The 1,057,027-nt window shown below is 41.0% G+C and overlaps 12 protein-coding genes, 2 non-coding genes and 3 pseudogenes across 77 annotated transcripts; 7 read left to right on the forward strand and 10 right to left on the reverse strand.

Moving 5' to 3' along the window:
• Positions 1-1,480: 1,480 nt before the first annotated feature.
• On the forward strand, positions 1,481-7,902 carry NR2E3 (nuclear receptor subfamily 2 group E member 3). The gene is made up of 7 exons (XM_067753691.1): positions 1,481-1,502; positions 1,664-1,767; positions 1,856-2,104; positions 2,223-2,398; positions 3,258-3,504; positions 3,756-3,861; positions 6,848-7,902. Exons 2-7 carry the CDS (start codon positions 1,683-1,685, stop codon positions 6,978-6,980), a joined length of 996 nt encoding a protein of 331 aa, XP_067609792.1. The 5' UTR covers positions 1,481-1,502; positions 1,664-1,682; the 3' UTR covers positions 6,981-7,902.
• A 3,641-nt stretch (positions 7,903-11,543) lies between these two features.
• On the reverse strand, positions 11,544-282,844 carry MYO9A (myosin IXA). Of its 11 annotated transcripts, none has more exons than XM_067752245.1 (44): positions 282,799-282,844; positions 235,094-236,007; positions 229,376-229,470; positions 226,795-226,857; positions 217,487-217,586; positions 215,937-215,993; positions 210,086-210,183; positions 207,754-207,880; positions 202,438-202,527; positions 198,544-198,660; positions 196,564-196,698; positions 185,895-186,016; positions 179,652-179,793; positions 174,050-174,245; positions 158,814-158,933; positions 136,888-136,963; positions 124,124-124,267; positions 122,582-122,621; positions 116,226-116,348; positions 108,975-109,055; positions 107,111-107,221; positions 106,134-106,256; positions 103,850-103,999; positions 102,727-103,046; positions 100,839-102,443; positions 97,844-97,943; positions 97,113-97,328; positions 78,637-78,749; positions 74,939-75,081; positions 72,076-72,299; positions 71,465-71,581; positions 69,734-69,922; positions 62,200-62,247; positions 57,603-57,714; positions 55,599-55,660; positions 47,371-47,563; positions 45,782-45,910; positions 44,873-44,978; positions 43,977-44,108; positions 42,936-43,059; positions 41,335-41,388; positions 19,321-19,523; positions 17,140-17,282; positions 11,544-16,466 (listed from the first exon to the last, which is right to left on the reverse strand). In XM_067752245.1, exons 2-44 carry the CDS (start codon positions 235,931-235,933, stop codon positions 16,003-16,005), a joined length of 7,947 nt encoding a protein of 2,648 aa, XP_067608346.1. In that variant the 5' UTR covers positions 235,934-236,007; positions 282,799-282,844; the 3' UTR covers positions 11,544-16,002. The 11 variants fall into 11 exon arrangements, with proteins under 11 accessions (XP_067608346.1, XP_067608364.1, XP_067608355.1 ...); XM_067752263.1 differs by having other exon boundaries at positions 235,094-236,004; positions 282,799-282,822; XM_067752254.1 differs by lacking the exon at positions 282,799-282,844 and adding an exon at positions 282,336-282,718 and having other exon boundaries at positions 235,094-236,004.
• On the forward strand, positions 43,755-43,827 carry TRNAG-UCC (transfer RNA glycine (anticodon UCC)). Its single transcript has one exon. It is a non-coding gene; the product is annotated as a tRNA-Gly (tRNA).
• Positions 282,845-282,948: 104 nt separating the features above from the next.
• SENP8 (SUMO peptidase family member, NEDD8 specific) lies at positions 282,949-349,798 on the forward strand. 8 transcript variants are annotated; one of them, XM_067752385.1, is made up of 7 exons: positions 282,949-283,114; positions 299,947-300,721; positions 323,786-323,974; positions 325,379-325,476; positions 329,134-329,261; positions 330,473-330,651; positions 331,276-332,391. In XM_067752385.1, exon 2 carries the CDS (start codon positions 299,983-299,985, stop codon positions 300,619-300,621), a length of 639 nt encoding a protein of 212 aa, XP_067608486.1. In that variant the 5' UTR covers positions 282,949-283,114; positions 299,947-299,982; the 3' UTR covers positions 300,622-300,721; positions 323,786-323,974; positions 325,379-325,476; positions 329,134-329,261; positions 330,473-330,651; positions 331,276-332,391. The 8 variants fall into 8 exon arrangements, with proteins under 8 accessions (XP_067608486.1, XP_067608475.1, XP_067608465.1 ...); XM_067752374.1 differs by having other exon boundaries at positions 323,786-325,476; positions 329,134-330,302; XM_067752364.1 differs by having other exon boundaries at positions 323,786-325,476.
• Positions 328,081-363,667, reverse strand: GRAMD2A (GRAM domain containing 2A). Its single transcript, XM_067752350.1, is given in 12 exon segments — positions 328,081-330,637; positions 331,485-331,596; positions 331,599-331,620; positions 331,623-331,955; positions 332,926-332,988; positions 333,476-333,547; positions 333,680-333,778; positions 334,384-334,487; positions 335,113-335,188; positions 335,550-335,607; positions 336,385-336,465; positions 363,365-363,667. Coding segments are annotated over 12 exon segments (1,170 nt in total). The 5' UTR covers positions 363,406-363,667; the 3' UTR covers positions 328,081-330,528.
• Positions 363,668-364,572: 905 nt separating this feature from the next.
• On the reverse strand, positions 364,573-390,832 carry PKM (pyruvate kinase M1/2). Of its 2 annotated transcripts, none has more exons than XM_067752327.1 (11): positions 390,674-390,832; positions 379,168-379,349; positions 378,503-378,594; positions 375,275-375,406; positions 374,618-374,804; positions 373,619-373,889; positions 372,198-372,348; positions 371,745-371,897; positions 367,946-368,112; positions 366,034-366,215; positions 364,573-365,323 (listed from the first exon to the last, which is right to left on the reverse strand). In XM_067752327.1, the coding sequence occupies exons 2-11, from the start codon at positions 379,319-379,321 to the stop codon at positions 365,217-365,219; spliced, it is 1,596 nt and encodes a 531-aa protein (XP_067608428.1). In that variant the 5' UTR covers positions 379,322-379,349; positions 390,674-390,832; the 3' UTR covers positions 364,573-365,216. The 2 variants fall into 2 exon arrangements, with proteins under 2 accessions (XP_067608428.1, XP_067608436.1); XM_067752335.1 differs by lacking the exon at positions 367,946-368,112 and adding an exon at positions 368,495-368,661.
• A 6,906-nt stretch (positions 390,833-397,738) lies between these two features.
• PARP6 (poly(ADP-ribose) polymerase family member 6) lies at positions 397,739-426,103 on the reverse strand. Of its 14 annotated transcripts, none has more exons than XM_067752455.1 (25): positions 425,950-426,103; positions 424,461-424,714; positions 422,349-422,550; positions 421,620-421,697; positions 420,544-420,638; positions 420,030-420,090; positions 419,708-419,798; positions 419,207-419,273; positions 416,267-416,416; positions 414,920-415,130; positions 414,302-414,355; positions 412,188-412,283; positions 411,795-411,887; positions 410,405-410,530; positions 409,074-409,139; positions 408,063-408,130; positions 406,719-406,767; positions 406,376-406,488; positions 405,702-405,728; positions 405,537-405,609; positions 404,754-404,823; positions 399,175-399,254; positions 398,718-398,781; positions 398,462-398,546; positions 397,739-398,118 (listed from the first exon to the last, which is right to left on the reverse strand). In XM_067752455.1, the coding sequence occupies exons 3-25, from the start codon at positions 422,349-422,351 to the stop codon at positions 398,016-398,018; spliced, it is 1,923 nt and encodes a 640-aa protein (XP_067608556.1). In that variant the 5' UTR covers positions 422,352-422,550; positions 424,461-424,714; positions 425,950-426,103; the 3' UTR covers positions 397,739-398,015. The 14 variants fall into 14 exon arrangements, 10 of the variants coding, with proteins under 10 accessions (XP_067608556.1, XP_067608565.1, XP_067608547.1 ...); XM_067752464.1 differs by lacking the exon at positions 425,950-426,103 and adding an exon at positions 425,716-425,939; XM_067752446.1 differs by lacking the exon at positions 425,950-426,103 and adding an exon at positions 425,547-425,939.
• Positions 426,104-435,995: 9,892 nt separating this feature from the next.
• Positions 435,996-469,378, reverse strand: CELF6 (CUGBP Elav-like family member 6). Of its 6 annotated transcripts, XM_067752572.1 has the most exons (13): positions 467,842-469,374; positions 464,017-464,099; positions 454,956-455,004; positions 441,104-441,232; positions 440,923-441,002; positions 440,622-440,765; positions 440,378-440,510; positions 440,144-440,290; positions 439,860-439,922; positions 439,525-439,605; positions 439,295-439,438; positions 438,517-438,672; positions 435,996-437,651 (listed from the first exon to the last, which is right to left on the reverse strand). In XM_067752572.1, exons 1-12 carry the CDS (start codon positions 468,101-468,103, stop codon positions 438,545-438,547), a joined length of 1,443 nt encoding a protein of 480 aa, XP_067608673.1. In that variant the 5' UTR covers positions 468,104-469,374; the 3' UTR covers positions 435,996-437,651; positions 438,517-438,544. The 6 variants fall into 6 exon arrangements, with proteins under 6 accessions (XP_067608673.1, XP_067608655.1, XP_067608689.1 ...); XM_067752554.1 differs by having other exon boundaries at positions 440,144-440,510; positions 467,842-469,376; XM_067752588.1 differs by lacking the exon at positions 439,525-439,605 and having other exon boundaries at positions 467,842-469,373.
• Positions 469,379-488,241: 18,863 nt separating this feature from the next.
• On the reverse strand, positions 488,242-527,077 carry HEXA (hexosaminidase subunit alpha). 3 transcript variants are annotated; one of them, XM_067752627.1, is made up of 14 exons: positions 526,775-527,077; positions 499,609-499,701; positions 497,838-497,903; positions 496,179-496,225; positions 495,506-495,616; positions 494,538-494,639; positions 493,919-494,051; positions 492,827-493,007; positions 491,811-491,897; positions 491,480-491,552; positions 490,633-490,816; positions 490,375-490,465; positions 489,574-489,678; positions 488,242-488,487 (listed from the first exon to the last, which is right to left on the reverse strand). In XM_067752627.1, exons 1-14 carry the CDS (start codon positions 527,025-527,027, stop codon positions 488,424-488,426), a joined length of 1,590 nt encoding a protein of 529 aa, XP_067608728.1. In that variant the 5' UTR covers positions 527,028-527,077; the 3' UTR covers positions 488,242-488,423. The 3 variants fall into 3 exon arrangements, with proteins under 3 accessions (XP_067608728.1, XP_067608738.1, XP_067608748.1); XM_067752637.1 differs by having other exon boundaries at positions 526,863-527,075; XM_067752647.1 differs by lacking the exons at positions 499,609-499,701; positions 526,775-527,077 and adding an exon at positions 499,166-499,485.
• Positions 527,078-527,098: 21 nt separating this feature from the next.
• On the forward strand, positions 527,099-583,437 carry TMEM202 (transmembrane protein 202). Of its 22 annotated transcripts, none has more exons than XR_010946780.1 (5): positions 527,099-527,735; positions 529,621-529,691; positions 545,101-545,250; positions 545,858-545,948; positions 546,554-546,596. XR_010946780.1 is itself a non-coding variant. In XM_067752724.1 (5 exons), exons 1-5 carry the CDS (start codon positions 539,195-539,197, stop codon positions 546,748-546,750), a joined length of 816 nt encoding a protein of 271 aa, XP_067608825.1. In that variant the 3' UTR covers positions 546,751-546,898. The 22 variants fall into 22 exon arrangements, 1 of the variants encoding a protein (XP_067608825.1); XR_010946794.1 differs by having other exon boundaries at positions 527,099-527,429; XR_010946782.1 differs by having other exon boundaries at positions 545,101-545,225; positions 546,554-546,571.
• LOC137231885 (NADH dehydrogenase (ubiquinone) complex I, assembly factor 6-like) lies at positions 536,228-537,161 on the reverse strand (annotated as a pseudogene).
• Positions 583,438-588,420: 4,983 nt separating the features above from the next.
• On the forward strand, positions 588,421-709,356 carry ARIH1 (ariadne RBR E3 ubiquitin protein ligase 1). Of its 2 annotated transcripts, XM_067752609.1 has the most exons (14): positions 588,422-589,115; positions 634,604-634,671; positions 656,850-656,994; positions 667,146-667,238; positions 667,737-667,792; positions 687,018-687,084; positions 688,404-688,510; positions 691,147-691,189; positions 691,710-691,781; positions 694,732-694,862; positions 698,265-698,322; positions 703,061-703,321; positions 704,733-704,845; positions 706,004-709,356. In XM_067752609.1, the coding sequence occupies exons 1-14, from the start codon at positions 588,747-588,749 to the stop codon at positions 706,086-706,088; spliced, it is 1,668 nt and encodes a 555-aa protein (XP_067608710.1). In that variant the 5' UTR covers positions 588,422-588,746; the 3' UTR covers positions 706,089-709,356. The 2 variants fall into 2 exon arrangements, with proteins under 2 accessions (XP_067608718.1, XP_067608710.1); XM_067752617.1 differs by lacking the exon at positions 634,604-634,671 and having other exon boundaries at positions 588,421-589,115.
• On the reverse strand, positions 623,348-623,999 carry LOC137232239 (large ribosomal subunit protein uL1 pseudogene; annotated as a pseudogene).
• An 11,739-nt stretch (positions 709,357-721,095) lies between the features above and the next one.
• BBS4 (Bardet-Biedl syndrome 4) lies at positions 721,096-792,082 on the forward strand. 2 transcript variants are annotated; one of them, XM_067752660.1, is made up of 16 exons: positions 721,099-721,893; positions 733,858-733,909; positions 764,682-764,761; positions 766,732-766,795; positions 768,684-768,795; positions 769,773-769,845; positions 774,984-775,037; positions 777,082-777,209; positions 779,966-780,020; positions 780,997-781,065; positions 782,039-782,191; positions 782,284-782,455; positions 784,130-784,199; positions 784,821-784,962; positions 785,514-785,715; positions 786,263-792,082. In XM_067752660.1, the coding sequence occupies exons 1-16, from the start codon at positions 721,870-721,872 to the stop codon at positions 786,370-786,372; spliced, it is 1,560 nt and encodes a 519-aa protein (XP_067608761.1). In that variant the 5' UTR covers positions 721,099-721,869; the 3' UTR covers positions 786,373-792,082. The 2 variants fall into 2 exon arrangements, with proteins under 2 accessions (XP_067608770.1, XP_067608761.1); XM_067752669.1 differs by lacking the exon at positions 785,514-785,715 and having other exon boundaries at positions 721,096-721,893.
• TRNAV-UAC (transfer RNA valine (anticodon UAC)) lies at positions 727,695-727,767 on the reverse strand. The gene has a single exon. It is a non-coding gene; the product is annotated as a tRNA-Val (tRNA).
• Positions 792,083-793,900: 1,818 nt separating the features above from the next.
• Positions 793,901-821,228, reverse strand: ADPGK (ADP dependent glucokinase). 3 transcript variants are annotated; one of them, XM_067752690.1, is made up of 7 exons: positions 820,922-821,228; positions 813,916-814,141; positions 810,013-810,075; positions 803,460-803,580; positions 798,857-799,053; positions 798,136-798,234; positions 793,901-795,495 (listed from the first exon to the last, which is right to left on the reverse strand). In XM_067752690.1, exons 1-7 carry the CDS (start codon positions 821,152-821,154, stop codon positions 794,947-794,949), a joined length of 1,488 nt encoding a protein of 495 aa, XP_067608791.1. In that variant the 5' UTR covers positions 821,155-821,228; the 3' UTR covers positions 793,901-794,946. The 3 variants fall into 3 exon arrangements, with proteins under 3 accessions (XP_067608791.1, XP_067608782.1, XP_067608799.1); XM_067752681.1 differs by having other exon boundaries at positions 793,901-795,498; XM_067752698.1 differs by lacking the exon at positions 820,922-821,228 and adding an exon at positions 820,636-820,777 and having other exon boundaries at positions 793,901-795,498.
• Positions 821,229-925,847: 104,619 nt separating this feature from the next.
• Positions 925,848-926,992, forward strand: LOC137232285 (ADP-ribosylation factor 4 pseudogene; annotated as a pseudogene).
• The last annotated feature ends 130,035 nt before the right edge of the window (positions 926,993-1,057,027 follow it).

Below are 1,057,027 nucleotides of genomic sequence, written 5' to 3' on the forward strand. Positions count from 1 at the left end.
ACCTTGGACCCATTTCCACATGCGATGGGAGCTGCCTCTGTGCTGGGCGTCTGGGGGCTGCTAGCCTTCCAGGAGTGCCCAGACCCTCAAATCCTGGGCCCCAAGCCATCCCTTATGAAGGGATTAGGTGAGAAGCGCCGGGGCAGAGAGCAGTGCCCGCAGTGAGCACCCTGTGTGTGGAGCCACACCCAGACACACACATCTCGGCCACACACTTGTCCCCAGACCCCTACGGTCCTGGGGCCAGTGGAGTCCACACCTCTCTTCACGATTTGATCAGCTTGAGAGCACAGGGACCCGGAGACACTGAGCATCCTGGGAGCCGGTGTGGGCGCAGCAGGCCCGAGCGGCTCCCGGGGGCACCTTGGTAATGCTGCAGGTGTGGCTGGTTGATCCCCTGCGGAGACAGTAAAGATTAAGAGGATCATAAGCTGCCTCCAGTGCTGCCCCGGGAGAAATCCCCCCAAGCCAGAGCTGCTGCTCTGAGGGGAAGTTGGGGCAGCTCCTGAGTTTAGACAGAGGGGTCAGGAGGCAGGAGCACAGAGAGGAGCGACAAGGAGACAGAGACAGAGGGAGAAGTAGAGATAGACAAGAGACGGGGGCACCGACAGAGAGACAGAGGATCAGAGAGGGAGGCAGAGGCTGGGCCCGGCTCAGCGATCCTGAGGCCTCTTAGGCAGGAAGGCGGAGGCTGCCCTGGGACCAGCCAGGACCAGGCCGACAGCACCCATGAGCTCCAACATGGCTGCGGCGGCGCCAACAGCTGTGCCTGCCTCCAGGAAGGAGTCTCCAGGCAGGTGGGGCCTGGGGGAGGAGCTGACAGGTATGGCTTTCCTGGACGTAGGAGGGTCTGGACCCTTGGAGAGTGGAGTGTGGGTCAGAGGTTTGCAGGGACCGTGAAAGGAGACGGAGCGACTCAGACCGAGCCCCAAGGACTGTGGGCAAGTGTGAGGGAACCTGCTGGCAAACCCAGAATCCTAGAAACATGGGGATCAGACAGGACAGCTGAGCGGATGGGGGAGGAAAGGATAGAGAAGGGCCCTCAGGGGGTGGGAGCAGAGGTCCGTAGCAGTGGTGCCAAGATTGCTTTTTTGCATGAAGGAGCCTGAAGCCGCCTGCAGAGAGAGGGAACGGGAGGTGGGGCAGAAAGTGTCCTCTTGTTGAGAACTGGCCATGGAGAGAGAAGGGGGAGGAGGAGGGCTGAGGGGGTGTGATACGCGAGACACTCTTCCAGATGGGAGAGACACAGGCGTGTCTAAAGGCGGGTGGACGCTGAGGACGAGGAAGCAAGGAGGGCGTAGGGGCCCCTGAGGAGGCGGGAGGGGGGATGTGAGCAGCCCTGGGCCAGTCCCCACCCAGCGCGGCTGCCCCTCAGGCGCAGGGCCCTCGCTCCAGTGCCGCGTGTGTGGGGACAGCAGCAGCGGGAAGCACTACGGCATCTACGCCTGCAACGGCTGCAGCGGCTTCTTCAAGAGGAGCGTGAGGCGGCGGCTCATCTACAGGTGAGGCGGGGCAGCGCCCCGCCGCCCTCCAGCCCCTGAAGGGGCCTGGGAGGGACGGAGGACATTCAGGGAAGAAGGAGCTGTGGCAAACATGTCCGAAACCCCCGGCCCAGGGCCTGGGCGGGACCCTGACTCCCTGGGGGGTTCCCCTCCGCCCACAGGTGCCAGGTGGGGGCAGGGATGTGCCCGGTGGACAAGGCCCACCGCAACCAGTGCCAGGCCTGCCGGCTGAAGAAGTGCTTGCAGGCGGGCATGAACCAGGACGGTGAGTCGGGAGACCACCCGGAGAGGCGTGGCGGAAGAGAAGGGGGCGTGCGACCCGTGGGGCGTCCTAACCCTCCCTGTCTCCCCAGCCGTGCAGAATGAGCGCCAGCCACGAAGCACCGCCCAGGTCCGAATGGACCGCGTGGAGTCAGACACGGAGCCCTGGCTGGAGCCCCTGGCGGCTCCCCCGACCCCAGCGGGGCCCAGCCCGCGGGGTCCTACACCTGTGTCTGCAGCCAGAGCCCTGGGGCCCCGGGCCCTCACACCTCCAGGCCACCACCACTTCATGGCCAGCCTGATAACGGCCGAAACCTGCACTAAGCTGGAGCCGGAGGATGGTAAGTGGGAGGAGAGCTGAGCTCCCGGGTCCTGCCTTCATCCCACACCTGGGCCCCTGAGGAGCCCCTGCCGCCTACCTCGGAGCAGGGGCTGATGCACAGCCTCCTCCTCCAACAGCTGATGAGAATATTGATGTCACCAGCAATGACCCCGAGTTCCCCTCGTCCCCATACTCCTCCTCCTCCCCCTGGGGCCTGGACAGCATCCATGAGACGTCAGCTCGCCTCCTCTTCATGGCTGTCAAGTGGGCCAAGAACCTGCCCGTGTTCTCCAACCTGCCCTTCCGGGATCAGGTATACCCGTCAGGGGGCTCACATGTGCTGGGGGCACATACCTCCTTGTGCAGGTGATGATTGGCGGTGCATGTGGCTTGGGGATGGTGACGGCTGGGGACACCCATGCCTCAGAGTCAGTGATGGTCAGGGACACCAGTCTCAGGGATCTGACTCTCTGGGCAGCAATGATGGTCAGGGTCATCACCCAGGGGAAAGTGATGGCCAGGGACACACGGGGACCAGGGATTTGAAGACAGTGTCTGTGCCCCTCTGGGTCTTCTTTCCTCCTAGACAAGCCCTCGGGCCCTACAGATGCTCTGTTTGTCACAGGGTGGTCTGCACACCCTAAACAGCATCAGTGGGCAAACCTGGGCTCCCTTGGAACACAAATGCCCCTGACTTCAGGGCTTGCATTTCAGCCCTGCCTCTTCTCCGCTAGACCAGCCCTCTGGGCTTCTCATGAGCGAGGGGACCTGTCATGACAGATCCAGGAAGAGAGGCACACTGAGAATCTGAGTCCTCAGCCAGTGGCTTGGATGAAGCAGCTCAGAAGCCAGGCTGAGGATGCCTAACTTAGGATGCTGGTGGGGAGTCCCTGAGGCTACCCAGCTTCTCACAGCTCCAGGATTTCCTGTGTGTCCCACTTGCAGCTTTGGATGGAGCCCACAGAGTATCTTGAAGCTGAGGCATCTGGGCCAGATGGTGCCAAGTCCCAGAGCTCTGGAGCCCTGGTTGATGTCAGGCAGAGGTCAGAATGTTCTGGGCACCCGGGACCAGCCCTTCGTTTCCTAGGACACCCGAGAAGGTGGCAGAGGTTCCAGGCTGAGCCAGAGGAGCTGTGTATCAGTCATAACCCTCGCCCTCTCTCTGGGCACAGGTGATCCTGCTGGAAGAGGCATGGAGTGAACTCTTCCTCCTCGGAGCCATCCAGTGGTCTCTGCCCCTGGACAGCTGCCCCCTGCTGGCCCCGCCTGAGGCCTCTGCTGGTGGCAGCTCTCAGGGCCGGCTGGCACTGGCCAGTGCAGAGACTCGAATCCTGCAGGAAACCATTTCAAGGTTCCGGGCACTGGCGGTGGACCCCACGGAGTTCGCCTGCATGAAGGCCCTGGTCCTCTTCAAACCAGGTAGCTGAGTCTTTGCCCAAGCCTTAGAGGAGAGTGGTTGGGGGTGAAGAAAGGGACTTCTGGTGACTTCCTTCTGCCTCTCACTTTCCCTCCATGGCCCCACATAGACGCAGATGTGTGCAGACTTCTTCCCTGGGGGCAGGAGGGGATGGATGGCTGCAGGGCTGGGCTCACGCCTCCTGAGGCCCTGGCTGACTGTGACGGGGGAGGAGGGGCTGAGAGAGAAGCTCACTGCTGCCGCTTCTCTCCAGAAACGCGGGGCCTGAAGGATCCTGAGCATGTGGAGGCCTTGCAGGACCAGTCCCAGGTGATGCTGAGCCAGCACAGCAAGGCCCACCATCCCAGCCAGCCTGTGAGGTGACCCGCGCACGTGCCTCCCTGCCCATCTCTCCCTTCATCTCGCCATCCCCCTGCCCACCTCTCTGACACCATCTCAGGGCTGCACTGTTTAGACGGCACAAGGGTCTCAGTACAACCGGCCCGTGGCTGACACCTACTGAGTGCCAGGCACAGCACCAGGCCCGGGAGTAGGGACCAAAATGTGCATAAGGCAAACTTGCTGTCTCCTAGGGGTGCCCAGCACAGTGACCACGCTGCAGTTGAGGGCTGGTCTTGAGGGCTGCATGTGTCTGCAGGAGACAGAGACCCACTGGGAGATGGGGTGCCAAGCAGAGCTGGAGGCAGGGCTGGACTTGGAGGAAGGATAAGGTCTATAAGGAGAGAAATCATCATTCACCAAGGTGGGGAGAGAGAGAGAGGCGAATATGCATGTGTTCTTAGGTCAGGAGCCCAGTTTGGAAGGTATAAGAGATCGCTGCCCCTGAGAAGGTGGCAGACTAAGCCAGAATGGCTCTCTGGCATCAGCCTGTGCAGGCCAGCCAAAGGCCAAATCTGATCCGCTAGGCAGAGAGGAGCCACTGCAGGCTTTTGAGCGGGAGAGTGTTGTACACAGAGCTGGGCTTCATGCAGGGGCGTGGCAGTGAGTACAGAGCATCCAACCAGGGAGGGAAGCAGACATTGCCATGATCCAGGGGAGCCATGGAGTTTCTGCTCTTTGGGAGTGGAAAGGCAATGACAGATGCGGGAGCCACTGGGAGATGGGATGGGTCAGACTTGGCACTTGAGTGGATATAAGGAACAAGGGGAAGAAGAGCTATTTGGGAGACGAGGTAGTCAAGAAATAAAAAGGAAAGTCAGGAGGAAAAGAGTTTTGAGGGAACATGAGGCCTGTTGGAGGTGCAGCGGGACATCTGACAGGGATGCATTTGCACAAGCCGTGTGCATGGACAATAGCCCTGCCCTGGCTGGGTTTGGAGGACAGTGGCTGCCAGCTGAGACTGTGACTGCAGCGATAGTGGGGCAGGAGCCAGTGCTCTGGGACTGCCCGGCTCGCCCCGGCACCAGCAGATCCAACGGAGCTTCAGCAAGATTGGACCACTTGGACTCCAGGCACCTATTGGCTATTTTAGATCATATTTTCTGCATTCTCTTGGGCCCCCAGCAGTTCTCTCTGAAGAAGTAAGCTAACACGGGCACCCTCGAATCCCCTGTAATCTGAGAAATCATCTAAAGAAGAGGTAATTTTCTTTTAGAAAGAGTCAAAGGTATAAGGACTATACCCATCACACAGAAAGATTTCTGCTATTGGTGAGCATAGGTAGAACGTGTCCCTAAGGCTCAACACAGCACCCTAAGAACAGTCATCACAGACATTCAGGCACCAGCGGCCCTCCTTCACCAGGTTTCTGTTGGGCTCAGCTCCCAGAGATGTCTGGGCATATTGGTTTTGTGTCAAATTTCAAAATTCTGATTAACACTTCCTTTGCCACTCCTACTGGAGTTGGTTCAGTATCAACTACAGGCAGAAACTGAGGGCTGAGCAAGTGATTTGGGGTTCTCTAAGCCAGCGTGTTTCAGTTTTTAAAAACTGCAACACCCAGGAAGAAATGCAATTTCCATCATAACCCAATAACACACAGACCCTGAAACAAAGTTCCCCCAAATAATACCTGCCCTCACTTTGAATGATTTACTCTGATATTTCTGTTTAAATTATTTAAATTGTTTATTGTTTAAAAAGGCTGGTTGTGACCCACTTCTGGCAGTTTGAAAAACAATTTCTCTACTTGGCTTTATAGTTACTCCTTCCTGACACTGATTAGATCAGAAAAGCAGAAGGGAGGGTTGCCCGACTGCTCAGTGCCACCAGCTTGGCTCTTACAAGAGAAAGAAAGCCCTTGGTTTGGAAAAACAGGTTCAGTAGGTCATTGGGAGGTGGAAAGACTTCCTGTAGACCTCCGTGGTAGAAGCTGAGTGTGGAGCTGCCCCAATTTGATGTGGCCTCCTTGACACTGGGCACTGACCCCAGCTGTCAGTCCTCCCACCCAAGGAAGGTCTAATGCCCCTCCCCGTCTCTTGGGGCTTCACCATCCACGTTCTCAGCACTGGGGACCCCTGCCTTGGCAAATGCTTCTTATTTAAAACTACAATTACTCCTTTTCTGGATGAGTATCTCAGCCACAAAAATTAAGTTTCGATTGCAGAACATTTTCACTAATGGCTAGCTACTCTATCATCCTAGGTGGCTTACAGAGGGCAATTTATATATATATATATATATATATGTGTGTGTGTGTATATATATATATATGTTTTGGCCGTGCCACGCGGCTTGTGGGATCTTACTTCCCCAACCAGGGATTGAACCCAGGCCGCATGAGTGAAAGCGCCAAGTCCTAACCACTTGACCCCCAGGAAATTCCCAGGAATTTATATTCTTATTCAAATATATATGGTATTAATCATCATGTAATTATAATCATGATATTCAGTTAATAATATATTCACATGTACTATTAATATAAATAACTTCTCGGGCTTCCCTGGTGGCGCAGTGGTTGAGAGTCCGCCTGCCGATGCAGGGGACACGGGTTCGTGTCCCGGTCTGGGAAGATCCCACATGCCGCGGAACGGCTGGGCCCGTGAACCATGGCTGCTGAGCCTGTGTGTCCGGAGCCTGTGCTCTGCAACGGGCAAAATAAAAAAATAAAAAAATAAAAAAAAATATATATATATATATAACTTCTCACTTTATAATCTTTACACATAATAAACGATATTTATTCACTATTTTCATCACACTCCTCAACTAAAGATTGGAGGAGGGCCACAGTGGGTCAGGGGTAGGTGAATGGGGCCTTTCCTCTAAGCTCCTCCTTACTCGCCCTGGGCGCCAGTCATCTCCCCTCTCCTTCCCCTTCTGCCTCTCCTGGGATGGCACTGTCCCTAGGACTCGGGCTCAGAAGCTGATAACCAAACTGATGGTGTCCTCTATCCTGTTCAGGTTTGGGAAACTGCTCCTGCTCCTACCGGCTTTGAGGTTTATTACTTCTGAACGTGTTGAGCTCCTCTTTTTCCGCAAGACCATAGGAAATACTCCAATGGAGAAGCTCCTTTGTGATATGTTCAAAAACTAGTGGAGGTGGAAATAAAATGGGTGCAACCACTTTGGAAAACAATCTACTGAAGCTAAACATCTGCCTGCCCTTTGATTCAGCAACTGTACCCGTAGGTATGTGTACCTAGCAGAAATGTTCACCAAAAGATAGGACAAGAATGTTCATAGCAGCTTTTTTCATAATAGCTCCAAACTGTACAATGACAATAGGATGGATTAATAAATTGTGGTACATTCATAAAATGGAAAACAGCAATAAAAAGGAATGAACCATCAATATTATGTGGCAACATGGATAAATTTCACAGATGTAAACATTGAACAAAAGCATCCAGGCACCAGTTCTGCTTATACAAAGTTCAAGAACAGGCAAGACTAACCAATGGTGGTAGAAGCTGGAATAGTGGTTACCTCCGCGGCAGGGGTTGGGGTTGATTGGAAAGGGGCCTGAGGGAGCTTTCTGATGTGCTACAAATGTTCTTTATTTTGATCCGGGTGGTGGTTTCGTAAATTTATCCATTCATAAAAATTAATTCAGCCATGCACTTAAGATTTGTGCAATTTACTGTATTGTTAGACCTCAAAAAAAAAAAAAGTGAAAAAACAAAAACAGGAAGACAATGTGGCCAAGGTTCTCCCTTTGAAGACACTGAAAGAGTGGGTACAGGGTCTCGAATTCCATCTGGTTTTGCCACTCCGAGTCATAGTCCAGGTGCCACAAAGCCAAGCCCAGTGAAAAATCTCCCAGAGGATTCAACAACCCAGCTTCTCTCTAGATGGCATCCCACCACCCCATGGCTTCTCCCCATCTTTCTCTTCCTCATCCTTCCTCACCTCTCCGTAAACAAAGGTGAGCTCCATGCAACTCGACTCAAGGCAGCCACAGGCACTTTTTGTGAAGGGGAATCTCCATCACTTCTTTTTTTTTTTTTTTAAATAAATTTATTTATTTAATTTTGGCTGCGTTGGGTCTTCATTGCTGCGCGAGGGCTTTCTCTAGTTGCGGCGAGCGGGGGCTACTATTCATTGCGGTGCGTGGGCATCTCATCGTGGCGGCTTCTCTGGTTATGGAGCAGGGGCTGTAGGTGTGCAGGCTTCAGCTTCAGTAGTTGTGGCACGCAGGCTCAGTAGTTGTGGCACAAGGGCTTAGTTGCTCCACAGCATGTGGGATCTTCCTGAACCAAGGATCGAACCCCTATCCCCTGCATTGGCAGGTGGGTTCTTAACCACTGCGCCACCAGGGAAGTCCCTCCATCACTTTTTTAAAAAATAAATTTATTTCATTTATTTTATTTTTGGCTGTGTTGGGTCTTCACTGCTGCGCTCGGGCTTTCTCTAGGTGCGACGAGTGTGGGCTTCTCATTGCGGTGGCTTCTCTTGTTGCAGAGCACGGGCTCTAGGCGCGCTGGCACGCAGGCCCCGTAGTTGTGGCTCGCGGGCTATAGAGTGCAGGCTCAGCAGTTGTGGCACACGGCCTTAGTTGCTCCGCAGCATGTGGGATCTTCCCGAACCAGGGGTTGAACCCGTGTCCCCTGCATTGGCAGGCGGATCCTTAACCACTGCACCACCAGGGAAGCCCCCCCCCCACCCCCGCTCCGCATGACTTCTTAATTCCTTATGGAAAGATGAAGTTCAGACAAATCTCTTCCTTTTCAAAGACAGATCCAGAAGACCTAGAAAATAATAATTTATAAAATATTAACGTATCTCAGGCACTTGATACACCAGGCAGTGAACTGAGCACTGAATGTGTATTGTTATTTAACCATCAGATTAATCTGACAGGGGGACCAGTCATCCCATTTATAGTTGAAAAAAGCTGAGGCTCAGAGAGGACACAAACCTTGGTATGACTCCGTTTAACCCTGGCACTGTCTCCCCACTTTGTCCCTCCGCCCCTGCAATCAGCAGAACAATTCCGTTGCATTTTCTGCCTTCAAAGAAGAAATGCTTAAAGCCAAGAAGAAAAAGGTCATGTGAGAAATCTGTGAAATCCTAGGGGTTCCCTGCCCTTTGGCCTGTATATGAATTCTCCTAGTTATCCAGAGATGTCTGGCCGTGATGGAGGAAGGATGGTTCAGAACACTCTGCTCTGGAAATGACAATAGCTAGACTGGTGCCCAGAGAAGAAAGAATATGGCAAATACTGCCCAGCTTAAGCCCTTCCCACCTAAGCACTCAAACTAAAGACCCTTGATCTTCTAAAAGCATCAGACTTGCCTCAGTTATTTGGGTCATTTAATGTCTATAATGCCATTATACTCTCCAATTTCTTTGACCAAATAGGCCCTGAACATTATCCTGCAGTCTTGCTTTGGGGAACGTAAGGCTGCAAAGGCAGCCTGCTGAAGTTCACAGGCTAGTCTCTGGGAGGTGTGAGCACAGCAATTCTACATTGAGAAAGAGATTGGGATCTTCAGGAAGAAGTCTTGGAGAATTAGAGGAGGTACATAATCTGAATTATCTGCTGCCAACCTGGCATCCATAGCCCCCCCCCACCCCGCCCCGCCCCTCTTAAGGTCTTGTCTTCATTGCAGAGATGCCAGGAGGTACATTTCCCAGGATCCCCTTCCCCTATGGTTTGCTAATGGAAGGGAGGCACTCACGTGAGATTTGTGAAGTAAATGAGGAGCCATTATTCTCTGGAGGCAGTTGCAGCCGTGTGTGTGGGAACACGGAGATTTCACAGCAGCCTTCTTTAGAGTTGCAGGAGCTTCCAGGCAAACTCTAGAGAACTTCAGAACTTTTGGTTCAGATCTGCTGGCTTTCTGGACCATCTGTGGGAGCTTTCTCTCATCTGTTTCCCCAGTTCTTCCAAAGTTTGTTAAGCCCCTAATACCTATATTAAGTCCTTCACACCTGAAATATACTAAGTGGCCTCTGTTTTCCTCCTAATACAGCTCTCAGTTGATCCCAAGATTTATTCAACCTTTTGCTGTAAATTGGCCCCATGAAACTCAAATGGGTTACAGCTCTGTTTCACTGCACTTAGGGCTCTTGCTAGGGGAGGGGATACTACGGAAACTCCCTTCAGCCCTCAACGCCAGAAATGTCTCTGGCTATGAAACACACAGGGGAAGACCCTGTGGTACTATCTGGGCCTTTCTTCTCAACTGCAGTTTTCAGACTTGTGAGACACTTATCCTCCTCCGCCCTTAAGGGAGTATTTAAAGGTAGGAAGGACAGAGAAAGGCTCAAAGATGCCAAGGAGCACCCATTCAAATTCATAAGTATAATCTGACAGGGGAAGCCAGATATTGCAGATGACTAGTCTGCATCTGGTGGACACCGCTGGTTTTCCCCACTAGGATGCAAGCTCCATGGGGGTGGGAGCTTTGATCACCAACGTACCTCCGCCACCTAGGACAGTGCCCGTGGGTGTGGGTGCTCAGTCAATACTTGTTGAATGAATGGCCACACAGAACTGAGAAGTGACATACTCCTCGGAGTCCGAGATGCCTCACAAGATTCAACAGACGTTACATGTGTCTTATCCATATTCATGGTTATGTCCCTGGCTCTAAGATGCTGTACTGCTATCCAATCTAGGAGACAGAACAAGTTTTTAAAAAGCAAAGCTCTAGTCTGCATCTCCTTACAGCTTTCTGCTCTTATCTTTATGATCAGAAAGGTTTGTTGTGGATCCAGCAATCACAGGGGCAACTTTTAAAAATGGCATTACTAGGTTTTATTTAGCCAATTAAGGAAATCTTAGTCCACTATTTTGTTGTAATGTGAATTTAATGCAAAATGTAAATGTAAACTTGATGTAAAAAGAAATGTGAAGGATGATCTCAGAATTTTAAAAATTGAATAAATTTGACATTAGGGGAAAATTGATCACAATTAATTTTTTTTCAATTCCACCTTAGACTTGGTTTGGCATTTGAGAACCCCTGATCTCATTCGGCCCTCTCATCCAAAATGTTAAGTGTGGGCACCTTTTGTTAGGTGCTGAGGATCTAAGAGTCAGCAAGATAGGCTCTTTTCTTGCCTTGGGAAGCTAACATCAAAGTTTTTTGATGCCACAAATACTGGGAGCTGTTGAGAACACAAGACATCTAAGCCAGTTCAAGGAGGAAGAGGACATTTCCAAGTAGAACTGCTTTTTACACTGAGACCTGAGAGTCAGCAAGAGTTATCCGGAGAAGTAAACCAGGGGGAGAGACCCCATTCCAGACAGAGGGCAAATGACTTTCCCAAAGTCATGCAGTGCAGGGCAGAACAAAAAGGATACACTAGGGCCCCCTATTAGCAGCTATTGCTACTTCTTCATGGCCTTTTTGGTGAGGATCCTCAATATAGATTTATTGCCTTCCCTGCCCGCCTACCTCTAAATCGATTAAATGAAGTCTTGACAGCTTAGCATCCATTACAGAAAACTCACAGCTTGAATATCACCTTCACTTGAACTCTACTGAGTTCCAATAATTACCACCTCTGTACTTTGAAAATTTGGGGGCTCAGCCCTTTCCTTAAAAAAAACATCACTTTAACAAAAATCATTGCTCTTCCTTGGGTTCAGGTTGGAGTGAGTTGGGGTGGGAGCCAGGATGGTCAGAAAACAAACCACACGTATTGCTGCTTCTGGAAGCTTTGTTCTTTAATGAGCCATGGAGTGATCTGTTCATCAAGCTGCTCTTGTGTAGCCATACAGTGCATATTTTGAGTGACACAAACTCTACTTTATACAAATGATGTCCCCCTCCCTCCCGCCAAAAAAAGATGAAAAAGAAAAAAAGGAAATCACAAAGTGCGTGTTGATTGCATCAGGAATGTAATCAGTTCTGTGGGTGAGACAAATCATTCTTCGTATAGAATTATTCTGTTAAACAGTAAAATGATATTATATTTCACAGGATATGTCCTTTTACAATACATAGTCTTTTATAAATTTACACTCAGCATACTTATAAATTACTTTCAATCCATTAAAATAATATAATACTAATCTGTAGTGCACACCTTTCCCTTAGTAAACACAATTACTTGCTCAAAAGGTGCAACTTTTATATGACCTAACAGGGCTGATAAATAGGCATTAAGTATGGATGGAGAGCAAGGTAATAGACCCCTTGGTGGGGCTTTTGAAAACAGTTTCAACCAAGAGACCAACAAGACCTAAAAGACCCACCTCCACAATCACTGTTTTGCCCTTTACAACACCAAATCAAATGTGGGAGTGGTTCCAGAGAAAAGTGGTTAATAGTATTTTAGGGGCACAGACAGAGGACTCCCACAAATACCAAGGAATTTTACTACAAGGCTAGCGTGGTTTTGGGGGACAGTGCCAACTGTCACAAAATTATGGGCAGACAAACACATCTGTCAACACAGAATGATGTTGTCCAGCTCCCCACCAAGGGGGAGAAAATAGGGAGAGAGAAGGATGAGCAAAGCCGTCTGGACTTTGTTTCTTCTTAAAACTCTCTTAGCTTTAAACACATCCTGAGAATACTTTCTTCTCTCTGGTTCACCAAAGTGCTTGTGAAAGGTACACATTCATTATAGTTAAAAAACCATGGCCCACAGGCACTAAAGTGGGCCTGCAGAACCTTGCTGGACCTCCTCTCTTCAGCATGCTTCTGGAACCCTGTCTTTGACAGTGAAAACAATCCTATTGTTGTTGTGATGGAAGACAGAAATCTCCACTAACCCCCCAGCAAGGTAAGAGCTGTAGCTGGTTTCCAAAGCATGAGAAGGTGGGGCTCTTGTATCCCACCCCCTAACCCCAGGTCCCTCTGCCTCTACAAGGCTCATACTGAGCTGTATCTCCTTTGTCTTTCAGAAGCCAAGAGTGGCAAAATAATTAAAATGGCAGGAAGTATAAAGCGCATTACAAACTCAGCATGTCACCTTCCTAAATCCTTCCTGTATTTGCTTCACTTTGTGATACACAATGCACACTTCTCTGCTTCCATTACATTTTCCATGATAAGGGATACGTTGGCTTTAATTGGGAGAATTAAAAATCCAGGCTGTGTTTGGGGCTGGGAACGTGTGATAAGAAGAGAATGCTCTGCATATTAGAGTATGGGCTTCAAATGAGGGGTTGCCCCACTGCTGCTATGCAGGGATTTCCTTTGAGGCATTTGAGATCAAAGAAAATGAGCAGAGAAGCAATAGTAAACACAAATTTGACACATACTAAGGTTAAATATCTCAATCATAAGTGACTGTAATGCAGCAGCGGTCCCCACCCTTTTTGGCACCAGGGACTGGTTTTATGGGAGACAACTTTTCCACAGACAGGGGGCGGGGGGTGGGGGGGGAGGGGAGATGGTTCAGGCGATGATGCGAGCGATGGGGAGCGGCTGTAAATACAGATGAAGCTTCGTTCGCTCACCTGCCACTCACCTCCTGCTGTGCAGCCCAGTTCCTAACAGGCCCCGAGACCGGTACCGGTCTGCAGCCCAGGGATTGGGGACCCCTGGTAATACAGCATCGCCTTGTGGTAACATAACTTTAACCATGGGGAGGACCAGTTAAATCAAAGGGAAGGAGATACAGCACTTGGTTCTGACAGTATTTTAGAGTTATGGCTTCATCTCTTTCCCAGGCCAACAATGCCTGTTATGTTATGAGAACAACGGCTTGCTTTCCTTCAAAGGGAGGGTCCCACATTTGCTCTCCATTCTTATAATTGCATGGATCTCCCTACCCCCACCTTCCATTCTGGCAGCTTGTTAAATGACTAGAAATCCACAAATCTAGCAACTGAAAAACAAATATTTATTTAATTTTATCCAATTTCAGGTTTTAGGTCCCTGAGAAAAATTATAAAGTCTCTTAACATCCATCGCCTGGTTCCTATAAAGTGACCTACATGAGTAGTTTTTTAACTGCCAAAAACTTACTTTGCAAAACAACAGCAACAAAACAAAAACTCCACAAAGATTCAGAGGGGAGGCCACGTGCCAAGATGTGTTTCCCAGGCCATTTCCGTGGGCCAAAGAAAACTATTCAACAGGGCTAATCTCTTTTTTTTTTGTATGGTATTTAAACAATGTTCTGGAGCAAGTGGAGAGTAGTAGTTAGTGCCAGCTGAAAACCACCCTCCCAAGAATAATGGGACAGACTGCGCCGGGCACGGGGACTGGGGCACCCACGCTGACACCCCATGCTGAGGGGTTGGGTTTTACTCTAGGAGACTCTCAAGTTCAGATTTTTAAAGGCTTTACCTTTGTTACTCCTCAGGACAGCATGAACAAGGTGGCAGATGTTTGCAGGATATAAAATCTAACATTTACTTACTAACCATCACCATTCTGGAGATTTAAAAAGACTCCTTTCCCGAGGTCATTTCTGAACCCAAACCAGAGAGAGGTAAGCCTCCTGCTACCTGTAGCTGCCACTCAGAATGATGTTCCATGTCTGGCCTCTGGGGCTCAACGATAACCAAGGAGGCAGTGGCATGAGGTTCAGTGTTGCGTAACAGGAGAGACTCTGCCTTGACAAAAGTCTTAATATTTCTATAACTTCACATCAAATAAGTATGAAAAGGAAGAATAACCAAAATTCAGGTTACAGATGGTAAAGGCTCTTTTTTAGAACAGTGCATGTGGTAGTTAGACAAGATGCATTTAGTAACTTTAAAAAAACATTTTCACATACTTATCTCAAGAAAGGGTATCATGTTTCATTTTCCATATATTATAAATAGGCAAAAACAGATTTCTAATCCCACAAATGCTAAGAAGCTTAAAATGCTTTCATAACTCAGGTATATGGAGACACCCAGTGGTGAGAAAAATGGTCTGACTTTTCCCTCAACCCAGGGATGAGTGGCTCTCACCATCATGTCCAATGGCCCCTAATCTGTGGGAAGAAATTCCATGGGGAGCAAGGTAGCATAAGGTTAAAAAGAAATATGCATACTATACATATATATATTTACAGTAAACTTCAGTAACCAGAATATTAACAAAAATAGCTTCAAGTAGTCCTTGATTTTTTTTTTCTTCTATTTAATACTGATGGTCTGAGGAAAAGAAGATAAAAGTTAGATGGGTCATATTAAAAACTTTTCTCTTTTTTTTTTTGGCAGCTTTCTGTAACACTTATTCATGCAGTGCTGTGTGTGAATGTTTGGGGAGAAGTGATTAAATGGTCACATTATTTGTCTGAGCTCGTGGTGGAAATCCACCAGCAGATAAATAGGTTCATAAACCATCTTCAGTTTAATCTACACAAAGAGAAAAGCCTGGATGGATTAGCATGAAACCCTCACGTTTAGGGTTCACCAGGTCTCTGGGACATTTAAAAAATATTAGAGGAACCTGATCCTAGAATCAGGGGCTATAAGAACAGTATAGCTACTGAAATTTCAGGCCATGCAATATATTTGGCAGGAACTAACCAGGAGTTAAACCAGCATTGATTATTATGACATCAAACATCACCAAAAGCAAAACATGTATTCTCCTCTTCACTGTGTAACCACAGATGTCTGAGACATGCTCTGATGGCTTAATGGAGACAACTGCTTTTTCACTTTCCCCAGAATATAACATGGAGTGTTTTTCAAAAATCTTAAAATAGAGGGCTTAGGCTTTTTGTTTATAAATCCTTGGAAAAAAATTATATTCTACCCCAGCTCCTAACTATCCCAAAATAAACCCAAAGGATTTCACTTTCATGGTTAAGAAAGATTTATATGTTTTCTTCAAATGTCAGAAATCAGTGGGTCCCTCCAGCCCACAATGTCCCCCCAGTTCCACACTCACCTCTGGGAAGGGCAAAGAGGAGGGAGGAGAGGCAACTACAAAGACCTCCACAACTGACCCAAATCCCCAGGCCCTGGTTGCTTTGTTTAGTCAAATCTCTAGTCAAATACAGCAGCCAAGGCACAACTGGCACCATCCCTAGCAGGCTTCAAAGAGGCCTTTCCGCTTCGGCAGGAGGACCAGGAATTCAGCACACAAGGTCTTGGTTGTATGCTTGGGCGAGAGGCAGGACCACAATTAGGATGAATATTGTGGACCAGGTGATGAGGCCCCAAAGATGAGATGTAGCCATGAAGGGACAACACATCTGCCAGTTCAGACCATAAACTCATTATTTCCAAAGAGAGCTAGCTGTTGGGTAGAGCTGCAGTCTGGGTCCACAGTTTTCCTGCGGCCAGACACAACTGTCCCCTCTGGGGTCTCTTTGGTTTTCTGAGGTGAGTTTTTCACATTCTTTAATTTTTGTTTGCCCTTTTCAGGGTTGAAGGTTCCTCTGCTGATGAATTGAGGCTTGTCTTCTAGGGACTTGGTCTGGCCCAATGGCCCTTCCATTCCCAGGGCCTCGCCAGCTGAGGAAGCTCGGTAGAATGGAGATTTGGAATAAATTTGAAATCGTCTTCTGGTCCCATGAGAAGATGCAGTGCTAGACGAACATAAAGAAGAGACTGAAGAGTCCACTGAATCCAGTGAGTCTTGCTGCTTTTTTAGCTGCTTCCGCAACTTGCCTGAAGGTTCAGACTTGCCAGCTGCCTTCAGGGAGATAAGGGCTAAGCTTCTCTCTAATGTAAGAAAGAGACCGAAGCTGTAAATGGCAGTTCCCTCTGAAACAAATCGTCGTGTGATGAAGAGGTGTCACTGTCCACATGTGAAAGTGGGTGGGCTAAGATCTGGAGGGTCCAGGTCGACCTACTTTGTGCACAGACACGACTCGAGAAGAGCTCACCACCCATTTCTACACCACCCATATCGTTTCAGAATCAACCCCAAGGAAGTCTGGAGTTGGACTATGGCATCAGAAGAGGCCTACAACCGTCCCTATCATTTAAAAAACTGCCAGGATATGTAGTCAATTCTACATCTCGCTGAAACACACTAGGCAGTTAAAGACCTTGTTTGGTACAGTCCCATCTCACAGCAGGGCTCAGCTCCTGCTACCCACCCTTAGAAAATGGATCGTGGGTCAGTAAGACACAGAAACTGTGACTGTTGCCTTTTCTCTGTGGTAAATATAGAGAAAACATCAAACTGCAAAAGTAACGCCTTACATTGAAGGCTTGATGAACAATTTGTATAGAAGCTTCACAAAATTGGTATATTTCAACTCTTTAGGACTTTGTCACTTTTTCATGTAAACTCAAGGCCTTCTTGAAAGGGCCTTTGTCTTCACTTGGGAATCCTTATTCCTTCTTTGCAAAACAAATCTGGAGTCTTTGGTCTAACATGTTCATTTACCTGATTTCTCAGCGATGGCACCTTCAGACTCGATATTCAAATTTTCAGAGCTATCAGCAGTCCCTATGGAGGCCTCAGACTCAAGGGTTTCATCATCAGAGGCACGGGGTTCCAGTACAAGCATCTCAAAAGTTAGCTCTTCCCTGTAAGATACAATCAAGAAACGCAATATCATTTGATAAGAAACGGAAGGAAGACAACAGGAAAAAAGACCTTCCGTGAAAATCAGGAATTGAGGTAGCAAAAATAGTCACATTTCTTACTGTTCCTTTCCAGGGTGGTGATAAGGACCTGAAAGCACAGTCACAGTGAAGGCTAAAGACAGCAAAGGCTGGGACCTATAACAGGGCTAAGCATGAGGTAGAGAAAGATGCTGAAGCTACGAGACCTTCTGGTAAAATGAACTCTGGGCTGGTAATCAGGAGATGATTCTAAACTCACTCTAAACTCATTCATAATATATCAGGAAAGTACTTTTCCTCTCTCTGGACCTCAACTTTCTCATACACAAAACAAAGAGATTAAACTAGATAGTCTCTAGGATTCCTTCCAGCGCTTAAACTATTTTCTACAAAATTTTATTCGCTGGTTACAGACTATATCCTCTACCTTGACCAAGGAGAGACCTCTAGGTCTCCTAGATGAAGTAAAACACTGACTGACCTTTTCTGTCCTTTGAAGCCCTTGCCATCTCCACGTAAGAGTATTCTCTACTCCTCCTCATCAGTCACCCACCTACCTCTCAGTCATGCCCCCTCATTCCCTGACGTCTTTGGTACGTGGCTCCTAATCTCGCTTTCTCACTACTGCCTGACACCACCTTGATCTATTTCAATCCACATCTTTGTGAAAGCTCACATTAATACTCTAAAACCAAAGTTCCTTTACGTCTGCAACTCCTAACAACCTCTCCTCCACTTTATATAGGCAATTTTCTCCAATGGGCAGATCCTAGAGTTTGTCAATCCAGTCCTCCACTCTGTCCACAATCTACTTATCCTTCCAACTGCAACTCTGTTTTTCATCGAGTCTCCTCCCTTTCAGAGCCCTTGTAGCTTCCCTTCCACTCTACCTAGCTTTAAATTATTCATCCTTTAATACCTCCAACATCTAGCTTGAGATTCATGGACAATCTTTTCAAGGACAGTCTCACCAGCAACTCATTACTGCATTTACAACTGTCATAAGCAGTGAGCATTCATACCTCTAAGACTAGGCTCATACGTTTTCCTTTCTCTGGAAAGACTTTTCACCTTCCTAGAAAATTCCTATTCACCCTTCAATACTTCCAATACCATTTTCATCAAAACTGAATTAGGTCCTCTCTTCAGATCATTTTTATATCAAATAGCTAGCCCCTGGTCAAAGTAGACCACTTTTGCCTTACCATGTTCAGCACACCTGAGCCCTAGCTGCCTTTTCTAGCTTGCCCAAATTCTAGATTCAATCCTGACAGGCAAAAAAGTACTTTAACAGACTCATAACCTCTCATGAATCAAGCTCTCAGACCTAGGATTCTGGGATCCTGGGAAATCAGGAACAAAAATCCCCTTAAAACGTAAGAGTCATCATTGTCAACCAAAACCACTGCACAGTACCTTCAGGGAGAACCATGGGATGTTCACATTATCCCGAAGATGTAGGGATACCCACTCCTGCTCCAGTGATGGTAGAGGTCACAGAGCGGCTTATGTGTTGCCTAAATTGCAACCAATTTACCTACCTAGTATCCCAGCACCCACTAGAGTTGCTGCCTTACCCTGACCAGCCAGGTGCTGGCCCCATGGCTATGTTGATCTTCAGATAATAACCTTCCTTTATGGAGTGCTGAATAATCTTAGCCTGGGAATCCTTATTCCTTCTTTTTAAGACAAATCTGTTCACCAAGGCTGGTGACCTGTTAGGGATCTTGGCTAAGACTGACACACCCTGTCCCAGTCAACATCTCCAGAATCATCACTGTAGCAGCTACAGTTTGGTCTCCCAGCTCACAGAGCAACCTTCCTTGAGGTGACAACTTTCACATTGCTACCTGAGTACAGGCAACATGTCTTTGTCATCTCCACATCCCCTATATCCCTAACCTAGTGCTTGACTCACAATAAGGAAGAATAAGAAAAGGACAGAAGGAAGGAAATGAAAACAGATAACTAGTCGCTCCCTTTCCCCCTGGAAACTCACTTTTCTTTCTGCAGGTTCTCAATCTGCTCAGTCAGGACTCTCTCCTCCTGCTGCATAGCTGCTTGCTGCTGTTCTGTGATGTCAGCCTCCAGCGCTGCCTCACTAGTCAAGGTCTCTTCTGGGACATCAGACATGGAGGGCAACCGAACTACAACAGGAGACGACGGGCATGGATAGTTTCCTCGACGAAGACGCCCCTTCCCCTGCAAAGAAAAATATATGTTAAAAGGTAAATTGAGTGACTGATCAGTTTTACTTGGCCCAGTTAGGATAACAAGTGTACTACTTCCATCACACCTGGTGAATGGTAGGAATAAGCAGAAACATTCTGTGAGACCTAAGATATTTAGTGAGATACCATCCATCGAACACATTTAGGTTACGCCTTTTCTTGCAAGAGCACTGGAAAATGGGTACGTTGGTGGGTGGGAGTGTAAGAACACACTGTGTACTGAGACAAGATTCTTCTTTTAATCTAAGCTGCATCCCCTCCAAACTAAATATCCACACATGGCTATTTAAATTAATTAATTAAAATAAAATGGGGGCTAACGGGGGGAGGGATAAATTGGGAGATTAGGATTGACACTACTATATGTAAAATAGGTAACTAATAAGGACCTCCTGTATAGCACAGGGAACTCTACTCAATACTCCGTAATGGCCTGCATGGGAAAAGAATCTAAAAAAGTGGATATATGTATAACTGATTCACTTTGCTGTACACCTGAAACTAACACAGTATTGTAAATCAACTATACTCCAATAAAATTTTTTTAAAAATTAAACAGAAGTAAAAATTTAGTTCTGCGTTCACACTAGCCAGATTTCAAAAGCTCAACAGCCACAGGTGGCTAGTGACTACCATATTGAACAGTGCAGATTTAGAACATTTCCATCAACAAAGAAAGTTCTGATGGACAACACTGCTCTATAACTTTAACCTTGGAATACACAGTCTCTCTAGGAAGACTACAGAAACAGGTCTTAAAACTCAGTTTTATTTTTTTAAAAAAGTCATTTATATATTACAGGGTGTTAGTGAGAGATATTCTCTAAGAACAACTCAAGAAACTTCTTTCTTGAGATCAGAGGGGGAAAAAAATCTCATTGTTTTAACTGGTTACCTTGCACAGAACTTTCACTTCTGATAATGGCAGACTAGGTATTTAAAATTAAACCTCCTGCTGAGAACAACTGGACCAAACATAAAAAACCCAACATATTCTTGAAGGCACCAGAGAACTAACAAGGTAGACCAAGATGAGGCTAGCCCAGCATTCAGGGCTAATTTAAATTTAAGAAGAGGTGGATGAGAGTCTGAGCAGAGTTTTGACAGACTACAGCAGGAGTCAGCAAATTATGGCCCCTGGGCCAAATCTGTCCTTGTGCCTGATTTTGTAAATAAAGCTTTACTGAAATGCCTTCATGCTCATTAATTCACGCACTGTCTATGGCTCTTCTGCAGAATAATGGTAGCACTGATGGTTGCAAGAGATTGTATGGTCCACAACGCCTCAAGTATTTACTCTCTGGTCCTTTACAGAAAAAGTTTGCCAACCTCTGGGGTAAAGAATAATAGTCCAGACCCAGGCAAGGGTGTGGGCTGCAGTGGGCTCCATTCCCATCCATGCCTGATACTGGGACCCCTAAGGTTTGCATCCTAGATATAAGTGTAAGTTGAAATTATTATGGTCCTTGCAGATACTGAAGCCTAGCTTCAAGTCTTTTGAATGGTTCAGAAAATTGTAATCCCTAAAACTGGATTAAAGTAACCCCAGTTTGCTAGTACCCTAGGACCTGGCAGAAGAAATGAAAACACTATCTGGAGGAAAGTAACATCATCTCAGGTTTCAAAATATTTTTACAAATAATTTTTAAAAATACTATGTCTCACACACAACAAAAGGCAACCAAGCACAAAAGGAGACAAGACAATGTAAATGAAAACCAATAAAAACAACAGAAACCTTCAATGACACCAGATATTGTTGCTCTCAGAACAGACTTAAAATAGCCATGCTGAAGGAAAGAGATAGAAAGACATAGTTGAATTAGTGGACCAGAAGTTAGGTCAGAAGAAAATACAAAGAATCAAGCAGAGAAAACAAAACAAAACAAAAAATTTTCTAGAAAAATTGAGAAAAGTTGATAGAAGAACACAATAAAAAGATCTACCATATACAAAAAGATTACCAGGAGAGAAGAGAGATCCTGTAGAAGAAATAACAAAAAGATAATGGCAGAACATTTTTCAAAACTAATTAAAGATATCAACCTACTGACTAAAGAAAGCCTTTGACCTCTAGGAAAGATAAATAAAAAGAAGTCCATACCTAGAGACAGCTGCTAAAAATTAAAGGCAAGAGAAAATCGTAAAAGCAGTCAAAAAAAAAAAAAAAGTACCTGCCACAAAGAAGCAACTGTTTGATTCAAAGCTTACTTTTCAACAGAAACAATGTAAGTCAGAAAACAATAAATGGTATTTTCAAAAGAGGAAAGGAAAAAGTAACTGCCAATCTAGAATTCTATACATCACAAAAACAAACTTCAAGAATGAAGTTGAAATAAAGACATTTTCAGACATACTAAGACAGGAAATCTGTCACCAGCTGATCTGCACTAAAGGAAGGGCAGACAGAAAATGACCCAAGAAGAAAAGTCAGGGAGGAAGAAATGAAGAGTACTGAAAACGGTAAATATGTAAGTCTAAAATAATTTGCATAAAACATAAGAATAATGTGTTGAATTTAAAATACACTGGGAATTAAAAACATAACAACAACATCAACTACATCATATAATAGCTAAAGCATATTAAAGACCTTGCATTATCTGGGAAAAAAATAAAAGTACCAATTAACAGACTGTGATAAACCACAAATTTATGTTGTAATCTTTAGGTTGACTACTAAAAGAAGAGTAAAAAAGTATAAAACTTCAAAACTAACGAAGGAAAAAAATGGAATAATAGAAAGTAGCCAAAAGAAAAAGGCAAGAATGAACCAAAAAAGGAAAGAAAGAAAAGAAACATATGTCAGGTAAGAAAAATTAAAAGCACAAAATAAAATAGTAGATTTAAATCCAAATATATCAGTGATTACATTAAATTAAGTAGATTAAATGCTCTAGTTAAAATCTGAAGATTATCAGACTGTATTAAAAAAAGAAAACCCAACTATATTAAGTTTACAAAGCATGCATATAAAACATTCAGAATTCAGAAAGGCTGAAAGTAAAAAGGTTGGCGTAAAAGACTTACCATGTCAGCACAGAGAAAACAAGTGTGTACACACCAATCAGTAAATTCATAGAACTGAACAACTTAATAAACATAAGTGATATAACAGACATACATAGAATTCACGATCTAACTACAGAATATTCATTACTTTAAAGCACATACAGCAAGACAATACATTTCCAAGGGTTCAAATCGTTTATCTGACCTTTAAATTAATTTAAAGTAAGTTTTCTGACAGTGCAGTTACAAAGAGAAAACTAAAAATCCCTATGTATGCAGAATTTAAGAAATAGACTTCTATGAATAAAGAAGATATGGTATATATATGAAATAATGCCATTTGCAGCAACATGGATGGACCTAGAGATTATCATACTAAGTGAAGTAAGTCAGAAAGAGAAAGACAAATACCATATGATATCACTTATATGTGGAATCTAAAATATGACACAAATGAACTTATCTACGAAACAGAAAAAGACTCACAGACATAGAGAACAGACTTGTGGTTGCCAAGGTGGAAGGAGGTAAGGGAGAGATGGATTGGGAGTTTTGGATTAGCAGATGCAAACTATCAATATTATATATAGAATGGATAAACAACAAGGTCCTACTGTATAGCACAGGGAACTATATTCAATATCCTGTATAAACCATAATGGAAAAGAATATGAAAAGAATGTATATATATGTATAAATGAGTCACTCTACTGTACAGCAGAAATTAACACAACATTGTAAATCAAATATACTTGAATAAAAAAAAAATAAGACTTCTAAAACACCCATAGCCCAGCCAAAGAAGAAATCACAATGAAAATTTTAAAATTCTTTGAACAGTAATATCAAAATCTATGGGATACGGTTTAACTCTGCCTATATTAAAGTTATAGCCTTATATGCATATATTAGAAAAAAAGAAAAGTTAAAAATTAAAGAGGTAAGTATCTATTTCAGGAAACTAGATAGAGAACAACAAAATAAACTCAAGGAGAAAAAAGAAAATAAACAGTAAATAAACATTAGAAAAAAGAGGACCAGAGCCAAAATGTAACTCTTTGAAAAGACTAATAAAAGATTTTAAACTCTGGCAAAATTGGTAAGAGAAAAAGAATTTACAAATAACCAAAGGCGGGAATGAAAACGGGACATCACTAAAAATCTAGTAGACATGAAAAGGATAAGAGGCTACTATGAACAACTTTATGTCAATAAATCTGAAATTTTATACAAAGTGGAGAAATTTCTACAAAAATCCAAGTAATACTGTCAAAAATTTACAAATGTGATTAATCTTATAAATTGAATCTATAAATAAAACCTTTACAGAGAGAAAAGTGGAAGCCTACATGATTTCACTAGTAAACAAGAAGAAATAACACACAAATTCTTCCACAGAATTAAAAATAAGGGCTACTCTCCAACTCATTCTTAGAGGCCAGCATAAGCTTGATACCAAAACATAAGGACATTAAAAGGAAAGTCTATTATAGGACAATTTTAGTCATAAACAGGGGTGTAAAATTCTAAACAACATACTGTAAATCAAATCAAGCAATATATAAGGAGAATATTACATCATGACTAAGTTGGATTTATTGCACTAGTATAATGATTTAACATTCAGAAATTCACTCATTGTAAAATGTCATAACAATAAAATTAAAAAGTCTCATGCACACCTCAATACACGCAGTAAAGGAATTTCATAAAATTCAATATTAAATCACAATTACAACTCTTAGAAAACCAGGAATAGAAGGGAACATATTTAATATCATCAAGCATCTATAAAAATTCTATAGCAAACATCATACTTAGTGGTAAAAGGCTGAAAGCTTTCCCTTTGAGACTGGGAACATGCCAAGAATGATCCCTATCACCACTTCCTTTCAACATAGCATTGAAGGTTCTAGCTAGCGTAAGAAAAAGAAATAAAAGGCAGAAGGATTATGAAAGAACAAATGAAACTATCATTATTCATGAACAATATGACTGTAGAGGTAGGAAATCCAAAGGAATGCACAGAAAAATTGTTAGAATAAGTGGAAAAATACCAAAATCAATTGTATTTTTATTTAACAAGCAAAAAAGAGAAAACTAAAAGAGAATACAAAACTAAAAGAGAATACAAAAAATTTAAAATAACATTTATAATTGAATTAAAATTATTAAAATCCTAGTAACAATTCAAATAATTCAAAAGATGTGTAAGATATCTATATACAAAACTATAAAACAATTTTGAGAGGAACTAATGATCTACATGAATGGAGAGATATATCATGTTCACGGATGGGAACACTCAATATTGTAAAAATATCAATTCTCCCTGAAGTGATCTCTAAATTCAATGCAATCTCAATAAAAATCCCAAGACAATTTTTGTGAAGCTGATTCTATAATGTATATGGCAATACTGTATACAGAGCCAAGAAGAGTCAAAACGCTATTGAAGAAGGAGGTAGGATGACTTGTTCTAGCAGATATTTTTAGAAAGCTATAGTAATTAAAGTAGTGGTGTTGGTACAAAGTCAAAACAGAGAGCCTAGAAAGAGAGCCACACATATATAGACTCTTGATTGATCACAAAAGGGGAACTTCAGAGCAGTATGGAAAGGATGCTTTTTTAAATAAACAGTGCTGGAAAAACTGGATACCCATGTGGAAACATAAAGACCACTCCCTACACTATACCACATACAAAAATTTTTTCCAGATGGATTATATATCTAAATATGAAAGGCAAAACAATAAAGTTTTTAGAAGATAATAAAGATTATCTTTATAACTTCAGGTAGTAAAAAACTTCTTAAACATGACCCTAAAAGTACTAGTCTAAAGGAAACGACTGGTAAGGTAGCCTACATTACAATTAAGAACATCCTGTTCATCAAAAGACACCTTTAAGAGTGGAAGAAGAAAGCTTCAACAGAAGTAACCAATAAAGGGTATGTATCCAGAATTCATAAAGAACTCCTACAGATCAGAGAAAGACAGACAACCCAATTAGAAAACTGGGCAAGAGTTCTGAACAGGTCCTTCACAAAAGAGCATATCCAAACTGCCAACATACTTACGAAAAGGTGCTTAAGCACATTAGAGTCACAACACAGAAATTTAAAATAAGGCCCCAATGATACATCCACTAAAATGGTTAAAATTAAGGAATCTGGCAATATAAGTGCTGGGGAGGAAGTGGAGCAATTGGGAACTCTCATACACTGCTAGTAAAGTACAACCATTTTGGAAAAAAAGTTTGGCATTATGTACTCAGGTTGAAGATATATATCCTGTGACTCAGTAATTCCACTCCTACATAACCCCCACAAAAATACATCCATGTGTCCATCCAAACTACATGTAACAGAATGTTCATAGCAACATTATTCATAATTCCCCCAAACACAAGCCAAATGTCCAGCAATACTAGAATGGATAAACTGTGGTATACATATAGACTGGAATACTATACAGTAACATATATGAGCTACAATGAAACACAATAATATGGATAAGTCTTACACACATAAGGTTGATGAAATAAGTCAGATATAAAATAATACCTATTATATGATTCCATTTATATAAAACTCAAAAACAGACCAAACAAAACTATAGTGCTCAGGGATACATACTTTAGTGGGAAAACAACAAAGAAAACAGAGTAACTCAAGTTATTGCTTACCTTTGGGGGAGAGAAAGGATTGCGATTGGAAAGAGAAAGAGAAGAGCTTCTGGGGGTGCTGGCAATGTTCTATTTCTTGACCTGAGGTTGCTATGTGGATGTTTACTTCATAATTCATTAAGATGCAGATGTATGTTTCTGTGCTTTTTTTTTTAATGTGTTGTATTTCTCAACAAGTAAGAGCTCCTCTTCAAAGTTAACTATTTATGCAAATATACTACTATCTTTTGAATAGAATGGGACAATAAACTGACAGATTTCTGAGTTGATTTTGGGAAGAAGAAAGGAAGACATGCCGTCTCAGAAACAGAAACTGCTGAGCTAGCCCAAATGGTAAGGTGAAAGTAGAAGGTAGTTCTAAGGGCATTCAGACTGACTCTTCCAAGCTCACGCCCTCTAAAACATGCAACAGGATGAATAGTAGGAGGATGAAAAGACTGCTATTCCACTTTTAGTTCTGAGAGCAAGAAGTAAAGAATATGCTAAGAAAAAGGCCCTCAAAACAAAAGGTCAGTCTGCAAATTTAATAGAGGATAACTACGGAAAAGATAGCATTGTGGAATGGACGCAGAGAACAGGGTTTGGAGTTGGTATCAACAGTGTTAAAGTCCATTATGACTGGTCAGAATTACATTATAAATTCCAAGACAGCTTCTCATTACATATCACTGTGACTATTTTAATGAAGCCAAATGAACAACTAAAACTTAATGTGATATAAAAGCCTCAGGGAGCTGGAAAAATCTGAGCTTACTCCTAGTATTCACTTCCCAGTATTCAATAAAAGAGCTGCCTTTGTTCGGCATTCATACCATCACCTGGCCGCCTAAAGTACTTCACTACGGGTTAGCTAAGAATTACTTAACAGAGCTGAAGAAAATCAAACTCCACAGGTGTGATCTCTCTTAAGATAGCATTAAATAAAGATTAAGGAAAAGCTGGAACCCCTACAGCCCAGAGTTCTCTTACAAGGTCAGAGAAAGTAAATTTTAAAGTTAATTACATAGAGCTTTTAGAAACATGGGAAAATGCTAATACTGTGTTAAAAACTGGACATAAACTGGTATACCATAGGTTCTTTTAAAATCTGCAAATATATAAAGGTATTTCCTGAGTGGAATAATATCCTTTATTCTCCATACTTTTCCATAGTAAGCATAATTTAGTTTTTTTAAATGGGATTTCTTTTTTTATAGCAACATTCACTATATATTCTCTTTCAGTGGTTTTATCCATAATTGTTTTTCTACCATCACTGCAAAAGTCAACAGAGTAAAAAAGGCAAATATTTTCTTCACATTATGAAAAAAATATTTGACCTTGTGGACTCCCTGGAAAGAGTTAGCAGTTAACACTTTGAGAAGTGGTTTGTAGTATCCTTTGATCATTTTCCACTAGGTCTTTCTCCTATTTATTTGTAGGGGCTTCTCCTCATTAACTAGGGCAAATCAGACTTTGTGATATGAGTTGTAAATATTTTCTTACTGTATATCATTTCCCTTTTGCCTTGCTTATGGTCATTTCTGTCATGCATTAATACTTGATAACTATGCCAATGAACCTATGAACATTTCTTTTAATGGTTTTATATAATAGAAATACCTCCTCTACTCCAAGATCACAGTATATTTTTCTAACATAATAGGGATTTTATTGGTTTTGATTGATCACATAGTTCATGAACAATGTGTACCCAATTGTTAATATAAGTACTGAAAAACCTATAAAGCCATATTGTAATCCTTTTCTGAACAGTTATGCCAGTGACGTTCCAGCTTAAACTCTAGAGACAAATTATTCCGAAAATCAAGATTTCAACTACAATTATTTTCAAATGTTGATGAGTGTTAGGTCTAAAGTCCCACTTATCCACGATTTAATATACACAATATTCAAATTTCCAACCTCTCATTAACAAAGTTACTAGGAAAAGCTGGATTACCACTACCAAAGACATCACAGATAACACAGTTACGACAGAGAGCCAAGATCAAGAAGCAATTTAAGACATTACTATGCTTTTGGAGAGTTAACTATTTTCAGTTTGTAAAGAAAAATAAACTAGCACTGATTTCACCCTTTCAAAATGGGAGAAGGTGGAATTCCCTTCTTCTTAAAAAACATATTTGTAACTGAACTCATAGAAACAGAGAGTAGATCGGTGGTTGCCAGGGGCTGGGGTGTGGGGGAAATGGGTGATAGTGGTCAAAGGGTATAAATTTCCAGTTACAAGATGAATAAATTCTGGGGATGTAATGTACAGCATACTGACTGCAGTTAACAATACTGTATTATATGCTTAAAAGTTGCTAAGAGAGTAGATCTTAAATGTTGTTACCACCAAAAAAAAAAAAAAGAAATAAGTAACTATATGAAGTAATGGATGTGTTAAGTAACCTTACTGTGGTAATCATTTCATTATATATATATAATGATATATGATATAATGATATATGATATATGATATAATGATATATATATAAATATATATACATATATAAAATCATCACATTGTACACCTTAAATTTACACAATATTATATATCAACTATATCTCAATGTATATAATCTCAATATATATACTAGGAGAAAAAGAAAAACCAAAACACATGTTTTTAGAGATCTAAAAAAGTCACATTTAAAAAATTGATTAAAAAAATTCTACTGGATTGTACAAGAAGTACAATACAGGGCCCACTGACTTGATAAATTATATTAATGTAATCACACTTGGCTTCAGTTTCTCTGTTATCTTAAGGTGTTTTTAGTTTCTTTATTAGCTACTTCAGTCTGTTTTCCTTTTGCTCCCCTTTCCCCTTTTGTTCCTATTTTTTTCCCTAAAGATTTATCCTTTTCTGCCTCCTGTTACATATTGGTTTCAACTTTTGTAGGAAAGGTGTATCTGGTAACCTTCTTCATCGCCTCTTGGGCTCTTCCATAACTGCCCTTTCAGCTGAATTAAACTTCTTCTTGGATGTTTTGGCAATGTGAAGTTGAAGAGGTGGAATGCTTTTGTGCCTGCAGGATACAGGGCAGTAAACAGCTCTGCAAAGCTAGGTTGCCTGAGCTGTAAGACATCCCTCTGTATCTGCAGGTTCTGCATTCTTGGATTCAACCAACTGCAGAATGAAAATATTTGAAAAAAATTTCCCTAAAATTCCAAAAAACAAAACTTGAATTTGCCACCATGCACTAACAACTATTTACATAGCATTACATAACAACTATTTACATTTACATTGAATTAGGCATGGTAAGTAATCTAGGGATGATTTAAAGTATGCAGGACACCTATCCTTCTCAAACTATTCCCAAAAACTGAAGAGGAAGAAATGCTTCTGAACTCTTTCTATGAGGTCAGCATCACCCTGATGTCAAAACCAAAGACACCACAAAAAAAAGATAATTACAGGCCAATGTCACTGATGAACACAGACATAAAAGTCCTTAACAAAACACTAGCAAACCAAATTCAACAATACATTATAAGGATCATACCATGATCAAGTAGGATTTATCCCAGGGATGCAGGATGGTTCAACACCCACAAATCAATCAATGTGATACACCACATTAACAAACTGAAGAATAAAAATTATGATCATCTCAACAGATGCAGAAAAAACTTTGACAAAATTCAATATCCATTTATGATAAAAACTCTCAACAAAGTGGGTATAGAGAACAAACCTCAACATAATAAATGCCATATATGACAAACCTAACATCACACTCAATGGTGAAAAGCTGAAAGCATTTCCTCTAAGATCAGAAACAAAGATGCCCACTCTCATCACTTTTATTTAACATAGTATTGAAGTCGTAGCCACAGTAATCAGACAAGAAAAATAAAAGGAATACAAATTGCAAAGGAGGAAGTAAAACTGTCACTGTTTGCAGATGACATGATACCATACATATAAAAAAATCCTAAAGATACCACTGAAAAAATATGAGAATAAATTAATTGACTAAAGTTTCAGGATACAAAATTAATATACAGAAATCTGATGTGTTTCTATACACTAAAAATGAACTATCAGAAAGAGGAATTAAGAAAACAATTCTATTTACAACTGCATCAAAAAGAAGAAAATACCTAGGAATAAATCTAACCAAGGAGATAAAAGACCTGTACTTGGAAAACTAAAAGACACCAATGAAAGAAACTGAAGATGATACAAACAAATAGAAAGATATACCATGTTCATGGATTGGAAGAATTAATACTGTTAAAATCACAAATACTACCCAAGGCAATCTACAGATTAAATGTAATCCCTATCAAAACACCAATGGCATTTTTCACAGAACTAGAACAAATAATTCCAAAATGTGTATGGAAACACAGAAGACTCCAAATAGCCAAACCAATCTTGAGAAAGAACAACAAAACTAGAGGTATCACATGCCCTGATTTCAAAATATACTGAAAAGCTACAGTAATCAAAACAGTATGGTACTGGAACAAAAACAGACACATAGATCACTGGAACAGAAACCCGAGTGTCCAGAAATAAACCCACGCTTATATGGTTAATTAATCTACAACAAAGGAGGCAAGAATATACAAGGGGAAAAGACAGCTTCTTCAACAAATGGTGTTGGGACAACTGAACAGCTACATGCAAAAGAATCAAACTGGATTACTTTCTCATACCATATACAAAAATAAACACAAAATGCATTAAAGACTTAAATGTAAGACCTGAAACCATAAAACTCCTAGAAGAAAACACAGGCAGTATGCTCTTTGACATTGGTGTTAGCAATATTTTTTTGGATATGTCTCCTTAGTCAAGTGAAAAAAAAGCAAAAATAAACAAATGGGACTACATCAAACTAAAAAGCTTCTGCACAGTGAAGGAAGTTATCAACAAAATGAAAAGGCAGCCTACTGAACAGGAAAATATATTTGCAAATGATATATCTAACAAGGGGTTAATATCCAAAAATATACAAAGAACTCATACAACTCAACTTCAAAATGACAAACAACCTAATTAAAAAATGAGCAGAGCACCTCAATAGACATTTTTCCAAAGACAACATACAGATGGCCAACAGACACATGAAAAGATGTTCAACATCACTATCATCAAGGAAATGCAAATCAAAACCACAATGAGATATCAACTCACACCTGTCAGAATGGCTATTATCAAAAAGACAGCAGGTAAGTGTTGGTGAGGATGTGGAGAAAAGGGAACTCCTGTGCACTGTTGGTGGGAATGTGAATTGGTACATGAAAGATTGTATGAAGGATCCTCAAAAAATTAAAAATAGAACTATCATATGATCTAACAATTCCACTCCTGGATATTTATCCAGATAAAACAAAAACACTAATTTGAAAAGATATATACACCCCTATGTTCACTGCAGCATTATCTACAATAGCCCACATATGAAAGCAACTTAAGTATCCAATGATAGATGACTGGATAAAGAAGATGAAGTATATTATATGTATGCATGTATGTGTATACACACATACATACACACATAATGGAATATTAATCATAAAAAAAGAATGAAATCCTGTCATTAGCAACAACATGGATGGACCTCGATTATGCTACGTGAAATACGTCAAACACAGAAAGACAAGTAATGCATGATTTCACTTATATGTGGAATCTAAACAAACAAACAAACATAACAAAACAGAAACAGATTAATAGATACAAAGAACTGGTGGTTGCCAAAGAGAAGGGGGGTAGGGGGATGAGTTAAATAGGTGAGGGAGATTAAAAGGTACAAACTTCCAGTTATAAAGTACATAAGTCATGTGGATGTAACGTACAGCATAGGGAATATAGCCAATAATATTGTAATAACTTTCTATGGTGACAGATGGTAATCAGACTTATTGTGGTGATCATTTTGTAATGTATAAAAATATCAAATCAGTATACTGTACACTTGAATATTGTAAATCAATTATACTTCAAATAAAAAATAAAGTATAATGGGAGGATGTGTGTAGGTTATATGCAAATACTATTCCATTTTTTTTTAAACAGGAACTTTATTTTGTTTGTTTATTTTTGGCTGTGTCGGGTCTTCACTGCTGCGTGGGCTTTCTCTAGTTGAAACAAGCGGGGGCTACTCTTTGTTGTGGTTCACAGGCTTCTCATTGCAGTGGCTTCTCTTGTTGTGGAGCACAGGCTCTAGGCATGTGGGCTTCGGTAGTTGTGGCACATGGGCTCAGTAGCTGTGGCTCATGGGCTCTAGAGCTCAGGCTCAATAGCTGTGGTGCATGGGCTTAGTTGCTCCGCGGCATGTGGGATCTTCCCAGATCAGGGCTCGAACCTGTGTCCCCTGCACTGGCAGGCGCATTCTTAACCACTGCGCCACCAGGGAAGCCCTTTGCCATTTTACATAATGAACTTGAGCATCCTAGAAATTTGGTATCTTTGGGGCGGGGGTTCTGAAACCCCTATCATAGTATTCCCTGTGGATACTGAGAGATGACTATACTCCTAGCACTTTTATTTTTAAATTTTTAGTCTTTGATTAATTTAGATCAACATTTTAGTTTTTCTTGTTTTTTCTCCACATGACTATCCTTTTTTACTTCACCATTTATTGAATAGTATACCTCTGAAATGTCACTCACTTTAATGTTTATGATCCTTTCTTTTTCTTTTTTAAGGATTTTCTTAGTTTTCCTGCTTCCTTATTTTCTTATTATCAATTTTAGTAGCATCTTGTCAAGGTCCCCCCAAATATTCTTTTGTTGTTTTTATTGACATCACATCTTGTTGGTAAAATGTTACAAAACTCTTTCCTTGTCTATGAGAATTTGATCTTTGGTCCATGTTCTAGCTCAGGACCCTGGAAACCTGATAAAGGTAGCATGTAAATGATGTTACTAGACAACATTGTCTCTGGCAAAAATTACCGATTGGCATCTGAAGAAGGAATGATAAATTATAAATATCTAGTTGAAACCTATATATTTAGACTCTTTGAGTGTGGAGTCTGCTGTAATTAGACATATCCCTTGCAGGGACCCAGGAAACCATGTCTGGAATTTTATGAAAGATACTGACTCCTGTGGAGGCATGAAACTTCTAAGGCAGAACAGATCTGCAACCACTAAATGTGGACCTCTTTTTCCTTGCACTTGAGCTGTGACTTGAGAGACTAAAGATATAGCTAACACCCTGATGGTGGCGTGGCAGCATGACTCGCTACAACGACTCTGGCATAAAAGGAAGACCTTATGTTGTCTGCTGGCATGCTGTGCTTCCTGTCCCATATTCTTCTACATGATTCTGATGCCAAGTGTAGCTCACGGTAGTCTTATGAGTCTGAAAGTTTAGGTGAGTCTCAACAGATCCTCTCTCCATCCTACTGGGTGTTAGAACAATAAATGAATAGATGAATTTAGGAAGAACTGACATCTTTATATATTCAGTCTTCCTTTCCAAATGCATTTATTTGTTCAAATCTTCTTTTGTAATTCTTGGGGTTTAAGACTCTGTCTGTATAAATCTTCCACATTTCTTGTTCTACATTTCTTAAGTATATTCTTTGGTATTTTATGTTGCTGTTTTGAGTGCATGCTAATAAAAATGGGCATTTTTCTTCCATTATATCATCCAATGGGTAGTACATATCAAAGTTATCAATGGTACTCAGATACCCTATAATTTTAATTAGTTTTTAAGTTGATTTTCTTGAGTTTTGCATATATACAATCATAATGAAAATAGTGATAATTCTACTTCTTCTTATAAGTTTTATACCTCTGATTCCTTTTTATTACCCAATTGCATTAGATAGTACCTCCAGATCAAGGGCAAATAACAATGAGGATAATGGACATTCTTGCCTTTTCCCAGTTTTAATTAGAAAGCTTCCAATGTTTCTCCATTAAGCAAGATACTGGTTTGGGGGATATAACAGATATATTTTATCATGCTAAGGAATTATAGATATATCCCTATTTTAATAAGAATTTAAAAAATAATACCTGTATAATTATATCAAATGCCCCTTAAATATCTATGAGGATAATATTATATTTTTCCTACAGATCAATTAACATGGTGAATTATGCTAATCGAATCATTCTTGCATTCCTGGGTTAAATCACACTTAGTCAAAGTTTATGTTTATGGGCCACTGAGCTATGCTTGCTAATATTTTAACTTGGGATTTGGGGATTAATATTGACAGATGAGGCAGTTCTGAATTTATATATCAAGTGTTCTATTGATATACACATATGTGTATATATATGTGTGTAAATATATATATATCTCAGTGTATCAAGCCCTGTTCTGTGGCTTTACAAGTATAAACTCATTTAATCCTGTGAGTCTGGTACTATTAACTCCAGTTTATACATGAGAAAACTGAGGCATGGAGATTAAATGACTTGCCCATGTCACAATAGCTAGTAATCTGGTGCTAGGATTTAAACACAAAAGTTTAGTCCAGAGCCCATCCTGTACTCTGCTGCCTTTAATACTTTCATGTAAAATTTTTGTTAGTTTTTCTTTTTCGGGCAGGGTGTTAAAAAGTACCAATGTTACACTCTTTTCATAAAAAAAGACCTTTTCCCTCTCAGCTCTGGAACAGATTAAATTGTATTGTTATGTTTTTAAAGGGTTGGTAAAATTCCTCTGTGAAACTTTATGTCCAGTGTTTTTAAAAGAGGAAAGTCTTAGACAATCTTTGATGGCCTCTCAAGGCCTAAAAAGATCAAATCCAAACTACTAATCCTGGAATTTAAGAACCCAAAAACTTATTTGCTAATTCATTATATCTTATCACTCTTCCCTTCCTTCATTCTTACCAAGAAATCTTACATTCTAGCCATTGAAGTTTATTCAGTGTTCTCAGGTATTAAGTCATCTAGCTCTCTATGCTTCCCTACAGCTTTCTGAACAGACAAGATGAGATTTAGTAAACTGAACTACAACTATTTATACCTTTGCTTACTAGACTGTTAATTTATCTAAAGAAGAGACCTTGTCATTTCTATACCTCCAGCACCTAGCACAAGTGCCTAAAACACAACAGAACTGTTACATTTTTGTTAAAAAAATGAATGAGAATAAATGAAAATGAATCAATAAGTGGGGCTAGGAAGACAGGTCTCATCTGCAGAAGAGAATGGGAAGGAAAAAAAGATGTGTCTAAAGTGTAGTCTAAAATGAGAAGTACCTCTGAAGAAACATAGATGGAACGTAGTCTCATTTTTATTTAGTAAAACTGTAAGTTTAAAAATATCAAATGGATTTACAATACTGAATTGAATTCATGTTTTAACTCTACAAAAATCTTCCTAAAATAATAAAAGAAGGGCTTCCCTGGTGGCGCAGTGGTTGAGAGTCCGCCTGCCAATGCAGGGGACACGGGTTCATGCCCTGGTCTGGGAAGATCCCACATGCCGCGGAGCGGCTGGGCTCGTGAGCCATGGCCACTGAGCCTGCGCGCCCAGAGCCTGTGCTCCGCAACAGGAGAGGCCACAACAGTGAGAGGCCCGCGTACCGCAAAAAAATAAATAAATAAATTAAATAAATAATAATAAAAGAAACATAAAACTATGAATACCATAGGACTGTCATAACTTCACTACATGTACATAAGGAAAAAGTTCAAGGGAAATATAAGTATTCTAAAATATTAATAGAAAATTGTGATTTTCTTCCTGCTTTTTGCACTTTACCCTACTGTTCAAATTTTTCCACAATGAGCATGAAACAAGTATGTAAATGTGTCTTTTATGTAGAAACACAAGATCTTAGATTTATCAAATGCCTAATTTTAAAAGACATTATATACTGTAAGAGAAAGAAGTAATTCCAGTCATTTGAAAATGATAAATATAAAATAGTTTATCTTCCAAGTTCTGTGAGAAAACAGCTTCTTTAAAAGCACTGAGTACATCATTATACAAAAAGAGCTAGTATTAAGTTTCAAATCTGAATTGTTTAAAAAAGGAGATAAAAGAGTGAAATGAAAATATTTAACAATCGATTTTTAGGATACAACTGGTAGATCTAGCAGCAAAAATTGCATAGGGAGCCACCATCATTTATGCTTGTCTAGTATTCTGTACTTTTTACTCTCTAAACTCTCAACCCACCTGGCTCACTCACTCTGCTGTTTGTAAATCTTCACCTTCTCTTCTCTCACATATAATCCTGTCATCCCAAGATCACAGAATCCTTATATTTCCTTACTTCCTAACTTCTGCCTTTTATTCCCCCAAACCTAATTTTCAGGCCTCTTGAAGAGCGTCACGTCCCCTTGCCAGATATTACTGTAGTTCTTCCACTCCTATGGAATTCTATCTACAAGAATTCCCTACATAACTTTTCTTCCCATTTGTCCACATCTGAGAGAGATGATTTCAAGGCTTCAAAAGAGATGCTTCTTTCACAATTCACAAAAAGGAGCACAAATACTGTTCTCCTTTTGCCTACTCTCCCAAAGAGGTCCTGTGCCTAATCCTCCTCATCATTGGCGCTGCATGTTTCCTGCATGTGGATCTTCAAGTAATGCCTCTTGCTTACCATCGTGATCTTTGAAAGAGGGTTCCGGAGGAATAGAAAAAGCAAGGGTCTTCTGTTGTGGTGTTATCAAAGAGAACACTACACGTTCTTATTACAAGAAAAAATTATTAACTGTATGTGGTGATGAATGTTAGCTAAGCTTATTATGATAATCACTTCACAATATATACATATATCAAATCATTGTGCTATACCTAAAACTAAGAATGTTATATGTCAATTATATCTTGAAAAAAAAAAAGATTAATACTACAAAAATACTTTCTGGTCAGTACCAGAAACAGTAAGAACACTTCTATATTCTCAGAAAATCTTCATTCTCTGGGTCTGATTCTTATTATGTCAAGTCACCTGAATGTGAACAGTAGACTTAGACAGCATGCACTAACATAAGGAAATGACAGGACCCTTTGCTAGAATCAAGTCCACACTTGGAATATCTTTTTCTTTTGGAGCTCTTCAAAGCTGCCACATTTCAATTGATTCTTAACTTTCCAATTATTAATACTTAACTTCTGGAAGGGCATTTCTTGCTTCTTTTGGTGTTCTCAGTTGCATAGCTTACCCCCACAGATCCACAATGATACAGAATTGCAGGTATGCAAATTTCTAACAGAGACATGCAGGTAAGTTCTTCAATAAGCCTAGATGACGCAAAATTTATAAGTACTGCCAACCACTATGAGCGCCGCAAGAAAATCCTGAAAAGACTTAGAGCAATTTTAAAATTCCAAACTGAGTACATAAAATAGCAACTGATACTATTTTTAAAAATTAGAATGTTGTTTTTAAAATGCTTTTTTTAGAACCCCTGTTCAACTAGACTCATCATGAAGAAAGCACTCCACATTAAAGTTTTGGAAGTACTGCACATTATATGCTAAACTTTGTTTGGCTATGAAAACCTTTGTGTGTAACATCTTTCAAGAGGATAATTTGTGAGGGTTCTATGGATTAGTAAACTTTATTTCAAATTATATTCTTCATATTATATTATCTTAAATAATACTAAATCAATACTTATGCTTAGAATTATAACAAAAATAAGTTACAAAAAAAACCTATTTGTTATAGAAGAGGCATAACTGGATGGACTGTGAGCATATCATATTCTGAAATCCTACTCTGGGAATAGCCTAGAGTCAAAGATTATGCTCCATAAATCTAATTCTGTGGAAAGTACATGGTAGCAGAAACATATTTTCAAAATGACATGATCAGGATTCAACCTATTATAGTGATGGCAAATATGATTACTTACAAGTCAAGAGTCTCCTAACTGATATATGGCTGCCAGTCTTGCCCATCTCTAATCCATTCTTCTTTAGAATGCTACCAGCTATTTTTCTAAAAGAAATGATGGTGACATTCCCCTACTTCAAAACCTTTCCATAGCTCCCAAGTGCTTCAAAACGGGAAAATTCAAAATTCTTTTTTTTTTTTTTTTTGTGGTACGCGGGCCTCTCACTGTTGTGGCCTCTCCCATTGCGGAGCACAGGCTCCGGACGCGCAGGCTCAGCGGCCATGGCTCACGGGCCCAGCCGCTCCACAGCATGTGGGATCTTCCCAGACCGGGGCACGAACCCGTGTCCCCTGCATCGGCAGGTGGACTCTCAACCACTGCGCCACCAGGGAAGCCCCAAAATTCTTAATGCTGCACATCTGGTTCCAGTCTACCTTCCCAAACTCTTCTGCCACTTCCACACCACCTGACCAGCTCAAGCAACACAAGGCAGTCATTATTCACAGATATCTGTTTCGTGCTTCTTTGCCTCTGGAATTGTCATTCCCCTGTCTTCTCACCATTTGTTAAATTACTACTCATCTTTCAACACCCAACCCAAATGACTTTTCACATTGGCAATAATATAACATACTTTTTGAAAATTCATTTCACTCTTCATTTCAGCAAAGTCACCATTGTATTTAATTATGGAATAGCAATTTTTTCATCTATGAAGACCTGAATACTATTGACTTTGATTAGTTTATTTGTAGTGAATAACCTAAAACTCACTGCTCTCTCCTAGATTCAATTCTTAGATTCAATCCCTTAGATGCTGAATGAATACCAAATACGTCCTAGACACGGTCTTGTTCTTAAGTCTGGGACTAACACCTTTTCTACAGCTAGAGATGCATATGCAATAGGATGTTAAGTGGGATTTTTCCTCTTGTTGCAAACTTGTGGCTAAGATCCAAAGCTGAGGATAATTAAGCAGCCCTTCTTCTAGCTTTAAAGAGCCAAGAGTAGTTGGTACCAGCTTCTCCTCTCAGGGCTTACTGAGAGTTTCATTTTTTTAAATCAATACTGTGATCAATATTCTAACACCTTTCCCTCAATGTAAATCTAAAAAGGCTAAAAAGAAAGAGGGGTTATTGGAATTTCAGGGAAACACAGAGTTTATGAAAAGAGGATATTCCCTCCCCTCTTACAGGAAAACGGCAGTGTCATCACTGAATCCAGAAGGTAAGAATCAAGGTTTGAGTTCATCTAAAAGAAAGGGAAACTGGTATTTCATTCCATTAGGTTGTCTGTATAGGCAAAAGACTTACTGATTTGCAACTCTGTTATATGCACAGGGGAAAAGAGAAGTGGGGAAAGAGTGTGGTGGGAAGAGTCAGATAGAGAGGTAGGCAAGACTTACCCACCTTGAGTTCTTGGGAACCAAGAGGTATGAAAAATGTAACCTTTCCCCCAGTGTGCTTGTAGGCCCTAGAAATGGCCATAGGAGGTAGATCTGATTGGGTAACGTCTTGAGGCAAAAAAAAGACATACATATCAGAGTCGCACAGTATGAATGCCATCCGTCAGGTTTAGCCAGAAGGTGTAACCAAAGCAAGGGACTGCCAATGCCTATAGCCTTCTGCTCACTGTCAGCAGGGTCAATTGGAGATACCACTTATCTTCATTTAGCCTACTGACAATGAATTTGAATAGTAGTGCTGAACAACCAAGAATACTGTCACCTCAATACTGGCATATCACGTAGAATTCTGCCTTTCCTATATCACTCCTCTCAGTTTCAACACCAGAGGAAGAAACAGCACAAGAAAGAGGGTGGGCAGGGACTTCCTTGGTGGTGCAGTGGTTAAGAATCTGCCTGCCAAGGCAGGGGACACAGGTTCGAGCCCTGGTCCGGGAAGATCCCACATGCCATGGAGCAACTGAGCCCGTGCACCACAACTACTGAGCCTGCACTCTAGAGCCCGTGAGCCACAATTACTGAGCCTGTGCTCTGGAGCCTGCGAGCCACAACTACTGAGCCCATGTGCCACAACTACTGAATGAAGCCTGCGTGCCTAGAGCCCGTACTCTGCAACAAAGACAAGCCACCACAATGAGAAGCCTGCGCACCACAACAAAGAGTAGTCCCCACTCGCCACAACTAGAGAAAGCCCACACACAGCAATGAAGACCCAACACAGCCAAAATATAAATAAATAAATAAAAAATTTAAAAGAACAAAAACAAAACAAACAACTCTTGGAGTCAGGTATGTTCTGGAATTTCGAAATTAAAAAAAAAAAAACAAGGAAAAAAGGAGGGAGGGCAGAAGTGTATGACAAAAAGAACCTACTCACTCACCCCCAAAGTTTTCAGCCCCAGATTAAGGTCTAGTCTATCCTGGAAGAAAGTGATGAGTACTGGATCAAGCCTGTGGCTGATGTTATAATATGAAGATATAATATGAAGAGAACTAAGTCTTAAATACCGGACTAAGACTAGAGCATTTAAAAATTACGGAATAGTCAAAAGATGCTGTTAAGGTAGCTGATATCCAGTAGAAAAGGGGATTTTGACATGGTAGAGTTGGAAGGCAGTTACTAGATAAAAAGCAAAACTGACTGACATTTATATCCCAGCAAACTGACATCCTTAATGAACTGGTTACACATAGATGGATAGTCTTTGCAATTAGTTTCCATATATATTGGTGTTCCATCTCTCCATTCTTTTTTTTATATGAAATCCTGGTATGAGATCTATTATACTATTATTATTTAAGTCTAGAACCAGTCCATCAATTTGCTCACTACTACTTGCAGCACTGTCTAAAAAATGCTGAGTAGATAACAGTCATACTTCTACGTCTAGGAAGACACCATCAAAGTCACAGATAGAAATGGGCAAATAAGTATTTCTAATGATGGAGAATGCTAAAAACAGTAATAGGTTTTTATGTAATAAAGGAAGAGACTGATGAGAACAAAGCTCACAGAGCAGAAATTTATTTGATACCTTAATGCTTTCAATGTTCACCTTTCAATGATCCAACCAAAGAAGAAATCCACAAAGAGGAAAAACCAGTATATTATAAATGGACATTGTTCAACTGCATGACACAGAGGAAAGAAAATAAAGGTTCTAAAGAAAGAGAGTAAGAGAAAAGCAAGTGAAGGCTGATCAGGAAGTGGGACCTGAATTGGGGCTGCACATGGAGGGTGGACAGGCATGGATGATAGACAGAGCAGAACAACTCCTGGATGGATGAGAGACAATAATGTAAAGTGGCTGTGACACATTGCAATATTAATACATACCGAGACTGAATTGCGGGTAATGCTCATAAATCTAACTGCAATTAGTACAGGTTTCTGGATTAGGAAGGACATGAAAAGGAAAGCAGAAGGTTAGAATGTACATGTCATTGCCCCATTAAAGAGGTTTAATCTTTCAATGGAATGAATATATCTGTCTTCCGCAGCATCAGCAAAAAAGCACAGCTTGTCTACCTGCTTTGAAAAGTAGCCTTATAGTAAAAGGTCTCTTCCTGTCTTCCCTGGATGGGCACTGCTAACTTGGGCCTCTCAGAACTGAGTTCATAAAAATTCATACTACAGAAAGGGTTTTTTTTTTTTTTTTTTTTTTTTTTTTTGCGATACATGGGCCTCTCACTGTTGTGACCTCTTCCATTGCGGAGCACAGGCTCTGGACACGCAGGCCCAGTGGCCATGGCTCATGGGCCCAGCTGCTCCACAGCATGTGGGATCTTCCTGGACCGGGGCACGAACCCGTGTCCCCTGCATTGGTAGGCGGACTCTCAACCACTGCGCCACCAGGGAAGCCCAGGGTTTCACCTTTAAATGGGGTTTCTGTTTTCATTTCCTGGAGAAAAGATTCAGAACGTGTTCTGTGATGAGCTTTATTTAATACCTTTACTGATTGGAGAAATTCTGTGTTTATGTTTGTTTTTAGAGAACACCCTTCATTAACTTAATCTACAGACATTTGTTGTGCACTTGTCCTGTGCCAGGCAGTTTAATAGTAAAGGAAGAAATGGAGTTACTTTAATGCTAACCTAAGTATAAACTACCAAGTATAGAGGAAGTATTGCTAGGCCTCTGCAAAAACATGGGCACAATGATGGGGAAGCCTGTTTCTCTTTAGAGATTTACTGGGGATCTGATTGGGTGTTCACTAATACAGTTTTGTTTTACAATTCAGGGGAAGGGTAGTAAATGGGCAATAATTAAACTTTAATGCAACAATAGGTTTCCAGTTATCTAGACCCTACTGATTATTGGTCAGTGTGAAATGGAGTTGTTTATATATAGGTCACCAGTTACAAAGGAAGATATTAAACAGACAAATGGGCAAATGGAAGAAATAAATTATCATTTTTGTAAGGCTTTTTTCAAAACCTAGCAATAAACCCTCAAAGAAATCTTTATTTGATAATAGTAGACTCATAGTGGAGTTCTATATCCTATGACTCACATTCTTGCAAGTGAGTAAGTTCTCTACATCCCAGAACTATTGGCCGGACCACCAAAAGTGACATGGTTGAGGTTGGGAACAGACGGTGGAAGAAAGTAGACTCAAAAGTTAGGGTGGGTTACGTTTTCATAGAAAGGACAGGAAAAGAAAACAGGGCAAATTATTAAACCACCAACATTTTACCCAAATACTTGATTTTAAAAATTCTTCATAGTTAACTGTATTCTGTGTATATAACTAAAGACAGCTCAAAGAACAAACATGAGGCATACATAGTACCCTGAGATAAGGTGACTTTTTTTTTTTTCACTTGTTCCATGTGAAAAAGATTCGAAGAATAATCTCTCTCTACATATCATAATATGTACTTAAAATCTGAGGAAGGCTCCCATTTCCCCCTGTGATTCCATGTCCTGCATCTTACCATTGATCTACGAATCAGTGACAGCCTGGTCTTTGCCTTATTCTCAGCAAATTCCAGGCTACTGATGTCTTTGAGACGAGCCTTATATTTATTCATTTGTTCCACAACAATCAGCTCCACACAGCTGAAACAGGAAAAGAGAAAACTGTTAAGTGCTGAAGTCAATCAAATAAATTGTCAAATCAAATAAATTGTAGCACCCACAGACTATTTTTCAGCTAAGTGTGGTAGATAGTTGGAGGATAAAAGAAAAATCAACATCCCTTATTTTATGAGCTCAGAGACAGGGTTTATAATGGTGGTTCACAACTTTGGCTGCACTTTAGTACCCATCTGAGGAGCAGTTGTAAGTCCCAATGCCTAGGCCACACCCCCGACCAATTAAATCACTCTCTGGGAATGGGACGCAAACACTAGGCTTTTTTGGGGAAAGCTCCTTTTGCAGAAAAGGTTAAGAATCACCACTCTAGAAGGAAATCAGAGGTCCATGAAAAAAGGGCAAGGTGAAATACAGGAATATTGAAGTATTAAGACCAAAGGGATTCGGAGCCATAAGACTACAGTTAGACTAGATTACAGGAAAACACAAAGTATATGTAATTTGGTAAAATGGTATTTTAAAATACATTTGGAAACTATAATCATTCCTAAAGAAAAGCCAAATTTAAAAAATAAGGCCCTTCAAAACAAATGATGCTTAGTTGAATAGAACCTAAAGGAATTTTTCATCTTCAGCATAAAAAAGCCCAGTGGCACCTAGCAATCTTATTAAAAACATATGAACTTAAAAAAAAAAAAAAAATCATTTGCTAGGGGAACTCCCTGGTGGTCCAGTGGTTAGGACTCTGTACTTCCACTGCAGGGGGCCCTGGTTCGATCCCTGGTCGGGGAACTAAGATCCCTGCAAGACATGCAGCATGGTCAAAAAAAAGAAAAAGGAAAAAAAAAGAAATCATTCACTATGTTTGATATCTGGATAAAGTGACTACACTGACTCAGAAGTCCCTGGGGTCTTGCAGAGGTGATGGTGACTGGCCTTACGTGGTAGTCTTACTGATGTCCTGCACACTTTGTAGTGGGTCGATGGTGTCAGGGCAGCGGAGAATGCAGGGTGCAAATACAATGGCCAAAGCATTAGCAGACATTCGATTAGTGTCTTCCTGTAGAGCAATCCTAAGAAACAAAAAAAACAAGTGAAACTAGGATGAAAAAGGAAAATTGCAGGGAGGTAGGCAGAAGAGATGAGAGAAAGAAGATCAGTGACATCAACTGCATAGTACTGGAAAGATGTTCCTATCAGTTGAAGGAAGATACTGTAGACTTTTCCCAAATCTGTTCCTTTGCCTCTGGAAAGTGTACTTTTACTCTGTTCCTTGAAGCAATTCAGGCAAGCAGAGAGCTGATCAAGGAAAAATTTGTGACTCACTGCCCCAGGTCACCGTTACTAGATGAACATGTCTACAGAATGTAGACACTTTAAGGCATTTTCAAACAGTCATGTAAGATATGTATCCAAAGAAAAAGGTGGCTTTCTTCCCAACTATTGCTAATATTTACAATCAGAAGAGAGAGACTACCCCTGAATTGTCTTTTGTCAGTCAATTCCTGAGCTCCGTCTGAACCCTCCTCCTATGAATTAGGTTATGTCAACAGACACACAGCCTTTCTAGCTCGGGAGTTAGATAACAGGCTAGGCTACACAGCGCCACCATGAGACTGAGGTGTTACATGGCTCAAACAGGGCAGAGAAGCACCTGCCATGCAATCTAACTCAGCGGAGGATTTCTGCTCCAAGGAATCATAACCACCTGTTTGAGGCATTGACTTTATCAACAGGAAAAAAAAAGATCTGTCAGTTTTTCATACAAAGGAGCTCTTCATTTATTTAAAAGAATCCAAGAGAAACTGTTAAGTGTTCCTTTGTTTCTTGAAGTTACCTGACTAGATGAAAGATGAGGCGTTCCAGTGTATTGAGATGAGTTCGGGAGAGCTGGTCAATCACAGAGTATACACCACGGATTGTCTCTTTCCTCTCCTGAAGGCCTGAAAGCAGTAAGAGCAGCAAATAAGAATGAATATCCTCTCTTATACACTACATATTCCTTCTGGACAGACCCTAGGTAGCAAGGGCGACTGGCTCTAGGGTTGATTTTTAGGAGTTTTAGCTATACCTGTATAGCAGAAGAACAACTCACAGTTACCACTAATCTCCCTTTGCTTGAGTTCTATACTCTCTAAGCAGTCTCATGAGTTTTAATCTATAGCCCAGTAATTCTTGATTACAGCAAGGGGCAAGAGATGCCCTAGTTTTTCAGGCATTTTGTGGCAAACCAATTCCCCATTAAAATTAATAAATTGTTATATAAGTTATAAATCAGTCTTATGGGAATTGAGGAGTCAGGCCTCAGGGCCTAAACACTTGTAGGTAGGCCTTAATCAATATCCTACACATCTGTAGCACTGAAAAACTAAACCAACATGTTAGGCATGGCTTAAAATAGACAGCCAACTTTACACTGAGTTCTTGCCTAGATTCACAATTTAAATGAATATAAATCTCCTATTTAATTTTTAAATTTGTTTATAACCTTAGTCTTTCAATCTCTTTGTAAGAAGCAACTAGGTGACCTGCTCAGAAAGTTTTTAGGACACTGACCTTTTAATGAGTTTCTAAAAAAGTTAACATTTGAAAAGGTGAGAGTTCACTGGCAGTTTTGTACTGACTGTATCATTTTTGGATCTATATGAACTAAACCAACTGAGAGGACGGCTAAATAATCTAATATGAAGATGGCATTCCTTTCCCAAGTGCAGGCCTTCCCTGAACCCAGGAAGCCTGTGCTTACCCATAGCTCGAAGAAATTCCTCATAGAGTTCAAAGGTCATGAGTGGATTGGGCAAATCACGAAGCCATTGTTTGAATACACTTGCAATGACGTGTATGTTATAGTCATCTAGGTTTACATTCTCAGCATCTATTCAGAGACAAGAGTTAGATAAGAAAGCCAAAACATGCAGAGAGTCAAATAATTCACTTTAGAAACTATCATGATTGAAAAATGCCTTCATGTTCTTAATCAGACTATCTTCTACAATCTAATTCCATGCTTTGGAACAGTGCTCCTACTGTGGTAAAGGAACAGTTGTTGTTTGTTGGTTGTTTTTCAAATGTCGCGGACTGATAGGTGTGTAAAATAAAAGATCACAAGTTTTCATGTCAAGGCACTGTTAAATTGCTATGAATGTTTCTAAATGCTTTTTCTCAATTTCTGTACTTCTCTTGTGAATTGGTCTGTGAACGATACTTCTAGTAGTGATGCTTCAGATGACAAACATAAAAAAGGCCCAAAGGACAGTTTCTAAAAGTCAGACTGATTTTAAGTCATTTTCAGAGATGAAATGACAGTGATAATTGAGCTTAGGAAATGTAAAGAAAATCTTTACTCTGCTTCACTTATAAACTCCCTAGGGTTATACATGAGATGACTGGGATGACATAGGATGAATGATGCCTGTGGGTAGATTCTTGGTGACACAGGGACAAACTTTGCACCTATATGTGATTCAAAAAGATCTATTCCTGGGAATTCCCTGGTGGTCCAGTGGTTAGAACTCCGTGCTTTCACTGCCGAGGGCCCAGGCTCAATCCCTGGACGGGGAAGTAAGATCCCACAAGCCATGCAGTCCGACAAAAAAAAAATCTATTCCTTTCTAATAGTGGTGAAGAGTAGAAGTTGAACATAAAGCCAAAGTCAAACCTCTGCATACATTCCAGGACTGAGGCTAGAGCTCTACACAGATACATGTTCAGTTCACTACTTATCCATTTAAATAACTATGTCATCAATGTAGGAAGGCAAGAATATGCATCAGAAAGAGCACCACTTGGAGTCAGAATAACAGAGACTAACAGGCAATAGTTTAGATTATGGGTTAAATGCCAGCTTTGTCACTTATTGGTGGTGAGTCTTTGGGCAAGATCCTGTGTAAGCCTCAGTTTCTTCATCTGTAAACAGGGATAATAATCACTGTTTGGGAAGATTAGTACAAAGATCTGTTGTGAAAATTAATACAAAAACATCAGCACAGTGCCCTGCATCTCATCAACAGCTCATTATTCAATTTCCCTGAACCTAAATTTTCTTCTTTGTAAATTAAAGACATGATCTTACCAGACTGTTAAAAAAAGATTAAATGAGATCTGTCTGAAGTACCTAATAATGCCTGTACAAATGATATGCAATGTATGTTTGCTGAATTGACCACATAAAAACAAAGACTCTTTTGAAAGCTACAAATGATAAAACAAGCACCACAGAAAAGACTGCACTCTTCTGGCTGCAAGAAAATGATCAACATGTGATGAAAGCTAAGAGCATAAGATGACCTATTTAAATAAAATTATTTGGTCTTGATTTAGAGGGCACTATCTTACCTGTATCTAGACCTTGTCGAAGCTCCTTGATTTTATTAGTTGAACCAGACTTTCGGTAAATACCTTCTGTGTATAATCCATGCATTTCAATGTAGTTTATAAGTTTTTCCACCACCAAAGGAACAGTTCGGTCTTCACTGGTCAAACGGGATAATTCAACCCCAAACTGTCGAGATGATAGCTCTGGATCATACTAAATGAAAAATAATTTTTGTTTCCAAATACATTCAAACATTGTTAAATATATTTATCCAATTCTTTAAGAGTAACTACTTTTTATTTTCCTCAAGTTTTACAAGCATAGTTATGAAAGCTGGGAGGAAAAGGAATTATGATAAATGCTGAGAGTAAAAATATATGAGCTGTTAGTTTCAATCCTCTTCCACTAGGAATCCTCCCGACCCGTGCCAAATAATGGGGCAGAATGGAGGCAGTGGCAACTGATTACTGTTTCCCTTTCTATTAAAAAAATCTCTTCATGTAAAGATGGGATGTGGGCAAAGGAGAAAGGGGATAGACTTTGTATGTTAAACATTCACCAAGTACCATTTGAAAATCTGTTGATTTAAAATTAATTAGTTGTCACTAATTTCTGAAGCATAAGAACGCTTCGGTGTTTATGTAAACTTAAGGGAAGTTTAACTGACTATTGATGTCATAGCTAAAGGCAGAGGCATATATTGTCACTATATGAATTAGGTTATTTCATATTTGCAACTAGATTATAGCTGGGAATAGGAATATCACCTTTCTATCTCAGAGGGTTATTGTAAAAATTAAGTTACAGGTGAACATACAAAGCACAGTATCTGGTATATGGCAAATGCTTAATAAATTGTTAAAAGAAATAAAATAATGTTTGCTGCAATAATTAAAACAAAATAACTTTAGCCAATCTTCTTCCTATTACTAGGACACACACATGCACACATATAATCTATTTATTTAAATGTTATGGCTATCCCTAGGGCATTGGGAATATTAATAGTAAGACTTGTGAAAGCAAAAAAATAAAATTCTTGAAGGTATTAAACAAAAACTTCAAAATAGTTTTATTTGAAACCAACTAATCTAAAGCAAACATGCTAAAAATTTCTATTTCTTGAAATTAAGGGAAAAATTAATTTTACTATTCTCAACTGAGAAAAAGTGAACTCTGAGTTCTTATTGTAAAATCAATATATGTTTTTAGTTATTTTCTTTTTTTTCTTCTGCGGGAAGGGGTGGCAGGGTGTCTTTAGTTATTTTCTGTCCAAAGTAATTTCCTTGTATATTTTAAATAAAGTTTTATTGAAGTATGACACATATATTAAAAAGTATATAAATCGTTAAGTGTACAGCTTGACAGACTTAGGCAAAATGAATGCACACTTCTTACCAGAACCCAAATCAAGAAATAGAATATAACCAGCAGTTATCTCCCTCTCAAGACCCTCCCAACTACTATGCATTTCACCTTTCACAAATAACCAGTATCTGTATTTCTATCACTACAAATTAGTCTTAACTGCTTTTGAACATTATATTAATGATAACATATAATATGCATTCCATGAGTTAAGTTTCATTTATTCTTGAACTTTATTTATTTTTGAATAATACAGTATGTATTCTTGTTTCTGGCTTCTTTCACTCAACATTATGTTTGTGAGTACCAACAGTTTAATCTCACTGCCATATTGTATTCCATTATACAAATATACCACAATTTATTTATTCATTCTACTGTTGATGGACATTCAGGTTTCTTTCAGTTTGGGGATACTTCAAATAGTGCTGATATAAATGTTCTTTTGTCTTTTGGCACAGATATCTATGTATATATGTTGGGTATGTATCTTAGAGTGGCACTGCTAAGTCATGAGAAATGCTTATGTTCAGGTTTGATAGGTACTGCCAAATAATTTCAAGAGCTGTTAGGTTAACTCAAACTCCTACCAGTAATGTATGAAAGTTCCAATTGCTTTATATCCTTGTTAAGATGTTCTTCATTTTAGCTATTCTAGTGGGTATATACCTCACTATGATTGCAGCTTGCATTTCCCTGATGATTAGTGAAGCTGGTCACCTTTTCATAGGTTTATTGGTCATTTGGAAATCCTCTCTCGTGAGGTGCTTGCTTAAATTATGTGCTCATTTTTCCACAGAGTTGACCATCTCTTTCTTACTGACTTGTAGATGCTTTTTAGATATTGTAGATCCAAGCTGCAAATATCTTCTTCCACTCCGTGGTTGATTTTTTTTTTCTTTGAATAGTGTTTTTTGAAATTTATCTAAAACTTTTTTTGTATTTATTGAGATGACCATATTTTTTTCTTTATTAGTTTAATGTGGTGAATTACATCAACAGATTTTTGAATGATTTTTTCAAAAAAACTGATTTTTTCCATAAACCAACTTTGCATTTATGGATTAAAAACCAACTTTATCGGGCTTCCCTGGTGGCGCAGTGGTTGAGAGTCTGCCTGCCGATGCAGGGGACACGGGCTCGTGCCCCGGTCCCGGAAGATCCCACATGCCGCGGAGCGGCTGGGCCCGTGAGCCATGGCCGCTGAGCCTGCACATCTGGAGCCTGTGCTCCGCAACGGGAGAGGCCACAACAGTGAGAAGCCCGTGTACCGCAAAAACAAAACAAAACAAACAAAAAAAAACCCAACTTTATCATGAAGTCTTTTTTTTTTCATCTGTCATTAGCACAGATTCAATGTACTAACATTTTGGTTAAGGCTTTTACATCTAAGCTTATGATACAGCCTGAACTGAAATTTTCCTTTATCCTTTTCATGATTGACTTCAAGGTTTCACTATCTTCATTCGTCAATTTGGGAAAAAAGTACTGAAGTATTTACTCTTTACCATTCTCTGGCAGAGTCTGTAAAAGACTGGTGTTGTTTCTTCCTTAAACACTGGGAAATATTCAATGGCAAAACCATCTGGGCCTGAAGATGTCTTTGTGAGAAGCTTTTTCAATTACAGATTCTATTTTAATAGATATAACTCTTTAGATTTTGTATTTTTCCTTGACTTAGTTTAACTTAGTTGTGTTTTTGTGGGAATTTGCCCAATTAATCTAAAATGTCAAATTTATTAGCATCAAGGTGTCCATAATAGCCTTTTATTTTCCTTTTAATGTTTGCAGTATCTGTGGTGTATGTTTTTCTTCTTGTGAATGATTGGTTTTTTAAAAATTCTCTTTATTGATCACTCTTGCTAAGAGTTTATGCATTGTCTTTTCAAAGAACTAAAATTTAGCTTTGTAGCTTTTTATCTTTTGTATAGATGTTTTTCATTTCATTTATTTATCTTTATTATCTTCTTTCTATTGCCTTTGGGTTTAATTTGCTGGGTTTTCTTTTCCTACCTTCGACAGATGGAAGTTTACAAAATTTCTATCCTTGTATCCTTTCTAATGTGTATTATAATGTATTGTACATTAATATATTATTAATTTATATTAATATATACTTAAAGCTATAAATATTCCTCTAATCACAAATTTAGCTATACCCACACTTTTGTTGTGTCATACTTTCCTCATCATTTCGTTCAAAATATTTTTCCATTTTCATTTGAGGATTGTCTAGTTATCTTTATGTTGATTTACAGCTTAATTTTATTCTGGTCAAAGAATATACTCTCAAAATATTCAATCCTCTGAAATCTGTAGGGACTTGCTTAATGGCCCAACATATGATCAATTTTGTCAAATGTTCCATGTGCAGTTGAAAAGACTGTGTATTCAGGCAGTTGTAAGATGCAGGGTTCAATACACATCAAGTAGATAAGATTTTTTTTTTTTTTTTTTTGCAGTACGCGGGCCTCTCACTGTTGTGGCCTCTCCCATTGCGGAGCACAGGCTCCGGACGCGCAGGCTCAGCGGCCATGGCTCACGGGCCCAGCCGCTCCGCGGCATGTGGGATCTTCCCGGACCGGGGCACGAACCCGTGTCCCCTGCAACAGCAGGTGGACTCTCAACCACTGCGCCACCGGAGAAGCCCCAAGTAGATAAGATTTTTAAGTGTGTTTTTTAAATCAGTTGCATCCTTACTGAATTTTTGTCTTCCAGGTATTGAAGCTATAATAATAGACTCTTCTAAAGTTAGAATTTTTATAGCTCCCTAATGGCTTGACCATTTCATCATTATGAAACACCTTTACCTGAAGTAATGTTTGTCGTCCTAAAGTACATTTTAGTATTATTACAGCTACACCACTCTTCTATTGGTTAGTCTCTGCATGCTATATCTATCTATCCTTTTGCTTTCAACCTTCTGTGTTTTTTTTAAACATATTTAAGTATGTTTCTTGTAAATAGCATATCATTGAGATTTCTCAGTTGGTTTTATCATAGTCTTTTTAAAAAATTATTTATTTATTCTGGCTGCACCAGGTCTTAGTTGCAGCACATGGGATCTTCGTTGCGGAATGCAGGATCTTTAGTTGCGCCATGCAGACTTCTTAGTTGTGGCATACGGACTCTTAGTTGCAGCATGTGGGCTTCTTAGTTGTGGCATGCAGACTTCTTAGTTGCGGCATGCATGTGGGATCTAGTTCCCTGACCAGGGATCGAACCCAGGCCCCCTGCATTGGGAGCGCGGAGTGTTACCCACTGGGCATCCAGGGAAGTCCCTATCCTAGTCTCTTTTTGTTTTTAATATATATATATTTTGGCTACATCAGGTCATTGAGGCATGGGGGATCTTACGCTGCAGCATGCGGTCTCTTCGTTGCGGAGCTTGGGTTTCTCTCTAGTTGTGGTGTGTGGGTTTTCTCTCTCTAGTTGTGACGTGTGGGCTTAGTTGCCCCGCAGCCTGTGGGAACTTAGCTCCCTGACCAGGGATCAAACCTGTGTCCCCTGCATTGGAAGGCAGATTCTTTACCACTGGACCACCAGGGAAGTCCCTATCCTAGTCTTTTAATTGGAAGTATTTGGTCTATTAACATTTAATGTAATCACCAATATATTTGGACTTATATCTATCAATCCACTATTTATTTTCTTTGACCTGATTTATGATTCTGTTTCTCTCATTTCTCATCTTCTCTTAGATTAATCAAGTATTTTTTGTTTTTCCATTTTCCCACCTTTATTAGCTTTTTACCTATATATTCATTTGCTATTCTTTTAGTGGCTACTTTAAAGACTACAACAAATACTCATAACATATTTAAGTCAAATATATTTATTTTTGGCTGCGTTGGGTCTTCGTCGCTGTGCGCGGGCTTCTTCTAGTTGCGACGAGCAGGGGCTACTCTTGTGGTGCGCAGGCTTCTCATTGCAGTGGCTTCTCTTGTTGAGGACCACGGGCTCTAGGCACACAGGCTTCAGTAGTTGTGGCACGCGGGCTCAGTAGTTGTGGCTCGTGGGCTCTAGAGCAAGGCTCAGTAGTTGTGGCACACGGGCTTAGTTGCTCTGCGGCATGTGGGGTCTTCCTGGACCAGGGCTTGAACCCGTGTCCCCTGCATTGGCAGGCGGATTCTTAACCACTGTGCCACCACTTCTCAGATAATCCAGGGACCTTGGAATAGTTTAACTTCATTTTCCCAACCACCTTGGTGGTGATGTTGTCACATAATTTAATTCTCTTTATACTTTAAGTCACAAGACATTATTATTGTTTTTAGTCAATATTCATTTATATTTACACATATTATTTACTCTTTCCATAGCTCTTCACTCCTTCCTGTACTTCTGTTTCTATCTGAGATCATTTTCCTTCTGCCTGGAGAATCTTTAGTATTTCTTTTATTGCAGGTCTGCTGATGACAAATTCTGAGTTTTTGTCTGGAGTGTTTTCACGTCATTTTCACTTTGGAAGGCTACTGTCACCAAGTACAGAATTCTGAGTTAGCTTTATTTTCTTAAAACACTTAAAATATGCCAAGCCACTGTCTTTTTGGCTTCCATCATTTCTACTGATAAGTCAGTTGTCAGTCTTTTCACTGCTCCTTTAGCAGCGGTTATTTTTTTCCCTCCTCTGAATGCTTTTAAGAAATCTTCCTTTTCTTCCATTTGGAGGACTGTTCATCTAGTATGATTTTCTTTGCATTTATCCCACTTTAGGTTGAAAGTGGTTGACGTGTTGACCATTAGCTCTTAAAATGCTGCTTCTCCCTTGTTCTCTTTTCTTCCTGGACTCCAACTGCACACATTTAAGAAACTTCCATCCTTTCCCATATGTCTCTATGTTTATTTCTGTATTTCCCCATTCTTTTTACTCTCCATGCTTGGATGTCTCTACTTATCTATTTTTCAGCTCACCAATCTTCTCTTCTCCTATGGCCAATACACTGTTAAACCTATCTTTTGAGTTTACAATTTCATTTTTTATTTTTATAATTTCCATTTGGCTCTTTTTTATATATATATTTCAATTTTATGATAAAAAAGACATTTAAAATCTTTTTTTTTTTTTTTTTCCCGGTACGTGGGCCTCTCACTATTGTGGCCTCTCCCGTTGCGGAGCACAGGCTCCAGATGTGCAGGCTCAGCGGCCATGGCTCATGGGCCCAGCCGCTCCGCTGCATGTGGGATCTTCCTGGACTGGGGCACGAACCCGTGTCCCCTGCATCGGCAGGCGGACTCTCAACCACTGCGCCACCAGGGAAGCCCCATTTTAAATCTTTTTATCGAGCATCTAAACATATTAATTAAAAATTTTTTAAGTACATGTGTGAATTCAGTAATGGGTCATCTATGAGTCTACAGATATTGTCTGTTTATTTCTTAGTCTCATTTCTTAATGTCTAATTTCATATGTGAACAAATTGTAAAGGCTCTCAACAATGTTACCTCTCTTTAGAGAGAATTCATGCTATTCTCTGTAGGTGGGTAGCTAGAAAAAGGAAGAGATCATCTTAATCCAATCAAGGACTGCCTTGCAGTTTTTATAATACTCAGTTGATCAATGCTATCAATGCTTCATCCTCCTTCCTGGGGTATACCTCTTCACAGGTCTCACTGAAGAGTCTAGAGTATTGACTAGGGTCCTTTTTCAAAGGTGGGTCATCCAAGTCCAATTTTTCTCTCTTTGACACTGTGAGACTGCAAAATACTCTTAATTTGCTTTTCTGTTTAGCTTCTTAGCCTCTTGCCCTGTGCAGCTTAAGAATTCAGAAAACGCCTTGAGGGAAAAACCTCTGAGTTTCAGGCTCACTTCTCTATATGTTTGGATCATGGTCCCTCAAGTCCTGGCAATCCCAAACTCCAACTTTTGTCTCTATAACTCTATCAGATTTCTAAGAGCACTGATGGCTTCTCTGACTCTTAAGTGTGGCCCTCTGCCCAGAATCTTGGTTTCCTGCCCTACAACAAAAATTGACAAACTCCCAGTAGGAGAGAAACATCTCATAGATGTAGATTCACCAATCTGTAATTCTCTTCTCTGTAGGATCTAGGCCCCTAAATTCAATTTGCCTAGGCAGCTTTCTAATGCTAGGCAACAGACTTTTTTCAGCTGTTCTCAGCATGAGCATGAATATTAGTCTGCCAGAAGCTACTTCGTCTTAGCTGGAAGCAGATGCCCCACCTTCGTTGTATTTTAAGCCCTTTGTCAAATTTCTCTTTGTACTTTGCCATGTTTGTCTACTAATTTGGAACAGATGCAAACTATATACAAGGGCTGTAAACATGCACACACATTTTATTATAGTTCAGATTTGCATAGTATTGTTAAAATTATATGTGACTAATAAATAAGAAAATGTGATTATACACCAATAAAAGCCTGAAATATTTCCAAAATTGTTGCTTCATTGAAGCATAAAGGTAGCAGAGTACATGTTCAGTATCTTTTAGATCTGTGTATCCAAGTAGAAATATGTAAAAACACCAACTATGCTGGTGAATTTTACTGTTCATGTTAAAATCTTTAATTGTAGCCTACCACTTTCAAGACAATTTCTAGAAACACTTATGAGTGTTTAAAGAAGTAGGAAACCTTTAAAAGAAGTGTTTTAATAAGTTGTCGGTTGTGAAATCAGTTTAGTAGTTCCCATGTAGTAAAGGTAAATATAGTTCCAGGAAAATTGATTCAGTTATATATACACATCCCTCTATATGTGTATGCTGGATTATGATATAAAATGTATTTCTTACTGTGATTTGTGGCCAAAAAGTTTGAAAACTGCTACTCTATAAAATCATCAAAGAGGCCTTGATTTCTTTCTACAAGGCACGAAAAACCAACAGACCTGTTATTTATTACTCATAGATGATAACTTCTTACCTTTTTAGAGCACTTGGCTGTGGTTTTCAGACAGCACCTCTTATGACAAGCATACTTGCATACTGAAAAATAGGTTAAGAATGTAGCATTTTCAGAAGTCTGTACATCAGTGACAAGAATTTAGTAAGTTTACTGCTTTATTCTGAGCATAAATTTTTTCCTTTAAAGCTGAGACTGCTATAGTATCACATACATATACTTTGTATGGTATTAGAATGAAAAATTGTCTTAATTCATTCACTTCAGAAAAATGAAGTTGAAAAACATACCTAAAATTTCTAACCACTGTCTATGAGAAAGCTTTTTATTCTTTCAAGATTGCCCACCCCTCCTCCCATGTCCCCACCATATTCCAGCAGAATATGTATCTCTGTGGTCTGATTCACAAAGTAGTGCTCATGTTCCCCTCTTAAATTTGTTCTACGATCTGCTAAAATGAAAGAAATACCTATTAAGAATCATTCCAATGGGTAAGAAAAGCATTACTGTCAAAGACCTTTACTGAAATAAAAACAAATTTGGTAGCATACTAAGATATAAGAAAGGCCTTATTTACTATCCTAGAAGGTCCAGAATAGAGCTCTGAGGAAACAGAACATAAAGAATATCAGTAGTGATTGGGAAGATGAGATAAGGAAGAAGTTAAGAGCAGAAATAATTTCTCGGAGCAGGAGATAACAGGGTGGCTAGGCAGCAGTAGGTGCGAAGGGCACGCTGAGAGGAGAATATGGAGAAACTACTTGGCCTACACCATTTTGGTACACCAGCTCTGGCTCCTGCACATCAACACCTGAATATCCTTCTTGAGCTTCTAAAGCATGACTTGAGGGGTTTTCAAAGCCAAGATCAAGGAGGGGAGACCATACCACTGTACTGGAGAAATCACCAGTATAAGCACAAAAAAAGTTAGTTAATGCTGTTAAGAAATCAAACCAAACCCACCCAAGTCATTAAAAAAAAAAAGCAGATTCTCTGTATTTTCAGTTTCAGATCACAGAGAAAATCATACCAAACCTACAGGAATCAGACTAACATTAAACAGTCAAGTACATGGCAAACTACTCCCAATTTCACTTTCACTGCAATTTTTTTAGACTACTGATAATAAAACAAAAAGAAAACCACTTTTGAACCATAGAACAAATGAACATATCCAGCAATATCCAAGTGCTGATTTCACTATGGTGAACATGATTTCCATCCTTGTTGTCATACTGGACACAACCCTTCCTAATATTTCTTTTATTCAGTTCTGGCCCACTAGTAAACAAAGACTCACAAAATTATTAAAAGCACCAGGATAGATGTATGGAATGACAGGAGTAGACGCTAAAGACCCTCTGTAAGCCAGAACCAAGCTGACCCACAAAAAATCTCCACTCACATTCTAGGATTTAAAGGTTTTGATAAAGAATTATAGTAGAAAAAAGTACCTTTCTGGTTATAATCTAAGAATTTGTTCATTAATTCATCCAACCATCTATAGGTCCATCTACCCTATAAATATTTACTAAAACTTATAATGTGCCAGAACTGTTCTGTATACTTCTAGGTATACAGAAGAGACAGATAAGTTTCCTGACCTTACAGAGAACACATTCTAGTGGGACAGACAAACAAGAAAACAAATGAATACTTAACATCATCTTGGGTGGTGATAACTACTATAAAGACTAGAAAAGCTGAGTAAAGGGACAGAGAATTGGGGGACAGGGTGGCATTTTAGAAAGGAGGGTGGAGACATGAATCAACTGAAGTAGTATGTCATACTAACATCTGAGAGAAGAGCATTTCAGATGGAGTGAGCTGCAAGTACAGTAACCAAAGAACACCAAAATATCTTATTTGCCAACAAAGAGTAGGTAAAGGGAACTATAATGAGAGATGAAGTTAAAGAATTAGGGAGTGTGAATTATTCCTTAATGTTAAAGAAGATTTAAGAAAACTCATGGAAACAGAAATATCAAGTGGTTAAAAAATTCCTCAAAGAACTCTCATACTTACATTTGCAAACAGAGGCTCGGTCCATTATCCATATCAAAGAAGAACAGTACTCACAGTATGTAGGGATGCTATACTGGGTGGCTTTAAAGATGTGACCATTGTGCTCTTCTACCTGAAGGAAAAAATACAGCTATCTATGTTAAAGCCAACACAGTAAATGCTGCCCTAACATGTCGGGCAGTGGGAAATCCTTCAATTCCCTGTTGTCTTCATTGGGTACTTATTCCAGGAGGAGAATTATGATCTGAGAAATAAAATAAAGGTAAAATATATGATCCCTGCTTTCAAAAAGTGAACAATCTAGTACAGACAAAAACAACTTATGTGAAAATCAGAAAACAATGCTATAAACATTTAAGAGCTGTCTTACGCAACTCTGAATTGGCATGTTAAATTAAAAGCAGCGGTTCTCAAATTTTTATTTTTAATCTCAAGAATCTTTCACACTTCTGAAAATTACTGATGATCTCAAGATACTTCTATTTATATGAGTTAGAAATTAAAACTAAAAAAAATTTAACTATCCAATTCACTTAAAATTATCATTAAACATATTCCATCTTAACATAAGTAACATTTTAATGAAAAACAACTGTATCTTTAAAACACACAGGGCTTCCCTGGTGGCGCAGTGGTTGAGAGTCTGCCTGCCAATGCAGGGGATGCGGGGTCGTGCCCCCGTCCGGGAGGATCCCACATGCCGCAGAGCGGCTGGGCCCGTGAGCCATGGCCGCTGAGCCTGCGCTCCACAATGGGAGAGGCCACAACAGTGAGAGGCCCACGTACCGCAAAAATAAATAAATAAATAAAACACACAAAAAAAGTAATGACAAGAGGGGTACTGTTTTACATTTTTGTAAACCTCTTTGATGTCTGGCTTAATAAAGGACAACTGGATTCTCATATCCACTTCTGTATGCAATCTGGTGGCAGTATGCAATTAAGTTTGAAAAATATGAAGAAAATTCAGCTTCATACAGATATGAAATTCGAAAATGGAAAAATGATTTAATTGTCCTTTCAGAAAATGACACAATATTAAAACTCTGCAAATGGTAACTTAAAGGTTAATTGAAATATGGAATCTAAAACCACACCAATCAACTCTTCATATTCTGTAACATTAAAATCCATTGTTCTGGACTTCACTAAAATTTACAACTTTTACTTCAAAGTACCGTTAAGAAAATAAAAAGATAAACCACAGACTCAGAGAAAATATTTGCAAATCGTATATCTGATAAAGGACTTCTACCTAGAATACAGGAAGAACTGTATTAATAAGAAGACAACTCAATTTTTTAAATGGGCAAAATATTGAATAGCCAGTTCATCAAAGAAGTATAAATGGCCAAGAGGCACATGAAAAGCTGATCAAATCATTAGTTACCAGAGAAATGGAAATCCGAACGATGATGGGAAACCACTTCATACCCTCTAGAATAGCTATAACTATTAGACAAAACCAACTATTGGTGAGGATGTGGAGAGACTGGAACCCTCAGATATTTCAGGTGGGATTATAAAATGGTACTGTTACCATTTTGGTAACTATATGGTATAGTTCAAATACTGAATCATTATGTTGTACACCTGAAAGTAGTATAATGTTATATGTCAATTATATCTCAATTTTTTAAAATAAATAAATACATATATACACACATTTACACATACATACATATATTTAGGGGAGTATTAGTAGTCATTTTTGTCTTAATTAATCAAATAACCAACTAACTAAATGAAAAAGATCTAACTCACAGTTCATCCATCCCACAGCTTTATAATATGACCTTGGCTCTGTGATGTCTCAAATATTTCCAGATATTGACATTTTATCACACAGATATCCTTCTATTTAATGAAACCGTAAATCACACACATGCACATTATTTTCCTCTACTGGAACTCTTAATATTAAGTTAGTTTCATTAAAAAATGACTTTATTCTAAATGGATCAAAAGGTACAAAATAGAATACAATGAAAACCTTTCTTTCACCTCTGAATTCCAACTGTTTAGTTCCTCTTATAGAAATAATCACTGATACCAGTTTCCTGTGCATACTTTCAGATGTTGTGTGTATGTGCGTGTGCGTGTGCGTGTGCGTGTGTGTACAGTTATAAACATATTTTGGTTTTTTAAAAATATACGAATAGTAGCTTTCTATATAGTGTTTGGCTCTTTGCTCTTTTTAATTAATAAAACATCTTAAAGAATGGTTTCTCTTACTTTAATGCCAATCAGTATTATATTATATAGATGTATCTAATTTATTTAACCATTTCCTTACTGATTTAGGTTGTTTTCAAAACGTTTATTTATTACAAATTCCTCTTCAATAAAGAGCCTGTACATGTCAGTGTGAACAAATTGATATATCCACTGGATAAATTCCTGTATGCGGAATTGCTGCGTCAAAGGTTTTTTGGTTTTGTTTTTAATATTTTTAAGGTTTTTAATACACCATTATTAAAGTACCTTCTCCAAGAAGGTTATGCAAATAACCCCATCTGCAGTATTGAAAAAAATCTATATATTCCTTTATCTTTCCAAACTAGGTAACTAATTTAACTTTGCTCATAGATGGACAAAGTAGAAAATCACTGTTGTTTCATTTTAATTTGAATACTATTAAGTATAAACATTTATTCATATATTTCTTAACATTTCTTTCTATGGCCTGCACTTATCACAGGCCCTGAAATATAATAGCAGTTGAATTAATGAATTTTCTTTTTTTTTAATGTCATATGCTTTACTCATTTTTATCTCAAGGTATTGTTCTTTTCCTCATTGATATGAAAAAGATTATTCTTATAAGGCTTAAAATGTATAGAAGGCCTAAACACTACCTGTTAAATAACAGGTGCCTTCCTGTTACTCCTCCACCTTCCCTACGCTTTACTTCATACACAATCTCAAAAATCCTCAGTGGTGGGTGACATTACACCTGTTTTATGTAATTCTATTTTACTCCTATTTTATATAATATATACTCCCATTATATATATGAGGACATTGAGACTCAAAGATTAAGTTGTCTAAAGTTTCTCCATTGGTGAACAAAAGTAAGCCAGGCTAAGGGCTTAAATATCCTACTTTCAGGATTCCTTTTCCTTCCATGTAAAGGAAGAAACTCTTTAACAGGTAAGATCATGCTAAAATAGAGTCAGATCATGCTTCTAACACACACAGTGGAAAAGTGACAAGCAATGATCTAAAAAACCTTAGAATTTGGTTTACAAGTGATAGGGGATGATTTATAATCCTGATTTATTAATAAGGTTAACAATAAATATTCTAGGATTAGAATTTACCATTGGCAGGGGTGAATCCAGGTTCTGTAGGCCCTAAAGCTTAACATTTTCAGGGGAAATGGAGGAAGACAGGACGAGCAGGGGAAACAACTTGGGAAGAAAGAGGAGAAGGTGGTGGAGGCAAATGCAACTGAAGCAGAGGGAACAGGGGGAGAGCGGGAAGAAATGAAGCTTAGAGAGGTCAAGGTCAAGATCATGTCGAGTCTTGTAGGCATGGTAAGAACTCTGAGTTTTATGTTGAGTAACACTGGAAGTCACTAGAGAGTTCTGAGTAGAGGAGGAACATGACCTGATTTTTGTTTTTAAATGTTCATTATGGCTATTATGTAGAAAACTGTAAGGGGAGAAGAATATAAGAAGGCAGATCAATTATGAGACAACACATAGTATTACTGGACTACTGTAATAGCAGTGGAGGTGGTGTGAAATGGTCAGATATTAGATGCATTTTGGAGGTAGAGTGCTGGCCAGAGTTCTACCTACATTTCCAGCCACCCCCACATAAACATGCAATACTTGAGCCTATTAAAGCTACTGGCTCAACATGCCAGGTTTTTCACTCATGTGTCTCTGGACATACTCTTTCCCTCTGGCTAGATACTGCCTGTCTAAACTACTACTCACTTGATAAGAACTAGCAAAAACATCTTCTCTTCTGTAAAGTATTGCTTCATTCTCTCTTTCTGTATTTCCACAGCACTTTGTACTATCTACTATAATACTTATCACATCTAAAAGTAGTAATTTTTTAAATGCCTGCCTTCACTAGCAGATTATGAGCTCCTCTAGGGCTTAACTCATCCTTGCAATTACAGAGATTATGGTAAAGTATGCAATAGAGACATATAATACAAAAGATAAAAACATGAACAATGGTAAAATACGCTCAAATGCCTTTGGGAATGTCTCTTGAATTAGGACTTAACATTTGTAAAATCCTAAGTAGTCCTCATATTCCTCAGAAGGGAGGGAGAGCTCCTTAAAAAACTCCCTCCCTACCTCTACTTCTGAAAAGGGTTCATATTTGTACTTTTCATGAGTAAACATTTCAGTTTTCTACCATTTTAGGAAGGCACCATTAATAACAAGTCGAGCCAAAGAATTCAAGACACATTTGTCTTTCTAAATTTTTGTAAAGACGTAAATGATTACCCCCTAGGCATCTGATAAACTTATTCTTTAAATACTTCCACAGAAATACTGTATGATACAGCTCAGACTAGTGGTCTAAAAATTACTTTTTAGTAACATAAAAAAAATAGATTACGACTTACTAAATCAGTTTCTTTTTTCCTTCTTTTCTTTCTCTCTGTTTTTGGCACCTGGTTGGAAAGAAATACAGAAAATATGAGATAACGAAGACTAACATAGTTTCTTACTTCTTTGCAAATGCTGAGATTTTTGCTCAACAGGTAATAAAATAAGCAGCTCTTTATTCCTCAAGAGGAAACGCACAGTGCTAGTAAGCATATGTGAGAAAAATAATTTATGTTTAGTAAAACACAGTGCTCATAAAAGCAACAGAATGGAAGGATACTTTAGAAATTATCTTTTTAAACCTCAGTTCTGCCCAGAAGCCATACCATTATTAATTTAAATGATTATTTGACTTTAAACATTAATTACCTGATTATTAATTTCAATGATTGCACTTTGCATATTTTGGCTCTAGAAAACTCTCCATCCTAGGGCTAAATATAAAAAGGTATTGGAGATTGGTCCAACATGGCGGAGTACAAGGACGAGCACTCACTCCCTCTTGCGAGAACACCAGAACCACAACTACCTGCTGAACAATCGTCGACAGGAAGACACTGGAACTCACCAAAAAAGATACCCCACATCCAAAGACAAAGGAGAAGCCACAATGAGATGGTAGGAGGGGCACAATCACAATAAAATCAAATCCTATAACTGCTGGGTGGATGACTCACAAACTGGAGAACACCTATACCACAGAAGTCCACCCACTGTAGTGAAGGTTCTGAGCCCCATGTCAGGCTTCCCAACCTGGGGGTCTGGCAATGGGAGGAGGAACTCCTAGAGAATCAGACTTTGAAGGCTAGTGGGATTTGACTGCAGGATTTCGACAGGACTGGGGGAAACAGAGACTCCACTCTTGGAGGGCACATACAAAGTAGTGTATGCATCGGAACTCGGGAAGGAGCAGTGACCCCAGGGGAGACTGAACCAGACCTACCTGCTAGTGTTGGAGGGGCTTCTGCAGAGGCGGGGGTGGGGGCTGTGGCTCACCGTGGGGACAAGGACACTGGCAACAGAAGTTCTGGGAAGTACTCCTTGGTGTGAGCCCTCCCAGAGTCTGTCATTAGCCCCACCAAAGAGCCCAGGTAGGCTCCAGTGATGGGTTGCCTCAGGTCAAACAACCAACAGGGAGGGAACCCAGACCCACCCATCAACAGTCAAGCGGATTAAAGTTTTACTGAGCTCTGCCCAACAGAGCAACAGTCAGCTCTACCCACCACCAGTCCCTCCCATCAAGCCTCTTAGATAGCCTCATCCACCAGAGGGGAGACAGCAGAAGCAAGAAGAACTACAACCCTGCAGCCTGTGGGACAAAAACCACATTCACAGAAAGATAGACAAGATGAAAAGGCAGAGGGCTATGTACCAGAGGAAGGGACAAGATAACACCCCAGAAAAACAACTAAATGAAGTGGAGATGGGCAACCTTCCAGAAAAAGAATTCAGAATAATGATAGTGAAGATGATCCAGGACCTTGGAAAAATAATGGACACAAAGATCGAGAAGATGCAAGAAATGTTTAACAAAGACCTAGAAGAAATAAAGAACAAACAAACAGAGATGAACAATACAATAACTGAAATGAAAACTACACTAGAAGGAATCAGTAGCAGAATAACTGAGGCAGAAGAACGGATAAGTGACCTGAAAGACAGAATGGTGGAATTCACTGCTGTGGAACAGAATAAAAAAAAAAAAGAATGAAAAGAAATGAAGACAGCCTAAGAGACCTCTGGGACAACATTAAACACAACAACATTCGCATTATAGGGGTCCCAGAAGAAGAGAGAGAGAAAGGACCAGAGAAGGTATTTGAAGAGATTATAGTGGAAAACTTCCCTAACATGGGAAAGGAAATAGCCATGCAAGTCTAGGAAGCGCAGAGAGTCCCATACCAGATAAACCCAAGGAGGAACACTCGGAGACACATAGCAATCAATTTGACAAAAATAAAGACAAAGAAAAATTACTGAAAGCAACAAGGGAAAAACAACAAATAATATACAAGGGATCTCCCATAAAGTTAACAGCTCATTTCTCAGCAGAAGCTCTACAAGCCAGAGGGAGTGGCATGATATATTTAAAGTGATGAAAGGGAAGAACCTACAACCAAGATTACTCTACCCAGCAAGGATCTCATTCAGATTCGATGGAGAAATCAAACGCTTTACAGACAAGCAAAAGCTAAGAGAATTCAGCACCACCAAACCAGCTCTACAGCAAGTGATAAAGAACTTCTCTAAGTGGAAAACACAAGAGAAGAAAAGGACCTACAAAAACAAACCCATAACAATTAAGAAAATGGTCATAGGAACATACATATCGATAATTACCTTAAACGTGAACGGATTAAATGCTCCAACCAAAAGACACAGGCTTGCTGAATGGATACAAAAACAAGACCCATGTATATGCTGTCTACAAGAGACCCACTTCAGACCTAGGGACACATACAGACTGAAAGTGAGGGGATGGAAAAGATATTCCATGCAAGTGGAACTCAAAAGAAAGCTGGAGTAGCAATACTCATATCAGATAAAATACACTTTAAAATAAAAAATGTTACAAGAAACAAGGAAGGACACTACACAATGATCAAAAGATCAATCCAAGAAGAAGATATAAAAATTATAAGCATATATGCACCCAACACAGGAGCATGTCAATACATAAGGCAAATGCTAACAGCTATAAAAGAGGAAATCGACAGTAACACAATAATAGTGGGGGACTTTTAACACCTCACTTACACCAATGGACACATCATCCAAACAGAAAATTAATAAGGAAACATAAGCTTTACATGACACAATAGACCAGATAGATTTAATTGATATTTATAGGACATTTTATCCAAAAACAGCAGATTACATTTTCTTCTCAAGTGCACATGGAACATGCTCCAGGATACATCACATCTTGGGTCACAAATCAAGCCTCAGTAAACTTAAGAAGACTGAAATCATATCAAGTATCTTTTCTGACCACAACACTATGAGATTAGAAATCAATTACAGGGAAAAAAATGTAAAAAACACAAACACATGGAGGCTAAACAACACCTTACTAAATAACCAAGTGATCACTGAAGAAATCAAAAAATAACTAGAAACAAATTACAACGAAAACACGATGATTCAAAAGCTATGGGATGCAGCAAAAGCAGTTCTAAGAGGGAATTTTATAGCAATACAATCCTAGTTCAAGAAACAAGAAAAATCTCAAATAAACAATCTAACCCTACACCTAAAGGAACTGAGAAAGAAGAACAAACAAAACCCAAAGTTAGTAGAAGGAAAGAAATCATAAAGATCAGAGAAGAAATAAATGAAGTAGAAACAAAGAAAACAATGGCAAAGATCAATAAAACCAAAAGCTGGTTCTTTGAGAAGATAAACAAAATTGATAAACCATTAACCAGACTCATCAAGAAAAAGAGGGAGAGGACTCAAATCAATAAAATTAGAAATGAAAAAGGAGAAGTCACAACCGACACTGCAGAAATACAAATCATCCTAAGAGACTACTACAAGCAACTCTATGCCAATAAAATGGACAACCTGCAAGAAATGGACAAATTCTTAGAAAGGTATAACCTTCCAAGACTGAACCAGGAAGAAATAGAAAATATGAACAGACCAATCACAAGTAAGAAAATTGAAACTGTGAGTAAAAATCTTCCAAAAAACAAAGTCCAGGACCAGATGGCTTCATAGATGAATTATATCAAACATTTAGGGAAGAGCTAACACCCACCCTTCTCAAACCCTTCCAAAAAACTGCAGAGGAAGGAACATTCCCAAACTCATTCTATGAGGTCACCATCACCCTGATACCAAAACCAGACAAAGATACTACAGAAAAAGAAAATTACACACCAATATCACTGATGATTATAGATGCAAAAATCCTCAACAAAATACTAGCAATCAGAATTCAACAACACATTAAAAAGATCATACACCATGATCAAGTGGGATTTATCCCAGGGATGCAAGGAATCTTCAATATATGCAATTCAACGTGATACTCCATATTAACAAATTGAAGCATAAAAACCATATGATCATCTCAATAGATGCAGAAAAAGCTTTCAACAAAATTCAACACCTGTTTATGATAAAAACTTTCCAGAAAGTGGGTATAGAGGGAACCTACCTCAACATAATAAAGGCCATATACGACAAACCCACAGCAAACATCATTCTCAATGGTGAAAAACTGAAAGCATTTCCTCTAAGATCAGGAACAAGACAAGGGTGTCCATTCTCACCACTATTATCCAACAGTTTTGGAAGTCTTAGCCATGGCAATCAGAGAAGAAAAAGAAATAAAAGGAATCCAAATTGGAAAAGCTTAAGTAAACCTGTCACTGTTTGCAGATGACATGATACTATACATAGAGAATCCTAAAGATGCCACAAGAAAACTAATACAGCTAATCAATGAATTTGGTAAAGTTGCAGGATACAAAATTAATGCACAGAAATCTCTTGCATTCCTATACACTAACAACAAAAGATCAGAAAGAGAAGTTAAGGAAACAATCCCATTCACCACTTCAACAATAACAACAATAAAAAATACCTAGGAATAAACCTACCTAAGGAGGTAAAACACCTGTATTCAGAAAACTGTAAGACACTGATATAAGTAATCAAAGATGACACAAACAGAATGAGAGATATACCATGATCGTGGATTGCAAGAATCAGTATTGTGAAAATGATTATGCGACCCAAAGCAATCTACAGACTCAATGCAATCCATTTCAAACTACCAATGGCATTTTTTTACAGAACTAGAATAAAAAAATCTTAAAATGTGTATGGAGACACAACAGACCCCAAATAGCCAAAGCAAACTTGAGGGAAAAAAACGGAGCTGGAGGAATCAGACTCCTTGACTTCAGACTATACTACAAAGCTATAGTAATCAAGACAATATGGCACTGGCACAAACACAGAAACATAGATCAATGGAACAAGATAGAAAGCCCAGAGATAAACCCACGCACCTATGGTCAACTAATCTATGACAAAGGAGGCAAGGATATATAATGGAGAAAAGACAGTCTCTTCAATAAGTGGTGCTGGGAAAACTGGACAGCTACATGTAAAAGAATGAAAGTAGAATACTCCCTAACACCATCCACAAAAATAAACCTAAAATGGATTAGAGACCTAAATGTAAGACAGGACACTATAAAACTCTTAGAGGAAAACATAGGAAAAACACTCTTTGACATAAATCACAGCAAGATCTTTTTTGATCCACCTCCTAGAGTAATGGAAATAAAAACAAAAATAAACAAATGGGACCTAATGAAACTTCAAAGCTTTTGCACAGCAAAGGAAACCATAAACAAGACGAAAAGAGAACCCTCCGAATGGGAGAAAATATTTGGAAATGAATCAACGGACAAAGGATTAATCTCTAAAATATATAAACAGCTCATGCAGCTCAATATTAAAGAAACAAACAACCCAATCCAAAAATGGGCAGAAGACCTAAATAGACATTTCTCCAAAGAAGACATACAGATAGCCACGAAGCACATGAAAAGCTGCTCAACATCACTAATTATTAGAGAAATGCAAATCAAAACTGTAATGAGGTATCACCTCACACCAGTTAGAATGGGCATCTTCAGAAAATCTACAAACAACAAATGCTGGAGAGGGTGTGAAGAAAAGAGAACCCTCTTACACTGTTAGTGGGAATGTAAATTGATGGAGAAAAGTATGGAGGTTCCTTAAAAAGCTAAAAATAGAATTACCATATGATCCAGCAATCCCACTACTGGGCATATACCCAGAGAAAACCATAATTCAAAAAGACACATGCACCCCAATGTTCATTGCAGCACTATTTACAATAGCCAGGTCATGGAAGCAACCTAAATGCCCATCGACAGATGAATGGATAAAGAAGATGTGGTACATATATACAATGGAATATTACTCAGCCATAAAAAGGAACGAAATTGTGTCATTTGTAGAGACGTGGATGGATCTAGAGACTGTCATACAGAGTGAAGTAAGTCAGAAAAACAAATATTGTATATTAATGCATATATGTGGAACCTAGAAAAATGGTACAGATGAGGCATTTGCAGGGCAGAAATTGAGACACAGATGTAGAGAACAAACGTATGGACACCAAGGGAGGAAAGTGGCGGCGGGGCTGGTGGTGGGATGAACTGGGAGATTGGGATTGACATATATACACTAATATGTATAAAATGGGTAACTAATAAGAACCTGCTGTATAAAAAAATAAATTAAATTAAAAAACAAAAGGTATCATCTGGAGGACTTTCTTGGTGGCGCCGTGGTTAAGAATCCGCCTGCCAACACAGGGGACATGGGTTTGAGCCCTGCTCTGGGAAGATCCACATATGCCGCAGAGCAACTAAGCCCGTGTGCCACAACTCCTGAGCCTGCGCTCTAGAGCCTGCAAGCCACAACTACTGAAGCCCGCGCGCCTAGGGCCCGTGCTCCGCAAGAAGAGAAGCCAGCGCAATGAGAAGCCCATGCACCACAACAAAGAGTAGCCCCGGCTCGCCGCAACTAGAGAAAAGCCCACGCGCAGCAACGAAGACCCAATGCAGCCAAAAATAAATAAAAAGAAATTTTTTTTTTTAAAAGGTATCATCTGGGACATGGAAAAGTTCTTTTACATATGACGTTTCTTGTTAGCCATAGTAGAGAACAATCTCAATCTAACCTTTTAAAATTACAAACAAAGGCAGAATAAGCCTAATAAGAATCTTCTTCTGCATAACATAAGACCCCAACTTAGACGTAGAACAGAAGAATTTTCAAAGATTTATTTATATCTGATTACTTCAAAATGATTTCAAATGTTTTATAAATCTAAATATACACAAATCAGAATAACTGAAAATAAAATGGGAGACAATAAAAAGGATTAACAGTATTCCTGCTACCCAATAATCAGACACCTAATTATTTCAGTTGGGGTACTGAAAGGAAACACACTGACAACCTTCTCTAAGCCTACTATCTCTTCTGTAATAAGAATTTCATAATAATTATTTAATAGGGCTGAAGCAAGAAGTAAATAAAATATCAAACACCTAGTATAATTCCTGGTACTCAATAAATAAAGTTTATTATTACTATTATATAGATATTCAGAAACATACATTTTCCTAAAACCTAATTCAAGGAGAAATATAATTCGTGGGTCCTTACATAAAGGCCACTAGATGATACAACTAATCACATCTTTAACCACTGTTTTTCGAAAGGAAATTTATGTACTGACCTCTATCAAAGCTGAGGGTATAATCTTAATGGCACAACATTACATTTTAACTCAGTGAAGAATATATTAATGGCAGAAGGCTTTGATAATACAGTCTGATGAACTTTTAGGACAGAATGGAGTTTGCTGGATCTAAAGTAGTGCTAAAGTAGTTGACATGTTCACTGTAATGTTTTTCTCAAATACCAGATGTCCCAGACTCTTAAGAAGAATTCATAACTGAATCCTTTTAGAAATCAAAATATATTTACCTTTGTGGGTATATATTCCAGAGTCTTGAATTCATTCATATATTCATCTAAAAACACTTTAAAAGTGTTGACCCAAACTCTGACTGGAGATTCACTCCAATCACGCTGCTCAAGCCTCATGGTCTTTTCCAAAATCTGTTCAAATAGTGCGTAGAGGTCTTTATACCGTATGCTTTTCCCATCATCTATCTAATAAGCAATAAGAGAAGAAATGTAAGGTTTTATGAAGAAATTCTTTATATATAGAAGACTGATTCAATTTTTATTGGGTAATTATTTTGAATAAAAATTAGGATCCTGATATACTTTCTAATGGGCATGTCCACGAGGTCATGTGGTATTTGTAAATTCCCACTCTACTATGGCATGTCTGCAGAATAAAACCTGCTAAATTTTAGTAAAATACCTAACAGTTTAAACAATGTAATAATTGGAGAAAGCCCTGGGAATTTTAAACTATATTTAGCTATAAAGATTATTTGCCTCCCTCTTAATTACCTATCCCCAGAAATGAACCTTGTTTAGATAGTTCCACTCTAAAACTGAAAAAGTGAATACTTGAATTCTTGCCTAGTGAAACATTAGGCAACCTTTACTTTGATTCATTTTTCCAAAGAAGAATGACATGCTTAGAATAACACCGTATTTCTTGCAAAGGAATCTACATGGAATTCCTTTTAACTTATTTAAATGAGGTGTGGAGTCTTCATGAGAAAGAAAAAAACAGGATTTAAGTGACCCAAACGTATTATATACATTTAAAATGTATTTCTCTTTCACCTCCTCAGAATTATAAGTTGAACCTCTTTGATCCAGGGTTAGAAAACCACTATTAAGCTCTATTTCATAACGTTGGCTCTTCCTATGTGATACAAAGTATATTGGTCCCTAACCTAGAAAATAAAGGTATGAAGCATGACAAGCAGTTAGCAGGATTAGAAAAATATGGCCAACATTGTCTCTACCCAAACCTAGTCATTTGCCGTAGCCTGATTACTACTTTATTATGGTCTTGAAATTATTGCTGTCTAAGACTGCATGGTTCCTACTTTTAAAAGGCAAAAAAATCTTATACTGAGTAGAATATACATAGGAAAGTTCTCCTGATTTCTCTTTACACATTAAATTACAGGTTGAACAAAGAAAAACCAATTAAATACAAATTATTTTTTATAGAATAAATATGACAATTCAGAGATATTAATAAAGATTCTATAGATCAAAAGCATTAATTATTATATACTTTAGCACCAATAATAAATTTTCTAAACCATGACCAACATCATATGAAAGTATAGGTAAATCTGAAAGTGATACAAACTCATATATAGAAATTGGTGAACATAAACTGCTCTAATTCTACTGAATAAAAAAGTATAATTCCAACACAAATGAGAATTAGAAGCTGGAGCCAGAGCTAAAAGGATCATGAGAAGTCAAAATAGTAAAGAGCCACTGGGTGAAAAAGAATCATACCTAGAATATCTGAATTCAATACCTTAAGATGAAAATATACCTATAACAGGGGGGAAAAAAAAAACAGCTCAAGGAAATTTGAGAATGCTATTAATCTGAGGTCAGTCAGTATGCTTTTCCCTATCTATCCCTAAAACAAAAAGAAGACACTGGAGAAATCTCTAGTTGAACATGGCCCCTGTATTATTTTTTATGGCATTGTCAAATTTTTCATATGTTGAACTTCTGAATATCTCCTGACACAGTTTAACTTACCGCCAATGCAGATGAATAAAAGCTGAAGATATTCTGCCGAAATTCTTTCAGAGCTTTTTTAAATACAACATCCACTAGTGTGTCTTTCTTGCTGTCTTCATTGTCTAGGTCATTCATCTGGGGACCACAGAAAGAGATTTTGTACACAATCAACTAAATTGAAAAGAAGTGAATGCCACTCTGGACACATACTGTTTCTTCAACAATGACCGTCCTGAAAGGGCAAACTATCATGGGACCCAGAAAAAAGCATGACCAGGTAGCCAAAGTTTTATTACTACTAGATGATTTCTAAAGTCCCTTCTAACATTGCATGATTCCACAGTTCTGCTACCAAAAAGACAACTCAAAGTGTGCAATGACAAGCCTCACCTTCCCATACAGAATGCAACATGACAGTTACGGTAAAACTGAAGTCAACAGTAAAGCCTAAAACTTTAAATCCTGTCTACGCAGTCTAACTCATATGAATCCTATTATTTGTACCTTTCTGGTAAAGAAACAGATGCTCTAACTTACTGAAGCATATATCCTTTAGGGGGCATATCCTGATATACAAGCATTCCACAGTCAAAGCTGCTCAGGGGCCTCACTGAGCAGGCACAGGGTACCTTTTTCAGAAGAAATTCATCCATGCTTTTTAAATCACTGGCACTTGCTATGATCTGGACAGAGTCATTTTGCCAATGCATAGACTCCAAAGCCACGCTGCTGATCTTCACATTTCTCTTGCGCCTTGCCTTTGGAGAAGGCTCTTTGTTCTCTTTGAACTCCTTCCGGCAACTCCCAGGCAATTCTGGACTCAGTGGAGGTGTTGGCTGATTCTGAGATAATTCTATAAATCAAGATAGAGTGTCCAAAAAAAATTTCTTTTAGTAAAAATACTGAAATCTCCACATCCTTCTTTTTAAGTTCCTTTAGTAAGTCACTGAAGGAAACATGTAAATATCCGAAAAGTAAAGTAACATTAATGTTTAAGTTCAGGCAGTTAGGCAGTAAATCCAGATTGTACATTTGTACAGAAAATGTATTTAAGAATTATCACTTTTCAATGGGAAATTCTATTGTGTCTCCCAAAGAGATGAGGTCTGATACTGAAAATCTGGATGGAAGTGTCTTGTAGAACTGAAGCCTGGATCCCAAAGACCTCAGTCCCAAAGAAAAGAAAGAAGAGTACACAATCACACTAGCATGTTAAATGCTGACTATTAACCCAGTCATAGCTTTACTATATCTGTTTGAAAGAACATCCAGTTATATACAAATCCAATAAGCCAGTGAAGTTTGATAATTATTATTATTTGTTTACTAGGGTCTAAAGCCATAAATGCTCCAGTGACAATATCTGGTGTTAGGCTGGCAACCTCTATTTAGGGAACCAGGTAACTCAACTGGTTCACTTCTGCCTGTGTCTGCTTGCTATTTAGGATTTTCACATATATTTCCCAAATAACTGTATGAATTTCTCAGATAATTCCTGGAATTAACTAGCTCTGTATATAATATTGTAAAACACAACAAATCTTCTCTGCAATTGTTTACACCAGAGAAACTGGGTTCCATGTAGTCCATTATAATCTAGAACTACACTGGATTTGCCAACGCCTACCTGGGGCTTGATGAGAAAGTTGGCCCCATTTCACATGTTTTCCCCACATATATTTACCTTACCTTCTGTCCAATGGTATATCCTCATTCCATCTAAAAGCTAATTCTGACAATAAAGGAAAAAAAATAGCCTCCTACTTGCTAAATGCCACCTTAGGCAGGAAGTGAAACAAACTTGAGATATGGCACCAGAATAAAAATTATCAAGATATAGGATATAAGTATATTCAAATTGGTGTCAACTAATATTAATTCCATTATATAACCTAGATATACAAGTATCTAATTATTTCATTTAGCAAAGTCAATATCGTTCTTTATACTAAAAGAAATAATAGTTACTAAAGAAACTGTCTATAATCCAATTTCAGCATTAAAAACAAGGGCTACCTTAATAAATTTCTACCCAAAGATAAATAAAAAGGCTACAATCAATTTTTATACATGTATCCTTATTAAGCAAACACACAATGAAGTCTACTAATAACATATACTTCAACCAAAGAGCTTCCTAATTCCTTCTTGGAAATCAGCAGTGGAGAATATAACTGTGAAATATGAAAAATTTAGAATGACTACTGTAAACCAGATAAGATAAAATGAATTGATCCTCTTAGGAATTCCAAATTTTCCAAACTGAACCTGTAGTATTCACTTAATTTACTACTGGTTTTATCCATATCAGTTTGCAAAGTGATAGGAGCAAAGCCACAAGACAGAAAACAGGGTTCTAATTAAATTTCTACCAGTTTTTCCTTTGACACACAGATGCCTCTGCTCTGGCTGATCCATTCCCATGTGAAACTTGATCTTTCCTCCCTTTATCTTATCCTTTGTCCCTTTATTTTTATCTCATTCTAGATGTGACAAGTTTTGTTTACTTATTTTAACTGGGCCTGTTCTCTCTCTTCTTAGAGATAATAACTTTCTTCCTAGGGCCTCTCTATTTTATTCAATACTGATATTTCATCCACCCACCGGTATTTTACCCACTCATTACTACACATCCACCTCTGATGTATATCCCTGTTTAAGACAGCTGGCATCTTTACATGGTAATTAAAAACGTTCATACATACTTGAGCAAAGGGCTTGGGAAGAATGGGCTAATCTTCTAATACTGGGACTACTGGAATCCTTGGAGAGTTAATAATTCTAGCATTTAGAAAGGCCATATCTCAACAGATGAACTAACTGTTGGGTATTTTCTAATGTGCTATGATTGATGCCCCAAAAGTTAAAATAACAGCTACCACTATAAAGTCCCAGGAACATATAATAGGTACTTCAGCACAATGGTTATGAATACGGACTCTGGAGCTAGACTGCCTGAATTCAAATCTCAGCTCTGCCAATTGCTATATGTGTATAAGCAAATAACTCTCTGTGCCTCAGCTTTCTTATCTATAAACTGGGAATAATAATCATACCAACCTCAAAAAATTGTTGTGAGGATCAATCGAGTTAATACATACAATATGCTTAGTACAGTGCCTTGTATGTAGTAAGCACTCAAAAATTTGCTGCTGTCATTAATTTTTACTAGGAATATACATTTGTTAAGTGAATGAATGATGGTTAGATTTTTACACTTTAGAAAACTGAGGCTAATCAAAGATTCACAGTCATTCTTGAAGTTGTTGTTACTTCACTGTTTTGTACCACATTTCCCTGAAACTTCTATTATAGGTTAAATTTAATTTTATAATTATCTGTTAGTTAAGGAGGGACTTAACAATCTTGGTCCTAACTCATTAGAATATCTCACCAACAGGATTACCATTACAAATACTAGAGGGATAGTAAACTTTCAGAAAGAGTAAACAGAAATTATGAAGACAATCTCCACCCTTTGTCCATTTTTACCATCTGGAAACTGATGAGCTGGAATCACATCTGAGCCAGCAAAGAGTGCCGAAACCTCCGAATGGGTGGCAGGTTTCACTCTGGTAGTCTTCTTCTCCCCTTGTTTCCCTTTGGCCCAGAATCTCATCTTAGCTCTCTGAGGTCTGTTAACAACAACAACAACAAAAAAGTAACAATGGAAATTAGCATGTCCTATTGACAATATCTGTACGTCACTTTAAGTTATATAAACACCTTTCATGTGAATTAATTCATTTAACCTTCATAGTTAAGTTTAGTCATATTTAATCTTCAAGTGTACATTTAAACTTCATCTGGAAGGTAAATGATAGCTTCCTCATTTTGAATACAGAAATAATGAGACTCAGGAATGTTAAAAAAAAACCCACCATTTATTTGAGTTGTTATCATGCTCCAGGTACAAGTGCTTATATAGAATTACCTTAATTAACTATAACAACAAGTTGACATTCAAACCATAACCGTTTTTCAGGTGAAAAACTGGTAGCTTAAACATTAGGTAACTTTCCCAAGGTTACACAGCCAGTGAATAACAAAGTTGAGAATCACACCAACTATGCTCTATATTGCCTCATTAGTGCTTATATACTGTCTCCCATCATATAAATCAAGGAAACATCCTGAGATAATAACAGTTCACATTTACTGACCATAAAGTATGTATCCTAACCTCGTACTAGGAGGCTTACTTGCACATTAATTTGTTGGTTCCTTTATTTTTGAGCATCAACTAGGAGCCAGGCACTATGACTTACTTATGATGCCTTCTTTTCACAACTACCATGATAAATAGGTATTTTTATCCTAACTTTACACATGAGCAACCTGAGGCTCAGAGGGCTGATGGAGATGGAAGTTAAAATCAGGTCTGTCTGCTTTTGAAGCCCATGTTCTTTTATCCATGCTTCCTTCTTTTTCTAATAGCTTATTACTAATCCTATACATCCATATAGTATAAAGGGAAATTGTTCTACAAGACTTATTACAAATGATAGCATCCTCCTGCCATTCTCATTCCTTTTCTGCTCCCTAGAGCAACCCTTTTGAATTTATTTAACTGATTCTTTTAATATTTACCATACTTATATTGCTATCACATTTATGACCACAAATAATAATTAAGCATATTCTAACACTCCAGTTCTATACCCTCCACAAACACAGACATCCCCGCAACAGAATATCATAATTTTAGTTAGATCAATATACAGTAGTTTCTTTTAGTAGTATTCACTATTTTTTTTACTCTGTAAATAATATTCACAACTGAGACATACAGTACCCTCCATAACCAATAGTTTTCTAGAGTTAGTGTTTTGTTTTACATTTGCTCACTTTCCTACGTCCAATTCACCTCCAAGTGTCTCCTCATTTATGAGTATCTCCTCTCAACATGTTGAGACATAGTAGGTACACCATCAGTTCCATGTTCTTGAAGAAATCTTTCCCAGAGCCATCTAACCTGCTCTAATCCGGCACGGTTCCCTCAGTGATTGCTGTACAACCATCACTTAAAAAGCTATTTCACCATCATAATGGAGATGTGTTTTGTCTCTACTGTTTTATGATGACGTGTCTCTTGGTATGGGTCTATTTTCATTCATTATGTTGGGCCCTCAGGTGGTCCTTTCAATCTATAGAAACTCAAGTCCTTCAGTTCCACGAAATTTATTTGAATTACTTTATTTTTACTTTGTCCTATCTTTCCAGAGCTCCTATCAGTGGGTCACTGGATGTCCTGAACTGCTCCTCTAATTTTCCTATCTTTTCTTGTCTCTTCTATCCATTTGTCTTTTGGCTCAACTTTCTGACAGATGTCCTCAACTTTCTTTCTAACTCTTCTGACTTCTTTATGCTATCACACTTTCAATTTTCAAATACTCTTTTTTATTATGAATGTTTCCCTTTAAAGTATTCTGTTTGGTTTCATGAATGTAGTTATATTTATTTATGCAGAAGGTCTACTGATAGTTGTATTTGTCTGTCTTGAAGTTTTCTTTCCCCTGTATAGTTTATTGCTTCCAAGTTGTATTTTATCAATTAGTTTTAGATTCTTTCACTTCTGATGTCTCCTCAAATGTGTGGTGATCAAAAGTAGGGTATAAACAAGCTTCTTGGAAGGTCTAGTGTGCATTGGTGGGGCTTCCAAACTGTGGTTGTCCTTGTAGGGTTATCTGGCTGGTCCAATTCGTAGGGAGAGCCCCTGATAGAAATATCTTTAGGTCTTTCCATGAGGGTTGGATGGAAGTCCCAAAGACTCTTCGAATCATCTGCTTAGAGGGTATGTGAAACGTGGAAGCAGAATACAGAAAAAAATCTGGGGGATCTTAACATTCAGTATGTAAACATTCATTAAATCTCCCTGTTCCAAATATGTACCCCACCTCAACTGTATCTGGTTACCTCCAAGTGCAGCAATCTTCTGTTTTATCCTTTCCAGAAAATAAATCTCCTGTTTTCTGCTAGGATTGGGGAAGACCAGTCAGCCAGATGCTTCTTTCTCAGTTTTACCCAGTTGGTTTAGGATTCAACTTTCTCCTATCTATAAAGACATTTAAAATTTGTCTATCTACTTTTAGGATTCCACGTTTTTATTATTGCTGTCTCCATTTTTATTATTGCTGTCTCCTGTTTTATTATTGCTGTCTCCTGTTGTTTTTGTCCTGTATAGGTTTTGTTATTTTAGGTGGATGTGGAAATTAAATTTATATAGTTAATCTGCTATCTCCACCTGCATGTTTTTTCTATGTTACATTTTGTTTCCCAAAATTTGATCTCCAGCATAATCTGCTCTAGATTTGGGTTACCTTGGATTATGCCTCTACAGTCATTGAGAAACTGATCTTTAATAGGGTTATGAACCAGATAGATTTCAATGAGATATTCAAATGTTCAGTGAGGGCCCAACTGCCTTATATAACACGGTAAGGGACAAAGACATTTTTTTTTTTGAGCCTTCTTTTAATTAATTTATTTTTATTTTTGGCTGTGTTGGGTCTTCATTTCTGTGCAAGGGCTTTCTCTAGTTGTGGCAAGCGGGGGCCACTCTTCATCGTGGCGCACGGGCCTCTCACTGTCATGGCCTCTCCTGTTGCGGAGCACAGGATCCAGACACACAGGCTCAGTAGTTGTGGCTCACGGGCCTAGTTGCTCCACGGCATGTGGGATCTTCCCAGACCAGGGCTGAAACCCATGTCCCCTGCATTAGCAGGCAGACTCTCAACCACTGCACCACCAGGGAAGCCCAAGACATATTCTTGGTAAATAAAAACTTCATGTACTCTCCTAAAGAGAACAGAGTTCTTTCCTGAAAGTCTTTTCCAGTTCCATTTGTAAAACACTTAACTCAGAACAGAATCCAAGTCCAAAACTGGAAAATATTTTCAGTCTAATCTCTTTTCTTTTACAACCAAAAATCCTAAGTCATATAATGATGTAAAGACTTTGCCCAAATCACAGTGCTAAACATATAAAAAGACAAAGCTCATTATATATATCTGAATTATTTATGCTACTGTCACACAGTAGGTACTTTGTTGAAAAATAAATTTCAAAACTTTCAAAATTGATAGCTATTCTATCAATTATGCTTTTAAAAAGATGCTCAGTATTTAACTATGGTCTATTAGTAAATAAAATTATATTACCCCTATTAACAGTCAGTGTATGCTTTATACCTTATATCTGAATCTGAAGCCTTCTGTCTCACTGCCAACTTCGTAATCTCTCCTTGAGACATGGTCTTATGAAGCTTTGCTTCTTCATCAACTGAGGAAAAACGCTGTGATGTCTGTAATAATTACATATGTAAAGACCTTAAAACCAAGTAATTATATCATAGCACTGTAATTAAAACTCAGGTTATAGAATTATTTGAGAATTACACCTATTAAAAACATTCAAAAATACATTCATATTACTCCGAGATGCATTAAAATAAAAAAACCTACTAAAAACTCCATTAACTTCATACAGTAATCTGAAGTAAAGAGAACTTGGGTCAATGAAAATGCTAAACAGGACCTACAAGCTCATGTTTTCCAACAATTTAACAAAGAATATCAAGTAGGGTGAAAGAAAAAAAAGAATATCAAGTGGAAAAGTAAGAAAAAAATCAAAACCATCTAAAGATAGAGACAAAAGATCCAGGACCTGATAAATCTAGAATACTAAGCATAGTTTTTCATACCTTCTTTTATTTGTCCCTAAAAAGATGATAATTATTTTTATGGCTAACTTGCTACTATAGATTCTTATATCCAGTTAAGGATTTAAAAGATCTAGAACACAGGAAGATAAGAAAAACCAAAAGACCAAAGAATAAAATATCATTATACTCACTAATGGTCTAAATTATGAACAACTTACACAGCTATAAAAAGGACCTGAATTTCAATTGATAACTCTTGCTCCATTTGTTTACAATGTGCCCCTTTAAAGACAATACCATTTGGAGGACAGAATTTCTTGTTACCTATTCAAATAATTTTTCTAATATTTCATTTTTACACAGTCATAATCTTTTCTTTAACCTTTTGGTCTGCATGACTATGGCCTTATCAACAGAAATAGTAAATATTCTGAGCTGCTAAATTTAAAGAACAGACTTCTGCTTCTGGCCAAGATGGAGTAACAAGAACCTGTTCTATACTCTTGCCTGAAACAACCAAAAACAAAAACAAAAGAAAACAAAAACTTAGACAAAATAATATGAAACAGGGACTTCACTGGTGGTGCAGTGGTTAAGAATCCACCTGCCGACAACCGGCTGTTGAGGGTCCTGTCTTCATCAGTGGGGTGACTCCGACAAAAGGCTAGAGGTGTGAACCTTAGTACCAGCAGAAGTGGAGACCAGCCGTGTGGCTGACAGGGTCTTCCTGCTCCGGCCAAGTGTCAGGCCTGTGCCTCTGAGGTGGGAAAGCCAAGTTCAGGACATTGATCGACCAGAGACCTCCCAGCTCCACGTAATATCAAATGGCGAAAGCTCTCCCAGAGACTCCATCACAATGCTAAGACCCATCTACACTCAACAACCAGCAATCTACAGTGCTGGACACCCTATGCCAAACAACGAGCAAGACAGGAACACAACTCCACCCATTAGCAGAGAGGCTGCCTAAAATCATACTAAGGTCGCAGACACTCCAGAACACCAGAAAGACAAGATCCAGCCTCATCCAAGAGAACACAGGCACCAGTCCCCTCCACCAGGAAGCCTACACAACCCACTGAACCAACCTTAGCCACTGGGGACAAACACCAAAAACAACAGGAACTATGAACCTGCAGCCAGCGAAAACGAGACCCCAAGCACAGTAAGTTAAGCAAAATGAGAAGACAGAGAAACACACAGCAGATGAAGGAGCAAGGTAAAAACCCACGAGACCAAATAAATGAAGAGGAAATAGGCAGTCTACCTGAAAAAGAATTCAGAGTAAGGATAGTAAAGATGATCCAAAATCTTGGAAACAGAATGGAGAAAATACAAGAAACATTTAACAACAACGTAAAAGGACTAAAGTGCAAACGAACAATGATGAACAACACAATAAATGAAATTAACAATTCTAGAGATGGAATCAATAGCAGAATAACTGAGGCAGAAGAATGGATAAGTGAACTGGAAGATAAAATAGTGGAAATCACTACTGCAGAGCAGAATAAAGAAAAAAGAATGAAAAGGATTGAGCACAGTCTTAGAGATCTCTGGGACAACATTAAATGCACCAACGTTTGAATTATAGGGGTCCCAGAAGAAGAAGAGAAAAAGAAAGGGACTGAGAAAGTATTTGAAGACATTATCGTTGAAAACTTCCCTAATATGGGAAAGGAAATAGTCAATCAAGTTCAGGAAGCACAGAGACTCCCATACAGGATAAATCCAAGGAGAAACACGCCAAGACACATATTAATAAAACTATCAAAAATTAAATACAAACAAAAAATATTAAAAGCAGCAAGGGAAAAACAACAAATAACATACTAGGGAAACCCCATAAGGTTAACAGCTGATCTTTCAACAGAAACTCTGCAAGCCAGAAGGAAGTGACAACACATATTTAAAATGAGGAAAGGGAAAAACCTACAGCCAAGATTACTCTACCCAGCAAGGATCTCATTCAGATTCGACAGAAAAATTAAAACCTTTATAGACAAGCAAAAGTTAAGAGAATTCAGCACTACCAAACCAGCTTTACAACAAATGCTAAAGGAACTTCTAGGCAGGAAACAAAAGAGAAGGAACAGACCTACAATAACAAACCCAAAACAATTAAGAAAATGGTAATAGGAACATACACATTGATAATTACCTTAAATGTAAATGGGTTAAATGCTCCCACCAAAAGACACAGACTGGCTGAATGGATACAAAAACAAGACCCACATATATGCTGTCTACAAGAGACCCACTTCAGACCTAGGGACACATACAGACTGAAAGTGAGGGGATGGAAAAAGACATACCATGCAAATGAAAATCAAAAGAAAGCTGGAGTAGCAATACTCATATCAGACAAAATAGATTTTAAAATAAAGACTTTTACAAGAGACAAAGAAGGACACTACATAATGATCAAGGGATCAATCCAAGAAGAAGATATAACAATTGTAAATATTTTTGCACCCAACATAGCAGCACCTCAATACATAAGGCAAATGCTAACAGCCATAAAAGGGGAAATCGACAGTAACACAAACACAGTAGGGGACTTTAACACCCCACTTTCACCAAAGGACATATCATCCAAAATGAAAATAAGTAAGGAAACACAAACTTTAAATGATAAATTAAACAAGATGGACTTAATGGAATTTATAGGACATTCCATTCAAAACCAACAGAATACACTTGCTTCTCAAGTGCTCATGGAACATTCTCCAGGATAGATGATATTTTGGGTCATAAATCAAGCCTTGGTAAATTTGAGAAAATTGAAATCATATCAAGTACCTTCTGCAACCACAACGCTATGAGACTAGATATCAATTACAGGAAAAAAAATCTGTGAGAAATACAAACACATGGAGGCTAAACAATTCACTACTAAATAACCAAGAGATCACTGAAGAAATCAAAGAGGAAATCAAAAAATACCTAGAAAACAAATGACAATGAAAACACAACGACCCAAAATCTATGGGATGAGGAAAGGAACCAAGATGGCAGAGTAGAAGGACATGCTCTCACTCCCTCTTGCGAGAACACCAGAATCACAACTAGCTGCTGGACAGTCATTGACAGGAAGACACTGGGACTCACCAAAAAAGATACCCCACATCCAAAGACAAAAGAGAAGCCACAATGAGATGGTAGGAGGGGTGCAATCACAGTAAAATCAAATCCCATAACTGCTGGGTGGGTGACTCACAAACTGGAGAACACTTATACCACAGAAGTCCACCCACTGTAGTGAAGGTTCTGAGCCCCATGTCAGGCTTCCCAACCTGGGGGCCCAGCAACGGGAGGAATTCCTAGAGAATCAGACTTTGAAGTCTAGTGAGAATTGACTACAGGACTTCGACAGGACTGGGGGAAACAGAGACTCCACTCATGGAGGGCACACACAAAGTAGTGTGCGCATCGGGACCCAAGGGAAGGAGCAGTGACCCCAGGGAAGACTGAACCAGACCTACCTGCTAGTGTTGGAGGGTCTCCTGCAGAGGCAGGGGTGGGGACAAGAACACTAACAGCAGAAGTTCTGGGAAGTACTCCTTGGCATGAGCCCTCCCAGAGTCTGTCATTAGCCCCACCAAAGAGCCCAGGTAGGCTCCAGTGTTGGGTTGCCTCAGGCCAAACAACCAACAGGGAGGGAACCCAGACCCACCCATCAACAGTCAAGTGGATTAAAGTTTTACTGAGCTCTGCCCAACAGAGCAACAGTCAGCTCTACCCACCACCAGTCCCTCCCATCAAGCCTCTTAGATAGCCTCATCCACCAGAGGGGAGACAGCAGAAGCAAGAAGAACTACAACCCTGCAGCCTGTGGGACAAAAACCACATTCACAGAAAGATAGACAAGATGAAAAGGCAGAGGGCTATGTACCAGAGGAAGGGACAAGATAAAATCCCAGAAAAACAACTAAATGAAGTGGAGATGGGCAACCTTCCAGAAAAAGAATTCAGAATAATGATAGTGAAGATGATCCAGGACCTCGGAAAAATAATGGACGCAAAGATCGAGAAGATGCAAGAAATGTTTAACAAAGACCTAGAAGAATTAAAGAACAAACAAACAGAGATGAACAATACAATAACTGAAATGAAAACTACAGTAGAAGGAATCAATAGCAGAATAACTGAGGCAGAACGGTTAAGTGACCTGGAAGACAAAATGGTGGAATTCACTGCTGTGGAACAGAATAAAGAAAAAAGAATGAAAAGAAATGAAGACAGCCTAAGAGACCTATGGGACAACATGAAACACAACAACATTCGCATTATAGAGGTCCCAGAAGGAGAAGAGAGAGAGAAAGGACCCAAGAAAACATTTGAAGAGATTATAGTGGAAAACTTCCCTAACATGGGAAAGGAAATAGGCACCCAAGTCCAGTAAGCGCAAGTCCCATAAAGGATAAACACAAGGAGAAACATGCCAAGAAACACAGTAATCAAATTGTCAAAAATTAAAGACAAAGAAAAGCAGCAAGGGAAAAAAGACATTGAAAGCAGCAAGGGAAAAACGAAAAATAACTTACAAGGGAACTCCCATAAGGTTAACAGCTGATTTCTCAGCAGAAACTCTACAAGCCAGAAGGGAGTGGCATGATATACTTAAAGTGATGAAAGGGAAGAACCTACAACCAAGATTACTCTACCCTGCAAGGATCTCATAGAGATTCGATGGAGAAATCAAAAGCTTTACAGACAAGAAAAAGCTAAGAGAATTCAGAACCACCAAACCAGCTCTACAACAAATGCTAAAGGAACTTCTTTAAGTGGGAAACACAAGAGAAGAAAAGGATCTACAAAAACAAATCCAAAACAATTAAGAAAATGGTCATAGGAACATACACATTGATAATTACCTTAAACGTGAATGGATTAAATGCTCCAACCAAAAGACACAGGCTTGCTGAATGGATACAAAAACAAGACCCACCTATATGCTGTCTACAAGAGACCCACTTCAGACCTAGGGACACATACAGACTGAAAGTGAGGGGATGGAAAAAGATATTCCATGCAAATGGAACTCAAAAGAAAGCTGGAGTAGCTACACTCATATCAGATAAAATAGACATTAAAATAAAGATTGTTACAAGAGCAAGGAAGGACACTACATAATGATCAAGGGATCAATCCAAGAAGAGGATAGAACAATTATAAATATATATGCACCCAACATAGGAACACCTCAATACTAAGGCAAATGCTAACAGTTATAAAAGAGGAAATCGACAGTAACACAATAATAGTAGGAGACTTTAACACCTCACTTACACCAATGGACAGGTCATCCAAAATGAAAATAAATAAGGAAACACAAGCTTTAAATGATACATTAAACAAGATGGACTTAATAGATATTTGTAGGACATTCCATCCTAAAACAACAGAATACACATACTTCTCAAGTGCTCATGGAACATTCTCCAGGATAGATGATATTTTGGGTCACAAATCAAGCCTTGGTAAATTTAAGAAAATTGAAATCGTATCAAGCATCTTTTCCAACCACAACACTATGAGACTAGATATCAATTACAGGAAAAGATCTGTAAAAAGTACAAACACATGAAGGCTAAACAATACACTACTTAATAACCAAGTGATCACTGAAGAAATCAAAGAGAAAATCAAAAAATACCTAGAAACAAATGACAATGGAGACACGATGACCCAAAATCTATAGGATGCATCAAAAGCAGTTCTAAGAGGGAAGTTTATAGCAATATAACCCTACCTTAAGAAACAGGAAACATCTCAAATAAACAACCTAACCTTGCACCTAAAGCAACTAGAGAAAGAAGAACAAAAAAAAAACCAAAGTTAGCAGAAGGAAAGAAATCATAAAGATCAGATCAGAAATAAATGAAAAAGAAATGAAGGAAATGATAGCAAAGATCAATAAAACTAAGAGCTGGTTCTTTGAGAAGATAAACAAAATTGATAAACCATTAGCCAGACTCATCAAGAAAAAAAGGGAGAAGATTCAATTCAAAAGAATTAGAAATGAAAAAGGAGAAGTAACAACTGACACTGCAGAAATACAAAGAATCATGAGAGATTACTACAAGCAACTCTATGCCAATAAAATGGACAACCTGGAAGAAATGGACAAATTCTTAGAAATGCACAACCTGCCGAGAGTAAACCAGGAAGAAATAGAAAATATGAACAGACCAATCACAAGCAATGAAATTGAAACTGTGATTAAAAATCTTCCAACAGACAAAAGCCCAGGACCATATGGCTTCAGAGGCGAATTCTATCAAACATTTAGAGAAGAACTAACACCTATCCTTCTCAAACTCTTCCAAAATGTAGCAGAGGGAGGACCACTCCTAAACTCATTCTATGAGGCCACCATCACCCTGATACCAAAAGCAGACAAAGATGTCACAAAGAAAGAAAACTACAGGCCAATATCACTGATGAACATGATGCAAAAATCCTCAACAAAATACTATCAAACAGAATCCAACAGCACATTAAAAGGATCATACACCATGATCAAGTGGGGTTTATTCCAGGAATGCAAGGATTCTTCAATATATGCAAATCAATCAATGTGATAAACAATATTAACAAACTGAAGGAGAAAAACCATATGATCATCTCAATAGATGCAGAAAAAGCTTTTGACAAAATTCAACACCCATTTATGATAAAAACTCTCCAGAAAGTGGGCATAGAGGGAAGCTACCTCAACATAATAAAGGCCATATATGACAAACCCACAGCCAACATCATTCTCAATGGTGAAGAACTGAAAACATTTCCACTAAGATCAGGAACAAGACACGGTTGCCCACTCTCACCACTCTTATTCAACATAGTTTTGGAAGTTTTAGCCACAGCAATCAGAGAAGAAAAAGAAATAAAAGGCATCCAAATAGGAAAAGAAGAAGTAAACCTGTCACTGTTTGCAGATGACATGATACTATACATGGAGAAATCTAAAGATGCTACCAGAAAACTACTAGAGCTAATCAATGAATTTGGTAAAGTAGCGGGATACAAAATTAATGCGCAGAAATCTCTTGCACTCCTATACACTAATGATGAAAATTCTAAAAGAGAAATTAAGGAAACACTCCCATTTACCACTGCAACAAAAAGAATGGAATACCTAGGAATAAACCTATGTAAGGAGACACAAGACCTGTATGCAGAAAACTATAAGACACTGATGAAAGAAAATGAAGATGATACAAACAGATGGAGAGATATACCATGTTCTTGGATTGGAAGAATCAACATTGTGAAAATGACTCTACTACCCAAAGCAATCTACAGATTCAATGCAATCCCTATCAAACTGCCACTGGCATTTTTCACAGAACTAGAACAAAAAATTTCACAATTTTTAGGGAAACACAAAAGACCCCGAATAGCCAAAGCAGTCTTGAGAAAGAAAAACAGAGCTGGAGGAATCAGGCTCCCTGACTTCAGACTACACTATAAAGCTACAGTAATCAAGACAGTATGGTACTGGCACAAAAACAGAAATACAGATCAATGGAACAAGATAGAAAGTCCAGAGGTAAACCCATGCACATGTGGTCAGCTTATTTTTGGTAATGGAGGAAGGGATATACAATGGAGAAAAGACAGCCTCTTCTATAAGTGGGGCTGGGAAAACTGGACAGGTACATGTTAAACTATGAAATTAGAACACTTCCTAACACCATACACAAAAATAAACTCAAAATGGATTAAAGACCTAAATGTAAGGCCAGACACTATAAAACTGTTAGAGGAAAACATAAGTGGAACACTGTATGACATAAATCACAGCAAGAACTTTTCTGATCCACCTCCTAGAGTAATGGAAACAAAAATAAAAATAAACAAGTGGGATCTAATAAAATTTAAACGCTTTTGCACAGCAAAGGAAACCATAAACAAGATGAAAAGACAACCCTCAGAATGGGAGAAAATATTTGCAAATGAAGCAATTGACAAAGGATTAATCTCCAAAATTTACAAGCAGCTCATGCAGTTTAATATCAAGAAAACAAACAACCCAATCTGAAAATGGGCCGAAGACCTAAATAGACATTTCTCCAAAGAAGATATACAGTTTGCCAACAAACACATGAAAGGATGCTCAACATCATTAATCATTAGAGAAATGCAAATCAAAAGTACAATGAGGTATCACCCCACACCAGTCAGAATGGCCATCATCAAAAAATCTACAAACAATAAATGCTGGAGAGGGTGTGGAGAAAAGGGAACCCTCTTGCACTGTTGGTGGGAATGTAAATTGGTACAGCCACTATGGAGAACAGTATGGAGATTCTTAAAAAACTAAAAATAGAACTACCATATGATCCAGATATCACATTACTGGGCTTATACCCTGAGAAAACTATAATGCAAAAAGAGTCATGTACCACAGTGTTCACTGCAGCTCTATTTACAATAGCCAGGACATGGAAGCAACCTAAGTGTCTATCGACAGATGAATGGATAAAGAAGATGTGGCACATATATACAATGGAATATTGGAATATTACTCAGCCATAAAAAGAAATGAAATTGAGTTATTTGTAGTGAGGTGGATGGACCTAGAGTTTGTCATACACAGTGAAGTCAGAAAGAGAAAAACAAATAGCATATGCTAACACATATATACGAAATCTAAAAAAAAGAGAAAACGTCATGAAGAACCTAGGGGCAAGACGGGAATAAAGACGCAGACCTACTAGAGAATGGACTTGGAGACATGGGGAGGGGGAAAGGTAAGCTGGGATAAAGTGAGAGACTGGTAGTGTATATATGGGCATATATACACTACCAAATGTAAAATATCGATAGCTAGTGGGAAGCAGTCACATAGCACAGGGAGGTCAGCTCGGTGTTTTGTGACCAGACAGAATGGTGGGATAGGGAGGGTGGGAGAGAGGGAGATGCAAGCGGGAAGAAATATGGGTATATATGTATATGTACAACTGATTCATTTTGTTATAAAGCAGAAACTAACACACCACTGCCAAGCAATTATACTCCAATAAAAATGTTAAAAAAAAAGATGTTACACATATATACAATGGAATATTACTCAGCCATAAAAAGAAATGAAATTCAGTCATTTGTCGTGAGGTGGATGGACCTAGAGACTGTCATACAGAGTGAAGTCAGAAAGAGAAAAACAAATAGCATATGCTAACACATATATACAGAATCTAAAAAAAAACATGGATCTGAAGAACCTAGGGGCAGGACAGGAATAAAGACGCAGACATAGAGAATGGACTTGAGGACACAGGGAGGGGAAGGGTAAGCTGGGACAAAGTGAGAGAGTGGCATGGATATATACACTACCAAACGTAAAATAGCTAGCTAGTGGAAAGGAGCCACATAGCACAGGGAGATCAGCTCAGTGCTCTGTGACCACCTAGAGGGGTGGGATAGGGAGGGTGGTGGGAGATACAAGAGGGAGGAGATATGTGGATATATGTATATGTATAGCTGATTCACTTTGTTATAAAGCAGAAACTAACACACCATTGTAAAGCAATTATACTGCAATAGAAATGTTAAAAAAAACAAAAAAAGAATACACCTGCCAATGCAGGTGACATGGGTTCAATGCCTGGTCCAGGAAGATCCCACATGCCGTGGAGCAACTAAGCTCATGCACCACAACTACCGAGCCTGCGGTCTAGAGCCCGTGAGCTACAACTACTGAGCCCGTGTGCTGCAACTACGGAAGCCCACGAGCTTAGAGCCTGTGCTCTGCAGCAAGAGAAGCCACCATTATGAGAAACCCACACACTGCAACGAGGAGTAGCCCCCACTCGCCAAACTAGAGAAAGCCCAAGTGCAGCAATGAAGACCCAATGCAGCCAAAAAAGAAGAAACAGCAGCTATCAAGATAATGAACAGTTAACCCTGAGAGAGCAAAAACTGGGTAGAAATGAAAGTAGAGTTGAAAGAACTCATGAAAGAAATAAAAAGACAGTAAAGGTCTTTGGTGGCACAGTGGTTGGGAGTCTGCCTGCCAGTGCAGGGGATGTGGGTTCAGTCCCTGGTCCGGGAGGATCCCTCGTGCTGCGGAGCAGCTGTGCCCGGGCAGCACAACTGTTGAGCCTGCGCTCTGGAGCCCGTGAGCCACAGCTGCCGAGCCCACGTGCCACAACTGCTGAGGCCCGTGTGGCTGGAGCCTGTGCTCTGCGGCTGGAGAGGCCACTGTGGTGCGAGGCCCCTACTTGCTGTGACTGGAGAAGGCCTGCGTGCAGCAGCTAGGACACAGCAATCAATCAATCAATAAGAAAGTGAAATGAAGATTAAGTTATGAGACGCCTAAGGGAGAAAAAGCACAAATGGAAAATTTAAAGGGAACAAAAGCAGGAAGATAACAAAAAAATATAAAATGATATAAAGAGACAAGGAAAAATGGTCAGAGAGAAGGTAGTTGAAATGGACGATAGGAAAAGAAAAATACTTGTTTGTAATTGCAATCCCTAAACAAGAAGAACAAAACAACAGAACACAATATTTAAAACTATCATCCAGTAAAACTTTTCAAAAATAAGGCAAGACCAGAATTTACACGTTGACAGAGTCCTGCAGATATACAGGATAATTAATCTGTAATGATCGATTTAAAGACATATCTTAAACTTTAAATATAAAGAAGAAACTCTGAAGGCATGCAAGTATAAACATCAAATAACTTATAAGGGCAAGAGATTTAGACTGGTAATAGACTTACCAACAGTAACAAATAAAGTAAGACAACAATAAAATAGCACTTTCAAAAAACTCAGAGAAAGAAAATATGAATCAAGGACTTTATATGTAGCCAAGATGTCCCTTCAAACATCAAGGCCATAGAAAGATCTGGGGGAATTCCATATTGATGGCCCTTCGTAAGTAATCTACTAAGGGGAAGAGCTTCATCCAACCAAGAGATAAACAGGGAAACTTCTGCAAAATATTTGAAGTGATAATTAATACATTTAATAATAGATCAAAAACAAAGGTAGGGACTACAGTGAAAGAATCATATATAAAATTACATGTTCTGACAAAGTAGAAATAAAAGCCTAAAAAATAGGAGTAGAAGGGAATAGAGACTAGAATAATTCATCAACAGTTGTGTCACAATAGGTGAGAATTAATATTATTTATTTTAAAATGACTAATTAGAGTATAATTGGTTAAATTAAAAAATATTAAAGACATTTTTAAAAGTTATATATAAAGGTAAACAATCAACAGAACAAGAACACAACCTCTCCTAAACATCAAAAGAAATTAAAAAAATAAAAGATCAAAGAAAGGTAACATAAACACAGAAAATTTAACATAATAATAACAAAATTATAAGAAAGAGTGGAGAATTAATCTATCAGTTACATTAATAAACATGGATAGATTTAACTCACCTATTAAGGAAAAATTTTTTAATTTGGCTCACAAAGCAGGGCCCAACTATACTGCACAAAAAAAACACACCTCTAAACAAAAGGATCCAGAAAAGCTAAAACTAAAGGGTGAGCAAAAGTATTCTAGGCAAGTGGAAATAATAAGAAAACAGAGGCTGTGATATTATTATTTATGTAGGATTCAAGCAAAAAACATGGAATCAGACAAAGGACACTTCTTAATACTAAAAGCCACAATTCACAGTGAATAACAGGAGACGTTAACACATTCTGTATAAGACAGATCAAAAATAATAAGGACGTAGAAGGCAAACAACGTAATTAATAAGGCAGACCTTACAGATATATATTGAAATTTTATACTCTGAGTAGAGAATATACCTTCTTATCAAATACACATTCAACAAATAACAAGTGTTGGCAAGGATGTGGATAAGAGGGAACCCTCGTTCACTGTTGGTGGGAATGTAAATTGGTATGGCCACTATGGAAAACAATATGGAGGTTCCTCAAAAAATTAAAAATAGAACTATGATATGATCCAGCAATTCCACTTCTGGGTATTTATCCAAAGGAAAAAACCACACTAACATAAGATATGCACTCCAGTGTCCACTGAAGTATTATTTACAATAGACAAGCTATAGAAGCAACCTAAGTGCCCATCAATAGATGACTGGATAAAAAAGATGTGGTATATATAAACAGTGGAATATTACTAAACCATTAAAAAAATTAATTATTGTCACTTGAGACAACATGTACGGATCTAGAGGGTATTATGCTAACTGAAATAAGTCAGTCAAAGACAAAAACTGCATGATCTCATATGCAGAATCGAAAAAACAAAACAAACAAACTGAACAAAATGAAAACAGACTCATAGATACAGAGAACAAATGGGCGGTTGCCAGAAGGGAGGAGGGTAGGAGAGGTGGGCGAAATATGTGTAGGGGATTAAGAGGTACAAACCTCCAGTTTAATAGTAAGCAAGTCATGGGGATGTATATACAGCATAAGGAATATGGTCAGTAATATTATAATAACTTTGTATGGGGACAGATGGTTACGAGACTTATCATGGTGACCATTTCATAATGTATGCAAATGTCAAGTCATTACATAGTATATCCAAAAGTAACATAATATTGTACGTCAACTATATTTCAATTTAAAAAATGCACATGGTACATTCACAAAAACTGATCATATACTAAGTAATGAAGAAAATACCAGTAAATTTGATCAAACAGAAGCATCATAAAGTCTTTCATCAGAATACAATAAAACTAGAAACTAACAAAAATTAAAAAACAAAAAAGGCTCTTCATCTGAAAACTCAAAAATTTTTATTAAACTAGTTTTGGGTAAAAAAACTAAAATTACAGATTTTCTTAAAAAATAATAAATCCTTTACATATTAGAGTAAACAAGATACATCTGAAGTGTGATCAGAGGAAAAACCATAGCCTTACAAACCTGTATCGATAAAAATATATAAATGACTTAAATTAACCACTCAAAAGCTAGAAAAATAAGAAAGTAAACCAAAAACAGCATAATAAAATAAATAATAAAGGTAAAAGCAGAAATCGGTGGAGAATGAAAAAAAAAGTAGGTATGATAAATAAACCAAATCCTGTTACTCTGGAAAAAATTAACAAAATAGACAAACGACTAGGTAAGGGAAAAAAATCTACAAAATAAGAAATGACAAAAGGGAAATAACGATTGAAACAGAGAATTTTTTAAAATCATGAGACTACTTTCCAGACCTCTAGGCAAATAAATTATGAAAGTTAGCTGAAATGGAAAAAACTAGTTGCCAAAATTGCCCCCATTAGACAGAAAGCTTTAAAGACTAACTTTCCTAGAAGAAATAGAGGAACTTATAATAAAAGAATTATGTCACAAAAAAGTATCAACCCCAGATGGTTTCATAGGGAAATTCTACCAAATCAAACAGTGGAGAGTCGCAATGCTATGAACTGTCCCTGACTTTTGGGGGGAATAAAATACACATATTAATACTAAGTGTATGGAGTTCCCTGGTGACCTAGTGGTTAGGATTCTGGGCTTTCGCTGCTGTGGCCGGGGTTCAATCCCTATTCGGGGAACTGAGATCCTGCAAGCCGTGCAGTGCAGCCAAAAAAAAAAAAAAAAAAAAAAATCAATAAAAAACCGAGAACAAAACTGAAAACCAGAAAGATCTAACAGGCTTGAAGAAATTAAACAAAATCAAATAGAAAACAGTATATTAAAAAATAAGTAAATACCAAGAGTATTCAATAGTGTGGCTGCTGTCCTGGGGCCACCAATCTAAACTTTTTATGTCATAAACTTTGTTCAATTCAGCTGGTTTTCCAACTTGTAAGACCCTCAAAATCACCAGCCTAGGCCCTAAAATACTATAAATATCCTTTCCTGACTTCCCCTTTCTGAGAAATTACTAAGACCTAGTCAAGATGGATTTTCCCTTACTGTAAAATAAGCTAATAAATTTAGCCTTGATAAATGTTTTTTTTCTGGCAGTTTTTTGTGGAGTGGATAGTAAAGAGAAGGAAAATTCAACATATATAAGGATTGAAGAGTACCTCAGAGAAAAACAAACAGAAATAGGAATATAAGAAGTATAGGAGTTTTGGGGGGAAATGAAAAACTTAGTTTTAGCATACTGTAGATAAAGTCAACAAATTCTGGAGAGCTATTTGGGAATCATACCCACGGAGATGATTGCTTTAAGTCTAGCGAACGGTAGAAGAAACTATACAGAGAAAACTGTTACCTATACCAATCCTACAAATAAGTGATAGAAATGATTTTATTAACTCATTCACCATCCAGATGATTCAGAGACTAAAAGATGATATGAAAGCCACCTTAAAAATATTGCTTAGCAGTAATATTCCATTGCATATATGTGCCACATCTTCTTTATCCATTCATCTGTCGATGGACACTTAGGTTGCTTCCATGTCCTGGCTATTGTAAATAGAGCTGCAATGAACATTGTGGTACATGTCTCTTTTTGAATTATGGTTTTCTCAGGGTATATGCCCAGTAATGCGATATCTGGGTCATATGGTAGTTCTATTTTTAGTTTTTTAAGGAACCTCCCTACTGTTCTCCATTGTGGCTATATCAATTTACATTCCCACCAATAGTGCAAGACGGTTCCCTTTTCTCCACACCCTCTCCAGCATTTACTGTTTGTAGATTTTCTGATGATGGCCATTCTAAACAGTGAGGTGATACCTCATTGTGGTTTTGATTTGCATTTGTCTAATTAGTGATGTTGACGTTCTTTTCATGTATTTGTTGGCCATCTGTATGTCTTCTTTGAAGAAATGTCTATTTAGGTCTTCTGCCCATTTTTGGATTGGGTTGTTTGTTTTTGTGATATTGAGCTGAATGAGCTGCTTGTACATTCTGGAGATACATGTACCACAGTGTTCACTGCAGCGCTATTTACAATAGCCAGGACATGGAAGCAACCTAAGTGTCCATCGACTGATGAATGGATAAAGAAAATGTGGCACATATATACAATGGAATATTACTCAGCCATAAAAAGAAACGAAATTGAGTTATTTGTAGTGAGGTGGATGGACCTAGAGTCTGTCATACAGAGTGAAGTAAGTCAGAAAGAGAAAAACAAATACCATATGCTAACACATATATATGGAATCTAAAAAAAAAAAAAAAAAAGGTTCTGAAGAACCTAGGGGCAGGACAGGAATAAAGACGCAGATGTAGAGAATGGACTTGAGGGTATGGGGAGAGGTAAGGGTAAGCTGGGACGAAGTGAGAGAGTGGTGTGAACATATATACACTACCAAATGTAAAACAGATAGCTAGTGGGAAGCAGCCGCATAGCACAGGGAGATCAGCTCAGTGCTTTGTGTCTACCTAGAGGGGTGGGATAGGGAGGGTGGGAGGGAGACACAAGAGGGAGGCGATATGCAGATATATGTATATGTATAGCTGATTCACTTTGTTATACAGCAGAAACTAACACACCATTGTAAAGCAATTATACTCCAATAAAGATGTTAAAAAAATAAAATAAAACATGGGAGGTATAAAAACTAAGTGAAAGCAGCATACAGAGACTAAACAGTTATTCAAATGGCAGAGTTAAAAGTAGGAAGTTTAAAAAAAACACTAAAGTCATAAGGAGGGAAACTACTACTCTCACCTCAACTCCTCCACAGCAGGTAACAACTAATTAACAATTCACCAGCTCAGGAGGTAATGCTTATCAAATCCCCTTCAGGTAATTCATTTCTAACTGTCTTTATTAGATCAGTTATTTCACAACTGGAAAGGTCAGTGGATGGCTTCCTCGAAGACAGACACACTTCTTAGCAAATGTCAGTTATTAAAATCACTTTGTCCAGAGAAAAAACAAAAACTATCCAGTTTTTTAAAAAATCATGTGCCCATAAAATCAAGCCCATTTAAAATCCTGAAGATATGTGGATTTTGAGAATTCAGTAGATTCCATTTAGAAACAATTAGACTTCATTTTTCACAATATCAGATAACATTAGAACATGGCATATTTTCAAGATAAACAAACAGAAACACACTTTAAAACTGTCCCTACCCTTCCCACCCCCAACCCCAGCAAGTATCTATCAGCACATTCTAAAAAGCAAAGCTTCTTCATGCAAGTGTTCACCAGAAACAACCACCACCACCTATTCCTAAAATAGCTAGTGATGAAACAGAAGGACAGTGAGAAAGCTGGCGAGGTGACTAACACACTGTGCAGGAGGGTGCTCTACAACTACTGGCATGCAGTGACCGTCAAGCAGGTGAACAGAATCACAGGCAGAGACTACCAGCTAGAACCCTTAAAGGGGCTGAATGCTCCAAGCAGAAAGCCCAACTTCCTGGTTCATCTCAGTAATTCTCAGTGAGAAAGAATTCTACCACCAAAAGGACTAAGGTTTGTAACAAAGGAAACTCTCAGGAACAAAACAGCAATTATAAATGCTAAATTCTTCAACAAATGAAAAATCTATGTACACTTTGGAGAATAATTTAAGAATGTTCCCTATTTACACTAAAAATATATAGCAGCGCTTTTCATTAAAATTAGTTTGCTCCATTACATAATTTCATCTTTAACAACTAAGCATATGATAGAGTATATTTCATTATTTATAACTCAAAAACAGGGCACCTCCAAAGTGGAGTTATTTTATCCTACACTGAAGAGAACGCTTTGGTTCTAATTATATATATCAATGGATATACAGGCTGCAACTTTTACAGTCCTACAGTTTGGCTCAGGGTAATGACTCATTTGTCTAATTAGAGAACTGGTCATGCATTTTTCTGTTTTTGTTGTTGTTTTTATTTTTCCTTTCTTAGAATATCAATATTATCATTTAAAAACTGGGTCCATCTCCAATAAAAGATAAAGACAATGAGAATATTCTGGAACTTAGCAAAAATTTTAATTAACTAGGTCTTTGGAACAATCAAATAGCTTTTAAAACAGCTCAAAGATAAAATGTTTAATGAGTCAAAAGAAGACCATCCTAAAATGTTTCTCCCATAATGAACAGATACTAAAGAAAAACATTAGAGACCCAACTTAATTAAGGATATGCACGGAAATAAAATGCATATCATTCCACCTCCTCAGTGATAATGTTTTAGTACATAATAGACATACAGGGTACTCATATTGTATTTTCCAGGACAATTCCAAAATCAAACACTTTATACCCATAAACACTTGTACTTATCAAACTATATGTGCCTAATTTGGGCTGAGATATGATAATAGTTATTTTCTTAATGCAGCTTTATTCAAACATAACTCCAATGTTGTAATTTGTGATTAAGACAAATTCACATTATCTATAGCCTTTTAGTTGGCTCGGTTGGCCCAGGAAGACATTTTTGGCATTGCTTATTAAATTTTTAAAAATTCATGTTTATTTTCTATTACTAAAAAATGCAGAGGGGAAGCAAGTTTAAAGCCAAAAAGAAAAGAAAAGAGAATACCATTTCAGTTAAAAGCTATTGGATTATTTTTTATATACCCAATTCACTAGACCATGGAGGGATCAAGAAACTATGACCAGCAGGTCAAATACAGCCCCATTGCCTGTTTTTGTAAATAATTTTATTGGAACATAGCCATGTGCCTTTGTTTACTTATTGCCTATGGCTGTTTCCACTCTACAGTAACAGAGTTAAGCAGTTGCAACAGAGACTATATAACCCATAAAGTCTAAAACATTTACTATCTGGCCCTTTACAAAAAAAAATTTTGAGCCTCCCTGCTCTAGACCTTTTAAGATATAACACAGAAAACTCCTGCATTAGTGCTAAGTTAAATAACTTTAATATTTTTTGCCTAATTTATGATTTGACATATACTGTTAAAGTGTCCTTTATCCAAGTCCTTGTAAATTAAGGTTTAGCTTTAGTTGCTTTATTCACTGAGGTTTCCCATGTACAAACCGTTATACGGAGAAGAAGCTGTGAAGGTTAGCTTTAGATTAGCAAAGACTATTCCCATCAGATTTGCTTGTTGCCTATTTTTCTTATATTGCTGTAAAATTACCATTTCGGAGTCACTGTGAGAGGCCTGACCCAGGCCGGGTGCAGGCCCTAGCTCAGAGTGAGAAGCTTGGTCAAGGGAGAGAAGGGGCTCAATAATGTCATCGTAATCATCTTCCTCTGTATCCCCCTCCCCATCGGCAAAAGTACCTCTAGTCAAGAAATCGGAGCGCGTCCGCGCCATTCGAGCTTTCTTTTTATGGGCCGGTCTGGCAACCTGCTTGACCAAATGATAAAACAAATAACACAAAAATGTTTTGTTTTGGTTTTTGGGAGATGATGCCAATGAAAGACATCAGAGAGCTCATGAATTTCTTGAAACATCCCCTCCACCCCTGTGCCCTTTCCACTAGAAGTGACAGCGATAACCAAAAGCAATCCATATTCATTACTCTGGACAAAGAATAAGAATGGAAGCTAAATCTATACTGTTCTTCTCCATAGCCAAGGAAGTCATCTTTCACTGCCATAATGAGTCACCAAAGTCACTTGCATAAATTGCCTTCTTTTCCTCAGCAACTTCTTCTTTGTAAATATAATCTGGATTTTTAGGCACCCTTCCCTGCCTGAAGTACTCCTCTCTAAGTGTAACAGACTTAACTCATAGCTTCTTTCTCTATAAACACTTGGGAGTAAATGAGTAGATGAGGTGCTCTACCTACAAGAATAATAATTTCCAAAACAGCGTGCACCTATTTTGCATAGAAGATAAATAAAACAAAAGTCAATACTTACCTCTCTTTGGCCCGGCCCAGTTAACTTCACAGGTTTCCAAGCTGGTTCATCTTGTTTATGGAGTTGAGGATTTCCACTGTTTAAGGCTTCCTTGGTGACACTTAGGATAAAACAACAGGATTACATTTCAATTCCTAGCAGATATCTCATGGCAGCAGTCTTAAAAGTACAGCATGAAATATAGTCTAACAAGTCAGGTCAAAGAAATGGATTTGATAATGAGAAAGGGAAAATACCAAATCCCCAAATCTTTAGAATCAGTCTCAGAAGAAGGGGCCTTTACTCTAATCATTATAAAATACCTGATAAGTAGCCACCCAGTGATGAGTACCTCATTACTTTGTTTTATACTGAGAAGGTCCTATTGATAAGCAAATTTTCATTCTGAAATCTCTGTAGCTTTCATCTGTGGTCTTAGTTTAAAATTTTTAGAATAAAATCAACACTGGCAGAATAAGAAATTGTTATCAAGCTAAAAGAAGTATGTCCCAAACCATAAAGATGATACAGTGTTAGTCTGTGAAAATTTAATTCTGCTTGAATAACCACATGATATGACTGCTTTATCATTAAATTCTCTGTAGAAATGAATGTCTGTGTCTGATGAAAATCTGAACAGAACCTGTACTTTTATGGCCCCAATTATCTATATTAACTCAGAACCATGAGTCTTAAAATTTATCAATAACAGGACTGTAAACTCACTGAAAATCATATCTTACCTTCTAGCATACTGCTGGGTTTAAAGTAGACACTAACTTAAAATACCATTTGGCAGAGTAATTGCCCTTGCATTCAAAATCTTCCACTTAATTTTATAAATGAAGGCCTAGGTTATCTTGTCCTTTGCCCTATGCAATAATCCCTAAACAAAGCTAATTAGATGTCAATCTTTCTGATAGCTAAAAGCTTCTCAGAGATCTCCCTCTGACCAGTGTACAATCAAGTCCAGCAATCCTAGGTTGTCCTGAATAACCCTTTTGGTTATTAAAAATCTCTCTTGCCACAGCTGAGCCATTTACCTTTGATTTTTTTCTCCAAAAGAGAAACAATTAATAGGACCTTTGATAGCACCTGACCACCCTAACTAACTTTTAAACTCACAGCATTTTCTCTAAGTTTCTCCATGATTTCTTTTTTGTTCTCCCTTACTAACCAGCTGAAGACTAAGATGTACTTATCACCACTATGGCATAGAAAGGACACTAATCTAATGTTACTTCCTAATCATGACATCCAATGCTCATTTCTAAACAGGAAACTCAAATTCTGGTCTCAGCTGTTTCTCTAAATATGTGACCTTATACAAGTCCTTTCACCTCCACGGGCACCAGTGACCTCATCTATAATATGTGGGAACTGGACTAGATATTATAACTTAGAAACACTAACATTTATGATTCTATAAAATGCTAATGTTTCTAGTATTACTTACAGAACAAGAGAAGATGTGAAGTATGAATTTTACTTAAACTTTCACACAAACAATCTAATATATAACCATTTTGAAGATACATAGATATTAATAAGGTAAAGCAAACTAGGTCAAGTAGCTGTAAGACTTTATCTTGGCAAAATGATAAAAGGAATAATTCACAAGGATGATTGTTTTTGAAATCTGTAAGTCTTCTACAAAACAGATTCATGGATGTAACAACTATGTACATACACACATGCACACCCCTCACATAACTAAAATTAATCAGAATGACAGAAAATAATATGTTTTTAACGTTCTCTGGTGGGCTTATATGCTACACAGAGTCTGAACTTTTGGGCAATCTCTAGGTTAATGCGCAGCACTAGAATCTCAAGTTGTCATGTAGTCCAACTGCATTTCACACTCCTGTATAAAAATTCTCAGTGGAAAAATAAAATATCAATGATCTCTTGCCCATATTTACAAAGAGTTTCTATAAAATCTGTAATTTTAAAGACTGACAGAGTTAAAAGTTAGGTTATGATGAGAAAAGGTTATTTTCAGAGTTAACATGAAATTTAACTTTTTTAGCCCTAAGATATAGCCCTCCTTTCATTTAAACAGTGATATTCTCCCACAAGAACAGAAAGAATTCACTGTATACATAGCCTTAACATAAATATCTTAAATTTTGTCAAATTTGTTTTTATGTACCACTTAAGAAATGCTTTCTCACAGCTACCACTACTTAAGACAACCTAAAAGAGTAAAGAACTTCCACTTATGTGAGGTATTTAAAGTAGTCACAGGGAATTCCCTGGCGGTCCAGTGATTAGGACTCCACGCTTTCACTGACAAGGGCCCAGGTTCAATCTCTGGTTGGGGAACTAAGATCTCACAAGGCGCGCAGACAAAAATAAATACAGTAGTCATATTTTTAGAAACAGAAAGTAGAATGGTGGTTGCCAGGGGCTGGAGGTAAGGGGAAAAGGGGAACTGCTTTCAATGGGTAATTGAGTTTGTTTTGCAAGATGAAAAAGGTCTAGAGATCTGTTGCACAACAATGTGCATACAGTTAACACAAGCGAACTGTACACTTTAAAATGGTTAAGATGGTAAATTTTATGTGGTTTTTATTCCCACCCCCCCAAAAAAAAGGTACAAAGAACTTAATGCAGACCATAAATAGGCCAACAGCTGTGACAAAGCACATTAACTTTAAAGCCTGATACTAACAAGCTTGGACTGCTACACCTAACAGCTCTAGGGCAACCAGCAATTGCTGACTGCCTACTAAGTTTCCAGGCACTGTACAGCCCTTCACAAATGTTTTCTCACTTAATGGGGAGGAACCAAAAACCCTGCTTTCTGTGCTTAGTCAAAGACTCCTAGGGTATAATTATATCCAATTTCAGGTGGCTGGTGGAGTCAACAATTAGGAAATTTTTTTACACACAGAAAATGGCTAATTTGAGTAGCACCCATACAAATTGTTGAGGCAGATCAAGGCACCCTAATGAAAATTTCCAAAAAGTTTCCCACTTATACATAAAAATAAATAAAGACTTCACTTACAGGGAACTACTCATATTTTCCTTTGGCGTGAAGAAAATGGCCCTAGTAGTTCCATCTCTGAAAGGGTCATCAGATTTGTAGCTACAAGGCTGAGTTGGCCTAAGTTGTTCTCTTTTTGAAATGCGATTATTAGAGGGTTTACAGGCTACATTCAGTTGGGTGGACATTTTGTCTGTCTTGGATAATTCCTTAACAGCACTAGCTTGGCATGGGCCTCCTTTTCTTTCAAAGAACAGAGTGACAGGTCGGTCCTTCAAGGGTAAGTGAGCAGAGGGACTGTCTTTTGGGGCAAGAGCAGCATCTTTTACAGTTACTGATGGAGTCCCAGCTACACTGGGTTCGTCCTTATTTGGGGTATTCAGGATGAGAAGAGAGGATGGCCTCTCTATTCTTTGCTTTGACTGATGGAAAGATGGTACCAGAAAAGTCTCCCCAGTTCTTGGCTTTTCAATTGTCTTAAAGGCTTTACGCTCCTTTTCTAAAATATCTGTTTGCTGGCGAATCTGTTCCATCATCTCTTTTTCATTCTGCTGCTGCAATTGCTTTTGCCGTTCCTCCTTCTCAGTGTTTAGCTTTTCTAACTTCTTAAGCACAATATTGGAAGAAGCTGTATTCAACGAAGCAACAACTTGATTTTCCCCTGGGAAGTGGTACTTTCTGGCTTCCCTGTTGATATCCAAAGTAAGAGACGGAAGTGTTTCTTCACTTTCCAATAGTTTGTTTCTCTGGACACTTGTATCTAGCTGAGAACTTGTTTTCAGTGGGTCTTGTTGGGGAATATAAAAAAATGTAGGCAGACTATTTGAAATAAAGGAGTCTCTCAGCTGTGGTTTACAGGTAATAGATTCAGAACTGCAAACCAGTTTTTCCTTCATAGCCCCATTCTTTAAATGCACTGAGTCAGAAGGTGCCCTCTTTTGAATCAATGTATAGTTAGTCTCATTTGAGGTACTGAGGGCATTGTCCTGTGAATCAGAATTTGGACTGCTAGATATCTTGGGTGACAGGAACGGCACATCTCCTTCATCTAGAATTACAGGCTCTAGTTTGCTCTTTTGGCTTTCCTCACAGCTCAAAAGTTCCAAGCTTCCTTGAGAGCTTTCACTATCCGGTGTACCCTGTAAAGACTGAAGGCCCGCAGGCATCAGTTCTGTAGACCACCTACGTTCTTCTGAAGGAGACACACCGCCAAGAGAACGGACTTTCAGCAATTCTAAACTAAATATAGCTTGCTCTAGTTCTCTCATTCTCCGACTTTCTCTTTTGGCCCGACCCACTTTTTTCTGGTGGAGATCTTCCAAGGACTTGGGTCTCTCTCTTACAGTCACATCTGCCTGCAAGTCCATACCACTTTGACTTCTGGCTCTCTCCTGTCGCTTGTTTGGGGACTCGTTCAAGCAGTCCTTTGAACTTTCATGACTAATTCGATTACTCTCTATCACAGATTTACATTCCTCTATGGCTTTTACTCTGTTGTCAAATGAACAATCCTCCCATTCTGAAGGGTCTGAACCGAGAACTTCCAGAGTTCCATATGGCTTGATATTTGCCAATCCAAGTTTTAGTTTTGTTTTTTTTAGTCTTTGTTCTTTTAAAGCTTTAAATCTATATCAAAACAGGAAAAAAAAATAGGCTAGAGATATCTCTTGGTTACCACTGGAGACAATACATTTATTGAGAATATTTTAAAAAGTGGAAAGTCTCAAAAATTTTCTTTTTATAATATTAAGTATTTCTTAAACTAACTTGGATGCACATTTCACAATTCTATTTCTAGTGGAGAAGACAAACTGAGATAACCAATTCTAACTCAAGTTAGGCAAATGTTAGAGCAGACATATAAGTACTTGACAAGTGAGGAGTTAATTATTATAGCAAAAAAGATTACCTTTGTCTTGCTCTGAATCCTCTACATAGTGACTGCAAAAGGATAATTTTGTTCCTTTGTTCTTGATACCTCTTACTTTCCCTGTAGCCTTTCCATCTCGCCTGTATGCAGATAGCAGCCATGTGCCTCCGCCTGTAGTGCTCCCTCCATTTCTGCTGGATGACGATGGCTGCAGTCCGGAGCTCCAAATACCGCTGCCTCTGTAAGTGAGCACGCCAGGAAGCTTGAAGAACAGTGGCTGCACTAGCCATAACTAAAGCATCCTGCTGCACAGCTGCATCTCTGGCTTGCTTCTGATTTAGGTAATTCCTCCAGAATCGCTGTGGGGAAGACAAAGTAATAAAAACTGTTGTCATATCTTATAACACATTCTCACAGAAATTTCTTATGTCATAACTAGAGGTTAAGTGGCTAAACAGCTAAATTGTGGGTGGTTAAAGTAAAAAAAGTTTCCTTTTCCAGATATGCCTGGCTAAAATAACTATTTTAGATAATATAACCTCAATGAAGTTAATTATACAACTTAAAGTAATTTAAAACTTTTTGATGCTTTCATGCCCTACAAATTAATTTTAACAAATTACATTATATTCTCACCTACAATTTGCCAATATTAATGGGTTTAACGTCATCGTGTATACATTGCAAAGATTAAGATATTAAAGATTTTCTTGTACAAACAGTAAAGATCCTGTGGAAAACAGCCAGCATATAAATCAACGAGGGAGAAAATAAAAGATAAATGTAAAATATGATACCTTTCATCCAAAATGAATACGTAACAACAACAATGTACATATAATTCTCAAATATCACTCACAACACTAAAAATAACTTGCCAACAAAAATTAAGGCACATAACTCCTTTGCCCCTAATCATACCTCGCAAGACATTATAACTATAAATTCAATTTAATTTCAATTTAACACCATTAAAGTCTATTATTATATGCCAGGTAATCTGTTGGATGCTGTGAACATTTAACAAATGAGTAGGACACATTCTCACCACTGAAGAAATTTACATTCTTACTTAAATGTTTCACAGTAAAACAGTTCTAGTTACTAAAACACTGGCTAAATAAACTAGCCAATCTCATGCAAAGAATCTTTTGTTTCCTACCTGGATGATAACGGATGCCTGTCTCAGATGGAGGAAATGCTGCCTACACAGCAAGACCCTGAACCATCGCTGCAACAATATGATTCTGCGGAGCACCTCTTGGTGAAGCAGATCTTGTAGGTGTTGTCGTTCCTGCTCCTTTAGGAACACCTACCAGGAGGAAAAAAGATGAAGCATACAGCTTAAGAAGAAATGAGAAATTTATTTCATGCATCATCGCTCCTATGGTAAGCTTTTTTAGAGAAGAACAGACACAGTGGCAAACAGGTACAAGCAGTACTGATAAATATTTCCATCAACTTAGCCAAAGTAGTCATTCTCAAACTGGAAAGGAGGCATTAGAATACAGAAGGGGAACTGGAAAGGTGAACATTACTACAAAGATCCCAGTGCTAGAGACTGTGATACATTATTCCCTTGGGAACTTCACCATTAGGAGCCAATGTAGTACTGGTAATATTAATATGTCATATTTTTCAAGGATGTTGGAGTGGGGAAAAAAAAGATGACAACCACAGATTTTAAAGTTTGATCATAATATGAATAAACCAATAATGATAAGTATTTTTGAAACCCAGCATGCATCAAAGGCTTCTTGCTGCCCAAAGCTATTCGTCAGTTTACTTATTTACTCCTTCATTCTATTATAAATCTTTAGGAATTTAGGGAGATACAAAGATAACTTAGACATAGTCCCTTTGGAAACAGGATTTACACTTCAACATTAAGAGCAGGTAGATATTAAAAACTGTATATATTTAAGGTGTACAATGTGATGTTTTGATGTATGTATAAACATTTTGAAATGATTACCACAATCTAATTAACATATCCATCACTTCCCATTTTTGTCAAAAATTAAAAAATATTCTTAGAAAGTACAGATAGATATTAGATACCCAAAGAGGAAAACAGTAAGCTATTCAGGGCAAGAGACAGAGGACTCCACCTGAGCAAAACAAGGAGTTGGAAATAAGAATAAAGGTACAGGGACTCCCCTGGTGGTCCAGTGGTTAAGAATCCACCTTCCAAGGCAGGGGATGTGGGTTGGATCCCTGGTCGGGGAACTAAGATTCCACATGTCACGGTGCAACTAAGCCCACGTGCCACAGTTACTGAGCCCATGTGCCACAACTAGAGAGAAGCCTGTGTGCCACAACGAAGATCCCGCCTGCCGCAAGTAAGACCCAACGCAGCCAAATAAATAAATTTCTAAAAATGTAAAAAAAAAAATTTATAAAAAAATGAATAGGGGCTTCCCTGGTGGCACAGTGGTTGAGAGTCCGCCTGCCGATGCAGGGGGCACAGGTTCGTGCCCCGGTCCGGGAAGATCCCACATGCCACAGAGCAACTAAGCCTGTGTGCCACAACTACTGAGCCTGCGCTCTAGAGCCCGCGAGCCACAACTACTGAGCCCACATGCCACAACTACTGAAGCCCGCGCACCTAGAGCCCATGCTCCGCAACAAAGAGTAGCCCCTGCTCGCCGCAACTAGAGAAAGCCCACACGCAACACCAAAGACCCACTGCAGCCAAAAGTAAATAAATAAATAAATTTATTAAAAAAAGAAAAAAACAGTGTGAAGTCACAACATGGAGATTCTTGAAAAAGAGAAAGATGTTTAGATTTAATGAGGAAATTATAAGGGGATTATTATTGAGCAGGAGGCTGACATAAAGTATATTAAGATGATGATTTTGATACTATGGGTAGAGTGAGTTAAATGGAATAAAAATAGACTGGCAGTAGATGATGGATCTGTTTACTGTAAGAGAAATGTGTGAGAGCTACAAAACAGAACTAAAATGGAAACAGTAAGAATGGAGAAAAAGGGAGAGATGTGAGAAACATTTATAAGGAAAAAAACAGAAACAGAACTTTGTAAAATGATTAAAGTGAAGGGTAAGCCAAAATATGATTATGGTTTCTAGCCTAAGAAACTAGAAGAAAGGTGACAGAGAAAAAGACTAGTTGATTAGTTAAAGATAGTAGGGGAATCTGGATAAGGTCACTTTAGACAAATTGAGTTGATAATTACAGTGCAATACCTAGGAAGAAATGCTTTTTAAGCAGTTAAAATTATAGGCAGCACTAGAGCATTGGCTATAATCTATTTGATTAATACTGACTATATTATTAAGTAAAAATCTTGGCCTAACTGATTTCCTTATGAAATCTGGTACACTATCTTTCTTATAAACATTCTCCTCGGCAAAGACTGCCATTATTACTTATATACAAAAATGCACTCAATCTGGCAAAAGCTGTATATATTATATTTACCATGGATTTTCCAACTTGATAATTATCTGGATTAAGATTTATTTTCCTGAAGAAATCCTGAATGTTAAATTTGGATGGAATAATATTTCGGGGAAGAAGTACGTGGAAATGGCTCACAAAATCCTGAAAAGCGAAAAGAAAATGTTGTAAAATCACAAAAGAATCATATGTAAACAAAATCCTAAATTAGCTAATTGTCCTTTTATTGATCTTTTTCTCATTATTTTAAACAGTGTGAAACCAAGAATTTACTTGTTAATTTAAAATATTTCAAAAGGTTAATTAGTAAAATGGTGGGGGGAGATAGTGATTCCTACATATTCTGTTATCAAAGGGGAATGAAAGAAGAAAAGAAGGGCAGAAGCTAATTCCCCCTTTGAGAAAGCTGTACTAAAGACCAAAGAAAAGGTTATTTAACAAAAATCTGAATTTTTTAGCAGAAAAATAAGCAAAGGTGACAGCTATTTCAGGGTACAACTGAGAATAAAGCTTTCACTCAACAGTAAAGACCTGCTCAGCTGCTGAAAAGCTTCAAAATAATTTCTATATCCATAGCAGCAGTAGCTGATGAGAACAGTTGTGAGCCTTGCTGGCAGCCTCCTATGTAAGAAAATCCTGCTGAGAAGACTTTAGGAAAAATTAAATGGGATCTTTTCTTTTGAACTAGATAGTTCTGATTGAAGTATTTCAATTACTGGCGTAATCAGTGTGAAGAACTGCCATGTTATGAGTAAACTTATATTAACAAACATTCAGATCAAATGAGAATAACCAAGTAGTGGATTCTATTACAACACAAGCTTAATGAGATTGCTGTCATTCTCTATCCCTCTTCAATTCTGTATACAAAAGACAGAATGTAAAGGAAGAATCAGGAGAAATAAACAACAAGTGAGACCCAAATAAAAAATAAGCAAGGCATAGGAATACTTTACTTGATGTACAAATATATTTAAATATCACTATAAAAGCATAACCTGGAAAGAATATTTGCAGCTGTATCCTGATTGGCGAATTCGAACTGTCTCCAGCATCCCAGTATACCGAAGCTGTCTAAGTACCAAGGCATCACTGAACCTTAACGGCAACTAAAACAAAGCAAATGGAAAAAAGATTAACCCAGGAGAATAGATCTCCAAATTAATGTTTGTCTTACAAGTGTAGTTAAGTTTTGAATATCTAGGAATTGACTGGAGGCTGTCTGGTTAAGATACAGCAGAGGTAATGGGACAATCTTACCTCCCCAGCTGGTAGCTTCAGAAAAGTTCTAACTGCCTGACCAAAAGGAAAAAAGAGACACAAGCTTCCAGGCTTCTCTACTTGCAGAAGAAGAGGGCCTTCAAAGCTCAAAAGGAATGTAGTTGCCCACAGGCCACACAGTCTAGTCACTATAAAATTTGTAACAAGATTAACCTACTTATACATAGTCAAGACTGTCTATATTTTTATTAAGTAAGATTTTATCTACAATCTCACTCAGAAACGACTTACCCCACACTCTTCCAGTTGCCTTGGTTAACTTGAGAGCTGACATATTTCTTCTTGTATGACTAGTACAAGGTTAAAAGAAGTTTACTTCCCTAGTTTTTGCTGATGATACTGGTATGACACATTGAAAAACAAAAAATTCCTATAATCCCTGAGAATTGATCTCTCATTGTATAAGCATCAATAGGGAAGAGGCTAAAGGGAGGCATTCAATCATCACCAGTCATGACACTTTGTCACTCCTAGGTATCTCATAGGCATATTTTTAGACATTCAAAAGAGGCTGTATTTGGAGCTTCTGATATTTCTCCCTATTCTCTAAATACTATTTTCAATGATCCACTAAGGCAATCCTAAATATTTTCCTGCAGAAAGATGGGGCATACCAGCTGTCAAAAAAAAAAAAAAAGTCAAGTGGGCAACTTACGTTAAATAATAATAGCAGTTAATATTTATTTAGTACTTATTCTGTGCCCTTAAATACTTCATTAATTGAACGCTTTGCATAGCAAGAATAACAGGGACTCAAACTTCTATTTAACTGTAAATAAAATGGTTTCCTCTTTTGTCTCTATAAAAGAATGGCTAACATTTACTAAGTGCTTAGTATGGGCCAGGAACATTCTAAGTACTTTATAGGTATTGACTCATATGTATTCACAAAACACTATGAGGTTGGTCCTACAATTCCAGTATATTGTTGCACAGATGAAAATATTTAAGGCATAGAAAGATTAAGTAACTCATCTAAGATCACAAAGCTTATAACTAGCAGAGCTAGAGACTGCTTATTAAGAATTAAGAAAGCTGAAACTAATTCCTATGACATTTTAGCAGTTTGGGCTAGAACTATTTTTTCCTATGATGGACATAAAGATGACAACTGTTCACACTTAACAGATATGTTTTGCAAAGCTCTAATAAGGGGAACTGTCATATAAAACAAGAAGAAATCAAGAATGTTGAGTATCTTCCCTATCTTGAAGAGACAAGAATCTCTAAACATGAAAAATGCCACGCAAGTTCTGTAAGAATAACTGATACCTTATATCTAAACAAGAGAGATTAACCTTGGTACGGGTAACAAAAGTTGCATAAAATTCTTTTATATGATGGAATTTCAAGAGATTTTTGCTTCTGTAGGAGATGCTAAATTCTAGGAGATGCTAAATTGAGTCCATATAAATACTTTTCAGGCAGCTAAGTGAGGAAATAAGGATATTCATAGAAAATATAGAACACTGTTTTCCTTACAAAGATTATAGATAGCTCTTCCCCGCCACTTATTCTTAGAATTTAAAGCTTGGTTTGAAGTAAGCTGAGCTAGAAGCTCTTATTTACAGACATTTTTACCTTTTCGGCATTAGAGCGAATGCATTTTACAAAATATGGTTCTGCCTGACCAAGTGTTTCCATCAGCTTGCTTAATGAGGCCTGCAATACAAAGCAATATAATTAGCACTTACTCTCATTCCAAACTGGCAACGAATGGTTTATAAATATAAACAACAATGTTGGTAAAATATGCAAAAAAAAAGTGGTATACATAGAAATAGGTTTGTTTCTGAAAAGCACATTGTGTACACTGCCATACTGATTAAACTGAGGCCAGTTAAGGACGAGGATGGCAGTTTAACCATTTAACCAGTTTAACCAGCTGACAGACTGGCAATAGCAAATACTGCAGATATATTTTATAGTAATCTAAGTCTATAATAAATTTTTTACCTTTCTTCACATTTCATGAAACAACTTTATTCAAACTCATGCAGTCTCAGAGTAACTTTGGGAAAACATCCAGTAGGGTATCAAGGAAGGTAGTAATCCCCTGCTTCAATTTTAATGTTTGAGTATGTAGTGATGTTCCCTCTTTCATTCCTGATGCTGATAATTTGTGCTTTGCCTCTTTTTTCCAGATTAGTCTGACTGGAGGTTTATAAATTTTCTGATATTTTCAACGAACCAGTTTTTTTATTTCATTGGTTTTTCTCTATTATTTTTCTCTTTTCGATCTCACTGATGATTTCTACTTTAACATTTCACTCCTGCTTGCTTTGGGTTTAATGTTTTTCTTTTTCTAGTTTCTTAGGGTAGAAGCTTAGATTACTGACTTAAGGCCTTTCTCCTTTTCTAATAAGAGCATTTAATGTTATAAATTAACCTTGGAGTACTGATTTAGCTGCACTGCACAAACTGTGATATTTTATTTTCATTCCATTTAAAATATTTTTTAAATTGTCCTTCCTCTTTGACTCATGTTTTATTTAGATGTCTTTTTAATTTGCCAAATATTTGGGGATTGTTATCTTTATTTTATTGATTTCTGGTTTAATTACAGTCAGATAACATATTTTGTTTATTAGTATTCTATTTATCTATTGGCTTTTCAGCTACATCTCTTTGTATTGTTTTTTGTGTGTGTGTCTGCTCAACGGATAACAATATACTAACCTAATCGCACAGTATACTTAGAGTCAATATTTTATGATTTCAAGTAAAATTTAGAAGCCTTACAATCACACAGACTCCTGTTATTGCTGTCATATATATTACATCAACATACACATTTTCTTACTTTTAGGTGTTCTTTTCGTGTGTGTTACTGTAATATAATACACAAAATATAAAATGCTTGAATCATAAATATGCAGTATGATGAATTTTCACAAAGGGAATACACTCTTGAAACCAGAGCCCAAATCAATGAATAAAATATTAGAACCTTAGAAGTCCCTCTGTGCTCCATCCCACTGAACTTAGCAAGATCACTGTACATAGGCTACCTGCCTCCACCCTCCACACCTCAACCAAGGGTAACCATTATCCTTACTTCCAAGATGGTAAGTCAGTTTACCTGCTATTAAACTTTATATAAAGAGAAAGATACACTATGTACTATCTTGTATTTGTTGCATACAATTGTATCTTGTACATTTTCAGCACTATATAGTAGTGATTCATTATATGACTATACCACAGTTAAATTATCTGTTTAGGATGGATATCTGGTTGCTCAAGTTTGGGCTGTTAGGAATAAAGTTGCTATGAACAATCTTCTACATGTCTTTCAACTGTTTTCCAAAATGCCTGCATCAATTTATATTTCAATAGCAGTGTATAAAAATAGCAGTGTATAAAAATTCTGGTTGCTCTACATCCTTGCCAATACTTTGCATAATCAATCTTTTTTATTTCAGCCACACTGGAAAGTGTGTAGTGTTATTGCCTTACAGGCAGTTTTAATTTTCATTTCCCTGATGAATAATAAATAATATTGAGGATGTATTTGATAGGCTTATTGGCCTTTTGGATAACATCTTTTGATATAAGACAGTTTTGCTTGTTCAAGACTTTTGCCCATTTCTATTAGGTTGTCTTTTCAAGAACTGATTTGTGATTTTTCATATTTTCCACATATAAGGTCTTTTTTCAGTTTTATTACAAGTATATGCATATACCCTGTAGCTTGCCCTTTCATTCTCTTAGTAGTGAGTTTGTGTTTAACAGTTTTATTGTATTACAATTTACATACTATAAAAATGTATCCATTGTAGTGCATAGATCAATGATTTTTTTAGTAAATTTATACAATTGTGCAACCATCATTACAATCCAGATTTAGAAATCTTCCACGCATCCCCTCAAAAGGTCCCCTCCTGCCCATCTGCAGTGAAAAACTGCCCCCGCCCAGTGTCCCAGGCAACCACTGGTTCACTTTCTGCTGCTATAAATAAACCACCTTCGAAAAAAATAATCCTCTTTAGACATCTTTTCCTCTCACTATAAAACCAATATGTATCTACTGTAGAAAACAGAATACATAGATACATATTTCGAGAATAAAAATCAGCTTGGTTGAGTTTGTGTAATGACTTAATTCTTAGTTCCAGAGGTAGAACTAGAAGTAGATTATTTTCTTCAAACCGATGGGCTTTTACACAGAGAACTCAGATTTCTGCCAAAAAACCCAAAGTTAGAAAAACCCTTAGCCAAGGAAGAGAAACACTTAGAATTTCCACCACTACAAGCAAAGGACTACACTGACTAATGATGTAGTGGTGGATATATTTCCCAGCAATCTGTGGGTCTCTGAGCAGCTAGGCATGCGTGTCTTGTCAGGCCAAGAGAGGGGCAGTAGTTTTATCCACATGTTTCAGCAGATATAACAGCAACAGCATGTGCATGACCTATTATCCTAAGAGAAAGCCACAAAACTCCTTTCAAAGCATTAATTGAGCAGACACATGGTACCTATGAAGTGGCCTCCTTTCATATACAGCTCTATGCAAAAACAATGCATAGTTTTTGCCTTATGATCAAGTTGTATCATCTCGCTCATAACTTAAGACTTTAGCTACTTAATTTGACAGTCTGGTGGCTAAAAGGATACTAACATTTGCTGGCAGTAGACAAAGTCTCAAAAGAGAATAATCCAGAGTAGGGTGAGGGTGGCTATTTACCTAACCACTGAAATAAGAAAAATATACATATGGTCTACCACCTTGTGATTTGTTTCTATTTGTTTAATCTGCTCTTTCTTTTATCCTGTCTTTTTAAAACTGAGTATACAGTTTACGCTTGAACAACACAGGGGTTAGGGGTACTGACCCTCTGTGCTATTGAAAACCCACATGTAACTTTAAAGTTGGCCCCCGGTATACTTGGTTCCACCCTACCTGGAGTTCGAATCCTCAGATTCAACCAACCACTGATCGTGTAAAACTGTAGTGTAACTATTGAAAAATATTCCATGTGTAAGTGGACCCCTGCAGTTCAATCAAGGATCACCTGTATTTTATGATTCCATTTTAGTTCTGCTATTAGCTCATTACCTATGATAAGCTTTTATTTTTTTAAGGATTTCTGAAGACTTTACATCTTTAACATATCACAGTCTGCCTTCAAATAATGCTACACCATTACCTGTATAGTGTACCGTATACAGGTAATGCTGTAACTTTACAACAGTATAAACTTCACAACAGTATAAACTTACATTTAGCCCCTCCCTTTTGTGCTACTTTTGTCATACATTTTATTTTTACCTCACAATATATTATTATTTTTTTCTTCTATAGTCAATTATCTTTCTAAAAAATTAAAAGAAGAGAAAAAGTATTTATTATAGTTAATTACACTTCTATCATTCTGGCAATCTTAGTGTTTTGTATAGATCCAAAATCTATGGTTTTCTCATCATTTTTATCCCAAACTTAACATTCCTATAATGTAGATTTCCTGGCAATGCATTCTCTCAACTTCTGTTTGTCTGAAAAAGTCTCTATATAACCTTCAATACTCACGTGCACAGAATTTTAGAGTGACGGTTTTTTTTCCCCCTTTCAGTTTTTTAAAAATACTACTCTTGAATTCTGCCTTTCATAGTTTCTGATGAGAAACCTACTGTTATTCTTATCTTCATTTCATGGCACATAAATGTTGTCTTTTTTTCTCTGGCTGTATTTAAAATTTTCTCTTTTTAACTGGCTTTAGCAATTTGATGTGATGTGTATTGGTGTTTTTAGGTTTGTTCTGCTTGGGATTTGGTGAGATTCTTTGATCTTTGAGCTTATATTATTCATAAAAATAAGGAAATATTTTGGTCATTATTTCTTCAAATTTTTTTCTGTATCCCCCTCTCTTGACTTTCCTTCTTAGATGCCAATTACACCTATGTTCAATGATCTAATATTTTCCCACAAGTTACTAATGCTTTTTTTCATTTTTTCCATCTTTGTTATTTCTCTCTGCACTTTATTTTAAAGTAAATGTAACTTCTAATTCACTACTTCGGCAAATAGGTGTTAATCCCATCTAGCTTATTTTTATTTTCAAATATTACATTTTTAATCTCTGAAAGTTCCATTTGAGTCTTTTTCATATCTTCTATTTTCTTCTCATCATTATTCATGTTTTTCTTTGGACATATTTATATGATTTATAATAGCTATTTTGAGATCCTCATCTAAATGCTATTTCCATAATCTCTGTCATTTTTAGATCTGTTTCTTTTTCATTTTTCAATATTTATTTATTTATTTGGTTGCACTGGGTCTTAGTTGCAGCAGGCAGGCTCCTTAGTTGCGGCTCACAGGCTCCTTAGTTGTAGCATGCAAACTTTTAGTTGCAGCATGCATGTGGATCTAGTTCCCTGACCAGGGATAGAACCCCGGCCCCCTGCATTGGGAGCATGGAGTCTTCACCACTGCACCAGGAGGGAAGTCCCTAGATCTGTTTCTAATGATTGATTTTTTTCTCCCTTGCTATGGGTTGTTTTTTCCCTGATTCTTTGCATGCCTAATAATTTCAGATTGGATGCTAGTGTGATTTTACATTGTTGGATTTTGTTATATTTCTTTAAAGAGCAACAGACATTTTCCCCTGGGGCTGTTAAGTTATAAAGGATCACTCTGATTCTTTCAAGACTTGCTTTTATTAAGCTTTGTGAGGGCAGGTCCAGAGCAAAACCTTGGCATTTGTTTGGATTCCCTCTCCCTGGGCTATAGCAAATTGCCTTTATGCAGTAACCTGAGACTTGCCTCAATTTCCCTCTTCTCAGGGATCATAATCCTGCAGTGCTTACTGTCTAATATCTAAAAATATTCTATTCTTATCTTTTGTCCAGTTTTCTAGTTGTTTATAGCAGAAGGGCAATTCCTGTATCGGTTAATCCTTCATGAGTTCTATGATTTCATTTTGATGAAAGTAAATATTCATTCACAAGAAGTGTATGAAGTCAAAGACAGCTGGGTGCCATCTATCTCCATCACTTCTAATTTCCTCACCTGTACAATAAGAATGACAGTATTTATCTCACAGAATTGGAGGAAAAATAATGTATGTATATAAATTTTTAGTAAAGGATCTGGAGAATATAGTACTCATTACTTTTATAATACTTAACAATGTATTAGAAACATTAAAGATGACTCTTTTTGCAAATGTTAAACACAATACATGAATTTAATTTGAAAATATCCATAATTCCTGAATTTGGGGGATTTTAAGGGACATGATAGGATTGTAATTATAACTAAGTTTTCTTGTAGTAGCTATAATGTGTACTCTTCAGATTAAAGTCTGAGTTTGGTATACAGGCACCTGTAAAAGATCCAAGGTAACAAAATAAAGGACACAACAGCTTAATGGTTCTACCCTTCATAATTATGAGATTAATGCTTCCTTTTCAGATACCAAGCTCACCACGTTACCTTTTGATCAGAATTTGGCTTCCCACCTTGATCTGCTAATCAGGAGGAAATGTGATCATGAACTAAAAATTATAACAAGTCTGCCTATGACTCTTATTTCTCATTGTATATTAATAAACTTTGATACTGTTTTACAGCAGTGTTTATAGTTTATCAGTCAGCATGATATTTTTGTTCCCTGTAAATTCATCTTTGCATTTCTAAATCCATGAAGTGAAAACCCAAACTCTGGGATGTGAAGACACCACCGAGGTATAGACAGACCTGTCTGGTCAAGCAACATCTCTCTCTTTTTTTAAATAATCAAATACCATTAACCCATAGGATTGTGGTTTAAGAAGGATTTTTTTTTAATTCATGGCAGAGCTTCCATTATATATTCAATTGTCTTTCCTTTAACTTTATTAGCACCTAATAAGTTATAAGTTGTTTGGCTCTTCGATCTTGTTTTTTTTTGGTTGCTGTTTTTTTTTTAAAGAGCACTTTGACCAAGTAGCTTTTATAGAATCAAATTTTTGTCTAGGCCTACCGTGAAAATTGTCTAAAATAAAATGACATTTCTAGCCTACAGTTTGAAGAACTGTGCTTATAAATCAAACAAGATCATATCCAGTGATATGTTAGTAGATAATTTACATTCAGGTATCCTGGATTAAACAGGAGCATTGAAAAACGTGATAACATAGAAGTATAGCTATCGGCAGATAAAGAAATTTTTAGTTAACAGTGAACGACACTTCTGTGATAAAAGCATGAGGTAGAGTAAAATTATGTAAAGCACTGTTTCCTTTAAAATTTTCAGCTCTTTTTCATAAATATCTAGCAAATGAATAGAATGTTAGAGATGATTTGAGAAGAATGGGAAGAATTCGAAGAGAATTTTGTAAAGTTATTCTGGAGGTTATTTGGTTAATTGATTATGATCATATTTATTCCTAAATGCCCAGTTACAATGAAAGGAACTGGATTCCTATATACACAAAACTAAAATAAACAATCAAGAAAAAACTTACAATCCCATTGAGTTAAATGTTGATGGCAGTAGCATGAGGTTTAAATATATAGGGAGAAATATACATCATTATGTTAACAGTGACCATATCTGGGCAGTCAATTTTCTGATGCTTTTCTCCTCACACTGAAAATAATAAATTACTCTTTGGGATATGCACTATCCAGAGATACAAGGATGAAAAACAAAAGCACTTGACATTTTTTCCCCATCTTTGGTACTTCCATCCAAAATGGCCATTATAGTATAGCTTTTTAGTCACATGAATCATATCCCATTCAGGTATCTTGCAGATCACTTTGACCTTACAATGTCAATCTGAACAAAACAAATTCCTCTTTGTTAAAAATAAAAGGAAAAAAAGGTAAAACAGGAAACAACCTGAAACTGGGCACTGATGCTGGGAGGTTTCTTCTTCTTGTGCAAATGAAGAAGAGACTTGGTAATGCGATCCTGTAGGGTCAGTCTTGTCAGGTGCTTTAAAGACTTTACTTCTAGCAAGTGCTGAAAAGCAGGGGAAAAAAATCAAATTCTTCATATAAATTAATCTAAGAATAGGAAAAACAAAATTGTAAGCCAGTTTTCATTATTCATGCGTATAATGACTGTGGTGAATATGAGCAATTAATATTCAATGTCCATTTTTACCCTCCTTCTGCTTTCTTACAGAAGCTTACCAGCTAAAAAGAAACTACATTTCCCAAACTCTCTTACATCTCAGGTTCTGGATGTGATTTAAGTTCATCAATTCCCACACGTGAAACTGGGAAGGTCTAACTAAGGCAGAGGCTTTGGCTACTAGCTTATTTCTGCTGGCAAACATGTACACAGAAGTACTTAAGTTTTCGGTGGTCCCAGTGCCCAGGCACTACTTTTTAAAGTGTTGTGAGGCAGAGTGCAGGGCATTTGTGTTGTCACTGCAACTCTAGTAAAAGCACCTTAGCCCTGAAGCCAACAGTTGTAGCAGCTTCTTGATTCCTGGATTACATACACCGCAGGTGGTATGAGCCTGGAAGCAGCACCAGCGATAGTGGCTTCCTCATTTCCTAGCTTTCTGAGTACAGCTGAGGTCAGTTCTGCTCCGTTGTTTTAATACTTCTGATGACTTCTGTAAGCACCTCTTTGAATAAAGTCCCTTTCTACTTAACAATATCTATGGTTGTTAGTTATCTGCAACTGAATCCCGACTCACACAGATAATAAATTAAATTCAATCCCTGGGCTATACTGTAGGTAAGCCAGGAACACGTACACAGAAAAAAAGAAAATGTAGTCCCTATCAACCCGCATCCTGAGGTCCTAATTGTTAATCTTAAAAATAAGATATAAGTTACACATAAAGCAACTAAAGAATACAAAACAGGACACTAATAAAGTATTTTGGAGCTTTTTTTAGCTAATCATTAATCAATTTTTAAAATCCTACTAATTTATGGCTGTGAGTTTGTCAATGGAAAAAATGTATCTATACAGTTGTGCAACTGCATATGTTATTTTAAAAGTAGTAAAAGTTTTATTGTATGAGAAGCACAGAATTGAGTTACAAGTATGACAAATTAAAAGACTAAGAAATATTAATTTTGACAAGATAAACATTAAAAAATAAAAACTTCCAAGTGGCATTAAGTATAATATACATTTCAACAATTCCACCTAAGAAAAAATATTTTCAATAATGACAAAGACTTATTATCCGTATATAAGAACTGTAAAAAAAATCCTTTAAAAAATACATCCAGTGATAATAAATGAGCAGAAGACTTCAACAGGCAATTCTCAAAATATAAATGACAAGTAACATAATGACAATCAATCTCACTTTTAATCAAAGAAATACACATTTTCTTTTAAGGAGATTTTCTGCACATCAGATTGGCAAACATAGTAAAGGCTGATAAAACCCAGTATACATGAAATAGGCATATTTATGCACTGTTCTTAGGAATGCAAATCATTATAATCTTTCTGATAAACCATTTCACGTCTACATATTTATCTAAGGAGAGCTTTGAATGTTATTTCTGACAATGTACTTCAAAAAAATAGTGAAAAATTCTAAACAAAAGCAATAAGGAACTATACAGAATTTTTTTCATAAAGTATGCTTCATTCACACAACTGAATACTATACAGCTCCTAAAAATACTGTAACCTATATTTACTGACGTGGAAAAATATCTGCAAATACTCTTGACCAAAAAACCCCACACAAAACAATAATATATATGTAAATATATATAGTACATGTGTATATTGAATTTTGAGAGTTTATACTTAATTTTTATTAGTATTTTTGAATTCTTACAAAAAGATTCATTGTATATTAAGAAAAAAATAATTTCATATACTGGTCAGGACTCAATTAGAAGAGTTGTGTGGTTTACCCATAAGTAAAATGAAATTATCACCGAAGCCTAAAATTATTGCCCCCCCCCCCAACATTTAAGATACTTCTGATAAAAAGACCTCGGAAATGGTTGCATTTTATAAACCATATCTAAAGCAATGGTAAAATTAATTACTAAATGTCACTATGTGAAAAAGGGTCAGATGAACTGTGAAAAATACAAGTAACTATTTTTTTTTTAACTATTAAAAAGTCCTTCCCATCAAGGAATTTAATTAGAAAGGTAAAAACAAAAAAAATCCACATTCATTCTTATCTCAAGGTCTTTCTAACCTTTTCATTTGCTTGGAATACTCTATAGCTAGACCTTTACATTGCTTGATTTTTCTTAGCATTCAACTTATAGCTTAAATACCCAAACTTTCTCATGAAGCTATTTTCTTAAATACCCCAAAGGCAGCCCCCATCTAAATCAATAATATGTCATTTTATTTTCCTCTTTGCACATAATATCATCTAAATCATCTTTTGTTTAGTTATGTATTTTTTTCTCTTTCTCTAAAAGAATCACTATGAGAGAGCAAGGATTCTCTGACTGGACTGTTTATCTCAGCACCTCCAATGCCTAAAACAGTGTCTGGTACTGCAAACTCAATAAATATTAGTTTGGATAAATGAACGAATGGTTAGCAAGTAATGATTTTTGAACAATGTTTCCTCAGCAACTGGAGACCAGTCTCTTGTCCACAAAACTCACCATGATTAGATCTATCAACAAATATTCAGTGATTACTACAGATTCTGTTCTAAGTGCCAGGAATACATTGCATTCAAGTACAGGGAAACAGACTATAAGGAAATTAAAAAATAAATGATAATCTGAGGGTTATTAAGATTTATGAAGATGATAAAACAGGGCAAGGAAGAAAGGAGAGACAAGGCGGAGCAGAACAATGTCGAAGACAGGAGGCTAAGGAGGCAAGAGAGAGATAAATCCAGTCAAGGGAGAGCTTCAATAGTCCAGTATGATGTGACAAAAACCAAGAACTGAACTGTGGGCCCAAGATCTAGCAGAAAACAGATACGGAGTTAATTCCTTTCTTAGGTCTTCTGTTCATTATCTACTTTATTCCTTTCTTAATTCCATCTTCATTGTTTAGCTTATTAAGATTAGTCAGTTCATTCTTTTTTAAACAATTATTTACTGCTTGCTGTGCAAGGTGCTGTAGCCACAAAGATTAAGAAGATATTGCTCATGTTGTTAAAGACAACTAAAATGCACAATAAACTTACCTTCAACGTTTGAGCCTGAGTGACTACAAAAATTCAGTAGGGGAGTGACAAACCAAAATAGCTTTGGGGATCAAGTCTGAGAGATGAGCAGGGTGTCAAAGTAGAAATGTACAACAAGGGAACTGTCAGTAAAAGATTGAAAATTCAAAGGTAGATCATATTAGAAAGGTATATTTAATAGAAGTGATGGTTTCAAGGTATGAGAGGGAAAGTACTCTCTAGGAGAGAAATGGAAAGAACTATCAAAACAGAATTATATTAACAGAAGGCTAAGGGCTGTTGGATTATATGTGTTGAATATTTGCCTGTGTTTATTCAGAACTGTAATAAAAATAAAGCATTCTAAATCCTACCTATATCAATAAAATGAGGTGCCCTTAATACAGGTGACTGAATCTTATTTCCAGTAGCGATAAAAGTTGTAGGGATGCGTACAATAATGATTCATACTCAAGGTAAGAAAGTGGCTGCAGATTTCACAAAAGAGCAAAAGGGAAAAGAAGTTCAGGTTATCTACACTTCTGTTGCTTCCTTCCACATCACATAAATCTAACTTAACGCAACCAAAATATCTTAATCAGCAAATGACCATAGTCAATGAGGATATAGGATCTGTCACTTTAATTTTTTTTTTTTTGCGGTACGCGGGCCTCTTACTGTTGTGGCCTCTCCCGTTGAGGAGCACGGGCTCCGGACGCACAGGCTCAGCGGCCATGGCTCATGGGCCCAGCCGCTCTGCGGCATGTGGGATCTTCCCGGACCAGGGCACGAACCCGTGTCCCCTGCATCGGCAGGCGGACTCTCAACCACTGCGCCACCAGGGAAGCCCGCCACTTTAATTTTATTAATATATACTTGTTTTGCCTTGGTTTGAAATGGACTGAAAGAAACAAGCAAAACACAAACACTCATTAAGCATAATTAGAAAAAATAAGGCATATTTAAAGAAGGGTAGGAAAGTAAGATGAAGAGTGAGGTTACTAAACAAAGCACACATCATGCCTACATGTATGTACACAGATGAGCCACAGCTTCAGCGCTAACATTCTGGCAGCAAATACGAAGAAAATACTTATTATTTATTGAATACTAATCATGCACATACCAAATATATATCTCTCATCCTAACATATATTATCCTCCACATTACAAATGAAGAGACAGAGGTTAAGACAAGTTCGAGAACCAACTCCAAAAATCAAAGAGCAGGGACTTCCCTGGTGGCACAGTGGTTAAGAATCCCCCTGCCAATGCAGGGGACACGGGTTCGTGCTCTGGTCCAGGAAGATCCCACATGCCGCAGAGCAACTAAGCCCATGCGCCATAACTACTTAAGCCCGCGTACCACGACTGCTGAGGCCTGCGCGCCTAGAGCCCATGCTCTGCAACAAGAGGAGCCACCTCAATGAGAAGCCCACGCACCACCGCAGCTAAGAGTAGCCCCCGCTTGCTGCAACTAGAGAAAGCCCACACACAGCAGCAAAGACCCAACGCAGCCAAAAAATAATTAATTTTTTAAAAAATCAAAGAGCAGGTAACAGATCCATCATTTGAATGTAGGTCAGTTTGACTCCAAGGTCTATATTCTCACAGACTATGTTGCCTCTCTAATATTAAATATATGTACTTGAATACACAAGACACACTAAAATAAACAAAAGATTAGCCATATTTAAATTTAAAAGATTGAGAAATAGATGGGATTCCCATGACTGATGATTGAATGGAATCGTTCACTTCAGATGTATCCAACATATTCTTGTTGTCTATCATGTAAAGTTTAAGAAGTTATAAAAGAATGTATATATATATGTATAACTGAGTCACTCTGCTGTACAGCAGAAATTAACACAACATTGTAAACCAACTATACTACAATTAAAAAGAAATAATTTATCCATTTGAGGAGAGGGTAAAGAACAGCACAAACACTAGGTCCAGAGGTGGCATTCAAAATACAAAAAGGCTAGAGAGACAGTGAAGGAAAAAAGAAAGACAAATGAATGATAATGAATATTTGACAATAAATGTAGCCTCCTCTCTTTCTCTCTACATAAAATTGTTTCATGTAAGACCATAATCACAAACCACTTAGGTAACTTTTCTTTGTGGCTTAAAACATATTTGTCACTACCACAAACCACATCAGCAGTACATTAAATTTTCTTTGGAAATATAAGGTGACTTAAGTAGAAGGAAAATTAAAGACAGATTCATTTTCTTCTTTCTTGAACTAGAGAATCATGACAATAAATAGCTCTTTTTCAGTTCTTTTAGAATTTTGAAATTATGCCCATTAACAAAGTTACAAACGACAGGACTCCTTCTTTGGGAGAGCACAAGAGAAAGAAAAACTCAGTAAGATTTTTCTTTCTTTAGTAAATTTAATAAATATTTTGGAATGTAGATTAGAGTAGGCAAATTACAACCCCTGGGTCAAATCCTGCCCACTGTCTTTATAAGATTTATATGGTTGCAAAAAGAATTAAATAATATATGATGGCATGTGAAAATTAAATGAAATTCAAATTTCAGTGTCCATAAATAAAGTTTTATTGGAATACAGTCACTCTCATTCAGTTACATATTGTCTACAGCTGCATTTGTGCTATGATAGCAGAGCTAAGTAATTATAACACAGACCAGAACAGATAAGCCTGCAAGCCTAACTGGACCTTTACAGAAAAACCTGGCTAACTAATGTTAACGATGATGAGAGTTAGGTAAGCATTACTTAGAAATTATTTTTAAATCAGATAAAATTCAGAATTTTATCTTAACCTGACTCAAGGAGAAATGAAAAGATCTTATGCAAAGATGCAATTACTCAACAAAAATTTACATTTATATTCAGAAGCTCTTCAAACACTAGAAAATGGGACATATCACAAATATTTACCTGAACCATTAAATTTGGCCATTTCATAACATCCAGCATTATTTCTAAAATGGTTTCAACTGAATATACACAATTAACCTCTATTTTGGGTACAAATAAGATATTTCTTTTTTTGTTTATGAAGATCATTTGCATGAATAATAAAAAAATAATTATGAAATGGGGCACTAACAGAAAAATTTTTTTCGTAATACTCACCTTTGGAAGGCCAGGCTTGGATTTGAAATTTTTGTTTCTCCTATAGAGATAAATCATACATTAGGAAAAAAAAAAACACGGTAGAGACGAATGATTTCAAGGTCTCTACTAAAACAACAGATTATATACCCATTTCCAAGTTATAGGTCGCCTAAATGAAAACACTGTCTAATTCAACTAAGCAGTCACCTTTGGGAAGGACGGATAAGAGAAGAAAAGAGATGCCTGCTTTGTAATACAGGTACAAACACATTTAAGCCCGATGATAAATAACATAATGTACATTCAAAGCTGAAGTTTCATTTTCTTTTGGATGTTAATAGGGCTCTGCATTCTTAAACCTAAAGAGGCATTGTTTCTGTCATTTTAAACTTAAATAGATGCCTAATTTCATGAATTTTTAAAATGTACTTTTCACTAAGACTCATGATCTTCCATTTTTAGAAATTAAAAATTCTCCTTTGCCCTTTTTTCCCTTATTCATAATTCAGTATCACACTTATATCAAATCTTTTTTATTTTTAATGACTACATACAGGGAATAAAGCCCAATGCTTATGAACATGGGCTGGGGTGTCAGGAAGACCTTGGCTTGAATCTAAGCTCTTTCACCTACTAATTCTGGAGTATAGCAAGACTTATACAAATTGAGCCTATTAACACTGTTAAGCGATGATTTAGGGATTAAGGAATCCAATTCAGTCACACTTCCAGCTAGTGGTCAAAAAATATGCTTTGGAAGTGTTTGAAATATGTTGATATAGGTAGCTAAGAACTTTTTACTTGTCTACCATGCATGGTTATATCTATGTCCTCAAACCAGTTCTAAATCAGGTAAGGAGGAATGGCAGGCTTGGGTTAAGTGTTATATATCACCATACAGGTGCCCCTTGAACAACACAGGTTTTGACTGTGCAGTTCCACTTATAAGTGGAATTTTTTTTCAACAGTTTTTTCAAAACTGTATGCTTCTTCTCTTGTTAATTGTCTTTCAAGTTACTGTACTTGATCTGAGGTTGGTTGAATCTGTGGATGTGGAATCACAGATACCGAGGAGCAGTGGATATGGAGGGCTGACTACAGGAAACACACAAATTTTTGACTGTACAGAGGGTTGGCACCTCTAACCCATGCAGTGTTGAGGGGTAAACTGTATATGGCCCCATTCACCACTTCATAAGGGATTTTCCTGCCCAATTTGTTAGGATTGCTAGAATTAAAGGACAACTGAAGTTAAAGACTAGGAATCCTAAAAAGAGCTATCAGTTTTTGCTCTCTCTGGATGTAGGGTCTGTTAAAGAGCAATAAAGAGTCATCTCCATAATAAGTATATTCAGTCTGATTCTCCTGGTGAGATGAAAACAAACACCAGCTTTATAATACAGGAGACTGTCACAGCTCTAAATTCTGACTACTTTTGAGTCTTGTTTCACTCAAAATTCTACTCATGAAAATAATGCTTCATGATCACCTCTCTTCATTTTTAGCCAGAAATTTTAAATCAGTCATAAAAAGCAATCCACATTATTGATCAATACTAACGTGAGAATTCCATGGGCTCTCTCCAAGAGTTTGCTGCTAGCTGAATTAGCGAATATCCCATCTTTATCAAGCAAGGAGGTGTTACTGGATAGTCTGCTCTGGCGAATCCCAGTTCTGCCATTCCAGGCAAAATCAAATGTTTCACTGTAAAAAGTAAATAGAGTACAATGTGCTTTGTTAATTGAAACATCCCTAAAACTCTATACATTTCTTAAAAAAGTAAAATAAAACTTTAAACACTAAAGTTAAAATTTAGAAAAAATGCTAAACCAGCAGAAAATGGTTTTATCAGAGAGATTACTGATTAATTTGGCTTATCTTTTACTCTTTCAGAACAAAAAATTTCTACGGATTCTAGCACATTCACATTCAAATGTGCATGAAGGTGAGCACATCATATAGCTAATACCTTTAAATATACCACTTAACAAGCAGTAAATAATATAATGTATTAAAATATAATGTCATGGCTTTTGTCTGTGTTTGAAGCCCAAACCCTCTTTCCTTTTGAAAAAGGATATATTAGTCACTGAGTGTAACCGCTTCTTTGAGTTTCACTTCTTTTCGGAGAATACTCATGTACGTAAAACATTAATAAAAACTGTATGCTTCTTCTCCTGTTAATTGTCTTTCATTAGTTTAATTTACAGGCCCGCAGCCACTGAACCTAAGAAGGCAGATGAAAAGTTTTTTCTGCCTGACAGTTTCATACTATATAATTTGATTTATATAACATTCGCAAAATAACAAAACTACAGAAATGAAGAACAGATTAGTGAGTGCTAGAGGATAGGAAAGGGACATGGAAGAAGGATAATACAAATAAGCAGCATGAATAAATTCTTTTATGATGATGAAAGAGCTCGGTATCTTGATTGTGGAGTTGGTTACACAAATCTATACATGGGATAAAACTGCAAAAAACTACCCATACACACACACACACACACACACACACACACAGATTTTTTTAAATGGTGAGAACTGTAGTCTAATTAATATTAATGTAACAATGTAACTTTCCTGGTTTTGATAATATACTACCAGTATATAAGATGTCATTTAAGGAAAACTGAGTGAAGGGTACATAGGACTCTATGAACTATTTTTTTCCTTTGTACTATTTTTGAAACTTCCTGCTTTTGAAAAATGGAATATAACCTTAAAATATTTATTTTCCAATTAGTTCTTTATTTAAACTATACTACTTTTTAGATAGCCAGGACAATATCTTAAAATTCTTGTAATAGCTTTGTTCTGTCCTTCTGGTCAAGCTTCTTACTAAGAACAACAGAAGATAAAATAATAATCAAACATGCAAAACTTTATCTACAAAAATTTTCATCAATATCAAGAAAATTAGAAACAACCTAAATAAACAACAATTGGAAATAAATGAAAGAAGTTATATTATAACCACCCCCATGGAAGTCTATAAGGTCATTAAAAATCATGTGGGAGCAGCAAAGGAAACCATAAACAAGACCAAAAGAATGGGAGAAAACATTTGCAAATGAAGCAACTGACAAAGGATTAATCTCCAAAATTTACAAGCAGCCTATGCAGCTCAATAACAAAAAAACAAACAACCCAATCCAAAAATGGGCCGAAGACCTAAATAAACATTTCTCCAAAGAAGATATACAGATTGCCAACAAACACATGAAAGAATGCTCAACATCATTAATCATTAGAGAAATGCAAATCAAAACTACAATGAGATACCATCTCACACTGGTCAGAATGGCCATCATCAAAAAATCTAGAAACAATAAATGCTGGAGAGGATGTGGACAAAAGGGAACACTCTTGCACTGTTGGTGGGAATGTGAACTGGTACAGCCACTATGAAGAACAGTATGGAGGTTCCTTAAAAAACTAAAAACAGAACTACCATACGACCCAGCAATCCCACTACTGGATATATATTCTGAGAAAATCATAATTCAAAAAGAGTCATGTACCAAAATGTCCACTGCAGCTCTATTTACAATAGCCAGGAGATGGAAGCAACGTAAGTGTCCATCATCGGATGAATGGATAAAGAAGATGTGGCACATATATACAATGGAATATTACTCAGCCATAAAAAGAAACGAAATTGAGTTATTTGTAATGAGGTGGATGGACCTAGAGTCTGTCATACAGAGTGAAGTAAGTCAGAAAGAGAAAGACAAATACCTGTATGCTAACACATATATGGAATCTAAGAAAAAGAAAAAATGTCATGAAGAACCTAGGGGTAAGAGAGGAATAAAGACACAGACCTACTAGAGAAGGGACTTGAGGATACAGGGAGGGGGAAGGGTAAGCTGTGACAAAGTGAGAGAGTGGCAGGGACATATATACACTACCAAATGTAAAATAGATAGCTAGTGGGAAGCAGCCGCATAGCACAGGGAGATCAGCTCGGTGCTTTGTGACCACCTAGAGGGGTGGGATAGGAAGGGTGGGAGGGAGACGCAAGAGGGAAGAGATATGGGAACATATGTATATGTATAACTGATTCACTTTGTTATAAAGCAGAAACTAACACACCATTGTAAAGCAATTATACTCCAATAAAGATGTAAAAAAAAAATTTAAAAAAAAATAAAGTAGAGAGAACTCAGGGACGGTAAAAAAAAAAAAAGGCTCATAATATACAGTTTGAGACACAGAAATGAGAACTACTCCTAAATGGTATTAAAATTTACATTTCCATGTCAATCTGTCTTAGTCCACTTTATAAGAAAATTGTTTCAAGTCTAGGCTTGTTGAGCTTTGCTGAGATCTCAACTAGGCAAGTCAGTTTCCATATCTAATATTTCTTAAAACAATATCTTATTGACTGCTGAGGGGCTTCATATTAAATGTCTTGAAGTTGAAAATGATACTGAACTTTAAGAACCTTAAAACTTTGTATTTGTATGCATGAATGTTGCCAGTCTTTGTCTTATCTTCCCAACCAAATCATAGGGAAAGGTGTTTTGTTTAACTTTATATCCCCACAGTGTCTAACATAGTGTTACCCACACATAGTAGGTGCTGAAGAAATGTTGGTTTTTTAAATTGACCCCACCTGTTTTGAGCAAGGTCTTCATATTACCCATCCCAGTGCTTCATACAAATGCTGCCCCTCTTGTCTCATTTATCCCCTTACTTTGACCTCCCTATGATTTCCATAATCTCTCCTTCATTTTTTTCTTTAATCTCTCTCTGCCACCCCTCTGCCCTGCTCCTTCCAGCCCTAAGTGGGACAAGAGGCCTTATGCAGCATCCTCATCTCAGCACGTGCTGGCCTCTGTGTTTGGTGCTGGGGGAATGAAGAAGACTAAGCCGTGGTCCCACTCACAGACTAGTAGGGGACAGAGATGAGCCTGAGATGAACAGACTAGTAGAATAGGGGACAGAGATTGTCATATATCAACAGTGACAATAAGTGTGACAAATTCTGTAATTGAGACATGTACAAAGTGATATGATAGAAAGGAAGCAACCTAAGTGTCCATCGACAGATGAATGGATAAAGAAGATGTGGCACATACATACAATGGAATATTACTCAGCCATAAAAAGAAATGAAATTGAGTTATTTGTAGTGAGGTGGATGGATCTAGAATCTGTCATACAGAGTGAAGTAAGTCAGAAAGAGAAAAATACCATATGCTAACACATATATATGAAATCTAAAAAAAAAAATGGCTCTGAAGAACCTAGAGGCAGGACAGGAATAAAGAGGCAGATGTAGAGAATGGACTTGAGCACACGGGGAGGGGGAAGGGCAAGCTGGGACAAAGTGAGAGAGTGACATTGACTCTCTATTTTTACATTTGGTATTTTACACTACCAAATGTAAAATAGAGAGCTAGTGGGAAGCAGCCACATAGCACAGGGAGGGCAGCTCGGTGCTTTGTGACCACCTAGAAAGGTGGGATAGGGAGGGTGGGAGGGAGACACAAGAGGGAGGGGATATGGGGATATAAGTATACATATAGCTGATTCACTTTGCTATACAGCAGAAACTAACAATGTAAAGCAACTATACTCCAAAAAAGTTGTTTAAAAAAAAAACCATGTGGGAGAACAGTATTTAATGGCATAAAGAGCTGTCTGCATATATTATCAAATCTAAATATTGTTGCATGATACAGTTTTAAGACAATTATATTTATATACATGGAAAGAATATTTACCAAAAAAAATTTTAATGGACAAAATAGACATTTATTCAAAGAAGATATATGAATCATCAAAAAACATATACAAATCACTAATAAGCACATAAAAAGATACTGAACATCATCATTTAGGGAAATACAAATCAAAACTACAATGAGATACTACTTCATTCCCTCTAAGACAGGCAATAACAAAATGACAAGAATGTGCAGAAACTGGAACCCTTACCCATTACTACTGGGAATGTAAAATGTCCGAGCCACTCTGGAAGACAGTTTGGCAAACTCTCAAAATGTTAAACAAAATAGACAGTAACCATATAACACAGCAATTTCATTCCTAGGCATGTACTCAAAAGCACTGAAAACACGTCCACACAAAAACTTGTATATGAATGTTCACAGCAGCATTATTCATAATAGCCAAAAAGTAGAACTCAAGTGTTCATTAACTGATAAATGTGTAACCAAAATATTCATAACATGAGATGTTACTCAGCCATAAAAATTAATGAAGTACTGGTACATGTTACAACGTAGATTATTGAAAACATTATGCTAAACGAAAGAAGTCTCACATAAAAGGCCACATATTGTAGATTCCATTTATATAAAATTTCCAAAAAATATATATTTTTTCCAGAATAGGCAAATCTACAGAGACAAAAAGTAGATCATGTTTACCTACAGTGAGTGACAGTACGAGAAAAGGAAACATTCTAGTAAGCAGGAAACTTCTTTTTGAACTGACTAAAATGTTCCAAATTAGATTTTGGAATAGTTGGCCAACTCTTAAATGAATTGTATACTTTAAGTGGGTGAAATTTTGTGGTATGTAAATTATATCTCAATAAAGCTATTTAAAACAAGGCCTCAGAAATCAGCAATGCTGTAACTAAAAGGAAATGTGGCGGTGTCTTCAAAATTCTGAAAAGAAGTTATTTCCAACCAAGAGTCTATACGCACTCAAATTTCCGATCAAGTGTGAGGGCAGAATAAATGCATGCTTAGTTATACAAGGAATCAAAACATGTTCCTCCTATATATACTTTCTCATGGAGCTTCTAGAGAATATGCTCTGTAAAAGTTTACAAAGTAGATCTATAAAAGGAAATAATGGTAGAAAAAACTGTTGATACAAAACAGAAGAATAACATAAGGAATGACCAATACAAAGGTAAAGACAGCTGTGTGATAGATCTAGAGAACAAACCCCTCTGATCAAAAAAATGCCAGCAGAGATTTCTACAAGAAGATGAAATTAATTCAAGATGCATCTGTACATGATCAGAGGAAATTAAAACAATTGTCAAAAAAGCTTAGGGTTGAAATGGATATAAGCACCACCAAAGTGTAGAAGAAAATCTGGCTGAATAGGTGACTTTGGACTGAGGAAACAATTATTTAAATAAGTTATTAAAAGGACAAATAATAGAGAAAAAATTAATACATTTAACTACATTTACCATTTTAACCATTTTTTTTTTTTTTTTTTTTTTGCGGTAAGCGGGCCTCTCACTGTTGTGGCCTCTCCCGTTGCGGAGCACAGGCTCCGGACGCACAGGCTCAGCGACCATGGCTCACGGGCCCAGCTGCTCCGCGGCATGTGGGATCTTCCCGGACCGGGGCACGAACCCGTGTCCCCTGCATTGGCAGGCAGACTCTCAACCACTGCGCCACCAGGGAAGCCCCCATTTTAACCATTTTTAAGTGTACAATACAGTGGCACTAAGCACATTTATTGTTGTGCAACCATCACTACTATCTATCTCCAGAACTTTTAGCCAAACGGAAACTTTGTACCCATTCAACAATAACTCCCCATGCCCTCCAATACTATATAATATTATATAGCAACTAAAAAGAACAAATTACATGCCACAAGATGGATGAATCTTAGATAGATATTACTGAGGAGAAAAGTCACAGCAACCACATACTATATATTAGTATTTCTAAAACTCAAAAACTAGCTAAGCCAAATGACTCTTTGCTTAGAAAAACATATGTTTATTGTAAAACTATTTTTTAGAGCATAGTAATGGTATACATAAAATTCTGGATAGCAGTTACCTGTGGGGAGAGAGGGAGAATGATCAGAAAATATATGATAAAAAAGTGGCTGCAGCAATACTAATAATCTTCTGGTTCCGAACTTGGGTGGTATTCATTTTATTGACATGCTTCCTACTGTACATGTGTGTTTTGTATATTCCCTTGTATCAAATGCTACCTTAATGTATAAAGACTGAATCAAAGCTTCCTATTAAACATGTATACTGCACACTTCTTATGTTCCATTTCAAATCCCGTAAGTCTTACCTCTTATTCTAGCTGCTGCTATTGCAAATGGTACTGTAACTAGTCATACACACAAATTTTGTCCAGCGTCAAACAGGTGCTGCTGGCAGCACCTAGTTTCAGACTCCAGACACTTGCCTCTTGTCTGATGTAGGCTTCTGCTCTGCACTTACACAAGCAGAACTCTCTGTGGGGCTAGCAACCCCTGGAGCAATGGATTAGTCCCTCCTCTTTTCTTCCTCAAGGCAAATAGATGGTCCTGAGACACAAATCATTAAGCTTCTCAGTTGGTCCCACAGGGTTGAGCAACCAGTGGCCAACTCATTCATTGATTCTTGTATGGATTCTCCATCTTTCCCTTTTTTATTCCCATATCCCCCCTCCTGCTCCCTAGGATAACATTCTTAAATAAGCTACATTTATAAATAAACTATTTGGTGTTTGCAAAATATTATTATTTGCATAATAAGCTGCCATAGCATACTCCATAGCAATTGTTTATGTCAGCCTCCAGCTGAAATACCACGAATTTGACAAAGTCATAAATTCACAAGGACAAAGAGTGAGAAGGAAGACTATGCAAGGGACAAGGAAGAGTAAAAGTTTAAAGTTGACAGACATGTAATAACAGATGTAGTAGACTAGAAAAAATTAAAACCTAAGTATATGTGTACGTCAGAATCATAGAAAAGGGGAGTCTATAGGGGTAGGCATGATTGAGAATACACATATGCTCGTGTGTGTGTGTGTGTGTGTGTGTGTGTGTGTGTGTGTGTGTGTGTGTAGAGGCTGGGGTTTGGAGTGGGAGAGAGGCTAAAACAACAAAATGTAAGTTGTTCTCATTCAGAACTCTGGAAAGGGTCAGATATTAGAGATAACTGGTACCACTGCAAGGGTGATGCTGAATGGGGCTAAAAATAGGAAGTTAGTTTGAAAGTCTTTAAAAATGACCTAGATCCTTACTCTTACCCTATATAGTGAAGTAACATTCCCTTCCTCAAACCGTTCAAAGATTTTACTTTATAGAAAAGTTGGAAACACAGAATCTCAGGAGAAGTCAGAGACATTAGGCATAGCTAAAGGTAGGGGTGGGTGAGGTACACTGAAAATAGGAGGAATTAAGTGGAAGTATGCGTATGGAATCATGAGAAGCCCAGCTACATAGCTAGAACATCAGTAGCCAGATTTAAAAGCTATAGGCAGGGAAAACTGACTGACCCAAGAGAAACAATCTAGAGATAGCAGACATTTGGAAGTCACCAACTAAACACCGAGATCCCCGATTAATAACAAAATACATCTTCTAGCCCAAGAATCAACTGAGTGCATCTGTATATCCAATGATTTATTCTCTCTCTCTAGATGAAGATCTCTCAGGAATCTCAAAGTAACATGTGCAAGCTGAAACTATCACTCCCTCTTCAAAACTGTTGCCTCTTTTATGTTCCCTACTTAAGTACTAAGCCAGAAATCGAGAAATCATCCTTAATTACTCTGTCTCCTCACCCAATATATTCCACAAGTTTTATATAAGACATAGATTCCCCCCACCCTCTCTTTTCAGGAAACGAAGGCTACAAGAGCCACAATCTCAGAATACGAAGATAAACTGAGCCAAGAACAAATTTTTGGTGACTCCCAAACCCGTGCTCTTTCTCCTATGTGTTATGTAAAGGCTTAAAATACAGCAAAAAGGTTTTACTGGTATTTTACACACTGAGTAACAGGAAGAGTCCCAGCATTAGAATGGCAGGCTCAATGGTGAAGTAGAAGGTTGGAAGTGAAAGAAAGCAAAAATAGGCTGTGCCTATTTTTAAGAGATGACAATCAATGGGATGCTGGGGAGAAAGAAAAAGCTCTGTGGGTACTTAAAAATCTTTGTGCCAGTTGGTTATTTCAGTGAAATGACTTGACGTAGGTATCTGTCTCAGTTTTTCTAGGGGCTTCCCTTAGCTTAGCACATTGTTATTAAGATTGATGGCATACACAACGTCTTTGTTCTCTATATACAACGTACTCCTTATATATACATTAGATCACTGTCATATATTTGTTGCATACATACAAAAATTATTTGCACAAAGCACAGAAAATCCAACACAGACTTCTCATAAACATTGAATCCTCATAAAATCAGATGAGAGACATATAGATTTTCAATTTTCCTCCTTAATACAGGTTCACATCAATGTGTACCCATGACCACCTACTGCAAGCCATCATCTCTTGCCAGAACTGCTATCCAATCCAGGGCCTCTCCAAATCATTCTCCATAAAGCAACCATAGAGATTCTTCTGAAATATCAGTCAGTCCCCTGCTTAAAAGCATTAAATAAATTCTCATTACCCTTAAGATGAAGTACAGCCTCTCCAATACGGCTAACAAAGCCCCACATGAACTAGCCTATGTCTATTTGTCTTTCTAGAGTCGACTCTCATCATTTCTCTCTTCTTACTCACATTCTTTTCATTCTTTATTTGTGCCATGTTCTCTAGAGAGAGCTCTCTTTTTGCTCCTGGACCATCATACAGGTTGCTCCTCTGCCTATAAAACATCACCCTCCTCTTCAAAGGGCTCACCCTTACTCTTCACTCAGATAACAGTTTAAAAGATTCTTTTTCTGAAAAACATTTCTGAGGCATCTGGCCCCATATCCAATTCTTTAAATACAGTACTGGCATACAAAATTTAAAAGTCCTCCTCTATGTTTCCATGGTATCTTATATTTCTCCAATCATATCACTTATCACATCTATCTCACAAAATATTGAATCTCCAGTTTCTGCCACACGACCTGGCACGAAGTACTTGTTAAATAAACAAATGATCTGGCAGAACGAGAAGTTGTCTCTGTCTTAATTTATTGCTTTATTTTTCTCTCAAGAACGATCTGACCTTCAGGAATGGAGTTACATGCAAATAATGCTCCAGTAAAAAAGCCACTAATTTTTAAAACAAAGGACAAACAAAACTATGTAAAAACACACAAATATCATTTAGGATAACCAACATACTATATATTAAAGTGAAAAAATTTGGAAAAGACTTTTGAAACAACTATAGAATACTTTTTTTTTTTTGCGGTACGGGGGCCTCTCACTGTTGTGGCCTCTCCCGTTGCGGAGCACAGGCTCCGGACGCGCAGGCTCAGCGGCCATGGCTCACGGGCCCAGCCGCTCCGCAGCGTGTGGGATCTTCCCGGACCGGGGCACGAACCCGTGTCCCCTGCATCGGCAGGCGGACTCTCAACCACTGCGCCACCAGGGAAGCCCTATAATACTTAATGTTTTAAACTTATACTAAAATATGAGTATTATTTCATACTACTAATTTGCTATTATTATATGAACTGCTAATCACATATAACTGCTTACATTAATAACCAAGTTCTGTATTTTTTCATTAGGGTAAACAAAATACACTCTAAGACATGATCAAATGCCATGAGATTTATCTGGCTGTAACATATGAGAAATTACTCCAAGCTGTTTTATGTGACATCAAGTCATATTGGTTCTAAGAGAACCTTGAAATCCATTCACCTTTATAAATCATGTTAAATATGATAATTACTTAAAAAACCCTAGTAATAAATTATTTGACTTATCCTTCAAAAAAAGTATTTATTTTTGTTCTCATTGTTGCATTTTATAATACAATGTCTCAGATGGTAAGCAGTCATTTACCCAGATCAAGAGGAAAAGTTGAATTTAAACAAAAATAACACTTTAGACAGTGAGTTTTCAGTTGCATTAAGAACAGAAATCAGGATCCACACATGCTACATAGTCAACTCTTAGAGGATAGGTTTATCCCAGTACTTAAATATGTGGTTATCAATATAGCCAAAGTCCTAAAAAATGGTGTCATAACCCATGAGTTTTAATGAGACATTCTAGTTCCTTAATGCCCTGGTATTAGCATGATAGTACAGCAGACCCCATTTAATTATAAAACATACCATATACTTCCACAATGTGCAAATTCATTATGTCCTTGTCTACAATAAATTCTGATAATACTCTTTTTGCCCCTTAAATAACAAGTTTCCAAAGGTATATTTTCCCAATATAGGGTGGTATATTTTATTCTTCACACAATCTTCTCTACAACTATTCAGAAGAGCTTTTTCCATCTAGGAACGAATGTATCTTTGAAACCAGGGCAGTCTTTTTAGTTATTCACATTAAGTGTCACTTCAGCAGCCTCTATTTACCATCTCTGCTTCATGATATGTAATTATAGGCTCTGTACTTTTTTCAAATCATATTTTGATACAAAGACATCTGTTTCCAGTTTATATCCTCTTACCAAAAAGCAACTGCCCACTCAACATTGATGAAAGTTTTCTCTCTCACTTGAGGAATATTTGCACTGGCTAAAAATAGTTTTACATTTGCGTTTCCTTGTTTTTATACAGACTACATCAATTCTTAGTCCTAGATCACCAGCAAATTGGATGTTCCACTCTTTCATTTAAGAGTCACTTATTAGGAGTGTTCCATAGGGAAGGTCCAAAAGACTCCACTTAGTAGATACAAGCTCATGATTTCATGACTGATTTGATTTTCTGAGTATCTATTGTTCTATCCTCTCTATCTTCTCACCAATTTTCTCTAAAATATGTCTAAAATAAACTCACCAATACAACAAACACAAGCGGGGAGGCTCTCTTGTTAAGACTGCTAGCTGGCCTTTTCCTGATAACATTACTTCAATGCCACATATCTTTCTTTATCTTTCTTTATTGTACGCAAAGGAAAAGAATCAAGCTGGTGTGATCAATTTCTCTGTGAGGAAGGGTCTCAAAAATGAGCTTATACACATCTTTACAAAATCAGTTTGTCATTCCATGAGTGCCTAAAATCACCTTAACTGCTTGAGCCCAGACCAATCTTAAACCAATATATCAGACTATTCCAACTGACATATAAAAAACAGAAGCCCATATAGATCACTTCAGGCATCCAAAATTGAAAGCAGTACAAAGAAACATAACTGGGAATTCCCTAGCAGTCCAGTGGGTAGGACATGGCACTTTCACTGCGGTGGCCCAAGTTCAATCCTTGGTCAGGGAACTAAGAGCCTGCAAGCTGCGCGAGTGGCCAAGAAAAAAACAAAAATAAAAACTAGGAATTAGGAAAGTTATAACCATTAAATTGCTTCAGGAAATGCAACAAGGCACAGTTCCTTCTTTTACCCAAATCAAGAAAATGAGTTCCTTAAGTTAGGGATCTCTAATGACCAGGGTGAGAATACTGCCAATAGATTGAAATAAAAAAGGTACACAGGTCACCAGATTAATGATCTAATTTGTTCTTAGGTAAAATCTAACATGCACATATAATGGTGATTTTCATCGTCAGCCAACTGTCACTGTTAAGAAAACAAAATGCATGCACTATTATAAAGACAGCCAGTAGTTCAATTTGCTGGCGTTAAAGATAAGTACAGTTGAGGTTGGATACTTGGGCTGTGATAGCTCTTGCAGGTTAAAATAGTGAACCTAGACTTCTTGTAATAAGCAATAAAGAGTTATAAAAAAAAGTTATGGAGCAGAGAAGTGATAATATATATTAGAAAGACATAGTAACTCAAAATGGAAAACCTGATCAATGAAATTATACTTTAATTTTAAATGACTGATCATCCTAATCTTGTATCTTACCAGGACACTAAGAAGCTCAATTCTCTTGATGTTTAAAATGTACACAGCAGACTCTAGACACTAAACAATGCTCTTTTGCTCATTTAAAGTACAATCTTTATAAAACAGTATGTGTAAAGGAAAAGGAGCTTTATTTACAAACTCAAAAAATTACTTACATTTGTTACTTTCAAATTTTACTTAAGAATTCTTCATTGAAAATGGTAAAAGGTAAGCTTTGGGTATCACACTCATCAAGAAAAGGTATCGGACAGTTTGTTGTAAATCAAACTACTCAATTATTACTTACCAATAAGATTTCTCCATGGAAAGAAGCAGAATACCCATTACTTTTGCAAAAGACATTTAAAACGCAAGAATGGTCTCAGAAATTAAAACATATGCACTCATTTTTAATTATCCTGGGGAAACTTTTTTTACATTGTACAACCACTTTACTAGAGGCAATCTTAGACAATTTACTGTACTGTTAACTCTAACCTTTTTAACTTATTACACCATTTACAAAAGCTTTAAGAAATTAAAAGAAAAAAAGGCCCGATTTACTGCATACTTTTAAAGCCACAGAAGTATTAATAAGAATTCTAGTTATTTCTTCTTTATGTCCTTGAAAACTTAAGCCAAACATACTTACTGTTGGTTTTTTTCATTTAGAGTATTCATTCCCTGAAGATCAGAAAGAGGTGTTCTGGGATTTTTCCGAGTTATACCTAGCATAGAGAAAGCAAAAACTTTCAATCAGTGCTAAGATAAACTAAACATGAAATAATTTTTCTAGGAACAAATGAAATTAATATACTTCAATAGTAAATATTTGCTAAACATATCAGAAATGTCTAAATAATAATAATATGAACCAATCCCATGACTGTTACTTATAAATTTGACTTAGTCAACAATGAAACCAATTCGGGAATTTAATAATAAATTCTTTAATTTCTTCTCTCATTTAAATATTATCAGGAAATACAAGGGTAACTGGGCTGAATGTCTAGAAGTATACAAACTCATTTCTTATTTTAATATTCAAAAAATTCCTAATGATTCCTTTGCACCATTTTTCAGCAACAGGATATTGCTCCTATAAACTACAGATTTTAGAGATCAATTAATCTTACATATAAAGACACTAAGAATCAAAGATGACGAATTGCTTCCTCAAGAATTACCAATATTTTTTAAACAAAAAATCTAATTAAAAAATGGGCAATGAACATTTTGGTACATGACTCTTTTTGAATTATGGTTTTCTCAGGGTATATGCCCAGTAGTGGGATTGCTGGGTCATATGGTAGTTCTATTTGTAGTTTTTCATTGCAGCTCTATTTACAATAGCCCGGAGATGGAAACAATCTAAGTGCCCATCATCGGATGAATGGATAAAGAAGATGTGGCACATATATACAATGGAATATTACTCAGCCATAAAACGAAATGAAATTGAGCTATTTATAATGAGGTGGATAGACCTAGAGTCTGTCATACAGAGTGAAGTAGGTCAGAAAGAGAAAGACAAATACCGTATGCTAACACATATATATGGAATTTAAGAAAAAAAAAATGTCATGAAGAACCTAGGGGTAAGACAGGAATAAAGACACAGACCTCCTGGAGAACAGACTTGAGGATATGGGGAGGGGGAAGGGTGAGCTGTGACAAAGCGAGAGAGAGGCATGGACATATATATATACACTACAAAACGTAAGGTAGATAGCCAGTGGGAAGCAGCCACATAGCACAGGGATATCAGCTCGGTGCTTTGTGACCACCTGGACGGGTAGGACAGGGAGGGTGGGAGGGAGGGAGATGCAAGAGGGAAGAGATATGGGAACATATGTGTATGTATAACTGATTCACTTTGTTATAAAGCAGAAACTAACACACCATTGTAAAGCAATTATACCCCAATAAAGATGTTAAAAAAAAAAATAGGCAGAAGACTTGAATAGACATTTTTCCAAAGGAGACACCCAGGTGGCTAACAGGCACATAAAAAGATGCTCAACATCGCTAATCACTGGGGAAATGCAAATCAAAACCAAAATGAGATATCACCTCACACCGGTCAGAATGGCTATCATCAAAAAACACAAATAATGAATTCTGGCGAGGATGTGGAGAAAAGGTAGTGCTCATACACTATTGGTGGGAATATAAATTGGTACAGCCACTGTGGAAAACAGTACGGAGGTTTCTCAAAAAACTAAAAATGGAACTACCATATGATCCAGCAATTCCACTCCTGGGTATACATCTGGAAAAAATGAAAACACTAATTTGAAAAGATACATGCACTCCAATGTTCATAGCAGCCCTGTTTATAATAGCTAAGACATGGAAGCAACCCACATGCCCATCAACCAACACTTGGCTTAAGAAGATGTGGTATATGTATACAATGGCATATTACTCAGACATTAAAAAAAAAAAAAGAAATACTGCCATTTGCAGCAATGTGGAAGGACCTAGAGAATATTATGCGTAGTGAAGTAAGTCAGACAGAGAAAGACAAATACTTTATATGACTTATATATGGAATCTAAAAAAAATACAAATGAATGTATATGCAAAACAGCAACAGACTCACAGATACAGAAAACCAACATGTGGTTACCAAAGAGGAGAGGGAAGCAGGGAAGAACAAAATAGGGGTATGGGATTAACAGACAGACACAACTATATTTAAAATAGTAAAAGTATCTTTGAGATAACGATCTTGTATGTGGAAAATCCTAAGTAATTCACACAAAAAATTAGGACTATTAAACAAGTTTAGCAAAATTATAAGATATAAGATCAATATTCAAAAATCAACTTAGCAATAAACAATTGGAAAATGAAATTAAGAAAACAATTCCATTAATAATAGCAATAAAATAATATAAAAGGAATAAATTGAACAAAAAATATAAAATATCTACTGAAAAACTACAAAGCATCATAAAAAGCAATTAAAGAAAACCTAAATAAATGGAAAGCCATCCATGCTCATGGACTGGAAAACTTAATATTGTTAAGATGGCAGTGTTCCCCAAATTCATCTACAGATCAATGCAATCTCTATTAAAATTCCAGCTGCCTTTTTTTTTTTTTCTGAAATGAATAAGCTGATCCTAAACTTAATATGGAAATGCAAAGGACCCAGAATAGCCATGTTGAAAAAAGAGAACATGGTTGGAAGACTCATACTTCCTGAATTAAAAACTTACTACAAAGATAAAGTAACTGAGACAGTATGGCACCAGCATAAAGATAGACAAATAGGTCAATGGAAAGGAAGTGAGAGTACAGAAATACATTTATGATCAACTAAATTTTGATAAAGGTGCCAAGACAATTCAATGGGAAAAGAATAATCTTTTCAACAAAAACTGGGAAAACTATATGTCCACATGGAAAAGAATGAAGTTGGATCAAAGACCAAAATACAAATGCTAAAAGTATAAAACTCTTAAAACATAGGAGTAAATATTCCTGACATTGGATTAGGCAATGGTTACTTAGAGATGAAACCAAAAGCACAAGCAACCAGAGAGAAAGACTGAGAAACTAGACATCACCAAAATCTAATACTTTTGTGCTTCAAAGGACACTATATCAAGAAAGTGAAAAGACAACCCACAAAATGGTATCAACAGAAAATGGCCCATCAAATATCTGATAAGAAGCTTGAATCCAGAGTATAAAAAGAACTTTTGCAACTGAATAATACAAAAGATAACCCACTTTTAAAATGAACAGAGTATGAATAGATATTTTTCCAAAGACAACACACAAATGGCTAATAAGCACATAAAAAGATGCTCAACATCATTAGTCATCAGAGAAATGAAATCAAAACTATAATGAGGGCTTCCCTGGTGGCACAGTGGTTGAGAGTCCACCTGCCGATGCAGGGGATACGGGTTCGTGCCCCAGTCCGGGAAGATCCCACATGCCGCGGAGTGGCTGGGCCCGTGAGCCATGGCCGCTGAGCCTGCGCGTCCGGAGCCTGTGCTCCGCAACGGGAGAGGCCACAACAGTGAGAGGCCCACGTACCGCAAAAAAATAAAAATAAAACTACAATGAGATTGCACTTCACACCCCCTAGCATGACTATAATAAAAAAAGGAAGATAGTAAGTGTTGGCAAGGACACGTAAAAATTGGAAACTTGCATACACTGCTGAATGTGAAATGATACAGTCACTTTGCGAAACAGTCTAGCAGTTCAACAAAAAATTAAACAGAGTTACCATATGACCCAGAAATTCCACTACTAAGTATATACCCAACAGAACTGAAGACATACATCTATACCCACATAGAAACTGTTACTGGAAAACATATGTCTTGGGATCAACAAATTCAGTTAGAACTTTGAACAACTTTATTTTCTTACATATTTGAATGCATTGTTTTTGTTTCATTTATTCAGTTCCTAAGTCATGGACACCAAATATCCTTATGACAAATTATCATTTTCTATTCGCCATATGAATTCTTTTCTTCTGCATATTGAAATATAATCACTTCAGGCCTTTCCTTAATATTAGTAATGCAATTTTCAGATATGTTTCCTCTATTGAGATCATATAGGTGTTGATTTATGCCTCTACTTGATTAGGTAGTTCAAAATCTATTTCAACATCATTCTGATATTTCATAGTCTTAAATTTGTGCTACTGCTTTATTGGATTCATGTTCTTAAATTCTTCTTAAACTGTAAAGTGCTCACCGGGAATTTTCTTCTCGTTTTTGGTGTTGCCAACACAATAGGGCGTTTCTTTTATGCATGTTATTTCCCTTTGTGTAATGATTTTTTAAACATTAATTATTAAATACTTTAAAGGAATAATATACTGATCACTTGCAACTGACCACTGAGATTAGAAAATGAAGTCCTGTGCACCTTTCTTCTTGATCCCATTTCAACAGCATCAGATCCCAACACTGCCCACTTGTTGGAATTAGCATAAAAGGACTTTAAAATTGCTATCATAATGTTCAATGACTAAAAGTATAAGACAGTCTTATGACCTAACAAAAAAATCTCAGGAGAGAAATGGAAACTGTAAAAAGAATCCAAATGGATATTCTGGAACTGAAAACTGAAATTTTCTGAAATGAAAATTTCATTCTATGGTTTTACAAGGAGACTTGAAACAGCATAATGAACTTGACATCAGATAAATAGAAATTTTCTGAAATGAAAAATTCATTCTATGGTTTTACAAGGCAACTTGAAACAGCATAATGAACTTGATATCGGATAAATAAAAATTATCCAACATGAAGAACAGGAAGAACAAAGATAGAAGAAAAATCCACAGAATATGAGGAATCTGAGACAATATCAAATATTCTAAGAGCATGTAATTGGGGTCTCAGAAGAAAAAGAGAAATTGCAGCAGAAAAAGATTTCTGAAAAAATACTGACCAAAAATTTCCTAAATTTGATGAAAAATAATGAAGCACAGGTCCAAAAGGTATAGCTAATACCAAACAGCATAAATATAAATATAAATGATATCTAGGGACATCACAGTCAAACTGCTGAAAATGAAAAAATAAAGAGAAAATCTTGAAGCAGCCAGATGAAAAAAGGTATATTAGATATGAAAGACATGAACGATATGAATGACAACAGAATGACATCTGAGTTTAACATCACAAATAATGTAGGACAAAAGAAAATGGAACATCTTTAAAGTGCCAAAAGTTTGATAGTTCCTAATGATGTTAAACATATGTCTACTTTATGACACAGTAAACTCCATCATAACTTTTACCCAAGGAATGAAAAGTTATATACACAAAATGAATTGAACAAGAATGTTTATAGCAGGGTTCCTCACAATAGCTCAAGAGAGTACAAACCTTATATCCATCAAGAAATAAATGATAAACACAAAGTTGTATACACAATTGTATATACATATACAATGGAATACAACTCAGCAACAAATTACTGATATAGGGAACAAGATAAATGAACACATATATAATTATGTTACATAACAGAATCAGAACACAAAAGAATACTGTATGATTCCATTTCTGTTTTAGAAAAGGCAAAATTAATTTATAGTAACAGACATCTTAAGAGGAGTTGTCTAAAGGGGGTGCGAAAATGTACGAGAGTAAGAATAAACTTTCTGATACAACTTTATTCGAGTATTTTATATTTTTGTGGTCATATCTTTTTGTGTTCATATGCTTTAGGTTTGTCTCTTATAAACATCTTACAGCTGAATTTTATTTTAATTGCATAATCTTTTTTTAAACTGTTTAGTTGGGTTTATTTTATTCGTATTACTGATATATCTGGAATGTTTTCTGCCTTATTTTATGTTTTGTATCTACCCTAATTATTGTATGCTTTTACCCAGACTTCTACTGAACTATTTTCTTTATATTCTGCTTTCTTTGTTTTGTTTTGGAAGTTATATACACTCTCCTCTTCGATTATTCTTGAATTTTTTACATATTCATGAATTCTAAACTAAATTAATTCTCTATTCTCTTTTTCTAAAGAGTACGAGAACCTTTAAATCTCTGATACAAGTCATCCCCTTCCTATCACAGCTATTGTTACCCAGTATTTATTTTCACCTTATTTTCTTCCCATTAATCAAGCAAATTAGGCATTAAGTTTTATAAAACAATAACTTGTATTTTACAAGTTTCTCAAAACTTCCTAGTGAATTCAGCTTCTGTCTTTCTCAACTAAATCTTTTTATAAATTCTACTGATGAAGATCTGCTCAAATTACTATCTAGTTTTATTTACTGCTATTGTTCACCTGTGCCTGACATAGCTTTCTCCATCCTTTTATTTTTATCTTTTTAAGAATCTAGATATCATTTAATTAAACTTTTTGAAAAATTCATAGAGATTTTAATTGGTGATATTAATCTATTTTTATTAATTTAAATCATAGTACTTGTTTCTTGTATTTTGTTTCACTTTTATTTCACTCTTCAAATCCATATTCCCCCTTGTTAGTTTTCATTTGATAGATAAAGGTTTCTCGTGCTACTTTAGAAGACAGAGATTCAGGGAATTCCCTGGAAGACAGAGATTCAGGGAATTCCCTGGTGATCTAGTGGTTAGGACTCTGTGCTTTTGCTGCCGAACGCATGGGTTCAATCCCTGGTTGGGGAACTAAAGTCCCACAAGCCACTTGCAGCTGACAAAAAAAAAAAAAAAAAAAAAAGAATCAATTTTTGTTATTGTCTGTAAGGCAGACATTCATGTTTGTTTATCCACATTGATTTCCTAAATTTGATAAATAGCCTTATTCTATCAACTCAATAGAAATAGCTCCCTGACTTTCCTGCAGGCTTCCCCAAAATACATATTGGCATATCCTGTATTTGTTTCCATCTACCATTTTCAAACAAGAATTCTGATCACGTAACATTTTTTTTTTTAGAATATTTTAAATTATTTTAATGCAAATCTCTGCAGTGGATAGCAGACAAGGGCTTTAGCATTCATTATCACATTTGAGCCTCGCGTTGCCCCTGTGCAGTGGGGACTACCTTTCAGAGAAGGAAATTGAGGCTCTGAGAAACAACATCTTCCACACACAGGAATACAGGGGCTAAGTAGCAGAGCCAGAATTTGTACCTGGCACTGCCTGACTCCAAATGCCAGGCTGTTTCTCCTCTCTCTTTTGAGAGTAACGTGGAGGTCCCCACGTCAGAATCTTTGTGCCCTGCCACAGCCCTGGCAAAAAGCAAAAGACGGTCAGGTCTTCCCGGCACTGAAGCCTTCCCCAAGATCAGTCAAGCTGGCTAGTTCCCACTCTGGTCCTGATGAGGCCCTGATGAGTAAGGTGTGGACACTTCCTGGGGTTCCCATAACATATTTTAATTTTTGGTATGCTTAATTCCATGAAAAATAGTCTCTTCTAGATATCTATCTAAGACTTATGTCAGGCTTCATGATATGCAATTAATTTTTAAAATTGTGGTAAAATTTACATATTGTAGAACATACTCATTATAAGCATACAGTTAGTTAAGTTTAGACAAAACTGCCACCAAAAGAAGATATAGAATATTTCCGGGGACTTCCCTGGCGGTCCAGTGGTTAAGACTCTGCACTTCCACTGCAGAGGGCATGGGTTCGATCCCTGGTGGGGGAACTAAGATCCGGCATGCCATGTGGCACGGCCAAAAAAAGAAAAGAAAAATTTCCATCATCTCCCAAAGTTCCCTCAAGCCCTTTCTTCGACAATCCCCCACACACCCTCCTGGACCAAGGCAACCACTAACCTGCTGTCCATATCAACTGGTTTGCATTTTCTGGAATTTGATATAAGTGGAATAAAACAGTATGCTCTCTTTTGTGTAAGGTTTCACTCAACATTACATTTTAGAGTTTGATCTATAAAAAGTCTTCATGTGAACATATGTGTTCATTTCTTACGTGGAGAGAACATATGGAAAGCATATGCTTACCTTTATAAAAAACTGACACTGTTTTCCAAAATAACTGTACTATATTTTACATTGTCAGCAGAGTGGATAAGCATTCCAGCTGCTCCACACACTCACCATCAGTACTGTCAACTTCTTAAACTTTAGCCATGACACAGGGTGTTAATGTGACTTCACTGTGATTATAATTTGCATTCCCTAATGACTTATAAAGCTGGTAATCTTTAATGCGCCTATAGATGATTCATATATCTTCTTTTCTAAGTGTATGCTTAAACCTCTTGATCATTTTTTTTTTTTAACCAGAAAGTAACATTTTTTTTTTGGCTGCACCGCGTGGCATGTGGGGTCTTCCCCAAACAGGGATCAAACCTGCGCCCCCTGCAGTGGAAGCACAGTCTTAACCACTGGACTGCCAGGGAAGTCCCCTCTTGACCATTTTTAACTGAACTGTTTCTCTTATTATTGCAGGAGGTTTTTAAAAAATATTTTGAAGTCCATTATAGGTTATGTATTATAAATTATTATGAATATTGTTTCCCAGGCTGTGATATGCTTTATGTTTTTTTTACAATATCTTTTTTTAAAGTAGAAGTTTTCAATTTTGGTGAACTCTAATTTCTCAATTTTTTCCTTTTATACTTCATGCTCTTATGTCCCATCTAATAAATTTTGTCCCAAGACTGCAAAGATTTTCTCTCAGGTTTTCTTCTATCAATTTGATAGTTTCGTTCTTTGCAAAGAGCTGTATGACCCATTTCAAGTTAATTTTTATGTATAATATAAGGTAAGGGTCAAAGTTCTCTTGAACATATGGATATCCAGGTTGTTCCAGTGCTGTTTATTTTTTTAAAGACTATATATACCCCCACTGAATTATCTGAGGGCCTTTGGGGAAAATCAATGGACAATATATGTATAGATCTTTTCCTGGACTCTGTTTTTTATTTTTTTTCTGCAGAAAAGGATTTTATTCAATTTTTCTAAAATTACTAAAATTTTTTTATTGGAGTATAGTAGCTTTACAATGTTGTGTTAGCTTCTTCTGTACAGCAAAGTGAATCAGCTATACATATACATACTTCCCCTCTTTTTTGGATTTCCTTCCCATTTAGGTCACCATAGAGCATTGAGTACAGTTCCCTGTGCTATACAGTAGGTTTCTATTGCTCTCTTGCTTACACTAAGAGAACAATGTCATGATTATTTTAATCTTAAAATCATATAGTGTAAGACCTCCAGCATCATTATTCTTCTTCACAATTGTTTTGGTCATTCTAGATATTCTACATTTCTATAAAAATCTTAGTTATCAGCATATGAATTGCTACCCCAAAATCTGCTTTGATATTCACTGGGACTTCATTCAATCCACAGATCCATCTGGGGGAGAACTGACATCTCAGAAATACAAAAATATGTATCTCTCTTCATTTATTTAGGCATTTTTCAATTTCTCTCAGTTATATACTCTAACAGTATTTGGTAAATTTATCCCTAAATATTTCATGTTTTGGTATGCTATATTATAATCCATTGCATATCAAATAACTCCAAAGCCTAGCACTTTAAAATAACACGTAATATCACAGACTTTGTAGAGGAACAGGTTTCAAGAGCTGCTTAGCTGGGTGGTTCTGACAGGGTCTCTCATGAGTTGTATTCAAGCTGTCAGCCAAGGCTGTGGTCATTTCAAAACTAGAATGGAACTGAAGGACCTGTCTCTACGGTCACTCATGTGACCTTAGAGGCAAGCCTCAAAGGTCTCCACTGCCTTTGACTAGAGGCTTCAGTGGGATTCTCAGTAGGGCTACTCACAACAGCAGCTTGATCCTCCAAGAGACAGTGATCCGAGAGAGAGCTAGCAAGTGAGAAAGTACCTAAGATGGAAACTGTAGTCTTTTTTAACAATTTTGGAAGTGATGTACTATTACTTCTGCTATGTCCTATAGGTCACATAGACCAACACTGGCAAAATATGGGAGGAGACTACACAAGGTTGTAAATACCAGAAGATGGGGATAAATGGGGAATAGCTACTGTAGCTGGCTGCCACAGATATATAAATGGAATTTATAAGTTTCATTTTCCAAGTGTTCATGGCTAGAATATTACAATTTAATTTTCTATATTTAGCTGGTATACTGTGAGACTGTTAAATTCACTTTTCAGATTAAAGAAGCATTTTTTAAACCCGTTAGTACTTTCTATGTAGATGATCATGCTGTCTACATCTTCCTTTTCAATCTATGTACCTATTTCTTTTTGCTGCCTTGTTGCACAATTACCTTTAGTACAATGTTAAATCTGAGAGGCAAAAGCAGATATCTTTCCCTTGTTCTTAATGTCAGGGAAGAAGTACTCAGTCTTTCACCATAACATATGAAGTCTGCTGTAGAACTGTCATGTGTATTCTTTATAAAGTTGAGGAAGTTGCCTTCTATTCCTAGGCTGCTACAAGTTTTTAAATAGGAATGGGCATAGAATTATGACAAGTTCCTTATACCCATCTACTAAGATGATATGGTTTTTCTTTTTTAGATGATTAATATCTATATTATAAATTATGACTCTCTATATACATATATATAATACATTATATTGATTGATTTTCTATATCAAACTAATCTTTCATTCCTGAATTTCCACTTGCTCTTCATGTATTATTCTTTAAATATATTGCTGAATTCACGCTGCTCTTATTTTGTTAAGGATTTTTACATCTCTCACTGTGAGGAACGTTAGACTGTAATTTTCTTGTAATGCTATCTAATTTTGGATTTAGAGTAATAATACTGGTCTCATGATATGATTTGTATAGTACTACTTGCTCCTCCGTTTTCTGAAAGAGTTGAGGAGAACTGGTATAACTGCTTTCTTAAACATTCCTTAAGGACTTCCCTGGTGGTTCAGTGGTTAAGAATCCACCTGCCAATGCAGGGGACATGGGTTCAATCCCTGATCCTGGAAAATCCCACATGCCATGGAGCAACTAAGGCCATGTACCACAACTACTGAGCCGGCGCTCTAGAGCCCATGAGCCACAACTAATGAGGCCACAAACCACAACTACTGAAGCCCACGCACTCTAGGGCCCACGTGGCACAACTACTGAGCCCGCGTGCTACAGCGACTGAAGCCTGTGCGCCTAGAGCCCAGGCTCTGCAACAAGATAAGCCACCACAATGAGAAGCCCGTGCATCATAACAAAGAGTAGCCCCCGCTCACCGAAACTAGAGAAAGCCTGCGCACAGCAACGAAGACCCAACGCAGCCAAAAATAAAAAAAACGAAAATGAAAACATTTCTTAAATAAAATTGACTACTGAAGCTATATGGGCCTGGACTTTTTTGCTTTCATGTGTGGGAAGATTTTACTTATGAATCCAATCATTGATACAGGACTAAAAAGATAAAGAGATTCTTTATTTTTCCTTGGGTCAATTTTGATAACTGTTGACATTCAAGGAATCTGTCCATTTCATCTAAGTTGTTGAATATATTGGCATAAATGTTCATAATCTTTCCTCAACCTTTTGATGTCTATACCATATGTAACTGTGCCCACTTGTTCATTTCAGATAACAGTATTTGTGTCTTCTCTAATATTTCTTGATCAGAATGGCCAGAACTACACTATCCAATACAGCAGCCACTAGCTACACATGGCCATTCAAATTTAAACTGATTTAATTAAAACTTCAGTTTTAAATTTTTTAAAAATTTCAGGTGTTTAACAACCACATGTGGCTAGTGGCTACAGTTTTGACTAGCATAGTTGGAGAACATTTCCATCCTCACAGAAAGTTCTACTGAATGGTGCTGGACTCAAGCTTTATTAATTTCATTGCTCTTTTCAAAATACCAGCTTTTGGACGCCGCACTCTTCTCAGCTGGCGATGCGCTGCAGCAGCAGCTGCAGGGCAGGCCTGCCAACTGGTGGCAGACACGGCACGTGGCCACCGTGGCGGTGGCCTTCCACACAAACTTCAACTACACATGGCTGCACGTGTGTTGCCAGGGCGCGCGCTGTGTGCCGTCCTGGGCAAGGTGCTGTGCGACCAGGTGCTCAGTGGGCCGGTGTACATCTCTGCCTTCTACTTCAGTATGAGTATTCTCCAGGAAAAGGATGACATAGTTTTTAACCTGACACAGAAATTCTGGAATACATGTAAGAGTAGTCTGAGGTACTGGCCTTTTGTACAGCACCAGAGTGCAGACAGCAGGAGCAAGAAGAATTACAATCCTGTAGCCTGCAGAACAAAACCCACATTCACAGAAAGACACACAAGATGGAAAGGCAGAGGGCTATGTAACAGATGAAGGAACAAGATAAAAATCAAGAAACACAACTAAATGACGTGGAGATACACAACCTCCCAGAAAAAGAATTCAGAATAATGATAGTGAACATGATCCAGGACCTCAGAAAAAAAAAATGGAGGCAAAGATTGAGAAGATGCAAGACATGTTTAACAAAGACCTATAAGAATTAAAGAACAAACAAACAGAGATGAACAATACAATAACTGAAATGAAAACTACACTAGAAGGAATCAATAGCAGAATAACTGAGGCAGAAGAACGGATAAGTGACCTGGAAGACAGAATGGTGGAATTCACTGCTGTGGAACAGAATAAAGAAAAAAGAATGAAAAGAAGTGAAGACAGACTAAGAGACCTCTGGGACAACATCAAATGCAACAACATTCACATTATAGGGGTCCCAGAAGGAGAAGAGGGAGAGAAAGGACCAGAGAAAATATGTGAAGAGATTATAGTCGAAAACTTCCCTAACCTGGGAAAGTAAATAGCCACCCAAGTCCAGGAAGCGCAGAGAGTACCAGACAGGATAAACCCAAGGAGAAACACGCCAAGACACAAAGTAATCAAACTGACAAAAATTAAAGACAAAGAAAAATTACTGAAAGCAACAAGGAAAAAACAACAAATAACATAAAAGGGAACTCCCATAAGGTTAACAGCTGAGTTCTCAGCAGAAACTCTACAAGCCAGAAGGGAGTGGCATGACATATTTAAAGTGATGAAAGGGAAGAATCTACAACCAAGATTACTCTACCCGGCAAGGATCTCATTCAGATTCAGGGAGAAATCAAAAGCTTTACAGACAAGCAAAAGCTAAGAGAATTCAGCACCACCCAACTAGCTCTACAACAAATGCTAAAGTAACTTCTCTAAGTAGGAAACACAAGAGAAGAAAAGGACCTACAAAAATAAACCCCAAAACAATTAAGAAAATGGTCATAGGAACATACATATCAATAATTACCTTAAACGTGAATGGATTAAATGCTCCAACCAAAAGACACAGGCTCGCTGAATGGATACAAAAACAAGACCCATATATATGCTGTCTACAAGAGACCCACTTCAGACCTAGGGACACATACAGACTGAAAGTGAGGGGATGGGAGAAAGATATTCCATGCAAACAGAAATCAAAAGAAAGCTGGAGTAGCAATACTCATATCAGATAAAATAGACTTTAAAATAAAGACTGTTACAAGAGACAAGGAAGGACACTACATAATGATCAAGGGATCAATCCAAGAAGATATAACAATTATAAATATATATGCACCCAACATAGAAGCATCTCAATACATAAGGCAACTGCTAACAGCTATAAAAGAGGAAATCGACAGTAACACAATAATAGTGGGGGCCTTTAACGCCTCACTTACACCAATAGACAGATCATGGAAAATGAAAATAAATAAGGAAACAGAAACTTTAAATGACACAGTAAACCAGATAGATTTAATTGATATTTATAGGATATTCCATCCAAAAACAGCAGATTACACTTTCTTCTCAAGTGCGCACAGAACATTCTCCAGGATAGATCACATCTTGTGTCACAAATCAAGCCTCAGTAAATTTAAGAAAATTGAAATCATATCAAGCGTCTTTTCTGACCACAACACTTTGAGATCAGAAATCAATTAATTACAGGGAAAAAAACGTAAAAAACACAATCACATGGAGGCTAAACAATACGTTACTAAATAACCGAGACATCACTGAAGAAATCAAAGAGGAAATCAAAAAATACCTAGAGACAAATGACAAGGAAAACACGATGATCCAAAACCTATGTGAATTGGCAAAAGCAGTTCGAAGAGGCAAGTTTATAGCTATACAAGCCTACCTCAAGAAACAAGAAAAACCTCAAATAAACAATCTAACCTTACACCTAAAGGAACTAGAGAAAGAAGGACAAACAAAACCCAAAGTTAGCAGAAAGAAAGAAATCATAAAGATCAGAGAAGAAAGAAATGAAATAGAAACAAAGAAAACAATAGCAAAGATCAATAAAACTAAAAGCTGGTTCTTTGAGAAGATAAACAAAATTGATAACCCATTAGCCAGACTCATCAAGAAAAAGAGGGAGAGGACTCAAATCAATAAAATTAGAAATGAAAAAGGAGAAGTTACAACAGACACCGCAGAAATACAAAGCATCCTAAGAGACTACTACAAGCCACTCTATGCCAATAAAATGGACAACCTGGAAGAAATGGACAAATTCTTAGTAAGGTATAACCTTCCACGACTGAACCAGGAAGAAAGAGAAAATATGAACAGACCAATCACAAGTAATGAAATTGAAACTGTGATTAAAAATCTTCCAACAAACAAAAGTCCAGGATGAGATGGCTTCACAGGTGAATTCTATCAAACGTTTACAGAAGAGCTAACACCCATCCTTCTCAAACTGTTCCCAAAAATTGCAGAGGAAGGAACACTCCCAAACTCATTCTATGAGGCCACCATCACCCTGATACCAAAACCAGACAAAGATACTACAAATAAAGAAAATTATAGACCAATATCACTGATGAATATAGAGGTAAAAATCCTCAACAAAATACTAGCAAACAGAATCCAACAACACATTAAAAGGATCGTACACCACGATCAAGTGGGATTTATCCCAGGGATGCAAGGATTCTTCAGTATACACAAATCAATCAATGTGATACACCATATTAACAAACTGAAGAAGAAAAACCACATGATCATCTCAATAGATGCAAAATAGCTTCTGACAAAATTCAACACCCATTTATGATAAAAACTCTCCAGAAAGTGGGCATAGAGGGAACCTACCTCAACATAATAAAGGCCATATACAACAAACCCACAGCGAACATCATTCTCAATGGTGAAAAACTGAAAGCATTTCCTCTAAGATCAGGAAAAAGACAAGGATGTCCACTCTCAGCACTCTTATTCAACATAGTTTTGGAAGTCCTAGCTACAGCAATCAGAGAAGAAAAAGAAATAAAAGGAATACAAATTGGAAAAGAAGAAGTAAAACTGTCACTGTTTGTAGATGACATGATACTATACATAGAGAATCCTACGGATGCTACCAGAAAACTACTAGAGCTAATCAATGAATTCAGTAAAGTAGCAGGATACAAAATTAATGCACAGAAATCTCTTGCATTCCTATATACTAATGAAAAATCTGAAAGAGAAATTAAGGAAACACTGCCATTTACCACTGCAACAAAAAGAATAAAATACCTAGGAATAAACCTACCTGGGGAGACAAAAGACCTGTATGCAGAAAACTATAAGACATGGATGAAAGAAATTAAAGATGATACCAACAGATGGAGAGATATACCATGTTCTTGGATTGGAAGAATCAATATTGTGAAAATGACTATACTACCGAAAGCAATCTACAGATTCAATGCAATCCCTATCAAATTACCAATGGCATTTTTTACAGAACTGGAAAAAAAATCTTAAAATTTATATGCAGACACAAAAGACCCCGAATAGCCAAAGCAGTCTTGAGGGAAACAAGCGGAGATGGACGAATCATACTCCCTGACTTCAGACTATACTACAAAGCTGCAGTAATCAAGACAGTATGGTACTTGTACAAGAACAGAAATATAGATCAATGGAACAAGATAGAAAGCCCAGAGATAAACCCACGCACCTATGGTCAGGTAATCTATGACAAACGAGGCAAGGATATATAATGGAGAAAAGACAGTCTCTTCAATAAGTGGTGCTGGGAAAACTGGACAGCTACATGTAAAAGAATGAAATTAGAACACTCCATAACACCATGCACAAAAATAAACTCAAAATGGATTCAAGACCTAAATGTAAGACCGGATACTATAAAACCCTTAGAGGAAAACATAAGTGGAACACTCTATGACATAAATCACAGCAAGATCTTTTTTGATCCACCTCCTAGAGTAATGGAAATAAAAACAAAAATAAACAAATGGGACCTAATGAAACTTCAAAGCTTTTGCACAGCAAAGGAAACCATAAACAAAACAAAAAGACAACCCTCAGGATGGGAGAAAATATTTGCAAACCAATCAACGGACAAAGGATTAATCTCCAAAATATAAAAACAGCTCATGCAGCTCAATATTAAAAAAAAACAGACAACCCAATCCAAAAATGGGCAGAAGACCTAAATGGACGTTTCTCCAAAGACATACAGATGGCCAAGAAGCACATGAAAAGCTGCTCAACATCACTAATTATTAGAGAAATACAAATCAAAACTACAATGAGGTATCACCTCACACCAGTTAGAATGGGCATCATCAGAAAATCTACAAACAACAAATGCTGGAGTGGGTGTGGAGAAAAGGGAACCTTCTTGCCCTGCTGGTGGGAATGTAAACTGATACAGCCACTATGGAGAATAGTATGGACGTTCCTTAAAAAGCTAAAAATAGAATTACCATATGATCCAGCAATCGCACTACTGGGCATATACCCAGAGAAAACCATAATTCAAAAAGACATGTGCACCCCAATGCTCACTGCAGCACTATTTACAATAGCCAGGTCATGGAAGCAACCTAAATGTCCATCAACAGATGAATGGATAAAGAAGATGTGGTACATATATACAATGGAATATTACTCAGCCATAAAAAGGGACGAAATTGGGTCATTTGTTGAGACGTGGATGGATCCAGAGACTGTCATACAGAGTGAAGTTAAGTCAGAAAGAGAAAAACAAACATCGTATATTAACGCATATATGTGGAACCTAGAAAAATGGTACAGATGAACCGGTCTGCAGGGCAGAAATTGAGACACAGATGTAGAACACAAACATATGGACACCAATGGGGGAAAGTGGCAGGAGGGTGGGAGTGGTGATGTGATGAACTGGGCCATTGGGATTGACATGTATACACTGATGTGTATAAAATTGATGACTAATAAGAGCCTGCTGTATTACAAAAATAAATAAAAGAAAACAAAACAAAAACTAAAACACCCAAAATACCAGCTTTTGGTTTCCACTGATTTTCTCCACTGTTGGTCAGCTTCCTATTCAGTAATTTTAGCTCTAATAGGCCCTTCTTGTTGTAGCTTCATAAAGTAAAAGCTCAGTTCATTGATTTTTTACCTCATTTCTTTTCTCATATAAAGGTTTAAAGCTACTGGTTTTCTTCTAAGCACTTCTTTAGCTGCATTCCACAACCTGTAATATGCTGTGTTTCCATTATCATTCAAACCAAAATATTTTCAAGTTGCCCTTATAAATTTTTCTTTAACTTATAAGTTACTTATACATGTTATTTTCCAAACATGTGAGGATTTCTCAGATGTCTTTCTGTTACTGATTTCTATTTTAATTCCATTTTGGTCAGACAACATCCTTTAAATTTTCAAACATTTGTGTGACCATACTGATGCCTGAGGTCATGGACATTAAGGCAGGCACATCAGGACAGTGACAAGCCCTTCTCTGACAATTGCTTGTCCTTCATCTTGTTCAGGAACATCACAATCTCCATTGTTCCAAGAAGGTCAAAAGTATGGGTTTAAATTCAAGTGACATTCTACTATTCCACCCTCTCTCTCTCTCTTCCCCCAGCTTCTTATTCCTTCCCTTTTCCAGGGCTCCTGACCTTTGTGGAAGTGGGGCTTCAGCTCATGCTCCCAAGAACCCTAATTTCTCCCCACTCTTTTAATTTCCTCCCTGCAAATCTCAGAGAATAATCACTATAGAGAGAAGGTGGCAGCACCAAAAATGACATGGAGGAGGAAAAGCCACAATACCTTTTATGTCTTAATCTCGAAGGTCACACATTGTCAGTTCTGCCACATGACACTTTAGAAGCAAATCACTAAGTACAGCACATGCTTTTTGAAGGGAGGAGTATCAAAAAATTTGTTGACACATTTTAAACCACCAGAACAATGTCATAATTTTTACCCTAAATAATCATATATCTTTTAAAAGAACTAAGAGAGGAAAAGAAAATATGTATAGTCATTCATTTTTATACATATGTATTACCTCTGGTTTCTTTATTCCTTCCAATAACTCATGGATCAGCAAACTAGAGTCCATGGGCCAAATCAAACCCACTGCCTATTTTTGCATGGCCTGAGAGCCAAGAATGGTTTTACATTTTTTTAATGGTTGAGGAAAAAAATCAATGGAAGAATATTTTTGTAACATGTGAAAATTATATGGAATTTAAATTTCAGTGTCTATAAAAAAATTTATTGGAATGTATCCATGCTCATTTATTTATATATTGTCTATATAGCTCCTTTCACAGCAGAACTGAGTTGTTTCAACAGACCATATGACTGACAAAGCCTAAAATATTTACCATCTGATCCTTTGCAGAAAAAGTTTATCAGCCTCTACTATACATCCAAATTACCATCTGGTGTCATTTGCTTTTAACCTAAAGAATTTCCATTATCATTTTTCATAAAACACATTACGGTGACAAATTCCCTCAGATTATCTGTTTATCTGAAAATATCTTTATTCCAGCTTCATTTTTGAAAGATACTTTTCCTAACTGATGATTGGACATTGTGGATAATACATTGTAACAACAATGAATTGTTATGTTTTCCTGCAGCCTTGATTTTTCTTCTAACAGACAATTAACTTGTCTGGACCCAAACTATAAATTAAGCAACTGCCTGAACACTGCTTTTGTTTGGGGGTCTTGAATTGTTTTGTTGGATTTTAATTATGATTTTTGGATATCTTTCAGCCTCCATTGCTTTTAATGAGAAGACAAGTGTTAACCATATCATTATAGGCAAACCTCATTTTATTGTACTTCACTTTATTGTGCTTTGCAGATATTGCATTTTTTACAAATTGAAGATTTTTGGCAACCCTGTGTTGAGCACGTCTATCAGCACCATTTTTCCAACAGCATTTGCTCACATAGTGTCTCTGTGTCACATTTAGATAATGCCTGCAGTATTTCAAAGCTTTCATTATTATAATATTTGTTATGGTGATCTGTGATCAGTGATCTTTGATGTAACTACTACTCCCTGAAGGCTCGGACTATGGTTAGCATTTTTTAGCAATAAAGTTTTGTTATTTTGGTTTTTTTGTTTTTGCGGTATGCGGGCCTCTCACTGTTGGGGCCTCTTCCGTTGCGGAGCACAGGCTCTGGACGCGCAGGCTCAGAGGCCATGGCTCACGGGCCTAGCCGCTCCGCGGCATGTGGGATCTTCCCGGACCAGGGCACGAACCCGTGTTCCCTGCATCGGCAGGCGGACTCTCAACCACTGCGCCACCAGGGAAGCCCAGCAATAAATTATTTTTTAATTAAGGTATGTACATTGTTTTTTTCGACATAATGCTACTGCATACTTAACAGACTACAGAATAGTGTAAACATAACTTTTATATGCACCAGGAAACCAAAAAAATTCATGTGACTCCCTTTATTGTGATATTTGCTTTATTGCAGTGATCTGGAACTGACTCTGAAATTGCTCTGAGGTATGCCTGTATTCCCCTGTATTTAATGTACCATATTTTCTCTGGGCTGCTTTCAAGATTTCCTTTCTATCTTTGGCATTTAGCAATTTGCCTATAATGTGTCTAGTTGTGGTTTTCTTTTGTATTGATTCTAGCTGAAGGTCACAGATTGTCTTGAATCTCCAAGCTAGTTTTTCTCAAAAATGAGAAGTTTTCAAGCCACTATTTCTTCCAATATTTTTCTGCTTCTTTCTCTCTCACCTCTACCTATGGGATTCCAACTAAAGGCAGTAAGAATTCAGCTATCCCCCAAGAGGAGCTATGCAGAGATACAAAAAGCCCTCAGTTAAAAAAAATCAGTAAACTTGCAAATCTCACCTACTGCAGTTGTGTCCTTCCAAGGTTATCTCCTATTTGGTTTGCATTGCTCTTTGACAGAGCTCCTATGGTCTCCCCTGAATACTCACAACAGTCAGCCAGGTATGGATGGCAGAATTCGTACTCTAACTTTGAGTTTTAGCCTTTGGCAGCTCTCTCCATTCCAGGATTTTCCTCCTAAATTTCAAGCTTCTTTGCTACTCCTCAACTTTATCCTCTGACACTTCAAGCCAGTATGGTTGTGGTTTTCTGTCTCTGAAAACCTGTCTGTCTCATCAATTCACCACTACTATTACCTAAGGCTAGTAGTCCCCCGGTTTTTTAAAAACAATCTCCAAAACTTGAATTTATCATTTTATATATTATAAAATTTTAATTATTGGTAGTACTATAATGGAAAATAAACTACCTAAAGTAATGGAAAAGCCCAGCTTCCACAAATGTAGAAATAAATGTGCATGTGTACAATGTACAATATCCTCATGCAGCTGCTGCTGAAATTGGTGCCTTCCTATTCTACACCCATATATACCTAACTGGAATACAATTAGGCCTGGGGTTGTCAGGCTGAGAGTCATGAAAATCAACGAAGCAAATAAACTACTTGCAATTATTTAAAAGTTAAAAAGAATTAATTTAAGTTCCCTCCAAAAGATTTGTAGACTGTTTTCAATCATGTCCCATGGATTAAAAGATTAAGAAAAGGAAGATGGATATTTGGAATAAGTACTTGTACACCTTTCAGAAACAACAGCAATAATTAAGAGCAACATTTGAAGATGTCTTTTTTAAATGAAATACTTACCTTCGTTCTTCTAAAATGAGAAAATATTTTAACAACATTTTTCAAAATGCATTACACATTTTCTTATACCAAGACAGCATAAGTAAGAACTGAAGAAAGAACCCACAACATTTGCTCTTAGGAATTCTACTTATATTCTCCTTTCACTGATAATTAAATACTAATATTCCATGGAATTTCAATCACAGAACTGTGAAGTTAGCAAAGTAAATCTGTGATTTGTAAAAAGCTCAGAACAGACTACATAAGTAATTTAGTCCATTATATGTAAATTGCTGAGTTAGGCTTTGAATATTCTGAAGGATCCTTTATTCTCACTATAGCAATAGCAGTAGCCAAACAACTGTTATCCCACAACAAGCAAAAGAACCATTTTCATGCAGAATGAGTAAAACAAATAGAAAAGGAGAAAATGGAGACCAAGGGCATCTTTTTACACCAATTTTATAAAAAAGCAAACAACAACAAAAAAAAACAAAAACAAAAGAACACCCTCTATGATTCTGTCATTCTTCCTTAGACAAAACATTAAGTGGTGACTTTGCTCTAAATCAGACATGATAAAATCTGATAGGAGAACTATAGTCAAACTAAGTGAATTTGCCAATGAAAACAATATTGCTGATGTTAAAATTCAAGTGTATAAATTAGCATAAAAATCAGCAGGAATTCTCAAGAGACAGGAAACTGTTGGCAGTGTTAGATATGTTAATTATCTTGATTGTGATGACTTCATATATATGTCAAAACTTACCAAACTGTATGCTTTGGCATGCAGTTTATACTACCTCAATTAGATTTCAATAAAGTTTAAAAAAAAAACCAACAGGAAAAAATCATTATTCATTTTTACTCATCACTTGGATATTTTAAAGTCAAAAGCAGAAACCAATTCAAAGTCTGTAACCAAGTATAATTAACAACTCAAGGATCACAAATAGTCATCCAAGTTAAAAGTCATCCAAGTTAAAACAACAGGTATATCAACTTTTTCAAAAAAAAAGAATGAAAGTCTCAATGGAAGTATCCTGAGACTCACTGGTCAAAGGATTATAAAGTCACATTGCCTAAGCTATTTACATCCCACCCAGGTGTAGAATGCTCCTGGTTTCCATTTCCAAATGGATGTGATGACACGGAGTTTATTTATCAGGATTTGCAGCCTTACTGTACTTCTCTTCCTTGCACCTCTGCAGAATCTCTAAGCTCCTCTGGTGGACTGGGTGTTGGAGAAAGCTAATACTATCCATACTTTTCAAAACTGCACATGGCGCTGTATCATCATGTCCTTAGGAAGCAAAAGAAAAACAAAAAATGGAGAAAAGAAAAAGACATTATATAAGCCCAAACCAATAGAGAATCAAGGATAATGCTGCCAACTATCTTAAGAGTAAATAAAAATGTATCAAATAATTGGGGTTAAATGTGAATAATTTTTCCAATTAATTTGAGGAAATTACACAAAAACAATAGGAAAAAATAAAGGTCCTGTTCAGGTATTCAAAAGTATCCTTTATCGGTACTCAAAGTGTTGTGAGTTAACATCATACTAAAAATTTTTAATTTAAAATACCAGGGAAATTTCAAAAACAATTGTATGGTGTCTTTTTTTTAATGGACTCATTTTTATCAGGTCTGAAATATAATTAGCATAGAGGTGGCAACAATGCAAGAAACATTGTTTCTGATGGAACTCCAAAGAGAAATATACCCAAAACAATTTACCAAAAGTTAAACGTTCACAAATCTCGCAATTAATCACACTTGTAGGAATTCCAAGTGTGTCAATGTTGAAAGAGTAGGAAGAAAAGCACTATAGAGCAGGAAAACACAGCAGCACTTCTGTACTTATAAATGTGAAAACAAAGCTGGAAAATCTGTCAGAATCAACTATTGGGAGGAAAGGAACGAGAGCACATTCAAGTAAGGACCAAAGCCCCAGATTAGTGCTACTGAAACAGTGAGACACTCGAGCAGTAAAGAGGGAAGGAAGATTGTACCATAAATATTAGGAATAAATGGATTTAAAAGAGAATTCAGGTTTTCCAGGTTTGGGAGGAGTCAAGTATCATTTACACAAGAACATCTCTAGAGTTAGGACATGAAGTTCAAATGTATGTAGGTTTGCCTTTAAAAAATAAAAGTGAAGGCTTCCCTGGTGGCGCAGTGGTTGAGAGTCCGCCTGCCGATGCAGGGGACACGGGTTCGTGCCCCGGTCCGGGAAGATCCCACATACTGCGGAGCGGCTGGGCCCGTGAGCCATGGCCGCTGAGCCTGCGCGTCCGGAGCCTGTGCTCCGCAACGGGAGAGGCCACAACAGTGAGAGGCCCGCGTACCACAAAAAAAAATAACAACAACAACAACAAAAATGAATAGTTTAACAATAGATGGAGGCAAATTAAGCAACACATAATTATGAACTAAAGTTCCATTAGTACATATTTACTGTATAATTAGGAATAAGATACTATCTATGAATAGTTCTCAAGGCAGAATCATTTTAGAAGTTAAACAGAAGCACAGTAATTCAAGGAGGTTTGCATGGTTTAACCAAGCTATAATTCCTTAAACTGAATATCTACATCCAGAGAATAGGCATCCACGTTTTAGTTAAAGATACAGAATCTCATGATACCGTAACATCAGATTACAGATAGATAGATATAGAAACAGATATCTGATATAAATATAGATAGATATATCAGGCTTTTGTAAAATTAAAAAAAACATTTTGTATCCTATAATTAAGAAGTAAGCTAATAAAACACTATCTCATTTAACCAGTACAGAGAGTCCGTAACTGTACATGTTCAATGTTTCAAGAAGAGACAAGTATTACCAAGTTACCATCATTTCTTAGTCAAAAGATACCTCAATAAAAATATTCTATTCTCAATAATCCCCTCCTTCATAGGACTCTTGGGTGGGGGAAGGAATGCATAGGCTCAGATGAGGCTGCACTTGGTTAGTAACAGGGTGGGGGGCTAGGGGTTAGGGTAAACCATCAGTTGAGGGGGACCATTTGAGGAAAAAACCACCTGGTGAGTTCTACTCATACTCCATCCAAATTGTAATTTTTGAAAGTTATCAACAGACTTTCAGGCCCTTCAATAGCTAATGATATATTGTTAGTCAGAAATAATTTAAGAAGATTATGGTATTAAAGTGTTTTATATAAGAGTTCAGAATATTAAATATAGTAAATTATTATGTAATCTTAAATTAAAACTCACTCAACTTGACTACAGCCTCTGTACTCAATTTTCTATTTTATCTAAATAAATTGTGGCAATGCAATTTGGATATGGGTAATTTTATATCTGTGACTGTTTTGTGTCTCACCGACTGTTTTGTGTCTCATCATCGTACCTACAACTTAGGGTTTGTTTGTTTTTTTTTAACTTCTGTTCTTTCATTCTGCTTTCTATGCCTTCTTTTAACTCTTTAACAATTTTAAACACTGCTTTATGGACTATAATACTATTTCCAAACCTTAAAGTGATACTCCTCTCTGTTGTGTGTACTAACTCCCTGTCAAGGTGGTTTGGTTTCCTAGGATGGTTTTATAAGTACATTTTCAGTGGAGTCTCAAACTCTTAAAAGAGGTTTATTTAGTGTTTGCTTATGCTAAGTTCCTAGCCTAGTTTTGATAATTTCTTAGTTTGAGATTATGCGCCAAACAAACAGTATAAATTCTCTCGCATGGTGAAGAAGATATGGGGCACTAATTTTTTTAGGCAACTGTTTTTTCAAAATTTATCTAAGCCCTAACACATACTGATATGATTCTTGTTCTTCTAGGCAAGGCCAACAGACAGAGTTTTACAATTATCTTTTCAGTGACAGAAGAGTTCAAGCTCTTTGAAGGTCCTACACCATATAAAACAGGGGTTCAATCCCAGCTCCACTGTGTCATTCAAACCTGAAGCCATGTCTCTGATCCTGTAATAGTTTCTATAATGCCAGCTCCCAGGCCTTAGGGCCATTTTTTTAAAGGTATATTTCACATACAGTAAACTCCACTAATCTCAAGTATACAGTTTGATGAGCTTAAACAAATAGTTATATCATATAATCCTCAATCAAGATATAGGACATTTCCATCACCTCAGCAAGTTATTTCATTCCCTTCCTGTAAATACCACCCCTACCCCTCCCAAAGTCAATCAAGTAATGATCCCAGGAGTGGAACTGCTGGATCACATGGTAATTCTATTTTTAGTTTTCTGAGGAACCTCCATACTGTTTTCCATAGTGGCTGTAACAACTTACATCCCCACCAACAGTGTAGGAGGGTTCCCTTTTCTCCACACTCTCTCCTGCACTGTTATTTGTAGACGTTTTAATGATGACCATTCTGACCAGTGTGAGGTGGTACCTCATTGTAGTTTTGATTTGCATTTCTGTAATAATTAGTGATGTTGAACATCTTTTCATGTGCCTACTGGCTATCTGTATGTCTTCTTTGGAGAAATGTCTATTAAGGTCTTCTGCCCATTTTTTTTTTTTTTTTTTTTTTTTTTTGCGGTACGCGGGCCTCTCACTGTTGTGGCCTCTCCTGTTACAGAGCACAGGCTCTGGATGCGCAGGCTCAGCAGCCATGGCTCACGGGCCCAGCCACTCCGTGGCATGTGGGATCTTCCCGGACCGGGGCAAGAACCCATGTCCCCTACATCGGCAGGCGGACTCTCAACCACTGCGCCAGCAGGGAAGCCCTTTTGCCCATATTTCAAGTGGGTTGTTGTTCTGTTGTTGTTGAGCTGTATGAGCTGTTTGTATACTTTGGATATTAAGCCTTTGCCTGTTGCATCATTTGCAAATATTTTCTCCCATTCCATTGGTTGTCTTTTTTTTTTTTTTTTTATGGTTTCCTTTGCTGTGCAAAAGCTTGTAAGTTTGATTAGGTCTCATTTGTTTGTTTTTGTTTTTATTTCTATTGCCTTGGGAGACTGACCTAAGAAAACATTGGTATGATTTATGTCAGAGAATGTTTTGCCTTTGCTCTCTTCTAGGAGTTTTATACTGTCATGTCTTATGTTTAAGTCTTTAAGACATTTTGAGTTTATTTTTGTGCATGGTGTGAGGGTGTGTTCTAACTTTACTGATTTACATGCAGCTGTCCAACTCTCCCAGCATCACTTGCTGAAGAGACTGTCTTTTTCCCATTTTATATTCTTGCCTCCTTTGTTGAAGATTAATTGACCATAGGTGTATGGGTTTATTTCTGGGCTCTCTATTCTGTACCATTGATCCATATGCCTGTTTTTGTACCAATACCACGTTGTTTTGATTACTGTAACTCTGTGGTATTGTCTGAAGTCTGGGAGAGTTATGCCTCTTGCTTTTTTTTTTTTTAATTAATTAATTAATTTATATTTAGTTTTGTCTGCATGTGTCTTCATTGCTGTGCATGGGCTTTCTCTAGTTGCAGTGAATGGGGTCCACCCTTTGCTGAAGTGCATGGGCCTCTCATTGCTGTGCCTTGTCTTTGCTGCAGAGCACAGGCTAGAGGTGCGCGGGCCCCAGTAGTTGTGGCACGTGGGCTCAGCAGCTGTGGCTCATGGGCTCTAGAGTGCAGGATCAGTAGTTGTGGCACACGGGCTTAGTTGCTCTGCAGCATATGGGATCTTCCCAGACCAGGACTTGAACCTGTGTCCCCTGCACTGGCAGATGGATTCTTAATCACTATGCCACCAGGGAAGTCCTCCTGCTTTTTTTTTTTCCTCAGGATTGCTCTAGCAATTCTGGGTCTTTCATGGTTCCATATAAATTTTTGGAATTTGTTCTAGTTCTGTGAAAAATGTCATGCGTAATTTGACAGGATCTCACTGTATCTGTAGATTGCTTTGGGTAGTATTGCCATTTTAACTGTATTAATTCTTCCAATCCAAGAGCATGGGATATCTTTCCATTTCTTTGAATCCTCTTTTACTTCCGTTATTAATGTTTTATAGTTCTCAGTGTGTAAGTCTTTCACCTCCTTGGTCAGGTTTATTCCTAGATACTTTTCTTTTGGTGTAATTTTAAAAGGTTTTTTGGGTTTTTTAAAATAAATTTATTTATTTAGTTAGTTAGTTAGTTTTGGTTGCATTGGGTCTTCGTTGTTGCACACGGGCTTTCTCCAGTTGTGGAGAGTGGAGCTACTCTTTGTTGTGGTGTGCAGGCTTCTCATTGCGGTGGCTTCTCTTGTTGTGGAGCACAGGCTCTAGGTGTGTGGGCTTCAGTAGTTGTGGCACAAGGGCTCAGTAGTTGTGGCTCGCGGGCACTAGAGCACAGGCTCAGTAGTTGTGGCACACGGCCTTAGCTGCTCCGTGGCATGTGGGATCTCCCCAGACCAGGGCTTAAACCCATGTCCCCTGCAATCGCAGGCAGATTCTTAACCACTGCACCACCAGGGAAGTCCCAGTTTTTTTGTTTTTTTTTTTACATTCCCTTTCTGATATTTCATGGTTAGTGTAAAGAAATACAACTGATGGGGCTTCCCTGGTGGTGCAGTGGTTGAGAATCTGCCTGCCAATGCAGGGGACACGGGTTTGAGCCCTGGTCTGGGAAGATCCCACACGCCATGGAGCAACTGGGCCCGTGAGCCACAACTGCTGAGCCTGCGCATCTGGAGCCTGTGCTCTGCAACAAGAGAGGCCACGACAGTGAGAGGCCCGCGCACCACAATGAAGAGTGGCCCCCACTCGCCGCAACTAGAGAAAGCCCTCGCACAGAAACGAAGACCCAACACAGCCATAAATAAATAAATAAATTTATTAAAAAAAAAAAAGAAATACAACTGATTTCTGAATGTTACTCTTGTATCCTGCTACTTTGCTGAATTCATTCATTAAATCTAGTAGTTTTTGTGTGGAGTCCTTAGGGAGAAACTCTGTACTTTTAAACTATCACGCCCCTTGTTATCTCCCTGTCTGCCCTGAGCAAACACTAATCTACATTCTTTCTCAACAGATTTGCCTATTCTAGAAAATTCATATAAATGAAATCATACAGTATGTGGCCTTTTGTGTCTTATGCTTTCATTTCACAAAATGCTTTCAAGGTTCACCCACGTTATAGCATGTACTAGTACCTCATTCATTTACGTGACAGAATAGTATTCCATTGTATGGATATACCACATTTTGTTTATCCAGTCATCTGCTGATAAACACTTGAGTCGTTTCTACCTTTTGGCTATTATGAATATGTTGCTAAGAACATCAAGTACAAGTTTTTGTTTGAACACCTGCTTTCAATTCTTTTAAGTATCTACCTAAGAGTGGAACTGCTGGGTAAAATGTAACTACCAGGCTGTTTTACAAAGTGGCTGCACCATTTTAAGTTTTCACCAGCAGCATGTGAGGTTTCCAATTTCTCCACATCCTTATTACCAACATTTGTTATTACCTGTCTATTTTATTGTAGCCATCCTAGTAGATGTGAAGTTGTACCTTACTGTGGTTTCAATTTGCAATTCCCTAATGACAAATTATATTGACCATCTTTTCATGCTTTTTATTGACCATTTGCATATCTTCTTTGGAGAAATGTCTTTTAACATCCTTTGCCCATTTTTTAATTGGGTTATTAGTTTTTTACTACTGAATTGCAAGAATTGTATATATTCTAGATACCAGTTCCTTATTAGATACGTGATTTATAAATATCTTCTATCATTCTGTGAGTTGTCATTTCACTTTTTTTAAAATATTTATTTATTTGGTTGCACCGGGTCTTAGTTGCAGCAGGCAGCCTCCTTAGTTGCAGCTTGTGGGCTCCTTAGTTGCGGCTCGCCAGCTCCTTAGTTGCAGCACGTGGGCTCCTCAGTTGCGGCTCACAGGCTCCTTAGTTGCGGCTCTCCAGCTCCTTAGTTGTGGCATGCACGTGGGATCTAGTTTACTGAACAGGGATCAAACTCTGGCCCCCTGCATTGGGAGCGTGGTCTTATCCACTGCGCCACCAGGGAAGTCCCTTCACTCTCTTAATAGTATCCTTTGAGGGCTTCCCTGGTGGTGCAGTGGTTGGGAATCCGCCTGCCGGTGCAGGGGACACGGGTTCGAGCCCTGGTCTGGGAAGATCCCACATGCCGTGGAGCAACTAGGCCCATGCGCCACAACTACTGAGCCTGCACTCTGGAGCCCGCAAGCCACAACTACTGAGCCCTTGCACCGCAACTACTGAAGCCCGTGAGCCCTAGAGCCCGTGCTCTGCAACAAAAGAAGCCACCGCATTGAGAGGCCCGCTCACTGCAACAAAGAGTAGCCCCCGCTCGCCGCAACTAGAGAAAGCCCGTGCACAGCAACGAAGACCCAGCGCAGCCAAAAATAAATAAATTAATTAAAAATAATAGTATCCTTTGAGGCACAAAAGTTTTTAATTTTGATGAAGTCTAATTTATCCATTTTTTCTTTGGTCGCTTGTGCTTTATACCTAATCCTGTCATACCTAAGAATTCACTGCCTAATCCAAACTGGGCAGTGTGAATCTTCCAATTTTTGTCCTTCTTGCATTTCTGGATTCCTTTACATATCAATTTTAGGATTAGCTTGTCAATATCTGCATAAAGGTAGCTGTGGTTTTGACAGGACTATGCTGAATCTGTAGATCCAGTATTGCCATCTTAACTATGCCTTCCAATGCATAAACATAGAATATCTATCCATTTACTGCAGTATTCTTTAAGCTTTTTCAACAATATTTTGTAGTTCCAGTGAACAAGTCTTGCAATTCTTTTGTTAAATTTATCAGTAAGAATTTTATACTTGTTGGTGCTCTTGTAACTGAAGCACGAACTTAATTTTGTTTTCACGTCGTTTACTGTTAATGTCTAGAAATACAACCAATTTTGCATGCTGACGTTGTGTCTTGCAACTTGAGCTCATTTTTTATATCTAGTAGACTTTTTTGTAGATTCCTTAAGAAATTTTACATAAAATATGTCATCTACAAACAAAATGGTTTCTTCCTTTCCAATTTGGATGTCTTTTATTTCTTTCTCTTGCCTGATTACTCTTACCAGGATTTCCAGGACAATGTTAAATAGAAGAGGTGAAAACAGATATCCTGTCTTGTTTCTGATCTTAAGGGAAAAGTATTCAGTCATTCACCATCAAGAATGATACAACCTTTGGGTTTTTCATAGGTCCCCTTATCAGACTGAGGAAGTCCCCTTCTATTGCTAATTTGTTCAGCATTTTTATGATGAAAAATATGAAAAGGTATTCACGTCTGTCAAGTGCCTCTTCTGTGTCTATTGAGGTGATGATCTGATCTTTGCTCTTTAGTCTATCAATGTGGTGTATTACATTGATTTGAGTTTTCTAAGGTGAACCAATCTTGCATTCCTGGGTATATTCCACTAGATAATGGTGTAAAATACTTTTTACATATTGCTGGACTCAGTCTGCAAGGATTTTGTTGAGGATTTTTGTTGAGGGATATTGGTTTGTGGTTTTCATTTTTGTGATGTCTTATCTGGTATGCTGGTAATACTGGCCTCACAGATTGAGAATGAAAGTATTCCCTTATTGTCTATGTTTTTGGAAGAGTTTATAAAGGATTGGTGTTAATTCTTCATTAAGTATTTGATGAAACTTATCAGTGAATTCACTGTTCCTTGGTTTGTGGGAAGATTTTTTTCATAACTAATTCAATCTCTTTTCTTGTAGCAGGCCTTTTCAGACTTTCTATTTCTTCTGGAGTCAGTACAGGCTGTTAGCATATTTCTAGGAATTTTTCCATTTCCACTAGGTTCTAATTTGTTGACATACAACTGTTAATAGTATGATAATCCTTTTTATTTCCATCAGTTCAGCAGCAACACCCCCCTTTCTTTCCCCAAATTAGTAATCTGAATCTCCTCTCTCCTCTTCTTGGTCTGTTTACCTCAAGGTTTGTCAATTTCGTTTACCTTTTTAAAGAAGTACCTTTCAGTTTTATTTATTTTCTTTATTGTTTTCTTCTCTATTTTATTTATTTCAGACCTACTTTTTATTATGTCCTTCCTACTGCTTGCTTTGGGTTTAGTTTTGCCTTTTTCCCTAGAATCTTAAGGTGGGGCATTAAGTTATTGATTTGAGATATTCTTTCTTTTTTAATAGAGATAAATTTCTCTAAAGGAGAAATAAATTTCCCTCTAAGCACTGTTTTAGCTGTATCCCATAAGGTATGGGTGTATATTTTCTTCTATTCATTTCAAATTATTTTCTAATTTCCCTTGTGATTTCTTCTTTGTCCCATTGGTTATTAAGAAGTGTGTTATTTAGTTTCCACATATACCGTAAGACATATTATTTTTGTTCCTCTTTTCTTTCATTACTCTCTTCTTTTGTGTTGAATAGATGTTTTCTAGTATACTATTTTAATATTTTGGTCATTTCTTTTACTATATTATTTTTTAGTTATTTTCTTAACAGGTGCCAAGGGAATTAAAATTAGCATCTTAACTTACAACAATCTAATCTAGATTAAAAGCTACTTAATTTCAATAGTATATAAAAACTTTCCTCCTATATAGCTTCATTCCCTTCCTCCTTCTTTATGCTGTTATTGTCATGCAAATTACATCTTTAAAATGGCATGCCCTCCAAGAGAGATTTATAATTATTGCTTTTTCACAGTTGTCTTTTAAATCAGATTGGAGGAAAAAAAAGTTACAAAATGTAAAAAATACATTTTTACTATCTTTTATATTTAACTCTATAGCTGTCTTTAATGGTGCTCTTTATTATTTCATGTGCTTTCATGTGCTTTCAAGCTACTGTCTAGTGTCCTTTCATTTCAGCCAGAAGAACTCCCTTTAATATTTCTTGTGGGGCAGCTAGTAACAGTCACTCAGGATCTGTTTATCTGGGAATGTCATAATTTCATCTTGAAGGATAGTTTTAGTGAATACAGAATTCTTGATTGACAGTGTTTTTTTCTTTCAGCACTTTGAGTATGCCAAGTTGCTGTCCTCTAGCCTCAATGCTTTCTAATGATGAAACAACTTTTAATCTTACTGAGGATACTTGGTGCATGATGAATCACTTTTCTCTTGCTGCTTTCAATATTCTCTCTTTACCTCTAGAGAGTTTAATTACGATATATCTAAGTTTGAATCTCTTTGAATTCACCCACCTTGCAGTTTGCTGAGCTTGCTAGATGTGTATATTAATTTTTTTTGTGTGTGTGTGTGGATGTGTATATTAATTTCTCATCAAATTTGAGGAGGTGTTGGCCATTATTTCTTGAAATATTCTTTCTTTCCCTTTCCCTCCTTTCCTTCTGGACTCTCAGAAGTTTATATACCTCATGGTGTCCCATAAGTCTAGAAGCTCTGTTTATTTTTCTTCATTCTTTATTATTCCTGTTCCTTAGCCAGATCATCTCAACTGATCTGTCTTCATGTTCACCCGATTCTGGCTTCTGCTTATGCAAACCTGCTGCTGAACTCTTCTACTGAATTTCTCATTTCAGTTATTGTACATTTTTTTCCACTTCAAAATTGATGTGTGTGTGTGTGTGTGTATGTATAAAATTGATATTCTCCATTTGGTGAGACATTGTTCTCTTACTTTCCTTTTGTTCTTCAGATATAGTTACCTTTAAGTCTTTAAATATATTTAAAATAGTTTAAAGACTTTGTCTAGTAATATCAATGTCTGGATTTTTTCAGGGGTAGTATATAACATGGCAACTCTGAAAATTCTCTTCCCAGGATTTGCTGTTGTTGCTGTTTCTTACAGTTGCTTCTATTTGTTTAGGACTTTCCTGAACTAATTCTGTAAAGTTTGTCACAGGTGACCATGGAAATCTCTGCTCAGTAAGCTTAAATGTCAGCTACTGATTGAAGGCAGATATCTTTACATGCCTGAAACCACTAATTCTCCCAGTTTTTGTCAAGGGTCACTGAGTGTGTATGTTGGTGCATACCTTCAACACTCAGCTAGGAAGTTTACAACTTTGCCTTGCCCTGCTTGCACAGAATCTGAAGGTTATCCTGAGGTAAGAAATCAGGATATCCTCAGGTCTTTACTGAGCATATGCATAGCCCTGGGCACGTATACAGTCCTATGCATGTGCATAGCTATCTAGATTCCCATGAATATATGGGAACTTTTCATAGCCGTTATGGAAACCTCATTCTCCAGCTTTTCCTTTCAAATGTTTTGGTTAGTCTTTGCCCCAGCTGTTATCTACTGCATCAGAGAGTTGCAATGTTCAACAACTGCTTCTGATTGTTTTGGACAAAAGCCCTAGGTAAAAGGTTATTCATACTGGGCAAGCTCCAAGTCAGGTTAAAAGATAGCCTTGTAAGTGGGGTCTTCCAGGGAACTACCAAATAAGTTGAATATTCTCTGCGAATGGGGCTTTGAAGGAGTGCCAGCCCCCCTCTATTCCCTCCAGGGGTTGTCACACTGCTGATTTTCATTGTGCTTCCAGGCGATTGATTTTCAAGGCTACCGTAGAGCTTGGAAGGGAGGGAGGTGAGTAGTGCGAGTTAAAACACTACAAAGTGCACTGGCATTATCAATATTCAGCCTTTTTTCTTGTATATATACTTCCCAGATTACTGAAGGCCTTTGATGAATTCACGGAGCTCCAGCAAAGTTATTCTGACAATTTTTGCAAGTGTTCTTGTTGCTCTTATGGAAGAGAGAACTTTCAGAGGTCCTTACTCTACTGTTTCATTGACATTTAATCTAAAACCCTTACTCTTAATCACCACACCATAGTGCCTGATACAGAATTGATTTATAAATAATGGTCAGGGTTTTGTTAGTTAACAAAAATGCTCTTAATTGTCTTAAGTACTGGGTAGAATTATGGATAGAGTACTGCATAGAGATCCTAGATCCTGTTTAGGTGATATCTAAATTAGTTTTAGTACCGGGTCATTTCTGGAAATAGATGGTCACTGGAATCCTTCTCCCACTTGCAAAAACAAATGGGAGCACATTAGAGTTACGGAGTCCTTTGTGTGGGATGGGGAAGAGGAAAAGTTTATGTGGGAACCATTAAAGCTCTCTATCTGCAGACACTATATGAATGGCTTCAGCTTTTCTCCCTGTAGATTAAGGAACCGAATGACACTTTGGACTCTTGCTCTTGCCTCTTTTTTTTTTTTAATTTATTTATTTATTTATTTTTGACTGCATTGGGTCTTTGTTGCTTCGCGCAGGCTTTCTCTAGTTGTGGTGAGCGGGGGCTACTCTTCATTGTGGTGCGCAGGCTTCTCATTGCAGTTGCTTCTCTTGTTGCAGAGCACGGGCTCTAGGCGCATGGGGTTCAGTAGTTGCGGCTCGCAGGCTCAGTAGTTGTGGTGCATGGGCTTAGCTGCTCTGCAGTATGTGGGATCTTCCCGGACCAGGGATCAAACCCGTGTCCCCTGCACTGGCAGGTGGATTCTTAACCACTGCACCACCAGGGAAGCCCCTCGTTCTTGCCTCTTATGCCAATGCCACAGCTGAATTCACTGTCTCTGCCTAGTCTTTTTAGATGGATTAAAATTCCTCTTTGGCTATACTTTTATGTAACTCCAAAAGAACAAAATAAGCATCACTGCACTCACATCTGCACACTGTATAATTCATGGTCAAGTTATGATCTCCCCTGTACTTTCTAGTCCAGGCTCTTTCTTATTCAGGAGGAGTAAAACAGAGGCAAGGTGGATGCTACCACTGGAATACGTGTACTCCAATACCTCACTGCTGACCAGAAAAATCATTACCATTTTTAATTCCACCTCCCAGCAGGGCCAACATGTACCTTCACTCAGACTGCCTATTTATATGACTCTACTAAGAACATTTTATGATTTCCTGATAACCTGCCCCAGCTATAACATACCACAGCTATAACAAATTTATTCTTAAAAGGAATAAGTTGAATTAATTTTTATTTAAAGACCTTAAAATGGCACTGTGCCGTCTAATTTGAAAGTCTATAAAAAAGAAAAAATAACAGTCAAAAGTAGATTTAAATTTGATATTCTCATTTGTGCTCAGTTGGCTTGATGAAGAAAAATATTTTTTTGGTTCACCATCAAGGTATTTGTTGACAATCAGCTAAGAGTCCAGTGAAATATCTTATTTCTTAAAGGAAGTGAAAATATATTGCACTTCTGCAGTCTACATCTTCTTTCTTCATTAGAAATATTATCTTTGACCTCTTCTTACTCTCATTCAAGATGTGAACTGGGTTACCTTCTGCCTTTCATATATTCTACTTCTGCTTAAATAATCTCCAATCCCTGTTTCATGTTGATATGTTTACATACTACTTATGGTCATTATAAGAGTTCTGCATCTACTACTTAGTTCATTTTCACAGTTACTCTGTTAGTTTTTGTTTCGCAATACTACAATGTTCTAATTTTATAATATCCGTTTATCCGTTATCACCAGAAAACAGCAGGTGGTAAGTGGTGCAGAGGGAGGAAAAATGCTAAATTTTGGCACTGACACTAATATGCTGTAATACAATTATTCTCTGTAACAAACCTGCTCAGTCACTGCCTCAAAATGCAAATGAACTATCATTTTTCTTTTTCTTGATAAAAAGTGAAATTTTAAAAGTTTATGCAAGGGGGACTTCTAGCATGTTGGTAATATTCTCTTTCCTAACATAGAAGATAGTTCCAGGGGTGTTTTCACTTTGTGATAATTCAGTGAGCTATATGTTTTGTTCTGTGCACTTTTCTGTATACATGTTATATCCTAGTATAAAAGCGTTTTCAAAAAGAGTTTATTATGTGGAAGCTCTATGCTGGCCAGAAAGCAAAACTAGATTAGAAAACAAGAAGAATCTAGAAATTATCAAAGATAATTTCAGTTGTTGATCATTAGTAGCACTGCATGTCTTTGTCCTAATTAATACTAATATACATAGAACCAGCTTTCACAAATAATATTTTAAATGCCAAAGTAACATTCAATGTGAATAACTTTTACAGAATGCAATGTATTCAACAGTAAATATAAGAAAAGTTTCTTATCTTAGTCAGTTACGTCTTAGCAGGATATGTATCAATTTTCAAAATTTTCATAATTGATAAAGACCACTGTAATAAATAAGAATGCATCTTAAAAGAAAAAACTTTTCCTTAAAGCTTTTTGCTGGTAACTGTAGTCAATAATATTGCAGTACTGTACATATGTTAAAGTTGCCAAGAGATTAAATTGTAAAAGTTCTCATCACAAGAAAAAGTTTTGTAATTTTGTATAGTAATGGATGGTACCATTTTGCAGTACACACAAATATTGAATCATTATGTTATATACCTGAAACTAATATAATGTTATATGTCCATTATACCTCAATTTAAATTTTTTTCAAGCTTTTGCAAAGATAGCCTCTTAGAAATAATTTTGGCAAAGGCAAAGCAGTTTTAAGATACTCCTTTTATTTACAAAAAAAACTATAGTTCTCTCCACAAAGGCCAGTTTGCACACGTTATAATCTGAAGTACAGAAATGAAATTCAATTAGTTTTGCCTCTCATTTTAGAAATACAATCTCTCAAGTATTTTATTCAGTTAAAATACATAAAAGCTGAATTTAAAGTTTTACTGCTAGTGCACATGCCCAAAAGCCCTATGAGTAAGTCTAGGAGTTCTGAAAGCACAAAATGTGTCCTCCTGCACTTCTGCTGAAGCTTCTTGGCAAAAAAAATTATTTTAAATAATTACATATGTATTAGAATATCCTCACTATGCAGCAATGGTCTATCTAAGGCTAGAGCTACAGCAAGCAACAGTGTCATTTCAAGTAGGTAGCAAGTGCTTTAGAGATGCTCCTCCCACAGAATGTAAAATGAGAATATTTTATGATTTAAGGAGGAGACACACAAAGTATCCTGTTTTATCCATTCCTAACTTTTAAAGTAAAATCCAGCTAACTGACTTAAGTGTAAGAGGAAAAGAAAATTAACACCTCATAAACAGATACTTTACATGTATTATCTGATTTTACCCTCATAATATTGAAGGCAGTATTACACTCCAAGAAAAACAGCTAACAGTCACAAAATCAGTCAAGAGAAGAGATGACAACTGATTACTGAAGTTGGGTTACCCCACTATACTATACTACCTCCATCCTAATTTTTCTGCCTCCTGACTTACGCTTCCACATTATGTTTCATTTGTAGTAAAAACTATGACTTAAGAAGAAAACAGAGAAAAATATCAATATTAAATTCTATATAATTAAATAATAATTTCACTTTTTGTTTAAAAATCATACCAATGTCTGAATGCCTAAAAAATACTAGGTGCTTTACACTCATTATTCCTATCAGTATTTATTAATAAAAATGTACCAACATATATATACACACACATACACTCACCAGAACTCATTAGATCTGAAACATGATGTTAGGGCAGGGTAAGAAAACAAACAGAAGCATGGTAGAATACTGATGTCTACTGCTTACCAGTTTTTCTCTGAATGTGTCTTTTCCCAGCTTCCCTGAAAGCAATAACAGCTCTGAAAAAAGCCCGGAGAACTGCCCAACGGAAAACAGCTACAGGATCAATTCCAATCATCCCAGAGATAAATGCATTCTTGCTACTTCTCAGAAGAGCGACAATGTCAGGGCGCATATGATCTGTATTTTTTTCCCGGAAATCCTACATGAAAAAAGTACCAGTGTCACTTTTGAAAAAATTATTAAACCAAGAAGATAATGGGTGACATATATGAACAGTGGTTGAATAAGGCTATAGAAGTGACTTCTGTTTAAGGCAGCTAAAGGGACCAGATAGATATCCTCTACAAAGTCCCATCTGACCCTAAAACTATTTAATTCAAAAATTAATTTAAATTAGAATAAGCATTCCACAATCTTATTGCAGCTTGTTAAACACTGGTCAGGGAAAGACTCTCTACAGAACTATCACATAAAATGACAAGAGAGTTGAATAACAAAAAGGAGCCAGAAATGAGAAGACCAGGAACAGCATTTCAAAGGGAACACCTACTACCTATAGGTGGCAAGGAGTTGAACAAGTTCGGAGAAAACCAGTAAGACCAGGGGCTGGAGCATTCTTGGCAAGGGTGAGAGTGGTAGAAGAATAAACAAATAAATAGGCTATGTAGGCTATGTAAGCCTGAACTAGGAGTTTGGGTTTTATTCAAGTGTAAAGAAAAGCCACTGGAAGGATAATGACATGAGCTAACTGGTGTTTTATAAACATCACTGGTTGCTGCAGAGGGAATGAACTGTACAAAGATGGAAAAGGTAGGCCAGCTATTGCAGTATTCCAGAAGAACTGAAAGTGACTTGGACTACATTGATGGTACTAGTTAGTGGAAAAGGAAAATGGTTATCATATATGGGATATGTTTTAGAGGTAAGGACAAAGGACTTGGTGGATTAGGGCATGGTGAGTGAATGAGGAAATTAGGTTAACACCTATATTTTGGGTTTGAGCAACAAAGTGGATAGAGGTACCATATACTGATATGGAGATGACTAGAGAAAGAGAAGGTATAGGGATAGAAAATGAGGATTATGAGGTAAGTTTTGACCAAGTGAAGCTTGAGATGCTGAGAATAACGATAATAGCGAGTAACATTTATTGAGAGGTTTCTAAGTGTATGGCACACTTCTAAGCATTTTACATGTGTTGTCTCATTGATAAGTTCATTTCATCACTTTAACAACTCCTTGAGGTAGATGATATTATTATTCCTATTTTATAGATGAGGAAAGTGAGTCATAGAAAGGTTAACTATCTTGGCTCCTATCACACAGTAACTGGAAGAACAGAGGTTCAAACTCAGCCACTTATAACGAGTATACTATGTCTGCATACAGACATCAAGTAGGCAGATGGATACATTTGTCTAGATTCTTACAGAGATTTCAGAAAATGCATTTGGATATCATCAGCATACAGATTTTTAAAGCTGGATAAGATTACCTAAGGACTGTAAATAGACAGTTAAAACCACCTGTCAATAGGGGTTGGCGATGACAGAACAGAAGAAAAGGCGTTTAAATACCCACAGAAAGATAGGGAGGGCAAGAAGCTTAACACTCCTGGAAGAAGGTCCCAGACTGATATGCATAGTCTAGGCATTTGACTATAACCACACCCAGATGGAAGGATTAAAACTTGGTGAGTAGGGCTTCCCTGGTGGCGCAGTGGTTGACAGTCCGCCTGCCGATGCAGGGGACACAGGCTCGTCCCCCGGTAAAGGAAGATCCCACATGCCGCGGAGCGGCTGGGCCTGTGAGCCATGGACGCTGAGCCTGCGTGTCCGGAGCCTGTGCTCCGCAACGGGAGAGGCCACAACAGTGAGAGGCCCAAGTACCGCAAAAAAAAAAAAAAAAAATTAGAAATGAAAAAGGAGAAATTACAACAGACACCGCAGAAATACAAAGCATCCTAAGAGACTACTACAAGCCACTCTATGCCAATAAAATGGACAACCTGGAAGAAATGGACAAATTCTTAGAAAGGTATAACCTTCCAAGACTGAAAAAGGAAGAAATAGAAAATATGAACAGACCAATCACAAGTAATGAAATTGAAACTGTGATTTAAAATCTTCCAACAAACAAAAGTCCAGGATGAGATGGCTTCACAGGTGAATTCTATCAAACATTTACAGAAGAGCTAACACCCATCCTTCTCAAACTCTTCCCAAAAATTGCAGAGGAATCTGCAAAAAACTGCAAACTCACTCTATGAGGCCACCATCACCCTGATACCAAAACCAGACAAAGATACTACAAAAAAACAAAATTACAGACCAATATCACTGATGAATAGAGATGCAAAAATCCTCAACAAAATACTGGCAAACAGAATCCAACAACACATTAAAAGGATCATACACCATGATCAAGTGGGATTTATCCCAGGGATGCAAGGATTCTTCACTATACGCAAATCAATCAACGTGACACACCATATTAACAAACTGAAGAATAAAAACCATATGATCATCTCAACAGATGCAGAAAAAGCTTCTGACAAAATGAAACACCCATTTATGATAAAAACTCTCCAGAAAGTGGGCACTGAGGGAACATACCTCAACATAATAAAGGCCATATATGACAAACCCACAGCAACCATCATTCTCAATGGTGAAAACTGAAAGCATTTCCTCTAAGATCTGCAACAAGACAAGGATGTCCACTCTCACCACTATTATTCAACATAGTTTTGGAAGTCCTAGCCACGGCAATCAGAGAAGAAACAGAAATAAAAGGAATTCAAATTGGAAAAGAAGAAGTAAAACTGTCACTGTTTGCAGGTGACATGATACCATACATAGAGAATCCTAAAGATGCCACCAGAAAACTGCTACAGCTAATCAATGAATTTGTAAAGTTGCAGGATACGAAATTAATGCACAGAAATCTCTTGCATTCCTATACACTAATGATGAAAAATCTGAAAGAGAAATTAAGGAAACACTCCCATTTACCACTGCAACAGAAAGAATAAAATACCTAGGAATAAACCTACCTAGGGAGACAAAGGACCTGTAGAAAACTATAAGACACTATATATAAGACACTATAAGACAAAGGACCATGTCGAAAACTATAAGACACTGATGAAAGAAATTAAAGATGATACCAACAGATGGAGAGATATACCATGTTCTTGGATTGGAAGAGTCAATATTGTGGAAATAACTATACTACCAAAAGCTATCTACAGATTCAATGCAATCCCTATCAAATTACCAATGGCATTTTTTATGGAACCAGAACAAAAAATCTTAAAATTTGTATGGAGACACAAAAGACCCCAAATAGCCAAAGCAGTCTTGAGGGAAAAAAGCGGAGCTGGAGGAATCAGACTCCCTGACTTCAGAATATACTACAAAGCTACAGTAATCAAGACAATACGGTACTGGCACAAAAACAGAAACATAGATCAATGGAACAAGATAGAAAGCCCAGAGATAAACCCACGCACCTATGGTCAAGTAACCTATGACAAAGGAGGCAAGGATATATAATGGAGAAAAGACAGTCTCTTCAATAAGTGGTGTTGGGAAAACTGGACAGCTACATGTAAAAGAATGAAATTAGAACACTCCCTAACACCATGCACAAAAATAAACTCAAAATGGATTAGAGACCTAAATGAAAGACCGGACACAATAAAACTCTTAGAGGAAAACATAGGAAGAACACTCTTTGACATAAATCACAGCAAGATCTTTTTTGATCCACCTCCTAGAGTAATGGAAATAAAAACAAAAGTAAACAAATGGGATGTAATGAAACTTCAATGCTTTTGCACTGCAAAGGAAACCATAAACAAGACGAAAAGACAACCCTCAGAATGGGAGAAAATATTTGCAAACGGATCAACGGACAAAGGATTAATTTCGAAAATATAAAAACAGCTCATGTAGCTCAATATTAAAAAAACAAACAACCCAATCCAAAAATGGGCAGAAGACCTAAATAGATGTTTCTCCAAAGAAGACATACAGATGGCCAAGAAACACATGAAAAGCTGCTCAACATCACTAATTATTAGAGAAATGCAAATCAAAGCTACAACAAGGTATCACCTCACACCGGTTAGAATGGGCATCATCAGAAAATCTGCAAACAGCAAATGCTAGAGGGGGTGTGGAGAAAAGGGAACCCTCTTGCCCTGTTGGTGGGAATGTAAACTGATACAGCCACTATGGAGAACAGTATGGAGGTTCCTTAAAAAACTAAAAATAGAATTACCATATGATCCAGCAATCCCACTACTGGGCATATACCCAGAGAAAACCATAATTCAAATAGACACATGCAGGCTTCCCGGTGGCGCAGTGGTTGAGAGTCTGCCTGCCGATGCAGGGGACACAGGGTCGTGCCCCAGTCCGGGAGGATCCCACATGCCGTGGAGCAGCTGGGCCCGTGCACCATGGCCGCTGAGCCTGCACGCCCGGAGCCTCTGCTCTGCAGTAGGAGAGGCCACAGTGGTGAGAGGCCCGCGTACCGCAAAAAATAAAAAAATAAAAGACACATGGACCCCAACGTTCACTGCAGCACTATTTACAACAGTCAGGTCATAGAAGCAACCAAAATGCCCATCAAACGACAAATGGATAAAGATGTGGTACATATATACAATGAAATATTACTCAGCCATAAAAAGGAATGAAATTGGGTCAATTTGTTGAGTTGTGGATGGATCTAGAGACTGTCATACAGAGTGAAGTAATTCAGAAAGAGAAAAACAAATATCGTATATTAACGCATGTATGTGGAACCTAGAAAAATGGTACAGATGAACCGGTTTTCAGGGCAGAAACTGAGACACAGATGTAGAGAACAAACGTGTGGACACCAAGGGGGGAAAGCCGTGGAGGTGTGGGGGTGGGGGTGTGATGAATTGGGCAATTGTGATTGACATGTATACACTGATGTGTATAAAATGGATGACTAATAAGAACCTGCTGTATAAAAAAAAAAGAGTTTCAACATAATCATTAGGAGTACAAGCTCACAAATACTCAATGGTACATGATGACATGAACTTTGTCAGGCCTAATGGATGTAGAGAAGAGAAAAATTCAACCAACTACATAGATAAACTAGTGGATTTAAGACTTACTGATGGTAACTATTCTTTCAGATCTAAAAAGGCTATTACAATTATGTAATAACCTATATGGGAACCATTTTGCTGTACACCTGTACACCTGCTGTACAATTGAAACATAACATTGTAAGTCAACTATACCCCAGTATAAAATAGAAATTAAATTTAAAATAAAAATTATATTTTAAAAAATTAGAAAATAAAAAATAGAATATAAATAAATAGACTATTACATACAGAATGGGCTGACATCAATTTTAGCTGCAGGAGGAAACAAACAAAACCATCTTCTAATGACAGCAGAATACTGTAAAGTAGAGTATGAATTTTAGTAGTATCCTTAAACTATCTCCCACTGTACTGACCAACTACAAAGAGGGTAGTGTGACAGGGATGGTGATATAGTTAAGAACACTCCTCTGCCCTAAAGGCATATTCAGTGATAAATTTACTCACCTTTATCCCATATTTCACTTTCCCGGCATAATGCTTTATGATAAAAGCAGGCTCCATCACAGCTGGAAATTCAATGTAAGAATTCTCTTCATGTTGATGCTTAAATTTGTCCAGCAGTGTTTGATTTGTAGCCTGTGGAAAGCTGAATTAAAAATAAAAACAAAAACACTAAAGAAAGATGCAGCAGCTAATACAGTAGTTTTTTTAAAATACATTTTAATTACATTTCCATCTAACACATTTAGCAACTTACTGAGAGTTTTCATTAAATAAGTTCTCATAACAAGCTGAAAAATGAGTAAAACAAGAATTGGTATTCCTGTTTTGCAGTTGAGAGCTCAAAAGTTGTGATTTGCCTAACTCACACTTTGCAAGTGGCAGAAGTGAGAAATTAACTCAAGTCTTTGGATATTTAGCTTACGTCACAGTGTACTGCACTACCATAAAACCCAAAGAATAATAAAAACTAAATCATATGTTGTTTGGGGTCAAGAACTTGCAGTAAGGGAATGATCTCTCAATTTGGACAGGTCCTTTAAATCACTGTCATTTTTTGTTTTTTCTTCATGTATGAATCAAGTAGTAATTTTCTTACCTATACCAGTTAGCGTATAGCTTTATATTATATCTATTATTATTTCAAATATACATCAATGGGTTTATACTCACTGATGAGCATTTCATATCTGGGAATCAGTCAAATAATATTAAGAAGTAACTACATAATGGTACAGGCATATAAAACTTCAGAAGAGAAAGAAATCTCTAGTTGGGAACAATGGAAAAGTTCACAGAGGATAAAGGAGACAATTAATTATGAGCTAGATGTTAAAGGTTGGGTAGGAGTTTCAAATACAGAAAATAATCACTGACAAATAAAAAGGATATGGCAAGTATCTTTCAGAGAATAGTTTTATTTAACAGTAGCTGAAATAATGAAAAATAATGTGACATGAGATTGTAAAGATGCTGAATATGATATCTAATGTGTAAAAATGATTCTAAAATTAAAACAAAAATGGTTAATTACATAGTACGTATTGGAATCAGGAAGGAGAATGATCTTTTTTTTTTTTTTTACATCTTTATTGGAGTATAATTGCTTTACAATGGTGTGTTAGTTTCTGCTTTATAACAAAGTGAATCAGTTATACATATACATACGTTCCCATATCTCTTTCCTCTTGCGTCTCCCTCCCTCCCACCCTCCCCATCCCACCCCTCTAGGTGGTCACAAAGCACCGAGCTGATCTCCCTGTGCTGTGCGGCTGCTTCCCACTAGCTATCTATTTTACGTTTGGTAGTGTACACATGTCAATGCCACTCTCTCACCTGTCACAGCTCACCCCTCCCCCTCCCCATATCCCCAAGTCCATTCTCTAGTAGGTCTGTGTCTTTATTCCCATCTTACCCCTAGGTTCCTCATGACTTTTTTTTTCTTAGATTCCATATATATGTGTTAGCATATAGTATTTGTCTTTCTCTTTCTGACTCACTTCACTCTGTATGACAGACTCTAGGTCCATCCACCTCACTACAAATAACTCAATTTCGTTTCTTTTTATGGCTGAGTAATATTCCATTGTATATATGTGCCACATCTTCTTTATTCATTCATCCGATGATGGACACTTAGGTTGTTTCCATCTCCTGAGAATGATCTTTGATATCAGACAGTCATTGCTTAGATTACCAATTCTGTCCTTGACCTTGGGCAAGCTAGGTACAACCTTCAAGAACTGGTTTGTTAATACATAAAATGAGTAAAATGAGGTAACACAGTGCTAGTAGAATTAAACACTAGTTAAAAACACCTAACACTAGCTGACATCCTATAGGGATGACATAAATGTTACCTACTTTTTTATGTTGCCAACACTGCCATTTTCCTAGACAACTAGGCCTGCTTTTGCATTCAAATACTATCCCATCCTCAAAATATCTCAACTATCTAGGCTCTTCCTCTCCTATCCAGAACTCTCAGCCATTCTAGAATGGGTTACAACTCTTAAACAATTTCAGAGAGTACCGCAACAGCCTCTACAGTAGCCTCAGCGATTCTAATTTTACTTTGTTTCATGTCACCAAATGGAACTATCAAAATAAATTTTCCTACAATAGTGTTAATTGTGTGCCTCTCCTACTCTGGAAAACTGGAATCCAAGCTCCTAAGCCTAGACCAACCCAACCTCTGCAAACTTACCCCTCACTACTCCACAGCAGAATGCTTCTTTTCAGGAAGGATGCTCACCTCATTGTCTCTAGGTAAAGGTTTATTTACCTTCTAATCCTCTGAGTAATCAAAAAGCTTATGATTTGCTTTTCTCTTACTTTTGAATGGAGAAAAGAAATTTTGAAAGGAAGGACAGATATGAGAACAATTTTTATTCCAAACAAGGAAAGATGGAAAGAAAAACTCTCCACATGTCCTGCATTCAACAAACATTTGTGGATACATACTACATAACCAAGCAAAAGGGCTTGGAACAGAGTCAGAGCGGACACTGTGCATTTCAAAGCTCTTCAGCTAGTGTTCCCCAAAGGCTACCTGCAGAGGCAGCCTTAGAGTAGTGTTTCTTTGCATATAAGAAGTACCTCTGGGAGCTTTCAAAAATACCAATGCCTGTACCCCATCTCCTGTGATTCTACTGAACTGATGCTAGACCAGTGTAACTGATGTAATAGTACATCAGTACTATTTAGAAGTTTCCCCAGGTAATTCTTATGAACAGGCAAAATTGATAAAATGCTGTCTTAAATGAATGCTCTGATCTTAACTTCAGTTTGTTAAAATGCAGATTCTGATTCAAGAAATCCGGGGTGTAGGACTTCCCTGGCGGTCCAGTGGTTAACACTCTGCATTTCCAGTGCAGGGGACACGGGTTTGATCCCTGGTCAGGGAACTAAGATCCTGCATGCCGTGCGGACATAAAAACAAAAAAGAAAAAGAAATCTGGGGTGGAAGTATGAGACTCTGTACTTATAACAACCTTCAAGGTGCAGCCAGTGCTGCTGTCAGCAGATCACACTAAGTACTATAGAAAAGACTGATAACACTCTTAACTTTGCTTACACCATTCCTCCTTTCTAAATTCCACACTGCATCCTTTAGAATCTAGTTTATAAAACGTGAACAGCCAGTAGATAGCAAAGACAAGATTAAATAAGACTTCTAACTTCCAACCCATGCATCTAAAGCACTACAAACACACTGAATGAAGCAGGAACACCACTAAGGATATATTTCATGTAATGTATTCCCCACAGAACAAAATATTTTTAGAGGAAAAATACTCAAAGTGATTCCCAAAACAGTTCTTCCTAAATAAGACTAACTTATTTTCAACCTCTCTTTGTAGGTACATGACAGAGGGAAAATATTTCATGCCTTTGCATCTTCTGGAGTGTTAAAGCATAGAGACAAAGCTGGTCCATTTACAAGGGGAGTTAATAATAGGACTGACTGACTGACTTATAAAGAAAGGAAAGTAATACTATGGTTTATTAAAAATTTTTATGGAGAACTAATATAAAAGCATAATTGAAGCGATAATTAAGAGATTGTTCAGTCCAATCTCCTACCTACAATAATACCCTGACAGATGATGCAAAATAATTACTATAATGGGAAATTTTATTATTTTATGAAGCAGTTGCTAATCAGCTCTAATGATTAGAAAGTTCTTCCTTATATTGAGCCAAAGTCTGTCTCCCTGTAATTTCTGGCCATGTGGCTTAACCCCAGAAGCTTTTGGGTAACAGCAAAGAGGTGCCATTCTCTTCTTGGGGTAATACTTACATTTATGTGAGGTACCAACTGACCAGGTAAAGATGGTCTTTATAAAATAAGATGTGCACACAATGAAATTTTGCTTGAAGAATAACAGACCAGACAAAACCCCTTTGCTCTATTCATGTTTTAATTATATATCCACTAGCTCATTTGCTGCTCACAACCACCATAAGATATACAGCACACAGCATTATAATTTATCATCATCATTTCCTTTTGGCATGCAAGAAAACTGAGGACCAAGGATATTAAAAGATTTGCTAAGGGGAGTTGGAATATAACCCTGAACTTCTGACTCTGAAGCCTAAGTATTATGGTGAAGCAATACAGGACAATACTTCAAAGCACATGCTTATTATTCTGCTCTCTGTATCTACGTGTTTGTTTTTGTTTGGTTTAGTCATTTATTTTGTTTTCGTTTGTTCATTAGTTTTTTATATACCAGAGGGGATGGGGCAGGGGGGAAGGCAAAATTGGTAAAAGGGATCAACTGTATGGTGACAGAAAATAAATTTTTGGTGGTGAGCACACTGTAGGGTATACAGAAGTAGAAATATGATGTTGTAAACATGAAACTTATATAGTGTTATAAACCAATGCTACCTCAATAAAAAAGGAAAACAAAAGCTCAGGTTAAAAAAATAAATAAATAAAGCTTAGTTAGAAATACCTGGAGTCCAGGTATTTGAATTTCAATATTTGAGTTTGAATCTCGAGTCCATCATTTACTACATATATGATCTTTTTCTCGATTACTTAAACTTTCTTGTCCTTTTACCATAATATAGCTCAAACAAAAAGAACTGCTTATCATTTCAATATCTACCATAATGGGTCTCAACACTAAATATCAAAAATCACCTATGACGCTTTCCAAAATAAAATACACCAGAAGTAAGGTATGCAAGCTGAGTTAAGAACTAATAACCTTACAATTGTATAAGAGACAGTGTATGTTTCAGGACATACAGAGCAATACAAGAAACTTTCACGACTTTGGACATAAAATTAAAATATTTTTTGTGTTGGCTGCATTTTAATTCATTTAGATTAATGGAAATAAATGTGATAGACTGGTGATAGAGTGGGTAGATGTAACTGTTAGCAGTCTCCTTTCCAATATATTTTGCATTCTGCTATATTACTTTATAATTCTATGTAGCAATTCTGTGTTTATGGCATATTAACAGGGTGACATATAACTTACCATACATACCAGGATATTCTGAGAGTAAAAGTAGGCACCATTAATAACTAAAGTGAACAACAGGCATAAACTTTAGATTGTCCCACACAAACCTGGTATATAGTCATCCTATGATAGTAAATGCTTAATATTTTATATTGTAGTTTAATGAGTATAATATTAAGCGAGGAATCAGGTGAACTAATTCAAGTTCTAAATATTTTACTAAAGAGTCACAGAAAACCAACACATACTTCACCACTTTGGTTTCTCCAATTCTAGATTTGCCATCTCTTAGGATAATTAAACTATAAATAATACTTTATAGAGCACTGAGAACACTCTGGAGGATGCTATAGGAAGCTTTATTTCTGAAGCATACATATAAGTTTAGTATATTGAACAGTGTTATCAGGGGATGGCAAATATCTAGCATATGTTGCCACTTAAAACCTGCACAGCCATGGCAGTTATCACAAATCTATTATTCTCTTCTGCAAAACAGGAAAACTGCAAACACATCTCATATATAAAACTTTTTTTTTAAGAGGACTGAATAGTCAAAGATATTAAATTGAGCTGGTAAGTTAATGGGCTTTATGTAAGTTATACAGTCTTAATTTGGTACTTGTAAATAGCACTAAGTAGGCCTTCTATCTATAATTCTCCAAGAGTTAAGACAGCAGGAGGATTTAGAAAGACCTTTTTTTTTTACAGTCAGTTAATTTACCACGTAAAATTACTGTAAATGATAATGTGTACAGATTTTCTGTTCAAATATTCAATTGTAAACTTCTTGTTAAGACTGTTATCTTTCTATTGCTTTTGTATGGAATGACACTGCAAATAAAAAGGACCTTCTTTAACTGGCAAAAAAAACCCTTTTTTTTAAGTTAATTTTTATTGGCATCTAGTTGGCAACTAGACGCCAATAAAAATTAAAAATAAACCCATTCTTAAAACACACATACACAAACTTAATTCAAGAAGACAGGAACACAAAACAAAAACAAAAAATAAATAGAAACCAACAAATCTAACATCAAAGTGACTCTGTAGAAGAAATCTGGAAAAACTCAAGGAAAAAATGAGTTCTATAGTGAAGTCCATCCAATTTTTTTAGAAACACACAAACACGCACAAAAAAGCCATACATGGGAAACTTTGGCTCTTTACTTAATAATGTTAAGAAGAAAACGTAGGGCTTAAGAAGACATGAAAAGCCCAAATGGCCAATAACAAAACTGAAAAGAATCATACTCACTTGCTTTCTTCATCCAAAAGATGCAGCAGGCCTGTTGGTTTCTTGCTAATAAGATTTATGCAACAGGTATTATCAATATAATCTATATTGTGCCAGCTGATACCTTCAGCTCTATATTCCTCCTAGGAAGTAACATATTAACAATATATTCATCTTGCAGAAAATAACAGGAATGTGAGAATAAGGACTAAAAAGCTTTTACCAGGATTAAAAGAATAGTTTAAACTTTTCTCTTTTAAATCACTAATCCACACAATGGAAGAATGTATAAATTTCACTTGTATAAAATCTCGATATAGGGTATGTCTGTTTTCTTTTAAAAGTGCATGCAACCAAATTTTCTGGTTAGAATCCTATTTGTGATTCCACTCAGATGAGAATTTAGGGCTGGATTTGTTTTAGCCACACTATCTGATGACTGCACTAAGGAAAAATATAAAATGAAAAAGCCTAATTTCTCCCACACAACTCTAAGCCATCAAAAAGAACTGCTGGATCGTCAACAATGAATTTAATGAAACAATGTCTGGGAAAAGTGGAAAACTATCACCGCCAGTGATCACTGATATAAATCATATGGAATTCATACACACTGAACTTCAGCAAAATAAAACTCTTACAACACCTTTCAAAAGGTGGGGGGCAGGGTAGTTTCCCAAATTTCAAGACTAAATAACTCAAAGCTCACATACTAGCAACTATGCAGAACTCTCTTATGAAGCCCCCATTGGTCCTTCCTTAATTTCTATACTAGGAAATCTTCTTTTATTCATCTCTGTGATGCTTTAACTTCTAAACTGTCAGAAAGATGCCCCTGAGCACAAAGAAGTTACGTTTCTACACTGCACTGATATTTAGGCACCAAATAAATATCCTGCTCATCTGATGGTTTTATTATTTACTGATTACACTTGCACACTTCTCTACAAATATGGTGTTTTGTGAAATAGTGATTTTGTAATTTTATCACTCTTTCCGTATTATCATTATCCTGTAAAGAAAAAGTGGACCCTACTATAAACTACAGTCATTCTAATTGGGAAAGGTAAATGCTTAATTCTTTCCTCGTAATTAACAATTTCACAAGTAAGTAATGCTATACAAAGGTCACCCCCAAGCAGTGGTAAGAAAGTCTTTTCCCTATTCTTTTTCAGAGCATGGATAAAAAGCATACTAAATAGTACGAGCATATGGATTTTTATCGACATTACTAGCAGTCCAAAATCCTTTCTCATCCCCTTTTCCCAATGATGATTCAGACCCTCTTGCCCAAAGTTAACTATTATCCTAATTTCTAATACCATTGATAAGATTCACCTGTTTATAAATATTATATAAATAGAATCATATAATACATATTCTTTTCATCTGGCTTTTTTTCTTTTACTCAACATTATGTTGTAGGATGCACCTAAAGTTCATTCATTTTAATTGTTGTAGGGCTGGGGTTGTGGAGTACAACATTTGCTCATTTATGCATTATTGTCCAGGCTGCTTTCTCAATGTAACAGCAGAGCTGAGACCATACGGCCCCCCAAACCTAGAACACTGGTTTGTCTGGTCCCTTTACAGAAAAAGTATGCCAAAATCGGCTACGGAGATTAAGTCTCAAACTTTAATATATAACTTTAATAATAACAACAGAATCATGTGGAGAGCTTGTTAAAAACAGAAGCCACAAACCCAGAATTTGTGAATAAGTAGGTATAGGGTGGGATCCTATATTTGTATTTCTAAGGAGTGCCCAGGTGATGTCAATGGTACCAGTAGGGGTAGGAGAAGAACCACTCTTTGAGAACCAATGCTGTTGAGTATTTATATACAATGTATTCACCTATTTATATACTATTAATAGACATTACACTTATTTCCAATTTCTGGCCATTAAAAATAATGACATTATGAACATTTCTATAAAAAACTCTTGTTGAACATTTACATACATTTTGGTTTTTTTTTTTTTGTTTGTTTATGGCAGTTTTATTCATCATAGCCCCAAACTAGAAAATACCTAAATGTCCTCCAGAGGGTAAATGATTAAATAAACTATGGTGTATATATACCAGGGAATACTACCCAGACCAAAAAAAAAAAAAAAAGAATGAGTGACACATGCAAGAACTTGGATGAACCTCAAGGAAATTATGCTGAGTGAAAAAAAAGTCAACCTCAAAAGGATACACACTGCATAATTCCATTTATGTAACATTTATGAAATAACGTAATTATAGAGATGTACAGAGCTCACTCAGATTTCATCAGGTATACATGAACTCATTTGTGTATGTAGTGTGTATGTGTGTATATGTGTGTGTACTCTACAATTTTATCACATTGTAGTCTTGCACAACCACTGTCACAAATAAAGATACGCGACTGTACCATCACCATAAGGTGATGGTGCTACCCCTTTATAGCCACACAATTCCAATCCCTAACCCCTGGCAACCACTAATATGCTGTACATCTCTATAATTACATACATTTTGAGCGTGAAACCACAGGCTTATAAACTACACATGTATAACCTCAGAAGATACTGCCAAACAGCTTTCTAAAGTGGTTGTACCAATTTATGCACCTACCACCAGTGTAATGGGACTTTTCGGTGCACAGTATTTCTCTAATACTTGTATTGTCAGACTTTTCCATTTTAGTCATTCTGGTGAATGCTTAGGAATATTTAATTATGTTTTTAATTTTATTTTCCCTAATGACTAATAAGTGAAAAATCTTTTCCTATGTTTACTTCCCATTTGGATGTTCTCACATGCCTGTGTTCCTGATAAAAATTCTTAGAAAACAACCTTGCCTTGTTCTCAGTCTTAGGAGGAAATCATTCAGTCTATTTCCATTAAGTTTGACATTAACTGTTGGTTTTTTTGTAAATGCCCTTTATCAGGAAGTTCCCTTCTATATGTATCTAGTTTGCTAAGGGTTTTGTTTTGTTTTTAACAAGAACGAATATGTAAATTTATCAAATGCTTTTTACATTTCTACTGAGAGCACCATGAATTTTTTCTTTTGTTTTGTTAATAGATGAATTAAATTGATAGGTGGTTAGATGTAACATGCAACAGGAAAAACACCATTTGGTTCTGATGTATTATCATTTTATATATCTTGCTGGATATATATTTGTTTAGAATTTTTAAGTCTACATTTATGAGTGAAATTGACAATTTCCACTTCTAATAATATCCTTCACAGATTTAGAAAGCAATGTTATCCTGGCCCCCAAAATGTGTTGAGTAATTGTCCCCTTTTTTTCTATTCCGCATAAGAATTTATGTCAAACTGAAAATAATTCTTTCAAAGTCAGCAGAATTCATCAGTGGTGTCATTTTGGCTTTCGATGTTCTTTATGGAAAGGTTTTTAATTACATATTCAATTTCTTTAATAGTTCTAGAGTTAAACTTTGTATTTCATCTGTGTCAGTTTTGAAAAGTTTTTTCTCATATCATTTAATAAGGCTTACAGACATGAAGTTGTTTAGTATATCCTACTATCGTTTTAACATGTGTAGGATACACAATTATGTGGTCTTTATCATTGGAATTCTGGCTATTTACATCCCTCTCTGTCTCTCTCTCACACCAATTTCTTAAGGGTTATATCAATGTTATTAGTCATTTCAAAGTATTACTTTTCACTCTGTTGATCCTCTCCCATAATATATTTGTTTTCACTTTTATTTAATCTTTTTTTCTTTATTATTTCCCTCTTTCCACTTTCCTTTGGTTTAGTTTGCTGGTCTTTTTCCAATTTGTTAATCGTTGCTCTTCAACCTTAAAATCTTCTAACAACTATAAAATTTTCCTCTAAGTAAATCATTAGTCACACTTCTTTAGTGACTCAAGTGCACCTTTAGTCACAAGTTTTAATATGTAATATATTAAGTTCAATATATTTTCTAATTTTTTTCAACTTCTAGGCTATCTAGAAATTCATTACTTAATTTTTAATCATAAAGTATTTTCCAGTTATCTTCTTGTTATTGGTTTCTGATATAAATTCATTATGGTATTGAGATCTGTGTGATTTCAAAACTGTGAAATTTGACCCTTGTTTTATGGTCCAGTATATAAGCAAATTTTGTAAATTTGCAGTTATCTATATATGTCAGATAAGTATTTGCCTTAAAAATCTTCTATATCCTTATTTGATACAGGCCTCAGACCCAGGGAAATTGGCATTCTGACATCAAGGGCAGGCAGAACTAGGTACCCTCAAAAGCACCCACCCAGGCTTCCCTGGTGGCGCAGTGGTTGAGAGTCCGCCTGCCGATGCAGGGGACACGGGTTCGTGCCCCGGTCTGAGAAGATCCCACATGCTGCGGAGCGGCTGGGCCCGTGAGCCATGGCCGCTGAGCCTGCGCGTCCAGAGCCTGTGCTCCGCAGCGGGAGAGGCCACAACAGTGAGAGGCCCGCGTACCGCAAAACAAACAAACAAACAAAAAAACGCACCCATCCAATTCTCTGGGTGCTTTACATCTTCTGTATCCTTACCAATTTTTTGTCTGCTTGTTCTATCAGCTATTCAGCAAGGTATGTTAAAATATTCCACTAAAATTGCAAATATATATTTGTTTTTAGTTTTATCAATTTCTTGTTTTATATACTTTGAGGCCGTATTATGAGGTACCTATAAATCTGGAATTGTATACTTTCTGATGAACTAATCCTTTTAGTATTATCAAATACTCCTTTTTTTATCTCTGGCAATGCTTAAAGTGTGACACTAATACAGTTATATCAGTTCTTTTGTTTTTGTTAAGGCTTGCTAAATCTTTTTCCATCCTTTTACTTTTAACCTTTCTGTATGCTTATATTTAAAGAGTCTCTCTTAGAAGGAACGATTTAGTCTTATTTTACATTCAGCCTGACAATCTTTGGCTTCTAGTTGGAGTAATTAGTCCATTTATATTTAATGCAATTACTGGTATTTGTGGGATTAAATCACCATCTTACCATTTGTTATTTGTCCTGCTTTCTTGTTATTGCTTTTATACCTCTTTCTTGCTTTCTTTTGTATTACTAGAGTTGTTTTTACTTCACTTGCTTCCTATATTAACTTGAGAGTTTTATATCCTTTTATTACTTGGTGGTTATCATAAAATTATAAGACACATTCTTAACTGATCAATGTCTAACAGAGAAAAAAATCTTCTATCACTTGGCATTTAATACAAAGATATTACAATACCTTAAATTCTGTATCCCTTCCTGAATTAAATGCTATTGTACTCACATGTTTTAGTTCTACACAGACATTAAACCACAAAAGATATTTTTATCTTTGTCTAATTTTGTTAAAATTCATTTAGATTCACCCACTTTTTTACATTGTTCATTGCTTTTCATTCATTCCTGCAACTCAGTGACAACGGGAATAATTTAGTTACTGCCTAAATAACATGCTTCAGTTTTAAGGAAAATACCCCACTGTCTTCTGGCATCCACTGTCTCCCCTGAAAGACTGACTTCCAATCTTATTGTTGCTTTTTTTTTTTTTGCGGTATGCGGGCCTCTCACTGTTGTGGCCTCTCCTGTTGTGGAGCACAGGCTCCGGACGTGCAGGCTCAGCGGCCATGGCTCACGGGCCTAGCTGCTCCACGGCATGTGGGATCTTCCCAGACCGGGGCACGAACCCGTGTCCCCTGCATCAGCAGGCAGACTCTCAACCACTGTGCCACCAGGGAAGCCCTTATTGTTGCTTCTTTAAAGGTACTGTTTCCCCCATCTCTGGCTGCTTCTCAGATATTGTTTTCATTGGGGTTTTTTTTTTTATTTTTTTTTTGGCCACATTGGGTCTTCGTTGCCGTGCGCAGGCTTCTCATTGCAGTGGCCTCTCTTGTTGTGGAGCACGGGCTCTAGGCGTGCGGGCTTCAGTAGTTGTGGCTCACGGGCTCTAGATCACAGGCTTAGTAGTTGTGGCGCATGGGCTTAGTTGCTCCATGGTATGTGGGATCTTCCCAGACCAGGGCTCAAACCCGTGTCCCCTGCACTGGCAGGCAGATTCTTAACCACTGTGCCACCAGGGAAGTCCCTGTCTTTGTCTTACTGTATGGCTGTCTTTATTCTTATCATGTTTTGCATTCTTAGGGCTTCTCAAATGTGTGCTTGATGAATTTTTTTTGTTTTATGTTTTAAGTTTTGGAAAATTCTCAGCCATCACTTTTTTCAAATACAGCTTCTATCCTATTCTCTCTCTTTCACATACATCTTTCCAGAATTCCTGTTACACAGATGTTAGACTTTTTTACTATGCCCTATGTCTCTTACACTGTTTGTATTTTCCTCTTTTAGCTTTATTCATCAGGCTGTTATTTCTTCTGGCCAATCTTCCACATCACTAATTTTCTCTTAAGCTATATCTAACAAACTGTGAAAAACTAATGTTTTTAATTTCACTCTACTTTTTAGTTCTAAATTTTTAAAATTTTCCTTTAGTTCTAAATTAGTTTTAAATTTTCCTAAATTTAGGATTTTTAAAAAATTTTGTAGTTCTTTAATAAAATTATCACTTAAAAAAATTTCTTGTAACCACTGTTACTTTAAAGTTCATGTCTGATAAACTCATTATCTGGATCCCCTATGGTATATAGTCTATTGTCTCACTTGGTTCTTATTCATGTTGGTTTCCTTCCTTGTATGTCTTAAAAAACAAACAAACTTCTCAGTTAAAAACTGAATGCTTGTATAGGAAAAAGTATAGAGATAACTTTAGCACTAGAATGATTTCTTCCTCCACTGGAGACTGAATTTGCTCTTAGCAGGTGGCTAAGAATGCTGGAAATTCTACACTATTTTAACCCAGTGAAGAACTGAGATTATTTTAAACTGGGCTTCAGTCCCTATGATGCCTTCACTATTTCTGCTTTACCTTTACTCTAAGATATAACCCATTGAGGTCTTCAACCTAAAGCCTGTGGGAGTTGCCAGGGGGTTCCTCCTTGTTCTTTAATCTGGAGAAAACCCATTTAGGCTTCTCAGATTCTCAAGCCTGGCTCTTTCAGAATCTGGCAGCCCTCTACCAGAACAGAAATGTCTCTAGGAACAAAGCAGTCCCCGAATGCTGGGCTCAAATCCCGGGTTTCGTGCTTACATATCTAAGTCCTATAAAACTTCACTTATTTGAAGGTACTCCAATGCTTTCAAATATGTTTTGTTCAGTTTTTTTTTAGGTGTTCTGCAAGCAAGTTTCGTCAAAATTTCCTAGTCTGACATCCCCAGAAGTGGGATAGACAAAAGAACAACTCACTAGATTATGAACTCCACAGTAAGATACCTGAACTCTAAAATGTCTATCTTCAGTGCCTAACAGTGCCTGATACATAATTGTTATTCGATTTACTGATGAATCAATGACCTAAGGAATAATTCTGAGCAAGTAAAGGAAATAAGAAAAGAGCCGTATTACAAATTATAACAGGAAACAGATTTTCAAATCACAGAAACCTCTTTTCATCTGTCTCTTATTCCACATTATCTCTATAAATACCTTGATTCAGGACTCAGAGTCACTCTCCCATACTACTTCAACTGGCTCATGGATTATGTCCTTCTCTCCAGTTCACCTCCCTTCAATCCATCTTCCACAGTTCCATTTCAAATCCTCTGCTAAATATACTTCAAATAGCTCCTCATTCTCTAAAAGAAAAATTCTAATCTTCTCTGCACAACTCTCTGACCCCAGGCTATTTCATCAAACTTATCTCCCTTCCTGCCTCCATCCTTATGTCCTATATTTTAGCTATATTGAATCATTTCCAATTCATCAAAACTGCTGTGCTATTCTATGCCTCACAGTTTTAAAGATACTGTTACCTTTGTTTAAAATATCTTTTCCCCACTGACAGTCTGGTGAGCTCAACTTTCTATTCAAAACTCTATTCCAGAATCACCCCTGGGAAATCTTTGCAGACTTTCAGTAAGTTCTAATCAATTTCATCCTTTATATCACTACTTTACCTTATATCTGATTACCTTATACCTATCATCCTGCATGGCACCTATTACATCTCTCTCCCATCCTATGTGCATATGTACTAATTTTGGGCAAAATTTAGAAGTGAACTTCAGTAATCAAGATTTTCAAGATGTTTCCTCCCAAAGCATCTTTGGTACTTTTTTATTTCTGTGTTTTATTTATTCAAAAAATTTAATCTACTTAACTGATTCTCTATTCAACTGAATTTAACAAATAGTTCCTGAGTACCCATCTCATAACAGGTACCAGACCAGTGATACACAAATAAATAAAACACTCAATATTTAAACTGACTTAAATCTCTTATTTCCAGAAAATCCATTTTAAGTAGAAAAACATGAGGAGGGAGAGAAAGGAACAATAAAGTAGATGGGGTGCGGGCTTCCCTGGTGGCGCAGTGGTTGAGAGTCCGCCTGCCGATGCAGGGGACATGGGTTCGTGCCCCGGTCCGGGAAGATCCCACATGCCGCGAAGCGGCTGGGCCCATGAGCCATGGCCGCTGAGCCTGCGCGTCCAGAGCCTGTGCTCCGCAACGGGAGAGGCCACAACAGTGAGAGGTCCGCGTACCGCAAAAAAAAAAATAGATGGGGTGGCAAAAAGTATAAATTTTCTCTAAGCTTTCCAAAATTACATCAAAAGCTTATCCACTACATCACAAATAACAGAAGAAAATACTGAGACTTAAAAGAAAGAAAAAAAAAGCTATACCTTAGTATCTATGTCTTTTGATCCATAATTCCACCACATTGCCCACAACTATGATATGCAGGGTAGCAAATAAATGAGGACCACCCACCCACCAAGTAGTTTTGAACACATTTTCCATCAACTGTAAGGTTTTATTTTTATACATGTTTTTAGGTAAGGCATTTCTCATGGCTCCTCCATGGCTAATCTAGACTTCTAAATAAGGTAAGAATAATTTCAGTTCACAATAAGAGAACACCTTTCTTCTTCAAAAGCAATTTAACCAGTCTTCTGTTTAATGATCCACAGAGCAATTGATGCTTTTCTTTGAAAAATACAAAACGCTTTCAACAAAATGCATTCCTCAACCCCTCCAACACACACAGCCATTTTAGGAGATAAAAATACTGATTTAGCATAATCTAGTAAAAAGAACACTGGATTGAGTAAAGAAACCAATCCCAGCTCAACTTTTGATTAAAAGCAAGAATTATGAAGCCAGAGTGTTTTGAATACAGGCTTTAGGCATCATTTGCAACACCAGAATAAAAAGAGTACCCACTTAAGAGTAAGCACTACATATATGTTAGGTGATATTATAACAAATAATACTATCTTTTAACAGCTCTATAAAAGAGTCTAGCTAAAAGGTCATGTGTTAAAAACTTTAAGGAATTATCAAAATGGCCAAGACTAATGCTGCTTGTGTGAATATTAATCAGTCCTTATAACTCTTGAAGTAAAATAGCAGTGCTTAAAGCCAGGACAGAGGACGGCAAGCCTCAATGACAGGAAAGACCTGTTGTGGTTTTCTGTTCGTTTATTTTCTTCACTATTTCCTTTGAGGTGAATGTGAACCCTGCTTCTTTTTTTTTTTTTTTTTTTTGCAGTACACGGGCCTCTCACTGCTGTGGCCTCTCCCATTGCGGAGCACAGGCTCCGGACGCGCAGGCTTAGCGGCCATGGCTCACGGGCCCAGCCGCTCCGCGGCATGCGGAATCCTCCCAGACCAGGGCACGAACCCGTGTCCCCTGCATCGGCAGGCGGACTCCCAACCACTGCGCCACCAGGGAAGCCCCTTGCTTCTTTTTATACAAACTGAAATTCTGGGCTACAATCTCAACTTGTTACTGAATTCAAACTTGACTTGGAGAAAGAGCCCACATTTCCTTCAACCCTGCATTTACCCTAAGAATTGTCATAGAAACTGATGGCTTGCTCTTTCTATACTAGTTCAGTCAATTTGAACTTCTCACAGGAAATATCTAGTTACTCATTTTGGTCTCTCTACACTGTCCTATTTCTTTGTATCCACATTCTGAGCTCATTTGAGATTCTGTTAATAAGCTCCTCTATCCCATCCTCGAACTAAGAAATCAAAGGAATCCAACAACCACACTTAACATTACACACACAGCGACCAAGCCCATGGCGGCAATTAAAAATCAAAAACATCAACAAAAATGCAAAACAAACCCGTATTTTTTCATTCAAAGGTGCAGTCAAACAAGCACATATTATTGATTCTAATACTTGAGGCCTATTAAACAAAAAAGAAAACCCTGTGTGATAAGGCCCCCAAACTATGCTCTGATCTGTCATTTGCTTACACTAATATGAAGTCAATAATATCTATATTGAAATACAACATTTAAAATACTTATCACGACTATGACTCAAAAATTTATGGAGCTTCCCTGGTGGCGCAGTGGTTGGGAGTCCGCCTGCCGATGCAGGGGACGTGGGTTTGTGCCCCGGTCCGGGAGGATCCCATGTGCCGCGGAGCAGCTGGGCCCGTGAGCCATGGCCGCAGAGCCTGCACGCCCGGAGCCTGTGCTCCGCAGTGGGAGAGGCCACAGCAGTGAGAGGCCCGCGTACCGCAAAAAAAAAAAAAAAAAAAAAAAAAAATTTATGTGTGTGTATGTGAAGGTGGGGGTTAGGGTTTAGGGAGCAGGAAGGGGGCAAGTGTACACACATTCAGGTACTCACCTGCTCCAATTTAAAGATATGCTGATTAAAGTAGTGTTGTAAGCGTTCATTAGCAAAATTAATACAGAACTGTTCAAAGCTGTTATTTTCATAATCTTCAAACCCAAAAATATCAAGAACACCAATGGACAAAGTCTATGAAACAGGAAAAAAAATTATGGTTAAAAAAGGATGCTCAAATTTATTTCATGAATAATATTCACAATGTAAGTAACAAAATGTTCTTCAACAGCAGTAGAGAGGAAAACTTGGGGGACCAGTGTTCAGTCAAAATATTACTATAAATGAAAAGCATGTTAGTTCTCTTTTTCTTCATCTTTTTCTTTTTATCTTAGTTATAAAAATAGATCCAAAGTTTTAACACATGTAATTCATTGATTACTGTACAAAAATGTGCAAAGCAGAGTTAATGACCTGTTACCTCAATATCACAAATCTCTAAAACCCAAGAGACAGGGAAGGGAAAAACAGGCTATTGGAAAGTCAGAAGGTTACTAAAGTAAAGCTAGGTTACTCCTAGCTATGCCTGGTTATGCCAAAAGGATCATGCAATTGTTCCTAGTTTGACTTCTCTATCCCAATAAAATTCTGCATTAAGAATCAAGCTAACAGGTATGTTTAAAATAGTCTTACACAGGCTAGAAATGAAACTGGATATCATAATATGTGGTTTCTTGAAGTTAAAACTTTAAAAATTTTTATCAAAAAAAAGAAACACACAAGATTTATGACATTAAACATTTCTAAAAGGATTATAACAAAAAACAACAATCCCTTCTCCACCCTCAATTTCTGCTCCATAAAGTCAACAACACTCAAATCTTTTTAGTTGTTTGGTAAAGAATAGTATAATATAGTAAAAAATGTTTATTCTTCTATTTCTTGATATTTTACCTCCAGAAATTACCTTCTAACTTCTTACTATGGATGATAAATATTCAGTTCTAATATCCCAAACCACCATTCTTCTCACCACCCCACCTTATTCTTAAAATACAGTTGTATGACAATTTTGATTAAATGAAAATAATTTTTCTCCACTGGTGCTAAGAGAGATACTGGGCAAACTGATGTAATGAGTGATAAATAGTAAGAGACTTTTAAAAGTCTCCATTAAGAGTATTTTGTGTGATTAATACTGCTGACTAATTCTAAGCCCTTACAAAAAACAGTGAAAATAATGATCTTCAAAAATAAGTCAACTTGGGACTTCCCTGGTGGCGCAGTGGTTAAGAATCCACCTGCCAATGCAAGGGACATGGGTTCGAGCCCTGGTCTGGCAACATCCCACATGCCACAGAGCAACTAAGCCCATGCGCCATAACTACTGAGCCTGTGCTCTAGAGCCCGCAAGCCACAACTACTGAGCCCACGTGCCACAACTACTGAAGCCCACACGCCTAGAGCCCGTGCTCCACAACAAGAGAAGCCACTGCAATGAGAAGCCCATGCACTGCAGTGAAGACCCAATGCAGCCAAAAATAAAATTAATTAATTAATTAAAAAAAATAAGTCAACTTGGTATATTAGGTTAGAATTAAAATCAACTTTCTACCTGTGGGCTTACTCAAAGCATGAAAAGGTCATGTAAGAGCAATTTTACATTTAAATATTTACGTTTTACATTTAAATATTAAAAATAATGAGGTCTAGATATATTTCAAGACATAACCAGGTAAAAAAAAATACAAATTAGAAACAATACAGATAGCATGATCCTATTTTTACGTTTAAAAGCAACTCTGTACATGTACATCTATAGGAATGTAAGTACATAGGAAAAAAGCTCTGGAAAGACACACAGAACAGTTTTGCTGAATAGGGTCATAGAAGCAGAAATAAGGAGAGAAATAGCAGGGAATACAGATAAAAGGTGAACTTATTACTCTATATAACTCTATGTTTTTAAATTTTATGCATTACCCATTTTATTAAAACAGTTTTTCAGGAAAAATATATTATAATCCAATATATGTCTACCTTGGTATTTTGCTCCAAATCTTTACTATTCATAAGTGCATGATTAATCCGAAAAACTATCCAGTCAAACAGGGCACTATATAAAGACTTAGCCATGGAGTTCCTCACTGTCACAGCCTGGAAAAAAAAAAAAAGTTAGGAGTCTAAGTGAAATTGGCAACAATCTGACTAAGATACTACAACAAAGTGTTTTGTTCTCATTCAAGAAAGAAAGCTTATTATCCTGAATTAGAAATTAATTTTTCTTTCAATATAAATAACCTACAATTGAAGTTTTTTATATATACTCATTAATTTAATCCAACTCAGGGAATCCAGGCTTAAACTGCCATGAAAGATAAAGGAAACAAAACATGAGTCCACACATTTCAAAACACTTTTACTGAAAACTGGGGTATATATTTCACCTAGTAAAGAAGGTAGAATAGGAACTTTATAAATAAATGAACTTTGCCAACTAAAGTGGGGAAGAGTATTCCAGGCATAGGAATCAATTATCAAAAAGGCATCAGTTATCTGTGGAATCCTAGTCACACCACCACAATTACACTCCTGGCTGTCTTCAGCTTGTCATCCACAGTAACCTTTAGAATTTCTCCATCCCCAAACAGTAACAATTCTTTCATTATGGAGTTATGTGATTTACTTTTTCCCCTCACCTCAAGCCTTCCCTAGTTTATGGAAACTCTCCGTACTATCTGCTCAATTTTTGTGTAAATCTGAAATTAGTCTAAAAAATGAAGTCTATTACTTAAAGAAAATCCAACATTTAGAAAGTACCGCAACCTAAAAAGAGGATTGTGGGGCACGTATCTTAGACAGCTGAGTCCTAGAACTTAAAAGAATACAAATGCTAATAATTTATGTACTTCTCATCTAGGGACTTATTTTGCAGCTTGTATAGTCAGGTACATATTTATATCTATGTTCTTAATTTTAGAGGAAGTAGAGAGTGTTGATTAAGAGCTAGACTATCTTCCAGTCCCGGTTTCTCTACTTATTCCAGCTATTTGACCTTGGTCAAGTTACTTAAACTCTTAGGCTACAGCTTTTTTTACATTTGTAAAATGGAGACAATACTATAACCGACCACACATAGATGATGAATGAATTTCTGAATTTCAGTGGAAAAAAAACCTCCTCAAGTTTCCAGAACAAAAACTACCTACCTAAACTATCACCTACATAGGAAAGAGAAGACAGGTATTAAATTCTCTATCTTCAACACTAGACACTTGAAAATAATTGGAAAACGTTTAGAAGTTCTGAGAGAAAAAAGGATGTGGCCCTAAAAGTCTATTCTTAGGCAAGTTATCAACCAAGTATCTTTAAAATAAAAAGAAAATCAATAGTAGAAAATATAGAGAGAATAACCATTCTATTTTCCCCAGAGGAGAGGAAAAAGAATAAAGACAATCTGATTAAATTCAGCAAAAGCAAAATATTTTAAAACACACAGTAAGAAAACATGTTCGTTATCACAATGAATATAAATGAGTTGAATTTTGTAGTTAAAAGAAAACCTCCATATCAAATTAATAGATTTATAGAGAATCCAAATATACCAAATATACAAATATAATGCCTATTTACACCATAACTCCCAATATTATACTTTTAGCCTCTTTTCTCTGAAATGCAGTCCTGCCTATCACAGCTTAACCTCAATAAGCCCAAATACCAATTAATTATTTTCTCACTCAAATAAGATCTCGTTCAGTGTTTCCTGTCTCACTGAATGGTACCAATATTCTACAGTTGTGTGTACCAGAAAATCAGGATTCATCCTTGACATCTCCTTCTTCCTCCCTGCTTCCCACTAAGCAAATCATTGCCCAATCTTGTTGCTTTTACCATCTAAATTTCTTTCTTTTTAAATACATCCATTTCTCCCTATCAGTAGGTCACCATTCTAGACATAGCAGCAAGCATCTTTCTCCTCAGGAGTACTAACTACTATAGCCTCCAAACTCATCATTCCACATTCACTCTTGCCCTCTGGGTTAGAATGATTCCCATCACCAGGTGTACATGTTCTCTATATCCTCTCCCAGTAAGTGTGAACAGGACTGTAAATGATGGATTTCACTCCCATAACTATCTTTTGTTATATGACAAGGGCGAAGGGATTTTAAAGATATAATTGTGGCCCCAAATCAGCTGAATTTTTTAGTTAACCCAAGAGATACTGTCTTGGGTAGAGCTGACTTACTAGGGACTGAGCCCATCCATCAGAGATTCTCCTGCTGGCCTTGAAGAAGCAAACTGCCATGTTGTGTACAGGACCACATGGCAGGAAATGGCAAGTAGACTCTAGGTGCTGAGAATGGCCCCTAACAGCCAACAAGAAATTATGGATCTCAGTCCTACAACTGCAAGGAAGTGAATCCTGTCAACAACCTGTGAACTTAGAAGAGGATGTTGAGTCTCAGATAAGGTCACAGCCATCATGAATATCTTGACTTCAGCCTGGTGAAACCCTGAGCAGAGGACCCAGCTAACCTGTGCCCAGACTGATGATTCATGGAAACTGTCAGATAATAAATCTGTATTATAGTAAGTCACTAAGTTTGTTACACAGCTATAGAAAACTAACACGCTCTCCTCCAACTAATTTTTTCACACTGCTGCCAGATTGTCCTTTAAAAAATATCTAAGGCAACTTTTTTGCTTAAAACCCTTCTTTCCATTGCTCTTCAGACAAAATACTAGAATCCTCAAGGACTGCTCTTCATTTTACTCATAATGCCTAGCACAATTCCAGGCACAAAAAGTGTTTTCAAATATTTACTAAACAAATAAATATACCAAACAAACATAAACAAAAATAAAGCAGGGGCTACAAAAATAATCTCAAAATGTTGAAGTTAAAGTTAAACATGTAAATAAACATAAAGAAATATTTAATAATGAAAAAAGTTGAGAAAGAAAATATAAAAGCATTGAACTTTTATGTAAAAGATGAACAAAACTCTTAAAACGGTTTGGCTTTTTCTCTTGTCTAGAAAGGAGCTCTCAAAGTTGGCAACTATAAAATACGATATAAGATACCTGACATAATGAAGAAATGTGGACCTGTAGGTACAATCAGGAGAGACCCCAAAAATGGGATAAATGGATCAATGGGATAAATTAATCAATGTCTGCCTAGAAAGCATTCTCTACAGTTAAATCACTGTTTCCCCACCTCTCTGACTTCCAATCTCATATTCCTGTCCTATCTTTATAATTGTCAGTTTGATTTCTCAACACTTTCATAAAACTTCACCATAAAATAGTAGGTTTTTCAATAACTTTCCTACTCCTATACACCTGAGTGGTATAATAGTAATATTGGCACACTGTAGCAATAAAACTTACCTGGAAGCTTTACTATACAGACGATATTTAAAGCCATGGGACTAAGTGAGAAAATCTAGATAAAGAGTATAGAGAAGAAAAGACAAAGACTGTCCTAGGGCACCCAATCTTTAAGAAGTCAGGAAGAAAAGAAAAAACAAACAAAAAGAACTGCAAAGGAGAGGCCAACAACGAAAAAGTAAACCAAAAGAATATGATGTGCTGGAAGATATGATGTGCTCAACAAGGAATAATCAATTGGGTTAAGGACTGCTTATTTATAATTCTACCTACCATCTACTTATCCCACAGTAATACTATGAAACTTAAAAACGGTGATCAGATTGAGATCATTGGAGAAAAATGTAAGCGTATTGCTTAAAATTACATTCAACTTTAAGTTTCCAAGTTGACAGAAAGTTCACGATAAATTTCAAGAGCCCAGAAAATATTTCAATCCATACTGTTATTTTCATTCTGTTAACAGAAAGAATATAAACCTAAACTTCTAAAAATGTTCAGAGTTCCTTGATTTCAAAGAAAATCTATTCATACCTCTGCCAGTTTGTATGGTAAAATAAGCTTTTCTCCCACTGTCACGGTCTTCCTTGTAACTAGTGCTTCAAATAGCATCTCTTCTTTAACCTATACAGCGGAAAAGTAAATTCAATATAAAAGATTTATGACTATGGTTGAATTATTTATTGAAAAGTCAAATAGAGAAAAAAATTACTGAGATTAGTAAATATGCAACAGAGAAAAAACAAAAAGACAATACACTGGGCAATTTAAATATTGGCCAAAGTGGAATTTAAGTGTCCCACTCACCATACTTCACCATAAAAAAGACACAAAGGGTAAATAAGACAGATGGGTCTTTTTATTTTTATTTTATTTATTTATTTATTTTTGCGGTACATGGGCCTCTCACTGTTGTGGCCTCTCCCATTGCGGAGCACAGGCTCCGGACGTGCAGGCTCAGCGGCCATGACTCACGGGCCTAGACACTCCGCGGCATGTGGGATCTTCCCGGACCGGGGCACGAATCTGTGTCCCCTGCATCGGCAGGCGGACTCTCAACCACTGCGCCACCAGGGAAGCCCATGATTCGTCTTTTAAATGCAGAAAAAAAAATTTAAAGAATGAAAAACCACCCAATTCATTTTAAGGAGCTGATTTAATGCTGACACTAAAACCTGACAATGGTCATACACAGATCTACACATATACACAATCACACAAAACACACTAATCTTGCTTGTATTTTGATAAACATCCAAAAAAAATTACTGAATTCATATTTCAATCAGCTACCTCTATAATTTTCTGAATAGTCTTAATCGTGCATATATGACTTTAAATTTTTAAAATAAACTTTCTTGAGGGAATTCCCTGGCAGCCCAGTGGTTAGGACTCGGCACTTTCACTGCCAGGGCCAAGATATGATCCCTGGTCGGGGACTAAGATCCTGCAAGGTGCGTGTTGAGGCCAATAAATAAATACACTTTATTAATACAAAATATTAATAATTAGCAATGGGCTCAATATCCAATCTACAATGTTTCTCATATTCACCTAATTGAGAAACTGATATGTATATTAAAAATTCATTCTTTAATATTGTTTCAATAGATGTTAAATATACTCAAAACACATAAATCTACTAAAAATTGAACAATTTATAGTAATGATGATGGTTCTAATATTTCACAACAAAAACATGCTCCACAATTAAATACAACTAATCTACTGGAGCTTGTTTGCTTTTAATAATTTCACAAGCCTCTACCCCAGATAGGATTTAGTACACAGAAGATGCAAACCATTCACTACTGCCTGAGGTAACTACAAAAAATAATTGGAAAAAATAAATAAAATTAAACCATTATTTGTTCTTAGAAGCTAAATCTATATTTATTATTGAATTGAATCACTTTGGGAAGGAGGGAAATTAAATTAAACCTTTACTAAAGAGTTTACATTTTAATTAAACCAGTTATTGTGCCTATCTTTCAATCTTATTTCAATGAAAGCCTTAAGGTTCCAATTATCATTATCAATGTTAATCAATTAGAGAAAATCATATTTAAAAATAAGATCTAACTATGGGAATTCCCTGGCAGTCCAGTGGTTAGGACTCTGCGCTCTCACTGCCGAGGGCCCAGGTTCGATCCCCCGTCGGGGAACTCATATCCCACAAGCCGCGCGGCCAAAAACAATTTTAAATAAAAAAATAATAATAATAATAAATAAAAATAAGATCTAACCATAGGCAGGATACCCTGGTAGGTCTTCTCAAACCTTCTCTAGCTCGTTGACTTTGAAGATTATCTTCTTTCTACTTAATAAACCTCCATTCCTAGAACCAGTCCAAACTATATGTAACAAGAAGGAATTTGAGAAGCTTGAGTTCAAAAGTGAGATTTGCTATCAAATCACATTTAGTTGTTACTCTAACTTTGACACTGGTAAGTCCAATTCTCAGAACTGGATTTCTCCTTTTTTTACCAATACCTCTTTAAATTGCCTGAATTCCTCTTACTAGTCTCTCACCAAAAAAAGTAATACTGCACTAGGACCAGAAGCCTTGAGTACTTGCTGAATGCCTGAACTTATAAGAAAGACCACTAGCCACAATACCAAATGTCTGACTAAAATATCACCTGAAATGCCTGCCTGAAATACATCTGTTTTCTGACCCTCATGACCTTCAAAATTACAGCTTTCAGATACCACACTCCACACCCTGGAACTTCTTTCCAATGAGTGAATCTAGTTCCAATTCAAGGTACTCCCTCCTGACCCTTCTTCTAGGCTAACTCATTCCATTAAAGTTAATAAGCAACAGCAAGGCATGTACAAAATAATAAACACTGTAAGGTTAGATCAATAAGAGGCATCCATTGCTCTCAAAGAACATTGCCACCACCCTATAATGGACACAAACTGGTAAACAATTAACTTTATGCTACAAAGCCAATACTGAACTACGCTAAGGAGAAGCAAATGTTCTATGCTGATAGAGTCAGTTTAGACCCTTTAATATGGTTAAGTCCCATGAAGTAGTATATGAACCAAGATTTGAAAGATAAGTGATATTTCAACAGAAAATAAGGTTATTCATAATTGCAAAAAACTGGAAATGATCAACATGCTCTTCAACAGATGAATGGATAAACCACATCCACACCATGGAATATTACCCAGCAATAATGAGAAATGAGCTATCAAGCCAGGAAAAGCCACAGATGAATCTTAAATGTATATTGCTAAGTGAAACAAAGCAAAAAACTGGAAATGATCAACATGCTCTTCAACAGATGAATGGATAAACCACATCCACACCATGGAATAGTACCCAGCAATAATGAGAAATGAGCTATCAAGCCAGGAAAAGCCACAGATGAATCTTAAATGTATATTGCTAAGTGAAACAAATCAGTCTGAAAAGGCTACATACTATATGACTCTAATTACGTTATATTCTGGAAAAGGCAAACCTACAGAGCTAGTAAAAAGATCAGTAGTTTGCTGCGATGGATTGAATAGGTGAAGCACAGGGAATTTTGGGGGCTGTGAAACTATTTTGTATGATAATGTAGTGGAGGATACACGACATTATGCATCTGTCACAACCCAAATAGCAAAAAGAGTGAATCTTAATGTATACAAATTTTTAGAAAATTATTTAAGATGTTGTGGGAATCTTAGGAAAAGAATACAGACCATGACATGAAAACTGTATGACAAATATATGGAACAACCTCAGTGAAGGGGGTGGGAGGAAAAAAGGTGCTGACCTAAGTAATTCTGGAAATAAATGGAGTCTGTAAAACTAGGGGTAACATGAGTCCATAAAGTCATTTCCCACAGGGATATGGGTTAAAAATTCTAATACTGCTTTACAGGTATACTAGAATCCAATACCTAAATGAATGGCAGATTGATGGGAGACAGCTTCCTCACTGTTAGAGTGTGAGTTTACAGATAAGCAAGGGGAGAAGGCTAGAACGATACATGTGCTAATGGATTAGTTAGAAACAACAGTATAATCTCATGTTTATCTTTTTTATAATTTTTATTTTTTTTACTGAAGTACAGTTGACTTACAATGTTTCAGGTGTACAGCAAAGTGATTCAGTTTTATTTATATATATATACTATATATATAAATATGTATTCTTTTTCAGATTCTTTTCCATTGCAGGTTATTATAAGATACTGTATACAGTTCCCTGTGCTATGCAGTAAGGTCCTTGTTGTTTATCTATTTTATATATAGCAGTATGTATCGGTTAATCCCAAATTCCTAATTTATCCCTCCCTCCCACTTTCCCTTTTGGTAACCATAAATTTGTTTTCTATGTCTGTGAGTCTATTTCTGTTTGTAAATAAGTTCATTTGTATCGTATTTTTAGATTCCACATATAAGTGATATCATACAATATTTGTCTTTCTCTGTTTGACTTACTTCACTAAGTATGATAATCTCAAGGTACATCCATGTTGCTGCAAATGGCATTATTTCATTCTTATTTATGGCTGAGTAGTATCCCATTGTGTGTGTGTGTGTGTGTGTGTGTGTGTGTGTGTGTGTGTGTGTACACATCACATCTTTACCCATTCAACTGTCAATGGACATTTATGTTGCTTCCATGTCTTGGCTATTGTAAATAGTGCTGCTATGAACATTGGGGTGCATGTGTCTTTTCGAGTTAGAGTTTTCACTGGATACATGCCCAGCAGTGGGATTGCTGGATCATATTATAGCTCTATTTTTATTTTAGTTTTTTAAGAAGCCTCTATACTGTTCTCCATCACAGCTGCACCAATTTACATTCCCACCAACAGTGCAAGAGGGTTCCCTATTCTCCACACCCTCTCCAGCATTTACTATTTGCAGACTTTTTGATGACAGCCATTCTGACGGATATGAGATGATACGTCGTTGTGGTTTTGATTTGCATTTCTCTAATAATTAGCAACGTTGAGCACCTTTTCATGTGCCTGTTGGCCATCTGTATGTCTTCTCTGGAGAAGTATCTATTTAGGTCTTCTGCCCATTTTTTGACTGGGTTGTTTTGTTTTTCTGATATTGAGCTGTATGAACAGTTTGCATATTCTGGAAATTAATCCCTCATCAATTACATTGTTTGGAAATATTTTCTCCCATTCTGTAGGTTGTCTTTTCACTTTGTTTATGGTTTCCCTTGCTGTGCAGATCATGTTTATCTTTATATAGATATAGATGGTTACATAAAAATATTCGTAGATATGTGAATATACTCAGGGGAGTATACACACATATACTTCCTGTCAGAGGAGAGGGCCTACAAAAATCATATCCCTTTTAAGTTGAGTAGATAGCTCAGAAAACATAAGAAATCATCACTCCAGGAAGAAAGAATAAGGTAATAATAAGGACCCTGATGTGGGAAGAAACGTCACAGGAGATGAAGACCTTTGGCTCCCATTCAGCCATGAAGAAAGAAAAAGTAGTACCCTTTTCTCCACCCATCCAGATATCCATCTTCAAATAAAATAATCTAACCAACATCCTACTATGAGAGGAAATCTTAAATATACAAGGAGAAAAATTACAAAGGCCTAGAACATGATACAGTATAGAGTGAAAAACTCATCCTATTCAGCAAATTGAGGAATCAGGGATATCTGGGGCAAAGGGAGGCAGGGAAGAAAACCCAAATCTTCTAAAGATTCTGGCACACACAATAGCAGAAATTCCAACTTTTGGAGTAACACTATTAATAAAAAGTATTAACCCATTTATATCTACAAAATAGTTACACAAAATAAAAACTGAAAAGTTACCCAGTATTTGAAATGACAACTGAGAATGTAATCACTTACTTCTAATAATTCTGAGACAACAGGCAGAACTTCAGGATTACATATATCTATGGAGTCATCCCGGTATGTCTTCTTTTTATAACAGATATTACCCAAATGTAGTATTGCTGAGAGAAGAGAGAAAATCCTGTGAAAATAAAACCATAAATTACAGCTTGCTTATGTGCATTCTCTAAGCTTGTTTCATTCCAAAATTCTAATCAAGCAAATTAACCAGTACAAAGCATTCAGTCTTCAGAAAAATAAGAAATAGGATACTAATGACTAAAATAACTAAAATTTATTGAGTGTTCACTATGTCGGGCACTGTGCAAAGCGCTTTACATAACCCTTTCAGAATTATATCACCTGTCAGATATAGCTATTTGAAGGGGACTTCTTACTATTGTCTGAACCTGCCGTAGTGTTTCAAAAGTCCATGGACTTTATAAACGCTTTTCATCCTGCTTGGAATGTCCTTTCCCTACACTGTCTATTTCAGATCTGCTGCATCAGAATCTTTAAGAGAAAGGTCTTAGAATCTGTATTTTAACCAAGTAATCTAGGTGATTTTTTATTAGTAGTTATATTTTTTAAATGCTTTCCTACATCATATTATACTGCCCATCATATTATAAATGCTTTTTAAAAAACAGTATGAGGCCACTGGGATATATTATCTAATATCAGGCCCTTAATGAGAAACATCTGTATCTGGACTGTCCTTCCCTCCTGTCTCAGAAGAACACATGCCCCTCCTCCAGCCAACAACTAATCCCTACGCTTCTGCTATACATCTCATGAACTCAGTTTACTCTGGAACATTATTATACCAATTTTCTATCTCTAGCCTGAACCTGACAAGAACTTTCTATCAAAATAATCTCACTTCTCTTTTACTTTAAACAACCCATCCTAGATCCTACATCTTCTTCACTTCATAAACAAGCTTATTGAAATGTTAACTTACACTCCTTGCCTTCACTTTGTCATTCACTATTTGCTAACACATTCTGGCATCTGCCTCCCAGTAAAATGTCTCATAGAAGTTACCAAGAACCTCCGTGTAACTTAGAAAAATATATTATGTCCTTAACTTACATGATATCTCAAAGGCGTTTAACACAGTTGAATACTCCACCTAAAAGTCCTTCCTAGAAATCTATATATACACACATCTTTGTGCCTTCTCCAGTTATTTCCTCAGAATAAATCTGTCCTACTTAAGAAATTTTAACTTTGTGTTTTCCTAAAATTAGGAAGCATTTTAAATAAAACAAAGATATTGCGTTAGGAACCTAAGAGCTGTACTTTCGGAGGTCCGAAGCAACATCTAATTCGTAGGTGTAATTTTTCAAATAATTCAAAATTTTTAAATGATTGAGTCATTAACACAACTCAAACAAAATACAAGTCAATTCTAAAGGAATATTTCACAAAAACATTCTGGGTTAGAGAGGAAACTCAGTATCAACTGAAATATAAAAACTACTGAAAGCCAAAAACATAAAAAAACCAAACTTATGAGCCATTTTTTAAAAAACTATTTTTAGTAGTAGTTTATATAGTTGCACATTACACTATTTCAGAATTTTGGATTCAATAATCAGCACAATAATGTTTCTCACACACAAATATGTGATGCATAGTCTCCAGCAACAATAAATGTCTTATAAACAATTGAATATACTATAATTCAATAGTAAAAGATTTATAAAAATGAATTAAGAATCCCTGCTCTCAAAAAGCTTATAAGGTTAAGGTTATTTGCATCTTTAAAGTATTTTGTTTTATTTTAAATATAATTTACTTCTTTATTTTAAGCATAGTTTACTCCATCCTTATCTCAACCTTTTTACAGTTCTACTTTTTTATATTTACAATGAAAAATATACATTTAGCACAATGCTACAGACATAAATTTACAGTTGAAATACATAGAAAATTATGTTATACTGAAATGTATGCATGTCTTAATAAGATTAAAGATCAATGATATAGAAAGCAAGGAGTTATAAAATAGTGTTACAAAGCAACGGTTTTTAGGTAAGGTACATGGAGAGGTTTGGGGGGCACCATGAGCCCTTGCAATAATATGCAAATGTTTATGTATTACATTTTACAGGAAGAAGAGCTCCAACTTTCAACAGACTCTCAAAGATTTATGACAAAAGAAAGCAATTCAAAACAAGTCTTTTAGAAAAATAAATTTTCTAATTCTAAGTAACATTTAAGATGGAACTGGATCAGGAATATCAGAAAATTGTTTCAAAGGATCAAAGAAGAGGAATTTTTGAAACACATCATGATTTATTCTCTATCAAGGCTATAAGAATACAATAAATAAACTCACTGTCTTCGTGTCTTGGGAAGAAATCCTACCATTTCCATGGCTAGTTGTAAGCGTTCAAAGTCATGCCTCAAATCTTCCCCCTCCACTGTGAAGCAATCCTGTTTTTTTAAGAAAAAAGGGGGAGAAAAATCAAGACTACCTATTGAAAAGTAATCTAAGCCACGTGGAAATATAGTAATTTTAGATAAATATACCTATTATAAAAATTAGAGCTGGTGAAATATTTAGACATTGCCAAATTCATTAGCTCTCTTATCTTACCACAAGTATGCACACTAAACACACACCTACCAAAATACCAGTAGGTAATCTTTTCTCCCTCTTTCACAACCACCCAAGCAAGGATCTCAAAAGTAACTTAAGAGCTAGCAATATGTATAAAATGTTCTGATACAAAGTTTGATTTTGAGTGGTTCTGAAGAGTCTTGGAGATCCAAAGCATTTAAGAGAGCTCAATTCCACAAACAAATGTTATTTATTCAACAAATATTTAATGTGTCTACCCATATGCAAGGTGAACTAGATCCTGGGACACAAAAATAAATTTTAGAACAGGCAACAATTTAGTTGAGAAGTGGAGACTAGACTTTTATAATACAAAGAGGTTTATATTATATCAATATTAGAAATAACATAAATATTATATTCCTAATAACATAAACATGGTAATCAGTCAGCAAAATAAAAAAGTATATGTGAAAGTATAAAAACCTGCAAAGAACACACATGATATGAGTCAGTAAAAATAGTTATGGACTACCAAATAAAAAAATACTACTCTTCTAGAGCAACTCTTGCATTTCACTTCCCCCAAAAGTCAAACGGTAACACTGTACACATAATCTAAATCTTTAAAACAATAAATAAGTCTCTAAATCCCTTTACTATATGTTCTCACAGTCCCTTACACTTAACATTTTCAAAAACCTCCTCACATGTATTTACTTTTTTAATGCCTATCTTCCTATGAAATATTGTATTAAATACTCAATGAACACATGAACTATTACTTGTCTCATTTACTGCAGTTCTCCAGTATCAAGTCAGTGCCAAGAAGAAAGTGGGAAATTATTAAAGCAGATATACAATGAATGATTTATTTGACTGAATGAGATATTCTTTTTTGAGAAGTAAACAAAGTGCTCATTTATTTTTTAAAAAGTATTTATCAAGTATCTACCATGTACAACTTGCTTTAGGCACTGTAAGAATGAGTTAATGAATATATATGTAAATAATAAAATTTTAAATTAAATATTAAGTCTTACAATACTATTAAAAATATTTTTATTCTCTATGGAAAGGTATACATGGATAGTTTAAATTTTTAAATTCACTTCAAGAAACGTTCTTTCTGAGAACCCATGTACTTAATTTTCTGACTATAAAATTTTGGTAAGCAATTTTAAGACATACTTCTACAGACATGCCAACATCCTACCTACTAAAAAATTTTAAGTTAACACATTTTTCTTTTACCTATAGTAAAGCTTTTTAAAAGCTCTTGCTTTTCTTCCCCCCAAAACCACAAATAGCTCACTCATTTTATGATTTAGTAAAAAGTTTTCTATAATAAATCAGTGGGGAAAAAGAGAACTATGCTTCCGCTTGTATAAACTCAATGATACAGTAATGATTCTCGTAACTGACGGTTGTTCTTATCTACCCCAAGAATGAATAAAACAATGTGTATAAAATATTGAGAACATAAATTGAATAAAGAACTAAAATATAAATACATTTATACTTGCTGTTATCTATAATCAAATTGTTCTTCGGAAATACAAAATGGTCTCAGTGAAAACCAAAATCATAATTAACTTTTAAATGCTTGTACTTAACGCGTATTTCCCTGATGACAACGGTATTGGAAAAACTAAGGATGGACTAACCTACCAGACCAGAAATATCTTTATCTTAATTTGAGTTCCTATGGAAGCCGACCTTGAGACAAAGATTCAGTACAAGTACTAGCGGAATGTAGGGAAGGCAATGTAGCCTAAATAGGGTACAATATTAAAGTAGCTACCACAGTGGGTAACTGGACTTTAATCCCAAAGTAATCTCTGGGAAACAGTATAAAAAATAGACAGGTGGGGCTTCCCTGGTGGCGCAGTGGTTGAGAGTCCGCCTGCCGATGTAGGGGACATCGGCTCGTGCCCCGGTCCGGGAAGATCCCACATGCTGCTCCGTGGCTAGGCCCGTGAGCCATGGCCACTGAGCCTGTGCTCCGCGGCGGGAGAGGCCACAACAGTGAGAGGCCCCCGTACCGCAAAAAAAAAAAAAAAAAATAGACAGGTGAAGGAGCAGGAACACTTATATACCACCTCCCATGAGTTATTGGTCGAGGACTTCTAGAGATAAGCTGTTAACTCCTAGGAACTTCTAGAGGGTCATGCAAGAGCACAAGGGTTCTGAGAAAAGCCTTCAAGCACCAAGATACAAATACTGGCTGTTGGAGGTCATTTAGAAAACAGTGAAACGGTAAGGGTCAAAGAATAAGACAGGGAACTAACCAACAACTGTTAGGACCCTTTCCACTGAAAGAAAATAGTTGATTCCTCTTGTCAAACTTAGCTCAGGCTCTAGTCTTACTTGATAACATGCCACTGCACACTCCCCACAAACACACCAAAATGTTCTTTCATGCTATCAGCCTTTTTTCCCTTTGTATGAGATGAAGAGACTGCTTTCTCATTTATAAGCACCTACAATAAGCCTGGCATATAGTAAACATTTATGAGGGAGAGAAAGTGAAGAGCAGAGTCAAATTACACATTTTTCTCCTACGCTGTATATATTTCTTAGAATGGTGCTTATAAAAATCATACTTTTTTATAGCTACCAGTTGATAATACAGGACATAAATAGGAATAATTGACTTTGAGAATTAGTAAAGATGCTGAAGATCATTTAAGAAAAAAGAATATAAAGAACATAGCCTGATTTGAATCCCAATTACACTATTAACTTGCTTCATCACCGTGGGGGAAGTCACTTAAATTCTGAGCCACTGTTGCTTCTGGTGTGAAAGGTAATCATACTAACTACAACCAGGGGTTTTATAATGATCAAACAGAATATGGATGTTAAAGTGGTTTTTAAATGGAAAAATATATGCAAAGGAAGTTGGGCAGCATGCAGAGACCTTCATATTGGACTGGCATAAAGCCAAAAAGGCAGTATTTAAGGGAGTGACCACAAATTTATAAACTGTTGGACAGTGAATAGCAGTAAGAGTGCTATGTTGTAGAAATACTTAAAATAGGGAGAATGGAAACATTATGAATTCAAAGATTCCTGCCCAAGTTGCATCAGGATTCCTGCAGAAGGTCTACCTCATGGAAAAATGGGAGGCCAGGTACTATACAAATGGTTGGGTTCCTATAAAGGCAGTAATGACCAGGATGGAAGCATGGCCTCACTGAGATATGAGTTCTAATCCTCTGCAGCATGGTGGAATGTCAATATCCTGAGACTTATTCTGGCAATTCTCACTAAACTCGCCTGATAGTTGGACCCTAAAATCATTCAAAGCTTAGTTCAGAAAAATTTAAAAATTAGGTGACACTAACTGTTTACATTGAAGTTATTCAGAACTGGCTTTAAGGTAAAACTGTTTGAATAGATTATTACCATTTAAAGAAGGGAAATTAGCATTTACTAAATATCTTCTACATATCAGTCATTATGAGAGTCACTTACCATTTATAATCTCTAAATCCTCAAAACACAAGGAGTTAATTATGCATCTGTATATTTAATTGTACGTACATTTATAGGGAAGAAAATAGACTCAGAAGTTAAATAAGTCACCTAAATAACAGGGATGGCCAAACCAAAATCTATCCAGTTCTAAGTCCTCTGCTATCTCCCATGAAACACTAGCTGCTTGAGCTTGTATTAATAGGATAACCCTTAAAACGAATTAAATCACCATACAATGGGCAACAACAGGTCCCTCGTCAAAAGCAATTTTCTCACCATAACTTCTCTTGGGATCATTTATACAATTCCAAATAATGTATGTTAAAAAATACAACACAAATTGCAGAACCCTCCTTAATAAGCTCTCTTCCTATAATGCTAGTCACATAAGTTCTAATAACTCAGAGTGGTACAAGTTTAGTTTGCCCCCAAATATACTGAAAGAGGAGCTAAGAGGAAAGAATAAAACAAAAGATCCTCAAATAGACTGCTTGTTTGCATTAATTACCTTGCAAAAAAAAAGCAACAGAAATTAATCAAAGTTCTAACTATAATATATTTGAAAACGTAATAAATGGGAGGGTAGTGATGGAAGTAATGTTAAGGGAGTAGGATAGTACGGTTACAAAGTTCTTCTAAGAGGAAAAGATGGAGAGTGATGTTTTCAGTGGTGGCAGTGATGGGGGGGAAACATTTACTGTGCACTTACACAGTATTAAGCAATCTATCAAACTCTTTAGATGCACTAATTTAATACTCATGAAAGTTAAAGACCATTATTATTCCCTTAAATAGGTGATGGAAACAAAAGAGTAAGTGACCTGCTTGGGTTCTCAAAACTAGTAAGTAGATGGAGCTAGTATTCAAGTCAGGTCTATCTACTTCAGAGCCCCAAAATTCTTAAGAATTTTGGGGCTTACACTGTCTAAACAATAGCAGACCAGTTCACAATTTCACTATAAGCTCTGTAAAGGCAATCAAGTCTTATATTCACCATATGAGTTTCCCAGTCTCCTACCTACTTCCCAATGAGGCACACACAGTCACCCGGTATACTAGGCGAAAGATGGAAGCTTCTCAAGAGTGACAAAACAGCATAAAATTTTTCTATTAAAAGTTATCAGTATCTATAAATTTAAGTGTCTAAAATTTATTTTCCAAAATATTAAATCTGAAACTGCAAATTACTTGATTTATTATGAAATGGTAATGCAATTAAACTGAAGGAAAAAGTTAATGTCATAATTACTAATCCTTCTCAACTCTGATAGTTTTGCAATTAGAGGAGTTTGTCATCACATGCAGTAAGAATTAAAGTGATGGTTATTTAAAGCAAGGAATAAGACATGTTATGTTTCCAGGAGGAATGGTTAATAAATTAGTTCATTAGTTAATGAATATAGATGAGTGCATGTTTTCAGCCTCTCACATCTGACCTAATTGCAAACTGAAGTAAAGGAAAAAGGCTTTTTGTGTTCTTTTTACAATTACAAACTTGTTCTTACAAAATATAACAATTAAAGCTAAATTTACCTACTCATTTTATATTACATCATATATGCCCTTAAATCATTCTCAATTTAAAACATAAAATAATCTTATTTATAGGAATTTCAATTCTTAATTTTTGGAAAATTACATAAAGGCTATAGCCTCTCTTGCTATTAAAAAAAAAGTATGCATTCATTATGTGAAAAGACTGTTACCTGACATATAAAACAGGAAGGATGTAACTTTTTAAAATAAACAATAAATATTACTCATAATATGTGGGTAACTAAACTATTGAAAAAGAACTGAAACAAACAAATCTCAAGGAAAAAAATCCTATAGTTCATAAGGATCCATAACAATGCTGAAGTCAGGAATGCAATCTATTTATTATTGGTCAAAATAAATATTGAATACAGTCTAAACAGCAAAAACAATCCAAAAATGGTAAATTGACTGGTTTTTAATCAATAAACCATACACATACAAATAAATCAATTCAAATAAATTAAACATTGATTTATCTTCTTTCTTAGAGTCTTTGCTTGTATTTTAGCTGATTTTCTTCCTAAGTCACAAGACAGATGCAAATGAGCAAGGTGAGGGTCCTTTAACAGGAACACAGAATATTTATTTAGGCACGTGTACTGACCGGCTCAGAGTCATAGCAATAATCATCCCAGCTCTGTCTGAGGGGCTTCTTTGTTATCTGAAAGTAAGGCAGATTAGTTAGGTAGAAGTAATAATTATTCCACTTCTCTAATCACCTCTTAGACGTAGTGCTCACATAGCACAGCTGCTACCAAAGAAAGTTATTTTGTATACCAGCACAAAACAAGAAACAACTAAGTAAACATTCAGATTCTGGGAGATCATATATTATCATAACCAATCCATACTTGCTATTATTCAGTTACTCTGAAATATAGTAACTGCTGAGTCCCATAGTCTCTGAATACTGACCTTACGATAAGAATATGTATGGTATGGACACTGATTACAAAAAATATCTGGAAGAGATGCAATAAACTCTGGATTTCTCTAATACTAACAACTATCAGCTCATTTATGGGCAATTACTACTTTTTAAAAAGGAAAATATTTAATCACCCATATATAAGGCAAATAGTTTAAACAGGAAAGGAAAGGAAAATACTCAGAAGCTAAATCAATGATTTTTTTTAATATACTTAAATTCAATACAGTAAAAATGCCTAGTGTCATACTGGGAAGTGATATATAACACAATTTTGAAATTCTCAATATAGTAATACAGAGTTATATTAGCTTATATAAATATGTAGTTTCAAAATTAGGAAATATCAGTTATACAGCATGCTCTATATCTTGCAAAAAGTCTGAGATGTTACTTTCATAACCCTAAATACATACTACAATCTCCGAGCCACATCAAAGTGTCAATTTCCTTACAAAACCCTCATAAGAATTTTTTAAATTACCCAAAAGGAATTTCTTTCCATAGACATTACATCTTGCCTCAAACAAAAAAATGAGGGGAAACAATCTATTATTTAAATGATCTACTGTCAGACCAATTCCATTATTACCAGTTCTAGAATTTCTGTTAATATGAGGAATAAAATTGTAGAAACCAATGCAATGAAAAGTTGTGAGAATTACTACTTATTATGGAAGTTTAGGGGTGAATTCTGAGTTACAAGGTAAGTTACAAATTCTCTAAGTCATTTCCTTTAGTGAATTTTCATACTGAATGTTTAATAGGATAATCACTGAGTTATAAAAATAATCATACTCTAAGTCAGTATCATAATATCATGCAAAGAGGTATATGTATTAGACTTCAAACATGCAAATAAAGTTTCAGTAATCCTTTGACAAGGGCAAGCATGAATCATTAGTAACATTTAACATGCTGTGGTCTGTAAAATGTAAATCACTTTGGAAAGAGTAAAGCATTTTTCTAAGCTGGAAGTATCTATAAACAGTTTATTATTCTCTTAAAGAGTCTCACAAAAAGCAATTTTCCAATTCATATAAGAATAATAATTTTTAAATTTAAGAACTGCATCACATAGATTTTTAGACTGCATACATGAAAATGCTAGTTAATATCCACTACCAACCAGGTTTCAGAAACAAAGTACTAGGAAAAAAAACTTTCCTCAAGAGCTAAAATTTAATAATGCCCTACATTTCAAAACGCTTTTCATGAACTCCCACCTGATTGAGATAATGATATTCTTCCGGTTGTTTAAGATGGAATGCTAATCTCTCTTCTTCACTTGCTCCTGCCAGGAGGTAATAAAATACATGATAGTTCCTGTTGGAAACAAAGAAGTATGGCTTTATAATGAACATGGTCTAATGGTTATTATTCAACAAGAAAAAAGAAAAAGAAAACATTAATTAGTAAACTGTTTCAGCTTTGCTTCATTTTCTTAATACACAGGTGATAAATTCAATATTTAAGTACTACAGGGGAATTCAAGTGGCAGTCAAGTGGTTAGGACTCAGAGCTTTCATCACTGCCGTGGCCCAGGTTCAATCCCTGGTCGGGGAACTAAGATGCAGCAAGCCGCGCAGTGTGGCCCAAAAAAAAATAAGTACTACAAAATAAAATAATGTTTTGTATGCTGGAAACAAAAGAGAAAGGTGAAGGCAGCAATACAGTAAACGTGAGACCTCTAAAAATTCTCTCCACAGAACCAATTAGAAAACTGGCAAATTTGTCAGAATCAACTCTAGAAATTAACCAAAAGAAAACAGCAATCCAGAGAGTGTTTACACAAGAGAAACAGCTGAATCTCAGTAAAAACTGAAGCTTGATGGCCTTTTAAATTGCCCTATTCCACCTCCTGCTTACCAGATACATGGTAGCTTTCAATACCAACAGCTTACAACTGAAGTGGACACCCAAAGCCTGGCAGCCTCCAAAAGAGGGCAGAATGGGGTTGGGGCTCATTCAGAGTCTCATTCCCTGAGAAATATGATTATCTGATCTGTCTGGTTGTTCCTTGGAAGGAGCCATTTTCAAAACTATCCTTATTTGACCTGACTCAGAGTTAGCCCAGTACGAAAATCTTTGCCCCAGAGACATTTGTAGGAAACAATTATAGGCAATTTTTGAACATATCAGCCTCCTGCAGCCATGAACAAATGTTGGGGCACACAGTAGGCTCACCAAAGAACTTAAAGGGAAAAGGTGGGAAATGAGACATCCACAGAGGCTTTGAAAAGCCCCAATACGCTCCTGGGAATCTAAAAGGCCATGTGCATGCATAGCCTGTGCCCATGCCCAGGGTTGCATGTCCACTCAGCAAAGACAAGAGGAGATACTAACCTCTCACCTATCACTAACCCGGAAGGTCTGCACAAGGAGGAAGTAAAGGCTAAGGCAGAATTACAAAATGCCTACCTAGGTGTTAAACGTCATGGCCCAATACCCATAGAGAGCCCTGAGGCAAAGTCTGGGAGACTTATTGTTTCCAACCATTTGAGGAACACTCTGCTCAATCATTAAATCTAACCAAGCAGATACTTCAATAGCTACACTTGAAAAAGACTTTTCAAAGACTTCAAATTAGCTCAGAAAATTCACAAAACAAACACAAGGAACAAAAGTAACAACCACAAAGCCTGGAAGGGGAGGAACTCATTTCTAGAGCTGCCACATGATTATTTTAAATGTCCAATTATTACTTAAAACGTCCAATTTTCAACAAAAATTTACAAGTCACGCAAGGAAATCAGAAAGTATAGCACATACAGGCTTCCCTGGTGACGCAGTGGTTAGGCATCCACCTGCTAATGCAGGGGACACGGGTTCAAACCCTGGGCCGGAAAGATCCCACATGCCGCACAGCAACTAAGCCCATGCGCCACAACTACTGAGCCTGCACTCTAGAGCCTGCGAGCCACAACTACTGAAGCCCGTGTGCCAAAACTACTGAAGCCCGGGCACCTAGAGCTCATGCTCCACAACAAGAGAAGCCACTGCAATGAGAAGCCTGCACGCTGCAACGAAGAGAAGCCCCCGCTGGCCGCAACTAGAAAAAGCCCGCACGCAGCAATGAAGACCCAATGCAGCCAGAAATAAATAAATAAATAAATTTATTTAAAACAAACAAACAAAGAAAGTATACCACATACAAAGGAGAAAAAACATTCAATAATAACTGTTCCTGGGGAGGTTCTGACATTAGACTTACTAGATAAGGCTTTTAATCAGCTGTTTTAAATACAAAGAACTGAAGGAAACCATGTTTAAAGAACTAAAGTATGAGAATGCTGTCTCATCAAATAGAAGCTCTCAATAAGTATACAGAACTTATAAAATAATCAAAAAAGAAATTTTGGAGTTCAAAATTGTAATAACTAAAATGAAAAACTCTCTAGAGGAGCTCAAAAGCAGATTTGCAAGCAGAAGAAGGAATCAGTGGACTTGAAGAAAGGTCAATTAAGGCTAGTTAGTCTGAGGAAGAGAAACAACCATGAATGAAGAAAAATTATCAACCTCAGAGATCTGTGGGACACTATTAAGGAGACACCAACACATGTACAATATAGAACACCAAAATATGCACAATGGGAGCCTCAAAAAGAGAAGAAAGAAAAGAGCAGAAAGAATATTTGAAAAACATGACCAGAAACTCCCCAAATTTGATGAAAAATATCAATCTGTACATCCAAGAAACTCAATGAACTCCAGGAGGGAAAAACTCAAAGAGATCCACACCTAGGCAAAGTAAAACTGTTGAAAGACAACGAAAAAATTTTCAAAGCACCATGAGAGAAATGCCTCATCAAGGGATCATAATATAAGATTACCAAATAATTTCTCATCAGGAACCATGGAAAGGAAACAGATTCAAAGTACTAAAAGAAAAAAAAAAATCAAGAATTATATATTCAGCAAAACTATCCTTCAAAAATAAAGGAGAAATTAGGATATTCCCAGATAAACAAAAATTAATATACTTCAGAGCTAACAGATGGGCCCCATAAAAAATGCTACAGGGAGTTTTTCTCACTGAAATGAAAGGAAACTAGAGGAGATTCAATTAAGCATTAAGAAATAAATAGCAGGGCTTCCCCGGTGGCGCAGTGGTTGAGAGTCTGCCTGCCGATGCAGGGGACATGGGTTCGTGTCCTGGTCCGGGAAGATCCCACATGCTGCGGAGCGGTTGGGCCCGTGAGCCATGGCCACTGAGCCTGCGCGTCTGGAGCCTGTGCTCCGCGGCGGGAGAGGCCACAACAGTGAGAGGCCCACGTACCGCCAAAAAAAAAAAAAAAAAAAAAAGAAAGAAAGAAAGAAATAGCAGAGAGGACCTTCAAGATGGCGGAGCAGTAAGATGTGGAGATCACCTTCCTCCCCACAAATACATCAAAAATACATCTAATGTGGAACAACTCCTACAGACCACCTACTGAATGCTGGAAGAAGAACTCAGACTTCCCAAAAGGCAAGAAACCCCCCACGTACCTGGGTAGGGCAAAAGAAAAAAGAGAAAACAGAGACAAAAGAATAGGGACAGAACCTGTGCCTCTGGGAGGCAGTCGTGAAGGAGGAAAGGTTTCCACGCAATACGAAGCCCCTTCACTAGTGGAACCAGGGGGTGGGGAGGGGGAAGCTTTGGAGCCAAGGAGGAGAGCACAGCAACAGGGGTGCAGAGGGCAAAGAGGAGAGATTCCCGCACAGAGGATCGGTGCCGACCAGCACTCACCAGCCTGAGAGGCTTGTCTGCTCACCCAACGGGGCAGGCGGGGCTGGGAGCTGAGGCTTGGGCTTCGGAGGTCAGATCCCAGGGAGAGGACTGGGGTTGCCTGCGTGAACACAGCGTGAAGGGGGCTAGTGCGCCACAGCTAGCTGGGAGGGAGTCCGGGAAAAACTCTGGACCTGCCTAAGAGGCAAGAGACCATTGTTTCGGGGTGTGAGAGGAGAGGGGATTCAGAGCACCACCTAAACGAGCTTCAGAGACAGGCGCAAGCTGCGGTTATCAGTGCGAACCCCAGAAGACGGGCATAAAACGCTAAGGCTGCTGCTGCAGCCACCAAGAAGCCTGTGTGCAAGTACAGGTCACTATCCACACCTCCCCTCCTGGGAGCCTGTGCAGCCTGCCACTGCCAGGGTCCTGTGATCCAAGGACAACTTATCCAGGAGAACACACAGCATGCCTCAGGCTGTTGCAACGTCACGCCAGCCTCTGCCACCTCAACCTCACCCAACATTCCGTACCCCTCCCTCCCCCTAGTCTGAGTGAGCAACAGTCCCCTAATCAGTCGCTACTTTAACCGCCCCTCATCTGGACGAAGAACAGACGTCAGAGGGGAACCTACACACAGAGGCAGGGCCAAATCCAAAGCTGAACCCCAGGAGGTGTGTGAACAAAGAGAAAGGGAAATTTCTCCATGCAGCCTCAAGAGCAGCAGATTAAATCTCCACAATCAACCTGATGTACCCTGCATCTGTGGAATACCTGAATACACAAAGAATCATCCCAAAATTCAGGAGGTGGACTTTGGGAGCAACTGTAGACCTGGGGTTTGCTGTACACACTGACTAGTTTCTGATGTACATGTTTATCTTAGTTTAGCTTTTAGTGCTTGTTATCATTGGTGGATTTGTTTACTGGTTTGGTTGCTCTCTGCTTTTCTTTTTTTAATTACTTTTTTATTTTAATAATTTAAAAAATTTTTTTTATTTTAATAACTTTATTTTATTTTTTCTTTCTTTCTTTTTTTTTTCTCCCTTTTCTTCTGAGCCATGTGGCTAACAGGGTCTTGGTGCTCCGGCTGGGTGTCAGGCCTGGGCCTCAGAGGTGGGAGAGCCGAGTTCCGAGTTCAGGACATTGGATCACCGGAGACCTCCTGGCCCCACATAATATCAATCAGCGAGAGCTCTCCCAGAGATCTCCGTCTCAATGCTAAGACCCAGCTCCACTCAACGACCAGCAAGCTACAGTGCTGGACACCCCATGCCAAACAACAAGCAAGATAGGAACATAACCCCACTATTAGCAAAAAGGCTGCCTAAAATCATAATGAGTTCACAGACACCCCAAAACACACCACCGGATGTGGCCCTGCCCACCAGAAAGACAAAATTCAGCTCCAGCCACCAGGACACGGGCACCAGTCTCCTCTACCAGGAAGTCTACACAAGCCACTGAACCAACCTTACCCAGTGGGGGAAGACACCAAAAACAATGGGAACTACGAACCTGCAGCCTACGAAAAGGAGACGCCAAATACACTAAGTGAAGCAAAATGAGAAGACAGAGAAATATGCAGCAGATGAAGGAGCAAGGTAAAAACCCACCAGACCAAACAAATGAAGAGGAAATAGGCAGTCTACCAGAAAAAGAATTCAGAGTAATGATAGTAAAGATGACCAAAATCTTGGAAATAGAACAGAGAAAATATAAGAAACATTTAACAAGGACCTAGAAGAACTAAAGAACAAACAAACATTGAAGAACAACACAAAAAATGAAATTAAAAATTCTCTAGAAGGAATCAATAGCAGAACAACTGAGGCAGAAGAAGAGATAAGTGACATGGAAGATAAAATAGTGGAAATAACTACCACAGAGCAGAATAAAGAAAAAAGAATGAAATGAATTGAGGACTGGTTCAGATACCTCTGGAACAACGTTAAACGCACCAACATTCGAATTACAGGGGTCCCAGAAGAAGAAGAGAAAAAGAAAGGGACTGAGAAAATATCTGAAGAGATTATAGTTCAAAACTTCCATAATATGGGAAAGGAAATAATCAAGTCCAGGAAGCACAGGGAGTCCCATACAGGATAAATCCAAGGAGAAAGATGCCAAGAAACATATTAATCACACTATCAAAAATTAAATACAAAGAAAAGTTATTAAAAGCAGCAAGGGAAAAGCAACAAATAACATACAAGGGAATCCCCGTAAGTTTAACAGCTGATCTTTCAGCAGAAGCTCTGCAAGCCAGAAGGGAGTGGCAGGACACATTTAAAGTAATGAAAGGGAAAAACCTACAACCAAGATTACTCTACCCAGCAAGGATCTCATTCAGATTTGATGGAGAAATTTAAACCTTTACAGACAAGCAAAAGCTAAGAGAATTCAGCACCACCAAACCAGCTTTACAACAAATGCTAAAGGAATTTCTCTAGGCAGGAAACACAAGAGAAGGAAAAGACCTACAATAACAAATCCAAAACAATTCAGAAAATGGTAATAGGAACATATATATCGATAACTACCCTAAATGTAAACGGATTAAATGGTCCAACCAAAAGACATACACTGGCTGAATGGATACAAAAACAAGACCCGTATATATGCTGTCTATAAGAGGCCTACTTCAGACCTAGGGACACATACAGACTGAAAGTGAGGGGATGGAAAAAGACATTCCATGCAAATGGAAATCAAAAGAAAGCTGGAGTAGCAATTCTCATATCAGACAAAATAGACTTTAAAGTAAAGACTATTACAAGAGACAAAGAAGGACACTACATAATGATCAATGGAACAATCCAAGAAGAAGATATAAAAATTGTGAATATTTATGCACCCAACATAGGAGAGCCTCAATACTTAAGGCAAATGCTAACAGCCACAAAAGGGGAAATTTACAGTAACACATTCATAGTAGGGGACTTTTAACACCCCACTTTCACCAATGGACAGATCAACCAAAATGAAAATAAATAAGGAAACACAAGCTTTAAATGATACATTAAACAAGATTGACTTAATTGATATTTATAGGACATTCCAACCAAAAACAACAGAATATAGTTTCTTCTCAAGTGCTCATGGAACATTCTCCAGAATACATCATATCTTGGGTCACAAATCAAGCCTTGGTAAATTTAAGAAAATTGAAATCATATCAAGTATCTTCTCCGACCACTATGCTATGAGACTAGATATTAATTACAGGAAAAAAACTGTAAAAAATACAAACACATGGAGGCTAAGCAATATGCTACTAAATAGCCAATGGATTACTGAAGAAATCAAAGAGGAAATCAAAAAATACCTACAAACAAATGACAATGAAAACACGCTGGCCGAAAACCTACGGGATGCAGCAAAAGCAGTTCTAAGAGGGAAGTTTATAGCAATACAATCCTACCTCAAGAAACAAGAAAAATCTCAAATAAACAACCTAACCTTACACCTAAAGTAATTAGAGAAAGAAGAACAAAAACTCCCCAAAGTTAGCAGAAGGAAAGAAATCATAAAGATCAGATCAGAAATATATGAAAAAGAAATGAAGGAAATGATAGCAAAGATCAATAAAACTAAAAGCTGGTTCTTTGAGAAGATAAACAAAATTGATAAACCATTAGCCAGACTCATCAAGAAAAAAGGGAGAAGACTCAAATCAACAGAATTAGAAATGAAAAAGGAGAAGTAACAACTGACACTGCAGAAACACAAACAATCATGAGAGATTACTACAAGCAACTATATGGCAATAAAATGGACAACCTGGAAGAAATGGACAAATTCTTAGAAATGCACAGCCTTCTGAGACTGAACCAGGAAGAAACAGAAAATATAAACAGACCAATCACAAGCACTGAAATTGAAACTGATTAAAAATCTTCCAACAGGGGCTTCCCTGGTGGCACAGTGGTTGAGAGTCCGCCTGCCGATGCAGGGGACACGGGTTCGTGCCCCAGTCTGGGAAGATCCCACATGCCGTGGAGCGGCTGGGCCCGTGAGCCATGGCCGCTGAGCCTGAGCATCCAGAGCCTGTGCTCCACAACAGGAGAGGCCACAACAGTGAGAGGCCCGCGTACCGCAAAAAAAAAAAAAAAATCTTCCAACAAACAAAAGCCCAGGACCAGATGGCTTCACAGGCGTTTTCAAACATTTAGAGAAGAGCTAACACCCATCCTTCTCAAACTCTTCCAAAATATAGCAGAGGAAGGAACACTCCCAAACTCATTCTATGAGGCCACCATCACCCTGATACCAAAACCAGACAAAGATGTCACAAAAAAAGAAAACTACAGACCAATATCACTGATGAACATACATGCAAAAATCCTCAACAAAATACTAGCAAACAGTCCAACAGAATGTTAAAAGGATCATACGCCATGATCAAGTGGGGTTTGTCCCAGGAATGAAAGGATTCTTCAATATATGCAAATCAATCAATGTGATACACCATATTAACAAATTGAAGGAGAAAAATCACATGATTTCATACATGGACATATATACACTACCAAATGTAAAATAGATAGTTAGTGGGAAGCAGTCGCATAGCACAGGGAGATCAGCTCAGTGCTTTGTGACTAGCTAGAAGGGTGGGATAGGGAGGGTGGGAGGGAGGCAGACACAAGAGGGAAGAGATATGGGGATATATGTATATGTATAACTGATTCACTTTGTTATATAGCAGAAGCTAACACACCATTGTAAAGCAATTATACTCCAATAAAAATGTTAAAAGAAAAATACTAGCAAACCAAATCCAGCAACATGTAATAAGTACTATACATACATCTACAAATCAAATCTAGCAAGATAACAGAGAATCAGTTTATATAAGCTCTGGATCTTCTTCTGCCATTGATTCTTCAAAACCAAGGAAACCAGGCTTATATCACTACCACTCTATTAAAATGTGTTAGAAAAAGTTACTAATAACCTTCTAATAGCCGTATCTGTTAGCTCTACAAGTCTTTAGGAGGCTATTCTCTTCCCCAAACTCTCTTCCCTTCATTCTGAAACATCTCTAATTCAGATTTCCTCATCAGCTAGCCACAAAAAAATTAACAGAAAAGTCTGAGTTCTAGTCCTAAGCTTACAGGTAATTAATTATGATAATGTTTAATGAAATTTTATTATATATAAGGACTACACTGAGCATTTTATAAACGTTATTTCATTTAATCCTCTAAACAACTTTAGGATAGTTTTCCATCTGCAAAATGAGAAAAAGTATATAAGAAGCATATAAGTATATAAAGTTAGGTGATATGCCAAAAGCATATCCAATATTTGAATATAGGTTTGTTTAACTTCAAACTCTGGCTCTTCATTTTGTCTCATTATAACATGAAGCAAATCATTTACCTCTCTGGTATTTGGCTTCCTCATCTAAAGAAAGTTACATATATGTCATCTCTGAAATTCCATATACCTCAAAGATTACAATGAAATTAAGAGCTTTATTAAAAACTTTTCTCAAATTAGAGAAAGAACATCAAGACATGACAAAAGGTCCAAAGGCAAAACGCTCACAAAACGATACCACCTGAGATACCACTATTTTCCTGTTCTGATAGTTTGCCTAGAATTTAGAAAGGACAACATTTCTATATACCCATTAAAAAAAAGACCTCCTAGCAGCTTCTTAAAAAGTACAGTATTCTGCCCATGAGAGAAATAGCAATTATATATAAAGTTATACATGGTATAAACTGAGTTAAAGGTCATAATATACAAAGATCTGAAAAGTCAATCTACATGATACAAATGTTAATTCGATCTAATTACACAAATTAAAATATGTACCGTTCATTATGCTCTTGATAAACGAGTCTGGACTTCTCCAGTAGATACTTTTCAACATAGGCACTAGAAGAAAAATAAAATTGATTGATATAAATAATAAAGCTTAATATAAAGTAGACAAATATTTTATCAGAGAAGATGCAAAAGTATAAAGAATACTATCCAGAGTACATGTAGCACTGGTGTTGGTGGTGTAGTGGTGAGCACAGCTGCCTTCCAGAGTACATTTACCACTATAATTGTGTTATGGACACTGTTAGTGTCATCCACATTAAGTTCATAAACTCCTAAGTCTTTTTTTTTTCTTTCAATAAAGCAAAATAAAGTCAGAAGTTCAAAACATGCCACATAAGACCCTCCCGTGACAAAGACCTTACATTCTTTCTAGGCTCAATACCACTGGACATCCTTTCAGATATTATAGGTTGACCAGACTACTAAATAAGGCTCAAAGATATACTTTTTTTATATATCCATGCTGTTGCCACATTCTGGAATAAATTCTGGTAAGTAAGTTTATTATTTACCAATTTACTCAGTAAGTATTAATTAACTGGGCACTGTGCTAAGCACTGTTCAAATACAGAAATAAGTGATATACTACCTGTCCTCAAGGGGCTTACAAACTAGTGGAGAAAACAGGTAAACTAGCAGCTATCATGCTGAGTTGATAGGGTTTATTTTACAGCAATGACCAGAATATTATGGATGTACCAAGAGAGACACATAAGATTCAATCCAAGAAGGAAAAAGGACGTAAGGAAGAACTCACATAGAGGGTGAGTACATAGCACTTATTAATATGGATACAAAAATCATAAATAAAAACTAGCAAGCAGAACACAACAACCAGTTTACATATGTATGTGTATAAACATGTCTGTGTGTGTACGTCTGTGGGTGTTTGTGTCTTTGTATTGACCAAGTCAGATATCTTTTCCCCAGGAATGCAAAATAACAATAAAATTAATAGATCCCAAAATGAAGATCAAGCTAATTTCCATAGATGCCAAAAAGGCCTTTGATAAAATACAATAGCCATTACTGACAAAAACACTCAAAGAAAATTAAAATCAATGTTTAATTCATTAACACAATAAAATGTCCTAAAGCCAGTATTTTACTTAGTGAAGAAAATTAAAGGCATTCACACAAAGGTCTAAAACAATATTATCACAGTATAGGAGTATGTAATCAGACAAGATAGAAAATAATCAGAGATATAAGGAACAGGAAAAAAATTTAAAGTATTTATTTATGCAGATATGATAATACACCTAGAAATGTTAAGAGAAACAACAGTAAAACTAATATAAACAATAAGATAATTCAGTAAGATAACAAGATATAAAAATCAGTAGCCTTCACATATACAAATAATGTGCAATTTTAGAAGATATAATGCAAGAGAAAAATCACACTTTAATAACAACATTAAAAATAAAATAAGATACTTAGGAATAAACTCAACAAGAAACATAAAGAAACTAAAAACACTTCTAAAAAGCATAAAGATGTCAATTACCCAAAAATTTATTAGTCCAATAAAACCAAGCCATGAAAGACATGAAAGATCCTTCAATACCCATTGCTAAGGAGCAAAGAATCCAATCTGTAAAGGCTATATACTATATAATTCCAACCATGTGACATTCTGGAAAATGCAAACCTATTAAGAGTGAAAAGGTCAGTGGTTGCCAAAGGTTAGTGGGTGGGAAGGGATGAACAGGTGGAGCACAGGGATTTTTAGGGCAGTGAAACTATTCCATATAATACTGTCAGGGTGAATACATACCTTTATACATCTGTCAAAGCCCATTCAAGGTACAACACAAATGGAACACACTAATGCAAGATATTATTAAGAGGGGAAACTGGGGGACAGGGTGAAGAGGTATATGGGAACTCTCTGTACTTTCTATTCATTTTTGTCATAAACCTAAAACTGTTCTAAAAATAGTCTATTAATTTTTTAAAAGTTATAAAGAATATTGCTGGCACAACCAGAGGACTCTGATCACAGACTGTATAATAAGAATTATTATTATGACAAAATTAAATATCTTAAGTATAAAATAGTATTAGGGCTCAAGAGGGAGGGGATATGGGGATATATGTATACATATAGCTGATTCAGTCTGTTGTACAGCAGAAACTAACACAACATTGTAAAGCAATTATACTCCAATAAAGATATTTTTAAAAAAATAGTATTAAGTAGGAAAATGTCATTGTGGTTGCTTTAGGAAATACAGTAATTAGGGGGTCAAGTTACCTGCCCAACTTACTCAAAAACAATATTTTAAAAATGAATGTAGAAATAATATAGAAAGATAAAGCAAATGCATATAATTGTTAAAAATTTATAAATCTAAGTTAAGGGTATATGGGGGTTACACTATTCTTAGAACTTTTCTCAGGTTTGAACTTTTCCAAAAGAAAGAAATAATTGAGAAGAAAAAAATTTAATATAAACACTAATGTCACTATTCTCATTAAAAAGCAAATGAACAACCTATGGTTTATGAAGGGGCAATGGCAAAAATATAAACACGCTCCAAAGTCTGCTACTGCTACTTACCCAAGTACAGTGCCTGTTTCTTGGTAATTTACTTGAATAAACTTGCCAAAACGACTTGAATTGTTATTATGAGCTGTCTTTGCATTTCCAAAGGCCTGTCAAAATAAAGAGTTCTCATTAATTTTATTTTTTAAAAATGGAAAATCCTGCTTAAATCAGCTCAAAGATAAAATAATGTTAAAGAGATAGTAGAAAAGCAATTCACTTTCATAGTTCAGGTAAAGTAAAAGAAAGCAACTAACATTTGAAATGAAACCAAGTAGACAGCATTTTACGCTATTCAGTAAAATAAATCTTAATTTTAAAAATTTATTGCTGGGCTTCCCTGGTGGCGCAGTGGTTGAGAGTCCACCTGCCAATGCAGGGGATGCGGGTTTGTGCCCCGGTCTGGGAGGATCCCACATGCCGCGGAGCGGCTGGGCCCGTGAGCCATGGCCGCTGAGCCCGCGCGTCTGGAGCCTGTGCTCCGCAACGGGAGAGGCCACAGCAGTGAGAGGCCCCGCAAAAAAAAAAAAAAAAAAAAAAATGTATTGCTCATTACAAATCAGATTTCATTTTCACATTCCAGAGCCAGCAAATATTCTTGATATATTTATACATATGTATTTTTTAAAACTTGCTTAACTGAAATAGCAATGGGCTAGGAAAAGAATAATTACATCAAAAGAATTAAAATTCTAGAACAGTATAAAGGAAATAAAGTTTCATTACATAATGTACTACGCTTTATTATATCTACTTAAAACAAAATGACAGTACTATTTTAGAAAGAATGAAAAATATATGTTTCCTAAGTTATAACCAAAAGTATACACCATGCAATGAAATATTACCTAGCAATAAAGAAGGAACTACTGGTACAGACATCAACACTGACAAATATTAAACATTATGCTAAGTGGAAGAAACCATACACAAGAGTACATATTGTAATATGAAATTCTAGAAAAGTCAAAACAAGAGTAACAAGAAGCAGATTAGAAGCTGTCTGGGAATGGGGATGGGGGTGGGAAATGTCTACAAAGGGACACAAGGGGTAATGAAAATATTCTATGCTTGATTGTATGATGGTGGTTACAGGGTATATGCATTTATCAAAATTCACTAAACCATACATTTTAAATGGCTATATTTTATTTCATGTTATATCTCAATAAAATTTAAATTTAAAAGAACCCACTGTTGAACTCACATATTCAACAACTTAAATGAAATCTTCAAGACATAATGCTGAATAAAAGAAGCCAGTCTCCAAACACTACATACTGTATGATTCCATTTATATGACACTTTGAAAATAAAAAAACAACAACCAGCAATGAAGAATAAACAAGTAGTTCCCACAAGTTATGGGAGTATGGGAGGGCAGAGGGTATGAAGATAAGGAATAGCATGAGGGAGTTTCATGGGGTAGTGGAACCACTCTGTACCTACACCCATAAATGGTTACACAAATTAATATGTTTACAATTCATAGAATTTTACTGTAAAGTTATTTCTTTTAAGTTTAATATCTACTTTTTAAAGTAAATCATTAAAAAATAAAGGCAAATAAAACACAATTTCAGATACACAAATCTGAAAATATTCATCATTAAGTGAACCCACACTAAAAGAACTAAGGAAGTCCTTCATGCAGAAGGAAAATGCTATCATGTTCAAATATGGATCAACGTAAGGAATAGAGAACAGTAGAAATAGTAACCACATGAGTAACTATATAAAATACATTTTATTACTTAGACCTCTTGAAAACATTACTGAGAATGAGATCAGAGAAAATGGTAAAGATCTCTGAAATTCCTCTCCCCTTCATAAAACAAATAAGACTAACAAAAATTGTTATTTGTCAAAAGTAACATCAACTTTTTGATTATTCTAGAAATTAACAAGGGCTTGGAATAATCCTTTGTAGAAGAACATTTAATCAAGGAAAACAGCTGGATCTCGGTAAGAAAAGCAGGTATTGGTGTCATTTTAACTTACCTGATTACCAATTCCCTCTCCCTAGCTCCACACTGAAGAGAAAACTGACACCCTACGATTACAGGGTTTTTTTAGAAAAAGCAGTCTAGCCTAGAAGCCACTAGAAAGATCAGACTAGGGTTAGAGTTAAAGCCTTGTCCCACAGATAACTCACAATTTGACTTATTTGGCATTTTCCTAGAAAACCTCATTCAAAGGGCTATCTTTCTGTGACCTGACTTGAAGATCACTCACTGAGAACAACCTTTTCCCACAGGTGTGTTTGTTAAAAAAAAAAACCTAAAAAACAGAGTTGCCACGTGATCCACCAATCCCACTCCTGGGCATATGTCTGGAGAAAATAATTCGAAAAGATACATGCACCCTTATATTCATAGTGGCACCACTTAAAATAGCCAAGACATGGAAACAACCTAAATGTCCATGGACAGAAGAATGGATAAAGATGTGGTATATATACACAATGGAATACTACTCAGCCATAAAAAAGAATGAAATAATGCCATCTGCAACAACATGGATGGACCTAGAGATTATCATACTAAGTGAAGTCAGAAAGAGAAAGATAGCAATATCATGTGATACCACTTATATGTAGAATCTAAAATATGACACAAATAAACTTACTTACAAAACAGAAACAGACTCACAGGCACGGAGAACAAATTTGTGGTTACCAAAGAGGAAAGGGGGTGGGAGAGGGATAAATTTGGAATTTGAGATTAGCAGATACACACTACTACATATAAAATAAATAAACAACAAGGACCTATTGTATAGCACAGGGAACTAACTATATACATATCTTGTAATAACCTATGATGGAAAAGAATATGAAAAAGAATATGTATATATATGTATAAGTGAATCACTCTGTTGTACACGAGAAACTAACACAACATTAGAAATCAACTATATTTCAGTACCAAAAAAGAGAGCGAGAAAGAGAAAAAAAGGAAAAAAAAAATGGTGATGCAGTGGTTAAGACTCCATGCTACCAACGAAGGGTGCCCAGGTTCGATCCCTGGTCAGGGAACTAGATCCCACATGCATGTCACAACTAAGAGTTCACATGCCACAACTAAGGAACTGGTGAGCTGCAACTAAGGAGTATTAAGGAGCCCTCCTGCCGCAACTAAGGAGTCCACGTGCCACAACTAAGAAGTCCACATGCCACAACTAAGTAGCCCACATGCCACAACCAAAGAGTCAGAGAGCTACAACTAAGGAGTTGGCGAGCCACAACTAAGGAGCCTGCGAGCGGCAACTAAGACCCAGTGCACCCAAATAAAATAAATATTTAAAAAAAAAAAGAAATGGTGAGAGCAGACATCTGTGTCTTCTTTCTGATCAAAGGGAGAAAGCTTTCAGTCTTTCACCATTAAGTATGTTGTTAACTTATAATTTTTAATAGGTGTTTTTAATCAGATTGAGAAAGTTCCTTCCTATTCCTAGTTTGTTGAGAGTGTAGTTTTGTTTATTTGTTTTGTTTTTTTAATCATGAAAGGGTGTTGTTTTTGTCAAATGCTTTTTCTGTATCTATTCTGATGATGGTGTGGCTTTTGTCCTTTAGTCTATTAATATTGTATAATACATTTATTTTTGTATTGTTTAACCAAACTTTCAGTCCTTAATATAAATCCTACTTTACCATGGTGTATACTTCTTTTTATATTTTGCTGAATTAAGTTTGCCAGTATTTCTTTAAGAATGTTTGTGTTTCAAGGTATATCAGTCTGTAATTTTCTTTTGTTGTGGTGTCTTTGTTTAATTTTGGTATCAGTGAAATATTTTGGGCCTTATAAAATTAGAAAGTGTTCCTCCCTCCTGTTCTATTTCTTGGAAGAATTTTTGAAGGATTTGTGTTAATTCTTCTTTAAATGTTTAGTAGAATTCATCAGTGAAGTCATCTGGTCCTGGGCAATTTTTTTTTTTTTTTTTGGAAGTTTCTGACTGCTAAGAAACAGACTCATAGACATAGAAAACAAATTTATGGTTACCAAAGGGGAAAGGGAGTGGAAGAGGGATAAATTAGGACTCTGGGATTAGCAGATATAAACTATATACTATATATAAAATAGATAAACAACAAGGTCCTACTGTATAGTACAGGAAACTATATTTAACATCCTGTAATAAACCACATAGAAAAGAATGTGAAAAAGAATATGTATGTATATGTATAACTGAATCACTTTGCTGTACATCCGAAACTAACACAACATTGTAAATCAACTATACTTCAGTAAAAAAATTTAAAAATTTAAATTTTAAAAAGGAGAGGGTTAAACCTGGGAAAAATGTATATATATTTTCAAAACATGTCTGATAAAGGATCTGCACCCAGCATACACAAAGAACTCTCAAAACACAACAATAACAAGTTGGGCAATAGATTTTGACAGACACTTCACCAAGGAACATATATAGGTCGCAAGTAAACACATGAAAAGGTGCTCACATCATTAGTTATTATAGAATGCAAATTAAAATCATGAGATACCATTGTATACCTATTTGAATGGCTAAAATTAGAAAGAATGACTATATCAAGGGTTAGCAGAGATATGGAATAACTGAAACTGTATATACTGTTTGGTGGGAATATAAAATAGTATGTAAAATTTATACATAAGTTTGGCAGTTTCTTAAAAAGTTAAACAGATACCTATCATATGACCCAGTCATTCCACTCCTAGCTATTTACCCAAAAGAAAAGACAGCATATGTCCACACAAAAACTTGAATACTTTCTGTGTTATATCCAAAAACCGGAAACAACGTATATGTCCATCAAAAGATGAATGAATAAACAAAGTGTGGTATATCCATACAATGGAATACTGTCTTAGCAAAAGGAATCAATTATTGACACACACACAAAATAATTAAACCAAGTAAGAGAAGTCAAACATAAAACAGTACATACTACATGATTCCATTTATATAAAATTATAGAATGTACAGACTAACCTACAGTGACAGAAAGCACGTAAGTGGTGTCTTATAGATGAGTGGGCTAGAAAAGGTGAGAAAGAGGCATTACAAAGGTATATGAGAACACTTTAGGGATAATGGATATGTTCAGTATCTTGACTGTGGTGGTGGTTTCATGGGTATATATCAATACATATGTCAAATTTATCCAATTGTACACTTTAAATATGTGCAATTATACCTCACAAAAATCTCTTTCAAAAAACAATATTACCTTTCCTTTCAGCTCTAAAACAAAAATAGTGTATTCTCTTTCCTTTCTACCCTTGATGGTATTACTTCTAAAACACAGAACTAAAAAATTTTTCCCATATTCTCTGCATTTTCCAAAATGAACCCTTAGAATTTCAATCTTAGGCACAGATTTTAAGGCTGCAAAGATAAAAATATATTGACAAGACTATATTCCCCAACTACCTATTTCCACAATCCAATACAGACAGGAGTCCTGCCCCTGCTATCTCCCTTTACAGGGGGATATATCTGACTCCAATCAACTTTCCTTTGCATCCTTTGAAATGGCCCAAAGACATCCTTTGAAAAAAATATTGCCACTGTCACACCTTTCAATCTTCCACACTGCCTTTTTTTGGTTTCCTATCTTCCAGTTTTCCTTGGTAACTAAAAATGATGTCTATACTTCTATTTAGTTTCATTTCATTTTCTCACATCTAACAAATTTTAATTTTTTTAAAGATATATTTAAGAGTAAGAAAAGTATTTCTACACACTTACCTCAAGTACTGGTCCAGCTCCAAGAATAATTTGTTCCACTCCACTGGCAAATCCTTTCTGACTGAGGGCAGTAAGGTGATGAATAAGAAAGTTTGTGCTTTGAGTCTTCCCAGAACCACTCTCTCCTGAAATCACGATGCACTGATTCCTTTTGCGCTGAAGCATGGCATGATAAGCTACATCAGCCACAGCATAAATGTGAGGCTCAAGTTTTCCCAACTGGTGGTTATCATACATTTTGACATATTTGGGGTTATAAATAGGAAGAAACTTGAATGGGTTAATAGCTATTAGAATACTGCCAACATAGGTGTAAATTTTTTCATGCTTAAAGCGATTTCGTAGGTTTTCTAAGAGAGTTTTCTCATTCAAATCAGGTAAGCTACATAAATCATCAAAGTCTTTTTGTTGAGGCTGTGGAAGAAAACCCCGTTCCATCATCCTGCGACGTTCTTCTGTTACCCGTAGCCATGACTGAAGACTACCATAATGGATTGATCCATCAAGGTTTTTTTCTCTCAGAAGAAAACGGTAGTCCTCTCCACTCAGGCGATTTTCCAGAGCCATTCGGGGCCACAACATCATTCGCTGAACTGGACAGTCTGTTGGATTGAGTATCCATTCTTCTCCACCAAATTCTTTTACCTCTGCTAGAACGTAACATTTTGTTTTGTCAAGATGAAGTCTGTTTATAAGAGAGTCGATCACCTCAGCAGCTGTGGAGTTTTTTCTGGCAGGAATTGGACAGTAGATTGTCCCTTCTGAAATTGTCCCAGGATATATACGTAATGTATGTTCATTATCCTCAAAGCGTCGTCTTCCTCCATCATTTATATTCATATTGGATCCTGTCCCATCAGCATGGATAGTATGTGTTCAAGACTGCACAAATCATTTTCGTGGCAAAAGAACTGCTGCAACATAAAAGATGTGAAACATTAAGGAGTCACATTACACAGTCACTGCTTTCTGAAGCTCAAAAAAAGGAGGCTTAACAATCAAGTTGATTACACCTTTTAGGACAAAAAATCCTAACTCTTCTCTTAGTATAAGAACCGTTCTTGAAGACAGTCTCGTTGAGATCACATAATATTTCATACTATTGTCCAAATCTGTACACTTCCCAAAACAGCCAAAATTTTTTCAGTCTTTTGTTATATTAATAATTCCAAACCCAAAGAGTAAAAATAAAAATTAATTTGTCCTCTACTATCTTCAATGTTTCTAAGGTACCTGGGAATAGAATCAAGTTCTTTCCTTATATATGAAAAGAGCCTCACTGAAGACTGGCTTAAGATGGACAGAACAGTCACACAAATTTTATCACCCCACACCCAAAAGCTCTTAAGGTTAAAGCAAAACTGAGAAAGAGTGCATCAATAGAGCAAAAATTTGTGAAATTAAAAACAGTAAGAAGATGAGATCAGATAAACAGAAATTAAACTAGATGAAGTTATAACCAAGAAAACAATGAGAGAAACCTGCTATAGAACAGACATATTTTCAAGGACTTCTGGACTCTGCCTCCCTTAAGGTGAAGATGTAAAGGGAGCAACAAAATTGATCCTGCCCCTGGCTTGCTGAACAAAGCTGACAAAATTATACAACTAGGCACCATTACAAATTTTATTCAACCTTCCCTTTTCCTTCAATGCTGTCTTTTTATCTAACTTTATTTCATTTCTTACAAGTATTCTGCATACCCTCCAATTTTCTCAAACCCCACATATATCACACCTCTGAAAGAATGATTTCAACTTTTATACCTAACTGAGAAAACAGTGATTTCTTTTAAATGACTTCTCCAACTCAAAATGTATTCCTATTTTTATCTCATCTCTGTTCTTCCATTTCTGTCTACAGAGAAAATGTTCCAGATCCTTCCCATTTCTTAGCATCTCCATCAGTATCTTGCCCCATCAAAAAACAGCTCCCAGGGCTTCCCTGGTGGCACAGTGGTTGAGAGTCCGCCTGCCGATGCAGGGGACACGGGTTCGTGCCCCGGTCTGGGATGATCCCACATGCCGCGGAGCGGCTGGGCCCGTGAGCCATGGTCACTGAGCCTGCGCATCCGGAGCCTGTGCTCCACAGCGGGAGGGGCCCCAACAGTGAGAGGCCTGCGTACCGAAAAAAAAAAAAACAGCTCCCATATGCTATCCATCTTTCCTTTTTCACTTACTGCATCCTTTAACATATAGATGCTGTTATTTTTTTAAAAAAGAAAAATACCTTCAGTTGCTTCTCTCAGACGACTACACTACTTTTGTCAAAGTCCTCTCTAATGAAGATACTCTGTTTACCTTTTTCCTAGATGATCTTTCAAAAGCAGAGAATACTATAGAACATATAAAAACCAGTCATAAATCTACTACCCAAATTCACCGTTTGAAAACTGATGTAATCACTCCAGATTATTTTATAAACAAACAAAATATTAGAGAGATAATTAACGCTCCTTCCTTTGCTCTGCAGAGGTAACCATTATCCTGAGGTTGGTATTATTCCCATACATGCTTTTATATTTTTACTACATATGTGGGTCCCCATAAATTATAGATAGTATTGTTTCCAATTTTTAAGCTTTAAAAAAATTGCTATACCAAATAGTCTGCATCTCACTGTAACTTAACATTGTCTTTCCTATTTATAAATGCTGATACATGTAACGTTCATTAATTGCCAAGCAATATGACATGGTATGTTGGCTCATTAATTGGAACAAATGTACCACTCTAGTGGGAGATGCTGATAATGGGTGAGGTTATGCATATGTGGGGGCAGGCAGGGGATGTACGGGAAATCTCTCTACTTTCCACTCAATTTTGCTGTAAACCTAACACTGTCCTAAAAAATAAAGTCTATTTTTCAAAAACTCCCATTGTATGCTTATACTACAATTTATCTATCTACTATTAATTAAACCACAATTTATCAACCTACTACACTAAATCCTTCCATTGAACGCTTAAAATGTTTCCAGTATTACACTATTAAAGCAATGCTGCAATTCTCATACATGTCTCTTCATGTACCTTTGCTAGAATTTCTCTGGACTGTAGACCTAAGAGTGAAATTGCTGGGTTTTAAGCAAAACCTTCAACTTTACTAGATATTAACAAAATGCTCTCCAAAGCAGTTGTACCAACTGACTATTTCACAGCCGGTGTAGGAAGAGCTCATGTTTCTCTGACTCCTTACCAAAAGTCAATATTGTCAGACTTGAGTTTGTGCCAATATAAGAAATATAAAAAGGTATTTCATTACTTCAATTTGTATTTCCTTCGTGACTAGTAAGGAGGGGCAACACTTATCCTATCATTTGCCATTGGGGCTATGATTGTTTATTCATTTTCCCCTTTTGACTTGTCTTTTCCTTATTAATTTGAATGATTTTTCATATATCCTGGATATTAATCAATTTCAGCTGAATGAGTGACAAATATCTCCTACCATTCTGTAGCTTATCTTTCTATTTTGTTCATGTTGCCTTTTGTTGTAGAGAAGTTTTATTTTTAATAAATTTATCAATATTTTACAGGTTATTTCTTTTTTAAGAAGCAACATTAACAACAATTGCAGTTAACTCTTATGTGCTTATCTGTACTAGTCATTTTTCTAAGCATTGCACATGGATTATTTAATCCTCACAATTCCTCCCTCAGGGTTGTTTTTATCATCATCATCCTCATTTTACAAATGAGAAAACACAGAAATTTTATAGAACTTGACCAAATGTAATAAAGTTGAGATTTGAAGCAGGCAGTCTGGCTCTAAAACCTACATACTATTATCTCCCGGTATCGTTTTTTAAAATCCTCCTTTATCCTGAGGATATAAAGTTATTATCTTTTCTTCTAAAAGGCCTAAATTTTGCTTTTCTTACGTAGGTCTTTTAACGCATACAGAACTTATTTTCATGTATGCTGTGAGATAGGGCTTGTAATTATTTTCAAGTCAATTCAGATTAGCAAATGAACCAGCATCACAATGAAGAGTCTAATCTTTCCCCACTGACTTATAATGCCACCTCTGTCATGTGGCAAATTCCAGATAAGTATCAATCTGTTCTGGGCTCTGTATTGTTTTCCACTAGTCTATTTATCCATCAATAAGCCTGTCTTACCTATTACTGCTCTATTATAAGTTTTGATATCTGGAGGGCATACCACCTCAATTTGTTCCTCTTTAATGTTACTTCGGTTATGTTCTATAAAAATTTTAAGATCAGCATATCAACTACAATAAAAAACCTTTTGGTGTTTTGATGGACATTGCAATGATTTTACAGATTAATACTGGAAAAGACTGACATCCTGCTGACTTCCCATTCATGAACACCATGTGTTATCTTTAATCACACTGTTTTCACTTCTAAGGTTTCTGTCATTTTCATACAATGTTGGGTTTTTCTTAACATCTTTATTGGCGTATAATTGCTTTACAATGGTGTGTTAGTTTCTGCTTTACAACAAAGTGAATCAGTTATACATATACATATGTTCCCATATCTCTTCCCTCTTGCATCTCCCTCCCACCCTCCCCATCCCACCCCTCTAGGTGGTGACAAACCACCGAGCCGATCTCCCTGTGCTATGCAGCTGCTTCCCACTCGCTACCTATTTTACGTTTGGTAGTGTATATATGTCCATGCCTCTCTCTCACTTTGTCACAGCTTACCCTTCCCCCTCCCCATATCCTCAAGTCCATTCTCTAGCAGGTCTATGTCCTTATTCCTGTCTTACCCCTAGGTTCTTCATGACTTTTTTTTCCCCTTAGATTCCATATATATGTGTTAGCATACGGTATTTGTTTTTCTCTTTCTGACTTACTCCACTCTGTATGTCATATAGTTTTTAGAGATACTACTCACTTACTTACCTCCTTGAAAATCCTAAATAATATATAATCTGATATTTTTCAGACTCATATTTTAATGTCATCAGCGTGAACTGCTCTTCTGATTGTTGATTTTATTTCTTATGTTTCTCAGCATTAGATGACTTAATTTGTTTGAGAACTTAGCTTTAGAGGTGAACTTTTTGATGGAAGACTTTTGTTTTTCATACCAGCATTTACTAAGAACCCACTATTTACTACTTTTTTTAAACAAAGCCACAATACCATTAATCACACCTTTAAAAATTAATATTTTTTAATACGACTGGTCAGTGTGTGATTTCCCCAGTTATCTCATAAATATTTTTCTTACAGTTGGCCTATTCAAATCAGGAGATCTGTCCTGCAGTAACAGTAAGAATATGCTCTAAGCTAGGAGGTTTCTAGCTGTAAAGCTATGTTTGTGTTCCCCTGAATCCGTAGGTATAAAGCCTCGTATAAACTGTGGCTTCTGGCAATAGAAAGCAGCAAAGCTATTCCTTACAGTCATGCAGGCTGTGCTGTGTACTATTTCAGGAGATGCACTGCATAACTGTAGTCTGATCTATAAAGGTGAATAATATGGCAGCCCCAGGGGATTTCTCTGGCAGTCCAGTGGTTAAGAATCCGTGCTCTCAATGCAGGAGACACAGGTTCGATACCTGGTCGGGGAATTAAGATCTTGCATGCTGCACAGCATGGCCAAAAAAAAAAAAAAAAAAGGCAGCCCCAGAGCTAAACTCAGAAATACCTTTTTCAATAGAGAAGCCCTACCTACCCTGGCCCATGGTTACCAACAGTGAGCCCAATTCCAATGACACTTCCACATTATCTCAGAGGCCAAAACCTCAGATGCTTTCCCTGCAAGCTCCCAGACATAAGCCCCAGTCACTGCTTTGTGTTCTATTCTCTTTCCAAAATAGAAATGCTTACCTTTTTGAGCCCCATTTATGTCAATTCAGTTTTCTCTTTTTGTTACTTTATCAGTCTTTGCTTTGTGTTTAGAAAGAAGGGGTTGCCTCAAAATATCACTCGCAGGGAATTCCCTGGCAGTCCAGTGGTTAGGACTCTGAGTTCCCACTGCAGGGGGCCCCAGTTCGATCCCTGATTGGGGAACTAAGATCCCGCAAGCTGCGCAGCATGGCCAAAAAAAATTTTTTTAATTAAAAAAAAAATCACTCTTAAATACATCTTGACAGCAATCCGTGAGTGTTTATCAGAATCATCTAGGGAAATTTTAAAAATATACATTTCTAGGCCCAATAATGGTTCTGAGGTTGGGACAACTAGGCAATTGTTTTGTTGCTGGTCCAGAGAACAGCATTTGGGAATCAGTGGTCTATATATCCACTTTCCACTCCCTTACCACCCTTTCCACATAGCAAGCTACTGCCAATGTTCTTTAAAAACGTCACCAATTACCATAACGTTGCCAAATCCAAAGGTCTTTTCTCAAGCCTCATCTTAACACACCACACTGTAGCGTTTGACTAATGTGGCCATCTTCTCATTCTTAAAACTGCCCTCACATGACAATTCTTTTTCTTGTAATCTTCCTGATAGGTTGATTCTTTTTCTGAATCAATCTTACAGTTCCTCTTCCACTACCTCACTTTAAAGATAAAAATATTCTCCCAGTTTCTGGTCTCAACCCAGTGCTCATCTATCTGGATGATAACATCTAGTCCTCTATAATTTATACTGTTTCCTATTACCTATGGATGCTTTTGCACTACAGTGGCAGAACTGAGCAGTTATGACAGAGACCATATAGTCCACAAAGCCAAAAATGTCTATTATGAGGCCCTTAAAAGAAAACATTTGCCAACCCCTATTCTAGGATAACCACTAAAAAAAAATAGGGAAAAAGTATAACTTCACAACTAGTAGAATGAAAATACGGCATGATAAAAAATAATCAATATAAAGGAGGGCAAGGGGGGCATTTAGAACAGATGGAGCAAATGGAAAGCATACTAAATATATAAGTACCTGTATTAAGTGTGAATGCTCCAGTTAAAAGACAAAGATTGCCAGAGCAGATTTTTAAAATCCACCTCTGTGCTGTTTTCAATAGACACACATGTATAATATGAGGATACAGAACCTGAAAGTTAAAAAAAAATAAAAAAGAAGATATACCATGTAAATTCTAGCCAAAAGAAAGTTGGTATAATCAAAATAACTTCAAGCAAAACGGAAAAAGAAAGTTGAGTTAAATATCTCTAAGGCCCTTTATAGCCCTTACATACTGTAAGACTAGGTTTACACCTGAGACAAAGGTCTCAGGATATCACTGGTGACCCTGAAAAGTAGAAAATAGAAAAGGACTGTAAGAAGTTAAACAGGAAGTGACAGATTGGCAAGTAGACCAGCAGGTGTTGCTCATATCAAAGGAGAAGAAGTATGAGTGAAATGTTTATTAGGGGGCTCGGCAGCACACCTTTATGGTTATAAATAGAATCAAGCAGAGAAAAAGGAACTGAGAACTTAAAAAAATGAAGGTCTGATGAGCCAAGGTTCTTTGGTAAGCAAGACAAAATAAGATTTAGGTCAAAGGCAGACAGGTAACTCTCACAGAAAGAAAAACACTTTTTCTGAAAGAATTAAAAAAACAAAAAAAAAAGGATGGGTTGAGGAACAGCTTTTCAGGTAAGATGTGACAAGAGTGCATGTTAGGGACTTCCCTGGCGCTCCAGTGGTTAAGACTTCACCTTCCAAAGCAGGGGGTGGGGGTTTGATCCCTGGTTGGGGAACTAAGATCCCACATGCCTCGCGGCCAAAATACCAAAACGTAAAACAGAAGCAATATTGTAACAAATTCAATATAAAGACTTAAAAAAAAAAAGTACATGTTAGCTGATATTTATCACTAGATAGGCTATAGGAGCCCAATTTTGTTTAATATTTATTTTTTAATTTTATTTATTTGGTTGTGCTGGGTCTTGGTTGCAGCAGGCGTGCTCCTTAGTTGCAGCTTGCAGGCTCCTTAGTTGCGGCATGCATGTGGGATCTAGTTCCCCGACCAGGGATCGAACCCAGGCTCCCTGCATTGGGAGCGTGGAGTCTTAACCACTGCGCCACCAGAGAAGTCCCAGCCCAATTTTAACCTATAGTATATCAATACCAACTAAAAGCCAAATTTGGTGCTGAAAGAAAAAACATCTTGTAGTATTTCAACTAAAGAAAGGGTGATGGAAAAAATGAGTCATCGTATGACACACTATAGCATAGGTATACGGACATCTATTGGTTTAGTCTGTCCCGTAAGTAATCTATACCTTCTTCTGGTGAAAGTAATGTGTTTTCCTTTGAAGAACTACTCCTCCTCCCTTGTCATATGACACAGTTTGAATGGACTGACCTCACCCCCCACTTAGTTGTGACCCTCACCCCCCACTTAGTTGTGACCCAGGCCTAGCCAATCAGTTTATTCCATTCCCCCTAGTGACAGTGGCTGCTTACTGAGATTCCCTACTGGAAATATGCTGTAACTATTAGGAAAGAAGCATTTTTTTTTCGCTACTAGGGCTGCTAATCTAGAAAAATGTAAATCTAGAGCTATTGGCAGTCGTCTTCTCTGAATGCATAGAAGAAGCCTCTCTGCAGTAAAAGAAATGAACTAACTCAACACACAGCAAAACCTTATCAACACTAAGCCACTGAATCCAGCTGTGCCTCAGATAAACTCAACCACTGAACCTCTTGTTAAGTGTGCCAATCAATTCCTTTTTATTCCCTGAGCCACTCTGAGTGGGGTTTTTCTGTTCTCTGTCAACAAAAGAACCCACTACAACAGGTTTAGTATAATATCCTTTGATAATATAGGCATCCCTTGTTATACAATTCCTCATATCCAAAATCTCACAATCTAAACTCAGGAACCAAATATATTTGAATACACTTCTGGATATTTCCTTCACTATCATGCTATTTGCTATCCACTTGCATAACCAAATAAATTCAAATAAGGCAGTACCCCCCTGGACATCCAAATCCACTATCAAAACTGAAGAATTAAACAGATTTAGATAGTGAAGGATACTTGCAATGCCAACCATGCAGAAATATGGCAAGGGATGTACAATATAACGTCAAATGAAAAAAACATAAACTACAAAATTGTATATAAAAGTATACATATATATAAAATGAACCACAATATTAGGCTTTGGGGAAATCGTCAAATTTTCCTTTTATAGTGTTCACCAAAATTAAGTCTGACATGCATTACTTCATTTGAGTTGAACAGCAATTCTCTGAGACAGGAAACAAACTATTACCTTTCAAAATAGAAAATTAAGGCTTAAAGAGCAAAAAAAAAAAATCTATAAAATTGATAATAAATATTTCAAATCAGCAGAGAAAAAGGGATTACTCAATAATGATATGGGGATAAATGACTAATTTTAAAAATAAAATAAAACTATGCATATTAGGAATTACTGGCACTTATATAGCGTCAGATATTGCTATATTTTTCATAAAGAAAATTATTTAATATTCTTTTTATGCCCTATCCCAAAGTAGTTATTTCAAAAGTACATGCTAACAGAGAAAAACAATGTGGTGAGACAGTTGCTGTGGTCAGTAGGGTGTGGTTCAGAATAGGCTAGCTTATGACATCCACTGGACTGAGTTAGAAGAGACTAATTATAGAGGAAAACTATGGTGAAGGAAACAGAGTTCGGAATACAGTTTCCTTTAAATCAGAAGTTCAGCAAAAAAAAAGATAAAAAGAAATAACTAAAGATTTTTAATGCAGTGTTCTGTCTTTGTGCTAATAAAACTTAATTTTCAAAAAATATGCATTGTTGCTTTTACTTTTTTATCAGTTATTTTTCAAGAATAAAAAAGAAGTGTCCTTTCTCTTTATACTTGCTTTATCATAGGGATCTATTTATGAACGTTAGCAAGCAGGATCATATATTATCACTCAGTGACAAGAGGACTGGAAGGACAGAATCAGGCAAACGTATATCTGAAAAATAAAAATCCAGCTTTGTTACAGCTTCACTCAAAGCAAGAGCCTCACCAGTACATTTTGAAAGAAGAACATTCTACTATCAAGGTAGGGTCCATTTGAGAAAACATTACTGATTTGTGTACTGCTATAAATTTCATGGTGAGAGAACTATTAAACATTTTGAACTTATTTTAGAAAAATGACTCCGGGAAAGCGGTACTCAAGAGCTAATATTCATGTTTCTTCATTTTTTAGTACTTACAACTGAAATGTTCTACAAATAAATATATTTATTACCATACTAACGTATAATCACATACGGACACACCTTGGAGATATTGCAGTTTTCGGTTCCAGACCACCACAATAAAGTGAATATCACAATAAAGCAAGTCACAAAGATTTTTTTGGTTTCCCGTTGCTATAAAAGTTACGTTTACTCTATACTATAGTCTATTAAGTGTGCAACAGCATTATGTCTAAAAAATGTACAGACCTCAATTAAAAACTACTTTATTGCTAAAAAAAAGTGCTAACCATCACTGAAGCTTTCAGCAAGTTGTAATCTTTTTGCTGGTGGAGGGTCTTCCCTCAATGCTGATGGCTGCTGATCGATCACAGTGGTAGTTTCTGAAGGTTGGGGTGACTATGGCAACTTCTTAAAATAAGACAACAATGAGGTCTGCTGCATCGATTGACTTCCTTTCATGAACGATTTCTCTGTAGCATGCAATGCTGTTTGACAGCATTTTACCCACAGAACTTCTTTCAAAATTGGAGTCAATCCTCTCAAATCCTGCCACTGCTCTATCAACTAAGTTTATGTAATGTTCTGAATCCTCTGTTATCATTTCAATAATCTTCACAGTATCTTCACCAGGAGTAGATTCCACCTCAAGAAACCACTTTCTTTCTGTTCATCCATAAGAAACAACTCCTCAGCCAATCAAGCTTCACCATGAAATTGCAGCAATTCAGTCACATCTTCAGATTCCACTTCTAATTCTAATTCTCTTGCTATTTCTACCACATCTGCAATTACTTCCTCTGTTGAAGTGCTGAACCTCTCAAAGTCATCCATGAGGGTTGGAATCTGATTCTTCCAAACTTCTGTGTTGACATCTTCTCATGAATCACAAATGGTCTCAATAGCATCTAGAATGCTGAATCATTTCCAGAAGGTTTTCAAATGACTTTTCCCAGAACCATCAGAGGAAATCACTATGACAGCTAGAGCCTTATGAAATGTTTTTCTTAAATAATAAGACTTGAAAGTCACAATTACACCTTGATCTGCAGAATGGACGTTGTGTAGGGGGCATGAAAACAACATTAATCTCATACATCCCTATCAGAGCCCTTAGATGACCAGGTGCACTGTCAGTGAGCAGTAATATTTTGAAAAGAATCTTTTTTTCTGAGCAGGTCTCAACAGTGGACTTAAAATATTCAGTAACCCATGTTATAAACAGATGTGACAGCATCCAGCCTTTGTTGTTCCATTTTAGAGAACAGGCAGAGTAGATTTACCATAATTCTCAAAGGCCCCAGAATTTCTGGAATGGTAAATAAGCACTGGGCTTCAACTTCAAGTCACCAGCTGCATTAACCCTTAACAAGAGTCAGCCTGTCCTTTGAAAACAGGCATTGACTTCTCCTCTCTAGCTATGAAAGTTCTAGATGGCATCTTCCTCCAATAGAAGGCTATTTCACCTACATTGAAAATCTGTTGTTTAGCATAGCGACCTTCATTAATTACCTTAGCTAGATTTTCTGGATAACTTGGTGCAAATTCTACATGAGCACTTGCTGCTTTGCTTTGCACTTTTATGTTATGGAGACAGCTTCTTTTCTTAAACCTCATGAACCAACCTCTGCTAGCTTCAAACTTTTCTTCTGCTGCTTCCTCACCTCTCTTAGCCTTCACAGAATTGAAGAGAGTTAGGGCCTTGCTCTGGATTGGCCTTTGTTTTAAAGGAATTGTAACTGGTTTGATCTTCTATCCATACCCCTAAAACTTTCTCCATATCAGCAATAATGCTATTTTGCTTTCTTATTTGTGATGTTTACTGTAGTAGCACTTTTAATTTCCTTCAAGAACTTTTCTTTTGCAATCGCAACTTAGCTAACTGGCACAAGAGGCTTAGCTTTCAGCCTATCTCAGCTTTTCGACATGCCTTCCTCGCTTAGCTTAGTCATTTCTAGCTCTTGATTTAAAGTGAGAGACGTGCGACCCTGCCTTTCACTTGAACGCTTAGAAGCTACTGTAGGGTTATTAATTGGCGTAATTTCAATATTTTTATATCTCAGGGAATCGGAAGGCCTGAGGAGAGGAAAAGAGACGGGGGGAACGTCCAATCGGTGAAGCAGCCAGAACACATACAACATATGCCGATTAGTTCATTGTCTTGTGTGGGCGTGGTTGTGGCGCCCCAAAACAATTACAATAGTGACATCAAAGGTCACTGATCACAGAGCACCATAACAAATACAGTAATAATGAAAGTTTGAAATATTGAGAGAATTACCAAAATGTGACTCAGAAACACAAAGTGAGCACATGCTGTTGGAAAAATGGTGCCAATAAACTTGCTTTAATGCAGTGGCCACTTCAATTTGTAAAAAATTCAGTATCTGTGAAGCACAATAAAGCAAAGTGCCATGAAATTAGGTACGTATGGGTTTTCCCTGGTGGCACAGTGGTTGAGAGTCCGCCTGCTGATGCAGGGGACACGGATTCTTGCCCCGGTCCGGGAAGATCCCACATGCCGCGGAGCAGCTGGGCCCGTGAGCCATGGCCGCAGAGCCTGAGCGTCTGGAGCCTGTGCTCCGCAACGGGAGAGGCCACAGCAGTGAGAGGCCCACGTACCGCAAAAAAAAAAAAAAAAAAAAAATTAGGTACTTATGTATATAAACATACATGTAACTTATTTAGATATGCAAATATTTGTAAACTACGCAAACTATGTGTTTTGTAATGATTTTTTCTTGCAAATGTCCCCAAATACTTTTTTGCTGAGTGAAAAAAAAACAGATACAAAAAGATACATACTAAATTATCCAATTTATATGAAGTTCACAAACAGACAAAATAAATCTATGGTTATAAACTTCAGAAGCATGATTCTCTTTAGGGGAGAAGGAGTTTTGGAGGCAGGGCACGAAAGGAAGCCTTATGGAGTTTTATAAACATTCTGTATCTTGATTTAGATGGTACATAAGCAGGTATATACCTAGAATTTTTAAACTGTGATCACTGAATACTTGTGCACTTGCTATATGCTACATCTCAATAAAAAAAGAGGAAAGGGACTTCCCTGGTGGCACAGTGGTTAAGAATCCGCCTGCCAACGCAGGGGACATGGGTTCGAGCCCTGGTCCGTGAAGATCCCAGATACCGCGGAGCAACTGAGCCCATGCGCCACAACTACTGAGCCTGCGCTCTAGAGCTGGCAAGCCACAACTACTAAGCCCACGTGCCACAACTACCGAAGCCTATGTGCCTAGAGCCCATGCTCCACAACAAGAGAAGCCACCAGAATGAGAAGCCCACGCACCGCAATGAAGAGTAGACCCCACTCGCTGCAACTGGAGAAAGCCCACGCGCAGCAATGAAGACCCAACACAGCCAAAAATAAATAAAATTTTTTTAAAAAAAGAGGAAAAACTTTAGCATAAATAATGAGATTGGTTATTTGAAGTTAAAATGGTATTCCATGTAATAAATATCAGTCTGATATTGCAGTTACTACTGCTAAGTTAATAATGTCTCAAAATTACACTTACCATAATCTCTAAATACCTTGAGGAAGTGGAAAATTAGCATCTAAATATTATTCTGAAGATTTATTTTTTTATTGAAGTATAGTTGATTTAAAATATTATATTAGTTTCAGGCATATAATCACATAGTGATTCAACATTTTTATAGTTAAATTATATAATAAGAGCTATATGTCCCTGTGCTATACAATATATCCTTGTCGCTTGTTTATTTTATTTATTTATTTTGCCATACCACACAGCATGCGGGATCTTAGCTCCCCCTGGCCAGGGATCGAACCCGTGCCCCTGCATTGGAAGTGCAGATTCTTAACCACTGGACCACCAGGGAAGTCCCATTGTTTATTTATTTTATACACAGTGGTTTGTATCTCTTAATCCCATACCTCTATCTTCCTCCCATCCACCATGGTAACCGCTAGTAGTTCTCTATATCTGTGAGTCTGTTTCTGTTATATACATCAGTTTGTTTTATTTTTTAGATCCCACATATAAGTGATAATATAAAGTACTGTCTTTCTCTGTCTGACTTATTTCACTAAGCATAATACCCTCTAGGTCCATTCACATTGTTGCTAATGCCAGTATTTCATTCTCTTTCATGACTGAGTAACATTCCATCATATATATAAACCACATCTTCTTTAGCCATTCATCTGTTGATAGACACTTAGGTTGCTTCCACAACTTGGCTATTGTAAATAATACTGCTATGAACATTGGGATGTATGTACCTTTTCAAATTAGTGTTTTCATTTTCTTTGTATATATACCCAGGGGTGAAACTGCTAGATCATAAGGCAGTTTTTTTTTAGTTTTTTGAGAATCCTCCATACTGTTTTCCATAGTGGCTGCACCAATTTACAATCCCACCACAGTGCACTAGGGTTCCCTTTACTCCACATCCTTGCTAACATTTACAGACTTTATTATTTTTTTGGCTGCGTTGGGTCTTCATTGCTGTGTGCAGGCTTTCTCTAGTTGCGGTGAGTGGGGACTACTCTTCCTTGTGGTGTGTGGGCTTCTCATCGCAGTGGCTTCTCTTGTTGTGGAGCACAGGCTCTAAGCATGCAGGCTTCAGTAGTTGTGGCACACAGGCTCAGTAGTTGTGGTGCACGGGCTTAGTTGCGCCACGGCATGTGGGATCTTCCCAGACCAGGGCTCGAACCTGTGCCCCTGCATTGGCAGGTGGATTCATAACCACTGCGCCACCAGGGAAGTCCTATAGACTTTTTGATGATAGTTATTTTCACAGGTAGGAGGTGGCACTTCATTGTCTTTTCTTTAATTTTTAAATTAATTTTTTTTGGACTATAGTTGCTTTACAATGTTGTTAGTTTCTGCTGTACAGTAAAGTGAATCAGTTACACATACCTCATTGTGGTTTTGATTTGCATTTCTCTAATGATTAGCAATGTTGAGCATTTTTTCATTTGCCTCTTGGACATCTGTACATCTTCTTTGGAAAAATGTCTATTCAGGTCTTCTGCCCATTTTTTAATCGAGTTGTATTTTTTTGATATTGAGTTATATGAGCTGTTTATATATTTTGGTTATTAACCCCTTATCAGTCATATCATCTGCAAACATTTTGTCCCATTCAGTAGGTTGTCTTTTCATTTTATCAATGATTTCCTTTGCTATGCAAAAGCTTTTAAGTTTAATTAGGTCCCATTTGTTTGTTTTTGCTTTTGTTTCTTTTGCCTTAGGTGACAAATCCAAAACAATATTGCTATGATTCATGTCAAAGAGTGTTCTGCTTATGTTCTTTTTTAGGAGTTTTATGGTTTCAGGTCTTACATTCAGGTCTTCAACCCATTTTGAGTTCATTTTTGTATATGGTGTAAGGGAATGTTCTAATTTCATTCTTTTACATGTAGCTGCCCTGCCTTCCCAGCACCACTTATTGAAGAGTCTGTCTTTTCTCCATTGTATATTCTTGGCTCCTCTGTCGTAGATTAATTGACCATAGTGTGTGGGTTTATTTCTGGGCTCTCTATTCTGTTCCACTGATCTATGAGTCTGTTTCTGTGCCAGTACCATGTTGTTTTGATTACTGTAGCTTTGTAATATAGTCTGAAGTCTGGGCATGTGATAACTCCAGATTTATTCTTTTTTTTCAAGATTGTTTCAGCAATTGGGCATCTCTTGTGGTTCCCAAAGATTTATTTTTTTTAATGTTACACTTGATGTTGAAAAACACAGGTTTGAACTGTGCGGATCCACTGACGTGCAGACTTTTTTTCAACAGTAAATACTACAGTACTATATGACCCAAAGTTGGTTGAATCCACAGAAATGGAACCACAGATATGGAGCAATCACAGATATGGAGGATGAACTATACCCTAGAACACGAATTTTCAACTGCACAGAGGGTCAGCACCCCTAAGCCCCATGTTATTCAAGGGTCAACTGTATTTTAAGAGTTTCAGAATAATGGACCTTTTGCCATTCTACAGGGACACCATGTGAAGACTAGACTATAACCAAAACATGAATCTTAAACAACTTAAAATCTCTCCCTCTACAAGATAAATTTCGATTCTTTGTAAAATTACATTTTTTTCTTAATACACCAACATAATATGAATGGAGTACTTATGAAGCGCCTGTGCTTTATATATTTAATTAATAAAATTTCAGAAACTTCTAAATGTCTATTTATTCCAATAAAAATCTTTTAAGGCTATAAAAAATGTATATTGTTTTACTCAGCAAATTTTCTACTCTATAGAAACTCCCTCAAATTTACTCATAGTTACAAAACAATGCATAGTTTGACAGAAAAACTAAGAATCCTATAATTTTTTAGAATTCTTAATGAAAACACAAAAATCCTATTTGTATATAGACAAGAAAACTATAAGTGACTTTTTCTAGTCATTTATGTTGAAGTTTCCTTTTACTAGGTCAATGATATTTGCCTACACGATTATCAAATCATCTCTCCATGCTCCTCATGGACAGAAACCTGTATTTCAAACAGCTTTCCCCCTAGGCTCCCATTCTCTAAATAAACGATTAAGTGAACATGCATTTAGTGACTCCTATGAGCTCAGGAATGTGTTCTACATCTCAACAGTACTTCACTTCTCCGAAGTGAAATTCCATAACATTTCCTTTATTTCATTCATAGCTTTAAGAAAAATATCTCCTCTTTATTGAGAACATATAGTTAGACACTGTGCTGTGTGTTTTATATGTATTACCTCATTTAATAAGAAATGTACGCTATTATCCTCATTTACAGATGAAGAAACCAATTCCAGAGAGGTTATATGATGTTCCCAAGATAATATAATCAGTACATGGATGATCTGGAGTTAGAAGCCAGGCCCCAATTTCTCAAACAATTTGCTTAGCAACTTAGCACAAATAAGAAATATGATAATAATTAATAATAATAGCAATAAACACTCATATAGCATTTACTATGTGCTTAAATCACTTAATCCTCATAACAATCCTAATTAAATGTATACTATTATTATCCCTGTTTTACAAATGAAGAATTTGAAGCACATGGAGGTTGCCACTTGTCTAAGGTTATAGGTTAGTAAATGGCAGAGCCAAGATTTGGACCTCAGTGGTCTAGCCATAGAATTTGGGTTCTTAACTACTATGCTACTTTGCCTGTCATAAACTGCCTTACATTATAGTTGATAAGGGACATATCATATTTTCTCTATGAAATCATAAGCTTTTAGAGAACAGAGATCAAGTCTCAGCATTAGGTTTTCTCTGACATAGGGACTAGGGTCCTAAGGAAGGCTTCTTTGCAATAGTAATGTTTGAGCTTAGCCTTGCCAATGAACTCCAAATGGTATACCTAATTGCTCAGTTCATATTTGGTAGTCTCCCCTACTAGTCTATAGGCTTGTTAAGGGCAGAGTATTTCTTTGTCTTTATATCTGCTACACAACGTTTAGTACCTAGTAGAAACTCAAAAAATGTTTGTTGAATAAATACGTGAAACAAAGGGCTGTACCTCATGATGCCCCCATCAACAGAATCAATAATATAATAGAGGTTCATAAGTAATTATATAATTTGTGATAAACCACTATCCGGCTGTTAAAGTAGACAGGAGAGTAGGAAAAGAATGTAATAAAGAGTAGAAACATATATTACTTATAGCCAGCAGTAAATACGGGAATAAGCAAAACAAAGAGAGACTTTGTCTTTTTCTTATTTACATATTTACAAATTTTTATTTCTTTCAAGATATCCTTCATTTGAGCACCTCTCCCTTTGACTTTCAACGATAATCAGATACTAGGGAAGTTCATCTACAGGTTGATCCACTTAGGAGCTCCATAGATGTCTGCATATTTTGGAGATCTTGTTGACAAGATATACTCAATCACTACAAAATGCACATCAAAATACTGAGACTCAGCATCACTTTCCACATGCTTAAGTTTGTGCAACCAAAATTCAGCACTTATTTTGGCCTTGGAATCTTTCAACTCTACTATACTTTGTCTATGGAACACATCCTTTTGTAATATGATATCCTCCAGGTACTTAGTGGCCTTTCAGATGTGCATACTCTCAAGCACTTGAATAGTTTCACAGGTATACTTTAAACTCAGATTTGAGTCCTCCATATTTTGAGGGGCTTTCAGAAGCAGTAGATCCTTTGAACAGACTATCTCTTCTTGTCCACTTTGAAAGAAGTCCACAGACTCTTCAGTCTTTGTCCCTACTACATTTTTTATCTGTCCTACTTTTCTATCCTTTTAACAATGATTCTAATGTTCCTTTTATTAACTATTGTTGCTCGATTCCTTCATTCCAGACAACTTAGCCAACTTGCCAAAACTCTTCAACAATTAAACACTCTGAGAACAAAAAAAAAATTACCAAGGAAACAAATGAACAAAGTAATTTTTTATAGCTAGAAGTTCTTTTCCTGTGAAGGGCCAGATAGTAAATATTTTATGCTTTGTGGATCACATATAGCCTTTGTCACATACTCAGGTTTTTTGTGGTTTTCTTTCGCTCTTTTAAAGGTTCAAAAATGTAAAAACCATTTTTAGCTTTCAGACAATACAAAAACAGGCCACCTGCCGGATTTGGCCTGTGGGCAGTAGTTTGTCTATCATTATACTAGAGGGCTTAAGTGTGTTATTTTAGTTATCAGTAGCATTCAGGGAGCTTCTGGGAGGTGGTAAGAAGCCTATAGGACAATGAAGGAGCCAACTATTCTAACATATGGGAGAAATGCTCGAAGCTAAGAGGAATAGGTAGTGCAAAATCAGAAACAAACTTGGCATGGTTGAGGAACAGAAAAGAGCTTAGTGTGGCTGAAGCAAAGTATTCAAAGAGGAAAATGATCAGAGATGAGGTCAGAGGTAGAAAGGGACTGGATTGTATAGTACCTTGCAGTCTGGGATTTTATTCTAAACGTAATAGAAAGCCTAGGGTATTGTATTGTATTGTTTTGTTTTGTTTTTATATACAGGGAATGATACAACCTGATTTATGTTTTTAAAAGATTATTCCACTTGCTTTAAAGAAAGTGGATTAAAGGACAGAGGGAGGAAGGGGCAGAAGCAGGGAGACCAGTTAGGAGGCTGTCTGTAGTAGCCCGGGCAAAAGATAATGGTTGATGGATAGAGTAGTAGCAATGGTGACAGAAAGACGTAGACAGATTGGGTATGCATTCTGGACTCACTGATGGATTAGATGTGGGAACAAAGACAACACCCTGGTTTATCTGACTGAAAGTAACCAGGTAAACAGTGGTTCTATCTACTAAAATGGGGAAAAGGGAGTATAATAGGTTTGTTTACATTCATTTGTTGATGCTGTTTTGTTGTTGTTTGGGAGGGAGGGGGGAATATGGCTTCGATTGCCTTTGGCCATATTAACTCTAAAATACCTAGAGGATAGGCAAGAGGAAATATCATGTAAGCAAATGGATATACAAGTCTGTAAAAGAAATGAGAATAGGACTAGAGATCTGGTACTTATTAGCATATGGATGGCATCTGAAGCAATCAGACTAGATGAACTCACACACACAGGCTGCAGATAGAGAAAAAAAACTATGACCAAGCCCTTTGGTCACCAATGTTTAGTGGTCCAGCAGAGAAAAAATGAGAGTCAAAAATAGAGCAGCTAATGACTTAAAAACACAGAGTAGTAACAGTAGTAGTAATAATAGTAATAATGGTTAACCCTTAGAATACTTATTATGTGCCAAACTATTCATTTGAGTCATTAAATCTTAGAACAACTTTGTGAAGGTAAGCCCTATTATCTCCATCTTCCAATGAGGAAACTGAAGAACACAGGATAAACAGCCTCCTCTAGATGATACATCTAAGTAGAGGAAAACCACCAGACACATGAAGGGTCATGAAAAGAGAAGTATTTCAAGAAGCAGCACATGAAGTCAGATAAAGATAAGAGAAATGACCTATGGATATGAAACCACAGAAATCATTTGTGAACATTTCTGTGTTTGATTCATGATTGTAGCTAGTTGAGTCTGGGAATGTACCTCAATTTCCTCATAGGGTTAGTGTGACAGATAGTTAACATATGAAAAGAATTTAAAACAATATCTGGCACATAGTAACAGCATATAAGTTTTGGCAGGTATTATTATTATTATTGAGCATCCCATTACATACCCGTTACCTGAAGCAGGCATCTTATCTTTCCTATTATAAATTATTCATGGTTAGTAACCTATTTTTATAGTATCCTCTAATAATATGAATATTTAAGACATTGTGGATATATAGGAACCACTTATTCCCAGAAGTTAAAGCTAAACCACTGCTGACCACCTGTCGGGTATGACCTTGCATTAAGTCAGCATTTACCTCTAAAGACCATAAGACCTATAACAGATCAACAACTTGCAACATTTGCCTCAGATACTTTAAAGTCATTTAAGTGGCTCCTGTAACTAGGATGAATCAGAAAGTGTACCTGACTCAACCAATTGACCATTGCAATTATCAGGGTTTATGGAACATCGAAAAATCATAACCAAGTAATGCATTTGGCAACAGCCATTAGATCTAGGCATAACCCCTGCTCTAGTAAATTTATTCCATAGATCCAGCGTAGTGTTTTGAGATATACATCTCAAGGGAATCTAAATTAAAATATCAATGACAATCTCAGAAGAACTGAAAGAAGAAATTTAGATTAGGAAGAGCCACACTTTGAAATAAACAAATACATAAACTATAGCTGGGATTAACTGTTTAGCAATGGTTCACCATGGCAATGATTTTATAGGAAAAGCCCCCTGGAGAGTTAAAGACAGCTAATGCAAAGTAGCTGTGTGACCTGGGACAAGCTATTTAATTGGCAGTTATTATTGACTGCCATTTAATCATGGCAGGGGTTTGCAAACTTTCTGCATAAACGGATAGACAGTAAATATGTTAAACTTTGCAGGTCATAAGGTCTCTTTCCCAAATACTCAACTCTGCCCTTGTAACACAAAAACAGACATAAACAAAATTTTATCCTCATAACACCTGGCTTTTACTCATAAAAGCTGAAATCCAGGAAAAAAATGAACTGATGAAAAGTTAGATTTGACTAGCCATTCCTGTCCAATTATAATAAAAAATAAACATGCTCCATATCGTTTATATCATCTTCAATGGAAACAAAAAGGAAAGCAAAGCTTAAGGCACTTGGACATGCCAGCAAATTTGTCGATACTGCTAAGGAATTAATAGAACACCACTTTTTCAACTGTGTAAATGAAGAAACTACTAAAATTTCTAACGAATTTTTAACTCAACTAATAAAATAACATCATGTTGAGGCTTCCTCTTCTAATTAGAATATATAAGATCATAAAAGAGAGTCATCCCCACCATAAATTAAAGGAAAAAATCTGGACAAACTACTAAAAGTTAGACAAAATTAATTTTTTAAACCCATCAGAAAGCTGAGAACACAAAGAAGTCTAAAAAAACTCAAATCCATAGAGGGACAAGCCATTTTCAGGTAAAGAAACAAGTGACCAGTTTCAACTCTAATGCCATGGTGAGCAAAGGGGCAAACAACTCTATCAACCAATAAGATGGACTGAAATCCAGAGGAATCCCACAGCAGAACAAATCAACACAACCTAAAAATTCTTCCCCAGGAAGGTTTCAGAGAGTATGGAGCACGCATAAACTTAGGGGTAGACTAGGAGGGCAGAGTGGGATCTTCTGGAGAGTGGTAAGCCAAGTGCAGGGCTATAAAGAGATCTCTAGAATCTAGCCGTACTTAAATTCCAAGCTCTGTTGTAGGGTGGAGATTGAATCCATCCTCAAAACACTGGAAACCAAAATTAACTATAATCCAGCCCATTTATAATTCAATTCTATGTCAGAATGAAGACATTAGCCCTTAACCCTTTTGGTCTATCTGAGGAGTTAGCATGCTTTATTCCAGGAGGAAGCAGTTATAAACTTCATTCTATCTGTTCTTTTTACATATAATATTCACATGCAATAAAAATTAACGGACATTCAAAGAATCATGAAAATGTGACCAACAGGCAAGGGAAAAAATTCAAAACAAACCTACACATGACCCAGATGTGGGAGTTAGCAAAAACTTTAAAATAAATCTTATAAATACATGTTTGAGAAAAATATGGATTTAATATATTTCGGCAGAGAAATGAAAACACTGGGGAAAAAAAAGAGCCAAATGGAAATTCTCAAACTAAAAAAAAAAAAATTCAATATCTGAAACAAAAAGTTCACTGAATAGGCCTGACAATAAACAAGATATAGAAAAGATCACTGAATGCAAGAAATCAATAGAAATTATCCAACTAAAGCATAGAAAAAAAAAAGTACAGGATTAGAGTCAGATATCTGTTAAGTAATATCAAACAGTCTGGAAAGAGATGAAAAAGAGAATAGGGTAGACGACATATTTGAAAAGAAACTGGCAGAATTTTTTCAAAATTGATGTAAAAGTAAGTCCACAGGTCCAAAAAACTCAGCAAACCCCAAGCAAAATAAATACAAAGAAAACTGCACTTAGGTACATCATAGTAAAACTTCTTAAAATCAAAAATAGGGACCTCACTGGTGGTCCAGTGGGTAGGACTCCACACTCCCAATGCAGGGGGCCTGGGTTCAATCCCTAGTTGGGGAACTAGATCCCGCATGCATGCCACAACTAAGAAGGCTGCAGGCCGCAACTAAGAAGTCTGCATGCTGCAACCAGAAGATCACTCGTGCTGCAACTAAGACCCAGCGCAGCCAAAATAAATAAATTAATTAATTAATTAAAATAAATCTTTAAAAAATCAAAAATAAAGAAAAAATCTTTAAAATATCCAAAGAAAGGACAATTTACATTCAGGTTAACAACAAGAATGACAGCTGACTTTTCATCAAAAACAATAAAAGCTAGAAGATAACAGATAATGTATTTCAACCGCTGAAAGAAAAAAAAAAAACTGTCAACCTAGAATTCTAAACCTTGCAAGAAATATCCTTTAAAGATGAATGTTAAAATAAAGATATTTTCAGACAAACAAAAGCTGAAAGAACTCATCACCAGCAGATATACAAGAAATACTAAAGGAATTTCTTCAGACTCAAAAGAAAATAATCTCAAATGGAAGTCTGGATCTGCAGGAAAAAATGAAGAGTATCAGAAAATATTGGGAACAAAAAAGGTATGTCCACTCTCACCACTTCTGTTCAATGCTGTACTGGAGGTAGTAGCCAGTGCCATGAAGCAAGAAAAAGAACTGAAGGCATAAAGATTGAGAAGGAAGTAAAACTATCTTTATCCTCAGATAACAGGACCATACACAGAGAATCCAATTTAATTTACCAAGTTCAAATGACACAAAGTCAATATATACAAATCAAGTAAACTCTAACTACTAATACAACAAAATTGGAAAAATGAAATTTAAAAATACCATTTACAACAGAATCAAAAAACAACAAACACTTAGCAGTGAAGTTAGCAAAAAGGTGTGAAAGACCTCTAAAATGAAAACTATGAAACTTTGCTCAAATAAATTAAAGACAATCTCAATAAACATAGAGCTATACCATGTTCAAGAAAAGGAAGACTCAATATTATTAAGAAACAAACCTTCCCCAGATTAATCTATAGATTCCACACAATCCCAATCAAAATCCCAGCAAGTTATTTTGTGGATATCGACATACTGATTATAAAGTTTAAATGGAAAGCAAAAGACCCAGAAGAGCCAACATAATATTGAAGGAGAAAAACAAGGTTGGAGAATCAAACTACAGGACTTCAAGACTTACTATAAAGCTACAGTAATCAAGACAGTTGGTATTGCTAAAAGAATGGACAAATAGATCAATGGAACACAAAAGAAAGCCCAGATATAGACAAATATAGTCGACAGATCTTTAACAAAGGAGCAAAGGCAATTTGATGGAGAAAGGATAGTCTTTTCAACAAATGGTGCTGGAATACACATAGCCAGGACATGGAAGCAACCTAAATGACCATCAACAGAGGAATGGATAAAGATGTGGTACATATATACAATGGAGTATTGTTCAACCATGAGAAAGAATGAAATAATGCCATTTGCAGCAACATGGATGGACCTAGAGATTGTCATACTGAGTGAATTAAGTCAGACAGAGAAAGACAAATATCATATGACATCGCTTATATGTGGAATCTAAAAAAATGGTACAAATAAACTTATTTACAAAACAAAATAGAGTCACAGATGTAGAAAACAAACTTATGGTTACCAAGGGGGAAAAGGAGGGGAGGGATAAATTGGGAGATCAGGATTGAAATATATACACTACTATATATAAAATTGATAACTAATAAGAACTTACTGTATAGCACAGGGAAGTCTACTCAATATTCTGTAATGAGCTATATGGGAAAAGAATCTAAAACAGAGTGGATATATGTATAGTATAACTGATTCACTCTGCTGCACAGCAGAAACTAACACAACATTGTAAATCAACTATACTTCAATAAAAATCAATTTTTAAAAAATGGTGCTGAAATAAATGGACATCTACATGCAGGAAAAAAAAGAGTGTAGATATAAACCTCATGCCTTGTACAAAAATTAACTCAAAATGGGTCACAGACCTAACTATAAAACAAAAACTATAAAATTCCTAGAAGACAGCATAGGGGGAAACCTAGATAACCTTGAGTTTGGTGATGACTTTTTTTTTTAATTTATTTATTTTTATTTATTTATTTTTGGCTGCATTGGGTCTTTGTTGCTGTGCGCAGGCTTTCTCTAGTTGCAGCGAGCGGGGGCTACTCTTCGTTGTGATGCGCGGGCTTCTCATTGCGGTGGCTTGTCTTGTTGCAGAGCACGGGCTCTAGGCGCGTGGGCTTCGGTAGTTGTGGCATGTGGGCTCAGTAGTTGTGGCGCACAGGCTTAGTTGCTCTGTGGCATGTGGGATCTTCCTGGACCAGGGCTCGAACCCGTGTCACCTGCACTGGCAGGTGGATTCTTAACCACTGCAACACCAGGGAAGTCCTGGTAATGACTTTTTAAATACAATATCAAGTCACAGAAAAAAAAAAAAAGACAGTTGGACTTCATTAAAATCAAATATTGCTCTACAAAAGACACTTAAAAAAATGAAAAGACAAGCCACAGACTGGGGAAAAAAATCTTTGCAAAACACATATCTGATAAAGGACTGGTATTCAAACTACATAAAGTACTCTTAGAAACCTAACAACAAGGAAACAAACAATCCAATTAAGGTGGAAAAACAGGTAAAAGATCTAGACACTCACCAAAGAAGATAAACAGATGGCAAATAGGCATCTAAAAAGATGCTCAACATCATATGTTATTAGAGAATTGAAAATCAAAACAATGAGATAGTATAACACACCTATTAGAATGGCAAAAAAACAAAACAATGTCAACACCAAATGCTAGTGAGAATGTAGAGCAACAGGAATTCTCATTCACTGCTGGTGGAAATGCAAAACAGTATAGTTTTGCAGTTTTCTTACAAACTAAACATACTCTTACCATACAATCCAGCAATCACACTCCTTCGTATTTACCCAAATGAGTTGAAAACTTATGTCCAAACAAAAAACTGGACACCAATGTGCATGGCAGCTTTATTCAAAACTGCCAAAACTTGGAAGTAACCGAGATGTTCTTCAAAAGGTGAATGGGTAAACAAACTATGGTACCTATACAATGTATTACTAGTCAGTAATAAAGAGAAATGAGCTATCAAGCCATGAAAATACACAGAGGAACCTTGAATGTATATTACTAAGTGAAAGAATCCAATCTGAAAAGGCTTCATACTATATGACTTCAATTATATGATATTCTGGAAAAGGCAAAAATATAAAGACAGTAAAAATATCAGTGGTTGCCAGGGGTTCAGAGGAGGGATGGAGGAATGAATAGATGAATGAAGCCCAGGAGATTTTAGGACAGTGAAATTATTTGGTATACTATAATGGTGGGGAAACCCCACAGAATGTACAACAAAAAGAATGAACCTTAATGTAAACTATGGACTCCAATTAATAATAATAATGTACCAATACTGGCTTATCATTTGTAACTAACAGACCACACTAATGCAAGATGTTAATAATAGAGGAAACTGGAGGGATAGGGTGAAGAGATGTATGGGAATTCTGTACTTTCTGCTTAATTTTTCTGTAAACCTAAAAATGCTTTTAAAAAAAAGTCTATTAATTAAAAATAAATTTGTAACAAATTTATATAAAGTCATCAACCTGTAAACTCTAAGATTCAGTCACTTTAATCCATGTAAATCATACCTTAATTTTCAAAAATGAAATAAATGGTTCCTCAGAACTCTTATTTGAAAATGCATATAGAACAAAGGACATATACATTTATGTGTTTTACAACAAGATGATATATGTTCTACAAGTGCATATATATGCATGTAAGTAAATACATAGATAACTATCTGAAAAAACATGTACCAAACTGCAAGAGCAGCGCTAGGGAGCTAATCATATGGGAAAACAGCACTACTGTGAAGGGAAAAGGATGGAAGGATGGGGGTGGGGGCACACCTAAATCTGTGTCTCTTAATCTCTATTCAGAAAATCTACATTAATTTTTTAAACTGGCTATTTCTAGGTTTTAAATGCAGGCTTCAGAATTTGAAGAAAAATTTCAAAATGTTTTCTAAATCTTTAAGAATAAACAGCCTTGGAGTAAATTAACATTGGACATAGATCTTTATTTTAAAAGATTTCCACACCTATAAGGAATTTTAATTCACTCAACTGTGACTGACCACACTAGGAACAAGTACTATTGGCTGATTCCTAGTTTATCAATAATTCCATCCCTACAACGACTACAGTACTTCCACTGCACCTTCCTCTTTCACTACTTAGCTGACTCCTAGACCCCTCCCCCTCAAAAAAAAACCCACAAAAAACTTAATGTACAGTCTGACACCCTGATGGACATTAGTGAAGTTCTAACACAACATTAAACATCATCCATATTTCAGAATGCAAAGGACTGATCTGAGATATGCTATTATAGCATTGATAAACTAACAATATACCAATGCCTCAAGACTATCCCATGCTTGTCTTTCTTATATTCTTTTCCACTATGCCTTTCTCTAGAAAAAATTTAGCTTCTATTCTGTTCTGTGGTCTGGGTACTACTTCTTTGATGGACTAAATTGTGTTCCCCCAAAATTCATATGTTGAAACCCTAACCACCCCCCCCCAACGATGTGACTATATTTGGAGATAAAACCTTTAAAGAGATAACTATGGTTAAATGAGGTCATCAGGGTGGGACCCTAATCCAATAGGACTGGTGTCCTTATAGAAAGAGGAAAAGACAGCAGGGATGCACACACACAGAGAACAGGCCATGTGAGGACACAGCAAAAAGGTGGCCATCTACAAGCCAAGGAGAAGCCTCAGGAGAAACCAAACCTGCCAAAACCTTGACCTTGGACTTTCAACGTTCAGAGATGTGAGAAAATAAATTTCTGTTGAGTAAGCCACAGAAATTTTGTTTATGGTATTTTGTTATGGCAGCCCTAGCAAACTAATACAACCATACAGCAATCTTTGGTACACAATTACTAATAAATCTTAACTTGACATCATATTATAATGAATTCTACAGGATACTAACTCTAGTTTTTTTCCATCGTCTAATAAGTACAATGTTCTCTGTGCCTAGTGTCATATATGTATGGCTTTCTTTTACCAACAGAGCTTCAAATATTATACTCAAGGTCCTTTCTGTTCCATCCCCTCAACTATGATCATCTCTGATCTCTACTCTTAGTATCTACCACTGCCAGAGGTCTATTTGCCAATACACTATCAAATTTGTCATCTGACATATTTGCCGCCTGGCAGGCACTCTTGACACCTTCCCCCCTCCTCCCAACTCACTCCTTTCCCAACTGCTTCATGTATACTTTTCAGCCTTGGTAGTATTGACATTAGGCATTTAGAAGCATCACCAACCAATGAGAGAGTACTTCTGGTCACTGAATAAACCAGTAACATGCTGGTTTCTGTCGATTATTTATCTTACTGCTCACATCAACAGGTTATTTTTTTTCTGACAGTTGCACCTATCCTTGAGTTGAGAAAATTCAAATGTTAACTCTATGTAGCTTATCACAGTGAAAAATGACTGCTCTTCACACACTATCTAAAGAGAGTCCATCTTTGCTGGTTCCCATCAACAAAACATGTGCTAAGAGTTCTTTCTATTTACACTGATATGTCTCTGCTCACTCATCCAGTCATCCAGCCTCCCTTCTCTGACCAGTGATGTGCATTTTTGCAAAAGCAACAGTCTTCCAAAGGTAGAAGTATGATCAGAGAACAGAGTACCCCTTACTCAATAAACTTACTCAATAAAGCCTAAAATTTTGTTCTCGTTAAAATGGTACACTGAACAACTAAGTTAACGCTTCAAAATATTAATCAGATATTGCCTTACTGCCTCGAGACTCAAAACATTATTGAAAAATTGATCATTTTTGTTCCTTCAAGACCTTGACATTATCAACAGCAGAGTTGCCAGACCACTTACAAAAAACTTCAATCTTAAAAGTTTTCTTGGGTTTTGGTCTTTTTAAAAAGGTGCCATCATTATGTGTCAAATAACTGTATTATGTGAATGACTTCAAGTGGGATTCTAAACAATCTTACCTCTCTTTTGTTAAGCTGTGAGATAACAATGCTGAATTAATAACTTATGAAGACTGAATATTTATGAAGAGTTACTAGTTTTATGTAAATTAAAAGTGCAAGTTAATCATTATTTTACTGTAATTAGAATCAGATAGATAGCAAAGACAAATTACTTATTAGCACAAGAGACAATTGTCAGCTATTCTGAACTTTTAGAGAAGTCATTCTAGAGATCCAAGTTTCCCAATAAACTGGAATTTCAGCTCTTTAAGCATCAGAAGTTGCTGTTTTCAAATTCTCTGGATGAAATTATTTCTACAATGTATTTCTCACTTTATTATCCTTTTAAGCAGAATACAGTCGGCCCTCAGTATCCACACATGCAAAACCTACAGATACAGAAGACCAACTGTAAGGAACTTGAGCATCCTCAGCTTTTGGTGTCCACGGTCGAGTGTCTGGAACCAGTCCCCCGTGGATACCAAGGGACAACAGTATACTGAACATAATTTATGTGTTTCTTAAGAATTTGGACTCCTGGGACTTCCCTGGTAGTCCAGTAGTAAAGAATCCACCTTCCAATGCAGGGGACGTGGGTTCAATCCCTGGTCGGGGAACTAAGATCCCACATGCCACAGGGCAACTAAGCCCGCGCGCCACAACTACTGAGCTCGCTCGCCTCAACGAGAGAGGCTGCGTGCCGCAAACTACAGAGCCCACGCGCCCTGGAGCCCCCGCACCGCAATGAAGACCTGACGCAGCCAAAAAAAATAAATTAAATAAATATTAAAAAAAAAAGAATTTGGACTCCTGCAATATATGTTAATTTTTATGATAGTGATATTCATAGAAACTACTGATATATAAAAGTAAGATGTATACATATAGCTGATTCACTTTGTTATACAGCAGAAACTAACAAAACAATGTAAAGCAACTGTACTCCAATAAAGATGTTAAAAAAAAAAAAATGGCCATACCGTAAAAAAAAAAAAGTAAGGCTGTCTGTCCCTATCCTCAGTATCACCAGATTGGCTTTTAGTTTATAGAAAAAATTTCACCCTGTCAGCATAAAAACCTACAAATGCCCCTCTTTTCTCATTGCTGCTTCTAATCCATGTGACCTTAGAAACCAAATACTACTTATTTGAATTGTCTAAAATAAGACTAACCTCTAAATGAAAGCCTGAGGAATTCTCATGTAAGTATAGAAATGTTAACCACATATTTTCATACACTCTCCATTAACCATTTAGAGACTGTTTTTTTTTACAATCTAATTGTATAGAAAAAACATGGGCTTTACAGTCACAGGGGGGTTCATATCCTACTTTTAGCACTTACTAGCTGCATAATCCTGGGTAAATTAATGACAAACTACCTTCCCTAAATGTTTGCATACTTGTTAAATCAACATTATCACCTAACTCACAGTTGCTATGAAGTTAAATGTGATACTATATATAAAAAATGACTGCTACAAAGTAGGTGCAAAATTAAAAGACCTATTTTCTTCTTTGATTCATACAGTTAATATGGCAAATTTACTAAATTTTACTGTCTTTTATATAATCAAAATAATTTTCCATTTCTTTCTCAACATTTTTTATTTCTCTGACTTCTGCATATGGTTGTTTGTTTTCCCTGCCAAAGAGCTTATGAGTATTTTTGCCTTTCTTGTCCTCTGTAACTAAGACATTTCTCCTGCATGGCCAAAGTAGCAGAAATCCTAATTATATTAGGAACATGGGAAATGATGTACAATCCTAACTTCTCACACTCCTAGATGGTAAATAAGCTTCCTAAAGTCAAAGTCTCTGTCGGCTACTTACCAGTAATATAACTTTTGGGCTATTTCTGAGCCTTAATTTCTTTCTTTTTTATTGTTTTTTGGGCCTTAATTTCTTAATATTCAAAAAGAATATCAATCTCCAATAATATGGCCAATTATTTAGAACAAAACACCCACTGAAATTGTTTAAATTAATAAAATAGAAAATATATGTTCTAAAAAGTATCAAAGAGTTAACAAGATGGTAAGGAATTATAAGGACAAAACATAAGAATTATAAGGTCAAAACAGAAAGGTAAGCAGAATGCTGAAGCCAAGTTACCCCTGACTGAAGCCAAGGTTGGGCTTTGGTTTTCACAGTCTCATAAAGACAGAAGCCAAACCCAGGACCCACGCTAGGAAGTGAGTCTGATACGAGACCCTATACAATAAAACTCAAACTCATAAAATAAACCAAAATAAACCTGTCCCATTCTACCCTATCCCCCAAGAACTGCAAGGAAAGTTGTGTTGGCACTGAGCTAGCTGTAAAGGAGAGTTCCTGACAAGTTGTAATTTTTTCTGTAAAGGGCCCGATATAAATACTTTAGGCTCTGGAGGTCATATTGACCTCTGTTGTAACCACTCAATTCTGTGGTTGTAGCATGCAAACAACCACAGACAATATAGAAACAAATAAGCACAACTGTGTTCCAATAAAACTTTATTTATGGACACTGAAATTTGAGTTTCATATAATTTTCACATGTTGCAAAATATTATTCTTTTTTTCCAATCATTTAAAAATGTAGAGGACTTCCCTGGTGGCACAGTGGTTAAGAATACACCTGCCAATGCAGGGGACACGGGCTCGAGCCCTGGTCTGGGAAGATCCCACATGCCATGGAGCAAATAAGTCCATGTGCCCCAACTACTGAGTCTGCACTCTAGAGCCCGTGCGCCACAACTGCTGAAGCTCACGCGCCTAGAGCCCATGATCTGCAACAAGAGAAGCCACTGCAATGAAAAGCCCACGCACCGCAACGAAGAGCAGCTCCCGCTCGCCGCAACTAGAGAATGCTGGCACCCAGCAACAAGGTCCCAAGGCAGCCAAAAATAAAAATAAAGAAATTTTTAAAATAATAATAAATAAAAATAAAAATGTAAAAACTATTCTTAGCTTGTAACCTTACAAAAACAGGTAGCACAGGCTACAGTATGCTTTGAATTGTAACCACTAGACACAAGACCACCTCAGCTACTATTATCCTACACACACACATACATTCAACACTCACACACACAATCTGTTGCCTTAATTCATATTACCTGAATGACGCAAAAAAAAACCCAGGTTACAGGCATCGAGAAGACGCGTGTGCAAGCATCACAAATAATGTCCCAAGAAAAGACATTATTTAAACCAAGCAAGAAGGAAACAAAGCACCATGAATAAGAAGAAGCAAGGAATGGAAACAGATATGCAAAGATTTCAGATATTGGATATGATCACACAGAAAATACAACTGCTTACTAATGTTTCAAGTGATAAATAAGACTGAAAATATCTGAAAGGGACAAGAACCATAAAAAATGACTTTGAAGATTTTAAAAGCTAAAAAGAACTTGTAAAATTTTAAAACACAACTGGAATTTAAAATGGAATAGTTGAAATGAATGAACTAAAAGACCTAACTGAAAAAACTGCCCACAGTGAAAGAAGAAAAACACAGAAAAAAAGTTAAGAAACATGTGAGAGGGACTTCCCTGGTGGAGCAGTGGTTAAGAATCCACCTGCCAAAGCAGGGAACACGGATTCAATCTCTCGTCTGGGAAGATCCCACATGCTACAGAGCAACTAAGCCTGTGCACCATAGCTACTGAGCCTGTGCTGTAGAGCCCAAGAGCCACAACTACTGAGCCCACGTGCCACAACTACTGAAGCCCGAGCACCTACAGCCGGTGCTCCACAACAAGAGAAGCCACTGAAATGAAGAGTAGCCCCAGCTCACTGCAACTAAAGCCTGCGTGCAGCAAAGAAGACCCAATGCAGCCAAAAATAAATAAATAAATTTATTAAAGAAAAAAACTTCAAAAAGAAAAAAGGAACGTGAGACTGAGAGAAAATCTAATATATGTAAATTGGAAATCCAGAAAAAGAAAAGAAATAGCACTGAAATCATAACATGTTCTTTCAAACATATAGAAATCAGTAACAAAAAAATGACTAGGAGTAACAAATAGAATCTTTCACACCAATATCTATCCCATCCCACAGAATGCAGTGAAGTGAGGCTGAGTGACTTCTGAGGCTAGATCATAAACAGCAACATGCTTCTACCTAGCACTTTCTCCCTCAGGAATTCTAGCAGTCATACCTTAACAACTACTTAAAAAGCTCCACGGAAAAACCCATATGGCAAGGAACTGAGTCAGGCAAAACTGCCAAGCTGAACCACTCCTGAATTCCTGACCCACAAAAACTGTAAACAATAATAAGCTACTAAGTTTTGGGCTTAACTTGTTATGCTGCAATAGATAACTAATATAGTAGGAAATCCTCACATAGCTGTAAACTTAAAAATCTAGTCCTAAATAATCCATGGGAAAATAAGTAAACAAAATATTTTGAATAAACCATAACAAAAATATTACATTTCAAAACTTGTGAGATGCAGCTAACGCAATACTTTATAGGGAAATTTATAACTCTAAATAGGTATAATAGAAAAAAGTGAAAATTTGGGAACTGTCTTTTTAAGAAGATAGAAAAAACAGGAAAGTAAAACTAGGACAGGTAAAAGAAAATAATAGAAATGAGAAAGAAAATATAAAATAAAAAGGGCCAACAAAGCTAGAAGTGGGTTTCTGAAAAAACTGTAAATTGGCAAAACTCTCACAAGAGTAAAGTGGAAGGGTTTCCCTGGTGGCGCAGTGGTTGAGAGTCTGCCTGCCGATGCAGGGGACACGGGTTCGTGCCCCGGTCCAGGAGGATGCCACATGCTGCGGAGGTGAGCCATGGCTGCTGGGTCTGCACATCTGGAGCCTGTGCTCCACAATGGGAGAGGCCACAGTGGTGAGAGGCCCACATACCGCAAAAAAAAAAAAAAAAAGTAAAATATATATGAAAGTGTAATGGGCCAAAAACAGCCAAGACTCTCCTGAAAAACAACAGCAAACTGGGGAGACGTGCCTTACCAGGTATCAGAACTTCTAAAGCTATAAGTAGTTAAGATGGTGTGTCACTTGTACAGGAATAGACAAACAGACCAGTAGAACAGAGAAGAAAGTTCAGTAACAGAAGTATGCAAATATGGATACTGGACATATGTGAGATGTGGCACTGCAGATCAGTAAAGATGAATTTTTCAAAATCAATGCTGGAACAATTGAGTGTCCATTTGGGGTGGGAGAGAATAAGGTTGGACCTCGTACTATCCATAAAAATCTATTCCAGGTAAAGACCAAATTTGTGAAAGGTTAAAACTTAAAAGCTCTTAGAAGATGATACAGGAGAACTACTTTACCTCAGACTACAAAAGAGTTTCTTTAAGAGGATTCAAATAGCACTAGCCAAAGCTGATAAATTCAACTACATTAAAACTGAGAACTTTTATTGATCAACAAGCACCATAGAAAGTGAAATAACACACCAAAAACAGGTGTTATTATCCAAAACACATATAGGGAATTCCCTGGCGGTCCAGTGGTTAGGACTGCACGCTTTCACTGCCATGGGCCTGGGTTCAATCCCTGGTCAGGGAACTAAGATCCAGCAAGCCGTGCAACACAGCCAAACACACACACACACACACACACACACACACACACACACACACACACACACACACACACAGAGGATTTCTAAACATCAGTAAGAAAACCACAGACCACGTAACAAAAAAATTGGGCAAACAACTTGAACAGGTACGTCACAGGAAGAAAACTCAAATGACTATGAAAAGATGCTCAACTTCATTAGTAATCATGGAAATGCAAATTCAAACCATGAGACACCATCACACCTTTCAGATTGGTAAAAATTAGAGTCTGACAATACCAAGTACTGAGAATGTAAAACAAAGGGAACTCTCATTATGTTGGAATTATAAACTGAAATAATTTTGAAAAACACTCTGTCATTATCAAAGTTGAATGTGTGCATACCTCGCAACCCAGCAATTCCATTCCTAGGAATTCTACAGAAATATCTGTGCACTTGCATACATGAAACAGGTACAAGAGCACTCACCACTGAATTATTTGTATAACAGCAAGGAAGTGAAATCAACTCAAATGTCTATCAAAACTAGAATGATTAAATTGTAGTATACATTGTAATACATTACCACAATGAAATCTAACGAACGACAGCCAACAACTTGGAATTAATTTCACAAATGCTGAACTAAATTTTTTAAATCACATAAAGTACTCATATGAAGTTGAAAAACAAGGAAAACTACACTACATTGTTTAAGGATATATGACCTGGGATTTAAAATTATGAAGCAAAGCAAGAAAATGACAGTCACAAAAGGTCGGGATAATAGCCACCTCCACAGAGTGGGATATGTTGACAAGGGCAAGGGGAGGGTGAGGTAATGGGGAGGTAATTCTTGTTTGTTGGCCTGGGCAATGACAACACAAATATCTACTTTATAATTTTCTTTAAACTGCATATGTTTTATTCACTCTCCCGTATGTTTGAATAAAAAGGAAAAGTAACAACTGCCTATGACTGCTATAGTAATTTTTTTTAGATGTTTTCTAAAACATCTGCCATGCCACACAGCATGCATTCCCTGACCAGGGATGGAACCTGTGCCCCCTGCAGTGCAAACACGGAGTCTTAACCACTGGACTGCCAGGGAAGTCCCTGCTATAGTAATTTAATATGATAAAGCAATTTATGTAAGCTCGAGAGCTTGAATTCCTCATATCCTAGCAGGTACCCTTCCCTCTGTCTTTAGTATTCCTAGCTCTTACTCTTTACACTCATAGTATACATTTTATCTGCCTTACTAGACTCTTAAGTATCTGTCCAATGAATGCTTCGATAATCTGAAAGATTTAAGGCAAAAAGAGGAAGAAGAAAGGTTAAGGAGAGGGGAAGTTGTGGGAAAAAACAGTAAGGAAAGAAACTGACTTATGCTTACATGAAAACACCCAGGACGTCAGATTTTTAGTTCCAATGCTTCAAGGAGCCAGGAAGCACAGGGAGAGGAAGTAGGTAAATCTTCTCTGTCCCTTCTGACCAGGTGCCATAAAACAAAGCAGATTAACATCATTGATATCAATCACCTAATATTTAGGTGCAAGAAAGTGTACCTAAATATATCTACTTCTCCTGAAATCCTCTTAACAACAACAACAAAACACAATAACAAAGCCCCCTCAGGGACTTCCCTGGTGGTCCAGTGGGTAAGACTCCGCACTCCCAAGGCAGGGGGCCGGGGTTTGATCCCTGGTTGGGGAACTAGATCCCACATGCATGCTGCAACTAAGAAGTCCGCATGCTGCAACGAAGATCCCGTGTGCCGCAACTAAGACCTAGCACAGCATAAATAAATAAATAAATAAATAAATATTAAAACAAAAAACTAAAGCCCCCTCAGACTATAGGGCTCTCTGGAACAAATCAACTCCTTCTTAATTACCTGAGGAAGAAACTTTATTTTTCAGTTAATCTATTCAGTATGTATTACCTATTCATAGTACAAAAGATTAAACACAAATATCTATCAGATACAGACTCGTTAATAAAATTATGGTATATCAACACAATAGAATACTATGCCTCCATAAAAAAGAATAAGATCTGTATGTACCAATATGGAGTATTCTCCCAAATATATTGTTAAATGGAAAAAAAAAAAAAGAAGAAATACAGAACAGTACATATGGTATGAAAGAATACATATACACCTAACTTTGAAAGAAAAAGAAAAAACTGGAATGATTGATCAGAAACTTACAAAAATGATTATCTATAGGAGAGCAAGAAGGAAACAGAAGGGATGAGGATGAAAATAAGATTTCTACATATACCTTTACATTTGGTTTCTCCTTTTGAACTATGTATCTTACATATTCAAAGGATAACAGTAAATTTAAAAAAACAGAGGAAGCAAACCCTAAAATGAAAAACAAATGGACCTAAATACATACCAAACCAGTAACAATCACACTGAGAAAATAATGATTTCAAGTGACTTTTAAACACAGTACTAACAATAAGTATAACCTTGGTGGGATATGTTCTAGGACAAAATGAGATGCAAAGAAATCTTAAAATTTACTAGTAGTTTTATTTATTTTTAAACTATATTAGTTATACTTAGGAAAAAAATCAATGTTAATAAAAATTAAGATTTTCAATATAAAAGAGATTAAAACTAAAGTACTTTTTTAAAAAAAGAAGAAAGAAACATGCAATGTTAAATTTGAATAAGAATTATCAATATGACCTCATGCTTTTTTTTCTCCCCTGAGAAGACCTAGAAGTGATGACAGTTCCATAAAAGGGAGCATACCAACATCCAGATGTTGTTTTCTAAATATCATCCTCCACTAAAAGGAGACAGATCTCCTTGGAGAAACTGCTGATTCCTGTCTAAAGCAAAGTCCTTGGTGAGCCAAGATGTCTTATACTCAAAAGCAAGGAATCACTCAAAGACTAATAATAGGCTTATGCAAAAAGAATCACTCAAAGAATAGGCTTATGCAAAAAGAACTCAGGTGTCTGTTTGAAGGGACTCCCAATATCCTTATTTGAGACAATCTGAGCATCAAAAAAGGACAATGGGAGGGAAGGAATGGGAGTTTGAAATTAGCAGAGGCAAACTGCTAATTACATATAGGATGGATAAACAATAAGGTTCTACTGTATAGCACAGGAAACTATATTCAGTATCCTGTGACAAACCATAATGGAAAAGAATATGAAAAAAAATGTATATATATGTATAACTGAGTCACTTTGCTATACAGAAGAAACTAACACAACATTGTAAGTCAACTCTACTTCAATAAAATCTGAAAAAAAAGAACATCTGTAACTAATTGTAATAAATAAAAATCCAAGAGACCATTAATAAGCTCGTCTGCCACCACTGTACATGACTATTAGACCAACCCCTCACCCAAGGCTCACAAAAGATGGTAAAATCGCTAGATACAGAATATCTTGAAGGATGGAATATTTGTATGATACCAAAGTATTGCCCCCACAGATTACTGTACTTGATGATCGTAAGAGGAAAGAATATACTTTTACAATGGAAAGATAGAGCAAACACCACTTTATTTATTTTTTAAATTTATTTATTTATTTTTGGCTGTGTTGGGTCTTCCTTGCTGCACGTGGGCTTTCTCTAGTTGTGGTGAGCAGGGACTACTCTTTGTTACGGTGCACGTGCTTCTCATTGCGGTGGCTTCTCTTGCTGCGAAGCACAGACCCCAGAGCACAGGGGCTTCAGTAGTTGTGGCGTGCGGGCTCAGTGATTGTGGCCCATGGGCTCTAGAGCACAGGCTCAGTAGTTGTAGTACACGGGCTTAGTTGCTCCACGGCATGTGGGATCTTCCTGGACCAGGGCTCGAACCCATGTCCCCTGCATTGGCAGGCGAATTCTTAACCGCTGCACCACCAGGGAAGTCTGCAAACACCACTTTAAACTTCATAAAACTTAGATCACTAATAGTGATGTCATATATCTCCCACAGTATGCAACATGAAATATAACATCACCTATGAAGTATTCTTGCCAAAACTTTTTAACGTGCATAATCAAGCCTTTAAATTATAACTTCCACCGTGCAAGATATACACGGAACAGAGGAACAAGTTAAGCAAAAGCACAAAGAAATAATTAGATAACTAGAAAACAGGCCATTCTGATAAAGAAGATGTGGCATGTATATATACAATGGAATATTACTCAGCCGTAAAAAGAAATGAAATTGAGTTATTTGTAGAGAGGTGGATGGACCTAGAGTCTGTCATACAGAGTGAAGTAAGTCAGAAAGAGAAAAACAAATACCGTATGCTAACACATATATATGGAATCTTAAAAAAAAAAGGTTCTGAAGAACCTAGGGGCAGGACAGGAATAAAGACACAGACATAGAGAATGGACTTGAGGACATGGGGAGGGTAAGCTGGGACGAAGTGAGAGAGTGGCATGGACATATACACTACCAAACGTAAAATAGACAGCGAGTGGGAAGCAGCCGCATAGCACAGGGAGATCAGCTCGGTGCTTTGTGACCACCTAGAGGGGTGGGATAGGGAGGGTGGGAGGGAGACGCAAGAGGGAGGAAATATAGGGATATATGTATATGTATAGCTGATTCACTTTGTTATAAAGCAGAAACTAACACACCATTGTAAAGCAATTATACTCCAATAAAGATGTTAAAAAAAAAAAACAGGCCATTCTATAAGATAATGATCTAGTCTCGTCAAAGAAATTTCAATATCATAAGAAAAAGGAGTGGTATAAGAAACTTTTCTAGATTAAAAGAAACTAAAAAGATAATCAAATGCATGCAAAAATCTTGACTGAATTCTGGTTTGGAAAATTGAAAATTTTAGTAGTCTGAATACTAAATATTATTAGGAAATTACTGTTATTTTTCTTAGGTGTTGGTAATGGCACTGTGGTGATACAGAGAATATTTTCTTAGGAGATATATGCTCAAGTGTTATGAGGTAAAAGTCAAAATAGTCGCAATTTTCAAAAGGTTCAGTTAAAGTATATACACACACATACACATAGAAAACGATACAGCAAATGTGGATGGCATACTGTTAACTTATTTTTTTAATTTTATTTATTTTTTTATACAGCAGGTTCTTATGGTGGCTGACTTATCAATGCTCTTTGGTATATTCTTTCAACTTTTCAACACTTTTTTTTTTGGCCGCACCGTGCAGCATGCGGGATCTCAGTTCCCCAACCAGCTATCGAACCCATGGGAGAACGGAGTCTTAACCACTGTATGGCCAGTGATGTCCCTCAACATCTTCTAAGTATTTTCATTATTTGAAAAAGTGGGGTGGGGGGGATTTCCCTGGTGGTGCAGTGGATAAGACTCCACGCTCCCAATGCAGGGGGCCCAGGTTTGATCCCTAGTCAGTGAACTAGATCCCACATGCCTACCGCAACTAAGAGTTCGCATGCCACAACTAAGGAGCCCGCCTGCTGCAACTAAAGGAGCCCACATGCCACAACTAAGGAGCTGGTGAGCCTCAACTAAGGAGCCAGTGAGCCGCAACTAAGGAGACCACCTGCCACAACTAAGACCCAGTGCAACCAAATAAATATTTTCTTTTTTTAAAGAAGGAGGGGGAAGGCAGGAAGAGAACTAAAATAAGGTAGAGTTGCAAAAGAAGGTAAGGAAAAAATACGATCTCAAGATCATTTATAAACTCATATCCACACAGTTATCTGAAGAACTTTCTCCCTTATAGTAAAATAAATAAATAAATAAAAATTTCGGGAATTCCCTGGCAGTCCAGTGGTTAAGACTCCACGATTCCACTGCTGGGGACCTAGGTTCAATCCCTGGTCGGAGAACTAACATCCCGCCAGCCACGCGGCAAGGCCAAAAAAATAAAATAAAGTAACTGTCTTTTAAAAAAAAAAAAAATCCAGAGACTACTCAGCCCACTATCATCTAATCAATATAGGTAAACAGATCTCAAATACTTACACACTACAGACAGCAATAGTACTACAATCTGTCAATGATTTAAGGAATGTTTGTCATTGGCAAACAGAACATTTTGTTGTACCTCACACTGAATCAAAATACATTCTAACATCCATTAATCTCATATACTAAGACATCAAGAGAAGCAATTCTTTAGAGCCTTTTTGAATTGAAAACTATGATCACACTTGAAAGACAGCTAGCAGACTATCCTTCTAAGATTGACTTCTACTGGCAACAAACTTTGATGGCCATTTATTTATGCCACACAATGAAATTCTTTAAATTCTTGATCTCATATTTAAACATAACAAGAAATAGACATATTCAAGGAGGAAAATGAAGACTTCTTAAGTATCTACTACGTGCTTGGTGCTTTATTTACATAAACTGTTTTAACTCATGATAATCTTGTGAGATGAACATTCTTGAAGCTCAGAAATGTTAAGTGACTTGCCCACAAATGACAGCTCATAAGGGATGAGGCTGGAAATTGAATCGAGGTCTGTTGAAAATCCAGGTTTAAAAGTCTATAGTATTCTTTGCATTTAATTGGCCTTAACAAATTTAATACTTACAGACAGAAAAGTCCATCTAAGGAAAAAGTATGTTTAAAAGAATTCCTTCATACTCAAAGAGCCACATAATCTTAAAGTTTAAGAAAAATCAAAACTGAGAAAAAGAATAAGCATGCTCTAAAATTATTGCTAGTTGCAAAAAAAACTCAATTCTTAGCAAGCCAGCTGTCTATGACACAGGACAGCTAGTCCTTTCCTCACTGTACATGTAAAATTATACTCCAGTTGCCCGTTGGATGACCCCATTGCCAAAATATGCTAGCAACATAATTCACATTAAAACCCAGAGGCTAAACACCATTTGGAAAGTGCTTTACATGTTTACTATACCCATCTCAAGCATGATCCCCACTCAAAACAGGCTATTTTAAGCAAATATTCTTTGGTCTGTCATATTCTTTTCCACTACTCTAAAATATTAAACTTAAAAACAAGAAAATCTACCTAAATACAAACATCCCATAACTGAAAATTAAAATATGATGTGATTTTGAATTTATCTATTGCACAAAAGTATGCCAAAATTGTACTAATATAAATTACGTATGTTCTTTCCATAGGATCAAAATTCTAATATCTATGTCTCTTGTATGTCTAAAGATACACACAAAATATGTAGAGAAATCTACGTTAAAGAGTTTTCCCACTTAAAATTAAATCCTCTTTGAACTGGACTAGCAACCAGAAGAGGGCATAAGGTGGCCTGTGTGGTTGTATTGATAGTAATATCCTGTATCGTGCTTGATGTAGGTGTTGTTTACATTTGTGTATTCATTCTGTGAAAATTTATTGAGCTGCACATTTATGATCTGTGCACTTTTTTATATATAATTTATAATAAGCATATTCTTTTTAAAAAATCCTCAATCTAAAAACGTGCCTTGGGAGGGAGACGCAAGCGGGAAGAGATATGGGAATATATGTATATATATAACTGATTCTTTTTGTTGTGAAGCTGAAACTAACATACCATTGTAAAGCAATTATACTCCAATAAAGATGTTAAAAAAAAAAAACAAAAACAAAAAATAAAAAAATAAAAACGTGCCTTACTATATTGTACTGATACCAAAGAAGCTACAGCCCAGTGAAGAAAATAGACAAGCTATTAGGAATTTCATTAGAGGGCTGTGACAGAAGCAAGCACTACATACTATAGGAGTGGCACCTAACTTAACCTGGAGGAAGTAAAGGAAGGCTTCCCAAAGATACACCTGGTCTGAGTCCTGAAGATCAGATAGCAGATTGTTAAGCAGAGAAGGTGGAAGGGAAAGGCGGGAAAGGGAACACAGAGTGCAAAGACCTAAGTTCAATGAGTGGATCAAAGAATTTAAGGAAGAGAGCAAGGAAGGAAAGCCTAAAGAAGAGTCAGATCACGAAGGATCTCACACACATGCCAAGCTACCGTTTAAGCTTTATTCTGAAAGCAATGGGAAAGCACTGAAGATCTTTCAACAGGAAAGGATATGATTAGATTTGTATTTGTACTGTGTCAATCATGGTGCCTGCCATGTTTGCAACCCCATTTTGTGGGAAAGTTAGCCTACACACTGCCCCATGTTTTTCACCATTATGATCCTGCCCCATACCCACATGCACAAATAAACACACAGCCAACACTAAATGGCCAGGAGTAGTCACATGACCCAAGTACACAGGCTTGCTAGCAGCCCATGATTACAGAGCTGAGCCAAACAGATTGTTTCTTGGGAATTCAAACCAGAAAATCTTAGGAAAAAGTCAGCAACAGAAGCTCAAGTTAAAAAGACAGTAGCCAATATACATTACCAAATGTAAAACAGATAGCTAGTGGGAAGCAGCCGCATAGCACAGGGAGATCAGCTTGGTGCTGTGTGACTAGCTAGAAGGGTGGGATAGGGTGGGTGGGAGGGAGGGAGACGCAAGAGGGAAGAGATATGGGGATATATGTATATGTATAGCTGATTCACTTTGTTATACAGCAGAAACTAACACACCATTATAAAGCAATTATACTCCAATAAAGATGTTAAAAAAGAAAAAAGACAGTAGTCAGGAGGTAAGATGTTGGCATGGGAGTGACACGGTAGTTATAAGGAGGAAGAAATCAGAAATAAATGGAAGCCATAAGATTGGGTGGGGGAGGAGATTAGAGAGAAAAAATAATACAAAACGAAATAGAAAAAGTAGCTAAGACAAGTTAACAGTAGAGCACTAGAGTAAAATCTGTCTTTTCCCGCTTCTAGTTTTATTTAATTATTTTTAAAATATATTTATTTTTGGCTGTGTTGGGTCTTCAGTGCTGTGCGCAGGCTTTCTCTGGTTGCGGTGAGCGGGGGCTACTCTTCGTTGCGGTGCACGGGCTTTTCACCACGGTGGCTTCTCTTGTTGCAGAGCACAGGCTCTAGGCACGCGGGCTTCAGTAGTTGTGGCACACGGGCTCTGCAGTGCAGGCTCAGTAGTCATGGCGCACGGGCTTAGTTGCTCCACGGCATGTGGGATCTTCCTGGACCAGGGATTGAACCTGTGTCCCCTGCATTGGCAGGCAGATTCTTATCCACTGCCCCACCAGGGAAGCCCTCTAGTTTTATTTTTAAGCTCCTGTTCTTCCTGAGACCAAGCTGTTTAACTTTTCCTGGGTTCCCTTGTGCATGTTTTCTTTCAATAAGCACTCCACTACTTAAGGTAACTTGAGTCTCTTCGTTGCAACAGAAATAGCCTAACTAAAAGAGCATTTTAGAACACTTACTCTGGCAAAAGTGGACAGAATGAACTAGAGGGTACGGCAAAACAAGAGGCAGATGAAGACAAGAAGACCAAAAGACATTCGGGGTTAAAACAGAGACAACATGGGGCTTCCCTGGTGGTGCAGTGATTGAGAATCTGCCTGCTAATGCAGGGGACACGGGTTCGAGCCCTGGTCTGGGAGGATCCCACATGCCACGGAGCAACTAGGCCCGTGAGCCACAACTACTGAGCCTGCGCGTCTGGAGCCTGTGCTCCGCAACAAGAGAGGCCCGCGCACCGCGATGAAGAGTGGCCCCCACTTGCCACAACTAGAGAAAGCCCTCGCACAGAAACAAAGACCCAACACAGCAAAAATAAATAAATAAACTCCTACCCCCAACATTTAAAAAAAAAAAAACAGAGACAACAAAAAAATAGCAATCAGGAATGATCTGAAATATCATGAGGAAGAACGTGCCGGACTTTGTGATGTTGGTAGTTTGGTACAGAGTGCAGTGGAGGATGATTCCCAGATTCTTAAAGGCTTCATGAGGAGGAGAGAGTAGTACCGTTCATCAAGACAATCAAAAGAAAAAATTGTGTTGCAGTTTGTCTCCTTCTACCCCCACCTTTTTGGAGGGAAGAGAGGCAAAGAAGAGTTTTATTTTGTACATGTGTTAAGTGCTTGTGAAATATGAATCCCAGTGGAGATGTCCATTAGAAGTGATTTACAAGGATCCAGAGTAAAGGCAAGAGCTCTACACTGCAGCTCTGGACTTAGGAATAAATACAGTAAGTCATGTAATGTTTTAAAAACGTGACTGAAAAATCTTTGACTAATCTTTATTACTAATATAACTAGAAATCATACAAACCAAAAAACTTAATATTCTTGGCAAACCACATTTTCCAAGCTCCTATACTTCTCTATAAACAGTGAAGATTGAACAAACTTTTACAATAGTATAATCTAAATGATTAGAAAAAAATGGGATTTATGTTGCTAATTTCTACTGAGGTTTTACCTTTTTAATAATCTAAGTTTACTCCATTTCCCTCAGTACTATATACCACTCAGGGAAAACACTGTTAAAAAGTCTTGTCAGACAGTGAACCTATTGATGTTCACTACAACAAGATTTTTTAGAGAACTTAATCACATAATTTACTAGCTTTGACATTCAACTCTACCTATACTGTAAATGTTGGATTTCTATCCTACAATCTCTTCTCCTCTCAGTACACCTTTTGCACCCAAATCTATTACTATCATCACAGAACTTGATAATAAGCTTAAGCCACAAATCCAGTTGCCTCCTGGCCATCTACATCTGATAGAAGTATAATCACCCAAACTCAACATGCCACAAATTGAATTCCCCTTTCTTGACAAAAATAAAAATTCCACTCCTCCCTCATATGGATCCCCACCTCAGTGAAAGGCACAAGCTAGAAACCTAGATCTTATCCTCTATGAACCCTCACCCTAATCCCAAATCCAATGAAATCACCAAATCCTGTCTACTCTCAAAACCCAAATGAAGACTGTACCATCATCATTTACCCTCCTGACACATTTAGTCTACCTTTCAATCCACCCTCCTCAAAGCAGAGTGATCTTTTAAAAATGCAAATCTTATCATTTCAGTCCCCTTCTTTAAATCCTTCAGTAACTTCCTGACAAACATTATGATCTCTATCAAAGCCAGTCACTCCATGGAAGCTTAGAGATTCAATGAGAAATTTACTTTAGTTATATGCTTTTTTGTAGGTTCACAAAACAATCATCATGAAATTTTTCAAATCCTGAAAATTACTTAAAACATACAAAACATATGATACATTTAAAAGAAAAGCATGCAGCACTGTTTATAAAAACAAAGACTGAAAATAACCTCAAGATCACCAGGATGGAATACTATCCACCCAGTAAATGAGGCACTTCCAAATGTACTATTGTTGAATGAACTCTAGGATGTATTATTAAAGGGGGGGTGGTATATCCATAGTATACAGTATGCAAGGATTTGTCTGTGGAGTGTTTTAAAAATATAAATGTATAGACTTGTATGCTAGAAATATCACAGGAAGGACACAAAGATGGAAACAGTGGTTGCGTCTGAGGGAAAATGCGTGGTTAGAGGATAAGAAGGGGGAAAAGAAACTTTTTACTGCATATTCTTTTGAACCTTTTGACTTTTATACTATGTCTAGTTATGACCTATAATTTTAATATGATTTTCTCCCTCCTCAGTTCCACACACACAAAATAAAAATTTTAAAGTACTGACTACAAAAACCTCTCTATACTTCATCCCTATACCAATGTTAAAATTATGCACTGATCATCTGGTGTAAAATTACCTTTCCTTCTTGACAGCTAAGTAGTTCAACAAACTACATTTTATTCAATATTTTACTATTGAGAAGGCTGTTGGTAATGACATCGGTGAACACTGCATGATAATTGTACTTGCTCCTTGGAAAAGCACGACAGTAGCACCAGGTAGAAGAATTTTATTATTAAACTGACATTAAAGTCTTCAGGGATTAAGGAAAGCTACAAATCTTACTTTTCCAGCAAATTCGCAAACAGCAAATCCAAAAAAAAAAAGCACCCTGGTAACCTTCAAAAACAGTGCAAAAGATTTGTAAAAATCTAGGAAAGTGAAGCAAATGATACCACATGGAGACACAGTTATATTCATTAGTGTTATGTGCTTTGATCCTTACAGATGTCGCTAAAATGTCACGATCTGGACTACCTCACAGGTTCTACAGAAGAGACAAGATGAGAAGCAGGCTGTGAGACCTTACAACAGCACACACCCCCTGCCCGGGGTTTCCATGCTCTTCCTTCTTCCTCTATAGCCACCAGACTAAACCCTCCAAACAAGGGTGTCAGTTGGTCCCCTTAAGCCCCACCGGAGGGAACACACTAGGCTACGCAAACACCCCTTCAGGATTTCATGGCAAAGCCCTTCCAACCAAAGAAAGGATCACGAGCGGGGAGAAAGATAATCAGGTCTGCCTAAGGACAAGAGGTCTGGGGGAGAGGCTACAGTAGGAGTTGGGGGGAGAGGCCGCTGTTGATGGTGTCTAAAGAGGGGCTGACTGACACCAGATCTCTTGGGAGGTAAGAGCATCACGAAGCAGACTATCTGAAAGCCGAGTTGGGTAGGGGAAGAGCTAGTCGGCTAGGCGGTGAGCGAGCTGGGCGGGGGAGGAGAGAAGAGAGGTGGGCACGATGGATCTGCCCTGGAACTGGGGGTAGCAAGGGGTTAGGGGGTGGCAGTAACTGGGTCTGAGGAACAGTGACAAACCCGGGTCAGCTCACGGGAGGACGTGACAGAATCTCGAGGCCCCATTAAGCGTCCTAAGAGAGTCTGAAGGAGGTTCCAGTACGGTGTGCTGGGGTGGGGGGCCCGTGACAGAACCCCTAGAAAGGTTGGAGGGCCGGAATGGTGTCTGGTCAATGGAAGATACGATGGGTGGGGTCTACGGGGGACCCGGCGCAGCGATCGGGTGTCAGGGAGGCTGCGGGGCAGACCCGCTCGCGGGGCGTCTCCGCCGGGGCGGGGCGGAGCGGCCCCGCAAAACCTAAAGAGAGACTGAGACGTGGGCCGGGCCGCAGGGCCGCTGAGCGGCTTGGGCGGGTCTTACCTCGGGCTCCGCCGCTGTGGCCACCGCAGCCCCCTCCTCTTCGGCGGAAGCCGCCTGCCAGCCTCAGCCGCAGGGTCAGGCCGGAGGAGACAGCAGAGGCCGAGACCACCGAGGGTCGGAGGGTTTTGGGAGGGTGGGCCCAGCTGCCTTAGGGTCCGGGCGAGCGGCCGCCGCGCATCCCCCGCCCTGTCAGAGAGACTCCGCCCGGCCTGGGCAGGCACATCCCCCGCCGCACCCGCCCAGAGAGCACGCGTTGGACCGCCGCCTCAACCGCTGTCGCCCCCTATGCCGGTGCCGCCGGTGCCTCCTCCGCCGCCTCTCGGCGTCCTGGCTGGACTCCCAGCAGCCACAGCCAACCGCCGCCCCGACCCCGTCCGCTCCGGCCCGCGCGCCCCCGACCCCGCGCACAAGGCCCCGCCCCGCGCGACTCCTCGGCTGCAGACGAGCAGGCGCGCGCACTTACCTCCCACGCCCCCTACCGCCGGCCGAAGCTGGCCCGGCCGCCCGGCCCCGCCCCCGCCCCCGCACGTGACGCCGCCCGAGAGTACCGCATGCGCTTGCGCGGACACGCCCCATTTCATCCGTCCCGGGCGGCCCCGCCCAAACTTTTCTTCCTCACCTTACGGCAGAGCTGGGAACTCTGCCTTAGATTCTCTCTCTACTAAAGAGGAATGTCGCAATGTTGGGGTAGAAAACTCAGGGTTTGCGACCGTAGCTTTCGTTTTCCGGCCAATAGAGAGCCGCCTGAAGGCTGGTTGGGGTGGTGAGGTCCGAGGCAGGTAAGAAGCCTGCTCCCCACTTGGGTTTGCTGGTCGGTGTGTCTGGGCCGGGGACCGCTTTACCGCCCACGCAGATCTAGGGTATCCTTGCCCCCTCCCCAGTTTTGGCGCAGGGTTCTCAGCTTCACCCCGTTAGCCCTCCCCACCCCGTTTCCACACACACGCCCTCCCCCTCATTTCCCCGCCCCAGACCTCCGTTTCCTAGCCTTTCTTTCCATTCATTACTCAGTTTTTTCACTGAGTGGTTTCCAGGAGTTAGACTCCAGAAAGTCAGAAGCAAATGAAACAGGCTCAGCTTTCTGAAGCGCTCTGTTATGTCGAGACGATGAGAGAATCCGCAGTGGTAGTAAATTTATAATAGAAAAAAAAAACAACACAGGATACTCTGAACCTGATTGTATAGAAGGACTTGAGGAAACCCTTTCCAAGGTGACCTTTGGGTCACTCAATTTGTGTTAAAAGGCTAGTGAGCAGAAGCTGGTCAAAGAAATATGAGAGGAGATAGAAGCAGAGGGAATGACGAGTACAAAATCATATGCCAGTACTGGCTGGAAGAGTAAAAAGTCATAGAACATAGCTGGTAAAAACCATACAGGTGTAGGCTACCCTTTAAAGAAACATCGTTGTAAAGTGATGAGATGAGGGGCAAGTGTGTGGGCCGCAACAGTGTGTTCTTTTAAGATGGGAAACTCTTAGGCATAAAAGTGTACCATGGAACCGAGAAGTAGACAATTTATGGATGAGAATAGCTAATTTACAGAACCAAGAACACTAGTGGAACTCAATCTTGTATGCACATTAGAGTCACCTGGGAAGCTTTTTAAAAATAAAACCAATGCAGTTGCTCCATCTGAGGCCAATTAAACAAACTCGGGAATCAGTGTTTCATTTTTAAAAACTCCTGAGGTGACTGATGCTGTGGGTTGAGAACCACTAAACTAGAGCAAAGGAAAGGATGGGAAGTAGGGGAAGGCAGAAGGTTGATAGAGTTGACTCTGTAACATTAAGATGGGAGTCATTTGATGAGAGAGAGTTAGAGATGGAATGGGACGCTTGGTCAGAGTGATGATAGTTTTGAATAACTGCTCTGGGAAATGGGAGAAGTCGTCACTCCTGCCTTTCCCTTCAGCGCATTTCCATCCTTCAGTCTTAATCAGATCCACCTCAGTTACTGCTCTCTTTCCCCTGCCTTTCCCCTCCATCCAAGATTTATCAGCTGGGGATCCAGCGTTAGAGCTCAAGGGCCTCCTCATTTCTATCCCCAAAAAGATCAGAGCTAGGCGAATTTATGAGATTCAGAGGCTAACTTCACTCCCCTAGAGATTATTACTACACACAGTGCCTTGCCAATTTAGAATCTGTCTTTTATATTCATTTCATTGATCATTTACGTTAGGTATGAGAAAGATTAAAGATTCAGCCCTATTAGGACCTCGTAGTATTGGGGAAAACAGACCTTTAAAAGAATTCACCTGGCAGGCAGAGAAGGCCTGGGTAAGGCAAAGCCCAGGCCAGTGCATGGCTACTGTCTATTAACTAGGGTTAATTCAAAAACCTATCTGCCACCAGATAAGAGAGAGTCACTATTGTCTGGTATGACTAGAGTTTAGTATGAAAAGTAGGGGTGGGACAGAGATAAAGATGATAAAGTGGGTGTGAACAGTTAATGAGGAGCCTTGAATTCCATGCTAAAGCGTTTAGATTATATACTATAAGCAATTAATAGATATAAATAACAAAGGTAAAAATAAAATAACCTCTTTTATGTCATGGACCACTTTGGCAGCCTGGCCTGTGGACCTTATCTCAGAATAATGTTTTTAAATGTATAAAGTAAAATACATAGAAATGTAAATGAAATTATTTTTATTGAAAGTTTTAAAAATATTAAAACAAATGTGTGATGTAGTTATATATGTGCTTCCTTACACATTAAATAACATCTGGCAGCAGGTCTAATTATGTAATTTCAAAATAGTGATGAGTATAAATTATATTTTGAGGTAATTGGAACAACTTTAATGTGATATGAAAATATATTTCTAATGGTGACAAAGACATAGGGACTGTTAATACCACTGAGGATTATTGCCTACACTTAGTGAAGAAAATGCTAAATTTCAGCTAGAGTTTATTGAAAAGATGCAATTTTTTTCCCCAATCCAAGTTCATGGAACCCTTAATTCTAGCCACCTCCTGGCCCATGGATTCTAGATTTATAAAAAGCTTACTGTAATGGTTTTAAGCAAGAGCATGACAGATCAAGTCTGTGTTTCGGAAGGGTACTTGAGCAGTGTTCACTTCTTAACCTCTCAGTTGGAGTGGGAGTGGGGAGCTGGCTCTTCTCTTTTTCCTGTACCTTAGTTGCAGTAACCACTACGACTCCACTGTTGCCTAATAATTTGGGCCTGCAGGAGAATTGAGCTTGTGGCTGTGTATGTGGGAGAAGTACAAGGAAATAAATTGGGAAAGGTTGCGGCTATTTTAATGGAAATAATTTAATGCCATGCTGTAGTTTGTACTTAATTTTGGTAGATGATGGAGAAATGTTTAAAAATTTGGAGAATAATGAAACTAGAGTTCTGTTTGAAAAATAATGTAGCAGTAATGTATAGGTTAGATCATCAAAGGATAGGAATGAAGAGACTAGACCAATAAATAATTAAATTTTTTTAAAAATAAATTTTATCATAAAGCGATCTCCAAAGAGTCTGCTGAGTTCCTTTATTTTCCCAGGGTGACCAATCTAAAGAAAAAGATTGGACTGAATTACATACCTTTCAACAAGGACACGCACACCTGTGTAGAGATCAGTTAGCAGTTTACGTTGTCAAGAGGCTAGCCCATTCTTTTATGTTATAATGTTAGAACTTATGATAAGCAATGGCTTTACCACCTATCTACGTTTCTAGATATTGCTAAGGCCTTCCTTGGTTAAATTCCATCTACATCTGTAAGTCCTAAATTTCTGACTGTTTAAGGTCCAGACTCCTCTCCTTGCCAATTCCTTAAACCTCTTGGATGAGTAAAATGCATTAGTAAACAAAAAGGAAGTCCTCAAGGCCCAGGTAACCCATCTCTTTGGAAACTGACCATTGCCAGACTATATAAAACTTACTGCTCAAATCCCAGCTACTCTCCAAATAATGTGCTTTTTTAACCATATTATTCAAAAAATTGAATTTGAGGTCCAAGTATTACTAATCCAAATGAGTAAAGTAACTTAACTTTTCTGAACCAGATTCTCTGAGAGGCTACCTTCTTCAGCATGACTAGCTTATATTCACTTTGTCCATCTACCTACTGGAGACCATTTGGGTAATGATATGGTTCAATACAGATAGAAAGTCAAGTTTATGTAGACTTTGAATTTCATCTGTCTGTCTCCTTTTTTAGGGAAGGGGGGAATAGGTCTATCTTAAAGCAGAGAGAATACTTGACACATATGAGAGATTTTAAGCATTTTTATTACTTACAGAAAATCTCTGGAAGTTCCTTTCTCTGGCTTCCAATTAGATGACTACACTTTTGCACATTCATCTGTTATAAAAGTACTAGAACACAGTCATGATACTGAAAAAAATTGTCCTGGTTACAGTTATTATTTTTGAGCATCTATATTGTAGGTTTAAAAATCGTTCTAGGCCTGCCTTCCCTGAGGGCCAAAAAATAAATAAATGCTCTCTCAGAGTAGTGTGATAGGTTAAATTCCTTCAAAACAATAGGGTGTGGATATCTGGCCTTAGCTGGCCGTAATTTTCCCACTACTGTTTGTTGCAGCAACTTGGCACTTTATATTAGCAGCTAAAATATATAGTTGCTGGAAATGTTTAGTCCTACTTAATAATATATAGTTCAGACCTGGTCAGATGACTCACAAGTATTCATATTAATTAACATTTAAAGACAAATTGCTAAGAGAATTCTATGTCATAATTGGGTCCCATCAGACACTGTTTTCCTGTCAGCACAGTACAGTAAAACAAATTCATTGTTTCTTCCATTTGTTCATTAAATATTTACTGAGCACCTGCTATACACCAAGCACATTTTTGAAATCCATTAAATAGGAGTTTGTAATAACAATTTACCTCTTAACTATCTATGAAAAAAATAACTTACCAGGCTTTGAAATCTAGAAGACAAAAAATAAAAGATGATGGCTTTTTTATACTCTTTCAGACAAAATGCTTGTGTATAGCTACTGTGGGCTAAACACAGTGATTATTTGCGAAACCAGGCAGACTATATAACTTTAGCTTGACCACATCTTATCAGCTAGGATATATTAGCTATATACTAAATAAAATTCTGTCTACTCTTTTGTAAAATATCTTAGACCTCTCATTAAATCTAGTGTCCTCCCCAAACACTATTTACAGCCCTAGTCACTTCAGATTTTGCAATTGTGTTAAGTCATTTCTCAGAAAATTTAAGCAAAACAAAATCATTTTAAGAAAAGGCTGGTGGGGCTTCCCTGGTGGCGCAGTGGTTGAGAGTCCGCCTGCCGATTCAGGGGACACGGGTTCGTGCCCCGGACCGGGAAGATCCCACATGCCGCGGAGCTGCTGGGCCCGTGAGCCATGGCCGCTGAGCCTGTGCGTCCGGAGCCTGTGCTCCACAGCGGGAGAGGCCACAGCAGTGAGAGGCCCGCATACCGCAAAAAAAAAAAAGGCTGGTGTTTACACCAAGTAAAGGAAAAAAATAGTGACACACTTATAGATGGAACCTTTGAAGTAGAAATGGTAGACTAAGAATAAAGTACTTTTTCTGGTCAATGACCCCTTAGCCATTGATAGCCATGCCTAATAAGTAACAGAACAATAAATGCAGAGCCTCAGTGCTAGAAGAAATTCTAAAAGGTTACTTAGTCTATCTCCCTGGCCCAAGGTAGGGCCAAATGGAATTTATGGCTGTAGAGTTACCAGGCATCATCATCATACCAAATGGTTTTTCTGCTTTGAGAGCTGAATTCCTCTATTTGTAAAATATTCATGTTAGAGTAATATTGTTCAAATTTATAAATAATTTATAAAATTGAGAAATCTTCCTATGTTTATAACAATTTTGTGTTTTCACGCACTGAAGATAGCACGGTTGAGTAAAATATAATCTTTGTCTTCAACAGGGATGTAAAATCTTGATGGTAATTTTTAACATGCCACTTTATACAAATCTCTGGATGGTTTAGCCTAGCATTAAAAGGAAACGTTTAATTAGGGGAAATTGAAACCAAAAAATAAGGCTTCAACTTCCTTCCTGAAAATTTTTCTGCTTATGCTGCCATGAAAAGCACATTTGGTCTTGGATGTGATTCTTTTTGTGAAATTGCAAAGGGAATCATTCATTAGAAGTTGGACGTAATCTAATCTTAATGAACATCAGATTATATTTAAATCTTTGTGTTCGAAGTTTTGTAGAAGAGAGATTAGATTTACTGTTTTTTTTCCAGAGGACGAAAGTGAGACCTGTGAGTTGAAGAAACAGACATTTTTAGGTCAGTGTAAGAGTGGGAGGTGGTACATTTTTTTTTTTCTTGAATGAAAATAGCTGTACTTACTGGTATGTGCTCATTATAAAAAGAAAGGGGAAAAAATTAAGCAGTCAATATCAAAAGAAGAAAAAAGTTTAAATGTATTAAAATTCCATTCTTAAAGAAAACTGTATATAACTTTAGATGGCTATCATTCTTGACTATTTTTGTGTATATTTGTGTACAGATTTTTATATAGCCTTTCTTTCCATAACATATTATGAACATATTTCTGTGTCAATAAATTTATTTCTATAACTTCATTTTTTAATGGCTGCAAAGTATTCCATTGAATGGAAATCCTATTATTTAAATTTACCAGTCCTCTTTTAAACTTTCCAATTTTCCTGTTATAAATATTGCTGTGGTAAACATCCCTGTTAAATTTTTGCACATATCCTAATGTTTCCCTTCAGATAAATTTCTGAAAGTGTAATACCTACCTATAGACATTTCTTAAATATTAAAATATAATGGCAAATTATCCTTCAAAAAGCTTGCATTTGTTTACATTTCTGTTAACAATAAGAATGCCCATTTTCCCATAGTTACTCAGCAATGCTGGTTATTATCAGTTTTCTACATGCTTGCTAATTTGACAGGTAAAAAATGAAATGTTACTTCAACTTACATTTCTTTGATTACTAGTAAGGTGTTGAGTATCTTTTCATGTGTTTATTGACCAGTTGTATAAGTGTTTTTAAGCTCTATTTTCTTTTAATATTTTTGTTTCACTTTTTAACATTTAAATTTCACTCCATCTGCAATGTAATTCGATATGAGGTCTGAAGTAGGGATCTAACTTCATTTTTTAATCGAATGATTAACAACTTGTTCCAGTGCCATTTATTAAATTACCCAGTTAGCATATCCCAAACTTCACTGCACAGACAATAAGGTGTTAATAGATAATATACCAAAACAAACACAAAAAGGATTTCATTGGTCAAATGAGTTGGGAAAAAAATCAGACCAAGAAAAGTTAATTTTCTTTATTGCAGAACCTCTCGTAGCCTCTAATATGCTTGTGCAACAAGCAACAATACAGAGTTTTAGGATGCAGCATTTCCCTAACTTACTTAACCATATAATCTTTTTTCTTTCCAGAAATACCTATGAAATCCTATGGAACTATGCTGTCCAAAATAGTAGCCACCACCCACATGTAGCTATTTCAATTTAAGTTTAAATTAATTAAAATAAATAAAATCAGTCCCTCAGTCTCACTAGCCATTTTCAAGTGCTCAATAGCCACATGTGGCTAGTGGCTACTATATTGGACATTGCAGATAAAGAACATTTATTTCCATCATCACGGAAAGTCCTACTGGACAGCACTGCTATAGAACATAGTGTTCATTGAAAATGGAATAATCCATAAATTTCTCCCATTGATTTATAATGTCTTCATCATCATATTTAAAATTTCTAAAATGCATGGATTTGTTTTTGTACTGTTGCATTGATTTATCTGTTTCTGCTCCAGTATTACACAGCTAGTTGTAAGTCAGGCTCCTGCACATTTTTCCCTGAGAGCAGAAATGAAAAATTCCTGCATGGAGTAGGAAGTTAGACTAGAAGGGATAGTAAAGGCCTTTACACTTCTAAGACTCTATAAAGGTAAAAATTTCTCTGCAGAACATGATATATATCATGTGAAGATCCATACTCCATTATTCATTCATTTATTCTTCAATTATTATTTATTGTCTGCCCGACAAGTTTTGTTTTAGGCCCAGGGGGCCAAGGTGGTAAACAAGTTTAGGCAGACAAGGTCCTTTATTCTCTATGCTCATGGAGCTTACATTTTTGGCCTGGGGAGGGGGAGTGTTAATCAAGAAACAAATAAATGAAAAAGAAAACTGTCAGACAGCCACAAGTGCTATGCAAGGAATTGAAATTAGAGGACAAGAGAGTGACTGGGGGCCTCTTATTTTGACTGATCATGGGAGATCTCTGTGAATAAGTGACATTTAAACTGAAATCTACCCAACACATGGAGCCAACCACTAGAAGGTTCAGGCACAGCTAGTACCCCAGACCTCAGGAGAAAAAAAGCATGGTGTGTTTGAAGAATAAAAAGAAAATTGGAGTGGCTTGAGCTTAGTGGGCAAGGGGAAGAGTGATGGAAATGAGATTGGAGCGGTGGCTGGGGCCATGTGATCATGCAGAGTGTTTGTAAGCAGCTAGGGCAGGGCATTCACCTTTTTTTCTGAGTGTAATAGTGTGCTACCAGAGGGTTTTAAACAGGACAGGTGTGACCTGACAAATTTTTAAACAATTACTCTGACAGCTGTATGAACAATTTACTGGAGGGGTCAATAGTAGAAGTAAGGAGACCTGTTAGGCTATATCAAGATAAGAAATGTTGATGGTCTTGACTGTGATGGAAGTAAAGATGAAAACCATTGGACAGGTTCAGAACATTTTGGCTGTAGAATCAATAGGACTTATCAATTGGAGAGGAGGTATGAAGAAAATAGAAAGTTCAGGGATGATGTCTATATTTTCATTATATAATATTAGGTTCAATTTCTAGTCATTATTGTAGGCAAAATTGGCACACAGAAAACACGAGTAAATGTATTTTGACCAAATGAATAAATTTGCTTCAATAATTGTCTTGCTCCTATACACATTTAAGCTGCTAAAGCATAAGGTTTTGCTCATGTCTTTATTAATTTTTAGGGAATCTGGTTCCTAAGAATCCTAAATATTCAAGTAGTATGCATTTTAAGGTTTTTAAGGTTAATATGAAAAATAGTCTCTTCCTTTTGTTAAAATTAAATATTTGGGAAGTGTTCTATACTATGAATTCAGTGTTCACTTCATTTAGCTACAGAAGTTGGAAGATGTAATAAACTAAACCCTGTAACCACAAGGTTAGAAAATCGCCTTTCTCAGGTGCAAAAGTTCTCTGGAAATTTCTTATTTTAAAAATCTGTGCTGATTTTGCATTTTATGCTACATTATGTCCATCTTTATGTTAATTAAGATGTTGTAAGTTACTGATTTAAACGTTTTAAGTATTTAAGATATAAAAATATCAATATTTAAGATTAAATTGCTTAGCTCTTTTCCCAAAAAATTAGTGAAATTGAAGCTCTAGGAAGATGCACTGGGATTATTAGCCTATGTTTGATTTTCGGTGTGTGGGTGTGTTTGTTTGCTTTTGTCTGTCAATACCTGCTGGCACATAGCCATGTATCTAGTTAGAGGAGCACAGACCACATCTGTGAGCGTTTGCAGTTTGATACAATTTAAAACAAAAACTGAAGGGAGTGAGGAGGGGAAAGGGGAACTGCATTTCAAAACTACTAACTGTTATAATCTTCACTTAAAATGAGTAAATAGCTGCACTTTGCCCTTTGTAGTGTTTAAAAACATAACTGAATGAGGCTGTTCCTTTTTTTTTTCTTTTTTAAGGAATGCTTTCTGAATAATTAGGGGGAAAAAATGAATAAAAGTCACAGTTCTGGGATAGTGTTTTCTTTGGGGCTTTACAGTAAAACTTATCTGGCTCACTACTGTGGTTTTAACCACGACAGGCATATTTTCCCAGAAGTTATGAGAATTGATGCATACCTTATGAAATGCTTGTTAATTAAAAACTTCATGTATATTTTTGATCTTATGAATATTTATGCATCTCTAATGTAGGCAATTCTTATATCCACTGTAATTAGTATTTTTAAGTATTTGCTCATCAAAAATTCCAACTGAATCAGCAGTAACACCTCTAGTTAAAGGTTAATCTACTTGGAAACTGCCTTTAAGATATTTTAACAAATAGCTCCAATGCTTTATTAGATCTCTAAAAGCTCTTAAAATTAATTCAGGCTAGACATTTACAGTAGGTTACATTATAGTGGTCTAAAACAGGGATTGGCAAAGTTTTTCTCTAAGAGGGCAAACAGTAAATATATTAGACTTTGCAGGCTACTCAGCTCTTATAGCTCAAAAGCAGCCATAAAGAATATATAAAGAAATGAGCATGACTTTGTTCCAGTAAGACTTTAAATAGGAAGGGAAGATGTTTATTTTATTGTATTGTATTTAACATCTTTATTGGAGTATAATTGCTTTACAATGGTGTGTTAGTTTCTGCTGTATAACAAAGTGAATCAGCTATACATATACATACATCTCCATATCTCCTCCCTCTTGCGGTCTCCCTCCCACCCTCCCTATCCCACCCCTCTAGGTGGACACAAAGCACTGAGCTGATCTCCCTGTACTATGCGGCTACTTCCCACAAGGGAAGATTTTTAAATTTGCAAAGATTAGAGCTTAGAATTGTACAACCCTAGAGCTAGAGGAGTCTTTTAGAAATCATAGAATCACTTGGAAACATCTTAAAAATACAGGTGCCCAGACCCTCCCCCCAGAGATAGATCATGTGTGTTCTTTAAAATCTCCATAGATGATTCAAACGTGCATCCCTGGCTAGAACCGCTATTTATCTAGTTCAAACCTCACTTTACAGATGATGAAGCTGAGACCCAGAAGTTTAAAATGTCTTCTCCAGAGTCAAACAACTGGTTGATTGCAGATCTGAACTGAATCCCAAGTCTACTGACTCCCAGCCTAGTGTTTTTTCTACTGAACCTGCAGCTTCTTGCCTTACTTATATCAGCAGGAAATCAGAATGGTTCCTATTGAATTATAAACTTTCCCTTTAAATTAATTTTTATTTAATTTCCCTGTTTTTATATCAAACAGAAATATTCAAGTAGTATGCATTTTAAGGATTTTAAGATTAATATGAAAAATAGTCTCTTCCTTTTGTTAAAATTAAATATTTGGGAAGTGTTCTATACTATGAATTCAGTGTTCACTTCATTTAGCTACAGAAGTTGGAAGATATAATAAACTAAACCCTGTAACCACAAGGTTTGTGTATGCTGACAACACATTAACAGCACGCTTCACTCAGGTTGAGAGACTGCTTTTCTCTGGAGTTAGCATTCACTCTGCTTATGCCAAAGGTAAAGTACAAGAGTGCAGAGTCATGCCCTGGCTAGATCTATCCTTGGTGACTTTGTGGCTTTATATAAAGAGACAAACAGATGCTTTATTTTCAAGAAATCTTTAAGATCCATTATTACCACCGCAAATATATAGAGAACAGGGCAGGAAACAATTTTTTTTTTGAGAGCTTGCTATCTACCAGACAATGTGCTGAGTCTTTTCACTTGTGTTTTTAATTCACAAAGCAACTCTTGAGAGACAGGTTTTATTATTACCTCCTTTTACAGATGAAGAAAATGAGGCTAGGAAAGAGGATGAATAACTTGTCCAGAGTCACACAGATAGCAAGTGGCAAAGTCAGATCCTGAACTCAAAGCCTCCTGGCTCCAAAATATAAAACTATACTATATATTTTTTTAACATCTTTATTGGAGTATAATTGCTTTACAGTGTTGTGTTAGTTTCTGCTGTATAACAAATTGAATCAGCTGTATGCATACGTATATTGCCATATCCCCTCCCTCTTGTGTCTCCCTCCCACCCTCCCTATCCCACCCCTCTAGGTGGTTGCAGAGCCCCGAGCTGATCTCCCTGTGCCATGCAGCTGCTTCCCACTAGCTATTGGTTTTATATTTGGTAGTGTATATATGTCAGTGCTACTCTCTCACTTCGTCCCAGCTTACCCTTCCCCCTCCCTGTGTCCTCAAGTCCATTCTCTACCTCTGTGTCTTTATTACTGTCCTGCCCCTAGGTTCATCAGAACCATGTTTTTTTTTTTAGATTCCATATATATGTGTTAGCATACGGTATTTGTTTTTCTCTTTCTGACTTACTTCACTCTGTATGACAGGCTCTAGGTCCATCCACCTCACTGCAAATAACTCAATTTCGTTTCTTTTTATGGCTGAGTAATATTCCATTGTATATATGTGCCACATCTTTATCCATTCATCTGTTGATGGACACTTAGGTTGCTTCCATGTCCTGGCTGTTGTAACTAGTGCTGCAATGAACATTGTGGTACATGACTCTTTTTGAATTATGGTTTTCTTAGGGTATATGCCCAGTAGTGGGATTGCTGGGTCGTATGGTAGTTCTATTTTTAGTTTTTTAAGGAACCTCCATACTGTTCTCTATAGTGGCTGTATCAATTTACATTCCCACCAACAGTGCAAGAGGGTTCCCTTTTCTCCACACCCTCTCCAGCATTTATTGTTTCTAGATATTTTGATGATGGCCATGCTGACTGGTGTGAGGTGATACCTCATTGTAGTTATGACTTGCATTTCTCTAATGATTAGTGATGTTGAGCATCTTTTCATTTGTTTGTTGGCAATCTGTATATCTTCTTTGGAGAAATGTCTATTTAGGTCTTCTGCCCATTTTTGGATTGGGTTGTTTGTTTTTTTGATATTGAGCTGCATAGGCTGCTTGTATATTTTGGAGATTAATGCTTTGTCAGTTGCTTCATTTGCAAATATTTTCTCCCATTCTGAGGGTTGTCTTTTTGTTTTGTTTATGGTTTCCTTTGCTGTGCAAAAGCTTCTAAGTTTCATTAGGCCCCATTTGTTTATTTTTGTTTTTATTTCCATTTCTCTAGGAGTTGGGTCAAAAAGGATCTTGCTGTGATTTATGTCATAGAGTGTTCTGCCTATGTTTTCCTCTAAGAGTTTGATCGTGTCTGGCCTTACATTTTGGTCTTTAATCAACCCATTTTGAGTTTATTTTTGTGTATGGTGTTAGGGAGTGTTCTAATTTCATTCAAACAGATGGGGAGATATACTATGTTCTTGGATTGGAAGAATCAACATTGTGAAAATGACTATACTGTATTTTGTAGGATTTTACAAATAGAACTATGAGGAGGTCATTGTCTCCCCAATATTCCTTACCATCCACCAGGACCAGATACATAGGTCTCTTACTTCTGAAGGAATTTACTACTAATCAACAGAGAAAAAACAGACAAGACACAAAGCCAAAGCAAAAATGGGGATGTTACAGACAAAACAAAAATCTTAAAATGCCTTATTTCCCTTTTTTCCTAATCTGTATTTTCTGACTCCCTTTTTAAAAAGGTTCATTCATCTGACAAACATTTATTGTACCTCAGGTATGCTAAGCACAGTGCTCACTATATGGAAAGGATATAACCCTAGGATGGTTCCAAATGGCTCCTGGGTCTTGTGCTAGGTCCCCTTCCATCTCCTTTTCCCTTACTCCATTAATGATGGGATCACTGTTCTTCCAGTCACTCCAACGAAAGCTTCCAGACCGTTTCTTAATTCTTCTCTCTTATCTACCCTCCTCTGATCCCTTATTGATACTCTGTCTATAATATCTTTTCCTCCTTGCCTCTCTCCTACTACCATTTCGCCTGGTTTAGGTCATGTCCTCCTACCTTTACTTTCAATGAAAATCTAGTTGATCTCTACCTCCAATTTCTCTCCCTACCAGTTAATCCTGTATACTATGCCTGAATCATTAATCTTCCTAAAGCACTGACAAAGCCATTAATGGCTCCACATTTTCTCCAGTATAAGTTCTACACTTTACACTTGGAAATCAGTCTATCAACACTTAGCTTCTAATAATCCTCCTCCAGCCTTCACCTACATCCCTACTCCCACTTCATTCCAGACAAACTGGACTACACACTTAAAGGCACTTTCCTTGCCTCTCTGCCTTCTTAATGCCCTTCTACACGTGCAACTCTACCTGCCTTTCAAGAGCCCACTTTTATGCCACTTTCTCCTTGAAGTCTTTCCTGATCCGAGCTCTCCATCCATTTCCCTCTTTTGAATTCCCATTCATTTTATTTGTGGCTTATGGGCTTCTTCTTTGAGTGTAAGCTACCTTACACATCTTTGTATCTCCCATGACACCTAATATTAGGTACTCAATAGGTGTTTATTGACTAAAAGAGATGTGTATATTCATTATGTATTCATTATATAGCATAATAGGCTTAAGCTCAGTGAAGGTAGGAACTATGACTATCTTATCCCCATTCTGATTTTCTAGCCCCTAGCACATAGGAAACACTCAATAAACATTTGTTCAGTGTGAATCACTACAGTTACCAGTTGTCAGGATATAAATTTCCTGATGACCCAGTAGATATCTGGAAATACTACTTTTATATTTTTTTTAAGTATTAGTTACTTACGTTTCTTCATTAAATACTGACAAATACCGGTTGGTAAAGGCCATGTATTAATACTTTCACTTTACAGAAAAGGAAACTGTTTCTTAAAGAAATGAAGTAGTTTGTTTATGATCATATAGCCAATGAGTTAACATAATGGAGTCTAAATTTCAAGTCTTCCGATATGACGTTTAGCATCCATTTTCTTGGCCAAGGTGGTTTGCCCAAAGGCCAGTCTGGTTCCATCTGCTTTAGAATTATTGAGGTTAGGGCTTCCCTGGTGGCGCAGAGGTTAAGAGTCCGCCTGCCGATGCATGGGACACGGGTTCATGCCCTGGTCTGGGAAGATCCCACATGCCACGGAGCAGCTGGGCCCGTGAGCCATGGCCGCTGAGCCTGCGCGTCGGAGCCTGTGCTCCACAACGGGAGAGGCCACAACAGTGAGAGGCCCGCGTACCGCAAAAAAAGGATTGTTGAGGTTAAGCTATTGCAATCATGCTGTATGGAATAGAATTAAGTCCTGATTGACCCAATGTCTGTATGTTGGATGTTTTCAAAATCAAACAAACAAAACACAAAAACTGTTTTCTGAAGAAAATCTTGGCCCTGCCTGTAGACACTCCCTCCAAGGTGAGATGCCTGTCTGTTCAGGCACTCTTCTTGTGGGCTTCTACCCCTAGTTGGGTTTGCTGTTAAGGTGTGGGTCTGATTTCAGCGGGCTGCATAGAGAGCAGGTCTCCAGGTATTTGCGAGGCAGTACAGTCTGGCCCTTACCACTCCTCATAGTCATTGAAGGCATGAGGGGGAGAGTCAGGGAGCCTTGCTCGATGCACATGCAGTCATTCCCTTTTCATACTCATATATTCTTAAATCCAGTCACAGCAGCAGCCAGCTGAGCACCTAGCCTCCCACAGCTGCTTTTACTAGATTGCTGTTTGCTCATTTGCCATCAGGCTGGATATTAAGGATCATTGTAAGAAACAGTCCTCTGAAACGGTTTCATCTTTTATAAGGGTATTATGGGACATTCATTATAATACACCATGTCTTTTATGAAAATTTCTTGAGAGAAATCTGTCTGACCTTAATGCAAAGAATGCTTTTACCTCTCCAGAGCAATTGCTTTGTTTTTACCTTATGGACATTGTGAATGTTTAACTTAACACTCTCTGGTTAGCTGCCAAAAGGCAAGAGCCAAATTTGTGGCCCACCCATAACAAGTGTACTCTATGCCTCGTTAACTTCGTTCCTGGCTCCAGTTTGTGTCTGTGCTCAAGTTATTCTTCTTAAGAAAATCTTAACTCATGCCATCTTATTTTATACAGATTGATATACACACTCATCAACAGCCTTGTATTCTGAAATAGTTCATATTATGATACACTGTATGCACAAAAAAACCGTCTTTGGTGCTTCCTAGCTAACTCATTACTTGAGGTTTTTTCTTCGGGGTATATTTATTTTTCTGTATGGGTTTTTGTAGGGTTTTGATTACATGAAAATGGTAAAATTTTATTGTTTTAATAGTGTAACCAAGTGGTAAAATAACTGGTCTAATGGCCAGAGTTGATTAAATTGATGTCACTATTCTAGCCCAGTCTTTCATAGCAGTGTTATTTTCTTACAATATGCTTTGCTTTGTACTCACAATCTGCATGTGACAGTTTATTGCTTTATGATTTTTAGAAATATTGTTATGCTGCCAAGTGAGTGCATAGCAGTGACCTCTGTTAGGTTCAAATATTATATTACCACACTTATCACATTTCTTGTCTCTGTTAGCACCTTACCTCAGGTGATCATGAGCATATTAATTTACTATATGACTTGTCTTGCTCCCACTCTAAGTTAGTCATGCCTTTGTTTGAACAAGGTAATAAGAATGGATATTTGTTTCCAAGCCTCATTTCCTTTGATTAGTTTGGAGCTCTATCCAGATTGTCCAATCATCTTACTAATATCATCCAATTAATAACATAAATACTATTTGTACAACATTTTATACTTTTTTAATACCTTCGAGTAAAATTATTTGGCCTTTTCTACAACTTTCTGGGGCCTTTTTACAGATGACCAAAAACAAGGACAAAATCAAAATCAATTAAATGACTTAATCAGGATGATACTAGCAAATCAGTGGTAGAGCTAGGGCTAGACCCAGGTCTCATGATTTCTGTGCCACACTACCTTTCAGTGCCCAAAGAATTTCTGTAGTCTCTGTCTTACCCCTTGAGGTTAAAGATGGGAAAGACTGTCACTCATGTTCATAACTGGGCAGAATCAGGAATGAATTTCATTTGTATTACTCATGATTTTCTGTTCTTGAAATTACAGTTCCTTTTAATACTCTAATCACTGTCACTTTCCATTATGGAATGAGGAAGCAATATTTTATCTTATCTCTTGAAAATTAATTTTGAAATGGAAGCTATTTCCCTTAGTAATTAGTAACATTTAAATTGGACTCTGAAAATACATCTTTTTTAAAATTAATTAATTTATTCTTGGCTGAGTTGGGTCTTCGTTGCTGCACGCAGGCTTTCTTAGTTGTGGCAAGCAGGGGCCAGTCTTCGTTGCGGTGTGCGGGCCTCTCATTGTGGAGCACGGGCTCTAGGCACGCAGGCTTCAGCAGTTGTGGCTCACAGGCTTTAGAGCGCAGGCTCAGCAGTAGTGGCACACGGGCCCAGTTGCTCCGCGGCGTGTGGGACCTTCCTGGACTGGGGCTCGAACCCATGTCCCCTGCGTTGGCAGGTGGATTCTTAACCACTGCACCACCAGGGAAGCCCTGAAAATTCATCTTTAATATAAAAACAATTTACCATTCTTATCATGCATATTCATTAAAGGGCCAAATATATGGTTAATGCTATAGAGTTTTGTAAAACATTAGTTATAATTTTAACCAATCTCTGCATTTAAAGAGGAGATTTTAAATCCATGGTTACTATTTCAGATGCAGAATTTCCAAAGTTTTCATTCTAACTAATTGTTAACATAAAGCACATAAGCTAGAGGGTTTTTTTTGAGTGTTTACTCTTAGCCAGACATTGTTGCTAAACACTTTACAGTTATATTTAATCCTTACCCAAAACCTTGTAAGAGTAGTTGATATTTATGATCCCCATTTTACAGCCAAGTGTCATATTCAACAGTAAATATTGTCTTCTGCCTCTCCTTCAGCTTCTGGAATTTCTGAGCAGCCCTGGTCAGTACAAGATGGACCCAGTAGTCTTGAGTTACATGGACAGTCTACTGCGGCAATCAGATGTCTCACTATTGGATCCTCCAAGCTGGCTCAATGACCATATTATTGGGTTTGCCTTTGAGTACTTTGCCAACAGTCAGTTTCATGACTGTTCTGACCATGTCTGCTTCATCAGCCCTGAAGTCACCCAGTTCATCAAGTGCACTGGCAACCCAGCAGAGATCGCCATGTTCCTTGAACCCTTGGACCTCCCTCACAAGAGAGCTGTATTTTTAGCCATCAATGATAATTCCAACCAGGCAGCTGGGGGAACCCATTGGAGTTTGTTGGTTTATCTCCAAGATAAAAATAGCTTTTTTCATTATGATTCTCATAGTAGGAGCAACTCAGTCCATGCAAAGCAGGTAGCAGAGAAACTAGAGGCTTTCTTAGGCAGAAAAGGAGACAAATTGGCCTTTGTGGAAGAGAAAGCCCCTGCTCAACATAACAGCTATGACTGTGGGATGTACGTGATATGTAACACTGAGGCCTTGTGTCAGAACTACTTCAGGCAACAGCCAGAATCACTATTGCAGCTACTCACTCCTACGTACATCACAAAGAAGAGAGGAGAATGGAAAGATCTCATTGCCACACTTGCTAAAAATTAGCTGTTGAAATATATTTGTGACTTTTGAAGTCTCGCCTCTCCCCATGTATTTGGATGGCTACAACCTCAGTGCCTGAAGGAAGATGCCTGGTAGAGGAAAGGTTAGAATTCTTACTTTTTCCTGAGAGAATGTTATCCTCTGTATTATCCTAATGGAAAGTTTCACTTTAACCCTAACTTGAGAGCAACATGTTCTGTGAAAATGTCTTGAAAATATGCACCAAAACCTTAAAACCAAGCTATCTTAACACTTATTAATTCCCTTTTGGTCTCCCTTATCCACATTGGCTTATTCCAAATGAAAAGCAGTGATCGGTAAAATAAATTAAGACTATGTGAAGTCTAGAATGCAAGAAGAAAATTATAGCAGAACCAAAAACTTATTGCACAGCCCACATATTTTTTTTTTGTCAAAAGTGATTTGACATAACATGACCTATAACTAAATAAACAATTTAAAAGCCGTATGCCAACTCACTGTGCTATTCTGTTGATTTTTAGTTAGTGCCTAGTGACATGAAAAAGGATTGTTTTATTTTTTTTGAATTTTATTTTTTTATACAGCAGGTTCTTATTAATCATCAATTTTATACACATCAGTGTATACATTTCAATCCCAATCACCCAATTCATCACCAGCCCCCCGCCGCCGCTTTCCCCCCTTGGTGTCCATACATTTGTTCTCTACATCTGTGTCTCAGTTTCCGACCTGCAAACTGGTTCATCTGTACCATTTTTCTAGGTTCCACATATATGCGTTAATATACAATATTTGTTTTTCTCTTTCTGACTTATTTCACTCTGTATGACAGTCTCTAGGTCCATCTACATCTCAACAAATGACCCAATTTCGTTCCTTTTTATGGCTGAGTAATATTCCATTGTATATATGTAACACATCTTCTTTATCCATTCGTCTGTCGATGGGCATTTAGGTTGCTTCCATGACCTGGCTATTGTAAATAGTGTTGCAATGAACATTGGGGTGCATGTGTCTTTTTGAATTATGGTTTTCTCTGGGTATATGCCCAGTAGTGGGATTGCTGGATTATATGGTAATTCTATTTTTAGCTTTTTCAGGAACCTCCATACTGTTTTCTATAGTGGCTGTATCAATTTACATTTCCACCAACAGTGCAAGAGGGTTCCCTTTCCTCCACACCCTGTCCAGCATTTGTTGTTTGTAGATTTTCTGATGATGCCCATTATAACTGGTGTGAAGTGATACCACATTGTAGTTTTGATTTGCATTTCTCTAATAATTAGTGATGTTGAGCAGCTTTTCATGTGCTTCTTGGCCATCTGTATGTCTTCTTTGGAGAAATGTCTAGGCCTTCTGCCCATTTTTGGATTGGGTTGTTTGTTTTTTTAATATTGAGCTGCATGAGCTGTTTATATAGTTTGGAGATTAATCCTTTGTCCATTGATCCATTTGCAAATATTTTCTCCCATTCTGAGGGTTTTCTTTTCGTCTTATTTATGGTTTCCTTTCCTGTGCAAAAGCTTTGAAGTTTCATTAGGTCCCATTTGTTTATTTTTGTTTTTATTTCCATTACTCTAGGAGGTGGATCAAAAAAGATCTTGCTGTGATTTATGTCAAAGAGTGTTCTTCCTATGTTTTCCTCTAAGAGTTTTATAGTGTCTGGTCTTACATTTAGATCTCTAATCCATTTTGAGTTTATTTTTGTGTATGGTGTTAGGGAGTGCTCTAATTTCATCTTATACATGTAGCTGTCCAGCTTTCCCAGCACCACTTATTGAAGAGACTATCTTTTCTCCATCGTGTATCCTTGCCTCCTTTGTCATACATTAGTTGACCATAGGTGTGTGCGTTTATCTCTGAGCTTTCTATCTTGTTTATTGATCTATATTTCTGTTTTTGTGCCAGTACCATATTGTCTTGATTACTGTAACTTTGTAGTATAGTCTGAAGTCAGGCAGTCTGATTCCTCCAGCTCCGCTTTTTTCCCTCAAGCCTGCTTTGGCTATTCGGGGTCTTCTGTGTCTCCATACAAATTTTAAGACTTTTTGTTCTAGTTCTGTAAAAAATGCCATTGGTAATTTGATAGGGATTTCATTGAATCTGTAGATTGCTTTGGGTATTATAGTCATTTTCACAGTGTTGATCCTTCCAATCCAAGAACATGGTATATCTCTCTATCTGTTGGTATCATCTTTAATTCCTTTCATCAGTGTCTTATAGTTTTCTGCATATAGGTCTTTTGTCTCCCTAGGTAGGTTTATTCCTAGGTATTTTATTCTTTTTGTTACAGTGGTAAATGGGAGTGTTTCCTTAATTTCTCTTTCAGATTTTTCATCATTAGTGTATTGGAATGCAGGAGGTTTCTACGCATTAATTTTGTATCCTGCAACTTTACCAAATTCATTGATTAGCTGTAGTAGTTTTCTGGTGGCATCTTTACGATTCTGTTTGTGTAGTATCATATCACCTGCAAACAGTGACAGTTTTACTTCTTCTTTTCCAATTTGTATTCTTTTATTTCTTTTTCTTCTCTAATTGCCATGGCTATGACTTCCAAAACTGTGTTGAATAATAATGGTGAGAGTGGACATCCTTGTCTTGTTCCTGATCTTAGAGGAAATGCTTTCAGTTTTTCACCATTGAGAATGATGTTTGCTGTGGGTTTGTTGTATATGGCCTTTATTATGTTGAGGTAGGCTCCTCTATGCCCACTTTCTGGAGAGTTTTTATCATAAATGGGTGTTGAATTTTGTCAAAAGCTTTTTCTGCATCTACTGAGATGATCATATGGTTTTTATTCTTTAATTTGTTAATATGGTGTATCACATTGATTGATTTGTATATATTGAATAATCCTTGCATCCCTGGGATGAATCCCACTTGATCATGGTGTATGATCCTTTTAATGTGTTGTTGGATTCTGTTTGCTAGTGTTTTGTTGAGGATTTTTGCATCTATATTCATCAGTGATATTGGTCTGTAATTTTCTTTTTTTGTAGTATCTTTGTCTGGTTTTGGTATCAGGGTGATGGTGGCCTCATAGAGTGAGTGTGGGGAGTGTTCCTTCCTCTGCAACTTTTTGGAAGACTTTGAGAAGGATGGGTGTTAGCTCTTCTCTAAATGTTAGATAGAATTCACCTGTGAAGCCATCTCATCCTGGACTTTTGTTTGTTGGAAGATTTTTAATCACAGTTTCAATTTCATTACTTGTGATTGGTCTGTTCATATTTTCTATTTCTTCCTAGTTCAGTCTTGGCAGGTTATACCTTTCTAATAAGTTGTCCATTTCTTCCAGGTTGTCCATTTTATTGGCATAGAGTGGCTTGTAGTAGTCTCTTAGGATGCTTTGTATTTCTGTGGTGTCTGTTGTAACTTCTCCTTTTTCATTTCTAATTTTATTGATTTGAGTCCTCTCCCTCTTTTCCTTGATGAGTCTGGCTAATGGTTTATCAATTTTGTTTATCTTCTCAAAGAACCAGCTTTTAGTTTTATTGATCTTTGCTATTGTTTTCTTTGTTTCTATTTCATTTCTTTCTTCTCTGATCTTTATGATTTCTTTCCTTCTGCTAACTTTGGGTTTTGTTTGTTCTTCTTTCCTTTAGGTGTAAGGTTAGATTCTTTATTTGAGATTTTTCTTGTTTCTTCAGGTACGCTTGTATAGCTATAAATTTCCCTCTTCGAACTGCTTTTGCCGATTCACATAGGTTTTGGATCATCGTGTTTTCATTGTCATTTGTCTCTATGTATTTTTTGATTTCCTCTTTGATTTCTTCAGTGATGTCTCAGTTATTTAGTAACGTATTGTTCAGCTTCCATGAGTTTGTGTTTTTTACCTTTTTTTTTCCTGTAATTCATTTCTAATCTCATAGCATTGTGGTCAGAAAAGATGCTTGATATGATTTCAGTTTTCTTAAATTTACTGAGGATTGATTTGTGATTTGTGACCCAAGATGTGATCTATCCTGGAGAATGTTCCATGCGCACTTGAGAAGAAAGTGTAATCTGCTGTTTTCGGATGGAATGTCCTATAAATATCAATTAAATCTATCTGGTCTATTGTGTCATTTAAAGCTTCTGTTTCCTTATTTATTTTCACTTTGGATGATCTGTCCATTGGTGTAAGTGAGGTGTTAAAGTCCCCCACTATTATTGTGTTACTGTCGATTTCCTCTTTTAGAGCTGTTAGGAGTTGCCTTATGTATTGAGCTGCTCCTATGTTGGGTGCATATATATTTATAATTGTTATATCTTCTTCTTGGATTGATCCCTTGATCATTATGAAGTGTCTTTCCTTGTCTCTTGTAACATTCTTTATTTTAAAGTCTTATTTGATATGAGTATTGCTACTCCAGCTTTCTTTTGATTTCCATTTGCATGTAATATCTTTTTCTATCCCCTCACTTTCAGTCTGTATGTGTCCCTAGGTCTGAAGTGGGTCTCTTGTAGACAGCATATATATGGGTCTTGTTTTTGTATCCATTCAGCAAGCCTGTGTCATTTGGTTGGAGCATTTAATCCATTCGCGTTTAAGGTAATTATCGATATTTATGTTCCTGTGACCATTTTCTTAATTGTTTTGGGTTTGTTTTTGTAGGTCCTTTTCTTCTCTTGTGTTTCCCACTTAGAGAAGTTCCTTTAGCATTTGTTGTAGAGCTGGTTTGGTGGTGCTGTATTCTCTTAGCTTTTGTTTGTCTGTAAAGCTTTTGATTTCTCCATCGAATCTGAATGAGATCTTTGCTGGGTAGAGTAATCTTGGTTGTAAGTTCTCCCCTTTCATCACTAAGTATATCATGCCACTCCCTTCTGGCTTGTAGAGTTTCTGCTGAGAAATCAGCTCTTAACCTTATGGGAGTTACCTTGTATGTTACATGTCATTTTTCCCTTGCTGCTTTCAGTAATTTTTCTTTGTCTTTAATTTTTGCCAATTTGATTACTGTGTGTCTTGGAGTGTTTCTCCTTGGGTTTATCCTGAATGGGACTCTCTGTGCTTCCTAGCCATGGGTGGCTATTTCCTTTCCCATGTTAGGGAATTTTTCGACTATAATCTCTTTAAATATTTTCTCATGTCCTTTCTCTCTCTCTTCTCCTTCTGGGACCCCTATAATGCAAATGTTGTTGTGTTTAATGTTGTCCCAGAGGTCTCTTAGGCTGTCTTCATTTCTTTTCATTCTTTTTTGTTTATTCTGTTCCACGGCAGTGAATTCCATCATTCTGTCTTCCAGGTCGCTTATCCGTTCTTCTGCCTCAGTTATTCTGCTATTGATTCCTTCTAGTGTAGTTTTCATTTCAGTTATTATTCATCTCTCTCTGTTTGTTCTTTAGTTCTTCTAGGTCTTTGTTAAACATTTCTTTCATCTTCTCAATCTTTGCCTCCATTCTTTTTCCGAGGTCCTGGATCATCTTCACTATCATTATTCTGAATTCTTTTTCTGGAAGGTTGCCTATCTCCACTTCATTTAGTTGTTTTTCTGGGGTTTTATCTTGTTCCTTCATCTGGTAAATAGCCCTCTGCCTTTTCATCTTGTCTATCTTTCTTTGAATGTCAGTTGACATATTTGAAGAGATCAACTGGCTAGAAGCAGATCAAGACCTAACCTAATTCAACATCTAAATATTAAGAGAATCGGTTACTCAGTTCTGTGAGATCTCTTCCATTCACCATGCAAAGACTTTCCCAGCTATAACTTTTGCCAATACTTGATAAAATGGTGTTAGTCCATTTTCCCCCATCTGATTCCCGGAGTGCTTTAAGGAAGGGGGAATATTAAATAACTTCATCAAAATAAATGTCTTGGTGGACATCTTAGTTTGCTCAGTGAGTGGGCTGCCTTGCTACTCTGGACTCATAACAAGCTTTCCTTCACCTCATCTATTAGCCATGCACACACTCTTTCCTTATATCCAAAGTTCTGTGGTTTTAAAACTTATAGCTGATAACTTCCCAAGATTACCTGGTTTTTCAGATAAATATTTCTGCTTTCTGATAGTCATTTTTCCTCTCCTCTCTATCCTTAATCTGACAATTGCTTTCAGTTAGTCATGGTGATTTGAGGACTATTGTATCTGAAACGTACAGACAAAGTTGGTTTATTTTTGAGATATAAAGGAGAAAAAGTGACCTTTCTCAGCCCTTTCACTTAATTCAAAATGCAGACAATGTAACTTTTAAAATGTGGAGCTAAGAGTAAAAAAGAAAAGCTATCCCTCCTAAATCATGGATATGTTTTTTCAGAGTTATTTCAGATAATTAATAATTTAAATGATACGTTAGATGCACATATTCTATTTCTAATGAGAATTAGATTGCAATGTGTATGGGACTTGAAAGCCAAAGATTAGCTTCAGCCATGAAACTTATTTCAGCTACCTCCCCAGCCTAACCCTGCCCCCAGCCCGCATGGCCCAAAATAACCTCACCACTCAGTGACCACAGAGGCAGTAACCCAGTTCCTTTTAGTCGGGAAGGGAAAACCCAGTAAGTGTAAATAAGTACAGGTCACATAGCAGGCCTCAGTGAACACAAGTTGAAACTAAAAGTCAAAGAGAAAGCTACCAAAAAAGTTTCCATTTCAAGTCAGTATATTTGGGATAAAAAAGTGTACCTAATGGAAGCTGAGAGCAGGAAAAAAAGATTAGGAACTGGCAATCAGCCATTGAGGTGAAATAGGGAGGAAGGGACAGCAAAAGGACACAGGTTGCTGAGGCCAGGAGTGTAGATATGATAAGAAAGCAATATTGTTTAAATAACTGTTGACTTAGGCATCTAGTCTAGACTGCGAAAGGGTCAGATTCTCTCTGGGAAAAGTTGTTGTCTTTCTGATAATGAATAGTACAAAGTATGTCTGTTTAAGTGTCAGATTGTCTCCCTCTTAAGATAGTACATATGGGAGCAATCTTTCCTGACTCCCTAAGATTCGTGCCAGAAATAAATTATTTTTTGAACTATACTAGTAAAGCCTAAAAAAAAGAAAAAGGCTAAATCTAAGGTCTCCTTTTCCAGATACATAGCATGATTGGATTGTACCACAGGTTAGTCTACTTCTGTAAAACTTTTGAGTATGCCATTTGTAAGTGTTAGCATTGTAAATGACAGGAGAACTTGAGTCTACTTGTAATACTTCACTAGATACTATAAAAGCCTGTAAGTTATACACCTGCTTGACCATATACCATTGATATTACATGATACACAATAGGGAAAAGATCTTTTGCTGGTATTGTGCTCCCTTCTTTTAGAGTCAAAAGGATCTAGTGTGCAGAATTCAATTTAAAAATATTCAGTGGGTAAGCAGTTTATTCAAAAGTGGATTGAGCAGTTATTACACTGAACCCCTGCTTTCAAATATCCTGTTGTATTGATCCATAAGTAACTCACACTTGTCCAACCTGTGTCTCATATGGAATTGAAAGGTCACATAAACCCAGCTTCAGATGGTAGTCAAAAATATCATTGAGTTTTCTATTTAACACTGTCCAGATCAAAATATTTCTGCCCTTTGGCTAGATAGCTGTTGAAGTTCCTAAGCACTAGTCCTAATTGGATCAGAATAATTTAAAAACAAGTGGATTATATTTCTGATATGTCTTATTATTTTTATCTATAGTTTTTACTATATCCATATTGACTATATGTTTTAATAATAGGTATTCCATTGAAATGGCAAACTCATATGGTTATTTACTGATACTGAAATTTTTTTCTTCCATCACTTAGAAAAAGGGAAAATAGTTACAGAAATTTACATGCTATGGTGTGGGAAAGAGCATGAATGTTGCAAATCCAAGCACTATCAGTTATACACTTATAGTCTTGGGCAAGTTTCAGATTCAGTAGCCTCATCTGCAAAACGAAGTGTTGTAGTCTGTTTAAGCAGGTACAATGAGGATTCAGTATGGTGTGTAAAGCATATAGTACACACAAAAATAAACCTGTTTCTCTGTCCTACTACCAGTCCATTTTAAGACTAGCAGCAAGTTTGAAAACTTAGTTTTATAGTGCACCCATTCAGCTGTGTGAAAAATGGCCTGATAAATACTGTTATGTCAAAAGAGAAAACTTACTCAAGGGTGGTAAATGACAACTAACCTTTGTATCACTCTATAACGTGCAAAGTACTTTATATACGTTATTATATATAATTATAATCTCATTTAATTGTCAAGTTTTTTCCAGGTATTATTTTTGTATTGAATTATGGTTGATTTACAGTGTTTCAGGTGTATAGCAAAGTGATTCAGTTATACATGTATATATTCTTTTTCAGATTTTTTTCCATTTTCTATTATAGGTTATTACAAGATATTAAGTATAGTTCCCTGTGCTATACAGTGGGTCCTTGTTCTTTACCAATCTTATATATAGTAGTGTGTATCTGTTAATCCCAGATTCCTAATTTATCCCTCACCCCCACTTTCCCCTTTGGTGACCATAAGTTTGTTTTCTGTCTTGTGAGTCTTTTTCTGTTTTGTAAATTAGTTCATTGTGTCATGTTTTGAAATTCTGCATATAAGTGATATGTGATATTTGTCTTTGACTTCACTTAATATGATAATCTCTAGGCTCATCTATGTTGCTTCCATATATATATATATGAATATACCATATCTTCTTTATCCATTCATCTGTCGATGGACATTTAGGTTGCTCCAATGTCTAGGCTGTTGTAAATAATGCTGCTGTGAAAATTGGGGTGCATGTATCTTTTCAAATTAGAGTCTCCTCCCTATGTATGCAGGATTGGGATTGCTGTATCATATGGTAACTCTATTTTTAGTTTTATAAGGAACTCCACACTGTTCTCCATAGTGGCTGCACCAGTTTCCATTCCCACCAACAACGTAGGAGGGTTCCCTTTTCTCCACACCCTTTGTTGACTTTTTAATGATGGCCATTCTGACCGGTGACCAGTGAGGTGTAACCTCATTGTAGTTTTGATTTGCATTTCTCTAATAATTAGCGATGATAAGCATCTTTTCATGTGTCTGTTAGTCATCTGTATATCTTCTTTGGGGAAATGTCTCTTTAGGTCTTTTGCCCATTTTTTGATTGGATTGTTTGTTTTGTTGTTGTTTTGACATTGAGCTGTATGACTGTATGAGCTGTTTGTATATTTTGGAAATTAATCTCTTGTCAGTTGCATTATTTGCAAATATTTTCTCCCATTCTGTAGGTTGTCTTTTTGTTTTGTTTATGGTTTCCTTTGCTGTGCAAAAGCTTGTAAGTTTAATTAGGTCCCATTTGTTTATTTTTGCTTTTGTTTCCACTCTAGGAGACAGTTCCAGAAAAATCCTGTTGTGATTTAGGCCTGTGTTTCCCTTTAGGAGGTTTATAGTATCCAGTCTTATGTTTAGGTCTTTAATCCATTTTGAGTTTATTTTTTTATGGTGTTAGAGAATGTTCTAATTTAATTCTTTTATATGTAGCTGTCCAGTTTTCCCAGCACCACTTATTGAAGAGACTGTCTTTTCTACATTGTATATTCTTGCCTCCTTTGTTGTACATTAACTGATCATAAGTTCATGGGTTTATTTCTGGGCTTTCTGTCCTGTTCCATTGATCTATGTGTTTGTTTTTGTGCCAGTGCCATACTGTTTCGATTACTGTAGCTTTGTTGTATAGTCTACAGTCAAGAAGCCTGATTCCTCCAGCTCCATTCTTAAGATTGTTTTAGCTATTCAGGGTCTTCTGTGTTTCTGTACAAGTTTAAAATTTTTTTGTTCTAGTTCTTTGAAAAATGCCATTGGTAATTTGGTAGGGATTGCATTGAATCTGTAGATTGCCTTAGATAATATGGTCATTTTAATATTGATTCTTCCAATCCAAGAACATTGTATATCTTTCCACCTGTTTGTGTCATCTTCAATTCTTTCATCAGCGTCTTATAGTTTTCAGAGTACAGGGTTTTTTTTTGCCTCCTTAGGTAGGTTTATTCCTAGGTATTTTATTCTTTTTGATGTGATGGTAAACGGGGTTGTTGCCTTAATTTCTCTTTCTGATATTTCATCGTTAGTGAATAGGAACTGTTTATTAATTTTGTATCCTGCAACTTTACTGAATTCATTGATTAACTCTAATAGTTTTGTGGTAGCACCTTTAGGATTTTCTATGTATAGTATCATGTGATCTGCAAACAGTGACAGTTTTACTTCTTTTCCAGTTTAGATTCCTTTTATTTCTTTTTCTTCTCTGATTGTTGTGGCTAGGACTTCTAAAACCATGTTGAATAAAAGTGGCAAGAGTGAGCATCCTTGTCTAATTCCTGACCTTAGCGGGAATGCTTTCAGCTTTTCACCATTGAGCATGATGTTAGCTGTGGGTTTGTCATATGTGACCTTTATTATGTTCAGGTAGGTTCCCTCTGTGCCTACTTTCTGGAGAGTTTTTTTCATAACTGAATGTTGAATTTTATCAAAAGCTTTTTCTGCATCTGTTGAGATGATCATATGGTTTTTATTCTTCAGTTTGTTAATGTGGTGTATCACATTGATTGAATTGCAGATATTGAAAAATCTTTGCATCCCTGGGATGAATCCCACTTGATCATGGTGTATGATCCTTTTAATGTATTGTTGGAGTTGGTTTGCTAGTATTTTGTTGAGAATTTTTGCATCTATGTTCATCAGTGATATTGGCCTGTAATTGTCTTTTTTGTGTGATATCTTTGTCTGGTTTTGGTCTCAAGGTGATGATGGTGGCCTCATAGAATGAGTTCAGAAGTGTTTCTTCCTCTGCAATTTTTGGAATAGTTTCAGAAGGATAGGTGTTAACTCTTCTCTAAATGTTTAGTAGAATTCACCCGTGAAGCCATCTGGTCCTGGACATTTGTTTGTTGGGATTTTTAAATTACTGATTCACTTTCAGTACTGCTAATTGGTCTGTTCATATTTTCTATTTCCTCCTAGTTTGGTCTTGTGGATTGTACCTTTCTAAGAATTTGGCTATTTCTTCTAGGTTGTACATTTTATTGGTATATAATTGTTCATAGTAGTCTCTTATCATTCTTTGTACTTCTGTGATGTCTGTTGTAACTTCTTTTTCATTTCTGATTTTATTGATTTGTGCCCTCTCCCTTTTTTTCTTGATGAGTCTGGCTAAATGTTCATCAATTTTGTTTATCTTTTCAAAGAACCAGCTTTTCGACTCATTGATTTTTTTTTCTTTGCCTCTATTTCATTTATTTCTGCTCTGATATTTGTGATTTATTGCCTTCTATTGACTTTGGGTTTTGTTTGTTCTTCTTTCTCTAGTTGCTTTAGGTATAAGATTAGGTTCTTTATTTGAGATTTTTCTCATTTCCTGAGATAAGCATGTATCGCTATAAACTTCCCTCTTAGAACTGCTTCTGCTGAGTCCCATAGGTTTTGGATCATCGTATTTTTGTTTTCATTTGTCTCTAGGTTTTTGGGGGGGTTTTTTTTGCGGTATGCGGGCCTCTCACTGTTGTGGCCTCTCCCGTTGCGGAGCACAGGCTCCGGATGCGCAGGCTCAGCGGCCTTGGCTCACGGGCCCAGCCACTCCGCAGCATGTGGGATCTTCCCAGACCGGGGCACGAACCCGTGTCCCCTGCATCGGCAGGTGGACTCTCAACCACTGCGCCACGAGGGAAGCCCTGTCTTTAGGTATTTTTTGATTTCTTCTTTGATTTCTTCAGTGATCCATTGATTGTTTAGTAGCATATTGTTTAGCCTCCGACATGTTTGTGTCTTTTGCAGTTTTTTTTTTTCTAGTCTCATAGTGTTGTGGTTGGGGGGAAAAAAAGATGCTTCATACGATTTCGATTTTGTGAAATTTACCAAGGTTTGTTTTGTGGCCTAGCATGTGATCTATCCTGGAGAATGTTCCATGTGTACATGAAAAGAATGTGTATTTTGCTGCTTTCGGATATAATGATCTATAAATATCATCTGGCCTAATGTGTTATTTAAGGTCTGTGTTTCTTTATTGATTTTCTGTCTGGATGATCTGTCCATTGATATAAGTGGGGTGTTAAAAAGCCCCCTACTGGGCTTCCCTGGTGCTGCAGTGGTTGAGAGTCCACCTGCCAATGCAGGGGACACGGGTTTGTGCCCCAGTCTGGGAAGATCCTACATGCCGCAGAGCAGCTGGGCCCGTGAGCCATGGCCCCTGAGCCTGCGCGTCCGGAGCCTGTGCTCCTCAATGGGAGAGGCCACAACAGTGAGAGGCCCGCGTACAGCAATAAAAAAAAAAAAAAAAAGCCCCCTACTATTCTGTTACTGTTGATTTCTCCTTTTGTTTCTGTTAATATTTGCCTTATATATTGAGATGTTCCTGCGTTGGGTGCATGTGTGTGTGTATGTGTGTGTATATATATATATATATATATATATATATATATTTACAATTGTTATATCTTCTTCTTCGATTGATCCCTTGATCATTATGTAGTATCCTTCTTTGTCTCTTGTAACAGTCTTTATTTTAAAGTCTATTTTGGGACTTCCCTGGTGGTGTAGTGGTTGAGAGTCTGCCTGCCGATGCAGGGGACACAGGTTTGTGCCCCGTTCCAGGGAGATCCCACATGCCGCGGAGCGGCTGGGCCCGTGGGCCATGGCCACTGAGCCTGCGGTCCAGAGCCTGTGCTCCGCAACGGGAGAGGCCGCGGCAGTGAGAGGCCCACGTACCACCAATAAATAAATAAATAAATATAAAGTCTATTTTGGCTGACATAAGCATTGCTACTCTGGCTTTCTTTTGATTTCCATTTGTGTGGAATACCTTTTTCCTTCTCCTCACTTTCAGTCTGTATGTGTCTCTAGATCTGTGAGTCTTTTGTAGGCAGCATATATACGGGTCTTTTTTTATATCCATTCAGCCAGTCTGTGTTTTGGTTGGAGCATTTAGTCTGTTTATATTTAAGATAATTATCATTTTTTTTTTTTCTGCTATGTTGGGTCTTTTGTTGCTGCACGTAGGCTTTCTCTAGTTGTGGTGAGCAGAGGCTACTTTTTGTTGCAGTGCCTGGGTTTCTCATTGCGGTGGCTTCTCTTGTTGTGGAGCATGGGCTCTAGGTGAATGGGCTTCAGTAGTTGTGGCACACGGGTTCAGTAGTTGTGGCTTGTGGGCTCTAGAGTGCAGGCTCAGTAGTTGTGGCGCACGGGCTTTGTTGCTCCGCGGCATGTGGGATCTTCTCAGACCAGGGCTCAAACCCATGACCCCTGCATTGGCAGGTGGATTCTTTTCTTTTTTTTTTCTTTTGCAGTACGCGGGCCTCTCACTGTTGTGGCCTCTCCCATTGCGGAGCACAGGCTCCAGACGTGCAGGCTCAGCGGCCATGGCTTATGGGCCCAACCGCTCCGCGGCATCTGGGATCTTCCCGGACCGGGGCACGAACCCGCGTCCCCTGCATCAGCAGGCGGACTCTCAACCACTGCGCCACCAGGGAAGCCTGGCAGGTGGATTCTTAACCACTGCGCCGCCAGGGAAATCCTCGATATGTATGTTCTTAATGCCATTTTATTAATTGTTTTGAATTTGTTTTTGTAGGTCTTCCCCCCACCCTTTCTTCTTTTGTTCTCTATTTTGTGACTTGATGGCTATCTTTAGTGTTATATTTGGATTCCTTTTTCTTTTTTGGGGTGTATATCTAGTATAGATTTTTGGTTTGCCATTACCATGAGGTTTTTGTATAGCAGTGTATTATATACATGATTGTTTTAAATTGCTGATCTCTTAATTTCAAGTGCATTTAAAATACCCTGCATTTGTATTCACCCCTCACGATTACTGGTTTTGATATCATGTTTTACATCTAATTGTTTTGTGTATCCCTTAAATGCTTATTGTGGATACAGATGATTTTACTACTTTTGTCTTTTAACCTCCATACTGCCTTTGTGTGTGGATGATTTCCTACCTTTACTATATGTTTGCCTTTACCAGTGAGCTTTTTCATTCCATAATTTTCTTGTTCCTAAACATAGCCTTTTATTTTTCACCTAGATAAGTTCCTTTAACATGTGTTGTAAAGCTGGTTTGGTGGTGCTGAATTCTTTTAGCTTTTGCTTGTCTCTAAAGCTTTTGATTTCTCCATCAAATCTGAATGAGAGCCTTGCTGGGTAGAGTATTTTTGGTTGTAGGTTTTTCCTTTCATCACTTTAAGTATATCGTGCCACTCCCTTCTTGCCTGCAGAATTTTTGCTGAAAAATCAGCGTATAGCCTTACAGGAGTTCCCTCGTATATTGTTTGTTGCTTTTCCCTTGCTGCTTTTGTATTCTCTTTTTATCTTTAATTTTTGTAATGTTGATTAAAATGTGTCTTGGTTGTTCTCTTTGGGTTAATCCTGTGTGGGCCTCTGTGCTTCCTGGACTTAGGTGACTGTTTCCTTTCCCAGGTTAGGGAGGTTCTCCTTCTGGGACCCCTATAATGCAAATATTAGTGTGCCTGATGTTGTCCCAGAGGTCTCTTAAACTGTCCTCATTTCTTTTCATTCTTTTATCTTTTTTCTGTTTAACTGCAGTGATTTCCACCCTTCTGTCTTCCAGCTCACTAATCTGTTCTTCTGAATCCTTTAGTCTACTATTGATTCCTTCTAGTGTATTTTTCATTCCAGTTATTGTATTGTTCATCTCTGTTTGATTGTTCTTTATATTTTCTAACTCTTTGTTAAAAACTTCTAACTTCTCGCTCTGTGCATCCATTCTCCTCCCGAGTTCTTTGATCATCTTTAAGATCATTACTCTGAACTCTTTCTCAGGTAGATTGCCTATCTCCATTTCACTTAGTAGTTGTTCTGCAGTTTTATCTTGTTCCTTCACCTGGGACATATTTTTCTGCCACCTAATGTTGTCTCAGTTGCTGTTTGCATTTTATGTATGTCATAGGTTACCTACGTTTCTCAACCTTGGAGACATGACCCTCTGTAGGAGGCAGCCTGTGCATCCCCGCAGTGCATTCCTCTCTCATCACCCAGGCTATATGCTCTAGAGGTTCCCCCTAAGAGGGCTGCATGGGTCCTTCTGTGTAGCGGGCTGACTGTATGGGCTGTCTGGTAGACTTGGTTAGCCTCTAGTCTGGTTGGTTAACGGGCCCTACTTTGCGTGGATTCTGCTGTATGTTGTTTAGCAGGGCCTGGTCCTGAGGTCGCTGGTTACGGAATCCTAGGGAGCCCCAGGGCTAGTGCTGTCTCGCTGGTAGGTAGAGTCAGGGTCCTGAAGACTCTGGGGCTGTTGCCCACCTACTGGCAGGTGAAACCAGATCCTGGGGTTGGTGCTGGGCTTCTGGCAGGCAGAGCTGGTTCCTGAAGTCTGGCTGCAGGGCCCAGGGATCCCAGATCTCATTTCAGATCATTGGTGGGAGAGGGCCAGTTCCTGACACAGTTGGGTATGGGGTCTGGAGTGTCCTGAAGGTTGCGTTGCCCTGCTGGTGGGCAAAGGCAGGGCCCAGCCGGTCCCAGGGTAGGGTCTGGCCTGTGTTTCAGGATCATAATTTTCTTGCTTCTGATGTCTGCTCCCCAGTGGGTGAAACTGGTCTAGAGGCTTGTGCAAGCTTTCCTGGTGGGAGGTGCTGGTGCCTGTCCACTGGTTTGTGGAGCTGGGTCTTGGCCCTCTGGTGGGCTAGGCCATGACTAGGGGAGTGTCTAGAGGTGGCTGTGATCTCTTTAGTCTTTAGGCCACCTGTCTGCCAATGGGTAGGGCTGTGTCCCCACCCAGTTAGTTGTTTGGCCTGAGTCATCCTAGCACTAGAGCCTACAGGCTATTGAGTGGGGCCAGGGCTTGGCACTAATGAGCCAATATGGCAGCTGCCGGGAGTGTTCTTGAGGTTGAATGTTCCCCAATACGTCTGCCACCAGTGTCTGTGTCCCCAGGGTGAGCCACAGCCACCCTCCCACCTCTCCAGGAGACTCTAAGACCAAGAGGTAGGTCTGGCCCAGGCTCCTATCAAATTACTGCTTTTGCCTTGGGTCCCAGTATGCATGAGATTTTGCGTGCCCCCTTTAAGAGTGAAGTCTCTGTTTCCCCTAGTACTGTGGGGCTCCTGTAATTAAGCCCCACTGGCCTTCAAAGCCAAATGCTCTGGGGGCTCATCTTCCCGGTGCCAGACTCCCAGGCTGAGCAGCCTGATGTGGAGCTCAGAATTCTCACTCCTGTAGCAGAACCTCTGCAGTATAATTATTCTCCAATCTGTGGGTCTTCTACCCAGGGGGTATGGAATTTAATTATATCACGAGTCCACACCTCCTCCCCTACTCATTGTGGTTCCTTCTTTATGCCTTTAGTTGTAGAAAATCTTTTCTGGTAGGTTCCAGTATTTTTTCATCAATGGTTGCTCTGTAGATAGTTGTGATTTTGTTGTGCTTGTGAGAGGAGGTGAGCTCAGGGTCTTTCTACTCCACCATCTTGGTTGTTCCTTATTATTCTGATTTTATAGATAAGAAACAAACTTAGTGGAGCTCAGTCACATGATTTCAAGTGACAGGGCCATGACTCAAGTGCAGGGCCTCCATCTCCCCTTCTCACAGTCTTTCCACTTGTACCTTTCACCCTCTTCCAGAAAATGATAGCAAAAACTCCTTGCTTGAACATTTTAAATGTAATCTTGCCTCACTTTATAAATGTCCTAAATTCAGCAAGTATATTACAGAAACCAATAGTGAGAAACTGTCATCTCAATTAACTGCTAGGTAACAAAATGTATATAATAACTGGCTTTGTTTTATATATTAGATCATATTTGGATCAGCTCCTGACATCAATGTACTGACCTAAAGCATTTTAAAAGCTCTACATTGTACTTCCTTTCAGATTTCATGTATATGAAAGATGGGAAGTAGAACAAGAGCAGCAGCCTGGGGAAAACTCATACAAAAGGAAGGACTTAAAGGAATTGAGTCAAATAAATGGTACTAAGCAAAGGTGGTACACTGTACAAAACTGGGGAAATTGGTCACTAAGTTCCAAAATGAAGCAAGTGAAACTCCACCAAGGAAAAAATCAAGTGCCAGATGCATTTAAATTAAGTCTTCTTGTGTAAGGAAAACATACGTGTCAGAGTGTCAAAGGAGGAGGTAGCCAACTAGAGTGTTAGTACTAGGGAAGAGTTACCATTACTCAGGAAAAAATTCATCTCGGATCCTGCAGTTTGGGATAAAAGCCAGAAGAATTACTGCCTGGCTCTTTTCCCTCCATGTACCAAAACAGAGCAACCTGTATTTAGAAGAAAACCTGTCCCCCACGACGCAGGCTAGGACAAGTTTCTCTGCCCTTGGCCATGCTTCCCTTGCCAGCTCACACTCTAGCTCTCCACAGCTACTGCCTCAGTCTTCGTTCCACAAACCTGTGAAGCCCTCACCTCCTCCCACACTCTCCAACTTCAGAGAGAAAATAGGAACTGTCATGAACTTCAACTTTCCTGACACCAAATCTACAAATCTAACTATATCTATACCCACCTTTGAGCCTTCCTCACGCCTATCGCATTGACCCTCATAGCTATGGCTAATGCCTTCACCTGTGCACAGGGATTTTTATGCAGACAGTTCCTTCACACACAGCAGCAGCAGCAGCAGGACCCTCTCTCTACTGGCTCTTTTCCATCAGCATTTAGATGTACATATGTATTAAATCTCCCCATCTTTAAAAATAAATAAAAGCATGACCTCATGTCTCTCTCTAGATATTGACCTTTTGCTTTCTTCCTCTTTACAGCCAGATCTAAAGTGTCAGTTTCTCACCTCCTGCCCACTTCTCAACCCATGGTAATCTAGACTCTGTGCCCACCACTCTACAAAAAATTCTCAGCAAGAGCACTAATGGTTCTCATTTTACTAGTCCTCCTAGCAACATTAAACCCTCCTTTTCAAACAACTCTTCCTTTAATTGATGTGATACCTAGTTTTTCTAGTACTTCCTTGACCACTCTTTCTTACTTGCCAGTTTCTTGTCTATTTGCTGCAGATTCTCAGGTTTTTGTTCCCAAATCCCTTTTCTCATTCTGTATACACTTCCTAGGCTCTCCCATCCTTTCCCCAGGCCAGTGATAGATTTGGGCATATCAGACCTATACTTCTCTCCTGACCTCTGCCAAACTTCTACCTGAATATCCATTTACCAGCCTACATCTTCCCTTGGATATTTCACAGGCAACTCAAACCCAACAAATCCCAAAGCTCAACTCATCTTTCCCCATCAAATCTGCTCTATCAGTATTTCTACCTCAGGAAATGGCACCACTGCCCCACCCAATTCTAGCCAGAAATCTAGGAGTCATCCTTTACTTGTCTCTCTCTCACACACACTTCACATTTCCCAATCTCCTAGTCGTGTTGATTCTACATCTTGAATATCCTTAACTCCATGGATTTCTCTCACCAATGCCACCACTGTCATCCGGGCAACCATCATCTCTCATCTGGACTGCCACAATATCTTGTAAAGTAGTCCTCCAGTGTTCACACATATTGTCCATCCCCCAGTCAGTTTCATATCCTGCCAATATCTTTAATAAAGCTCTGCACAATCTGGCCTCTTCCTGCTTCTCCTGCCTCTCTATGAGCTAGATCCCTCTTGCCCTATTTTATTGTTCCCCAACTCTGCAGACCTTCTTTTAGTTCCTCCAGCAGAGCACATTCTTTTCTCCCCTTAAAGCCTTCCTACTTGCTGTTCTCTCCCCCTCTAACTCTCCAGCACTCTTCATCAGGGAAATTCCTATGGAATCTCTTCCTCAGGGAAATCTTCCCTGATGCACCAGACTAATTTGCTTTCCTTGTTAAACAATACCCTAGAATCATGAACCCTTCCAGTGTGCCCAAATCACCTATAATTTTTGGTGGTGTAAAATTACAGGTGATTTATAGTGGCAAGATTTTCCAGTCTTGCCACTAAACTAGAAGCCCTGGAGGCCAGGGACGATGTCTCATCACCACTGAATCCATGCTGCTTAGTATAGTGCCTGGCGCATAGACACTGGTTATTATTCGTTGAATAACTAAATACAAATATAGAAGCAATTTATCAAAAAAAAGCCCATCTTTCCATGGTATTAAAGCAGAAATCAAAATGCCCTGTTAATCAGCATAACTTTTCATGCTTGCATAATACCAAGCTATTGTTGGGGGAGGGTTTGGCAAACTTAAGCAACCTGACAAAGAACAAGGAACTCGCTAAACATGTAACTCTAACCATGGACATCTCTTCAACTTATCTGCTGATTTTTTAGAGATTTTCACATTTTACATAGTTATAATCCATGCATAAGCACTATTTTAATTCTGCTTTTTACAAATTTCCTCCCTTAATCATTGTCTACTTGTTATGTTTAATGGTAACCTGGGGTTACAACAGGTTAATAGGTCATAACTTTCATAGTCGTTTCCTCCCCAAAGTTAGGTTTTTTTTTTTTGGTTAGTTCCGATGTTGTTATGAATGGCATTGCTGCAAACACTCTTCATAAACAACTTTTTCATTCCAAATTATCTCCTTGAGGAATACAAAAGTGGAGTTGAGACATCAAAGCATATGAGCAATTTATTTCCCTTCATATAGATATCCAGAGAGTTCTCAAAAGAGAATCAATGTTCAAGTACCATTAATAATGTATAATAAAAACCTATGTTTAGGGCTTCCCTGGTGGCGCAGTGGTTGAGAGTCTGCCTGCCAATGCAGGGGACACGGGTTCGTGCCCCTGTCCGGGAAGATCCTACATGCCGCAGAGCGGCTGGGCCCGTGAGCCATGGCCACTGAGCCTGCGTGTCCGGAGCCTGTGCTCCACAATGGGAGAGGCCACAACAGTGAGAGGCCCGCGTACCGTAAAAAAAAAAAAAAAAAAATCTATGTTTAATTCTGTGTAGCCATACCAACACTGGGTTTTATACTTATTTAAGTTTAAATTTTCTTGAAGTTTAATAGATAATAACTAACATTTATTGAGCTCTTTTTATGTGTCAGGGACTTATAAGGATTTGATGTAAATTTCCAACTTAATAATAACCATAAAGCTCTAAGGTAGATGCTACTACTCTCCCCCTTTTAGAGATGAGAAGACTAAAGCTTAGAGTTGCCCAAGTGAATTAATGAGGTTTAAATGTAGATGTGCTGATTCCAGAACCTCTGCTCTTAACCACTGTGATACACTGCTGTATGGTTTGTTAGTGGTAATGCTTTTTTTTCTGTTTTATTTACCCAAAAGGAAAAACTACTATTAAAAACAAAAACTGAATGTAGCTTTTCTGACTTCAGGAGTGTCGCATAATTTATTGCTAGAGAGCTTGTTGTTTTGTTGAAGTAAATATCCTGATGGACCTTTTTGGTTGAGAAAGGTCAACTCTCTGGGTTTAGCCTAAGTGGGCCAGGAGGATACAAAGAGAGATCAGTTACTCCAAATAATAAGATGAAAGAAATCTGAATTTTCATTGGATGCCCTAGAAAAAGAGAATGAGGCCTAGGAAAGAAAGTAGAGGGAGGTTGGTAAAAAGAACTGAGATGGGATACATGCCAGAAACACGGCAGGAGGCAGGGGCCTACTGGAGGACATGGCTGGTGAGAAGTTTCCTGAGAGAATGGCTGTCACATTGCTATAAGCAGTCATGTGTCACTGAATTTGAAGTTTTCGGCTTTGTGCCATAGCCTTCCATTAACTCTAAATCTTTCATGCAATTTGGATACATCTGATTATCTTGGTGATGGATCATTTGGAGGAATGAAGGATGAGGAGTGGCACATCATGGGCAAGAAGGCAATAGCTAAAGGAACAGGAGACAGTAGACAAGCAGACTGCATCGTGGTCTAACCCAGGAGACACAGAAGCAACCTTGGAAACTCTTGCAGAAATTGAGTCTCAGGACTGACCATAGTGGTTGGAAATGGGGCTCGGGCCATTTTTGTACTGAAAGAATAACCCTAAACATTAAATTGTTTGGAGTTGTCCAGGTTAGAAACTTCTGGGTTATATTCAAGTGGAAAAGAAATTTTGTTGAGCCACAGTAAAAGAAATGTGGTTTATTAGCAGCATTTGTCAGTCTCCTCCTTGCCGTATGGGAATTACCTTCCAGAACACCAGACTCTTCTGGGTTTCCTTGTGCTTTATCAGGCACTCATCAGTTTCCTTTGCTAGTTCCTCCTTTTCTTCCTGATCTCTTGATCACAGTGTGCCACAGGGCTCAGTCATCCATACTTTCCTCTATCAACGGACACTCAGTCCTTGGTGATCTCATCCAGTCTCTTGCTACTACATACCGTCCATCTGTTGACAGTTCCCAGATTTGTATTTCCTAGACTTCTCTCCTGAACTCCAGACACATATATCTATTGCCCACTTGACATCCCCACTGATACGTCTAAAACTCATCTCAAACTTTACATGTTCAATGGTACATTTCTGATCTTCCTCCCAAAAAATACACCACTCATGGCTTTCTTCATCTCAGTTGATGGCAGCTCTGTCCATCCTCTCAAGCCATAAAACATGAGTCATCCTTTATGACTCTTTTTCTGTTATCCTCCATCTCTAATTTGACAGGAAATTCTGTTGTTTCTACCATCAGAATATATCCAGAATCTGCCCATTTCCACCATCTCTGCTTCTACCACCTGAGTCAGAGCCTCTGTCATCTCTCAACACAATCACCCCAAAGTCTGCTAACTGACCTCCCTGCTTCCACCTTTCCCTGCCTCACAGCCAACGAAGATCCTTTTAAAGCCTATATAATTAAAGCGTATTATTCACTCCTTTGTCTCTCATTTCATTCAGAGTAAAAGCCAAAGTTCTTACGGTGGTCTCATCTGATCTTCACTGATTCCTGCTTTAGACAAAGATACATCTTGGTAAATCATAGTTCTTCGTTGCAGGCCAGGCTGTATCCATCCACTCTACCAACTGCCAAAAACAAAATGTTAAAAAGGTGAATGCAAGCCTAGCAAAATTACAGATCAGTAGCTTTTCTGCCTGTGGACAGATTGGACATTCCTTATTCAAAGCAGTGGTTGAGTAAGATGTGACTTGGGGGTGAGCGGGTAGAGAGAGAAATCCTGATATCAGCCACTTTCTTGCTAATGAGCACATTATCTGTAGTTTTGGTGTATCCTCTAGAGGTTTCTAATATGCAGAATGATCTACTTCTGAGCCTCTTTAGGCCATTAAGTTTAGGCCATTAAGTTCTTTGGCATTGATGACGAATTTCCTGTGGCAAGGAAATCATTTTTACTTTTGTCAGCTATTCTAAAAGTCAGTAGATTGATGCAGTTGGTTCTGAAAATACCTGCCAACATTCTGAGGTCCAAGCCCTTACCTCCTGCCTTCTGGACTAATGATTCTCAATCATGGGCCACTGTGTCCCCCAGGGGACATTTGGCAATGTCTGGAGATGTTTTTGGTTGTCACAGCTAAGGGTGGGAGGTGCTGCTGGCATCAGGTGGGCCAAGGATGTGGCCGAGCACCCACCAATGCACAGGACAAACCCCCCATAACAAAGGATTACGCAGCCCAAAATGGCAGTAGTGCTGAGGTTGAGAAACCGCCATCTAGACTATTCTGGCGGACTTTTAATCTACCTTGTGCCCCGTTGCCAAACCAGCATTCCTAAACCATCACGTTTATCCATCACTCCTAAGTTCCAGTAGCCCCCATAGCTCTTCATTGCCTGAAAGATCAAGTCTCTCCTCATCCTGGCGTTTAGATCCTGAGGTGTTTTGCACACTTAACGTATCCATTCCCTAGCAGGGACTCTGCTTCTCCTAAGCTTTCATTGGCACCATCCTTCGCACTACCATCCTTTTACTGACGTTAACCCCCCAAACACACAACCGGTGAGGACCCTCCCCACAGCTCTCCTCTGATCCAACTCTTACCCTCTGAAGTCCACACGTGTGGCACACCCCTTGCCACTGAGTCAGTCTATGCCACTCCCTTCTGTACATATCAGGGCTCACATGTCTACACTGTTATACAGCTATTCCCTCTATCTTGTCTCCTCAATAAACTCTTTGAAGGGGTCCATATTGTATTTCTGGCCTATCGATCTCAGTTTCCACAGCGTAAGGTGTGAAAACCATATTGTCGTATTGAGAGTTCCTTGTTGTGAGAGTCAAATGAGCATAATAAAAAGTACCTTGCATAGGGCCTGGTACCCAGTTTATTGCTCAGAAAATTACAGAATCATAGTATCTATAGAAGCATACATGCAGGAGTCCATAGCAAGTGCTTAATAAATCTTTTAAATGTAATTACAGACTGGAGAGAGCATGCATTCAGACCAGCCTGGTATTTGGAACTAACAGCAAAGAAAAACTTCCATCAGAAATCCTACACCAATTAACACTCCTTCATGCTAGAGTGAATCCAGGAGCAGTGGGTGTCACATTTTCCCAAAGTGGAGCCTAAGCCAACCTTTCTGCATTTAACAAGTTAATGAACAGCTTGTGAGTAACACTTTGCCCACTCTGGCCCAATTTAGAAGGCTGCCAAAAGGATAAGATGTCAATATGCCACTCTCTGCTTTGCCGCGGTGCCAGCTGCATCCTGCCTAAGTGCTTCTGCCCTCAGCCACTGGAGAGCACGATGTCCTTAGAGAAGGCGGCACCAGTAGGATGAGGCTGCAGCGCGGGCCTGGCCTTTCCCCAGGCGGAAGAGAGCCTTGTCTCAGATCCTGTGAGAGAAGTGAGTGGGGCATGGTATTCTGAGCAGCCCAGGTTTGGCTTTGGGCCAGGCACTGAGTGGCAAACAAGAAGGAACACATTCCGGAAAGGCAAGGAGCCCTGCCAACGCGAAGGAGGACCAGCCAGCAGGGCCTGCTGGGCGCCAGGTGCTCCTTGGCTCTGTGGAGGTCAGGCACACAGAGGATAAACTCGGGTTTCTCTGGATTATCGTTTCAGAGGCTTAAACGCCTCCCTCCCCCTCACTTTCATGGGCAAAGCGTATGTAGCCATGTAACCGTTAAATTTGAATCCTCTCTGCTCTGGGGTCCAGCCCCTTATCTCTAAATGAAGGGAGGAGGAGAAAGAGTGAAATCACACCTTGCAGAATCCAGGTTTCTGCAATTCTGTGCCCTGGGTAAGAGAAGATACTACTGACAACAAGGGCAGAGCCGGGGAAAGCCTGGGGTTTCTGTGCCCCTGTTGGAAGCTGAGCTCCCCACTCACCCCCAGAGCCCACACCACACACACACCACACACCACACACACACACCACACACATACCCCCCACACACCACACACACCACGCACGCACCACACACACCACGCACGCACCACACACACCACACACATACCCCACACACACCACACACACACACACCACACACCACACACCACACACCACACACACACCACGCATGCACCACACACACACACACCCCACACCACACACACCCACACCACACACACACCACACTTGTTCTTCACACCAGCCACTTCTGCCTTCTGACTGACCAGACCTCAGGAGATCTTCAGAGTCCTTGGGAATGCTTTCCTCTCATAATCACCTCAGGCCTTTCCCCTGGGGTATGATAGAAGAGGGGAGAGGAGAGAAAGAACCAAAGGGCACCGGGGAGAAATGGCGTTGGGAGCCTGCCCAGCTTCCCTTCTGCCACTGCCAGGGCCTGGGGACAGCGGGCGGGGCCCTTTGAGAAAGAAGAGCGAAGTCTGTCCCTCACTGCCTTGGCTCCAGTTCCTGCTGGACTTTGCTGCCACCTAGTGGCCCAGTGGCATCTCACCTCACCCCCACCCCCACCCCCACCCCCCCAGATTGAGATCTGCCTAGGGATCTGGCCTGTCCCAGCCTGAGGCTGACAGGAGAGCCTTCTCTGAAAAGCTTCTCTGCCCTAGGATGCCCTGATTCTGCAGTGCAGCTGCTAGGAGAGAGGAGCAGCACAGGGTCACCACCTCACCTAGCTCGATAGGTGTCCTAACGGCATGGCCACCAGGTGAGAGGGCCAGGGCTGGCTGGGTGGGCGCCTGGGAGTGGGGGCAGTTTCTTACTCCCAGGATGTCTCTGGTGAGATGCAGTTCTCCCAGAGCCCCCCTCACTCCTGAATGCCTTTTTCACGAGAACTTCTGCCCACTCTCACGACTCTCCCTCATCTGGCTAAAGCCCATGTTGCAAACTGAGGCTCCCACATAAAATATATATACCTCCGTTTCTCCAAGTTTAGGGCTGTTGTTTCTCCCTTATAAAGTTAGCTCAACTTAAAAAATATGATATGCCCTCACTGTGATGCTGCTGCTATGAACCACTCCCTGGGAATAGTGAAAAGGAGGTGTGTGATAGTATGTAGAAATTCAGCCATATTTTTCTGCATATTACATCCACGTGTTTATTTCCTCTAGCAAAAGAAAGCACTTGGTTTCAGTAACCACTGATTCTGCCAGCTCCAAACTTTCAGACCTGAGCTGCAGTACCCAGGGAATGTATAAAATTCAAATTCCCTTCTCCTGCCTACCTCTCCAACCTCTTATTTTTTTTATTGTGGCAAAATACATATAAAATTTATCATCTTAATCTTCTTTTAAATTAATTTATTTTTGGCTGTGTTGGGTCTTTGTTGCTGTGCGCGGGCTTTCTCTAGTTGTGGCGAGTGGGGGCTACTCTTCGTTGCGGTGCGCGGACTTCTCACTGCGGTGGCTTCTCTTGTGGAGCATGGGCTCTAGGTGTGTGGGCTCAGTAGTTGTGGCACGCAGGCTCAGTAGTTGTGGCTCACGGGCTGTAGAGCGCAGGCTCAGTAGTTGTGATGCACCGGCTTAGTTGCTCCGCGGCATGTGGGATCTTCCTGGACCAGGGCTCGAACCCGTGTCCCCTTCATTGGCAGGCAGATTCTTAACCACTGCGCCACCAGGGAAGCCTTATCATCTTAATCATTTTTAAGCGTATAGTTCCAGTGTGAGGTACGTTCACATTATTGTCCAACAATCATCACCATCTCCAGAACTCTGTTTATCTTGCAAAACTGAAACTGTACACATTAAACAACAACTCCCATTTCCCTTCCCCATAGCTCCTGGCAACCACCATTCTGCTTTCTGTTTCTATGAATCTGACTACCATAGGTACCTCATATATGTAGAGTCATACAGCATTTGTCTTTTAGTGACTGGCTTACTTCACTTAGCATAATGTCTTCAAGGTTTATCCATGTTGTAGCATATGTCAAGACTTTCTTTCTTTTGAAGGTTGAATAATATTCCATTGCATGTATACACCAAATTTTGTTTATCCATTCACCTCTCGATAGATACTTGGGTTGCTTCCACCTTTTGGCTGATTGCGACTGACACTGCTATGAACATGGGTGTACAGATAGCTCTTCAAGCCCTTATTTTCCATTCTTGTGGGCGTATACGCAGAATTGGAATTACTGGATCATGTGGTAATCGTTTTTAATTTTTTGAAGAACTGCCGTACTGTTTTCCACAGTGGCTGCACCATTTTACATTCCTACCAATAGTGCATAAGGGTTCCAATTTCTCCACATCCTCAGTAACACTTTTGTTTTCCATTTCTTTGATAGTAGCCATCCTAATGGATATGAAGTGGTATCTAATTGTGGTTTTGATTTGCATTTCCCTAATGACCAGTGATGTTGAAATATCTATTCAAGTCCTTTACCGACTTTTAAACAGGTTGTTTTGTTGTTGCTGAGTTGCCCTTTCCAACCTCTTTTCATGTCACTCTCCCACTGACTAGTATCCTAGATTCGTGCAGATGGTCTCTCTGTTCCACAGAGACATATGTGTTCTTTCCTACCTTTCACAGTTGCCGACCCTTTTCCCAGTTCCTTCCATGACTGGCTCCTCATCCTTTAAGCACCAGCTTAAATCTCACTTCAGAGAACATTTCTTGACCACCCATCCAAAGCCACCTCCCTGTTTACTGTATCTTGTATCACTGTTTCTTTCCTTCATGGAACTTAACCACAATCTGGAATTACCTTGTTTGTTCACGATTTACTTGGAACTTATGTTTACGTGGAATGCAAGTGCCATGGGGGATGCAGAGATATTGCCTGACATGTTCACTGCTCTATCCTCAGTGCCTAGCTTAGTACCAGCTCATAGTCTGGGCTCAGCATTTACTGAACAAACGAATCACTACTAGAGGGGGCCTCCCAGACAGAAAGTAAGGTGACGTGGCCCAAATTGGAATTTAACCTCCATAATCTAGGCTTGATGTCATAGAAAAGGACACAGGGGTTTTCTAGCTCTGAGTTCCAGACTTTAATTCCTGAGTCAGGAGCACAGTACTAGTTGAACCAGGGACACTGCTTTGGAGTTGCCCAGGAGAAACAGGGAAGCATTCTCAGTGTCCATCCAACAGAGGGAGGAGGCTATGGTGGTGTGCTGTGGCCATCCTTACCATTCCCCATATGCCTGAAGTATGAGTCAGCTCAGCTAAAGTCCTGTGAGATGTGCAAAGTACTTGGGATTCTGGGAATGACTTTGGCTCCGTTAGTCTCCTTCGTGCCAAATATGTCAGTAAAGAGCACTTTTAATGAGTAGTCAAAAGATAAAAGTGAACTTCCCATACCACGGGACACTAGAAAAATCGGATTTTTTATTTAAAAATATTTTCAACGCCATAGTGGAACAACTGAAGGATAGTTGAACCAAATTCTCAGGGAATTAGAGGAGCATCCTCCAATGCAAGCAGGTTATATAAATACACATGGTTTATAAATGAGCACAACAGAAGGTACGCTGGCCAGAGGACCAGACTGGGGGACAGAAGGGAGAAACAGAGGGCCCTCCAAGAGGGACAGGCACACACTCCTATCGCTCAAAGCCCTGGACCCCAAGAGGGCCTCCAAAGCCACCTACTCTACTGCACGCCTCTTGCCGTCTCTGAGCCTGGGGCATGCAGACTGGAGACTTGGCACCTCTCATGGCCTCTGGCTCAACCCAGCAAGTCTCAGAGAATGGACCTGTTCTCCCTGCCCTTCAGCAAGGACCAGGGAGGGGAGGTGCTGGGACAAGTAGGATTATTTCCCTGAAAATCTGATGGGAAGGAAGTGATTAAGGGGGCTGGTTCCCAAAAAAGGACGGGCATTCATCTGGTGTGGCAATGTGGGGAGAATGGAGCAGTGAGTTTCACCTGAGACATACAGATTTAGTGCAGGTATCCCACAAGGCCAGGCTCTAAGCCAAATCCTAGAACCTGGGATGGGGAGAGAATGAAGAGACCTCCAGTCTGAGTTTAGGAAGTTGTCACCGCCTGTCAGTCCCTCCAGTCTTCAGTTGGGTTTGTCATAAATAGGACAGTCACAGCTCCACAGTAAATAACTTCCACCTGGATTTCTCCCTAGTTAACCTCTCAGGTGTCTGAAGAGGGAAAAAGTGGCTCTTTCTGACACCACCCACCCCATCGCCACTGACTTTCCCTGATACGTCTGGCCTCCTCACTAAGCCCTTTCCAGAACCTACAAAGGCACTCTCTTAGCATTTCGGAGTCCCAGAGAGGACAGGCCAGAGTTTTAAGGCACAGAGAAGCTTTTAGAATTGAGGAGACCTTGACAGAGAAGGAAGAATATCTAAGGCAAAGCCACTACCATGTCCACTCTTCCTATCCTCTACCTCTCTTGTCCCCAAAGGTATCAGACAGACCCCCTTGGCCTGGTCCCTGCAGTGTCCCAGGCCCACCTTGGACACCTCCATTATACTCATGGAGAACAGAGCCCGTGGAGTGGAGGACCCTCCTGCATGGCCTGCAGGTGACATGGTGAGCTCTGCCCTGTGGTGGCCCAGCACCATCATGCCCAGTGCCCAGCCAAGCCCGACAGGCTGCCATTGGCCACACCCAAAATCCAGGCAGTCAGGCAGAGAGTACAAAGCAAGCCCTCAGATCAAAGCCACTGCCCCTTCCATCCCCCACTTCCCACCTGGGGCACCTTGGAAATGTTTGAGCACACCAGGGAAAGATCCAGTACCTGGTCTGCGACCACAGTGGTCAAAAGGCCCTGCTCCACCTGTCTCACCAGGAAATAGCAGCTGAGGACACAGAAATGCTGGACCTCTATTCTCCTTCACAGCCACTGCCACAGTCCCCGGCTGCAGGTAGTGTCCTCTCAGATTCAGCCAGCCTCCTCATGAGGGGCCAGAACAGAGCCTCTGCACAAAGTGTGAACACTCCTCTTGCTGGAATCCTGGCCACAGGCCCTCCTCTCCTCATTCATAGCTTACCTCACTCCCTCCAGTCTACCCTGCATGGGTCCCTGGCTGACAGCAGAGAAGTCCTTTGGGCCCCATATCAGGGACTCTCAGGCGTCCAAGTGAGAGCACAGTATGCTGGGAGAGAGCGAAGGCCACACTGGTGGTTTGGGTTCTGGCCTCTGTCCCACCACTGGAGTGAGCCAAGTGACAGGTATCAAAGCGTGGCCGTTGTCCCTTGCAGCGGCCCCACGTGCTCTTCCTGTATGTCAGAGCTGTTTCCAAGGAACAAGTTAAAATCTTTTCATTTAAGTGGTTGCTGAGGCTTAGTGTACAGAATTCCTCAGCTAGATCCAAAAATCTGGCTTTTTGTCCGAGTCCCCAAATTGTAGGAGCTTTGTAAACAGGTACTAAAGATCACTCATTAAAGGAGGGAGAAGAGTTGGGGGGAGGAGAAGGGATCCGGAATATTTTCTTTCAGACTCAGTCTCAGCACAGCAGCAGCATAAACCAAGCGGACTGTTGGTGGCACCTTAGCACCCAGAGCATTCTTCTCGGAGGAGTGGGGACAAAGGCCAAGTGGCTGTTACCTGCACACAGGAGAGATGACCAGGTCAGACAAAGGGCCTAGAAGGCAGACAGATGAGTCAGTGAAGACTCTGTCCACCCATGAGAGGGGGTCCAGGTGGGATCTGTGTACCCTGCCCAACCTTGCTGAGGGCCATCAAGCCAGCTCAAGGGCAAGGCCAAGACCAGCCAGGCTAACAAGCAGCCTGGCCATAGGTTTTGGCTGCTGTCCTTAACCCTCAATCCCAGAAGCATGAGAAAGAGAAAAGGCATCACCTGTGCCCAGGGACTGAGCCGCCCCAATTCAGGGAGCATAACTGCTGTTCTAGCCGGGAGATGCGGAACGCCAGGTACGATGAAGACATTACCAAGAAGCAGATCCTGGAGAAAGAGGGGTAAGGAGGAATTGAATCTCTCTTCTAGAAACGGGGCATTTTTACAGAATCCCCAAAAATAGGAGTGGGACTAAGCTAGTTCCTGCAGTTGGAAGAATTAAAGACCCCTCTGCCTGCAGTTACGTTCTAGACCTAGGCATCTTTTTTCCCAGAGGCCACATGGGGGTTCTGAGACTCGTCCCCATGGAGGTGTCCTTGAAGCCCAGCAGGAGTTCTGGATCCTTCAGCTGAGCCCACCTTCCCTCTGACCAGCCACCTTGGTCCTACACCCCCTCTGCAAGGCCACTAAGATTACCCCCTAAGGCGGTAGCCCTTCCCCCAGCAAGTGCTGAGGTTGACAGTCAAAACCCAGCCAGCAGAGCCAGAGGAAGGTGATGAGGTAAGGTGAGGGAATCCAGGGGCTGGCTCTTCATAAAACATCCCACCATGCTCACTGCTCTACTTAGGCAGAATTACAGACAAGCCTGGGCTTCCAGAAAACACCCCAATGGCGGGCAGCAGGAAGGCCATGGCTCTCCCTTAGTCTATCTGATGGGCCTCTCAGATTTTGCCAACCCTCCTCCTCCCCAATCCTGTGCAACTTTTTCTTTCTTCAACAGTTTCATGTCTTGCCCCTCTCCACAGCCTTAACCCTAAATTACAGGGTTGTAAGGATGAAAACTGGAAATACTTTATCTTGCTCTAGAAGAGCCTGCTGCACGGCTGCCAGATGCCACCCGGGAACTTGCAGTTGACTCAGAACCTTCCCCTCGCTCTGGACACTGACCTCCCCACACACCAAGGCCCCGGCTCTAAACACTCAGACACCCACCACCCTCCATACAGCCACCTACAGCACGAGGAAGACCTTCAGGAGCCCGTGATCCCAGAGCCTCTGCTCCCCGTTGCTCTTGGGCTCGTCCTCCAGCCTCTTCTCCTCATAGTCAGCGTTCTCTGCAACAGGACGGCGTTAGGCATCTTCCTGGGCAGAAGGCAGGACCCCAGCCCACTCCCCCGCCCGTGTTCTCTGGAGCCGCTTGGGCTCTTGGCTTTCCCTTATGGATTTGGAGAAAGAAAGAAACAGCTCTCAGAAGCCCTGCTGGCTGTGATGACCTCTTTTTGCAGAAGTGGGAGGCGGGAAAGCCTGGTCTTTGCAAGCAGTTGCCATGGACAAGCACGCTGAACTCACCAGACCCCGGAGGCTTCCTGGAGGGGAAGAAGTCATCCGTGGATGCCCGAGGGATACAAGGGATATTGTCTGGGAGGGACAGGGACCTGGAGGCAGGGCACACTTTTCTCCACTTCATCTCAGGGATGAGGACTTCCTGCAGAGAAGGCAGGAGAAGCTGTCTCCCATGGCCCTTGGGACCTCACTTGCCCTAAGGGGTTCACGCTAGATTTATCAAAGGCTTTCCAGATATTATCAATATGGATGCCTAGCAAGCATGAAAGCGGGTGCCCAGAAGCGGGGAAACCACTGCCATAGCAATCACATGTCTCATCTGCTCCCTTGCTGTGAGCAGCCACTCTTCCAGGGAATGGTGTCTTTGAAGACTGCTAGTGTAGAACCACAGTGGAATCTAAGACATGAGCCATCCCAGGTGCGTGTTCAGACCGGCTGAGTCCAAGACAGCTTGGCACTGTATATCTTAGACGGAACAAGTTGTGACTCCTGCTAATCTGGGCTCTAACCCTGTGTCACTAACCTTGACTTAAGGTCCCCATCAATAAAAAGGGGAACATCGCCTTCCATCCCCTGCATGGCATTGTGCGTATTGTATGCTTGGCTAAACGTTTAATAGTTACTGAAGTAGACTTCAAACACCCTGGGGTCATTTCCACCCCCCACCCCTGCTCTAGAAACTGCTTACCCAGGATCCCAGGAGCAAAAGAAACAGCTGGGACCTTGGCCAATCTAAAAGGATCCTGCCTCGGTTCTGACTGCCTTCAGCACTCTTCCCCAGGGACATCTGCAGCCCCTTGAAGGCCCTCCTGACTGCTAAAGAGGATGGGGTGCTGGCTCTGTACCCGCGAAGGTATAGGGTCCAACCTGGGCAGTGTTCCAGGGGCTGGGCACCTGTTCTGCTCAGGAAGTTAGCACGTCTGCCCAGGACAGCGGCTCTGCATGGTATGGAGCGTGCCGGGTCTAGGGGACCCCTTTACACAGCACGGCCACTGGCTCTTGAGCCTGCTGCCCCAGTTCTGCACTGTGGGCTCCTGCCTGGGAGGCCCTGAAGCCTTAGAACCACAGGCAATCTCAGGCCAGCCACGTTTGCTCCCAGCCTCAGCTCTCACCAGAGACTCGCACTCAGGTTCCTCTAGAGATTCTCTTGCGCTCAGACTCTTCTTGCTGGAAGGCTGAGGAGGGAAGGGAACAGGGATCACTTGTCCATCTGGAACAGCCAAAGTCAGGCATGGGGAGGTATTAACACTCTCCAAGAGAGCTTTACCTCCAAATAAGCCACTTTAGGTCAGATAGAGCCTAAAGCTCCCAGAGTTTGCAGGGGGATCCCTAGTTAATGCTGGAGCAGAGGGCAAAGCCAAGGCAACATACTCCCCCAAGCTGCTGCCCTCCCCCTTCCTCACCATAGGCGAGAGAGAGCTGTAGGCATATTGGGAAGCGGCCACATGCTCCTGCCCGTCTGTGCACCAAGGAAGCACAAGTGAGGGCTATACGTGGGGACACACGAGGGCCCAGTGGCCTCAAAAAGGCTCACAAGCATAGACACATGGTCCAAGGACTGCCTCTGATTCACTGAGCCTGAGCCTGTTACTCCCCGTTTCCTGTGCCGGGGAGATGGGCCAGCCCCCCCCCCCACAACAGCCCTGGCCCCAAGCTTCATACCTGTAGGTGGGTGCAGACCCTCCTCAGCATGTCATATACACTGTCCCGGGAGAGCAGTGACACAAAGACATACTAGAACGTACAAAGAAAACAGAAAGGGGCAAGGTACGTAAAGACTTGGGAGAGTGCCAGGGTCAAGCTGTGGACTCCTAGAGCTGGAATGGGGAGAAGGACAAGGGAGCGCTGGCCCAGAATCTCACTGACCTTCTGGCTGGTGTTGGTGGTGATGGCTAGGCCATTGGGAAGGAGCCGCGCCATCTTGTGTTTTTTGATCATTTGCACAGACACCACGGGAATGACCACCTGACGGGGGAGAGGGATTCTTCTCTCAGGACTCACCCCTAAGGACACAGTCCCTTTGCTTCCTGCGTAGGGCGCCAGCCACCGCTGGCAGTGACCCAAGCACGAGCACCGTGGAGATGTCTGGTCCCACGTGGGAGAGTATCTGAGCCTCCACCGTCTCACGCAGGCTCCCTTCAGTTATCCCCCACCCCTTGGCCGCACGTGCTGCTCCGGCTTCTCACCCCATCATCCAGGAGGCAAGGATGGTTGCCCTGGTGAATCCCATACTGCAGTAAGAGAGTTCCCTGAGCCACCATGCACCATGGCCACTTTCGGGCCCCCCTAAGTGTGACATCCCACTCTGACTCTGAAGGCATTTTGGAGGTACCCGTAGGCAGAATAATTTGGCAGTGAACTGTTCAGGCCGCTCAGGCCATGTGGAGTCTAGATTGGGGCCCCTGTTTGGAAGGGGTGGGGCTGCTGCCCTGGACACCAGGTGGGATGCCCTACAGTGAGAAGCCTCACCAAGTGTCAGCGTGTGGGGGGACAGGCCTGACTTGAGGTGCACCCGCAGGGCAGGGGCGTCTCTTCCCTGGGCTGTGGCAGCCCTTATCACTTATTACTACCTTGATATCCTTGCCAAAGAGGCTGGCATGGAAGCAGAGCCAGTTGGGGGAGATGAAGAGCCGGCCCTGGAGAAGGAGGTCCCTCTGGAGGGCGCAGGAGCACACTGGGAAGTCACAGGAGACTGCCGTGAGCAAGGCCAGCCCGGGAGCCCCGGGGCCTGGGTCCTCCCACTCAGGAGTCCAGAGTCCAGCCTCGGGGACTGTCCTCCTCAGTACCCTTCCCAATCCCAGGCCCCAGCAACCCATTCCCCCAGCACCCTAGCATCCTTTCCTGTGACTCCTGACCGCTCCCACCCCACCAGACTGCTAGATGTTTCCTCTTCCTCCATCCATGCCCCAAAAGGTCTGGCAGGTTTCTGCCCTGGTCCCCTAAGCCTGGATGTTCACCTCCACAGGCAGAACTCCTTGCCCTGCCCTGCCAGGGAGAGAGGGCCTTGATTGTGCAAATGCTCCCACACACTCCCTGGCAGGCCTGAGCAGGAGAGAATAGACACTGATAAGAGCAGAACAGAAATAAGATTTGGAAGCCCCGACATTTCCTCAAGAAAATTTTTGTAAATTCAACTTCATATCTCAAATCAGCCCATCCTTCTCACACTTTTGAAGAAAAAAGAGCACGTTCAAAGGGCAGCCAGTTCCCATATCTGATTTGTGCCTGGAAGCTCTGGGAGAGGACCTGGGCCTTGGGCACTGCAGGTGCCTGTCCAGCCACCCGGGGAGACAGCTCACCTTTGAGAACCACCTCCTCCAAGGGGATGTCCTTAAACAGCTTGTGATATTGCTGGTTGTATTTTCTCAGTAGCGTCTGCAAACACACGAGCTGGGTCTGAGAAGTCCCAGGAGATCGGACCACCAGAGGGCCCTGCTCCAGCCACCAGCAAATAAGGCCACAGGGGTGGGGGTCCTGCGGTGACTTAGCATGAAGTAGTGGGTAAGCAGCCAGTGGGTGTGGAGGGCTGAGCTCCAAGCACAGCTTGTCTCCTGGTGACGCGAGGTCCTGACAGGCAGCCTAGGGCTGGAAGAGGACACAACTCCCACCCAGGAGGGGACACCCACTAGGTTTCCTGGTGACAGGCCTGTGGCCAAGGAGCCAACAGTCACCAAGTTCAGGCAGCCCGGGACCCCTCTCTCAGTGGGCAGTGAGAAGTCGGCTTCCCCACACTTACCCCTTCTCGGCCGCACTTCTTTATGTCTTCACCCTTCAAGCCTTCTGGCCAGTGCAGACTGCAAAGAAGACATGCCATTCCAGGGACAAGGAACCCTCAAAGTCCTACCCATGCATCCTTAGTGCCAACTCTGTCCTGGCCTCAAGCCACAAGCTTGGGGCAGAGATTGGAGGCTGGGGCCCTTCACAGCGGGCACATAGCTCGCCCTGGGGAGGGGCACTCCTGAGGCAGGGAGGGGTCGCTGAGAGCCCTCTTCCCCGACAGCTGTGAGCAGCTGCCCCCAGGAGGTATGCTCGGCCTGAGCCTCGATGTCCCAGAGCTGCCCACCCCTGAGTGTCAAAAGCCCTCTCCCGTTTTTCTGACCTAGGCGCAAGCAGAGGAGCGGACCGCAGAGTGAATGAGCAGGAGGCACAGGGATGGGGAGCAGGTGGGGTGGGGGTGTCAGCCTCACGGCTCCAGGGCCTGGCCATGGGCCATGATCCCAGCAGGACTGCCCTCTCCCCGGGCCTGCAGCTCTGCAGTGAGGGGCTGGGCAGACTCACCTGACCTGACTGAAGCTACCAGGGCTGGCGGAGCTGAAACGCAAACTTTTGCCCCGGCCAGGTTGGCCTGAAGACAGGTGGGCAGGGAGGAGGCTGGTAACCCGAGAAGCCTGGACTCTGCTAGGTCCCAGTGCGCTGGGACAGGCCTGGGAGTGGGAGGAAGAGGCCCCGGGCAGCCTATGCCCAACCTAACCCCCCTGACGCAGCCTTAACGCCCCCTTTCGAACAGGTCACCTCCAGAGGGCTTCCCACCCCCAACCAGTATGTATATCTGATCGGGAGAGGGGCCTCACCTGGAGCCTCGGAGTCTCTGGACCCTGCCTAGTTTCTCCGTGCTCTTCAAAGAAGCCGTCTTTCCGTGCATCTGTTGAATACTGAGGAGAAACAGGCCCTCATCAGGAAGGGGGGCTCTCTGGGGACACCTTTCCCAGCCAGCTCCACCATGTCCAGGGCAGCTGCCTCTGCCCCCTACCCAAGACCGGCCCTGCTATTCAAGGTACGCTGAAGATGTCACTGTCCAGAGGCAGCAGCCCAGGCAGGGCTTCAGGGCAACTGACAGAGAGAGGAGACTCACTCACTGTCTTTCCTGGAAGCGTGAAGTCCAGTTTATGCCTGGGTATGAAGGAAAATCAATCTCCCAGGTAGCTCTTAGGCCTCCAGCCCCACCCTTGAGAAGGCACCTGGGAGGGAGGACCCTGTGACTTGCTCCCGGACCGAAAGCAGAAGTTTCGGAGGAGCCCAGGCAGTACTACCGTAAACCATCAGCTTCTGGGAAAGGATTCTGAGCACAGGAGGCCTTATCAAGGCTGAGCAGTTGATACTGCGCAGATGTGGTTGTGAACTTCAGCCCACAGCTGAGTGTGGGCTTAGGGGGCGGGAATGCCCCACACCAGGAAGTGGCCTCAATGCCGTCAGACCATCAGGGTAGCTCGGACCTGAGAGCCAAACCATCACAAAAATGTCGAATAGAGAGGGCCCGAGAGGGGGGAGACACCCTCTCCATAGGCAGGTGGGGCTCCCCAAAGGCTTTTGAATTCATGCCTCCACTAAACAGCTCCAAAGCCTAGGGTCCTCCCCTTCCTGCTCCTCCAGAGCAGAAAGACTAAAGCTTGAGCAGGCAAACTAGCCGCAGCTGAGTGGGCCCAGGGGTGATGGGAAGAGAGGGTGGCCAAGAAGCAGGGCCACGGCAGGGCAGTGTGGTGGTCGTGAATAGGTAACGGGGTCTGTGCACTGGTCTCTCAGCAGGTAAGGAGCTGGAACCTGGAACCTGCAGATCCCAGCGCTCCGTCCCTCTGGGCAGTGTCACCAGGCAAAGTCAAATTCTCTTCTTCAAGAACAGAGTTACTGGGACTTCCCCGGTGATCCAGTGGGTAAGACTCCACGCTCCCAACGCAGGGGGCCGGGGTTCGATCCCTGGTCAGGGAACTTGATCCCACATGCGTGCAGCAACTAAAAGTGCACGTGCCGCAACTAAAGATCCCGCGTGCCACAACAAAGATCCCGACGCGGTGCAGCCAAAATAAATAAATATTTTTTAAAATAAAATTAAATTAAAAAATAAATTAAATAAATAAATAAAAGAAGAGTTACTGCCTAGCCAAGATCTGCCAAGCCCCTCCAGGATTATTAATCTGACCCTCCTCCCACCCTACCATTGTACAGATAGGAAACTGAGACCTGCCAGGGACAGGCTGTACCCAGTGTCACACAGCAAAGAGCCAGGTGATCTCACCCACCAAATGAGCCCAACCACAGCCATGTGGCCTGATGACCTCTGTCCTCAACCTTACGGTGAGTTTTGGTGCACATATGTATGTCCTGAATCTTTCAAAGTGACAGGTTGTGCTAGCGATGTGACCCTTTGACTCCTGAAGTTAATTTCTGAATTTATTTGGGTCCATCATAACACATTTCACAGAGACTTCTCCCCCTTGATTTTTTAAATGCTCATTATAGAAAATATGAGAAATATAAAATATATAAAGCATTATGATCAAAAATCACCCATAAGAAAAAAATCCCCCCAAAATCACCCAAAGAAAACATTTATGCATAAATATATAATTTACATAAGTGGGATTATATATCATATAATTTGTATGCCCTATTTTTGCTTAACATAATTTCATGAGAAATTCCCCATGTCACTATTCATTCCTTGGATAGATTCTCAGAAGTGAAATTTGTGGATGGAGAATGAGCATTTCTCAGGATCTTTAGACCCACTTCCAAAATGCTTTCCAGGTGCTATACCAACGAGCATGGCCATCAGCACTATATGAGGGTGCCCGTTGCCCTACATCCAGCCCATACACTGGGTATTATCTTTTTCTCACCTTTGCAAATTTGATAGGTGAAAATATATTGTTTTCATTTCTATTTCTGCTTATTGACAGGTTGAACATTTTTGCCAAATACATATTAACCACTGGGATTTCATCTGTGAATTGTCTATAAGGATCTTCATGTCTTTCTTATTGATTTGTATACCTTCTTTGTTGAGAAGATTAATCCTTAGTTTATCATTTTTGCAAATATTTCCCCCATTTGCCTTTCCGTTCTGTGGTATTGTTGCTGTACTTGTGTTTAATTTTTGTGCGGCTCATCCCATCCCTCTCTTTCATCTCTCTGTTTCTTTCTTGCTTTGAGGATAAGAGAGGCCCCTGAAGCAGAGTGTGTACAAGTCAAACCACCGAGCCTTAGAGACCTTGAACCCTGCAGCCCAGGAGCCCACGGGGCCACCAGGGAGGAGATGGGTGTGGGCTCCACTCTAAGGAACACACTCCAGCCCTGGGGACCAAGGATAAAACAAGACCCCAAGAGGAAGAAGGAGGAACTTGATCATGGTTTCAGAGGCAGGGAGCCTGTCACTCAGGCACTGGAAAGTGTGATACGAGTTGTCAGGGCTGCAGGAGCTCAGAGGACACACAGAGTGAAAGAGTTACAGCAGGACTCCCAGAGAAAAGGAAGCTGAGCCTTACCAGCTGGGTGGGACTATAATCCTGCTTGGCTTCCATCATCTAACCCTGCGTGATAATCACGCCTTTGCATAGATTCTAAACCCAACCCATCCTTAGGTTCAAATGTGACCTCAGGGAGGGGCGCCTTCCGTCAATCCTCCCCCAGCCTAGTGATGAGCCCTACTGCAGGCTCTCAGCCCCAAACCCCAGGCTCCCTCTCAGGCACCTGTGTGTGAGCTCTAACTGCCCACCTCCAGGGGCTCCAGGACGCCTCCTGCAACCTCGCAAACCCTGAGCCTAGGGCACCGCCAGCGTGCAGCAGGCACTCGTGACGTGACATGTCTGAGGAAGGACTGTGTGGACAGTGTAAGTGAGATCAAGAACAGAGGTTGGAGGAGAGATGGGCCAAGAGAATAACAAAAAAAGGCTGCCACGATTCTCACAGCATCTCCATGAAAAAAATAACGGTAAGAAAACAGGAGTCCCTTGGGGTAAATGACTCAAATATGTTCAAACTCAAAGCAACCCCTTTTCGTGTGATGAACATGATGGTCACAAGCCAATCCTTCATGTCCATCGATTAAAATCAGCCCCTCCGGGCCATCCTGATAATGCTGTTGATACAGAGACCCTGGCTATGGCCAAAATGCACTGCTTTCAAAATCACCTTCAAGTCAGACTTTCTACTGATTCGTCTTCTTTCCCATAGTATTTGTTTAGATGAGTAAAAATAAAGAGATGGGAGCAAAGTCAGAGGAAAAGCTAGGTCTGGGGTGATAGTCATCGAGAATTCACCAACAGAACCAGGCAGGGGGGGTCCACCCAAGGAGCAACAGGGCCCTGACCCAGACGAAGGAGGTGGCAAGAGCAGGGCGCTGGAGAGTGAGGGGCCAGGCTGGGTCCCCGCCCCCTGCCGGCAGTCTCTGTCCACTCCCACAGAGCCTTCCTCAACCTAGTTGCTCTTGCTATGTGTGTTGTGAACCATACCCGCTGCCCATCCAGCCCCATCACACCTCCATGTGCAGACTATGGAGTTAATATCAAGGGTCTTCAAAACCATATCTATTTTTTTCAATCAAAGCCACAAAAAAATGTCGTTATTGTCATGAGGGTGATGGAGCACGGGAGGCTCAGTATGCTGGACATTAAAGGGGGGAGAAAAAGTTTGAAAATTCCTCAGATGAGGCCCTTTCATTCTGCTGAGCCTAGTCCAAAGGCAAGATGCTGATCCAGAGGACACAACTTGTGCTTGCCCTGCCCTCAGGCCTTGCTGGCCCCAGTGGGAACTCAGGCTAACTGCCCATTCCTTCATGCCTTACTGAGCTTATCACCCCAGGAACCCAGTATGAGCCTGCCCAGCCCAGGGGGCTGCTGAGAGGGAGGGGATGGGCAGCTAGCACTGAGAGACGTCGGGAGAGGAGCAAGGCCCATCAGGAAAGGAGAGACACAGGGAATTCCCTGGTGGTCCAGTGGTAGGACTCCGCACTTTCACAGCCAAGGGCCCGGGTTCAATCCCTGGTCAGAGAACTAAGATCCTGTCAGCCAAGCAGCACAGCCGGAAAAAAAAGAAGGAAAGGGGAGACACAGAGAGGTTAGGAGAGGGAGAGAGAGGCAGTGCAGAGAAGACCCAGAGAGGCTGAGTCTAGCTGCTTCCTAGGGACCTCACAGACGAAGCTTCATGGGACACTTGACACATGCACTCCGCTCTGGATGTCTCCCCCGGGCTCAAAATATCCACACCAGGTAGATACTCCCCCACCTAAATCCCTAACGCGACACCTCGTCCCTCCAGAGCGGCAGAGCCTGCCATCTAGACAAATCCATCAAAGTGAGCTCAGCATCACCCCCCCAAATCTGCTTCCCCTTGAAAGGCCCCGTCCTCCACAGTTACCCAAGCCAGAGTCCTCAACTCACGCTTCTTCTCCACCGCTGCAACCAGTCAACCGCCAAGGCCCCGAGAGCCTGGCACCACCCGACCCACCGTACCATCTACTGTCTCCACTCCTGCTACAGCAGGCAAGCCTAGGCCACCATCATCCTCTTCCTGGATGCTGGCAACAGCTTCCTAACTACACCTGCCCCCAGCCTTGCCCTTCCACACCTGGCACTCTCCCACAGCCACACTGCCAACAGAGCCACCTGGGGCCCAGATCTGAGCCTGCCCCCCTCCTGCTGACTTTCCTCCTGTAGTTCCTTCTTGCCTCCTACCTGGCCTTCCTGACCTTCCTGCTTCCTTTCCAGCCTCACCCCTGCAGCTCAGCGGCGGCCCTTCACCCCTGCATGTTTGCTCTTCCTGGAATTCCTTGCCATGCTTATCTACCTGGGGAATTCCCTGGTTGTCTTTCAAAGCCCAGATCAGGCGTCACCTTCTCTGTGAAGCCTTCCCAGCTTTCCCCCATGCAGAGCTGGTCATCCCTCCTCTATGGTCCCTGGTCCCTTCTTTCACGCTGCTGCTCCAGCCCTTACCACCCCAGACTGTGCTTGTCTGTTTAGACATCTGAGCTCCACCAGGGGTGTGTCTTCTACATCTCTGTACCAGCAGCACACAGCAGGCGCCCAGTGTTTGCTAAATGAATGCGTGAAGGAGAGACAGAGAAAGGGACACGATGACACTTCAAGAGGGAGGAGGGGAGAAAAAAAGCCGGGTAGTAGGGACTTCCCTGGTGGCTCAGGGTTAAGAATCCGCCTGCCAGTGCAGGGGACACGGGTTCAAGCCCTGGTCCAGGAAGATCCCACATGCCGCAGAGGAACTAAGCTCATGCGCCACAACTACCCAGCCTGCGCTCTAGAGCCCTCGATCCACAACTACTGAGCCCACGTGCCACAACTACTGAAGCCTGTGCGACTAGAGCCCGTGCTCGGCAACAAGAGAAGCCACCGCAATAAGAAGCCCGTGCACCGCAACGAAGAGTAGCCCCCGCTCGCCGCAACTAGAGAAAGCCCGTGCGCAGCAACGAAGATCCAATGCAGCCAAAAATAAATAAATAAATAAAAATTTTAAAAGCCAGGCAGTAAGAGTGAAGGAGGCACAGAGAATGATGGATGCCCAGCAGTAAGGGGAGGGGTGGTGGACAGGAGTGGAGGGGGGTCACCCACAGATGGGCCCTCCCCTCCGGGAGCCCCGGCCTGTGGAGCAGGCAGACAGCCCGGCCCGGCAGCGCCAGGCACTCAATCCACGCCGGCTGACTGATCAAAGAGGAGCCTGGGTGGGAGACAGAGGACATACGGAAAAGGGTGAAGTGGCTCGGAAGGGATGGGAGGGGGTGTTTGGGGAAAAGCACAGGCTGGGCCCCTCCCAGCCCCACAGCAGTGCTCACTGGCTGCACCCCGCTGGGCTGTCGCAGCTCCACCCGCTCCCCAGCCCCTCCACCAGAACCCTCCCTAACCACAGGGCAACCCCTCCCCTCGCTCCTCAAGCCTCGGGCAGCAGCAGTGCCCGTGGCTGGGGCTGAAGCAGAAAACTCGGCCAGGCCTGGCAGCCAGAGCCAGCTGGGCCTTTGTGGTCACTGGAGGGTCCCCTCAGGTGTCTCCTCCCCCAGGGGGATGTCCACACTCTCCCAAGTTGTCTTCTAGTGGACACCTGAGATGCTAGAGTGTCCTGTGGGTCCTGTCAGCTCTTCTCAAGGCCAGGGCCAGCTCCCCCCACTCCTGCAGGGCGTGGGTCCCAATCAGCTCCAAGGAGAGACCTTTTCCAAACAGAAAACACATCTTAGGGAATTCCCTGGCGGTCCAGTGGTTAGGACTCCGTGCTGGCACTGCCCAGGCGGGGTTCAATCCCTGCTTGGGGAACTAAGATCCCGCAAGCCACGTGGAGCGGCCAAAAAAAAGAAAGAAAACCCATCTTAGCAGCAGGCCCCTGAGAGTGCAAAGCCAGAGACGGCGAATAGAGCCATCTAGGGACAGGGAGCTGAGGGCGCGTGTCCTGGAAGGAACGTCCACCACTGGGGCTCAGCAGCCTAGACCTTGGGGCGCCTCCAGATTCCCCCAGGCTCCCTCACCCCACCCCACCTCTACATCTCAGCACACAGCTCACCACCTACTTCACAGAGAAAAAAGACCATCCTGTTAACTCGGAAGGGTAGCCTGCCGGGTACACACTAGAATCACCTGTAGAGCTTTTCAAAAAACCAAAGAAAAATGATCCCTGAGCTCTGTTCTCAAACCAGTTAAATCAGAACCTCTGGGGGTGGCATTTAGGTAACTATATATTTTTAACTTGTTACTGATGTGTAATTTACATATTGAAAAGTGCACACAAAGTAAGTGAACCGTGCAACGCATTTCACAAACGGTGCATACCGGAGAAGCTGCCCTCCAGAAGCCCCTTCCACGCCTTCTAGTCTCACTGCCCACTCCCAACCCCCCACCCCCGGTCAAAGAGAACCACCTACGCGACTTGCAACAACACAGATTGTCTTTGGCTCCTCGGGGACTTTCTGTGGATGGAATCACGTGGTACGTGTTCTTTTACTCGGCAACACACTGGTGAGATTCATCCACACTGCTGTGTGGCTGCAAACTCTGCATTTTCCCTAATGTTTAGAGTTCCATTATATGGACATGTTGCAACTGATTTATTAATCTTACCGTTGAGGGGCATTTTACTATTGAGTTTCCAGTTTTTGCCTGTTACAAAACCGTTGCTATAAACATTTCAGCACCTTGTGTCTTGCGCACACAAATATTCGTTTCTATGGGTAAACACTTAGGGCTGGTATTGCTGGGTCATGAGGTTCAGCCTCAGGCTTTTAAAAGCTCTTGGGTGATTTTAAACCCCTCCTTTGTTTGGGGCTCAGAGGGAGACGCATACTTCCTGGTCTCCGAGGCCAGTCCTCCCACCTGGGCTCCGGACCTGGGGCCCTGACCCTCCTGTGCCTTCACCCGGCCCTCTGGAGTTCCAGGAACATCCTTGGCAAAACAGGGAATCACGCTCTTAATAGAGATTTCCTTCATCTGTTAAGGTCGCAGAGTTCATTTCCTGAGTTTTGTCAAGGAAGTAAGGCCAGCCCTCCCGTGTGGCAGCGTCCAGCCCTGAACCACACTGTGTCCTGCCCAAGAGCCCCCCCATCTTTCTCTCAGGGCCACTGGCCCGAAGTACAGCCCAGAAAATGGCTGACAAGACCTCTCCCCAAGGGAAACTGGAATAACGTGAACAGAGTCAGGCTCGTCGTCAATACACTGAAACTTGAAGTGGAAAGGCAATCTCCTTTTGCAAAAAAAAAACTCTATTATTTCTTACATAGAGGCTGCACCTCACTTTTTATTTTTCTAAGCTGATAATCCATATCTAGGACAACAAGGACAAGTTTCACCTTTTCCACCCATCAGGGAAGGGGAGAGAATCCCATAATTGAATTCCATACTGAGTGTAAGGGCGTGTGGCTCTGAGCTGGGGGCCACATGCTGGGCCCCAATCCGTCTGTCCTGCTCAGCAGCCCTGGCAAAGGACTCAGGGTGGGGCAGGTGCTCAGCCTAGTCACAATCCCTACTTCCCAGGAGCTGGTCTGAGAACCCCTGGGCCAGGAATATGCTTCGTTTCCCTTTACTACATGTGGCAGCTTTGAAAGGGAATGTGGAGGCCCAGTTTGTACAGATGACCCGGGCTACAGGATAGAACCACGGGGGTGCTCCAGACCCGAGCAAAGCCACCCGCAAGCTGACCAGCGCCCTCTTTAGAATGAAAAGCTGAGGGACTTCCCTGGCGGTCCAGTGGTTAGGCCTTTGCCTTCCAATGCAGGGGGTGCGGGTTCGATCCCTGGTCGGAGAGCTGAGATCCCACATGTCTTGCGGCCAAAAAAAACCAAAATATATTTTTTGAAAAAGCAATATTATAACAAATTCAATAAAGACTTTAAGATGGTCCACATTAAAATAAAAATTTTTAAAAAAAGAATGAAAAGCTGAGCTGGCCCATCAGGATCCCTTTCTGATGAATCCTAACTGGGAAATACGGGAGGTGGAGGAGGCGGGCCAAAGGCAGTGAACAGGCAGGAGAGAGCCGCAGGTGTGCTGGGCCAGAGTGACTGGGTGCACCTGGAGATTGGGTCGAGAATGAGGAAGAGAGTGAAGAGAGAAGCAGGTGGGCCGTGGGCCGTGGGCCGTAGGCCAAGCCCTGCCCTGGGAGACAGCGAAGAGGGTCCGCTCCCCGCGGCAGCTCCTTGACTTTCCTTCTGCTCCCAATGCCCCGGCCCTTGCAGCCAAGACCAAAAACCCCCATACCTGGTTTGCCCGAAGACCACAAACGAGGGCACACATGTGATGTCCTTTAAGACATGATGGGACTTCCCTGGTGGCGCAGTGGTTAAGAATCCGCCTGCCAATGCATGGGACAGGGGTTCGAGCCCTGGTCCGGGAAGATCCACATGCTGCGGAGCAACTAAGGCCGTGCGCCACAACTACTAAGCCTGCGACCTAGAGCCCGCGAGCCACAACTACTGAGCCCAAGTGCTGCAACTACTGAAGCCCGCCCGCCTAGAGCCCATGCTCTGCAGCAAGAGAAGCCACCGCAATGAGAAGCCCGCGCACCGCAACGAAGAGTAGACCCCGCTCGCCGCAACTAGTGGGGCAGGTAGTACAACTTAACACCTCACGGGTGAAGAAGGGAGGCTCAGCTGGGTTCACTGGCAGGGCCAGGACTCCATAGACGGCTGATACCCACACCTGGGGGTACCATACCTGCAATGCGCCAAGAAAGGGAAGAAGCCTCTGAAGAAAGTTCAGCCCAAGTCTGGCCCCATTAACGATGGAGCCCCCCGGGGGAAGGAGGTGAATGGATCTGGCTCACGATCTCCTCTAATCTCAGTCCAGTTCTAGTCATGCAAGAGAGATGCACCATTCCCATTGCACAGATGAGGAAACTGAGGCCCACAGAGGTAAAGCACTTTGCTCCTGACCACATAACTGGAAAGCAGTGGAGCTCGAATTCAAAATCCAGTCTGGCTGAAAGTGTGCACTCTTTCTACCGTGCCTGGAGCGCTCGAGGGACCCAAATTCTGCCCTTTCCTAGAGCTCTTCCTGCTGCAGGGCCAGGCCCCTTCTCTCCCCACAGGCCCAGTACAGGGGGACTAGGGGAAATGGAGGGGGTGTCTACAGGGCTGAGATGATCATGTGGGAGCCCTTCTGGGAAGTGGGGTTCCCTAGATCAGAACCCCCCAGCCTTTATCTCCCTTACCCCAAGAACCAAACACACTGGATGAGCTAGTTGCTAGGAAGATGTGGGCTGGCCCAGCCCTCTGGGGGCGGCTAGATCCAGCCTGAACAAGGACCCCTTTGAGCGCTGGTGCTAACAAGAACTCCTTCTACCTACAGGGATCTCAGAAACCCTGGGTCCTCCCATCCAATGGGAGCTGGGAGGGCCAGGGGCAAGGCTGGCCCCATCTCCCACTCTCAGGCAGCCAAGCTGCCTGGTTGACTGGACCAGCCCTGGTTAAAGGGCCCCAAGCCCTTTTCCCTTCTCCCTGACCTCCCACGCAGGCCTGGGCTCTCAGCACACCAGAAAGGCCCTGCTCCTCATGCGGACAGAATCTGGGAGCAAAGTGCTCAGGCTGACGCTTCTCCTGCCCTCGGGAGCCGCGCTAAGGAGCCCCCCCTCCCAGGTCTGCCTGGGCCCTGCTCAGCTAAGCTGCTGCTGCCCGAGGTAGGGACCCCTCTTTCTCACCCCCCAGGACCTCTCCTCCCTGAAGCCTGGCCGGCCTGTACCTCCAGGGAGAGCAGAGCCGTCCCTCCCTGTGCCCACTTCTGCTCAGATAGCCTCCTTTGCTGCATCACCTGTTGATGCGGCAGTCTCCCCCCTAGACTGTCATATTCATCTCTTACCCCAGGGCCTCGCACAACCTCAGGCTTACAGTAAGTGCTCCATAACTGTTTACCGAAGAGACAAACGCTCCCTGTGGAAAACCCCTCTGTGTAGTTTGTTTAGCAGTGGTGGGGCCTCAGGATGCCAACATAAGACCTGGAGTAAGGGAATTCCCTGGAGGTCCAGAGGTTGGGACTCTGCGTTCTCACTGCCAAGGGCCTGGGTTCGGTCCCTGGCCGGGGAACTAGAGTCCCACAAAACACACGGCGCGGCCTGGAGTGAGAACAACTCACTCAAGTTTGCCTCTGGCTCCCCTGACCCTCCGGGTGGCCCCCAGGCATCTCCCTCTGAGTCTCCTCCCTCCTCTCTAAAATGGGGAGAATCCTTTCTCTGGCCTGCAGATGGTCAGGGCCGCTGTGAGGATCTGAGACAGGTCACGGCCCAGCCCTGGGGAAGGGGGCCGGTTCTCACAGCCTTGCCCACTGGGCCTCCCACCCCTGCCTGCACCACTGAGAGCTGAGTTGCCCCCCTACCCTCCCATCATGTCCCTTGAAGGATGCCCAGAGGTGAGCTCCCCATGGGAAGTAGAGATGGGAACACCACCGGGCCCCCCACTGCACCCGCAAATCTCCATACATGTCCTGGGACAGTGGCAGCGGGCAGGGCCCTCTTTACACCTGGGTGGCATCCATGGACTGTGTCCTATCCCCTGGGGCCCAGAGGTCCTCCCACAGCTCAGGCCCAACCATACTCAGGATCCCACCCTCTCTTCTCTCTCCACCAGAGGTACGAGGCCAGCAGTTGCTGCCCGCTTCCTGGCCAGAGCTCAAAGACCTGCAGAGTGAGAACAGTCACCAGGGAGACAGATGGACAAATGGCTGAAACCTGGAAGCTTTGCTCCCGGGGATACGCAGGATTTCCTACAAAGCCCCGGCTACGATGGAGCAGGGAATTGGTTCTGCAGAGAGTGACCTGCCTGTTGCTGGCCTCCTCCCACAGTGCCCACCGCTGGAGCAGCATCTGTGAGAGCTGGCACCCCTGGACCTGGTCACAGACCACTTTTTCTTGGCAGGCCACTCGGGGCCTGGCTGTTTCCAGACAAGAAGCTGGTCATTCAGGTCTAAACACAGACTTGCATTCATGAAGAAACAGAGCACCCCTGTGCTCCTGGGGGCCACCCTCTGCCGGGCAGGCTGAGGGGAGGGCCCACAGACACCCTCAGATGCTCACCCCCACTCAAGGCTGCCTGGAGGTGTGGCTACTCCCGGGACAAGCCAGCTCTGTCCATCCATGGGTAGCATCCAGCATACCCAACTCCAACCATCCGGGGACACCCAGCTCAGAATCACTCTGGCTTTGGGGACCCACCTGGCTCTTGTCAGGGCACAGGCAGTCTCGAGCAGGCTCAGTGTCCTGGAAGAGCCTGGGCGTGGGGACAGGAAGACAGGACGCAGGCCTAGAAGTACCTCTCACTGCTGTGGGTCCTTGGAGAAGCCACTCTCCCCTTCTGGGCCTCAGTTACTCCTCTGCAAAGGGGCAAGAAAGTCTCAAGCCAGGAGGGAAAGCAAATGTTGTCTGAGAGAATAACAAAGCCTAGGCAGGAACTGGGTGAGGGGGCAGATGGCCACTGGCTCTCCGTGGTCAGAAAAACCCCAATCCCAGGACAGGCTGGCAGAAGCCCCTCTGCCTCCATCCTACAAATGCCAATTGAACGCCTGTATTTGCTCAGCTCTGTGTAAGTGCTGTGTACACGAAGAGGGATAAGGCATGCTACTATCCCCAAAATGCCCGGTGGGAGAGGCAGACATGAAACAAATATTTATAGAGACGGATACATAATTATAACTGTGTAATGTACATTACGAAGGCAAAGCACAGCGTCCTAGGAGGACCTCTGTCAAGGAGTCCTGAGTCACCCGTGGAGAGTGGGGAAGACCCCCCGAAGCAGCAGGATCTGCACTGATGGCCAGTGGATGCTAATCAGACTGAGGGGCTGGCAGGGTCGGGGTGGGGAGGATTGGAGGGTGTTGGGAAGGGGTCCTTGTAGAGGGTTTATTAGAGGGTTTATGATGTGCAAAAGCCCTGAGGCCAGATGTGTGTGGCACGTATGAGAAATATAAACAGAGCCTTTGTGTCTGGTGGGTAGAGGTGAGTAGTGAAGTGATGAGCAATGAGGCTGGAGAGGTTGGCAGGGCTAGATCATGCAGGGTCTTGTGGGCCCCAGTAAGGGTTTTTGTCATTCTCTTAAAAACTATGGGGTGGGCTTCCCTGGTGGCGCAGTGGTTGAGAGTCCGCCTGCTGATACAGGGGACACGGGTTCGTGCCCCGTTCCTGGAAGATCCCACATGCCGCCGAGCGGCTGGGCCCGTGAGCCATGGCCGCTGAGCCTGCGCGTCGGGAGCCTGTGCTCCGCAACGGGAGTGGCCACAACAGTGAGAGGCCCGCGTACCGCAAAAAAAAAAAAAAAAAAAAAAAAACTATGGGGGGTAGGGCTTCCCTGGTGGCGCAGTGGTTGAGAGTCCGCCTGCCGATGCAGGGGACACGGGTTCGTGCCCCGGTCCGGGAAGATCCCACGTGCCGTGGAGCGGCTGGGCCCGTGGGCCATGGCCGCTGAGCCTGCGCGTCCAGAGCCTGTGCTCCGCAACGGGAGAGGCCACAGCGGAGAGAGGCCCGCGTACCGCAAAAAACAAACAAACAAACAAACAATACAACTATGGGGGGGCCTTTTGCGCTGCAGAAATGGAGTCGGAGACACTAGATATAGCTGCTTACCCCCGCAACTGGTTTCTTCTGGGGACTTTGGGCCCCCAGATTTTGATATCTGATTTCAGTATATACAGGAATTGGCTTTTTCTGGAAAATGTATGTGAAAGTGTGATTTTAATATCCATCACTTTTATACTTATATGAAAGTCCATGAATAAAGTTGTTTATAGTAAAAAAAAAAAAAAAGAAAGAAAAGAAGAAAAGCTATGAGGAGCCAATGAAGGGATTTTAAAGGGAAATACACTGTCAACTTTGTACGTTAAAGAGTACGGAGCAGCGTCTGTTTGAGCTGGCACCCCTGGGCGTGGTCACAGATCACTCTAATACATAGATTTATTTCAAAGTCATCCAAAGGGTGTGGGGCAGGGGGAGCACAGGATGAGTACTGATGAAATAGGGACAACCTGATGTCGGTGGTTATTGTAGTTGGTGGTGATGAATACATGGGGGTCCCTCCTACAACTCTCCTCCTCTTTTGTATATATTTAGAATTTTCCATGGAGACAGACCAGTTAGGAGACTGTATTCCAGCAGAGAGATGAGGTCTCAGACTTGGTGGCAGTGGTGGTGATGGAGGTTGAGGGATAGATTCACAATATATATTTCCAAGCAGAACCAACCTGGACTTGGTGATCAACTGGATGTGGGGCATAAGGTAAGAAGTGTCAAACCTGACTCTAGATTTCTGGATTGCAAGCAGGATACTGCTGTGTTTTGCTGAGACAAAAGAGGGGAAAATATACTGGAAAAAGAACATATTTGAAGGAAACAATCATGAGTTCAGTCTTAAACATGTGTGAGAAACATTTAAGTGGAGATATCCAGTTACATATGAGTAAGGAGCTCAGAAGAAAGGTCCAGGCTGAAGGGATACATTTTGAGTTATTGGCCCATGGTTGGGTACAGGAGCTAGGAAGATCCCCCAGGGAAAGTGGGTACATAAAGAAGAGAAGCTATCGAGAAGGGTGCCAAGACCGATTCAACAGGGGAGAGAATAGTCTTTTCAACGAATGGTGCAGGGACAACTAGACATCCACGTGCAAAAGAATTAAGTTGGATCCCTATCTCACACCATGTACAAAAAATAACTCAAAAGTGTGAGAGCTAAGACTCTTAGAAGAAATCATATGTGTAAATCTTTGTTTGATTAGGCAATGGTCTCCTAAGCTATGACACCAAAAGCACAAGAAACAGAAGAAAAAATAGATAAATCGAACTTCATCAAAATTAGAAGATTTTGTGCTGCTAATGATATTGAGAAGGTGAAAAGGAAACTCATAGAATGAGAGAAAATATTTGTATATCATACATCTGATAAGGGACTAGTATCTAGAATATATGAAAAACTCTTATGACCTTGCAGATGTCATGCTAAGTGAAAAAAGTCAGTCACAAAAATATAAATGCTGTATGACTCCGCCTATGTGAAGTACCTAGAGTAGTCAGATTCATAGAAACAGAAAGTAGAATGGTGGTTGCCAGGGGCTGGAGGAGGGGGGCGGAATGGAGAGTTATTTAACGGGTATAGAGTTTCAGTTTTGCAAGGTGAAAAAGTTCTGGAGATTGGTTGCACAACAATATGAATACGTATATTTAACATTACTGAACTGTACAAATGAACTTAGAAATGGTTACGATGGTAAATTTTATGTTATGTGTTTTTCTTAACCACAATTAAAATCTTTTTAAAGAACTCAACACTGAAAAATAAAAAGACAAATAATCCAACTAAAAATGGGCAAATGTTTAAATAAACATCTTTCCAAAGAAGATATCAGATGACCAATAAGTACACAAAAAGATGCTCAACATCATTAGTCATCAGGGAAATACAAATCAAAACCACAATGTGATACCACTTCACACCCCCGAGAGACTGTAATTCGTATCAGGTGCTGGTGAGGATAAGGAGAAACTGGAGCCCTCACACATTGCTGGTGGGATTGTAAATTGGTGCAACTGCTTTGGAAAACAGTTTGGTGGTTACTCAAATGGTTAAACGTTTACTATATGATGCAGCAATTCTACTCCTAGGTACATATACCCAAGAAAACTGAAAATATATGTGCACACAAAATCTTGTACAAGAATGCTCATAGCAAAGGGAACCCTCCTACACTGTTGATGGGAATGTAAACTGGTACAGCCACTATGGAAAACAGTATGGAGGTTCCTCAGAAAACTAAAAATAGAATTCCCATATGATCCAGCAATCCCACTCCTGGGCATATATTCAGACAAAACTACAATTCAAAAAGACACATGCGCCCCTATGTTCATAGCAGCACTATTTATAATAGCCAAGACATGGAAACAAGCTAAATGTCCAACAGATGAATGGGTAAAGATGTGGTACATATACACAATGGAATATTACTCAGCCATAAAGAAGAATGAAATAATACCACTTGCAGTAACATGGATGGACCTAGAGATTATCATACTATGTGAAATCAGAAGTAGAAAGACAGGTACCGTATGATATCACTCATATGTGCAGTCTAAAATATGACACAAATGAACTTCTCTGTGAGACAGACTCACAGACATAGAGAATAGACCTGTGATTGCTAAGGGGGAAGGGGGTGGAGGAGGGATGGATTGGGAGTTTGGGATTAGCAGGTGCAAACTATTATATATAGAATGGATAAACAACAAGGTCCTACTGTAGAGCACAGGGAACTATATTCAATATCCTGTGACAAAACATAATGGAAAAGAATATTAAAAAGAATGTATATGTATGTATAACTGAACCACTTTGCTGTACAGCAGAAATTAACACAACATTGTAAATCAACTATACTTCAGTTTTTTAAAGTTTTTAAAAAAAGGAATGCTCATAGAATTATGATATTTATTACCATAATAGCCAAAAAATGGAAACAACCCAAATACCCAACTGATGAATGGATAAACAAAATGTGGTATACCCATACAGTGGAACATAATTCAGCCATACAAAGGAATGAAGTACTGATACATATTACAACATGAATGGACCTGAAAAACATTATGCTAAATGAAAAGCCAGTTACAAAAGACCACATATCGTATGATTCCACGTACAGGAAATGTCCAGAATTGGCAAATCCAGAGACAGAAAGTAGATTAGTAGTTGCCAGGGGTTGGAGGGAAGGGGAAATGGGAAGTGACTAATGCACATAGAGTTTCTTTTGGAGGTGATGAAACTGTTCCAGAATTAGACAGTGATGATGGTTGCACAACTTTGTGAATACAGTAAAAGCCACTGAACGGCACACTTTAAAAGGATGAATTTTATGGTGTGTGAATTATATCTCCACTAGGAGGATGGGGAAGAGGGAGGGGAAGGAGAGTAGCCTGGGACCTCAAGAATTACAGCACTTAAAGACTGTGTGGGGCTTCCCTGGTGGCACAGTGGTTGAGAGTCCGCCTGCCGATGCAGGGGACATGGGTTCGTGCCCCGGTCCGGGAGAATCCCACGTGCCGCGGAGCGGCTGGGCCCGTGAGCCATGGCCACTGGGCCTGCGCGTCCGGAGCCTGTGCTCCGCAACGGGAGAGGCCACAGCAGTGAGAGGCCCGCGTACCGCAAAAAAAAAAAAAAAAAAAAAAAAAAAACGAACAACCAGGTGTATAGGTTGTCATGGAAGCCGAAAGAGTACTTCAAAAAGGAGGAATGGGAAAGCAGTGAAGTTTGCTGAGAGGCCAAACAGCGGGAGGACTGGAAGGCAGTCTAAGTAACTTTAGCAACAAGGAGGGGATCTGCAGCCTTAGCCAGGACCGTTTTGGTGCCCTACTGGGGGTCTGAATCCAGACTCGGGTGCTAAAGGCCTGCCCCTCCTTTCTCTCTCCCACGCTGCTGACTGCATCCCAGGGACGGACTGTGAGGAGAGGCGTCTGAGCACAAGTGAGGATGCTGCCGAGCACAGCCGGCAGCCCAGGACACCGGCCAGCTCAGCGCCCCACCAACCTCGGATCCTGCCTTCCTCCCAGTGAAAGACCACGGAGATTCTGGGGGATGGGACTGTACCTCCCTCTCCTGATTCCCTGGGCGGGGTGTCCACAGTCGGGGAGGGAGTGGGTGCTGCCCTTGCCCGCAGCTTCCCCGCCTGGTCCAGCCTTCCCCAGCCATCCTCACCTGACGCTCCTCACCCCTGGCGCATCTCTGCCGCAGCCCGCGAACCACAAGTCCATTTTCTGCGCCAGCCCTTGGAAGGGCTGGAGAGCCCAGCGCCACCCGGCGCCGAGAGCGCAGCCACACCCAGAATTCCAGCACCGCAGGGCCCCGCGCCAGCCCGCCCGGCCCTGCCCTGCCCACCCCTTGGCGGGGGCCGATGCGTCTGTAAGCGGAAGAGCAAAAGCTTGCGTAGACTGGAGGGCTATTGGAAAAACAGCAACCATGCCGACACCTCTGCTCCCTGGAAAGGGAGCCCGCACCCCTTCCGGGACCCAAACCTGGTATTGGCCCGGATTTGGGACGTCCCAGGAGGGTCCAGCTCCGCGCCCTGCCACAGGCTTCTGCTACCGGGCTCTCCCAAGCCGTGCTCGTCTAAGGGTTCGGATTCCCGGGTGATGACCTACTCTTAAAGAGCTTACTGGGTCCTGGTACCTCTCCCTCCAGGGAGAACCCCAGATTGTCCAACTGGTGGAAACCCCCTAGGAATGCCTGCTCTCGCCACTGTTATTCAACATTGTTCTGGAAGTTCTAGCCATTGCACAAAAGCACGAAAAAGAAATCCAAGGTTCATACGTTATTGGGGCTGGCCAAATTGTTGGTTCGGGTTTCCTACCGTCCTACCAAAAACCCGAACTTTTTGGCCACCCCAATAAAAAGCAATGATTATTGTTTGAAAGATGGTAACATAAACTAACTAGGGGATACGTCATCAACTGGAAAAATCATAAGAAAGTGGCCCAGATATTCTTATATTTGGGCCATGGGCTAGGCAGAGCTGTGATAAGGATAGACACACAATACACTCTCATGGAGTTAATTGTTATTCTAGTGGTTACAAGATCAATATAAAAATCAATAGTTTCTCAGTAGACCTGCAATAAACAGTTATAAAATATATTTGGGGAAATGATTCTATTCATATGGCAATACATATAAGTTACCCAAGAATAAACTCTTAAAATGTAGAGCAATTTATGAGAAGAAAATCACAGACATTTTTTAAATGACACGAAAGAAGCCTTGAATAAATGGAGAGATAAACTCTGCTCCTGAGTGGGAAGATTGAAAGTTCTAAAGAAGCGAATTTATCCCAAATGTCATGCAAGGGCTTTGCCCTACCAGATGTCAGAATAAACTACAAAGCTGGAGCAATTAAAATACTTACTAGTTTAAGAAAAGATGAATAGATCAATAGAATATAAGGGGAGTTTAGAAGATGATCTATGGGCATCTGAGAATTTAGTATATAAGAAAGAAGCTGTTTCAAATAAGTAAGGAAAGAACAGATTGACCAATAAATGTTCTTGGGGCAACTGGCTACCTCACACCATTCACAAAAATAAATCCCAGGTAGATTAAACATCCAAATATTTTCTAAGCCAATAAAAAACTAAAATAAAATAGAAGAGAATATTAACATACCGAGAAAGGTCTTCCTAAGCAAGATATAAAACCTAGAACACATAAAAGATTTAATTGCATAAAAATTAAAAACCTTTGTACATCAAAATTCAAACTGGCAGGGGGCTTCCCTGGTGGTCCAGTGGTTAAGACTCTGCACTTCCACTGCAGGGACATGGGTTCCATCCCTGGTCAGGGAACTAAGATCCCACATACCACAATGTGGTCAAAATAAATAAATTAAGTAAAATTTAAAAGGTGATGTAAACAACAAAGGATTGGTGTTTTTAAATGATAATGACTCGTCCAAGTCAGAAAGAAAAAGGTAAACAATCTAATAGAAAAGTGGGTAAAGAATATGAACAGGTAAGTCACAAAAAAAGAAATATCTCTATTACCTATCTTACTGGTAAACACTAAAAAAATTATAGTGCTCAATATTACAGGATGTGGAAAATAAGCATTCTTATTTTCCATGATGAGACTTAAAACTTAGTTAACATTTCTAACATATATCAAATTATTTAAGAAATGTAAATCCTTTGATCCTACAACTCCATTTCATGGAACTTGGTATAAGGAAATAAATGGACAAGTAGGCAAAAATTTATATTCCTTTAGTTAACAAGTATGAAGGAAAAGGTGGAAATACCAAAATAATATTTTATCAATATAACAGAGTCCTATGCAATTGACTAAAAGACTAGAGTATAGCTGCATGTGCTAATATGGAAAAAAGTCCAAAATATGTTGTTTAGTGAAAAGTACATATAAGTAACCAAGATATAACCCATTTATAAAATTAAAAGTTCTATATCAAACAACAGTGATTATATCTCAGGGAAGAATTCATTCTCAATAGTTTCTGTTTTGTTTGAACTTATTATAACAGGGTGTAATACTTTTAAAATCAACAAAAATAATAAAGATATTTAAAAATAAAATAGAAGGGATATTTTTACTTATTAAATTTCAAAGGCTTAAAAGTTTAATAACATCTACTGTTGATCAACATGTTGCTGAATGGGCAGTCTCACACACCCCTGTGTGAGAGGGCAGTGTGTGAAAACGTACATACATTTGTATGTAGATACTCAACAGACCCACAAATTCCACTTCTAACAATTTATTCTTAGGAAATAATTGAACACAAATTTAAATGTATAAGAATGTGCACTGAAGTGTAGTTCACTACACTTGTAGAAGAGGAAAAAAACAATAGGGCATGAACAAATTATGGTTTATTCAAAGAATGAAAGGCTATGTAACTATTAAAATGATATTTATCATTATTTTTTAAAACTTATTCAAAATAAGTCTACCACAAAGGATAGCATTATAGAACATTGGAAAAAACATTATATAGAACAGCATGTATTATAAAATATATTGGGAAGGATGCTCACCAAAATTCTAACATTATTTTCCTCCTTGAGTTGGGATTGCAGGTGTTTCTTTTCTTCTTTATAATTTTCTGTAGTATACTTTGCCTAAATTTTATGATCACAATAAACTATTTTCATTTGGTGAGAGAATGAAAAAAAAGGAGAAAGACACAGAAAGAAAGAAACTTGTTCCAAAGGCACAGCAATGTTAACTAATAGACACTTCTTAAATTCCAAATTTCTAAAACATGCTTCTTACATGAAAACCCTCAGAATCCAACAGAAAAAGAAACCTTGATTTTAAAAATGAACTTTGCCAAATTCCCACATGTGATAAAACTGTACAAAACTAAACACACACACACACACACACACACACACACACACAAATGAATGCATGTGAAACTGGTGAAATCTGAATAAGGTCAAAGGGATTATATCAATGTCAATTTTCTGGTTGTGCTATTGTTGTGCAGGATATTACCACTGGGAAAAACTGGGGGAAATGTACACGAGATCTTTGTATTATTTCACACAATTGCATGTGAATCTACAATTATCTAAAGATTAAAAAGTTTATTTTTAAAAAATGAACTTTGCACCTTGAATAGTAAAAAAAGACCAAGCTTTTCTTACAGCTGGGTCTGAATCATCAGAGAGACCTGGTCTCAGATTCTCAAAACTGGAGGAACTGCAGGGAAACTCATTTTTGGTGAGCATCTACTGTGTACCAGGCCATCACACAGCCTGAGAATCTTTGAAGTAGGCCAGATGTGACTCTGTTTTATAGAGAAGAGAGGGAGGCTCAGAGCCAGTAGTAACTCAGCAGTAACTTGTGGAGCAAGGATTTGAATCCAGGTCTTTCTGAAAGCTCAGGCTCTTCCTATTATTATATCACAGTAACTACGTAACCGAGAATAACTTAAAAGGGGGGAATAAAACAACCTTACTCAGTGTTATCCATAACAAGGAACTTAGTGTAAGGAAGTAAATATTCAAGTGGGTGAAAAAAGGGTAAGGTTGCAATTAGGCACAAGACATTTCAAAACGTGCGCCTACATGTAACTGTGATCTATCAGGTATGTCACTGAAGTTCTGATTATTAGAAAGTTCTTTCCAACACCCAGATGGACCTCTCTCTATCTACTGATCCTTCACCAAAGAACAAACTTTTGACATCATGTTCCTTTCTTGATAAAACCAGATCTTCACTGCTGGTGTGACCAGTGCAGAGTCTCTGCAATGACTACTCCTAATCTCTCTTCTCCTGGATCTGATACTGCAAGACCCATTAGCTTTCCCATCTGCTGCTCTTACATGGGGCCAACTGGTTATTTCCAGTCCTCCCAAGTCTTCCTCCATCATTATGGACCCCAGTTGACAGTCTAATGGACCGTGGAATCCAGGCAAGGGTTGCAGGGAAGGTCTGTGAACTCCTGGAATTTGGGGCAAAACTGTTGTGTCTGAACAAAGGAACATGTCTCCGGAAAGAGAATATTTCACTTTCATTAGATTTTTTTTTTTTTTTAAATGGGCATGACTGTAAGACTCTATTTGCAAAAACAGACAATGGGCAGGATTTGGCCTGCTGACCACAGTTTGCCAGTTCCTGCGGGCTTCAATTCTCATTATGTAAAATAAAAGAGAGAGAGAGAGAGATTATTAAAAGAACTGCCAAGTATAGTTTAAAGTTTCTTCATGGATACATGTATGTGTATGGCTGAGTCACTCTGCTGTGCTATATTTTTAATATAGCCTATGACTCCCAAAATGATAGGAAATACAACTTTAATTTGATCAGCAATCAAATGGGTTTAAAAGATAAACTTCAAAACTGATGACTTTAAAAAAAATAAATACTCAGCTAGCAATGAACACCCCTGGTGCTTAGATTATGGTCATGCAATTTCCCAAAAGGGAACCAGTGTTCCTTAGAGAAATGGCTGATTCCAGATTTGGGGCAGGAAATACACAAATGGGCCTAAAATATCTAATCATACCAGAAAGCAAGGAAGCCATCAAAGACTGTGGTGGGGGCTTCCCTGGTGGCGCAGTGGTTGAGAGTCCGCCTGCCGATGCAGGGGACGTGGGTTCGTGTCCCGGTCCAGGAGGATCCCACATGCCGCGGAGCGGCTAGGCCCGTGAGCCATGGCCGCTGAGCCTGCGCGTCCGGAGCCTGTGCTCCGCAACGGGAGAGGCCACAACATTGAGAGGCCCCCGTACCGCAAAAAAAAAAAAAAAAAAGACTGTGGTGATGGCACAAGTATTCAGGAGCCAACCTGAAGATAGAGCAAGATGGGACAATTTGAGCATCAATAAGAATAATGTCTACAGTGAGCTAAAACACATCAAATATGTTTAAATCCATGAGATCATAATAATACCAAAATGACTCATTGGTCACCTTTGGTGATTACTAGAGACCCATCTCATTATTTTGAAAACCTGTAAATAAAAGGAAAGAGCTGAGGATTTATTCTCCCTTTCTAGTATTGGGGTAACCAAATAGTTGAAGAAGGGACATTTCTCTTATAGAAATATTCAAGCTAATAAATAATGAAAGAGTGATAGAATTGGAGTAATACCATTTTGCAATCCCTAATGAAATAATGGGTTTACATGAAATAATCATCAATGGCTGTTAACATGCCCCAAAGAGAAATAACCAGACCTTATGTGTTTCCTCAAGTGTTCAGTACCTCCTGAATCTGATCAATGTCTAGATCCAGCTGCCAATCTATAGCAAATACAGGAGTCAGAGGAACATTTTTAAACAGCACCAGCAAACTGGGCAATGGTATAGGAAAAAAAAAAAAAAAGATTTTTTCCGACAAATAAGTTGCAAGGAAAAAAGAAGAAATAGAAGGGGAATTTATACATTACAAGAGACTACTAGAGACACAGATATATAGATTCAATGTTTCAGCCAATTGTATAAAACTCATTTGGAGCCTTATAAAAGTTTTTAAAATGGCACAAAAACATTTACTAGATGATGTGGGAACTTTGCCGACTAGCTACCTGATGATTTTAAGAAGTTATTGTTATTTTTCAGGTGTGAAAATGGTATTGTAGTTATATTTTTAAAAGACCTTATCTTTTATAGGTACACACTGAAATAACTGTGGGTGAAATAATATATCTTAGATTTGCTTCAAAATAATCCAGGAGGGAGGGAGAAGGGAGGCCCATGACTTGATAATTGTTGAAGCTGGGTGATGGGCACATGCTGCTTATTATACTACTCTTCTTGTGTATGTGTTTGAAATTCTCCACAACGAAAAGATGTAACAATTAAATATATAAACATTTCCAACTTGTTTGGTAATCAAAGAAGCCCAGTATGAATATGAATATCGATTCTGAGGTATTGTCACTAGGTTATTTCAAAACAAAATTGTTGAATAGTCCTTCAAATTCAAAAATTATTTAAAATATAACATTTTGTGTGGCCCTGGTGATTATGGGCAAGTTTCAAATAATTTGATTAATGTTAACATAAATTAGAAATATTTAATTTTTTTTCTTTACACGAGGGAGTGAGAAAAACATTCTTACAACCAGTCACAGCTGTTTGCTCAGACATCCCACCCATGCTGCTGTTCTGACCCTAAGCCACCAACGATGACCCCAAGACACCAGTGAAATGAAATACCAGGATGATTTTGACAATTATTTAATATACCATGATGTGCCAGGTCAACACGTCAGAAGGAAAAGCAATTTGTATTTGATTTAAACTAATTCTTTATATGCTTTTTAGTTCATATTTTTTTGAGGGTGAAATAGATTAGGATAGCTTTATTACTTTGCCAGGCAAAGGGGGACACGGCAGGCTCCTGCCTCGAAAAACTATGTTTTCCCCTTTAGTTCATAGTTTTAAAAAATAGTCCCAGCCAAAACCAACGTCCTATTTAAAAATTAACAATGTGATTTTCTAGTGGTTTTAAACATCATCTGAGGAAACTCTGACTTAGGACAAGGACTTAAAGATCGGCTCAACCTCCACAGGTTATTAAAACACTCCAGTCCTAAATTATGACCAGCCATTTGTAAACTAATGAAAATGTGTAGTTGTCGTGGGGAGAAGGGAGACACCAGCCTGCCCCGCGGAGGCTTATATTCGTGGGAACAGTGCCTTCCTTCACGCTGTAGCTGGCAGGGACTCCCTGGGGAGGCAGGTACTTCTTAATTACAAAGGAAGCTCCGTTCCCGGGGGGCTTCTGCCCTCCCCCTCCTCCTTCCTTTCCTACGTTAGTAAACAGCAGGGGAATTAATCAAAGCTTCAAAGGTTGGTGATAACATGTGGTGACAGACTGGTGCCCTGTGGCCCAGGTGAATAGCAGCACAGTGGCCAAGATTGACTTCTTGCCAAACTTACCCTTGCATAAGAGATGGCTGCAGAATTGGGGGGAATTATTTTCACTTCTCAGGAAAGGAGAAAAGCAAATTATTTTCTGGTGTCCGGACTCAGACACTCGACACCAAAGTGGAATGCTGCATGGGTCTCGACTTCATGGGCTTTCCATAGGTAGTCATAGCAACGAAGTAATTATGTAAAGAGATAAAATACCTTCAGAAATCAAGGGGAAAACAGGCTAGTTAGCAGAGTCACTGAATGGCTGCATGGAGAAGGCCTTTAAGGAGCCTACAATCCAATCTCCTTACCTTATGACGGCAAAGCAGGCCCAGAGAGGGGACTTGTCCCAGGTCACAGCAAAATAGGAACTTCTTACGGGACAGGCTCTTTATGCTGGTCTGATAAGCATGGTATGTGGCATTCAAGGGCCAAAGCCACGACTTAACCAGGTTAAGGACTAGGGGGGCCCACCCAAGCACAGGCACGTGGAGGAGGTTCAGGGAGGCTGGCTGGCATAGCCCATCTTGAGTACTGCTGACCTCAGCCTCAGGGGGTCACCCTAGGTGGATGGGTTGGCACACAGATCCGTCTGGTCTGCACTAAGGCTTTGAAGACTCGCCTAAGCTCAGAAATTTCAAAGCAACCAGTAACAACAAGGCATGGATAGGACCTGGGCTGTCCCCTCTAGGCTATTCAGAAAATTCTCCCAAAGGCAAGTCAGGAAGGAGAACTTGGATTTGGCCCCAGCAGAAATGCTCCTGGAAACTCAGGAGCAGCTTCTGTCAGCTTCTGCGCTGACATGATGCGCTCTAGATCTGCCCATTTGCCCCAGAGATGTGCACTGCTTAACTGGGCTTGTCAAACCATAACCTCAGACCTGAGAGTGTCTGTCAGCATGGTCAGAGGACTGCGGAAGGAGCATACTGGCCCCCTCACTGCAGGATGGGAAGGACACCCTCTATGCCACCTCTCCCTGCAACCCCATAAGTCTTCGCTCTGAAAGGAACTGGACTTCAGAGCCAGTTAGGGGGTGTACACTGGGGCAAAGCAGTCACGGATTGTCAGGACATTCTCTCATTCCCTAGGAGCCTGATTCCTGCAAGGATGAGTGGGGCAAGCAAAGCAAATAAGGGCAAATGCCAGTGGGGTACGGCCTCACCAGCCTCTTTGAAGACAGGACAGAGGGAGCCCTTAAACATTCCACCAGGGGGCTTCCCTGGTGGTGCAGTAGTTGAGAATCTGCCTGCTAATGCAGGGGACACGGGTTCTAACCCTGGTCTGGGAGGATCCCACATGCCGTGGAGCAACTAGGCCCGTGAGCCACAACTACTGAGCCTGCGCGTCTGGAGCCTGTGCTCTAAAAAGAGAGGCCGCGATAGTGAGAGGCCCGCGCACCGCGATGAAGAGTGGCCCCCGCTTGCCACAGCTAGAGAAAGCCCTCGCACAGAAACGAAGACCCAACACAGCAAAAATAAATAAATAAAAAAACTCCTACCCCCAACATCTTCTTAAAAAAACAAACAAACAAACAAAAACATTCCACCAGTTCCATGTACTTGTGTGGAACTGGGCACTGAGCTCACACCACATTCACCCTATCTGCCCCAGTGCTAGTTGGCCAGCCTTCAGAGCTCAGGCTGTGGGCTTTGGGACTGGGGCAAGGGCAGGAACTTACAGCTTCATCCACTGGCTCTGTCTTCCACAAATAATCCTACCTGCAGGGCCCCAAGACTTCATGGGGCAGAGGCCACAATTCTTGGTGCCACCTGAAATATCACCTCCTGCCTGCCCTGCCTCCCTGCCCCTTGCCCAGCTGCAAGAACTTTCCTTCCTCCGAGGGTTACTGTGGAACAGATCTCGAGGCTGAGGGACTGGCCCCAGCCTGTCGGACGGCGAAGGGCCTGAGGGATGGGTGCGGCCGAGTCGTCCTGGGACAGCTCCACGCTGCCTCCCGGGCAACCGAGCGCCGCTACAGACCCGTTTGGAAGAGAGAGGCTGACCCTTTCGGGGGCCAGAAGGGAAGCGCCAGCCCTCGGGTGGGGGGCAGTCAGGACTGGGGGTCGATATGGCTGGGGAATGAATGAATGAATGCCCAGCGACGGCGGCGGAGGAGAGTGATGGACCACGGGAGGTATCCCGAGGTGGCGGGGGTGCCCTCCACCTCCCAGATACCGCCTGGATGCCCCTCATCCGACAGGTTCGAACCCCTCGCGCGAAGCGCCTACAGCCTGACATCCTGCCCCAGCGCGAACACCTCTTAGCCCGGGAAGCGCCAGGGCCCGCGCAGCGCAGCTCTGGAGTGAAGCCCGCATTCCGGAGGGCCAGGAAGCGCCTGCCCCGCGGGTAGAACGCGCCGAGGCGCAGCGGCCTCCGGGTCCCGCCGGGCAGCGTCCCTTCGAGTTGGCCCCTGGGCCCTGGAGCCCGGTCCGCGGGTCGCAGCACCTTACCTGCCCGCCTGGGCGGCCTCCCCCGGGCTCAGAGCAGTCATCGCGGAGCCTCCAGCGAGCGCCGGGGACCGCGCCGCACGACCGAATGCCCACTCCCGACCGCCTCGGATGACACGCCCCCTACCGCCTATTGGCTGCTCGCACGGGACGGGCGCAGCCCATTGGTTGTTCCTCCCTCTCTCCAGATCCAGGTGGGGCCCCGAGCTCTGCTCGGATCCTATCCCGGAGGACGGCCTGGGTCTGCACGCTCTGCCCTTCCCAGCGAGGGCCTTGGGTGCCTGCTCCAGGTTCTCCCTCTTTAGCTATTTAGTCTCGGAGCCCGAAGCCCTTTGCAGAAACCCATCCCTCCCAAAACCTCCCAACGCTAAGCTCCAAGGCAGTTTCAATTTCTCTCCACACCAGAGAAGTGAGGACATGAGTAGGGAACACCAGTGCGAATTTTGAACAGCTCCGGAGCTGTAATGATTTCATGCGCTTTCCCGAGTTGGGGACTTTTCAGTGCCTCCCCAGGCAAAAATCTTTTGGAGGTGTCTGGAAAGGGACTGCAGACGGCCAGAAATCGAGTAGCAAAGCACAGGCAGAAGAGCTCAGTGTGACAATGAACCTGGCCTCTGGGCTCCTTCCCTCTTATCCCCACCAGGAAAGGCTTGGTCCTTCAGAGTGGTCAGGAGAGAGGAAAGGTGCAAGCCAGATTTAGTTCCATTCCCAACCCTCTCCCCCTTCCTTGACCCTGCTCTATCATGGAGAGAGGACATTGGAAAACAGAAGGGGAACAAAGGGAGCCCAGGGTTCCACAAATATTCTGGAAACTGGGAGCAGAACTTGGTCTCATATCAAGGGCCTCTACTGCAGGAAGACCTAAGGTGGAGGGGCAGGACAAGGGCCACTTCACTCCTGGTTTACCCATGAACAGGAGGGAGGGGGCCTTGCTGCTGCCTTCTCCAATCTTTGGTCCAAATAAGCTGTTAAAATTTCCCCAGCTGCAGGACCTTTTAGACTCCAAGGTGCTGAAAAGGGTAACCTATATTCTCAAGACAGTCAGCGACTGCTTCCCCAGCACCTCTGCACCCCAGGGAACAGGATGGCAGGTGGCCTGAGTTGTTACACAGGAGTACTCACCAGGAGCCACAGGGCTCTTGCCATTTTCACCCTACTTGGAGGGCAGGGTTCAACCACCCGCCCCCCCATCAGAAAAGAGAGGAAACAGGTGCTTCAGCTGTTGTTTATTGACATACAGGTAGGCTCTATAGCAACAGGCCTGGAGGCGGCTGCAGTAGTGAGGGAAATGGAAGGTGGAGGGTGGAGTGTTTGCCTGCAGCAACAGTCGAGTGGAGTGAAGGAACAGAAGTGCACAGTGCACAAGGTGGGAGTGAGGGAGGCTGAGGGGGGCTGGAGAACCAAGTAAGGGCCAGGGCCAGAGTCTGCTTAAACTGGAACCTCTGCCCTATTCCCTAAGGCCCCTACTCTTAGCCGACTATCTCCTGATCCCACGCCAGGGCTGGGAGTTCTCTGGGTATCCATTTTCTACAGGAACTGAATCGAGTACACAAAGGAAGAGAAGCAGGAGCTGTTGCCCTCTATGTGAAGCTCTGGGGCCTCCAGTCCTGCCTGCACCCCTCCTTCATCCCTTGCTCGGATGGGGCCACATGATGGGTGGCCCAGCTCTGAACTACCCCACCCAAGCAGGGTCTTAAAAACAGCTGTGTTTCACAGAGGCATTCATCTTCCCTGGCGTCCCAGCCCACCAGTGCCACACCACAGCCCCAAGTGAGCACTACAAGCATTGCTGGCCTAACGGATGGGTTGGGGAAGGGGGATGGGACAGGGGCTGGAGGAGGGGCTCCGGGGCCCATCACGGCACAGGAACTACACGCATGGTGTTGGTGAAGCCAGAACCAGGGCGCCACCCGGTCAGCACAATGACGACATCTCCCTTCTTGAAGAAGCCTCGGGCCTTGCCTGGAGGAAGAGAAGAGGGGCTGGTGAGTGAAGAATCATGTGAAGAAGGTATGCACCTGGGAGACTGCCCCACAGTCAGAGGAAGCTAAGCAGGGCTGACGGGCCTTTACTCCCTTACACCACAAGGTGGCGCTAGCCTCACAGCCCAGGCAAAGGGGATGAGGGAAGCCTTGATATATCCGTATGGCTCAGATAGCAGAGCTGGCAGGGACCTTTGGACATCATTCATATTCTACTCTAGAGGGTGGACAGCCCAGCCCAAAGTCACAGCTAGCTGCTTCCTCTCATCACATGATATCCTACTCTTATACTGGGACAAAGACCATATGAATACATAATTTGTACATGTGCTGGCCCCAAGTGTAGGAGCTCTGGCTAATTTTATGAAAAACCTCAATGATGAGCAGATGCCAAAGAATGGACAACCCCGATTATCGAGGATCCTTTGCTTTGGATCCTAGACTGGAAGAGAGTGAGGAGAGAACCTGGGGTGCTCAGCCCCACAACTCAAAGGCCCCTCTTCCCTCCTGGGCTCAGCCCAGGACTCCAGGGAATGGGATGAAGGATTCAGAGAACATTCCCAGTGAGGACAGCTAGGGCTCTTGCACCCAAAGGCCAACATGTTCCCCTTTCTATAGGGTCTCAGAGAGACCAGTGCTCAGGCACCTTCTCCACCCCTCCACCTCTAGCCCTTGCTCCCAGCCACGCACCAACATTCATGGCCAAGTTCACCCGGAGGTCCACGTCCTCAGCCCAGGCCTCCTGCACTGGGTCCTTACACACCACAGGGAAGATGCCGCGGTACAGGTGGGCCTGGCGAGCTGTCTGGTGATTCCGGGTCACAGCAATGATGGGGGCCCGGGGGCGATATCTGGACACCTGATGTGCAGACCTGAGATGGGGGACAGGCAGACAAGACTGTTAAACAGTGTCCCAGGAAGCTCCTCAGGGCCTTCAGCAACAACTCACCCTCTAATCCAACTCCCTATGCCAGCCTGAGGCTCTCTGCTGCCAAGACTGGGGCGGCTCATCATCCTGTATCTTCCACAGCACATAATTCTTCTTCATAGCTATGCTACCCATCTGCCCTACCCCGCTCCCAACAGGCCAGGGCCCCAGGATCATGCCGACCCAGCAAGGTCAGTTTCCCCCACTTCCCCCACATGGCCCGTACTTGGCAGCAGCTACAAGCCAAGCAACATGGGAATAGCACCTGACTCTTGACATTTGCAAGAAAACAGGAGCAGAGCCCACCAGTCCCCCTTGGAATCTACAACGCAAGTCTTCCCTATTGCTGTGCCCTCTCCTGACTCCACGTGATCCCCCGGGTCCCTGCAACAGTCCCAGCAACTGGGCTGTAGAGCCCCCCAGTCAAACCTGAGTATCTAAGTGAGGCTTAGAAATACAGGTGGCTACCCAGGAGGCAAGACCAGGGGATGGGAGTGTCAGTGGGGGAGGCTCTGCCTGTGAAGGCTCCTCGGGGCGGGGAGGGGACCCCTGTACAGCCCCAGCACCAGGTGCTTCCTTCAGCACTGACACTGTACACGTGTGGCTGCAGACGTGCCTCGGGAGGTGGAGGGGCCTGCAGGGGGAACTGGGGCCTGGAAGGCAAGCTGTGAGGACTACTCAACAGGTGTCAGGGAAACTTAAGCCATGTCACAGCAGAGGGCGCGCTGCATTAAGGCCTGGCCTCCATACAAGGCTTTCAGAGGGCAGCAAGCGCTAAAGTCAGGACTCGCTGAGAGTGAAATCCCAGAAGCCTGGAGTTAAAAATAGCCAAGGAGCAAAGGCTGGACTTTTTCACAAAGGTCAACCCAAATGGTGAGAGCTTTTCATCCTGAGCCCTCTGCTGAGGGAATCTGCACATCGTGTGTCCTGGTCCTAAAGGCAGTCCCACCTGCTGCTCCTTGGTGCGTGGGGCTGCCTGTCTGCTCCTCTCCACCCGCCTCCTCCAGGAAACCCTAGCTGCCCTGTGGAGGAGGAGCACACCCCAAACCCAGGGAGAGAAGCACGACAGCCTAGTGATCTGGAAGGGACCCCGAGCCTGAGGCCGAGCAGAGGCCTCAGCCTGGATGCACGGCCCAAGTGCCAGCAACACACCACGGTGACCTTTCCTGGGCAGCACCCACTTGCCTTTGGGACTCAAAGACCGATGGGACGGGTGCACCAAACAAACAGCATGTCAGCAAACAGCACTCATTTTCCACACTGAACTTTTTAAGGAGCACATAGCAACCAGAATAAGCAAAACTGGTTATCCTTTACTTTTTGAGAAAAACAGCTTTTAAGTATCAACCATTTGTCATCAGTCTGTCTGTCTATGTAATTACGTCTCTAGTTCGTCGTGAGGGTATAAACTTGCTTTGGACCCAAATGGTCTGACATGCCTATGAACGCTGCCTGGGATCCTGTCCTTCAGGCCCAGGGCAGGGGTTCTGCTCGCTCCCAGAGCCTGGCCACGGGGCCAGGGGAGCTCCGTCCCTGCAGGGTCCCGGGCACAGGCTGTGGGGTCTTACCTTGGCTTGGTGCCATCTGAGCACCGTTTAGTGCACTGCTCCCAGGACCCCCAAGGAAAGGTGCTGCCGAGCTGGGCGTTCCCAGGGAGCCGCTGCCACCTCCTACCTGCCAGACTTGGTGAGGACGATTATGGCCCCACTGCAGCACTTGAAGGACGCCTCCACGGCACCCACGGCGGCGGCTTCGGTGGGGTCACTGGTAATGGGCGACAGGCGGCGGAGTTCCTCAAATAATTGCAAATGGTAGATGGCAGCCTCTGCCTCACGGGCAATCTAGGGAGGGGCAACATCGGTCCAGAGGGACGAGAGGGGGACAGAGCTTTGTCAGAGCCGTGTCACACGGGAGAGGGAGGGGAAGAGTCGCACAGACAGCTGGTGAGGGGCATGTCCCTGGGTGCAGAGGCCAAGAAGAGCCCAATCGCTGGAGGTTCTGAGCTAAGCGAGATCAAGACTCGCAGGAACCAGCCCTTCACCAGGCGCCTGTGACGTCACTGTGCCTGCCGAGCTGAAGGACCCTGCGGTCTTGGCCTGCCCTGACTCCCTGGCTAGCTTCCTGCAGGTGAGAGGAGAGGTCCTGAGTGCGGGCCCCAGGTGCAGGGCTGGGCCCTGGCTGTCTTCTAGAACGGCTGGAAGTTACCTGCCCTCAGGGCCCTACCTGCCAGACTCCGTCAGAACTATCAAAGCTGCCGCTAAACACTTATAAGAAGCCTCCACGCTGCCCATGGCCATGGCTTCCATGAGGTCTGTGGAGCGACTTGAGGCTCGCGCAAGTTCTTCAAACAGCTTGAGGTGGAACATGGCTGCCTCAGCCTCACGAGCTATCTGTAAGGTTTAGGGGGAGGGGAGGCAAGGAAGAGGGGAAGGTACCTTAGGTTAATTGGCTAAGTCTGTCCTTCAGGCAGATGCAAAGAGGCAGGGTGATGAAAGCCCGCTTAGGGATGTGTGGAGGATTTCAAACATCAACCGCTACTGCTTCCCCTCCAACCGAGGGGAAAGTGATTCTTCCGTTCTGGAAGGATCTATTGATCTTGGAAGGACTTTTTGATTGGCGGTGGAGGTGGAGGGAGATAATATGGTGGCAGGCTCTAGTGCCTGGGCACGGAAACATGCAGAGGCTGGGCCCCCGGGGCTCCCGGGCCTACATAGCTCCCTGGCAGGACTTGACCACGCTGCCTCATGAACACAGCTCACAGGAAGGAACAGGCCTCCCTCCTCACATGGCTGTCTGGTGGTTACTACCAGGCTTCATGCCTGGCCTCCATGCACACATGGAGTGCTTGCTTGGCTTCGGACACAGGGATGCTACCAGCCTGTCCAATGGCATGCCGTGCAAGCACACTGAGCAGTGCTGGAAAACTGAGGTCAGACAAAGCCAACGTCACGCGGCTTGACCGCGTTCTAAGCAGGCAGGTAGAAAATTGGCGAGCTTTGCGGTCAGGAGTAGCCATGTGAAGAGAAAGGTGCCTGTGAAAACACGCAGGTAAGTTTAACAAGACATTTAATTAAATCAAATGATTAAAACACCCATGAGAAAGCCACTGAGTTATTTACAGACCACCTGGCTCAGATAACACCAAGAATTAGGAAGAAAATTTAAGCTTTAGAGGGTTATAATGCAATTACCAGCATCTTAGAGAATGATGGGTGAGGGAAGAATCAGTAATACCACCTCATTAATTTGACAGGATAAGAAGATGAGTGGCAGAATTTGCTAGGTTAACGGTTTTCTTCCTGCAAGAATGGAATGCATGCAGCCCAAAAGGACAGGAAACATGAACAGGAAGGAGAACCATACCTGGTACTGCCTAGCCCTTAGTTAAGGGACATCAACTGCATCAGTGAGATAAAGGAGAAAGCAGTGGACAGGTAAGAGGGGAAGCTGTTGGCCAGTGTTAACTGGTGACATGGACAGGAGAGGCCTGTACCAACTGGCCCAGACCCCATAACTTATCTCCTGAGCAGTGCCATGCAATCCCGGTCTTGCAGTTCTAAGGTGTCTGTTCAAAGGAAAGATTGGGGTATGGAAAAACAGACGTGGGTTCAGAGCCCAAAGTCTGGTTCTTAGACTGCGACCCCAGTACAGGCCCCACATGGATACCTGTCTTGATCTCCTGCTAGACGAAGTACCATGTTGCAGGAGAGAACACTGGCTTCAGAGTCAGCAGATCTGGGTCCAAACTCAAGCTGTATTACCATGTACCCTCATCTATAAAATGGGGTGACACCTATCTCACTGAGGTTATGGAGATTACGTCAATCTACACAAGGACTTAACAGACATTTAATAATAGTAGTGAAATTTAACGCTAAGGCTATAATTAAACATATCCCATCTAATTCATTTCATAAATAAGGCCTTGAGAGGTTAAATTTGGTACAGACATTAAAGTCCCTACAGTCTATGTGGTTTCATGGTTCCATAAATCAGGTCAAGGTCACTCTCGCACCTCGGAGGCAATGGGGCCACACAACTAAGCAAGGCAGTTATAGAGAAGGGATGATGTGTGGAGACCCATAAACACAATGGCAGCCACTCTAGAGGGGAGAGGTTCAAGGTCCACTGTCCCCCAGGAGAGAGGAAGCACTCACCACTGGGGCAGTTGTGAGAATGACCATGAGCCCATAGTGCATGAGCATCTGTGACAGCAATCATGTCACACACAGAGGGTGGCATATCAGCCAGGAAACACAGCTGTGCCAGGGACAGGGATTGGTCTCTACCAATTTCATTACGGGCAAATCCACCCAGGGTGCCAAGGACAGACCAGAAGACATCTGTAGTCAAGTTGTCTTGTTTCATGCCTGAAAAAGTATTTAATATAACTCTCATGTCTTCTCTGGAAGTCATCTAAGCCTAATAATCACATAGAAAATGAAGGAGGAAAGGACGATTATCTAGTCCAGAAGTTCTTTTTGGGGGATTGTTTTAAATTTGCGGGAATGCAGGGGAGGGGGTGTCACACAAAGGGCTTGGGGTCCTTTGTTGGCTGGAAAGCGAATAGGAAGGTTAAAGAAACACTGTTTCAGGGTAGGAGGCAAGTTTACTGAGCTATACATTATCAACAGCGACCTAGGGCTGTTGTGAAAGTTCATTTGCAACACTCGTTTTCCCAGGCCTGATGACCCATCCCTGTGTTAACTCTTCAGTAAGCTCTAGAGCAGGAGCAGCCAGGCTGCGGGACATGGCAGAGCGGGAGACCCTTGAAAAGCTAGCTCCCACAGGAGAAAGAGAAGTGGCCTCCAGGGCTCCTCCAGATGCTCTCACCCCAGGGCCAGGCGGGATCAGCCAGCCTTCCACCTGTTTCTATTTGTGGGCCTGTCACCCATCACTTAAACCCCACTTTTTAGTCTAGGGCGAGTGTAACAGCTCAGCAAAGCAGGCGCTGCTGCAGGCACCATGCAAGGCCAGCCTGCAGCCAAGTCAGTGCAGGCAACAGCCTCCAGTGCAGGCCCAGAGGCCCCCGTCGGGGAGGCACCTGGCTGGGGACAGGTGGGGAATCAAAATGGAAGCCAGACAGGACAGCTGCGAGCAGGAGCTCTTGGCCTTTTCCAGAACAGGGCAGAGGTACTCAGGTCCTCTAGGCTGCCCAGAGGAAGAGGTACAGATATCCCAGTACTTGAGCCAAGGGAAGGCTTCACAGTCCTGCAGACAGGAGTGAACTGTGCTATGGCTGATGAAGGTGGCCGCCTCCAGAACAGAACTAGGAGACGGGTGTGGGCATGAAGGCAGAACAGAAAAAAAACAAGACACCTCCACGCCCCCAGCACACACCTCCTCATTCTGCTTGTAACTTGGAGGGTAATAAAAGATCGTGGGCGCAGAAGCCTAAAAGGTGTCGCTCTGTGCCAGAGTTCACCTCCATCCCAGCCTCAGCCAGGGCGATGGGCGGGCCACGAGAACTCACCAGGTGTTGCATGCGCACAGCTTCCAGCGGGTAGTCCCCTTTGGCCGTCTCTCCAGACAGCATGATGCAGTCGGCTCCGTCCAGGACTGCATTGGCCACATCACTGCCCTCAGCCCGAGTGGGGCGAGGCTTCTTGATCATGCTCTCCAGCATCTGGGAGGGGATGGGGTATTCGTGAGACGTGGCCTGGGCTGTCTTCAGACACACACTGACCCCCTGGATCGTGTGTATGTGCACAGAGTACAGCTCCGTGTAGGTGCATGGGGGCAGGGGAGGGGTGGTGGGGTAGGGGGGAGGATACGTGTGTGTTTGTGTGTGTGTGTGTGTGTGTGTGTGTGTGTGTGTGTCTGTCTGTCTGTCTGTCTGTCACATGGGGCAGGGTCCATGCGAAGAGACCGGGTAGCCTCCAAAGCTTTCCTGTGCAAGGATGCAAACTCGGGAAGAGGCACATACCTGCGTGGCACAGATGACAGGCTTCCCAGCTCGGTTGCACCGCCCAATCATCATCTTCTGAGCAAGGAAGACCTTCTCTGCAGGAATCTCAATGCCTAGATCACCACGCGCCACCATGATCCCATCACTGGCTTCCAGGATCTCATCAAACCTGACAGGGAAGTTGGAAAGAGAGAGAGGTTATATGGAACAGGGGCCACAAGTAAGGTGACGCAAAGGAAGTTTTCCTGGGATTTCTCTAACTTAGCCGTCCTTGCACCAGGACAACTACCCACGACATCATGATGGATGCATGGAGGTGGTGGGGTGTTTCAGCTACTCCAGTCCCCCAAAGGGGGCCAACAGTTCTGCTTGTTGGGCTTCTCTGGCACCAGTATGGACACATCACTGGGGGAAAGGGGAGGGGACGAGGTCTCCTCCAAAGTCCCATGGACTCATTTCCTCTCCATCTGCATCTTATGAGGCCCCTCTTAAGGTGTCTCTCTACCATCTTCATTCCAGTTGGCACTTCCAGGGCAGAAAGGGAACCCAAGGCGGCTGACTGCTCCTGACACAAAGGTCCGTGGCCTCTCCCAGCCAAGGACACTTGAGGGCTGCTCCTTCAGGGGGCCCCCTCTAACTTGCTGAAAGCATGAGAATATGGCTTTGCCTGGCCTGGAGCCAAGGTCAGCAAGCACCCATGGCTTATCAGGATGGCACAGGGAGGACCCCAAATTTCCCGGTACAAAGGACATCGACACAAAGCTAAGGATGGAAAGGTCACAACAGGATGACTGCTCCCCCCACTCTTCCCAAGCACACACTTAATCCCCACAAGTAGGTGTGGGGTGTCAGCAGCGCTGGGTTCTAGTAGGGAAACAAAGAGGAACAGATGTCACCCAGCTGGCCTTACTCATACGGCCGTACCTGGTAAGCACTAGGGAGGTGGTGGACCTGCGCTGGGACAATGTGCCCCTGGAAGAGGACGGCATGCTTTCCCCTCAGAAGCAGATACCATGCCAGAGCTGGCCCGATCACCAAGCCGGCTGCTTTCTAAGGCAAGACAAGGAGGCCACATGCTTCAGTGTCAACACCAGGCCCTGAGGCTTCCACAGGGCTCCCAAGGGAGGGAGTCCCTTCCTGAGAGCCTGCCGTCTTCCCCCTTGGTGGTCCCCAATTCCAGCAAACACAGGCAGTGTCAGGAGCGCAGCACAATGGCTCCTGAGCCTGGGAGCAGTGACCCTGTCCTCTCCAACGCTGGTCCCTGGGCTCATGGAACAACGTCAAGATGCTGGCACCCCAATCACCTGGGAAGCTTTTTTTCCCTTGAAATACCAATGCCTTCCACTCCCCCTCGTAGGATATTCTGATTCACAGGATATATCGTGCTCTTCAGAGCTGGGCTGGGGCTGAAGGGGGCAGGGACAGTCGGGTGCACTTACCTCCGAACTCCCTCGTGATTCTCGATTTTGCTGATTATCTTGATGTTCTTTCCTTTCTCTCCCAGGACCTTCCTGACTGCATGGACATCAGACGCCTTGCGGATGAAAGACGCGAACACCATATCCACATCCTGCTCTACCCCAAACTTCAGATCCTGGATGTCCTTTTCTGAGACGGCAGGCAGGTCCACAGCAGCCCCGGGTAGGTTCACACCCTTCTTGCTGCCCAAGGAGCCACCGTTCTCCACCTCCGTCACCAGGAAGTCAGGACCTGTGTGAAATGGAGTAGGTACGAGAGGCAGAGCCACAGGGGCAAAAGCGTCCTCACCAGGAAGCAGGCTCTCCCCAGTACAGAGAACTGGGAAATAGCACATGGTGGGTGCTGGAGCCACACTGCCAGGGTTCACATCCCAACTCCACTAACTGTGTAACCGTGGGCAAGTCAATTAACTGCTCTGTGCCTCAGGTAAATAGGGATAATAATATCTACTCCTAAGATGGTTTTAAAATTCAAACAAATTATCATGTAAGATGCTCAGAATAGTGCCTGGCACTTAAATGTTAGCTCTCATTCCCAGGCACACTGGAGTCCTCTATGTATCCTACTGAGGGGATGGAGGAGGGAAGCAGAAAGCCTACAGTAGTGAGGATGAGTAAAAAAGAAATCTCGGGAATTCTCTGGCAGTCCAGTGGTTAGGACTCCACGCTTTCACGGCAGACAGCCCAGGTTCGATCCCTGGTTGGGGAACTAAGATCCCACAAGCTGCACCGCAAAGCCAAAAAAAAAAAGAAAAAAAGAAACCTTCTCATCTCCTCCCCAAGAGTTCAATTAAGTTGGAGTGAAATCTGTTTTTGAGGCTAGGAGTTTATTATAAAAGGAATTTCTGAGAATACAGAGACCCAATCTCGCTGCCAGCCAAATAAGCTATCTTCTGCCAGAGAAACTTAAGAGACGGGAGCTGGTTTTAGACAATTAGACCCTAACTCCCGCGTACGTACCTTTCTGCTTCACCTGCAGAGAAATAAGGCCGTCATCCACGTAGATCTTGCTGCCCACATCCACCACCTTGCAGATGTTCTTGTAGTCCAGCCACAGGGTGTTCTCGTCACACTTTTCCATGTAGGCGTTATCCAGGGTGATCTTGAGTGTAGCTCCCTTCTTCAGCTCCACCTCGGCGGTGCCGCTCTACAGACAAGACAGTAAACCACAAGTCCAAAGAAGCCGGGCCCTCCTAGCGGGAGAAGACAAGCCCTTTCCTCTAGGGAACAAGGAGCAAATCTCAGCTGCAAATAACAATAAAGCCTCTTCCTTTGGAAAGAAATAATCAGACTGTCTAACTTAGTATATTTCAAGGAAATAACCCAAGAGAAACCTAGAATGTTTTAGTTATACTATTTAATGATAGGGGAAAAGAGACAAAGAAATTGCTCCCCCAAGTTAGAGAGACTTGGAAGTAGGTTTGGAGCGAAAAAGAGGTTCCTTTCTGGTATTGTTTCTTAGCGAAGTAGATGAAATCAAGACTTCTTACAGTGACGGATAAAACTCTCATTTATAGACCTAAACTCTGAGAAACGTGGCTTCTGGCCGGGACAGACTGCTGAGGATGTCTCTGGGGTCCCCTGCGCCTTCCTCCAGCTTCTCCCCAGGATACTCACGCCCTTGATGAGCCCGGTTCGGATCTCAGGTCCTTTAGTGTCCAGGGCCACAGCCACTGGCCGGTAGAGAATGGGGTCGGAAGCAAAGCTTTCCGTGGCTTCACGCACGTTCTTGATGGTCTCTTTGTGGTACTGGGGGAAAGGAGGGGTGATGATAAGCGTCCTCCCGCACACTAGGATCTAGGACCGGCACTGAAGCTGATCACTCAGGAAAGAGCTGTGGGTGTTCTAGACCTCTGCCTCCAGCGTATACCCTCACGCTGCCCACTCCCCGAGCATCCTCTACCGGCTTACGTCAACCTCCTTGGCCTCTACCCACTTGTACCACAGCCCTTACCCACTCTAAGGGCAAATCTTAGGAACTTGGGAATAGTTACGTTTTGGTGGCAAGACATGTCAACATAAAAGAGGCTTGTCTCCTTTCTCCCCCTCTAGGATTCATCAAATACCCTCAGCAAATAAAGCAGACGACTGGGGTAAAAAACCTAGGACTTGTATCTGGATAATACTGATCTGGCCATCAATGTCAGACTCATAGATTTGGTAATTTTGAGCTTTTCCTCTACTGATTACAACTGCAATTCAAACTCAGTTATTTACTTAAGCTAACGGTGGCCCAAGCTAAATAACTCACTGCTAAAGTCATGCAGGCCTGGTTCTGACGATCACTTCCTGCAGTCTGATTAGAAACGGAAGTGGAACAGGGAGAGGTGGGAATACGCCTTTCTCTGAACTAATTGACCTTTGCCATTTCTCACTTGCAACAAATCCTGGCTTCAATCTCGCCTCTGAAGCCCTTTCTCTTTTTCCATTTGCCATTCCTGTTTGACTAAAAAGGGACTCAGAGCCAAGATGTCAAAAGTTCTTCGTGCTATCAATATGGCATTGCTAGTAACAGAGGCTCCCAACTCAGCACTTTGTGGGCCTCGTCCTTCAATCACCTCTGTCCAGGAGAGCAGCACCTGAGAACAGGAGGTGGGACGGGAAGGGTAACGCGTTTCATCCGTCAACGCTGTCCTTGTGGAAGGTTCTAAGTGTATGTTGCTTAAAAGGCAGTATTTCGGGCTTCCCTGGTGGCGCAGTGGTTGAGAGTCCGCCTGCCGATGCAGGGGACACGGGTTCGTGCCCCGGTCCGGGAAGATCCCACATGCCGCGGAGCGGCTGGGCCCATGAGCCATGGCCGCTAAGCCTGTGCTCCGCAACGGGAGAGGCCACAACAGTGAGAGGACTGCGTACCGCAAAAAAAAAATAAAATAAAATAAAGGCAGCATTTCTGGCCGACATGGCATTATAGAACCACACATTCAGTAAGAACACATCTTGCCCAAGAGAACTGCCAAAAGTGGGGGCTAGAGACACTGTGGCAAAGCTGTCAAAAGACCAGATGCAACAACAACAAAACCAAAAGATCAGATGCAGACGTGTGGATGTGGATGTCCCTCTGTCAGAGTGAGGGAGAAAAAGCAATTCCAACGCTCTGCTTAGAAGAGTATTTAAAATTGTCAAGAGCTGGAAAAGCATGTCCCAGCCACTCATCAAACTAAGACTGTTACATTATATAATTAACATTAGAACAATTTCAGATCAGTTTCCAAAACCCTGATCCCAGAGACCACACAGTTTTATCCTGGTCAAAAACCTCAAATTAAACCCACAAGAGGGACTTGGGTGTTTTGTTTTGTTTTCTAATCCCAACTCTAATCTGGGAAAACGAGTTAAAGCACAGATAATCTCCAAATGCCTCTTGTAGTTTAAAAAAACAAAATTTCTGAGTGAGCCCCGCTCCCGCAGGGGCAGATACCACTCGCCCTTGCCATTTCAGAGCTGTGTGGTATTATTTTACTGGATGGAAGAGGCCATAAAGCCTAGTTAAAGGTCAACTTCTTAAAATCTATTTCTGCTACTCCGCCTGCACACAGGAGACCCTGGCACAGGCCAGCAGTAGGGATCAGTTGTGAACTGACGTTCAGTGATGTCTTTAGTTCTCTCTTCGGACTAAGCTAACACTTACAGGAATGCCTAGCGACTCCTGCCGAGGACGCCCTGCCTTTGGAAAATTACAGAATGCCATCCATGGATGTCTTAACCTGCCCAGGGTGCCTGCTGAGCACAGTTCATCTAAACTTGGTCAGGCCCTCATGATATTTGGAGGCCGGATACCTGCCAGGCCATAAACTGTTTATGGAACATGGGTTAGGAAACCTACAATGAAGATTCTCATGTTTCCAGAAAGGAGGAATTCACCTCTTAGACTGCACTTCCTGAGGCTTTATTTTTAGCTGAAACTGAACACCAACTTCCAAATGCCAGAGGGCAACCCCTCACCTCCTGACCTTACAGGGTAGCATTTTCTTTATCCTGAACAGGAAATACAGAGGTCAAGAGGAGGGAAAGTTTGCCTCACCCATTCCTCCTCTGTTAATACCAGGATGAAATCCCATGGCCTGTGGTTGAACCTGAAGGTCAGGCACTGTCCCTCAGGCAGGTCCCACACACCTCAAAATGAGTTTGTTCTGATCTTGGGAACAGAAGCACGAATGGAGCACTTCCCAATAGCTGCCACCTGGTCCCTGGGTAAGGTCCAACGAGTCAGGTCAGCTCATCAACAGCCCCAGCACTAAGACACTCCTACCAGACTGTTGGGGAAGTATGCTGACTTTATTTTATTTTAATGTACCAAAACCCCCGGGAAGGGACAGGCTGGGAACACAATGCTGATTAGGTAGGTATTATATGCCAGATAGTGTTAGTGCATTAGACCCAGTCTTCACTTGCAATAATGGAAACCCTTCTCCTGGACCTGCCCAGTTTATCTTGGGTCTAAACTAGGCCAGAATAACCTGCAGGGTAACTTACTGGTTCGTCACTGCAGTTATGAACTGTTACAGAAACCCTGGGGCAGGAGTGTCAAACTCCATGGGTTAGAGGAGTTTCCAGGACTTTCCAGAACCCTTGCACACTTTCCTTGGTGAGGGCTAATGGAGCACAGGTGTTGGGGAGAACCAGGGCCAATTACAAAGTAGGTCTTCTTTGCTTGAGGAGACCTGGCCACTTGAGATGGCAGGAGACGGGGAAAAGGAAGTAGGGATGGGCTGGTGAAGACAATCTTCCCATTGGCTGTAAAACCCACACTTTCTTGCCCAGTCCACCCTGGCTAAATGAACACGACATCCCCACCCCGTTTCCTACAAGCTGCCCCAGTGGCCAAACTACCCAGCCGAGGCACACCTCATGAGTTCCATGAGAAAAGTTCAAACGAGCCACGTTCATTCCAGACTTAATCATCTCCTTCAGCGTCTCCACTGATCGGGAAGCTGGGCCTAGTTAAAAAAAAAAAAAAAAAAGTTTTAAAGTCATTAAGTGTTAATTATCCAAAGGAGAAATAACACTTTAAGTTTGCTTCAATTTAAAGAACTCTTGATAATTTTTTCCCCCAAGTAACTCAAAATTCTTTAAAAAACATACACATGACTATTACTGTGCTAGCCTACTTTCTTGATTTAGAAGGACATCTCCCATTTCCTTCAAATTCTACAGGCTCCATCTAATTAGGAAAGCCTAGGTAAGTCTCGGCCAGCCCTCTGTGCTCTCCCTGAAACCCAGACAGATGTCCAGCTACAGAATTCTGGTTGTACAGAGCATGTCAAAAAGATCCTTCCCTAGGTCTCTGAGATGCTCTGCTAAGGAAGATACCCTCTAAATTTTACCTTTAGCAGAATGCAGAAAGCATAAGAATTCTTTATTGCAAACTCCTCTGACCAGTTCTCATAAGAATCTCTGTAGCATCTTGCTCAGTACCCAGGTCTGCCACATTTATTTAGTCTTTTCAGGAGAGGAAAGGTCACTGTCTCAGGAAGCCCACGTTTCAGGGGGAGGGGGCACCCCCCACTCACCAATGGTGCAGATGATGCCGGTGTTCCGGGCCGTGATGGGCGGCGAGTCAATGTCCAGGCGGCACATGTGCTCCAGGAATGTGTCAGCCATGGCCGCGTGCAGCTGCTGGGTCTGAATGAAGGCAGTCCCGGCATCACTATGGGGCTTCGACATGGCTTCTGAGGTCTTGGGTCCAGGGGAGCTGAAGAGAGAGTAATCAGTTTGAGAAGCCGGAGGCGGCTATAATATACAGCTTGGCACAGGAAGCTGTTTCCTGCTTACACATTAACTCAACAAGCACACTTTGTTCAGAAGCCACAAGAAGCCCCGCCACGCTCTGGCTGTGTGGGTGCTCCTCAAGTCAGGCCACGGGCTCACGTTATTGTGAGCAAGTGGAAAAGACCTCAAAGAACAAGTTAAAACCACGTACCCAACACGTGTACGTCCCAGGCATCCACTGTAAGCACGCCTGCCTTACACTGGGCTAATATCTACCTCAACAACTTCCCTGCTAATCCTATAAAAATAACATCATTTTACATGCACTGCAGGAGCTTCCTCAAAAGGAAGTTGCAACCAATCTTCCAGGGATATAAAAACTCACCCCTAGTTTAGTACCTTGGTGAATCTAGATCTTTGTATGAAAAGCTGTCTCAAAGCTACAAACATCTGCTATGGGGAGGCGCACCCACACTGCCTCTTAACAATCCCCACCCAAACACAAAGTGACTTTCCTGGTCATAGAGACAACCACTATCCAGGCAGTCCTCCTAGTTCTAACCCACAGGACCACGTAAGTCCATTACTCAATTCATCCTAGGCTGGAGAATAGGTCCCAGCCCATTGACAAGCAATAAAAACCAGTCCCTGGACAGGAAGCAAAGCTCAACCAGAACCCTGAATGCAAAATCTTTCATCCCAGGAATCTGTACCTAAAAATTACATATGGTACTTTTGGTCAGAAGGACTTTAGGACGTGCAAAGCAATTTGCATCAAACCAAGGATAACCATAATGGTACCAGTCTGGCTCTAAAATTATTATAATTACATTAACAGGAGAGTTGCACTATGAAGAAATTAACGCTTGTCAAATCCTTCCCCCAGCTGATCTTCTAATGCACCACCCAATTCCCTAAGACTGACAAGTACACCACCCGCAGTGACAAAGACCATCTGTTCCAGGTAATTAATCAGCCCAGGTCACAATCCTGACCAGGGGCACAACTGCCCCCGACCTTTGCTTTTCTTCATTACTGACTTTACAACTAAACTCACTCAGCCGGTTAGTTAGCTGATTACAGACAGAGACTTGAGAAGCTTCCAAGCAGTGTTTCCAGAACCATCAGGGAAGGATGTGAGCCAGAAGCCTGACATGCCTCATCAGAATGCCATTCCTTTCCTCAAGTTTTCAGACCAAGGGTTACTCCTTCTCAAATCCTTCGCCTAAGTGCTTCAGCCCAGGCTCAGGAACAAGCCCTTCTTTTGCCCTGTCCCACCGCCTCCTAAATCTCAGGGCTCCAAATCAAGGCATTCCATACATGTAACCCTTACTCTGTCTCCTCCTCCATCCCCGACTCTGTGGCCTCTCTGCATGGCTCGAACAAAGCATGCATCTAAACCCATCTCTGCCACCCTCGATAAGTCCAGAAAAAGCCCAAGAAGCTTTGCGACCAGTTGTGAGTGAATTTCCTGTAAGCTATTGAAAACTGATGGCTACAAGTCCCCAGCTACAGAAACTAAATATTTAAAAACGAGATAATAAGATACCAGCTAACTATTCCACATGGCATATATACTGTTCCTTTCAGTATGTGTTTCCTAACTCCCTACAACATACCAGGTACCAAAATGAAAACGTCCTCTCCTCCGTGACCTATTTGGTTTTGTATCCCTTAGCACCAAGTACTTGGGGGTATTCCAGTTGTTTACTGAATGATGTTTCAGAACATCTTAATGCCTCTTTGTCAAAATCAAAGTTATACCTATGTCCCTTTCCCCACAAAATCCGAGGAATTTTTGAATTCCTGACAGCACAGCCTGGGCAGCCAGGGTCCCTTTACCTGCACTCACGGTTGAAGTAGGGTGTATATAGCTCCAGAGCACCTGGGCTTAGGTGAGTCTGGCTGTTAAGGGAAGATTATTGAAGAGATGGTGCCTGGTGGCACACCAAGGCAACTGGAACACACAGGCCTTGCTGTGGCCTCCAGGCAAAGGGAGTCATCCAGTGCGAGGACTGTACTGTGATCTCAATGAGTGGGTTGAAATGACTAACCCGACTCTTCTTAAAAATCATCAGTTGGGGCTTCCCTGGTGGCACAGTGGTTGAGAGTCCGCCTGCCGATGCAAGGGACACGGGTTCGTGCCCTGGTCCGGGAAGATCCCACATGCCGCGGAGCGGCTAGGCCCGTGAGCCATGGACACTGAGCCTGCGCGTCCAGAGCCTGTGCTCCGCAACGGGAGAGGCCACAACAGTGAGAGGCCCGCATACGGAAAGAAAAAATTAAAAAATCATCAGTTGGATCTTCTCTAGACCTCAGACATTAGGGTCTCCTTGCAAAGATCCGGCTGGGGCCACTGATTATCGTGTTCTCTGGGCTTGGGCTTCCAGTGACATAATGCTCTTTTTTTGGCTCAGGGTGGCTCCTTGGTCCCACCTGCAAAGACTGCTCGGAGCTGAGAAAGGCTTGCCCTGCAGAACTGTACAAGGATTAAGGTAAAAGCTGAGTGCACCTAAAGCTCTTTGGGGTAATGGAGAAATTACCTTAAGAACCAGGTATCCAGGTAGTAGTAGGTAGTAGCTGTTCCTAGAGATTCAGCTATGTTATAAATGAAAACACAGAAGCCACCCAAGAAAATACCAAGAAACTGGTAACAGAAAATTCGCAGGTAAGACAGTTCTTAATGGCTCCTTTGCGATGCTTTATCCCCTCCCCTAACACCCCAAAGATTGCCTTCCTTTAAAGTCTCTTTAAACTTTGGTTTACTAACATTTCACTATTCTATACAAGAACCTGGTCCCTCTCCCTTTTCTTTGTGGGGTGGGGGGCAGGAAGGGGCAATAAATTAAACATACATAACAGGACTGGAAGGATATCTAACAAAATATTATCAACATGTTATCTGGGTGGTAGGATTACAGCAAATTGCAAATTTCTTTCTTCTCCTTACTAAAAAATTTACTGACACTAAACACTTTCATAATAAGAAAAATTACAAATGTACCTCTTCTGAACATGATATATTTAAAAGCATCCTGGTAAAAGTGTTGGAATTAAAACAAATGTGAAGCTCCCTGTTATATTATTCAACTGCTGCTCTAGGCACTTCAGGAATATTCTAAACACAGTAGAGGTGGGATAATGCATCTTAGGCCCTAGATCACAAATGCACTGCAGGATAGTTTCACTGACTTAAGAAGGTCAACCTTGGGAATTCCCTGGTGGTCCAGTGGTTACAACTTGGCACTTTCACTTCTGGGCCTGGGTTCAATCCCTGGCTGGGGAACTAAGATCCTGCAAGCTACACAGCACAGCCAAAAAACAAAGTCAACCTTGATCTATTCAGAATCTCAAAGTGCAAAAAAAAAAAAAAAAAAAAACAAGGTTAATATGGTCCATAGGACTACTCTGTGCCAAAAAACCTGTTAGTCACATGCCCAAATCCAACAAAATTCTTTTCCTGTTTAGTCTGTCCTCAAGCATCAGAGCAAAATCTTTGTGACAAGGATATTCTGGTACAGAAGGGCTGCCTCAAGGACAGGAGATGCTATTAGCAGATACAATTATACTGGGCTCAAACACTAACCCTATTTCACCATCTCAAATTAAATCTGAGGGCCTCCCTGGTGGCGCAGTGGTTGAGAATCTGCCTGCCAATGCAGGGGACAAAGGTTCGAGCCTGGTCTGGGAGGATCCCACGTGCCGCGGAGCAACTAGGCCCGTGAGCCACAACTACTGAGCCTACGCGTCTGGAGCCTGTGCTCCGCAACAAGAGAGGCCGCAATAGTGAGAGGCCCGCGCACCGCGATGAAGAGTGGCCCCCGCTTGCCGCAACTGGAGAAAGCCCTCGCACAGAAACGAAGACCCAACACAACCATAAATAAATAAATATTAAAAAAAAAAATCTGAGGTCTGCAAGCTCTGATCTTTTGCTTATCCAAGTTACTAGGTACAAAAATAACAAGTGAAATTTTGTTTGAGTGCATTTGCACACCAGCAATCCAAAAGAGCTGGCTTGTCAGGAAGTCCGTCCATGTTCCTACAAGATCTCACCACGTCCTTAAAGCCCTCTACCAAACTAGGGACTTCATGTCTCATGCCCAGGTCACCAACTGGTTTTCTATCCCCTCAGGCTCTGCCCCGGAGCCTCCCTTGCAGGGAGGGTCAGGGCTCTCCTACCCAATGAGCCTCTTCTCCGGAGCACAAGCTGCCCATCCTACCTAAAACACACTCTGGACTCTCCCCCAGCCCCTGGACAGCAGCCTCAGCGGTGGTTTCTCAGGGCGGACCTCTGGGAAGAGCTGCCCTCCCTCCGGCTGGCTGTCTGCACGGTGCCTGCCAGCAGACGCGGCCAGCTCATGCCAGTCTGACTCACTACAGCATCCTCCTCTGCAGGAGGCACAGACATGCAGAGGCAACCTCCAGCCAGCCGTGGGAGCCCAGCATAGCCACTGATGGCAGCAAATGCTGTGCCCAGGTATGGGAGCCTTATTCTTGAGCCTGAGCTCCTGCTGTAGGACCTTCCTCAGAGCCATTTCTCCTCTGTGAGAAATGAGACAACATCAGAGGCCTTATTGTCGTGTGGGCCGAAAGGACGGGGCAGGCACAGTCACAGCTCAGCTCCAGGGGCCCCTGCTCCCACCCTGCCTTTCTCAAGTGGCTCCTGGCTCTTTAAAGCTATAGTTTTGTTTATGCCAGACACAATTCTTTGGTCACTCTTCAGAAACCTGAGGGTGAAAATCGTAGAAGAAAAAATACCCAGCACCACTTAGTGTCAGTACTGTTGGCAGGTTGTCCTGGGAAAGAATCATGCTTCAGTCCACCAATTCTAGCTTTCACAAAAGCCCACATCATTCTGCCCTAGTAAACCAGCCTGGCCTATGAGCCCGCATCTGCATAAAATCTTTATTTAACCAGCCAGGGCTCCCTGCACCAATTTTTGCTCTGATGCCAATCTCACCATACAGACTAACTCAATAATGATGGCACCTGGTACCTATGATTGTGTTTCTCGCTCTGACATCCATTTGCTACCTACACCTCTTAAGTCTACAAGCCAGCATGAAGGTCTGATTCCCAAATCTTCAGAACACCAACATCCGTTAGAAAGTTTGCATCACAACGTGTTGGACAAGGCATTCAGGCCAGCCTGCTCTCTAGGAGCTCTGTTCCTAGATGATGGAGCAGAAAAATGTAATTCCCAAGACTGGCCCTAATCTGACTATGGTAGCAAGAAGATCAAAATGGGTGCTGGGCCAGCCACAGAACCTAATAAGGTCTGAAGTGAATGGCTGTTCATCCTCATATACAGTTAGAGTAATGACAACAGTGTATTTGCATATGGAGTGGGGGGAGGACAAGCAGTTTTTAGCTAAGAGATGGGAGTTATATTAAGTCCATTCTACCCTCAGCAGGCCCCATAACAGAAAGCAAAGTCTGGTGTCACCAGGTTACACAAAACAAAATGAACCCACCTGTAGGTTCAAGTAAAATTCCCTTCTTTTATTCAGGGCTAGAACTAAGTGACAAACATTATAAGCAGGAGCCCAAGGTCCTATTTCAAATCCGAGTGTGCAATAGGGCAGAAAAGCTGATATTAAATGAGCCTACCCCGCAAAAGGACCACTCAACTCCAGGGCAGGAAGTCCCGACAGAGAAACCTCTACCATCTCAGATGCCGAGGATTTGATTGCAGATGCTCGGAGAATAGAACTGGTTCAGTCGGAAGGAGGAAGTTTAGATGAACCTTTTGCTGCGTTGTGTTCCTTACTAGGCTTAAAATTATGAGGCAATGCTTCAGGGCATGATATTTACACTCTGGAAGCAGCAAGGAACCTGGGACACTGATTTAGGGCCTTTGCAAGCCAGGTACACCACCAGGATGGGTGATGGCCTCAGCAAAGGGAGGCACTGGCTCAGCATTTAAAGGAAGAGCTGCCCTGCATCACAGCTGCAGGGAGAAGAAGGGGGGAGTGAAAGGAGGAACGGCAGTGCCAGCTCTCCCAGAGCACTGACCTAGTTAGTATACCTGGTCTTCCTGCAGTAACCATCATAAGTTTGCTGCTATTTTATTTTGTTTTGAACTAAAGAAATATTAACATCTGAATTTTTACCACCCAGAACTGACCATTAATATTTATCCAGGGAATTCCCTGGCAGTCCAGTGGTTAGCACTCTGCACTTTCACTGCCGAGGGCCTGCGTTCAATCCCTAGTTGGGGAACTAAGACCCCGCAAGCTGTGCAGTGCAGCCAAACAAGCTGTGAAGTGCAGCCAAAAGTTAAAAAAATAAATCCAGATTTTCTTTAGACTTAAAACAAAAATTTATCATTATATACAGGTCATTTTTTCCTCCACTCCCAGGTCCCTCCAACCCTTCCACATCCCATCATGAACTTTGATACCCAACCAGTGTCATGAATTTTGTATCCTTCTAGATCATTTAAGGGTGTCTGTATCTATACTGAACCCTATGATATTGCTGTCTTCTAAAGTACCCTAAGTAATATACTGTAAGGCATCATCAAACAACTTGCTTTTCCAGCACATTTAAGATCTATCTAGTTGGTACACAGATCTAGTTAATTCATTTGAACTGCTATACTAGTCCAGTGCATAACTAGACCATTTATGTATTCCCTTACTGGCTGGTCATTTCCCCATTAAACCCAATTTTTCCTCATTAATCAATACTTATAACAACTCTCCTAGTACATGTCTTCTTGTGCAGGTGTGAGCTTCTATAACCAGAGATCAATTCCTGGGCCACAGGGTATATTTATTTTCTATTTTACTAAATAGTGCTGAATTGCTCTCCAAAGTGGTTATATCCACTTACAACCAACCAGTAAAGTGATTTCTTGCCTTCCCACACCTTTGCCAACACTTGATACTGTCAGACTCTTAAAATGTTTGCCCATCTGATGGGTGACATGTGTTAATCTGCTCTCTAATGTAATAACAAAAGAGGGATATCAGGTATCAGAATAGTTTTGTTTACCAAGTCTTCATTTCCCTGCCTCAACTAGATCAAAACTCCAGCACTCCTCCAAAATGTGTATGACTTTGTCTCATATACCATGACTGACTCAGCTGACAGTAATTATTCTGCACTCATCACCTGAGATAGGACGGATACCAGTTGTCTAAAGTTAAATAAATGCTATCTGTTGGTTGATTAAATGTTTGGAAGGGCTGGGACTCCTTTCAGAGAATGTTTTTTTTTTAAACTGCATCAGCTGAGCTGGTCCATACTCTGAAATGCTATAACCAGCAACCTCTGCCCTGTCATATCTCGTCTTGGCATCTCCCCCACTAAAGCCCTTATCTGACCTCCAAACACAGCTTGCTGGCGTCAGGAAAGAGAGGCTTACAGTTCCCCAGGAGTTTTGCCTATAGAAAGAACTGGGGGAGGTGAGTCGCAGAGGCCACCAGAAGTACTGCAGGCTGGCTCTCCCTCCTACGTGCAGACCAGCACAAACCAATGAAGGAAAAACGGCTGCAAGGGCGGGGCTGCACCACTTGGTGGCCCTGCCAACCTCCCCTCCTAAGCTGAGCAGTAATAGCAGGAGGCCAAAAGGCAGAGCAGAGGCTGCCTGACCACCCAGGCTGGCTCACCTTCCCAAAACAGCTTCTTTAACAAAGCCCCAAATAATCAGCCTATTCATTTATCTAGTCTAAGGCTGGCTTGTGGTTAAAGAAGAAGAAAAAAAAAGAATGGTCTTCATTTTGTTCTATTCCTATCTGTAACAGAATTGATGCTTAAATGATGACTCAAGGTCCTGTAAGACCGTTCACGAAATAAATCACATATTTCACAAGATCCTCAACGAGGTTGCAAAACTCTGCTCCCATGGACAACTCAGTCTTACGGTGTACCAGTTAACTGGGGTTTGACTGTGGATAGTTTGAATGATTCAGAAATAAAGATATTGTCAAATGAGTCATTTCCCCCTACCTTCACCTCAGTCTTAGCTCTTATCCAAAATAACACACCCTGGCGTGCCTTCATGAAAGCTGAAGAAAAATAAAAAACCCTGTAGTGCAAGTTTGTAATCAAGAGCTGCATTTTTTTCTACCTTCCTGCTCTCAACCATTTCCTTATTTCTTCCACTGCCTCAACATTAATAAACAGCTTTAAGAAATAAAATGGCTTTTCCTGTGACCCCACATTAATGTCACAATACTCAAAGCACAGAAGCACCTCCCATAAGGTGCTAGCTCTGTCTGGAGTAACAGCTATCAAACTTGCCAAATCACTGGGGCTGCAATTCTTAAAGACCCAATAATGCTCTTGGCTAAACTGTGAATTCAACACTAAAATTATTTACTTCTAATGCAGTGCTTAAAGTGAGAGCAGCTGCCCTAGACAGAAGACTAATGTCCATATACTTAGGCTCAAGTCCAGTAACTCAGAAATGAGTTCAAGGACATTCTTTAAGTCATCGTTATTCATGTCCACTACAACCCGTATTCCCAAAATGGCTGCCATGCCCACTGCACAAGGCTCAGAAATATAGGTGTGCAGACTGTTATCACCTGGGCATGAGGCTCTGCCATGCTGCACCTAAGCGCAGTACAGAGAGCCTGGGGACCTCCACCAACCATTTGTCACTTAGTTGAGACACTTTTAACTGGGGGAAATGCATGCTTCATTATTTGACTCACTGAAAGGGGAGAGGGGACTTTTTAAGCCAGCAAAGACCACAATGCAGTTTCCCCACTCACCCAATGAAGAGAGTTCTCTTAAAAGCAGATAAATTCAAAGGTTTAGTCATCTTCCCCAAAGCCTCCCCCACCTACACACACAGACCTGGTGATGGGTTACATATTCTTCCCCTCGGAACAGCCCACTGCATTCCCAACAGCATCCTCAGGCAACCTGAGGGCAAATTATTTGCTAACAATGCTGCAGAGTCCTGACCTAGGCCCTCCTCTCTACGCCAGGCAGTGGCCACACCCTCATTACGGCCAACAAGGAGCTACTGTCCTTTGCCTCTAATCCTAACCTCACACTTAACCAGCTGGCTGAGCAAATCCCAGAACCCTACCAAGAGTGGGTGGGAATGGAACAGGTGAAGATTTCAGTCTTGGGGTTCCAAGTTTGTTTCTACTCTTGTAGCCAAACACCAAAGGCTGCAAATTATCCCCCTCCTGCCTTCCTTTGTCTAGAGGACCAAAGAGCCCCTGTAGCAAGTGGAGAGTTGAAGAGTAACATTATTAGTTACTCTGTAAACACTGTACCAGGACCCTGGAGGGGACTGGTTTCCAGATGTCTGCCATTTAGAGAGCCTGATTCCCAAAGATTAACTATGAGTATGTGGTTTGGGGATGGCAGACAGAAGAGGAGCCCTTGCACTCAATTACGATTTAAGTAATTGCGCTCAGTGACCAAAGAATACATTTGGAGGCATCTCACCTGAGATTAGACACTGCACTGAGTATTCAACATATATCCATGTAGGTGTGTATATATCAACCAATCCTTTCAACAATCAAGAGGAAAAATGTTACAAGTTACACATGGGAAACTGAGATCCAGAGGCTGAACTCCCACCGTTACTCATGTCAGTATGTTAATGAGTTAAACCCGACCTAGAAAAAGCCTGTTTCCAACTTCCCAATGCCTCTGTCAATCATGCCCGGACCTCAACTATCAGGCCGATTTGTGCAGAGGAGGATCAGTGTCCTGGGCTTCAAGGACACAGATAAGAAGCCAAGGGATGCCTTTCCATTACTAGGTCTTTAAATAACCTTCAGACTGGAAGGTGCTTTCCTGCTTCTTCAAACCCAGTGTGAGGCCTCCTCCCCTCAACCCCCAGCAGGAAGTGTGTACTTTCCTCACAGCACTTACCACTGATAACTTTCATGTTCTTTCCCTAATTAGACGGCGAGTTCCGTGGGCTATAACCATTTTAGCCATCCTGGTGTCCACGCCGCTCCCCAAAACAGCTCTTTACACACGAGCTTTTATTGAGTGAATGCAGGCACGTGGCACCAAGCTCTTGACGTATTTCTACTCTCCCCATAACCTGCTCCCACCCCAACCCGTGGCCTCTGCGCTCTACAATCAGCCGCATCTGTTAAGTAACATGAAGCAGAGGCGGGGAGCCAGGTGAGTGGCTCGAACGCAAGGAGGCCTCTGAGCAGCATGCGGAGGCTTGTCGGGCCAGAGATGGTGCTTGGCCGGTAACGGGCCCGAAGGTCAGTGGTCCGCGATCCCGCGGGGCAGGGCTCTGCAGGGCGGGTCCCGGGCAGCTACGTGCAGCCCCGCCTTGGCAGGATGGAGCCCAGTAACCTCCTAGGAGCAAGAGCAGCCCTGCGGCCGCCCCATCATATTCAAGGCGGCACAAAACAGGAACGCGCCACCACAGGGCAGCCACTCTTTCTTCCTCTGCAGCGGGGAAAACCAAGAGTTACGTAACCTCTAGCTGCGCCCCGGGCCGCCGCTGCATCTCCCCGCCGCACGCGAGCCAGCCCGCCCAACCGCAGACCACTGCACTTCGGGCGGTGACGCCGGGACGCGGGCCCGGGGCCGCAGGAGAGCCCGAGACTGGGGAACTCTGATGGAGAAGGGGACAGGACTGAGATGGGAGACCGAGGGGCGGGGGGGCGGGAGAGCAGGCGGACGTGACCAGAACGGAGGGGGAGGGGCGAGGACGCGGGTGGCGAGAAGGAGGCTGCAAAGAAGAGGGATGCGGTGGAGCGAACGTGACTAGAGAGGAGGGGGAGGGGCGGGAGCCAAGGCATGAATGGGGGTAGGTACGAGGAGGGGACAGAATCCGAATGGAGGAGGGACGGGGGAGCGGAGCTAAAGAAGGAGTTTCAAGGAGAGGTTACAAAGAAAGCATCAGAATGAGGGGGACACGGACAGGATGAAGACGAGAAGCGAGTATTAAGGGTGAAGGGGAGGAGACGAGCGTGGTGGGGAGGGGGGAGGGAGACTGAGGGAGAAAGGATCAGATTAGGAGAGAATAAGGGGAGGAAGACGAGGATGGGACCAGGCAGAAGAGAGAGATAAAGGGAGGGGAGGATGGGACCAGACTGGGGGTGGGGGAAGGTTAGGGACTGGGACAGAAATGGGGCTGGCTGACCCATCTGCCTTCGGAAGAAGCAGGAGCTGGGGGCTCTGAAGAGGAGGCCCTAGGCGCGAGCACCCTTTCTCGTCTCTTCAGACCCCAACCGCGTTGAATCCAAGATGCCACGGATCCTGCGCCACACTGAGTGCGCAGGCGGGCTAGGATTCCGCACTGGCAGGGGCGACGGAGCCCCGGTGGGGACGGATGGCCCAATCTCTCCCCAAGCTCACCTCCGACGTCGTCCGGTTCGGGATGCGCGGCTACCACAGGGAGGTCCGAAGGCTCGCAGCGCGTCGCTCCAGTGCGGGGATCAGCTACCTCAGCCTCAAGGTTATCCCAGCTAAACGGCCGCCGCAATCCCTCCGCCGCCCCGCCCCCCACCCAATCCTGGCTCCCAGCTCTCGGGGCCCCGCCCCTCTGCGTCCTCGCCGGGCACAGTCACCTTCAGTAGAAGTGCTGAGGGGCGGAACGGGCGGGCAGGTTGCCGTTTAGAGGCGGACTACATTCCGTGGCGGAAGGACATGTTACAAAAAGTCACAGCACTAACGTCCTCAGCGCCCAATGGGGAAGCTTCGAGGCAGCAGGACCCGCCCCCGGAGCTCCGGGTATCTTACCCACCCCCCCTCCGGTCCCCCGGCGCCCGGGCCACCTGTTGCCGCCAATTTGGAAAGCTGGACCAGGGCTCTTCTCTTGACCCTTGGCCCAGGCCGCCCCAGCTGAGCTGCCCTGGCCTATCCAGATGATGCCTAGATTTATGGGTCCCCAGGCAGCATTCCCCCAGCCCTGCCCTGCGACTCCCCGCCTCCCCCCGCCCGGGTGCCCGCTCCACTGCACACCCCGGCGACTGAGCCGAACCCGAGGTTCGCGAGCCTGAGATGGGATCAGAGGTGGGGAAGGATGGAGACTCGTGGGATGGTTGGAGGTTTGGGCCGTCTTCGGAGGGGCTCCGACACTGGAACGGGGTAGGGAGAACCAGGGAGGGCGGAGTGTGCATAGAGCGGGAGCACGAGGCCCTTTTGTTCTTGGGGCTAGAACAAAGAAGGAAGTTGGGACCATGTGAATACTTATGTAGGGGCTGCAGTCCTGCAGAGCGAGTGCCTGAGAGTAGAAAGTGAATAGAAGGTATTAATATTTTTTATATTTCCATCAGGAAATGTCAGAACGTGAGAGCCCATAATCTCTGCCGAAGTAAGCACTTCTGTTTCCAAGCTTGTGTATTTAAATCAATTATTGTTGGAGCTTTTCCTACATTCTTCTCTAAGACATTTTCTGATTTCCCAGTAATTAGCCAATAACAAGTGATGACAGCAGTTATCAACGAAACAGCTGTTAACTCTTGCCATCTTTCAAGAGAGCAAGTTTTGAGAGCAGATACAACGTTGGCTTGTTAAAAATCGTGAATACTATTATCTTAGGTTCTTTCCTTTTCCTGGAAAATGAGACCAAAGGGTGTGACCTGCTCAGGCAGACGCCCTGCCTGCAGCTGAATCACAGGCCTTCATTATGCTTTCCTGTTAGCTCAGATAAGCTGACAAGGAAAAAGTGACCACCTAAATTTGTTTGAGATAAAGTATTTTAATTTCTTCTGTAAGTCCCTTCTGGTCCCCTTAGTTGTAGATAGGAAGTAAACGCTTGGTTATTGAGGTGGTAAGAGCACATGAAGTTGCTGAGAGGAAAAAAAGCCATGCCTCACCAGGGAGAATCAGATTCCTCCCTATTCAGTGAAAGAGGGATGGCATAAACGGCCATCTCTGGCCCCTGAGCTAAACATGAACTAAGTACAGTGGTGAACAACACTGGAGGGGCAATATCTGGCCAATGCTGGACTATGTTGCATTTTAAAGATCTAAATCTATATGTATTCCCATGATTGAAAAGCATGTGTATTAAACTGAAGAGCTGATGGCAAACTACTGCTCTTCAGTTACAGATATTGATCATCCAATAGTTATAAAAATGCTGTCCATGAAACTTTGGCAGAGACTAATCCACCATATTTTTGCTCACATTAGATGTATAGTGAAAATTTGTCACAGAGTTTAAGGTGGTTGTCATTACTTTGCTGAGAAGCAGCAGAGTACAGAAGCAAGCGTAGGTTCCATCATATTTAATTCCAATTCCACTCACTAGCCCTATGACCATATCCTGTAATTTCATGAGTCCAGTTCCTTAAAAGTAAACTGAAGACAATTCTTGTTCCATAGGGTGGGGTTTGATCAGATGATGTTTGTGAATGAGTATAGCACACGGCCCATAGGGGTCCTCTTCGAGAACTGACTAGTCCTGGAGGTGTTTCCTTATGACTAGTGCCAGAACATATTTCTCAATTCAAGTAACTCTGTTTGCCCTTCTCTGAGCCATCCTCCTGAATCAAATCTTCATTCCTTTGACCCAGCAACAAGTAACCCCAGGGCTACAGGAAACGGGAGGCTGAGGGAGGACACAGACTCCCCTGGAAGCTAGCTCCTCCTCCACGAGCCAGTCCTTCCACTGTGCTCATAGACCTGGCAGGATAGGAGAGGGGGCTGCTAGGTTCACTAGAACGAGGTGTGAGTGAGGGTGTAGATTGCTGTGTTACCTGTTTGGATTTTCGACCATGGAATCACAGAATCTGGAGTTTAATGATTTAACTCTTGGTCATTTGGAGTCCCTGGAGAGGTAGGTGTGTCAGCAAATACCCCCAACCAAACCCTGCAGCCTAAAGACAAGCCTTGGCCCTGGTGAACAGGGTAAGGTTACAGGTTTTACCATTACGTGACCTCTTGGCCTCTGTCTGAAATAGTACTGTTACTTCTCTCAGGCCAATACCGTTTCCAGGGCAGCCCATTGGCCTGAATGTCAGATTTAGAAGTGCTTATCACTTTGGACTTCATATGCCCTTTCCAGAGCCAGACCAAGTAGACTGTAATTTCTTCTATGCCTTCCTTCAGATTCCCAAGGTCTCTTCAGGCCCACCAGGGTGGCAGAAAATCTTAATTCCAGAGTATCCCCCAGACAAATCGTGGAAGGAAGAGAAAGTTGGCCTTCTGGAGTTGGGGATAAAGAGAGAACAGGTTGTCTGTGGGGGAAAGGGAAAGATTCATGGAGGGGGAGACTTGGAGGGGTGGTTACCACAGAGATGGGTATGGGAAGCCCATTCCAGGGTAAAGGAACAGTAAAACAATGTTTTCTGAATGCAGCTGTGAGGAAATGCCTCATCAGCACTTAGAAGGAGGGAAGATCTTGAGGAGTCCTTGTTCATTCCAGTGCAGGAAGTACTGCCTCAGCCAACGTGGCCTCCAACAATTTTTCTCTAGCCCAGAATTGCTAGACAAATCACAGGACAAAGCCTCCTTAGGGTGGGTTAGTCCTATCCACCAAGCCACTCCTGTGGAGGCCTGTGCTCTCTCCTTTTTCCCTACAAGTGTAGCCAGAGCTCAGGCTCCCTAAGATGCAAGTGGAACTTGTAAGCAGACCCTATTCCCCCAAAGTAATCCAGATTTAGAAGACCAAGAAAGGCATCAGTGGGAATTCCCTGGCGGTCCAGTGGTTAAGACCGCCCTTCCACTGCAGGGGGCACGGGTTCGATCCCTGGCCGGGGAACTAAAGATCCCGCATGCTGTGGCCAAAAAATAAAATAAAATGAGAAGTTTTACAAAAACAAGAAAGAAAGGCATCAGCAAACAATAGATCAAATGCCCCCTTCCCCAGGAAGTCTTCCTACTGCAGTTCAATCATAATCCGCATTTTCCTTGGCACCATACTTCTAGTCTCCACCTCCATGCTCACTGGCTACAAGTTAACCTGACCCACTTATCCTAGGAAGGACAGCTAGGACAAAGGAGACTTTGGTCTCCTAGATAAAATAATTTTTGTAGGCAACACTTTAACTTAAAGGGTGACATCTTTGGGCCCCTCGCAGGGTGCCTCTGAAATATTTGTGGAAAAATCTATACAGTACTCCAGAGAGACCAATGCCCCTTCAAATGAACTACATTATTCCCCACCACCTTCTGGGGGAGAAGGACCCTGAAGGAATTATGTGACCCCTGAAGCTTCCTCCCCACCATTCCCAAATTGATCCCAGAAGCTGAGACATCATCCACCCAAACCTCCATCTCAGAATCCATTCTGTGAGAAGCTGGTAAGTAACGCAGTTATGACTCAGCATCAGACTCTTCCCTTCCTCTCCCCATTGGCCAGAATGAAAGGCCGAATCTAGCAGAAGGATCCTCCCCTATGGATGGCCACATCCTCACCACAAACAGTCATGGCCACACCCTGCCTGGATGGAAAATTACCATGAGAGGTAAGGGGAAGGTTTAACTCCAGGAGTTCTCAATCCAGAAATCACAGCCGTCTACTCTCCACCTGGAACTAATTGAGGAAAACATTTTCCCGGCCCTAGCCCTAACAAAGCATGTCCAGGTCTAAATGAGTAAGGCTGCTTGAGCCCAGGACTATGTGAAAGGTAGGAGGCCACTGTCAACCACTGTGTGTAGTATTTGTTGTCCTGGCTTCGGTGAAGGATGATGTCTTGCTCAGATCTGGCTTTCACAGGCTCCACCTCCCCACATCCAAGGCAGCCAAGCCTGGGTGGGAGAAAGGGGCAATCCTCCTTCAACTCCCACTGCAGGCTGTAGGAGGATTCCCCTCCAGAAACTCAGGGCCCTGTGCAATTTTCCTTGCAATGAAAGCATTCTTGTTATAGGAATGCTGCGGGTTTTAATTAGATTTGTTTTACACCATACATGTTTTGAATTTTTTCAGATATGGTTATGTATGGCTTTCAGACTTCTCAGATTCGAAAAGTTCTGATGCTGTTATGTAGAACACTATAAAATGGTATATTTGATTTCATTACGATTTTATTAGCATTAAGACTAGTATGCATATGCTATTAAAAAAGTGAGTCCCATGAGGCAAGCTCAAGTTTTTTGAGTTTTTCTGGTAACACACACCATCTGTTCATCACTTCTCATTCCATCATTTGCTAGTACTTGCTATGTCAGATGCCACTGATAAAGAAAAACTGTAAGAAATGGTTACAAATGAGAAAAGTCTATTACCAATTTCAGAAAATTGAGCAAAAACGTCGTTATAACATTTGAGTAGCCAAGCACCTAGGTTCAATTGCTGGAACACCAGTGGGAGCAGTTTGAGAACCCCTGGGAAAGTAAAAGAGTTAAGAGCTCAGGCCCTGGAGTTGAGCAACTCTGGTTAAAAACCCAGGATGGCCACTAACCAGTTGTGAGACCTTACCCACATTATTTAAGATCTCTTAAAAAAAAACACCATCTTTCATCTTTGTTGTCAGGATTAAATGAAAAAATATTTGTAAAGTTTGAAAGGCTATATGGCATAGAACCAGTATGGCAGCTCTGGAGTCGGGTTGCCTGTCAGTCACTAGCTGTGGAATATGGACAAATCACTTATCCTTTGTGCCTGTTTTCTCATCTACAAAATGGGAATAATGGCATCTATTTCATAGGCTTGTTTTGAGAATTATATTAGTCAATACAGGTAGAGAGCGTACAACAATACCAAGCACACAGTAAGTAAGCCAAGGTATTAGCAAATTATTAAGGTGCTTAGCATAATGCCCAGCACCTACCTAATAAGAACTGAAAAATGTTAGCTATCTCTGATACTGTACACGTGAGCTGCAAGGGTCCTCCCATGTGGAAGGAATTTCAGTTAGGGTGGACTCCCTGATGGGGTCATTTACTTAGAGAAATTCCTCCTAGACCTGAAACCAGAATGGGGGAAGAGACTTGTAGAGTCAGAATGTAGCAGTCTTTATCAAGAAGGGGTAAAGAGGGCTTCCCTGGTGGCGCAGTGGTTAAGCATCCGCCTGCCAGTGCAGGGGACGCGGGTTCGAGCCCTGGTCCAGGAAGATCCCACATGCCGCGGAGCAACTAAGCCCGTGTGCCACAACTACCGAGGCTGCGCTCTAGAGCCCGCGTGCCTAGAGCCCGTGCTCCGCAACAAGAGAAGCCACTGCAATGAGAAGCCCACACACCATAATGAAGAGTAGCCCCCGCTCACTGCAATTAGATAAAGCCCACATGCAGCAATGAAGACCCAACACAGCCAAAAATAAAAAATAAGTTAAAAAAAAAAAAAGAAGGGGTAAAGAGGTTTAAGAAACAGCTCCTAGGGTGATGGACCGTTAAGAATGGTACTTCCATGTTAAGTTGAGGCTTTGTAGTCTTAACTACAAAGCTGGTAAGATACCCAGGCAAAGAAGGTTACCTCCAAGGTAGGATGAAGGTAATGAAAGACAACAGGTAGCCTAGCACAGGCTTTATAAATCAAGAAGCTATAACAATTTAAAAAACCCTATACTTGGGCTTCCCTGGTGGCGCAGTGGTTGAGGGTCCGCCTGCCGATGTAGGGGACGTGGGTTCGTGCCCTGGTCTGGGAGGATCCTGTGTGCCGCAGAGCGGCTAGGCCCGTGAGCCATGGCCGCTGAGCCTGCGTGTCCGGAGCCTGTGCTCCACAACGGGAGAGGCCACAACAGTGAGAGGCCTGCGTACAACAACAAAAAAAACCCTATACTTAAAAGCCAGGCTTGTTTAATGCTTTTTGTAGTCTCTGTGCTTATATTCCTGTTTTCTTCATTAATAGCTCATAAAATATTTGGCAATATCCAACCTGTCTCTTAGAACTAACTTAGGGTTTTAGGTACACAGAGCACAGCCTAAAGGCCAGCAGAAGGTTGGCAGTGGGAATTTCAACAGGGAGATGGCTTTCACTGAAACAGGTCTCCTAGAAACAGCTGTCTTCCCTCACACTGCTATCCTTGGAGAATCTGGATTTTGTTTCATTAAGGGAGGCTTTATTTCCTTAGGATCTCTTTATAGATTTCAAGTTAGAGACCAACCTGCTTCCTGCACCTGCCAGCTCTCCCCCCACCTCTCTTATCCCAAAGAAATAGCTGCGAGGAGGAGAGTAGGGCCCAGCCCCCAAGACACAGAGCAAGGGAGAGCGGATAGGTTTTGTGCAGAACGTAGAGGTCCTAAGGATAGGAAGTCTGAGCTGCTTTGGCCTCAGTGGTCCTTTTAAACCTTGAAGAAGAGTCACCAGTGGTATTCTATATCCTTCTCAGTTTGTGTCATCTGCATAAGTTTCCTTTATCTAATCCGTTGATTAAAATGTTGACAGATCTGTAGTATACTATACTAGATGGACTTAGCTTTGACTCCATCCAACATAAATAGTCCCAACCCTCATGATATTCCACTCTCCCCACCCCCACCCGCATTTGGGGGCTTGGGGCAGGTGCTGGGCCAAGGTTAGTCAGACCACAGTGATCATATCCAATCCACAGCACCTTCCATTTTATTGTTTTATTTACAAACAGGGTGAAGTCAACTGGGAAAATCGGGTAGGGAGTCAGTCTGGGCCATCCAAATGTGGAGTGGTTCCTGGGTCAGTCTCCACCATGAAGGCCGCCTCTTCTGTCCTTTTCCTGCCCCTTGGTAATGGCCTCTTGATTCCTCAGGGCAGCCTCGGTTGCTGCTCCTGAGCCCTTTTATGAGGGCAGGTGGATCCTGGGGGAACGGGGGTGGTACGAGGGCTGGGGCCCCCTCAGTTTGTGTAAACCTGAGTTCCGATCACACGCATGATTTCCTTCTGTATCTTGGGGTCCTGAGTATTAATGTTGGCATCGCCCACCTGACCATCCTCATATCTGCCAAAGATAGGGCAAGTGTGAGCATAAGAGAGAGAACAATACCAGAGTAATGTCAACCAATGGAACTGCATTTGGAGGTGTGGCCATCCCATCCAAGAAGTCAAAACCCTTTCTTGAAACTCTTTAGGGTGGAAGAGATTCAGCTTATCTGGTTTCCTCTCAACAGACCTTTATCTATACCCATCCCTATCCTCCAAGGGGAAAGTCCCAGTGCCAGCTCCACTCAGGTAGCCAGAGACAAGTCTCCGATAACAGAAACAGACTTTCCCAGTAGTCACATATCATTATGCTCTCACCCTCACTCCTCCAAGTAATTCCCAAGGAACCCTCCTAGACTTACACAAAGAAGAACCGTGTGCAGACATGGTCGGACACAGGGCACACCCAGATGTTCCCATGCTTCTGGAGGTCCTTAGATGTAATCACTGGGAAGAGAAGGGCCAGAAGTTATACATATAATGCTTGGGTCAGAGAGTCCAGGCAGGGAAGGGAAGATATGATGCTTCAACATCAACCTTGGCTGGATCATGTGCCCAAGTTGCACCAGAAATAAAGGTTGGGGACCCAGAAAAACAGGGACTGGGTGAGATACCTACCTTCACAAAGTGCTATACAGTTTAGATTCCGACTCTGCAGGAACCTTGACTGAATGGATCGGGTCTGGAAAAGGAGAGCAGAGCCAGGTAGATGGTTATAGCTTTCCCTAGAGAGGCTAGTTAGCTGGTAATGGTTGGGGATGGGGATTGGGATATCCAGCCACCCCCCTGAAATTTTTGCTTTCCATAATCAATCTGGATGAGTCCAGGCTTCCCTCTTTACGTTTTCATGTCACTGGATTTAAACTCAGTCTCTGCTTTCATACTTATGACTGAGGCCACAGATGACTCTAGTAATGTGTTCATCTTAGAACATATCTGATTCCTTCAAATGATCTTTAAATCACCCACGACCACCACCTCCACCACCACCATTGTTTCCCCATCCATCTCTGTAGCCTAAACTTATCCCAGGGGAAGGGTCCTGCCTCAGTGGAGCAACGGCAACTAATAATACCTGGGGGATGGTATTCATTCTGTTATATCTCTGGACCAGCTCGTCCTTGGAGGGCATCCTGTGCTGTCCTTTTCCCATTCCTGTCACAGAAAAACAAACCAGTTCATTCACCCATTCCTTAGTCAAATATTTACCGAGTGCCTACTATGTGCCAGGCACTGAGCTAGAGACGCTTGGTGATACAGCAGTGAATAAAGCAAACAGCGTATCTGCCGTCACAGAATTTAGTCTGATGGAGATTACAGGAAAGGAACAAATAATTACAACAGAGCATGGTAAGGGTTATGATGGGGAGAATATAGAGCACTGTGTGAGCCAGAGGAGAACCAACCTAGCCTCGGGGTTTGAAGAAGGCTTCCTGGTGACAGCTATGCTGAGAACTACAGGATTAGGAAGAGTTAGCTAAATGAAGAGGGAAGAAGTATTCTAGGCAGAGATAATAGGATATTAAAAGGCCTGGAGGAAAGACAAAGCAGTGTGCCTTAGTTTGTACCAGCTTAGTTGATGGCAGAGAAGTGGTGAGAGATGATGTGGAAGAGATAAGGTAGGATAAGATCAAGCAGGCCTAATAGGCCATGTTAAAGCAAATGGAGTTTATCCTGAGAACATCTGGGAATCACCGAAGGGTTCTAAGACAGGGAGTAACACAAGAAATGAGTCAGGAATGAGGGGCCTAGGAGAGTGGTGACATCAACACCTCGGGTCAAATGCCAGGCTGAGTGAAATGAGTGGAGAGGAAGCAAGCAGAGCAAGTCAGATCTGCTCTAGTTCAAAGTTACATAAAAAGCTCTGACCAGGGTCATTCAGAGAAAAGGGAGAAAGCAGAGCAGTTAAGTGATGAATAATTTTCCACAGGTAACCACAACGGCAACTACCTTGAAGAGTCCTGCTTCCTTCAGAAAGTCCTCCCAGACTTGAGGGAGAGGTGCCAATTCACTCATTTTCACCCTATCTAAATTCATAAATCCTCCGCCATCTTTACCCCTCACTGAATAGCCCTGTTTATAACATTTATAGATTCATTCTGGATTCTTCCTACTTAGATGTGCAACAGTGCTTGTGTGCCTCTATTCCCAACTCTTTCTGGTCTATGATTAGGACTTCAGTCTCTGTATTCAGCTTTATCACAGGCCCAGCCTTATCACAGTCAGGGATGAGTCTGTGTATGAGACCATGAGACCCAAGAGGGAGACGGATGAAGATGGGAAATGATGCTATCATTGCAGGCCATAAGCAGGGCACTTATCTCACCAGTCCACCCTGGAACTTTCTATTATTACTAACTCCACACTGCTGCAAGTCTTGGTTTTGTGATAGCCACGGTATAGAAGTAGGGATGATAACCACTGGACTGACATTCTTCACTGCTCAGGCTGTCAATTCATCATGCACTCACACTGAAGCCCCATGACAGATTTACTGCCTGAACAAAATTTAGGGCAATGAGAGCCTCAAGACTTGAATTGCCAATTTCTTTCTCCTACAGGACACCCACCACCCCTCTGTTTACAACTTCTCCATTAGCCTTAACTAGGTTTAGCTCTGCATCCAAACATGATGACTTTCTCAGCCTGGGTATTTCAGTGCACGGTTCTGAGTGAAATTCCCATTTAGGTTCTATCCCAGACGTTAAGAGAGAACAATCTGATTTCTATGGCTGGTCTTAGAGATGGCCCTTATGATATAATCCAAATCTTGTCCCATCCCAATCCTGTTGCACACTGTCCTGACCATAATGACCCAATCATCTTCTGTCAGTTTCCCTGAGACCAGACACCCTGAGAACCTGGAGGCCAGAATAATCTGCTTTGTGTCCAGAGTATACACTTGTAAGAAGCTTCTAAACACGACTAAACACAAAGATCGAGTTTACCATCTCCTTTCCCACTGTCCCTCATTTTAACCTGCTCACTATGGCCAAGTCATTAGGGGCTCCGCTAGTCAAATGAATGCTCTCTATTTACAATGACCCCCAGAGGGCACCCAATGTCACTAGGCTACAGATACCCTGAGGAAAAATAGAGAAAACCAGAGCAGAAAGGGGTGGAAGGAAACATACAAAGAAGACAGAGTTGGCCAAATGCTGGAGTTAACTAAAATAACTTGGACATTTACACACATCTCACCCAGTATCAGAGACTCTCACATATCTATGGGGCTCTCAGACTCAGTCATTCAAGCAAAGCCTACCCTGTGAGTCCAATATAATGATAAGAACACTGGCCTAGAAGTTAGGAAAACTGGATTCCAGTCCTAACTCTGCTACTTAGATCTGTGTGACCCTAAGAAAGTCATTTAACTTTTCTGTGTTATCTACTTTCTTACCTGTAAAGTAATAAGAGACTGGACAAGATGACCTGTAATTCCAGTAGTAAAAGCATAAGGTATTTTGTATCTATAATCAAGTCGACCTTTGGAGGGAGAAGGATGGTGCCATATGATGTTTTTACGTTATCAGTACATGAAGAAGAAAGTTAAGAAGTCAATAGAGATTCCTGGCTCCATCTAATAACTAAAGGTATTCAGGCACTCAGTAATAAACAAAGGCCAATGGGAGAGGAGAGAGGGAGAGAACAGGGAGAAAACAGACAAGAAGAAAGAATTTTGTGGGCAGTAAAAGCCAGGAGAATCTCACTACTTAGAATTAGAGCTTAATTAGAGGGAGGCTCAGGCTGGGACAAAGATAAAAATTGTGGAACCTAGACTAAGCCAAAAGAGTACCCTGATCCCACCCTGACTGTGGACCCCAGGCACAAAGAATAAGATTCATTCACACATTCAATAAATATATATTCACTGGGCCCTTACCCTTCTTGGATTAATCATAACCTTTGGTTCACAACACACTATCATTTATTTAATAGGACAATGAATACCTACAGACCTAAGAACGAAATCCAAGAACTAAAACATTAACAGTGACTTACATCTAAGTGCTCCTAACTCTATCCCAACTATCTGCCTCCACTTGGGAGGTATCCACTATCCCAAAATTTGAGTTATTTTTTTCTTTAGTTTTATCATGCACACGCACATAGCTAAATAATTTTAATTTTTTAAATTAATTAATTATCTATTTTTTGCCTGCATTGGGTCTTCATTGTGGTGTGTGGGCTTCTCATTGCGGTGGCTTCCTTGTTGCAGAGCACAAGCTCTAAATGCACAGGCTTCAGTAGTTGTGGCTCATGGGCTCAGTAGTTGTGGCTTGTGGGCTCTAGAGTGCAGGCTCAGTAGCTGTAGTGCACAGGCTTAGCTGCTCCGCGGCATGTGGGATCGTCCCGGACCAGGGCTCGAACCCATGTCCCCTGCATTGGCAGGCGGATTCTTAACCACTGCACCACCAGGTAAGTCCTAATTTTAATTTTTGAGCAACATAAAAAAGGCATCATACAGTAGTCCTCTGGGCTTGCCTTTTTTTTTTTTACTCAACTATTATTTACTCAACATTTTTTCCATGTTGCTGAATGCCACTGTTGGTTCATTTTCATCGATGAATAATAATCCATTGTAAGAATATATTAAAATGTATTTATCCATTCTCCTGATGATGAGCACTTGGGTTGTTTCTAAGATTTGCTGTTGCAAACAATATTACTCTGAACATTCATGTACACACCTTTGGGTGCACATATGCAGAAATGAAAATGCTGGGTCACAGGGATAAAATTTCTCAGCTTTATGAAATTTAACACCAAATGTTTTCCAAAGTGGTCGTACCAATTTATATTCCCGTAAGTGATAAACCAGATCCTGCTTATCTGCAACCTCTGGTACAATCAGAGGTATTATCAGATTTTTTAATTTTTGCCAATCCACGTAGATGGTACATGGTAAGTGATTACGGTCTTGCTTTTACTTCCTTGATTAACAGAGGATGAGCAGCTGCTCATATTTTTTGGTCATTTCTTCAGTGAGATGCCTGTTCATGCTGTTTGCCTTTTTTTTTATTGGGTTGTCTTTTTCTAATTTGTAAGAATTTTTATAATGTATCTTTATTACTAATCTTTTATAGTTGTGTGTGTTACAAATGTCTTCTGGTTTGTAACTTGCGTTTTCACTTTCTTAAGGTGTCTTCTGACGGACAGAAGCTTTTTGTTTTAATAAAGTCAAATTTACCAATCTTTTATGATTTGTAATTCCATCTTTTTCTATTCTCTGGGTGATTTTGTTTAAGACTGGGATAATTTGTTCTTTGAAAGTGTGACTTAAGACTCACTTGTAAAATTATCTGGGTTTAGCAGAAACTAACACACCATTGTAAAGCAATTATACTCCAATAAAGATGTTTAAAAAAAAATTATCTGGGTTTGGTAAGTTCTTTGTTTTGTTTTGTTGTGGCAAATTTGAAACTACTATTTCAATGTATTTTACAATTTTAGAGCTATTCAGGCTTTCTATTTCTTCTTGAATCAGTTTTGTTAAGTTATATTTTTCTAGGAATTTATCAATTTTGACAAAGTCTTCAAATCACTGGCATAAAGTTGACAGAATTTTATTAGCTTTTAAAATTTTGCTCTATCTATAGTTATGTTCCCTTTTTCATTCATAATATTATTTAATTGTGCTCTTTTTCTTCTTAATCAATCTAGCCAGGTTTATCTGTTTTGTTAGTTCTTTAAAAGAATCATCTTTTGGCTTTTTTGAGCCTATCTATTGTACCTGTTTTTATTTCACTGATTTTGGTTCTTACCTATATTAACTCCTTTCTTCTACTTCGTTTGGTTTATTCCGTCGTTAGAGACTTTTCTAGTTCTGTTATTCTGGAACTAAGTGTTATCTTTATAACAGTTACAATTAATGGAGAATACTAAATAGTAATTTATAAAAATCTAGCACTGGCCCCTTCATATGGTAGACATGCAACTATATGGTGGCTCACTTTTATATAGAGACTATACAGAACAAGAACAAAAGAAGACTTAAAAGGAACTCCGACATAAACTTGAAACAATGAGAGAGCTAAGTCAGATTCATTTTCTGAGCTGGATGCAGCTGAACTCATCTCCTGACTAGAATCTGGACATTGTTTATGCCTTATCTTTGGAATAAAATGCTTCCTCTTGCATTCAACGTGACTAATATAATAGTGTATGATTATACATAGTTTAAATTTTAAAAGGTGGTTGACAAGGAGGAGAACAATGTCTTCAGAAATGTAAGCCAGTGGAAGGGGCTCAAGCCTTCAAGTGCATTCATATATAAACTCGCATGCACGTGGTGTGCACACACACAATCTATAATGACAGGCTAATGCCAACACCAAAAATGTGTTCTCCGAAGAGCCTAGTTTCATTTCCCAGTTATTCCTTAACCCACTCCCAGGACCAAGGCCCCACAATGAATAAAACGATCCCTATGGAGAAGAGGATACCTAAGAGAAAGGGAGATAGTTTGCCTCAACTTGCAAAGAATCTAAATTCCTAATGAGAGAAAACAGAGAAAGATTATGTATCCATGATTGGGGAGAGAGCTGACACAGACCAAGTGTCCATGATGGAAGAGGAGACAGCATAGGATTATGTATTCACAAAATGGATGCAATGTAAATAGAGTCAATGTGACCAAAGATTATTTCTTACCTGAGTATCCAAAGGAAATACTGGAGATGGGGCTCAGGTAGATGCCTTTGCCATAGGCTGCTCCATGCAGCTTGCAGGGAAACACCAGGATGAGCAATATGAGCCTGGGCCCACCCATGGCTGTGTATTAGGCAGCCACAAGGCTTATCCAGCCCTCTGTCCCTCCATTTAATCTTCTCACTCGCTCAGATAACTTTAGGCACCTACTCTTGAAAAGCTGATTGGCTGAAAAGTGGATGCAAGTTAACCCCTTTGCCTGTGAAGTAGTAGATATTGATGCCTTGGAGAGTGAGGAGTGGCAGAGCCACTGAGTCAGTTCCTCAGAAGACATGCTCCTGTCCCTAGGCCTTGGTATATATGCAGATCCCCACCCTCCAAAAAGGAATGCAGAACAGGCAGTCAGGAGGAGGAACAATAACTATTCCTTGGAGTCTTGCAGGGCAAAGAAATGTCTCCTATATCAACTATCTGAATGAATAGTCACATATATCGAAAAGCTCTAACAAGTTAATTTATCACAGTGGCTGCAATCAGCAATTTATTATTTCTACCTACAGCTATATGCCCATTCCTAAAAACACCAAAAAACACAGGCTAGGGTCAAAATACAACAGCCACGTTCATTCTATACACATAGTTTCAACTTCCTCCCTAGCGAAGCCTCACGGGAGGCTAGGTTTGAGGACACTGAGGCAAAAACAGTTGAGTACTCTAGAGAAGACTTCAAAACTGAGTGGGGCAGGGAGGGGGGTGGAGAGAAAGGGAAAAGGGGCACAGCCTCACCTGCAGTTTGGTGTAGGATGCATTGACCAGTCCATTGCGCAGGATCGAATGCCAGTTCTCAATGTGGGACCCACTGTAAGGCAGGGTAGAATATATGTCTCCTCATGGAATGAGGTTCCCAGGAGCACTTCCAAGACTGCCACTCCCACCCATTCTCACACTCACAGGACATGAAGATGGACACAAATAAACCTAGCAATGGATATGCACATGGATATAGTCACAGGCATGCAAGATGTGTGTGTGTGTGGCTAACCCTTACATTTTAATATACAGTCTCCTCTTCTCTTCCATGCTTCAAACAGTCCTATCCTAAATCCTCAACTGCTGGTTCAATATTTTCATTTGCCTATTATCCTGATATCTCAAATTAAACAAATTCATCTCAAACTCAACACGATTATCACTGATCCCAAATATGGCTTCCAGTAATGAGTTCACATCTCCTTTAAGGAAAGGGTACCACCAACTCCCTTTAAGTTACCTTTAATCTCTCTTTTTCTCTCTCTCCTCTCACAACTGGGCATAAATTGCTGATTTCCTTCAAAGTAGCTTTCAAATCTATCCCTGCTATAATCTGTTCCTTCAACCACATATTTTTATATGTAAAAGTCATTTCTCCTCAACTACATCACAAGTAGCTTGAGAGTAAAGACCATATCTTATGTATCTTTATCCTCTACAGCACCTACCACAATAGCATGTAGTATCTGTTGACTGACTGGTTGATGGACATAGATAACACAAACTCATATGCCTCAAGTGAACTTGCCTTCCCATCCCTCTACATTATTTCTGCCTTATCCAGCACCCGCCCCCAGCCCCGCCCCACTCCTCACTGGAAGGCAAAGGTGCTGCCATAGAGCTTCTTGGCGGTCCGGAACCGAGCCTCCTTGGCGGGAGGGCTGCTCAGCAGGAGGAACTGGTGTGAGGTGTGCATGAACTTCAGCTGCTGCCCAGGGTGGGGGTGGGGTCAGGAAAACAGAGCAGAAATGGAGATCAGGGAGGGAAGGGAGCAAACTAGGCTTGCACTGACCCCAAAGAAAGGAAATATGTGTAGGCCCAAAGACTACTGAGACAAGCCCAACCAGGCAGGTCTAGGACCAATTCAGTTAGCTGGTTTGGAGCCCCTCCCTGCCCCTCACCAGAAATTTAGTGTTTAGAGGGAGAATGGTCACTTACCCTGCTGAGAGGTAGTTTGACAATGTGTGACCTGTTACTAGAGATGATCCTAGGACAAAACAGAGAAAAAACAAAAAGGTAGAATAAGTGTGTGGTTAGGCCATCCTGAACAAAGCAGCAGCCTTGCTCTGCCCCTGGGAGAACAAGCAAGGATTCCAGGGCTGTTTGAGTCCAGGACACTATCTGGATATTCCTGTGGGTGGTAATGTTTGTGTATAAAAATGTAAAAGCGAAGTTACTGACCAGGGACCAGCAAGTTACTGGGTAAACACAATGGATGAAAGAAAGAGAGAAGTGGGAGGTGGGCTGCTACATCTAGGGAGAGAAAAGGATAGAACAAAAGGTCAGCACAAGAGGTCAGCTACCAAAAAAAGTTAGAAAGGTAGGGTCTGTATTAGAATGGTGACAACTTACACTTGGGATTTAGAAACTGAGAACTGGGGCTCAGGAGCCATCCTGCCTGAGCTCAAAGGAAGGCTGAAGGCTCTCAGAGATGAGGGGAATGGAAAGTTATTGTTTGAGCTGCAGAAAAAAAACAGAAGAAACTAGAACAAACTTCCTGAGGATTTGGGGACAGACTGGGCCATATGTAGGCTGAACTTAGAGGACAGGAGAGAACAAAGGCATAAACTGTTGAGGGCTCAGCAAGGGAGTATTATCTCTTATAGTGGATATGGTTTTTTTCTTTTGTGCTTCACTCATGTACCTGTGATGCCATCCTGGATGGTCTATGCCTGGTCATTCCTCATACTAAGAGGGAGCATGTTGCATTGAGAAAGTACTAATGTCAAAGGCTGACTAGACAGAAGGAAGTAAGCTAGAAGGGGAAAGCTATGTCAGGAAAAGAGAAGAGAAATCAAGAGAACAGGAATCAAGATCAGGGAGGGAGGGCAAGGGGTGGAGGGAAGTAGAGAAAGGTCAGAACCTTTGCTAGGAGAAGGGAGTAATAATAGTGCTTCAAGGCTTTGGACAGTCAACATCAACAAGGAAGGGCTTGAGATATGGAAAGGGCATAGAAGAGGGAGACAGACTTCTCTGCATGCATAGAAACCCTGACTGAAATGAAGTGTTAATTCCGACATGGAAGCAGCACTCAAAAACCTATTGGGAAACAAGAAACACCTGAAGAGAACTTGAGACATCACATTAGAATTTGTGGGCTCTTTGTAGGATCTGAGTTCCTGTCAAGGGCAGGTGTATCAGTAAAACCCAAGAAAGAGCAACCATAATATCTATAACCTTGCGAAGGATGCTGAAACCACCTCTAAGAGAAGGTGTAGGCTCCATGTTTGATACTATGCCCCATTCCCCCACCCGCCAAAGGATGAACCATTCTACTCATACCACTGCAGAAGAGGATGGGCCAGGGGATCCAGCTTGTCCATCTGCTTCTTGATTTCCAGATATGAGCCCTGTAAGACAATGGCCGTAAGGTTATCTCCCAGGAGAGATGGGAGCCCTCCCACTTTCCACAGACTATCAGGGCCCAGGGCAAGGTAGGCACTGAAGACCATACCAAACCAAGAGGAGATGGGCTTCCCACCCTCAAGGACCCCAGTCAGGTTGGGAAGACTCATAAATAAATATGAAAATGACCGAAAATGCTTACAAAACAACATGCAGGTGGGTCTCCCTCATTTTATGCAATTCCTACAGCCCTAAAAAGTTGATTATAAATCAAAATAAATAAATAAATAAAATCAATGTCCCAGAAAGATTAGGCTAAGGAATCCTGTGGTAAAACTTTACATAAAACATAACAGTCCTTCTGACAAGTAAATCATCCCTCCTGGGTGTATGTTATGTGTTAATCTGAACTGTGATATATAGGATTTGCTGAGAAGAGGCCCACCTGTAAATGTGAGTACAAATGAATGTCTATTCATGCAGAGATTGCAGACGAGGGGTGGGGAAGTCTGGTGAGAGACAGCCTTGAGTCAAAGGATGGTCACTGCTCCATGTGGCTGCCCCACCCCTAGAAGGATAGAAGATGTAGGCCCCTGGGTCTAGTTCCTTACCTCCAAGCCCCCCTCCTCACCCTCCCAACCCTGGACAGAGGTCTTTCCCTCACTTCTCTAATGCCCTAAGAATTATGGAAAAAACATTAAATAGGAACAACTTGTGAAGGAACTAGCAGCAAAGGTAAAGGTTGAGAGATACATAAGGAGTGAGAAATAGGAATAATAGAGCTAACAAAACAGAGAACAAAGACTGAGAAGGCTAAAGAGGGAAAACTAAAGAGAATACAGTGAGGGATTTGAGTAGCATCTCTACATCTTCACTCCACTTGCATGAATTTCAAACAGAACAGGGCACTTAAGTGGGCAGGCAGGGGACAGGCAGAGGGTAGAATACCTGGGTCATCTCCCGGATGGACATCACACTATCCAGAGCTTTCTGAAGTCGCTCATAATTCTTCTTCTGTGGAGAATCAATGGGAAGAGAAGAACCAGATGAACAAAAGTGGAGGAGAGTAAGACATGATGAAAAGGATGGGCCAGATGTACAAAATAATTCTAGGCCCCAGGGAAACAGCATAGTATGTCATGGAAAGAACACAGATTTAATGTCAAAAAGTTCTAGAATCACAAGCTAGTTCTTTTTTTACCAGCTGAGAGTAATAGGGTAAGTTACTTAACCTCTTAGAACCTCAGTATCCCTGTATGTAAGTGATGATAAAAATTCCCACTACCCTCAGAGAGATGACCTGAAGATTAAATAACGTATGTAAAGAACCTGGTATAGTGCCTGATACATAGCAATGAGAGTAATAGTGAAGCACTGTGCTGGGTACTTGTGATGGTCAATTTTGTCAATCATCAATTGTGTCAATTTGGGCCATGGGTGTGTCTGGGTGTGGCTGTGAATGGGTTTCTGGAGGAGATTAACCTTTGAATAGCAGATTGAGTAAAGGAGACTGCCATCCCTATTCAGGTGGGACTCATCTAATCAGCTGAAGGCCTGAATAGAACAAAACAGCTGAGTAAGAGTGAACTTCTCCAGCCTGGCTGCCTGGAGCTGGGACATTGGTCTTTTCCTACTTTCAGACTGGAACTGAAAAATCAGCTCTTCTTAGATCTCAAGCCTGCTGGATTTTGGATTGGAACTTACACCATCAGCTCTCCTGAATCTCCAGCTTGCCCACTACAGATCCTGGTACTTCTCAGCCTTCATAATCACATGAGCCAATTTCTTACAATAAATTTCTTTCTCTAAATATCTTCTATTGGTTCTGTTTCTCTAGAGAACCCTAACTTATACAATATTTTATATATATTATCTCCCATTTTTATAACAGTAGATATTATCTTTTTACAGATAAGGAAATTGAGGTTCAGAAAGGTTAAGTGATTTGCCTAACACCATTCAGCTAGGGAGTAGCAGAACCTCAAATGGAATCAACGTCTGTCTGGCTCCAAAGTCTGTATTATTCCCTATCATAACATAACTAATATTAATCGTTCTCCCCTTCTTCTGAGAAACTCAGAAGTTATTATTTATCTTATATTATTACTTATGTTTAGTTATTTATTCACTAAAACGGCTAAAGCAAGAGTTCCCAAGAAACAAGTGCTCCATTTCTTCTGTCCCCTTATTCCAAGCTGTTGGAATGACAGCCCAAAGTCTTCCACTGTCTTTTAACACCTCTGTTCCTGAGTCCTGATTTTCTTCCCAAGCAACTATACCTTAGGATTAAAGGCCAGAGTCTTGGGATCAGTGGGGTCCACCACAGAGGGATAAGGCTCAAAGATGATGCTCTTTCTAGGGGACTCCAAAGCTGCCCTACACATGGCCACCAGCAGATCCACCACCTTAAGAGAAAGGAGAGAAAGGGGGCAAAAGCTAAATGATTTCCCAGTGCTGGGAGTCACACAGTACCCAGCATAGGTCTACCTTCTGGAGGTTCTCAGCATTTCTCTTTTTTTTTTTTTTTTTTTTTTTTTTTGCGGTACGCAGGCCTCTCCCGTTGCGGAGCACAGGCTCCGGACGCGCAGGCCCAGCAGCCATGGCTCACGGGCCTAGGAGCTCCGCGGCACGTGGGATCTTCCCGGACCGGGGCACGAACCCGTGTCCCCTGCATCGGCAGGCAGACTCTCAACCACTGCGCCACCAGGGAAGCCCAGCATTTCTCTTTTTGAAAGCAAATATGGAAAAAAAAAAAAAAAAAAGCAAATATGAAGTGTGGAAGAGGGATGGATTTGGAGCTTGGGATTAGCAGATGCGAACTATTATATATGGAATGAATAAACAACAAGGTCCTACTGTATAGCACAGGAAACTATATTCAATATCCTCTGATAAACCATAATGGAAAAGAATTATGAAAATGGATGTATATATATGTATAACTGAATCACTTTGCTCTAAAGCAGAAATTAACACATTATAAATCAACTATATTTTAATAAAATTAAAAAAAGACAAATGTTTATGATTTTTTCATTAGAAAATATAATCTCATTATAAAAATTCAAGAACAATGTTTAAAAGGGTGATTAAAAAAAGAGGAAAATCATCCCCTTGCCCCCAAATCTCACTCCTCACAGGTAACTACTGCTAAGTTTGATGTATATTCTTCCAGATGTTTTCCCTACAGAAACTGTTACTTTATTATATAGGCAATAAAAAAAAAAGAATTCTTTATACATACTGTTGTGTTTTCTTTTTTATATATGCTATAATTTTCTATCCAAAAATTTCTACTGCAAAGGACATACCATCATTCTTTAACTGGACCCTGTACAGAGGGGCTTGTATCCACTTTTTTTTTAAACTATTATGAACAATACTAGGGAATTCCCTGTAGGTCCAGTGGTTAGGACTCTGCGCTTTCACTGCCCAGGGCACAGGTTCAAATCCTGATCGGGGAACTAAGATCCTGTAAGCCACGTGGCGCAGCCAAAAAGTAAATAAGTAAAATATTTTAAAAACCCACTATAGTGGGGTTTTTTATACTATAGTGAACATCCTTACACAGAAAAGCATTTCTGGAGATTAAATTCCAAGCAGTGAAACTGCTGTGTTCCCCAGCCTTTCTTGATCCCAATTCCCCAGCAGCTTTTCCCTCCCCCATACCTCTGCTCCAGTGGCCACCTCCTCTGCAGCTCCGGACATGACTCCCAAGGTGTAGAAGGAGAAAACGCACAGTTCACGAGTACAGACGGCTGGCTGAATGGACATATTAGAGATGGTGATGGCAGGAGGTGTCCAATAAGAAGGTATCATAGTGCAAGAGGGGTGCCTGACCTCAGACAACTCTAGATTGATATTCACATATCCTCATCTTTCCAAATAGGACTGCTGAGATTTGCTTTCTGAGAAAAACAATTATTTCTAGAGTCTCAAGGAGTGTGGACAGAATTCTACCTTTACCATAGATCCAGGAAGAAAGGAAAAATGGAGAGATGAGGAAGTAAGGGGCCTCAGCTAAGGGTGCAAGAAAGAGGGTTACGAAATAGAGGCATATACCTTGAGCATGGACCCATTCTGGAAGACATGCTGCTCATCACACACCACGCAGTACTCGTTCAATGTTGGAATCCTCTGCTCTGCATATTTCATGATCTGAGGAGAGAGAGATTCTACTTATCTTTTGGAAGCCCGGACCCAGATGTAGGAAATAATCTGAACTTCTTTTCCAGTTACTCTCCTACCTCCCAGCCTTGTGCCTAAGGTAGAATCTGTTCTTGGATCCTGCACTTAAACTGATAGCCTGACTCTAGAGCTAAGACTATATAGTATAATAAAAATAAGATCAGCCATGGTAGAAGACCTGGGTTAACATTCCCCCTCTACTACTTAATACCATATATAACTTTGGGCAAGTCAATTAACCTGAGCCTTGGTTTCATTTACAAAGTGGACATTATTCACCTCACAAAGGTACTGAGAGTAAAAAGATGATTTCTGTGAAAGTATTTTATAAACAAGTACTAATCAAACTATTAACATTAGTTGTAGTAATTACAGATTGCCCCCATGTGACAAGTGAGTATTCAGTCCATGATCAGATGCCTGAGAAGCCATTTTAACTACCTAGAACAATCAGCCTGTAAACTGATCAAGACCATAGCTAAAACTCTGTGCTGGGAAGACAGCACAAATCCAGAGCTCATGCAGCAATATCCTAAAGTGTTTTTTTGGGGGGTTTTTTGGTTTTTTTTGCGGTACGCAGGCCTCTCACTGTTGTGGCCTCTCCCGTTGCGGAGCACAGGCTCCGGACGCGCAGGCTTAGCGGCCATGGCTCACGGGCCCAGCCGCTCTGCAGCATGTGGGATCTTCCCAGACCGGGGAACGAAACCGTGTCCCCTGCATCGGCAGGCAGACTCTCAACCACTGCGCCACCAGGGAAGCCCCTAAAGTATTTTTTATACACTCTGTCTTAGCATGGCTTTTGCAACCATGTACACTTTGTGTATAAATCAAATTGTTCCCATTTCACAAACTTTTGGGATGGTAAATGGACATGCAAGGGCTTTTATTCATTCATTTAATGCAGATTTATTGAATGCCTACTATGCACCTAGCTCAGTGAAAGTTCTCCTTGATTATTCAATAACATAAAAGACTGTCTTCTCAGACCCCATACTCCAACAGAGAAGATGTGGTATGTACACAACTTAATTACAATTCAAGGCAGCATATGGTACCTGACACATCAATGTCATATAAAACAAAAAGCATCAAAAGAGTTCAATGAGAGGAGACACACTTCCAGCTAATACATTTCAAGTAACAGAGAAGATTTTATGGAAAAGCTGGCATCTGAGACTTGACTGCAATAGGCAGATATAGTGAGAAAGGTCAGTGGAGGGAATGACATGAACAAAGATAATGGAGATGCAAAAGTGAAACCATGGGGCATCCCTGGTGGCACAGTGGTTAAGAATCCACCTGCCAATGCAAGGGACACGGGTTTAAGCCCTGCTCCAGGAAGACCCCACATGCCACGAAGCAACTAAGCCCGTGTGCCACAACTACTGAGCCTGTGCTCTAGAGCCCACGAGCCATAACTACTGAGCCCGAGTGCCACAACTACTGAAGCCGGCGCACCGCAACGAAGAGTAGCCCCTGCTTGCTGCAACTAGAGAAAAGCCTGTGCACAGCAACAAAGACCCAAGGCAGCCAAAATTAAAAATAAATAAATTAAAAAAAAAAAAAGTGAAACCATGTCTGGAAAATAAAGAGGGTTTAAAAAGAAGCAAATGACCAGAAGTGGCTAAGCAGTGAAAGTTTGTGAGGAAAAGTGAAGCCCACTTGAGGAAGGATGTCCGGGATCATAAGAAAATCAGTGTCAATCCTTCTCTCATCTTGGCACCAGCGCACTTAACATTTGCGATGTCTCATTTGGCACTTGATCATAAGTGGTCTATAAGCGTTGTCTTCCCAATAATGCTATAAGCTTCTTGATGGTGGAAACTATGCCTTCTTTTCTCCTATCCACACAACACTCAGTATAGTTCTGGAAGCAGAACAGTTCAGGAAATGTTTGCTAACTGACTGAAGAGCTGGGAGATGTTAGGGGATCAGATGGGTCAGAAAACAGGGGAAAGGCTTTGGAATGAACCTTTGGACTTGATTACCTGGACAAGGAATCCATATTCCAGAGTGGGGATGTTTTTGCAGTGACCACTGACCTGATGAGAGGAAAAAGACAGACTCCGTGAACCTCCTATGAAGCTGGTGACTAGAAAGACCTCACTCACGCCCACTACCTAAAATTCTCTTAAAGTAGCTAAGCCCTAACACTGATCAGTCTAAGTAATCCCCAAGCTGCAGAGAAGACTTTCAGACATTTTTGCCAAGGTTCTTAAAAAAGACTCACCTCAAAAAAAACAAAACAAAACAAAAAAGACTCACCTGTCCTTAAACCCCTTCAAGGTAGGTGGAATAGGTCTGTAAAGTAGCTGACTACCAAGTCCTAACCACAACCTAACAAAATCATACATGACATCTCCGTGGGATGCCCAACCCCAGACTCTCTGCTTCATGACATACTATCAGAGAAGCCTGCCAGACTGTTCAGATATAAGTTCACAACTATTAAAAAATGTGTTCCATTCTACTCACTCATGATTCATGCCCAGGTTTGGTTTATGATGCCTGGACAACCAGACCCCCACTCCATTTTGAGAAGCTGTATTCCCACACTTCCCCTCCCACCCTCTGACACCCAAGTCAAACCCTCCTCAGCCATGTACCAAAGGAGAGGTCCATGCTGGGGGAGGGAGGCCCACGTGCTGGGGGCACTGGAGACCTGCCTGGGGGCTGGGAGGGTAGCCAAACACCTCTACTTTGGGGTTCTTCATGGTGCAGGAGATGGAACGGTTCATGAGGCGTCCAACTCGAAGCTCTGGTACACCCAGTTTGCCTTTCAGCATGGAGTCCTGTATGATAGGGAAACTTGGAGACCTGAACACAGAGCAAAGAGAAGTGATGAGACTGAGGATTCAGTATGAGCACTAGAAGAGGCCTGGAGGGACTTCCCTGGGGGTCCAATGGTTAAGACCCCACACTTCCAATGCAGGGGGTGCGGGTTTGATCCCTGGTCAGGGAACTAAGATCTCTCATGTCACGTGGCATGACCGGAAAGAAAAAGAAAAAAAAACGAAAAAAAAGAAGAGGTCTGGAGATAAGAATAGATGAAATGACCTAAGACAAAGAGCAACTCATATCTGAGGAAAGTTCCATTGGATCAAACTGTCAAAGCAAGTAGATCACTACACAATTGGTTTGATTTTTATGTCATTATCTATGTGTTCTTCAGATTGGAACATGAAGGGCAGGCAAAGGCAAAGCCTAGGTCATTCTCTGCAGCACCTAGGCCAGGTAAGGAATGATACCCTGGAGAGGATGCCTGTTTCACTTAGAGAGAGAGAGAGAGAGAGAGAGAGAGAGAGAGAGAGAGAGAGAGAGAGAGAGAGAGAGAGAGAGAGGGAGAGAGAGAGTGTGTGTGTGTGTGTGTGTGTGTGTGTGTGTGTGTGTGATTAAACTACTAGGCAAGAAATAGTTGGACCCCAAAGAGCCTAATGTCTGTCTGTCTGTCAATAATGGCACCTGGAAAACTACAAATCTGGGTTTGTATTTGCCTTTGGGAAGATCAGAAGGCACCAGGGGGGATAAATGTAGGCCTAGGATCAAAGAATTGAGCAATATTTATTTCCAGAACCTAGGTAATAAATCAATGTGCCCTTCCATAAGAGCAAGGACTTGGGGCCTATTAGCTCTGACTCTGCCTCCTTAGGATAGGGAATAAGGATAAGTGTCGAAGAAAGTAAAGATGGAGAGATTAGCATACATTTCTCCAAACATGTACCATGCGCTAGGTACTGTGTTTTACATAAAGGACGAGATCTGACTACTGGGTCAGGAGTAGAAGGGTAAAGACACATAGGGGACAGGACCATGTGGGTGGTATTAGTAGTTAAAGGTACAGAATTTAGAGGACCTAGGAAGAGGATAGAATAATTTACATAATCAAGAAAGTGGAGTGGAGGCTTAGTTGAGATTACAGTGATTAGAGATAATCAGCTCATGGAGAAACTTACTTGGGGATGGGTGAGAAGATGCTGAGGCCAGCTCGGAACTTCTTGATGGTACCACTTGCCTTGAACCAGCTGTGCCTCTTCTCCTGCTGGGTCTTTAAGAAATCGTTGCTGAGATGTTTCCATTGTTGGGATGTAAACATACCCAGGATCCTAAAGAATTAAAGAGCAACAGGCTTAAAGAAGTTCAGGCAGGGGAAGCCCAGGTCAAGAAATAGGACTATGAAAGGCAACTAATCTAAAATTCAGACCCAGGGACTGCAAAGCTAGTTGTTGTAGGGGAAGGTGTGTCTCAAGACCCCACTGATAATAATCTTAGCACATGGAAATGTACTGTCCTAAAGTACCTCTTTACCTTCGTGGGTAAATTCCCACTCCCTTACCTAGTCTAATGGACCAGAAAAATTCTTAGATGCTTTGCCTTTAGAGGGAGATCTCAAAGGTGAGTCTTCAAAGGCTGTGAACCTGGCAATTTACTGCCAAGAAGAGCTATACTGAAAGTGGAACAGAAGTGGTGAGTATCACCCTCTGCCTTATGAATAGTGAAGAAAAGGACAAGGGACACGAAGGGTATGACATTGTTAGGCAAAACATTACATCCCCAAATTTATGGTTTCCAACTTGGGCTGGGCCCTCAGCTAGTCTTGTCAGTCCTTTCACTTGTCCTTGATCAGTTCTCTCTAGTATCACTCTACCTTATTATTCTAAATGCTTATCACCTTCTTTAAGCTCCTAACTTCACCTACAACTGATAATCTCTCTTCTCAATAGAAAAAACTGAAGGCATGAGATATCATCTTCCATAATTTTGCAACCCTACTACAGAATCCATTTCCATTTCTACCCTTACCTGATCCCTCCATTCTCTGGAGACAAGGTAACCTTCCTATTAAGGATCAATTGCTCTGTTTGTCCTCTAGATCTCAGCCCCTCATGGGACCTTGATCTGTCAATCATCCCCCTCTCCTGTCAGTTCCTTTACTGAAGTCTACAAAAAGTTTCAAGTTTCTTTACCTCAGCCTAGCTATCTCTCCCTCTTCCCCTTATATCCTCATCCAAATTTCTTAATCCACACTTATTGTTTCTATTTTGTTGCCAATCACTCACTTCTCCAGAATACTTACTGTATTCTGGTGTCTACCTTCACCACTCCACTACAATTGCTCTCACCTTGATGCTAAATCCAACAGAAACTCCTAAGTTCTCCTCTTACTCATCCTCTCTGGCATCTGGCCCTCCTTGTAGAAATGCTCCTCCTTGCCTTCTCTGACTCTATTGTCTTCCCATTGTTCTCCAATTTCTCTGACCTACCTTCAGTGTTTCTTCTTCCTCTACCTACTCCTGCTATTTTGTCTGGGTTAAAGGGTGTTCTGCCTTTGATTTTATTTTCTTCTCATTCTATCATGCTCTCCTTTAGCAATCTCATATTCTACACTGGGTGCAAGTCTCACCCATACACTGCTATATAACTTCAACCTGAACCTCTCTTGTAAGTATCAAATCTACATATCTAACTCTGTATTGAGCATCTCCACTGGAATATCCTAAAGTTAACTTTAAACAACATGTTTAAAATGGAAATAACTATCTGTCCTCATCCCACAAACGTGCTCTTCTTCCAAATCCCTATATAAATGAGTGGTATTATAATTTACCCAGACATCTAGGCTGGAAACCTAAGAGTAATATTCCACTATTCCTTGGCTCTTATCATATACAACATACCCAAATCATTCTTCAAGTCTTATTGATTTTAAACCCTGCAAATTTCTCTAGTCTATCTCTCATCTCTAATCTTACCTACAGTTGTACTTTGGTTCAGGCTTTCATCATCTCATGTATGGACTTCTACAAATGCCTCCTATTAAAACAGTTCTGGTCTCTTATCTCATCCCTCCTACCTATTTTGCACAGTGCTACCAGAATGGTTTTTTTTTTTTTTTCTTTTTTTTGCGGTACGCGGGCCTCTCACTGTTGTGGCCTCTCCCGTTGCGGAGCACAGGCTCCGGACGCGCAGGCTCAGCGGCCATGGCTCACGGGCCTAGCCGCTCCGCGTCATGTGGGATCTTCCCAGACCGGGCACGAACCCGTGTCCCCTGCATCGGCAGGCGGACTCTCAACCACTGCGCCACCGGGGAAGCCCTAGAATGTTTTTTTAAAAACTAAATCTGACCATGTCCTTTCTCTGCCTAAAACCTTTCAATGCTCCCAAAAGCCCAATATCCTCTCTGATTTGGACTCCTTCCTGCTTCTCTGGCTTTAACTTTAGTTCCTACCATTCTCCCCTTGCATTTTACTAGCAATACATAACTACTTGAAGCTTCCTACACACATGCTGCTTCACATAACTATGGCCTTGCAAATGTTATTTACTCCATTGTCTACATGGGCAACTCTTATCCATCCTTGAAAACCAGTAATCATCTCCCTTTCATCTTTCATTCATCCACCTGCCACCAGACTGAGTTACACCTACATCTTCCTCTGTGTTCTTTCTAAATCTTACATATTCACTTGTATTAGAACATGTATCCACTGGACTCTATTTGAAACTTGACTGAGTTTACTTCTCAGTATTGTATACCAAATACTTAGCAAGGTGCTCAACACATTCAATAAATTAAAACTGTCTGAAATCCTAGAGCCCCCACTCTGAGGAAATGTGATGAGCATGACTCTAATTCCAGGGTTGCACTTTTCCTTAAATGCTAAGTACTGATGAGTTTCACCTCTCACCTCCAGGAAGCCTCAAGGCCAGATACCCCAGAAACACAAGCTCCCTTACCTAACCATAAATTTGGCTCCCCAAATTTATTTTAGTCTTTCTTGGGCATATCTCAGAAATACACTTTTGGAAGGAAACATTCAAGAGTCTGCCTGTCCATCCACATGTCCATTTCTCTTTCCCTCAATGTTCATAACCAGAAAGATCAAAGTTCTTACTTTTTCAACTGAAGACCCAGCCCAAATCCTTCCTTATTTGATGGCTGGAAAACCTCAATTGATGGTTCTGCAAAGAGAAGAGAAAGCTCCTACTATGTATCCATGTCTATCCTCCTGGGAGTCTAAAGCCCCAGTTCAGTGGATTAGCTTCCTCAGATTCTAAGGGTACTCTAAACAATAATGATGGACAAGGGAAATATCTGAGGCAGAGGGTAGATTCTGGGAACTGTCTGACCAATTTCAGATAGCCTCAACTTATACTGGAAGTTGAGGGGAAGGGGAGGAATAAGTAATATCTGGGAACAGAAAGGCCTTTTAAGGCATGACTATCAGGCAATAGGGTATGAAGACACCAATGAGAAGAGACTGAAAAGCTCCTACCAATGGCCTACAGATTACACCAACAGGTCTTGCTCCTAGTTTTTCTCTACCTCAGTTAACTTAGGACTTTGGATGAGACCACACACAGAGCACCCACATGCCCAAAGTCACTGCCTTTACCCGGTCCATCAAGGTACTGGGAGAGTGAAAATCGCAGCCTCAACACAATAGGTTCTGTCCGGAGGACCTTCCAGGCTGTAGAAACTTCCTCCTAAAAGAGTAAGGTCAATAGTTTCTAGTTTAGCAGCAGAGAGGAATGGACTTGAAGTTTTCGCTATATGATACACACATGCACACAGCACTGTCTGCTGATGATCTAGGAAAAACAGGCATGAATAATATGTGCTTCAAATACAGCAGTCAGGAACAAGACTCCAGGCCTACATGGCAAAATCCACAAGCCCAACTAGACATGTTTTTGGCAGGTACCAGCACCACTTACATCGAGGAAGCTGATGTTGATGTGGAGGTCAATGTCCACGTCATCAATAGTTCCATATTCTCTATAGAGATACAGGCAACCACAAGTGAGACTCATTAAGGGAGAAAGAAGGGAACAGAGACTGAGGTGGAGGGAGAACTGAGCCTGGGGATAAGGGAGAGGGAAGGGTGGAAGGCAGCTCTGTATTTAGGTTCTTAGCTACAGCCTGAAGCCACTTTTATGATCTGGGCCTTTGCCAGGCCAGAAGCCCTTCTTACCTCAAAGGTGAAACTATCAGCCTAGAGGAGTCTAGGATACGAGGGAACTTCTAAGAAAAGTGGCTATACTTTCCTACTTACTCCTGTCAGCCAACCTCAAGTATTCCAAATAACTCCCACCATCATTAAGCTCAAAACTTATCAAGGTCCACTAACCACCCGCGCCCCTATCATACCATAAAGAAAAAACCTCTACCCTTTTAACAACTCAGAAAGAAGTGGCTGAGTCCCCTGCCATCCCTGAAGTACAGTCCCACCTGATGGATACAGAGTTTTCACTGTAGATCTCCTTCACTGCTTCAATGTCTGCATCAAGCTGTGGGTGTCGATATAAGTCAGCTGCACAGCTCCCCTAAGTCAGGAGGAAAAATGGTGGAGGGGAAAGACAGAGGGGAAGAGATGAAAAACAGAACATGATGAAACATCCAGAACAGGGATATCAAACTACAGCAATACATACAAGCAAAAGCTGCGTATGTGAAGGGGCTTTTGGTGGTGGCCATAGTTGGGCCACCAGACAAGTCTCATTGACAGACAAGTCTCCCTCCATCACCACTCTAGGAAGTTTTAGGAGACCAACTGCAGGCTTTGCTTAAGGAGTTCACATCCTTAAGCCTCAGCTTCTTCTCTCAACCCTGACCAGGACACTTAGGGATCCCTTCTGTAAGAACTCAGAACAGACTGAAGAGTACAGAATATAACTCAGATTGGTTCTGTCTAGAGTCCAACATTCCTGCTCAGGATCATGCCCTAGGCAGTGATAGCATTAAACAATCATTGGTAGAATAATCTTCTAAAATTTTGACCCTAATGAATGAAACGACCCCTGCTGGCTAGTGAGGGAATAGCCAGAAAATAATGTTTTACAACTAAGAACATATGGGTCAGCGGTCCCCAACCTTTCTGGCACCATGGACCAGTTTCCTGGAAGACAACTTTTCCACAGACCAGGGTGGCAGGGGTGGAGGGTGGGGGTGGGAATGGGGATGGTTCGGGCAGTAAGGCGGGCAATGGGGAGTGATGGGGAGCGGCAGATGAAGCTTTGCTGGCCTGCCGCTCACCTCCTGCTGTGCAGCCCGGTTCCTAACAGGCCACGGACCACGGACCCCTGATATGGGTAACCTCCATGTACAGAGGGTGTAGTTTACACTGGGAAAGATATGAGTTCCAGGCAAGAGCAAAGATATGAAATCAGCATTGACAAGGCAATCCTCAGATGACACTGACGTTGTATCTTCATCTCTACTCCAAAATAATCTTTCATTCTTGATGTATCCAGAGAAAAGCACACATTTAGACCATCCATCACGGGTTTTGGGGGCTGTAATCTCACCTGAACTCCATAGAGAAATTCCTCTGATTCATTATCTCCCTCCGAATCATCATCATTCCAGAACTGGCCTTTGATGTCCTAATGATGAGAAATAAGGATACAACCCTTTGTTGGGTCCCTGTTATCCCACGGAACAGAGTGGGGTTAGGATGGGAAACAGGTTTCCACAAACAATGGGAGGTCCCTTGGGATAGAATAACTGAGGCCCTAATCCCTTTGCTCCCTTCCCCTCACCCTTTGGGAGCGTCTCACTCTCTTCCTGAATCTGGTCATATCCATGGTCTAGCACTGACTTGGTGTCATGGAGGAAAGCAGAAGGGAATTTTAGCCTTCTTAGGTATGGGGTATGATGATTGAGGCTCTGGTGGCCAGTGGGGGAGGCATGAGGAAGATTTCAATGTCAAGGTTGATTCCTAGGCATATCTAAGTTCTAGTACAAGCTGGCCTCTTCTGGATCATTACCCAAGATGGCTCTCAAGCATACCTAGCTCTTTTGTCTCATAACTCCTTTTCTAACCCTTATTTAACTCTTCCCTTCCTTCCCAAGAAAGCTCCCTATACACACACCAAGTAATACTGTTTCCATGCCCCTTCTCCTTCCTTTAACTTCAAATAGCCACTCTATTTACCAAAAGGGTAGGAGGGAAAACACCGGGAAAACGTGAGGTCTGCACTTTGTTCCATCTACCCCTGGATGATCAGTTGGAGAGTTGGGCAGTCAGTTCTCACCATTGGGTCAGTGGGTCACACACACTCCCAGGTCAGTGCTAGGCAGCACCCCTCCATACCACCAGCTGAACCCAGGCCAACGAGATGGGCATTTAGGAGGCCACAAAGGGAGACAAGGGAGGGAGGGGGAGATGTCAGGGGCTGACTGGAGATCTGCTGAGGAAGGCAGGCTCTACTGTTGTGGTGGTAACAAGTCACTGTCCTGTAGAAAGTAGACAACAATTGATCTCATCACCACTTAATAACTGGGTGGCATATACACAAGCACACATTTATGGGTACACTTTTATTATACGTATGTACAGACACTTGCACACAGAGACATACTTGCATGCATGTACACACACTTGTACACACAGTTCTTTAAAAATAATGAACCGTGAAAGCACTATACAAACATAAGACATTATTGTTCTCCAGCTGGAGAGTTGTGATTGAAGCAAGTTCTTGCTCTAGTTCATAATGCTATATCAACCCCGAAGCCAAAAATGATGACGGTGGGACCAGATGCTTATGCTACTCAGTCTAGTCAGTTCATTTTAGAATATTCTTCATAGTGCCAACCACCATCAGAAGCAGACTCTTTTTCTGGATTCTTTACCTCTAGTTACTTCTCCAAATTGAGTCATTATCTCTTTTAACACCAGTATCCATAAAAGCCTTTATATAACAACCATAGCTACGTTTAAAAGTCCTCAACAACACTGATCATTCTCCGGTAGACACAGTCTGAGTTGTCACAGCCAAAATAATGTCCTGGATTCCTCCTGGAACCTACTCCCCAAATAATGTAATAATGATCCTTAGAAATGCTCAGAAAAACACTAACCCCTACCCCTTTCACAAGATTAAAAACCACTGTCCTAGGCCTTCCTGGCTCTGCATTTATCTCAGTTTCATCCACTCCAACCTTACACAGAGGTGTTCTTGGTCTTTAACATGGTTCTATTTAATCTTAGGTTTCTAGACCAGTGGTTCTCCAGTAAGGTCTGTGGATGTGCAGTGTCAATATCACCTGGGAACTTTTTAAAAACTTAAAGTCTCAGACCCCCTACTGAGACCTACTAATTAGAAACTCCAGAGGTCTAGTAATCTGTTTTAACAAGCCCTCCAAGTTATTCTGAGAACCACTGTTCTAAATCCTTGCCTGTTCCAAGGGCCTATGGTCTGTTCCTCAGATAACAACTTAAACTTGGTAACTGACGCAGAATGGAGTTATAAAGCACAATGCCAGGGCAAACAGCACAGCAGTCCTCCAGCTGGCAGTGCTGACTGACCCATCAAAAACAATATGCAGGAAAAAAAATGCAAAAGGAAACTGCAACTGAAGTTTAGAGGTGAAATGGCCTGATATCTGAGATTTGCTTTAAAATACAACTCCAGCACAAAAAGTGGGGGGGGTGGGGGGGCAGATGAAATAAACACGGCAAAATGTTGATTACTGACGAAGCTGAATGATGAGTACATAACAGTTTCTTACACTCTCTACTTCTGTATATAGTTGGAAATTTTCATAAAAAGAAAAAAAAATCAGAGTCTACTCTTGTACTCTTGTAAGGGCTCTCTCTAAAAAGTTAACTCTAAATGTGAACAGGAAGATTATCACTAAGACTCCATAAATGTCTTCTTGCTGTTCTTCAAACATTATCAAGCATATTCCCACCACAGAGCCTTTGCCCCTGCTGGCCACCCTTCTCGGAATGCTTTTCAACCAGATACCCACATGGCTTACTCCTCTACCCTTTCAGATCTCTGCTTGAAGGTCACCTTGACTATCCTATATAAAACAGCAAAACCCCAACACCCAACATACTAGCACTCTCCATCCCCCTTCCTTGCTTTTCTTCCACAGCACCTACCACGCTCTGACGTACAAAATGTTTGTTTATTGCATTTATCTCCCACCAGAATTTAAGCTCTATGGTGGTAGAGGCTTTGACTCTTTTGCCTATAATGTCAGCCCCTCAACACACATTTATTGAACAAGTGAATGAATGAATGAACTGTCTGCTGGAGACGTAAGCCAAAGGGGAGAGACATACAAGAACTTAAACACATCTACGCAGACAAAAATCATACAAAAATGATTTTAAAAAGCAAGACTCCATTCACCTTCAAGAGCAGCCGAGAACCAGAATATGAAGATCTGGCTGTGTTTGTGAGATTTGAAAATAAACAGTCAGGTGCTGATCTGGATGATCACAGAGGAATAAAGAGGGAGGCACTAATGTCCAGCCTGGGCTGTCTCGGGTTGGGTGGTAGGATGATGACAGCGTAGGCCAGAAGTACCAACTTTCACAAGCTCTCTGTCACTGTGGAAGTCAAGAAAACTTAGTCTCTCTCCAAGGGCTGTTGCTGCTTGGTTTCTGTCGTTATCACAAGGAGAAAAAGGTAGTTCAGAGGAAATTTTTCCTGTCCAGGGAAAAGACAATTCAGAAACTACCACCTTTTTCAAACCAGGCTGTTTCAGTGAAAGGGACTCCCACCTTCTAATCTCAAAGCTCATTTCTCTGGAGAGATGGAGAATGGGTTTAAATAGTGAAGAGTGGGAAAAGGGGAATGGTGGGTAGTTATGGAATTCATGGAATCACAGACATTTTAAAGAGGAATAAGCCTGAAACATGGTCTATTTCAAAGCTTTCATGTTATGTATAGAATAATCAGGTGTAGGGAGGTCAAGCTACTTGCTTAGGGTCAGGAGTAAAGTGGAATTGGGACTTATGCACATCTGACAGGTTCTAATTACAGCCACTCCTCCTGTGATTTGGTTACAACCACTTAAGGGTGTTGTTAATGAATTAAGCCAGAGAGACCTATCTAACTTATCCAAATGAGGTAAAGCAGGGAACCTTTCAAGAAAGGCCAGGCCAAATACAGACTGTGTGAAGAATGCCCAGAGAAGGGTGTCTGTTGTTCAGTGCTTTGGATGATGGCAGCTAACGGAGAATTTGCACGGGGACAGGCCAAATGAAAATAAGCCTCAAGTCCGGATGACAAAGGTCCTGGCCTAGGTCCAAGGGCGCTTCCCCGGTGTGACAACTTTACACCTAGTCAAAGCCTCCGATCTCAACGTTTATACTCTGGGTTTGACTCCCAGCTTTGTGGTACTGGGCAAGCAGGTTACTCCGCTCTACAGCGAGTGCTCCTCTCAGAAAGCCTAGGCCACGTAACAAAGAGTGCGGGGGAGAAGCCACAGACCTGCGATTCCCGCTATCCAGGGTACCCGGCGGAGGCAGAGGCCGGCGTGAGCCTCTGAACACTGGCTGCCACCGCGCTCTCAGGACAGGCCCTGAGGCCTCCTTTAGAGGAGCAATTAAAAGCTCTTCTCCGGTTTCTTCCGGAGACCCCAAAGACACCCAACACCTGCCTCCCGGGGAAGAAGCTCTGTGCCCGATCTGTGTCGCCAGCAGCCCAGCAGCCCAGCCTTCAGCGAAGCCTGTCAAGGCCAGGAGGGCCCCTCCGAGCCACCCGGCGCAAGCCCCTCACTTTATCCACCCCGGCCGAGGCGGGGCGGGCCCCGCACCCTTCCCGCGGCCCGGCCGCCCCGCCCCGTCCCGTCCCCGTGGCGGCCGCCTCACAGGCTGGCCTCGTGAGTACTCACGGCGACCCCGGGCCGCGCGCGGCCGCCGCCGAGGGAACTAGCGGCCCGGGACGCCCCGCGGGGGCGGAGCGGCAAGCCAAGGGGCGGGGGACGGGCCGGGCGGACGAGGTCGCGCAACTCCACGCCTCGTCGTTCCGTCACGGCCGCGCTCAGCCACTCTGCGCACGCTCGCGCGGCGGCACCGTGACCACGTGGCCCGCTTCGGACCAACCGCCACGCGACCTACCCCTAGGCCCACCACCTCCCCCGACGCCTGGTTGGGGCGCCTGCGCAGTGATCGCTGGTTGGGAGCGGGGTGCGGAGCGGAGGGTGGCGCCTGCGCCCTGGGGCTGGGCGGGTGCGTGGAGAAACAAGACAGGCCCGGCAGGTGCACGGAGGGCCCTATGAGCAAAGCTGTTGGCGTTTGGCGCCCCTTGTGGTTGGGAGGAAGGAGAGGGGAAGGCAGTTCCGGCTACCTCTCTACTTTAGAACCCGGGTGGTGGATAAAGATTGAGACAGTCCCCCTGAGACCCTGCTGACTCCAAGAATCTCTAGTTTGTAACACCTTAGGGTCTTTTAATTCTTTTGTTTTTAATTTTTTTTTCTTTTTTGGCTGCACCACTCAGCATATGGTATCTTAGTTCCCCTACCAGGGATTGAACCTGAGCCCCCTGCACTGGGAGCACAGAGTCTTAACCATCGGACCGACAGGGAAGTTCCAGCCTTTTTTAATTCTTAAGTTTAACTCTTTTGCTCCCCTGGTAGCTGTGGTGTGCTGGAAAGCACTCTGGCCTTCTATTGGGACAATCTGGGTTCAAAGCTTGGTTTCAGCACTTACTGATTGTGCAGCCTTAAACCAAGACTTTCACTTTCTGAGTCTTAGTTTTCTCATCTGTAAAGTGGGGACAGTGATATCTGTTTAATGGGGCTGTTGTGGTGAGGATGAAATGAGATGGTGTGTCGAACCGTATGAATGTGCAGGTATTTGACTCTTTGTATTTTACAAAACAGAAATTTCATATGGTTCAACCTAACACATATAAAGTAACCAGCAGAATACCTGGGACTAGGAAGTCGTCCATAAATGGAAGCTGTTAACCGTGGTTATTATGGTTATTCCCCTGAGACGTGGCCAGACCTCCCTTCATCCTTATCAGAATTGGGTGTCTTGGAGCTCCCATGTGCCCCTCTTTTCCATCAGCACTAATGGGGAAAAGTTTATCTTATATCTACTTACCTTCCTCATTCCCTCTTTTTAGCTAGACACAGCGTACACAAGGAAGGCTTTGGCTCTGAGTGATGTAAACACGTGACATATCTATCCCTCCGGAGCTGGCCTCAGTCAGAATTTTTGCAGTGAGGGACTTCCCTGGTGGCACAGTGAATAAGACCCCGTGCTCACAATGCAGGGGGCCTGGGTTCGATCCCTGGTCAGGGAACTAGATCTAGATCCCACATGCATGCCACAACTAAGAGTTCACATGACCCGGCACAACCAAATAAATAAGTAAATATATATATATATATATATAATTTCACAGTGATTTTTTTACACTTGGATAACCTCAGCATCTCCCTTCTCACTCTCCCTCCTTTTGATATCCCTGCTCTTCTCACCTGGCCTCTGAGCCTGGGCTTCAACACTGTCTTAATATTAGTTTGTTACACCCATTGTGTATAATAACTGAAAAAAGTGAGGTATATAAAATAACAGGACTTGGAGCCTTAGTGGCAGAATGTAGAAGTTCAGAGTCATTGGGGAAGGAGTTGGCTCTGCTCCCTCAAACAACTCACCAGCAAGGGCCTCATAGCAGCTTTGGAGAGCCAAGCCTGTGTGGAAGTGTTCGAACAGAAGCACTTTGGGTAAGCACGGGAGGTCTGTCCCCATGAGTGAAATGTCAAAGTCCCGTATTCCATAACCTTTCAGGATTTCCCCTCCTCACTTCCCCCCAACTCACACCACCAGCTCTTCTACTCATTATGAATCCCATAAATCTCAACTGCCTCATAGTTGATCAGTATTTTCCTGGCTTCACTTTTTCCATCCGGTCTAGATCCTATGGTCAGTTACTTTAACCACATTTTTGCTAATATGCTTGCCCTTAAAATCATAACCACAGATATTCCAGCCATCTACCTTCTCTATTCTCCTATCCTAAACCAGGATAACGGAAATAACCCAGTCCCGCAGAATTGAGCTTATGAGTGGACACTGTTTTATGTTAGTCCAGCCCACGAGCCCTATTCTTTGGGAATTAAGTTTTCCACACTCTCTCTCCAGATCTATAGGCTCCAGGGCCACGTTTGTCTTGTGACCCCTGGCATTCTGGCTGCAGTTTATCAAACTGTGAGTGGATTCCTAATGTGAGCTGAGCTAAGCAAATGTTCTCTCCTGGGAATCTTGGATTAGGGCTGAGAGATTATGTTTCTAACTGGACTGGTTTCTTGAGCAGAAGACATACATAAACTCAGGAGCTATGGTGCATCCACCTCCCAGATACTATGAGGAATGAGGAATGGAGAAAGTTTATTTGCAGAGAGAGAATGAAGCCTGGACAGGCAGAGACCAGAAATCATGAGACTGCTGTCTGGTTCCTGAAAGTTTCCCAGACCATTTCTGAGGCCCTCTGACCTTAGAATCTATGAGTCACCCTTATCTAGAATAAATCGTTAAGAAAACTTACCCTGGACCCGATATAGAGCTACAACAAATTCACAGTCTCCTCAGCTAGGCCCTGAGTGTACCCAGCAATCCTTCTACACATCAGCTTCCGCCACCATCCCCCCTTCTGCTTCACAGAGAAAATAAAGGCAACGGGGAGGAAACTGCTTTAATGTTCAGCCCCCTCCAAACATTTGAATCTCTCCCTCACTTTCTTTCTCAGAGGTAGTGAGGTCTCCCTTCAAATCCAAGCTTAATCGTTTCACTGCAATTTGTTTTTCACTCCCTTTGTCTCTTCAGGAAATTTGATCCTTTATTTTCATCTCTCTTTCATGGATAGTCAACTTTTTCCTCTCTCCTACTCTTTGATCTCCGCATATAAACTTGATCAACTAGCCCAACCTAAAAAAAAAAATCCAATTTTAATCCCACACATTACTGATTATTACACACTTTTTCTTGCCTTCAACCAAGCTTCTAGAGAGTGGTTTACACTCTCCATCTCTACTTCCTTACCTCCCATGTGTTCCTTAAATCTAGTGCCATCTTACCTCTCCCCCAAATCTCTACTGAAAATACTTTCACCAAACTAACAGATGACTTCCGAGCTGCCAAACCCACTGGAAAATTCCAGGCTCAACTGATTTGACCATTGATGTCAGTTGGCATCGTTGATCAGCAGTCCCTGCATCCCTTTCCTCTGTTGGCTCCTATGGGCGGCTATGTTCTTCCAGCTTCTTCCTAAACCTCACGTGGCTCTTTCACAACTTCCTTAATAGACTCCTTTTCTGTCATTCATCATTTAAATAATACTAATTTTTAAAAAACAGTTCAGTCAACACCCATTTCTCATTTCATCACTCTTTCCAGTGACTTCCCAGAATCTGATTCACCTTCCTGTGTTACAGGTCTTGGAGGTAAGCAGAGCCCACCTTCCATGACAGATATTGAAAAGGTTGGGTCTTTGCTTTCCCAGCTTTTTGGCATCTAAGAGAGAGGTATGTGACCTAAGCTTGGCCAAGTAGCCCCCAGAAAAGTAGATTCTGGAGTAAATGATTCAGAGAAATAGAACCATGGAGAATTCATCCTGATGGCAGTGGCCACAGTGCAATCAGCTCTATCCTGTGCTTGGGGGCTGTAGTGGTGTGGGTACTGGTGGTGGTGACATCCAGTGTCCAATGGTGATGACAGTGGCAATATTCTCACGGTGCTGGTCTGACAGCTGATTTTGGCTTTTGCTCTGGTGGACTGGCCTCCCATTGTTCCTAGTTGTTTTTCAAGCTTGCATGTCCTGCTTGGCAATCCCCTGACCCACCCAGTGCCGTTTCAAGAGACGGCTTTTCTAGAATTTGAAGAAGAATAGACACATGTATATGTTACCAAAAAAACCAAAAACAAAAAATAATAAGCCTGGGAAATCTTTTTCTTAGAATGAGAGAGGGGTAAGTGAGAACATTTACACAGCAAAAGTGTTTATAGTTCTTTGCTAGCACTAAAAGAAAAAAATGGCTTTTCCGTTTAAATCGTCCCGTGTGACACACTGACTGCAGGTGACTGGGACTCCCGAATATACATCTCCATCCTTTACCTCTTGCATTTCAAGTTGCCTTTTAGACAACTCCACTTGTATGTCTCACAGGCAAACTCTTCTTCTTCCTCTCAATCTGCATTTTTTTCATGACCCTAGCTTAGTAAATAGCACCTATGACTTGTTCAGCCGGAACCCTGAGAGGAAAACATCTTAGACTTCTCCCACCCTCGTGTGAACAGAACAAATTTTACCTCTTATTAAATCTTAAATCAATCCCTCTTTTATATTCCTACTCTTCCTCACCAGAACCATTGTACTAGCCTCCTAACTAGCCCAGTATCAACTCTTCTGATCACTTCTCCACTTAGCTGCCTAGGGGAATCTTTCTAAAACCCAAAGCTGATCATGTCATTCCTCTGTTAAAATTCTTCAATGGCTCCTTACCACCTCCAGGATAAAATATGTACCCCTTCTATGGCTGTGGCTCCTAACTGACTCTCAGCCCTCCCTCACCTGCGTCCTACGCTCCAGCCAGGTCAAACTACATGTTTTTACAGACCACCCAGGACATGTCTTTACATTCTATGGCTACTTAGTGGGGCTGACAGTCACAGTGCCACCTCTGCTCCCTTCCGTTTTCCACCACCCAGAGGTGGATACATGACCCATCAGGCCAGGCAGGAGACTCCATCCCCCTGGCCAAAGTGATTAGTTCAGGTAAGGGTTTGTCACCTAAGCAGAGCCAATCATAACCTTCCCCTTAAACTCTCTTGCTTTTGAGGCCATGGTGCCAGGAGCATATGAGATTGAAGCTGCTGGCACCCAGCTCTCTATCACAGGGAGAAAGTATATTTATGGCAGGAAAGAGAAGGGGACAAGGAACGAAGAGAAGCAGAGCCCTGAGAGATGAAGTGAGAGAGGTCTGATGACATTTGTCTGAGCCCTTGAATTCAGCCCTGCCTGGTTGGTAATAGCACTACACTTCTCAGCTCCCTTCTTGCATAAGCTGGTTTGGGTTCGTTCCTGTCGCTTGTAATTAAACCAGACCTGATACACAAATGGAATGGTGTGTGCAATCAACAGACTCTAGAATGTATACCTGGTGGAACTGAAGTGAAGTGGAGGCAGTGTGGGGATCTGCCCATCCTTGAGTGGGAAGTTAGAAATCCCTGTTATGTGGTATCAGGTCAGCTGGTTACATGATCTTCTTTTTTTTTTTTTTTTTTTTTGTGGTACGCGGGCCTCTCACTGTTGCCGCCTCTCCCGTTGAGAGCACAGGCTCTGGACGCGCAGGCTCAGTGGCCATGGCTCACGGGCCTAGCCGCTCCGCGGCATGTGGGATCTTCCCGGACCGGGGCACAAACCCGTGTCCCCTGCATCGGCAGGCGGACTCTCAACCACTGCGCCACCAGGGAAGCCCCATGATCTTCTATTTTATGTGGAGCTTTGGGTCAGGCATCCATCCTAGATGGAGATTCCAGGGACACACTGGACAAATTTCTGGATGTTGGCGTATGCTGGCCTCTCGCAAGATTTCTAGCAAGGAACTGCAGTTCAGCTTGCTTCCATGCTGGCAGAACCAGACCATATGCAGCTTTGTTTAGAGTTGCCTTTATTGCCTTTGGCCTACTAGCTAGACTGCCAAGGGTCAGATAATCATGTGTCTTACAGATTATAAAAGCCAGATCCTCTACCCCAAACTAAAATGAGTGAGAACAAAGGCAGAGAGGTGGGACATCAAGCAGGAGATACTGAAGCTTAGGGCCTGGAAAGTTCTAGAGAAAAAGCCTGATGCTCCGAGCCACACCTGAATGCATCTTTTTTCTCCCAAATTAAATAATGTTTATTTTACTTAAAATTCAGACAGTCCTGGGGGTTCTGGTGCCTGGGGACCCTGGCTGTGAATCCTGTGGGAGAGAGTGAAATGTATTGGTCACAACCCTCATGCACCTTTCTGGGCTTCCTGGGCCACCTCCATCTTTCTTTCTCTTGGTTGGCACCCCACCCGTGCCAAGCAGCCCCTCCACTTCCACATTTGTGGTAGAAACCTCCCAAGCAGCCACCCAGAGGGTGATGCAACTCAGAAATGCAGTGGAGTTAGCTCTCCGTGAAGTGCACCTTGGCCAGTAGAAAACAGGAGATGAGAGGGGAACAGATGGGAAAATTCCCTCTCAATTCTCCTCCTGGTGAACGGTTCTAAGGTGCAGTTTCTCCCTGCAAACACCATGTGCTTTAGCAAACAGTCCTGTCAAGTCACCTGTTCTCTCCTCACAGCTCATGTGAAACAGTGGCCACTGCAGTAATATGTTGTCTTGCATTGCTTCACATCTTTCTCCCCTGCCACACGTCTCTTCTCCCCTCTCATTATCCTGGGCTTCCGTCTCCCCAAAGGGTGTGAGCACTTTAATCCTTGCCTCAGAGTCTGTTTTCTAGAGCACTTGCGTTAAGATATGGAGCTGCTGTCAAAGCCCCCATCCCAACACTGAGTCCCAACAGTGGGGTAGCAAGAAGGTCCTGAGGGCGCAACTGATGTTTCCTGCTCACGTGCAGGAAATCCAGCCCAGGCTGCTGGATTCCTGTCAGACGCCCGGTGGCAAGGGTGCAGGGTCAGCCCATTTCTGGCATACTCCCTAGAAGAAGCTGAGGCTAATTTTCTCAGGCTCTTTCTGTGGTTCCCTGCATTTTCTCCTGGGTACGTAAGACTTACCTTTGGAAGAGTCAAACCCAGGCTTGCAGCTTGCTCTGCCTTCTGGGTCTCTGTGCTCTTAGGCCACTAGAGGGCAGCAGGCTAGAGCATGGAAGTTCAAAGTCCCCTCTACAGACGGCCAATCAAAGGCTCTGATCAGCCCAGGCTGCCATACTGTGATGGCAGTGTCTCAAGCGGGGTTGGGGAGAAAAAGAGTAGCTCTCCACCCTCTCTGAGTTTGCACTTGGCGCAGACTTGGTCAACTCTTTGTGGACCTCACGTGGCTCAAGCTCGAAGGGCAGCTACAGAATCCGCTTTGGCTCTGAGCTTCCTGAGCCCATGAGGTTTATTCCTTCATTGGTTCTCCCAAAGAACACAGGACTGTGTAACATGCTTGAGCAAATATACTGGCTGAGGGAGGCGCACAGGCCCAAGACAGCCTCTGAATCCCTGCTGGATTTGGCTGTGTCACAGTGAAGGCAGGTACAGTGAGGACAGTGGATGCCAAAGATTGCAAACAAAGCTGGAAAAGATAAAGAGAGATTCTGTGACCTCCTTGACCTTAGTATCCTCTTTTGGAGGGTATTACATGCATGTTCTGTTCCACTGAGGCAGAGGTGAGACCCCAGGTCTGGTCAGAGCACACAGTAGATCCAGAGCTGCTCTGAGATCAGAGGTTGTCAGTCCCATCTCAGACCAAAGGTCTTTTCTCTCTGTATCCAAGACACCCAGGTTGCATCCAGAGAGACAGAGAGAAATTCCAGGGGCCCTCCTGAAGGCTGAAGACTCTGCCCACAGTCCCCAAGTTAAACAAGTTCTCAGAGGGCCCCCCAATTCAATGTCCACTGACAGACTCTTCTCAGGAGTGCTTTGGTGACATGGCCTTAGTGTAATAATGGACCATAGCCAGAGGGCGAGGAGTGGAGCAAGCTGCAGATTGTCCAGAATGAGTGCTTGTGTGGTTGCCTCACTCCTGTCCTAAGCATTGCCTTGGGGCTGAGACCTAGGAGCCAGTACCACTTAGGGATTTTGACTATCTAGTCAGGGTCACTGGAGCGTGAGCCAGCCAAGTGTTATATAGGTAATCTCTCTCTGAGGGCACTGAGCAGATTAAGGTTGACTTATTATCACAGACAGGCTATCGTGGAAACCATGAAGCTGAGGGGGAGGGGAATGGGCCCAGTGTGACCTGTTGCTAAGAGACAGAAACCACAAGGGCCAGATCCAGACTCAAGGACAAGAACTCAGCAAGATTCTTGACGATGGTTACTAGCTCACAGAGAGCCCAGGAATCAAATCACTTGGTTTGAAAGGAATTGTCCAGAGAATCCTCACCAGGCGATCGGGGATCTGGGAAGGCATAATCTCTAAGGCAATCTTTAGGTCCAAACCCATGTCTAAAGGGAGGGTGGATGATTCAATTCCAGAAGAGGTATCTTCTCAGGGCTGTCCATAAAGGAGGGAGATATTTCCCAGTGGAAAGGACCAAGAGCGATTAGTTTTGTTGATGAAGAAACTTGCTCCACTGTCCAGAAGGATGTGCTATATGCTATAGATTAGTGACCATTGTTTTCTCTTCTCCCCTATTCCAAATGGAAGGGTTTTTTTTTTTTTTTTTAAATGGTTACCCTATTTCTCTCCATATTGGTTATGTAGGGGTAGCTAAATTTATCTTTAAGCCAGAGATTGCAAAATCACAAGAAATTATATCCAGACCTGATCAAGAATTGCACATCACAAAGGGACCCTGGACTGAGGGCTCAATAAAGCAACTGGGCATGATTCTGTTTTTTCTCCTATTCAGAAGTGGGTGACTGTTTTTTGTTGAGCCTAGGAACATTGCATTGTTAGGCAGGCACATTTTTGAAAGTGTATGTTTGTCAAGAAATGTATAGGTGGAAGGTGAACAATAAAGGGGAGGAATACTGTGGATGCAAATTGCTTATCTGCCCATCATCCCTTCTTTTGAAGACCCAGTTCTCCCCTCCACACAGTCCTTGTGAAGTTGTCAATTACGGTGGCCTACTCTTCCACCCTAGAGGTAGCCACATGTCCATTCTGGCCAAAGTCCTCCCAAGGTCTTTAGAGCTGGAACTAGCGAGGCCACTAAACAGAAGGGAGCAGAGCCGAGAGATGGAGACATCATCATTTGAACCCCTAGATCAAGCCATGCCTAAAGGTAGATACATCCTTTGATTTATCAATTAAGTAAGCCAACTAATTTCCTATTGGCTTAAACATGTTTGAGTTGGGTTTTTGACACTTACAGCTGAAAGGATTTGGACTAACACATGCACACACAACAGAGACACAAACACCATTGTTGCTTAAACTCATTAGACATTATACACGTCTTCCATGAGCTTATAGGGATCAGCAAACATTTTATCTAAAGGACCAGATAAATCTTTTAGGCTTTGTGGGCCACATATGGTCTCTGTCTCATATTCTTTTTTGTTTTATCTTTACAGCCCTTTAAAAATGTAAAAAAAACATTATTTGTAGGCCATACAAAAGCAGGCTGTAGGCCAGATTTGCCCACAGGCCATAGTTTGCCGACCCCCTGATCTAGATCCTGCCAACCTCTGCAACATTTATACATGGTCTGCCAGCCCCTAACCATGAAACAAGATACTTCAAATGCCATTTTGGTTTGTGTCTTGACGTGACTTGATGAGTTAAGGTTCAGGGTAGAGTTAGAAATGGGAAAGGGTCTTATCTTGGTGCCCACTGTCTGCCCCATAATTGGCACTGAATAAACGGTAATCATTATGATTTCTTGCCAATAATTTATCAGCATGATGCGGCTGTCCAAATGGCTTTGTGCATATGTGCCAGTTCATTCTCGAAGACCCTTCCCCTCCTTCATCTTCTTCAGTAAACCTTTCTCTGACCTGCCTTACCAGTCAAGTCTGAATTCGGTACTCTTCTTGCTATCACAGGCTCTCTGGGGCCCTCCATTATCACTACATTATCGGACCGTCCTTCCCCCAGCTCTCAGGGCTTAGCACCTAGCAGTGACGGGTCTCTATGCCTCCATGTGAACAGCTGTTTGAATGTGCAGGTGTTAACATTCCCATCTGTGTCCAGGGTGGTCAGTCTACGTGTCAGCCCTGTGAACTACCACACCTTACCTGGCAATGTTATTTTTCATTCCATTCCCTCCAAAAACGAGTCAAAGACAGAGGAACAGGTGGGAACAAATTTTCTTAGAAACTCTTATTAAGGAGGAACCCGCCGCCCCCGCCCCCACATGCTTTATTGTCTGATGTGATATCAGATCAGAGGCCTCCAGTCTCAGCAACATCTAGGGACCAGAGTGCCCACCACACAGCTGGGGCCCCAGACTAGTTTGATCCAGGTCTGTGGGGTAGAGGGAAAATTATCCTCCTAGGAAAAGTTATGTGCAAGGCCCTGCAGGCCCAGGAAAGGCTGACCAAGGCAAGTGAGTCATGGTGCTCTAAGCTGAATCTTTTGCCCATCTCACAGAAGCAGGCAGGAAGCACCACCATCGATCAGCTTTATATGGTACCCACTGTATACAACAGACAGACAAAGACAGACAGACAGAGCACACACCACTTCTAAGCTGAACACTGCTCACCATCTAGAAGCACCTTGGATAAGCACATTGAGACACTCTTGCATAGGAAAGATGTAGTTTTTAAAGGAATGATGAAGTATTTTGGCAAAACATCTACTTCCCTCCCAGGTCCTGGGTAAAGAGGGACCTCTAAATTCTGAAGCTTCTACATATTGAAAATTATCCCCTTCTCAATGGCAGTATATACAGTAGCGAACCTTCCAAGTCTGTTGTCACAGCCCTCTACATATATCCTGAATCTACTTTACCGGTGGGCAAACTTAGAGACAGAAGGTGGTCTGGAGCAAGGGGACACTGGGGCTGGCTCAAGGTGAGGGGAAACAGGAGGTGTCTCGGCTCAGCCAAAGGCAGGGCCTCTGTCTAACTGGATGGGGAAGGGAAAGGCTGGGGCAGTCCAAACTCCCTTTCTTCCTGCCTGAGGAAGCAGTGGTTCCACGGGAAAGGCTGTCAAGAAGGAAAGGCAGGTTCCCACCCCTGCTGGCTTAAGGGGTTTTTCGGGGTGGCAAAGAGCAGGGCAGGCCAGAGCCCCTCCTTGAGGCCTCTTCGTGGATGCTCTCTGAGTTTGGGAACTGTGGGTTCACTGCTTCAATAACTCTCTTGTTACCTGCATATGAGCCCAGACCTCAAGTCCTTCATTATTTTTAAAAGGTGGTGGGGTGGAGGTGGGGGGCGTTAAGAGGGAATGAGACACAGAACAATCTTTCCACAGCCTTCCTCTGCCTAGGCTGGGGCCTTCAAGGGTCTCCTTCACCCTGCCTCCTAGGGATATTTAAAGGCAGCTTTTATTAGACTCTATACTGTCCTTTTTGTTTCTCTTGTGATTTTTTTGTTTCTTTGTTTTAATTTATATATATATATATATATATATATATATATATATATATATATATATATATATATATATATATAATTCTTTAAAAAGCAATAGTCCTTTGGTCCCTAAACTCTAAGGAATGATATGATTTTGAAAGAAGTAAATCTGGGCTTCCCTTGTGGAGAAGCCCTTGGCACCCCCCAAGGCCCTCTGCTGGTTCCCCTAGACAGTCAGTCCTCAGCCAGCCCCAGCGGCCTTGCCAGCCTGAGCTCTACATCACAGGCACAGAACAACCCACTTGGTGAAAACAATCCTGAAAGTGGCCTGAGCCCAGGCACTGGCCTTGGGTCCACCTCCATCTGTGGCTGCTCCTTCAGGAAGGGCTGCTCAAGCATTTCTGTGCTTTTCTTTTCCTTTCTTCTCACTCTTCAGTTTCCAATGTTGGGTATTAATTGATAAGGAGAGAGAAAGGGAAAAAAAGGAAAAAATCACTCTGGAGGGCAAGACAAGAAGAGCAGCTTGCCCTATCCGTGACAGGTGAGTGGCTGGACCTCAGGCTCAGGTGAGGGGCTGGACCTCAGGCTTCCACTGAAGCCAGACCCTGGGTCCTGGGCAGATGACCTCAGCCCAGCACCCCCTCCAGAGTGCTCCCTGGGGGTAGTTCAAGTGCGGCAGGGTCCTGTGGATCTTCTGAGACAGCAATCTCTAAAAGTCACAGGCAGCCGGCCCTGCCAGAAACCTGAGGGCTTGTCATAGCCCTCCCCATCACCACCACACCCTGTAGATCCTGCATCTTCAGTGTATTTGCTTCTCTCCTCATCTCCATGTTCACTGCCATTATCCCAGCCCTTACATCCTGTCCCTTCTTTGCTTAAACTCCTCAGTGGTCCTCTACCATCTTCAGGATAAAGTCCAAACTCATGGCCTTTAAGACCCTTCACAAGCTAGCACAAACCTACTTTTCTAGTCTCGTTCTCCACCCCCCTGCCCTCCCCACACAGGAATTCTCTACTATGGTCCCCTGTGGCTATCTCTGGAGTGGAACGAACTGGTTGGATCTTACTGTAATTGTCTCTCCCAGACTGTGGGGGCAGGAATTTTGTCTAATTTATCTCAGTCCTTAGACTGAAGGAAAAACACAGCCTCAGACTGAGGATTCCTCCTAACTCCTGGCTCTTCTCTCCCAGACTTTTTCAGGGGTCGGTGCCCCCAGCATCCCAAAAGGAATATCAAAGCTGGGAGCGCCTCCATCACTCAGGCCCCATCTGCCGGGGCTCCACTAAGGACTCACCTTTCTGTGGCTGGTCAGTGAGAGTAGATCAGTAAGGCCGGTTGGCATCCTTGGGCCTCTTTAGCTGGACCTTGAGCCTCTTCATGCCAATCTGAAAGCCATTCATGGCCTGAATAGCTGTCTGGGCACTGGTTGGATTGTCAAAGCTAACAAACCCTGGAGGGTGTGTGCAGAGAGGTTAGCTGGGAACTCTGCGTGGCAGGGCCTCCTTTCTCTATGACCAGCCCCTTCTCCTTGCCCCCTCAGGCCAGTTCCATCAATCAGTACTCCTCCACCCTCCAGTGTTTGCACGTGTGCACACACACGGACACATGCTCGTACTTACACAGGCAAGTGGCCTGAGTTTCCTAAACGTGTGATTCTTGGAAGGACAGGAGGTAATTCTGAGTGTGTGTATTGGGGAGGCAGGTAGTGTGTTGATGGGGTGTTTCCCTGTCTTTCCCTGGCGTGGGAAAACTCTCTCTCTCCACAGCCCCCATTCTGGTCCTCTGAATTGCAGTTGGAGGGGATCTCTGGTCCCAGACCCAGACTCCACCTGCCCTGGCTAGACTCTAAAGTCTAACCTGGTTGAAGATCTACCAGACACCTGACCTTCCCAGGTGAACCTGAAATAGACTTGTCCCTTGTCTGGGCTTAGCCTCATCACTGGTCTGTGACTCTGTTCAGCGCTATACACTCAGTTTCTAGGAGTCACTGACTTCCGGAGGTACAGTCTTAGGGTCTGTAAGGAATCTCGAAGTTGGGAGTGGGAGAGGCCTAGGGATGGGGCTCAGCTCACCGAAACACTTGCTCTGGTTGGTGGCTCGATCCACAAAGACTTTGGCAGAGACAACGGCTCCAAAGGGCAGGAATGTCTGGATGAGTTCTGCATCACCAAACTCCTGAGGCAGGTGATAGATGAAGAGGTTACAGCCTTCGGGGCCTGCAGGAACAGGAGCAGGCTGGTTCAGGGGAGGAATCCTGAGTCCAGCCCCACCAGGCCCTGATCTCCAGACCCCTGTCCCTCACCTTCTCTTTGCTGCTGGGGCAGGCCTGAAGGCTGCTGGGGAAAAGTTGTGCTCACTGGGGCATAGGCCGACGGATAGGCTGCTGGAGACAGAGGTGGGAGTGGGCAGTGACCCCCAGGAGCCACCCCCAATCAGGGCCCCATCTGCCTGGCCACCTTTGACCAACTCAGCCAGTGCACAGTAACCCTCACCCCTAGAAAGGTCGTTCTGGGTCCAAGGGTGGGCGAAAGGAGGGTCGGACTCCTCAGCACAGAGCCTAACCCCCCCACCCCCAAATCTCCCTATTACTTTCTGGGGCCCTTCAAACCCCCCAGGCCGCGTAGCGCCAAGTGAAACCTGCGTAGTGGTGCATCCCAGCGTAGGCCTGCTGCAGGGGGTCAGCCACGCCGGGACTCTGGGCTGGGGAGAGAGGGGCGCAAGGCCCACAGTGAAGGTGGGTTGGTGGGCGGGCAGGGTAAGGTGAGAACGCAGGGAGTGTGGAGGGAGGCTGTGAGAGGTAGCAGGGAAGGAGGAGGAGTCCCTTCTCAAGGAGACCAGACCCTGCCACCCGCCCCCCCCAGACCCCCGCTCCCCACTCCATTTTGGGGGAGATTTGGGCGGAGCGGGTGAGGGGGGCCCACCTGGGTAAGGAGAGAGCCCGTTATTGTAGAGACTGTCCGAGCCAGGTTGCCCGTTGGTCTGGGGGGTCAGAGGGCCGAATCCATTGACCCCGATGGGCGCCGGGAGACCCGGAAGCGTGCTGGGGCCGCCGCCCTGCGGGGAATTGGCTGCAGGTGGCGAGGAAGTGGAAGAGTCAGGCCGCAGCCCCGCCTCGCCCCGCCCCCGCCGCGGGCCCCGCCCCCTGCGCGCAGTACCTGCGGCCGGCAAGAGCGGCGCGGCTACCAGGCTGAAGGCCGCCACGTGCTGCATCTGTGCCGCCACTGCGGCCACCGGGCCGAGGCCCGGGCCCTGCGCCGCCGCCAGTAGGGCCGCCTGGTGCTGCAGGATCTTTGGGAGGGAAGAAGGCCGGGTGTGGAGGGCCCAGCGGCGGGCATCTGCCCCGGCGCCCCACCCCCCGTCACCCGCTGCCCGCCCGCGCCCACCGGGCCAGGCACTTACAGCGGTGGTGTAGGCTCCGCAGGCCCCCAGCGGCAGCGGCGCCGGCTGCAAGGCACTCAGTTGGCCCGCCATCTGCTGCATCCGCCGCAGCGCGCGCTCGCGGTCCGTGTCCGCCAGCTTGACCACGAGGCTGGACGAGGCGCCCTGGGTAAGGCAGGGAAGGCTGCAAGGACGGGTCTAGACCTCAGCCCCGGCCCTGGGCCGAGGGCCTTGCTCCTCAGGCCCTTTCCCCGGCATGTGGGGAAGAGGAGCCAGTCCCCAGACCCCTGGTCTCACCCCGGGCCCTGGCGCCCGCCCTCACCGCCATGGTCCGGCTGCCGTGCAGACTCTGGATGGCCGCCTGAGCTTCCCCTTGACTCCCGAACTTCACAAAGGCACAGCCTGGGGCAGGATAGAGGTGGCTCAGGTCACAGAGGCCAAAGGGTCATGTGGTCCGGAGTGAGGCGGGGTCATCAGGAAATCCAGGGGTCAGCTCAAGTCACCTTTACTGGTGCCATCGGGGCTCCGCAAGACGGTGCACTCCTCGATGTGGCCGAAGGGCTGGAACAGGCGTCTGACGTCCTCCTCACCCTGCTGCTTGCCCAGCATACCCACAAACAGTTTTCGGTCCTCTGGGGACAAATCCAGGAGTCACCTGGGAACCCTAAGACCTCTTGGACTCCCCAGAGTAACAGGAGGAGCCTAGGAAGATAGTTAACCACGGTCTGGCTCTGGGAAGAGGTGAGTGAGCAGGCCCTACTCACTTGGGGCCACAAGGTTGGGTTTCTTTGAGGGGCAGGATGACCTACAGACAGATCTGGAGGAGAGAAACTCCAGATTTCCATCAGGAAAACCTGGGTCCTGGAACTCATTGTTGCTCTTGTGGGAATGATTCAGTCCATATTTTTGGTTGGATAGAGCCCTACATGCATCATTTTATATGTTTGACCTTTCTGTTCTTAGAGTCTGGGAAATGCTATTTTGGACCATTTCAGCCCTATTAAGGGAGGGGAGTCCTCAGAGGAGTCCTTGTATTCATACTGGGTCTGGAGAAGATAAGTACACCCTCCTGATAAGCCTGATGGCAGTGGCTAGAGTCCAGGATTCTGGGTCAAAAAAAACAGCACAGAAAGCAGTTGTCTCATTGCACTGCCTCAACCCCAGACCATGAGCACTGGAATGATGAATCCCCAACTCCAGCACCCAACTCAACCTGCGTGCCCCTCCCAAAGGCCTAAAGAGAACAGGAAGCTTGGGTTCCTGATCCTCTAACATTGGCATTTTGCCCACTATGCTTACTGAACTCATGACCCCTTTCCTTACCTCCCTTATTCCCTCACTGAGCTTCCAGGGCCCTCACTGAGCCCTGCCGCCTCCTCTCTGACTTCCCCTGTTTTCCTGCCTTGATCTCTCCCCAGGTGTTCATGCTATGGGAGAACAGGTTCTGCCTATAGACCTGGATGGCCACCTGAGGATCCTTCCCTGTGTCCACCCTTCCTATGGGAATGGTAGAGATGCCCAGAGAGGGGCCGTAAGCTGGGCCCCGTGACCTTGGAGAAAGCTGGAGAGCTGGGGCTGGAAACCAGGGCTTAGCTGCACATCCAGCAAGTCGGGCCTCAGGAGCACTATCCAGGAGTGTGTGATAGAGGAGCCCAGCCCACAGGTCCTGCTGTCAAAGCCTCTCTCATCTGCACCAAGGTAAGTCTCTGATTTTGAGATGGGGCTTCTTCGGCGTAATACAAGTTGGGAGAGAAAGAGTGGATGGGAATCTGGCTTCAGACTTCACCTCTGAGATCCTGAAGCCCAAGAAAACCCATCCCAAACTCCTTCACTCTTTGACAAGCTTGGCCAGGCTGATGGGGGTCCTTGGATCCTGAGTGCAAAGGAAACAAGGCTGGTGAAGGTCATAGACTGAAGCCTGGGTGACAGTGAAAAGGAAAGTGAAAAGGCCAAAATTAGCAGTGGAGGGAATCTCCAACAAGGCTATGTGTGTGTGTCCATATTTCACCTGGATGGTGTGGGGTTCAGCCTGGGCTGCCCTGGGTACCTTGGTATCTGTCGCCTGCCTGTTAATGCTGTGTCTGTATGGAGAGCAGGAGCTGTGGCTTATATGGGACAGAGTGTGTTTCAGCAGAATCCTGCCCTCTGTCCAGAGGATTACTGCCCAGAAATCCTGATGGGGAAAGGATAGATAATGTACTTGTGGCCAGAATTCCAGTAGAGGTACCAACCTTCTGTGGTGAGAGTACAAACCAGTGGGTATACTTCACTCCTGGGAGGGTTAGCCACAGAATAGTGCCCTTGGAATGGATCACTGGTTTCCTAACCTTTTAAAACAGCTGTGAAATCCATTGTTCTAACAAAAATATTAGGATGAAGCTCAAAATGTAAGAGAAAAGTAGAACTGCTTGGAAAAGGCAGAAAAGTAGGAGGAGGGCTGGAGTTCCTCTTGCTTCATCTTCCCCTCGTACTCCCTAGAGGGGGCTCCAAGGAAAGTCCTTTGTAAACCACTGACCTAAAAGACAGAAAATAGAATTCCACATGGTGTATGAAGAGGCATCTGAGATCATTCTCTTCAGGAACCTGAGAAGTCAGGAAAGGTCTTTCATGATTCTCTTGACTAATCTGATGGTGGCTTTGCCTTGACATTGGAAGACAGGCCCTATTTGGTCAGGGAATCAAACCCTCTGAGATTGTTATTGTTCTGAGCTATGAAACTAAATTATGCCCATGCGTCTACAAGAGGCCCAGGAGGGGCTGGAGAAGATCCTAGGGTCTCCAGAGTCTCAGGGCTTCATGATGCCCTAATTTATAGTGCAGCTGTGACATTGGGTAGGGTCTGCAAGATGATGACAGCACCTAGGTAAGCTGTCATGCCACATGGAACAGCATCCAGGTAGCCCTAGGTAGGAAGAGAGAGGTCATGGCTGAGATGGAGCCCCCAGGACAGTAAAGAGGTTTGTGTGAACAGTGGTCCGATCCTTCATCTGCTCTTCCTCTTTCTGCTCTTTTCTGATGATGGTGGTCAGTCACAGCTCATGTCACAGACCATGAAATTCTCTGATCCTTCTGTTCCAGTGAGAGTCTCCCAAATTAAGAATTTCCATTTCCATGATAGGGCACTGACTCTATGGTTCTAGACTACTGGGCTGTACAGAATTTGAAATTGAAATGAGGTTGGGCTATGGGCTAATCTCTATGCTGCCCATTTCACAGCTGTCACCTTGAATCCTGGTGTCCTCTTTGCCACTTTACAGGGACCTTCATGGTGTTTGACAGGAGGATGATCTGGGTCACAGTGAATATAAGCATCAGATGATCCTGAAATGGTGGGATAAGTTTCTTAAGAGACCTGGTCAAAGAGAATTACAGGCTAGACTCCTGAGAGTAGCCCGCAAATCCACACCCCTGAAGATTTTCAGGGCCGATGCATGCTCCCAGAGAGATGGAGATGATGGGATTTAGCCCAGAAAATGCAATATCCTCTAGGTCAAACTATACCAGTTTGGTAGAAAAGGATTCTGTAAGAGGTAGGTTGGAAATGTCTGAATAAAATCATTCCATGAGTGGTGGGTGGGTCCCTAGAAAGATGGAAATTCAAACTGGGAGGCTCAACTTTCCTGGAGTGGATGGAATTGGAAGATAGCATCAGTGTGGAGTTGAGACATAGTTGGAAAGACACACAGTTGAACGGTGTAACTGCATTTTCATGATGGCCACCTGTGTATACTCCTTGCTCTTCTACCAAATGCTTTTTTGAACCCAAATCAAGTTGTTTGGACCCTAGAGGTTCATCTCCATAAAGCTGTCTTGCACAGCTGATCGTACAGGGATTCTAAGGTAGCAAATGATGGGGTTGGAAGCCCAGAGTCAGAGTCAGTCCACGCCATCTTCCTCAGGAAAGGTATCAAGATGCTGTTCTAGAAAGAAGGCTCTGCCCAAGTTGGCCCAAAGGAGTCCCAAGTTTCTGGCTTCTAAGCCCCCCACAACCACTCACTTCCATGTTGGTGGGATATCATGATTGTAGAAACAGTGCAGGGACAAGAAATCGCATTGGGGTACCAACCATCAGACACATCCTAAAATTACCAGTCCACCTTTCCATCCAAATACCAACCCAGGAGATCCTATTGATGGCAGCATTTGATGCTCTGACATTCTCAGTGATGACTGCAGCATAAGGATCCAAGGAAGACTAGGAAATGAGTGAAGAAAATATCCAGGGGAAACGAAGTCTCCTGATCAGATCTGATGAGTATCAAGTAGGGCTTTTTTTTTTTTTTTTTTTTTTGCAGTACGCGGGCCTCTCACTGTTGTGGCCTTTCCCGTTGCGGAGCACAGACTCCAGACGCGCAGGCTTAGCAGCCATGGCTCACGGGCCCAGCCGCTCTGCGGCATGTGGGATCTTCCCGGACCAGGGCACGAACCCACGTCCCCTGCATCGGCAGGCGGACTCTCAACCACTGCGCCACCAGGGAAGCCCAAGTATGGCTTTAATTCCAAAAGAAAACTATTAGAACTAAGAAACAAATTCAGCAAAGTTCTCCTATTAAAAAAATCAACAGGGACTTCCCTGGTGGCGCAGTGGTTAAGAATCCGCTTGCCAATGCAGGGGACATGGGTTCAAGCCCTGGCCCGGGAAGATTCCATGTGCCGCAGAGCAGCTAAGCCTGTGTGCCACAACTACTGAGCTTGCACTCTAGACCTCACGAGCCACAACTGCTGAAGCCCGTGCATGTAGAGCCCATGCTCCTCAACAAGAGAAGCCACCGCAATGAGAAGCCCGCACACCACAACAAAGAGTAGCCCCCACTCGCCGCAACTAGAAAAGCCTGCGCGCAGCAACAAAGACCCAACGCAGCCAAAAATTAAAAATATAAATAAATAAATAAATTTATTTAAAAAAAAAAGAATCTGCCTGCTAATGCAGGGGACATGGTTTTGAGCCCTGGTCTGGGAAGATCCCACATGCCGTGGAGCAGCTAAGCCTGTGTGCCACAACTACTGAGCCTGCATGCTAGAGCCCATGAGCCACAACTACTGAGCCCGCATGCCAGAACTACTGAAGCCCGCGGGCCTAGAGCCGTGCTCCTCAGCAAGAGAAGCCACCGTAATGAGAAGCCCGCATACCATAACAAAGAGTAGCCCCCGCTCACTGCAACTAGAGAAAGCCCGCACACAGCAACAGAGACCCAACGCAGCCAAAAATAAATAAATAAATAAATAAATTTATTTTTAAAAATCAACAAAAAAATCAGTTGTGTTTCTATAGACTAGCAATGAACAATCTGAAAATGAAATTAAGAAAACTATTTCACTTAGCATCAAAAAGAATAAAATACTTAGGAATAAATTTAAACAAGGCTGCAAAAGACTTGTATCCTGAAAACTACAAAATATTGCTGAAGAAAACTGAAGAAGACGCAAATAAATGGAAGACATCCTATGTTCATGAATTGAAAGACTTAATGTTGTTAGATGTCAGTACTACCCAAAGCAATCTACAGATTTAATGCAATACCTATCAAAATTTCAGTGGCATTTTCTTGAGAAACAGAAAAATCGATCCTAAAATTCATATGGGATCTCGAGATCCTGAATAGCCAAATAATCTTGGGGGGAAAAAGAATTTTGGAGGTCTCAGTCTAACTGATTTCAAAACTTATTACAAAGCTACCGTAATCAAAGTGTGATACTGGCATAAAGAGAGACATTTAGACCAATGGAGTAGAATAGAAAGGCCAGAAATAAGCCCTCACATATATGGTCAATTGATTTTCGACAAGAGTGCCAGTCTTTTAAACAAATGGTGCTAAGAAAGCTGGACATCTACATACAAAAGAATGAAGTTGGACCCTTACATTGTACTGTATACAAAAATTAAATGAAAATGGATCAAATGTAAACATAAATGCTAAAACTATAAAACTCCTAGAAGAAACAGGGGGAAAGCTTCATGACCTTGCATTTGGCAGTGATTCCTTGGATATGACACCAAAAGCACAGGCAACAAAAGTAAGAATAGAAATTTTGGACTACATCAAATTTTAAAACTACTGTGCATCAAAGGACACAACCAGAGTGAAAAGGCAACCTACAGAATGGGAGAAAATATTTGCAAACCATATATCTGATAAAAGTTTAATATCCAGAATATATAAAGAGCTCCTATGACTCAACAACAAAAATAATTCAATTTTTAAAAATGAGCAAAAGATCTGAATAGATAGTTCTCCAAAGAAGATATACAATGACCAACAAATATATGAAAAGATGCTCAAAATCACTAATAATTAAGAAAGTGCAAATCAGAACTATGAGATATCAACTGACACCCATTAGGATGACTGCTATTTTAAAAAAGCGGGGGGGAAATAAGTGCTGGCAAGGATGTGGAGAAATTATGTAGGTATGTGCACTAATGTTGAATGGTACAAGCCGCTATGGAAAACAGTACGGCGGTTCCTCAAAAAATTAAAAATAGAATTACCATATTATCCAGCAATACCAGTTCTGGGTATATATCCAAAAGAATTCAAAGCAGAGTCTCAAAGAGATATTTGTACACTCACGTTCACCTTAGTATTATCCACAATAGTCAAAAGGTAGAAGCAACCTAAATGTCTATCAAGCAATGAACGGATAAACAAAATATGGTATATATGTACAATGGAATATCATTTGGCTTTTAAAAGGAAGGAAAAATCTAAAAAAAAAAAAAAGGGTTCTGAAGAACCTAGGGGTAGGACAGGGATAAAGACGCAGACGTAGAGAATGGACTTGAGGACACGGGGAGGGGGAAGGGTAAGCTGGGACGAAGTGAGAGAGTGGCATGGACATATATACACTACCAAACGTAAAATAGATAGCTAGTGGGAAGCAGCCACATAGCACAGGGAGATCAGCTCGGTGCTTTGTGACGACCTAGAGGAGTGGGATAGGGAGGGTGGGAGGGAGATACAAGAGGGAGGAGATATGGGGATATATGTATATGTATAGCTGATTCACTTTGTTGTAAAGCAGAAACTAACACACCATTGTAAAGCAATTATACTCCAGTAAAGACGTTAAAAAAAAAAAAAAAGGAGATTCTGACACATGCTGCAACATGGATGAAACTTGAGGACATTATGCTAAGTGATATAAGCCAGTCACAAAAAGACGGTTGCTAGGGGCTGGAGGGAGGGAGAAATGGAGAGTTATTGGTTAATGGGTACAGACTTTGAGTTTTGTAAGATGAAAAAGTTCTGGAGGTTGCACAGCAATGTGAGTATTGCTAACAGTATTGAACTGTACTCTTAAAAATGGTAAAGATAGTAAAGATGATGTTATGTCTGTTTTACCCCAATTGAAAAAAAAATACAGTGAAGGAGGAGGCCTGAAAAATAGGGACTTAGATTAAGAAAGAACAGAGACTCCACTGTTCCTTCATCCTGATCCAGGAGAGCCAGGAGGCGAGTAAGAAAGGTAGACCAAGCCTGGGCTTTCAGGTTCCCTTAAGAGAGAAGATCTCAGCCTCCGGAGATGCATTTTTCTTTTGTGGGCTATACACTTGTACCTGAAGGGCTTGTCAGAGGTTCAGACACAGCCATGGCCTAAAAGTGTTACAACAATTAGCTTTGGGTGATCCACTCTGAGTCAGACTGAAGGAAAGCACCACTCTTTTCCTTCGGAGGTAGAATGCATTTCAGGAAGTGAAACATTAACTTGACATTACCAGGTCTTATGCAGTACTGTGAGCCTTATCCAGTCAGGTTTTAGTTGGAAGAATACTTTTTAGAATTAAATCAGTGTGAGGATCAAAGACAGATATGAGTGTCAACTGACTAATAGAACAGTTGTTGGTAAGATCCGTGTCTGATTTAGGCCAGAGAATATGACCCAGTATTAAGAAATTCTGAAAATTCTAGCTCAAAATTTAACTTTAACTTAAAGTCTGGTTGTTAAACACTGAATAGAATAGAATCCTAGAAAAAAAAATTGGAAAAGATGGCTTACTTAGTTAGATAGTAATATATGTTTATTACTCAAAATCCAGGCTGATATTTAAACAAACCCTTGCAAATTCAGGCAGAAATTAAACAATTATAGGATGGTTATAGGAGGGTTGATGTGATGACAGATAATTGGCTTTTGAGTTAAACCAAATGTGAAGATTAAAAAACAGAGGCATTACCTCAGAGAAAGTTTTAAATTTTAAAGTAAAAAAAAAAACCCTTAAAGTGAAAAGATTGCATGGATTTATTACTTAAACTATTTCTGTACCATAGGCATCTTGGATCTGTAAATATTTGCTAAGTAAAAAATACAGCCAAGTTGGGGAAAGAGCAATCACAATTGTGACTTATGAATTTATTGATTTTATGTTATAAAATTTGAAAGATAGGAAAGAAAATACAGGAGTTCAGTGATTTTGAAGATTTTGCCTTTGAACTAAAAAATACTTTCCCTATATGATTGGTACTTACAGTTCAACTTATTTTTAGTGTTTCCATAGTAGAGATAATCTAAGTTAGGAAAAATCAACCACAGTCTCCATGCTGAAGAGCAGATAAAATAGATCTATTTAGTTACCATTGTCTGAGGGATTTAGGGATCCCTAGCTCTGACCTCATGTAATTTGAGGTTAATTTAACATTTTGAAATACATGAACTTTGAATTTTCATTCAGGCAAACATTTTAATGTTCACATTTAATTAAACACAAATGCTGAGGGAAAAGTTTTTGGCACTATGTATATTTAATTAGAAATGGGCGCCTTGGGCTTCCCTGGTGGCGCAGTGGTTAAGGATCCACCTGCCAATGAAGGGGACATGGGTTCAAGCCCTGGTCCAGGAAGATGCCACAAGCCACGGAGCAGCTAAGCCCGTGAGCCACAACTACTGAAGCCCGCGTGTCTAGAGCCCATGCTCCGCAACAAGAGAAGCCACCGCAGTGAAAAGCCCGCGCACCACAACGAAGAGTAGCCCCCGCTCACCACAACCAGAGAAAGCCCGCGCACAGCAACAAAGACCCAATGCAGCCAAAAATAAACAAATAAATAAAATAAACAAATTTATATATAAAAAAAGAAATGGGCGCCTTTAGTATATTATGAGATAATTTCACTTTGGAAAATTAGATTAATTTTCCTTTAAGAGTGTACTGTTCAAAGGACTTCCCTTGGTGGTGCGGTGGTTAAGAATTTGCCTGCCAATGCAGGGGACACGGGTTCGAGCCCTGGTTGGGGAAGATAGCACATGCCACAGAGCAACTAAGCCCATGCGCCACAACTACTGAGCCTGCGCTTTAGAGCCCACATGCCATAATTACTGAGCCCACGTGCCACAACTACTGACGCCTGCGTCCCTAAATCCCACGCTCCGCAACAAGAGAAGCCACCGCAATGAGAAGCCCGTGCACCGCAACGAAGAGTAGCCCCCACTCGCCATGACTAGAGAAAACCCGTGCTCAGCAACGAAGACACAACACAGCCAAAAGTAAATAAATTTATTGAAAAAATAAAAAAGTGTACTGTTCAATGCCACAGGATGTAAAATATAGGCACAGAGCATGGAGTATATGAACAGTGTGGGACTTGACTGCAGAATTTATGGGAACTGGGATACATTAAACATATGTATAAATATATATGTATAAACATACACATAGGGCTGGCATACATTAACAGGCTACTATAATATAGTCCATGAAGACTTGGATGCACTCTGAGTGCCACCAAGGCTGCAGGGGATGACCATGAAAGAAGAGGGCCCCAGACCTTCTATCGGGCAGATCTTGTGTTGCTACTATTATTGCATTGTAAGCATTGAATGTGCAAGTGTTACCAGTAACTTCTAAAAGTAATGCAACATACAGTGTGTTTAAAATATAGGTTATTTCGAAGTGCCTATGAGGGGACTCCAAGTCAGACGGGGAATGTCAGAGATGGCTTTGCCCTCAGAGCCTCTGTTTCCTTATTTGGAAACTTGGAGGAAATAGTTCTTCCTGCCCTACCTATTCTAGAAGCTTGTGGGGGGAATCAAGTTCATGAGACTATCTGTGACCTGTAGAGCATGGTTATACAGAAAGTCTTATGATCTTTCAGATTTAGGAGGAGCCGTTTGGTCTCCTCCTAGGGACAAATGGGTGGTTTTAAGAACAATGATGTTGTAAGTAATGTTATAGCGGGAAGAAGACAGGATGTCTCTGTATCTTTCCAAGGTGTTATGAAAAATATTTTTATAAATTTGCTTTAAACATTTTTTTTCAATGAAAACAATTTTACTTCTATTCAGGCTCTCCCCTGCTGTGCTAACACTTTGATTTCTACAACATTGGCTGGAAGTGAAAATAAAACAGACCTATAATAGAAGTTATAAGAAAATAAAACATAGGTCATTTCAACCACAAACCTCATGTCTAGTGATTAAAAATAAGAGTAATACTACTCTGTTGCACTGGCATGAAAATTCAAGAGATAGAATGTAAAGTAACTATTTTTGTCAAAAAGCTCATGCATGTGTACATAATAGAATACTCCTGTATGGCAGATGGGAAAGAAAATGGCAGTCTTTGGACCGAAGAAGCAAACCTGATAGGTTTAGTTAGGCTGTCACAATGCTGGCCCACTTTTAAAAATTGAATTAGTTGCCAACATTTAATATAATTTAATATAATTAAAACAGAAACTTTCATTATGTCATGACAGTCTCACCCATTTAGGGTTCCTTACCTGGCTCCTATAGCATTTGAGTAGTGATCCCTGTTTTATGGGAAGAAAAATCTAATAATCCCTTCCAGAAAAAAAATGGCAAAATTTTGGAAGATTACGTTTGCCTTGATACCCCCTTGATTATGCCTGCATTGATACCAGTATTTTTGTCAGATGTAAAAATCATTATTAATCAACTGTAAACAAAGGATTTAATTTCAGGAATAATTTTAAAATATGCAAGCTCAAAGGCTTAACTGTATCAGGGCAGGTGTGACCATTAACTCTGAAGGTTTATAGAATGTTTGGGATAACAGAGATAAGACTTGAATGAGACAAGCTGTCCTACATTGGTGTCAAATGTTACATTTCAAAACCAAATTCAATACCATTTTAAAAGTTGAGTTTCTAAAGCATTAATTTGTGTTACAATTCAGCAGAGAGCTGAACTCACTTTTTTTTTTTGTTTGCTGTACACGGGCCTCTCACTGTTGTGGCCTCTCCCATTGCGGAGCACACGCTCTGGACGCGCAGGCTCAGCGGCCATGGCTCACGGGCCCAGCCGCTCTGCGGCATGTGGGATCTTCCCGGACCGGGTCACAAACCCGTGTCCCCTGCACCGGCAGGCGGACTCTCAACCACTGCGCCACCAGGGAAGCCCTGAGCTCACTTTTGAAGAGATATATAATAGCACTGAAGAGAAGAAACACCTTTTGATTAGTATCTAACACAGATCAGTTGGTAGTAAAATACTTGTAAATTGTAAAGACCCAGCTGTTTTGCAAGACTTAGTACATATGCCTCCTGTCTCCCAAATGTGTATCAGGGAACATTTGGTGATTTTGAGTGGGAACACGAAAGAATTGAGAGATCTGGTCATCCAAAACTGCAAGAAGGATTATCCACAGATGCCTTTGGAGTACATGCTCTTTAAAAGCCATCACTTAAGCAATGTAAAGCAATTATACTCCAATAAAGATGTTAAGAAAGAAAAAAGCCATCACTTGTCAAGAAATAGCTATGTTATACATAACTACTAAAATTATGAATTCTACTGCCAGGCAGACCTCTTTTCAGCTAGATTTTCTTTTCCTGCTCTCTTGAGCTGCTCGGAATCTGAACAGGTGTAGAGGTGAAATGCCATATGTACAGAATATGTCAATGATATTACACCTGAAAAACCTGTACAAAAACGGGGAGGCAAATGATAAAACTCATGCTGATGCCACTGCTGGGAGCCCAGATGACCAAGACATCTGGACTAGACTAAGCAGAAGCATAATCAGCGTGGAGGCCTCCTTTGGGCAATGGCCCTCACCCTGGCAAGAGGTGTTGGACTCCAAGCAGCAAGTGTGCCCCCAGCATCCTGGATTTAGTTCCTGAACCAGACTCCAAGTTGCATTATGTTCTTCTGAGCTCTGTACATGCTCTTCCCTCCACCTGAAATACTTGCTCCCTTGCTCCTCCTTTTTCTATTTGACTACTTCTTGTTCATCCTTGAGATCTCAGCTTAAATATTACCACCTCTGGGAGCCCACCTTGACCTCCCGGACTAAGGTGCCCTATGTTTTCCCCAATGCTTTTCAATCCCCCAGGACTTGAAAAGCATTGATCACACTGGATGATAGCTTTGTTTTACTGTTTATATCCCCTTATAGCTCCAGAGCTCCATGAGGCCAGGTGCCAGGTCTGCCTTGCATTCCTAATGTGGAGTAAGTTACTCAAAAGATATTGGTTGGATGGTTGAACAAACTACAGCCCAATCTGTCTACTTCTTAGCTCACTCAAGTACTCTCAGGTGACCTCTCAGCTGTCTAGTATTCATGGGCAGGGCTGAGAAGTTGGCCAACATTGGCCCTGATGCCTAACAGTTTCCCAAGAAGCAGAAATTCTTGGGACAAGTGAACGAGAGGTTTGGTATGCAGCCTGGAACTTCTCAAAAACCAGTCTGGAAAGAATGAGATGGAAAAGGAGGATTTGTGTTTGGAGGAGAGGGAGGAAGCTTGGAAATATCTCCTTAAGACAAAGTGGGATGATAACATCTTGACCAGAAGTGGAGAATCAAAGACCAAAATCAGAAAATCTAAAAGGAGGAAGAATGGATTTCTTGGAGGAAAGAACTCCACAATGGAGCTATGAAGCTACTAGAGTCCCTTGTAGGTGTGGACACTGAGCCTGAAGTCTGAGAGGATGTGCAGAATTATTAGGAGTCAATAAATGTCTGTCAATGAGGTTCCATTCTCTCCCTGATCTTGGGCAGCTTCTTTTACCTAATAAAAAGCCATGGCTGACCTCCCTAAGGTGGGGAGAAAGTCTTTTTTTTTTTTAACATCTTATTGGGGTATAATTGCTTTACAATGGTGTGTTAGTTTCTGCTTTATAACAAAGTGAATCAGTTATACATATACATGTGTTCCCATATCTCTTCCCTCTTGCGTCTCCCTCAGGAGAAAGTCTTATTTAAGAGGGAGTCCGCAAATGTCAGGGAGGGCTCCAGGCAGATTTCTTGGAATGATTTAACACCCAAGGGCAAGAAAGACACCAAGAACTGACACCAGAAGCTAGTATTGCTTTTCCAGTATGGAAGCCGGCCAGAACTCAGCTGGTTGTCAAAAAGCACAGGCTCGGATGGACCTAGAGTCTGTCATACAGAGTGAAGTAAGTCAGAAAGAGAAAAATAAATACCGTATGCTAATGCATATATATGGAATCTAAAAAAATTGTACTGATGAACCTAGTGGCAGGGCAGGAATAAAGACGCAGACATAGAGAATTGACTGAGGACATGGGGAGGGGGAAGGGTAAGCTGGGACAAAGTGGGAGAGTGGCATGGACATATATACACTACCAAACGTAAAACTGATAGCTAGTGGGAAGCAGCTGCATAGCACAGGGAGATCAGCTCGGTGCTTTGTGACCACCTAGAAGGGTGGGATAGGGAGGGTGGGAGGGAGACGCAAGAGGGAGGGGATATGGGGATATAGGTATACATATAACTGATTCACTTTGTTGTACAGCAGAAACTAACACAATATTGTATAGCAATTATACTCTAATAAAGATTAAAAAAAAAAGCACAGGCTCTCAAACCCTCCTGTTCTTAAGGAGCATTAGTCTTTCTGCACTAGGAAACAGTGCAGCTAAAAAAAAAAAACTTTTGAAGACTTTCCATGGTCCTCAGCATAGAGTTCAGTTCCTTAATATGGCCTACAAAATCTGTCTTACGAGCCTCATCTTTTTCCCAAGGCAACTGAAATGAAGGAATGAATGGCTCCAACCCAGACTGGACTGAGTTCTCTGTAATCAGAAGATCTGGAAAAGGAGAATAACTCTAACCTGGTTCTTCAAACAAACCTGGAAGTTCCACCTGTTAAAACAGGAATGAACTCTCTCCAGGGGCAAGGTAGCAAGAACTCCCTTCCTCTATGTCCAGCCTCTGTCTCCTGCCTCTTCTGGGTCTGGGGATGCTGGGACCCCATCCCTCTTCAGTCTGACCTGGGATGGCTGAGCTGTCTGTTGCTAAATAATCTGGTCCCTCCCTAGTTGCCCCCCTTACCCAGGGAGGCTCTAGTAATAAACTCTAGGTAGGCCTGACTCCAGAAGTGGGCCCACCATCCCCGACATGGATGATACCCTGAGATTCGGCAGGCAGGCAAGTTACCTCCTCGGCCCTCACTGGCAGCCGGCTTCACTTGGATGGGACGATTCATCTGAAAGACATCGGACCAACACACCCAGTCAGCGTGACTGCCTGGCCCTGCCCCGGCTTCTCCACCCCTGGACTCCTCAGGATCTAATCCCTCACCCCTTTGAACTCTACACCCCACCACTCTCACACAGGGATTATAGATTTTCTCCAAGATTCATCCCTTAAAGGCAGGAATTTAGAAGGTGCTGAAGCCTGAAGGATTAGGCGATAGGAAGCTCAGGGGCAAGCAGAGGAGGGACTGTGGAGGTCAAAAAGATTCTCCTGCCTTGGCTCTGTGTAGGGACCAAGTGCGGCCTGTCCCTCTGGCTCCTGGACTTCCTTAAAGGCTTTGGGTGCGAGGAATTGGGTAGTAGGGCAGATGTGTGTTCTGTGTCTAAAACTGAGAATATACTTCTATGTGTCACTTAGATTAAACAATCTGGGAATCAGATTTAGGGCCATCTACCCCCAACTCTGCCATTTAATGGTTGTATGACTTCGAGTAAGCCATCCTCTCTCAGATTCAACTTGTCAAATGAGAAAAACCTTCCCCAAGCTTCTATGTCACCATAGTTTCTACCCTCACCCTCTCAGTTCCCTCCCTGGGACCCCTTCCCCTGAGGATGCTGGAGTTCTCCAGGGCACCATCCTTGGTCCTACTCATCCCACTCTTCCTTTTTTCCTGGCTAATCTCATCCACACCCACAGCCTCAGCTCCTGTCCCCACAGTGATGACTCAGAGCTCTGCGTCTCCAGCCTTTACCTCCCTCCTGAGCTTCAGACCCATGTGCCCAGCTTCTTGCTGGACACCCCGCCTAGAAAGTCCACTGGCACCTTCCACTCAACACACCCAAACCAGAGCTCATCTTTTTGCCCAAACCTGATCCAGTCATCCAGGCTATAAACCTGGAAAGCAGCTTGACTCCTCCCTCCATACCCTCCCCCACCAACCAATTTCACCTTCTAATTCAGGGGTTCCCTGATCAGGGGTAGATAAGAATCACCTGGGAACCATATCAGACTCTTAAGTTGGGGGATTGTATAATTTGTAAACACTCCTAGGTGATTTCCATATATACCCCACCCACTCCCATCCCCCAACCACCCTGAGAGAATTCACGATTGAATCCCCATCTCACCTTCCTCTCATGGGTGTTGTGGGGATCACATGACATAATGGGGACGCAAAAGGTCTTTGTAAACAGCCAAGAGCTGGATGCGTAGGATGTGAGGAATTATTGTTGGGGGGGCAGACAGCTGAGTGCCGGAAGGAAAGAAGAGCAGCCTTCCTGTTCATGGAGGAAGGGGTACTGATGGCCATCTGGCCTGAGAAGGTGATGATCTGACCCCCTCCCCTCAGGAAATGCAATGCTTCTGCACCAATCAGGGGCCACTCCATCCCCTACCAGTGTGCTCGTTGCCGAGACAACAGGCAGCTTCCTGTTACCATAGCCACAAGTGCTACCTAGTAACCATAGTAACGCCCTGGCAGTCACAGTTGAGCAATTTCCTTTGGATCAAATTTGGGGGAGGGGTGGGGGGAGGGCTTAAAAAAAAAAAAAGGAAAGGAAAGGAAAACAGGCCGAGCCTGAACCAGAGCAATCCCCCTCCCACCCAGGGCTCAGGTTCTTATGCGCTCTTACACACCCACCCGCTGGTGGTGGAGCACCTGCAGTGTACCAGGCTGTGGGTGAGGGCCGAGACACCGACAGGACTCGGGCTGCAGTCTAGAGGGGTGACAGATCAATCCAAGGAGATCAGGGTGAGCTGGACAGGTCTGGATGGCCTGCACCAGGGACCAGGAGGACAGGACCCGTCCCTGGGCATGGCCACCTGTGACTGTGGAGGAGAGACCAAGAGACAGAGCTGGGCTTCCCTGGTGGCGCAGTGGTTGAGACTGTGCCTGCTGATGCAGGGGACATGGATTCGTGCCCCGGTCCGGGAAGATCCCACATGCCGCCGAGTGGCTGGGCCTGTGAGCCATGGCCGCTGAGCCTGCGCGTCTGGAGCCTGTGCTCCGCAACAGCACAGAGAGGCCACCACAGTGAGAGGCCCACGTACAGCAAAAAAAAAAAAAGAGAGCCATGGAGAGCAGAGACACAGGGAGAGATGAAGAGACATAGGAAGACAGAAATGATGAGAGAATAAGACAGACCTACACAGGGCAAGGAAAGAGAGAAATACTGGGGGAGATGGGAAGGAAATGAGGGGATAAGGGGTCAGGAAGGGGGGGTGCAGGAAAGGTAGGGAGGAGTGTGGCAGAAGGGTAGAAGCCTGGGGTGGGGGGCAGTGAGGGTGAGCAAGACCATCCTTATTTTATTAGTTCTTAAATAGATCCTACGAATTTCTCACTGGAGCCTAGAGTGACGAGCACATGTAACAGCAGTGGTTTCCATGGCGGCTGCCTCCCCGGCTGGGTTTCTGGGGAAGTGGAGCTCATCGGTGCTCTGGAGGATGTCCCTTTTCCCCCTCCCCCTCTCCACCACTGTTTGATGGAGAGTGGGCATTAGGTGGTACATACATGTCCCACGTGGACCTGGCAGAGTCCAGGTCTCGGAGGCTGGGCACCTAGACTTTCCACCACTCGGGCATGTTGCCAGTATGTCCAGAACTCTGTGAAGAGCCCTGGGCTGGGCCCTTCAGGGGAGACAGCGATGACCCTAGGACGCTGTCCTCAAAGGCTTATAAGAGGGGAAGATAATGCCACCATTTCCAGAGAGCCCACTATGTGCCAGGCCCTTCCTGGGGCACTTTACATACATTGTCTCTAAATTCCTTCCAACCACTCTGCAAGATAGTGCCATTGTTCCCATAGTATAGATGAGAAAGCTGAGGCTGAGGGGGGTTAAATCACTTGTCCAAGATCACATGGTGGGTAAGTGGTTGAGCTGGGATTTGCCTCCAGGTCTGCCTGACACTGAAGTCCATGATTTTTGCATTGTGTCACTCAGCTCCGTTCTTAAGACATGAACACAAATAAAGAGGCACAGAGGGACCAGGACCTTGGGAGGCGTGCAAGGCAAAGTGCTGTGGGAGAGGCTGACTCCAGCTGGAGAGGCTGGCTCAGGGAAAGTTTCATGGGGGAGGCAGGGTTTGAGCTGGGTCTTGCAGCACTGGGGTCATTTGGGCCATGTGGAGATCGTGGGAGAGGAGGGGCTGGAGGCTGAACACTCCAGGTGTCTGGGGTACGGAGAGGGAGATGCAAGTCTGAAGAAGCAAGGGTTTTCTGGTGGGCACCTGACACCGAGGGAGCTAGGGTAGTACAGATTGCTGCCAAGTCAGATAGACGTGGGTTTAAATCCTGGCTCCATCACTGACACCTTCCTTAAGGTCTCTGAGCCTCAGTATCCACACTAGTAAAAGGGGACTCCGGATCCCACCTTGAAGGGCTGTGGTGAAAATGACAAAGGCAAGATCTTAGTAGGTGCACCAGATGTAATAAATTTTTCGTTTGTTTGTTTTTGTTTGTGTGGGTTTTAAATGGAAGGATATGAAATTGAAGGGTAGGCAGGGGCCAGATCAGGGCAGGTTGTGAAAACCGTGACAAGGAACTTTGACTTTGTTGTATTTCAAAGGCAATAGGGATCCAGGGAAGGATATTAAGTAGGGGAGGGATCTGTCTTATGAAGGATCCCGTGAGCTGTCATTATGCAGAGAAAGGATTGGAAAGGAAAAGATTAGAGGCAGGAGGATCAGTGATACAGGTGAGGGTGAGGGTGACCTGGACTAGGGCAGAAGGAAATGGACAGATTCAGGGGATGTTCAGGAAGAAGGAACTGGACTAAAGTTCTATTGGATGTGGGGACTGAGGGAGAGGAGGGAATTTTGGCTGACTCTCAGGCTTATGGCTTAGGTGTTGGGGAAGTTGGTAATTTGGGAGTTAGGAGGTGCCGGGGAAGTCCTCAGGGGAGGAGCCCTCAGGGGAGGAGCCAAGATGGTGATGACAGAGTTGAGAAGAGGAATGGTCCCCAGGCTCTGGGCCTTCAGTCTCCACTGGGAAGTGGTTAGGGAGGACACCCGGTTTTTAGGTATGTTCTGTGTGGCTAAAGGAGAAAGAGAGCTGCCCCCATGAGCTACCTGGGCAACCCTACCCTGCCTCGTTCCTGCCACAGCCAGGGGAGGGATGTGGAAGCGGGGTCAAGTAATCACTGTTCCCCTTTGAAGAAAAGAGGGCGTTGCTTCCTTGGCCAAGCACTTGTCATGGGACCTCACGGGAGCTGTTGCCCTTGGCTGGGCACCTATTCCCCTGAGGCTTTCCCAAGTCCAGGCACATTTCTGCTTCAGGGCCCAGCCTTGGAGGGGAAATCAAGGGAGAGTATGTCAGAAAGAGGAGAGGACAACCTACTCCAAGCAGTGGAGTGGAGAAGGTCAGAGGCAGGACAGACACGTACGGGGTCCTAGGCCTTCTGCCCCTGTAAGCAGCAGGGAAGGCAAGATCTTACCCCTTCTCCCTGCTTGACTTGCCAAAAATTCCTGCCTTTGGGGTCCACATTGCCCTCTTCACACTCTTCTGTCCTGATCACAGCTCTTCCCTCCACTCAGCACTCATGCCCTCAGCCCCTTCCCCTCACCATGGGAAGAATGCTTATTGGAACCTCCACAAAGAAGGGACTACTGATGGGTCTAAGAGAGGTGTCATGGGTGCAAGAAAGAGTGGAGCAGATAAAGAGGAAACCACCATTTTCAGTACTTTGTTGTATCTCACCTCCTTCCTCTAATTCAACCCACTGCCAAGTCCCATTCGTTCTAGAATCTATATGGATTTCCTAAATAGTTCTCAAGTCCATCCTCTCCTCTCCGTTCCTACCCTAACCTCAGCTCCAGGCCAGTATCATCACTCACATGCCCTCAGCAAGTGTTTCCAGAGGGTCATCTGCCTCCAGCATTGCATCCTCTCCACCCCAGCATTCACGCTGTAGCCAAAGTGATCTTTCAGTACCAGTCCCTCACTCTTCCCTGCTCAAAATCCACCCACAGTTCCCCATTGCAAGCCGCCCAGTAAAGCCCGAGATCCTAAGACTGGGAGCCAACACCTGTTAGTCCTGCCTCCCGTGCTGCCCAACATGCATGATACTCTCCATTCACTTGGAGCCGCAGACATCTTTGCTGGGCACTTTCCCTGACTGTCCCCAGAATTCCAGAAGACACTTTTGTCTTTTAGGTTTCTAGGCCTTCAAACATGATGAAGTATGATCATGATTCAGCTCAGACAGCATCTCGCCTGTGAAGCATCTCCTCCTTCTCCACCCCTGATGCTTCTTCTACGTGCCCAGAGGTTAAACCCCATTGAAGTGCAACAAGTTACTTCTGGGCTGGAAGCTCCTTGAGGGCAAAGGCGCCACCTCATGCACTGGGCAGCTGCTAGCACATACAGTGCCTTTGTGTGAGTTACGTAGAGGCAACCCTGTGGGCAAATTAGGAAAAATGTCCCCCTTCCTCTGGGCTGACACAGTCCTGTGATAATGTGCATGGCTTGGTCAATAGAGCATGGCTGGATTTCAGGCCCTGTTTGCCTTTTCCCCTCAAGCTGTTTTGTGCAGGGCACGGCCTGCAAAAGCAAATGTACTCAGTTATGTCTGTCTCCTTCATGGTGTTTGAAGGGATGGATGCCCAGGGGAAAGGAGAGCATGAACATGGAGGGAGACAAGTGTGGGGGCAGGAGGGAACCTTCTGAATCCCAGAAGGTGGGACTGAGGTTGGGCCTCACTTTCTTCAGGTGGATTCTGGAGCCTAAGGTGAGGCTGAAAGAAGTAACTCTAGCTTCATGGGGAAGAAGCTGTAGAAGATGGGACAGACCACTGAGGTTTAAAGGAAGTCCTGAGTAGGGAGTCAAGCTTTGATAGGTGACAGAAATTAGCAGGGAGCTCGTGGAGGGGGGCTGAGGGGAGGTCCCAGTCCAGCAGATAACATGACATTTCTCCTAGCGGTTCAGGCTTTCTCTTTAGGTTTGACACAGCCTTTCCTAGTCCCACAGCGACAGTCCTGCCTGCCTCCAGTCAGAGTCCAGATTGAAGTGTTGTCCCTGCTTCTCCAGCAGATGGCAGGTGTGCCCAGGACCCAGTGCCTACAGAGAGCTGGGCACCCTCCTCTCCATGCTGGTGGGCCTGAGGCCAGGTGACTAAAGCTACTGCTGCCCCTGGCAGGCCCAGAGGAAAGATTGATGACTCGGCCATTGCTGGGGCTGGCCAACAGGGCCATTGATTTTCATTTAGGAGAATAATTAAATATTAATTTTCACTTTGTTAAGCTGAGGAGGGTGAACAAGCCAATCCTGGCAGTACAAGAGGAAGTCAGGCCATGTTGGAAGCCTGTAGATGAAAGGGTGAGAGGGGGCAGATGTACCCAGTCACCATCCCCTCCAGAACTTTAGACCCCTATCTGCCACCAGCTTGGCTCAGGTAACAGTGCAGTGGTTAAGTGAATGAGTTCTGGAGCCAGACTACTTGCATTCAAAGCCCACATCTTCCCATTAGTAGCTACATGACCTTGGGCAAGTCACTTGTTTCCTATGACTCAGTTTCCTCACCTGTAAAATGGGAATGCCAATAACAATACCTTCTTCATAGAGGATTAAATGAATTTGAACCTGTAAAGTGCTAGGAACACTGTCTGGTATCAATATATGTTAGTTATTATTATTTCTCTTTTTTCTCCCAGAAATTGTCCCAGTAGTATAGGGCTTCACTGTCCTTATCTCAGGTGCCCTCAGCCTCATAGAGTACCCCAGATACCCCGTCTCTTGTGGAGCCCTGTGGCTGGTTGAGGAGGGGATTTTTTTTTTTTTTTAACGTTTATTGGCTTCATCAGGTCTTAGTTGCGGCACACGGGGTCTTTCGTTGCAGTGCACAGGCTCTTCGTTCTGGTGCACGGGCTTCTCTCTAGCTGTGGCGTGCAGGCTTAGTTGCCCCGCGGCATGTGGGATCTTAGTTCCCCGACCAGGGATTGAACTGGCATCCCCTGCATTACAGACGGATTCTTTACCACTGGACCACCAAGGAAGTCCCTAAGGAGGGGATTTGTTCTCCCAAAGTTCATCTTAATTTTTTCAGTGCCTTTCATTTGCTTTCAGGATAAAGTCCAAACCCCTCAGCCTGGAGTTCAAAGTTTCCTCTTCAGCCACTGCCCTCTGTGGATCTTCTTTCTGGTCTGGCCCCTGCTCACATGAGGGCCCCCTCCTCTACACTCCCAGCCTCATTTCACACCCATCTGTTCCTCTTGTCTCTGCACCTTTACCATGATGTTTCCCACGTGGAGTGTTACTGTTCGTATCATTGACTCAGTTCTAGTGACAGAAGTCATTTACTCCCAAGGTTGGATGAGTAATGACTTCTACTATTACTCCTAGTAATGCTGCTGTTACTACTACTACTACCACCACCAGCTAACCTGTATTGAGTACTGATTGTCTGCCAAGATCTGTGTTAAGCACTTTACATGACTTAGTTCATTTAATTATTATAACAACCCTACAAGTTCAATTTCACAGATGAGGAAGCTTAGGCTTAGAGAGGTAAAGACTTGCTCAAGGTCATAGAGTCAGTGAGTGGTGGGGCCTGGATCGACACCCAGGTCTGTCTGACTCCAGAGCCTGCATACAGAGGATTGGCGAGGGTGATAAGTTAGTGTTAACTTGACACTGAGTCTTCAAGAGCGAGGCTCAAGTTCCTTCAATTACAAGGATTGGTTCTAGGATCTGACACCCCAATGACAGCCTGATCAGCTCTAAGTAAAGCCTGCCTTATGGCTGGAGAGCTCCAATTCAGAGAAATGACTTCTTTACACGGAGCTGAAATTAGCGCATCTGTTCTTTATACCCCACTGCTCTGTGAGGCCACCCATAGGAAACCAAATCCCTCTTCAGGATGTGAAAGCGGTTACCCACCCCAACAGTAATATGTATCAAGATCTTACTCTGTGCCAGGCACTTGCTAAGCCTCGGTTAATCCTCACAATAGCCCAGAGAGCTAAGTGTTAGTATAACCTACTCCTTATAGATGAGGAAATTTTCTAGTAATGTATCTGAAGACACAGAAGTGGTAAATGGCAGAGCTGGGATTCAGATCCAGTCTGTGAGTCTCAAAAAACTAGTATTCTTAATTATTATGTTATGATGCCTCCCTATTGCAGCCCCCACTAAACCCTATTTTCTCCAGCTAAATATCCCCAATTCTTCAAATTATCATTCCGTGATATATTTTATGTTCCCATCCCATCCTAGTCTCTTTATGGTAGGCTAGTGACCCTCTTAAATCTGAGGCCTGGAAGTGGGTATGTGTCCCATGTTTGGCCTGCCTGGGACATTTGAATAGCATTCTTGTTCTAGACATATCACTCCTTGGACAAGAAAGAATGAGGCTGTGTAGTATGACTTGCTCTTGGTGAACCCACACTAGTTCCTAACAATCACCACTTTCTTCCTTCCACAGTAGGTCCCACTTTGCCTTTTGTCCAGTGATTAGCCATTAGCCAAGGCCATATCAAGTGCCACTGATACACAGTAGCCTAGCTGCCTGTGGAATCAGATCTCTCTTAACTTTAGCTGCGTGTTTGGGGTGTGGAGGGAAAGCAATCTTGTTGAGTCAAGACACCCCAAAAAGCATTACAGGAAGAGGACCAGAGGGAAGTGCACCAAGGACCCTAGAACTGGAGGAAGTGGGATTCCAGACCAGCAGGGCCTCTCCTCCATGTATCTGCGTATATGCTCACACCAGTGACAAATGACACCTAAAAATCATGATTTTAGCCAACATGGACAAACTCTAGCATAGCTCACAACAGTAATGCCTTCCCTAGCTATGGGCGTGGTACACTTAGCCCAAGAGTCTTGAGCCCGTTTCTTTGGACCAGAAGACTGAACATAACACATAACCTGTAACTGTTAAGGGTACAGGTAAGTCCTCTCCTGGAAAGATGACTCTTCTTCTAGTTCCTGGTCCCAGCCCAGCCCCTATATGCTGCTTTGGCATGCACATAGGGCCTATGTCCCCAGCCTGAGGTGATTTCCCCCCACCCCAACCAACCCTGGTGGACTTACCCCTGGCAGGGTCTTCTGCTCGTGCAGTGCACTCTGGGCCTTGAGAGCAGAGTCCCGGGCGCAGTAGGTGAGGAAGGCACAGCCTGGGGAGGAAGAGGCTGGCTCAGGGGGTTTCCTGAAACCCCCAGATACTCTTCCTGGAAAGACCCCATTAAGTTGACAAACTCAAGGCCACTCTCCTTTAAACAAGGACACTACTTCTGAGAAGGCTTCTCTGCCTCCCACCTTCTCTGAAGGGAGGGGCTTCGTGTGCCTGTGTCCCAGGCTCTGGCTCCTTCTCAATTGCTCATGGCCTCTTGCCTACGGAACATGTGTACCCACACCCAGTCACATGCTAATACAATCCCACATCTCCCCTCCCCACTCCAGCCATAAATCCTGTTAGGGTTAGACCTCCCTAAGCAGCTTTGCCTTCAGCTTTAACCCCAGCCTCCCCTTTCCTTTTTGGATTCATACTCCCAAAGTCTCTCAGAATCAGCCTCAATTCCTTCCCAACTCAGTTTCAGATGGGAGGAGACAGAAGAGGAGGAGAAAGGTTGGGACCCCAGGACCCCAGAACTCCTTCCTAACACCTCCTCCTAGTTTGAGTCTGAGGAAGGGATAATTTTGAGGCTTGGAAGATGGGACTGGTTTAAGGGTGTCCTATGGGTAGGAGCTTCTAGGGACTTCCAATCCTATCCAAGGAACTTGATCTGTCAGCTCTCCCAGGACTTCAAGATAGGGCCTCTTAAATAGTTATTGTGCCCCAAATTTGACTTCTCTAAAAGAATCAGTAGATGCAGGGGAGAGAAGGAGTCGGGGTTGAGCCAGAGGATCAGTCCTACCCTCTCTTTGTCCAGCCTCAGAACCTGTAGCCTGCTAAGAAGCACAGGGCCAAGATTTCTTCCTTTCCAAAAGTCATTGAGCACTCACTCATTCAGAAAAGATTTATTGAATACTTATTATGGTGGGACATTATGAGGGCTTGAAGGTAAAGTGGCAACAAGACAGATACATTTCCTGCCTTAAGGGGGATCATGTAAAGGATCATGAGGGGGATGTATCTAACTCCACAAGGTTGAGGAATGTCTCAAAGAACACACTGAATTCTCAATAACAAACGGGTGTTAATGAGGTAACAAAAAGTGTGGCGATTATTTCAAGCAGAGAGAATAGTACATATGATGACTGAGTGAAGAATTCAGTGTGTTGGGGAAATGGATGGAAGGCTAGTATGGTTGGAGATTGGTAACTTAGGGGCAGAGTGGCCAGTGGGGTGTGCAGGGATCAGCTCATCTATAACCTCAGTCTGGATTTTGAACTTTTTCCTAAGAACAGTGGAGAGCCACTAAAGGGTTGTGACATTAGGTCTGTGTTTTCAAAAACAGCCTTCTGAGTGTAGGAAGGAGAAAGACTGAAGGAAGAGAAAGTGGATGTGGGAAGCCATTAGGAATGTGGTGCAGTTTTCCACTTAGACCTCAGCAGACTTCAAAGGCAAATGGGAACATTTTCTCCAATGTCTCCTATGTGGTTGCCCTCTTAAGGTGGGTGGATATCTGCCATTCATTGGGTTAAAGTGACCTTAGAGAACTCCTGGGACAAACTCTTATCATATCAATAGGGAAACTGAAGCCCAGAGAGTATACAAGTGGCAGGATAGGGTTTGGAATCTCCAAGCTCCTAGGCTGAGCTTGTTTTAAAAGCACTGTGGCTGCCCCCCGTGGTACTCAGCCATCAAAAAGAAAACGAGTCACTCTGGCTTTTGGACATCACTGTTGCTGGGGAGAAGGTGGAGAATATGTTGACTTGGAGACCCTCCTCAGTGATCTTGCAAGGCAACCCTGCCTTCAAGAGCTGTGGGTTGGTTTGGGGATAAATCACCAAACACCTGATTCCGCTTACATCTCTGTTCCATCTACTGCCACCAAGCCGTATTAGCTGATGTCAGAACTGGGCAGGGCTGGGGGCCTCTCAGAAAGGCTCGAGGGCCTAGCTGATGCCTAAAGGAGCCCTGTGTGACTACCTGGGAAAGGGAGTGGAAGAATGAAGGATAAAAAGACAGAGACGCATGGCTTGAAGGACAGATGAATGAAAAAAAAAAACAGGAAGAATTGGAACTAAGTGTAGAGAGAAAGAGAGAAAGGGTGAGGGAACAGTTCAGAGACTCCGATGGTGTTTGAGTGAGAATTAAAGGTATTCTATACACTTCCCTTACTGTACAGATGGCTCAGAAAGATTAGCTTGTACTTACATACTGAAATAAATGTCTAGAAAATAAGAAAATAAATTGCTATGGATGGATGTACAGCTGGGCAGCTGGACTGTGTTAGAAGGAATCTGGATGGTATGGTCTTGTCATTTCATGCCCCTCTAAAAATGACCCCACCCAGGAGGGTGGAAGATGCACTGCTTCATAGCTGCTCCCAAATCTTCTATGGGCATTTTCCTGGAGCCTCTATGTTAGTGTGCCTAGGAACTCTCCAAAGCCTCTGAGTTGAAAAGGTGGCAGCCTGTTTCCAGCTCTTAGCCCTTAGGAAAGTACATTTAACTGTTACCCAGGACCCACCACTTCTCTCCTGGAAAGATCACGGAGGATAGTTGGGGACCCTCCCCCACTCCCCAAACCCTGAAACTGCAGCATGGTGAAGGTGGGGAGAGAAAAAGGTGTTTCTTCTCAAATAATTTCCTTTCCCTGCCCATGTATGAATGTGTCTCTGGCTCTCTTACTCCAGCCCAGCCTGGACAGACTTTTCTGCATGTAAACAAGCCTCCTCCCTATTCCTACAGGAGGAAAGGGGTGTGGCTGGATAGGACCTGGTGCGTCTCTCTCTAGCTAGGGCAGGGAGAAGACCCCTTTCTGCCTCTTCAACCTGACCCACCCTGAGGCTCTGGTCCACAGGCTCTGGTCCAGGACCACCCTGTGAGGGAGGGAAAGCAGGAGGCCATAAAGAGGATTGGGAGGGGACAAATATGTGTCACAGGAGTGGGAAGATTAGAGGGTAAAAGAAGCATAGGTTCAGCTGAGAAGAAGCCTGAGATGAGGGGGCACAAGGTGGCTAGAGTTCCCAGCTGAGATCAGAGTTCTGGACTCAAATCAGAAAAGGAAGACAGTGGTGGGATTCTGGATGGGAGTAGGAGAGATTGGGGCTATTGTTAAGCATGAAGGCGGAATTTGGTGCTGAGAGCCTCCTGGGAGGGGAATTGGATTTTGTGACTTAGACAGGCATGGGTTCTGAAGAAGCGGAGAGTTTGTGTCTGTGAGATTTTAGGTTGGCAGTGTGAATCAAAAGAAGGTTCTGGGGGTTGACTGGTCTTGGAGGCCAGAATGAGGGGTGCAAGCCGAAAATGTGTGTGAAGGTGGTTAGGCCTGAGTGGGGTGGCCCCAGATGGGGGTGGAGGGATGGTGGTTCAGGAATGATTGGGTCCAGGGTTTGGGAGATTGAAGGTGTCAGAGACCTAGAAGGTGGAATAAGTTTCCAAATTCCAGGATTTGAGATGTCTGATGGGAGAGATAGAGGGAAGTCCAGCTGAAAGGCGAGGAGTGTTGCGATGTGAGGCGTGAAGGGAAGGGAGTTGGAGGTTAGAGTGGAGTACATGTCGGGACCAGAGTGATGATCAGAGGGAGGATGTCAGAGAGAAAATTCTGGGTTGGGGGTTCTGTGATCTGGGAAGAAGACTGGGCTGAAGTGGGCTGGTATTAGACTGGTGTTGGACTGGCTCTAGATAGAGCTAGGGTTGGGGCTGGGGTTGAGGCTGGGATTTGGGCTGGGCCGCACTCTAATAGGAATGGGGCTGGGCAGGGCTGGGCAGGGCTGGGCTGGGCTGGGCTGGGCTGACCCCGCGCACCTTTGTGGAGGCCGGTGAGCCGGTCCTTCAGCACCGTCAGCTCGTAGATGCGGCCGAACTCCTCGAACAGCGGCTTGAGGTCCTGCTCGTCCAAGCCCCTCGGGATCTGCCCCACGAAGAGCTTGATGGCGTCGTGGTCCTTCATCGGCACGGCAGGACCCGGGTTTAGCCCGCTCATGCCGACGCCGCTGTCCGCGGTGCTGAAACCCAGGCGCGGGCCGGGGCCGGCGGGCGGCGCAGACCCTCCGGGCGCCGCGGCCATATCCCCGCCCGGTCCGCCCTCCCGCCGGTCCCGCCTGTCCCGCCGTCCCCTCCCTGGACCGGTGGCGAGGGCCAGGGGGGGAGGGGGCGGGACACGGGCAGCGAGGGCGGGGGGCTGTACCGGGGGCGGGGTCCGGATGGAGGGGCGTAGAAAGGGTGGGGCGGGCTGGAAAAGGGCGGGGCAGGGGGCGGGGCAGGCCCGGGCCGAAGCGGCGGGATGCTGGGGTCTAGCTTCAGGTCCCCGCGCCTCGCTCTCTGGGCTCCCGCCCGAGCTCTCCCGGAGCTGAGCCCCGAGCCCCAGCCCCCGTGTTTGATGACGTAAGGCAGCTGGCCGCCGGGTCTACGCAAATGATTTGCATAATGAGGAAGCAGCGGCCAATCAGAGATGGAGTTGACCGGGCTCGGCCGGGGGCGGGCGGGGCGGCAGGGCTCTCGCGCTCCTGCTCGCCATGGCAACCAGACCCTCGGTTACCCTGTGTGTGTCGAGTGTGTGCAGGCGTGGCCGTGGATCGCGCGTGTGCGCCTTGGACCGCGTGAGGGGAAGTAGCTTCGTCATGCGTGGTGATGTCTGCGGGAGTCAGAGCTAACCCTCTCCTCACACACCGGCACACACAAGCACACACACCTCCAATCACTGGAGCGTTTCCTGCGGGGGCGGATGGGGATTCCTCTTCTCCATTCCCACTACCAAAGCCAGTTACTCGGAGCCGATCCCACCCCGCCCTATCACACAACTCTCCCTTCGGTGTTTTCAACCACTTCCTTACCCACGAGACTCCCGTGCATACCCCAAAAAATAAAAATAAAATTTTAAAGAAAGAAAAACAAAACAAAGACTCCAAAACACTCCTAGAACATGAATTCCTCCTCAGGAGAGTGAGGGAACTTACATTAGCCATATTTGCTCAGGTTCATCCGAATTCGTGAGCTCAGGAGTGTTATTCTCCTTTTCCGGAAAAGGAAGCTGAGGGTCTGAGGGTCAAGGAGGTTAGGATCAGGCCCACCCCTAACATCTGCTGGGCCCAGGGCAAGAGAAGAAATGAAAAACAGACATACTGGGTATCTAAATATTTAAAAGATATAAATCAAGTTACAATTTGTTAAATAAAATATGTTCACTTCTTATTTCCACAAATACACTTTCATAATAAAAATGAAAAATACGTGTAAAGGGCTTCCCTGGTGGCGCAGTGGTTGGGGGTCCGCCTGCCGATGCAGGGGACGCGGGTTCGTGCCCCGGTCCGGGAGGATCCCACGTGCCGCGGAGCGGCTGGGCCCGTGAGCCATGGCTGCTGAGCCTGCGCGTCCGGAGCCTGTGCTCCGAAACGGGAGAGGCCGCAAGGCCCGCGTACCGCAAAAAAAAAAAAAAAAAAAAAATGTGTAAAGCTGTTTTTATATGACTGAAAGTTGGCAAAATATCAGACCTGATAGAATTTTATTACTCTTGCTCATGTCTGAGTATACTCTTGATGGGTCAGTGATGTTCAGAGAAGTAATACAATAAATTATATGTTTATTTCATTAATTTTTTCTTGCCTTCTTTCAGTAAAATTGCTAACCTGTCAATTCCATTGACTATTCTAAGAAACTGCTCAAGAGCAGCAGTAGCAACTGGAATCAATAAAATGTTCTTACAACAATTCAAATTCAGAAATAAACTGTGATTTTTTAAAATTCTTTTTTGACTTTTAATAAAAGTTACTCCTTGTAATTACCTGATTATGGAATGGGTTGCCAGAACATTTCATTTTCACTGAGCTTGATGTATTTTTAAAAATTTCTTTGAAACGTCCTCATTTTATTTATAAGTGTATTGTTTAGTTTCCAAGTGTTTGGAGATTTTCCTGTTATCTTTCTGTTACTGATTTCTAGTTTGAGTCCATTGTGGTCAGAGAACATACTCTGTATGATTTCAATTTTTTTTACATTTGTTGAGGTTTTGTGATCCTCAGAATATGATCTATCTTGGTAAATGTGGGTTTTTTGGTGATTGAAAAGAATGTATATTCTGCTGTTGCTGGGTGCATTGTTCTATAAATGATGATTAGATCCTGTTGGTTGATGGTGCTGTGGAGTTCTGTATCTTTTCTGACTTTATGGCTACTTGTTTTATCACCTGTTGAGAGATGCGTATTGAAGTCTACAACTGTAATTTTAATTTATCTATTTCTCCTTTCAGTTCTATTAGTTTTTGCTTCACATATTTTGCAACTCTGTTGATTGGTGCATACATATTTAAGATTGACTCTTTTATCATTATGTAATATCATTCTCTGTTCTTGACAAATTTCTTGCTCTGAGATCTACTTTATCTGATATTAATATAGCCACTCCTGATTTCTTTTGGTTAATATTTGCCTAGTATATCTTTTTCCATCCTTTTATTTTCAACCTACCTATACTGTTATATTTGAAGTGACAAGATATAGTTGGGTCACTTTTTAAATTCAGGCCATCAATCTTTGTCCTTTAATTGTTGTATTTAGATTTCTTTTGGTTAATGTTTGCCTAGTATATCTTTTTCCATCCTTTTATTTTCAACCTACCTATACTGTTATATTTGAAGTGACAAGATATAGTTGGGTCACTTTTTAAATTCAGGCCATCAATCTTTGTCCTTTAATTGTTGTATTTAGACCATTCACATTTAATGTAATTATAAATAATGTTAGGGCTTAAATCTGCCACTTAATTTTCTGTCTTCTTTTTGTTCCCTCTGTCCTTCATATCTCTGTTTTTTGTTTTTTACTATCTTCCTAAGGATTACTTGTTCCTTATTCTAGGTACATTATACATACACATCAAAGTTTACTGGTGTTGACATTTTACCAGTTCAAGTGAAGTATAGAAAGTGTACCTACCTTAAGTCCCTTTATCTTCTCCATTTATAATATAATTGTCTTAACTATGTTTTCTACATACTTTGAGAACCGCATCAGTATTATTCAAAAACAACTTGGAAAACTCAAGAAGACCCATAAAGCCTATTATATTTACCCATATTTTCATCTTTTTTAAAAATCTCATTTAAAAAAATTTTTTGGCTGCGCTGTGCAGCATGCAGGATCTTAGTTCCCTGATCAGGGACTGAACCCGTGCCCCCTGCACTGGGAGCGTGGAATCTTAACCACTGGACAACCAAGGAAGTCCCCCCATATTTTCATCTTTCCATTGTTTTTTCCTCCTTCCAGATAGTCTAGAATTCCTTCTTTTATCATTTCCTTTATATTTTAATAACTTCTTTAGCCATCCTTTTAACGTAGTTTTTCTGGTGACAAATTCCCTAAGTTTTCCTTCATCTGAAAATATCGATATCTTGATTTCCCCTTCATTCCTGAAGCTTATTTTTGCTGAATACAGGATTACAGCTTTTTTTAAAAAAAATTTACTTATTTGGCTGCGCTGGGTCTTAGTTGCGACACACGGGACCTTTGTTGCAGCATGCAGGATCTTTGCAGCATACGGGCTCTTTTAGTTGTGGTATTCAAACTCTTATTTTTTTACATTTATTTATTTATTTATTTTGGGCTGCATTGTGTCTTTGCTGTTGAATGCGGGCTTTCTCTAGTTGTGGAGAGCAGGGGCCACTCTTCGTTGTGGTGCGCGGGCATCTCACTGTGGTGGCTTCTCTTGTTGAAGACCATGGGCTCTGGCATGCGGGCTGCAGTAGTTGTGGCACACGGGCTCAGTAGTTGTGGCTCATGGGCTCTAGAGCACAGGCTCAGTAGTTGTGGTGCATGGGCTTAGTTGCTCCGTGGCATGTGGGATCTTCCTGGACCAGGGCTTGAGCCCGTGTCCCCTGCATTGGCAGGGAGATTCTTAACCACTGCACCACAAGGGAAGTCCCGCGGGCTCTTTCAATTGCATCATGTGGGCTCTTTTAGTTGCAGCATGTGAACTTTTAGTTGCAGCATGTGGGATCTAGTTCCCTAACCAGGGATCAAAACCGGGCCCCCTGCATTGGGAGAGTGGCATCTTAGCCACTGGACCACCAGGAAAGTCCCAGGATTCTGGCTTGACAGTTATTTTCTTTCAGCACATAAAAAAATGTGCCACTTCTTTATGGCTTCCACAGTTTCTGAGGAGAAATCTATTATCATTCGAATTGTTTTTCTCTGATAGGTAAGGTGTCATTTCTTTCTCACTGCTTTTGCAATTCTACTCTTTGTCTTTAGTTTCAGAAGTTTGACTATGAGGTGTCTTGAAGTGGATTTCTTTGCCTTTATCCTGTTTGGGGTTTGCTAAATTTGGGTAGTGTTCAGCCATTCAAGTACTTTTTCATCTCTTTTACCTTTTTCTCCAGGACTATGATGACAAGAATGTTAGATCTTTTGTTAGAATCCCATAGGTCCCTGAGGCTCTATTAAATTTTTCTTTTTAGATTTTTATTCATTTATTTATTTTTTGGATGAATTGGGTCTTCATTGCTGAGTGCAGGCTTTCTCTAGTTGCAGAGAGTGGGGGCTACTCTTCACTGCAGTGCACAGGCTTCTCATTGCAGTGGCTTCTCTTGTTGTGGAGAATGGGCTCTAGGAACGCGGGCTTCAGTAGTCATGGCATGGGCTCAGTAGTTGTGGCTTGTGGGCTCTAGAGTGCAGGCTCAGTAGTTGTGGCACACGGGCTCAGTTTTTCCACAGTATGTGGGATCTTCCTGGACCAGGGATCGAACCCATGTCCCCTGCATTGACAGGAGGATTCCTAACCACTGCACCACCAGGGAAGCCCCCATTCTAGTTTACTTTTCATTTCAGAAATAACTTTTAGTTTATTCTTTTTCCTGAGTTTTGTAAGCTTACTTTTTAAAATCTTATTTTTTTCCAATTATCACATTTCTGAATTTTTCTAATTCTTATTTATACTGATTTTTTAAGAGCTTCTTTTATTTTCTTAATGGTTTTCTTCTGTTTTTTTATTTTATATAATTTTAAAAAAAATTTTTGTCTCTGCTGGGTCTTCATTGTTGTGCTTAGGCTTTCTTCATGTGTGGAGAGCGGGGGTTACTCTTCATTGTGGTGCGTGGGCTTCTCATTGTGGTGGCTTCTCTTGTTGCGGAGCACGGGCTCTAGGTGTGTGGGCTTCAGTAGTTGTGGCACACAGGCTCAGTAGTTGTGGCTCGCGGGCTCTAGAGCACAGGCTCAGTAGTTGTGGTGCATGGGCTTATTTGCTCCATGGCATGTGGGATCTTCCCGGACCAGGGCTTGAACCCATGTCCCCTGCATTGGCAGGCAGATTCTTAACCACTGCACAACCAGGGAAGTCCCAGAAATTCTTTAGATATTGTAGTTCCAAGTTCTTTGTCAGTTATACTTTGTAAAGATTTTTCTCCCAGTCTGTGGCTTGTATTTTCATTTTCTTAACAGTGACTTTTCAATAGTAGTTTTTAGTTTTAATTTTTATGATGACCAAGTTATCAATTTGTTATTTAATGGGTTTGGTAGCATATCTAAAAACTGTTGCCTAAACCAAGGACACAAGGATTTTTCCCTTATGTTTTCTTCTAGAAGTTTTTATAGTATCAGGTTTTACATTTAGTTTTATGAATCATTTTTAGTTAAATAATTTTTTTGTATGGCATGAGGTATGGATCAAGTTAAATAAGAAAAATTTTTTTACATATGGATATCCATTTGTTCCAGCAGCATTTATTGAGAAAGGCTACCCCTTCTTTACTCAACTGCCTTTGTCAAAAATTAATTGTATGTTTATGTTATGTGATTACTTCCGGACTCTATTTCATTCCATTGACCCATTTCTTTCTTCTTTCTTTCTTTCTAACTTAATTTTATTTATATTTTTATACAGCAGGTTCATATTAGTTATCTATTTTATACATATTAGTGTATATATGTCAATCCCCATCTTGCAATTCATCCCACCACGACCACCACCCGTCCCCCCACCATTTTCCACCATTGGTGTCCATACGTTTGTTTTCTACATCTGTTTCTATTTCTGCCCTGTAAACCAGTTCATCTGTACCATTTTTCTAGGTTCCACATATATGCGTTAATATACAATATTTGTTTTTCTCTTTCTGACTTACTTCACTCTGTATGACAGTCTCTAGGTCCATTCATGTCTCTACAAATGACCCAATTTTGTTCCTTTTTATGGTTGAGTAATATTCCATTGTATATATGTACCACATCTTCTTTATCCATTCGTCTGTCGATGGGCATTTAGGTCGCTTACATGACCTGGCTATTGTAAATAGTGCTGCAATGAATATTGGGGTGCATGTGTCTTTTTTGTTGTTGTTCTTTTTTTGAGTACGCGGGCCTCTCAGTGTTGTGGCCTCTCCCGTTGTGGAGCACAGGCTCCGGACGCACATTTAGGAATCAGGCTCAGCGGCCATGGCTCATGGGCCCAGCCGCTCCGCGGCATGTGGGATCCTCCCAGACCGGGGCACGAACCAGTGTCCCCTGCATCGGCAGGCGGACTCTCTACCACTGCTCCACCAGGGAGGCTCCATGTGTCTTTTTAAATTATGGATTTCTCTGCGTATATGCCCAGTAGTGGGATTCCTGGGTCATATGGTAATTCTATTTTTAGTTTTTTAAGGAACCTCCATACTGTTCTCCATAGTGGCTGTATCAATTTACATTACCACCAACAGTGCAAAAGGGTTCCCTTTTCTCCACACCCTCTCCAGCATTTGTTATTTGTAGATTTTCTGATGATGCCCATTCTAACTGGTGTGAGGTGATACCTCATTGTAGTTTTGATTTGCATTTCTCTAATAATTAGTGATGTTGAGCAGCTTTTCATGTGCTTTTGGCCATCCGTATGTCTTCTTTGGAGAAATGTCTATTTAGGTCTTCTGCCCAGTTTTGGATTGGGCTTTTTTTTTTTTTTTTGCGGTATGCGGGCCTCTCACTGTTGTGGCCTCTCCCGTTGCAGAGCACAGGCTCCGGAAGTGCAGGCTCAGCGGGCATGGCTCACGGGCCTAGCCACTCCGCGGCATGTGGGATCCTCTCGGACCGGGGCACGAACCCGTGTCCCCTGCATCGGCAGGCAGACTCTCAACAAGTGCACCACCAGGGAAGCCCCAGGTTGTTTGTTTTTTTAATATTGAGCTACATGCGCTGTTTATATATTTTGGGGATTAATCCTTTGTCCGATGATTCGTTTGCAAATATTTTCTCCCATTCTAAGGGTTGTCTTTTCATCTTGTTTGTAGTTTCCTTTGCTTTGCAAAAGCTTTTAAGTTTCATTAAGTCCCACTTGTATATTTTTGTTTTTATTTCCATTACTGTAAGAGGTGGATCAAAAAAGATTTTTCTGTGATTTATGTCAAAGAGTGTTCTTCCTATGTCTTCCTCTAAGGGTTTTATAGTGTCTGGTCTTACATTTAGGTCTCTAATCCATTTTTAGTTTATTTTTGTGTATGGCATTAAGGAGTGTTCTAATTTCATTCTTTTTCATGTAGCTGTCCAGTTTTCCCAGCACCACTTATTGAAGAGACTGTCTTTTCTCCATTGTATATCCTTGCCTCCTTTGTTATACGTTAGTCGACCATAGGTGCATGGGTTTATCTCTGGGCTTTCTATCCTGTTCCATTGATCTATATTTCTGTTTTTGTGTCAGTACCATATTGTCCTGATTACTGTAGCTTTGTAGTATAGTCTGAAGTCAGGGAGTCTGATTCCTCCAGCTCCGTTTTTTTTTTCCTTCAAGACTGCTTTGGTTATTCGGGGTCTTTTGTGTGTCCATACAAATTTTAAGATTTTTTGTTCTAGTTCTATAAAAATTGCCACTGGTAATTTGATAGGGATTGCATTGACTCTGTAGATTGCATTGGTTAGTATAGTCATTTTCACAATGTTGATTCTTCCAATCCAAGAACATAGTATATCCCTCCATCTGTTTGTGTCATCATTGATTTCTTTCATCAGTGTCTTATACTTTTCTGAGTACAGGTCTTTTACCTCCTTAGGTAGGTTTATTCCTTGGTATTTTATTCTTTTTGTTGCAACGGTGAATGGGATTATTTCCTTAATTTCTCTTTTTGATCTTTCATTGTTAGTGTATAGGAATGCAAGAGATTTCTGTGCATTAATTTTGTATCCTGCAACTTTACCAGATTCATTGATTAGCTCTAGTAGTTTTCTGGTGGCATCTTTAGGATTCTCCATGTATAGTATCATGTCATCTGCAAACAATGCCAGTTTTACTTCTTCTTTTCCAATTTGTATTCCCTTTATTTCTTTTTCTTCTCTGATTGCCGTGGTTAGGACTTCCAAAACTATGTTGAATAATAGTGGTGAAAGTGGACATCCTTGTCTTGTTCTTGATCTTAGAGGAAATGCTTTCAGTTTTTCACCGTTGAGAATGATGTTTGCTGTGGGTATGTCATATATGGCCTTTATTATGTTGAGGTAGGTTCCCTCTATGCCTACTTTCTGGCAAGTTTTTATCATAAATTGGTGTTGAATTTTGTCAAAAGTTTTTTCTGCATCTATTGAGATTACCATATGGTTTTTATTCTCCAATTTGCTAATATGGTGTGTCACATTGATTGATTTGCATATATTGAAGAATCCTTGCATCCCTGGGATAAATCCCACTTGATCATGGTGTATGATCCTTTTAATGTGTTGTTGGATTCTGTTTGCTAGTATTTTTTGAGGATTTCTACATCTATATTCATCAGTGATATTGATCTGTAATTTTCTTTTTTTGTGGTATCTTTGTCTGGTTTTGGTATCAGGGTGATGGTGGCCTCAAAGAATGAGTTTGGGAGTGTTCCTTCCTCTGCAATTTTTTGGAATAGCTTGAGAAGGATGGGTGTTAGCTCTTCTTTAAATGTTTGATAGAATTCACCTGTGAAGCCATCTTGTCATGGACTTTTCTTTGTTGGAAATTTTTTTTTTATTCTTTTTGGTACGCGGGCCTCTCACTGTTGTGGCCTCTCCCGTTGTGGAGCACAGGCTCCGGACGCGCAGGCTCAGCGGCCATGGCTTACAGGCCCAGCTGCTCCGCGGCATGTGGGATCCTCCCAGACTGGGGCCCGAACCCGTGTTCCCTGCATCGGCAGGTGGACTCTCAACCACTGCACCACCAGGGAAGCCCTCTAACTCTATTGATTTGAGTCTTCTCCCTCTTTTTCTTGATGAGTCTGGCTAAAGGTTTATCAATTTCGTTTATCTTCTCAAAGAACCAGCTTTTAGTTTCATTGATCTTTGCTATTCTTTTCTGTGCTTCTAGTTCGTTTATTTCTGCTCTGATATTTATGATTTCTTTCCTTCTACTAAATTTGGGTTTTGTTTGCTTTTCTTTCTCTAGTTCTTTTAGGTGTAAGCTTACATTGTTTATATGAGATTTTTCTTGTTTCTTGAGGTAGGCTTGTATTGCTATAAACTTCCCTGTTAGAACTGCTTTTGCTGCATCCCATAGGCTTTAGATTGTCGTGTTTTCATTGTCATTTGTCTCTAGGTATTTTCGATTTCCTCTTTGTTTTATTCAATGATCTCTTGGTTATTTAGTAATGTATTGTTTAGCCTCCATGTGTTTGTTTTTTATGTGTTTTTCCCTGTAATCAATTTCTAATCTCATAGCGTTGTGGTCAGAAAAGATGCTTGATATGATTTCAGTTTTCTTGAATTTACTGAGGCTTGATTTGTGACCCAAGATGTGATCTATCCTGGAGAATGTTCTGTGTGCACTTGAGAAGAAAGTGTAATCTGCTGTGTTTGGATGGAATGTCCTATAAATATCAATTAAGTCTATGTGGTCTAGTGTGTCATTTAACGCTTGTGTTTCCTTATTAATTTTCTGTCTGGATGATCTGTCCATTGGTGTGAGGTGTTTAAGTCCCCCACTATTATCATGTTACTGTCAATTTCCTCTTTTAGAGCTGTTAGCCGTTGCCTTATGTATTGAGGAGCTTCTGTGTTGGGTGCATATATATTTATGATTGTTATATCTTCTTCTCAGATTGATCCCTTGATCATTACATAGTGTCGTTCCTTTTCTCTTGTAATATTCTTTATTTTAAAGTCTATTTTATCTGATATGAGTATTGCTACTCCAGCTTTCTTTTGATTTCCATTTGCATGGAATATCTTTTTCCATCCCCTCACTTTCAGTCTGTATGTATCCCTAGGTCTGAAGTAGGTCTCTTGTAGACAGCATATATATGGGTCTTGTTTTTGTATCCATTCAGCGAGCCTGTGTCTTTTGGTTGGAGCATTTAATTCATTCACGTTTAAGGTAATTATCGATATGTTCCTACTACCATTTTCTTAATTGTTTTGGGTTTGTTTTTGTAGGTTGTTTTCTTCTCTTGTGTTTCCCACTTAGAGAAGTCCCTTGCCTTTGTTGTAGAGCTGGTTTGGTGGTGCTGAATTCTCTTAGCTTTTGCTTGTTTGTAAGGCTTTTGATTTCTCCATCGAATGTGAATGGGATCCTTGCCGGGTAATCTTGGTTGTAGCTTCTTCCGTTTCATCACTTTAAAAATATCGTGCCACTCCCTTCTGGCTTGTAGAGTTTCTGCTGAGAAATCACCTGTTAACCTTATGGGAGTTCCTCTGTATGTTATTTGTCATTTTCTACTTGTTGCTTTCAATAATTTTTCTTTGCCTTTAATTTTTGTCAATTTGATTACTATGTGTCTCAGCGTGTTTCTCCTTGAGTTTATCCTGCCTGGGACTGTCTGTGCTTCCTGGAATTGGGTGGCTATTTCCTTTCCTATGTTAGGGAAGTTTTTGACTATAATCTCTTCTTGGGTCCTTTCTCTCTCTCTTCTCCTTCTGGGACCCCTATAATGCGAATGTTGTGTTTAAGGTTGTCCCAGAGGTCTCTTAGGCTGTCTTCATTTCTTTTCATTCTTTTTTCTTTATTCTGTTCTGCTGCAGTGAATTCCACCATTCTGTCTTCCAGGTCACTTATCCGTTCTTCTGCCTCACTTATTCTGCTATTGATTCCTTCCAGTATATTTTTCATTTCAGTTATTGTATTGTTCATCTCTGTTTATTCTTTAATTCTTCTGTTTGTTTTTTAATTTTTCTAGGTCTTTGTTAAACATTTCTTGCATCTTCTCGATCTTTGCCTCCATTGTTTTTCCAAGGTCTTGGACCATCTTCACTATCATTATTCTGAATTCTTTTTCTAGAAGGTTGCCTATCTGCACTTCATTTAATTGTTTTTCTGGGGTTTTATCTTGTTCCTTCATCTGGTACAAAGTCTTCTGACTTTTCATTTTGTCTGTCTTTTTGTGAATGTTGTTTTGCTTCCACAGGCTGCAGAATTGTAGTTCTTCTTGTTTCTGCTGTCTGTCGTCTGGTGGATGAGGCTATCCCATTTCTTTATTTTGATGCCAATATCACACTGCCTTGATTACTATAGCTTTGCCATAATTCTTGAAATTAGTTAGTGTTGGACCTCCAAGTTTTGTTCTTTTTCAGTGTTGTTTTGGCTATCCTAGGACCTCTGCATTTCATATAAATTTTAGAATCAATTCGTCAATTTCTTAAAAAAAAAAAGCCTGCTGAGATTTTTCCTGGGATTGTACTGAATCTGTAGATCAATTTGGAAGAGAACTGACATCTTACAAAACTGAGATTTCTGCCCCTTGAACAAAGTATATTTTGTCAAAGTACAAAATTTTGATATTATTATAAATTGTATTTTTTTTTTTTTTTTTTTTGCCACACAATGCAGCTTGTGGGTTCTTAGTTCCCTGACCAAGGATTGAGCCTGGGCCCTTGGCAGTGAGAATGTGGAGTGTTAACCACTGGACTGCCAGGGAATTCCCAAATTATATCTTTTTTAAAAATTGCAATTTATAGTAGTTTCCTGCTTGTATATAAAAGTATAATTCAGTTGGATTTTCTCCATAAAGAATCATGTCATCTGCAAATTAAGACAGCTTTACTGCTTCCTGTTTGATCTGTACTTTTTTTCCTGCCTGATTGCACTGACTAGAATTTCTAGTACAATATTTTTTTAAAGTGTTTTGATATTTCTTTTTACTTATATTTTTTAAATTATCAAGGAAATAATTACAGTTACAGGGCCCAACAAAGTGTAGCTACATCTAGTCCAGTTTTCTCTTTTTATATATATAAAAAATAAGACATTGATGGAATCCACATTTCTGATCAGAGTTCTTTCCCCTTCATAGTGGCAACACTCATAATGATCATGTATAATATAAAAGCTCTACCTTAGGCACTTTAATTTGTTTTAGCATATGCTGTTTGTTTTTGTTGTTGTTCTTGCTTGTTCTTGTTGTTTTGCCACGCTGCGCAGCTTGTGGGATTTTAGTTTCCCAACCAGGGATTGAACCTGGCTGCTTGGCAGTGAAAGCACGAAGTGCTAACAACTGGACTGCCAGGGAATTCCCACATATGCTGTATTATTAATTTACGCAAATGTCTAAAGTACACAACCTCAGTAAGCAGTACCAAAGTTGAATTCATAAAACTCAGAAAACTAGGAACTGTGATTCTCCTCCAGTATAATCTTGAATATGAGAGGTGAAAATGGCAATCTTTGATTTGTTCCCACTATGGCAACTCTATTTTTAGTTTTTTAAGGGACTTCTGTACTGTTTTCTGTAGTGACTGTACCAATTTACATTCCCACCAACAGTGTAGGAGGGTTCCCTTTTCTCTACACCCTCTCCAGCATTTGCTATTTGTAGACATTTTAATGATGGCTATTCTGACTGGTGTGAGGTGATACCTGATTTTAGTTTTGATTTGCATTTCTCTAATAATTAGTGATGTTGAGCAACTTTTCATGTGCCTATTGGCCATCTGTATGTCTTCTTTAGAGAAATGTCTATTTAGGTCTTTTGCCCATTTTTTGATTGGGTTGTCTTTTTAAAATTTATTTATTTTTGGCTGTGTTGGGTCTTCGTTGCTGTGCGCAGGCTTTCTCTAGTTGTGGAGAGCGGGGGCTACTCTTTGTTGCAGTGCACGGGCTTCTCATTGTCGTGGCTTCTCTTGTTGCGGACCACGGGCTCTAGGTGCGCAGGCTTCAGTAGTTGTGGCACGTGGGCTCAGTAGTTGTGGCTTGTGGGCTCTAGAGCTCAGGCTCAGTAGTTGTGGCACACAGGCTTAGTTGCTCCATAGCAAGTGGGATCTTTCCAGGCCAGGGCTCGAACCCGTGTCCCTTGCATTGGCAGGCAGATTCTTAACCACTGCGCCACCAGGGAAGCCCAGGTTGTTTGTCTTTTTTGTTACTGAGTTGTATGAACTGTTTATACAATATATTTTGAAATAAGCCTTTGCTGGTCACATCTTTTGCAAATATTTTCTCCCATTTCATAGGTTGTCTTTTCATTTTGTTTATGGTTTTCTTTGCTCTGCAAAAGCTTCTGAGTTTGATTAGGTCCCATTTGTTTTTGCTTTTATTTCTATTGCTTTAGGAGACTGACCTAAGGAAACATTGCTACGATTTATGTCAGAGAAAGTTTTGCCTATTTTCTCTTCTAGTTTTATGGTGTCATGCCTTTTATTTACATCTTTAAGCCATTTTGAGTTTATTTTTGTGTATGGTGTGAGGGAGTGTTCTAACTTCATTTATTTACATGTGGCTTTCCAGCTTTCCCAACACCACTTGCTGAAGAGACTGTCTTTTCTGCATTGTATATTCTTGCCTACTCTGTCAAAGATTAATGGACCATAGGTGTGTGGGTTTATTTCTGGGCTCTCTATTCAGTTCCATTGATCTATATGTCTTGTTTTTGTGCCAATACCACATTGTTTTGATTGGTATTGTCTTTGTAGTATTGTCTGAAGTCTGGGAGGGTTATGCCTCCAGCTTTTTCCTTTTCCCTCAGGATTGCTTTGGCAATTCTGGATCTTTTGCGGGCCATATCAATTTTAGGATTATTTGTTCTAGTCATGCATAATTTAATGGGGATCACAGTAAATCTGTACATTGCTTTGGGTAGTATGTGTAATGTCCCTTTTTTTCCCTTGACAATTTTCCTTGAAGTTGGCTCTATCTGAAATATAGCTATGCCAGCTTTCTTTAGATTAGTGTAACATGAAACATCTTTCTCCATCCCTTTACTTGTAATCCCTCTGTGTCTTATTGTTTAAAGTGGGTTTCTTGTAGACATGTAGTTGGGTCTTGCTTTTTTATCCACTCTGACAATCTGTCTTTCAGTTGTTTTATTGAGACCATTCATGTTTAAAGTGATTATTGATAAAGTTGGATTATTATCTGATGTATTTGTTATTCTTTTCTATTTGTTGCCCTTGTTTGTTGTTTCCATTTTTGTCTTCTAGTCTTTTTTTTTTTGCCTTTTATGGTTTTAATTGAGCATTTTTAATGATTCCATCTTCTTTCCTTTCTTATCATATCAGTTATACTTCTTTTTTCACTTTAGTGGTTGCCCTAAGGTTTGTAAAATACATTTACAACTTATCCAAGTCCACTTTCAAATAACACTGTACTGCTTCATGAGTAGTACAAGAACCTTATAATAGAGTATTTCCAATTTCCCCCTCCCATCCTTCACAACATTGCTGTCATTTATTTCACTTATCCATAAGGTATCATAATCAATAACATCGCTGTTATTATTTTGAACTGTTATTCATTACATTAAGAATAAAAATAAAATTTGGTTTTAACTGGGATCCCAATGAATCTATAAATAATTTTAAAATCTTTACAATATTGGGTCATCTCATTTTTGAACATGTTACATATCTATATTTGGGTCTTCTTTCCAAAGACATCTGGGTGTTTTTGAAAATTTTAATAATTTACTCTATAAAGTTCTTACATGTCTTTCATTAGATTTATTCCTAGGATCATATAATTGTTGACTCTTGCTACATGAGGCATGCAGTTACATGAGGCAATGTTATTTTTTATTTGTTCATTATTTTTGCTTAAGCCAATTTGAGTTGTTTCCCTGCAACTAAAGAAGTCTTGACTAATGCAGGTAGTGTCAGGAAATGATGATGGAGAGCTCAAGAGACACATCATCTTGAAGTCGGAGACTAACATACCTTGCTAAGTGAATTAGACGAGGGGGCAATTTGGAAAAATTAAAATCAGGAAATTGACATAACCTGACTTGCAGCTTAAAAAGATGACTTGAGGCAGGTGCATCAGGATCCTCTTCCAAGTTCAGGGTAGATGTTATGTGCTTATAAAAAGATGGTGACAGTGCAGATGGAGGGGAGTAAATGGCTCTAAGATTTATTGATACAGAGTGGGCGTGACTTGGCGACAGATTAGGAGGCAATTTTGACAGATAGGGAGCAATTAAGGATGATTCCCAGATTTTGGCTCAAATGAGTGGCAGAAGAGTGGTATAGGAGTAGAGTAGGGAGCTATGAAGAAAGGTGATGAATTCTGTCTGGCACATGAGCTTCGGGTGATATGAAGTGGATGAGTTTGGGGCTCAGAGGATATAGATATAGATATAGATATATACATATAGTTAAAGATTTGGTTGTATGTAAACGAGATCACTGAGAAGAAAGTATAGAAGAGGAAAGAGGACAGACCCTTAAAAACATGGTTGGTTGTGGGATGTGAGTTTGCTGGAAGAGTCAGTGATGCAGGTTGAGAAACAATCATGAAAGATGTAGGAGATGCAGGTTGAGAATCATGAAAGATGTAGGAGAAAACTCAGGGAAGGATGGTGTCAGAGAATTCTGGGAAGAATGAATATCAAAGGAGTGATCAAAATCTCAAAATACAAGGAAAGGTCAAGTAATGTTTTCATTATTAGTGAGAAATGTCCCTTGACTCGGCAACATGTAGGTTATTGTTGGCTTCAGTGAGAGCAGCCTTCATGAGGACTGAATGAGAAGTGGAGAAATGGAGCCAAACTTGCAGTTGGTTCAGGCAACCTGACTGAGAAAAAGCAGGCCGGAGAGTTTTTGTTTAAAGACAAAGGAGATGGGGCTTCCCTGGTGGCGCAGTGGTTAAGAACCTGCCTGCCAATGCAGGGGGACACGGGTTTGAGCCCTGGTCCGGGAAGATCCCACATGCCGCGGAGCAACTAAGCCCGTGTGCCACAACTACTGAGCCTGTGCTCTAGAGCCCGCAAGCCACAACTACTGAGCCTGTGTGCCGCAACTACTGACGCCCGCGTGCCTAGAGCCTGTGCTCCGCTACAAGAGAAGCCACCACAATGAGAAGCCCGCGCACCGCAACCAAGAGTAGCCCCCTCTCACCACAACTAGAGAAAGCCTGCGTGCAGCAATGAAGACCCAATGCAGCCAAAAAAAAAATTAAAAAAAAAAAAAAGACAAGGGAGATTGTGCACGTGTGTGTGCTGAAAGGAACCATTTGTAAGGAAGAGTTTGAAAAGTGGGAGGAAATTGAGCCCAGACATAGTTGAGTACCCAGCTTTATCTGTGTGTCTGTCTGAACGTGGAGCTCAAGAGCAGGAAGATGTCTGGTTCAGTTTGGGGCTGTGGCTGATGGCAGGCCGCAGGACAGGTTAGAATTAACTAGGCGAGCTTGGATCCATAGTCCCTGAGCACAAATTCTGACTCAGCCTAGCTATCTAACCATGAACAAATCATTTAAACTGTCTATGTCTGTTTCCTTATCTGTCAGGTGAGGATAATATTGATACCTACCTCACTGGTTGGGATGAGGATTAAATAAACTAACATCCAATCGAGTGCTTATAACAGCGCCTGACACAGCAAGCACATAAAAATGACAAAGCAGGGACTTCCCTGGTGGTCCAATGGGTAAGACTCTGCGCTCTCAATGCAGGGGGCCCGGGTTCGATCCCTGGTCTGGGAAGTAGATCCCGCATGCATGCCACGACTAAGAGTTGGCATGCCACAACGAAAAGATCCTGCATGCCGCAACAAAGACCAGGCACAGCCAAAATAAATAAATAAATAATATATATTTTTTTAAAAATGACAAAGCATTTTTGTTCCCCTGGATGGATTTCCCCAAATATCTTCACTCAGATTTCTGACTTATGTGAGTATAGACAAACATTTGCATAGTTTTCTCTGAATATTTTCCTCTTAAATATCTTCTTTTATAATAAATAATTATCCAGATGCCCCCAACATCCTCTCTTAAGTCCAGCAGCACATCAGCACAGCACAGATGTCCCTCTTTCCATGTCTGCCTGCCAGCTGGTCTATCTATACACACACACACACACACACACCCCTTTTCTGAGTGGCTTCCCAAAACATCCCTTCCTAATTTGCTATGAAGTGAGCCATAAAGAATTTATTAACAATGAAGAAAAATCATAGCTAAGTATCAGATATTCCAGAGGAAGTAAGATTTGAAATAAAAGCTAGGAAGTGGTTATTTTGAGAAGCAAGAGAATGGAACCGGGAAGGGGGACATATATAATGTTTCATCTCTTAAAAAGAAAAATCTGAAGCAAATACAACTACTGAGATGTGATAAAGCTGAGTGGTGGTTATACTGTGTGTATTATTTTATTCTCTACAGTATTCTGTTTGAAACATTTGAAATCATTAAATAAAAGTTCTAACTGTGGCAGGGAAGACCTAACATGGATGTGGATAGAATATGGCTATTACTGTGAAAATAAGCAAGGTTCATGGACATTTCCATTTTTAAAAACCTCACTGAAAAATGCAGGAAAATACACACACACACACACACACACACACACACACACACACAGGGCTACTTCAAAAAGGATTTTAAAAAACAACTGTGAAGATTCATATATAGTTAGAGTCAACAGTATTGAAAAAAAATCAACAAGTAAATGTTTCACTGAAGGTAGTTAATATGTATTTATATTATTTATATATTTATTAACAGTATAAAGGGACACTGATTTTCAAACTTTCAGTGTTTATTTATAAAGGAAAAAATACAGAATGATTTTAAGACAAAGACAATTCCTACTTATTTTCTTTCTTAGTGGGAAAAAAAAAGCACATGATACACAATTGTCACAGCCTGTACTGATTAATCTTGCAAGTGATATTGACAAAAACTATAAAAATCTCAACTTTAGAGTGCTAGCAATGTTGCCACTAGGCGTGTACATCTACACTGATATCAGTTAAATTCAATCTATATCATAGAATCCTTTTTTCACCTTTCCCTTGGAAAGCCAAGTATCATTTGGCTTTCCTCACCCCTTGCTGTGTCCCCCATCACTAGTGCTATGGAGCACCTGTGCTCCCAAGTCCTCTGCTATCCTATCCCTATGCTAATCCACGGAGGTGCACCTCAAAACATCAGGTTTCCAAGAAGGGAGGGGTACCTGGCTCACTGCCTCAACTCCTACCAAGGAGGTGAATGTCCTCCCAGCCTCCATTCACTCCTTTACTTATATTCCCGTTAAGGCTGCTTTGCATCCTTAGGAGATTCAGAGGAAAGCAGGGGCGGACCCTTTGTGCCCAAAGATAACTAGAGCCAGGAAATCAGTCCAGGCACTTCCCCGCCCCCTGGTGGTGAACAGAGAACACAAGCAGGCCAGAGGAGCCTGGCCCAGCGCAGGGTGGGACAGGTTACGGGAGATGAGGTGGGGAAGCAGTGATTCTGTGCATCGGAACCGACTGGGCGGTTGCTACGGGCACTGTCTCTGACCTGTCAGCAGTTCAAGGTCTGATGATGACCTTCAGGTAAATGCTGTCATGATCAGTGGGCCCAGAGATGCAGTGGTGGAGGCTGGGGATCAGCACATCCCACCACTTGATCAGGCCACACTGATTTTTTTAATTGTAAAAATAACATTAAAGAAAATGTTTACGAGACGAGTAAGAAATCATAGACCTTTACTGCTTTAATACAAGTGTTTTCATGGTCTCTTCCTTCATTGACTTGAGACTTACAACTTAGTGTCTGATCTTTTTATCCCAAACAATAGCAATATTCCAGTTATGATCAGAAAGGAAGCAGGGGCACTTGAAGTATAGCAGCATTTCTGCAGGTCCTTGCCTGGGACTACCCCAAAGGCTTCTCCAGGTAATAGAGAGTAAGGGTGCTGCTTTGGTGGGTACAGATGGTAGAGCCTTAGCTCATGTCTCTCCAGGCCAGAGCCCTGGGCTCGGCTTATCTGGGCTGTGTGAATACCCCTTCCCTAGAGGATTCTGCAGGTAGAAGGTGCCCAACCTGCCCCTATGGTAACAGTGCAAGAAGGCCAGGCTGGTGTATGTCCAACCAAGTCCCCAAAGGAGCATGATCAAGGGACTGAAGGATGCTATTTAAGGACCACATTTTACTGAGATCCCTTCTCAGGCCTGCCTTCCCCAAGTTTCTGTATCCACTAGATTGGAAACTTTCTGAAAGAAATGCCTGGGACCTCTCCTTTGTCCTTGCAGCCCAGGACCAGGTAGAAGAAAAAAACAATGGTCAAAGAAATCCTCATCTAAAACAGCTGCTGTCCACTACTGCCCAGCCTCTGGGCTGCACTGTCACTGGTGAACATGAAACCACTAGGGGGAAGTCTGGGTCCACGATGAGCCAGTTCCTCCTACGGAAAACTGGTCAACTTGTGCAAAGACACTCTTCCAGAGCCACATGCCCACCTCTTGGTCCCCCAGGGGCTTCCCTGTCATGGTCTCAGCTGCGCCATCAATTCTCTGAGAAGATGCTACTGGACTGAAAATGGGCGGGAGGAGGGGTGGAAGTTGCTGCCATTTTGGGGAGTTGAACAGGGCCTCTGGGGACTAAGTTCTTCAAATTCTTGGCACCTACCACAGTGCCAAGACCATAGTATGTGTTCAATCTTTAATAATGGTTGCATGCAGTTGAAGTAACAAGAAACGCAAAGCAGAAGAGAAGCTCTAGGGGAGGGAAGTTTGTGAGTATGCATTGGGGAGGGGCTATTCTGTGACCAGGTTGGGGCTGGAGCCCCTGCTGCTTCCCAGAACTTCTTTGGTCCCCTATGGTGTCTTCTGTCTACAGAAGCCTTGGAGGTCTAAGTGATGAGTCTAAGGATGGGGTATGTGTCTGGACTATGTGTGGGGTTGGAGAGGCATCATAACTCAGGTGGAGCAGGACAGCATAAAGGCTACAGGTTTCATTCCCAGCCCTCAACTTATAAGATCCCTCCAGGGGCAGATACTGAGCCCAACCTGGCTGGGGCCCTGCTGAGCCCTATCACCCTCAGGGGCAGAAGGCCAGTTCTGGCAGCTCCCTTACCCGAGGGCCACTCACATTTTTTTTCACACAGGTAATCCACATTCATTATAGAAAAACGCCACATCACTCTTTATTGGACACCAGCACCAACACCAGCCCCCTTGTCTCCAGGCACACAGGCACGTAGGCAAGGGGCCCCGTCCCCTGGGGGGGGCGGTACAGTGGAAGCCTGGCCCCGCTACCGCTCTCCTAGGGCCAGCACCCTCCTCGGTGCCTGGGGTACTTGCTCAGGTTTGTTCAAACTCCACGTCACAGTAGCCTACGCTGAGGGGCTGGGCCTGGACACCCCGCCTGCGAGAGGACGTAAAGAAACAGGGCGAGATGAGCCCCTCGGAAGGGGGTCGGTCTTGGGCCCCAGCAACACCTTCTCTACCACAACCAATGGTCTCCCCTTCCCCCAGTTCAGTGGATTTCAATCTGCCACTAGACACCAACATTCCTTGCGGGGGGGGTCTCACTTCCAGAGATTCTTGCTTGGGGTGGGGCCGTGTGTTGGCAAGAATCTGCAATCTGAACAGGTGCCCCAGGTGATTCTGATACAGGGACACCCCGGAACCTTGAGGAACACCTCTGTATTTCTAACTTGCCTGTTTCTGTGCCCCAGCTCCAAATAACTCAGTCTCTTTAGAAAAAAGCTGGATGCCTAAGGGGTGCCCAGTGCTCCTGGCCCACGGAGGCCCCATTAATGGCTCTAAAACTCTGTAAATGTGGTGAGGGGGGGAACCGAGGCACTGTCCAGCCCACGCACTGGGTGTGGACATGAAATCCCATCCTTAGGTCTCAGCCTCACAAGTTCCAGGACCTGACCAATCTCCTTAGGGTACCTCTAGGCATGCCTCCTTTATTACCCAAATAAGTTATGTGCTCAGAGATGGTAAGGAACTAGCTCAAAGTCGCCCAGTAAATTACAGACAGTTGAGGTTTAGACCCCACCATGCTTGGCTCTCAGCCTGGGACTCCCCTCTCTACTAGGCTGTTTCCCCTAGGGCCTCAAGACCTAGTAAGTGAATGAATCAGGGAAATGACCATCTTACGCAGGCCCATCCTAACAGGGGCACAGGTGTCATGAGAACCCATAAAATCATGGCCATGGCTACGAGCGCAGACTCTGAAGTCAGCCTGGTTCATATCGTGGTTCTGAGCAACTTTGGGCAAGTTACTTAACTGCTCTGTGCGTCAGCTGCCTACCTCTGAAATGGGGATAAAACTACATCCCCCTCATAGGGTTATGGTAAAGATTCAATGAAGCAATGCTGGCAGAGGGCTGAGCGCACGGCTTGCCCCACACAGTATGCCCCTGCAAGTGTTAGCTATTATCAGTATTCTTTTCCTGTCAGTAGGGGTCCTCAGCCCCCAACCTGCCCATGGCCTGCGTACCTCAGCAGCTCACAGCGGAAGTGTGCCAAACGTTGATAGGCAAAGTCCAGGTTGGTCAGCATCTTGTTGCTCCACAGCCTCTCGGCAACAGCCCCTGCTCTAGGCCTGCAGGAAAGGGGACATGCACCAGGTTGGGCCCTGGATCCCTGGCAAGGGTGCTGGACACCCACAGCCTCTTGTTTAGGTACCCTGGACTAGCTCGGGGCCAAGGGACGTGATCAACACCTTAATCAGAGTGACAGCCGGCTGGAGGGCTCACAGGGACTTCTAGGGCCCAGCTCCATCTTCAGCAAAATGGGGATCGTGATCCCATCTCCTCCTCTCCCAAACACATGGGAAGCAGAGTACGTCTTAAAGGCGTCGTGAACACGGATACAACAGTGGCCGAGCAGCTGTTCTCAAAATGTAAACTCTATACACCCAACCAGACTTGGTGAGGGGCTGCAGCCTCTGAGGAGACAGCATAGAGGAGTCTTATCACAGGGCCATGCACTTCAGGGTTGGATCCTGGGCAAGCCATCCCGAAAGCAACATTCTTTCAACATGTTCTCCAGGACTCCTTATCTCTATCTGTGAAATGGGGACAACAGTCTCCATCCGACACATCTATGGGCTGGAGAAGTAAATACGCAAGTCAGGCGGGAGGTGACTTACATACAAACAGGGGCAACACTGCGATGCCCCTTCTCTCCCAGGCCTGAAAGGAGGGTGCTCAGCTGGGCGAGGCTGGACGGGATTGAGCCTGTGAGGGAGAACCCACGCCCACAGGCCCAACCCTCCACGTCCCCAGGTAGCCCTTACCAGAGCCTGGGGACCAGGTTTGTGCTGTCCACATACTCTCCCCACATACAGGCCTCTCCGCCGATCACCAGAGCCTTCTGCTCAGGGCTACCTGAGGGAAAACAAGCAACCACAGGCCTCTACCGCCTTCCCAACATGGCCCACTCCTCAGATAGGTCATTTCGTCTCTTGACCTGCAATGTCCAGCCCAGAATCTCCTGCCTCCCGCCCTGTACCCCATTCAACCGCCTTTGGCAGCAAGGAGAGCTCCCTGTTTACCTTCAAATGCCAGTGGCTCCACCATGTAGATATTCTTCCAGTCAGGGCCATAAGTTATGTGGTTCAGGTACCAGGGGGCAGAGAGCAGGGCCCGGAAGCCGGCACTGGTGACCAGTTCCATCTCCTTCGTGTACCTTACAGGCATCTTTTCTCGCCATACCTGGATGACTGTGTCTGGCTGAACCTGTCAGGAAAGGTCAAAGGGCAGTAGGAGATTCCCAGGCCACAGTGTTATGCAAGCAACCCAGGCCAAGGGGTGTGTATTCCCTCTGCTCCCCAGCAGCAAAGCATTTCTCTGTGACTCCTAACAACTGAGTTTCTAGCCCAGTGCAGAGGCCGAGGGTCCCACAGGCCCTAGGAGAGCTCCCTGCTGCCTCTCCCCCAGTCCTTCTGCAGCTTCCCTGTCTACACTGAGATAGTAACACCAGCTGTGAGCTAAGGGAGAAAAGCAGTGGGGCCCAGGAGACTCAACAGATCAGGAGCTACCATGTCCAAGCATCTCCAGATGCTTCTGAGGACGGGACGAGGTTCCTGCAGAGCCCCTGACGTGGCAGGAAGCTGGGATCTTAGTGCTCAACAATGAAGGAGAAGGTAGCCCCGCTCGCAGACCTGGAAGATCCTAGTCTATGACACAGGCAGGAAAACCCAACCCATCATGCCAGTCTCAGGAATCCCAAGTAACCTAGCAGCAGAAATAACTCGTTCAGTTCACAGTGAGGGAAGACAGATGGAGGCCCTGACACCCACACCCAGGGCTCAGACCTCTGTACCCGCACAGGAGCAGGGAAGGGATGGGAGACCATGGGGAGGCACCGAGGGTGGCCCCTTCTCTCTGCCCCTGGCTCACCTTTACTTTATTATCAAACACCTCCTGCCACACCACGTAGCCCTTGCCATAGGCAGAGACGATGTCCAGCAGCCTTAGAGAGTAAAGGGAATGTCTGCTCAGTTCAGACAGGCTCTGTGCTACAGGTGCCAGTGCCCTGGGGGCTGAGCCTGCTTAGGGGCCCATTCCTGACTGACCAGGTGGGAATCAACCACTCCAACGAAAGGACATGACAAAGGACCCCTTCAGGGGCCCAGAGAGTGGTCCAGCAGGTCCTGGTCCTGCTATGGAAAGTGAGGACTTCACAGGAGTTGACCCCCAGGGACCCTGCCCTCCCTCCCTCCTTCCTCACGTCTGGATGTAGAAGGACTCCAGCTTCTTGAAGTCCTCACCAAAGCCTTTCTTCTTCATAAAGGCCTGGATATCTGGGTTGGACTTCCTGAATCCCAAAAGAAAATGAAGATTAATTCTTTTGACATCCTCAAAGCCCAGAGCTTGGGGATGTATCACCTGGCCTCCCACAACTCCTTTTTTTCACCTGAAAAACCAATCGACTGAGGATCTCAAGAGGCCACAAATTTGGGAGGTGTGGCTAAACAAAATTAAATGAAGAGGGCCACTGACATAGGCTGAGTCTGGATCTGAAGAGCTTCAAGTTCACCCTCAAAGAGAACACATATCAATCTCTCTGGGCTATGACACGTGGTTCTGAGGTCTAGGCTTGGGGCTCCGGCACACTGGATTCTGTCTTCTGTCTCTTACCTCCCACACCCTGGGCACAGTCTGCTTTTCCCTTAGTATTTATTCTTTATTCCAGTTGGATACAAGCATTGCTGTCTGTCACCCATTGCAGCTCCCTTACCCCACAAGGTCTACATTTTGTTTTTTCCCTCCTCCACCCTTTCTCAGATCCAGTGCTAGTGCCCACTTCGCCAAGAAGCCCCTGAGCCTCTTTTGAGCTAAGCAGATCTGAGGGTTGGAAGCTTACAATGTAATACTAACTAGACACTGTCATATATTAGCCTCGAATTCATATGTGTCCTGTCTCTTCAACCAGACTATTTTAAGCTGCCAAAAGCAGGGATTGTTTTTCTCTATCCTGATTTTCCCAAGACAATCTGTGCCCAGAGCTGATTTTTCTGTAAATATCTCAAGGCTATGACAGGAGGAAAGGAGAGTTTCACATTCACAGCCTTGCCAAAATCAGGTAGGGCCTCTCTCTAGGTGGAGAGAGAAAAGGCCGAAGACCTGAGCCATCAGGATGGAGACAGATGAGGAACACCTGAGACAGGTAGCTTCTCATGGGCTAACCTCTACTCTGAGTAGGCAGTTCATCAGGCCAGGATGGGAAGGTCACAGGGCTCATACCAGCAGGTGAAGTCAACCTCATCTCCTCCAAGGTGAAGATAAAAATCTGGGAAGACGGAGCTGATCTCCAAGAAGAACGCGCTCATGAACTCATAGGTATTGTTGAGAGCGGGATTCACTGGCCCAAAGGTGCCAGAAGGGTGAGACCCAGAGTAGCAAGGAGTTAATAATCCAGGGACACCTAAGGCAATAGAGAACCTCACACTAGTGTCACAAATACACAGACCCCACATACAGTCATATACATGATGACAATCACGTTCAGACATTACATGCACACAGACGGGAACACTCAGGCATTCACAGACACTGGTAATTATGAGCATTTAGTGACAATCAAAGAAATACAAGTATGTCCACAATCCTACACAGACAACTGGCACACACATACTCTGCCTTGACACACTCTTCCAGCAGGGGTCACCCTTGGTCCCAAAGTTTGCCCTCACGTAGCCTATGGGCAGAAAAGCAGAGAGCCTGATCCAGCAAAACTGGCAAAATCTTTCTTCCACGCTAGGGCACAACAACCTACAAGGGCATCATGAGGCAAGGACGTCTGAGAAGAATTTGCCCTTTTTATTTATTTATTTATTTGGCTGCATTGGGTCTTCGTTGCTGTGCACAGCCTTTCTCTAGTTGCAGAGAACAGGGGCTACTCTTTGTTGCGGTGCATGGGCTTCTCATTACGGTGGCTTCTCTTGTTGCAGAGCACAGGCTCTAGGTGCACGGGCTTCAGCAGTTGTGGCTCGCGGGCTCTAGGGCACAGGCTCAGTAGTTGTGGCGCACGGGCTTAGTTGCTCCGCGGCATGTGGGATCTTCCTGGACCAGGGCTCGAACCCGTGTCCCCTGCATCGGCAGGCGGATTCTTAACCACTGAGCCACCAGGGAAGTCCCCGCCCATATTTTAATAGTAAGAAGCGGCCTCCTTCGCCCAAAGTAAATTCTGCCTATCTAAATTCCCAGTGGAAAAAGTTGATGGAAACCATTCTTCCAGAGAATAAGGCTAAGGCATGCTACATCCAAGAGCCGACATCCTAAAGTCCCGTTGAGGGGAATCAGTAGCCTCCCTCCACCTCCAGACATTATTCTTACCTGGTCCCCATGACAGAGTGTGGCCGGGAGTGTCGAACTCTGCCAACACACGGATACCCCGAAGCCGCGCATATTCAATCACCTCCTTCACATCCTGTGCTGTGTAGATGTGGGTGGCAGGGTTGTAGGACCCCTGGAAGGTACAAAACACCATTCAGGACCTCATTTCCTGAAGGCTGGCAGAGGAAAGGATACTCAAAATGCCTTCTGGACTCCCCTGGATATCAGAAAATCTACCAAGAGCCCTTTGGTATCAGGGGTCTTCAAGGAACTTTATCATAATTTCCCACAAGCTGTCACATCTACTGTCTTATCTCAGTGCCGTGATGCCAGTGAGGTGAGTAAGGTAGTCATTATGCCCAGCTAACCAAATATAGATAAATAAAAAGAAGATGGGGCCAGGAGAGATTCTCTCCTGAAGGTCACAGAGCAAATTAATGGTGTAGTTTGGACCTGAACTCAGGTCTCCTGACTCCAAATCCAGTGCCCGCCCCCTATATGTCAGTGTGTCCCTAAAACTGGCTGGTTAGGAGGAGAGCTGGTGTCCTTGCCAGCAGGGCGCCATAGCCAGGTTCAGACTTCAAGCCATCAACTTGGTCTGGGCGAAATTAAGGCATACCTTTTTGGTGAGGTTTGGAAAAGTGAAGCTCTCATATGGGAAGGAAGGGTCATCGACCAGATGCCAGTGGAACACGTTGAATTTATTGTACGCCATGACATCCTGTAGGTCAGAGCACGCACAGTTAACTCAGCACAACTTCTCCGGCTGCAGCCCCAAGCTTGGCAGGCTGCTCCACACACGTTAACAGGCTCAACCCACCCAGCTTCCTGCTAAGTGTTCACGGGTTCTCCCTATCAAACCTTCGCATCGGGTTGCGCCTGGCGTGGAGGGAAGGGGAAGACCCTGCACATGCAAAGATGGCCGACAGAAGTAGTATCTCCTCTTTGGGGGATGAGTTATGGTCACATCGAGAGGAGGGCTGCAGCTCCGTGGTACCCTGGGGTCTTCAGAAAGCCCCACAATACCCTGAAAACTAATATTTCCTCCTGCCATTTGTTTTGGGTTGTCTGACTAGTGTTTATCCAGACGGTGAGGTCTGTTGTGAATTTAGTAGCCCCATGATCCATAAATCTCAGATGCCAAAACTGGTGGATGTGTCCACGTCTTTGGTTCCATCAGGAGAGCAAAGGAAAAGTTAGACACGTGAGCTAGATCAGCAACTGTCAGGTCAGACTGCCCATCAAATTCAAGACAGTGAGGACCATCCCCAGCTAAGACTTTTGGACATCTCTTTCCTATGACTTTGTACTAACTAAAGTTAGCTCTGCTTAGTCAATTCCCCAAACCACTTCCTGCATCGCTGGAGATAGCCTGGACATTGGTCCTCAGTAGCCAAATGGGGTAGGTTTAAATCACTCTTGTTATTTTTTTGAATCTTGGAGCAGGTCATCTTTTACATTTTTCCCGGGAGCTCACTAAGTTATGCACATTCTCTCTGTAACTCTTTAAGAATATGGCACCTGATCTATCTGTTGTCCCATTACCCCAGAACCCTGAGGGCAAAGAAGGCCTTAAGGCCTGGTTACCAGAGTGTCCAGGATGCTAGCCAGTGGCAGGTAATGGCGAGACGTATCCAACAACAAGCCCCGGTGAGGGAAGCGGGGGAAGTCCTCAATCTCCGTCTTGTTGATATAGAACTGTGTGGACCAAACACTGAACATGTTAAGATTCAAAGGAAATTCACCAGTGGGGTGGAGGGGGATGAGAAAAGTCTTCCAAGATCCCTGAAAAGCCAACCGGTGACTATTCTGCAGGGTAACTGTCTCCACAAACACCACACACCTCTACCTCAATGACCATAAGCAGGTACCTGTCCAGAGAGCAACTGTCCCATGCCAGCCAAATACAGGTGTCCCACATACCACTCAGCCCACACATTCCAAATTTTCACTGACTGTTAATATTTTCTTCAAAGCAGTGTGGTCTCAAGGTCATGTCTAAACAATGACTCAGGGGAACTAAGTTATACCCCAACTGGCAAAATCTACCAAACCAGTTTCCATCCATATCTCCTTGAATACTCTTTTTTGGGGCCATCTCAAGCCACCAGGACTCTGTTTAAGGTAAAATAAGATATTTCCAGGACTCTCAACATTGGGAGCAAACCCCAGAGATTTTGTGTGTGTGTGTGTGTGTGTGTGTGTGTGTGTGTGTGTCCCAGAGATTTAAAAGGAGCCCTTTTTGAGGGCCCACACTCACCGTGCCCTCAGGAGATCTCCAAATAAGCTGGCTAAAAGTCTCCAGACCTGCAGGGAAGTAGAGAGGCAGATGGAAAGACTTAGGGAGGTGGGTAAAGAGTTGGAACCATTTGGAAGGTTCCCATGTGGCACGGCACAGTGCTTGGGCACACGGCGAGAGGGGCTCTAGTGTAGGCTTGATGGTTCTCAACAGTTACGAAAAGGGGATAGTAGGAAGCCAGTCTCTATTTTTACTCTGTATTTTATTTGGGGAGGTGGCAGCGTGAGGGGTTTTTGTGCCCCTCCTAGCAATACACTAACCCACATGCCTCTTATCTATACTTCCTAAGCCTTGAATTTACAAAGATATTAAGAAGAGAGGCCAAGATGTGTGCCCATGAGGACAGACGCAGGGACAGGCCAGCTCACAAGGGGTTAAAGCTTTCCATGGATAATACCCATCAGGAGCTAAGGGAGCTGAGAAAAAGGGGCCCCCAATCTGCTGCCCCTTCACTTCTCCCAGACTGAATTGTGAGAATGTGATCATTGACTTGAGTTTCATAAACTCAGTCAGAAACTTGTGGGTCCACAGCTGGACTTAGAAGACAAAGAAGCCTCCACTTTTCCTCTTCAGAGCCTGAGAAGAGAAGCAGCTATAGGGAGCTGAGGTGTGGCAGGCAGCAACTGCCCCAGAAGACTGGACACAGACTCCTAGATTCCAGCAAAGCCCAAGGGCAGGCATGCTGAGTCCAGAGCACTAGATGTTCTCAACAGCTGGGGCCTCACTTCTGAAAATCCAGCAGAAGCCCTGTGAAGGATTCCCAGAATCCTAAGTTTTCAGAATTTAAGAATTTGTGAGACTTTCATGGTCACTCAGTAGCTCATTTGAGGCAGACTTCCAGTGTACCATCTGGGCTTCTCTCCAGTCTGACTCTGACGCCTAGCACTCGGGGTCCCAGATCTCCCCTACCTTAACCTGCCTAATAGTTAACACCCACACAAAAGCTACAAGAGGTAGAAAGGGGAGTTGGCATGCTGTTTCTCCAAAACACGGGGGAGGGGAGGAGAAGCTGGGGAACAAAGACAAACCAAAACAATGTTTGGAGTTCAGTGAGAATCTCTCATCGTTCACCAGCAGACCTTTTACCAAAAGCGGTCGAGTTGTTTGGCTAAGTCTGTATCTAGGGACCGAATACATTTTCAGTAAGCCAAGAAGAAGGGCAGGGGGGCCTATCACCCGTTAGCTAGCAAAGTTCTCATTTTCTCCCCCAATAATAGAGTTCTACATATTTTACCACTCTTTACCTCTTTTTTGACATTTATCTATTCCTTTTGATCTAGTTTTTAAAGAACCTTTCCGATCACGTGTCTGAAAGGAGAGCTGAACAAGCAGTGCTTGTGGCAGAGTGGGCCTCTCTCCCCAGCTGCCTGCCCCCTGCTTCCCCAGAGCACCTGCCCAGGGGAGTGGCTGCCCCCGCACAGGCTGACACCTGTCAACTTCTGGAGACAGCGGTAAGAATACTCCCTTCAGGGAGCTGGGGAAATACTCCAACTGGTCCATAAAGCAAGCTTCCTAAGGTGGGGGTGTTCGCTGGGCCCCTAGTCCTGCCCCCTACCCGACCAGGGTCGACCTTCCCACATCATCCTTCTCTCTCTCCCAGTGTCAGCCCCATCTTGTTACCTCGGAGGGCGCCCCAGACAGTCTCTGAGAGGAGGAAACACTGCTCGTCATTTACGGTCAGGGTGTCTGAAATGACAGAAATGACCCCATTTGGTTAAGGATTTCTACCCTCAGATTACAATCACATGTTCTGTGCAAATCCTTGGATTAGAAAATAACAACAAGAGAACAGTATGGAGGTTCCTTAAAAAACTAAAAATAGAATTACCATATGATCCAGCAATCCCACTACTGGGCATATACCCAGAGAAAACCATAATTCAAAAAGACACATGCACCCCAATGTTCACTGCAGCACTATTTACAATACCCAGGTCACGGAAGCAACCTAAGTGTCCATCGACAGATGAATGGATAAAGAAGATGTGGTACATATATACAATGGAATATTACTCAGCCATAAAAAGAACGAAATTGGGTCATTTGTAGAGACATGAATGGACCTAGAGACTGTCATACAGAGTGAAGTAAGTCAGAAAGAGAAAAAACAAATATCGTATATTGACACATATATGTGGAATCTAGAAAAATGGTACAGATGAACCAGTTTGCAAGGCAGAAATAGAGACACAGATGTAGAGAACAAATGTATGGACACCAAGGGGGGAAAGCGGGGAGGGGTGGTGGTGGTGGTGGTGGGATGAACTGGGAGATTGGGATTGACATATATACACTAATACGTATAAAATAGATGAATAAGAACCTGCTGTATAAAAAAATAAAATAAAATTCAAAAAAAAAAAGAAAAGCTGTCACCCATGTGGATTTTTCCGTTACATATGGATAGTTCTCTTTCATTTAGGAATAAAAATGCAATATGTTATAAAACAAAAAATAACAGCAAGGGACTTCCCTGGTGGTCCAGTGGTTAAGATTCCACACTTCCACTGCAGGGGGCGTGGGTCTGATCCCCGGTCGGGGAACTAAGATCCCTTATGCCGCACGGCGCGGCCAAAAAAAAAAAAAAAAAGCTAACATTTTTTTTTTCTTTCAAAGGGGAGGCGTTCCCTGAGCAAGCAAGGCTGCACTCAGGCCTGGGGCCACCGTGGGAGGGTGGTCACCCAGTGGCTCCGAGGCCCTGGAAGACAGTGTGTGAGGAGGGGCAGGCGGGTACAGATTCCTCTACAAAGCACCACCCCCCCGTGGGTCAGTTTCCCCACCGGAAACATAATTCCTGCCAGGTTTTAGCTCCAAGTATGAAGGGGAGAGGGATGCTTGGAGGGGTGAGTCCAGGTTACGACATTCCCAGAGCCTTTGAAATCACCCTCCTGTCCTTTTGTCTCCAAGCTTCAGCTACTCCATCAGGAATGTAAGGAAGAAGCCAAGACCTGAATGTTCGCTTTGCAGACTGAGACGTCCCCAAATGCCGCTGCTCAGGGAAGTCGGGTGGCAGCCACAGAACCAACGCCTTGACTTCATCTTGGTTCAAACGGCCGAAAACTCCTTCTCTTCCCAGGGTAGGGTCTCTTAGAGAAAATCAGCAAAGTGTACAAGTTCCCAAAATGCCAGTGGGATTATATTCAGTCCAGAAGGCAGGTGTCCTGTGGGACTCAGTGAATAGCCAGTGTGATGTTCACAGCCAACTGTCAGATGCTGGTTAGACTGCATAGGAAAAATTCACCTTTGACCGCTCTGGGCACTTGGTGAGCCCTGGTCCCCACACTCATGGAGGGCTCCAGGCGTAGCATCCGCAACTTAGGCCAGGCCATCTGGAGTTACAGCTCCAGACAAGTGCTTTCTCTTCTCGAACAGGGAACAAGGCGGTACTTACAATTCTCCACAGACTCCAAAGAAGGAAACTGGTCACATCCAGGAGTGACAACAAGGATAACCAACGAATTCTTCTCTGACATATGCCATTTTCCTGCAAGGACAGGATGAACTCAGTGAGGCTGACCTGCCACCAGAAACAACAGGCAAAATTAAGGCCCTACAGAAGGGTTGCTGGCTCTGGTCTTTTCAGCTTGTGTGCCTGTGGTAAGGGGGAGGGGACGGATCTGCCCTTGGCACTGCCTAGTCATCTGTTCAACTTGGTCACTTTGGTCGTGCTCCGCTCTCCCCAGTAACCCGCCTGGCCCGTGTATGACTGACCTGGCAGCAGCTCTCTGTAACCGGGCTCTCTGTTTCTGACTTGTAGAGGCCAAGCACATGATTCGAAGACCTCAACAACTGCTTCTGAACTAAAGGTGGCTCTAGAGTACTGCTAGTCAAAGTGTGGTCTGCAGATTAGCTGCTGATCTGCAGACGGTGTTACTGGTGGGTCACCAGATAGGAAGCTTACATGACTCCAGAATGTGAGGCAACTATGTCAGAGCAAACTCACTGTTTAGGTCTAACAATTTTTCATAACAAGGCTATCTTGTTGAAGGGAACAGTTTTACGTTCTGGTGCGTATGCTTCTCATCTCATTGCAGACGGGCACTTGAAGTAGCACTGCTCTGGAGGGCTCCAGATGAAAGCTTCCAACTTTGTAAAGGCTCAGGAGCTAATGTGAGCAGATGAAGCAGATGACAGGAGGATCTCGTATGCAAAGGAGGCCTGAGATGACCTAGCGGGCACTCCAGCAAAGGCACGTGGCCACCAGCCCATCCTGCTTCCTTCCTTCCTCTTCCCAAACAGGTTCTCTGTCCAAGGCAGACTTCTTCCCAACAGCGGAAAGCCACCCAGTAGGAGACAACTATATACTATCTAATATCGTTTAACAGATCCCAGTCTATGCAGGGAAAAAAAAAAAAAAAAAGCCAAAACACGAATGTACTGTCTCTTCCCACCCTCCCACTGGTGCTTCTCCATGACCTTCAGGGTGGCTCTGATGGTACCACTCCAAGCCCGAGCCTCAGTGAACCCCCACTCTCTTATTCTTTTTCTGGAGCCACATTCATCCCCACTGGCGCCACAACATCCCTGACTTCCTATGGAACTATAAAGTCAGGGGTAGGATGGCCTGGCAAAAAAGCAGGGAGAGAGGATTCAAAACCAAACTGGCAGAAGGGACCCGGGAGCCTTGAACCATCTCAAGGAAGCCTGCTCAAATCTCCTGATCACGACACCACGTGGCTGCATCTTGGCTTTCAGGCCGGCCAGGAAGCAAGCCAACCAGGGGCCCTTTCCCACCATAATGAGCAAACACGTGCTTTCCCCTGCCTGTAAATACCCTGTTGCCCCACACCAATACCTGCTGAAACCCTGGAGGCAGAAGAGAATTTGAGGCTATTCTGGGACGGGCCAATTCACAGCTCCATTCTAAACCCTGGAGACTCATCCCCACAACACAGTGAAGACTCATCCCCACAACACAGGAGGACAACCAGACTTTCAGGGCAGAGAGCAAGCTCAGAGCAGAATGTGCAGGGCCATCCCAAGCTCTCTAAGCAGACAGGCCATCTCTACAAACCCCAAAGACCAAGGAGGACTTCGCTGAGAGGCAGGCGTGAAGAAAACTATAAAAGAATATCCCCTCCTTCAACCACGGCCTCATCCCTTGTCTCCTTATCCCCACCTGACCCCACACATTGTGGAGCCCCAATATCATTGTGTGGAGAGCTCATGTGCACATCTACCCAGGCGGGCATGCAAAAGAGGACAAAAGTCCTGAGCTGTACAGTCTTAATCCTCTGGACCTCAGTCTACCAAACTGAAGAGAAATCACAACTATTCATATGCAACTGCCACGGTCACTGTCCTGATGACGAGAGAGGCTGCACAAACACCAGGTTTATCTGAACTTACTTAGAAGACAAGAAAACATCTAACTGCTGTTGTTACTATATTTTTGTTTTTCTAAAACACACCTATACTCCATTCTCTAAATCCATGGTCTTTTAGTCGGGAAGGTCCCAGACTCCTTTGAAGATCTGACAAAAATGAAAGGATTTTTCCCCTAGAACAATGCCCTTAATTTAAGGGCTCATCCCTCCACCCCTGACCACCAATCTCATGGTGAAGAAGCCCCGTCCTAAGTGCTCTCAGTGACTCATGTGGGTTTGGGCTGATAAAGAAGACACAGAGTCATGGCTGCTGCTTAAACAAGCTCTGAGGAGGAAGGACCAGGGGACGCAGTGATGTGAGAGCTGACAAAACAGGAGGGACACTGGGTCATTTAAAGGATGTAAATAGAGACCATCATTGTGGTTTTCCGCCTCCAAGTTGCCACTCTGAAGAGAACAGGAAATAGGCAGGGGACAAGCCAGCCGCCTCTACAAACACCCACACACCCTGCGCTGGGAAGAACTGAGATGTGGGAAGCAGGGTCTGGCAAAGAGCCTGCTCACCAGCGATCGCATGGGAACGCTCGCAATGAGCCCGGGCGGGACAGCAGGAAATTCTGAAGCCTCAAGTGCTCAGGAAGCAGCATGGAAAACAGAGCACTGAGCTGGGAGATCAGGAAGGGTTAGTTCTGGTTCTGCCCCTGCTGCTGCCAAGCAGAGCGAGTCTCGGGGCTCCCACTTCCTCCCTGATAAACAATGGCAGGGTGGGACCAGGTCCCAGCTGCTCCTCAGAGCCAGTACTTCGTGATTCCACAGACAGATCACATACTCCGGGGTCCCATTCTAGAGCACTGCTCCCATCTCTGCAGCTCCCTCATCCCCCATGCTTTCATGGAAGCCTGCTCTTTTCTTTGGGTTCACTGAAAAGTTTGTATTTTTTTAAATTTAAGAAGTTAAAAAAATTCAAACAGCCCAGAAGTGTTTACAGCAAAAAGAAAAAAAAGGTTATCTTTGGCACCCCTCTTGTTCTCTGAAGAGATAACCACGGTTAGTCTTCTACCCTTGTGCCCCCCTTTTAGCACAATTTAGCCTTATTCATCACAGGTCAGCTCTGGATGTGGAACTCGAGAACAAGGGAATCCTAGACCCTTTTACTACCAAAATCCCGCTGTTGAACTTTGTCCAGATGCCAGTACTATGATCCTTCCATTCCCTTTCTGTTCTCAATCCTCTCCCATCCTCACTTCCTTCACTGCTGCCCTAGATGTGGTGACCCATCACCTCAAACCCAATCTAGGCAATACTCTCAACAGCCTGTCCCTGTCTTCGGTTGCACACAGTGGGCAAAACCCTCAACCTGGATCAATCTAACATCTGCCTTCCGTGCACCTATCCTGGTCTCTCATCTTGGCTGGGCCCTTGATGCCAATCGTGAAAATCTGCTTCTCCACCACTGCTTTTTTCTATTCTCTGCAACAGCTATTTCAGACTGGTGCCACTTTCTTCGAGTCCATAACTGGATCACAACCTCCTTTACTCTCAGCTGACAATCAGCAATCATCCACCTCTACCTTCCCTGCTCCTCCCTGACAAAAATACCTGCAACTCACACCTGGTCTTTACCTTCTCCTTTTCCTACCTTGGTGGAAGGGGCTTCCCTTCACCTGTGCTCTGCAACTCTCCTCAGGCTCCTCTTGTATAAGTTATCTCCCTTTCCCCCCAGATCTTCAAATTATTTCTTTTCGCTGATTCTCTCCCATCAGCATTAAAATCTTGGCAAGTCTTCCTAGTCTTGACTCCAGGTCATCTCAAACAGTCACTCTTTCTCTCTCCTTCCAGTTACAAAAAAACTCTAGAGGAAATGGAGCCTGAGCAGTTCAGTGCTGAATTTCAAAGTCAGACAGATCTGGGTTCAAATCTGGGTTCTAACACTTCCTAGCTGTGGGACCCTGAGCAAGTTATTTCCCCTCTGAGCTGGAGGTTCCTCATCTGGTGATCATGACAGTACCTACCCCATTGGGCTGTTGAGAAGATTAAATGAGTTAAAGCGTGTGAAGTGCTTAGCTCAGTGCCCGGCACACGAGAGGTGCTCATGAAGTTGGCCATCCTTAGTCCTCTTTGTAGCCACTTCCTGACCTCCTTTCTACTCCTCAGTCCACTATAATCTGGCTTCCTTCACCATCACTCCTTTGAAAATGCCTTCACCAAGGGCCTGTAGTTCTGCAGCTAAATTCAAGGGATCCTTTTCAACAAATTCATTCATTCATTCAAGTTATTTACTGAGCGCTTACTATGAGCCAGGCTATTCTGTGCTGGGGACACAACAGTGATCAAAACAGACAAAAATCCCTGCTGTACAGAGGCAGCATGGTACTAACACTTTCAGGACCTCTTGGCAGCATCAGACAGCAGACAGCCCTGACCGTCTTGAAACTAAACTCCCTTAGCTTAAGGGACACGGCTCTGTCTTGGTTTTCCTTCTAACTCCTTGAACATGCTTCCTCATTCTCCTTTTCCTTCACCCACCCCTACGTGCTGGTATCCCCAGGGTTCCAGACTTCTCTTTTTCTCCTCACTTTATACGCTCTCCAGACAATGTCACCCACTCCCACGGTAGACTGATGATTCTCAGATCTACCTTTCCATGCCAACTCTTCTGGAGCTCTAGAGTCATACAGTACCTCCACTCAAATGTCTCAAAAGCACTTCAAATCTTAAATACGGAATTGAACTAACTCTTCATTCCTCTTCCTGGCTGACCTTCTCTCTCAGTTTGATAACAGCACCATCTACTGATTTACCCAGACCAGAAACCTCTTCCTTCTCCCATCCTTCTGAGTAGAGCGCAAGTTTATTCACTCATACTTATTGACTGTCTATGTGCCAAACCCTGTGCTAAGCACTGAGATTACAGCAGTTAAAAAGAAAGACCCAACTAAGTGTTATAACTACAGAATCCTTCCTGGCTCTTGACGTCACCACCATCTTCCCACCCACATTGGGTCAATGCCTTAATTTAGCCTCTTGTGAATTTTCACCTGGACTGTAAAAAAATCTCCCAGTTGCTCTCCCTGCCTCCATATATATCCCATTTCCATCTCTTATCCTTTGTGATCTTTTAATATGAAAATCAGATTATGAAAATCTCTGCTCAAAAGCCTACAATGGTTCCCCACAGCTCTCAGGATAAAGTGCAGAATCTGCTGGATGATTATACGAACTCGACCCTCATCTTTCTCTGCTCCTGTGGGGGAACTCTCACAGGAGCACGATGAACTCTTTACAGAACTCTGAAAATGCCACATTTTCTCCCTCTTTTTCTCTGCATGTATTGCTTCCTCCAATTGAGACAAACTTTTCGTTGCCTCCACATCTCACCTGATTAAGAAACAGCTCTGCTTTTCCTTTTCTAAAACTTTCTATCAGTCCCCCACCCTTTCCTAAGAGACCTTCCTATGTGATCATGAAGCAACATATACATACATTTTTCATAAAAGATATCTTAATATAGGCTGTTTATTTGTCTGTCTCCTCCCCAAGGCTGTGAGTTCCTCAACAGCAGGGACCAATCTCAGTGTCTTTGTATTCCCAGTGCCTGACACACGGTAGTCATTCAATAAATGTTTGCTGGAAAAAAAATGAATGACGCTAGAATTTTTTAAATGCATATTTAGTGCTACATATCATAATGATTGTGCTATACAATAATCAGGTATAAATGGCAAACAGTTAATGTAGAGATTACTTTTATACACCCAAACCTAGTATTTCTGAAGTTCTGGGACTGGGGTGGGGAATAGTAAAAAGACACCCAGACATCCAGAAAGAGCCTTTTCAGACACTGCTCTGAAGACTCCTAGGTCCACAAATCCGAAGATTCAGGTCTTTCTACTTCTCTGGAAGGGAGAACTCATTCCTGCAACAGGGTACCCAGGAGCCATGTCTTTACCTCAGTGCATAATAGCCTGTCCCTCGACCCACCCTGCTCCTCTGTGAATCAAAACATTTCCACCATATCAGTGTGTTTAATTCACAGAATCTCAGCAGCATAAAGAAAACACCACTCACTTTGGTTATAAAGTGGCATGTGGTTTGGCTTCTGGAGTGGAAACTAGGGAAGTCAACCCAGCCTTTGGCACATCCCACTCTTTCAGGTCTATCCTGCCCCGCAGTCCTGGCACTCTCCTCACTGGGGCCAACGCTGGTTCTCCACGCCCACTTTGCCCCCACCCCCCACCCTCCCCCTCCCCGCCACTCCCAGCTTCATATGCGTGGCCTCCAGGCTTCCTCTCCCTGTACTTGGCCTAATGAGAGCCCTTGGAATCATTCATTTCCCACTCATTCCAACCACGATACATGGAGCACTTACTGTGCATCAGGACCTGTTCTAGGTGCTGGGGCAGTTAAAAGGAAAAACAAGCCCTGGTCCCTGCCCTTGAGGAGCTCACAGTCTAGTGGGAGAGACGAATATAAACAACAATCACAAAACACTGTGATAAAGGCTACAGTAGATATTATAGCTGCCTCTTTCCGGAGGCAGAGAGGGAGGCTTAACCTTGGAAGGGGACCTACGAGCAGGACCTTGAACCCTGAGTTGGTGTTTGCCAGCTACCAAGAGGGGAAAAGGTATTCCAAGCCTGGGAAGCAGCTGATACACAAGAGCATTGGTGTGTCTAGGGAAGAGGCAAGACCACCCCTGTCAGACTTCTCCCTGTAGAGTGGGAGTCTGAGAATCCAACTGCCCTGAGCCTGGAGCCTCTCCATAGTGCTGCTGGATTCAGTCTGGACCATGGTGCCTCTTCCCACAAGTCCTAAGATTCTTCACCCACCAGAGACTACTAATACCTACTCAGAAATATTGATACAATCCATCTAGCCCATAGGTGAATCCTGAATATTCTCCTTTCTGTCTTCTTTTGTAAAAGTTGTAGTTAAAAGTTTTCTTTTTTCCTTTACTTTTAAAACTTAATCTGGGGGACTTCCCTGGTGGAGCAGAGGTTAAGAATCTGCCTGCCAATGCAGGGAACACGGGTTCGAGCCCTGGTCCGGGAAGATGCCACATGCTGTGGAGCAACTAAGCCTGTGTGCCACAACTACTGAGCCTGCGCTCTAGAGCCTTTGAGCCACAGCTACTGAGCTCATGTGCCACAATTACTGAGCCTGCGCTCTAGAGCCTTCGAGTCACAGCTACTGAGCTCATGTGCCACAACTACTGAAGCCCGCGTGCCTAGAGCCCGTGCTCCGCAGCTAGAGAAGCTACGACAATGAGAAGCCCGCGCACCGCAATGAAGAGTAGCCCCCACTCACCGCAACTAGAGAAAGCCCATGCGCAGCAACGAAGACCCAATGCAGCCAAAAATAAAAATAAATAAATAAATAAATTTTTTTTTTAAAAAAAGGTGAAAATCCTAACTTCTCTCCTCTTTGTGGACATTTGGGAATGCTTCTAAGTTTTCAATATTATAAACAATGCTCTAGTAAATATTCATATATATATTCTTTGTTAAAGCAGTTGTGAGAGATTTTGGTAGGAAAATTCCTAGAGGTGGAAATTCTAGGCCAAAAATATTAAAGTTTTTAGTTTTGATGCTGCCAATTACTCTTCCAAATTACTGTACTAGTTTATCTGAGCCAAAATATATGGGCCCATCTTTTCATCCTTCCAAAACTAGACTACGTCACTTCTGTTTCATCTGTGCCAGCCTGATTGATAAAGAAATACAGCATTGTTTTAATTTGTATTAATAATGATTGAATTTGAGCATTGCTTTGTATTTACTGGTCATATTCTTTGTACTTTTTTTTCCAACAGAAACATTTTTTTTATTGAAGTACAGTTGATTTACAATGTGCTAATTTCTGCTGTACATCAAAATGACTCAGTTATACACATATATATATATACATTCTTTTTTTTACATTCTTTCCCATTATGGTTTATCCCAAGAGATTGGATATAGTTCCCTGTGCTATACAGTAGAACCTTGTTTATCCATTCCATACATAATATCCAAACATATGTAATAGTTTGCATCTACCAATCCCAAACTCCCAGTCCATCCCTCTCTCCACCCACCCCAATTGGCAACCACAAGTCTGTTCTCTATGTCTATGAGTCTGTTTCTGTTTTGTAGATAAGTTCATTTGTCTTTGCACTTTTTTTTTGCGGTACGCAGGCCTCTCACTGTTGTGGCCTCTCCCGTTGTGGAGCACAGGCTCCGGACGCGCAGGCTCAGCGGCCATGGCTCACGGGCCTAGCCACTCCGCGGCATGTGGGATCTTCCCGGACCGGGGCACGAACCCGTGTCCCCTGCATCGGCAGGCGGACTCTCAACCACTGCACCACCAGGGAAGCCCCTTTGCACTTTTTTTAAAGGTAATTTTCTTTTATTGATTTGCAGAGTTGTTTCTAGATTTTATCCTTGTCTTTTAAGGTTGCAAATGTTTGCCTCATTTTGTCTTTAACCTATGGGTTCTTTTGCTTTAATCTGTATGTAGTCAAATCTGTTAGTCTTCTCCTTTATGGTTTCCTTTATTGGCTTGCTTAGAAAGGCCTCCTCTACCCTGGGACTACGTGAATCACTCCTTTGATTCCTTCTAATAGTTTTACGGCATATCCTTAGATCTTTAATACACCTGGAATTTACTTCTGTGCTTGACATGAGGTAAAGATTTAAAAATTTTCCAAATGGATAACCAGTCACCCCTACATATTTATTGACTAATACATCTTTTCACTTTTGATTGGAAATGCTTCCTTTGTCATCTAGTAAATTCTCACGTATATATATACACGTACATACACATACATACATGAACTTTTGCTTGCCTCTGGAACTTGTTTCCTTGGCATGGTTTTATAGTCATGGAAGTCTACTGTGTCATATTGCTATCATCCTTTGTCACTCTGCCCAGTACATAAACACCTCTGCTCATTTCTGGGTCGACACTCCCATCTCTCTAAGGGTTGTTTCCTCTTCCCCACCAAGCCACCTGTACTACACATCGTCCATCCCTGCCAACCCTCTGGAGCCTTACTCCATGGTTATTCAATTACCAACACCCACAGCCTTTTCTACTTCCTCCTTAACAGAAGCCTGGCTCTCCCCAGGATACTGCTGCCCCTACCACTTGCTCTGAGCGGCAGCTCCTCTCACATTCTGGGGTTGAGCTATGGGGCTGCTTCCAGGCCATCCACCCTCTACAATCAAGGGCAGCAACAACAACCACCACCTCTCTTCTGTGGCTCATGACATTCAGCTGTAAAATCTTGAGCCTCTCCTTGTCACGACACTCTGCAACTTCCTGTCACTTCTTTATTTACCCAAGACTTTGGATTCTGGTTTCCAGTCTTTCTCTCCATCCGGAGGCTAGCTATTATCCTAGGTGACTTTTGGACTCGGAAATGTCCCAACTCATTCTCTCAAGCTTCAGTACCATATAGCTAACTGTCTGCTAGAAAACAGACACCTCACACTCAACAGGTCCAAAATCAAACTGACTTTTAATCATTCCCATCGCCTCTAAAGCTCTTAATCAATCTCTCTGTCTGTCTCTCTTTTCACTCCTTCCCTCCTTCCCTTGCTCTCCTACTGTTTTCCCTATCCTTGTGAATGGCAGCTGAACACATTCAAATTACTAAATCACAAATCTGGAGCCATGCTCACAACCCCCTCTCCATCATAACCCCCACCTTCAAGCATTCCACTTCCTGAATTTTTTTTCTTTTAAAAAATTTTTTTATTTTATATTGGAGTATAGTTGATTTACAATGTTGTGGTAGTTTCAGGTGTACAACAAAATGATTCAGTTATACATATACATGTATCAATCTATTCTTTTTCAGATTCTTTTCCTTTATAGGTTATTACAGAGTATTGAATAGAGTTCCCTGTGCTATACAGCAGGTCCGTGTTGATTATCAATTTTATATATAGTAGTGTGTATATGTTAATCCCAACCTCCTAATTTATCCCTCCCCCCACCTTTCCCCTTTGGTAACCATAAGTTTGTTTTCTATGTCTGTGAGTCTGTTTCTGTCTTATAAATAAGTTCATTTGTATCATTTCTTAAGATTCCACATATAAGTGATATCATATATGATATTTGTCTTTCTCTGTCTGATTTACTTCACTTAGTATGATAATCTCTAGGTCCATCCAGGTTGCTGCAAATGGCATTATTTCATTCTTTTTTGTGCCTGAGTAATATTCCATTGTGTATATATACCACATCTTCTTTATCCATTTATCTGTCAATGGACATCCACTTGCTAAGTTTTTCTTCAATCCTTCTAGCTTTCTTTGTCTGTACAGCCGTCAACCCACTTCAGCCACTCTTATCTCTTATCTAGACCACTATAAGAGCCTTTTAACTGGGTTTCCTGCCTCTAGTCCCATTCCCCACCAATCCCCAATGCAGCCAGAGTTTAGTCACATCACTTATCCTGCTTAATGGCTTTTATTGGCCTTCCTTGATCTTAGGATAAAGTTCATATTCTCATCAGGGCTCACCAGGCCATTTCATGACCTTGCATCTACCACCTCACTAGCTTCAGAACTTGCTGATCCATCAAGTTCAGTGCATGCTTCACACTGACCACACTGACCTTGAGTTTCTTGAATATGTCACGGAAGCTTCTTCCTAAAGGCCTTTCCTACATGCATTTCTTTCTGTGTGGATTAATAACTCCACCTCCATTAACTCCTTTCAGATCTCATTAGACAGCTCTTACTGGAAGTCTTCTCAAAATGTACCCCCTGTACACACACACGTCAGGTGTTCCCAAAGCACCTGTACCTCAGTTATCAGCAAAATCACACTTTACCATATGTCTGTGTTTCCACTTCCAGAGATTGTAAATTCTTCTAAGTCTTTTAAAAAATTAATTTAGGGCTTCCCTGGTGGCACAGTGGTTGAGAGTCCGCCTGCCAATGCAGGGGGCACGGGTTTGTGCCCCGGTCCAGGAAGATCCCACATGCCTTGGAGCGGCTGGGTCCGTGAGCCATGGCCACTGAGCCTGCGCGTCTGGAGCCTATGCTCTGCAACGGGAGAGGCCACAACAGTGATAGGCCCGCGTACGGCAAAAAAAAAAAAAAAAAAAAATTAATTTAAAAAATTTTATACTTTTAAAGGTTACTTTCCATTTAAGGTTATTACAAAATAATAATGTAACCTGGCTACATTCCCTGTGTTGTACAATACACCCTTGAGCCTGTCTTATACCCAATAGTTTGTACCTCCCACTCCCCAAACCCTATTCTGCCCCTCCCCCTTCCCCACTGCTAACCACTAGTTTGTTCTCTGTATCTGAGTCTGCTTCTTTTTTGTTGTATTCACTGTTCATTGTATTTTTTAGATTCTGCATATAAGTGATATCATACAGTACTTGTCTTTCTCTGTCTGACTTACTTCACTTAGCATAATGCCCTCCAAGTCCATCTATGTTGCTACAAATCACAAAATTTCATTCTTTTGTATGGCTGAGTAGCATTCCACTGTGTGTGTGTGTACACACACACACACACACACACACACACACCCACCATCTTCTTTAGCCATTCAACTGTTGATGGATACTTAGGTTGCTTTCATATCTTGGCAATTGCAAATGATGCCGCTATGAACACTGGGTTGCATGTATCTTTTCTAATTAGTGTTTTTGGTTTTTTTCAGATGTATACCCAGGAGTGGAACATGCTGGGTCATATGGTAGCTCTATTTTTAGAGAAATAGAAATTTTTGAGAAACCTCCACACTGTTTTTCACAGTGGCTGCACCAATTTACATTCCCACCAACAGTGTAGAAGCGTTCCCTTTTCTCCACATCCTTGCCAACATTTGTTATTTGTGTTCTTTTTGATGACAGCCATCCTGACAGGTGTGAGGTAATACTTCATTATGGTTTTGATTTGCATTTCTCTGATGACTAGCAATATTGAGCATCTTTTCATGTGTCTGTTGGCTATCTGCATTTCCTCTTTGGAAAAATGTCTATTCATTTCTTCTGCCCATTTTTTTATTGGGTTGTTTTTTGATGTTGAGTTGTATGAGCTGTTTACGTATGTTGGGTATTAATCCCTTATCGGTCATTATCATTTGCAAATATTTTCTCCCATTCAATAGTATCCAGTCTTACATTTAGGTCTTTAATTCCTTTCTGAGTTTATTTTTGTGTATGGTGTTAGAGAATGTTGTAATTTCGTTCTTTTACATGGAGCTGTCCAGTTTTCCCAGCACCACTTTTTGAAAAGACTGTCTTTTCTCCATTGTATATTCTTGCCTCCTTTGTCATAGATTAATTGACCATAAGTGCGCCTGTTTATTTCTGGGCTCTGTATCCTGTTCCATTCAAATGTGTTTGTTTTTGTACCAGTACCATACTGTTTTGATTACTGTAGCTTTCTGGTATGAGACTGTAAATTCTTTAAGGACAGGGGCAGCTCATTAATATTCCTTGAACCAGTGCTACTGACAAATTATTGTTCCTTAATAAAAACTGCTTGTACTAAGGATGAATGGAAGGGAGGAAGCCAGCTAGAAATACTACTGGAATCTGAAAACAATGGGCCAGGGATCAAAGTATTTAGAATTTGAGTGCTAATGATTAAAGCAATTAGATGTCAGAAGTTACTGATCAGGGTTTAATCCTACCAGAGGCCAGTAGTTTTCCAAATGGTTAATTGGTATAACGCTTGGTAAAAGTATTTATGAGTAGACTGCCCTAAAATTGCACAGTGAAAAGAGCAAAATCTTGGTAGACAAAGAGACCAGACTGGAATTTCTGCTCCACCACTACTAGCTGTGTAACCCTGGACATGTTACTTAACCTCTTTTGAGTCTCAGTTCTGAAAGATGAGTATAACACTAATCTCACAGAGCTGTTATGAAGATTAGATGGCATAACATACAGCAAGTGCCAGATAATAAATGCTAGTTTCCTTCCATTTTCTACTTCCCTTTTCTTTTTCTTTATTTTTAAAAATTTATTTATTTATTTATTTATTGGCTGTGTTGGGTGTTCGTTGCTGCACACGGGCTTTCTCTAGTTGCAGCGAGCGGGGGCCACTCTTTGTTGCAGTGTGCGGGCTTCTCATTGCGGTGGCTTCTCTTGTTGCAGAGCATGGGCTCTAGGCGCGTGGGCTCAGTAGTTGTGGCTTGCGGGCTCTAGAGCACAGGCTCGGTAGTTGTGGCGCATGGGCTTAGTTGCTCCATGGCATGTGGGATCTTCCCGGACCAGGGCTCGAACCTGTGTCCCATGCTTTGGCAGGCAGATTCTTAACCACTGTGCCCCAGGGAAGTCCTACTTCCCTTTTCTTAAAAAGTCATGTTTGCCACTTGGCTGGAGGAGCCCAGGGGCAGGGTGCCTTGTGGGATAACCACACCATAAGAGCAGCTTCCCTGAGGGCTTTTCATGAGCTTCTTACAGAAGCCTGAGGGCTCCACTACTGTGTGATGCCACCCTGTATGGCAAACAGGCTGACACTCCAACATATAAAAGGGACATGGGCTTGGAACTCTGAATCTTCCTCATACTAGGATTGTGGCCCTAGTCAAAAGACCAAAGCCACAAATGTGGGTTCCTAGTTATTACTTACTACCAGGACAAAGTTGAATAGGACAGCAGTTAAACTTTTCATCCAGGACACAGTGTACCTGGTGAGCCATCTCCCTTGCTCCCAACCCAAAGCTTTACAAAAGAAAGGGAGGCTACTTACTGACACCCGAGCTGACAAGCACCCTGCCATCTGAGCATACACTTCCAGAGGAAAGAGCTCCACACCAGACCCAAGCCGCAGCCAACCTCAAGATGTGGACACAGCGATAGCACCCCACTGCTGGCTAGAGATCAGGGTTGAGTGCATGGCCAGAGAGCTTAAGCAATAACAGCAGCTTAAAAGGGATGCAGGGGAAATAAAAGAGAGAAGTTCCTGACCCAGTAAAAGGTCTTATTCACTACAACCAGGGATAGAGAAGAAAAGCAAACCCATTTCTCTATTACAACAGATTACAGAACCATAAGCCTTGAGGAAGATCATAGAAAATCCTTCACATATACACCTCTCACCTCTACAGACCCAACCTCCTCCTTTTCCCAGAGCACAGAATGCCTCATTCCAGATCTCTGCCCTGAACTCCTATCAGGGTGTGTTGAGAAGGTCAGCGACTGCAGTGGCTAATCACCCAATCCTTGTAGAGCTGGAGGGCGAGTGACATTCTTTAGGTAACAATTATACGGCTGACCTTGTGTTCAGTGGCCCCACAAAGGTGGGAGAAAGCTTCTCATCCGATTGGTTACACCTCTAGGTGATGCACATTGACTCTAATCTTGTCACTTGTTTCTAGGGCCAGCAGAAGAAATTTTGGAAAATGCAGAAACATAAGAGTAACCTCTTTCATTTCTAAAAGAAGTATTGGTTGGGCAGCAAAACTCCTTTCCTTCTGTATAATTGTTACCTGAAGAATGTCACTCACCATCCAGCTCTACAAGAATTGGGTGATTAGCCAATGCAGTTGCTGACCTTCAACACACCCTGACAGGAGTTCAGAGCAGAGATCAGGAATGAGGCACTCTGGGCTCTGGGAAAACTGGCAGAACACGGCTTCAGATAGTTAGATATTTTCAGGAGAAAATTTTATAAATCCAATTTCTTGCATCTTTCCATACTTAGAAAAGCACTAAAATCATTAAGATATCTGTTCCTCGTGACCAACAGCAACCTTCTACCGAGATGTGTGCTTGACTGCATGTACCCCTTTCTCCAAAATCACATATATGCTTGCTGATCTCCCCGGCTACCTCTTTGGAGCAGTTCCTCAGAGCTATTAGAGAGGCTGTCTCCTGGGCTTCAGTCCTCAGTAAGTCCCCAAATAAAACGGAAACTCACAGCTCTCACGTTGTGCATTTTTATTTCAGTTGACAAATCATTAGGAAAAGGACTGAGGTTTATGCCTTCAACAGGCTAAGAAATCGACAACATGCCCCAGAAAGACTGAGTAGCTATAAGGAGAAAAAAAAAATCCCACACCTGCTGTTAAAAACAAAAACAAATCAAAAAAGAAGGTATCAACTGGAAAAAGCTGCCCTGCTTCACTCTTCTGTGTGGAGGTAAGGAAGTGGAGTGGAAGGAGATGGGAGGAAGGGCAGCTCTGCGGCTTAGACGTTTTATTTGTATTTTGTTTCATTTTTAAAATCACCAAGTTCTTCCTTCTGCTGTGTATCCTCCTGCAAAGTTTGTAAAAACACTCATCATTATCTCCTTGTTATCCTCAGAAATGCTTGGAATGTAGGCACGTTAAAAAAAAAAAAAAAGCAGCAGTAGGTGCTTGCAAGTTAGGCGATTTGCCAAGGGCACATAGTTAAAGAAGTGATTAATAAACATTCTCTGGCTGACTCCTGAATAAATCATGTTTCAGACCCTGAGTCCTCTACTGAGATAGGTCTTCAAGCAGGGTGAGGGGGAAGCAGCGATAGCTCAAGGAAATAAGACTGGAATTTTTCATAAACCAGGCCCAGACTACCCACACACATCTTGACCAAGCTGAGCTTCTTGGGTTCAGCAGTGAGAAGAGAGGCTGGTTGAGGACTGCAGGCCTAGCTAATCTAGGCCCAGGAATTCAAAATGGAACACAATTATTTTGCCCCTCACTAAAAACGATGCTCCTGCAACCTATTCTTCCCAAATCACTGTATTTTTCCTCTTTACGTATCCCCCCATCCTCCGCATACCCCTTCACAAGAAAAATAATTCTACTACAAAACTCTCTTCCTGCATTGTATTCTTCCTCTTTGCTTTTAAGACAATATATGTAAGGCTTCTGCAGGACTATGCCTTGTCCTTGTCATGGGAAAGGTTAAAGTGTACACAGCCACTAGTCCAATTAGAGCGGAGAAAACTAATCAGCGTTACTCTTCTCCCCAGCCGGGCTGCCCCTTATCGGTTTTCTTCCTACACTCTCTAGACGCATTTCCAATGCATCTCCAATTCTGTGATGGGTTAAGGGCAGCTTGAGTTAGGACCACAGCATAGTGTGATCCTCCTTTCCGTGGAGTCACATGCTAATATTCCAAATTTGAAACTTGAAAGGAAAGACAATCAATTCTAAATGAAACCTGCAAATCATCTCCTTTTTGATGATCTTAGAAATAAACAAAAACCATGACGCATTTTTACAAACTTTTATACAAAGCAGCCCTTTTAAGTTAATTTTAATATATCCAACAAATAATTAAGTATCTACTATGTTCCGGGCGTCAGTATAGAAGGAATGGCCAAAGGAGGTATTTTAGGAGATTCAAATTATAATGAGTTATGCCACTTATTAACTTGGTCACTTAATATCTGAGGATGAGCAAATCAAATATTGATAATGGCTGCAGAAGGATACAGATACTCATACAATAATCTTCCTTCCATTCTAGAATAAAAGGGCTGGGGAAGGGTGGTGGGAATTATTTTGTTCAGGGACAATGGCATCCTAAGTAACTCATATGGATGTGCGTGTGAACATCAGAACAGGATTGGAACTTTATAATAATCATTAAGGACTATGGATTCAATCAACTAGTTTCAGGAAAAGCAAAGAAGAATGCAGTCATATGACATAATCAGATTTAGTCACTTTACCTGGGCTTTATCAACTCCATCAAGCACCCCAAAAAGTATTTGGGGCAACATTAGTTGGGTGCAATCCCAAATAATCAGGTCTTTGATTTGCAAACATGATGTGGCTTAATAATCAAAACAGAGAACTAGGCTTATTCAAATATCTAAAATAATTCCATTTAACAGGTTTAAAAACATGCAACACACACCCTCCAGTTGGCAGAAACACCTGTCAATTACAAAACACGTAGCAAATACTAAACACTTCCACAAATCATTTACAATTAATGACTACAGCTAACCCTTGGAGGAAAACTCAGAATGGAGTTGAACCTCAACACTAGACTTGGTTTTTAGAAAATGTTAAGTATGAACTTCACTGAATTCCAGGATCAGATCAAAACCAGAAGCTGTGCTGAATTAAGAAAGACACTGGCCCATGGAACTTCCCTGGTGGTGCAGTGGTTAAGAATCCGCCTGCCAATGCAGAGGACACGGCTTCGAGCCCTGGTCCGGGAAGATCCCACATGCCACAGAGCAACTAAGCCCGGGCGCCACAACTACTGAGCCTGCGCTCTAGAGCCCGTGAGCCACAACTACTGAGCCCATGTGCCACAGCTACTGAACCCCATGGGCCTACAGCCCGTGCTCTGCAACAAGAGAAGCCACCGCAATGAGAAGCCCGCACACCACAATGAAGAGTAGCCCCCGCTTGCTGCAACTAGAGAAAGCCCGCACGCCACAATGAAGACCCCATGCGGCCAAAAAGAAAAAAAAAAAAAGAAAAGACACTGGCCCATGGGACTTCCCTGGTGGCACAGTGGTTAAGAATCCGCCTGCCAATGCAGAGGACACAGGTTTGGGCCCTGGTCCGGGAAGATACCACATGCTGTGGAGCAACTAGGCCCATGCACCACAACTACTGAAGCCCGCGCGCCTACAGCCCATGCTCCGCAAAAAGAGAAGCCACTGCAATGAGAAGCCCACGCACTGCAACAAAGAGTAGCCCCTGCTCACAGCAACTACAGAAAGCCCATGTGCAGCAACGAAGACCCAACACAGCCAAAAAATAAATAAAATTTTTAAAAAAAACAGACACTGGAGGAGAGATTCGTTCAAGATAGCAGAGTAGAAGGACGTGCACTCACTCCCTCTAGCGAGAGCACCAGAATCACAACTAACTGCTGAACAATCATCAACAGGAAGACACTGGAACTCACCAAAAAAGATACCCCACATCCAAAGACAAAGGAGAAGCCACAATGAGATGGTAGGGGGGCACAATCACAATAAAATCAAATCCTGTAACTGCTGGGTGGATGACTCACAAACTGGAGAACACTTATACCACAGAAGTCCACCCACTGTAGTGAAGGTTCTGGGTCCCATGTCAGCCTGCCCAACCTGGGGGTCTGGCAACCGGAGGAGGAATTCCTAGAGAATCAGACTTTGAAGGCTAGTGGGACTTGACTGCAGGACTTCAACAGGACTGGGGGAAACAGAGACTCCACTCTTGGAGGGCACACACAAAGCAGTGTGCACATCAGGACCCAAGGGAAGGAGCAGTGACCCCATAGGAGACTGAACCAGACCTACTTGCTAGTGTTGGAGGGTCTCCTGCAGAGGCGGGAGGGTGGCTGTGGATCACCATGGGGACAAGGACACTGGCAGCAGAAGTTCTGGGAAGTACTCCTTGGTGTGAGCCCTCCCAGAGTCTGCCATTAGCCCCACCAAAGAGCTGGGCAGGCTCCAATGTTGGGCTGCCTCAGGCCAAAGAACCAACAGGGAGGAAACCCAGCCCCACCCATCAGCAGACAAGCAGATTAAAGTTTTACTGAGCTCTGCCCACAAGAGCAACACCCAGCTCTACCCACCACCAGTCCCTCCCATCAGGAAGCTTGCACAAGCCTCTTGGATAGCCTCATCCACCAGAGGGCAGACAGCAGAAGCAAGAAGAACTACAATTCTGCTGCCTGTGGAAGGAAAACCACATTCACAGAAAGATAGACAAAATGAAAAGGCAGAGGACTTTTATACCAGATGAAGGAACAAGATAAAACCCCAGAAAACAACTAAATGAAGTGCAGATAGGCAACCTTCCAGAAAAAGAATTCAGAATAATGATAGTGAAGATGATCCAGGAACTCGGAAAAAGAATAGAGGCAAAATCAAGAAGATGTAACAAATGTTTAATAAAGACCTAGAAGAATTAAAGAACAAACAAACAGAGATGAGCAATACAATAACTAAAATGAAAAATACACTAGAAGGAATCAATAGCAGAATAAGTGAGGCAGAAGAATGGATAAGTGACCTGGAAGACAGAATGGTGGAATTCACTGCCATGGAACAGAATAAAGAAAAAAGAATGAAAAAAAAATGAAGACAGGGCTTCCCTGGTGGCGCAGTGGTTGAGAGTCCGCCTGCCGATGCAGGGGACACGGGTTCGTGCCCCGGTCCGGGAAGATCCCACATGCCGCGGAGCGGCTGAGCCAGTGAGCCATGGCCGCTGAGCCTGCACGTCCGGAACCTGTGCTCCGCAACAGGAGAGGTCACAACAGTGAGAGGCCCACGTACCGCAAAAAAAAAAAAAAAAAAAGAAGACAGCCTAAGAGACCTCTGGGACAACATTATACACAACAACATTCACATTATAGGGGTCCCAGAAGGTGAAGAGAGAGAGAAATGACCCAAGAAATTATTTGAAGAGATTATAGTTGAAAACTCCCCTAACATGGGAAAGGAAATAGCCACCCAAGTCCAGGAAGCGCAGACAGTCCCAGGCAGGATAAACCAAAGGAGAAACATGCCAAAACACATAGTAATCAAAGTGACAAAAATTAAAGACAAAGAACAATTATCAAAAGCAACAAGGGAAAAACGACAAATAACATACAGAGGAACTCCCATAAGGTTAACAGGTGATTTCTCAGCAGAAACTCTACAAGCCAGAAGGGAGTGGCACAATATATCTAAAGTGATGGAAGGGAAGAACCTACAACCAAGATTACACTACCCAGCAAGGATCTCATTCAGATTCGATGGAGAAATCAAAGACTTTACAGAAAGCAAAAGCTAAGGGAATTCAGCACCACCAAACCAGCTCTACAACAAATGCTACAGGGACTTCTCTAAGTGGGAAACACAAGAGAAGAAAAGGACCTACAAAAACAAACCCAAAACAATTAAGAAAATGGTCATAGAAACATACATATCGATAATTACCTTAAACGTGAATGGATTAAATGCTCCAACCAAAAGACACAGGCTTGCTGAATGGATACAAAAACAAGACCCATATATACGCTGTCTACAAGAGACCTACTTCAGACCTAGGGATACATACAGACTGAAAGTGAGGGGATGGAAAAAGATATTCCATGCAAATGGAAATCAAAAGAAAGCTGGAGGGGTTTTCCTGGTGGCACAGTGGTTAAGAATCTGCCTGCCAATGATAGGGACATGGGTTCGAGCCCTGGCCCAGGAAGATCCCACATGCCACGGAGCAACTAAGCCCATGCTCCACAACTACTGAGCCTGCGCTCTACAGCCTGCGAGAAACAGCTACTGAGCCTGCATGCCACAACTACTGAAGCCCGTGCGCCTAGAGCCCGTACTCCACAACAAGAGAAGCCACCACAATGAGAAGCCCGTACACCACAACGAAGAGTAGCCCCTGCTTGCTGAAACCAGAGAAAAGCCTGTGCACAACAACAAAGACCCAATGCAGCCAAAAATTAAAAATAAATAAATTAGAAAAAAAAAGAAAGCTGGAGTAGCAATACTCATATCAGATAAAATAGACTTTAAAATAAAGAATGTTACAAGAGAAAAGGAAGGACACTAAGTAATGATCAAGGGATCAATCTGAGAAGAAGATATAACAATCATAAATATATATGCACCCAACAAGGAGCACCTCAATACATAAGGCAACTGCTAACAGCTATAAAAGAGGAAATTGACAGTAACATGATAATAGTGGGGGACTTTAACAGCTCACTTACACCAACGGACAGATCATCCAAACAAAATTAATAAGGAAACACAATCTTTAAATGACACAATAGACCAGATAGATTTAATTGATATTTATAGGACATTCCATCCGAAAACAGCAGATTACACTTTCTTCTCAAGTGCGCATGGAACATTCTCCAGGATAGATCACATCTTGGGTCACAAATCAAGCCTCAGTAAATTTAAGAAAACTGAAATCATTTCAAGCATCTTTTCTGACCACAACGCTATGAGATTAGAAATCAGTTACAGGGAAAAAAACTTAAAAAACACAAACACATGGAGGCTAAATAATACGTTACTAAATAACCAAGAGATCACTGAAGAAATCAAAGAGGAAATCAAAAAATACCTAGAGACAAATGACAATGAAAACACAATGATCCAAAACCTATGGGATGCAGCAAAAGCAGTTCTAAGAGGGAAGTTTATAGCTATACAAGCCTACCTCAAGAAACGAGAAAAATCTCAAATAAACAATCTAACCTGACACCTAAAGGAACTAGAGAAAGAAAAACAAACAAAACCCAAAGTTAGCAGAAGGAAAGAAATCATAAAGATCAGAGCAGAAATAAATGAAATAGAAACAAAGAAAACAATAGCAAAGATCAATAAAACTACAAGCTGGTTCTTTGAGAAGATAAACAAAATTGATAAACCATTAGCCAGACTCATCAAGCGGGAGAGGACTCAAATCAATAAAATTAAAAATGAAAATGGAGAGGGGCTTCCCTGGTGGCGCAGTGGTTGAGAGTCCACCTGCCTATGCAGGGGACACGGGTTCATGCCCCGGTCCGGGAAGATCTCACATGCCACAGAGCGGCTGGGCCCGTGAGCCATTGCCGCTGAGCCTGCGCATCCAGAGCCTGTGCTCCGCAACGGGAGAGGCTGCAACAGTGAAGAGGCCCGCATACCGCAAAAAAAAAAAAAAAAGAAAAAGGAGAAATTACAACGGACACCGTAGAAACACAAAGCATCTTAAGGAACTACTACAAGCCACTCTATGCTAATAAAATGGACAACCTGGAAGAAATGGACAAATTTGTAGAAAGGTATAACCTTTCAAGACTGAACCAGGAAGAAACAGAAAATATGAACAGACCAATTACAAGTAATGAAATTGAAACTGTGATTAAAAATCTTCCAACAAAGAAAAGTCCAGAACAAGGTGGCTTCACAGGTGAATTCTATCAAACATCTACAGAAGAGCTAACACCCATCCTTCTCAAAGTCTTCCCAAAAATTGTAGAGGAAGGAACACTCCCAAACTCATTCTTTGAGGCCACCATCACCCTGATACCAAAACCAGACAAAGATACTACAAAAAAAGAAAATTACAGACCAATATCACTGATGAATATAGATGTAGAAATCCTCAACAAAATATTAGCAAACAGAATCCAACAACACATTAAAAGGATCATACACCATGATCAAATGGGATTTATCCCAGGGATGCAAGGATTCTTCAATATATGCAAATCAATCAATGTGATACACCATATTAACAAATTGAAGAATAAAAACCATATGATCATCTCAATAGATGCAGAAAAAGCTTTTGACAAAATTCAACACCCATTTATGATAAAAACTTTGCGGAAAGTGGGCAGAGAAGCAACCTACCTCAACATAATGAAGGCCGTATACGACACACCCACAGCAAACATCATTCTCAATGGTGAAAAACTGAAAGCATTTCCTCTAAGATCGGGAACAAGACAAGGATGTCCGCTCTCGCCACTATGTTCAACATAGTTTTGGAAGTCCTAGCCATGGCAATCAGAGAAGAAAAAGAAATAAAAGAATACAAATTGGAAAAGAAGAAGTAAAACTGTCACTGTGTGCAGATGACATGATACTATACATAGAGAATCCTAAAGATGCCACCAGAAAACTACTAGAGCTTATCAATGAATTTGGTAAAGTTGCAGGATACAAAATAAATGCACAGAAACCTCTTGCATTCCTATACACTAACAATGAAATATCAGAAAGAGAAATTAAGGTAATAATCCCATTCACCACTGCAACAAAAAGAATAAAATACCTAGGAATAAACCTACCTAAGGAGGTAAAAGACCTGTACTCAGAAAACTATAAGACACTGATGAAAGAAATCAAAGATGACACAAACAAATGGAGAGATATACCATGTTCTTGGATTGGAAAAATCAACATTGTGAAAATGACTATTCTACCCAAAGCAACCTACAGATTCAATGCAATCCCTATCAAATTACCAATGGCATTTTTTACAGAACTAGAACAAAAAATCTTAAAATTTGTATGGAGACACCAAAGACCCCAAATAGCCAAAGCAGTCTTGAGGGAAAAAAACGGAGCTGGAGGACTCAGACTCCCTGACTTCAGACTATACTACAAAGCTACAGTAATCAAGACAATATGGTACTGGCACAAAAAGAGAAATATAGATCACTGGAACAAGATAGAAAGCCCAGAGGTAAACCCACACACCTATGGTCAACTAATCTATGACAAAGGAGGCAAAGATATACAATGGAGAAAAGACAGTCTCTTCAATAAGTGATGGTGGGAAAACTGGACAGCTACATGTAAAAGAATGAAATTAGGGCTTCCCTGGTGGCGCAGTGGTTGAAAGTCTGCCTGCCGATGCAGGGGACACGGGTTCGTGTCCCGGTCCAGGAAGATCCCATATGCCACGGAGCGGCTGGGCCCATGAGCCATGGCCGCTGAGCCTGCGCATCTGGAGCCTGTGCTCCGCAACGGGAGAGGTCACAACAACGAGAGGCCCGCATACCGTAAAAAAAAAAAAGAAAGAATGAAATTAGAACACTCCCTAACACCATGCACCAAAAAAAACCTCAAAATGGATTAGAGACCTAAATGTAAGACCAGACACTATAAAACTCCTAGAGGAAAACACAGGAAGAACACTCTTTGACATAAATCACAGCAAGATCCTTTTGACCCACCTCCTAGAGAAATGGAAATAAAAACAAAAATAAACAAATGGGACCTAATAAAACTTAATAGCTTTTGCAAAGCAAACTACAAACAAGACAAAAAGACAACCCTCAGAATGGGAGAAAATATTTGCAAACGAATCAACGGACAAAGGATTAATCCCCAAAATACATAAACAGCTCATGCAGCTCAATATTAAAAAAACAAACAACCCAATCCAAAAGTGGGCAGAAGACCTAAATAGACATTTCTCCAAAGACATACAGATGGCCAAGAAGCACATGAAAAGCTGCTAAACATCACTAATTATTAGAGAAATGCAAATCAAAACTACAATGAGGTATTACCTCACACCAGTCAGAATGGACATCATCAGAAAATCTACAAACAACAAATGCTGGAGAGGGTGTGGAGAAAAGGGAACCCTCTTGCACTGTTGGTGGGAATGTAAATTGATACAGCCACTATGGAGAACAGTATGGAGGTTCCTTAAAAAACTAAAAATAGAATTACCATATGACCTAGCAATCCCACTACTGGGCATATACCCAGAGAAAACCATAATTCAAAAAGACACATGCACCCCAATGTTCACTGCAGCACTATTTACAATAGCCAGGTCATGGAAACAACCTAAATGCCCATCGACAGACAAATGGATAAAGATAATGTGGTACATATATACAGCGCAATACTACTCAGCCATAAAAAGGAACAAAATTGGGTCATTTGTAGATATGTGGATGGATCTAGAGACTGTCATAGAGAGTGAAGTAAGTCAGAAAAACAAATATCGTATATGAATGCATATATGTGGAACCTAGAAAAATGGTACAGATGAACCGGTTTGCAGGGCAGAAATAGAGACACAGATGTAGAGAACAAACGTATGGACACCAAGTGGGGAAAGCGGCGTGGGGTTGGGGTGGGGGTGTGATGAATTGGGAGACTGGGATTGACATGTATACACTAATGTGTATAAAATGGAAAAGTCATAAGAACCTGCTGTATAAAAAATAAATAAAATAAAATTCAAATATTAAAAAAAAAAAAGAAGAAGGAAGACACTGGCCCAAAGCCTACAAGGAAGGAAGTTATCTGGAGGAGAAGCTTTAGCTAAGTTTTAACTTGCATATGTTGTTTTCTTTACTAAAATCAACCCCATAGGGAAATATACTACAGTCTGGGCTTTGTTGATGTTGTTTTCCTCCACAGATTTTCCTTCTTTTTGCAGAAATAGGATTATGGCTCAAGTCATTTGAAAGCCTCTCCAGGAACCTGTATTCCAAAGAGAAGACTCCATAGGAGGAACATCAGAGAAAGAAGTTACTTGTCTATCTTTGGTAATGTTCACCCAAAACACCTTTCATTCTGTCATTGGATAAGACCCCTCGACTAACAGAGCAAATTTATTTACAGGGAGGTAATAAATTGAAATGAACATTTTATTTAGTTTCTTGTCTGTCTCTAAATCTGTTTCATTAGGGAATTTACAGCACACCATTGTCACATAACCTCCCTATTTCTCTTTTCTTGATTCAACTCTAGTCCTATAGCAATGCAGGTAAAGACTTAATTTTTAGAAGTATAGGAATTATCCTAATTTATATAATACTAGTAAACATTCTAATTACCTTTTAAGCCTTTTATTTTAAAGTATATTTGATTTACAATGTTGTGTTGGTTTCTGGTGTATAGCAAAGTGATTCAGTTATACATATGTATCGATACATATATACTTTTTCATATTCTTTTCCATTATGGTTTATTACAGGATAGTGAATATAGTTCCCTGTGTCTGTTAAGCAATTTAAACACACTGTATCCTTTTGCTTCATATTCCCCAGTTGGACTGCAAAGCTTGGGACTGGGTCATATATTTTTCCTGTAACCACTGAGTGCCCAGCACTGGAATAGGCAGATACCAAACCACCAATTAGGTGACAGATTTAAGTCAGTCCCTAACTTTTCTATACCAAAATAAACATATTCTGAGTGCCAGTTTTATGTGAAGCATTCTATTACTTGTCATGAAAGATTCAGAGAAGTATGTGATCGACCATGGACACAAGAGCATACCTTTTATCCTCCTTGGCCTAATGCATCTTACCAGTGAAGAACTACCTTTGATGCTATTTCTTTACCTAAATCATCTGTCACACTCTAAGTGCCATTTTTTTGATTAAATACTTTTAATTCTACATATCAAATGACAACACTTTTTAAACATCTTTTTAAAAATTAATTATATTTCTTGGCTGCATTGGGTCTTCATTGCTGTGTGTGGCCTTTCTCTAGTTGTGGTGAGTGTGGGCTAATCTTCGTTGTGATGGGCGGGCTTCTCGTTGTGGTGGATTCTCTTGTTGCGGAGCACAGGCTCTAGGCATGCGGGCTTCAGCAGTTGTGGCACACGGGCTCAGTAGCTGTGGCTCGTGGGCTCTAGAGCACAGGCTCAGTAGTTGTGGTGCACGGGCTTAGTTGCTCCACAGCATGTGGGATCTCCCTGGACCAGGGCTCGAACCCATATCCCCTGCATTGGCAGGTGGATTCTTAACCACTGCACCACCAGGGAAGTCCCTCATATGACAACTTTTGAAAGTAATTTAAGCATACTTAAAATGCCAGAAAAAATGACACTACCATACGGCTCAACCATAAATATGGCTTCCCTCCATAAACACCTATACCTCATAACCAGAGAACTAGATTCCAGGAGAGTTTCGAGAAAATTCTAAATGTTAAGCCCATAAGCTAGAATTTTATTTCTTTGCATTGCTGACTCTATTCATGAGTCTACTCTTCTATTCGCTGTGAAATAACCATCCTCAAACACAATTTTCAGCAGCTGCCTTAAAGAAAACTACCGGCCCCTGCTATTTCAGATGAAACCCATATCCAAAGCACTCCCGACTCTTCATTTCAATCCCACACTCGCCCCAACCTCACCCCTCCCGAGCCCCCCCCCCCCACCCTCATGACACACACCAGCCAAGAACTTTGAGCTCAATCATAACCCTTTGTGCTTCTGCCTAAGCCTGCCTTCCTTCCTCGAATACCATCCTTTCCGTCCTGGCCAATTTCTGTACATACACCACCTCACTTTCAGTGGCTGCTCAAAACACATTTCCTTATGCAAGCGTTCTATGATTTTTCTCACAGTTTAAACATTTACCTAATATGTTATGTGTCAGATACTTTTATGTAATTTTGCTTATCCCTCTTGTCTTGTCTTAACCAATTTTGAGTGTCAGCTCTGGTCTCCTCTCCCCAGCCCTGGTCACAGCCTCACTAGGACCCTCGACACTTGAACATGGTCAGATGTCTACTGGCACCGTATTTTCAGTAATTTGCTATCCTGAATGAACTGCAGTCCTAAAGCAGAGATTTTTGGTGAAATACATAGCCCGAGGACAGGATTCCGGATAAGCCCTGGCCGCAGAAGTCAGCTCAGTGAATGGAGGTGGGGGACTAATCCTTGGGGAGGCTGACAGGACAGCTGGGGAAAAAGGGCAGGTGGAAGTGGAGGCTAGAGGACTGGGATAGACTAGAGGGTTGGTCAAAAGCCAAAGGAATGGCGTTTCAGGAGGTCTGGGGGAGTTGTCCCAAGGAAGGCCCTCTCGGAGCCCGGGAACGAGACGGGACAGGTCCGACTCACCCATGGGTTGGGGAAAGTGGAAGGACACGGAACCGAAGAGCAGGTCACGGTAGCGTTGGAAGGCCTCGTCGAGGACGGAGCAGCCTACCTGCGCGGCCGAACTGACGTGGTACTGGAATTGGAAGGTGTGCGGGAAGATGGTGTAGCTCTGCTCGGAGGTTTGGATGTATTGGGGCCATGGCCACAGGGCCGTCGCCCGCCCCGCGAACGCTGCCGCCAGCAGCAGCGAAAACCAGAGCGCGGAGCCTGCCATAGCCCGCCGGTCTCCTCTCTCCCAGAGGGCCGGGCCACGTGACACCCTGGTCAGGTGAGCCGCCCCCGCGTGATAACAGGCGCGTCACGTGACCGGAGGCAGCTCTTCATCGGCGACCCCGGAAGACGGATTACCCGTCCCTGCAGTCCCGGCGTGAGCCGGGAGCTCCTGTGGCGTGCAGTGGATGGTGCGGGGCATCGGTGATGGTTCAGGTGCAGGCGGTTCACGGGCCTGGTGGAGCAGTAGCTAAATGCACCACCGCAGGTGTCAGGCCTGCGGTCACAGAACTTTAAGCGCACCAGAGGGTAGAAGCCCCACGTGGGGAGGCTGAGTGGGCGAGCGAGAAAGGAGAGTTTCCCGAATCGTGAACACGGAATAAGGGCTCGCGAGGCCTGCTGGGAGGTAAAGGACGTCCCAGGCCCAGGGAACTTAAGAAACAAAAAAATGGAGGCTTAAAAGCACAGCTCCTTTTGATGCTGTGGGTCAGAAAGGGTCTGGAATTAGGTAGTGAGAATGGCTCAGCTAGAGAGGGCATTATAAGATCACAAAAATGGGATCTACTTACGACTGGGGAAAAAATGTGTACTTTCACAGCAAGCTTGAGGCGTCCCATTTCCAGCCTCTAGTGTAGGCTCTTCCTTTAATGGTTGATAATCTCCTAGTAACCGCCCCCAGATCCTCTCCTCGCAGACAAAACTCCGCGAACAGGTAGGTCCTGTACTTACTGCAAGCAGTAAGACATTGCTTGAACTTTGGGTGCAAGTTCGACAATACCCAGAGATAAGACAGGTCTTATACCCAGAGCGAAGTTCCGCAGGGGTTTACGTAGAAGTCCGAGAGTCAGGACTTAATTTTGTGGGCAATTGAAAATCAGCCCAAAGATTTGCATTTTAGAAATCTCATGTTGAATAGTCGGATGGATAAGAAACCAGTTAGGCAGAGCTTTTTTTTTTTTTTAATTGGAGGTGGAAGATAATAAGACCTTGAACTATAGCAGTGGGAAAGGAAGAGAGCTGTAGATCCAGAAAATAGTGGATCTGCTCAGAAGCAGAGGGGTTAATACACGAGAGGCTTGAGGGCTGATCAGTGAGAACACAGTTACTTACTGAGTCAGGGACCCTGTCTTCCTTGCTCACCACTATATTATCAGAGCACAGTACCAGGAGAGAAGTAATTTACATAGAAGAGTCACAAAATGAAGGAACTGGACCCAAATAAGGAGACTGTAAAAATTACTAATGAAAATACTTAGAGATTATTGTTGAGAGAATATTCCAAACATATTATTCCAGTTATCCTCTCTCTGACAGTATGTCAGACAATCAGAAATGTAATGAACAACCATTAAAAGTTAAAAAAAATCATCATAATACAAGTAAATGTTCAGAGCCTAGCATAGAAATAGTAGCAAAAATTAAAATGAACAGTTATTTAACATGATAAACTGTTTAGATTCGTATATACACAACATTGCCATCAATTTTGACAGTAGATGAATAACAAAAATAATGACACAGATAATATATAGTATATAATATCTGGTTGTTTTCTCTGTTTTTCTGTTTACTAAAGACAACTTGTTAAATGAATAAAACATGATTTAATTTCCGTTATCTATAGCATCTAATAAAATTACATATCAGAAAAAGAATTCACTGTCAGACAATGTGTCCAGACTTTTGGTTCATAAAGTAGAGTCATCAGCGTAGGAGAGAGGAGGGAATGACTAATTTTGCCTGGGGAAGTCTTTCAAAGAGGAAGTGGCTTGAGCTGGCTTCCAGAACATGCGTTGGCAGGGAAGGGGAGCATGGGCAAAGCAAAGCATAGAGGTGTGGATGAAGATGGCATATTGAGCATAGGGTTTGGGGGGATAGCAAGGTGAAAATGTGCCGTGATTATCTCACTTCTACCATATTCCCTTCTCCTTGGAATGCCTTGCCCACCTCCCACTCCCACCACTTACTTGAAGGTCTAAAGTTAAATTTTACCATCCTGTAAATCTCTGACTTCTCACACCTGGGTAAGATCCCATAGCCCTCTGAGCTTATCTCCATCAGAGCACTTACCTCAATATTGTAATTGCCTGTCCATTTGTCTGTATCCCTTAAGTAAAAGTTCCTTAAGGGCAGGTTCTGTGTTCACTGTTGTATTCCTAGCCCTGGGCACAGTGTCTGGCACATAGTAGATTCACTAAATAAGTAGAAAGTATTTATATAATAAAGTATTTATATAATAAAGTATTTATATAATAAGTATTTAGTAGATTCACTAAATAAGTGAAAGGCCCGGAATATCTCTTCTCCTATTTAGCATCTACTTATCCTTCAGGTGTTAGCCTAGACCAGACCAACAAGTATGTTGTGAATGGAGTACCAGTGTGTTGAGACAGTGACCACCCCCTCCCCTCAATCCTTGGGGTGGCCAGGCAGAGCCTGGGGTAGCTAGACATCCTGGTCAGTCATCTCCAGCCAAGAACAAACACCTGTGTGTGCTCTGATGTGAGAAACTCTGGGAAGCACTTAGACATCTCCCCTAGGATGTTTCTTTATGGCACCCTCATTGCAGCCTCTTTACTTGTCCATGTTCTCCACAGACGACATGCTGAATGAGTGGCATCTTTTCCACAGTTGTATCCTTACTGCCTGAGTCAAGAATCTGCACATAGTAAGTGTTCAGCAAGTGTTTGTTGAATGAATGAGGAAGCATTTGTATTAAATTTTGAAAGACAGAATTTCTTTGTGTAGGGGAAAGAGCAATCCATGGAGAAGAACTGCAGTCTAGAAAGAAAACTCCATCTAACTTGTTCACTTTAAGATCCCCAGGTTCTGGAACAGCACCTGGCACATCATAGTCATTTAATGGATATTTTTGAATGAATAGAATGAAATGGCAAACGAACCTAGGCAGAGATCTCTGAAGAATCTGGTGTGATACCAGGGATGTGAGCAATTCTGTTTTACTAGAACCAATAGTGCATAAAGAGAAATACGGATAAAAATAATTTTAGAAAAAGTAAGTTGAAGCTGGGTAATGAAGTAAGGAAAGGAGGAAATTATTGATCAAGGTACTGTGTACTAGATACATGTTATCTTCTTTATCTCTCACAACAACTGTGTGAAATTGAGTATCATCTACATTTTACAGATGAGGAAGCAGGCTCTGATAATTAAAATAACTTGACCAAGGCCCCATAGATAGTTGTCAGAACCAGTATTTGGACCCAGGTCTTCTATGCCAAAATCTATTGCTTTTACATCTATCATACTTCCTTGAAAGCTAGTCTGAAGATTGTATTGGGATTTTACTCTTGAGTCTGTGGGAAGCTAGTGAAATTTCTTTAGCTGAAGAGTGACAAGACCAGAGCTGAAATTGGCTAAGATTAATCCATTAACGTATATAGGATGAATCAAATGGGGAAAGCCATGTGCAGGTAGATTGGGGCTGAGGCTGAGGTTGAGGTTGAGGCTGAGCCTGTTGGCTCAGAGCTCTCTAAAACAACCTGACCATTCTCACATGCTATGGGGCTCAGGAAATGCAGACCCCAATTCACCTGAGATCGATGGCTTCATTTTTCCTCTTCCACATTGGCTAGCCAGACCAGTGAGACTTAAGCTTTGTTTAATTTGTCAAAGTTTACAGAAGTGGAGATGGTCCAAATTATCCATGCTCCCTGACTCTCTTTAGACCCATCGCAATTCACATGGAGCCATCCCTACCTCTGCTGTACCCTGTTACCTCCAGCTCCTCCCATGCTGTTTCCAGAATTACAGAATGCTACCCAATTTACCACTACTAAACATGTACAGCATTCCTTGGGGATACTAAAAATATTTCTGTGTCCAGTTTGTCTTTTCTTCGAGCCTTATCCCCTCTTCTCTCCTATTTAGTCGTATAACTATTCTAGTTATCTTTTCAGGCTTACTCCCTAATTCTTTTTTGGTTGCACCGGGTCTTAGTTGCAGCAGGCAGGCTCCTTAGTTGTGGCTCGTGGGCTCCTTAGTTGTGGCAGGTGGGCTCCTTAGTTGAAGCTTGTGGACTCCTTAGTTGTGGCATACGAACTCTTAGTTGCAGCATGCATGTGGGATCTAGTTCCCTGGCTAGGGATCGAATCCAGACCCCCTACTTTGAGAGCGTGGAGTCTTAACCACTGCGCCACTGGGGAAGTCCCTCCCTAATTCTTAACAACTTTCCCTAACTCTAGACATACGTTTCTTGCAATAACTGGCCTTGTCCTATATCTATCCAATCCTAGCCTACACATAGACTTTAAAAAAAAAAATTGCCTGGATATTTACACAGGTGGTTTTCTATGGTCAGATAATTAGAAAAACTAAAGCCCTGAGGGAACTTTCAATAGATCTGATGGGACTTCCCTGGTGGTCCAGTGGTTACGACTGTGCTTCCAATGCAGGGGGCTCAGGTTCAATCCCTGGTCAGGGAACTAAGATCCTGCATGCCACGCAGCATGGCCAAAAAATTTTAAAAAACAAAACAGATCTGAGCAAAAGGAGTGACAGTGGGAAAGGGGGATATGGGTCAAATGCAGTAATGTTTCAGATACAAAATGACAGAACTCAGCAACTAACTGGGTGAAGTAGGGATGGGGTCAAGGGAAAGAAGAGAGAAAAAGGTGTACCAGTCTGGTTTCCTGAGGGAATCATGGTGCCATTAACTGAATACAAAAGGAAGAGCCAGTTTTGGAAAAAAGATAATGAGCTCTGAGACATGCTGCTTTGGAAGAGGCGGAAGAACAGCGGAGTTGGAATGTCCAGCAGAGCCAAGGAAATACAGGCTGGGAGCTCAAAAGAGAGCTCTGGGCATCGTCTGCTCAAAGATGACAGTTGAGATCATATGAAATAGTCAAGGGAAAAAGGAAAGAAGGTTAAAAATTAGGGGGAAAGAGGACTTTGGTGAGAGAGAAGTTTGTGAGAGACAAAAGGAGCACAGAGGAGGGATGGCAGCTAGTAGAGTAGGCTGAGCTCAGAGATGTAGATTAGGATAAAGGGCTTACCAGATAATTTGACTTGCCTCTTATCTTTAAATGCAGGTCTGTCATAAGCCCTCACACTGTCACAATATGTTGATTTTATCTCCATGACATGCCTTTTGCTTGCAAGGAATAGGGACTCATGTTATTTCAGGGAAAAGGAGGTCTACTGAAGTGATACACGTAACAACCCAAAAAAACAGAAAACCAGACCTCAGAAAGAGCAGAAATCAAGGGTCTGACTACTCATGACTTTTCTGTTCCTCTCTGAATATCTGCTTCTCTGGTCAGTTTTCCTCTTTGCTTGTCAGTTACTTGAACTTCCTTATAATATCTATTCCCTCATGACTTGACATTCATTGCACAAGACCCAAAATTTTCCATGACTTTCTAGCCCCAGGGTCTTCTTATTCTCCTATCTATGCCTCTGGAGACCCCACTATCTTCCAAAGCTCTGTGCAAATCAAGATTCTATTAATTTTGGCCGTGCTGTGAGGCATATGGGTTCTTAGTTCCCTGACCAGTGATCAAACCCGGGAACCTGGGGCCCCGGCAGTGAGAGAGCTTAATCCTAACCAATGGACCATCAGGGAATTCCCAAATCAAGATTCTCTTGATCTCCCCAGAAGAACAAAAGAATAGTGCGCATGTTGCATAATTTAACCAATTCCCTATGATGCACATTTAGGTTGCTTCCAAGTTTTCTCAGTTGTAAACAATGCTACAATGACCATTGTAGAGGGTACTGGTTGCCATGCCAACATCTGTTTTCATCCTTTCTCACCAAGAATACTTGGCTTTTCATTTGGAAATTTCATCGACATTGGTAGCTTGGATGAGACTGAGATAGCCCCAGGCCCTCCCTGGTTTAAGCCATGTAATCAGGGCTACTTTCCCCACCCCCTCACTATAAACACCTGGAAACATGGGATAAGATTTTACATTCCCACCAATAATGTGTAAAAATGCCCATTTCATTACTCTCTTCCAACATTAGTATTTATCTTTTTATTGCTACTGTTGATGCCTTGAAATTAATTTTTTAGATGTATCTAATAAAATTGACAGATAAGCTCTAGCAAGATAGAAACAGGATACATGACTTCCACATCATTACAGAAAAAGAAGCTGGATCATTCTGGAAAAATAAAAGGCACGGGAGGAAGTAACATGAATATATAATTAACCAAAAATACAAAGAATAAGAGGGTAGAAATAAGCCCAATCTATCTAAACTATCACCCTATATGTAAATAGGTTAGATCCCCCCATTAAAAGACGAAGACTCTCAAATTGAGCAAAGAACAGTCTAAATGTTGTTGATAAGAGACATTTTAAGTGAAACCAAAATGATGACACTAAAAGAATGGTCTGAGATGTACCAGAAAAATGCAAACAAAAAAGAGAGCGAGGAAGGCATTTATTAACATGTGAAAAAACCCAAGACACACAGAAGTTAAATGGAACAAAGAAGAATATTTTTAATGATAAAAGGTACAATTCACAAAGAAGAGAGACATCATAAACCATTAGACACCTAACAAATATATATATATAAAGCAAAAACCAGAAGAAATATAAGGGAAAAGAAAAAATTATAATCATAGTGAGACATTTAACATTTCTCTGAGAATATTTTATCAAGTGCAGAGAAAATAAGAATAGGGACATCTTGAATGATATCATTAATAACTTAATTATAATAGGTTTAGAAACTTATATCCCCCAGAAATACATTTAAAATTTTGTGTCTCATAAGTTGTTATTAAATGTCCACAGGACATTTAGAAAAACTGGCAAAAAGGTAAACATTACTTTTTTGAATTCTTATAGGACATGTTCTTTGACCATAATGTATCAAAATTAAGGGGAAGAAACAAATCTAAACATGTAGATATACTTTTAAAATTCTAAGTACTTCTTGGGCCAACTATAAAAACAAATACTCCTAGAAGTATATCAGAAGATTAATATATCCTGTCCAAACATATTTTACTACAGGAATGCAAAACTAGTTAAACAATATGAAACATATTAAGGCAATGTTTATGTTAAATAGGTTAAAAAGAAAAGACCATATGGTCTTTGATACAGCTATTCTAAATTAGAAATCTTGATGAAATAGAAATAGAATGAAACTTTTTTAACATGAAAATGAATGTACATATGAAACAAAAAGCAATAGAGTTCATTCCACTAAAGTCAAGAGTAAGATAAGCATGCCCACTATCCTTAATAAAACTGTCTAATCAGGGCTTCCCTGTTTGCGCAGTGGTTAAGAATCCGCCTGCCAATGCAGGGGACATGGTTTTGGGCCCTGGTCCGGGAAGATCCCACATGCTGCGGAGCAACTAAGCCCGTGTGCCACAACTACTGAGCCTACACTCTAGAGCCTGCGAGCCACAACTACGACTAGAGCCCATGCTCCGCAGCAAAAGAAGCCACCGCAATGAGAAGCCCACACACCGCAACGAAGAGTGGCCCCCACTCACTGCAACTAGAGAGAGCCTGTATGCAGCAACGAAGATGCAACGAAGACCCAACGCAACCAAAATAAATAAATAAATAAATTTATTTTTTAAAAAAAGTGAGTCAATGTATGTAAAGCACCTAGCACAGTTCCTAGTAGATAAGGTTATATAAATAAGCTATAACAATAAAATATTGATTTTATAGATTCCTAGAGGTGAAATTACCAAGACAAAAGATACATTTTTAAGATTCTTCACTTAAAAAAGGATTCTCGATATATGTATCTAATTTTTTTAACTCTTTGTTAAAGTATAGCATAAATATAGAACTCTGGTAATCAGTGCCCAGATCAAGAAATAGAACATCTCCAACACCCCAAAAGTCCCTTGCATGTCCCCTCCTAGTCCTTAGTCATTTTCCTCCCAAGGATATTTCTGACTTCTGACAACACTGATTTGCCAGGTTTGCCCTTCATTTGAGTGGAATCATACATATGTACTCTTTTGTGTCTGGCTTCTTTTGCTCAGCATTACGTTTATGAGATTTATCCATACTTCATGTGCTTGTAGATTACTCATATTGCTGTATAGTATTTCCTTGTATGAATGTACCACAATTTTCCATTCTTCTGCTGCTGGGCAACTGGGTAGTTCCCAGTTTGGGGCTATTATAAAAAGTGTTGCTGGGAGCACTATACATGCCTTTTGGTGGACATAAGGACACTTTTATTTTGCGTACCTACGTACATTGAAAAGGGCATGTGTTTATTCAGCTCCAGCAGATACTGTCAAGTAGTTTTTCAATGTGATTCTACCAATTTACACTACCAAAAGAAGCGTATGAGAGTTCCAGTTGCTCCACATACTTTCCAATACTTTTTCATTTGAGCCATTCTGATGGAAGTGTAGTGATATTGCATTGTGGTTTTAATTTGCATTTCCCTGATGACTAATGAAATTGAGCACCTTTTTATATGTTTATTGCCCATTTTGATGTCTCGCAAAGCATTAATTAAGGACTTCGCTCATTCTCCTAGTAGGTTGTTTTCTTTCCTATTGATTTGTAAGAGTTCTTAATATATTCTTGCTACAAGCCCTTTGTTAGATATAAACGTTGCAGTATCTTACCCCACTCTGTGGATTGTCTTTCTACTCTCTCAATGGTATCTCCGGTGAACAGAAGTTCTTAAGTTCAGCATAATTCAATTTATCAAAATTTTCCTTTCTGGTTAATGCTTTTTCATGTCCTGTTTAAATAAGGCTTTGATAGCTAGCCTTTCTTCCTTCCTTCCTTCCTTCCTTCCTTCCTTCCTTCCTTCCTTCCTTTCTTGGCTGTGTTGGGTCTTAGTTGCGGCATGTGGACTCTTTGTTGCAGTGCATGGGCTTCTCTCTAGTTGTGGCATGCAGGTTTTCTCTCTCTGGTTATGGTGTGCAGGTTCCAGAGCACGTGGGCTCTGTAGTTTGCAGCACGTGGGCTCTCTCGTTGAGGCATTGGGGCTCAGTAGTTGTGGCACGCAGGCTTAGTTGCCCCACAGCATGGGGGATCTTAGTTCCCCAACCAGGGATCTAACCCGTGTCCCCTGCATTGGAAGGCGGATTCTTTACCACTGGACCGCCAGGGAAGTCCCTTGTGTCCTGTTTAAAAAAAGAAAAAATCTTGGTCTACTTCAAGATCACAAAGATGTTACATTACGTTTTTTCTAACCAAAATTGCTTTTTTTTTTCAGTACCATGAAATTATTTTAATATCTTTTTCTCTATGACTGAGTATACAAAGATAATGGAAGTAATGTATTTTTCTGCTATCAAGATGGGTAGAATATATCAAAATCCACCTATTGAATTTTCTTTAAATAGTCCTCCAAAGCATCCTGAAGAAAGGCAGGAAGTTTTCACTTTCACTTTGTGGAAGGACCTAGCATGCTTTAAGTACAAATATGCCCGGCTAGTAATGACGTATATTATGTCTCTCACATTTTTATCATTGGTTCTTCTGTAGAAAACCCTCTTGTGAAACACCATGTGCTGTATTTGTCAAACACACAAATATCTGAGGGAAGGAACACCGTTTTTCGGCCACTATGATAGGACATTGCTCTTACGTATATGACAATTCCTTGTGCTTTTCCAGGGTGACTTGTGGCATGACCTGCACCAAGATCCTTTATACCCAGTACTTCTAGTCTTAAATAAGGAAGAGAGCTCTGTGTGTTTTCTGCATAACTGTACAGTTTCTGTGTATTATGATATGCAGTGTCATCCAAACTTTTTTCTCCTTCATCAATGATTTGGAGAAGCCATTTTTTGGTCAGATTATGTCTTTTGACAGCAGCTTCCCATCGACTTTTTCTTCTCAGTCCCTCATGTGGGGCCCTGGCTTTCCATCTTCCTGGGGCTCTGTGAAGTCAGTCTGGGGCCCCTGCTCTGCTGGTGTGCAGACCTGCTGCAGTTCAATAGCCACAGGCTGATGGGGCGGATTATCACAGTATATTTAGTCCACAGTTTTTTTTTCAAAACTGCATTCACATCAGTCCAATTGTTTTCTCAGAGGCCGAGTCTTTAATCAGCCTGAGCCAGTTCCACATCGAAGGCCCTCAATGCAAGAGCAGAGCTTTGGGATTCTGCAGGGAGCAGCAGGGAACATAAATAGCCATCATGATATTGTTTCTGCAGCATCTCCACACAGTATCATTCTGTGCTCAAAGCACTCGGTCCACCGTCCACGGCCATGCTTCCCCTGGGGCACCGCCGGCCTGGAAGCGGAGGTGGTGGCACAGACTGGGGACCCCAAATTGCTTTTTAAAGTAGGTGAATCACAATATACACAGCCATAAGATGTGAATAAATGCTTGTTTTATCATATGCATCCCAGGCCCTAGCAAGTTCCAAGCTGGCCTGAACATCTGCCTTTTTGGTAGTGCTGAAATAGGCCTTGAAATAGGCCTGGGAGTTGAATGGTGCCTGACCTATTCCTTTAATAGCCAGAGGGTTGCATCATTTGCCAAATCAGACACTGTTCACAAAATGACCTCCTTACATCAGTATCATCCCTTTGGTAATGTGCTTGTTTAGTGCTGCTACTAGAGGGGTGAGGGGTGACGCATCCTTTCCATTAACACAAGTATTTCATCTATCTCACGGTGGCCTGTGCCAAGGCCATGCTCGAGCAATCTTGGAAAGACAGTTAAAACATAATAATAATAGATAGTATTTAGCAAGCATGTATTAATTGCTCACCATTGATAGTATATTTATCAATAATATCAATATCCATCAATAATAATATTTATTGTGCAGTTATGAAGGCACTGTGCTAAGAGCGTTATGTGTGTTATCTCATTTCATCTTCACATTAATTCTATGAGACAGGAATGATTATTATCCCAGTTTTAGAAATGAGGGAACTGAAGTTCAGTGAGGTTAAGGAAATTTCCCAAAGGAACTTGGCCAGTAAGTGTCGGAACTAAGTAAGTGCTCAACCAGGATGGAAACACAGGCCTGTCTATTCACAGCCTATGTTAGCTCTCTAGCCATACACGTGTATCTAACAGATATGCCGTACACGTCAGTTTGATGCAGCTGCAAAATCTTTCTTATAATCATGCCAGTAGGGCTAGAGTATTCCAGCAATTAAAACTTCACAATATAATTGCATAGCATGGCATAAGACTCTTTGTGATCTAGCCCGTACCTCTATACACAACCCTCAATCCTCATCTTTGATTTTGCACCCAGTAGAACCACCCTGCTTCTAGTGCCCTGAGAACTTCATGGTGTTCATGGCTTTCTGCCTTGAGACATACTATTCTCTTTGTTTCACATTCCCTTCCACTTGTTTATTTGTCAAATTCCTTTAAAATCCAGCTAAGACATTGTCTTTTCCAGTAAACCTTCCCTAATTTCCCTCTGACAGTGCTAAACGTTCTGTTCTCTGTATCAACCTCTTCACTTCCACACAGAACCCAACTCTGCTGCATTATCTTGAGGGGTAGCCTTCCGCACGTTGGCTGGTAGCCCCCTGGGATAGGGATACTGGCATTTTTACAGGCCCTGTGTCAGCAGTGGCCTTGGCAGAGGCTGTACCCTTGAATGGCTTCATGGGTAGAGGGTATTGAAGAGGGGGAACCAGAGCAAAAAAGGAAAACAAAGGTGGATGCCGAATGAAGGCCTATGGCTGACAGACTGGTTCTTCCAACTATGAGACACACCTGGGGTCTTCCACTTAAAACTGGGGCAAGAACATGAATTCTGGGCTGCTGAGATATATCTATATACATAAACATATTTGTATTTATATATCTTGGTAGATTAAGATCATATAATCTTAAATTATAACCACAAACTATTGAGTCCTGGAGACATCAGAGTTATCCTTTTTTATTTGCTTTTAGGGAACTATGTCTTATTTATCTTTATGTCCCAGGACCTATCACAAAGCCTGACTGACACACAGCAACTGGTGACAAAATATTTGTGGATTTATTTAATAAAGGAGTTAGGAGGAGTCCGAGAAGGAGGGTGAAGAGCATCACACATACATGCACATGCTTAGAACGTGACGATTTCTTCCTGGTCTGACCAGACCCAGAGTATGAAGCAGAAATGGGATCCATAGATCCCACTTTCCAACCCCTTTGGATTCTGTCCGTGTGTATGAGGACATGCTGAGACAAGTTCCGTGGCAGTTAGAACGTGAACTGGCTGCCAAGATGGAGAGGAAGGAGCAATTAACCTTTACCTTCTACTGTCCCAAGGTTCCCAAAGTCAAGGGGTACCGGAAATACCAAAGGGTGAGGAGGTACCCAATTGTAGTTCAGATGGGAAGAAGAGGACTTGTTTAAAGGCGGGTCTAGACAGAGTGTCCTAAAGATAGGGAAAAGATGACCCAGAAATGTTTGTTTTTTATAGAAGGGGTAGGGAAAGCTATCCACCAATCGAACCCACGTGGGGGTACTTGAGGCAGAAAAGAGCAGGAGACCCTGGGGGTCAAGGGTTATCTTTTTGGGTAGGCAATATCTCCCTCATCCCTCATCCTTGTAGCCTACCCTCCCCACCAACCAACATCCGGGTGCCTCGATGCCACCCCAGAGGCTGCAGCAGCATGTGGACCAGACACACGCCTACATCCGAATGTTCTGTGGCAGCCTCTGTGGTTTTAGCCTCCTAACGCTGATCTGCATGTCCCCACTGAACTGGGTGCAGTTCCTGGTGATCAACGATGGCCTTGAGCTCTACGCAGGACTCTGGATCTCATGCAACCATGAGCTGTGCTGGAGCCACACACCCAAGCCACCCTGTGAGTGCCACTAAATTGAATGCCACAGGCCCCACAGTTCCAGAGTTTTCTGCCACAATGGCCCTTCATCTTTCTTCCTCCAAGATCTTTTGCCCCTCACCTCTCCAAGTCTAGGAGGGATCTCAGCCAGACTGTGAACATGGCCGTTCTTCTGTTTGGTGTCCTTGGTGTACCCTTTCTCCCTCCTACCCTAGGTTGTTTCCTCTCCCAAATTATGAGTTGATAGTCTCTTTACCCTCTGGGAAGAACTCGTTTGTCATTTATGATCTGTTCCTGTGATGCAAAGAGATTGTTATTCTAATGTGGTTCGCAGAAACAGAAGTGATTGATCATAGCTGGGAGATAGAGCAAAGTGTCTCAACCTCCATCAGATTTAACTTTCAAGGTCAGTTTGTTCTTATGCTAGCAACAGAAGAGAAGTTAAATGCATGTCAGATATGTAGTATAACAAATCCCAGCTATTTAGAGACTAAATTGTCAAATTTTATGTGAATTTAAGTAAATCTGAAGTTGCAACACATAATATTTAAAAATAAATGTCTGGGGCTAGAAGATACCATATGCATGAGGTTTTTCAACCAGAACTAAGACTTACAGGAAAGCTAAAACTACACTAAAGAGTTTCCCCAACATCCGCAAGAGAAACATTTACACAAAGAGCAGGTATTGCGAAAGAAAACATACATGAGTAAAGTGTTTATTTCACTTCTTAGATAAACAGGAGTCCCAGATTTGGGGGGAGGGGGGACCTAGGCCCAACGCTGAAGTGGAGCATCACTTATTTGGCGTGGGCTAACGCTTTGTATTTGGAACTAAGGAGCGGGATCGTAAAGCGAGATCTTCGGAAGAAACTAAACTCCAAGGCAGGCAGAGAATTCAACTGCATCTTCAACTGAAAATAAAAACTAGAGAAAATAATTGCAACAAATATGAAAGATAAAAGGTTAATGGCCTTAATATATATATATATATTATATACAAATTATTATTACAAAAAAGACAAATACCCCAATAAATAAATTTTTTATAAACAATTCACAAAACAGAAACTACAGATATCTAATAAACATGGGAAAAATGACTTTAACCTCAGTCAGCCATTAAAGAATGGCAAATCAAATGAACGATGAGATAGGATTTTTCAGCCATGACATTAAAAGAGATTTGTAAATGATAATACACAATGCTGGACACTCCCATACACAATGAGGACACATAAATAGGAACAACCAAAGCAATATGATTATGTGCATTCAGAGATTTACACTCACTGATTCCATTTCTAGAGAAATGGAGTGAGAGATATAGGCCTAAAAATTAAGCTGCAATTGTATTTATGTAACCCAGGCTAAACCTCAGGCCTTGAGATTATTATTTAAATCTTGAATGAGTCAGAATCTTGAAATGTTGTCACTTAAAGCAGTTTATTTCTTGGAGCCTTAAATTCACCTATGAGGCCAACTGTTAATCATTTGGAGAATGTCAACTCAGTGAGTCCTTAAGTACACAATTGTAAGTCAAGTATCCACCCTGTTTCCAGTGTTAACTAGTCCTAATTCTAGGGTCAGTTATCAGTCTGCAATACAGATCTCATAAGGAACTCCCCAAATATAATCAGTATGTCCAGGCCTCATCAGCCTGTAACAATAATATGTTATTATTGCCCAAATAGATTATTGCCCAAGTTCAAGAACTTCAAACTTTTACCTACTGGATTGCAAGAATTTAGCCCCCTCTCCCATGGAGTCCCCAGTCATTTCTTTTCTTTTTTTTTTAAAAAAATTTATTTATTGGCTGCATTGGGTCTTCATTCCTGTGCGGGGGCTTTCTCTATTTTCAGAGAGCGGGGCCTACTGTTTGTTGTGGTGCGCGGGCTTCTCACTGTGGTGGCTTGTCTTGTTGCGGAGCATGGCCTCTAGGCGCACGGGCTTCAGTAGTTGGAGCACGCAGGCTCAGTAGCTGTGGCACAAGGGCTTAGTTGCTCTGTGGCATGTGGGATCTTCCCGGACCAGGGCTTGAACCTGTGTCCCTGTCCCCTGCATTGGCAGGTGGATCCTTAACCACTGTGCCACCAGGGAAGCCCCCCAGTCATTTCTGAGACTTTCACTGGGGCTATCTCAAGTGGGCTCAAGTACATGTGTGCTCATGTTCCTCTGTCCTGGACTTACTTCAGGCCATTGTTCCTCTGCATCTGTCTTCCCCTGGTTCTAGATAACTGATAGCCTCTGTGCCGTAGCTATTGGTAATGGGATGAAGAAAGGATGGGAGTAAAGGACACCATCCTTCACTTTTACTACTAGGTCACAGCATGGAACAGACCTTTCTGCTAATTTCCCCCATAGCATAGGTGAGATCAGACCATAATGTAAAAGAATGTGTTGCCACAGAGAGTAACTTGAACTGTCTTTTTTGCAGAGGGTGGGGAAGAAAGCATAGGTCTTTGGTCCAGAGCCAGGACCCCAGGAACCATCACACAATAAACACCCACAGGCTGTGTAGGGATGATTTATTCTGATGTACCAACTGTTTACAAGGGAATCTAAATACTAAGAAGATTTCAAAGCTTCCTCTCCAGGGTTCTGGGTATCCATCCAGGATCTTTTCTATTCTTACTGAGACATACAAGTAAGGCCTTTTATTAATGGGTAAGCTGCTATAAAGATTGCTGTTTAAAAGCTGAAATAGGATTTGCTCTTACAGGAGGTAGAGGCTTGAATCCACCTTTCAGACCTTTGTTTTGTTTTGTTACATGAATTTTAGAAGACTATGAAGTTAGCCAAATGCAGCTGTTTTAGACTCTGAAGGTAAGTGTTTAGTTAGTTTGGTTAGATAATTTTTTGCATATCATTATGACTGGTAGACTTGGTTCCTTTGAGGCGTTAGACTGTACTATGCTGCAGATATTTAGTTGTTCCTGTGGACTTGTGAGTGATCTTGTTTATGGGGTTTTCAGGAGGTGAGCAGCTAAGACTGAGAAGATTGTAAGAAGAACGTGAAGGTCCATTCTTCCCCTCATGATAGAAGAAAGACTGGACTGTAACATATCTTAGACAGGAGTTGGACTGAATATCTTAGTACTCTTTTGTTTTCTAAATATCAGAACCCATTTGAAATAGCATAAGCTAAAGAGCGAACTTCTTTATAATGACTCAGAAGCATCTCATAGACTCCCAAAGGCAGGAAGTTTTCTGGACCTCAGGGAATTCCAGAAGAGGCTGTGATCTCAGGCAAAGAAAATCAAGCCAGACAGTCACTCAGTCTCTCCAGAGCTCCTTTGTCACTCAACTTTGTTTATGCTTTATTTTATCTCTACAGCTCAGCTTTTCCTGTTTATTAGTATGTAAGTGCCTGAAAAAGGGGATATACCAGGCTAGCTTTATATCTTCTTGGTTCAAGCAAGCAAAAGAGGAAATTAGCATCAGTCAGTCCCAAATCCAGATATCCAAGGATCAGAGTTAAATTGGTACCCTTCCTTGGTCCTACTAGCTATAGTCAAGGGATCTATAGGCAAGGATCCAGGGCTCTAGACAGGGACTGCTAAGGCCCATGGAGGACTGGGGGCTCAATACTGCAAAAGATGCCTATCACACTGGGCTTCACGCAGCTCAGTCTAGGCTGATGGTTCTGACTGGCTAATTCTGAATGACCCAGTTTTCAGAAAACGTGCTGCCCTTGGGTTATCGTGTTTTAATGTGGCTAACTTGTTGGGGCCACATAGCACCTGACCTCTGTGGGTAGGAGTGTGGTTTCTCTTAATGGAAATTACTGTTATCGATTGTGTTAACCAGTGATGTGTTCTAGAGAACAAAATAAAACTTAAGAGGCAGTTTGTCAACTGGGATAAGCTTGGTACTCTTCTCTCTGGGTTACTTGGAAGATGGACTTGGATTCTTAGACATTGAAGTGCTTAGAGAACTTTCAGTGGTAGGGATGACCTGGCCCTTGTTACACTGAGACAGAAAATAAGCTAGACCAGGAGGCACCCTATAAAGCAGTGGTCCCCAACCTTTTTGACACCAGAGACCAGTTTCGTGGAAGACAATTTTTCGAGGGGGGGAATGGTTCAGGCGGTAACGTGAGCGACGGGGAACGGCAGATGAAGCTTCGCTTACTCGTCTGCTGCTCACCACCTGCTGTGTGGCCTGGTTCCTAACAGGTGCCCCGGGGGTTGGGGACCCCTGCTATAAAGGATATTGAAGATAGTGGCAGATCCGTGGTATCTCAGAAACATACATCTACATGTAATTGTAAGTTACTCTATTTCTTAAATCTGTAAAACATTGCTGGGGAAGTCAAGGGAAGGATCTCTTCCATGTTAGGGATATGGTAGCCAAAAGTATGGGCTGGCATGCTCCCTCTTCTGCCAAAGAGAGCAGAGCTCTGGAGCCAAGAGATAAGAGAGAGAAGGAGTGTTGTAGCACTAGGGTAAGGGCATTGGAGCAAAATAACTTTAGCAGACCTGTCCTCAAACACATGTGAGACGGGACCTTGAGAGACTCTCAGGAAAAAAAGGAGGTATTTGTGGGGTGTTAAATTCCTGCAGTCCAGTAAATTGGGTCTTGAAATCATTACAGTATGGGAGTTCAGGTAAATATGACTTCATTTTATAGTCACAGGCTGACAGGGACTGTACACGCCAGACACATTTGAAAGAGAAAAAACAAATAGAAACGAACTCCAACAACGATAAAATCATTAAGCAAAGTGTGTTGATATGATAGACTATCTTGTAGCTATTAAATATGATGTTTACAGCAGGTGATCTGGGGAAAATCTTACCATATAGTCCTCTTAAAAATCACGAAATTCAGTATCATATCCACTGTGTACAGAGGATAGAAAAATACCAGAAAGAAGCCAAATAAAATGCTAACAACGGTTGTCTTTGGATAGTGGGATTGTGGCTGATATTCCTGCTGCTTCTTGGTACTTTTCTAGTCTCTCCAATGCTTATATTGAACATGTATTACTTTTAGAATTAGAATTAGGAGCAAGAAAAAGGTTAAATTTGTGTTGTGATGTTAGAGTCACACCTCTTATAAGCTAGTTTACATCTAAGTTAATGTGTTAATGTACCCAGAACTATTTGTATAGTACCTTTAGTTCTACAGTGAAGGTTTTGCCTTCATAGTGAAAAATTCCAAGTATCAATGAAGAGCTGGGAAAGAAGATCCTTATTTGTGCCCCGGATGCCACATAACAAGCTCAGGTTCATCCTCTTTCGTCTTCACTCCCTTCTCTAAGACTCTGTCTGGCTTTCTTAAGGAGAGGTCCCCCACTGGACTAACCAGGCCTTTCCTTTCTCCATCTCCTTGGCAGATTACCTCCAATATTCCAGGGCCTTCTTCCTCATCTCTGTCCTCACCATACTTGTTGCCCTTGGCTGGCTCTTCAGAGCTTGCCTCCCTAGAAGAGGAAGAATGACTCCTAACTTGGATCTGAAGGTATCCATGCTCAGCTTCATCTCAGGTACAGACCTAGATGGCAGGGTAATACTATGGTAAAATTGTTGAGGGAGCATAGTTCCTCTGTGTGGGCTTTCATCCTCTTTTTCTTGTCCCTTTTCTCTTCTTCATTATTACATCAAGTTGCCAGCTACCTGCCTTGTCTTATTGTATAAAACATCCATTAGTGGGCTTCCCTGGTGGTGCAGTGGTTGAGAGTCCACCTGCCGATGCAGGGGACACGGGTTCGTACCCCGGGTCGGGAAGATCCCACATGCTGCGGAGCAGCTGGGCCCGTGAGCCATGGCCGCTGAGCCTGCGCGTCCGGAGCCTGTGCTCCTCAACAGGAGAGGCCACAACAGTGAGAGGCCCGCGTACTGCAAAAAAACAAAACAAAACAAAACAAAAAAACATCCATTAGTTAACTTATGCCAGGCTCCTTCTCTCTCCCACCTTGGTCAGTCCTTGAATTCTTATCTTCTTGATCCTTTCTATACAATATGGTGTCTGGAAGTAGACGAAGAGTTGGGGGTGGCTGTTGAGGCAGATTGAAGACACTAAGGGATATGACGTATTTTCTTCTGCTCCTAGCCTCCTGCTTGCTCCTCTGCCTCATCCTATTTCTGGCACAGGTTCACTGGCATTCTAGAGATGCCATGGAATCAGATCTCCTATGGACCTATCATATTAATTGGGGGAGTGACTTCTTATACATGTTTGCTGGTGAGTCAGTCCCCTCCCTGCTTTATGCTAGAAGGATAGAAGGGGAAATCACTTCTTGGAAGGGAGGTGGAATCTAAGAGAAATAGAAACATTAACTGTTCCTGTTAAGAACACTTATACATCTAGAAGCAGAGTGGTATGGTAAAGAAAGCACAGATTGGGAATTCCCTGGCGGTCCAGTGGTTAAGACTCTGTGCTTCCACTGAAGGGGGTGCGGGTTGGATCACAGGTTGGGGAACTAAGATCCCGCATGCCACGTGACGTGGCCAAAAAGCATGGATTTTGGAGTCTGAAAAGTTAGAATTAGTAAACTGTTCTACCACTAACCGAGGCACAGACAGGTTGAGTAACTTGCTTAAGACAATACAGAAAGTAGTGAAACTATGATTTACATCCAGGAGGTTCTAGCTTTGTTCCAACCATGTAAGAAGTACAATAATGAAATGGAAGCACAGAAGGATAATGGAAGCCTGCTGGGGGAAGGAGGGTTGGCTTCACTGAAAAGAGGCATTTTGAGCTGAGTATTTAAAGAATGAGTTAGAATTTTAAAAGCCAAAAGGCCATCTGTCTCTTGAAACTCACCTCGAATTCTTCTCTCCCCCTAGGGATTATCTCCTTCCTCAACCACATAACTTCCAGATCTCCTCCCCTTGATCAAAATGTCACTGCAGTTCCCATAGACAAGTCAAGGCTGGGGATTGGTCCAGTGACTACAGTACCGCCTGCTGAAGATGCTGAGTCAGGGTTTCAGACAAAATCTACAAGTGAGAAAGAGAAAAAACTATCAAGTACAGAACTGTGATGGTGATAGGATAACCCAACTACTTCCTGTCTTAAAACAGGGGAGGAGAAGCTAACTGAGTAGGGAATGATTGTGCAGATTCGAGGAAATTCTCCTAATACCATGGCCATATTGCTGAAGGAGAGAGCATTAAAGCTGATGAAATGTCCTTTGTGTATGTTGCATCTAAAATATGTATGGTAGTCATAAAGAAGATAATGAAAACTCACCCGAGAAAAAGTTTCGAAAAGAAAACATCAGTGTTTAGGGTCATGAATGAAAGAAACTAGCAATAGATGCAGTGCGTGGATCAGAGCTCTCTTTGGGCATCAGGGATTTCATAGACCAGAATGGTCAATGTAGAAAAATGTCACCAAATTTTGTTTGAAGTTTTCTTTATCGTGTGTGGCTTTGGGAATACCCAGGATGGAAGGCATCTGAATAATATTGTTGAATCTAATTGGCGATCATTACCAGAAATGGAATGAACAACAATGGCGATAATACCTACCACCCAAAGGAGGTGAGAGGTGCTGGGTAGATTCTGGGGAATCCATGACATCCCACTTCTTATGAAGATTGGTAATTTGAAAACCTTACAGTCTATTAGGTAAACGAACTGCTTCTCCCTAAGCTAGAGGTTATGTTAACCAAGCATCCATAAACTCTCTGAAATTCTATACAAAACTTGTGTATGCTCTTTTCTGTGAAGAGGGCCATACATTCAATCAGATTCCTGATAGGCCTATGACTCTTTTGATTCCTTAGATTATGTTTTACTGAGCGAAATGAGGCTAAAGGACTTTCTTCAGCCTAAGTATATACGTGGACAAAGTTAAAATTTTTTCCATGTTTTGTATACTGTTTAAGACTGAGTAAGGGTGGGGGAATTCAGGCAATCACATGGATCTTTTGATGGCTAAAGATCCCTTTAAACTTAGACCAGATTCCATGCAGAAGGTCCCTGGCCTTCATGTTGTCCTTTATTCCTTTAGTAGCTGCCACTAGTCTTTTGTTTGTTGAGGTCCATTCTTCTTCTTCTCAAGCCTGGCAATGGAATGGACTATAGTGTCCAGTTTCACCCCTTGCTGCTCTTAAAGGTAAGCCCAGGACTTCCCTGGTGGCGCAGTGGTTAAGAATCCACCTGCCAATGCAGGGGACACGGGTTCGATCCCTGGTCCAGGAAGATCCCACAAGCCACGGAGCAACTAAGCCCGTGCGCCACAGCTATTGAACCTGCGCTCTAGAGCCCGCGAGCCACAGCTGCTGAGCCTGTGAGCCACAACTACTGAAGCCCACACGCCTAGAGCCCGTGCTCTGCAACAAGAGAAGCCACTGCAATGAGAAGCCCATGCACTGCGACAAAGAGTAGCCCCCGCTCACCATAACTAAAGTCTGCGTGCAGCAAAGAAGATCCAACGCAGCCAAAAATTTTAAAGCTAAATTAATTAATTTAAAAAAAAGATAAGCCCTGGGATCCTTTTGTTTTAATTTAGAGAGTCACTGGTAACCTTTGTAGAAAACAAACTTAACAGTTCTTATAATCCTGGTCCCTGGTCAGTCATTCCCAAACATTTCCAGATGATGACCAGAAGACTGTTAGGTTAATACTTCTGCTTTTATTCCTAAAGGTAGGAGTTTAGCAGCACATGCATGTGTGCACCCACCCATAGAGACACACACAAAAGCACGTATATACACACACCCCATTTTGACCCTGCCTTAGAAAACTCTTTTCTCCATGTTGGCTCCTTCTCTCCATGTTGGCGATCTTAGTTATTGCAGAGTGACTGGTGTCTCGTTACTTCAAGGGACCTCATTTCCGAGGCTCTTCAGGCTGTTCCTGGGCCTTTGTTTGTTGTAAGAATAGACATGTAGTCAAGTCCAACTCCCCCTCCTCCCATCACCACTCACCTGCTAAGTATACCCCACATATTGACTAATTAAGAACTTACTGAGTTCACAAGAATTATTTATAATTCAGTTTGAATACTATAATTATATGACTAAATTGACAGGGAGCTGAGTACTGATGACTCTACAGGGAATGGAAGTTTTAAGTGGGGTGAGAAGAAGGAAGCAGGTGTGAATGAGAAGGGAGGATGCTAGGTATTCAGAGAGTAACGATCAAGACCCTGGCTATATTACAGGAGAATAGACAATAATTATAACTAAGTTTCTACTTTACTATCAGAGAATGATCTTTAAGCATAGTCTTTTGCTGCTCCTTTAGAAACTGAATGCTCTATTTTCTTCTCTCTTTCTTTGCTTGTAGAAAATTCCTTTAAAAAACTTAAGTAGACTTCCAATAAGATAGCTCATTAAATGACCCTTTGATACATCCCTTCTGCTCCAGATACATTACATGATAGATGAAGTGGAGAGGGATACGGGGGTGAGGGGGGATATATATGTATAGCCAGGTCAAAACAAGACAAGCATTTTCACAGACTGGAAAAATAACAAAACCCACAAAGCTATGATTGAGTTAAGCCATAGACTTAATGGGCTCTAAGTCCAAAAGTAAGCAGAGGTGAACAGGAAGACAGGAAGACAGGTCCTGTGGAGTGAAAAAGATCAGAAATGCTTCTCAAGATATGGACTAGAGCCAGATTCACAGCTCTAGCTCAAACTAGGGACTTAAGAAAAGAAGCTGAGGGCTTCCCTGGTGGCACAGTGGTTAAGAATCTGCCTGCCAATGCAGGGGACATGGTTTTGAGCCCTGGTCCAGGAAGATCCCACATACCGTGGAGCAACCAAGCCCGTGCGCCACACTACTGAGCCTGCGCTCTAGAGCTCACGAGCCACAACTACTGAGCCCACGCACCACAACTACTGAAGTCCACCTGCCTAGAGCCCATGCTCCACAACAAGAGAAGCCACCGCAATGAGAAGGCCATGCACTGCAACGAAGAGTAGCCCCCACTCGCTGCAGCTAGAGAAAGCCTGCGTGCAGCAACGAAGACCCAACATAGCCAAAAAATAAATAAAATTTTAAAAAAATCAAAGAAAAGAAGCTGAACAAAAGCTACTGCCAAGCACAGACTGGGGCTGTAGCTTATTTGGAACCACAGACCGAAAGAGGTAAAAGGATACAAGTACAACCTTGCTCAACCAAGCTGTGCATTGGTTCATTAACTGGGTCAGAACAGAACAGGAAATCTGAAATACCATCTTATGAGACCTGACTCTGGAGTGGGTCCTTTGGCCAAAGTAAGGAAACCCCAAAACTACCAGATGGAATGAGCATAGAAGGAACGAAAGAAACAGAAAAGCCAGCAAAATTATTTTGGTACCTGCGAATAGGAATTCCACATGTAAAGAAATGTTCATTTCATTTCACTGATTATCTGCTCTAATTTTTATAAATTTTTTTCATTTATATCTACTCTAATTTTTATTAATTTTTTCCTTCTGCTTCCTTTGCATTTAATTTGCCCTTCTTTTTCTAGTTTCCTAAGGTGGAAGCATAGGTTATTGATTTTAGATCTTTTTTCTTTACTAATACATGCATTCAATACTATAAATTTCCCTCTAAGCACTGCTTTCACTGCACCCCACAAATTTTGGCCAGTTGTATTTTCATTTAGTTCACACAATTTTAAAATTTCTCTTAAAAAAATTTCTCTTGAAGTTCCTTCTTTGATCCATGTGTTGTTTAGAAGTGTGTTATTTAATCTCCAAGTGTTTGGGGATTTTCCAGCTATCTTTCTAATGTTGAATTTTAGTTTAATTCCATCATGATCTGGGAGCATACATAGTATAATTTTAATATTTAAAAAATTTTAAGGTGTGTTTTATGGCCCAGAGTGTGGTCCATCTTAGTGAATGTTCCACATGAGCTTAAGAAAAATTCTCCTGCTGTTGGATGAAGTAGTTTAGAGTTGGCAGTTATATCCAGTTGATTGATGGTGTCCCCACTCATGTTCTGCCTGCTAGATCTGTCCATTTCTGAAGAGTGTTGTAGTCTCCAACTATGATAATGGATTAATCTATTTCTTCTTGCAGTTTTATCAGTATCTGTCTCATGTTCTTTTGTTAGGCGCATACACATTAAGATTGCTGTGTCTTAAAATATTGACCCTTTCATCATTATGTAACACCCTTCTTTATCCCTTATAACTTTACTTTCTCTAAAGCCTGCTCTTTCTGAACTTAATAAAACTACTCCTGCTTTCATTTGAATAGTGTTAGCATGGTATATTTCTTCATCCCTTTACCTTTTATCTATGTGTGTCTTTTTATTTAAAGTGGGCTTCTTTTAGATAGCATAGAGTTGGGTGCTGCTTTTTTATTCACTCTGAAAATCTCTGTTTTCTAATTGGTATATTTAGACCATTGATGTTTAACTTGATTTTTGATATGATTGGATTAATATCTACAATGTTTGTTACTATTTTCTATTTGTCGCCCTTGTTTATTGTTCCTATCTTTGTCTTCCACTCTATTTTTGTCTTTTTTGGTCCTAATTGAGCATATTATATGATTCCATTTTCTGTCTTTTCATAGAATATTAGTTATACTTCTTGTTTTTATTACTTTTTTTAGTGGCTATCCTTTTTTTTTTTTTTTTTTGTGGTACGCGGGCCTCTCACTGTTGCGGCCTCTCCCGCTGCGGAGCACAGGCTCCGGACGCGCAGGCTCAGTGGCCATGGCTCACGGGCCTAGCCACTCTGCGGCATGTGGGATATTCCCGGACCAGGGCACGAACCCGTGTCCCCTGCATCAGCGGGCGGACTCTCAACCACTGCACCACCAGGGAAGCCCATAGTGGCTATCCTTGAGTTTGCAAAATCCATTTACAACTAATCCAACTTCCACTTTCAAATAACACTCTACTGCTCACAGGTAGTGCAGGTACCTAATAATAACAAAATAATCCTAACTCCTCTCTACTGTTACTTATATCATTGCTGTCATTAATTTCACTCAAACATAAGCATATGTGTGTATATACACATAAGCATATATAAGTGATACATTGTTGATGTTATTTTGAACAAACTGTTACCTGCTATGTCAATTAAGAATAAGAAAAATGAAAGTGTTTATTTTACCTTCACTTATTCCTTTTCTTATGCTCTTCCTTTCTTTATATAGATTAAAGTTTCTGACCTGTATCATTTTCCTTCTCTCTGAAGAACTTCATTTAAAATTTCTTGCAAGGCAGGTTTATTGACAACAAATTCTGTCAATTTTAGTTTGGGAAAGCCCTTATTTCTCCTTCACTTTTGTTTTTTTAAATTTATTTTTGGCTGCGTTGGGTCTTCGTTGCTGCACGAGGGCTTCCTCTAGTTGTGACGAGTGGGGGCTCTTCTTTGTTGCGGTGCGCGGGCTTCTTATTGTGGTGGCTTGTCTTTGTTGTGGAGCACGGGCTCTAGGCACGTGGGCTTCAGTAGTTGCGGCACTCAGGCTCAGTAGTTGTGGCTTGTGGGCTCTAGAACACAGGCTCAGTAGTTGTGGCGCATGGGCTTATTTGCTCCATGGCACGTGGGATCTTCCTGGACCAGGGTTTGAACTCGTGTCCCCTGCATTGGCAGGCGGATTCTTAACCACTGCACCACTGGGGAAGTCCCTCTCCTTCACTTTTGAAGGTAATTTCATAGGCTACAGAATTCTAGGTTAGGGTCTTTTCTCTCTCAACACTTTAAATATTTCACTCCACTCTCTTCTTGCTTGTATGGTTTCTGAGGAGAAGTCAGATGTAATTCTTTTCTTTGCTCCTTTATTGGTAAGGTGTCTCCCCCCATCCCAGCTTCTTTCAGGATTCTTTATCTTTTTTAAAAAAATATTTAATTTAATTTATTATTTTTTTTGGCCATGCTGCACTGCATGTGGTATCTTAGTTCCCCGACAAGGGATCAAACCCATGCCCCTTGCATTGGAAGTGTGGAGTCTTAACCACTTGACCAGCAGTGAAGTCCAAGATTCTTTATCTTTGATTTTTTTCAGTTTAAATATCATACGCCTGTAGAGATGTGGATGGACCTAGAGTCTGTCATGCAGAGTGAAGTAAGCCAGAAAGAGAAAAACAAATATTGTATATTAACGCATATAAGTGGAATCTAGAAAAATGGTACAGATGAACCTATTTTCAGGGCAGGAATAGAGATGTAGACATAGAGAACAGACATGTGGATGGAGGGCGGGGAGGGGAGAGTGGGACAAATTGGGAGATTAGGATTGACATATATACACTACCATGTGTAAAATAGATAGCTATCAGGAACATGCTATAAACACAGGAAGCTCAGCTCAGTGCTCTATGACAACCTAGATGGGTGTGATGGGGGGCGGGCGGAGGTGGGAGGGAGGTCCAAAAGGGAGGAGATATAGGTATACATATAGCTGATTCACTTCATTGTACAAAAGAAACTAACACAACATTGTGAAGAAATTTTACTCCAATAAAAAATAAATTTTAAAAAGAAAGAAAAAAACCCCAAAAATATCATATGCCTAGGGACTTCCCTGGTGGTCCAGTGGTTAAGAATCTGCCTTCCAATGCAGGGAATGCCAGTTCAATCCCTGGTCGGGGAACTAAAATCCCACATGCCCCAGGGCAAATAAGCCCACGCGCCACAAGGAAAAGATCCCGAGCGCTGCAATTAAGACCCGAAAAATAAATAAATAAATAAACAAATATGATTTGCCTAAGTGTAGTGTTTTTTGTTTGTTTGTTGCTTGTTTGTTTGTTTTTTGGCATTTATACTGCTTTTGATATTCTCTGAGATTCCTGGATCTGTGGTTTGGTATCTGACATCAATTTGGGGGAAAATTCTCAGTCTTATTACTTCAGATATTTCTTCTGTTCCTTTCTCGTTCTTCTCCTTCTGGCATCCTGACTTCATGTATGGTACAACTTTGTAGGTGTCCCATAGTTCTTGGATATTCTGTTCCATATTTTCAGTCTTTTTTTCTCTTTGCATTTCTTTTTGGAGGTGTCTATTGATATATTCTCATGTTCAGAGATTATTTCCTCAGCCATGTCCTGTCTACTAATAAGCCCATCAAAGACATTCTCTATTTCTATTACTGTATTTTTAATCTCTAGCATTTCTTTTTAAATTTTTTCTTAGAATTTCCATCTCTCTGCTTATATTGCCCATCTATTCTTGCGTGCTGTCTACTTTACTCATTGGAGCCCTTAGCATATTAATCATCATTGTTTTAATATCATCGTGTGATAATTCTAACATCCCTGTCATATCTGAGTCTAGTTCTGGTGCTTGCTCTGTCTCTTCAAACTGTGTTTTTTGCCTTTTAGTACAACTTGTGATATTTTCTTGATAGCTGGTCAGGATGTACTGGGTAAAAGGAACTATGGTAAATAGCGTTTAGAAATGTAGTGATAACATGTTGGGGGAGGGGAAGCATTCTATAGTCCTGTGATTAGGTCTCAGCCCTTTTTTTGGCTGGGGCAGAAATAGTTCCCCAAACAGGGATTGAACCCATACCTTCGGTAGTGAAAGCACAGAGTCCTGACTGCTGGGCCGCCAGGGAAGTCCCAGGTCTCAGGCTTTGAGTGAACCTCTGCCTCTGGACTATGAGCTTCATAAGTGCTTCTCAGTTCTCCCTTAGGTGCTATAGGACGGCTTGAATGGGCTGGAGTTGGGAATTTCCCTTCCCTCACAGGTTAGAGCAGGCTGGAAGTTTGATACTTCCTTTCCTCCAGGTTGGTTAAGCTCTGTTAAAACCCCAACAGTTTAGGCTCTGGTCAAATAGTTTCTCCTCAGAGAAGGCCTTGTTAAGAGAACAGAATGCTCTGGTATATTTCTAAATGGTTCCTTTTCCCCTCCCCCGGGCCAGAAGTATGGGACTTTTCTCTAATATTCACTGCAAGAACCTGGTCAAGCTGCTGGAGGTAAAATTCACTGAAGTGTGGGTACCTCTCTATGACTGGGTCCCTCTGTACTTTTTTTCTTTCTTTACTTACGGTTAACGATTTATTACAAAGGACATTAAAGGGTAGGAATGAACAGCTAGATGGAAAGATACCCTAAGACACGGTCGCGAGCACAGGAGTTTCTGTCCTGGGGAGTTCAGGGTGCACTACCCTCCCAGTATGTGGATATGTTCTTTTCTTAAATTGACATATAGCTGACTTAAAATATTATATAAATTTCAGATGTACAACATGGTGATTCACAATTTTTAAAGGTTGTAGTTATTATAAAATATTGACTATATTCCTTGTGCTGTACAATATATCCTTGTAGCTTATTTATTTTATATCAATACATAATAGTTTGTAAGGGACCTATAGTTTTTAATCTCTCAGTCTTGTTCACACTGAACCTTACGGTGCAGATTTTCCTACGCTGGTACTAATTCCTGTAGAGGTTTCTGCTCTAGTAAGTGTTGTTGTTTTTTTTTTTTTGGCTGCGTTGGGTCTTCGTTGCTGCACATGGGCTTTCTCTAGTTGTGGTGAGCGGGGGCTACTCTTCGTTGCAGTGCTCGGGCTTCTCATTGCCATGGCTTCTCTTTTTGTGGACCATGGGCTCTAGGCGCAGAGGCTTCTGTAGTTGTGGCTCGTGGGCTCTAGAGTGCAGGCTCAGTGGTTGTGGTGCACGGGCTTAGTTGCTCCCCGGCATGTGGGATCTTCCTGGACCAGGGCTTGAACCCGTGTCCCCTGCCAATGGCAGGTGGATTCTTAACCACTGCGCCACCAGGGAAATGCTCTAGAAAGTTTTGATTCTCTGTATTCGCCTTTCTGCCTCTCCAGTTCTATGGGGTCACAGTTTGCCTTGTGATCTAGAGGAGTTGTTGATTTTCAGTTTGTTTAGTTTTTTACTTGTTGTTACAATGGAGTGACAACTTCCAAGCTCCTTGCATGCCAGACTGGAAACCAGAAGTCCAGTCTTCCTCTTTTTATATTTTTAATTTTCAATCAATCAAGAAACATCACCTAGGGACTTCCCTGGTGGTCCAGTGGTTAAGACTCCACGCTTCCACTGCAGGGGCCATTGGTTCAGTCCCTGGTAGGGGAACGAAGACCCTGCAGTGCGGCCAAAAAATAATAAAAATTTTAAAAAAAGAAACATCACCTAATCGTTATGATGTTCCAAGCACTGTAGTAGATGTTGAGGCTGTGTCCTTGCTGCTGAAGGATGTTGCAGACCAGAAGGAGATATAGACAGACAAACTGCAAAACTATGTGATAAAGGTCATGAAAGGGCAAGTACTGTAGTGCTGTAGGAGCATAAATTCTGGGATCGAGGGTTGGTTTCAGAGAAAGCTCCTCCCAAAAGGTAAGACTAGAATGACTCTTGACTAAAGTTAACAAAGATGGGGTGGGAAGTGTGATAGGTACCATATGCAAGGTAGATAACATTTGTGCCATGTGCAAAAAAGGACCATGTTGGGTTAGGAAACTGCATGAAGAATAAAATTGTTTGGAGCACAAGGTGAGAAGGAGGGAGAGAATGAGCCTAGATGTCACTAGGCTTTTGCTCTATGACATTAAGGACCATGTCCAGCGGGAAACAGATGGCTTGGCTCAAAGTGGTGAGTGTGGAAGATTTAAGGGACTATTTACAAGGTCCCCTTAGAATCGAAAAATGTTTGGAGAAACCATCAGTGGGAAGAGTCATTATCACTCCTAAGCCTGATCACTTAAATGAAAGGAACAGTGACCAGAATAGAAAAGGGTGGCTCTATGGAGAGGGCTGCCTATCAGGAGCTCTATCTTAGGTAAAGGGACATGGATGAGGGTAAAGTACTCACCCTCAGTACTCTGGTAAGGAGAGAACCAGGGAATAAACACACTGATCTCTACACCTCTGATCTTCTGCCCATGCCTGCCATTGGTCAAACCTAATCAGGGTTTGGATAGCAAGAAAACCCACTGAATTATCCAAATCTGTCAGCCTCCTTGAGCAAGGATGGAAAGTGGATCTGGAGGAGCACATGGAAGATCTCCAACAAGTCACTGCACCCTCAGTACCTAACGCAATACCTGGCACAGAGGAGAGATTGAATGACTGAATGACGCTGGATAGGGAGTGGAAACCCCATCTTGCTGGTTTTTACTGACTCATGCTGACATGATTTTACTTCATAGTAGTGGGGAACAATCAGAGTATTTTAAGCAAAGGAGAGACAATTAGATTTGCATTTTAGAGACATCAATCTTGGTAACTGTGGAGAATAAACTGAAGGAGAGCAAACCTGGTAGCGGAGAGACCAGGTACAAGGCTGTTGCAGCAATCCAGGACAGAGATGACAGATGCTCTAAAGAATTGGAAACGAAAATACAAGGTGGGCTTAAGAACATTAAAGGGTGGAACTGGCAAGAACACATTGTGATTGACTGGTAGGAGATAAGAAAATAGTATGGGATGGGGGTGCAGGATGGAAAGAGGATGACTACATTTCTTTTTTCTTTTTTTTTTCCAATCTAACACAGTTTTAATTTTATTCACAGTGTATCTACTTTTTAAATATTTATTGGAGTATAATTGCTTTACAGTGTTGTATTAGTTTTTGCTGTGTAACAAAGTGAATCAGCTATATGTATACATATATCCCCTCCCTCTTGAGCCTCCCTCCCACCCTCCCTATCCCACCCCTCTAGGTGGTCACAAAGCACCAGGATGATCTCCCTGTGCTATGCAGCTGCTTCCCACTAGCTATCTATTTTACATTTGGTAGTGTGTATACGTCAATGCTACTCTCTCACTTCATCCCAGCTTACCCTTCCCCCTCCCCATGACCTCAAGTCCATTCTCTATGTCTGTGTCTTTATTCCTGTCCTGCCCCTAGGTTCTTCAGAACCTTTTTTTTTTGGATTTCACATATATGTGTTAGCATACGGTATTTGTTTTTCTCTTTCTGACTTACTTCACTCTGTATGACAGACTGTAGGTCCATCCACCTCACAACAAATAACTCAATTTCATTTCTCTTTATGGCTGAGTAATATTCCATTGTATATATGTGCCACATCTTCTTTATCCATTCATCTGTCAATGGGCATTTAGGTTGCTTCCATGTCCTGGCTATTGTAAATAGTGCTGCAATGAAAATTGTGGTACATGTCTCTTTTTGAATTATGCTTTTCTCAGGGTATATGCCCAGTAGTGTGATATCCGGGTTGTATGGTAGTTCTATTTTTAGTTTTTTAAGGAAACTCCATACTGTTCTCCATAGTGGCTGTATCAATTTTCATTCCCACCAACTGGGCAAAAGGGTTCCCTTTTCTCTACACTCTCTCCAGCATTTATTGTTTGTAGATTTTTTGATGCTGGCCATTCTGACCGGTGTGAGGTGATACCTCATTGTAGTTTTGATTTGCATTTCTCTAATAATTAGTGATGTTGAGCATCTTTTCATGTGTTTGTTGGCAATCTGTATATTTTCTTTGGAGAAATGTCTATTTTGGTGTTCCGACCATTTTTGGATTGGGTTGTTTGGTTCTTTTCTGATATTGAGCTGCATGAGCTGCTTGACTATATTTTTTAAAGACCTCTTGGGTGTTGGTGTGTCTGTGAGAAAGCTGAGCTCAGTAGGCACGTTGCTGTAGGCGTCTGAAGTTCGACAGACCTGGGCGGGAGAAAGGAATTGGATCAGATCTGGCAGAGACATTGTACCCATGCTTTGTGTTCTGACTCCTGTTGTTTGTGTCCCCTGGGGTGGGGGAGGGGTACGAAAGGGTGTTAGGGCAGAGGGGGTTAGTTCTATGGCAGTTGAGAAGCAGCGAGCCAGAAGCTAGGATGGAGAGAAGAGAAGGAAATGAAAGGACCTTCCTGAACGTTTACAATATCAGCAGAATGAGCTACCCAACCTACAGGGTGAGGAAGCCTTTTGTAGGCCAGGTAGTAGTAGGGGTCCTTTTGGAGACAGCAGCGTCTGTGTGTCATGGGGAAAGTGTCGAGGTGGCAGAGGCATAGATCACTCCATTTTTTTTAACTGGGGACAGGTGAAATGGAATATGTTTTATTTCGTGGGAGGCTCTGGAGTCAGAGAAGAAAAAGACCCTGAAGTGTGGAGGGAGGAGGAATTCCCCCGAGCACAGGATTCAGGGCTTGACTTTTCTGTGAATGGAGGTGGAGACGCGTGGGGTGAGAGTCCTTTCATGATGTCCCCCTCCTTTCCCCACCACAGCCAATTCTCCCCCGCATGCACCGCTTGTCTTCCACGCCACCCTACCAGCGCCGGCTCCTGCAGAAAAGCCGCAGCTACATTCGCCTTCTCTGTGCTTGCTTCTCGGGCTTCAGCTGTGTCCTGCTGCTCTGCTTGTCCCCTTTACACTGGGTGCGGTTCACGGTGCTGAAGGACAGGCAGAGGCTCTTGGCGGGGCTCTGAACCGTGTGCCACCACGATCTCTGCTGGAACCACACACCGAAGGCACCCTGTGAGTGCTTTCCAGATCCCAGCCCCCTCCTTTGGTGGACCCACTCAGATCCTCCACGGCTCCGCGCTCTCCTTTCTCCTTCCCACAACCCTGCCCCTTCCTTCCCCCACTGATTCACAAGCGTGTAAGGACAGCTCCTCCAAACAGGGTACGTGTGCCCAAGTTTGTCTCATCTAGGCTCCCCCAGTGACTTGAAAGCCAAAGCCCCTTTGTGATTGGAAGCCAATGCCTAGTGACCTTCGCACTCACGACTTCCCTCAGAAAAAGAAATATTAGTCATTTTACACCATTATGTGAAAGTTACTTCATAACATACATCTAAAGGTCATGGTTACAATTTCAACTTTTCCCTCGTTGTGGAGTAAATTATTTCTTTCCTTGTTAAAGGAATTCCCCATGTCAATGAGGAGATGGGAAGAGGGTCCTTACTGGTGCCTGTGAAGCCACCCACTTGGTGGCTCCTTGCTCTGACTGCATTGCATGTAATACAAGCCCTGATTCCATCTTCTTTTGTCCTTCATCCCTTCCCAAGACCCTGTCCAGCCTTCTTTCAGGGCAGGTCACCTCTGCTGCAGCCAAGCTTCTCTGGCAGACTACTTCCAATACTCCGGGTCCTTCTTCCTCATGTCGCCTTCAGCATTCTCATTATTATTACATGGCTCAGCATCTCTCTCACCAAAGGGCCAGGAGACAAAACCTACATAGATCTGGGTATATCCATCTTCTGTTTCATCTCAGGTACAACATAATGAGGTTGGAAATGTTTGTCCCTGGAGTCCTTGTATTTCTTCCCCTGCTGGTGCCATTTCCCCTTCTTTTATCAAGTCATTCCCGGCCTCACATGAATACTGCTGTCACAGGACCCTTGTCTCTTCCCAAAGGGAGGAAAGCGTTCAATAAACTTTCACTCCTGACAGGGCTATTGCCTCTTAAAGAGGGGACCTTGAAGAGATTATGCTTAATCCAATGGAAACATCTCTAAGAGTTGTTATCTGAGGGACTAATGGGGAGATATTATAGGTTGGAGGCCCTTCTGGCACCCAGAAAATTACCACGTAGCTACTAGCTACCTGTTCTGTCCATCGTATCCATAGGTTCCACCTTGACAACTTCATTCCAGTCAAAGCAGAAGGCCTCTGCCAAATGGTCTTCCCACCACCACTGCCATGTAATAGGTCTCCATGGCATGAGATAGCTGAGGGTGACAGGAAGTGCAAAGACTGGGAAGAGGGTGGAGGCAGAATGAGGGCTATCGTGGGTAGTAATTGCTTTCATTCTGATCCCAGGCACCTGCCTATGCTTCTGCCTCATCTTATTCCTGATGCAAGTGAAACTGTACAGTAGGAAAGTCTCAGAGCCCCGTTTCCTACTAGTCTACTGCATCAGTTGGTGGGGCAGTGTCTTCTACATGATAGTTGGTGAGTTAAAGCTCCTGTTAGGTAGTGAAGGCACAGAAAAAGCAATTCTAGATGATTGGCCCTTCTCTCTATCTCTTTTTCCCTTTCTTTTGGTTGTTTGTTTAGTATATTAGAATCTCATAATTTGGAAGTGTCCTTCAAGTGTCATTGTCATGTCAATGAGCATTCTAAAGCAAGTGCTTCCAATTTATCTAAAACATTTTTTCTATAATGATACCTGACCCTGAACAAACAGGAGAAAGTTTCAGGAAATAGAAGAAGAAGGCAAAGGTATAACTGAGCTATTCATAGTTCTTCTGTTCTTCCAGAAGACAGTTCCTTAATTCTCCTCTCCTTTTATCACATCAAATAAGCTTTCCACCTTTATGGATCTCCAGAATAAAGCAATAACATTGGAGTTTTGCCTGTGTAATACTTCTCCGATAATCTTTCTAAACCACATACTTATTTTTATTAACTACAACAGTGGTCTCTAAACCATTGCATCACACACTCTATTAGTAAGACACTTTATAAAATTTATTTATAAAATATGTACATGTATTACATTACTAATATAGTCATTACATTGTAAAATATACTCAAAAATAGAATTTAAAACATTATTTGCTAAAAATATAAAAAGAAATTATTATTTTCTTCCTGTGCTTCAATAAATTGGCTTGCATACCCCCAAGAAAACACTAGACTACAGAAAAGATGGGACCAGTGTTTTGAATTCCAAGCTCCTAAAGATAATGAACAGGATATTCAGAAATGTATTATTAATCAAATTACATTATAATTAAGCCAGTGTTACTCTTCAGGGGTGTTTGATGACTTAAGATTTTATCTATTACTCATCCACAGTGCTGACCCTGACTTTTTCTTTTTCTCTAGGGTTCCTCTCTGGACTCAGTCACTTAAGTTCTCAGGTTTCTCTTCCAGATCAAAATCTCCTTGTGATCCCTATAACAAGGACAAGGATAGGAAATATAGCCACAGTAGAATTGAGTCTATCTGAGGCAAATGTAGGTGTTTCTCCATGGGTGAGAAACACGTAACAGAAAAACAGTTAAGTTCAGCGGCACAGTCAAGGACCCAGACAGAGGCGGGGACTGAGACAGAGCCAGAGAGAGAGAGACAGGGCCAGAGATAGGAAGTGAGTCAGTAATACGGGATGAGTTAATAACTCAGGCAAGGTCAGCTACTGAGGTAGAACCAGTAGACACAGCAGAGCCAAGGCCTGAAGCAGAGAAAACAGTAGGTATTGTGAATATGTCAAGCGATAGACCTGACATTAATGAAAGGAAAATGAGTGAAGACAGGGGTGTTAAAGACAGATTCAGCTGAGATAAATGACGATAACAAGACAAAAAGATTAGTCTTAGATACAAGGTAGAGGGCAGGAAAAAAAAAAAGCCTATGAGAGAGATTTCCCTTCAGGGCTGAAGACATTTGTTGAATCTGTATGAAGAGGAGTAGGAGTATCAGAGGTAATTCTGAGATGACAGTATAATGACTGTTGAACCCTCCCCTAAATTATGCCTCATTCGCTGAATAGGTTGATATTTACGGATGAAAGAGAGTCATTTGTATGGTTTAGGTCAAAGACACCAATAACCTACGAATCACAAATAAAGTGATGAAAAACTAATTAAAAGAAGTTTCCAGGGCTTCCCTGGTGGTGCAGTGGTTGAGAGTCCGCCTGCCGATGCAGGGGACACGTGTTCGTGCCCCGGTCCGGGAAGATCCCACATGCCGCAGAGCGGCTGGGCCCGTGGGCCATGGCCGCTGGGCCTGCGCGTCCGGAGCCTGTGCTCCACGGTGGGAGAGGCCACAGCAGTGAGAGGCCCGCATACCGCAAAAAAAAAAAAAAAAAAAAAAAAAAAGTTTCCATGTAGTGTTGTGTGCTGTGACTGGGAAAGGCTGCAAAAGGTGGGGTGCCCAATCCACTAAGCCTTTCCAGATTCCCATGACCACACAATGGAACATTTCAGCAGAATGGAAAGAGCACTGGGTTTGGAAATTCAGACTCTCATTTTGTGGCCTTACTCCCCTAATGAGCTAGGCTGACTTTTGGCAAACATTTAACTTTCTTGGGCCTAAGCTCCTTCATTGACCAGCAAGGCTCTGAAATTTCTAGTGCTGACTGTTTTGGCCATATATGGTGAAAAATAGAGAAATTATTCCTGTTGGCCCATACAATCCCAGGTTACCTTAGTAGGTAACTTAGTCTAGTCAGAGTAATTAAATTCAGTTCTCTACCTCCAAGGCTACTTTTGGCAAGTCATTTATTTTTTATTCAGATAGCTCATTTAAAACATGTAGGTGATTCCCATGGTTTTCGACTATTTGCAGGAACTAGAAAGGAAGGAAAAAGGTAAAGGCAAAAGGAACAGACTCTCTGCAAGTGTGTGCCGTCTAGACTCAGGGAATTTCAGTGAGGGTTTAAACGATTTTGCACAAGGGGTTGTGGCCTTTAAAACCAGAAGCTAGTTTTTTGGTTGGCAATATTGGTAGTTCACCATGAAAACCCACTCTTAACTCCTTAAATGTTCGATATTTTACTATTTCTGCCTGCCTGTACCTCTTACTAGCTAAATTCTATGGCCCTTAATTTTATCATCTTTAAAAGTGGCCTCAACAAATAATATCATCCCCATTCCACATATTTTACTTTCTGGAACATTAGAAAAGGGACCAGAATTGGGAATAAAGGATAGACAATGCAGGGCACATTAAAAGATATTACTCCCAGTAAATATGAATTAACAGATGTCCGTATTAAAGTACAGATTCTGTATGGGGATAGTTAATATTTTAGTCGTACCTTAATTTAAGTTACTTAAATTGATTAGATGATTATATAGCCAAATACTACTAAGTAGATGATTTGATAGTTGAGGGACAAGGGAAAAAAAAGGAAACCTGCCAAGGGAAGGTCTAGATGGGAGGGAGAATTTTGAGAGCTTGCAGGCAAGATGAAACCTGTAATCTCCATTTTCTCCTGGAGAGCAGGGACACTGAAATAGTAGAAACAAATGTGGGGGACTTCCCTGGTGGTCCAGTGGTTAAGAATCCACCTTCCAATGCAGGGGATGCAGGTTCGATTCCTGGTTGGGGAACTGAGATCCCACATGCCACAGGGCAACTAAGCCTGCGTGCCACAACTACTGAGCCCGCGCGCTCTGGAACCCATGAACCACACTAGAGAGAAGCCCACATGCCACAGTAAAGATCCTGTATGCCACAACTAAGACCTGACTCAGCCAAATAAATAAATAATTTTAAAAAAGGAAACAAATGTGGAAGATTGATAAACACAAACTTTATCTCCTTATAATTTTGCTTAAAATCATGGCAGCATTAGATATTTGACTGGTTTGGAAACCTGTAACCTCCATTTTCTCTTATTCATAACCATCTTCCCATGCATCATCCAACCAGCAAAAATTTTAACAAAGATTTATTAAACATTAACAGGTAGTTCACTATGCAGTGGGGGGAAAAGGCAATAAGAGTAAAGGGTAAAATACAAGTTTCTGGAGCTCTAATAGCACACAAGAGGCACTGCACACCCAGTTCAGTCCAGGGGCTTGAAGGAAAGGTGCTCAGAGTTGCTAAAACATGAATGAACTCATTCCTGAAAAAGACAAAAATGATGACATAGACTTTATCTGGGAGAAAAAAAATCACTCAACAAGTCATTTGTGGGAACCTGACTGTTCTAAAGGTTTTGGGAAAAGGAATAATACTTTAGCAACACAGCAGCTTTAAATAAACTTGTTCTTAAAAAGTAAAAAGCAAAATAAAAACAAAACTTCGTCAGCCAGTTTTCTCCTTGGACTCTAGCTTCTTGTCATAAATGGATATTGCTCCAAAAAGGAATGTCTTTCCATTTGTTTTATAGTTTTCATTCATCAATGTCTTAGAGATTTCCAAGTACAGGTCTTTTACTTCCTTGGTTAGATTTACTCCTAGGAATTTTATTCTTTTTGATGCAATTGTAAATGGGATTGTTTTCTTAATTTCTCTTTCTGATTGTTGTTGGTGTTTAGAAACTCAACAAAATTTCCGTATATTAGTTTTGTATCCTGAAACTTTACTGAATTCATTTATGAGTTCTAATAGTTTTTTGGTAGTTTCATGTCATCTGCAAACAATGACAGTTTTACTTCTTCCTTTCCAATTTGGATTCCTTTTCTTTTTTTTTTAAATTTCCTTTTTCTTATCTTATTGCTAGGACTAGGACTTCCTATGTTGAATAAAAGTGGTGAGAATGGGCATCCTTGTCTTGTTCCTGATCTTAGAGGAAATGCTTTCAGCTTTTGACCATTGAGTATGATGTTAGCAGCTTTATTCATAATAACCCCAACCTGGAAACAATCTAAACGTCTTTCAGTGGGTGAATGGTTAAGATGTGCTATATAAATACCATGGAATATTACTCAGCAATGAAAAGGAATAAACTATTGATACAACAATTTGGATGGGTCTCAAGGGAAGTATGGAAAAAAAAACCTAAAGAAAATTTACTCAGTGATTCCGTTTATATACCATCTTTGAAGTGCCAAATTTTAGAGATGGAGGAAAAATGAATGGTTGCCAAGGATTAGGGATGGAGGGAAGGAGCAAGATGAAATGGGATTGTGGTTGTTAAGTGACAACAAATGGGATCCTTGTGTGGATTAAGCTGTTCTGTATATTGCCTGTGGTAGAGGATACATGAACCTAACTAAACATGTGGTAAAACTGAATAGAAGTAAATGCAGTAAAGCTTCTAGAAGAAATTATAAGAGAATAACTCCATGAGATCAGGATAAGCAAAGATTTCTTAAACAGAGCACACATGTACATAAAAATAACACTAATCACAAAAGAAAAAATTATACATTGTATTTCATTAAAATTAAGAACGGGGCTTCCCTGGTGGTGCAGTGATTAAGAATCTGCCTGTCCAGAAGACCTAAATAGACATTTCTCCAAAGAAGGTATACAGACTGCCAACAAACACATGAAAGAATGCTCAACATCAGTAATCATTAGAGAAATGTAAATCAAAACTACAATGAGATATCATCTCACACCAGTCAGAATGGCCATCATCAAAAAATCTAGAAACAATAAATGCTGGAGAGGGTGTGGACAAAAGGGAACACTCTTGCACTGCTGGTGGGAATGTGAATTGGTTCAGCCACTATGGAGAACAGTATGGAGGTTCCTTAAAAAACTACAAATAGAACTACCATATGACCCAGCAATCCCACTACTAGGTATATACCCTGAGAAAACCATAATTCAAAAAGAATCATGTACCAAAATGTTCATTGCAGCTCTATTTACAATAGCCTGGAGATGGAAACAACCTAAATGTCCATCATTGGATGAATGGATAAAGAAGATGTGGCACATATATACAATGGAATATTACTCAGCCATAAAAAGAAACGAAATTGAGCTATTTGTAATGAGGTGGATGGACCTAGAGTCTGTCATACCGAATGAAGTAAGTCAGAAAGAGAAAGACAAATACCGTATGCTAACACATATATATATATGGAATTTAAGAAAAAAAAAGTCATGAAGAACCTAGGGGTAAGAGAGGAATAAAGACACAGACCTACTAGAGAATGGACTTGAGGATATGGGGAGGGGGAAGGGTAAGCTGTGACAAAGCGAGAGAGTGGCATGGATGTATATACACTACCAAACGTAAAATAGATAGCTAGTGGGAAGCAGCTGCATAGCACAGAGAGATCAGCTCAGTGCTTTGTGACCACCTAGAGGGGTGGGATAGGGAGGGTAGGAGGGAGGGAGACGCAAGAGGGAAGAGATATGGGAACATATGTATATATATATGTATAACTGATTCACTTTGTTATAAAGCAGAAACTAACACACCATTGTAAAGCAATTATACTCCAATAAAGATGTAGGAAAAAAAAATAGAATCTGCCTGTCAATGCAGGGGACATGGGTTCAAGCCCTCGTCCAGGAAGATCCCACATGCCGTGGAGCAACTAAGCCCATGAGCTGCAACTACTGAGCCTGTGCTCTAGAACCTGCGAGCCACAACTACTGAGCCCACGTGTCACAGCTACTGAAGCCTGTGTGCCTAGAGCCCATGCTCTGCAACAAGAGAAGCTGCAATGAGAAGCAGGTGCATTGCAATGAAGAGTAGCCCCTGCTCATCACAACTAGAGAAAGCGCACGCACAGCAACGAAGACCCAACACAGCCAAAAATAAAATAAATAAAATAACTTTATTAAAAAAAAAATAAAATTAAGAATGTCTGTTCATCAAAAGATACCATTAGGAAGGTGAAAAGCCAAGTCATGACTAGAAGAAGATACCTGACAAAGAACTTGAACTATAATGAAGGAGATTGATTTGTAATTTTTTCTGTATGTGCTGTCCTCTGACTGAGTAATCCTATTCCTACGATTTATTCTCAACAGAAATGCCTGTGTCTTTTCACTAAAATTCATGTACAAGAATGTTTATAGCAGTTCTGCTCATAATAGCCAAAAACCAGACACAACCCAAGTGTCCAACCCAAGTGTCCAAGAGAAGAGTGGATAAATATATTGTAGTATATTCATACAGATGGAACATTATAAAGCAATTAAAAAGTAAGGACCACTGATACATGCAACAAAATGGATAAATCTCACAGACACTATGTTGAGCAATAGAAGACAGACACAAAAGATTACTTAGGTATGATTACATTATATGAAGTTGAAAAACAATCAGATGAGTCAGTGGTGATAGAAGTAAGATGGCTGGTTACATTGTGCAAAGGTACAGTAATAATGGGGCCACTGGAAATGTACTATATTGTTATCTTGCTGGTGATTATATGTATGCATTCATATGTATAATTCATCAGACTAATAAGTGAGTTCATCAAGGTTACAGAATGCAAGATCAATATACAAAAATCAAGTGTATTTCTATACACTAGCAATGAACATTATGAAAGTGAAATTTAAAAAAATTTCTATTTACAATAGCATCAAAAAGAAAATAAATATTTAGATATAAATTTAACAAAGGAAGTGCAATACTTGTATGCTGAAAACTACAAAACATCATTAAAGAAATTAAAGAACATCTAAATAAATGCAAGGACATCCCATGTTTGTGGATCGAAAGACTTAATATTGTTTAGATGGCAGTCTTTGCCAAATTGATCTACAGACTTGTAATCCCTATCAAAAGACTGGCTTGCTTTTTCTGCAGAAATGTAAAGTTGATTCTAAAATTCATATGGAAATATAAGGTACCTAGAACAGCCAAAATCAACTTGAAAGAGACAAATAAGATAGGAGGACTCACTGTTTCTAATTTCAAATCTTGCTAAGGAGTTACAGTAATCAAGACGGTACTGGCAGAAGAAAAGACATATAGATCAATAGAATAGGACCCAGAATCCAGAAATAAATCCATATATATTATATCATGAAAAAAACCCTCAAAGTGTATCATAGACCTAAATATAAGAAGTAAAACGCTCAGAACACATAAGAATAGATCTTTGAGACTTTGAGTTAGGCAATGGTTTTTTAGATATGACACCAAAAGCACAGTGACATAAGAAAAAAAAAATTGGACTACATCTAAATTAACAACTTTTATGTTGCAAACAGTACCATCAAGAAAGTAAAAAGAGGGACTTCCCTGGTGGTCCAGTGGGTAAGACTCCGTGCTCCCACTGCAGGGGGCCCGGGTTTGATCCCTGGTCGGGGAACTAGATCCCACATGCATGCCGCAACTAAGAAGACCGCGTGCTGCCACTAAAGATCCCGCATGCCGCAACTAAGACCCGGCACAGCCTAAATAAATAAATAAATATTTTTAAAAAATTATTTGAAGAAAAGAAAGTAAAAAGACAATCCACATAATTACAAATGGGTCACTGAAAATGAAACCCAAATAGCTCCTGAACATGTTAAAAGATGTTCAACCTCATTAACACTGCACTACCATTTTTCATCCGTCAGGCAAATGCTAAAAATTTTGATAGCACATGTAAACTGGTACTACCTCTGTGGAGGGCAATTTTGCAGTAAGAATCAAAATGTTTAAAATATACTTCTTTTTTTTTTTGACCCAGCAATTCAATTTCTAGGAATTTAATTCTGCAGATATACTCACACATAAGGACAGTGATTTCATATGCAGTCAGTCATTCACTATATTTTTATTGGTAAAAATAAATCAGTAAACAAATATCTATCAGAGAGACTGAATAAATAACTGTTTATTCAGTCAGTAGAATACCATTGAGCTGTTAAAGAGAATGAGGAAGCTGTTTATGAATTGAGGGAATATTGTCCAGGATAAAAATTTTTTTAAGGTGGAGAAAAATTGTATGGTAAATTATTATATATGTAGAATTATATGAGTATATATATAACATTTATATACACACATCTATAAAGCAATTAGATATAAATATATAAATGAGTTTTTAAGGTAAAAAAAGAATTATACATATATAATAAATTATATATATACATTTTAAAGATGAAGAATAAATTGTATATGTAAAACAAATTATATATACAGTAAAATCTTCGGTTGAAAAATAGAAGTGGTAAAAAAAAATCAAGCCTATCCCCTTATCTCAGACTCTGTTCTCTCCAATTCATACTGCATACCACTAGGTTAAATTCCTAAAATTCCAGGCTTCATCAGTTTATTAAAATATAAAACTCCGATTCAGTAGATTCTGGGTGATCTGAGGTTCTGCAATTCTAACAGCTGCTAGGTGATACTTTTGTTACTGGTTCATGGACCACCATTTGAGAAGCAAGGCGCTAGGACCCACAGACTTCGACTTCACACATTTGCCATTTGAAACTTTGTTTTATAGTGTGTGAATATCTTGCCTACTCAAATGCATTTTACATTCCAAGAGAGCTTTCAGCAACACTTGCACGGCTGTTTATTTTTTCCTTCTCAAAACATTTTTCCCTCCTGCTTGTCATTACAGTTCTCAAGTTTCGCTTGTATCTCAATGGCCTCACCTTTCAGTCTTTGCATAGAATGTGCTTAATAAATAAATAAATAAATCTTCTATGCAGATCCATTACTTACTCTTGCGTATTAATGTAAACACCATGCCCTAGCTCCTGAATGGGGTTAGAGAGCCTTTCTCAGACTTGCCCACCCGCACAACAAGAGTGCCAACCCGCACAACAGATTGTGTAGTTAGGACAACAGCCATGTGAGTGAAGGCTTGGTGATAAAGCCAGGGACCCAGAGACTCCAGATCATATACTAATTGGTTAGATTATCAAATATAATTTTGCTTTAGTTTGAGGGTTTAGAGCTGGTCACATTTTATTTATTTATTTATTATTTATTTTGTGAATTTTATTTATTTTTTTATACAGCAGGTTCTTATTAGTTATCCATTTTATACATATTAGTGTATATATGTCCATCCCAATCTCCCAATTCATCACACCACCCCCACCCCCACCCTGCCACTTTCCCCACTTGGGAGTTGGTCACATTTTAAAACAAAGTATTTGTTAGGCTGAACCCCACAAGGTTTTTTATGCATGGATAGTTAGGGTATTTTCAGTCGCATGTAATAAGGCCTAACTCACTTAGGCTCAAACAATATGGAATTCTATGATCTCACAAAACAGAAAATCCACTGGTTAGAATGTCTCCAGGTAGGGTGCAACCACCTGCCGGCCCGATGTCTATGCTACCCTTTCAGCTCTGCCCTCCTCGGTCTGTTGGGTGACTCAAATCGCTTCCCTCCAGTGGCTTCCCTCTTGGTCACATGATGGCTGCCAGCAGCGGTAGTGGTGATACGAATCTTTACTCACACGTGGAGAGAGAAAGGACCTACTCACTTACTATGGAACCTAAGTCTTTCCCTTCAGTTTGTGGGGATCAGTTTTGGTTCACCCCCAGACCAATAAGAGTCACCATGAGAATACTGTGTGCTCACTGCCTTAAGCCTGGCTCTGGAGCAAATAGCTAACACAGACGTGGGGGTGGGATTACTAAATTTGCCCTAGTCAAAATAAAGCTCGTAGGACTAGGGATTAGATCAGCTCCAAAGATACATATAGAATTCATGGGGGAGAAGGGGATAGTTGAATAAAAATCAAGGTTACTTAGGAAGGAGAAGGGGGGAATTCTGAAATTATAAATTATGTTTATATAATATAATTATATTTTTATATTAATTGTAATAGTATCATAGCTTTTATAATAAAGTTTTTACTTGTTCTTTACACAGCTAGCCTGTGTAAAATAAATAATGTATACACTCATTTATTTGATAGTAAAACCTTAATTATAAGTGTCAAGAGGTAAGAGCTCAACTGATTCTGGACACGGAGTTAATTTAGGGAAAAGTATCATTAAGCCCAGGATCCTGGGTTCTACTGTTGAGCTCAGCAGATCTTCTGCCTCTTTCCCTATTTATATTAATATAGCCCCAAATTATGTGAACTGATATCTATGCCCAATTGATTGTTCATATATGGAGAATTCCCGTTTCTCTGCATAAACCTGAGTTGAGTTTTCTGAAGTTTAAAACAGAAGTTAAAACCCGTCTTCATTCTCCTCTGCTTAGGTATCATGCTATCAAGGACTTGTTTATACAATAGACTTTATACTGGAGGTATTCAAGCAGAAGCTGTATGAATGTTATTGATGGGATTGGTGCATCTGATCAAAGGCTGGACCAGAGAATACTTGTTAGGCATGGATGATCAAGAGAATTAACTGTGTAGTTTTTAACCAATACAAATCCCATAACCTGACCATACTGAATCAGAATCTCTGGAAATGGAGCCCAAGATATGCATCTCTAAGAAGCACTACATACATATATATATATATATATATATATATTTTTTTTTTTTTTTTTGGTCGGTACGCGGACCTCTCACTGCTGTGGCCCTTCCCGCCGCAGAGCACAGGCTCCGGACGCGCAGGCTCAGCAGCCATGGCTCACGCGCCCAGCCGCTCCGCGGCATGTGGGATCTTCCCGGACCTGGGCACGAACCCGCGTCCCCTGCATCGGCAGGCGGACTCCCAACCACTGCGCCACCGGGGAAGCCCTACTTATAATTTTTTATAGCCAATCTATCACGAGTTCCCGGGCAAGTATTTAAGAACCCCTGGGTCAGATTTTTTTTTAAAGACTGGCTTAAATTTACAAGTTAATAATCTATCACAGTGGAAAGGCCATTGCACTAGAAATTAGGCAATTGCAGTTCTAGTGCCAGCTCTGCTATTGGTCGTTTTGGTAACGGGCAAGTCAGTTTACTCTGTTGAACCTCTGTTTCTCTTTCTGAAGAATAAGGGACTTCTAAAGTCCCTATCAGCTCTACACCCAGTCAATGCTACTTGTCTGGACATTCTGAGGAACCAAGAGCATATTGTAAATATTCTAATTCCCAATACGCTCTGCTGTTTAAGAGAAATTATGCATATGAAGATTATGCATGACCCCATCGTAGAAGAAAGGTTCTATCTAGATGAGGTCCATAGAACTCTTAGGAGTGCTATTATTGTTATGGTAACGTTGAACAAATCTCTCTGGAAAAAGTGGTGACAAAATGCCATAAATACTTGGAGAAAAGCCTCTCTGTTTACCAACGGTAAACAAAGATGCCTGCAACTACCACCTGAAATTGTTTTGGCTCTGACTCCAGGACCAAACCTTCTGGCCTTTAACTGTTTGGTAGAATGTTACAGATCACACAATACTTAGGCCAGATTTTTTTTTTTTTTTTTTGCGGTACGCGGGTCTCTCACTGTCGTGGCCTCTCCGGTTGCGGAGCACAGGCTCCGGACGCTCAAGCTCAGTGGCCATGGCCCACGGGCCCAGCCGCTCCGCGGCACGGGATCTTCCCAGACCGGGGCACAAACCCGCGTCCCCTGCAGGCAGGCGGACTCTCAACCACTGCTAGGCCAGTTTTTTAAGAGTATAAATTGAGGTTTTAAAAATAACTAATTGTGGGCTTCCCTGGTGGCGCAGTGGTTGAGACTCCGCCTGCCGATGCAGGGGACGCGGGTTCGTGCCCCGGTCCGGGAAGATCCCACGTGCCGCGGAGCGGCTGGGCCCGTGAGCCATGGCCGCTGGGCCTGCGCGTCCGGAGCCTGTGCTCCGCAGCGGGAGAGGCCACAGGAGTGAAGGGCCCGCGTACCGAAAAAAAAAAACCAAAAAACAACTAATTGTTATAGGAAGATTTTTCTTAGAGTGTTTCACAGTTCCATACACTTACTGCCCGATGTCCTGGCTCCATTCCTTCCCAGCGCCTGTCAGTCTCTCTTTTGCCTAGTTTTCCCCAAAGAAGCCTGATACATCTTCTTAATCCCTTGCTATTTCTATGCACACTTCTGATTTCAGCTCTTTTCCTCAGTTGCCCTGGGCAGATAAGTATGTAAAGGTGGCTCTCTTGCCTTGGCTCAGGGAACATGGTCTTTGAAGCCTAGTCCTCCTAAGTCTGTAAGGCTCACAATTCCACCGTAGCCCAGATCTCTACAGAGATTTGGGTCCATCATTTATTTAAAATTCTCCTATGATCCCATTTCCTTCTGGTTATCTTGCTCTAACTCACTCATACCTAGTTTGTTTCCCTCTCCAGCCCATGCCCTCTTCTCTCTTCCCAGCCTCCACAGATAAATTCAGCTTCTTTGACCCCTCCTTCTACAATTCTTCAGTCACACTCCTGACTAGGATGTTTTCATTTTAAAACTCTATTTACACTGAATAATAAATAGCTAATGTTTATTAAATACTTACTATGTGTCAGGCAATGTAATAAACAGTTTACATGTAATATCTCGATCTTTCCACACTTCAAGAAGTAAATCCTACCAGTGCCTCCATTTTACAGATGAGACCCAGAAAGATTAATTGACTTACGTAAAATCACATAGCTATGGGACTTCCCCGGTGGTCCAGTAGGTAAGACTCAGTGCTCCCAATGCAGGGGGCCCGGGATCGATCCCTGGTCGGGGAGCTAGATCTCGCACGCATACCTCAGCAAAGAAGCCCCCGTGCCGCAACTAGAGATCCCACCTGCCGCAACTGAGACCTGGCGCAGCCTAAATAAATAAATATTAAAAAAAAAAAAAAAAGCAGAGCTAGTTAGGTGGCAACCCAGAATTTGAAACAAACACTTTGACTCCAGAGCTTCTACTATATTGCCTCCCATAAGAGCAAAGATTAAAGGTAAAAAGCAGTAGATTAAGAAGAAAGAGGTGAGAGTCTTAAGTTTTTCTTTTTTTTGCCACTAACTAGTTAGTAGTATTACCATGGGCAAATCACAATCTTTCTAATTTTCTTATTCATAAAGTAAAGAGATTGAAGTAGAGATAACTAGTATCTCATTTCATAGTATTCTGTGGTCCTATGGTGTGAAAAACATATTTTAAGATTTTTTTTCTGACATGATGGGCTTTGGAATTTCACCCTCCTCTCCCATATTTTCATATTTATTCCAGCACTGGCTTACATAATAACAATGAAATACAGGTATATGTTCTATTTCTGTAAAGCAAAATGAATAAAACTTTAGAAAATTTCACATCTCATCCCTATTTATCTGACATTTTTAGATCTGATTTCTCAGTGATGGCATAAGATATTTAAACATGGAAAATGATTGCAGTTTTGCCCAGGAAATCAGTGTTTATTTGGGAGATACCATATAGTTTCCACAGCTGTAACAATTGTTTATTACATGGTGATCTCTGAAAGAGCAATCTATTCCATTAGCATTTTTTTCTGATTCCATGTTCCTATTTATTTCTTGAATTCGTTTTTCCTTATACTTATCACCCTAACTCCATTTACTTTTAGGTTGAGTTAGGAATTTTAACGAAGCCAAAACTAAAACTTCTTATTCCTTTAAGCTGAAATATGTTAAGAGGATCACCAAGGTCGGGGTGGGGTGGGGGAGAGAGAGAGAGAGAGAGCAGGCAGGGATAAAAGAGTAAAGCCCTTTTGCAAACAGGCATCCTTACACAAACTGAGAGCAGGTCCTTCAATCTCTGTGAGTCTTCAATCCTATAAGAATTGAAGTGTATTTGCTTGCTACTTTTTTCGTTCTTTGGAAAACCTTTTAACTACCATTATAGTTATTTTGGCATTTTGCATCTTCTTGTTTTGGAGAAGTCAGTAGTAAAGGGGAAATTAAATTTAAAAAATTACCAGTTAAGCATACCTATTGTAGAAGTATAAGAAAATATAGGTAAATAAGAAAAGAAAAATCTCTTTAACTGAAATGAGATGGTTGCACAACTCTGTAAATGTATTTAAAAACATTTGATTGTACATTTAAAATGGGTGGATCTTATGATTAATAAATGAAACTTAATAAAGTTTTAGAAATTCCCTTAACTCGCTCATACAAATGCACATACACAACCTAGGACCATCCTTTAACACTGCTTTGCAGCTGCCTTTTCTTCCCTGTTTAACCGCACAGTATGACCATCTTTCCAGATCAATTCATAGTTTTCTATCATATAGTTTTGTTTTTGTTTTTTTAAAAAATAAATTTATTTATTTATTTGGCTGCGTTGGGTCTTCGTTGCTGCGTGTGGGCTTTTCTCTAGTTGCAGCGAGTGTCGTTTTGGTGCACGGGCTTAGTTGCGGTAGCTTCTCTTGTTGTGGAGTATGGGCTGTAGGCATGTGGGCTTCAGTAGTTGTGGCTCGTGGGCTCTAGAGCGCAGGCTCAGTAGTTGTGGCGCACGGGCTTAGTTGCTCCGTGGCATGTGGGATCTTCCCGGACCAGGGCTCGAACCCGTGTGCCCTGCATTGGCAGGCGGATTCTTAACCACTGTGCCACCAGGGAAGTCCCTATCATATAGTTTTAAATGGTAGCATAGTTTTCAATTTTTGTATTATATTATATTATAATTTGTTTAACCAATCATTCCTTGAACATTTTGCAGCCAGATTCGGGTACAAATTTCCTTAGGTTAAGTTGCTAGAAGAATTATATGCTCATTTTAAGATTTTTCATACTTATAAATTGCCCTCTAGAAAAGCTGTACTCCTACAAAGTGTCATTCTATCCCTCTTTCTCTCCTATCAAATCAGTATTAGCATTTTATAAAATCTCTACCATTCTGACAGGTGAAAATGAAATATTTGTATTAATTTCCATTTCAATTACTAATAAAGTTAACCTTTTGGGGTCATTTATTGGACATTTGTATTTCAGCTTATGTCTTAGTCCGTCCCTCAAACACACTAGTATGTGTATATATGAATGTTTCTTATTAATTCATGTGAGATTTGTATACATTAAAGATAAGTAACACTGGGACTTCCCTGTTGGTGCAGTGCAGGGGTCCCCAACCCCGGGGCCGTGGACCTACTGGTCTGTGGCCTGTTGGGAACCAGGCTGCACAGCAGGAGGTGAGCAGCGGGAGAGTGAGCAAAGCTTCATCTACTGCTCCCCATCGCTCCCCATCGCTCCCCATAGCTTGCATTACCGCCTGAACAGTCCCCCTCACCCCCCGCCCCCATTCGTGGAAAAATTGTCTTCCACAAAACCAGTCCCTGGTGCCAAAAAGGTTGTGGACCTCTGGTCCAGTGGGTAAGACTCCATGCTCCCAATGCAGGGGGCCTGGGTTCAATCCCTGGTTGGGAAACTAGATCCCGCATGCATGCCACAACTCAGAGTCTACATGCCGCAACTAAAGATCCCACGTGCTGCAACTAAGACCCAGTGCAGCCTAAAAAAATATAATAATAAATAAATAAATTTTTAAGAAGATAAATAACTCTCTGTTATGTATGTCAAATATTTTTCCCAGTATGTCTTTGTTTTTTATTTATGATGTTGCTTTTACAGAAGGAAGTTTCAAATTATGTAGTCAAAACTATTAATCTTTTGCTTTATAGATATTGTTGTTGGTACTACCCTTCTAAGGCTTTTCTTACTCTCAGATGATTAAATATTCACCAATATTTCTTCTACTAATAATATTTTCTTTCCTTATACTTAAATATTTATCTGGATTTAATTTTGATATATGACATAGGGTAAAGATCTAATTTGAAAGATTAGAAAGAATGAATGAGGAAACAAGTTAGATCTTTACTTTATTTGTTGTATGCCTTCTAAGTATTGAAAACTTTGTTATATATGTAGTTTGTAGTAATAAACATGACAAGAATAGTCTCTGACCAACTATGTAATTTACAAACTCAGAGAGAAGAAAGATATTATACGAGTTTGATGAATGCTATGAAAAAGTGCTAAGTTCTAAGGTAGTGTATAGTAGGTAGGCTAACCAATTATTCTGGCACCTATTGAACAGCTGATCATGGAAAGGTAGATATTTTCGTTGGAATGAAGGAAAGTTCAATTTAAAACAACAACAACAAACATTTATTATCTCAGAGTATCTGTGGGTCAAAATCTGGGTGTGGCTTAGCTGGGTCCTTGGTCTCAGGATCTCTTACAAGGATTAAACAAGGTGTTGGCCTTGAAACAGGGCTGCAGTCTCACCTGAATGCTTCACTGCAGAAAGATTCACCTCCAAGCTTTGCTCTGGTGATTGTTGGCAGGATTTAACTCCTCCTCAGCTTTTGAACCAAAGCTTTCAGTTCTTAATTAAGGATTCAATTCCCTACAGGCTGTGGGTTGGAGACTTCCCTCAGTTCGTTGGCATATAGGCCAGGAGAATTCAGTCTTACCCTGGAATGGGTAATTTAGCTTTGATACACTGATTTGTAAAGAATGTCTATGTGAAGTAAAAATTAGCATAGCATTCATGTTCTTAGTTCTAGATTGAGGACTAAAATGAATGTGTATACACTATGAATTTTGTGGTTGGTATACATTTCTGGCCTTTATATAAATTAATACAAGTGATTTAAGCATTCTTAGAGTATTAATTACATTTTTCAAATAACAAACTTAATTCTGTACAGGATAGGAATGTCAGGAAACATTGACGATGATTAGAGTGGGATGAAGTTGAAATAATTTATAAACTTGAGTTTCTCTTTCAACCACATTATGGTTATAGTTTCAAGTTGTTTTCCATTTTCTCCTTCCCTTCCCATCACACAGACTGTATTGTGAATACACTCCCCTGGAGTTATGTAACGTGGCAACCCTGAGCTGAGCCACACAGTACACACACAAGAATATACACAATTATTTTATTTTTTAATCTAATTCTGTGGGTTTTATTTTTAACACAGGAAATTTAATTTTTATATTATATTTATTCTTTGGTAGATATTTCTCAAAATTCTGAAACTAGAATTTGACTGTCAATCTTAGACTTTGAAAGCAATAGCCTTAGCTAAGTGCATATGTTCTCAACATGGGCAATATTGCCTCCAAGGGGGCAAAAACTGGTTCTTGGGGGTGTGTGTGTGAAAAAAAAAAGTACTCTTTATGGGACTTCCCTGGTGGCACGGTGGTTAAGAATCTGCCTGCCAATGCAGGGGACACGGGTTCAATCCCTGGTCCAGGAAGACCCCACTGCCGCGGAACAACTAAGCCTGTGTGCCACAACTACTGAGCCTGTATTCTAGAGCCCGCGAACCACAACTACTGAGCCTGTGTGCCACAACTACTGAACCTGCGTGCCTAGAACCTATGCTCCCCAGCAAGAGAAGCCACTGCAACGAGAAGCCTGTGCACCACCACAAAGAGTAGCCCCCGCTCACCACAACTAGAGAAAGCCTCTGGGCAGCAACGAAGACCCAACGCAGCCAAAAATAAATATATTTTTTTAAAAAATTAAAAAAAATACAGGCATATAAGAAGAGCACAGCAACATTTTTCAACAATTTGACAAATGAATAATGGTTTGTACTCTTCAAAGGGCAACTGCTTTAAAATTGACTAATTATCTGTGTATATTCTCAGGTCTAAAACAAAACATTGTACATATCCTGTGTCCAATAATGTTAATGTAACGAGTCCGTTCCATTAAGTCAGGTAATCCTTACAATCCACTGAGGAAAATGCTATTTTTCTTCTTCTTTTTTTTTTTTTTTAAGATGGGAAGACAGACTCTCTTAAGAGGTTAAGTAACTTGCCTTAGGTCGTATACTTAGTGGGGCTTCTAGCTCTGGAGCCTATGGGGCTGACTGCCACACAATAGTGCCTCTCACAGTTAGCTTAGTAATATTCACTTTTTCAAAACATCCCTCTGTTTGACCCTCTCTACCTGCAACCTCCCACATCCAATCACCTAGAAGAAAAAAAAGACTCATAGCTCATATATGCAGTTTGTTATCATTCACAGAAAATGTGTCTGCATGTACCTCGCTTTGCTTTATGTAAAAATATACTAATCAATAACTTATAACTATACCATTTTAATAATATTTAGAGACAATGTAATGATTATAGTTATTTTTATTGACCTTTCAAACTCTTTAAAATGGGATCTCTGTTCAGTGCTTTGGAATTTGAGTACGTCAAAACATGCATCCAACAGGCTAAATTATCTTTTAATGAAAGCAAAATGTGAAGCAGCTTATAAAGAATTATGGACTGTACAAGAAGTCATATATCACAAGCCCTCCATTATTACTATTACATTATTACTTCTAACTATGAGGGTATAGTTAGAAGACAGAATTGAAAAACCGGTTCTTGCCACATTACAAAATAACTATAAAGAGTGGCATCTGGTTCCTGGAACTGGAAGAGGTGACTATGCTTTTTAAATCATGGTATTGTCTCAAACAAAACAAATGGAAAAAAATAAGAGAGAAACAAAAACAGAAGAAAAAGAAAAAAGAAAAACCTTTTCATTTCTGAATGCTTTGGGGCTAGGTGGACCTGTCAGATGCTGCTGTTTCTGTGTTCCCTTGGTTACTGCAATCTTCAGGCCCTTAAGGCTTTTCCATTTTGTTCCTTGCTACAGTCTTTCACTAATTCATAAACAGGCTGCATTGTATCAGTTGTGTCCAATGTGTTGAATTCCAACATCAATCCTCTCTGGCCATGAACTATTCAAAGCTGGGGGACCACTGAGGATGTGAGAGGTGAGCTGGGCATTTGCACTAGAGAAACCCTAGATAAGGGGTGTGGTGGGGAACATGCACATAAGGTCCCCTCCTCCTCTTCCACACAACCTTCAAGTTTTCATGGTGACCTAGAAGAATTAACAGGTAAGAACACTAATGTTGATATAATGTCAGCAAGATTCAATCAACACACTGAGGTAAGAAGACAGTGTCTATTGGTTTATAGCTTTAGGTTTATATTAATTCATTCCAACATTATCAAAAGCTTGGAAGTGTGTTGGTAATGGGAGATACATAGACAACTCATGTTCTAGGCATCAAGTGATGAGTGTGCAATGGCTTAGAAAACAGTAGTCTTGAAGTGTATGTATTAACTGGGGGTAAAGAATGATTGGGAAGGATGTCAGGCAGAGGGAATAGCAAATGCAAAAGCACGGAGGTATGAGAAACTCCAGCATATAATGCTTTCTTAGAACACCTCAGTTTAGTGACTTGTGTCTCTTGTAAACTCCTTAGCACGTACCATCTGTGTCATTCTTCTTGGTTTGTCACAGTTACCATTTTTATAACCTTTCCTTTAAATTTAAATCACTTTCCCTTAAATAATGATTTCTTAGATGGCAGGGTTCTTCTTATTTAAATCTCTCCAGAATGTGTAGAAAGGTGCTTTGCACTGGGTAGTCACTAATAAGTAACTATTCATGGGTTGACAAAAAAAAAAATGTGACATGTATTTTAAGTTTTCATTAAAAACAATAAGGTTGTATCTGCAAGATTAAAGCGGGACTACTTGGATTGAAGATAACACACTTGTTTATTCACTATTCTATTTTTATTACCTGTTTCCAGGAGGAACAAACATTGCATACAGTCAATGTTTATGCTGCCAATCTGGACAACAGTAGGCTTGATAGCAATTATTCCATTATAACAAATACAAAAACACATTTTAGAAAAGGAATAAGCTCTTATTACAATTACTGAGAATTGTATGGAAAAAACAGTGGGCTTGGACTCTGAAAACTTGGACTTGAATCAAAGCTCTGTCACCTGTGGTGAATTTTGGCAAATTACTTTTCGTATTTTTCCTCACCCATAAAATTAAGCATCCCAACTTCTAAACAATGGACACTGCAGAAATCAAAGCATCCTAAGAGACTACTACAAGCAACTCTATGCCAATAAAATGGACAACCTGGAAGAAACAGACAAATTCTTAGAAAGGTTATAACCTTCCAAGACTGAACCAGGAAGAAATAGAAAATATGAACAGATGAATCACAAGTGATGAAATTGAAACTGTGATTAAAAATTTTCCAACAAAAGTCCAGGGCCAGATGGCCTCACAGGTGAATTCTATCAAACATTTAGAGAAGAGCTAACATCCATCCTTCTCAAAGTCTTCCAAAAAATTGCAGAGGAAGGAACACTCCCAAACTCATTCTATGAGGCCATCATCACCCTGATACCAAAACCAGGCAAAGATACCACAAAAAAAGAAAATTACAGACCAATATCACTGATGAATATAGATGTAAAAATCCTCAACAAAATACTAGCAGACAGAATCCAACAACAAATTAAAAGGACCATACACCATGATCAAGTGGGATTTATCCCAGGGATGCAAAGATTCTTCAGTATATGCAAATCAATCAATGTGATACACCACATTAACTAATTGAAGAATAAAAACCATATGATCATCTCAATAGATGCAGAGAAAGCTTTTGACAAAATTCAACACTTATTTATGATAAAAACTCTTCAGAAAGTGGGCATAGAGGGAACCTACCTCAACATAATGAAGGCCATATACGACAAACCCACAGCGAACATCATTCTCAATGGTGAAAAACTCAAAGCATTTCCTCTAAGATCAGGAACAAGACAAGGATGTCCACTCTTGCCACTATTATTCAACATAGTTTTGGAAGTCCTAGCCATGGTAATCAGAGAAGAAAAAGAAATAAAGGGAATACTAATTGGAAAAGAAGAAGTAAAACTGTCACTGTTTGCAGATGACATGATACTATACATAGAGAATCCTAAAGATGCCACCAGAAAACTACTAGAGCTAATCAATGAATCTGGTAAAGTTGTAGGATACAAAATTAATGCACAGAAATCTCTTGCATTCCTATACACTAACAATGAAAGATCAGAATTAAGGAAACAATCCCATTGCAACAAAAAGAATAAAATACCTAGGAATAAACCTACCTAAGGAGGTAAAAGACTTGTACTCAGAAAACTATAAGACACTGAGGAAAGAAATCAAAGATGACACAAACAAATGGAGAGATATACCATGTTCTTGGATTGGAAGAATCAATATTGTGAAAATGACTATTCTACCCAAAGCAATCTACAGATTCAATGCAATCCCTATCAAATTACCAATGGCATTTTTTTTACAGAGCTAGAACAAAAAAAATCTTAAAATTTGTATGGAGACACAAAAGACCCCGAATAGCCAAAGCAGTCTTGAGGGAAAAATCGGAGCTGGAGGACTCAGACTCCCTGACTTCAGACGATACTACAAAGCTACAGTAATCAAGACAATATGGTACTGGCACGAAAACAGAAATATAGATCAATGGAACAGAATAGGAAGCCCAGAGATAAACCCACGCACCTATGGTTGACTACTCTGTGACAAAGGAGGCAAGGATATACGATGGAGAAAAGACAGTCTCTTCAATAAGTGGTGCTGGGAAAACTGGACAGCTACATGTAAAAGAATGAAATTAGAACACTCCCTAACACCATGCACAAAAATAAACTCAAAATGAATTAGAGACCTAAATGTAAGACCAGACACTATAAAACTCTTAAATGAAAACACAGGAAGAACACTCTTTGACATAAATCACAGCAAGATCTCTTTTGATCCACCTCCTAGAGTAATGGAAATAAAAACAAAAATAAACAAGTGGGACCTAATGAAACTTAAAAGCTTTTGCAAAGCAAAGGAAACTATAAACAAGACGAAAAGACAACCCTCAGAATGGGAGAAAATATTTGCAAACAAATCAATGGACAAAGGATTAATCTCCAAAATATATAAACAGCTCATGCAGCTCAATATTAAAAAACCAAACGACCCAATCCAAAAGTGGGCAGAAGACCTAAATAGACATTTCTCCAAAGAAGACATACAGATGGCCAAGAAGCACATGAAAAGCTGCTGAACATCACTAATTATTAGAGAAATGCAAATCAAAACTACAATGAGGTATCTATCACGTCACACCAGTTAGAATGGGCAGCATCAGAATATCTACAAACAACAAATGCTGGAGAGGGTGTAGAGAAAAGGGAACCATCTTGCACTGTTGGTGGGAATGTAAATTGATACAGCCACTATGGAGGTTCCTTAAAAAACTAAAAATAGAATTACCATATGACCCAGCAATCCCACTACTGAGCATATACCCAGAGAAAACCTGAATTCAAAAACACACATGCACCCCAATGTTCATTGCAGCACTATTTACAATAGCCAGGTCATGGGAGCAACCTGAGTGTCCATCGACAGATGAATGGATAAAGAAGATGTGGTACATATATACAGTGGAATATTACTCAGCAATAAAAAGGAATGAAATTGGGTCATTTTTAGACACGTGGATGGATTTAGAGACTGTCATACAGTGTGAAGTAAGTCAGAAAGAGAAAAACAAATATCATATATTAATGCATATATATGGAACCTAGAAAAATGGTACAGATGAACCGGTTTGCAGGGCAGAAACTGAGACACAGATGTAGAGAACAAACATATGGACACCAAGGGGGAAAACAGCAGGGGATTGGGGTGGTGGTGTGATGAATTGGGTGATTGAGATTGAGATATATACACTAATATGTATCAAATTGATAACTAATAAGAACCTGCTGTATAAAAAAAATAAAATAAAATTCAAAAAAAAGAAAAAAAGAATCCCAACTTCTAGATGCAGACTATTACATTTAGAATGGGTAAACAACAAGGTCCTACTGTATAGTACAAGGAACTATATGCAATCTCTTGGGATAAACCATGATGGAAAAGAATATTTAAAAAATAATGTATATATGTGTAAAATTGAGTCACTTTCCTGCACAGCAGAGACTGGCATAACATTGTAAATCAACTATACTTCAGTTAAAAAAAAAAAGAATCCCAACTTCATGAGATCATAGGGAGTAAATTTAAAAAGTGTATGCACCTACTCTAGCATATAGTAGACACTCAATAATATATTTGCTCACTTTTTGCCCGTTCATTCATCCATTCATTCAAATACATCCACAGGGCAACACAATAGAGATACGGTAAACCAGAGAAGCATTTCTCTTGCAAACTTTGTTATAAAAGTACTTTTTTGGACTTCCCTGGTGGTCCAATGGTTAAGACTCTGCGCTTCCACTGCAGGGGGCATGAGTTCCATCCCTGCTCGTGGAAGTGCAGCATGCCTCATGATTGTCATTAGGACAAACATATGCTCACTTCTTGGGGGTGGGTGATCATTTGCTATTTTTTTTCTGTAATATAAGCACACTATTAGGCCAAATAAATGTGCCTTGCAATTATGGGGAACACAGACACTATGGTTTTGTACATTTGTCTAATTGTATGAGGGCGTGTATGTACTGTACTTCTAGATCCAGCATTATCTTACCACACATTGTAGATAATTACTTGTTTAAAATCTCCAGTTCAATAATAAAGTCTATAATTCTGTATTCTAGAAGAAAGATAAGGTAGAAAGTGTACTTTAGACAGGGGGCTGCAGTCAGGATTCTCAGGTTCTATTTTTGGTTACTGTATTACTATTTCTACCAGACTTCTAATGAGACATATAACCTCAGCTTCTCTAAGCCTTATTATTATTTACCACATAGAACTGGTATAAGATCTACCTCTCAACAATGGTATAAGACTTAATTGTTATTTGTAACAAAATATGAAGTACACAGATGTTTTTAAAGAAATGCAAAGTATTCAATTAGCTTATTAGAATCTCTCTGCACATTTGCTAAAATTTTAAATTAAATTTATATTAAAATTAAAATTTCATTTTCTTACCTCCTACCTGGTAAAACACAGGAACAACTAAAGCATTAAAAAAAAAACAAACCCCAAAAATGCTGCATTAAAAAAACTTTGTAAGCAAAATGACAAAAAGCAATTTCCATTTAGGTTTGGATATGGTGTTTTAATTAAATCATACACGAATTTTTGGGGAGGTGACCACATCCCAGTTTGTCTGAGATTTCCCAGTTTTAGCACTGAAAATTCCACATCCCAGGAAATCCCCATTTTATGCCGACTGGGGCAGTTGGTCACCCTAGTGCCCTGCCGTTACTAGAGGTTTTTTCATAGCTTACAGCACTATTATCTGCCCTTAGAAAAATTCCAGTGCTATTTTAATTTCTATTTATCTGAAAAGCACTTGCACATTTTCCCTGTTGGAATTTAGTTCATAACTATTTGGTGAGCATATAAATATTTATGGAGTTTTGCTCCATGAGTAGATATCTAATAAATATGTACTAATATTTTTGACCTTATTAGGACATGGGGAAAATGGGAGTACCTAATTACAAAACAATTATTCTTTTGGCACCAAGGAAATATTAACTTGCCTGTTCTTTTTCAAGGAACTTGTCCTGTTGTTGTTTACAGACTATTGTACTTCAACCCAGTAATCACCATAGCTGAGAAGGCAGTAACACAGGTAGTACCTTTAAGATCAAGTCACTTAAAAAAACATTGTATGTGGGTCATCCCTTAGCCAATTTGGGACCAGAGAAGACTTGTTATACTGGTTTTCTTTAATAGCACTATAAACTAACCTGATTCTAAGATAGTTTAAAAAAATATCAATGGAATAAGTGTTGCTGAAAATTTCATTATGATTGTTTACCCATGAATAGGAGACCCCAAAACTCAGAAGCACTATGATAATGACCAAAAAAGGAGTCATCAGATTATGGAAGAGCTTTCTAAGAAAAAAGCAGGACAATTTTCTTCCCTGGAAAACAGGATGACATAGGCCATGTACATACATGTATAATCAAAATAAAATCAATTAAAAGGTTATAAATCCAATTGGTTATTGTTCTTTTCCTGCAAGATGTAAGGTGACTTATGACACTTTTTAAAAGTTTTAATTTTGTGAACATATAACTATGTGCCAGGCACTGTGTCAAGTGCTTTAAATATATTATTCCATTTGCTCCTCACAAATAATCCTATGAGAATAGGAATTATAATCCTCCAAAGTGAAGTTCAGTAATTTGTTCAAAGTTATAGATAACAACTGGAGGGGCAGAGGTAAATTCTGCTCTGTTTCCTCCAGAGCCTAAGCTCTTAAATTTTAGCCTATGCTGCTTCTCAACATTGTTGACATAAACACTGGTGAAATTCTATATCTAGCCCTAACTTCTCTTGACCTTCAGTCTTGTATATTAGCCTATGGAACTGCCCTCTCAACATCTCTACCTCGATGTCTAACAAGCATATCAAATTTAACATATTTCAGTAAACAGCATCACCATTCACCCAGTTGCTCAAGCCCCCAATTTAAGAGGCATCCTTGATTCCTCCATCAACCCCACAGGCAAGCCATCAGCAAATCTGTTGGCTCTACTTTCAAATTATACATGAAACTGACCACTTCTCATCATCCCCACTGTCACAACCCTGGCCCAAGCCATTATCATAATTCACCTGGACTACTGAGACAGCCTCATAATTGGTCTCTGCTTTCATAGTCCATTCTCCACAAAGCACCCATAGTTATTAAAAAAATAAAACAACCCACAGATCATATGGTTGCATTCTTCTGCTTAAAATCCTTTAATGCTTCCCATTGTAATAATGTAAACTTCTTAAGATGCCCTACAAGGTCCTGCTGGCTCTCTGCCTTGATCTGCCCTCTCTGACTTTATCCCCTAACACTCTCTTTTTGCTCAGTATGCTTCAGTCACATTGGTCCTTATGATGTCAAATGTCTCTGTGATGTAAAGTCACGTACTTTGAGAGGATTTGGAAGGGCAGGATTGGGGATTTGAAAAAACTGGCAAAGGTTTGAAAGTTGCCTAGAGTGGGAGAACAATTTAGAAAAATTTAACAGGATTGCTGGGTGGTGTTGAGGGTTCAGGTGTGGTAGGTGACTGGAATTTAATAACAGAATGCATGTGATTATGAAAATTTCTGCAATAGTGGTCAGCTGCTCCAGTACCAAAGGGCAGGATGTGAATGGTAAGGTTCACTCAAGATAGGGGTAGATGAAAAGAAAGATGGGGCAAAGGAGTTTAGGGTGTTGACAAGCATTGCTGATTTTTTCTGTAGGTATATGATAGTGGGGATGAGAAGGGTTACTAGTGTCCTTAACTTGCCCCAGGTGTGGCAACAACCTAGAATCGCTAAATAGAATCAAAGGACCAAGACCTACCAGCATTGATGTTAAAAGCTTTAATTTGCAAATCCTAAGATTGTTTCAGGAGATCTGATTATTAAAAAATTTACAAAACGGACAAATTAGTAGAGGCTTATGCACATTATAAAGGAGTTTTTCACTTTTCAGAATCAGTTTCCAAAAGGAACCTGTAGGTTGAACGGTAAGGTTTATAAGTAAGTTAGGTATTCAGACTTTAACAAATTTCCAGTCTGGTCAGTCCTTCAGGTTATCCCAAGAGGGAGTTTTCTCATGCCACTTCTTCCTTCAGAACATTTCTCTGGTTCTCCCGTCCCACTTACAAAGATTTAAGCCTACTGTTAGAATGTCATAAAATACTCTTACTGTCCTGGTCACTAACTTGCTTAATATTTTGCCATTTACCCTGCTTACACTTTAAGCTCCCCAAACTAAACTACTTTACACCTACTGTGCTATTGCTTTTGTTCTTTTCTCAGGCTAGACCATCTTCCCTACCTTCTCTGTTAAAACTCCTAGCCATCCATCAACACTCAGCTCACACAGCACATTTCCAGATAAGAGACAAGCACTATCTCTGCTTTATTTGGTGTCTGTAGATATTTCTACTATTGTCGGTATTGTGTTGTCTTACAATGCATTTTATATACAATGCAGTATATAATACATATTATACATATTATACATACATATAATACATATTATAAAGTATTTTTATGATTGATATTTAAGGTCACCTAAGCGCTAAAATAGAGCAAGTGTTCTGTGGTCTTGGTCAAGTCTCTTTCCCTTTGAGTCTCAGGTATAAAATGGGTACTGTGGCTCCATGAAGATGAGAAATATATATGTAAACCCCTTACACGGTGCTCATTTAAGGCAAGCCATGACTGTAACATTGTTTAGGGCCTTGAATAGGTGCTTGATAAGCTGAGTTCAGGAAACGCTTCTTTAAAATGACGTCACTATAGGCGACTTAAAAATCACAGCACGTCTGTACAGAATCAAATGAATTACTCAAAACGAGGTTCACCTGCTACACAGTTTAGACGATCTGCATAAAACAGAATTCACTGAGTAGCCCAGGCAACAGGAATATTAGCTGAACAGCCGAGGTTTTCCTGAAATTACTCCAGGGCGGGCGGGAAGGGTCTCCCCGGCCCGGTGGGAAGGCAACCTTCCCCCATGGATTGCGCGAGGGGCTGGATCCCCATGGCCTGCGTCAAAAACCACCACCTGGGTGGTCCAGGTGCTCCCCCCCCCCAGCCGTCCCCCTCGGTGACCAGGAGGCCACGGACTCCTCCAGTACACCGTCCGCTGGCGTCGGCCCAAAGAGCGACCGCAGCTGGAACCCAGCCGGCAATTCCCGCCGCGCCGCAGCGCGCCGCGCTCCCTGGGCCAGCCCAGGCCGTGGGGTCTCCCCGCACTCTACGCAGGGGCGGCGGGGCGGGGCGCGATTACGCCAAGAGCCGTGACGCGACGACGCAGCGCGGCGCGGTGACGCACGCCCCTTTGTTGGCTCAGTAGCAGTAGCAGCGGCCGTGGAGGTAGCGCTGGGGACTGTTTTCCTTCGGAGGCCAGAGCGGAGCCGCGTCTGACTGAGGCGGGCGGCAAGCGGCCCCCTCGCTCCCTCCCTCCCTCCTCCGCGCCCTCCCCGCCGCCGCCAGCCGCCTACCGCCGCGCCCGGGGAGGAGCCGCGGCCCGCGGGGCCGGAGCCAGGCCTGCGTCCGGACATCAGCCGGAGCCGGAGCGAGAGCCGGGGCCTCGGCGTCCCCGCCCTCTCCCCGCCTCAGGGGCCAGCGTCCGCCGGGCCCCCGCGCGTCGCGCCATGGACTCGGACGAGGGCTACAACTACGAGTTCGACGAGGACGAAGAGTGCAGTGAGGAGGACAGCGGCGCCGAGGAGGAGGAGGACGAGGACGACGACGAGCCGGACGATGATAACCTGGATCTGGGCGAGGTGGAGCTGGTGGAGCCCGGGCTGGGCGTCGGCGGGGAGCGGGACGGACTGCTGTGCGGGGAGACGGGCGGCGGCGGCGGCAGCGCTCTGGGGCCGGGCGGTGGTGGCGGTGGTGGCGGCGGCGGCGGCGGGCCGGGGCACGAGCAGGAGGAGGATTACCGCTACGAGGTGCTCACGGCCGAGCAGATTCTGCAACACATGGTGGAATGTATCCGGGAGGTCAACGAGGTCATCCAGGTGAGGGTGGCCCCGGCGTGGGCTGGACCGGGACGGACCCGGGAGCAGATTCGGGTGGTCCGCGCGGCCCCGAGGGGCAGGCCTGGGCCTGGTGCGCAGCCCAGCCCGGTGCCTCCCGGCCCTGTCTTCTCCGCTGTCTCTGCTGGGGATAGAGCAGACATTCGCCGGGTGTGGGGAGGTGCGCTGGGGGCGGCGCTTTCCAGGTCCTGCTATGGCGGAGGCCTCCGGCCGCCTAAGACTTCTCTTACGGGCAATTCCTGCCCGTCCCTGGGCCGGGTGTCCTTCCTCTGGCCCTAAGAGCGCCTATAGGGGCGGGGCGTAGGTGGGGTGGAGGAGAGCTGGAAGAACTGGGCCCTTAAGACGGTTTCCCCGGCCTTCAGCCTCACTTGAGAACTTTTGGAAGGGGTTAGAGTAGGCCTGAGAGCTGCTTGGTGTACGGTTGCCCCAAGTGGGCACCAGTTAATAAAGAAATGGATCTGCTTGGCAGTCTTAAGTGCCTACTTAAAGGTGGGGGAAGGGAACTATTTCTCGGAAGAGGTGCTGATGGGCCTTCTTTTCTGATGGTGAGGCTTCTGCTTGCCTCTTTTTAAGTCATTGCTGTTCTTTTGGGTCCTGACTACTACTTTTTTCAGTTGTAGCATACTTGAAGCTGTTGGAATAGTTGCTGCAGCTTGCACACCCAGCCTTGCAGCTAAAACCACAGCAAAACGCAGTGTTATTGTGTAATATTGGACAGGACTCTGCTGTGAGTTAGCAAGTGGAGACTTTTTGCTTCTGGGCTCCTTTTCTCTGATAATTTGTATTTCGTGGTCAGTAAGTTGGGCTCGGTTTAAGTTGATAACCACATCTCATTTAATCTTCTCGTGGGTCAGATTTTGCGTTTTTGAGCTTTAGGAAATCAAAGGTTTACATTTATTTGGAGAAAACAATTATGAGGGGTCAGGGGTATGACTGAAGAATAAAAATGGAGTCTTGATTCAGTGCAACTCTTAGAAAACACTAGTTACATGGAATGAAACTGTATATGTGAGCAGCAGGTTACTGTTGCCTTCTGGTATGTCATTTTTTTCCCCCTTAAAATTGGTTGGCCAATATTCACTGGCAAATTAGCAGTATGTCACTGCCTACTTGTTGAGTTTAAATGATTAATAGATTTTTACAGTACTGTTTAGTAAGCGACACTTTCTTTTGGAAGTGGAACCATCTATTTAGGCCTATTTGAAGAGAGTGGTTTGAATAATAGTAAAAAAAAAATCTGAAAATCTAGTGCTATTACTAAAGAGTGGAAATCTCAAATTTTCTATAGACGATGTAGTTTGAGGAGGAAATTGAAGGGTTGTAGAAGAAAGATAAGTTTTACTGCTCTTTCTGATCCTAAAAATATGACAGTTGAGTTCTTAGGTCGCTAAATGGAGAAATTTTCTTTTTTTGAGGAAACTGAATTTACAGTGAAACCCTGAATTCTCTTTTCATTTATTTATGATATAAAGTATATAGTAAACCTGTATAAAATCTGATGTTTTCAAACTTTGTAGCTAGCTTATTGGCATTTTAATTAGCTTTAAAAATTAATGGATATTTATTATTTAACTTTTTAACTTATAGTCTGTTTCATGTAGGTAAATCTCATCCAGCTTTTTCAGCTCTTAGGTGTGTCCTTAATCACTGAGGCCAAACCTTACAAGTTCTTTATGTTGCTTCTGGAACAGAGATGTAGCTAATGCATGTGACATCATTTTTTCTTTGTTAGTTTAGGGGAAAAGGAATAAAAGTGGATGAACTGAACTAAGGAGACCTACAAAATACTAGGGATTTTTTTAGGTGTCCTACTTTAATCATGTTTTCATGCTGGATTTTTGATACAACTTTTTTTCCTAGTTTACTTCATGTTAAGCATGCCCGTAAGTAGGATTGCTGAAATAAGTATCTTTCCTTTGTTAAAAGTTCATATTTAGAAACATCAGTAAATCAAAGGATAGGATTTATCCCAGACCGTTTTTTCTCCAAATGGTATACACTAGGCAAATGGTACACTAAACTAGGCTTTGGTTATGTTATAGGTTATTTATGTTAATGGATTTAAACTTAAAAAGTTACACAGGTAACACATTACCTTGTAAGAAAAAACTGATGCTGTAAGGAGCAAAAAAAGACAAAAGAATTATTTTGCTTGCCACTGGGAGAGATACATCAGAATTTGAACTGTAGTAATTGTTCCAGACCTGTGGATACATTGTACATATTTTTTAAAAAATAATAACACAGTCAAACTTTGTGTTCTCTTTATGTTTTCAGTAGAAAAAAGCAGGTTACAAAAACAGGAGTGTCAATTTTCTCCTGTCAATAAGTAATTATTTTTCAAGCGCTTACACAATTACATATCTAAACTGATTTATTTAATCAATCTGTTATTATTGGTCTTCCTTTTTATTGTCCAGTTTCCATTTTTTATAAACCCCATTGGGACTATGCTTATAGATATATCTTTGAATGTTTTATTTTCTTAGGATAAACTGAATTGCTGAGTCAAAGAATTTGCTTATTTTCAACCATTTGATACATATTACCACATTGCTTTCAGAAAGGTTATCATTTTTTAAATTTGCTTTTTTATTATTTTTAAACTGATGAGGTTGAACTTTTAATGTGTTTATTGGGCACTGGTATTTCTTTCACAAATTGCCCTTTGCTTTTGCTCACTTTACCCCCTTTTGGGATGTTTATCTTTTATTGATTTATAAGTCCTGTTTATATTCATAGAGCCTTTAAGTTTTTCAATTAAAACTAACGTTGGTTTAATATGACAGTAAGTTTTAAGTAAGTTTAAAAACCATTGTTTTATTTAGTTCACATCAGGGAGCTTACTGTTAATTCTAGAAAATTTAAATCCCCTTCTTCCCAGTGCTACTTTTGAATCAGTTATGTTAGTGGATTTGAAAATAAATGTGCGGGAGAAAAAGATTGAATGTAAAAAGGATGCCAAGTTAATTTAATCTTTCCTGGGGGAATTTGATTCCTTTTTTGGGCAACAACAGATTAATACTGTTATTTGTAGGTACCTGTGGGTTAGTTATAGTCTTCAATCAAGTAAGTTAACACTTTTTCTTTTAGAAAGCTCTTGGTTTTCTGGCTTTCTGTAACTCTTGTTATAGTTTGTCTAATTTGTTCTTGTTTTATTAAAACTCTTTGTGGCTACTTAGCTTACCTTTTGAACTTTTAAGAAAAGATCAGGGATGTTCTTTAGCGTATAGTAATGATAGAGAAGTGCTTAAAGCCCCTAATTTACCTAGCTACATTTACTTAACTAGTATTGTTCATATTAAAGTGGTTAATAATAATACAGTGGTTATCTAACGTAATTGCCTAAATGTCTAAGTAATTTATTAAACTAACACTACAGAACTCTGCAGTTGAGGGATGTTTAAACTTGCTCTTTTGTGTTTCCACAGCAATCTTTAGAAGATGTTGGTTGTACCTTGTGTCTGTGCTGGTCACTCTAGAGGACGTGGTTCTTGCCTAAGAAGCATATGGAGGTGGGGGAACATAGAGGTCCTTGGGCTCCATTCCCAAAGATTGTTATCCATTAGTCAGGTCTGAATTGGAGCCTAAGCATCTCTATATTTTTAGCCACTCTAGTGATAGTTCCGAACCACTGGAATAGTCATAGTTCATCCAGTGTCATGATTTTGACTCACTCAGGGAGAATGAGTAGAGTGAGAAGGTCAAGTAACCCTTAGGAATACCACGTTTAAAGGGTGTGCTGAGGAAGAGGCGCGTGGGACTGTTGGATGTGAGTGGTCAGAGAGGAGGCATAAAGAGAAGTGGGTGGGCATCTTCCTATTATTTATTATTCTAAATAACCTGTTTTAAAGACAACAGAAATATGTAATCTTTATGAGGGAAATTTTCTGTTGGCTGTTGATTTGAAATCTTTATTGTTTCACCCATTTATTTAATTAAAACATTTAATTAAAGAGCTTCTAAGGTGAGGTTTCATGCATAAATTAGAGACAGTATAGTCCAGTGTATTGTGTAGTGGTACAGGAGTCAGTTCTAGCCACTGCTTTTCCTGACTGGCAAGTTAATTTACATCTCAGAACCTTCAGTTTTTGTTTTCCTTTGCCTGATTTTTGGATCTGGGAAGTTAAAACAGGAGTGATGAACTAATAATGGATTGGTCTTTTTTACATTAATGCTTTGTTTTTCTAACATCCTTTAAAAACCTCAGTGAGTTGGAGGTGCTCATTGTTTCCAAGAAATTGAATTCAAGTGGTTGTATCAAGATAAATTTAAATTGGTTAACTTTTAGGGTGGGGGAGAGGGGAAGTAGTGTGTGTGTATGTGTGTGTGTGTGTGTGTGTGTGTGTGTGTGTATTTTGAAGCTATTAAGGTGTTTGGTGTGGTTTATTCCTCTTGAACTTTTATCTTTTCCCAGCTGATCTCCTTGAGCTATAGGCTTTAAATTACATTAATTCTTTTTGAATCTCTTATGGCATTAGTCCTATGAATCAGAAACTGAGGGGGTGGGCTCTGGCAGAGTCTCTCTTTTTTTTTTATTTCCCTCGCGGTAGGCAGGCCTCTCGCTGTTGTGGCCTCTCCCATTGCGGAGCACAGGCTCCAGACGCGCAGGCTCAGTGGCCATGGCTCACGGGCCCATGCGCTCCGCGGCATGTGGGATCTTCCCGGACTGGGGCACGAACCCGTGTCCCCTGCATCGGCAGGCGGACTCTCAACCACTGCGCCACTAGGGAAACCCTGGCAGTCTCTTTTAACAAGCATTCCAGGTGATGCTGATGCAAGCTAAAGTTTGAGAACCACTGGTCTAGTTGAAATTTAACAGCAGTGTTTCTCCATTGTAATGACTAGTGATAAATTACTAGAGAGTGGGTTAATGAGGGAAGGCAGATTGTTTAAGAAACTAATAAAAGGAAAATTTCAAGAGCCTGCACAACACTTACTAGGCTAATCATGGAGGGGATTTGTTATCATTACTGTAATCCTTCAGATTAGGGTGGTCTTTACACAGTTATTGCAAACATGCAAGCCAAACTAGTGACATTTCACATTCTAGGTCGGAACACTTGGGTTTTCTTCCACCCTTCTTCACCCCCTGGGTTTTTGTTTTTTAAACAAAAATAGTTGAGAGAGTTTCTTTAGTTGATACATTGGAAGGGATGTAAGGTCTTGGATACTGTAAATGCAACTGCTCAATACTGTATAACATGTTGAAGAAAATATGAGACTTATTCTCAAGGAGTTCATGGTCTCTGAATTTAGACACTCAAAGCTATTAGGTCAGTGCTAAATGGATAGTAATAGGTGTTCATGGAAGAGAGATCTATGGGTGTTATCTGGAAGATGTCTAGGATTTAGATGGATAGAACAGACGGATAGGAAGCCCTTCTAAGAAATTGAAGTAAGAATGAGGAAGGTGTGTCCCGGTGATGGTGAAGTCAGCTCAGGTAAAACAGAGTTTGTTAGTTATGGGTGATACTGTTGTAGAAGCTGGGAGGTTTGATACTATGAACAAAGGTAGGCAGAAGTCACCAGGTTAGATTACTTTCTTCTGGATTTGACCTGTGGCAGCTGTATGTATTAGTTATCTTTAGCCCTATATTTCTACCAAAACTTAGTGGCTTAAAAACAACAAACATTTATTATCTCACATTTTCTGTGGACCACAATTCTGGCTTCACCTTAGTTGGGTGCCTCGTCTCAGGGTCCCTTATAAGGCTGCAACCAACATATCAGCTAGATTGCAGTTATCAAGATTTGACTAGGGGAAGATCCCCTTCGAGGCTCACTCGTGTGGCTGTTGGGCAGGCCTCAGATTTTTCACTGGCTGTTTTTTGGCCAGTTCCTGACATGTGGGCTTCTCCAGAAAGTGGCCTACAACACAGTAGCTTCTTTCCCGTGGGGCGGGTGCCGGGAGGGGTGTGTGTGATAGAGAGCCCCCAAGATGGAAGCCACAGTCTTTTATAACTTCATCTCAGAAGTGACATCCCATCCCTTCGCCATATTCTACTTGTTTTGAGTGAGTAAGTCCAGCTCACACTCAAGAGGAAGGGATTACACGGAAGTAGGAAGACGAGGAGGTGGGTCCTGGGGGCCATTTTACAGGCTACCTACCATGATATATATAATCTGGCTCAGTCAAGAGGTGAATGAGAACTACTGTATAATGTTTATCCAATCAATTTATATACAAATGGGAGGGTATTACGTTAATTTGGATTTTTTAGTTTTGAATAACCATAAATTGTTTGTGTTTGGCTTTGCAAAGTATTATATCTTTAAATGATAAACATTCCTAATTACCTTTCAATGGCTGAGATTGAAAGAATAATTTGCAGCTTCTTAGATTTGGCAGGAATCTGAGATTCTCCAGTCGTTTGTTTGTTTGTTTTTAACTTTAGCTACATAGTGGAATCACCTGGGAATTTTCATCACATTTTAAATTTTGAGATAATTGTAGAGTCACATGCAGGTGCAAGAAATAATGCAGAGAGATGCCGTATACCCTTTTTACTGATTTTTCTACAGTGGTAACATCTTGCAGATCTGTAGTATAATATAATCAGTATATTGACATCGATGCAGTCTACTCATTTTATTCAGATTTCTTTACTTGAGGATTTAAAAAAATGCTGGCACTCATAACCCAAGACTAAGCAAATGGGCCTCTGGGAGTTTGCACCAGGCATTGTCATTAAACAGAAGTTTTCCCTGGTTTATTTTAATGTACAACTAGGGTTGAAAGCCCCTGTTGTTGTCCAGTGTCTCTAATAATCCTCTCTCTTTAACATTCCGGTCTGCTTAACTATGAGTAAATGACAGATATTTTGTGATGTAGCTCATTCTAAGTTTAACTCTTGATTTAGGGAAAAAAAATGGAATTAGAATCTGTTTCCATTTTAACTTTGACCTGTTGTTCCTAGGGTGGCCCTTTGGATGAAGGTTTTTATTGTTGTTTTCTTAACAATTATTGTTTGGAAGCATGAAGGAAAAACTTTTCTTCTTGAAGTTAGTCAATCCCCTTTTCTTTGTTCCTTTTATGACAGTGAACCAATATCTTTGAATATGTAGGTTGCCTACTTCTCTGTTTTTCCATTAGACACTTTTCATAGGTATAGAATCACAGGCCCATAACTTTGTTAAGATCTTTCTTTCTAAATAAATAAATAAATTTATTTATTTATTTAGGCTGCGTTGGGTCTTTGTTGCTGCGCTTGGGCTTTCTCTAGTTGGCGGCGAGCGGGGGCTACTCTTCCTTGCGGTGTGCGGGCTTCTCATTGTGGTGGCTTCTCTTGTTGCGAAGCATGGGCTCTAGGTGTGAGGTATTCAGTAGTTGTGGCACGCAGACTCAGTTGTTGTGGCTCGCAGGTTCTGGAGCGCGCCGGCTCAGTAATTGTGGTGCACGGGCTTAGTTGCTCTGCGACATGTGGGATCTTCCCGGACTAGGGCTTGAACCCGTGTCCCCTGCATTGGCAGGTGGATTCTTAACCACTGCACCACCTGGGAAGTCCCCTTTGCTAAGATCTTGACTATCTTGACACACTGTGTTACTATGTACCTTTACAAATAGCTTAATTATTCCCATTAAATGATGGGATAAATGGAAGAATGAGTAGTTAGGCTGACATTTGATGATCACTTACTAGGTGAGAGAATAATCTGTAATCCGAGGCTGCTTCTAACCTGGGATGACTGGATCCTTTGGAGTCCATGGAGATAGTAGTGGCAGTCCTTGCCTTATTTTATTTTCAGTGTTTAAAAAAGCCTACTGTATTTAAAACAAAGCAAATCGAAACTGCCCAAGCTAATTAAAATGCGGGCCAGTGTTAGATCTTCAATTCCAAAAGAATGGCACATTTTATAGAATCAGTAGATTTCTACAATCGTGTAATTTAAGTTTCTTCCTAAATTTTAGCTTCTTCCTAAATTTTTATTCACCCAGTGATAGGTAGTCATCTGGCTTGATCTTGAATAATATTTCTTGATGTATCTTGGTGCAGAGTAGATACCCAGTTGGTATTTGAATTAAATTAATGGGTAGTTTGGTATCTTAGAGGCAGTTTTAAAAGGTCTTATTGAGCTAGCAGCTGCTCTGGCAGATTAACTTTCAGAGCCCTACTTTTTTTCATTTTTAAAAATGAGAATGCTAGTATTAAGGCCAAATACTGCATTGGGAGTTTTTTCGTGTAGTTTTTTTTCCTGTAATGTAAACTTGCTGAATAGCATTTTTCCTTTTTCCTATGTTTCATTTAGAAGAAGTGTCACAGTGACCTGACACTTAATACATTTTGGCAAAAACTACAGCAGATAATGAAGTATTAGGTAACATTTCCTTATTACTAAGACATTTGTTTAGACAATGCTAAGAATAGGTATAATCTCAGACACTTCTCCCCAGGCTTGCTTTGCTATCTCCTTTGAAACTGTCATACTTCTAATTCAAATATTAAATGATTTCAATTACTTGGTAATATATATCCTTTCTCAATCACAGTTGTACATTTTTTAGGGGTTAAGTATAAGCTAGAGACTGAAGTATTTTCTGATTCTCTTAGCAAGTGTTTATAAGTAAAAACCTCTAATATGGACACATTGAAACTTGTGACATTTTGGACAGATATTTCTCTGAAACCCATTTGAAACCCAAATTTATTGCCTTCTCTCCTTAAGGCTGTTCTTCCTTCGATTGACTTGCTAGTTAACCATTCTTGGAATTTGAAAGTCATCATTGATTTTTCTTTTGCCCTGCGTTTCCCATATCTAATTAGCCCTGATCAAGTTATCTCTGAAATTTATGTTATTCCTCTCCTTTTTACTAACTAAGCCTAATCTAAGGCCTTTTTTTTTTTTGTCTCCCCATGCGGCTTGTGGGACCTTAGTTCCCCAACCAGGGATTGAACCCCTGGGCCAAGGCATTGAAATCCAGGAGTCCTAACTACTGGACTACCAGGAAACTCCCTAGGGCCTCTTTTTATTTTGCCTTTTTGTCCCTGGGCTTCCAGTCTGTCTGTCATTACTACCAAATACAAATATACTAGTCATTTTCCTGCTTAAAAAAAAGAGAGACTTCATTGTCCTCCCTGCTGCCACACACATTTCCTATTATACATCTGGTCTAGATTCTTTAATACGGTGTTCATGGCTTCCCCATCTTGATTTCAGCTAATTTTTTCACTCTTCTGTTGTTCCCGATTCTCCCACAACCCCAACTGCACTACTTATAATTTCTTAATATGTAACACACATTTATGTTTTACTGTTTTTGCTCATGCTGGTCCCTCTTCTTGTGATGCTCTTTCTCTTTTTAACTGCCTGATATAGTCCTACTCATACTTTGCTCAGATATGACGTATCTCTTACCAGGTCCCTCTTCTCTACCATCACTGCTTTCTTACCTGTGTTTGCATAGCACCTTGTAAGGATGTTTGGTGTGGCCTACATGAGGCTGTAATATAGCTATCCCAATACCTAAGTCACTAGCTAGCTATGAGGGTTTTGAGGGTGAGAGCTGAGTTTTCATCCATAGCATATGTCACACTAACAGTCTGTGACATAGTAGAAACTCAGTGAATACATACTGCAGTTTGTCCTTTTAGCAAATGCTTGCTTCTTTGGTTTCCTTATCTGTAAACCAAAGGGAGCCAGACACGATTTTCTTCTGGCACTAATAAATTATTTTATGATTTCTAGATAACACCACAGTAATAGTGTAAGAAGATGGCAAGAAAAAAGTGTTTAAATTCCGGGAGGGCAAGCTTTTTAAGGCCTCTGAATATATAGCAACTGTTTTAGATTAAACTTTATTATTTGCATATAGTTCCCTGGCACTTTATATGAACTGAGAGTTATGTTAAAACACCTGAGTCCTTCTAATACAGTAGTTCTCAAAGTATGGCCCATAAGAGGAAAACTTTTTAAGACATTACTTGCCTTTTATAATGTGCTGGGATTTGTACTGATGGTGCAGAAGCAGTGGGTGGGTAAAACCACGGGAACCTTAGCACAGGTCAAATCAGTGGCACCAACTATACCAGTAGTCATTTTCTTTTTCACTGCCATACACTCAGTAAAATTGTCGGTTTCACTTATTGTCCTGGGTGAAGCAGTAAAAATTATTAGTGTTATATCTTATCCCTTAAGTACACACATTTTCTTAATAGCTTATATGGCAAAATTGGTGGTATGCCTAAAGCACTTCTGCATACTAAAGTACAGAGGTTGTCTTGAAGAAAAACATTTGTGCATTTGATTTGTGAGCTGAACAAGCTGCCTGTTTTTACTTGAAAAAATGGCTGGCAAACTGGTTATTCAGACAAATGTTTGTAAATGTTTCTTCAAAATGAATGAAATACACCTGTTATTTTAAGAAAAACTGCTTACAGTATTTGTTGCCAATGATAAAATATTTAGTTTTTAAGTGAAAATTAGAATTTTGGAAAACTTACATCTGCCATTGTGAGGCTGAGAGCTTCCTGATGAAATACTGTATAATATGTCAGCATTTAGAAGATCTGCTTAACATAATGAACCAGTATTTTCCAAATGACCAATTTTCCAGTGATACCAATTGTGATATTTCACAATCATGCATTGGTAAATGATCCATTCAGAGTTCAAGATTGGATTTTAATATAGCAAGAATAAGAAAAGTTCTCTGATATGGTTTCAGATTCTATTTTACAACTAGCCTTTAAGAAATGACCACTTTTTGAGTTTTGGTGTAATATCAAAAGGAATATCCGTACTTATCTGAAAAGGCTATAAAAGTTCTGCTTTTTCCAACTACATATCTTTGAGAGGCTACATTTTCTTTATTCTTTAAACAAAACAACATACTTAAGGATTGAATACAGAAGCAGATATGAGAATCTGTTTTCTGTTTAGCCAGATATTAAAGAGACTTTAAAATAGTGCATTTTTTTCACTTTTTTGTTTTAGAACATATTTTCATAAAAATGATTTTTGTATTAACATATAATGGGGTTTATTACTGTTACTTTTTGATGAATTAATACGTATTTTAAAAATTATGTTTTGATATCTAACATCATAAATATTGATAGTTACAATTCGCATAAGCAAAACTCTTTGGCACCTTCAGTAATTTTTAAGATGAAGAGGGGTTCTGAGACCAAACAGGTTGAGAATCACTGCTCTGATATTCTGAAATATTTCTGAATCACTAAGGAAGCATAGTATTGGCGTGCAAACAGGAGATATGACTAACCACGTTATATGAGTTTACTGTAAATTAGCAATGGGTTATATATGACAAGTTAGGAATTACTGCTGATTAGGAATTACTACTGATAATTCAGAAACATTTATATATAAGCTATGTTAGATGCTGTGGGGGATATTAACAGAAATATTAGAAATGTGAATCATGAGGTATTACTAGTTTGGGAAAGATGTTTGGAAATAGAATGAGATGCTTAATATTTCAAGGAGGAGCTCTCAGAGATACCACCTGACATATTCCATTTGTTAATCTGTTTATATTCTGACTTCTTACATTTCAATGAAAGCTGTATGAGAGCAGTGACTTTGTTTTATTCATTGCTGTAGTCGCAGTGCCCAGAACAGTACCTGACACATAGTAGGCTCTTAGTAAACATTTTTTGTGTAAATATTTTAATCTCACCCCCGTCCTTGAAGAATATTTTGCTATGTTTGTAATTTTAGGTTGGTAGTAGTTTTCTTTCAGCACTTTAAAGATTCCATTGTTTCCTGGCTTCCATTGTTTGCAGTAGGAGGAAGCTAAGGAATCTTTAATCTGGATGTTTGTAATATTTTTTACTTTGTGTCTAGTTGTGGTTTTCTTTGTGTTTATCTTGCTTTGTGTTTTCAGATCCTTTTGAATCTGTGATGTCTTAAGAGTTTTGGAAATTCTCAGTTCTGCCTTTATCCCCTTTCCTTCTGAGAGTCCAGTTACACATACATTAGAGGTTTTGTTATTTTCCGTATGTGTCCAATGCTCTTTTGTGCATCTTACATCCTTTTTTCTCTGTGCTTCAGTTTGGATGATTTCCATTGATTTATCATCTGGGTCTCTAAATCTGTCTTCTCCTTTGTCTGATTTACTATTAAACACCCCTCAATTAATTATTAATTTCAGATACTATATTCTAGAGTTTCCATTTGATTCTTTTTTTATAGATGCTAATTTTCTGGTGATTTCTTCTTTTTCATCTCTTTTCCATCTTTTGTTCTATTTTCTCCAGCATATTAAGAGTTTATTCCTAAAAGTTTTGTCAGCTAACTCCAATATCTGAATTATCTGTTAGTCTTTTCATATTATCTTTATTTTCCTCCCAGTTTTCAGTCAGGTGTTCCTGTCAGTTGACATACTTTGATTGCATGCTGAACACTGTATATAAACTATTTAGAGATTCTGGATGATGATGGATTCCTCCAGAGAGGATTTTTATTTTTCCTTCTGCTTGACAGTGAGAGTGATGAATGGTTGCCTTAATTCAATAAGGCTGAGTTCTAGCCCTGTTCAGTTTCAGTTTATCTCTTATCTGCCATTGGCCTTTTAGAGTCTTCAACTAAGAACCTGGTGTTTTCCTCAGCAGTCCCTCCCCTAGTGGGTCCCAAACTTTAATCATTGCCCCTCTGCCTTTCAGAGGTTTTAGATTTTTAGTCTCGGCCCTGTGCAATCCCAGGATTCAGTAAATGCCCTGGGTGGAAGACCAAGTGTTCCTCCATTCATTGAGACATCCCTTCAAGTCTCAGTGTTAGTTTCCTTTTGTTGTTGTAATAAATTAACACAAAGTTAGTGACTTAAAACAACAGAAATTCATTATTTTACAGTTGAGAAAGTCAAGTTCAAAGTGAGTCTCACTGGGCTAAAATCAAGGAGTTGGCAGGCTGTGTTCCTTCTCGAGGCTCTAGAGGAGAATCTGTTCCCTTGCCTTTTTCTCTTCTACAGGCTGCCTGCATTCCTTGAACTAGAATTCCAGCTAGAAAGTATGACATTTTAAAGATTGCAGTAAGGAATATCTTAGATTTGGGAAAATAACAGAATGGGGGAAAAAAAGATCAAATTTACTCATTTTTATGTAAGGGGAGACTCACAAACCATAGACAAAAGTGGTAATGATAGCTGATATTTATAAAACATGCTAGGGTGTCTTCATGTGTATTCGTTACAAAATCCCAAGAAAATAGCATTATCTCCATTATATCGATAAGTAAATTGAAGTTAGGGAAGCTGAGAAATGGGTTTATCAGGGAAGCTCAGGAGTTTCTCTGTTAGAGACTGGTGGAGGTCATTGGAACTGGGTCTTTTTTTTTAAAAATTTATTTATTTTTGGCTGCATTGTGTCTTCGTTGCTGTGCAGGGGCTTTCTCGTTGCGGCGGGCTACTCTTCACTGTGGTGCGCGGGCTTCTCATCGCGGTGGCTTCTCTTGTTGCAGAGCACAGGCTCTAGGCACGTGGGCTCAGTAGTTGTGGCTTTGCAGGCTCAGTAGTTGTGGCGCACGGGCTTAGTTGCTCTGTGGCATGTGGCATCTTCCCAGGCCAGGGATCAAACCCTTGTCTCCTGCATCGGCAGGTGGATTCTTAACCACTGCGCCACTAGGAAAGTCCTGAAACTGGGGCTTTTTGACTTTTAAAATAGAAGTTTTTTCTGCTGTACCAAACTTTTTCAGATTTTAGTTGGACCTTTTGACTGACCCAAATTCTCGTACTTAGGTTTTCTTTGTATTTGTATACTGAAAGCTTTACAGTCCTAAAAGAATCTTTCATTTTAGCTAATTGACTGATTTTAAATGAGTCTCTTGTATTAGTTATCTATTGCTACATAAAAAATTACCCTAACACTTAGTGGTTTAAAACAGCAAACATTTACTGTATTATAGTCTTGAGTGGTTTAGCTGGGTAATTCTGGGTCAGGGTCTCTGATGAGGTTGTAGTCATCCTGTCAGCAGAGGATGCATTTATCTGAAGGCTTGGTTTGTGCTGAAGAACTGCTTTCAGGATGTACAAAGGTGAGTGGGGAACATTCCTTCCTGTCTAGGGTTCCTAGTCTAGGAAGGGCAGACATGTAAATAAATCCTTGATTATAAAGTCAATAACTCAGGACCTATCATGCCCACTTTTATCCACATGTAGCCTGATCTCAATTATATCCTGTTTCTTGACTTGCCCTGGCCTGGTTTTCATAGTTGAGTATCTTAGTGTACTGCCATTACCCAGAAATCCCACACCTACCAGTTTGTCTTTGAGGTGTTATTTTTACATCAGGTCAACCCTGACATGTTTCACATTTGTTGTGGTTTGACCCCTCTTTGCTGCTTGGTTAAGGAAAGCCCTGCCTTGCAAAGCAGAGACTAGTTGGTGTTTAGGAAAGAAGGAAAGTAGTCCTTTGTGTGGATAAGTAGAGTCTTGTTAGAAGCTATTAGAAGTTATTGGAAGGGTCTCATTAGCAAAATCAGAAAAATTGAAAGAATGTGAAAAGGGTGATATTGATGGAAAATGGGGCCTTGTGAGTGTAGAGTGGTCGCCACAGATTTTTCAGGAAATGCTGAATGTCTCCTTTTTTTTCCTGAGTGGTCATCCTGTTCAGTTTATGACAGTGTCAGAAATGTTCATACTTGGTCTAAGTTTATGGCCTGAGAAAGTATACCAAATCTTTACCAATCATGATAAGCAGTAGGAATGGGACAGGAAATGGTGCTTATGAGGAACCTACTAAGCCTAGGGATTCTGAGCCTAGGAGGTTCCAGTAACTAGGTTACCAGAGGATGCAGATTAGGAGAAAAGATTCTAAGCATGATAGATCAGACTTTTCATAATTTGACCTTTGGCTACCTTATCTGTCATTTCTTCACACTCATCTTGACATAGCAAAATAGTGATAGTCCCTGTGAAATTTTTCTTTGTGCCTTTGTAAGGCTTTTTCCTTTGTTTCAAATGCTTTTCGCCTGATAAACTCATTAATACTTTATGACTCACCTTAAACATCATTTCTTTGAATCTTTCCCTTTGAGTGGGTCTCAGGATTTTGTATAGACTCCTATTTAAAAAATAATCTCTATTATTCTCTTGCTAAATAGACTCTGAAAATCCTTGAAGGTAGGATCAGTGTATTAATTTTGGTATTCTCATTGGCCAGCACAGGTCTTGGACCATAGCTGATAAACATTGATTTGAAGAGTCAAAATTGAATATGAATGAGTTTTCTTATTGATTTTATTATTGATAAAAATAAGTCTTGGTACTATCCCTATGTTTTTAATTTGTGAATTGTTCACATTCCTCTTCTGTTGACTTCACTGAATTAACTCTTCTCTCTTTCTCTGGTACATTTTCCATTTTTTGTTCTTAACCAGTTATTTAAGGGGATGTTAGTCATCACAACTCTTCTCTGAAGTAGATGGTATTTTTACTATTTTATAGATAAGGAAATGGAGACTTAGAGGAATTGAGTAACTTGCCTAGGATTTCATGGCTAGGGTCAGAACTCAGTATTTTATATCATTAAATATAAATAAAACATATATGAATGTTATTGTCTTGTGTGCTGCGTATTTTGTGTTTGTCTCTCCAGACCTGTTCTACCTTTCTGTCTCCAGCTTTGTATGCGCCAGGAGACTGACTTGTACAGAGTGAGTCAATGGGCTCTGTTTTGTGACTTCAGTGCTGTTGCTTATGAATCCAAATAAATAATAAACCAGAGTGATATAGAGGCAGAAGTCTACTATTTACAAGCCCCATTTAAACTTTCCAGCCTACATATATACCACCTTCAAGAAAATTTCAAGCCAAAATTGCTATTTATAACATTTACTGTTTTCTAGTCCAAATTAAGCACTTAAAAACAAAGTTTTAACGTTAATTCTACATATTTGATGGATGTTATAGAATGTATATATAATGTAAAATTTATTTGTGATTTATATATGAAATTACGAACTGAGACCAGTGGTCCACAAAGTCAGCATTCTCCTGACAGAAGCACCAAGAGATTCTGGGAGAATGGCATTGTGAAATTGTTATGGATGCGCTGGATAACAAATGCTTTATATATTTAAAGGGAGATAAGCTGACTTGACTTATTTTGTTCCATAATGAGAAAATATTTCTTTTGTGACGTTCTTAGAGGAGTGTATTACTGATAACTTACTATTTAAACTCATTTAATATGGAAGTAATATTCCTTTGAAAAGAGAGTATATATATTACTTACCAGTCTAACTGACTTTTTAAATCTAATAATTCCGTTTCATTGGCCCTAAACATTTTGTCTGTTTTCTATAATCATCTCAATTCACATTGCATCAATGTAGTTAACACTGGGTCCTTGAAATATATGAGTACCTGAAGCTTGATTTATAATGTTGCATTCCATGCAACTGTAAAGCCAAAAGGGTGAAAATAGGACTTTAAAATTCACAAAAATCCTCTAGGCACCCTTAGGAATGCAAGCATAATACGTAAACAATAGCTAAAGAATGAAGGATGACAGTAAACTTGCCTGATATTTGTTTCATGTCGAAGTCAACACAATTTTTGATTCACATAGAGTAAGACTAACAAGGATGAAAAGGATCTTTAAAGGTTATGCTGGCCAACAACTTACCAAGTATACCACCTCCCTGTTAAGTGATCCCTTTTAGGGTTAAGAGTAGCTTAAGCCTATTCTTGAACCTCTGCAGTGACTTAAACTCCCACAGTCACTCTAGAAGGGAGCGCATTTCATGTTTGAACAGCTCTGATTTTGAGTTTTTCCAGGTGTTAATATCTGTCTCTCTGTAGCTTTTTACTTGAACCTACCTGCTTCTAACCCTTCCTCATGATAGCCTTTCTATAAGTTTTAAAGAACTATTTATCATATTGGAGATTACCAATGTGTTAAAACTATATCCAGGCTAACATTTTTTGTGTGTGCAGAATCCAGAATAAAGCTTCTGCTTCACTTCTTATGGATTGTTGAGTGAAGATTATTATGAACTGGTATTTTGGATTCAGGCAGATGCAGATGTTTGTTCATACCCTCATTGCAGACATTGGCAGGTTTTGCAGTAACAAGTGGATAGATAACTCATCTTGATGTGTTTCTACTATTAATAGTTTTGGGGTTTTGAGTTCGGCATATTTCCTCTGACTCAGCATTTATAAAAATAAAGGCAGTTGCTAGACAGTGTTAACAAGTCAACTCTGAATAAACTGTTTTCTACTGCCTTTTTTTAAGCTTCTGGATCAGTTTAAGTGAAGAATATTCTGAAATGGCCATGCAAATTTCATATCTTTGTGAATCAGGGTTTTCATTCTGTGTAACCAAAACAAAATACAGAAATACGTTGCATGCTGGGGCCAAAATGACTGAACTCTCCTCCATAACCTCTGATTAAAAAAAAATTGAAACAGCTTTAGTATTCTAAGACTTGATACTTTTTTTTTTTTAGGATTAAAAAACTTTTGTTTGACTATGCATATATTTTCTTGGCTCAAAATTCAAAAAGTACAAAAGATAAAAAAGTAGAAAATCTCCCACCTTAATATCTTAACTACCTGCTTCCCTCCCTCAGAGGTTATCACTACTATTACTATCTTTATTCTTAATACTTTTCTCTTAAAAGTAGAACCTCCACAGTTCCCCTAACCTGATTTTTATCCTCCATTTAAGACCCTAAATATCGTGATTATTTTATGAATTTCTGAGGTTAATGGGATCCTAAAAATATAATGCTTCAGTTTAATTAGAGAACAGTATATAAGTTGAGTATTTGATTGATTTTTTACCTAGTATTTTTTTAGTGGCTACACTGTGCTGGGGGAATACAGATACTGGACAACTCTTTAAGGAGGCTTGTCTAAGTAAATTATAATACAGTGATATGTACAACAGTAAATTTACAAGGTCAGAGAAGGAATGTTAGTGCTGTTTTCTGGGAAGGACTGACAGATCCTGGTGGAAGTGGGTCTGAAGCTAGGTTTTGAAAAATGAATAGTAACTCACTAGGCAGATGGGGTTGGAGATGGCATTCCAGACAGAGGAGGAAGATTAATGGAATGTACAAAGCCAGAAGCTATTAATGGTCTAGGTTGTTGAATGAACAATAAGGAATTGAAAAGATTGCTAAAATTTTTGGAAAGTAGTGTGGTAGGAGCTGGGGCTAGACAGGTAGGCAGTTTGTGAAAGGCTTTATTTTAGCATAGTGCTAAATGAGATGGGGCCAGTTGAAACAACTATAAACTTTTAATACAGGATTAGTGTTGAGAAGAACCACTTTGTTGGCAGTATAGGGAGTAAATGAGAACAGGATGATATTAGGAAGCAGGGAGAGTAGTGAGAAATGTATTACAATAATCTGAGCAAGAAATATATGATGAGGTTAGCAAGGCAGGAATGGAGAGGTGGGAGAGGTATTCAAGGTATTAGGAGGGTAGCATCAGTGAGAATTGGTGGATTATTTTATTAGGAGATAAAATAGTTCAGTGGTTAAGTCTTTGGCATCATATAGAACTAAGTTTAGCTCCAACTTTGCCTTTTATCCGCTCTATGACTTTGTATCAGTTATTTAACTTTAATAAATTGTCTTTCCTCATGTTATAATGTAGCTGAAGCTTTAAGTAGCCTTCCTTTAACTAACCTTCTGAATTAATAGTTCCTCTCCATTCCCCTAGTAAAACAGACCTATTTGATGTCCATGGCAAGCTATCAGCTTGTTGGCCTTCCTAGATAAGTAAAACTAAATGACAGAATTAACCAGTCACAATAGACCTCATACTGTATGATGCTATTTATAGGACATGTCCAGAATAGGCAAATCCATAGAGACAAAAAATAGAGACTGGGTGGGGAAAGGGGAGAATGGGGAGGGACTGCAAATGGGTATGGGGTTTCTTTCTGGGGTGATGAAATGTTCTAAAATTAATGGTTAACACAACTATGTGTCACCACTCTGAATATAATCAAAACCACTGAATCACACATTTTGAAAGTGAGTTTTATGGTATATGAATTGTATCTGAATAAAGTTGTCATAGAAAAAAAATCTAATATACATATCACATTCACATTTTCCCAGTTGTCTTTCATAGCTTTTCTTCTTCTAGTCTAGAATTTAGTCAGAGATTATGCATTACATTTGATTATCATTACTCATTACCCACTCATGTTTTTGAGGGGTTACAATAAGAAATATGTAAATGGTTAGATCCCCTGGAAGTAGAAGGGGAAACATTTTCCCTCAGTGTTTCTTAAACATGTAGCTTGGCTCTGTATTATTTTAGATGCATGCAAAATAAAATATTTGATTAAATTAAAATGACGTACATAGATGTAAGTTTTTGATGAAGCTTAAGCCAAGCCAGCATTTTGAGATATAAAGGTACTTTTCAAAAAATAACTTTTGGAAGCCTCTTGAAGTGTGAATACTCATTTGAATGGATTTGAGCTAGCAGGAGGACTCTACATGGCTTTTAAAGATACTGTTGGTAGTTTTGTGTATAGATGTTTTACTCTATCTTGGAAATTGGCCTAAATGACACTAATACATTCTTTTAAGCACTAATGGCACTAATACATTCTTTTAAGCCCCCAGATTAATCTAGATGTGGTGTGAGCAAACATTTTTACATAGAAAAACAGGAAAATACAGAACGATAAAATGCTGAAATGTGACTTTCATTCAGTGATTCCCAGTAGTATACTATAATCACATAGGCCTTGACACTGCAATAGAAATTTTCTGTGTGTAATAGTTGCCATTTTAATTTTGTCATAGAAAGTCGTCTTTGGATGTGATAGTTTCTTGTGTATTAAAGAGCAACCTCTATTTGAAGAAATCGTGTGGCATGGTTACAGAAATGCCTGCTGTATCTTTTAACTGCTGATGGTATTAAAAATACTGATTATTTTGCCTATGGCAGTGGTACTATTTCTAGTTGAGAGAAGAATAAAATGGAAATCAAGAATAATTTATTTGGTATGTGGATGAGAGGGTTGCAGATCCGAAGTTCAGGTATTTTACTATAGAATATAGGTAGATATGTTTTCTGGTTCCTCCCTCCCCTTTATATACCTTGATTTTAATTTTTGTCAAGTCTGTCTCTCTGGCCTTTGTCGCTGTGGCCCATTGATCTGTCCATCTGTCTGTTACAGTGCATATTGGGTACTTCCAGAAGTATGAATTCAGTGATGCAAAGGACAGGAGGGCTGCAGCAGCAAAGGTAGGACAGAATCATTCCAAAGACAAGTTATTAAAGGATCATTAAACACATATGTGTGAGCACGTATTGGCAGCGAATACCTAATTATTTAAGGGCATACTGTTTATCCTGTGAATCTTTATGGAAAGCCTCTTCTGACATGACAAATTTGACATATCTATTTATAAAGGGCACAGTTTTATTGTTTAAACCAGAAGCTTACTTGGCACTCAGGCAACAAAGTAAATTGGTATTTGCCACTGTCTTTTAAAAAAATGCTGAATAATAGAAGAAGTGATTAAATGGAGGATATTTATGATATTTGCTTGATTCATGGACCTGGTTGATTTTCAGAAACTATGATGACAGAGGATCACATTTATTATTTTTAAAAAAGATTTATTATTTATTTTATTTATTTTTGGCTGCATAAGGATCACATTTATAAAACTGGGAGAAGAAGCAGGAAAGATAGATTGATCTGGCCATGTGTGTATATTTATATATTAATGTTATATATCTGATTCTGTTTTGATGGAAATAATCTAAATCTTCCAGGTTGTTCTTTAACTTATATAAGGAAACTTAAGGATTTTTATTTAAATATTCGTAGCATTTACTTAGATATTTGGATCCATTTACTTGCCAAATGATAGCAGTTGTAATAGCAATTCCTGGCTTTTTTTTTTTTTTTGTAAATACTGGGTTAGAATGAGAGAGCTGAATCCTAAGACCTAAATCACAGGCAGGTTTTAAGAACTTAGGCAGTACAATGCAAACATATGAAGAAAAAGAAATGAAAGCTTTATATATAGTATGGTAAAATGTTGGATTGCTTATTTATTACTCTAGTATTGGCTGTAAAGTGAGATTTTATAGGGATAGCTGAATGATACAGATATTTGCATCATTTTCTTTGCTGTTGTGCTTCTAAATGAAAGAGGTTTTGTTTTTCTAATAGGTTAAAACAGTGCTTCTCAAGGCTTCCCAAATGAAAAGGCAGATAAAAGTTGGTATTTGGTTTCAAAATGCTGGGTTTTCAAAATGACTGTAAAACCTAAAATCTTAGATACTTATAGCCTAAATTCTGGCCCAAAAAAGCTGATGATAATAGTTACTTTAATAAACTCTATATACTATATTGAAGAGATCTAGTCTACTGTTGCTTGAATGTGGAAATGTATTTTGAAGTGAAGTTCCATGGTAAACCATAGTACCGATATTTTGGCTCAATAGTGTTTTGTTTTGTTTTTATTTTTTGCGGTACGCGGGCCTCTCACTGTTGTGGCCTCTCCCGTTGCGGAGCACAGGCTCCGGCCGCGCAGGCCCAGCGGCCATGGCTCACGGGCCCAGCTGCTCTGCGGCATGTGGGATCTTACCGGACTGGGCCACGAACCCGTGTCCCCTGCATTGGCAGGCGGACTCTCAACCACTGCGCCACCAGGGAAGCCCTGGCTCAATAGTGTTTAAGACAAGATGTTTTGGTGTATTTTAAGATGCCCTCCTCCCGGCCCCCCCCTGTTATTTTGGTCTTAGAAACCTTTTTGGTTAACTTTTTTAAACTTTCATATTTAGCACCTTCTTTCAAAAGTATTTTAGGTAAATTTCATGGTCTAAATAAATCACAAATTATTTTTTATCTTATCGCATGGCATATTAAAATGAATATTAGTCATGAATCTATAGTTTCTTCAAAATGGTCAGATCTAGCAGTCCAACTCAGTATAAAGCAAAATAGTTCTGAATTTTAGAGACCTAGGTATGTTCTAATCCTGACTGCCACTGTTGACGTTTCAAAAGTAACTTCTGCTTTTTAGTTTTCACCTTCTTAAAATGCATGTTGGTGATATCTTTACAAAAATCTGGTTAATCTCTGTCTTTATGAAAAGGAATTCTTAGTAAGAGGGTAAAGATGGAAACTATTTAAATCATGCTAAGATTTGATTTTTTTAAAAAGTGGTGCTTTCTTATGCTTATGTCAATAAACTTTAATCTACAATTGAAATGTTTTATTTTAGAAGAAAAATAGCTGTATTTGTACTCTTTCCCACTTCTTTTCCAATCTCACTTTATTCTGAAAGTTGCTATTTTTTCCTTCAATGTTATACTATGGAATTAACGATTGTACAGTATTTTCTAATATGACTTTAGTGGACGTTTTGTTCATCCTCTATTGTGTGCCTCCTTCCTTTCCTTTCCTTCCTTTTCCTTTCTTGACCCAACCTAACCTTGGATGTGAGCTTGCTGGCCTTTGGGTATAGACATTTACGGTTTTTATAAATACGACTGAATGTTTTCAAAAATGGTTACGGAGTTTATACCAACAGTGTGTGAACTATCATTTTCTGTATACTCTTTCTGACACTCTTAAGAATCCTAAAATTTTCATTAGTCTGATAAGGAAAATATTACTTGGTTGTTTTAATTGAACATTTCTCTGAATTGCCTTTTCATATCCTTTGTGCCTATTCTTAGCTCTTAAACTTTTTTTTAAATTTTATTTATTTATTTTTAATTTTTGGTTGCATTGGGTCTTCGTTGCTGCACACGGGCTTTCTCTAGTTGCGGCGAGTGGGGGCTACTCTTCGTTGTGGTGCATGGGCTTCTCATTGTGGTGGCTTCTGTTGTTGCAGACCATAGGCTCTAGGCGCATGGGCTCAGTAGTTGTGGCTCACGGGCTCTAGAGCACAGGCTCAGTAGTTGCCGCGCATGGGCTTAGTTGCTCTGTGGCACGTGGGATCTTCCCAGACCAGGGCTCGAATCCATGTCCCCTGCATTGGCAGGCGGATTCTTATGCACTGCGCCACCAGGGAAGCCACTTAGTTAGTTCTTAATATATGATAGTTGTTGTAGCTCTTTTCTGCAGTCTGTAATTTGTGATTTTAAAAAAAGAGAGTAATACTTGCATATGGTAGCAGATAAAAAAGTAAAGACCTATTATGTCTTCAAATGATTACATTTATAATTTTAATTAATATACCTTTTTCTTTCCATCACCCTTTGGCATTATCTCTTTCCTCCTCCTTTTCGCATCTTTGAGGATCGCAGTTTATGCTACCTATACTTTTATGTTATCAAAGTTCCTTTGCCTTGTGATCATAACGAAGTCTTAGTTCGCTCATAGCTTGATTTTTAAAGTGACACCATTGAGTAATGTTTGTTTTTATGGTGATATCATTTGGTGACAGTCCAAGTAGTCCAATTTACGCTTGGATTGTATTTACATTTCTCCTGGAGTCCTCCATTTTGTTCTTCTAATCAGGATGCCCTTCCCACTAGGCCTCTTGTATAGCCATCAATCACGAACTTTTACATTACACTTCTGCCCCTGTTTCTTAGATTTATGTCTTTTTTCTTGATTTAGTCTCATTTTGCTGGACTACATTCTTAATTTAACTCCCACATAACTTTTTGTAGGATATTGCTCGTTGTGACTCTGATAATGTCTTCAGTTTGCCTTTAATCTTGGTTGCTAGATTGGCTAGCCAGGAAACTTCTGGACTGGAATGCATATGATAGATACTGCCTTCTGCATTCACTGTTGCTAATAAATGACCAGTCTGCTTCCCATTTCTTGATAACTTTTTAAAAAAGTTTCAGCCTTTTCTCTTTATCCTTTGTGTTCTGAAGAGATGTATAAATGTGAATCTTCTGATCGTATTGGACCCTTTCAACTGGAAGACTTGTGTCCTTTTAAAGCTTTGGGAAATAAACTTTTAATACTGCTTTGGTAATTCCCTTCCCTCCCCTCTTGGAGTTCCTATTAGTTGATTGTTAAAAACAATGGATAGTGGCTTGAATAAAAACTATGATAAAATAATATAAGGATGATTTGGGAGTGGGTGCATGTAGGAGTGCTAAATCTTCAACTTTCACAAGGAAGGTGATAGATAATATCTAAAATGGAAAGATAGTAACTATCTGAGCATAAGGATATTATTTAGGATAAAAAAAAATACCAGAAGAAACAGCTAAAAGAATTTAAAATGGTTTCCTCAAAGGATTGGAAATGATTAGCAACTGGGATGTGGCAAAGATGGTTGTTAAACCTTGAGGTTACCATTAGCTTCTAAAACTGTACATCCACTAAATTTTTAACAATTTAACAGTGATTCGGTGCAATCCCATCCTTAAAGGTCCACATTTAGTGATACCTTCATTCTTTAAAATCTCTTCTGCAAATATATGTAAAAGTGTTCTTAGTCCAAGCCTTCATGAAGAAAGATTCCAGTTGTATGTGCCACATGTGCCTTGTTCATTATTCTTAACCATTGAGCTGTGAATTTTGAGAATAATTGGCAAGAGAATGTACTGGGGATGTATGTGGCCTGTTACAGCTTGGTTATAAAACTTTCTTTAAATGATACAGGAGTATATTTTTGTCTATTTCAAGATCATTTGGATTTATGACTACTTTTTGATCTTTAAAGACATTACAATCACTTTATTTTCAAGTAGTTTTTCTTAGAAAAGCATTTGTAAGATATAAATTTACTTAAGTAAAACTTTCACACTTTTAAAATATAAGCACTATGATTTTCCTTTTTTTTTTTTTTATAAATTTATTTACTTATTTTTGGCTGCGTTGGGTCTTTGTTGCTGCGCGTGGGCCCCCTCCAGTTGCGGTGAGCGGGGGCTACTCTTCGCTGCTGTGCACGGGCTTCTCTTTGCGATGGCTTCTCCCGTTGTGGAGCACGGGCACGTGGGCTTCAGGAGTTGTGGCTCGTGGGCTCAGTAGTTGTGGCTCATGGACTCTAGAGCGCAGGCTCAGTAGCTGTGGTGCACGGGCTTAGTTGCTCCGCAGCATGTGGGATCTTCCCAGACCAGGGCTCAAACCTGTGTCCCCTGCATTGGCAGGCGGACTCTTAACCACTGCGCCACCAGGGAAGTCCCTGATTTTCTTTTTTTAATTTTTATTATTTTAAAATAATTTTTATTGGAGTATAGTTACCTTACAATGTTGTTCTAGTTTCTACTGTGCAGCAGAGTGAATCAGCTATACGTATACATTTATCCCCTCTTTTTTCGATTTCCTTCCCATTTAGGTCACCACAGAGCACTAAGTAGAGTTCCCTGAGCTATACAGTAGGTTCTCATTAGTTATCTATTTTATACATAGTATCAATAGTGTATATATGTCAATCCCAATCTCCCAATTCATCCCACCCCCGCTTCCCCCCTTGGAGTCCATACGTTTGTTCTCTAAAGCACTATGATTTTCAAATAATCTCACTTATGTTTATATTGTACAAAATTTTGTGTACCACATATACATGTATAGAGTATGAATAAGTAAAAAGTAGTCAGTCAGTTGCTAATCAGAGTCCTACCAGTTATCAATAGGTATTTCGAGTTGCCATGTTGGGAAAGGAAGGATATTAGTTAAAAGATACAGTTAAAAGTACTAGGTCAAATACTGTTTAAAAAAAAAAAAAAGTAGTAGTTGGGAATGTATAGGTATCTCTTTTTCTAAGTGCCTCCAGAAGAAGAAGTAACTACATACAAGACTTCTTAACAATATTCAGTTCACTTTACAGAACTAATTTTTGTATGCCATCTTTAGGTAGTTTGGAGATGGCTGGTGGTAGTGTTAAGGTGAAGTGACAGTACATGAAAGCCACTCAGATGTTTTGGTTGTGTGGTGGAACATTTTCAGTATGTGCCACAATAGCCATGTGGATTGCTAATACTTTGGGCTTGACCATTGGAATCCAGAGGTGAGAATGTGAGTAGATAACTCAAGGTTGCTAAATAACCTTAATTATTTCTCACAATTCTGAACTATCACAAAAATAGTAAAATAACATAAGGTGGTTTATATAGAAGCTTTATTTGTGGTTTAGATTAGCTCCGTTATGCCAAGATAGTTTGGAATTGGAGTTACCTGATTCTTGGCCCTACCTTTTAGTTCTTACCCTTTTTATCTATAGGATTTTTTCCCTCCACTCAAGGAATAGCCAGTTAGGAGACTGAGGCTCCCCCCAGATTTTGCCTGAATGAGGCCTCACGTAATGGTGAAGGTTTAAAACTAGAGTTATGATTGTTGGAGGTGACTTGGCTCTTGTTCAACTAAATGCTAAAGTATATACTGCTATTTACATGAGTTTGTTTTTCTGTTGTAAAATAGAAGTTTTACATACTGCTTCTACTGTTTATGTAAATATATCTGTTCCATCACCCAACCCCTTTGGTTTGCAGTTGAATTTTTGCAGAAAATTAAATAATTATACACAGTTTAGTAACCTTCCTTCCATTTACAGAAACATTTTATTTCTCTTATTCTGATTAAACTCTTGACATTCTGTAGAGGTGAGATCTTGGACCTTTCAAATTTGAGATGATATAGAAGGAAGTAATTTCCTTCATATAACACCTACAAGGCATTTGAAGGGCAAGGTGAAGAAGAACAAAGCCAAATTTGAAATGTTATTGACGGGTAGTTGGCTAGGTGCATTCATTAACAACTTTTGGTACATCAGGATTAAATTTGTAGTTCAAATGCATATATCAGCAAAATTTCAAGTTAAGTATCATGGATCTACAGAATTACAAATAGTTGGTCAAAACTTGTTGGTATTAAATTTTATTTTAAATAATCCCCGAGGTTAGTGAGTAAAGTGTGAACTTCTTGCTAAAATAATATCCAGGAAGCATCTTCATTACACTCAACATTTCCCCCTTTTTTTCTTTTACCTTCCTTCTGCTGGTGGTAGCTTAGAAGTAAATATTCAAAACTGGAAACTCTGAGGATTAGTGTTGTTTAGTTGTAAATTCTTTGTGTGAATATAGCTTTTAAGCCATCTGAGAATTCTGTGAGATGGTCTTCCTCAATCCTCCTAATTACCTCTCTGTATTGTTGGGCTAGAAAGCCAAAAACTTTATTTCTCAGACTATTTTGCGTTTAGGGTTTTAGATGTGAAATAGTTGCTGGCAATTAGATACGTATGTGAGGTGTGAAGGGGGTTTGTCTTTCTCCCCCCCCCCCCCCCCGGTACGCGGGCCTCTCACTGTTGTGGCCTCTCCCGTTGCGGAGCACAGGCTCTGGACACGCAGGCTCAACGGCCATGGCTCACGGGCCCAGCTGCTCCGCGGCATGTGGGATCTTCCCGGACCAGGGCACAAACCCGTGTTCCCTGCATCAGCAGGCGGACTCTCAACCACTGCACCACCAGGGAAGCTCTTTCTTCCCTTTTCTGTCCCCATTCCCCCCCACCCTTTTCCTGGGTTGTGAAAGTGTGAGATTTTCCTGCAGTAGCGGAAATGCATCATTGCATTGTTCATTCTTCACTTTCTGTGTTATCAAGAGGCATTTGTAGCAAAGGCAGAAGCTAGACTCTTGTGTACATCACCTTTCTTCATGGTTATATAGTGGCAGTTGTGGCAGTGGCAGTCGTGACTTTCTGATTCCTTTGGATCACAGTTATCTGCTGTTCTTGAATTTAGTGGTTCCATTGGTGGCTTAATGGAGAGAGTCCCTTGTGATTCAGTTGTGTAGTGTTCTGGTGTCATTCTTATAGACAGACGTAGCCTTACAGCCCCATTCCTCCAGTCGTTAAAACTATTAAGCACCCAATTGCTCTCTTACTAACTCCCCCTTTGCTCAGAATATCCAGTGGTTTCTATTCCTGGCACCTAATCCTGATTGATCAAAGTCAAGAGCATCTTTTGGTGACAAGATACTACTCTTCCATTTTGTATGTAGTACTGTATGAACTTTGGATATCTAAAGGATTTATTGTATGTCATTGACTGTTAATTATATTGCAGCCTTTTAGTGATTCTTAGTATAAAGCTCTCAGCATTCTTATATACCTTTAAAGGGAAGGCGAATTATACCTGAATTATACATGATCATTTCTTAGAAGGAAATCAAGATTTAATTAAATCTGAGAGAAATGAAATGAAACTTTTTACAGTTAGTGTGACCAGCTCAGATGTTGCTTCCTATAGTCCGTACCAGTGCTTCTCAGACTTTAATGTGTGTACATGTCACCTCAGGAACTTTTGAGGGGCTGGTTGAAATGAACATTCAGTAGATGTGGATTGGGATCTAGGATTCTGCATTCCTAACTAACCCTTTGAAATTAGGGTGATTGAGATTGAGATACACATTTTGAAGTAGCAAGGCCTATACTACTGTTAATTATTGTAAAAGTAACATTTTAAATGTCTATTCATATGATTATAAAATAGAAAAAAAGTTTTACCCTATTCCCAAACCAGTCCCTGGGGATATAATTCTCAAGGACAGCTTTCTAAACCTTTTAAAGTGCACATTCAATATGTCATACAAATTTACTTTTCTTTTTTTAAACACAAAAATGGAATATTGTACAGTTCAGTAACTTGTTCAGTAACTTGCTCTTTTCACTTCCATTCCAGTGCACACAGATCTATTTTCTTTTTGCTTTTTAAATTGCTGCATAATATGTTAAGTATGGTTACAGCATAATTTATAGGCAGTTTCCTCTTGGGAAAATGTAGGTTGTCTTTGCTTTTCCAAATAATGTGCATGTGAAATTTCTTATTCTTACCCTTTTACGCTTGTAGATTTCTTTTGGCTGTGTTCCTAAAAGTGGAATTTCTAGGTCCTAGGTCAAGTGCATTTTAAGTTTTGATCAGTTCTGCTAAACTATTCTCACAAAGGTTTTAAGAGAGTTGCCATCTCACTAACATGTTGTGGGCTAGTTCCCCACACCTTTGTTTCCGGATATTATCCGTTTTTAAGGTCTTAGCCATTGTGGTACATTAAAAACAGTCGTTGTATTATGGAGGTTGGATATTTTCTTGTTTTTCAGCCAATTGTATTCTTTGGCTGAACTCATAAACTGCCCATTTTTGTTGGATTATTTGTCTTTTGTGGACGTGTATGTTTGCTTATTTACCTTTTATTGTAGGTGTTGCAAATAATTCTATACAGAAGTTTTTGTACTTTATGGCTTTTGGGTTTCTAATATTGCTTTAAAAAGGCACATTAATAGTCTATAAAATTTGGATCACCAGCAGCTCTCTTAAGAAGCTCAGATTAAGCTAGATAGAAACATAATGTAGAAGCATGAGCCCATTCTTTTTAAAACTTTTTTTAAAAAATTTTATTTTATGTTTTTTTAATTTATTAAAAAATTTATTATTATTTTTTTTTTGGCCACGTCGGGTCTTAGTTGCGGCGCGTGGGCTCCTCTTTAGTTGTGGCGTGAGGGTTCTCTCTCTAGTTGCGGCATGCGGGCTTTCTAGTTGAGGCGCATGGGCTCAGTAGTTGTGGCATGCAGGCTTAGTTGCCCTGCAGTATGTGGGATCTTAGTTCCTCGACCAGAGATCAAACCTGCATCCCCTGCATTGGAATGAGCCCATTCTTGTGTAGGAAAATTGTCAAACTGAGTTTTGAGATGGAATCTATTTAATTCTATTTCAGATCAAATTCTGATATAAATAAAATCTAGGCTTTGGAAGTCTGTGTATGTTAATTGGGTTAAAAATGTTTTTTTTTGCTGGTTCATCTTAGGCTACTCTTTAATATTATAAAATCCATTCATCTAATATTTAGCTTTCCCTTAAAATAAGAAGCTTGTCTGCTGAGATTTTTCAAAAAATAGTTGCCTCCCCACAGTACTAATCCTAGGAATGTCATTCAGCAGCTTGGTTGATCTACCAGGAGAGACTGTCATACTCTTTTGAATTTGGGCCTGTCTGCGTACATACATACGTCTAGAACTGTGGTTCTCCACCTCGGTTGCATATTGGAATGCATATGGTAATGCCCAGGTTCTTTCCTTTCGTACCCAGTCCCCTCCTCCACCTCTCCTCCCCCATCTCACTTCTGATGTATTTGGCCTGGGATGTGACCTGCACATCATTTTTTTTTTTTTTTTTTTTTTTTTTTTTGCGGTACGTGGGCCTCTCACTGTCGTGGCATCTCCCGTTGCGGAGCACAGGCTGACGGACCTAGCCGCTCCGTGGCATGTGGGATCTTCCTGGACCGGGTCACGAACCCGTGTCCGCTAGCATCGGCAGGCGGACTCGCAACCACTGCGCCACCGGGGAGGCCCACACATCAGTTTTTTTTTTTTTTTTTTTGGTTGGGGGTAGGAGTTTATTAATTAATTAATTAATTTTTGCTGTGTTGGGTCTTCGTTTCTGTGCGAGGGCTTTCTCTAGCTGTGGCAAGTGGGGGCCACTCTTCATCGCGGTGCGCGGGCCTCTCACTGTTGTGGCCTCTCTCGTTGCGGAGCACAGGCTCCAGATGCGCAGGCTCAGTAGTTGTGGCTCACAGGCCTAGTTGCTCCACAGCATGTGGGATCCTCCCAGACCAGGGCTCGAACCCGTGTCCCCTGCATTGGCAGGCAGATTCTCAACCGCTGCGCCACCAGGGAAGCCCCCACACATCAGTTTTTTAAAAGCTCAGGTGATTCTAATGTGCTACCAAAGTTGAGAATCATTTGATCAAACGATAGAGGATGACAGTGCATAAAGTTTCAGCTGGGACAGTTGGCATATTCAGAGCCACTTTTTAAAAATGCAAAAATGGAACTTTGGAGATATTTTCAAAGGAAACGCTGCTGCTATAACCCTAAAATGTAATTTTCTTCAAATTACTAAAATATTACACTACTATATTCATATGAGAGTTCTACATATACACTTTACTTTTTTAGAGCCCCCATAGTGGGAAACTGTTTAGAGCATTAGTTCCTAATTCTGGCTGCATATTACTATCATCTGGGGAACTTGAGGTTAAAAGTTCGGGTGAAAAATACATGTATCCATGCCCCATTCCAGACAATTGAATCAGAATTGCTGGAGGTGAAGTCCATGTATTGGTATTTTTTTCTTTTTAAATTAATATATATATATATATATTTGTTGTTGTTGTTTGTTTGTTTGTTTTTGCGGTACGCGGACCTCTCACTGCTGTGGCCCCTCCCGCGGCGGAGCACAGGCTCCGGACGCGCAGGCTCAGCGGCCATGGCTCACGGGCCCAGCCACTCCCCGGCATGTGGGATCTTCCAGGATCGGGGCACGAACCCGTGTCCCCTGCATCGGCAGGCGGACTCTCAACCACTGCCCCACCAGGGAAGCCCAATATATATATATATTTTATTTTTTGCTGTGTTGAGTCTTCGTTTCTGTGCGAGGGCTTTTTCTAGTTTTGGCAAGCGGGGGCCACTCTTCATCGTGGTGTGCGGGCCTCTCACTATTGCGGCCTCTCTTGTTGCGGAGCACAGGCTCCAGACGCGCAGGCTCAGTAGTTGTGGCTCACGGGCCTAGTTGCTCCGTGGCATGTGGGATCTTCCCAGACCAGGGCTCGAACCCGTGTCCACTGCATTGGCAGGCAGACTCAACCACTGAGCCACCAGGGAAGCCCCATGTATTGGTATTTTAAAGTTCCACAGGAGATTCTAATATGTAGCCAGAATGGGGAAACCATTGTTTCAGAGTTTATAACTAGAGATGATGTGACATTTTAGATTGCCTTATTGTCCTGAAAGTTAAATGTATCACTGCCAGTAGTATTAATTTTCTAATTATAGTGATTTCTCTCATTAACTGATTTTGTTTGGTTTGTTTATATCCTTAAAAAAAAAAGAGGAAGACCAGTAAGAATACGATGAAGAGTTGTTTATTTCATCCAAGAGCTTGAGTTGACTTTCCACTAGAATAATGGATTAGTGAATTTTAATTATGAATTTTGGTAGCATACATGGGTGAGTTTCTCTCCTTTGACCAGTCCCCAACCTAAAGCAATTAAATAAGAATCTTTAAGGGTGCCATAAGTATAAATTTTTACAAATGTCATCTAATATTCAGATCCTGTTAAAACTTGTTTTATCTTGGGTCAGGTCACTTAACCTCTCTACCCTCATCTGTAAAATGTATATAAGCTTACCTTACATAAAGTATTAATGTGAGGATTAAATGAAATAATAATATATATAAAGTGCCTGGCACTAATTTCACATCTGTGTTCTTCTGTTTAGGATTGCCCTTTTGACGCCGCACTTTTTAAAAATACAATGTTTATTATTTATTTATTTTTAAAATTTATTTTATTTATTTATTTTTGGCTGCGTTGGGTCTTTGTTGCTGTGTGCGGGTGTTTCTCTAGTTGCGGTGAGTGGGGGCTACTCTTTGTTGTTGTGCCCAGGCTTCTCATTGCATTGGCTTCTCTTGTTGCAGAGCACGGGCTCTAGGCATGCGGACTTCAGTAGTTGTGGCTCACGGGCTCTAGAGCGCAGGCTCAGTAGTTGCAGTGCATGGGCTTAGTTGCTCCGTGGCATGTGGGATCTTCCCGGACCAGGGCTCAAACCCGTGTCCCCTGCATTGGCAGGTGGATTCTTAACCACTGTGCTACCAGGGAAGCCCTTTTATACAGTTTTTAAAGGTTACACCCCATTTACAGTTATTACAAAAGATTGGCTGTATTCCCTATGTTGTACAATACATCCTTGTAGCCTGTCCCAGTAGTTTGTACCTCCTGGCCCTATGTTGCCCCGACCCCACCGGTAACCACTATTTTGTTCTCTGTATCTGTGAGTCTGCTGCTGTTTTGTTATATTCACTAGTTTGTTGTATTTTTTTAGGTTCCACATATAAGTGATATCACACAGTATTTGTCTTTGACTTATTTCACTTAGCATAATGCCCTCCAAGTACATCCATGTGGTGCTAATGGCAAAATTGCCATTGCATATATATTACCACGTCTTCTTTATCCGTTCATCTGTTGATGGACACTTAGGTTGCTTCCATATCTTGGCAATTGCAGATGATGCTGCAGTTAATATTGAGGTGCATGTATCTTTTTGAATTAGCATTTTTGTGGGGTTTTTTTGTTTGTTTTTCCAGATAAATACCCAGTAATTGATGGGCTATAAGGTATCATTGTACTTTTAACAGTCAGAATTCCATTATAGAGGATCCAGTGCAGGTTAGATTACTTCTATAATTTACATTTTACCTTTATATTTCAGTTTGCATACACTGAATTTATACTTTTGGGTGTACAATTTCATGAGTTTTGACAAATGCCTAGAGAATGTAACTGCCACCACAGTGAACTTACAGAACAGTTCCATCATCACCCTCTAAAAAAACTCCTGTCTTCTACCCCATTTGGTCAACCCCTCCCCCATTAATCCCTGGCAACCAGGGGATTTGTACACCATCCCTATAGTTTTGCCTTTTCTACCTTGTCATATGAATGGAATCACGCAATATATAGCCTTTTGAGTCTAGCTTCTTTCACTTAGAATTTGCATTTGAGATTCATACATGTTGTTGTGTATATCAGTAGTTCTTTATTACTGAGCAGTATTCCATCCAGTGGATGTACCACGATTTGTTTATCCATTCCCTAGTTGCAGAACATTTAGATTGTTCCCAGTTTTTGCCAGGTACAAATAAAGCTGTTATAAATATCCTCATACAGGTTTTTGGGTGACCATAAGTTTTTGTTTCACTTGGGTAAGTTCCTTATAGTGAGATTTTGGGGTTGTGCTAAGTATATGTTTATCTTTGTAAGAAATTTTTTTGTTGGCTGTATTATTTTGCATTCCCACCAGCAGTGTATGAGAGTTCCAGATGCACCACACACATTGCAGCACTTGGGATTGTCAGATTTCTCCCCCCACCCCAACATTCTAATTGGCATGTGGTGATAACATTGTGGCTTCAGTTTGTGTGTCCCAAATGACTAATGATGTTGAGCATCCTTTCATGTGCTTCATGTCTCTGTATGGATTTTCTTTGGTGAAATGTCTGTTCGGATTTTTTGCCTGTTTTTATTTTATTTATTTAATTTAATTAATTAATTAATTTATTTATTTTTGCGGCACGCGGGCCTCTCACCGCTGTGGCCTCTCCTGCTGCGGAGCACAGGCTCCAGATGTGCAGGCTCAGTGGCCACGGCCCACGGGCCCAGCCGCTCCACGGCATGTGGGATCCTCCTGGACCGGGGCACGAACCCGTCACCCCCGTATCGGCAGGCGGACTCTCAACCACTGCGCCACCAGGGAAGCCCCTATTTTTTTTTTAATAATAAAAATAAATATGGGAGTATGGTTTATTAAGCTGTGCCTTAGTGCAGGCGCTGGGGCTTGCCCATGGTGCTCTTAATGTACAGAGCCCGGACGATCTGCCGGTTTTTCTTGAGCAACAACACCAGGAAGTTGACGGCTAAGTGGATTTTGTACACAAGCTCATCATCTGTCATTTTTCACGTGGCCAACAGCCACTGCCAGACATAGCACCTTCTTCATCTGGAACTTGATCGTGGACTTCACTTCATCAACTTTGGCCACCATGTTCTCATTGTGGGTTAGCAAGGAAGGGAACTTGCCAGCCTTATTCAGGCCTGGGCCCAGGATTTGTGAGATGTGCTTGATCAGAGACTCTGAAGCCAAAAAGGCATCATACTTCTTGGCCAGCTTCTTGACCAGTTTCTTATTCTTAAGTTTCTTCAGGGCCTCGATGTCCATGTGGGGAATATCCACAGCCTTGGCCTCATCACGATGCCACTGGTCCCCCAGAACACATACAGAAAACTTGGGGCGGGGAGTGGACTTGAGCCTGAGGGTGCCTGAGAAGCACTTGTTCTTCTGAGGGTCATAGTTCTTCAGGCTGATCTGAAGCTCCACCGTCTCCAAAAACTTCTGGTGCTTGCGCTGGTTCCCGTGCAGGACTTCCCGCACCGTCTCGTAGAGGGTGTCTTGCGCCGCGATAACTAGAAGAGAGCTTTGCTTATTTTTAGAATTGGGTTTTTGTTTTCTTGTTAGGCTTCAAGTGATTTTTGAAATATGTATTCTAGGTACAAATTCATTGTCAGATGTGTGATTTGCAAATGTTTTCTCTCATCTGTGGCATGTCTTTCCCTTCTCTTAAATGTCTTTTTAATTTTGATGAATTCCAGTTTATCTGTTTTTCTTATAGATTGTACTTCTGGTATCTAAGAACTATTTGCCTAACTCAAGGTCACAAAGATTTTTCTCCCAGAAGTTTTATACTCATATGTTTTACATTTACGTCTGATCCATTACGAACTTTGTATGAAGTCTGAGGTATAGGTCAGAGTTGATTTAAAATATATCTGTATGGATGTAGATGGATAGATGTCTTAATTCTTCTAGTATTGTTTGCTGAAAAGATTTTTCCCCCCATTGAATTGTATTAGCACTGTCGTAAAAATCATTTTGCCATACTAGTATGAATCTATTTCTGGCTTCTCTGCTATTCCTTTGACCTGTGTATTTATTCTTTTGCCAGTACTATACCTTTGTAGTATGTTTTGAAGTCAGGTGGTGTTCCTTTCAAAATTATTTTGGCTATTTTAGTTTTCTTGCTAACCCATAAGTTTTGGAAATATCTTGTTGGTATCTACCCCAAAATCCCACTGGGGTTTTGATTGGTATTGAGTTGAATCTTATAGATCAGTTTGGGAAGAATTAATATTTTAACTACATTGAGTCTCCCAACCCATGAAGATGGCGTATCTCCAGTTATTTAGGTCTTTTAAAATTTCCTTCACTAGTGTTTTGCAGTTTTCAGCATATGTGTACTTTCACATAGTTTGTTAAATTTATACCTAAATACTTCACATTTTGGTGCTGTTGTAAATGGAACTTAAAATTTTTTTCGATTTCCATTTATTTGTTGCTAGTATGTAAAAAAAAATACAGCTTTTTTTTTTTTAACATCTTTATTGGGGTATAATTGCTTTACAATGGTGTGTTAGTTTCTGCTTTATAACAGAGTGAATCAGTTATACATATACATATGTTCCCATGTGTCTTCCCTCTTGCGTCTCCCTCCCTCCCTCCCACCCTCCCTACCCCACCCCTCCAGGCTGTCACAAAGCACTGAGCCAATATCCCTGTGCCATGCGGCTGCTTCCCACTAGCTATCTACCTTACTAAGTTTGTTAGTGTGTATATGTCCATGACTCTCTCTCGCCTTGTCACAGCTCACCCTTCCCCCTCCGCATATCCTCAAGTCCGTTCTCCAGTAGGTCTGCGTCTTTATTCCTGTCTTACCCCTAGGTTCTTCATGACATTTTTTTTCTTAAATTCCATATATATGTGTTAGCATACGGTATTTGTCTTTTTCTTTCTGACTTACTTCACTCTGTATGACAGACTGTAGGTCTATCCATCTCATTACAAATAGCTCAATTTCATTTCTTTTTAAGGCTGAGTAATATTCCATTGTATATATGTGCCACATCTTCATTATCCATTCATCCGATGATGGGCACTTAGGTTGTTTCCATCTCCGGGCTATTGTAAATAGAGCTGCAATGAACATTTTGGTACATGACTCTTTTTGAATTTTGGTTTTCTCAGGGTATATGCCTAGTAGTGGGATTGCTGGGTCATATGGTAATTCTATTTGTAGTTTTTTAAAGAACCTCCATACTGTTCTCCATAGTGGCTGAACCAATTCACATTCCCACCAGCAGTGCAAGAGTGTTCCCTTTTGTCCACACCCTCTCCAGCATTTATTGTTTCTAGATTTTTTGATGATGGCCATTCTGACTGGTGTGAGATGATATCTCATTGTAGTTTTGATTTGCATTTCTCTAATGATTAATGATGTTGAGCATTCTTTCATGTGTTTGTTGGCAGTCTGTATATCTTCTTTGGAGAAATGTCTATTTAGGTCTTCTGCCCATTTTTGGATTGGGTTGTTTGTTTTTTTGTTATTGAGCTGCATGAGCTGCTTGTAAATTTTGGAGATTAATCCTTTGTCAGTTGCTTCATTTGCAAATATTTTCTCCCATTCTGAGGGTTGTCTTTTGGTCTTGTTTATGGTTTCCTTTGCTGTGCAAAAGCTTTTAAGTTTCATTAGGTCCCATTTGTTTATTTTTGTAATACAGCTGTTTTTTAAAAAAATATTGGTCTGTAGATAACTGATAAGGACCTACTGTATAGCACAGGGAACTCTACTCGGTACTCTGTAATGACCTATATGGGATAAGAATCTAAAAAAGAGTGGATATATTTATATGTATAACTGCTTCACTTTGCTGTACACCTGAAACTAACACAACATGGTAAATCAACTATATTCCAATAAAATAAAAAAAAATATTGGTCTTATATTCTGGAACTTGCTGAACTCATTTATTCTAGGAACTTTTTTGTAGGTCCATGGAATTTTCTGCATAGATCATGTCATTTTTAACACGACAGTTGTAATTTTTCTATAATTTTTCTAATAGATTTTCTATTAGCTGTAGTTTTTCTAATAGATTTTCTGTAATTTAGCTGTAATTTTTCTAATAGATTACCAAATTAAGGAAATTCCCTTCTGTTCCTAATTTGCTGAGAGTTTTTATGAGTACCAGATGTCAAATTTTGTCAGATGCTTTTTTTGCATCCTACTGTTATGATCTTGTAGTTTTTATTTAGGCTGTTAATATGATTATATTTACTGATTTTTTTTGAATGTTTAAGTAGCTTTGCAATACTGGGATAAACCCCACTTTGTTGTGGTGTAATTATCCTTCTTTGATATATTGCTAGATTTGATTTCCTAATATTTTGTTGGGGAGTTTTACATCTTTGCTCATGTAGTAGTTTCTTATAATGTTTTTTGTCTGATTTTGATATCAGGGTGATGCTGGTCTTATAATAGGAATTGGGAAGTGTTTCCTCCTGTTTTCTGTAAGAGATTGTGTAGAATTGATATTTTTGGGTTCCTTAAACCAGGGGTCCCCAACCCCCAGGTCCGATACAGGTCCGCGGCCTGTTAGGAACCAGGTATCACAGCAGGAGGTGAGTGGCAGGTAAGCATTACCACCTGAACCATCCATAAATTGTCTTCCACAAAACTGGTCCCTAGTGCCCAAAAGGTTGGAGACCGCTGTATTAAACGGTTAGTAGAATTTACCAGTGAAACTATTTGGGTCTTGAGTTTTCTTTGTGCAGAGATTTTAAATACTCATTCAGTTTGTTTAATAGATATAGGAATGTTCATATTATCCATTTCTTCTTCAGTGAATTTTAGTAGTTAGTGACTTTTAAGAAAATTGGTCTGTTTTATCTACGTTGTGAATTCCTGGTCATTTGGGTCTCTTTTCTCTTGGTTAGTCTTTGCTAGAGTTCTGTTGATCTTTAGTACTAGCTTTGGTTTCATTTATTTTCTCTTGGTTTTCTATCTTCAGTTTTATTGACTTCTCTTTGTATTATTTCTTCTGCTTGCTTTAGATATAGTTTGCTTTTTTTTTAAAAAAAAGCATTTATCTTTCTGCATTTCTTATGTAAGCATTTAGTACAATAAATTTCCTCCTAAACAGTGTTAGTTACATTTCACAAATTTTGATGTGTTGTATTTTCATTTTCTTCAGTTCAGGTTGTTTTCTAATTTTCTTCAAGACTTCCTTGTTGGCCCTTAGGTTATTTGATAGAAGATGGTTTATTTTCCGAATAGTCTGTCTACTTGTTAAATGGATTACTGAGAGAGGAGCATTGAAATCTCCAAGTATAATTGTGGATTTGTCTGTTTTTCTTTCATTTTAAACAGTTTTTGCTTTATTTATTATGAGGCTTTGTTGTTAAGTGCATGTTTTCTTAGTAACTTGACCTTTCCATTGTGAGGTTTTTTTTTTTTTACCACTGGTAAATTTTCTTGTTTTGAAGTTTACTTTGAGAAATATAGCCACTGCAGCTTTTGTTTGATTAGTGTTTTGCATGATACGTCTTTTTTCATCCTTTTACTTTTAGTCTCTATGTGTCATTATATTGGAAAATGGGTTGTTATAAACAACATATAGTTTTGCCTTAAAAAAAAACTAAGCTCTCTCTTATTTAGCAGCATAAAGATTTCTTTTTTAAAAATTAAGGTATAATTGACATATGACATCAGTTTCAGGTATACAGCGTAACAATTTTGTATAGTTAGTTATCTGTCTTTTAAGTGGGTTTTTTCCCTTCACTTTTTATATTTAATGTAATTATTGATGATTGAATTTTGGTCTTTTAAATTAGTTTTCTCTTTGGTCCTCCTTTTCTGCTTTCTTTTGGATTGGATTTTGAAAATATTCCACTTCATGTATCTATTGGTGTTTTTTTTCCCCCCAAGAATGGCTTATTATTAGAAATTATGTTAACATAATTTATCTCATTAATAGGTTTAAAAAAGATCAACAATGTGATCATTTCCTTTGATATTGTAACAGCATTTGATAAAGGTCAACATCTGTTTCTGATTTTTAAGGTCTTAATTAAATGAAAATAGGTGGATATTTCATTGGACTTTTAATACATACATATACTTTAAACCAAAAGCTAGTATCACACAAAATGATCAATCTCTATTGGTGTTTTTAGCCATCTCTCTTTTTTTTTCAGTGGTTGCTCTAAGGATTATAATATAAATATTTCACAGTCTACTTAAAGTTGATACTTTACCACTCCAAGTGAAACATAGAAACCTTATAGCTATATAGATGACCTTTCTATCAGTCCCTTTATACTGTCGTTGTCATATGTGTTACATCTAACCCTTCACCTTACCATGACATGTTATAATTTTTGGTTTCAACAGTTTTGTATATATTTCAGAAACATAAGAGAAGAATAGTCTATGATATTTACTCATTTACCATTTCTGTTGCTCTTCCTTGTTTCTTGAAATTCCAGGTTACCCTCTGGTACCATTTGCTTTCTGTCTGAAGAACTTCTTTTAGCATTTCCTTTAGAGCAGGTCTGCTGGCAATGAGTTCTCTTGGTTTTCTTTTGTCTGAGAGTATCCTTGTCTTCATTCCTGAACTATACTTTGAGTATAGAAGTCTAGGCTGATAGCTTTTGATATTATCCCACAGGGCCCTGAGACTTCTTATTTATATATATATATATACACACACACACACACACACACACACACACACACACACACACACACACGCACGCACACGCACACACACAAACACACACACACAGTTGTTACTGACATATCTTTAAGTTCACTGACTACTGTCATCTCCTTTCTGCTGTTGAGCCCATCGAGTGATCTTAGGGTTTTTTAGTTCTAAAATTTTCCATTTGGTTCTTTTTTATAATTTGAGCTTCTTTCCTAAGAATTTCTTTCATTCATTTTAAGGTGTTCACCCTTACCCAATGTATCATGTTTTTAACAGCTGCTTTAAAAGTCTTTGTCTGATAATTCTAATATCTGGGTCATCTTGGGGTCAGAATCAAATAATTGTCTTCTCTGTTGATAATTGATCAGATTTTTGTTGTTCTTGCTTTGGTAATTTCGGATTCTGTCCTGGATGTTTGGAATGTTGTGTGAGATTCTGCGTCCTCTTAAAATCCTTTAGAGAGTGGTGAGGATCTTTTGTTTTAGTAAATAAGTCAACCCAGTTAGGTTCTACCTGAAAGTTCTTTCTCATTTTTTGTACAGATTTGGTTCCATTATCTGTTCAGTTTTCAAAGTCTTTGCTATATTGAGTTTGCCCCTCCCATTCCCACTTAGGTTGATCTAGGATTTGGGCAGTGGTTTATATCATAGTTCTGGTTCTGGTTCTGGAAGCCTCTCCTATTCTTTGGCTGTGTTCCACACATGTATAGCTTACATGTGAGCCCAGGACTTGGTTACACAGAATTAGGAATCTACTTCTCCATCTCTCCTTTCAGTGATTTCCTCTACACTCTTATCTCCCAGTGGCCCTTTCCTTCATTCCTCTAGCCAGATGCACGGAGTTCTCTCAGTTTTAGTTTCCTGCCTGTCATACCTTGAGGTGAAGTGGCAAGAGAAAAAAGAAAAGAAAATAATAGGGATTCTCCCACACTCTTTTTTTTTTTCACACCGGGGTTCGTCTTCCTGGTTCCTGTGTTCAGAGCAGTCTGTTTTCTCTTGTGGTTTTCTGTGGTCTGCAGTAGTGTAGTTTCATGGCTGGAACTGGCCTCAGGGCAGGGCTGGGAGAAAGAAACAAGGGAAAAAGGAAAAAAGTATTCTCTCCACCTCCAGGAGCCTTTTGCCTTAGTCCTCTGGCCAAGAAGACGCACTTGTTTCAGCTTTTGCTGATTGTGCCTACTATACAGTATGCCTATTTGGCCTACCCTTGTGTCAAAGCCAGGAAATAAAGGAGAAAAAACAAACCGATACTCACCATCATCTTATTTGTTGTTTTTCACTGCTCTCCCCAATCTGCCTGCTGTTATTTAATGTTCAGAGTACTCTGTTAGTTGTATTTTGTATTTTGTCCAGAGTTTTTAGTTGTAATTGTGGGAGAGAGTTGTGTTTATTACTCCATCTTGGTCAGGACCAGAAGACAGATTGTTCTGTTTTTAAATAAAAATAAACATTATTGGTATGACTAAAGGTACCCATTTTTAAGTGTATAGTTTGAGTTTTGATAAATGTATTCCCTCATATAACCAGCCATCACATTCAAGAAGTAGAACATTTTTCAGTCTCTCAGAAAGCTCACTTGTGCCTCTTAGCTTTCTGCCATCCTCTCTTCATCCTGCCCTGAATTACCCTTTGGTGGAGGATATAAAGGATATTTAGACATATGACTAGTAGTTAAATGAACTCTTTAATATTCCTTTGGATTGTCCTATATAGAATAAACGAAGGAATATTAGATCCAGATTGTCCTAGGTGAGAATTCACAACTATTCCACTTAAAATATCAGCTTTAAAATATTTATTTATTTAATTTATTTTGGCTGCAGTGGGTTTTAGTTGTGGCATGCGGGATCTTCGTTGGCCACATGTGTGATATTTAGTTGCGGCATGTGAACTCGTAGTTGCAGCATGCATGTGGGATCTAGTTCCCTGACCAGGGACTCAAATCCAGGCCCCCTGCATTGGGAGAGCAGAGTCTTACCCACTGGACCACCAGGGAAGTCCCCACAACTGTTCCACTAAATTAGCTGCATGATGTTGGGTAGTTTTTGTAACCTTTTGGAGCCTAGTCATAGTTTTCTCATATTTAAAATGGGAGGTAAGTATATTTACCTTACAGAGTGCTTTGAGAGTTAAACGAGATGTTTAAAATACCTTGTACAGGGTCTGGAATACAGTAGATGCACAATAAATGTCATTCCCCCATCACCTTTCCATTTATGTGCAATGCACGTAAATGACTTGAGCCAGCTGCATTAAGATAGTGACCCAAATATATTTATTTAGTATTGTGAAACAGCCTCTGACCTATAGTGTAGAGCCCTGGCAGAATGTAGATATTCCGGCATCATCATGTGGTTTAGCCAGATTTTCCAGTAATGTCCTATTGGGAAAAACTTTTGAGCCTGTACCTCCAATACATTATTAAACACATTACACCTACAGAGAAAATTTTAAACAGCTAAAATCAGAAAAATTGTCATGTTTTCTTCATCCTGAGGGATGAGTAGTCTAATGTTCTGAATCCCTTTGGTGATGAGCACTTTTGGGGGTGGAACCTAGGAATCTGTTTTTTTTGTTTTTTTTAGGAATCTGTTTTAAACAGAAGATTCCATAGTAATTTTTGAAGGACGAATAACAGGTTTGGAAACCTCTGGATCAGACCAATTTTAATTAATTAATTTTTAATCTTTTGGCTGCTGCCATTCGGCATGTGGGATCTTAGTTCCCCAAACAGGGATTGAACCCACGCCTCCTGCATTGGCAGCACAGAGTCTTAATCACTGTACCACCAGGGAAGTCCCGAGACCGATTTTTGAACTCAGACACAGAAAAGGTATTTAGCAATATTAAGTCAAAGAGGGCATTTCCCCTCCTCTCCCTTTTTTCTCTTTGCAAGTTGAGAATTAACAATTCCTGAAACATTTTCCCCCAAGTGTGCTGTCTAGTGGCAGAGATTATATCATGCATTGGATGCCGCAAAGTTATATTTGCAAAATCCCAGTGGATACGACTAGACTTAATTTTCCCGATTAATAGGATTATTGCCCTTATTTTACATATGACTAAATGAATAACTATTTCAATTGTAGGCAAATCCTATTGTAAAAATCTGTTGTATCATATTTCTGGACACTTGACAATGTCTATATTCTGTACAAATATTACAACTTAGGATCAGCTAATAGGTTCCTTTTCACATATTAATTCTTCTAGATTGGGAGTGTCTTTCTCAAGTGTTAAAGGAGGATTCTTAAGGGAGTCTGGGTTCAAGAAGTAAGGAATACCTGGATGGATTAGCAAAATGTGCCTGGAGTGGAGGGTTGGGACTTATAATGTCTGCATCTTCGACTTTTTTGCCAAAGGGGAAGTGGATGTATGTGACTTTTTCTGTGAAAAATGGTATTATTGAGAATAATTGATAGGGATTTCTTTCATGACATTTTTATACAGGATTACTTTTTAACTAAATCAGTAGTTAACTAATACTGTTGTCTAACTGTGGTGAAATAAAAGTAGTTTATATACGGAGGCCTTTTTTATAATGTTATTTGATGTAATAAAGTCATACATGAAGTACAAATAAGCAGACTCAGGTTTGACTTTCACTTCTGACATTGTAACTAGCTCTAGTATCTTTGAATGAGTTGGATTTCATCCATCTCTTAGTCCCTGTTGCCTTTTTTTTTTTTTTTAATTATTTATTTTTGGCTGCATTGGGTCTTCGTTGCTGTGCGTGGGTTTTCTCTACTTGCGGCGAGCGGGGGCTACTCTTCGTTGTGGTACGCAGGCTTCTCATTGCGGTGGCTTCTCTTGTTGCGGAGCACAGGCTCTAGGTGCGCGGACTTCTGTAGTTGTGGCACGTGGGCTCAGTAGTTGTGGCACACGGGCTTAGTTGCTCCGCAGCATGTGGGATCTTGCTGGACCAGGGCTCAAACCTGTGTCCCCTGCATTGGCAGGCGGATTCTTAAACACTGGGCCAGCAGGGAAGCCCCCCATTGCCTTTATTCTTTATTCTTTTTTTTTTTTTTTTTTGCGGTACGTGGGCCTCTCACTGCTGTGGCCTCTCCTGTTGCGGAGCACAGGCTCCGGACGGGCAGGCTCAGTGGCCGTGGCTCATGGGCCCAGCCGCTCCGCGGCATGTGGGATCTTCCCGGACCGGGGCACGAACCTGTGTCCCCTGCGTCGGCAGGCGGACTCTCAACAACTGCACCACCAGGGAAGGCCCCCCCACCATTGCCTTTTAAAAAAATTAATTTTTATTTATTTTATTTTTGGGGGCGTTGGATCTTTGTGCTGCACGCAGGCTTTCTCTACTTGCGGCGAGCAGGAGCTACTCTTCGTCGCGTTGCCCAGACTTCTCATTGCAGTGGCTTGTCTTGCCCGGAGCACGGGCTCTAGGCGCGCGGGCTTCAGTAGTTGTGGCACATGGGCTCAGTAGTTGTGGCTCGTGGGCTCTAGAGTGTAGGCTCAGTAGTTGTGGCGCACGGGTTTAGTTGCTCCTTGGTATGTGGGATCTTCCTGGACCAGGGCTCGAACCCATGTTCCCTGCATTGGCAGGCGGATTCTTAACCACTGCGCCACCAGGGAAGTCCCCAGCCGAGGGCCTCCCCACCCCATTGCCTTTTTTTTTTTTTCTTGGATCTTTTATTTTTATTTTTTTTAACATCTTTATTGGCCCATTGCCTTTTGAGTTAAAATTCTGCTCACTAGTTTCAAGGGAAATGGAAGTATTTGTGACATTATTGAATGATAAGTCAGTCAACTTTGGGCTTATTTCATGGTGGTAGCCTTTCCTTCTAGAAACGAAATAGCAGCTGAAGATTATATTCTATAAATTATTTCATAGTACAGATATTTTGTTGTTTTCATTAAATATGTCTGAAGGACCTTCTGAATTAAAAATGGTTTGGATTCATTTGAACTATTCATTATGTAAAATTTTAGAAATTTTATTGATTTACAGTGTGCCGATGCGGCAGTCTGTTAACTCTAAATGCAAAAAGGTTCACTTTAATTAGCGCTTAATTATACAGTAGTTTTTCATTTCATTTTTTCTTGGCTTATTTTGAATTCTACTTTAGAATCCCATAGAAACCTGACATATTAGTGTGACAAACTATTTTTAAATAGTCTTGATCTTATAATTAAAACTTTGTATTTTCCTTTTTTTAAGATTTAATTTTATTTATTTTTTGTACAGCAGGTCTTATTAGTTATCTGTTTTATACATATTAGTGTATATGTGTCAATCCCAATCTCCCAATTCATCCTCCCACACACACCTTTCCCCCCTTGGTGTCCTCCATAAACAGTTTGTATTTTCTTAGGGGAATAAAGAAATATCTTAGGAAAGGAAATTTGGGTGGGGTGTTGTAGAACTTTAAATTCAACCTAAAAATTCACTAAATGTCAGTGAAGTGCTATTACCTTAAAATGACTTTTTTTCCCCCTTCTTTAGAATCCAGCAACTATCACAAGAATACTCCTTAGCCACTTCAATTGGGATAAAGAGAAGCTAATGGAAAGGTAAGGAACTATATTGTCAGCTTTATACTTAGAAGTAACACAGAGAGCCTGTTGAACTGAATTTATGAGACACAAGTAAGTATGTGAACAAACCAGTGTACAAGTGGTATTTGCTTTAATGTATTCCCCATCTGTAAGTTTTGCAATAAACTTAGTGTTAAGGGAGCTCAGGCTTAATATTTCTCCTTTTATTTTGGAGGTGAGGTGTGGGGGCTCTGCTTCTGTGTCTTCTAAAATGTATCCTCTTGAGTACTGAGAACTAAAAATACGTAAAGGGCTTGATATATTCGTGGAGCACACGAATAAGATCTTCCTTTAATTACTTAAAACCTTCATGCCCATAAACCTTTAAATCTACCTTAGGTGTAATAATGACATTTCTTCAGTAAAAACAAAGAAGTTACTCAGGGTATCCTTGCCACCAAAACAGCTGTTTGGACTGACTGGTTTGTTCTCTGGTTTCTGTGCAGGATTAAATTCCATTGGGTATTTTCTCTCTGGAAATGTTTCTGGTTCCAAAAGGGAAGAAATTACTGGGACTGGAGAATGATAATAATAGTGCCATTCTTTATCTTTTTCTCTTCCTTAAATTGGAAATTTGGGGCACTTTGTGGTAGGGTGAGAGCCTTTATTCTATCAGCCTTATTCTCTCAGTCTAAAATTAGCAATTTTAATTTTAAAATTACAACTAGTTTTTGTTATGAACTGAGAACCCAAATATGAGAAGTAAATGGAAAATATTTCCCATTTGATTTTTAAAATCAAAAGCACTCTGCAAAACAGATATTAAATAATACCAAGAATATTACCCAGTTTCTCACATCTTGCACCCCAGCTACAATTTAATAGTAACAACAGTAATTCTTAATTATTGAGTCCTCTGTGCCAGGCATTATTTAATTTTATCCAGGTGATAGCTTTATGGAGCTACAAATTATCCCCACTTAATTGATATGGAAATTAAGAGCTTGATGTATTTATCTCAGTTTTGTAACACAAGGAGTTAGCACTCAAACTCAGGTTTGTTGGACTCCAAAGCTTATGTTCTTAAACACATACTATACAGCTTTCCCAAGGTTCATGAAGAATAAAATCCTTGACTAGTGTGATTTTTCTTTTTCCCGTGGAGCTGACCGCCTTTTTTGAAGTCAGTGGTATTTCTTAATTTTGCTCATATTTATTTTCACACTTACTTTGTGACACAAGAAAGTTTAGGAAAAAAGTAGTTTTCATTGTTTACATCTGATACTCTTCACTGAACTAGACTTATTTACAGTTTGTTTCTTATTAATATATCTCTCCAAAGACATTCTCAAGTTTGTCCTACAACACTGTTGACACTGCTGAAAGCATTTTTCAATTAACTATTGTAGAACTTAAGTGTGATGAGTATGAATTGAAAATTAGGCAGCTTCTGGGAACTTCTAATGTGTATGAACTTTTCAGTTTCTCCTTGTAATTTCAGTTTCTGTTTTAAAATCTTCTGGAGATATGTTATTGGGTACTTGTAAATTTTTAAATAGTGTTTTTAAATCATTATGCAATATCTTTTTGTGTCATTTAATGAGTTTCACATTACTATATCCTATGTTGTCTGATAGTAGCACTGCTACACTTTATTTCATAATTACTAATATGTTTATATTTCACTACTGATTTACCTTAATTTGTGCTTTATATTTACCGTGTTTTCTGTTTGGTTAGTTTCTTGGCTACTTTCTTGGTTTGATCAAGTTTTCTTTCCCTTTTTCCCCCCGTTATAATTTCAAAGTTATATATTTTATTTTAGCTTTTCTAGGGGTCACCCTTACAATTTGTATATGCATAGTTATATGTATATGTATATGCAAAGTTTATAACAATATTTAGTCACACTGTTTGTATCCATGCCCTGCATAAGACAAAAACTGTAGCATACTTTTCTTCTCTATCCTCCGTTCTTTCCCTCTCAGTTGGATAAGTTGATAATATTTGAATTTTTCATTTCATGTTAAGCATTTTTACTATCAATGTATTTAACTTCTGTTTTTTTTTTTGGCTAATTTGTTTCTTGCACCCTACTGTTTTCTCCAGATGTACTTTTTTTCCTTCTAGAATAATACATCCTTTAGTCATTTAAGTCAGGTTTCATATGTGATCAGTTTTTGAGTGCTGTAAGAGAAATCCTTAATATTCTGAAATTTTGGAGTAGGTTTTGAAAACATAGCTAGTTGGGCACTTTAAGTATGAGGACTCATGTTTTTGGTTTGGGAAATTCTTATCTGTTATTTCTTTAATATTATCTTTTCTCCATTCTCTTGGTGCTTTCTAGAATTCCTGTTGGTTACATGTTGAAACTTCTGGATTTTTTTCACCGTTTTTCAAAATGCTTCTTCTGTACTTGTCTTTCTACTTTGGTCTGTGAAAGTTCCTCAGGTTTACCTTTAATTCACTAACTTGCTTTTCTTTCTGCCTCCATTCTGCTATTTAGCCATCTTGAATTGTTTATTTCAACCGTATCCAACATATTCATTTTATTCGTTTTGTGGATGCTGTCTCGACATATAACTGTTACACTAGAGTTTTCTTCTAGACTGTTTATCAATAAATAAACATAGAGAGGATTTAAAATATGAATTGGTATTTGGTGTACCGTTCAGAGTATATTATTTTCAAATTGATCACATTCTGGGCTATAATAAATTCCAAGAAAAATTGATATGTGTTCTATTTTCACTCTTGGAAAAAACTCTTAGAATCCCAAAATGAAATTATTAAAATAATTAGAACTAAATAATGAGAGGACAAATGTGGGATGTAGCTGAAGAGATACAGGGAGATTTACAGTCTTAGTATCTATAAGAAAAAAGATAAATAGGTAGAAAACAAAGTGAGGCTTTGAAACAGGAAGGTTAGAAAAATAAACCCAAAGAGAGTAGAATAGGTATTTAAAATGAAAGCAACATTAATGAATTAGAGAACAAAAATAAATAAAGCAGAAAGATGGCTCTTTGAAATGGATTTTTAAAAAGGGAAATATCAAGAGAATGAGAAAACAAGCCACAGACAGGGAGAAAATATTTGCAAAAGATATCTGTTAGCCAATATATACAAAGAATTCTTGGAACTCAACAGTAAGAAAAAGAACCAATTTTAAAATGAGCAAAAATCTTAATAGATACCTCACTAAAGAAGATACACAGATGTCAAATAAGCGTATGAAGATATATTTAACATCATACATCATCATTAGGGCACTGCTAATTAAAATGAAACTGCTAGTTAAAATTACCACTACACACCTATTAGAATAGCCAAAATCCAAAACACAGGGACTTCATTGGCAGTCCAGTGGTTAAGACTCCGAGCTTCCACTGCAGGGGCCATGGGTTTGATCCCCGGTTGGGGAACTAAGATCCTACATGCTGCACAGTGTGGCCAAGGGAGAAAAAAAAATTTCAAAACACACCACCAAATACTGATGAGGATGTGGAGCAACAGGAACTCTCACTCATTGCTGGTGGGACTGCAAAATGGTGCAGCCACTTTGCTTCCAATTTGGCAGTTTCTTACCATACAGTCCAGTCACGCATTTTGGTATTTACCCAAATGAGTTGAAAGCTTAAGCCCACCAAGACCTGCACATGGATATTCATAGCATCTTTAGTCATAATTGCTAAAACTTGGAAACAGTCAAGATGTCCTTCAGTAGGTGAATGGGTGAATAAACTGTGGCACATCCAGACAATGGAATGTAATTCATTGCTAAAAACAAATGAGCTATCAAGCCATGAAAAGACATGGAAGAACCTTAAATGCATATTACTAAGTGGAAGCAGCCAATCTAAAAAGGTTGCATACTGTATGATTCCAACTATATGGCATTCTGGAAAAGGCAAAATTATGGAAATAATGAAAAGATCGTGGTTAGAGGGAGGGAAGGATGAGTATGTGGATCAAAAGGGATTTTTAGGGCGGTGAAAGTGTTCTGTATGAAACTGTTATGATGGGTATATGTCACTGTACATTTGTCTAAACCCATAGAATGTACACCCCCAAAACTGACCCCTAATGTAAATAAACTATGGACTTGGGTGATAATGATGTGTCAGTGTAGGTTCATTGATTGCATCAAATATACCACTCTTATGTGAGGTGTTGATGGTGGAAGAGGTTGTGTTGTGTGTGTGTGAGTGGCGGTGGGGTATATGGGAAACCTCTGTAATTTCTGCTTAGTTTTGGTTTGAGCTTGAAACTGCCATTAAAAAAGTAGGACTTCTCTGGTGGCGCAGTGGTTAAGAATCCGCCTGCCAATGCAGGGGACACGGGTTTGAGCCCTAGTCCAGGAAGATCTCACATGCCTAGGAGCAGCTAAGCCCGTGCGCCGCAACTACTGAGCCTGCACTCTAGATCCCGCGTGCCACAACTACTGAAGCCCACACACCTAGAGCCCGTTCTCCACAACAAGAGAAGCCACCACAATGAGAAGTCCGCGCACTGCAACGAAGAGTAGCCCCCGCTCGCTGCAACTAGAGAAAGCCCATGTGTAGCAACGAAGACCCAACGCAGCCATAAATAAATGAATGAATGGATGAATGAATGAATAAATAAATGTAAAGTCTGTTTTGAAAAAAGGGAGGTAAATAAACCATTGGCAAATGTGATTCGGTAGGAGGAAAAGTCACAAATAAACAATATTGGCAATAATGCATAATTATGGTTAGGAAAAATATTTCAAAATTTTAAATTAATACTGTGTATACCACTTTTACCATTAAGTTTGAAAGCTTAGAAATGGAAATTACCGCTCCCCCCCCAAAAAAAAAATACAAAAACAACTGTGGAAAAATGTAATAAATATACTAAAAGATCCCTCTCCTTCCCCCAAAAGCACTAGATGATTTTATGGTCAAGTTCTGTCTTAATAAACCTTTAAGGAACTGCTAGTTTTTCTAGTTCTGAAAAACTATTTCAGAACATAGAAAAAGATAGGACATCATTAATTCATGTTAGCCAAATCAGAATAACCCTGGTTACAAAATTTGACAAAGACAGCATAAGAAAACCATCTTCATTATGAACATACCTTTTGAATTCATGGATAAAATAATTGAATTGAAAGAATTAATGGTCTAGTAGGATTTCTCCTAGGAATGCAAGAATGGGTCACCATTGGAGAAAAGATTTGTCTATAACATTTACTACTTTTAACAGGGTAATGAAGAGAAACCAAAAGGTAATTATAATGAATGCCAGCAATGTATTTAATAATATTGTGCATTTACCCCTGTGTTAGAAAAACTTTTTTGCAAACTAAAAAGATAATTTCTTAGCTTAATAAAGGGTATCAACTAATAATCTACAGCAAAATTATATTTAATTTTGAAACGTTAGTTACTGGCTGTCACCACCATTTAAATAAATGTATTGGAAGTTCTGATAAATAAAGTAAAACATGGAAAATTAAATAAGTGGCATGAAGATTGTTTTGGGGATAGGAGGATTATGGATTTTTTAAAAGATTCTTTATGCTTTTTTGTATTCTGTGAATTTTCCTCAATAATCACAGAAGAACTTTATAATTTTTAATGAAAACACTTTCTTTTTAAAAAAGGAAGAGAAATTCTATATAGACAATATAATCAATACCTAGGAGACACAAGAGAATCAATTGATAAACTATTAAAGTGGCTGTACATTAGAATCACCTGAGAATTTTTTTAAGTGCCAATGCCTAGGCCCCTTTCCATTCCTCCCTCTCCCCTCACCCCTCTCCCCTCACCCCATTAATACCCTTGGAAAATGAAAAGAAGTATGGAATGTAAGGAGGTTTAGCCTCGGTGACACTGTGTGCCTCCCAATTCGTAAGTATAAAAATGAAGGTATGATGATCTTGTAATTATTTAGGATCCCAGGAATTACAAAGTTAGACAATATGTCCAATAAATTTTGTTACATAACATTAAAAAAAGATCTTGCTTCCCAGTGGGTAACACAGAATGTATTCAAGTGTTATTTCGATTCATTTGACATACTTAAAGATGATTCTTAGTCAAAATTGTGAAGTGTAATTGTAAATTTAGTCCGCTCTGCTCTTCTTTCTTATTTCCATATACTAGGCATACAAATGTTTCTTTTATTTTATTCATTAGTGAGCCATAGTCCCAGCCCTGGAGGGAGGAATTCATGGTCCAGTGAGGGCAATAAAAGTATAAATAGATTCTTGCCAATAATTCTTCTTACTTGCCCCCCGGCCTTCTAGTCTACAGTTTAAACAGATCTGTCCTGATCCTAAAACCGAGTGATTTATTCTTTTTAAAAATACGTTTTGGTGCAGGTGGGGAGGGGCCATTTTAACTTTTTGGTCTCTTGCCTCTAGTAGCCGTTTTCCAGATCTTTGCTGTTTTCTTTCTTATCCAGCCTTCTGCTTTTCAACTCTATAGGTTTATTTCATTTCTGTTTTACAAATTAAATAGAATTTTCTCTATTCACTGGGTTTCTTCCCATGCTTCTACAGGTGAAGCAAAACAGAGAAAATCGGAGAATCAGAAATGCAGCAATAACAAATCTGTCCTTCTTCTTTAAGGCCAACCTTTCCATCTGGGCTTTGATTCTATCATAATTTTTGTGGGATGTTCCTTCCATTATTTCATTTGTCATATGGTGAACCGTCTCCTGGTGTTATCAGTCAGGATTGTTAGTTGTAAACAAACTTTAAGAGGTTAAGTGGAAAACACATTACGTATTGAGAATCAGCCACGAAGTATGTGAGTCCAAGACAATGCCAGAAATCAGAGTCAAACTATTCTAATGGAAGAGCTGTTGCTGTTGCCATTGGGCACAGGCATCACAGCTCGTAGCATCAAATATTGGGCATGTGACACCATGACTAGTAAGTACTTCTGCTATTGCAGCCTTTGAAAGCTGGATATCTCCTTACCTCTTCGGTAGAATGAATTTCTCATTGACCCTTCTTCAGTACTATACATAAACTAAAGATCACCCTGCTCCTGCCAGGCATTTATCCTCCCAGCAGGAGAGACTGAGAAAGTGAGTTGTCCTTCTCTTTCTTTTTATGACAATTCCAGCTTCTGTCTGCCTTTCTGAATTTTCTCTTTATTTATTTAAATTAATTTATTTTTGGCTACGTCTTCGTTACTGCACATGGGCTTTTCTCTAGTTGTGGAGAGCGAGGGCTACTCTTCGTTGCGGTGCGCGGGCTTCTCATTGCGGTAGCTTCTCTTGTTGTGGAGCACGGGCTCTAGGCATGTGGGCTTCAGTAGTTGAGGCATGCAGGCTTAGTTGCTCCACGGCATATGGGATCTTCCTGGACCAGGGCTCGAACCCGGGTCCCCTGCATTGGCAGGCGGATTCTTAACCACTGCAGCACCAGGGAAGTCCCCTCTTTATTTCTTACACTACACATTAGTAGTACAGAACTTTTAAGGTGGTCACCAAATTCATTTTTGTGTTGCCTCAACTTTGGAAATGTTTCCTTTATCTGACCACAGGGTTTCTGTGTGTGTCAATGTAGGCTGTTAGCTCCACAGCTCTAGGGAGCACCTTTGGAATTATACTGTCATGGGCCCTCTCCTAGCATGCCTTTCTTATTGTCCTGTGTCCTGATTGTTCTTCAAAGCCCTGCTTAAGGTTTACATCTAAGATGACTTTTCTTATTTCTGAAGACAGTTAATTACTCTTTTCTTTGTGCTTTAATATGTATTTGGTTTAATATTTCACCACTTCTGTTAGAGTTCCTTGTGTAGAAAATACCTCACTAGTCTTTCATTCCTAGCACCTAACACAACTCCTAATATATATAGTTAGTGTTTAGTAAATATTTTAATTAAATTCAGCCCGTTCTAGGTTTTGTTTTCTACAATAGAACTTTTATTTAACTTATTACGTGCATGTAAATCAGATTTTCGTTTGGCAGGAGTTAGAGCCAAAACACCCCCACCACAGCCACCCTGTGCCAAATTAAGCTCCTTTAAAGTTGGTAACAAGTAAAAAGTCAGTTATCTTCTTTCCTGCAGCTGAGATTTCTTCTCTTACAGGTATTTTAAGACTCATTTTAGTTGACAGTATATAAGGTGAGTGTTAAAGAGTTAACTGGCCTGTCTGAGGTGAGGGGAAATACAGGTGTCTGATGACTCACTACTTTAAATGGACTGGTATGATCAAAGAATCTTAAAAACTGATATCAGTCTTTTCCAGACTATGTTACAAATAGCTTTTCACTTTTCATTCTGAAGCATTAACACCCATTTAGTGATTAGGTACTAGAGTTAGCCCTTGTATGTTATTATGATAGTATGGAGCTTTCCTTAAGCACATTAATAATAGTATACCATTTCACAGTTAACTGCTGGAATGTGAAAGTAAATTTGGTTTGTCAGATGCCTGGCTTTTGTGATAGCATTCATTACTATTCTGTATAGTGAGGTCTTTCCTCTTTAAACAACTCAGGTATTATTGGGGAGCAGTGTGTGGAAAGCAGCAAATGTACTGTCTTATTATACTATAGTGGTTAAGAACATGGATCTTTGCTCTACCACCTACTAGCTGTATGAACTTGGAGCAGTTTTTTCCTTTAGTTACCTGATGTGAACTTATTTCCTTTTATTTTTTATTTTTTAAATCCATTCTGTTGTCCCTAGTCTCCCTGCCATCTTGCTGCTTTATAAATTTCAAGAATGTTTTTGCCTATTAGTTATGTGTAAGACATTGAGCAGAAGTTTAGTGATGAAGAGGTACACGCAACAATGTATCATACGTAGTTTCTATCCCCAAGGTACTTAGATACAAAGTTTTATGAGAATACATAAAAGGTTATTTGTTTCTCTTTTTTTTCCCACTGCTGAATATGGTTGTCTTTATTTTTTTTCTTGCCTAGCCCTATCTAAACAAAATGAAACTACAGGACTGAAATTAACAACCCATTAAAATAAGTAATAAGGTATGAAAATTATGAAGCTTTTTTTTTTTTTCAGGTAATTAAGAGTAGTTATATTATTTAAAGTATGCAAAGTCCAGAGAGCCAGGGTAAGGTCTCCAAGGCTTCCTGGGGTAAGGGAGAGGGTCAAGGGGAACCTTGAAATTTGAAAGATAGAGGGAACACATGACATCAAAGTGTGGGCTAGAATTTCACTTAAAAAAAAATAACATTTCTGAAAATATTGACAAGAGCAACAATAGTACCTGCACAGTAGGATTGTGAGGAAGGAGAGAGACTGCCTGTAGGAAAAAGGAAGCATATCTTTTTTTTTTTTTTTTTCCCCCGGTGTGCGGGCCCCTCACTGCTGTGGCCTCTCCCGCAGCGGAGCACAGGCTCCGGATGCGCAGGCCCAGCGGCCATGGCCCACGGGCCCAGCCGCTCTGCGGCACGTGGGGTCCTCCTGGACCGGGGCATGAACCCGCGTCCCCTGCATCGGCAGGCGGACTCTCAACCACTGCGCCACCAGGGAAGCCCAGGAAGCATATCTTTACATTAAAATAAGACAAGTTTCACACTTAACTATGTTAATTATGATAGTGTTTCTACTATAGAGATCAGATGGTTAAAAGATGGTAGAAGGTAATGATTCTAAAAGAAAACAAAAACAACATGACCTTTTTTTCTACTTAGCCCAGAACTCATTCATTTTGTGCACTATAGAGAGTGATGTGTGAGGCGTTTTATCATTATCAAAGGGTGCATCAAAATAGATGATTTTTTCCCCTGTGTGTTTTTCACTGTAAAAGACGCCTGTTTTTTATGACAAGCTTAAAAAACTTGTTAAAAAGGTTTGGTTTTCAACACATACAAAAGGTTATTAAAATCTGAAATAAAAATGCTGCTGTGGCTCAGATCTTGGCCTGCTAGTCTGCATGCAGAACTCTGGCCCACGCAGACAAAGAGGCACGTGGAGCTTTTCCCTTCTGGCTCCATAAAAGGCTATTTCTGACTTAGGTGAGAAAGAATTTATTGATGAGATGGCATTTGATTGGACCTGGAAGGGCGGTGGGTGGAAGGGCAATGTGGAAATCTGGGCATTTCAGGTTCAGAAAATAAGTTGGTGTGGAGGGAGTTCAAGGAACATATATTGAGTGGTAATGAGATTTAGAGTGGTTAGAGTACATGAAGAATAGAGGGGAAATGATTGGATGTGTTTAGTAGGAAGGACCTTGAATGCTTAGCAAATAAATTTGGACTTCTTTCCTATTGAGTAAGTTGTTTTATGCAGAAATGTAATACAAGAGCATTATTGTAGAAAAAAATCTTACAGTAGCAGTATGAGCTGATTGGAGGCAGGAAGGCGAATTGGAAGACTATTTCAATAATACAGATAAAAGGAAAATGTTGGCTTGACTTACGTTGGTGACAGTTAATTGAAAGCAGAGTGTTGATGTAAGAGATGTGAAGGGGTTTTAACTGAGACAGAAAATACAGGAGACTGGGAAACTTCTGGTAATTTGGACTATTCCATCCACTAAATACAATAATACAAGCTAGATGAAATATTGAAACATCTTTTAAAAAATCAAGAACATCGAAGAATGGACTTCCCTGGTGGCGCAGTGGTTAAGAATCTGCCTGCCAGTGCAGGAGACATGGGTTCGAGCCCTGGTCTGGGAAGATCCCACATGCCGCGGAGCAACTCAGCCCTTGCACTACAACTACTGAACCGGCGCTCTACAGCCCACGAGCCACAACTACTGAGCCCATGTGCCACAACTACTGAAGCCCGCATGCCTAGAGCCTGTGCTCCGCAACAAGAGAAGCCACCGCAGTGAGAAGCCCGTGCACCGCAACGAAGAGTAGCCCCCACTCACCACAACTAGTAGAAAGCCCACGCACAGCAACAAAGACCCAAAGCAGCCGAAAATAAATAAATGAATACATAAATTTAAAAAAAAAGGACATCAAAGAATTAGAAAAATAGGAATTACAGCCTTAAGGTCCAAGAGAATGTGGAAATCTAGACAAATGAGCCAAGCACCGCAGTCTGCTTTGTCCTAGAAGTATGTGCTGATCCAGAAGAGGTGGCCAAGAGACTGAGCTGTGATTTTTGTTGGCCTTTGGTTAGTGGGAAAAAAGTTGGAGTTCTCGGCCCACCAAGAGTGGGGATTAGGTAAACCAGCTCCTCTGAAGACTGAAGATATATTCACGTCATCTGGGTGGCCCAGAAAACCTTAAGCCTTGAACTTAGATTAAGATGGTCCCAGGCTGTTAATGTACCCAGGCACAGAAGCAAGTGTAAATCTTTTCGAGGGAAAGAACAGTAAGGCCTCAGACTACTTCCTCAAATTATTTTTGTAATGAAAACATACTAATTTGGGACTCCAGATGTTAGAATTAGTCAGACATAGACTAAAATGGGTATGCTATCATAAGGGAACTAGAAAGTATGAGCTGTTGTACAGATTTGAAAAAACAACTTATTAGACAAAATAAGCAAAATTGACTCAGTGGATTAATTTAACAGCAGGTTGGACAAAGCTAAAGAGAGGTTTAGTGTACTAGAAGATCAAAACACTTCAGAATTAAGCACACACACTAAAAGATGGAAAATACACAAGAGAAGTTAAGAAAATAGAAGATAGAACAAGAAGGTCTCCATTGAGTTTAGAAAAAGAGGAGAAAATGGGGCAGAGATGATATTCGAAGGTAAAATGGCTAATTTTCCAGATTAGTAAGAGACAAAATTGCCCTAAGAAGCTTGACAGTTCCCGTGCATAATAAAATACTGTTTCATTGATTCTAAGATGTAGTTTTTCACATCTTAGAAATCTGTCTGAAATCTGAATGCATCTTTCAATTGACGGCACCTTACAGTCCAGCAAGATTGAAAATGTGACTTACGTGAAAATTTTCCCATTTCACTTTCTGATAAGATCATGAAATTTTGGTACCAAAGCATATTATTTTATTTTTTAAAATTAATTAGTTAATTTTGGCTGCACGGGGTCTTTGTTGCTGCTCGTGGGCTTTCTGTAGTTGCCCTGAGCGGGGTCTACTCCTCATGGTGGTACGCGGGCCTCTAATTGCGGTGGCCTCTCTCATTGTGGAGCACGGGCTCCAGACACGCGGGCTTCAGTTGTTGTGGCTCGTGGGCTCTAGAGCGCAGGCTCAGTAGCTGCGGCACACGGGCTTAGTTGCTGCACGGCATGTGGGATCCTCCTGGCCCAGAGCTCGAACCCGTGTCCCCTGCATTGGCAGGCAGATTCCCAACCACTGCACCACCAGGGAAGCCCCCCAAAGTATTTTAGATTTTATGAAATATGGTAAAAAATCCACATTTTAAAACATCATAGTGAAACTATAAAAATAAAGAGAAAACCATAAAAAGCAATGAAGATGCAAGAAAGATTACTTTTAAAAAGTGTGAAAGTGTGTGTATATGTAATGTATATAGAGGGAAAAATAGATATAAAAAGTGTATATTATACTTACATTCTTCTAGAGAACAGCTGACTTCTCAATAGCAAAAGTGGAAGTGATGGTAGGATGATACCTCAGTACGTGAAAGAAAATAAGTGCTAAGCTAGAATAGTGTAATCATGGAAAATGTATTTAGAAACAGTGCTACCTTTTAATTAATATAGATGGCTTTATGTTGTACCTACCCTTTATATTTTTTTAAGCCAATATTTAAAATTCTATCAGTGTTGATTAAAGTCTCAAATATTCATAATTGCTATTTAAGCAACTATTTGAATGTTAAGGGGAAAAATTGTGGAATGCAGCCTAATTTCTGCTAAAAAGTGTATAAATGAGTGTTAATTGCATGTATCAGGATAGTAATGAGCTAAGCATTCATCTTAAGCCTCAAGTTAATGAGCTAGATGTGTCAAGATAGAAAAAGAGCAACAAAATAAATTAAGAGAAAATAGAAGAAGAAATAACAGAGCAGACTTTAATAAAATGGAAAAGAAACATACAGTAAAGGGGACTAAGAAGCCAAAAGATGAGATTAGCCAAGAAAAGAAAATACAAATAATATCAGTAATGAAAAGGAATGTCACTTTGGATCCTGCAGATACTTAAAAAAACCCACAAAAACCCAGCCTCATAAGATATTGTGAATAACTGTGTTGAAATTTGAAATTTTACATGAAATGGATAAGTTCTTAGAAATTTGCAATTCATAAAAATTTACATAAGAAATAAAAAACCCATATGGGGCTATAACTATAAAGTGAAATTTTCTATAAAGTCCAAGTCCAGATGGATATACTAGAAATTTCTACCAACATTTAATGAGACAGTAGCTCTAACCTTATAACTTTATATTAGAAAACAGAAAAAGAGGATCTTTTACCTTCTTAAGTCTATCACAATCTTGATACAAAAACCCAAAGAAAAATTACAGGTTTTATCATGTAAATAGATGCAAACAAAAGGAAACAAAAACCCAAAGTATTTGCAAATTGAATTCAGCAATACATAAAAAAGATAATATTCCAGCATGGCCAGCTGAGATTTATCCCGGGAATGCTAGGTTGGTTTAACCTGAAACAATTAAATATGGTTGGTCAGTTAACAAATTAATGAGAATAATATTTCAGTAGATGCAGAGGAGCAGTTGCTAAAAATTAGTAATCATTCATGATTTTAAAAAGAAACCATTAGCAAACTGGGCATTAAAAGGAACTTTCTTAATCTAATAAATCTGTAAAAACATCTGTAGGAGATATCATAGTTCATGCTGAGATGTTGAAAATATTTCTTTTAGATGGAGTTCAAGACATGGGTGTCTGTTATCTTCACTTATGTTCAACATTCAATTCATACTGAAGGAGATCCTAGCCAGTAGTATACTGAAAATAATAATAATAAAGTATAATGGTTGTAAGGCAGATGCTAAATAGTTAATATTCACAGATGATATGAATTGTTTACATTGAAAATCCAAAGGAGTCTACAGATAAGTTGTTAAAATAAATGATTTTAGAAAGAAATGTAAAATTTTTATTTTTTTCTCTTAGCATTTACATGCATATCTTTGACCCAGTAATTCCACTCACAGATATATGTACCTAACAGAAAGAAATATGCATGTCTAAACTGAAAGTTGTATATAAGGATGTTCATAGCAGCGTTACCCATACCAGCTCCAAACTACAAACAACCCAAATGTCTATAGATAGATACACAATTGTGGTATATTTATATAACTGTTCAGCAATTAAATATAAATGAACTAGAGCTACGAGTGACTACATAGATGAATCTTAAAAACTGTTACATTGAGTGAAAGGAAAACAAATTTCACAGAATACTTATCCCCTATATGGTTCTATTTATATGAAATTCAAAAACAGGCAAAAATAAGTTATATTCTTTAAGGGTGCATATTTAGGTGGTAAAACTATAAAGAAAAATGGGGTAATGATTATCTCTGGGGGAAAAAGGAGCTTGTTACTGAGAAAGGGATGTTTGGAGGGTTTCTGAAGTACTAGCAGTTTTCTAGTTCTTGTCCTGGGTTGTATGATGCCCCCTGGATCTCCTTATTCCCTGAATTCTTATCACATTTACTGTTAAGTCATTCTGACTTCCTGAAGTTAGGTACTATTTTCTATACTTCCCTAAGCATTCTCCTCCTACCTCTTGCATACTTAGAATGACATACTGCAAATAGCTGTAGGTCTCTTTCTGTTAGTCAAAGCAATTAATGTTGCCGCTAACTAGCACAGTTCCCACATATAGTTTGGTTAATCTGCGAGGGAACCATGTAAAAATGATCTTAATTATATACTGTCTCATATTTTGATAGCTTATTCTTGGTTTTAGCCTAGCGAGATTTTTAAACATACTTTGGTTTATAGGCTCTTAACATTGACAACCTGTGGGCTTCCGTTAAATATATTGAAACACCATTATCAGAATAATAAAAGGGTATTTCTTTTTGTACTCAAAGAAATCATTTTTGTCTTTAATTGGAATCAGACCCATTATTGCATAAATCACAAGTAGTTTATTTCATTTTATTTACTGAGTTGTGCTGTTCATGTGTAACAGGAGGAAAAGACCATTGAGCTGAGCAGAGCAGAGGGTTTAGACTTCCCTTGCATGCACATATCTGGACAGAGGGCACAGAAACCACTGTCTTTGTTTTCTTTCAAGTAAAACATAGTTTTTTGTTTTTTTTTTTTTGCGGTACGCGGGCCTCTCACTGTTGTGGCCTCTCCCGTTGCGGAGCACAGGCTCCGGACGCGCAGGCTCAGCAGCCATGGCTCACGGGCCCAGCCGCTCTGCGGCATGTGGGATCCTCCTGGACCGGGGCATGAACCCGTGTCTCCTGCATTGGCAGGCGGACTCTCATCAACCACTGCACCACCAGGGAAGCCCAGAGTAGAACATAGTTTTAAAAAATAGTATTGGTTCTTGTCGTTTTGGGGGCCATGGTCTCTTTTGAGAAATTAATAAAAGCTTTGGATCCTCAGGGGAGGAGAATGAGCATGTGTAAATAAGTTAGAATGTTTTGGGTACTGTACAGTTGTTGAAGTGCCAGGGGTTTCAGGTTAGAAGAACTTGGTAAATTGGAATAATCATAATCAAGCCAAAGAACATGGACAACTACCAGTGAAGATGACACAAGCGTATTTAAGTGTGGCTGGAATACCCAGTGAAACGAGCATCTGTGTCTTCTGAGGCCTCTAGTGTAGAGTTCTCTCTTCTCTGTTATGAAGGGAATAGTTAGTTATTAGCTTCTTCTTACAATGTCCGGCGTAGTATCAGATCTGCCTTGAAAGTTCATATGAGAATGAAGTCTTATTCTTCCCAAAAGTCTTTTAATTAGCAAAATATTAATAATAAATAAAGCTGGATGGTGGGTATGTGGGAGTTCAAGTTATTTTTCTTTTGGCTTTGTGTATTTAAATTGTTCTGTAATAAATGGGAATGGGAACCTTTTTGGAAGATGGCATAGTTATTGTGTTTCTGTTATGATTTTGCTAATTCAAGCCTGGATGGAGTTATCTTAGATCTGTTTTGCTGTGGTTAGTTTTCTTAATACACTTGCCTTCATCAAGGCTTAGAACCAAAAGGATAAAGTATGGAAGAACACAGAAAGGTTCTTAAAAATTACACAATAAGGTTTTTGTACTGCAACTTGAAAGTAATATTATCAGTATTTAGTAACTTTTTTGTCAAGTGGTCTTTTGTTTAGTAGTAAGCAAGCTCAGGAGATTTTTTTTAGTGTCCTGCTGGGTTTTTGGTTTTGTTTTGTTTTAGGTTGCATTTTCCCCTATAGGGGAAAAAAATATATCAGAATCTCAAAAAGTATTTCTTTCTTAAAAATACATAATCAGTGCATTTACTTAGCTATAAACCATGTATAATAATATTAAAATATGAGCTAAATTTATCTTTTAGACTAGCATAAAAAAACCCAAAACTTTGAAAGCAAGTTTTTATAGACTTGTGTATGTCCTCATTAGATCTTTTTTCTTATGAGGACCAAAAGTCTTCCTTAGAAAAAAAGATTTTCTATCCCTAAATCCTTAGTTAACTAGTTCTCTGGGATTCTGAACTTTACTTAGTAGAGGTTCATGTATTTGCTAGTTAACCTTACATTCTAATTTTAGTCCTTTTGAAAGAATACCTTTAAAAACCACAAAGAATGTGGTAAATCTTTTAATATGTTTAACGTTTACCTTCTACTTCAGGAGCCCTTTTTAAATTTAAATTTTTATCTAAGTAACACGATTAAAGTTATTGAAAGGTTTTAAGTTTTATTTTAAGGTTTAAGGGGGTTGTAAATGAAAAATAGTGCTCAAATTATCAGTTCTAATCTCATTCCCCAAAAGAAAAAGAACTCTTCAGTAATTCTTAATGACTTGCATATACTACCATACAGTATTAGATCTACTGGCTTCTTTCTATGGAAGATGAGGAATAAGCTCTGAAAATAATGTTTATATGTAAAGACTGGAGAAAGCCTTATCTCCTGGTGTGTCTCCTCTCTTTTTCCGTTTTGCTGGTTTAAGACACGTTTTCATTCATTATTATTTTTGCTTTTTATAAATATGGCAGTTTTTATTCATCCTTAAGATATAAATAAATATCTTTTCCTTTGTGCCTTTGATATTTTTCCTTAAATATACCTTTTCTAAAAGTGGAAAGAATTACACCGTTTAGAAGCAGGTTAATGGGGCAAAGGATGGTTGAAATGGCAGTTCCTAGAAGAGATGTTGATGTCACAGATCTTTTTTAGTGCTTTGTCAGAACATACAGTATAGAATAATTGTAACTGTTTTGTTGCCTTTTGAAATTGAAGTCTGGTACCCATAAAATGCCACATGAGAACGTGAAACAAAAATTATTTGGTTATTTAGAAGTAAAAGTTCATTTACTTCTATACATGTTTATTTGTGGAGATATATATATATGGAATTATTTTTATAAATTTTCATATATATGTTTGTGTGTTTTAGCTCTCTCTCAGGCTTATAGTAGTAGATAAGTGATGTATAAAAATATATGGGAGCATTAAAGACCTATAAGGAGAATTGAACTCTGGTAACCCAAAAATAAGCAGTAGGAAAGCCCAGTATATAACTTTAAATTAGCTTAACAGTTTTGCTTTTCCGATTTTGTTGTGAAAATAAGTACAACATCAACAGTGATCTTTTTATGAAGTATGAAGCCCTAGTGGCTTTTAAAATAAACTCATAATGACAAAATTAAATATTGACATGGCAAACAGTGATGCTAGTCATTCAGAATTCAAGAAGAAACTTTAGCCAGTGATATACCCCACCTGCCATGTCTCTCCTCTCCATAACCAGACATAGTTTTTAAGCTGTAACTCCTCCTGCCTTGAAATTTAATTCTGGTTATGTGGTATATTTCTGTCTAATAGTCAAGGAAAATGAAAAATTAAGATCTAGATTTTCTGGAAGGTTGGCTGATTAAGTGCCAGTTTGCTTAACTATATTTATATAAACATAGTGAATGAACAGAAAGAACCTTAGAGAAGAGGATTTATAATCTCTACTGAAGAACCTCTCAAATCGCCCTTCTAACAATCTTTTTGGTGGTAGGTCTTGCAGGATCTTAGTTCCCCCATCAGGGATCGAACCCAGGGCCCTGGCAGTGAGAGCACAGAGTCCTAACCACTGGACCTCCAGGGAATTCCCAGCCATTCTAAAAATCTTTAATCTAAGCCATGTGAGAGATGGGGTGGGGATACTCTAATCATGCCCTTGCCCCACCAAGGAAAGGCTGGACTGAAGGAAAAACCACACTGCTATTCTGTTTTTCTTTTCATCAGTATGATTTTCTCAAAAGGATGGGCAAATTTTGCAGGAAAGGAGGGCAGCAGTGTCCTACCATAATCTTTGCAGCTGTTGACCAAAGTCAGTGAAGCAGAGAGAAATATGTGTGTTAACTCATTAAACAAGGTACCTGAACTTCAGTGCTTCACATTGAATTAGTCTCTCTTCATTTTGGTCTGTTTTTCACAGGCAAGGGTATATGTAAGAACCAGCAAACTGAAGGAACTTTCAAATATATAGTGACCAGGTATACAAACTGTGGGGAGTTAAGAATCCACGTGTATTCTTGAGCACAGTAGTAGTCCTTAAGAAAACTATCATAATTAGCAGGCTGAAAAAACCTTTGTTCTTTTAAGAAGATTAAAGTAAACATAGACTCTATGAGATAAGGGATCAAAGATAAATTGATGAAACAACAGAACAAGACGAAAAGGAAGCGGACAGAACTAAGAAAAAAGATAAAGGGACAAGCAGTAATCTTGCAGAAGATAAAACCACATTGGCAACAGCAAGAAATAGAGCAGATACTATGGAAAATGGAGATACGCAAGAGAAGAAAAGGACAAAGAAGGAATTAGTAGATGGTAGACAAGGAGGAAAATTAGCAAAGCCTGGGTACATATCAAGCAGGTCTTAATAACTAAAAGCTCTTGAAGTAATTACTACCTGAATGGCATTTCAAAAGAGAAAGTTAAATGCTAAGATAAACCGTACAGAACTAAACTTAAAGAATGAAGAAACCTTGTCTACCTGTCAGTTGGAAAATGATTTGAATTATAAAATGAGAATTATTTTGATCACAGACTTCAATAACAACGGGTACCAGAAGAAAATGGAGGCTGTCAGTATAGAGAATATTGGGGGTAGGGTGGGTAGGATTTTGGCCAAAGTGAGCATTTGAATACAATTAAACATTTTAATTATGTCTAAGTAATTAATTAGGGCTATCAAGCTTAGGAAACAAAAAGCAGTTTTTACTATTCTTGAAAGAAAAGCTATATAATGTCAAAACAGTGTAATAAGTGAAAAAATTATGTAAAATGATAATCAACTGGGAAAAGCTTCAGGAAGTTCCAAACAAAACTATAGGGTTAAGTGTAGGGTCATATAATACAAGGACAATCAATGTGTTATTGTAAGTTGGCGAAATAGGTTTAAGTACCCATTTTAAGTTATGTTTAGTAAAAATAAATTAGACTTCAGTATCTTTCAGAAAACCATAGCAGAGTCATTGGTGGACAAAGCAAGTAATAAATAAAAATAAAGAACAAATTTTAAAATGTTACATTTCTGTAAAATGGAACTTAAATGAAAAAAATTTCTAGGCCTGCCTGCTGTGATCAGCAATATGAGTGGATTCTTCAACTCCCCATTCTGTTTACCTGGGCTGTATTTGAAAGCTGTTTGCCTTCTATAATGGACCAAAAACTATAAACTCTAATATATTGCTATCTTTAAGAAATATTCCTAAATAAAGGAATTCAGATTTATTATCAGGTAACATTAAGAAGTCACTCTTTTCTTTAAAAAGAAATTGAACGCTTATAGTAAGATTCCTCTAGGTACTAGGACTACCTCAGTAATAAAATAGTCCTCATGGGGTTTACATTCTAGCAGGAAAAACATAAAATGGCGATTACAGAGTTAGTAATGTGATATGTTGCACTGGAGTACAAAGTACTGTGAGGATGTAATACAAGGGAACCTTACCTAATTGGAGGGGGAGGAGCTGTCGAAGAAGATTTGTTTGAGGAAGTGCAGTTTAAGCTGAGACCTAAGTAAATGGTTAGACATTTGGCTTAAAATAAAATGGAATCCCTGCTTTCCCCCTTACTACACAAAAATAATTTCCATGTGGATCAACAGTTTTAATGGAAACAGTTTAAAGGAATGACCTAAATCATGAATGAATTTTTTTAGTCTTTGGGTATAGAGATCTTTTTAAAAACTTCATATGAAATCCATAAATCACAACAGTGTCGCATCGTAAATTTGCCTACATAAAAATTAAAAGTGGCAATTAAACACCATTAAGCAGGATTCAGAGGCAAGTTAGAAGCTGTGGGAAGAAAGCAATCCATAAAACAAAGGGTTACTCTTCCTGTTTACATACTGAACTCATAAAATAATAGCAAAATCTTCACAGAAAAATTAGTGAAGTTCAGCTTCACTAATAAAGAAATGCAAGTTAGGTCTAATTATTTTCCCCCCATCAAATGGGACAAGATTTTAATCTAGGATTGTTATATGTGGAACATCTCTAAATGTCTTTCAGTATAAGGTTGGTTAAGTAAATTATAGTATATACCTGCTGGGAAATATTATGCAACAATGAAAAATATTGTAGACCCACCCATGCTCATGACAAAGATGTTACATATTGTTCAGTGAAGAAAGCAGGTAATAAGCCTGGAATATGAGATTACATGAAATATGCACATGTCTGTTTGTCTGTATTTGCATAGAATGCTGTCTAGTCTGTTCACCAAAGTATAAGGAGTTGCTAATTTTGTGTAGTTAAGTTTTAGATGCCGAGAGTTTGTCTTTTTTTGTGAGCATGAATATATTTTTTATAAAAGCAAGGGGCTTAGCTGGTTTACCTATTCATACTAAGTGTTAGCTTCATACATTTTCTGTTTTTCAGATAAAACTTACATCTTAGGTTTTTTTCAGAGATAACCTTTGTAGGAGAGCATTTGATTTATCTGCTCTTTATATTTTGATCAGGGACAACTTCATATGAGTTCCCCTTTTATAATATGTTGACATTTTGATTGATAGCTTGACCAGTTCATTGACACATAACTGTAGTCAAAGTATTTATAAAAAGATATTTATCAGTCTTAGGAGAGTGATGTGGTTTGTTCTCATGAGTGATTTTCCAGAGATGTAGCAAATGCTTTGAACAAAGCCTGAACAAGACTTCCACTAAAAATATTGAGAATCTCTTGAGTATCGATTATTTTTAACTTGAGAACCTCCTGTTTATATATAAAGAACATTGTAGTTATTTAAACCTAGACTTAACAAGCTAATAAGTAAATTGATCAAATTCCATGTTAATATTTTTGCTGGTTATATTGATTTACAAATTGAAAGTTTTTCTATCTATTGCTTTTCCATTTAGAATATTAAGGTATTTCAGGAGGCCAAAGATCATGTCTTAACTGGATTAATGGTAGATATTGTGCTATTTACCACTGTCTTCTGTCAAGAAATTTACAGTTCAGTTGAAACTCTGTAGCTAGTACTTGCCATACCATGCTGTTGACATATTAGATGGTGAACTACTTCTATATATTTAGATACATATTTTATGAAAAAGCTAATGTATAGATTATTTGATACAAAAACTTTTAAAGATACATTTTTTGTTTCCTCCTTCTTCCCTTTTCCTATTAAAAACTATTTTAAAAGAATATTTAGAAAGCAAGTCTTTTGTAGAATGAGACACATGTAATAGTTTCATTTTTTAAATGATTTGTGGGATAAGGTATGCTTTATAGGTGGTTTACTTGCTAATATATTTAAACTGGTATAACTAAAATTATTAATAAAATGAATTCATTGGTATAAAATATAGCCTAGCCTTCTGAAATACCATTACTCTTCATAAGGTCCCACTTAAGAGATAGTACAACTTTCATCCTTAGGTTTTAATTGTCGTGTTGTTAATATTACTAATAGCTTAACCTCTCATGATAGAAACAAACTAAACAGTGTCAAAATAGCAACAAAAGTTCAATCTGCTTTCATACACATATGCTTCTGTATGCTACAGTTTGTAGCCATACAGCTTATTTTTTCTGAGCAAGAAAGGTTATGGTCTTGGTTTAATTTACTTCATTGACTTTCCCTATAGAAAATCAGGTTTTTGGAGAGCTCTAACAGTGTGCTATTGCTGGGCTCTCATCCTTTCTGTTTAAATAATGCAGGTACTTTGATGGAAACCTGGAGAAGCTCTTTGCTGAGTGTCATGTAATTAATCCAAGTAAAAAGTCTCGAACACGCCAGATGAATACAAGGTCATCAGCACAGGATATGCCTTGTCAGATCTGCTACTTGAACTACCCTAACTCGGTGAGTATCTGGTAGTTTAAGGCTAGCACTGACTCTGTATTTCAGAGGGTAAATCAACTTTTCATTATTTAAATAAAGGAAGATCTGGGAGTCTGGGATTGTAGCAAAGCAGTAACCTATCAATATATTAAGGATAAAGAAAGGAAAAGAAAGAGTAAGAGCTTGTTCTCTCTCAGTCCTCCCCCATTTGCGGTGTGTGTGTGTGTGTGTGTGTGTGTGTGTGTGTGTGTGTGTGTGTGTGTGTCTGCGTTGGGTCTTCGTTGCTGCTGCTTGTGGGCCTTCTCTAGTTGCAGTGAGCGGGGGCTACTCTTCGTTGCAGTGCACGGGCTTCTCATTGTGGTGGCTTCTCTTGTTGCGGAGCACGGGCTCTAGGCACTTGGGCTCAGTAGTTGTGGCGCACGGGCTTAGTTGCTCCGCGGCATGTGGGATCTTCCCGAACCAGAACTCGAACCCATGTCCCCTGCATTGACAGAATTCTTAACCACTGCGCCACCAGGGGAGGCCCCCATTTACTTTTTAAAGCAGCAACTTGTCCAAGTTGTCATTACACACTTAAATCTTTTCCATTTTATATTACCACAGTGAGAGAATTGTGTAATAGGTAGGCAGCAAACAGAATTATTTTCCATCCAAATTAAAATAGATTTAAAACTAAGTTTTTAGAATAAATATCCAAAACACTTATAAAAATGTCTTTAATGCTATTTCACTAGGGAGCTTTTAGGATTTTCATACAGATCCATTCTAATGGAGATTCTTTAGTACAAGTATTGCTCTTAAAAACCTATTGAATTTAGATGATTAACTTTGGGGTATCTAGTGAAGAAATTTTAGGCTTAAATAAACATAGTCTTCCTATGAAGGCACGTTATTAGTAACCATAGGAAAATTACATTTGTGGCCAAAAAAAGGGGTTTAGTTACTTGGAATTCACCTCTTAAGATGTTTCAGGATATCTAAGAATAATTTAATTATACAACAATTATAACTACCTTGTTCATATTCTCTAATAGTTAAGCAGCTTTTTCTAGTAATTAGTGTATACCAGGTCGTTGTCACCTATGTTATATATTTTTACATATTGAAGGTTTTTCATTGTTAATCTTAGAGTTTAACATGTGTAGCTCTAAAGGTTCCCATTTGAAGGAAATTAATTTGTTTACACATACAAGTGCTTAGAAAAGAAGTTTTAAAAGAAAGTTAATTATATTCTCTTAGAGAAATGGAAAATCAGAGTTAAAATAATTTAGTAGGTAAAATGCTTAATTGAATTTCCAAATTCTCAAGTTTTGATCACAGCTCTGACACTAGCTTTTTGGCTTTGGGTAGTAAATCATCTAATCTTGCTGGGCCTCAGTGTTTTTAATCTTTCAAATAAATTTAATAAGATATTCTTTCAAATCTCTATCAGCCTGAAACTACTATTTATTCATTTCCCTCTCCTTAAATCACAATCCTAACTTAAGTATTTAAAAAGAACAATCAGCACTCCTATTAAAAATACATTAATTTCATGTTTTGACCATTTTATCATCTTTCTTTAATAGTTGACATTTGTGTAGTGTCTACAGTTTATAAACGTTTCTGTGAGGTAATACTGAGACCCAAATAATTTGTCCCAGCTTATACAAGGTTTCCTTACTCCTTGGCATTTCCCTTGGCACTCTATTATAGCAGCTCCTCCTTAGTTTAAATCTTAAATGTAATTCGAGTACTGAAGCTAGCTGCTTGCAAATAACCCCTGTAACTTCCTCAGTGCCCTTGGTATTGGCAGTCTGAACAAATTAGAATTGAAAATCATGAGTAGATATTCGCAGTGTAAATTGTGCTTGCACTTGAACTGATAATGGAGAAACCACTATTTATTCATTCAATCATTCAACACACCAGGCACAATTCTAAGCGTTAGAAACAACGGAGAATAAAGGCATAATGCCTGCCTTAGATAATTTACAGGTTAGCTGGGCAGATAAGTAAAATGACATAGAAAAAATGGTAAGTGCTTTGATAGGGCATGATACTGTGGGAACATGTTGAAGAGACACCTAACCCAGTTTTGGATCAGGGAGAACTTCCCACAGACACTGACATTTGAACTAACCTCTGAAGGTGTGGTAGTTAGGTAAACTAGGAAATACAGAAGCCAAAGGAAGAGAATGCAGTTCCAAGAATGGTAAACAGTGCTAGCTTCAGAGAAAAGAATTGAAAGGTGAGTTTGGAATTAACAACAAGAAGTTGACTGATGATCCTGGACAGTTATCAGTATTTTAAGTATTGTGGTAAGATGGGAAACCAAACTGCATGGGCCGAAGAATTATTGACTTGAAAGTAGTAAAGGAAGGGGAAGCAATAAATATAAACAGATTACTTTTTTAAAGGAAGTTTGGCTATGTAAATGACAGGAAAAGCAAACAGCAGCATGGGTTGGAAAGTAAGTTAAAGTGTTAAGGAAACAGTGTTAGGAAAAAGTAATCATGGTGAAACTAGGACTTCTTTTCTCACAGTTTTTAGGCTAATGAAGAAGGATAATTTTAACCTCTTCAGTTTTGCAAGTAAATGTCACCGGAGATTCTTCATTCATGCTTTATTAATTGGATGGATGATTTCTTTACTTACATTACTTGAATAACTCCCATGTTTCAGTTTCCACTACTCTCTTCAAACACTGATACTAGCCTTTTATTATTGTGTATCTTTGATACCTTTCCCCTAGAAAGCAACTTTGCTTTATTACAGTACCACATGAAAACAGATTTTAAGTAAATGCTTCTGACAGCTTAGTTTATAATACTTTGGAGTTAACTATTTTGGGTGGTCTCTTCTTTAAAAACAATTTCCTGAGATTTTGGAACACTCTTTAAGTTCAGAGATTCCTCCCCCATCCCTCTGCCCCCTTGTGTTGTGGCCAGTTCAGGGGGTTCCTGGTCCTGGCAACAGTTACTCACTTTATAATAATGTTCTTTTGAATCAAAGCGTAAGATTTAGCTCTACTAGGAAATATAGCTTGGGCTACCTTATTATTTTTATGAGATAAATAATTTGTATTTTCTAAGAATAAGGTATGTTAAATAGATAAAAGCAAAGTTGAAGATTGTGATGATTGTCCACCCTCGGCTTCCTCATTCCTGGGGCACTTCTGAATCTTTGTGCTCTGTCTTCCTTTTTAACTCATTCCATTTTACAGATGAGGGAACTGTTGCCCTGATTATTTGCTCAGTTTTTATGAACAAAATGACTTTAAGTTTAGAGATTATATGGGCAACTTCTGATAGAAGAAAGATAATTCTTAATGTTCTTTTCTTCGACATTAGTTGCTATCTGTAAATGGTGGAGATAAATGAAACTTTTAAGAGTATGTATTTTTTCAGTTCTTTTTCTTCAGCACCATTAATTTCTGTTGTAGATAAATACTTTATATATTTTTAGTGTATTTGTGGTCAGATATATTTATGGTATAAACAGGGGTAAGTTTAACGAATAGATAATCTGATCCCCTGAATCAGGGAAAGACCCAGGGAGCCAAGTAGGTAAACACAAGGTAGTAAGGGAACAAATATATCAGAGGAGGAGGAAGGAAAGGGAACTAAGACAGGATGATACCCTGATATATCCATGATGATAAAACTCTTTTTTTAAAAAAGTTAATTTATTTTATTTTTGGCTGTGTTGGGTCTTCGTTGCTGCACACGGGCTTTCTCTAGTTGTAGCGAGCAGGGGCTACTGTGCGGGCTTCTCATTGTGGTGGCTTTTCTTGTTTCAGAGTACAGGCTCTAAGTGTGTGAGCTTCAGTAGTTGTGGCTCACGGGCTCAATAGTTGTGGCGCGCAGGCTCTAGAGCGCAGGCTCAGTAGTTGTGGCGCACGGGCTTAGTTGCTCCGGGGCATGTGGGATCTTCCCGGACCAGGGTTCGAACCCATGTCCCCTGCATTGGCAGGCGGATTCTTAACCACTGTGCCACCAGGGAAGCCTGATGACAAAACTCTTGAGCACAATGAATATGTCTTTATACTACAGGTTAGTTTTTGCTTTATCTTTGGGCATGCGTGTGTGATTTATTTTTGTAATTTATCTTATTTAGTCTTGTTATCTATTTAATTAGAAAACTTATTGGGGGACTTCCTGGTGGTCTAGTGGTTAAGACTTTGCCTTCCAATGCAGGGGGTGCGGGTTTGAGCCCTGGTCAGGGAGCTAAGATCCCACATGCCTCCCAGCAAAAAAAAGCCAAAACATAAAACAGAAGCAATATTGTAACAAATTCAGTAAAGACTTTAAAAAATGGTCCACATCAAAAAAAACAAAGAAAAGTTATGGGAAAGGGAGGGGAAAAAAAGCTTTCTTTTTGTCTTTTTATCTTATCTTATAATGAGCCCTGGTGTAGAAGTCCCAGAAGTAAAGGTGTTACTTAAAGTGATCACTTACTAACCATTGTGACCTTTAATCTCTCAGTCTTTGAAAAACGAATAAAGCACATGAGGATGTGTATGTGTTCTTTTTTTTAAGGCCATTTTCTTTTTATTTATTTATTTTCGGTTGCGTTGGGTCTTCGTTGCTGCACACGGGCTTTTCTCTGGTTGTGGCGAGTGGGGGCTACTCTTTGTTGCGGTGCGCAGCTTCTCATTTTGGTGGCTTCTCCTGTTGTGGAGCACAGGCTCTAGGTGCATGGGCTTCAGTAGTTGTGGCTCACAGGCTCTAGAGTGCAGGCTCAGTGGTTATGGTGCACGGGCTTAGTTGCTCCGCGGCATGTGGGGTCTTCCACTACCAGGGCTTGAACCCATGTCCTGCTTTGGCAGGTGGATTCTTAACCACTGCGCTACCAGGGAAGCCCTGTGTGTGTGTTTTTAAGTCACCAGTAAAACATTTTAGAATTGCTGATACATGACTCTACTGTATTTGTCATTTACAGAATGCCCCTTCTCATTATAGTTTCAAAAATCACTCTCCTTTAGTAATCTGGCAACAGGTTAGTGCCAGATCTCCTTCACTACTGGGGAGTAATGAGAATAGATTCTTTTTATTGATTTCCCGGATCTTTTTTTTTTTGCGGTACGTGGGCCTCTCACTGTTGTGGCCTCTCCCGTTGCGGAGCACAGGCTCCAGACGCACAGGCTCAGCGGCCATGGCTCACAGGCCTAGCCGCTCCGCGGCGTGTGGGATCTTCCCAGACCGGGGCACAAACCTGTGTCCCCTGCATCGGCAGGCGGACTCTCAACCACTGCGCCACCAGGGAAGCCCCCAGATCTTTTTTTTTAATGGATGAGAATATTGATTTCCCAAATATTTATCTTCACTCATTTTGTGAATGAGTTAGAATCATTGTCAATCTCTGAATAGCACCATATTTTTAAAAATTAATTTATTATTTTTTTGGCTCCGTTGGGTCTTCGTTGCATGCAGGCTTTCTCTAGTTGCAGTGAGTGGGGGCTGTGCTTCATTGTGGTGTGTGGGCTTCTCATTGCAGTGGCTTCCCTTTTTGTGCGGCGTGGGCTCTAGGCATGCGGGCTTCAGTAGTTGCAGCATGTGGGCTCAGTAGTTGTGGCACATGGGCTTAGTTGCTCCGTGGCATGTGGGATCTTCCTGGACCAGGGATCGAACCCATGTCCCTTGCATTGACAGGTGGATTCTTAACCACTGTGCTACCAGGGAAGTCCCCATATATTTTTTTTTAAGATTTATTTATTGTTTATTTTAAATTTATTTTTAGCTGTGTTGGGTCTTAGTTGCGGCATGCGGGATCTTTTGTTGCAGAGCGTGGGCTTCTCTCTAGTTTTGGTGTGCAGGTTTTCTCTTCTCTAGTTGTGGTGTGCAGGCTCCAGGGTGTGTGGACTATGTAGTTGTGGCACGCGGGTTCCAGAGCACATGGGCTCTGTAGTTTGCGGTACGCAGGCTCTCTAGTTGAGGCTCGCAAGCTCAGTAGTTGTGGCACGTGTGCTTAGTTCCCCGACGAGGGATTGAACCCGCGTCCCCTGCATTGTAAGGCGAATTCTTTACCACTGGACCACCGGGGAAGTCCCTGAATAGAACCATATATTTTTATTTTTATTTATTTATTTTTTTTGCAGTACGCGGGCCTCTCACTGCTGTGGCCTCTCCCGTTGCGGAGCACAGGCTCCGGACATGCAGGCTCAGTGGCCATGGCTCACGGGCCCAGCCGTTCCACGGCATGTGGGATCTTCTTGGACCGGGGCACAAACCCGTGTCCCCTGCATCGGCAGGCAGACTCTCAACCACTGCGCCACCAGGGAAGCCCTAGAACCATATTTTAACCTTGATATTTTATGTGATGTGTTCTGTAAAGCCAGTCTCAGGGCTCTGAAACATTTTCTTCCCTGGCTACTTTCCAGGTATTTTTTATATAGTTGATATGCTGTAATATTGTATCCTGACTATTTTCATCTATATCATAAGCAACATCAGAAATTTTGTAAGCATATTTCAAATAACAGCTAATTAGAAAATGTTATAGAATTTAAAATGCCACTATAAGAGCCACAGAATGAATAAAAGAGCTGGGAATAAACTTGGCAAGAAATATGGAAGATCTGTATGAAGAAAAGGGGAGATAAATGAATGCCATTTGTATTTGGAAAGAGGAATAATAATGAAATAAAGAAAAAGAATAGATTGATGGTGGTAGGGAGGGAACTAGTCCTACCAAATTCAGGAATAGGCAGTGCAGTGATTTCCCTGGTGGCACAGTTGATAGGGCTTTGCACTCCCAGTGCAGGGGGCCTGGGTTCGATCCCTGGTCAGGGAACTAGATTCCATATGCATGTCCCAGCTAAGAGTTTGCATGCCACAGCTAAGGAGCTTGCGAGCCGCAACTAGGACCCGGGGCAACCGAAAAAAAAGGAATAGGCAGTGCGGTGGAACAGGAGAGTCAAGTATACATGAGGAGAATTTAGTATACAATAGAGGAGGCATTTCAGATAAGGTGGATTATTTAATGAATGGTTGATGGAACAACTTGGTAGCCATCTGGAAACTTCGATTCTTACGTAACTGCTTATATCTAAATTAATTTAGAAGCCATAGATTCTAAAACTAATACGTTTTGCCTCATATGGATACAGAGCTTCTGCATAGCAGCAAAATGTAAACATTGAAACCGGGAGAAAATATTTTCCACACTTATAAACAGCCAATTTTCTACATAAGTAAAATACCCCAGTAAATGATTTAGAAAAAAAGCTCAGAGGAAAAATGGGCAAAATAGGAGAAGAAATTTCACAGAAAAAGAAATATATAGCCTTAAATCTTCTTTCATATGTTTAAACTTCACTCATAAAAAGAAATTAAAATGAAAACTAATGGTAGTTACTTCATTTTCACCTGTTAGATTGGCAGAGATCAAGGAGTTGGATAATACACTGTTTTGACATGGGTCACCAAAGTTTTGACCTGGGTCAGCAAGGGTCACCAAGGTCATATTCCCACCAAGGTTCTCTTCTAGAGTATAAATTGCAACAGCCCCTATGAACAAAGCTTTGTAATAATCAAATTCTAAATTTATACTGTTACTATTTCACTTGTACAAGTTTTTTCTGATACACATTCACAATCACAAAGGTAATAATAATGAAGAAAACCAAGATGCAGAAGAAAGTTTGTGGTACTTTTACTGTGTGTGTACCTGTGTACATTAGAACATCTCTGGAAGAATATAATATGTAAGATATTGGAAATAGTGATTACTTCTGGGTAGAGAGGTAGAGGACAAGGTAGAGAAGGATGGGGATGAGGGAGACTTATTTTTCCAACATAAACTCATATTGTTAAATAATTGTCTTTAACATCAGCCTGTATTACTTATTTAAAAATAATTTGGTAGGACTTCCCTGGTGGCGCAGTGGTTGAGAGTCTGCCTGCCGATGCAGGGGATGCGGGTTCGTGTCCTGGTCTGGGAGGATCCCACATGCCGCGGAGCGGCTGGGCCCGTGAGCCATGGCCGCTGAGCCTGTGCGTCTGGAGCCTATGCTCCGCAATGGGAGAGGCCACAACAGTAAGAAGCCCGTGTACCGCAAAAAAAAAAAAAAAAAAAAAAAAAAATTGGTAGTAAATATTGTAAAATATTCTTAACTAAAATATGATAACCATTGGACTTCTCTGGTGGTGCAGTGGTTAAGAATACGCCTGCCAATGCAGGGGACACAGGTTTAAGCCCTGGTCCGGGAAGATCCCACATGCTGCGGAGCAACTAAGCGTGTACCACAGGTACTGAGCCTGCGCTCTAGAGCCCATGAGCCACAACTACTGAGCCTGTGTTCTTTAACTACTGAAGCCTGTGCTCTGCAACAAGAGAAGGCACCACAAGGAGAAGCCCGCATACTGCAGTGAAGAGTAGCCCCTGCTCACTGCAACTAGAGAAAGCCCGCGCACAGCAGCGAAGACCCAACGCAGCCAAAAAAAAAAAGAAAGAAAATCTAAAAAAAAGAAAAAAAAAGAATTAAAAAAATTAAAAAAAAATAAAGTATGATAACCATTATTTGTCTTTTGAAAATACAGTCCTCTAGACTCTCTTAATATTATTTAAAGTACCTGCTTTTAATATCCCATTATAGAAGATAGTAGTATCCTTCATTTAACCAGCCGTCAAACAGATAGTATTTCAAATCATATAAGTAGTATAAGATTAGACCAAAATGTTACTATTATTCAAATGTTACTATTATTCTGAGTAAATATTTTGGTTTCCATAGCATTTTATTTTCTAGGTTGGCCATGTTCCATGCAGCTCCATTAAGTGCTGTATTTGTGTCACATTTGAAAAAATAACAGCTTTGGGAGCTCTCTGGCGGTCCAGTGGTTAGGACTTGGTGCTTTCACTGCCGTGGGCCAGGTTCAGTCCCTGGTTGGGGAACTAAGAATCCCACAAGCCACGTGGCATGGCCAAAAAATAAAAATAAAAAATAAAATAACAGCTTTATTAAGATGAATTCACATACCTTACAACTTGCCTATTTAAAGTGGTCTTCAGTCACAGAGTTGTTCAGCCATTACCACAATTAATTTTGGAACATTTTAGTAACCCCCCAAAGACCTGTTCCTTTTACAGTCACTTCTCATTCCTTCCTAAGCTTCCCAGCCCTGAGCAACCACAAATCTACTTTCTTTCTCTATGAATTTACATGTTATGGACATTTCATATAAGTGGAATCAAACAGTATGTGCTCTTTTGTGATTGGCTTATTTCACTTAGCATGTTTTCAAGGTTCGTCCACATTATAGTATGTATCAATACTTTGCTCCCTTTTATGGCTGAATTATATTCTGTTATTATTGATATTTCACATTTTGTCAGTTGATGGACATTAGAGTTGTTTCCACTTTTGGGTTATTGTTGATAATGCTGCTGTGAACATTTGTGTACAAGTTTTTATGTGGGATGTATGTTTTCATTTCTGTTGGGTATATACCTAGGAGTGGAGTTGCTGGATCATATGGTATATTTAATTTTTAATTTTTTTTTGCGGTACGCGGGCCTCACTGTTGTGGCCTCTCCTGTTGCGGAGCACAGGCTCCGGACGCGCAGGCTCAGCGGCCATGGCTCACGGGCCTAGCTGCTCCGTGGCATGTGGGATCTTCCCGGACCGGGGCACGAACCCGTGTCCCCTTCATCGGCAGGCGGACTCTCAACCACTGCGCCACCAGGGAAGCCCTCTGTTTAATTTTTTGAGAAAATGCCAGTGTTTTCCAAAGTTCCTGTAGCGTTTTACATTCCCAGCAGCAGTGTATGAAAGTTCTGATTTCTCTACATGCTTGTCAATGCTTTTATTATGTCTTTTTGATTATAGCTGTCCTAGTGGGTGTGAAGTGATGTCTCACTGTGGCTTTGATTTACATTTCCCTGATGACTAAGGATATTGAGCATCTTTTCATATGCTTATTGGTACAAACTTGTTTTGTGCCTTTCCTAAAAATTATAAATATCTACTGCAGATGCATTTCTCATTAATTAGGTGTTTTGTGTTCAATGAATTTGCATGTATAGATTTCACCACCTAGAAGTTCATTTTAGGAACCCATCTAGTCATGTCAAATTGGACATTTTGGCCACTGCGAGAAATGTGACCTAGTAGAGCCTTACTGAGTCACTATATATAGTGATTCTCCTGATAATGTATTTTCAAAGTCCATGTATTATTTTTGTTGCAGTATTTCACTGGCCTTGAATGTGGACATAAGTTTTGTATGCAGTGCTGGAGCGAATATTTAACTACCAAAATAATGGAAGAAGGCATGGGACAGGTAAAAATGCTAATTTGTTTCTGAGTTTTTCTTGAATTTCTTATAGTGTTTAGACCCTTACACAAATATAAACAGGTGAAGCATTCTGGGTTGTGAATTGCATGTGGACTTTTTTTCTAGATTAAAACAACTAAAAGATAATTGAGACTTTTTTCTATTTACAATGAGGCATTCCAGTTAAAGATCCGGTCCAGGTAGTATTTTCTCAGCAGGCATTAACATTTGTATTTATCAGGCTAAACTTGTTGAGAATTTTTGTCATATCTCTTGCTTTTGCCAGTCAAATTTTATATTGAAAAACCAGTTGTTTGGGTTAGCAGTTTTACTTACTTTATGGTGATGCACATACACACACACGTTTTCTTTAATAGAAAGGGAGTGATTAAGGTCCTGTAAATGTTAAGGTATCCTCAGAACCTAGCAAAGTTCCTGGCAATGGTAAACATTCAGTAAATATTTGTTGAATGAAGACATAGTTTAAATTTTGATCTTTTTCAGACTATTTCGTGTCCTGCTCATGGTTGTGATATCTTAGTGGATGACAACACAGTTATGTAAGTACTTTTGATAGATTCTGCATGTTGAATATTGATTAGTTGGTTAAACCAAATTAATTTTCGCTCAACACCATAGAGGAGGTAAAATTTTTAGTGTCTGAAGAGACTTTCTAATCTATATTCCTTTGTAGTACACAAGCCTGTTTGTAACCTGGTTAAATGCCCAGGCAGTATTCTGGTAAAGTTGGCAGTACATGATAGCTAGATTTCAGTAAACCTTGTGGTTGGAGAATAGGATATGTCAGTGTGTCAGTTGATGTCTTCTGGGAAGCAGATGCCAAGACAAAGTTAAAAGGGAAGGCGATTTATTGTGGGATAGCATCTATGTAGGATAAAGAGGAGGAGGAGCACTAGACAGACCATGATACAGTTCTGACACTTGTTAAATGAGAGAAAGAAGGAAGGAGGATTCAATAGGAAGAGACTCAGACTATGTTGCAGCTGTGAGAGTCTCTGTTAACCCTGTGGGGAACTCCAGTGCATAGGTTTCCCACAGAGGAATACCTCAGTAAGCAGAAATGGCCAGGCCCTGGTACCATTGTCATGCTCAGTCTGTCACTGGGAGCTAACCAGGGGGAATGTGGCCTCAGCTGGAACACTGCTACAGATCCCAAAGACCCTGCAGCTGGAGGCTGTTGGCTATCTACTGGCCTTGTGAAATGTTCCCTTTTGAAGTAGAGAAAGAAACTTGAAGAAACAAGCATAGTTAGCTCCTATACATGGGGTAAAATCCCAGGTTGTTTAATTCCTGAGTCAGTGCTGTTTTCATGACCTCAGGCTACCTAATTGATTTCAGTCTAGGAAGATAAACATATGAGGGCCTAAATGATCCACAGTCAAATTGTATAATTAGTCCTGGATAATTGCCTATATAAAGGTATGTCTGTGTTTAAGCACTGGGATTTGAAGGTAATAAAAGTAAAGGCAGCCATGTGCTTTAGTGAGCAAATTTCTTAATCTAATGAAGCCATAAATTGGTTTAACCAGTACAGTTTATAAAGCCACTGATTCCACTTTGTTAATCCCAACCTACTTTGGTTTACTAAAATATATTTACTGTTGTTGTCAGCTTGTGTTAATACTGTTTCTGTCTTTCAGTAAATCTTATTTCCATTATTGTTTTAAGCTAACAAACATAAACATGTATCATCTTAAAGTACCGCCATTCTTGCAGCCTTCTTTATCTTGTCCCCTGATACTTTAATTCTTTGTATTCTTTCATCAGTACATTTCATCAGCATAGGTCATTGTATCTTTTCATTCATTCCACAAACATTTACTGGGAACCTACTCATTAGCACATATACACAGGAGAACAACAAAAAAATTACGATACATTTCCTTTCTCTAAGAGGTTCATAATAATAAATAAATAAAATGCATAGTTTAAGTTTTATGTATAAATGTATATATAAAGTACATTTACAAAGAAGCAAATTACTCTACCTGAAGAATTTAGGGAAGCTTTACTTAGGGAGTAATATCAAAGAGTAAAATTTTGGGTTGAGGGAGTGGAGGGTAATATTAAAGAAGGGATGCCAATATTTTTTAAATAGTCCATGAACTTCTCTGTTATGTATTCTGTAGTAGCTAGAGCACAGAGTAGCAGATTACTAGAGATGAGGATGGAAAGAGTTTGACAGTTTATGATGAGTTTCATCATAGAAGGTTATTAGGACTGATAAGAAAGAATTTGGTAATATCTAATATGAGTGAGCATATAGTACAATGGGGAGTATACTGTTGGAACCTTTTTGTAACGCAGTTTGGTGATTTCTACAAATGTATATGCTCTTTGGCTTTTTGTTTAATAGTTTCATCACTTTGAATATGTCATTGTACTGCCTTCTTGCCTCCATTGTTTCTGATAAGTTAGCTATTAATTATATTTTTGTCCCCTGTTTGCTACTTTCAGGATTTGCTGTGTCTTTGGCTTAAAACAGTTTTGACTATGATATATCTAGATGTGGTTCTCCTTGTGCTTATCCTCTTTGGGGTTTCTTGAGCTCTTTGGATGTGCATGCTGGTGCACGTCCACATTTTACCTTAAATAGTTGTATGCTATATCTTCCATATTCTTTCTTTTAAATAAATAATTTCTTTCTTTTAGAATTTAAAAGGTTAATTAAATGAGAGAAAGTGCAGTTTTTCATGTTTAATCTTAAGATCTGGACTTCTCTGGTGGCGCACTGATTAAGACTCTGCCTGCCAATGCAGGGGACGTGGGTTCGAGCCCTTGTCCTGCAAGATACCACATGCCGCAGAGCAGCTAAGCTCTTGTGCCACAGCTACTGAGCCTGCCCTCTAGAGCCTGTGAGCCACAACTACGGAGCTTGTGTGCCAGAGCTACTGAAGCCCTCGCGCCTAGAGCCTGTGCTCCAGAACAAGAGAAGCCACCGCAATGAGAAGCTTGCACACCGCAATGAAGAGTAGCCCCCACTTGCTGCATCTAGAGAAAGCCTGCGTGCAGCAATGAAGACCCAACATAACCAAAATAAATAAATAAATAAATTTGTTTAAAAAAAAATCTTAAGATCCATAACTGAAATATGCTTTTTTTTTTCTTAGTATGAAAGGAACTGAATCCTTCCCAGTGATGGATTATCAGTTTTTTAAAAATTTCCAACTTGAGAGATTTTAAAAATGGTTTCTTGTTTTAATTTGAATTAAACTCATTTGGAACTTGAAACTGAAATCTGATTCTTCCTGAAGACATATTACCCTTTAGCCCTCTCAATTTGAAGCTAGCGTGTTTTCCCCTGTGTATTTTATGGTCAAGAGGTAAAGTCATTGTTCCCCTTGGTCCCAAATGCTGTTTTCAGACCATTTCGCTTCTTCACTTTAAAATCCATAAATCCTTTGAGTCTTGTTGTCCAGCTGTATCATGGTCCTTTGTGCTTTTCTCTGCTTGACATCTTGGTCTGTCCCGTTTAATTATTTGTAGTGCTGTCACCTCAAGCACAATCTTTTCTTTCTCCCAAGGCTTGCTGTCATCCAGTGTGATTTCAGTGCCCATACGTGTAGTTCATTCTACACCCTAGCCCTGTAGTTCTACAAGTGTGGTCCCCCGACCAGCAGCATCAACATCACCTAGGAGCTTGTTAAGAGAATGCATATTTTCAGGCCCAGCTCCAGACTTACTGAATCAGAAACTCTGGGGACAGGGCCCAGCATTATGAATGACAAGCTGTCTTAGTATGGTTCTGATGCATACTTATGTTTGAAAACTCTTGCCATAGCCTTTCATTTCTGTGATCTACTCGTTTCCAGGAAAATCCCCTTCACCTTAGCCATGTACTCCTAAGGCCACCACCCTAGGCCTACTCTAGTTCTACTCTTACTTTACAAAATCACGTTTATCTGCCTTTTCCTAAAAGAGTGCTCCTTGGGGTCTGTCTGTCCCACTATTCTCACTCTATGCACTTTATACACTCTCCCTAGGCATACATTGGAAATTCCCAATTTTTTTAAAAAAATTTTATTTTATTTTTTTTGGCTGCATTGGGTCTTCGTTGCTGTGCACGGGCTTTCTCTAGTTGCAGGAGCAGGGGCTACTTTTTGTTGTGGCGTGCAGGCTTCTCATTGCAGTGGCTTCTCTTGCGTGCAGAGCACAGGCTCTGGGCGTTGGCTTCAGTGTTGTGGCACACAGACTCAGTAGTTGTGACTCGCAGGCTGTAGAGCACAGGCTCTGTAGTTGTGGCACATGGGCTCAGTTGCTCCATCGCATGTGGAATCTTCCCGGACCAGGACTCGAACCTGTGTCCCCTGCATTGGCAGGCAGATTCTTAACCACTGTGCCACCAGGGAAGCCCTGGAAATTCTCAAATTTATATCTCCAGATTAACACTCTTTTTTGATCTTGGGACCCATATATCCTAGTGCCTATCAGGCATCTTCATTTGTACATTACTCTGGCTTTATCTTGTCCAGCCCTCCTACTACCTTTACCACCACCAGAATCATTCTTTTTGCTTCTCAGTATCATATAATGGCATCACTTGGTGTTAAAGATTTGCCTGAATGAGAAACCTTGGTGATATCTCTGATTCACTTTTCTCCTGCATTTTTCAGTCATCCTTGCACGAAATTCTGTAAATTCCACATCCTAATTACCTTTAAATCCATCCATTTCTCTCTGTTTCTACTGCCATTAACCTGATTCACGCCATCATCTTGTCTTAGCTGGGAATCTGCAACTAGCTCCTAAGTGGTTCCCTTATACCCAGTGTTACCACCTTCCAGTTCTTCTTCACAAATGGCTTTCGTTGTCCTATATTGCTTACCTATGCAACTTCATCTTTTGCCTCACCTTTTCTCACATTATTCTAGCCACGTAGAGCTTGGTTTCTTGAAAGTACTGTGCATTTTATTTGCATTTGGTTTGGTAGGATTTTTTTTACTTTTTTTTCCTACTGTCTCTTGACTTTGTTTCTTACAAGCAGTACTCGCTTTCTGTTTTACTCTTCAGTTCTCTTAATCTACTCATCATCTTAGTCATTCTTAACACCTCAGTTTAACTCATTTTAATTTTGGTTTGGATAGACATCCTATGTGTTCCTTAGCTCCTCCATATTTCCCTTACCCTGCACTTTTGTAATTGCCTGTATCCTTGTCTGTATTCTTTCTTAGGCTGTAAGTTGACCCCAGGTACCCTATTTATGTTGACTGAATTCTTTTCTTATTTCCATTCAGGATGTGTGACTTTAACCTTGGTAAAATACTACACAGAAATTATTCACTGATCTTTCAGTGCTTCTTAGACTCACTTCTTAAGATTAGTGATTCATTGGATTCACCTTTTTACTCCTTCGCAATGGGTGTGTAATAGGCCCGTGTCCTTGAATAAGTAACTGGAAATATATTATTCTCCCTGCTTTCATAAGCGTATGTTATCATTGCTAACTCCAGTGATTGATTTATGCTATGATACCATTAGGGCTATTTGGCTAAGTGGGGCTCCCCTTCTTTGATGCTTTCATGAGATTAATTTAAACTATTTATCTAAATTATTTATCACTTGAGACTGAATAAATCTTTGTCTCTTTCTGTTCATACTAGTAGTTGGTTAGTGGTTTGTGGTTTTTTTTTTTTTTTTTGGCTGCACCGTGCAGCTTGTGGGATCTTAGTTCCCCGACCAGGGATTGGACCCATGCCACGGTAGGGACAGCCTATAATCCTAACCACTAGGCCACCAGTGAACTCACAGTAGGTTAGTTTTTTTATGTAGTTGTTTGGGGCCTAAATTTCTTTTTCTGTGTATAGCTTCTCTAGTAATCTTAGGGATGATAAAGGTAAACTTGTATCTGTTTAATCTTTAAAGACCTGCAAGTAATGTATTTAGTCACACCTTGACCAATCATTGTTATCATTAACACATATCTGGAATTGTGATGTTCTGATTCAACATCCTGCAGGCTGTGTCTAAAAAATGGAATGGTTTATTTTCATATATGGGGGTTTTTAGAAACAGATAAGCAGAGATGATGACAGACACTCATTGCCACTCAGTTCTAGCAAAATTATTCCAGATGATTTTTTTTTAAAGCTTTAAGTGATACATAAGATTTTAAAAAATGAACTAAAAATAGAGTTACCATATGATTCAACAATCCCACTCCTGGGCATATGTCCAGACAGAACTGTAATTCAAAAAGATACATGAACCCCTGTGTTCATAGCGCACTATTTACAATAGCCAAGACATGGAAACAACCTCAATGTCCGTCAACAGATGAATGGATAAAGAAGATGCTGTACATATATACAGTGGAATACTACTCAGCCATAAAAAAGAATGAAATAATGCCATTTCAAGCAACATGGATGGACCTAGAGATTATCATACTAAGTGAAGTAAGTCAGAAAGAGAAAGACAAATACCATATGATATGACTTATATGTGGAATCTAAAATATGACACAAATTAATTTATCTACCAAAGAGAAACAGACTTAGAGAACAGACTTGTGGTTGCCAAGGGGAGGGGGCATGGGGGAGGGATGGCTTGGGAGTCTGGGGTTAACAGATGCAAACTATTACGTATAGAATGGATAAACAACAAGGTCCTACTATATAACGCAGGGAACTATATTCAATATCCTGTGATAAACTGTAATGGAAAGAATATAAAATAATGTGTATATATATATATATATATATATATATATATATAACTGAATCACTTTGCTCTACAGCAGAAATTAACACAACATTGTAAGTCAAGTATACTTCAATTATAAAAAAAGATTTTTTAAAAATGTATCTTAGGATCTTGGTATTGATAATCCATACCTCTATTGGCTAATTCCTCACTTGTCTGAAAAGGGCAGAAATGTTCTTTTAAAAATAGATTGTCTTAAATTAGATAATATAACTTAAAAGCTATTCTTCGATAGTTATTTCCTGTTCCATCAACTTTAAGTAGTAAATCTTAACTACTTACTATGTAAGGTGAGGAAATTGCTGCCTCTGTGCTGTCATTCACCTTTAATCTCTTCTACCCCCTAATTTCTGTTAGATACATAATTACTTTATATTGTCAACTTTATACTTAAATCTATTCTGGAACAGTTTCTTTTATGTTTTGTCAGTAGGTTTAGTCACGAAATGGTAAGCCAGTGCTTTTATAATATTATAATTGTAAATATTACATAAAACCAAGTAATTGAATGGATCCAGAGCAAAGTAAATGTAGTCCTGTAAGTCTGTGCTGCTCCAAGAAGAATGAATATTCCAAGCATCCAAGTCAGACGATTATTTTTTACATTCTATCACATAGGCTTGTGAAGCTGTGTAGACCCTCAGATGATTTGTACCATCTGAGGCAAGAGACAAACTAAACTTTGATATGTGTATTAATCACAGTATAGTAGAGCATCTCGTCTTTTACAGTGGAAATACATCATTTTTATTTAATTATAATCAGTTCAATTTGCTGTGCATTGGTTTTTGTTTTTACTTTTTGAATTAAGTTCTAAAATAAATTCAATAAAGTGTGTAAAGTACATTTACTTTAGAAATATGTTTTATTAACCACCCAGATCAAGGTACAGAATTTTTCCAGTACCCAGAATATTCATCCTTGTGACCCTTCCCAGACAGTATCCATCTCACCCCCACTACCTATTCTGACTTCTGTCACCACCAGTTAATTTTACCTGTTTTTGAACCTCATTTAAATAGAATTGTGTAGCATGTTCTTTTTCTGAGTGTGTATCGGCTTCAGTTAATGTAATGTGTTTCTTTGAGGTATGTGCATGTTGTTAAGTATATATGTATGTTTTTAGGTTTGTTTTGTTTTTGCTATGTAGTATTTCATTCTCCTGATAATAGATACTTGGAGTTTTTTTGGTTTGTTTGTTTGGTTTTGACTACTGTGAAAAAACTACAAAGAATATTCCAGAAGTGTCTGGGTAGATATGCACTGATTTCTTTTGGGTATATACTGAAGAGTGAGATTTTTAGCCTTACAATAGGTACTGCCAGAGTATCTACTTTTTCAGAGTAGTTGTACCTCCACTTCTCCTAGTTATGTGTGACTGCTCTAGTCCTTGTTCACACTTGTATCACTAGTCTTTTCTAATTTTAGCCATTTTGGTGGGTATATAGGGATATCTCATGGTGGTTTTAATTTGCATTTCCTTGATGGGTGATGATGTCAGACACCTTTCCTTGGATATCCCTTTTTACGAAGCGCCCATTCAAGTCACTTTCTCATTATTAAAATTTTGTTATTTTGTCTATTTGTTAATTACTTTCTAAGAATTCTTAAAATATTCTCATATGAGTCTTTTGTTAGATATATGTATTACAACTATTTTCCCCAATGTGTGGCTTACCTTTATTCTCTCTGAATGATGTTTGGTGAACAGAAGTTTTTATTTTAATGGCATCTAATTCCTTATTTTCCCTCATTTATGATTATTGCTACTTACGAAATCTTTGCTTACCCCCAAGGTTGTATTTATTTTTAAGGCAGTCTACAGAGAGTTTATGGAGAATGCTTTGAAAACATGTGACTTTAAAGTTGTATGTCTCATGGTGGAGTAAATTAATGCTCCCCCCCCATCATTTCTCTACGATGAAACAGAAAAACACTACTTCAGTATTCTAAGTAGGAAATTAATCACAAATGTATAGAATACTGTCCATTTTAAAATATATGCTTAAGGGATCAGAACTCAAGTTCACACTGAAAATAATTTCCTCGTCTCATTGAAATGCAAAATGAAATAATTTGTCAAGCTTTGGTAATTAATAAGGTAAAGTGTATATATATAGGGATTAAATTACTGATAATTATTAAACTTTTAATAATGTTTTTGAACTATAAATGTGAAGTTCCAGATTGAAGGGAAGCAGAGAAGGGTGTTGTAGGGCTGCGTGAAGCTGATTGTGTCAGGCCTAATAGGCCATTAAGGTTTTTGGCTTTTATTCTAAGATAGAGTCATGAGAGGATTTTGAGCAGAGGAATGACTTGGTCATAGAGGATTGCTCTGACTGCTCATATTAAAAAGAGACTAAGTGGGAGCAAGGAGATGGCGAGACTATTAAAACAGTCCAGAAGAGAAATGATGTTGGTTTGATCCAAGACTGTAGCCGAGGAGGTAGTGAGAAATGGTTGGATTTTGGATGTGTTTTCAAGGTAGAGTTAGAGTCAAACTCTGATAAAAGAAGGAGATGAGCCAGAGATGATTTTAAGATCATTTTGACCTTTGATTGTGATTACATGAATTCAGCTCACAGTATATGTTACATTTCTTTTTAATGACCAGAAATTTGAGCAGAGTTTTTTTATAAAGTTGTTAATCATCACATTGTCATAATCCTACAACCCAAAAAGCCTACCAGTAGGGGAAGATGGAACGTAATAGCAGCTTTTAAAAAGATTTATGAATTATTTTAATACATTGGAAAATGCCTATAATGTTAGTTTTAAAAAACTAAGATATGAAATAATATGTAGTGAATTTTCTATTTAAAATTATATATCATACATTTACAGAAAAGAAGAGGAAAGAGTCTAGATTCATAAAAATCTTGAGTGGTTATTCCTCCTGAGCAATAGGGTTAAAGGTGATTTTTATTTCATTCTTTATACTTACCTATAATTGGTTTGTCAGGGGGAGAAAAAACCCTTTTTAAAGAAAAATATTTCATCATTAGTCCTAAATAGAAGCATAATATTGTTGACTTATTCAGGGTGCTATATAAGTATAAGACATATAAGTATTATATGTTTAGTGTAAGTATACTAAAGTACTGGGCATACTAAAAAAAAAAAAATCCTGTGTTTAAAGTTACCTGGTTTCAAAGCACAGCTCTCTAGTTATCTCATTTGTAAAAGCATAGAATTATCCCAAAACTCAAGGGCGTTTAAATGCTTCTGACCCTGTGCTCAGAATGTATATATAGATGGCATTCAGTAAAAGTCTTTTTTTTTTTTACCTTGATAAAGAGCTGCCTTCTACGGTGAGAATTGGCATAATAGCTATTTTCAACATAAGTGATGGCAGCAGGACCTTGTGAAGATAATTAGCTTATTAATGGCCAGGTTGACACTTGCCTTCTTGAGAATGCTTATTCTCAAAGATGGGAGATCACTTTCTTTTTCTTCCCTATCACCAACTTAAGGCTTAGTCATTTTGGCCTAATATCTATGGCTGACCTTTATTCTCACCAGTTATGCTTAGGCTAGAATCATCTATAAGAAATCATTAGGGTTTGTCTCATCAGAGAAGCATTATGGGTAATAGAAGGAGTAAGATGTATTTGGAAATCAGGGATTCTGAATTTGAGTCTGTTTCTTAATTATTTTTTAATTGATGTGAATTTCATATAGCAATAGTCACCATTTTGACTAGTTTAAAGTACACAATTCAGTGTACCAAAAGAAATCCCATAACCACTAAACAGTCATTCCTCACTCCCTCCTCCCCCTAGACCCTGACAACCACTCATCAGTTTTCTGTCTGTATGGATTTGCTTATTCTGGACATTTCATTAAAATGGAGTCATACAGTATGTGATCTTTTGTGTTTGGCTTCTGTCACTTAACATAATGTTTTCAAGGTTCATCCATGTGGTAGCATGTATAAGGATGCCGTTCCTTTTTATGGCTAAATAATATTCCATTATATGGATATTCCATATTTCTCCATTCCTCAGTTCTTGGACATTTGAGTTATTTATACTTTTTGTGGAAACATTTGTGTTATTTGAACATTTGTATGCAAGACTTTTATTGAACACATGTTTTCGATTCCTTGGAGTGAAATTGCTGGGTCATATGGTAATTCTGTGTTTAAGTTTTTGAGGAACTGCCAAGTACACTAATCATTTTTATACCTCATTTTCAACATCTGCAAGATGTGGAGGTTTACTCATTTTAAAAATCCTTATTAAACACAGACCAGGCACTGTACTGAACATAAGAGATCTTTTCATGGAGGTTATTGTTTGGTTGGGGATAGGGAAACAAGAAGGCAGATATTAAACAAATGATTATACAGATAGCTGTCTAATGAAAATTATGACACATCCTATAAAGGAGAGGTGTATCATGTGCCATAGGAACTAAGGTAAAGGTGGTCTGTGTCTAGACTGATACGGTGAATTGTCAGAAAAGACCTCCATGAGTAACAATATATCTTAGCTGAGTGAAATAAAATATAATAGCAACTTCATCTTATATTTATTGAGTGCTTACTATTTGCCAGGCACTATTCTAGTCGGCCAGCTCTATTTCTTCTCTCCATCTTACAGATTAGTAAACTGAAAAATGGAAAAGTCAAAGAACTTACCCTCAGTTCATAGTAAGTACGTTGTGAAGCCAGTATTCTAACCTAGGTTGTCCCACCTCAGAGCCCCACTATGATAATCTTTTGTTTCCTTTCCAAGGGAGGTGGCCCCAAGCAAAAGCCTCTGAGGAAGTGTGGTGTATACTCTTTTGAAAGAATACAGATATGAGGGGAGTACACTGAAAGTAGCTCAGGACAGGTGGGGTCTTTTTTTTCTTTCTTTTTGGCCACACTGTGCCACATGCAGGATCTTAGTTTCCCAACCAGGGGTAGAATCTGTGGTCCCTGCAGTGGAAGCTCAGAATCTTAACCACTGGACCACCAGGGAAGTCCCAGGGTGGGGTCTTATGGAAGAAGAGAAGTGAGTGGGATAAGAAACTCAAGAAATAGATGAAGCCAAATTGTACAAAACTTTCCTGTTCATTTAAGAGAGTTTAATGAGATTGGACTATGCATTTTTTTTCACATCTTTATTGGAGTATAATTGCTTTACAATGGCGTGTTGGTTTCTGCCTTACAACAAAGTGAATCAGCTATACATGTGCATATATCCCCATATCTCCTCCCTCTTGCGTCTCTATCCCACCCGTCTAGATGGTCACAAAGCACCAAGCTGATCTCTTTGTACTATGTGGCTGCTTCCCACTAGCTATCTATTTTACGTTTGGTAGTGTATATATATCCATGCCACTCTCTCACTTTGTCCCAGCTTCCCCTTCCCCGTGTCCTCAAGTCCATTCTCTACATCTGCATCTTTAGTCCTGTTCTGCCCCTAGGTTTTTCAGAACCTTTTCTTTCTTAGATTCCATATATATGTGTTAACATACAGTATTTGTTTTTCTCTTTCTGACTTACTTCACTCTGTATGACAGACTCTAGGTCCATCACCTCACTACAAATAACTGAATTTTGTTTCCTTTTATGGCTGAGTAATATTCCATTGTATATATGTGCCACATCTTCTTTATCCATTCATCTGTTGATGGACACATAGGTTGCTTCCATGTCATGGCTATTGTAAGTAGAGCTGCAGTGAACATTGTGGTACATGACTCTTTTTGAATTACGGTTTTCTCAGGGTATATGCCCAGTAGTGGGATTGCTGGATCGAATGGTAGTTCTATTTTTAGTTTTTTAAGGAACCTCCATACTGTTTTCCATAGTGGCTGCATCAATTTACATTCCCACCAACAGTGCAAGAGGGTTCCCTTTTCTCCACACCCTCTCCAGCATTTATTGTTTGTAGATTTTTTGATGATGGCCATTCTGACTGGTGTGAGGTGATACCTCATTGTGGTTTTGATTTGCATTTCTCTAATGATTAGTGATGTTGAGCATCCTTTCATGTGTTTGTTGGCAATGTGTATATCTTCTTTGGAGACATGTTAATTTAGGTCTTCCACCCATTTTTGGATTGTGTTGTTTGTTTTTTTGGTATTGAGCTGCCTGAGCTGCTTGTATATTTTGGAGGTAAATCCTTCGTTAGTTGCTTCGTTTGCAAATATTTTCTCCCACTCTGAGGGATGTCTTTTCATCTTGTTTATGGTTTCCTTTGCTGTGCAAAAACTTTTAAGTTTCATTAGGTCCCATTTGTTTATTTTTGTTTTTATTTCCATTTCTCTAGGAGATGGGTCAAAAAGGATCTTGCTGTGATTTATGTCATAGAGTGTTCTGCCTATGTTTTCCTCTAAGAGTTTTATAGTCTCTGGCCTTACACTTAGGACTTTAATCCATTTTGAGTTTATTTTTGTGTATAGTGTTCGAGAGTGTTCTAATTTCATTCTTTTACATGTAGCTGTCCAGTTTTTCCAGCACCACTTACTGAAGAGGCTGTCTTTTCTCCATTGTATATTCTTGCCTCCTGTAGCAAAAATAAGGTGACCATATGTGCATGGGTTTATCTCTGGGCTTACTGTTCTGTTCCATTGATCTATATTTCTCTTTTTCTGCCAGTACCATACTGTCTTGATTACTGTAGCTTTGTAGTATAGTTTGAAGTCTGGGAGCCTGATTCCTCCAGCTCTGCTTTTCTCTGTCAAGATTGCTTTGGCTATTCGGGGTCTTTTGTGTTTCCATACAAATTGTGAAATTTTTTGTTCTAGTTCTGTGAAAAATGCCAGTGGTAGTTTGATAGGGATTGCATTGAATCTGTGGCTTGCTTTGGGTAGTATAGTCATTTTCACAATGTTGATTGTTCCAATCCAAGAGCATGGTATATCTCTCCATCTGTTTGTATCATCTTTAATTTCTTTCATCACTGTCTACAGTTTTCTGCGTACAGGTCTTTTGTCTCCTTAGGTAGGTTTATTCCTAGGTATTTTATTCTTTTTGTTGCAGTGGTAAATGGGAGGGTTTCCTTAATTTCTCATTGAGATTTTTCATCATTAGGAAAAATGATGTATAGGAATGCAAGAGATTTCTGTGCATTAATTTTGTATCCTGCTACTTTGCCAAATTCATTGATTAGCTCTAGTAGTTTTCTGGTAGCATCTTTAGGATTCTCTGTAGTATCGTGTCATCTGCAGACAGTGACAGCTTTACTTCTTTTCCAATTTGGATTCCTTTTATTTCTTTTTCTTCTCTCATTGCTGTGGCTAAAACTTCCAAAACTGTGTTGAATAATAGTGGTGAGAGTGGGCAGCCTTGTCTTGTTCCTGATCTTAGAGGAAATGCTTTCAGTTTTTCACCATTGAGAATGATGTTGGCTGTGGGTTTGTCATATATGGCCTTTATTATGTTGAGGTAGGTTCCCTCTGTGCCTACTTTCTGGAGAGTTTTTATCATAAATGGGTGTTGCATTTTGTCGAAAGCTTTTTCTGCATCTATTGAGATCATATGGTTTTTCTCCTTCAGTTTGTTAATATGATTTATCGTGTTGAGTGATATGTGTATACTGAAGAATCCTTGCATTCTTGGGATAAACCTCACTTGATCATGGTGTATGATCCCTTTAATGTGCTGTTGTATTCTGTTTGCTAGTATTTTGTTGAGAATTTTTGCGTGTATCTTCGTCAGTGATATTGGTCTATAGTTTTCTTTCTTTGTGACATCTTTGGTTTTGGTATCGGGGTGATGGTGGCCTCATAGAATGAGTTTGGGAGTGTTCCTCCCTCTGCTATATTTTGGAAGAGTTTGAGAAGGATAGTTGTTAGCTCTTTTCTAAATGTTTGATATAATTTGCCTGTGAAGCCATCTGGTCCTGGGCTTTTGTTTGTTGGAAGATTTTTAATCACAGTCTCAATTTCAGTGCTTGTGATTGGTCTGCTTATATTTTCTATTCCTTCCTGTTTCAGTCTCAGAAGGTTGTGGTTTTCTAAGAATTTGTCCATTTCTTCCAGGTTGTTGGAATGTAGTTGCTTGTAGTAATCTCTCATATTTCTGCAGTGTCAGTTGTTACCTCTCCTTTTTCATTTCTAATTCTATTGCTTTGAGTGTTCTCCCTTTTTTTCTTGATGGGTCTGGCTAATGGTTTATCAATTTTATCTTCCCTAGGAACCAGCTTTATTTTTATTGATCTTTGCTATTGTTTCCTTAATTGCTTTTTCATTTATTTCTGGTGAATATGATTTCTTTCCTTCTTTATGATTTCTTTCCTTCTGCTAACTTTGGAGTGTTTCTGTTCTTCTTTCTCTAATTGCTTTAGGTGTAAGGGTAGGTTGTTTATTTGAGATTTTTCTTGTTTCTTGAGGTAGGATTGTATTGCTATAAACTTCCCTCTTAGAACTGCTTTTGCTGCATCCCATAGGTTTTGGGTCATTGTGTTTTCATTGTCATTTGTTTGTAGGTATTTTTTGATTTCCTCTTTGATTTCTTCAGTGATCTCTTGGTTATTTAGTAGTGTATTGTTTAGCTGCCATGTGTTTGTATTTTTTTTACAGATTTTTTCCTGTAATTGATATCTAGTCTTATAGCGTTGTGGTTGGAAAAGATACTTGATACGATTTCAGTTTTCTTAAATTTACCAAGGCTTGATTTGTGACCCAAGATATAATCTGTCCTGGAGAATGTTCCATGAGCACTTGAGAAGAAAGTGTATTCTGTTGTTTTTGGTTGGAATGTCCTATAAATGTCAATTAAGTCCATCTTGTATAATGTATCATTTAAAGCTTGTGTCTCCCTATTTGTTTTCATTTTAGATTATCTGTCATTGGTGAAAGTGGGATGTTAAAGTCCCCTACTATGATTGTGTTACTGTCAGTTTCCCCTTTTATGGCTGTTAGTATTTGCCTTATGTATTGAGGTGCTCCTATGTTGGGTGCATAAATATTTACAATTGTTATATCTTCTTCTTGGATCCATCCCTTGATCATTATGTAATGTCCTTCTTTGTCTCTTGTAATAGTCTTTATTTTAAGGTCTGTTTTGTCTGATATGAGAATTGCTACTCCAGCTTTCTTTTGATTTCCATTTGCATGGAATATCCTTTTCCATCCCCTCCCTTTCAGTCTGTATATATCCCTAGGTCTGAAGTGGGTCTCTTGTAAACAGCATATATACGGGTCTTGTTTTTGTATCCATTCAGCCAGTCTATGTCTTTTGGTTGGAGCATTTAATCCATTTACATTCAAGGTAGTTATCCATATGTATGTTCCTATTACCAGTTTCTTAATTGTTTTGGGTTTGTTATTATAGGTCTTTTCCTTCTCTTGTGTTTCCTGCCTAGGGAAGTTCCTTTAGCATTTGTTGTAAAGCTGCTTTAGTGGTGCTGAATTCTCTTATCTTTAGCTTGTCTGTAAAGCTTTTAATTTTTCCGTCGAATCTGAATGAGATATTTGCTGGGTAGAGTAATCTTGGTTGTAGGTATTTCCCTTTCATCACTTTAAATATGTCCTACCACTCTCTTCTGGCTTGCAGAGTTTCTGCTGGAAGATTAGCTGTTAATCTTATGGGGATTCCCTTGTATGTTATTAATTGTTTTTCCCTTGCTGCTTTTAATATTTTTTCTTTGTATTTAATTTTTGATAGTTTGATTCATATGTGTCTTGGCGTGTCTCTCTTTGGATTTATCCTGTACGGGACTCTGCGCTTCCTGGACTTGATTGACTATTTCTTTTCCCATATTAGGGAAGTTTTGAAGTATCATCTCTTCAAATATTTTTTCAGTCCCTTTCTTTTTCTCTTCTTCTTCTGGGAACCCTATAAATTGAATGTTGGTGCGTTTGATGTTGTCCCAGAGGTCTCTGAGACTGTCATCAGTTCTTTTCGTTCTTCTTTATTCTGCTCTGCGGTAGTTATTTCCACCATTTTATCTTCCAGGTCACTTACCTGTTCTTCTGCCTCAGTTATTCTGCTGTTGATTCCTTCTAGAGAATTTTTAATTTAATGTATTGTGTTGTTCATCATTGTTTGTTTGCTCTTTAGTTCTCCTAGGTCCTTGTTAAACGTTTCTTGTATTTTCCCCATTCTCTTTCCAAGATTTTGTATGATCTTTATTGTCATTACTCTGAATTCTTTTTCAGCTAGACTGCCTGTTTCCTGTTCATTTGTTTGGTCTGGTGGGTTTTTACCTTGCTCCTTCATCTGCTGTGTGTTTCTCTGTCTTCTCATTTTGCTTAACTTACTGTGTTTGGGATCTCCGTTTCGCAGGCTGCATGTTCGTAGTTACCGGTTTTTTTTTTGTTGTCTTCCCCCAGTGGCTAAGGTTGATTCAGTGGGTTGTGCAGGCTTTCTGGTGGAGAGGACTGGTGCCTGTGTTCTGGTGGATGAGGCTGGATTTTACCTTTCTGGTGGGCATGACTGCGTCCAGTGGCGTGTTTTGGGGTGTCTATGACCTCATTATGATTTTAGGCAGTCCCTGTGCTAATGCGTGGGATTGTGTTCCTGTCTTGCTAGTTGTTTGGCATAGGGTGTCCAGCACTGTAGCTTGCCGGTTGTTGAGTGCAGCTGGGTCTTAGCGTTGAGATGGAGATCTCTGGGAGAGCTTTCGCCGTTTGATATTATGTGGAGCCGGGAGGCCTCTGGTGGACCAATGTCATGAACTCGGCTCTCCCACCTCAGAGGTAGAGGCCTGACACCTGCCGGAGCACCAAGACCCTGTTAGGCACCCGGCTCAGAAGAAAAGGGAGAAGAAAATTAAGAAAGAAAAAAATAGAATAAATTAAAGTTATTAAAATAAAAGATAAATTATTAAAAATTAAAAAGTAGTTTAAAGAAAGAATAATAATAAAAAAAGACAGCAACCAAACCAAAAAACAAATCCACCAGTGATAAGCAGCGCTAAAAAGTATACTTAAAACAACAACATAAAAACGGACAGACAGAGCCCTAGGACAAATGGTAAAAGCAAAGCCATACAGACAAAATCACACAAAGAAGCATACACATACACACTCACAAAAAGAGAAAAAGTAAGTATATATATATATTTATTTATTTTAAAAAAAGGAAGAGAGCAACCAAATGAGTAAACAAATCTAGCAATGATAATAAACTCTAAACACTAAACTAAGATAATCATAAAACCAAAAACAAATTAGATGTAGAAAGCAAACCCCAAGTCTACAGTTGCTCCCAAATTCTACCACCTCAATTTTGGGATGATTCGTTGTCTATTCAGGTATTCCAGAGATGCAGGGTACATCAAGTTGATTGCGGGGATTTAATCCTCTGCTCCTGAGGCTGCTGGGAGAGATTTCCCTTTCTCTTCTTTGTTTGCACAGCTCCTGGGGTTCAGCTTTGGGTTTGGCCCCGCCTCTGCGCGTAGGTCGCCTGAGGGTGTCTGTTCTTGGCCCAGACAGGATGGGGTTAAAGTAGCAGCTGATGAGGAGGCTCTGGCTCACTCAGGCCAGAGGCAGGGAGGGGTAGGGATGCGCGGCAGAGGCCAGCGTGATGTTGCACCAGCCTGAGGCGTGCCGTGCGTTTTGCCGTTCTGCCGTTCTGCCGGGGAAGTTGTCCCTGGATCACGGGACCCTGGCCGTGGCGGCGTGCTCGTGGGAGGGGAGGTGTGGATAGTGACCTGTGCTTGCACACAGGCTTCTTGGTAGCTGTAGCAGCAGCCTTAGCGTTTTATGCCCGTCTCTCGTGTCCGCTCTGTGAGCCTAGGCTCGTACCCGTCTCTGAGCTCGTCTAGGCGGTGCTCTGAATCCCCTCTCCTTACGCACCCCGAAACAATCGTCTCTTGCCTCTTAGGCAGTTCCAGAGTTTTTCCCGGACTCCCTCCCGGCCCTCTGGCGCACTAGCCCCCTTCAGGCTGTGATCACGCAGCCAACCCCATTCCTCTCCTTGGGGTCTGACCTCCGAAGCCCGAACCTCAGCTCCCAGCCCCCACCCGCCCTGGTGGGTGAGCAGACAAGCCTCTTGGACTGGTGAGTGCTGGTTGGCACTGATCCTCTGTGCGGGAATCTCTCCGCCTTGCCCTCTGCACCTCTGTTGCTGTGCTCTCCTCTGTGGCTTTGAGGCTTCCCCCCTGCCACCCCCCCCCCACTCCCCCGTCTCTGCCAGTGAAGGGGCTTCCTAGTGTGTGGAAACTTTTCCTCCTTCACACCTCCCTCCCAGAGGTGCAGGTCATGTCCCTATTCTTTTGTCTCTGTTTTTTCTTTTTCTTTTCCCCTACCCAGGTATGTGGGGAGTTTCTTGCCTTTTGGGAAGTCTGAGGTCTTCTGCCAGCATTCAGTAGGTGTTCTCTAGGAGTTGTTCCACATGTAGATGTATTACTGATGTATTTGTGGGGAGGAAGGTGATGTCTATGTCTTACTCCTCCACCATCTTGAAGGTTTCTCTCTGGACTGTGCATTTTTGATATCATTCTTGCTGGGTTTGTGAGTTACTCTTTTTCTGCTTTAACACCATTTTCTTATAATACTCACAGGAGTATTTACCATTAAAATTAATGAAACTTAAGCTTCAGGGTTCTTCACTTTCATGGGTTCCTGTGAGTTCAAGAAATTCTTGTGAATTAAGGTGTTCTAGGTGGATAAAGGAAGCCAGGTTGCAGTCAATAAGCATTTCTGATAAATTACCAAAAGATTTCAGAAGAAGGAGGCTATCAAAATTGTATCTAGCAAACCTGGATCAATTTCTGAACATTCCTACCAACATCCCTTATTTCATACACAGATTTTTGGGAGGGGATCTTAGAAAAGGTGGCTGAGAATTACTGTCTTAAGGCAAGATATCAGAGTCAGAAAACTCTGAAAGGGGCCTAAATTTGACAATATTGGTAAGTCATTAGACTACAATACAAACTGGGTAAAAACAGAATATTTAGAGTATAAGAAATGGGGAAATGTCTACCAAAATAAAACTATAGAAACTTTGAAATTATTGTTTTGATTCCTACAGTTCCATTTGTTGACAGTTTATGTATTTTAGTATTTTCAATTTAAGGCAGTTTTTATAGCACAGAGCATTGAAATTTTATTTTATAAATGTGGAAAATATTCTTAGCTGAAAACTTCCTAATAAACTTTTATTCTCGCTTTCAGGCGCCTGATCACAGATTCAAAAGTTAAATTAAAGTATCAGCATTTAATAACAAATAGCTTTGTAGAGGTAAGTGATCGCATAAGTTTTCCTTCTTTAAGTAAAAGGAATTCTGTTTATTAATAGAAATATCAGTTTGTCTTATATAAGAAACACCTTTACAGTAACTTCAGTTTTTGTCTTCATTTATGAAGCATACCAAAATACCTTTATTCTCAAAGGAATGTGATAAACCAATAAGTAGATGTCTTTTCATCGATCTTGAGCTTTGAAAATAAAATTATTTTATAGTCTTCCTTTTTCCCTAGCAGAGAATTTTAGCTGATTATTAGTGATGTCATGTTTAATCATGTTGGGCCCTCTAACCCTGCTATATCTCTGCTTGTTTTACCTTCCATTACCAGTAAACTTCGTTTAAAAAGAATTATGTAGTGTTTTTTTGTTTGTTTTTATCAAATATGTCTTAACAGAAGTTGGCAAACTATGGCCTGCCTGTTTTTGTAAATAAAGATTTATTTGAACATGCAGTTTTATTCTGTGACTGCTTTTGAGCTGCAGTGGCAGAGTTGAGTCGTTGCTAAAGAGGCCATATGGCCCACGGAGCCAAATATCTCTACTTTCTGGCTCTGTGTGAAAGAAGTTTGCCAGCCCCTGTACAAGAGCACCAGTGTAACTTGGTATTTCAAATTCTAGAATGTAATTTTAATTTTTATTAGAGATTAAACTGAAGGTCATATCTTCTAGAAAATAGCATTTTTTAGGAATAGTATATTTTTTGAAATGGTCAATAAACGAGTTCTGATGGACTGTTCCTTGAGCCATGTTTTGTCACATAATAAAAATACTTCAAAAGTTATATTTCTTTTGATGAATTAAAATGGAATCTTTGCTGGGGTTTAGGCACTGGCTTTTGTTCTTAGAAGAGCTTTCTATGGTCAAAGAGAGAAACTCCACGTGTATTCCTCAGCTTGTTTCATACTATTCTATAGCATGTAAACGCCTTCCCTAAGTAGAAGCGTATCTTGTTTTCTTGTATCTTTTAAAATTGCCCTGAAATAGAACCATAGACAAATTGATGCTTGTTAATGATCACATAATGGTGATCATTTATTTTAAAGTTCTCAGTGGGATTTTGAAGATAGAATAAGAGATAGGTTATATATTTTATAATACCAGGTCTTCAAGGGATGTATAATCTTAGAAGAACAGTACGTCCAAAAGCATTGCTGTAGGAGACTAAGTATTGGTGGCTGGTATTTTTGTGTCGGTGACACCATCCCCACTTTGTGATAGTGAGGAAGTAGTATAAATAATTGCATGGCGTACTGGAAAATCTTGCATCATGATTTAATTTGCTGTCATTTTTTATGTTCCAACTTGTATTTCAGTGCAATCGACTGTTAAAGTGGTGTCCTGCCCCAGATTGCCACCATGTTGTTAAAGTCCAATATCCTGATGCTAAACCTGTTCGCTGCAAATGTGGGCGCCAGTTTTGGTAAGCAAGTGATTTCTTAAATTGGAGTACTGCACATAGCTTTTCTATTTATTTTTGTTAGTAAAATAGTAGAAAAAAAGCAACTATACCCCAATTTTAAAAAAAGAAAAAGAAAAAAATAGTAGAAAATATTCTTTATCTGAGGTAGGTGGGTGATGTTGACTTTAAATAGTTTGTATTTCTTTTAAATAAAAATTCGATTAAAAAGTCACATCTTAAGATAGTTTTTCCTCTTTGTTGCTCTAACTTTTGGATTTATTTTCTTATGGGAAAAAAAAATGCGGCTGTAATCACATTCTCTTGTGTGCTCCAGTGGAACGTATGTGGCAGCAAATTTAAAGATCTGGGACAAAAACTCAGTTCTTCTCATTTCTTTTTTTTTCAACTTTATCTGTTTTATATTTATATATATTATATTTATATTTTATATATTATATTATTACATTATTTATTGTAAATTTTAAAAGTTCTCATTTCTGATTGACTGCTTATTTTGTCAAATTATGTTTGGTTCCCTTATAGCTCTTGATCTGTTTTCAGGTTCTCTCTTAGGAAATAAAATACACAGTTAGGTGTTTTGTTTTGTTTTTATTTTTTATTTATTTTTGCTGTACGCGGGCCTCTCACTGTTGTGGCCTCCCCCGTTGCGGAGCACAGGCTCCAGACGCGCAGGCTTAGCGGCCATGGCTCACGGGCCCAGCCACTCCACGGCATGTGGGATCTTCCCAGACCGGGTCACGAACCCGTGTCCCCTGCATCGGCAGGTGGACTCTCAACCACTGCGCCACCAGGGAAGCCCTTATTTTGTTTTTAATTTCCTTTATTCTGACAAGTTTAATCTTATTCCTAAAAATATGCAGAAAATTTGGAAAGATAAAACTTAGTTGATAGATGTGCTTTCTTTAACTAAGAGTTCTTCTATGGGGCCCCTGGCCACAGCTTTCTTGGTAACCTGGATTCCTGGGAGTGCTATAGCATACTCTTTAGCCTTTGAATTTTAGGTTCAGTTTAGCAGGGAATTTCCAGTATCACGTATTAGAGAGTGAAGATGATCTTCCATTCCCTTATGGATCTTTTAGGAATGAGAAGCCAGTCAAGCCAGGGGGCTCTGTAACTAACAAATAAACATTTTATTGGTATTCCGTATCATTCTTCTTTTTTCTCCAAACATCTATAGAATTAGACATATACATCATTAATACTAAATATTTCCAAAAAGAGTAGGTAAACTCATAGAGATTAAATTTATGTAAAATACATGCTATTTTGGTAAAGGTTAAATATGCATTATTGTTTCAGAGTTTACCCTGTAGACAGAGGGTAGAGTCTGATTCCTTACCTAGTTTCAAATATACTTTTAGTATGAAATATTTCAAATACAGACTTAAGTATAGAGAATAACGAGTACTTACATAGTTACAACCCAGCTTAATCAGAATCAGTATTTTGTTTGTTTTTGTCTAGAAATAAAGCCTGACAGGTACATTTGAAGCTTCTTTTTTTTTTTTGCGTTACGCGGGCCTCTCACTGTTGTGGCCTCTCCCGTTGCGGAGCACAGGCTCCGGACGCGCAGGCCCAGCGGCCATGGCTCACAGGCCCAGCCGCTCTGTGGCATGTGGGATCTTCCCGGACCGGGCACGAACCCGTGTCCCCTGCATTGGCAGGCAGACCCTCAACCACTGCGCCACCAGGGAAGTGCCATTTGAAGCTTCTTGATGTTCCCTTCTCCATTCCATTCCCCACGTTCATCTCCAGAAGTAACCATTATCCTGACTTCATTTAAACTGATGTAGCACTTTATTCTTCTTATTTGCAAGGGATTTTTAGCATTCCCAAATTACTTGATTAGCTAATTAATCAGCCATACCATGGTTACTTTTTCACAAGCATTTGTGTTTATTCTTAATTTATACTTTTTAAACAAATGTATATACCTTGTGCCTAGAAAACAGAAAGGGATTAGCAGTTAATATAGTCTTAGAGAATATGTAGACATAGTCTTTTGCTTTATACCTTGTTTGGTACAATTTATCTCTACTGGCTGAGATTCATTTGTTTGGATCATGCAGAGATATGACTTGTTTGCTTCCCACATATTGCTTACTGTGCATTAGTACTGAAGTATAGAATTACCCTACAAAGTCATTCTTTAACTCTTCATTTGGAGTGTTAAATAAAATATTTAATATATACCTATGGTAAGCGTTGGTTGAAATTTAAGTTCAAATTATTGAACATGATTTCATTTTGGTTTCAGTTAGATAGTGGTTGCAGCAAGGAATTATACATATTAAAAACTATCAGAAAAATACAAATCTAACTATACTGATTTTTTTGTCTTTACAGTTTGGTAGCTATTTAAATAGTCATCTATTGTGAAATTGTCATCATAGAATATCTTCATGCTTACAAGTCATTCCTCATTTCACACACAGACACCCAAATATGTGTTGGTCCCAGTACTAAATGCTAAATAATTTACTGTAGAATAAAATAGGCATGGTTCCTGTCCTTGTATTTTGCAGTCACTAGAAACTGGTGAAAGTATTGAGGAACTGTAAAGCATGAAGTTGTTTGTTTGTCTTTACTTACAGTAGGTAAGACTTAATTCTTTTAACTCTTGTGTCACTTAACAGCTTTAACTGTGGAGAAAATTGGCATGACCCTGTTAAATGTAAGGTGAGTTTGCCTGGCATTTTCATTTTTAAATAAGGTAGTAGAGTACTTCTAAGACTTAATGACTGAAAGCCACAGCCCACAAGTTTGTTATTTATTCATTAGTAAATGGAAGATAGTATTTTGCCCTTTTTATTTCAGGTGATGTTTGCAAGTATTCAGGGAACATTCCTTAGGAATAAAGTCATCTCCTGATTATTATCAAGATAATGAGGGTTAAGGCACCTCCCTTGGAAGGCTTTGTAATTAGCTAAGGGGAATGACACACCTTGCAGCTGTGCCTCTCCTTGAGCTCTAGGTTCCGCATTTAGCTTCAGCCAGAGAAAGTTCTCCTTTGGTTGATTTTTTATGTACCTGGACTGGATATGAGAATCACAGGATTTCTTGGTTTAAAAGGTAGTAAACCCAGTGATAGTCTTATCCTTTGGTTTTTACATTTAAGCTTGACTGAATTTAAGTGTTGATGTAATTTGCTATCCTTGAGTCTTCTGTTGTACTGAAAACGGTTCCTGTTTTCAAACAGTGGTTGAAGAAGTGGATTAAAAAGTGTGATGATGACAGTGAAACCTCTAATTGGATTGCAGCCAACACAAAGGTTGGTATTTTCCTTCAGTAAACTCTTGGTATTGAAACGGATAAGGATAGGTGTATCAGCATTAGCAAAAGTAGTAAGTTTACCTAATAAAGGGCCTTGTTTTACCTTTTTCTTGATTAAGGTTTACTTTTTATTTTCAGAATTATTGCCTATTAATAATTTGCCTTTGTTTTACTGTTTGAGTTTATTTTATTGATTACTATAATGCAATATGCACGGTACTCTGCTGTAGAAGTTTTCTTCTATCAGAAAAGCAGTAGTTGATAATTTTTCTACCCTGGGGTTTGATAATATCTTTTCATACTGTTCTTGGCTGCCTTTTAGTATACAAATGTATTATAGAGTTTTTTTCCACCCAACTTTTTTTTTTTTTTTTTAACTAGGCTATATTTCTGCCTTTTAAAATCCCCAGGGTTTAACTTCTAAGGAGTCATTCTTTAGGGCAGTGTTCAGTCAGAATAACCGAGTAACTTCTTATTATGTAACTGAATTGGGCTTAACAAGTTTAACATGTTAAACTTCCAAAATATGATTTATTAAGAGACTTGAATCCTGAGAAGTAGAAGCTTTGGGGTAATATGAGTATCCTTGGTTTTTTGGCTTTTATTTTTTGAATAACATTGGTCATGATACTAGTTTCAGAATTCAGTATCTTTATGCCATGAACCACTTCTTTAACCCTAGATTAATGTCTTACAAATGCAGATAATCTTGAGCACCCTTCTTTTCTATCACTAAGTATTAAGTAAGCATTTGAATCCGAACTGTGTACCCAGCTAATTTCTTTTTTTTTTTCTTTTTTCTTTTTTTTTTGTGGTACGCGGGCCTCTCACTGTTGTGGCCTCTCCCGTTGCGGAGCACAGGCTCCGGACGCGCAGGCTCAGCGGCCATGGCTCTCGGGCCCAGCCGCTCCGCGGCATGTGGGATCTTCCCGGACCGGGGCACGAACCCGTGTCCCCTGCATCGGCAGGCGGACTCTCAACCACTGCGCCACCAGGGAAGCCCCCCAGCTAATTTCTTAGTAGAAAATTGTGTAAACGTTCAATCTTACATCCTATTCGTATAGGAAGTGACTTGGGTCATGGATAATAGGGCTATTCATGGGCTATTCATTTTTATTATTGTCTTTCATATATGAAGATGATGTTTTAAAGACAATTGAGTTGTTTGACCAGAGTTAGTTACAGCTTTGCGCTCTTCCATCACTCAATCTCAGGATACTGATAAGAATGAGTGCTTAAATGATGAAGGCCAGCACATGATTTTAAACCATTAGTACCCTGCTCTACCCCAAAAGATTAAAATATATGTATACATTTCTATCTCCCAGAAAGCATTAGCAGTAAAACAGTGAGTCCTGTGGCATAAAACAAATGCCCACATCTTTGAGGAATGTAGTTTTGAAGTTGATATTTCTGTACTCTCTAAAACCATCATGATAAACATACCTTATGGCACTCAAAAAAACCTAACTATAATGTCAGGAAGTGGTTGCTTTTGTTGTTTTTTTAAAACTTTCCTGGTAACCAAGCATTCTTTTTCAAAAATTGAAGATTTCCCCACCAGAAATGTTCATTAAAATCCCAGAATCTGCTTTCAAACTAGTATTTAGAATAGGGCAGTTATACTTTCCCTAAGTAGATTGATTAAACTGTAGCCCTCTTTCGGCATCTAGAAAAATCCCCAAATACTCTAAATCCCCAAGATGTTTAAAATAGGGAGTATAGGCTTGAATACGTTTTGAGTTTGTTTAGAAGGTAGAATATTAAGCAAGAATGGCAATTTGTAATAACAGATTTATCTACTTGGCAGTTTTGAGATGAAACTGAGGAGTTTTTCTCCTGAGACATTTCAGAAGCTTATTTTTTTTATTAGCTTTTTTAAAGGATTTGCAAATTGTTGTTATATTAAGAAATTAGTACTTATTAGTTAATTATAGCTAAGAAATATAGAATGAAACAGATATATTAGGCCTGGAATTTGCTTCTTTGGGAAAATGTAGTATGTTTTTATGTGAGTGACTTCAAAAATTTGATTGAAAATGTATAATTAAATATTGCTGTACTGACCTATTGAATTACTATAGTTTATGGGTAGTATAGTCTGTTCACAGTAGCTGAATTGCAAGCAATATAATGGGTGATACTCTCGCCCCGTTATGGGAGTAACAGATGTCAGATACAAAAATGTACAACAAAATCCAAGCTTTACATCTTATAGTTTTATTAAATATAATGAGTAAGTTTAATTTTCTAGATTTTTCAAGAGAAAAAAAAAGTGCCTGCAGGGTAATAACTTTGGCTCATTACCAACCGAGAAAATGATACAGTCTTGGAAAAAAGAAAAGTGATCTCTGTAGCACAATTGTAAATGGACCACAAGAAAGTTGGGAAATTCAGTAGCCACAAAAAGAATTTACCAGTCTTGCTTGCCTGATTCCTGAGGCCAAATTGCTTGGGTTTGTATCCTGACTCTACCATTTGCTACCTGTGTTACCTTGGACTAGTTTCTTTAAAATTTTCTTAGTTTATTCATCTGACAGATGGAAATAGGAGTAGGGCCACTATAAAGATTGTGAGTTAATGCATATAAAACACTGAGTACAGTGTGTGGGATACAGGAAGTACTCAATGATTATTTCTAGATGACACTGGAAGGATATATTATATTTACATGGAGAAAATGTTTAACCTCCCGTAAAACTATTATTAGTATGTGTTTGGTTAAAAGTACTTAAAATGTTTTTGTCTCCCAACCCCACTAAAACAAATCCTTAAGTTGTTAATAGCCAGTAATAATAACTCATTTTCAATGGTACTTATTAAGTGTTTGACACTGAGTGCTTTACATGTATTAATCACAATAAATGTGGTATTTAAAATAAACCAAATCTAAAACTGGCTTCTCCTCAGTGTAGCATTGACACCAACTTTATAGTTTCTCTTCATAGGAATGTCCCAAATGCCATGTCACAATTGAGAAGGATGGCGGTTGTAATCACATGGTCTGTCGTAACCAGAACTGTAAAGCAGAGTTTTGCTGGGTGTGTCTTGGCCCTTGGGAACCACATGGATCTGCCTGGTAGGTTGGGGAAATGAAGGGAAGAACATGTTCACATAAGTATGTGATATATCTGCCACATATTATGAATAAGGTTTCTACCTCATGAAAATCACCATTTAGATAAATGAATACAGTGTGTGATCAGTGTTAAAAGTATATGCAAGATATCCAGAGAGAGGGATTAATAAGGCTTATCTCACAGATCATATAACAGTTGAGTTGAACTTCAAGGAGGACTAAGGATTCATTTGTTTAAAAAGTGGTAGGAATAACAGGGCAAAAAGAGCCGCATGAACAATGGTAGAATGATGTGAAAGTACATGACTTATCCAGAAAAGAGTTGCATTGTCTAATATGTCTTTCTAGATAATAGTTGAAAACTAAGAGACTTGGCAAAACCCCTTCCACAGTTGTGTTTTAGTTACCTTGCACCGCCATTAGACAAAAAATTTGTTCCAACTTTAAAACTTGGAAAAATTGCCCAATGCAATCCAGATTTTTAGCCTCTCTTTGAAACATAGGAACAGGCCTGCATTTCTGTTTGGCAGAAATCACCTGGAATCGATTAGTAGCCCTTTAGATGGAGCCTTTACTTTGCAGTTTGTTTTCCCAAGACCAGAGCTTATTGGCATTTTCATATATCATGATGGCACTAGTCACATTTGGTAGCAATATATACCTTTGTTCCAAGTACGTTTCTTATCAATTTGGGAAAAATGCAAGTTAGATTGAGGATGCCTTGATGCATTTTTCTCAAAATGAGAAAAATGGGAGCTAGCACATCCCCCTGGTAAAAGTGGAAATATTTCTGGGTGTTATAGTATGCAAATTGCCTGTTTCATTCATTTGTATTACTTGCCTGTCTCCTATTGGTGTTGAGTGTGTGGCCGCTCAAATTGTGGGGAACAGGAAAAGAGAAAGTAGGCTGGGACCTAAAGTAGTTTGGACATTATCAGAAGGATTTTAACTGGGAGTGACAAGATTAGATCGTAGTTCAGATGAGAAGGTTCTGTATTATGTGTTTTACTTACATACGTTATCTGGACATTGTGACTGCTTTGTAGAGCGCGGGTGGGAGGGGAAGAAATTGCAAGTTCAAGACAAGATGAGGAGGATCTGAACTTAAGACAGTGGCAAGTCTTCCCTTTTAGATTCATTAATTAGAGGAATAGTAAGAGGGATTATTTGTCTGAAATTAATTCTGAACCAGGTAAAAACTAATTGCTTAGATAGAAGTAAAGAAAGTGATTTTACCACTGTCAGAGCCAAGGAAAGGTATTTGGGGTATAGGTATTCTAGGTTTTAGGAGGTCAAACTGGAGGATTAGAGTGTTCCTGGAAACTAAATTCACTCAAATTTATTTAAACAAGCCTAGTGAAGGGGAGAGGGAATAGGAAAGAGATATTAAAGAGACTCTGTGTGTGTGTAAGGAAATCTCTGATCACAACTCAAATTTTCAATGAGCTGTATTGAAAAATGGAAAGGGTACAAAACAAATGATGGATACAGAAGAATGAAGAATGGCCTGGACCAGGGGTGTCAGAAATGTTGCCTGTGTCTTTAACATTGCAGGTATATCATGCTGTGCTTTCTTGTTTAAATCTGAAAGTGCCTCAGAAATCTTCAAAAAAGCATTCCAAGTAGCACTATCAGTCATCTGAGTTAGAAGTATAGATGGGCCCTGCTTGCTTTCTTGGCCTTAAAATTCTTAATGTTGGCAGATTAAAGCCCAGAATGACTTGAGGCTTAAAAGTATCTAAAAATATCAAAAGGAAAGTATAAAAGGATGTATCAGATAGAAAGAAGAGGTGTTAATAGTTGACCAGTAGAGGGCAAGAAGAGCCAGTCTTTGGGCTAACTTGAGTAGAGTAATTATTGGTAAAAGAGGATTATAACCCAGGCTGGGGGAAAATTAATAAGTCTCCTGACTCAGATGATTTGTGATCTGGGTTACTTTAAAAACTTCAAGATGAGATCAGTGAGCCATTGTTGGTTATTTCTGAGCACTTACGGAAAATGGAAAGGTACCAGAGATTGAGAGCAGACAGAATGTAATCCCAAATTTCCAAAATTTCTGATTCCACAAGATGCATATGAACCGTATAACTTAGTTTTTCTCTTATGTGAAATTCCAGAATCAAATGGTATTATTAGGTTGATGGATTAGGGAATGTTTGGTAGATTTCAGCAAGGTATTTCATTGTGGACTGAGAGGTTTGTGGCCTAGGCTGTGAATACAGACAGGGAGGTTTGGGATTAATTGAATGACCATTTCTTGGAGTACAGATAATAGGTTTGTGCCTTCTAGTGGAATGCTTTAAAGGTTTGCTGAAAGGCTTTGTCCTCATTTTTTTATTCACATCAACTGCTTTTATATACTGCTTTTCTGGTCAGTTGTACTAATGATTTTCTTAAACTAGTATAAGAATCTTGTATACATTTTGGGGTAACATCAAAGAGGGATATTGACTATATAAACCATTATAATCCTGAAGGACTTGGCAAGCTGGAATAATGAATCCAGTTTAACAAGATTTACATTAAATTCAAAATTCTTCTAAGACGATTACTGTTAAAAGACTCTGAAGACATGAACTCACTAGTTAAGAGCATGGGCCTCAGTTGCCAGATGGGCATAAGTTTAGTTTCCATCTCTGAAGCTCTATTTTTGTGACCTTAAATATGTTGCTTATCTTCTCTTCATCTGCTCAGTGAGGATAATATTTCATAGGTGCTTGAGGGGATTAAACGTGATAGTACAGTTGAAGTCCTTAGTAAGTTGGATGGTATGTAGTTAACACTCAGTAAACATCAGCTGCTCCTGTAATGTAGGTTCCCATAAAAGAAAACAGAGGAACAAGGGAAGTGCCAGTTTTATACATCTCCACTCTGAGCTGACCTCTCTAGGAAGATTCAGTGATTCTTGTAAACTGTAATAGCATATAAAGCACATAGCACACAGTGCCTGTTACATAGCAGTCTGTCAGCAGTTGGTTTTCTTTGGTGTATACAAGTGAAAATAAGGTGAGTAATTCTGGAAAAACTGGGAATATTTGGCTAAATAACAGACAGCCTAGGAGATGAGGTGATCTCTTTCTTCAAAAATTGAATTAGAAGTTCAAACTACAGTTGGTAAGTGGAAGTTCTAGAATAACAGTGTTTTCTAATGATTGTCGGTAAGCTGATTTGAATGGACTGCCTCAGGAGGTGGAGAACTGCCTGTTACTAGTAGAGAACTGACACACTATTATGGAAAGGATTCAAACACTAGGGGTGTTTGTTTGTTTTTTTGCGCCTCAGTTTATCTGTGTAAAGGAGAGTATTGGTTCTAAGTAATCTCTAAATCCAGGCTAAAATTCTGTGATTTGTTCCCTTTTCATTGATTTATGGCTTTATGGAATCCTCTTCACTTACTTTAAGGTACAACTGTAACCGCTATAATGAGGATGATGCAAAGGCAGCAAGAGATGCTCAGGAGGTAAGTGCATTTATTTTCAAACAGTTGAACAGGAATATGCATTTTATGTTGATGAGGGAATGATTTAGCTGGAGTGTTCAGTTCTGAAAGATTTGTTGAAATGACACTCCAGTAAATACTGGGTATCTGTGTACCTGTAGAGAGGGGATCTTATGCAAAATACGTATCAGGAGTATTCCTATTTATAAGTTTGTTTGCACTTTTAAAATTAATCTAGCACACTTTCAGGTTTCAGTAGTCTTCAGTATCAAGACTTTCCCTTCCCAGCAAGGAGACTAAAGAACAATATTTGTTAAATGGCACTGCTGCAATTTATATGCAGTCTTACTTCTTTTAATTAATTAATTATCTCATTGTTCATCAAGAAGCTCTAATGATTTTAGGTGAGCTGATCTGGAATGAACTGTCTCAGGAGGTAGGGATTTCCCTCTTACTGGATAGGGAAATAACCCACTATTGTAGTAGAAGGGATTCAAACCCTAGGTGTGGATTAGATTCGGTAACACTTTTAGTTCCTTTCAGCCTGATAATTCTGTCATAATTGTAGAATCCTGGAATTTAATCATTCCTTACATTCATCGATTCTGTGTTGGAATTCCCCAGTTGTCCCCCAAAAATCTTTTTAAATGGCTCGTCTTGCCAGGATGCAATCCAAAACAAAACCTGTTTGTTATTGTTTCACTTTTTAAATGCTTCTTTTAAATTTATTATAATTTAAATTACCATAAATACAAAGGAATATATTTATATAACCTAGGCAGTCATATTACAGACATTCAAAATATTTGTGATCCTTTTAAAGGAGGAAAAAAAAACCCCACAAATTCCAATGTTGATTTAAATTTTATTTATTATAATACGACTTAAATATGTTTAAACATAAAACTAGCTTTAAACTCTTAAGCAACTATACAACCAAATCAAGAAGACCACAAAACCAGTGGAACTCAAGTTAAAACTAATTTGACAGATAAGTTATTTGCTGAAATTAAATTACTGTTGTCAGACCAGGTTTTTAAAATTTAGGGTTACCCATACTACTAAGTGCCACGTGATAATTTGTTCTCCCACCAGTTTTCTATATCTCACCTATTGCACATTCACCCTTACAGTGCATCAAAATTTGATTTGATCAGAATTTATCATTAATATATTCTTTTATCACTTATTATTCTCAACTCTGGTGCAGTTTAAGTAATCCTGTTTGATGCCAGTTTTAGCCATTTCACAAATGTAAGACCTGAAAATGTTGATTCTCATAAGTTCATTCATATGGCCCGGAGTGTTTGTGTTTTCTTTAGGTTATTATCAGATTTTTAATACTTAAACATTCCATGGTCTGTTTAAACCAGATCATTTGGCACCCCTACTCCAGTTTTGTCTAGCATCCTTAGACTCCAGTTTGAGAAACATCACCCCATGTAATCTTTATATACAAAACTCTACAATGACAGTCATGCTTTTCCTACCTCCCATTTGGAATCAATTCTACTGCTGCATTTTTATCTAGCTCAGTTTGTCATTGCATCTCCTTCTGTTTTGGGTTTGTTTGTTTGTTTTTAAATCTTAGCCCTCATGGCTTTTTGCTTCTGTTTTAAGCAGTCACAGTTGTTTTAAATGCTGCTGAAGAGACCGTAAATTTTCCTAAAATTTTCTTCTAATTTTTATAATATTTTTTGAGTCCATAGAGAACTGTTCTTTTTCTCTTATGCTGCATTACATTTTTCCTAATACCATGTTAGACTTTTAGCTTTTACTTATCCTGAATGAAGAGTAGTCTAGTTAGATCTAGCCAGAATATGGTATTTGCTGACAACAAAAAGTATATGGGTTATCCTTGGCCTTACCTGGTCTGCATTTGGGTACTGGTAGAATCCCTTTCTGAGGTCCACAGGGAGGGTGGATTATTGAGCATAGCTTCTAAGCCCTGCTAATGTGTAGATTGTAGATGCTAGAATGCATTATTTTTCTAGCTCATTTCTTTTGGACTAAACTAGAATCTTCTGATCCTTTGGATGTACAGGGAAAAATTTCATATGAGTGCCTGTATTTGTTTGTTTATTTAAGTGGGAACCATACCTCCCAGAATGGAGCACACCATTGCACACATCTAGCATATTCTTTCCTCACTTCCCCTACTTCCATACTCAGGCCTAGTGTTTTCTGGGAGTTGTAGTTCTTAAAAAGTACTAGAAGGTTGGCACACAATACAGAAAGAACATAGATGGTACTTTGAGTGCCTTGGAAGGATGTTATCTGTGTTGTAGAAAGTTGTTGACTTAATATACTATGCCACAGTTATGACAGGGGTGGACATTTGAATTTTCTTTTCTTTCTTTTTTTAATTTTTATTTATTTTTTTGGCTGCACTGTGCAGCTTGCAGGATCTTAGTTTCCTAACCAGGGATCGAACCCAGGCCCCTGGCAGTGAGAGTCCTTATCACTGGACCACCAGGGAGTTCCCTGAATTTTCTTATCTACTAGACTTTCTTTCTTTTCATATTAGGTGCTAGAGATAAAAAGATTACTTTCTTTTTTTTTTTTTTGGCCAGCTGGGCCTCAAGGCTTGTGGGATCTTAGTTCCCTGACCAGGGAATTCCCTGAATTTTCTTATCTACTAGACCTGTGAGTTGCCAGATAGTAAATATTTTCAGCTTTGGAGACTATATAGTCTCTGTTACAATTACTCAATTCTGTCCCTGCTCTTGAAATGCTGACTCAACCATAGACTTAAAAGAGTGGGCATGGCAGTATTCCAAGTTAACTTAGTTTACAAAAAATAGGCAGCAGCTGGATTTCACTCACAGGCCAGTTTGCCTACCCCTGTTCTAAGCAGTCAGGTTGTTGTTTTGTTTGTTTTTCCAAAGTGTTTTCAGGATACTGATTACATTTCTCAATCCAGATTCTGGCATTTGATTAAAAATGGGTCTTATTTGCAGTGTTGGTGTGGGTTTTCTTTCATGTTGATTTTAAAGGTATTTTAGTGATGCAAGCTGTTTGAGAATTGTTGGTCACATTAAATCAAATGCTGGTCACGTTAAGTCCTGTAACATACATTTTAATATGTGATTTAGGTTTTCCATTTCATCTTGGGAATTTGACAGGCTTAAAAATATTAGTGCTTTGGGGGGAGATAAAATGCCAAGCAGTTTATTTTCTACATATTATATTTTTAGATATAATTGGAATAATTTTCCATCGTGTAAGCATTGATTTAAATACCTACCTGACTGCTGAAATAATATGGCTTCTGTAGGTTTTTTGAGATGTTTCAATGTTGTATGATACTGGATCATGTGATTGGCTAGTTATGTGGTTCAGAGATAGTATTTCTAAGCAAGAGGCCAAGCATAGGGCCTAGTAGTATCTGTGCTGTTTAGTAGGCTTTAAGGCATGAGGAGAGGAAGAGGAGGTGATAGTAAAAGAAAAGAAATATGTATGTGTGGTAAGAAACCCTTCCATGGTGGTTGCATTTAACAAGCATTTATCATTTTCTGCATATTAGGTGCTAGAGATAACAAGACTACTTTTTTTTTTTTTTTTTTTTTTTGGCCAGCTGGGCCTCGAGGCTTGTGGGATCTTAGTTCCACCAGGGATTGAAACTGGGCCCTTGGCAGTGAGAGCAGAGTCCTAACCACTGGACCGCCAGGGAATTCCCCCAAGATTACTTTTTTAAAACTGTATCTCCTCTAGAGATTTGCAGTATAATGGGAGAGACCTATGTGAATTCTTTTTGCAGTATGATAAATAATATAAAACAAATTTAGACCTGATATTTTATATATATATATGTTTATGTTTTTGTAATACTTCATGTACTTTAAAAGACTCTTCATAAAACTGTAGTACCATAATTATGTTTGTATATATATTTATTGTATTATTTTATAATTATACTATATTATATACTTAAAGCAGTACTTTGTTAATATCATCAACTATCCAGTGTTCAAATGGTCCCCATTTATCTCATAAACTTTCTTTTATAGTTGGTTTAAATCAGGATCCATACAGGTGCACAAGTTGGATGTGATCCTCTAATCTATAGGTCCTTTCAGTTTTTTTGTTTTTTTGGGGTTTGTTTTTCTTCCCTTGCCATTTGTTTGTTGAGGAAACTAAGTTATTTTTCTTGTAGAATTTAACACATTCTGGATTTGCTGATTGCAACTTCCTGGTTTTATTTAATAGGTTCTTCTATCCCTGAATTTCCTGAAACTGGTGGTTAATTCTAGATAATTGAATTCAGACTCGATTTGGGGAGGGGTGTGGAAAGAACACAGAACACTTAACTGGTGGTACTGTATAGCTTCTGTTGCATTATATTAGGTGTTATATGATGTCTGGTTGCCTCTCTTTTGTTTTCTACTTTAAAATATTGATGTACCTTATTACATACCACAGAACAGAGCTATCCAGTAGAACATTCTGTAATGATGGAAATGTTCTTTATTACCACTATCTAACGTGGTAGGCACTGACTGCGATATGGCTGTTGAACACTGAGGAACTGAATTTTTTACTTTAATAGCCACCTGTGACTAGTGGCTGCTGTATTGGAAAGTACAGCTATAGGACATTCAAAAAATATTAAATAACAAAGGTAGCAGTAGATGTCTCTTTGTTCCCGATTTTAGCCTAAATTCCTATACCGTTTCATCAGTAAATATGATATCAGCTTTTGTGTATATATAATACATTTGTTATAATTATGTGACCTTAATTTTTCTTAATGGGACAGCGATCTAGGGCAGCCCTTCAGAGGTACCTGTTCTACTGTAATCGCTATATGAACCACATGCAGAGTCTACGCTTTGAGCACAAACTATATGCTCAGGTGAAGCAGAAAATGGAAGAGATGCAACAGCACAACATGTCCTGGATTGAGGTGCAGTTCCTGAAGAAAGCAGTTGATGTCCTCTGCCAGTGTCGTGCCACACTCATGTACACTTATGTCTTCGCTTTCTACCTCAAAAAGAATAACCAGTCCATTATCTTTGAGGTAGGAATAGTTACTGAGTGGGGAAAAAAACCACCTGTGTGTCATAGGACTACTTGCCTTTCATAGATAAGATATATAGAGTTTTAAAGCTTACTCTCTGCCCAAAAATGTGGATTAAAAGTTTAGTGTTAAGGGCTTCCCTGGTGGCGCAGTGGATAGGAATCTGCCTGACAGTGCAGGGGACACGGGTTTGATCCCTGGTCTGGGAGGATCACACATGCCGCGGAGCAACTGGGCCTGTGCGCCACAACTACTGAGCCTGCGCTCTAGAGGCCGCGTGCCACAACTACTGAAGCCCGCGTGCCTAGAGCCCATGCTTCGCAACCAGGGAGGCCACTGCAATGAGGAGCCTGCGCACCATGGCGAGGAGTGGCCCCTGCTCGCCGCAACTGGAGAGAGCCCTGCGCTCAGCAACGAAGACCCAACGCAGCCAAAGATAAATAAAAATTTAAAAAATTAAAAAAGAAAAGTTTCGTGTTTATTAGGAAGATACAAGAAATTTAGATTTCTTGCTGTAAACTACGTTCAGAGTGATGTGGTTTAGCCAGCTAGTGATTTAGTGTGCAGGCTCTGGAATTAGCCCTGAATTTGAATCTTGACTTCATCACTTTTTAGCTCTGTTGACTTGAAGCAAATTACTTAACCTCGTCTATATCTCTATTTTAGCATGGGGATAATTTTTCTATAAATGTTAAGAGGTTTAAGTGAGACAATCCATGTTTAATGCTTATGTAACACCTGGCACGTCATAAGTTCTTTCACAAGTCTTTATTCAGGCAAAACTAATACATGGTATTAGAAGTTAATATGGTGCTTGCCTTTTGTGGAGAAGTAATGACTAAAAGGGGGACTTTTAGCAGTAGAGGTTTTTCAAGTAGAGATTCTCATTTAAAATTGATGCATGCAACATTGATGTTGATAGATGGCTGGGTAATAACAGTGACTAGTAGATGGGAATTTATATGGGTAAATATATAGAACTAGCCATAGTAGTAAAGGATAACAAAATTTTAATCTTCCATACAGTGTTCTCTTATAAGAAGTAGATATCTAGCTAGATATAAAGAATAATGGGTTTCTTAGTTTTCCTCAAGCTTTAGCCAATAGCAGTTTTCAGAACTGGAAGATTCCAAAAACTTTTTCTTATGTCCTTTCAGATTGTCCTTAATATTCTTCCAGAGGTAATGGATAAATCTTTAGTTTTTTAATGTTTAAAAAATTGTCTTGGACAAGAAAAAACAGGTTGTTAGGGGTGAAAGTGATGAAGGGCTTTACAGGTGCAGTTAAACCACCTGTGAAAATTACAAAATTGGTGTTGAGCCACAGTCTGTCAAGGAAGCAGCTAAGATGGTTTATCTTTTAGCTTTCTTTTGAAGGCAAAATTTACTATATATTCTTCTTCCTCTTACAGAATAACCAAGCAGATCTAGAGAATGCCACAGAGGTGCTCTCGGGCTACCTTGAACGAGATATTTCCCAAGACTCTCTACAGGATATAAAGCAGAAAGTACAAGATAAGTACAGGTAAGGTTTTCTCCAGTAGTTGTTGAACAAAAATGTCGGCCACCGGTGGTCTGGTATGCCTTAGTGGAGAAGTTAGATGATGGTGAAACTTGGGTTTAGCATATTCAATAACTGAGCAGCTGCCATGTTTCTCACAGATTGCTTCTGTCCTTTGGGCAACAGATTCCAGATAGTGCTAGTCAGGCGTAGGGAGGAAATCAGCCGTTTATCCCACTGGCTGATTGTGCTTCTTGCATGCAGTTTTATCTATGTAGTTGCTGCCCTGACAGGAAGAAGGAGCCCCAAAAGGGCAAGTGGCTATTAGGATGAGGGGTGAGATTAGGATGCTGGCCCTAGCCTAGGGATCCTGTGGATCATGGCTTTTGACAAGTGAGCTACCCAGACTTTTTAAAGAGTTTTTCTAAGGAGAAATTTACTTTGTCCTAGAGATAGGTGATACTTTAAGATATGTTACCACTTAAGTAAAAGATGCAGAATGTTTGCTTTCTCAACATGGAGCTCTTTCTCCCACAGTTGTTTTCTGGCAAATACTAATATCTTTTTAATAGTAGTAGAAATCTCTGGGAATTTGGAAGACTTGCAGATTTAGTCCTAAGTAACATTTTCACTTCCCTTAGCCAGCAATAGCTGCCACTAGTTCTTTAAGGTTTTGCAGATGTGAATAAATAACCCCTGAAACTACTTCTTCCTAAAACTGTTTACTTACCTGTAGAATGACAAGATTGAGTCAGATGATTTCTAAGGGCTTTATTTTATTGCTCTAGAATTAATTTCCCAAAACTGGGAACTTCAAAAAATACCTTTTTAAAATGAGAAATAGTCATGTCTTTACATCTAGACCTGAAAATGTGCCTCTTAAAAACAAAAACAGGTGCTTGGGGGAATTCCCTGGCGGTCCAGTAGTTAGGACTCCCAGCTGTCACTGCTGAGGGCCCGGGTTCAATCCCTGGTCAAGGAACTAAATCCCACAAGACATGCAGAACAGCCAAAAAAAAAAAAAACAGCACAACAACAACAAAAAGCAGGTGCTTGGTTCTAAGTATAACTGTATAAAATAAAAACTGTAGGGGACCTTAAAAAATAAGTAAATGCCTCTTTTTTTTTTTATTATTGGAGGCTGACAATGGGTTTTTTTTTTTTTTTTCTCTTTGATTACAGATACTGTGAGAGTCGACGAAGGGTTTTGTTACAGCATGTGCATGAAGGCTATGAAAAAGATCTGTGGGAGTACATTGAGGACTGAGAATGGCCCTGCATAAAATGAACTCTGAAAACTTTATCGTCTAGAGTGCTCATGCAATTAAAACAAACAAAACAAAACAAATACAAACAAGGAGGCACTAAGCCTATTCTGACACCGCTGGTCTATAGTACCAGAATTCTGTTTTGTTAATGGAAAGTTTAAGTAAATTATATTGTAATAAAAAAAGGTAGATAAACCATTGTACAACAGTATTCTAGGCCGCCAACAAAAGTGTGACAGACACACTAAAAGCCCTCCAACTTTAACTTGTAACGTAGCTTCGTTCTCAAAGCTGACTCCTTTTTTTCATTTTCTTTTTCCTGAGTGTAGTACAGTTAAAATTTAAAATAGCTCTTTGACACTGCTTTTCATGTCCAAACCAGCCATTTTGTTGTACTTTGGTAAAGGACCTCTTCCCCTTCCTCCCCTGCACATACAGATACACCCAAACACGCAGACTGTCTCTTTCTCATACCCCAAGGTCATGAGTGAATGATTAGTTCCTTGTAAAGAGAATTCTTGGGGCGGGGAAGAGGGTAGGCAGAAAGAGGGGTTAAACAAACAAACAAAAAAAAACAAAAAAACTTTGTATATGACTTTTAAAACAAGAGGACAACACAGTATTTTTCAAAATTGTATATAGCGCATATGCATGGACAAAGCAAGCGTGGCACGTGTTTGCATAATGTTTAATTACAAAAAATATTTATTCTTTAAAAATCTTCAAGATTATGTCTTTTGCTGTGCATTTTCTTTCAGTTTGCTTTATCTTTCCAGGGTTGAGGGTTGGACTAAAAGGTGTGTTGGTTTAGCACCTCTGGAAGACCTATCTAGAGCTCTTTGATTTCCCTTTCCTGAGATTACTTTGCCCTCTCTGGTTTGATATGTTTGTTGCTAGCCATGGGCCTCATGCCCTGAATTCCCAGCTCCTGGTTGGGTATAGAGAAGTCAAGTTCTGACTAAATGCCATGGCCTGATAAGGGCTGCAACAGGGAGCTTTGCTGCTGCAATTCAAGAATCACCCAGTCCCTAACCTCATCCCTCTCCACGGCCTCATGCATCTACGTAAGCCTTTGTGTGCCCGTGTCATATAGCTGAAGGCTTCCTGTCACATCCAGAGGAAACATTTCAAAAAATTTTCCCCTTAATTGCTGCTTTGAGCCTTTTAAGATTTTAGTTATGGCTCTTCTCTCACCCCTTCTTTACGTTAGGGTGTCAGATAGAATGTTTTTCCTTTAAATATAAATAAATAGCCATTCACTTAGTTTCAGATTGTGAATTAAAAATGGCAGATACTGAAATTGCTTATGTGTGTTGCTGTGGGTTCAGTTTGAAGGCAAACACCCTAGAACTTGATATTCCCATCTAGTGCATTTAAATAGAAACCACTGTTTGCTTCTTTTCTATTGTCAGCAAATAGGAGAATTAATAATGTGTTTTAGCTGTGATGTCCATTTTTATGAAATTTCTACTAAGAGCTATGTTAAAAGTAAAGGGTGGTGGTGGTTTTATTAACTATGTATCTGTTTAGGCCATTCTTGCTGTGGTATTTTTCAACAGATTAGCATCCCTAAATCTGTCAGTTTTATACAGGAGTACAGAGTGAACTAGGCAACTAGATTGAGGTCTTAATACTAAATACCACTTGTGGCTGAAGGACCTCTTTGTCTTCCTCTAAATGTCTTGCGCCTAGGGAGTGTTTACCGTTTGTGAGGCAGCTTTGTCTGCTCTTGCATTGTACATCTTATTACATCATTGGGAAGTAGGTTCACTTTCCTCTGGCCTTTTGCCTAAGTTAGGCTTTGCTAAATCAACCCTACTTTTCCTTTTAGAAAAGGTTGTTACATGAGATGTACTTGCAACTATTCTTTTCCCATCAAAAATCAGTGAATGTTTGCTGAATATATTATGCTGCTTCCTTAAACCACTTGTTGCTTTAGGATCAACTTTACCTGTACCTTTTATCCTCCCTTCTCTTGCCACTTTAGGTGCAAATCTGAACTCAGTGTCTGCTTCTTCCGTATTCTCTTCTCCTCCCCTTTCCCTGTCAACCATTTGACTTTATTTTCAATGACTGCATCAATCTTAAAAGACATTTATCAAAACTAAGGATTTTTTTTTTTTAAAGAAAGCTTGAATAAGTTCCTTTCCCTGGTAACTTTGAAAAGCAGCCAGAGTTGCTATCTAGATATATGTGGTTCCATTAAAATGTTTTCTGTATGTGTGGTGTTTTTAAAAAACCTTACCAGTTAACTGCAGTATGTAAGTTTGAGTGTCATAAATCCTTTTTACATGCTCCCCTTACAACAGGTATCCAAAAACAATGTGTGCACTTCATAATATCAGCCCCCACCCATGGAGGAACAGCGCTTTTTAGAGCTGCTTTCTAGTTTCAGTGTTGGCATATTACCTGAGGGTATAGCAATTGTGGGTGCATTCCCTAATTTGTATGGATCAAGATGAATTGGCATTTTCCACTTCCAAGCTTTTAACAGCTGTCTCCATATTTGACAGAATTCCCTGAGTTAATTGCTTTCATTGTTAGTAACTTCAGTGACCCCAGCTGGGATAGGCAAGCCATATTGTATGACAGCTTCCCTGTTTCACCTACCTAAGTCTTTCTGTCAGAGGGCTCTATTCATGGTCAGCACCAGGGTCTCCCTGTCTTCTTGAGGTTTTCTGAAAAGTGCATGCTTCATCTGAACAATTCATTGAGCAGTAGATGGACTTTAAATTATTTACAATAAAATGTCGATCCAAAGCGCAGGATACAAACCACAGTGGTAAAATTGAGTAGTATATAATATCATCAGACTCTAAATTCTGTGTAATCTGCTGCGACCCAGATTGTATATGTTTTATGTGTGTTTAAATAAATACATTAAATACACAGGTGTATACATACACACAAATATAACAGATCCAAGACTGACTGACTTGATTTGAAATGGTTGAATCTGCAGTGTACAATGTGGATCAACCATGATTAGGAACTGAAATTTAGTATAAGAGAGAAAAGGACTTGATGTAACAAAATCTTTTAGCTACAAATCCCAGTATAGAGCACTTGGGGGATGGGAGGGGGCGGGTTGGTGAGACAATCAGATCGGTAAATTGATTAAATGCTCCTAACCCTGTAATTTTGTGCATAGAGCACCCTGTGCTGTGGAAATAACTGTTCTTAGATTTTCATTGTAACTGGACTGTTCAGGTTGCCCAGAGGGAAAGAACATTCCTAATTCTAATAAAATAAACTTTTATTTTGTTATTCCATTAGTTACTTATGTTTATTTTTATAGTTAAAAAAAAAGACGGTGGCCTAACAGTCACCTGTATTATGTGCCTTATTCACTGTTCCTACTTAACATGAAATGTCAAGGTTTGGTTCAGTTTCTTTTCAGGGAACTGTGAATGAGACTATCCCCAACAATTATCTTGGTTAATGAAGCCTTCAGAGCATTTTCTGGAAGACTTCCAATTTCTGTGTCTTGAACATTGAATTTAGATTGCTATTCATGTTGTAACAGTGATATTAAATGCTCAGTAGATGTTTGTCAATTTATAAAGATAAAATATTTAAAAAGTCATTCTCATGCTTAAAACTGCTTCACATTACTTCCACTTAGCTCACTTTTAGAAGCTGATATCTCCCATAGGAATGGAGGGAGAGTTGTCTTAAAGAAGGTCCCAAAGTTGAGATCTTTGTTATTGATATTCTAGCCAAGTCCAGATTTTAGGACAATTTAATTTGGTCTTATTTGGATCTGTAATTATGAGAGTTCATTTATCACTTGTATCTTCAAAGCACTTTAACTTGTATCGTTGTCTAAAGCAAGTGGGGTAGAAATTACTCTGTTTTATAAAAGAAGGTAAGGCTCAACAAGGTTAATAAGTAACTTGCCCAAGATTTCACAATTTCTCCTGTCTGGGACTCAAGTTTTCTTCTATCTGATGAACATCATACTACCTCTTTGTATCATATTTTCTTAATCTGGTCTCAGAATGACCTAGCATTCGATACCAAGAAAGGTGGTTCTTATCTACGGTGTTGTACTTTTAAACCACATCAAAGACTATAAATGCCTGTCACTGCTCCTGTTAGAGGAATGCTGTGTACTATCTCTGATCTTCAATTTGCTATTGCAGACTTTGCAACTAATGTGGCTCTTTGTTTTGCCTCATCAGATCAGCCATGGATAGAAGAATAGCTCTTCCCATCTTGGTGATTAGGACAGGCATCATGAGAAGACTGTGTGATAGTTGACAGTAAACAGTTCAGCGTCATTTGATTTGATAAACAGGGGCCAAGAAATTTGCAGTTGTAGGTCTAGTTATTTCAAATGAATTTCCAATGTGAAGAAGTTTGGATAGTCTATTGGAACTTGTTACAGAAGTTGTTTTGTAACTGAAAATGCCCAGAATAGCTCATTTCCATTTGTTTCTCAGCATTTCTTCTTGGAACTGGATGACCTATGGGACTTTCAGAAGATAAGTAGTGAGCGTTAGGGGGAAATCTTGGCTCCTTTAGAAACAGGAAAAAGTGTGAACCCCTCATATTTTTTTCAGATTTCTTTGGGGATAAAGTTGGTGTATTTCTGGTTTATTTTAAGGAATTTGTTTCTCCACTTAATTACCCAAGATGAAATAGCTGAGTCAAATGCTCAACTGGAAGTAATCAAATAGTGCCTGCTGCAGGAGCGGAGGCAAGTGTGGTTGATGTTTCTCTAAGCAATAGCATTTAGGCTGGGGAAAATAATACGAGATTCTTTTGAAAAGCAGTTTTCAGACTACGATTAAACTATAGATATGCTTGTTTAGGGCCATTTTCAGAGTAGGAGCCAATTGGTATATAAGTCAGTCACACATTGATAGCTAGCAGCTCTAACAATGCCAAAAGCACAACTTTACTACCACAGTAATCCAGGGGTTTCAAGTAATACCAAGAGTCTCAAACTCAGATGTCTACAAGAACTAGGTAAATATTTTAATAGACTACCCTGGGCCAAGTGGACTCTCAGAGGAGCCTGTGAAATACACTTTACGTGGATTCTCTCAATTTTGAAATGGTCATTAAAATATTCTTAAATGTGGCTCAAAGAACTGCACATGGGCCTTGTCATTTTCCAACTTGTGTTCCAATTTAATGTCCATTTTACACATTGAAATCACTGAGAAACTTCAAAAGTACAAACCAAAAAACACTATGCTTGAGTCCCACCCCATAGAAATTGTGATTTAATTGCTTTGGGTTGTGTACTGAACATCAATAATTTTTAAAGTCCTATCCCCATCCCCAACCCTGATGATTGTGCAGTGCAGTCTGAGACCTGTAGGCAAGGTTGAGACCATTGATCTAGATACCTACATAGTTTCAAAGAGGAATGTAGTTGAGCACTCTAGTCATAAGGGACAATAGGACGTGGGGCGAATTTACAAGCTCAGGAAAGGGCCACACTGTAGGCCCTAGCTGAATGGGTTTTGTGGAATGGTGCCTCCTCGGGTATAGTGTAAAGCGCCCAATTTGTTTCTTTGTTGGTGTTTTGCTAAGTGGTCCACCTTGGAGAAAATAAAATTCACAAAACTAAAAGAACTGTAGAACCGATAAGCTCAGTAGAATATTCACGTCAACTGGCAATATATTTTCTTATCAAGGGAGAGAGCCCTATCTGGAAGTAAATTAGTGTAGAGTCTGAGCAACTTGTTGAGTGGTTAAGCTATCTGTTTCAAGTCAATGCACAATTCCATTTAATCACTTAAATTCAGAGCACTTGAAAGTCACAAGTTTCTTGCTGTCACTTTCATTCTTTTGATGAACTTGTATGTTAAAAGACAGTGGATTTTCCTATTTTTATTCCCAGTGTAGTTGGCGTAGTAGAAAGAATATCAGTATTTCTCAGCCATAATTTTCCCTTTGTAAAATGGGGATACTAATAGGAGCTATAATTTGTTGAGTGCTTCTTGCCAGATGCCTTACTTATGTTATTTGTATCTTCTAAGCAGCCCTAAAACAAAGTAGGCATTGCTATCCAATTTTATAAATGAGAAGAAAGGTGTATAGACTTATTAACTCGAACTTAACAGTTTATGGCAGCATTGTGCTTGTCTAATTTCATGTGTTCATTCTATCATGTTATATTGTCTTTTATAGGAATATTGTGAGGGTCAAAGAAAATTAATGGGAAAACAAATCCTAGTTACAAATAATGAGCTTACTAGTACTAACTTAGGCAAAAAATAAGGATACAGAGCTGTCTCATAGACTCCCAAAGGCAGAATGAGATCAGATCCAGGAACTAGAAAGCCATTTTGGACTCCTAAACTGGCATTGTCTGCAGTCTGTACATCCACATCATTCTAAAGTCGTCTGCTTTTCCTATCAGCCACACCCGTAGCTCTAGGTGTTACATGTTAACTGTCCCAGACACATATAGACAACCAGACAGAGCCATGGAACAAGATCATTGGTACAAATGTGGCTTTGGGGGGTTACCCCTGTGGATTGGGAGGCAAATTTTAGAGATCATGGCTCACTGGCTGTACATCACAGGTGTCCTTGACAATACCAAAATGCCCTGAAAGTTTTCTTTTTTTGCGGTACGCGGGCCTCTCACTGTTGTGGCCTCTCCCGCTGCGGAGCACAGGCTCCGGACGCGCAGGCTCAGCAGCCATGGCTCACAGGCCCAGCCGCTTCGCGGCATGTGGGATCTTCCCGGATCGGGGCACGAACCCGTGTCCCCTGCATCGGCAGGCGGACTCTCAACCACTGCGCCACCAGGGAAGCCCCGAAAGTGTTCTTTTTTAAATAAATGTAAAGAGTTTGTATATAATAGATAATTATGGCTAACTTATTTAGTGTTTACTAAATGCTTCATGGCCATCTTTTTAAAATTGCAAATCATATGAGATAGTTGCCATCTCCATTTTATAAATAAGAAAATAAAAGCGCAAAGAAGGTGGGTTATTTCTTTGAGGTCATCCTTTTGTAAGTGGCAAAATGAAGATTCAAGCCTAAGTTCCTTCTGTCAGCACCCATGGTGTTGGGCACTGTTCTAGGCACTGGAGGTACAGCAGTGAACAAAGGGGTCTGTTTGTCTGAAGCATTTAATCCTGATTCTACATAGAGATTCAGTGGGTTGCCCAGGGTCACCCAACCAGTTAATGGCAGATCTGCAGGCACATTTGGACCACTACACTAAATTCTTTTCACTACTATAGCTGCTTCTCAAACAACCTTGCCAAAAGTATCTGCTAAAATTACATAGACTAGTTAGGGGACTTCCAACCTCAGGAGACTCAATGACTAATTCTTATTTTTGGCTCCTCTCTGTTCAAAACATGTCTTTGTTGTTAACCTCAGATACTCTACTAAGAAGGACCCAAAGTATGCCTTTTTCTTCTCCCTCACATTTCAGAACCACCCTGGCATTTTAATGAGAGCTTAAAAAAGCAAGTCTCATATTTCCAAACTCTTTCTAGAAGGCAATCTTGCCGATATTGAGCTGATGATGTGGCTTCCTGTGCACAAAATAACATTTCCTGATTCGGTGTTTTATTTAGCACCTGTATATCCCTCCTCACTACTCCACCTGTATAAAAGTTTGGTTTTTAATTTTCAAGCTGCCTGCTTTTTGCCACGGAGTATTCAGGTTTCTTTCAGAGTGAGAATTTGGAAGGTGATGATAGAAATGAATTCTCTATTGTAGATAGGTAATTCTCCAGAAAGCTGTCTAGGATGAAAACTTGCTTCTCTAGATTTTAGATTTCCTTCTGATGGTTAAAATTGGTTTCTGTGTGGCTAACAACAAAGCAGTGCCCTAGGAACCACTTCAGTGTATGTTAAATGATGATTTCTTAGAATTGTGAATCAGGGCTTTTGCAGTGAGGATCTGGTTCTCTGGAATCAGTTGGCCAAGTTGGGATTCCTAAGGAGTGAGCAAACACACTGTCCTGAGTTTTCTGAGGGACCCTATCCAAAAACATCACTACTTATTGAATTTCCCACCTTCCTCTCACAGGGGGACTCCCTGTGTGTACTCCCACCTCTGCAGGTCACATCATTTTCTCAAAGGGAGTGCCGTGTAAAATGATAACCGGAATTCATGGAGCATCTCTTATGGGTCTACTTAGGCAGTAGACATTCTGATAGAATGCTCTAGAATTGTAAGTTCTTGCACCTGCTCTCAAGTCATTTATAACCTAATTGCTGGTCTTCCTGGTATGAACAAAGTTGTTGGTTTGTTAATAAATTCCTACCGTATGACCCTGACTTGTGGTTCATTTCTACATAACCTGGGCAAATACTATAATGTTTTCTAACAAAGGAGGAAGCATGATCTGAGTGTCCACCTGCTTTGGATAGGAAATAAATTTGTATCCAAAATCCTGTGACTGGTTTAGAGCATTGTAAATGTCATGGCAGCAAATACCAGAGAATGGTTTTTATGAAGAATAATAGTGTTCTACATGCCTTTGAAGAATTAATTTTTACTCCATTGTTTTGACTACCTTGCAATAGGGTAAGTTACGTATTAATACCATCAATTCATGTTAAAATCACATTAGTATAAGTCAGTGCCTTAAAATGGTCAAATGGTTGCTCACTAATCAATGGAAATGAACTGTTGGTTCCACAGAATTGCTTCACAGATTCTAAATGCTACTTCTTAGGGGCACTGGATTGTGTGCCCTTTAAGATAAATTCTATAATCAAGGCCTAGCCCTGAACAGATTAGAGCCCAAAGATCGTACTGAGGAGAACAAATCAGATAGGTCAGTAAAGGGTCGGGGACAGATGCTCCTGGAGTAGGTATCCTCAACTCACCTTTATTTTAAGTTGATATATAGAAATCAACGTTATTATAAAATGCACACACGTTGTGTTCAGATTGATGTTTCAGCGATTGTATACCTCTGTGAGATAACCACCCAAAGGAAGATATAGTTACCATTAACCCAGAAATTTCCCTTGTGCATCTTTCAAATCATCCCTGCCCCCCTCTCTACTCCAATGAACATTTGCTGATTTTTCTCACTGAAGATTTATTTTGCCTGCTTTTGGACTTTATATAACTGAATCATATAATATGTACTCTTACATCTGGCTTCTTTCATTTATAATGCTTTAAAGACTCATCCATATTGTTGTATGTATTGATAAATTATTCTTTATTGCTAAGTAGTATTTCATTCTATAAATGTACTACAATTTGTTTATCCATTCTCCTACTGATGGACTTTTAGGTGGTTTCATTTGGGGCAATTATGAATAAGGATATTATATATATATTCTTAAGTTATATTTTTTTGTTTTGTGGGTACATGTTTTTTCTCTTGGATAAATACCTAAGAGTAGAAAATTGCTGAGTCATATGATAACTTTTTAAGAAACTGCCTTCCTGTTTTCTGAAGTGATTTATCATCTTTTACTCTTATCAGTGATGTATGGGAGTTTCAGTTGCTTCATATTATCAGTGTTTTTTATATTAGCCATTTTAGTGGGTATGAAATAACTATGATTTTAATTTACATTGCATTTCCCTGATGATTAGTGATGTTGAGCACTTTTCATATGCTTGTTCTACATTTTTATATCTTTCATGAAATGTCTTTCATGTCTTTTCCCATTTTAAAATTGAATTGTCTTTTTATTGTGGTTTTTCTGTGAATTCTGGATACAAGTCCTTTGATGGGTATATGTGCTGTGATTTTTTTTTTGTAGACTATGGTTTGTTCACTTACTGGGATCTTTTGATGAACAGAAATTTTTATTTTGATAAAGTCCACCATATCAAGTTTTTCTTTTATGATTTTATGACCCCCAAGCTCACAAAGAATGTATTTTCTTCTAGAAGTTTTATGGTTTGGGGTTTTATGGCTATCTATGATCCATCTCACTGGTTTTAGGTTTTAAATCTATGGTTTGGAGTTTTACATTTAAGTTTATGATCCATCTCCAGTTAATTATTTGTACAGAACGAGGTTTATTTCAACATAGATACCCAGTTGTTCCAGCAACATTTGTTTAAAAAGATTTTCCTTCACCCATTAGATCAACTTGGCATCTTGGTTGAAAATCAACTGACCATATGTGTCTGTAGTTATTTCTAGATTCTCTATTCTGTTTCCCACAGAATACTTCATTTTCCACAATACTTCATTATTATTTCTGTTCATGTTTTCCAGCAAGTCTAGAGTTCCATGTGTTATAAATTCCCTTTAATCTAAAGAACTTTCTTTTTAACATTTGTTCTATTGCACTTTTTCTGAAGATGAATTCTCTCAGCTTTTCTCTGTCAGAGAATATCTTTATTTTTCAGGGGTATTTTAGTTGAATATTAAATTCTATGTTGACCTTTTATCTCTTCTTTTAGCATTTTAAAGTCATTTATTTGTCCTCAGGTCTCATTTGTTTCTGGTAAGAAATCATCATTTTTATGTGTCTCCCTGTCCATAATGTGATTCTCCCCCATGGTTACATCTGCTCTTTATCTTTGGTTTTCAGCAGATCGACTATGATATGTCTAGGTATGTTTTTCTTTGTATGGAGTTTACTGAACCTCCTGTATCTGTGTTGCTGTCTTTCATTAATATTGGGTATTTCTTGGCTTTTATGTCTTCAAATATTTCTTCTGTTCCATACTCTCCCACCTTGCCTCTCCTTCTGAGACTCCAATTACACCTATATTAGATGATTTGATATTATCCTACGGATCTCAGATGATTTCCCCCCATTCTTTTCTCTTTTTGTTTTTAGTTTGAATACTTTCCATTTAGCTGTCAAGTACCCTGATGCTTTTCTCTTAAACCTATCTGATGAAATCATTCTGATACTGTATTTTTTATTTCTAGCATTTCATTATGTTTGTATAGTTATCATGTTTCTGCTTAAATTTTCCATTTTTTTATGTATGTTGTCAACATTTTCCACTAGAGTTTTTAAAGCATTTTCATCATAGTTATTTCAAAAACCCTATCTATTGATTGTAATATTTTAGCCTCCACTAGATTTTTAAGCATTTTACTTTCAGCCAGAGTTATTTTAAAGATCCCACTGTTAATTCAACATCTGGGTCATTTCTCATTCTGCTTCTCTTGAACCTTTCCTCTGTTACCATGGATCTTATTTTCTTGCTTTTGCACATGTCTTGTATATTTGATTGTATGCTGGACGTTTTGTATAAAAAACAGGAGAGACTGAAGTAAGTATTAACTTCAAATTGGGGCATGCCCATTTTTCTTTCAGTCATTTGAGTAATGGCTCAGTCAATCTGATGTATATTTGACCTAGATCTGGGCACTATTGCAGCCTTAGTTTGATTCAGTTCACCCTGACTTTGCTTCGTAGCTAAGGTGTCAGCTGCCTCACTCTCAGCCTTCAAGAGTATATGTGGTGGATTTCTCAGCATTCCTGCTTTGCCTCGTCATTTTAAGGTTATCTTGCAAAGATAACCTTAAAATGTTAGTTAGTGGAAAGTCTCCACTTACCTCAAGGGAAGGAGTAATCTGTCTCAACTTTTCTATTATACACACCCTCTTCCCACTTTTGGTTACTACCTTCCTGTACTTTTTAAGATCCAAGAGGTAAGATTGGTGGGTGGGTGCAGGTTTTCTCTGTGGATTTGGGTCCTCTAGATTCTAATGTCATGCCAGCCTCAATGAGACCGACATTTTTGTTAAATTTCCACTGGCTTCTCTTTATTCCCCTATGGTGGAGCAGCCATGTATCTCTTCTCTCCTATGAAGGACTTAGCATTTTCTGGAGGTTAGTTCACTTAGGGTTTCTTTATGTCCTTAGCTTTCTAATGAGTTAAAAATATTTTTGATTTTCTAGCTAATCTAGCCTTTGTTTGCTAGGGTGGGAGATATATTCTCCTGTGGTTTTCTACATCCAAATGAGAAGTGAATTCTAGGAATGGGAGTTTAAAAAAAAGTTTCATTTACATATTTTAAAAATAATTTTTAAAATTATATATACATGGATAATAAAATGTTAAATTTTATAGAGTGGTGAACAATGAAAAGCGACTTACCTTCCCATTATAGGTTCCCAAGTCCTCTCTACTCCCTCTACAGAGACAAACATCATTACCAGTTTCTTGATTGTTTCTCAAAATTCTGTATACAAAAAGTGTGCATATCTTCCCCCCTTATTTTTTTTAATACAAATAGAACCATACTATATCTTCTATACTTTGTTTTTCTCATTTAACTATTTCACCATCTTGAAGTCCTTTACAGACTGCATAATATGTCTTCGTATGGATGTACTGTGGTTTATTTGAACAGTCCCTGGTGATGGACATTTGGGTTGTTAACAGTTTGTTTGTTTTTTTCTCACAAACATTGCAGTATATATGCCTTGGCCCACATTTGTGGTTGAGTATCTGTAGTATCAGGAATGGGCATATTTAAAATGCTTCACGAAGGCCCCTGGAGCTTCATATTAATTCACAGTGTTTCTCAAGGTGTTGGCTGGGCTCTCAGCAGTTGGTGGTATGGGTTTGGGGAAGACTGGATACTGCAAGAGACTCATGAGGTGCTGGAGAGTTGCCTGGCAGGTGGTGTCAGAACAAAGCTGGCTATAGACCCTACCAGAGTAGGAGTGACATATTAAAATATTTAAGACATAGAAACTCAACTGTAATTCCTTCTTTATACATATATTGGGGATGTTAAAAAGTTACTGATGTCAGATTGCTCTCTTGCCTCCTCAGCCCCCACCATGGGGTAAAAAAGATAAATACCATTTTCTTTGGAATGTCTTACCCAGCTATATGACTTGAATGATCCTGATAAACAAGATTACATCCAAGGAGGTTTTCTAAGGGGAATGAAGACTTATACAAGAAGTCTTATACAAGAAACTTATACAAGAAATATTATCTATGTGATTCTGGGATCTTCCTGTGAAGATGTTATGTTTTTTGAGATTTTTTTCTAATTACCTACCTAATTAGCACATTAAGTTTGGTTGTTGACATCTGAGAAACCAACGTGCTTTCTCATGAAAAAGACCCTTGCACAGAAAGTGCTCTTTTTTCTAAGATCTGGGGTCAAAGGAGAGATTTTTAAGCATATAATAATGGCTTCTACTTATTTAATAACATAGGCACAAGAAATGTCATTTACTTCTCACAGGACCCCTTTCAGGGAGATTTTATATATTAGGAAGTATGCTCATGAGCTTTCTACCAACATCATCTTCCCTAAGGCTCCCCATCTCAGTAACTGACTATACTATTCACTCAGTTGCTTTTAAAGTTAGAAACGTAGTAATCTTTCTGTGACATCTATATCCCTTTCCTTCATTCTCCCATATCCAATTCTATACCTTAGGAAATTTGTTTTACCTCCTAAAATTCGTGAGAATCCATTCACTTTTTCTCCTTTTCCCATCACTAGTCCAAGTGAACTGTTTTATCATTTCATCTGCAGTATCCTTTTAGTCACCCCTAGGTTATCAATTCTTGTCCCCCACTCAATTCATTCTCCACTCATTAGCTAACATGAACACATTAATCCATTTAACATGAATTAAATGTTAATTTTGACTATGTCACTCCTTGCCCAAAACTCTCTAGTGCCTTTCCAATGTCCTTAGAATAAAATCCCTCGCATGGCCTCTGTGGATCTGCACCACTAGTCTCTCCTACCTCTCCACCTATTGCAACCAACTCTTTTCCCCTTCCTCTTTCCAGCCATGCTGGTCTTTCTGTGCTGCAAACTGGCCAAGCTTCTTCCATCCTCAGGGCCTTTGCACAAGCTTTTCCTTTGCCTTAGAATTTTTCCCCAGCCTGCCCACTTCCTCATCCCCCTTCCCCAAGCTAATGCCTTATCCTTTAGGTCTCATTTTAAACATATCTTACCCAGGGAAACTTCCCTGTCCAAACAAGTCTAGATTGGATCTCCCTGTTATTATTTGCTTTTACTACTCTGTATTTTTCCTCAGCATTTATCACAATTCTAATTATATAGTTATGTTGTTCTTTTAATTTTCTCTGTTATTGGAATAGGTAATACATCCATTTCATACAAAATTCAAATTGTAACAGGGTATAGAGTTTCTTCCCTTCCCCGTCCCTCTGCTACCCAGTTTTCTTCCTTACAAGTAACTACTTTTAGCATTTTGAATATCCTTTCAGAGATTTGGAGTATATAAGCAATTATGTACATAAGTTTCATCTTTATTTTTGCCTTCTCTTATTAACACAGATCCTATGTACATTTTTCTGCACTTTGTTTTTACCTGTTAATATATCTTGGCAATTCTTCTATATCGCTATGTAAATGGTTTCTTTTTCATGTACCATACAGTATGGGCTTATCATTATTTCTTTAACCTTAATTATTGGGCATTTAGGTTGTTTTCAGGCTTTGGTTATTACGAACAATGCTGCATTGAATAACTTTGTATTTAAAGTCATTTTCCACATTTATACCTATAGAATATATTCCTAGAATTAAAATAAAGAAGTTAAAGGTTATGTGCATTTTAAATTTGGGTAGTAATTTCCAAACTGCTGTCAATGGAGGTTGTACCAGTTCACATTCCCTCTAGCCACAGATGAGGAATGCATGTTTACTCACAACTCAATGAAAATTTTTGTTCTCTGACAATGTAAGAGGTGGAAAATAGCTCTTGGAAACTTAAATTTGCATGTTTTCTCTTCCTTGCAAAGTTATATTTTCGTATGTTCAAGAGGCATTTGTATTTCTTCTTTAGTGAACTGTTTCTTCATAAACTTTGCTTACGTTATTTAATGTGTGACTTCCTCGCTACACTCGAAGGTCAGGGATCCCGCGTATTTCGCTCGTCGCATAGCTCCTGGTACTGGAATGAATGAAGCTCAAAGAAATGACTGGCTCACGTCATGCAGTAGTCACATACGGAACTCATGTTTGACTCGAAAGCCCACGTATTTCCACGATCACCCAGTGGAAAGACTGAGCATTTAATTCACCACAGCAGGGGCTAGAAAGGTAATGTAAAAACGGCTGAAGTGTGCTGGGAAGAGAGGACTGTGGCAAAAAGGCCAACAAATGCCTAACTACAGTAGCAGCTGTTTTCAGATCTATTTTACCGCCAAGCAGGAATGCAGGCCCATTGTCGGATCTTTATTTATTCCGAGGCCGGATTTCTGGCTTTCTTGCGAGATCTCCTGGTTTTTAAGTATTTCCAGTCAAAACAAGACTGCCTTCAAATGCAGCCCACCAGCAGCGGATTTGCAAACTCTAGCGTAAACAGAAGTGGGAGGCTGATGAGGCGGGTAATACCTTAGTTGGACAAACAGCCGAGAAACAGGGAATTTTTATGTAAGGCGAGAATGAGGTTCTCCGCCGTAGGGTTTGGGTTTGGGGGCCGGGACTCCCGGAAAGACGCTGGAAATAAATGCTGGGTGGCCTCAAAGCAGAGCAGGGCCAGGCGACGGGAGGGCGCGCCGCCGTCCCAGTTGTGGCTGGCCACTCCACCCAGCGCTGTTGGGGGTTTCTCAAGCAGCGTCCACACAAAGGTGTAGGGCGGTAGGGGCTGGCCGGGATAAAGGGGACGACTGGCTGCGCATTCCCTCACCGGCTCCTTTAGAGCCAAGTGGACCGCAGGAAAGCACCCAACCCTCTCCCCGCTTCCAGAAGACCCTCGCCTCCCAGGCAAAGCTTTCCGCTCGGCGATCTACTTCTTTCCCTACTCAGGCCCCTCCCCACTTCCCCAATCCTACGACTTCCGTTTGCCTGGTTTTTTGGGAAACCGCCGACTTCCGGCCTCGCAGCGGCGGGCGCAGCAAAGATGGCTGAGCAGAGACTCGAGATGGTGAGCGTTGAGGTTCTGCTTGGTGTCCCGGCTGCCAGGCGGGGTTGGGCAGGGCCGGGCGGAGCGGAGAGGGGGGCTGGCGGTAGGCCTGTGTCCCACGCAGCTGTCGCTGGGGAAATGCGTGGCCGGGGCTGGAGCGCCTCGGGGTGGCCGGGGCAACACGGTTCGACTCCCGGGAACTGCTCCGTCTGGGGCCCTGCTGAGTTCTTTGCAGCTCTGGGCCTGTGCTAGGACTGGGGTATTTCTTGGGGTGCTCTAGGATATTTTCATCGGAAATGGCTCTTTCCCTAGCTCCATGTTTTCTGTCTCATGAGGTTTGGAAAGAAAGCACTACCGCCCGTGCAGAGTCAGTTTCTGTTAATCCCCTGGATTAGGCATGGAATGAGACAAATCCTGGAAGCTTTCAGCGTCAGTACCTTCTGCGGATGGGGCGAGAGCATGTTTTCGCAAGTTTAGGAATTCACCTGGCCTGAGTTAGTTGTTGATTTAAACTCCACAGAACTGCTAATACAGAGTTACTCAGGTGAATTCGGGATGACCCAGTAGTAGTTAATTTTGAGGCGTAAATTCATAATTGGATCTAATTTCTATAAATTTCCAAGTGTGAAACCGTGTCTACCTTGTTTTAATATTGAATTTCAGAGCATGTTCTGCGCGTTTATTAGAATGACTTTAGTTATTTATTCGGGATTTATTGCCCTTTGAAAACCCCCCTGGAAAACTTAGGAGACAAAATAGCAGCCTTTAACAGACTGTTTTATAACTTAGTTTTGGCTGCTAGGGAGCAAGGCCAGTATTACCTTGTCAGGGGGCCTGTTTGTTTTTTCTAGTCTCTCTTCATTTGCAGCGAAATCAAATTATTATAGTGTAATTAGAAAACTCTGAATACAGACCAGGAGGAGGCCCAAAGCAAAGTTTTTGTTAAGCTACGAATTAAAAAAAAATTAAAAGCATGATTAATGTTTCTAGAGTTTAGACATTGAAAACATACTAAAGAAAATACTTCAGCTACATAGTCTTAAATGTAAGGTATAAGGGTAACATGACATTGTTGCAAATATAGCTTATCCTCTAGTCCTCACTGCAGGTATAGGTAGGTGTTCATGAACGGAATAGGAACGTGATGGCAGAATTGTTCTATACTTTTGAATCCCCGGTAGTGTATTAAAGAGGATGACGTTTTTGTTCTTTTTTTAAATTTATTTTTGGCTGCGTTGGGTCTTCATTGCTGCATGCAGGCTTTCTCTAGTTGCGGTGAGCAGGGTCTACACATCCTTGCGGTGTGCGGGCTTCTCATTGTGGTGGCTTCTCTTGTTGCGGAGCTCGTGCTCTGAGCCCGTGGGTTTCAGTAGTTGTGGCTCATGGGCTCTAGGGCACAGGCTCAGTAGTTGTGGCGCACGGTCTTAGTTGCTCCGCGGCATGTGGGATCTTCCTGGACCAGGGATCGAACCCGTGTCCCCTGCATTGGCAGGTGGATTCTTTATTTTTTTTATTTTTTTTTATTTTTGGCTGTGTTGGGTCTTTGTTGCTGCACGCAGGCTTTCTCTAGTTGCGGTGAGCGAGGGCTACTCTTCGTTTTGTTGCACGGGCTTGTCATTGCAGTGGCTTCTCGTTGCGGAGCATGGGTTCTAGGCGTGCGGGCTTCAGTAGTTGTGGCACGCAGGCTCAATAGTTGTGGCTCGCGAGCTCTAGAGCGCAGGCTCAGTAGTTGTGGCGCAAGGGCTTAGTTGCTCCACGGCATGTCGGATCTTCCCGGACCAGGGCTCGAACCCGTATACCCTGCATTGGCAGGCGGATTCTTAACCACTGTGCCACCAGGGAAGCCTAACAGGCGGGTTCTTAATAACCGTGCCACCAGCGAAGTCCAGCTTTTTTTTTTGATATGACTTTAGCACTTCAGCTGCAAGTTAACAAATCATTTCCATTATTATCAAGTTTAATGCTAGCAGTGTTATATTTATAGTAACTCATCTTTCAGGTTACCACTGCATGGAAATTTGAAATTTATTCTTTTTGGAAGTGATATGGCATCTTGTAATAGAATTAAAAGGACTTCGCAGTGCCACTCCTAGACCTGTATCCCATTGAAATAAAAGCAAAACATAAGCACCCAGTCCAAGGTACTCATTGCAGTACTGTTTATAATGGCAAAAAGCTGGAAACAAAGTGAATGCCCATTAGTAGGGTAATGGATGACTTCTGATATGCCCACACTGAGGAATAGTATGCAGCCATTAAAAAGAATGTTAGAACTATATACGTCGATGTGGAGAGATTTCCATGGTTTACATTTAAATAAAAGCTAGTTGTGGAGTGGGGTGTTAAAAAAAGAAAGTTCAACTTGGCTTTATTCAGTGATTCACAAATCAGTCAGCATCCAGTCTAGCAGAGAGAAAGGAGCTCTGAGGAGCTGTACAAAATAGAATACTTTTATAGGCAACAAGGAGCAGGAACAAGGAAGTTACAGACAAAAAGTGCCTTGGTTATTGCAAGGTCACTTTCCTTTAGGGGTTAGCAGAGGTTTATCAGTCATTTTATATAACTAGGGCTGATCAGATGACTCCTGATTGACTGGTTTAAAATTCCATTTCTGGGAGAGCTGAAACTGTAATTAAGTCTCCGTTTGGTGACATGAGGCTTAGCAAATATGATTCCATGTTGGGCCTGTTGTCTTGTTTTTAACAAGGGTATATTTTGTTATCTGTTTGTGACACAAAGGAAAAACATGTAGATCTATATATATGGATATACATAGATGTGGATGAGAGAAGACTAAAAGACTTAAAACTCAGAGAATTTTGAACAAATTCATAAGTAAAAATCTAAGAATTCTGCAGCAAAGGCCTTGAGACTAGGAGACATCCCAACAAAATGGAGTAAAACTAGTTCAAGGTGGGACACACAGAAATTCTAATACGCTACCAAACTACTGAGGATTATTACCTATTCCTTAGGAAAACTAGGGACTGATATTTATGTTTTATTTAAGAATATGTAATAAATAGTTTAGAGATCTTAAAAAAACAAGCAAATAATTCTGGTTTCTATGCTTTATACTTATAAACATTTTTATAACTCCCTAATTACTATTTTTTGGTGTATTTGTATAAATACCCATCAATCTTCCTGTAAATTAAAAGATTAAACCTTTCAGAACAGAAAGCAAAAATTACTACTGCACTAGTTGATTTGGCTCAGATATAGTGCCTAGCACATATCAAGTGCTACATGGATATTTGTTAGATGAATAAATCATCACAGAATACTTAAAAATGAAAGAACCAAAAAAAGTAAAGAACTTATTCTATATATATCCCAGTTATGAATGAGATTGAGTGGGCTAATAGAATCCTTTGTATCTCAGAATGTCCTGGAAGATCTTTTGAGAAAGAGACTCATCAAAAAATTATAATTTATTTTAATTCTGCTTTGTGCAGAAGAAAGCATTGCTGACTCATGAAAATGCTTTTTGACCCTTTAAGATTCTTACTTTTCCCCAAAGTAAAAAAAAAAAATCCCAGTTAGATTAAAAAAAAAAAAGGGTTCTTTTGCATTATAAAAATAGCTGAGGGACTTCCTTGGTGGTCCAGTGGCTAAGACTCTGCGCTTGCAATGCAGGGGGCCCAGGTTGGATCCCTGATAAGGGAACTAGATCCCGCATGCCGTAGCTAAAAGATTCTACTTGCTGCAACTGAAGATCCCGCATGCAGCAACGAAAATCCCACATGCCACAACTAAGACTTGGTGCAGCCAAATAAATAAATAAATATTAGAAAAAACAGCTTTGTTGAGGTATAATACACATACCATAAAATTTACCTATTTTAAGTATGCAGTTTGGTCAGCTTTAGTAAATTTTTATAGTTGAACAATTGTCACCATGATCCAGTTACATCTGTCTGTCAGTCCAGAAAGTTCCCTTGTAACCACTTGCAGCCAATCTCTAATCCTAACCCCAGCCCATGGCTGATCTGCTTTCTGTCTGCGTAGTTTTGCCTTTTCTACAGTTTCATGTAATGGAATCACTTAGTATGTGTTTTAAGGTTCATTCATATTGTTGTATTTAGCAGTAGTTTGTAACTTTTTATTTCTAAGCAGAATTCCACTATATGGAATTCCACTATATGAACATACACATTTTGTTTATCCACAAATTGATGGACATTTGAATTGTTTCCTGTTTTTGGTTATTTGAATAATGTCACTATTGTTACTGGCATGCAAATCTTTGCATGCATATGTTTTCATTTCTCTAGGAGAGTAATTGCTGGGTTGTATGGTAAATTTATGTTTTTAAAAAAAACCTGCTAAACTGTTTTCTAAAGTGGCTATACTCTACCGTTTTACATTCCCATGAGCAGTGTATGAGGGATTCAGTTTTTCCACACCCTTGTCATCACTTGGTATTGTCAGTCTTTTTGATTTTAGCCATTCTAGTGGATGTGTAGTAGTGGTTATTGTGATTTTAATTTGTATCTCCCTAATGAATAATGATATTCAATATTTTTTAATGTGCTTATGCATCTATATCTCTTTGAAGTGTCTCTACAGATCTTTTGCCCATTTAAAAATGGGTTATTTCTTTTATTATTAAGATTTCTGTATATGTTAAATCAAGGTAATAAAATAGCTAAAAGAACAAATTATGTATTCTCTTTTATTTTGAGGATTTTTTGGTTGCTATGAAATATATCATACTTCTAAAAGAATGAATAAAAGGTTATTTGTAAGTTTTAAAGAACAATGCTGTTGACCTAGGAACAACATGGGGATTAAGGGCACTGATCCTCTGCACAGTTGAAAATCTAAGTAAAACTTACAGTGGCCCTCCCTATCCCCAGTTCCCTTGCATCTGTGGATTCAACCAACCTTGGAATATGTAGCACTGTAGTATTTACTATTGAATAAAATCCGTATATAAGTGGGCCTTCAAGGTTCAAACCCCTGTTGTTCAAGCATCAACTCTATAATGAAAACTTGTGTTCCTACCTCACATGTTAAGAAATGAGTCATTAAAAATAACTTTGGGGCTTACCTGGTGGCACAGTGGTTAAGAATCCACCTGCCAGTGCAGGGGACATGGGTTTGAGCCCTGGTCCAGGAAGATCCCACATGCCGCAGAGCAACTACGCCCGTGCGCCACAACTACTGAGCCTGCACTCTAGAGCCCGCAAGCCACAACTACTGAAGCCCGCGTGCCTAGAGCACGTGCTTCGCAACCAGGGAAGCCACTGCAGTGAGAAGCCCGGGCACCGCAACAAAGAGTAGTCCCCACTCACCGCAACTAGAGAAAGCCTGCACACAGCAATGAAGACCCAATGCAGCCAAAAATAAATAAATACATAAAAAACACAAAACAAAAAAACCTTTGAAACCTAAATGTCTCCCCTACCTCATTTTCCTCCTCCGTCAAAAATGATCTCTTTCCTCAATTTTATGTTAATTATTCTTTTGGTTTTCTTTTTAAAAAATTTTTTATTCAGGGCTTCCCTGGTGGTGCAGTGGTTGAGAGTCCGCCTGCCGATGCAGGGGACGCGGGTTCTTGCCCCGGTCTGGGAGGATCCCACATGCCGCGGAGCGGCTGGACCCGTGAGCCATGGCTGCTGAGCCTGCGCATCCGGAGCCTGTGCTCCGCAACGGGAGAGGCCACAGCAGTGAGAGGCCCGCATACCGCAAAAAAAAATTTTATTCATTTATTTATTTATTATTATTTTTTGGCTGCACCGGGTCTTAGTTGTGGCATGCGGGATCTTCATTGTGGCATGCGTACTTCTTAGTTGCAGCATGTGTGTGGGATCTAGTTCCCCAACCAGGGATCGAACCTGGGCACCCTGCATTGTAAGTGCAGAGTCTTACCCACTGGGCCACCAGGGAAGTCCCTCTTTTGGTTTTCTTTACAGCTTTTATCATACTTAATACCCTTAAACAATGTATTGATTTAAAAAAATTAATGTTTTGTTTTTTCATTTTTTAATGCTGTGAAGTATCTCATTATAGGGAAATGCTACAATATGTCCATTCTATTAGATAGAGATTTGAGTTATTTCTGATTTTTTTCCAGCTTTAGCGAGGTATAATTGACAAATAAAGTTAGTGTACAACATGAGGATTTTATAAACACACACACAGTGAAAGGATTCCCACCACTGAGTTAATTAAATACACTCATCACCTCACATGTATAACTATTTTGTGTGTGAGAACAGTTAAATTCTATATTCTTAAATTTCAAATATACAGTACAATGTTATCAACTGTAGTCACCATGTTATACATTAGATCCTTAGACCACATTCATCCTTAACCCTGGCAAGCACTTTTCTACTCTCTGTTTCTGTAAGTTCAACTTTTTTTTTCCTTCTGGTTTTTAATTTAAAAAAAAGAATGCTGATATGAACAGGGCCAGGACTAGGGTAAGGCAACTGAAGCGCTTAGGGTGCAAAATTTAAGGAGTAAGAGTATCTCAGACCTGGCTATGAACACTCATATATGTCTCCTGATCTAAGAATTTCCCCAGGGTATTCCTCGAAGTGGATTGCTGGTTTCTGGGCTACGTACATCTTCAACTTTATAACTTATGGGAGGTTCTGCGGTGATTGTAACAATTTATGCTTCTACCACCAGCTCCTGTTGCTCCTTGATATAGCTTTAAATTTTGTCAACATGGTGGATATGAAATGAGGTCTTAATGTGATAGTAATTTACATTTCCCTGATTAGTAATTAGGCAGAGCATCACTGGTTGTTTCCATTTCCTTTTCTGTGCAATGCCTGGTTCTTATGTTTTGCTTATTTTTCTACCTCATTATTTGTTTTTCTTATTGATTTATAGTTATTTATAGTTGTGGGCTGTTAATTCTTTGTCATTTTTTGGTTTTGTTTTGTATTGCAAATATCTTCTCTTAGTCTTCTGTCTTTATTTCTTCTTTGGAACAGAAGTTATTATTATTATTATTATTTTTTTTGGCTGAGCTGCGCAGCTTATGGGGTCTTAGTTCCCCAACCAGGGGTTGAACCCAGGGACACTGGCAGTGAAAGCACCAAGTCCTAACCACTGGACTGCCAGGGAAGTCCCCAGAAGTTATTAATTTTAATGTAGTTGAATGTTTAGATCTTTTCTTAATTGGTTTGTGCTTTTATATCTTGTTGGAAGTAATCCTTCCCTACCTTATGTATTTTTTTAACATCTTTATTGAAGTATAATTGCTTTACAATGGTGTGTTAGTTTCTGCTTTACAACAAAGTGAATCAGCTATACATATACATATATCCCCATATCTCCTCCCTCTTGCGTCTCCCTCCCACCCTCCCTACCCCACCCCTCTAGGTGGTCACAAAGCACCGAGCTGATATCCCTGTGCTATGCAGCTGCTTCCCACTAGCTATCTATTTTACATTTGGTAGTGTATATATGTCCATGCCACTCTCTCACTTCGTCCCAGCTTACCCTTCCCCCTCCCTGTGTTCTCAGGTCCATTCTATACATCTGTGTCTTTATTCCTGTCCTGACCCTATGTTCTTCAGAAACATTTTTTTTTCTTTTTTAGATTCCATATATATGTGTTAGTATACGGTATTTGTTTTTCTCTTTCTGACTCACTTCACTCTGTATGACAGACTCTAAGTCCATCCACCTTACTACAAATAACTCAATTTTGTTTCTTTTTATGGCTGAGTAATATTCCATTGTATATATGTGCCACATCTTCTTTATCCATTCATCTGTCGATGCACACTTAGGTTGCTTCCATGTCCTGGCGATTGTAAATAGTGCTGCAATGAACATTGTGGTACGTGCCTCTTTTTGAATTATGGTTTTCTTAGGGTATATGCCCAGTAGTGGGATTGCTGGGTCGTATGGTAGTTCTGTTTTTAGTTTTTTAAGGAACCTTCATACTGTTCTCCATAGTGGCTGTATCAGTTTACATTCCCACCAACAGTGCAAGAGGGTTCCCTTTTCTCCACACCCTCTCCAGCATTTATTGTTTGTAGATTTTTTGATGATGGCCATTCTGACTGGTGTGAAGTGATTCCTCATTGTGGTTTTGATTTGCATTTCTCTAATGATTAGTGATGTTGAGCATCCTTTCATGTGTTTGTTGGCAGTCTGTATATCTTCTTTGGAGAAATGTCTGTTTAGGTCTTCTGCGCATTTTTGGATTGGGTCGTTTGTTTTTTTGATATTGATGTGCATGAGCTGCTTGTATATTTTAGAGATTAATCCTTTGTCAGTTGCTTCGTTTGCAAATATTTTCTCCCATTCTGAGGGTTGTCTTTTCGTCTTGCTTAAGGTTTCCTTTGCTGTGCAAAAGCTTTTAAGTTTCATTAGGTCCCATTTGTTTATTTTTGTTTTTATTTCCATTTCTCTAGGAGGTGAGTCAAAAAGGATCTTTGTGTGATTTATGTCATAGAGTGTTCTGCCTATGTTTTCCTTTAAGAGTTTTATAGTGTCTGGCCTTATATTTAGGTCTTTAATCCATTTTGAGTTTATTTTTGTGTATGGTGTTAGGGAGTGTTCTAATTTCATTCTTTTACATGTAGTTGTCCAGTTTCTCAGCACCACTTATTGAAGAGACTGTCTTTTCTCCATTTTATATTTTTGCCTCCTTTATCAAAAATAAGGTGACCATATGTGCGTGGGTTTATCTATGGGCTTTCTGTCCTGTTCCATTGATCTATATTTCTATTTTTGTGCTAGTACCATACAGTCTTGATTACTGTAGCTTTGTAGTATAGTCTGAAGCCCAGGAGTCTGATTCCTCCAGCTCCGTTTTTCTTTCTCAAGATTGCTTTGGCTATTCGGGGTCTTTTGTGTTTCTATACAAATTGTGAAATTTTTTTTTATACGGTACGTGGGCCTCTCACTGTTGTGGCCTCTCCCGGCTCCAGATGCGCAGGCTCAGTGGCCATGGCTCATGGGCCCAGGCGCTCCGCGGCATGTGGGATCTTCCCGGACTGGGGCACGAACCCATGTCCCCTGCATCGGCAGGCGGACTCTCAACCACTGCGCCACCAGGGAAGCCCCAAATTGTGAAATTTTTTGTTCTAGTTCTGTGAAAAATGCCATTGGTAGTTTGTTAAGGATTGCATTGAATCTGTAGATTGCTTTGGGTAGTTTAGTCATTTTCACAATGTTGATTCTTCCAATCCAAGAACATGGTATATCTCTCCATCTGTTGGTATTATCTTTAATTTCTTTCATCAGTGTCTTATAGTTATCTGCATACAGGTCTTTTGTCTCCTTAGGTAGATTTATTCCTAGGTATTTTATTCTTTTTGTTGCAGTGGTAAATGGGAGTGTTTCCTTAACTTCTCTTTCAGATTTTTCATCATTAGTGTGTGGGAGTGCAAGAGATTTCTGTGCATTAATTTTGTATCTTGCTACTTTACCAAATTCATTGATTAGCTCTAGTAGTTTTCTGGTAGCATCTTTAGGATTCTCTATGTATAGTGTATTTTTTAAAGTTTTTAAAATTTGCTCTTTCCATTTTAATATTCAGTCTATTTTAATTTGTTTTCATTTTCCTGATGAAGGTTTTTTTCTTGAAGTCTATTTTGTCTCAGTGCTAATACTGCTACTTTTTCTTTTTGCTTCTGTTTTCCTGCTGTATCTGTTCTCATCCTTTTACTTTGTTTTCCTTTGACCGTATGTTTTAGATGTTTCTTTATACAGATAGCACATATCTAGATTTAAAAAAAATCCATTCTTATAATCTTTCAACCAGAGAATTTCATTTTTCCTCCTTCTTTTCTTACTTTAATCTTCCTTAAGTGAGTACCCAGATTTTTTTTGTTAATACATTTATTCATTTATTTATTTATTTTTGGATGCGTTGGGTCTGTGTTGCTGCACACAGGCTTTTTCTAGCCATGGAGAGCGGGGGCTACTCTTCGTTGTGGTGTGTGGGCTTCTTATTGCGGTGGCTTCTCTTGTTGCAGAGTACGGGCTCTAGGCATGCGGGCTTCAGTAGTTGTGACTTGAGGGTTCTAGAGCGCAGGCTCAGTAGTTGTGGCTCACGGGCTTAGTTCCTCCGTGGCATGTGGGCTCTTCCCGGACCAGGGATCAAACCTGTGTCCCCTGCATTGGCAGGTGGATTCTTAACCACTGTGCCACCAGGGAAGTTCCTTAGCTATTCTTAACATTAGGAGTCTTTTTTTCCCCAGAGCCCTCTTCCTCACCCCAGATAGGTTCTAGAAAGCTTGTTAACACACCTGCTAATCAGCAGCATGAACCTGCCAGCCCAGCATCTTCAGAGGGTCAGAGCTTTCTCTGCATTCTGATATCTGCATACAGATAGCATGTATCTAGATTAAAAAAAAATCCATTCTGATAATCTGCCTTTTAACTAGAGAATTTCATTTTTTTCTTCTTTTCTTACTTTAATCTTCCTTAAGTGAGTATCCAGATTCTTAAAAATAATAGATATTTAACTTAAAGTTCAAACGTAAACCTGAATAATACAGGGATCATCGAATGTTTTGTTACCCTTTGCTTTCTGCCAATTCATGCCGTTCAGTTTTTTAGTTTTTGTGTTTCTCAGTTCAGCACCACAAATCATACTTTGTTTTATTCAGTAAGTAGATGCTTATAATATATGTCCATATTTTACCAATTCCTTTGCTTGTTCCACTCCTTCCTTCTGGGGTTGTTTTCCTTTCTCCTAATGTAAATATGTCCATTAAAAGTTTATTTAGGGATTCTAAAAAGTCAAATTTTATTTGTCTGAAAGCCTCTTAAAATTTGCTATTGTTCGTGAACGTTAGTTTTGATTCGTGTAAGAGTTCAGATTGGGGGTTGGCAAACTGTTTTTTAAGGGGCCAATAGTAAATAGTTTGAGCTTCATGGGCCATATATTGTCTGTCACAAGTAAATCAACTCTGCATTTGTAGAGCGGAAGCAACTATAGGCAACATGTAAACACGTGAGTGTGACTGTTGTGATAAAATTTTGGTTGTAGACACTGAAGTTTGAATTTTATATAATTTTCATGTGTTATAAAATATTGTTAAAATTTTTCTTAACCATGAAAAATCTAAAAATTATTCTTAGCTTGTGGACCACATAAACATAGGCTGTATCTGACCTGTGAGCCATAGTTTGGTGATCTCATGTCTAGGTTAATATTCGTTTTACTTAGTACTTTACTCTTGGGGATAGTTATTCTGATAATGTCATATGATATTATCTTCCATTTTTAATTGTTGAGAAGTCAGCTGTCAGTCTAACTGTCCTTTCGTTGCAGGTAATCTGGTGATATTATTTTTCTTTGGTTATTTTTAAGAACTTATTATTGTCCCTGTGCATGTCCCTATGATGTATCTAAAGTGTGGATTTATTTTCATTTAACTTGCTTAGAATTGGTTGAGCATCCAGAATCTAAAGATTAGTGTGTCTCGTATACTTCTGGAAATGTTCAGCCATTATTTTTGCTTATATCATACCTTATCATATATAACATGGGAGGTAAATAAAAGACAAATTCATTTGAAGATTTTCTGTGAAGTTATAGTACAGTATAGTATCTATAATATTAAATAATGACCCTTTTAAAATACTCCCTCCTAGAACTGAGTGCTAGAGCATCTCTGTGTAGATGACCTCATAAGCTTCCTCTTATCAGAATTATCACTTTTTTGGTTGGCTGCTAAGAAGTATAGCATTAAGTATAATACTAATATGTTGGACATTAATTTGTATACATTATATCATGCATTATAATTAAAATAAGTATATACTGTAAGTAATTATATATTATAAATATGAATTATACATTATTAATAGTTTGGACAGCACAAGTATGACCTGACATTTGTTTTTTAAACTATATTCAAAATAATTCTTTGTACATGTATGCAGGTAATGGATTATTTGCATGATTGGAGAGCTATTGATGATTGTTATTTTAATGCTGCTTTAAGCTAGCAAGATTTATGGTGGTGTTTTAACAGACTTCTTTCATTTCAGAGAACTCAGTTTCCTGCATCTGCTGAATCTCTAAAACCCCGGCTGAAAAAAGGTCTGTATATAATTTCATTTTGTGTGTTTATTTGCACAATTTCTCTGTCTTATTGATTCTTCTATCCTATATCCACTAGAGCTTTTACAAATATGATTGTTGGGAAAAGCAGTAGTCTGAATGTTCTCCCATATCTAGCTTTTATTTTGTGAAGTTGTTAGATATTACGGGATTGATTTTACCTATAAATATGTTTATTTATTTATTTCATTATGCTGAGTCTTAGTTGCGGCAGACGGGCTCCTTAGTTGTGGCATGCGAACTCTTAGTCGCGGCATGTATGTGGGATCTAGTTCCATGACCGGGGATGGAACCAGGGCCCCTGCATTGGGAGCGTGAAGTGTTATCCACTGTGCCACCAGGGAAGTCCCTACCTGTAAATATGTTTAAATGGGGTTTTATTATTATATAAATGTGTACTAATTTTCTACTTGTGGAAAAACCACTCTAAAGTTCCTATAGTACATATCGGGCCTCAAATAATCTCATATATACATATGTTAAATAAGTGTGAGGTTTTATAAAAATTGAGTCTGGGAAGCCTAACTAGGTGAGGACCTATACTGTAAAGAACTGCCTTTAAAAATATGATACAGCCATAATTCCCTGGCAGTCCAGTGGTTAGGACTCAGTGTTTTCACTGCCGGGGACCCGGGTTCGATTCCTGATTGGGGAACTGATGCTGTGCGGCGCAGCCAAAAAAAATTTTTTTTAAATAAAATAAAATCCAATAGAGATATATATATTTTATGTCGAGGAATAGGATTTCTTCGTTTGTTAACCTATGAAGTCTTAGGAGGGTTTGCATCAAGTTGTCAGTGACTATACTGGATGTTCTTCCATGTCTAAAGGACTGGATGTCCTAGCTACTTGCCAGGCATTGGAAAATACCTGAACTTTTTGTTTAGCAGGAGAGACCATCTGTTTTATTATTTATTCATTTGTTTATTATTTGCTAGATGAGGAAACCATGGAAGGGGAGTGACTTGCCCAGGGTCCTGTGTGTTGCTTTTGTTTGCATACCTGAGCACCAGGCTATATGCCCTTTGGCAGCATGTGTTTTCCTGTTGTATGCTAAGAGTTTTAAAGTTGATTTTGTCAATAAAGTGTTTATTTGGGGCATTTCAGTTACACTTTGAATTTATAATACAAGTTGTTGGAAAATATTAACTTTCAGGAATATACTTTCAAAGATTTTTTTAGGAAAACACTGTAAAGAGCAGTACATGTACAATTTAGATTATTTGTGAAATTTGGATGAATTCTGCCTATGTCTAACATCATCGTTAATAATTTAAACACCATTTCTGAACATGAGAATCATCTTGCTGTGGTATCTGTCATTTCATTTCATCACCAGAGTGAATTGGCTAGTCCGGTGGTGGGGCTTGTGGGTATTGTAATCATCTCTCCAGTGTTCTTTCCATAATTCCTCCAGGGTCAAACCCTGTGGTTCAGTTGACTCCCAGTCCAGGAGAGTTGTAATTAGTATACACCAATCAAGAACTGGCCCATGCCCAATTCAGGCTAATGAGATAAAAACTTTACAGCTCTGGGGAGAAGGGGCACATTTGACAAGATGCTATAAAATGTAACAGTGCCGTAATGCCCTTTCCAATCATTTCTTTCTCCCTTCCCCACTGCAGAGCAACCACTGACTTCTAGTATTAAAGTTTAGTTTTTCCTGTTCTTGAACCCCTCATACATGTGAGTACTTAGTGGGTTCCAGGACCAGTGATAGGTATTTGCAATACACAGATAAATAGGGCATGGATTCTGCCCTCAGGGAATTGACAGTCTTCAGGGCATAGAAAATAAAGGCATATAATTATATTGTATACTCCATAGGTCCTTCCTTCTGAAGGTTAAACATTTCCAGTTTCTTCAACTCCTTTCATATAAAATGTTTAGAACTCTTTTGCCATTATTACTTTGGTTCTGTAGTGAAATTCGTTAGCCCTCTTGGAAGTATTGGAGTTCAGGACTAGGTAGAATATTCCAGGTATTGTGTGAACAGGGCCAAGTGTAATAATGTCTGGAAAATAAAATCTGTTCATCTGGATCTTTCATTTCCGTTAGTCCAACTCAAGGTTGCATTGCCTTTTGGTAAACCATTTTACACATTTGCAATACCACTGTATTGCACAGTGCCAGGGGTATGATTCGTGTAGAACACAAAGACTTCAATATAAATGATGCCTTTGGAATTGTGCAAGGTGGTGACACAGGCATGTAAAATGTCAAGGGTATAACCCGTTCTTATCCTGCCCTAGATTTCAGGCTTCCATGACCCAAGATTTTATCTATTGAATCACATTGATTGAGTTTTGGAATGTTGTGCCAGCCTTGCATTTCTGGGATAAGCTCCACATGGTCATGGTGTATTAAACTTTTTATATATTGCTGGATTCGGTTTGCTAATGTTTTGTTAAGGATTTTTGCATCTGTGTTTATGAGGGATGTTGGTCTATAGTTTTCTTTTTTTGTGATGCTTTTGTATGTTTTTGGTATCAGGGCTATGCTGGCCTTAAAACAAGTTGGGAACTATTCCCTCGTCTAGTTTCTGGAAAATTTTGTATAGAATTGGTGTTATTTCTTTTCTTAAATGTTTGCTAGAATGTGACAGTGAAGCTTGTCTGGGTCTGGATTTTTTTGCTGTTGTTGGAAGGTTTTTAAGTATAAACTAAATTTCTTTAATAGATGTGGGACTATTCAGGTTATCTATTTCTTTAGAGACTGCTTTGATAATGTTTCTCTTTCAAAGACATTTGTCCATTTCATCTCAGTTATTAAATTTATTGGCATAAAATTCATAATACTCCTTTATTTTCCTTTTAATGTCTAGGATGTATAGTGATGTTCCCTCTGTTGTTCCTGAATTTAGTAATGCTCTTTTTTCTTGATCAGTCTGGTTAGAGGTTTATACACTTTATTGATCTTTTCCGAGAACCAACCTTTGATTTTATTGTTTTTTCTCTATTGCTTTTTTTTTTTTTTTTTTTTTTTTTGTGGTACGCGGGCCTCTCACTGTCGTGGCCTCTCCTGTTGCAGAGCACAGGTTTCGGACGCGCAGGCTCAGCAGCCATGGCTCATGGGCCCAGCCGCTCCACGGCATGTGGGATCTTCCCGGACTGGGGCACGAACCTCGCGTCCCCTGCATCGGCAGGCGAACTCTCAACCACTGCGCCACCAGGGAAGCCCCCTCTATTGCTTTTTTTTGTTTCAATTTCATTGATTTTGGCTCTTATCTAATATTTCTTGCATTTAATTTGCTCTTTTTTCAGTTTCTTGAGAAATTTCCTCTGTTCATACTTTGTTGAGAGCTTTTTACCATGAATGGTTGTGAAATTTTATCAAATGCTTTTTCTTCATAAACTGAGATGATCATATGGTTTTTCTTTATTTTTTGTAACACTACCTGATTAATTAATTTTTCACTTTTTAAACAGCTTAATTGAAAAATCACCCATTGCAAGTGTATCATCTCTACCTCACTTTTTAACAGTTGAATTCCATTGTATGATAACTTATATTTAACCCCTCCTCTATTTTTTCCAACTTTTCACTTTATATTTTTAGTTTATTTTTTATCAAGGTAACTGGTTTATAACATTATATACGTTTCATGTGTGCAACATTATATTTCTACTTCTGTATACACTACAGCGTGCTTACCACCAAAAATTTATTTTTTATCCCTCATCATACAGTTGATCCTGTTTACCCATTTCTTCCTCTGATGCCCCCCCTTCCTTCCTCTCTGGTAGCCATGACTTTGTTCTCTGTATCTATGTGTTTGTTTTTGTTTGGCTTAGTTTGTTCATTTATTTTGTTTTTGTTTTGTTTTTTATATTACACATATGAGTGAAATCATGCAGGATTTGTCTTTCTTCGTCTGACTGATTTCACTTAGCATATCCACCCATGTTGTCTTCTTTTATTTAAGATTAATTTATTATTTATTTTATTTATTTTTGGCTGCATTGGGTCTTAGTTGTGGCACATGGGATCTTCGTTGAGGCGCGTGGGATCTTTCGTTGAGGCATGTGGGCTCTTCCTTGTGGTGCGCGGGCTTCCCTCTAGTTGTGCCATGCAGGTTTTTCTCTTTCTAGTTGTGGCATGCAGGCTCCAGGGTGCATGGGCTCTGTAGTTGTGGCATGCGGGTTCCAGAGCGCGTGGGCTCTGTATTTTGCAGCATGCAGGCTCTTGTTGAGGTGTGCGAGCTCAGTATTTGTGGCGTGTGGGCCCAGCTGCCTTGTGGCATGTGGCACCCCAGTTCCCTGACCAGGGATTGAACCCGAGTCCCCCGTGTTGTAAGGCGGAGTCTTTACGACTGGACCACCAGGGAAGTCCCCATGTTGTCTTAAATGGCAAGATTTTGTCTTTTCTATGGCTAAGTAGTATTCCATTGTATATATATACCACATCTTATTTATCCATTGATCATCATGTAGTTTCTCGTCATTGATATAGTGAACTGCTTTGATCAGTTTGTTTTGTTTTGTTTTATTTTGTTTTGTCCATGCTGCGCAGCATGCAGCAGGGATCTTAGTTCTCCAACTGGGATCAAACTTGTTCCCCCTGCAGTGGAAGCATGGAGCCCTAACCACAGGGCTGCTAGGGGATTCCCCTTTGATCAGTTTTTTTTAATTTAAAAAAAAATTTTTATTTTTTATTTTATTTTTTGGCCACGCAGTGCAACATGTGGGATCTTAATTCCCCAACCAGGGATCGAACCCGCACCCACTGCATTGGAAGAGTGGAGTCCTAACCACTGGACCGCCAGGGAAGTCCCTTGATCAGTTTTTTAATACTGAACCAGCCTTGCATTCTTGTGATAAAGCCAATTCAGATATGATATAGTTTTCTTATTATTTATTATTGGATTTGATTTTCTAAAATTTTGTTAGGAACTTTTACGTCAGTGTTCCTGAAGTATATTGGCATATAGTTTTCTTTTCATATAATATTTTTGCTTGATTTTGGTGTAGGGTAATGCTGACCACCTTATAAATGATTTGGGACATAGTCTCTGCTCTTTAATTTCCTGGAAAAGTCTGTGGAGAATTGACTAATTTTCTCCTTAAATATTTATTGCAATGCCCTCATGAAGCCAGCTGGTCCTGGAGTTTTCTTTGTATTAAGTCTCTTAATAGATATAGGGCTGAATAGGTTATCTATTTCTTCTTGATTATGCTTTGGTAGTTTATGTTCTTCAAGGAGTTTTTCTATTTTATCTAAGTTGTCAAATTTATTGGCATAAAGTTCACAGTTTTACCTAACTGATATTAAAGATACTGTAAAGCCTCTATAATTAAAACAGTATAGTACTGGTACATGAATAGAAGAGAAACCAGTGTGATAGAACAGGAAAAGTCCAGAAAGAGACTCAAATACATTTGGCAGTTTAATATATGATAAAGTATATGGCTTCTCAAATTACTGGAGTTAAAGATGTACTTTTTAATACATGGTGCTGGGACAACTCGATAGCCATTTTGATAAATAAAAAATTAGACATACACTAGAATAAACTCCAAATGGATCAGAGATCTAATCTAAAAGGAAAATTCATAACCATGCAAGTATTAAAAGAAATACTTTTACCAGAGTATTTTACCAGAGGTAAAATTACCAGAGGCAGTAAAAGTTGATAAATATGACTTCACAGTGAATTTTTTATGTATGGCAAAAGGCACAATAAGGAAAGACAAAAGAGAAGTAACATTCTAAGTGAACATATTTGCAACGTATATCACAGGTAAATGGCTAAAATCACTAACATATAAAGAACTCTTGTAACTTAGGGATAGGGTGGGTGGGAAGGAGACCACAACATGCAATAGGGGCTGCCCTGGTGGTGCAGTGGTTGAGAGTCCGCCTGCTGATGCAGGGGACAAGGGTTCATGCCCCGGTCTGGGAGGATCCCGCATGCCGGCGGAGTGGCTGGGCCCGTGAGCCATGGCCGCTGAGCCTGCGCATCTGGAGCCTGTGCTCTGCAACGGGAGAGGCCACAACAGTGAGAGGCGCGCGTACCACAAAAAAGAAAAAAACGTGCAATAGAAAAATGGATAAAGCATAATCAGAATTTACACACACACATTATATAAATCTATAGTAACATAAAATATTTACACATACACACACACAGGATATAAATCTATAGTAACATACCATTTATAGCCTATCAGGATGGCTAAAATTAAGAAATATGAGTACATATTCAATTTGTGAGGCTGCAGGAAACAAGCACTGTCTTATATTGTTGGTGGGAATATAAATTGTTACAGCTGTTGTGGAAGAGAATTTGGCAATATCCAATAAAACTCCATAATTACATTTCTAGGACTTCACCTTGAAGATACATCTCTGACAATAAACAAATATTTATTCACAGTATTATTCACTGCAGTATTATATGTGATTGTAAAATGTTGGAAACATCTTAAACGTCCATACATAAAAGAGTTCTTGAATAAACTGTAGTATATCCACATAATAGAATACTGTACAGCTTAAGGAAGATTTTTATGATTTGATACAAGATATTTCCAAGTGGTTTTCAAGATAAATTGTATGTTATAAAAAAGCAAAATACAAAAAAAAGCAAAGTACAAAAGAGTATTTGCCATATGCTACATTTTTATAAAAAAGAAAAATTAAAAATATGTATGAGCTTATTTTTATAAAAAGAAGCACCAGAAGGATATCTCAGAAACAAATGGGACTGGCTGTTTACAAAGCCTTGCATGGAAATGCAGTGGAAAGGTTGGAGGATGTAACAGTTATTCGAGTATGTCTTTCTGTGTAGTTTTGACTTTTGAAATCATATATTCATATCAACAAAGATTGGGCAAACAAAAACCTTAAAAATAAAATATAAGAAGCAGCACATATAGGGTAGTTTATTGGAGTCAAATTTTCTTATGTTGGAGAAGGGAATTTACATAATACAGAAAGGAGTGAGATGAGATCAAACCCTGATATACTGGATTGGAAATGGCAGTTATCAGTGTTGAATACATGGTTTTTAATATAGATATGTAGATATAAAATATATATTTTTCTTAATTCTGTCCATTGACAAGGGGTAGCAGCAATGACACCCTAATAGTAGCAGTGAGTACAGTTAGTGCCCAGACCTTATTTTCTAGACATTATTCTGCAGTAAAAGGAACACGGATGGGTTCCTTGGAGAAATGCCTAATTCCATGGCTAAGGCTGGGAATGAACCTGGGACATCTTGTGCCAGAAAGTGAGGAATAGTTTACCTAGTGATGGGTATTTGTTGGAAAGATGCAGGAGTGGGTTTGAAGGGCTTTCACTGGCCAGTGGCCAGTTCTGAAGTGACTGAAGCCTCAAATAATCATAGCAATGGATTATAACACACTGAATAAAATAAGAATACACCAGTCCATACTGATATAAATATACTAGTAAATAATAAATGAAGCAAAAGGAAAAACTCTCCCTTATAAAATAGAGTGATAAGTAATAAATGTAGAAGGAATGATAGAGTTAGAAAATTACCATTTGGCAACCATCATAGTAATAACTGATTCATGCAAGACTCCTCAATGGATGCTAAAACTAGTGGGTAAAAGTTTGATGAAAAACAGGATATTTACGGGACTTCCCTGGTGGTCCAGTGGTTAAGATGCTGCGCTCCCAATGCAGGGGGCCTGGGTTCCATCCTTGGTCAGGGAACAAGGTTCTGCATGCCATAACTAAGAGCCCGTATACTGCAAGTAAAAGAGCCTGCATACTGCAACTGAAGGTCCCACATGCTGCAACTGAAGATCCCACACTGAAGATCCTAAGTGCTGCAACTAAGACCTGGTGCAGCCAAATAACTAAATAAATATTTTAAAGAAAACCCTCAAACATGCTATTTACATGAGTCTCTAAGTATCTTTCCATAAGGTACATTTTGATTATAGTCTAGTAACTTTATAATGGAAAAACCTACCAAATACCACCCTAACCAAGTGATAAAAAGTAAAAGGTCACAATAATAGGACAAATTGATATATTGTGCCTCCTAAATAACTTGTGTGGTATTCCTGCCAAAAATAATACCTTCAATCTAATCATTAGGAAATAATAGACAAACCCAAACTGAAGGACAGTCTACAAAATAATTAGCCTGCATCTTCAAAAAAGCTGTTGAGAGAGGGCAGACAGCAGAAGCAAGAAGAACTACAATCCTGCAGCCTGTGGAACAAAAACCACATTCACAGAAAGACAAGATGAAAAGGCAGAGGTCTGTGTACCAGATGAAGGAACAAGATAAAACCCCAGAAAAACAACTAAATGAAGTGGAGATAGGCAACCTTCCAGAAAAAGATTTCAGAATAATGATAGTGAAGATGATCCAGGACCTCGGAAAAAGAATTCAGACAAAGATCGAGAAGATGCAAGAAATGTTTAACAAAGACCTAGAAGAATTAAAGAACAGACAAACAGAGATGAACAATACAATAACTGAAATGAAGGCTACACTAGAAGGAATCAATAGGAGAATAACTGAGGCAGGAGAACGGATAAGTGACCTGGAAGACAGAATGGTGGAATTCACTGCTGCGGAACAGAATAAAGAAGAAAGAATGAAAAGAAATGAAAACAGCCTAAGAGACCTCTGGGACAACATTAAACGCAACAACATTCGCATTATAGGGGTCCCAGAAGGAGAAGAGATTGAGAAAGGACCCGAGAAAATATTTGAAGAGATTATAGTAGAAAACTTCCCTCACATGGGAAAGGAAATAGTAACCCAAGTCCAGGAAGCGCAGAGTCCCATACAGGATAAACCCAAGGAGAAACACGCCGAGACATGTAGTAATCAAATTGGCAAAAATTAAAGACAAAGAAAAATTATTGAAAGCAGCAAGGGAAAAATGACAAATAACATACAAGGGAACTCCCATAAGGTTAACAGCTGATTTCTCATCAGAAACTCTACAAGCCAGAAGGGAGTGGCATGATATACTTAAAGTGATGAAAGGGAAGAACCTATAACCAAGATTACTCTACCCTGCAAGGTTCTCATTCAGATTCGATGGAGAAATCAAAACCTTTACAGACAAGCAAAAGCTAAGAGAATTCAGCACCACCAAACCAGCTCTACAACAAATGCTCTACAACAAATGCTAAAGGGACTTCTCTTAGTGGGAAGCACAAGAGAAGAAAAGGACCTACAAAAACAAACCCAAAACAATTAAGAAAATGGTCATAGAAACACACATATCGATAATTACCTTAAACGTGAATGGATTAAATGCTCCAACCAAAAGACACAGGCTGGCTGAATGGATACAAAAACAAGACCCACATATATGCTGTCTACAAGAGACCCACTTCAGACCTAGGGACACATACAGACTGTAAGTGAGGGAATGGAAAAAGATATTCCACGCAAATGGAAATCAAAAGAAAGCTGGAGTAGCAATACTCATATCAGATAAAATAGACTTTAAAATAAAGAATGTTGCAAGACACAAGGACACTACATAATGATCAAGGGATCAATCCAAGAAGAAGATATAACAATTATAAATACATATGCAACCAACACAGGAGCAGCTCAATACATAAGGCAACTGCTAACAGCTCTAAAAGAGGAAATCGACAGTAACACAATAATAGTGGAGGACTTTAACACCTCACTTACACCAATGGACAGATCATCCAAAATGAAAATAAATAAGGAAGCAGAAGCTTTAAATGACACAATAGACCAGATAGATTTAATTGATATTTATAGGACATTCCATCCAAAAACAGCAGATTACTCTTTCTTCTCAAGTGTGCATGGAACATTCTCCACAGTAGATCACATCTTGGGTCACAAATCAAGCCTCAGTAAATTTAAGAAAATTGAAATCACATTAAGCATCTTTTCTGACCATAACGCTATGAAATTAGAAATGAATTACAGGGAAAAAACCGTTAAAAACAGAAACACATGGAGGCTAAACAATATGTTACTAAATAACCAAGAGATCACTGAAGAAATCAAAGAGGAAATCAGAAAATACCTAGAGACAAATTACAACGAAAACACGATAATCCAAAACCTATGGGATGCAGCAAAAGTAGTTCTAAGAGGGAAGTTTATTGCTATACACGCCTACCTCAAAAAACAAGAAAAATCTCAAATAAACAATCTAACCTTATACCTAAAGGAAGTAGAGAAAGGAGAACAAACAAAACTCAAACTTAGCAGAAGGAAAGAAAGCATAAAGATCAGGGTAGAAATAAATGAAATAGAAACAAAGAAAACAAGAGCAAGGATCAATAAAACTACAAGCTGGTTCTTTGAGAAGATAAACAAAATTGATAAACCATTAGCCAGACTCATCAAGAAAAAGAGGGAGAGGACTCAAATCAATAAAATTAGAAATTAAAAAGGAGAAGTTACAACAGACACCACAGAAATACAAAGCATCATAAGTGACTACTACAAGCAACTCTATGCCAATAAAATGGACAACCTGGAAGAAATGGACAAATTCTTAGAAAGGTGTAACCTTCCAAACTGAACCAGGAAGAAATAGAAAATATGAACAGACCAATCACAAGTACTGAAATTGAAACTGATTAAAAATCTTCCAACAAAGAAAAGTCCAGGACCAGATGGCTTCACAGGTGAATTCTATCAAACATTTAGAGAAGCGCTGACACCCATCCTTCTCAAACTCTTCCAAAAAATTCCGGAGGAAGGAACACTCCCAAACTCATTCTGTGAGGCTACCATCACCCTGATACCAAAACCAGACAAAGATACTACAAAAAAAGAAAATTACAGACCAATATCACTGATGAATATAGATGTAGAAATCCTCAACAAAATACTAGCAAACAGAATCCAACAACACATTAAAAGGATCATACACCATGATCAAGTGGGATTTATCCCAGGGATGCAAGGTTTCTTCAGTATAGGCAATTCAATCAATGTGATACACCATATTAACAGATTGAAGAATAAAAACCATATGATCATCTCAATAGATGCAGAAAAAGCTTTTGACAAAATTCAACACCCATTTATGATGAAAACTTTTCAGAAAGTGGGCAGAGAGGCAACCTACCTCAACATAATAAAGGCCATATACGACACACCCACAGCAAACATCATTCTCAATGGTGAAAAACTGAAAGCATTTCCTCTAAGATCAGGAACAAGACAAGGATGTCTGCTCTCACCACTGTTATTCCACATAGTTTTGGAAGTATTAGCCACAGCAATGAGAGAAGAAAAAGAAATAAAAGGAATCCAAATTGGAAAAGAAGAAGTAAAACTGTCACTGTTTGCAGATGACATGATACTATACATAGAGAATCCTAAAGATGCCACCAGAAAACTAGTAGAGCTCATCAATGAATCTGGTAAAGTTGCAGGATACAAAATTAATGCACAGAAATCTCTTGCATTCCTATACGCTAATGATGAAAAATCTGAAAGAGAAATTAAGGAAACACTGCAATTTACCATTGCAACAAAAAGAATAAAATACCTAGGAATAAACCTACCTAGGGGGCTTCCCGGGTGGCGCAGTGGTTGAGAGTCTGCCTGCCAATGCAGGGGACACGGGTTCATGCCTTGGTCCGGGAAAATCCCACATGCCACGGAGTGGCTGGGCCCGTGAGCCATGGCCGCTGAGCCTGCGCATCCAGAGTCTGTGCTCTGCAACGGGAGAGGCCACAACAGTGATAGGCCCGCGTACCGCAAAACAACAACAACAACAACAACAACAAAAAAAAAAACACCTACCTAGGGAGACAAAAGACCTGTATGCAGAAAACTGTAAGACACTGATGAAAGAAATAAAAGATGATACAAACAGATGGAGAGATATACCATGTTCTTGGATTGGGAGAATCAATATTGTGAAAATGACTATACTATCCAAAGCAATCTACAGATTCAATGCAATCCCTATCAAAGTACTAATGGCATTTTTTATGGAACTAGAACAAAAAACTTAAAATTTGTATGGAGGCACAAAAGACCCCGAATAGCCAAAGCAGTCTTGAGGGAGAAAAACGGAGCTGGAGGTATCAGAGTCCCTGACTTCAGACCGTACTACAAAGCTACAGTAATCAAGATGATATGGTACTGGCACAAAAACAGAAACATAGGATTATTGGAACAAGATAGAAAACCCAAAGGTAAACCCACGCACCTATGGTCAACTAATCTATGACAAAGGAGGCAAGGATATACAATGGAGGAAAGAGAGTCTCTTCAATAAATGGTGCTGGGAAACCTGGACAGCTACATGTAAAAGAATGAAATTAGAACACTCCCTAATAGCATACACAGAATAAACTCAAAATGGATTAGAGACCTAAATGAACGACGGACACTCTAAAACTCTTAGAAGAAAACATAGGAAGAACACTCTTTGACATAATTCACAGCAAGATCTTTTTTGATCCACCTCCTAGAGTAATGGAAATAAAAACAAAAATAAACAAATGGGACCTATTGAAACTTAAAAGCTTTTGCAAAGCAAAGGAAACTACAAAAAAGATGAAAAGACAACCCTCAGAATGGAAGAAAATATTTGCAAATGAAGCAACAAAGGATTAATCTCCAAAATATATAAACAGCTCATGCAGCTCAATATTAAAAAAACAAACAACCCAATCTAAAAATGGGCCGAAGACCTAAATAGACATTTCTCCAAAGAAGACATACAGATGGCCAAGAATCACGTGAGAAGCTGCTTAACATTACTAATTATTAGAGAAATGCAAATCAAAACCATAATGAGGTATCACCTCACACGAGTTAGAATGGGCATCATCAGAAAATCTAGAAACAACAAATGCTGGAGAGGGTGTGATGAAAAGGGAACCCTCTTGCACTGTTGGTGAGAATGTAGATTGATACAGCCACTATGGAGAACAGTATGGAGGTTCCTTAAAAAACTAAAAATAAAATTACCATATGATCCAGCAATCCCACTACTGGGCATATACCCAGAGAAAACCATAATTCAAAAAGACACATGCACCCCAATGTTCATTGCAGCACTATTTACAATAGCCAGGTCATGGAAGCAAGCTAAATGCCCATGGACAGACAAATGGATAAAGAAGATGTGGTACGTATATGCAATGGAATATTTCTCAGCCATATAAAGGAACGAAATTGGGTCATTTGTTGAGACGTGGATGGATCTATTGACTGTCATACAGAGTGACATAAGTCAGAAAGAGAAAAACAAATATCGTATATTAATGCATATATGTGGAACTTAGAAAAATGGTACAGATGAACCAGTTTGCAGGGCAGAAATTGAGACACAGATGTAGAGAACAAATGTATGGACATCAAGCCGGAAAAGCGGCGGGGTGGTGGTGGTGGTGGTGTCATGAATTGGGAGGTTGGGATTGACATGTATACACTTATGTGTATAAAATGGGTGACTAATAAGAACCCTCTGTATAAAAAAATAAAATTCAAAAAAAAAAGCTGTCGAGGTCATGAAACAGAGCAAAGAAGACTAAAGAGACACGATAGCTGAATGTGGCACCTGGTCCTAACTAGAGCAGAGAAACATCTTTTAAAATATTTAAAAATTAAAGAGTTTTGCTACAAAGGAAATTATTATGATGTTAAAATATGAATAAGGTTGGTATGGTAGATAATAGTATCGTATCAATGTTAATTTTGATAATTTTACTACGGTTATGTAAGAAGTATATTCTTTTTTTAAGAAAGAAAGTTTTTTGGGCTTCCCTGGTGGCGCAGTGGTTCAGAGTCTGCCTGCCGATGTATGGGACACGGGCTCGTGCCCCGGTCCGGGAGGACCCCGCATGTTGCAGAGCGGCTATGCCCATGAGCCATGGGTGCTGAGCCTGCGCGTTCGGAGCCTGTGCTCCGCAACGGGAGAGACCACAACAGTGAGAGGCCCGCGTACCGCAAAAAAAAAACAAAAAAAAAAAAAGAAAGTTTTTTGGGGTAAAGTGGTTATTTGTTTGTTTTCTTAGGCAGTTTTATTGAGGTTTAATTTATACAATATAGCATTCTCCAATTTTAAGTGAACAGTTCGATGAGTTTTTAGTAGAGTTATGTAGTTGTGTGGTGACCATCACAACCCACTTTTAGAACATTTTCATCACCCAAAATGATCCCTAATGACTGTTTGCAGGAATTCTTTCAGCTTTTTTCTGAACCTGAAATGATTTAAAATAAAAAAATTTTTTTTTAAAGGAGCTCCTATGGAAGATCAACTTTCCAATAAAATCTACAAGCATATAACAAATTGTTTATTTTCATTCACATAGATAGGCCTCTTTTTTTAAACCATACTTTTCACCCATTTAAAGTGTACACTTCAGTGGGTTTTTGTATGTTACATTATTGTTTTTCTTTTTTAATTTAATTAAATTTACTTTTTTCTTGCTGTGCCATGTGGGTTGTGGGATCTTAGTTCCCCGACCAGGGATTGAACCCGGGCCACCACAGTGAACGCACTGAGTTCTACCCACTGGACCGTCAGGGAATTCCCTCATTATTGTTTTTTTAAAATGTAGGAAAATATACATAGTATGCAATTTGCTATTTTAACCATGTTTTAATTGAAATATTGTTGATTTACAATGTGTTAATTATTTTAACCGTTTTTAAGTGTACAATCTAGTGGCATTAAGTACATTTACAGTGTTTTGCAACCAGCACCACTATCCATTTCCAAAACTCTTTCATCACTCCAAACAGAAACTACCCATTAAGCAGTAGCTCCATTTTCCCTCTCCCCCCAACCCGTCCCTGTAACTTCTACTTTTATTTTTTAAATTGAACTATATAGTTGATGTATAATATTATGTAAGTCACAGGTGTACAGTATAGTGGTTCACAATTTTTAAAGGTTATACTCCATTTATAGTTATTGTAAAATATTGGCTGTATTCCCTGTGTTGTACAATATATCCTTGTAGCTTATTTTATACCTAATAGTTTGTACCTTTTAATCCCCTACACCTATTCTACTTTCTCTCTCTATGAATTGCCTATTCTAGATATTTCATATAAGCAAAATCATACAATATTTGTCATTTTGTGTTTGGCTTATTACACTTAGCATAATGTTTTAAAGGTTCATCCATGTTGTAGCATGTGTCAGAACTTCATTCCTTTTTAAGGCTGCATAGTATTCAATTGGATGTATATGCCACATTTTGTTTATCCATTCATCTGTTAGTGGACACTTGGGTTGTTTCCAACTTTTGGCTATTGTGAATAATGCTGCAGTGAATATTGGTGTACAGATTTCTTTTTGAATCCCATTTCTCTTGGGTATATACCTGAGAATGGAATTGCTGGGTTAAATACCAAACTGTTCTCTATAGCATCCAAACTATTTTACATTTCCACTACCAGTGTTTGAGGGCTCTAATTTCTCCACATCTTTGCCAACACTGTTATTTTCTGCTGCTGCTGCTTTTTTTTTTTTTTTTTTTTTTATAAAATAGCTAATCTAGTAGGTGTGAAGTGGTCTCTCCTTGTGCATGTGATTTCCATTTTCCTGACTAAGGATGTTGGCATTTCTTTTCATGTGCGTATTGACCATTTGTATATCTTCTTCGGAGAAATGTCTATTGAAATCCTTTACCCATTTTAAATGGAGTTGTTTGTCTTTATGTTGAGGCTAGGCCTGTTTTAATAGTGATTGAGTTATGTCTTTCTTTTTCTTTAAGAAATATATACTTCAATTATTTCAGTATTTCCTTTAAAAAATTGACTCAAAGAACCTTATTCAGTACCATTTGGTTAAAAAAAGGCCAACACTTTTTCAACATTTTTTTCTCTCTCAGTCTGAAAAAGAAGGCAGATATAAAGGAATTGAGAGTCTAGTCTTGATTTAATTTTATTTTTTGGCTGCTCCATGTGGCGTGCAAGATCTTAGTTCCTGACCAGGGATAGAACCCGTGCCCCCTGCATTGGAAGCACGGAGTCTTAACCACTGGACCGACGGGGAAGTCCTTGATTTAATTTTGGAATGAAAGTTTTAACTAAGCATCATCCTCTTTTTCCCTCACTGTTGTAAGTAGCATGTGGAACTGGAGTGATAAGTTATTTATTATTTTTAAATTATCATGTTACGCACCCTTGTAGGCATAGAAATATGTAGGTATGAATTGACACAATACTTCTAAGTAAGTGCTTGTCCATAAGTTTCAAGAACTTTAAAAGTTCATGTTGTTTAACCTAGTACTTCTTGTCCTAAGAATCTATTCTAATAAAAGTATCCTTCCCTGTGGCGCAGTGGTTAAGACTCTGAGCTCCCAATGCAGGGGGCCAAGGTTCAATCCCTGGCCAGGGAACTAGATCCCACATGCATGCTGCAACTAAGGAGCCCATCTGCTGCAACTAAGACCTGGGGCAACTAAATAAATAAATGAATATTAACAAAAAAAAGAAAGAAAGAAAGCTAAAATACTCCTTAAATCACCATCCAGTCTATAGGTAATCACTGTTACCATTCAGTGTGCGTCTTTCAGATTTTTATTATGTGTGTATGTATATAGCAATAGAAATATATAGCTTACTGTTGCATGAGTGTTTCATATAAATGGTAATGTTACCAAGTCCAAAGTCATTCTGCTGGCTGCATGTCAGGCTAGTAAATCAGGAGATAAGGTGTTGGGGCAAGGAAGATGGTGGACTAATGTCATAGAGAACTGTCTTACCCAAGTCAGAATTCAGGCTTCATTTATACTAAAAGGGAAGGGGCTGTGCTTGGTTGTTGCAGACTTCTTGGTGTAGGAATCCTTTGTTCTTGCAGCTGTCCTCGTAGGTCAGATGTTCCTGTAAACAAGACAAATGTTATGCTCTGTTCTGTAACTTTTTATCTTCTGTATGAATGGAAAAGTGTCATACCCTTAAAGGTCAGAGCCTTGAGAATGGGCTGTCCTCTATATTTCAGGCTATAGGGAACATTCTAAACTTGAAGCAAAAGCAATAGAATACAAAGGTTAAAGTGAAAGAAACAGATCCAATATGGAGTCAGATTTGTTTTTTCCTGTTACAGTAACATATATTTTGCTAGATTGGTGTATCTTGGAGGACTTTCCATGTCTAGGTAAAGATCACTTCCTTATTTTTAAATATAATATTCCATAGTATGGATATATTGCAGTTTCTTCTCTTTTTGATAGCACATAAGTTGTTTCTAATTTTTCACCACTATTTGCTGTAATGGACATTCTTGTACGTGAGTCATTGTGAATTGTGGGGGGGAAAATGCACATTTTAAACTTTAATAATTCTACCAAGTTACTCTCCAAACTGGCTATTTATGTTCTTATCCTTAATATGTAGTACCCAAAGCATTTCTCTCTATATTATTTTTTATTATGTTTACAATAAAAGTAAGAAATATGGAGTACAGTATTGTATGAAGGGTGTGTTCATCTTTTTCAGACTTTGTTTTAGCTGAGTTGCTTTCAACACTAAATAACAGAAAGTCCAACTCAAAGTGCCTTAAACAATAAGGAAATGTATTGGTTTATGTAAGATGAAGTCCAGAATTAGAGTGGGCTCCAGGGCTGGTCAAGCAATTCAGTGATATATATGAGGGCCTGAGTTCTTTTTGCCTTTCCACTTTGTTGCCCGGTGTCTGCCTTTTCCTGAATTATAGCTGCCAGTGGCATTCAGGCTCCATTTTTCCAGTGCCAGCTGTATGGTCTGGCTTCTCATGGTTCTCTTTTAAAAATAAGAAAGACTTTTCCCAGAACCTCCTAAGAATACTTTTTTATTGGGCTAAATTGATAGGGGCTGCCAGTCATTGGACAAGGGATATAGGATTACCAGTAATCAGTTTGATTTAATCAACTGATAAGGAGTGGATTTTGAGGAGTCAAGGATAATCATTACTGTTTGCAGAGCACAGGCAGTCAGATAAGTAAGTGATGTAAATATTGTAAGGATACAGGTGCAAATGAGAATGCACAGGAAACTGTCAGACAGTCCCCCCTCCCCCACAGTGTTGTTTCAGGAATCAGCAGCCATTCTAGCTCGCTTGTTTCCATCATCATATGCTCCATCTCTGTTTTATTTCTTTGTGGTTATTCTGACTCTGCTTGTAGTACTGCTACTGATTACTTCTCTTTTACTTCCCTTTGCCTCTTATATTGTACAGGTATGTGAATTGGTTGACTCTGAAGAATAGGGTAACAGAAAAGAGTTTGTTTTGTATAAAACTTTGTTTAATATTAGTAATTTCTCTTGAATTCTGATGTTAAATTGGGCTTCCAATTAAGATGGTGCAGTAAACTCATGGTGCAGTAAACTGGTCATTCCTGCTCCAGTTACAGAACAATAATGAGTAAAATGTGAACAGAAAAAACCCAAGATACAGCCAGCCTGAAGGAAAATTGTCTTTAGGGAAAAAGATGACAGAAAAGGAAAGGATAATGGTCTTTATTTTTAAATATAAGTTTATGATTTTCTGATGAGAAAATCAATATAAGCTTATAGAAATTTGGAAAATATAGGGAAGTGTAAAGTAAACAGGAAAAAAATCAGCCTTAAGGGTTAATGAACTTTGACAAAGTGAAAATCAAAGTAGTATTTTGAACAAAAAGCTTCCCCATTTCACTGTGAAATCCTTAGATGTCTCACAGATGGCCAATAGGTACATGCAAAGACATTCATCATTGCTAATTATTGGAGAAATGCAAATCAAAACTACAATGAGGTACCACCTTACACTGGTCAGAATTGCCATCATTAAAAAGGCTACAAATAGTAAATCCTGGAGAGGGTGTGGAGAAAAGGGAACCCTCTTATACTGTTGGTGGGAATGTAAATTGGTGCAGCCACTATGGAAAACAGTATGGAGGTTCCGCAAAAAACTAAAAATAGAGTTGCCATATAATCCAGCAATTCCACTTCTGGACATATACTCAGACAAAACTCTGATTCAAAAAGATACATGCACCCCTATGTTCATAGCAGCACTATTTACAATAGCCAAGACATTGAAAGAACCTAAATGTCCATCAACAGATGACTGGATAAAGAAGATGTCGTATATGTATAATACACAATGGAATATTACCCAGCCATTAAAAGAATGAAATAAAGCCATTTGTAGCAACATGGATGGACCTAGAGATTATCATACTAAGTGAAGTAAGTCAGAAAGAGAAAGACATACTATATGATGTCACTTATATGTGGAATCTAAAATGTGACAGAAATGAACCTATCTACAAAGCAGAAACAGACTCACAGACATAGAGAACAGACTTGTGGTTGCCAAGGGGGAGGAGGTGGGGGAGGGAAGTATTGGGAGTTTGGAACTAGCAGATGCAAACTATTGTATATAGGATGGATAAACAACAAGGTCTTACTGTATGACACAGGGAACTGTATTCAGTATCCTGTGATAAATCATAATGGAAAAGAATATAAATATATATATATGTATAAATTACTGAGTCACTTTGCTGTACAGCAGAAATTAATACAACATTGTAAATCAACCATACTTCAATAAAATTAAAAAAAATCCTTAGATGTCTTTTTAATTTGTAGTTCAGATTTTCTCAACCTTGGCACTGTTGACATTTTGGGCAAGGTAACTGTTGTGGGAGCTGTCCTGTATATTGTAGGATGTTAACGGCATCCTTCACTTCTACCTAGTAGATGTTAGTAGCACACCCAGTTGTGACAACCAAAAATGTCTCCAGATATTGCCAGGTGTTCCCTGGGGGTACAAAATTGTTCCTGATTGAGAACCACTGCTGTGGTTAAGTAGTATGATACTTCAAAGTAGAAGGTAGGAAGTTGGTACGTTTAATGTGAGGAATTCACACAGAAGTTGGATTAGCAGGCAGAGAGACTTTATTTGAACAAGCAGCAGTCGTGGCATTTTGACTGAGAAGTTCTGAGTCTAGATTTGGATGTTGTCACCCATCCTGCCCCCTTCCCTCCTCAGCTTGAGAGGTCCATATCCTAGCTTGACTCTAGTCTTGAGGGTAGTGAGTGCCAGCTGTGGAAGGGATAAACAACTTTCTATTTGGGATTTTTGTCCAAATATATTAGGACTTTTTCAAGAACAAGCAATTTATTTGGAAATGTTTATCAGAATTACTTGATGCTTCTGAGAAAATAATACCTTACACGGGGCTACTTAAGTCCTCTTCATTTTTCCTCATGATATGACCTCAGATAACTTTCTTCTGGCTTTCAATTGAGGACCTTATCCATAATTGAGGTGAGTCAATTGATTTACTTCATGGGCATATTTCCTTCTTTAAAGGAGTCTTCATTGAAGACCTTATCCATTTTGGGGTGGCTATATAGCCCAGAATGAGTTTTATCTACAACCTGAGACAGTATTTACTATGTGATAAATTTAATCTCAGCTTGTGGTTTGTTTTCAGAGTATTTTTTAAAATGTATTTATTTTTGGCTCTGTTGGGTCTTCATTGCTGTGCGCGGGCTTTCTCTAGTGGCAGAGAGCAGGGACTACTCTTTGTTGCAGTGCATGGGCTTCTCATTTTGGTGGCTTCTCTTGTTGCGGAGTACGGGCTCTAGGCGTGTGGGCTTCAGTAGTTGTGGCACGCGGGCTCAGTAGTTGTGGCTCACGGGCTCTAGAGCGCAGACTCAGTAGTTGTGGTGCACAGGCTTAGTTTCTCCGCGGCATGTGGGATCTTCCTGGACCAGGGCTCGAACCTGTGTCCCCTGCATTGGCAGGCAGATTCTTTTTTTTTTTTTTTTTTTTTGTGGTACGCGGGCCTCTCACTGTTGTGGCCTCTCCCGTTGCGGAGCACAGGCTCCGGACGCACAGGCTCAGCGGCCATGGCTCATGGGCCCAGCCGCTCCACGGCATGTGGGATCTTCCCAGTCCAGGGCACGAACCCGTGTCCCTTGCATCGGCAGGCGGACTCTCAACCACTGCACCACCAGGGAAGCCCTAGCAGGCAGATTCTTAACCTGCGCCGCCAGGAAAGTCCCCAGAGTATTTTTTAATAGAAGATTCTTTTTTAAATTGTGGCAAAATATACATAAAATTTACTTCTTAAACCATTTAAAAGTACAATTCAGTGGCATTAATTACGTTCACCATGTTGTGCAACCATCACCACTATCTATCTACAAAACTTTTCCAGCACCCCAAACAAATTCTGTGCCCATTAAATAATAACTCCCCATTTCCCCTCCCCTCTAGCCTCTGGTAACCTCTATTCTGCTTTCTGTCTCTATGAATTTGCCTATTCCGGATGTTTCATATATGCAGAATCATACAGTATTTATCCTTTTGTGTCTGACTTATTTCACTTAGCATAATATTTTCAAGGTTTATCCGTGTTATAGCATGTTAGACAGAATTTCATTCCTTTTTAAGGCTGAATAATATTCCGTTGTATGTATATGCAGTACATATTTTGTGTATCCATTCGTCTGTTGATGGACATATGGGTTGTTTCAGCCTTTTGGCTCTTGTCATCACTGCTGTGAACGTTGGTGTATAAATACCTGTTTGAGTACCTGCTTTCTTTTTTTTTTTAATAGGACTTCAGCTTTTTATTGAATAAGTTACAAAAGAGATTTAGTCAAAAAGCTCATGTTGTCATTGGACTCCTCATGTTCTTCTTTCTTTGCCTTCCACTTTCTTCTTAGCTGGAGAGCAGTGGTGGAGGTGGTGGGACCTCTTGCTGGGGCAGGTCCACCAGCCCCTACATTGCAGATGAGGCTTCCCAGGTTGGTGATGGCCAGAGCCTTTGCAAACAAGCCTTGCCAGAAGGTTTCAGCATTTACATTGGCTGCTTTAATGAGAACATTGATCTATCCTCTGTGACTGTCACCTATTGTAGTGCAGAATGAGGCCAAGTAGATGAAGGTGAAAGTGCCCAGCTGGCGGCTGCCGGGCTCGGTGCTATTCAGGGCCTCACCCCAGTGTGGCCTTAGCTTCTTTGGAAGCATCTTAGCAGCAACTGTAGAAAGAGGCTCTCTGCTTTCAGCTCTTCTGGGTATACGCTCAGAAGTGGAATTGCTGGTTCATGTGGTAATTCTGTTTGATTTTTTTTTTTTTTTTGAGGAACAGTGTTAACTTTTAATTTAAATAAAAAATTAAATTTAACTTTTATTTTTTTCCCAATACTAGTTAGATCTACAAACCTTAAGTGCCCAACTTTTGAATTTTGATAACTATATGTACTTATGTAATCATCACTCAGGTCGAGTTAACCATTTTTGTCACCCAGAAAGTTTCCTTCAGTTCTGTCCTAGAGGGAACCATTGTTCTGATTTCTGTCCCTGAAAGTTAATTTTGTCTGTGCTTGAACTTCCTGCCGTGCAGTCATAGAGTATGTACTATTTAGCTTTTGGCATCTTTTACTCAGCATAGTGTTTATGAGATTCATCCATGTTGAGATATATATATATATATATATATATATCAGTAGTTCTTTTATTTTTTGAAAGTGCTGTCTAGTATTCTGTTGTAAGACTATACCACAATTTGTTTATCCATTTTCCTGTTGATGAACATTTGTGTTGTTTCCAGTTTTCGACAGTTATGTAAAAGCCTTTATGAACACTTAAACATCTTTTTGTGGGTGTGGGGCATGTGTTTCCATTTTTGTGTAAGGCAAGTACCTAGGGAGTGGAATTGCTGGGTCATATGTAAAGTGTATGTTTTAACTTTATAAGAGATTGCAAACTGTTTTCCAAAGTGGTTGTACTATTTTACTCTCCCACCAGCAATTATGAGAGTTCTGTTTGCTGTAAATTCAAACCAGCATTTGATACTGTCCATCTTTTTCGTATTAGACATGATGGTGGGTATGTTGTATCTTATTGTGACTTTAATTTGCATTATCCTGATGACTAGTGATGTTGGACACCTTTTCATGTACTTATTGGTCACTCATTTCTTTTGTGAAGGAAACGTTTAAGTCTTTTGCTTATTTAAAATTGGGTTGTTTGTTTTCTGATTATTGATTTGTAAGAATTCTTTAATATATTTGGGGTCCAAGCCCTTTGCCTATTATATGTATTGTGAATTTTGTCTCCACCCCTCAGCCTGTGTCTTACCTTTTCACTTCCTTAATGTATCTTTTGATGATAAGAAGTTTTAATTTTTTATTTATTTATTTTTGGCTGCGTTGAGTCTTTGTTGCTGCACGCGGACTTTCTCCAGTTGCTGGGAGCAGGGGCCACTCCTCGTTGTGGTGCGTGGGCCTCTCACTGTGATGGCCTCTCCTGTTGCAGAGCACGGGCTCCAGGAGCGTGGGCTTCAGTAGTCGTGGCATATGGGCTCAGTAGTTGTGGCTCGCGGGCTGCAGAGCACAGGCTCAGCAATTGTGGCGCATGGGCTCAGTCGCTCCGTGGCACGTGGGATCCCCCGGACCAGGGTTTGAACCTGCATCCCCCGCATTGTCAGGCGGACTCTCAACCACTGTGCCACCAGGGAAGTCCCCAGAAGTTTTAATTTTGATAGAAGCCTGATTTATTAATTTTTTTCCTTTATGGTTAATGCATTTTGTGTCTTGCCTAGGAAGTCTTGACCCTTACCCGCAGACCGAGTTGTATGTCCCCCCCATCTCTTCTGCATTGGTATTGCAGAAATTAAATTTTTTTAAAAAATAAATTTATTTATTTATTTTTGGCTGTGTTGGGTCTTCGTTGCGGCGAGCTTGGGCTACTCTTCATTGCGGTGCACAGGCTTCTCATTGCTGTGGCTTTTCTTGTTGTGGAGCATGGGCTCTAGGCACATGGGCTTCAGTAGTTGTGGCACGTGGGCTCTAGAGCGCAGGCTCTGTAGTTGTGGCACATGGGCTTAGTTTCTCCGTGGCATGTGGGATCTTCCCGGACCAGGGCTCGAACCTGTCTCCCCTGCTTTGGCAGGCAGATTCTTAACCACTGTGCCACCGGGGAAGTCCTGCAGAAATTAATTTTTTTGGTTGAGGAGGTGTTTAGTTTGATTCTTGACACTTTTTTATTGCCATATGCCATACATACGGAAAAGTGCATAAATTATAATTGTACAGCTCAGTAAAGTTTTACGAACTGAACATATTCAGGTACTAATGATCCTGATTAAGTTATAGAACGTCATCAGCATCCCAGAGGCCTCCATTATGCCCCCTACCAGTCATTAACCACTCCTCTCAAAGGTGGTTACTTGTATCTAACGTCTACCATGTAGATCAGTTTTGCCTGCTTTTCAACTTAATATAAATGGATGGAATCATTCAGTATGTACTTTTCAATATCTGGCTTCTTTGCTCAAAATTATCTTTGTGGTATTCTTCTGTATTGTTGCATGTAGTAGTGGCTGTTTTTTTTTCATTATAATCTAGTATTATCAATACATTGTGGAGTGATACTCCAGTTTGTTCATTTTACTCTGAATAAACATTTGGGATACTTTGTGAGATGGTATACATAATGCCACCATGAAGTATCAATATATGCCACCATGAAGTATCAATATATGTTTTTTGGGTACACATGCACCTAGGAGCAGGATTGCTGGGTCACTGGAAAGGATGTACTTAGGTTCAGTAGATATAAGCAAACAGTTTCCAAATATGTTTAATATAATCCCCTTTGTGTACATGTACACGTGTACATTTGCCCATATGCTTATATAGGCATGGAAATTCCTTAGAAAATACTAACTATTCACCTCTAGTGAGGAGGAGGAATGGAGAGAGTCTTTAATACTCTATGTGTCCTTTCAGTTTTGTCTTACCATAAGTATGTATTTAAAAAAAAAAAACCCAACCAATTTTTTCAAAAATTTGAAAATCTTGCTGCCTTAATACGTTAAAAGTCCTGTTTTGCTTTTTTTTTCATAAATTTATTTTATTTATTTATTTATTTTTGGCTGCATTGGGTGTTGGTTGCTGCCCGTGGACTTTCTCTAGTTGCAGTGGGCAGGGACTACTCTTCGTTGTGGTGCACGGGCTTCTCATTGCGGTGGCTTCTCTTTTTGCGGAGCATGGGCTCTAGGCGCACGGGCTTCAGTAGTTGTGGCTTGTGGGCTCTAGAGCGCAGACTCAGTAGTTGTGCATGGGCTTAGTTTCTCTGTGGCATGTGGGATCTTCCCGGACCAGGGCTCGAACCCGTGTCCCCTGCATTGGCAGGCGGATTCTTAACCACTGAGCCACCAGGGAAGCCCTGCTTTTTTTTAATAATAGAAAAACTTTAAAATCATTATTAATTTTGTGTTGCTAAGTTATGTCTAGTTGATAGCCCAGACACTTATATTTTAAAATTAGAAAGTCAGTTACAATTGGGGCAGAAACTTGGTATAGTTTAACGAGTAACTTTGGGGACCTGGGCTATAGTCCTGCCTCTTTCATTAATTAGTTGTTGAGTATGGGCAAATCACTTAACCTCTGGAGTCTTAGTTTCCTCATCTGTAATGTTGGAATAGTCCCTGAATTGCATGACTCACTAGCCTCATGGGAACATTCAGTGTTATAATAGGGGAGAATACACTTTGATATAGATATATATCAAATACATATATATATAAATTACATATCAATATTATATAATTATAGATATAAGTAAATCATATAAATATATAAAAATGTCATATATAAATACACATGGGGGATACACACACCCATGCACCCCTAAGAAGGATAAAATATAATTAAGTTTTGATTTGAGAAAGTAAAATAAAATGATCTAGGGTATGTAGTGAAACCATAATTGATCTTTTATATGACCTTTTCCTTCCTTCCTCATCCCATTTTAAGCTCATGAGAAGCAAACAAGTTGGATAGGTAGCAGTTTAATATTTTTTTAAAAAGTTATCTTCTAACGTGAATCCTTGGGTGACTACTGATTCAGTCCAGTTTCCTCCGCCTCCTCCATCACCATCTATGTTCCTGAGCAGAGTTGGTATTTCTGCTGATCCTGGGCCTGTTTGCCCTCAGATCCATTCCTCACCCTTCCCTTCTCTGCTGAGTATTGTGAGCAGCTGACCCTTGTGGGCTTCATTCCTTCCCAGGCTCTGGTGTCAGCAGTTTCTGGCTGGGTTAGCAAGTGAGAGGAACTGGCGAGAGATTGGAGGGCAGGAAGTAGGAGAAGCCAGGGCTTTCCCCTCTTTCTGTCTGCTTTGGAAAGTTGGAGGAGTGGGGTGGTTTCTGGAAGCGTCTCTTTTGTTGCTTCTGCCAGTCAGGCCGTTCTGTTTTCAGCTTCCTCCAGGTAACTTCAGCCTTGGAAACTGGTAGCAATACATTCCCTCCCTTTTTCCTTCAGCCTAGAGGTGGTAGTGACTTGTTCCCATGCTAACCTCTGATTTGCATCACTGTTCCCTTTTGGGCCTCTCATTTCTTCCCTCACCTGTTCACTGCATTGAAGTCCTTCTGTTCTACATCAAGTGGTTTCTGGGTTTCCTTGTTAGATAGACCCTGTCTGATACAGAGCTCAAATCAATACTAATAAAAATGTCTTCCATTTACACTCTTTCAAGATTTGTTATATCTTTTGATGTCTCAAATAATATATTGAGGTAGAAAAGTGTTATAATTCCTATTATAACATGAGGAAATTAACATTTTATTGAATGATCACTTTCAGATTTTCCAGTGAAAATTATAGGCATGAAAATGGAGGCCCAGAGACTCAAATAACTTGCTCTAAGTCCCATAGAAGTCTGGTACTGAATCAAGATTGGACTTCTACATACAAAAATTTGATGTGCTGCCTGTCTTCTGGTCCTGGAAGAGATCCTTTACCAAAGAAGAGTTCATTTACAATGTACTTACAAAAAGCCTTAGTCATTTTAGAAAATTTTTCAACTAAAAATTCAAAGCACAATAATTTTCCGCTCAACATTAATATATCCAGGATGCTTTTCACTACCATTAATCAGTTTTATGTAAAGTTTTGAGTTTTGGTTATTTCTATGAGAATTTCACACCTAAGGCAAATTACAAAGAAGAAGAATTCTTGTGATGTCATGTTTGTTCAGTTATAGAATTGTTTAAGATAGGTCTTGTGCATCCTTATCGAGGAGGAAAGAAAGAGGTGTCACAAAAGAGTGGAATGGGGGCAGGAGAAGAGAAGGGCAAGGGAATATTGTTGCCAGGTTGCCAGCCTTCTGCCCCCACTGCCTTGGTGATGACTGAAAGGCTTTACCTTGTCTTCATCTCATCAGCTGGCCACCTGACGTCCATGGTAATACAGACTCCTACTAAAGTGTAACATGGGAGATGACCACCTTGCTCTGCTGTAAAATAGAGAAGGCTCTACTTTGCACTTACATGCCTATCTTTTTTAGAGGACCTTTCAGATAGGTAATTCTCATAATACTTGTGAAAGCATATAAGAACCAGTATCCCTGTTTGTAGGGGGGAATTGGAGTGAGCAATGATTTGGAATACAAGAAATTCAACTCACACATTTACAGGTAAAATTCTAAGTGTAAATTCAGAGTTCATAGGGATTTATGTGGTATCCAGAACTTCCTCATTTTGGAAAATGACTAATAATAATGATGATAAAAATAACAGCAACAACAGTTAACACTTCTTTAGGGGTTAGCGTGTACCAGACAGTACTTGAACCTCTTTATATGTATTGTCATTCAATCTTCACATCTCTGTGGGGTATTTTATCCCCTGACTCTCCTATTTAAATGTGAGAAGAATATCACTAATAATAGAGATTTTATTATCATCTATCCCTTCTGCCAGTACTCTCGGAACCCGCACCCCCCACCCCTGCCCTGATTATAAGCTCCCTGAAAGCTTATAACCAGTTTTGTTTGTTCTTGTATCCCCAGTGCCTGGCATGTGGTTGGTACTCAGTGAATATTTATTGAATGAATGAATGAGTCTCTATTTTATAGATGAGGAAACTAAATTTCCCAAGACTACACAGTTAATAGGACAGTTATGGGGCACTGAAATGATTTATAAAGTCTTTGATGAGCCTAAAGTTCTTTTAGCTTTTAGACAAACTATCGTCAGGAGTGTGAAATGGCTGTTGGGCACTTGAATTCGGTGGTGCTTTCCCTTCTTCTCATCCCTAGTGCTCCATTTCAGGGGCCTCTGGGCCCTTGAGATACCTTACAAATTGAACATTTTTTTCCTCCATTCTTCACCCATGGAACACAAAAAATGCCTCATCTTTTATTATAAGATTGTAATAGACAAGACTCAAATTTGCATTTTATAAATTTTCTTTTAGGTTGTGGAAGCAATGATACTAAGTGATATTGTAAACTCAAAGGATTCAGTTGTCTCCTTCCCTTTACAGCAGGGGTCCCCAACCCTTGGGCCATGGACCGGTAATGGTCCGTGGCCCATTAGGAACTGGGCCTCGCAGTCTGTGGTTAGCCGTGGGTGAGCGAGCGAAACTTCATCTGTATTTACAGCCACTCCCCATCACTTGCATTACCACCTGAGCTCCGCCTCCTGTCAGATCAGCGGCAGCATTAGATTCTCATAGAAGTGGGAACCGCACTGTGAACTGCGCATGTGAGGGATCTAGGCTGCGCGCTCCTTATGAGAATCTAATGCCTGGTGATGATCTGAGGTGGAGCTGAGACGGTGACGCTAGTGGCTGCAAATACAGATTATCATGAGCAGAGAGGTTTGATTGCACAGAGACCATAATAAATCAGTTGCTTGCAGACTCATATCAAAACCCTATCAGTGAGTGGCAAGTGAAAACAACAAGCTCAGGGCTCCCACTGATGCTGCATTATGGCAAGTTGTATGATTATTTCATTATGTATTACAGTGTAGTGATAATAGAAATAAAGTGCACAGTAAATGTAATGCGCTTGAATCATCCCAAAACGATCTCCCACCCCATCCCCCCGGTCTCTGGAAAAATTGTCTTCCATGAAACTGGTCCCTGGTGCCAAAAAGGTTGGGGACTGCTGCTTTAGAGGGTAGGTAACATTGAGGTAGGCCATACAATTGAGACTTGATCCAAGATTACATGCACACCCACTCACATCCGTCTTGTTGTTGTTTTTTTAAAAAATAGTTAGTTATTTAATTTTGGCTGTGCCGGGTTTTAGTTGCGACACGTGGAATCTTTGCAGCATGCGGGATCTTTTAGTTGCAGTATGTGCGATCTTTAGTTGCGGCATGTGGACTCTTAGTTGAGGCATGCATGCAGGATCTAGTTCCCTGACCAGGGATCGAACCCGGGCCCCCTGCATTGGGAGCGTGGAGTCTTACCCACTGGACCACCGGGGGAAGTCCCTCACATCCATCTTTAAGCTTGGTGATTTGTGTGGTCTTTAGTAGGAAATTTAATTCTGGAAGTGGTTAGTTTGGCAAAACAAGAACGGCTAATATCTGATGATTGTTGGGGCTTGGGAGAAGAGAAGGAAGGAGACAAAAGTCATTGAAGAATCTCACATAGGCCCTTGCTGACTAGAAGAAGGGTGGTCTCAGTCAGAGAATGTGGGTAATCAGAAGATGAAGAGTTAGTTGCTTAACATTTTGTCTTTTTTTTTTTCTTCCGGTATATAAAATCATATCCATACTTTCTGTCATAATTTCACTTCACAGATTCTGTTGCTGTTCCCTATTCTTGGGAAAGAGTAAGCAGCATTCTTAATTTTTGTGTTCCTGCAATGTTAATTCTGGGTCACAGTAAGCTTTTTTTCCTTCCCGTCATACTATGGACATATAAGTCTTGGGTTTTCCATCGATATATCGCCTAAGGTTCTGGAACAGAGCGATTACAAATGATTACAAATCATTTCCCTTTCTTCCCCTGCTATACCCTTTCTTTTACATTTTAAAAAATCAGGGAAGTACCCTGGTGGTCCAGTGGTTAAGACTCCGCGCTGCCACTGCAGGGGGTGCGGGTTCCATCTCTGGTCGGGGACTAAGATCCAGCATGTTGTGTGGTGTGGCCAACAAAAAACAACAAAAAGAAAATGATCATTAAAACAGAACAAAACAGGAATTACCTCAAGCATGTATTAAAATGCATAAAAAATACAAACACCTGTGTACTTACAGGCCAGATTTAATAAATAAATACACTTGGCCATGTATACTTTAGAGCTTTTAACTTTTTTGATAAATAAAGCATTTAACAGTTGAAATCTCCTTTTTATTGCTTCCTAATTCTACTCTTCCCTCTTCCTTCCTTGAGGTCACCACTGTTCTGAGGTTGGTGTGAATACTTGGCCTCCTTTTTACCATAGAAAAATAATTTCTTAGTGAATTTTTACCTGTATTTTAATTGAATTCAAAGGGATAGTAACTCAGGGTTTCTGTATCATGAATCGTTTTCAGTGGCTCAAATATTTTTCTCCTTGTTGACTTCTCATTCCTGGGCAACAGTATAATGTTTCACATTTGAGCTATTGCTAAGACTGTGTTTAGCTATTTTTGGTCCTATGATCTATCAGATGTGATATTAACTATGGTATGTATATTTTGTTAGTAACACTCCTGAAATATCCTTTGGAAAGTCATATTATTCACGTTCTAAAACCAAGGAGAGAGAGAGGAAAAGAGGGAAAGAATGATTCTGTTTTTCTCTTCAGGCAAGTTATCAGTTGAGAAACTGACATTATAAATGACCAAAACTGAACAGAAGTATATATTCAATGTGTAATAGTAGGACAAGTATCTCTTAATTTAATAATCCACACATTTTTGATGCACTGTATTCTTATGATCAGCAGCATGAAGAATTTAACGTGATATTACAGTATGCCTGTGGTTAGTTGAGGACAGTGCTCAAGGAGAAAACCTAACAATGACTGTGTTGTTTGTTTTGTCAAAATATGCTACCCAGCTCCAGAGTTTCCTATTTTGGAGAAGCAGAACTGGTTGATACATCTCCACTATATCCGGAAGGATTATGAAGCATGCAAGGTGAGAGGCCAATGACAGAAAATGTGAGAGGCAGGCTTTGGTTAGGCAACTAACTGTGTCTGTCACTCAGAGTTTGTGTGACAGTTTAGCTCTCACTAAAAATGTATGAAATCTCATTTCTCTGCATTTTGTGTATTGGTTAGCTTTTGCTATGATAATGCTGCTTAAGAAACAACCTCAAAATGTCAGTTACCCCTAACAACAGATACTTATTACTACCCATGGGCCTTCAGATTGGCTGTAAGTTGGCTGGGTTTGACCACAGGCTGTGGGTCAGGTTAAAGTGTGCTCCATGTGTCTTCTCATTTCAAGATCAGGCTGAAGGAGCAGCCACTCTCTGGGACTTGTTGGTCTCATGGTGGAGAGCAGATGTTCAATATGGCATAGTGTTTAACGGTTTGATCTCTGGATAGGTGAAAAATGGTATTTCATTGAGTTTTATAATTCTCTTACTATGGTGAGCTTGGTCCTTTATATATTTTAAAACCATTTGTATTTTCTCTAAACTGTATCTTTGGTAACTTACTATGTACATTACATACTTGCTGGCAGAGGATAGTATCATCATGCAAAATATATCCCTGGTATTCTCGGTTTTTGGCATTCGGAGCTTTGTAATGCTTTTAAGGTTGTAGTTTTTATACCTGTGACATTTGTACCTATGACAATGTAAAGAACTAGCAATGTTCCAGTATGGGTCTTGAAAGATTTTTTTTTCATCTGTGATATTATCCTTTTCTTATTTCCCTTTTCCTTTATTGACCACTTTCTCTGTTTCCTTTTTTTTTTGGCTTCTCTTCTTTTGCTTTTTTCTTAAGAGTTGGGGCTATTTCTACGTTCTGTCCTTGACTCCTTTCTCTGCTCATTCCACACACTTCTTCCTGATCTTAGAGATGCGTACTGAATGCTTCCCAGGTATTTCAAATTCATCTTTTCTGTAGCTGAATTTATCTTCTTCTTTCCAAACCTATTCCTTCTCCTGTTCCCTGTCTCGGGGATAGGTACCATCATTCACCCAGCTGTCTGTGTCAGAATCCTCTGACCCACTTTCCCTAATATAGATAATCATCAAGTTCTGGAGATCCTTCTCTTACTATCTCAAGACACTGTCCACTTCCCCCCACCCCAAGCTGTAGTTAATCCCTGTCATTTTTATTTAAATTAACCACAAGAGTTCTTATGCCAACATTGCCTCTAATCTTGCCTCCTTTCCATCTATTTCCACAATGTTCCTAAAATGGAGCAAATAGAATCTGGTTACTTCCCACTTAAAATTTATCACGATTTTCCCATTGCTCTCGACCTTTTTTAGCATGGCATTTGAAGCCCTTCTCTCTCTGACTCTCTGGGCCACCTCAGCTTTTCCTCCATCCCTTGCTAACACAGGATTTGAAACCGTTTACCCTGGAAAGCCTTCCCTGATTGCTCCAGGTTAGAATCAGGTGATTGCCCTCTGAGCTGTATAGCTCTCTGGTCTTAGCCCATCATAGGACAAAGGTAGAGCCTGTACTTTGCTCATCAGAGAGCTCCTAGCATCTATAATGGTGCATGGAAATCTTTTCATAGTTTTCTTAGCCTGCCTAGTTAGAGTGTAGATAGGAGTTGGTGAACTTTTTCTGTAAGGGGCCAGATGGTAAATATTTTAGGCTTTGCAGGCCACAGATAGTCTCTGTCTCATATACTTCATCTTCTCTTATTTTTTAATAACCCTTTAAAAATTAAAAAAACACTCTTAGCTTGAGACCTGTACAGAAATAGGCTATGTGAGTCGGATTTGGCCTGTGGGCTGTACTTTGCTGGCGCCTGTTCTAGGGGTCAAATAAATTTAAAAAATCCGAATGAACTACTTTATTAGTCATCATTAGTATTGTAGATTTCTTACATGTACTCCTTGTCCATGTTTACCTTTTCTTAAAAACACTTGAAGACACTTAACCACTACTCAGAAGTATTGTTTCTTTCTTTTTCAGGATGTTATCAGAGAACAGCTTCAGGAGACTCAGGGGTTATGTGAATATGCTATCTATGTCCAAGGTAAGACATATATTTCTTCTCTTCTTGCCAGAGAAATGCACACTCTGCCTAGGTTCTGGAGAAAGAGCAAACAACTTACAAAATACTTAAATTCAAGTAAATGTTCCACAAATCTCTTATTCAATATTACTGTTTTTTGAAATCAGAACATGATTATTGTGCTGGATTTGACCTCAGAAATGACTAGTTCTCTTAAAAAAACTTGCTACTGTCCTTCACCCCTATTCTAGTTTCCGGCTAGTGTTTTTCAGAACAGTTGTTAGGGTCCCTGCCTCATGCAGCAGTTTCAGGTCCAGAAGAGGCTTTTGGAAGGGTTCCTTGTAGTCAAGCTAAAAGAGATAAGGAAAAGCTTGAGGATTTTTTGTAAGGTGAGTCAGGATGAAGGGAAGAAGCCTAGAGGTATACAGGATAAAACAGAGAATAAATGAAATTCATCAGAAATCAAGTATAGGAACCACTGACTGGAATTTTACTCTGTAGTGCCCAAAGTAGCATCCTTAGTTTTCCCAGGAACTATCTTTTTGACTCTTTGATGTAAATGAATAGTTTTGTTTACAACTCATTGTATTTGTAGTCTTCAGATTAATATATAATTTTCTGACATAATTGGTAAGATATTGACATATCTAGGACATCATGGCAAATAATGCTCTTTTTTAAAAAATAAATTATTTATTTGTTTTTATTTTTGACCATGTTGGGTCATTGTTGCTGTGTGTGGGCTTTTCTCTAGTTGTGGCGAGCAGGGGCTACTCTTCGTTGTGGTGCGCGGGCTTCTCATTGCGGTGGCTTCTCTTGTTGCAGAGCACGGGCTCTAGGCGCGTGGGCTTCAGTAGTTGTGGCGCGTGGGCTCACTAGTTGTGGCTTGCAGGCTCTTGAGTGCAGGCTCAATAGTTGTGGCGCACGGGCATAATTGCTCCGCGGCGGCATGTGGGATCTTCCCGGGCCAAGGCTCGAACCCGTGTCCCCTGCATTGGCAGGTAGATTCTTAACTACTGCACCACCAGGGAAGCCCAAATAATGCTCTTTTATTCCCAATATCACAAGTTCCAGACTTATAGTGCCTGGTAGTAGTTAAGCATGTAAATTCTTCTGAAAAATGATTATTCTGATTGGTTGCTATACTGAAAACCAAGTCTGAAATATTACTGCATTCTTTGCCAGCATCTCCTTGTTGGACTTGAGTTATTGATTGCATTTGCCCCATTTGGGTGTACTCTCTGAAAACTATCAGGTGGATGTCGGAATTATCGTGATAAATAGAGCATCTGATAAGGAGCTATAAGAATGTTCTTATAGTGAAGAGTTTGTGGGATAATTTACAAGGCACCCGATTATCTGCGTGGTGGAAGCTGGGAGTGGAGGAATAGGTAGATTCCAGATAACCTTAAAAAAAAGGTTTTAGGGCTTCCCTGGTGGTGCAGTGGTTGAGAATCTGCCTGCCAATGCAGGGGACATGGGTTCGAGTCCTGGTCTGGGAGGATCCCACATGCCCCGGAGCAACTAGGCCCGTGAGCCACAACTACTGAGCCTGCGCATCTGGAGCCTGTGCTCCGCAACAAGAGAGGCCGCGATAGTGAGAGGCCTGCGCACTGCGATGAAGAGTGGCCCCCGCCTGCCACAACTAGAGAAAGCCCTCGCACAGAAACGAAGACCCAACACAGCCAAAAATAAATTAATTAATTAAAAAAAAAAAGGTTTTAGCTCATCAACAACTTTGCTGCTTGTTTCAATCCATCTGAAGTCATATCTGATTGTATTAGACACAATTATCCAAAGGATTTCTTTGATATGATTTCCTACCTCCCTCTCCTCCAATTTTTCAGATGTCAGGCTCCATTCTTCCTAGAACATGATTTTATTTTCTGTGTTTTCTCTTTCTTGGCAGCATTGATATTTCGCCTGGAAGGAAATATCCAAGAATCCCTAGAACTCTTTCAGACGTGTGCTGTTCTCAGCCCTCAGTCTGCTGATAACCTCAAGCAGGTGGCCAGATCTTTGTGAGTATTGGCAGCCTGGAGGCCCTAGGGCACTGACAGAGAACAATGTAAAGTGCATTCTCAGGCTGGAGCTGCTTCTGGCAGCCGGATACATAGAGGGAGGGTTGCTTAATGGGTATAATAGATTCACTTTGAAGAGTGTGGATTAATTTTGAAATTTGAGAAAATGAGATAACTAGTATAAAGGAACTGAGTATTTCAAACACTGTATATTCTAGTTTGATGGGGGAACACCGATAATGTTTCTCATATAAATAGGAACATTTTGTGCCTCAAGTACCCTGATGTATTGGCAGCCCATGGAATTTTTCTCACCTACTGTTCCAACACTTAGCATAATACTAGATACACAGTAGGTTTTTAGTAAGTGTTTGTTGAGTGAATGCCCTGGAGGTTCCTGGATGCAGGCAACCTCCGTTGTCTTTACAAGCTGTTAAGTACTAATAGCTTTACTACTCCAGAGTAGTAAAGTGTTCTGTGGAGTTCCCACTCTCACTTTCTTACCTACGTTGTCATTCATAACCTGCACTGTCTTTGCATAGAGGCTGATTTTCCCGCGTCTCCAGAATGATGATCCAGTATCAAGGAAAGAGACTTAGTTTGGGAGAGAAGGGCCTGTCCCTAATAGATCGTGATGAAAAATTGTGGTAGTTTTTGTTTAACATGGTCATTAGTTTGGCTTGTTTCTTTTTTGGTCTACATTTGTAGTACATTGTAGAAAATAAATTACAGAAGACTTTCACTAAAATTGGTGTAGAATGGGCCCAAGGCCTTGGAACCAACTCTGTTCCTACCAGGAGAGCTTCTGCTGTTGGTGTGCAGCAGCCTCACTGGCTAAACCAGCACAGCCAGCTTACAGGGAAGAGGCGTCCCGAATTCTCTGCTGGCTGGAGCATGAGTCAGTTGTGGGACTGGTGGGGTTATAGTCTCGTAAAAGCTTTGCATTAATAATCACAGAAAATGTGTTTTTTCCCCAGATTTCTTCTGGGAAAACATAAAGCTGCCACTGAAGTGTATAATGAAGCAGCTAAACTTAACCAGAAAGATTGGGTAAGTAGGGAACTTTGTTATTAGTGACATGCTAACGGCTCCATTTATCATATGGCTATCTTTTGTTATTATTACTGAATTCTTACATGCCAAAATTGTATCTTATCCTCACACTTGATCGATGATGTGGCTGGGTATAAGATCAAAAATCATGTTTCCTCGTAACTCAGCAGACATTGCTGCCTAGTTTTCTGGCTGTCAGTGTTGTTGATGAGCAGTCTGTTACCAGTCTGATTCTTGCTGATAACCCCACTTTCCTGTAGAAGCTTTGAGGATTTTCTATCATTGGAGTTCTGAAATGTCAGTAATAGTTGTCTAGATGTGTTTCTTTTCTCTTTTATCCCCCTGATCTGTGGACATTCAGTTGGCTCTTTCACTTTGAAGACCCTTGCCTTTCTTTGGGTCAGCAAGGTTTTTTTTTTTTGAGTAGTTCTTTGATTATTTTTTCCTCTCTGTTGTCTCTTTGTATTAGTTAGGGATTGTGTGTAACTGCAACAAAACATTTTATTAAACATTGGCTTTATAAATTAGGAGTTTATTTTTTTCTTATGAAACAAGAAATCCAGGTAGGTAGTTGCCAACATTGATTTGGTGGCCCAACGATATCAGTGCTGAGGCTTTTTCTTCATGGTTATAAGATGACTGCTGCAGCTCTAACATCACATCATTCTAGGTAGGGAGAAAGAAGAAGCAACAAAGAGAAAAGGAATAACCTTCATCAAGGAAGTATAATTTTCCCAGAAATCCCCAACAGACTTTCACTTACATCACACCAACTACGCCTTTTGTAAGGAAGGTTGGGAAATGTATTGTCACTGTAAACAAAATTAGGGTTCTGTTGGTAAGGTAAACAGAGAGAGTGAATGTTAGGTAAATAACTAGCAGCATTTGCCACACTGTTTTCTACTCTTATCAGACGTGTTCTGTACCTGTTCTACTTGTCTCCTAACTTGCTTCTCATATTTTCTACCTCCTTGTCTTTGCTGTACATTCAGAGACATTTCCTCAGTCTTATCTTCCAGATCATCACGTCTGTTTTTAGCTATATTCACATTCTGTTATTTAGCCTACGTGTTCAATATTTTTTATTTCAGTAATTACATTTTTAATTTCTAAGAACTTTGTCTTTTCTTGCAGCAGCCTCTCCATGTCTCTGACCCTTTGAAGTTCTGTTCTGCTTTCCACAATTATCTTTTTCTTCCTCTGTTTTGGTTCTTCTCTTTCATGCTATTGGTTTTTTCAAAATATCTGATGATTCTTAGAAAGACATATCTAAGAGTGAAGGATTAGATTGATTAATAGAAAGAGCTAGCATGGGTTTTCCCTGCAGTTCTTATGGCACTATCATTATTATTATTTTTAAAAAATATTCATTTGGTTGCACTGGGTCTTAGTTGCGGCAGGCGGGCTCCTTAGTTGCAGCTTGCCAGCTCCTTAGTCGTGGCATGCGAACTCTTAGTTGCGGCATGCACGTGGGATCTAGTTCCCTGACCAGGGATCAAACCCCAGCCCCCTGCACTGGGAGTGTCTTAACCACTGTGCCACCAGGGAAGTCTCACAGCACTATTATTTTTGTCAGTCACTTTTCTTCTGCAGGTCTAAAGACTGAGATGTTTAAGTCTTTATGCCATTGAGTATTTTATAGCCAAAGGCCAAAGTAAAGCTACAGATAAAGGAAAATTGAGTTGCCGTTTCATTCACTTCGTCCTTCTTTCAACAAATGAACATCTGTGTGCCAGGCACTGGGCTGCAGATGCAAAGCTGGATTGGTGGTTTATGGGACAATCAACTAGAATAGGAAATACAGGAAGGAAGAGGAGCAAGTTTTGGGAGAGGGTGATGATAACAAATCAGAGTTAAGTCCTGTCTTTTAGAAGATTGTGGACATGATGAATTGAACCTTCTGGTAGGATATCTAAATCGAGATGTATCCAATACATGGCAGATACAGAAATCTGAAACCCAAGTGTTCTGAGCTAGAGATACACATTTTGGAGTCAACAACTTAAAGGCGATAATTAAAACAATGAAATTGAATGAGCTCACTCTGCAGTGAGCTGAGGATGGAATCCTGGAAAAAACAGTTTGAAGGGCTGAGCTGAAGAGAAAATGAGCCCACAGATGGAGACAGAGAGGAAGTGAGACAGGAGAGCTCAGGGACAGGACGGGGGAATGGAGAATGTCTTTCAGTTTGTCCAGTTGGTTGAAAGAGCTCATTTGGTATTACTGACTCACCTGGGATAACCAGTCCATTGGTGCCAGTAGAGGTGGTCATTCCCCAAACAGCCACTCTCTGCCCTACATGCTTCATGAGTGCCTGTGGCCTGTAGTAAACCTTGTAGCCCTACTTCCTTCGACTCATCAGGGTATTCCACAGTCTGGCCGCAGCAGGGGAATCATAATTCCTCCTGCCATGATCTCATTTGACTTGTGGAACAGCTGTTAAGTAGGGAGAATTTCCCATATTGATAGATGAGGAAGCTGAGGCTTTGGGAGATGGAGTGACTTGCTGAAGGGCACACAGTGAGGTAGTGGCAGAACCAGAGCCAGAATTCAGGCCTAGAATCTAGGATTCCTCACTTTCGGCCTGTGATCTTTCTACTGTACCAATTGCCCTTGCAGGATGTCTGCTGCATCTTCTCACCCCATGAAAGACAGGATTTAACTCTGATTTGTTCTAGTTTCCTTTTCAAATTTCAAAAATTTTCTTGGTTGTCAGTTTGTTTAAGGCATATTGCTACTGCTTTCTCAAATAATATCTATGAGAAATGATTTAAAAAGGTTACGGGTTAGTTACCTTCCAGTACATTTAAAGGACAAGTAGGGCTACATTTCTCTTCTCCAGCTCCCTGTGTATATTCTTACAGGGTGATGAAGTGGAAGGTATACAAGTTTTATTTTAAAAAAATTTTTTTTGGCTGAGCTGGGTCTTCGTTGCTGCTTGTGGGCTTTCTCTAGTTTTGGCGAGCGGGGGCTACTCTTTGTTGCGGTGTGTGGGCTTCTCATTGCAGTGGCTTCTTTTGTGGAGCATGGGCTCTAGGCGTGCAGGTTTCAGTAATTGCAGCATGTGGGCTCAGTAGTTGCAGCATGCGGGCCCCAGAGCACGCGGGCTTCAGTAGTTGCGGCACATGGGCTCAGTAGTTGTGGCTTGTGGGCTCTAGAACACGGGCTCAGTGGTTGTGGTGCACAGGCTTAGCTGCCCTGCGGCATGTGGGATCTTTCCGGATCAGGAATCGAACCCCTGTCCCCTGCATTGGCAGGCGGATTCTTAACCACTGGACTGGGAAGTCCAGGGAAGTCTGGTATACAAGTTTTAGAGACAGGCCTGAGTTCAAATCCCAGTGCTTTGCAATGTGTGGAAATTATTTGGATTATGATTTTTTAAAAATAAATTTGTTTATGTATGTATGCATGCATGCTGAGCCGGGTCTTAGTTGCGGCATGTGGAATCTTCATTGCAGCATGCGGACTCTTAGTTGCAGCATGCATGTGGGATCTAGTTCCTTGACCAGGGATCGAACCTTGGCCCCCTGCATTGGGAGTGCCGAGTCTTACCCACTGGACCACCAGGGAAGTCCCTGGATTGTGATTGAAGAAAAAAAAATTTTTTTGTAATGTGACACATTCATCAGAAATTTGAACATGATTCAGTATCAGCAGTTACTAATTTTTTTTCAAGTATGATAATGGTATTGTGGGTAGCTTAAAAAAAAAGAGATCTTATCCTTTAGAAATACATACTGAAATATTTGTGGATAAAATGGGATACTATCTGGTATTTGCTTACAAAAGTAGTGGGAGAGATGGGGGGGTATGGATTGGATGATTGTTGGAGCAGGATGATGAGTACAGGGTGATTCTGTCTACATTTATATATGGTTGAAATTCTTTAAGATTTAGAACTAAGAAAAAGAAATCCCAGTGCTGATACTTTTTGTCCTAAGTTAGGCAAACTACTTAACTTCTCTGAGCTTCCATTTTCTTACCTCTGAAATCAGAATTGTTATACTTATGTTGCAGATTTGTTGGGAAAATTAAAGTAATGTATATGGAAAACATCTGGCATAGAATCACTGATTGCTATTTTGTTGTTGTTATGTTAGGGAACTTGGAAAACATTAAACCAGTTGTTGTCTCTGAGCCCTATAAGGTTCATGTTTCTTCCGAGAGGGACACTTCTGGGTCTGAACATGCTTCTCCACCTCCCCACTACTAACAAGATGGTCCTTACTGTTTCCCAGGAGCGGTTTTCTCACGCTTGCATTTTCCTTTCTCTAAAGCTGCCTTAAATAAAGGGAGGTTTAATATAAGGGAGTTCGAGAGATTTTACAGAACACAAGGTCAGGAAATACAGATTGGTCTTGCAGTGAACTAGAACTGGAAAGATGTCAGCAACCAAGGTAGCTTCTCTGCATTTCTGCTTGATTTATTTTCTTTCTGTAGATCAGAGGTTGGCAAATTTTTTTTTGTAAAGGGCAGGGTAGTAAATATTTTAAGCTTTGTGGATTTATACATCTTTGTTGCAACTACTTGACTCTGAAGTTCTAGTGTGAAAGAACTGTAGACGATACATAACAAGCGGTCGTGGCTGTGTTCCAATACAACTTGATTTGCAGAAAAAGGCAGAGGATGGATTTGGCCAGTGGGCCAGAGTTTGCTGAGTTGTGCTGTAGTCTTCTGAAGATCCGTTCCAATTACATCTGTGTATTCCATCCTAGTGGCCTCCAGATGGCGCGGTCAGTCCCCAAGTCCATACCACCTAGTGAATTCCTAGATTCCTCGGAAAAGGACTCTGACTGACACACACACACACCTCCTTAGGGTTGGAGAAGGGGCTGTGGTAGTCTCTTCTGAGAAGAGGGGACAAAGGGTTTGTTCAGTGAGCAGCCCTTAGAGGAAAAAAGGTGTAGGAATGGGCTGGGCATGCACTCCAAGGTACTAAATAGACCCAGGAAGATCACTGGTTTATTCTGCTTTTATCTCTTATAATCTGTTTAAGATTCAAGTAAAAAATTAACCATAGTGCATGTTTTAAAGTTTAAATTTTGCCAAGCAGTAATAATCTCTAGACGCCTGTTGTTTCACTCTAATAGTTACTGTGGAACTTAGTAAGTTGTTTTCCTTTCTTTTGTGTGTAGGAGATCTGTCATAACCTAGGAGTTTGCTACATTTACCTGAAACAGTTGGACAAGGTAATTTATAGAAATGGTGGTGGTGGCTGAGCGGTTGGCTGGGGATTTCACTGAGGGTACACTTGTTACAGAGGTGCCATTGCTCATTTTGTATTATTCCTACTGCTTGCCGAGATTTTTAGAAGTAAAAATTGAAACTGCCGTATACATTTATCCCCATTTTTATTCTCGTTTGTCACTAGTCATCTGTTTTTTTTCTTTCTTTCTGTTTTTAATAAGAAAGTGACAATTCTAGAAATATGATTAGGGAATGGCAATCTAATTGCTTTCTTCCTCTCTTCTTATTTTCCACCCCCTAGTTTAATTTTCTAGAATGGAAACACAAATGTTCAATAAAACTTAAGATATCAAAAAGTGGACCTGTAAGTCTTAAAAGTGTAATTATGACCTTGTGAGCTATCTTATGCTCCAGTGGCAACTGATTTTAGTTTTCAAGGTCATTGGAAATGAATTTTTTTATTATTTTTTTTTTTTGCGGTACGCGGGCCTCTCACTGTTGTGGCCTCTCCCGTTGCGGAGCACAGGCTCCGGACGCGCAGGCTCAGCGGCCATGGCTCACGGGCCCAGCCGCTCCGCGGCATGTAGGATCTTCCCGGACCGGGGCACGAACCCATGTCCCCTGCATCGGCAGGCGGACTGTCAACCACTGTGCCACCAGGGAAGCCCGGAAATGAATTTTTAATCTTAGATTTGATTTCTGAGAGTTTGTTTTTAAGGTTATTTTCCGTGTGAGATTTTTATGTTTCATTTTTATATTTCATTGTGATTAGGCTACAGTGCCTAAGGCTCTTACATCAGATAAAACATTGGCGCTTACCCTGGTACTCAGATAAGGGAAAAAATGTATATATCTTAATTGAGGGATAGACCAAATTATAGAGAACTCTAAAAGTTAATGATAGTGGGGTTGGGTAGAGTTTCCTTCATAAAGCTCCCACTTAGTGATTATGAAGTTTTATTCTCCTTTCTCCAGTGCTGACAGGACTGAGAATCTGAATTAGTTGATACCCATTTGACAGTGTTTAATATATATCAACTTGTAAACTGATGTAACCTAATCAATCCCTCAGGGGTATGAAAAAAAACCTGTACCTCAGCAGTTGAGGTATGAGAATAACTTTTGCTCCTGTGAGATACATAAAAATAAGTAATACCTATATCTATGTAAATAAAATATACATATTTAGTGGGTCCCTTAGGTTTTCTGGGCAGATCTAGATCTTCATTGTTACATACTTGGTTAGGAGCTTTCTCTCTTCAGAGGATATTTCAAGCATCTACAAGAAAGTGATTAGGATGGGTATTTATGGCAGAAAGTGAAGGGTGAATACTCAGTTGAACTGAGTAAGTACATATCTATTCACAGGATTATTCTGAGCCCAGGGAGAGGTGGAATTGGTTTTTGGTCAGACCTGTATGGAGGAGAAGCATTATATTTAGATTTTACTATAAAGCCTACAGGCTAAGCAAATACAGTACCTGGCATTTATAGAAATACTTGTTGAATCAGTGAAGGACTAAACGAAGCCCTTTTCATCATCTATGAGGACATAAGCTCTTGCGTTAGCTCTGGTATACTAGTACCTAGAGCAACAGGCACTCGATGGATACATGTTGAATGAATAAATGAGGATTCATTCATTCATCAAAATATTGGTGAGGAAAATGAGGTCCACCCTGGGGAAGGGTGTGCATTTGGTCAGCGGTGCAGCTGGGGTCGAGTTTGGGGCAGACCATGATATCCCTTTTGACTTACGAAATACGAGTCATGGGTGTGAATATCAAAAAGCAGAAAACACTCAAAAAGTTTAATCATCTGTACAAGCCTCCCAAGTGGCTCTAGAGGCAGACACTCCATGTTGCCAGCTGTCCTATGAGCAAGCACGGTTTGGGTATGTTTTAGTTTTTTGGGTAGTGGGGCATTTGCTGAAATGTGATGTTCCTACATTAGTATAGCAGGAGCTCTGTCTTTACATTAGCCATACAAGGTCATTGTCCTTTCACGGTAGTGATCTGGTTCTCTTTACTCTGTCAATCTTGTTAGGCACAAGACCAGTTGCACAATGCCCTACATCTTAACAGGCATGATCTGACTTACATAATGCTGGGCAAGATCCATTTGCTGGAGGGAGACTTGGACAAGGCCATCGAAATCTACAAGAAAGCAGTGGAGTAAGTGTGTCTGTTCCTTTAGAGCAGCGAGAAACTAAAACAAAAATGGGAGCAGACATGAACTCCCAAGTCTAAGAGAGAACACGTGTGACTGTTACACATTGTGAGCTGTAGGAGCCAGAGTTACTGTTAAGCTAAGGTTTAGAGCTCCCGATTGTTTAAATAAGGAAGACAGACATGTTTCTTTCTCACCCATCAGTGTGGCTGGTCTAGCCTAGCTGGGCAGCTTTGCTCCACAAGATCAGTCTGGGATCCAGGTTCCTTCCATGTTTCTTCCTCATCATTCCTTAGGTTGTTGCCTTCACCTGCATGGTTGCAGCTAACTTAACTGTAGCATCTGTGCTCCAGGCTGTGGTTGGGGGAGGTGGTATAGGAAGCTAAGTACTGAATAAATAGGAAGTTGCACACATCATTCCTGCTGACATTCTGTGGTTCGAAATTAGTGAGGTGGCCACATCTAGCTGCAAGGGAGGTGGGCAGATGTGCTTAGGAGGAAGGAGAGAGCAGATTTTGGAGTCAGCTGGCAGTCTGCCATTGTGGTTTTAAACTTTATAAAAGATCTTGTGTTTCAGGATATTAGGGAGAGAAATCTCCTGATTGAGTAATAAAGATCTGGCCTTATTAGCTTGAGACCAATATCATGCTTTTGAAAAATATCATTAGGGTCAGCCAAACGCCCCTTGAAAATGTAACTGACTGGCTTTCCCAGTGTGGTGTTCTGCGTTTCTTTTCTAGGGACACATGCTATCTTGTCTTTTCTGTCTGGGGTCTTGTGTTTAAGTGGGAGAGCTGTAGCAAAATGCTGTAGTGTCTCATTGGTTAGGTCAGTTAATAGAATGCCTCATCTGTGGTTTAAGGCCACAAAGTCTGTTACTCCTGATAATAAGACTTTGAACTAAACGTAGATTTCTATTAATTTGTTAATTACCTTTGTCTTCTACCATGATAGTAACTTTTCTGGTTATATTAGTCACAACACTGCTTTTGGAATTTTCTTCAACCATATTTTATATCTGAAAAGACATAAAAATCCTTTGGTTTGGGCTTCCCTGGTGGCGCAGTGGTTGAGAGTTCACCTGCTGATGCAGGGGACGCAGGTTCATGCCCCGGTCCGGGAAGATCCCACATGCTGCGGAGCAGCTAGGCCCGTGGGCCATGGCCGCTGAGCCTGTGCATCCGGAGCCTGTGCTCTGCAACGGGAGAGGCCACAACAGTGAGAGGCCCGTGCACCGCAAAAAAAAAAAAAAATCCTTTGGTTTAAGCTACAAAAGAGACTTCTGTCATCAAAAGGCTAAGTTTATATGGACAAGTAGGAAGGAAGCCATGTAGCGTATGTTAAAGTCTCTTTGGTGCTGGGTGGAAGCTTTAATCCCTGACCCCTGCATTCTGTAAGTTGGCTCTTCGAGCTTATTAGCTCACATAAATTACATTAGCTCACACATTCTTCTAGTGGCTGGTCAAGGACTTAAGTCACTGAAATTCTCAAAGGAGAAAACAGGTCAGCTGAGCATTTGGAGCCTCACTGAGATTATAGAAACCATTGTTTATGACCCGCAGCTTTGGAGACAGTAGTCATGTTTTGGTGGGGGGATGGACACCCACCAGAATCATGGAAGTTACTTACTTGCTTTGGGGGAGGAAGTGATTAGGATGGGTATTTATGGCAGAAAGTGAAGGGTGAATACTCAGTTGAACTGAGTAAGCTCTGTCTGGCCAGCTCAGGCCTCCCCAGGCTGGGGCTTTGGCCCCTTGTGGTTCTGGTCTCCCCATAGGTAACCAGCACCCTACCTCATTCTTAGAAACAGGAGACACTGTTCTTCACCTTCTGTCATTTTCACTGTTGAAGCTGTCTGGTGATCCTGTAGTCAGATCATGTGAGCTCAGTGTTGCTTTCGTTTTGTGACAAAGACAAATGTCATTGAGGGACTGGAAAGGCAGATAATCTTTTACTTAAGCCGGTGTTTACTCCACAAAGCCAACAGCTGATTCTTTCCTAGAGCGGGTGTGTGTCTTCCTTCTTTAGTTTGGCTGTTTAGTATGGCTTTTTGTTTAATGTGGAGAGCAGAGCATTAGGGGCCTTGGGATCCTAACTTACGCGGGAAATTATGCTGGCTGGCATTGAGCGCAGTGAGAACAGGAAAAAAAAATCTCACAAGAGGGAAAGGGCTAAAACTGTGTGTGTTCTAGACTGACTTGGTTTACAGGGCATTATTCTTGAATTCTATCAGTGTAATCAAGACAGTGGCACAAAATATTCCATAGGTTCTTTCTAAGGACTTTGGCCCTAAGTAAAGGTCCTGCGAAAGGAGTCTGGGTTCCAAGTCCCATTCTTTTTTTTTTTTTCTTTTTTTGCGGTACGCGGGCCTCTCACTGTTGTGGCCTCTCCCGTTGCGGAGCACAGGCTCCGGATGCGCAGGCTCAGCGCCATGGCTCACGGGCCCAGCCGCTCCGCAGCATGTGGGATCTTCCCGGACCAGGACACGAACCCGTGTCCTCTGCATCGGCAGGTGGACTCTCAACCACTGCGCCACCAAGGAAGCCCCCAAGTCCCATTCTTTCTTGCTGAGCAATCCTCCCTGTAGCTAGGGTTGAGGTGACCTACTTTGGAAGGAAATTCCCAAATCCCTTTGAGAGTTCCTATGGGGGGTGGGAGGCACAGTGGTGTCTCAGGTAGTGCACAAGGGTGAGTTACTATGTGTGTATCTTAGTGTCTCTCATACACATCTTGTTTCCCTCTGAGCATCTCTGTGTTGCAGGTTCTCACCAGAAAATACAGAACTTCTCACAACTTTAGGATTACTCTACCTCCAGGTAAGAGGAATTCTTTGCTCATCCATGCATTGACGTTGGAAGTGTTTTTGGGTTTGTGTGTGTTGTGGTTTTCCTGCATTTTTACTTTAACACAACTTACTAAAGGTCATAAGAAGGACATGAACTTTACTCTCTGCATGTGATATTCTTTGTCTGCTTAAGGAATTAATTTTCAGCATTCAAATCAGAAGCAAATAAATCTGTTTGAGCCTAGTGCAATTATAGTTCTTATCCAACCAAGGCAAGAACACATACGAGAAGTAACTGGGGTCAGAGGGGCTGGCATTTTGTGGTGGGAGGAGAAGCTGTGGTACCGCTAGGGCTTTGGGGCAGAGGCCATTCCTGTTGTTCCTTCTTCCCAGCCACGTCCTCTAGAAAAGAGAGAAGGCAAAGCATTCTCTAGAATAAAAAGTCTCCTCTCCCCTCCACATTCCCGAGTGTGGGTGGGATTCTCTTGGCCCCATCGCTGTTCTGTGTCTGCCTGAGGCCCTGGGACCCAGGGATCCCTCAGGGCTTCTCCCTGCCCCACACACCCCATCGAAGCCCCAGGTTCCCCTCTTAGCTGATCCTGCCTCCAGCCCTGCCTTTGTGGTGGCCTTTTCGTTTGTTTCAGTTTTCTTTCAAAGGAGCTTAACCCTGGGCCTTCCCGGGCTCTGGCTTGGGAGGCTGGCCCCAGGGGAGATGCGGCGAACCAGCCCATTTCCTGCCAAGAGGCCTTGGGTGGAACAGCGCTAGTGTGGCAGAGGCTGTTCCTGGCAAACAGCTACTCTGACCTTATCAGGGGACAAATCAACAAAACAGGAGGGAAAACAAACGTGGGGATCTTAATTTCCTCTTTTAAGAATCCGGTATCTGTAGCTCTTTTTCTGTCCGAAGAACCCGGAAAAGTCAGGGTGTGTCCGATGAGGGTGTGCTTGGCCAGTCTCCTTAACTACCGTCCCCCAGTGTAATTCTCTGGCTTTTGCTTTTTCCCAAGCTTGGCATTTACCAGAAGGCATTTGAACATCTTGGAAATGCACTGACTTACGACCCCACCAACTACAAGGTACTGCAGGCTGTCAAACCCCAGAGCCTTCACACAGATGATCCCACCACTCTTAGAGGTGATCTGGCCCTAGAAAGCGTTCTGTATATCTGAGAAAGTACTTTTTCCTTAGAAAAGTTATAAATAAATGTGGCTCTCATTTGAAAATACTGTAAAGTGTCAGTGCTCTGCTTCTTATCTTCTAAAAGAGCACATTTGTTATATTGGGCCTGTTAACTTATGCAGAAAGCAAAACTGTAGTGCTGGTAAAGTTTTATATGTTACTTAGGAAATTGGCAGAGCCTCTATAACTACTGTCAGAAATAAATCTGCTGAAATGACTTGATTCCTGATGAATCTGAGATTACAAGTCTTGTCCAGATACGACTTCGGGGAGGAGGAGATCATCATGTGGATATGTATCACTGAGGGAGATGCAGCAAAACCGGCTGTTAACAGTACAGACCCAGTCCTATCTTGGAAGTCGTAGTAGCCTGACATAGCACCCCACCTTAACCCTTTTCCTTAGAGACATGAAAAGCTTGATCAGTGAAGCCTAAGGCTGACTCACCCTCTGCCCTGTGGCAGAAGGAGCTGCACCTTAGTGGCCAAAGACAGGTGCACCTGAGTTGTCTAGAGCACTTGGTGTACCAAGTAGGGGCTGTAGGGAACAGGTTAAAGGTGCTTTTTACTTACAGGGCCCTGATACTCTGAAATAGTGACTTCTCTGGCCACCAGTAGGAAAGAAATAAGCTGGGTAAAGTCAGTGACATTTCTGTATTATGCCGAAGAGAGCCAGCGTGGGGTGCGGGAGTGTTCTTCATGAGCGTCTGTTCCAATAGCTTGGATATAGTATATAGGTCCCTGGAAGAAGCTTTTCAGTCCCACCGGTGCTGATGGGCCTGCTGAGTATCTACACTCAGGAAGGCTACTTCACTGCAACAGCCTTTTGGGAATGACTGAATTACCAACTTTCCACATCCCATGTTTTCAGGCCATCTTGGCAGCAGGCAGCATGATGCAGACCCATGGGGACTTTGATGTTGCCCTCACCAAATACAGAATTGTAGCTTGTGCTGTTCCAGAAAGTCCTCCACTCTGGAATAACATTGGAATGTGTTTCTTTGGCAAGAAGAAATACGTGGCAGTGAGTGTCTCTTCATTTTCCTGGTTTGTGTTCAGTTGCTGGTTCTGCCAGCTTGCCCCAGCCTCTCACCGAGTGCCTGCTCTCTCCTCCAGGCTATCAGCTGCCTGAAACGAGCCAACTACTTGGCACCCTTCGACTGGAAGATTCTGTATAATCTGGGCCTCGTCCACTTGACTATGCAGCAGTATGCATCAGCCTTCCATTTTCTCAGTGCAGCCATCAACTTCCAGCCAAAGATGGGGGAGCTCTACATGCTCCTGGCTGGTAAGAGACATTTGTGTGAAGAACCCCTTTCGCAGTCTGTACTCAGGGAAAAATGAATTAGAATCATAGGAGGCCAGTGGTTAAATGTCCCATAGAAGCCATTCCCTTGCAGATCCCATAGGAATCTGGATTACTGTCCTGGAGTTTGAAGAAATATGAAAGAAAACGATGACAAAGCACCTTGTTGCTTCTCACTTAGGGGAATTTCACTCAGAGACCAGCAGGTTCAATCAGGTTCGTCTCTAGTTCATCTTTTAACAGTGGTTTTCCCATGACAGTTCATATATTGAATCCAGCCAAGCTCCAGTTATCAGCAGGTGTTAAGATCTTGGGCTTCAGGTAGGGTCCTGCCTCTACTACTTACTAGCTATATATATCTCATAGGATTGATGAAAGGATTACATGATTAGACACAATGAATGTTAACTGCTGGTTTTGTTGTCATTATATAATTAGTCTATTACTGTTGTTGCTCTACAGTATAAAAGTACTGACTAAATATTCTTTCTGGGGGATTCTTCTCCTTATACTAAATATTCTTTCCGGAGGATACTTCTCCGTATACTAAAGTTAAGAAATGTATACCTAAAAGCAGTTTCCATGTTCTCATTGACAGTAGTCTTCAGGTGTCTTTTTGGGTTTTTTTTTGTTTGTTTGTTTTGGTCATTACTGTGAGGTTCTGATTTATAAGAGAAAGGCTGCAAAAACAAATTGAGTGGTGGTTACTTGGGGGCTGTCTGAATACAAAGATAGCCCAGTCATAATGGGATACAGGAATGTAAACAAATAGCTGTACTGTATGGCATAAGCAGCAATTCTGACTTCGCACAGTAGAGATGATCTTCACACTGAGCTGTGAAAAGATAAGCTGGAATTCAGTAGTACAGAATGGCTGAGGAGTCCCTGAGTAAAGGCATGCAGCCATGAAACTGCAAGAGGTACCAGGCCATTAGTGGGCAATAGTGTTGTAGAACGTGGTGGGAGATGAGTCAGGAGAGGTCGTCTGGCGTCAGAGTATGGCGGACCATTGAGTACAGCACAGGGACTGTACACTTGATCCCAGAGGCTCTGTTTTTCCCAGCTGTGTTCGTGGATCTCCTCGTGTGTCTGGTAGAAGTAGATGAACAGCTGGGGAGGTGGAGTGGGCAGGGCTTCCAGAGCAGCTCTGCTGTTGTTTGGGTTATAGGTCAGGCTTTCAGATAGTACTGATTTAAAAAGGGAGAGTGTTCTGTTGCTAAACCAAAGTTTAAAGGTGCAGTTATGGGTGCTGGAGAGCAGTGAGCATGTGAGTATTCCTGAGTAGGCCAGTGACGCGGTCAGATTTGTCTCAGTCAGCGAGATACCTGGCAGCCTGCGCTGTGGCAGGCGGGACAGTGCCCTTGGGGAACAAAACGGAAGGCCTGACACGACTAAACCAGGGCAGTGTCACCAAAGAAGCTGTAAAAAATGGAATTCATGGAACCCGGCCACTGACTAACTGTGGAGAGGGGACTGTTGAACAAGATGATACCTGGAATCCAAGCTGAGTGGCCGTGCAGACGGTGGTGCCAGGAGCTGGGCGGGCACAGCAGGAGTTAGTTAGGTTTGGCGGCTGAATGAACTGCCGTCTTGAAACATAGCCTGTGTTTTCTCCGCTGGGCTCTTCAGCCACTGCACTCACTTTCTTCGTTGCAGTGGCTCTGACCAATCTGGAAGACACAGAGAATGCCAGGAGAGCCTACACAGAAGCAGTCCGCCTGGATAAGTAAGCCGCCCTGTCGGGAACGCCGCTGGGAGAGCTGGGTGTTGCAGAGCCGCGAGGTGGCGCCACGGCCCCGGCGTTGCCGAGCCAGCCCAGCTGCTCGCTCCCCGGGCCTCTGTGCACAGCGGGCCTCTGTGCTGCAGGACGTGGCTCTGAGCACAGAGTCGCTCGGCAGGACCCGACGCTGACTCTTTCTGAGAAAATGTTTCCAGCCCTTAGTAGTCAGGAGGCCAGAGAAAGAGCTGGCAGTGGGCTTGGGCTGTTGATAGCTGTGGGCTCGCTGGAATGTCACATGGGACTCTGGGCTCAGTTTAATTTAAGATAAACTTGACTCTCCTGGGATTTATTCCACTGGCCTCTGTTAGGCAGCAGGGTAGGGACCTGTTTTTCGTCTCTTTTGAGGGCTGAGATGTCAGGCTTGGTCCCAGTACCTGCTTTGCTGGTTGGGAAGTTAATTCCCTGATTCTTCTCCAAAGGTCCACACAACACGTGTGTGCCCCACCTTGCTGTGGAGTGGAGCTGTCTGTACTTAGCCAGTTTTATTTTTGTGCGGTGAGAAGGATCTCTAAGTGACCATGTGTTGCAAAGCCCCAGCTCCATAAGAATCGCTGTCTGTTTGCACAGGTGTAACCCTTTGGTAAACCTGAACTATGCTGTGCTGCTGTACAACCAGGGAGAGGAGAGGAGCGCCCTGGCCCAGTACCAGGAGATGGAGAAGAAAGTCAACCTACTCAAAGACAGCAGCTCCCTGGAATTTGACCCGGAGGTAAGCCTTAGCTCCTAGGAGTCATAAGCAAGCTGTCACGAGACTTTTGAGTCAAGCCCAAATAACCCAAATATAAGGTGTTACATAGGCTCATGCCTGTTTTGGCTTAGACATTCCTAGTGGCATGAATTCTTCAATTAAGAACAGCTTGAGAAGAAACTTTCCTGGACGAAAATAGTAAGAGGAAATTCAGGCTTACTGAGTTATATCTATTATTGATAGACCTCAGCTCAAATGAGTTGTATTATGTCTCTTTGTAGCTTCCTCCCATTCTCACATAGGAAAGGCAGGAATTTAGTCCAACAATGCACCAAACTTGAATTGTTGGGTTTGAGAGCCTTTAAAGAACTCCCTTGCCATCCACTCAGGGCAATGTGGTCTCTGCTGTTTGAGAATGATTTCTTTGCAGTAATTGTTTCCTCCCTCAAATGCTAGTACAGCAGACACTATATCAGCTAATCCCCACCTGCCTGCTGAAGACCTGGGATGAGGCTTGTCTCTGCCGGTCAGCCCTGTGACTCTTTTTTTTTTCCTTCCCACTTGGGCACAAGATGGTGGAGATGGCCCAGAAGTTGGGAGCTGCTCTCCAGGTCAAGGAGGCACTGGTCTGGACTAAACCAGTTAAAGATCCCAAATCAAAGCAGCGGACCACTTCAACCAGTAAAGCCGCCAGTTTCCAGCAGCCTCTGGGTTCTAATCAAGCTCTAGGACAGGCAATGTCTTCAGCAGCCGCGTATAGGAAGCTCCCCTCAGGTAGGAAGCTACACACAGCTATATGAAGACCTGTGGGTACAAGCCACATGTGCCTGCAAAGAGATTACAGCTTGGAATGAGGCTTGTGCTTTTCAGACTCAGGACACGTCCAACGTAGTGCTGCCTAGAAAGGGGAAAAAGCCCAAGGGTGGCCGAACTGTCACTTGTTTCCTTAAGGCAATTTGTGTAAAAGTTAACAGCTACTGGCAGGCTTAGCTGGATGTCGGTACACTGGGTCTTTACAATATTCAGGTTTAGAAATACATTGCAGCACCTTTCGTTATGTAGTCTCACTTTAATTCTCACTGCCTTATTATAAGTCAGCATGGTGCAGGTAATTAAACATTTCTTTTATAAGGTCACTGAAGGCACACTTGACTGTTGCTTTATTTCTTCAGTTATGGTCTTCCTTCACAGCTGCCCAGATATGCCACAGTCCCACTAGTCTCAGAAAATATGGGTTTTTTTCTTGAAACTTGACAGTGAAAATATTGATTTCTTCTGGAACCATGGAACTGAGAATTCAAGCTGTTTGTTTTGTTACTAGGTGTCGGAGGAACATCCCAGCTCACAAAGCCACCATCTCTTCCTCTGGAGCCAGAGCCCACTGTGGAAGCGCAACCAACTGAAGCATCAGCACAAATAAGAGAAAAATAGGTGTAGGATGAGCCGAGAGTTGGGGTTTCTTGGGCGAGGATGTTCCAGATTAGGAAAGGTCCCGTGACAGGCAGCACGGAGGCCAGCACGTTCCCTGGGCATCATGAGCTGGAACGCAGAACGTGTTACGATGATCACGAGGAGGCTGAGGCCTGCGCAGCCCCTGCTGCCCCGTCAGCCAGAAACGAGCAAGAAGATGGCCCAGACAGGTTCCCGAAGAATTGAGAGCAAGCCTTCGGCTCTATGTATGTAGTTCCAAGAGCCAGCAGGGCATGTGATGCATCTGTGTTGGAAAGGACTTTCTCTTGGCTGGCGGACCCCTTCTTTTGTGGAAGGAAAGTCTGAGACATACCTCCGCGCAGCAGTCCTATCATGACAAAGCCTTGTCTTAGCTGAGCTGATCCTTGGGCTGTGTGGTATATTAGCCACTGAAGCAAACACAAATCTTTGATTAATAACCCAGCTCTGATAGTCTAAAAGAAAAAAAAAAATGATGAAACAAGCTCTTCAAATTGAGGCCCAGGCTACTGAGTGAGTATCCCAGCTGCACTTGCCCAAGAGCATCCAGAACAAGTCCCTATATCTTGTTCTTGAGAGGTCAGAGTGTAGAGCCAGAACATGTCAGGATGAAAAGAAGTAAAGGGCTGGTCCGGTGTCAGCACCAAGGATTTAACAAAAAGGAAGCGCTACTTAACTGAGGAATTTTTATTTGACAATCAATCAATGATACTACTGACCAGATGTTATCAATACATTATATCTATAGATACTTTTTTCAGAATAAGGATTATGTATCATCCCTTCGGGGGAAGTTATTCAGGTATAAAAATGAGGGATCACAAAAAAAAACTTTTTAAAAGAACCTTGTACCTGCCCAGTCTTTGGGGCTTGTGGATTTGCAGTCTCTCATTCACTCTGTTGAGAAAGGAGCTATTCTAATTCCTAGTATGGGAGTTGCTCATGTCATCACAGGAAAATTACATGACAATTAGAAAAATGAGACCAAGTACACAGTTACAGATACAGACATGGTTTTAGATGGCTCAAATTAGAGGCAAGAAAGCAGAAGTATGAACTAGCAACGGGAAAAGTGTTCTTCTTACTGAATAATATTAGTACAAAACGAAGTAAAATTTTGGAGTGTATGATTACAATGATCATTTTGTTCTTAAGGAAAAATCCCTGTTGTCTGATAATAGAGAGTAGCTCACAATGGACCAATCCTCCCACAGACAACAAATATAAACCAGTGGGTAAATGTAAAATACTATCTTGGTTTAATTTAAAAAAAATAGACATAACTGTTCCAAGTAAAAATTATAACATTATAACTAAAGGACTAGGGGGTATATGGAAACATATGGTTGAAAGGTTTTTATATTTCACATGATATGGTACAAAACTAATCCTAAATAGTTTGTGAAAAGTTAAGGCTGTATATTATAATCCCTAGAGTAACCATTAAAAAGATGCAAAGAAGCACAGCTATTGGGTTGGCCAAAAAGTTTTTTTTTTTCCCTGTAAGACGGCTCTAGTAGCCCTTAGCTGGAAGACTGTAAAAGGCACCTGGAACAGTTCTTTACTCAAAAAGATAAAAAGTTTTGGGAAGATGGAATTATGAAGTTGCCTGAAAAATGGCAGAAGGTAGTGGAAGAAAACAGTGACTACGTTGTTCAATAAAGTTCTTGGTGAAAATGAAAAATGCATCTTTTTACTTAAAAACCAAAGGAACTTTTTGGCCATCCCAATAAAAAGGCAGTAGAGGGGGGTAAAAAAAACAGATGGAACAAGGAGAAAATAAATAGCAAAATGTTAAATGTAAATCCAGTCATGTCAATAACTACATTAAAATGTAATTAGACTTAAAAATGTAAGTGGACTAAACATGTCAGTTGAAAAGCACAGAGGGGCTTACCTGGTGGCGTGGTGGTTGAGAGTCCACCTGCCGATGCAGGGGACGGGTTCGTGCCCCGGTCCGGGAGGAGCCCACATGCCGTGGAGCGGCTGGGCCCGTGAGCCATGGCCGCTGAGCCTGCGCGTCCAGAGCCTGTGCTCTGCAACGGGAGAGGCCACAGCAGTGAGAGGCCCGCGTACCGCAAAACAAACAAACAAAAAAACACAGAAAGGATAAAAAAGCCTAGTACTATATTAATGTTAGATAAAGTAGGCTTCAAAACAAGGGGTGTTACCAGAAATAAAGGGGGGCATTTCATAATGATAAACAGTCAATTCACTAGAAAACCATAAATATGTACACAACTAACATTACTTCACAGTACATCAAGTAAAAATTGATAGAATTTAATCCACGATCATAGTTGGATATGTTAGCACTTCTTCTTTCAGCAATTGATAGAATTAGACAAAAAGTGTAAAAGGACATATTGGCCAGCTTGTCAATTTCTGTTGACATTTATAGAACACTACAAGCAGTAACTGTAGAAAATACATTCTTTGCAAGTGCACATAATACATTTAGCAAGACAGACCAAATACTGGGCCATAAAATAAGTCTCAAAAGTCAACAGATTGAAATTTCCAGAATATGTTCTCTATACACAATGAAATTGTATTAGAAATTAATAATGATATCTAGAAAACCTACATATTTGGAAATTAAACACACATACTTGTAATAAGGAAGAAATCAAAAGAGAAATTAGAAAATATTTTGAACTGAATAATGAAAACAAAATTTGTAGGGTTCAGTTAAGAGCTGTGCTTATAAGGAAATTTAGAGCTATAAATGCTTCTATTAGAACAAATGAAAGGTAGAAAATCACTGATAAAGGTTTCTACCTTAAGCTAAAAAAAAGCAAAATAAACCCAAAGTACAGAAAATATTAAAGAAAAATCTAAGAAGCTGAAAGTTCTATGAAAAAACACACACGCACAAAAATGGACAAATCCCTAGCTAAACTGATGAAGGGAAAAAAGAGGAGACAAATTACCAATATCAGGAATGAAAGAGGGGATAGCGTTACAGGTCCTGTACAACATGGAAAAGATAAAGGAATGTTATGAAAAATTTTATGATAATAAAACAACTTGGATGTAATATACAAAATCTTTGAAAAATGCAACATACCCAAACTGAAACAAGATGAAATGTAAAGGCTTCATAGGTCCGATCAAAGGAATTGAATCTATAAATCAAATGCTACCCTAAGCAAACTCTTGGCTCAGATGATTTCACCAGTGAATTCTATTAAATCCAGTCTTACAAAAATTTTTAAAAAACAGGATCAAGAACTTCCCATTATGCCATGAAGAAAATGAAAGTCAATCTACAGATTGAGAATATATTCACAAGATACATCTGACAAAGGACTTATATCCAGAAAATATAAAAAACTCCTACAACTCAATAATATAAAAACTAATAACCCAAACAACAACATACACAAACCAAATGAAAGAAAAAATGGGCAAAAAATTTGGACAACTCACAAAGATACATGAAAGGCCAGTAAGCATGTGACAACGTGCTCATTGTCCATCATCAAGGAAACGCAAAATAAAACCACAATGAAATACCCCTGTGTACACATCAAAATGGCTAAAATTAAACAATGACAACTCTAAATACTGGCAAGAACAAGAAGCAACCAGAACTGTCATGCATCATTGGTAGGAGTGTAAAATGGGCCATCCGCTTTGGAGAAAGGTCTGTCACTTATCTCATGATACACATTCTTCCCAGCAATTCTACTCCCATGTATTACCCAAGAGGAAGGAAAATGCCCACACAGACTTGTTGATAACATTATTCATAAAAGCCCCAAACGGAAACACCATATTCACAGTGGAATACTATTTAGCCACAAAAGGCAACAAACTACATGCAACAACATAATCTCAAAAACGTTGTGCTGAACGAAAAGGGTTTTTACAGCTACAGTAATTAAAACAGTATGGTACTGGCACAAAAACATAAATATAGATCAATGGACCAGGATAGAAGGCCCAGAAATAAACCCATGCACTTATGATCAATTAATCTACCACAAAGGAGGCAAGAATATACAATGGAGAAAAGAAAGTCTCTTCGCTAAGTGGTGCTGGGAAAACTGGACAGCTACATGTGAAAGAGTGAAATTAGAACATTCTCTAACACAACAAAAATAAACTCAAAATGGATTAAAGACCTAAATGTAAGACTGGATACTATAAAACTCCTAGAGGAAAACATAAGCAGAGCACTCTTTGACATAAATTGCAGCAATATCTTTTTGGATCTGTCTCCTAGAGTAATGGAAATAAAAACAAAAATAAACAAATGGGACCTAATTAAACTTAAAAGCTTCCTCACAGCAAAGGAAACCATAAACAAAACGAAAAGACAAAACTACAGAATGGGAGAAAGTATTTGCAAACGATGCAACTGAAAAGGAGTTAATTTCCAAAATACACAAACATCTCATAACAGCTCAATATCAAAAAAACCCCCCAAACAACCATCAAAAAATGGGCAGAAGATCAAAAGACATTTTTCCAAACAAGACATACAGATGGCCAAAAGGCATGTGAAAAGATGCTCAACATCGCTAATTAGAGAAATTCAAATCAAAACTACAATGAGGTATCACCTCACAACAGTCAGAATGGCCAACATCAAAAAGTCTACAAATAAATGCTGGAGAGGGTGTGGAGAAAAGGGAACCCTCTTGCACTACTGGCGGGAAAGTAAATTGATACAGCCACTATGGAGAACAGTATGGAGGTTCCTTAAAAAACTAAAAGTAGAGCTACCATATGATCCTGCAATCCCACTCCTGGGCATATATCCAGAGAAAACCATAATTCGAAAAGGTACATGCACCTCAGTGTTCATTCATTGCAGCATGATTTACAATAGCCAAGATATGGAAGCAACCTAAATGTCCATCGACAGGTGAATGGATAATGAAGATGTGGTACATATGCACAATGGAATATTACTCAGCCATTAAAAAGAATGAAATAATGCCATTTGCAGCAACATGGATGGACCTAGAGATTACCATACTAAGTGAAGCAAGCCAGACAAAGACAAATATATGATACCGCTTATATGGGGAATCTAAAAAACTGATACAAATAAACTTATTTACAAAACAGAAAGACTCACAGACATAGAAAACAAACTTATGGTTACCAAAGGGGAAGGGGGGAGATAAATTAGGAGTTTGGGATTAAAATATACACACTACTAAATATAAAATAGATAATCAACAAGGACCTACTGTATAGCACAGGGAACTCTACTCAGTATTCTGTAATAACCTGTAATGGAAGAGAATGTATCACTCTGCTGTATACCTGAAACAAACACAACATTGTAAATCAACTATATTTCAACAAAAATTTTAAAAAAAATCAGTGAGGAGACATAAAAAAATAAAACTGAAGAAAAGAGCTTTATACAAAAGGACTAAATACTGTATGATTCCATTTCTATGAAGTTCCAGAACAGGCAAAACTAATTTATGGTGAAAAAGATTATAGTGGGTGCTTCAGGGGGCTGGGGTTGAGGGTGAGGCTGAGTATAACTTGCAAGTAGCCTGAGGGACCTATCTGAGACGATGGAAGCATTCTGTATCTGGATAGGCACTTGGGTTAGATAGGTATATACTCTTCTCAAAACTTACCAAATGGACTTAAAATTTGTAGTTTCACTGTTTGAAAATCTTTACCTAAAGAAAGAGCAAAAAATAAAATGTTAAATTATCATTGTGGTAGCTTTTCAATGATTTTCAGTAGTCCTAAAGACACCCAGAAAATTGCCTGTTCAGTTTAGTAACTGACAGTTATTAAACTTTTATATACATGCCACATACTGTGCTAATACTTTGCTCCGCATTCCTCTTTAATTAAGAGCCCTACGAAGGTAAGGACCCTTATTAGCCCAGTTTTACAGATGAGGAAAAATGAGGCTCAGGAAAGGTACCTTGTCCAATGTCATACAGTACTCACCACCTCAAACTCTGCACAGAATTTGAATTTCTTCTGCTGATGAATAATTACCTCTGCCCCACTCAAACTTGACAGAGTAAGAGAATAAAATGCAAACTAAATCTGCGCAATAAATATTACTGAGTTTTGGCTGAATTCTTATCTCCTGACAGTGTTTTGTGTGCTGCAGCTTTTCCCTGGGTGTTAAATCAATTTCAAGGGAATGCAAGAGTGTTAGAACATTTTTAGGAAGGATCATTTTTCACCAGGCACCCTTTCCAGTATAGAGGATTTTCAAGCTTTTCTTCTTCATATAAAATCATACATGGAGATCTCTGTAAAATACAGTTCAAAGCAAAGGGGCCTGAAGCGCCACCTCTTGTTTCTCCTGCCTTTCCAAATCACTTCTGCCTCCACCTGTCTGTCCTGGGTGATACAGCCCAGTTAATCTTACTTCCAAAGCTTAGCCTACTTCTCAACGAGGGGGGACGTTCACAGAGGGATGCATGTATATTCATATCTACACACACACATTCAGGAATACAGAAAGTTTTACAAAACAATACTTAATTATCCCCATAATGTATGATGCATTTGGATACTTTTTATAAACACCAAGTTGATTTAGTAATGATTAATCGTTCAGAACCCACCTTTTGAAAAACACTGCTGTGAGGTACATGCTGCCCACGTCTCCTGAACGCCTTCCTCGACATCACCAGTGAAAACTGGAGAAATGTTGAGAATATGCTAAGGACAGGGGCTGCCTGTAAGAAAAAGGTCACATGGAGAACACTGCTGCTTAGGTTTAGAACGTAAGTGATGAGTTATTCTAACTCTTCTTGGGAAAATAGAAATCTCTTCTCACTTAAGCTTTTCTAAAAATAGACTAGGAAGTGGTTTAATTATTTTTAATTGAGCTTCAAGGCAGACTGATGAGGTAGCAGCCAGAGATTTTCTTAATAAGCTATTTGCTTTGAATTTCAAGCTGCATAATTCCCTAGGCTTGTCTTTGAAGGAGTAATCAAGCCTTTCCTTCTCATGCAAGGCAGGGGGGAAGGTCATAAATGGAGAACTTGAGCTAGCTTTGAGATTCCAGAAGCTGCTGCTGTGAGCCCAGCGTGAATGATTACCTGTGACCTAAGCTGGCCTGCCACCAGCTGACACGTGTCTATACTGCTCTTTGAACGTACTGAGAAGGCTCACCACACTCTTTCCAACTGCTGGGTCATACTGGCTCGAGTACTTGATACTAGTATCTTCTGTCACTTTATTTTTTTAATTTTCTTGGCTGCACCGCACAGCATGTGGGACCTTAGTTCCCAGACCAGGGATCAAACCTGTGCCCCTGCATTGGAAGCATGGAGTCTTAACCACTGGCCTGCCAGGGAAGTCCCTCTTCTGTCACTTTAAACCAGAAGACAGACCTACAGCTCAGACTCAGTGTGAGGGGCTGCCTAACCTAGTGATGGGGAAGACAAGATAATCAAACACCTCAAGAGCAGAGGAATATGTAAGTCACAAGTCAAGATCAAAATGATTTATGGCTCCAGAGTCGTGGTAGAAATGAAATCAATCACAAACAGACTTCACATTCCTGAAACGTAAATTGTTTTTAATATTTAAAAGCACGCTGAAGTCTCCTTGATTTATAAAAAATAAATACATAACATGACAAACTTATTCATGATCCTGGGACCCTTATGAGGTCAAACTCTTTAATGGATGTGATGTGTCAATGTAAAACACACATGATCTGTTATATACCCAGAAGCATATTCCAGTTGTAAGATGCCTTCAAGGATCAGAAAGAACATGGATCAGTCTTCTACTGCAGAAAGCACGTCCAGAGCTGGGCGATGAGGTTGGGCCCAGGCACAGGAGCCTCTGACCAGCCAGCCTACAGTTAAGGAGCCAGGGCAGGAAGGCGCAGCCCTTCAGCTCACAGCCCCACCCTGCAGGCCAGGCAGGCTCCTCAGCTGCAGAGTGACCGGCTCCCTCAAGGGAACCATGAGGCTCCCAGCCTCTGCTGTCTCTCTGACGCACAGGAGGGCCTGTTTTGTCCTTACTTGTGGCTCTGTCCTAAGTTTGAGAGCAGAAGACTGAGAAGGTGTGCTCATTAAATTTTTTCATTAGAACACTGAATGGAAATCATGATCCTGCCATGAGCGCTGAGCTGAGAGAACGCGAGAACTCACACTGCACTTTACCAGAGACATGGGAGCAGGTGAGGGAGCACGCACTCCCGAGGTTGGCAAGGAGGAGTGCTTTCTCCAAACTGACATGCTCTCGAGGGTAAAGAAGTCAGGCCTAAAACACTTGAAGAGGGGATCTGGGAATCAAGTTTTCACCCCTGTAACACACAACATAAAAAAAAAACAACAAAAAACAAGAAAAATCCAGTCTTGTTAGTAAATAGCTGAATTTTGATTAAAACCTGAAATGTTTCTGTGTAATCGTCAACTGGCTGGAATGTATCTGGTACAGTTTAATCTGCTGTTGTTTCTTTGGCTGTCTTCCAACTAGATCTAGAAACGGTTTTGACACTCTCAATCCTGTTTCCCAAACCACTTAAATCCTGTCATTCTTAGGTTGGCTAGTTTTCCTCCTTCAGAAAAATGACCCACAACAATCTTCCTACTAGTGAGGGTGTACTTCTGAATAGAAGAGTCCTTCGGCTGAAATGGCATCTCCGAGGCCCACAGTTCGAACAGGATCTTTACACACCAACACTGGTGTGAAGTGGAAGGACACTCCCTCCCTGTGCCATTCGACCACTGGCTCGTTTGGGTTTAACATGACCCTGGAGCCATCCGCCGAACGGGAGGTCATGAACTCACGGGGCGCCTTCAGAGACACTCGGCGGGTGTCTATGGTTTCTGTCGCGCAGGCCTGTGTCCCGGCCACGCGAGCTCCTGCAGCCACGGCCGCCAGCTGGTTGGCCCAGTGTCCGTCCACAGTTGCCAGGATGTGGTAGGCCAGCGTGTGGAAGTGGATCCTGGTGAGGTCTGAGGCTCTGCTTTCACTCTTCCCATGTTCCTTCAAGATCCAAAAGAGGATGTCGCTGACCATGCCCACATCAGGAACACCGGTCCAGGAAGAGAGGGAAGAGTGAGGTCCAGATGCCGACTGGCTGAGAAATAACAGCTCCTGTTCATTCAGCCCAAGGGAAGTCACGGCAGAAAAGACCTGCTAACAAAAACAAAATGCGGGTCTTTTTCTGATGGACATCTAGCTCCTAAGTATCCTAGGACACAGCCGACGACTAATGTCAGGGAAGGCAGGTAGGGCCGGCATCTTTCTTCTTTACCACAAGACTCCCTGCTCCTGAAGTCTGTGGGGGGAAGTGACAGATCAAGGTCCCTATTTTGGCTATTACACCTCTATCTCCACGCTCATCATCACTTGCGGTCAACTGGAAAGTTGCAGTAACTCTGTATTAGAGCCAGTCTTCTGTTTATATGCTGGAATACAAAGGCAGAGGGGTACACTCTGTACTGCTTTCCACGGTGCCCAGTTTCTGCCTCTGCACACACAGCAGAGGCTCTCACCACCGACGGGGCCTGACTCTCAGTTCCTGAATGTCAGCAGGTGTCACACCAGTACAGTGGAGAAGCCCACAGGCAGGGTTGTAAGGGTTCCTCGCACACAACACCAAGAAGCAAGGAGAGTGGCTTCACGTCTGATCTAAGCTTTCTAGGCAGGTGTGGGTTAGGAAGACTGAATTTAGTAATAACACTGTGTGTGAAAGGGCACCAAACAAGAGCCATGGTTTTCTATCTTGAGGGGTACCACTATGTCCACCTTGCTATCTTTCTTACTTAGCACTTCCTTCCTTAGAGCCAGGGACCTGAATAAGGTGAATGTTTGTGCAAGAGAGATGAGCCCTGTGGGTATGCAGGGGTGTGTCTGCACGCGCATATATTTTTTTAAAAATCAAGGGCCTGGGAATCCCCTGGCAGTCCAGTGGTTAGGACCCCGCGCTTTCACTGCCGAGGGCGTGGGTTCAATCCCTGGCTGGGGAACTAAGATCCCGCAAGCTGCACGGTGTGGCAAAAAAAAAATCAAGGGCCTGTCCCTTTGCTAATGTAACACCACTTCCGTTTACTGCATGTTCTGTTACACACTGAGCTACTGGCTCTATTTCATTCACTTCTTACTGTAATGCTCTGAGGGCAGGAGGGATGGCCTCCATCTTACAGATAAGGGGACCGAGGCTTAGAAAGGTTAAGTAGACAGTTACACAGAAAATGAAATAAAAATGGCTTTTTAAAGAAGTGAAAAAATAACCTCAAAAAGAGAAATATGAGAATAAAAATTATACCGAATGGGACTTCCCTGGCAGTCCAGCAGTTAAGACTCCGCGTTTCCACTGCAGGGGGTGCAGGTTCGATCCCTGGTCAGGGAACCTAAGACCCCACATGCCGCAAGTTGTGGCCAAAAAGTAAAAAAGAAAAAAAAAAAAAAGATACTGAAAAACACCAGGAGTGAACCCTAATGTAAACGATGGACTTTGCGTGATGTTGACATGTGAATGTAGGCTCACTGACTGTTGCAAACGCCCCACTCTGGGGCAGGGGATGGTGATGGGGGAGGCTCTGGGTGTGGAGGGCAGGGGCTACATGGGCTCTACATTCTGCTCACCTGTGCTGTGAACCTAACACTGCCCTAAAAGTAGTCTATTAAAAAAAATTATTCTGAAATACCACTTTTTACCTGTCAGATTGGTAAGAAAGCATGTTCTTAATCACATTCCAGTGGAAGGATATGAGGAAACAAGCACTTGTAGAGAATTCTAGTGGAAGTAAACTGGTACAGTGCTCATGGACGAGAATTCTGCAATATCAAACTTACAAATGCTTTTTGTGCCCCAATCTAGCAATTCTACTTCTGAGAACTTATCATACACATGTACCTGCTCATGGGCAAAATAAACTCATGTACAAAGTTACTTGCTGAAGCGCTGTATGGGACAGCAAAGGGCAGACAGCCAAATGCCCAGCTTTGGTTGGAGTTAAAGACACTGGATGTACCACACGCTGCTTCTAACCAAGTGATGACAAAGAGGAGAGCTCCAAAACGCATCCAGTGAAAAAAAGCAAAGTGTACAACAGTGTATGCAGTATGCTATGCTATCTTTGGGGGTAAAAAGGATGAAAAAATAAGGCTATATTCCCATATTTACTTATATACGTACACAATAACTCTGGAGGGAGCAGGTGAAACTAGTAAAGAGGTTACTAACAGTGGATACAGGGGGCAGGAGGAAGCGAGACTTCATGAATATATTTTAATATTTTTTGAGTTTTGAACCACATGAATATATTACCCATTAAAGAGGTTAAATAACAATAAATGAAAGGTTAACTAACCTGCCTAAGTTCACTAACCTGCCTAAAGCTAGCGAGTGGCAAAGCTGGCATTCCAACCCGGTTTCCAAAGTCTGTGCTCTTAAGCACCGCACTCTTGGATTTATCTGATCATTGCTACTGCTGAAAGGCTGAACACCTCACGGCCTGACGGTGAGGGAGTGAAGCGCCCCCCCAAACTTCCTTTCTCTGAACTTCTTGAAGTTCAACTGAAAGCACCCAAGTTGGGCTTTCAGTTTTCTCCTTTGAGTTCTGCTGCAAAAGGCATTCACTTCTAACTTCCCCATTCCAGAAGGAGAAACATGCCCCAAGAACCCATCAGTAACACCGCCATATTCCTAATCTAGTAGGAGATCCTGTTCCAGCACAGTCCTGGCTCCTGGACTTGGATCTCACGGACCCAGGTCTGAGTGAGACAACACCCACACCTCAGTGACCCCCCGTGCTGCCCGTGGGTTACCTGATGCACAATGCTGCTCATGAGCTCCCTGTTGGTCATGCTGGCCAGCTCCAGGTGAACTGGAATACCCGTGGGGATGTCAGAAATGGCGGTCATGACCTGCAGAGACGAGAGGAGAGCACTGCCATCAGAAACAGAAGGAAGTCAGGCAAGAGGGAAGGAACAGGTCCCGAGAGGCAGTGCATCCTCATGAAAGCTCCCGGCCACGTGGGCGGCCACAGACACTGTGGACAAGGGAGGCTTTTCCCAACAGGGAAAACCAGGCTCTGCAGAGAGGCACTGGGGTTAAGGACTCAGAGAGCACAAGGAACCGCCCCTAAACGTTCACGCAGCCAGCCTCTTCCTGGGAACCTAAACTGAGCAGTCAGCTTCAACTGCTGTGTGAATCTGCAGCACAGCTGATGTGAATGAGATGATACAGAAAACACGAAGGACACAAACTACAGACACTGCAGTCTGCAGCCACGTTCAGCTTAGCACAGGAAGCAGAGGCTCAGGCAAGACGATGTTCTGATCTGTCCTACTCAAGATGCTGCCCGTGCCTGAGAGAACCCCATGAGGAGCCTCGCTGGAGTGGCAGACAGGCTTCTCGGCTGCCACGACACGTCCCGGGAGGCCAGGACCCAGGGCAAGGCAGCGCAAGCTGCAGGGGCTGAGAGAGGCAGGGATCTGAAGGAAAACGGTAGCTGCGATCTGTGAAATCCCATAACAGTGCTATTACCTCCAAGAGTCTCTTCCTCTGGAACTCCTTGCTTTGTCCCTCCATCATGTGCAATCCAGAGAGGACCACCAGGTCTGGCTGAAACTCCTCCAGGCTAGACACAAACACCTCCAGCATATTCATGGCCCCGTTGGAGAGGTCGTGGGAGAAGATGAATCGGTTGGCATGGGGAGCTTTTAACTGGCCCCACTCCTCCCCTAGAAAAGCCCAGTCAACACAATGGGAAGAAAAGGAAGAGGCTTTAAGTCTCCTAGCTGTGCAGGGGCTGGCGGGGGCCTCACTGGAGCCTTGGCTCTGGGCAGGCTGGCCTCTGGCTGAGTGGACCCCGGCTGCCATGGCCTAAGGGAAGCATGGTGCCACAGCCAGGAAGATGGTGGTCAGAAAGAAACAAACCCAAAACCCCAACCCCAGCCCCACAAAAACACAGAAACACAGCACGGGTGCTGTGTGCCTTTGTCAAGGAGCTGGCAAGTAGCTCCCCTCGAGTCCCAGGGAAGCTCTCCTGTCCAAACACAGGATGCCCGTGTCCCTCCCAGTCGCAGAGCACAACTTCCAAACACTGGTGCACAGTGGGCACCATGCGGGTCTCCGAACGTAGGACATGCTGCCTTTCCCAAAGCACCTTCCACCTCACAGTAACGCCCCAGCACCTGTCATTTAGCTGGGACCTAAGGAGGCTGGAATGACTGTACCTCCTCCTCCCTGCCGCCCACTGGTGGTTCCTGGGCACTGGATCCAGAAGCTAAGAGTATCTGGCTGCTCTAGCCTCCCGTGAGCGAGCTGCTTTGGAATAATGAATAATGAATAAAAGACTAAGTTCAAGTGTTACTACCTCCTGAAAGGGTTGCCAACTGCTCCAGCCTGAGGTGTACTCTCACTGCTTTGAGGATCCAGAGATTCTCCTTTACGTGGTTTGGTGATTCATCACTTTGCTTTGAGTCCTCTCTTCTACTATGTTAACTAGTATTCAAACTTGTATCATTACTTCACTTTTCGCAGGTTTGTGCCCCATCCCCCCTCAACACTGTATGTCTCTGATTCCCACAGCCCAGTCACAGTCCCCTGCACAGAGTGCCCACTCAGCGTTCCCTAATCTGATTCAGGCAGAGGGAGGCCAGACCCTCCCCGGTGCGGTCTTGGGCGGGGTAGGAGCTGGGAATCTGTGTGCAGCTACAGGGGTGCCTCTCAGCACCGCGGCCAGGAGGAAGCATCTCCAGCGGAACCTAGTTTTTAATGTGCAGGGGGCAGGGCCCCACCCCTGGAGACCCGGATGTGCAGTCAGGTGGGGAACTACCAGCTGAGAGCCCCCAGCTGCCAAGCACTTGAGGGGATGGCGCCAGTGCCCGAGTCCTAGCGGAGGGGGGGCAGTGGGGGGCAGAGGGGCCTCTCCAAGTTCACTCGGTGCCATCCCACGCGCATCCCACATTCCTCTCCTTGAAGTCCTGAAAATCTCAAAACTCAGCCTGAGGCGGTGCCTTGGAGGCCATGTCCCCCGAGCACCAGGAGGAGCAGTCATTCCCAGCCTGGCGCACTGCCCGAGACTGGGGGGCAAGGATTTATGACCTAGGGTTACACAGCTCTCCCTCCACGCAAAGGACCGGTCCCATTTACAAAATCAAAGCCCATATGCTGAAGCCTAGTCTTTCATTGGTTTTATCATTTACTGGCTATTCCTTCAGAAAGTTTTTCCCCACGGCAGCCACCCCAGCAGAGGGTCTCCTCATGCTGCCAGCTGATGTGCCCCCCCAGGGTCAGGGCCCTGCTTCCTGCTTCCTCTGCCAACAGCAGCAGCCCCGCCTCCCTGCAGAGTGTGCGTGGGGGGAGGGGAGGGGCTTACTCTAGAGCGGGTGTCAAGGCGGGGAAAACCTATCCTTCCTTTGCTCTGAGTTCACTTTTACCGAATCCATTCCTCTGAAAACATTTCACATGTGGGTCATTTGTATAACAGGAAAGAAAACATCACCTATTTCCTAAAACCTGATGCAATGGTTATGCTTGTTAAAACACCACGTTCCTTTCTTAACTCCTGGCCCATGCCTTATTATTTGTCTAAAGAAAATACCCAATGGTGATCCACACGGCTGACAGCAGCATTCCAACTCTGCTTCATTTCTGAAGACCCAACGCAGGGACGGCCTCCCCTAGGAAGCCTTTCCGAACTCTGCCACCTTCAAGCAGACTCGATTACAGTACCTCCTTCCCTGGGCCACCACTGGGCCTTATTATAGGACTTGGCACATAACTGTGCAATCATTTATTCAAGACTCCACCTCCTGTAGGGAAATGTGGACTGAGGGTAGGGCCTGTGTCTTCTTCTATCATATTTCTACTGCTTCATATTGCACCCAGCATATAGCCACATGACTGAATCAGCAAAAGAACACACGAGGAAGAGAACAGAACGATGACTCCAATGTCCATGACACAAAAGATGCGGGTATGAATTCTAAACGAATACTTCCCCAACTAACAAGACACTGTACAATGGGAAAAATACACAACATGAGTGTTCTCCACGAGTAGAGACCTGGAACTGCCACTCAGAGTGAAACTGTGAATAAGCACTATCTAACGTAACCTAGTAGAGAAGAGCCACACGGCATTCAAAACAAATTAATCTGCTCAGGGAAAAAGTGAGACAGGCAAAAATAAACAGGCTTCCGCAAGGCAAAGACAAGGAGGGATGTGGAGAGCTGTTCACTGGCAGTTTCCACAGGACGCAGGACTGACTGATGGAGTGGCCCGAAAAGCAAAATGACTGAAACGCAGACAGGGTGAGCCTGTAATAATATTCAACGCCCCTCTTTTCTCACTAAGCTTTGAATTTATTCCCTTAAGTGATCCCTTCTCTCAACTTATGATCTTGCCCTTAAGTCAGTAAGTCAGCAAAACCTATGCAGTGACTCACTGGATCCCCAGCCCAAAGCCTGAAAATAAGCTTCTCTGGAAAGGTCTGGTAGGAGAGAAGGAAAAAGAAGTTGATAAATCCCCTCTGGGAATTTATTCATTTAGAGAGAAGCAGGGGATGGATTTCTGTTAAGAGAGCTGAACTGAGGACTGCTAGACTAGGTCTCCTCCAGGGGCCAATGAAAATGTAACTTTACATAAAGTTGAGTGGAAGGCCACTGCTTTGTACTAAGAAATAAGGCATAGAAAAGAAAAACTGAAATGGGAAGCTTGTAAACCCAAGGATGGAGACAATCTCCTTTCAAGATAAGCTGTGCTGTCTTCTGAACCACATACAAGGCACAGCTGTCAAATACAACAGCAAAGTCTTGGTGAAGAAACTAGTCTCTCTACTCTGTAGTCACCAGGGAAAATGACAGGCACAGGGACCAGAAAGGTCCCAAGTTCATGATGTGAGCGCCAACAGAGCGGATGTGAGATGAATCTGGAACTGGCAGCAGCAGCAGCGCCTCAAAGGCATATCTTCAGCTCTTCTAGATCCTTCCAGTCAACAGACTTGCTCACGCCTTTCATTTGAGCAGCTCACTCCATACCACTACCTTCAGGCAGTAAGAGCCATCATTCTGATTTCCCACTGAGAGAAACTCAAAAACTGTGCAAATGGGAACTGCCCACTCCAACATCTTGTCTTTAATTTTCTGACCCTGCCCTTCCTAACTCCCTCATTCTAGTAAGCACCCCAAAGAGAACCAGAAACAAGAAACAATTATTTTTTTTTGTACTTGGCGGAAGGCATAATTTTTAAGATACACTATATTTTGTATCTTATATTAAAGTCAATTACTCTAGTAGGTGAGGTTCTCTTAATCGTCTGACTTGGAAGCAGTTCACTGATGCATATTAAGCAAGTACTGCTTTAAGGTACCAATTAGTCTGTTTAGATGCTTGAATCTTTAACGTGAATTAATAATGTGTTGAATCAGAAATTCAAGAGTCAGAGTTCTCAGCAGGGAAAATACACGGGATCAAATAAACAAAATTAGAATACGTTCAGGTATTTAGGATTCTCTCAGAAATCAGATCTGTAGTCTGTATAACACATAAAATCTACTGGGGGGAGGTAGGGTGGGATGGGGTGGATTTGGAGTTATAAACATTGGAACATTATGTAATGGGAAATAATATGTGTTGTTATATACAAAACACTTCCACTTACACACCCAAGGGAAAATAAAATGCTTCAAAGGAAGTTTGCCAGAGGCCTGGTATTAACCCTAAGCAGCTTGGAACAGCTGGCCAGAAAGGCCTAGGACAGAACCCAGCACAGAGCTCAGCAGATTCTACCTGCCCTTCTTTCTTCTTAGTGATAAAGAAAAACTTTATATATATGTGTTTAACACATTTTCATTTTTATTCAAGATGCTTGCTTTCCTACAGCCTGATATCTCTTGGGTTCAGATCAATTACATTTGCAGACCTGGGAATTTTCTTCAGTGCTGTAATACTCTACATCACTCTCCCTTGAGACAATGGTCAGTACCAACTCAGCAGAACCAGGGGCCAGGAAGCTTTTGGTAAGGCAAGAACAGGATCCTGCCAATTTACAAAGATGAATTTCTAGCACAGTGATACCCCCATCTGACAACACACAGCCCTCTAGCCAGGTTTACACCAGTACTTACTCATTTCCTCTTACCTGCCTGATACTCTAAAATGAGGTGGAACTCATCCACTTCCTGCAGTGACTCTGGTGGAACAAATACATTGTCATCAAGAAGTTCATGCAGCTTTGGACCAACCGGACCACAAAGAAGAACCTGGAGACAAGCAATACGAAATCTATCAGGAGATCTGCCCCTTGTCCCATGGAATCTGTTCATTAAGGTACATCCAGCACTTCTATTCATTTCAACAAAACGCTGGATTCCAAATCCAATTTTGAAAGCTTTTGGTTTGGAGGTACGGACTAGAGGGGCTACTACCAGGGCCTGGGGGGTATAGACACAATGTACCCAGAAATGAGAGGCTGATAAAAGACCCACGTCACACATGTTACACAGGTACCTAGGCTGCTGCTGAATCCCATGCACCCTGTTAGGGACTGAATGTTTGTGGCCTCCCCACCCCCACCCCAAGTTCCCATGTCGAAGTCTAATGGCCAATGTGATGATATCTGGATAGGGTTTTCAGGAAGTAAATGAGGTCATATGGGTGGGTTCCTAATTCAACAGGATTGGTGGCCTTATAAGAAAAGGGAGAGAGAGAGAGAGATCTCTATTCACCACACCTGTTAAAGAAAGGCCATGTGAGGACACACAAGTAGGTGGCTGTCTGCAAGCCAGAAAGAGAGCTCTCATCAGAAACCAAACCCTGCTGGAACTGTGATCTTGGGTTTTCCAGCCTCCAGAACTGTGAGAAAATAAATTTCTGTTGTTTAAGCAACCCGGTCTATGGCATTTTGTCATCAGGGCAGCCTGAGCAGACTAAGACACACTGTACCTCACTTTCTCTCTTTTCTTAACTGACTCACATCCTGTGTAGGCAAATAGATACAGGATGCTGTCTGCTCAAAACTGCCAGATGAAAACAACTGTTTGAATTTACACAGTATAGAAAAGGACCACAATAATCAACCAGGGGACCTAATTTGTGGGATCAGGCTCCCTACTATACTTAGCTGCTTTGTGAACAAGATAGCCTTCCAAATAGAAAAATTAAAGAGCACCTCGATTCTGAAAGTATGGGGGGAGGTGCTCTGCAACTTTTTAAAAACCTTTTCTTCAACTCCAACCTGGGCCTCTTCCTGGCTTTTCCTTCTAGAAGCCATTTCACACCTGCTGCTGTTTCTGCCATGCCAGCTCTGGCCCCACTCATGACCAGGTTAACAGACTCAAAGCCCCTGAACCATGAGGGCCTGGACCAGGATTCGAAGGAAAGTCCTCAAAGATGATTGTAACCATTTCAGATTTGATATGTCCCATCCAGAAGCTTCCAAAAGCATTTTTACTTGCTAATTAACTGCTTGTTTGTACAGAGGCATTTTCATGCATCTAAGAAATCCCAGCTTCTGGGTGAAAATACATTTCCCTCTCGACACATGCTCGCTATTTGCCAATTCTGAAAAGTCTTGCCCCTATAATTTTATTTCTTTTCTCTAATTCTTGGCTAGAACTTCAGCTTCCAAGATGAGATAACAAGGGCCAGATTTACCCTCCTGCCTGAAACAACAACAAAACAGATAAAATTTATGAAATAATGGTTTTCAAAACATTTGGGCACTGGGCAACAAAGGACAGTGATCCCTAAGAAACAGAAAAAAACTGAGTAAGCCCTACAGATCCTGCTGCAATTTAGCCTAAAAGAGTTTCCAGATATACAAAATCTGAAAGAATTAATCACCAGCAGATCTGCACTACAGGAAATAGGAAATCCTTTAGGCAGAAGGAAAATGATACCAGATGGAAATATTGATCTAAACAAAGGAATGAAGAATGCCAGGAATGGTAACTCTGGATAAGTATATAAGATCTTTTTCTTACTATTTAAATGTCTTTAAAAGATAATCAACTGTTTGAAGAAAAATATTAACAGCATAGTATGAGATTTATAGCCTATCTAGAAGTAAAGTATATGCCAATAATAGTATAAAGACTGGAGGGGAGAAATGGAAGTATACTATTTTAAAGTTCTTACATTCTATCTGGTGGTTTAATAATATCACTTGAAAGCAGACTGTGATAAGCTAAAAATGTACATTATAAACCCTAAAGCAACCACTAAAGAAAACAAGTAGCAAGGTGTCAGATTTAAACCTATCTGATATAGCAATAATCATATTAAATGTAAATGGTCTAAACTCCCCAAATAAAAGACAGAGAATGTCAAAGTGTATTAAAAAGCAAGCCCCAACTATATATTGCCTACAAGAAACACATTTTAAATATAAAGACACAAATAGGTTAAAAGCAGAAGGATGGAAAAAGATATATCATAACACGATTCAAAGCTGGAATGGCTATTTTAATCAAAATAGATTACACAGCAAAGAATATTATGAAATTATTTTCTTTATCCCTGGTAATGATAAAAGGGTCAATTCATGGAGGGAGGTAACAATTCTAAGGAGTTATACATCTAATAACAGCTTAAAAATACATGAAGCAAAAAGTTATAGAACTGCAAGGGAAATAGACAAGTCCATAAGTATAGCTGAAGATGTCAATACCCCTCTCTCAATAGTATTAGATAAATCAAGTGGACTGAAAATCATTAAGAACATAGAAGACTTGAACAACATTATCAACCAACTTGGCCTAACTGACATTTATATATAGAACACTCCACTCCAAAACAGAAAAATATGTACTTTTCAAGTGTACACTGAACTTCACCAAGATAAGACTATATTCTGGGTCATAAAAAAGTCTCAATAAATTTAATACGAATCAGAGAAGCATATTCTCTGATCACAATGGAATTAAAATAGAAATCAATAACAGAAAGATATCTGGAAACCCTCCCAATATTTAGAAACTAAATAACACACTTCTAAGTAGTACATAGATGGGCCATTAAATACCTCATCTCAAGAAATCAAAGGGAAATCAGAAAGCATTTGAACTGAATGAAAATAAAAACAAAAAGTATCAAAATCTGTGGGATACAGCTAAAATAGTACTTAAGGGGAATTTTATAGCACTAAACACCCTGTACCAGAAAACAAAGGTCTCAAATCCGTGACCTCAGCTACTACCTTAATAAACCAGAAAGTTAAATTCAAAGCAAACAGAAACCAATGAAATAGAAAAGAGAAAAATACAGAAAAAAAAAATCAGTAGAATTGAAAGTTCATTGTTTATTGAAAAGATCAAAATTGACAAACCTATAGCCAAACGTATCAAGGAAAAGAAAAAAAGAAAAAGACATAAATTACCAGTATCAGGAAAGAGAGAGAGAACATCACTACAGATTCTACAGACCTTAAAGGAATAAGGGAACATTATGACTAACTTTATGCCAATAAATTCAACAACTTAGATGAAACGGACAAATTTCTTGAAAGATTAAACTACCAAAGCTCACTCAAGAAATAAAAAATCGGAATTTCTCTTTATCTATTAAATCGAAATTGTTAAAAACCTTCCCGTATCAAAAACTTCAGGGCTAGAGGGCTTTGCTGGTGAACTCTACAAACATGTAAGGAGGATATGATACCAATTCTACACACTTTTTTAAAAAAATTGAAATACTTCCCAATTCATTCTATAAGGTCAGTATTACTCTGATACTAAAACCAGACAGATATACAAGAAAAATACAGACCAATATCCCCCAGGGAAATTGATATAAAAATTTTAAACAAAATTTTAGTAAATTGAATCCAAAAAAAAGGGTAATACATCAGAAGCAAGTGAGGTTTATTCTGGGGATACATGGTTAGTCTAACATTTGAAAATCAATGTAATAACCATATACCAAAGTTAAAAAACAAAAACCACAGCAGCATTTGACAAGATCCAACATCTACTTCTAATTCTTGGCTAAATTCCAAAATATATTCCATAAAGACACTGCTCTCTTCTGCAATCTGGCTTCTATTTCACCATTCCACTGAATTTACCTTTACTATATTCACCAGGGTCTATTTCTGAGACAACATAGCTTGGTTGTAAAGAGCATGGACGCTGGAGCTAGAGTACTTGGGTTCAAATCCCAGCTCTACTCCTTCCTAGGTATGTGACCTTGAACAGTTTTAACTTCTCCATGCCTCATTTTTTCTATCTACAAAATGGGGATAATAATAGACTTCCCTTATGGGGCACTGTGAGGATCAAAAGAGTTAATATAATGTAAAGCACTTAAGACAGTGCCTGGCATACAGTAAGAACTATGAAAGTGTTAATGATTATTATTGCCTTTGGAAAATACCTAATTCTTAATCTGCGGTGGTTCTCAGATGATCACTTGGTCCATGTCGAGAAGCATTGCATCAAGTTAAATGGAATCTCTCTGAGAGAGCAATATGAGGTGGTGAGGTCATGGCAGAGCCTAGTGTTTGAATCCTGGCTCCATCATTTACTAGCTAGGTGACCCTATGCACAATACTTAATCTCTTACATTACTTAACCTCTCTGGACCTCCTGTCTTTAAAACGGTGATAATACCTTAACTTCATCAGATTGGTGTGAGGACTGAGTAACAGATATCCCTTTTCTTTCCTCAATCTTCTACCAAGGCCAGACATTTTTTTTTCTTTTTTTAAAAATCAGAATGCTTTCCAGTCAGACTGGTCTCAGGCCCAGCTTCTCCAGAGACCAACAGCAAATACTGGTCCCAGACGAGGGCAATATTGAAAGGTCAATGTAACCCAGGACTTCCAGGGCCAGAATTACTTCTCAGGGTCAAGAGAGTGGCCTTTTATGGACCCATTCAAATGCCCAGGATTCTGATGGGAAGGGCCTGGGTTCTCTCTAATTAGTTTATGACTGATCTTTCCTTCTCTTCCATCCATTAGCTGGTAATACTTCTGAAGGTCAGCCCTGTAATTTCTAATATTCTCTGTTTGGGAGTTAATTACTATCTATAAAGATAATAACTATTTTAAAAAAAATTTCCCACACCCTAATATTTTATGAAACTTTAATTCTTATTAAAATGTGAACGTTCACACTTTAATATGCTCTCCACATCTAAGCACATCCATCCCTCAGTGTACAGTGTGGCTCCATATGAATTTTTTCCCCTTAAACTGCTGAACATTTATCTGAATTTTTGGGTCCATCTCTGGGCTTCTGATTCTGTGCCCCTGAGAACTGTTTATGGTTTCCTTTCTCTGCCGTCAGTAGCCACATCTATTCTGCACTTCTCAAGTTCACTTACTCTAGAATCATCTTTGTTAAACCTATCTTCTTTGTCCCCATGTATGGTCTAGCACCAAGTGATTCCATTTTAGTAGGCTTTAGATAGGCTTCTCCTCTTCTGGCTACCATATCCAAACCTCAATCATTTTATAGCAAGACAGCAGCAATAACCTCCTTGCTGTCTTTCCCCCTCAGACCTATTCCACTTGTAGCAAAAGAGCTTCTTACTCAGATGTTATTTTGAACATAGCAGTAATTTTTAATTCTACTTAAACCAAATGGCCTAAGACTTGAAGACATGTCCCTATCTAGTGGCGTTCATTTTTCAACACTCTGGATCCAGGCTCACAGAACAGCCAATTAAGTCTTCTCTCATCATTGTACAATTCCCAGCCTCAGGCACTGACTCCAGAGCCCACGTGCTCTTAACCATTACATGATAAGGTACTCAAGAACGTGGACTCTGGGGTCCTAGGTTAAAACTGTTCTATTTCTTTTCTTTTTTTCGTTTTTGTTTGTTTGTTTGTTTTTTTGCTGTACACGGGTCTCTCACTTTTGTGGCCTCTCCCGTTGCGGAGCACAGGCTCCGGACGCGCAGGCCCAGCGGCCATGGCTCACAGGCCCAGCCGCTCCGCGGCATGTGGGATCCTCCCGGACTGGGGCACGATCCCGCGTCCCCTGCATCGGCAGGCGGACTCTCAACCACTGCGCCGCCAGGGAAGCCCTCTTTCATTTTTTAAAAAATAAATTAATTAATTTATTTTTGGCTGCGTTGGGTCTTTGTTGCTGCGCAAGGGCTTTCTCTAGTTGTGGCGAGCGGGGGCTACTCTTCTTTGCGGTGCGCGGGCTTCTCACCGTGGTGGCTTCTCTTGTTGCAGAGCACAGGCTCTAGGAGTGTGGGCTTCACTAGTTGTGGTGCATGGGCTCAGTAGTTGTGGTGCACGGGCTTAGCTGTTCCGTGCCATGTGGGATCTTCCCGGACCAGGAATTGAACCCAGGTCCCCTGCACTGGCAGGCAGATTCTTAACCACTGTGCCACCAGGGAAGTCCTTGTTCTATTTTGTATTAGCTACGAACTTCCCTATGCCTCAAGCTTCATGTGGAAAGCAAGACAACAGCAGTACCAGCACGAGTACCAACTAGCCTTACAGGTTGTTGCAGGGATTAAATGAGGTAATCCACATCAAACACTAGAAACAACGTCAGGCACACAGTAAGCACTCAGAAAGCATTAGCTACCACTCCTCTCCTTCCACTGCTATATTCCTAACAAGAGCCTCAGGGTCTGGCACAAGTTGAATCAAGGAACAGAAAGATACTCATTCTTACTCCTAAAATTACTTAAACACTAGTGAAGGACACAGGTTTTAATCTGGGAATTTGACTTACCTTTAAATCTGAGTTGGCTGCAAATTTCTGTCCAATTAAAGCTGCATTTCCTCCTACATAGTGCTATAAGACAGTTCAAGGTTATTAGACAGTATTTTAGCATTAACTATGTTACTCAAGTTTAATAATGTTTTGATTTATTGAATTAATTTACAGTCCATTTTTTTCCCAAAAAAATTTGCGGTGACTTCATAAGTACATACAGATGAGGTTAATAAAAACATTAACCCCATAGGTTAATAGACAATGAGTTATAAGGAAAGGTGGAAAAAACATATTGCTACACTTGGAAATTAGTATAATTGCCTTAACTCTAGATCAAATTTGGCCTTGAGCTTCAGGCAACCGGAACAGATAAGGAAACAAAAGGAAATATGACAAGCATGGATAGACCTCATCTTCAGCACTGTAACCCTTCTAAAATGAGTATATGACTATGACAGTCTCCTCCTGAAAATCAATCAATAAATACTACAGTGAACTAAAATCCAACTCAATTTTTTTATCAAAGCATAGTTGATATGTAATATTACTTAAATTACAAGTGTACAATAGAGTAGTTCACAATTTTTGGAAGTTATACCCCATTTACAGTTACTATAAAATATTTTCTATATTCCCCATGCTGTACAATATATCCTTGCAGCTTATTTTATACCTAATAGTTTGTACCTATTAATCCCTTACCCCTTTACTGCCCCTTCCCCATTTCCCTCTCCCCACTGGCAACCACTAGTTTGTTGTCTTTATCTGTGAGTCTGTTTCTTTTTTGTTATATTCACTAGTTTGCTGTATTTTTTGATTCCACATATAAGTGATATCATACAGTATTTGTCTTTCTCTGTCTGACTTTATTTCATTTAGCATAATACCCTCTAAGTCCATTCATGTTTCTGCAAATGGCAAAATTGCATTCTTTTTTATGGCTGAGTAATATTCCATCTCTCTCTCTCACACACACACACTACATCTTCATCTGTTCATCTACTGATGGACACTAAGCTTGCTTCCTTATCTTGGCCATTGTAAATAATGCTGCTATAAACATTGGGGTGCATGTATCTTTCCGAATCAGTTTTAAAATCCAACTCTTAAGTGAGGCACACAGGCCTTTCTTTTTATCTGTCCCCTGCTTTCCTTTCTACTTCCATCTCCTGCCCTCCCTTCCGTACCATGCCTGCAGCTCTCCAAGTCTGCCTTCCTCCCTGTCTCTGTGCCTTTGGCACATGCTGCTTTCTTTGACTAGGATGCCTCCCCATTCTCATTCGTTGGTAAGACCCTGATCACTTTTCAAGTATCAGCTGCAGCATCACCTCTTCTGCAATGCCTTCTGTCTCCCTTTTCCCATGGCCACCTCCACCTCCACAACCCCCCTTCCAGACAGGATTACAGATCCCTTGCTACTCGCCACCCCTATACTCAGAACAAACCTCCATTACAGCCCTTGTCCACTTGGGCTAATGTCATCTGGGGACATGTCTAGCTCTTTCAGGGCAAGGACTGTCTTCTTACAATAAGTGCTCAGTAAATGTTTGTTGCCAGATTTTGAGAAAGGAAGAACACACTGATGCATCAGGAAACATAAGAGCTTTCCTGGGAGTAAATTCTAAAGGTAACAGACTCCAATAGAGGACAATGTTTTCTCCTAAACACCACATCTCTCAGCTGAGGACCTAGAGCAGAAGAGCAAATAATTCAAGGCTAGTATTCCATTGTGCTAAGGACGGATTCATGTGTTTTGGAAACCTGACAAGTAGGAAATACGGCGGATGCTCTAGTTGAGAAACCTCATCAACAGCCTTGCCTGGGAGGAACGCTAGCACCTCACCTTCCTAGTTCCCAGTCCCATGCAGAGGCACAGAATAAGTAACTCATCTCTGGATGCTAGACCTCACTTTCAGCCCAACCAAGGTTTGTGTTGACCGATCACTGGTTTCGGGTGGGACAGTAATGGCTTACTATAGATAAATTTAAAACTGTGATATACATGCTGAAATTTGGCCTTTTAACATGTTAACCTTATTTTTTATTTACTATGGTGGCTAGAAGAATTTACTAAAAATCTTGGGTGAAACATTAAGATTCCATGAAGTGGATTTTAGAGTTTTCATATAATAGTTATCGTGAACTGCTGTTTATCAGTCAATCTGCCTTATAGTTTAAGGGAGTTTGACAAGGCGCCAAATGAAGTGTCACACTAGTGGAAGACAAATAACACATTTTAGGTTTTACAATGTTAAGAAATAATTTAGATGATGCAAAAGCTAGATAAAATTTCTGTAGAAAAAAATGTTTGCATTATGAGACAAAAGGCAGAAGAAACTAGAATAGAAAGCAAATTGGTGGTTTAAATACTACAATCTTAAAGACTTTTAAGCAGTAGACTTGCCATATTTTTAGAACTATCAAGATTCTTTCATAAAAGATAAGAATCTCAGGAGTTCCCTGGTGGTCCAGTGGTTAGGATTTGGTTGGGGAACACTGAGATCCCCCAAGCTGCGCTGCGCAGACAGAAAGGAAAAAAAAAAGATCAGACTCTCACTACCAAACTCAGCTGTCAAAATGATTGTAACTGAAGTTTTAATAGCTTGCTGGGTAATGCTCATGCTGGGTAATGCTCATGCCCATTTCTAATGTTCAAATGGGTGGCTTCAAAGGGAAAAAAAACTTTAAAATCTTAATAGTTATAAAAATAAGTGGTCACAAAGAATGGTCTATGAAAGGTACCAATCAAAAATGGCATTAAGAGCTCCCCCTGTGAGAAGTACACCCAGACTGGGGTGATGGGCCAAAGGAAGATTTTAGGTAAGAAAATTTGGGGGTTAGATGTGGTGGGGTGGAGAGATTCTTAAACAAACAACCAAAACTGGCCAGTAAGAGGTGTGAGGGCAGGTGTAGCAGCAGGTGTGTGAGCCTTGAGGAAGTGTCTGGACCATGCAGGCCCCAGGGCGTTGTTTATGATCACCAGGTGGGCTTGGGGAGCTCTAAGTTCTATCTCTGAGAGGCTCTACCCTGTAGAACAATGGTTCTATGAACAAGGTGTTCAGAACAACAGCATCAACATAACTAGGAAACTAGCTGGAAGGGTAAATTCTTGGGTCCACCCCACAGGCACTGAATCAGAACTCTGGAAGTGTGGCCCAGGAACCTGTGTTTCAATATCCCTCCAAGTGATTCTGATGCGCACTCAGGTCGAAGAGCCACCGAACTAGACCAGTGGTTCTCAACCAGGGTGATTTTGCATCCCTCCTCTCCCTGACCCTGGAAACATATGACCATGTCAGGAGACATTTTTAACTGTCACAATTGGGGAAGAAGAGAAGTGAAACTGTCATCTACTGGGTGGAGGCCAGAGATGCTGCTAAACATCTTACAATGTGCAGGACAACCCCCACAAGGAAAAATTCTCTAGCCCTAAACGTCAATAGTGCTGAGGATGAGAAAACTTGCTCTGGACCAGCAGAGCAGAGGTAAGGACCCAGCTCCCTCGTTCCCAGGCAAAGGCTAGAACTCTTTCTCTGTGGGTTTGGCCTTGTTTTGCTTAGGAAGGACTCAGGCATATTTAGATTACTGCAAGTTATCAGCCAAGCAATACCCAAACAAGTTTGGAGTAGATATCTTTCCTACCTTAAACTTGAATAACACGAAAAAAGAGCAATTTAATGGATAACCCAGAACCAAAATTTTAGTAAATATGCTTCATAAACGTTGGCTGAATTGCACTGACTAGAAACAGCTGAGTTAAAGGAAGGTCAGATACAGTTTTCAAAAAAGAGAAAAACACTGTAGAATTGGATTCCTAACAATTACCCTCTTAGGGCAAACTGGAGAAAAAAGCTGCTTGGTTGCTTTTAGAAACCATACAAACAAGGTGTCTTTCCCCACCACCACTGGCAAACAGACCTGGGCTCCTGGGAACTCTGATGCAATCTGCGCGATGTTATGGAAAGTTTCCTTATCACTGAAGAAGCGTTCAGCAGCTGCTCCCTTCCCCATGAAGTGAATGAAGGCTTCTTTTAGATCATTCCTCGAACGCAGCTCAGTGTGATCTTTCCCATTCCCAGGATTCAGGCCAAGTGCCTGCAAGAGCTTCACCCCTGACAGCACTACATCCACACATGCATTGACTCTGGAAGGAAGGAAGGAAGAGAGAGACAGTGTGAAAGAAACAGAAGCACTGGGGCAACTACTTTGCATTTAACAACAGGGAAATGTTTCACAGGCCTGTATTCAGACAAAAAAACAGATGAAGTGGATTTGAAACCCGAATTGGAAAGTAAATAGCATATGGCAGAAAGAGGATTACTTTATCTGGATGTATGTCTTAGGATCAGAACACAGGACTCTTGGCAAGAGTTTGGCAAACTTTTACACTAGTTACAAAGAGAGAAGACAGGTGCTCAGCATTTCAGAACAAAGTATCATGATAACACAAATTTAGCATTTCTGAGAAAATGGTGGCAGAACCAAACTGTCTGGATTCACCCTGGCTGTGTGATGTGGGCAAGTCACTTTAATTTCTCTTTGTCTCAGTTTCCTCATCTATAAAATGGTGTAATATGAGTATTTAACTCAGAGCTGTTGTGAAGATTAAGTTAATAAATGCTTAGGAACACTGCTTGCTGCAGAGTAAGCAAAATAAAAGTTTTGGTCAAAATCCATCTTCCCCTGAAAGATATATTAGGATGGTGGTAAAATACACTAAATACCTAAATGTCTAAATACTCCCAGTTGAAATTCTTAGAGCTGAGTGGTGCCTTAAAGACTTAAGTGCACCTGCAGCCTGTAACAACTCATCACTTCGCAGGTGTTCACCGGACCCATCCATGAACTTTAAAGGCTGGTAAGAAGCCAGTGCGACATCACTTGGTTGGTGCTACAGAAATTATAAAGTACATATAAGGCTGTCTGGCATGGCCCCTCCTATGTGTGCATGGAAGAGTTCTGGCTTACATTTTCAGTGTTTCTTTGCTAAAAGTCATCCCTTAAACGAGAAGTTCCAAACACCTCATTAGCTAAATGAGGTCTTCCTGCCCCACCACAGGCCCCTTTATTCCTGCCTCTGCCATCCCTGCCAGTGGGGCTAGAAGACCAACTGAAACAGCTTCTGGTGACAAGGCTGTGCTTCCAGGTTAATTCCGAGTAGCTCTGAAACCAGAAGGTAAACTCATCAATAAAGAAGGTCCAATGGATTGGATTTTAGTGTATAATATATACCTACAGTGTTTCCCTTCCAGTCTCCTTTAAAAATCTCTTGATCAAATCATTAATGGTGGCCAACTCTAAGATGAGGAATGAGATGGTGGTAAGGGAGAGGAGATATATTTTTCTCATCAGATATATTTCTAATTTTTACAAGCATACATTACCTTTAGAACTTAATAACAATTTTTAAAAGGTTCTCATGTGGGCTAGATATTATTTACATCACTCAAGGAAGGTTTACAAGGGCAGGGAAGAAACACATCCCTCCTCATGACGCAAAACTGACTGCATACTCATCATAAAGATTCTTTTATTAATTCTTCCCCTATGAATCCCAAGTTTTTGAAAAGGTTTTTGCCTACCACACTGCATTTAAATACTCAAATGTTCTTATTCCTTTAAAGTCAAACACACATATAATTACTCTCGTCAACTGGAAAAGCATAATCTAAAAGTGAGTATACTTTTCAGCACATAAAACACATTGACAGCATGTGGAAGGTTCTTAATGATACACTTAAAACCTAATCCTTTCACAGCCTTACATAATAATGAACCAACACACCTTGTAAACTGGTCTCAATCCCACCTCACACGAAGTGTCCTTTTATTTCTACTGGATGCAACGTTAGATGTCTGAAGGGTAGCATCTTAACAGGAATACAGGCATCCCTGGCTCTCAGACTCCAGTAGGCTACCAATGTTCAGACAGTGAGAGTTTGGATAGCGTGAGACACCCATTCCCACCAAGCAGCCCTACCTAGAAAATGTGTCCAAATGGATTGGGGTCCTGAGGCTGGACAGCAAAAGTTCAGATACTGAGGGATATACCCATATTTGGAAATAACGACTTCAAAATCGACTTCAGTAAACACCACCTCCATATCTAGTTGTGCTGAGACTTTAGAGTTTGATTCTTTAAAGATGATAATGGAGGAAGCTGCACTTACAGAAAAACAAAACTGAACGGAACAATGTTCAGCACATTTTGCAGCAAAGACAAAACCCAACTGAACAAATTTTGAGTTAAAACAATGTAACTATCATAGGAACATTTTCTATCCCCCACCTAATCATGTCATGAATACTAAAGGAAAAAATCTTAGAGAGGAAAAAATTTACTTGGTAGCTTTTTAAAACAAAAAAATCATTGAACACTACTATGTGCCAGATAGTAAACAAAGTACTTTTAGGTGTGCTTTCTAGTTATATTTTATAATACTTCAACCAGAACAAGAACCTTTCTCTGCACTTCAACGGTATACTAAACCGTAAACAAGCACATTACCTAAGGTGCTTTCTTATCAGGGAAAATTAAAGGGCGGCGGGGAGGTAAAAAAACCAGAAGACAAAATTATGCTCATTTGACACTTAGGCAGAATTTCACAGCTCAATAAGAAATGTATAAAAGATTACAATGTGAGTTTTAAGAAGACACAGATGAAACAACTGGAAGATAAAGTGAGGCAACAGATGCTGAATGCCTGAACAAGTGGCTGTGCTAGCAGAGAGGATGCTGGGAGCTAGGGCTGCCAGGCATATTATGAGAGACTTGGGGGTGGGGTGGGAATGAGGGACAGTTTCTTCTGGATCGTAAATTCCTTAAAGACAAGGATGGTGGTCCTTATCACCTCTCTTCTGTTTTACTGTCTGTAAATCATTTCCTAAGATTCTTTCTAGCTTTCACACTCTACCTGAGATATTATGAGAACTAATCATAATCGCTGTAAGATACAGAACTGTAGAGAAGAGAAATTCAAGAGGCAGGAATAGTGGTCCTTGGGCCACACCCTGGATGGTGCTCTGGACAGAGAAAGAAGGCAGGTATTTTCAGACAGACCACACCAATCCGCAAAACGTTCTAAGATAGGGAAGCAGTCATCACTGCTTGCAGCTGAGAAAAGTGAGGCTGGGGGTCAACTAACATTCCAAAGGCCATAACTGGAGAAGCCTAAATTCAACCCCAGATTTATCTGATACTGAAACCCACAGGGAGCATACACAAGCAAAGATGTAGACAAAGGGATTAATCTTGTTTCTGGACACAACAGGAATGCTGATCCAGTTAGGAGAGTTTCAACAGGGGAGAAGAGCTAGACAGGTTTCAAAGGTCAGGATGAAGCCAGGTAAGGGAAAATGAATGCTAGGATGAGGGGTTCATCATTCACCCAATGAACCTCAGGACCAGGGCCCGATTCTGAAGCAGGGGAGGGAGCACATGCTTTAGAAAGATGTGGCAGTGGGCTCGCCATTGACCATCTTCTTGAAACCTCTCCTATCCTTTATTTCCCTGGTCCCTTCCCACCTGCCCCTTACATAGATGGCAGTGCCTCCCCGAATCCCACCCTTGCCATTTACCTTCCCTTCTTTCTCTTCCTAGGTGATGTTGTCCAGTCTCTGGCCTCAGCCTAAGTGCTGGAGTCTCCAAGGTCTACAACCCTGCTCCTCAACTACAGCCTCTGGCTGTCAGCAGCTGAGGGCCCAGCTTCCTCTAAAATTCCACAGGAATGTACATTTCCCCTCCTCTGAAATCAAAATGCTTACCTTCCACCACAAACTTGTTCCTTTTTCTTAATCTCTTCGTGGCAACAACATGGCACGAATGTGGAGCCAGGAATGGGTTTAGGCTGCACCTCGGGCATTCGACAGTTGTGTGATCTTGGGCAAATCAGTATTTCCAAGTCCCAGTTTACTCCCTGTGAAAGCTGGATGACAATCTCTGTATCTGCCTGCATAAGGTTGTTGTAAGATCCCCAGTATTAAGATCCTGTCATTTTTGATGCCTCTATTTACTGTACAACACCCAACCTCTTCTCAAATCTCACCTGTTGAAAACCACTGCCAAACAAGAAAAAGCTCTATGGACTCTTAACTAGCGTCAGAGTCTCAAGACTTTCCTTTTTTATGAGTCATATTAAATTGTGTGCTTTGACTGAGTATGTGAAAGATAGTGAATATGTGTGTGTGTGTGTGTGTGTGTGTGTGTGTGTGTTGTATATTCTCCTAAAAGATCAAACTACAACACACACGCACCTGCCAAATGAGATTCTGGTACCAGTACTGCACCCACCTACTCCTTGTACATTCTCATCTTTAGGCTGAAAATCTGGGTAAGGAGAAATGTTGGTAACAATGGATGTCTGTTACCCACAAAAATAGCGTGAAGCAGTCAAATAGGTTACAACCACAGCTCAAATTTCACATTCCACTGGTTAGTCTCTGCAAAGAACTTAGCATCATTTACTTGCTTATAAACCTTGATGGCTTTCCCATCACCTACCCTGATACAAAAGGCTCCTTTCAGCATCATCACTTGACATCCCTCTACCATAAGGTCCTTGCCCTAAATACAGGGCCAACTTGCTATTCACAAACAAGCCAAATACCTTTTCACATTTGGTCCTCTCTGCCTAGGTGGGCTTATTTCCCCATCTTCTTGTGGAGAAATTCCATTTCTTCTCCAGGGCCTGGCCCTTGCAAGTCACTGTAGCAGAATATGTTTTCCAAGATGGCCACAAGATGTCCCATCCCACATGTTCTTTTTACAATGTGACGCTCACAGTCCCCCCTTCCAGGTGTGTTCTATGTCCCCTCCCCTTAAAATCATTTGGACCTGAGACTATGACAGAAGCAACACTATGTGCTTCTAAGAGTAGGTCACAAAAAGGCATTGATGCTTCTGCCTGGTCCTCTTGGGGAATTCCCTCCCCTAACCCAGTCACCCTGCTGTGAAAAAGCTAAATAGAGAAACCACCTATAGGTGTTCAGGTGAAACCAGTTGAGGTTGTAGCCGACAACAACAATCAACCCTTGAGATGATCCCAGTCCCAGCCATCATCTGCCTGAAACCGCACAAAACCCCAAATGAGAATTGCCTAGCCGAACCCAATCAAACCTCAGAATAATGAGAATAAAAGGACCATTGTTTTAAGCTACTAAGTTTTGGGGTGATTTGTGATGTAGCAAAAGTAAATGGATTGTCACTTTCTCAGATGGAGCTTTTCCTGAAACCTCATCCTGGGAAGAATCAGTAATTCTTCTTTGGGACACAAGGCTACCTTGTTCCCACCACGAGTTCAGCAAAGCACTTTTCTTAATCGTTACAAACAGCATTGTGTCACCTCACCGCCCCCCGCCCCCCATTCATATTGAAGCCCTAACCACAGATCGGACTGTATTTGGAGGTAGGAGCTATTTAAGGAGGTAATTGAGGTTAAACGAGGCCATTATCCAATAGGACTAATGTCTGTTTAAAAAGAAGGAGAGACACCAGAAGTGCTCATGAATGGAGGAAAGGTCTAATGAGTACACAGCGAGAAAGCAGCCACCTGCAAGTCCTTAAGAGAGGACTCGCTCTTGGGCTATCAGCCTCTAGCACTGTGAGAAAATAAATGTCTGTTGTTTAAGCTACCCAGTCTGTGGTATCCTGTTATGGTAGCCCGAGCAGAATAACACAATAACGAATATATTTGTTTCCAACAAACGAGGCTGCGACCTTGCCTCATTCATCCCTGCATCCTCAGAACCTAGCACAGACCTGACACATACCACGTAGTTGACAAATATTTGTTGAATGAATGCTCACAAAACCAGGGAGGACAATTAATGAGCTGATAAGGATGCAGGTGAAAGGGCTTGAACTTGAAAGGAGAGGTAAAAGAGGATACATCTGAAGAAACAATAAATATGCTGATATAAAAAAATAGTAGCTAACGTTAGGTGTCTCCTCGTTAAAGCAGACACCATGCTAAATAACATGGATTATTTAATTGAATCTTCAGGATAACTCTGCTTTACCTTAACCTTTCTGGTCCCAATACTCACAGGAACTAGTAGAGCAGTAGAAGGCCTGTTTTTGTGGTGAGGGCAAGATATTAAAGTCGAACTGAGACAAGAACTAAAATTCGTGTAAAGGGAATAATTACACGCGGGAGGGGAATACAAAGAAAGGAGGCATTGTGATTTGGGAGAACCCTAAATATGCAATGTCACTGAAATCAGGGGAAGAAAAGAGTTTCAAAGAGAAGGGTGTGCTTAACGCGTGGAAGGCTGCAAGCAGTCGACAGAGAAGGCTAAAAGAAGCAGTTGAATGTGAAAATCAACTCGGTTCCGGTGAGCTTTGAGAGAGAAGTTTCAGTAGAATGGTGGTCTCCAGACTACGGCATTAAGGAAGCGGAAACAAGGCGTAAAGAAATAAACTCGGTAGCTAATGGCACGACCCCTCCTTCAAGCAGTTCAGAAGCAAGAGGGTGCCGCCAAAGTGCTAAGACCAACCATCGCTGACTGCCAAAGAGCAGCCGCCAGAGAAGGAGGGCTTGGAATGAAGGAGGCTCGAACTATAAGGAGTCAGGCTGAGCGGGATTTGCAAGAGGCTATTAGGCTGGTTCTATGGAGATGAGAGAAGGGGGCTGGTCCTACCGAGACGAGAAGGGCGCAGGGGCCAGCCGACAGGAAAAAGCAGTCTGGTGAGTCCCTGCAGCAGTGACGAACGGGGCTCGTCCCAGACGTCCGACGCTTCTCGCCAAGGAGGCAGCGTGGACACCAGCGCCGAAGGGCCTCCCGGGGACCTCTGGGAACCCGTTTCCGCGCCGGCTCTACCTCCCAGCTCCCAAGCCGCCTGACCTCCGCCAAGGCGGCCCTCGGAGGCCCGGAGCGCCCGCACCTCCTGGAGAGGTCCAGAGAGGCAGGCTCCGCAGGCACTCACCCTACGGCCACGCGGCGCCAACGCCGGGCCGGCCGCACGATGAGCGCGTCCCAGGCAGCAGCCAACCGACCCTCAGGGGAGCCGGGTCCTGGGGGCGCGGGCGCAGGCCCCAGCTGCAGCGAGCTCCACAGCGAGCGCAGCGCCGACCCCGGCAGCTGCGGCTCCAGCAGGAAAACGCAGCCCACCGCTAGCGCCAGGAAGCCGGCGTACGCGGAGCCGCGCCACAGCGCCATAGACACAGAGGTGTAGGAGCGGCTGAGCACAGCTCCTTTCCCGGTCCGCGCCTCTTCCGGGCTTAGCTCGTGCCGACGTCGACATGCGCGCTACGTCACGCCGGCGCGCCGCGGTCCCCCCGGAGGGGCGGGGCGAGGGGCGAGGGGCGGGGCGATGGACGAGGGAGAGGGCGGAGAGCCCTCTTGCTTTGTCCAAGTCCTGGCTCTTGGGGGCGCTCGCGGTTCGGAGGCCCTGAGGGAGGTTGGACAAAGGCCATAGTGCCTGTCCGGGCGCTGTACCCCTTCCGGGAACTCCATCCGTACCCCGAAATAGAGCGGCACGGAAACGTTTATTTTCCCAGTAAGATGAACCCGACGGATTTTGAAGAAGCGGGCAAACCTCATGTCAATCTTTGGGCCAGTCGGTCGGTGTCCTCATTTGAGCTGCGCCTGCAGTTCCTCAGAGGGGCGCAAATCACACTCCCCCTGTTTTAATAATGTCCCTCTGCCCGTCTGTCCATCCTCCACTGTTTTGTTTTTTTTTTTTTAAGTAGAGGGAAGGATTTTTTATTTATTTATTTTTGGCTGTGTTGGGTCTTCGTTTCGTGCGAGGGCTTTCTCTAGTTGTGGCAAGCGGGGGCCACTCTTCATCGCGGTGCGGAGGCCTTTCACTATCGCGGCCTCTCTTGTTGCGGGGCAAAGTCTTCAGACGCGCAGGCTCAGTAGTTGTGGCTCATGGGCCTAGTTGCTCCGCGGCATATGGGATCTTCCCAGACCAGGGCTCGAATCCGTGTACCCTGCATTGGCAGGCAGATTCTCAACCACTGCGCCACCAGGGAAACCCCCCATCCTTCGCTGTTAACTAAGCTCATCCTCTTTCAGGCCCGGGGCTAGGCGCTCCCCCGAGGAATCAGATGGCAGCAGCGCTGCTGTGAGCCCTTGGGGCACGCGTGGCAACAGGGATTCTATCCCTTTGGAGCGTGGCGGAGACCCGCAGCTGCTCGGGGCATTTGCCGAGACTGGGAGAGCCCGCAGTGATCGTCCTTGCTGGATGATCAGATTCAAACCTTAAAATAACCCTTTTGGGGGCGCTGTTCCCTTTAACAACCTCAGAAAATGCACAAATGCACACATTCTTGTGTACCACATAGGGGGGTTTTGGACCTGGGTTAAGAAACCCTCATTTCTCCTCTTCTCCCTTGGTAATATGACTTAAACCCAGAAGGCCCTGTCTTCATTGTGACTCTTTTGTGTGTGAGCCTAGGTCGAGAGCCAGTGAAACTAGGCTTGCTGCCCACTCATTCTCAGCGCCATCATGCCGGGTCTGGTCTTGTTCCTGGCCAGTTTCCGTTTTTCCAGATCTGCTGGCTCCTGACTTTGGCTCTGTGTCTGATTTTCCACACTGCCCCTGACCTTTGGACTTGGCAGTGGATCTTATTTCTCTAGCTTTGATCTTGGGCATTAGGCTTCATTTCCCCCAGCCCCGTATCGCCAGCACTTCCCTATCCTGGTCATCTATCCTCTCCGGCTCACCCCACCCAGCCCACCTGACCATAGCATCGCTTTCAAAGGAGATGTTCGCACAGGAAGAGATTTGGGCTATCACGGAACAGAAAGAAGCCAAGGAGCCAGTGAGATCAGTGTGAAGCTGTCTTCACTAGAGTTGCCCCTATCCCTTCTCTCTCCTCAGGGAGACGTGTCATTTAGTTCCCAGAGAAACTGCTCCCCCAGATGACCCCCAGTGAGCAGGTTTTCCTACCACCCCAGAAGTGACTGAACCAGTACTTCTCTCAAAAGCAATGAATTCACTGGCTGGCCAGAGACCATTTCTCTCTACTGAGAATTTGAACCAAGAGTCTGTAGCTAGTTGGTTTTGGTTGTGGACCTGCAAGATCACATAAGATTGAAGGTCAGATAGGGCCAGTTAAATATATTTCCAAGGTGAAGATTTGGGGGAGCAGAGGAAGCTGAATTGTGGGAAGACCATGGAGCAGACAGGCTTAGAGGAGCAGGGAAGTGCTCCATGCCAAGTGATGTGGAGAGAAAGCCACCTGGGGCCTTCCCTTCTGGCTCCCAGGATACCTGCTGAACTGCCAGCACTTTGTACTGAATTCTTCTGCTTCTTTCTAGCCTTGCGAGAACTTTTTCCCCCTCCAGTTTTATTGAGATATAATTGACATATAACATTGTATAAGTTTAAGGTGTATAACATAATGATTTTCTATACATATACATTTTGTGCAGTAAAATGGGGATTACCACAATAAATTTAGTGAACATTCGTCACCTATATAGTTACTATTTTTTTTCTTGTGATGAGGACTTTTAAGATCTACTCTATTAGCAACTTTCAAATATACAATACTAGAATTTGGGGCTTACCCACAGAGGCGAAACAGAGGCAGGCTGGAACCTGGGACCTGGGACCCTTTACCGCAGTGCTTGCACCCGGACAAACATCTCCTCCTCTCTTCCTGGAGCAAGAGTACAAAGAAACTATGAGGGACTAAAAATAACTGCATGCATATGGGCAGTCGCAGCAAATTATGAACAAGATACAAAAAGGCCAAAAGCCAACTGCCTCTTCTTTGTTTCTTTTAATTTATTTTTAAAATTTATTTTTATTGAAGTATAGTTGAATTACAATGTTTTGTTAATTACTGCCGTACAGCAAAGTGACTCATTTATACATATATATATATACATTCTTTTTCATATGCTTTTCCGTTATGGCTTATCTCAAGATATTGAATATAGTTCCCTGTGCTATACAGTAGGATCTCGCTGTTTATCCATTCTGTATATACAAGTTCGCATCTGCTAATCCCAAACTCCCACTCCAACCCCCTCCCACCCTTCTGCCCCTCTGCCAACCACCACTTCTGGGGTGCGGGAAGCAAAAGCAGGGTACTGCACATGCCCCCTGCACACAGCACCAGCAAGGGGGTGGGCACACCACCTAAGCCACCCCTGCAGCCCGACCCACGGATCCCCCCCTACCCTCACCCCACTTAAGGGACCAGCTTGCTCCCCTCCCCCTGACCTCGGGGAGCCAGAAAGAGCACCTGTTACTTGTTTTCACTCCCTTGTGCTGCATCATGAGTCCCAATAAAGCCTTGCCTGAATTTCTCATCTGGCCTCTCGCTAATTTCTATCGATTAAAGAGTCCAAGAACCCAGGTTGGTAAAAAAACAACAGCAGCTTGAACAAAATGGAAGTTCATTTCTCATGGAAAAGTCTAAACAGGCTGCTGGTACTCTGTGGGTGGCAGCAGCAACCGTGCCGCATCTGGTCGTTATGGAGGTACTCTGGGGCTCCTGTTTGTTGTTCAGTCAGCATCTGTTTGCATTGTAGGTGGTGGCGAGGCTGGACAATGTGCCCAGCACCAACTTCAATTTCAACAGACAGTTAAAGGCAGGAGCTGCAGGAATTGAAGAACATGAGTGACAGTTGCCAGTCGTGGTGGAGCCTGATGTGGGTTCTGGTCTTATACACAATCACAGGGGACTTGATTCCTTCCACTCCTCACTAGAGGCTCAGGGGCAGGCATTCAGCTCTCTTGGTAGTATGGTCCCTCTTGAAAGATTTCCTTAGTGAACAATAGTCATTTCAGATTCTGATCATCTATCTATTTAATGAGTTTGGAATGCTTCGCAAGCCAATTGTCTGTCTAGAAGTTAGATTTCTGGGGGCAATTATACAAAACAGCCCTGAGTGGGCAGCTGTGGCTCCCCTGCCTAGTCTGAACAAAGAGAAAAGGACTGGACAAGCCTCAAGACACCCCTCCCCCAACCCAAATTGCGTCCAGACGTGGCCTTTGTTATTGGTTCTCTCTCCCAGGACCTTGAAATGAGAGATAAAAGCAACTTTATTCCAGAAAATTCAGAGGCAAATGAAGGCTACAGGTGTCCCACCCAAGATCCTGACCTGGAAGGTCAAGGAGCAGATCCCATATTTATAGAAGGGATTAGCAGAATCCCGTCAGTCCCAAATTAGCTTAAGGCTTTTTGGCTTTGACATAAATGCCAGTCAACACAACCCATGTGATCTCAAGGGTTTTAAGGAGCACGTTTGTTCCCACGTTTGGAACAGAAACTAAAGTAGGACCAAACATCCTCATGAAACCTGGGCTAACCCACTCTTCCCGTAGCTCCAAGCCTCTGGGGTTTTATCCAAGCTGCTCGCTGAAGTCTGCTCTGTGTCAAGGCCTTTGCTGATGCCAAGGACACCACAGGCTATACCCAAAGGCCAGTGTCAGAGCACAGCTTTGAAGGTTATGGAAAACTCCCAGGAGACAAAAAAGAAGGAATAAAGGATCCCAGGATCTGAAAAGGGAAGGCTTTGTGTCTGCAGCCACAGCTCTGGGCAATTAGACATCCTCCTCCCTGACCTGCCATCAGGAGGGCACTAGCAGAGTGCAGAGGATGGGCTGCTGAATGGGGAGAGGCAGGGCCGTTGAAGGCACAGGAGCTGGGTGACAAGAATGTTAGCAGCAAAGCAGTGAGGAAGGCATGATAGCTCCTCGACAGTGACAGAACTTCCTACACAGGTTGGGAGCAGGGACCTTCATAGTTTATGGGGATGTAACAGTGTGGTGGCTCTGGATTTCCACTTTGGGACGAACTGCTTGGACTCAGAGGGAGTGCTGAGCAGGGGAAAGTGGAAGGTGCAGAGCTGTTTGAACTTCTGTGTGGCAGGGACCCAAGAGCTTCACAGGGCAAATGAGTCAGGGGGTAGGGGGGGCAGGTGGTGGGGAAGCACAGGCTGGTCCCACAGTGCTCTCCTGGAATGGCTCAGCCTCCCTGCAATGCTGCTATCACACTGCCTATTGCAGCCCTTTTGCACGTACAGGCCCTTCTGCTTGGCGTTCCTCTGCAGGCTGTGTCAACCAGCCCTGATGGAGGCCATGCAGCATATGTTATATTTCCGATTTGGGTTCTGTAACACTTGCTATGTACGTTTGGAAGGCAATGGAAAGTGTGCCTTCCAATGGCCTTTCCTTCTTCATTCAAGAACCTTAACGGTTCTCGAACCACTTAGCCTAAGAGTTGTTTTCCAAACTACAATAAAGGAAAAAATAAATGAAAGGAAGCAAAAACGTTCAACTGGTCTGGCAGGACGACACTGCTCTCCAGTCGTCAGGGGCCCAGGCTTGTTCTGTCTTTGGCTCTGCCATCCCTAGGGTGACAGCACAGAGGAGGGGGTACATCACGACAAAATCAGGGTTCTGGAAGAAAGGAGAGGTGGTGAATGGTTGTTGCCAGGCAATCACCACTTTCTACTTAAATGGAGAGAATGTGGGATTTGATGCCTGGTTTTAAAACTCCACTTCTGCCATCCACTGTCTGTGACCTCAGGCAAGTCAGTTAACCTTTTCTGTCCCTCAGTTTCTTTACCTGCAGAATAATTCCTACTTCACTAAATGGTTGTGGGAGCTAGAGTTATCTTAAAAGAGCCTAGCACATGTCTGCTACATGTTGACACATGTCAGAACACTCCCTGCCATTGCTATGATTGGTTCCTGAGAGCTATATTTAATTTTCTTCTCAGGCCTCCTGGGTTGCCACTCTCTCACTATAAGGAGCACAGGCATCTCTTCATAGATCACTGTACAGTGACCTTTTCTAATTTAGCTGCTCAGAACCTAAACAATATTCCATTGAATGAAAATACTGTAATTTATTTATCCACTTTACTGTGTATAGAACATTTGGAGTTTTCCCAGTGCTTTACTATTATATATAATATTGCTCTGCACATACTACTGATACACAGGTATAGAAGTTCCTTTAGGGTATAAACTAAGCATGAAATTTCTGAGTCATATGATAGCGCTTGTCCTCCTCAACTTTACTAGATAATATCAGACATCTTTCCAAGTGGAACATCAGTTTACCCTCTCACTGGCAGCATATGAGGGTTTCTGTTGCTCCACGTACACACCAACAGATTCTTAAAATTTTGCCATTCTATAGGATGTTAGAGCAAAGAATGGTGTCTCACTGTGGTTTTGACAAGGTTTTCATCTGTGTCTCACTGTGGTTTTGACAAGGTTTTTATCTGTTAGTTAGTTGCGAATATCTTGTCTTCCACCCCCGTTGCTTGTCTTTTCATTCTCTTTATACTATCTTTGGTGAATAAAGTTCTTAATTTTAATGTAGTTAATAGTTTCTTCCTTTTTATTGCTGCCTTTTCCTTTATCATTGGTACTTTTTGTTACTTGTTTAAAAACATATATCCCTACTTGGGGTCACAAAGATATTCTCCTATACTACCTTTTCAGAGCTGTATGGCTTTACGTTTCCTATTTATGTGTTTAATCCACTTTGAAATTGATTTTTGTGTACTGTGGGAGGAATTTTTATAGATACCTAATTGACGCAGTGCCTTTTATTGGTCATTTCTCAATGACTCTGCTTTCCCACCTCTGTCCAATATCAATTGTCTACTTATGTGTGGATCTGTTTGGGGGCTCTTTTTTCTGTTCCATTGGTCTGTCCTCATACCAGCACCTCACTATTCTGATGTGATAATGTAAATTTTTTACCTTATTTTTCAAGAGTGTCTCGGCTGTCCTTGGCCTTTTTGCATTCCCGTATACATACATAAATACATTATGACTTGTCAAAAAAAAAAAAAAATCCAGTTAGGATTTTCATCAGTTTCAGTTTGGGGAGGACTGACATCTTTTCAATGTTGAGTTGTACCATCTAAGACTACAATATGTCCATTTATTTATTTAGATCTATCTAAATGTCTGGCAATAACATATTAGACTTTTATGTATAGAAGCTTTGCACATCTTTAGCATGATTTATTTCTAGGTACTTAATATTTTTTAGTACCTTTATTAAGATCAAATTAACATACAATAAACTTCACAATAGAGTATACAATTTAATAAGTTTACCCTATATACACACCCTGAAACCATCACTACAATTGAGATAATAAGCATATCCATTACCACAAAAGCTTCCTCATGTCTCTGTAATCCCTCTCTCCCACCATTTCCTTTCCAGACATTCTTGCTTCCTACTCTGTACCCAGGCAATTGATGAAATACTTTCTGTTGCTGTGGATCAGTTCACACTTTCCAGAAGTTTATATAAATAAAATCATACCGTATGTGCTCTTTTTGATCTGGCTTTTTTCACTCAGCATAATTGTTTTGAGATCAACTAGGTTGTAGTGTTTATCAATAGTTAATTGCATTTTAAAACCCTTTTTACTTTGAAATAGTTATAGATTCCCAGGAAGCTGCAAAAATAGTACAGAGAAGTCCTCTGGACCCTTTATCCAGTTTCTCCCCTGGCTCTCTGCATGCCTGCCATTCATATCTCTGCTCAAATACAATCTGCTCACACAGGGTTTCCCTGACCAACCAATATAATAGCATGAGCCTGTAAGGCTCTATCATCTCTCCCTCCTTTACTTTCTGTCTAGAACTTATTCATATCTGATTTTCTTATTTGTTTATTGTGATCTCATCCAATTAGAATATGAATTCTATGAAAACAAACAGCTTGTCTGTCCCAGTCAGTGACTAGAATAGTGCCTGGCATTCAATAAATACTTGTTGAATAATAATAAATCTTCCAGCTACTGCACAATATGAATATTGTTCTTTCCATGTCACGGATGAGAAACTGGGAAAGATTAAGCAACTTGCCCAAAAGCACACAGTTAGTGATAGTGGTGGTTGGGACATTGGGTGCTGAAATTTGAATCTCTGATTTCTAAAGACATGCTACACTCTCTTTTAAAAAAATTCTGAGACAGAAAGAAAAAAATTCTTCTGAGAATGAAGCCGGTTGCATCTATCTCCTTCTACGGCAGAAGCCCTTCTTTATACCACAGACTTAGACCATAGTGCTCAGCCCAGGGGCAGCAAACATCCCAAGCGGTCAGCTCTTGGGGTCACTGGCCTCAGCAGCAGTGGCAGGGCCTGCAGGTTCCAGTGTGGATGTTACTTCCCTACCTCCCAGAAAGGGCAGGCAATTCACTTCCCACCATCCTCATTCAAGTTTATGTTTTTCTTTTTTTTTTTAGCTGTTAATGACTTAATACTTCTAGCAATTTATTTCTAAATCTTTCTTTAAAGGGTCATCTAAATCTTTCTTTAGAGGGTCATTACAGTTCATTACAATTTATTGCAGATTCCTTTAAACAAGTCATTCCTGATGTTAAAACTATCATACATGTTTTTCTTAGTTTTTGGCACTATGTACTGTTTAGAACAATAGAGAATAACTTTCAAAACAAAAAGTGGATACTACTTCACTGGAAAAATATGCTAACAATTAGATTTTATTTTCACACATAAAAATTCTACATATCTTTAGTGAAGGTTTACGAAAAAGTTAACTTCCAAGAAAGATACAGGCTTAGTAAGTCCTGATGAAAGTTAGCTGGCTTTCTTGAGAAATGAAATTAAAAACAGACAGTACTGCTTACTTTTCAGCAAATTCCGCTTTGCCAAGTTTCAAAAGGAAAAAGCCTAAAGTAGTTTTCAGTGTTGTCTCCTTGCCTGGGAGAATATGGACGACTTGCTCCTTTCTGACAGCCTACTTGGTCACCACCTTTCCCAATCACAACTGAATCCATCAACAGGATGGCTTTACATGCTCACCATGCACAGCCTAGAGCTGCCAGCCCAGGTTGGTGCAGAGAAATCCCCTCCTTCTTCAATGGATTTCAGACGTTGCTCTACGTGCTCCAGTCGATTTGCATGGAGCTAGTGCGTGAAAGGAACCGCATTACTGCATGTTCGTCAACTTTCTGGAATCTGGCACATTGGTCAGTTACTTTATCCATTACCACTTGAGTGGGTATCCAGTAGCGATTTTTCTTCCAGAGCTCCTGATTTGTGGCCAAATGCGTGATCCACCAATTGAGTCATGTTGCAATCTGTGTTATAATCAATACTTTGGAAAATGTATCATCACTGTCACATTCTTCAGAAGGAGCAGCTCTTGGTGACCATGATTCCTGTGGCTGTCCTGGGATGGGGGAAGGAAATGCCCCAATAATCCTCTTTCTTACTTCCTTGATGCAACTCTTTAGGCTGCTCTTCTTGGGGTAAGTGAATACTGGGCTTTTTCTTCTTAAAAAAATAAATCATAAAACAATACATATTCAGTATATATCATTTAGAAAATACAGAAAGGTATAAGTACTTTAAAAGTCACCCTTAATCCCACTGATCAATGTTAATTTTTTGCTGTATATCTTTGCAGACTTTTTAATTTAATGAGTGTACACAGATACATCCATCTTTACAAAAGTGGAATTTTATTATTGTATATGTTGTTTCGTAATGATTTTTTTCTTAACAATATAATGAACATTTTGATATATCACCAAAATTTTTTATCCAATATGATTTTTCATGGCTGCATAGACTAGTAGTTATTTAACCTACTGGTAGAGAGTTAGACTTCTCACAAGTTTTTGCTATTACAAACAATGAGGGATGAACATTCTCACAGCAAAATCTGCTGAGTTTCTTAAACGTCTCTTAAGGATAGAGTCACACCTATGTCCAAGGGCACAACCAGTGATGTTCTCAGATTTGCCTCCAGTAAAGTTACTCTACCTCCCTTCTGTAATAGACAGGAATAACCCCACTCCACATGCACTGCTGTCCACACCGCAGCCTTGCCAGCCCGTTCCATGAAGGATGCTTCAGGCGACCTCTCCGGCTCCAAAAAACGCTACAGAGAGGGAACGTAGAGTGCACTTCAAACCATCCAGTCTGTGGCCACACTAGGCTCTCTAGGGCAAAGGAAGTGGTCCCTAGGCGGAGAAAGACGAACGTGAATGAGGATGGGCCTTGGGGTCCCACAGACTCCACCTGGTGCCCGTGGATGCATCAGGCTCCGCCTTTGAACCTCGGCTTCCTCATCTGCGGAATGGGGATGGAATTCCCTCGGTGATGGACATGCGTGGATGCGGCACCTTCGGGAATGCATCAGAACCAAGACCCGCCTGCAGGAGCGTCCCCGGCTCCTCGAGGGGGCCGAGGACCCGACAGCCTGGCCGGCATCCTGGGGGCGCCCCTCAGGCTCCGGCTGACACCTCCCCCGGCTGGCCCGCGCCAGGAGGGAGAGCCATTCGGAGCCCGCAGGGGGCGCCGAGAGCCCACGGCAAGAGCGTCAGACTCGCGGGGCGGGGACCGCGCAGGCCAAGGGGAGGGGTGTCTCGAGCCGAGCCGCTCCTGGCTCTGGGGCCCGGCCAAGCGCCGGGTCTTCTTCTCGTGGGATTTCTTTTCCCACACAACAAAAACACCATCAGCTCAACCGGTCCGCGCTTGGAGACTCGGTTCTTTTCATCCCCTGCTCAGTCCAGCAGCCGCCGTGCTCCTGGGCTTGAAGTCTCGACTCCAGGGTTTTCAAACCTCAGTGCGGAGGCCACCGGCTCCGGGTAGCCTTACTGGACTCCCCCAGGACTCCGGGGCGTGGCGCCCGGAGCGGTGCCTGGTTCTCCAGGGGGCGGCCCACTTCCCAGGTTGCGCTGTCTCTGAGGATGCGGCTTGGCCTGCCTCCCAGGACTCGAGCCCCTATCGCAGCACCCGAGCACCACTCCGCCTCTGGCCCACGGTTATAAGTGAGGGAGCCACCTCTTCCCCCTGCGTGGCACAATCGAGGGTCTGCGGGAAGGGACCACGCTCCACCCCCAGACCTTCAGACGCTTTGTAGAAGAGAACCCGTGTTCCAGTGGTGCGCGCGCGCGCGCGCGCGCGCGCGCGTGGGTGGGAGGGGGAGGGGAGGGGTCCTGCATCTGTGTGGGAGTTCGTACATTTCAGCAGGGTGTTTGGGCGTGTGTGACTGTGTGTATACATATTTGTGAGAAAGCATCTTATAAATTAACCATATTCTATACGGAGTAAGTATTCAAGTCAAATTGGGAAGGGTTTCAATCCTTAATGATGTAGGTAAAATAGACAAATTTGAGAGCACCTAACCTTGGGCAAAACTTTTCGTCAACTGGTCCTCACTGTCTCCACTTTCTTAAAAGATCATTGTTTAAATGGAAAAATCGTTAACTCATAAAAATATAAAATGAACACGTGTCAGATTTTATTTAATTAATGAGGGAACCAGTGATGTGTTAAACATCAGTTCAAAGGACAATACAACGACCAGATACACAGGACTTCCCTTGTGGCGTAGTGATTGAGAATCAGCCTGCCAATGCAGGGGACACGGGTTCGAGCCCTGGTCTGGGAAGATCCCATGTGCCACGGAGCAACTAAGGCCATGTGCCACAACTACTCAGCCTGCACCCTAAAGCCCTCGTGCTGCAACTCCATTCTCCCAATGCAGGAGGCCTGGGTTTGATCCCTAGTCAGGGAACTGAGATCCCACAGATGGCAACTAAGCCCGCATGCCACAACTACTGAGCCCGCATGCTGCAGCAAAGACCCAGCACAGCCTAAATAAATAAATAAATTTTAAAAACCCCTGAAGACAGAAGTACAATGATCCAGCAATTCCACTCCTGGGTATATAGCCAAGGAAAACAGAAACACTAATTCAAAAAGATACATGCACCCCAATGTTCATAGCAGCACTGTTTACAATAGCCAAGACATGGAAACAACCTAAGTATGGAAACAACCTAAGTGTCCATGAACAGATGAACATAAAGAAGATGTGGTATATACAATGTAATATATATATATTATGGAATACTACTCAGCCATAAAAAAGAGTGAAAATTTGCCATTTGCAACAATGTGGATGAACGTGGAGGGTATTATGCTTAGTGAAATGAGTCAGACACAGACAAAATTGTATGTTATTACTTCTATGTGGAATCTAAAAATATACAACAAACTAGTGAATATAACAAAAAAGAAACAGACTCAGATAAAGAGGACAAACTAGTGGTTACCAGTAGGATGAGGGAAGGGGGGAGGGGCAAGGTAGGGGTAGGAGATTAAGAGGTACAAACTACTATGTATCAAATAAATAAACTACAAGGATAAATTGTACAGCACAGGGAATACAGCCAATATTTTATGATAACTATAAATGGAGTATAACCTTTAAAAATTGTGAATCACTATGTGGTACCCCTGAAACTTATATAATATTCTAAACAACTATCCCTGAATAAAAAATATATTGTGGACATATTTCCATGTCAGAACCATAGAGGTCCACCTCAGCATTTTAATGGCTAAGTAGTATTCCAAGATATGTATACTTAACTTTTTTTAAATTAATTTTTATTAGAGTATAGTTGATTTGCAATGTTGTGTTAGTTTCTGCTGTACAGCAAAGTGAATCAGTTACACACACACACATACACACACACATATATATATCCACTCTTTTTTAGATTCTTTTCCCATTTAGGTCATTACAGAGTACTGAGTAGAATTCCCTGTGCTATACAGTAGGTTCTTACTAGTTATTTATTTTATATATAGTAGTTGTATATCATTAACTTATTTGGCCAGTTTTGTTTTTGTTTTTTTTTTTGCGGTACGCGGGACTCTCACTGTTGTGGCCTCTCCCGTTGCGGAGCACAGGCTCCGGACGCGCAGGCTCAGCAGCCATGGCTCTCGGGCCCAGCCGCTCTGCGGCATGTGGGATCTTCCCGGACCGGGGCACGAACCCGTGTCCCCTGCATCGGCAGGCGGACTCTCAACCACTGCGCCACCAGGGAAGCCCGGCCAGTTTTCTATTAATGGATTTTTTTTAGATGTTTCCAATTTTCTGGTTTGTAAACAAATACTGCAGTGAACTTCCTTAATCAGTATGTTTGTGTGGTGATCTTTCTCTCTATATATGTAAAATTTTATGAGTGGAATCACTGGGATTAAGGGCAGCTGCATTTAACATTTTGACGTATATTGCCAAGTTACCTACCCCAGAAGTTGTAATTCTTAATTTTTTTCTGCCAGATGACGTATCTTTACACACCCACCAACGCCGGATATTATCAAGCTTTTAAATCGTTGCCAATCTGATAGAGGGAAATAGCACCTCATAATTTCAGTGTACTTTTCTACAATTATCTCTAGCAGTTATAGTCTTCCCTTTGGTGGGAAATTGCTTCATTATTTGTGTGACTTCCTTCTGCAAGATAATTCACATGACATGATTTGAAAATGCTTGAGCTGGATTGATTCTCTGGGATCTCATATTCCAGTAGGCCGTTTCCCTGTAAGTGGGGATTGGGCTCTGCTGGGCCAGCGTGGAGCTTGTGTGTCACCTGCGTGTGTCTGGGTGTCTGATGTGTGTCTGAGTGCCAGTGTATTCTTGTCAATGAGTGTCCATGTCTCCCTGGCAATAGGGGAACAGAGATAGTGCAGGTTACAGGGGGTGGGGGGCAGTTATTGTAGGGCACAGAGATCTCTCCCAGGTGAGAAAAGAACAGCTGGGTGTTCTGTGACCTAGAACTGCAAATGGGAAGGGGGCAGAGGACAGAGGCAACCTTGCGCTCTCTGTCTCTCTCACCACATTCTGCTTCTCCTGGAGTGCGCTCGCTTCTCTCCGTGGACTCATAAACTTGCACCTATGGGCCCAGAACAACCACCTCAGTATGACTCTGCTTGCTTTTCAGCTGAAGAGGCCATTGCTGTCTGGAACAGCACCTCAGTTCCCCAAGAAATCAACCACTCAGTGTGACTGGGGAAGAGAAAGCAGCCACCAACAAGGTCTGTTTGCAGGGGCTTGAAGGAATGATTATAAATCCCTGCTTCATCACATGCTCCATTGTTTGGAAAGTGGCTGGAAGCTCAAGTCACTGTCCACTGGCAGTGCCAACAGTGTGTCTGGAAGAAAGAGTAGGCACTCAGGAGGGAGACAGACCTGGGCTGCTCTAATCTCAGCTCTTACTAGCTGTGTGACTGAGGGCAGGCTGCTTGATTTCTCTGAGCCTCCAGCCTTCATCTGTAAGTCGAGGTTAATAGTGCCCCCGTCATGAAGTCATTGTGAGGATGAAATGAAGTAATAAATGTCATGGATCATAATAAGTACCTCAGTTAGCACTCCCCTAAAAGTGACATAATCACACTTTTCAAAATGAGAATCTCAAAGAAGGTCCCCAGACATCAGAAATGGAGGGGATCCTTCCTTCTCTGGTGCACCCATTCAACAGTAGCCTTGTGCCTGTGGACTCTTGCAAGGAAGACAAGAGCTGGTTCTGCCTCCCCTCCTGTGCCTCTTGATGCTCACACTTCTAATTTTATCCACATCATGCCACTTCATGCCTCTGTGCCTTTGCTCCTGCAGCCCCGTCAGCCTGGAGTGCTGTCCCCGACCTCACTCCACCTGGCAGATGCCTACTTATACTCAAGACAAAGCTGGGCAAAAATACATATTATTTAATCTGGCACATCTGGCTCTTTGTCTGAAATAGAGTCAGGGTGGACGCCTATCTTATGATATACAAACATAAAATTCCAGCTGAATTAAGGGCTTAACATTTAAAAAAGAAAATATTAAAAATCTGGCAGGACAACCCACAGAGCAACACTAGCATACACCCACCTAATGAAAAAGTCAGATGATAACCAAGTTCTGGGATGGATATAGAGCAACTAAGCCATCTCTTACATTACTGGTGAGGGTGTCATTGGAATCACCGCTTTGGAAAACTGGCAATACCTCCAAAAGCTGAATGTACACCCCTCCTGTGATCCAGAAATTACACTCTTGGGTAAATATACAACAGAAATGCAAACATAAATGCACCAAAATTACGTACAAGAATGTTCATAGCAGCACTATTTGTAAAAGACCCAAATTGGAAGCAACCCCACAATAAGACAGATAAACAAAGTGTGGTATATGTATGTAAGGAATCCTGCACAGCAATGAGAATGAGCGGACTACATGAATGAATCTCGCAAACACATTGCTGAGTTAAAGAAGGTAGACACAAAAGTACATATGGACGATTCGTTTAAATAAACTTTCGACACTAACTTATGATGTTCGAAGTCAACGTAGAGGTTAATCTTTGGGGAGGGTAATGACTGGAAGGAGACACGAAAGAGCTTCTAGGGTGCTGGGAATGTTCTGTTTCTTGAGCTGGGTCCCAGTTACATGAGTGTTTTCACTTGTGAAAATTTATGGAGCCACAAAAATATGTGCAGTATTTCATATGTATGTTATACTTCAATAAAAATTTGGCAAGGAGGCCTCATATAAACTAGGGGTTAGAAGACCTTCCCAACCAAAGTTGGAAATCTAGGAGATCAAAAAGATAGACATTTTTGCATAAAGATATTTTAAAAGCACGTTTATGGCAAAAGATACTGTAAGCAATGTCAAGAACAAACATTAGATTTGGAAAAAATATGTGTAATACAGCTGATAGTCAAAGCTGTAATATGGAGAGAGCTCTTACCCATTGATAAGATAACCCAATGGAGAAATAAATAAAATGATAGTAAATGCAAGTCAGAGAAGAAAATTATCCAACGCTATGGAAAGATGCTTAAATTCATTAGAATTCTGGGTAATGTAACTTAAAGTAGTAAAAAGATATCAGTTTGCACCTTTCAGGCTGGCAAAATTAAAAAGGGCTTCTATACCTATGGCATATGGGGGAAAAGTGTGAACTTAATCATTGCTGGTGGAGGGGGGCGGTGGTGGTGGTGGGATGAATTGGGAGATTGGGATTGACATATAAACACTAATATGTATAAAATAGATAACTAATAAGAACCTGCTGTATAAAAAATAAATAAAATTAAATTGAAAAAATCATTGCTGGTGGAGATATAAATTATTACGGCCTTCTTGGAAATCAATCTGGAAAAATCCATTAAAGTTAAAAATACATATGCCCTTTGACCTAGTAATCCCACTCCAGGGAATCTATTCCAGAGAAATGAAAGCCTCCACCTAAGGGCCCATGTACAAGGGTGTTTTACTGCAGCTTTGATCGTAGAGGTGCATGCACGATGCCTGTGTGTGTGGAGACACACACACACACACACACACACACACACACACACACACACACACACACACACACACACCCCTGGGAACAAAGGAAATGCCTCTCAGCACAGAGATGGTGTAAATGACAGTGCTTTCTCTCAGGGCTCACGGTCCAGAGGCCCCGGGGTAAACTGTGATCTTTTCTGTCCATAGGAGATCTCCACCTCTAGTATGGGGCAGGGTGGACAGTTGTGGATGTTTGGAAGCTCACTTCCTCCTGTCCTTAACCAGCAGCATTGATTCCAGAGCAGGGCTTGGAGGAGTGACCATCTAGGACAGAGGCATCCTCTCTCAGCAGGACTCAGATCCTGTCCCTCCAGGATCAAAGAAGGGACACCCACAAAGGAGGATCACAGAGGTGGCTCTTACAGACATCCACTGTCAGTCACACCCACAGTGACTTTCTTAAGCCAAAGTCAGACAAAAATCTCTACTAACTGAAGAATAAATGAGACATGAGATCAGTTGCAAATAATTATTATCTAAAAGCCATGTTTCCCTTTGGATATTTGTGTTCAAGTCATGTCTCCATCCACCTGATGCTCCCTCTCTTAAGTGAAGTAAAGTGTGCAGTGAACTCACTACCCTCCGGTCAACTGCTGGGCAGCCCTAGCCTAGCTCAGGAAGACAACTCTAAGCAGGTCTATATACTAAATGGAGGCCCATGTAGTACATGGGTAAATATTTAAAATTATAAACAAAGCCAATAAACTATTCGGTAAAAAATTCTATCCCCCATCTTGAAAAATATACCTTCATAAGATAAAAAAAATTATTTACAGTGTAACACAGTGTAACACTGTGGTTTTTATAGGAATGAAAGTTGGCAAGCCAGTTAAGATAACAGAATTTAATTATTTTTGCACATATTTGGACATTCTGTGGACTGGCTGGTGATGTTTAGATAAGTAATAAGATCAACATATACATAAATCATAAATTGTTGTGTATCTTTTCATTAACTTTATTTTTCTTGCTTTCCTTACTGCAATATTACTTAATTACCTTGATTACTTAATTACCAAAAATCAAGATTTTTGCACAATTTATGTTCTATTGAAAATGATGATAAATTAGACTATCTTTTTTGAATCAATGTAATTCTTAGATAATTAAAAAAATTCATTTTGATTTGGAGAAAGTTTCAATAATAAGTGAGACTGTCATCAAAATTTTTAAAACCATATTTAAATTTGCAAGTGAACCACGAATTGTACACATTCTATTCAAATATTTTAACGGAGTTAAGATAAGTTATCATTATTACAGAAAATACTACAAAATATTTAAATTTCACAATATAAATTTCTACCTCTTACATTGTAAATTTCACCATCTCTTAAAGTAATATCTAGATTCATGCAGTGATGGGAAGAATTAGTGTCATGTATCTATACTGAACATATATATGGTTTTAGAGGTAAAATAAAGTGTGAACATTGCAAAATGTTCCTCAGCCACCATGTGAAACTGTCAGTCCCACACCATTTCATGAGTATCCCCTGGACCACGAACTGGAGCACAAAGAAAAGCATGGAAATGGATGTATGGCCTTCCTGGGAAATGACGCTTCACCCTGCAAGAAACTGCTGCATTCATGCTATCTGAGAAAAAGGATTTGACAAGTTAATTAATTTGTCTTTTTTTTTTTTTCTTACCTAAGTGCTTCTGCCACTCAAATCTTCCTCTTACTCTGAAGCAGTGTCTGTCTCTGATGTGGGTAGACGCACAGCCAAGAGACCTTTGGGACATTCAGACACAGTTGTTTTCTGTGTCTAGGGCATAGGGCAGTGGTGTTTCCTGGGGCCTGAACCGTGTTACCTGCATACCTGCGCTATGCCCGTGCTGAGCACCAGATCCCAAGTGCTCCTTAATCAATTTACTTTGTGTGTATTTGTGATGTGTGGGACCTTCTAAAGCAGGGCTTTGCAAATTTTCTGTGGTGCAGGATCGGTTTTTAACTTTCCAATCCAATCCAAACCAATTCTTTTGTAAAAATCCAATAAAAATAAATCACTAGAAAAATGAAATTTAAAAAATCCATACAAAATACAAGGCTAAAGTTTTACAGATTCAACAGACATGAAATTAGTCTCGGTTTTTGTGTGAACTCATCAAGAACCAGTAATAGACGGTTTGTGGACTGGCACTGGTCCACGGACCACACTACTCAGAAAGTCAAGAGACCCTGGGTAGGGTTTTCTCTTGCCTCTGTCTAAGGGTGGCACCAGAAACCAGCAGGATGAGTCCTACCCCTCAGTCTTTTTCAGTCTCTGGTTGAGCTTTACCCTATGTCATGCGGCTCTCATTTCAGGCCACCAAGACCTCTATTCTCTCAATGTCCTGACATAGGTGCAGACCCCTAAGTTCCCATCATTTCCACACACCTCTGCAGCTCCTGCTTCTCCCTGAGTCACCCCACATCTGTGTACAATGAGGGGGCCTTGAGTGTCACGCCTGGAGAGGAGGCTTCTGAGCCAAGGACCACACCGAGAGTGTGATGTTGCCTTCAACACAGCCAGGACCTCTCCTGGGCCTGATGGTCAGCTCCACACATTGTTGGGATAGGGGGTCAGGCTCAAGAGGGCTTCTTTGTCCCTTGGACTCAGGGAATGTGGCTACTTCTGTGGCAGGGCCAGAGGGCAGGTGCATTTCTAGAGCTGAGAGTAAACTATTTACCTGTCTTTACTCTTAGGGACTGATGCTAAAATCTGAGACTGAATTGCTTCAGTTGTTGTGTCTGCTGGAGGACTTGGGACCCTACATCCGGGGCAAATGGTCATGCCTGCCGTAGGAAGCAGGAGATGTTTGCATCTGAGGTGTTTACGAAGATGAGACCAGAAAGCCTGTGGTCAGTCCCCAGACAGGCAGCTGGTGAAAGAAGGCCACGAGAGCTGGTCAGAGCTGATGCCCCCCTATGTTGGGGAGAGCAAACGGGAGAGAAAGAAGATTCCCAGAATGCTTTCCGTTTTCTTAGTGGAGGTAGGAACTTCCATTTCTACTGGGGTCGGCAGTAGTTCCAGAGCTCACAACCTGCTTCCAGAAATCCCACATGGGACAGATACATGCCTCTAAAATCATCCGCATATTTTTTTATCCCCACATATTTTTTATGACCCAATTCAAATTTTCTATGCTTGTCACTTCTCCTTCTCATAGATATTTTTGCAGTTTTATTCATTACCAGCTACTGGCAATTCATTTAAGCTTTCTCCTTTAATGTTTTAAAATTACAGAAGGAATTTAGAAGCATGCAAAGTGGGAGTCTATCTTCATCATTCCCACAGTCCTGTGCCCCTCAATCCCACTCCCAAGAGTTAAGGATTTTTACCAACTGTTAACAGTATGTCCCTCCCAGTTCCTGCCTACACATTTGCAAATATGCCTCTTTCAACACTCTCTGTGGGGGAAGCAATGTCATGAACAACCCTGTGGAGAAGCCCAAGGGGAGAGGAATTGAAGCCTCCGGCCAGCAGCCATGTGAGTGAGTTTAGGAGCAGATCCTCCAGCCATCACCAATCTTTCAGATGGGACTGCAGCCCTGGCTGACATCTTGACTGCAACTGTGTGAGAGACTCTGAACCAGGACCACCTTGAGGAATTCCTGACCCTCAGAAACTGTGTGAGATAATAAATGTTTGTTGTTTCAAGTTGCTAAGTTTTGAAGTTATGGGTTATACAGCAATGTAATTAACACAACTTTCATTCCTCTCGAATTCCTGCATCATTGTTTAGTTCTCCTCGATAGCAAAGCCCTTCAAAAGAGTTGTCTCTGCTCATCACCTTCTTTTCCTCCCCAGGCCTTTTATCCCCCCAATGCTATCTGTTCTAATATGTTAGCCAATAACTACTACCTGTGGGACTAGGACGGGATAGGGCAGTGCCACATTCTGATTAGCTGAAATGTTCTCATGTGAGGTACCTGTTGCAGATACTGAGATGAGGGGTCACCTAAAAGGGATTTATTAGGGAAGAGCTCATCAGAAAAATTGGAAAGGGAGTGGGGAAAGCAGGACAGGGGAGAGGAAGAGGTGAAGCAAGAGTGAAATCTCAGGCAAAGTCCGAGTCTTAGACTGATCCTGATGGTTCTGGAGAAAATTACCCCTTAGTTTGTTCCACCTCGAGGCAAGAGAGCTAGGCTTTCATACTGCCATACTGGTTGGTCATTGTGTGGGCTACCCCAGGGGACATAAACTCCCAGACACTTCTGGCTGTCTGCATGTACAGACAGAACAGCTCCAGGAAGGATCCGAGGGGAGCTGGGCAGAGTATAGTAAATATTTTCTTCTGCAGTGCTTCTTAAACTTTAATGTGCACTCAACTCATCAGGGGTTCTTGTGAAAATGCAAACTCTGGCTCAGTAAATTTGAGATGGGGCTGAAATTCTGCATTTGTAACAAGTTTCCAGGTGGTCCTCAAGCTTTGAGTAGCAAGGAGCTACAGTACCATTCGTGGGAATTTAACGTTATGGGAACTGATCCTTCGGTGAAACAACATCATGCATGCTCTGGGTATCTACTGCTGTGCATCAAACCACCCCCAAACAGAGTGGTTTACAGCACAATGTATTATTCTGCGAGTTGATTGGGCTTAGCTCAGTGGAGCTCACTGGGCATCTCTCAAGCATTTGCAGTCAGAAGTTGGTTAGCGCTGTGTGGTTTTCTGTGCTGAATGTCCAGGAGGGCTCACTCACGCGGTTGGCAGCTGACACAAGGCGTTGTCAGGGAGCTCGTGTGGGGCTACTGACTGTCACGCCGCCCTGTGGCCTCTCCATGTGGCTTGGGCTTCTCATAGCATGGTGGCTGTTCTAAAGTGTACCCAGGATTTGTTTTAATCAGGTATGGTAAGACAGGCAGACATGGAAATGATTGACACGGAGGAAGACGTTTACACTCACAGATCCCTAGAAGCAGGAGGCACTGCGTGCCATGCAGGGCCACACAAGGAAGCACTGGGGTCATCAGGAGGCAGAAATCAGGGAGAGGAGTGCATGTTCCAGAGCCTTTATCAGGGTTTTTGCAGGAAGGCATGGGTGAGGCAGGGTAGGCACAGTGAGTAGGTTTAGGATTGGATAGTTTGAATAATCTTGGTAGGCCCTGGCTATGGGGGTGGTCCTTGGTTGTCTGGTACGTGGCCCTGGAGTGAGATAAGGCACAGGGGATATTGGCTTAGTGTGTAAGAATATGATAAAGGAGATGGTGGAAATGTGGGCTCTAGATTTGTTGGTTTGTATATCAAGGGCACACTTGTAAGGGAGGGTCTAGGAATGAACTAACCCTGGGAGGGGCATTCTCTCCAGATCAAGGCCTCAAATGCCAGAGAATTAAGAATACAGAAAAAAAAAAAGAATACAGAAAAGAAGAAAATATAGTCAATAGCGCAGTTCTGAAAGGGACCCAAGAGAGAGCATTCCCACAGGCAGGAGGAAGAAGCTACTAGGCCAGTTAAAAGCTATGCCCAGAACTGATGCAATATCCCTTTTGCTGTATTCTATTGGTTGAAGCAAATGTTGGATAACTTAGACACAAAGGGGAAATAAACTCAACCTCCTGATAGGGGTGTGGTAGGTTTACATCATAGAAGGACATGTGGGATGGGTGATATTGCTGTGGCCATCTTTGGAAAGTACAATCTGTCTGATGCCTATCTTAATCAATGTAAATATCTGTATAAATATCTGACAACAGCCAACTTGGTGGATTCTGCAGGTAAAATGCTCCCAAACAAAATATCTCAATGTATGAAGGCTCTGCATCCCCACCAATCTGAATAACAGGAAGTCCAATCCTTCCAAGTGTTTCCCTCCTCAGTATTTCTGAAGTTTCCAGTAATGCGGAAGTCAGCCTACAGACTACTTCTGGTTCTTGCTCATTGCTGCCCCCTTCTGGTGAATCAGAAATTCAGACACTCCCCATCAGCCAGGACTCCAAATCACTGCTCCCATCCTCATCCCAGCCTACAGGTAACTCTAAGTCACAGGCTTAAATTCAAGTGCCATTAAGTTGAGCCCTTCCTAGGGGTTCAGCAATGAGACATCTATCTGGGGCTGCCCCAGTCCATCAGATATGTTTTTCTATCCTCCTCTATTAAGAGTTATAATTTTTTTTCCCCCAGGGCAACATGTGGGTACAAACAGATAGTAAAGACTCAGCTGAATTCTCCTGCCAGCAGCTTTCAGGCCCACCCCTGTAGAAACAGCTGTATTCGGTTACCTGAGTCGGATCGGCATGGCAACCCCAGCTTTTCCAGGTGGAAATAGGTGGGCAAGGCTTGAAGAAGAGAGGAAGGATGTGGTTGTCTCCTTTTCTCAAGGCATGTGGGAACCCAGCAACCACCCAATCAGAATGTCCTGTGACTTGAGAGTTTATAGTTTATAGAAGCTGCCCTCAGGCAACTGAAACATGGGCATCTTTTCCTGTAAAGATCCATTCTTGCACTTTCTTGCTTTAGTTTGGGTCTCTTTTTCCTGTGGTCTGGTGAGGCCTTTGCAGCCCACCTCCAAGTGGAACAGCCCCTGCGAGGCTCTTCAGAAGGATCTCAGGGCAGCCTGGACAGGAAGGCCCAGGTGACTCTGGGGAGGTCCCGCAGCCAGAGTGACCACTAAAGCTGCTTACCCATCCTCAGCCAGGCCTCGAACGGTGCTTCCCATGGAGTTCTGGCACTCATTCACAAGCGAAAAAGGTCTGACGTGGAAAAATACTGTTTGTTATTTACAACTTCCCACTGCCTTCTGAAGAAGATGGAACTCAAAGACTGTTGAGTGAGGTCATGGGAGGGAGACTCTAAAACTGGAAGCAAGACAAGGAAAAGTTAAACTTCTCTTCAGAAAGAGAGAGAAATATATGGGGGTGGGTGGCAGGAGTAGAGGCTGAAGCTTCCTGACAGGGTCAAGGGGGAGGGGAATTGTGTGGCTGACGAGAAACTTTGCAGGGAGAGTGACATGTCTAATTGGAATTTCTGTTGAGTTTGCTGTGTGCTCTGCGATGTGACCCTCTACTGTGTCTTCCTTGTTGAAACTTCAGAACAAAATCAATTTCTTACTCTAATGCATTGTGTGGTGGATTTTCTTTGGAGGAACAAGGAGGTATGCTTGAGGGTTGGTGAGGGTGGATCAGAGCCTTGCACTGCAGGAGCACCAGGCCCAGGTTCAGGGCTACATGGAGCACTGGGTACCTCTACACTGTGTTCTCCAGTCTGACAACTCCCTTCTTTAAGGAAAAGAACATTTAAAATAGAGGGCACAACTGGGGCAAAAGGTGAGTTGGGAGAAAGATGAAGAGACTCGTGTGGTTGGGGAATGTGAGCGGGTAAGGAATACAGAGGCAATAGGTGAGTTAGGGCTCTGGGTAGGACCTTGCTTACCTTCCAATCAAGGATTCTCCCAGATGTCCCACTCGTCAAAATCTAAGGGTACTCTCAAGTAATCTCAGCGCTCCATGTGTTACCGGCTCGGGTACTTGGACTCTTTTAATCAGTAGAAATTGAGAAGAGGCCAGACAAGGATTCAGGCAAGGCTTTATTAGGACTCATGCTGCAGCATGAGGGAGTAAAAACAAGTAACCCTTGCTCACTCCCTGAGAAGGGTGGCTGGTTCCTGTAACGGGATGAGGGTGTGGGCAGATCGGTGGGTCGGGCTGGAGGGTGGCTTAGATGGTCTGCCCCTGCCCTTGGCGGTGCTGTGTGCAGAGATCATGCGCAGTACTCTGCTTTTGCTCCCGGCTCCTCAGAAATGGTAGTTGGTTTGGCCTTTTTGTATCTTATTGTTCATAATTGCCCCGACTGCGCATGCGTGCAGTTGTGTTTAGTCTCTTCTAGGTTCTTTGTATTCTGTTGCTCGAGGAGATGAAATGTTTGTCCAGGTACCAGCCTATCTCACTTGTGGCCCAGGCTTGATTCAGTATCACAATCCAAGTAACACAGTCCGTCTCCGTTGTGTGAGCCCTATTAGCTCTAATCATCCATTAGCTCCTTCCAAATGAAACCTTCAGTTCTACAGTGAGGGAGGCTCCCATGCTTGCTCTGTCCCTCCAGCTGGGGCAACCACCATGTTAGGACTTGGCCAAGGCATTGCACAACCCTAGGCTGCTTGAGAAAGTTTGTAAGGCATGTCCCAGTGGGAGATGAACTAGTACTGAGAGGCAGGGTCCTGTTGGCTGTAGGGAGGTGTTTCGGATACCCTCCTCCTCTCTGTATGTTACCAAAAAGGTCCCCAAAGTGTTTCCTGGCAAAGACATTTCACACTTTTTAATTACTTGGCGAGTGGCTTACAAATCCTTCTAAACGCCAACAGATTAGTCTGTGGAAATCCAAAACTTTAGAAAAAATTAATTGAAAGAGCTATTGAATTGAGGAGGTTTTGCCTGAGTAAATATTTTCTCTGTGGAATTCTGGTCTATTCATTTAGTAATCCTAATTATGGTTCTGCTAATTTGGGGGTAGTTTCAGAGAAAGTGCTTTATTCCATCAGGAGCCGGTCACTAGGTTAAGAGGATTTTGTTTTTCATTTGTGGTGTTTCAAAGGAAATTCTTTCTTGGAACGGCTTTAGCTATTCTTTGCTTACGTCGGCTGCTTTGCCGCTCAAGGTTGACAAGAAGATACCTCTGGCTTTTGTTAGTTGCCGTGGCTGGTCCCTGGTGTGCTGGCCACGTTCTCTCTCTACCAGCCCTCCTGGGGGCTCACAGGAGATACAGGCAGAGGTGGATGTGCTGCATTTTCCAGGAATCTCCATTTTCTTTATTATTTTCAAAATGAAGGCCAGACTGTCAGAGCAGAGGCCAACTTCTCTCAGGCCTTGGGGTCTTCATGTACGCAGTGCCTTCTACCTGAAGCTCTCCCCCTTTCTCTTCACCTAGCTCTCTCTAAGTCATTCTTGGGTTCTCAGCTCAGCTATCACTTCTTCTGGGAAGTCTTCTCTCACCCTATGTCTATATCCATAGCCATGGACCTGTCTTCTGAACTCCAGATCTGTGGACCCATTACTGGACATTTCAGTGGATGTCTCATAGGCACCTAAACCTCAACATGTCTCAGACTGAACACATCACTGCCCTTTCCTTCTCACCTCCATCTCTTCCCTCTCCTTGCTATAAACCTGTGTCTTCTGCAGTGTTCTCTGTCTCCAGGTAGGGCACTGTGGCCCATAAAATTACCAGTACCAGAAACCCAAGAGTCATTCCAGAATCTTCCCTCTCCCTTATCCCCATGTCTCTCTCAATTCTACTCCATTCCTGAATCCAATGGATCCCACCTCTTAAGTTTCTCTTAAGTCCATTCTTTCCTTTCCTTCTGTTACAGACTTAATGTTTGTATCCCTTCAAAGTTCATATGTTAAAATCCTAATCCCCAATGTGGTTATATTTGGTGATGGGGCCTTTGGGACTTCCTTATAAGAAGGGAAACAAGATGGCTTGCTTCTCTCTCTGCTGTCCACCATGTGAGGGTACAATGAGAAGATGGCCATCTGTAAACCAGGAAGGTGGCCTTTACTAAGAACCCAACCATACTGGTATCCTGGTCTTGGACTTCCAGACTTCAGAACTATGAGAAATAAATGTTGGTTAAGGCAGCCAGTCTATGGTAATTTGTTATAACATACTAAGCTGAGACTCCTTCCTCTTCCTGGCTTGGGATGCTATCTTTGTTCGCTTGGATTACTGCATTAGGCTCCTAACTTGCTTCTCTGCCGCTGGTCTCATCTTCCACCCTGGCCACCATACTAATCTCTGATGTGAATCATGCAAATCATGTAATTTTACTCCTCGCTCTGGATGCTTCAGTTTCTACAATGCTTATCCCATTGGATAGAATCTTATATGTGGAGTCTAAAACGTGACACAAATGAACCTATCTATGAAGCAGAAACAGAATCAGGGACATAGAGAACAGACTGGTGGTTACCAAGGGGCAGGGGATGGGAGAGGGTTGGATTGGGAGTTTGGGATTAGCAGATACAAACTGGTATATAGAATAGAAAAACAACAAGGTCCTACTGTATAGCACCGAGAACTATAGTCAGTATTTTATATATATATATATATTAACTGAGTCACTTTTCTGTACAGCAGTAATTAACACAACATTGTGATAAACTATACTTCAATTTAAAAAAATTTAAAAAAATAAAGAGACTGAAGAGGTCACATAGACTTTAATCCTGGATGCCACCAAGATAGGAAGAGTAACAGCATCATGGATCACAGAATCAGGATCCACACAGAGCTCAATAACCTGGAAAAATGGACCAAATCTGCCAAGATAAGCTGAACTAGGACTAGGTGAGTAGTTCTGTATTTAGATCTAAAAGAGCACTTATTTAGGTGGGGGTGGTAGGAATATCTGGCATAGAAACCTGGTAGCCTTTGTGTAGCTACTTAAAAATGCTAATATGATCTTAGGCCACATTAACGGAAATATGCTATTTATTCAACCTCTGATTCTTGGCATATCACTATCTTCAGTCCACACAAGCCCCTTTCCTTGTTTCATTTGTTTTTTAATTTGTTCTTTTTTCTCTCCATTCCTTGCCTGCCTAGAATACGCTCTTCTTATTTGTATATCTTCTTGTAAAGCGTGTATTGCTGTCATTCTAAATTTATATAAATGTATCCTATCATAGAGCTCATTCTGTGTTTTATTTTTCCCAAGCAGCACTTTGTTGTAAATTCCATCCATGTTGCCACAAGTACATCAAGTTCATTGCTTCTAAATGCTTCTAAAATGCTGAATCCTCCCATATTTACCTACTCCCCTGGTGATGGATGCTCAGATAGCTTTCAACTTCCTGCAATTACAAACAACTGTATGAACACCCTTGGACATGTCCTTATGGACCTGTCCTGGGCAGTCCAGGCTGCTGTCCCAAGTTGTTGCATCATTTGACACTCTCACCAGTGGTGAGAGTTCCACCACCCACATCTCTGCCAATAGTTGGTATTACTTAGCTTCTCTTCTCGCCAGTCTAACACATATAAAGTAATCTTTCATTGTTGTTTTAACTTGCATTTCTTTGATTGCTATACAGTTTGAGCATCTTTTCAGATACTCCTCAGCCTTTTGAGTTTCCTACTCCTTAAATTGTCTGGTTGCTATCCTTTGCCAATTTTCACGGTGCCTGTCTTTTTTACATTGATTTGTAGGAGATCTCAGAATTTTCTAGATATCAGTCCCTATCCCTACCTTGTTTTGGATATGGCAAATACTTTTCAACTGTTCTGCCTACTCTGATCTGAGTCTGGAGAATCATGTTGAATCCTGGGGGTCATATTTCAAGAGACCATGACAAAGCTGGCACAGGGAAGAGACACTTGGTTTGTGAAACCTGTCAGATAGAACCTGTGTCAGCGAGTGGAATCTGCAGGGATACTGATTTCAGGTAATATAAGGAAGGTATTTCCAGTGATCAGAGCTACCTGATAAAGAGATGTACTCCCTGGAGTGGCAGTGAACACCCTAGGTCCCTTCATGAGTGTTTAAACGGAAGAAGACAGCTACTTGTTGGGGGTGCTGCCAAAGGGTTTCAAGCATTAGATGATTCCGTCCAACTCAGATTTTTTCAGAACGTTTCTGAGTCACCATGTGCTGAAAGTCAGAGAAGGTATACAGAAGAGGAGGAGAAGGGAGAAACACGATTTTACTTCCTTTAGTTCCTGTCTTAGCTTGGGCTGCTGTAACAAAATACCATACACTGAGTGGCTTAACCAACATTTATCTCTTACAGTTCTAGAGGCTGGGAAGCCCATGATGAAGGCGCTGGCAGATTTGGTGTCTGTTGAGAACCCTATTCCTGGTTTATAGACAACCAACTTTTTGCTGTGTCCTCACATAGTGGAAAGGGAGAGAGGGCTCTCTGGGGTCTCTTTTATAAGGGCACTAATCCTATTCATGAGGGGTCCACTCTCATGACCTAATCACCCCCAAAGGCCCCATCTAACAGTATCACATTGGGGGGTTAGGATTTCAACATGTGGATTTTGGGGGGAGACACAAACTTTCAGTCCATAACAATTTCTTTTTCTACTTTCCTTATGAGCTTTTCATATTCTTCATTTATCACAGTATGGCGCCCCTCACTTCCTTGTCCTTTGTAAGAGTTGTACACATACATGCACACACCACTTGTGCTCAGTCATGTTCATACAAACACTTGCACATAAGCAGACCCCCATACACACGTCCCACCCACAAGCACACAGGCACACAAACATGTTGCAATGAATATTCCATGCCGCCCAAACCCACATGACTGGACACACGTATCTCTGCCCTCACACAACGCCTCACACATATTATGTGTGTTCCCAACGTGTGGGGGAATGGTTTGGGGTTCAATGTGAAAGGCCACAGTCCCACAACGTCTTCGGTGTGGAGGCCGCATCTATGAAGGTTCAATGTCCTCAGCACGTATGAAGGAGGTGTGGCCCGTGTTCTACAGGGAGGTTAATATTCTTCCATAACTCACCTCACTCCATAGGCCAGAAGCCTGAGCAGGCACAAGGAGCCCTTGGTAATCAGGGCTTCGCTCCAGCCCTCTCCACTCCCAACTTGGTGTCTGCCGGAACAATCGTTTAGCCTTTCCCGACAGGGGCTAAAAAAAACCTCTGGAATTTGGCCTTTTTCCTCCCAGGAAGCCCGCCCACCAGACAAACTGCTCCCCAGTGTAGCATCTTGGTCACTGAGCTTCTGGGTCTTGCACATTCTTCACCCTGGTTTAGGACTGCTCATTTATTTAAGCACGTGTGGGTGAGGCAGTTCGGGAGACAGCGTGTCCGGGGAGGGCTGCAGCTCCAAACCGTGGAAGCTGTTTCTGCGGGTGGAGATAACTCTGAGTCCAGACTGATTCTTTCCCTCCCAAGAGCCTCTGGGCAGAGCCAAGCAGCTGAGAAGCACGCATAGAACCATGGGCAAAGGGCAACGACCAATTTATGGAGGAGGGAACATGAAATGCTAAGGAGTATTTAAGAAGATGCTCAAACCGCATTAGTAATCAAAGAAATGCCAATTACAACAACAAAGAAAGACTGTTACGTGATAGACTGGCAAAAAGAGAAGTTGAATACTACCAAGTGCTGGCAGGGATGTGCAGATGGTGGAGTGTCGCATGGTGCAAACACCTGGCTCCGTGCTCGCTTTCTGCCTGCACACACACAGAGGCGCTGGCCACGAGTTCCTTCCCAGTGACCTTGGGGCACAGGGGCCTGAACACCTGAGAGCTGTGAAGGCCCAGTGCAGTGCTGCAGAAATGTCCTTGCTGATTGTGGGGGAGAGAGAAGGGAACAGATGTGGCTGCACATCTTGACCGGGAGAAGCCTTCTTAAAAGACATGATGGGAAACCTAGGAGAGATGTGCCACCAGGAGCCCTGCCCTAAGTGGTCGCCCACTGAGCCTCCATCTGACCTGGGGAAGGGAAGGGAGAGAGGTTCGTAAGTGGCTCTGTGTAATTTCAGGTCCCCTTGAGCTCCAGCTCCGGCTGATTCACAGCCTCTCCAAGGCCCGCAGGAGGCAGTCACGTGCTTAACAGGCTACCTGGACAGATTGCATGCAGGTCCAGATGACACTTCGAGAAACACTGGTGTGGAGAGGGAAGAGGACCGAGGGCAGAGCATGGAGGGAGAGCTTCCTCTGGGCGTGGTCAGAGAGCAAGGAGATCCTGGGAGGAGGCATGGGTGCAGGAGCTTGGGGAGGTGGAGACCTTATGTAGGATAAGGGGTGAGAAAGGGCCACGGCACTTCAGGACAAGGAAAAAGGCTACAAGATGCCATGAAAAGGCTTTTTCCCTCATGATGTATAATCAAGACTAAATGGTATTTAAGCATGATTGAGGAGATGAAAAATTCTGATATTGGGAACTGAACAGCAGATGAAAATACATGCGCCTCTAAGTCTGATGCTTATTCAGAAAAAACCCAAGAAGTTTGCCCAAGGACATGAAGTGTCCATAAAACTTTCATTTGTTGCCTGTAAAGGCTGGTTTCATTGATTCAAAGATTGTGCTGGCCTTCCCGATGCTACAGAGAATAGTAACGCTGCACACGGTAATGCAGAAGCAGCAAAAAGCTTTATGAAAGGGAGAGCCACTCTCCTCACAAGGGTCCCTGCATTGCTGACCTCAGTAAGATTCATGTGAGGCGCAGGACTGTCAGTGTGGCTTTATGTCTGACTCTGGGATTTCAAGAACCAGTAAGAAAGGTTTTTTTTTTTTTTTTTAAAGGGAGGTAAACTTTAAATGGAGTATAACCTATAAAAATATTGAATCACTATGTGTACACCTGAAACTAAGGTAGTCAGTCGACTATACTTTAAAAAAATAAATAAAAAGGGAGGCAATACTAAGTTGAAATTTTTAATTTGTCAAGTAAGTATGTGAAAAAAAATATCTCATCATATCATAAAAAATAGGAAGGACAGAACCTGAGAATTAAGGACAGCGCTTTGAATGGAACACGTTCAGTTCAGGTGGAGCCCAGGTGTGACCGAGCGTCTGCTATCACCTGTGCCCCATGCTGGGGCAGGACTTAGCATGATCACATCCCTCCAAGGTCAGATAGGACTCCACAAATCATTAGCAAGGGATGCAGGTTTTACTGATGATTTGATGAAGCAATGGGACAGAGGGTGACCTCGCAAAGCACAAAACAGAACTAAAGTCAGATACCCCTGGGTGATCGCTGTTCAATCCTTGAATCTCTCTTTGGTGGCCACTTGCCTCATCTCCAACTCACTGTTCCCCATGCTGCTTCCACCCTTCCCCGACTCTCAGAAAAGCAGATGTAGACACCAAAAAGCCAATCTATTGCTTTATAATAAAAATCTGCAACCCAGGGAGCAAAATAGTTGAAATCTGTAATCCAGATGCCTCAGCATTCCAACGTTCTAGGCCACCCTTTTCATTAACATCTAGGTAAAGTGACTCCAGTGTGGTGGGGAGGAAACCAATGCTGTCCCCTAGAGTGTCAGGGCCGGAAGGGCTGTCGGCACAGGGAGTCCTTTGCGGCAGCTGCCTCTTTCCTTAGGCCCCTGACTTTTCCCTTCTTGCTGGGGACCCCTTTTCTAAGGCGACCTCCTGGAATGGCTCCAAAATTCCTGTGAGTTTTTACGTAGTGCAATTTAGCTTCCTCTTTGTCTCATCCTCACATCCAGAGCGGCTCTGGTGCCTCTCTTTGCATAATTAAGAGATCCATTAAGGTGTTTTCCCAAGAAAAAGAGCAGCTCTCTCCCTCTGAGGAATTCTATCATCCTCTTAGGACCACGTCTCCGACTGCAGTCAGATTTAAAAATAATAATAATAGTAATCACACACATGATACACACACACACACACACACACACACACACACACACACACACACACAATGTATGTAGAGAGAGATATCAGGGCTTCTTTTCCCTATGGTCAATGTACACATAAAACAGATCATACCAGAAGCCTGGAGTGCATTTCCCAGAACTGACCAGGAAGGCACCTGTGGCCAGCACCATGTCTCTGTGTCCCAGACAGAGAGGGCACATGGAGTCAGGAGAGCGGAAGGCTGGGTGCTTGCATTTCAGGATTAGAGATGTCTCACCTCTAGGACTGGAAGGCCTCCTTGATCTGCTTCTCCCGACCCCTGTGTTCATCTTCACGAATATCCCCAGGGCCGTGGGCAGTATGCTTTTCTCCTAGCACAGTTTGCATCACCTCTCTCTATACCCTTCTTGGCTCCTGTATTCTCTTTTGGAACCCTTTCCTAGTTCCCTTGTGGGACTAACCCAAAGGCAGGCTGGTGCCTGGACACTGGTTATAGTGGGTTACAGTGCAGGGCCCTGCTCTGGGTGTCATCTCCCACATCTAGGGGACTCTCCACCTGCCTCGTGCAGCTGGTGTCAAGAGATGAACTAAGTCGTTTTTGGTGTCTCACCGTAGCACCCAAGTGTCAACAACCTGATACCCCGTGTTACAGCAAGAGGCATCAGAATTGGCCTAAGGAGTGACAGAAATGTTGGAGTTTTTGAACTGTGAAGCATTTATTAAAGTTTGGGGGCAACTAAATGATCAGCACCCCTTGCACATCTCCTCAGACTGCTAGGTTCTAAGATGCTCCTGTAGAGGAGGAAAAGCTTCCTTTTGCCCTCTTAGGTTTTGTGGCTGGCCTAAGAATTAAGCAGATACAAGACTGGTTAACAGTATAATCTATCTGTTAGATTTGTATACTGAAAAGTATACAAATTTATTTAATATTTTTATGTGCAAATGGGAGTCTTCAGAAGGAAAATGAAGACCCGAAGAAGCCATTAGGCCCAGAAGTCTCTATCCTCTTTTGTACAAAGAACGATAAATTGTGGGGATGTGTCAAGACAAAGGGGACCGGGCAGTACATTGTGGGACAGAGACTAGAGAATATATGGGGGAAACGAATGGAAGATAAGGGTCATTTTAGTAGGTTTGCTTGTACAGGCTCATTTAGGCGTCGGCTCCCAGGCTCTGCTGATGAGAATGTTCTTCTCTTCCTGGTGCAGGGAGAGCACCTTTCTCAGGGAAGATTTTATGACCTGCTTTTAGGTAGAAAGGGGGAGGGCAGAGTGCCCTTCCTGCACCTGCTGTTTCTCAAGTGCCTTCAGCCCAAGATAATCAACATGCCAAAGCAGTATATTTGGGGGTAGCATGTTCTGAACCACTTCACATCCTTTGCTGCCCCCCAAGGGGGATCACAGCCCCAAACAGTTCCCCTAGTCCTCAGAGCCAACTGTGAGACCTTCCTCTCACTTTGTGCCAGCTGAGACACAGATCTGCTCTTCTAGCGGTCTCTTCTCTCCCAAGAATCCTCTTGGGGCTGCTTGAGCCCAAGAAGAACACACTTGGGGATGTCGTTAGCATCGTCTTTGAGGAGATTGTGGATATTTGGGTGATGTCCAGTCAGAGAGTGATACTGCACTCAAACTCCCCTGTAAATACAGAAGCCAAAGGTAACAGGTTACAGCTTTTCAGGATAGAGTCACTCAGGGCCAGACTGAAGGTGAAATGAAGTTGGGATGTGAGCAGGGCCTCTGGTGAGGCTGGTTATCAGGACTGGATTGTCACGGGTCCTCAGGGCCTGTCTCAGAGCAGCAGGGTAGAGGCTGCAGAACTGAGCAAGGGTACTAAGGCCAGAACTGGAGGAGTGAGGTGGGGTGAGCTCTTGGAAGAACACTGGGTTTTCGCTCGGGTCAGTAATCCTTCCTTTCTTCAACACCAGCAGTCTTTATTTTATATGGAACAGAAGCAAGTAGAGCGAGGAGTGTGGGAGTCTAGATCCTCTGCCTTTGCCCACTATACTAGGGAGCAGGTGGTGGTCAGGTCTCAGAGCAGGGCGCAAGGATCCGGCCCTGGGAGACAACGTTCTTGTCTGTTGGGCAGATTCAGGTGGAGTTACGGGTGGGTGGCTGCAAGCCGGGGCCTTGCTTCTGACATTACTAGGGTGCTGTCATTACTTCTGTAGGCTCAAAAGGTGTCTGCATGTAATAGGACTCCATGCTTGAGCCAAACCAACGTCCATCTCCAGAATTCAGATGAGGCTAGATATTTCTGGCAACCGGTGAGACAGCATCCTCTTACGTGTAGACCATCAATCCTTTGGGAAGAGGTGACCAGGCTATTGAGTTTTTCCAACAGAGGCATTAGGGGCGAAGTAGTTCTGGGTCCAGCCTTGCCTCTGTCTCCATTCCCAGTGCCCACGGGCTCACGTCTGGATGGTAAGGCACAGGAGGGGAGAATGGCTGGGATGGTCAGAATGGCAAAACTCATTTCCTTAAAATTCTGTAAGGCAGTGGGGCCCAAGCAGCCCTGCTCTGGATGCCTCTGACTGAGCATGGCAAGGGAGGAGAGAGGTTTTGCCCCACTTTGCCTGGCTGGGGAGCAGGCTCTGGCCCCATAGAGGTGTCAGAGGGACCCAGAGCTACCCAGCAGAAGTGGCGGCGTCCGGCGGACACAGTCCCTAGCAGAAGAGGAATAAATCTGCAGGTGTTGTATAGCAACTGACGAGCTTCATCCACGAGCACATGTGGGTCACCTTCTGGGACCCCCTAGAAACACTTGGGGGGATTTAGCAGGTGGTTGGGGTCCTGCATGAGCCAGGGATCTCGTGTGCCTACTGGTTTCTTCCTTTCTAGAGTTTGTCAGCAGACTTGGAGTTATGTGAGATGAGAAAGAAACCAGATTTTCTGTTTAAGAAAACAAAACCCCATCTTTGTCCACAGACAGATCCTTCCAAGCAGCTGCTTTCTAAGAGGATGGGCCCCCAGGTTCCGGTCTCACGTGTGCCCAGGGCTGAGAGGCTGCCTGGAAGGAATGTCGGTGGCTGTGGCTTGGGCTGTTGGGGTCTTGGGGCCTGGATGCTGTGTGATCTGACCCTGGGGGGCACAGACAGCCCTGCCAGGGCTCACTGCAGCCAGAAGCTGCCGGCAGTCCCTCAGGGTGGAAGCACTCACTAGTTTGGTCATTCTGGCCACGTCTGAGTGGTTTTCTGTTCGCGGAATCATTTATTTCTGATGTCAGAGAGGCCCAGGGCAGCTTTTCCCACTGGCTGTAAATGCTCTGAGCCTCATCGATTCCTTTGCTCCCGCCCCTGCAAATCTGCTGGAGCAGCAGGTCTGCGTCGGGATTCCTAGTGAGGGTGGGGGGAGGGCAAGGGCTGGGAGGTTTTATTTCCCTCCCTCTCAGCAGAAGCCCCCTCAGGCCCGGATAGCAGCCCCTCCTTTGGGACACTGGGTTGGAGTTTCCTGGAGTGCAGTGTGGGGAGCGTGGCTAGCTGTACACCCCCAGACTTGCAATCGCCTGACACTTCTTCTGGAGCCTCCCCTGTCTCGGGGCCACTGGATGCATCCCTCAGCCTGGCTAAGGACTTCCTCAGAATGCATCTTCCTCCCTTCTCCATTTCCCCTCTTCCCGTCAGAGGCTTCAGACCACCGGGGTAGGGGCTGTGCTATGCCCCAGGCTGTAGGGAGCACCGCCCAGCCCCGGGGTAGAGCCACTGTGATGCACGTGCGCACTGTGATTATGAGATTCGGGCAACCTCATGCGAACTAGTCTACGTGCAAGTGTCTGTGTGCCGTGGCTGCAGCATGTGTGTATCTCCGTATTATTTTTGTGTTTGCCCATGACCCTGTGTGATGATGTGAGTGCCCTATGTCAGTAGGTACGTTTATGTGTGCATTTACCTGGGTGTGACTGTGTGCAGGCATTTGTGTGTCTAAGTATATGTGTGTGTTGGTATGCTTGTGTGTGTGTGTGTGCGCGCGCATGTGCAAGCGTGCGCCTGGTGTTTGTGTCTGTGTGTGCATGTACCTTGTGGCATGTGTGTGCGCCTGTCTGAGAGGCATGTGCAGGCCTGAGTCTGTGTGTGCACGAGGATGCCTGTGAGCGTGCACCTCTCTCCAGTCCTCCCTCACGCTTCTTAGTCCTTTTCTCCCTGTCACCCAAGGATTTATGGAAAAATCCCAGGGAGGAGGTGGTGGCTGGGGAGAGGGACCTCAGCTCCGGGTCTCTTTGCCCTCAGAGCTGCTCTGGACGCAGAGGGGGCAACATTTCCCAGGCTCTAAGAGCCTCTCCTGAGAGGAAAGCATCAATCTGCTTGTCAGAGGGAAATGGCTATTTGTCCGCGTCTGGAAGGACCTGAGGGCAGGGCTGGCTCTGCATCATTGCTGTCTCCCAGGCCCCGCACAGAGCAGGGGCAGGGAAGGTGACTGACTGATGAGCTCAGGGCTGTGCACTCTGGGGGCTGACACAGGTGGGCATCCTGGAGGGGGTGGGAGGGTCAGGGGAGGTGGGGGCTGAGGGAATGGGGCTGGTGAAGGCTGTATCAGGGCTGTCCCAGTTGGCAGCTGGGGCAAGAGGCTGGGGATACTGGGTGAGCACTGAGCGTTGGTGGGGGGAGGCAACATTCCCCTCTGATGGACCAGGAAGAACACGGCAAGTTCCGGACCAAGAGATACTCCCAAGACCTGGCCCTGCTTCGTGGGGTTCCTGCTGATGGGAGGCCTCAGGTGGAGAGAGGGTTCTGTTGGGGGGATCCCTGGGGAAGGGACAGCCTCCTCTCTCTTTGCTCACTCTATTTCCCCTGCACCCTCTCCTGAGTGCCAGAGGCAAGCCTTCAGATCCAGGTCAGTGTCTGCTGAGTGACCCTCTAAGAGAATAAATGGACTACTAAAGGTCAGACCCCCAGGCCTGAGGCATGGCTGTGCCACTGACCACTGACCAGAGTCTCCTCTCCGGGCCTCCATTTCCACCTGTGCAGTGGCTCAGGCCCTCCATGGCCTATGGTTCTGTGGCTGGTGAGGTCATGCTGTGGTGGGGACATTCCCGTGCATCCTCTTGTCCACCCCCTCCTTTCTGTTCTTTGCCATCATTCTGGGTCTCTGGCCCAAAGCTGCTGTGCTGCTGGACTTCAGGGGAGAGCCCATTGCCATCATGGTAACCCAGGCATGATGACTCCAAGCGGGGAGCGGGCGGGAACCTGTGGCTACGAGGGTTATCCTTCCGGTCTTGGCTCCACATCTGTGGGTGAGAGTGGAGAGGAGGGGGCCAAAGCCAGAGCTTACAGTGAGGGGATGGCGATGCAGCAAAGGGCAGGACTGGGGCATTTCTCTCTCCTGGGGCAAGTTACTCTCTCAGTCAGTGAGGAGAGCAGGTTGCACATGTTCATTTGCTCATCTGTCAGCACTGACTGAGTACTTACTCTGGACCAGAGCCTCTCCTTTGTCCTAGAGGGTCCCAGACCAATTCCAATCTTTTAGGCTCCTGATATAGTATTGAGAACCAAAGGTGCTGAATTTGTGCCTTTCTGTAGTTCTCTCCCATGATGAATCTGGGCTGGGCTTGTGACTTGCTTGACCAAAGAGAATGCAGAGAAAGTGATGTTGTGCAAGTTCTGAGCCTGGTCCTTAGGAGCCTTTCCTGTTTCCTGAGACTCCCTGTAAAGGAGAACATGATAGCTTCCTTGAAGATAATAATCCTCATGCAGAGAATGAGGCCCAGGCCATCTTCAATCATGTCAGTCATCCCAGCTCAGTCTAGGCATGTAAGGGAGGCCATCTTTGTTCCTCCATCCCCAGCTGAGGTGCCAGCTGGCTGCAAATGCTTGAGTGAGTCAGATGAAACCATCTGCTGCAGAGACAAATTGTCCAACTGAGCATAGCCCAGACTGCTGACTTTAGGCCACTAAGTTTTGGGGTAGTTTTTTTTTTAATGTATCAGAAACTAATTGAAACAGAACTTTGTACTTAGGAGTAGAGGTGCTATTAACAAAAATTTAAAACATGGGTAGACTTTGGGGCTGAGTGGCAGCTAGAGGCTGGAAGGATGATGAGGATGTGGCTGCTGGAAAGGCAGTGAGAAAACTGCTCTTTAGATCTGGAGAAAGGGCAACCTGTGTTATATTGTGGAGGAACAATTAGTGTTACCTTTGAGAACAAAAAATGTAGTTAATGAACCTGTGGATCTGGCTAAGGAGGTTTCCAGGAAGAATATTCAAAGTGCCCATTGGCTTCTTTTAGCAGCACATGATAAGGTATTGTAAGAGAAAAAGAAACTCAAGACTATTCAGTTTGCAGGAAGAATTTAGAGGCAATATGGAGATTCCAGGACACTCTTCGCCAGCAAAAGATTCTCAAAGTAAGAAATGGTCTCAGGTAAAGAATGAATCATGATTATGACTATAAGACTCTTTGTTTAGATCTCAGAAAGATTTAAGGTGGTGCTTAATAGATCCTCTTAGATAGACACGTGAGCTTCTAACACAACCCTGACACCAACCTAAAGTAGAAAGACACATAGTTTGGAAAGTATGAATGTGGTTTTTGAAGCATGCAGTGATTTTCAATCAGGTTCATGGGAAACCCACACAATTTTAGAGAGAATTGTACCAGCAAAAACATTACTAGCTTGGATTAAAAGGAACAGAAACAGCAAAATGAAAAGAGGTCTCTGGGCTTTTAAATTTTTGCAGGCAGGAAGCAGGTAGAGAAAGCTACCCAGCTGTAAATATGATCCACTAATTATTGAAAAGGAAAGAAGTCTCAGATGGTGGAGCAAAGAAACAAAGAGAACAATAACTAGGGAACTATTCCCAGGAAGCAGAAAATAGACCCCTAATAAAGGAACACTCTTTGACCCTAGAGTTGAGGGAACTGCTGACATGTGCCCAGCTGGATTTCAAAAATGCTATGAAACAGTTACTATGATGTGTCTCCCATTTACCCTCTTTTTAAATGGAGGTGTCTCTTGGGGGATAGCCTATTCCTGTCTTGCCACTTTCTGTTAATTGTGTTGAGGTCAAATAACTTGTTTTTTTAATTCATAGGTCTCTGGATCAACATGAGCACTCTCCAAGGAGCTGTTCCCAAGAAGCCCCATCTACAGTTGAATCTGATTTAGATGATGAGCTCTTGGACTTGGAAACTGATGCTGTAATTGTTTGAAAATTTGTGGGTCTCATGAGAGGGTGAGTGTATTTTGCATGTGGCAGGGATGTGAATCATTGGGACCAGAGGGCGGTTTGTGGTAGATCATTATAACAATGGACCCCAATGGATCCTGCCCTCCCATGGTCACACATCTTTATAAGTGATGTTGCCTCTTCTTTCATCATGAGGTAGAGTCAGTTCTCTACCCCCTTGACTCTGGGCTGGCTTAATAACTTGCTTTTCTCAATAGAATGTGGCACAAATGAGCTTGTGTGAGTTCCAGAGCCAGGCTTCCAGAGGCCCTGCGGTATCTAATCTCCCTCTCTTGGAATGCTGCCCCAAGCCCATCATGTATGGAAGTCAATGCTGGAAGATGAGAGTCCACATGGAGGAGAACCAAAGTGCCCCAGCTGACATACAGCACTAGGCATGTGAATGAGGCTATCTTGAACCTTCCAGCCCAGCTAAACCTCCATCTGAATGCAGCCAAATGAATAAGCCCAGGAGAAACCAGGAGAAGAATTTCCCAGCCAATCAATATAATCATGAAAAATAATAAATCATTGTTGTTTTAAGCCACTAAATTGTGGGGAGATTTCTTCCATGGCAATAGATAACAGATACATCTGCTATTCATGCAACTAAGGAAACAGCTCCATTCATAATTGCTTAGAAGAATATTCATTGGTTTAATCTTTTTTTATAAGGACAATTTGGAAACATTCGGGTAGACATAAATTTTAGTCTGTTCACTCAGGTGTATAAGAAATACACACGTTCTTCATTTCCTTTAAAGTAACCTAATAATGATGCTGTAGCTTTATCCCACAAGGGTAATGGACAATTCCATTAGAGTAATTATTGAGCCTCCTTTTCCTCTTCAGGATCTCACCAGCATATCGAGGCTGATGTGGTACCTGGAAAATAGGGATAGGGTGTCTAATTGCCAATCTGTCAGGATTGCCGCTGATACCCAAGCGCCTCAGCCTCTGCCTCTGCTGTTCCCTGATGTTCCTCTGCTTCTGTACTGTGTGTGGAGAACAAGAATTGCTGCTCAGGGGCCCTGGCGTCTTGGGTTCCACTTTCTCTAGGGGAACAAGTAGCCCTGCTGACCTCCGAGCCCCCTCAAAGTCATTCTTCTCTTCTCTTGAAGGATAACAGTTGAGTAGCTCTACTGTCTGGTTTCCTGCCTGTAGAATTCCAGCAGTCAGTAGCGTTCCTTCATTTTGTTCCATCTCTGCTCTCTTGCGCCCAAGCTGGTAGTGTTTCTGATGGCATAACATCCTCAAAATCCTTGTGGGATCCATGTCACGGGACATGAGAGTTCTCTCTAGGTCCTTCCTGGATAACCCCAACTCTCCTCCTTACTTCTGCTGAGATGGTTAGTTGGATCAACAAATTACACACGAAATCTCTTGAGTAGAAGGTCTGGCCACACCCTTGATGTTATCTCCAGAGTGTGCCTTAGTATCTTTTATAATATAGATAAGCTGAGAATTTCCCAAATCATCAAGTTCTGGGTTTTTCTTGCTTAATAGTTCCTTCTCAATTTATCTCTTTCCTCTCACAGTTTGCTATAAGCAGCAAGGAGAAACCAGGCTGCACCTTCCATATTTTGCTTGGAAGTATCCTTAGCTAACTATCCTTACTAAGGATATCCTTATCTAATACCCTTAGTAAGTAGAAGACCTACTTTCCACCCAACTCTAGAACACAGTTCAGCCCAGTTCACTGCCACTTTATAACAGGGGTCACCTTTCTTCCAGTTTCCAATACTAGAAGGAAGGTGACCTCATTTTCATCTGAAATCTCACCAGAGACATCGTTAATGTTCGTATTTCTATCAATTTTCTGTACATGACAGTATATGTTTTCTCCAAGATAATAGAAGTGTTCTTTATTATCCTCTTAACTTCCTTCTGAGCTCTCAACAAAATCCCCTTTAATGTCCATATTTCTACTAACACTCTCTTCAAGGCAGTCTAGGCTTTTTCTATCATTCACCTCAAAATTCTTCCAGCCTCTACCTGTTACCCAATTCCAGAACACTTCCACATTTTTGGCATTTGTTATAGCAGCGCCACTTCCAGCTACCAAAATCTGTCTTGGTTTCCTATGACTGTTGTAACAAATTACCACACACTGGGTGGTTTAAAACAACAGAAATGTATTCTCTCACAGCTCAGGAGAACAGAAGTCCAAAATCAAGGTATTAGCAGGGTTGGTTCCTTCTAGAGGCTCTCGGGGAGATTTTACCTTTCTCTTAGCTTCTGGAGGTTGCTGGCAACCCTTGGCATTCCTTGGCTTGTAGCTCCATCACTCCAATTTCTGCTTCCATCTTCACATGGCTGTCTTCCCATGTGTGTTCTCTGTGTCTCTGTATGTCCTTCTTATAAGGGCACCAGTCATTGAATTTAGGGCCCACTATAATCCAGTATGACCTCATTTTAACTAATTACATCTACAAAGACCCTATTTCCAATAAGGTTATATTCTGAGGTTATAGGTGGATGTAAATTTTGGGGGGACTCTATTCAACTCAGTACAGACATTAATTAATTTCTTAACTCCTATAGAGGATAGATATCAGCCACATTCACAAATGCATAAGCAGGAGGAATAAATGTACTTCAAAGGAGACTGTAGAAAACATCTAGTCTTCTGTTCCATACAAAGGTATGTTATCCTCCACAGCATTCAATGTGGTCTCACACCTCTTCCCGGGCTCTTTCAACGCAGTGTTTTCTGGTCATTCCAACTAAAAATACACCCCCTCATGCACCTTAACATTTTAAATCCTACCTCCTTACTTTATTTTCTCCCTAGCATTTATCATCATTTAATAAACCTTATATTTTGCTTATTTATCTTGTTTATGGTTTGTCTTCCCTGCTAGAACAACCTCTGTGAAAGAAAAGCTTTTCATTCATTTTATTATTTCTCTATCTGCAGTGCCCAGAATAGTATCTGACATATAATAGCTGCTCAATAAAATTTGGTCAAATAACTGAATGCATACATGATTCAGGAAATTCCTGAAAGTGAGAATCTAGCTGCTATGGACAGGGAGCTGATTCCTTCATTGGACAAATTTTGCCCTTTCATGTCACTTTAAGTCACTTAGAGTGAATCATTAGAAGGGGCAGTGTCAGGCCTGCAGAGTTCTCACTTAAAGCCCCATGGGTCTGTTTGACAATATTAGACTTTAGGGAGACAATTGGGATTGTTGGTTAGCTGGGAGTAAGGAATAAAATAGAGTTGGGATGCTCCAGGGCTGCCACTGACCCACTGGGTCATCTTGAGAACTTTGTTCCATGTGCACCTGGCTCCCTGACCTCAGCTTCCTTTACTTGACTGTCAGGAAAGCAGTTGCTTTCTCTCTTGGCCCCTATTTCTTCTGTCTGGGATGTGAGAATTGAAGACAAAAAGTCTCAAAATCACTTTGAACTCCATGGAGGAAGATGCCAACTAAGCTGAGGACATTATTAGTAAAAAGAAAAATCCTTTGGAAAGGGAAGTTGCCGTATCACACAATCTCCCAACCATGGGGTGGAATTAATGAGGAATTTGCTCAGGATTCACAGCGTCAAAATGATCTTCCAGGTGGCCAAAGGAAATTCACATTTACACTTCAATCAGAAATTCCTTTGTAGAATGTAAGAGGGGAAGGCTTAATTTTCTGAGATCACAAATGGCCATCCTCTTCCAGAGAAGAAGAGAGCCTGAGATAAAGACCACCCTGGTATCTGTGAATTCTTCAGCTAATTAGAAAAGTGAATCTAATTTCACAGATTTCAACTCCAATTAATTTATTCTGAGCTTGTTGGTAATGAAGCTGTGTGCTTGTTTCTTAAGAAGAAAACATCAGAGGAAAAGAATGGGTGTGAGGCTGTGCTGTTTATTCCCCTGACTTTGTTACGTTAATTGAGGAAATAACATATGATTTAATATATATTACAATGTCATGAACACAGCTCTTGGTAATTTAGCTACTAAAAGAGCCCTGTGTGGTTAGCCCAAAAGGGGAATCTATTTTAACAAGACTAAAACACAGACCTTCTGGGGTCACTGAACATGTGACCCCATGAGAACACCTTTGGTGTAGATCAATATGGATGTAATTGTTTCCAGACACGTAGTCCAATCACGGTTACCTCATCCCATTGTCAGCACCCACATTTCCCTGGAATAAATGGCAGATTTTCCTTGGGAGCTTAAGTTCCATTTCTCAGGGCTGATGTTGAGGAAATCTAATGTTTACATCTCCTGAAACAGGTAGTTAATGTCGGCCTTGGCATTGGAATTTCACATTTCTGTCTTGAGATAGACCCCACTGCCTACTCTTGTCAGTATTGGGATTATACCTGGAATTGAACTTTTCTCATCTCTGAGGCCAAAGCCTTTATTTTTCTTTGGTTAGTGCCAAGTTTGTCCAGATACTGTTGATACTAGCCTGTTACAGAATTTTACATTTATTTAAACACTTACTTACCTTTATGAATCTTTACTGCTTAACTCTGAGTAGTTACTACACTAAGTAATATCTGAGCACCTAGATGAGCTTTGTCCTATAATGACTACAGAGGATTTATGGAAGGCTCAGGGCAGTCTCTAATGCCTGAAGTTTCCTATCAGGCTGGCTGGCAAGATATATATGTGGGAATAGGAAGGACAGAATACACGACTTCTTTGTAAAGCCCTTACAGCAATTGTAAACACATAGTTATTTGTAATGATTCTCTGTCTAAGACTGTCTTTCATAGATTCTAAAATCTTTATCTGTCTTGTTCAGTCTAGCTTGCCTGGAACACGGGAGACGCTCAATAGATACTTGTTGGATGTTGCAGGAAAGGGTTAGGCAGTAGAGATTAGAAAAGGTACGGATCTGTAGCAGACCCCATGAGCCACTTCCCCATTATTTATTTACTCCCTCTTTCTTCTTTCTTAGCTGTAGAAGACACTGTAAGCTGCTTCATTCATTACCTATTCCGACCAGCTTCAGCTTGCCTTCCTGCCCTGTAGGGGCTGGAAGGCTCCAAACAACATTTCCCAGACTCCCTTGCAGTAGGGTTCTGCAGGAGATCTAGATCATGCCAGGTAAGACCTGGATATGGAAGTGATCAGTGAGGGGGTGGTGGGAAAGGGGAGGCTATGCAGAGAGTGACAGGATCTTCTGATGCAACAGGTTGTATTTTCCCAAAGCGGCCATAATGTATCAGTTCTCATACGCTCTTCCAGAACTTGTTACTGCCTCATCAAGAGTTAGATTCCATTTCCCTTCTTCTTAAAGCTGGGTGAGACTTTGTGACCGTCTCCATGAGTAGAATGTGGTAGAAGTGACACTACAGGACTTCTAAGGCTAGGTCATGACAAGAGATATGGCTTCCATCTGGTTCTGTTTCTCTCTATCCTGATTTTGCCCTTGGAACCCAGCCTCCATAGTGTGAGGAAGCCCAGGCCATGTGGAGAGGCCACAGGAGACATGAAGAAAAATCTGCAGGGGGCTTTTGGGGAAGGTTTTCTCACTTCTAATAAATATCCTAGGAACAGATGGTCTCTCTTCATCCAGCTGTGATGCCTGGAAACTTCTGTGACCATCTTGCTACCAGCCAACACATAGAGTGGGGCAGCTCTCAGAAAACGGGAGAGAGAAAAACTGGAGTGCTGAAATACCCTGTCTGGAGTCCTTTCCTCTCATCTCTGGGTTTCCTGATATGTGAGATGATAAACTCTCTCAGAGATATTGTACTTTGAGTTGAAGTTTTCTGTTACCTGTAGCTGAAAACATCATAACTGACCCAGAATTTGCTCCCTGATGTTTTTGGTCAATTCCTGCCTTCTCTGTGTGTTCTGGGGACTAGGGGCTCTCCCAGAGGAGCCATCAAGCTACAGAAAGCCCAGTGGGTCAGATGGGGGCAGAGCTTGTGCTCTGAAAGTCAAGTCTGAAACTTCTGGGGTTTGGATCCATCTTCTAGAATCTTCATAATTTCAGCATGACCTGCTTTGTCCTTTCTTATGAGGGTACATGTGTGAGCTGAGCCTCCTTTGAACTTTAGAGATCATTTCCTGGGATGAGAAGTGGAGAAGAAGGCAGGGGAAGGGGGTGACAGAGCAAAGAAGCCTTGCTAAACACCAAACAAAATTAAAACCTTACATTTCCCAGCCCGGTTCTGGCCACTAAGACGTAAGTTAAAGGTTTCCAAGAAAGATTTGCTTTCCTTTCTTCCTGCCTAGATCATGATGATTAGAGCTACGACAGCCATTTTGTGACCATGAGGAGAAACAGAGACTGCAAACCTGGCATCTTTGAACCACTAACACAACACCACTACCTACCTTTCATAATAAACTCTTATGTTTTTAAGTTCCATCTCTGTTTTCCTTAACTGAATGTAAGTCCTAACTGATAAACTATCCTTAAACCTGGGACCTGGGGCTGGGGCAGGTAGCTGAAGACATGCCTGTTTGATATCTTCCTCCCTCCCTCCCTTGTTTTTTTCCCTTTGTCTCTCCTCTCCTCCATTTCTTCTCTTCCCATTGAGCCTGTACTCTGAGCCCAGCTCTGGGCCATGCATTGAGAGAAGGGAGTGAAACTTTAGGTGGTCCTGGGGTCCTGCCACCTTTTCTATGGGATGATCTTATCCCCAGAGATAAGCCTGGGTATCATAGGTGCTCTCTAGGGCTCCCACCTCTGCATGTGGATCTTTCTCAGGGAGACAGGAGGTAGAGAGGAAAGAGGATACATCTCTGAGTCAGACAGACCTCTGTTTGAAACCCAGCTCTGCCACCTGTTGGCTGTGAGATCTCAGGTAAATCACTGAGTGAACCACTGAGCGCAGGCACAAACTCTTCTGCACAGTGAGTTTATGTGTGCATTAAATAATACAGCAGTAGTTCACCCACAGTAGGTGCTTACTCTGAGGCAGGTGAGGCTCAAATGAGGGTTATATTAATAAGAAAGAACGAGGAGGGGATGGGTATTGAGTAGACATTTGGCAGTATCAACCACGAATGGGAAAATAGGACCTAATTCCTGATTCCTTATTGAACCCGAGCGGTGCTCCCAGATCTGGTGATAACTCCCACACTCTCCTGGCCTCTGCTTTGCTCTGGGAATGAGAAGCTTCCCCTGCCTTTGCCCCTTCCCCTGCCGTGACCCTCAGAGGGTTATCCTCCCTCAGTGAGTGTGCTCAGGGCCCCATGATTCCAGCAAGACGGTTGGAGAGAATCCATGTGTCTGGGGACAGCTGGACCACAGCCTCCCTGCCCTGGCTGCACACCTGTTAGAAACTATAGTTAGAACAGTCAATCTTGGGACAAGGAAAAGAGAGAAGCCAAAGGAGAAAAAAAAAAAAAAAAGCAAAGACACAGCCCAGAAAATAGGATGTTATTCCTGTGCAGCAAAGCCACAGTGTTCTCTGGGCAGTCCTTGGGAAGAGGGAATGGCCTGTGGACACTTGTGAGCTAGCCTGGAATTAGGAAAACCACAACTGACATGATTTGGGAAGTGTAAACTTGACCTGCGCCGGCACGAATCCTTGTCCTGAGAAGCCCTAAAAAGCCCTCTACAATCAGGGGCTCCCGAATCTTTTGATTGTGGCACCTACAGGGAGAATATAAAGCTTTGTGTTCTCCCATCTCCTTGAGTTTCCACTAGGAAAAAACTCCAGGATTACAAAGAAAGAGAAGAAACACAACAAGTTGGATATATCATGTTGCCAGCAATATAAATGATTCACTTATTAGTTACCTTAGAAGAATATGAACATACTACTAAATTTTGTGCTATAAAACAATTTCCTAAAAGCTTAAAAATAACTCAATAATTTGATTTTACTTATTAAGGTAGCCGATAGTCACAAGCAGTCCAACACACATGACACCTTCCCCTACAGTCAACAGAGAGGTGAATGATTCGCATTTGAACATCTGACTCACAGTCTTGAAGTCTATTATAGGAATATTATCGGTTAAAAATTATTGATGCAAATCTGAATCACTAGAGACTGTGAAATTAACCTAACAACCTACAAAAAGCTAAATGGATACTGATAAAGCTAAACGAAAAGAGACTTCTATAATAAAAATGGCAAGGCCGTTAGCAATGAAAAAAAACACAGCCAGTTCAGGGTAACCCTGATGAAATACTGACAATACATCCTTCCCCCAAATTATGAAATTCTAACCATAAGCAAGTGTGCGTGCAGGGTAAGAGTTTGACAACATTGCTAAAGATTGGGTCACAGACAGATTTCTTAGCGAAGGACACAATCAAAGTGTGGGGTCATTTTCGTTGATGAATAGCACATTTAGTAACCTTTCATGACTCATTCATTACCTGACTAGTAAGTAACCCTGAATTGACTTAAAATATGAGAGTCAATTTGGATCTAAGAACTGAAGAGAGAACTTGTACTTTTGGGTCCTGTGACCCATTTGGGAGCCCCTGTGGCCTGGCAGGGAGCCTTAGGACACTTGAGGAAACTGCCTTTAACAAGTAGTTCTCACCTACTGGAGGCCTTTTCTCCTGCAAGTATCTCTTCTCAGTATTATAAAAAATTTCTCTCTACTAGATTACTTCACTTAGCACACAAACAGGCTGTAATGACTTCCATCTTAAAACTTACTTCCTTGACTTCACACCTGCTCCAGCTCTTCCCACCATTTTCTTCTCACTACAGCAACAAAGCTCCTCAGAAGAGTTGACTATATGCAGTATCCCCGATTCTTCTTCCCATCATCCCGCTGAGACAACTTTTGACAAGGTTGCCATTGACTTCCGCAATGGATGCCCCTATTACTCTTGTTAGTGTTGTCAGCAGGGTAACCAGCTCATTCCTATATGCCTGGGACTTTCTCAATTTTTAAAATGGAATGTTTTACACACACCTCAGTCCCTGGCAAGTCCAGACAGTAAGTCACTCTAGATTGTTAACCTCCATGTTACTGAATCCATTGATGAAGTCCTTTCCTTACTTGACTTTTCAGCAAACTTCTTAAAAAACAGCTTCATAGAGATATAACTCATATGCAGTAAACTACACATATTTAAAGTGTATAAATTAGTAAGGTTTGACATATGTATACACACATGAGACCATAGCAATTAAGATAATGAACGTATCCATCACTCTCAAAACTTTCTTCATGCCCATTTGCAATCCTTCTCTCCCACCTGTCACACCTGCCCCTACCCCCGATCTACAGGTGTATCAGTTAGCTATTGCTGTGTAAGGAATAACCCCAAAATGTATCAGCTTAAAACAATAAACAATTATCATTTTCTGTGGGGCAGGGATCTGGGCACAACTTACCTGGGTGCCTCTGCCTCAAGGTCTCTCTCAAAGTTGTAACCAAGGTGTTGGCCAGGGCTGTGGTCTCCTCTTACAGTTTGACCAAGGGAAGAGCTGCATCCAAGCTTACTTATATGGATGTTGGCGGGATTCAGTTCCTCATCAGCTGTTGAGTGCATAACTTCCGTTTTCCATCAGCCTGTCCTTAGGGCAGCCCTACAACATGGCAGCTGTTTTCCTAAGAGAGAGAAAGAGAGAGAAGTCATCATCTCTTTACAACCTAATCTCAGAAGTGAAATATCATCATTTTTGCCACATTCTGTTCATTAGAGTAGCTACATCCAGCTCACTCTCAAGAGAAAGGAATTACACAAGGGAGGTGGCAAGTATAAGGAGCCGTTTTAGAGATTGTCTATCACACCAGAGAATCATTCCTCTGCTTTCTGTCAATATAGATTAGTTTGCATTTTCTAGAATTTTATATAAATGGAATCACTCAGTATGGACCCTTTTTTGTCTATATTCTTTCCCTCAGCATAATTATTTTAAGATTCACTTATGTTGTTGCATCTATCAACAGTTCATTCTTTTCCTTGCTGAGTAGTATTCCCTTGTATGGTTACACTGAAATTTGTTTATCTATTCATCTGCTGATGGACAATTGAATCATTTCTAGTTTTTGCCTATTACAAATAAATCTGCTGTGAACATTCATCTATAAGTCTTTGTTGGGATATGTGCTTTCATTCTCTTGGGTAAATATTTAGAAGTGGAAAGGCTGAAACACGTGGTAGGCCTATATTTGTCTTTTAAAAAAACTGACAAACTATTTCCCAAAGTAGTTGCACTATTTTATATTCCCACTGGCAGTGTTCCAGTTTCTCTGCATCCTTGCCAATGCTTGCTGGGGTCATTCTTTTTTATTTTAGTCATTTTAATAACTGTGTAGTAATATCTCATTGTGGTTTTAATTTGCATTGCCCTAATGATTAATTACATTGAAAATCTTCATATGCTTATCTACTATCCATATGTATTCTTTGGTCTTTTAAAATCTTTTGCCCATTTTTAATTAGGTTGTTTGTTTTCTTACTTAATTTTGTGAGTCCTCTGTATATTCTGTACATATCCTTTAACAGGTAAATGATTTACAGATATTTTCTTCCAGTCTGTGATTTGTCTTTTTTCTCTTAACAGTATTTTTTAAAGAGCAGAAATTTTTAATCTTCAAAAAATTTAACCTAATTTATCAATTTTTCTTTTTTCTTTTTTTTTTTTTGTGGTACGCGGGCCTCTCACTGTTGTGGCCTCTCCCGTTGCGGAGCACAGGCTCCGGATGCGCAGGCTCAGCGGCCATGGCTCACGGGCCCAGCCGCTCCGCGGCATGTGGGATCCTCCTGGACCGGGGCACGAACCCGTGTCCCCTGCATCAGCAGGCAGACTCTCAACCATTGCGCCACCAGGGAAGCCCCAAATTTTCTTTTATAGAGTGTACTTTCAGTGTTATATCTAAGAAATCTTTGTTTCACCTAAGGTCACAAAGATTTTGTCCTATGCTTTCTTCTAAAAGTTTTATAGTTTTACAGACTTACAGACATAGAGAACAGATTTGTGGCTGCCAAGGAGGAGTGAAGGTGGGGGAGGGAAGGATTGGGAGTTTGGGATTAGCAGATGCAAACTCTTATATATAGGATGGATAAACAACAAGGTCCTACTGTACAGCACAGGGAAGTATATTCAATATCCTATGATAAACCATAATGGAAAAGAACATGAAAAAGAAAAATATATATATAACGGAGTCATTTTGTTGTACAGCAGAAATTAAACACAACATTGTAAATCAACTACACTTCAATAAGATTTAAAAAATTTATAGCTTTAGTTTACATTTGGATCCATGATTCATTTTGAGTTAATATTTGTAAATAGTGTAAGGTATGAATCAAAGTTCATTTTCCTGCATATGGAGAGCTAATTGTCCCTGTATCATTGAAAAGAATATCTTTTCTCCATTAAATTGTCTTTGCACCATTGCTGAAAATCAATTGTCCATGCGTGGATCTATTTCTAGATTCTATTTTCTGTTTTATTGATTTGTCTGCATTTACAGCAATATTTATCTTGATAACTGTAGCTTTATAGTAAGTTTTAAAATTAGGCAGTTAGTCCTCCCACTTTATTCTTCTCTGCCAACTTTGTTTTGGCTCCTCTAGGTCTTTTGTATTTCAATATGAACTTTAGAATCAGTTTATCAATTTCTACAAAAAAGCCTGCTGGTATTTTGGTTGGGATGGCTTTGAATCTGTATATCGATTTGGGGAGAAATAACATCTTATTAAGTCTTCTGGCCCATGAACATAATTTATTTATTTATTTATTTATTTATTTTTGGCTGCATTGGTTCTTTGTTATTGCACGCAGGCTTTTCTTTAATTGCGGCGAGCAGGGGCTACTCTTCATTTCAGTGCGAGACTTCTCACTGTGGTGGTTTTTCTTGTTGTGGAGCACAGGCTCTAGGTTCATGGGCTTCAGTAGTTGTGGCATGCAGGCTCAGCAGTTGTGGCACACGGGCTCAGTTGCTCCGTGGCATGTGGGATCTTCCTGGACCAGGGCTCGAACCTGTGTCCCCTGCATTGGCAGGCAGATTCCTAACAACTGCGCCACCAGGGAAGTCCCAACATAATATGTTTAGATCTTTAATTTTTCTCAGCAATGTTTTATAGTTTTCAGTGTTTAGATCTTTCACATCTTTTGTTAGATTTGTCCCTAAGTATTTCATATTTGTGTATGCTATTTTAATTGGTATTTAAAAATATTTCAACTTCTGATTGTTCATTGCTGATATCTAGAAATATAATTGATTTTTGTATATTGATCTTATATCCTGCAATAGTGCAAACTTATTTATTCTAGCAGCTTTTTTTGTAAATTTCATTAGATTTTCTACATAGATGATAGTCATCTGCAAATAATGACTAGATGTCTTTCATTTCTTTTCCTTGCCTAATTGCACTGTTGAATTATGCTCCAACATAATGTTGAATAAAGTAAGTAGAAAGAGCAGGCATCCTTGCCTTGTTCCTGATCTTAGGGGTAAAGCTTTTTGTCTATCACCATTATATGATATTAACTGTAGATTTTTCATTGATTTTTCTGAAGCCCTATTTTTACCATTTTATCCTAGAAGTGTGATTGCTGGGTTGAAGACTGAATGCCTAGATACTTTTGCTAAATTTCTTTCCATAGGCATTGTACGATTTTGCATTCCCATCCTCAAATTATGAAAGTGTCTATTTCCCAGAGCTTCACTGACAGAGTAAGTTGTCAAATTTTGAATTTTTGGATTTCCCTGGTGGCGCAGTGGTTAAGAATCCGCCTGCCAATGCAGGGGGCACGGGTTCGAGCCCTGGTCCAGGAAGATCCCACATGCCGTGGAGCAACTACGCCCATGCGCCACAACTACTGAGCCTGCGTTCTGGAGCCCACGAGCCACAACTACTGAGCCCGTGTGCTGCAACTACTGAAGCCCACGTGGCCTAGGGCCTGTGCTCTGCAACAAGAGAAGCCACTGCAACGAGAAGCCCGCGCACTACAACAAAGAGTAGCCCCCACTCGCCACAAGTAGAGAAAGCCCGCACAGCAACAAAGACCCAACACAGCCAAAAATAAAATATAAACAAATAAATAAATTTAAAATTTGAATTTTTGCCCTCGTAATAGATGAGGATGAAATCCCTGTTTGCATTTCTCTTATTACGAGCAAGTTTGAGCATCTTTTCATATAGTGAAGAGGCATTCATTTGCATTTCTTTTCTGTTAATGGTCTGTTCATGTCTCTTGCTTATTTTTCTAAATAGTTGTTGATTTCTCTATTTTAGAAACTCTATTAAATATTAGGGATGTTCACTCTTTGTAATATAAATTGACAATGTTTTCCCCCAGTGTGTTGGTTCAGACTTTTTTCCTAACACAACAAGAAGTCCAAAGGTAGGTGGTTGTCAGCGTTGGCTCAGTGACCCAACAGTGTCAAGGCCAGCCTCTCTGAGATTCTCTAGGCATTTCTCTTAGAGTCACATTATAATTGTGTTAAAGGCAGATAAGACCAGGAAAGGATGGCTCCAGAGACATCTGTTCCTATTAGTAGGAAGGTGAAAGCTTTCTCAGAAGCCCCCAACAGATTTGCATTCATATTTAATTGACCAGAACTAGGTTCAGAGAAAGCTGGGAAAGAAAGTATTTCACTTTTCCCTCCTCTAGAGTGGAGGTGGGCAAGGAGAAGGGGATTGGAATGCATCTTTTTTTTTTTTTTTTTTTTTTTGCGGTACGCGGGCCTCTCACTGTTGTGGCCTCTCCCGTTGCGGAGCACAGGCTCCGGACGCGCAGGCTCAGCGGCCATGGCTCCCGGGCCCAGCCGCTCCGTGGCATGTGGGATCTTCCCGGACCGGGGCACGAACCCGCATCCCCTGCATCGGCAGGCGGACTCTCAACCACTGCGCCACCAGGGAAGCCCTGGAATGCATCTTGAGCTGTCCAACAAACTACCACGGACAAGAATGGGCAAGTTTAGCTCAATGGAAGACTCATCCTTTCTCCCATTCTGTGACATGTCTGAAAATCCACAGTGAACCAGTAGTTGGGCTCACAGCTCCAAAAGGGAATTCAGTCTTGGGTGCATCAGCAGAGGTTTAATGTCTGCAGCAAGGAGGTGGGATGATATCTAGAGACCTGAGTTCCACCCTAGGAGCCTGTCTTGAAGGAGCACTGCTAAATGGGAGCATGTCCAGAGGAGAGCAACCAGGTCAGGAGAGTGAGGGCCCCAGAAACCTTGCCCCATCAAAAATAAGTGGAAAGATTTGGGTATGTCACAGTAGAGAAGATATGGAAGGGAGCAAGATATATCTCACTGAAAACCTAAAAGACTGGCATGTGGAAAAAATGAGATTTGATCTATGGTAACAATGTTAGAGTGAGGCAGATTTCAATTAATATTAAACAAGTATTTTTCACTAATTTGGGATGGGTTGTTTCATGAGTAGTGAGCTTCCTATCCACTGTGTAATCAATCTTGCTGCTCTCATGGTTCCATCCTTCAGTGCTCCTAGGTTTTATCCTCCACCTCTATGTCAATGACTCTCTCACATGGGTCTCTAGTCCAGTCTGCTCCCCTATGCTCCCAAGGCTCCAGACTCCTGTCTTCACCTCACAGTGAAGCTCTTCCTTATTTAGAGTTGGATCAGTCAAGATCTAACCAAGAAATAGAAACCACCTGAATATTTAAAATGAGGGATGTTAATGAAAGGAATTTGTTAAACAACAGGTGATAGAAGGGCCAAAGAGTCAAACAGAAAACAGTGAGACAACTCAGAGATTAACAGTAGCAGGAAGAACTATCACCCTTAGGCTGGAAGGAGCTCAGTAAGCGTTTGAACCAAGTGGGCTTGTCTGCCAGGAACTGGAGGGATGGAAAAGACACAGCAACTGCCAGAGATGCAATTAAAGCAGAGGCAGAGGGAGAAATAGCCTGGCTCTCCAACCCTGACTCAATTTCCTGCCAGTGCTCCCCAAGGGCTAAACACCATCAGAAGCCAGATGACACGTGAACCTGGGAAACACAGACCAAGAGAGCAGGAGGAAGGTGAGGGAAAATGGGTGGAGGACAGGGACACAAGTGAAGGAGGGGTAGAAGTTCCCTTAGATTTGTGTTCTTTCCTCCCTCTGTGCCCTGGGACTGAGGCTACAGAGGGAGCTGGGAAAGTTGGATAAAGTAAGCATGTGGGCCAGAGTCCAGCAGTTGGTGTCCAGTATTTCAAAGGAGCAGCAGATTCTTCTGGGGATGATGGAAGATGCTTCCAAAGAAGGACAGTCGTTGGGTTGGGTTTTGGAGGATGACATAGGAAGAAGCATTCCAAAGAGAGGTTAAGAATGAATATTAAAGTCCAGAGGTGGGGAAAAGTCACGGTGTATCTCAGGCACTACAAATGATTCAGTGTGGCTGAAGCTCTGTGTGTGAAGATATTAGATTTATTAAATGTAAAATAAGATAACCTGTTAACAGATTTTATGTGGGGTGAGGGAGATGGAGGGTCTGAGGATACTTTTACCCTTCTGCTTAAGAACTGGAGAGGATGGTAGTGTCATTAAGCATAATGATGAAAGGGACTCCCTGAGTTGTAGGTCTGTGGTGGTTGTGAAGTTGGGGGTAGGGTGGGGATAATTCATTACGTTTTAGACATATCAAGTTTGAGATTCCTATGGAATATCAAGGTCGAGATGTCTAGGAAGTGTACGAGCTGGAATCTTGGGGAACAGGTCTAGTCTGAAGATGTCAACTTGGGAATCTTTGGAGGTTTAAACCTTGGGGGTCTATGTGATCATCCAAGGGAACTGTGATGATGAAGGAGGCATTATAGCAGAAGGTAGATCCCTGGGAAACATTTAAGGGATGACAGGGGAAATAGAGGTAGGACACATCCTGAGAAGGAACTGTCAGAGAAGCTGGAGGAGACCCAAGAGAAAGCTATGTAAAAGCTGGGACCATGACTAACACAAGGATTAAATGAATCTACTGTGTTTGGCAATGAGGAATTAATAGGTTATCCTGGCGAGAGCTGTGTCCAGGAGAGTGATGGTGTGGAAACCAGCCTATAATGGACAAAAGAGGTGAGGAAACCGGGTGAGGGAGAATAGTCTGGTTTTCAGAGAAGGTTGGCTGTGAAGGATGGAGAAAGTATCAGGATAGCTTGAGGAGACCTGGGTCCAAGAATATCCAGAGACTCTGTGTTCTAAAATATGGAGGGTCTTGAAGGAGACAGGAAAAGGGGGTAATTAATAAAAGGAGGCCCTCAAGAGGATAGACTGGTATGAGGGCAATTACAGGTGCACAGGCGTGTTTGGGGCAGGAGAAAAGGTAACTCTTCCTCTGAGATTGAGAGCAAGAGAGTGCAAGGCATTTGGAGCAACATATTGATATATGAATTATGTGCACAGCCTGTCCTTAAGAAATTCACAGTCTAATAGGGAGATATGGTGTCTTTAGGAATACTTGGCATCAGGATACAGAAACACACTCAGAAGTTTAAGGCTAGTGTGAAACAATAGACAAAATATATATTGGTCTCTGCCCCCAGTTCCTGGCACAGAGCTCCTAAAACTCTTTGAATTTCCTGGGTGATAGGAGTGTCTTTTATTCTAATGGGACGATGCTCGGTTGGCTCCTGGGTGAGGTCTGTTCACCAGAAAGAGCAAGCCATGATTAGAAGCTCGGAACTTTCAACGCTACCCTCATCCTCCGTGAAGGGGAAGGAGAAAAGGGCTGCAGATTTTGTTAGTGATTGATCATGCCTACTTGATAAAGCCTCCATAAAGAATCCCAAAGTGTGGGGTTCAGGGAGTTTCCAGGTGTGTGAACACATCCATGTGCTGGGAGGGTGACACATCCCAACTCCATGGGGACAGATGCTCCTGTGCTTGGGACTCTTCTGGACCTCACCCCACATATCTCTTCATCTGGCTCTTCATCTGCATCCTTTATCATATCATTTATAATAAATTGGTAAGCATAAGTAAGTGTTTCCCTGAGTTCTGGGAGCTGTTCTAGCAAATGATTGAACCCAAGGATGGGGTTATGGGAAACTGATTTATAGCTGGTTGCTCAGAAGCACAGGTGACAACCTAGATTTGTGACTGGAGTCTGAGGTGAAGGTGGAGGCAGTCTTGTGGGATGAAGTCCTTAACCCGTGGGGGTCTAACTAACTAACTCTGGTTAGTGTCAAACTGCATTGAATTGTAGGACACCCAGCTGGTGTTGCAAAGAATTGCTTGGTGTGGAAAACCTCCACACATCTGGTGTCATAAGTGTTGTGCATGTGGTTGTGAGGAAGTAGTAAAGGAGAAACGCAGGGGGAGGAGGAGCCCGTTTATCAGGAAGATACAAAGAAATACCCAGTGGACCCAAGTATGAGGCTTTGTTTTTAAATAGCTTTAGTGAGATATGTTTTCTATGCCATAAAATTTACCTATTTTAAGTTCAGTGTTTTGCTTTTTAAAATTTATTTATTTTATTTATTTTTTGCTGCCCTGGGACTTGGTTACTGCGTGTGGGCTTTCTCTAGTTGCGGTGAGCAGGGGCTACTCTTTGTTGCGGTGTGCAGGCTTCTCATTGCGGTGGCTTCTCTTGTTGTGGAGCACGGGCTCTAGGCACGTGGGCTTCAGCAGTTGTGGCTCCCGGGCTTCAGTAGTTGTGGCTTGTGGGTTCAGTAGTTGTGGCTCGTGGGCTCTAGAGCGTAGGCTCAGTAGTTGTGCACAGGCTTGTTGCTCCGCGGCATGTGGGATCTTCCCAGACCAGGGTTTGAACCCGTGTCCCCTACATTGGCAGGCAGATTCTTAACCACTGTGCCACCAGGGAAGCCCCTAGTTCAGTGGTTTTTAAAAATATATATATATATAGGGTTGTGCAACCATCACTGCCATCTAATTTTAGAACAGTCGCAACACCCCCAGAAGAGATCCTGGATGTATTAGCAGTCATACCCCATCCCCACCACCTCCCTCCACCACAACACCTCCAGGCAACCACGAATCTATCATCTGTCTCTCTGCCTATTCTGGACATTTCACATAAATGAAGTCAAACAATATGTAATATTTTAGGTCTGGCTTCTTTCACTTAGCATAACGTGTTCAAGGTTCATCCATGTCAGAGCATGTATCAGTACTTCATTCTTTTTTTATTGCTGAGTAATATTCCATTGTATAGATATACCACATTTAGTTTATCCACTCATCGGTTGAGAGGCACTTGGGTTGTATCTACTTTTTGGTTACTGTAAATAATGCTGCTATGAACATTTGTGTACATGTTTTCATGTGGATATGTTTCATTTCTCTTGGGTATATACCTAGGAGTGGAACTGTTGAATCATGGTAGCTCTAGGTTTAACAATTTGAGAAACTGTCAAAATGTTTTCCAAAGTGGCAGCACCATTTTACATTCCCACCAGCAGTGTATAAAGGTTCTAGTTCCTCCACATCCTTGATGACATTCGTGACTGTCTGACTTTTGGACACCTACTGGCCCTCCTAGTGGCTGTGAGGTGGTATCTTGTTGTGGTTTTGATTTGCATTTCTCTAATGATTAATGATGCTGAGCATTTTCTCATGTGCTTATTGGCACACAAATTGTGTTCCCCCAAATCAGTATGTTGAAGAACCAACCCCCAATGTGATGGTATTTGGAGATATGGTATTTAGGAGATAAGGTCATTAGGGTAGGGTCCTCAAGATGGGATTAGTGCCCTTACAAGAAGAGACTCCAGACAATCTGCTCTCTCTCTCTCTGCCACATGAGGACACCATGAAAAATCAAGAAATCTGCTGTCTGCAAGCCAGAAAGAAGGCTCTCACCAGGAACCAAATCAGCCAGTACCTTGCTCTTAGACTTCCCAGCTTCCAGATCTGTGAGAGATAAAAGTCTGTTGTTTAAGCCACCCAGTCTATGATATTTTCTTGTAGCAGTCCAAGTGAACTATGTATTTAAGAAACCATTGTCTAACCCAAGGTTGAGAAAATTTACTCCTGTTTTCTTCTAAGAGCTTTATAGTTTTAGTTCTTACATGTAGAATGATTATCCATTTTGAGAATTTAATTGACTATGCATTGATAAGGAATCCACCTGGTCTAATTAGCTGTGGCCAGGGAGGTGAAGTCCTATGGTATGTAGAATTGCCATTTTGGGGGCTGTGGGCAGAGTTAGGACACTAGGAATAAGATTCTCTGAGAAGCAGCCTCTGAGGCAAGGATTTGAGCTCATGGGACTTGCTAAGAAAGTGTTCCAAGGAGAAATCAGTAAGGGAGTGGAGAAAACACTATCAGAAGGGGAAGGTCAGTGAAAGGAAGGATTTCCGTTGAAGTCAAAACCTCTGCCTGGTCCCTGGGGAGCTCTGGAGTATAAATTGCATCTGAGAGTTTGCATCTACTCAGGCAAGAGAGGTAGGCTTTTTAACCCTGTACCAGCTAGTCATTGCTGGAAGGTGGTGGGGAGGGGATGGGGAGTAATCTCTTAGGCACTCCCAGACCTGTAACTCTGGATATGTGGATATGTTTGCAGCAGCTCCAGGAGCCCAACGGCAAGCCTCTGAAGGAGGTCACAGCTGCAAACAATTAGTAAGGGGATCTGCAAAAGGGAATCTGAGGGGGATCTAGGTGAGGGGCTGAGGGTGTCCTCCAAAGAGCTTGTAGATGGAAGTGTACATGATATGACATGAGATAGAAAGTAACACATGACATCAGAGAGATACAGATAAAGTGCTGAGGGGTGTCTATGGGAAGGAGAGGTTTTCTCTTCTTTGCTCTGTTGTGTAATGAAAAATTAATTGTGGTAACTATCAGAGATGTAGAAGTGCTCTTAGGGTGCTGCAAGAGTCTCATGAAGGTAGATAAAAATCATCCTGTTGAGACAGTACCAGAACTCTTCTTCTGATCACTGAGTGAACTCTCAACCCCTCAGGGACTTCTCACCAGGCATGTTGTGTCCTTGTTATCTCCTGGTTCTTGGGCCATATTCCCACACCATGCAGACTGAAACTGCTGCTTGCTGGGGATGTCTGGGGATAGACCCTACAGACTCCTGGTGTCTGTCTCTGCCCAGCCCCAGGTATTCTGAGTAGCAACCCTTATTACCTTTTACCTTTCCAAATGGTAGCCCCTCCTCACCGTGCCCCAATAGCAGGGCTCTCTGTTCTATCTCTTTAAGAAGCTCATTTCTAAATATGATCTGGTGTATTATGAGTAGATGTGGTGATATAGTTAATGAGTCTCTAATGTGGACAATTATAACCTAGAATGAAGCCTGGCTTCGTTCTTTCCCACTCATGTGCACAGACTGATTCAGTAACACACACCCACTCACAATTATACTCTTGTCTCTGGGAAAATACCATACCCAGGGCTCACAGGCAGCAGACCAGAGCTGGGCACATGCATGCACACACAGGCAGACAAACGCTCACGGGCCCTTAGGCCCTCTCAGAAAATTCTCCTGTGGTAAATATATTTGGGGTATCTTCCCTGACAACACTCCTTCTTAGAAAGGACCTGCTATTGTACCTGTTGGAGAGGTGGGTCAAGGTGGCCATTTGTAGCAAGTGGTCCTGCCCCCTCTCCTACCAGCTATGGCTAATGGGACCAGATGGTCACATACCCTTGGGTTCCATAAGCACAAATGCTTTTAGGAATTCTTTGGTAGCAAGAAACAGAAACCAACTTAGAGACTCTAACGAATCAAAGTTATCCACAAAAAACATGGACAGGAAAGACAAAAGGGCCTTATGAAGAAATGGAACTGAAAAAGGAAGCCATCGTCAACCAAAGCAGCTACTTTCGCTTCTTTCTCTCTCTGGGGCAATGAAATTCTTTCATTGCTCATCTGTTTTCCTTTCTCTCTTGCTGAAGTACCTGCATTCAAATCATTTGAAGCATTTATTAAAAATTCAGAGCCCTGCATCTCTAGGGATGCAGCCAAGGAAACCACATTTTTAGCAAACATCCTACATGATCCTGTGGCACGCAAAAGGTTGAGAACCACTGTGCTAAGGCGCTACACAATTCAAACACTGACACGTGTCTTTGAGACATGTCCTCCTGGGTACACCACCGTGAACTAACTCACATGTCTGTGTCCCAGTCCCAAATTTCTGGGAGTGAGAAGCCAACTAATGCCACGTGGGTCAGACGTCCCAGTCCAATGTGCTGTGGCTGTCAGTGAGGGGGTGGTCTGGTCCAATCAGAAGGTGCAGACTCTGACAGGGAAGGGAAACTGACCAACTTGTCTGTTACAGTGAGATGCTCCCAGTTCCTTATAATAAATTCCTTTTTACTTAAGTTGGCTTAGGTGGGCTTTTTGTAGTAAATGACTCCTTAGCCACAAGTTCACAGAAACACTTAGGCATACACGCTCACTTGCACACGCACACATATGCACATATCAGCTCACAAGTACACACCCGTCACCTGGGGCACTGTGGGAGAAGTTTGTTCTGGTAACGATCTCTTTGCAGTCCAGTAAGACTATAAAAAAGCTGGGGTACCTTTATTAATTATATATCTTATATTCATTGAAACATAATATTTAATTTAAATAATTGCAGGAGGCAGCTTTGATACTTGGATTCACTTTCCAGAACAAATGGCTTCTCTCCCTCCCTGGCCTGCTGCGCTGATCTCTTATGATGAAAGACCAGCCTGGTCTGTCCCTTTCATAGGATTTTTGTCCTAGAAAATGATGAAATGCTTCCCTGACTGAGTATAAAGCAGGGGTTGCAGCCACTTTGCCAGCTTTGAAAGGGAAATGCCAGGGAAATAGATCTATTTTATCTTTTCTAAACAACAGGTTGGGGAGATGATGCTTAGAACAGGATGCTGCTGTGTCACAGCCTGAGAGACTGATTGCAGGAGGCAAGTGTCCTGTGCAGATGGCCCCACAAGTGTGCTAATGCTGGACACTGCCTGTCAATCCACTCCCCCCACCCACCATCGGCCATGTCTCCTGATCTTGGCCACACCTTCTTTTGTGCTGGGCACTGTCCATCTCTGTGGGCTCTCAGCAGTCAAACGAGAAACCATCTTCTCCTGTAAGCTCTCTGGAGGTGAAAGTTTGGTCCCCTGCTGACAATTCTAGCCAAGCCCACAGTCCATGATACTACAAAACCCCCTACAAAACTAGAACTCTGACAAAACGGGCTAGGAATTCCTGTTTTGACAAAAAGCTTCCAGAGTTCAGGAGGTCAGAGGGCTCATGCCAGGGTCTAATTGGAAGTAGGAATCTCAGGATCCTTTCTTCCCTGGGAGCTTCCCAAACAACACATCTGGCCAAGTCTGGGCCAGCTGGCTAAGTGCATCCCTCGAATTGCCTCTCTTCCAAAGGCAATAGACTTGAGACTCAAAGACAAGAGACTTGGCACTGAATGTAGGTCAAGTTTGTGTCCAAGATACTTTTCTCTTTTTTCCAAGACAAAGTCTGAGAAGTAGCTGGGCTGGGAGTGGTTTGGGACAGGGAGGAGGGAATCTAATGTTTGTTGAGTGTCTCCCATGTGTTAGAGACAGTGGCTGGTGCATAAACGCTATCGCACTTGATCCTCACCAGTCTTGTGAACTAGGGAGGCTTAGTCCCACTTTACAGATAAGGAAACTGAGACTCCAAGTAGTTACTTGCCAAGGTCACACAGAGGCAGAGCCAGGATTTTAAGTTACATTGTCTGCATCCAGAGGGTCTCCCTTTTCCACTGCACTTGCCATAGGGGGCGGGGCTCCCCTTCTCTGAGCTTATTTCCCCAGCTTCTAAGGGTTCATGGCGGTAGAGGAGGGGCCCAGGCAGGGCTTCTGCCAGTGAGCTTCCACAGGGCCAGGCCACTTTGTTCCATCCGTGGCTGTTCTCTCTCCTGTGTCTCCGTTCTCTCCCTTTGCCAATCAAATACCCTCCAATCAATCAGATGTTAAAACAAACAATGACCAACAATGAAACCTCCTTGACTTTCCTCCACTTCTAGACACCATTTTATCTCTATGGGCTGATGCAGTCCCCTTCTCAGCTGAGCTTCTTGAAAAAGTTATCCTCATATCACATCCCCATTCGTCACCATCCTCTCTTCATCCCATTCCAGTCTGGCCTCCTCTCTCTGTGCTTCACTGAAATTTTCCCACTATGGCTACTAATTACCTTCTTGTTGCTAAATTCATTACTTTCCATTCTCATGATATTTGACTTCTCAGCAGCATTGATCTTTGACCTCTGGTCTGCCCACTTTTTCTTTTTTTCCATGACAACATAGTCTCTGGATTTTCTTCCAACCTCTTGGCTACTGCTTCTTCATCTCCTTTCTAGCCTCTTTCTCCTCCATCCAACTTTCAAATATCCAAGTTTTTCGGGGTCTGACCTCATCCTCCTCCCTTCTCAAGCTCCGATCTCATCGCCATCCATGGCTTAATTACCTTTGGATGCTAACGACACCCACATCATCAGCCTACATGATCCTCCTGAGCTCCAGATCCATGCATCCAATCGTCTATGCAAGGGCTCAGCAAATGTCTTTGTGTGACAGGCCAGACAGTAAATATTTTAGGCTTTGTGGGCTAACTGGTGTCTGTTCCAACTACTCAACTCTGCCATTATAGTGCAAACTCAACCATGGAAAATGTGACAATGAATGGGCGTGGCTGTGTTCCAATAAATTTTGTTTATGGACCCTGAAATTAGAATTTTACATAATTTTCATGTGTTAGGAAATATTCTCCTTTCAGTTTTTTTCTGATCATTTAAAAATTAGAATTTAATGTAATTTTTACATGTCAGGAAATATTATTCTCATTTGGATTTTTTCCAATTATTTAAAAATTTTAAAACCAGATGGCAAACCAGATGTGGTCCATGGGCTGAGATTGGTCTCCCCCAGGTCTATGTTTTGGTTCACTTAGATGTCTTGTAGATGCCTCATACCAGAATGTCTGTAATGTAATTTTGGACTTTCACCTCCAGATCTCAGTGTCCCCAGCTCAGCGAAGGACACTTGGTAAGAAATCTGAGGGTCATCCCTAAGGATTCTTTTTACTCACCCCAACATTCAATCACCAAGCCCTCCTGGTCCTCCCTCCTACATACAGGTAGCAGGATAATGAGACGAAAGAAATCATTGCTATCCATATATGGGACTCTTTAAAGCAGTGGTTCCTGACCCTAGCTGCACACTAGAATCATCTGGGAGCTTTAAGAATCCTGCCGCCCAGGCTAAGCCCCAGACAAATTAAATCAGAAGTTCCTGGAATGGAAACTTTTCAGGTCCCTACAAAGTGCAGCTAAGAACCACTGCTTTAAAATGATGGAAATTTTAATGGTCATAAAAGCAAGATTTTCATTTGTTAAAGTCAGACTTTGTGGTAGAGAAAAAAGCATTTGTGGGCTCTGAAGATCCCAAGCTCAGAGGACTGGGTGTTTGAACAGGGAAGAAAGAAGAGTAGGACACAGAAAGAGATAAAAATTCAGGCTGCGGGGCAAGCGATGAGGACCAGAGAGAAACATGGTGGGGCTGGTACCTCAGTCCCCACATCATGGTTCATGATGGGTTCGGGGATGTAAAGATGGAGGAGACTTTGTCTCATTTCTTCTAGGATATGAATGCCAGAACTTTTTGTCACAGAGAACCTGAATTACCCTCTCATTTCACCCCACCCAGAGACTCTTTCACTTCCAGTGGTTTGTGAAGGGGATAAGAAAATGTTCCTGGGCCCTGGAGAGGCGCCAAGCAGATGGTTGACCATGGTGAGCTCCCATGGCTGCCAGGGGTCTCCCTTTTGTTGTAGGGCAAGGGGACCCTGGAGCAGAGACAGTGGGAAGGGCAGTCCCAGGCCAGCACAGTATAGCGATGGATCAGAGGACTGACACGGCCGGCCATTGTAAAAATGGGTGGTGGCTCAGAAGGGAGTAGACCACCGTACTCTTAACCTGCTGGGAAAATGGACCGCATGTCACGCCAGCAATGGACACTGTTGCAGGAATGTTGTGGGGACCCAGGCTGACACCTGGACAGGCCAGGTCACCTCTGCAGGGCTCAGCAAGGACCAGAGGACAACATATAGACCAGGAGCCCCTTCCCTGCCACCATGATGTCTTCCAAACTGTGCTAGCTCTCACTTGTGTTTTTCCTTCATGTCACTTTCGCAACTGTCATTACCCGGTGAGTGAAAAATCGTTCAGTGATCACTTGCTATTTGAATTGGAGAGTCTATGAAGGCAGGAACCACATCTGTGTCTGCAGAGCCTAGTGCAGTGCCTGGCACGCAGGAGTGGATATTTACTGAATGAATGAAGACATGAATGAATGGGAGGTACACGCTTACTGCTGGGCTGAGGGATTGGGGCAGGATTCCAGACACAGGGACCGCTTGCCTAGCTTACCAAGGTGCTGCTGGGAGGAGGGAAGTCCTCCTCAGGTGCCTAGAGCACAGGGATCGTGTAGGCTTTTGCTCAGTTCTGCGGATTTGCGTCGGTCTGGACTCTTCTCCGAGTGACCAGGCAGTGTGTGGGAGTCGTCAGCCTCACACAGGTGTGTGGGGCTGGGCCACATGTCATGCTGCCTCCTGCCTCAGCACCCGCCTCCTCCACATTTGGCTCCACTGACACCCAGAGGGGCCTTGTCCTGACCAGGGGCTCTCCCAGCGCCCTTCCCACCCCCTGCTTTGTCCTTCCTACCGGCTGCAGAACATCCCCCCACCTCCCTCCTACAGGGGGCCCTGCCTTCCTGTCTTCGGACCCATAAAAGGTCACTTTGGCCTCAATCAAAAGGCCGTCTCTTTAACAAGGGAGATGCTGGTATGCAGAATGGAGCTTCCACTCTGGGGCAGGGGCAGGGGCAGGGGCAGAGCTAGTTCCCCCAGACAGCTCTGCTTTTCAGGATAATGCATTAGGCTTCATCAGCAGATTTTTGCTTTTTATGAGGACATAGAAGACTCCCCAAAGAAACCTTCCAGAGAGGCATGGAGAGGGTGCAAGAGCAGGGAGCAGAGTGAAGAAACATAATTCTGGAAGTTTAAAGAGAGTGCTGCTCAGATTCTGTCCTCTGCCACATCCTGTCCCTTCCTTAGAGTCTTTTAAGTGCACCAGTAGTGCCGTTTCCCCACGACGTCCACACACGCAGTGTAAATACTCATATCCACCCAGGAACAGAACACACGCGCACAGGGGTTTTGGCTTACACACCCCACAGTCAAACATAGGGGATGCTGTTCCTTTGGCCGGCTGGGTGCCCCCTGCGATTCTCACCTCTTCTCATCACCCAGCTAACACCTGGTCTTCCCTCACGTGTTAGCTCTTTCTTCAATCATCCCTTCCTCAGGGTGCCCCCTGGCCCGGTCCCCCACCACTGCCCACTGCCTTTTTGGGGCATTTTCTGTTGTAGATTTTGATATTCATTTGCTTGTTTTTTAGTTAATATGTGTCTCGCCTTCCAGATTGTAATCTTCAAGCGACAGTCACCACTTTGTTCTATCATCCACACTCAACATGGTGACTGGTACATAGAGGGTCCTCATTAAATAATTGCTGAATGAATTAATGGACATGGTAGGCAGCTTCCAAAACAGCCCCCAATGATCCCACTTCCTGGTAGTCATGTCCCTGTGCAATCCCCTCCCCTGAGTGTGGGCTGGACCTAGTGACTCACCTCCAATGAGTAGAATATGGCAGAAGTGATGGATGTCACTTCTTTAGTTTTTTAATTTATATTTATTCATTTATTTGGCTGTGCCAGGTCTTTAGTTGAGGCACGCGGGATCTTTTTTTTTTTTTTTAGTTGCAGCATGCGGGATATTTTAGTTGTGGCATGTGGGCTCTTAGTTGCAGCATGTGGGCTGTTAGTTGCAGCATGTGGCATCTAGTTCCCTGACCAGGGATTGGACCCGGGCCCCCTGCATTGGGAGCACAGGGTCTTAACCGCTGGACCACCAAGGAAGTCCCTGGATTTCACTTCTGAGATTAGGTTATACAAGATCATGACTCCATCTCCCTCTCTCTCTCTCTCTCTCTCTCTCTTATTGACTTGCTGGCTCAATGAAGCCAGCTGCCACGTTGTGAGCTGCCCCATGGAGAGGTCTATGTGGCTAGGATTTGAGAGTGGCTTCCAGTCGACAGCCAGTGAGAAAGTGACTCCTGCCAACAGCCAGAAGAGTTGGGCTTTGAGGTGACTGCAGACCAGGCTGACCAGGCTGATTGCAGCTTCATGAGATTCTCATGTCAGAGGATATAACTCAGCTGTGCCTGGATTCCTGACCCACAGAAACAGTGAGATGAGGAATGTTGTTCATTGAAGCCACTAAGTTTTGGAGTCATTTGTTATGCAGCAGTAAATAACTAATACAACAAATGGAGGACGGAGAAACACACAATAACCACCAGCCCATCCTGCACCAAAGCATGCCCTTGTCAGAGCCTCCACTGTACACTCAAATATTCCCTCCACATAAGCCAGTCCTATTTTGTCACACAGGAGCAATGTTTTCACACACACATGCATACACACACACACACGCATGCATGCATGCACACACACACACACACACCATATGCACACAAACCTGGGCCCTGAGAGGCACTCTCCCTTTCTCTCTTTTCGCTACCGTCCAACCCCACTCAGGTGGACATATTCCACCAGTTCCACTGTGTCAGGCCAGAGGGCCAGGCCCACGAGGAAGCCACCCCTTGCCCTGCTGCCGAGCCTCTCATCTCTACCGACCTCCCACCCAGCTCTGCATCACTGCCAAGGCCAGAGTCATCAATCACCCAGTATTCTTGTGAGAGGGGCTAAGTGAAGGCCCAGGCCAGCTCCGGCATGAGGAGCAGTAGCAAGGAGTGGGCAATCGCAGGGGGAGTTGTCCCTCAAGCATCCCCAGCTGCCCGCCTCTGCCCCACGTGGGCCTGCTCTGCTCCTGCAGCTGCTCAGCCCCTCTCCTGTTGTCAGCTTCAGCCCCGACCCAGCCAGCATGGAGGGAGTAAAAGGGAGCCGTTCTCAGCCTGGAGCCCTGCACCTGGGCAGCTGTGGGCAGTGGGTAGCACACACTCCCTCCCGGGCTGGTGGCTGGCAGGGTGGCAGGAACAGAAAACCCCCTTTCTCCTTGCTTACTCTGTCCCAGCTTCCCGGAGGCCTGGGAGGGAAGCCTTTCCTAGCCCAGGACTCAAAAGGTCCTTCTCTGGGAGTTGTTTATCTAAGTCGCATCACCATTAGAAACTGTGAAGGGAGGAAGCTCAGGGGACCGACTTTTAGAGACCTCTAACCTAAGCAGATTTGCTGGCAATAGCGTGAGTATTCCTGGTTGGCTGGCAAGAAGAGGTCCAGAAAGCCCGCATTTCCTGCTCCTCTTTCCTTATCCTACCATCGACTCAGAGGTGCCTGCCTTGCTCTGGGTCTAATGAGGTTACTCGCAGTCCAGTGCTGATTTCTCTGGGAAGGACGGTTGAGGACGATCTGTAGGCATTTGCTTCTTGCTGTCTCAGACCCTATTCTCCCCTCAGCCCTGCTTTCTTTGGGCAAAATATGGGGGCAACTAGAGCTCTTCCATCAGGGAAAACAAGCAGCACAGGCAGGTTGAAGAACTGAATCCTCTGGATGGACTGGCCGTCAGGACCCTCAGGGGCTCCTGGGGCCACTCTGCTTAGCTTAGTCCTCAGGCTGTGGGCGAGGCCAGCTGGCACCCTCAGTCATTCTCCCTGTGGGAGGGCCAGGGGCAGCTGGCTCTGTGGAGCCTGCTTCATCAGTCCCAGAGTATGGGTGGGAGGCCGGTTCCTGGTCTGAGAGGCTGGCACCATCAGTCTTTGGCCATGACCGGAGAGGGGAGCCCGGTGCGGCTGGAGTGTTGGTTGAAAAACAAAGTGGAGATGGCTTTAGCATTATTAGCGGTGAATCCTTGTGTTGGCCTCAGTCCATGTGCCCCCAGAGGCCTGCACTCTGCACCCTGTGCTTGCCTATGTCTGTGCGTGCTTGTGTGATGGCCATAAAAGTGGGGACCCCTACCTGGCAACTCCTCATAGGTAAAGGAACTGAAAATTTTCCCTGATGCAAAATCTATCTATCTATCTATCTATCTATCTATCTATCTATCTATCTATCTATCTATCTATCTATCCATCCTCATCTGTCATCAATGGCCAAGTAGCCCTGCATATCATGGAACTCATAACATAGTTAAGGAGACCCAAATCGCGAATGGGTGTTGGGGGCAGGCGGTAGCCTCTGGTTGGTATCAGGTAGGGGCTTCATGAGTGCCTGTGCCCAAACACACCCTCTCCACCTGTTCTCCATCCTCCCACTTCCAGGTCCTCAACCTTCCACTTTAGCCTCTCTCTTAGCCTCCTCCTCTCTTCCCTTCCCTTCCCTCCTTATCCTGCTTTCCAAGTGCCTCTACTCTGCTGTTCCTCAGTCCTGTAAAATCCCAACCCTGTGTGGGCTCAACCATTTGCTTTCTTCACACCTGTACTGATACTGCTGAGAGCGGCTCCACACGTCAGGTCATCCCTTTAGGTTTCTTCTGGGTCTCTGTTTCCTGTTCTCCACATGCACCATTCCAATCCTTCTCCTCAAACCTCCACCCTGACCATTCCCTGGCCCATTACCTCTTAGCCACATGCTGCCATCAGCAATAACCTTGCTACTACTTCACAGATAAAATTCCTCCATTTTTCTGCCATCAAACCTCAAACCTATCTGAACTCGCTCCTATATTCCCCTCTTACCCTTCTGTTACTATATGAAGGCTTATGCTCTAGATTCCAGCCCCTGTCACCTTCTCCGGGACTGCTCTGTCTCCTCCCTCACTTATAGCTGCAATCTTTTTTTTTTTTTTAATATTTATTTATTTATTTGCCTGCCCCAGCTCTTAGTTGTGGCACATGGGATCTTCGTTGCGGTGTGCAGGATCTTTAGCTGCACCATGCGGGCTCTTAGTTGCGACATGCTGGATCTAGTTCCCTGAGCAGGGATTGAACCCGGGCCCACTGCACTGGGAGTGCAGAGTCTTAACCGCTGACCACCAAGGAAGTCCCAGTATAGCTGTAATCTTTACCTTCCTATTGGTCTCTTCCCATCAACATTTAAATGTGTTCACATCTTTGTTATCTTAAAAAAAAAACTTCATTGACATGACCATGTCTTCTCCAGCTGTCATCCCGTCACTTTCCTCCCTTTACAACCAAATTTCTTGAGTGTTTTCTACACTCGTTTTGTCTACTTTCTTCCTTGCTTACCCCTCAACACTTGACCATCAAAATTCTACCCCCTTTTGTCCATTGAGACCGTTTTCATCATGATCACCAGGGATGTCCCACTGCTAAACCCAATGAAATTTTCCATTTCTTTTTTGTTTGATTTCTCCGTAGCACTTGATGATATTGACCAAGCCCTCTTACCAGTCTCACTCCCTTTGTCTTCCATGACCTCACTCTCCTTGTTTTCTTCCTACCTCTCTGGCTGCTAGTCTTCAGTCTCTTTTACCTAAATGTGAGACCAGATACTATATAACTCTTAGAGGAAAACAGAAGCAGAACAATCTTTGACATAAATCGTAGCAACATCTTTTTTGATCCTTCTCCTACAATAATGGAAATGAAAATAAACAAATGGGACCTAATTAAACTCAAAATATTTTGCACAGCAAGGGAAACCATAAACAAACCAAAAGACAGCCCATGGAATGGGAGAAAATATTTGCAAACAATGTGACCGACAAGGGATTAGTCTCCAAAATTTACAAACAGCTCATGCGGCTCAATCTCAAAAAAACAACAACCTAATCAAAAAATGGGCAGAAGACCTAAAGAGACATTTCTCTAAAGAAGACGTACAGATGGCCAAGAGGCACATAAAAAGATACTCAACATTGCTAATTATTAGAGAAAAGCAAATCAAAACTACAATGAGATATCGTCTCACGTCAGAATGGCCATCATCAAAAAGTCTACAAATAATAAATGCTGGAGAGGGTGTGGAGAAAAGGGAACCCGCTTGCACTGCTGGTGGGAAAGTAAATTGATATAGCCACTATGAAGAACAGTATGGAGGTTCCTTAAAAAACTAAAAGTAGAGCTACCATATGATCCTGCAATCCCACTCCTGGGCGTATATCCGGAGAAAAACATGGTTCAAAAGGATACATGCACCCCAATGTTCATTGCAGTGCTGTTTACAATAGCCAAGACATGGAAGCAACTTAATGTCCATCAACAGAGGAACTGATAAGAAAACGTGGTACATATATACAATGGAATATTACTAAGCCATTAAAAAGAATGAAATAATGTCATTTGCAGCAACATGGATGGACCTGGAGATTATCATACTAAGTGAAGTAAGTCAGACAGAGACAAATATCATATGATATCACTTATATGTGGAATCTTTAAAAATGATACAAATGAACTTATTTACAAAACAGAAGCAGACTCACAGACTTAGAGAATGAACTTATGGTTACTGGGGGAAATGGTAATAGGGAGGGATAGATTGGGAGTTTGGGATTGACATGTACACACTGCTATACTTAAAATAGGTAACCAACAGGGACCTACTATATAGCACAGGGACCTCTGCTCAATATTCTGTAATAACCTAAATGGGAAAAGAATTTTAAAAAGAATAGAGACATTATATGTATAACTGAATCACTTTGTTGTACACCTGAAACTAACACAACATTGTTAATCAACTATACACCAATATAAAATAAAAAATTTTTAAAAAGCTATCAAAATACCAAATTTTAAAAAGTACGCATACACACACAACTTTCTCTGACTGTTGCTCAAAAGTTCCTGCTCTGTGGGTCTCTGCCCTAGTTCTTCTGCTCTTGTCGGGCTACATATTTAGCATCTAATCTATTCTGTTAGTATCTAATCATGATGCCATTCATATAGTGAGCACTTTTGGTTGCAAATGATAGAAACTCAATTCACACTAGCTCAAGTAAAAATAAAGAGAAAATTTTGTCTTGTATGACAGACTAGTTGAGAGACAGCATTGACCTCAGACATTACTGGTTCTGGGGACTCAAATAATATTGTCAGGTCTCTCTATCCCTCCATTCTCTTCTCTGGTTCTTTTTCTGTCACTGTATTGGCCTCATTTTCTTCTATTGCAGACTGGCTTCCTCATGCAGTGTAGGTGGGGGCAGAGGAGTGGTTGTAGACAGCTCAAGGTTTTATCACCCTAGAGAACCACTCTGGAGGAAAGAAAGAACTTCTCTCTCCTGATATCATTATTTCATTCCCTGGCTCTGGTTAATCCAGCTGGAGTCACAGGCCTACTCAATGGAATATGTAATGAGTCTGGGGTAGTGGTGATGGCTTGTAATTGCCAACCCCCCCAGGACCACAATGAATTGTGTGGAAGGATGGCTTTCTAAAGTAAAGGTGAGGTCCTGTTACCAGAAGAAGAGAGAAGAATACAGACTGAACAAAACAGATACTATAATTTATTCCTCCAGTCCAGACCTTTCCCCTGTGCTTCAGTTTTAATCACCTGATAGATATCTCTACTTGGATGTCCCAAACTCAATAAGTCTTGGCATGGATATCTTAGGAAATATATTCTGAATCAGATATTAGGGTGGGCCTTAAATCCAATATCTTTGGGGTCTTTATTAGAAAAGGAAAGGACACACAGAGACACAGACACAGAGTGGAGAAGTCCTGTGAAAACAGAGGCAGAGACCGGAGTGATGCTGTCACAAACCAGGGAACACTTGGGTCCACTACATGCTGGAAGAGGCAAGGAAGGATTCTCTGCTAGAGCCTTTGGAGATAGCACAGCCCTGTAAACACTTTGATTTCAGACTTCTGGCCTCCAGAACTGTGAGAGAATAAATTTCCATTGCTTTAAGCCATCCATTTCTGCTACTTTGTTACTGTGGCCCTGGAAACTAATACACCAGAGTAGCCACAGCTTCATTAAAAAGTGTTATTGGACATGGACACAACTTAAATGTCCATCTACAGATGAATGGATAAAGAAGATGTGGTGTATATATATACAATGGAATACTACTCAGCCATAAAAAAGAATGAAGTAATGCCATTTGCAGCAATATGGATGCAACTAGAGATTATCATACTAAGTGAAGTTAGAAAGAGAAAGACAAATACCATATGATATCACTTATATGTGGAATCTAAAATATGACACAAATGAACCTGTTTATGAAACAGACTCATGGACATAGAGAACAGACTTGTGGTTGCTAAGGGGGAGGGGGTTGAGGGAGGGATGGAGTGGGAGGTTGGGGTTAGCTGATGTAAGCTATTACATATAGAATGGATAAACAACAAGGTCCTACTGTACAGCACAGAGAACTATATTCACTATCCTATGATAAACAATAATGGAAAAGAATATTTAAAAAGAATATATATTTATGTATAACTGACTCACTTTGCTGTACAGCAGAAATTAACACAAGATTGTAAATCAACTACACTTCAATTAAAAAAAACGTTGCTTAGGCACATGGAATGTCCTCTAGACGGGACTTAGAGAAGAACCATGCCTTGGAGAACACTCTTTTAGTGTAGGAGGCATAGAGAGAAAGATTTACCTGGTGGCTTCATCCTTTCTCCTGTACCTCATGGGTCAGATCTGTTTTATGATTATTAATTCTCATGCATTTCTGGGTTGTGTTGGAGAAACCAGATCACAAGCTTCCAGTTTGGTGAGCCTAAAATTGATTAGAGAAGCCATAGCTTCAGTGGGTCCAGGCAAGTCCAAGGAGAGCTGGAGCTTGAAGGAACTATTGATGCAGAGAGAGTGGGCAGAGATGCTGCAGTGCATTATGGTAGACAAAGAAGTGGAGATGATGGAGCTTCACCTGGGAACCTGCTGGCTAAGCTGCAGGACCTGGGATGGAATAGAATTAACCATTTGTGACAGCTGCCTGTGGAACATGTGGAGAAGGTTCTGGTGGCACATTTACCCAAGTCCTGTCTACTACATCTGTCTACTACACGAGCAGCCCTAAGAAGCAGTTCAAATAGCTAAAGAGAATCACTCCAAGTCCAACCTGATGAGGGACGAGGTGAGTGGGCACTAGTGATTGCAGCTGAGGATCCTTATTGAAATGGTGACTAAACGCCGAGGGGCAGGTGAGGATGAGAAGATCTTGGGGTGTGGGCATAACATAACAGCGTTTGGTATAACATCCAAACTGCATTCATCATCACCCTGCTCCAAACCCAAACCTGCTATGTCTATGCTTCCTGATTCAATGAGTGGTAGCACCATAGACTCAGTAACCTAAGTCAGAAATTTTGAATCTATTCTTGACTTTTCTCCTTTCTCCCATGTTCAGCCCATTGTCATGTGCAGTCCAAATATCTCTAGGTTCTGACCATGTCTTTCCATCCTGATTACCACAGTACTCTCTGGGCTACCATTTTCTCTAGCTTGGATTTTGCAATAGTCTCCAAATGGACTCCTTACCTTTTTTTTTTTTTTTTTTGCGGTACGCGGGCCTCTCACTATTGTGGCCTCTCCCGTTGCGGAGCACAGGCTCCAGACGCACAGGCCCAGGGGCCATGGCTCAGGGGCCCAGCCGCTCTGCGGCATGTGGGATCTTCCCGGACCGGGGCACGAACCCGTGTCCCCTGCATCGGCAGACGGACTCTCAACCACTGCGCCACCAGGGAAGCACCTCTTGTAGCTTTTCTACCATGCTATGCTCTCACCTCATCTCTCCATTCATTCATCCAGCAGGTGTCTGGTGAGTGCTTCTATGTCCCAGCACTGTTGTAGCCCTGGGAATGCAGCAGGGATGATCTTACTCTCAAGTTTTGCACATGCTGTGCCCCCTGCCTGAAGCACTCTCCCCTCGTGGAAGACAATGGGACTTGGCTACTCAAAAGCTTCTTCCTTACCTTCCTATAATAGAGCTTGGAAAATGAAAAGACTATTACCCAGGCTTCCTTATGAGTAGAGGATATAGGATATAGGATATACACAGTTCTGGCCGAGATCAAGGCAGAAGTCCGTATGAAAAGTGTCCTTTCCTGAATAAAAATATCACGAAGAGCCTTTTGCTTTTCTCTCTTTTTTCTACCCGGAACATGGATGTAATACCTAGGGGTATAGCAGCTATTCTGTAACCATGAGGAGCCGAGAATGTGGACAAGGGCCTCCATGCTAAGGGGAGATAGTAGAAATAAGGAAAGAGCCTGGTGCTAAGGCCACTCTGCACACTCATGTAGATTGTGTGTTGCACAACTTTAAGGGCACCATGATCATAGACTGTGATATTGTTAAGCTGCTGCACTGGTCCTGGGTCTGGTCTAATCTCTGAAGGCGGGAATTAGTGGGAATGATAGGAAGCTTCCATTTCTGTGAATTGTGAATTCCCCCCAGTCTTTCCAGCAACCAAACTGTTTCCATAACCCTTTGTGACCAGGCTATTGAAACTCAAAATCTGAGAATTGACTCCATCTTTTGCTCTGTCAACCTGTCCCTGAGGCAGTGAAGTATGACTCAGTTCAGATGGGGAAAGGAATCTGGGCTGAAGGAAAGTATGAGAAGGGGTTAGAACTCATTGGCTAATATTTCAAACCATTACCCTGCAACAAGTGTACATAAGGGAGGTCTGGGCCAAGCAATATAAATATTCTTAAAGGCAAAGCAATGATTCTGCTCAAGTTGCAGTAGGAAATGAGGAAAAGTTGGAGAAGGCTCCCCAGAGAGGATGACGAGGGGACTGGAGTTTGAATTTATTTTCCTGAGACGGGGAAGAGCGTTCTAGACAAAGGTCTGGCTACAGAAAATCAGAGAGGCCTAAGTGTGCATGGCACATGGGAGGAAGTGATTCAATGCAGCAGGGAGTGGCAAGAGAATGGCTGGGAGGGAGTCTGGGGACAGAGTAAGAAGGTCCTTGAATGTGCAACTTTCAGAGAGCTGAGAAAATGGTGAAGCCCTATCTTCTTACAGACGTGCCCACCCTTGTCTCAGGTGACTATGCAACAGTCCCTTCACCTGTTGGTTAAGTGGCTGCACAGTGCTGGCCCATCGGGGAGGGGTCATGGGAGCTTGAGCTGGCTTGGGGAATGTGTGCACTCCAGGCAGTGGGGCTGCCCCTTGGCTCAGGGGCTTCTGGCCTCCTGAGAGCTTGGCCAAGATCCCTGGTATCTCCTGGGAAAGCCCTTCCCCCTCAGGCCCTTAGGCACATACCTGAGGAGATAGAGAGGTACTATTCGCAGATCTGGCTGCAGCAACCCCTGGCCTCCACCAGCCTGTGGTTGGGGAGAAGGAGCTTCCCTGGGTGCTCTGCAGCTGCCCACTGTGGGCCCATCATGTTTCTCCTGCACTGCCTTGGCACTCAGCATTCTGTGTGCCCAGCCCAGAGATGTAAATTGGGCTCCATCCTACGTTTAGCCCCAGTGTAGGGATTCCTTCCCCTGCCCACCCCACCCCCACCCTTGGAAACAAGTGATCGGGGGACTTTCACATCTCTGGGGGTGGATGAAGACACGACATCTCCACACACGCCCCACCCCCGCCAATAGGTAGGAAGAATGCTGAGGCTGGGGAAGTCCTCTGGGGTGCATCCCTCCTCATGCCTCCCTACTTGCATCAGTGGATGGCAGACTCCAGTCCCCCGTCCCAGCCAGGGCGGCTTCCAGGGAGCTGAGGGAGAACCCTGTGGGCATGGGATCATTGCAGGCTTCAGTGAGGAGCTTGAGCTAGTCAGAAAAAGAGAAAGACCACCTGGCCACCCATGGAATCAGGGAACACTTTTCTGAACCCCTTTTACCCTGTTTGGAATAGAAAGACGGTGATCTTTTTCTGATTCTACTCTCACCTTGCCCAAACCCCCATCTTCTAGGGTCTAGGGAGCCAACCCCTCCATGGGTGTAGACCTTCACAAAACCTACTCCAGTCAGCTACAAGCCCATAAGGCCCAGGCTGGCTCCTGCTCAGTTCCCAGCACCCACTGGGATAGGTCTATGGAGGGAGATGTATTAGTTTTCTATTGCTGCTATAACAAATAGCCACAAATTTAGCAGCTAAAATGACACCTGCTTATTATTTCACAGTTCAGTAAGGCAGAGGTCCAATACTTGTCTTACTGGGTCAAAATCAAGATATCTGCAGGCTGCATTCCCTTCTGGAGGCTCCAGGGAGGAATCCATTTCTTTGCTCATTCAGGCTGTTGGCAGAATTCTGTTCCTTGCAGTTGTAGGACTGAAGTCCCTGTTTTTTGTTGGCTGTCACTGGAAGACCATTCGCAGCTTCTAGAGGCTGCCAGCATTCCTTGGTTGTGGCCCTCTTTCTCCATCCTCCATCTTTAACCAGCAGTGGTGGGTCAAGTCCACTCATTTAAGTCCTCTTTAAATTTCTCTTGCCTTTTCTTCCATGGTACCTATTTGAGTTCAGCCTGGAAAGGTTCTCAGTTTTTAAGGGCTCCTGTGATAAACTTGGGGCCACCCAGATAATCCAGAATAATCTTCCTGTCTCAAGATCTGTAACCTTAATCACACATGCAAAGACACTTTTGCCATGTTATATAACACGTTCACAGGTCCTGGGGATTAGAGTGTAGACATCTTTAGGAGTCACTATTCAGCCTATCACAGTGTGACCTGGGAGTTTTGTCTCTATACCCTCTTTCCCATTCCCCCTCACAAACTTTGGTCCCTTTACCTCAGGGTGGTGGAGAAGCGCAGGGCTCAAGAGAAGAGCCCAGGTGTCTTCTTGGCTTACAGGTTAAGGCTGCCCTTCTCTGAGGTTATCTGCATGACTCCTCCAAAGGCAAGCTGGCCTGAGAGCTGGAATCTCACTTATGATGTGACCTTATTTTGAAAGTAGGAATGAGTAAGGAAGAACTGGGGCCTACCTGCCATCCCTGATCCCTTCTTTCTTGCCCTGCCCCAGACCTTAGCCTTTACCCATTTACTGGCAACATGGAAACAAATGTTGATATTACATAGACTTCTCTCACCAGCTTTTAACTTTAAGCACACCCTAGACTCCCTCTCCTTGCCAGGGAGCCCAGGTCAGACAAGCAGGCTCTAAGAAAACACTTACATTTATTTATCAAAGTTTTTCATTGTTAAAAAATATAATTTGGGGAGCTGTTTGGAAACATGAAGCCTTTCCACCTGGGGCTGGCTGAGAGTCAGGGGACCCAGCAGGGACCGCTCCATGGGCTGCTTCTGTGCACCCTCCCCTTGTGTCTGCTCCGTATCCAGGTCCCATTGACCTCCTGCTCTCTGCAAGGGGCTATTAGTCTCACTGGCCAGATGGCAAACCTATAGGATGCAGAGCAATCTGTGGATTTTTTTTTTTTTTGCGGTACGCGGGCCTCTCACTGTTGTGGCCTCTCCCGCCGCGGAGCACAGGCTCCGGACGCGCAGGCCCAGCGGCCATGGCTCACGGGCCCAGCCGCTCCGCGGCATGTGGGATCTTCCCGGACTGGGGCACGAACCCACGTCCCCTGCATCAGCAGGCGGACTCTCAACCACTGCGCCACCAGGGAAGCCCTTTGGATACTTTTAAGGACCAAATTGTTAGCCACAGACAGCATCTGCCCCTAGGAGAACTGGTGTCTGTCCCCCAGGGCTGACTACTACTTCTACCCCAGCCACTTGGAGGGCTGCGGTGACTCTGGCTACTGGATTGGCTTCCTCCCTGGCTCTTGAGCTCTCAGCCCTTGGGCTGTGCCATCACGTCTCATATCCTCAGCGATGTAAACACACTTTGTGATCAAGAGGCAGGAGAAGTGTCAAGGTGGTACCTTACTGGGTACAGGGCTGGGAGAATAAGAACCTCATGTTATAACAATACCCTAAACATCTTCTCCACCACCAAGGGGAACTGGTGATTGAAAAGCACTTATCAGTCCTTTCAGAGTTGTTTACTTCAGGAGCCTAACCTCCATCTTTTGACCTTCCCAGTATCCACTGCCATCCTCATCTCATTTGTTCTGGTTCTCATCCTCTTTACAGTGTCACTATAAATAATTCCACTAACATTTCATGATAAAAAAGTCACTAGATGTATTTTGCCATAGTAAAATTGTCACTATATTAGTGATCCTCAAACTTTGGTGTGCTTGGGAGTTGCTTAATAGCAACCTTGAGGTGGCTTGAGCCACATCCTGAAAATTCTGATCTGGGCCTAGGGTGGGGCTGAACTTCTATCTTTAACGAGATCCATTTTTAACAACTCCCCAAGTTACTGATTGTGACCTGGATGACCAATCGATGCTGCAGCTTGACCTCCTTTTCTTGGGGTGGGTATTTTTAAGCTCTTTGTTAATTTTATTTTAGTTTCTTTCCTTCATAAGTTAGATGTTTCTTTGACTTGGACCAAGTCCAATCCAGTATTTGGTACAGGTATACTGGTAATTTTCAGTCAGTACTGACTACCCAAGATATTTTTGTTTGAAACTAGATTCTCAACTCTGAATCAAGTCGCTATTGGATACGAATTCAGTTTGAAAAGATAAATGTATATATATTTTGTTTTTGCATACTTGGCAAATGCAAAAGTACTCTTGGTGTGATCTCAGTGGATGATGGTCCATTTTCATTCATTAATTCATTGGTTAAGCAGGGACATAAAGATGAATAATGACCAAACACCTTCGCAAGTCCTGTGTGCTGTGTACTATGACACTTACCTGTATCTCAGCCTCATTTTGAAAGTACAGGAACTTCCAGCCCTGCACCAGCCACACTTGACTTCTTCCAGGTCCTTGAACTTGCTAAGCTCACTCTCACCACTGGGTTATTGCTTATGTTATCCCCTTTGCCTGGAGTACGCTTTCCTCTTCTTTCTGGTTAATTTCTACTATCTTCTTCCACCCTCAGCTCAAAGGACACCATATCTTCAGGGAACTTCCTCTTGCTTCCCAGATCTGGGTTAAGCTGTGTTCTCACATTATAAGATATCTTAGTTGTGTGTGCTTCTCCTTAGCTGTTCTTACATGCCTAATGCGTATCAGGCTCTCGGTAAATATTTGTTGAATGAATGGATGCATGTGAGCACGCAGATCTTTGAATCCTTAGGTTGTTTGTTCATGGCCTAAGTAGGAGAAACGGATGTGTGAAGTGATAATTGTAATAGGTGCTATAATAGAAGAACATACAAGATTTCGTTGGAGAAAGAGAAACACAAAAATGGTTTGATCAGTATCCCTTGTGGAGTTGGGCCAGGGAAGATCTTAGAAAGAAGGAGATTCTTGAGATGGATTTTGAAGAATAACTAGGAATTTCCCAGGCATATGAGAGGAGGGCATTCTTGGCTAGAAAAGACTGTATACATTGGCAAATGGTCGAAGGGTAGTGATGCTGTGGTGTGGCCTGTATTGGAGGAATGGAGTTTGGGCTCAGTCTCAGGACTTCACCCAATGCCATTTGGGGGCCAGATTCTACTCTGTAGGGGTTGAATTGTGGCCAGCCAAAGATGTCCAAGTCCTAACTCATCATACCTATGAATGTGAACTTATTTGGAAAAAGGGTCTTTGCGGATGTACCTGAGTTAAGGATGTACAGATGAGATCATACTGGGTTAATTGGGTGGGCCCTAAATCCATTGACAAGTGTCCTTATGAGAAGAGGAGAATACACATACAGAGGAAGAGAAACAGGAGAGAAGGCCATGTGAAGATGGAAGCAGAGGCTGGAGTTATGCAGCCACCCGCCAAGGAATGCCAAGGATTACTGATAGCCATCAGAAGCTAGAAGAAAGGCATGGAACAAATTCTCCCCAGAGCCTCCAGAAAGAACCAGCCCTGCTCACACCTTGATTTTAAACTTCTGACCTCCAGAACTGTGAGAAAATACGTTTCTGTTGTTTTAGGTTGGTGATAAATTGTTATGACAGCTACTGGTTACTAATACACATCATTAGGTGCCCAGCCTGGATCGAGCACAGCTCTAAGGCTGGCAGCATGTGTTATTGGAATCCAGAGAGGGGCTCTAATGAGTTTGACTCCAGGTCTGGCTTTTAGTTGCTTAACACAGAGGAAACTACAGCCATAATAGACGTGAACTTGTAAACAGCCAACAAATTGGCTGCCCAAAGGGGGCAACCTTTTCAGAATTAAGAAAGGGCAGTCTCTCTGGCTGGGAAGAATTTTCTAAAATCCCTTTGTCTGGACTAGCTCCTTATTCTGACTATTGGGTGAGATCCTGGGGGTTTGGCATCATTTCCTTCATGAAGTTGGAGAACTGTAAGTACCTTTATAAAGACAAGCATTTACCTGAGTGGCTTCCAAGATCTCTTCATCAGGGAGAGAGCAGTGGGGTATCATTGGTGATTTTTTTTTATGCCATGAATTAAAGCAACATTTCTCCTGTTCACCAATCTTCTTGTCCAAAGCAACTTCGAAGAAGCTGCTAAGATTCACCTTTGTCCCCCACTTCTTGGAAACATAAGATTTGTTTAATCCTTGTAATTAACTAGACATTTGAGTTTTTTGTGTGTATGAGGGGCAGGGGTGGTAGGCAGAATAATAACTCCCCAAAGATGTCTTTGCCTTGATCCCTGGAACCTGTGAATATGCCAGATGATAGGGAGGAAGAAAATTAAGGTTGCAGATGGAATTAAAGTTGCTAATCAGTTGACCTTAACATAGAGAGATTATGCTGCATTATCCAGGTGAGCCCAATGTAATCACAAGAGTCATTGTAAGAGAAAGAGAGAGGCGGAAGAGTCAGAATCAGAGGGATGTGATGTGAGAAAGATGTTTCATTAGGCAAAATGCTGACTTTGAAGGAGGAAGGGTCATGAGACAAGGAATGTGGGTGACCTCTAGAAGCTGGAAAAGGCAAAAAAGTATATTGGCCCCTGGAACCTTGGAAAGGAAAGCAGCATTGCCAACGCTTTGAGAGAGCCACTTCAGACTTCTGACCTCAGACTGTAAAGTAATAAATTTTTGTTTTTGTAAGTTACTAAGTTTGTGGTAGTTTGTTACAGCAGCCATAGGAAACTGACAGAGTAGGGTAGGTGGAGATTGGAAAGGGGGAGGTTGGTAGGAATTCCCTTCCGTTTTTCCAATGCTGCTACCCTAAGGGGAATTGTTGAGGAAATACAGGCCTGAGCTACTGTCAGCGGCAGAAGGAGACAGTGATACAGTGTCACAATCCCCTGACCCATGTCAAGAAAACTGACAGAACCCCTTCGCCAGCTTCCCCTGGAGTGTGACTGTCTCAGACTCTTTGATTGCAGCCGGATCCCATGGGGTTCCAGGCTAGGAATGGCAGCATCCTGACGGTGGCTGCAAAACGTAGGGATATGTGGGATTCTCCCACATCTCTCTCTCATTGGCCTAGAGCCAGTTTTGGAGGAGGGCGTGGCCTTGCCAGCCCCTCTGACCTAATCAAACCGTCAGCCCTCTGCTGGTGTCTGGTTCCTCTGGCAAAACCCCCTGAGGCTTCACTGTGTCTGCTGCTCTCTCTTCTGGTTCTTCCAAGGCCCTCCCAGGCCTAGTGAGACATCCTAGAGCACCTGTCATGACTGGCCCCCGTGCCCGCCCCCCCGCCCTTCCCCCCACTCCGGGAGGATTCAGAGAAGCGGCTGAACCTGCAGATATTCCAGGCATGCCTTCATGTGTCACATTTCCCGAGAGCTTTCGTCTTCATCTTCTCAAATGTCTCTTGGAGCACTGGCTCCCAGCATCCTGGCTTGGAATTCGTGAGGCCAGTGCTGCCGGAATTGAAGCTTGTCGAGGATGGCTGTGCCTGCCTGGCCTCAGAGCATCCAGAGCAGAAACAGGAGGGGAAGGGCTCGTGGGGCTGGGCAGCTCTGAGTCTGCATGGCCCAGCAGAGTCTGGAGGGCTGGAAACTGCTCTTATTGGACTCACGCTAACACCTCCCTAATGTTGGAGGAAACGCAGGGCTCCCTCTGGTCTCTTCTGGAAACCCTCTAGTGATCTGGTTAAGTGTATGGGGTCTGGATCCAAATCACTATCCCACTGCTCACTGACTCCGTGACCTTGCACAAATGCTTAGCTTTTCTGAGCTTCAGTTTCCCCCCATATAGAAATACAAGATAGTAAGCAGACAATAAACATTAGCTATAATAACAATAATAATAATTATTATTTCTAATATTATCAGTTGGATCCTTCTCTTTAAGAGTCATGAATCCCAAAGTATTCTCCAGTGACCTTCCCCAAACATCTCAGGCCTTCCTTTCCTACTTCTCCTTGTCTAACAATTTTATTGAAGTAAAATTGACTTCATATTAAAGTGTATAATATGCACACTCGGGAAACCATCACTACAATCAAGAAGATGAAAATATTTGGGACTTCCCTGGTGGTGCAGTGGTTAAGAATCCACCTGCCAATGCAGGGGACATGGGTTCGAGCCCTGGCCCAGGAAGATCCCACAAGCTGTGGAGCAACTATGCCTGTGTGCCACAACTACTGAGCGTGCACTCTAGAGCCTGCGAGCCACAACTACTGAATCCGTGAGCCACAACGACTGAGCCCACGCTCCGCAACAAGAGAAGCCACCACAATGAGAAGCCCGCGCACCGCAACAGAGTAGCCCCGGCTCACCGCAACTAGAGAAAGCCCACATGCAGCAACGAAGACCCAACACAGCCAAAAATAAATTTAAAAAAATAAATATATTTTAAAAGAAAAGATGAAAATATTCACTGTGCCCAAAAGTTCCCCTTGGCAATCCTTTTCCACGCCTCTCTGCCCCACATCCTCTGCCCCCAGTCCTCAGACAACAACTGATTTGTATTCTGTCCATATAGGTTAGTTTGTATTTTGTAGCATTTTATGTAAATAGAACCATATAGTATGTACTATTTTTTTGTCTGGCTTATTTCACTTAGTATAATTTTTTTTTGAGATTTATCCATGTTGTTGTATGTATCAAGGTTTATTATTTTTTTTATTGCTGAGAACTATTCTATATCATAATTTGTTTAGCCATTCACCTGTTGATGGACATTTGGGTTGTTTCCAGTTTTTGGCTAGTTTGAATAAAGTTGCTATGAACAACATTCATGTATAAGTCTTTGTATGAACATATGCTTTCACTTATTTTGGTAAAACATATAGGAGTGGAATGGGTAGGTCACATGGTAGGTATAAGTTTAACGTGTTAAGAAACTGCCAGACTGTTTTCCAAAGTGGTTGCGTGATTTACATTCCTACTAGCAGTGTATGAGACTTCCAATTGCTTTACTTCCTCACTAATGCTTGGTATGATCAGTCTGTTTAATTTTAGACATTCCAACGGGGTATAGCGGTTTTACTTTGAATTTCCTAGATAATTAATGATCAGTGATGTCAAGCATGTTTTCTTGTGCCATCTGTTTATCTTCTTTGGTGAAATGTCTCTTCAAATCTTTTGCCTATTTTAGTAATTGGGTTGTATGTTTTCTTCTTACTGAATTTTGACAGTTCTTTGTATATTGTCGACATAAATCCTTATCTGATATGTGTCTTTGAAAATATCGTCTCTGAGTCTGTGACTGTTTTTCTCTCTCTCTCTTAACAATGTCTATCAAAGAACAGAAGTTCTTAGTTTTGATGTCGTCCAGTTCGTCAATTTTATCTTTTTATGGATTGTGCTCCCTTTTGAGTTCATTCTTATAGATAGTGTGAGGTAAGGATGAAGTAGGTTTTGTTTTGTTTTGTATTTTACATGTGGATATTCAATTGTTTGAGCGTCATTCGTTTAAAAGGCTATAATTTCCACACTAAATTGCCTTTGCACCTTTCTTAAAAATCAATTGATCATACATGGGTCTATTTCTGGACTCTATTTTGCTTCACTGATCAACTTGTCTATCTTTACATCAGTACCACAACTTCTTGCTTATTGTAGCTTTAGAAGTCTTGAAATCTGGTAGTGTAAGTTAAGAATCCGCCTGCCAGTGCAGGGGACACAGTTTGAGCCCTGGTCCGGGAAGTCCCCACACGCCACAGAGCAACCAGGCCTATGCGCCACAACTACTGAAGCCTGTGCTCCACAACTACTGAAGCCTGTGCACCACAACTACTGAGCTTGCGCACCTCAACTAGAGAGCCGACACGCTGCAGACTACAGAGCCCACGTGCCCTGGAGCCTGCCTGCCACAACTAGAGAAGAGAAGAAACCTGCATGCCACAACTAGAAAGAAGACTGTGCACTGCAAGAAAAGATCCTGCATGCCTCAACAAAGAATCCACGTGCCGCAACAAAGACCCAACGCAGCCAAAAAATAAATAAATAAAATATTGGGGTAAAAAAAGAAAACTATCCCATTTACAATTGCATCAAAAAGAATAAAATAACTAGGAGTAAATTTAGCCAAGGAGGTGAAAGACCTGTACACTGAAAACTGTAAGATATTAATGAAAGAAAGTGAAGAAGACACAAATAAATGGAAAGATATCCCCTGCTCTTGGATTGGAAGAACTGATATTGTTAAAATGTCCATACTATCCAAAGCAATCTACAGATTCAATGAAATCCCTATCAATATTCCAGTGGAACAAATTTCCATTTTTTCACAGAAATAAAACAAATAATCCTAAAATTTGTATGTACCCACAAAAGACCCTAAATAGCCAAAGCAATCTTGAGAAAGAATAAAGAAGCTGGAAGCATCATGTTCCCTGATTTCAAACTACATTGCAAAGCTATAGTAATCAAAACAATATGGTATTAGCATAAAAACAGACATATTGATAATGGAACAGAAGAGAGAGTCCCCAAATAAACCCACGCCTATATAGTCAACTAATTTATGACAAAGGAGCCAAGAATATACAATGGGGAAAGGACAGTCTTTTCAATAAATGGTATTGAGAAAACTGGACAGCCACATTCAAAAAGAATAAAACTGGACCACTACCTTACACCATAGACAAAAATTAACTCAAAATGGATTAAAGACTTGAATATAACACCTGAAACCATAAAACTCCTAAAAGAAAATATAGGCAGTAAGCTCCTTGACATAGGTCTTGGCAATGATTATTTTTGGAATCTGACACTAAAAGCAAAAGCAACAAAAGAAAAACAAGTGGGACTACATCAAACTAAAAATCTTCTGGACCGCAAAGGAAACCATCAATAGAATGAAAAGGCAACCTACTGAGAGAAAATACTTACAAATTATATGTCTGAAAAGGGCTTAATACCTAAAGTATATTAAAAATGCATACAACTCAATAGCAAAAAACAATCCAATTAAAACATGGGCAGAATATCTGAATAGACATTTTTCCAAAGAAGACCCACAGATGGTCAATAGGTACATGAAAAGTTGTTCAACATCGCTAATCATCAGGGAAATGCAAATCAAAACTACAATGAGCTATCACCTCACACCTGTTAGAATACTATTTTCAAAAAGGTAAGTAATAATGAGTATTGGCAAGGAGGTAAAGAATACATAACCCTTGTACACTGTGAATGGGAATGTAAATTGATGCAGCCACTATGGAAAATAGCATGAAAATTCCTTTAAAAATTAAAAATAGAACTACCATATGATCCAGCAATTCCACACCTGGGTATTTTTCCAAAGAAAACAAAAACACCAACTCAAAAAGATACATGCACCCCCATGTTCATTACAGTATTATTTACAATAGCCAAGATATGGAAACAACTTAACTGTCCATTGATTGATGAAAATGTGGTATATATATACGATGGAATATTATCCAGCCATAAAAAAGAATGATACCTTGCCATTTGTGACAACATGGTTGGACTTCGAAGGCATCATGCTAAGTGAAATAATTCAGACAAAGAAAAATACTGTATGATCTCACTTATATGTGGAATCCAAAAAAAAAAAAAAAAAAAAGAGAACAGACTGGTGGTTGCCAGAGGTAGTGGGTGAGGGGTGGGTGAAATGGGTGAAGGGTGTCAAAAGGTATGAATTTTCAGTTATAAAATAAATGTCATGGGGATGTAATGTACAGCATGGTGACTATAGTTAATAATACTTTATCGCATATTTGAAAGTTGCTAAGACAGTAGACCTTAAATGTTCTCATCACAAGAAAATATTTTTTTTTTACTATGTATGGTGATAGACATTAACTAGGCTTATTGTGGTGATCATTTCTCGATGTGTATACAAACATCAGTCATTATGTTGTACACCTGAAATGTTATATGTCAATTATACCTCAATAAAAAAAGAAATAGATTTTTGTTTATTGATTTTTGTCCTGCAACATTGCTAAATTAATTTGTTTGTTCTAGTAACTTTCATAGATTGCATGGAATTTTCTATGTAGGTGACTTGCAGATGTCTACAAATAGAGTTTTACCTTTTTCTTTTCAATCTATCCCTTTTCTTTCTTCTTATTGCCTTATTTCACTGGCTAGAATCTCCAGTACAATGTTAAATATAAATGATGAGAACTGACAACTTAGCTTTTTCTGATTTTAGGAGGAAAGCATTCAGTCTTTCACAGTTAAGTATGAGGTTGCCTGTAGGTTTTTGCTGATATTCCCTGTTGAGATGAGAAACTTCTATTCCTAGTTTTCTGAAAAGTTTTATCAGAAATGGATGTTGGGTTTTGCCAAATATTTTTTACGCATTTACAGAAATGACCATATTTCACTTGATGATTTTTAAATGTTCAACTGATATTACATTATTGGAATAAACCCCGCTGCGTTGTGATATACTTTTTATATATTTTAGATACAATTTCCTGTAATTTTGTTTTTATATTAATGTTTATTAGGGATGTGGGTTGGTAGTTCTCTTTTCTTCTGTCTTTTTCTGATTTTGGTATCAGTGTAATAATAACTTCCTCATAGAATGAGTTAGAAAGTACTCCCTCTTTTTCAGTACTCTGGAAGAGTTTGTGTAACATTGGTATTATCACCTTTTGTTAAAGTTTGATAGAATTCACCAGTAAAGATGTCTAGGCCTAGAATTTGTTTTGTGTGTGTGGGAATGTTTTTAACTACAAATTAAATTTCTTTAATGGTTATTGGGCTACCCAGATTAATGGTCCCTTATTCTTTTAATATCCTTAGAATCTGTAGTGATGTCTCTCTCATTCTTGATAATGGTGGTTTGTGTATCCTGTTTTCTTGATCAGTCTATCTGGGGGTTATTAATTTTATTGATCTTTTCAATAAATATTGAGCTTTTGGTTTCACTGATTTTTCTCTTGTTTTTTCTGTTACCAATTTAATTGACTTCTGCATTCTTTGGGTTCATGTTGCTCTTCTTTTTCTAGTTTCTTAAGGTGGAAGATCAGGTCATTGACTTGAGATCCTTCTTTTTTTATGTAGGCATTTAGTATTATAAATTTCTAAGTATTGTTTTTAATTGTACCCCAGAAATTCTGATATGTTGTGGTTTCATTTTCATTCAGTTCAAAATACTTTCTAATTCCCTTTGATTTCTTCTTTGACCTGTGGGCTATTTAGAAGTATGTTATTTAGTTACCGAATATTTGGAGACTTTTCCAGAGATGTTTCTGTTATTGTCATATAATTCAATTCCATTGAAATCAGGGAACATCCTTGTATGAACGGACTCCTTCTAAAGTGTTTGAAACTTGGTACATGGCCCAGAATATGGTCCATCTTGGTAAATATTCTGTGTGCACTTGAGAATAATGTACATGCTGCTCTTGTTGTGTGGAATGGTCTATAAATATCAATTAAGTCAATTTTTTGGGTAGTGCTTTTAGGTCTTCTATGTTTTACAGGTTATTTTTCTACTCATCCTGTCAATTATTGAGACAGGGGTGTTGAAATCTCCAACTCTAATTGTGAATTTTTGTCTATTTATCATAGTAGTTCTATCAGTTTTTGCTTCATGTATTTTGAAGTTCTGTTATTAGCTGCATAAACATTTAGAATTATTAGGTCTTGAGTAATTGATCCCTTTATCAATATGAGATGATATTATTATCCCTGGATATATTTGTTGCTCTGGAATCTACTTTGTCTGGTATTACCATAACTACCCCAGGTTTTTTAAATTAGTGTTAGAATGTGTAGTGGGTTGAAAAGTGTCCCCCCCCCCAATTCATATCTACTTGGAACCTCAGAATGAGATCTTATTTGGAATAGGGTCTTTGCAGATGCAATTAAGGATCAAAATGTGATTATACTGGATTAGGGTGGGCCAATGAGAGTGTCCTTTCGAGACAAAAAGACACACAGAGACAAAGGGGAGGCCAGGTAAAGATGGAGGCGATATTGGAATGATGCTGCCATAAGACAAGGAACACGAAGAGCCACCAAGAAGGCTGGAAGAGGCAAAGAAGAACTCTTCATTAGAGCCTCCAGAGGGATCATGGCCCTGCCAACACCTTGATTTCAGACTTCTAGCCTCCAGAACTGTGAGAGAATAAATTTCTGTTGTTTTCAGTCAACAAGTTTGTGATAATTTGTTATGGCAGCCCTCAGAATCTAATGAACTGTGGTATATCTTTTACCATCAGCTTTCCTTCAAATCTATTTGTGTCTTTATATTTAAAATGGGTTTCCTATAGTTTGAGTTTGCTTTATTTATCTAATCTTATAATTTTTTTTTCTGGGGTAGTTTAGAACATATTCCTTAATTTGATTTTTTAAAACTATTTGGTTGGGTTTATTTTTATTTTTGGGTGTGTTGGGTCTTCATTTCTGTGCGAGGGCTTTCTCTACTTGCGGTGAGCAGGGGCCATTCTTATTCGCGGTGCGCGGGCCTCTCACTGTCACGGCATCTCTTGTTGTGGAGCACAGGCTCCAGACGCGCAGGCTCAGTAGTTGTGGCTCACGGGCCTAGTTGCTCTGTGGCATATGGGATCTTCCCAGACCAGGGCTCGAACCCGTGTCCCCTGCATTAGCAGGCAGATTCTCAACCACTGCGCCACCAAGGAAACCCCATGGTTGGGTTTAAATCTAACATTTTGCTGTTTGTTTTCTGTATTCTTTTCCTGCCTTCTTTAGAATTAATTGTGTATTTTTATTATTTCATTTTATGTCCTTTGTAGAGTTACTAACTATACTGTTTTAAGCAATTGGTTGTGATATTTTTTGTACTTGGATCTCGTTGAGCTTTTTGGATATGTGAATATATAGTTTTCATCAAGTTTGGAAAATTCACAGCCATTATCTCTTCAACATTATTTCTTTTGGTCCTGTCCTCCTTTGTGGATTTCAATTACCCATGTATTTGGCTTACTAAAATTGTTCCACAGCTCACTGTTGCTTTGTTTATTTTTTTTCGGTATTTTTTTCTCTGTTTTATTTTGGATAGTTTCTATTGCTGTGTCGTCAAGTTCGCTATCCCTTTCTCTGTGCTGTCTAATCCCACCCAGCTTATTTTTCATCTCAGATATTGCAGTTTTATCATCTCTAGACATACGATTTGGATCTTTTTTATACCTTTTATGTCTCAACTGAATATGCTCAATCTTCCCTTTAGCTTCTTGAACATATGGAATACAGTAATAATAACTTTTAATATCCTTATCTATTAATTCCATCATCTGTGTCATTTCTGGGTCAGTTTCAATTGGTTGGTTTTCTCCTCATTATGTACCTTATTCTCTATTTTTCAATCCTAATTTTTTTTTTTTTTTTTTTTTTTTGCGGTACACGGGCCTCTCACCGTTGTGGCCTCTCCCGTTGCGGAGCACAGGCTCCGGATGCGCGGGCTCAGCGGCCGTGGCTCACGGGCCCAGCCGCTCCGCGGCATGCGGGATTCTCCCGGACCGGGGCACGAACCCTTGTCCCCTGCATCGGCAGGCGGACTCTCAACCACTGCGCCACCAGGGAAGCCCCATCAATCCTAATTTTTTATTAGATGTCAGGCACTGTGAATTTTACCTTGTTGGGTGCTGGATATTTTTTTTTTCTTCCTATATGATTCTTTAGCTTTATTCTGGGATGCAGCTAAATTACTTGGAAACAGTTTGATTTTTTTTTTTTCCAGATCTTACTTTTAAGCCTTGTTAGATGGAACCAGAACAGAATTTTTTCTAGGGTTAATTCTGCCTCACAAATGAGGCAAAACCCTTCCTGGTACTTTTCCAATGTCCCATGATTTCTGAGGTTTTCCAGTCTGGCTGTTGAAAACAAGAATCGTTTCTAGCCTTGTGTGAGCCCCAGGAATTTTTCCTTCTAATCTTTTCTCTTTCCATGGTCTTGGATTGTTTCTTCACATGTAGGTACTGATGAGAACTTAGCTGAAGACTCAAAGAAGTCTCTCTGCAGACCTCCAGAGCTCTCTCTCCGTGTATAGCCCTCTCTTTCCCAGTTGCTGGCCTGTGAATTGTAGCCTCCTTGCCATCCCACCTCCATCTCCTCAACTCAGGAGACTGCTGGGTTCTGCCTGGGCTCCCGCTTCCTGCAATGTGGCCTGGAATCTCTCTGGGCAGTTAGGTGGGGCAATCATAGGACTTACATTTATTCCCATCTCCCAAGGATCACCGTCCTTCTCATTCTGATATCTAGTATCTTGAAAACTGTTGTTTCATATATTTCGTCTGGGTTTTCCTTAGTTGTTTTAGGCCAGATGGTAGCTGGCAGCAGAATCCATAACCTTACCTCACTCTATCCATTCTCCGTTCTCTTGTATGTCCCCTCAAGCCCCACTCTTGCCAGAAATGTCATCTATGTTGAACCTTCCTTCAGATCAGCAGGAGGCAATGTGGCAGCAATTAGGGACATGCCCTTGGAGTCAAACATAACGTGCGCAGATCTCGGCCCTGCCAGTTCCCTGTGTAATGTTGGCCAAATTATTTCACCCACTTGAGTCTTACTTTCCGTATTTGAAAAAGAGGAAAAAATGAGACCTAGCTGCAGTGTCGTTGTGAGGATTAAATAAGGTAATGCATAGAAAGTAACTAGTACCAGGTAATGGGCTCAATAATGTAATTCAATGACTGTATGACCCAATGAATACAAGCAGGATTGGTTTTTTAAATTGCTTCAATTTCTTCATCGTCTGCTCTAGCTCTGTTCCTAGGGACAGTCCTACCATTACTGTACAGCTCCCAGAAAGGGTGGTATGACCAGCTCTAAATTTCTTGCACCAACAGAGGGGAGCAGTCATGTGGAGAACTTCCAACAGCACATACTAGAAATATCACAGACATTTGGCTGTATGAAGCATCATAATGATCTTTTCTTTGCGGCAGATTGACTTTACTAATTAGGTTGGGTTTCAGCCAATGTTAAATACAGTTTGCATGTACAGAACACAAATCAATTGGCAGAACCAGTGGAACTCAGAAACATTTTAGGTATCAGAACAAGCCAGCTATGATTAAAGCTTTGCTTCAGATAATCCTTTCTCTCTCCCCCGGCCTCCAGTTTTATGAGCTCTTTAAATATTAGGGCTATTAACCCTTTATCATATCCTGCAAACATATCCTTCCCATTTGTTATTCAATTCTGTTTTTAAATTCAAATCTGTTGTAAACAGAATTTTAAATTTTCTTTGAAGTTAAACTATGGATCTTTTCTTTTGTAGCATCTTCTACCACTTTTAGGCCTTAGAAAAACCGTATCCAGAGGTCAAATAAACATTCATCTTTATTTTCTTCCAGTTTTTAACATTTATTCTATCTAGAATTTATTTTGATTTTGATGTGTGCCATAAGGTGCGAAGGCGTTGTATTTGAGATAATTAACGCTAGCTGCTACAACTGTTAAAACCTGAAATCTCAAAGACTTAACACAACAAAGCCTTAATTCTCACTGATGTCAAGCCCAGTAATGGTCAGGTGGCACTCCTGAGTGTGTTCTTCCAAGTGGTGACTCAGGGACCCAGGCTGCTTCTGCCTGCAATTCTACCATCTCAGTCTTTTGCTTCCAGTTGGGGGACCCTGTAGAATTTTGGGTAAGAACTAACTGCTGCTGCCTGAAGACCTAATTCGATTTTTCAAACAGCCAACCAATTACGTGGCAGCAGTTACAGATCACATTTGAATTTGTTATGTGTGTACTGTGGTCTGGACTACTTATTTTGTTCTGTTGGGTAGTATACTAGATTTTTTTCAAACTACCTTTATAATATGTTTCAGCATCCTCTAAAGTGAGCTCCTCCCTCATTATTTTCCTTTTTCGAAGTTTTCTTGGCTATTACACAATAGGTGATATTACATATTACATATCATCTCTTGGCTCTGTGAGCACATGAACTGTATTAGCACCTCAGAGACTGCACTCACCCCCTGGGGTTCAATGAATAGCTCAGGTAGAGGATGTCTGCTATATTCTGCACGTTTGTGTCTCCCCCCAAATTCTTATGTTGAAGTCCTAGTGTGATGGTATTTGGAGGTGGGGCTTTGGGAGGTAATTAGGTCATGAACGTGGAGGCTGTGATGGGGATTGGAGTCTTTATAAGAGGAGGAAGGGAGCTAGCCCTCTCTCTCTTTGCCAAGTGAGGATACAGAGAGAAAGTGGCTGTGTCTACAAGCTAGGAAGTGGGCCCTCACCAGATACTGGATCTGCCAATTCCTTGAGCTTGGACTTACCAGCCTCCAGAATTGTGAGAAATAAATGTTTGTTGTTTTAGTCACCAATCTCTGGTACTTTTGTTATAGCAGCCTGAACTGACTAAGACAATGTCTAAATCCATGTCTCCATCTTTTAACCCTTTTCCAAACTCCAGACCCACATTTCCAGGTGCCTGATATATACTCGGAAATACCTGGAAATTTGGCTAACTCCTCCGGGGAGACCTAGATCACACAGCAGCAAACGGCTGATTTTTTTTTTTTTTTTTTAAGTCAGAGGTAGAGGCAAGTTGGGAGAAGGAGAAGAGCTGATGCTTCAGAATATTGCCCCATCACCAAACAAAACCTGGAGGAATAACAAGAAAGGAACGATAATTCAAGCATCTCTTTACTTGGGAGGGCCTGCTTCACCTTGGGAAACCTTGAGAAAGCAATTTCATGAGTCTACACTCTCTTCTCCATGGCTGGGGTTGAGGGGCAGGAGGAGAGAAAGTGCAGCAAGGGCTCCAGGAACGGTTTGGACCTTGGTCCCAGCTGTCAGCAAGAGGACCTTCAGTAAGATTGGGGTGAGTTTTCACAATCTGCAATGAAGAACGGATGTCACTAAAACAGTAATAATAGCAATTGCTCTCAGTTTTTGAGCACCTGTTATGGGCTGGGTATTTTTGAACATCAACTCATTCGACCTTCACAACTCCCTGACAAGCTAACCAGTGTGACTCTGGTATATGGACGAGGAAACTCAGGTTCAGAAATGTCGAGTAGCTTACCCAAGGCCACAAAGATAAAAAGGAGCAGAGCCAGGAGTTACACTTGGTCAGTTGGCTCCAAAGGCTGTGCTTCAGCTATGCTGTATCTGCCATGTTTCAAAACAGTAGGGAGACCTGGAATGTTTAAAAGCTGGTAAACAGAATTGAAAATTGTTTTGAAAATTTGTAGCAGTTGTGTGGAAGGAGTGATGCTCCATCCTACTGGTGTGGTGGAGGGAGAATTTAATTTAATTCAAACGTGCTGAAGAAGAGTGATGTGTGGGGTGAAGTGGGAGCCAATTGGCTAGAATAACCAAACGGAGTTTCTAGACATTAGACAATTGCTTATATTTGCCCTTTGCTTTGACAGATAGACCAGCTATTAAGGAGGAGTACCGTCATATCTAATATACAACAGAGAGGAACTGCTGTATAAGAGGAAATCTTATTGAGCCTTAAACTGAACTAGGGCTAGGAGAGAGCTGGAGTATGGACCAGGGTAGAGACCAGCCAGCCTTCTAGGTGACTGAAGGTCAAAGAAGAAACAAAGATGTCTTATTTGTGTCAATGGAAATCATGTGTGTTCTGAGGCGACCGCTCTTCCACGGCATTCAACCTTCAGAGCTTTAAATACAGTAAAGCAGTTGTCCTAATTGGCCCATGATGGTCAGGAAACTGGATGACCACATTCTTTTAGCCTAAAGGCTCTGATTCCGTGATGGGTTATTCTGACCAGTTTGGATTGCAAAGCAGAAAGAACCCTTATTCATAGAGCGTATTTCAAGAGAAATGCTTGGGAGAGAGAGTAGAATGGGTTTAACCCTGGCCATGCTCCCTCAAACGCCCTTTGACAAAGAGAGTCTCGAACAAAGGGAAAACTCTAGCATGTTTGGGATTTGCTGGGCATAATACTCTTTCTGCACAAGAAACCATTATGCATTTTGCCTAGTGTGCCTGTTTCCTTAATGATTATATACACGTGTATTTTAGGAGAACTTCAGTCTTCTGTTTCTTATTCATTTACACTTTACACTTCAAAAGATTGTTTTATAAGAGCTGCTCAATGCACAAGAAATCTCATGAGTTTTTCTTCTAAATGAGCCAGCAACTTTCCAAGAATCCGGAAGCAGCAAGTTGCCAAGAAGGAATAAATGAACTCCAGAAGGTTCAAGTTTGGTTTAAAACTCTGTAAGGTTTTAAGTAGGTTCTATATCTGGCTTATGTCCATGTCCTCATCTAAGACATAAACCACAGGAAGGAAGACTATTCCTGGCATGCAACTTTTTCCCAAGCAATGAACTTAATGACCATTTCCAATAATGATTAATTAGAAAATCTTAGCAAAACAGTCATAAAACAATGATGTGAGGAGGAATGGGGTATGGTGGAATAGCTCTTGCCTGAAAGTTAGGCAGCCTCAGGCTTGGTTCTGCTACAACATTTGCTGCACAAAGTAAATCTTGTCTATCTGTGCCTTAGTTTCCTCATTTATGAAATGAAGAAACAACAGTAGATGGTCTCTAAGATTCTGTGATGAAACTTCAAAATGACCCCTTGTCCAATCTGTGGAAGCGAGTAGTCTGGGGTTTCAGTAATGTTGATCAGGACTGGAATTAGGTGATTGTGTTCCTGTCCAACTATGAAGGTTTAAAAAAAAAAAGTGAAAGTGATAGACCTGTCCAAAAAAAATATGCGTAGGAAGAGAAAAAGTAAGGGGGCGTGTCTTAGTCAGTTAGGGCTGCTGTAACAAGATACCGTGGAATGGATGGCTTTAAAAACAAACATTTATTTCTCACAGTTCTGGAGGCTGGAAGCCCCAGATCCAGGTGCCAGCATGGTCGGGTGATGGTGAAGGCCTGCTTGCTGGCTCATAGACAGCTGTGTTCTCACTGTATCCTCACATGGCTGAGAGAGAGAGCTCAGGTCTCTTCATTCCCTTTGAAGGGCACCAATGCCATAATGGGAACTCTACCCACACGACCTCATCCAAACCCAATTACCTCCCAAAGGTTCCATCTCCAAACACTACCACATTGGGGATTAGGGCCTTAACATATGAATTTGGTGGGGAAGGGGAACACAAATATTCAGTCCATAGCCGGGGGTGTAACAGATGTCAGTGTCTCACCCAGATCCCCAGTACCAGGCTGGTGCACCCAACCTCTGGCTGCTGTGGGTGTTGACTGCTAACAGCTTACATCTGCACTCTTGCCTGGAGGTGCGCCCTCAGCTGATAGAAGCTGGAAGTGGAGGAGGTTACAAATCTCACCTACTCAGGAGGCATCAAGAGGCCAAGGGCTGACCAGCGGGGGAGTCTAGTAGCCCAGCCCCCTCGCCTCTGGGCACTTGGTGACCCAGGGCTCTCCACTGATCAGGCTGTGGCTAGATTTCCCCTGACATCTTTGCAAAGCTTCCTCCCCTGCCTTCTCCTGTTTCTCTCACTCATCTGCAGGTTTCTCCTGAGAGTACTCCCTCAATACATCACTTGCCCAAGAATCCGTCTCAGTCTCTGCTTTGAGGGACCTGACCGACAATGAAGGGAAGAAGGAAAATGAGTTGTGTAACTCATTAGTGTTATAAGAACCATGCTGGGCTCAAGTGTCCTGGGCCTGGCATGGACCAGGTCGTGATGGAGAGAGCAGGGACGCAGGGCACTAGAGAGCTCTGGAAAACAGAGCTCTGTGGTCTGGGTAGGAGCTTTATGCAGTCAGCCAGCCAGCCAGCAGCCATTTGCAGAGCACTATTACTGTCATGATTCAGGGTTGCCAGCAGCTTCGCTCAGGTCAACTCAGTTCATGCTGTAACTTGACCAAGCTGGGGCTTGCGTGTGCTGAGGACTCAGCAGTAGGCTGAGGAAGGCAGGGCATGGGCATTGTAGCAGGGGATGGGAAGCATCTGTTCTGCCCAGGAGACATATGAATACAGGACTAGGAGATTTGAGAAGGAGGAAAGATCACACTCATCTGAAGATCAGAGAAGACTTTCTGATGGAGACGGCATTTATTCCAGACCCTGAAGGATGTGTCTGATTTAAAAATGTGGAGACATGTGGGGAGAGAGCTTTCTAGGAGGAAAAAGAGTCTTATCTAAATGAATGAACTTTTTAAATATTTTTTCTTTTTCTCCGTGAAACTATACCGAAGTAAAATTTCAACCTTGGGCGTGATTCACAGGTCTGACACTCCATATGGGGAATTGAAACTAAGGTCCCCTGGGACTGAGAGCCCCGGGATCTGTTTTCCTCCTGGCGGAAGCTATATGTCCCTTGTGAGCGCTCTCAAATACTTTCCAGGATGCACTCCCTTTTCTATGGTCCCATGTGGTGGCATATATAACACTAGGGGACTCATTCGGGGAGGGCTACAGACCTCAGTCCCCAAGGGGAAACCAGGGCAATGCTAAGTGAAGGGGAGAGATTGTGAAAGCTCCCTAAAGATAAGGACCCAGGCTGAGCAAGGGCAGGAGAGAATACCATGTGCCTGAATCAGGGAATTCTCAGGGGAGACGAGAAAGCTAAGACAGACGGCAGCTGGTGTAGGCATCAGCAGATGGTCTGCCTCGCTGCTGGAGATGGGACAGCAATCGTAGACAAAGGCGCCATCCTGGAGAGAGGAGGATGGCCACACTGGCCCTTCTGCAGGAGTCCTTGGCCAAGCTGGGGAGAGAAGCCTCTCGCCTTCTGCCAGGAAATGGGATAAAGGAGGGAAAAAGGCGGTCTCTAGCTTTCATCTCTACGAGGGTCAGGAAGCAAAGAGACGGATGGAGAGTGTTGAGAATTGTAACTGCTTTATGTCAAGGTCAAGAAAGAAAGGAGCCTGTTGCACTAGAACCCTTCAGGTTGTCTTCCCCGAGAGGTGGGAGTGGAAATGAATAAACGGGCCAATCTGAGCCACCAAGGAGAGGGGCCTGGAGAGAGATTACCTCAAAAGGGCTGAAGGGTTAAGAAGGCTTATGTTAGCATTTCTGTCAAAGTGTGAAGTCATAACCTTGGGACTTGAGATACTATTCTGACTTTACAATATTATAGAATTTTTATACAGCAAATCCTTTCCTTTGTGACTTCTCTGAGTATTCATACGTTTAGAAAATTACCCCCTTCAAGCGGTTTGATTTCGTATTCTCCAAGTTTTGTACAATTTGAAAAGTTAATTCTTTAAAATCCCTGGAATTAGTTTTGGTGCATATAGTGAGCTGTGAGGATCTCATTTAAAAAATAATCTGTAACTCTCTCATTGATGAAAAAAGAAAATTGGTGTTTTGTTATTATAGCAGTAATTAGGAAAATAGGGAAGGATTGAAAGAAGAAAAAAACATCATGTTCTCATCACCCAGAACTAATCGTTTTTGGTACATTCCCTTTCATTCTTTTGTTGTCTGTAGTTTTATTGATTGTGATCATATGATACATGCAAAATTATACAGGCTAATTTTTAAAACTGTAACTATTTTGATAAAATAAATGTTAGGTAGGCTCATTAGAGAAAGTCTGGAAAATACATAAGTTTATGAAGCAGAAAATGAAATTCAGTTTTGTGTATTTCCTCATAATTTTTATAACCATACTTTTATGTTTTTTAAATCACTGAGACCATACAATACATGCTGAACTTTAAGCATTGGGAACACATGTTAGCAGGCTCTAGATGAAAGATACTAGAATGAGGGACACAGAAATATATCTACATATATATCTAATCTATGTCTTCTGTTTATCTGTGGAACCTGTGATTTATTAGTCTTTCCGCACAAATATATCAACACTCAGGTTGCTCAATGTAAATTTTTTCAATTAGTAATATTTTATTTCTTAAGGTGGATACATAGTATTTATTGTACTATTATTTTTTTAATTAAAATTCAGGGGACATCAAGATGTGTTTAGGGACTTCCCTGGTGGCGCAGTGGTTAAGAATCCGCCTGCTAATGCAGGGGACATGGGTTCAATCCCTGGTCCGGGATGATCCCACATGCCACAGAGCAACTAAGCCCGTGCGCCACAACTACTGAAGCCCGCATGCCTAGAGCCTGTGCTCCACAACAAAAGAAGCCATCGCAATGAGAAGCCCAGCCTGCGCACTGCAACAGAGAGTAGCCCCTTGCTCGCCGCAAAGGGAGAAAGCAACAAAGACCAAACGCAGCCAAGAAAAAAAAATCTGTTAACCGTTTAAAAAAAAAAAAAAAAAAGGATGTGTTTAGTTTCTTTTTAACGTTTTATCTGGCAATAATTTCAAATTTATAAAAATAGAATAAGAAGCATCCATACACCCTTATTTTACTTACTGTTAACATTTTAAACCCACTTGCTTTATCATGTACCCTCTCTCTCCAAAATTTTTTCCTGCACCATTTGATGGTAAGCTATATGCCTCATAGTCCTTTACCCCTAAATACTTTGGTGTTTCCTAAGAATAGAAATAGTCTCTTACATAACTACAGTACAGTTATCAACTTCATATACTTACAACTTACATTGCTACAGTAATTGTTATCTAATCTACTGTCTGTATTCTAATTTTGTCAGTTGATCTAATAATGTCCTTTATTGCATTTTCCCCTCCAGCACAGAACCCAGTCAAGGGTCAAGTACTGCTTTTAGCTGTCATATCTCTTTAGCCTCTTTTAATCTAGAACATTTCCACAGCCTTTCTTTGATTTTTATGACATTGACATTTGTTAAGAATAGAGTCCCTCTCACCTATCTTTTAAACTAGAATATTCCTCATATATACAAATGCTCATTTTGATTAAATTGTGGTTATGACTTCATGACCAGAATACTGTATTGGAGATGTGGTGTCCTTTCAGGGTATCACATTTGGAAACACACAATGTTCACCTGTCCCTCCTAGCTGTCATTAATTTTAATCACTCTGCCAAGGTGTTGCCCTATTGCTGTCATTGTAGAATTAGTTCTTCGCCTCTCCCTTGCAACTAATAAGCAGCCTATAGATAGACACTTTAAGACCATATAAGTATCCTGCTTCTCATCAGAACTTCCCCTAGAATTAGTATCCACTGATGATTCTTGCCTGATTCAATCTTTATAATGATGATTACAAAATGAAGATTTTCCTAACTCTAGAATTCCCTCCACATTCACCAGCTGGCTCTTGACATTCTTCAAGAGACCTCCTTGACATTCAAGAGACCACCCCCCGACTCCCACCCCTATGTATTTACTTATTATTTGTTATTTATCAGTTTTCAGTGTAGGCTCACAAACCCTTATTTTTTCTATGGTTTATAACACATTACTGCACTTAAGTATTTTGGGCAGACTGTCCCAGATGTGGCCAGTGGGGATCCCTTCAAGCTGGTTCTTGTGTCCTTGTGACACACCCCAGCATTCTCTAAGTACTTCCTTACTTTCTGGAATAACAAGCTGTTCTAGGTTCATCTTGTACCCACCCTGTCCTAGCCTTGGGATCAGCCATTTCTCCAAGGAGCTAGGTGTTGTGTGCTTAGTTTTAAGAGTTCTGCATGGCTTATTACAAATTTGTAAACTTATCTCTTCTTCCCTTAACTTCCTGCTTCCCAGAGGCAACTATTATACTTTCAACTCTTTAACTGATTCTATTTGCCTCTGAATTACTAAATAACATGCTTCTGCTGCTACTTCTAGATTTTTCACAAGCATGAATATTTCCCATCTCCTTATGCTCTCAATGCACTTATATCATAAATTTGGTTACCTCAATATTCAATGTTTACATTATTATGGTGATATAAGTACTATTCGTGGTTGAACTATGAGTGTCCTATGATTAAGATGACTTTTCCCTTCCTGCATAAGGTTTTACTTTCCCTGGAATTAACTGTCTTAATTTTTCCATTTGCTTAGTTTCTTTGTGTGTATTATTATCACTAATTCAACCCCAAATCCTCTACCAATTCTCTAAATCTGCTCATGATTGCTCCAGATGCATCAGATGTACATTCAGTTTCACCTTCTGGAAGTACCTGTCCCTGGAGCCTTCTAAACTGCTCTGGTATGGGCTGGTTGTGATACAGATGTGATCTTGGTTTCCTTCACCATTATCTTGGGGAGTTCCCTCATACCTTTTTTGGATCCCCTTGTCCCTGATTCCCATCTCTTTCTATATTTAGTCCTTTGTTTTGATGAATCACAACCTCTAGTAGTTTCTTAAAAAAACAACCATTAATTGACAATTTGACTTGAATTAGGATTCTAGGTCAGGTATACAAGTTTAACTCAGAATTTTGGAGGAATTATTCCCTGTCTTCCAGCTTCTAATGTTGCTATCAAGAAGCCTAAAAAGCAATTTTGATTCTTAATTATTTGTATGAAGACATTTTCCCCCTTTCTGGAAACATCTCCTCTTTATTTTTAGTTTCTGAAATTTTATCATGACATGCCTTGGTGTGGCTCTATTTTTACCCATTAGACACTCAAAGGGTTCTTTTGACCTGGAAACACCTACCCTCCAGTTCTGAAAATTTTTCTTGAGTTATTTCTTTGATGATTCCCTCCCAGTTTTCTTTCTGTAATTCATATCACAGACCTCCCAAACTGAGTCTTGATTTTCTTTTCTATTTTCCATATTTTTAGGTGTTTTCCCCCCTCCCACTTTCTGGAAGATTTTTTTTTTTTTTTTTTTTTTTTTTGCGGTACGCGGGCCTCTCACTGCTGTGGCCTCTCCCGTTGCGGAGCACAGGCTCCAGACGCGCAGGCTCAGCAGCCATGGCTCACGGTCCCAGCTGCTCCGAGGCATGTGGGATCTTCCCGGACCGGGGCATGAACCCGTGTCCCCTGCATCGGCAGGCAGACTCTCAACCACTGTGCCACCAGAAAAGCCCTCTGGAAGATTTTTAAAAAATAATCTTCCATAAAAATCAATATCGTCAAAATGACTATATGACCCAAGGCAATCTACAGATTCAATGTAATCTCTATCAAATTACCAATGGCATTTTTCACAGAACTAGAAGAAAAAACTTTAAAATTTGTATGGAAATGAAAAAGACCCCAAATAGCCAAAGCAATCCTGAGAAAGAAAAACAGAGCTGGAGGAATCAGGCTCCCTGACTTCAGACTATACTACAAGGTTACAGTCATTAAAAGAGTATAGTACCGGCACAAAAACAGACATATAGATCAATGGAACAGGATAGAAAGCCCAGAAATAAATCAACGCACCTATGGTCAATTAACCTGTGACAAAGGAGGCAAGAATACACAATAGAGAAAAGAGAGTCTCTTCAATAAGTGGTACTGCGAAAACTAGACAGCTTCATCTAAAAAATGAAATTAGAACACTCCCTAACAGCATACACAAAAATAAACTCAAAATGTATCAAAGGCCTAAATGTAAGACTGGATACTATAAAACTTTTAGAGGAAATCATAGGCAGAACACACTTTGACATAAATTGCTGCAGTATCTTTTTGGATCCACCTCCTAGAGTAATGAAAATAAAAACAAAAATAAACAAGTGGGACCTAATTATACTTAAAAGCTTTTGTACAGCAAAGGAAACCATAAACAAAATGAAAAGACAATGCACAGAATGGGAGAAAATATTTGTGAATGATGCGACTGACAAGGGATTAATCTCCAAAATATACAAACAGCTCATGCAGCTCAATATCAAAAAAGCAAACAACCCAATCAAAAAATTGGCAGGAGATCTAAATAGACATTTCTGCAAAGAAGACATACAGATGGTCAAAAATCACATGAAAAGATGCTCAACATTGCTAATTATTAAAGAAATGCAAATCAAAATTACAATGAGGTATCACCTCACACCAGTCAGATGGCCATCATAAAAATGTCTACAAATAATAAATGCCGGAGAGGGTGTGGACAAAAGGGAACCCTCTTACACTGTTGGTGAGAATGTAAATTGGTGCAGCCACTATGAAAAACAGTATGGAGGTTCCTTAAAAAACTAAAAATAGAGCTACCATATGACCCAGCAATCCCACTCCTGGGCATATATCCAGAGAAAACCATGCTTTGAAAAGATACGTGCACCCCTATGTTCATTGTAGCACTATTTACAATAGCCAAGATATGGAAGCAACCTAAATGTACATCGACAGAGGAATGGATAAGAAAGATGCGGTACATATATACAATGGAATATCAGTCATAGAAAAGAATGAAACAATGCCACTCGCATTAACACGGTTGGACCTAGAGATTATCATACTAAGTGAAGTAAGTCAGACAGAGAAAGACAAATATCACATGATATCACTTATATGTGGAATCTAAAAAAAAATGATTCAGATGAACTTATTTACAAAATAGAAACTGACTCACAGACTTAGAAAACAAACTTATGGTTACCAGAGGGGAAAGTTAGGGGGAGGGATAAATTAGGAGGTTGGGATTAACATATACACAGTACTATGTATAAAATAGATAATCAACAAGGACCTACTGTATAGCACAGGGAACTCTACTCAGTATTCTGTAATAACCTATATGGGAAAAGAATCTGAAAAAGAATAGATATATGTATACGTATAACTAAATCACTTTGCTGTACACCTGAAACTAACACAACATTGTAAATCAAATATACTCCAATATAAAAAATAAAGATAATCTTCCAACATTTCTATTCAGTTAACTTTTTTTGCTATTGTACTTTTAATTTATAAGAGCTCTTTTCTTGTTCTCTGAATATTCTTTCACTATAGCAATCTTTCTTATTTTGTAGGTGTTGTATCATTTTTTTGAAGCAAAGTATATCTCAGGATATTAATGGTAAGTTTTCATTAAAAAATTTTTTTGGCCCATACACAGTCTGTTTTCTTCAGCTTACTTTTTCTGGTTATTTCTCTTGGCCTCTTTCTCCCATATTAAATGCTTTCCTCAAATGTTCAATGATCCTTGAATATGTAATGAAGCTTTTTAAAAAGTAAACTTTATGAGATATTATTTGTATTCTCATTCCACTGGTATAATTTACATACAATAAATGTACCAATTTTAACAAGTATTTACGGGTATATACCCATGTAACCATCACTACAATCAAGATGTAGAATATTTCCATCACCCCCGGTACCCTTTATAGTCATTATTCCCCCAACTCCAACCTTAGTCAAACAGTGATCTGCTTTATGCCACAATAGATTAGTTTTGCTTGCTCTAGAATTGCATACAAATGACTTCATGTGTAATGTTTCTGAGATTCATTAATGATGCGTGAATCTGTAGTTTATTTCCTTTTTTATTGCTGAATAGTATCCCATTACATGAATAGAGCACAATTTGTTTATCCATTCATTTAGAGATGGACATTTGGCTTGTTTCCAGGTGAAGCTATTAGGCATAAAGCAGTTATGAATATTTGTGTACAGTGTATTGTATGGACAAATGTTTTCATTTCTCTTGGGTAAATACCAAGCTGTAGAATTGCTGGGGTTTATGGTAAGGATATTCTTAACTTTATAGAAAAAAAACTGTCAAACTGTTTTCCCAAAGTGGTTGCACTGTTTCTACATTCCCATCAGCAATGTATGAGAGTTCTAATTGCTCTGCATCTTTACCAACACTTAGTATAAACAGTCTTTTAATTTTAGTCATTCTAGTGGTATGTAATGTTACCTCATTATGGTTTTGATTTACATTTCCTTGGTAATTAATGATGTTGTCTTCATATGCTCTGCTCAAGGTGTAGGGCACTAAAAAGATGATTGGATAATCAGGCCAGTGTGAAAGACTTGTCAACTGAGGCTTCACTGAATAGGTTTTTTTTCCCCTCTTAGACTGGTTAGATTCCCCATAGAAACCTGCCAGAAGCCATGCATGGTTTCTAGGATTCTGAAATCCAAGTGTGAGAAGAGAGCAGGATGTTTCAACTTCCAGTATTTAATCCCTGCCTTCAATTGAGTCTGGTGTTTCTTAGGACTTGTTTTGTGCTCTCCAGAGAATAAACCCACAGTTTTCTGCAGAGTGAGTCAGGGGCTATTCCCTAGCTGAGCTAAATGGATGAGGGCGTGGTTGGTGGTGGGGCGGGGAGGCAGTTGGGGGGGGGGTGGAGTTTAACCGTTCCTTTAGCTGACTTTCACTACCTTTCTCTTTCCAGATCTACCTTTACTCCTACTTCCAGAGGTATCCGGTCCTGCAAATTTCTGAGCCCTTTGAGCACTGTACAGTGTAATTGATTAGCTTCTCGACTACTCGAGTTCCCTAATTGTGAAAATGATTGCTATGTCACTTTATGCAGCTCTATTTTTGTAAAGGGAAAGATAAAAAAAAGTGTTTAGTAATTTTCTCAGTATACGATACCAACAGCATAAGGATGCAACCCCTGTTAGTAAGTGCTGGGCCAGAAGAGAGCTGCTATTGTTCAAGTTGTCAAACGGGGCAAGTTGTAGAGAAATGGCAAAACCAGAGTTCAGACATGGCTGCAACTTAAAGAAAACAGCAGAAAACTCACCAAGGAAGCACTTTGGGGGTCTAGCTTTGCCTTCGGCTTATAGACTGTCCCTGAGTACATGCAGTTCAACTGAATTCAGGATCCAAGATGACTTGCCAATCATTTAATGTCATTACTTCCATGTTGTTGATGTTCTTGATTTTTTTTAGTTAATAGACTTTAAAAACTGTTAAGCCGTTGTAGGTTTACAGAAAAATTGAGCAGAAAGTACAGAGAGTTCCCCTCATTTCCCAACCCCAATTTCTCCAATGATTAGCATTTTGCATTAGTCTGGTACGTTTGTTACAATTGATGGACCAATATTGATATGTTATTATTAACTAAAGCCCACAGTTTACGTTAGGGTTCACTGTTTGTGTTGTATATTCTATGCGTTTAGGCAAATGTAAAATGCCACGTACCCACCATTACTGTATTATGTAGAATACTTTCACTGCCCTAAAAAGCCTCTGTGCTCCACCCATTCATCCTTCTCCCCAACAAACCCTGGCAAGCACTGATCTTTTTACTGTCTTCATAGTTCTGTCTTTTCCGGAATATCATAGAGTTGGAATTATACGGTGTGTAGGCTTTTCAGATTGGCTTCTTTCACGAAGTAACATGCAGTGAAGTTTCCTTCATGTCTTTTTGTGGCTTGATAGCTCTTTTCTCTTTAGCACTGAATAATATTCCATTGTCTGGATGTATCACAGTTTATTTATCCATTCACCTACTGAAGGACATTTCGGTGCTTCCAAGTTTTGACAATTATGAGTAAAGCTGTTATAAATACCTGTGTGCAGGTTTTTGTGTGGGCATGAATTTCCGACTCATTGGGGTTAATACCAAGGAGTGAGACTGATAGATCACATGATAACAGTATTTTAGAGTCGTCGAGCAGGTTATCACCCTGCTAATTTCTGTCCCAGAGGGGAGCTCCATCATACACACCGGCTAGCGAGCCGTCCCTGCGGCCCTCAGCTCCTCTTTCCTCCCTGAGTTTCCCAGGAGCATGAAAGAAGGCCCGGGGTCGCCCCAAACCCCTTCTGCTCCTGCCCTTTGCAAGTGCCACTACCACCATGGGCTTCACCATCTCCTCCCTCTTCTCCCGTCTCTTCAGCAAGAAGCAGATGTGCATTTTGATGGCTGGATTTGTTGCTGCTGGCAAGACGACCATTCTGTATAAACTGAAGTTAGGAGAGGTAGTCACCACCATTCCTATCATTGGTTTTAATGTGGAAACAGTAGAATATAAGAACATTTGTTTCACAGTATGTGATGTTGGTGGTCAAGATAAAATTAGGCCTCTCTGGAGGCATTACTTCCAAAGTACCCAGGGTCTTATTTTTGTGGTCGATAGCAATGATCGTGAAAGAATTCAGGAAGGAGCAGAAGAGCTGCAGAAAATGCTTCAGGAAGATGAGCTGCGAGATGCCATGTTTCTGCTTTTTGCAAGCAAACAGGATTTGCCAAATGCTATGGCCATTAGTGAAATGATAGATAAATTAGGTCCTCAGTCTTTTTGTAACAGAACGTGGTATGTTCAAGCCACTTGTGCTACACAAGGAACTGGTCTGTATGAGGGACTTGACTGGGTGTCAAATGAGCTTTCAAAACGTTAAATGAAACTCGATATCTAACGAAGGACATGTTTGATGGAATCGGTCTAGGCTTGTTACAACGAAATTAGTTTGCATCTTGGTTATTAAACAGTATCTGGGACTGGTTTGGGCAGAATAGTACGGCGTTTTAACTTATTTTGTTGCCAATTATTGTTTACCAAGTATAATGTTGCCATTTAGCAATATGCTTGGTTTTAAAGAGATTCTCTTGGGGAAAAAAAAGTGTCCTCTTTTAATTTTACTTTCCTTAAGCCTAAATGCCTGGACGTAGCTAATGTGACACCTTTAAATAAATCCATTTTGAATGTTTTTTTGAGCCCACAACAAATAATGTTTTAAAGTTATCCCCTTGCTACTTTACTGATACCTTTATCATTCCTGGGACAGTCTGCTGATTTAAAAAATGTAGCATTCCATTTGTCTTTATTTTTCTCCCTTGCCAAAAAGACTTTTTTTTTTTTTTTTTTTTTGCGGTACGCAGGCCTCTCACTGCTGTGGCCTCTCCCGTTGCGGAGCACAGGCTCCGGACGCGCAGGCCCAGTGGCTATGGCTCACGGGCCCAGTCGCCCCGAGGCATGTGGGATCTTCCCGGACCGGGGCGCGAACCCGTGTCCCCCGCATCAGCAGGCAGACTCCCAACCACTGTGCCACCAGGGAAGCCCTAAAAGACTTTTTTTAAAAAAGCGTTTTGAATACTGCTTGTACCAGCCAGGGAAATGCTCCAAAACACTATTCAGTTCTCTTGCACCGAGGAGCTTATATTTCCCCCCATTATTGATTCCTGGCTTCTATCAGCCAAGCTTACCTTGGTGTGGTTTGGATTTGATAGCTAATTAGTTCTATGCTAGTTGTGAAGAGTTCATATTGAGATGATTTTTAATACTCAGCAGATTGTCTTCCTTTATATTGTACCTTTTTTATGTTGCGTGTTGCTTTTGGTATCAGCCTGACTCTTGGCCCAGTACATGATAGTTCTGCTGATGTTTTATCGTTTATTGGGGAACACGTCTTCATTAAGAGTTTTTGGACAACTCATCAAACTCAATGAATGAGTTTTATTCATAACCCATCTGGAATTATTCCTAATAAAATGCTAAAACATGTAAAAAAAAAGAGAATATTTTAGTTTTGTAAGAAACGGCCAAACTGTCTTCTAAAGTGGCTGCACCATTTTGCATTCCCACCAGCAGTGAATTAGACTTTCTGTTGCTCCACATCCTTCCAGAATTTGGTACCGTCTTCTTGGAGAATTGATCTCTTTATCATTATGTAATGCCCTTTTTATCCCCAAAAACTTTCCTTTCTCTGAAGTCTGATCTGTCTGAGATTAATATGGCTATTCTTGCTTTCTTTTGATTATTGTTAGCGTGGTATATTTTCCTCCATCCATTTACTTTAAATCTATATGTGTCTTTAGGGACTTCTCTGGTGGCGCAGAGGTCAAGAATCCACCTGCCAATGCAGGGGACACGGGTTCGAGCCCTGGTCCGGGAAGATCCCACATGTCATGGGGCAACTAAGCCTGTGCGCCACAGCTACTGATCCTGCACTCTAGAGCCCACGAGCCACAACTACTGAAGCCCATGTGCCTAGAGCTCACGCTCCACAAGAAGAGAAGCCCCTGCAATGAGAAGCCTGTGCACCACAAAGAAGAGTAGCTCCCGCTCGCTGCAACTAGAGAAAGCCCGCACGCAGCAACCAAAGACCCAACACAGCCAAAAATAAATAAATAAAATAAATTTATAAAAAACAAAATCTATATGTGTCTTTATATTTAAACTGGGTTTCTTATAGACAACATCTAGTTGGGTCTTGTTTTTTGATGCACTCTGACAATCTGTCTTTTAATTGATGCATTTAGACCACTGACGTTCAAAGTGATCATTGATACAGTTGGATTACTATCTACCATATTTGTTACTATTTTCTATTTATTGTCCTTGTTTATTGTTCCTATTTTTGTCTTCCACTCTTTTTCTGCCTCTTGTAGTTTTACTTGAGCATTTCATATGATTCCATTTTCTCTCCTTTCTTAGCATATTAGTTATACTTGTTTTTTAAGACTTTTTTTTTTGGTGGTACCTCTAGAGTTTGTAATACACATTTACAAGTCCATTTTCAATAACATTTTACTGCTTCGCAGGTAGTATGAGGACCTTATAATAGTGAAAGGGTCCTAATTTCTCCCTCCCATCCCTTGTATCATTGCCATCATTCATTTCATTTATGTATAAACATACATAAGCATATATATAGATATATATTCAAACACATTGTTGCTATTATTTTGAACAAATTATTATTTTTAGATCAATTCAGAACAAGAAAAATAAATTTTTATTTTATCTTCACTTACTTCTCCTTCAGTGCTCTCCCTTTCTTTAAGTAAATCCATATTTCTGAACTATATTGTTTACCTATTCTCTAAAAAAACTTCTTTTAACGTTTCTTGCAAGGCAGGTCTATTGGCAACAAATCCCCTTAATTTTAGTTTCTCTGAAAAAGTCTTTATTTCTCCTTCATTTCTGAAGGATAATTTTGCAGGACACAGAGTTCTAGAATGGAGATTTTTTTCTCTCAACACTTTAAATATTTTATTCCACTTAAGAATTAATATTGTGAAAGCAACTATACTCCAATAAAAATTAATTTAAAAAGTCAACACTAAAAAAAAAAAGAATTAGTATTGTTAAAATGGCCATACTACCCAAAGCAATCTACAGATTCAATGTGATCCCTATCAAATTACCAGTGACATTTTTTACAGAACTAGAACAAAATAATCCTAAAATTTATACAAACCCATAAAAGACCCGGAATTGCCAAAGCAACCCTGAGGAAAAAGAACAAAGCAGGAAGCAACACCCTTCCAGACTTCAGACAATACTACAAAGCTACAGTAATCAAAATAGCATGGTATTGGCACAAAAACAGACATACGGATAAATGGAACAGAAAAGAGAGCCCAGAAATAAACCCACAGACCTATGGACAATTAATCTTTAACAAAGGAGGCAATGGGGAGAAGACAGTCTCTCCAGTAAGTGGTGTAGGGAAAGTTGGACAGCCACATGTAAACTAATGACATTAGAACACACCCTCTCACCATACACAAAAATAAACTCAAAATGGCTTAAAGACTTAAATATAAGACAAGACACCATAAAACTCCTAGAAGAGAACATAGGCAAAACATTCTCTGACATAAATCACACAAATGTTTTCTTAAGTCAGTCTCCCAAGGCAATAGAAATAAAGCCCAAAATAAACAGATGGGACCTAATCAAGCTTACAAGCTATGGCACAGCAAAGGAAACCATACACAAAACGAAAAGACAACCTATGGACTGGGAGAAAATATATGCAAATGATGTGACTGATAAGGGCTTAAGTTCAAAAATACACAAACAGCTCATACAATTCAATAGCAAAAAAAAAAAAAAAACCAGTAAAAATATGGGCAGAAGATCTGAATAGACATTTCTCCAAAGAAGACACAGATGACCAATAGGCACGTGCAAATATGCTCATCATCGCTAATTATTAGAGAGATGCAAATGAAAACTACAATGAGGTATCACCTCACACCAGTCAGAATGGCCATCATTAAAAAGTCTACAAATAATAAATGCTGGAGAAGGTGTGGAGAGAAGGGAACCCTCTTACACTATTGGCGGGAATGTAAACTGTTGCAGCCACTATGAAAAACAGTATGGCAGTTCCTCAAAAAACTAAAAATAGAGTTGTCATATGATCCAGCAATTCCACTCCTGGGCATACATCCAGAGAAAACTGTAATTTAAAAAGATACATGCACCCCTATGTTCATTGCAGCACTATTTACAATAGCCAAGACATGGAAAGAACCTAAATGTCCATCGACAGATGAATGGATAAGATAGATGTGGTATATATATACAATAGTATATTACTCGGCCATAAGAAAGAATGGAATAATGCTATTTGCAGCAACATGGATGGACCAAGAGATTATCATACTAAGCGAAGTAAGTCAGAAATAGAAAGATAAACACCATATGATATCACTTATATGTGGAATCTAAAATATGACACAAGTGAACATATCTACAAAACAGAAACAGACTCACAGACATAGAGAACAGACTTGTGGTTGCCAAGGGGGAGGAGGGGTGGGGGAGGGAAGGATTGGGAGTCTGGGGTTAGCAGATGCAAACTATTATGTATAGGATGGATAAACAGCAAGGTCCTACGGTATAGCACAGGGAACTATATTCAATGTCCTGTGATAAACCATAATGGAAAAGAACATGAAAAAGAAAAAAATATATATAACTGAGTCACTTTGTTGTACAGCAGAAATTAACACAACATTGTAAATCAATTATACTTCAATAAAATAAAAAATGTTTTACTGCACTCTCTTAGTGCTTGCATAAGAGGTTTCTGAGGAGAAGTCTGATGTAATTCTTATCTTTGCTCCTCTGTATGTAAGATGTTTTCCCCTCTCTGGCTTCTTTGAGGGAATTTCTTTGTCTTTGACTTTCTTTAGTTTGAAAATGATATACCTAGGTTTGGTTTTTATTCCCCGGCATTTATCTTGCTTACTGTCCTCTAAGCTTATTGGATCTGTGGTTTACAGACATTACTTTGGAGAAATTCTCAGTCATTATTGTTTCAAACATTTCTTCTCTTCCTTTGTCTCTTTCTTCTCCTTCTGGTATCCCCACTACATGTATGTCACACCTTTACAGTTGTCCCATGGTCCTTGGATATTCTGTTCTGGCTTTCCCCCCAGTCTTTGTTCTCTTTGCTTTTCAGTTTGGGAGCATTCTATTGATATATCTTCCAGCTCAGAGATTCTTTCCTCAGCTGTGTCCAGTCTAATAACGAGCCCATCAAAGACATTCTTCATTTCCATTACAGTGTTTTTGATCTCTAGCTCGATTCTTTTTTAGGATATCCATCTCTCTGCTTACATTGTCCATGTGTTCTTGTATGCTGTCTACTTTATACATCAGAGCCCTGAGTGTATTAATCATAGTTGTTTTAAATTCCTGGTCTGATAATCCCTGCGAGGACTGGTTCGGACACTTGCTCTGTCTCTTCAAATTGTATTTTTTGCCTGTTATTATGCATTGTATTTTTTTGTCTTGATAGCTGGACATGATGTGCCAGGTAGAAGGAACTGCTGAATATAGGCCTTTAGTAATGTGGTGGGGAGGTGAGGGGGAGGGGAAGCATTCTATAGTCTTGTGATTAGGGTTCAGTCTTTTAGTGAGTGTATGCCTCTGAACTGTGAGCTTCACAAGTGTTTCTCAGTTTTTACCCCTATTTAGGTGGGAGAGGATGGCTAGAGTGGCTGGATTTGTGTATTTCTAGCCTCCCACATGGGAGGCTAGAGCTAACTGGAGGTGGGTATTTCCCTTCCCCTAGATCACTTAGGCTCTGATAATACTCCAGTTTTATAGACATTGTGTCTTTCTGCAACCTGTTAAGGATGACAAATGATTTTCTAATTCTTTTCTGATTCTTATAGTAAATAATATTCTACTAATCTTATGTTTTCATAAGTTCTACATATGCCCCTACTCTACACTCCATTTGATTTCAGATGATGGCAGGTGGACATGCATAGCTCACCCCATGTCTGTCTGAATCTTATAAGACGTAGCCCCTGGATCGTCTATGATGGAGTGCATGAAAAACTCTAATCCCCAGTAGGCATTGTTCCCAGGACGACTCCTGTTTCCAACTCTGCCTGCAGTGTTCTATGTGAGCAACATCTTGCAAGATGAAAAGCACCATCACTAGCATTTGGAATGGCAAGAGGAATGGAGACCACCAGTGGCTGGCTATCATGCCCACTAACCACATTTCTCCATTGATAGGTTTACTAGATTGAAATGTAAGAAGAGACCTTTAAATGTCTTTCATTATACATTGTATTTATTTATTTAAATGGTGCTTATTGAGCACTTCCTGTGTATAAGGTCCTGTTCTAGACAATAAAAACAGAGCAGTGAGCAAGGCAGACATGGCCCTGCCCTCAGAGAGCTTACATCTCAGGGCGGGGTGGGGTGAATATTAAATAACTGATTACATAATTAATCACTGTAACTAGAGTTGTGATTAGAGTTTCAGAGAAAACATCCAGCCCAAGGGGCAAGAGACAGGATCACTGGTGTTGGTGGTTCCAGGATGGTCTCCCTTGGAGAATTGGTGTTTGAGTTGAGCTCTGAAAAATCAGAATGAATAAACTAGGAGAGAAGGAGAGTATGAATGTTCCAGGCGTAGAGAAGAACATATACCAAGGCCCTGGGGCAGGAGGGATCAAGGCGGAGTTGAAGGTATATAGAAAGTTGCTGTGGCTGGAGTGAGGAGGGGAGAAACCAGAAGAGGTGAAGCCATGTTCATTGTTGCCTGGGCAGAGCTGGGGCTCTGTAAATGATTTTGTTTAGCAGATGAAAGAAGGCAGTCACGGCTGGTCTGTAATGAGGTTCCTAATGGTGGCTGTGGGGCTGCCCTCAGCTCCTTCTTGTCCTCACACTTTACCAGTGACTAGAGTGAGAATGCAGAAGCCGTGCCCAGTTGGCCAGGAGACAAGGGAATGAGGGAAAGTTAGAGAAGGTCTAAATGAGGGATGAGCATTTAGACCAAATGCTAAGCCACCAATGTGGCTAAGACCAAAAGGAAGAGAGACCATGCTGATATGAGGAAGCCTGGAGGTTTCATGGGGAGATAGCTGTAGAGGCAGTTCTTGAGGAGTCGGGGGGAGAAGGCACCCCAGCAAGTAGCAGGGCAGGAAGCAAGGGCTCAGAGAACAGAACAATGTGAACAAAAGCTTCACAAAAGAGAAGCTTGGGTGTGGGGGTCCTGCTGGGCTGTAGGACCAGGGTGTGCAGAGTAGGAAGGCTGGATCATGAAGTGGATGAGGCAGCATCTCAGCTGCAGTCTGACCTGAATATGTCTTCAGACTACACGTGTCCCTTTCTTGGAGCCCATCAGGATGAAGCCCAGATCAGCCTTCTCTGTCCAGAGCCCTGAGGTCTACTGCTTTTCTTATTCAAGCACTGGATAAAGGTACCTGCTTAGGACTTTGGTTTCTGGGAGGTGAAGAAAAGTGGCCAAAGCTGGGAAAGCTCCAAATCTTCAAACGCAGACTTGACATCCTACTGCTTCCCAGTGAACTTGAGAAAGAAGTTGCCCCATCTCATCACTCAGATCTCAACAGATCTGAGACCTAGTGAAAACTCTGCTCTAAAGTCCTACAGAACCTGAACAAGGGAAAAGAGAAACCAGAACAGCCATGACTGCAAGCCATTAGTTTTGATAAACATTAGTTTGTTTTGACTGCAAAACATTAGTTTTGTGTCTGTGGAGCCAGGGTCCTTCATTCAACAAACATTTCCTGTGTGCCGTCTCTGTGCTACACACACCAGCTGGCATCAGCTATCTCTGTTGATGCTGAGAGATGCCCTAAACAGCACCATTTGCGACATGAGACATCCCAAAGAGCAGTCTCTCAGGAAGTGGCTTGGCTTCTCTGAGCTCCCAGGAGTCTTTGGCATCCACTCTTAGGGGAGAGGATGGCTGGGAGGGACACGTGAGACTTTCTCCAAGACCAAGAAGCCACGAGGCGGCAATTCCCCAGGAGCAGGCAGAATTGTACAAACTTAAATGAATCAGGAGTGTAAATGGAGCGGTTCGACTTGGCTTGCACAGTACAATAAAGATCTGCAAACACTCAGCTCCGTATTGAACTCGAAGCAGGGTAATTAGTTCATTATTCACTTTCCATCCTGGAAGGGAAAGCGTGCATACCCGGGGGCCAGCATGGATGAGCACAGTCGTAAATCATACCATTTACAAGCCTTGCAATGAGAAAAGCAGCTGGCTGGAGGGGGGACGCTCTGCAGGCAGCGACAGCGGCTGGAGGACCGGCCAGTCGAGGCGGATCAATCTGCTCCCTGGAGTTGCACCAGTTGGCTAGTCATTCAGCCTTCCAGCCAAGGCAGCCAGCCTCTTGGCCACCCAGCTGGGCGCTTCCTGGCCAGACCACAAGGAAACAAACTCCACTCCACCCAGGAGGAGTGCTTTGGTGACCTGAGGTAGCCTCTCCTGAAACTGGACAAAATACTAGGAATAGTGTTAGGATCTTTCCAAAAGACCTCTCGGGTCCAATTGGGATAAACCACTACCTGCTTCCCTCCCTGGGCTGTTCTGGGTCCCAGGTCCTTCTGGCCCAGCCAGAGGGCCAGGCTTGTGTCTGCTCAGCATCTTCCAACAGGGGGCCCTGGATATCACCAGCTGCTAACCATGCCTCACAGCCTTTGCCCCCCCACCCCCGCCAATTTCTGCTGCTTTCAGGGCAGAGCCTCTTGGGGGATCAGAATTTCATTTAGAGCTGAAAGGTGCTATCCGGCACAGGACATCCTTGTCAGGTGGCTGTTTGGCCACTACTGGCATACTGTGTAGCCCTTCAAGTAGACAATTCTTTCTCTTCCAAGCAAAACACCCTTCGTTTCCTTAACTGTTCCTCGTATTTCAAGATTTCCAGACCTCCCATGATCTGACATTTTGTCATAGACTATTTCCCACTTTATGTTTCCTCTTAAATCTCCAAACCCCCCAAACGGGGTGCAGCACCTCCTGTGTGTTATCACGAGAACAACAGTAATTAAGACTTATTATTTCTTAATGCTTTACATGTATCATCTAACTCTCATAATGACCTGGTGGTGTAGTTATTAACTCTACGCCATGAGATGTAGATGAGGCCTGTAAGCTAGAGGTGAAATGGCTGGTCAGGATTCAACCCTTGGTCAGTTTGACTCCAGAGGTTGTGCTTCTAACCTTTTTGAGATGCCTGATCACTCACCCAAGAGCCTGGTGGGTTTATTAGCTAAGACACTAGAGACATCTGTTTCAGGGCCTGCTAAACTTGGGGGCTTTCTTCCTCAAAGCCAAGCTGAGTTTTGAGAGACTGGCGAAAACCCTTTAATCTTTACCAAAGGTACCATCAAAAAACAAATAATAATAAAATAATGAAAGCATTATCCACACTGTTTTCTACTCTTCCAGAAAAGGGAGAGGCGGTCCTTATTTCTCTCATTCTTCTCTTCCAGGCCAGATACTACGGCTCAGGATGCAATCTACTTACACCTTCCTTCTACCTTATTTCGGACACAGAGGAACATGAATCTCCCTAATCTGTTTATGGCACAAAAGAGCAAGCCAACAGGATTCCTGCACAAAAGGATCTCTAACCAGGGATTAGGGGATAATGCTCATTCTCCTCAGGGCTCCCAGACAGACATCTTACAAAAAAGAGCACTGGGACTCAGTCTACCTTGCTTAAAAACAATAGGCCTAATCTATTAATACCTTCCCTTCCCCTAAGAAGGGGAAAAAATGTTACATGGCCAGAACTGGGGGCCCAGGCTCCAGTTGGGGATTTTGCCAAGCATTGCCCATAGCAACACTACTCATGTATTAACAAAACTTCCAGGGGGTATTTGCAGAGGAGTATTCTGATCTTACTTCCATGTGGGCTGTATCGGACATTATTGTCAAGGAGGGAGGATGGGGGATTAGGCTGCTGCTTCTGTAAGGGTCTCTCATCCTAGGAGAAGTTGAGTCACCTGGAATGGGCCTGCAGGTGGGGCCTGCAGAGCTGTTCCCGGAGAGGTGGTACAAGGAGTTCAACCCCTACGTTCCTCTGGCAACCTCAAGGCAGTTAGAGTTACTCAAAGCCTGCCCATTGGGCTGGCCTTGCTCCAAGCTAACGGGAATATGGACGCAGGACACCAGCTGGTGCCTGCCAACCATCCGTTAGGATCAGCATGGGATGTGGGTGGGTGAGAGCTGTCTATTTCGGGCAAGGGCATGAAGACTGAGGACGATTTGTGGAAAACTGCTTGTGGCTCAATCCCAGATGCAAATATCCACAATTGCCTGAACTCGGGACGCTGTGTGCTGACGTGTATGTTCAGATCCATCACCTGGCATGACTTTTCCAATTAGATGTTATGAAAATTAAACTGTCATGGAGTTGAATATGCTGAGGGATGTAGCACATGTCTACCATTCAAATGAGGCGAAGCTCACTAAACAGGTACCACCCTGAAGGTGTGCTGATTTTCCTTCGAAATTAAAATTTTACCCCCCAAAAGTATTTAAAAACTTCACTAAACTTCAAACCAGAGGTAAAAATATTCAAACTCGGTGTGCTTTTGAGCGGAAAGTTACATATGAAATATAAAGAAATATAAACAATAATTTAGTGAGCTGTTAATTTACACCTAGTAAAATGCACAAATCTTAAGAGTAGAGCTTGATGACTCTTTGTGTATGTATGACTTTTTGCACATGTGGCCACTTTCCAGATCGAGACATAGAATGTTTCCTTAGCCCAGGAAATTCCTTTATGCTCCTTCCCAGTCAATTCCTACTCCTGGATAAGAACTGTACCAATGCTTCCACGATATTTTAATTTTTGCCTCTGCTTGAACTTCATACACATGGAATCATACCCATGCCTTCCTGGCTTCTTTTGTTCAATATGTTTTTGAGATTAATCCATGTTGTTGCATGAAGTAGTAATTCATTGTATGTAGGTAACTGAATTTGTTTATTCTTGTGTTGATGGATACTTGTGTTATTTCCAGTGTTTGGTTATTATGAATAAAACAGGAATGATCTTTTTTTGCTCATACGTGTTACACAAGTCTTTTTGTGTAAAAATACGCTGTTTTCTCTAGGGTCTATACCTAGGCATAGAACATTATTAGAATTTGCCAAATGATATACTGTAAGTTTAAAAATAACTTACAAAAATGTGACATAAAAGTAGAAGTCCCTTAAATTTGCTTACAAATTCACAAAATATTTACAATAGGAGTCCTCCAACACTCAAAATGCTGTATAGAGACAGAGTGATTTTATTCTTAACAGCCACAAATGTGCTCTTAAGATATACATTTTCAGGACTTCCCTGGTGGTCCAGTGGTTAAGACTTCACCTTCCAATGCAGGGGATGTAGGTTTGATCCCTTGTCGGGGAGCTAAGATCCCACATGCCTTGCAGACAAAAAACCAACACATAAAACGGAAGCAATATTGTGACAAATTCAGTAAAGACTTTAAAAATGGTGCACATCAAAAGAAAAAGATCTTAAAAAAAAAAAGATATACATTTTCAACAGCCGGAACTTTAAGCAAATTGACTTTAGGCAAAATGGTCTTAGGCAATTTGGCCCAAAGGCTCAATGTAGAGTCTTGTCAAGGCAAGTCTCCCCCAAATTTAATTGAATTTTTAAACAATGCAGAATTGACATTCATCCCTGTGAGACTGCATACCGGTGGGAAGTACATATATATTTATGCCCATGGATATATGGGATTAGGATGTTGAAACAAGTAGACACTTGGTGGAAGGAGGGAAAGGAATTCCTGGTCCTGTTCACAGAGCTCTGGGGGACTGATAATGGGCCATGAGCTGGCAGGATGCCCAGAGAGTTAAAACGTGGCTGAGTCAGGACAGGGGCCTAAACTGGGAAGGTCTTGATGGAGCTCAAGTGCAGCAGTAGGCTTTGCCTGTCAATGTTGGGACCCATTTGTGGGGAGGAGCTGGGGTGTCATTAAGTTAACGAGAAGAATAAGATAGAGGATGACCCTGGGGCTGGTGGCATAGGGAACTAGGTAACCAAGAGGGCCCCCAGCGTCAGCGGGCTGTGCAAGTTAGCATTTGTTGGAGAGGGTGAAAAGATGGCTTGAATCAGCCCTCAGGGCTTTGCCCTGGTTGCTGCTATTTCAACTTTCACTGCCAAACTGTCAGCAGATATGACTGCAAATTTTAAAAAATTTATAGTCTTTCACGTGTGTTCACTACCTCTTCTGCCTTAGTGTCTCCCACACTTTTGATAAAATGGACTTCTATGTCATCTTCCAAGTTATTAATAAAAAATATTAACCTGGACAAGAGCCCGAACAAAGCCCACTGGAGTGCCTCCAGAGACCCCCCCCCCTTCCTGGATGACAGGGATTCATTCATCAACACTCCTGCAGAGCAATTTTTCAACCAACTATAAATCTACTTCTCAGTCCCCACTGACAGGTCTCTACCTTTGCACAAGAGAATCAGGAGGGATTTAGTAAAAGGCCTCGCAGAAATAAGACACTGAGTCTATGACATCCTCCTGAGCCACTAATCTAATAATTCATACAAAAAAGAAACCAGGTTAGACTTATGCTTAGTGACTCCATACTCGCTCCTGGCAAAAACACTTTCTTTTTAAAGTACTCAGAAAACCACCTGTTTAATAATCCTGTCAAGATTTGTGTTGGCGCTGGTGGCACTCATCAGCCAGGTTGTAAATTTCATCTATCGCCCCATTTAAAAATCAGGACATTTTCATGTTTTGGCTGTGCTCTCCATTTTCCAGGACATCGCAAAGATTTTACAGGTGACTCTTGTGGCCATCTGGAAGGTCGTTTTTCTGGACCAGCTGACTTAAACTCATTTAAGCAAGCTAGGTAGTGTATTCGGTCCAAGTGAACTTCTGGGGTATAAGCAGAAAGTAATTTTATTTCATCTCCATCTGTTTCTTAAAATTATTCCGGTGGGGGATATCCTTCTGCTGTTTGTGGATGAAAATTCGTCAGTCCCGTGACTTTTCTGATCACTCGTGATAAATGAAAGTTCTATAATCACTTTAAGTCACCAAACATGGTCTCCATTTAGGTACAGAAGTCTCCTCTACATAAGGAGCAGAACTGTGACCTTTGTTGCAAGTTAACTCTTCCTCATCAGCCTGGGCCTGCTGCAGACAGGAAGCTTACAGCTGGTCAAACTGTGTGTTAGGCATCTTTTTTTTTTTTTTTTTTTACCCTTTCCTCCTACTTCGGCGTACTAACCTGGAATTCTGACTCCTCTGGGGTGGGGCAGTGCTGAGAAATCTTGAGGGTAGGGAAGCTCTTCTCTTGTACTTCTGTAAACTAGCTCTTCACTCCCTGAGCCTGGCAAGTGCTGCAAGCCTTCTCATTCTTTTCTGTTTGTTTGTTTTTTACATCTTTATTGGAGTATAATTGCTTTACAATGGTGTGCTTCTCATTCTTTAGATTTTTCAGGCGGGAGTCAGACCCCAATTTCCTGTGTCCCGTCCTCAGCCTCTGCCTTCCAACTGCTCTCCTTTGAAGCCTCTGTCTCCGTCTCTTTCTCGTTGAAGGGGAAGTACCCACAGGACGCAAACCATTCTCTCCAAAGACCTCTTTCTCCCAAATTCTCTCCCCTCTCTGCCCCCCTGACTCTCAGTGCTTTCAGTGTGGTTTTAAGGGGTTCAAGAAAAATTCTACCAGACCAAAGACACTTATGCAATATTTGAACAGTGGCCTCCCATGGAATGCAACTTTTCTTTTCATGTTGCAGCCAAGAGTGAGGCAGAGTCCAATTTGTATATTTGGTTAAAGTAGTTTCCCACTATCTGTGCGCCTGTCTTGACCTTCAGTTTCCTCCAATCTGGTTTGATGGCATTTCTCCTTGATAGGGAGACAGATGAAAATAGAAGTTAAGAACGTCTGTGTTCTCTCTGAAACCTCCCCTTGTTACCTGCCATCTTCCTCAAGCACAGAGATTTCCCTCCTTTCTGAAACATGTGCTTTTAAAAACCACAACTATCAGGCCATCCAATTAATTTATAATGAATAATAGAATGGTACATAGATCTAAATACATTCTTTTTATTACTTCCTATTGGTAAAAATGAAAATAGGAGTGGGGAGGGGGGAAGCAGGAGAAAGAATCCAATATTTATTGAACACTTAATACGTGCTCATCACTTTATATTCCCCTTATTAAATAATCAAAATAACCATGGGAGGTAAATATTATCATTCCCATCATACAGATGAAGAAACTCAGGTATAGAGAAATGAAGTGACTTGCCTAAAACCTGCAGCTAGCTGGATATGTGCCTTTTCTACTTTACCTCTGAATTACACATTACTGTCATAAGATAAATTGGTGAGCTTGGTAGAATAACAAATAGATCCAATTATTATTTTTTTTAACATCTTTATTGGAGTATAATTGCTTTATCCAATTATTTTTATAAACAACAAAAAGCTGTCTCTTTGTTGAGGGATACAAAGAAGAAAATAAAGATCACCAGCTATGAATACCTAAAGGGTTGATATATTTCTTTTTAATATTTTACTTAGGAATATGCACATAATCATTTTATAAAATTAAAATAATATTAGATACACAGCTCTGAATCCTAATTCTTAAGCTTACCATACTATGACTATTTCCCATTGCCAATACAATTATCTGAAAATCACTTGTAATGGCTTCATGCTAGTCCAACATATGGGTATACAATTATTTAACCTTCTTCCCTTGTTGTCAAACACTGAGGTTTTCATTTGTTACCACTCTGGGTGACACCTTAACGTATACCATTGTGTGTAAAGCTGTTTGAATTTCTGACAGTTATTAGAAGTGGATTTGTTGGATCAAAGTGTATAGACTTATTAAAGGCTGTTGATACAACTTGCCATTATTGCTTTCTAGAAAGTTCTGTAACAGATAGGCTTATCTTAATGGACAGTGGCATCATCAAACTCCACTAGTCTAAAGACCCATTTCCACACTAGGGCCAGCCAACGAAACCAGGACATTTGTGTGGGCTGGCCAGATCATCCCCTTCTCTGGACAATGTCAGACACACAGAACAGAAATGTTTTCTTGGCTACAGTAACCATTTTCTCAAAACTAGGAATCCGTTTGGAGGGAGTGGAAGAGGGAGTACATTTGTATATCTGCACATTCCTAGTCAGGGTTCTCCTGGAAGGCTGTGTGCTCCTTTGATCCAGCCTGCATTGGGTTCATTGCCCTATAACACAGTCCTGCTTCAGCCGGGTGGGCCAGAAAGTCACAGGCAGGGCAGTTTTGTTTGCTTTCAGTCACATTCCGGTCACACCTTCCTACATGTTACTCCAGGGCTCCTCCATGGAGCCAGGGTTTCACTCAGGAATCCCCAGCAACACATCTTAATAAACACATCTTAAGGTGGGTTTGCTTTGCATCTATCACAGGTTGAACTGTCCTAGTTTTGCTTTCAAGTGATGACCTTTATCTAGAGCTTATTCTAAACCCTTCCCGTTTCCCACCCCAGAAGCACACTTTTAAGACAGAAAAGCAACATTCGGCAATACTAAAGATACTTTTAAATAACAGTATTTTAATAACTTTTCCCTCTAATTTCAAAAGCAGCACATGTTTAGACAGAAAACTTAGAAATCCAGGAAAGAAGGAAGAGAAGGATACAGAGTGACCAGCACGGACTGTGGCCTGCCCGGCAGATGGAGTGTGTACAAGTCTTGGCAGACGTCTGTGTGGCGTCAGCAGGGGTGATGTTCAGCTCAGCAGATGTTGGTGGACATACAACAAAGACTGAGAACGGGTAAGAACTCTCCCACTGGATGCTCTGTAAGCCCAAGAACTTACTTCCAATGCCAGGAAGAAGGGGAGGGGGAACTCCTGAAATGATTCAGGAGAAAATCGTCAGAGTGGTAGAATGGTGCTTGATACAGAAATGAAGTTCACTTGTACGAAAACAAAGAGCACGAGAGTCTGATTTGTATTCTCTTTCTAGCTCTCTGTGGCTTTTGGTCTCCAGCTTCAGGTGTACCAACCACCAGCCTCTGCTGGTACCTCGGCTGGGTTCTGCCCTGGTACCTGAGAGGACTGGAGGAACAGAAGTAGAATCTTTTGGGCTCCCCATGGGAGCTAACCTGCAAATTGCCGTGGAAACTGAAGATACTGTGATTGTTCATGCTGGGCTCAGATTGAGGTTGTTCCCAGGTAAAGGCTGGGAAACCCACTCTTACGAAGGCTGCCAATGGTCCTCTACCTCTGAGGATTTTCTTCCCCTAATTCTCATTGGAACTGGGGGAACCAAATCTCTGAAAGCAGCAGGTGGATATAAAACAAGACAGCAAAATAAAATAAACAGCCCAATAGGGCCATGATCCTTGGCAGAAACATATCAGGAGGAAAGGAATCTGGTTTCCCATGATGCTGGACCTGGCTCTTTGTACCACAAGGGCTCTCAGAGCCACCTGACACAGTTGCCTTTCTCTTGGGGGTCCTTATTTTTGCACTCCTGCACTCTTGGCAATGTTTCAGGGGAGCCCCTGGGTAGGGCAACATCCTGTCAAGACGATGCAGTATCAGAGAGAACCACTGAGGCAGGCTCTGGAATCCCTGGAGATCTCCAAGAAGAGAGCACATGTGCCAGGATTGTCATTGCAATGAGGTCTACAGTTACAAAGAACTTGAAACATCTGAAGTGTGCTGATCCATAGGAAACCACTTAAATTAAGGTACAGTCATACAAAGGAGCACTATGCCATCATTAGAAAATACACAGATTTATGTAAATTAAAAGGGAACATGAATACATGAATATGTTTGTAATGTATTTTCAGTGTAAAAAGTTTAAAACAGTATGTAGAGCATGATCTTATTTTTATATGTTATAGATAGAAAACCTCTAGTGGGATAACAATAATTTCCTTTTCTTTTTATACTTTTCTACATGTTTAAAATGATTATGATACACGTGCTTTGCTTTAATTTAAAAATATCATAACCTTTGTTGATGGAAATGTTGCTAAAACCTCTTGTGGCGGCCATGGAGGTGGGCCACTTGGATCTCCCTTCAAGAGAGAACTTGATATCATTATGAGGAGTGCAGTTAGCTGACAGCCTCTGGCTATAGTGCCTTGGGGATTCACTGGAGCTTTTGCCCCAAGCTCTAGGTGCACTTCCTGGGCAGCCCCTGGCAATGACCTAGCATGGAGGGTGTACTAATTCCCACTCTTGCTGCCCCACATTGAAGTCCTGTTGGGCACCCTTGGTGCTAGAGCTCCCTTTCGGGCTGACAGCTTTCTCAAAGCTGCCCCAAAGTCTGAGACTCTTCCACCCAGCCATTCCTCTTCCCCTCTCCTTCCACGGGTGTTAGACTGGCATGGCAACATGAAGCTTCCCTGCCTCCTCTTTCTCCCCCTTTATTCTTTACTGTTTACAGGTATCACTCCAAAAATCTCTATTGATGTCTGCTTCCTGGAGGACATAACACGATGCCTCTGTGTTCCTGAACCTATAAGAAACTTGGACTTGGTTTTACATTTTTTACATAGAAATACCATCTCCCCACCCCTTGCAAGGAATTATTATCCCAGATGACCCCCAAGTGGTCTCACAAACAAAATGAAATGCCTTTTTTTTTTTACCAGGATTTTCTTCTTCTGTCATTATCTGCAATTTTACTAGAATATTGGCTGTTGTAGGCTGATTTTCCCAGATATGAGATGGACCTTTCACTATGAATTTTCAAGTCTTATTTCAGAAAAACTTTCTTAATTTAAATATCTTTGTATTTGTTTCATTCTGTTGCTTTAGTCTTCATCTTCAGGATTTCTATTCCACATGCATTAGGTCTTCATTGCCTAATGTGTGTGCACACACCATCTTCTCTTGAATCATTTTTCACTTTCTTCATTTCTTTTTTATTTAAAAATCTTTGATCCTTTGCAACTAGTGTTCAGTCATATTTAGATTCTGTGGTGGCTTTAAAACATGGCCACAGAGAGCCGTGAGAAAACATTTTAAGGTGAGGGAATTGTTCTATATCTTCACTGTGCTGCTGGTTACAAGACTATATATAATCATCCCAAGTCATCCAATGGCATGATTATAATGGATGAATTTTATTGTATGCAGATTATACTTTAATAAAGCTGAGAAAAACAGACAAAAATTCTTTGACACTCTTCCCAACAAGAGATAGAATCTATGTCTCCTCCCTTCAATTTGGGTGGGTCTGTGACAGTGCTGACTGATAGAGCACAGTGGAAGAGATGCTATGTGACTTCCAAGGCTAGGTCAGAAAAGTCCCTGCTAGTCTGCCTTGGTCTTTGGGACATTCACTCTTGGAAACTTGAGCCGTTATGTATAAAACCTGACTACCCTAAGAAGGCTATGCAGGACAGGCCACCTGTCAGCACTCCAGCCGCCAGGCCTAGCTGAACCCGCCCTCCAGCCAGCCAAGCCCAAGTGCCAGAGATGAAACTGAAGAAGCCGTCTTGGAAGTAGACCTTCAACTCCCAGCTGTCTCAGCCTACAGCCATTCAAGTCATCCCAGCTAAGTCTAGAATCCATGATCCCCATACAATTATTGTTTTCTTCCACTAAATTTTGGGGTAATTCATTATGTATCAGTAGATAGCTGGAACGTGTCCCTTCCATTTTAATCTTCATTTACAAAATTGTTTTTTATTTCTTATTCTTTTCTGAGTTCTGTCACTTCTCTTTTCAAACCTTTCCCTTCTCAATTACCTCATCTCTAAGTGTTTCCAAGCTTATTAGAATCTACTAGTATTAGGACTATTCTTTCATAACATCATTTTTCTTAATTTATTTTAGTTCATTTTATATATTAGGTTACAAGGTTTATCTCTTTTGCGGGCATGTCTTTCTAGCATGCCTTTGTCATCTGCAGAGACAGTATTATGCCCCTTATTTTCTTTTCTCTTAGAGTGACTTGGTGGGGGATTTGCTCACGATCATTTTCTATTGTTCATTTTAATGAGAGAAATTTTTGTACCTTTAGGAGGGAAAGGTAGGCTAGGATAACTTTCCTAGGTTCACTACCTTGGAAGTTCTCCTTCACTGTTTTCACAACATGATTAAATCTCGTGAAAATCAATCAATCAACCTCTCTCTCCAAGTATTTTCTCAGCTGTGTCTCCACTGCTCTTCTCTCTCACATCTACATGAATCCCCTCTCTCTCTTTTTTCATCCCTGTTATACTCAAGTTAAATTCTACTCCCAGCAGGTACCCTAGAAAAAACTTTGGTTTGTTAGCTAAGAACATTCAGAAAGCCAGGACTCTTCCAGCACCTTCCACCTCCTGAGATCCTCTTGCACTCACATGCAAATTGGAGACTTTGAACTTCCTCCAGCTTCTGGCTGATGCTCTCAGGTTGGGCGACCAAGATTCCCAAGGCAATCTGTGGCTCCCTGGTTCTCAGGGCTACTGGACCATTTCTGTTTCTCACCTTCCTCCCACCTAATTGCCAAAATCACGTGATCTTGCAGCTATAAGTAGCTTGTACCCACCTGCTTGTACTTTGGAGTTTGTTATGATACCTTGTCACCCAGTTCAGTTGTAGATCAGTGGTTCTCGAACTTGAGAAGCAGCATCACCAGATGCCTGGAGGGCTTGTTGAAACACAGATGCAGAGGTCTAGCGTGGCCTCTGGGATCTGCATTTCCAATAAATTCACAGGTGATACAGATACTTCTGGTTTGGAGACCCCACTTTCAGAACCATTTTTGTTGATGTTTGTGGGCTTTTTGTTTTGCTATCCTTTCTGTTCTGTCTCTCCTTTTTTTTGGCCTTGCCTCACGGCTGGTGGGATCTTAGCTCCCCAACCAGGGATTGAACCTGGAACCTTGGCAGTGAAAGCACAGAGTCCTAACCACTGGACCGCCAGGGAATTCCCATGTTCTGTCTCTTCTTATGGAGGAAACTGAGGAGTTCAAAAATTATGCCCCTGCCACTTTGGCAAACAATCGGGCAGTTCTTCAAAATGTTAAACATAGAGGTACCATGTAACCCAGCAATTCTACTCCTGGGTATATACCCAAGAGAAATGAAAACATATGTCCACACAAAAACATGTACACGAACGTTTACAGCAGCATTATTCTACCAAAAGGTAGCAACAACACAAATGCCCATCAACAGATTAGTGGAAAAACAAAATGTACTATATACATACAATAGAATATTATTTAGCTTTAAAAAGGAAGGAAATTCTGAACCATGTTACAACGTGGATGAACTTTGAAGGCATTATGCTAAGTAAAATAAGCCAGACACAAAACGACAGATATTGTATAATTCCATGTATATGAAATGTCCAGAATAGGCAAATCTATAGAGACAGAGAGTAGATTAGTGGTTGCCTAAGGCTAGGGAAAGCGGGGGCTGGGGGTGGGGGAATGAAGTGTGACTGCTAATGGGCACCGGGTTTCATTCTGGGGTGATGAAAATGTTCTAAATCGATTGCGGTGCCGGTTGTACAACTCTGTGAATGCAGTATGGTATGTAGTACAATCATGTAGTATGGTATGTGAATTATATCTCAATAAAGCTGTTACTAAAATAGCAACTATGTTGCCACCTCTGCCACCTTCCCAGTATCCTCTTATTTTTTAAAAATATTCATTATTCACAAATGTTGGTACTTCTCTTCACTGTAACAAGTTTCGCATAACACTCCTTGCAAACAAGCACACACGGCCGTTGTTGGAGGGTTCGGTGATTGAAGGTGGTGGCTGAGGGCACCCAGAGGAAGGCTTTGTGGCTCCGAGCGTTGCTCCCAGTGTAAGCTGTGGTGATGTAAAGTGGGGTTTGCCATGATAAAGCCCTGTGTCTGGCCTGAGAACAAAGCCTCTGGGCTCCGGGAATCCTAGCCCCGCCCTGGCCCTCAGTGCCGCCCACTGCCGGTTGCCTCTACCATGAAAGGAAGCAGACACCTTCGTCCGTCCGCTGGCTAGTCTTTTCTCCCTGCAGACTCCTTCCCAGCCCTTCCCTCGGTTCCAAGGGCTGTCAGGGTCACCCTCCCTCTCCTCAAATCCCCCACCCCCTGCCCGATCAAGACTAAATCTGCTTTCCATCTTGTCAGACAACAAAGACACTGGAGGAATTTATTTATACGTCCAGCCAGCTAATGAGACAATTCAATAGAAAGCAACCCCAGCTTGCTGGAACCTCCTCAGGCCTTTGATTGTCTCTTCTGTGTTCCAATTCCCAGCATTTATTCTACATATAAATTCTCCATGGTGAATAGACACCATTCTTCCTGGAAACCCATTTGTTCCCCTGGTTATTTCATTTCAATCTCTGGCTTTGCTTTTTATTATTATTGTTAAACTGTAATTAATTCTTCTCCTATCAGCTTCTCTTTAGTGTACAATGCCTAATGCAGCATGAAGTGGCTTCACTCACCCCAGCTCCACACCCATTCTTGAGAAAAAGGAAGCCTCTGACATTTGAAAAACACGCCAGCTGCTAAGTCCTTTCCTCTCTGGGATGGGAGTCAGGGAGGGAGGTTTGTGCAGGCAGAGTTGAAATGGTTTCATAGCTGAGAGACTGTGGATTTCAATTTAGCGGAGATACTTCTGACTTTTAGCAGACAGACACTTGAAGGGTGAGGAGTCATGGCCAAAGACTGAGAGAAAAGCCAAGATGCTCTTTAAAGTGTGGCCCCTGTCTTGCTGCTCACATTTGGAACCACTGTCATCCTACCTCCAGAAGAACTTTGCTGCACTGTGCGCCCTCTGTTTCTTGCAGAATCCCCTCGAAGTCAGCCTCTTTGAAAGATTTACCAGCACCCATGGACAATTATGTGATGGTGTACGTAGTGGCCTGAAAGGTGACCCCCCCCAGATAAATCCACATCCTGATCCCCAAAACCTGAAAATGTGACCTTATTTGGAAAAAGGGTCTTTGCCTATGTTATGAAGGATCTTGAGAGGGGGAGATCACCCTGGATTATCTGTCATTGGGCCATAAATCCAAGGACAAGTGTCCTTATAACATACACCCAGAGGGGAGAGACAGACAGAAGAGGCTCTGATGGGAAGACAGAGGCACAGACCAGAGTGATGTAGCTACAAGCCAAGGATGGCAGGGCAGCCACCAGAAGCTCGAAGAGGCAAGGAATGGATTCTGCCCCAGAGCTTCCAGAGGGAGTGTGGTCCTGCTGACACCTTGATTTTGGACGTCTCACCTCCAGAACTGTGAGAGAATAAATTTCCGCTGTTTTAAGCCACCAGGTGTGTGGTCATTCGTTACAGCAGCCCTAGGAAACTAACGTCACATTCACGGTTTGCCAACTCACAGCAAGCTGAAAACGCGGAAGAGAAAGGGATGGATAATATCAAGTCACAAAACTTTCAAATGTCAGCCTGCTTCCGTCAGAGGGTGACAGGCTACGTTGTCAGATCAGACGAGGCTGTCCCCATAACTCAAGCCTAAAGCACTTATTGGATGCGAGAAATGAATTCCTGCAACTCAGATCTTGCCAGAACTGTCTGCCCATAGTTTTGCTTTGCAGGAATATTGTTTCTCTTGTGCACGTATGACACGGCATGTCATTGCTCAGCTGTGACTTCTTGTTTATACAGAAGATTCCTCCATCCCAAAAGATTTCAAGGCTCAAGATTTCTGTATTTCATCCCCCCTGCCCCCTATCTTCTGCATTTCTTTTAATGGCTGGAAAGAACACATTTATGAGTAGTTAGGGACATGTCCTGGAATCACAGGGCCGCATGGGACCTTTCTGAGAAGTCACATTGTTTGTGAGCGGTTACCCTGCCTTTGTCTCAGAAAGGGGCCTGTCCCAGCCGATGGGTGCCCCACTCTACCCATCTTAAGAACTGGCTCTTCTTTGTTATTCATTCATTCAAATGAATGCTTGCTTTTTAATATTTAAAATTTTCTCATCAGTTGAGGACACCTTATAGGCATCTGGTTTTCTTTCTTATTCTATTGATTCAGGCAACTTCTGGTCATTCTCCCTGTAAGCTTCTCCTTGGTTCACTTGCCCCCTACTGCCAACCTCCCACGTAATATCCAAAACATTCCCTCGTCCTGTCCCCAGGACTGAAGGCAAGTTAGTTGAGGTCTGTATTTTTCATCTCTCAGTAGAAACAGAGCCTACATAGGACCTGGCATACAGTAGGTCCTTACAAATGATCTGTTGACTAAAAGGCCAAGTTTCCAGTTATCCTAGCCATATATAATACCACTTTGTTATACTTTGATTTTTATCTTGTGGGAAAATGTTTGAAAATTTATATTGAAATTGCCTCTATTTCTATTATTTTAAATAACCTTCTCTTGCAGCTTACAGAGTGAGTTTTTATCCTAAATGACTAGCTATGTGTCTCTGTTTGACTTGTTGTAGCTGTGTGTGTGTGTTGCATCTGTGTGTGCATACGTGCGTGTGTGTTTACACACAAAATCCCACTGGTAACAGAAAGTTTATTTTTCCTCTTCCCATAACTCAAAGTCCACTGAATGAATTTAACTTAAATTACCTCTCCTGACCCAAATAAATAAATAAAATATCAACAGGGTAAATTTGGGCCTAAAACATTATTTCTTATTTTCAAAAAGTGAAAAGGTGAGCGTAATTGAGTTTGCTGCTCGAATCACAGCTCTCGCTCTTGGCAACACCCTAAAATAACACTTTCCACCTCAGTTCTGTAGCCCAAACACAGAGGCAGCCAGGCCCCGCTTCTCCACTGATGAAAGGTTTTCATTTCTGGCAGGGCGCGCTGAAAACCGAGGCCCACAGCAGTGAAACAAGAGGTGGTGTGGAATTTACAAAGCTCAGAGGGGCAATCTGCATCCATTTGTGGTGATTAATATCTCCTTCCTGTGGGTTGAATGCCAGTCTTCCATTAGAAACAGAAACAGAACCCTGCTTGTTACAGAGCAGTCCCCAGGAGCCCTGGAGGTGACTGCCCCTGGAAAGGAAGGCCTGGTAAAATGGGAGGAGAAGAAGAGCTGACATTCCCGCCTATTAGCAGAGGACACTGCCTTCCCGTGTCTTCCAGGCCTTCCCTGCTGGGCACGTTACAACATGCCAGCCTTACCAGTGAGCTCAAGAAGGTGATGACTTAAGGAAGGAAAAAGACTTAGTGAATTTCTTCTTTCGTTTTTCTGTGACTATTTTTATTAAGGAGAAAAAAAATCCCAGGAGTCAGTGGGAAATTTCCTAGGTCTCATTGGTTATGAATGGGATAGTCTAAATGGATGAAAATGGAAACCAAACAGGGCTAGATTACTCTGAAAAGGTCACCAGTTTTGTCCTGGCAATCGGGTAGAGAGAGTCTCCAAGGCCCTGGGATGGGAGAAAGATCTAGAAAGGAGATAGTAAGAAAGAGAGCAGGTCCAAGGAATGGCAGATGCTGGGGCTCAAGGATAGGCTGGCCACTGACATCCTTGTGGTGGGGATGGTCCAGGCCTGTAAGATCCCATTGGTCTAAAATTCCACTGTAGGTTGTTCCCTGCTCCGTACCGTCCTATAGACCCCTTAGTTATCCTCAGACCTTTAGAAAAAAGAGTCTGTCACACAGGGATATCAGCTCGGTGCTTTGTGACCGCCTGGAGGGGTGGGATAGGGAGGGTGGGAGGGAGGGAGACGCAAGAGGGAAGAGATATGGGAACATATGTATATGTATAACTGATTCACTTTGTTATAAGGCAGAAACTAACACACAATTGTAAAGCAATTATACCCCAATGAAGATGTTTAAAAAAAAAAAAGAGTCTGTCACACGTAAAACCTCATGTGAGTGGAGCTTTAGAAAATCAAAGAGAACACAAAATTGTTACTCAAAGGCAGGCAACAAGAAAAGATCAGGAATTCAGAAGGATTAGGAATCTGAATTTGAGTTTGTAGACCAGGAGAATGTGAAACCTTTTGGGATCCCTCAGAAATCGTGGGAAGGGTGATAAATGGCCATGGCACATGGGATGGAGGCTTGAGCAAGTTTAACTGGCTACTAGAGTAGTGGTGATTCCAAAAGACTGAAGATCTTGAGGCTATGTGAGTTAATAGAAGTAAAAACATGCTAATTGATTTTTAAAAATCAGAAACTATAAAGAAGTAAAAATTGCTGGCGTAGCATTTCCATCCATTTGGTGTAATACATTCTCGCATTAAAAACTAAACTCATGCACTGCGCCCTCCGACTTTCCCCTCTGCAATCGCGTCTGATGGTCCAGCTTTTACAGTAATGCAGTACATGGAGTCAGAAGCCCAGAGATCCATAAACCATCCAGACACCTAATAGTGCTTTAAAAGGGACCCTGAACACAGGAGGGCAAGGGGCCAGTAATGGCTGAGTTGGGTGGTGAAGGGGAGGAGAGAGGGCTCAGGGCTTCAGGGGAAAGTGAAGTAGCCAGTGAAAGGAGAATTTTACAGTGGCTATGGAAACAAGCCCCACGCACGCACAGCTAGATTCTGAGTTGGCCAAGTAAACTCAGGCCTCTTGCTGTTTGAGTTGCCAGGCTTGGCTTCAGGTCTGGCAGCTACTGTCTTAAAGACCCAGTACAAAACGCTTCAAGAGAGAAAGAGGCACCACCATCTCATTGTGTGGCCGGTGCAAGGATGGCTCTCAGAAGGGCTCCCTGTTACCAGGAGTTACAGGCAGCAGGCAGTCCTCCTGGTCAATAGGCTCCTGGCAAGTGATTATTACTATTCAGCACCAGCTTTTGGTTCCTGGGAACCAAACAATTATTTAGGCTTCTGAGCGAGGGCCACGTTTTGCAGACATGGGAATGTCAGTATTTGCAAAATGCTATATGATGTAGGGTTGTTGACTCAACAGCCCATTTCCCATAGGAACTCCAAATGCAAACGCTCACCCATCAGTACTCCCGAAACTCCCTGCTCTCAACCCATCCCCGGTGACAAATGGAAATTTCCTGCCTCGGCCCTGCTCTTGAGAGGTCAGAGCACAACTGCTGGCTTCACTGAAACTCCCAGTTTAGATGTGCTGGGAGAGGAAGGCCAGACCCGGGCTGATAAATATTCAACCACCAGCTCTCTAGGGGACAAAAGCCCTGATTTGTAGCATTTGCTGATTTCCATGCGGTAAATACTCCCACCAGCTACCAAATCATTTCTCTGGACAGAGTCGGGAAGAGGAGTTCAGTTGCACACCATGCTGTCATGGATGGGAATAACCCCCGGAACAGAGAGAGTCATAAAATGCAGTAAGAGAAGGAGGTAGTGATGTATTCTGAGTATTTATTACCTTTGTCTTTGATATAATGTATTTAACTGTAACCGGATATAATTTAATTTTTAATAATCACTGTGTTTAACAACTGGCTTGCCAAATGCCTGAAAATTTAGCAGACGACTCTCATGAGCTGGTGTGTGAACTGGATCTTAGCACACCAGTGGCTGGGCCCTGGGGCCTCCTTGGTTTGGCTTCTGGATCTAATTTCCTTCTATACATTTCCTCCACGCTTCTCTCTTTGTTCTTCTCTCCTCTCCTCCTCCCTTGCTCTGGGCCTTTTCTCCCCACTTTTGCCCTATTTATCGAGCATGTAGCCCCTGTGCTGGGCATGTGACGTGTATGATCGGGGAGGCCCTCTATGGGGCAGACTTCCGTTTGTGCTTTTCTTTTGGCACCAGGAGGATGATACTGCTCGGCCTCCCAGCAGTTAGAGCCGTATGGCCAGCTCTGGTCACTCACTGGTTGTAAATGGAAGTGACAGGTGTCACTTCTAGACCAAAGCATGTAACTGATGGTGGGAGACTTCCAAGGCTCTCTGTTTCTTCTGCAGTGGTATTGGAGAAGGACTTGTGAAAAGACGGCGGGGCCAACACATGGAAGGGGCTCAGGTCACTGGGTCACCACATGGAGTATGGTTGCCCTAAAGAATCATCTGGACCTGGGGTGGATTTACAGGAGTAAGAAATAAACATTTGTGCATTAGGTTACAGAGATTTTGGTGTTGCTCATTAATCAAGCATAACCTAGTCTATCCTAACTAGTAACCCTCCTTATAGTGAATGGCCAGCCATGCTTGTATCATCAGGAAATCCAGTGTACCTCCTTCAAGACTCCCCTCCCCTAGCAAAATCTTTGTTTAGGAATTTCCATGTGCTATAAGTGTTGGGGATTTGTTTTTCTTAAGGGGTTGGACAGTTCAGTCAGTTTGAGTTTTATTTACTGAGGATGTAGACAAACCAAAAAATATGGTGAGTTATCTAAGGTAGACGTTTCAGATGCCTATTTCTCTTACACATAAAAGTCCATACATCAGCAATACAGGGTTGTTGAGGTACGTCCTGAATATGTGGCTTCCGCTCTGGGTCCAAGGCCTATGACCCATTTGTTACTCTTTCCCACCCAAAACAGAAGAGAAAAGGGAAACCCAGTCCTTTTAAGCTAAGACCGCAAAGTGGCACACACCACTTCTGCTCACATCTCATTGGCCAAACACCTCGTCACGTGGATATACCTAGCTGCAACAGAGGCTGGGTTATATAGTCTCTAGCTGGGCAGCCACATGGCTGGCTAAGATTTGCTGGGGCATTTCTGTTACTAAAAGTAAGAAGGGATACAGGGAGAAAGAACACATTCTCTGCCATGATCTATTGTGTTGTCCAGGCAGGGAAGGAGCTCTAGCTGCCGTGGAGAAGCTGCCTGGGGCAGAGGAGCTGTTCCCAAGTAGAGTAACTGGTCCTCTCTGGCTTCTACCATGGAATAGGCCATTTGGGGTAGAGGTGAGTCCACTTCTCCAGTATCATCATAGCTCCACCCCAAAATGGCCAAGGCCCTCGTGTCAGGGTGCTACATAGTGCTACATTTCTTCCCCCAGCCTTGGCCAGGGTGAAAGTCCTCTCCAGTGAGGTTGCCTATCATGGAGGTCAGAGATGGAGGGCAAGAAGCACTTGTCAGACTGTCTATAGGGAGACGGCCAAGGAATGGTGGGATATGTGGGCTCTGGAGTCAGACTCCCTGGGGGAAAGTGCTTCATCTTTACTCTCCTAGATTTGTCATCTGTAAACTGGGACTATAATGGTACCAAGTTCATAGCATTCTTGGGATTATTAAAGGAGGTAATGATGTCAACGAGCTTAGCATAGCGCTTTAACACCCATTAGCTATGACTGCTGCTACCATGATAGGGAGTGACTGCTTCTTGCTGCTTCTGCAAGGTGGAGGTCTCCATTAGAAGGGGGAAACACAGCAGGCTCCAGCATGCCTGGTATCCTAAACCTAGAACCATTCTCTCCCATTTCTCATTTATGACTCATACAGAATGCGGGTCCATTTCTGCTCTCATGGCAGCTTTGTTTCGGTGTTCTTCTTGCTTTCTCTGGCACTGGGCCTTGGTCAGGGGACCAGCCCGGGTCTCAGAGAGGAGTTGGGCTATCAGTTCAATCCTCCCAGAAGGGTTTCTGGGTGCTTTTTGCAAATTGATTCTCCTGCTTTCCAAAGTTCTGCTACTCAGGGCACTGTCTGGCTTTGCCACATCAAATAAAAATCCTGTTACATCTTTTCTCCAGGGCTGGACAGTTTGCATAACTGAGAGGGGTAGGTGAGGTGATCCCTGCCCACAACCAGACTGAGTTGTGGCTGGCAGCTTTTCTAAAAAAACAAACCAAAACGTAACAACAAATCATAACATCTTGGTAAGACACCCGGCTGGACCTCTCATTACATAAGTTTTATCTCATGTGATTCCCCACAACAGACCTGTGAGGTAGGCATCCTAGAGCCAGATCTATTTAAGTCCAAAATATTGTCTTGCTCTGGTCATTAACCTATTTAGGCAGAACAAATACAAGGGAAAAAAGACAACTTTACGTCCATCAGAGCTTATTTTTAAGATTTTGAGAAATATTCTTACGTAGGATTCTTATAGATACAACTGACAAACTCAAATCCAATTGGGTTAAACAAAATCTGTACTCCATTGACTCAATAAAGGTGAAACCCAGTGGAATCTTCAAACGGAGCTGGGTCCAGGTGCTTAGATGTTGTCACTAGTGCTGTGCCTTTTCTTTTTTTAATCTCTGCTCTCCCTGTGTTGGCCTCATTTCCAGGCCCACCCTCTCTTCATGGTGACCCCAGAAACCTGAGGCTCACAGGCTACGAGCTTTAAGCCCAGGAGAGAGAGTTTATCTTTCTTGATAGCTTCAGGGAAAGTCCAAGGTCAGCAGCCTAATTGGTTCACTGAGCCTCGCTGAGTCCATCTGGGCCCTGTACCCACTCCAGAAGCTGGGGAGGATTGGGAGAGAGTGGGCAGAAATGAGAAGAATTGCTCCCCAAAGGAAAGTTGCTATGCAATTACTGGAAGGTAAAGCAAAACCCACAGATGAACCTGTAGCGCCTATAAAGATTGGGATGATGAGAGGCCATATTTTGGACTCCCTGCAATGTAAAATGAACTTCTCTCAATCTCTCTGATTCAGGGGTTCTCACTCCTGGCTGAACATTGGTATTAAATATCTTTGATGTTTGGGCCACATCCTAGACCAGAGAAATCAGACTCTCTTGGGGTGGGGTCTAGGCATCAGAATTTTAAAAACTTACCAGGTGATTACAGTGTGCAGCCAGGATTGAAAGCCAGTGCTCCAATTTCCTGGTCTCATTATTAAAACCTGTGCTTTGTGAATACATTGATTATGCCAAGTTCCAGCCCAGCAGTTCCGAGTGCTGTTATGAGCTGTGTACTTGGGGCGTGCGTGCGTGCGTGTGTGTGTGTGTGTGTGTGTGTGTGTGTGTGTGTGTGTGTCTGAGCCTCTTCTCTCCCAAATGCTGAGCCCAGGGCAGGTTACCTGGGCCCCCAGAGAAGTCTCTGGACATTCACAATTCAACTCAGTGCCAAGAACCAGGCTTGGCTCAAGGGAAGAGGCCAACACCCCAAAGGGTCAGGGACCTGGCCATCACCCTCTCAGCACAGCTGTAGCCCTGTTAGCGCACCCCCTGCCCTCTGAGGGCCCCGGGAGACCTGATGCTGCCTGCCCCCCAGGGTAAAGTCCTGGCAGGATGCCAAGTGGGAGGAAGAGATGGTGTCCCCTGAAAGAGAGAGGAGTACCCCACTCAGAGCAATGTGGGATTTATCTGAGGAAGAGAAGCCAGCTGCTTACACCGCTGGGACAAATGAGTCTCTTGGCAGAGAGGGGGCTGAAGTGGCAAACACAGGCTCAGCCTTCCAGCGTCCATGCTGGTAGACAAGTGCTGGAAAGACAGCAGGGAGACGCACTGTGTTCTGGGTGTTGCCCGTCAGAGTCCCCATGCACTAGGATGGGTGGTAGGACTCATCTGTGGTCTTTGGCAGGTGCCCCTGCTCTCTGGGCCTGTCTCCCCTGCTCTATGACAAAGAGGCTATGTGACAAAAGGACATCCCTGAGGTCCTTTCCTGGAGGTTGTTACAGGGTTTACTTCAATGCTTGATGAATGGTTTCCTTTCGAGAGGCTGCATGTCTGTGCTCTGCCCCGACATTTGTCCAGAAGGTGAGAGTCTCAAGGGGCCCCCTGGACCTGCCCTTTCCACTCAGATTCCAAGGCCATTGCCCTGGTCTGACAGTCAGCCAGTCCCAGTTCACTACCTCAGCTGAGCCTCCCGGATGCTCTAGGGAGATGTCAGATCAGGTCTACCTCAAGGACCCCGGGTTCTGAGCAGTGCAAGTCTCTCCTCTGCTGCCAGCCTGAGGCTGTCCCCAACAGCCAGGCCCTCATGGCAGCTCTCCTGAGATACAGATTTCTCTGGCTCTATAGGACTGTCCTAGGTTGAGGATGCATTTGGAGTTTTCCTTGGCTTCCCCAAAGGCTGATCCTCCCAGGCTCAGGCCTCCTGAATAACCAACCAGCCCTACCAGTTCCTCCCCGAGTTTCCTACTCTTCACCCTAATAGGAAACCTTGTTTTCTTATCTGGAACCTGGTCTTGCAGTTTCAGGACATGACATAGGCACCTTTCTCGTCCCCCCTAGTACCCAGATCACTGCAACCATCTCTTAACCTATTTCTCTGAGGCTCTCCCCCTCTCACCTGGCACCATACTAGTAACAGGGTCCTCTTCCTGAAAGGGCCCTTCCTTTGGCTCAAGAACCTCCAAAGAGTCATGAAAACTTCCGCACTCAGTACAAATTCTCTGCCCACCTTTCAGGGCCTTGAGGCCTCGAGCTGGTCTGTGAAGACAGCCTCTTTCTGGATTGGTCCCAGGGAGCCCCTTCCACTCAGCCCGGACGCCTCCACCCCGTGGTGCCCTGTGTTTCATCTACTAGCCTGTGTGTCCTCTCCCAGCTTGGAATGTTCTCCATTTAAAAAATCCCACCATCCATTTCAGGCTCCCGCTCTGGTCTCACTACTTCCAAAAGTCTGTTCCAACTATTCCAGCACATACTGGTCTCTTCATCCTTTTATTTCTTTTCTTACTCAAAGTCAGTATCATCGTTTTTGTTGCACTTGACTGATACTGAGCTCCCTGAGGGTGGAAGCCACGGCTTGTACTTGTTTTGTGTCTCACCGTGACACCTGGCACAAGGCTTTGTGCATCGCAGGGTGGGACACACAGTTGCCCGGTTGCCCACCCAACGGTGACCCCTGCTTGCTGGCCCAGCCAGCCTCGCTGCAGGATGGTGTCAAGAAGGGAACCCAAGGGCTGTGTTTGCCAGCCTCCTGTACAGCAATGGAACTGCTGCAAGAGTCAGTCCTCGCCACTGGAGCCCGAAGGGAATTCCCATGGCTGGGGGCAGGGCGGTTGGGGGGTGTCTGGGGGAGATTCCTTCCTATGTGAGGCAGGAAATTCTTTTACTTCTCAATCTGTGGAAATCAGAATGGAACCAAGAGATACTGGTCTCAATACCAGCCCCTCCCAGACTTGAGCCAGCACCACTGAACCGGAGCGTCCCCCAAGGCTCTTGGTAAGTCAGTGAGACCTCGGGAACAAGCCCAGAGAGAAGCACATAAATCCATAGGACTTTGTTTGTTTCATTTCTGATCATTTCATCAAGCCACTGACCAGCAATTAATGCTTCAGAAGAAGGTAAAAGTCTTTGATAATGGGCCTATCCACTCATGTAATCCTAGAAAATATGCCTTCCTAACCCCTCCAGGCAATCAGCTCATACCATGAAATATGAAATCCACGCATGCATAACTGTGAATGTTATTAATGATCATAAAACCATCCAACTCCTTCGAAAATCTCAGCCTTATTTCCGACACAATTACCCCCTGCTGCAGGCTGGTTATTCATGATGAAAAGATACATTTCCTTTCCTTTGTTAAAATATACCTGTCATTAACTCTACTAAATGAGAGACTTCTCATATTATGGACAAGTTGAAGCTTTCCCAAGAAGGGAGAACTGCACACCAAACGCTCCCAGCCTGGGTCTGGAGATGTCCAGAGACGGCCTTTGCTAACCTAGCAGAGTTCTCTCTGTTCGTTCCATTAATACCCATCTATGAGTGTAAGTTGGTATCTCTGCCGAGCAGGGTCTGGGAGCTGTTTGCTCTTGGGGAGAGGCGTGAGGTAACACATCAACCCTCACCCCCAGCTCAGTATCAGCCTGAGTGTATTGATTAACATGACAGGACAATGCTTTGGTAAACTATGGAATATCAGCATTGGTTGCCTGACAGACTCTGCCTGTCCCAGCATGGGAGAAACTCCCTCTTCTTTACCCTTCATGTTCATATTTCAATTTGAACAGCCAGGTTCCCACCAGATGACCCTGGTCCCCTCCCTGCTGTTGACTGGACCAGGGTCAGCACCTGATGATGGCAGCAACACACGGCAGAGGTGACAGGAGCAGTGGCAGTCATGCACGCAAGCTACAGCAGTGCCCAGCAGATGCAATGTCAGTTTCCAATTAACGCGATGGGGTCAAGGAGTCCTACTGTATCCACAGTGATGTCTGGCAAAGTCAGCAATGCCCAGCGGGTGTGGTGGGTCCAGTGACGTAAAGATGGGAGTAAAGAACTCAGAAGAGGAGTAAAGGATCAAAATGTTAGTAGCTGCCTGGACAGCTAGATGGAAGCCTGAAAGCTAAAGTAGTCCCAGATGTAAGTTGGTGCAGCCACTGTGGAAAACAGTCTGGAGGTTCCTCAGAAAACTAAAAATTGAATTACCATATGATTCAGCAATCACACTCCTGGGCATATATCCGGGGAAAACTATAATTCAAAAAGATGCATGTACACCTATGTTCATGGCAGCACTATTCAAAATAGCCCAGCCATGGAAACAACCTAAATGCTCATCGACAGAGGACTGGATAAAGAAGATGTAGTACACATATACAATGGAATATTATGCAGCCATAAAAAAGAATGAAATAATGCCATCTGCAACAACATGGATGCAACTAGAGATGATCATACTAAGTGAAGTAAGTCAGAAAGAGAAAGACAAATACCATATGATATCACTTATATGTGGAATCTAAAATATGACACAAATGAACCTATCTATGAAACAGAAACAGAATCATGGACATAGAGAACAGACTGGTGGTTGCCAAGTGGTAGGGGATTGGGGGAGGGATGTAGTGGGAGGTTGGGGTTAGAAGATGTAGGCTTTTTTATATGGAATGGATAAGCAGCAAGGTCCTACTGTATGACACAGCGAACTATGTTCAACATCCTATGATAAACCATAATGGAAAAGAATATAAAAAAGTATATATATGTATAACTGAATCACTTTGCTGTACAGCAGAAATTAACACAACATTGTAAATCAACTATACTTCAATTTAAAGAAATAAATAAAGTGGTCCCAGAAAACCTCAGTAGACTGCTAATGCCTTATTGACCAGAATTTTGCCACATGGTCACCCCTGCGAAACAGCAGGTTAAAAAAACAAGTTTTCAACTTTTTTTTTTCTTAATCTAGAAACAAGCAAGGAAGAGGAGAAATAGGAATGAGTGCTGCCTTGATAAAGGGGAGTTAAAAACCGTATCAAATTAAATATAGGCAGATATTATGGGGAAAAAAATCTATAAGAGTTCTTCATTGAGACTGTAGTTTTATGACACATAGCCTTATATCAAAAAACAGTGAATGGGTGTTCATTTGTGTGTTTTAAATGGAAATAAAATGTTTAACACATGCCTATGTCATTCTTTATGATTCCCCACAATAACTGACATTTTCCAGTTTGTCAACCATGGGTTTCATCACTTCCAGTAGATCGAGTCGACTTCCACCACATTTTTTCTTCTTTTATTTTGAAAATAGCTTTATTCTGTTAAAGATTCATGCTCATTATAAATGTTGAAGTAATAAGAAATACACAAAGAATAAAGTAAAATTCAGCTGTTAAGGTAAACATCCTTCCAGACCTCTTTCTATGTGCACTTATTAAAATATTTTACAAGTGGGACCATGCTGTTCTGTTATCCCCCTTTTTGCATTCAATTACATGTGTCACAGGCAAATTTCCATGTCATCAAATAAAGAGCTCCATCATCATTTACACATTATCTATATGGAAGTGCTATAGTTTCTCTAACCAGTGATTTAACCCATCCACTTTTTTACTATTATAAACAAAGCCGAGATGGAAACCCTTGTCTGTAGCTCATTGTACGCTTTGGTAATTATTGTCTTGGGGAAAATTACAGGAAGTGGGATTGCTGGGTCAAAGGTACACTCATTTAAAATGTTCCTTCCTCCCATCCTCATGCATTCCGGAAAGGCTGGGCCAATTTATGTCACCACCAGCAGAGCATGAAAGAACTGGGCTCCTGCCTCTCACCAGTCCAAGGTTTTGTCATTCTTCTGTTTCCTCGAGTAAAATTTCAGAAGAATTCTCTTCATTCATCTTTTGTCTACTGTAGTCTTTTATTGTAGGTGCTTTTTTGCATAGGTGCCATGCTGAGTTTTTTGCTGCTTACTTATCTTTGACAGCAGTTCTATTAGGATTTACCATTTGCTTAAAAAATAGTATGAGTGAAATCTCCTTGACTCCATTCCCTGTTGGTTTGGTTACTGTTAGGATCTCCTTTTTAGGATTTGAGTTGAAAGGCTACAATCTAATTGGGATTTTCCTCTCCCAATTTATTAATTTGCCAGAAAGATTTGGTGAAAGGATAGAACCCTGGTTTCCCTCCTAAACTGTTACCACCTCTGCCACCTGGACAACTTGGTCAAGTTGGGGCTGTTTGGGTTTCTGCAAAGGCTGTCCACTTAGGTGAGAAGTTGGGAGTAATACCTGGTGGTTCATCAGATGAATCTGCTCCTCTTTAATAAGGAGAGCAGGCCAATTGAGACAAATACAGTAAAACCCCAGCTGCATTAACATCCTCTGGCTAATTGGATCCAATCTGAGCAAGGTTACCTTCTAGATCATTTGTGTCCAGGCACTGTCGCCAGGGGGCCTCTCATGAAGGTTTAGGCCTATCCTTGGCTGATCCCACAGCTCAGAGCTGACATAATTCCCTCTGACCTGGTCTCCAGGAGGACTCAAAGACTTCTCAGTTGATACGTCTGTCCTCAGGGCCTAGAACCATACCGTTAGAGACAAGATACTACCTTTGATCACCACAACTCTCTCCTTTTGGGTCACGAAGTATGCTGTCCCTGGCTGCACTAGACATACCTATTCCCTGCCACTCTTTCTGCTTGGAAGGCCTCAGGGCAACTGTGGGGTCTCCACACTCAGAAAGCTATCTATCAGCAGGTGAATGGGACCAGGATAGCCATAGGAGGGCCCAGATAACATCCATGACAACAGTGTATGAGAAAGACGCAGAGTTCACTGCTCAGAACCAGAGCCCCCAGAGGCTGGTAGGGCATCCCAATGAGAATCAGCCTGTGTTTCAGGAATCCTACCTACCAGCTCTTGAAGGAAGTGCAGATGGCCAAGTGCACTCCAAGACCAAGGTCACGGACTGACTCCTTAATACCTTTTAGCCTTCCGGTTCTGTATTGGTTTTCTATTGCTGCCATGACAAATCACCACAAGAGGCTTAAGAGGCTCTGGGGGAGGATCCTTTCTGGCCTGTGCAGGTCGCTGGCAGAATCCAGTTGCAAGTAGTTGTAGGAATGATGGCCATTGGCCAGGGGTCATTCTTAGTTTTTAGAAACCACTCACATTCCTTGGCTCATGGCACCCTTCATTTTCAAAGCCAGTAACAGAAGTTCAAGTCCTTCTCATGCCTTATCTTTCATGCCTTCTCTTCTGCTGGGAAAGTTTCTACTTTAAGCGCTATGGGATTACACTGAGCCCACCTGGATAATCCAGGATAATCATCCATTTTAAGATCCACAAGCTTAATCACATCTTAATTAATTAAAAACTATAATAATCTTAACTACATAAAAGTCCCTTTTGCCACATAACTTAACATATTCATAGGTTCCAGGGATGACGTGTAGTCATTTTTGGAAGCCATTATTTGGCCTACTATGACCTTTTTGGCCAGGATTCATTCAGGAGTAAAAGGCCCCTCAGGGATCAGTCCAAGAAACACTTGCATGATTCCTGCCACCTCCCAACCCCCCTCTCCACACACACCCACCTCCCCGGGACCAACTGGTCCAGGCCTCCCAGCTGAAAAGCTTGCCAGACTCATGCCACAGTGCATCATGCTCCAGGAAAGGCTGAGCAACTGGCACAGTCTCCTGCTTCTGGAGAGCTGAAGGCAAGGCTGTTACTTTCACCCCAGGCCCTGAGCTGCCCAATCTGTCTGCCTACTGCTGTTTCCTGAAGCTGAGCCAGTATGCCTGGGAGGATCCCAAGGACTTTGGGCTTTGGTCCAATGTGCCCATAAACAGAAAGCTCTGCCTTCCCTTTACCCTTAAAGGCCGGGGGTAAGTTTTCAGTGGAATTATAAATATTATAATGGTATTATAACCAGGGACTCAGGAAGGCGAAAATATTGATACTATCCTGCCAATCAGCCTGCTCCTTTGGAGCCCGTATAAGGAAGAGTAGAAGGATGAGAACTAAAAAGTGCCACTTTAAAAATCAGCCTTGTGAGTGGCAGACACGAAAATGAAGAAGCTGGTGCAACGATGATTGTATGAGACGACTCAGGTCTACGCAAGATGCACCACTTCCCCTCTTCCTGAATCTAAATCTAGGGGGAGCAAATGCAGGTACACGTGCCAAAGAGTGAGCGGGCCGAATCTGACTCATTTACCTATTCAGGGAGAGAGAGCCGTGGCCAGGTTTGTCCTGGGGCTGCTCACCACAGACAGGCAGGAAGCACAAGCACAGTAGGCCCCAAAGACGAAGACCTTCCTAGCACCAAGACAGGAAGAAAGAGAGAGAAAGTGGAACCTAGGGTGGGTGCCTTTAAAGAACAGTAAACTTGCTTGTCCATAAAATGTGGCCCAATGAATATTCTGGACTCTGACCTGTCAGGCTAGCAACTGTTCTTCCTCTGGGCCAGATGGGGAGCCAGGAAGGAGCTAGAGGCTGTGCTGGCGTGTGAGGAGTACACCCTGGGCTAATTGATTCGGGCGCGCCCTCACCTACTTCTGCTCTCAACCCAGTGGCTGCCCCCAGATTTCTAGGGATGGACAGTATGGGTGCCTGTCTACCCACATGTTTGTGAGCCCGATTTTCTTGAAAATCAGGTGCCCAGCCACTGTGAGCTCGAGATGACCACACCCACCAGTGGAGGGGACACATCACCCAGTGTGAGCCACTCGGCCAGAGACCTGCAATGGTGCAGCTACTTTGAGACCTCCTGGCCTGTAATGGCTGGGGTGAGCTGCTCCCTGAAATGTCAAGGACATCCTAAATTCCTAAAATGCAAAGACCAAATCTGGTGCCAAATTTCTGCGCTGAGAAATTTCTAACCTGGGTTAGGGGAACACAGATGGTTTCCTGGGTTCAAGAAATTATCAAGATTCTCTGCAGGAAGTTTTCCCTGACACCCAGGTCAGAGCTAAGTGTCCCACCTGAGGCTTCCCTGCCTGCCTCATACTGCACTGAAATCACTTTTTATTGGTCTGACTCCCCTAACACACTGAATTTTTTGAGGCCAGGGACTGTGCTTTTTCTCCATTATTTCCCTAGACTGGTGTAGGATGTAGCTCTGTAAGAAGTCAGCTAAAAGCTGTTGATGAGGACTAAATGATTGAAATACCCGTCCTACCCAACCCTTGACAGACGCCCCCCACCACCCCCTTGCTAACCTCAAGCTTCCCAGGCATGGCATTTTTCAGAAGGACAACCTTTGTCATGGTCTGTACAGAGTCTCCTGCAAGCTCTCCCTGCCTCACATAATCTGACCCCTATATTGGGTGCTCCATATTGGAACTTCCAAGGACCTACTGAACCAGACGAGGAAGGTTTCTTGCCATTTCTTCAAATTGTTGAAGGCACCAAAACTGTGGGCCTGATGGTTGAACTTAGAAGTTGGAATGCTTGGCCAGCCTGCTGGTCAGTTCTCCTCCTGGCACTCTGCTATCATCCCACTTCTTATTCTTTTTGTCCTGCTCTGCTGATGCTGACCACTCAGTCCTTTCATCCAAGAAAGAATAAGGATGGGATCAGGTGCTTTGCAGCTTCCACTTTAAGACACAGAGGGAATAGCGTGTCAAGATTCCCTGGAAAGAGCCCAGCCTGATGCCCTAGGCAGTGAATCTCACCCACCTCATTGCTTCATGGACCGTCACTGACTCCCTACTCATCCCCGCCATCTCCTCTGCTCCATCCCAGGCAACTACCCTGTGCTTATAATCTCGCTCTCTGCCCACACTCTCCTTGGCCTCAGACCTAGTTGTATTTCCTACGGATCTTGTCTTGACTCTCTGCTGTGCCTCTCTGGCACTGATCTTCCAAGGACTGTACTAGACCCTTGGATGTACACTGCAGACCATTCCTATTCCCCAGCTTTCAGCCACCATTCAAGGCTGGTTCCATGCTCTTCCCAGAACCCCTTTCCAGTCCCACCCTGAGCTGTCCATGTAGACGGAAGAGGGAATGACTGGTGACTAGGAGGAATATGACCCAGGCAGGTGACAAATCCCCAGGAATGTAGGACACTTACACAACGCTGGGGTGAGTGGAGACTGACAGAAAATACAGAAGGCCTTCTACTTTTTTTTTTTGCGGTACGCGGGCCTCTCACTGTTGTGGCCTCTCCCGTGGTGGAGCACAGGCTCTGGACGCGCAGGCTCAGCGGCCATGGCTCACGGGCCCAGCCGCTCCGCAGCATGTGGGATCCTCCCAGACTGGGGCACGAACCCGTGTCCCCTGCATCAGCAGGCGGACTCTCAACCACTGCGCCACCAGGGAAGCCCCCAGAAGGCCTTCTACTTTTTAATCTGCCTTCCTTACCCTCCAATTGAGCATCATTTCATTATCTGCTCAAATCAGAAGCCTTACATCCTCCTTGTTTGTTTGTTTTTTCTTACTTGTTCCATACATTGGTAAGACCTTTGGGGTGGGGGAGAAGGAGTAAGAGGTTACTGAAGGCTTGTGAGCAAAAGATGACATGATCAGAGTTGCTTTGTGGTAAAACCGTCATGGCAGCAAAGAATGGAGGAAACTGGAAACCAGTTTGGGGGTATTGATCTGGGCCATGTGAGGGATCTAAACTTGAAGTAGGTTAAGGGACCTCCCTGGTGGTCCAGTGTGTGAGACTGTGCACTCCCAACGCAGGGGGCTGGGGTTTAATCCCTAGTCGGGGAACTAGATCCCACATGCATGCTGCAACTAAGAGCTCCCGTGCTGCAACTAAGAAGCCCGCATGCCACAACTAAGAAGCCCGAATGCCACAACAAAGATCCCGTGTGCCACAACTAAGACCCAGCACAGCCAAAGTAAATAATAATAAATAAATAAAATAAACTTCAAGTAGGTACGAAAACATGGTGATGGTGGTATTACTACAGATACAAAATATAGTCAACCCCTGAACAATGCAAGGGTTAGGGGCACCAACACTTCGCTGCAGCTGAAAATCCACATTTATTATAATTTATAGTTGAGCCTCCATCTCCACATCTACGGTTTTATCCAACCTAGGATCGCGTAGTGTACTATTTGCTATTGAAATAAATCCACGTATAAGTGGACCTGCACAGTTCAAACCCATGTTGTTCAGGGTCAACTGTATTATGGAAGTAGAATTGCAGGATGTAGGAAGGGATTGGATGTCAAATTTGGGTAGTGGGGAAAAAATCAATGAAAACACCAAAGTGAACAGCTTAGCTGACTGGGACTGTAGTGGTGCCATTAACAAAAATACTGAACATAGGAAAATACGTTCCTAGGAGATCATTTTGAGTTCCTTTTATGGTATATTGAGTTGGCAGGCTATCTAGGTAGGATACCTAGATAGAGCTGTCCAGTAAGCAGTTGGGACTACTGCACATCAGTTTGGGAGAGGGGAGAATTGAAGTTGCAGCGATAGGAGTTATCTGCATAGAAAGGACAGTTGGAAACAAAACAGAAAGCAAGCTGAAAGGGAAGAATACCCAGACTGTCCCTTTGCCTGCAATGCTTTTTCTCCCACATCTGGTGGGGCAGTTAGCTATTGTTGGGTAACAAGTGACCTCAGAATTAGTGGCTTAAAACAACAAGTCACTTTATTGTTAACTCTAATGGTTCTGTGGATTGATTGGGCTTAATTGGGTGGTTCTTGCTCAGGATGTCTCAAGTACTATTGACCCTTGAACAACACAGGTATGAACTGCACAGGTACACTTATATACTGATTTTTTTCAACAGTGAACACTACACCATTCATGGTTGGTTGAATTGCAGATACAGAGGAACCTTGAATACAGAGGACCGACTATAAGTTAGAGGCAGATTTTTGACTCCACTCCTCTAATTCCCTGTGTTGTTCAAGGGTCAACTATAGTTCTAATCAAGTGGTGATTAGGGATGAACTAGTCATCCCTAATAATGAAGGTGGTTCCTCTCCCTCACACGTCTCTAGCTCAGGCTGGGAAGAATCCTACAGGTGGGGCCTGGAACAGCAGGGGCTCTTCAGGCGTCTCTCTGTCTCACCCCCTCTCTGTCATCTCTCCAGCATGGTGGCTCAGGTGTCCAGGGTAGCCAGACTTCTCACACGGTGGCTCCAAAAGTGTTCATGTCTCTGGGCTTCCCTGGTGGTGCAGTGGTTTAGAGTCTGCCTGCCGATGCAGGGAACACGGGTTCGTGCCCCGGTCTGGGAAGATCCCACATGCCGCGGAGCGGCTGGGCCCATGAGCCACGGCCGCTGAGCCTGTGCGCCCGGAGCCTGTGCTCTGCAAAAGGAAAGGCCACAACAGTGAGAGGCCCACGTACCGCAAAAACAAACAAAAAAAAAAGTGTTCATGTCTCAAGAGAGACAGAGCCAGGAGAAAGCCACATCACCTTTTATGACCTAAGCTCAGAAGTCATGCAACATTATTTTTGCTACATTTTGTTCCTCAAAGCAATCACAAAGGCCCACTCAGGTTTTCAAGGGGAAGGGACATAGATTCCAACCTTCATAGGTCAGTGCAAAGGTTCTACAAGAGCATATGAGACCAGAAATAATATTTTAGTCACTCCAGGAAAAAAATCTGCCTTGTCTTCCAAAATCCAGCATAAGAAGCCTCCCTGAATCCTCATGGGTGGTATAACACACCCTCCAGTGGCCTTCCAGCATCTTATACCCCTACAAAAACACTCGCCACTATAGGCATTTTAATTTAGTTCTATATATTGGCATCTATATAAATTGTAAGGCTCTATAAGCCAAGGCCCATGTCTTGTCTTGTTTTGGTGAAGCACAAAGTAGCAGGTAGATACGGCTTACTGACTTTAATTTCAAGACAAAAGGAGAGGACTGAGTACAGAACACTGGGGAAAACCTATTTTGAAACACCAGGAGCAAGATCACCTATGAAGTGTTTAGGGAAAGTGTTTTCAAAAGCAAACTGTAATAGTCTTTGCAAAAATATTGTGCGCATTTTTCCTATGTATGAAAATTGTTGCTGAATGAACCTAAGCACGTCTATGATAATTAGCAAAATTTGAAAATCCTCCTTATTTATAAGGAAAAATTTACTTATTTTTATAACAGGGAACTTCAGAATAAACCCTGTAATAAATCATAATGATAAAATAGAACCAAAGCTTGAAAGGATTTTTTTTCTGCCCAGAAACTTACGGTATGATAAGGCATAACTTCACCAATAATCAAATAGTCTTAGAACAATACAGAGACATCATTTTATGTCTATTAAATTGGGAGAGCTTTAAAAAATATATTTGTAAAATGGCCTAGTACCATCAAATGGACAACACTTTTCTGACAAAAGGGTGAGTTACCAAGGCTTCTGGAGGATAAAGGCCTTTTTTTTTTTTTTTTTCCTTTTCCGGTACGCGGGCCTCTCACTGTTGCGGCCTCTCCCATTGCGGAGCACAGGCTCTGGACGCGCAGGCTCCGCGGCCATGGCTCATGGGCCTAGCCACTCCACGGCATGTGGGATCTTCCCGGACCGGGGCACAAACCCGTGTCCCCTGCATCGGCAGGCGGACTCTCAACAACTGCGCCACCAGGGAAGCCCGAATAAAGGACTTTTAAGAGTGCATTCCTTTTGATGCAAAAATTCCACCCAAGAAATTTATTCTAAGGAAATAACCCTGGTATTATTCTTATGAGGGTGTACAACAAAGTATATTTTATGACAGTAAAATACTGGAAACCACCTACATGGTCAGAGGTTGGTTAAATGATATATTATGGTTAATTCAATCACTGAATAATTATACAGCCATTAAAAATACTGTTCTTGAAAATTATTTGACAGAAAGGGCATGCTTACAATATGATATTCTCTATAAATAAAACAGAATACAGAAGTCTAAGCTCTGCTCCAAGTCTGACGTGGCTAACTATAGGGAGCTCCATGACCCTTCAGTATGGAACCACTCCCCTCGAACATCCATGTGGCTGACAGGGTCTTGGTGCTCTGGCCAGGTGTCAGGCCCATGCCTCTGAGGTGGGAGAGCCAACTTCAGGATACTGGTCCACCAGAGACCTCCCAGCTCCATGTAATATCAAATGGCGAAAGCTCTCCCAGAGATCTCCATCTCAATGCTAAGACCCAGCTCCACTCAATGACCAGCAAACTACAGTGCTGGATACCCTATGCCAAACAACTAGCAAGACAGGAACACAACCCCACCCACTGCCTAAAATCATAATAAGGTCACGGACACCCCAAAACACACCACCAGAAGCAGTCCTGCTCACCAGAAAGACAAGATCCACCCTCATCCACCAGAACACAGACACCAGTCCCCTCCACCAGGAAGCCTACACAACTCACTGAACCAACCTTAGCCACTGGGGTCAGACACCAAAAACAATGGGAACTACAAACATGCAGTCTGCGAAAAGGAGACCCCAAATACAGTAAGTTAAGCAAAATGAGAAGACAGAGAAACACACAGCAGATGAAGGAGCAAGGCAAAAACCCACCAGGCCAAACAAATGAAGAGGAAAGAGGCAGTCTACCTGAAAAAGAATTCAGAGTAATGATAGTAAAGATGATCCAAAATCTTGGAAATAGAAAATACAAGAAACGTTTAACAAGAAACTAGAAGAACTAAAGAGCAAACAGACAATGATGAACAACACAATAAATGAAATTAAAAATTCTCTAGAAGGAATCAATAGCAGAATAACTGAGGCAGAAGAACGGATAAGTGACCTGGAAGATAAAATAGTGGAAATAACTACCACAGAGCAGAATAAAGAAAAAAGAATGAAAAGAATTGATGACAGTCTCAGAGACCTCTGGGACAACATAAAATGCACCAACATTCGATTTATAGGGTTCCCAGAAGAAGAAGAGAAAAAGAAAGGGACTGAGAAAATATTTGAAGAGATTAGAGTCAAAAATTTCCCTAATATGGGAAAGGAAATAGTCAATCAAGCCTAGGAAGCGCAGAGTCCCATACAGGATAAATCCAAGGAGAAACATGCCAAGACATGTATTAATCAAACTACCAACAATTAAAAACAAAGAAAAAATATTAAAACCAGCAAGGGAAAAACAACAAATAACATACAAGGGAATCCCCATAAGGTTAACAGCTGATCTTTCAGCAGAAACTCTGCAAGCCAAAAGGGAGTGGCAGGACATATTTAAAGTGATGAAAGGGAAAAACCTACAACCAAGATTACTTTACCCAGCAAGGATCTCATTCAGATTCAACAGAGAAATTAAAACCTTTACAGACAAGCAAAAGCTAAGAGAATTCAGCACCACCAAACAAGCTTTACAACAAATGCTAAAGGAACTTGTCTAGGCAGGAAACACAGGAGAAAGAAAAGACCTACAATAACAAACCCAAAACAATTAAGAAGATGGTAATAGGAACACACATATCAATAACTACCTTAAATGTAAACAGACTAAATGCTCCAACCAAAAAACATAGACTGGCTGAATGGATACAAAAACAAGACCCATATATATGCTGTCTACAAGAGACCCACTTCATACTTAGGGACACATACAGACTGAAAGTCAAGAATGGAAAAAGGTATTCCATGCAAATGGAAATCAAAAGAAAGCTGGAGTAGCAATTCTCATATCAGACAAAATAGACTTTAAAATAAAGACTATTACAAGAGATAATACATTAATGATGAAAAATCTGAAAGTGAAATTAAGAAAACACTCCCATTTACCATAGCAACAAAAAGATTAAAATACCTAGGAATAAACCTACCTAAAGAGACAAAAGACCTGTAATGCAGAAAATTATAAGATACTGATGAAAGAAATCAAAGATGATGCAAATAGATGGAGAGATATACCATGTTCTTGGATTGAAAAAATCAACATTGTGAAAATGACTATACTACCCAAAGCAATCTACAGATACAATACAATCCCTATCAAACTACCACTGGTATTTTTCACAGAACTAGAACAAAAAAATTCACTGTTTGTATGGAAACACAAAAGACCCCGAATAGCCAAAGCAATCTTGAGAAAGAAAAACGGAGGTAGAGGAATCAGGCTCCCTGACTTCAGACTATACTACAAATCTACAGTAATCAAGACAGTATGGTACTGGCACAAAAACAGAAAGATAGATCAATGGAACAGGATAGAAAGCCCAGAGATAAGCCCACACACATGCGGTCACCTTATCTTTGAAAAAGGAGGCAACAATATACAATGGAGAAAAGACAGCATCTTCAATAAGTGGTGCTGGGAAAACTGGACAGCTACATGTAAAAGAATGAAATTAGAACGCTATCTAACGCCATACACAAAAATAAACTCAAAATGGGTTAAAGACCTAAATGTAAGTCCAGACGCTATCACTCTTAGAGGAAAACGTAGGCAGAATACTCTATGACATAAATCACAGCAAGATCCTTTTTGACCCACTTCCTAGAGAAATGGAAATAAAAACAAAAATAAACAAGTGGGACCTAATGAAACTTAAAAGCTTTTGCACAGCAAAGGAAACCATAAACAAGACCAAAAGACAGCCCTCAGAATGGGAGGAAATATTTGCAAATGAAGTAACTGACAAAGGATTAATGTCCAAAATTTACAAGCAGCTCATGCAGCTCAATATCAAAGAAACAAACAACCCAATCCAAAAATGGGCAGAAGACCTAAATAGACATTTGTCCAAAGAAGATATACAGATTACTAACAAACACATGAAAGAATGCTCAACATCATTAATCATTAGAGAAATGCAAATCAAAACTACACTGAGATATCATCTCACACCGGTCAGAATGGGCATCAACAAAAAATCTACAAATAAATGCTGGAGACGGTGTGGAGAAAAGGGAACCTTCTTGCACTGTTGGTGGGAATGTAAATTGATACAGCCACTGTTGAGAACAGTATGGAGGTTCCTTAAAAAACTAAAAATAGAATTACCGTATGACCCAGCAATCCCACTATTGGGCATATACCCTGAAAAAACCATAATTCAAAAAGAGTCATGTACCACAATGTTCATTGCAGCTCTATTTACAATAGCCAAGACATGGAAGCAACCTCAGTGTCCATCGACAGATGAATGGATAAAGAAGATGTGGCACATATATACAATGGAATATTACTCAGCCATAAAACGAAACGAAAATGAGTTATTTGTAGTGAGGTGGATGGACATAGAGATTGTCATACAGAGTGAAGTAAGTCAGAAAGAGAAAAACAAATATCGTATGCTAACAATATATATGGAATCAAAGAAAAAAAAATGGTCATGAAGAATCTAGGGGCCAGACGGGAATAAAGACCCAGACCTACCAGAGAATGGACTTGAGGACATGGGGAGGTGGAAGGGTAAGCTGGGACAAAGTGAGAGAGTGGCATGGATATATATACACTACCAAATGTAAAATAGATAGCTAGTGGGAAGCAACCACATAGCACAGGGAGATCAGCTTGGTGCTTTGTGACCACCTAGAGGGGTGGGAGAGGGAGGGTGGGAGGGAGGGAGACACAAGAGGGAAGAGATATGGGGATATATGTATATGTATAGCTGATTCACTTTGTTATACAGCAGAAACTAACACACCATTGTAAAGCAATTATACTCCAATAAAGATGTTAAAAAAAAAAGAAAGACTTACAAGAGACAAAGAAGGACACTACATAACAATCAAGGGATCAATCCAAGAAGAAGATAGAACAATTGAAAATATTTATGCACCCAACATAGGAACACCTCAATACATAAGGCAAATGCTAACAACCATAAGAGGGGAAATCGACAGTAACACAATCATAGTAGAGGACTTTAACACCCCACTTTCACCAGTGGACAGATCATCCAAAATGAAAATAAATAAGGAAACACAAGCTTTAAATGATACATTAAACAAGATGGACTTAAGTGATATTTATAGGACATTCCATCCAAAAAAAACCCAGAATACACTTTCTTCTCAAGTGCTCATGGAACATTCTGCACGATAGATCATATCTTGGGTCACAAATCAAGCCTTGGTAAATTTAAGAAAACTGAAATCTTATCAAGTAACTTTTCGACCACAATGCTGTGAGACTAGATATCAATTACAGGAAAAAATCTGTAAAAAATACAAACACATGGAGGCTAAACAATACACTACTGAATACCCAAGAGATCACTGAAGAAATCAAAGAGGAAATTAAAAAATACCCAGAATCAAATGACAATGAAAACACGACAACCCAAAACCTATGGGATGCAGCAAAAGCAGTTCTAAGAGGGAAGTTTATAGCAATACAATCCTACCTTAAGAAACAAGAAACATCTCAAATAAACAACCTAACCTTACACCTAAAGCTATTAGAGAAAGAAGAACAAAAATCCCACAAAGTTAGAAGAAGGAAAGAAATCATAAAGATCAGATCAGAAATAAATGAAAAAGAAATGAAGGATACGGGCTTCCCTGGTGGTGCTGTGGTTAAGAATCTGCCTGCCAATGCAGGAGACACAGGTTTGAGCCCTGGTCCGGGAAGATCCCACATGCCGTGGAGCAACTAATCCTGTGCACCACAACTACTGAGCCTGTGCTCTAGAGCCTTTGAGCCACAGCTACTGAAGCCCGCTCACCTAGAGCCCATGCTCTGCAACAAGAGAAGCCACCGCAACAAGAAGCCTGCACACTGCAACAAAGAGTGGTCCCCGCTTGCCGCAACTAGAGAAAGCCCGTGTAACAGCAGCAAAGACCCAATGCAGCCAAAAATAAACAAATTAATTAATTTAAAATAGAAAGAAATGAAGGAAACAATAGCAAAGATCAATAAAACCAAAACCTGGTTCTTTGAGAAGATAAACAAAATTGATAAACCATTAGCCAGACTCATCAAGAAAAAAAGGGAGAAGACTCAAATCAATAAATTAGAAATGAAAAAGGAGAAGTAACAACTGACACTACAGAAATACAAAGGATCATGAGAGATTACTACAAGTAACTGTGTGCTAATAAAATGGACAACCTAGAAGAAATGGACAAATTCCTAGAAAAACACAACCTTCTGAGACTGAACCAGGAAGAAATAGAAAATATAAACAGACAAATCACAAGCACTGAAATTGAGACTGTGATTAAAAATCTTCCAACAAACAAAAGCCCAGGAACAGATGGCTTCACAGGCGAATTCTAACAAACATTTACAGAAGAGCTAAGACCTATCCTTCTCAAACTCTTCCAAAATATAGCACAGGGAGGAACACTCCCAAACTCATTCTATGAGACCACAATCACCCTGATACCAAAACCAGACAAAGATATCAAAAAGAAAGAAAACTACAGGCCAATATCACTGATGAACATAGATACAAAAATTCTCAACAAAATACTAGCAAACTGAATCCAACAGCACATTAAAAGGATCATACACCATGATCAAGTGGGGTTTATCCCAGGAAAGTAAGGATTCTTCAATATACACAAATCAATAAATGTGATAAACCATATTAAAAAATTGAAGGAGGAAAACCATATGATCATCTCAATAGATGCAGAAAAATCTTTCAACAAAGTTCAACACTCATTTATGATAAAAAACCCTCCAGAAAGTAGGCAGAGAGGGAACTTACCTCAACATAATAAAGGCCATATATGACAAACCCACAGCCAACGGCATTCTCAATGGTGAAAAACGGAAACCATTTCCTTTAAGATCAGGAACAAGACAAGGTTGTCCACTCTCACTACTATTATTCAACATAGTTTTGGAAGTTTTAGCCACAGCAATCAGCGAAGAAAAAGAAATAAAAGGAAAATTTAGATTTTCCAATTTAGATTGGAAATTTAGATTGGAAAAGAAATTGGAAAAGAAGAAACTGGAAAAGAAGAAATAAAGCTAAATTGGAAAAGAAGAAATAAAGCTGTCACTGTTTGCAGATGACATGATACTATACATAGAGAATCCTAAAGATGCTACCAGAAAACTACTAGAGCTAATCAATGAATCTGGTAAAGTAGCAGGATACAAAATTAATGCACAGAAATCTCTTGCATTCCTATACACTAATGATGAAAAACCTGAAAGAGAAATTAAGGAAACACTCCCATTTACCATTGCAATAAAAGAATAAAATACCTAGGAATAAACCTACCTAAGGAGACAAAAAACCTGTATGCAGAAAACTATAAGTCACTGCTGAAAGAAATTAAAGATATACAAACAGATGGAGAGATATACCATGTTCTTGGGTTGGAAGAATCAATATTGTGAAAATGACTATACTACCCAAAGCAATCTACAGATTCAATGCAATCCCTATCAAATTACCAATGGCATATTTTACAGAACTAGAACAAAAAATCTTAAAATTTGTATGGAGACACAAAAGACCCCAAATAGCCCAAGCAGTCTTGAGGGAACGAAACGGAGCTGGAGGAATCAGACACCCTGACTTCAGACTACACTATAAAGCTACAGTAATCAAGACAATATGGTACTGGCACAAAAACAGAAATATAGATCAATGGAACAGGATAGAAAGCCCAGAGATAAACTGACACACCTATGGTCAACTAATCTATGACAAAGGAGGCAAGGATATACAATGGAGAAAAGACAGTCTCTTCAATAAATGGTGCTGGGAAAACTGGACAGCTACATGTAAAAGAATGAAATTAGAACACTATCTAACACCATACACAAAAATAAACTCAAAATGGATTAGAGACCTAAATGTAAAACTGGACACTATAAAACTCTTAGAGGAAAACATAGGCAGAACACTCTATGACATAAATCACAGCAAGATCCTTTTTGACCCACTTCCTAGAGTTATGGAAATAAAAAGAAAAATAAACAAATGGGACCTAATGATACTTAAAAGCTTTTGCATGGCAAAGGAAACCATAAACAAGATGAAAAGACAACCCTCAGAATGGGAGAAAATATTTGCAAACGAATCAACGGAGAAAGGATTAATCTCCAAAATATATAACCAGTTCATGCAGCTCAATATTAAAAAAACAAACAACCCAATCAAAAAATTGGCAGAAGGCCTAAATAGACATGTCTCCAAAAGAAGACATACAGATGGCCAAGAAGCACATGAAAAACTGCTCAACATCACTAATTATTAGAGAAATGCAAATCAAAACTACAATGAGGTATCACCTCACACCAGTTAGAATGGGCATCATCAGAAAATCTACAAACAACAAATGCTGGAGAGGGTGTGGAGAAAAGGGAACCCTCTTGCACTGTTGGTGGGAATGTAAATTGATAGAGCCACTATGCAGAACAGTATGGAGGTTCCTTAAAAAACTAAAAATAGAATTACCATATGACCCAGCAATCCCACTACTGGACATATACCCAGAGAAAACCATAATTCAAAAAGACACATGCACCCCAATGTTCATTGCAGCACTATTTACAATAGCCAGGTCACAGAAGCAACATAAGTGTCCATCAGCAGATGAATGGATAAAGAAGATGTGGCACATATATACAATGGAATATTACTCAGCCACAAAAGAAATGAAATTGAGTTATTTGTAGTGAGCTGGATGGACCTAGAGACTGTCATACAGGGTGAAGTAAGTCAGAAAGAGAAAAACAAGTACCGTATGCTAACACATATATATGGAATCTAAAAAAAAGAAAAAAAAAAGGTTCTGAAGAACCTAGGGGCAGGACAGGAATAAAGATGCAGACGTAGAGAATGGACTTGAGGACATGCGGAGGTGGAAGGGTAAGCTGGAACGAAGTGAGAGAGTGGTGTGGACATATATACACTACCAAACGTAAAATAGATAGCTAGTGGGAAGCAGCCACATAGCACAGGGAGATCAGCTTGGTGCTTTGTGACCACCTAGAGGGGTGGGAGAGGGAGGGTGGGAGGGAGATGTAAGACGGAAGGGATATGGGGATATATGTATATGTATAGCTGATTCACTTTGTTGTAAAGCAGAAACTAACACACCATTGTAAAGCAGTTATACTCCAATAAAGATGTTAAAAAAAATAAAAAATTAAAAGTGGAAAAAAAAACCCCACAAAAAACCACAGCAGTTGCTTCTGTGACTAGCTAGGTGATTAACAAAATGGATAATGGAGAAATGTTTTTCTGGAAGGAAATTAAATAATTTATGATAAACGTCTTGGTATAGAATAACTCACACTTTTTAAAAACCTAACATGCAAGAAAGCAGCCCGGACACACACAGAAGTGCTATCTCTGAGGTGTGAAATTTCACACATGCCAAAGCCTGTGCAGCCCCACTGAGTATTTCCTTTAATGGCACAAGGGAACTTGGAGTCCTCCGGCTGTAACTAAGACAGAATCTAATGCAGGCCAGAGTGCTGAGCTGTGCCTTTCTGGTTCTGCCTCGGACTTCCTGGCTAACAAGGAATAAATCCTTTAACCTCTGGAGCTCTTCCCTCTCGGATATGGAAACCCACTAACATCAATAGAGCTCCTAAGGGCTTAAGCGGAAGAGAAAAAGAAACCACAAATAAGGTGGCTTTAGATGCCCAAGGATGGGGACACTACATATCTGTCTCCAATTGAACTGCCAATGATCCCTGGCTGGGGGGTTTCCCGATGCCCCTTGTCATAGCCCTCTCACTGCAACACTGCTGTCGGTGCCCAAGGAACAGCTGAGCTTTGGGGAGCTGCCTGGGACCCACCACACCTCCTCTGATAGGAGGAGCCTCTATTGCAGAAACTAGTTACCGTAATGCCATAAAGGTGTCTGCCCTTGGCAATGCATCACGCAGTGGTGACAGGCTCATAAAACCTGACTTCCCTGTGGACACTGAGTGCTAGCCCTAAGCACATATATGGTCAGTATTCAGGCCATTCCCAATTTGCAAAATGAGCCAGGATTTGCAAACCTTGTTTGTAAAGCAGTCCTGAGGAACCTGGATGGCCAAGGAAACCACGTTATAAATATAGTATAGTACGTGGCACATAGTAGATACTGAATAAATATTTGATAACCAGTGATGGCCAATTGGAGGTCAAGGTCCAGTTCTAGCTCTTAGAGGCATAATGTAGAGAAAAGTTGCATATTTTTTCAATATGGGAAACAATTTTGCTTAATGCTAGCAAGTAAAATAACTGAAGACCATCCATAGCATTAAATAACTGAATACTTAGTCTTAAATATATTTATCTTAATGTGTTTGAGGAGAAAGCAGTCTTAACTAGAGGAAGTTGAAAATGTAGGTTCTAGCAGAGACCAAGGAGGAATCTAGGCAGTTTCAAAGAGTTTAGAGATGAGAAGCACTGCATTTTTATTCTTTTACTTTTTGTATCATTTCTATAAATGAAACAGCACTTATCTTTTGGTTGACAGCCAAGATAGAGGTCATTTTACAACAACTACAAGAGAAAAGAGGCGGAAATAGAGAAAAGGAGGCAGTGTAAATCCACGCTCAGACATTACAGAGTCGCAGGGACTTCCTGCCACACACCTGGGGAGCAGCCAGGACCAGCACACACAAATCTAAGATTTAGGAGCTGGTTCAGCCACTCACCAGCTCTGTGCCTTGCGATTCGTGACATCCCTCTCTGAGCTCCAATTGCCAAAGCATAAGCGTACCCATTTCATAGAGCGATTGGGAGGATTATATAAGGTCCTGCGGGTAAGCACTCTTACAATGGCACATAACAAATGCTAAATAATGGTTGTCTTTATTATTATCATTATTGGGTTTTCTTGACCTTTTCCTCTGGACTCTAAGTTTCATGAGAGTGGGACCCATGTGGCCATCTTGTTCACTGCTGTATACGCAGCATGTAGCCAACAAATATTTGCAGGGGAGAATTTGTTCTCATTGTTTCCTATGGTCAGCGGCAACATTTTTTTATTTTGCTTGCCTTTTTTCTCAAGTATTTTGTAATACATTGTAAAAGTCATAACACTTCATTCTTAGATATTATATATAGTATGCTTCTCTAAAAAGGACATTTTCCTCCATAGCCATGATATCATTATCATACCCAACAAAGTTAGCAATAATTCCTAAAAATCGTATAATACCTAGTCTGTATTCAGATTTCTTCCTTATTCCTAAAAATACCCTTTACAGCTGATCTGCTCACTCCAGGACCAAATAAAGGATCATTTGGTAATTAGCTCTTCTAAGTCTCTTTTGATCTAGATCTCACACCCCACTCCTTTTTACTATGACACTGACTTATTGAAGATACTGCAGAATATCCCATCTTTTGGATTTGCCTCATTGCTTCATTGAGGTGACACCTAACATGTTCCTGCCTCCCCTGTTTTTCTCCTGAGATGGAAGTTAAATCTAAAGTCCTGTTGTGATTCAGGTTAAATATTTTTATCCAGAAAACCTCATAGATGATGCTGTGTACTTAGCACTGCACCCCACCAGGAGGCATATACAGTTGATCCTTGAACAACATGGGTTTGAACTGTATGGGTCAATTTATTTGTGAGTGTTTTACAATAAGCATATTGGAATTTTTTTTGGAGATGTATGACAACTGGAAAAAACTCACAGATGAACTGTGTAGCCTAGGGATATCAAAAAAAAATTAAGCTATACATGGATTTCCCACTGCGCTGGGTTTGGCACCTCTCAGGGTCAACTGTAATGTTGGCTTGGCCTACTGTTAGTAATGCCAACATTGATCACTGGGTTAAAGTGGTGATGGCTTGGTCCCTTCACTGCAAAGTAAGGTTTCCCCCTCCTTGGAACTAGCAAGTAAACTATAGGGTGATAATTGGTACCTTGTCAATATGTAATTCACTATCAAACTTTCTCTGGATGGTTTGAGCACCCACTGATGATCCTTGTCTGAATCAAGTGTCCCAATAGGGGGTTGCAAAATGGAAACTTTCCAATTCTATCATTCCTTTTTAATTTATAAGCTTGCATTGTTCTGTAAAAAAGAGCTTTGCCTCTCAACTGGGGCTATTTGGTTATTCTGAAATATAGCGCTTAATGGGAGAACAGGAGATACATAATTTTCCCTTTAAGAAACAATTTTTCAAAAAAAAGTTATTGGTAAATAGCAGCAAATTAAAAAAATACTGAGAGTCAAAGCAAAGCACATAAATGGGCTTTCCTCTACTCTCTGGTCCCAGTAATTGTCTTAGCATAAGCCTGTGGAGGGATTGGGGGGCTGGGGAGTGTGGCAGTTACCCAGACTGCTTGGGTGGAAATCACACCTCTGATCTCGATTCCTCAGATTCTTTCTCCAGTTGGTTGATCCTACATCTAAGATAACATGTGCCTATTATGTTCCAGCTGGTCCTGGATATGTAATTTGTGAATTTGGTACTAATTTCCTCTCTATAATTGGAAATATCTCCTAACATTATTTTTCCAACACTTCCCTCGGAAGAGTATTCCACAAGCTGATAGAAGGCGGGGGTGTCATTGATTTTGCTGAAAATTTTATTTTATACATTCCAATGAGAACTCTTCATTCTGAAACCTCGAATCAGAGTAAAGTAACTCTCCTCCTTCCCTGCATACATGTGGTTGGACCCATCGCTAGCATAAAACCTTGACTCTCCTCTCAGCCAAGCAACACAAGCCACACTGAGCTCTTGAACGTGGCCCCATAAATCCAGCCCTGCTCAGTGCTTCTCCATCCCAGCCCTATCAGTGCCCTGGGATTCTGCGGCTCCAGATTTGCTCTCCCAGAACCGAGCTCAGCACTGCTGTGGCAGGGTGGCGAGGTGCCCCCTTCCTGAAATCAGATGCAGAATGTCCTACCCTCTCTCTGACCCCTTTGCCGCCACGCTGCAACATAAGCTCCCATCTAATTGCTGCTCTGCCTCTCTCAGCAGAACTTGACCTCTTTCTGGGCTCCTCTCTTAAAGCAACTGTCTGTGTTTTTCATTATGTTTGCCAAGATGTATTAGCCTGAACTTTCCCTGGATGAGTGGATGAGGTTCATTTTGCTACTTTCCCTTCAAACCTCTGAGGCAGCAGGTTCAAGAATGCAGCCTTTGGTGGGGAAGTTTTTCATCTCAGAGCCTTCAGCCAGACAGCTGAGTTCATCAGACTGTCCCACTGGTGCTGCGTGAGAACTGGCCCTTTAAGAAGTGGACAAATTCGGGTTCCAACTCCAAACCTCAGTTGGAAGTTCAAGCCACAATTGGAACACACACGTCCTGCCCAGAAAGCTGCCCCAGCCTTGAGTTGACGTCCTCCTACAAGGCTGTCCTCCTCAAACCCATCCCACGCAAACAGAAACATATTCTTTTAAACACTGAAGTCTCAGAGCCTCCACCCTAAGAAGGAAGTTGAAAGCCAAGTTCCGGGTACCCTCAGCTTCTCTAGTCTGACCAGTCAGCTGGCCAGAAGCAGTGGCGGTGGACAGCATGTGTTTGTCCAACACAATGCCAATGAGAATTCCTTTGTGATCCCTGAGAAGATGTCATCTCTGTGTCTCAGCTAATCCTTCCCTTAAAAATAAAAGTGCTCCTGAGACTGAGAGAGAGGAGAGAGGAAATGTAGTGATAAGAATGCTAATCAGAAGGAAGGGAGTTTTCCAGCATTTTCTTTGCTAGCACACACACACAGAAAAAAACAAGGTCGTCTATAAAAAGTGCTGGAAGTCTTTTTCATGCAGCCCGGGGCCTTTGCCAGGGGGACAGATTTCTCTCCCTCATCTCAGTTTCTTCCAGGCCCTTTTCTTGTGTGTTCTCCTTTTCTCTTGCTTCCTTTCTTCTTTCCTCTAGCAGTCCTCTCTGTCTGGGAAGCAATTTGTGGGGAATCAGAGGGGCCTGTGCTGTGCAGGCCCTGACAGCAGATGAGGCAGACTCCCTGCTGTTGGGGACACTGGACCATTTGGGGTTGCAGTAGGGAGACCCGACTCCTCAACCTGGTGGGGTCCTGGTGAGGTCCTACCCAGAGCTCCCTGCTGCTTTTGCTATCACTTCGCTTGCTGTTTCATTCCCGTTTCCTTCTTCTCCTGGACTTCCCTCTCGTGCAAGCCCTTTCCTTTGGCAGCAAGATGACCAAGGGAGTCAGCACTCTGGAGGCTGCATCCTCACACTCCCTCCCTACACGTGATTTTTGACAAGACTGATCTGTGCAGCTCAGCACATGCAAAGGATGGCCTTCTCCCTGACTCCATGGTCCGGATGCACAACCCCAACATCTTTGTAAATAAAATAGTATAATCTCAACCTATAATGGAAAAGAATCTAAAAAGAATAGATGTATATATATATATATAACTGAATCACTTTGCTGTACACCTGAAATCAACTATACTTCAATAAAAAATTTTTTAATCTTAATATAAATAGTATAATATTATACTATTAATAGTATAATATTAATAGTATAATCTCAAGAGGCTTGCTGCTATAGAGAGAGAAATAAATAAATAAACATGTAAATAAACACACAAGGGAGGTGGGTGGGGATATACTAGGACTTTGCAAAGCTGTGATAAAGCATTTTACAAGATGGATGTTGCTGCATTTCTGGTGAGCTGATTGAAGGGCTAGGATTCCAGCCATGGGCTGTGGGAGAGAGAAAGTGAGCCGTGACTAAAACTCCCTCGTGGATTGATCTGACTTAAATATATTCCAGGAGCTGGTCTAATTCCTGGTTCAGTCTCAGGCTTTGATTTTCCTTCTCTCAGTTCCCTGCATTTCAAATACTTTTTATCAAGGGGCCCTGAGCTGCCTTCAGTTCTACTGAGAATTTTTCTGGATTCATGATCGACTCTTCTGAGAGCACAGTGCTGAAAATTCTGCCCTCTGCCAAAGGGAGAACCAGATAATTCCCACCTGGGAGAAACATTCTCGTAATTTCCAGGGAAAAAGGTGGTTAATTCTCATTTTGAAATGGAAGTACAGATGGCAGGCTTTCCCTGTTCACACAGACTCAGAGCCGCTTTGCTATTGCGGAGAAGGTGGGAGGAGAGCTTCCAGTCTTGCAGGCCCTCTCACATCGCCCAGCCAGCACGGAAGGCCACAGATGCTGATCTCTGGAGTCTAACCCCACGAGCCTCTTGCCAATTCACAGTTCCCAGCCCCACCCCTGCTGCCAGTCTCCTCTGCTCAACCCCCTGCACTACCACCTGATTCATTCTTCCTCCGCCTTCCTCCTCTTCTCCTTCTCCTTCTAGAAAATCTCAAGGATATACGAAAGTAGAGAGAATAGTGAAATGATCCCCCATATACCACAAACCCACCACCCAGCTCCAGCAATGATCAATTCATGGCCAATCTTGTTTCAATTTTATACCCACTTACTTTCACCTCCACTCCTCATCTGTCATTTTACTGGGATGATTCTGAAGCAAATTTCAGATATCATTTAATCTGTAAATAGTTTAGCATGTATCGCCAATGAGAAAGACTTTTTTGGATGCAATTCCATTATTACACATAACAATAAACGATTCCTAATGTCTCCAAATGTTCGGCCAGTGTTAAAATTTCCCAATGTGTTATTTTTATATTTGCTCAAGTGAGGATCCAGATAAGATCCATATGTCATAATTGGTTTATGTGGCTTAGAAGTCTTTTTTTTTTCTCCATGTAGCTTCTCTTTTTATCTCAAAATTTATTTACTGAAGAAACTCAGCTATTTGAATTGCAGGGTTTCCTGCAGCCTGGATTTTGCTGATTGCATCCCTGTGGTATTATTGAGCATGTTCCTCTGTCCCTTATATTTTCTTTCATTTGGTAAAGAGCTTCAATGACTTCAGGTTTGATTTTTTTTTTTAAACAAGAATACGTTATAAATGGTGTTGTGTTTTTCCATCAGGGAGTACGTAATTCTGTTTGTATTTTTTGTGTGCGATATTAACAGCCATTGAGTGTCACTGTCTGATCAACTATTTCAACTGTTTTATAAAGGGTTGCAAAATGGTGACCTTCTATCTTTTGGTTTTCATTTATTTGCTAAAATGCTTCTATAAAGAGAAATTCTTTCCATCAACCAACTGGTTACGCTTAGTTCACGCATTGCTTGGAAACTGTAGTCTACACAGACAGAATGTGAAAGCTTTGTGGCCAGTGTCCCCTAGACCTTGTGGTAGATTCCACAGGAGGAAACTGATTTTTTTCCTGGGCCACCTATGCCCATTTTTTTCAGAGATATTTCAAAATTCATTTGCCAGCCAAGAGATCGGCCCTGCTTCAATATCTGTAAATTCTGTGTTTACCAATATGAAAATATACATTAGTTTCAGTTATGCAGAAAAAAATCTCCTCCACTAAGTTTTTAGAGACTCAAGTTCACCCCTCCAGAGTTCAGAGCTGGAGCTCACATGGGGTATAGAGCCAAGAACCCACCATTCCAGGGTTGTCCTGGAATGGTAAGGAAGATCTATCCTGCATGGTAAGGAAGATCTGTCCTGTATGGTAAGGAAGATCTGTCCTGTATGGTAAGGAAGATCTGTCCTGCATGGTAAGGAAGATCTATCCTAGGGTTTGGAGGTACTCAGTATAGGCTCTGAGGAGGAGGAAAGCATAAACTTCTCCATGTAGAGAGGCCTTCACTAGCTAAGGACAAGGGTGAGGCCAGGGTCCGGCTACTTACCTTAAGCCACCCATAAGCCATGCTCACTGACCATGATGGCTCCAATATCAGAGTCCCTGCTACTCTGTGCTCTGCAGTCTCTTTAGCCAGGTTTCTTTGCAACTGTGGAGATTTGCAGGCTGCACCTGGGTCATTGTCCATCAGATCCTACCAGTAGAGGCTTGTCTGCCCACACCTAATGGGGGAACCTAGAGGTGGGTCTTCCTGCATAAGGTGTCAACAGTCCACACAAGGGCTCTTGGATTCCCAAGAGATCCACCTAAGCAGATACCATTCAGCACCCAGGGCCCTCTGTCAGGGCCAGGCCAGCTGGCTGCACCAACAGGATCTCTGAGGAGCGAGCCACAGTGAACCAGCTTGGACTGTAGCCACTGACTCAAAATGCTACTAGGCACTGGGACCAGGGTTGCCTTACTAGGGGTTTGAGGAGAAGTAGTGGCAGGAGTACAGCAGGTTTTCTCTTCTTAGCCCCAAGCAGTCAGCCACAGAGAGAATGCAATGAGGAGGTAGAGCTGGGTACCATTTACCCTGACTACCTTAGTGAAGTTTGGTACTTGGGGACCCAGTTGGGTGGGCCCTGTGTCCTTCTAGAAGAAATGTGGGAAGAGGAATTAGCCAGCTCTACTTGAGATTTTCACGAACCACCTCAAGTTCCTCTCTGATCCAGAGAGTGTTTTGACTACTCACCAAAATGCAAGGAGATTTTAATTAAAATCCATCCATTCCAAATTTGGGAGCTGGACTCTGGCTCAAAAGCACCCATAAACCACCCAGTGCAAGCTGGTCCCAGTCCAGGTGAATATATTGATATCTTTCGAGCATCCACATTTGGGGCAGAGTTTAGTAGGGAGTGGGAGTGGAACCTCTCACCTATAAGATGCTTTGAGTCTTACCTGTGGAGTTTGAGGTGGGTGGCTGCAGTTGGACGGGAGGGACCCAAGAGAGGTTAGTATTGTCACTCACCTTATGTTCATGTTTTTATTTCCTGCTAATAATCAGATGTAGCTGGAATGAATCCCCTGGCTCTGCCAGCTTCACTCTAATGTCCCGGTATCAACAGACCATGCAAATACCCTCATAGCCCACTTGGATAAGAACCAAGCAAACATGCAACCTCTGAGCTGTACTGGGACAGACCTTGCCAAGTATAAGGACTGGTTTTCAAAGCCTCATACTCAGGTCTGCAGGAGCTCAAGGGCACATCAGATTTTTGCCACATCCTGGGGCTTTTTTTGCAGGGGAAGCTCCAGATAAACCATGCCTGCAAGGAGGGGACATGGTGATGATATGAGGCTACCATTTGCTACTACTTGACACCAGCTTTTGGATTATCTCAGATCACTCCTAGGATTCACAAAGGCAGCCTTGCAGGGAGCAAAGCCTCATTCAAATCAGGAACCAGTGGAAAACACTAAGCTAGTAGTCATTAATGCTATTCACCAAATACTCTTGATTCTCTGCCTTCTAGACACATGGCATGGTTGCTCTTCTTGATCCCACTGTGTTTTAGTGTGACCAGTTGACTAGCTTTGACCAATGAATTGTGAGCAGAAGTGATATGTGTCACTTCTAAGCCCAGATGTTTAACTGCTGGGCAAGACACTCCTCCCCCACCGTGATCTCTCTCCATCCTGCCATGACAATGGATGATGTTTGCAATGGTGGTTGCTCTGTCCACCTGGGTCTCTGAGTAAGGAGCACAGAGCAGAGTCCTGTTGATCCATGATGGATATGGATTTACCAGGTTTACCCAGTAAACCTTGGTTGTTATAGGCTATCAAGCTTTGGGGATTATTTGTTACCACAACATAACCTAGACTACTCTGACCGATACACAGATAAGAGATGCTTAGGGGCAAAGTGCCTATCTAGGATGGCCTGGAAGACAGCCTTCTACAGGTTTCTTGAAGTTGTAGGTAAGCTCCTACATGATCTCTTGGACCAGGAGTGATTATCCATTTAATGACATATCCATGGACTTCCTGGCCTGCCTCCTTCCAGACACCCAGAATAGTGTCCTGGACTTCTGAGTGCAGGGCATCATGAAAGATGCAAGGCCTATCTGTAGGGCATGAGACAAATGATAGGCCCAGGAAGCCCAAGGTTTAGTAGGCAGAAGAATGGCCCCCCAAATATGTCTATATCCTAATTCCCAGGACCTGTGACTATGTTACCTTAGATGGCAAAAGGGACTTTACAGATGTGATGAAGTTAAGGATCTTGAGCTGGGGAGACTACCCTGGATTATCTGGATGGACCCAATGTAAGCACAAATGTCCTTCGAAATGAAAGAGGGAGGCAAGAGTATTGGAGTCAGAGGTTTGAAGATACTCTGCTACTAGCTTTGAAGTTGGAGACAGGGGATGATGTGCCAAGTAATGCAGGTGGCTTCTAGAAACCAGAAAAGGCAAGGAGACAGATTCTCCCCTAGAGCCTCCAGAAGGTACACAGTCCTGCCAACACTTTGATTTTAGCCCAGGAGACCCATTTCAGACATCTGACCCCCAGAACTGTAAAATAATATATTTGTGTTGTTTTAGGCAATCAAGTTTGTAGGACTTTTTACAGCAGTAGTAAAAAACTAATTACTCAGCCATAAAAAGAAATGAAATTGAGCTATTTGTAATGAGGTGGATAGACCTAGAGTCTGTCATGCAGAGTGAAGTAAGTCAGAAAGAAAAAGACAAATACCATATGCTAACACATATATATGGAATTTAAGAAAAAAAAATGTCATGAAGAACCTAGGGGTAAGACAGGAATAAAGACACAGACCTACTGGAGAACGGACTTGAGGATATGGGGAGGGGGAAGGGTGAGCTGTGACAGGGCGAGAGAGAGACATGGACATATATACACTACCAAACGTAAGGTAGATAGCTAGTGGGAAGCAGCCGCATAGCACAGGGTTATCAGCTCCGTGCTTAGTGATCGCCTGGAGGGGTGGGATAGGGAGGGTGGGAGGGAGGGAGACGCAAGAGGGAAGAGATATGGGAACATATGTATATGTATAACTGATTCACTTTGTTATAAAGCAGAAACTAACACACCATTGTAAAGCAATTATACCCCAATAAAGATGTTAAAAATAAAAAACAAAAAACTAATCCACAAGGGAAAATGCCCTCCTGCTCCTGGGCATTCTCAGGAGCCCATCACCCAAACTTGTCAGGGTCACAGCACAACCTGTGCTGGATGCAGCCCCTAGAGCCCCCAGCAACTCTACAGTGGCTATGTGCCTATCAATAGACCCTCATTCCTGTAGTGATTATGGTAGATATTCTTCAAGATCCTCCAGGTTTGAATGTTCTGTCCGCTGCCCATCACTCTCAAATTGCTAAGTGCCCTTGAACCAATGCACTGCATCTTCCTTATTCACTGTTGTATGTCAAACATGGAGTAGGTGCCAGTATATATTAAGTAAATGGAAGAATAAATAAGTGAATAAATGCCATGAGGAATTATCTGATTATATGTGTAGTTCTTGATGATTTATTGAAAATCTCCAGCAAGAAACACATCAAGCTGAGTTACTTACAGTAAAAAATTCGAACAAAACAGCAAATGAATACAAAAAAGAATTTAATGCTTTGCCCACTCACAGTTTTGTCAGGTGCAAACACAATCTATATGAGTCTCTTTACCTGGCTGATTCTTTTCGTTCCTTCTGCCGTGCATGTTTTATCTGTGTGTGTGCTGGCAGAGGGGTTTTCTGACAGTGCAACAGATCCATTCTCCCCTGGGCACCTGCTTCCTCCAGCTTATTAAAATTTCACTCATTTTTTAGAGAAGTAGCTTGGTTTTGTAAGCAAGGATGTTCAGTGGGACTAAAATGAAGCAAATAAACTCATATTTTAGTGACCTGAATACAGTTTCATCCATTCATATTTATTCCGACCCTGCTATTGAATAATAATTACGAAAAGAGAGTTTATGCTTCCATAAAATATCATTTTGCATGAGAGCTAGAGAGGTACAATCCCATCTTAACAAAAACAAGCATATCTAGGGACTTCCTTGGTGGTCCAGCGGGTAAGACTTTGCTTTCCAATGCAGCGGGTGTGGGTTTTATCCCTGGTCAGGGAGCTAAGATCCCACATGCCTTGCGACCAAAAAGCCACAACATAAAACAGAAGCAGTATTGTAACAAATTCAATAAAGACGTTAAAAAAATGGTCCACATAAAAAAAAATCTTGGGCTTCCCTGGTGGCGCAGTGGTTGGGGGTCTGCCTGCTGATGCGGGGGGCGCGGGTTCCTGCCCCAGTCCGGGAGGATCCCGTGTGCCGCGGAGCAGCTGGGCCCGTGAGCCATGGCCGCTGAGCCTGCGCGTCCGGAGCCTGTGCTCCGCAATGGGAGAGGCCACACGGTGAGAGGCCCACATACCGCAAAAAAAAATCCCCAAAAACCAAGCATATCTAACTTAACAACAATAGTATGTTCCTGAAAAACCGAAAGTTCTGCTCCCAAACACTGATCATTATTTTAAAAGGGGATAATCCATTCTGTAACAACCCAAAATTCTAATTTCCTAAAACATAACTGAAACATAGGAAAATGCCTGTGTATGTAACAACTATCATTTTTGCTTGTTAAATGCTTAAGACACCATCATTTGATTCTCAAAATTATAAAGTCTAAATCAAAACGGATCTAACACTTAAGTGAAAAATCTAAACCTATAAAACTTCTAAAAGAAAATATTTCTGACTTTGAATTAGGTAAAAATTTCTCAAATATGACACCAAAAACACAGTCTATAAAAGAAAAAAGATTGCTAAATTGGGCATCACCAAAATTGAGAACTTCTCCTCTTCCAAAGATACTGTTAAGAGAATGAAAAGACTAGCCATAGACAGGGGAAAACATATTTTCAAGGTACACATCTCATAAAGAACTTGACTCAGGAATCTATGAAGAACTTTCTGAACTCAACATTAGAAAATATAAATAATCCAACTTTAAATGGGCAAAAGATTTAAACAGAGAAGTCACTGAAGAAGATATATGGATGACAAAAAAGCACATACAAAGATGCTTATCCTCATTAGTCATCAGAGAAATGCACTATGCTCCCATTAGAATAGCTAACGTTTTTTTTTTAAAGCTGACAATAGCACGTGCTGACGAGGATGTGGAGCAACAGGAATTTTCATTCATTGCTGGTGGAAATGTAAAATGGCACAGTCACTTTGGAAGACAGTTCAATGGTATCTTATAAAGAGAAATATACAATAACCACCTGACACGGCAATCCCTCTCTTAGATATTTATCCAAAGGAAATGAAAATGTATGTTCACACAAAAAACTGTATGTGAATTTATAGCATTTATTCATAAGAATCAAAGTCTGGAAACAACTCAATGTTCCTCAGTTGCAGAATGGATAAATGGACTGGCCTATCGATGCAATGGAAGGTTATTAGCAATAAGAAGGAACAAACCATGATACACACATCAATACAAATGAATCTCAAATGCATCATGCTAAGTGAAAGAAGCCAGACTCAAAAGGCCACCTACTGTATGATTCCATTTATATGTTACTCTGAAAAGGCAAAACGTACAGTTTTTCTGAACTTGTAGGTAAGAAAACAGATCAGAGGTTGCCAGGGTGGCAGGGGTGGGGGAGGAATTGACTACAACGGGGCACAGAGGGGAGTTTTGGGAATGAAGGAAATATTCTTTATCTTGATTGTGGTGAGGTTCGTCGAAACTGCAGATCTGTGCACTTTTTTTAAAAGAGCATATTTTATTGTATACAAATTATACCTTAAAAAACAGCAGCAGCAAAAGCAGCAAAGGCCAGTTGCTTCATATGCAGTAGCACGTGCAGTTCCCATGACCCTGTGAACGTACGTGATTCCGATAATCTACCATTTACATTTGGAAAGTAAGTTAAGACTTCTCTGCATGTTGTTTTGTTAAAAATGTTGAATTGAGTTTTTGGTATGCAAATACAATTTTTTCCTATGTAAACATCATACAAAAATATATTGACAAATACATGTGTTCAATAAAGTTTGGGTATTAAAAACCCAGAGGGATTCTACTGGGAAAACAAACTGAAGAGACATTCTGCAGGGTATGTGAGTCTCAGGATACTGTTGAACTCTATTTTTATATCCTGGCTGACAGCCTATACCATCACTGTTAAACTGACCTATATACAACAAACCCTGTTGAATAAAAAAATCCTCTGTATTTAGCATATCCTTTTCAGTTGCTGTCTGTTAAGCTGGCAAAATAGAGAGAAATCCAAAGGAGTTGAATAATTGAAAGAACAAAGATGATCTAATATTAATACTAATATTGATTTCCAGATCTGGTGACTAGAGAATACACAGTGTTTTCATGTCCGTGGAATATTTATAAAACTTGATCTCTTGGTCTATGAGACATTCTAAAATGTACAAATAAACTATATTCTCTGATTACAATTCAGTGCCACTATAAATAGGTAATGGGAGAATAACCAAAAACTTCTTGGAACAAAAATGTAAATAAAGAATGTTTGTTAACATTAATAGTGTGAACAGTACACTTTGAAACTTTTAGGATGTAGCCAAAGCTGTACTTGGAAGGAAATGTATAGACTTAAACTCCTTGCTTACCAAATTAGAAAAAAATGAAAATGAATTAAGTAATCAATTGAATATGTCTGGCACATATTAAGCAACCAATAAAGATTTAGCGAGTGAAGAAACTAGGGAAAAACAACAAAACATAGTTAGGGCAAATAGGATAAAAGAAAACATTTTAAAACCTTAATTACTAGTTTGAAAACAATAAAAAGAATTAAGTCAGATAGCTGGATGGGGAGGGAGAGGGCAATAAAATAGATTATCCATAAAGCAGTTAATTCAAGGAGAGAGAGAGAGGAAGCATAACTCTGCAAAATTTAGAATAAGGAAGGAGATGTAGCCACAAAGCAGATGAAATTTAGCAGAAGTTAAAGAATACTTTCTATGCTATGCTATTCATTTAATAATCTAAATGAAATGAGAGATTTCCTAAGAAAATATAGACTAGTAAAAAGTATGCAAGAAGTATAGAACCAGGAGACATTATCACAGCAAAGGTAGAAAGTACAGAGCTTGGAGCCAGATAATCCTCATTTCAGGTCTGAGCTCTGCCTTATGGGAGCTGTGTAACCTTATCAAATTACTTCACCTCTCTCATCCTCAGTTTCCCTATCTGTGAAATGATACAAACAATAGAACTTACCCCACAGAAATATTATGTGGAGATTTTAAAAGATATATGCGAACAGCTTGTCTGATGCACTGCTGTGATTGTGAAAATTTAAAAAGACCATGGAAGAAATTAAGAATGTTGGCAAAGAACCAGCCCTCATCAGAACACTGCAAACAAAGAGTTTCACTGCTTGCACTGCTATTTCAGGTGTTTTAGAACTTAGAAAAAGTGGAAAGGCACCCCATTTCTTTTTAAGAGACTAGTACATCCTGACACCAAAACCTGACAAAGATAATACATGAAAGAAAAGTACAGACCAACCCTCGTAGGAATACCAATATAAACTTTCCAAATAAAATCTTAGAACTCAACCTCAGTAGTATTTATATATAGCATATGGGTCAAATTAATATTGCTGCATTATGTCTCTGATCATATAGTGCACTAGTTTCCCGTTGCTACTGTAACAAATCACCACAAACTTGGTGACTTAAAAACACAAAAATTTATTCTCTTATGGTTTTGGAGGCAAGAAGTTTGAATTCGTTTCACTGGGCCAAAACCAAGGTGTCTGCAGGGCTGTGCTTCATCCAGAGACTCTAGGAGAAAATCCATTTTCTTGCCTTTCCCAACTTCTAGAGCTACATTCCTTGCCTTTTTCAGCTTCTCATTTCTGCCTGTATTCCTTGGGTCATGGCCTCTTTCTCCATCTTCAAAACCTGGAGTATCTTCCAATCTCTCTCTCCACGCTGATCTGTGTGTAAACATTCCCTCCTTCTGCATCCCTTGCATAAGAATTGCATTACGGCCAACCTGAATAATCCGGGATAATCTTTCCATTTCAATATCCTTAACTTAATCATATCTGCAAAGGCATTTTTTTCACATAAATTAGGATATGGATACCTTTGAAGGGATCATTTTTTTCCCACCCTACCACAGTCTACCCTTTGGCCTCAAAGATTCATACCTGTCACACATGAGAAATACAGTCACCCTATCCCAACATCCCCAGAGTTTCAACCCATTATAGCATCAACTCAAGTCCAAAATCTAATCGGCTCAGAAGTCCAAAATCTCACCATCTATATCAGGTATGGGTGAGATTAAGCATCATCCATCCTGGGGTAAATTCTTCACTATTTGTGCACTTGTGAAACTAAAAAACAAGTCTCTGTTCCCCAAATAAAATGGTGGTACAGTCACAGCATAATAGTCGTAGGTATTCTCATTCCAACGGGAAAAAAATGGAAGGAATAAAGGGATCACTGCTTCTAAGCAATTTCCAAAGCCAGCAAGGGAAATTCCACTAGGTTTCAAGGCCTGGGAGCAACCCTCTCTTGTTCAAGAGTCTTTGCTCTGGGGCCAGGGCTCTGACTTCGGCCTCTTGTCTTCTGGGCTCAAGGCCCAAGGAGTTATTCTTCCTTTTCCTTGTTTGCAGCTGAGTAGTTTTCCTGCCTATAGAATTTTGGGAGTCTGACAGACATCCTTTATTTCATCCTCTCCCTGTCCTTTTTTTTTTTTTTTTTTTTTTTTGCGGTACACGGGCCTCTCACTGTTGTGGCCTCTCCCGTTGCGGAGCACAGGCTCTGGACGCGCAGGCTAAGCAGCCATGGCTCGCGGGCCCAGCCACTCCGCGGCATGTGGGATCCTCCCGGACCGGGGCACGAACCCGCATCCCCCGCATCGGCAGGCGGACCCTCAACCACTGCGCCACCAGGGAAGCCCTCCCTGTCCTTTTTGATACAAGTTAGCAGTATTTCTGCTGGCTTAATGTGCTCAAAAACTTTGTAAGTCTCCCCTGTATTTCAGAGACTCATACCATTAGATAGAAGGGTCCTCCACAGACCCCTGGCTCATCCCACATCTATTTCTGGCTTCTGTTGAGATTATTAAGTGGCTCCATGAGTCCCACCTTTAATGCTTCAGCATTAGCAAAAGGTTGTCCAGCCATAACCTTGACTTTCTCTCCAGAGCACAATTTCCTAACAGTTAATCTCTTAATATTAGCATTTTCTGCAATCTAGATAGGCTGTGAATCTCCCAGATCATTAAGTACTGGTTCTTTTTTGCTTAACATTTCTTTCCCGAATTTGTGTCTTTCCTCTCACATTTTATAGGAGCAATAAGAAGAAACCAGTCTGCATCTTCAACACTTTGCTTGGAATGCTCTTCAGCTAAATATTCAAGTCTATTGCTTACAAGTTCTGCTTTCCACATCACCGTAGGACACAATACAGCTAGGCTCCCTGCCACTGTATAAGAAAGATCTCCTTTCCAAGTTCCAATAACATGTTCTTCATTTCCTTCAGAACTCTCACCAGCAGCACCTTTAATATTCATATATCTGCCAACATTCTATTTATGATACGTGTTGTACTTGAAGATGGTACAGGCTTTCTCTACCATGTTCCTTACTTCCTCCTGAGCCCTTACTGGACAGAGTCTTTAACAACCATATTTCTACCAACAGTCTGTTCAAGACAATCTAGGCTTTTCCTATCACGTGCCCCCAAATTCTACCAGCCTCTACCCATTTTCCAATTCCAAAGTCACTTCCACACTTTTAGGTACAGTTGACCCTTGAACAACATGGGTTTTAACTGCACAGATCCACTTATATACAGATTTTTCTTCACGAACTATATACTCCAGTAGTACACAATCTGAGGTTGATTGAATCCATGATGGAAAACCATGGATACAGAGGAAGCGCAGATACAGAGGGCCAACTATAAATTACACCCAGATTTTTGACTATGCAGAGAGTTAGCGTATGTAACCCCTTGTTGTTCAAAGGTGAACTGTATTTGTTACAGTAGCACTCTACTTCAAGGTATCAAAATCTGTATCAGTCAGGGATCTGCCAGAGAAACAGAACCAGTTAAAAAAATTATATATACAATACATATATACACACACATAGGTCTAAAGTGTGTGTGTGTATATAGAGAGAGAGCGAGCTAGAAGAAAGGTGGGAGGTTGATCAATTTCAAGGAACTGGCTTATACTGTATAATTTGGGGCTGGCCGGGCATGTCTGAAATCCATACGGTAGGCCTTCAGGAGGGGGAGTCTGGAACCCTCAGACACAAGCTGAAGCTTCAGGCCCCAGGTGGAATTTCTTCTTTAGGAAAGCCTCAGTTCTGCTCTTAAGACCTTTCGACTGATTGAATCAGGCCCACCCATATTGAGGATAATCTCCTTTAATAAAGACAACTGATTATAGAAATTAATCACATCTATAAAACACCTTCACAGCAACACTTATATTAGTGTTTGATTGAATAACTGGGGACAATAGCCAAGCCAAACTGACACATGAAACTAACCATCACACACTGTAAATAGGTAATTCATGCAAAACATTTAGACAAACTCCAAATAGAAAATATGATAATGAAAACTACCAGGAGACCTACCAGCCAGAGATACCACTGCTAAGCTCTCAGTGAATATCCTCCCAGACTTTATTCTATGCAACTACAAACACAGACACACACACACACACACACACACTTTAAAATAAGATCATCGTATAAATTCTGTTCATTTTTACAAAAGAAAATAACTTTGTATGTATTTTTTTATTTTAGAAGTAATACATGTTCACTATGCAACATTCAGAAAGATATAAAGGAGAAAGTAAATATTATTGAAAGTGTCATCAGAGATAAATCACCATGAACATTTTGGTGTATTTAAAAAAAGTTTTCAGAGATATATAGAGATAAATATATATTGTTATACACATTTAATTTTAATAGACATATGCATTTTATTCTAAGGATGTACTAGAATTTATTTAACCAATCTTTTCCTGGTGATCCTTGCATTATTCAGAACTGTTTCTCTTGCAAATGACAAATGCCCAACTCAAACTAGCTTGTAAGAAACAAAGGAATGTATTGGTGTAGCTGGGAGGTTAAAGCACAGCTGGAACAAGGAGTCAAATGATGTCTGACTTCTGTCTCCCCAGCTCTTTGTAGGCTCTTTCCATATGCTGTATATGATGACTGCCAGCTGCTCTACACTCACTTTTTATAGGCTTAACAACCTGATGCACAGATTGCTATTACTTTACCTCGTAACCTTATAGAACTCCAACTTTATTTTGGGACTCAATGTACCCCGATCAAAACTACATTTCTGAGACTCCCTTGCAGGTAGGATTCAGTTCTGACCAAAAATAACAGTCATAAGATGTGGCTACAGGCAAAGCTTTCTAAAGGGTGTTGACCGAGTTAGCATGCATTATTCACAATAGACAAAAGGTGGAAGAAACCCAAACGTCCCTTGATGGATAGATAAACAAAATATGGTCTACACATCCAACAGAATATTATTCAGCCTTATAAAGGAAGGAAATTCTGAAACATGCTATGACATGGATGAACCTTGAACATTATACTAAGCCAGTCACATATATAAGGCAGTCACAAAAGGACAAATACTGTATGAGTACACTTACACAAAGTGCTTAATCAAATTCGTAAAGATACAAAGTAGAATGGTGGTTTCCAGGGCCTGAGGGAACCGGGGAAATGGAGAGTTATTGTTTAATGGGTACAGAGTTTCAGTTTTGTAAGATGGAAAGAGTTCTGGAGACGGATGTTTTCTATAGCAGCTACACCATTTTACATTTCCACCAGCATTGCCATGAACATTTATTTAGATTGTCCTTAATTGCTCTCAAAAACGTTTTGCAGTTTTCAGAGTACAAGTTTTGTACTTCTATTAAATTCATTTTTATTTTTTTGATGCTATTATAATGGAATTGTTTTTTAAATTTTATTTTCATATTTTTCATTGCTAGTGTATAGAAATACAGTTGACTATTTTTTATTGACCCTATGTCCTATAACTTTGCTCAACTTGTTTACTAGTTCTAGCAGTTTTTAGTGGATTCCTTAGGATTTTCTATTTATAAGAACATGTCATCTGAAAATAAAGATAGTTTTATTTCTTCCTTTTCAATCCAGATACCTTTTATTTCTTTTTTATTGCCTAATTGCCCTGGCTAGAACCACCAGCACAATGTCCACAAGAGCAGACATCCTTGTTTTATTCTTGATCTTAGGGGGAAAACATTGTCTTTCACCATTAAGTACGACTAATAGCTATGCTTTTTTGTTGTTTGTTTTGTTTTTTGCAGATGTACTTTATAAGGTTAAAGAATAGAATGGTAGGCAGAATAGAGAATAGTGGATCCTCAAACAGGCCCACATCCCTGGACCTTGTGAATATGTTAGGTTACCTGGCAAACAGGAATTAAGTTGGCAGATGTGATTAATGTTGCTAATCATCTGGCTTTAAAATAGGGCAAGTCACTGGGAATATCCAGGCGAGCCCAATGTGATCACAGTAGTCCTTAAATGTGGAAGCAGGAGAGCAGAAAAGTAAAAGAGATATGACAGTAGAAGCCGAGTCAGAGAAATGCTATGTTGCTGGCTTTGCCATGGAGGAAGGGGGGCACTAGCCAAGGAATGCAGGCAGCTTCTAGAAGAGGGAAAATGGAAGGAAATGGATTCTTTCCTGGAGACTCCAGATGGAACACAGCCCTGCTTATGCCTTAAATTTTATCCCAGTAGCCCACAAGTGTCAGACTTCTGACCTCAGAACAGTAAGACAATAAATGTGTGTTGTTTAAGCCAGAAGTTTGTGGTAATTTGTTACAGCAACAATACAGAATGAATACACCTTGTATTTCTACTTTGAGTATCCTTATCACAAACAATGGGTTGATTTTTTTTCTTTAAGCCTCACACCTTATGAATTCTAAGGAAAAAAGAACATCTTAAAATCATCTAGTCAGAAAGTAATACATTTGCTACCATGAAAAGTGAAATAGATTGGTGCTGAACTTTTCTTCTGTAGAGATACTAAATATCGGGAGATGACAATGTTCACAGACTTCTGAAGGTAGAGGATTAGGCCCGAAGAGTCTATGGCAAACCAATGGCTGTTCATGTGTAAGGAGAGAGAAAAACATGCTTAGACATGCAAAGGTTTGGGAAGGGTGTCACTCATGTAACCTTTCAAAAATTTTTCTCAAAGAAAAATTTCATCCAAATGAAAAATAGGAATAAAGGAATGGAAGGATGAAGGAGCATGAAAAACTGAAAAACAGTTAAATTTAAATGCTGATACTCTCAGTGTAAATTACAATGCAAACGTGTTTTAAACATTTCTTTATGGAGAAGGACATATGATGTCAAACAAAATCAGTAGTACTCTCGAATTCTTAAACAAGATTATAAGGTAGCAGAGGAGGTAAGAATTGATAACTGCCAACTGTCATTTCTTGTTGAGCAGGGAACTCAGAGAAACACAGGCTCAAATATTTTTGTTACAAATTGTAGGATAAAGGTAACCATAGGCAAATCAGAAATAGAATATGTAGATTTCAAATCCTAAAAGAAGAGAGGAAACAAAGCCATTATGAGAGGTCGGGGTGACAGAAAAAGAAGAAAGGAAACAAAACAAAAAATAATACATTAAGAAGGCAAATGACCATAAAACACATAAGAGTACTGGATCTCTCTATTAAAAGATAAAGATTGAGGTTGGGATCATTTTTAAAGGTGAAATGAACTGTCAACTACATTCTAGAGCTCTGCCTAAAACAAGATGACATAGCCAGTTTGAAAAGAGATGGATGGACAAATGTATTCCAGGTCAAAATAAAAAACAAAAATCTGGGTCCGAAATCTAATTTTAGACAAAGAAGAATTTGGGACTTAAAGAACAAGGCGAGAGCAGATACTACTCGTTAGGTAATCTAACATCAACTGCCAACCCCTTCATCTTTTTCTTCCTTAAATACAGAGGCTAGAAAAGCTAAATATTCACTTCACCTTTCCAACACCCCATACAGCTCTGGGTGGCCTTGTGAATAGGGTTGCCAGATTAAGCAAATAAGAACACAGGAAGCCCAGTTCAATTTGTATTTCAGATCAACCACAAATAATTTTTAGTAAAAGTATGTCTTAGTGAATATTTGGGACATTCTTATGATAAAAAATTATTTGTGGTTGATCTGAAATTCAAACTGAACTGGGAATCCTATATTTTTTTAACATCTTTATTGGAATATAATTGCTTTACAATGGTGTGTTACTTTCTGCTTTATAACAAAGTGAATCAGCTATACATATACATACATCCCCATATCTCCTCCCTCTTGCGTCTCCCTCCCACGCTCCCTATCCCACCCCTCTAGGCGGTCACAAAGCACTGAGCTGATCTCCCTGTGCTATGTGGCTGCTTCCCACTAGCTATCTATTTTACGTTTGGTAGTGTATATATGTCCATGCCTCTCTCTCACTTTGTCCCAGCTTACCCTTCCCCCTCCCCATATCCTCAAGTCCATTCTCTAGTAGGTCTGCGTCTTTATTCCCGTCTTGCCCCTAGGTTCTTCATGACCGTTTTTTTTTTTTAGATTCCATATATATGTGTTAGCATACGGTATTTGTTTTTCTCTTTCTGATTTACTTCACTCTGTATGACAGACTCTAGGTCCATGCACCTCACTACAAATAACTCAATTTCGTTTCCTTTTATGGCTGAGTAATATTCCATTGTATATATGTGCCACATCTTCTTTATCCATTCATCTGTCGATAGACACTTAGGTTGCTTCCATGTCCTGGCTATTGTAAATAGAGCTGCAATGAACAATGAGGTACATGTCTCTTTTTGAATTATGGTTTTCTCAGGGTATATGCCCAGTAGTGGGATAGCTAGGTCATATGGTAGTTCTATTTTTAAGGAACCTCCGTACTGTTCTCCATAGTGGCTGTATCAATTTATATTCCCACCAAGAGTACAAGAGGGTTCCCTTTCTCCACACCGTCTCCAGCATTTATTGTTTGTAGATTTTTTGGTGATGGCCATTCTGACAGGTGTGAGGTGATAGGTCATTGTAGTTTTGATTTGCATTTCTCTGATGCGGAATCCTGTATTTTATTTGGCAAACCTACACGTAACCAGCTCTGGCCAATGAGACATAATTGGAAGGGGTTAAGATGGCAATGAGTCTCAGGTGGAGCAACAGATTCAATACAAAGCCTATCAAAATCCCAGCTGCCTTTTTTTCCCCAGAAATTGACAAACTGATCCTAAAGTGTATATAGAAAACCAAGAGGCCCAGAATTACAAAACAATCTTGAAAAAGAAGAATAAAATTGAAGGACTCACTTCCCAATTTCAAAACTTACTACAAAGCTACAGTAGTCAAGACAGCGTGGTACTGGCAGGGGGTAGATATATAGATCAACGAAACAGAATTGAGGTCTAGAAATAAGTTCTTACATTTATAGTTAGCTAATTCTCCAAAAGGCTTCCAAGACAATTGAATGGGGGAAAGAATCAACTTTATAACAAATGGTGTTAGGACAACTAGAGAGCCACATGTAAAACAATGAAGTTGGACTCCTACTTCATACCATATACACAAATATTATGTGAAAATGGATAATAGACCTAAAGAGCTAAAACTATAAAACTCTTAGAAGGAAATCAAGGCGTACATTTTTGTGATCTTGGGTTAGACTGCCTTCTTAGGTATGATACCATATGCACAAATGAAAAAAAAAAGGATAAATTGGACTTAAGCAAGCTTAAATTTTTGTGCTTCAAAGGACATTACTAAGAAAATTAAAAGACAACCCACAGAATGGGAGAAAATATTTGCAAATTATATATCTGAGAAGGGTCTAGGACCTAGAATATACAAACAACTCAACAATAAAACGACAAACAACCCCATTAAAAAATAGGCAAAGAATTTGAATAAACATTTCTCCAAAGAAGATATACAAGTGGCCAATAAACACATGAAAATATGCTGAACATCATTAGCCATCAACGAAATGCAAATGAAAACCACAACAGGATGTCATTTCATTACCCACTAAGATGGTTAAAATCAAAAACAGGCAATAACAATTATTCTTGAGGATGTGGAGAAATTGAAACGGTCATGTATGGCTGGTGAATTGTAAAATGGTACAGCCACTTTGAAAAACAGTTTGGTAATTCCTCAAAATGCTGAACATAGAGCTACTCTATGATGCAGAAATTTCACTCCCAGGTATATGCCCAAGAGAAATGAAAACATACATCCACATAAAAACTTGTACACAAATGTTCATAGAAGCATTATGCATAACAGCCAAAATGTGGAAATAATCCAAATTCCCATCAAGTAATGAATAGATTAATTAACTGTGGTATATCTATACCATGGAATATTATTCAGCACAAAAAGAAATGAAACACTGAAACATGCAACAGCATGGATGGACCTTGAAAATATGCTAAATGAAAGAAGCCAGTAACAAAAGACCAATATATTGTATGATTCCATTTATATGAAATGTACAGAATAGGCAAATAATAGAAAGTAGATTAGTGGTTGCCTACATCTGGGGGGTGGGACAGTGGGAGGTAGAGAATGAGAAATGACTGCTAATAAGTATGGGGCTTCATTTTGAGATTATGAAAATGTTCTATAATTAATAATTGCATGACTGTATATGCTAAAAACCATTGAATTGTACACTTTAAATGAGTGACTGTAGGCTATGAGAGTTATATCTCAATAAAACCTCTAACAAAATAGAGCCAGCCTCTCATTTGGTGTGCCTTTTGATCTGAAGATGATCTTCTATTATTTGTTTGATAATTTCATCTGCACTTGTTCATTTATCTACTTCTGGAACTTCTGTTACATATAGTATATTTCTGACATCCATCCTCCATTCAAGACCACGACATTGGGACTTCCCTGGTGGCACAGAGGTTAAGAATCGGCCTGCCAAAGCAGGGGACACAGGTTCGAGCCCTGGTCCGGGCAGATCCCACATGCCATGGAGCAGCCAAGCCTGTGCGTCACAACTACGGAGCCTGCGAGCCACAAATACTTAAGCCTGCGCGCCTAGAGCCCATGCCACGAGAAGCCCACGCACCGCAACGAGTCGCCGCAACTAGAGAAAGCCCACACGCAGTGACGAAGACCCGACGCGGCCAAACATACTTACATAAATAAATTAATTAAAAAAAAAAAAGACCACAACATTACACAACCCGGAAGCCACCACTCACAGGTGGTGAAAGGTGCACAAGCAACCCACCTCCCATCCCACCCCCCAACCCCACTCCCGCTGCCCCAACAGAGTTTTGCACCATTATGGCCCTTTCTGTGCCCCTTATTGTTTGTTGTTTCTCAAAATTTCCCTCTGTCTTTTTCTTAAGGGTTCTGGGAGAATCCCTTAAGCCTGTCTTCTGACTGAATGGTTCTAAGATCTGGTACCCCATCAAAATGACCTCCAGAAGCTTGTTAAAGATATAGATTCCCAGCCCCCACCTGATGATTCTGATTCTACAAGTCTAGGGTAGGGTCCAGAGACATTTTTAATATTAAAGTGCACTGGAAGATTGCTGACTTTAATTCAGCTAGTGGGGCATTTAGAAACCACTTTTATAACTAATTCTTCACCCTATAATATACAGTCTGCTATTTACTGCTCTACTGAGCATTTTAACAATGCTTTTCATCTCTAAGAACTTTTTGTTCTCAGATTGCTCCTTTTTCATGGCAGTTTTTTTTTTTCTATTTTAGCACTGCAATGTCTTCTCAAGTCTCCCTGAGAATACAAATTAGAGGTGTGTGTGTGTGTGTGTCTTTTTAAGTTCTCTTCTTTTTTTCTGTATTAATTTCTGTGCACGCCCAGAGTACTCACATTTTAGGAGACTTCTCTTCTGCCTTGGCCGCTCGTGTCAGGGCTGTGAATGCTCAGTGTGGCGGGTACCCTGTGTACAAACAGGCAATGCGGCAGGAAAAAGACTCGAGTTAAAGTGCAGTTATCTCCCCGGCATTGCTAGAAATTCCCGTCAACAATCATGCAACAAACACTCACCCAGTGTCTTCTTCAGCGGTGGTCCTCCATCTTGACTGCGTGTTAGAATCACCTGGAGAGCTTTTACAAATCCTGTTGCCTGGGCTGTACCCAGAGCAATGAAACCAGAACTCTCTAGAGCTGGGTTCCAGGAATGGGTCCGTTCTATAAGCTTCCCAGGTGATTCTAATGTGTAGTTAAGGTTGTAAACGGCTATTATCGAAATCAACACGTTTCAAACTTTCATGGGATGTGAATCACCTAGGGATCTTGGCAAAAAGCAAATCCTGATTCATGAAGTGTGGCATGGTGCTTCAGATTCTGCATTTCTAACAAGCTTCTGTGTGATGCTAATGCTGCTGATTTCTAGGCACCATATTCTGAATATTAAGGGTCTAAAGCAGTGGGTGGCACAGTGTGATGTCTAGACCAGCAGCAGCAGCAGGATCACCTGGGAACTTGTTAGAAATTCGGGTTCTCCACAAATTTCTCCTGAATCAGAAACTCGGGGGGGTGGGGCCCAGCATCTTTGTTTTAACACCCCCTCCTGGTGATTTCTGATGCTTGCTCAAGTTTGAAAACCTACAGCATACCTCTCCACGCATGGGCCTCTGACCACCTTAGTCAGAATCATCTGGCTTTATAACATGCAGATTGGTGGACCCCACCCCAGCTCATCTAATCAGATTCTCAGAGGGTGAAGCCTCAATTCTGCAGGTTACACAAGCTTCCCAGGTGATGCTAATGCACGTTCACTTTAAGAACTACCGTGCCTCACCCTTGCTAGGCTTCTGAAGATATTTCAAAGTCCCAACACCAAGCACTTTTGGTTATTTCAATGCCCCAGGGTATTTCTACCCAGTTAATTACCTGTGTAGAAGCTTAACGTGATTAATTCAGGTGGATACCATCTTGGAAGTCCCATAGTACCCTATGATTATGTGTGAAATACACATTTAATTTAAACACAGGGGTAAAGATTGCTCTGATGTTGCTCAGGGGCCTAAGGGTGTGAAGAGCAGGTTTTGAACAGGGGATGAGAACTGTTCCTTCCTAGGCTTATGCCATAGCCATCTGGTGCTGGTAGGATTCTCAAGATTTGGGCTCTCCCATTCCCAAGTCAGTCTTTACAGCATCCAATCAAGTCTTAGTGCCGCTAGGGGCTTAAGCTCAGAAAAACGACAGTGGACTCCCATAGATAACACCCAGCAGAGATCTAGGTGTAATTATTTGGATAACTTGACCACAAAATGTGCAAAATGAAATGTAATTTTATTTTCCCCAAATGTATTTTTGGGGTCTGAGTGGTCAACCTCTCCTTGGTCTCTTGTTTCGTCTCTTGCAGTAACTTGGTCACTGTTTGATTTCTGCAAAGAATACATTTTAGTGTGCTGGCCTATGATGTGTTAAACAAATGGAGAGATTTGGGTTCAGAAATTCTTTTTTCCTCTGTACTGGCCAAGAATTTCAAATGATTTGGCTTTAGTTTCAGTGTTCCTTTGGAGAGCTGATTTTTTTTTTTTTTTTTCTGGTAATGGCTTAGGACAAAAATGTAAAAGAAAAATCAACTCCGAAGTGCCAAAGGAACAGCCAGCGCAACTCCATAACTGCCACCCCACCCCTGGGCAGAAAAAGTAAAATCCAAACAGCACAAAATAGCTCAACAGGCTGTCCCCTAACTAACTGAAAACAGGTCTCAGGGGAGTGTTTCCTACCACGGCTTTCTCTCCACTACTGGGTCCTGGCTGAGCCTGGAAAGGGGCCAGGCCTCGGCACCTCCTTGCTTTTGATTGCTGTTTATCCCCCAAAACATGATTGTCTATAATTATGTATAATCTCTCCCTTGTCTACTTTTTTCCACCGAACCTTGAACGTGGTTCAATCTTTCTTTGCTCTGCCCAGGCCCAGCGAAGAAACATTTCCTGTATTTTCAACCTTTTTTTTTTTTTTTAAAGAAATAAAGGCGTTAGGTCTCCCTTTGTCCCTTCATTCTCCAAAACCTGACATTCTGGCCATTCCTGAATTGATTCATTCAGTATCATTGCCAAGCACAGCGCTAAGTGCCTTGGAGGAGTTAGAAGTGAAACCAAAACGGACCTGGCTCCCAAGCATTGACCAGAATCGGTATCTTTTGTATAAGATTTGTATAAAATGTGTGATAACATAGGGAGAGCATGTACTTGAGATAATAACGGGAAGAAATAAAGCTACTCATGTTCTCTTAACGACAACATATCACTCGTCGATATATTCTCCCTTTCAGTCACTTGCTGGTTTAATTCCAGACCCTGAATTAATCATTAATAGCTGAGCTTATTAGAGGAATGGGCCCAGGAATATCCTATTTGGCTTATTCCATTACAGGCCATCTCTACTGCTCTGCTTAAAGAAAGTGAAGTAGTGTTCTCTACATGCAAAGCAGATCCCTAAGACCAGAACAGGCACATGGTTACATGCTTACAAGAACATGAATCGTACAGGCAGCCTGTGCAGTCACATAGGACCCCATGCTCAGACAGACCCTGTACTTGTTTTAATGCCCTGCTGTCACCTCTGTGACATTCTTAATACTTTTTGAACAAAGGGCAGGCATTTTTATTTTGCATTGTGTCCCACAAATTAGGTATCTATTCCTACAGATACCCCAGAACCCATCTTCTTAATCCAACTTTGAGCAAAAAGCAAACGGAAATTCATCCAGAATCTGATGGCAAAGAGGGAGTGGGGAAAGAGAGAAAAGTTTGTGTGTGTTCATGTGCTAATGACTTTTGTGGCACTCCTCCAGCCCGTGTTTAGATTTCTTTAACGTGCCTATTAATCTTGTCAAGTTTAAGCCTAGCTCTTCTGAAATAGAACTGCCACCAGAAATATCCTGGCAGTGGGCTGTTTGGACCCTGCCACCTTTCTCCGGCTTCCTGCTCACTGAGGGTGCTGTTAAGGGGACATCTGTCTCCCTTGAAAGGAAGCTGCTAACTCCTGTGACTGAGCTTGGAGGACAGACTGAGTGTAAAAAACGCTTCCTCGGGGCAGTGATGGGGGCTGTTTGATAAACCATGTCCAAAGGGAAGGGGGACAGAGCCTGTTGGCTAAATCACCAGAGAATTACATAAAGGGAAAGCAGGGCCCTCTCCCGAAAACCTTATAGATTCCAAAAGGAGAGAGGGGAAGGTTACTTCCCAAGCTGTGAAGAAGTTCAGCCCCATCTCTTGAAAGGGCTGTGGGAGAGGAAGAGTGCCCCAGGGCTGTCTACATGGCCCAGTGGTGAATGAGAAAAGTACAGTTGTCTTATAAGGTTTACTTTGTATTTGGTGAGGCAAATATTGGCGAGGGAATCAGTTTCTTAAAAAAAAAAAAAGAGCAAAATCTTGAAAGTCAAAGCTTTCAAAAGACTGGAAGAAAATGCAACGAAATGTTACAGCACTTGATTTTGGATGGTAGGATGACGATTGGGAGTCCCCCCCGCCACATTTTATTTCTGACTTTTTCAAATATTATACAGAGATAACCTTATCACTTTCATCATATAAAAATAAGTTTATTGACCAACTATTTAAAAATGGAAGGGTTAAATTTTAAATAGAGAGACGTAGGCACACATTTAAGTATGCTTGGGTCATCTGCTGAAGCGGAGAGCTTTTCTCCTGTCAGTTTCCCACCCCGAAGCCTTACGAAGAAGGTAGAAAATCATGGACTTACACATCTCACTTCAGTATTTTTAAATCTTCGGGATTATTTGTATGCAAACAGGAACGTGCGCTGATGGCTGGCAGAATTCATTTGTACCTGCTGAACATTCCCACCTGAATCTCCAAGTCATTCCTCTGCAATTTCCAGAGTGGAAGGAAGCAAAGCCATACAAAGCTGGCTGTGAAAGGCGGCAGTCAAGGGGCACAGCTGTCCCACAGAGAAACTGGGTACTCACTTTTCCAAAGGCGAGACGGGCAAGTGGACCATCGTTGTAAATTACCTGGCAAGCGTAAATACCGATGTTTGTGAGAAAGTCTTTCAACCTTTTTTTCCCAAGAAGGTTTGGTGGCTCTTTGAGGTACCAATTATAAATTTCCAAACCCCAGACATTTGGGTGCCAGTCTGAAACAGGGACTGTTAATGCTAAGACTTGTAGTAAATTGCAACAGTTTGGAAAGTGGGTGATTTGTTTCCCAGAGTTCAAGCATGGACTGTAGCTGCCAGTGGCATCTCTTCCAGATGCTTCTACACAGGGCTCTTAGCTATTCCAAGATGCGAAATAGCTTTCATAGGCTTCCTAAAGGGGAGGAGTGACAGGCAGGAGACAGAACTCTCCAGCCTTTGGGCTCTAGGCTCATCAGTAAAAAAGTAACGGCTTAATGCAGCTTCCAGCTATGAGAGGAATAAAAATGAACACTGTGTTCTTCCAAAGGCATCTAATCTGAGGTGCCCGGGGGAAGATACATATGAATGTGTTAAATTTATCTATAAAGAGTCAGGTCTTGTGGATGTCCCTTTATGACTTACAAGTCAAAATGTGTGCAGCAGTGGAAGTTAACTTCACAGATTACAGCCTTGTTTCAGAAAAAAGGCCACTGGGCTGTCACTGAAAGATTCAGTGAGAAAAAAAAAAAGGTGCACAACGCCTCAGAATGGCAGCATATTAACTTGGGTAAACACCAGCATGTGGTGTGTCTTACACATGTATGTTTATGCCTCAGTCAGATGAATAACACCACGAAACGGCTATTGAAGTGATTAAGTGTATTTGAGATTTTATTAATTCTAGAAGAGGTGGCACGTGAAAGGAGGGATGGGCAGGCAGAAAGCAGTATGTAGGCTGCAAACAAGAGAAGGATGTGCTGCCTTGCTGGGTGGCTGGGAAGTCTTGGGCCAGGAGAGAAATGCTTGAGTTAGCCACCACCATCTGGGACCAGATCCAATATGGCTACTGACTTATCTGAATATAGACTTCAAAGGTCTACAGGCAAATCTGGCCATACAACCTGGCACCTTAAGAGTTGACATCAAGACCCACGATCTCCTAAAGAGGAGGTGAAGTCAAAAAGAACTTCTACCTCAAGATAAAACCTCTAAGTCAAAGAGAAGGCACAGGCTTCTTCCTAACTCATCAGAGTTCCCTGAAACAGTAAGCAAGAGACCAATCAGCAGGAGGGGAATGGGGATACCTGGACTCCACCTGCAATGCTAGGTACCAAAGGGCAACTTGAATTTTGACCCAAGGTGGTACCACTTGAACTGGGAATCGACAGAACCAGGGAGAAAGTTCCTCAAGAGAAAAAGCTCTAAAAACAAACAAAAACCTCGAGGGTGGATGGTCATCTTTTCAGTAGGCATTCAGAGTTGTAACACTGACTATGTGAGCCCTTGGCCAGGGCAGGGAGAGATCAAGGACCAACAGGAAGAAATCCAAGGGAAGGTGTGACCGGGGGAGCTCTGGCAGCTGAAGGGCAGGTCTTGGAAGGCTTCAAAGCTTTCTCTACTGGTGGAAGCTGGGGCTCGGGACACCAGGAGAAACTAAGGCTATTTAGAAAAGGGTGACAATGACTTGAAAAACTTGTTGCTAAATATGAACTTGAAAGTTACAGAACCAGAAGCATGGGCTATGGCATCAAAGAGCTGTGACTTCATCGCTTACTACCTTCCTGAGCTTGGCTTAGTTAAACAATTTGAGCCTCAGTTTCCTCACCTTTAAAATATGTGTAATAAAACCTACCTCACAGGGCTGTTGGAAGGATTTAATAACAAAATACTTGCAAACAGTAGGCTCTCAAAAAGTGTTAGTTCCTGGGCTTCCCGGGTGGCACAGTGGTTGAGAGTCCACCTGCGGATGCAGGGGACACGGGTTCATGCCCCGGTCCGGGAAGATCACACTTGCTGCGGAGCAGCTGGGCCCGTGAACCATGACCGCTGAGCCTGTGCGTCCGGAGCCTGTGCTGCGCAACAGGAGAGGCCACAACAGTGGGAGGCTCGTGTACCGCAAAAAAAAAAATAAAAAGTATTAGTTCCCTTCTCCTTCCTTCTCTCCCCTATTTAACCTTCTTGATTCAGGTCATTTATTCTTTTTTTTAAAAATTGAAGTATAGTTGATTTACAATATTATATTAGTCTCAGGTATACAATATAGTGATTCACAATTTTTAAAGAATATACTCCATTAGTAGTTATTATAAAATACTGGCTATGTTTCATGTGCTGTACAATATATCCTTGTAGCTTATTTATTTTACACATGGTAGTTTGTACACATGGTAGTTTGTACACATGGTAGTTTGTACCTCTTTGTACCCCTACCCCTATATTGCCCCTCCCCTTTTCCTTCTCCCCACTGGTAACAACTAGTTTGTTCTCTTTACTTGTGAATCTGCTTCTTTTTTGTTATATTTAGTAGTTTGTTTTATTTTTTAGATTCCATTTTTAAGTAATAACATACAGTATTTGTCTTTCTCTGCCTGACTTATTTTCCTAAGCATAATACTGTCCAAGTCCATCCATGTTGTTGTAAATGGCAAAATTTCATTCTTTTTATGGCTGAGTAGTATTCCATCACATATATATGCACCACATCTTCTTTATCTATTCACCTGTTGATGGACACTTACGTTGCTTCCATATCTTGGCTATTGTAAATAATTCTGCCATGAACGTTGGAGTACATGTATCTTTTCAAATTAGTGTTTTCGTTTTCTTCCGAGATGTACCCAAGGGTGGAATTGCTGGATCATATAGTAGCTCTGTTTGTAGTTTTTTGAGGAACCTCCATACTGTTTTCCATAGTGGCTACACCAAATTACATTCCCACCAACAGTGTACTAGGGTTCTGTTTTCCCTACATCCTTGCCAACATTTGTTATCTGTGGATTTTTTGATTGTAGCCATCTGACAGGTGTCAGGTGATATCTCATAGTGGTTTTGATTTGCATTTCTCTGATAATTAGTGATGCTGAGCATCTTTTCATGTGCATGTTGGCCATCTGTATGTTTTCTCTGGAAAAATGTCTATTCAGATTCTTCTGCCCACAGGTCACTTACTCTTCTCCTTCAATTATGTCTTTTCTCAATTTCAACTCCCTCTATTGTCATTCAACAAATGGTGGAAGCTAAAGGTATACATCAACTTTCCTTGTCCTTGGCCATACCTCCAGTTCTGAGACCTACTTCCCCCTTGTTGTCAGATGGGTTAGCCATGCAGAGAACTCCCGGATACCACAGAGCTGACAGTAGAGCCGCATGTTGACTTCGACCTGTGTCTCGATTCTAGAATAGTCTGGAAAACTGCATTTCTCTTGGAGTAGGCTACTTATAACTTTAAATTGGGTTATTGTCATTCTTTGGCCTAATAATATTCAGTTATAAGCCTCTTCCAAAAATCTTTAAGAAATTGTCCTGCTCAGCTGCTACTGCCTGCACTCTTGGACCAAACACAACTGACCTGGTTCTAATTTGCACGGCTGATAACTTTGGGATCAGTTCACTGTTTTGAAGATAAACCAAAACTAGGTCAGCCTCTGTTAACCAAGGCTAAAATCAGCACACAGTGTTGAGGAAAGCAGCCAGCAAACATAAATATATAGACAAGTAAGTATTTTTGGTTCTTTTTTTTTTTATTAATGTATTCTCATGGTTAAAAATCAAAGCAGTATAAAAAGTTAAGGAGTGAATGTAAGGTTTTTCTCCCACACCCCACCACTTTGTTCTTTATTCCTCTGCTCCAAGAGACACTTTTTAACTATTTTACATTTCCCTCCATTTCTTTATGCCAATGCGAATATATTTTTATTGCTTTTTCCTTTCTTAAGAGGTAACAAATTATATACCTTCTTTTGTGTCTTTTTTAAAAATTTTGCAATATGGCCTGTATATTTTGACAAAACAATATTTAGAGAGGTTCCTATGTATTTTTCCTTTCATTTTACAAATGCACAGTATTCCACTGGGTGTCTTTATCCTAGTTAAATCAGATCCCAAATTATGGACACTTGGGTTATTTCCAGTTTGCCGAGACTAACAAAGCTGCCATGACTTAACTTAGGCATCTGTCATTTTGCACATGTGCAGGTGGATCTGTAGGATGAATTCCCGGAAATAGACTTGTTGGGTTAGAAAGTCAGTGCATTTGTATATTAATAGATATTTTCATATTGCCCACCACGGTGTTGTAGCACTGTGCACTCCCACCAATGGTGTATGGAGGAGAATGCTTGTTTTCCCAAATAACTTTGCCTACAGAATATGTTGTCAAATGTTTGGATTATTGCCAATTAGATATGTGAAAAATGGTATCTCAACATCATTTCAAATGACATCTCATTGCATTTCTCTTATTATGAGTTAGGATGAGAATCTTTTCATACATTTAAGAATCATTTGTGGGCTTCCCTGGTGGCGCAGTGGTTGAGAGTCCGCCTGCCAGTGCAGGGGACATGGGTTCGTGCCCCAGTCTGGGAAGATCCCACGTGCCGCGGAGCGGCTGGGCCCGTGAGCCATGGCCGCTGAGCCTTCGCGTCCAGAGCCTGTACTCCGCAATGGGAGAGGCCACAGCAGTGAGAGGCCCGCGTACTGTTAAAAAACAAAAAAAAAGAATCATTTGCATTTTTTCCTGTCAACAGTCCATGTTCTTTACCTAATTTTCTATTGAGTAAGCAGTCTTTATCTTCGCAGTTTTTAGACCTCTTTATATAAACAGAGATTAGTCCTTTTTCTGATATGTGTTCATTTTTTTCCATTTTTGTCATTTGTCTTCTGACTCTTTTATATAATTGAACTTACCATGGTTTTCATGTATGACTTTTGAATTCCTGTTAGAAAGGCTTTTCCTACCCCAGCGTTATAGAGGAATTTGTCCATGTTTTCATCTAGCATGCGTATGACTTTATGTTTATACTGAAACATATATTTGATCTATATGGAGTTTGTCCTAGCGTACAGTGTGAGGTAGGGATCCAATTTTACCTTTTCCAGGTGGCTGCACACTTGCCCCAATACCATTTATTTATAAATCCTTTTTTACCTGCACTTTTTAAAGATAGGCCCTTTGGGGGCTTCCCTGGTGGCACAGTGGTTGAGAGTCCACCTGCCGATGCAGGGGACACGGGTTTGTGCCCCGGTCCGGGAGGATCCCACATGCCGCGGAGCGGCTGGGCCCGTGAGCCATGGCCACTGGGCCTGCGCGTCCGGAGCCTGTGCTCCGCAACGGGAGAGACCACAACAGTGAGAGGCCCGCATACCGCAAAAAAAAGAGGAAAAAAAAAAAAAGATAGGCCCTTTATCATCTATAAGACACTCACATGTATTTGGGTCTATTTCTGGACTTTCTATTCTGCTCCATACAACCCTGGAGATGTATCAAGGGGGTGATTAAGAGCAAGAGGTTTGGGGTCAAACTGCCTAGATTAAAATCAAATACATCACATGCTGTGTGGGTGACCTAGGACAATTTACTATCTTAATCTGTGAAATGGGATTAAATGTACCCTGCACTATGCCTGGCACAAGGGCACACTATGTTAACAATGAGGATAAGAATGTTGGTGTGGTTCCCACCCATTACTATGGGTGATGCGTATTATCTAAGAAGCTCCTGGGAGGGGTGCCTCGTCCTTTCCGCCTTTGCTGGGTCCTCTGTGAGAATGCTACTGCTTGTCCTGAAGTCCTCTCTTCTTGGGTTCCCAGTGTTGCCAAAGAAGGCCTATACCAGCAGAGTTCCTTACTGCGTGGGAGCTACCCAGTGATCTCTGGGTGTTCCAAGTCCCTGTGGAAATGGTTCCTTCTTCCAGTCCCTCTCTCCACAGACCTCAGGCCTGAGTCCTTAGGAGAGGAGCATAGAACAAGTTTCCAGCTGACACTAGCTCTCCCTTCATAAGCTCCAACCAACGCTTTACATTTCATACTAAACCGTCATATAAATCAACTCCTTCTTGTGGATCTGTCCTTTGGTTCATCAGACATTCCTGGATAGGTTTGAATCTCACTGCATGTCAAGGACAGGTCTTTCTCTCTATCTTACACACATACACACAGACACATACACAAATGCATATTAAACAGAGACCTGTAGAGCTAAGAATGTGAAGGAATGAGTCCTAAGGGATTGAAGAGAGAGGCAACTTGGGTTCCAAAAAACACTGAGACGGCAGAATGCAAATGGGAGTCAGGAACCCACTCTTCAGGCATCCAACCACTTCCCCTGTTCAAGATCTCTCACTGAACAGACCATAACTAAATTTTGTGGAGGAGAACAAAAGAAAGTGAAAACCTCAGATTTTTATTTTTATTTTTTTAATCTCAAAGGGGTCTCCAGGTTAACATGTACACCAAAACTACAAAGACATACAACAAGCAAGAGAAAAAAGTGTCTGATAGCAGCTAGCCCATGGTACACACAAACACAGATCCGGTCACATTTCCTTCAGTAGTGATTGGAAATCCATACGGAGCAGGGCACATTACTTTTCAGTTGATAATAATGGTAACGTCTACTCTAAAAGTCCAAAAAATACCAATACCATTACAAAACAAACAGCTAAATCAACTTTATATATAGGAGTGCACAGTTAATGTCTCCTGTGAATCACTGATGAATTTGGGCCAAGTCAATGAAAACACAGCTATTTAACAGACCAAGCACATAACATGCAAGTAAACATTTACTTTGTTTCTTAATCCCTCAGGCTCTGTCTCACGGACCCTCCCCAGTTTTAGCTACTCAGCAACTTCAAGGACACAACACAGTTACTGAGAATTCAGAACACAAATGGTCCATATTAAGCATTTGGGGTCAGGATGAGAGTTAAGAGATTTTCCTCTTGTCAGAAATCTCTCACGGTACATGTGCTTCACTATATAATTTGGGTGGAAACACCAGCCATTGTAACAGCAGCATCTGGTACTAGTTGAGTCCTTGCTGTGGGCCAAGCACTGTGCTACTGTACTAAATGTTTGACCTGGGTTTTCATTTAACCCTAACAGTTGCTCTCTGAAGCAAGTACTATAATTATTTCCATTTCATGAATGAGGAAATTGAGGCCAACATAGTTCAAGTGACTTTCCCAAGGTCTTAGAGCTACTCAGTGGCAGAGCTTGAACTCAGGTCTGTCAAAGTCCATACTCTTAACCTCTTCATTAATGAACTAATTACATGTGACCTTCGAGTACAAGCACAAATTGAATCGTGCGCTAACAGCACCTGGAGGCATCAGTTACACCTCAGGAGCTGGGGCAGGTGGTTTGACCCTATTCTGTTCCAGTTCATGTGGGTGAGCTCATTGCTAAACACTCTCTTTGCCTAAAAATATCAGGCTGTCCACACCCTGGAGCCCCACAGCTGCTCACGGCAGATGCCCTAGAACTAGAAAGTGCTTCGTAAGCCTTTAGAAAGGCTTTTTGACCAGGGTGATGGTGATGGTAGTGAGAGGAAAGGGAGGGAAGTGAAAGCAAGAAAGACCAAGAGAGACACCGTAGAGGTCCTGCAAACAAGGCAAGGACTAACGACATAGAGGTCCTACAAACAGGGCAAGAACTAACAATGTCTGCTCCCTTAACTGAGGGGGAGCCAGGCGCCAAGGCCCCTCCTTGAGGAGTCAGTCTCGGCCAGCTCGGCCAACCACCTTTACCTCTCCCTGGCCTTCATGGATCCTTCCTGAGTTCCAAGGGATAGCTAAGGGTAACTGGCCGATCATTCAATCCTTCTATTAAATGTCTACCATATGCCAGGCATTGTTATAGATTCTGGGGCTAGAGCAAAAAACAAACAACTCATTTCCCACCCCACCCCGCAAAAAAAAAATCCCTGAGTGGGCCTCATGGCCCATTCTAGAGTGGAAGGAGGAGCTGCAGAAATCAGACAAACTATAATAATAGTAAGTACATATCATAGGTCAGAGAGTGAGAAGGACTATGTAGAGAAACAGAGCAGGTATGAAGATGGGAAGTGAGAGAGGAGGGAAAGGCAGAGAATGAGGGGAATTGCTATTTCATTGAGGGTGATCAGGGAAGGCCTCCTTCGATAGGTACCTCCTGTGAATCATTCTGCTCTCCAGGAAAAAGTGTTCCAGCCAGAGGGAACAGCTAGGGCAGAGCTCCAGAGGCAGGGACAGGCCTCACTTATTTTATGAGTGGCATGGAGGTCAGCATGTCTGGAACACAGTGAGCCAAGGGGAAAAGTGAAAGGAGCTAAAGTGAAGTAAGCGGGGGCCAGATTACGTAGGGCCTTGCAGGCTGGAGTAAGGACTTCCGGAGTCGACGGAAGGTGATTGAAGAGCTTTGAGCAGGAGGATGACACAATCTTGGGTTTAAAAGGGACCAGTCTGGCTGTTCTCATGAGGGCAAGAGAGACCAGCTATAAAGGTATTGCAATAATCCAGATGAAAGGTGAGGATGGCTTGGACCAGCATTGCAACTGAAGATATGACACAAAGTGATCAGGTTTGGGCTGTATTTTGGAGGTAGAGCAGAATTTGCTGAAGGAATAGATGTGAGCTGTGGAAGTATGAAGGGAGTCAAGAAAAACTCCAAGGTTTTTGGCTTGAGCAATTGGAAGAATGGAAGGAGATTGCCAGAAGGACAGATTTGGAGATAAATTAATAATTTGTGTTTAAAATCTAAGTTTAAGATGCCTATTAGACATCCAGTGAAGATGTTTAGTAGGTAGCTTGGCATCAGTGAAGCTTGGATCTCATAAGAGTTACCTGGGCCTTTCTGTGTGTAGCCTTTGCAGAAAGACTTATTTTCATTTGTTCTCACTATATAGCCCTTTGATTAATTTTGCTGCTATGTTGATTAGTACAAAAATATTCATTGCTCTTGTATTTCATTATGGCCATAGTATTTTCCATTTAGCACTTTTTGCTTTGAATTCAACTTTATCTGATAATAATATCTTAATCTGTTTGGGTTTTTTTTTCGGTTTGTTCACATTCCTTGCACATATTTTCCCATGTTTGAATTTTCCATTTTTCAGAGTCAGTATATTGTAAAAATATCTCAAATAAATAACCCATATAATGCAATTAAAAAAATAAAAACCCAGTGAGTCTTTTACTTTTAATAGGTAATTTAATCTCATTTACATTTACATTCATTTACATTCATTGCTGTCGAATCAGAACAGAGTCTAGGTAAGATTTCCACTGGTTCATTTGTGCTAAGAACTTAATTTCAAAGCTCACCAAATATATTTAGGCTTAAAAATTAATAGTATTTAGTTTCATTCCAGAATATGGGTTCACTGATTCTCCCTTCATTCCTTTTATAAAGTCTGTCCCGATATTACAAAACATACATTTCTGGTTAGGAGGCTACTACTCTGACTATCACAATAAAGGCCCTGGGACCCAGAGTTGGCAAAACCTGGCAAGTAGCTTCTTGTTCACAGTGTTTATCTGAACTCATTTTCATCTGGGTGCACAATATATTCCAGGAATCATCAATTAAATCTGACTGGTTGGGAGGGACATGAGAAGGTTTTTCAAAGCAGCGGGCATTTGAACTAAATCACAAAAGATATGGAGGATATACAAGTGAAGGCTATTTTATAGAAAGGGAAAAACACGAATGCAGGCATACTCCTGGAATCTAGAGTCCAGAGTGGCTGGAAAGTGGGGAAATTAGTAAAGGGATGTAAAGCTATAACAGAATAGAAGGTTGGAAAAGTAAAGCCAGACTGTGAAGGCCCTGAACACCATGCTAAGGGGACTAGACTCCCATAAGTAAGAAATAAGGAGCCATGAAAGGTGTAAGAGGGGGAAAGTGAATGTTCCTGACTATTTTAGGAAGATAGTATTATGCAGGTAAGAGACTGAAGATGAAGAGAGAGTGGGGAAATTGTTAAAACACCTGGGCCAGGGATGGTGCATGCATGGTTGACATTCTGGCCCTCCTTCTCCCACATCCACAGTAGACATCACTCAGTGATCTTGATATTCTTTCCCTGTGTACCTGGATGAGGCCTCAGAATCCTTTTCAATACAGCACCATTTGAAATGGCACAGGAGTTATATATATCTTCTATCCTTGGTTTAGACAAGAGGTGTTGAGAGTCTGAGCTGGGGTAGATCTGAGATTACGAAGTGTTAATAATATAAAAAAAGAATCGAAAGAGATGGATAAGGAAGAAAAAGGTGTTTAGGATGAGTGGACCGTCTTTAGCCTTGCAGAAATTCTATCATAAAGTGTATTATGAAAGCATCACCCCCAGGGTCTTTGATTCTATCCCATGACTGTATTGAGCTATGCTGATGCAAAGAGGAGATTTGTGTTCAATAGTAAATATGCAGATCAACAAACACAGCAACTCATTTTGAAATTAATTGGTATGAAAATGCAATGTGAAAAAATGTTAAATTATTTTTATGTCTTTTCCCGTCTGTAACTGGTTCTCTTATTGAGTGTTTTATGTTAAGTGCTTTATGACATGGAGTATTAAGGAGATTGCATAAAAATGAAATGGATTATACAAGGTAGACCTCATATACATAACCCAAACTCAACTCCATTTGTCATTGCCTTAAATTATCTTCAGCTATTACAATTTTTTTTTTGGTCTTTTGCAGCTGTTCATTGATTTTTTTCTTCCATCTCCTCTCAGTGACCTTTATTACACAGTCCTTTCTGTTGCTAGTCCCTCCTACTCCATTTCTTCTTTTCAATTTCTCCCTGATGAGATACCTTATCTTGCTGGTCCTGTTTCAGACAGAGACTGAATTATATAGATTCCCCCAGAGAGCCTGCATCGAACCAAGGAAGTGACTGATATTTCTACAATAATACGTCTGAGTTTGTAAAAATGTTCTTTTACCCTGTTACTGAAAATTGGCATTAATTAATTTATTAACTTAACAAATAATTATCTGGCGCACTCTACGTTCTAGGTACTACCCTAGGCACCGGAAATACAAATGTCTATCTGCAAGCTCAGTGTCACAGTTTTTACGCTATTGACATTAGTAATGGAGTCAAAAATTTATTTGTGCTCCAACTCAGACGTGCGAAGAGAATGTTGCTTCTCTAGGTTGTTCATAACAAATCTTTGATGAGGTCTCACCTACTGGGAAGCCAGCAAAAACGTTTAAATTTTAGGCCAATCTTATAACCTGGTATAGTGGTACAATCATTTAAACGATGTTCTTAAGAAAATGCTCAATCCCTTTTAGTAAAAATGCTCTGCCTCCCAGATATCCAGCTGTTCTCCCTGCTCCTCTGCAAGATGGCACCTAGGTGTGTGAGAAAGGGGCATGGCTCAGTGCCTGTGAGCAGGAAAGAAGGTCCTAGATCCAGATCTGTGTTCCTGTGTGGCTCTCCACATCCTCACTGGCCTCTCTGGCAATGGTGTCTCTTTCTGACACCTTCATTTGCTCTGTGAGCCTCCTCTGCCATTGTCTGTGGTTTGGTCTCAGCCTGAGCAAGCCACAGAGAAGCTCCCTGGCTGACTGGTTCCTCAGCTCCTGTGGGCATCACGGAGCCCTCTGAGGTTCTGCCTTGGCTTCCCCCCAATTCCTGGACAGGTCCGACTCTTTGCCCCTCACCATCACAAGCCCTCTTGCAGGCCCCCCAGCCTTCAGATCAGCTGTGTCTTGAATTTGCACTCACACAGGGGCATGTGGAAACTTCTAGGTTCTACCCATGTCTCAACAAAACCAGCAGCTACTCAGAAAAACCAAACTCCTTCTGCAAATCATGCTGCCCCACCAAACAGTACTCTTATATAACCCCCAAAGGCTGGGGCAGTGCAGCCTTTGAGACAACTCCTTCCAGAGTGTCAAAGACATCTGCCCCCCACCTCGCATCCCCCATAACTCAGCTAACACTCCTCCCCACTCTGAGCTGAAGTCTCCCTGAAGAATTCTGGGCACAGTCTCGTTTCTCCTGCTTTTGTTCTCATTCTTTGTTCCAGTCTCCTTGGCCAGAGGAGGGGGTGTTTCTTTTACTTCCTCTTGCTGTTTGCCTGGGACTTCCTTCTCAGTAACCTTGGCCAGAAGAGGTGGGCGCCCTCTTCCTTTTCCTCCCTACTTTCCCTCCTCCTCCTTTCAGTCTTATGGCTAAGACTTAACAGTCAGTGGGGAGGGCAGGAGAGAGAGAGGCTTAAAAATAATTTAACCTTCACTGAGAGATATTTTGAAAATACCGTCAAACACTGAAAAAGAACCAGGACAGTTTTTGAACCATTAAAAGTTTGGGTCATAAAAATTTAGCTCTGAAATTCTGGAACAAAGAATAAACCTCTTTGTGATTTCCTTGTGATTCAGATCACTCCATGACATGCGTTTCTATTGCTGCATGGTCTGATGGTATATAAAAGTATTACATGAATTTAAATATTATAATGTAATGTTTCAATTATAATCCCAGCCTGTAACAGGAAAGTGGAATAGAAATCTTACATTAGGGATCATCTAATTATTTGTCGCCTCCAAGTAGGAACCCTGACCTATATCTCTGAGCCCCTGACTTAACATATGAACTCTAAGCACTAAGGAAATGCAACAACTCAGCAGGCAGCCCCTCTCAGAGCTAAATAACCCCCATTGTGAGAAAATTCTGCCTCTCACTGAGTCAAATTTGTCCCCTTGAGACTTCCAGGCATTTTTCTTAGTCCTGCCCCCTGGAGCTACAGAGGCAAATTGTAACATCTTTTCTCCATAGTGCCACTTAAAATATTCTAATTCTAAAATATTCTGCCCCTTTCTCAATATGTTCTTCTACCATCCATGGAGTGTTTGTGTGTGTGTTTCTTTCATTTTAATTTCTGCCACCTGGATACTTTTTCCCAGGCACATTGCATTCTCTCAGTGTAGTGTGTCTGTCTTAAAATGAGGGGCCTGGATGTGAACACGATGCTTCCGTTGTGGTCCTGAGTCCGGCAGGATCTGGATCACAGATTTCTTGTGCCAGAGTCTATTAACAGAGATTAATAAATGTTTGCTTCCCACTCTCTACCCCCAAGACCCGGTGGTTCATTGAAAAACCCCAGCTACACCTGCTGTCATGTAACATATTTCCTTGGCCCGGCATATCCCTGCCTCACTCTACAGTTTATGAAAAATCAGGGGCAGGACTTGTCCAGGCTCGTACAGTTAGTAGAGGCAGAACAAATGCTGACATATCAAAGCTTAGGGCTGCTGCATTTCATAGCAAAGAAACAACAGTTTGGTGCGGGGGAAGGCTAAGAAAAAAAATTAAAATATTATTTTCTCCTTTTTTCCTCTTTTTTGTCCTAGTAACTCATTTGCCCTCCTCCCTGCCCCTAACTTAAAAAAATCTCTTTTCACATTTGAAGGCACTATGCAGGACTCCTTAGAAAATAAAGTTACTGGGACTTCCCTGGTGGCACAGTGGTTAAGACTCCATGCTCCCAATGCAGGGGGCCTGGGTTCGATCCCTGACCGGGGAACTAGATCCCACATGCATGCTGCAACCAAGACCCGGTGCAACCAAATAAATAAATAAATATTTTTTAAAAAGAAAGAAAAGAAAGTTACTAATATCACACTAGGAGAAATGTGCCGATACAATACTACACTTTCTTATAATGAGACACCATTATGGTCAGTATGAATCATTTTGAAATGGATAGATTTGTCAACCTCCCCTCACCAGTGTAATATTAAGATAGTCCGCCTTAATACGCACATCTGTAAATAGTTAATTCAGTCCTGATGAAATATTAACCTGTGACTGTTGCATTAATACATGTAAAGTATGAAGTACCTTAGATTATTACTCTGCCTGTTAGGTGAAATACCCTAAGTGAATGCAAAGATGGTGATATAATATTCCCACAAGAACTGCAAATTTTGCATTTCCTGAACTGGGTAGGTTTTAAGTTACATCATTTACTTTGAAAAAAAGATATATAAATGGCTTCTGGTTGGCAGCAGAGTGCTGTTCCTGATACAGTTCCCCCTGCCTTCCCATTAACATGCCAGGAGGATAGACCATGATACAAAACTAGCAACAGTGTTTGAAACTATAAATAAGACCATGTCATAGGCCTGCAGTGGGGCAGACAAGAGGAAGGATTAAGAAGCATATTATTTGATTTGCCTCCTGCATGCTCTAACCTCTGAAGGAGAACAGGGCAGATGGCCTAGAGAAAGAAGGAATTACTTAGAGTCTTCCTTCATTATCTAAACATAATTCAGGTGCAGACCAGACAATCCAGAAAAACAAATTGCCGTTTCCTAACTGTTCTGGAGTCACATTCTGAATGAACTGGGCTCAGCCTCCTGTCAGTCTACCAGCATTCACATTGCTCTCCAGGCACTTGGAGACTGAAACTCCCAGCATGCAATAGAGTAGGAAGTGGCAGGAGGCAAGCCGAGAAGCACCACGTCCTGGACAGAGAGTCACCTCTACAGTGAGAGCAGGAGTGGAAATAGGAAGACTGCTGGAGGTGTGCGGCCTTCAGTCTGACACTGTTTAGAGAAAAGCCACCAACTGCATCTGAAAATTTACAGGTTGAAATGGATGGCAGGTAGATTGGAGTATGTCTCTGCGTCCAGCAGAAATATGCCAAAAAATGTCTGCTAGGAGCTCCTTTATCAATCCAATCTATGGGTTTCGAGCAGAAAGGGTCAAGCAAATTCCTGTATCTTGTCTGTTGGCAAACCCTGAGTCTGAATCTACTTACTTCATTCACTGATGACTAAACAGAAAAAAAAACAACATGAGTAAAGATGCAGATGTAGAGAATGGACTTGAGGACACGGGGAGGGGGAAGGGTAAGCTGGGGAAAAGTGAGAGAGTAGCATTGACATATATACACTACCAGATGTAAAATAGATAGCTAGTGGGAAGCAGCTGCATCACACAGGGAGATCAGCTCGGTGCTTTGTGACCACCTAGAGGGGTGGAAGAGGGAGGGTGGGAGGGAGGGAGACGCAAGAGGGAGGGGATATGGGGATATATGTATACATATAGCTGATTCACTTTGTTATAGAGCAGAAACTAACACACCATTGTAAAGCAATTATACTCCAATAAAGATATTTTTTAAAAAGATAAAATATTAATTATAAAAAAACAACATGAGTTTTATGAAAAGATTTATGCTTTTGCCATTGATAAAGAAATGAAGATTTAAGGATTACTTTTCTAAGCTGAAAGACATTAGTAGAATAGTTTAAACAGAACTTCTGGATTATAAATTACCACAGATAATTCAAGCAAATAAAACATTCCTATTACAGGATGTGGAGAAAAGGGAAGCTTCCTACACTGTTGGTAGGGATGTAAATTGGTGCAGACACTGTGGAAAACAGTATGGAGGTTTCTCAAAAAACTAAAAATAGAACTACCATATGATCCAGCAATCCCACTCTTGTGTATACATTTGAGAAAAACAAAAAACACTAATTTGAAAAGGTACATGCACCCCGATGTTCATAGCAGCATTATTTACAATAGCCAAGATATGGAAGCAACCTATGTCCATCAACAGATCAATGGATAAAGAAGATGTGGTATATATATATATATATATATATATATATATATATATATATATATATATATATATATATATATATATATAATGGAATACTACTCAGCCATAAAACGAATGAAATTTTGCCATTTGCAACAACATGGATAAAGTTGGAGAGTGTTATTCTTAGTAAAATGTCAGAAAGAGAAAGGCAAATACTGTATGATATCACTTATATCTAAAAAATACAACAAACTAGTGAATATAACAAAAAAGAAACAGACTCACAGATATAGAGAATAAGCCAGTGTTTACTAGTGGGGAGAGGGAAGGAAGGAGAGGTAATATAGGGGTAGGGGATTAAGAGGTACAAACTATTAGGTATAAAATAATTTACAAGGATATATTGTACAACATGCAGAATATAGCAAATATTTTATAATAACTATAAATGGAGGGTAGCCTTCAAAAATTGTGAGTCACTATATTGTACACCTGTAATTTATATAATATTATATATCAGCTATACTTCAATTAAAAAAAAACCCCAAAAAAGCATATATTGCACAATGCAAGGAATATAGTCAATATTTTATAACTATAATTGGAGTATAACATTTAAAAATTGTGAATCACTATATTGTACACCTGTAATTTATATAATATTGTACATCAACTGTATTTCAATTAAAAAACATTCCCATTATTTTTGTTTGTTTGTTTGTTTGTTTTTGCAGTATTCAGGCCTCTCACTGTTGTGGCCTCTCCCGTTGCGGAACACAGGCTCCAGACGCACAGGCCCAGCGGCCATGGCTCACGGGCCCAGCCACTTCGCGGCATGTGGGATCTTCCCAGACCGAGGCACGAACCCATGTCCCCTGCATTGGCAGGCGGACTCTCAACCACTGCGCCACCAGGGAAGCACCCCATTATTGTTTTTAATACAACATAGAATATGGAATAAAATATACAAAACAAAGGAAATACCTATAAAACACAAAAAGCAAAAAACAATTTGATAAAAAATAATCCCTTTGGCAAAAGATGTAAATAAATTTATATATTTAGTTTCTGTGAAAACAACAAAAATTTTACTTGGAGGTCATGAGAAAACACTTGCCTAATGGAGAATCAGGATAATGATATCTTGCAGGTGAGAGAAACTTACTCTAGGAGATTATAAACATTTTATAAAGCTATAGAAATTAAGACAGTCTGGTTCTGGCATAAGAAAAGACAGATCAATGGAATAGAATTCAAATTACTGGAAATCAGATAACATTCAATAAATGATGTTGAGACATCTTGCTGGCCATTTTGTGGGGAAAAAATGGCTAGACCAACATTGCACTTGTTCATATCAAAGTAAATTCATGGGTGATTAGAAATTTAAAATGTGAAAACTTGAACCATAAAGATGTCTAGAGAACAAATGGGGAAGTTTTCTTTGAAACTTGCCATCAAAGGCAGGAAATGTAAAGAAAAGACCACTAGGGTAACTATCTTAAAATTAAAAATTTGTAGAGAGGGGAAACCACTCCGTAATAAAAGTTAAAAGACAAATATGTGCTTGCAACATATATAACAAGGAATTAAGTTCTTTAATATTTAGAGTTCTTATGAATTAATAAGAAAAGATGAGCACCCAAATGTAAATATAGGCAAAAGACATTAACGGGCAATTCACAAAAGAACACAAATGACCAATAGCCATACAAAAAGATGTTTAGCCTTACTAGTAAACAGATATACAAATTAAGTAATCAGTGAAGGAGCTTTTTTTTTTTTTTAAATGATATTGGCAAGGCCTAGAAAGACTAATACTCCTCAGCGATGTCAAGAATGTGGGGAAATCAAATATAGCTCTGCTTCCATCTCTGCTGGACACGGCATCATGCCATCTCTAGCACCAGAGACCACTTCCGATACTAATGTCTCTGAATTAATGACATTAGAATTAGAACGGCACTAGAATGCCGTTTCTGCTAAAGGAGCTGACAGACAAGGAGAAAGCAGAAAGGTCAAAGGAGTAGCTCCAATGAGGCCCCAATATTGTTGAAGGGCAGAAACGGTGAGTCATTGGATGAGCAAGATAAGGTAAGAAGTGGTGGTTAGATTAGCAGGATGTTGAAATTAGTGGCAAGGACATTAGTACAGTTTTGGGGAAATGACAGGATCCAAACAGAAACAGTGGGAGGAGATGTCTGGGGTGGTGTCAGAGGGAAGGCCTTTGGCAGTGAAAAAGTCAGTGACTGGGAGACCAAGATTTTGGATGGTTGTTCCTGCAGAGACCTTGAAGTTCCCCAGGATGATGGCATGCGTTGGGATGGAGAGAGAGTCTGTGAGTCAGGGGCAATGTCACCAGTAAATGAAGGAGAGATACTAAGAGGGCAGTAAAAGGCGGAATCAAGATGAGGAGAGGGTAGTAGGGCTAAAAATGGGCTTCTTAGTTTCACAACAGAATAAGGAGATAATGTTCTAGAAGCAGCCTTTTGGAACAAGGAGGACAAGATGTCAATTTCTGAGGCTGAAGAACAGGAAGCATATAAAAACAAGCAGCCTCCTTTCAGGAGGGCAGCAGAGAAAGTGACGTCTCTGGGAGAAAGTTTGGCACCAGTGAAGATTGGAAATGCAGGAAATATTTGAGGAAAATATTGAAGATATAAAGGAATTTGGTAATAAAGGAATGGGAGCATCAGAGAAAAAGAGATGGGGTTTGGGAGGGAGGGCAAAAATAGAGTTTGAGTAACAGAGAGGAAGTACCGAGCTTATAAAGATGAAAGGTCAGGTAGAGAATTTATCGTAGGAGAGTTTAGCCACTTTAGCGCAAGCTAAACTGTTTAGCCACAAGCCAGTTTAGCCCAAGACCATAGCTTTGGCTGGTGCAGCTGGTAAGTGATGGCTCCAGCCAGGGTCTCTCGCCTGGGTTTATCTCCCACTGCAACCCATCGTGGACTTCGGTGTGAAGAAGGGTAGGTGTGAATACTGAATGAGGAGTGTCACGGTGTGGTGAGTATACTTCAGTTTACAAGTAACAGGACCCAAATTAAACTATCTTACACAAATTTGACTCATGTAAACAAATCACAAAGAAGGGCAAGGGTTCAGCCGGGCCTGAAATCCAGGTCTCTGCTTTTCTCTGCATGCTGGCTTTCTTTCTTTTTTTTTTTAATTTTTATTTATTTTTGGCTGCGTTGGGTCTTCGTTGCTGCATGAGGGCTTTCTCTAGTTGCAGCGAGCAGAGGCTACTCTTCTTTGCGGTGTGTGGGCTTCTCATTGCCGTGGTTTCTCTTGTTGCCGAGCACGGGCTCTAGACACGTGGGCTTCAGTAGTTGTGGCTCGTGGGCTCAGTAGTTGTGGCTCATGGACTCTAGAGTGCAGGCTCAGCAGTTGTGGTGCATGGGCTTAGTTGCTCCACAGTATGTGGGATCTCCCCAGACCAGGGATCGAACCTGTGCCCCCTGCGTTGGCAGGTGGATTCTTAACCACTGCTCCACCAGAGAAGTCTGGATCTTAAGATTAAACATGAAAAACTGCACATTCTCTCATTTAACTAACTTTTTAAATTCTGAAAGAAAGAAATTATTTATTTAAAACAAAGAATATGGAAGATATAGCATGCAACTATTTAAGGTGAAATGTGGAAGTCCCATGCTGACTTTCTTGACTCAAACCAGTTCTAGAAACTTATCTGCCAGCAACTCCCAAGTTCACATTAGATTGACCACTCTAGAGACTTGAGTTCCCCAAGTTCAAAAATTCCAGGGAAGAGCCTTTATTGGCTCAGTTTAGGTCACTTGCCCATTCCTAGACAGTAAAGAGGACTGAAAACATGACAATAGTGTAAGCCAAAAAGGGAGATACAGTAGTTATTTCCCCTAGTTTGCAATAGAACATGGGGACAACCATGCACCAGCAGCAACCAGAGGAAGCAGCAGCAGTGCCTGGCTAAATGCCAGCACTGAGTGGACTTGAGCACTCCCGAGGGCAGGAGTACAGACCAAAGGAGAAGAAAAAAATAACAGAACCTCATGCAGTGGACCTAACATACTTTCTAGGTGCATGAGAGACACCCCAGGTATCTCACTGGAAGGCGAAGTCCCAACCGCTGGACTGCCAGGGAAGTCCCTGAATGATTGTTAATACACTCTTGTTACAATGAAAAAGACAATTTATAGGTAAAGAAAGAATACATTCACTTTCACTAACCACCTCTCTCTTGTCCTTTCCCAAACAATGTTTTTCAGATCCAAACCTTTCCTTTCATAGGTGCAGAAGAGTGCCTGAAACTCAACCAATTTACTTAAGAGCAGGGTCCACCAAAGATATGAGCTGTGTATTCTGAATCCCTCAGCAGGTTGTCTTTTTTTTAAAAAAAATAAGAAACACACCCCATGTTTCATTGAATCTAAAATACCATTGTTTTTAAGACATGCCATTGTCTTAATGTTCTTCTAAGAAATAATAAAGGCTGCCAATTAAACTCTGATATCACGCTGTTTTATTGCTTAGAATTTTTTATACTTGTTGAAAGAACTCTTTAAATTTATTTAGACATAGAATTTTATCCTACATTACTCTTGTGTGTACATAAAAAGGAAAAATCTAAACAAAATAAATTGGTTACAGTGTTCTTAAAACTTTTCACATTCAGAGTTCGGTTCTGGTAAGTTATTTTTTGAATTAGTGTTTTTTTTAAGACTGTTCCTTTCCCCTCCTTACACACACACACACACACACACACACACACACAGAGTATCATCCTTGCTGATGCAACATTTCTTTTAGAATTTTAGAACTAACATCTCTTAGATTTTCTTCCAAGCCCCTGATCAAATTTTGCTGTGCACGTGCAGGCAATGACAGCCCCCTCACCAACTGCTACCTGGAGGACAGACATTTTTAAGACACATCCTGATTTCAGAGTTCTTAAAATATGACAAAAAGAGTGTTTTAGAACCATTGAAACACGGTATTCATAACAGGTTATTGCAGGCAGGGTGCCATGAGTTACATCAGGAAGTGCCATGTTAATGTCAAGGACAAAATTTCTGGTGACATTTAGATTCAAGACAATGCAGTAGTAACATCACTTTAGTAGGTACAGTCTTCTCCAACATACTGTTGCCAAGTCTATGACTTCTTTCCCATTTTCTGATAAGACTAACCTCAGTGGTGATGCTGGGGCAATTACTTTTTTCTTTTTTTTTTTTTTCTGCGGTACGCGGGCCTCTCACTGTTGTGGCCTCTTCTGTTGCGGAGCACAGGCTCCGGACGTGCAGGCCCAGCAGCCATGGCTCACGGCCCCAGCCACTAGGCGGCATGTGGAATCCTCCCGGACAGGGGCACAAACCTGTGTCCCCTGCATCGGCAGGCGGACTCTCAACCACTGCGCCACCAGGGAAGCCCAAGGGGCAATTACTTTTAAATATGGCTCATGTGACCTTAATCAGAAAGACAAGTCATGTTCTACATACCTTGCTTTTTTTTTCACTTAATAATATGTTCTGCAGACCTCTCCATATAAGTGCTTAAAATGAATTCATTCTTTGTAATATCTACATAGCATCCCATTGTATTAAATAAATTTAAAAAGTTTATTTTACTAGTCACTACCAATGAACACTCAGTAACTTCTAGCCTTTTTGTTATTATAAATAATGCTGCAGTGGGCATCTTTGAAAACATAAGAAACCATGAATAGAGGTTGCCTTTTAAGAATGGGCCCACAGATTTGAAGTTAGAAGGAGACTTCCTTTTCATTGTATACACTTTTGATTACTTTATTTTTGCAATATAATTTTTATTTTAAAATTAAAAAGTAAACACTTAAAAAAAGGTTTCCCTGATTTTGTTTTGACTGGTGGTTGATGTTTTTGCCTTGGTTTTAGAATGAATGTTGGGTTTAGGCCTCCCCACTGATTCTGCTCTGACCTGGGAAGTCTCTGGCTCTCTGTTGCTTGATTCTTGGCCTTGTTGGACTTTTCCAAAGGACAACTCGTTTCTGCAAATCCAGCTGATTGTTCTCTCCCAACCCCAAGTTAGAAAGAGGCACTTTTTCTTCAAGAGATCCTCCAGGCTGCCTATGGTATCAATACTGCAATTTTTTCTGCATTTCCAGACAGGAGAAGCACTATCTCTGGTCTACACTACCCTGTCAAGCTTCTGCTCTCTGGTTTGTGAAGGAGCTTGTACCCTTCCTTTTCTTCTCTTTTTAATCCTGAAGATTAACATTCACCTTTCACAAGAGACAAGATCATTTTTTCCCTGAAAATTGCCCTCTATGGCCTCAATTCAGAAGTAACTCCCAGTCCTTAGCAAGGCCTGTTGAAGTGGACATCTCGTGATTTGATATCTTTTCTAATAACTAGTATGTATTACAAAGTGGTTAAAGAGAGGGTATTTTAAAGCATTTTTTAAAATGAAAGACTCCATTAACAATTTCAAAATTCCATGATTTTGAAATGGGATCTAAGCCTTCTATTTTTTGATTCTTTTTTTTTTTTTTTTTGGTATTCTTGCCTGAGAATACTTGACTTTGTTTCAGACCAGGAGCGTTGAACTTCCAGGGCATGTACTGTGATATTTTAAAAATGGATATCTCATAAATAAGTGGGGAAAAAGAGACAAATCTTCCCAAATAATATATATAGATACTCTCTCCTCTCATCCCCCACCACCCAGGGTTAGGTGGACTTAGTGACTCACTTGCAAAGAATAGAGTATGAAAATATAACTTTACAGTGGAGAAACTTGGCAAACACCACCCTCATTAAATGATCAAGGTTAGCATCATCACTGATGTCATGTAGCTATCAGGTACCCTCTGATATGGTGTGATGAGAAGGGCACATGACCCCAGTGGTATTCTTTCCAAAAAAAAAAAAAGCCATAACCTCAGTCTGATCATAAAAAATATATCAGAACAAACCCAAATTGAGAAATATCCTGCAAAATACCTGACCAGTATTTTTCAAGAATATCAAGGGCATGGAAGACAGGGAAAGACTAAGGACCTGCAACAGATTAGAAGAGCCTAAGGAAACATGACAATTCAATGCAATGTGAGACCCAAAACTGGATCCTGGAACAGAAAAAGGATCTTAATGGAAAATCTGGTGAAATCTGGGTAAAGTTAGACTATCGTTAACAGTAATGTCCCGATGTTAGTTTCTTAATTTGACAAATGTCCCTTAGTAATGTAAGATAACATTAGGGGACACTGAAAATAGCGGAGAGGTATACAGGGACTTTCTGCACTATCTTTGCAACTTTTCTGTAAATCTAAATTTATTCCAAAATTTAAAGTTTATTAAAAAAATTTATATTTGTGTTGTCTCTTTTCAAGATTGTGAACCAGTGCAGTTAGGACTTTGTTTAGCCTGATTGCCTTTATCCAGAGCCTTCTATGATATGATGAAGAAACTTGTGGCTGCAACAAAGAGTTCTCATTTCTCCTCTCAGTCTAACAACCAGAAATACTGGTGAGAAGATGACATCAGCAGCCAGGGCAAGAGTGAGGGAGTGTGTGTTTCCCGGAAGACCACTGTCTCTGGTCTTCCTGGCACCTGGGGTACCATCATCACTGCAGCTGCTGCTTTCTAACGTGCTGTCACATTAGAAGGGGTCACTCTGAGATCTCCAGCTGCTGCCATCTCTCCCAATGAGCTTAGGCTGCTGGTAACTGTACTGTGATAAGTGAGATGGCAGTAGCATCTTCCTCAATGGCATTCTTAGACCCCATCTTTAATAGCAGAGTCTTTTAGAACAATCATGCTAGTTGTTTGAACACTATTAAAATGATAAAGATGCTGTAAACCACAGAGAATCAATAACTTCTTTCAAAGGATTCCAATCCACACGTGAGACAAGGAAACAACAAACAAACATTTTTATCACTGGGCCAAAGTTCCTGACCCACAGGTTAAAGACTGCCTCCACCCCAAATAAGGGAGATTTTGCAGGGCTTCTGAATAGATGAGAAGATTTTGCTTCTCTTCCCTCCATCCTGCAGAAGAATGAAGGAGATTGATAAGGACTGTGTTGTGTCCCCCCCAAATTCATATGTTGAGGCTCAAACCCCCCATGTGACTGTATTGGAGATGGGGCCCTTCAGGAGGTGATTTTTGTTAGAGATCATAAGGGTGGAGCCCTGATCTGATAAAACTGGTGCCCTTATAAGTAGAGGAAGAGACACCAGAGCTCTCTCTCCACCATGTGAAGACACAGTGAGAAGGCAGCCATCGGTAACCCAGGAAGAGAGGCCTCACCAGACCCCAACCCAGCCAGACCTTGATCTGGGACTTCCCAGCCTCCAGAACTCTGAGAAATAAATTTTGTTGGTTAAGCCACCCAGTCTGTGGTATTTTGTTATGGAAGCCTGAGCAGACTAATATAGAGCTTTTTCTCCCTTCTGCTTTTCCTCTTTTCACCGGAAGGGAAGAATGTTATAGGTAAAACTCAGAATAAGGCCATTATAAACAAAGGGACTTCTATCACTTTTAATCCCAATAGTGGCTGCTGGGGAAGAGACAAGAATGATAGAAAATACATCACCTTTCCTGGGCCCTACTCAAACTCGTAGGCACAAGGCAAAGTTTAGCAGGCCAGAACACTACCTTGTTACTACTACTAGTACTACTACGACGACGACTACTACTACTACTATAATAGTAATAAAGACTGGTCTTTGGAATTTTCCCCACTTTTTTTTATCGTATTACTCGAATGACCTGGAGTTTCTTCTTGGGTCCTTTAAAAGCATCTAAAAGTGAACTTATACAATTTCCCTATGCTTTCTCCCACCGTAGAGGTCTCTGAAGGCTCTTGTGAGGAATTGCATGAGGTAATGGATGCCAAAGTATTTTGTAAAATACAAAGCATTCCACCCATGCAAGCTATTATTGGAAGGAAGCAGAAGGATGAATTTAAATCCCAAGATCCCCTGAAAATGTGTGAAAGGTGGCCCTGTTTAGATTGCCATCCTCACCATGAATTTACAGATTGTTTAGCAATTTCTCCGAGTGCTCACACCCGTTCCCTCGGTGACATCCATGCCCTGTGCTGGGTAGAGCAGGGAGAGGCTGACTCTCCCAAGTCTGGCCTGGTGGACAGCAGCAGTGCCTGCAGAGAAAGGGTCTTGGTTGCTAGGAGACCGGCAAAAGTGGGCAGCCAGCTCCCAAGCAGGTTAGAATTCATCGAGGAAGGATTTTAAAAGCCTATTTCTGTCTGCTTCTGATAGAATTGAAATTCTCTTCAGGGTCCAGCCACCAGCGATACAATCTGCTTACATTACTGGTATTGAGAGGCCCTTGAAAGGGATCTATTTGGTCATTTCTTGTGTCTCCCTCCCCACAGTGCCTAGAAAGGCAGGCACTTTAAATAAAAGGGGGATGGGGGTTGGGGGGAGGCAAGAGTTGACAGAGTCCACAGCAGAATCAGAGAAGTGACTGCAAGAATTAACCCAAGCACGACTGATCATGACCCTTAGACTCCAAAGAGGAAATAATTGTGCTCAAGCTATGTTAAATTACAGTGCACCTTCCACTGCTTCTAAGTACATCAAGGCCAATGGCTACACAGCGCTGAAACTGTTTTTCAAGTCCACAAGGGGTATTTCAAGCAGGTCCTTTTTTCTGGAGTTTATCTTCACAGAAACAGCCTGACATAGGCTTCTGGGCTAATTGGATGAGGTTGACACTGTATTTAAGTTTTCCCTTTGAGGATTTTGAAAAGAATACGATTTTCAAATAAGAATTGTTTGTTTGGTTTGATTCTCCCAAAGCATGCAGCACACCCAAGAAATCAAATGCTTTCTCCAACCCTGTGAGCCTTCAGCAAGATACAGGGATGCTTACAACTGCCTAGAACAGAGTATTGAACTCAGGAGGAGTCAGCTGGAAAAACAGTGGAATAATAGGTGCGTTTAGAGTCACTTATGGGCTGAAGCTTGACGGTCTTTGTGCCTTGTTACTGCTGGAGCACTGAGAGTAAAGCAGCAGTGCTGATTTATCAGGAAGAAAGAAGCTCGCAGGTGGTATGAAAATAAACCATCTCTGAAGAGGTTCCTGTGCCCTCAGCAGACATGATTTATTTGGTTAAAGGGTAATGTCTAATGACAAAACACAAGAACAGTTTCAGTATTTACTGGGACATGCTGGCTTCCAGCCTGCTTTTACAGGCAGTTGGGGTGGGGTGGGGGGACTCCAACAGGGCACAGTAATTGGGTGAGAAAAGAAAGATTCAGGAAAATCAAGCACATGCATAGGACAGTGCCTGTTTAATGGAGGTGAAGATGAGGGCAGATCTGAAATCTGAGAGTAGCGTCCTTCTAAAAGACTGCAAACCCTTCATTGGCTAATGGTAGGAGGTGTGAGAAACACAAGGATGATCAGATGTGTGAATCGCAGCAAGGTGGGGAGATGAAATACCATGATACTATGCATATAGATGAGAAATAACTGAATCTCATGTATGCTTCTACATCAAGCTCACTGAATGAAAGTACCAAGCACTAGAGCCATTTCCCCCTAATTTCTCCATTGTAAAAAGTGGAAATAAGTACTTTGTATATGGAGACTCTTTTGATGAACAAAACAATCATGGGCTTTGGGGTTGCACAGACCTGTGTTCAGATCCTGGTTCTGCCATTTACTAGTGTGGGACCTAGGACAAGACATTTAATCTTCTGAGTCTCAAGTTTTCTCATCTTTTTTTTTTTTTTTTAATTTTACTCTTTTTTTAAAAAAATTTATTTTGGCTGCTCTGGGTCTTAGTTGTGGCACACGGGATCTTCACTGCCACATGTGAGATCTTTTAGTTGTAGCACGTGGGAAATTTTTTTTTTTTTTTAAGTTGTGGCATGCAGACTCTTAGTGGCGGTAAGCATGTGGGATCTAGTTCCCTAAGTAGGGATCGAACCCGGGCCTCCTGCATTGGGAGCACGGAGTCTTACTCACTGGACTGAGGGAAGTCCCTCAGTTTTCTCCCTCAGTTTTCTCATCTTTAACACAAGGGAGGTGCTGCCTTCCTTCAGTGCAACAGTTTTTGGGGAAAGCCCAGTTCCATCTGTCTTATGACTCTCTGGGTTCCCACTCCAGGTTCAAATACCTGGGAAAGAGGGTCTGTCCGGGGATTGTGATAGAAGGGTCAGGTCCCCCTAATTTGTAACTTTCCCTGAATCACACAGTGTGAGGGAGGGACATTTTTCCAAGATGAAAGATGCCTGGCGGACAAAAACATAATCCCAACCAAACAACGTGAAAGGAGTTTTTGAACACCTTAGTTCGAAAACCAGGTGAAACTGTACTTCTTCGGAAGTTTATGTTTATGGTAAAGTGGCGGTAGCTCTGCAACTTCAAAGAAACATCATTCTAGGACTTGGGTCGCTCTGACAGCACTGGCCACGTCTCCTAAGAGGAGACCCAGGGGCTTGTCATCAGGTGGTTCTCCAGGTTTTCTCTAAATACCTGAATACCTTCACTACCCCTGGGTCCCAAAGGGCAAACTTAATGTCTCCTGCTGGGCAGTGGAATCTACAGAGCCAAGTAGCTCTGGGAGATGCCTTCTCCCCCTTCCTCAGTGAATGAACACGATTCTGTAGGCCTGCCTGCTCCCCTCAAAGATTCAGCTTTGGGAACCTTGGGTCCCTTCACCAGATGGATGAGGAAGAGCCGGTATCAGCTCTCAGCCAATGCTGCATTTAGGCCTGGTGAGCAGATGGAACCTCAGCTCACTGGTTACTGTTTTTTCCTTTCAAATAGCACCAGAACCCTAGCAGAAGCAGCTGAGTTTAGGCCGAAAGGCACCTTGGGGCTGAGTCTGCGGCAAGGCTCTAACTGAAAACTAAAGAAGAGGGCAGTTCCTTGACTTTCTGCTCCCTGGGAGGCAGTCTGTATGTCCTGGGTCATCCTGGTACCAGGAGGGGAGAAGGGTGAGAGGTCCCCCAGGAGGAACGTCCACCCAGGTGTGGGTTATTATGGCAGCAGTCCAGGTCTTTTCTGGCTCAAGCGTCTCAACCTATGCATAACCTAGCCACCTGGTCCATGGCTAGAGGTGCTTCTGGGAAGAGTCTCATTTGTTCCTCTATCTCCCCCTCTCCAGCATGGGCCTGACTAACTTTTGCCATGCCTAAGAGAGCAGACTGCCAAATAAATTATCTATGCTTACGTGTCTAGCCGTACATGAAGATGACCCACTTCTTACCCTCACCCCAGCACGTGGAAACCCAGAAAGGCCCCTGTGATGGTTAATTTTATGTGTCAACTTGACTGGCCATGGGGTGCCCGGATTAAACATTATTTCTGAGTGTGCCTGTGAGGGTGTTTCTGGATTGGATTCACATTTGAATCAATGGACTCAGTAAAGTAATTGCCCTCCCCAATGTGAGTGGTCATCATGCAATTCACTGGGGCCCTGAACAGAACAAAAAGCAGAGGAAAGAGGAATTTGTCCCCTTTTTTAACTGCCTCACTACTTGAACTGAAACATCTCATCTCATCTTCTCTTGTCCTTGGACTACGATTTACATCACTGGCTTTCTTGGTTTTCTAGTCTTTTGATTTAGACTGAATTATACCACTAAGTTTCCCAGGTCTCCAGCTTGCAGAAGGCAGACTGCCGGACTTCTCAGCCTCCGTAATCTCATGTGCCAACTTCCCATTTTATATGTATGTATATCTGTTTCTCTGGAGAACCCTGACTAATAGAGCCATTCTCTCAGTTACCCTAAGAATTACAAAGTATGTAGGGTGATAAGCCTTCCAGCCATGTCAGAAGCTTCAGCACTGCATTCCCCAAAAGGCAAAACCTGAGCCCTGACCCACCATGTTCATCAAACCTTCATGCCCAAGATACTGTGTGCAGGTTTGTGTCCCCATCCTAGAATAATCAGATAGGGGCTGCCTCAGGGGAGCAGACTGATGGAGAAGTACTGGAGTCCAAGTCAAGTGTGACCTGGAAAGCAAGTCATGGGATTGATGAGTTAAGGGAAGATCTGAAAGCAATAGTGAGGATGTTGTAGTGAGGTTAGAAGCCCAGAGAACTGAGTGGTTTTTAAGAAGTATTAGTGGAAGATAAGTCAAGGGGTAGATAACAAAGAAACTAGAGAGAGCTGCCATTTTGCCAGGGGAGGGCTGTGTGTATGTTTAGAAGAGTCAAACCAGGTGAGCCAGTGATATAGAAACTGGCTCCAGGCTGGAGAGGGCCAAGGTGAGGTTGGGCGGGGAGGACAGAGTCCTGGGTTTCAGATCTCAGAGGCTGAGACCTGGTCTGATGGGGCGGGAGGGAGGAAGCACCTGATATGCTGCCAATAGCTGGCAACCACATGAATTCTCAGCCTGTGCTACAGGAGTCTGAGGATACCTGCCACACCTGAAGTTACCTTTCAGGAAAGTGGCCCAAACCGGTTCTTTCCTGTGGCAGTTGCTATTGCTTATGCCATGTTTTGAGTGAAACCAAATCATTACCCTCACCATAACTGGCTTCATCAGACACAGATGCCAAACCAAAGGCAGCCACCCATGAGCCGGGCATGGTAACTGCCTCTGGCGTAGTGTGGCATAAAATCTGCCCAGTGAGGGAAGGTGGCAAACTCACCTGTTAGAGGCTGACTTGTGTTCCTCCTCCAAAACCATATGCTGATGCCTGAACCCCTAGTACCTCAGAATGTGACTGAATTTGGAGACAGATCCTTTAAAAAGGTGATTATGTTAAAATGAGGTCATTAGAGTGGGCCCTAATCCAACCTGACTCTTGTTCTTCTAGGGAGAGGAAATTTGGATACACACAGACAGGCACCATGAGCATGCACGCGAAGAGGAAAGACCATGTGAGGACACAGCAAGAGGCAGCTGTCTGCAAGCCAAGGAGAGAGGCTTCAGAAGAAACCAAACCTGCTGACACTTTGATCTTCAACTTCCAGCCTCCAGAACTGTGAGGAAATAAATTTATGTTGCGTAAGACATCCAGTGTGTGGTATTTTGTTATGGCAGCCCTCGCAGACTAATATACACCCAATTCAGTTCTCCCTTTTGGGGAAACTAAGTGCAAGGTTTGGATCTCTCATAGTACAGTTGGAAGCACTGGAATCTAGATAGAAAGTCCAGCTGAGAAGACACGTCCCTTATGATCCCACATTCTTAACTCTACTGACAATCAGTGCTCACCAGCAAGGAGCTCTTGCTTGAAATGTTATGGAGCCAGGTTAATGCACAGGAAGATGTTGAGGGGCAGGACAAAAACTGCAGGTAATGGGCATAGTGTGAGCACCTAGGCTGGGCTGGGCTGGGCTGTGCAGAGTTGGGCTAGGCCAGAAAGAAGCTCACAAGGTCCCAGGCCCTGACCTGGAACAGGCAGTACTCTAGGAAAGAAAAACAAAAGAAGGTAAAAGGCTGAAAGTGTGTGTTCATGTTTATAAGAAACACTAGAGGTGAATGGGGCTCTAACTAGATTTACAGACTAAGAGCAAGCAATTGTGTCCCAAATTAGCTCTGAGCCAGTGGCAGGGTTCATAGAGAGTGGATGTTAGAGTCTTGGGGGCTGCTGGGACCCTGGAAGGGTCTCTGGGGGTGGAATTTCTATATGGATTGGAAGTGAATCGCTCCCGGTGAGGACTTGCCCTAGTGGGGTTGTAGAGTCTAATTCTTAAGGCTGCAGAGAACCTATTTGCTTTCCCTGTCTTCTTACAGAAAAAAAACATTAGATTTCTTTTTAAAATTGGCTCACAAAATAGTTAAGCCAGCTCTTGTGCATACTTCTTTTTCCCTCTTTCCTACAATGTTGCTTCTAAGCATATTTTAAAACTGTTTGGGGGAATATTGCTATTTTGTTACTCCACAGAACTTTGGATTTTTCTGGAGAGACGGGAATCCAGGGAAAGGGAGATAAACTCCAGTTGCCCTTTCAAATGAATTCCGGCAACTGTGTGAAGAAGTTTAAGAGCATGCTGAGTGTGGTAGACAGGCCGCGTGCAGGAAAGGCTGCTTGTGTCCTACAGGCTTCCATATGTGGTCTGCAGTTTTGCACTGTCTGCTTTGCTTTGCTTTGCTTTGCTTTGATTTTCTTGCTTTGCTCCGCGGGAGGAGGGACCAACACGAGGAAAAGCAGAGGGCGAGGGGAAGGGCACGCTGGACCGGACACATGGGACCAAGACCATCTCCATCTCCTGCTGTTCAGTTTGTCCTTCCCCTTCTCTTCTCTCATTCCTTGAGGGATGGGCTGGTGCTCCGGGGCAGGGAACAATAAAGCGTTAAGAGTGAAGCTGGTTTTGTAATGGACTGTGAGAGTCTTTAGTTCTAATGCGGACCCAGAAGAGCATAGAACTCTTGCCAACAGCTAAATTTATTTTTGTTTTGACCTCCCAGAAAACTAAGATTTCTAGAAATTGCCTGTGGTCCTATGGACCAGAGGCATCAAATAGGCAATCAGCCTTGCACAAGCTGGGCCATGGTGGGCCAACACCTGAGGACCCTTCAGGGCAGGGAGAGAAAGAGCCTGGAGGGAGTAGAGTCTCCTGTGGACTTCAGGGGTGTGTGACATTGAATTTCTTGACAGATTTTCTAAGATCATATCCCTAGGGCCTTCCCTGGGAAGGAAGACAAATATGATCCTTCTTTTTTGTGGCAATTCCCAAGGGGTTGTTTGTTTGCTGTAAGAAAACAATTTTAGATATGTAAATAGGCTTCACAGCAGAATAGAGATCTACAATAAGGGAACATTAACTCTCAATTCTGATTAGTTTAGACATTTCCTCTGCTTACAGATAGGTAGGTCGACAAGATGATCTCTTGAGAATTCTCTCAGATCTATGATACTATATTTTCTCTGGGTTGGGTAATATTCCAATTGTACTACTTGAATTTATGACAAAGGAAATGAGTGACAAGTATCTTTTTATTATGTGCTCTGCGTAAGTACCCGCGTTATGTATGCACGCTGCAACGTAGATCTGCTCGCCTACACGTTTATTTCGCACTCTGGAGCAATACTGTGACCGTGCATTTTGAATGCATTTCAAAAGCTACCTAAATAAAGATAGTTTCTAATACTTGGATGTATTTCTGTTTAACCATGACCTCTTTAAAAACACCAATTCCGGGCTTCCCTGGTGGCGCAGTGGTTGAGAGTCCGCCTGCCGATACAGGGGACACGGGTTCGTGCCTCGGTCCAGGAAGATCCCACATGCCGCGGAGCGGCTGGGCCCGTGAGCCATGGCCGCTGAGCCTGCGCGTCCGGAGCCTGTGCTCCGCCACAGGAGAGGCCACAACAGTGAGAGGCCCGCGTACCGCAAAAAAAAACCAAACAAAACACCAATTCCTTTGGCAGCAATTCATTTGAGGGTCTCTCAGTGGGCTGCACTGATTCCGTGTGCTACAAGGGTATGTGAAAAGCTGAGTGTAGGGCTGTTTGAATCAGAGTTTGCTGGAGGAGCGCTGAGAAGCTGCAGTGCCATGGGAGCGGTAATCAAAATCCAGAAGGCAGCCGGTAGCACGTCATACTTGGGCACCAGAAGCCAGGTGACTCAGAGCCCATCTGCCCAAATGCCACCACAGCTGCTCTGTCTCCTGTATGAGGACCAGATTTCACATTTGAGGGATATGGCTGAAAGCACCCTGTCCATTTGTCCTAAACTTCCAAAGAGCTTATAAATCATACAGGAAACCAGAAAGAGGCAGTATGCACAGAAATTGGCAAGCTCTCCAAAAACAGCAAAACAGAAGGCCTAGCGTAAAGAAAGGGAGTGGAAGAAATCTAGTACTGTACAAAGAAATCAGGAGTTAGGTAAAAAGAGTCAGGTGTGTACAAATCCAAAGGGCAGAGAAGGAAGAGAAAGTTATTCCAGGCAGGAAGGTATAGTACAAAGAGCCCTAGAATTGCAGAAAAAGGGCTTGGCCTCTGTTCACCAATCTCTGGCTGTTTTTTCTTGGGAAAGTTGCTTGACCTCTTCTCGCCACCAGTTCTTGGGCTGTAAAAAGAAGAGCGGGAAAGAGAAAAGCAACCAACCCTCAGCACCTGCCAAGAGTAAGCACTTTACACACATGGCCTCACTTAAGTTCAACCTCGTGTGGGGGATATGATTGTCCCCATTTTACAGATGAGGACTTGGAGGCTTAAAGGAAAAGGCAACTTTCCCAAGGAAGCTTAAAGAGATTAAATGATCTCCCCAAGTTCCCATGGCTAGTGTGTTGCTAGTGAGAATTTCAACCCCGATTACCCGGCCTAGGTCTGGGCTCTTGCCCCTGTAAAACAACCCCCCTCCCTGTATCACAGAAATGAGGGTTTAAAGAGCATAATGTATGTGAAGGCTTTTTGATAATTGTGAAAAGCTAAATAGTTGTAAAGAATTCTTACAATTTAAAGTCAGATCTCTCCAGACCAGCCCACAATGAGATCGTGGAAAACTGTGGTCCAGAGAAATGCTCTCACTTGCCAAGTCAGTGACACTCCTTCCCAGATCACCAACAGTAATAAAGTGAGTTAATGACTGAATAAAGCTTTTAATGGTGGGTTGGGCTAGATGACCTCTAAGGTCCTGCCAAGTCAGTATTTCTGAGGATCAGGAATTTTATCAAAGCAGTAAGAATGTAGCTCTGTGCTGAATCTGACCTCCTAGAAAACTGAAAAGTCAGCAAAATGTTTCCTTTTTGTCTCTATTTTCATTTCTTTGTTCTTTCCCCTCACTTTCAACCCTCTTGCCAGGCAGTCGTCGCTCTCAAGGCTATCATTAGGTTTGCTGTGCCACAGAGGAGAGGGATTTGATAAATGAATTCAGACGGAGGGAGGGAAAGGTCACATTTGACTCTTGGCTCCTACACTGAGGGCTGTGTGATCTGGCAGTTTGTCATTTAACCTGTCTGGACCCCAGATTCCTCATCAGTAAGATGAGAAAAGCTTCTCTTAGAGATCGTTGTAGGAATTAACCAACGTGACATGTGAAGGGCCTAGCACACAGTGTGACCCCTTTCAGTGTTAGTTCCCTTCAATCTTCTGGATGTAGTGACTGTTAGCAGAGTATGATAACTTCCTCCAAGAGGTGTCTGCCTATTTTTAAAAAATGATACCTAGAGAAGGCAATCCAGTACAGTCCCATGGTGGATTTTTTTCCTGCAGTGAGACATCTGGGTAGAAGAGAGAAATTGGGGTAGGGAGAGGGGAGTGTGGGTAGATGGGATTTACCCGGCTTTTCCCAGTTGACTGCATAACACATGCCATTTTATAGCATTGTACTTGTAAGACAAACCTACATGCAACAGTATGAGAATATTTCCTTATTTGATTTGATTAACTTTCATTGACCCAAACTACTTTTTCTTATATTACTAGCGATGTGTGAAGAATGGTTGTTTCATGCGGCAATCAGGTAAACCTGAAAAATACGTTGGTTATTTACATAAAGAAATTCTTCCAGGGATTCAGAAATGTTTTGTCCAGAAATGGACCATCCATGGTTTCAACAAATTACTGATGGGTTTGACAAACATTGATCTGGGCAGAGGAAGAGTTTGGAGAGGGATACTTCTCAGTCCTTTTTTCCAGGAGGGTACCACCCAGAAAGAAATTTATAATCTGACTGTGGAAGCCTGGATTTCTTTAGATTCTAGTAATCTCTCATGGACTATATATACTTTTAGTAAGCTAGTACTGTTAAAGGAACTGTGACTTTCTTCTCACAGCTGTAGAGTGCAGGGATTTTCCTCTATTTTGTTTGCTGCTGTATTTCTGGTGCCTATAACAGTGCCAGGCAATAAACATTTGTGAAACAAATGAATTGTGAAGGTGATACTTACGAGAAGCAATTCCTCAGATCCACAGTAGAGTTGCATTTCAGCAGCCAGTTGGGTAACACATTCTTAGAAATATAGCCGATGTGGTAGGATTTCTTTTTTTTTTCCCTAGGCTTGGGGATACTTTATTGCTATTGCTAAGAACTTATATGTGTGACACAGAGCCTTCTATTACAGCCTGTACCTTTTTGCTAATATACAATAAATAATTCCTTGGAAACATCTGCCCTTTATGGGTAATTGGAGAAATGTTTGCTTTGGTGTTACGATGAGAAAGATGTGACCTTTTAACTTTTATCCAATTGTTAGGTGAGGAAAAAAAGGAAAAAATTATAAAGTGGAGAAGATAATATTCTGGCAAGCTTTCAAAAAATGAAAAACCAGTACAGTTTAATATAGTCCCAAAGCTTTGTATGTTCCAGCTCTTTTTGGCAAAAAATGCTTCTTAGCTCAAAACAGAAGAAATTATTAAAAGAATTCATGAGGTGCTCTTAGATATCAAATAGCACTTTAAAAATACATCATTAAATGAAAAACGAATAAAAATCATGATTAAATATCCTTTGAAATCCATCTGTATTTTAAAGATTAGGAGACAAATTTCAGGGAGACCACATTTTGTATACTGTTGAAAACCAAACATTTGAAAATAATTCTAAATAGTTGATGGAACACATACTTTTGTTATCTATATATCTTCCTAACATACACAGTTTGTTTTAAAAAATGGCAGAGCAAGTTACTGTACTTTCTTTTTTAAAATAGTTAATTAATTAATTAATTAATTTTGGCTGCCTTGGATCTTCGTTGCCACCTGAGGACTTTCTCTAGTTGCAGCGAGTCAGGGCTACCCTTCGCTGTGGTGCCCAGGCTTCTCATTGCGGTGGCTTCTCATGTTGAGGAGCACGGGCTCTAGGCACGCCGGCTTCAGTAGTTGTGGCACGCATGCTCAGTAGTTGTGGCTCGTGGGCTCTAGAGTGCAGGCTCAGTAGTTTTGGCACAGGGGCTTAGTTGCTCCGCGGCATGTGGGATCTTCCTGGACCAGGGCTCAAACCCGTGTCCCCTGCATTGGCAGGTGGATTCTTAACCATTGTGCCACCAGGGGAGTCCTGTACTTTCTTTTACAGTACATTTTTAAGTTAAAAAAAGAGGAGGTTCAGCATTCAACAATAATAATTTAGGTTTCTAGGTTTTTTTCTATAAACGTACCAAACATGCATTTGGGGTGGGACTTGGAGGGAAGAAGGGATGATATAAAAGCTGATTTAAATAATATATCTGCCTATTTCAAATGTTTGTATTTATCATTTGTGTAGCATCTTATATATATAACATTTTAGAAATAGTTCTTTTATCTCGTAAGTATTCAGAAATATGTGCTTTCTTTAAAAAAAAAATTTTTTTTTGTTTTGTTTTAACTAGACAGGAAGTTAAAGTACCAGATTGTCTGGTTCAGTACCAGACACCTGGCAAACCTATTATAACTTTATAAGTTCATATAGCTCTTTTCCTGGAAACTTTGAACATGTTTTGTACAACCTTAGTGACTGGGGGGGAGGGGGACTGGGAGATGCCCACAAAGCAGGTCTCCAGGTAAGGGTCTTCCCACAGCTATGGTAAGGCGAGGCCACCAAAGTTATAAGAGGGGAGCCCCCAGGCAACGTCAAACCTGACATTGAGGTGCAGAGGCTAGGCTCTAATTCCGAGGGTTAGTATTCCAAAGGCAGAGCCAGGCCCAAACGGACAGCTGTCAAACCAGCTAGGCGGCTGCAAGTGTTAAACTCAACAAACAGCCGACAGAGCACAGACCAGGGAGAATTCCAGAACTGAGCTGTGATCAGCCATCTCCAGCTTATGGTCAGCCTCTGAGGCTACTAGTATCCTGTCCCTCAGAGTTAAAGATATTAGTGGAGGATGGACAGGTTTGTAAATTCCTTGTATGCTATGTCAGGATCTCATTTAAGACCTGGGATTTGGTGTCACCTAATTCACCACTCTCAGCGAGTGGTCCAGGCAGGATGGAAGCGGTGTGTGTGTGCCTCCCCTAAAGAGGCAGCAGTGCATGCATCCTTGTTCTAGGGAGATGGGTGGGCCTGGTTGAAGAAGGGTATCCAAAACAGATCACCAAAGCAAGGAAGGGCTAAAATGAGTCTTGGTTGCCAAGGGGCAGAGAACAAAGGAGGTCAAAGAAACTGGAGACAACAGTAGGGAGTAACAGGTTAAATAAACAAAGTAGGAAGTAGCCTTAGTGACTCTGGAGACTGGGCTGGAGCTGGCATAAGGAGGTGAAGAAGATTATATTAACAAGATTACTTACTGGGGAGAATATTGGTGTTGTTCAGTGTCTCTTTGGGTGAGGGTGAAACCCCCAGAGGGTAGGCTTATATAATAATAAGTGGTTACTAACTTGCCTTCTAAAGAGGGTGATAGGTCCAATAACTGCAAAGCTTTTACTGACAGGACTCTGGAAATCAGAGGGCAGAGCTGAATTTAGAGCTGTGTGGATGAAGGGTAGAGAGAAACACAATGCACATGTAGATGATGTCTGGGGGGTGTTTCTGGGTGGTATGAATGTTATTTCTCTTCTCCATTCCTTCTCTCTCCCCCAGTGAAATCTTCAGCAAAGTTGACGTTAATTACCGAGGTTTTGTGCCAGTGGATGAAACAGGGTTGGTGGACGGCATGTAAAGCTGCTAGAGCTGCATCAGAGCAGTGTGTAGTGGAAACAGAGCACACACATGGTGACAGCTGACAGAGGGTCAGCTAGCTGAGGGTCACTGGAAATTTATGAACTTTTCCACGAGTGTATTCAGGCTCCTTGTCTTGATTCACTGGGGACATCTCTGGGTGTTGGTGAGCTGAATGTAGGGCTGAAAATGAAGTGGACGTACCTGGAGAGGGGTAACTACTATTAAATAAGAATATGCATTGATTGACTTCACAACCTCGAAGGACTCACAGTTATCAACTTGAGCAGTCCAAAGATGTTGTTTTTTGCTGTAATGAGAGTATAATCCCTTCTGGATAAAGTGAAAAACATGGTGAAAATGACTTCCAGACTGAAGTGGAGTAAGTAAAGTGCCAGTCCTTATTAAGAAGTAGATGATCCAACGTCAGTGAAGTGGCTGTTTTGTGCCAATAAGTTGTGTTTAGCAATCAGGAATGGAACACATGTATCCCTTCCCCCACAGACTTCTCCTCACTCCACGCAAAACAAATTGGAGTGAAACAACACCATCTGCTCATTTCACACTCTGAAGAAGCACGTCAACTCCTTCTCAAGGTTAGGAAGTCCAAACTCAAAAAGACACTCTCTAGCTGTGCAGTAAAAAATGCTTCCTGAAAGCAGGAACTCCATAAACTTAGAAGAGTCTGATATTTCCTGAAAGCTGACACTGCAAGGGCTGAGCTGATGAGGGCTAAAAAGCCAAGGGCTTTCTTACAGGGGCATCACAGAGGCTTTACTTAATGGCAGAACGTCCTGTTTCCCTAGTAAATTGCATTTCCATGATTTGGGGCCTCTGATTTAGATGAAAAGAATAACGTAGATACTACTAATCTACATAATCACCACAGTTCTTGAATCCCAGCACTGAAAGGAAGAGAAGGAAATAGAAAGGTGAGTCTTTCTCAGTTTGAGTCCTGTTTTATTCTGATATTTTTCTTTGCTGTAGCAACCACTTTTTTTGGAAATCACTGTAAAAGACCCAAATCCCTAATGAAACTTCATTATCCTATTCAGAGAGGATGCTTTGAATTAGAGAGGAAACTCAGCCATTTGATTCTAGTCTGTTTACTTTACTCAGCTAAGCTCTGGGCTCAGAAGTAAAGATAAGGGAGTGTTCTTACTAATTCATAGGAACACCTCCAGAGATTAGAAGGAGGGCAGACCTTTGGCTTTGGCAACAAATCTTAAGCTCCACACGGTTCTAACTGGTTGCCCATTAAATAATGCTGCTCCCAGGAGGACCCCTGGAACAATAGTGGCTGGACTTGTCTTGGAGACCAGACATTTGCAATACAAAGTCCCAGAAGAATCAAGTCTCTTGCTACCTACAGCATGCCTCACCAGTATGTATGTTGGTAAGTTATGATCTCCTGGGAAAAACAGGAGATTAATATAAAAGGATAAATTGTGACATGCTAAGTGCCAAATGAGTGTACATTATATAAAATTTTACCTCTATTTATTCATAAAGCTGTTGTACCACAGTTTTGAGATTTTGTGAACAAGGCCACATTAACTTGAATTCATTCATCCATTCAACCATCTGTTGGTGTGTCCATCTGCCCAACAAACGTTACCCTAGCATCTACAGTGCCAGCCCTCAGAATTAATGAGAAATATAAGGTGTGGTCCCCGCCCTAGTGGGAGAGCCAGACCTGCAAATCATAATATGGCAAAAAAGTACAATCACAGAAGTGTGTTCAAGATGGTAACTATAAAGGAGGGAGCTGTATGATGGTGGGATTGAGGGAGTATGGGGTTTGGGGCAAGGAAAGCTTCCTAGAAGAGTTGATGTATGAAAGAGGACTTGGAATTTACCAGGCATACACATTCTAATCAGAGGGCACAACTTGAGCAAAAGCATGGAGGCGTGAAAAAGCATGGGATAACTAAGGAGCTAGAAGCTATGTGATAGTGCTGCAGGGTTTCGGGTGGCAGTGTTGGAGATGAGCCTTGGAAAGTAGACAGAGGCTAGAGTAAGAGGGATCTGATAGGCCACGTTTTGACATTTCCCTGTAGACAATTGGCATCACTGATGGGATTGAAGGAGGACATGTGTTTTGAATCATCTTTATGATGGCTATAAGGAAAATGGACAGGAGGAAAGTAAGAGCAGAACAGGAAACCCAAGAAGGGTGAGTTGTCACTGTGTTCACACCATATCTTTTTAAAGTTTTGGTCCTATTTTAGCCTTTGTATTTCTAGACTGAGAAATGTCAATATTAGTAAACCCAGTGTTTTTAATATCTTGGACCTTATAGAAACTGATAATATGTTCACAGCGTGCTGGGGTTGAACATTCTACTGAGTATGCTTATGACCCCTCAGCCACCCCAAGGGCTGAGGAAATCAGCATCTCAGCTTCACCTGTAACCCAGTGGAGATACTCTTCGTGACTCAGCGGCACTCAGAGTCTAGCTGTATTGGAAACAGATGAAGTCATAATAAACAAGTTCAACTAGAGTAGAACAGGAAGCCAGGCTTTGGCCTCCTGACTCGTGTTATACCTTCTTTTCCTCTAATTCATCCATGCTGCCTCTTGGAGCTGTGCTTTAGGAGAATTACTCTCTCAGGACGTAGAAAAATGGGCAAATAGTTCATAATGGCCAATCAGGGAAGCTGTGGATATTCAGGGCTGACCCCCTGGAAGAAAATCATGTTTCCTCATAAAGTATCTTTCAGTACCAAAGTCGGAGGAAGAAAAATGAACTATGTAGTTCGTAGATTACTTTCTACATTGATATGGTCCACCTCATTGCTCATAGTTGTTGAAGTATCTCTGGAATCTGGCACATGTAGCTACAGGGAATTTGGGTAATCTATGAAAGTAAACTAGTGAGTGAGTGGCAAAGCTAGGCACACAAAAAGTTCAATTCTTTTGAGTTGTGGCTGACCTATTCTACTTGCCATGGTTACCCTTTCTTTCTCTTAGAGTTTTTGTGTTGGCGAAAAAGGATTGGGCAGTAATGCTATTTTTAATTTGCTATTTGGTCTACGAATAATTCATTTAAAATAAAATCTAAACATCTTTGAGCTCATTTTAGGGTCCAAAGCATTGATGAAAATAACAGCACACGGCAATCCTCAGGAAAATGTCTTCCTTCCATGTGCCGTCACACACTTCCAGTGGATTCCTTTTGCATTATATCATATTGAATTATATTACAACATTTCCTTCTTGCCATTAACTTTACAATCCAATTATTAAAGGAATCCTCTGATTTTTCTCCCTAAATGTTTGCTTCACTGTGATTAAAAGAGCTAAACTGAACATTTTGAAGATAACTGTCGAGTTGGCTGAAATAGTAAAAGTGATATGTCCTCACCTCATTTTTGTCTTCAGAGCACCACATCTAGGACTGAGAAAGGAATGTATGCTGTTGGTAACCTTATACTTCTTATTTGTCTTGCTGAGACTGTCAACACAGTAGCCAAACAACTGTAATAATTTCTAGAAGGCATTTGTGCCATTGACATTTGGCATATTATGAACTACACCAAACCCCTCTGATCATTTCATATGAGTCTGAAAGTGGCTGTCAGGCAATACATGCTCTCATTTGTTACTGACTTGGGCTAGGTTTGTATTCTACTTATAAATTTCCATCTGGTGCTTCCATTTGTTTTTTGAATCAGGGCAAAGGTACATTTGGACTCTTAAAATTCGTTCCGTATTTCTTTTAATCAATACAAATCAAAGGCAGCCTCAGAAATGCTTAGCTGTCAATATGTCCAGCCAAGTCACAAGTAAATGTTGTGGCTTCTGAAGGTTGCGTTTTCTCAAGGAAGCACTATTCAGGCATATTTGTTACCTCAATTAGTCTGATTTAGTGGTTCAGTCGGTGAGCTAGAGCCTCTGGCAGCCAACCGAGTAATTTGATTTCTAAGCTGCTAGTAAGGGACTAAAACTATCCAAAACGATGACTCCATCGTCCTGAAAGCAGACGTACAGATCTTGACAGTCTTGGTGGCTTAACTGTCAGGGAAATGTGGTAGTCTTTGATTCCGTTTTCATCTAGGATCAGTACCCCTCAGTGTCACGTACCTGGAGAGTGTGACTTTGACCATCAATTCCCTAAGAATGTTGGGAGGTGACAGGACAGATGTTCCTTTTGGAAAGTCAGTTCCCTGAAGTGATTCTTTTTCTTAACTACCTTTATCTGGCAAAAGGTACAAGCTGACAGTCCTGGGGACAGCACTGCAGGGCATGTTTTAGAAGGGGAGTAGTTTATTCTCAAAGGCTATCAATCTAGTCTCTTTTCCTCTCACTTCATCAAGAGGCCATGAAACTAGCTGGCTGCGGCCCAGATATGTGCTCTGGAAAAGTGGTCACATTGTGACTAGACCACCTATGACCTCAATCCAGTAGGAGAATTGGTGGCAAAAGAGGTGAGGGGAATGGGACCTAGATAACCTAAACTAATGTATTCTTCCCGCTCTTAGTTCTCTGATGAACTGATCTGGCCAATATAACATCAAAAACAATTATTTATCACCTTGAGAAATTGGAAAGCTATCTCACTTGCATTCCTGCTTCAACAGTGAATCTCAACTGGTTACAAAGATATATATTATATTAGCTAGGAATCTTTTGATTGCAAGTATTGTTGAACAACTCTAGGTGCAGAGATGCAGCTGTACCTCAGAAACACCAGAAACTGAGGACTTGGATGACATTCACCCATTCATTGTTGCTGAGCTTCTGTATATCAGCTTCATTCTCTCTTGCTGGACACATGCTGAAAAACATGGCCTTGGACAGTTTCTGGTTTTAGAATTTTAGACTTTAAACCACCAGAAAGAAACTAGACTCATTTTTTCAGGATTCAAGTCAAAGAGTCCCTTTGGACTCCATTTAGGTCAGGTACACATACATGAACCAATCAAATATGGCCAGTGCATTAGGGTGCCATGACTGGCCAATCTCAGGTGAGCCGTCTACATCAAGCCCAATCAGCTGTGGCCAGGAAGTAGGGTCACACTGAACTAACATGGTAGCACCAAGTGCTTGGAAGAGAATGGGCGAATGACAAGCACTCCCACAAGTGTCCACTATACAAAGCTAAAACAAAAAGGATAAAATTTAAAAATAAAAGCAAAGCAAAGATATATTAGGCATAAATAAACATAAAGAAAGTAAAATTCAAAGCCAAAACCATTCAGTAAAGAGTCTAATGTTATTTTGATAAGAGGTGTATTTCAAAATAAAAACATAACAGTAATAAATCCTAAAACATCAAGTAACATATTATCAAGAACACAGAGTAAAATCTGCTAGAAAGAGAAGGGAAAATGAATTATATATCTATAAAACCAAAGAGATTCCATTAAAAAGCTATTTGAATTGGTAAAAAGAGTTCAATAAAATGGTAGGATTAGATAAACACACAAAAAATCAATAGGTAGCCTGTGTAACAGCAATAATGTATTAAAATGTGATGAAAAAGGAAATATCATTACTAAATGGCATCAAAAATGCAAAAATGGTAGGGAGCAGACTAGGATGAATATTTGATCAAATTAGTATAAAATTTACTTAGAAGAAAAACCATAAAGAAAACAAAAAATATATACTAAAGGTAGGCATAATGAGGGAGTTAGCCGGGCCAGATAGTAGAATGTCTTACACTTGTATAGTTAAAACAGTGTGGTATTAACTCAGAATAGACAGATAAATGAACAAGGTAAATAACCTTGAAACAGATCCTGATGTACTTAAAATGTTAATACTGTATATGATAAATGTAACTGCACAAACCAATGTATGAGGGAAATATCATTCAGCAGAGTGTTGGGACAAATAGTGGTTATGGAAAGAGAAAGCAGCACACCACCAAAATTGAGTCAATCAAGAATCTGGAAAAGTTATATGCAGCAAGTATGATAAAAGTTAATTTTGTGCTCCTTAAAATCTCATTCAAATCAACAAGAAATCCAAATAAGCAAAGATTATAAAATAGTGTAAAAACCCAATGATGCCACTGCAAAGGTAGGAATACAGATTGCCATAACCCTTTGGAATGTAATTACGAGTATGTATCAAGAATATGAAAATATTCACACTATTTGACGCAGTAAATCTTTCACTGGTAAATTATTGTGACAAAATAATTTGAAGAAGTTGAAAGTACTGTAAATTAATCTACTCACTGCAGCATTATTTGTGCTAACTGTGCTCTATAAAATAGCAGCCCTGTCATCTTCTAGCCCCCTTTCCCTGTTTTATTTTTATGGCATTTATTATCATCTGACTTTTGTTTTTTGCCAGTCTCCCCCCACTAGAATGTAAGCCCCGTGAGAATGTGCCTACTTTCTTTTCTTCTTTTTTTTAAAAATAAATTTATGTATTTATTTTTGGCTGCATTGGGTCTTTGTTGCTGCGTGTGGGGGGCTTTCTCTAGTTGTGGCGGGCAGGGGCTACTCTTCATTGCGGTGCTCGGGCCTCTCATTGCGGAGGCGTCTCTTGTTGCGGAGCACAGGCTCTCTGCTCTCGGCGCATGGGCTTCGGTAGTTGTGGTTCACAGACTCTAGAGCACAGCCTCAGTAGTTGTGGCGCATGGGCTTAGTTGCCCCGTGGCATGTGGGATCTTCCTGGACCAGGGTTCGAACCCTTGTCCCCTGCATTGGCAGGCAGATTCTTAACCACTGCACCACCAGGGAAGTCCCTGCCTACTTTCTTTACTACTGTATTTCCAGGCTCCAGAACCCTGCCCAGCACATAGTAGGAAGTTAATAAATATTTGTGGAATGAATGAACAACTCCAAATGTCCAATAATAAGAAATGGTTTAGATAATAATGATTCACCTACCTAATATAATATTGTGAAGCTATTACCTACCTTTTTTTTTTTTTTTTTTTTTTTTTTTGCGGTGCGCGGGCCTCTCACTGCTGTGGCCTCTCCCGTTGTAGAGCACAGGCTCCGGACGTGCAGGCCCAGCGGCCATGGCTCACGGCCCAGCCGCTCCGCAGCATGTGGCATCTTCTCGGACCGGGGCACGAACCCGTGTCCCCTGCATCGGCAGGCGGACTCTCAACCACTGTGCCATCAGGGAAGCCCTACCTACATTTTTAAGAATAATAAGTTATAACATGGGGAAGTATTTATGATGAAATAATAAGTTTAACAGAGCAGGATATATATGTAAGGATAACGAATTTTCCTACAAAGTTAGAAACTAGTTTAAGAAAGTACATATAGAAAAGCTTATAAAGTTTCTTTTTCTATATATGTTATGATTGTAAATATAGAAAAAGAAACTTTGTGGAGAGAAATAAAAATGGAAGAAGGTACAGCTAAACCTTCAGAATGGTGTGGGAAAAGGGAATACAGGTGATTTTCCTCTTCTATTTACTTTTGACATTTTCAGGTGTTCCATAAGATGCATTTCTTTAATATTGGAAAATATGATAAATGCAACACCAAAAGGGACAGTTTTTAAAATCATCAATGATAAGAGGGTATGATATCAACTTAAAACAATGACAAGCAGGAAAAAGAGAGGAGAAAAAGCAAAAGTGCTAAAAATAAGGAATTATAAGAGAATGTTCTGATTTATTTTAGTATAATTATATAAGTTTGGGCTTAAGCATATGAAAATCTATAAAGCTGATTATACTTCGAGTCACTGCTTACTTCTGTTACCTAATTACATCACCACCCTTAAGTTCCTCCTATACAGAAAGTCATTGAGTGACTTCTCAAAAATACATATTCCTAGGTCCCACCCCTGGGAGTTTCTAATTCAAGACGATTGGGGTGAGGTCCAGGAATCTGTGTTTGTTTAAACACAGTCCCTGGATGACTCTGAGAATACCTGACCTAAGTGGCAGGGAGGCTTTCCCTCCGAGGAGCAGCACCCTTGAACTTCTGGGGTGGAGGAACCTCTCTTACATTTGCCCTTGGGTCACCTACTGTTCCTGCAGTGTTGCCCCAGCTGCTATAGTTCTTGGCTGTCCACCTGAAGGTGTGTGTGAGAGATCTAGAACCCTCATGTGAGGAGCTAACAGACTGATCCTCCTCTGGCCCTTGGGCCTCCACCTACTGACCCGAACACAGTCCACAGACCTCAACATGATACATCGGCTTAGTGTCACCACTGAGTCAGAACCCCTCATGCTAGTGGTCATTGTCCTGCAGGCTTATTTTAAAATGTTCTGTGCTTCCTCCTCATTGATGCAAGCTCTCAGTGCCGACCCTCCATCCTAACCATTTCTTCTGTTCCCCTGGAAGTCCCTCTGGATGGTAAACAAATGCCTCCATTCCCCCAGTCTCTGCACAGGAACTCCCTCTATCTCCTGCTTTATTTGAAAGCTGACTGTCTCTCCTGAGGCCACTTTTGTGGACCTCATTTGTTCAGATCTCAAGTGACCAGGAGGTGGTGTTAATATTCACCTGGGCCTCCACTGTCATTTCTCAACATTTTGCTTATGTTTTGAGGCAAAAACAAAGAATCCCAAGCAAAATAGGAATTCTGTTTGATTTTGAGAATCATGGCATCCAGGCATCCAGTTCACTGTCTTTTTTTGTGTGTGTGGTACACGAGCCGCTCACTGTTGTGGCCTCTCCCATTGCAGAGCACAGGCTCCGGACGTGCAGGCTCAGTGGCCATGGCTCACGGGCCCAGCTGCTCCGCAGCATGTGGCATCTTCTCGGACCGGGGCACGAACCCATGTCCCCTGCATTGGCAGGCGGACTCTCAACCACTGCGCCACCAGAGAAGCCCTTTTCTTTGGTCATCTAATGACTGACATCTGAGTCACTTCTCAGGTATCTTATGTGTAGAGTGGCTTGCACTCTTTCTCTCCACTCCACGCCTAGCATCCTGGGTGACTTCATTGGCCTTGTGGATGACCCATCTCTTGACGACACTGCCTCTGCTCTCCTCCTTCTCCCTCCCCACCACCTTCAAAACCTAGGAGGAGATTGCATGGCAACATGCAGGGCAGGAAAAGACCTATACAGAATAGCATTCCCATTGATTCCTTCCTCCCATTGAAACCTGGAAAGAGGCAACTCTCTTTTGTTTCCCGATTAGTGGTAAGATTGGGGGTGTCTTCTGTATGGGAGTTTCTCAGCTCAGGATGGCCCAGGAGGGCTGAGAAAAGGGACCAAAACACAGGTGACCCTTATATAGAACATAAGCTAAAGGAATAAATAAGCTTCTTGGGGTTTTTTAATGTTGCCTACTTCAGCTTCCTAGTGTTGGAGAGCTGTCTGTGCATGTGCCGGGGGTTGTAACTTGGAATAAGGAGCCTGGTAATCTCTGCTTGAGTCACTGCTTACTTCTGTTATCTAATTACATCACCACTTCTGGTAATCTCTTTTTTTGGCCACTTCAAATCCTTTGTGGAAAGCAGCTTGGTGTGTGTGTGTGTGTGTGTTTATCATATGCAAGCTCAATGCAGGCAACTGGATGGAGTAAGAGCAGTAAGAAAGAAACTCCCAACATTTCCAACACATATGAGTAATGCACCCCAAGGCAATGCACCGAAGACTACTATCTAAAAGTTTCTCAGTTCCTTAACTCTTCTGAAACAGTAAAGTTTTAGTGTTGAATACATAATCTTCTCTTTTATGCTTGTGCTTCCTTTCTCATACATAGTGCATTTACTCTTTGGTTTTCTTGAGTGCTCCAATTCCTTGACACTCTCCTTTTATCTTAGTCATTCTGCCCATTTTCGATTTATTTCCTTCCCTATATAGACTAAACCACATGATTTACCACTTCAATAAATTCACTTTTCAGAATCCTTGAGTGCCTCAGTCCCTTGTCCTTTTGCTTCTTCACCTACTCCTAGAAACTGGGTCATTGCAACCATCTACCGTCTCTCTTCTTACCATGCCTTGCCTGATGGAGAAAAATCACAAATATATTATTACTACTGATAATTTCAGCTGGGCTCATATATATATATATATATATAGTTCTTTCTCTTAAACCCTTCTGTGACTCTTTCAAACATTTACTACTCTCCTCAAACACCCTACCACAACCCTTCTCTTCTTGCAGCAGATGGTCTTGTTGCCTACTTCACGGAGAATATCAAGACGCTCAAGGACAAATTTTGTATCTTCTTACAACCCTATTTGCTTATACCCATCTTTGCCTCCTTCTTTTCTGGCTCTTCCCATCCAAGCAAATCCCTTGACCTATATCTAAATTCCCTTCCATATTAAAAAAATCTTTATATCAACATCAAATATCTATTCCTTAGACAAATGTTTATTAAACACCAGGTACCAGGCTGGGCAATTGAGATATAGCGACAAATAGAACCCAGCTGCCATAATGCCTATTGAATTGTTTGGCACCTCTTTTCCATGAATTTCACATTCCTCCTTTATTTATTTGGTTACAATGGGAGCTGTCATATTACTCCCCGAATGATTTGGAGTAGGCATCTAAACCAAGATTGGCAATCAATCCCTTTACTGGGAAATTTGTAATTGGGACTGACAGTCAGCATCACACGGCAACAGAGTAACTTGGAAGTTGATGGTAGTGGCCGTTTTCTGTGATGTGGACCAAGACACGCAGAAAGCCATTCTGTAACAAGAGTGACGCTGAGGCAGATTCAGAGATATGAATAGAGGCAAGGCACTTTCCAAAAGAGGACTTTCTGGGTTCTTTAAGGTGCTCTAGGCTCTGGTTCTATTCCTGAGGTCCAGCTGCATCCTTGCTCTAAGATTCCAGGGTTCTTCCATTAAAATTTCTTTCTGCTTAAGATAGTATTTTGTTTTAGGTTTTTGTTACCTGCAATCAAAAAGCAAGATTCTGTCATTCTTACTGGAAAGCTGGACTGCCTTGTTTTGTGACTGCTGTCTGTTGGAACCCAACCACGTATCCTTTGAGGTTAGAATTTTAGAGGACTGGGTATCGAATGTCAGAATACTGCCTCTTATTTTCAGTCTTCATTAAGGTGTCACGAGAAGGGAACATGCTCAAATACAGCTGAAAGCTGCCTGGAAACCACAAGGCCAGGGTGTAACTCTGTTCTGTGAAGTCCTTTTTGCCTATTGCCAGTTGCCTGAGACTACTGAGGTCAGATAATCACGGGCTTTACTGAATTACAGCTGCCAAATTATCTACTACGCTTTTTCTACAGCTATCAATTATTCCCTTTCTCTCTTGAATCTTCAACACTTCCCGCTATATTTGCTCCTTATATTAGCATTGAAGTCCACAGCCCTCTCAACAAAATCCTAGATTTCACAACTCTTTCTTCCTCCTTCTTCTTCCTTAAAGAAGTTGTTCATACTCAGTGACAAGCTGTAGCAATCAGGTGGCCTTACTCTCTGCTGTAACTGCACTTACTAAGGTTGTCCATGACCACCTTATCACCAAATTCAACGGGTGTTTTTCAGGTCTTACCTTACTTGACCTCTCAGGAGCACATGCCACTACTGACTGCTCCTGTATTCCTGAAACACTTTCTTTCCTTGGTTTTTGTGATACCATATGCCTCTGGTTTTCTTTCACATGTCTGCTTGTTTCTTTGCAAGTTCCTCTTTCTGTTCTATACTTTAAACATATTGGTGTTCCTTGGGTTTGGTCCTAGTCCTCAATCCTCCTTTCTGTCCTCAACTTTCCTGGGACAATCTCAACCACTTTCTTGGCATTACCGTACATACCTGAATATAAGACCAACACCTGCCTTCTTCCAGCTCACAATAATCTCTTGAGGAAGTCACCTTATATTCTGACCCTTAAAAAGTCCTTGAATAACAAAATGCTCTTTGGGGGAATACACATTAGCATGCAATGATCTCATTCAATGTTCATATAGAAGTCACCTGGCAGAATTGGTAAGAAAGGAAAGAAGGAAATTTAACACAGATTTAGAAATTAGTTCTAGAGAAATTCCTTCACATTTGCAAATATTGGATGTCCTTGTAAACAGGCCTTTGAAAGATGATATGGAAGATGATATGATAGTGGATATGATTACAGGATGAATGATATAATGTGATTAGATACAGTGGCCTGGAATAAAATTCCCAGTGACAACACGATATATAGGGTCAAAAACTTAGGTGGAAGTGAAGATGACTGTACTTAAGAATTATGTCAGAGATTCAAAATGTGACCCTGGTGATCATAAATCACTGTGAGGAGTTTCAATAAAATTATTTTAAAAATTACATTTTATATAATATGTAACTTAAAGTACTTAAGTATAATTAAATTAATACAGGGAACATTATAAGTAGATCCTTGATTATTTCATCTATATCTCTAAAAATTTATACATGCAAGTTGACCACAAAATTTTATTAGGTGGATGGATTTTATTTGGGAAAATGGGGGCCACCCTGTATTCAAAGGCACCTTATATCTGGGAATATATGGTATACACTGATGACTCACCTCTCTCTGGCCCAGTTCTCTCTGCTAAACTACAGAGACAAATAACAGTTTACTGATATTTCTACTCAAATATCACATAGACACCTTAAACTTGTCCAAAGTTAAACTCACAGTGCCTCCAATCTACTCCTCTTCCTTGGTCCCTTCTCACTGAATGTCGCCACCTTCATTCAGTGGCCCAAGCTGAAATCTATCACCCATATCGCCTCTCTCCCACACACCCCTGTGGTTTCTCTCTCTTAAATCTCTCTCTTATCTGTTCGCTTCTCTTAATTCCCTCTGTTTTACTCCAGGCCACCCACATTTCCTCCCCAGACTACTGTTAACAAAAATCTAAACTGGTTTTCTTGGTCTTGTCTCCTTTTACCCTACACTCCTTGAAGCAGCCTGAGTAATCCTTCTAAAATGCAAATCTGATGTCAATTCCCACTGCAGGGGTAGTCAAGTCCTTCCCTTCTTCTTCCACATTCGTCTCAGGTTAGAGACTCATGCTGCTTCTCTAATTCCCCAGCCCTCCTCCTCTTTCCTCCCTAGCGCCTCCCCCCACAATTTAGTGAGATTAGATGCTCTTACTATGTTTTCCCACACTCCTTATCTTTCCCTACCATAACACTCTTCACACTTCTTTGTTATAATTGTTTATCTTTCCTGCTAGGCCGGGAACCTTGTCTATATGGCTAACCATTGCATTCCCCTAAGAGAGGGCAGGACCTGAGACATATGAAGTGCATTATAAATATTAAACAAAAGAACAAATAATTTTGTTATCCCAGTACCCAGGATATCTGGCAAATAAGAGGTCCTCAGTAATATTTGTTGAGTCAATAGATTGTTGTTGAACTAAAGATGTGTGATTAACTAAAGCAACGTGTAACAAGCAAAATTAATACTGTGAAGGCTTTGTCCTTAAGGAGCACATATCCTTCTTAACTGGGCTTAATTAGAGATGGCTCCCTAGAACAGGTGGCTTTTGGAAGAGAAAGGGAGAAATAAAAATTCTTACCTAGTGGAATGTAAAGAGCAAATGTAAAAATGTCAACATCTAT

This window comes from Pseudorca crassidens, chromosome 1, assembly GCF_039906515.1.
Source record: "Pseudorca crassidens isolate mPseCra1 chromosome 1, mPseCra1.hap1, whole genome shotgun sequence".
Lineage (NCBI taxonomy): Eukaryota > Metazoa > Chordata > Mammalia > Artiodactyla > Delphinidae > Pseudorca > Pseudorca crassidens.

Excerpts from the sequence above, each read along its gene's own strand:
- NR2E3 (XM_067753691.1), top strand. The coding sequence starts at position 1,683 with ATGTGCCCGGTGGACAAGGCCCACCGCAACCAGTGCCAGGCCTGCCGG. Across the intron at positions 2,105-2,222 it reads TAAGCTGGAGCCGGAGGATG|CTGATGAGAATATTGATGTC; the intron begins GTAAGTGGGAGG and ends CTCCTCCAACAG. Across the intron at positions 2,399-3,257 it reads ACCTGCCCTTCCGGGATCAG|GTGATCCTGCTGGAAGAGGC; the intron begins GTATACCCGTCA and ends CTCTGGGCACAG.
- MYO9A (XM_067752245.1), bottom strand. The coding sequence starts at position 235,933 with ATGAATATAAATGATGGAGGAAGACGACGCTTTGAGGATAATGAACAT. Across the intron at positions 207,881-210,085 it reads CTTCCCAAGACACGAAGACA|GATTTTCTCTCTTCTCTCAG; the intron begins GTGAGTTTATTT and ends TTATTTTCACAG. Across the intron at positions 179,794-185,894 it reads CTTTTGGATGAAGAAAGCAA|CTTTCCACAGGCTACAAATC; the intron begins GTGAGTATGATT and ends TTTTTAATTCAG.
- SENP8 (XM_067752434.1), top strand. The coding sequence starts at position 299,983 with ATGGACCCAGTAGTCTTGAGTTACATGGACAGTCTACTGCGGCAATCA.
- PKM (XM_067752327.1), bottom strand. The coding sequence starts at position 379,321 with ATGTCGAAGCCCCATAGTGATGCCGGGACTGCCTTCATTCAGACCCAG. Across the intron at positions 372,349-373,618 it reads AATCACGAGGGAGTTCGGAG|GTTTGATGAGATCCTGGAAG; the intron begins GTAAGTGCACCC and ends CTTCCCTGTCAG. Across the intron at positions 365,324-366,033 it reads GAACTTGGCCATGAATGTTG|GCAAGGCCCGAGGCTTCTTC; the intron begins GTGCGTGGCTGG and ends CTCTTCCTCCAG.
- PARP6 (XM_067752455.1), bottom strand. Across the intron at positions 419,274-419,707 it reads CCAGTACCTTGATGGACCGG|AACCATCAATTGAGGTTTTC; the intron begins GTAAAGGCAGTG and ends TTCTCTTTGCAG. Across the intron at positions 406,768-408,062 it reads GCCCATCCTCTTCTGCAGTG|GATCATCTCTAGTAACAGGT; the intron begins GTATGAGTAGAA and ends GTTTTGTCCTAG.
- CELF6 (XM_067752554.1), bottom strand. The coding sequence starts at position 468,103 with ATGGCCGCGGCGCCCGGAGGGTCTGCGCCGCCCGCCGGCCCCGGCCCG. Across the intron at positions 440,766-440,922 it reads ACGGCAGCCGGACCATGGCG|GGCGCCTCGTCCAGCCTCGT; the intron begins GTGAGGGCGGGC and ends TGCCTTACCCAG. Across the intron at positions 440,511-440,621 it reads GCGGAGCCTACACCACCGCT|ATCCTGCAGCACCAGGCGGC; the intron begins GTAAGTGCCTGG and ends TCCCTCCCAAAG.
- HEXA (XM_067752627.1), bottom strand. The coding sequence starts at position 527,027 with ATGGCAGGCTCCGCGCTCTGGTTTTCGCTGCTGCTGGCGGCAGCGTTC. Across the intron at positions 494,640-495,505 it reads CTAGCATCCTGGACACTCTG|GATGTCATGGCGTACAATAA; the intron begins GTAACCAGGCCT and ends TCTGACCTACAG. Across the intron at positions 491,553-491,810 it reads GAGTCCTTCTACATCCAGAC|GCTGCTGGACATCGTCTCTG; the intron begins GTGAGGAAGGAG and ends TTACTCTCTAAG.
- TMEM202 (XM_067752724.1), top strand. The coding sequence starts at position 539,195 with ATGGAGAGGAAGGAGCAATTAACCTTTACCTTCTACTGTCCCAAGGTT. Across the intron at positions 539,276-539,525 it reads GGTACCGGAAATACCAAAGG|CCTACCCTCCCCACCAACCA; the intron begins GTGAGGAGGTAC and ends TCATCCTTGTAG. Across the intron at positions 545,949-546,553 it reads CTTCTTATACATGTTTGCTG|GGATTATCTCCTTCCTCAAC; the intron begins GTGAGTCAGTCC and ends CTCTCCCCCTAG.
- ARIH1 (XM_067752609.1), top strand. The coding sequence starts at position 588,747 with ATGGACTCGGACGAGGGCTACAACTACGAGTTCGACGAGGACGAAGAG. Across the intron at positions 589,116-634,603 it reads AGGTCAACGAGGTCATCCAG|AATCCAGCAACTATCACAAG; the intron begins GTGAGGGTGGCC and ends CCCCTTCTTTAG. Across the intron at positions 667,239-667,736 it reads TGGAAGAAGGCATGGGACAG|ACTATTTCGTGTCCTGCTCA; the intron begins GTAAAAATGCTA and ends GATCTTTTTCAG.
- BBS4 (XM_067752660.1), top strand. The coding sequence starts at position 721,870 with ATGGCTGAGCAGAGACTCGAGATG. Across the intron at positions 777,210-779,965 it reads ATCTACAAGAAAGCAGTGGA|GTTCTCACCAGAAAATACAG; the intron begins GTAAGTGTGTCT and ends TCTGTGTTGCAG. Across the intron at positions 784,963-785,513 it reads CCCTGGAATTTGACCCGGAG|ATGGTGGAGATGGCCCAGAA; the intron begins GTAAGCCTTAGC and ends CTTGGGCACAAG.
- ADPGK (XM_067752681.1), bottom strand. The coding sequence starts at position 821,154 with ATGGCGCTGTGGCGCGGCTCCGCGTACGCCGGCTTCCTGGCGCTAGCG. Across the intron at positions 814,142-820,921 it reads TGGCGCCGCGTGGCCGTAGG|AGTCAATGCATGTGTGGATG; the intron begins GTGAGTGCCTGC and ends CCTTCCTTCCAG. Across the intron at positions 798,235-798,856 it reads AGAGGAAGAGACTCTTGGAG|GTCATGACCGCCATTTCTGA; the intron begins GTAATAGCACTG and ends TCGTCTCTGCAG.